Here is a 1150952-nt window from a genome sequence, read left to right as displayed (position 1 = left end):
GGGAGGAGGGGGGAGGGGCGCTTTCTTCGTCCCGCTAATATCTACAATTTGCTATTCGACGCGACTCATTTCTATGTTCAGAACGGACTATCAGTTTGGCGCGGACTATACCTTAACCCATAACACTCGGTAGAAAACATTTCAGCATGTAAAAAGATATACTTTTTTGCACTAATTTATAAAGTAAACCATAGGGTTTACTTTTACTCCAAAAATGTTTGAAAACATAGGTTTTCAAACATTTTTGGAGTTTACATAATAGAGCAACAGTGCTCGCCTTCATCGCAAACAACTTAAACGAATTTTTTAGAGGAGGCAATTTTATTTTTTGGGACATGTGTGGGGTCAATAGAAGCTTAATCTCAAGTTTCAGAATATCGTGCTAAACTCAAGTGGCTCCCAATTCGCCTTCGCCGGAATGCTCATATTCTATCTCTTCTCTATTGCTTACTGTTTAATCCAACTGCTCCTCCATATCTCAAACAACGCTTCCAGTTTCTCCACTTGTCCCATGACCGATCCCTTCGTTCCTCAGAAAATCTTGCTCTCTGTACTTCCTCTCACTCAACTTCCTTTTACAAAAAATCCTTCACTGTATCCGCTATCCGTCTTTGGAACTCCCTCCCTGTATTTATTCGTTACTCCCAATCCTTATACTCCTTCAAAAACCTCGTCAAATCCAATTACCTTCAACTCTAACTGTCTTTCTTTCCTTTGCTCCTTCTAAATTTGTGCTCTTACTGTCAATCATTTTTTAAACAGTATTAATTTTGTTTTTAATTTTTAATTTACAGTTGCTTTATAATTATAAGTATGTATATCAAGTATATGAATTATTTATTTAGTTATAATTATATTTTAAATTTACACTTGTTTTTATGTATTAGTAGGTAGTCTTTTTACTATTATTTATTTGCACCCTACCTATTCTTTTAATGTCACCCACTCTTTAACTCCTCACCCTAAGGTTGCCTGGAAGAAATCGCTGTTTTAGCGATAAGGCCGCCTTTTGTATCGTTCAAAATTTGTATGTTTTTATTCTTGTATTCTATTGTTTTTGGGTACAATAAAGAATATATTATTATTATTATTTGTGGGGTCGCCACCTTTGTCCCCCGGCCGCCATCTTGAAAAAACACCGTGATATTTCGGAGACTACGCATCTTATAAAAAAATTGTATTCATAATTTGTAGCAAATCGTTTTGCCTACAAATTTGTTTATAGCACTCTGTGACCTAAACCCGCATTTTAGCCACGCTTTTCCGTGTCCAAAGTAGCCGATTTTTACACCGTGCGAATGTCAATAGACTACCCTCACAGTTGTAAAAAATAAACATCGCTATGAAGGTTTCATACTTTTAAATGGCATTTGATAATTAAAACTTAATAAGGATTACTTTATGTAAAGGAATTATTATGTTAATAATTTATTTTGGGTGTATTTACGTTCTTGACAATGTGTACACCTATATCCTAAACAATCGCATCACTGCAAGTGTAACTGTATCGAGTTCTATTGTTTCTTTTTATTGTATTATTTTCACTGCTCGTCAAAGTAGGACATACTTAAATTAGGAATCGTTATCATAATTAGCCATAATACTACTCTAGTAGAAACTCGATTAAGCGAACTGTTTGTAGTCGTTCGGCATTCGGTTTGTCGAAAATCTGGATAATTGAGTTAATGAAGAAAAGCTATTTGACCCGACTGAGTAAGGTAATGATTTTCGATTATATGTTTGTATGTAGGTATGTATGTCATATTCCTTGGCATGCCAAACGATTTCACGAATTTTGATATATTTTTATATGTCGTTGGATTCATTTACATTGCGGGAATAACATTAGCTATATTTTTAAGCAATCGAATCTTTGGTTTTTATAGTAACTTTCAGGTTGCGATTTGTCGATTGTGGTCGCCAAATCGCGATGTAGCATCGATGTAATCGCCAAAACGCGAATCGCCGATGTTAAATGTAGCTGATCTGGAAGTCATTACAAAGTTATTGTCCGCATAAAACTGCTAGTAGCTCTGAATATAGAAATGAATCGCGTCGCCATAGCAAATTGTATGACAACTTCAGAGCGGACTTTATCATTAGTATTAGTAAATTATGTGATTGCTTACAATACTTTTTTAACCGACTTCATTTAATAATAGATTTAGGTGGAGCCCTTAGTCTAGACGCCACTTATCATTTAAAGATTTGTATGTATATAGCCTAAATGGTTTCATGGATTTTGACGAATGGGTGCTGTTAGATTTGTCTTTATCACATGAGTTTTTAAGCCAAAAACTACTATATACATACTAATAACTAAATTTTCTAAATCAAGAATTCTCCACATCAAGTTTTAATGGTTGTGGTAGTGTCACGTGTTTCGTTGCTTTTTTTTTAATTTTTCATAATTTTAATTTCAATCATTTATTAATTTTTATGAATTAATTTATCTCATATTGCTTCAAAAGTATTAGCGGGTTTATGTCACACGAGCTATAAAATAGTATACGATACTTGTGACATAAGATTAAGTAGCCTATTGTCTGCACGGCGTTTAGCACCCTCGCTGCGCTCGGGCGCTAACTTCACGCCGTGCAAAAATAGGCTACTTTGGCCACGCGTATCGTAATGTACTATTTTGCCCTAAATTAAAAATTAAAGTGATTTTTTTTCCATTTTTTTTTATTTCATTCATTGAAAACGCTTTTACAGCGCTCCAAAGTTGAAAAAACGCGCCTACAAATTCTGCCTTTACGAGTTGGTTAATGGATGAAACGTTTTTTTTATATCAAATTAAATATGTCAAAAAGTATATTGCAAATGGGTTGACTAAAACAGTCCAGAATATGATTATTTTTTTTTTGTTCACTTTTAATTAGGTGCGCGGGCTCTTGCGCGACCCAAGTGATTTACAATTCTAGTTAACTTTTTGGTTTTTTACGCTAGCAAGTGTAAATTTCTGGTAGCTTCCTGATTCCTTAGTCCCCCTCGCTTTGAACATTATTTCGGTATTCGAACACATAGCACCCGTTGAAAATGATTACTATTATGTATCATTTGCATAAATCGTAAATACTTGATATAGGACCAAAATTAAAATGGTCTTTTGTCAGCTTCTTTTCCATTAGCTTTCTAAGCTAAGCTCGAAAACCCAAACACTCATCTCTCGCTAAACAATTTATGAATGAAGTGAATAATAGGAACTTTTACATTTATAGTATAAATATTGCCAAGTTATAATAAAGTGTGCAATAAGGAATATTCTATCTATCTACGTAGACTCAGTATTTGAACATTTGAGTGTAAGTTTTTTTTAGATAAGCCAAAGTTTTAAACTGTGTATGACAAAAGTAGTTAAATTCTATTCAATTGATGCAATGGAAATAAATCAATATTCAGTCATTATGAAATGGTCAATGCTGTTCATCTATAATCAACGGAAATGGGATAGAAGGATCACAAATGAGTTCTTGTAGAATCCCGAGTCTACAAGTGGGTTCATAATATGAATTCCTGGTATAAATAAGGTAGAAAGTAGTATTGCGGTGGTGATGCCGCAGTCTGACAAAACAACATCAGTTTTATTTTCAACGTATTTTTATTTCTTGGTATAAATAAGATACAGTTAACAGTTCTCACTTTATTCAGTATACACATAACAGATACCAGTTGAACACTTTAGCTTTCGATAATAAAGGGTTGTAAATGAAACTGCAAAGTAAAAACAATAAAATAGATTTCATTTATTGTGAGACGAAAAATACAACAATGGGACTTATCACCTAAGATGGTTAGTGGCAGACTGTTAAAACAATTTATTGTTAGGTACTGTTACGTCACAGTACGCTCCTAATTTATGTCTTTCATCGGGAAACACTGGCACGTAACGAATATCAACCAAAATATAGCAATATAATACACAAACGATACCATGACCTCTCTAATTCACTGAAACCGTAACTAATATATTAATCTTTAAACATGTGAAGTTTCAATAGTTTTCATTTTTTTAACTAAGTTTTTTTTAAAAAGGCTTTATTGATTCGAAGCTAATACTCGATTACTTACAAGATTGTTTAATAGTCGGGCGGCGGCGTCGGCGCGGCCGCCGCTCCAAACAAAACGTAACAACTCTCAATACCGCTACTATGAAACGTTCTATACAAAATTGAACAATGCCGATTCGCTAAATCGTTTGATTCATTATTATTATTTATTACTAAAACAAGTGGGCGGCGAGCGGTCGGCCGCTCCGGTGCGAATCTCAGTACGACTCGTCACTAAGTCCATTAAGTACATGTCTTACTTTATAAGTTGAAAATGCCACTGCTGCGATCCTACGTCGCCTATGTCCGTGCCGGCGGCGCCCCGCGGCCGCCCGCCCCGCGACATGTGCGACATGCGCGGCGACACATGTGCGACATGCGCGGCGACACATGTGCGACATGTGCGGCGCCACATGTGCGACAGGCGCGGCGCCACATGTGACGCGCGGGATAGTTGCTGCGTACTACTGGCGCGGGCGAGCTAACCGCGGCGCGACCGCCTCGCTATTGCTCGTAGAGAAAAAAATCCGAAATCAATTCGTTACATCGTAGACTATATTTTGTTTAATAAACTTGAAGTATTTATCAATAATCAATAAGTACATTATAATAATTGAATAATTAGTATTTGTTTCGTAAGAGACTAGCATTACAAATAAATACCTTCAGCTATACAATTTAATGTTTATTTCTATTTAAACATTTTGAAGATGTTTAAAGTGGACTACGTCGGTTTTTACACAAGAAGGCGCTCCTCGGTTCTTGTATAGAAACTTTTTCGGTTGATGCGTCTACGCTTCGAGATATGACTTACATGTATACTTAGATTTAGGGGAAAAGGTCGTAAAAACAAAAAAGTTATTGAAATTTATAACAAACACCTTAACTAATAGTTCAATAATTTAGTTTAAGTATATAAGGCGCTGGCGGGCGGGGGCGCGCGGCCGCTAATATCACTCGGCGTACAAACGATGATGCTGCGCTACAAATGAAACAACTTTATACAAAAGGATGAGTCGCGGACCGCGCGTGCCCGCCCCTCGCCGGCGCTCCACAACATGTCTTTGACAAAAGCAATATAAAACATTTCATTCCGTGTAAGAGATGACACGATTCTATGCGAAAATTTTTATTTTTATTTTCAAAAAACACACGCCCATTCGCTCGTCAATGCGCTTAAATCTAAAATTAATAATTAGACAATATTTTTTATTTGTTCAACAGACGCGCGCGACTCGACGCGACGCGTATAATAATAAAATATTTTCAAAACAATCGAATAATTAAACACACTAGTTAACAATAACTCATGTTCAAGTACACCGGCGGCCGAGCGGCCGGCGGACGGCCGCGCCGCGACCGCGCGTTCGGAACTAATACGTGACAATCCTCGTTTAAAAAATATGTATTTATACACGATCGTCGGCGTCGATACAAACGGAGCGTCGGCGGCGAGGCGGCGGGCGTCCGCGGCGTTACACGGCGGTCTCGGTGTGCGAGTGGCTGGACAGCCGCTCCACGTCCAGGTCGTGCGGCGCCAGCTGCTCGCGCGGCTCGTACTCCACGCTGGACGAGTGCGAGTAGCGCTTGGACAGCGCCGTCTGCTTGCGCAGCGCCTCCGCCAGCGCCGCGTCGGCCAGCGAGCCGCGCGAGTCCAGCCCCTGCCGGAACGCGTTCACCACGCGGATCTGCGCGCGGCCGGCCGTCAGTGCGGGCCCGCGCTGGCCGCCCCTGCCCGCCCGCACTCGGTGTGCGTTGGTAGTGTTCAGCGATTTATCAAGAATGTTTCAACAAACATTTTACCAGAAAACTAATATTCCATTTCAAAAATTTGCTTTATGTACCTGATCAATCGCTACACCGGGGCGGGGGCGAGATAATCACGTAACCGCAGACACGGTCGTGGGTTCCAATGCCACAATTTTGTGAACAAAACAGTGCCAATAGTGTGCGCGTGAGTGGATGTTATATTATCTCGCCGTATGGACGCCCTCCTGGTTCGCATCGAAGCGATTTTACACAGGAGGGCGTCGCATATTAACAGGAGGCAGCCAGAGCGAGTCGGTTGTCAGCGATCATAGATCACTCCTTCTAATTCATCACTCTTGTGGCAAAACAAATCGACCATGGAGGAAATGTATTCAACGATAAGACTTAGAAATTTGCACGAGGCGCATAGAGACAAGCAGATTTGTTTGGCCACGGAAATCTCGAGGGTGCTGAAGCAGAAGGAGGCGTCGTCACATGTGATAAATATACACTTGTCAAAATGAACATAAATATAAGCACACCGAGCCATTAGAAAAGAGGCGAGAAAGCGGTAGGTAATTCAAAATTCCAGTCACAGATATCGTTATCGTTCGCAGCGGGGGTCCCGCGCGCATGCCATGCAGTGATACATCGAAACTAGTCCTCGTCACTCGTCTCTGAATACAGACATCTCTGACCGTGCCGGTGTGGGCCCGTCGGCGGCTCATGCGTCTGTGACTGCATTTGGACATTGACCTGCTCTATGTGGGCTACTCGCGAAGCGCTATCTGCCGACATACGCTAACGAAGCAACAACGATCGCCTTATCCGGTAGTCGATGTCCGATCATCAAAGCGAGGTACAAGCTTACTTGACCCTAGTACCGAGGCGAGCCGGCTCGCACCGCAGCGGTGGCCACGACCTCCGATCACCTTAAGCTCGTTAGTATCGATCTAAAAGCTATTGATTCTCAAAAGATGGGGGTTATTTTGATGGTGTCGAAATCCCTGGCGTAATGGAGCTTGCGGTGGAACCCCACGGATAACGGTTCGAAAGTGAGTGCAGATGTGAGGCAAAATAATATATACAACGCTACGATGTCGTCCGCAAGTATGATGTGTGATGCCAACATAAAATTACAGCGGACTAATGTCGCTATGTACCATAGCAACTAACTAGGATCGCTATTGATAGTTAGGTATTCGATTTACATAATTTAGAAGGATCTAATGTCTAATTACAATTTTACTGCGAGCTGCTTCTAATCAGGCTTTCTAAGATGAGGGTTCGGATATGGAACACGTGAAATGAATTATCTAATCTTATGTCATTTAAAATTACTATCATTTCTAATTCTAATTTTCAGAAAATTGATACTAACAAAGTATTTATTTAGTACGTCTTTTATAAAGACTTAAACGCAAATTATCACACTCATCATTTCTTACCATAAAAAGTTAAAGTTATGAAAAAATCACCTTTCTTGTTTTCATTAATTTTGGCTTGTCATTGGTCGGTTTTAGATAAATTGACATAAGCCAAAAATAAAATTGACCTATCACTTGTATCACGGAAACTTATTGAAGCGATGATAAAACTCACCAAACCTTATTTGTGTAGCGACTGAAAACCGTACAATGACACTTTAATGAACGGGCGTTTACGACAACACATAGGAATCAATAAAACATCGAGACAAGCACAACGACATGAAAAACATAGCGCATGCCTCAGACGTGCGAGGTGTCAAGCATGCAAGCACACTGACCGATTAATTTCAAACAAGAAAACATACAAGGAAACATTTACCTATACAATTATATACACAACACGACAAGGGAGTGAAACTAAAGGGTCAGCGTCCGACGAAAACGGGAAAGTTAGAACGTATAACAGTTGTAAGTATAGAGTACAGTAATTACAGTAGAACAAAACTGCAAGGACAACGTAAAATATAACAAACAGATTTAATGAGAGAGCAGGCTTTGGTTTAAATCTTACAGCTTGATCGGTGGATGTCTTGCTGTAGGGCACCGGAATCAAGCGTTCTTGTAACTCTCCACCTATGACCTTCCGTGTGCAATGGGGATTCATGGAAAAGAAAATAAAAACAAGAATATGAAGTAAGAGTAACACGACACGAAGAAGGGTGCCCCTGACGGAGACAGACTCGCGAGCTGCCCCCAACGCTATCCCACATTACACATTATATATACACATTTTATATCAATCCAATTTCTTCAATACATTATCATTTTTATAGATTTACAGATTTTGTTCGGGTGTACCTAGCTTTGAAATAGACGCTAATGAAATCCTAAAAATGTAACATTTGTTCCATAATCATTTGACAAATGGTCCCTATTACAAAGTGTAAAATGAATTAGATTTTATTAACAAAAGTAATGATGAAAATTATGTTTTCATTAAACAAGATTAAATTTAATTTGAGTTATTTTAGATTAAAATGAGATTGTTATTTTGAAAATTTGAAAATTAGCTGTAGAATAGCGTTGGTCGAGCAGTGAGGGGTTCTGCAGTGTTGAAGGTATTAGGGATAGTCGAAGCAAGTGCGCCTCGCGAAGCATGGATAGATCTTAGAAAGAAGACAAATAAAAGATAGAGTAACATAAAATACGTAACGCGGGGTCCTCCTAGTCTTAAAAAGCACATTCATGAATTGTGCACTTAAAACTATCGTAATTACATATTCCATCCAGGGCTCCGATACACTATGAACGTGAACAGTAAAAATAAATCAAAAAAAAAAATTACAAATTAAAAAAAAAACATCGATCGTTTGTACACGCTACTCGAGTCGAGTCCGAAGCGTACACACATCGAAACTCGTGATCCTCGTAAATACACCATGTGCGTGTGTGTGTGTGTGTGTCCTCCGCACAGCGGGACCGTGTGTCCGTCGTATCTCATGCCATACGAACTAGTCAAGCACATTTATATTTTGAACGTAGTTGCTCACATACCAGATACGTAGTCGGAAATCTAATATCTAGGACAGAAGCGCTATTTACAGTGGCTACATTGGCGTCTAGGATATATTTTGTGGGGGCTATTCCTATAGAAAACGTGCTGATTACGTCTATTTTTAAGCATGACTTAAATCTATACATCAGAATTTTAGTGTTAGAGCGTGAAATTTTATTAAGACTGACAACATCGTTGAAAATTACCCAAAATTCTTGCAACCTTTTGATAACACTTGATAAATTTTCACGCTTTAATTTTACTACAATAAAATGCCGTGACTCATCCATGCTAGCCGGTGAAGCTACTGTACATGGTAATGAGTGAAAGCTGGAAGCGTTTCTAACATCGATACGACCGTACGACAAACATGGCCACTTCGGGCCGCCATAAAACATTTGACATCGACACAAACATCTCTCAGTTCAATTACCTTATAGTGCGTCGCTCCGGTACGGTTGTTTGAAATAAAAGTTACTTTGGAGTATAGGTACTTTATTACTAAATTTATATAGGACAAGAAGCGTCAGTTGACAACAGACAGTATTTCATACCAACAGCTGTTTAGCAAATCATGCTTCCATTTTTTTCTGTTAATTTGTGTTTTTTTCTATCTAGTTCATACTACCGCGGTGATCTACTGTAAGCATATCATCGAAAAAGTATTTCCATAGCCTATCACTTGGTATACACCAAAACACGTTTTAACTTGTTATATATTAGTTTTAGAATATATCTTTAAACTATACCTTAAAACCTACAGCAGGCAATGAGTAACTCACTAAACGTAGTGCATTCAATGATGATTTTAGGAATCATTATAATAATATAAACGCTAGTTGTAAATAACATAGAAATTTAAATATCGATATATCTCACGTTACGCTCAAGGATATTTAAATTTGCTTGCAAAAGATAGAAGGTTGGGTAAAAGAAAAGAAAAGAAATGATAAGAAGTAAGGTTGGAAGACCAGTAGTAAGAAGTATAGAGTAGTGTTAAGTGTGAGTGTGCTATATTAGTCTATAAGAAAACAAAGTTATTGGTCTTTAACTAAAACATGCATTTACTGACATCCAGACTCGACTACATTGTAACTTTAATCATTTTCATGCAAAAGTTCTACTGTAAAATTTAAAGCAAAAATAAAAGGGATTGGGTACATCAGAAAAACTACTCATAAGACTAATAGAAAGACGACAGTAAACTCTACGACATAGAGTATAGTTCAACAGTAACTAAGAAACAAAACTAATACAACATCTAGCATTCGATACAAAACAAGAAACAAGCAAATTTAAATATCTTCCTTAAAACGTTTAAAAGCACTCGATAGCACAAATTTGTGACTTTTTTTATAAAAAATGGCACATTCATTATAGTAATATATCATCTTTATAAAATTTTTACTTCGCACAACACACAACAACGTTACAACTATAAAAGAGAGAGACAAAAGATTTTTTTTCGATTATTTACAGAAAGAAAAACAACTCTCGTCGGTAAAAAAATAAATGAACGTGAAAACGGCTCTTTTATCTCAATTATAAAAAGAATATCGTCACGACATATAGCTATAATATTCAATCTAAAAGTGGTGCACCATAATTACATTAAACACTAGAATATATTTTGCATCGTCTAATATATCTCTTACGCTAATACTTCCAAACAAGTCTTACGCTATCTACTACATACACTTCGAGATTCTGAAAATGCTTTTTTATTTAAGTAGTTATTAGGATACGTTAGTAAAAGATTTTAGAATTTTTTAAATAGTTTCGTTAGTATAGATTTTAAATGGCAGTATTTAACACATAAAGGCGATTTAAGTGAAGCTGTCTCTATACGTCGCTCCTATAATAATTACGCACTATTGTGGCTATAAGTGTGGCGGTTGTCCGTATTGTTTTAATGTTGTTTTAGTCATCGCTCTGATGCGATACGGGGCTGAGCGCCGGCAGGGAGCTCCCGCCGCTTTGCACGCTGATCCTCCGGTGCTCGGCCAAATAATTATTGACAAAAATCCTTCGGCCGGCCAATATGTCCGCCTTTTGCTGGAAAACAACATCACCGCACTGTCAGCCGCGTGCGCGGGCGCCGCGAGCGTAACCAAACTGCTCGGTGTTGCCAATACCAAACTTTACAACATTGCCAGTGTTCCAAAACCAAATTTGCTTTTGGGCTCAGAGAAACGTTACCGTTTCTAAATAAATCAAATAAAAATAATTAAAAATTAAATACATAAAAATAATATATTGTGAATATTTTTTGGTTTTAGAACACGGAAGCTACGTGTGTGTTATTAGATTTTAGTAGAAATTTAGTAAAAAGATTTCGACAGCAGTTTCGTTACTAGCCAAGTGCCTATCGTTAACTAAGGTAAGGGGGCATTCACACTAGTAGGGTCGGGGCAATCGAGGGCATCCAGTAGCAAGTACAAAATATATAAAAAGAAATAATAAATGGGAAAATTACCGTGTGAAAAGCTACTACTACGCAGAAAGTTGAAAAAATCCGGTATGTGAGCTACATCGCGGCGAATGCGAGTGTGCGGTTATTTGAGGTACAATAAAATGAAATATCGGTACAATCTAAATAAATACTTTTATTAAAATGAGTTTCTTTAATCAAACTGGTCGCTTATAATGCCGGTTAAGTATGTTTCATTTAACATTAATGTATTCGTTACAAGTAACTCAAAAATAAGTTAAAGATAATGAAATCAACTTATAAAATAAGTACTTACACAACCGAGTCAACGATAAAAAAATAAAATGAAAAGAAAAAAAAAAGAATATAATCTAAAAGCATTTTTTAAATTTCAAAATCATAAACTAGGTTAGGTACTTAATTCTCTAGTTTTGGTGTAATAGTGGAGATAATATAATATATATTTTATGCGCTTTTATCATTTTTGTATTGCTGCTTACAAACTAAGTTAGAAGTTTGGTAGTTTTAGTGGTATGAATTATACATATATGTAGCTTCGTTCGACATCGAAAACAAACTCATTACGGTATTAATTACAATAATAAACTCAATTAATCATTAGACCGTTCACTGAGACTCCGATAATACGAGACAGTTAATAACATAATTGCTTCTTGCATAATAAAAAATAATATTACCAGGAAATCTACGTACCAAACATCTAATAATTAAAAAAAAATACAATTGTGCATACTCACAGACATCTGTATACATGCAAAACGCTGTAACATAAGCATGATCACACTTTAAATGCGAAGCGAAAGTAATTAAAAAAGGGGTACAAAAAGAAAAACAATATTTGTACCAAAAAAAAAAGATTAATAACATCTCTTCAATAGATACTCTGTACTTACAATCTAAGTGCGTCGGCCGCCATTTTGTGTTACAGCACACAAAATGGCCGCGCGTCAGTGTACACCTGTCGGTGTGCGTCATTACATAGTACGTCGGACCGTTCGGCGGCGGTCACGTGACTCGGTACCGAGTGTACGGTCGTTTATCCACCGCACCGTTACCGAGCCGATACCGAGAACGAGATTTATTTCGGGCCGATTTCAATACGTCGTGACGGCGATAGTTTGTCCACCGCGACCGATATCGGTAGTTTATTTTGTTCGATCGATATCGGCGTGTGATAGTGTATGGACAAGTTCCAACGTGTTTTATTGTTGTTCCGACAAAAAGTCGGTGTCGATCTAGCGGTCACGCCGATCTACTCGATAAGGTAGGGACGTGTTATGGACAAGCGGCTAGTAAATGTATACGCTACTTCGGCGCCGTCATTATTTATCGGTATCGGCTCGGTGCCGGTGGCGGTGGACAAGCGACGCACCGCGTGCAGACGGCGCCATGCACTAGTTCCGGCCGCTACGGCACTGGTACCTACGTGAGAGCTCCGGCGGCGCTCGCCGCGCCGCGCTCCGCCTACGCTCAGACCTACACTTACCGTTAACATCTGAAATAGAGCGGTTTCGCTAAAAACTGGGCGGCCCCCACCATAACTATGCGTGTCAAAGAAAATGCTATGGAATTTGCTTCAAAATGTTTTAATTGATCGTTAAATATTCTCTCACTATCGTAACATTCGCATAACCAAGTCGTTTGTAGCGCTCTTATGTCCTATGTGTTGTCAACGTACTTAATTTTAGGAAATGTTCAGATATAGCTATTAATACAATCTATAGGTAGCATCGTCGATACAAGATTTCAGCTATTATAATCGTAGAATATAATTGTATCTCAGTTATTATGTAAGAAACGGGTATAAGTGGTCCCAAAATTGACTATGAAACGAAACACGAAAGCTACCGAGCGGTATCGGCTCGCTTAGCAGTAGACAATTCCATAACAACTACTTACATACAAGCTAGTGAGATTTGAAAAATTTTAAAAGTATCATTTATCTCAGTAAAATCTTTAAAGTTAACAATTACACTTTTACCTTTATTTTATTTATTAAAAGAGTTTCTATATAACAGCTATACAAAATATCACTGCTCCGATATACATATAAAGAGACGTTCGAGGAAAAAATGTACCTTATTTACAAACATGTTTGTCTCGAGTTAGCAGTGTTCGTCGAATTTGTGAACGAGTGACAGACTGATTCACGGAAAAGACTAACTACGTAAATAGGTCCCGAGGTGCGGATATGCGCGATCGTCGAATACTTAATTTACGTTCAAACATTTCGTGTGAACGAGTCGATTACCGCGAATCGGATACGTACAAGGGCGCGACAACAGGCACAATTCGGTATAGGAGCCCACTACCGGCTTCTAGCTGCCGCAACGCATTATTGCTATCGTCTACCTAACTCAACGCTTAACAAAAAAAAAAAAAAAAATCTTAACGCACTAACGTACGACGCGGGTCGGCTAAGTACATCGGGAAACAAAAGTCGGAACGTAAAACGTTAAGTGTCCGGGTGCGTCGTCGGTTCGGGCTCAGAATATGGTGGTTTCGGTGCGGGGCGCGTCGTCGTCGATGTAGGCGAGGTCCGGCGGCGGCGCGCGCAGCCGCGAGCGCAGGCCGGCCGCCGAGTGCGCCGACAGCCGCTCCTCCAGGTCCTCCAGCGTCGACTTGAACGCGCGCACCACGCGCAGCTGCAACCAACGGAACCGTCGCCCGACCTGCTACACCCCGCCCCGCGCCCGAGCCGCCGCGTACTGAGTGTGGTGTGGATGTTCTCTGACCGTCTGTATCCCGGACGTGTCGTGTGCGTAGCATGCGAGCGGACCTTGCTAGGGGGTGCCGACTAGGGACGAATTCGGGCCTCGACGGGAACGCTAGATGACATCACAAAGCGGGTGGGAGGGAGGTGTCGTGTCAGAACGTCGATGTCGAGGGGTCGGAGATCCGGTCGAGAGTGCGGGGGCGGGCGCCGGTGCCGGATGTGGGGAAACGTGGGGAGATGCATTACGGACGAGAAAAACAGAACTATTGAAAAGCTCCCGGAAAATCATCGACCCTGGACCAATCGCAATCGACTGTTACGACACAACGCTGTCAAATCAGTTTCAGTTTTCATTTAGAGCGAAAATTCATCCGTATCGACGTTTCGACAAAAACAAGAAAAAATTTAATGTAATAACAAAATTACTACCAATTCCTTCGATTAAATCTAGCGTATTAAAAATCTTAATAAGATCATATTCAAACCCGATATGTACAACTGAAACTGAATTACGTCATCATTCATAACGATTTAGGTCAAAAGTAAAAAAGCGAAGAAAGAAAAAAAGAAGTTTCTCAAAAACATATACACAACGAATAAAAGCCTAAAGCGTCCACCTTTCGGGGGTTTTGGAACAATGAAATAATAAAAAATCACAACAGCAACATATCAAAAAAAAATCTGAAAAAATACGACAACGTCCTAATCGAATCGAATCAAACGCGGGTACGTCACGTCACGCGATCGTTCCGAGCGATGGCGTACAATGTTGCGAACGGTCGAGTGTCGTGCGGGAGTGGGAGCTACGCCGCTACGCCGCTACGGCGCTACGGCTACGGCTACGCTACGCCGCTAGGGGCCGCTAGGGTACCGTGAGCGTCCGTCGCCGGCAGCGCGCCGCCAGCCGCCGCGCCACTACACCTCGGTCTCCAGCACCGGCCGAGGCTGCCAACAACATCTCTCTACGACGCGCGGCTCGCCCCATTCGACACCGTCCTACGTCACCCCTGGCGTTACGAGCGCCGCGCGAGGAGAGATATGGGGGCCCACCGGGCAATACGCGAAACGATTGCGCGCCCATAAAATACGACACGTGACGTTATGTTTCAATAGAAAAATCCCCAATTTACAATTTTTGCAATAATTTTACGCTCCACAAAAATGCGCAAACATAAAGGTGGACTTATGCCAAAAGTATTTTCCTTCAAAGTTTTATTTAATTGTGCACCCATTCTATAATTCTATAAAATATGCACCCATTTCTGGCATATTTCATATAAACAATGTTATAATGACTCTTGAATAAAATCTATCTTAATATTCCTTGTCATATCATGATGTCATCTTACTACTACAACATGACATACAATGATCATAAAATATTTTTTGTAATTTAATTATATATTTTGCCACTATTTTACACATTTCTTATATCGTCGTGCGTACGTATTTTATGGACACTTAAACAATCCAACTGCACCCCTAATCATTGATCAACTTCGAAAAAAAAACAACGATTATCCATGAAACAGAATCGAAGGAATTTATTGCCTCCAAAATCCAATACATAGATGAAAGATAAACATTTTATGTTTATATCGAGATTCGTCGATTGATGTACTGTATATCTCATATTGCCTACGATTCTGGATCACTTCAAACGCGGTCATAACATCGATTTATTATTATTACGTCCGGCAATACATCTTGATTCGATTGGCTGACGTCATCTTGTGCGTATTTATTCGATTCACTGTACATTGCATCTACCAACTTTTATATTAACGGCATCTATTTAAAAATACTATATTTTTACTCTTACTAGACAGAAAACAGAACTACATAATTTAGCAAATTATATGCAAAACTTAAAAAAGAAAACAAAGTTTTAAATTAACAAAACTGCACAAAGAAAATTAATAAAATTATTAGCTTGAAGAAATAGGCACTTCATTTTAATTCGAAAGGCAAATTTTATTCATACGGCATGACTTTTATTTATTTTTATTTAATATTTTATTATTTTAAATATTTACAGTTATATTTAACACGCGTATAAAGATGACGTCATATTTCTCGAGACCAACAAAGATTTTTATGGAATAATTGTTTCAAAAAAAAATTTCGAGATTTGTCCCCATATCTGTCCTAGCTAGCAGGCCAACTTGAAAAAAACAGACCCTTGTAACTTACACAGTAATAAAAATTGTAAAAAGTGTTTGTAAATGGTAGGGTCGGGGATTAGTGTATGACCTAATATGGCAAACTAAGTTATAGCGGAGATACTAATGTCCGTCTGTTAGTTCGGGGTTGATCGTACAAGGATCTACTGAATGGATCGCAACCGGCTTTTCACAGTTTAACTTCATTAACAACAAATTAGGGAAACATTGTAATTGGAACAATTTAAGATTCCGTTTGGTATTTGGAGGTCTGTCTTTAATTATCGCGGGAGAGACCGCGGGCAATAACTATAGTAAAAAACAAAAAACGGAACATGTGTTTGGTGTGAGGCATGTATGCGGCCGCCGGGGCCGTGTCGCGTGATAGAAATATGACTCGGAAGTGCCAACCGAACTGAAAAACGAAACCAAACAGTAAAAAAAATAATAATGAGGAAAATAAAGAAAGGGAAGTCGAATCGAGGCCTTAGCTACCCTGAAGATCGACTACACTACGCCTACACGACGCTGGGCGATGACAGTACGATGGGATACCGGGTAAACTACCATGTCCTCGTCGAAACCTAACCAAACCATTTAGACGTCTTCTATACTATTTATTAATATTTATTTAGAATTTATTTATTATATTTTTTATACTTCAATCCAAATTCCATATGCCTCTATGGTGGTGGCACGCGGTTTAAAATCGGTTCGTAATTTAGTAAACATGTTACTTAGTGATCTACCATGCCATGTTAATTTTAGTATTTAACATTTGGATTCGGGAGCCAAGGAGGAACAAATTGCCTACGAGCTTTAGCGCGTTTTCGGGATACAATTGTGAAAACAACATTATGAATACGAAATATTTCCTTCAATTTATGTGTAATAGTATATCGATAATGGAATTTAGCTCATGATATTTGCACAATTGTAGCGTATTACACGAAAAAGTTAAGAAGCTACACAGAATCACTTTTATTTGTTATTGTTTATAAACAATTATATTTGTTCGTTTGTTAATTTCGTTCTACACATTGTACTCACCAAAAAGTGTCCGCACCGCGGGCGTTTACCAACTATATACAATACATATACGGACACTACAACAAGCCTAACATAATACGCAAAATAACACAATGAAGGCAACTTTCCAACGGCAAGGCAAGCCATAACTACAGACATGAACATCCTTCGTCGCCCAGTATGACGCTTACCCACCTGACTGACAAACACCCCGACATAGCACGGCTAGGGGACAACATTCACAAACAAAAAATCAAAAAATAAACAAAAAACAAACGGAAAAACAAACAAATAACATTGACATTACAACGGCAAGGGATTGACGGGTTCGACCGAGAACGGTTCGAGTTCGGTGTTAGTACGGCGACCACTCGCGGCATGCTCTACAAATGTGTATAAACATTTTTTTTTTGTTTTGTTGCATATCATTTTACTGGTCGTTCAAAAAAAATCCACTCCACACTCAAATAAAACAACGTTCCTCTCAACGGCAGTAACTGAACACAATTCGATACAAAATTAACATATACTGAGAAAAATAATTCAGAAAACAATACGAAATTAACATGTTACTGCCGGCATTGATATCGGTAACGCGTGTTAGTCGTACGCCGTGCGGCTCTGTGCCTTAGCTACGTACAAACGGCGTTCGCCATTCCAACAGAGCTGGGATTGCTTTGGATCAGTAGCGAGGGTGTAACAGGTTGGCGTTTCACAAGCAAAACACTATTCTTAAAAAATAAAACAAATTAAAAAAAAACAGACAAAAATAGTAAAAATAAAACAAACAGTCAGTATGACTAAATAAAAGATAGACAAGAGTGAAGAAATAGTCATATTTATACCGCGATGTGGTTTCATGTAGTGTAGATATTATAAAAAATAAATATCTATTGGGAATAGTCATAGTAACTGTTTGGTGGGGGGTGGGGGGTACATAATATGAGGGTCATAACATCGTCACAGCCTACATAAATCGCATGCCAATGGGTAGTGGTACAGGGTGGGGGTACAGTCAACTCAGGTAGTAAATTATAACAAAATTAAAATTATAATAAATAATATTGGAAAGCGTCAGACTGTATTCCGTACTGCGGAGCATGCATGGCCGTTACTCGCGATGTTTATGCTATCTAGTGTACTCTAACTGGGTTTCACGCCGGTTTCATGACAGACAGAAAAATAGAAAATAAATTAAGAGTAAGCTAGCGATAGTTTCTTCAGAAGACTGAAAGTACAGTACAGAATAGATTCTGAAATAAGATTAAAACGAAAGAACAAGTAGATGTCATGAAACCGGGTACCAGAGAATTAATAAGTTTTAGAAAAAAAATCTAGTACAATATTATTCGGTTGCTAATTTTGTTTTTTTTGTTCTGTCACTTTTATTTTGTGCCAATATTTGTGTATTAAAATGAGAAACCGAACAATATTGTGATCTACGTTAATTATGGGCCAAAATAATATAGCGTCACTACTGTTATTACTCTGTAAAGTGTTTCTCTGTGTAGGTATAGAAATAATTACTATCGAACAGAAGTATAGGAGAATTAACAAAAAACTTGAAAAGGAAAATAAAAAATTGAAATGAAAGGAAAAAATAAATAAAAACAAAAAATAAAATCAAAACTATAAAAAGTCGTTTTGAAAGTTTGAATTCATTATCGCAAAGAATTACATGTGTCGTTATTTCAATTATTATAATATATATGATATATATATATATCAAATTTTCGAACTGTGAATAATCCGGCTTACTGTACCAATAAATCAAATAATGTGTAAGAAAAATGAATCAGCGTAATCTCTATGACGATATTATCTATATATGGATGCATAGTATATTGAAAATGGTGGTTATATTCGACTTGTATGCAAAAATAGTAAAAGTATATATAAATGGACAATAATATCGATAACTTAGCGTTAGGATGCCCAAGGTATCCGCTGTGTTGACCTGTTGACTTTGCAGTATATATAGAAGTTATATATATTTCTGTAAACTAAAAAACTCATCCCTGTCGCGTCTAGCACGAACACATAGGCTCCTGCCACTCCTATATCATTTATTCCAAATTCTTTTGATAATACTGAAATTCCATATATTTTATATATCACGACGTTACTGTACTAAATTTTATCAAAACTTAAGTTAGTATTTTTTTTGGACAAAAGTTATGTCAAAATTTAGTACAGCGAACTTAATACTCCTAAATTGTCGTAGATTCACATCATGTACAATAAATATATATATCAGTAAAAAATAAATCAGTCTTAAAATCAGTCTTTTTGGAAAATCATGATGTTTATCTAAGACAAAATATAATTGACGGTCGAATGCAATAAGTACATGTGTATTAATATACTTAGAGTATCACTTATTCCTATGGCATACTATTTAATTAAAACTTCATAAGTTTTAGGCCTTATTTGCATACGATCTTCAAATTTATTTCTGTGAATAATCAAATAAATTTAAATACTATCTTTATAACAGCAATTAATTCGTAAATATTTTAAAGTAATTATTCACAGAAAATTAAGTACAAATCTGAGAGAACTTTTAAATTATTTTTTAAAACTCAGATAAGAACTAGAAATTTCCCAGGAATTATTTGATGATATGACAATATCAACAAACAATAGACATATATTCCCACATTTATTCCCGTTTCTTCCAATAAATTCATATTATATGCCAAATATGAATTTCGGCATTCAATATGAATTTCATCCCAACCTAATTTAACTATTTATTTATTTTCATTTAAAGTTAAATTAAGTTTATTAGCCGCCGTCGGACGAATAAGTATTAAAATATTATGTTAAGCATTACTATTCTTATATCTTCATAGATATAATTACTGGCAAGTACACTTTGGTAAGTTTTTCGTGTACAAATATTTGAAATAATATATTTCAATAATGCCCCCTAGAACCCAATACTACTTCTTTCCCTTCTCTATTTTAAGCTATTATAATCACATAAAATCCTCCTAATTCCTAGTCTACCTATCCACTTTTTTGACTCTATTAATATTTCATAACTTAAGCTTAAAAATGCAACACGCCCTCATTTTCGTTTTGGTACCCCCACTTAACTTCCCCTTAAAATCCCACTCTACCTCTTATTCCCCTCAAAATCCTACTCTACCCCTCATTCCTCCACTTCTTTCCTACTCTTTCAATTAGACAATTTAACCCCCAAAACTCAACATAGCCTTGCTACCTCGACACAAACCTAACACTTATCCCCCCGACGGCGTCACCCCCCCATCACCCCCAGCCTCCCCTCCCCCCGGTCTCCCTTCGTCCATACCTGTGTCTGCAGGCGGGTGAGCCCCCGGATCCAGAGGATCTGTCCGGCGCGGGGTTTCTTGTCCAAGTCCGCGTCGTAGTCCGGCCCCGGCTGGATCGTCTCCGGGTCCGGTTGCCCGCGGCCCCATCTGCGGTGTGGTTGAAACGAGATGAGTAAGTAACTCGAACAATATTTCTATATATTTTGATAAATATTTATAGTTTAAAAACTAACAACCACGCTAAAATCGCACAAGGAAAATCGTTAATCCAGATTCTGAAAAACCTGATGAGGAGAATGAGATAAAATTATCATAATCGTGTATTGTCATCAGTTCTTGATAATTGTTTAAAATTTTAAATTAATCAGACTGTTCAAAGCGGGTAAAAATGGATTTCAAAGATTCCGCTACATACATACAACCCAAGCTACAGTACATATATACAGTACAATATAAGAAAAAACAATAAGAACGATTTATATTTGACAATAAAATTTTGTATTCTAAAGAACAACACATAAACAATAAATTATACAAAAAAACAAATCAATTATTATATCATAAGTGTTACATATACACAAAAACGAATATATACCACCAAACATATCTAAATCCAACGTTTACATATCTATTGGATGATCATACTCAAACTCAAATCAAACAGAATATAAATCATTCGATAGTATATTATGTGAACCACGTAAATAGAACTATTAAAAGGAATAAAACCTAGCTACTCCTACATGTTCTACTCTACCTTACTCACGTCTTATCCACATTTCGAGTATAAAGTTGGTCTTGATCCCGTATAATAATACTGGTGGCTACTGTCGAGGATCTCGGGAAGAGGGGGGGAATGGGACTCGTCAAGCAGCGACATCTTGCGGTGGGAAGCAGTAGGTTAATAAACCCCATATTAAATAAGACTGGATCTATATTTCGTCGTTCAACGGTCACCATATTGATAAGATTATGCAGATCTAAGTAACGATTTTTGATATCTGTTCAGTAAGGGTTTTTTATATTCATCTTTGTGTGACACATACGATATAGGAATTCATAGTGTGGAGGTTATGAATGAGCGAAAGTTGTTCATTCATTATGTAAACGTTTTCGTTACAAGTCGGTTGAGTTGATAATAATTGCCACACAAAAGGACTAATATGGTCGCCTTACATGTAATTCAGCCGACATTCATACCCTTACACTAAAATGCAAATGCTTCGCGCTACAAAGGTGGTAGAAACTTATGTTGTTAAACTCTAACAGTACCACCGCCACACCTATAAAACGCTGCTATATTCTAGTTTAAAGGAACAGATACTTTTCCGAGGTATTACACCTTAGTCTTCATAGGTAGCGGCGCATCTGTGGCCGTCACCAGAACTCGTAGGAATCTAATCTTATCTGGGATTGATTTCAGACGCCCATGGGTAGCAGTTGCAACTTACCATCAGGTGGACTGCATGCTAGTCTGCTACTCCTTTTAAATAAATAAATAATTGAATAAATAGCAATTGAAGCCATGTTTTCAACAAGTGCGAATTTCCTGCCCACCGCCCTTATGTTGACACTGCCGTAATATATGTGCGGCCGGGGGGTAAGACGTCCCAGATACAGATATAAGTGTGGTACTCACGACAACTTCTTCGGTATCTTCCTGGTGGGCACGGTGGTGACGAGCTGCCCCCACACCAGCGTGCCGGCGCCGAGGAACAGGCACCACAGCCACTGGTCCACGCTCAGCCCCGCCGTGCTGAACGCCATGCCGCCGAACTGGATTATTATCACCTGGAAACCGTTGGTTTACGTGTAAAATACCATGATATCTACATATTAATAGACATTTTTGGCCGCTAAAATAATAATGCAATCTGGCCGCTAAAAGAATGCACTCGTGACAGGTCGTTTCCGGATAAACTATGTAACTTTGGAGTGGCATCAAGTATGTTATAACAAATTGAGTAACATTTATTTAATTAAATAATTATGATTTATTTAATATTAATATTTAAAAATATGATCAGAAACTTGAATATTTTCTAAAATAAGAATTAATAATGTATTTTGGGGCTAAATTATATAACAGATATGCATTCTTTCAGCGGCCAGAATATAAAAAAACATCTTTGCTTATTGTTTGCCAACCAATTTTTTTGGTTGGCCAGCTATCGACGAGTATTTTTACTATAAAATATAATAATTATAACCATTTTTAGATCATTGGACGAAAATTGATGTTTTTAGGATAATATGAAATTTGCGAAATATTCGGTAATAATAATTAATGGAAATCTTAATAATTGGTAGGAATACCTCGAAACGAAGACAGGTAAAGTTGATATAAGAAACGGATAATATTTAACTTGGGAAAGTATTAACATTATCTAATTCATAATTTGTCGTTAGCGACCTTTTACAATTCCTCAACAGTGTCATATGGTCCTTCGTACTTTGACTACCTTCCCAGGTACGTTCACCTTTCTGAATTCAATCTTTCAATTCGTTCAATCTTTGCTGAAATAAATGGAGTTTTGATCGCATTATAGCAGCGTGAAGTACGCTTCATATTTAGCCGAATGTTATGGAGAATTATGCCAGCCACGCCAGCTGGTGCAAGTCTTGTAGAGTCTTCATGATCACGAACGTGTTGAGAAGATCGCGAGGTGCATTACGTCATACCTGAGACAAGGCAGTGCCGATCCATATCGAGTAGAATATGGGGTTGGTGAAGAGCCCCTCGAACACGTTCCGCTGGCCGTGGATCTTGCGCGCGTTGATCTCGTTGAACAGCGTCATCATCACGAACGTGTTGAAGATGATCGTGAAGTGCTGCGACGGCTCCGAGCTCAGCTGCTGGCCTCGCCCCGAAGGGATGTTCAGTAAACGGTCACCTGAAAGGGGTTGAAAGGGTTTTTTAAACGTAATTTCGTACGTGCGTGGACGGGAAAGTCGAGACTTGCTGAAATGAACTTCGATGCTGAAAAGCTACGAGACTGGTAAAAAAAAAACGGTAAAACAGGATTTAAAAAAAAATCTATTTCCCAACCATGGAATTGAATGAGTATATTAAAAAAACATTCAATATTATTACGTCATCAGAAAGTGAATATTATAAGTAGTAAATTCTGTGCTAATGATTGGGTAATCATAAATGGCAAATTACAAAAATGATTATTTACTATCATGACTATTACAACAAAATGATTATTACTTTCCAAATAACAAAAAAAGCTTTACAACACCCCAATCCGTCCAAAAAATAACACTACACTATGACTATGACACTCAACTATTTAACCTCACATTAAAACAACATACCAACAAAAAGCAGTGCGAAGATAATAAACAGCTGATATATCGCCTGTCCGAGGATGTTCTTCATCATGGTGCGGCTGATCAGCGGCTTGGTGCGGCCGTACGGCTTCCGCTGCAGCAGGTCTGGTGTCGGCATCTCAGTGGCCAGCGCGAGAGACGCCAGCGTGTCCATTATCAGGTTCACCCATAACATTTGTACCGCCTGGGGACATTGTGGAGTTACAATTAGATTAACCAATCATACATTCATTCGTGAATAAAATAAGGTATGAAAAACAGATGAAAGTAACTTTTTGTGTAAAGTAAAAAAGAAGCGAAGTAAAGAAGACAAAATATACGAGAAATAGATGGTACGAGGAAGAAAGGTAGAGTGAAAGATAGAGTAACAGACCATGGTGTTAGAAAAAAGGAACAGTGGCTCTTCCACTGCTAAGTGATAAAAGACAAGTGACCTGGAAAAGATCAAAAAAGGGTTGAGATTGTAAAAAGAGGACAGTGTAATACGAGAATTATTCTTTTTTGAGATGCTCTACATAGAAATAATACATAAATATGGCATATATTTCGTCCTCATTAAGTATTTATTAAACAAAACCATTACTGTTCTATGTTATGTATACCCAGAACTCCGCCCTTTCTCCCTACATTTACTAGGAATTTTCCCTCTACTCTTTATGGAGTCTTCCTTTACGTACATAGAAATGCCTGTCTCGTAAGTAATAAACCTCGAAAGCGCAATACTTTGCGTACCTTTAGCGGGCTGTCCTGTATGCGATACAGGACTGTACCGTGCAGGCGCACACTCTGGACTACCATCTCTATTTACCTAAGTCACGTACATATTTTGGACTGTCCATAACACGTATACAGTGTACTTATTCCGTACCTTAAGCGGGCTGTCCTGTATCGCACAAGCGCCAATGAACGCCACTATAACGGCGACCACGTTGACAGTCAGTTGGAACTGCAGGAACTTCGCGATAGAGTCGTACACGTTCCGGCCCCACATCACCGCCTTCACGATCGAGGAGAAGTTGTCGTCCGTTAGGATGATGTCGGATGCCTCCTTGGCCACGTCCGTGCCGGCGATACCCTGGATTGATAAGGGGAGTTTTTAAATTAGAAAAGAAGATAAATGATTGACCGAAAGACTAGAAACAAACAATCATAAGAATAAAACAAACAAAAATGGTAGCGTTAAAAATTGCTTCATATAACAAAGTACTAAAAAGATTACAAAGTTTAGTCATTTTCATTTTGAAACACTACATTGACTCAACACTTTGTACCACCATTACACTTGTAGTGACACATCTGTACCTCAGATAAGACTTCAACCATTGCTAGATTGTGCATTTTATTTCATCATAAAATAAAAAAAATCAACTAATATTTATCTTAATAAGACATAAAAATAATAAAAAGAGCATGATGTTCTCACCATTGAAAACATAACGTCAATCTTAAACACCAACCCGTCGTTCTGTCACACGTGACCACTCGATTCGATCATGCCCTTTACTAACGTATATTTGTATATCACACCGTTCTCCTAAGAGACAATATCACTAAGGGCGCTACTCGTATATCACACTTATTTATTAAGAGACGATAGCGTCTCGTCCTCACCATAGCGAAGCCAACGTCAGCCTTCTTGAGCGCGTGTCGAACGCCTTATATATACCACACCTAAGAAACAATAGAGCTAAGGGCGCGTCCTCACCATAGCGAATCCAACATCAGTCTTCTTGAGAGCGGGCCCGTCGCCCGTGACGGCCACCACCTCGCGCGTCTCGAAAGCCTTATATAAACCACACCTACGAAACAATAGAGCTAAGGGCGCGTCCTCACCATAGCGAAGCCAACATCAGCCTTCTTGAGAGCGGGTCCGTCGTTGGTGCCGTCGCCCGTGACGGCGACCACCTCGCGCGTGTCGAACGCCTTCGACTCGATCATTCCCTTCACTAGCGTGTACTTGTCCGTAGGCGACGAGCGAGCCAACACGCGCAGCTTCGGCCACACCTTGTCGATTAGGTTCTGTTGCACCTGAGGAGCGAATGATGCGAAATTGTATTTATGTTCAGTTACTTGGGAGATTGACTTGTAAAGATTTTGTTATCATTCACTTCAGGCAGTCAATCATGATGCGTCAAAAGTAAAAATAAGAGATACGAGTATATTGTTCGAATCGTTGAAAATTAGAATTATAAATAACGGTGAAACTCGCTCCTATCTCGCTCGCACCATATTTGCGTTTTTGTCGTGAACAAGTAGATTCTCACTTTTACATATATAATTTTTTTACATATATAAAGTAAATGGTTTACTAAAGTAAAAGCAAAAGTGCAAAAGTCTTATGAATGATAATATTTTATAAATAACATCTATTGTCTTTCGAGACAAGTATACTGAAACTACAAGCTACATTCTTCACTAAAACAATTGATCCATACCTCGCCATTAGCATCCCTGATCCGCCTGTTAAACTCCTTGCCTTCCAAGATAAGGAAGTCGTCCGTGGGCTTCAGTATACCGCACTTGATAGCGATCGAGCGCGCCGTGTTCACGTTGTCTCCGGTCACCATGCGCACCGTGATGCCCGCCTTCTGGCACTTGCGGATCGCTTCTGGTACCTGATTGAATAATATTCATTCGGTCATTCGGGATTCATTCTTTTTACATTCGGTATTTTACGTGTCATTCATTTGTTTTTCTTTTTATAATATTGAAGTAGCCAACAAGTAGTCTATCTGATGGTAAGGCTCTTCGCCCATAGACATCTAGTAAGCTATCCCAGACAGGATTGTATTTCTACCTAATATGAGTAGGTCCTCTGAGATAGCAATATCAGAGGACTTTTAGAATTTCAATATTTATCTTGAATAATGCATTGCATATATATGATTTAGGGCTTTGGATATACCTTCTCTTTCAAAGGGTTTTGCAGGAAGGAATAAAAGTGTAAATCCAAGATATAAAAGACTTTTACTTTCTTGCGAAGTAATGTATTTTTTTGTTATTAAAAGTTCCCTTTCAGGGGAGATTTTTAAGATGAATAGAAACTTACCTCTGGCCTAACAGGGTCCTCGATACCAACAACGCACAAACAGGTCAGGTTGTTAACAATATTGTCCTCGTCGTCCCAATTCGGCTCTTGGTCTATGTGCACCTGGAAAAAAAAGTATAAATTATTAGTAGTATACCCATATCCCCACTTATTATTATTAGAGTTTATAGTAGTAGGCTATTACACATTACATATACGATTCTTTTGAACGAGTTTAGCTTGTTCATGTATTCCCAATACACAATAGGCGAACAAAAACCTATATATAATTATAATCTAAATTAAAAATTTGGGCATCAAAATGTGTTCGCATACTTTATGCGTGTCTTTATCACCCTCATAATCATTTATTTTTTCTGTACTCCCTAAGGTTGACTGATAGAAAATGCCTTTTGTATTACTTTTTTTTAATATAGCAAATAAATAATTGTCGTTTCATACCTGGTTAATCTCAGCCTTTCCGGGTACGAAGTCCCTATAAGCCACCGATATGGTCCTGAGCCCGTCGCAGGCCATCGGCTCTATGACCTGCCGCACTAGCCGCTCTTGCATGTCCCGCGTGAACTTCTCCAGTCTACCTTCGTGGCCGTATATGAATGCACATCTGGAATTTACATACGATTTTGTACTAAATGTTGTTTAAAGTTTTAATTTTTAATAATAGTGTGATTTAATAGGTATAAAACCCTGATTATGGTCCTTCGAGCCTGATATATTAATGAATTACTCGCAATGGTTAACTGGAATTTTACATTAAAAGATAATGTATAAAGCTTTTTCCTCTAATAATCATTGGATTTCATTTTACTACTGCCAGTACGAACCCGAAGTTAGTGGACGCACGATCCTAATGTCTTTACTGGTTTTTCTTTTACATTACACAGTTTTTGGGTTAGATTTCCAGCCAGCCAGGCAGGAAATAAAATAATGGCTCTGCGTATATTTTGTATGTGTTTCGTTTCGTTTCGTGTTGTGTGTCATGGAGTCACTCGCAACATAGAGGATCCTAGAGTAGGAAAATAAGGGAACTCACTTTTTCAAAACAATTTCCGAAGCGCCCTTAGTGTAGAGCCGATAGCCGCCCTTGTAGGGTATGACCGTGGACATGCTCTTGCGCACCGAGTTGAACGTGTAGACCCTTGTGAAGGACTCCTCTGGATGCCTTTCCCTAACGCCCTCGTAGCTCTGGCCCAGTGCTACCACGAAGCCGAGGAGAGAGCACTCAGTCTTGTTACCCACTTGCATTGGTGGTCCTGTTGGATCTTGTGATGGCTAAAGGGGAAAGGAAATATTTAACGTGTAATAAAAAGGAACATTAAGCAGAATATATAATAATATCTTGTTTCATATCATTGATATTTGAAGTGAAGTATTTTTGGTTCTCGGTTGAGGAAAATGTTATAGAATCGCGTCACCGACATGCTGATGTTAATAATATATCAGTAGATATGACCAAAGACCATAGCGTGTTGCGTTAGTATCTTATTTTGGAGCTGTTTTTAATTTACAATATACTATACTACTACGACACTACATTTTGGATATTATATTTTTATTCTATCGACAGTACCTATGGTTTTTAGTTAAAACTATCAATTTTGTGAGTTGTTTCTTCGTGAGTTTTGGATTATGTGCGTACAAAGTAGATCCGAACAACGGTTTAACATTGCTTCTATTAGACAAAAACTAAAGACGTTACTTTAATATCCTCTACAATTTTTTATCAAACACACAAATTGTATATCTCACCATAATTCTAGATGTGAAAGCGCTGTTAACAGATATCCCTTCGATCATTGTTTCGGCGACCTCTTGCGGTATGTCCCTGTAGTTAGGCGTGACCTTGCAGAGCTTCTCGCAGATGTACGACTGCACGACCGTCATGCGATTAGTCGTGAGCGTGCCAGTCTTGTCCGAACAGATCGCGGTCGCGTTGCCCATAGTCTCGCAAGCGTCCAAGTGTCGTACCAAGTTGTTGTCTTTCATCATTTTCTGAAAAGATTGACGACTATTTTATTAATACGTTAGGTTCTTGTGTTGGTTACACTTTTGCGCAAACAACTCGTTTAAAATTGTGATAATAATTCACTAATTATCACACACAAACTGTCAAGACAGTCAAGACTGTCAAGACAGTCTCAATTAACCTCTGTTATTAATACTCCAATCTTTAATTAACCTACCAAAGATCCAAATTTGTATTTTTTTTATGAAAGTGAGGTAAAGAAATTAGATAGATTGATTATTAATAATGGGGATAAGATTTCTTGGAGTACATACATGACACAAATCATTAGTACTCTAACTGATAGATATCACTTTAAAAAGTTAATAAAGAGTAATAAGTTTTAAGTTTTTACAAAAGTTTCATTTTTATATAAGAGTGGCTTTATATACTTTTAATCCCGTAGTTTGAAACGGAAAGATTTAATCAGCAGGTTAATATCAGCACCAATACCTAATATCAAACTGAGCCACAATAACGAGAACCTAAAAATAATATTACAATCAATATAGAGAAAACGTAGTCATCTCTTTCTAACCTTAACAGAATAAGCGAGGGAGAGCGTGACAGCTAGAGGTAGACCTTCGGGGACCGCCACCACGAGCACGGTGACACCGATAATGAGATGTTTGACCAAGTTGTTGATGTATGTGGCCTTCCACTGCTTCTCCTCTATGACGAACGTATGCACGCAGAACTGGATGACCAGGATGATGACCGTCAACACTGCTATCGTTGAACCGGCGTAACCGATCTGCGAAAAGAAAGAACCGTTAACATATCGATATTAGAACTCTTGATTTTGTTTTGTAGAACTTTTACCAGTTCGATTTTGATGACAAAACTTTATGAGTTGTCGCGCCGATGTTCCGTACCATTGTTACCTGTATGGGCAATTTGATTTGCAATACTGATGTACCATTTCCGTCAACTTATCAAGAGTTTCTTTTGCCGCTTTTGAGTCAACTGTCATTTTTTTTTATCATTAGCACGAATAGTGTTTGTGTCACCTTTAAAACAATGTGTGTCGTTACCTGTACGGACAGCTTGGTCAGCTACGCTGACAATATTGTGTTTTTCATTTCACAATTAAACCTGCGTATATAGTTACCTGTATGGCCAACTTCGTCAGTTTCGCTTGCAGCACGGACTTCTCCTTCTTGTGGCTGGCCTCGGGCGCGGGCTTGTCGGCGGGCGGCGCGGGCACGTGGTTGTCGTCCGGCCGCGCGTGGTTCGCGCCGTGGCTGTTCCGCGACGACGGCTCGTCCTCGCCTAGTGTGGGGCGGCGCTTGCGCGTTGTAGTCGTTGCGATGTCGTGTCGTTTGGTACGTTTGGACTTTTTTTGCTCTACGCTTTGTACTATTGAGGTGGTAGATGCGAGGAAATAATTTAATATAGCTGTTGCGGGATCCAGTTCAAAGGGACTATTAGAAAAAATAAATTCTGATCATTAATTCTTTAATTTAGTTTTTTAGTTATTAGAGCTTATTATGTTTTCATTAAAAATATATGTGTATTCCTTGCATCATATCCCTCATACTAACATCGAAATATTATTTAATTTGGCTTTATTTTTAAAATTGTACTTAACTACAAAAAGATTTAAAAAACTACAACGTACATAAAAATAAAAGTAACACTATTTAAAATATTTTTTATAAACCGTATCCAATTATCATTATCGATAAATAATAAAAATAATTTAAAAGTCCAAAAGTAACAAACGACAACACGTCAAGAATACATATAAACGTTAATACTTTAAAGAGAAGAATAAAAAAGAAGAAAGAGAACGTAGTCATTTATGGTCAAATTTTATAAAATTGTAACAAAAAATCGTGTAAAATTATAAAAAATACTCTCACAAAATCTAAGTAATTATTATGTAAAAATACGAAAGATGCAGTTACTCTACATTATGCTAAGAAGAATGCAGTGTAAGAAAGGGGTTTATGCAATGCATGAAATGATAGAGTTAGTAGTTGACTATCATTTTATTGCTATATATTTAGTATTCAAGTTCTTACTACACTAAACCTTTATCTATTCGACCTATGGAAGTTACAATTACTTTTGCAACTCACGAAGGCGCGCGACGTTTCCTTGTAATAGTATGCGGTGTCAAGATCTTTATTGTCAACAATATATTTAATGTTTGATCAATATTTTTATAACATGATTTTAATTATCTTAAACAAGTAAGACATAATATTGAAACAATAATTTATTATATATTGTGTCAAAAATTATATATTTTTTAGTTTATATTTCTCATGAATGTTACATTTTTTTATAACAAAGAATACTATTATATGGAAGGTCAACACGCCATCATGACTTGCATCAACATACTTACAAGTCTGCTAAGGACACACTATTACCTTCATCTATAACTTTTAGTTTGTGCCTTAGTATTGAAGTACACTAAAGTTCAGAAGAGGCTAGCTTAAAGCTTGTAAGCTTTTAAAGAAAGCGTCGGCTAGATTTACGAGTAGGCATGTTTACTTGGCCCCAAGTGTACATAGGGCTTTGAGGTGTATATTCGATAAGAAAAGCTGTCGATTACGACTCCGACGATTATAATTCTTTATTGTCTGGCAGGTATAACATGAATTATTGTCGAATTGGTCCAAAAATAAAGTAAACAGATTATTATTATTATAATAGAAAAGTAACCAATGAATGGTGGTAGTCGTGTTTTGACGACGGGTCAACAGCCAAAGTTATTTCCAACATCTAGGTAGCATTATTAAAGATCTTTCGGGTCTATTTGCGGTTGAACCCAAACATCCATTAGCTGCTATCATTTTTTTCTTACGAATCAAGTAATAAGTTCTGCTGAGTTCGGGTGTGAAGGAGAACTTCGGGTTTGAAGGAGACATGAGGAATTTCGATTTAGTCCTCAGGTGTTGTAACGCATTTGTTCGCCTTTAGGTTGAAGTTGAGGTTAATTTCAGACGTCTAATTAGTGGTCAGGTCAACTACATATTTGTTGGTTCATTTAATAAAAAGAAGTATAATATAAAATTAAATTATGATCACTCATCACCCTACACACAATAAAATCTCTTTCCATTCCATTCCTTTCAATACAACTTTAGATAGATTTTCGTTTCGACAGCTATCCATTTCGACAATAATTCATGCTTCATTCATAAAGTTTTATAAACAAATCGCCGACACGAATGTACACCGAGAAGCGAGGGTCTAGCAAAGGGTTTACTTACCGGTCAAGCTCTTGCGCTGGCTTCCCTTTTTCTGCTGCTTTTTAGCTTCTACTCGCATCAATCCCAATGGGTTGGATAATATTCTCATGTCCAACGATATAATACATAAGCATACACATTTATCAAAAAAAGTATTGTATATAATCGTATCGTTTTATACATCATGCAGTCAACACGACATTAACACGATGCAGTTTAAATGTGTATGTTTTTGTTTTGGTTTTTTATTTTTGTTTTTTTTTTAATTTTCATCGGCGGTCATGGAGGTGGGTGCGGCAGGCCGGGGTCGGGGGTGGAGAAAAAAAAAGTTGGATGTCATTGAACGGATCACACTATATCGTATGTGGCACTAAGACTAAAGGATTCAGCGGTGCCCAAGTATTCGTGACTGCTAAGGTATGTATGCAAATCAATGCGTAAAAATTAAAAGCGGATAGCATGAGACGTTTCGTTCAGTCGCAGTCACCGTCAACGTCACGTGTCTGCGTTCTAGCGAATCTCACACTATTTGGGGTAGATTCTCGTCGCTTTGGACGAAACCTTATCCCATCACAAGTACTTGGGCATTGCATCTAAATTGCATTTACAAATGTATGCTTTTAAGGGTATATCATTTAAAAACGTTCTTTATATTCGGAACGAGATTATTTTATATGAGTACACCTATTTATACAAACTTATGTGGGGGTAATAAACATCTATGGGTAACTACGGGGGTATATATAATAAATCGGAATATAGTATACCATGCTCCGGCAAGACAAGATCAGGCTATTAGTCAAACACATAACACGTACAACGTCGAGCAAAATGTCACCATAACCTTCAACTAGGGGACGTTCGTATAGGTTCAATAAAATAATCTCATGTTCATTCATAGGGGAAATTTGTGAAATATTACTTAAACTTACGTACTCAAATCTTAACATTTTTTGTTTATTTGTACATTTCGTTTTAAATAAAGAATTTTATTAAAAATGTCTGTTTTTCTATAGCTTTCTCGCTCACATATTACAATATGTTACACACATATTATAAACTCTATAGAGTGCGAGCGAGAAGTAAATAGAAACTCCACTATTTTGAATTTAAATCTTTATCAAACCAAGTGACAAATATTTTATAATTTTTTATTTAGATTGTTTTTTTTAATCGACTTATTTATTCATAAATTTATTTTCACATAAAGAAGATTATGAATTCTATTTTATTTATGATTATTATGAATTATTCAACACCTTTAATATTAAATATTTAAATTAAATTTCACAAATTCCCCCCACCACTTGCCCTCCATAACGGGGGAGTGAGTGCGGTGGTATCATGATAGGGTATGTCACTGTGGGTCTCTCTAATGTATGCAACTAAGCATAGGGCCGTACAATGCTCATTTAGGTATATGTTTTATGACTGAAAAAGCAGTGGAGTCGAATTTGGATTGGAAATTTTTCGTATATGAAAATGAATTTGATATTTTGTGTAACTAAGCGATTCTAATGCATATTTCGGGTTGTTTATGAGTAACTTGAGTTAACTGTACTTACCAATAACGTATTGACATTTTCCAAAACCGCTTAACCGTATTTTCCAAAATTCACTGTAGTCTAGTAATCTCACTACAAATTCACTTATTTTTTCCATTATAATATATAACTCGTTTCAATACAGATTGCAATTCAAAATAGCGACATTTCTCTCTCACACATTACAGCACGAGGATGTATAGAAAAATCGCTATTTTGTAATACAATTTTTATAGACACAAGTTATACTTTAATGTATTCCTAAGACTATTCAGAAGCGGTCATATTTCTATTCAATCATCTATGTGCAAGCGTTTCAGTGTAATATGAGTGTAAGCTTTCAAAAACTAAATGAGCAGAGTACCTTCCACCACGCTAACTAGGCTCTCCATATCTGTTACGACTCGGGGTGTGTTCTGGTATTGTGTAGGTTTGATTATTTAGAAGTTATGTAAAAAAATATTTATCTAACGTTTTCTATACTAATTTTATTTGTTTTTTTTTCGTTATCTCGCGAGTGAACTATTTATAAGTTGTAAATGAAAGTTAATAGTAAGTGTCAGTATTATTTCTTAATATTTTAAAACTTGTAATTGGATTGTAAACTGAGATTTCCATTTTTTATTTTATTTAATCATTTCAAATAAGTTAATTTAACAATTCAATTGACTGTACCCTTTTGATGTTTTCTTTTCTTATCATAAGTAACTTTTTTTTTCCTCAATTTTAAAGAACATTGTAACGTATCGATACTAACCTACTTTCTCCCCTGACAATTAGTTAATAATTTTTTTTTGACACAGATATCCGTATTAAAAATAACCTTAAATACTGTTATTGACCGATAATCTTCCGTCATACTTTAACGATCACAAGAGACCTACTCCCCAATGGGACCACATACCCCACAACACCAGAACCCACGCCCTCGTCCCCACACCTAGCACACATCCACTGTGCCGGCACTCACTGACCTTTCTTCATCTGCTTGATCTCCTTCTCCTGCTTGTCCACCGCGGCGCCGAGCAACGTGAAGATGATACCAGCCTGAGAGTTCACACCCACGGCCGTTACCAGCATCTTTCCTGAACCTGTTTTCAAGGGATTTTAGTTAAAACGCTCTTACAGCTAAGTTTTGAACGCCCGGACATGATTCGGACATATATAAGTTTATTGTACTTAATTATAAGTTATTGCTCTCATGTAAGTGACAATTGTCTTTTATGAGAACTAAAGATCGTTAAACCTAAATTTATTGTGTCTTAATACTTCTTTCTTTTCGACATGAAAATATGAATTTAATATAAAACTAATTTTTAATTATATAAAAAATACAATGTTTACGATAGGTACAAAATTTTAAATAATATAGTCTCTACTGTTGTAAAACCTCCCAACCTCTGTTTCACACCCCATAAATTTGCTTTCCTTTTTTTACACCCTATGTGTCGATATTTCCATTGTGTAAACACCCTAAAAGTGGTAGATGTCTTCCTTTGTACAATGACTCTTACCTTCCATAACGTGTGTACCGGATAGCACCATGGGATCAAACGATTCACCCTTTTTAACATGGTCCGATTCGCCCGTCAGCGAAGACTCGTCGATCTGTGAATATGAATAAACAAATACGTAAAAACTAGTCATTATATTTTTATACTCTAAAATATATTTCATTTTCGTGGAACTATCATAATCATAACACTTAGTTATGATTATGGATATGAATCAAGAAATACATTTGTAAACACTAGTCATTAAATTTTTTATTCTAAAAAATATAGCGTTTTTTGGTTCGACGACAGTGAAACTATCATTATTATAACACTTAGTTCAGCCCTAAACAGTAATGTTAAGCTGTGCTGTGTTCTAAGGTTATAAGTAAGAGATATAATATAGTGTTAGGAGTGGTAGGTAACCTTTGCCGACCATAGGGAGGACTTAAACTCTATTTGGGTTCGATTACAGGTGTCCATGGGCAGCAGAGACTAGTCAATATTAGGTGAACAGAATGTTTATTTGCTGCTTTTCTTCAATTTCATGACAAAAATGTTTTTCAATAATTAATATGCGAATTTTTGTTAAATAAAATTCACTTGAAATTTTGTTGTAATTTCGCTGAATAATGTATTCATATATAACATTTTACAGCCATTTCGCCCGTCTCATAATTATCTACTTATAATTCATTTGATTCGTATGTATCAAATATCATTGAATTTTGTATGTGTATAAATGTATTATCTGTATTATATATGGGCATTTGAAAGCTTGTCTTTGTCACCATGAGACCTAGTTACCCAGTAGGGCGATGAGTGTGTAACATTTACTATCACATCTATTTGTCAAACACATTATAATTCCATTACGTGTACCATTCAGTATACTATCATTTACCCACGTCAAGGCTAGCTTATCAATGTGCTCGTACGCCTGAACTAAATTCAAACATAGGCAGGCATTGGTGCAACAATTTCGAAATGTTAAAACAATTATACACACATTTCACAGATAAAAATACCGCATTCACTTATCAAATCAGTATGCTGCTATCTTTATGTACCTACATGCACTTATCTACACAATCTGGTCTTGAGAATGACGCACACTGCGGGTTATGTAAAAAATAAATCAAGTCTCCTTGATATGATAATAATGAGTGTTGATTGACCATAAAAGAGTGGCGCCTAAGTCGGTCAAAACTAGCCAAAATTTTCTACCCATTTAGTTAAAGTAGAAATAATGCTTTCAGCGAGGTGGGTCCAAATGAAGGAAAATAATGAGAAAATCGATAATAGTGTGAGAGAAAAGAAAAATACAATGATTGTTTAAAAGGCGTATAATGAATGAACCAGCAGGGGGAAGGTTTGCTATTGACATTGTAGGGGCGCATTTGATCTTCAGCATAGTCGATGGTTAACATATCATCTAGTACCTATAGCAGAAATAATATTTTTCAATACTAGTGTAACCAGCTGTTGTTAGGAATTAGAAAGCCAGTTCCTACTACATATAAGGTTTCTACTAAATTCTCGGAAGCAGCGCTTCTGTGATCTTCAGTTGGTTATTGACGTTTATAGAATCGGTTGGTTGTTTTGTCAAAATGTTTGTAAAACATGAAAATTAATCGGTTTATTAAAAAAAATAGAAATAAAAAGACTATAAAAATATTGTTTATTATTGGTTGGTGTTAAACTTTGATACAGCTATTTTTATTCGGATAAACGATAGAAAATATCTGACTACTATTCATTTCATTTCCGTGCGAAATATTTCTATCACCGATCAGTACGTCGCTACAGCCTTCCATGGTTCCCTACACTATCTCCACACAAAAAAACCGACATCACCATAAACAAACGCCGAGCCAAAACCCATCGGGTGTCATCGATAACCCAATAACCTGTAGTTATCAGGCGATTATGCGATAGGTGTGTACCGTTATCGTTACCGCTGGACGGATCTGATAAGGAAACGTTGCTACCGAGGCACGTTTGATAAACAATTAGTGATAATCTATCGTGTCAGGGCTGATCGGTGCTGGTGCCGATAGCGTTTTCGAAGAAGGTCCTAATTATGGATGTGAAATTTCGGGTAACGGATATAAAAATAGTACGGATTAATCAATACTTTCGGATATTTTGAATTCAGGATATTAGAAATGTAAAGATACAATACAAATAGTTGCAAGGTAGACTTTGTTAGTATATTTGTGAAGGAACACGCGATTTAAGATTCAGTTTCGGTATCGGATATTTTTTAATATCCGATTATTTCTATTACAGTTACGAAGTCCTGGCCTGAATTTATCGAAGTACCTGATTATTGGTGTTGTTTATGCAGGGCCGGATTTAAGGGAGGGCAACCGGGGCGGCAGCCCCGGGATCTCCACAAAAGAGGGGCCCCCACAATAGAGACGTCGGATTTTTTTTAAATTCCGACTAATAAACACTAGTAAAAATATATTTTCCTTTGATTTTTTTTTCGCTGTTTTACCTTTATCTACAGTACTATGTACCTCTAAATCTATATACCTCTAAATCCGGCCCTGTGTTTATGTAATGAGCAAGGCTATTGAATGCAATTTCTTTATAAATTTTCACAAGTAATATCGATTATCAGAGGACAACTTTAACAGCAAAACTCGCTCAAAGCTTCAGCAGTTCAAGATACTCTATTTTCATTAGCAACTAACTTCATACAGAAGAGGGATTCTATTTAAAACCAATTATAAATGTGTTGCCACTCCCGAGGTGTAAGACTTATAATTCATATTTATCAAACTTCAACCCTACTTTTAAGTTTATCTAGGCATAAATAAGTATGACATTGGTTGAGCATAGACTTGAAGCATAAGTAGCATTAGGTGGTGGTAGTGCCCTTACCTTGAGGTCGTTACTCTGGAGCAGTATGCCGTCAGCGGGCAGCAGGTCACCATACTTGATCTGGCAGATGTCGCCCACCACGATGTCGCTTATTGGTATCTGCTTCACCTCGTTGCCACGTATCACCGCGAACTTGTGCTCCCCTTCTATCCTCGACTGGAGACCTCTGGAATTTCATGGAGCACTTTGAGTGATAGTGGAAATCGTTATAGGGATATTGGTTTTAAGTTGTAGTAAAATTTTGGGTTTAAGTTGTAGTCTTCATAAGATTCGATATCGTGGCATTGGGAGGAAAAAAAACGGCGAAGGAAATGGTTTTGAAATATTTACTTTCTTAATACATTTTTTTAGCTTTTCTTTTAACGTTCGTAATATTATGCATCTATCTGCCTACTCTCAGTCTACGAATCCCTGTTTCACCATCGAAGTACATTAGGACATAAAACTTTATTCCGATTACAGACCCGTTTCCAGCTAAGAGGAAGTATTGGGTAAATTACGACGTTGATGAGAAATAAATACAAAAGCCTACAAAAAAGAACTTGAATTTGTGGATCCTACTTAGAATTTTATACTAGAACTTTAAACTATGTACCTATGATAGTAATATATATAATTAATATTAAAAAAAATCACGTACCTGAATTGCCTTTCCTTAGTATAATCATTAAACGCTGTGACTATGACGACAACTATAACAGATATTAATATAGCCAAGCCTTCGATCCACTGGTAGTGACCCTCATCCTCGTCCAGATGCGCTGAAACATTACATTATTATATTATAGCACGTATAATATATTCACATTAAAAATAACATCACTTTCCACACTCGTAAACCTACATAGAATTTTGTGTCGTAGGAGCCGAGGTATAAATAAAGAAGGTACAAGAACACCCAGACCCAGAACAGATATTTTCACTAATCATTTAAATTTTTATTTGGAGATTGAACGTATCTTCTTCCTGTCAGACCGATAATATAATTGTATTTAATTATAAAATACTTCTAATAATGCGACTGTAAAGCATTCTCATTTTTTTGCACAAGGGTATACCTTCATTTATCGACACCAAAATGACATCAACAGCTTTATTAAGCAGATCGTTATTAATATATCCAATACAAATTAATAACGGCGTAATAAAGATCAGCAAAATTTCTGATAAAACAAACAGAATTAATCGAAGTCAAAAGCAAAAAATAGTTTAGATAACTGTTTTGGGTTAAGTGTATTTGTACCACTTTTTGTAGAAGTTTATGTGAATCACACCATCAAAGCCTACTGTGGGGCTATTGGCTCTAAGCGTTAAAAAACGTATTAAAACAGCATTATACGTCATAATTTGGAAAATCAGCGTGTTTAGCTTCAAATCTACTATTATTAGCCGTCCTATGAAGCTTTTTGAGTTTCGTTTTGGAAGCATAGAGCTGTACGGTGCGAGTTGCTAGGATTCGGTGCCAATTGCTGTGATCGTTGCCAGATTAAGCCGATTTCAAATTGATAAATAAGGAACACTCTAATTTTTATAGCATTAATTAATTTCATTTTTTACTGTTATTCGGTCATTTTTTTCATTTTAGTTTGTGTTTATACATATATATATATATATATATATATATTTAATAGTGCATGATTTTTGTGATTAGGTTGCACTATACAATCCAGGTGTAGTCTTCTTATATATAAAATTCTCGTGTCACAATTTTAGTCACTGTACTCCTCCGAAACGGCTTTACCGATTTTCACCAAATTTGATATGCATATTCAGTAGGTCGGAGAATCGCCTACTATCTAATTTCATAGCCCTAAGTTATTCACCCTTAACATTTTTTTATTTATATGGCAACATAACGTTTGCCGAGTCTAAATTCTAAATATCTTTCTTTCTTTGATAACGTAAAAGTAATATTTATTTTATATAACGTAAAAGTTATATTCTTGTTAAATCTCTTGATGACTTTATTATTTTATGAGTGAGTTTAGTGTGTTATAAGCACTTCTATTTTTTTGCTGTGTAAGTCTATCACAGATAGGTTGCAACTCCCTGAGGATAAACTATGAGTGTAAGCTCTCTTGAAACTAAACACACCCTGTAAACTAGAACACAGCTGCTACTCTACTGCTGAGGCAGAAATAGACGTGACAGTGGTGCTGACACACTCAAACCAGGAAGTTCTTCCTGTACATTTATTTAAATAGTAAATTTATATACTCATTTATATATTTGTAAACATATTTTGGAAATTACAGCGTTACTGTCAGCTATTATTTGTGGGATACTTATAGCATTTATTAGTGTTTTTAGTTCATATATTTGGTATGTTGACATAAATATTTAATTCTGTCTAGCATTGTAAAATATGACTTTGATTGTTATTACACTTATATAAATAAATTATAATGTTGTAATTTGTCCTTAAGTTATACGATAAATATTTGTATGCCCATAAGGGTTGAATATAGAGCACCTTTTTGTAATACCTAAAAACCTGTATACCTATATTCACAAATAAAGATATTATTATTATTATTACGTTTAAGATAAAAAAAGGAAAGAGATCAGTTTTCAACTAAGTGGAAAAGGCTCAAAATTTAAATTAATAATAATTTATTTAAAACTTGTAGTAACTCTTGAAAGAGTTGTATTATTTCATATCTATTCCGGACACCTGTCTAAATCAAGATTATAATTATAATTATGTTATTTATCAATTATAACATAAAATATAAATCAGTTCACAAGTATCTTTCTACTATCTGTGAAATAGAGGTCATCAGTAGGCTCGAATTACTAATATATGAGTGGTATTTATCAATCAATTATATTACCACGATAAGAAAATATCTATGTACCTACAGTTATTGTAATTAGGCGTGATATAGCTATAATTACATAACTTTTAATATGCCCTTATCAGTACAATAATTTATGTTATTAAATTCTGCAAATAATCTTTTTAATAAAATATTTTGATTTTGATTTTTTGCTGTTAGATCTTACTGGCACTTTTACTAATAAATTTCAAAGTTATTTTCGGTTAAAATCAAACGTTATTTGATACCTTTGATTAAACCTTCAAGTTTATCGTGTACTTTCAATGATAACACAGAATAATATATTGTTTTTCGTTATTAGAGGGACGAAATAGTAAACTATAACATGTTGTATTAAAATTTTGGAATTTGGAAATATAATTATTATTTTTTTATGAATTTAATGGCCCACAACAAGATATTACCAACCGCCCAGACCCAAAAAGGCCTAAATTAGACGTATGCCTAACCGGGACTCGAATCCAAAGTTGCATGACGGTCCGGCATAGTAACGGCTCCGGCACACGGCTCAAAATCCGCTAAACCGATCCGAATTAGTCATTAAAGCACATACTTAGTCAATGCGTCAAATATGTAACACATCATTATATAATGTGGCTTAATCCGTAATCACGCCCGCATATCCGATGTTCAAATGAGCGAAACGTTCCGGTTCACTGAGTCCGGTAACCGACGGCTGTTTACGATTTATCAGTATTCCGATGTATAAATAGGCACAACCCTTAGATATTTTTGGAAATTGAATGACAGTTGACACTGATGTGTGGTGTTAGTCTAAAACTAGAAATTTTTGTGCTGTCTACGACAGAGACATGCACAACTATTAAATTTCATACGTCTGTCTACACGGGGTCGAACCCGGGTCCCTCTGACTAGCTGACAGACATTACACGTATTTATTTGGGTAACAAACATAAGATATTGTCTATGGACAAATCGTAATACTTTTTGGACTTAAGATTTAAGCATTAATATTCATATATCTGCTAAAATTGAAATAAGCGAAACGATCCGGTTCACTGAATCCGGAAACGGACGGCTGATTGCGATTTATCGGTATAAGTACAATCTTACAACTTATGAATAAGGACATTGCACAATCCATAGGTTTGTATTTTTTGGACTTGTATTTTTATAATATACACTTTATTTCTATACAAGATCACAGTACAAGTACTCTAAGTACTAAGACTCTTTTATTTTTAAGTATGAATTGTTAGTTTTATAGTAGAACCTAATAATAATGCAGACGAGCTGCTTGGTAGAAAGTAGTCACCGTAGCATATAGACTTTGCAATAAGCTTTGTAGATCTCTAGTTGCACCTTTCTTGAAGAGCCCCATATCCACCTGCCACTCTGTTATCATAGTGTTATCTTATTATACTTTGACATAGCGCCTCCTTAATATATATTTAACACTAGGGTGTGTTGTGCATGCATGGCGAAATATAAAATTTGGAAAAAAACACATATAAATAGGAAACACATAGGAAAATGCAAAAAGTTACCGTTTTTTCGCAGATTATAACAACATTATTTTATTTTGAATAATTATTTTAAAATCATCGCCATTTTAGTTAGAAATTTAGTAATAGAATTAAATTAAGAATTAAAATTTCATTTAAATTAGCTTTATGATTAAAATTTTTGTATTTATCTAATACACAAGCACACAGAGAGATTATTGAAAAAGGTGGGCGGAGTCAGGGTGCATCCACTACTGATTGTGACGGGCACTAGGTATTGGGTATTCTATCTAGCATCTAATTCACACATGCCCTATTACCATGGTATCTCGAACCGAATTAAAAAAAAAGAATTGATCGTATGCGAACAATTTTGGCACTTATATGTTTTATTGTAATTTCTTTTTTTATTTTATACTTCAAAATAATTAATTCGTATAAATACCATTTTTATCCCATAAAATATATTATTACGTGTTTTTTTTTTATAAATAATGGAGAGTGTAATTCATACTTTTTATAATTATTACTTTTTTGTCAAATTTGTATTAAAATATTTAATTCACAAGAAACAATTTAAAACTCATTATATCTGATTTAATTTCATGACGTTGGGGTGATGAAAATAAAATAAGTGACAAACAAGTAAGATTCTAACGAGTTCGAGATAGCAAACCATGGTAGAAGAAACAGTTACGATAGACAGACACGTGACGAAGAAAACACTTGAAATAACACACATTCTCTACTCAAAAATCACACAAAATCGATTCTGGGATATGTATTTATATCGTTCGATCGGTGGTTTCGTAACACACATACTAGAACGAGCATTTACAGAACAAAATGTAATTTCTTACCGGGATCGTCTAATGATATCCATATTGTTATTGAAAAACAGAAAATACATACATGATTAATCATTATGGCCCATCGCAGACTACAGACTATCGGTGGCCAATTAGCATAAATTATAAATTACATTAGTTACATTATAAACAAATACCTAGTACAAACTACAAAGTACAAAAATAACATATAATTTAAATGACAGGGTCCTATAAAGTCTGTTGTCTGCGCTCCACCTAACAGTAAATTCTATTACTAACTAAAATATTAGTTACCTTACAATTTAGTTAATAAAGAAGTAAATGTATTAATTATCTTAACTATATTTAAACTTCTAAATGTATTGAGATAATAAGTCGTCGCTTACCGTAGAGTTTTATCATATTGTGTTTAGAACAAGTAGCTGGTAGAAAAGTTAGTGAGCAATAAAAGAAAATTGCTCTACGTTTGCTTATTCTATTAACTTCGTTATTCCTAAACTCTCATGTATTTTATACTAACGCCTGTTATCAATACTTGATCTATCCCGATCTCGGGTACCAATCATCGAAATTTGCCAATTTGTAGAACACTGAGATTGTCAAATATCGATCTTTAGTTTAGCAAAACATTGGATCGATTCGTTATTGATAACATACATAAGAGAGCAACTATTCTAAATACAGATTACCTGACGTCATCTCTTTATTTTAGTATTAGCGATTACTTAAACAAAACATATTTACTAATTAGGTTTTCCCCAACATTTCGGTAAAATAAACATAATCTGAATATTTAGAAACATAGACAAAGTAAACAAATAGACCCCTAACAGAAAACATATTTATTACGTACAGCGAATAATAAATGGTTAATACTTAATTTTTTTGAAGAACGTGTTGAAAAACATACATTTTCTTAAATTTACTTCAGATTAATGTTTAGTGCCCATATTTTAATAGGAAAAATATATTTGTAATAATAATGCCTTACAAATGTCTGTAATATGGATTGCAAAATAAAATCATATTTTGATTAAAAAATGTATAAATCCTATGCTAATAATATACACAGTCATCCGCATAAATAATACATATTAAGAGTTTAAATTCTTACTTCATCTGCGATTGAAACCGTTCAGTAGGTATACTAGGGACATTTTGTTATGGATCTACAAACAGAAACTATTTGAATATTCAAATTGATGTTTTGAAAGTTATTTCGGCGGTCGTACGAGTGTTTGTAGTTCGGCCACTTGTTTTGATAATCGTTTTTTGGCCGGGAATTTGAATTTTAAACGTACAAATTTGAAAGGAATTTCAAAGAGTTTGGCCTATTTTTGGTCTAAGTAAAATATGGAATAGGTCAACAATTTAGTAACAAATAAATAGATGTATTGTCGTTTTAAAGGCAATAGAAATGCTACTTTTAGCTTTGGTGGTCGAAAACTTAGCTAGTTATTGGAAGCTATGAGTAAATGCAGCTATAAAACACAATACCCCGCACACGTTAAAAACCCAATATGCAATATGGATACAATCTCTAAAACCCGAATCGCCGGTGCTAAGAGTAGCATATCTCCTTTTGCCGTAAATTCATGAAAAAAATCTTTAAAGAATAATTTTACCAAGCAACTCCATACTTTAATATCAAAGTATGGAGTTGCTTGGTAAGACAACCATTTTAATTTGATATTTCATAGATATGAAAATAACACACATAGTCATTAATGTGTGTGTTATTAAAATGAAATTCTTAATTAGTATGCACTCAAACTATTATTAATTTTTCAAAAAACAATGAGTACATAAAACTATTCGAAGTAAGTCAAAAGATAGCTTTCAAACGGGAATTTAAGGGTACACTCAAAAAGCTCAAAGCTCGAAATCCGGTAAAGTTTGATGAGATCCGGGACAAAGCTCTATTATAACCTGAAATCCTGAATTTTTTTTACCGAAATTTAAAATTATTTTATTTACTTAACCATGAACAATAAATAAATAAACTTTTCCCTTTTTTAATTTAATGAAATGCATATATCACTACGAGCTGTAAATTAATAATCTTTAATTAAATTAAATAAGTTTTTTTTAATTTAATTTATTTATCATACCGGCGTTTCACCGATTTTGAGCACATAAATTGACTACACCATAAGACTAAAAAGACTAAATTTTGTAACCTAGTTATCATAAAATCACGTTCTTTTTGGACGACACAACTATGCTCGTACTTTATATTCTTTCTATGATGCTACAAATCTTTTTATAGTTAAAATAAAATTGCATGTTTTATATCGTAAATACTTAAAGGGAACGTATTAATCTCAATCGCCTAGTTTTCAAAACAAAATCTTTAAATAATTTACTCACGAAAGATGAATAACAGATTAACGGGAAACCATTACAAATGTGTATGATACTTCAACACAGTTAACCAACGAAGTAAACTAACTAAAATATTACAACAATTTCTATGATACATCAATTATTAATTAAACCCTGAATTGAACCAGTATAATAATATGATCTATTCATAAATTCATAAACTACACGACATTATTAATAATTTAGTAATTGTACCTAAAACACCTACCATATACAATTACGGTATTATTACGGTACAGAAAAAGCATAACGACAAAATAACAATTAAGACACTTATTAAGTACAGCGATAGCATAGAAATTCGATAGCAACTCACCGATATCAGTTTCGTCTTCGGACGGTTTGTAGAAACTCAAGCCAAGCGAGACAACGGCAGCCACCTCCAGGATGATGAGCGTTACGTCTTGCAGCGCCTCCCATACGAGGGTGAGGAACGTTTTGGGAGGTTTGGGCGGGATCAAATTGGAACCGAACACTTCCCGCCTGTGTTGCATGTCCGCTTTCGAACCGCTAAGACCTGGAACAAGGAAAAAACGAGGATTAGATTTAGAAAATTTGTACAGTAATTCCCTCCCTAAGGAATGATTTTAATCATACTTAAATATACATATATGTAAGGTCTTACTAAGATTTATACCAAGAATATTAGATGTTCACTCTAATATTCTTCGTATAGATTCACCACAGGTTGCTTAAACTATCAATACAAGAAGAATTTGATACTGTATAAAGTTAACTAAACCACTTGCCATGCATCGGCAATCGACTTCCCATTGAGTTACACAATAAGTTCCATTCATATAACTCCGATTTTGAAATATGAATGAAACGGTTTTTGGGTATGTAATATTTTGTGGCGGTAATAACCGCTCTGTAAACTTCACGAACAAGTGCTTATGTAAGTTTTATTTATGCACAAAATAGAGCTTTTTCAGCCGTTGTAGAGTCCTTATTCGTTTGATAGACTCAAGTAGAGTTGAGATTTAAAATTAGTAGCGCTTCAAAGGCGATGGCTTAAGCCGGGATGAAGTTCAAAGGGATTTTGGATTGTTTAAATCTATTTGTGTAGGGTTTTCCCGGCGCCTGCGTAACGAGAATTGTAGTTTCATTTTGATTAATAACTAATTTCACTATCGCTGGTTATTAATAAATCAATCTATGTAATCTTTCGCAACGCGCATACTGCCCTGGGTTCGGTTCCCGGCCAGATGTATATCTGAATGATGACCTTAGATATTTTGTCTGAATCTGGGTGTTTGTGTGATTGTCTTTGTGTGTTCATGGTACCTATGACACGGAAAATGCTAGTGTGGGGCTTTGAGTATAAAAAGTATTAGCGTAATTTGTGTTAGTAATCGTTAAATTTCGATCTTTGCTTGGCAAGTAAATTGAGAATTTCATAACGACTTCACGAGTTCAAACGTGGTTGTAACTGCAGAAATGTCTTATTTACCTCGAGTATCTGTGCGATATTAACAATTTGTATAATACCTACTATATGTGACCCGCAACTTTGTTCCCTGTTTAGTGTTTTACATACAAGTATCTAAAAGGTTTTGGTAAATAATACGCATATAGTTTCGGTTCAAAATAGGAGTATATCAGTCAATGCTCCATCAAAATCGATTAAACTATTTGAAAGAAATATTTGACATCGGATTAAGTAGTCAGCGTTTAATTTAAATGTTTTTAGTTTCAAAATGCATTTCAAAGCATATTTTAATCTAAGAATATAAGAATCGGACATAACCTACATTACTATATACCAAAATATATAAAAACATACACATATACATGTCGAACACATCCAACATGACCTACGTTCACCTCTCAAACACGTCTCCGATAGAGTTTGAGTGAGCTTTTAATACTGTAAACACACGGTTGTAAAAACGAACCTGAGACCGGAAGTATTGAAATAGAGCGATAATCGTAAAACATAGTGGTGCCATTGAACGTGTGTTACTCACATCGACGTGTGTATGTTAATATTTTGAAATTAGGCTCTTTGAAAATTGTGCAAAGAGCTCCCTTTTTCAAGGTAGATATAGATGCTGGTGTTGCAAATGTTTTAGACGACCACCATATCTTTATATTTGAAGTATAATCATTATAATGTTTTTGTAAAAGATGGATAAATGATGGCTAAATGTTCGTAGTAAACCTGTCTCATTTTTCAGCTTAGCGATTTTCAGGACCTAAATATCGACGGTAATTTACTTTTACAATTGTTAGGTACATCCACATCATACAATTGTACTCGAGATTTCAAACAATTTGATTTAAGGCGAAACTTTCTATCGAACATTTATAATATAACTTAATTATTCCAATTTAGTTTTCAAACTCAAATTGAGGGCACACACAACGTCCAGTACCCCTACCATGAGTTTTTACGTTTTGACAAATATAACTGTTTTGGTATTTGTTTACGTATTTGCCCATATAATTTCAAATCAGCGCCCCTAGCGGATTGTGTCAGAACTTGGAAATAGTATGGGCCAATACGTAAACAATTACCAAAACAGTCATACTTGTCAAAACGTAAAAACTCATGGTAAGGGTACAGGATCGCTATTCTAAACACGTGTATCGGGGCGATATATCGATCGATCGCAAAAGTTGCGATCGCCGCGTCATAAACAATTCATCGCGACGTTCATGTGGCTAAAAATAAGTTTGAATTGTACATACGAGGGAAACGCCCATCGATGCATAACAAGTTACAGGCCTTGGTTACAAGGCTTTGGATTATTTATGTTACGTCACCACAACGGGGATGCATATATGTTACATAAATACCTATATATAAGTCACGGTCAGTGAAATGTCAAGTAACGAACGGTTCTATTTCTGGTATTAATATAACTGGTTAAATGATAGGGAATGTAATGTTAGAATTCGAAGATTAATTTTCGAACACCTTCCTACTTATATCTTGATATTGTTAAAATATAGGAGAAAATAATAAAGTTATTTTTATGTGCAAATCGATTTTCTACATAACAATGTGGTTAACATGTAGAATTAGTACTCAAACACAGAAATAAATAAAGATAAAAGAGATACAGTAAAAATATATGGCCTTAGAAATTATCTAATTATAAGTACACCTTGATTTCATTCGCAAAGATTTATCGATAAATATAATAAAACTAAAACAATAAATCGGTGATTTAATTTTTCCGATAATAAATGTAATCTAGTAGATACGTTTTAAGGAAGTATCTAATACATGGTAATACGTTGTTTCTTGGCTTCCGTCGTTACGTTAATAGATTACGTAATTGTAATATACTCGTCAGTAAGAACAGATCATATTTCCTGCTATTTCACGCTACTTGGACCATATAAACGGGTTTGAAACATAGAAACCGAACTGCATATTGCCACATATAACAGTATGACCTCCATGACATTATCTGCTAGCCTGTACTTAATTTGTCTCTCAACATTCCGGTTGACTTACATATGTCGCGACCTTCTCGATCCTCAGAAGCTGCAACGCATCTACGTTCGGCTTCAGGTATAATCCATATTCTATATGGATTTTGTCTCAGATTTCCATAAGCGATAGAGGTCACTTTCCATCAGCTGGACTATAAGCTCTTTTGTTATATTAATGTTACAAAAATACCTCTTTTGTATTACTTGTAAAACGTAAAAAATTACATGTTTTTGTCTACCACACATGTAAAGTAAACAAGCTTTTTAAATCAACAGTGAAAAGAGGTCATGACTATCTTAAATTTCTATTTTTACATTTTAATTTCAATTATGTTACAACTTTAAACATATAAAACGTTAACAAAATTAGTTTATCGGCCATAAATTAGTCGAGTCATGCGTTGTAAAACGACTCTCTCGTGACTGAACATACGTGTACACAATCGTGCGATAAAATTGCGCCGGCGATAAAATTAAAATAGGACCCTCGGCCGAATTACGATCCGGAATTAGTCCAGGAGTCGGTGTTGGAACTTTTTATTTTGTCGAAAAACGAATTGTTGTACTTTTGTAACTGTGTTCTAATGAAATGAAGAATAACATGGAATAGATGCGTGATGGTTTTTATGAAGTTTTACTTGAAGATTTAATTACCATGATTTTAATTAATAATTTCATGATTTTTTTGAACTTTAGTGCTCTAATTATACTTTATTGTTATAATCGATAAGTTTAAAATAAAAAAAAACACATGCGAACCTTTTGTTAAATTTTCACATGACTTGAAACACCTTTACAAATAATGGGAATTGTAGAAAACTCTACAAAAATTCCCAGATGTATCGTATAATACACATAACCAGGCAGTTTATTCTGTATTTTCCCGTATTGGAAAAAAGTTACAGTATTTTCGGTTGTATTATATTTCGACTTGCAAAGCTGCAACATCCCAGCAGTGGGACGTGGAATGTAAATTAAGATGACAATATTCTTGGCGGCCTTTGAAGCAATCCCACGAGAGGTTCTGCCCGCCTCTAAAAGAACTGATAATATCTTAGGCGGGCTATCCGTCACACACTTAAAAATGTACTAACACTTTATTCTTAAAATCGTTAGACACACTTTTCTAACAAGAACACTTTGTGTATTTGCAGCGGATGTGTTGTTTGTAATGGCCGACACACTTAACACGTTTAGTGCCAATGTTTAGAAGTATGTGATTGAGGAATTCGTGCCTAGTGTCTAGATTTTCAGAGTGCTTAGAAAGATTTTTAGTTCAGTCTATGATCAGTTATACATTTTCAGGTCAATATCAGTCGAGCTAAGTTTCCATTTAAACAATATTCATAATTGAATAATTATTAAAATCAATTAAAATAAAATTAAATTGACACTATTTTCGTGTGTTAAGGGATACTTTTCGATGCATTCCAGCTTAGTCCCCAGAGGAAGCGGCACATCTGTGGCCGACCTCGGCTAGGAATCTAATCATATCGGGGGTTTACTACCCACGTCCATGGACGGCAGTAGCCATTTACCATCAGGCGGACATACTCGTCTGCAATCTTATATTATAATAGGAAAAAAAAAGCAAATTTTATTTCAGACGAGCACTTAGGGGAGATTTCTATTATGATAACCAAGATATACATAAAATAAAACGAAACTAAAGGTTAACATTAAGTGCATTCATTCCGCGATTCATTAAAATATTTCGCCGTCGAATTGAATGGTTAACTAAATACATTTTAAAGTAATGGAAACAATTATTTCGTTAATTTATATTTAACCGCATTTAATGAGGATCTGCACAGCAGGATGTCACAATTACTGCAAATAGCCTTAAAACGGACCAATGTTTTAAACGAACAACGTCATAGCGTTTTATTTCCACGCGAAAAGTCATTAAAATAGTCTGTTTGGCCTATTAGTAATGACTAATGAGTAATTACTAATTAGACGTAAGTTAGATTAGGTAAAAAAATAATTTGCCAGTGACGCATGTAGTCGTATCGTTTAACAGAGCTATGAACTAATCTAATGATAGATTCCGATCCCAGCTTCGATCCATATCTACCTGGCCGGGGATCTGGAATCCTATGCGCTTCTGACTGGTAGGTGACCGTTTTGCCATAAACGTCGTCAATAATATAAAATGTGTCGACGTCAAGAAAAGATGGTTTTAGGGAAGTACCATGTGAACGACAGTATTGCAACCAAAATAACGAATAACAATACTATCCCCGCTGTAAAACAAACTTTAAGTGAAACTTTGTGAATTAATTAGTTTCATGTATGACTTTCCTATTTAAATTTGAACATGTGTGAGCAATTGTGTCGTTCATTACCCCTATATACCCGTCATTACTCAATCAAACTTTATGTGGGCATAACACGCGATGTGTTTCAGACTTTTTCAGTATGTTTTTATAACATAATTTAATGCTAACTAAACTACATTCTAACTTAAATACAAACATTAATTTTATATTAATTTCTACATTATAAATTAGGTGTAGTTCACGCCAAACTGCTAGTCCACTCTGAAGTTGCTGCGAGCAGGTGTAGTCATACAATTTACTATGGCGACGCGATTCATTTCTATATTCAGAGCGGACTAGCAGTTTTACGCGGACTATAAGAATAATAATTGATGGTTCATAGAAATGCTCAGTTAACCTAACCTAACCTAACCCGACCTGCACCTGTGGTCTTTCGAAATTCGTTATACGAACACGTATGTGTGGGACTTTGATTACCTACATCGTAGATGTCATGGAAACACTTAAAGACAAATACATAAACAGCCAGATCCAGAAAAAACATTCTGACTTCATTATTTAGGTCGGCCGGTCGAGAATCGAACCCTAAATCGCTTGGATATACATAATAAAAAACTTAATTACATCCAATTTGAACGTATCGAACAAACGAAACGACAATAGACACCGAACTTTCTCACACAAACATTTCCCCCAAAGACTTTATTCCGGCCTCGAAAATGGCTATTACGTCCTAAATTCGTATCATCCAAATAGGCTTCTATTCCGTGAAACGTTTTCCAAGAGTGTATTAAGTTGGAGAGGGTAACAATTTTTTATAGCGCCAAAAACTCAATGATTCGAAATCGTTCGACGCTTACGTATTTCGACCCATCCCGCGGGTCCCGTTTTACGATCCATATAAAAAATCCTCGACAAATTCCCTAACATCGAAGAAAGTGGACATAAATCCTCGCCCTACAGATTATTCTGAGGTGCATCGAGAAATATAGTCTTTGTTGTGTCGTATCGGCTTTCTATGCGGCCACGATAAGAACCCATCGGATATGAAGACCTCGGCATATGTTCCGTTCCCATGTAAGATTCGATCAGGTAGAAAGAGGAAGTATCTAAATCGACTTTCTTAAGTTGGTCATATGCGTTGAATTTAGAAGAATACTGAAAAAGGATATTTGGACGAAGGATAGGATATCATTCCGCAATATGGTGGCAAGGGGTAGATGCCAATTTAAATATGAGGCGATTATCTTAGTCCTTGAGAGTGACAACGTATCTAGACTTCTAAATGGAGCCGGCTCCATTTAGAACTCCTATTTCATTGGTCACATATTCATTGGCGGTAGTGATCAATTACCATCAGAGGGACAGCATATTCATTTACCACGTCAATCTCATAAAATCGGTTGCAACAAACTAGGCAGCTGGCGGCATCCTTCCGCGTCAGTTACTAATCCAGATTGCGGTAAGCCTGTTACCGTACACGCATTGGACACGAAACCTTTCAACGTGTGACCGGAAGTGATTGAACTTAGATTTCCTTGCGTTGCTTGTTCAAAAGATGTGAGTAAAGAGGTTAAATGATATTGCAAATTGGATGTGACCGTTTTAGTTTTCAACTGGAAGAGAATGGAAGAAGGTTAGTCCCTTAATCTGACCCAATGCGGGTTGGTGGAGTGTAACAAAAAAGAATATTTAAATATTATTAAACGTTTTAAAATAATTGTGTAAAAATAAAATAAGCTTAATTGTATATTTTTCTTTGTGATCTTTAAGTGCTTATAGTCAAACACTTAACTATTCTAATTCCTGAACATTGACAATCATGGTCATTAAATTGTATTTACGATACAGAATAGCATTTGAAAAGTGGTAAGAGATGTGTGGTTGGTGGTGGTGGAACTGAGCAGGTAACATCACTACGACTAAATATTTCATGGGTTTTAGTAAAGGGTAGTAGTAAATTGTTGGCTGACTTTCATGTGAGGCGATTATCGTAGTTCCCAGGAGTAGCAATGCATCAGTGATGGGTTTAAAGTAGAACCCAAGTTCTATACGGATTTGGTTACAGATATCCATTGCCGACATTAACCATTTTCTATCGTGTGAACTACAAACAACAACAATTATATTTCCAACATTAATCTTACAAAAAACATACATAAAACATCCAATAAATGGTTTAGTAAGTTTCCATGTAAGCATGCGTACGACCTCGTACAGATAAACCGTAATTACTACACCGGTCATCGAACTCGCGACCCGGTGTAATTCACGATAGGACGCCACCACCCTAATGGCATTTGGGACTTAGGCTTTCTACCAACCTTTCTATCTAGGCTGGCCTATAAAGAACAATCTCAACTACCTCTACATCCATTATTGCCTCAATGTTGAGACTACTTGTTCAGAGTCTACCACGCCGAATGGTGCGGATTTTTATGTTACAAGTGGCAAAGGAACATATAGTCTATAAGTATATTATGATAAGTCACTGCTGCCTGCTATGGACATTTGTAATGAACTTAATATATATAATATATTCTACCTAAAGTCTATCACACATATGTTTACAATTGAAGACTAAGATAGTCGAATAAATGTAAGTCAGCCGGCATTCATACCCTTCCACCTGAAAGCTAGAACTGTTTTTAGTCGCTATGTTTAGATTATAGTACCAGTGTTAATCGCTACTGTATTCTGGATTGAATTTTACAAATTACCTTATTGGAAAATACACTATACTTTAACATATCGCCATCAAACCATCTTCCCACTGCTGAGCTCGGTACTCCTCACAAAATAATACTCATTTTGTGGTCATAATCAACAATACTCATTTAGTTAGATCGGTCATAATCAACTATACTCGAAAGTATTCCACCAATACGTACAACCTTTTGCTTTCAAGAACTTGTCTATTATAATGTGGCTAAGTCCTAAACTATTCTATAACCTCTTAAAACTAAAAACACAGCAGCGCGACTAAGCTGCTATAAAAATAGTCGTTATGATCGCATACATAGCAGTATATACATAGATATTACTCGAACGAGACGAGTTACCACGTTACACAAGACCCTTAGCCGGCTTCCCAGTTGGCGGTCAACTACTACGATACTACAATGACACGCATTATCTCGTATTTACACGTACTGTTCCTATTTATAGAACTATCATACGACGGTAGTAGAACCCACTGTTGTTCTTCTCCGGAGATACCGCCGTCACACTAATTTCTGCCTACTAACAGCAGTGTTAAGCGCTGCCGTGTTCCCCTTTGGTGTAAGGGAGACATACTTATCCGAGACGTTGCAACTTTCCTCTCAGAGGTGGCATCTGTGGCCGATCTAAGGTAGGTGTCATTTTAATTGGGATTGACTACAGATATATACGATAAAGTGTCGTTGGACTCATATAAACAGTGGGATTAACATAAACTATATTTTAGAGCAATCGGGTTTATTGTATTGTTTATATAACTAAAATCCCCGTGAAAGGTCATTATTTATAACACTAGGCTATCACTGTTAATAAAACATATTAGGATCCATTTATATGTACATACACATAAAGCCATTAAACGTATCGTATAAGACAGAATCATATTTTTCTGTAAAATAAAAATAACATAAAATAAAAAATAATTATCTATGCAATATTTTGACGGCGCGTGTCTACGCGCATATTGTATGACTTTGTTCTGCCACGGGCCGTGTATGACACAAGTCTGTTTGTAGAAACGCACCATCCCGCAAGTATATGTCTGTTCCAAAAGCAGCTGAAACACACGTGCTCTCCCTCCAAAAGACAGTTTTATTGACGCTGCTTTTACTTGGCTTTAAAGAACAAAAGGGGAATTGACAGCGCAAATATCGTAAAGTTTGCGGTCTCCGCTCTCAAACAATGTATGTATGTACTCCTTGAACTGAGATGCGAAACAGCTGGAGTGCATTATTGAAGTTGGATGAAAATAAAGTCATTTTGTGCAATTTTTAACCGACTTCAAAAAGAAGATTCTGTATTCGACCGCTATGTATGTATGTATGTACGTATGTATGTGTGTGTGTATGTACGTCAACTTGTATGTCCGCGATTGTGATAATCGTGGACATACAAGTTGACGAAGAAACTATTGATCCAATTTGGATGGAGTTAAGGTTATTCAGTATGCACTATTGGTTTCAGTTACCGAACAGATTTTATTACAAAAATTAAGAGATTTAAAAGAACTTCTAGTGTTGCATTAGTTAAATCGGGTCTTATGTCAATCGTAGTTCAACGAAGGGTAATGTAGACAAAATCTACTTGTCAATATAAGCACGTTCAAAGTTAATTTCTAAGACTAAGATTCCTGAACATGTTAACTTTGCTATACATAGACTAGAACTAGTCATAACCAAGAATTTTAAACAGCCGGCTCGAGGACACAAATCCTTTCACAACACAATTCCTTCTATGCCAGGGTTAGAACCCAGAAGTAGCGGTTGAAAAACAAAAAGAGTAAGAGTGTTGTTACGAAAACGAGATGCATAGTCTTAATTTACTTTTACGTTTATTTTTAAAAGTATTTTGCAGTGACAGAATAAGCCCCGGGTCACCCTATATCACCCAACTCTTTTCTGTTTCTGTTTCATTTTAACTAAGATGCCTTGTTTTAAGTATGTTTTTATCTTTATTTCTTTTTACGTTTAAACAATGAAAGTGTTTGCATCTATAAATTAGTTTTCATAAACGATTCAATTGAATTCATATTATTTGTTTGTTTCTTAAGTGTAAACATTTCATAAAGATACGATAAACGCTTTGTAAATGTAAATGTTTTTTGCTTACACGATGTAAAAGGTTGCACCGATTAATATCTTTTAACGTTGTTAAGAAAATAATCGATTCAATTTTGATTATTTGGTTGTATGTGTTTAAATGGAAATGTTTTTGAAAATAAAAATTCGCATGCAAAAGTGTTCCATATAAATATAATGTAATTTTTAAACCAAAAAGTTCTTCTATAATATATAAAATTGTAATATAGTTACAGCTTATTTGTCACCAATTCGGATTGACACGTAGTCATTCCCGGTCAGGCCTATCTAGACGAATTCAAAATTCTATTCTGCACTTAAATCTTTGTATATTCCTATGTGTATCTTAGGTACATACATGCACCAGTAATAATCTTAGAGTGAGCCTCTGAGCGCAGAGCATAATATTTTATTCACTCAAAGCATTATGCACGCTAACCGCTAAATTCCATGCGGTGTCTGCTTCCTTTGAATTGCACTTCCTTTTCAAACATTTAGAATTTATACGAACGGTCAATACCCTGCGAGGGCGATATATTTAGACCCTGGAACTTCCGCAATTTCGAGTAAAATGGACGAATATACACTGTATTTTGTTAGAGACATGGGTGGTAGTCGCAAGGTGGCACGTTTGGCATTTAGCAAGAACGGCTTCCCTTGTCGCCTCTAACGCTTGTCTCAAAGCGGCGGTCACTTTAAAGATTGCTTCGGGGATTTCGCTTATAAATGCAAAATTTAGCGTATTTTGGATTAATTTAACGGTTAAGCAGATAGGAGTTTGGTCTTGTGCACCTTTTATAAAATTAAATATGCATGAAGTGGAATTTGTGATATCTACTCGTCTAGAAGCTGATCGATCAAATATCGTCATATCCCCTTTTGAGAGTAATTTGATGCTCGTATGTTTGAAATTTTCGACCATTTCCGACCCCGTAATATAAAATTTTTTTGCAGGATTCAATGGTGACGGCAAAGTTAGTATTCTTGTTAGATATGATAATACAGACATTGATAAGGATTGCAACAGATCATTTTAGAGACATTAAAATTGAAAGAAAGAAAGTAAACTTGTTTCTTGCGGTAATTGCAACTCAAAGGTTACCTACGACAAAACTAAAAAATACCATGATAAAAATAAAAAATATTAATTAAAACATTTAAAACTACACACGACACAAAAAGGACTAAAAGGCTTAAAAAAGGTTAAAAATACCTATCATTATTTATTATTAATTAATAATTAATGTTTATTAATATTTCCTGCTTTTGCTTGTATATTATACACTAACTTAACGAATATTTCGGTATTAGTTTACCCAGCTTTTCGGATTCAAAGTATTTCACTGTACCAGCCGGGTGACCGCCGAAAGCGGCGCAAAATGCAGCTCCCAAACTTGAGTATGTCTGAAATTTTCATCACACATTGTTGACTGGAACATATGTGGGGGAAATTCAAATTTGTCGCTTTTCTCTTGCATAGTTACACGCATGACACCAAAAATCTGTTTTTTGGTTTTATTTAAGTCCGCCAGAGGTTACATTACTTATTTCATTAATCTTATTATAAACTATTTTATTCGTATTTTTATATGAACCTTTTATCTATTGATAGTTAAGTTAAAAACCCATGAGCTGAAAAAAGAGTTAATTGATAAATATCGTATTTGTCACTACCACAATTAAAAATTATGTAAACTATACATACGAGTATGCTAAATCCGTCTAGCCATTTGGGCTGGAGGGAACGCCAAAGAATGAGACATACATACATACGCTCGAAAAACATTACCTTCCGCAGTCGGCGATAAACTTCTGTATCGAGTATCGATGAATATCGATTAACAGCATACCATCGATTGAATAAATTTTGAGGAACTCTACACACTGTCAAAGGCCGCCTTTATGAAAAAGGGCTGCTGTAAAGTTTGAAAACACATATTGAAAATTCCTGCCTAAAATCGAAACGAGCGTAAAAGCGGGCAATTGCGCGCGTGGTTCCCAGTTCGAAAATAATTTTAGAAGCACATGACGTTTCATTTTATTTCAAAACGTTTCCTAATAATAAAAATAAAGTACACAAAACTAAAACTACAAACAGATACAAGCATTCATCGTTACGCGTGTTATTGCTCTACGAGCGGCATCAATTTTTATTGAACTACAGCGGAACAAACGGAGTAACTTCTGGATTTAGGGTTGGCACATATAAATAGAAAATGAGTTTTTTTATCAAGAATTACACAAGACAATATATAAGTAACCACAAAAATATCGTCATATTTAGAGACTTTCGTTTTCCACATGTGTTTGTCTACGAATTTTCCACCTGGCTTGATATTGTAACTAGTTAGAAGGCACATTTTTATGATCTTAATTACTTTAGGAAGATACTACTTGGGTACTGAAAGAGTTTTGTTGATTCCTGATAACACAAATAAATATATAAGCGATAACCCTAAAATTAAAGCGAAGGGTTTCGAAACCGAATTGCTTTCAGTGCTCCCTGTGCGATGGAAGAACGTTGTAGGTTTCAATAAAACCAACGCAACTCGTATAATAATTCCATACATCACATGTCCGTAGAAGAGCAAAAATAATTATTAAAATATTATAAAACTAGTGGTACCCGCGGCTTCGCCCGCATTTTAAAGATATAATATGACATACATAAGACAGAAAATTCGTACCTTCATTGGAATGACAGTGGTGCCATCTGTCAGTCTTACCAACTCCCAAACCTTCGTGGGCTCTTGGACAACAACTGCAAAAGATCATCACTTGATCAAATGCATAGTTTCCGATTCTATAAAATGTATATAGACAAATATTCATTTTTATATAAATAGATAGATGATCGACTAACATGGATAAGTAAAGTAACTGTAGATAAATTATGAAAAAATCGAATTTCGATCTTCTGGTTTGAAAGATCGATTCACTGAATCGATCCATTACTGGAGATCGATTAAAATAATCGATTTTTGGTTCAAAAGATCGATTAATCGATCTCAGACCGCCAACCCATCCGTAGTTCCCGTGGGATTTCCGGGATAAAAACTACCCTATGTCCTTTCTCGGGTCTCAGACTATCTTTGTACAAAATTCCATTCAAATCGGTTCAGTGGTTTAGCCTTGAAGAAGAGACAGACAGAGTTACTTCCACATTTATAATATTAGTAAGGATTAGTAAGGAAGTAAGGATTTGCTGACGGATACATAATTTGTTTGATCCTGATAACCTTTTTTTCGCTATCCTCGAAAAAAGATCGAAGAAAGAATCGATTCTTAGGGCCTCGATTTTTTGCACTTCGATTCGAATCGATTCAAAAATCGATCTTTTTCGGAAAGAATCGCCACCCCTAATATAATCCCAATAAATCTATAGTAACAAATATAATGTTGCAACCGTCTCCGATTGCAAGAATTGATATTTTTAAACTCATGGTTATTTAGAGTATGCCAAAAGACCCACAAACGTAGGTAGGATCCATTACTGGAGACCGATTAAAAAAAACGACTTTAAAAAAAGATCGATTCTCTGATTAATAGATCTAAGATCGCTATCTGGGATAAAAACTATCCTATGTCCATTCTAGGGTCTCGGACTAACTTTGTACAGAATTTCATTAAAATCGGTTCAGTGGTTTAGGCGTGAAGAAGAGACATACAGACAGACAGAGTTACTTTCGCATTTATAATATTAATAAGGATATCGATTAAAATAATCGACTTTTTGGTCCAAAAGATCGATTCTCCGATTAATCGATCTTAGATCGCCATCCCTAGTTCCCGTGGGATTTCCGGGATAAAAACTATCCTATGTCCGTTCTCGGGTCTCAGACTATCTTTGTACAAAATTTTATTAAAATCGGTTCAGTGGTTTAGGCGTGAAGAAAAGACAACCAGACAGACAGACAGACAGACAGAGTTACTTTCGGATTTATAATATTAGTAAGGATATAGTATTACAATGTGTTTCAAAAGTGTTTCATAACCAGTGTAATGGTTACAAAATTCACGTTATAGTATTTGACGAAATATTAGTCAATTTAAATAAAATCGATAAGTAAATGAAAAACGACAATTTAAAAAATTTGAAGAACATAAATAGATAGGAGATCAATAAGCAACACATTAAAATTATAGATGATATGTTTATTGATCAATAAAACAAAATCAGTAATACAGAAAGAGGAGATATTTAAAATAGAGAAATGATAATTATTAAAATCGTTACAAGTTAGCAGTGTTGGGTGGCATTGCAGGAGGGCATCCGAAAGAGAACAGCAATCCCCATCTTGAATTGAATGTCACGAACAAACAAATCGTTTAAGCGTATTACGCTGGGAAGATGTCTTAAGTAAACTGCCGACAAATCGCTGAAGATGGTAGGATATTTGAATTTAATTCCTTAGTAGTTTTATTACATACAGTTAGAAAGGACGAAATTTAGAGTTAAGAAAATATACTGAAAACAATCTTCAATTTTAAAACAAAAAGTACTTTAAATTTGGATGCATTATTGAAGTGATGATAATTTCATCATAGAGGACAGAAATTTAAGGAATAATTTGAAAGTGTGTGAAGTGCCGTAATTTCAATTAAATGTTGTACCTTTAATAGTAAATACTAAAGATAGAAACATAATGTTGGCCCAACTTTATCTAGACGGCACATATGACATCGGCGGGCCACAAGTCACCTACGAAACATTTAATTGGCTGACGAGAATAAACATGAATGACAGGTATTAAATACATAAGTCACGTGTTACCCAACTGTACTAAAGATAGTCTTTCTAACAATACCAGAGTAGTTCTAAAAACAAACGAGTCAGCTGAAAGTAAATTGACGTCACCGGTAACATCGCCTTTTATTTATAATTATTATTTGTATAATGTGTCAAAGAAGACGTTTACGACACGTCTGGAAGACTTCTAGCGTCACGTTGACCATATTGACGTCTGCGAAACGTCAAAACTGGCCGGCACGTCACTGTATGTGATGGGTGGAGAATTTCGTTTGCCCAATCGTTGTTACACGGGTTTTAGTCGTAAAACTCATTTTACTTTTAACAACAAGTGTAATATTCATAACATCGATTCTCTTTTTTGTATAAAAGTTTTCTTTTAAAATTAGAGATCAAAATTTTCAATTCGTTAACTTCCAAAAATAGAATAATTCTACGAATAGCTAATAACATGCGTATTTGCCTTATAACTCTAAACATCGAAATAACTTTGTTTTTGTTAATCATTTAGAAAGGTCAAATATTAAACACGAAATTTTTGTCTATAATATGTTTCGCGATACTGTTCGAAAACAATGTTATGTCACGTCGATACTATCACATGACAAAACTTCAAGATTGTTAATCAAAAGAACAACTGCTGAGATGTTTGGCACTCTACCTATACTGGATGATAAATGGTCACAATTATTTACCAATATACGAATACGTATATAGGTGTAGTAGGTAACAGAACCGCGGAGTAACAAAACATTAATCGAGGCGGACGCGTGCGTGTGTGCCAACTATAGAGTGGCCAGGGTGGAAGATCTCCCTCACACCCCCCTGGAGTGGGAATGTGCGATTACAGAAGTGAAAGCCAATGAACTGTCAGAGCTCAGCGTCAACTGGTCGGTATACTGGCAACATCGCCTGCCAAAGGGCCGACTAGGCAACAAACCTAGTAAATCGACTAGTATATATTGGCTGAAGGAACTAAAGTTTGGCACCGCTACGTTGTGGTGGATTTCTGGTGGCTTTAAGTCGTCGTGATGCTAATGTGTACTAAGATAGGTAGTCGTATGAGTGCGAATGATATCGAATTATGTCACAAGCCAGTACGTGTTTACGACGTACATAGGAATGACGAGTGTTCGAGTGTGGAAATAGATCCGGCTTTCACAATATACTTGAAAGAGTTATAGCTTTAAATATGTATAAATAACTCGGTACTAGCGATGTACGTATGATAATATTACTCTTTGGGTTGTAATTGTAATTGGTAAGTAAAGGATCTTAGTGCTTTGAAAAACAAACCGCCGCCAAAACATGACGGGAACAAGAAAAACAGGAATGGATTTACAAACTTATTACATTAACCAAAAATAAAATCATTGGAAGGAAAGATGACGCGTAACAAAAGATATTTCAAGAAAAAAATGTAAACCACCGCAATATCCAAATTAGGCAGAGTAATAGCAGCAGCAACATTTATTAGAGATTCATGAGGTCTATATTAAAAAGTTTCTTGAAAAAAGGCAAATAACGCCATCAGTACGAAAAAATTCCCCTGATATTGTGAAATGACTTAGAATCGGCACTCATCAAAATTCATGAAAGTTCACGCCCTACGACACGTAATTCCACGCTCCCCGATGAACGCTCAACTCAGAGGTTGAAAATTCATATGAAAATACATTAATACATTCATTGCTGGAAATATCAAAGGTTTTACCGCTACACGTATATTTCGATACCAACAGCAATCATCAAAAAACACTTATGAATATGTCAGAGTATATTGAATAAACGATTTTGTCATCGGAATACCGTTACGAATACGTAGATCTGAGCATGTAATGATTGATTTTGATGTTGATAACATTTAGATAGGACACACGATGCTTGTTATAAGCCAATAAGCAATACATGTGAAAGTTTGTATGTTTATAATTACAACAAATTGTAAGGACCGCTAAAATCAACCAAATTTTGCTTAATAAATGTTAATTTATGCGTGAAACACATTTTTAAATTTCAAAGAAAAATAATCAGAAGTGCAAATGAAATACGATGAGCGTAAAAAGATAAAGATTAAAGCTGTTTAAAATAGGAATAATGGTGATTCTCGTACAACGAACTGTTTCTCGAAAACAGTGTTTAAGATGAACTTATAAATAAATCAGTTGAGAGAAGCCACAAAGCGGCTGTTGGTGAGTGTTGTTGGTTGTAAATAATAAATATATTTCGTTTAGGCAACTAAGCTTCCGTCGCTGCAGAGGCTGGAGATACATCGGAGAGAATAACACAATTTTGCTTGCTAAAATACGGTACAAAAGATGAGAAATAAAGTACAAAAGATGTACCATAACGAAAGAATTTATTGACAGCTATATCTAAAAAACAATTTGTGATATCAAAGATCAATAATAAGTTGTAATGTGGTGATAAATGTAATGATAACATCAAGCCTAGTATAAGAAACGATCGTGATCTATATCAGCTGATGAATAAAGGTCGTAACTCTCATCGAGGTGTACATTTTTCAACGTTAATACCCACACTACTTTCGTACGGGTTGCGAAATTGCCCGGTGCGATAAAAGGGATCGCAATCACATTGTCGAAGAAAGCCTTGGTCCCAACGAAATGGAGTCCATTAGTGTTTCGTATTGTAATGTAATGCGAGCAAATGAGCGCTACTACAATTTGTTACACACATAACACGTGTTGTACAGTTATGGAAACAATCTGCTAATTGCTTATTGCAGTCGAATGTAACACAATACGAGGGTGTTATTGCTCTATTTTCAGTGCATAACGTTATTATTGGCTATTGTGGGGCTAGGTCTTTGAAGCCGATACGTTTACGTTAATCATGTACACAATGTGTGAGCAATGCCAAATTTGTTAATACTACCGTGTTTGTTATTATAAACATGTCATAAGTATTTTATACGAAATGGCAGTCTGTCATAAAGATTGATAATAAAGTAATCTTTCAGCGTATTCGTTCATGATTTTTCGGCAGTGACCTCGCGATAGCTTTCGATATCGTGAACCGTCTGTTTCGGACGCTCCCGACCTATTTCAGTCCACCGGCCAGCGGAGCTACGTTTTAAAACAATGAACTGAGTGCGCAAGAACAGGAAAGGTATATTTCCAGGTTGTAAGACAGAGTGGGATGCAAGCTTGGGCGGGCGTCACGCAGGGAGATCACATAGTACCCGCTGCGTTCTATTTCTGCACGTCGCAAAACATGTCTCGGAATTCGTTTCTATGTGTCTGGGAACATCAGAAATCATGTGACTAATGATTCAAGAGTTAAAAAGAGTATAGATTAAAGTTTTCCACGATATAATTTGTAAATTATTATCAGGCACAATCCACGGGACTGGTTTGTATGTGTGTATTTCGTAATTATAACGGCAGATACGTAAAGATCACGTGTTTCAGGTGGATTACAATCAGCGTTCACGAGCGATATCCCACTTAAACGATGTAACATGACGCAAAATAATTCGGGGTCATTACATTGAATGACATCACGCGATTATGTAACTTATGTTAAAACGATTATCGTCTGCCAAATTTGATGTATAAATCAATCAGTTTGTCAACAAAGCATTGTTACGTTGCGTGAACTACAACAAATACATCATCGGCGTATTATTAGTAATTCGTGACATGTGATGAGTGGTCGAAAATAGCTGGGAAGGTTCGTTAGGCAGACAGATGGAATATTTTCGAAGACGCTACCGCACCAACATTCACGAGATATTGTGGAGCGTAAAATTTACTTCATATCTTGGTCGGTGTGTGTATATACGAGTAAAAATAGCTCAATTGTTTCGTACAGTTTACTGTACTGACCGCATTAACCTGTAACAGCGGTAAATAAAATGATGTAGCACCTCAATAACGGGTTTGTGTAACGTGTGTTGAGAACATTCGGTCGTTTGTTTTAGGCGGCCGGCAGCGGGTCGGTCGTCCGTCTTTCGTAAGCCTTTAGGGAGTCTTTACAACAGGTCAAGTTGAATAGTTTTAGCATAGAGATATATTTGCCAAATTCTATCCACACTGCGTGAGAAGCAACTTTCGAAAGTTAAGGTTACATTTTACTCTTTTCAAATTATTATATTTCTTACTAGAAAGCAACTTTACAAAGGAGTACGGAGACGGTTATGAATAAAATAAATCTATTTGAAACTCACACAAACGATACAAGAACGAAATAATAACGACCCGACTCAGGTATTTCAGGCGTTCGGAGGTGACACGCCTACGCAATTCTTCTAGCGCTAGCTTTCATCGAACGATCGGATATAAGCTCAAGGTGTTTTGCTTAGATAAGACATAAACCGATGATGTAGTATCAGAAATAGATGTTGTGCTTATCTCATAATTTCCTCATCGCCGGTATGTGAGCAAGGTGCTCACGATTTATTTTAATCTCGCATTATTATGAGTGGGCACGGAATACCTGCAGGCGTTCAATCATAAACCGTTTGTACCTGGTTTGTTTCTGTTGCGCACGGTTTTAAAGAGGAGTTCCTCTCAGGTGTACAGTTTACTCTCGTGTTTCCGTTCGCTCGACCATTGCCTAATGAATGAGCGGCCGGTGTTTTACAATCGGTCGCTCCAACTCTTTTCTAGTCGTTAAATGCATGCCGTGCGGTAAAACTTAAGTAGTAATAAAATGTGGTATTGTCATGTTGTTAGAATCTATTAAATATACGACTAAGTCTCAACTATCGATCGATAAACTAAGAGGTATACACGATATAAAATCAATTACTAAATAGTATTAACTAAAGATGTAGGTATTCAACAACTAAAGAACCGGAGTACACTCGTAGCATGAGTAGTTATAGAAAATCACTTGAGACATACTTATTCTATTAAAATCAACTACACTCAAAGATATACGGCTCGTAGAGCAGAACAAGATAAGAGACCACGAGCTGTTTGAGAACGTCACATGTGAGGATATTTCCCTCGCGTCATTTGTAGCTGAGTAGTTCAATGCTGCACAACGATGCAAGATAGCAAGACAATGGTACATAAGGAACGGAAATAGCTGTATCCCTGTTACTAAGAGTGGAACAGTAGGTAAAGTAGGGGTGGCGGTTACCCGGGGAGAAGGTGACGTAATCGTGGAAATTGATTCCGAGGGCGAAAAACGAGGCCGCAACAGTGCCGGCGCCGCGTCCGCCGACGAAGCATAAATTACTGGTTTATTTGTTAACTCTGGAGACCCTCTTTCGTTTTATACCGCAACGGACGGACCTTCTTATGATTTTGATGTAACGACTAGCCTCGAGCAAGTAAAAGGAAAACAAACTTTTGCTTTTTACGCGAACCGTAGTAGTAAAAGTAGAATTGTAGACCAAATTGTTCACGAACTCGAGTTTTTCAATATGAAAAACGAGGTTTCATTATGAAGGTGAAAAATGACACTGTACGCAAAATTTTAAACCTTTGGAACTCTTTTGGATCAAATTGTGGCTGATAATGCGCAGGTTGCGAAAAGTTAAAACGATAATTTACAAATAATTGTCGATGATTGGGGCAAAGCCGTTAAACACCACAATTTGCTTATGATGCTAATGACTTATTGAGGCGTGAGGTTTAATTAATTGGTAACTGAATATTAAACTGTTCACGGTAAAACAACCAATTTCGTGCAATTTGAGGACTACACACGGTGTTAAATTGGTTGTTACACAATAGGCACGGCGATAAAACTCGATCATTCTTCATTATGCAAATTAATTAAAACGCAGTATTTACAGCTGAAAGTATTACACGTAACAATTTTATTATTAACAGCTTCTGAGCACGTTAAAATTGTATACCCGAGAATTATTTAATGAATATTCCACATAAATTAGTCATAACGATCGTTGGACTGGATAAAGGAACTAAGGCTTAGTAATATTCAGATATTAATGGTATGCGTAAAGTAGTACTTTAGTAAATTAATTTCGTGAACAGTTAAATCATTAATAATAAAACAAATACTATAAAATAAGCACTTTGGAATAATAGACGAGAAATATCATAGAAGTTAAATAGAACATTAATAATGTAAAAAATAGCAATTGTGCGATATTATTAATTATAGAACAAGTAATCTCAAATGTGTTTTAGTATGTGTACAAATGAGTGTGTTGAGACACAAGTCTTGAATCCGCTTTAGGCAAGCGAAGAAATTTGTTCAGATAAGTAATTCTGTTTCTAAGATTAAACCTGTACCCAGCTTTAAGACTATAATATTAATAACATACAAAGAGAAGTTACACAACTACTTTTTCAAAATCGGTTATAAATTTCTTAACATATATATGAATACTTTAAGGTAATATATTAGAGAACCTTCTAAGTTTGTGATTGTGGAAAGATGCCAAACGTTGAAACCGCCGCGGGACACAACCCCTTTCATTCCATTGGACCGCGGAATGTTTAAAATTTAATCACCCAAAGCTAATTTTGAAATTGTTTGCATGAAAATGGAGTAAATGCTTGCATGTGGAATATTTGATGAAATTGTGCAACTCGCTCCAGGGTTGAGTTAGAAAGATGAATATAATCAATCTAAGTGATTTTGTTAAAGTGAATGAATCGTATATTGTACGAGTTAGATTAGAATGTAATGGAATTGAATCAGATTAAATCGGAAGGTAATTTCAAAATAATAATATAGTAACAAACTTTAGCAAGGGATATCTCCCATCAGATGAGGAAATTTTGTCAGGGGTATGGTCGTGCTCCATTGTGATATTAGTCGAGTTTGGAGTTTATAATTAATTCAGGATAGAAAATTTCCATACCTTTATTTAGGATATGTGTAGCGCCCTCTCGCGAATAAGAGGAAGATCATTACAACATCTGAGTTTACATCTAAAGTAATGTCTCTAATGTGTCCATATATCTATCTTAAGACTGGGGCCGTGCCTATCAAAATATTGTAAAAAAAATTGTCTGTTCAATGTCCAGATATAAATGGAGTGAATCGTTTATGAATGTTATTAAATACCTACTTTGGGAAAAACCTTCAAATTAATGAACATTCGCATATACTTCATTGATGTATGGTATAGTATACTACAATTTAAAAAAACAATCTCAGCAAACTCTCAGCTACCTAGTTTCCGTACAAAAACAAATTAAAAAACATGAACATTCCGCACCACATGCTCAACTCGCGTGAAATCAACATTGTCTCTTGCGGCTGTTTTAATGGAATTATTCTGTATTTGCAGTCTGCCGCTGAATGAATCACATTCACATATATTTGCACATAATGAAATTATTCATTAATGCAAACTGCCTTGTACAATGCAATGACAAGCCGTGACGTCATCGTCTCGAGTATCTTTACGGTGTCAGATAATGCCGCAGATTCTTGAATTGAAATGAAGTATGCAATTGGTTTGTTTAAATATATGTTGATTTTTTTGAGGCTTGAAGGCTTTTTAAATGCAACCTTTGTCTCTACTAGTTTACCTTCTCCTTTAAATACTTTATCGTCCACCAAATATAAACATAATTTTGAAAACATACATTTTGGAATTGAGGTTATATAGTTATGTTTAATTAAAGATATGTGCATATTTAAAGTGCTTGGTTAAATTGGTAATGTGTGAAATATTTCTTCTTAATGATGAACCTATTTGGCATTTATTGCTAAGGTTAGCCGCCTACGAGCTACCAAAGGCTGCATAAAGGTAAGCTAAAACGATATATTCACAATACGAGAAACTCGGTCAAATTGCAACGACTACCCACACGACACGACTGACAACTGCGAGATGATGTCACCTAGCAAGAACTTGATCCAGGCTGTTAGTCAACTGTGTCGGTAGGTGGCGCTTTTCGTTAATTCTACTAATCGTGACAATTTTGTTGAGTTGACGTCAGTTCTTTATTTAAACTATTTTTATGCTGTTCATTTGACGTTGTAACCGCACAAAATGTTTTATACTGCGTAATAACAGCATTTATCCGGTTTGAAGGGTGTGGTAAAGGATACATATTTATCAGAGGCGTTTCAACTTTATTTTTAAGGGCAGCTACGCATCTGTGGCCGACTTTAAGTAGCACTCTAATCTTATCAGGAGTTGATTACTGATTTCCATGAGCGGCAGTAGCCACTCACCATCGAGTGGTCTATATACTCGTTTACTACTTCTATATTATAAAAATAAAAAAAAAATATCAATTCGACCTTTCAATTGAAGTCTGCGAATTTTTTCATAGTTCATGATCGCTAGTCGCCCGCAGAATTTCTGCAGTCGAGGTCGTCCTTGCATGGATAACCATGGCATATTTAGTTTATAGCATCAATTATGATGTCATTCTGACATAATAATATGATTAAGACCCGTCTTGTGTACTCTTGTTCAACATCTCGAATGTTTATGACATGTCTTTACTTATGCACGAACGAGCTATACGATATGTGAAACGAGTACATCGAAAACGAGTAAAATGATTGTTTTGAAACTTGAAATTTTTGGTTTGACTCCAAACCTACCCCGACTTTTTTCTGAATTGTAAGCAAATTCAGCTGGTATAGTCTATTCGTCAGTCATGGTAAGGAAACAACGAGCCTTTGTAGCTTTTTCATACTTCTAAAGTAGCGAATAGACTTTGTTGTCACAGCCGCCTATGGACATTTGTAACCAACTTCACATAGATCCGGGGTTCTACCTGAAATCAACGATCGCCTCAATTGTAATTGTAACCCACACCTTTCTACCGAAACACAAGAACTGTTTCACGTAGGATATAGGTGTGGTGTTGGTACCTTCTAGTCGAACCATTCCGGTTCTACCGTTCCGGTCCATTGGTACAAAAACAACTTATCGATGACGTGTCAACAATCTATGACGCATTTAATTACCTCACTTCGATCATGTTACCTATTGTGCCACTTATAGCGTTCGTGTCGTGGGATGATGTCATTCGTTAGTTTAAAAGGTGATGTTGTTTGATCTTTTCCCACTCAACTAACTGCTAAATACTTTGTTCTTCACACGGGATGTTTTTGTCCATTGTTAGTTTATTAATCTGTTTTATCCATAATCATTTTGAAAATTTCAAACATTTAACTGATATGTTAGTTTAAGTTAACCTTAGCCTCCCGTGTCGCTTCGTATGTAAGTCATCGTTAAAACACGTGCCATTATGTGTGCATAATATTTACGTATGTGTTTAATATGCAACTATTTGCATTAAATGTAGGTGGAATTCTGTGTATGTTTTTTTCTATAATATAGGAGTAGCAGACGAGCAAACAGTCTACCTGATGGTAAGTGGCTACTGCCGCCCATGGACATCTGTAATCAACCTCAGATAGGATTAGATATTCCTACTTGAGGTCGTCCAAAGATGCGTCAATCCCTAAGGACTAAGCTGGAACGCCTCGGAAAAGTCTGTCTCCCTTCCCACACCCTTCAAACCGGAACACAGCAGCGCCTAACACTGCTGTTATTAGGTAGAAATAGGTGTGGCGGTGGTACCTCCGGAGTCGAACCATAAAGGGTTCTACCACCTTCTACTGTGTATATCACTTTAGATTGGTTACGCATTTTTTATGATTGCAGGAGTAAACGATCACGCAGTGTAGTGTAGATGCCGGTTGACTCCGGAGTCCAGTTCATCAAACGCAATATCAGCTTTACACTACAAGTAGGTGTGGCGGTGGTTCCGCTGATGGTGGTGTTAGTACGGTCATTTTACCACCTTTACGCATGTGTATCATCATCAACCCCTTACTGTCCCACTGCTGGGCACGGGTCCCCTCTCAGAATGAGAAGGATGCATGTGTATGGGTGGTAATTTCAAATTAAATGGTTTACCAAAGTAAGTTTTAAAATTACAAAAATACGTACTGCAAAAAAGTCTTTGTGTGCAATTTTTGTTGATAATTAAATAGTCATTATATTAATGTTTTCATTATACCAGCTTTTTGTATAACTAACCTAAAATGTAAGTTTAGTTTTAAATGAACTCCCCGGGGACATCAGGTAAGCAGACGAATTTAATTAATTACGAAGTAAATGAATTTCAAAATGTCAGGGTTTTACATTTTAATTAATTTAATGATAATTAATTAGTGTAATGACTGACCGTGTAAGACACCCACTTTAATGTAATTACTTTCTTACACTTTCGCGACATGTGGTAGAGCGGACATTCAGGTCTAAAGCTCAGAGGGTTTCGGGTTTGATATCCGGACAGGAAAAATCATTTTGATAAGGGTTTGGTTGTAAATTCGTCTTTGCGTGCGTCTATAGCACCCACGATACAAATAATTAAGTATGTGGGCTCTCCGCGACACAAATTTCTGCGAAATTTTGTACTACTGGTAAGGCAAAACCACCCATAAATATATTTGTGAAATTTTATCTTTTATTGCAGAAATGCATTTATAATCAAATTCAGAAGAATCTGTTCTATATCTGTTTTATAATATAATTCATTAGACACATTATATCGGGTGAGCTATACCCAAACACATCAAACACACAGACTATGACTAAGTAGCAGTTATTAGGGTAGGTAATATTTATAAAATTTTAGAAAAAAATCATTCTCAATGTAAAATTATCGAACCAAAGTTTAAATATACGTAATATCACAAAGTCATTATGTCTACATTGCTTTAAATATTTAACCCTTTATATGAACAAACAAGGCCAAGAAACACAATGGGGTAATTAATGGCTTTGAGGGTATAATCGTACCACATGCGTTCGGGTACCTTACAATACAGTGTTTGGGGGTGAAGGAGGGTTAAAAGTATAATTTGCGTTCATTAGCAGTATTGCTACCACTTAAAATTTTAAAAGAATTATACTTTTCATTTTAACTTACTTATCTATACTTCTATACTAATATTATAAAGAGGAAAACTTTGTTTGATTGAATAGGCTCAAAAACTACTGGACCGATTTTAAAAATTCTTTCACCATTCGAAAGCTACATTATCTATGAGTAACATAGGCTATATTTTATATGAAATATATTTGATAAACAGATTTTGAGGCGGTACATAGTTTGCCGGGTCAGCTAGTTTTAAATAAAATCACATCTAAATTTAACTAAAAACAATCCATAAATTTAATTTATTAATTTTAATAATAATAAAGAAGTTTTCTATACTGATATTTCGACACAACCATTCCTTATGGAAGTCATGGATATTGGACACACACACAAATAATACTCAAATAACCAGATCTAGAACAAAAATCAATTTGTCATTTAGATAATTGTCTCGGGCCCGATCCTGGAATAGCGCGTTAGCGTGGTACGATAAACACTCCACTATGTGTTTCTGAACCTATTTAATTTTATTACTATAACGTTAAAGTAACGTATTACACGTCATGTCAAGAACAAAATACAAACCTTTACAAAAATATTCACATTGTATATTTTATATTTTAGGAGGCCAAATCTCGAAAGCTCTCCAAAAAACTCAATACTATTTTCCCTTTACAGTCTTGTCTCGTGAAAAGAGCAACTTAAGAAAATTCGCACGGTTTGTTCCACACTCGAAATCAGGTCAAACACTTTTACACATAGGATCCCGAGTCGCAGGCTGTGCAAGTAGTTTAGTATTCACGACCACGACACGATCGTGATTTTTTTCACCGTGATTTTATTATGTATTGTTGTATTCGTTGTTTTTGTACAATACGTTCCCTGAAGCCATCACTTATTCATGTAAAGTTATATTAGTTTTTACCATGGTGTAAAATCTGATACGATGTTATCTGATTCTTAAATAATTTTTGGTCTGGAAATTTATTTAACCCAACTATTTTCTAGTCCTACTGCCTATTTTTCTTCAGAGAATACATAGTACACGCCACTAGTATTTCATGTATTTTTAGATGCAATAAAAGTAGATTTTTCCAGGACAACGACACAATCGATGCATCTAACGTAAGTGTCGGTTCGAATATGGCAATAAATTAATTCGTCAGTCGTAGTCGTGGCGTGGTGTATAAGAGATTAAACCAACTTAACCCTACCCTCATCCCTACGTGTGAGGCCCTAACAAATGACGCACGTCACGCCACCTCGCGGCCGACGTGCGGCCCTTAGCCTGTAACATGTATTTAGGATAGTTCCCTTTGACGAATGGCCCTTTTTGTGTTATGATTTGTGGTGTCGCAGTGTTTTTAATTTAGGGCTATTTGTGCTCTTTCTTTGTGAATAAATATTCTTGCTTAGAAAAAATATGATATTTTTTTTACTCCAACTTGTATTTAAATAGAAATACATTTAACGACGTAATTACTTTGAAAATAACAGAATTTTTTTTTTATAGACGAGGACATAATGGGATCTTAGTGGACAAAGACTAATTTATGACGAGGTACCACAGCGACATCCACAAAGCAGATCTGCACCAGTGAAAGGGAAAGGGTGCCAGCTGATTTAAACTTGGGGCGACTTTTAATGTGCGTGAGTGTTAGTTCTTAGAAGTTACAACGCATCTGTGATCGGCTTTAGATAGAACCTCCCCTGAGTTGGTCATAGATGTCCATCCAGCAGCAATGACTTACTATCAGATGGACTGCTATTACGTTTGACACTCAGTTATAAAAAAGACATGCGTGACTTTGTCTGACTTACAATTGAGGTCAGATTGACACAACAGAGCAACAGTGCGTGCCGTAAGCGAATTACAATTCTGTGTAGGGCCGCCTTTGATGTTCCGACTCTGTAGTTTAATTGATGTATTCAGTTTGTGGGGTCAAATGGTGGTGTTGATTGAAAAACAACGTCATTCTTTTAGAAGTCGGTTAGCGAGGTGAGCGTTTTGATTTGACTGGATTTTTTCTTTTCACATTTGTTTATGTTTCTGGATGTCTTTTTTAAACTTCGCAATATTGGTCGTACCATAGAAGCCACTGGCATATATATTCTTAGCTTGCAATTTATAAATAGTTTGAGGTTTTTTGTGGGACTGCATCGGTAACATTAGGCGTCAGGACTAACAAGGCATCTGCCAATATAAGATTGGTTTCCAATTCTATGTGCGGTTGGTTATAGATATCCACCATATACCATATCTTGTAGACTGCATGATTGTTTGTTATTTCAATGTTACAAGACACCTTTGGGAATCTTCGGGAAATTAACGAAACAATTCGTAATTTGACAGTAGTCATTACATTACAATAGTGCGTTAGTTAATGGTAATGACGGGACGTACAATAGCTCTTGTCACGACAGCGCGCATGTAACGGGTTACAAGTACGCGCTGTAATGATTGAACGCATACCGTAAAATTCGAAGCTGTAACGTTATAAGTGTAATGCAGTGTAATGCTCGACTTATTATACATTACGGCATTACACAAATATGGTAATGACGGGACTTACTATATTTCTTATAACGACTGTGCGCACGTAATGGGTTACAAGTACGCGCTGTAATGATTGAACTCTTACAGTAAAATTCGAAGCTGTAACGTTGTAAGTGCAGTGTAATGCTCGACTTATTACATAATCACTGTCTCCGTTATTAGGTACATTACGGCATTACATGAATATGGCAATGACGGGACTTACAATATCTCTTGTAATGACTGCACGCATGTAAAGGGTTACAAAAACGTAGTGTAATGACTAATGTTTGAACTACTTTGAACGCGTACAAAAAATTCGAAGTTGTAACGTTATAAGAGCAGTGTAATGCTCGACTTATTATATAATCCCAGTTTCCGTTATTACATTACGGCATTACACGAACATGCTTCAGTATGTACGGTAATTAACCGTATAAAATACTTTGGCGGATTGAAAACTCGTAGAATACATTCTTTATGTGTGAATTCCGTATTGCGTGTTTTCGAAATATTCTACTCCAAAACATCCCGGTCTATGTTCATAAGATTTTTCTTAGTTATCGGATCACATAGATTGTCCTTAGCCGTAATTGGATGGCAGGCGCAGTTATCAAGGTTTTATTTAACAAGCTTCCAATCAATTATTTCTTTCTTCCTTTTACTTTTCAGACAGTGAAACATGTAATACTAAAATTTTCAGCCGATTCAATAATTAAATAAAATGCATTTTATATCCTGTTTGAGTGAATGATTACATTGAATACATTAAAACTAAGAAGTTTTTTAATAGTAAAATTTTAATTAATCAATAATATGTATTTCAGAACAGTTATAAATTACACATCAACAATAATAATATTTCCTTGATTGCAAAAAAATAAAAAAATAAATCAAACGTCAATTAATACTTTCATTGATAAGCAATTACGAAATAATAAGCAATAATTAGGTATGTTTAAGCGTTAATTAGACTAGCTCCGTTCGCTTTTCACCGATCCCAATTATCTCCCACAGATCATGATTGTCGATCGAAAATAAACCACACCTTGGCAGTGACATAACACGATCGAAATCCTCTGGTAGTGACGCGCGGGCCGTCCTCGGACCGAGTTCGAACATTCTTCGGTTAATTAATACACGGTTTAGAACGATCCAATACTCGGTAATAATGTATCTTACGGATTTCATTTGTTATTACATAGTTGGGATTAGATGTATTTTCTTTCTTATCGATTATACATTGTTTTAACAATAAATGTTGTAGTTTTAGACGACATTCGGATAAATAGCTCATATATTATTCTACATTTTTATTAAATTATTTATTTAATTGCTGCACATTTTTTTTCTAATCTTGATCCCGTTAAAACAAATAAACACATTATAAACATGTTTTTTATAATCTGATATTGCAATTAGGAGTAGTTATAGGTACATTCACTGATCAATAATGGATAAAAAATGTTCATAATATAGTTTAACTACAAACTAAAATGTTTATAATATTGCTTAACTAAAAAATGTTTATAATAACACATAATTGAAACAGTACTAAATAAAGTTCATTCATGCAATTGCATCGACTTAACCGCCTCATTCTTTTCAAGTAGACACCCATTCCCATTCATCACTGCGTGGGAGGACCGCTACAAATCGACGTACAGACGCCCTTGCCTACTAATGCATTTAAATGCACTAATACATAGTAATGCCACAGACTGCCGCAGAAAGTTATATAAAATTCAAAGGTGGCAGAACTCTTTGTGGTTCAACTCCGGCGGCACTACCGCCACACCTATTTCTGCCTAATAACAGCAGTGTTAAACGCTGCTATGTTCTGGTTTGAAGGGTGTGGTAAGGGAGACTTTTCCGAGGCGTTCCAACTTAGTCCTCAGGGGTGGCGGCCAATCTGTGGCCGACTTCAGTATCTACTATCTGGGGTTGATTACAGATGTCCATGGGCAGCAGTAGCCACTTACCATCAGGTGGACTGCATGCTCGTCTACTACTCCTATATTATAAAAAAAGTAGGAAATAAAATGTAACAACTACATTATGTAACAACTTCGTTTATTGAATTTGTTACGCCTTGAGTATAATACTCTAATACGCGTAGACTAATAAAATAATATAATGTTTATCAAATAGACATGCCATGTGTCTAAGGTAGATAAGGCTTATGATTTTTATTAGCTATTATGTTTATAGGTTTCCACGTTACATTTACCATTAACGCAAGTAATTTTATTTTTACCACACAATTTTTTTAATTTTTGCTGAAACCCTTTTTGTGTTCCCTTGCTAGGGCATTGATCATTCGGGAATGCCTGTTAGAAGCATAGATTAGTAAAGATACTTCGCCGCCTTGAAATTGAATGAAGCCACAAATGGCTTATTATCGTAAGTTCTTTTTTTGAATTCTTGACAAATAAAAACATTTTTAGAGAAAATTTACGAATAAATAATATTAGTTATATATATATTAGCATATTTTAGCACGGAGACGTGGCAAAACTTTTTTACGCAACTATTTCAATTCTCAAAACTGGGTACATTTTCTAGTTAGGAATGAGAATGAGTAATCTTTACTAATCTATGGTTAGAAGCTATTACATTACAATTTGTATTCATTTATAGTAACCAGCGTCAGTTGTTTTTAAATTTAAAGATAAATAATTACCGAAAACTAAGACTTTACAAGCTTCTCAAAACATGCCAATATTCTGGACCCTCCGAAGTACGGAATCCAGCAATCCAGAAGTTTATGAAAAAGAATAAGCAACATAAAAAAAAACATACGCTATTTCTAGTAGTAATGTAGTCTATATCCAAACCAGCTATGCAACGGCGCATCGCATCGATACGGCTAATGCGATTTGACCAGCGCACTATCTATCCATTCCGGTTTAGACAAGTTCCTTGCACGATGCATATGCACTAGGTGGATTTATGTTCAGCACGAGTGTCCTGAATCATCGTGCATTTGCGAACGTTGGCCGCGGCGCCGTAAAATTTCGTGGATTCAGGGTTGCTGGGCGTAACTGAAAATGGATTTAATATTTGGCCCAGTGCGTTAAAGTGAAACCCGCATGATAGTTTCTTAATTGCATTTAATTTTAATTCCAGGGCTGATAAACTAATAATCGAGAAGAATCAATTATTTGAGTTAACATTTAAAAATAAAAAAGATGGACCTTTTTTATGATGTATTTTTTATGATGATTCAACGTAATGAAAACGAAAACATAAATGTTTTAGTTTCTTTTTGTTGATAATTTACTCATTACAAAAGTCTAAAAAACAACTAGAGTATTGAGCAAACTTAATCGGTTTATTTGCTTTTTCGCATGACAAAAACAGCAAAGATCGACGCGTAAATATTAGTAGGGGAAAGGAGGGAAAGGATTTAATTCATGTCCGTGTAAAGGGGGGCGCATGACAGCCCTGGGTGAATGCATCTTGGCAAGCTGATATCGTTGCAGACTTGCTTAATGGGCAATAGTTCTAATGTAATGGGTAATTGACTAACAAATAGGCTTCACAGAAAATTTCAATTTCATGGGGTTACGCACAGAGGCATCATCGCCACACCCATTTCTGCTTTACATCAACAGTGTTCAGCGCTGCTATCTGGTTTAAAGAGTGTGGTAATAGAGATATACTTACACGAGGTCTTTCCACTTGTGTTTAGTCTTTTTTATTGGAAACTTTAAATTTGATATCCTGATCGCGAGAAACTAAGACTTATTAAATCATGGTTGGTTTTGTTTCCTTAACACAACTGAAGATTTTATTTCTTAGGAAATATAATCCCACATAACGTAATATGTTAAAGGCCTATCGTGAATCTTCATGAAGCATTTAGCAGATATAGTATGTCAGATTAAATTTCACTCGTATGGCGATCCTTATATCAATTGCACTGCAAGGTTCCAGTAATTCGTACAGTGGCAGTGTTGTATTAATTGAAATTAAAAATAATTTGTTACGATATTTCATTCATGGCCTACATATTTCACTGATAGTTTGTGTCCTTCTGGGATATAATATGTGATGACATTATGTTAATTGAGAAGTTAATAGTGCTTTTGTACTTTCATTCTAATTAGGTCGTATTCGCAGATTGTTTGATTCTTATAATTTTAAAACATATCTTTTATTTCTTGATGTGACAACTAAAAAATAACTTTAATTTTAATAAACATTTTTGTGAGGAACACGCCGACGCGAGAAACTTTGAAAGAAAATTTTACTGTTAATCCTGTGTGTAGTTTAACTTTGTTAAACTCTGTGTTAACTTCAACAACAAGAAATAGGTAAGTAATGTCGGGTAAATTAACGAGTTTTACGTATATACGTAAGCTCTTACAATATCTTTGCACGCCTATTGTTACTTTGGCAAGATTCTCTCTCCATTAGACTTTTTGCAAACATACCCAATTGTTCGGGCTCGATCCTAATCAGATATATTTGTTCCGTAGATAGCTTGTTTTTCCTTCAAAATAAAAGGAGGAGGTAAACAAGCTTGAGTCTCGCTTGATCAGGCCGATAAAATAATTCCTGTAAAACATGTTTTCCTGGTTAGTGCTACTCATGAACTTGAAATAACTTGTAACAACAATGTTCAAGTACTCAAAGGAGAAGAATTTACAACGCCATCTACGTCTATAGTAATGCTCAAATTAAATTTATATGTACTGTCGGTGAACTCTGTTTTAGAAGATTTGCAATTTATACACAACATTTTTTTGGTACCAGCATATATTTATTTCTTCAAACTTCTTACTTATATAACTTCTAACTTGTTGGAAGTTCTCTTCACTATTTGCCTTTGACCTTTGGTCCTTGTACTAGTTTTAGCAGTATGAAGCAAGATTGTTAAGACTTCTGCGCATCTCTGACGTCTGTTGTATAGAACTAAAGTGTAACTTCTGAGAATTATCAAAGGATTTCCTCGATCTCAGCTTTAACCTAGAGAATCGAATTCTAGTTACATAGAGTAATATTAGAACAAATCATTGTACTGTACTAGTTTAGTGATCAGCTAGTGCAGAATTTAAAATTTAAATAAAAAACTTACTATAACTTTCAGTTAGAAAATCGATTATAAAGACTAGTCAAATATCAAATTAAAAGTCATTATTAATTTAAAGATACAAACCTCTCTCATCCATTAAATACTTCTTGGCGATTAACTTTTACAATACTAAAGTCGTTTAAAAACAAGAGAGTATCCATCACCGAATTTCAGTTAACCGGCTAGGTTCATGGGGCATTTGTGTGATTGAAAATTCCGATCCATTACTAGCATAATCATCTCAGCGTAATGGTGCGTTTGGCAGGGTGCCACTGCCTTCGAAAGAATTACCAACTTTAATCATGAGAATGAATCTCGGTTGGGAGCAATGTATTTTTTCACATTAAAATTTGGCAAACAGGCCGGCCACATAATAATAATAACCGTTGCATGTGATCGCAGGTTTGCGGGCAAACGGTGATGATGTTGAAGGACTCTTGACGCAGCTTTTAGAAGACGCTCATGAGATTTAAAACTGTAATGGGACCGAAGGTTTTGAACAAGATTCGCAATACTTTTTCGGATAAAGAGAAATTAAACCATAATTCCATAAGTAATAGACAATGATATTTAACGAAGTAACAAATTGAAACAAATCATAAATTTGACCACATCAACATAATGCGAATACATATAACATAATAAAGCGACAGAAATAGGTGAGATGATGATAACAAATCAAACATAAACACAGGGTGTTTTAACTATCGCAAAAATTTTAATCTAGGTGAAGGATGTACGGTGAGTATGTACGATGAGTAATAAGACATTTTGCGCTAGATAAAGATGTTGTTTCGCTGGAAGACGGAGGATCATTTTTCGTTGTACAAAGCATACCGCGGCGACTGGTTGACAGGCTCGATCTATCACCGAGGGAGAATAACCAAAGATAGTACAAGCAAATTGCGCTCTTAAATCCACAGTAGAAGTAACATAATGGTGTGATGGTGGCGATGATATAATTACATTTCCTAGAAAAGCGTAGACCAAAAAGGTGCATCATTCTTACTAATTTACGGTATTCATCGGTAACATTATAACAGCAATTAATACGGTCATGGTGATCATATTGTTGGGAAAGCATAAAGAATACTAATTGTAAATAACTAAACAATATTAACGAGTACATTGTTATGTGGAATTAATGTGAAAAATCCTTCAAAAGTTGCTGCAAACATTGTTCAGAACATCGTGTACATTGTGAACTAAAATGTTTACAGAATGGAGCTCATTAAGGTACATAATATGAGCGAAGAGACGAGATAGGTGACTTTTTAACGGATTTGCCAAAAATAACAGATGTCAGCTATTTTGAAAGAAACGACATTTTTGGAACGGCACGTTAATTTTATTTTCAATAAATAAGATTATTCCATCCTAAGAAACGCTACAAAAACCACGATAAAAGAATCTTGTACAAGTGGAACAGCATTTCAACAAACAATAGACGTTTTCGCAACAAAAATGCAACAAGAATAAAACCAAAACAAAAATAGCTCTCTAATATTAGAAGAACAGAAGTATATTGGGCATACGGAACTTTTCTTACGACAATTTAACTTGAACGACGTGGTAAAATACAGCGAGACGTTTTTAAGGTTTCACTTGTGGACTTAAAAGGCCAAATGGGGCTGCAGTTGGAAACAAAGAAAGAATCACCCGAGCTAAAAGTCCTTGAAGACTAAAAGTTGGTCTATTCTTAGAAAATACATACAGCTTTACACCAGCGACTTTGTATTTTGTGATGAACGGGTTTTTTATTAATTTTTTGTCATCATTCACCAAATTACTGCCCGACAGCAGGGCACAGTATCTCAAAATGAGAAAAGTTGTGGTCGTGTAGTTGTTATTCTTTACACATATTTGAGAATACTGTATACTTCTAAGCAGTTATGAGATGAGTATATTTCTTTACAAAATAAATTGAGCAATAATTATGTTTTATTTATTACAAGAACATGAGTTCGAAAAATTGGACGTTTCATGCTATTGCCTATTTCTAAACAGCTTAATGAATTTTAAGTGTGTTAGTTATCGTTAGATTTGTTTTCATCTCAAGAGTGAGAGAGCTAATTTAATTTGCAATTAATTTGTAATTTTCAATTTAATTCAATTCCCGTCATTCTGAAAAGTTCAGTTCTTTCTTGGTGTAGTTTCGTATCTAGTTTTCTTTTTAGAATAATTAATTTTTGTTTCCACTTGGTAACCCAATTTATATTCCTTCATGAATGGCAACATTTTAATAGCCCCAATCCTCATAGCAAATGGTCCATTAGAGGATGATTTGTTTGGATCGATTAAGATAGATTTATTTGCTGCAATTAGTGTTTATGGATGTTGGGGTGGCATAATTAAGATGTTATCGTAATTATTAGGTAGGTACACCCTTTGTTAGGTACTGAGGGTGGATATTAGCGGTGATTAATGTGTATAAAATAATCAATGTGTAAAAATAATGATTATTTTTTAGATAAAGTATGTTTTATTAAATCTGTTTTTGGTACGTATTTAACTTCAAATGAATCAACGCCATCTATATTCCACAACATAAATAATGGTGGTAGAACAAATTAATCGTTATAATTCAACTCTTTTTACTTTATAAAAGACAACGTTTAATATTTTATTTGGCTTCTTATGTGTATCAGATACCTACTCTTTGGGTAATTTGATGATCATATCTGACATTATAAATTTATCCCTTGATATAACCACTTGAATCGGATTACATTTCGCTAGATTCATACGAAAACTTTGTAACGTCGTAAGCCCGAAGTTCACAGAAGGAAACCTTCCGACTATCGATCGGGTTCAACGAACCGAGAACGCTGTTTTATTCGGCAGCGAAACCGAATTACGGAGAACATTCATTATTTACGACCACGACTTTACGCTCACGATCGATGCTTGTACGACGGCCGTTTAGCTGACGACATCGCATTAGGATTTCGACGACGTCGCTTAGTGTAATCATTTAAGTTTTAGCAACATTTTATTGTTCCACTAGACTGTTACGGCTGTACTACTAGTACACTATAGTGCAGAGGCAGTGTTAAGCGCTGTTGTGTTGTAGTTTGAAGTGTGATGAGGAGACATTTACATGAGGAATTGCAGCTTAATCAGCAAGTCTATCAATCGCATCTGTAATCATTTTTAGATTTCACTTCAATTCAAATTGACAACAGATTGGTTGTATCTATGGGTGGCACTGACCACTATGTCTTATTCACTGGTTAGTTACCTACTTGAGTTATATAAGAATCTTTTGCTGTATTTTCTTCTTGTGAATAAAAAATGTGTAACCATTAAAAACTTATAAATAACAACTTCCATTACACAAAAGAAAAATTGAAACATATTACTCAAAACAATTACAGTGGCACCACCCAAAATTATTTATTCAAAAACACCCTTCACACGTCAATGACTTAAACGCCTTGAATCGTTTTCCAATAAAATACAACGGATCACGACCTCGATACAAGTTCAAGTTAATGTTACTTTGATTCGCTTTTATATCATACATTATATACGATGAATGACGGTTGATCCCGAGTATGTATTAAGAAGTAACACGGTTTAATATGTTATACGTCAAACATCGCGTGCTTTTCCATCAGATGGGGGAGATAGTTATAAAATTGTGACCTTGGGATTCGTCGCTTTCGTGTGATTGTATGTCAAAACTTAAAGGTCTCTCAACACTGGCGGCACCACCGCCACACTTATTTCTACCTAATAATAGCAGTGTTAAGCGAGCGCGTCTGTGTTACGGTTTTAAGGGGGTTAGGGAGACCTACTATTTCGAGGCGTTCCAGCTGTGGCCGACCACAGTTAGGAATCTGATCTCATCTGGGGTTGATTACAAATGTCTATGAGCGGCAGTAGCCACTAAGAATCAGGTGAACTACATGCTCATTTGCTATTTCTATATTTTAAAAAATGTAAAAAATTCAAACTCATCATTTCCGCCAACACCTATAGAGGTGTTCAATTAGCAATGACCAATATCCATGCAACTCGCCAGAGTCGCCCATGACGTCACCGCCGTAAAGCGCGGGGCGCGACCTCATTACCGGTCCGTAGGTGTTACGAGTCCCATAAAACTCCACCAGATCCCACACCTAAGCCCATACGATCGTTTTCGTCCCCATCGGTATAATGTTCGTCGTAAATTATATTAATTCGCGTATTACTTTTACGTTGAACATCGTCGTTCATTTTTACGTTCACTTGTGCCACCGTAAATTATTTATTAATGGTCGATTCTTACATACATAATATATTCTGTGAACGGCAGAATTCATTGTAGTTCAGAGAAGACAGCACCAGCACTAATATTTTTTTTAGATTTCAATCACCGCAATTTTGAAACTGCTGACCTTGTGAATACAACAATGATATTGAAAAAAATTAAGTGAACAATTTGTAAGAAAGAAATCCACATAAAATATCTCCCTTCTGATTTTGGCGAAATTCCAAAACAACCATTAATAAACCTTTTATGTTCAATTACATTCTTAATATTACGAGTATATGAGATTTGGCTTACGAACATGAAATTAGATTCTACATTACTTCAGCTAAATCATTTTAAAGTTTCGATGCAGCATATTACTATCTCATTACTTCTGAGAGTGATAGTCTCAAACGTAACAGCGCAATGTTTACACCAAGTGACTGTGAACACAGCAAAGTCAGTATATTTGAGCAGTTGCTAATTACTTTTTGATGAGCGGTGTGTGAGTAACACGACAATTACGAAAGCATTAAAACTGTACCGCACGTACCGCGTTACCATAAACATCTCTATTTTTAAGCTGAGAAGCAATTAACACGGAGCGACACGTTGAAAAGAAGACCCATTAAAAAAAACGCAACCTTCACAAAGGCTAATTTCACTAGAGCACTTGCTTTACTTTTATTCTAGACATAACTAGACCATGGAAAAGCCAGTTCTTACTAATCGAGTGTTATGAAATTTTTATCGGTATATTTATCGGTGTATACGTTATTATGTCCATGAAACCCACGATTATTTCTTCACATCAAGAAAATGATTCGAAAATTCATCCGTCATTACAATAACCAGTCATCATTTTATCGATCTACAATTGTCTTTCACGATTTTTGAAATGTAATTTTCCATTTGAATCATGTTTGTCTTGGCAGACTATTCATTTCCGTATTCCGATTCAATATCATTTGGAACCGATATTACATCAATGTTAAAGTTTGAATCTTCTTTCAAGATATATTCTACTGCGTTACGAAATCTTAGCATCATGAATCACACGGCATTGAGGTCTCCTTTGAGAAATGTAGCATAATTACTGGCATTAAGCTCGTGTCTACGATACAACGCCCTTTTACCCTCTGGGGAGCACGCAACGTTTTGTCAAGACAACGGATACACAATTATCATGATATAATACAGTTGTCGTATAAGGAATCGTCTAGTTTTATGTAGCAAACGAATAGGCGTAACTAAAAGGATAAGAAGGAATAGAATAAGTTAGACTTTTACTTGAAGTCGAGTAGAAATGGCTTGTTACGCTAACAGACTAAATTGGAACGCTTTAAACACTGCAATTGGAACTGCTTTTCTTAGACAGAAATAAGCAAGGAAGTGGTTAGGTACTCCTAAGACTAACTTTGCACGGAACTTTGTGTTTGTGTCGCTATAGTTTCACAAAAAGCTTTACAAGTTTTCTCGAAATATATTTTAATTTGGAGCTCTGGTTCTGCCTCAGTAAAGTACCAAAACTGTTTTGTACATTTTTCTATGTATCATTAACCTCTGGTTACATCATTACCATGTTCGTTGGATAGTAGTCGGTGTACTTATAAATGAGCAGGTATCAAAGATTAGTATCAGGCCATTACGGTAGTGCGATTCAGATCGACCGATAAACTGATGTCACCTTCATTTTTTCAGAGTAGCTCGATAAGGCACATGGGAACTCCACAGGGAATAGCGACTAGGGGAGGTTTGCCGCGAGAAAGGTTTTTCTATTTTTATACAAGCAAAGTTTCATTCTATTTTAAAGTTTCAATATAGATTCCATTTTCAAAATTACATCGTATAGACAGATAGAACAGAAAAGTAACTAATGTTGATAAGCATATAATCTTAAAGAAAATATTAACTTTAGATGTTCCCAAATACAAGAAAACGAATCACAAAGGCTCAGACAGGGAGGATAAATGAATCCATAACATCAAATGAAAAACTGATCTCTTCGGAGGTCGCGTGAAGGTTTCTGTATAATCCGACGATTTTTATTTGGGGAATAATATTGTGCAAAATATGTCTGTTAGGCGAAGCGTTGTAGAGTTGGACAATATATTTGCCGTCTCTAAGGCCAATGAGGCAAGCGGGCGTCCCACGGGTGTGACCCCCGTCAGTTCACAACCTACGTCTATTAATTTGAGCAAGTTAAATCGACATTCTTAAGGGATTACCGAAGCAAATATTTTTTCGTTGATTATTACTTCGAAAATGAAGAGACTATAAAGGTATAATTACCTAAATACTCATCAATCATAAGTTTATATTTGTTATGATTTAATGAATATTTTTTCAATGATATTGCTGTGACTTTTTAAATTAGATTTTTCAAAGGATAAAATTCATGAAATATATATCTATGAATCTAAACATACGTGTATCAGTGGTAGTTAAATCGTCCACATACTCGTACCTAATCGTGACTGATAATAAGACCTTGAGAGCCAGCTCGGGTTTCCATAAAATTTTTTATTGAGGTACATAATATATCCATAAATATATTGGTTAAAGACCTTAGCATAATGCGTTTCGGAATTATTAGTGCCAAACAAGAAATAGGTAATATTACAAAGTAAATATTTTGAAATTAACCTAGTTAAAATTAAATCCGGTCATAGGCCATAGGCCCTTTCACGCAATCATTTTGGACTAAAGTCGTTACCATTGTAATAATTTAGCCCTATAAAAATATTATTGTGTAATAGTTTTTCGTACATGTGCTTGAAAATGGAGTCAACAACGTTAAGGGTTACAAAAACAACGGGAACGTTAATTTTATAGCTTTTCTTGTCAGATATGAAACAAGGTCTTGGCACGCGAGGGCCATTTATTCGGTAAATATGAGAAAGTTCAACTTTAAATTGAGGTGAAAATATATAACTAAAAACAGCATTAAATCTTTCATATCTCTTCTAAAAAGTAAGACTTGTTCCACTATATTCAATCTTAAACAAATCATAAATTACCTCAAAATTGTTTACTTCATTTAATTCCACTCTTAAAATATTTCATTCGTTATCTTCGGGAAAAACTATCTAAACCAGAGATCATAAGGAAGTTTCATTTCGACTGTTTAACACTACTAACTTAGCAAACACTTCATGTTTGTCATTTACTGACATGTGTTTGTTCTCAGTGTTGTTTTTACGAATAACTATCCATTTACGTGTTAAGAACACGATGTTTCCAATATCGGATGGCATTTTAACGTGGATATAGTTTATAGCTTCAAGCCAGTAAAACATAGTCATAAAGTGACGAGCGACACCTCCCATCAAACAAACACGTTCAATACGACTTACACCGTTTCCATGCAACACAATGTTGCAATCAATGTTCCCGGTTTATTTCTGTTGTGGTAAATTCTGCAAATCGACTATTTACATTGTTTTCGTCAACCGTTCTAATGCATACTGAATCTATTTGTTTATATATTACAGGAAGATGAGTTACTATAATAGCGTTTCCTTAAACAGAACAGATGCTCTTAAGTAATACGAATTGTTCTGGTAGGTTAAGGAAAATTCCTAAAGTTTAGTCATGAGTCCTTTAAATTTACAGTTTAACTCGGGGTGTTTATTATTTTACTAACAAGAATATTACAAGATTTTCTTCTATATAATTAATTATTATTTTATTATTTTGTGCTTTGAACTTATTTTGAACTTTGTAGCAAGAAAATACGAAATTATAACTTTATCTTTGGATGTTTTACTTAAATTATTAGCATTCTGGTTTGCCTTAGAAGCCTCTCATAAGCCATACGAGATAACTAGAATTAATAGCAATTCCTTTAGTACTAGCAACTTCTTTTTAACCTTACAAATGACATGACCTGACAAAATCTTATCGGTAACTCCTCAAATATGTGGTGGTCGAGTAAGCAAGTCATCAAAGGTACATACCATCTGTGGGCGATGTGTATAACTTCTTGCACAACTCCTGCGGCCCGCCGAGCGCGTTGATCTTGGCCAGCCCTTCGGCGCCGCGAGTTTCCATGAGCTCGCGGAGCTGCCGAAGGGAGACGCCATACTGCGCCGGCCGCCCCTCCACCGTAGCCATGGTGCCGGGCTCGCGGCCGCCGCCCGCACCACGCCCGACCGCCCTCTAGCTCTGCAACAAGGAAAGAAATAATTAGCTTAAGCTTAGATACAAACTAAATAAGATAAAATTTAGATCTCTACCAAAACCCATGGTCCTCCTAACGGCATTGGATCAGAGTGGTAGAATATGGTATAGACATCCAGCTATGGGGTAAAGCATAGGCCCAGAAGTGGGATAAGACACATATTATACATAAACGATAAAAAGTGGGTAAGATAATATGAAATAATTGATAACAAGGTATATAATATACACTTCAGCAAAAAAATTATACTGGTAAGTAAAGCATACTGGTTGTATTGGTGATTATAAATTTCATTCAGACTCTAGCGGTCTTTCTAGATATGATATTGTAAATAATATATATCAATAGAGCTATGTCCCGTCATCCACATAAAAGATACCAGTAAAATATTTTCTTATGATAAGAATAAGTTCACCGTGGTCGGAACTGGCATACCATTTCTATATTAAGTTTAGAAAACTTATTACAATGTGAAACCAAAAACAATCTAAATACATCTTGTTCATAAGATAACAGTATCTGAGCCGAAAACGCTATATTCGTCGCAATTCGATCAGTACACTTAAACGAACATGCTCCCCATTTGGAGATAGATGATCATTAATCCATAAACAATCTTAGTTTCCTGGTTTATTACGATCGATATGATGATAAACAAGATATTTCGGGCGCCATAAAACTTCCCGTCGACTGCACTTTACTGTTCGGCGTTGCATAATTAAACAGGCAGGAAAGCAGTGACATCTACAAAGCAATCAGAAAATCCTACGTAACATTAAAAATACTGAGAGAGAGAAAATTTTCCAACAAAGTAAATGTCGCGACTTTTAAAAAGGCAAGAGGAATACATGCGATAAAAATAACATTTGACATACGAGTGAAAAAATTCCGTGATTCTTGCTTTTCAAATAATACATGAATGTAAGTAAGAATGTTTTAAGATCGTAAGTATGTAATATTTAAGATCGTAAAAGTAAAACCAAAGATCAATTGATCAATGAAAGTAGACACTCCAAATCAACCCCCGTTTATATCACCCTCTGTCGTTATAGACACTTAAATCTTTATTTAACAGTGTTTTATTTCATGGATAACAAAGACATTACTTCAGTCCAATTACAAGGGGGCCGTAAATCTTTAAAAGAGACCGGCCTCGTAGATTAACGCGGAGAACTGCCATTCAATGTTTTAAATAAATGTAGTTGTTAAATTTTTTCAATTATAAAAATTGCAATAAATGGACAGATTATAAAAACATTTGATTTATATAATGTCTCATTGTGTACTCTAAAGATTTCAGAAGACCATGTTCATTGTAGTAAACTATATCTGGATATAAAAGTAATTTTCAAAAGCCAAAACATATATTAAGAAGAAATCAGTGGAGGGAAGTCAATAATAACATATATTTTCAAATAACGGCAGCATTACTTTTTATGTGAGCTAAATATATCAATTTAATGAAAATAACAAAGAAAGCACCAGCGGGAAAGGTGCTTGGGAATGAATTGAAAAGGAAATTGCTTTGAAACCTTATGTTGATAAGAAAACGGGGCTATACAAGCTTTCAGTTTGAGCTCGTAACGGAAGCGTAGATTATTTATCAGATTAGCGAATACAAGAGAATATTATTAAAAATACATACACATATAAAAGTACTAAATACAAAAAGAAACGTAAAAATAAAACAATAATATCTACAAATGTAAACAAAGAACATTGAATACCTAATTCAGATTGTCAAAATAATAAAATACTTCATAAAATTTTAATAGACAATGGTAACTGATAACTGTAGCAGACGACATAAATACAGTTATTGGGGTTCTCATCGGTAATCAGTGTATAAGGGTGGTGGGGTTCCCCTGTTAGGCAGTTACGGGTGTTTATGACCACATAAACTCCTAAAACGAGCCACTGCACTGTCATGCATAATTTAACAAGCTGTAGGAGCTTAATAAAACGTACGCTTTCATGAGTTCCTTCAAATTTTGTTTTGAATTGATAATCGTAACAATCCGACTGTAAATATGTAAATGGCATGTTCGAAAATTTACTGAAGAGTTTATATCAAATATACAGTAGGTAGTGTGAGAGACTTTGTTGTGCTTTTATGATGTGTTATGAATTTTCCATTAACGCACTGGTTTTGGCAGGCACAAGAATTTGTAGAATACGAAATACTTATTTAAATTGAATAGGTTTCAAAGTCAATGAACGTAATACGTAAATTTATTTTAAAGCAACACGAAAACATTTACATTCACAAAGTTTTGTATTTACAATAAAGACGATCAAATCAGCTGAAAACGTTGAAAATGGAATGAAAGAAACAATAATGAGGGACTTTTGTTGACAAAATAATTAACGAAAGGCGTTCAACACAATTAATGAACGAGCAAGTTGGAGCCGAGAGGAAGGGCGAAGTGGCTCATAAACCGAGCGCAAAATACACAAACGAAGGAAATGCGTAAACCCTTACTTTATGAAGAACGCACGAGCTTTTGGACGGAAATCGTACTTACTGTACACAGAAACACTTCGGTTATCCGGAAAAGGTACAAGTGGAAAACGAGAGTGGTTTTATTAACTTGGAATATGCTATTTTTGGAATCTAAATGGTTTTTATGGCATCTCAAGTTATGAAAGTGAACTATGTTTAATGATTTATATGAAATATATACGTTAAGTGATGAGGTTATAGGAACACATGCAAACATAATTTCTGTAATTATAATAAACCTTTTGGGGCTTTTCGGAAAAATGAATGATTTTTTACTATTCTTTTTTATTAAATACGCCAAAGAAGTATAAATTCTTATGCACACAAGAACTTATTATTATTAGACGTAAGTATTATTATAATATTATACAGTACAATTTCACAAACTCGCAAAAGTAAATCCACATTAATTTTTAAAAATACCACAATCAAGCTAAATTAAAGTAACCATTGTCTGTGCTAGCATAGAATATACATAATTATATTTGCATATTAAAGTAAATTACGTCTTAATCCAAATTAAGAGGGATTTAACGTTCACTTGAGTATTCAAAATATGCAAAGTGTAATTAGGTCACCGGCGCCATTCCTGGGAGATTACGGACGTTCGTTATACTGATGTTGCGTCCTCGGATCGTTTGTGGTTTTATGAAATTTTGCATTTAAGTTAACACTAGGACGAAGGACGGGTTAATTTGACCCAATTTTTGATTTAAAAAGACTACACTCACAGCCCTAAACTAGGATTCCCTGTGTCGTGGGTGCCATGGACACACAAAAAGACGAATACACAAACACCCAGAACCAGAACAGAAATCTAAATTTATCACTCAAATATCTGTCTGGCCGGGGATCGAAGGACTCTGCGCGTACGACCGGATTGATGAAAGCTCTGCCACGCAGGTCGTCGATAGTTCGCATCCATGCGGTTATTATTGTAGAGGTGGTAGAAGCACCACCGCACATAGTTGCCTTTTCAGGGCTGCTGTGTTCAGCTTTCAAGGGCTTGTCCATGGGAGGCAGACTCGCCATCAGATGGACCAATTCGGTCAGAGACATTATATTTTATTTTTAACAAGTCGATAAGGAACCGTTGCTCTATGGGAAAGGCATAATTACTGATGGAAAGTAATGTAAATGTAATGGAATTTATAATAGAACAGACCGATCAAGAGCCCAAAATTGGCGAATTTATCTCAATTAAAATTTCCGATCACAAAGAAAATTGTGACGAACAGAATAAGGCACCTGTTACCATAAAAGAGATGGGAGTAGAGATAAAATATCGCTGCTTTGCAAAGAATGATGGCACAACTTAAAATTATTTTTTCTGTTAAAGATACAATTTAATCACAAATATTTCCTATTTTAATGTGTCCTAACAGTACTGTGGTTATATACATAACTACTTGATGGTAGAACCCTTTCTGGTTCGACTCCGGCGGCACCACCGCCACACCTATTTCTGCCTAATAACAGCAGTGTTAGGCGCTGCTGTGTTCCGGTTTGAAGAGTGTGGTAAGGGAGACAGACTTTTCCGAGGCGTTCCAGCTTAGTCCTCAGGGGTAGCGGCGCACCTGTGGCCGACCTCAGGTAGGAATATCTAATCCTATCTGGGGTTGATTACAGATGTCCATAGGCGGCAGTAGCCACTTACCATCAGGTGGACTGCATGCTCGTCTTCTACTCTTATATTATATATAAAAATAACACTTATAATTGTATTTATCATTATTTTAATTCTAATTTAAATAAAAGATTTCGAATCTATAACATTGTTTAATTTTAAACTGGCTCTCCTGGAAAATTACCTTTTTTACTTGTGCAATTATTCTTGCAAAGTAGCTATATGTTAATGAAATGACCGAATAACTTACATGACGAATGTAAACCTACGACGAAAGGAATCGGTAGATTTATTTAGTTACTATACGTTATTGTTAAATCTTAAGAAGAAGCAAAGCTTCTGCGCCCGAAACAACTGTTCATTATCCTTATTTGAGTTTGAACTTCTATGGACTGCATTTGCCAAATTGCAAACTTTTCCACTGCTTTGGTTAATCTACAAACATATTTTTGAAATCAATTGCTTCGAATGTGATATTTCAATTTATCACTAAATTTGGGTGTGAACATTTATAGCTTATCGTTTACTCTTTAGCGGTGGAACTGGAAGTTCCCGTTCAAGTGAAAACTGCTAAAGGTCAGGTGGCAATTGACATCATTTAAAAGCTTCCATTTATTTTTAATAAAGAAAGTAAAGGTACTGGAGGGTACTATAACAACCTGTTAAGGGCACCATCCGGTCTTTGTAGATCCTTTTAAATTTAAAGGTTCCAAACTGATTGGAGATTGTTTCCATGTATCTACACTTTTCACTGTTTAGGCCGATTTTTGTAATGTTCTGTCATGTAAGATAAAAGAAATAAACTTTGGAGTTGTTCTACAGATCCTTAAAGTTTAATTTTGACTTTTAGTCTGTGGGTTTGACAGCTTTTGATAGTGGATAAAATGCCAAGATGTTTTTGCTTATTTCCGTATTTTCAAGATTCGGTTCTTTTTTAATGTTTTAGTAAAGTATGATTATTTTAATAGGAGTGATTTCATTAAAAAGCTTTTTAGAAACAACTTTATTATGTTTGCACATTTCAATTCAGCAACTCATACGACATACTCGTATACTCAAACTAATTAATTCAATACAAAACGTAATTGGGTTTCAAAATTAAAAAGTTATTACGACAGAGACAAGGATAGTGTACGACAGAGATCGAAAGCTTCACAAGGTGTGCAAGTAGTCAGTGTGACGTCACGTGAGCTTTAGCAAAACTCGCTAAGTAGGTCAATCATCAAGTTGGCGCAAACTTGGCGCAAACAACCTTGATTGAAGGGCCCCAATCGTTTGCTCTGAGAATACAATAAGAGTACAGAGTAATTACTGATTGACTCCCTTATTAAGATTAATACATTAGTATAATTAATTGTTTCATTAATACGACTTAGTGAGGTCTGCATATCTGATAACACGTTTCTAATTCATTGCACATTATGTATTAATGTTTTAATCTTGATGGCGCTTGAGAGCTACATGCAATACCTGCTATATAATTAGACAATCCGAGTTATCCAGGTTAAATCATTTTGAATAACAATAACTTTATATTTATATCTTCTTACCTATTTGCAATTCTTTTTGGGACATCCCTTTGTAAATCTTATAGGCAATCCATGAGGCCTAAGGACTAATATTTGCAACGCCTCGGATAAGTATGTCTTCCTAACCACACCCTTCAAACTAGAACACAGCAGAGCTTAACACTGCTGTTGTAAGGTAGAAATAGGTGTGGCGGTGGTGCCCGGGGTGAATCACGAAGGGTTCGTCATGCGTTACATACGTATCTAATAGATATACTATAATTGACTTCATTTTACATTACGTCTTTACGAATATCGTTATTTCCATCCTATATTACAAAACCTAAACATAACACCAAAACATTTGGACGCATAAAAAGTGTTGTGTATTCATTTTAAATAAACGTAAATGCAACCGGAGCCGCAAGTCTACTCGTAGAAACACTTACTTAAACAAACAGTCACAGATAACGTGGGAGCCGTAAGAGAATATCCAACTAACATACGACTATGAAATAAACAAAAAAACTCAAGGTTCCACACTTAGAATATAGAAAATGTGCAGACGACGCGCTCGTAAATAAATGTGTATGGATGTCACGTATTAAATAATGTACCACGTCAATCTTGTGGCTATGTCGAGATATTAGTGATATATATTTAACATTCGCATTACAGACAAAAAACTTCAAGGTTGTAGCAGAAAATATGTTGACGTATATTTCAGTCAATGAGCAATTTATATCCGATTAGTCGTCCATGTGCGTGCGGCCTAAACATTTTATAGATAGCTATCAAATCGACTAGAAATACTTTGCATCAAGCAATCGTCCACTGAACTCGGAAAATATAACTATTTTTGTCTGAAACAAAATTCGGCTCACAGTATCCCATTTATTATTAGACTCGCCTTCCACGTAAAATAAATCTCTCGATGTTTGATCGCTTTTATCGGTATTATTTATAATACAAAGTATTATTTATCGTAAACCACTTAGATTACGTAAAAAGGAACTTGTATTAAGGTGTTCTTATAATACAGGTACAAAAGGTACCTGAATCATTTAACGTAGCTGAAGAAAAACTGAGTAAAATATATTGTAATGGAACGTGATATTGCGAACTACGAAGCATAATGAAATAATGGAGATAAAAATGTTATTTTAATGCAATAAATTAATAAAGCAATTAAGCTTATTAAGTTTTATAAAACAGCGAAAAGTGTTTGGGAAAATTCCTTGCTTAGTAAAAGTGTAGGTATATTGTGGCGTGGTCGGTCTCAACCTTGATTGATAAATTCAAAAGAATATTGCACGATATAACTTTTTTAACGTTTTTTTTTATTTAATTTATATCTATACGGAGTCATAACTTTAAAAACGTGTATGAATTTATTTAAACAATATCACGAAAATATAGATAGCAGGGAGTGACACAGTAATTAATTCATTTAAAAATATAGAAGGATTCTAGGAAATAACCGAATAGATAATGAACCCTATATATATGCTGTTTCGCGCGCGGACGTCCATATTTCATAGAAAGCATCGTGATATACGCGAACAAATCTCACAAATTACATCAGTACCTTCTACGTTCATAGCCGTTTCTACTTAGGCATATCACAGGCCCGTCAACAGTTGTGATTAACGCTTGTACCGCGTGCGAGGTGGTCGGCCGCGCCTCGCTCTGTGCCCCTGGTAGACTAACATAAGACTTTACTGTGCGGCTTCGATGTTGCGGCTCTGGAGTCTCTGCGATTTTGTCCAGATTTACTTGAAAGACGTGAAAAACATCCCACAAAAAGTAGATGATATGATCTGATCATTTACTGACATAATCATTTTCTTGTCTGTAGGATGTTAAGAAGAGTAAAAGTATCAGAATTGATCAATGCACTGTGTTTTAAAATTCCTATTCGATCTAATCCCTTGTAGACGTTTATGAATTTCAAGAGAAAAAATCAAATGTTATCATTCGGGAGTCACATCATAATAATTATACTATAGATGACTGCAGAATACTAGTATCTACTGGAGGCTTCGATCAACAAACATGATCGAAGGCTGAAGGAAATAGACGAAGGCAATAAGAAAAATATCGCGAACACGATAATAGGAGTTTTAGTGTTGCTACTGTTAAAATAAGAACACTAGAAACTTCTAAATACAGCACAACAACTGTTACGTTTAAATAGAAATGTCTACAACATTTACAATTTACATATAATTTCTGAGCCGTGTAAGTCGCAGGCCGCAGTCGCACGCCGCAACCTCCAACTGCTTTTGATACCTACAAGTCAAGGCTGACCGAATTACTAAGTGTTTCTAGGCGTGACAATTTAGTATTAGTAAATGACTAGATTGCTATTTGGGCAGAGCTACTTATTTCGATTAAGGTTTTGTCCAGCAATAAAATAGTTACAAGTGGTTTATGAATTAGGCATTACATCAGGTAGGTCGTACTTTATGCTAATATCATACCAGCGACAGAACCCGTATTCGATTATATTTGGAATTTAAATTCTTATGGCGTAACTATTGGGTGTCAGAATTGTTTAGCCAAAACTATCTTAAAGCTTCGTATATTTCATTTCATTTCAAGACTATTTAAAACACCGCTGTCATAAATCAGCACAGTCCAATTTAATAACTGAATCGAAGCAAGTATTTACCAAAACTAGAAGATAGATCAAGAATTCGTTACAATAAATTCTGCAACAACATAATTTCCAATGACTAAATCAGTATTTCAAGTTGAAATGTTCATTTTGAAGACTATCTTAGTTTTAAAATTAATCCTTTTACAGCAGTTGAATGATTTTTTTACAAAAAAATTGGCAATGAAACTGTTGGCACTGATTGGTATTTCGAGAGAAATATTCGTAAAGACCTTAAAACAATTTCGAACTCACTAGAATGGTCACATTCTCGCAAAACACAAGTGTCTCAAATCGTTGCTCCGAATTTGGGGCAAATATTTACCGTGAGCGCCACCTAAATTGGTAAACTTTGTTGTAATAAATTTGGAAATGTCGGAACTAAATTCACAACGACTACTCGAATTCACTCCGCAACAATGAAGTAAAATATGCACCAAATGCTGCAAGCGAGAGAGATCTCAATCGTTCGAATGGTCTATTCGTTAATTAAATAATAACGTTATCGATACTGTCAGTGGCGATTGATAAATTGACGATTGCAGAGCAGAAAAAGACATACTGGCACAATTTAATATAACCATGTCCATGGTTGAAGAAGCAACTTGTAGTTTAATAACAAAAAAAATAAATACTAAAGAAAGTTTTGGAATACAAAATAATTTGTCCAAGCTAAGTTGAAATGACATCTTGCAATAGTCAGCAACACACAAGTGTCTCCAATTGCAATTCTGAACTGGTGCAAATATTTGCCAAAACTTACTGTTAAATTAGGAAACTTTCCAGCAATACACTTCCAGTGTCGAACTAAATTTACGGAAACTAAAGTGCACACGGTGTGAGGGGACTCAAACACATTTCGGTTAGACGACACTAACAGAAAAGAAGTGTTTTTAACAGAAATATTAGTTTTCGGCAGCAGTACTCGCTTCATGTTAGGACACCTATTTCTAATAACAGCAGTCTTAAGCGCTACTGTTTTGGTATGAATGGTAAGATAGATAAACTTATCAAAGTCGTTACAACTCAGTTCTCAAGGGTAGCAACGCATCGTGGATGGCTTCAGGTAGGATGTAATCTTATCTGAGGTTCATTACAGATACCCATGGGCGGCAGTAGCATGGCTGCATTTACAAATTAGGTGGATAGCATGTATGCTCGTATTTGCTACTAATATGTTATAAAAAGCACACAACATATTTAATATTATTTATAAACGGAGATTTTACTTCAAGACGATGTTGAAACATCTTGAGAACAGTCAACGTCCTCTACTTTGCGTCAGTGGATTGCACATCTAAATTGGAGAAAATGTTTGCTGAAACTTACAGCTAAATTGGTAAACTTTCTTGCAATAAACTTGGGAGTGTCGAACTGAATATGTACTAAGTACACATGTTGGTTGTAGAGTGCCTATTTCGTCTTAAGGCAGTTCACTAATGGGAGTCTGCGAGAAAAGTATTTGTAGTACACTTCTCTATAAAGTTTAAACGCTGTTGTGCCTAGTAGGCACATAGTATGTTCCTATGCTCAACTTGAGTTAGGTTACTTATTATATTTATAGAAACGGTTACTTACGAGTATCTATTGTTATTATCTGTTATCATTATTATAACATTAATAATAATTTATGTTACATGAATTCCTTTTAATTAATTAACATAACGATGCAAATAACTTGGCGTAATCTAAGTCTTATCAATAAATCAACTAACCAAATTCGAAATACTTAGGTTAAACTAAGGTCACAAACAATAAAACTTACTGACGCTCGTTATACTAATCTTGTTAAAACTTGGAATCGAGGGTGTGAATTGCAAGTTGCAGAATCGACAAAGATCGTAAACGTCACACCCGGGACCTGACACTTAACAGGAAGATAGTGGGAGGCATTGGGAGGAACACCCTCTGCAGCCTCCTGTCCCCCACCCACTAACCACTTAAGCCGATGCGGCGCTGCGACAATACTAAGAAAAAATCGGTCAAGTACAATTGATAGTCGCGGATCGAAGAACCTGTATTGTGACATAAACTTGAGCTGGTAAGATCCTACGAAGTTATCTGCTGTTATTAGTTCTACGAGGCGGAATGTGTTGATGTTCCCGAGCCTACTTCAGACGGAACGGATGTAGTTAAAAAGTTTTATTTAATGATCCCACTTCACGACTATTCGGTAGTTTTTAACTATAAGGTTTCAAACTTTAAATAAACTTTTTTTATAATCGGTTGTGTAAGATGAAAAGTTTTAAAAATAAAAAGTCATTTTACGGCGAAGGCATTTTAGTGAGGAGGTTAGATTTTTTTTTTGAAAGTATTTAAAGACGTAGAAAATTTTCAAAAGACGTCCGACAATCTGATAAACAAGCATTAAGGGAGATGATAATCTAATAATGTACTAGTGACTGCCCCAGGGGTCAATTTTGGTGAATGTCAATTAGAGGCAATAAGCTATAGCGTGCCACCAGATTAGAACGATTAGGCCACCATGTGTTTAATATTAACTACACAAGATACTGTTACAGCGTATGCTTATTACAGATGGATAGGGTTACAAGCAAGTATACCAAGTTGTTAGGATGTTGAGAAATATATATGTAGAAACAGGGATCAAGATGTAATTGTTAAATTGAATATAATAATCTTACAACGATATAATATCTTATAACTCCCATAACGATAAAATAGGTATTAATAGGATTTTACTCTTACGATAGGACAAGATGAGAATTAAGATTTGGAAAAGGAAACCTTAAGAACGACATTGGATATTGAGATTTTAAATGCCAAAATTATAACGTTATTGTACTTAACATTCGTTTAAATAATCTACAACACATACAATTCTATTAACCACGTATACAAATAAAACCCGTTTTTGAAATAACTTAATAATTAAAAAAAACAAAATGAATGTAAATAATTAATTTGGAACACAAGTTAATCCTGTTTTAATACACAGACTCAGTTTACTAAAATACTCCTCACTCGAAAAGCTACTCAATGATTTAAAAACGTAACTTGCAAAAAAATTTGCAAAATAATTTTGTCACATGCAGAAGAAATATACGGAGTTTTGAAAGTATCTGATCCCCCTTCACCTGATATTCTAACTACACAATGTTGCTTACATAAAGAAGGAAACGGGGAAATAATACAGATACGTTTGAAAAAGATAAAATATTCAGTTTCCAGAATTTCCACAAAAACTTAATTTAAACCCTAAAAGCTGCGTATAGGACACAGATAAATACAGCATTACTTAAGTTAATAAATAAACAAATTTAAATAAGGGAAATAAGATGTAACATTACAAATAATAGCAAATTCGCGTCTTTATTAAAATTGAATGAACTTTTTATTCAAACCGAAGTGCTCATGAAACTACGAAATCTTCTAAGAATAGAAAATATAACAAAGGCAGAGAAAATGGCAAATGAACAAAGAAATACAGCGGATCTAAGAAACGGTGAAGCGAAAGATTAAAGAAAAAATTGTTTTAGTATGACATCCATTGAAATTCACATTCAAGAAAATGAAGGAAATAAAGGGATTAGAATAGGAACGGGCGATATTGAAGGCACGTATTCATAGTATGTTTTTCGCTTGCCAAGTTAGCGTACGCAATTTTAAAATTCAGGCTGTGACTCGCTACATAAGTGTGGATGTGTTGAATGTATACGTGAATCACGTCACAGAGGATTTTTTGAAGGTATTGCGAAAGCGTGCATAAGTTGTGCAAGAAGCCTGTGAGCCGAAATCACTTGTGCAAGGAATACTCATTGTAAAAAGCCGACGATTTTCATAATATGTGACTGTAATTTATCATTTCTTTATGATTAAATAAATAATACGTGAACCGATAGCGGCAACGCCTCCCAAATAGTTTTTTTTTATTTGTATTAATATAGTCATAAACAAATAGTATAAATAGTGATTTGGTTGTTAGATGAATAACATATAGTTTGTATTTTAAAATTGGGTCACCGCAAGAACATAGATTAGAACATAGATCCTACATTTTAAGATATCAGTTGTTTTTTGCAATACATTACAAACTTACCAAATTAGTTAAAGTTCCAATTATTGATAGGCTTAAATAATAGCAAATTGATACGGTATAATTAGAATAATATGCAGTCAATGACGTAACTACAATTCGTCAATCTATTCGATTCGACGTCCTCCATAAACTAGGCGTATTATCGCATTTGCCGAGCCAGGCATGGCTTCATCGAGCTACAAGATAAACTTCAATTACGCAACTATAACAATGTGAAGCTGAAGTTTCCGTCGAAGGATGGCTACTTGTAGGTAACGAAACCTAGTTAAATAGACGAGATAAGTAGAAAACGTAGCGTTAAACCGAAACTAATCAAGGAGTCGACCACTAGGGTAGGAGAAATTGAAGGGAGGTCGATCGTGTATTCAGTACACGGCCCTAGCAACCCGGGCGGTATCACCGCTAATCAGACTATATCGTGACATGCGGCTCGAATGTACCGACGTACCAGGCGAGCAGAGGTAAATAGCTCCGATGTTAGATACACCGACGAGACCGGTGCTGGTCGGTTTCGGATTATAGGATCGGAGCGCTTAATTACATTACACGTTTACATTGACAAAACTATTCCATTAACATTTCGTCTGTCGTAGTAAGTAGTAATACAAAAACAGAGTAGGTAATGTAATTAGATTGTGTACACTGGTTTTCTATTTGGTACTAGAGAATTATAAACTATCGCCGGTTTGAAATATATTTGGTATTGTTATTTGTGGCGGATTTTTTTTATAATTGCTTAATGTCTGGTAACAAAACCGTTGTACCCCAATTTCAAGTTCGTGTTATTTTCATGCAAAACTTTTTAACATTTATCACAAAGTCTTTAAGACACATTTACCAAGACCCTGTAATATATCAATAAAAACTGTTCGGATCTTATTAGTGTTCAACGCACGTGTTGGTAACTTCTTGACGCGACTTTCTATGTAAGGCCACCGCCATTACCAATTAGGGATTTATGATTAATGTATAGAAGTTGGAGCGGACGTTTTGCTAAAGACACCAGATATGGACTGACAGTATGACAAAGAATCGCCAAATTATACAAAATGAAGTCGAGGACACGAAAAAGAATTCGTTGAATTTGTGGGAAAATATTGAATCGTAACATAAGTTCCAGAAGATTTATATGAATGTATTTATTACTCATGGAATTGATATATAACATTTATTGGAACTTACAGTGTGTAAATAAAACTGGCGTTTGCTATTACCTTTTCAATTCAAGTAGCACTAAAGTTATCAACAATGATGAAAACAACTTTGAAGATACTTAATTAGATACAATTCTGACAAAAAGAGGATCTTCTTTGCCGGAACATCTGAAAATAAACGCTAATAAAACGAAGCAGTCAATTTGAGAACACTTGCTTTCGAAAGATTGCTGGGTTCATTAAAAGTTGAACCATCGATGGCTCATTTTTGTTTACGTAACCGCGTTGGGTAATGAGAAAAAGTTTAATCCGAGGAGTTTAAAAGATCGTTTAATTAATTTGCGTTTTGAATAAAAACGCTTCCTTTCCTAATTATATTTGAGGGATAATTTACTTTAAGTGGGATATTCTGGGATTCTGCGGACGCAAACAAGCCCAAAAATGTTATTTATTCCCACATTGATGATATCTCGCTCGGAAAAAGGCTGTTTCAGTTTAATGGACGAATTAAACGCCTATTAAAATTTTCCAAATACATTTACAAGTGGAGGATCATTTATTTACGCGAATGATTTATTTTCGTAACCACTGCGTAATGAAGAGCACTGCTTGAAATAATATTTTTACTGCAAACTGCTGTTTGTAAATTTAATTACAAACAAAATACATAATTTTTTGAGCATAATGATATAAACGTTTACTTTAAGTCTCGTATCATACTTTAGTATGTACCAACTATTAATGTGTTATTACTGATTATTTAATTGTTGGCTTTTACGTTTGCGTTAGAAGTCTCGAATTTTAGCAATATGTATATTTAACTCTCAATTAAGTTATTAAGATAATATGCTGATAATCATTATAATATAATAATGATTAGTAAGCTCGTGATAAAAGAAGCAGCCTTTTATAAACTGTTATTGAATAGAACAAATATTATAAAAACCCAACCTTTCTTTTCTATTGCCACATTATAATTCTGCCTCATTAATACTTTGATAATATCCGATTAAAAAATACTGAACAAAGACAGTCTGACCTTATTCTTAATAAACATTACTTCTTTGTATAATGAACCAAGGCCTTATATTAAAGAACATGAAGCAATGTAGAGAAAGCATAGATCTTTATTTATTGTACTAGTAGTCGTCTGCGACGCTACTTGCATTGACATTACATCCTTCAAAATTTTGAGAGCAAAAAATCTATAACAACTTGGTAATGAAATAGTAATGAGTTGATCTAATTTTGAATTTGACTGCCTTCTATATAATTCTGTCTCTATACTATTAGCGAGTACAAAAAATGATTCTGAACGGAACGCTGCATACGTCAAATTTTACCTTCCAAACTGGGTATGTCACGAAACTTGCTATTTGATACACTTTCCAACAAAATGTACAAAAGCAGCACGATGTCACAGAACGGACTATAATACAACCAACTTTGGCTTCCTTTGTTAAGTTCCAAGTTTCCATTGTGTGCGTACATAATATAAGAAACTTGGTAATGAGATTACAGTAATATACAACAGGAATACAGAACGTTTACGGAACTTACTTCGTAAACAATATATTTAAGATACCGGAATTTTTTAAGAGAAATGTAACAAAGTTGGAAGTAAAATAAAATTTATAGATGTTCTTCAAGGTGAAACTTTATCACTTAATCTAAGTCAATCCAATAAAGCTAAGTTCTATATTCTAGAAAAAATATGTGGTTCGTCACAATGGAACTCCATTGTAAGACGGACGGAAGTCTAAAATTATAGTTTTTGTCAATCTCACAGTTCATGAAGTACTTTAAAATTAATATTGTAAAGATGGTCACAACGGAAAATTTAACGTAAAAGATACCATCGTCAACAAAAACCCTAAAAAAAGCGGACAAGAAATAAATAGAGGTAAGCGTAAACACGTAAGAAATAACGAGAATAGAGAAAAAGGAACAAATCAAACATTCAAGTCGGACGGTACATGAGCAAATGGATGAAACTTGATTCTGCCCTGAACGTTGCGTAATACTTTGGTGCGGTCATAGTTTGCGGTCCGAATATATTACCGAACTCGCTAGTACAAGGGCATTAAGTATTCAAAACACTGGTACGCACAGAACGGATCGCCGTGCCAAAAAACATATCGATCATTGCGATGGAAAACAAACTGCTTGGGTGAAAAGACTGGGTTGTATTTCGGAGAATGATATTGAAACTGATTACACTAATGCAATCATGTACTTACGATTCTTAGAATCCAATAAGCATATAAATATAATAATGATGATAATGGTATTACAAGTATTAGGTACAATTTTCGAAAGAGAACTGAAGCGAGGAGCTACGTTATGAGATGAAAAATCTTTAAATTTATGTTAAAGAAGTAGCTAAAGGTGGTCGAGGTGAACTATTATAATAAATAATTATTCCATAGACATCAAAGTCAGTGTTTAATAGAACGAGAACCGTGCTTGACGTAACAGTTGCGTTGTTACCGGAGACAGTTTCTAATACAGCTTTTAATAATGTTTCTTAAAACGAGAAAATATAGGTATCGAAATCGTTGACTACGGCTATAAATTAAATTGGCTATTTCAGAACCGATGCTACCACCGGAACAATCCAGCGATCCAATACGAAACGGGAGCAGGGCCGCTTCCGCAAAATGACGGAAATAACGTTCATTTTACATCAAAATGCAGTAACAGTGGTTGGTGTAAAATTTTACGCGGTTAATTTTCGACGATACGATAACTGATCGCGGTTAGGCGATAGATTTATGAACGCCAGTGAAATATCATGAATTAACGAATTGTTTACCCAGCTGAAATAATACACATTAAATGATCATTTTCCACATATAATTTCGTTCAATTGTGACTGCATGTTTTTTTATGGCATCATCAGCTCATAGCAGAAGCCTTGAGTGTCTAAAGATATGAATGGATGGCTGGATGGATAATGGAGCTTGCAGTCCATCTAATGGGTAAGTGGTCACTGCCGCCCATGGATATCTATGACCAACACTATATATAGAAAAAAAAAAACAGGTTCTAACTGAAGTCGATCATACACTATACAACGTTACCACTTTAAAGATTAAAATGGTCACTCTATATATAGAGCCTGTTATAGAGATATCTTGAGAGTAGTGTTTGGAGTAGTTCATAAATATTTACGAAGCAAGATATTTTTGAACAAAAACAGAATGGCCTAATTTAATCTCAGCGTCAACTTCAAAACTGACAGTCCGTAAATTCAGTGTTCAATCCATTATCGGGAAACTCGTCAAAGTTGTGTGAAATCGGTGTTAAGTGAATCATAGCAACGTGAACCGATTACAAAAGTACTCGTTTCAAGCACCATTACGGTGACCAGTTGGCGATTGGGAGCGAGTTTTAATTTAACGATTTGGAGGTGAATGTAGCTAGTCAAAGGAATATTTGTGGGGATTTCTGGAATATGCCGATATCAGATTGTACAGATTGCAGAACTTAAATACTTTCGTTAATATTGGAAAATGGAGTTTGGAAAAAATGCGTTCACCATTTAGATGAATGTTTCAACTAAAATTTCACGTATATGATATCTGAATATTTTCCACAACCAAAATCAACAATCAAAGTTACTATAATTTACATTGAGATTTTAGTAACATCACATATTATAAGCCAAACCTTGAAATGATACAGATAACAATACTTTCAATGTATACCTTCTGAGGTACATGAAATATCATTCTTCATATATTTGATTTGTCTACTGATACGAATTCTTCTCTGACAAGTGGATTAATAACGATTTGGTACAGAAGCGTCTGACATTGACTTCCAAACATTATTTCTCCTATTAAATTTAAGAAATACTCAATTAATTGTTCTAAATAGATTTTCACTATTTCAATGACTAATACTGTTTTAGAAAGTTGTGTTGAAATCATAGTGGTTAGAAATTTAAATTGATTCAACTCCGTCAGCTAACTCATATTTCATTAATGTTTATAAAATATAATGACGTATATATCTCATTATAAATCAGATTAGTTTCAGCGGTAAAGTTCTTATATTCAGTCGTATGAACATATGTTATTTTTAGCGATCTCAACGTCTTTACTAGTTTGACAAATGCCCTCATTACAATTCAGTACAGCAGTGACTGAAGGGATCAGGACCTTATCTGCATATTCAAAGCACACCTCAGGTATATACTACCTTTTTAACAAATCTGCTTAACTTTCAGGTTCCTTCGGGTGTGATACGCAGTTTGCGCTAAGTAATATTTGCATGAAGTTTGTTTTGAATGGTTTATTTTGTCGTAAGTATAAAGTGAAGCGACTATGACCACGTACAATTGTTAGATTTGTGTTATTTCAATTATTTCATATTGGTTAAATTTAAATCTGTTTGCCACGTTCCTATTCACGCGAAACACAATATTGTTGTAAATGTACCTGAAGTCAATTATAAAATGTTATTTGTATTTGCGTTTGGTGTGGCATTATAAATGGAAGCTCATTTGTCAGTAAGCTTATTCGATGTAGTTTAATCGATTGTCCAAACATTCAGTACAGTCAGAACCGATTAGATTATATTATTGCATTACGTCCTATTGGAATCGAGCACCCGTATGGTTAATGATTATGGTAATTTCTATTGTGGAGTTAACAAGTTCAGTAAATCGGTTCACATTTGCCTCGTTTTCAATATGATTGTTGCAGAATTTACAATTATCGCTACATTTTGAAATATTAATATAGTGTAAACTTTCGATAGCTGTGACAGAAATTTTACGACTCTTGAAGACTAAGTAAGAAACACATCACGTACTGAAGTCTAATATCTTAACAACTTCTTGGCGGACAGTATTGTACGTCTATAACGCTGACCTGGTAAAAACGTAACATAGAAAATTCCTTTAATAATTCCACATCGTAAGGTAAGCTTGGAAATATTTTCACAGCTAGATACTTTTTACCGTTACACCTTCACTGCTTTGCGATTCTGCTCGGGTCTATTCCGTCCGGTTTTAAGCAAGGGCGAACCCCGCGATACATCACGATTCACACGCAGCCGATATAAGGACATGAGATCATGTTTAGACTGTGTAAGTATGCTCTATTTTATTAAACCACCATAACAGCTTTATTCTATGAATTCAGTTGCGTGACATAAAATATTACTCTTATAAATTTTATGCTCATGAGAAATACTTTAATAGTGTAAGAAGAATACTACTAGTATTCAAGATATTTCCATATAATTTTTAACATTACCAATGACAAAAACTACTGCTTGAAAAACTAGTTTCTTTCAGTTTTTAATTTGAATACAAATCTCCTTATGCTAAAATTGGAACATCATTTAGGATGGATATATTATTGAATCACATAGCATGAACATAATATTTGGAATCAAAAAACGTTCGATAATCTTTATAAATCCGTCACTTCCTTGCTGGCCACTTAGAAAAATATCTCAAATCGCATTCTAATTCAGAGCGTTTATTTCAAACGTCATATTTAGAGAGAAAAGGAACCAGAATTGAAATTTCAAAATCGTATTTCGGTCCCGGCTTTCAACGTGATATGATTTATGACAGCGAACGAAATAGGAAACGCGTTTGAATCGAATCGATTATGGAATGACAATAACTGGTTATGTAAACGCTATGTTGGATGTACATAAAATAAATGAACTTATTTTATTTTCATGTGTAAACAGTCAATATCGAGGAGCTTAGAACTCTTGAGCGTACAGAAAATAACTTGGGAGTCCTCAACCAGCGCTCCTGGTTTCAGACATTTTATATTGGAAATAAAAAAAAGAAGAATTTATTTAGAACTTTTTGATCACGCTGTTATTATAATTTACAATGAATAAACAACGAAAACGTGTGAAAAGTTGACGACGACATACACGACGGGCATATTGCAAAATTAAACAGAAATTACAATTCACGAGGGACTTGTAATAAAAGAAAACAAAAGCAACGATATTAACAGCGCAAACATCGAAAAGTCAATAAGCGAATCAAATTGAACTGCTAAATACATGTCGATGAGCGGACATGTCGATTGACGGGCGATACGGATCGACGTGAGAAGTTTACTTGAAACGGATTAAGTTTTTAAATATAGAAAAATAAAAAAATAAAAAATGGCATATTGTTATTATTCAGGCAAAGACTAGGTCAATGATAATCTCTAAGACAAAGATGGTTTATATCTTAATGAAGTAACTTTATTGAGATAAAAAAAACGAAATTCATTTTAATACTGTTTGCAGATGTACATTTTTACTTAGGTCTTTAAAGATTTGGATGAGAACAGAAAAAAATCAGTTCGGAGATGAATTCGCGATTTTCCAACGTCATCTGTCAAACGGATCACCAATTTCTTTTCACCGGTAACAGATGCGTCAGATGGCAGATGGCTTTCGAACTTAATCGGCTTTTACAACGCACATAACAAATTGTAGATTTCTATAACGGGAAAAAGCTGCCGGTTGAATTATTTTAAAAAGGAAGCCGTAAATGGCCATGACATTACTTATATGGCGAGTAAGACAACTCTTTTGGCACACAATGGGATGTCGCTCCTTTGTCTTCCCACAAAAGTGCAATAAAAAGACTTTATAATATAATAACTCACGAGCATGTCCCGTTCTCTCATTCTGTCTGGCACCAGATCCGGAGCAGCTTCAGAACATCAAACTTGGCATCGGTGCACACCGCTGACAGATCATAGATTCTTGCAGTCAAAAATCTAGGTTGCGATTGTCAAGATCGGTTATACGCATCAAGGATTATTATTAATTCATATTCGTGGTACATACTTTCAAGGTAGAAAGAAACTTTTGAATGGATTACAGCGAATATTGTATTTTCAACAATTGAATTTCATCGAAACTGTTTTTATGAAGATCACCCAAAAACCAAGAGAATTTTGGATTTAACATTATAAATGAGAATTAATTCTCTTTATTTATCACTTTAAAACTGAATTAGTATCTTAAACTTTAAATGGTACTACGAGTATTGATTTCCAAGGACAGCGGATGGGAAAAACCTGCACACTGGGATTAAGAAGAACCTACAATATGTTTTAGAAACAGCACTAAAAATAACTTCACTGAAATAATCTATGAAGAAAACACAATTGCACCCAACATCTTGCAAGTCCTAGATGTAGGAAGAGTTGAAGATTAAGTTAAAACATTTCAGATCAAATTAACGAAAGCGACAATAGTAAAGTTTATTTTGGCTCCACACCGTCGTCCAGAAGTTGTGAAAGCAATTGTAGGGGTCAATGCGGGTCCCACTTCCAACTGGACAGCTTGCATAAAGATTCTTGTACGTTCGACAAGTTATTTTTATGCTTTGTTTTTATGCAAATTAACAATAGGAGAAAACTTGGACGAATATGAGAAAGAAACACTGCGGAAAATGAATGTAAATGTTTCTCCGAGGCAGTGGAAAATGTTAACTCAGCCCACGACAAAATTTTATTTGTCTACTTGGTTGAAGGCAAATAAAAGGACTGTTTTTTTGGTGTCAAAAATAAGTAAAAACATAAGCGAGCGGCTATGAAAGCTTATATTATGACTGCAGAGTCGAGAACACGTTGATACATGGGTAAATTTTAAGTAGTATTACTTTTGTATATAACTAAGAACTTTTATGTAAAACGGATATGTATTTGAGAGAGTTCAATAATAATATGGTCAATATTTTATTCATATTAGAAGATATTTAATATAATTATATTAAATATATGTGTGTTTTAAATATAATATGTGTCATAACGTAATGTGAATAGCAACACTAAGACAATTACATGGGGTAGCAGTCGTACTTTGAAGAAGTTTTCTTATTTCTATTATATTTAGTTTTTTTTAATAAAAAATGGTACATACCACGAGTGCGTGTCGCACCCGTCTTTCCGCCGCGGCGTATGGCTCCCTATTATGCTGCAGGTGGCGACCTGGAAAGAGGAAAAACGATATAAGATTTACTGCTATCAATTATCCATGCTTCTTCTTCAAGAAATACACTTTTGTTATCTTTTAAAAGCCCTTGCTACAGGTCTATCTGATCAGTAGTGGACTGATATCGGTTGATGACATTCTGTTTTAAAAGTATAGTGTACTTGGATGACAGCTTGGACAAGCCACATAGCGTTATAGTGTTATCCAAGCTGTAGATTCGCCGCCACACCCTTCAAAATACGAAAAAAGAGTATCGCTTAGCACTGTTCCCATTAGACAGAAATACGTGGTGGTAGAACCCTTTGTGGTTCGACTCCGGCGGCACCACCGCCAGACCTATTTCTACCTAATAACAGCAGTGTTAGGCGCTGCTGTGTCCGGTTTGAAGGGAGTTGAGAGAGACTTTTCCGAGGTGTTCCAGCTTAGTCCTCAGGGGTAGCGGCGCATCTGTGGCCGACCTCAGGTAGGAATATCTAATCCTATCTGGGGTTGATTACAGATGTCCATGGGCGGCAGTAGCCACTTACCATCAGGTGGAGTGCATGCTCGTCTGCTACTCCTATATTATAAAAAAAAAAAACGTGTAACGGTAATGCCTCCGCAGTTGTCAACAAAGGATTCTGCGGTGTATTACTATTATGCTACTACTTTCTACTGTGTTAATATTACTTTAGACCTTTTAACTTTCTTTGCATCCCACTTTCTTTGTCACCAAGAAAGTTGTAAGCGTTTCAATTCGATCATTGCAATCTGGACAATATTATATTCACTGGGTTACGTAGAACACCTTTCGAATAATCCTGATGGTATTACTCCGGTAGCGCGTGACGATTGAAATCGAGCACTACTTGATTAGAACAAGATCCCTTTGAATTGCAGCCAGTACGGACTACCGTTACCGTACCAGGGCTGGGCAACTAAATCCACGCGGGATAATGAATACAACAATAATCTATGCGGAGCCAGATTTTCTGTATAATATATTTATTTTAAAAATAAATTTATATATTTTGGTAATAAAAATATTTATCAATCGTCACTGGTTGAAAAAAAGCTAATTGAAAAGATTATAAAGTTATTTATTGGAATTTAAGATATGATACGTACAAGTACGTCAAAATAACATATGGCTATATGCGTAAAAAGGAAAATATAGTATAAATAAATTTAAGTTTGTTTCGATTTCGATTTTATATTTTTATCTTTCGTAATATATTATGTAATTTTTAGTTAGGATTGAAACCGTTCATTTCCAGCCCGCGGGCCGTAGTTTGTCTACCCCTGCACTATACATAGTACCGGGAAGTGTGTCGAATGTCCGTCCGTACTGCAAGCGAACGGTATTATAGGATTGTGTTTAGTCACTTTGGTCAGTCCATGTACTGTTTATATTGTTCGTCGTACCGTTAGATTAGATTCAGATAGTAGTTTTCATTTCGGGAAATTCGTTACGGATTACTAGCTTTTTATTAAATTTCTTGTTAGTACGCGAGTACTATTGCTACACTACTTCATCTTAACCAATATGTTGAAATTGTTTCGATGACAATTCAATATCATCATAGTTATTTTGTCCATAGTACTAAGCGCTTAAAATAAACTAGATAGCCATAGTGTTTAGGCTTGTTGGATTCATCTTGATAAATACCATTAGTTATAGTACCGAAGTATGGTCCTCGTCAAATTGTCTGCTAGCCTGCTCTGAAGTTGTTGCGAACAGGTATAGTCATATAATTTGCTATGGCGACGCGATTCATTTCTATATTCAGAACGGACTAGCAGTTTTACGCGAACTATACAAGAGTTAAAAAAATCTTATATATAAAAAAAAAACAAATCCAATTTGTCAAATCCATTTGTTTCACATTTCTTTAGAAATTTATCGATAATAACATTTAAATAACAATTTCTTTGTAAACCAACGAAACTAATGGAGAATTCCTACTTAAAAACGTACCAAAACCGATAAACTTTAATTAACCGTTGCCCGATCTATCGTGATCTAACCCACTGTAATTTTCATTATTCACTCACCCAAGCTCCCGATATAAATGATTAATTAATGTAAGAGGGGTTTCGACTTTAACTTTTAAACTTATTTAAGTGTGAAGTTATTGAATTGATTAAACATATTCGCCTTGCCGGATTTTAGTCCTAAAAGTTGCTGGGAAGATTGTGTTTTTGACATACTCTATAATGGTTACCTCTCTGTTGGATATGTGTATCTTAAAATGAGAAGACGTCATACTCCACTACGATGCCCAAATACTGGTTAACTTCATTACTTAATCGAATTAATACAAGTTATAAATGTTAATCAAATAAATTAGAGACAAAAACCAATATATGTAATTTATGGTACTTAGCGATTAAGGGTACTTCTGTCCTTTTGGCAATAATTAAAAAAATAAAAATATAATACCAGGAATATTTTAAAGATCACATTAGATTTACTAATATCTTTATTATCAGGTAAGCAAAAAATAACTGGACCCTTTAGTGATAAAACTGATATTCTAAACCTTAATCTTTTCACAAATTTAGTCCCAAAATTCTAAACGGGTCACCAATCACAATAGTTGCCAGTAATCAATACTGATCAACTTGAAAACGCCGTGAACTACCCAACATGTATCACCGTAAGAAGAACGAATGGTGAGGATCATTGCTACAATCCATGCAATAAATCTAACGAGAACTAGAACAACCTTAAAGTTTACCTGACGCAAACGTAAGGGAGATCATCTATTCGTATCCAATCCTATTTTCTTCATTTACCTTACCTCAAATATCTAGTACGCGCTCCCGATATTATCCGATTATTCGCAATAATTCCATATCCATAATCATATCCGAAACCGATATTATACGTTTAATAAATCTGTATATGGATATGGATCCAGATATCTACTCCCTAACATTCCTTTTTAATACACCTTAGACTTATGTGACTGTTGAACTAATTTGTCCTTATCAATAAAGAAAATATGGTGTTGCACGAAGTTTGTCTTCGTGTATTAGATCTGACGAGTCCAAATCATTACTATACTCTATAATTGAGTCAAAAATATATATATTCAAAGTCAAAATATTAAATTAACTGTTCACACACTTGCTTCCGTCACACCAAACTCAATTGGTTCACACAAGACTAACTTATCGCACTAACATAAAACAAACTAATCACAAATATTTGACCTTATTCTGTACACACGTATTGATTAAACGAAGTCAAATCGCTCTCATATAAGGGATGACGTCACATGGGTGATTCCGCTCTCGACCTGTAAATAAGTGGATTTGCGCCCTCGAACCCTCTCGTAGGCATTATCTTAACGGCTCAATATCTGCGTGCAAAGTAGGGATGGTGATTCGTTCCGAAAAATATCGATTCTTGAATCGATTCGAATCGAAGTGCAATAAATCGATTCACAAAAATATCGAGGCCCAAAGAATCGATTCTCCAAAAATAGAAGAGGTAAAGATAGCAAAAAAAGAAATCAGACACTGAAACACGTAACCGTCAGAAAAAAATGTCTAGAACGCATTCAACCTACTTCGAAAAAATCGACTATCGATTTTATAGGATGCAAGATCAATTAACTGAATCGAAACATTACTAGAGATAGATTAAAATACCTAATCGATGTTTTTGGCCCAAAAGATCGATTCTTCAATTAATCGATATCAGATCACCATCCCTAGTACAAAGCGGAAAGGAGAGGCCGCCAGTCCAAATAATCAATTAGGGTTGGCGTCTTGGGACCGAATCAACAAATATTTGCGTATCGGGTTTGGTCATGTTCATACCGACGACGTTTGTGCGTCAGACTTTCTATGTCAAGTTAAATAAATAAAAAAAATCATAAGGTTATGATCAAAAAGGTATTACGTATTACGCTATGATTGAAAAATGGTAATATTTTTGGATTATGTTATTATGCCCTTATGTTGCTCATAGAGATCGGTAATAACATTTGTTTTACATTTCAATTGTAATTAATACCTACTTTTGTTATAAGTATATTACAAAAATTATATACGCATGTGTTTGGAATAATTGTTTACCACCTTTATAGGTATATTGCTCCGGTACCTGATCTGAATTTGAAGTCATCGATTTTATTTCTGTGGTTTTGAAAAAAAGTATAACTTCAATAAATACTGCAACACCGTCAAAGTCTCATTATGTAAATATTTAAACTATGTAACGCATTACCCACAAAAATAAATTTATTTTTTACTAGCTGACCAGGCAAACTTTGTACCACCTAAAAACTATTTATCAAATATATTTCGTATAAAATATAGCCTATGTTACTCGTGCATAATGTAGCTTTCGAATGGGGAAAGATTTTTATAATCGGTCCAGTAGTTTTTGAGACTATTAATTACAACCAAAAAAACAAACAAAGTTTTCCTCTTTATAATATTAGTGTAGATATGTAAAACGTATAATGTAGTTTTGTGGGATTAGTAGTAGTTAAACTATAATAGTTTAACTACTATCCCACAAAACTAAACGCTAATACTACCCCAATGTGAACGTAACCCGTATCCAACTTTAATACGTTGTATGTTCGCACGCAAAGTTTTTCCTTTTAACGGCGTGGCTTTCCCGGTTTCTGTACCCATTCATATATTTCACTATACTGGCCTTGCGTGCGTACAAAGCTTAGACGGGTTCGTGAAAATTAAAGTGCTTTATGACTATCTATACTAACTAGTTGCATGTGTAGACAATTTAAGTAATTTCTGTCTGAGAATCTAACGTAATTGTTGTTTATTAAATTGTTTTAAGTTCAGATCAGGTTATTTTATGTTGAATGTGGCTGTACTGATATGTCTGTTTTATAATAGCTCTGTTAAACGATTAATTTCAGTTGGAAGGGTATGGACAGTAAACAGAGACTAATATCTTCTAACAAGAAAATGTAACCAGTTTTGACAATTGAAATGGTCACTGTCATCTATTTTCGTGTTTGAAAAATATTAAAAAACTGTAGTTTTTAGAGCATTTACGAACAAAACGGTATTTCTCCGCAGTTTTTCTTCGATTTCGTGTTTTTGACTCACTTAACTACACATGGCGGCATTGTCCCGCGTAAATTACGCTATGGCAGCCATTAAATGGCTGACACATTATGGCTTCCTTCAATTACAAGGCGGTGAGAAATCTCACTTATCTTTAAAGTTGACAATAATAATGTATTTCGAGAGCGAACTTATTTGATATCAACCTTAGGTGGAACTCTTGTTGTATCCTATTTCTGCCTTATAACAGCAGTGTTAAGCGCTGCTGTGTTCTGGTTTGAAGGGCGTGGTAAGGGAGACATATTTTTCCGAGGCGTTCCAGCTTAGTCTTCAGGGCTAGCGGCGCATTGGTGCCGACCTTAGCTAGGAATATCTAATCCTATCTGGAGTTGATTACAGATGTCCATGGGCGGCAGTAGCCACTTACCGTCAGGTGGACTGCATGCTCGCCTGCTACTCCTATATCATAAAAAAAAAACATGAGGCCACTATCAGGCAAACTGCTTGCCCGTTTGATACCATTACTTAAAAATACAACAGTAACATGATTTCATTGTATCCCGCACTTAATAAAACCACATAATCCATTGTTAGTTTAAAAATAAATTTCTTTCACTTTAAGAATACGAACAAGACCATTCCCGTATAGTTGTCTAGAACTAATTCCACTCAACGCTAGAACCGATCCAGCGTTTGTTTCAGAAAATTAATACAATGGTAGACACAATAGTGGAATTGTCCTTGTGATGCTTTGTAGCAATTATTTCGAAGTAGAAAATGTACAGTGCACAAACAAAAAGTGAATTAAGATTCTGCGAAAACGCTACAGCGTTATAAATTCTATTTATATTTTTTCCCGCTGATTAACAGAAGTTTCATTTTGATTAACAGTTAAAAGCTACGTATGAACAATTCTTTATAATAAAGTCATTAAAATAGATTTCAAAGCAAACTTACCAAACCTTTACCCATATAAAACTAAGTACCTCAAAATATTTAGTATAATCCGTATAATTTACTATCAATGCATATTTTTTTCAGCGTTAGTTATCGCAATATCTATTTTTCAACGTCGAAACTCCAAATATCGCAACACGTCGAAAACTCACAACATTCAAGATTTTTTTTTTTTTATTTTTTAAAAATCGTCACAATTCATATAAAGAAGCTGGCAACCCTAACACTGCCAAGGCGTTACTTAAAATCCACAAAAACTACAAACAATATTTAAACGGAATGTACGATAAATTAATAACATATATATTTATAAGCAACCCTGCTAACCCGCCACTGCCGCTGCGTTACATGTAAGACACAAAAAACTATATCGTTTCACAAGAAAACACTTAACACTTGACACACTTCCTCGAGATGTTCTTATTTTAAACTGCCGTTATTTACATTGTAATCAAGATACGTGCGTTACTGTAGTCATTAAGGACATATACATTACCTACGTACGCGTACGTGTATAACATAATGCACGAAGATGTATAATTAAGTAAATATTATACAAATATTTAGACAACGATGTCTGCTTTAGCGTTAAAGACTAGCGAGCGGGCCGTTCTATTAATGGGTTCCGTCGTTTGAATAAATGAGTCATTTGGCAACGTGCGTGAAAAATAAAATGGGATTTTTAAATCTTTATATTCTTGAGAGCTTACACGATACATAAATATATGATTTCTAAACATATAAACTATTAGTGATAATAAAACAATATTAAATTATTATTAAGAGATAATTTTTGTTTTGTCTCATGAATTATCAGCAGCAACAATTAAATCAGATGTACTGCACGCTCATTTGAAATTTGAATAAAATAATTTATAGAATTTTTTTGTAGGAGTAAAATTCACATAATGTTGTATTAAAGGAAGAGGAACCCTAAAAGTATATTAAATATAATACATCTCCATGGCCGTTTAATATTTGAGGATGGATTAGTAAATAATATTTAAGTCGTTGAAAAAATAGGAATAAATGAGATCTTAATCTCTTATGAACCGCGTTATCTAATAACGCATTGAAATTATGACAATGCGACAAAAATCTGAATAGGCCCTCATTACTTTTTTTAGTAACTAAAGTAGAAAAAAAAACATGTAGTCCACCTGCTGGTAAGTGGTTGTTCAGACATCTGTAATTCACTGTAAACAGTATTGAAATTTTACTTGACGTCAGTCACAATTGCGTTGCTATCCCCTAACGACTAAGCTTCTTTTAACAGTTAGTTTGACCATACCCTTTTGAGCAATGTAGCGCTTGACACTGCCGTTATAACTCACAAGATGCGCCTTTACCAAAAAATCTACGGTTTTTGAGAACCGCCTAAAAATGCCTTTCCTAAAACCTACATGTATGACATGACGAAGTTACATTTTTTATTATTTCCTCCATAAAAATGTTATTTCAACTGTTGTCATGTGCGATAACTTATAAAAAGCATACGAGCGAGGAAATGAATCACGCGAGTGATTGTTCACCACGCATGACTATTGTGATGACTTCAGTTACTGTGGTGTCCGATTTAAAAATATACATGTCTAAGGTACGTACGATTGTATTCTCGCTGACGTATACTAGTGACCTATATCACATAGGTAGACTATAAATAAGGTAGGAAATCATGTGTAAGGTAATTATTAGTCATGAAGTCGTCTGGAATACTTCTCATACTACTCGGCACAGGTTTCCTTACAACTTACGGGGATGTTAAGAATATTATACAACTTTCTGGAAGAAAGATTTTTGGGGCCAACTTGTGGTGGATTCAGTATCCATCTACAAGGCCCTCAAGAACACTTATAGCATGACAATATTAAAAGTGAATTCCTGGGATTAAAACTCTTACACCAGAGATCGAAATGTATACCACTAGACTATCACTTTCCTTTATTCATATCCATGAGAATTTACTCCACCATTTCGCCTGCGTCTTATTAACAATCCCCTAAAACGATTCGATATACATTGCGCGCTATAGACATAAGTAACCCGGCATATCGAACGCGTACCAAGCAGTGTACGCGCGAGATAACCGCCACAACGCTATCACAAATTACATAATAGCACCCGTTTACATTAATGTGACCGCAGTACCATAGTCGTATGGCGTTTTAGAATATGTTATGATTTTATGTTAAGGAAGTTAACGGTGGTTTTATGGAGCTGAGGATAGGGATGAAGATCATTTTGTAGTAGAGGAGACAGAAAATAAATCATTCTACAAAATACCATGACGGTAACAGAAAAGCTAATAGAAAATTATTTACATAAACCTTGAAATGGAGGCAGATTTTTACAGATTTCAATTAATCGAAGAGGGAGACAGACCACAGGATAAAATTGCCGTTGCTAATAGACATTTTGCACAACTATATAGAAGACTCACCAGATTACAATGACACCTCTTTTCACAATTTTAAGAGCGACATTAATATAATTCCTACTTTGTAAGTGCCGCCGTTGGCCTATACAAATAAATATATTTCGCTTCGAATAATGCCAAACTTGTCTATGGATCGATTGGAGACTAATGATCACAGTTGGTAAGTAAATTCATGGAACTAGGAAGAAAAATCAACGTTGTCTCATTGCTAAAAATAGTAAGCATCAAGGGATTTTAAATTTATTTTTCAAGAATATCTCATATTTCAACGTCTATAAAAATCTGTATTTCTTCGGTAAACGCATTTTTTTCAATTTCTTTCACATCATAACCTAATATACACTCTATAAAATCAACATTCATGCCATCATAGCCTGCTCCAATCCGATCTGTAATCAAAACCTCGTCAATCAAGTAAAACCCGAATCCAAATAATCATTCAGTTTGACAATTCCATTCCGAAATCGCGGGTTGCGTTTCATCTAATTTCGGTTGTGTGATTTGCGCAAATGACATGTGTGTTAACATGTCCAATAAATTATTCCGCTACTTTGCATGCTGTAGCGAAACTAAAATCGCCTTCAGATGACGTCATGTAACATTCGTGTGCCATCACGTCATCACTGACAACTTTGTCGGAATCTTAACAACCGGTTAAGGGCCCGAGGCCCCAAACATGCTACTTTTAGCATCGGTGATCGTGGATTAGCGACCATTATAGTCAATCTTTTCATTTCTTGCGTACCAATGACAGAAATGTGACAGATTCTGAATACAACTTCTTTGGGCGTGGATGTAAGAAGCAGTGTCTTCCTTCGAAATAAACGATTACGTTTACTACGGTGATGACCGTTCAGGCAGAGCCGTGTAGAAGCTACATGGAAGTTATTAGTCAATACCTATCTATAAAATGTCTATGAACAGTGGTGGATTTTTGAGATTGACGGATTTAATTAGTAGTTATTGAGTAGTTCCTATATTATGTATTTCATCATCATTCAATAACCGAGGACTTGTTCATTCACATGTACAACGTATTGTGATTAAACATTATCCTTGGATTTATGATATTAGCAAATATGACGTCATAATAGCTATGGGATCACATATGAGGCGTGTGACAAGGACATGGTTGTAATCAAAAATGTATAAAACGTATGTGACGTGTGTGTATGTCATAGCCCCAAAAGTTACTAATTAACATTTTTATCAATAAGCCTATTTAATGAGAAATTAAAATAAGAATGTAATTATTTTGTGTTATTCAAAGTAATAAAGTTTTATGTTTTATTGACGTCATATGATACCACAAGAAACAATAGCGTGACGTTATTAGAAAAGTAATACAGAGGCTGATTAAAAATTATGTTACGCTTGTTACTAAGGCCTTAATACATTTAAAATGGAATTATAACGACCTATAAATATACAACTACTGATAGATATATTTATTCTACCGTGTTCACGTTGAAAAGGTTTTGTGTGGCTAACACTACCAGGCATTCTAATTCCTACCCATAATTAACAATCAAACTATCCAATGTTTTTCCGATGATCGAAATTTTTCAACTTCTGCCTGCTTGAAATTACATTGATTTTACCATTATAATTAGCGTTAGCCTTATTAATCTCAGGAAGGATTCTGATCTTCTCAATCTCTAGAATTATTTTCAGATCTCCAATAAATTCCAGTATTTAGTGCTCAGATCTTTCATGGCAAATCTTCGGATTTTCAATTATAAAATCTTGAAAATGTATAGAAATCAAATATAGTAAAGAAATTTAGCGTACAAAACAAATGTAGCTAAAAGTAAAATCAAACCAATACATGATTTTTATAATTCTTCCATACTAGAAGTAAAGCAAAACACTCCAACATTAAAACCCACTACTGGAACCTCGATAGCTACATAATTTTCCAGTTCAATATCGAGGTGAAGCTGTGAACCACTGGCTCGTAAACCGCAAGCCTGCTTTCTATTTTTATTCGTATGATAATTAAAGCCCCGGAGTGCATAGGTATTGACTTTACACTTGATAATGTTTAACTTCATGGAGAAAAAACATCAGCTCGGGTTTGTCAAAATGAAATATTCTAAAATTTGCAATGTTTTCAACATATATAAGAGACACTTTCCAAATTTTAAAATAAATAGTGTGTAGACGATGATAATCATTTGCTTTATGCTGGACCACTAGTTTATTCTACAACGTAGGAAACAGAAACCATACATTTTACCATAAAGACGGTGCATGAATCCAATGCTTGAATCAATACATCCACTACATTTTTCTATTATAGATGCTATTAGTATATCCAAGTATACAAAGAGATATGACAATAATAATGTAAGTAAAGCGAAACTTTCTAAAAATAAGAAGACCCCTACAAATAATCTGATTCAATACATTAAGGGTCGTGACATTTCTCGTCTTGTATCAAATATCTTAGCATGTCAAAGCAAACAATACGCCGAATTGGATTACTGTGACCTCGGCGAGAGATACGATCGATGGGAACACCAATTCGTATGTCAGTCCTAAACCTTTTTTTAATATTACACCTGAAAAGAAGGGTTTAGAAACATATATACCGGGCAAAGTATATAAAACCAAACTTGATAAAAATGCTTACAAGAGAGAATTCTTTAAGGTTTATGATCCTAGGCACCCATCAGACGAACTTGGAGTTCCAGATGTTGATGCAATAAAACTGAAGAATACTTACAAAACAGAAAGGGCCGACCCAAGTGAGCGTAGAGAAACGTCTAAATCAATACATTAGAAAAGTGTAGTTCTGTGTCAGATATCTGGCATGTCAGAGCAAACAATAGGCCGTATTCGATTACTCTGACCTCGGCGAGAGACGATCGATGGCAAGACGAATTCGTGTGAGTCACTTCACCAGCATACCCGCCTTACTTGGCTCGTGGTACCTATAACTATTACGCGTCTAGACAACCGGCGTCGCCCGGGCGGCGTCTATGGAAATATAATGATTCTGCAGCGACATTTTTGCTGTGGCAATATTTTCACCATGGCAATTTCAGGATGGAAACTAGGCCAACATATAATCTGGAGAAAAATAACTATACTCTCTCCACGATCCCGATTTGGTGAAGGCCGGAAATTAGATCTCGGAACCTTTGCGATCGACTTTTTTTATGGAAATGAATTTCTTTTGTAACAATTCATTATATTTTCAAGTTTTTATGTCGTTGATTTTATAATATTGGCAACTTTGTGTAAACCGTGGGTTGAAAATACCCGTGAGCGTCAAAATTAAATTAGTCAAATATAATATTCTTTTAAACCGAAACATCAAGCAGATATACGAATGTGAAAGCAACGTAAACGTGATACAGAAAATTGAGTAGGAATTTTAGATTTCGTTATATCGGGAACACGCGGTACGTACTCGATAGCGATTATTTTGCCGAATCGAATGAATCGATTATAACATTACATTTCAGCAGTAACAAGTTGATTGGATCAGGATTCATTGGATATAAAGCAATTAAAACGTTTACAGTTTAAAAGTGTGTCAGCTGTGATGTAACCAATATGAAGCACGATAATTTGGAACGAATCCTCACAAGCACACAATGGTATGGCTATAAAATAATAGTAAACGCAATTTGAATGGTCGTAATGAGAAAATGTGTAAATGAAGAATATAATGTTTTATTCAACAAAGTAGTCTGGATTTAAATTTTGGTTTCGGAGTTTTGGAACTGAAAATTGTGAGCATACCTGAAGTAAGGACAGCAGTTACAAGATGAGAGAGTATATAGGACGGAAAATTCGAAGAAGTGCCGTTGTTCGCCGTAACGCCTCTTATCTCCATATCACTTTACACGGGCACCTAATTGTCCACTAAAGCGTAGCACCGCGTACATCGCTAAAAGCGACTTTGGAATCCTTTCACGCAACAAATTTGTCACCTAATTCGTCAGGCACTTGAGTCATAATTGGTTGTGAATTTTCGCGCGGTACCAGGGGGGCACACATTATATTATGAAATAGTAACGGGGACACGTGCTATCGCGGCAGAGAGGGACGGATTCACTGAACGTCCTTGGCGAGGGGGCGCGCGGGGCGCCTGCGGCATCAGACGTTTCAATCATCCCCGGGGGGAAGGGGACGGGGATATGCGCTCGGGTGCGGCGCGAGCGAGAAGCAAAATGCCGTGCTATTGACCGGCCCGCAGACCACGCCCACCCGGGTGAGAGGGGCGCGCTGATGCTCCAAGTGAAAATCGAACGTCGGCCCGGGCAGACGCGGCTGGTTCAGCTGCTGCATCAAGGTTAACTCGACTACTCATGCACTTCCTACAACCCTCTACGCAAGCCTTGACGCCCTAGTACTTCTTAACGTCAATTAGAGCCGACTAGTACCAGAATAGCTGAAGTATTAATGTAGTGGTATTCTTAAAGAAGTACGAACACGACTGTGCTCTAATATAAAATAACTGTTCGATATTCCAATTTTGGCACACAAATGCTGGTTGCAAAGTCAATAGAATAAAAGGCGAAGAAAAGTATCAACGTAGTTTTCGTAGTTTAGTATAAGACGACATTATATATGAAAACCAGTAGTTCCGGTTATAAAAAAAATCGACAATGAAATTGGCTAACCTAGTTATGGAAATGAAATATGTAGTTCAGATTTGATTTCATTTTGCTTTTATTTTGCTTTGATTTTATTTTGCTTTTGTTATTTATAAGCGCCAAGTTTCAAAATTAAAATGGGTCATAATAAAATATGAAAAAAATAGAACATAACATTAACCGTTACAAAAATAATTTGTCACAAATCACGGCATAATACGCAGAACTGTTGAAAATGATTTAAATTTTACCTGCTCAAAAAATAACAAACAAATATTTCCAAATGGAAAATAATTACGAAACTAATTTCAATTGTTCTATAACAAGTATCTACAAATGCAACTTTGGTTCCCGAGAGAGAAACGGGACATGCTGTCATTAAAATAGATACAGATGGATAATTAAGAGCACGTACAATTTCAGGGCAGCTTTCGGGTAAGCCCGAGTGCCCGCCCGAGTGTTACGTAACGACCTACCTTACCACAACGTAATTTTGTAAGCATTATACGATTTCCGTCTACCCGAGAAGGTCTTAGTGAAATTTATTTTTAGACCAACATTTTCGCTGTCATACTCATGATAACTTGGTATCATGTTCCTAAGTTATATTACGCTATTTTTTGGTTTGGGCTTCGGGTATTTTTAAAGCCCTGTCCTGAACTTTTCTTCATTATACTTCTTAAGGTTTTTAATAAATGTAGTACAGAGGATGGACTAATTTGAGGAGCTGAAAAATTAATAACAAAGATAGGAAAATTTGGATCCTAGATTTGAATCCGTACATTGGAAGAAAATAGTAGGGATCTTTGGACGTGCGCGCTAGCTCATAAATTAGGCTATAGTTATGAAAAATTGTCCATTATTATTTTATTTAATTATAAATAATCATAAATGTGAAAATTGGAATGTTTGTTTGATCTATGAACACATGCGCATTCGAGTGAATTTTACTATTGAGGTTGATTATATCATGATACAGGGCATAGGGTAATTTAAACCAGAAAAACATTTAAGAGATAATTAAAATTTCCATAAATCACGCAAAGTTGCGAGCGAAAGCTAGTAACTTAATAAGATCCAACTTAGCTTAGTCGTATTTCTTCTCCACGAGTACATAAACACCAGTATTTTTAGCGCAAGATAATATTTTCTGGCTGAAACATTTTTTGCTGTATCCATTACTGTTAGGCGTTTCGAGACGTGAGCATGATGATATAACGTTAATACTACATTTCGTCCGTCCTCTCGCGGATGATGGAAGATATTTTTGGAGCATTTACATGGCACTTCCTATATCTAGTGATACAACTTAATCCCGTTAAGCTTCGCTACGTATTTTGGCAGCCGTTGGGCACATAAGAAACGATACGTTACTGCCAAAAGATACTGTATATGGGTCGAGCGTATCCAATTTTCGATGAGGTTTTTGTTGCTTAAAAGGAAACTATGAATACGTATCTCCTTTGTTGAGAAAGACGTGATCCATAATCATTTGAAATCATTTATTAATAGTAGCTTAAAATACTTCTAAATAATTACTTTGGCTGGATATATATTCTTGATGCTCTTCCCTTAAAGAAGTATCGGGTACTATTACCAAATCAAAACTTAGGTATATATTGTGGATGTTGGACATTGTCAAAATCATCGAAGAAGATTAAGCACACCTAGTATAGAGCTGTGAACATCCCAGTGCAGTGCATTAAGTCACAAACTTCGCCTTTCTAAATATTCTACTCAAATCGGATGAAATTGTGGCAAAATAGACAAAGGCTGAATGAAACCCGAACATTTTCCACTTTGCTCGTTCCGCTCCCAGGCTCGTTCCGGGCGACGATTGCGGTAATTAAGCGGAAAGCAGCTCCGAGTCTCACAGTAACATTGGCAGTTTGGGCAGTTTTAGGGCTTTCGGACGCCATCGTAAATCTTTGACGATGTGAGCGGAATATGTTATTTTTGGGGATATTTTTTTTAAATTTATTATGAATGAATGTTATAATTATAACTTACCTACTGCATTGGATTCTTCTTGTTGATGAGTGTGGATAGAAATCTTATTGTAGATACATACGAAGGCCGTGGCCGTGATTCGAGAATCAAGGAAGTTTTACAGAAGTATAATTAATTAAAATCATAACTTTAACTTCCTAATGAAGTAATCGAGGAAAATGAAATTTTAAAATATTTTTCTTAACAAACCAATTCATTAAAAAATAACTAACATTTCTCTGACATATCACGATTTATGTGTATTATAATGCTGATAACAAACAATGCAAAGCTAATAGCACTCAAGAATGTCACGGTAATGGGAACAATGGAGAAAGCATGAAATCAAACCCACTAACGGTAGTAAACTTACTAACATTTAGCTAGCTAGATATTAAAGCTTGCGGTGGAACATTTGAGAACATTAAGATATTATTTCTACTCACGTATTATTTTTCATCATTACCAACTACGATTTAAAACCCAACTAGTTTATATATAGACACGCGGAAATAGACCAAATTAGATAGACAATGATGAAGAAATTAGATGAACATCAAGTACGTTACGAATAACGAGTCTATTTAAGATTAGGTTTAATAACCACGGTCTTAAGTAAGATCTACAACTTATGTATATTGAAGACGCTGTAATATTTCGTATATCGGATTTCCTCACCACTTTCGGATATCAATTTGAAAATAACATATTGATTCTTTACTTCTTTCAATCATTTAATAACTAGAAGAGTTATTAAATGATTGATAGAAGTAAAGAAACCGCAGGAGTCAAAAAAATAAGAAATAAGATTCTCACGGATTACGAGAATTATCTGCCGCAGGGCGTTAACCCGAACTTGTTTGTATGAAAGTGGTAAAACCTGTCCTTAACCAAAAACACACCTTGACCCGGTGACTTTATATTCGCTTCGATGAACGACAATTAAATTTTACGACAGTCTCACCTTTAAACGAAAATTGGCACCGAAATTCGCGAAGTGATGCAATTTCAATTGATTTCGATTAAATTTGGATTAATACCTTAATTCAATGAACACGGATTTCATTTAGTTGAATATTGAAATTAATACCATCTGATATATAGCCTTAATGAAGTAATTTAAGATTATTAACGCTTTTCCACATTATTTTTCGAAATTAGTAAAGATTACCTAAATTGGATGTAATATAAAAATACTACTTTCAACTTAGTTTTATTAGATCAACAATAATTTAAAAACATAAATATATATTAACGATATCTTACCATATCAACGGTATTGATTTGGTAAGATACCGTTGGTTTATTAGGAATTTCACATTATTGCTGTTTATTTTAGGAACAATTTGCTATATTTAGTACAATATTGAAATTATCGCTATCAGCCTTAATGAGGTCATCTTCATCAAATTGAATATTTGTGTTACTGTTGATTAGAGTTATATTAATAACATTTCCACATTATTGCGCTTTGTATTCATAACAATGAGTGGATATTATGAGTGCAATTAACTCGACAATACATTAATGTACAACAAGTCAATAACATAATTTTTAACGCCTTATCTACAATGACGTGCTTTGTCAATTGCGAATGGAGCGAGATTGTTACAACGGGTATTGTTATTCATATTCATATAATGCGATAGATCTCTCTGTTAAGTTTTCAGAGTTGAATCTCCAAGTTGATCTGATCTGTTTTCTGAAGTTGCAACAAAGAAGTGTTCAACAGTGACTAAAGTCGGACAAACTGTGGGGTTACTGAATCTTATATATAAAATTCTCGTGTCACAATGTTAGTTACCGCACTCCTCCGAAACGACTTTACGGATTTTCACCAAATTATATGCATATTCAGTAGGTCTGAGAATCGGCTACTATCTGTTTTTCATACCCGTAAGTGATAAGGGTCGTTCACCCTTAACATTTTTTTTATTTATATGGCAACACAACGTTTGCCGGGTCAGCTAGTATTTTTATATTATCATGTTTACGAAATTCAAAATGACTTACTAGTTACTACACATTGAATTAGCACATCAGCGAAACACTAGTATAAAGCAAAAAAATGTAGGAGTGTCGCTACCTCCGCAATCAGGCCACAAATATGTCTAGTACCTCTCTTTTCTTTTTCACGTCCAGGGAAAACTTGTTCTGGTTTCTTCTAGAATTTTCCATTTTACTTTTTGTCACCAGTCCTTGAATGTTAGAGCCATTTGAATAGGACCAAAGACGTCACCTTGACGAACTAAATAATGATGAAAAGTGAACGAAATTTCCAAGTACTGAATACTGCAGTAACTGAGTTACTTTCGACCTTTACTACAGATACTTATTACTACCTTGTAAAGGTACTACTAACAGTTATATATGACGTTTAACCTTGGCTGTAATAAAGAGTTAAGTATTTACTTTACCGCCTGAGCAAGTACAGTCTTGCGTGTCGGCTTTCTTTAAGTAAATAAAGTATTTACTTTAAACGCACAATGGTTTGACATATTGATTTTTGGTACAATGCCGGTACCTTAAATATTTGACTTGCTTCATGTTTGGTGGTGTTTCGACTCGGCACCATCGTCACACCTATTGGTACTCGATAATAGCAGAGTTAGACGCTGCTGTAGGCTGATTTTGAAGGGTGTGGTAAGGGAGACTTACTAATCCGAGGCTTTTCAACTTAGTCCTCAAGGGTAGCAACGCATCCGTTGCCAATCTCAAGTAGAAGTCTAATCTTATCAGGGATTGATTATAGGTGTATATGGTCGGCATTCACCACTTACTGGACTGGAGAAGGAATGCATGCTTTAATATTATAAGAACAAATGTTTGAAAGTGGTGATACAACCCTTCGTTGTTCAACTTGCTACAACATTATTTATGTTTAGAAAGTTGGTAGTGTAACTATGTTACGAACGGGGAGGTACCATCGCCACACCTATTTCTACCAAAAAAATATGCGTTTCGGTGTTTGTGGATGCTAGCTGACTTGCATATGAGGCGACCATAGTTCACAGTGGTGACAAATCTGCGATCAGTCGGATAGTCCCCCAGTTCTATATGCCATAGGCATGATGACAGTATTAAAAATCAAAGAATAAATAATTTAAGTAAACACAATATATTGAAGGGATTCTCAAAAATAACCTACCTACTTTAAAAAAATCCTTTTAACATTTATTATATTTTCAATAAGTATAAAATACTGTAGTTGGCCATCTTGTCTGAAACGCTAATCAGGGCGCGAATGATGTCATTTTTGGGTATGTCACTGAATTGCTTGAAATTTTGTATGAGATGTTCTAGTGTGACGTCACCAACGGACGCCATGACACCCGCGAGCGTTTTCGCGCTTAATTCAAAATAGGTATAAAAAGATGCTATTGTTTTCATTAATACAGAATTTATTGCGGAAGTAATACGATTTTTGAAATCAGTACACTGATGTACGTACATTATAGAAGGGATTTTCAAAATTTGTCATCACGCCTATTGGTTACAGACCTACAAAGGCGGAAATATTTACTTTTCATCAGGTGGATTGCTCGTTTGCTAATTCTATCAGAATTCTACGTTAAAACATGCACTGTAGTGACGTATTTTAATGACTGCGCCGCTATATCCTGAACAGATCTCAGATTGCGCATTACTCAGAGGCAATAAAATTCGTCTTAAGTTCCATACGCACCAACCCTGTGACGTGTCAACCTGTCAAACTGTCAATCTATGTGAAGACAAAACGAAAATATTTTTTATTTTGAAACTGTAAGCCGAAATAACAGTCAGGGGTGTCACATTTGGGTTATTTCTTTATTTTCGTGTTCTTTCTATGAAATGGTTTTAGCAAACGATCATGCAGCTTATCTGACGTTGAGTGATCGTAGTCACTTATGGAACTCAGTTATTTCCCCAAAATGCCCTGAGGACCACGAAACGAGGATCATATAATAAATTATAACTCTGCGTCGCTTCCCTAAGGCGTTAGGTACCTTTTTAAGGTTCCCCCCCTCGTGAACAAAAAAGGTACCTATATAGGAACTGGTGAGTATATCCGTTACTACGCCATGAACACAAAAGCACTAACATTGCTGTCATAAAGCAGTAATAAAAGGTGACAGTGCCCCTGTAGTCAATCAACGAATTTGGATATTTATCATTTGGGTTTAATTTCTATATCAATGGACAATAATAACCCTTTTCTGAAAGGTGATCTGCATACTTGTTTACAAGAAAATGTAACAGTAAAATAGGCATCAAATATTTTTGTTTATTAATAGCATTGTTAAGCGCTGCTATGTTCTAGTTTAAAGGGTGTTGTAAAGGAGAAATACTTTTTTACTATTATATTTTTAGACTTGAAAAGAATATATAAGATTTTATATTAATACTATCGCGGAATTCAGACATTTTCAGAAACGTGGTTTTGTTATAACCACGATCCATGCAACTGGGTCGAAATATAAGCAAAAGAAATTTATAAAAACGCGTATCGTGAGTAGCCGTCACATTAAAATTTTTAATAGGTTGGTTTTAGAAAATCTAATAGGGGTACGCGGGCATACATTTTTTTCTACCTAATAATAACAGTGTTAGGTGCTGCTGTGTTCCGGTTTGAAAGGTGTGGTAAGCGAGACAGACTTTTCCGACGCATTCCAACGTAGTTCTAAGGGGTAGCGGCGCATTTGTGGCCGACCTTAGGGAATCTGTTCTTGTCTGGGTTTGATTGCACATGTCCGTGGGCGGCAGTAGCCACTTATCAGGTGAACCGCATGGTCATCTGCTACTTTTATATTACATAAAAAAAACTTAATTTCAGTCACCAGACAGTGCGCAAGACGCTTTAGTAAATAGTTATTTCACGATTGTGTTCTTGGCAAGCTATGTGTAACCGATTGTTTCCGTGGACTGTACATCGTTTTATATCACACGGATCATTTATTCTGTAAACCGGTAAAGTGGGTCAGTGATTCGTTATATTATTACTTTGGATACGACGTCCATTACTGTCCCACTGCTGGGCAAGAGTGAGTGAAGAGTGGTCTCTTAGTGACAGGGGTTTGGGCCCATGATCCAACACTATGACGGCGGTTCTGTAGATTCACACTCCGTTGAGAACTTGTTTTATTTTTATTTTTAGGCGAACAGTTTTCTTCACCGTTTAAGCAAATGAAAGTTGATTGCTAATAAGCACAGTTCAAACACATTTAATGTGTTGAAATCTATCAATTCTCACTTGGACACCTCGTGGACCAAAACCCCTTTCACTCTGAGAGGAGACCCGTGGAGTGTGACTGCAATGGGTTGAAGACTACATACAATGAAGGTGGTAGAACCCTTTGTGGTTCGACTACGGCGGCACCACCACCACACCTATTTTTGCCTCATAGCAGTGTAAGGCGCTGTTGTGGTAAGGGAGACATACTTTTCCGAGACGTTCCAGCTTAGTCCTCAGGGGTAGCAGTGCATCTACCGACCTCAGCTCAGGTAGGTATATTTAATCCTATCTGGGGTTGATTAAAGATGTCCACGGGCGGCAGTAGCCACTTACCATCAGGTGGATTGCATGCTCGTCTGCTTCTCCTATATTATAAAAAAAAACACAACTTTTAAAAATCATAGAGCCTAGAATTTGAACCTTGGGCCTCCGATTTATCAGGCCGAATTTCTAACTACTAGGGTATAACTGCTTTTATTATTACTTTACGTATCCCATACTTATCTCCCGGGTATTGTTACCGCCGATCTTTATCCGGGATAACGATACCAATGGGTCTTTACCCATATTACCATAATTTTCAATTCTCATTCATACACTTCGGAGTTTAACGGCCATGAGCTTATTTTATAGATCTCTTTTAAGTACTAGCCCCTCGGGGCTTATTTATTAATTTGAATAAACATTTTTCAATTGCTTCGAATAATATTAAAACTGGGATATTTAGTTTGACACAAAAGTATTTAAAGATCCGCCTACTGTCTTCACGCCGAAATTGGTCAATTCAAGTCGGTTAAGAAAAAATACTCAAAAATCTGGGCTAATGCTAATGCTAATCTGGGCTAAAGGCAATGAATGTATAAGGCATTCATTAAAATTTAACTGCAAAATATATTACTACATTTACACAATCATTAGGAACAAGATAAAAAATAAAAAACACAAATAAAAAAAAAAATCTGTCGTTATCCATACTCTATTACATCAACTTTGAGATAATTCCAACTAGATTTTGAAAAAAATGGATTCGAACCCGGGACCTTGCAAGCCAGCGACCACTAAACCAAAGAAGTCCGCCGCATTCACGGCAAATAAAACCGTAAGAGCCTGCACTTGTCATAAACCCAACGAACCTTGCAAAAAGGGCAAAAAGGTAGCCCCTTGTGTTCCTGTCACGTTTTTGAAAGTTTTTGTACGCTATTTCCAAGCTGTGGCAATTCATCACGTCGACTGACGCGAAGCGCCTCTGCATTGTAACTTTGGTACCTACGAATTTATTTTGGTTTCCGCAATTTAATAGCTTAAGCGCTGATACTAAAATTAGTTTTCTTTACGGAATTTAAGAGGTAATGATTATAAGATAATAATAACGCTTTCTATACTCATAGTCCGTCACTATTTTTTTTTGTGTCGTGGTGTTATGGTCACATACAAATACTAATACACACCCTCAGAGCCAGAACTGAAATCTAAATGTATTTTTTTGATATTTGTCTGACCGAGGATTAAATCCGGAACCCACTGCGTGTCAGTCCGTTATGGTGGCCGGCCGTCATCAATAAATCGTCGGATAAATTCATTCAGTCCACTTGAATGGAAGGTAAAGTTCCAATTCAAAATGTTTTTGGGTCTACTTGAGGGGTTACCTACTGTTGCATTACCACTAGAATTAAAAAAACCTAACTATCTTCGTATTAGGTTTATAAAATAACCAAAATCTATTACAGATGAAAAACAAAGAAAAAATAGATACATTAAAAGCGACTTATTGTTAAAATCAAAACATACTAAAAAGGCATACTCAAATAGATACACTATGTTGGTGTATTGCGTAGTCTACAGATTTCTATGTTCTCAGCGCAGTCAACCCTCTGACCACTCCCTTGTGAGTTAAACACGAGTTTATTTGAAATTTGTTTTTGCGAGTTCCAATGTTCTCGATTTTTATACAGAAGAAACTTTGAATTGGTTTTGTTTTACGATATTGTTATTGCTTTGTAACGATAGATACAAAACAAAGATGTTGAAAAAATACACTTATTTTTCCCAATATCTGTCTGAAAGATGAACTAATGTTAAACATATATAATATCTTAATAGTAAATACCATAGATTAGTAAAGATACTTCGCCGCCTTAAAATTGAATGAAGCCACAAACGGCTTATTAGTAAGTTCTTTTTTTGAATTCTTGACAAATAAAAACATTATTAGAGAAAATTTACGAATAAATAACTAATACTGCGTAATATACATAATAAATAAATAATTATTTCAAATATTTTAGGGATATTTTAGCACGGAGACGTGGCAAAACTTTTTTACGCAACTATTTCAACTCTCAAAACTGGGTACATTTTCTTGTTAGGAGTGAGTAATCTTTACCAATCTATGGTAAATACATAATGTATGAAATTTTCAACCGGTTTATTTTTGTACGAAACGCTTAAAATATTTATTTATTTATATTATTTATACAAAACATGTAGTTGATTTGATGGTAATTGACCACTGTAGAACATGTAAATTGTCATCAAATTGAAATGACAGAGTCAAAACAGAGTTCTACAACCTTTATATGACATGTACAATCAGCTTCAGAAATAGATGAATATTTCAAATATACCCAAGCGTTCCTAATTAGATGAACATCATCAGTAACGCGTCAAAAGTAGCTGAACACAGAATGTGCAAAATAGCAAACGTCACTTTGTGATAAGTCACTGTTCAGTTATTTTTGATACTGTAGTGTTCATCTACTTTTGAAACTTCACGACGTTCATCTAATTGTGGTGCTAGTTGTGTTCAGCTACTTATGAAGGCTTGGGTATATACATAGGTATTTTTGGAACCCTAATATGTTCATCTACTTTTGGAGCTGGCTGTACATATACATATTATCTTATACATATATGCAAATTATGACAGATATTACGAACTTAATATGTATCGAAACTAGTTTGGCCTGCGATAAACATTCATAAAGTCTCATTGAAAAACGTATAGAAAATAGTGTAGGTATGATTGTACTATAGCAATAATAAGGTAAGGAAAGGTAATAATTTTGAAGGTGGTAGAAGCCTTTGCGATTCGACTCCGGCCGCACCACCGCCACATCTATGTGGGACATTAATGGGTTGATGACGTCACGTGACGATTCCTATCACATTCTAAATTCAAGTTCCATATATAGTTTTAGCCAGTCGAAATAGAGCGGAAGGGGGAAGAACGCATTCGCCAAATTGATACAAATTGAGTTTTTCCTTTTTACGTACAATATCGTATTTCTAAATGTACAACGAGGCTGGTGTTCCAGTTTGAACACGATCGACGTGTAGGAGATGCTTTTGACGTGCCCATTACGTAACTTTTTTTATAATATCGAAGGTGGTAGAACTCTCTTGTTCGACTCCGGCGGCATCACCGCCACACCTATTTCTGCCTTATATCAATAGCTTTAAGCGCTGCTGTGTTCTGCTTTGAAGGGTGTGGTAAGGGACACATACTTTGCGAGGCGTTCCAGTTTAGTCCTCAGGGGAGCGGCGCATCTGTGGCCATCCCCAGGTCGGAATATCTAATCCCATTTGGGGTTGATTACAGATGTCCATGGGCGGCAGTAGCCACTAACCATCACGTCAACGGCATGCTCGTCTGCTATTCCTATCACTTCGACTTAAGAACCTACCGAAAAAATAAAAAAAGTGCACTCCACATTTTATCCCATAAAACAAAAAAAAATAACAATAAAATACAACCGACTTCTATGTCCACTACAAAGTAAAAAATAATTGAAATAAATGTTGGTTTAGTACATATTTCTGATGTCTGCGCTCAATATATTTAGTTGGATAACGATGTAAACAGCGTGTCTAATATGAGAACTTCCAGCTTGTCTCTATACAATAAAAAAATAATTATTGAAATCGGTCCACTAACGGCGGAGTAATTCGTGTACATACATAAAAAAAAATTAAAAAAAAGATACCGGCCGAATTGATAACCAATTCCTTTTTGAAGTCGGTTAAAACGTGTGGAAACCCTACAGTAACGTGTGGGCCGGCCTGTACTACAATGCAAACATGTATGAAAGTTATTTATGCGTTCTGACAATAGGCCAGAAATATTTTTGCTGGAGTCGTTAATATTATGTACATTGACGTCAAGGTGAATTTTATATTCTTTTAAATAAATAGTAAGCTTTCTACATTTGTGGTTTCTTCACTAGATTTTCCTGCATTTTAGGTATCATGCGAAACATCAGGAGAATATTATGCAAATGGGAATCGAAATAAAATTAATTATGTATGTCTTTAATATTGAACACAGCCTAACACAAGTAATCCCGGTGAAAAGTGCATACTGTCGCCCATGGACATCTGTAATCTTCATCAGATAGAATGGATTTCTATCTGAAATTAGTCACTTATGCGGTCCTACCCATGAAGACTAAGTTGAAGCGCCTCGGATAGGTATCTTACAATAACCTTTAAAGCTGAATACAGCGCTGTTATAAGGTAGACATAGATGTGGCGGTAGTGCAGAAGTCGAACCACACGAGATTCTACCACCTTCAAATTCTTAGCAATTACTCGTATTTATTTTGATGCACGTCTGGCCGGAGGTCGAACTCTGAACCCTGCATGATGAGACCGCTGCGTCTGGCGGACAATCATTTACCGTTTAACTTATTTAACGAGCATTCCGAGAAGCGAATGTTATGAACCATAATTATTATTTATCAACAAAAATATGCGTCAGGAGGCTATTTATATCGTTAATTTCCTGTATAATTTAAATCACGTTATTTGTAAAGCCCACATTATTACAATTTGAAATAATATCGCGGTTGCAAAACTTCGCATATCTCATTACTGGTCTTGGGTGTCAGACAACGGACGGAGACTTGGGGGGTAGGTACTCTACTACGCTGCTAAGATAAACAATTAATACACAACACACTCTCACACATACATACATACACAGTCTGCACACACGCACACAAAACTACATTAGTTCCCGCCACGATTGCATTAAAATGTTTCGCCACTTCATGTTTGGAGAAAAACTATAAATAAGGGATGATTAGTCAGTAAAGTTTATTGTGATAGATGTGGGCTTTAAAGAGTATGATACTGTTGACCGAACACCTGTATAAATATCAGTCTAAAATAGACCTCTCAGAAATTTATGTCAATTCGACAAAGCAAATGCATTAATGGCTCAATACCAAGATTTCTATTGAATCACTTTACCCCAACCTACCGACTACCCACCGTATGTGTTTAAAGACCCGTGGGGCCACTCTGATTAGCCGCCTTTGACGGAAAAAAGGAGCAGCACTCAATTTGTGATCCCCGAAGACTCGTTCTACTTATGAGCTTTGAATGGAGCTTTTATAGTAACTGTGTATGAAGAGTATGAAAACCAACTTCAGTTGGTCTCCGAGACGATAAACTGATAAATCAATGAAGGCAGCAGAATATTGCTTTTATGATAAGTAGCCACTGACATCGATAAACATTAGCAATCAACTATCATCACCCCCACCATCAACTAGGTACAAATAGTATTGAAGCTGAACCATTATCTGAAGAACCACCTGCTGTCAGCTTAGGAACGAATTTAGAATATCTCGTATATTTGTCTCTCCCTAGCTCAGCCGTTATAGGTAAAAAAACATAGTTGGCAGCATTGGAGGTGAACCACATATAGTCCTACCATCTTACTCTACTGGTTGGAATGGAATCAACTAGGGAAGGTATTATCCAGCGTATTCAAGTCTAAAGATGGTACTGACTACAGATCAAGCAGTCTATTAGACATTTAAGTGACATCTATTAAAACTATGTCAGAAGCCGATCTCAGACGCGTTTCTAACGCAATTCATCATCAACCCATTTCTGTCCCACTGCTGGGCACGGGTCTCCTTTCAGAAAAAGATTCTTCTACCGCAACTATTCACTTAAAAGTGCGCTCAACGTTGCTTAACTTTGCAGAGCGTTGCTCAATTGCTCAACCGAGATTTTGCGTTTAAAGGCATGCACAATCGCATCAAAACATTAACGTGAACATACGTACAATTGACGGACAAAACAGTAAACTAAAAGCGATAAGAGCCATCGGGACTGATGTTTGCTCACGTAGTAACTTCATACTTTGATCTCCTTGTGTTTGTGTAACAATTGTATGAATCTTGAGTCATCGCGAGATTCGAAGGCTGAATTGGTTTAAAGATAAATTAATTTACCACTACAGGCTGTCAACAGCGTCTCATCGACACTGCGACACGAGTCGAAATACGACTTTAATCTATAAGTAATAAAAAAAATATTAAGAAAATATTTATTAACAATTTTAATTAAGTAATTTAGTCTAGCGATAGATGCTTTTTCAATCATTTACTTGGTTTGGCCAATCGCGTTAAAATTAATATTAATTGCCATTACGTTCTTTGTAAGGGAGCGAAGAGAAATGTCCCACAAGGTTATGTGATCATGCTTGTGGAGCGATAGTGCATCGATAGTCTCAATTCTGAAGTTGTATATACGCATGATATTTAGAAAATTTCGACAGTGTGATTCAGAAAAGTAGTGGTGCCATCTCTTGACGAACTGCAAAAAGTCGCCAAATGCTACCGATACGTCATGTACCTTGCCTCGTATACATCTACAAGAACGTAACCTGCACATATCCATTTATCATACATCCAATAAAAAGTAAAAAAAAAACGCTTCGACAAATTTACCTCGCAAGAAGCCATACAAAGGCACGAGTCAGCCGACATTCTTCAACCTACTGGCATGCTGTACTTATAGTACTACATACGCCAAGCTATGCATCGACTTGCTACGCTAGTTCGCGTGTCACACAATTCGATAAACGGTGCCACCCTAGCCCATTCATCCAGTTAACTGGCACACTATTGACCTAGGTACGCTTAGAGAGGCCTATTGTTTATATTACCCACTATATTGGTTTCTGTTTGACATATCGATCAGTGCTGCTCCATTTGATACCGATGATCGAATCGATTATCGATACAATTCAACTATATTTGCCATTTATTTATTTGATACATGTTTTTGAAATTTTAAATCTAGGCGCGTAATATCGCGATTATTCCAAGAATTTTGTTGTTGCGATAAATATCTGAAACACGGTAAATGTAATTTTATTATTTTACAATAATATAGTGCCCGGTATAATAAGAGCTCTCCTCCAAAGTAGATCATTGCTTACCATTAAATGGCATACCTTTGAGTTAGATTAAAGTCAATAAAAAACGAAATAATCAGGCCGCTATCAGACCGTAACCAATTACGGCATACCAAAACAACTGTACGCAATTATTTCGGGATAGGCAATTACTTATACGTTCTCATAGGTCCGTAACTCGGTAATATCCATCAATAAGTATGCGAGATTGTCAATGATTCACGACCACGCCGACCTCCAGTAACAGAGTTGCTTCGCGTATCAAACAATTCAATAAAGAGCAAGCATTCATATCCACTTAACCATTCAGATGGGGTCACTTGTTCCCTTTCATGGACGAAATTGACCTATTACTACTGTTTGTCCGTAATCCCATTGCTTGGTCTGACGGCGTGATAAATACATTGAAACTCACCTACACAACTGGATTAAAGTAAACACACGTGTGATTTCAAAATAAAAATAAGCGCAATTATAATTTTATACTGAAACAACAAAATTTTTGTCTGCAAATACCTTAGATAACAACTTAGCATATTAAAGAGAATTTTGAAGCATGCTGCATTTTAGAGATTTGTGTAGTATATTATTACGCATACACGATGCAAATCATGCAGATTGCGATGAACACAAAGAAGTATCTCGAATGTACAGATATGAATAAATAGACGAGATGATTGCAAAATAACGAAGTTTACTAGCGCTACTTCTGACACGTGACAAATCTGGTTGCCCGGATTCATATGGTGTTTGTTAAGGTTGAAGCAACTAACGAGCATGCAGTCGATATGGAGTCACTACCACCCTTGGACATCTATAACCATCGCCATAAAACAAGAGGATTACCCAAGGCAATCCAGTGGTTACTCCTGGGGAGTCCCATATGGTCACGTCAACTGTAAGGTGTATGAAGACTACCAATCCACACTTAAAAGGTTTCCACACTTTGAAGGTCGAACCACGCGGCACCATCGCCACAGCTATTTCTGCCTTATAACAGCAGTGTTTGGCGCTGCAGTTACGTTTTGAAGGGTGTAGTAAGGGAGACATACTTTGCCGAGACGTTCCAGCTTAAACCTTAGGGGTAGCGGCGCATCTGTGGCCGACCTCAGGTAGGAATATCTAATCCTATCTGGGGTTGATTACAGATGTCCATGGGCGGCAGTAGCCACTTACCATCAGGTGGATCCAAGCTCGTCCGCTACTCCTATATTAAAAGAAACACTTAACTAGTGTACGACAGTGGCTTAAACTCATCTCATTATAAAAAAGAACCGTCCCTAAACGTTACAACACTTATCATTTAATAATGTTAGTAATCTTTCCAGTAATGACCAAAAACTTCAAGAAATACGAGAACAGATCCAATAGAAGGCATAATTGAAGATAAGTTAAAACGACCCATGATTCATTTAGGTGCGACCGTAATTCATGATGGCGATTCGAGTATTCTTAGATATTGCGAATTGCGTAATTAAACAGAGGACTTAAACAATGTTATCGCGGTATCGTGACAAGGTCTTGATTGCCAGTTACTTCAGACTTGGTGTTAGGGATGGCGATTCTCTCCGGAAAAGATCGATTCTTGATTCGAATCGAAGTGAAATAAATCGATTCACAAAAAAATCGAGGCCCCTAAGAATTGATTCTCCAAAAAATCGATCTTCAATCTTTTCAGCTAGAAAGGGCGAAGATAGCGAATAAAAAGTCATCGGGACCAAATAAGCGCTGAAATACATATCCGTCAGCAAAAAAGTCTATAACACATTCAACCAATTTCGAAAAGATCGCTTACGATTTTGTAGGATGAAAGATCGATTCACTTAATCGACCCATTACTGGATATCGATTAAAATAATCGATCTTTTGGCCCAAAAGATCGATTTTTCCATTAATCGATCTCAGATCGCCATCCCTGCTAGGTGTCTACTGAGAATTGTTTGTGAAGTACAAAGAATGTATTGTAACTGTTAGTGCGTTTCCGGTTTAAGTTACCTCCTGGATGACGTGTCGTTTAGTTTTTGCTTAAGGTCCTTGTTGAGTCAACTCTATTTTTGTTTTAATTGAACGGACAGTTTCAATGGTTGGTAATACATTATTTAATCATTTATCATCAATATTGATATTAAATAGCTGTAATCCTGTCTTAATTTAATGAAAATAGTAGGTAATCAGTTTTGGAAATTTTTATTCCGTGTAAAACCGTCTGATAATATTAATTAATGACAGTTATGTAAATTGAGATTAAATACATAGGGCTAGCGAACATTGTCAAGATTTTCAAAGAAAAAAATTCATCCCACTTCCAACTGACACCATCATTTTTAACAATTAGTAATATGTCGTGGATTACACTTTTCCTGCTCATTACCGGCCTATTATTACCATACTTACTTGAATGTCTTTGGTGAGACACTTATCTGCACTTAAAAGAAGCAAAGACATTCAACAATATACTTAGTAGCCAAATATTTAATGTCTTCATTGGTAAGGATAAAATTTCCTGGATAATATAAATTCCATTGAATTGAGAATTTTGAAAACAAATGTTAGAAACGATTTGCTCGGTACGGATGATTAAACCCCAAACGCCAAGTTCACTTTGAAACCACCAAACGAAAGTGTGCCTCCAACAAGAAGTGGCGCACGGGATGTAATGCACTTTCGAGTTGAAACTTGACAGCTCAACAAGTTGAAACGCTGCAAACGAGATCAGACTAGCTGCTTTTTGTGGCAAAAACGAAAGTTGCCGCAATACGCAAGTAGTCTAGCTGGTTGCAAGTATGGCTTTGAGCGTATGAGTTAATGATACGGAAGGAAAACTTTTTAGTTCTCAACTTTATAACAGGAGGAATGTTGCTGTTTTGTGTAGAAGGGCGTACCAAGGTAGACATGTTTAAACTTAGTTTGCCAGGAATCAACTGAACTTTTATTATCTTCAGGGAATATTTTGACCGGACTAATACCACCACCATCCCAATCCTAGCGGGATCTTGCGTTTCGGTGCAAGGGTGTGGATGCCGATCACTGATTATTCTTTAAAAAAAATCTACTGTCAGAAATATAACATCAGATCATATAGCACATTCATCAACCCCTTTTTGTCCCGTTGCTTTCCTCTTAAAATGACAAGATTAGGCCGTAGCCTATTTCAATCTAAATTTTCTTATTATATTATAACATAAAAAATAATAATCTTATTAAAACCATGTGTTGACTCTTAATGCCAATCAAGTCATATAGTTAATTCAAAACGAATCAAAATACCAGCTACTTTCGAAATAAAATCTTTTACGAGAAATCTGACTCCGTCAAATGATGTCACTACTTCCGTGTTAAGAGCAGACAACTCAACAAGTTCAGCGATGTGAGTGCAAGCGGAACTATTTTCGGGTTCAGCTCAAGTTGAGTCATTGATGGTGTCAGTGGTTAGTGGAATTTGTCGTGGATTCATATGCATTAGATGGAAAATATTGTAATAGGCGAGAACTAACTTTAGTCAGTGAACAAGAGGGTAGTCAAAGGTGACTCATTCATGGAGTCAGCGGTTAGCGGTATGTGTCGCAGGTTTTCGTATCGGTGGACGAAAAATAATGTAACGAAAATTAGCTTTACTTAGCGAACAGAGGGTAGTTGTTATAGAAGAATGTAAATGTTTAAGATAGTGCGATCTAATGCAGTAAGTAGCTGAAAAAAATAATGGTTGACATTTGGTCTGTCAATCGTGGTCCAATCCTAGGATCAAACTTCTGATTTTGCAAAGTTAGCACGTATCAGGAATAAATATATAAAAGCTATAATGATTTCGATGACAATTAGATGTTAAAGGTGTGTGCTGAAGTATGGTAATTTAGTGAGGAACATGATGATTGTAAGCTTATGAAGCGTGAGGAGTTTCTTATTTAGTGAAGGTAGTCTGCACGCTAGATTATCACTTAGACAAAAAAGAAAACTTTTTATAGTTTTTAATTATTTAACCGTCACTATAAAAGTTTACCTCCACTAAAACATGCAAGTAGTATAAACAACTTTTAAGTTATAAACGACGAAACAGCCTACTTTTATACAGTTACCGAACAACTTGTAGTACTATGTATTACTAATAGTAAGAACATTTGTAACAAAAATGTATTGGCGGGAAGTTGGCTTAATGGAACAAATATTTGCGCTCAACTGTAAGTAAAGTGTCGTGTTACTTCGTTTGCGGAGAAATTTGTCACCGGCTACCGGTTTACCGGATAAATAGATAAATCTCTTGAGGAGGCAGCTATTCATTTTCATCAATTCAAGTTAGAAGCGATAAGCTCCTTCACAGTTATCCAAAATGTTTTTAATATTAATGCAGCTAATAATCATTGCTCATCGACCTTTTAAAAAGTGAAATAGCAAACCAGCATGTAGTAAACCTGATAGTAAGTGATTACTGGGCTTCATTGGCACCTATACCCAGATCTAGGTAGCACAATGGTTCTATCAATTCTGTCTGATACTGATCATAGATGCTTTGTTACTTGTGAGGAATAAGATGGTCGCTTCATATGTAAGTCAGCAATCAGATATCTAGCGAGCATATACAAGGAGTATCGATTAATCTTAATCTCGATCATGGATGCATTCCACATACATTTTACCATCCACAGAACCGATTGGCGGAGTCTTATACTCTAACGGATTTTTATTTCCATGACACTTAATTAAATTTTTCTATTCTTATGGCTAAGTCTTAGAAGAAGATTTAACCTATTTGGTTGGAACTTAAAGAATAATGTATTTGTCAAAACTACTAACGTGAGCTCCTTACCCCAAAAATATCTAGATGTCGCCGAGTTAAGGAAGTTAACATTCCAAATTCAATATCACTGTAAGATTCCAAATTCTCTGCAGGCTTACCTGGCTGTTTCCTAGTGGGCTCTTGTTGAAGCACCTGATGTGATGTAATTAAGCGATTCGTTCTCGTACAGAGCGCTAGTGATGTGACGTAATCGTAAATGAACCGTTGGAACGTAACGACAACACTACTCACAACGAGCTCACGGTAATTATTGCTCTCATCAACTCGTAACTGTCCCATTGCTGGTGTTTTTACCTTACTGGGGAGGGTAATGTATTTTAGCGTTTGTATGTATTATGCATGTCTTATTCTTTGGTAGGCTACAGCTCAAACGGATGACGGATTTTAACATATGACGTGTCGTTGGATTCGTTTTAATTGCGCGACTGGCATAGGTATATTACTTCCCTTTTCAGCTTATTATTGCTTGATGTTTTGTTCTAATGCTTTACTGACTACTAATAGCGCAATGGTGTAGGAGAGGTGCTATTTGGAGATTCTGGGATTTCCGGAATTTAGGAGACTTCATAAATCCGTCCAAATATTACGTAAAAATATGTAGATTATACCCTAACTCAGCTACGTAAATCGCTGTTTTTTCCTCCAGATTAACAGTTCTCTAAATTAAAATTACAATTTAATAGTAATGTACGGTTTGGTCCCTTATTTCCAAAATACCTAAACACGTTCTCTACTGACACGTATTCCCGTCTATCTTACCTACGTGTCTTCCCCACGTAATTACAGCATCACGTGATGTTTCAAACCACACCGCCCTAAATACTGGACCGCACTAATGTATCCGACGTAACACTAATCCACGGATTTCGAGTCAACGTACATTCTGAAAATGTTTGGACAATCACTAATGTAGGAGCGAACGAATACGAAATGTTTACGCTTATCACATTTACGGACGCAATAAATAGGAACTGATTGACTAATACTATTGAATGTAAGGCTGAGTTCACACGACATTGTATCAAATTTTTTTATCGTATGATTTAAAAAACAATCATCGGATGCCCACACAGCAATCGATCGATGCTCCCGATCGACATAGATCGAGTGTTGTTGAACCTATGACTTTTCGACGGAAACCAGTCAAAAAATCGGACGGTCGACGATAGATAATATCGATCCATTGGTACGTTAATAACAAACGATCGAAGACAAATTAACGATTCTACCAATTCGATAGATGACGTCGATCGATTGATTTACACAACAGTGGGATGTTTACACGGCGAATTGTCATTCGTTGACAAACTCAGCCCCATAAAACCTTTAATATAATACCATATACTTAAAATACTCAAAAAAGCCGTATAATTGAAAACATAAGATTCAAAACTGATAATCTTGCTATAACGTGAAATGCAACAATAATATTTATAGCTCCTGGAATCCAAAGAAGACGTCTCACGTGATTTCTATTATCCAGAATATAAGATTTAGAATTGATCGATACATCTACAATAATAAGATGGATTATGCTGTTTTTTGCGGTTTGCTCATAGCATGACGTTTATTTACCTCCGAGAATTGAAATGGTTAAAAAATCTTCACGCTATACTATTACAGTGTGTAATGGATACCTACGTTGGTAGTTAGCAAATGGTTTTTATCTTAGTAGATAAAAAGGTAATATGCATTTTTTGTATATCTGGACAATCTGGAGTATCGTCTGCTAACCTTTTCTAGGATAGACAGCGGAATGAGTCTGCCTGATTTATCTCAATTGTAGCACTGTTCGATCAAATTTCTTGGATGTTAAAAGAGACGGCCTAAATAATAAAACTAGGATAATCATGAATATGTCTATTCGGATTTCAGCAGAACTTAACTGTGGGCTAGTGATCTCTTCACATAACTTAGAACAAACCAGCAAAAAACAATATCTCGAAGAAGCCTCGCGAAGAAGCCTACATGCCAAGAGTTCTTAACAATATTCTTAAAGTTATGCTTGATTTATCAGGCTGAGCGGAATTAGCCTGTGTAGAGGACAATGACCTAACCACTTCTCAATCCAAGATTGGGTAATCCGTTACCACAAAATTGTTCCTAAAAGATATTTTCTTGAAGCAACTAGCCTCTAGGTCAGACGTACCAGACTTGTTTATCATTGATATTAGAAAGGTGCAAAATGCACTTTGCACTACGCCAAATGTTGAAAACGAATAAACCTAGGCTTGCCGTTCTCGGAATTACCACGATATGCTAATTTGGATTTTGTGTTAAATGATCTTGACCTTAATTAAACATTCTTGGTCATTCAGGCTGATTCTCGTGAGAATATTGTGACTGGATCTTATTGGGACGCTGCTTACTCGAAGATTGAGGTACCAAACGAGCACGCAGTTGACTTCATGGTTAATGGTAATGTAGTACCCAGGATCTACCTGAAGCCTGATGCCTCTTAGATGCATTTTCACTTCTGAGGACTAAGATGATCGCCATATGACGACATTTACACAGTTAATAAAACAGGAATCTATGGTGTATTTTTTTTTCAAAACAATCCATTTCGTTTCGATAACAATTACAATGGATTATATTAAAGGTATTTTTATGAATATCCATTTTATTCCAAACAGTTAAAACTGCAAATCGACCTCCATTGGAATAGAAAGGTCTTGTTTTAACTTCTTAAGTATATTTTAATTTGGATTTCACATCAGAACGTGTACGATCGAATACAAAATCATTTGTAGACCTCCCACCCCCCTAAGACCTTATAGACGAACCCCACCCGATTACTGAAAGCAAACAAAGATAACTACTAAAACGGCATCCACGCGTACAAAGTCACTTCCCCCAACAATACCCAAGCGACAGTTTCACAATTTTTCCACAGTTTGTTCCACTTCTTTGTTTTTCTTTTTTCAAATAAAGCGATTGTCCGCGATTGCCGACAAACAGACGCGAGGCCAAGTCTTTCGATATTGGAAAAAAAGCTTCGAGCTTCGTTCGTATGCTCTAGAAAAGCGGTGAATAGACAAAATCTTAGATATTTCGCTTCCTATCACGTTGTCTTTGTGCAGTCATTTCGAATATTTTTGAAGTAACTTTTTTGAAATGTACTTTTTGTTATAACGCCATCTATTAATGTACTATTTAATTATAAATTATAAAATAATTTCATTGTGATGCTTTCATTTTTTAAAGCAATTAACTTAGGTATTTTTAACTAACGACATCAGAAACATATTATTAATGACAGTGATTACAAAAAAGCAACAGATAAAAGTCACATTATGATTACCGCATAATTATTCCTAATTGGAAATAATTTGGTTGTGGAATTTACTGTGTGATTTATTTCTGGTATACCAACTGCCACGCCACTGCCTCAAATCTAGCATTAAATCCCGTACAAAGATATCATAGCTTGTAGAGAATTTGAACTATCACTTGATTACATGTCCCTGGGCAGTGACCTTAACATCAGGTGGTTATATACATTATAGCTTAGCTACTTATTACATAAAAATAAGCCAACAAACCGCGAGCCGGACAAGGCCAAAGTTTCGATATTGGAAAATTGCTGGCCTTTTAAGAGGCAACTTCGGTTTCATCTCAAGATACCGCAGTCCGCTTATGTCAATGATAATGTTGCCTTTGATGGCGTTAAATATAGAATGATCTGTTGAAAAATGGATTTTGACGTCATCCTCTTATCTAGGGTTGTCAACACCTATTATACGTATAGAAGAATAGAAGATAGTATTTCATGTGAACACGTGCGTAAATATAAAACGGTACTTAAAATACCTTACAAGCAAAACGTATTATTATTAGTAGTATTCATAATTTAAACACACAAGGCAAAGTATTGTGAAGTTATTATTCTAGTTAATTGTCCGCTACAAGTCTAAAAAGTCAACATATAACAATTTATAGAATATGACATATATTCATACTGTAAATATTTTTTTAACCATTAGATATACCAGTCAGTTTGACAACCCCTATTTTATTTGAAAACTACATATATGTGGCATATTTGTATGTACTAAGTAAAATGATATAATAATTACCTATCTCTATCATAATTTCCCTAAGTAATGTATATTGCAGACTACATTGCGTACGGTATCAATGTTTAGTATCATTTCTTTCGTGATAAATGGCTTAAATCAAAACAAAGTAAATACAACTTATCATCCATTAGTACTTTTACTGTATACTCGAGTTAAAACAGAAAGAAATATATAAAATAAAATTGTGTGTCTGTGAGCATCCGTAAAATAGCAAACGAGTAAGCAGTTCAAACGTGTAACTGACTCAATATTCTTCAGAGGTTGTAAAATAAACCGATCATGGATATATTGACACTTCTACTAAAGACTAAGATAATCAATTCATATGCTAGCTATTATCCACACTCTTCCACCTAAACGAAGTAATCCACGCTAGCAATAGACGTCGTACCTCCACCTCTTTCACCTTTACTAATACACAATATAAACATGTACACTCAACTAAAATATTGAAGCAATAACTCCTAGTACATATTTCAATGAGTAACACACCACTAATTGGTAACATTATTTAAAATACTAACAAAACAGTCCATCAGTACCACAGACAGTTACCGGCCTTAACAAATTGGGTTATTGGTCAAAATCGCCTGTATAGAACACGTCGAAAGCGAAATGCATTTTCCAAATACCCGAGAGGTTATTGAACTAATCATATGTTTCAGGGAACTGACTAACACAGTGAATGTACTCTGTTTGGGTCAGCTGTCTCCCTCTAACACCGTGGATGTGAACGAGACGGTTGGTGTTTACTTTGCTGAAATTTGTTTGGTAGCACGGAATAAATACGCAGAAGTCTGATGTCGTAGGATTCATTAGAAATTATATGTGATCCTATAAATAAATAAAAGTTCTTGACAAAAGTATTGTTGCTTGTAATTTCAACTTTAATTGAACCTTGAAGTTCTATTTCAATGGCCTTTGTAATTAATAGAATTAAGTGATTCTTACGGTAACATTTTACAAACATTTTTAAACGATAGCGTCAACCAAAAAAATGTAACAAAACAATTCAAAAAGTGAATCAGATGTAAGTGTACACGAAAGTAACGCATAAAATTGCAATTAACTAATGGTGTATGTAAAGAAGGTTAATTAGGCGCCAGAAGATAAAATAAATATAGTAACTACTGGTTTGGTATTCACTAAAAATTACGAGCGAGATATCAGTGTAATGTGTAAAAAGTGTTTTTAAATTTGTAGTTATCATATTATTACAAAACAAGTCTGCGACTAATTTCTGCTTCATCATCATCATCAACCAATTATCGTCCCACTACTGGGCAAGGGTCTCCTCTCAGAATGAGAAGGATTAGGCCATAGTCCACTGGCCAAGTGCGTATCGGTAGACTTCACATACCTTTGAGATTTTTTTTTTTTTATAAAATCGCTCAGGTATGCTCAGGTAGGTTTCCCCTCACGATGTTTTCCTTCACCGTTTAGCAAGTGATAATATATTCTAATACGCACATAACTTTGAAAAATCAGAGGTGCTTGCCTGGACCTCGGACCCCTCGAACGAGAGGCCGAGTTTCTTAACCACTAGGCTATCACTGCATGCAGTGATATGCAATTTTTGCTTGAAACTAACGAATTCTGGAAACATTAGAACCGACAGAAATTGAGGGTTTGATTAAACCATTTGTCGAATTAAGTAGCAGGCGTAACGTATGGGTGACTATATTTCTCGTCATTTCGAAAACATTTAAGGTATCAGCGTAATTCAAAAACAGTGCACGGGCGTGTACGCAGATGAAGTTGCGAGCAAGTCCTCTATCATATGATTTGCATACATGTGCGTCTTAACTAAGTTTATGTAGATTATTAATACCTATCTGAGAGAGCAGCGTTGGTTTAATACTAAGATCAAGCAATTTCCCTATAGCAACATACGTGTAGTCAATCAATTTAATTGTATGCAGAATAACTTTATTATTAGCAGTAACTTTGATTTTTCTTATACATAGACGCTTCCCAATGCTATGCTAAGAATATTAAAATTAAGATGGCCTTTTCCATTTTTTTCATATCAACCTACAATGAGTAAATTTTTAAATTCAATTCTAAGTCGTAAATATAATTAAATAGATCTATTTTCTGAATGTTTGAATTTTCATCTATAATAAAATTGTCCATAGGATCTGATGGTAAATAGTGGAAAGTATATACATAAATATGAACGAATTTGTAACTAACAGGAAAAGGCAAACTGAAATATAAACGTCATAACAACCGATGTTTTGTTAATTTTGCTCACTGTATTATCTCAGTCACACAAATAATTAAATGATTCAACAAGAAAACAACATAGAAAAGCATATAATCTGTATACGACCAAGTAGGTAGTAGAGATGAGCGAATAGGAGGGAATACTATTAATAGACTATTACTGTACCTGATAAGAGGTCCCTTGACCAATGACATATCGGTTTATGGTCCTATTCGAGTACAGATACGTTGCTACCCCTGAGATCTAAGGTTGAATACCTCGTGTAACTCTTGCTGCCTTATTACATTAAAGCAGAATTCTTCTCGTCCCAGTTGAATCAAGATAATTTTATTACATTTATAAAATAACATGAATCTGACACAAAATCCAAATAAAATCCAATCGAGTCCTAATATGATACTCGAATCGCGATACTAGGAAATCCGATCCCAAGTAAACTAATCAAAAATAATCTGCCAACAGTCGATCGTCTATGCGTTTGTACAGTTGCTTCTTCTTAGTCCATTCCTCATGACTGAGGGTCGTGACCACCAAAAACAGTATTATTTATAATAGCCTTCCATATTAATAGTAAACTGTGGTATTTGACCAACGACTTCTCAACTTACGAATATGCAGTTCAGAGAACAGATGGTACTATAAAGTATATAGTCGTCGAGAATTTTTTCTCAGTCGCCTAATAATAAAAGCTACCAATTCCTCACGCAACAGTAGCTTAGTTGTCAACTTAACAAAATCTAGACGCTTCCATAAGAAGACCGGAGACACACACGCCAAATTAAAGATGAAGAAAAATAACTAGCAATGATGTAATCCTGGTTGGCGACCTCGAGTCGTTTCTATTATATTACAACCACGTGGGCAGTGGACGCATAAAAAAATTATCTCATGATTAAACAAGACAGGCACGTGCTAATAGCGCCCGTGGCTGTCGTAATGTCGGATGATCGCATGGTGTCTACGTACCGATCACGTAGAGGCTGTATGGAAAAAGCACAGATAAACTAGTGTTATGAACGGACGTGCGGTATACAAAACAAAAATACCACGAGTGTGAACGGTCCGACATTAGAGGTCCACGGTTCAAATATAATGGCATTCATCAACATGGGATTTTTTAATACTAGTAACTTATACTCTTTTTATACTTTAGAACTGTAACATTTTAATTTGTGTAATGGTTGCTCACGTTATGCGCTTTTTAATTTGTATTTGGGATTTTTCATTTTAAAAAAACGTCTATTGTGAAGTCTATCAACAAATAAAATATCATTCAGTCTAAGATGTTTCCATCCACCGTTAATATTGACGTCCTTTCTGTTAAGGCCCTATTGTCTTAGTAACATAGTATTGTTGGACTCATGACTCAACTTTTTGGTTCTAATTCATAAATGTATAAAATATGTAGGTCTCAATTAGTCATAATTTTTGTCGGAATTTTCCTACAGGTCATTAAAATTCGGTATTTATCCTCGCTAGCACAAATAATTTACTAGAAAAAATGTTCACATATGTGTATATACCTATTTGGATGAGATATTTTACCACGAAAAAATCTATATCTTAAATCGGAATAAGCAAATAATTTGCTGATTAATATCGGTTATTAGTACAATTAGATTTTTTGCGATATACTTTTTTTATTCAAGTATCTTCAGGCTAAATTTCTAGATAAAATCAAGTTCCGCATTACCACATTCACTGAAGTATTGGTCCAAACATTGGCACCCAAGTTCCTTCGATTGGCCAACATCAAATCCAACTAACGCCAACATTGAACCAAGTTTACTTTACTTAATTTAAAAACATTAGAAACCACGACCATAGGTATGTATGTCACACCAATCATTATTCCGTACATACAACATTTCCTCAATATATCGTAACGGATACGGCAAACGTGAGGCGTTGGCTGATCGAATCGATTCGGCTGTGAATTGTATGTATGGAATTGATCATAGTGATTGACAAATGAATTATGCGGTTATGATTATCTTGGATTTCCGCTTGCATCTGCTTGCATTGTGTGATGTATGATGGCGAGTGAGGAATTTAAAGAATGTACGTTGTATGATACTTCCTTGATGACGTTGATAACAACTCCCAAATTAAGAAAAATTGCAGATATATTGAGGACTTTTGAGGACAAAATTTAAAAGCAATATTTCATTTTCTTATTATTTTCTAGTAACTAGTAAACGAGCGTTCGGTCCTTCTAATGGTAAATGATCACAGCTATCCAAATTCACAGTCATTTAACAGGTGTGTGTGCTGCTATCCTTGGATACCTATAATCAACCTTAAGTAGAAAGCAAGTCCAGCCAGGAGGTACACCACAGCTGATAGCTCTAAAAACTAAGTGAAAGCCACGTGACAGTATTTTAGGGTACCTTCGAATGGTATCAGAATTCCAATTTTAACCTTTTTTATTGTTAAACCTAATGCCGAAGCAGACAGGCTACCACTATTAGTATTTTTTGTATAACGTAACCAAATTAATTCTTTGTAATGTTTTTAATTAGTGTTCCCTAATAAAATATGCGCCTCGTTAGCTATATTTAATTAATTCTGAATGAGTAACGACTAGTCATTGATGTGTTTGCCAGTCAATGGAAAAAAGTATGACTAATTCCGTCTATCTTATAACTGTTTGACGTTCTGGTTCTTATAATTAATTGTTGTTTCATGCTCGATTATTTATTTAAGACTAGTATTCGCCTAGAAGTTGAAATTGTAACGGAATTATAAATGTACCAATTTTTAATTGATTGAAAGCTCGTCAATAGCGGCCAAACAAAATAGAAAAAAAAAAACAACAAAAAAAATTATAAAGCAAAAATCAAATTGGTTTAAAATGAGCCTATGTTACTCCCACAATTTAGATAAATCAAACCTTTTGGGTTGACAAATGAGACATACATATGGTCGCAAAAGGCAAAAAAGAAAATCCGTTGATCAAAGATGAATTAAAACTACACAAGTAATAAATCGTGTTAATATTAACTTGTATTACATAAACCAAAAGCATTATAAAAAACCTACACATAAACAATCGACATGACTTATCGCAGGAAGTGTGGCCGACGTTACCAACTAACGTAAGATAATATTCGGGTATTGAACATTATGTAAGGGGCAAATCAAACTAGCGACGTGGAAACACATAATTGTGATAATCGCGTTGTTCATGTGCAATTATGTGTAGGTTTTGGTGCCAGAACTATTAATAACTATTTGTAGGATCGGATTAATGTTGTGCGTTTACATATTGAATGATCAAAGATTGAAATGGAGATGTTCTCTAGTTACATAGTTATTTAATTTTGTGGAATTGTGATTTGGCTGTTATTTTGATATTTTTTATCAAAATGTAAGTCAAGTATTAATGTCAAGTTTTTTACTACTTTTTCATCCAATAACAAAATTCTGTACCCTGGCTACTAAAATAACAGTAAAACAGAACCACTGATAATGATGATAAATAAATAAACAAAACTACATAAATAATACCATAGTTTGCGTCGCAGCGTTTGTCCAGCAGTCTGAAAAAGCCTTAGCCATTCGATAATTACGGCGGCCATTTTTGTGAGTCACTCTCCCACGCACACCGCGTTACCTAAACGAAGCAGACTGATCTATTGCTGATCGTACATCTCACTGTGTAGTGTGTACGTTTACACCTTAAATCCACAAAATGTACACTAATACAATAAAACACGGTTCATTCCACAACCGACTATTACAATTATGCTAAAATATCCCGACGTTAGAGTACATGTGTAGTGTAAAGGTTTGTTTTTACCCCACTGCGAAGGAAGGGTTATGTTTTTCACGCGTGTCTTGTATGTTTGTAAATTTCTTTATTCTTAAATGTAAGTAGGTAACCCATGCCCATCAAACTGAGAGATTTTTAAAGCTTTTATTTAGCTTCACTTGTATACGTATGTTCCGGAACTTTGCTAGTTATTTTGTTAATATGATAAAGTAGCAACCGACTTGGTATAAGCCCCTGCAACCCATGCACATCTGTAAGCAACCCCTGATAAGATTAGAGCTGTATCTGAGGTTGACCGCAGATGCGGTGCTACCCTTGAGAACTAAGTTGGTACGCTTTGTATACGTACTGTATCATATACGTATGTCTCTCTTACCACACCCTTAAAACCAGAACCGCGTTTAGTACTGCTGTTATTAGACAGAAATATTTTACACCAACACCATTCGAAACTAAAATCTTTAGCAATAAAATGCAAACATAAAAATTCCTAACATCATAAAATTTTATATTATAATTCACTTGTAATATGCATGACATTTTTATATACGCATGCATATATGCAAATAACCGATAACACATAAATCAAGCGGATCCATTATTCATGTAAGACAATCACGTGGGTATGGGTCCTTTGACAAATATCCACACATTAAGGACCCACGCTGGAACAAATATTTATCGGATCGGATCCCGAACGGTATTAGACGGTATCGGATTGTCTATCGGAGGGCAGGTTTCTGATAGAGTGGTTTGTCTAGACCCTTGTTATGTCTCTATTCAGGATGGCTTAAGGAAACTTAGTTTAACTATGAATAGGCAGTGTGGTATTGAACGCCATATATACAAAAAATACATCTAAATTCGTAATTTACATTTTCACTTGAGAATCAAATCTGAGACCCTGAATACAACACAGCAACGATGGCATCGTGACCCTTATTAAACGTAGGTTTCCCAGAGGTTTAGAAGGTTAATAAAATCGTTAGAGCTGTATTACAAAAGGGGAGCGGGCTTCTTAATATAACCTAGTCTTCCACCCTTATGATCATGAGCATTACCTAAACGATAATTTAGCAGATGATCATTTAGCAGTTCTGCATTAAATTCCTCTAGCATCAATACATCCCCGAATAGGCCTAATTCAATATTATAATAAATAACACCACGTATAAGCTATGTAGCATTCAAGGATAAAAATCGGTCACTGCAACATATTTCTAGAATCTTCATATTTTTTTATAACCGAAATACCGCAACACCTTTCCCTTGCGACCAAGGCTTGTACGAAAGAGACATACATTCACTATCTCGCTCACACCTACAAACTTGTGAGTATAAATTATTAATGAGCTCCGTAGCTGTATCACTGAATGCGAAATAAGGAAGCCAATGTGATATAGGTACCATATCCAATAATAAAAGGTAAAGCTGTAGAAATTAATTATTGCTTGCGTTAACGGTGAGAGAAAATGTCGGGGGAAGGCAGAGTTCCTCATGATATTATATTCCAAAGAACGTGACGTGTTGATGATTCAAGATTCCAATGTGGTCTAAAATGTCTTTATTTTTGATAGACTTGGCACTTGGGGTTTTGGTTCTTATACTATATCCCTAAGAGTAGAACAAGTGTGGTTCAACGAGGGAAGTACCACTGCCACTCGCTATTTCTAACGTGAAGGGATTCTTGCGTTTCTGTGCGACTAACTTACTTCTCAGGGGTGGCAACCCATCTATGATCGACTTGAGATGAAAATCCTATTGGAGAGGTATCATTACCATCAGGTGGGCTGCATGCTCGTTTGTTACTTCAATCGTGTATAAAAATATAAAGATAAAAAATCAAATTCTTTTAAAAATCGCACCAAAACGTTGAATTACCTAACTTTTCCAAGAGCCTCATCCGTGAGATAGTGACCTCATCAAGCGACAATTAAACCTCAGTTCTAACTTCAAGGCTTTTCATTTAACAGGCGGCCAGTGCCAAGACTCGCTGGCGTGCCAACTCCTTAGCGTACCGTAACTTCTTAAATTAATATACCTATCCAACTTCTAGGAATAACTTCCTTTATTAATCGACTTCATAAAAGGATTTCTGTACCTTCCTTATTATTTATATTAATTTTACTAACCGGTGGTACTACGACCACACCTATTTGGCTGACATATTCGTTTGCTATGCATAATATTGAAAGTTGTAGAACCCTTTGCGGTTCGACTCCGGCGGCACCACCGCCACACCTATTTCTGCCTCATAACAGCAGTGTTAAGCGATGCTGTGTTCTGGTTTGAAGGGTGTGGTAAGAGAGACATACTTTGCCGCTGCGTTCCAGCTTAGTCCTCAGGGGTTGCGGTGCACCTGTGGACGACCTCAGATAGGAATATCTAATCCTATCTGGGGTTTATTAGAGATGTTCATGGATGGCAGTATCCACTTACCCTCAGGTGGACTGCATGCTCATCTGCTACTCCTATATTATAAAAAAAAATTGTAAAAAAACGTACAAAGGTACCAATTCTCAGCTCATTACCGTCAAGGTGCGTGATTCAAGCGACCGTTCCGTGTGCGATATTTTTTGGGTGTCTCAAGGTTAGAATTGGGAAACTACGCGCCAGCGGGGCAGCGTCGCGACGCCTCGGCTATGCGGTTTTTACTAACCGAGATATACTAGCTGACCCGGCAAACTTTGTACCGCCTCAAAATCTATTTATCAAATATATTTCATATAAAATACAGCCTATGTTACTCGTGGATAATGTAGCTTTCGAATGGTGAAATTATTTTTAAAATCCTATGATTTTACAAAATTGTGTTAAAAAGTGCTTATTAGTAATTAGTTTTCATTTTCTATTACGGTGAAGAACAATAACGTGACGAAAGTGATGAAACACACAAGAGTTCTTTAAAAATGTTCTGAAACGCGAGTGAAGTCTACCAATTCGCATTTGGCCAGCGCAGTGGAATTTGACCAATGAATTTGACCTAAAACTCGCTTACTTTGAAAAGATCCATGTCCAGCAGTGGGACATTAACTTGACATGGAATTATTAGTGTACATATAATAAAATATTGTCCTAAGTAAAAAGTTGTAAGTATCCAGTAATCAAGGAACACATTTAATAACATGTAACTAACACATGTGGATATAGTACAAAAATATTACAAAACATGTATTTGTTATATAAAGTAAATAAAGAATATTCGATTTCGATTTTCTTGTTTTTCTTGTTAAATATCCCAATTATATTTTATATTAAATAGGCGGCATCTGCTGTCAAACGTCAAAGTGCGTTTTGTTATTTCAGGTTCGTAAATATTTTATTGCAATTATATCGTAATTTAGGAAATCTACCTTTTTATTTATAATTATGAATGAAGATTTGAAGAAGGTATAATATTAGATAAGCTAACACCACTAAAGTGAAATTAATAATTTATTTGACGATATTAAACATAAATCAGTTTTGTTGAAATGCAAAAACGGAACGCTTCAGAGGGACACATTTGCTTACCGAAGATAATCTGACGTTAACTTTAGTTGGCGTTGTGAAATTTTTTTACTGAGACGACAGTAACTGATAGTTTGAATGTCAGAGTAAAACTCTGGTAGCTAACCGATTTTAACTGTTAGTAGATTATTGAGACCGGCCGTAAGTGCGAGGACTTGCATGCTCAGGCAACACAGCACTACTACGCAATATATTTTGTGACTTATATTTCCAAAAAAAAAAATTACTTATTACTTATTCATTTTGGGGGTCTAAGCATGAGTCGGTTCGACACTTGGTAGACTATTTATTTATTATTATTATTTGTATCTTTTCGCTGTATTCACATTACACATTAAGTTGTCTGTTTGGATGTATTACAATTTTGCGATTGAACATAAACAAAACAGTTGGATAAACAAGTTTCTTGTGTGTGAACGCAAACTGTTTTATTTACTGGTACTATTTTCATTGCATTCATTATATAAAATGAAATCAGACAAAAACGAACAACATAGGATTTTGGCTTTAATACCTAATAGGGTTCCTTTCTGCCCCAAAAGCTATGCTTATCGAAACAATCAAGAGAGACAGCCACATTCCCCATAGAACATTGAACTAATCTAATAAAGGTCAAGGATCATCCAAGGTCAATTTTGTATGCGAAATGCGAAAAATATACCAATCTCATCTATATTCAAGTAAATGAGCGAGACAAATGATTGCCCTATGTGACTACTTTCTATATATATAATCGAATTGAGAGTACGTTTAGCTGGAAAAGCCAAAACGACTAAATCTATAGTTCTTCACTTTATGACAAACGAGATGCACCCCGCGGTTTCAATCGTATTTAAAAGTGTATACCTGGGAGATTTCGTTTCTTTTCTTCTTTCTTTCATTTTCATTTCTTGCGCGGAACCCTATACGTTCTCTAAAATAAAAGTAGCCTAAGTTACTATTTATAACATCAGCTTACTGCCAATGTAAGTCCCGTCAAAATTCGTCCAGCCATTTTCGAGATTAGCTGAACAAACAAACAGACAGACAAACATTTTTATAAATGTTTTTCGTTATAATTACCGTATATACTTACATATGCATTCAGTAAACGCTGTCATTTTAAAATTCGGTACAAACTTCAATTTTATTTATTTGTATAGCTTAATTAACCAAACTTGACACAAGATGCCAGCACATCCTATCTGACCCGACGCTGACTCATTGAGTCATTGCTTACTCCGAATCAATTGAGACGAGTAGGTATAAACTTATATCAGAGCTCGAAATAACTATGACTGATAAGTGTCATAAAAACAAATTAATTGCTTATTTTTATGAATGGGAGTACGTAAGGCGTAGATAATTTCAAGATACATAAGCAAATGAGCATTCCTGAACCCTACCGCCCATGAAAATCTGTAAGTGAAGGATCCAGGATTTTCGTTTGGGAGATATACCCAGCCGAAGACCTTAAAAATATGATTACAAAAAAAGATCTTTGTATAAATTGCGATAAAAATGAATATTTGAAATTCTTTTGTATATAAATATAGCGTGACCTTGCAAAAACGCAAATATTTACTTCAACAGTATAACTTAAATATTACAAAAAAGATATTATATTCAACTCGAAAGAAAAAAATGTTAATGGACTCGCAAAATATTTTTCAACCAATTTTAGGTAATGTCAATTGTGTTTGTAACATAATTGCCAGGAAAATCTCATTATAAATTCCCCTCTAAACCAGCAAACTTTATCCCGAGGGATCATCACAACGCACCAGTAACGCGAGCTCAGCGTCACGCATACCGGGTGACGTCATCCCGAGGGTCACCGCTTTTCTATTCGTGTTGAGATGTGACGCACGCGCCAGTGACGACGCGAATGGCTCGCGCTGGATTTTTACAGAGTATTTATACACCTCACCCCCTTGATAGCGTAATTAATAGCATCTGGATCGTCATAGCGGGGTAACGGCCGTCTGCTCGCCATATTTCAGCCGAAATCGCCGTATATCCCCACCCCCATAACCCTCCGCCCGTATACTGGTGCCAAATCGCTTGCAATGTCATTATAAAACATGAACGAAGCAAGGGCATAGACGCCGAATAATTTTCTTCTTCATATATAGCTCGTTAACTCGTTGTGGTACACGAGGGTAGAGGGATCAACGAAAGAAGCAAATAAACTGCTAATAATCCGTTCTAATACGTCTCCATAGGTACATCAGATTGGATGTTGATTGGCTAATACGAGTTTGTCATATAACACGACCAATAACAATATACCCTTTTATACATAGAATGTATATCAATAACAACATCATAGCCTATTTGATCATTCAGTAAATGTTGCAAAATGAACTGGAAATCACAACCAACGGTCCCAAAGTAGCCAGATACGTGTGAAATTGTTTCCAATTAGGAGTAAAATCAATTAGACAGAGTTATTGAGCATATTCGAAACGGGACAACAAAAAGCTTTAGTTTAAAGTTAATTGGAGCTAAGAGATTGATGGTCGTGTGTAATACGCTGTATTGTAGTGTGCTCGCTCGTGCGAATTTTTTGTGTGTGTTGTGTCAGTAGAAATCGCATATAAAACAGAATTCTTAGTTAATCAATGGTCTGAAAACTAAGCTGGAATGCATGCATAATATGCAAGCCTTCCTTGCCACATCCTTCAAACCATAACATCTACATTATTCAAATTCAAATTTGAATACAGGAAAACGAATTTCATCCGAAATTTTGAATGCACGATTCTCATTGCCAGCGGGCGATAGGGAGAATCAATTTGCCAGCAACTCTACTTTGTATAGTTTTAGACCCAACCAAAAATAAAATTGGTTAAACGGATCAAATATCAAGCCATGATTATGTAAATTATCAATGTGTAATTTAAGTTATTAAAAAATAATGTTTTCATGGCTGCAATACTTTTCTGTTCAAATTTAATAGTGTAAATAATAAAACTTAACTTAAACAATTTTTTTAATTCCATAAAATGTGAACTTTGCCTTAAAAAATTTAAAAGTGTAAATCATCTCAAAGTCATGAAACATTGCCAATTACAGCCAAATTGAACCTCACTTTTAGGAATTGATTAAATAATATGAACCAATATTACCAATCATTACTTAAATATTCTGTTATACTTTTCTGCAATGTGCTTAATGCAATATCTATGACACAATCAATTGTAGCGAAATAATTACGCAAGCCAGATAATACTGGAGTGTTGATAAAAATGTAGGCTGAATACATTTGCACACAGCGCGTAGTGGGTAATGAGAAACACACAAAAGTCCTTTTCATATCACAAGTGCAGTCTTTTTATAGTGAGCACACATTCATTATAATGCTATACATGCATTATAAATAAAAATTAGAATAAAAATTAAATTTATATACTTATTTATGAGATACTAAAGGGTATGACGCAAGCATGAGGCATGCAGCATACCACCTGAGGCAAGTAAAAATCTCATTTAGGACTCATTCTTATTGGAATATTTCAAAGATCTGACCATGAGATATGAGGCATTCCAACTTGGGTAAGTTAGATAATAGGAATTTATTCTAATTGGACTTTTTATAGATCTTCCAATGAACATAAGATTATTATTGTGGTCTGCATAAAAAAGAAAGGAATTTGCTTTTTTGCTATTTTTATAACAGATTACCTTTGCCTTTTTTAGGTTCATTTTTGGGCATGGATCTCATCTTAATTGGATTTAAGCTACAATTAACCATGCTATTTAAGTGTAGATATGTAGACTTTGCAACTTTTAGGTACTTTTTAGTGAATATGAAGGAATCTTTACAGTTTTTTCTAAGCAAGTGGTACTTAATTTTCAATATGCATATATTATCCAGAAATTGATAAATGAAAGAAATAAATGGGTATTAAATACTAGACTACCTGTGACACACACTAGTGTAAACAACACTAGTGGGTGTCTATTTAAATTGAATAAACAGGAACAATTCTATCACACAGAAATGTCTAGAAGTATAAATGTTACAGCCAGTGACAAATTCAGATATTATACATAATATCTAGCCATTGTGTATAATATCTACTCAATTCGGTCAAAGCGATAAATAACACAGAATTAAACACCTTAACCAGCCATTATATATAATACTTTCAAAGACTTGGATAAAGTAATAAAACAAGTATAGGTAAAGATTAGAAGTTTCTATTTCAACTTTCCTGAAGCATAATTAGATTTTTTGTAATTTTAAAATTATCCACATGTCGTATAATAGAAATTAGTCATTATACATAATAACCAGTCATTATGTATAACAGCTCTTTGTTCACTTTGACTGTAACATATATAATTCATACATATTGTCATATTCAAAGGATTCCTTAGGTATTGGTAAAACCAGTTCTAAATTTAGATATGGCAAATCCTCATATTAATTTAATAATGATTTACTTAAGTAACCTACAATTAATAATTACTTCATGTTTATATTCGCAATAATTGTTTAATGTAAATTTAGAGGTATGAAACAATAATACTGTTGATTTTCTTGTGAATTTAAAAAAAATATGTATGGTTTCTGGGTTAGTACATACTTAACCCTAAGTATTTATTGATGATGGAATACAATCAATTATGTTCTCTATACTACTGACATCAAACAAGCTATTTAAAAAGTAATTATAGTCTAGGTTTCTATTAGTTGCTGGATTGGACACTATTTGGGTTATAGCCGGTTATCTTAAATCAATAACTGAATAAGGGGGGCTGGGGGCGATATTGCTGGAAATTGACGGAAATTATAGGCTAGTTTGGCTCTATTTAAGCAATTAAAATTGGTAATATCATTTTCATTATGTGGAGTATGTGACAAATTTTTAAAAATTTGACAAATTAATCAACAATTTCAATTGTATGGTTAAAGTCATAATCCAATATTACCCCAAGTAACCTTATTGTACCAATATGTTCAACCTCTATATGATACATATCTGGCAAAACTTCTAAAAATTCTTCATTTGATTTGAAACCAGTACATATGATAAAATAAAATATCTTTTCTGAGTTTGGGTTGTCATGTAGACATTTGTGTCTGTATATGTATGTGTTATACTGTATGTATGATCCATAACATAACAGGTTTAATATTTGATGAATAAGAATTTATAAAGCGTTTATTTTCTTGTTTCCTAATCCTTCAATCACTCCAACCTTAATGAAAACCTAATTACAATGACACAGTTGCCATCTTCAAGTGTAGTTAGGCGATCCTCCAAGTTTTATGCCATTTATGAATAAAATATTGAAGATTTATAGCACAATGAATACTTAATGGTGACCGCAAAACCAACATTCATGTGCCTCTGGCAAATTGCCCAGAAATATTACTATCCAAAAGATTTATTCAGCTCTTGTATTATAATGTATTAATCGGTAATGTAACAGTTTCTAGATATATATAATAATGATCTTTCTTGTGGAAAAGAAAACGAAATTTGTTGTTCTGTAAAATAGAAATTTTATTCTATTAATCTATATTCTATGTACAATAAAAAATTAAAATGATATAAATGATTAAATAAATAAACAAACCTGTAAAATAGAAAAACGACATTAAACGTTTTTTATTCCACTAAAACATTTGTCTATTTAAATATATGTGACATAGAATTTAATGTCTCAAATAAATAGACAATAGAGAAAAAGTTCATAGATAAAAAAAATAAATTAACTTTTTCTTTACATCTCCCCCCCTGGAGAAAGAAAATAATAATAATAATACTAATAATAATTACAATTAAAGTTAACTTAATTCATCTTCTTATCTTTCATTTTACTCATCTTCGTTTTCCTCTTCTTCTTCATCTTCTATTCTCATTCTAGGAACTGGAATCAGTTTTGTAATATGGAATAGATTTGATTCAGATTTATTGTGACCTGTTTCAATTTTGTATATTGAGTTTGAAATCTTTTCAGTAATTTTATATGGTCCAATCTTTAGTTCATCTAATTTCTTCCTGTTTAATTTATTTCCATTTTCAACATACACCATATCTCCTACATGGAATTCATGGTGTTTTCGATTTTTGTCGAATAAAGTTTTATTATAGTTATGTGATTTCATCGTGTTATCCAGTGCTGTTTGTCTGTCTTTGATCCAATCATTATTAGATTTGTTTTCCTTCAATTCTTCTGGTAGAATTCTACTATCCGTACCATATAAAAGATAACTTGGAGTAAAGCCAGTAACCGTGTGATTAGTATCATTATATTTATTCACGCACTCTCGAGCTATTGTTGTCCACGCCATTTTCTTTCCTTTTTCATTTATTTTGCATCTGATTTTATTCACCAATGTTTGATTCAGTCTTTCATTTAGACCATTCGAGAATGGTGCATTTACTGCCGTAAAAACCACTGGTATTCTTTTTTCATTCAGAAAATTCTTAAATTCTTTCGAATTGATACCCGGGTATTGATCAGTGAGAAGCATACCAATATCTCCTGTTTCCAATGTATCTTTGACCAATTTTATAAAATCTCTTGCATTCTGGGTCTTTGAAGTCAAAATAAACGCATATCTTGTGAAATGATCTACCAACAGGTGTAGATATTTTTTTGTTGACCGTGAACCTCCGAAACCTCCAATTGTATCTATTGAGACAATTTCAAAAGGTTTTGTTGCTGGCCCTAAATGGGACATCAAGCCAAATTTCTTAAGTCCTCTTGATTTATTTTTTAAACAAATCTCACAACTTTTACAAATTATTTTTATATTTTTTGTCAAATTTTTTGCTGTATAGAGTGGACAAATTGTCTTTTGCATTTGTCGAATTCCAATATGGCATAAGTTTTCATGTATATTTCTAACGAGTTTAATGCTAAATTCTTCTGATAGTATTATCTTTTGCTGCCTCCTAAAATTTTTAAAATATATACCCTTATTTTCAATTAACTTGTTTATGTTATTTTGTATTTCCATATTCTTATTCTGATCCTTTAAAATATCTTCCATCTTTATTAAATTGACAATTTTTAATTGTTCATCTTTATTCTCATCGGGTTCTAATACGGGATTCCTGCTTAAACAGTCAGCTTCTAAATTTGTTTTACCTGGAGCATATTTGATTTGAAAATCATATTGAGATAAATAATATGTCAAATCTCCTAACTCTTCATCTGTTCTAGATTTTAGGTTCATATTTTCCAACGGTTTGTGGTCTGAATAAACTGTAAATGTTTTACCTATCAACCAATATTGCCAATATCTCACAGCTTCTTTGATAGCTAAACATTCCAAGTATATTGCTTTCTTTTTCTTTTGAGCTTCATTGAGTTTTTTCGAAAAGTAAGCTACTGGTTTTTCTTTTCCGTCTGTTTGTATTTGTTTTAAAATAGCACCAATACCTTCTAAAGAAGCATCAGTATAAATATTTATGGGTAAATCTTGATCGAATATTTCTAATTTTTCTAAAAAACGTTTAATGTCGTTTTATAATAATGATCTTTCTTGTGGAAAAGAAAACGAAATTTGTTGTTCTGTAAAATAGAAATTTTATTCTATTAATCTATATTCTATGTACAATAAAAAATTAAAATGATATAAATGATTAAATAAATAAACAAACCTGTAAAATAGAAAAACGACATTAAACGTTTTTTATTCCACTAAAACATTTGTCTATTTAAATATATGTGACATAGAATTTAATGTCTCAAATAAATAGACAATAGAGAAAAAGTTCATAGATAAAAAAAATAAATTAACTTTTTCTTTACATATATATTTGTTTATACAGAATTACATGTAAAAAGACATTACATTATGAAATAACTCTTTTTTAAGTTAAAATTTTTCTTAAGACTCAATTGTCAGACCACAAATATTCTCTTTAGAGTCATAAGTTAACATAAACATATTAAATAAATAATGTTTAGACATATCCAGTCTTATTGGACTAAGAAACAGAATGGTGTGACAAAGATTTTTAATAAAAATTGGATAGCAAAAACGTTACTATATTGAAATTATATTCTTTAACCTTAACCATAAAAAGTTCACTAACCTTTTACCAATCTACCCACTTTTAAACAAAAAAATACAAGTACAAAATACAGGTACATTGCAAAAAGTAACAAAATATAAAACATTAAAATTTATAATCTATTTTATATTCAATTATTACGAACGGAAGATTTTATGAATATCTTCACACGTTTTTGTACAGAGATATTTCAATCAGCTGACAATATTGCATAACGGACTTTGCACCCAAATACGACAGTACAGAGGTTAATATCGTGTGCACCATGAGTTCCACCACCATGCGTTATACAAATTGATATGGACGTCCTTCTGTCCACATCATATGCAACGTACTGATTGACGGGTTTGCAGAATCGCACATAACCTAACCGATGCTGCAAATATTGAATAATATGCACTAATAATATCGCCTTGTCCACCGCAAAGCCGGTGTGTCTAGCGGCCGATAGTGCCTGAGTATTTATTTTTACCCGTTACGTGTTCACAGCTGTCTGCTTCGTCTCGACCGCCCGGCCACCAAGGAAAAACGTGATTTTCAACAACCAAACTCATTAAAAACTATATTTATATACCTTTCAATGAGACCTACGGCGTATAACGCGCTTCTATAGCGTATATTCGGACGCAGAAACCCGACTCGCTATATTTGGAACGCGTTTTAACCGGGCCCGAGAGAAATTGAACGTCCCAAATAGCATCGTACCTACTCGGAGTTATCCGCACGTAAAAACGGCCTATTAGACGGGAATGTCGTAAAATAATACTGGCTCGTACCTCGGTCGTTCCCGGCAGCGGAGGACACGTACACGCGACGATTCCCAGGAGAGAAAAACCACAAAATCCTGCACTGAAACACGGTGAGAGTACACAGCGCGTGCAATCACTCAATTCACAGCCGGCAATGAATTATTCACAAATGACTAGTCGCACACTAGAGGTAAACAGAAAATACACAGATTACACTAACTTAAAATCTATGCTTTCCACAAAAATATCTAGTTGAACCGAACGAAAAACGCGCCAACTGTCAAACTAAAAAACTACAAGCACCCACGCGCCGCGCGTCCGCGCGGTCCGAGTCCGCTTTACTGACTGGTGCGAGGCTGCCGACACACGAGTCGCACGACGCCCGAAACCGTCCGTCGCCACGCTGCACACTAGACGACAATCGGCTAACTCTACGATATGCTTCTGTCGCAGTTTACTCTTCATTTATGTAATAAAACACCAGCAATTCCGCTATCGCATAATTGATAAAATATTTTACTAACGTTGACGTTATCTATATCGCGATGCGACAAAATGAGATAACCGCTCGAACGTGAATTCTAGCGATAAAGTAAGGCGGCCGCGTTGAAAAGATCTCCGAGGAGTACGAAAATACGTATAAGCTAGCAGTCATCTATATCTGTGCGGAATAGACGATGACCAGACGCGCATGCGTCAGACGGACCGCCGGTACGTCAGTGAATGACAAGCCCTGCGCTTGTATTAGCCGATCGATTTTAAAAGAACTGTAGTGTCTTGAGTGGAGGAGTGCTGTTACCGCTTTTATATTTAGTTTAGTAACCGTGAAGTGCACAGCGCATGCGAAACAACCAAAGAACTTACAAACACGTAACGTAACATGTTTCGGTTGAATGGGTTTAATAGTAGTTTCTTATTAGGCTTAGTATTCGTTACTTGTCGTAGATAAGTAAAATTTAAAACATATCATTAGCTACCTACCTGTTTAGTTAGATACTACCTTTATTATACTATATTATCATTAGTATAATATATCTATGCCTACAGGCTATTTAATAAAAATACGTAATAAAATATTTCTTTTTTTATAAAATATAGTGATTTTCTTATATTCAATAAAAATAAGACTTTCTTTTATGTAATGTGAAAGTATCAAATCAAAAATGTAGTAAACCAATAGTCACTTATTTCATTTAATGGTTAAGTAAAAACAATTTGTAGCATATAATACATACTATAATAATACATATAATATAAGAAAATATATAGGCAAGGTTCATGTATATCTAATTCCTTTTAATATATTTTTTACCAGATTAGCTTACATTATTTTGCTACATACAGCGCCATCTAGTGACGAGTAGCAAAAACAAAATTTAATTTTCATAAATTGATTCATACCTTCTATGTGTATTGTTATCTTCTTGATACAAATCAAATGTAAATGTAGGTACCTGTAACAAATAATAAACAAAATTATTATTTTTCTTCAGACTTCCTTAAATAAATTCGTCTAATACCTATAAATAATGCAAGTAACTTTCCACGAATGAGACGATGAAGCTAATACCTACGTATTTAAACTCTAGCTAGTTTTAGAATATAAATGAGAAAATATAATTATATGTTTTAGAATAAGTCCGTGACGGAACCTGATCATAAATAACCGTTTGATGGTTGAATTATTGAGGAAAACAATATAATAATACAGTTTTTCCTACCTACCTACCTACATAGTTTTTCATTGTAGGATGATAAATAATTGGTCATCTTTGTCGACTCATTACTATCTGACATGTCAGGCTAACCAAGTGAGGAATTCGTACACCTTTAAGAACCTATTAAGGAACTCTTAACAACGGTTTAAGGTTTTAAGGAAGGATGAATAGGTTTCTTCACGAAATTTTCCTTCAAAGTTAAGCAGGTGAATTAATTTATAATAACCTCAAAAAATCAAAGTTGCATAGTTTTTTATTGCATTTCGATATTATCTTTTACATCGATTCTCATTTACTGTATGCATCTCATCTTCATTTACAGAAGCTGTATATAATAAATTTAATGTGCTACAATGTTCATGGGGAGCTGGTCGCTCACGTCCGTAGGCAGATGACCCAAGGTAACCCTACACGTGCTCCCTGGGTGGTGCTAACGAGCGACAATATATCACCTAATAAAGATAGTGTGATACCAAAGCGGCCATCACAGGCCTAGGAGGTGCTCAGCACTTTCCACAAAGAGTGAACGTATGCCGGCAGCAGGGCATATAGATTGAATGACAACTGCGGTGCGAAAGGAAAGGGGAAGCCATCGCACTATATTTCCCGTGAAAAACTGCAATGGAAAAGTCTCGAAAAAGTGTATATAGTAAGGCATGCGATCCGGAAACCAACCGGCGCCTCTGTGCGTCCAGGGCACAAGGTGTGAAATGGGCTACTGGCCGTTCTGAAGTTCTCCACCAGGCTCAGAACGGAAACTGTGCTACTGGTGAGACGCATAACAACAAAAAACTGCCTTGCAAAGATAAAAGGATGCTCCGTCTCGCAACTTGGAACGTAAGGGGCATGTTGGACAATGGTAAAAAGGAAATAATAGACAAAGAAAAAGCTGACTATAACATCGACATTCTTGGCATCAGCGAAACCCACATGCGTGGTTCTGGTTTCTTTACCACAACGAGAGGCAATACTATCTACTTCTCTGGACCAGAAGATGAAAGTCGAAACGGCGTTGCTATATCTCTGTCTCCCCGTTTACAAAAAACCGTCATCGCTTACAAGTCAATCTCCGATCGTATCATAGCTGTTAAACTGAATACAAAGCCATGTTTACTGAACATCGTTCAAGTATATGCACCTACATCAGCATCATCCGAAGAAGCACTCATAAACTTTTATAACACCCTAGACGATACTCTTCGCGAAATCCCTAAAAGAGAAATCACAATAATAATTGGAGATTTTAACTCAAAAATAGGAGATACAAAAAGTGATGACCACATGAGGAACATAGTGGGAAAGTTCGGTATAGGAACAAGAAATGAGAGAGGCGAACGACTCTTGCAGTTTTGCGCAGAGAACTCACTTACCGTCATGAATACGTGTTTTCAACACCACGCTCGACGTCTATACACTTGGGTCTCTCCAGGAGATAGGTTTCGAAATCAAATCGATTACATCTTAATACAGCAGAGATGGAGAACATCAATCTTAAATGCTAAAACGTACCCTGGAGCTGACTGTGGGAGTGATCACCAGCTACTAGTAACAAAACTGCGCGTTAAACTTAAAATCTGTCATAGAAACATCCAAAGTAAATTAAGACCTCTTAGCAAAACCGAACTCGAACGCTTCGAAACTAGTTTCTCTCACGAAGTTTCAAAAATACTAATGTGCGGCGATGTAAACACGGACTGGGAAACATTCAAGGATGTTTTACTTTCTGAAAAAGCCAAAGCTAGAGTACACCGACCAAGGCTTCAGCGTAAATCATGGCTGTCTCATGAGACATGGAACGCAATCGAACAACGGAAAAAACTGAAAACAACCAAAAACAAAGACGAATATTCCCACCTGTCTGCAAAAATCCAGTTGTTATGTCGAAGAGATAAAAACGCCTATCTCAACAATATATGCATACAAATTGAGAACTGTGCCCAACATCTGCACACTGGAGATCTATTCAAACAAGTCAAAGTACTTAATAGGGACTTTAAACCTAAAGCATGGGCTGTTGAGAGCAAAGATGGGAAATTAATAACCAACATAGATGAAGTAATCTCACGGTGGAGGGAATATGGCCAAGACCTTTATACAGATAGTGACGTTGTAGCAGGATCTCCCGAAAACAAATGCATATCGTTAGAACCCGACATACTACGATCGGAATTGCAAAATGCGATCAAAAAGTTGAGGGAAAACAAGTCCCCTGGAAGTGATGGCGTCTTTGCAGAGGAACTTAAACACCTTGGAAATGAAGGACTCCAGTTTCTACATAACATCTGCAATTTGGTTTGGAAAGAACAAAAATGGCCAAACGACTGGAAGGAGTCAATACTTATCCCACTGCATAAAAAAGGTTCTACAAAGAAATGCGAGAATTACCGCACGGTGGCCTTAATATCACATGCTAGTAAGATCATTCTGCATATAATACATGAACGTCTCAAAGGGTACCTTCAATGGCAAATTCCCAAAGAGCAAGCCGGATTTGTCAAAGGCCGTGGTACTAGAGAGCAAATTCTTAACATCAGACAAATTATTGAGAAAAGTCGTGAGTTCCAAGTACCTGTGATCATATGCTTCGTGGACTACTCGAAAGCGTTCGACTGTGTTAAATGGACTAATATGTGGATGGTCCTACAAGATATGGGAGTACCTGACCACCTCATACATCTCATACGCACACTGTATGAAAACGGTGAAACAGTCATTCGTGTGAACCATACCATATCCCAACCATTTAAACCGCAAAAAGGTGTACGACAGGGGTGCATTCTCTCACCAATTCTCTTTAACATCTATGGCGAATACATAATGCGGCGCGCCTTAGAGAATTGGGAGGGGGGTATAACGATCGGTGGTCAAAAGATCACCAACCTGCGGTATGCTGACGATACCACATTGTTCGCGTCCTCAGAAGATGAAATGGTGCAGTTGATTGACAGAATAGAGCGAGAGAGTCGAAACTTCGGACTTTGCATCAACAAAGCCAAAACAAAATTGATGGTAGTTGACAGAGGCAACAAGCTCTCTCAGCTCACTGCACTGAATGGTTTGGAGATCGTAAACCAGTTCGTATACTTAGGATCTATGATAAGTGACCAAGGAGGATGCGAAGCAGAGATAAGGAGAAGAATTCAGATGTCAAAATCTGCCATGACAAGTTTGACAAAAGTCTGGCGAGATAGAAACATATCCAGAGCTACAAAAATAAGGCTAGTTAAAACACTAGTTTTCTCCATTTTTCTCTATGGCGTGGAAACTTGGACACTGCGAGCAAATGAAAGGCAGAAAATCGACGCCTTTGAAATGTGGTGCTGGCGGAGAATGCTTCGTATCCCATGGACAGCAAAAAGAACCAACATCTCAGTATTAAAAGAACTGAAAGTAAAAACAAGGCTATCAACCACCTGCCTCCAAAGAATTCTGTCCTACTTTGGTCATATAGCACGCCGGGGAGATGACTGCTTAGAAAAAATCATGGTAGTTGGGAAAGTGGAGGGAAAAAGACCTCGGGGAAGATCACCAACTAGGTGGTCTGACCAGATCAAAGGCCTCACCAAGATGTCTGTTACGGAGTGCTTTAGAAAAGCAGACGACCGAGCACACTGGCTGGATATGCAGCACACCTGCATAAAAGACTTCCAAAGCAGGCACGAACTTCAGTCATGAAGGAACGACTAAGAAGAAGACAATGTTCATGTTCTACAAGATATACCTACGTATATAAATCAAAGTATAATTATTAAATGAATATTTTTATTTAATTTACAGGAAATCTAAATAATTTTGAAGTTTTTATGTTAAAAACGAAATATAATCGTCCTCGGACTCCAATATGGGGGCCAAGACATAAGAGTTGTGACCCTATAAACTAGAATTTAGCTTTACAATAGGGGTCTGAATATTAAAAAAAAATAATTGTGTTCTCTGACTATTGCAACCCAAATGTAACTTTTCAATGGATAGTCCATTTCCATTATTTTGAATTGACTGATGGTTCACTTTAATAGAGGGTCTTTACTACAGTATAATTATGTGTTAGACGTCAATGATATGACCACATAATGAACAAGGCTGCTATACATATTTCCTTTATGAATTGAATACCACAGAATATAAATGCATTCTACTTAATTAAATAACTTTCTCCTGACGTCCTATATATCGAAATGATTAATTGACAATCTTTACAAATAATTGCTATCATGTTATATTATTATAAACCTTTTATATCACATCATATTTTATTATAAATAATTGGTAAAAATAACTGAACTACTTTCTGAACGTGGTAGAACCCTTTGTGGTTTAACTCCGGCGGCACCACCGTCACACCTATTTCTGCCTCATAACAGCAGTGTTAAGTGCTGCTGTGTTCTGGTTTCAAGGGTTGTGGTAAGGGAGAAATACTTTTGCGAGGCGTTCAGCTTCCTTAGGAGTAGCGGCACATATGTGGTCGACCTTAGGTAAGAATATCTAATCCTATCTGGGGTTGATTATAGATGTCCATGGGCGGCAGTAGTCACTTACCATTAAGTGGACTGCACGCTCGTCTGGTATTCCAATATAATAAAAAAACTACAGTACTGTTATAGAACAGAAAAAAACAGTTTTGTGAAAAACATAATGGAATTCCCAAAATTTAGACAAATACATACAATAATATATACCTACGCACATACACTCAAAAAACCTTACGTTCCACAAACACGTAAAAGGACATTATTAGCCTTATGGCACTGATTTCGATCAATCGCGCTGTTATGTGCATATAAAATCAATCATCACCTAATTTAATACTGCAGGTAAACATGGGAAAACTATGCCTGAATTCTTAATAAAACTCTCAAAATCGTATAACAATTATTTAAAACGCTATTAAACCACCAATATCGCTTTATAAGCCGATATGAATATCTAGGTGACTTATAAGTCACCCAGATTATTCACCTGTGTTCCAATAAAACTTTTAAAATTCAATTAAGCCGGGCGGCATTTAGTTTCTTTTTTAATTTGCGGCCTTTGCTTCCGTTCATACAAGCCGGTTGGAAATTAAATTGGATTCCACAGAGCTAAGATATGTATGTAATTGAAATTTCCAGAGCTATATGGGTCTATTAGGCGGTCAGATCTAGATTGACTGCAGCCATGGACTAAGTAATGTTTGCTTCAGTCAATTTCATATACTACTGTTGGGTCTTTTTGTACAACAACGAAGGTTTGTAGCGTAAAATGATTTGACGAGTTCATGGAGAAAAAAATGGTATTGGTAGGCATTTTTATAAGATTGGAATAGCAATTTATCTTTTTTTTTATAATATAAGAGTAGCAGACGAGCATGCAGTCCACCTGATGGTAAGTGGCTACTGCCGCCCATGGACATCTGTAATCAACCCCAGATAGGATTAGATATTCCTACCTGAGGTCGGCCACAGATGCGCCGCTACCTCTGAGGACTAAGCTGGAACGCCTCGGAAAAGTCTGTCTCCCTTACTACACCCTTCAAACCGGAACACAGCAGCGCTTAACACTGCTGTTATTAGGTAGAAATAGGTGTGGCGGTGGTGCCGCCGGAGTCGAACCACAAAGGGTTCTACCACCTTCGGAGCTTGCAGTCGACCTTACGATAAGTGGTCACTGCCGCTCATGTCCGTCTGTAAGCAATTTCATATAGAAAAGGTTCTATCTAAAGTTATTCGCAGATTGGTAGCCACTCCTCGATCGACATAGTCCCCTCATATGTAAGTCTGCCGATATCGACATTGTTCCATCGTAACGTAAGAACTGCAACGTTAGAAATAGTGTGGCGGTGGTAACTCCTCAGTGTGCGACTGATACTCTTAAAAATGACATCAATGGCCCTTATAAAACAGAAATATGCGTCGGAAGCGCCTCTGGCGTCAAACGACAAAGAATTTTACTAACTCAAGGGTTCTACTTAATAACAATTTATTTATTTCTATTTCATTCAGACATAATTCATATTTTGTTAGTACATATTTACATTGCATTTAAAAACCTATGTTAGTAAAATTTTTCATAATTAAAAAATAAATAAGTAACAAAGTGAACAATAATCTAAAATCATAATACCACAATACCATTTCAATAATTGTCACAATAATGGCGGAAACGAAAATTTATTTAATTTCCTAAAATAGAAATAAACAATTTATTTAAATGAAGGCTAAGCAATCCTTGCAGCGCATACCTGTGTGCCTAATTACTGGAGTATTTTTATCTCTAAATAAATTAACAATAGTAAAAAATCTGGTCACGTAAATAGCGTACGCATACCACTAAAGTTCGTAAGCAATACTCATTTTCTTTCAAGCAATTATATGTGGTTTTTCGTTAGCTATAAGAATGCAAATTGTTTGTATGTTTATGATATGTAATAAGTATTTGTGGCCGAATTGTACGGTTGTCGCATAATCTATTAACGACGGGCCTTGAAGCGATTAGTGATCAAACAACGCTATCTCGGAGTTGTTTTAGTGTGATATAAATGTAGGGGTGTCAAAAATGTGCGTTGGCAAAGTGGTAATAATAATGAAACCCGAAAGTCATGTATTTTTAATACTGGTTTGACATACTTATTACTGATAAATAGAATTTGGCTTTTTTCAATTAATGTCTAATATCACAGCCCAATTCCAAAAGTAAAAAGTTAAAGTTATATTTAAGAAAGACAATTTGAAAAATTGCTTTAAATGAATTAAAAAAATCCTTAACTAAAACATTTTTTCGTTTTATTTCGGCTTGTTGTTCAAATCTAAAGCACCTCTAACTTTACGAAATAATGTGGAAATAAATTGTAAAAATAAGTGTTGGGTAGTCGAAATGGTACATCCTGCGGTTTTGTTTTCCCACTAAATATATATTATTTCTAAAACTATTTTGTGGCAACCCTACCTAAACCTCGCACAGTGATAGTTACGTGCGTCAGTGCTTATCATAATGAAATTATTTTACGGTTACACCTTGTTCCATCAAATTATTACTTCATTTATTTGTGAAGCCACTTGATCATAGAGTAAAAATAAGGGGGCCTTATTTTTACTTTTGTTGTTACTTTTATTGTTTTACTTTTATTGTTATTCGGATGATAAAAATGAAATGCGTTATTTATACCTTCTTTCATTATTCAACATCATTTGAAAGATATAATCAAAATTTACATTATTAATGTTACGATATGGAATACTTTTAAATAACATATTTTTAAGTATTACACTTAACTCGTTAGAACACAATTTAATATATTTTATTAATAACTAGCTGTGCCCCGCGGTTTCACCCGCGTTAAAAGAGAAATCTAACAATATCATGAACAAAAAATAATCGTCAAGACTAAATGGTCTTTGTAATTTGCCTCCCGGGGCCTAATTTAATTTCAAGGTCTTCCTTAAGGATATACAGTGTATATTTAGTGTTTAATGTGTATATCATACACGAAAAAATAAAACAAAAGCGCTATTTTTGCCCCCTAAATGTTTTGTTGTTCCATGTCAGATGCGTATTTAATGACCACGTTTTATAATGACTTCACGGAAACGCGGTCAAACGGGATAAAAAGTATATAAAATATAAATTTTTAGCCAAATCGGTTTAGCCGTTCTTGAGTTATAAATAGTATAACTAACACGACTTTCTTTTATATATATAGATTTAAGATTGCTTGCAATTATTTGAAAAACAAGCTCACAAATTTGATTTTGCAAAGTTATGTGCGTATCAGTAATTTATTGTAAGAAGCCGAAAAAAAAATGCCAAAAGATCTTTTTGAAGATTTTATTAAGTCTATCACTTCACACGTGGCTAGCGCGGTTAACTTTGGCCTCATACTTCTCATACTAAAAGGACATCAGAGATTTGGACACCAGCAGTGAAACGGTAATGGGTAGATGTTACAGAATAAACAACAGCGCTCCTAGCGTTAAAAAATTCCAACTATGCGTCATACTGAACAAGTGTACAAGTACTACTTGTGCAAAATCCGAAGTTATGTTGACGTTATTCCCCCCTGATGTGAATAAAAGTTGAAATCCAAGCTTTACCTATAAATCACAACTTGACACAGTTTCAAACATTCGATAAATACATTTTTCAAACAGTTCCCGAAGCAATCTCAAACATTCATGCACGGTTAAGGTAGGGACAGATTGACGCCAAGCATTTTAAAAATCTCAATTTGCAAGTATTTTTTGCTTATGAACTAATTTAATTAATGATTCATTTAATGAGAAGTTTGAAATGAAGATGAGTTATCTGTGAACTATTTGTGTTACTGACATAAAACGAAAAGTAAGACGAAACGTGTTCAAAAGCTTATCACACACTTTTGCAGTGTATAAACGGCTCTTTGGTTATAAATGATTAAATGGTTGAGTTTACATAAGACATCACTAAGAGAATGTTTATTTATAGGTATAATTAAAATTTTATTTACGGGAACAAACATGAATAGATAGGGATTGGATCAATTAACATTGTAACTTACAATGGCGATACATTTATGAGTAAAGATAGAGATATAAGTAAATAATTATAGAGGAAGGTATACCTTTGTCCATAATTATGGACACTTTGACAAAACCTGTTACTTTAAAACACAATATTATCGAAGCAATTTAAAAAAAAAACAAAAAAGAATGTGTCATTATTTCGTAAATGTGTCTTCACCTTTATCCCCCGTTGCTAGGACCAAAATAGCCCAGTTCAAACAATGCACAGACTAAACAGCAAAGTCAATCTGTCTATCTGTTTAATATATATTTACTGTTCCACCGGCATTGTGCCGTTTCGAGCGGATTTAGATGGCAATGAGACTGGATTTATGATTTGGGATATTAAATTAGACTATAGTTTATTCCTCCATATCTTTACGCATACTACGCATAGTAAGAAGTTCGGTTAGACGTTCTTACTGTATTTTTTCCGTTAAATACTTTGGAGTTAAACTATATTTTATGGCATAAGTTAATTTAATATTAATTATGAAGAATATATAGGTAGAAAAAAATCGGATTTTTTGGCACATTAAATGCGTTAAGTGGATAGGTTGAAATTTGTGTTAATGTCCCTATTTAATTGCCTAAGTCACGTATATTAGAGGTAGGAACATAATCTTACTAAAAAGAGCACGTAATATAAAGATACATTAAAGCTATAGATAAGTTAAGATTACTCACTCCTAATAAGAAAATGTACCCAGTTTTGAGAATTGAAATAGTTGCGTGAAAAAGTTTTGTCACGTCTTCGTACAAAAATGTCCCTAAAATATTTGAAATACTTATTTGTTTATCATGTAAATTACGCAGTATTAGTTATATATTCGTAAATTTTCTCTAAAAATGTTTTTATTTGTCAAGAATTCAAAAAAAGAACTTACTAATAAGCCGTTTGTGGCTTCATTCAATTTCTAGGCGGCGAAGTATCTTTACTAATCTATGATTAAAGCGTAAAAAATTTCGAGTTTTAAATAATTTGCGTGTGACAAGCATGCGCTGGCGCCGTGTACGATAACATACGTACAATTATTTTTTATATATTAAAAATGGAATGTTTATAATTTCCGTGTCTTTCATACTTACATGAAAACTCACAACAGTAAAATAAATAATAACTGACTTTCATCTCCTATAAAAATAATTTAAAAAATATGGTAAAGTACATACAATAGACATCATAGTCATGATTAATGTGACCATAATTTTGCACGATTTACCAGGACACAACCAGGACAGAAAAAACCTTAATCAAAAAAGAGAAAATAAAAAATAATATCGATTGTACATATTTTGCACCGTTTTTAAAATAACTATCACCACACAACTTATCCTTATCAGGTTATCAATTTAGAAGACGTGCGTCAAAGCGGATCATTTGCGTCAGAGTTTTCACATTGTTGGTATTATCTGTGTTCAGCAATCCCGGATTATACCAAATGTGATAATCGCTTTCCAATTAATAATTATTTTTACTAGTTTACTGCATGTATGGTATGTTTTTAATTCTATGCTTCATGATATAATATGCTCCATAGAAGCGGTTTGGTAGTGAAATGATTTCGGTAAATATTCAGTCTTTAAATAATATATTCGTCAAATATGTGTTAATACTATACAAGTATTTTTTTTTGTAAACAGCTGTAATACTTTGAGATTTTTGTCGCAGCCATTTACACCCAACTTCGAAGCATCGGATTCTGCATAAAATATTATTAGCATTCTCGAACCACCGCCAGCAGCCGCGAGCAAGAGTTTGTATGAATTTTATAGTTGAATTACCTTTCACCCATATTTATTCCCTTAAGAGAGGAATTTCAAAAACCTTTTTTTGGTACTTATTTTCATTATAAAAAATTGGTTGTCTGTAAAGTCGGTTTACTGACGATAGTTGAACGTGACAACGTCATATGAAAATACTGATAGAATGGTTGCATTTTAAAATTAATTGTGACTCCACTACACTTCAATGTAGTGTAAATTGAGTATACACTCAAGTAGGAGAGAGACAGATGTTGAACGCTGCCGAACGCGGAGGCCGATTGGGCCTCTTTGTCGCTCGTTCCGCGCTCTCGCTTGCACTTTAAGCCTTAAATGGAACGCCTCAGAGCAGAAGGTAACGCCGCATGAGTCATGTTTTTTGGTGCGTGCAGCCGGCTCCAACGAATTATAAGACGTTGTCACGTCAAAAATCAACGGGCTGCACTCCGGGAGTGTCGGCAGAAGTGAAACTTTCGAAACCTGAATAATAAAATATAGTAAATAAAAAAATGAGACTGATACCCATTGACATATTTTTTCTATGTCGATTCCGGATGACATCTTGACTTTTGCAGTTTGCTTTGCCGTCTTACGAAGTTTTGATCAGGCAACGTGTCCTTATGCAAGTTTAACACGCGCACAACGCCGCTAAAGAATTTCACACTTCAAAAAATTTAGTGAAAAATTTCATGCATTTAAGCCCATAGGTATAAGCTGTGTTATCTATGAGTCTGTTTATAGAGTTTTATTAAGTGGACTGCACTGAAAAGGAATAGGAAGAGAATTTCACAAATTTCAAAGTTGAGAGAGATCACGAGCTCGATGTTACAAAAATATTCAAATAGAATATTCAAGGTGGCTCCGCTGTAGAATAAAATCCTCCTGAATAACATATCCCTTGAATCGGTTATTCCGATTCATATCTCCGATCAGCTATATTTATACAAATAAAAAGAATTCGAGCGTACCTCTGTGATTTCAATATAACTATTTTCTAAGCCAATTTATTTATATGAAACAAAAATGTCTGTTTTTAAATTTTTATCTGTATGTATCTTATTGGTGTTACGAGTTGTTGTACGGACAATACTGTCCTGATAATTGTAATAAAATTGAAAGAGACTTTCCCGAGAACTTTATAGGTATTTACAATTTTTAAGGATTTTTAGAAAAATCCGCAGAAAACTGTATACGTGAAAGGTGGCGTAAATAAAGTAAGTCTGCAGGCGTCATTTATAAAAAATATAGGAAGTCGTTCTTGCCACGAATGTGCAAGATGTGGAATGAACTTCCTCCTGAGGTATTCCCGGAGCGCTATGACATTCAAAGCCGGCGACACATTGGCAATTTTTCGGGTGTTGCAAATGTTCATAGGCGACGTTGACTACTTTCCATCAGGTAGCACGTCTGCTTCATCATTAAGCTCAAATATAAAAAATATGACAATATAACAAGAAGAAAGGATTTACATTTACTTAAACTTAATTTATAAATAATCTAACCGTGATAGTACCAAGTCGCACTCCAGACTTTACCTAGTTTCTTTGAAAGCAAGCCTATACTCAAGATGTTTTTTGGAATTTGATAAATAGCGCGAACGTTACTAAGCTGTTTTAGTAGCAAATTGAGCCAGTACGATCGTACAGAAATCGCACAATAATGTATCTTATTATTTTGCAACAGAGTTCACTTTCATAAATCACTTTTGGTTTTTGAAATCCGGTAATTGACAGGAAAATAAATTAGTGCTTTGATGGTTGAATACAATACATTACATTCTTCAAATAAAATAAGTCATTAGAAATACAACGAATTCAAAAGTCTTGCTTATATACGAACATGAAATCGGCCGTTTACATGTGATGCTGATTGTGCTAAAAAATTGTATTAATTTAATCGCCAATCCAATCCTATTTGAGATTGATAACAGATGTCCATGGACAACAGTAGCCACTTATTATTACTTTGCTACTTCAACTTCATTAAAAAAACCATTTCGACTTAAAAAGCCTATATCGGGAGGAGTAAGAACAAATACTCGTAGTTCGATCGGGAACTTTGTATTGTTCTGGAACGCCCTCAATTTGTACCTTTTATATCATTTTGGAATGACCTAATCAAAAATATTACACGCTTTTTGTTTACTCCAATTATTTTTCTGTCAAGTTCTTATTCGTTTAAAATTATGATGTCCCGTTTTAATTCTACGTATAAGTGGTTATGCTAGTAAATGTGACAGCCCTACATAAAGAGCGAGGTTCAATTTTCCGAGGGTAAGGTTATTCGTAGTATTTTGTACCAATGACAATATTACAAGAATGCCAAGGTCAATAGTAAGTTGGATTCCTTTATTGAAAATATAATGAGGACATACCAACCTTCCTACTCAGCATAATCTTAAAACATATCGAAAACATTATTAAAGATTAGAACTAAGACTCGATTAGGTTCTAACGCAATTTTACTTAGCTATCTCGTAAAAAGTCGCCTCTTAATTAAGTAAAGTATACAGCTAGTTAGTCGAACCTTCCTAATACATTTATAAAAAATATTACTACAAATTATTAGGAAAATTATTGTATTTGTCGGTTAGGGCGGCCCGTCGTCGATGACGTCATCGAAGGCGCGCGCACCGCCCGCATTGATCCGCGTTGCCCCTTCCAGCCGCTGCAGCCAACTAACCTCCAACGGCTCTAACCAATACTTCTACTTAAAGCCGCTTAAAGCGCTCTACATTCTAAATCAAAATTAGGCAGCTAAAAAGGTTACAGGCGAAGCAACTTATAATTAAATTTCGACGCTATTTCTATATGTTTTGGATTTAAATTTCTAATGATAACGGAATGTATTTTAGCGTGGAATTCGAGTGGCGGTTTTCTTACGAAAAAAGACGCCATATTCTTGAACAAGATATGAAATGTAATTATCTTTAAGTGGTATATTAATGAAGTTGTGATGAATTGGTAGCAATTAAATATGGCCAGCTTTGAAGGAGTTTCGCATACTTGCTGTAATAGTATTTCAAAGTTTTTGCGGGGAAAGTTTTCATTCAGTAATTTGAGCGGGTAGAACGTAATTTATTTCGGCACTTAACCAAACAAAATGATATGATTGTATATTAATGATTAATTTTTGATTTCCATCTCGTTAAATAGGTCTATCAATAATATTGTAATGTAAGTAGGTATAATATAGATTATTATACTATTGTAATTTATGTAAAGTGAGTTCTTTTTTAACATGAATTGAATCTTTTTAGAAGGATACATAATCTGTTTAATTATACTTAAGCATATCAGCCAAGTACCAATGTTTTTTATCTGTAATTTATCTGTAGGCGGATATATCCGTATACATACATTTAGTTATTACTATAATTCAACATAAAGTAAAACAGCATAATTAAGAGAATTCAACGCATATATAACAAATTACAATTTTAAAAGGCTTAATCTACGTTAATTTTTCCTGCGTAATCCCGTAAATAATAATTTTCCGCGCTCCGTAAATCCAATATGGCCGCTTGTTTTCGCTTTACGTAAATTAGTGTCAGGCCGTCAGGGTGAGGTTTGAGAGGTGACATCTGCCGTATAAATGTTGACATTTTATAACTCGATTTTATTAGGTTCAAAAATGGAAGCCATGGATTTATTTTTGTGTTTATTTTTTGTTTCGATTTTTAATGCTCATAAATGCATTTTTTATGATACTATACTCAGGTACTGTACTGGACTGTAGAATTAACAGACACTCCAAATGATAAGCAGTGATAGCCGAGTGTAGTCGAACCTTGGCCTCTTAATCCTTTCGAAGTTTTTTTATAATATAGGGGTAGCAGACGAGCATGCAGTCCACCTGATGGTAAGTGGCTACTGCCGCCCATGGACATCAGTGATCAACCCCAGATAGGATTACATATTCCTACCTGAAGTCGGCCACAGATGCGCCACTACCTTTGAGGACTAAGCTGGAAAGCTTTGGAAAAATCTGTCTTCCTAACCACACCCTTCAAAACGGAACACAGCAGCGCCTAACGCAGCTGTTATTAGAGTAGAGTAGAAATAGGTGTGGCGGTGGTGCCGCCGGAGTCGAACCACAAAGGGTTCTACCACCTTCAATACTTTAATTTTTCAAATGTATATAGTGGAAATTGTCAGTAGCTAATATTTTCAAAAATTGTGTGAAGTGTACGAATCGGCACTTGGCCAGTGCGACAGGCTAAGGCCTTAATTCCTCTTGCTGGTAGAGGAGACCTGTGCTCAGCATTGGGACAATAATAGGACTAGAACTCGGATTTTAATATTCCGCTGGGACTCAGTCAAGGTAAACACCTAATTTTTCAATATGTCAATTAAAATTAAGACAAGAATACCTGCATAATGAATTATCGATCTTTAAAACATGTGTTGCGTGTATTTTTTTCAGCCCTGTTAATGTCTGATTTGTTAGTAGCTAAATGTTAAAGTGTTAAAATTATTTTTAAAAGTAATTGTTATTTGAGCATAAGTATAACAAAAAAAAATACTAGTACAAATGCTTAGTTATGGATTCTTCCAATTTTACTTGTTAATCATTAATACTAAGAATAAAAAATAGTAAGATTATTTTTCAGCTTGATATAAAACCTTGACGGATAAGTTTCATGCATAATTCCGATCGTAAAAACGATTGTTATTTCAACCCTGTAGAATCCCATTGACCTAGAAACGAAACGGGTAGACCCTGCGTGCAGGGCTGAGCGTCACAGATATACATATTGTATTAAACGTTTTTGTTATTGCAAGTTCTTATATTGGACTCTTTTTTTTATAATATAGGAGTAGCAGAGGTCGGCTACAGATGCCCCGCTACCCCTGAGGACTAAGCTGGAACGCCTCGGAAAAGTATGTCTCTCTTACCACACCCTTCAAAACGGAACACAGCAGCGCCTAACACTGCTGTTATTAGGCAGAAAAAGGTGTGGCGGTGGTGCCGCCGGAGTTGAACCACAAAGGGTTCTACCACCTTCAAACTCAGACTCACATCTAGAATTTTCGTTCGTTCTTTGGCTATACAGATATAAAATGGATATAATACAGATTGGTCAGGACTCCTATGTTCTTACTACTTCTTAGCACACATAACATAAGTACCGAAGATGAGTCGGCAATGAGTAAAAAATAATTATTAGTTGGCGTCCACACATTAGGTATTGATGCTAGGCACAGGTCTGGCACACTGTTTCAATAAACAACTTCCAAAGTCTTCCTAGATGTTCTTTTTAAAGAACATTTAACAGTTTTTTGAGGCATTATCAATGTGCTGTTAAGCAAGAGATATAGAATAATTTTACCGACTAAGATGCCTGAGATTCTTCCAGATTCTCGAATCCCGATTGAGAAGCCGAGTTTCTAGCCACTCGGTTATGACTGCTCAGTGCTCATTTGCTAGTAATATTTGCATTTGTATAAATTGTATTGTTTGGCAATGGATAGATAGTCTTCAGGATTACCTACGCATTATTTGGTAACTTCAGACCTAGCTGAGGTCTTTTTTGTAATATAGGAGAAAAATACGAGCATGCAGTCTGATGGTAAGTAGTTACTACTGCCCATGGACCTCCGTAATCAACCCCAAATAGGATTACATATTCCTACCTGAGGTGGGCCATAAACGTACCGCTACCCCTGAGGACTAAGCTGGAACGCGTCGGATAAGTATGTCTTCCTTACCAAACCTTTCAAACTAGAACACAACACTGCTGTTATGAGGTAGAAATAGGTGTGTCTACCAGGGATCTACCATCTTCAAAAGCTGTGGTTAATTACAAATATGTACGGACGCCCGATGTGTATATACGTATGAAGTAATTGTAGTTCATAACGTCATAAGTCTAGCAAACATGTAAACGCACATCACGTAACGCGTAATAACTTCCCTGTCAGGACCGCTCGCATATTCCCGCGCGCCCTACCACGTATGGTACAAGTTGTGAGACGTGAGATAATAAAGAAAAATGTGAATAAAAAAATTATATTACAATATTAAAAATAACTTACTTAGATGACAAATTATGTTATTTTTTATTTTTTTTTTTCAATTTTATATTTGACAGCTAGATATCTAAATTTACTTGATATGTAATATATGCGCTAATATTTTACAACCACACTAACATAGCATCTTTTCATGTATATTTTAATATACTTACGAGTAAGTAAGTATTTCTTTTTATTTGCAATTGTAGTTTTATGTTGCGCACGTTGTGTTAACTTACTGTGCATAATCATTAAAGCAGTATTTTTTAATTCACTTTATTTTCCTGATAAAGCATTTGTCTTGTGGCAGCTTTTAAAAAATTGGGGTATCAAAAGAACTTGCAATTCACCTAATGGAAATTAATCACTGCCGTCCATGGGCATCTGTGACCAACTTCATATAGTTTAAGTCACATCTGAAGCCAGTCACAAACGCATTGTCACTGCTGTGGTAAGATACTCTCTTACGTAAATCAGCCATTCTTTTTGAGTCGCTCCGCTCAGCGCCCCGCTTATCGCCCCGCTCTCCGCCTATCCCTTGATCAATGACGTTATTGTTTGACGTACTATTGATTTATAGTCCCAACCTCGCCTTTATTTCAGTTCTCTGAAAGTCATCATTCGGTTTTTACGATCGGTTCGATTTGTATATCGTATGCATGCGGTTTAATTTCGACTGGCAATCTCTTCCGAGGTACTAGTGTTGAACGTAAAACGAATTGTTATATGGTATTGAAACGCGTTTAGTTGTGGATGTTAGAGGGTATCTATTTCACCGCGGGAATCGTAAAATGGGGATTAAACTTAATTTTTTTAGCATTCAATTGTAGCAGGTTAAAAAAATCTCTCGTGGTTGTGGCATGGATTGAAATCTTAGGCACGTATCGGTCTTCGAGAGTATCTATTGGATCGATATATGATTATTGGATCGATATATGAACTCTCAGTAGAAAGGCTCATGAGCCTCTGGTTAAAGCCATTCTGATCGGTTACTTTAAAGTCATGTGAATTATAGAAAAAGTTTGAGCGATTAAAATATACCTGTCTAATACGGGTAGGCCACAAATTGTCTACCAATTGGTTGGCCCATGTAATCCACCCCAGATTAGATTATAACTTGCCCCTAGATGCGTCGCTATCCCTCAGGACTAAGTTAAAACGCCTCACATATGTATGTCTAACTGTTTTCCATATACCAATTTCGCAGAATGACTACTACACGATCTTGTCAAGATTACAACTGAAATCGTTTTATTTTCTTAGCCCTAAATTTAGCATCGGCTATCTCGACATTGCTACACGAACGACGTGCCAAATCTCCCTAATCGCTATCTCAGTGTCAAGGGTCACTTGAGCGAAAAAGCTAAGCGTAACCTGATTTGTAGCTTGGATTATTAGGGCATTTGGTTTTAAAGCAATGGTAAGGGTTTGAGAAGTAATAGTACGCTTTGTACACTCATTGCTCCACACTGGGAGGTTTTTCTAAGTAGTGGGATGGACACGCACAAAAAGAAAAATATACGAACATCCAGACAAAAGGAGTTTTAATCATATGTCTGTCCTGCCAGGGATTGAAATCGGAACCTTTTGCGTGTCAGACTTGTATAGTGACTGTTCTGCCATACGGGTATTTAAATGTAGAAGTAGTACCAATATTACTATAACCCTTCGTCATTTGACTTTGTAGGCACCTTCGTTAAAACCTTTTAAAATTATTACAACAGTGTTAGGCGTTGTTGTGTTCTACTTTGTAAGATGAATGGTTTGAAGGTACTACGGCAAACACCAACATAAGGACATTTAAGTCCTCGAGGAAACCGCTCTCTCCTTTCATTTGAGCCTTGTAGGAGGCGAGAAAAGGATTTAAAAGGATTTGCAACAGTTCCTCTTCTAAATATCTGATTAACTTAGCAGTCAACAATACGATTAGCATTAAAAAGTAAAAAGGGAATTTCATAAAATACGAGATTTTTAATCCTAAGACAGAACCATAATAGAAATAACTAGGCGTAGGAGATATAATTTTGTGGTTTTGGTTTATGCAAATCACAAATAGTGTGAAGATCGGTGCATAAAGATTATTATGATATCGTTAGTGTTTTGTGCCGTTATATGAAACCTAGAAAAGCAAATCGAACTAGAGGTAGGGTAGATAGATTAATCCACCACTTGTACTTGTCAACGGTTTCTCCCCGCCACCGCAGGTTCGTCGTGACCCCGATCCATGCAACTGGATCAAAATATCGGCAATAAATGAATTATAAATCGCGTATCATGAGTACCCGTTGCATAAAATGTCTCAACTCCGTGATAATATTAGTCTAAACGTGTATCGTTTGTATGACAAAAAAAAGAAACTATACCGAATTCCATTCCTTTTATTTTTAGTATTTAACACTCGATTATATTGTTACGTGTTCAGTACGAATGGCGTGCCAAATCTCCCCAATCGCTATCAATGTCAGGGGTCAACCCAGCTCAGCGTTGTGGCTACGAAGACCCCTTTTAAACGATTGGGTCCCTAAAATATCGCACCTCATGTAATGTTTGCTTAGTCAGTAAATAAGTACGGTTAACTATCCAGGTTAGGTAAGATAAATACTTGGGTTTTTATTTTAAATTAGGTAGAAGTAAGTAGGTAGAAGATTTTTTTAAATATGGGAGTAGGAGACGAACATGCAGACCACCTGATGGTACGTGGCTTCTGCCGCCCATAGACATCTTTAATCAACCTCAGATAGGATTAAATAATACTACCTGCTGCGCCGCTACCACTGAGGACTAAGCTAGGACGCCTCGGAAAAGTAAGTCTCCCGTACCACACCCTTCAATCCAGAACACAGCAGCGCTTAACGCTGCTGTCATGAGGCAGAAATATGTGAGGCTGTGGTGCCGCCGGAATCGAACCACAAAGGGGTTTTACCACCTTCTAAGTAGCTAGATGTCTCCATATGATGGTAAATTGCGATTTATGAAAAAGCTGCCTCCAATGGACATCTGTGGTCGATTCCTTATAGAAAAGGATCTATTTGAAACCTTACATTCCCAATCATAAGAACTAAAAAAAACGCTTTCTACACTCACAGCCCCACACTAGGATTCCCTGTATCGTGGGTGCTATGGACACACACAGAGACAAATACACAAACACCCAGACCCAGAAACAGAAATCTAAATTCATCATTTAGAAATCTGTCTTGGCCGGGGATCGAACCCGGGACCCTCTGCGCGTCAGACCGGCATGGTGACCGCTCCGCCACGCGGGTCGTCTTAACTAAGATTGTTGCCTCATATGTAAGTCATCCGACAAATTAATTCCTCCACCGAAATGCAAGGACTAATGGCAGAAATTGATATGGCGGTGGTACATAATAGTTCTAACACTTTATAAGTCGATGTATACTATTATTCCTTCATTACATACTTCTAAAATACAAAGTAACTCAACACTACTTATAAAGCATAAAAATGTCACTGCAGCACTTTTAAAATTAGTTGACACTCGTAATGAAAATATTTTGAGTATTACGATACAACTGATTTCAAGGTATTGACCAAAGAAATATCGTTTTTGAAATATATTGCATTCGAGATCGTTAAATGCACTTGAAGGGTACTGATCGGCGAACATTTATATTACTTTGAGTAACTTTAAACGATTGTACTGTAGATACCTAATGTTTGAACTTTTTATACAACTCTACTCTGTAAGGACGAATCTAATAAAGTGCATTATTTTCTTATGAGTATGTACTTATATGATATATATAGATACAAGTGGTAAATGCGTATGCAGTTCACTTGATGGTAAGTGGCTACTGCCGCCCATGGGCATCTGCAATCAACCCCAGATAAGATTAGATGCCTACCTGAGGTCTACCACAGATGCGCCGTTACACCTAAGGAAACCCTAAGCTAAAACACCATGGAAAAGTATGTCTCTCTTACCACAACAACAAGTACCTACAATAATTCTACAAAAGATGTATTTTCTTTCCTTAATAATTAAGTTATATAAATACATACATATAAGTACATATAGTTACATAATAGGGACCATGAGAAATCTTTAGGTAACATTTTAATTTGTAATTCGATCAGGGTATATTTCTTGACACTCTTTTATATTGAATGAGAAGAAATGAACAAAAGCTGCATCTGCAAGGAAAACCGCAGGCTATAATTAATCAAGATTACATTAGCGGGAAATTACTGGCAAATCGACGTTGCGATTGATGGTTCCGACCTACATATCGGAGTAGGGTTGCCACACACGAAATATTTTATAAATAATACTTTTTTCTGAAATTGAAATAGTGAGCAGACAGTTATCTTATGCAAAGTGGGTGCTATCTATATCTTTTTTATAATATAGATACTCCTAATAGCTAATAGCTATTCTATAGCTACTGCTAATGAAGCTGCAGCCCATCTCGTAGTAAGAGGCCATTGCTACTCGTAAACAGCTGTAACCAACCCCACATGAGATTAGAGTCCTACCTGATATCAACCACAGATGCGTTGCTACCCTTGAGGACTAAGTTGGAACGCCTCTAGTATGTCTCCCTTACTCCTGTAATCCGAAGACAGCAACGCTTAATAGCGGTGGTGCCATGGAGTCAAACCATAGAGGATTATACCTTCAGTCCATCTTATGGCAGATGGGCACCGTTGCCAATAGATATCTTTAATTAACACTCACACACACACAAACAAACAAACAAACAAACTACAAACAAACAAACACACACACCCATGTGCACGAACGCACGCATAAACGCACACCGTCAATTGTCTGCTTATACTAATTGTGTAATCCTGTTTTGGCTTAATTTACAACATACTGTATATATTCTGAAAATATTATATGTATCGCTGTTGGATTACCTAATAAATAAATAAATAAATAAATAACCACACGTAGGACTTAGAACTTTACTATTGAAATTTTAGGGTTTTAATGCACGAGCGACAGCCGGTGCTCACGACTGTCGGCGACTTCAGCGACCGCGGGCGTTGCAGTTGACTGTATCCGTATTTCGTTAGCGACTGCCGCATTGCGATCATCATTGTCATTAGCTTACTGTTGCTTGTATGTTACCTCCTTTACCTGACGTGGACTTTGCTATATCTAAGCACTAAGTTGAAATGCTTCCTGTAAGTGTATTTCCTTATAAAACACCATATCGTACAGAGCAGTAGGAAATTAGGTTACTACTGCTGGCTAGATGACAAAACATATCAGTAAACTGTGCTTTAGATACTTAAATCATTTCTTATCATAATTGACTAAAACGGGAAGGGAAATCTCACGTATCGATAACCAATACTCCAGCATCTCGGGCCCTCGTAAGGGTAGTTACCCTTCCTTCTCCTACTTATTCTAATCTTAAACCTACTTATAGTTATAAAAAAACATTTCATCTATTCATAACTAATATAATAAAAGAGTAGTTGATAACCCTATGTGGCTGTGTCTGAAACACATTTGGACTGACAGAGATGTATTGTGTCGAAGATTTCCGTCCTGTAGCTAACTTGAGGATAGTTTCTTCATTTCAAAATGATTGCGTGATTCATATACTGAAGAAGGAAGTAATATTAATAAGTGGTGAATGTCATAGGTATAAACTAAACATAGTTATCGTTCTAAAAAGTTATATAATCAAATAAAGATGATAAAATAGGATTTCTGCAGAAATGTGATGCAATCTTTGAGGACTTAGTTGGAACGCCTGCGTACCTATGTTTGTATTAACATACTTACCGCAGGCGTTCCTTAACACTGCGATTATAAAGCTTAAATAGGTAAGGCGGTGGCGTCGCTGAAGTCGAAATACAAATGTTCTACCACCGTCATATTCTTTATTAGCCCTCATTGGCAGCAACCTAAATGTGCTCGACCTCATTTGTGATTTCAGCCCTATTTGAGGCGGGTATATCATGAAGGACAGTGAAGTGAACTCGCACCAAATTGCTAGTCCGCTCTGAATATAGAAACGAGTCGCGTCGAATAGCAAATTGTAGATATTAGCGGGACGAAGAGAGTGGGAACCCTCCCGGCACCCATCCGCTGCCCGCTCTCGCCCACGGGTGCGTTAGTATGCCCTTACGTTGCTACGGAATATATGCTTGTAGTTGTGCGCAAAAACTTCAGAGCAAACTAGCTGTTTGGCGCGGACTATACTACCCTCATAGATAGAAAATAGTAAATGTAAGGTCATGAATGGTAAAGGGACTGACCTGATCGGTTTCGTCAGACCAGCAAGGCACGCGTCTCAGTGCGTCGCCGCGACCGCCGGCGCATCACACACACGCTCACAACACCCACACACGCGCCGCCGACAGTGATCGATAGCGCCCGCTATAACAACCGCATCCTCCAACACTAAACCAGTCTTTAGTTCTTTCTACAAACGCTTAAATCAGCGGTTATCTACGAGTACATTTCAGATTTGTGTGGTTTTTACGCGGCGAACCACGCAATTTGTTCCCGTCTCGCTCCATATAAAGCGTTATAGGAGTGGCTCGATCGTCCGTCCCCCTCGCGCGTTGGCACGCTACCCTGCAACAATAGAAAGGCTGATTAATGAGTGAGCTTTAAAAGTGTTGGAAGTTGCGAGCGATAAATGATAAGACAGGAAGACTGTCTTCAGAATAACCTGTACATACGCTACCTACGACATCACTTTTAAGTATGGTCTCATTTATGTCAAACTTTTTGTATTGTTTAAGTACCATAGGAATAATTTTCAGGTTAAGCAAACTACACAGCCTATAGTTTACTCTAATTCGGTCTAGTATCATAATTCAATGATATAAGGACCCTGTGCCATATGTTCTCTAATTTGAACGATTTGAAAACGAATATAAGGACATGAAAACAACTGAATTGGTGCCTATTTTTGTGCCAATAATATTAAAGTACCTTCTGTTAACGCTGTGTTTTCGTACAAGTTATAAATTGAGTAACTATTGCAAGGATTTGATTTACGATTTCTGCGGAGAAAATCTTAATTATACTTTCTTTAATTACCTCCAGACTCCAATTGATAAATGGTTTAAATGGTTCCATACTTCAATGGCTTGTTAGTGAATTAAGAAATAAATTCACTTGGACTATTTTTCAAAGTAATTGTATAGAAATTAGTTCTAGTCTACTAAAAATGCTTAATAAATGAAATACCAAAAAAAGTGTTTTTTTTTTTTATAATATTAAAGTAACATACGAGCATGCAGTCGATCTGATGGTAAGTGGCTACTGCCACCCATGGACATCTGTAATCAACTAGATAAGATGCGATTCCTACCCGAGGTCGACCATAGACACCGCTACCCCTGCGGTCTAAGTTAGAATGCCTAGATAAAGCATGTCCACCTTACCACACCGTACAAAAAACCTACTTTAAATTCTGTAAGATATTCGTTAAACTTTCAACATTTTCCGAGAATGTTGATGTATATGAAAATGTTTTAAGCTTAAAGCTGTCATAAAAGCTTAACAAAACGGAAGCTTGGACGGCTGTATGTCGTAAATGCAGAGATTATTACATTTAGTGGGAGCGTCGCCTGCATTTTCGTAGCGTCCTCCTACAGCGTAGCTGGATCTACGTTATTAAATCTACGAAACTGAGTAAAGAACCTCTGAAGGTTGTATAAGCTTGTCAGACAAAAGTTTTTATAACTTTAACAACAAATTGATATTTTTTATTCATATTGGAATGTTGTTAAGTACGTGATGTCATGTTTTGTTAGAAAGGTGTTGTAAGAGGACTCCAATCACATTCTAATCCTATTTGTGATTGACTACAAATGTAGATAAAAACATAAAAAGGTCTGAAGGATATTGCAAAAATAGAACCACCAATATATGCTATTAGAATTTTTATTTATCGTTAGTAAGTAGATATTAATTTGTAAAATAATATTTTTAACAATACGTAAAATAAAAATAAAACATCAATAAAAAACATTAAATATCAAAGATTCATTGTTTTTTACAAAAAAAAAATAGCAAAAAGTGATCAAATTTTCTACATCAGTGGTGTTGAGAATATCTCTAAACGGTCAAGTGCCAGATTTTTTTTTTCAATTTCGGATGGTTTCGAACACATACAGAAAGAAAGAGTGTTGGCAGGTAGACGTCGGAGATTTTGGCCAGCTCTCCGAACACTGGTTTACTGTGTAGAAATGGACCACCCGACATACGAAAGAAAAATATTTCTTATGACACACAGATCTAAAAAACTTCAATAGCGTGATTCAGGTTACACGTATTTTGGTTCAAAATTTTATGAAGCGAATCATTTTTTGCTGTCAGAAATTCAATAACATATTTTGATAAACATTTATTATTCATTTTTGATAAAATTAAACGTTAATTTTAGTATTTTAATTTTTTTTCTTTTGTTTTATACTAGTTTTGATTATATGTCATCTACTCGACACTAGATGGTGCTATTACGAATATGAAAAGAAAAATATTTTATTACTATTAATATAAGTGAGTCTACGGTCTTGTGTGTAAGGTATTAAAAAGTAATTTTCACTAAATCTAATCGTCTATGGAGTGAAAATAAATTTAATAAATAACGATGTCGCTAGTTTATGGTGTAGTATCGCCATCTAGTTTTAAATATTTGTACTAAATGTTGAAACGGAACATGTACAAAATAGGGAGGTAGTAACATTTTTTGTTTGCCTAAAGTATTTGACTTACCTTATATCTATTAAAAATTTTGTTTATATCACGGCGTGCGTAAATGGACGTTTTACGCACGCTTCGCTGGCGCAAAACCCCCATTTCCGACCCCGTAATATAAAATTTTATACAACACGCGGACGAAAAATGTTTTTCTGACTCGTGTGATTGCAGTCCTCGCCTGCGGCTCGGCCTGCAAACTCACACTTGTCAGAAAAAAATTTTTCGTCCTCGTATTGTAATGTACTATTGGTTAAAGTACTCTTTATTACTACTCACTTTTGCCATAAGTATTAAATAATGTTGTTATTTCTACAATAAATAATGCAAAACAATTTAGCGAGTATTACTAGCATAATCTGTTGCTATTTGATTCTCGTTCATTGAAATGTTTTTATACTTGTATATAATATAATATCGTTCTTAAAAAAAATAACAACAATGAAACAACAAAAAAGTAAAAAATACTCTTTATAATTTAATTTAATCGGCGTTTATAGATATTGTAACAATTATATTTAAAGAAGATAATGTATTGTTGTTGTGTGTTTGTTTATTAATTTTACCTTACGTTATTAAGTTCAAAACAATGTTTATTATTATCAGTATAAAGAATTATAACTTTTTATTACATTTTGAGTTGACGATAAATATTTTGTAGTTTTAAAATGCGTTATGACTGTGACAAAATATAATAATAATGTGAGAAAAAATTCGAAGGTTTAAAGGTTTTGTTGGAAAATACACCTCTGTATTAAAACGTCATTAATTCTGAGGAAGGGGAAGTTTTTGTCGAGTTTTCCTCCTACCCGCTACATTGTAATATCTCGTTTTTAATCCTCATGTAAATTTTATTCAGTATACTGTAACCTACTTCGGCTTTTTGTTGATTTAAGGGTTGGGTGAAGTCGGTTCAAAGTTTAGAATCTTTCGTGATTTGTCTTAAACGACTTCAATAGATTTGTGCTTTTTGATGGTAGTTTTGAGCGTGGTTGTGTGAATGAACAGTGTGGTAAGGACATGATGTGTTTCCATACGTAATATACGAGCGACAGTAATACTGTCGCCTACTGTCGTTAGCAGTCACAGGCGGCGAGAGTCGGAAATAGTTATCAATGATAGCCGGTGATTGCCGCCAACAGTGTGAGGTAGGCGGCAACAGAAGCGGCAGTCAGCGACAGGCGACAGTCGTCAGCGATAGCCGGCGACTGCCGTCAACAGTGTGAGACAGGTGGTTACAGTAGGTGGCAGACGGCGACAGTTGCCAGCAATAGCCGGCGACTTCCACCAACAATCGTCGCCTGTCGCTTGCATGTTATCTCTTAGTCCTCACATGCTTGTGTGGTCTAGTGCGCATCATGCTAATACTTATGTATTATAAAAATAAATTTAATTCCTTATTATAAAGGGGACAATGGGCAACAAAGGAGGTAAGAGGAGTGAAGACATCGCCAGATTTGAAGAATAACATTACACGTAAGTAATTACATATTAAATTATTATTTTTTCGGAAATGGAACCATGAATTATTTTTATAAGAAATTAAGAAATTTCCGAAATAAGAATTTATAACATTTGCAACATAATGTAAGACCTTGTTCGTATACAAATATTTTTTAATCTATGGTAGGTATATATTATTTTGGTGTGGTAAGCGGTACATTTCGGATTTCAAGACCATAAATCACTACCACTAATATTGCGCTTATATCCCTTTTCAATAGGGATTTTAGACGTTTACAAGGCCAGATCGACGCCTATATGTCGCACATGATTATGGGCTCGATTAAACATATAGTTTTCTATACATGCGCTGGTAAGCCATGGGCTACATAACCTCTATTTATTGCTCTTAGGTCATCTTGTTCGATGGGGTTGTGGGGGTGTCAAGGCCGGGACGCCGCCTGTGTGGCGGCACAGGGACGCTCAAGTTCGTTTTGTTTTGGCCCGCTTTAAGCTGTGATATTGAAGTATTTATTGCGTTTTTATCTATCTTCCGCCTGTGACGTAATCGTGGACGCAAGGTTATTAGTTAAGTAAAAGGTCTTAAGCCCAGTTTAATGATTTAAAAGCCGGCACTAAAATATCAAGATTATTCTTTGAAGATATTTATAGTAGCAAATTGTTTAATATTGATCCAAAAGAGGACATCGAAGTTTATAAATATTTTTATTGTGATTTGTAAGATATTATTATTTATTTTTAAGTGCGTATTGAAGTTCTTTTTGAATTCAGTTTCAGATGCGTTGTTACTGACTACTATCACAAAATAAAAAGTCCTTTTTTTGTGCTCAGTAGCATAAATTGACAAGTTTCTATCGCCTAACATAATAGTATTAATTACATATGAAGTATTTTATTCCCTAAACATATGATTTCTACATATTCATATTTCAAATTGTAAATGGCCTCAAATACGTATAATATGACTTCCGATAAAAAGTATTTTAAATTAGTTACATTCACTTTTCTATGGGCTGCAGAAATAAATTAAAATTCTTTACTCCTAGTTATACAAAATAGTTATGTTTTCCTTTGGCTACACGTCCGGCAATAACTGCTTAAACACACTACTCTATTAATAAAAGGAGAAAAGTCGCAGGTGAAACTGAGTTTATGTTTCGAATAATTTCGGAATTTTCAATTAAAAGCGAGCAAACGAAAAAGTTCGCGCACACAGCGAGCAAAAAGTACTCTTAAGGCAGAAATTTATGTGGGAATGAATTGGTTTGGGTACGGAAATATTTGCGCCGAATGCAGGCTTACCGAATTTGTGTGTTGCTTTATTAAGTCTGTAATATAATTTTATTGTCTCTTCTTATTTTCGATATAATTAGAATATACTAGTTTTTGCCCGCGGCTTCGCCCGCGTTTAAAAGAAAATAATATAACATACTAACCTACATAAAACTGTAAATTCGTACCCTCAACTTTGCTAAAGATCATCACTTGATCAAATGCATAGTTTTCGATTCAATCCTTACTAATATCGATTAAAATAATCGATGTCTTGGGTCCAAAAGATCGATTCTCCGATTAATCAATCTTAGATTGTCATCCCTAGTTCCCGTGGGATTTCCGGGATATAAACTATCCTATATCCTTTCTCGGGTCTCAGACTATCTTTGTACAAAGGAGAATGCCCATTCTTGGTACTGATTTTTCTCATGCGTCAAAATGAAAGTAATATTAAAATTATTTTTTGATATTTTTACATAATTTGCCGATCAGAATAATTTCTTTGAACAGGAGATTCCATTTAAGATAAAATAAGACGAAATGTTGATTGTTGTTCTTAAAAATTAAAATGGCGGAATTTTATACTCGGAATTCAATAAGATTATTAGTGTTTTGACTAATGATTTTTCTCATGCATCAAAATGAAAGTAATATTAAAATTATTTTTTGATTTTTTTACACAGTTTGTCGAGCAGAATAGTTTCTTTGAACAAGGGGGTTCCATTTAAGATAAAATAAGACGAAATGTTGATTGTTGTTCTTAAAAATTAAAATGGCGGTATTTTATACTCGGAATTCATTATTTTAGGTTTTTAGGATTATTTTAGATTTTTTAACCTACTACCTTTAAAAGTAAATGGAATATGTTAATCGAACTACATTATAGGTACCTACTATCAGTTAAAACCGACCATCAATCTATCGTCGCATATTTTCGATTTTGAGGTTATGTAACATTTCGGTAAATAACTTCAGAACCCGGGTGCTGATCTAAAAAATAATTATTGGTGGTAGTATTTGGTTAATTATACATCGTCCACAACAAGTTTCAATTTGATGCAACTCTGGACGGCGGTCCATACTTTGATGGGCATTGTCCTTTCATTAAAATCGGTTCAGTGGTTTAGGCGTGAAGAAGAGACAACCAGACAGACAGACAAGACAGACAGACAGAGTTACTTTCGGATTTATAATATTAGTAAGGATTTAAGGGGAACGCTAAAGTTAAAAGCTAGAAGAAGAGAGATATATTTTCTGCATTACAAAAACGGTATTAAGCGTTGCTTTGTTCTAGTTTGAGAATGTGGTAAGGATATTTTTCTGGCACACGAGGCGTTCGAACTTTTTATTTTGTAATTGCAGAGAGCAGACGAGCATGCAGGCCACCTGATGGCTTTGCCGCCCATGGATATCTGTGATCAACCCTGGATAAAATTAAATTCTTTCCTGAAGTTGTTACAGATGCGCCGCTACCCCTGACCACCAAGCTGCAATGTCTTTGATAAATATTTCTTCCTTACCACGCCCTTCACACCAGAACACAACAGCGCTTAACTGCTGCTGTTATAAGGCAAAAATAGGTTTGGCGGACCTTACCTACCTACAAAGTTACCTACAAAGATCGAAATTTTAGTAGGCGGAAAGTGTCAAATTAAAAAAAAATCTTGTTACACAACAGAAATAGATATGACAGTAATGCCGCGAAATCGAACCATGAGTTTTTCTACCTTTATTTTTTAAGCATGGCAAAAATAATCTTCATTAAGAAAAACGTCAAGCAAAACATTTTACTTCTATAATTTTACAATTAAGAGAAATAAAAAACTCAATAAAGCTAAGAATGGCTTACTTCCGTTTCGCAGTGACGTCACCGCCCCACCCACTTACGTCACGACCTGGCGGGAACGCGGCACAGATAAATATGAATAGTTTATCTGCGCTCACAATACAGATGTCGGTTTAATAATTAAAAAGTTGTACAAAATAGTTTTCTATACAATTGTTTCGCAATGTTTTGAGTAAATTCATAGCAGCCATTTTTGTTTATCTCGCTGCTGGGCTTGGTTTCCCATGACTGCATACCCACCCCACCCATTACTGTCCCACTGCTGTGGACGGGTCTCCTCTCAGAAGAAGAGAAGGATTAGGCCATAGTCCACCGCGCTGCCCAAGTGCATGTTGGTAGACTTCACATACCTTTGAGATTGTTTTTTTATAAATCTCTCAGGTATGCAGTTTTCCTCACGATGTTTTCCTTTACCGTTTTAGCAAGTGATAATTAATTTCTAATACGCACATAATTTCGAAAAATCAGAGGTGCGTGCCTAGGATTTGAACCTCGGACCCCTCGATCGAGAGGCCGAGTTTCTTAACCACTAAGCTATCACTGCTGATTGTAGAATATGTAGCTCCAATATGGATTGCTGGAGTGAGGTTCTCTCAGTGGCCGTATCGAGACAGATGATTAACCACTAACGGTCGCCCATCGTTGCTGCACTTCGTATAGCTTCTGATCTGAGGCTATTTCATTAAGTAAAATTAGCAAGGATATATAGATATTTTGAACTAAAAAATCCTATATTTTACAAACTACTTAGTTAAATCTACAAACTTAATTTTTACCTAAACAATTTCAAATGTTAAGGTTAATCTAATTTGCCTAAAAGCTCATCAGCGTAGACGAAGCTTTAAGCTTGTAGAACTTCGTATTTTATGTGGTTATTGACCTCTGAACTATAGCCTAGACAAAGATGCTTTTTCTGCCCGAATGGAAAAATTTAATGCAAAACTTTTGGCAGTCGGTCTTACCCGAGAGTAAAGTTGCAATAAACAAAATTTATGACCTGAATGGATGTAATTCAAATGTAATGCATAAATATATTGTGTTATTTATGTCGTATACTAATTTCCAGTAGTATAGTGGTTACTTTGGCTTAAAAAGTTAGGGTTTGAAGCCCAGGCATGCGATATAATTTTTTTATAATGTTTGCGTTTACGATAGATAATTGTTGAAACTCGACACCTCAATTAAAAGGTCCGAGGTTCAAATCTAGATCTCTAATATTTAATAGTATATAATATGTATTAATCATTTATTACCTATTACATAAGTATGTATTTGTATGTAGAAATTAATGATCACGTGATTATCCGCCGAAGAAAATCATCATGAGGTTACTTTTACACCTGAGAGATTCCTAAAAAAGATAAAATCTGTGTGAAGTCTACCAATCTGCTGGCTAGCGTGGTGGCTTATGACCTCCAGGCTTCTCATTCTATCAGGAGATTGGTACCAACAGTGGAACAATAATGTTAACGACATACGAGAAATAACATTTGCGGACCCTTTGCGTGTTACACTTAGACTTTCCAGTGACGATATGTATGTATGTATGTATGTATGTATGTATGCAATATTTTTGAGCAGTCAGGTTTTTAATTTTTATATAGCTTAAATACATATTTAAAAATAACAAAGTTGTAGTCTCACGGTGTTTTTCATTTCTTAAGAAATTATTGTTAAAAAAAGCGTAAAAATAGAACTAACCTTTAAACTTTGTAACTTTGTGACGTCACGCAAACTTCTCAAGAAACCTTATAAAATTGTTCCCTATTTCCCTGTTAGGTATTTTCTTTCAATCGTACAAGCCACTTTACTTTACAAGGAACCGCTCTCAGTCTTAAGCTGTCTCCACAGGATGCAAAATGCATTATAGTTTTAGTTTACTTTGCTTATTTTTAGGGTTCCGCACCTCGAAAAAGCGGAACCCTTATTGGATCACTTTGTTGTCCGTCCGTCCATTCGTCTGCCTAGACCTTTTATTTTTAGGGTTTCGTACCTCAAAAGGAAAAAACGGAACCCTCGTAGGATCATTTTGTTGTCTGCTGGTTGGTGAAATTTATATCAAATACTCAGGTCTACTGTCCCTTAAAGCTGTAAAAAAATTAAACATCTAAGCCAACTCAATCAAAAGATACAGGCGTTTCATTACAACCGTTATTTGCACCCTACCTATTATTCTATTTCTTTCTACTTTAACTCCTCACCTTAGGGTTGCCTGGAAGATATCGCTGATTAGCGATAAGGCCGCTTATTGTATTTTGAAAATTATAATTTTTTCCTTGTGTATATTTTTTTATGGGTACAATAAGGTATATTATTATTATTATTATATGGGGGTATACAGAGTTACGGTGTGCATTTGCTTGCCTATTTTTGTTTTAAACGGCTTTACAGATTTTTATACATTTATCGGGTCACTTGTATTTATCAGCTATTGTTAGCTTGTATTTATTGTTAGACACGGTAGGTCCATTGTCAGGGTGTAGATTTTTTTCTGATTTTTTTTTATTACTACTTAACGCAAAAAATAAGTGTTGCAAATTGATCTCAAAAAATGTCATATACATATTTTATTCAAATTTTTTTCTACCAATCCAACAACCGATCGCGCACGACGTTGATTAATTTTCTAGATCGATTCATCAACGTAGTAGACATTAGCAAAGTAAAAACTCAAAACACAAATCCAAGTATACAATTTACATAAAATGACTATAAATATATTTAGTGTTTGTTTAGTCACACCACATGGGGTCAAAGAACGACCACATACGCTTCGCATGCAATCATCGCACGCAAACCTAAATGGCACTCGATGCCTGTGTCCATTGCACTATGGTATTCATTGGTCAAAATTTTACCAGATATTGACTACCGTCCGTTATTAATATTGGATTATCCTATGTTTTGCCTACCAAATATCAACATTTGTCTTTTGGCAATTTTGACATGTTTTCGTACTGGGCATCGTCATTTTTTAACCTTTGGTAAATTTGAATTGATTGATTTTGTATAACAAACGTATAAACTCCTTTGCAAAAAAAACGGGCACCTTACACACACACTTTACCTTAGCTTTTCTATGGGTAAATATTATTATATTTTTAGTATGTCATTAGCTTGGATGACTAGAAATTTCTTATTATCAATGAGAATCTAGTTTTTTAACACTTTTATCCTGGTATCGGTGTTTTAGTCAATGTAAACAGAGAGCCGTGTTAAAATGGACATTTTTATGGGTATAATGAAATTAAGACTACGAGTATTTTTATGGTATTTTAATAAAAGAGACATTAAAAAATAAAAATTAATAACGAGTATGACCTCCTCTTGCAGCGATTACGGCATGTAATCGTCTTGGCATGCTTCCCACCAGGCTTTTGATGGTGTCCTGTGGAATGTGTTCCCACTCAGTCGAGATTACACGTTTAAGCTCTCTGATGTTTTGTGGAGGTGGTTGGACAGATCGTACTCGCCTTTTTAGGAGGTCCCAAACATGCTCAATGGGGTTAAGGTCGGGGCTCCGCGCTGGCCAATCCAAACGACGAATACCGACCTCTTGCATATAAGCATCTACGTCGCCAGAACGGTGGGCCCGAGCATTATCGTCCATGTAAATGGCATCTTCACCAATTACAGTCAGTGCGGGTTGTGCATTTTGAGAAAGGATTTCTGTTATGTACCTATGCGCATTTAGTGAGCCATTTTCTATGAATACTATCTCGGTACGATAGTTGGAAGTTACGCCCGCCCAAAACATAACGGACCCTCCACCATAAGGGGTGATTTCTTCAAAACACACATCGGCATAGCGTTCCCCTGGTCTTCGTAACACTCGCCGACGTCGGTCCTCACCATGCAGACAAATTCGAGCCTCATCGGAGAAGAGTACGCTACTCCAGTTACCTGGTGTCCAAGATAGGCAATTTCTAGCGAACCTCAACCGCGCAATCCGGTGCTCACGGAGTAACTTGGGGGCCCGCGCTGGTCGTCGACTACGTATATCAGCAGCTAAAAGTCTTCTCCTCACAGTCCATAGGCTAACTTGTGCTCCTCGTACCTCTTCAAGGTTTCTTTTGAGGTCTATGTAACTGCATTTGCGGTTCCTCAGCGCCTGAGTCACTAAAAAGCGATCGTCTCGCGGCTGTGTGCAACGTTTTCTCCCAGAACCTTGCCTTCTCTGAACGGAACCTGTCTCTTGGTATCGAGTCCAGGTTCTTTGTACGGTTGAACGACTCACGTTTAACCGCTGTGAGACGTAACATTGGCTACACCCCTCTTCCAGCAGCGCTATAATTTTACTAGCTCTCATTGCTTTTTCTGCCATTACGATAGACACAAAGATATCTGTTTTAAGTCACAATAAGGCAGAATTATGCGATAAACATAAATTGTTGTACTAAAAATAACGAAAAGTTACTTTTAGTTGCTTGATAACCTTTTAACCGCAAACCCGCGAAAAGTGTCACAAAATGAAAAAGGGATTAATAATTTAAAAAACAAAAGTTTTGAATTTGGAATGAACTTTTTTTCATACCCAGACTCTTTATTAAGTGCCAGTAACATAGTTTGGCTATTAAAACCTCTGAAGAACTAAATTATTACCAATAATGTTAAAAAATCAAACCCGCCCGTTTTTTTTGCAAAGGAGTGTATTTATAGACCACTACCCCCCTAATGATAAATTTTCAATCAGGTGTTCGAATTCGAGGTTCTACTGTTATTAAAATTTATTGAATTGCGTGAGACTTTAGTGAAAATCAGTTCATTTTTTAAAAAAATATAATAAAACAAAAGTACGTGTCAAGTAATTGAAAATAGCACTTAAAATAAAATTAATAAACGAATACGGCCTTATAATAGTTTCTCTTGATGTCTTAATCGCTAGCGACAATCCCAGCAGTGGGACAAGGTTGCCGTCATAAACAGGCCATTATTATATCCAGGTCACATCTGCATAACACTCGTGATCGCCGTTTACGACAGTCGACGTCCATGGAAAACAATTCCGCGTCGTAAACTGACCATTAACTCGAATTAATATATCACTTTACTCGAAGTGTATGTTTATGTTGACGGATCGACAGTTTTATTGGACTAGCATTCCATCTGACTTTGTCGATTTTGGTTTACTTCAGAATGTAATATGGATTACACTTGGCGAGGTTTGATGGTGGTTGCAATGCCATCGATTTGTTAAACTGAGTTTCAGTTAAGTATCTCTTTACCAAATTTTTCAGACAATAATTAAGCAGCTTTACGCCGTTCTTGGATATAAGCATACGAGTACGATAGTGCTTTTAGTCCGTTATTTCGTGTATAGCACTACGTTAATTCCCGGAATTTGGTAACACACTTCGTGCTTTTAGATTTAGTGCGTGGTAGACTGTTGACGAAATCGACCACCAGGTGGCGTATGTACAATTGTGCATATTGTAGACTCGGCTTGACGTATCGTTTAAAACAATGGAGCCATAGACTACTTTTCAGGTGAAACAATTATTATATTAGTAAATACTATTTACTCACGCTTTTTATTGTGTATTTTGAAAACATACTTTATTACTTAGACGAAAGTTATTAGTAAATTTGTGTTAAGCTTAGCGGTATGGTGTCCGCCCTGTGATTTAGTCGCTCTTCTTTCAAGGATTAAGTAGAAAAGGCCTATAAAATTTAATCAAGAATATGTACAGCTATCTCATTCTGCGAAAATAAACATCTACTGCGATCACTAACAACCAGAATATAATAAATAGAATTTTTTTCACTACGCTATATAGGTATTTATGGTTTTGTATTTGTGTAAGTACTTGCCCATACATTTCCAATCAGCGACCCTAGCGGACTGTATCAGAGCTGATTGGAAATGTATGGGAAATACGTAAACAAATACATAAACGGTCATTTTTGTCAAAACGTACAAACTCATACTAAAGGGTACTGAACAGCAGCTACAGTTTATTAACTACAACATTTGTTACCACAAAATAATGGACGCTAAACGTCATCCCAGGCTTCCATGTACCGCATGACAGCGTAAAATATTAAACATTAAAACGAACATGGCGGTCGGAAGTGGTTTCAGTGTGGCACCTGCTCCCGTTTCCGGTTTCAGGCCGCAACATTAAGGGTTGTGTTCCAGTAACTAGTGGAACAAATTTTACCCTTTGTTCTTTTCACGCAAATTTTACCCTTTTTAAACGGATTAAAAACAAACGACCATGCAACCCACCTATTGGTAAGTGGCTGCTACTGCCCATATAAATTTGACATAAACTCCATATAGAAAAGGGCTTCTACCTAACGCCGATCACAGATATACTCGTATGTTGCTACTCATGAGGACAATGATGGGTGCCTCAAAATCATAAATGTGAGTTAGGAGATATCCACAATTCCACCAAAACGCAAGAACCCTTGAAGGTGGTAGAACCCTTTGTGGTTCGACTCCAGCGGCACCACCGCCACGCCTAATTCTGCCTAATAACATTCCGTTTTGAAGGGTGTGGTAAGGGAGACATACTTTTCCGAGCCGTTCCAGCTTAGTCCTCAGGGTAGCGGCGCATCTGTGACCGTCCTCAGGTAGGAATATCTAAACCTATCTGGGGTTGATTACAGATGTCTATGGGTGGCAGTAGCCACTTACTATCTGCTGGACTGCATGCTCGTCTGCTGCTCCTATATTATGAAAAAAAACTGCTTCACACTAGAAAAAGGTTTGGTGGTGGTACCACCTTGATTTCCAATTTGACTGACTTTTTTAATAATCATGTGATATATGATTCATCCACTCCTGAATTTCAAATAGCACATAAAAATATGAAACTGCTCTATCATAGTCGTAAAAATAATTTCGCATACAGAAATTTCTGCTTTAATGTCCATATATGACGTCATCACGATTCGAGCCAAATGACGTCACCCACGTCATTTGCTGCGTAAGACACGTAAAGGACTGGTGTTACACTTCACAAATATTATTTAATATATTTTTATAAGTTAAGGGCCCATTTCCTGTCACGCGGCTGTACGTCCGCACGCGTGTAACTAGTATGCTATCGTTACATAGAAACTTTTCCTATCATACATGCAAGCGAGATGCAAAGAGATTGCGGTGGGTTGAGCGCCTTTCCTGTCGCGCGTGTTCACACTCGTATGCGCGTTCCACACGCATTAATTTAATATTTTTTATTCAGGTAAATATTCATCACTACTATGTTCTTATGTGGATCGCTAGATTTCAACTGTTTATTTTTTATCTTTTTTTATAATTATACCTAAACGATGAGGCAGACGGGCTACCTGATGGAAAGCAGTCACCGTCGTCTATGGATATTTGCAACACCAGAGGCGTCGCCAATGCATCGCCGGCTTTGGAGGAGAGCTCTTTTTACACCTTTTTTGAAGAGCCCATGTCATATCTGTGTTTATTTTTGATGTGAAACATCTATAGCCGCACGTAAAACCGATTTCTGGCGTGGCGACGCATGCCGTGGCCACGCTATACGATGGTATATATATACAGTCTATATGCAGTAGTGTGAACGGTGTGGCGACGCGTCGCCATGCACAAACTATTACCGAAGTCACTGATTAAACGAATTAAGTAGTCACGATTTGAAATAAATTCGTAAATTTTTGTATTTAATGAAAATAAATGTTTATTCAATAAATAGTCATCGTTATCTGGAAAAAAATCGTAATATTTTATTTTATCATTATGACATATTTAGTTCCTATCACAATATGTTCTTTTCTGCATATTACTTTTACAAAATAATGTCGATGTTTCACATCTGCCAGGCGTCCCGTGACGGCTCACATTTTTTTTTGTATGTGTATTTCTGAAGTAAAACTTTTCTTCCTTTCTAATAAATATAACTTTAGGCTCATCGCGGCTCGTATGTGTGTGCTTATAAAACAATAGATTCGGTAACTAAGGTGGGATCTTTAGAATTTCTTCGCCACAAGGTCGTTTCACGCTATTCGCTAACAGTGAGACACTGGAATTTCCAACATAAAACTGCAATTAAACTCATGATTTGTAACGGTGTTTTGTATGGGGCTGTTAATTATAATTTTATAGCATAACGTCATTGAGCATTTGCTTCAACTTCGTCATGAATAATTTGAACTGACTAATACAATAAGTCTGTCATCATCATTATACTAATTTTGACACTGTCTCACTACTGATCTCAGGCCTAAAGAGGAACGGCCTAATACACATAAGACTTCGAAAATTCACGCATGTGTGGTATTTCAAATCGATTTTATTTTTGATATTTTATTTACTATGAATTAAGAAAATCAATGTATCTACGAGTAAGTACACAAGGTACTACATAAGTACCTTAAATTTGATTTTCAGAAGTTTAATACTCGTATGTAAAAAACAAGAACATTAAATTTCAACTTTGTCATTTAATGTGTAAAACATTACTTTGAAAAATTGACGCTATTTGCTAAAGGTTAACCACGCAGGGTTTTGGGTTCGATCCTCAAGTTGACATACAAATTATGATCTGGAATCTGGATTATGATCTGAATCATAAATCACTTGTATCTTAAATCATCTGGATCACCCAGAGGTGACTGTATCTTTTGTGTCCATGACATCTAAAATACGATATACTGATGTAAAAACCGTCATTTTGAACATAAAACCGACAAAAATCAAAACGAACAAAAGGCCCTCCAACCTCCAGCGTCTAGTGAACTTAGACCTCAATGCTAAACAGCAGAAAAATGTTCAAAAACACAGTACAAAGCTAAGGGTAATTAAACAGTGAGTGTCGCTAGCGCTATTTCTGTACGCTGTGGAGCTGGCCGCCCGCCAGATACCGAATATCTCACTAGACGCCCATGACGCCACGAGGTGTTTTGATTCTGATCGCTAAATCATGCAAACATCAATGCTTTGCATGCAATCATTGCCTTGGGCCTTGTTCTTTAACGCATAAGCGTCTAATTCTTAGTAATTAATACAATCACATATCCTTGATTATATAAACTTATGACACCTTTCTTGTACACTTTATTATTAGATATTCATACTTGAGGTCGGTACAGATGCACCGCTACCTCTGAGGACTAAGCTGAAACGCCTCTGGAATGTATGTCTCCCTTACCACACTATTCAAACCAGAACGCAGCAGCGCTTAACACTGAGACGGAGTCGAACCACCAAGGGTTCTGCCTTCAAAAATGCTGTCCTATTAAGAACTTGAACTTAACTAGAACGTGTTCTGGTTTGAAGGGTGTGGTAAAGGAGACATAGTTTTCCGAGTAGTTCCAGCTTAGTCCTCAGGGGTAGCGGCGCATCTGTGGCCGACCTCAGGTATATCTAATCCTATCTGGAGTTGATTACAGATATTCGTGTCCCGAGGGATTAATGTAAAATCGCGTATAAGTAGAGTACATTTTTACAGAATGAAGTGTCGTTCCCAGTCATCTTTCTACTAAATTAACTTAGACAAACTTGTTTTTTTCATTGATGACATATTACATGTGTTTCTGTGTATCAGACGTACTCACTTTATCTTTCTTTCAGAACATTTTGCAAATTTATATCTCCTATAGTATAAAAATGATAATAATAAAGAGTATCTATCTGATATTTTTTTATTTTTAGAAGATTTCTTAAAAAAATCTGCTCACACTTTAAGCCCTTTTAACAATCACGGAGTACAATAGCCTATAAGTATCCGTCGCTCCCTGGATATATCGAGGCGTCTGTTTTTTGTTTAAAACTTTTTAATGGCGTTACACGTAGTCGTATAAAACGTCGAGATTGTCCAGAGCGCTTTGTTACCGAAATAACTGACTTCGATCGGTCGGTTTATGGAACGCCAGTAGGTTTAGTATAATTGGGCTGATTTGGAGACTTGTCCTGATGTGTTTTGAAGATAAACTTCTGGTGGCGAATCGACAATTGAACGAGAATCTAGTGGGCAATATCAAAGATACATGTAGTCGTTATGCCCATTTAGTTATATGAGGGAGAAGAAAGATGTAGCTCAGGCCACGGGGTGCAGATATTATACGGATATTTTATTATTTATATTTTTAAGAAGCTACACTTCTATAGCGTTTATGGCTCCGTGTCGCTGAATCAAATAGCTTTAAGAAAAAACAGTGTTAATTAATTGTGTTGGCAACAACGTATCGTCATCGATCATCGAAAGCTACTGACCTCATGTTTTCTAGTAAGTTCTGGAGTGTACTCCTCTATGCTACTCTAATACAGATCGAGAAGATTCTATTAAATTTAGCCTTTAGCGGTCATCTGCTTAACTTTCGACCAAGCTTGACGCTGGTTTGCCCGATAACCACGACTGTGGAAATCGGATACCTCTACCTAATACAAGAAATAAATAGAATTATCCTTATTTAAAATCAACCCATGGTCACCCTACACAGGCCGGACACCGTTCGATGTATCACAGAATCGATTCATGTTCGGGAGGTCTTTTTATTGGTCCGAATATACAGTCAGCTTGACGGATTGTGGACGAGGCCTATGGAAAGATACTATGAGTTTTGTTACATAACTAACTTTAAACATTGGAAACATTGTCGCGTAGTACCTTTTTTTTCTTAACAAGGGGGAAACTTTCAAAACCCCGACGACGTGGGAGCGACGCCGGATTATGTGGGATTTTTACCGCACTAAAAACCCCCCGCGATGCCCCAATCGGGCTCTGCCCTGGGAGAGCAGTTTTCGCTGCTCCCAGACCATCTGGTGTTCACGACGGAATGCGACCATACGTACCGCCGTCCTTCCCGGGTTCGCTTACTGGACGTTTAAAGCCACTCTCTTGCCGCTCTCTTGCCGCTCTCTTCCCACTCTTGCCGCCCGCAACCCCGGAAGCCCCCTTTTAGTCGCCTCTTACGACAGGCAGGGGATACCGTAGCCCTATTCTAGTCCCGGAACTACAGGGACATCGCGTGGTACCTAGATTTTTAGATATGCGTCAAATGTCAAAGATACCTCGACCGAGAAGAGAGAAAGGGAGAGATAGGAAAGAGGCTTTTGTAACTCGAAGTCGGCTTTCTGTACCTAAGATCATTATATAAAAATAAGGCCTACATAGGCCTTCATATTTAAACTCTATGCCATATTTATTAAATGATTGTGTTATGAATATTAAAGAGTAAACACGGATATAAAATGTGTCATCGAATACTAAATCCTACACAATACTACTTACTACACAATGAAATTACTTGAAAATCATACGATTAAAATAAAATTTAATATCTTAAGGGACCCTACACTCTCTCTCTACACACTCTCTCTCCCTCTAGTACACTCATCATTATGGACAAAGATTAGTAAAGATACTTCGCCGCCTTGAAATTTAATGAAGACACAAACGGCTTATTAGTAAGTTTTTTTTTTAATTCTTGACAAATAAAAACATTTTTAGAGAAAATTTACGAATAAATAACTAATACTGCGTAATTTACATATTAAATAAATAAATATATCAAATATTTTAGGGACATTTTAGCACGGAGACGTGGCAAAACTTTTTTACGCAACTATTTCAATTCTCAAAACTGGGTACATTATCTTGTTAGGAGTGAGTAATCTTTACTTATCTATGATTATCGGTGCGCCAATTTAGCATCTAGCATTATATTCTTAGTTTTGATTGGATTCGCTTTTCCTGTCCCGCACGCATATATCACTCGCACCCGTGAATTAACTCGATGCTGCCTCTTTACGACTCGTGTACATATGCGTATGACACGATAGGATGTAAGAGGCGCGCGTGTGGACGAGACACGCGTGCATGCTTATGCGTGATAGGAAGAGCACCCTTATACTTAGAAACTCACTTTAGGTACTAAATCTGAAAACAATATGTTTACGTCTATGTAATTTTTATACAAAATATATTTTATATATCTACTTACGAAATTTTCAATACAAAAATTTCAATATATTATGACATGCCACCAAAATATTTTCCTTTAATGTCCGCGATTAATTGCCTGTACAAAATAATTAAAATATATTTGTCTTCCCAATTTTTATGTGATTTCAACCAACCACTTATCTTTTTTTTATATAATATAGGAGTAGCAGACGAGCATGCAGTCCACCTGATGGTAAGTGGCTACTGCCGCCCATGGACATCTGTAATCAACCCCAGATAGGATTAGATATTCCTACCGGAGGTCGGCCACAGATGCGCCGCTACCCCTGAGTACTAAGCTGGAACACCTTGGAAAAGTTTGTCTCCCTTACCACACCCTTCAAAACGGAACACAGCAGCGCTTAATACTGCTGTTATTAGTTAGAAATAGGTGTGGTGGTGGTGCAAGAGTCGAACCACAAAGGGTTCTATCTCTAAAGGTATCTCCAACAATTTCACTGTACCATGGTTATAAATTCAAAAAATTGTATAGATGTAGTATAAAATACTATCAATTACGTCATTTTAAGATTTACCTTAAAAAGGGTTATTCCTTCATCTCGTATCGACCTGGAGAGGAGGAGACTCACCTGTAACAAAAAAGTTAAATATTGGTCACAATTTATCCAAAAAGTAAGAAAAATATACAGGGTGCTCCAAATATCATTGTACTTAATGCTTGATGTAACGAAATTTAATTTTGTCTCATTTTAATTTTTACATAATATTTGTATACGTATGATCGCTCATTTATTATGTGTAAATTAAATAAAAAGAGGCTTTTTTTCATTTTTGCAAGTTAGATACGATATCTTAAAATTATATAATGTTGGGCCTAATATTTTATAATCACATTACAAAATATCTGAAAAAAGATCTTATACGAATATATAGATATCAGTTATTCTTAATTAACATTCTTGTAAAATTAATACATTTTTGGAACACCCTATACATAAAACAACGCATTCTAACAAGAGAGACACAAATGGGTTTGTTTATCACAATTAAATATTAATTACATTACACATAAATAAATTTCAGATTCGTAATACAATAACATATTTCCTATTGTGCATGGAATGGTCGCATTATTAATAAATAATAAATTCGTTATTAATTACGGAAATTAATTTTTTATTTGTGTTTACACTCATATAAATATAAAATAAGGGGTAAATATATTTTTTACCCGACTCCGGAGGGTAATTTGAATTTTTTGAGCGTATTTTAAGTCTCGTACTTTGGCACGTCATATAGCCCAAACGGTTTGACGGATTTTGGTTCAAGAGGTGCCCATTGCCCATATAATTTTAAGCTGAAAACTACCAATTATACAAACAAAAACTCATCTTAAAATTACTATGTTTATAGTATTAAGTTGATTCTCCCTTTAATAATAAAGTTTCATAATAATTCATATAAGAATTTCTTATATGAATGCCTTAGAAACTTAACTAGAACTAAATCAGAAATAGGTGTATAGTCATACAATTAACCCTGTAACCCTTTTTGGCGTCATTGGACAAAACCCACCCCTTATCGACCTAATTAAAGCCTCATCGCTCTCGCCCTACATGCCTATTTAAACTAAACAACGATAGATGGCGTTGGCGACCGATAAACCATTGTACTGAACCTATTGTAAACCGACCACTATAAAAAGAACGCCCACCTAGTTAACTTTGAAACATTTATAGAGGGAAACAGGTAACGAGAACAGAGGCACGGGTCTGGATATACTGGACAATGTTTAATAGAAACGATAACTAAACGGTATCGAGCCTTCAGGTACTGAAATGGCAAAGGTAAGGTTGGTATCACTGATAATAGTTTTAGACGCTTCGATGAGCTATTTTAATGGGCTATTTTTATATTCTTATAACGTATGTACGATCATTCGCTGGATGACGGGATGGTGGACCCACAATTAGGGCCAATACTAAGATGCAGAATGGATTTTTTTCTTCCCTGGAAATGGACCCCATATATTTCTGCGTGTAAAACCGGTATGGAAATCGCTATGCCATATTCGCCATCCGATGTCGGCTGTACGGTCCCCTTGGAAGCTTTTAACACGTTAGCTGCGGAACGCGGCTTAAAACACCTCGTCCATGTCTGGTCGTTATAGCGGTAAGAAAAAACTTTAACTTCTCTGTGGTGCGAGAGGCATAACTTCCGTCTGGTTCAGTGTAGGAGAGTGATAACTATATGTTTGTGATGTGCTACTGATTCCTAGTTCTATGGTACACCAACCTAATGTCGGGTTTGTTAGACCTCGTACCGCACTGAACAAATAATAATGCTAACACAGTGCGGAACGAGGTTGGGAACGCCTCGTTTCCCCACGCACCTCGTACCGCACCCTACGCTAGCTTCACGTGGTTAGTGTTGTGCAACGCAGTCGAGGCTGCGTAGCGACGAAGTAGGACCGCTGTCTTTATGTTGAAAATTATCATGTCGAAACGTTGCCGAAAAAAGTTGATCATGGAGGAAGATGAAGAAAAACCGGTTGAAAAATCTGAGCCAGAATGAGAATACAGGAAGATATTTCAAAAACAGGTAAGTCACAAATATACTCTGTCTAGGTGAAAGTCCAGTAGTGAGACTTGGCAGGCTAGGCGTATATCCGTATAGTAAGAAATTGTTATGACCTGAACCTGTTATGGTTCAAACAAAAGTTAAGTAGCTACATTATTGATATAGGAAACGTAGGCAAAATCGTTACCGAGTATTCCGATTACTCTTTACCCTAATCTACTCGCTCCTACTTTTCAGAATCCACTGCAAAGAAAGCACATCATCTCGATAAGGGTCCAAAGAAGAAGAGATGTGTCGGATCCTACGAAAAACTCCGCACATTCTTGACATGTCGTGAGGCAGACAAAAAAACCAAAAAAAAAATCTCACGGAATGCACTGTTTGCAAAAAACCTTATTGTCTGAAATGTTTCAATGAAAAACATCCATAACTTTTCTCCCTTTTGTATTCATTCTGTCCATAACGTTGATAAATAAAAACAATAAAATAAAATCGATATTTATTTTCCCATCACTAAATTATATGGAAACCTGCCATTTTTCAGTGCGGTCCGAGGTGCATTAGACCCACATTTTATTTTACCCATAGAATCTAAAGTAACGAATTTAACCAAGGGCGGCGGCAGTTTTAGGTTAATCAACTCATTGTTAATAATAATCAAGACAAAAGCCGTCGATTTTGTCTTATTTGGCGCCAAAAAAAGGATTTTAGTCTCCTTCGGGCGGTGGGATTTAACACGCCTCGTGCCGCCACAATGTCGGATATAGGACGAGGTTTAAAACAACTCGTAACGCAGTAATGGAAAGTACAGAAAAATCTGTGCCGCAGGGAACGTGTTAAGGAGAGTTTTTAGTGGGTTGGTTCTCCCTTCAGGAGGTCCTTACACGAGCCCCACACGACGCAGGCAGCGGCCGTCGCGGCGTGTAAGTGCTTGGATGCATTTTTACTCCTCCCTCTCCGCTGAGGGTTAGCCCAGTTTTCCACCTATTCGTCTGGGCGCTCAAAAAAAAAAACGCTTTGCCACGTGGGTACTAGATATTCTAAAGGAGTAAAAGCAAATAGAAATATTTGCCCGACCCGTACAATGCATGCGTATGGTGCTTGAGTATAATCCCTTCACTATGATCGATTAGTGGAGGCATAATTCAGGATAACTGAAATTATTAAAACGTGTGAAAGTAAAAGTGAAGTGGCTAACACGGCCTATCCAAGGAGGTCAGAGGTTCAAATACCAGTCATGTCTGATTTTTCAAAATTATATGCGTATTAGAAATTAATAATAACTTGCTGAATCACTTGGGAGAGAATTCGCATTTGGCCAGCGGGGTGAACTATGGTCTAAACGCCTCAGTACGACGAAATATTGTCCCTGTAGTTCCGGGACTAGAATTGGGCTACGGGTTACCGTAACCTGTCGTTTGAGTGGCAAAGGCAATGATAGCCTAGTGGTTTAGAAATTCGGCCTCTCGATCGAGGGGTTCGAGGTTCAAACCCCAGGCACCTCTGATTTTTCAAAGTTATATGCATATTGGAAATTAATTATCACTTTCTAAACGGTGAAGGAAAACATCGTGAGGAAACCTGCATACCTGAGACAGTAATGGGTTGATGATGATGATGATGAACCTCTGTCGTAAGGTGCGAATAAAAGGGGGCTTCTGGGGTTGCGGGCGGTAAGAGTGGGAGCTCGAATCGTTCAGTAAGTGACCCTGGGAAGGACGACGATATGGTCGCATACCGTCGTGAACACCAGATGGTGTGGGAGGAGCGAAAACTGCTCCCCCAGGGCCTCTGCCCCGATCAGGCTCTCCTGATCGGGGCATCACGTTTGGAGGACTCCGGTTGTGTTCCGTCGGAGATCCCGGAGTTCTCCAACAAGCGTCGAGGACGGCCACCAGGGGAGTTTTAGTGCGGTAAAAATCCCAAAAAACCCGACGTCGCTTCCACGTCGTTGGGTACTTTTTAAAGGTTTCTCCCTCGTAAAGAAATTCGTTAATTAAACGAATTGAAACGAATTAATTAAACGAAAATCGTTAATTGGTTAGAAGATGTATTTTCAAAACACTTTTGTTTTTCATTTAATCGTACTCAGTTCAACATAGATAAATCTTAAGTCATTAGATTGTGTTATTGATGTAGTTTAAATAAAGTCAAATTGAAACATGTCAAAAACTAACCCCAACCTCGAATACTAGCGAACATTTAACCATATCCTTGTTACATCTTGGCGAAGATATTACGTAGACACGCGATCAAAATTTATACAATTTGTCCAGTAAAATGAATGAATCACGGCTCGAGTTAAATATACATGTAATTACGAATTCCGTTCACAATGGCGTCGTGATTCGGGTTGTACAAATAAATATCGGTTGAACAACGATAGGACACAGTAACGGTTGTTACCGATAGCGTGCCGACTAAGTTTCGGCGTACATTAGTATTAAATAAAATTCCAGATAAAAAAAAATCACGCTAAAATCGTTAATACTGGCGATCCTGATCAGGAGAATGGTACAAAATTATTAAAGTCAATTTCTGATAAATGTTCAAAATTGTGAATTAATTGGACCGTTCAAAGTCGGTAAAAATTGAGTTCAAAGATTCCGTTATACCCAGATACCTACATTCATACAGATCAGGCTAACAAGAGCATGGTAAAAAAGAAATATACCTACAGGTAATTACGGAATTATTTGACTATGGCGCCGTGATTCAGGCTGTACATTGTACAAATAAATATCGGTTGAACAACGATAGGGAGCAAAGTTACGGCTATTACCGATAGCGTGCCGACTAAGTTTTAGAGTACATTACTATTTAATTGTTATAACAGACGGACATAAGGGTTCCGTTTATTTTTTTTCTACGGAGCTCTTAAAAATACAAGTTTCTACACCTATTTCTGCCTAATAACAACAGTGTTAGGCGCTGCTGTGTTCCGTTTTGAAGGGTGTGCTAAGGGAGACACTTTACTTTATACTTTTCCGAGGCGTTCCAGCTTAGTGCTCGGGGGTAGCGGCGCATCTCTGGCCGACCTCAGGTAAGAATCTCTAATTCTATTTGGGGTTCATTACAAATGTCCATGGGCGGCAGTAGCCACTTACCATCAGGTGGACTGCATGCTCGTCTGCTACTCCTATAGTATAAAAAAAAAATGTAATTACGGCCTCCGTTCACAAAGCTGCCGTGATTTGGACATACGGACAGACAAGCTAATGATTAATAAAATACTGAAAGAGATATTTCACAAGAATTTCTTGATACCGGTTTCTTACCGACTAAGTAACAACAACGATATAAAACATTATTTTATCGATGCCGTTACACGTTTATCGGCATCATATCAAACTGTAACATTACTTGTTTGCAAAATACATTATTATTATGAAAACAGTCAAGAGAAATTTTATTTTCATGACGTAACCGTTTTGCGTTGCAAAGAAGAAAGAAAAAATCAAAGTAATTGATGATGTTTAATTCGAAGACGCTATAAATTCATTATATGCATTGCTAACCTTAGAGGGCTAAGTTAGAATGTCTTATGTGCCTCTTCCTTAGGTAGTACCTACATCAGAACGCCTTTCAAAGCAGAACACGGCAGCGCTTAACACTGCTGTTATAAGGCAGAAATAGGCGGTGGTGCCGTCAGAGCCAAAGTATTAAGGGTTTATTTATTTATTTAATTATTTTCTTGTAACACCTTAAACAAAGGTAACAAAGGGTAAACTTAATGCCTAATGGCATTCTCTGCTAGTCAACCCTGGGCGATGGCGATAACATTAGGGTTCCTTGAATTCTTTCGAAAGATTAAGACTGAACACTCATTAGCTACTATCGCTTTAGCGATATTTGTGTAGTTGTTAGCCTATTACTGTCCCACGGTAGGTGTCATCAAAATCAGAGAGGTTTTAGGTGGAAGTCCACCCCGCAAAGCCAGGTACAGATTGATAAACTTTACACTCCCTTGAGAAGGCCTTTTTTGTGAGGAATACTAGGGCGTGCAAGATTCCTCTCGATGTTTTCTGTTCAAGCAAATAATAATTTTTGAAGGTGGTAGAACCCTTTGTGGTTCGACTCCGGCGGCACCACCGCCACACCTATTTCTACCTAATAACAGCAGTGTTAGGCACTGCTGTGTTCCGGTTTGAAGGGTGTGGTAAGGGAGACAGACTTTTCCGAGGCGTTCCAGCTTAGTCCTCAGGGGTAGCGGCGCATTTGTGGCCGACCTCAGGTAGGAATATCTAATCCTATCTGGGTTCATTACAGATGTCCATGGGCGGCAGTAGCCACTTACCATCAGGTGGACTGCATGCTCGTCTGCTACTCTTATATTATAAAAAAAAAAAAAAAAAAAATATTTGTAATACGCACATAACTTGAAAAATCAAAATTGCGTGCCTATTTGAACCTCGGACCACCGATTAACGAACGGAGATTTTACTACTACTCTATCACTACCACTACAACTACATATACATACATACATTTAAACTTTGATATTGATGTACACAACACAACGCCGTAGAAAACTTTTAGTGCGGAAATCTCTTTGTTTTTCGGTATAAAGAGAAAATTAAAAATCCTACGCATTGTATGTTAAAATGAAAAGCCAATGTGGGTTGAGATGTTGTTTTTAATAAAAACTTCCCACACGTGCTCCTATGTACCTCAGACTAGAAAAGATAGACTTCGCTTTACGGATAAAATTTGGAAATTTTTAATGATTCGGATTTGAGTACTGGAGTAGATGAATTATATATTTATTTAAAATTTAGTACTGTCTATGAAGAAATATACAAAAGGGCAAACTTAAAGCCTGATGACATTCTCTACCAGTTAACCCTGGGTGGATGTAGAGAATTTGCAGTAAATTAAAATTATGAATATTGTACATAATTCCTAATTTTCAGCAAATCAGCCTCATCCCAATCAAAAAGGATCTCGAAAGAATCGTATGATTTATAAGACGTTCATAAGATTTTAAATGTTAATCATAAGTATGTCAATGGATTAAACATAATTCGACTTCCCATAAAAAGTATATAATTTCAACTTTTACGAAATATAAGACGGCACTCACTCATTGGACCCAAGTGCAAATACGAAAGAATTTTCTGCGAGGCATTGCCTGTCATTTTTGGTCTAAGGTATATAAATAATATAATTATTTTCTTTATGATTTAATAATGCTTGTTTTATGCGTTTTATAATTCAATTCAGCCGTTTCACCCGCGTGATGGTCATAATTCCGACCGTATCGTACGGAGTCTCGAGTTCAATCCCTGGTTAGTCAGATACCCAAATAGTTAGAATGTTGTTCTGGGTCATAATGTTGTTTTTTATTTATTTTCCGTTTAAATTAGAAGAATCAAATGAGTATGTAGTTTACCTGATAGTAAGTGGCTACTGCTGCCACTCATGGACATCGATCGACCCCCGATACGATTATATTTCTATCTGACTATCTGCTAACCTTAAGGACTAAGCTGGCACGTCTCGGATAAGTATGTCTCACTTACAACATTAGACGCTTAGCACCTCTCGTTACTCAACGAGAGGTCGCTATCCGATGTCGGCTGTACGGTCCCCTAGGACGAAGCCTTTAAAGGAGACTTTTTAGTGGGTATGGTCCTCCCTTCAGGAGGTCCTTTCACAAGCCCCACTCGACGCAGGCATCCGGCCGTCGCGGCCTGTAAGTGCTTGGACGCATTTTTACTCCTCCCTCTCCGTTGAGGGTCAGCCCATTTTCCACCTATCATCTGGGCGCCAAAAAAAAAAAAAAACATTAGACGCTGCGCTTCTGGTCTGTCGATCAAACTGGCATATCTCGTAAAATTGTAGTAAATAGTTTATCATCATCAACCCATTACTGTCCCACTGCTGGGCACGGGTCTCCTCTCAGAATGAGAAGGATAAGGACATAGTCCACCGCGCTGGCCAAGTGCGTATTGATAGACTTCTCATACCTTTGAGGTTTTTTTTTATAAATCTCTGTTATGCAGGTTTCCTCACGATATTTCCTTCACCGTTTGGCAAGTGATAATTAATTTCTAATACGCATAAAAATCAGAGGTGCCTGGCATTTGAACCTCGGACCCCTCGATCAAAAATACTTAAAAAAAATTCAAAATACTTTATTACGTTAACAAATCGATCGAGAGGCCGAGTTTCTTAACCACTAGGCTATCACTGCATTTGAGATTTTATGTCTAGAAATCATACTGTCGTATTCTATCTCGTAAAATAGTAGTAAATAGTATAATAGTACAATCAAGGAGGTCAATTACATTCAATACAGAGTGCAAGTGACCTCGTAACCTCACTAAATGCCAGGGGTCGAGCTAGTTTATGACGGGGAAACATTTTTTTATGGATTATTGTATGGATTAAGCATGCTACCTAACACAGCTTTAGTTTAGGTTTGCGAATTTTCATATTGTTGGATTTCTTTTGTAGATGTTACATTTCAGTATAGTTGGTTCCTTTACTATTTATTAAGTAATCGAAAAAAATACTTATGTGAGGTTCTGAATATACGTCTTTGATTATATTGAATTATTTGACTATATTGAAATAAAGTAAAACAAACATAAGTTTTTGAAGGTGGTAGAACTATTTTAATAGCGATAGTATAATATCTTAGTGGTGGAAGTACGCCTGTAAATCAAGGTGTCTGAGGTTCGAATTCCGGGCAGGGACCTCTGTATTTATAAAGTTATATGCGTATTAGAAATTAATTACTTGCTTTACCGGTTGTTCTTGACAGAGTTACATCTTCAAAATCTGTTTTCAGATATACATGATATGTACCAATTCGCACTTGGCTAGCGCGGAGGTGTTCTTTCTTATACTTAGAGGATATCCGTGCCCAATTATTTGTTTTTTCGTGGAAAAATCCTTCATGGGTTCCTCTCAACCGCGGGGGCAGCGGAGAGGATATGCCGGGCTCCTACCGGCTAAAAGCCCACGGTGTTCCTCTGCACGTCCTTAATCGGGACCACGGGTACGCTATTGGCACTGGTCCGCAGTCCCGGCATCAACCCATTACGGTCTTGTATTGGAATGATGATGGGAATTATTATTGAGTCGACTCCGTAGGCACCACTGCCACACCTAATCCCAAAATTAGCAGTGTTAAGCGCTGCTGTGTTCCGCTTTAAAATGTGTGGTATGGGAGATAATATTATCTTCCTTCGCTCTACTATCTACTACCTTCGAACTACCTTACTATCCTACTTATCCTACTATTTACTTACTTTACTTTACTTTACTTTCCTACTATCTTCGAACAATTTATAATCTTCATAACGCGTTCATACGACTTCAATTAAATAATTAAATCTAACTATTTAACATTATAACGTTTCTTTTTAATAACCAGCCCTTACCCACAATCGTGACCTCTGACATTTAGCGAGGTTAGCAGGTCGATCCTACCGCTTTCGTAAGAGGGCGTGGCTTACCCTCTAGGGCTGCAAATCTTGTAACGTAACATTTATTACTTTTTGTTACAAATGAACAAGCAACCTTAATGTTACGTCATATCTGTCACTATTTTCTTACATTATTAATAACCCTAATAATAATGATAATACGGAAGGCCCCTTTCCTGGTTAAAATCTGGAGAAATCACAGGAATAACTATTTAAAGCTTATAATGATATTTGAAGGCGCTGCTGTGTTCTTATTTAACAGCGTGATAAGACAGATACACTTATACGCAGTATTCATCAACTCAAATAATTTTATTTTATTCAAAATAGACTCTTTACAGAGCACTTTTTGAATTTAAATACACCTACCGCCACTTCACAAGGTGTTTCGCTATGGAGAAGAAGCGGCGAAAAATACTCCATAACACGTCTTTTAAAAAAATGTCATTTACAATGGTAACTTAATCGAGTTTTAGTTGGTAAGAGTTCGACATACTCTTTCCGCGATTCCTCCGCGTTAAAAAAAGACATCGGCAAAGACCCTTACCTAAGAATAACAAGGGTTACAGCCAATTAGTCAATGTTTAACAATGTAGCAACAAGACTACAAAATATCGTTTTTATGAGTTTTATTATTTTACTTAATTGAATGAAGCTATTCAATGCTAGGTTATATTGATTAATAAAATATTAACAATAATAATAATATTACTAATGACATGTTATGATCGTGCGTTTTTAATATTACTGTATTTGGCACATTTTATAAATTATTTTCTAAGTAAGGTGTACTTAAAAAATTGAGAAGAATAATATCTTTACAAGATCTGAAACATTGACCAATATCATGTATTTGACTAATGGGAACTTAAGTCGGTGCGGTACTTGAAATAATGTAATCTGTGATCGATGTTTTTTTAATTGAAGTAGCAAATAGAATTTAAAAAAATTGAGATTTTTTTTATTATGCTGAATGCCTCATTAGGTTCAAATCAAAAGATAGCAGCGTTTAATACTGGTGATATAAGGAAGAAGGAGATGTTGTCATAGTACTAACATAGTCTAACGACGAAGTAACTTCAAGTAATTTAAGTACAGAATAAATGGCTTTAGTATCGACATATCAATTCTGTCGAAAACGTATGCATATTCTTAGCCAATTCCACCGAGAAAAGACCTCTAAAATTGGATGCCAGGCTTTTGACAGTCAATTTCTTTTTTAGTAAGTCGTGTAGTTAACCTCGTTACCTTAAATGTCAGAGGTCGGCTCGGGCCCGGAAAAGGTAATAAAATGATCGACAAAATAATGTATTCCAAAAACGGTATTATATTCGTGACGAATTTTAGTTTGTGATGGAAACTTAAATTTGAAGGCGTTTTTTTGAGTAAACGATTGTAAGATTTGAATAATGTTATAAGAAAGAATGAAAGAAATGGAATAATTTTATGTAATGGAAATTTATTTTATGTATATATAATTAACACCTGCCGCCATTCTCTCCTTCCACCCAGGGTTGACTGACAGAGAATGCCATCAGGCATTAACTTTGCCCTATTGTATCTTTTTATTTTTATAGAGGTGCAATAAATATATAAATAAATAATGTTATTATTGTGATTTCTATTTTAAATTCCGTGATTACACTAAATGGATGTAACATCAATATATATATTTTTTTAATCTTAAAAGGATATAGGGACCTAGTTAAAAGAGTTAATGAGCGCTTAAGTATTATAAAGACAATCTCTTCGACATTATATAATTATTATTCTTTTGTTTTAATAAATCTGTATTATTGAAGACTAATATGGTTTATTATGGTTATTATATTTCAAATGTGATTGACTTACTATCAGCCTTACTATATTACCGAATGAACAGAAAAATGATACAATAACCTTAAATGTAATGTATCGTTAAAATATATGAGATGGGGACTCTAAAATAATCATTTGTTATTTTGAACGAGCTAGTTTACAAAATATAAATTACTCACTAAATATAAATAATACAAAGAAATAATATTATTAGAATAACAGTCTGCAATATTTGTAGAATAAAAGAAATAAAAATCGGTCAACTGCTATAGATAGTATAGATATCTCACCGCCTTGTAATTGAAGGAAGCCATTAAATGGCTTACACTGCTGACAATTCTGTCAGCCATTTAATGGTGTAATTTTCGCGGAACAATGCCGATATGCGTAGTTAAGTGGTGCAAAAACAAGAAATCGAAGAAAAAGTGCGGAAAAATATCGTTTCATTCGTAAATGATCTAAAACTACATTTTTTTTTATATTTTTCAAACACGAAAATAGATGACAGTGACAATTTCAATTGTCAAAACTGGTTACATTTTCTTGTTAGGAGTGAGTGACAATTGTTTACTAATCTATGTCAACTGCTTTCAAAATAAAATATCATATGTGGGCAATATCGATTAGGGAATCTAGTTTGATACGAGTATGTAAATATGGAGGATAATTAATCATTTCCTCTAACCAATATGCTATTATATTTAGACATGTTTGAAGGACCTTGCGAAGGCCGCATGACACATTCTGTCCTTGGGAATATATACGTTATTATTTTCGTTACGTCAATGTCAATATTGTAAACGACCTCTATTTTTCCATATACTTGAAAAGTTTCATTTATTATTATTATATTTTTTTGTTTTATGAAAGTGGATCTAATAAGCGTGCGGTCATATAAGGTAAATGGTTTGATGATATTTGTGATTAAACTTAAATAGGATTAAAATCCTATCTAAGGTTGGTTACAAATAAGTTGCAATATTTTATGACTAAGGCCGTTTCTCAACAATCAATCTATTAAATTTTTAATCGAAATTTGACAATGCTTTGTATGAAGAAATTGTCAAATGTCAATCTTGGATAGGAAAAACATGGATAGATTGTTTATTAATAACGGACGTAAGTTGGAATGCCTCGTGTAACTTGAGTGAAACTTAGGATTTTTATGTGGTTTGGACAATATCTCCACAAAGGTCTACAGATCCCTTATTAACATTATACTTTGTACATATTAAGTAAAATTATTTAATAAAAAAATACCAATCTAATACCTCAATTAATTAATATTTTAAATGTTATTATAGGGCACGATTATCATATAAAATCGTAAAGTTTTGTGTTTTTTATTAATTTATTAAATGCCAAGTTTGTATTGCTTTTACTAATCGCCATTATATTCATAATTATCTAGAAATTTATTATAAAAAATTATGGTCAATTTCTTTTTTATAAAGTCTTATATTTTATGAAATTTTTACTCTAAGGAGAATTCTTACGCGTAACAATATTATGTCTTATAACACAGTAAGAAATAAATTATCCTCAGTAACTTCATAAAGGCTTTGCTACTTGTAATAAGGTCACGTTTGAATGAATCCCACGTTAGCGTAGCGGGCTACACATCCTATAGCTACGACGCGTAGCAAGGGCCGCTACGGCGCGTAGCTGTGCTACGATTATGAATTGAAAATTAAAATGAATATTTATAAGCATATTTCATGATAAAGACGTGTAATAATGATAATTTAATTATGTTGAACATGTTATTAATATTTCGGTAACTTACATTGTAATATTAATGAGTTGAAAATGGCACTATTTTGTTATGTCCCACTGCTGGGCATAGGTGTATTAATGGAAAAGCCCTGAATCATAATGCTAATGCAACTTTTTGAATGCCTCTATATAAAAACGTGTGTATAGAGTCTAATACGAGTACTGGGTAAAAAAAATATGTAGGTAGGTACTGACTGCTGTATTATGCGATGACTAAAGTAGGGCATATTGTCCTTAAAGCGAATGTCTCATGTGCATAAATGATATAAGATACTACATGGAAGAGCAGTTTAGCTACAGAAAAGTCCAAAATTATTTTTCCATACTGTAGTTAGATTTTACTGACAAAGTGACCCACCCATATGCTGTGTAATGATATATTAGGATGTTTTGTTGGTATGAATTTTGGGTATGAATCTCATGCAGCATTGATTTTTCGAAGTTACGTGCGTGAGTTGAAATAACGGTAATAAAGTTAATTAAAACTGCGTATCGTGAGTACCCGTTCCATATTAAAATGTCACATGAGTATGGAACAAGTCATTTAATATTTCGTTTGTGCAACAAATAAATGGTTGCCTAGAAGAGATTGCAATTTTTTCGTTATAAAGCCACCAATTGTACCTTAGATTATTTTAAAATTTTGTACTTTTTACTTTTAATTTGGTGTACAATAAAGAGTTTTTTATTGTATTGTCATTTGCTTAAATTGTAAAGGAAAAAATCATGAGAGGGCTATCTCACGATATTTTTTTGCATTTAATAAAAAAAATCTTATTAAGAACTACGGCTTACGGCTTTCACATTTTATATGAAGTTACGCAGTGATATAGTAATAGTATGATGATAAACAGTAACAGAGAATGGAGACTTTTTAATAAGACTAACTGATATGTCATCAATAATACTTAAGAGTACAACTTATTGTGTTGATCATTTTAAGATTGAAAAGATAGAGTTAATAATTAAATAAGAAACAGAACGTAAATTTTTATTCAGTTGAAAAATACAACTATAGATTCATTGTTGTTTAAAAATTTATTCTGTCGTTGTATTTAGGTCTCTAAAATCGCTGAAAATACTTCTTCATTGAATAAATCAATATATTTCCTTTGGGAATTAGGTCACAGACGGGAAGTATTTCTTGTAAGGTTATGTCATTGAACCATATTTTCATAAAAAAATAGTATTTTGAATTCATAAAAAGAATTAGATACGATTGAAATTGACTGACATAGTTATTTAAGAGAATCGAACCAGCTGTAATAAAGTCAGCGATGTACACAAGTAGCGACATCTATCGACATTTCCCTGGAACATTTTCTAACCATGAAAAACTAAATTTATAACCCAATTTTTATTCACGACTTTGTATGTAACATGAAAGGGACCATCAAATATCTTATTCCATAAATTTGAAGTGAGTAAAGTATTGACACTTGGAAATAGGGTTATAAACATACATTATGTAAGAATTTATCGGTTTTTTCGGCAGGTATATGAAACAGTTGGTTTTTCACGGACAGGGTAAGGTACGTACATGTGGCGGATGCGGACGTCCGGTGGTTTGCACCATTTATTTACGGACGCAAAGAAAAAAATTACACTGAGTAGTACGAGAAAATGTTTTGGCAAAGTGTTAGTTTCTCCAAGCGTTTGGCTCGTTTTAAATATATCTTACATGCGAACAAGAATCGTTCACGGGTACTTACTAACCGGTAGACGCTCCCTGGGGAGCGATCGAGCGGAACCGTAAACACGTCACTCGCGGCAAATCGATCGACAATTAAACACGGATTTTGCGGGATGGAAACAATAACGCGGGATTCTTACATAATTCCGTCCGCCATTACCGAGTGCACGCGATTCGCGGCTCTAAGCCCTTGCGAGTAGGGGCTTGCGTTTTCCATTTTCCATGCACAATAGCTATTTCGGGTCTGCGCCGGCGGCGGTAGCAACCTTGAGTACGGAACGCACCTTTAATTTTAGCCGGTTAACCTAGATACGAGGACCATTCGCAGTGAGGTGGATCGATGCGCGGAACTCGCATGCGCTATGTCTCGACTGTTTGAATATAGCGGCGCGGGTGTGGTGTGTCGTGGTGGCACGGGCGGGGTATTGTGGCGCCCGTCAGCGAGCTACTGTCCAGTCGGGCGGGGATTGGCGCATGCGCGGTGCTCCTCCACCTAACGATCCAACGAGCCGCGCTTGTCACTTGTCGCTGGCACACGTGCTCGCTGGACCAGGACCTGGAGTCTGGAAGACAGGCACCAAGCGAAGACCTATTTGAACTTACATCTGTTCGAAAATAACACTAATCTGAAGAGCCGAAGTCCAGCTCTGGCTCCAGAATCTATCATAAAAATAACGCATAGCCTTACACCTTACGTTAGTAGGTAATAATCAATTTTACCCAATTTTTGCCCGGAATTTAGCAATTTAGGTGGAAAAAATAGTCAAATTTCAACATTTAAAATTTCATACAAAGTAGAGAAAATTGATTATTTCTAACGGGTGTATCGTTATTCACTTGTTCCGTACTTAGCCGTTGTTCATTTATATCTACAGGCATATAGACAAAAAGTATTCTCACATACAATATGTATATTATTGTATATACATATGTATATTTATATCTACACTAATATTATAAAGAGGAAAACTTTGTTTGTTTGGTTGTAATGAATAGGCTCAAAAACTACTGAACCAATTTTAAAAATTCTTTCACCATTCGAAAGCTATATTATCCACAAGTAACATAGGCTATATTTTATATGAAATATATTTGATAAATAGATTTTGAGGCGGTACAAAGTTTGCCGGCTCAGCTAGTCTACTATAACACAACCGCGCATACACAGGCCGTGCCGTGAAATATTGTATACAAAATAAGATTATGTCTGTCACGACATATGCCTGACACGTTTATTGTCATTAACAAACGGGGCCTTAAATAATTAACGAAAAACGTTGGAAATCAGGTTTAAGATGAATCTTAATCGTTTTGATTTTAACAAGTCATGTCATTGTGTTAGCAAATTACGAGTGTCCTAAAACAACATGATACATTCGACAATGTGAAGAACCCTTTGTGGTTCAACTCTGTAGGGCCACCGCTATACCTATTTCGGCCTAATAACAAATGTGTTAAGCGCAGTGTTCTGCTTTGGTGTAAGGGATACATACTTGTCAGAGGCGTTTCAACTTAGTCTAAGTGGTACCTAGCAACGGATCTGTGGTAGACCTCAGGTAGAAATGTAATTGTTCCTGTAGTACCGGGACCAGAATAGGGCTACGGTATTCCCTGCATGTCGTAAGAGACGAGCTCGAACCGTCGAGCAAGCTACCCCGGGAAGACTAGCGGTTTGTGTGGTCGCATATCAGCTATCACCAAAGTATGTGAGAGGAACATAAATTGCTCCCCCCAGGGCAGAGCCTGATAGAAGGGCATCGCGTTAGGAGGACTCCGGTTGTGTTCCGTTGGAGACCCCGGAGTTCTCCACCAAACGCCGAGGACGACCACCCGGGAGGATTTTAGTGCTTATTAACAAAAAAATATATTTTTTATTCTTAGAGAAGATCCAATAAGTCGTCATATTGGACTACATTATTTATTGAAACTAGTTACAATACAATAAACCTAGGTATATAGGGCGTGCTGACGGCCCTAAGTTGCAACGTTAGGGTAGTGGGCGGCAAGATTGGGAGCTCGAACCGCTTGGCCAGCGACCCCGGGAAGAACGGCGGCATGTGTGGCCGCATGCCGTTGTACACACCAGAGGATGTGGCGAGCTTATGCTCACCTGGGCGGAGCCCGACGGGGCAACGCGCTAAGAGGGTTCCGGTTGCGTTCCTTTGGAGATCCCGGAACCCTCTACGCAGCGCCGAGGACGGCCACCGGGGTGTTTTAGTGCGGTAAGAATCCCACATAACCCTACGTCGCTAATATAAATAAAAAAAAAGGTATATAGGGCGTGCTGACGGCCCTAAGGAGTTGCAACGATTGGTCTTATTTAAGGTAATTTTAAGCATGAATTAAATGTATTGTGTATGTAACTGCTACTGCACGAATATTTTATTCTTGTACTGAGTCGTTGATCTTTTCAAAAATATATTCGTGTTCTTATATTTGTACAAAAAACTTTGTATTCAAATGTTTCCTTAAGTAATTTTTCCCGATAGTACTTTGGATATTAAAAAATCTTTTAAAAGACTAGTTGTTTTCATATCATTAAAGAGTGCGTGATTATTATTAGCTTCCTTTATTTTACTTTTAAGTTTCGTATAACGTGGCATATGTTCACAGATGGCGTTGTAGTCTATAATTTGTTTGAATGTTTGCCCTTCACCGCTAGATGTCGCTTTGTACACTTAAATACCACAAATTGCAATTTACTTACTTTATTATTATAAATATAAACAAAAAACAAGCAAAGTAATATATTAAAGTCATTATACTTACGTATAAAATTTAAATCTACTATAAATTTCTTTTACTATAAATATTTTTAAATAATTAAATTGGAGAGCACGTAAGGGTTATGGTAACGCCATCTTGTTGGCAGATGCGCAAAAAAGAATTAGGACTAATGTTACATACAGTACAAAATAGATATTAATACTATATGACTAAATATGTACATCTAGATTATTGCAAACGCTTTTGACCGTTATAGCGAGTTAGTGTTACAAAAACAAAATAAGGTTTCAAATAATACAACGAGATAATTACTTTCCTTTATATTTAAATAAAAATTGCTTTTACATTTGGACAATACAAGACATTGAGACATGCAAAAATTATACAGCTAATAACAATAGGGGTCAAAGATAATGCGAATGAGACAGACATATTCGATGTCTCATTCACACTTTTCTATGAAACCCAAGTTTAAGTCACATTTTTGTACATACAAGACGACTTCATTAAAAAAACTAACTTAAAATAAATTCATTGTATTATATACAAAAATTGCAGTAAAAAAATTTAAACTATTTCCGTGCGCGTACATTTTTAAATAAAGAATTATTTTTGGTTGACGTAAAACAATTGATTTCGGTACAAATTTATTTAATGAAATTACAAGGTTTTTTTTTAAAAAAATGAGTTAAAAATTATGATTATTATGTCACGTAAAAGCGAATAAAATGTATTCAAAATGTCTGGTTTTATAATAAATTATCTTAGTTCTTTGTATGCATTGGATGGTTTATAATAAAATTATAACTACCTACTAGTTTTTTTGGATAATGAGATGATATTATATTACATAATTCAATACAACACAAGTATACATACAACATTATACATAACTATTTAATCCAAACAACTTCAATACATTATAATCTTAAATAATTACACATTTTTTTTAAATATTGATACACTGTGGAATGTCAAAAAATGTTAATTTAAAATAAGAACAAAGGTAACTAAAAGGTAACATTAAGAAACATTACATTTTACATTCGTAACGGTAACTGATACTTGTGATATTTATTATCAAATAAAAAATACATATTAATTATATTTATTAATTCAATTTTAATTTCACAACTTATTACAGAATTATTTCATTCGAAAAAAAAACTTACTTTAAAAATAGATGAAGTAGAAAAAAATGATGAAGGTTGAATGTGAAATATATTTTCGTAAATAAAATATCAAATGACATTTATGCATCTTGACATAATACTGTGACTCTAGAATCTATACAACCAAGAAATGAAACACATTTTTATAAATTTTACAAACAAGTAGGAACGTTATTCTAATTATGATAAACTATTTTAATAATGCGCGAGATTGTACACGAATATAATCAGGCAACTTTGCCGGGCAATATTGCCGGCATAGTTTGCATAAATATCGCCCGTTTAGTTGCAACAGATGTAATAAGAACTAACAATAAAATACGTATCAGTCATTACAGATTTAAATGCGTTATAGATACAGTTAGATAAATAGGTCATTAAATTTTACTTCAAATTGATTTCACCCACTGAATTGCATCGTGATAAAACTAAAATACTGCTTAAACATTTTATTTATTTATTTTGAACGTCTCCATAATAGTTAAGCAAGGAAACCACCTTCAAACTTCTTCACCTACAAACTACATAACAATTATCTATATACACATTAAAATCTCATTTGTATCACATCATTCATTCAAATATAGCTTAAAACTATAATATACACAAAGATATTGTACATTTCGATAGCAGAAGTTGGATATTGATTTTGAAAATTAGTCATGTTTACTTTGTCATTTCTGAAATCTAGAAATGTATATTATCTTTGAGTATATAGTCACAGTCCCGTGACGTATTTTTAGGAGAGCAGTTATTTTCAAAATAATCGAACACACTAAAGAATCGTGTTTTAATTATTTCAACATCACACATTATTTTACGGATTTTTTAAAAAGTATTTAAAAAATAAAATAATTATTTATGCTTTTGTGATTATCTGTACATTCATGATGTGCGACATTTGGGTATTTTTTTTTAATTTCATTATTTATATCAAAAAAATAATTTTGTTTATACATAGTATTATTTTGAATATCGTTATTCAAATATATTTAAAGAAACAGATATTATACAATTTCATACGTCCACTGTTTTAAGCGAGATTTTGTTATTCATTTACATATTTATTCTACATTTCAACAACACACGATCTAAATGTTTTAGTGAAATTTCAACTAATTACGACATAGTTAATAATAAATTATTTTAGGCCCCTTTAATACTATTTATGTGTTTTATTGTACTCATTTTTCTAATATAATACTAAAATTAAATAGGACTAACTAAACTAAATAATTTATGACCGGTGTTTAGTTTAAAAAAATAAGTGTGGAACAACACCCTACTTACATAGATAATATTAAATTGACATGAAACTAATCTATGCATGAAACTTTTAAGTTTAATTTGTAATTATTTAAGTACACACTACTTTAATGTGATTAGGGTCCGTAAATTTATTTAAAAAATATGAGCATACTTTTAAAATATTATAGAATATAATATATTCAGAATCATAATTTAACACTTGTGGCGCCATCTCTTATCGAGTAGCGAAACTACTGCGATTGCTTATTGGAAAATAAATAATAAAATGATTCAATAAAAAATATAAAAAAATCCGAACAAGTATGTCGCTCGTGACTCGTTTACCGAAATATCTGTTACTCCGTAATAACACAGTTGAAATATTAAAAATATTAATCTAGCTAAATATTAAATTATCAACGCTGTTATCGAGGTATATAAAGACAAAGTCAACAGATATATTGATATTTTATTGTATGTCATTAATAAATATAAATTAAAACACCGGTTAAATAATAAAAGTGACAAAAATATCGCAGCATTGCAAATTATGGTTTCTATTTTTTGTGATAAACGGTGACAAAACTGACTTCTTAAAAATGTTTAAAATTTTAAACATAAAAATATTAAAACTTAAAAATTTTAAACATTTTTATTGAGATGACGAATTGAATGTTTACGCATTTATTTACGTGATTGCAATTTATTCGGACTTCAAGATAAGCACCTATAAGCTATAATGAATTTCGAATCCCAGACATACTTTTACTTAACGAAGATTCATTCATAAGTTGAAGGTCTAAGGCCCGGGGGTCCTTTTGGTGACGTGACAGTCATTTGGTTATGACTATATATTAGTGTAGATATCTCACCGCCTTGTAATTGAAGGAAGCCACAAATGGTAGACACATACGTAAAAAAGCTGACTGTTTTCCCATTTCGTCTCCGACTGTCATGGTGTAATTTACGCGGCCCAATGCCAACATGTGCAGTTAAGTGTAGTAATCTTTACTAATCTATGGTTATGACATACATTATGGCATTATTCTGATGTGTCCTAATAAATAATGGCGTAGGCCTAATAAATAACAGGAGGCAGGAACAGGCACTAAATTTGGATACTTTGAAGCAAAATTTCATACGATAGGGCTGAATTACTTTTTGTTTATCGCAAATTTAAAGCATGTACAATGCTGTAGGAGGTTTTGCATGCAACCACTTAACGGAAAAAATAAAATGTGGATTTACTCAATTAAATTTGACACAATCTTTCTTGTTCATCTCAATGATTGAATGCCAAATTCGAAGTCACATACCATTTTCAGGTTAAAGGTTTTATTTTTACTTAGAATCACTGCAAGTTAAAATGTTGCGTGACCCTTGCAGTACCTACTGTTTTGTACTTTGTTGTAATGTTACGTCACGCCATATGAATTGACACTGAGATATATTTTGCAAGTACATTCAGACGAATGGCAACTGTGGCGAGGCATTTTTCAGATCATTACCCTTACCATGAGTTTTAACGTTTTGACAAAAATACTGTTTTGGTATTTGTCTACGGATTGGTCCATACGTTTTCTCGATCCGCTAGGGGCACTGATTGGAAATTGTATGGACAAATACGTAAACAAACACCAAAACAGTCATGTTTGTCAAAACGTAAAAACACATGGTAAGGGTACATGTCACGTCAGTTTAGAAGGCGTCCAGCCTAAGGGTACCTTTTCAGCACATGCGTGGTATTTAAGTTAAATATGTTTCAATCTATATCAATGGAAATCAAGCAATTCTATAGGTGAATGTAACACATCTTAGCTTAGCTAACTTTGATCTTTAAAAGGGACCCTTAAAATATACTAAGATGCCTTGTGTCCTTATTTGTGCTTTGCTCTACATGCGACTTTTTTAAATTGCATCTTCGTAAGTAGCAAGGGAAGGATATCTAATGATGCTTATATAATATCCAATGAATATTTTTCTTGACATAATCACAATATAGAAGGAATTCCTACACTTATAGACGCATCATTGGTTTATGTAAAAAATACTGCATTATTTATTAAAACTAAAATTTACACATTTTTTCACAAAATTTCTTAAATCGTGACAAATAACGATGACATCATAAAAACTAAAGTCTATAAGACGCGAGAATTTTGTAAGACTTAGGAGATACTCATATTTACTAAAATCAATTATATTCAACTGTATCGTAATAAAAGACCAAACAAGGGGAGGAAATATCATATCCACAATATATAAATATATGTTAAGCATCAATCAATCTGGGATAGCGACAACGTTAAGCGGGATCAAAGATTTTGGGTTATTAACTTTATAATTATACTTTTTGCGATTAGAAGTCTATAGAGTACGAGCTTGTGCCCGCGGCTTCGCTCGCTTTACGAAGTAAAATTTAATCCCCTATTTTATCCCCTTAGGGGTACAATTGATCAAAATCCTTTCTTAGCTGATGCCTACGTCATAACATCTACCTGCATGCCAAATTTCAGCCTGATCCGTCCAGTGGTTTGGGCTGTGTGTTGATAGATCACTACGTCAGTCAGTCACCTTTGAGTTATATATATTTAGATAGGCAATGTATAAACAAATTTATAGACAGAATAACTCCAAGGTTTTTCATATTTTGAAGTACATTTTGTATATTTTTGAACAAATTTCTAATGAGATTGTTTTTTAACTTACATAATGCCGTCAATTCGTCAATAAGTGCAGAATGCCTCTTATCAAAGTTTGACAAAAAATAGTAACACAATTACACTACCCCCTTTTCGCTAAGAACAACACTATTTAATACACGCTCTATATACATAATTATCTACAATTGTCTAGTGTAATTGATATTATTACTTCAACGACATGCTATCTACTTATAGACTAAACGGGTACGGATCATACGTTTATTTTATTAAAATATGTTAAAAAATGGATTTTTGTTTCAGCAATTCCTTCGATTAAATATTTAAAATTGAGTGCAAGAATCGTTATAATTTAAATTAATGTCAATAAATAGGTAGCATTATCGAGTTATTTAATCACTACACTTCAATTAGGATTGAAAACGTAACTGGTAACGTTAGTTGCATTAAAAACAATGAATACATTTAATTATGTAATAAGTTTTCAAGAAAGTCCGGTCATAAAATACATGAATATGAAGTCATAGAATGGAATATTGGGGGAGGTCTGAGATGTACTTTAATAAATAAAATGTCAAAAATCTCTATGGATTCCACGTACGCACCTCTGATTTTTCACAGCTATATGCGTATTAGAAATTATTATCACTTGCTTTAACGGTGAGGGAAAACATCGTTACGAAACCTGCGTACCTGAGAGATCTTTAAAAAATGTTCTCAAAGAGACGTGAAGTCACCAATACGCAATTTGACAGCGCGGTAGACTATGGCATAATCCTCATTCTGAGAGAGGACTTGTGCCCAGAAGAAACTGCATACCTGAGAGATCTTGAAAAAAAAGTTCTCAAAGGTGCGTAAAGTCACCAATACGCAATTTGACAGCGCGGTAGACTATGGCATAATCCTCATTCTGAGAGAGGACTTGTGCCCAGAAGAACCTGCATACTTGAGATCTTTAAAAAAAAGTTCTCAAAGGTACGTGAAGTCACCAATACGCAATTTGACAGCGCGGTAGACTATGGAATAATCCTCATTCTGAGAGGGCACTTCTGCCCAACAGAGAGTGAGTTGATGACTTATCCCCTCCTCTTTCAAGGCAATACCAATTACCAGTTACGTCTATAATCCTCACAATACCCAATCGTCCATGTCGTCCATCTTTAAATAAGATGTCAATAATTAAAACGATAGTAATTGCAATAAATCACATTTTTGAATATACATATATCACAGTTGAAGCCCCCGTTCTGCTTTCAATAATGCATTAATACCTCAAATTCATAATTTTAAAAACAAAAATAAGTATTGATTTTTAATAAAAATAATAAATATAGTTCGTGACGTTGTAATGAGGGCTACCATATTCTATTTTACCAATTGTCAGTAGGGGTTAAAATTAAATATTTAAATAGCTTAAAAATAAACTATTTGACGGACCTTATCATAAATATTTTTTATGTAATTACATTAAAAAAATAAAATTTTAAAAGCAATTTCCATCATGGTAGACCTCATTTATTGTGTTGGCAACACTGTCACTAACAAAGTGGACATATTAACATTAAATATGTTGGCACTCTAACACTCCCTCCTAAACCTTATTATTAGCAATACTGTTTGAACATTAAAAATTCCCTAAAAAATTAGCAATTGACAATTCTCATAAAATGTCACTTCAATTCCATGAGAATTGATTTTAGAACATAAATCGACCAAGAGTTCAGTCTTGGCGTAGGAATGGTACATTTACAATGTAATGCTACTAAGGGCATAACCACACTCGCACACTCTATTTTCTCAAACTATTCTAACGCGAGTGTAGTGACACCCTTAGCTCTCCGCCAATCTTAGATAACATTGGCTAATAGGTGAATAAGCATTTTATTATTAATTCGCCTATATCGTTCGATTCGAAAGTATTGCACTTAAAAATGAAAGCCTAATTCGACGAATTGAGACGCCTACGTACCGGAGTTTACGACATTGTTGCCATACTCCAGCCCGAAGATTGAAAGGATCACGAACGCCAGTCCCAAGAATATGGATCCCAGGAGGTCCCCAAGTGCCGTGAGGTATGGGATCGCCGCGTTGTCGGGGTCTTTCTTCTTCTTCCACATGAAGTGGATTAGGATGTACGCCAGGTACAATAGGACCATGACCTGAAAAGAAATACGTCTTGCTTGAAAATATGAACAAAGAATTTATAGGATCCCTTCATGCTTAATGCAATAAGTCAGAACGAAGCACCTTTATAGCATAGTTTGGGCTGTATTATAGTTCGGAGGTAATCTGTAAATAACATATTTGTATAAGACGTTCTAACTTAGTGTCTAAGGGAAACAATTTTGTAATTGACTCAACGATCAGATGAATCAAACTCAGTTAGAAATCCTTTCTTATTCTTTGTCGGTATCAAAATCCATACACTGCAGTTAATACGCAACTTCGAGATCAAAAAATAGATCATGAGATGTTTTAGTTGATTATATCTTACCTGTAGAATAGAGCAGATCACGTAGGTAATACCAAAGGCAACTTGGATGCTGACAAAGCCTTGGTAGACGAAATCCGCGACGATCATGAATATGATTTGTCCGAACACAGCGAGCACGATCAACATCCTGGCTACCTTCGCTGCAGCAGCTGAAAACGTGGACAAGGCTTAGAAAATTGTTCACAAAAATTAAGAAAATGTTATATATAGAAATAAATTAGTTGTTCTTATTAAATATGAATTAAGGATCCTAATCGAATGTAAAATTCGTTGGAACTTTTCATTACATATTTTAATTCTGTCATTCTTTGATAATCAGATCAAAGCTGCTCATTATCTCTTTGTTCAAATTTATTTAACGATAAAAATTATGTCACTGCTGTTAATAACTCAATTAATTAAATTCGCCCATTGATAAAATATCATCAAAGTCATCATGACGATATCAAAGCTGTATCCAAGACGACACATTCAAATCGCTTTTCTTTTATCTAAATCCTTTTTGTATTGTCTAATGTGTTTTACATCATGTACTCACTTCCAAAGAACAGCGTCTTCCATGGCCACTCGACTATCCTCGTGTTTTCCGGGAGGATTCCTGGAATGGCCGTCTGATGCAGGTGCGTGGCGAGACGGGAAGACTGCACGCAGACAAGGTTGCCACCGATGCCGTTCACGATCGGTTGGAACACTTCATAACCGGTGAAACGGTCCACGGCTTGATCCAGAACAATACCACCGATACTGAGGAAGAGAAAGATGATTTTGTTAAAAATATTGAAGGAAGGTTAAGATAAAAAATCCCTTGAAAATGTTTCAATCAGTTTCTTGTATGCGGGGCATGTTCTAAAAGTGTTTAAATTAACCTTATACAGATTTTGCTTCATGTAAAGGACTATATATCAAGTTAGAAAGCTGGCTTAATATACGAATATACAAATAGTTACTACAAAAAAAATTACATAACACCACGTGCAAGGCAGTTTGGTAATCATTCATAAACGGATTTAGGTCGTGGTATCGACACAGCTAATCCATACAATTTACAATCTATTGGCTCTATTGACGCAATTCAGAAAGTAGTGAAGCCAGAGATCTCAACAAATACCACCAATAAATAATAATCAAACGTGATACATGATTAGTGAATGCACGTTTATCAGTCAAAGATAAGATATATAACGTACCCGCTTATGAACAAAGCAGATATGACTGGCGTCCATCCTGTGGTCAGGACGGTCTTCGTGTACTTGTTTCTCCACACGATGAAAATCCACATTGGCAAGAGGCTGTAGTAGACACACATCAGTGCTATTGGCTGCCATAGTGATACCTCTGTAAAAGAGTTAGGAATTCACATCAAAAGATGAATAGAGTTTAAATAGGACTCGGTAGTCATCATCAACAAATTACATGTTATGACTTACTAAAAGTAAGCAAATACTAAATCCTATTTTACCGATGAATATTTATCTACAAAACCGAATATAGAGTTTTTACTTAGTACAAAGAATTTAATTGATAAAATAGCTTACTTATTTGATCAAACATATACTGTGCAGTGACAGCCAGCACTGAGTTGCTCACGATGTCACCGATGGAGGCCGCTAGTGGTGTTGCTACGTTGTCTGGATTTACTTTGAACTTTTGAGATCCGAATATCACCAATACCATCACGAAATCTGAAAATAATTATTTTGATTTCTATACAATCAAACATTTACATATACATTGTATCATCTTTCTTGCAATTATTAAGCAAGTAATATTTGATCCAACTTCACCAGCATGTATTGGTTTATGACTGTAACCACATAGTTGGACCAAATAGGTTCCAAGTATCACAGGTATCATCAGACGTCAGAAATAATTTATTTTCCTTACAACTTCGTTTTGAAAAACAGTATGACCGACACCATCACTGTTGGAGAATTAAATTGGCGTTGCTGTGGTTTGGTAAATAGACATTAATTATATTCGCTGTTCTAATGCTTAGGGTTACCAACGCTGCTATCCTCAGGTAGGACTTGTCCTATCTGGGGTTAAATACATATTTACATTAAACTTCCTTAATCAAAGCATCTTACCTAAAACGAAACAAGTGGTAGTAGCGGTGAAGACAGCAGACGAGATCAACAGGAGAATATAGGAGCCGTTGAACGCTCGATCAGTTATGGCGTTGACTGTGATCGCAAAGAATGCTACCACCGTCGCCGCTACTATTGCTTGCACCTGAAAAATAGAGCACGTACTTGTAAGTTTTTTTTTTATATTATAGGAGTAGCAGACGAGCATGCAGTCCACCAGATGGTAAGTGGCTACTGCCGCCCATGGACATCTGTAATCAATCTCAGATAGGATTAGATATTCCTACCTGAGGTCGGCCACAGATGCGCCGCTACCCCTGAGGACTAAGCTGGAACGCCTCAGAAAAGTCTGTCTCCCTTACCACACCCTTCAAACCGGGACGTAGCAGCGCCTAACACTGCTGTTATTAGGTAGAAATAGGTGTGGCGGTGGTGCCGCCGGAGTCGAACCACAAAGGGTTCTACCACCTTCAATTTTGAGTATTTTGGAAAAGTAACGCGAAGCATGACAGACAATTGCGTTGTTATGTACTATGCGCATAAGTATTTTAAAAAGTCAATAAAGCTTTTGACTCAATGTCGACGTTGTAAATCAATTATTTATAAATAAAACTTATTGATATAGCTTTCTATTCTATTGAGTATCTTTTACTGTATCATTTAAGGTAAATTGTACATAACGACTATATGATTATAAACAATAGATCTTGACGTACATCTACTAATGACGTCAAAGGTTAGGTGTAACACAAGGTAGCGTACTTGGACCGGCATTGTTTATGTTTGTTGATGATCTTGATGCTTATATATTTATTGATATTAATTTATCCGTGTTATATTGTTAAAAAGCTTTATAAATTGAAATTACCTGAACTAATGATATGTTTCCTATGACCATGGAAATGACCTCTCTCGTCGACTCCATGTTCCCGAGGTTGGCCTGTGTGGAGAGTCGTGATGCGAGGCACATGTCCAGATTACCTGAAAATAAACAATAAATTCATAAAATAACAATTTGTACACTTAAAACCTTACTAGTAAATATATACACACTTAAAGCCTTTTATATATACTTATATAACTATATGTACTTATATTTTTACAGAAACGTCTAGACCCAGAACAGAATATACACTCGTCATATACTTAGATCTACTTGAATATCAATGATGAATTTTATCAGGAATCGAACTCAGTACTCTCATGCGAGGAAGCAGTATGTTCCGGGTTTATTACTACACCACTTTGCATTGTGTGTTAGAGGGCACGTTAAGCCAACCATCCCGGCAAGTAGGTAACATTGAATCCTCGTCATTGAATCGATTGAGCCTCGTCGGAGATTTAAAAAAAAACACCGCGGGTTGATCAATAACCTTCTTCCTCAAGTTCTCTTAGAAAAAGTTCCACGGTTTTACGCGAAGAAACACTTACTAAGAAGTGGTATATAAAAAATGTAGCCAATATAAAAGATACTAAAGTAAAAGCTTATAAAAATCACAATACAATTAAATTGCATTACATATTATCAACAAATCACTTAAGAATTCAATCAGATTGGAATCAGGACTTGAGGGCGATAAGGAAGCCTCGATTAATTGGATTGTATCGCGACAGATTATTTATTTCTTGTTGGGAAGCCCCTTAAGCGATAATCTCTTACCGCCAAGTGCTATAGGATATATACATTTAAAAACTGATATAGTTTTACAAGTATGGTTGGGCGGGGAAGAACCACTGCCTCACCTAATTTTAGTTTGAAGCAGTTTCAGTTTCGAAGAGAAGCTTTGGATGCCGGCTGACCTATATGTGATATATTTGAAGGTAATTTTGAAGGTGGTAGAACCCTTTGTGGTTCGACTCCGGCAGCACCACCGCCACACCTATTTCTACCTAATAACAGCAGTGTTAGGCGCTGCTGTGTTCCGGTTTGAAGGGTGTGGTAAGGGAGACAGACTTTTCCGAGGCGTTCCATCTTAGTCCTCAGGGGTAGCGGCGCATCTGTGGCCGACCTCAGGTAGGAATATCAAATCCTATCTGGGATTGATTACAAATGTCCATGGGCGGCAGTAGCCACTTACCATCACGTGGACTGCAAGCTCGTCTGCTACTCTGATATTATAAAAAAAAAAAAAAAAAAAATTTGAAAGTATTATATTTGAAGGAGCTAGAACTCTTTATGGTTCGACTCCGGCGGCACCACTGCCACACAGATTTATGCCCTATGACAGCAGTGTTAAGCATTGCTGTGTTCGGGTTAGAAGGGTGTGGTAAGGGAGACATACATTTCCGAGGCGTTCCCGCTTAGTCTTCAGGGGTAGCGGCGCATCTGTGGCTGACCTCAAGTAGGAATATCAAACTCTGATACCCGGACCCATGCTTAGCAATTGGATAGTATCTATTGAGTGGACAACAAATATTTAAATAAAGTAGAATATATATCAGTATCGTATACTCAATAACACATTTGTCATTATTAAGTTATCTCGTATCATAGCTGTCATATCTATTTTCCTATCATCAGATTATTAAAAAACAGCTGCTAAATATTAAAAAACACGAGTTTAGGTAATGATATTACATACCTTTGAAAAGCATAGTAATGAATATCCGAAGATAATAGGTACTTAATTATTTGATACATTTGTATCAATTAAGAAATCTATAGGTAGTCATTATAATATCTCCGGATTATTACTGGCGCGTGTAATTATGATCAATCATAATAATACATATTATGTTATAGAGTAGTTCCGATATAAAAATAATTGTCATAATCGTCGGAAATATTTACTTTTGTTGGTTGTTATGGTTGAATTATATAGTACTAGTTTTTGCCCGCGGCTTCGCCCGCGTTAAAAAGAAAATAATATGACATACTAAAACTGAAAATTCGTACCTTCATTAAAACGACAGTGGCACCATCTGGCGAAAATTGGTCGTACCAACTCTGAAACCTTCGTGGGTTCATGGACAACAACCTTGCTAAAGATCATCACTTGATCAAATGCATAGTTAACGATTTAATTCTTACTAATATCGATTAAAATAATCGATTTCTTGATCCAAAAGATCGATTCTCCGATTAATAGATCTTAGATCGCCATCCCTAGTTCCCGTTGGATTTCGGGATAAAAACTATCCTATGTCCGTTCTCGTGTCTCAGACTATCTTTGTACAAAATTGCATTAAAATCGGTTCAGTGGTTTAGGCGTGAAGAAGAAACAACCAGACAGACAGACAGACAGACAGACAGACAGACAGACAGACAGACAGACAGACAGACAGAGTTACTTTCGGATTTATAATATTAAGTAAGGATGGTTGAATTATGGAAGTAAAGAAAACGTTCTCCTCAAAATAAAAATCGAATAGTCACAATAAAATTATGTTATTTGTATGTATGTCATTGGAAGCGCGGAGCGCACTCGACCCTTGTAGGATCAAATTATCTACGAAGTTAGGCAACGTCGTGCGTGGCTGGAAATTAGATGGGTGACCGCTAGAGGCGACTGGATGGTGATAGAAACAGTATGGCTCGACTAAGGAAGCATGTAGAAAAAGTGGAAGGTCTGGATGTTTGCTGACTAAGAGGCGATCATATTAATTCCTAGAAGTAGGAACGTATTTGCGATTGGTTTCAGGATCCCGGTTCTGTACAGAACTGTTTGAAGATGTCTACGGCAGTACTTATTATAATGCAACACATGCTCGTTTGATACAATAAGAACCTTACCACACCCTTCAAAATAGAACACAGCTGCGCCTAACACTATTACTCTGAGGCAGAAATAGGGGCGTGATGGTACCACCGGAGTCGAACTACAAAGAGTTACGTTTCAGTCTCGAAAAGTTTCATAGTCCATATTATGTCGTTGAGAGGCACTTGTAAAAAACCATTTGACACCGTACAATCTCACTAATATTTCTGTAACCCAATCATGTATATGCAAAACGCATTATGTTTACAAGACAAATTTGATCTTGTTTTCACAAACTTTGAGCCGACACATAATGTTTATAACAATAACATAAACAAATTAACGTTTCTGTCTTGTTATAAGTACCGAATGGACCGTAGGATCTATTACAAAGCTGATAGTTATTATCATGATACGTTTTTATTACGTTTCAAATGCTAGGAAAGTACGGAATACCGATAGGCAGATAGCACGAAGTCCGAATATTCGAAGCCGGATGATACGAAGTTCGAATATTCGAATCAATTTTTTTATATATGTAAGTAGGCTTTCTATATAGGTTTTTTATTATAGGCGTATTAGGAAATAATGTTCACTTGCTTTAACAGTAAAGAAAAACATCAAGAATAAATCTAAGCACTTTAGATTTTTTCATGAAGTCCTATGGCCCATCGTGGTTGTGGCCGATACCTTTCTGTATAAGAATTATAAGATAACGAGCTTTTGCCCGCGGCTTCGCTCGCGTTACGAAGTAATAATGTCATCCCCTATGTTACCTCCTTGGGGGTAGAATTGATCAAAATCCTTTCTTAGCGGATGCCTACGTCATAACATCTACCTGCATGCCAAATTTCAGCCCGATCCTTCCAGTGGTTTGGACTGTGCGTTGATAGATCACTATGTCAGTCAGTCACCTTTGTGTTACTCGTATATATATTTAGAATACCGAATATAAACTTTTTGTGACGTACCCCAAATATGTAATTTTATTTTAAAGAAGCAGCAAAGGAGAACACAGTCCACCTGATGGTATCTGCCGCCAACGGACATCTATAATCCACCTTAGATAACATCCCAAAAGTCGACCATAGATAGCTGTTTTAAGGTAGAATTTTCCAAAGACTGGTGCCTCCAAAGTTGAACCATGAAGGATTATATTTCCTTTATATAATACTAGCTGACCCGGCAAACTTTGTACCGCCTCAAAATCTATTTATCAAATATATTGCATTTAAAATATACCCTATGTTACGTGGATAATGTAGCTTTCGAATGGTGAAAGAATTTTTAAAAATGTCCAGTAGTTTTTAGCGTATTCATTACAATCAATCAAAGAAACAAACAAACAAAGTTTTCCACTTTATAATATTAGTATAGATGACGTTGCGTTATGGATGATGTAAATATGTCCGCACACATTGTATATAACAAGATTTTCTTTTACCAAGGACTGAATCTGATACATAAGATGACTATAGATTAAATTGCAACATATCTAAATCTCTTTCCTATCAAATCTTTAAGATATATCAATGCTATCAACGAACGCTATATCAAAATTACACAGAAATAAACGCAGATGATCTTGAAATACTTGATAATATTACAAATCTCTGTATCTCTTGCCAGTACCATTTATCAAAAATATTAAAAATAAATAATCTCCTCACAGCAACCGCCATCTTTACTTATCTAAAGTGCACTTTAAAAGATTTTGAAAAAATAGGTACTTTTCCGATAATAGACACTCAACAATCGTAAATAATCCCAATATTCGAAAACAATGTTATCGGCTTATCATATTGTTATTATTAGATCATGATGCTTATGAGTAGTTTGGTCTACTTAAATACTTGGAAAACCTGCCTTGGATTAGGTATTATATGGTATCATAGTTCATATTTCATTTGTCATTTTTTTCTATAATATAGGAGTAGCAGACGAGCATGCAGTCCACCTGATGGTAAGTGGCTCCTGCCGCCCATGGACATCTGTAATCAACCCCAGATAGGATAGATATGCTTACCTGAGGTCGGCCACAGATGCGCCGCTACCCCTAAGGACTAAGCTAGAATGCCTCGGAAAAGTCTGTCTCCCTTACCACACCCTTCAAACCGGGACGTAGCAACGCCTAACACTGCTGTTATTAGGCAGAAATAGGTGTGGCTGTGGTGCCACCGGAGTCGAACCACCTTTAAAAAGTCTTAGTACCTAAAGACTTTCTGTTTTAAAAACAGTGTTTGAATTGCGCAGTACGAAACACCCTGTACCTAAATAAATTCAGGACATTTTGTACTAGCATATCAAAATAATTATGTAGGTACGATATACAGGATGATGCAATTGGACATGGGTGGCGAAACCCGACAGTACACAAGTATAAGGTATAGCAAAAAAACTATTAAATAATCTATTTTCGAATCCTGGAATAGAACGGGTTTCTTATAAAAAAAAAATCCTGTATTATTACACAATCCGATATTGCCGCACAACTATCACACATGGATCAAATTCTACAAAGTAGGTAATGATAAATCATAAACTAAATTAAATGACACATTTCTGTTTCCTTCGTTTACCTTACATTTTTCACCGATTCATCACTGACAAATGAGGTTGCACCCTCATACAAAGCATCTATTGTATTGTCACTAGAACAATACTAAGTAATGACCGTGCGATCACGCGGACGTCACAATGACAGATTACAATCTCGTAAGTTCACGCTTTTAATATTTTTCTTGAAAATTGCCGACTAAACACCTGTTTATGAAGACCGTGATTTGTGGTTTGTTCATGGTCAGAGGATTTATATAGAGTTGTTTATTATCAATGGATTTATATAGAGCTGCTTATTGTTTGGGACATTACTGAGCTGTTCTTCGAAGTTTGTTTGTAACTGTTTTGCTGTTGTTTATTGAGCCTTAGACGTTCCACCATTATATAGGGCATATATTAGGATTATTATCTGTCTAGGCAACGGTTCGAATCAGGGGTAGCGGCGGATCTGTGGCCGACCTCAGATAGGAATCTAATCTTATCTAGGCTTGTTACAGATGTCCATGGGTAGCAGTAGCCACTTACCATCAGGTCAAAAATCAAATCAAAATCATTTTTTTATTCAAAATAAGTTCTTACAAAGCACTTTTTGAATGTCAATACAACTACCGCCACTTCACAAGGTGTTTCGTTATGGAGAAGAAGCGGCGAAAGAAACTCCATAACACACATCTTTTAAAAAAAATGTTTTTTACAACTTAACCTAATGGTACATGTGGAGCTGGAACTACTTCAGACCACACCGTTTTGTCAGTTAAATAATCACTTAGTTTATAGTACGCTTTTTTACATAGCGTTTGTTTAACGACATGTTTGAACATTTTTTCTGTGAGATTCAAAATGTGGTCGAGTATTAATGTCGGGTGGATTGCATACTCGTCTGCTACCCCTATATTATAAAAAAAAACCAAAGATAATCATGTCATAGCGCTCTGAGATTACCTTAGGAGATAGTTCATTCCACGTCTTGCATTATTGCAACGAGCGTGCCTAGCCTTGATCTAGACGTAACATTGAAAACTATAATACTTAATACACGCGTGCGCGTTAATTAGACACGGCTAATTACACAACTTAGTTGCACATTATCACCTGCACTTTTAAGAACAATACAATATATTATGCAGTGGAAAATATTTTATGAGTGCAACATATGACATGTCTGGATAATATTTCGAAAATTGTTGACCGTTAATCGTATTTATGTTTTGAATATCATCACGTTTGTTCGCATTTAAAACTAAAATATGTATGTGTTATTTTTTATTTCTGTATGTATAAAATAATAATTATGGATTACCATTTATTGCAATAAATTGTGTATTTTTCGTCATTTAAAATATTTCATTATTTTATTAAAATAGGAAATTATCAGTCCGTTAATTCCAAATTAGGGGGTATCCATTAATTACGCGAGATCTTTTTACCGATTTTTCAAAACGGTGAGACTTCACGCAATTATTACCGTCTCACTCCTCGCTACAATCTTCTCTAAAAATGAGTAGGTTACACGCCCAAGTCATAGGTCATTTCCTTATAACATACTGAAACATATTGAACTACCTTTTTTACCTACCTACCTTTTACTACCAATAATACATTATTCGTTTCAATAATCATTAACAGAAAATGACTAACACATGGATCTATTGCTACGGTCCAATACTGTACAAGTATTTCCTACTCGTTACTTCTGTTTTAAATAAAATAGTATATTTTAAATAGTTATAATATTCGCCTAAACTTACCTTTTAATCCCGAAAGCGACGGCACTAGTACGAAAATTGCCGTAACCTCCAGGAACACCTCCCAATTCTGTAACAAAGATTACGCTGTGAGTGAACACATGGGAATCGAGAATTAGAATCTATTCTGTTTTGTCTAATTCTTCGCAAATTGAGAGGAAATTGTCCTCTCATTCAAGTTCATGGTACCCACGACACAAGGAATCCTACCGTGGGGCTGTGAGTGTAGAAAGCGTTATTTATGGTACCTTATTCATAATTACACAAGAATTGTAACGCCCGGTATTAATATTCAATCTTAACTAATTTTTATTTACCAATGTTCGAAATTAGTTATTGTCTAGAAAAGTAATACTCATCTGTAGCTCAGAATCAGGTAGCTCTTATAAGGAGTAAGTCTGGAGTTGATCATAGATACGCGCGGCAGATGACTTTTTCTATCATGTGGATTGATATAGTTTGCCACTTCGGACTTATAAAAATAGAATATAGAAAGAATAGAGAAGTATTTACTACTTACTCTGACTGTGCCCAGGACGAGCCCAGCGCCGATGGTGCCGCAGCCAGCGATGAAGAACGGCACAGCCACTTGCATCAGCGTGTTCCACCATCTCTCCTCTTTCTTCTGGAAGTGAAAGAGACAGGAGATGCTGTATTTACTGTAAGTATCATTTATTCTAAAATGGAGATATGAAACAGTTTTAAAAATAACTGCAATCTCGGGAATTTTAATTAATAAAAATACAATTAAATTACACAAAATAAAATACATTAAATTCGTTTTTTGATTAAGGTTAAAAAAGGTATTAAAATTTGTAAGGTATTAAAACAATTATTTATTAAGAAAATGTTTAAAAATGAAAAACATTTTAATATGGAGCATTTTTAAATATTTTCTGTTAATATTTTTTAATAATGATAGTTTTATTTTTTAGGTTTTAACGTTTTTTAAGGTTTAGCTTTCAACGGTTTAATTATATTAAAGCACTGTAAATCACAGTTTAATAATATTTTTCATACGGACGTTAAATATTGAAATTAATTGAAATAATGAATCATGTGGCCGTTCCCGGTCGTAGACATAGGTTACCTATTACGTACGGACCTATACCTATATTATTGCAGTAAATGAAACTTCTAATATAACAAAAAAACGCATGCAAATCAATATCAATCAATAAAAATAGTATCCTACTATCAAAGTCACTGAAAGACAAACCTATAAAAAAAACCCGAAAATGCAAATATGTATATAATTTTGCAGTGCATTTAATTTAATTATGTGCACTAAGGGCTACAGCTAAATCGATAGATTTCGTTTGTAATGTTGATATTGTAAGAAACTGCCTCGACGATAGAATCATTAACTTTATTACATATGTTACGTAAAACAATTTATTATTAAACGAACGATAAAATAAACAGTTAACGTTTGCCGTCAGCAAAAAACAAATAACCATTCATAACTCAGTTTTATTTACACTCATTACACATGTAACATAAGTAAGCAATTATGTAAACACTTGACACAAATGAAATATAAACTGTAGTACCTTAAATTATTATTGTAATGTTGTATCGTTAAATGTAAACAGCGCAATCCAGAGAAAACTATCTCAACTTGGAGGAGGCCTTTACCTGCAGAGGGGTTCTTACAGAAAAACTATCTCAACTTGGAGGAGGCCTTTACCTACAGAGGGGTTCTTACAGAATAATTATACTAAAATATTAACTTATCTTAAATCAAATTATTTTTAAATTATTGTTTATTATTTTTTATGAAACTGTAACTAGTAAATAATAAACTAATAACTTTTTCGATACTAAGAAAACTAAATAACTTTGTAAACTTGCATTTTGTGGAAGAAATAAAAGCCTTTTTTATTTTTATTTTATTTATTTATTATTGTTAAGTGTGCGTGATTTTGACATTGTATTTTATGGAGTACAATGTATATTTATTTGAAATCCCACTGTTGGGCACGGGTCTCTTTACAACTGGGGAAGCTAGGAGCATACTCTACCAGGGTGCTCTAATTTGAGAGGGATAAGTGGCTAATGTTTGTCGGATGTTGTCAAATTTTCATAAGGTTTAACGTTTAAGAAATATGGATTTCTATCCTTACTAATATTATAAATCCGAAAGTAACTCTGTCTGTCTGTCTGTCTGTCTGGTTGTCTTTTCTTCACGCCTAAACCACTGAACCGATTTTAATAAAATTTTGTACAAAGATAGTCTAAAACCCGAGAAAGGACATAGGATAGTTTTTATCCCGGAAATCCCACAGGAACTAGAGATGGCGATCTAAAATCGATTAAACGGAGAATCGATCTTTTGGACCAAAAAGTCGTTTATTTTAATCGACATTAGTAAGGATTGAATCGTAAACTATGAATTTGATCAAGTGATCTTTAGCAAAGTTGTTGTCCATGAGCCCACGAAGGTTTCAGAGTTTGTACGACCAATTTCCGCCAGATGGCGCCACTGTCATTCCAATGAAGGTACGAATTTTCAGTTTTATGTATGTTAGTATGTCATATTATTTTCTTTTAAACGCGGGCGAAGCCGCGGGCAAAAACTAGTACTTAATTACAAAGCAAAAGTCTAGTATTTTACTACTTTTCCTTTGAAGAAAACAATTAATTAAAAATTACAAACAACCTTTGCAAGCTTGACATCAATCAATTGTAAAAATAATTAATCGCTTCACTTAATTATTATTATCCTTTAATCACTTTTTTGCCGTCAGATAAATTTACAAAGAATAAGTATTTTTAATTATATTTGTTCTTGAATTGTTGATAAGCATTATCATTAAGGTTTGATACTTTGGAGTCAATGACAGGGAATAATAGAAACAAAAGTATCGAAATTGTATTTATTGTAGTGGCATTTCTGAATTTAGAAATACAATTTGTGTTAAGAGATATGTACAATGGTTTCATGTGTTCTTTGTCTTTTCATGTGTGTATACCATAGACCTAGTAACAAATAGACATCTAGTCTTAAATTCACGAAAAAATATTCAATATATTAGCATATGAAGTTACTTAGAAACTTATTTGTTCTTAGGAATTAATGATTTAATAATCATAAAGACACTTTCAGAGAATTGTTCAAAAGGCAACTTGAAGAAATGGAATGTATATTCCACATTGGACGCAGGTCTCTTCACAGGGAGAAAGAGACTTAAGCCATAATCTACCGCACTGGCTTAATGCGAATAGGTCGTGTTCACTTTACAGAATGTTTTTGTGCACTTACATACAAGTTTTGCACAATAATGACCTAATTAAAGCAATAAACGAGAGGAGACCCGTGCCCAGCAGTGGGACAATAATGGGTTGGGTTTAAAGAATCTTTATTTTTCTCATAAGACATACATGGTCACTTAAAATGAGAAAACTTAAACTATTTACACAATAAAGCTGTGTCCGGGAGTCGTGAGAATTATATAGTGTAATAGTATTTTATGTGTGTGTGTGTGCGCGTGTGCGTGTGTGTGTGTGCGCGCGTGTGCGTGTGTGTGTGCGCGTGTGTGTGTACATGCGTGCGTGCGTGTTTGTTTGTGGGTGTCTGATGATAAAGCAATCATGTAAGCAATAATGCGTTCCGATGGAAAGGTGATTTTCATAAAAAAATAGCTATAAAAAATTAAAGTGCGTAAAGCACGTCTAAAACTCAGTGATAACCTAGTTCTTTTAAATTCGGTTCATAACGCTGGGCCTGGCTTCGATTCCCAGGCACGTGCGTCTGATAACTTCAACGGTTTCACGGTTAAGGAAAACGTTGTGGGAAATCTTACGTCAGTGAATTGAGGATAAATTTTAGCTATCGTTATCGGCAACCCCCACTGTTACTTTTTGCCTGTAACTACGCGAACGAGTGCTATTAGCGTGCCCGTGGTTCCCACAAAACGCGTCCAGAAGAACACCGTGGAGTTTTAGCCGGCAGTCCGACCTATGAAGGGTTTCCCCACGAAAAAAAGGCATGCTCTCCTCTTAGAACGAGAGGGATTTAGGCCGTATTCAATTTGGCCGCATTGGCGAAATGTTAATATATAATTGGGAGCGGTTTACAGAGGAATGTCTGGCATGAATCTTTCCTCACGATCATAGCGTATAATTCTAGCCATACAAAAATACATTTATAACTTAAGTACATCCTTTAGTCAACCACGAGTTAACTTTGATAACATTATAGAGCACTCTGGAACACGTGTATATATATTCGCGATGTTTTCGCAAAGTTGAAACACTTGATAAGGGAGAACTGATTGTGATTTCACGCAAAATACCATTCTCCTCATTACAACAAAAATGTACCGAAATAAGTATTTGTGTTGTTGTCAACAATCCATTAATGTGTCATTGCTGGGCACGGTCCCCTTTCAGTGTGAGAAGGCTTTAGGCCATACTCCACTACGTTGGTTAAGTATTGCGTATTAGTAAACTTCACAGGCCTCTCAGATTTTTTCAATGTACCTTCAGGTGTGTACCCCACGAAGTTTACCTCCACCGTCATAGCAAGTGATAATTAAATTCTTATACGTATATAAATTTGAAAAAAACAGATGTGCGTGCATAGAACCGAACCTTGGACTTCCATAATGACACCGACTTTAATCACTAGGCTATCGCTTCTTCTTACCAATTTAGATAATATTCTGGATATGAGTGCATGCTTGCAAGGTATTGAAACCTAGTCTGGATTAACTTCTTTAAATATCGAATAAATAAATATGAAAATAATACTGACATGTCAAATCCACGCACACTTCGCTAATTAAAAATACAATTATTGTAATGTGACCCAAAAGATACACTATTTAATTTCATTTCATATAATCCGATTCTCATTAATAAATAAATCATTAATTATTCTTCATTGTGCAATATAAAATTCTTATTTTATTATGAATTCATAAATACTTATACAATCACTTATAAGCGATTCTTATCTGAAACTTTGATATCACAGGTTATTTTCAAATTGGCTTCTGTTCTTATCATTAAAATGATATTTTCTTTCTTTCTATGGAAATTAATTACATAGTCTATCATTAAGTTGTTTTTCATAGCAAGTATATTCCTATAAGTCATTCATTTTTGGTATCATCATAAAAGCATTGGTAGTGCTATACTGGGTTTCTCATTTATGTGACTTTAAGAAATATTGATTATCATTTTTATATTTTGACCTGTAATAAATAAAAACGTGTTAAACGTGATAATTTATCATTTAGCTGATTAAAATTCAACATTTCTTTCCTTTGCTTCAAGTCCTTGTATTTTACAATTATTTATTCAATTGGCTTTTATGTATATCGTATTTTTGGATCGTCTATATTTCGTTTCTTTTCCATTCAAAACATTTGTGTTTTTAGAATTTCTTCTTTTGCAATTTTCACAGAATAACCATTATACTTGTTTTAATATCGTATTTATTTATCTCAAAGTGACTGTTGACAGTTTTGACAGAAATATTTCTTTAGTTTTCAGTAAAAGACAATAGACTTTATTATCATCCGATAAACATATCTAAAGGTCCAAAATATCCGAAAATTTTGCTGTGTTTTATTAGTTTTGACGGTATATTTATTAACATAATAATATTATTTTAGTATTTTATAGATGCTGTAACGTAAACTTGCACTATAATTTGTTTTTATTATTATACTTAAGCTTTTTAACTTGCCTTATGAGTTCTTATACATATAATTTATATGTGACTTTAGCATTCAAGAAAGAAGATAACAGGAAATCTAGGTTGTGTATAGATTTCCGAGACTTGAATAAAATAGTAGTACCCCAAGCTCAACCATTTCCGTTAATTGATGACTTAATGTTAAAGATGAGGAATTGTAATTTTTTTTCCGCTCTCGACATTAATTCTGCCTTTTGGTCGATTCCTCTAAGAATTGAAGATAGGAAAAAGACTGCATTCGTAACACAGGAAGGACATTTCCAATGGACATGCCTATCTTTTGGACTTAAGACTTCACCAGCAATTATTCAGAGGATATTATCTAATATTTTGAGAGAATATAAACTTACAGATTTTTGTGTTAATTACATAGATGACATTCTTGTATTCTCAAAGACTTTTCCCGAACATATTAATCACCTATCGCAGTTGTTAGAAGCTATTAAGGTAGAAGGTTTTAGGTTAAAAATTTACAAAATGCACGTTTGCCACAAATTCAGTGAAATATTTGGGCCATATAATGCAAAATTATTGTACAAGACCAATAAAAGACAATTTAGTTTCGATAAAAAAAAATCCTGTTCCAAAGACGCAAAAAAATATAAGACAATTTCTAGGAAAGATAAATTTTTACCATGAATATTACCATTTTACCAAGGAGTGCAATAGTATTAGACCCATTACATAGTTTACTCAGGAAAAATCAAAAGTTTATTTGGTCTGCTGAATGCCAGAAAGCATTTGAGATGATGAAAAACCTATTACGTTCACAACCTGTCTTGGAAATATTCCTACGATTAACTTAGTGACGTCATTCCAAATTCAATATGGCGGACTGTTCAAGATAGCCGATATTTTTTTTTTGCACCCCTATAATATGGGTATGACATACATATAATAGTTTTCTGAAAACAATACAAAATTATTGAAAATAAAAAGTAATAATTGTTGCATTCTAGTAACTTTGCGATGAACTTTCTCTAAGGCGCTCGAACAATATCGCCTCGAAAATTGTTAATCCTGAGGATGGCGATAAGGACAATGGTACAAAATTATTAAAATCGTGTATTGTCATTGGTTTTTGATAATTCTTCAAAATTTAGAATTAAACTGAACGTTCAAAGTGGATAGAAATCGTGTTCAAAGATTCCGTTACTTAGTTACACACATACCTACATACACACATACGCATACAACCCAAGCTAATAAATGCGTGTTAAAAATAGCTCCATTTTAACACGATTACAGAAAGGTGGAGGTTTCGAATTAGACTGTTTTTTATAACGTGACTTCTACAGATCGTCAACACTACGATGTCACGTTCAAGAGTAATTGAGATGGCATAATTAATATGTTGGTGTGAGCAATTGTATTTACAACTACGTGTGTGTTATGGAAATTATTATAATACACGATAGAACATGATTTTTATTCGTAATTATGTTGTAAATAATTAAATCTAATTTTGCTGTGAAAATGTGTTGTGGGGTTTTCACTCAAATTGGATTAGAGGGGGGGAGGTCTGTAATTATTTTATATAAAATTTATGACGTCATACGAAATTCGTAGTTTTAATGTTATCAAAGAAACATCGTAAAGTTTCATAACGACAAATCGAATTTATAATTTTAAAATATTTAAAAAGTGTCACATTTCGTAATGTTCATAGATAAAAGAGGGTTGTGACGTCACACTTAATTCGTGGTTCAAAAATATGTCATAAGTTTCGTGGCATTACATTAGATCAGCTTCCGTCACCTTCTTCCAAATCCACCGGTGTTAATGATAAATACTAAGGACAGTCAATAAATGATTTTTCAGTTTAAAAAATATTCGTCCAAACTGTCAAATCTATCTGTCTGTTTCCAAATATGTGCCGTAAGCAAGGGGGTACTCACCCCAGACAGGGGTTGTTTCTCGGCGTCCGCTTCAGTGATCTTCTTCTCAGACTGGTCCGGGCTCTTCAGTTCCCCGTTCGAATTTACGGATGCCATGCTGAACGCCGTGTCTGGACATCCAATTTCATCTGGAACCAAATAATTTTATCATTAGTTTGAGGCGGACTTACAAAAGAAATCGCTAGCACAAAATATTGGACCAACACCTTCGATTTAAATTAAATCGCTCCGTTTTTTTAACTTGGACCAGATCCTTAGGATACAGCGACTGGTACCGACAGACCATAAAATCTTACATGGGGCACTACTGTTTCAAAAAAATGATATATAAGGCATGAGGTGTAGCGTGAAGTATGGGTGTCTCCTTTAGCCGCAGTTTTGCTGATTTCCTAGAGGAAGGCAACTTCGCTCACAATCTACGCTACACTATTACAATGCATTCTCCAAATGCATGTGATTCTAGAGCCATTAATCTTAGTATTGTATTTATCCTAGTATTTTAGTGTTGTAAGAACAAAAGTTAACAAAACAATCAGACAAGGCATTCCAACTTACTCCTTAGCAAGTTACAACGAATCTGTGTTTATTATATTTTACATTTTATTTTGTTTACTAGGCGTCTCCAAAGCACCTATTATATAAAATACAACAATCTAAGATAGAAAAAAAAGATACCGGCCGAATTGATAACCACCTCCTTTTTGAAGTCGGTTAAAAAAATAAATATTTTTATTTTTTTACACAATAGTATTACAACTGTAGTCTTCAGATTGCATACTCCTTTTCGAAAACAAATCTAATATATCGTACGGTATCTACTAAAAAGTCTAAATGGCAATATATATATTTACGCAATGAAACAATTCAACTTTATCTATTTCTATTGATATTTTTTTAGCTGTCACGCAGTTTATTTATGTAATGCTTTATATATTAAATATTATCTTTAATGTAAGGAGTGGTATTCGTATGTCTTTTTAATTATTTATTCGATAAGATAATACCCACATACTTAAATATTCTTTAACACCCGTTATCATCGTATCTAGTTACTTGTATGTACTACATATATGTATGAATATAAAGATTTGCGCATTAGGAACAAATTAATTATCACTAGTTATAAGGCTCTAGACAGACGGATCGCATTTCAACTGCAATCCAACCGCAAATTGCAGTTCAGGTGCAGTTTGAATCCACGACACGACACGACTGCAATATTGGGGGTTTGGAGATATTACATATATTGTATCTTAAAATATTTTACCAGACTGCGGAGGGTAATGTCTTTCGAGCGTATGTATGTAGGTAGGTTCGCGCCAAACTGCTAGTCCGCTCCGAATACAACGAGTCGCGTCGCAACAGCAAATTGTAGATATTAGCTGGAGGAAGACAGCGCGAGACCTTCCCGGCAATCGTCCGCTGCCCGCTCTTACTCACGGGTACATAGCTGCGTTACGCGCGCAACTTCAGAGCGGACTAGAAGTTTGGCGCGTACTATACATATGTATGCCTCATTCTTTGGCACACTCTGAAATCCAAACGTCTTGACGGGTTTTAACATACGAGGTGTCTATTCATTTGTCTAAATTAAAGGAGTGACCATTAGTAAAGATTATTCACTCCTAACAAGAAAATGTAGGTACCCAGTTTTGAGAATTGAAATAGTTGCGTAAAAAAGTTTTGCCACGTCTCCGTGATACAATGTCCCTAAAATATTTGAAATAATTATTTATTTATTATGTATATTACGCAGTATTAGTTATTTATTCGTAAATTTTCTCTAAAAATGTTTTTATTTGTCAAGAATTCAAAAAAAGAACTTACTAATAAGCCGTTTGTGGCTTCATTCAATTTCAAGGCGGCGAAGTATTTTACTAATCTATGGAAGTGACATGGATATTACGAGTATAATTTCGTGAATTAAATACGAGACCTGAATTCTACAATAACTAGACAATGCGTTACCTATTCTCTAAATAAAAATTGATAATGAAACGTGACTAAGAAATCACGCGTATGTAATCAAAATTAACACAAACAATTAAATATTAGTTGCCAACTGGGATTTGTTGTTCAAAGATAATGTGTTTACATAAGGCTGGCAGAAAAGCGTAACGATAATTGGCAACGGGTCACCTATTGAGAGAATACAATGAACTTTGAAAAAAATCGGATCGGACGAAAATCGGATTGATTTTTATATGCAACTGGTTTAAAAAAATCGGGTCAAAGAAAAATGGGAACGGAATATCGAATTGAGTTTATATGCAACTGGTTTTAAAAAAAATCGGGTCAGAGAAAAATCGGATCCAAATATCAGATTGATTTCATATGCAACTGGTTTTAAAAAAAATCGCGTCTAAGAAAAATCGGATCGGAATACCGGGTTGCTTCTATGCATAGCTAGCTTATGCTAGCGGTTTGGTCTGTATTACACTGTATGGCAATATACCCATATATTACACTGTAATATGCTTATGATTAATCATAAAATTGATTAACCTTCGAAAGGTGGTAGAACTGTATCCTTACCATTATTTTTACGTTTCGACAAATATGACTGTTTTGGTATTTGTTTACATATTGGTCCATACAATTCCAAGTTCTGATCTAATCCGCTAGGGGCGCTGATAATAAACAAATAACAAAACAGTCATATTTGTCAAAACGTAAAAACTCATGGTAAGGGTAGGTATGGTTAGATCGAAACGGTACCACCGTCACATTTAATTTTACCGTAAAGCTGTTCTAGCATTTCGGTAGAATGGTGTGGATGCCGACTTACATGAGGCAACCATCATAGACTCATGACTAGCAACCCATCTGTAATCGGCTTAAGGTGGAATCTTTTTTATGGAGTTGATTCAGATATATATGGGTGTTAATAACAACTCTTTTTTTTGTTTTTTAGTGATTACATTTTTTTTTTTTGGTATCGAGGGGGAAACTTTCAAAAGGTACCCCGTGCCGTGGGAGCGACACAGGGTTATGTGAGATTCTTATCGCACTAAAACCCCCCCGGTGGCCGACTTCGGCGTTGCCAAGAGGACTCCGGGATCTCCAACGGAACGCAACCGGAGTCCTCTGAACGCGTTGCCCCTTCGGGCTCCGCCCAGGTGAGCTTCAGGACTCGCCAAACCGTCTGGTATTTGCGACGGTATGCGACCACACATCCGCCGTCCTTCCTGGAGTTGCTTGCTGGACGGCTCGACTTCCCAATCTGCCGCCCGCAATCCCGGAAGCCCTCTTTCAGTCGCCTCTTACGACAGGCAGGGGATACCGTAGCCCTATTCTAGTCCCGGAACTACAGGGACAATGACAATATACCTACGATTAACTTAGTGTTTACTAACCAGTTAGTTACCAGTTAGTGAGTGTTAGTGACTACTTACCATTAGAATTGCATGCTCACTTGGTTCTTTAATCTTATAAAACTGTTCAACACTACTCCTATTTCTTATAAGTGCAATGTTAAGCGGTGTTCAGTAAAATGAGGGTGGCAAAGGAGATACACTCATATGAAGTGTTCTTATTTATCTAAGGGTGTAACAACTCATCTAACGCCTATATTTTTGTCAAATTATTAAACCATTAAAATAACTCTCACTAATCTTTAAATCTGACCCAATTATGATGTGACTTTTCTTCAAAAATACAGAACTTTCAGGGCGATTATAACCCTCAAATTATCTGACCTGAAAAAAATATATTGTACTACTTAAAAAGAAACCATATTTTTTATCATTCTAGAACATTTGTCGAAAATATTAGGTGCTATTAATATTTCGTAATATCTCGGTTGTAATGTCTCACAATAGTCTCTCAACCTTCGCTTATGACACAATTTCTAGCACGCTTCGGTATTTCTTATATATACCTATGTATTTAAAAGAAATTTTGTCAGTCTGATTGTTGTAATTTTTAAATCATCTAAATAATGAATTTCCAAATCTATATACTTAAGTATAATTTGGAAAAGTAAGTAAAAAAAAAACGGAAGTTATATTGTAATAAGTAGATATTATTTTTCATTCATATTTTATTGTTTATTATTTTGAAAAAAGGGAACAGAAAATTGGATCTGACAATTAATTGATAGTGATTGGTGTAAACCTCTATTATGGATGCTTGTAGATTTTCCAAATTTTTAATTCTGTAATATTTGTTTAAGGGGAGACCGAGACAATTTTTACCAAAAGTTACCATTTTTATGAAGAATAAACAAAACAATACTTTGAAGCAGACAACGCCAGGTAAGTCACCTAGTATTACTGCAAAAAGTAATAAAGTTGAACGCCCTCAATCATGCCTTCAAATCGATTGTTCTCAATTATTTGTTTATTTGTATGATACTAGTTGCCGACTTCGACTTTGCTCGCGTGGATAACCTGATTTCTATTAAGTGGTAAATAATTTAATAGAAATAGACTATTAAGAGTAGGTATCCATACACAGAAGTGATACGACAAGAATTACCTATGTATATTAACATACGTGATAATTTTGGAAAGAGCTGGGGGCTTACCACCCTCATTTAAAAACCATCATAGTTCAGGAAAGTTGTTTTTCCTCTTTAAAACAGTAAAATATTCCGTCATACACAGTTGAACAAACTTAAACCCTTATTAAGTGTTCGCTTATTCATTGTATAAAAACAACTGAAATTCTAATATTTTGCTTAAAAAGTTAAATTTCCTGCAAAATAAGTAAAAGTATGATTAAAATAATATTGTGTTAAGAGGTGGTAGTAACGCCCCTGAACCGAAATCGATGAAATAGGTTATTTTCATCTTAAAAATGTATTTCTAGACGTATCATTTCATAGGTTTTAATAAAAAAAAATAAGTTTTTATTCAAGCGACTACAGAACCATTTTCTAATTACAATGTGTGTATTGTTTATATGCAAAATATGTAATACACATCACGTAAAAACATTAGATTAAATTTAATAAATATTATTGATTAAAAAGTTATCTACATTATGACTGCGAATACTATGATACCTTTTAGTTATAATAAAATCGGTTCAGTATAACCAAAGACGTCACCTGACCTTGTCTTACAATGCGCCACCATGTATCACAGAGGTCAAGTTAAAATGGACATTATAGGTATTTCTTTATGAAACGTTCTAACATTTAGTTCATGCCATATTGTAGACAAAAACTTGTAGGTACATAAATCGAGAATGAATCATTCTAAGATCCAGTCAAACGTATACAGATCCTGTTCTGCTATTCGACTTTCGTCATATACCGAAGCAAGTAGCACGACTGTACATACGAGTATATATAATTGCCTTTTATTGAGTAATTCAATAACATATTTTTTTTATGTATAATAATATGTGTTATGAATAAGAATACGTATAAAAGTTTTTCAAGCTCTCTCGATAACATGATTGTAGGTATAGTCCGCGCCAAACGGCTAGTCCGCTCTGAAGTTGTTACGAGCAGATGTAGTTATACAATTTGCTATGGTGACGCGACTAATTTCTATATTCAGAGCGGATTAGCACTTTCGTGCGGACTATACCTCATTACAATCTTTAATAGAATTATTAGGTCTCCACCAAAGATTACCAAGCAGACCGGCAAATAGGCTTAGAGACAAAAATCAGATAGACTAAAGTAGGGAAGAAGACGGAGTATCAGACAGACGGTCGGAAAGCTCACAGGCAAGGCTTTAGACATGCAGACATACAAATTAATGCGCCTAGCCTTCTATACGGCGAAAGAAACCTGTGCCCTACAGTGGGGTGTTAATGGTTTGGAACCCACGGCATAAAAATACGGTATGGATGACATTTTTGGTTTTATTGAATAAGTAAAATATGTAAATATAATACCTATGAAATAGGTATACCTAAAGTTAGTAAATAACATCAGATAATTAATTATAAGAGATATACAGATAAATAATTATACATACGTAACAGATGTCATAGATATACCAAATTATGATAACAACCATAGATAATTAAAGTTGTATATCAATTATTAATGATCAATCTATCCAAATAAATACCTATTGTTGCCTACCAAATATCGAAATTTGCAGGCAGAAATTGACAAATTTATGTAGGATGTAAAAATTATTATGTAAATACAGTAATAATACACATAAAATATCATAGAAGACTATTAATATTTGACAATACGCGCGCCGGACTGGTAACCATACCCGTCTGACGTGCAGTGTCCCGGGTTCGATCCCCGGTCAGACAGATATATTAATTATGAATTTAGATTCTTGTTTTTGGATTTTGGGCAATGACACGTCTTTATTAGTAGTATATCGATGATTTTGGGTGTTTGTGCAATTGCCTATGTGTGTGTCCATGGCACCTACGACACAGGGAATCTTTGAGTGGGGCTATGTAAAAAGCGTCTCAAAATATTGTTAATTTAGTTAGGAAATAATATATAAAGTACCTATGATGGTATATCCATGCATCCTTCTCCAATACTTCTCCATTGCGATTTGCAGCTGACTCCCGATACTAAACGACATCTTGTCACAGAGCACAGACACTACTACAAGAAAGATCAAACCAAACAGTTTCTTATGAATTAAATTGATTTCGCTCAAGGAAGTGAGTGCTTCCTACATAAAAAGTGAATTATCGACCAAAAAACACTTCTGGAGTAAACCTATGCATTGTTGTTGGCTACTGTCACTGTCAATGTACTGATGACATTTATTAATCATCGCTATTTACACTTTTACATTACACAATATCACCACATACACAAAACCGAACTTTTTATTCTTAAAAAATGTAACGTAAAAAATAACAACACGAAATAGATTTCGAACACATTACTAACACACAAGCAAACGAAAGGAACAATTTAAACGAATTCAATGCAACCTTTCACGCATTACATCATAACTTATTCTGGACGAACGTGACTTATTCGGACGAATTAAGTTCGCGGACGAATGTTTCGTGCACATTCATTTCGCGCTCGGACGAATATGACACGTAATTACGGTACAGTTCCCGTGTTTACCCCCAATGTTTACCATATTTGATAATGTTATATTATTTACGTATGCTCGTAATGTTGTCCGTTCACACATAAGTCTAATACTCGTTTAGAATTTATCGCGAAATGTAATTATGATGCAGTACTTAGGGTATGTCTCTTTGTTATGGAGAATGATTTAATATGAATTTATAATACTAGAAATTAAAACTATTTTCATTGGACAGTCACAAAATATTAGTAGTTATAATTAACTATCCGTCCAGCATCTCTTTAATCAGTGAATTAGAATAATTAAAACGAGAAGCAATCTCTCCAGATTATTTTAAGAACTCCTTATTAACTAATTAAGTCATTACAGTAAGAAGAGGAGGAGTATTTACATCAAAAATGATGTATACTTAATGAGAGACGCTTTTTAGGGTTCCGTATAAATAGCATAAAACCGGACCCTATTAGAACCTCCTCCTATTTATCCGTCTATCACTGTCTCGTTGAACCAACTATAAAATACACTACTTATAAATTTTGTAATTGTATAAATATTGCCTCTATAATAATACTTACTAATAATAATAAAAAAAAAAAAAAAAAAACAAAAATCGTGGTACAGAATCCTCCATTTGCGAGTTCGACTCGTGCTTGAACTATTATTTATATTATTACTGTTCATAGAAAAAGTATTAACATTTAAATGGTTTAACGTGGGCGAACCCGTGGGTAAAGCTTATGCTACCTATGATACCTACCATCTATCTCTCCCAGTGAATAACTATTATTGTTTTATCTCGACATAAACGGATACGAATGGTATCAATAGTTCCAAGACTTAGATTATTTAAATCTAGTTATTTTCCATTTTGCAACGTGTTAATTAATAAACAATTGGTCAAGACTGAAAATTAAACAAAGGGTAAAATAATGTTTTTTTTTTAGGTCATTGAAGAAGCGGTTGGATAACTATTTTATTTACTCAATAAGGTAAATAAAATCTAATTATAATGAATTAAATATATTATTATAAAACCCGATTATTTGAAATTAACTTGAAAGGGGAAAACCAAATGGTACTATTATATTATAATTATTATTATACTAATAGAAATTAAACGTAATAATGTGATACACGTGTTTTTGGTACTATTCTGTAACTCTTGTTTGTCCCAGTTAATAAAATTGTCTTAACGTCACAATAATAAAAAAATAAAGTAATAAAATAAACATTGAAATAAAGCTTGTATTATTATACACTATTTAATAATGTTCCATTACCATATTTAAATTGTTAACATTATAACCACATACCTATAACAGTGCAATATATTATTATTTATCTCTAATTCAATGCGGTTAATAGACTGAGGGATGTCAAAGGTTTCCATTTAATTTTCGGTGCGGAATCCTAAAAATTGAACTCATGTGTGTATACGGAGTAATCATTTGACAAAATGTTCATTATCAGGGTATTAGTTAAAGTTTATCATTAGATTAATGCGTCACGATCAACAATATGGGACTATTTGCTGCATTAATTATCTTATTTGTATAAACATTTGTTACTGGAGATATGAACTTGGTTTTATAGGAGCATTTTTAAACTGTCCGTGAACCGCTGTACTAGGTGTCCTTGAATTCATATTAATGAAATAGGAGGACTGTTTTTTCGCGTACTTTTTTCAAAGACTTATTTGAATACAAATGCGGAAAAACAGGATGACTTATTTCACAAAAATGTGTCAAATGCTTCATTATGATGAAAAGTTTAATATTATATAATTTTTTACACTTAATATAGGTAATATATTTGTACGAAAATACTTAAACAGTAAAATTTCAATGCAATAGTGCCGGATTGCTATCAAAATAGTATTTTGCATAAAGATAAAATATTCATATTAAGAATAAATATAGAAAATTGTATTTAAACCGTTTAATTATGTAAAAAGGTTTTATAAGTCCCACAATTAAATAAATAAATAATCTTATTTCATGAATTTCATGAATGGTTATCTAACCATTCATGAAATTCGTCGAGCTACTTGGGCACTGTAAAAGGTGCCAAAAAATAAAATATACCTGTGCTCTAAAATATGATCCACATTCTGGAGTGATCAGTAAATATCAAGAATATCATAAAAGGAAAGCTTTCTAAACATAAGCAAGATAAACATGAAAATAACATAACATTATGTACATACATTATTTTTACATCAGGTAAATCCCCGGAGAAACATTCTGTTTCTAACGATGTAATGTCAAAAGATGGCAATTGTCACAATACTACATTACAGTAATTTTACATTTACTTGAAGGAAGTGGCCGTTTACACGAGGCGTTTACGATAAATACTTTGAAGTTATTAATAATTGTATACAAAAGTTGAGTATTTTTGTGACGCCTTTTATATTTCACGGCTTTTCTGTTTTAATAAAAATAAGGTTATTTTTATTTTATGGATATAACAAATGAACATGCATCGCATGTTGGTAACTGCCACTGCCGCCCATAGCCATCAACAATTGGCGTTTTACAGATGGATGAGTTAATTACAGCAGTACTAAGCGCTACTGTGTTCTGGCTTGAAGAGTGTGGTAAGGGAGACATACTTTTCCGAGGTGTTCCATCTTAATCCTCAGGGGTAGCGGCGCATCTGTGGCCAACCTCAGGTAAGAATATCTAATCCTATCTGGAGTTGATTACAGATGTTCATGGGTGGCAATGGCCCCTTACCATCATGTTGACTACATGCTCGTCTGCTCCTCCCATATTATAAAAAAAAGATGTGTTATTTCTCCCTAGGAGGTCGTATTGTCTCTGCCTTAATACAACTTTCAAAGCACAATACAACAGCACTGAATACTGCTGTTATGAGACAAAAAGGTAAAGGAAAACATCATGAGGTAATCGTGGACATTCAAATGTGACCAGATGGAGTCGCGGGCATAAAGTACCTATTGAATATGGAATTTATTTATTAATTAATGTACAAATTTACACCTAATTGAATATTAATTGCCGATTTTATCGTATCTGTCGAAATGATTGATGTAATTTTGGATTTTTTCGAAAACCATATTTTAGATTATTTGGCAAGATTTGGGAAATATCTTAATCTTCTAAGAAAGCGACATTTATCATATTTAGTATTTCCAATAATTTTAATATGACAGTAATGCCAAATGAAAATAGCCTACTCGAAAATGCTAAATTTAGCTACGCTTTGTTTAATATTATACTGTTTACGCATTCTTATTTCTGTAGGTTCTTATTTCTGTACTGTTTATATTTCTGTAGGATTTTTTTGATTAAATAGTATTAGATTAAGGTCGGAAAGGGGATCAGAACATCGATAAAAACGTGTTATGTAATTAATGGTTGCCCCTCTATCCTATGGGGGCCCCCGGACCTGGAGGGCCCCCAAATACAGTTGATAAAAAAAAGTAGTCAGAACCAAACAATACCGGTCATTAGAATCATACGTATTTTTTGGCGAATAAGTCTATAACACATTTGCAATTTTGTAAAATCAAATAAATTATTTACACTGAAGGACTCCATTCAACATTCAGCCCCGGGCCTCCGACCTAAGTCCGCATTGGGATGCCCGCTAAGCGCTGTCAGCGCGTCAGTCGCTTGTGTGTGAGCTCCCTCATTAAAGTACAGTTTATTTAAGTGACCGATTTCATAAGTATTTCATGTTCTCACGCACGAAACGCTAAATACTACAATATTTATCACCTCATAATATATGGAATTTAGCATAGTTATCATCTTTCAATCACCAAAACTTCGTCATAAATGATACTATCACGATCTTTATTATGAATGAGATCATATTTAAATAATGTGACTCAATATAAAAATATTTGAAACTATTTATTAAATATTACGTTCTTATCACGTTTTTTACTTTCATTTAATTGTTTTGAAATTTTCATTTTATATTTACTTAGGTATGTTTTGTTCTCCGTACATCTTTAGACTTCATCACGTTATTAAAAAGTGCGTTATGACAATATTAAAGAATCAAAGAATACATAATTTAAAAAAAGACAAAAAGATTGTAAATAAAAAATAACCTTTGATAATGATGCAAAAATATGCAACACAAGCAGTCTTATTTTGATCACGTTTTCTTACAAGTTTGTCTTTTTTACCTCAAGGAGAGACCATTAGCTCGAGAAAAAAGAGGAAGACAGAAATATGGGCAACGTTCCATTATTATCATTTTGACATACGGAAGCCTAAAAATCCAAAACGCTTGTCATCTGAACATGCCTTAAGAGTTAATGATAGATAATTAATTGAGTATGCGATGTTTCTCGTGCCAATGTTGGTTTAGAGATGGGCTGATAGCATTACCAACATATAAAGTATATTGTCACGCGTCTGCACAAGAAAACTTAGGAATTTGTCACACATTTTATTGGAATAGTTCAGTGTTTCACAAGTACGCGTACGCCTTGAAATACGTCAGGGGCTCCAGGGGTATGCAAAAATATGGCATCTGCTTAACAAATCAAAGAGAAAACACGACCAAAAACAAGCCCACCTATCACTATAAATAACATATACCTATCTATAGCTTTGTTACTGCATTTGATAATAAATCTCATTTTGTTATATTTTTAGACTTGAAAAGAGTGTATAACATTTTATATTAATACTGTCGCGGTATTCAGATATTTTCGGAAACGTGGTTTGTTGTAACCACGATCCAAGAAACTGGGTCGAAATATCAGCAAAATAAATTATAACGCATATCGTGAGTACCCGTCACATTAAAATTTTTAACAGGTTGGTTTTAGAAAATCTAATAGGGGTACGGGGGCATACTTTTTTTCTACCCAATAACAGCAGTGTTAGGCGCTGCTGTGTTCCGTTTTGAAGGGTGTGGTAAGGGAGACAGACCGAGGCGTTCCAGCTTAGTCCTCAGGGGTAGCGGCGCATCTGTGGCCGACCTCAGGCAGGATATCTAATCCTATCTGGGGTTGATTACAGATGTCCATGGGCGGCAGTAGCCACTTACCATAAGGTGGACTGCATGCTGGTCTGCTACTCCTATATTATAAAAAAAAAACATGTTTTAGAAACACTGAAATACATGAATGGAACACGATATAAGGATACAGTCTCGTTTAGTTGTTTCGACATACCGCACCCTCAACAATATAAGGGACTAACTCAAAATTTTTGTTAACCGGGATTTTAAATGATATGGGCGTAAAATGAAATTCTCTACCAGTTAGCGCTGACAGAGAAAGAAAAAGGACAAATTTTTTTTTTTCGATTTGTGTAGTTACTGTTGGTCCTAGCGACCTGTACAGCTTCACCGGGTTTTAGGAGGCGAACCTAAGGCTCAGCCGGGACAAGAAGACTATGGGCTGGAAGGGAGGGATAGCTTTGGTCACCGTTTCCGGTTCCCTAAGCCGTCCACCTTCGCTGGAGGGAGAGACGGTTGCGGACCCAGCTAAACGCCGGAGTCTTGACCATCCACCTCTTGTCATATGGGGATTGCGACTGATCCAAGGGCACCTCCTGTGAGGTACGGGCCTCGGCTTAGAAAAAGGACAACAATGACCCTATTATTATATATGTGTCTCTCTCACATTCCCTCCGCCCGCCACCCGCTCTGCGTGCTACAAGGAATCTTTGATTGCGATTTCCCGAAAATCTACTTTTTTGGATTGTGCCCCTATATTACTGAGGGTGCGATACGTTCAATGAACTGCTTACATTCTTATAGAAGTTATAAGGTGAATGTCATTCACATAAAAATAATGTCAATTGTAGTAAAAGAGACTAAATAAACAATATCGCAAACAGTATGCAAGGCAGTCACATATTTTACATAATACTAGCTATTTATAGAATGTTATTCATTTGAATATGTAACATCATCATCAAATTATTGTCCCACTGCTGGGCACGGGTCTTCTCATAGTCCACCACGCTGGCCAAGAGCGAATTGGTAGACTTCACATACCTTTGAAAACTTTTTTTAAAAATTCTTAGGTATGCATGTTTCCTCACGATGTTTTCCTTCACCGTTTAAGGAAATGATAATTAATTTCTAATACGAACATAAATTTGAAAAATCAAAGTCGCCTGCCAGAGATTAGATTTGAACCTCGGACCCCTTTATCAAGAGGCTATCTTAATCACTAGGCTATAACAGCTTTCAATATGTAATCTTTTTACTGATTACTCGTTATTATTACATTTATAAGATGGTTCCCTATTTTAGGCGGAATCCAATCCAGTGAAGTATTTTGATCACATTGCTGTGCCGGGAAACGAACTTGGGAACGCACATACCAACTCAAAAAATAAAATCATAAATTTTACTTACCAGCCATCACTGTATAAAATATCTACACACCTACATACACAAAATATTTTCAAAAATTATCGTTTCTTTTATTTTGAAATCACTTTTACCACCTATATTAAAAACTACTATATTTTACCAAAGATAAATAAATTTATTTTCAAATTATCACCCCGAGCACACCTAGACGGCGCAAGGGTAAGTAATAATATGCTAATAATTACCATTTATCTTTTATATTAAGTAAAAGATAACATACAAAGATAGATAGGCTTAAGTTTTTATAATTTCAAGACAGACCACTCCACTTCAATTAGTATTGGATCATCATCTTGAAAACTTATACAACTTGCTTCAGTATCCCCCCTCTCTTCCCCTTCCACGTGCAAGTCATGCATTGTCTCGTAAATTAAACTAGATAATGTTTCTAAAAACAAAAACCGATTGCTTATATATTCTATGTCACTCCCATAATTTAGACGAATCCAACGACACCACATATGTTGTAATCCGTCAAGGAATTTGGTCTCCTAAGGACCTGGGACTTACTAAAAAATTACATGCACTTGAAAAACATTACCCTCCGCTATCGGGTAAAAATAGCCCTAAAACTAGGCAAGGTAAATCTATAATCTACATTCTATTGTGGTACCAATATATGTATTTTATTTTATTTATGATTTACGTTATTACAATACTATTTAAAAAAATATTTAAACTAAGATTAACACAAACATTTTATAAATAAAATAAATGGGCCAAATCGCTGCCCCGAGGAAGTGTACCCAAGATTCTAGCAGCATTACCTCGCTGAATTGACAAACTAATTTGTTGGCCGAGGTAAGCTCCAGCTCTTGGGTCACCGGAGGCCTCATTCAGGCACGAAGACAATTCTTTATAGAAATGCTTCGCTTCCGGTCCCCACGGTCCCATCGTCTCGACTGCGAAGGGCACAAACATGTAACTCTGTGAGATAATAGCATACTATTTGAATTCACCTTATAAGGATATCGCTAAGAAAATAGGAAAATAAAAAAATACTACAAGATTCCAATTTCCAAGTATTATTATCAAAAAAATTTTTTTTTCATGAGCTCGTAAAACAAAATCTTAAATTTATTTTTCAAATATATCTTTATACATTTTGAACTTTTTTAATTAGGTACCATAAACATCCCTCGAGATACAGAAAACCTTTTCCAAATCAAGAACTTTTGCATTGATTTCTTACAGACTTCGTATCATAAACAAGTACTTATTAATTTATATGTAAATATTTCAAGAATAACATATGTTGTCACTTGAAATAGTTACGTGTTGGAGTCCATGTTTCATACGCAAGTGGCATTTCATGTTAAGTGGGATTAATACTAACATATATACTTTCAATAACAAGTTATGTCTAAGTGATTTCTGACTACTACTTATTTACTCATCCGTGCACTAATTGTACTTCTTATTAACTAACTTATACCCCGACTCCGTGCCTAATGTTCAACATTTCACATTGTATTATAGTTAGTATAACTTATCAATTATAGCTGTTTTTTAAGCTTTTTAAACCTATATTTTGACTTCATACTTTATTTCTTAAAATAAATATTCAATTTATTTTCTACATGATCTTACTACTCCATAATTTCTAACAATTTCTCCTCCCAATATTTTGCCTATCTACGATCAAAACTTGACTATTACAAATTGTCCAATTTTGACCCATTGCGGTTCAATAGATATAATCCTGTGACAGACGGACGGGAAGAGGTTCAATACTAGTAATAGGGACCCTAACCTAACCTAACCTAACCTACCCTTAACGCAATAAAATATATAAATTCCGCACTGGTCAAGACGCAGATAGTGCATCACCAAATTCCATTAGTTTAACATAGCACACAACTGGCTGGAGATACATTTTCATATATAACAAAACCACAAAGATAAAAAGCCATATATTATAATATGATACTGATATCTGTAATCATCGTCTACTCTTAATTGCCCTCAGATCTGTCTGGGATTATGTAAATAAAGTTCTTTACGTGTATAATTTACACGTTACACTTAATATAAGCACCTATTAAATGCAGATAACATCTATATCTTAATTTTATAATTAAGACAATTTGTACATCTTACGCTTCTGGCATAGATACTCGACGAATTCCGGCATTTTGGAAAAAACAATGTGAGCCGTCACGGGACGCCTGGCAGATGTGAAACATCGACATTATTTTGTAAAAGTAATATGCAGAAAAGAACATATTGTGATAGGAACTAAATATGTCATAATGATAAAATAAAATATTACGATTTTTGCGCATGGCGACGCGTCGCCACACCGTACACACTACTTCATATAGACTGTATATATATACCATCGTATAGCGTGGCGCCACGGCATGCGTCGCCACGCCAGAAATCGGTTTTACGTGCGGCTATAGATGTTTCACATCAAAAAAACATTTTTAGTAGTCTGTGAAAAATTAGTTTTTTTTTGCAAAGTAACATGCCCTTTCTGTTTTAGAGACTGCAATATTATATTACTCATATAATGCATTTTACTAACGAAAAATCATTGGAATGATTTTTTTATTTTATTTCAAGTGGTGGTCATTCAAAATCGATAGTTGCATACGATTGGTATAACGGATATAAAGTTTAAAAAATTCTTAGAAATTGACGCCATGATTGATAAATTTGATTTTCATAACAAAGCTATTAAACACAGACCTGTATTTGTTTTGTAAAGCTATCGCATTTATTTGTAATTCGACGAAATTGAAACTTGCGATAAACTTCCTCAAACTGTGCTAACCGGTTTGAAACATTAATAATGCATTTCTTAGTATTTATTAGTTTGGATTAAAGTCCTTCCATATTTACGATTTGGTTCCAGTGTTAGTCACACTCTGATAAATATTTTGCTTAATATAATCCACATTTACAGCCAAAATCTGATAAGAGTATTAGATTAATCTGACTACAAAAACATGATGTTTACTGTACAACTGATAAGGCTTGCATTTTAGGGTATTTCCTAACATGCGTGTTTGTGTCCGCTTGTGTATCCGGTTTTTTTATATAATATAGGAGTAGCAGACGAACTGTATGTTCGTCCGTCCACCTGATGGTAAGTGGCTACTGCCGCTCATGCACATCTGTAATCAACCCCAGATAGGATTAGATATTCCAACCTGAGGTTCAAGTGAACTGTATGCTCGTCTGCTACTTCTATATTATAAAAAAAACCTTATGATGGTAACCTAAGTGATAGAAAACACATATTTTGCCTATATTATAGTCTGCGCCAAACTGCTAGTACGCTCTGAAGTTGTTGCGAGCAGGTGTAGTCGTACAATTTGTTATGGCGACGCGATTAACTATATTCAGAGAGGACTAGCAGTTTTAAGCGACCTATACTAGCCTAATAAGCCTGGCCTAGGAACTTATAATTATGTAGTTCTTAAAAAACTCCTCAGATATTTATATGCTAGCGTGACGCGGAAATCATTTGATTGATGACAAAATAATAATAGATAGTATACATATATGAATACATACATATATGTTTTAAGACCATTTGACAGACAATTCACAAATCAAAGAGATATTTTATAAGTGTAAAATTTTGCAAAAGTTATACCGTAGATGAGACCTGAAATATTTTTTTTAATCATCTCGTCATATTATTTTTAATAAGGAATTAATGTTTTTTTTATAATATTTTCTGCTCTGTCTATTAATACATTATTATCAATGGCATGTGAGAAGTGAAGGTTAATTATTATTACACGGGCTGACAAATCCCGTATTATTTGATTATCTGATAAGGTACAGTCATCTTGACTCACAATAAATGGAAGACGGAAGAATTAATATTCACTCTATTTTACTTACATTACACTACATATGGCACTTGCAATCATGTAATACACATTTAGATGACATCAGTACCTGTAGAATCATCACTTTATCGAATAATCACGGATTACTATACGTTTTCAGTTAAATTATCAATATCAAAATTATTATTGTTCGACCTTTTGGCATTCAACATAAATAGAATCAAGATGGTTATTGGGATCAGCGCCATCTAGCGACAGATAGTTGAATTATAACCAAAAATTAATGTAGGTAATTAAGTACTCGTATTTGGAAGTCTACAACAGTTTATTATTATATAGTAGGTTTTTATTTATAAATAAGTATGACTATAACTAATTTATGAGCTCATATATTGACCAAATTTGACCGAAACTAGGAAACTAAACATATCTAATGATTTGTCGCATGAATAATGTTATGCGATAGACTTTCTTAACTTGTATCCTAAAGTCCTTTGATGAATCGATCTTTTGGACCAAAAAAATCGATTATTTTAATAGATCTCCAGTAATTCACTGAATCGATCTTTCATCCTAGAAAATCGAAATTCGGTCTTTTAGAAGTTGATTGAATGTGTGCTGACCGTTTTCGCTATCTTAGCCAAATCGAGCCGAAAAGATCAAATATCGATTTTTGGAGTGTCGATTTTTTGGTCCTCGATTTTTGTGAATCGATTTATTGCACGTCGAGTCGCATCGATTCAAGAATCGATCATATTTAGGACAGAATCGCTATTAATATACTGTGTAGCTAAGTAAACAGTAGATACATACCGCTGATAGTAAAAACAGGGTTCCCGTTAACGTGGGGCGAGTAGTCTTCGACTTTCTCTGATGGTTTGACGACATCGGGCGCTCCAACCATGCCTGGAAACAAAGAAATATACATATTAATACAATTTTATTGATACTGTAGCACTAAATACATATGTAAACAAGATAGAAGCTTTCTATCTATTTGAGAACGATCAATGCGTGCCCTTGAGGCCTAAGTTGGAACTCTACCACGCCTTTCAAACCGCTGATATAGTTCTAGAATGTTCTAGTAATTCTAGTTTCAAGGTAGAGTCCTTTGTGGTTTGATCCGGTGGCACCGCCACACGTATTTCTGCCTCATAACAGCAGTGTTAAACGCTGCTGTGTTCTGGTTTGAAGGGTGTGGTAAGGGAAACATACTTTTCCGAGGCGTTCCAGCTTAGTGCTCAGGGGTAGCGGCGCATTTGTGGTCGACCTCAAGTAGGGGTATCTAATCCTATCTGGGGTTGATTACAGATGTTCATGGGCAGTGGCCACTTACCATCATGTGGACTGCATGTTCTTCTACTATTCTTATGTTAAATATAAAAAAAATTACTCGACAAGATAAAAGCTTTCTGTCTACCTGAGAACGATCCACGAGTGCCTTGAGAGCTAAGTTGGAACTTTTATACTACGCCTTTCAAACATGGATTTACACCGCTGATTTCTAGAATGTTCTAGTAATACAAAACGTTTACGTATTAAAGGCCGTTTACGTATTAAATTATAATAAATTTTACCAGTTGTTCCAACATTTGTTGTTGTTGTACCATTTGTTGAATAAAAAGACGTCAATTTTAGAAGATATCTATTTGACTTTAATTATTATACATTAGAATTTAAATAAATTTAACGGTGAAGGACCATTTCACGAGAATTTACATTATTTAGTAGATACTATAATGTTCTCAATGTATGTGAAGTATTAATTAATTTTCTCTGTATTGTGGATAGGGTTGCCACCTTTTTTTTCTACAGATAAATTATATTGATTATTATAGGTAAGAAAAAAAAGGACATAGTATCAAAATAAAGTACACTTTATTTTTCTCTATTAATATATTTTAAGTTAAGGGATGTCGCGCTGGCGAGTGACGATCGATTCAGCACCAATCGATAAATGTAGTTTAAAGAAAAAATACTTACGACTAAACTTTTAAATCAAATCATGAAATAAAGTATTTTCGTGTACTTTATTGTTCTCATAAAGTATAGAGTACAATTACCTGAAATAACGTACAATACTTTATTATAAAGTACGGGTGGCAACCCTAATTGTGGACGTAAATTAGTAATGTTTTAAATCCCTTTTCGTATGGCGAGTCCTTATTTAGCTAAAATATTTCGCTTTCGCTATTTTTCACCTGATTTTTATAACGTCATAAATAACCGTGAAATATTTTAATTCTTCTTCGATACGTAATTAATTGCTTAAAACACCCATAATTATGTTTTACAGATTGTTTATTATCTCTCCATATGAAATGAAATGAAATGAAATTTATTTATTGCAAGAATGTAGTACACAAAGATAGTTACAGCAATAGAAGTTCGTACATTCTACCATTACAATGGTGTGCAATCATGTCAAGTTGTAAAATTTAGAAAAAAAAAACATAAAAATTAAAATTAAAAAATATTATATATATATCGTATTAAGTTATTACATGTCATTTTTATTCTGTACATTGAAAATATTCATTTATGTCATAAAAGCAGTGTTGCATAAGCCATTCGGTAATTTTCCTCTTAAAAATGTTTAAGGTCAGATCTTTGTATTTGTCTGGTAAGTTGTTATATATTTTTATAGCTGTAAGATAAGCATTTTTCCTATATAATTCTAATCTAAATTTATTTTTGTCTGCATTCCTTCTTACATATTGATATTGAATTTTAAAATAGTGTGGGTGCTGCCTAACAAACAGACAGACCTCCCTAATATACATGCATGCTAGGGGCAGTATTCGATACTTTTTAAATAAAGGTCTACAAGAATCCATCTGCCAAGCTCGTACGCATTTTTTCTGAATGCGAAATGCTTTAATTATGTCTACCGAATTCCCCCACAATAACAGGCCGTATAATAAAACTGAAGACACATATCCATGGTATGCACTGAGTGCTGCTTCCGTCGATACCATAAGCCGTATTCTTTTTATTGCAAACACAAACCTATCTAACTTATCACAAACATATTCAATGTGACCTCTCCAGTTACAGTTTTTGTCCAGTATTATTCCTAGAAATTTGATTTTCTCTACTTCTTCTATTGGAGTATTGTCATGAACTATATTTAGATTAATATGTCTTTTATTATCAGTTTGGAATTGAATAATTTTGGTTATATTAATGTTTATTTTTAAATTATTATTTTTAAGCCAATTGGATAATTTATTAATTGTTAAATTTATTTCTCCTTCGTAGGTATTATTATTTTTGCATTTAATTATGACTGTAGTGTCATGCATTATCATCATCATCAACAACCCATTACTGTCCCACTGCTGGGCACGGGTCTCATCTCACTATGTTCTCATTATGAAATTATATGATATGCATATAATAGATAAATAATAATTTTAATAAAAAAATATTTCGAAATTTTATTTTATTGCTATATTATATGCTTGATTACTTTTGCTATTTATTGCTTTTTATATTTTTTTGGTATTGTTACTGAGGTTTTTCGGGTCACAGCAGTCCAAAACATTGGTTTTCTCTAGTTGAGGTCTAGACCCTTCTCTATCTCAGAAGAAACCTGTGCCTAAATGTGGCACAGTAATGATAATGATTTCAATAGTGAATCATTCCACTAGTCCCCGGCAACCATAAGGCACATTGACCTTTAGCTTTTGTCATTTTTTAAACCATGTAACACAATCTCCCATATTTAATTACACGCATAATTAGTAGAACTTGAACGAGCGTCACTGTGTTCGTATGTCGTCAGACAGATTTCATTTAATAAGCGTACTATTATCACTATCTAGTATTTAATGCAGTGATAGCCTAGTGGTTATGAAACTCGGCCTCTCAATCGAGGGGTCCGAGGATCAAATCCCAGGCACCTCTGAAATTTCAAATTTATATGCGTATTCGAAATTAATTATCACTTGCTTAAATGATGAAGGAAAATATCGCGAGGAACCTGCATACCTGAGAGATTTAAAAAGTCTCAAATGTATGTGAAGTCTACTAATACGCACTTGGCCAGCGCGGTGGACTACTGCCTAATCCCTCTCATTCTGAGAGGAGATCCGTACCCAGCAATAGGACAATAATGGGTTGATGATGATGATGAATATTGAACCGACATGTTCAAATAAAGTTCGAAGAATTTATAGAAAACTGTGGTGCCCGCGGCTTCGCCCGCATTTTAAAGAAATAATATGACATACATAAAACGGAAAATTTGTACCTGCATTGTAATGACAGTGCCATTTGTCGAAAATTGGTCTTACCAACTCCTAAACCCTCATGGGCTCTTGGACAACAACTTTGCTAAAGATCATCACTTGATCAAATGCATAGTTTCCGATTCTATAACTACTTACGAATTAAAAATTAATTAAAAAATCCTTTTCCCACGGACTAAATTGTGAATCTAAACCATTCTCAAGTCCCCTTGAACACACACAACAAATTTCATCAAAATCAGTCCAGTCGTTTAGGAGGAGTTCAGTGACATACACACGCACATAAGAAATATATATATATAAAGATTGTGTCCTCCTGAACTGAAAACAGTAGTCTCCACAGTCGGTTAAAAAACAATGTATAATTAATTATTCTTGTGGTTTTCAACTCAAATATCTTTAAAAGTTTATCACTTACAACTTTTCATGAATACTTATATACTTTTTTTAGTAATCACTTGGACTATTAATTGACACATATGTTATCCGTGTCCACTAAAACTTATTATTGGACCCTAAACCCATAGATTAGTAAAGATTACTCACTCCTAACAAGAAAATGTACCCAGTTTTGAGAATTTAAATAGATGCGTAAAAATGTTTTGCAACGTCTCCGTGCTAAAATGTCCCTAAAATATTTGAAATAATTATTTATTTATTACATAAATTACGCAGTATTAGTTATTTATTCGTAAATTTTCTCTAAAAATGTGTTTATTTGTCAAGAATTCAAAAAAAGAACTTACTAAAATAAGCCGTTTGTGGCTTCATTCAAATTCAAGGCGGCGAAGTATCTTTACTAATCTATGGCTAAACCAAAAAGTTTAGGTGCTCTTTGAGTCCTACTCAAGTCAAATTTGTTCCTACAAAATTTTCGTTTCTACTTTACATCCAAATACGTATCAAACAACGTCCTACTTACCCAAAGCTCCAGTGATTTGTAAGAAATAAATACCTTTGAAAGAAGCTTTCAACTAGGGTAAAAGCTCCATTTTACTTTCCGAGTAAGTAGGCTACAAAAAATACATTTACTTTCCGAGTGGCGAGTGTTTTGTCGAATAATCAAAATACTCGTAGGTTTAAAAGGTTTGACTCCTTTAGTAATAAATAGAAATGATTGAAGTAGGAAAAGAACCACCTTTTCGAAACGCAAGAGCTGTTACATTTTGCAAATATTATGACGGTCGTACCTTCCTGATCGAACGATGGTACTATGGCCTTTGTATAATGTGTGAACGAAACATATACAAAATGCCATTTTAGCGTAGTCAACAAGTTGAAAAACGTGAATAATAGTATCTCTAAAAATATAAGAGATAGCTCATTTCGAAAAATGTACACTTAATTTTGAATACAACCTTTATTGAAACAAGTTATATAAAAGTAAAATATTCCATTCAATTGAATAGATCGTTGACCTTACGCGCCATTCAAGATTTATTCAATACGTGCTAGAAAATCTATAAATCTTTGACTAAGTCTACCTACCTATTCTACAGACTTAACTTTTCTTAGAAACAGCATTTAGGCATAAATACTTACGACACGATATTTTAATACATACGACACGACGTCGTGGCACGTTGCAATGCCGTGTAATGCGATATCGTGTCGTGATAATCTACAATGTGCATCAGAAATAGTACCCACGACACGTGGTCACATCGTGATGCGATGCACGACAGTTTTTGATACGATGGCATTGAAATTTGCAGATATTTATCGATATAATATATGAACTGCTCTAGAAGTCTCCTCCTTGCTTGGAGAAGAGATTGAAAGACGGAAAATGTCAGACTTTCAACTATTAATAGGTATAGTAGTAATCCCGGGAAGGACGGCGGTATGTGTGGTCGCATAGCGTCGTGTACACCAAATGGTGCGGGAGGAGCGAAAACTGCTCCCCGAGGGCAGAGCCCGATCGGGGCATCGCGCTTGGAGGAGTTCTCCAACAAGCGTTGAGGACGGCCACCGGGGGGTTTTAGTGCGGTAAGAATCCCACATAACCCGGCGTCGCTCCCACGTCGTCGGGTACCTTTTGAAGGTTTCCCCCTCGTTAAGAAAAAAAAAAACGGTATAGTAGTAATAAATCTGACAAGGAAGGCAAAGTCATCAACGACTTCCAATTGATTTGTATGTAAACTCTTTAGATAATAAGTTTATTGTATTAAAATAAAATGATTTCTTGATCGAATTTACAACTTTTATTATTCCCGCGCAAAATACAACTCTAACGTCAAGAGTGTTCTTTTTTTTTATGCTAATGCTTACAATCGTGTGACGCATACAGCCAGTGACTATAAATATAAATAGGCACTTACGATTATAAAAATAACACATCATGAAAATAACACAAAAAATAGTTACAATAATACTATAATTAAATAATTTGAATATATTTCTAGCAATTGAATTTCAATGAAATTGCATCACCACTTTTTACGACACGACATGGTGCAGTCAATCGTACCGCGATGCTATCGTGTCGTGATCGTGTCTCACTTCACATAACGACGTCGCAACAAGTCACGACACGACGTCGTCACAGTATAAGGATTTGTACTGTGACGTCGTATCGTATCGTGTGTTAGGCATTCGCAAGACCAATGTGAGAACATTATTAGCTTATGGGGACTATTGTTCTATCATTTTTATTGCCATTACATGACAATACATTACACAACAATACCTTTCCATTCTTTCAATTTATTTCCACTCGTATACTTCATTAGCACTTTTTATTTATTTATATTTCCAAAAATTCTAAGAATTATTAACGTATTTAGAAATCCTAGAAGTAAGATCAATTTATTATGAATATATGGCGTATAATGATGTCATAGATGTAAGATTTTATGGCAGTTCTTTGGAAGAAATCCTTTTTTTTGTCTCTAATAAGTACTAAGAATGTTAAGCCACAATAGGAAAAGATTTGAAGCAGCATTTTAGGGTTCTGTACCTTTTTTTTCTTTTCGAGGGGGAAACCTTCAAAAGGTACCCGACGACGTGGGAGCGACGCCGGGTTAATTTGGATTTTTACCGCACTAAAACCCCCCCGGTGGCCGTCCTCAGCGCTTGTTGGAGAACTCCGGGATCTCTGACGGAACACAACCGGAGTCCTCCAAGCGCGACGCCCGGATCGGGCTCTCCCCGGGGGGAGCGTTTGCTCCTCCTACAACATCTGGTGATTTCGACGGTATGCGACCACACATACCACCGTCCTTACCGGGGTAGCATACTGGACGGTTCGAGCTCCCAACTTGCCGCCCGCAACCGCGAAAGCCCCCTTTTAGTCGCCTCTTACAACAGTCAGGGGATACCGTAGCTCTATTCTAGTCCCGGAACTACAAGGACATAGGGTTTTATACCTTATGTGTAAAAACGGAACCTTGTTACTAAGCCTGCACTATCTGTCCGTTTGTCACATTTTTATTGTCCCTAAATGCTGTCATAAAAGGGCATGGAAAGATTGTAACCACAGTAATTTTTTTTTTTTTTTTTTATAATATGAGAGTAGCAGACGAGCATGCAGTCCACCTGATGGTAAGTGGCTACTGCCGCCCATGAACATCTGTAATCAACCCCAGATAGGATTAGATATTCCTACCTGAGGTCGGCCACAGATGCGCCGCTACCCCTGAGGACTAAGCTGGAACGCCTCGGAAAAGTCTATCTCCCTTACCACACCCTTCAAACCGGAACACAGCAGCGCTTAACACTGCTGTTATTAGGTAGAAATAGGTGTGGCGGTGGTGCCGCCGGAGTTGAACCACAAAGGGTTCTACCACCTTCTCAATATGCGCGGATTTTTATATTACATAAGGGTACATGCCATATTATTATTTGACCCGTCTGTGGAAGGTAATGATTTTCGAGCGTTAATGTGTTTCGTTTTTTGGCGTCCCAAAAAGCTTAACGGAATTAAATTTTTTAAGTATCATTAACGACGCTTTCTACAGTCACGGTCCCACACTAGGAAACACTAGGGTGCCACGAACATACACAAAGCCGTATACACAAACACCCGCCCAGAACAGACATCCAAATTTATTATTCAGATGTCTGGTCAGGATCGAACCCGGAACCCTTTGCGCGTCAGACCGGTATGGTGACCGCTCCGTCACGCCGGTCAATCATAATTAGATTCGTCTATTTAATTAATTAATTTATTTAAAAAATGGCAAACCAACTAAATACATAAACAACATTAAAAAAGCGTGTTAAAAAAGAGACTATACAAAGCTAGTTATTATATTAAATTGTAGGATTGACATAGGTTACATTTGTAGCCGGATTTTAGTTTTTGTTATATTTACTCATTTATTTATTAGGTAACAACAGCAGCTAACAGCGATACATATAATAGTTTCACAATATATATAATACGTTGTAGTTTAAACCAAAACAGGATTACACAATTAGTACCTATAGGTATAGTCCGCGCCAAACTGCTAGTCCGCTCTGAAGTTGTTGCGAGCAGGTGTAGTCATACAATTTCCTATGGCGGCGCGATTCATTTCAATATTCAGTACCCATACCATGAGTTTTTACGTTTTGACAAATATGACTGTTTTGGTATTTGTTTACGTATTTGCCCATAGAAATTCCAATCAGCTTCCCTAGCGGATTGTATCAGAACTATAGTGTCAGTAACGTAACATTAAATGTCTAAATTGATAAAATGGCGCTTTATGTTTTGTCTCTCTTTTTTGCGAACATGTGAGGCAGACAAAAAACCTTGAGCACTTACTTATTGTTACGTTTACTCAGTCTACTGAAGCAAACGGAACAGAATAATGGATTGAGTAAACGTAACGTAAAATTGTGGGATGTTTTGAAAACTCATGGTAAGGGCACAGAGCGGACTAGCAGTTTTACGCGGACTATACACTACGTTCGTACACATGCGTGTGTGTGTTTGTGTGTAGTTTGTGTGTGTAGGTTGTATATATATATGCGTTTTTTTAATAATATTCATCACAATTATGTTTATTTGTTTTCTTTTTATTCTTAGATATTTTTCCTCAAGTCAAGAGACTTAGTAAGAACTAATCATAATGTTTTCCTTAACCTCCAAATTGAAGTCACATTCTAATAATATCGTTCACTATTTATCAAGAATATTTATCTATATTAATGTATTACTTTATCCTGTATTATTGTTTCGATAAACTACACATTAATCTCACGCTAGAAATATATTTTGGATAATGTTGTCATTAATTGTTTGATTGGTCCATAAACTTATCCGCTCAATCAATAAAACTGTTTTACTCAAAGGGCTATAAATTTTATAGCTCTGTGCAGACGGCTGAACAAGGCATTCATGTGATAATAATATAAATAAACAATTTAAGTTTATTAAACAATATTTTTTATTGTATTGTAGAATTTACTACATGTTTATCTATAATCTCTTATTGGTTTGTATTGGTATTGTTAATATTTTGTTATGTTTTTTATCATGCTTTGTTATACTATTTCCATTTCTTTATTTTTTCGATGACAGATCGTCATGTAATTTTGTGTTGTTTAATGTTTACGTTAAAATGTCACACACATAATACTGTACTTCATTGACAGGTAGTGATGTGCCACACATAATGATTACTATAGGAGCTATAACGATAAACGTAACACCATAACAGACCCGTTTTTTTACAAAATGTAAGAAACTAAACTACTGCCGGATACTTTTGTACAAATTTATTAAGTATAAAATTATATTACATATACTTATAATATTATATTTCATTACAAGATGTTACACGTATAATTTTTTGGTTTATAATGCCTACTTCTTTAAAATTTTCGAAGCTGTTGTAAAATAAGTAGGTATAGGTAGGTACTCGAAAAAGAAACGAAATAAAATAATTATTACGATAGGTAATTTTTATTTATTTATTTTTATCAAAATTTGATGAATCGTCACTATGTGACAGTGACATCATCGAGAACTGTCATCGAGAAAATAAAAGAAAGGAAATAGTATAGTTAGTGTTTTGTTTGTATGCGAGGGTCAAATGCAATTGAATTTTAAAACAGTTAACCTCAATCGAATGAGATGAAATTTTACATACATTTTTGGTTCGGATGACAAATGACAATACATGATTAGTGACGTCATTGTAAATGCTATGTGACAGGCACCCCAACATTGCTAACCACACATTATGGTGTTAGCTAGTTAGTCCTTGTCTTCTAAAAATTATATGACACAGTAAATGTGCAACTTATTTGTATGTATATAGCATGTATGTATATAGATCTTCTGTCTTCATATTACTAGAGATACTAGAAAGCATCTAAGGGTATTTAACCTACTTATTAATTATGCAGGCCACCCTCTCACTTTTCAATTTTTATTCAATGTAAGTTAATTACTTGGGTAGATAATGAAGATAATCTTATATATAAAATTCTCGTGTCACAGTTTTACTTACCGTACTCCTCCGAAATGGCTTTACCGAATTTCACCAAATTTATATGCATATACAGTAGGTCTGAGAATCGGCTACTATCTATTTTTCATACCCCTAAGTGATAAGGGTTGTTCACCCCTAACATTTTTTATTTATTTAGCAACTAGTATCAGGGTCAGCTAGTATCTTATATGCACATGATACCTAAAAGTGAGATTTTTGTGAGTTTCCACCAATTCATATTGTAGTACCATAGTGGACTTCGTTCTAGGTCTAAAAAGGTAAGCTTAAATCAGTACTCAGACGAATCCTTTAGAATTAAACCCTTTACATTCAATCCAATTGTTTACTGACAAAAAAAGAAATTTTACTATCGTCAAATATCGATCTTTGGTAGGCAAAACATTCGATAGATTGAATATTAACAACAGAGGTTAGGTTATAAAATCCAACCGAATGACAGCGGATTAAGCAACTCAGTAGCGACAAAATGCAGCCTACGCAACTATCACTCACAATAGCAGATAACCGAACCTTAAGTGGTTGTAATATGGCCAAGTAAAGTGGATTGCATAAAACCATCTCCATTAAAAACTTTTGGTTACGGCATGTTTTATAGTAGTTACAACAATCTTACGTAGGTATACCTACTACTTAGGTAATTCTGATCTTCTCATGGGATTTTCATAATAAAAATTATAAAGAAACACTCTTATAGATAAACGTAAAAAAATCAAGTGGTCCATCTACCATGTTTTGAGTGTTGTGGACACAAACATATGGTAATTTTAAAAATAACCTTTTTATTCCTCGAGGTGCAAAAAAATAATTGGTCCCCCATCTTGGGTCGACCGCCATATTGCATTTAGAATGACGTCACTAAGCTAATCACGCATTGTCATCCAATCCAAACGTGTATGTAAAATTTCAACTTAATCGGTTGGGGCTAACTGTGCCTACCCTTACCATGAGCACAGTTAGATCCTTATACTGTGCCATGAGTTTTCAAAACATCCCACAATTTTAAGTTACGTTTGCTCAATGCATTATTCTGTTCCGTTTGCTTCAGTAGACCGAGTAAACGTAACAATAAGTAAGTGCTCAAATCTTTTTGTCTACCTCACATGTTCGCAAAAAAAGAGAGACAAATCATAAAGCGCCATTTTGTCAATTTAGACATTTTATGTTACGTTACTGACACTATAGTTCTGATACAATCCGTTAGGGACGCTGATTGGAAATTGTATGGGCAAATATGTAAACAAATACCAAAACCGTCATATTTGGCAAAACGCAAAAACTCATGGTAAGGGTACTGGTTTAAAATTCAGTTACAACATTTGACCCTCACATACATAAAGTAACATGTCAAGTTAAATAATTGGCCAAGTGGGAGTCGAGTGCACACGGAGGGTTCCGTACCACCAAAATTTCATTTATTTTTATTTTTAGTATTGATTTTATCATAGCAGCCATAGAAGTAAATGCATTGTAAAAATCTAAACTCTCTACCTCTTAAGGTTCAATAAATAAAGCTAAAAACGCCGAACAGCAGTTTCTTGTATGGCGCCCCCAATATACTTACAAGTTTTTTTTTTTAATTTTTATTCTTTTTTATTGAAACGACGTATCGGCATACTCTGTAAAAAGTTCAAGTCTCTATCTATTACGATTCAAGAGATAGAGCTCTTTGACAAACGGACAGACGGATAGACAGAAGACGGATAGATAGGAGGCTTAGTAACGTGCTTCCCTTTTGGTACGCAACCCCAATAAAAGTTTGTAATAAGTTCTATTCGTAATACTTAAAACATATGTGAGAAAGGAACAAAAGATGTCTAACTAATGCAATTTCCTGTTAATTCCCAACGTAAGATAATCCTGTAGGACTCGTATATCCTGGACTTCCTGTAAATGTTATATAATTCGGTTACTGAGACCAAATGTGGACATTAAAATAGCTTGGACTGAGACTGGTGTCCATGAGACTAAATACAGATTTCCGTAGTGTGAGTCAGTTGCACACATAAATAGTTATATCACGGATTCGTGGGTAGCGCCATATTCAGAACAGGCATCCAGGTTATTTTTATGAGATTGAAGTAGAAATGAGCATAACACTTGATGGTAAAATGTAACTGTCGCCCATGGATATCTGTAATCAATCCCAGATAAGATAAAGAGTGGCACCTTCCGCCAGAGGAAGAACTTGGATAATGGGGACACCTTTACCACGCCCTTTAAAGTAGAACACAGCAGCTTGACAGTGCTGTTATAAGGTAGAAATAGGTGTTGCTATGATGCCTCAAGAATCGAAGGGTTTCTACGACCAAAGAGCCACACTCTTAATCCGCAGGGCCGAGGTTCGAATCCCAGGCACCACTGACGTTTCCAAGTTATAGGTGAATTGCAAATAAAACATCACTTGCTTTAACGGAAAGTAAAATATCGTAAAAGAAAATATCGTAAGGAAGTTATTAAAAAAAGTGAGGAGTTATTAAAAAAAATCTCAAGCTCGTGTGAAGTCTACTACTCCGCACTTGCCCAGTGTGGCTGTCTATGGTCTAAAGATCTTAAAGGGTCTAAGAAGAGACCAGTACCCAGTAGTAAACTGTAAACAGTAAGGTTGACAATAAAATTAAATAAAAATTTCTGTTGCTGCAACAAAAAACTAAAAATAACTCGTTTTAAATAAGAAATGCGGCCCTAACCGTGACAGAGTTGGGTTTATTGTGAAAGCATTGTAATCCGCAATGGACCGTAGACTGATGCAAGTTTACTAAGTTGATTTTTTACTTACTTTTTTAATTGAGTTAAAAGAAAAATTTGTTAACTATTGAGGAATGCCTGGTAAATGCTATTTTTATTAAATTGAAGTAAAGTGTACAATTTATACTTAGTGAAACCTTTTTCTGGGCAACTGAAGTTCACTCGTGAACTAAGCTGGAATGTCTCGGAAAAGCATATCTTCCTTACTACTTGTCTCCCTTCACCAGAACACAGCAACGCTTAACACTTGTTATAAGGCAGAAATAGGAGTGGCGGTGGTGCTGCGAGAGTCGAACCATGCAGGATTCTACCACCTTTACGCTGGCTGGCCGTTTCGAGCTCTTACTCTTGCCACCCGAAATCCAGGAAAACCACTTTTTGTCATGCGACATGCAGGGGATACCATAACTCTGTTCAGATTCCGAGACTACCGGAATGATCAGAATCCTGCCTAAGATGGAACACTGAGGTGGAATGACATGTGTGTCTGTACCTTATCAAACCGATCAGACCAGAACATCGTCATCAACCCATTATTGTCTCACTGCTGGGCACGGGTCTCCTCTCAGTATGAGAAGGATTAGGCCATAGTCCATCGCGCCAGCCAAGTGCGTATTGGTAGACTGTACATAGCTTTGAGATTTTTTTTATATACCTAAATCTCTCAGATATGCAGGTTTTCTCACGATGTTTTCCTTCACCGGTTTAAGCAAGGCATAATTAATTTCTAATCCGCGCATAACTTTGAAAAATCAGAGATGCGTCTGGGATTTAAACCTCGAACCTCTCGTTCGAGAGGCCGAGCTTCTTAACCATTATTTTATCATTGCTTTTTAACCAGAACATAACAGTGTTTAACTATGCTATTTTTAAGAAGACATGGCGGTGACGCCTCCGAACTTAACCTTTAAGACACGGTAAAGTTAATATTCTATATTTATTTCTATGTACTGACTTATTAACCTTTTATAATAGTGGATAAATACACGTTAATTATGTAAAATTACTAAGTTTGACCTTTAATCTCACTCGGTATAATACTTTTATTTTTTTCGCACGATTAAATAAATTTTCCGCTTCACAACATCCTTTGCATTATCAAACTTTATCGTGATAATATATGGTCATTGGTCACGGATGATTATCTAATTTAAATAAGGCAGTAATGGACGCAGTTATGGTTTTATTAAGACCAAAAAAATGGCGTAAATACAAATATTGCTGCGAAATAACGGTCCCCGGTCTTTGAACATTGTCGGCGAAAGATATAATTCCACCCGTTTGAAAAAAAATCACCTATTCTCCACCCGGAAAGGTCTGAGACTCCCCCTATAGGCCTCTATTGGTGTCCCTGTAGTTTCGGGACCAGAATAGGGCTACGGTATCCCCGGCCTGTCGTAAGAGACGACTAAGAGTGGGAACTAAAAACCGCCCGGCCAGCGGCCCCGGGAAGTACCGTGGACAGTGGTTTCACCGAATAACCGAATACCGAATAATATTCAGTTTAACCTTTACCGAACCGAATATTCGGCCGAATTATTCGGTTTACCATTTCTTTATAGTCAATTTTCCAGTTATGTGTATTCATTCAAACTGTACGTTGATTTAAGTTTTAAAAATGAATACTTATTTTAGGTTTTAAAATAAATGTTGATTTGCAAACATATTCTTCATAGGATTTGAGTTTGACTTAAAATATAACATAAATCTTATATAAGAAGTATTGTGTTTATTCCTGTACCATGTCGTGTATACAAGAAAATAGAAATACTCGAACCGAATATATTCGGCACTAAAACCGAATAATTCGGCCGAATACAAATAGCAAAAAAGATGCCGAATACGCCGAATACCGAATACCAAACGAATATTCGGCGCATCCCTAATCATTACCATAGCCAAATCAAGGTTAGTTGAACCTTTCCTTATTAGAATATTATTCATAGTTCACTAATTACAACAATATCTAGTTGTTCTAAACAGTTTTCCCCATTATTGAGAAGATTAGTTAACCGCGGCCGTAAATATCGTTATTAACTAATTGGTTTTGTGATTAGATATTTGACAGAATTGAGGTAAAAACCCTATGTTGCCGTCAAAAATTGTATACGATATTTTTTTATTAACCTTTTTTTTATATAATATAGGAGTAGCAGATAGGCATGCAGTCACCTGATCGTAAGTGGCTACTGCCACCCATGGACATCTGTAATCAACCCCAGATAGGGTTAGATATTCCTACCCGAGGTCGGCCACAGATGCACCGCTACCCCTGAGGACTAAGCTGGAACGCCTCGGAAAAGTATGTCTCCCTTTAAACCAGAACACAGCAGCACTTAACACTACTGTTATGGGGCAGAAATAGGTGTGGCGGTGGTGCCGCCGGAGTCGAACCACAAAGGGTTCTACCACCTTCAGAACCTCATCGATTTTCTAAAATTTGTTTGCATGCAGTCCACTGCTGTCTATGTGGCTGCTGCGGCCCGTGGATTTTGGTCATCAACCCTAGATAATATAAAGAGGCCTAGCTGACGTCGGCCACAGATCCCGAGGACTAAGTTGGAACGTCTCGGAAAAGTATGTCTCCCTTACAAGACCGTTCAAACTTTAACCGAACATAGCAACTCTTAATACTGCTGTTACATAATAATACGAGTATATCCTGCTATTCTTGTAGGCAAACCTTATCAGGTTACAAATGTAACTAATAACAAAAGTAATTTTCCTTCCGTCTATTTTAGAAACAACAATTTATTTATAGTTGTTAAAATATATTTTTTGACGTGACTATTATTTAAAATATTATTAGTTTATTTGTATTAAGAGCTGAGATAAAACAGTTGAGGAAAACCAAAAAACCTGCTTGCATAAAATGTGGGTGACGCTGGCATATATTTGTATCACTATTAAAATTTGTATAGCTGTCAAAAAAGTATTTTTTTAATAATGGGTAATGTTATAACAAATTTATATTCATTACACAGTATATATCTATTATACTTAACACCTCCTAGTATATTTTGAAATTAAATCCTACCCTAACCCAACCCAAACCACGCGAAATTTTGAACGCAATTTCAAGTTCTTTGTTATGATAACTTATTACTTTTGATTTATTAGTTCCATTGACAAATATAATACGGATGTGATAAAACCCATCCGCACTAACTAATCTGTGCGAACAAATAAATGCGTAGTATTGTAACGCTTTCAGGGCTAAGCCATTGAATTATGCTCATAAAGATACGGCATTTTTTTAATATAACGAGCATGTATGCGTTGCTATGTGGCCACAAGAGTTCATCGGCTTCTGTGCCTAACGTCTGCCAGTACCTAAGTTGCTATTCTTGACCAATAAGTTAGAAAAACTTTTATAAAGCACATTGATTGATATTTATCCACTACATTAATATACGTTCGTATATTAGGTGGGAATCACTATTTTCTTGGTCCAATTTATAACATATATTATTCCCGCGTAAAATACAAGTCTCGCGCCAAGCACGTTCTTTTTCTTTTTTATGCTAATGCACACAATCGTATAACCCATACAGCCAGTGATTATATAAATGGGCACTTATTATTATAAAAATAACACATCATGAAAATAACACAAAATAATTAATTAAAATAATATTATAATTAAATATTTTGAATATATTGCTAACAATATATTTATCGGCTTGAAGTCGGCGAAGGCTATGTATAGCCAATCAATGGGGTTTCTGGCCATTTCAAACAATACTACAACTACAGACTAAAATACCTGCTTTCCTACTCTTGACTAGTTAGAATGATTTTTATAAGGCACACTCTTCAAACCAGATAGCAACGCTTAACACTGTTATAAGGTGGATATAGTGTTTAACATTTTAGTAAGCAGAAAAGTAATATCGTTGCTTAAGATTTTTTTTTTATTTATTTATCGTTACATCTATCATCATCATCTATCATTAGTTCAATACAGGTATTCTTAACCTAAAGGGATAGAGTAGCCCAATTATAGCATTACATATAAGATATTAAATAAATAAATAAAAATGATTTATTGCATCAAAAGTAGTACATTGTTTTACAATATTGTTGGGTACCCTCTTTTGAGTACGTTAGTACCTGTAGTAGAGGGTCCCGCTCTTCCCTTATACAATACTAAGTACTACTAAATACAATTTTCCAAATATATTATAATTTAATATAATTATTTGAACCATGTTGAATTTATTTTATTTTATAATTAAGAATATATGTATATAAAATAAATATAATATAATATAGTGGATATATAGTGAATATGAAATAGTATCTGTGTATTATGTCTGTGTGTGTGTGTGTGTGTGTGTGTGTGTGTGTGGATGTGTGTGAATGTGTGTGTATGCTTACGTATGTGTATATGTAAGTGTAAGGTGCATCAAGTGAAGGTACAAAGAAGAGATTCTGTTTCTTCATAATTAAGTTTTTGTAACCAATCTTTTAAACATTTTTTACAGTCATAGTATTTCATAGTGTATATATCTACATCCTGGTTTATTTTATTAAATAGATAAATAGATAGTCTTACGTATTGTCTTGATGCAAATTTACTTTTAAATAGGTCGGTATAGGGCAATGTATACTTTCTACGTTTATTCGCCACTGGAGGCTGATATTTTAAGCTTTTATGAAGTTTTAGAATAGTTGCTGATACGTAAAGTTTTCTTACCGAGAGCAGGCCAGACAATTTGTATAAATCAGAAGTGGGGAATCTATAAGGTTTGCAGTACATCACTTTTATCAGACTTTTAAATACACTGACACTTTTGCGAATTCACTCCAGTGACAACAAAAGACGTCACTTCTATTGTGGACCTCATTAAGAATCCGAACAGCTCTGGCGAGGGGAGTCTTGGCCAGTAGCTTGGTCCTAGCTGCCGGAGGCGCCAACAGCGGCGGGCGATGTCGTCGCCACACATAACGATTTGGCACGCAAATATTTAAAGATTGCAACACTAACGGGTTGTAAGTCGCACCTCGAAGTAATTTTGCTATTGCCACCAACGTAAATTCACGACGCACCCTCAGTTCGTTGTATCCCACCATACCTAACACGAATAGCGTGGGATACATCAAAGATCATTGATCCCTTTTTAAATGGTGTCTCCTAGAATAGTATCTCTTAAATTTTATATTGTACTATTATTTCCTTGTTTATGTATTCTCCTCTCTTTTTTACTCCTTCCTTTTATTCTTAAGCACTCTGTCTTCCACTCTATCTGCTGATATACTTAAAGTATGACTCTTGCTTTATTATACGTATACCTTTGTACAGTGTACACCCCTACCCTGAATCTCTTTTATTTTATATTTCTTGTGCAACAAGTAAATGTTCGCCTAGATCGCTATTTTAGTGATAAGGCCGCCAATTGTACTAAGTTTATTTTTAAAATTTTGTATATCTTACATTTAATTTGGTGTTCAATAAAGAGTATTGTATTGTATTCTATTAACAAGTAATATACGTACAGACGATCACACATATTTATTGTTATTATATAAGTCCTCAAACTGAAGTACGTCAACACATCGACTGACAAGATAGTAATTATCACTAGAAAGATATTATTATAATCCTGTCTCGATTTGTTAAGCCGTCAAGTGGAAGATAAAGCTTAAATGTTTATACGGCACGAGTCTCTCGAGGAGTTTGTTATTATCATTTTTATTAAAAAAATGTCTGATTTTAAATTAAATTTAAGCTACTGGACTACTGGTAGATATGAAATATTCAAAGTATTTTGCATTGAAAATAATGCATAAAATTTAATGGGTTAGTAAAATGGCATTACTAAACAAAAGAAAAAGAAAAACACTTTCGATGACATATTTTTGAAGCAAAAATATACTCTTTATGTAATCATCATCATCATCAACCCATTTATGGCCCACTGCTGGGCACGGGTCTCCACTCATAATGAAAAGGATTAGGCCATAGTCCACCGCGCTGGCCAAGTGCGTATTGGTAGACTTCACATAACTTTGAGATATTTTTTTTTATAAATCTCTCAGGTATGCAGGTTTCCTCACGATGTTTTACACACACACATTACACACATTACACATAACTTTGAAAAATCAGAGGTGCGTGCCTAGGATTTAAACCTCGGCCCCCTCGGTCGAGAGTTTCTTAACCACTAGGCTATCACTGCCATCTCTTTATGTAAAAAATGTATTAATTTAAAACTATAAAGATTTTTTAGGTCGTTAAAATATAATATTGACTTAAAGCAGTAGGAATATTCGAGAAACCTTATTATTTGTGGTTTTATTTTTTAACCCTTTTTATGTCCTATTACTGGATACAGATTTCACCCCTCAATGTAGAGGTGGCTAGACCAAAGTATAATCTATCATGTCAAACCATTGCTGTTTGGTAGTTTTAAATACATTTTATTTTTCTATACATACGGAATGTTAATCTTATTTTCATTTTGATTTACACACTGCCATAAATATTTATTGTATTTTTATATAATTCCGTAAACAGATGTCATCGCAAATGACAAGATAGGTAAACATTATTTCCAGGAAATCAGATATTATGTAGATATTCATTTTAGATTTGCTAAGCTGTCATAAGTATAATTTATTTATCGAATTTCAAAGATAAGAATTTGTATATTTTTTTCAAGCACGTAGTTATTTATATACTAAACTATTGTAGATGGTAAACACCATAATTTTTCGTAGTGCTTGTTTTATACAAACACTTGTCTTGTTACAATGGGAGTCACTATGTCTATCCACTTCAATTCGGTGGGTAGTGCTCGTGATTTTAAAAATATTATTTTTTCAGCCACCTGTTCCTTTATAGATTGGAATCATAATTTTGTTAAAGTCGGCGAATAATTACTATAGGACATGTTGACATAGTATGTAGTCTCTAGTCACTCAATGGGGTACTTTAAGCAGTATGACTACGGGTCGCAAATATGTTTTGATCAGGGGCCAAAAATCAAGATACCGAGTAATTTATTAAATGTATGTGTAAATGAGTTACAGGAAATATTGGCAGTGACTTTCGCAATGTTCTCCGGGTTCTATACCGGGCCGCATAACCTTACGGCCCGCAATTCTCCCTAGAACCTCTATTTGCAGGCGACCGCTGATCTTAATGTTGAGTTTTTTGTTCATAGTCTATAAATAATAGTGTGGATCTAAGATTACAGAAGTTTTTTATAAGTACGCACAAATTAAATAAAATCTTCTTTATTGTGAAACAAACGTTTCTCTATTTTCCCGCTACATGGGCACAATGGTACAATCTTATAAGGTTTTTAAAAACTTATAAAAGTATTTTTAAACTTTCTTTTCTTTCGCCGCTTCTTCTCTATAACGAAACACCTTGTGAAGTGGTGGTAGTTGTATTCATCATCAACCCATTATTGTCCCACTGCTGGGCACGGGTCTCCTCTCAGAATGAGAAGGATTAGGCCATAGTCCACCGCGCCGGCCAAGTGCGTATTGGTAGACTTCACATACCTTTAAGATTTTTTATAAATCTCTCAGGTATGCAGGTTTCCTCACGATGTTTTCCTTCACCGTTTAAGCAAGTGATAATTAATTTCTAATACACACATAAATTTGAAAATCAGAGGTGCGTGCCTGGGATTTGAACCTCGGACCCCTCGATCGAGAGGCCGCGTTTCTTAACCACTAGGCTATCACTGCTTCATGCTTATGCATTCTGCTTATGTAGTTGTATTGACGTTCAAAAAGTGCTCTGTAAAAAACCTATTTTGAATTAAAAAAAATATTTTGATTTGAAAACAACAATGTTGAGATGTGGGAGAGTTGTCTTTCAAACTCGTGACTTATTTATGTAGAGACACTCTCTCCTTTATCTCTAGTACTCACGGGAAGCTATCGGTAAATGTTTGGAAATCTCATGTAAATTTCATAAGTCATAATATCAAGTAGATGATAATTCTATATTTTTGCGACTTTTCGAATATGACTTCGATGTTTTCAGGTAAGAGCTCTAGAATTTAAAAAAATAAACAGTAGCCTCTTTCCGGTGTCTATAAATTCCTCTATAGTTATTTAACTTTATTTATTTGTTCATGTTATTTGACATTATTTATTGTTCATTATAAAAATAAATGTCTTATTCACGTTGTTATCTACTGATCTGTTTTTGTCACATTCACGTGGTATCACAGGTGAAAGAAGAATAATCGTCGCCATTATGTCGTGTCGTGGTAGCGTCGTGGCCTGTCATGTGGATCCGTTATCTATGACTTGTCAAAGATAAAACGATTTGCGACGATTTATAATTAATGAATATGAAGATACCCTTAGAAGATAGGCTTTCCAGTATTTCCTAAGCACGTGTACTTACAGTATCAAACACGTGTAGGGTAGAGAATAAATGAAAGTGAAATTACGTCATTGTTTGAAATAACTACGACTGTAATACGCCTGAACGGTTTAAATACTTAGTTAAGGTATAAAATTTTGTCAAAAATATTATTATGACGTATATGAACTCTAGAAGTCAATTTGCGTTCATTCATATCCTACGGTAGCTAAAATGAGATTAAAACTATTATAAAATGTTTAAATTGTCATTATTGTTAATGCATGGCCCCATGCATGCCATGCCCCATTATTGTGCATGTGTCTCATTTTAGAATGAAAAGGAGTAAGCCATAGTCTACCATGCCGGCAAAATATTTGCATAGGGGAGTCAAGGGGAGTAGCATCGATGACTTATTTAAGATTTCCTCGGCCAAAGCTCAGACCACTATGTTGTCGCTGCTTATATTAAAAAAAAAATTTTGTCTATATTCTGTCAGTCATTTACAAATACGATATTTCTCCGCACTTTTTCTTCGATTTCGTGTTTTTGCACCACTTAACTGCACATGTCGGAATTGTTCCGCGTAAATTAAACCATGACAGCCATTAAATGGCTGACACATTTGTCAGCCGTTTAAGCTATTTAATGGCTTCCTTCAATTACAAGGCGGTGAGATATCTATACTTATCTATGACTCTGTATAGTAAAGTTGAAATCCATTAAAACCTCCAAAAACATTGTTGAATTAACGTTTTTGAGCAAGCGTCACGCTATAACCACTAAATATAATTTAATAATTACTAGATAATATAATGATGACATCATACAGGTAGAAATTATTTGTATATTATATACATATAATTCGTAACAATATCGTAATATAACGTAACCTATTTTGTAACGTAACGTAACCTTGCTAATGCAACCAAAGTTTTGATTTCAAACATTCGACACGTTTTATTTCTAATCAATCGGTTTCCAATTTAATATCTAATTTATTTTTCATGTTTCTGTGTTATAATTTTAAAATATACTTAATACAGAAAGAATTTTATAGTTTGTTTGACAATAGTTTAGAGCCGAGGACTCTAATATATGGTACCTACATGTCTAGTACTGAAAGATGAGTATAATATTTTATTAATATTTCTATAATATTGGTATGTTGATAAGTCATTTACCTATTATCCCACTACTGGGCACGGGTCCCCGTCCTAGTATAATGAGTTTATGCCATAGTCTACCGCGCTGGCCAAGTCGTTGGCCAATCAATTGGTAGACTTCACACACCTTAGAAAACGTTTTTTTAAGATCCCTCAAGCGTGCAGGTTTAGTTACAATGTTTTCCTTCAGATTTGTAGCTTTAAATAATTCATTTGTGATTCGCACGTAACTTCAGACGAGGGATTCGAACCTCGACCCATTGATTGATGGTCTGAGTTTCTCACCACTAACCTATCGTTGCTCTTTAGAAGTTTAGATAGGATTAAGTTAAAATAGTTGGAAGTGTACTCAGGACGCAACCATCTTCAATCGTGCAGCAGTTCTTGTGTTTCCGTGGGGGTTTAAGAATGCCAGCTGACTAACATATGAGATGACTATCATAATCCTCAGAGGCAACGCATGTGATTTGCAGAGACACTGTTCTATGGAGTGGACTGCAGATGTCCATGTGATCAGTTTCAACTATCTTCTCAGTTGAGGTCGCGTTCCGATCAGGTAGTAGTTTAAGCAAAATATTGTACCTGACAATTTGTAAGTGCCACCGTAGGCCTATAGAACATAAATATATTTCATTTAATTTCTCTAGAAACCTTGTATGTGAATATTGGCAGTTATAATCCGTGCCAAACTGCTAGTCCGCTCTGAAGTTGTCACAAGCAGGTGTAGTCATACAATTTGCTGTGGTGACGCGACCTATTTCTATATTCAGAGCGGACTAGCAGTTTGGCGCGGACTGTAACCCTTATCATTGGGTGGACTGCATGCACGTACGGGTTGAAGGTGGTAGAACCCTTTGTGGTTCGACTCCGGCGGCACCACCGCCACACCTATTTCTACCTAATAACCGCAGTGTTAGGCGCTGCTGTGTTCCGGTTTGAAGGGTGTGGTAAGGGAGACATACTTTTCCGAGGCGTTCCAGCTTAGTCCTCAGGGGTAGCGGCGCATCTGTGGCCGACCTCAGGTAGGAATATCTAAATCTAATCCTATCTGGGGTTGATTACAGATGTCCATGGGCGGCAGTAGCCAGTTACCATCAGGTGGACTGCATGCTCGTCTGCTACTCCTATATTATAAAAAAAGAACCTATTTCTATATTCAGAGCGGACTAGCAGTTTGGCGCGGACTATAACCCTTATCATTGGGTGGACTGCATGCACGTTTGCTCATATAAAAACTGTAGGCAATGACCGTAAGTTGAGATGGTCGTATGTGGTAACAACGAAGGCACTTCCTAATACCACACATTAGCCGGAAGGTCAAGTAGTGTTTCGAAATCATTATCTAGAACGTGTAGAATTCTAATTGTTGTTGCTTGTTGCTATGTAGCTATTAAAGCCATTTTTAAATGCCTTTATAGACAGACAAAAATACAATTAAAATTTAAAATACAATTTAGTCAAAATTGCTATATTCTAAGCTTATAATATTTGATATCAAATAAATATAAAAATGAAATTTTAATTAATTAAACACGAGCAGATTTTAACAATTACTTTTTTATAAACTAAGTTAGTAAACGAATAGTAGTACATTTTACGGGAAGTAGTCAGTGCCGACCATGAACCATTTAACTTAAGCGTGCCAAATTAGTCCTCAGGGATGGTGGCGCATGTGGCCGACCTCAGGTAGGAATATTTAATCCTATCTGGGGTTGATTGCAGGTTGTGGTAAGGGGGACATCCTTTTCCGAGGCTATCCAGCTTAGTCCTCAGGGGTAGCGGCGCATCTGTGGCCGACCTCAGGTAGGAATATCTAATCCTATCTGGAGTTGATTACCGACGTCCATGGGCGACAGTAGCAACTCACCATCAGGTGGTCTGCATGCTTGTCTGCTATTCCTACCCCTCCCTCTACCTCTTTAAATTCGGGGAAAAAGTGAAGAAACCCTACATTTTTTTTTATAGTATAGGAGTAGCAGACGAGCATGCAGTGCACCTGATGGTAAGTGGCTACTGCCGCCCATGAACATCTGTAATCAACCCCAGATAGGATTAGATATTCCTACCTGAGGTCGACCACAGATGCGCCGCTACCCCTAAGGACTAAGCTGGATAGCCTCGGAAAAGGATGTCCCCCTTACCACAACCTTCAAACCAGAACACAGCAGCGTTTAACACTGCTGTTATAAGGCAGAAATAGGTGTATATAGAAATATATACACATTATTTGAATTAACTGATTTTTGCAGACCAAACTGCAAAAAGATTTGCTCTGCAATAAATTGTTAGGTAATTTGAAAATATCGCACGGGATTGCATACCTAATTAATAATTACGTAACGATGCATTGTATTGTGATTGAGAAATTGCTACTTTGGCGTTGACGTAAACAGTTGTTACGGCAAAATATAATTCCTAATACGCCCATGAGCACGTGGCTGAGCGATCGGTATAGCGGTCTGACTCGCAGTGTCCCGGGTTCGATCCCCGGCCAAACAAATATCTCAATTACGAGTGATGAATTTAGACTAGTAATCTGACTAATAGTGTGTTCGTGGCATCAAAAAAATCCTTGTATCGGATTATCAGCGAACCTTAGTTTAAAAAAACTGAAAAATCGAAGAATGCCTGGATGATCTACCAAAAGTACCTAAATGGCAAATGTAAGCCTAAAAATACAATGTACCCGCGCAGCTGTCAAACGCAGTTCCGGGTTCGATGCCCGGTCAGATCATATCTATAGATTTTTAATCTAGATCTAGGTGTTGGAGAAACCGTTATTTATCTCTACTAATGTTAACAAAGAAATCTAATTTTTTTCAAAATTGTCAAAATTCTTGTCTATTATATTTACATACTTATCATCCTCACAACATAGTCAATATTTTTATAAATATGAACATTTATTTTTTAATGATTTTTGAATTTGATTTAATAATGATATTAACTGTCATTAATTTTATTAATACTCGTAAACCGCCCGTGCCCTAGTATAAAAGTAATAAATAAGGAAATACGCTAATTATGCTTTATAAATACTTGTAATTTAATCTCTATGACGAATAACTATTTGCGTGGCAGAAAATTAGCAAATAGTCATGCGCAGAATCTATACTTTTTTATATTATATAAGAGTAGCAGGCGAGCATGCAGTCCACCTGGTGGTAAGTGGCTTCTGCCGCCCATGGACATCTGTAATCAACCCTAGATAGGACTAGATATTCCTGAGGTCGGTCACAGATGCGCCGCTACCTGAGGATTAAGCTGGAACGCCTCGGAAAATGTCTCCCTTACCACACCTTTCAAACCAGAACACAGCGCGTTGACTACCGCCACTACCACAACTTCAACCAATAATAATAATTCCAAGTATATTTAAACGCCGGTATTAATTATATTATTAATAATTAACTAATTTCTTATTTTAATTAATTTTTATAGTGTTAAATAATTAAAGAAAATTACATAACCTGTACATTTGCATTCACCTTATTATATACACATACATACACATGCACAACGTAATGTATATAATTACGACTATTTAGTATAGTTTAACTTTCATAAGTAATTTCAGTTTAAATTTTTCAGGTTTATAATCATCACAATTAAGTTTTAATTATCTTATTAATATGCATAAACGTAAAGCACCTATGTAAATAGCTTTCTGAATATTTATAACAATTATAAGGTTTTAATGTTTACAAAACAAAGAAACATTTTATAATTATCATAACTTAAAGGTGGTAGAATACTTTGTGGTGTTAATCCGGAGGAACTAGATCCGGAGGTGCTGCTGTCTTCCGTTTTGAAGGATGTGGTAAGGAAGACATACTTTTCCGAGGCGTTTCAGCTTAGTCCTCAAGGGTAGCGGCGCATCGGTGGCCGACCTCAGGTAGGAACATCTAATCCTATCTGGGGTTGATTACAGATGTCCATGGGCGGCAGTCGCCACTTACCATCAGGTGGACTGCATGCTCGTCTGCTACTCCTATATTATAAAAAAAAACACCGCCACGCCTATTTCTGTCTAATAACAGCAGTGTTAAGCGCTGCCGTGTTCTGGTTTGAATGGTGTGGTAAAGGAGACGCTTTTTCGAGGCGTTGTAACTTCTTCATCAGGGGAAGCAATGCATTTAGGGCTAACTCTAATCGTATCGGATTGATTATAGATGTACATGGGACAGTCGCCGCTTACCGTCAGGTGGACTGCATACTTACACCAAACAGGATACTAGGATACACTAACAGCAAACCAGAATAAAACAGCCTTTTACATTTTTGTTATTATGTAGGTTTAGTATAATAATTTACATAATTACGTAGTAAATAATGCATATAAATAAATAAATAATAAATTTGTTATTTATAATATAAAATGTATACAATAAAACCTCGTCAACGTAAAAGGAGTGCGTTTTTTGTTTGTAAGTTCGTGGCAGTTTAGATAAAGCTGATATCGAATACCTTGAAATTCTTTGATTAACTAATCAATAAAACTCGGCAAATTTAAAAGATAAAGAAAATAAAATAAAAGCTAATGACGTTAGATATTTGAATTGTGTAAAAGTTGACTATTTCTGGTTTCGCTTGTTTGACAATAGTCAGTAAAGGTTAGTCTTTTGTGGTTTATTTTTACCTGAGATCGCATTCCGAACTCATTCTCAGAGCATTCTCATGCGTACAGCGAAGCACTGTCACTTAAGTTAGCTTAGAATATAAATTTTAGAAGATGCGTCATATAAAACATGTGCCTATATTTTTGGTCCGACAAATAAAAATTAGATGGTATTATTATAATATTTCACTTAAATAATTAGTAAAATTGTAATAAAATTGTCTATTAATTATCTACAGACACAATTTTAAACATCGAGCTGTGGACATAACATTTTCTATATTCTAAGTGAATTCAAAAAACTAAAAAGAAAACAGAACATGCAAAATACTTACTTGCAGCTGCTATCCTTCCACTTAATACTAATATCACAGGATTTTATAATAAAAAAAATATTTACACACACTTAAACACTTCGAAAAAAAAACGAAAATTATTTACACTGATTTACACTGGCTAGTCTTATCATACCCGTGCAGTTTTTGGGCAAAATAATTACATTTTTCGTGTTTCGCGAGCGTGTATTACAAGCGCACGATCGAGAAGTGCGTTCTCTTGCGCAGTTCAGAGCAGACTGTCGTGTGGGTACGTGCACCTTTGCCTTAATATCAGGTGGACAACTCGGTGATAATGATAAGGATAAAGGGAACGAGACGAGGGTTCCTTCCATTGGACCGGTTTGACGGAACCACGGTCAACGCTCGCACATTGTGTGCGTGTGAATTCGACTGGTGGGTTTCGGAATAGGCGGAAGACACGCTGTGCTTGTACCGCGTTATACCGGTCTCGTACCGCATTTCTTTTTATGAATCACCATCAATGTTGACTTGTACGGTGCGTGCAGTATTGTTATAGTATTGGCTCGTAACGAATTTCTGTTACCTATTTTAGAAATTACCGCAAACGTTTAAAAGAATCGTTTTATAAAATTATAACTCTGTTAAAATTAGAACAAAAATACTTCTTTGATACTGTTATATATAGTTATTTATATGAGTAATTTAATGATACGTTATAATTTCATTAAAAAAATCGGAATGCGTCTTGATTTGCATAATAATAATAAATGAATGTTTTCATCTGCGTTTCATTATTTCCAGCTTATATTTTATGCGAAATATTAATACTTACTTGTCTTTCTTACATGACTCTAAATTTACTATATATATTTACTATAGTAATAACTAAAATGTTGTTACGATAAAATAACGATAACCTTACTGAATATTTCCATAACGCAAAAGTTGCTATATTTTTGAATGGACAAAATACAATATTTTTATTAACTAAATACATACAAAGAAATATTAAAATGTAATTTAATTATACTTCAGATATGCTTAAGAATAATTATTCTTAAAAGAATTATTACAACTATTTATATTGGAAAACGGTATATTTATGTAGATTCATTTGACAATTTTCGCTTACATCGCAATAAGAATCGGTGCGACATCGGTAACCACTGATACACAGTTACACTGTGTTTTCTTCATAACACACACCGGTTTTATGCCGGTATATTATTATATCCATGAAATAAATCGATTAGTTTCAATTATCATTGGGCTGAAAAGACGACTTCATTCATGAAATAAATATTTTAATGACATTTTATGAGACGATCATTCATAACGAAACAAATTGACAAAGGTAAAATATTTTTCATGTGACAATTCCATTAATGACAAAATAAGTTAAAAACAGTGAAAATTAAGGTTTGAAAATGTATCCAAAACACCTTCTGTTATATCCTTATTCCTTCTTCTTCCTTATTCTTCTTTAAGATTGTGTAAGATTGTGTACAACATACACACACAATAAGAGAGTGAGATTTATTCTGAGACTCTTTTTTCAAAGTCAAAAAATTGATTTAAATATCTTTTAGAGTACGAAAATGTGTACATTTATAAAGGTCGAGTTATGAAAAATAAATGTGGTTCAAACATCCTGGCGCCAACAAGTCTGCACACTTTTGATCTACTTTTTCCCAATTTTTCAAGGTCCTTATTACTTAAAATGTTTACTAAATAGTACTTCAAAGGTACTTTTAGTTAATCCCTAACCATATATAATATGGTCAGTACCCTTACCAGGAGATTTTACGTTTCGACAAATATGACTGTTTTGGTATTTGTTTACGTATTTGCCCATACAAATTCCAATCAGCGCCCCTAGCGGATTGTGTCAGAACTAGGAAATCGTATGGGCCAATACGTAAACAAATACCAAAACAGTCATATTTGTCGGAACGTAAAAACTCCTGGTAAGGGTACAGGGCTCTAACATTTACATAATCCAGACATACTAATATTAGACGTTCCAAGTTACTATGCCTCGCATCCTAAGGGTAATATTATTCACGGAAATAACCACTTTGGCACCTCCATTACCAATATAAAACAGCATAGTACGTTCAAGTTTAGTTAAGAATGCCACATAACCGGATATATGGACTCTTCCGAAAGGTCGGTTATTTTTAGAATATTTCCCTCCGAAATTGTAAACAGCGTTGCAACGACGCAAGTTAATCCTTTAATCGGTGCAATGTGATAAGCAACACGTATTTTTGTTATCAATTGATTATGGAATTCTTGGCTGTCCTGGAATCCACTGTAGTTGGTCAAGAATGGTAAACTATTTATTTAAGCTATATTTTTTACGAGCGTGTAGATTTTATGTTGTTAGTACGTAAGGGTAAAACGTTGCAATTAAACTTTAGATATATATAAATTGATGTAAACACATACGGAATTTTTTAAACAACACTATTATAAATTATTTTTGAAATCAAATATATTTTGATTTGTTATCCCCTAATGAATGAATAATGTATGATTTGGATGATAATGCATGAGTAGATTGGTGACTTAATTGTAAAATCAATATGATGCATTTTTATGCACCCCTATGATATAAGTATCAAATGAAAGTATCTACTGTAAAAAGTCGTATTGTAAAAAGAATACAAAAAACAAAGTATTAAAGCTTGATATTATTTTAATATAAATTAAATTATGATATAGAAGTAGCAAACGAGCATGCAGTCAACCTGTACCCTAACCATAAGTTTTTACGTTTTGACAAATATGACTGTTTTGGTATGCTCATACAATTTCCAATCAGCGCCCCTAGCGGATTGTATCAGAACTATAGTGTCTGTTACGTAACATAAATGTCTACATTGACAAAATGGCGCATTATGTTTTGTCTCTCTTTTTTGCGAACATGTGAGGTAGACAAAAAGACTTGAGCACAGTGTGACCAGATTCAGTATTTTAATACTTTTTCAGTATATTTCATCGATTTTTCCGAACATCGGTATATTTTCAGGTATATTGCTGGCAGTCAGTATTTTTGGGTATATTTTGGTTGAAGTTATGGCTACACCGTAGTGAGTGAACGTCTTTGCGACAATCTTTGCGGATTTCCCCGGAACGCGAACATTGGGACTTTCCCGGATTTAGTTTATATTTATACATGTTATCTATGAGCAAAGATGAGTAATTTACAGATATGACAAGAAAGAAGGCCGTTGCCGGCGTTGTAGTATTGTAAATATTGTAATACTACATATACAATTATCAATCAATACATAGTATTAATCAGACTTGCAGAATGTATGTTCGCCTTAACCTTTACTACTGATGGACCGATTTTAATGTGGTTTGCACTATTACATAGAGCGTAATTTCCAGATTGTATACATTCAAATTCGTTGTGTTTCATGAATATCAGTCTACCTGGACGAATTCGGGACGGATCGCTAGTTTATCTATAATTTTCAAAACAACGTCTAGTTTTTAAGTTTTCAGTCGCATGAATAGGTAGTAGTTAAACTTATAAGATACTTTTTATTAGTATCAAATAGTCTAATACGGTTCAAGTGAAATGATTGTCTCTTCTGCATTCAACTTAATCTTTGAGGACTTTCTTTTGATAATTCGGGAATTTTCCCAATTTCTCCGAATATAGAACCCTGAAGTTTGATCGCGAATTTAGTGATTTGTTACAATCTTCCAGCACTGGCTCACCCATCTCGTGTGAACAATTTTGGGTGGAAGTTGGGAAAATTTCTAACAGTGATAGCATGTTAAAATACAAAAATATAACTAGTTTTAGAAAAGCTCTTCTATGTATACCGGTGTCGAATGCTGCATGCGAGCGCATATTTTCACAGATAAATTTAATAAAAACGGATAAAAAAAAACAGATTTATAAACAAAAATGTGTCAGCTATTTTAAAAACAAAGCAAGGTGTTAAGGATGAAGGAGGTTGTGTACATTTTAATCCTTCGAAAAGGATGTTAAAATATAACTCTAACATTTATTGTGAGTATGAATAAATAAAACGTATTAAGAAAATCAGTATTTTTATTGGTATATCTGTCCTATGTTAGTCGGTATATTTCAGTGTTTTTTTGAGGTGCCTCGGTATTTTCGTAAAATTTAATCTGGTCACACTGCTTGAGCACTTACTTATTGTTACGTTTACTCAGTCTACTGAAGCAAACGGAACAGAATAATGGAATAAGTAAACATAATGTAAAATTGTGGGATGTTTTGAAAACTCATGAAGGGCCGTATACGTAATTAACTCCACAGAGGATTTAGCAACAAACGTGATCGGACACAGAAGTGATGCTAACCTCGAAAACTATGTTCGAACGCCTTGTCTCTCCTTTACCACAACTTTCAAACTCTGATTTGGTTACACGACGTTACAACGTGCCAATCATGCCAACGTACAATGTGGCGCCCTATCATGTATGTATGTTTCTATATATCATTAAATACTTATACTCTGACGTGCGTTTTTAATAATTTATCTATCCATTTTTTCCTATCAATGATAGAAAAATTACTAAGCGTAAGTAGCCATAGCCAGGAGCGAAAACCTTCAAAATATACTTACAGACTGAAGACCCCTTAGGGGCATAGGTGTATTAAAAAAACAGCGTACACAAAATTAAAATGAGTATGGTAACGCCAAAAAAAAAGTTATGAAATACATAGGTAAATCCAATTAATTTTAGGGCGTCAAAAGTTAAAATCTTTCCCTAGACACACATTAGCCACCACGAGAACTAAGTTAGAATACATTATCCCAAATTGGAAAGGGACTAAAAAAATGTATATGGTAACTTAAGTTTTTAATCTCTGCTCTCTGGGGAATCATATATATTATTTATATTATACACAGCGACCAAACATTTAAAAGTTCTATTAAATTTGTGATAGTTTATTTATTTTTGATTTTATAATATTGACGATGCAGTCACCTGATGGTGAGTGACTTCTGCCTCTTATTTGCGCCTGTAATCAACCCCAGATAAGACATTCCTATCTGAGATTAGGCACAGCGTCGCTACCCCTGAGAGCTAAATTTCCTCGCATTAGTATGTCTCTACATCTTTCAAAGCGAAACATAGCAGTGGTTGACACTATAAATATTAGGTGTGTGGTGATGCCGCCGGAGTTGAACAACAACGGATTCTACCACCCTATTAATCTTCAACTAACAGAGGGCCTGCTACCATCTCTTAAAACAATATTATTTTTAACATACATTGAAATTTCGCACCACGACCTCGTTAAAGTAAGATTGCTTTTATAATATTACAATAACCAGGTTTGTATTATGTCGGTCGAAATTATTCATTCTTTTTTTGCAAGAAATTTATTTTTTTAACCAAAATATGAAAATTTCAGTTGGTTTTATACAAAGGATAAGCTAAAAATGAATAAGGGGTTTAATTTTATTCAACTGCGTATGACAGAACACAATCAGGACCATGGTGCGAAAGAGAAGATACTAGTTTCGATGTCTCGTTTCATCTTTGATAAGGAATAGACAAATTACTCATTATTTTACATCATTCAGCGGGAATAAAACAAAACTGTTTTAAGAAGGTCACGGTACAAAATAAAATAATGTTGATGCAATATTGAAATAAAACTATCATGAACTATGTGATGGTTTTAAAAAAATGGTGTTAGGCCCCCTTTCGATATGTAACATTGAATATGTAAACGACCATTGTCTTAAGTGTAAAGTCTGCAAATCTTCATTTTACCTATGTAGACTAAGGTAGCATCACTATTCTGAGAATAGACCTGTGCTCAGCTACAGTATGGTTTGCCGGTATAGACTTTGACCTTGCGTGACTACTGAAGAATGAGCGTAATCCTCTAAGATTACCCGTGCAGCTTTATCATTATTGCTATGAAAACAACATTAATCAGTCAAGTACTAAAAATAAGGTGTCAAAAGAAACTATGTTTTAGATCAGACTTCATTTCAATTTAAGATCAAGACCATTACAGACGTCAATGAGTGACAATGACCAATTAGCATCAAGCTGTATTTTTAATCATAAATACTTTTTATATTATAGAAATAGCAACCATACATTAATAAAGTAGTTAAAAAAACTGAAGTGAATAAATAAAATTAAACATATTTTTTTTGTATGATTTTGATGTAAGTTATATAATTATAATACTCGTATATACTCGTAATACTTGTACACATAATCAAGAGGTCTAACAATGGTTTCAGCGCTTATGAACCATTGGTTGATCTAGGATATGGCAGCAAAAAATAAATTCCTATTTATGAAATTTTGCCGCCCCCAAAAGTTCACGGATTTAAATATATGATTCAAAATTTGGGTGATTGAAACCCCACATTTATCTAACTGCGTTAGAAGTAATCGTGTGCTTTTCGATTATATACAATTATGAATGTCTATTTCTTTGGTACGGGCTATGGCCTGAACTGGTTGACGGATTAAACATGTAATTACATTAATTAGGTTTTTTCTGGTATGGCGCATGCGACTTATTTACGTAATTGGTGTTATCGTTTTTGATAATATTTTAATTAATTTGATACTAGATCTATATAGGATTAGAATTTTATCACTATTCTATATCTATTGCCTGCGTCTAATTTGTGTACGTCATTGCATTAACTGTTGAAAAAACAAATACCACACGTCCTATTCGTGGTGGATTAAAAATTATTAACGCACATTTATCTTGTAGTTATTAACGCATTACTACTATACAGTACTTTGTGACACAAGAAACTTCGACCCATTATAAATGTTTAATATAACGAGTGATTCCAAAAGACTGCAACCATAAAACCAAATGATAAATAATTGATTTGTAGTACGCACATACCTTCTGTGAATCCGTTGGATGTACTCTCTATAAATAATAATGGAAAAGTCCGATCACAACATATACATTGTATCATCTGTAATCAAAACCAAAAGCGAAGCTTCTTGAAAATAATATAGATATAGGTAGGTTGAAATTATCTATTGACTGACTAGCTGGTTCCCTTGACTTCGTATGCGTAGGTAAACAAAAAATAAACGCCGGATTAAAAAAATTATCCCTTATTTCACCCTCTTAAGGGGTAATTTCTTAACTTAGGAAGCTAAATAGCAATTTTCATAATGCTCACTTTAAAATCTGCAGATTTTCAACCCATAATTAAACTTCTATTTAATCCCTTCAGGGGTGGAATATTGAAAGACCATTTTTTAGTGGTTTCCTACTTCATAAAATAAACCTATCCTCCTAGCTTCAGTTTTGGCTACGTCAGACGGTAAGTATAATTTTGATTTTATATATGTAGATAGATTTCATAGATAATATGAGATAAGATAAGATAATATACTATAATTAATAGTGATTTTGAAATACAAACTATAATTAAGCTCAATATTTGCACGTTACAAAAACATAAAAAATATATTTATATATTGGGAGATATAACTTTTTCAGTACATAACATGTAAGAACGGAATATACAAAAATAAGTTACAAATTAATGCGTCAGATTTTCAAAATCAAAATAAACAAAGTCTCTGGTAAACCTAGTAAATACCCAATATGATCTATTACGTATTCGTATAAATATACAAAATTGATCGATTGAGTAAGTTATTGATGTCATAATAACTGATATCATTATTTTACGATAAAAACACGTTTTTAACCAATTTTACTTATATGTCTATTAAGAGCGGGTTTATTGACAGGACTTTTACGTTATTTTAGACTCCTGCTTTTACCACTGCTACATCTGTTACTCTCAAATACATAAATACATAAAAATCAAATTATTGTCCTCTTAAATACATAAAAATAAAATAATTTTATTCCTAACATATTCTTTGTAATGTCACAATTTAATTATTAGCTTAACGTCATTAACCAGGTTGCAGGTGCTAGGAAAATTTATTTCTAGCATTTAACCTGTGATGATAACGTTACAATGGGTACTAAATAAGTGTTTTGATATTTCGTCAGTCAAATAGATCGCATGTAGGCCAATGCTTCCAATTAATAATCGTTTCAATATTATGACGTCCTCTACCGGGGTAATCAGCTTGCCTATCCACATATGCATATCATAACTAATTCTTCACTTACCCTGTGTGCTATTCAGCACATGAGTAAAAAAGAATAGTAAATAAAAAAAAATACTCATGTGGTAGCACATAATTATGTAGTAGTAGGTCGAAGTCTAGGGCGGTAAATTTTACAGACGTCAATTTAACTTGAATGATTTTTTCGAAGTCTATTTCATCGACGACCTTTTTTATTGACTAAAGGAGCGAAAAAATATAATTTGTATGGGCCCGTGACCGTATCTTGTCTAGACAGCCTTGAACTGGAGTACCGACTAATACAGCGACAAATTTTGAACAGCCTGAGGGCGGCAAATATGTAAATCTGTCATCGGACTTATTTCTCTATTTTCAAGTACATTATTACGTGTCTGTATCCGTTCGTTAGCCATCTTTATGATCTTATTCTTGGACTTATATTCTAAATTTAGATGAGAATTGGGAGTCTATGTTATCTCAATCTTTGTATGTAGATAACCACAATGAACCATTGTTTTATCAAGGTATCTCCCGTAAGCGAATGATTCATTGAAAACTTTGCAATTCGATGTTATAGGGGCTTTACCATCGCTTCCCTTTGTCACGCCTCATTGGAATTCACTAACTATACATTAAACCTTATGTTATCTGTTATAAAGAGTACAGATACAAATAAGCAGCCTCATTAATATTAGTCACACGTGTGTGGACGTGACAGGCCTAATGTTAAAAATTCAAGACGCCTACGTCAAAATGTTGAACGTTTAATGTTTTGATTTAAATTTCCCCGTCTTCAAATCGTGCAGGATAATTTTGCTAACCAACCGCAGCATACGTACTTCCACAAATTAGGTATAGGTAAATAGACAGGTACAAAATTGAACTAAACGTATTAACAGCTATCCTATAGGTTTTTGCCGCCCGAGGTGGTGGTCGAAAATAGAAAAAGGTATTCTGATTGAAATATTTTTTTCAATAGAAATATAATTATTGAATTGTCTTTCAATGCTAACGTTGATATGAAATTTACGCATTGATTAAAAGTATAATTTGAAAATTTTGCCGCACGCGAAAATACATTTTATCTGTTCTGATTTTTACAATTTTTCCCAAATATGTAGGGCGTCCAAGGGCTATTTTTGAATTAAAATATCCATGTGGAAAGTCAGAGAAAATATCTCAATTTCACCAAAATATAAGACAATTTTAATGATTTGTCTGCTCCTAGTAGAACGTCTGTGGAGCCACTATCGTCACAAACATTTTTGACCTTCTTATACTCATAACAAATGTAAAGCGCTATTGGATTCTAGTTTTTTCGTTATATAAGAGTAGTGGTCGAGCATGCAGTCCACATGATGGTAAATGGCTACTGTCACCCATGGACATTTGTAATCAACCCCAGATAGGATTAGATATTTCTATCTGAGGTCGGCCACAAATGCGCCGCTACTTCTGGCGAGTAAGCTGGAACGCCCCGGAAAAGTATGTCTCCCTTACCAAACCCTTCAAACCAGAACACAGCAGCGTTATTAACATATTATTTACTAGCTGACCCGGCAAACTTTGTACCGCCTCAAAATCTATTTATCAAATATATTTCATATAAAATATAGCCTATGTTACTCGTAGATAATGTAGGTTTCGAATGGTGAAAGAATTTTTAAAATCAGTCCAGTAGTTTTTGAGCCTATTCATTATAACCAAACAAACAAACAAAGTTTTCCTGTTTATAATATTAGTGTAGATTAACACTGCTGTTATTAACAAGACAGATTTAATCTAAACCTCAGTAACATTTCAATTTCCTGTCCAATTTGGATATTAAAATTTAAATCCGCAAACAATTTACCATCACTATCACCTTTGTATGCCACATAAAGATTTGTCATGTCATCATTTGTTTATCACAAAATGGCTCCCGCCTGCCTACTGCTCTACTACTCAACTTAGCTTAATAATCCGTGAAGATATAACAAGTTAATGATTCAACGATTTACCTGTGAAACATCAATTGGCTAACCACAATACGTGATCTAAGCCGATTGTGCTAAGCTCAATCGTGGTTTTCAAGAACAAAAGGCCATTTGCGTGTAATAAAAAAAAAATATTATTTTTATGAATCAGCGAATGAGCATAAAAGGCCCTAGTAGGTTAGATACTTTTAGCATCGGCCATTGCCGATTTTTACTGAAGTATTATTTTTGGGCAGTGATACCCCAATGGTTAGGAAAGTTGGGTGCTCGAGCGAGAGGTCCCAGTGATATATTACAAAAAAAAAACACAATATATCGCACCTTTAATTTTTCCAAGTTATGTGCGTATTAGAAATTATCACTTATTTAAAACGGTGAAGGAAAACATCGTGAGTAAACCTGCACACCTAATTTAAAAAAAAATCTCAAAGGTATGTGAAGTCTACCAATACGCACTTGGCCAGCGCGGTGGACTATGGCCTAATGCTTCTCATTCTGAGAAGAGACTCGTGCCCAGCAGTGGGGCAGTAATGGGTTGATGATGATGATTATTATTTTTGGAAAGTAGCCGAGCGTAATTAATACACCTCAGCAGATTAGATATTTTTGCATCGGCAATTGACTGCTTTTCGGGAGCTAGATATTGTGAACAACTTTTCGCTATTTTTCGGATACGCCGGTCGCAGTTACTTTTGGATAGTCGATGCAGCAACTGAACGTATAAAACATCATGCATTCACGCACGAATTGCATCATGCATTAATGCAATTGCTAAAACGCGTTCATAACGAACAACTAGTTCCCAAAACGTAATGCAGCAGCTGCAACAGTCGGCAACAGACACAACACTTCCCTTGAGAACTAAGTTGGAATTTCAAGTGCAAGACTGCCTTACCCACTTCAAACCAACGCAGCAACGCTTAACGCTGCTGTTGGAAGATCACAACAATCGAATAAAGAGTCGAAGAGTTAAATAATTCGCCAAGTACGAGTCGGACTCGCACATGAAGGCTTTCGTACCACCGTTCATTATTTTTTACTTATTTTTATTCATTTTATTATTTTCAACAATACTTAGTCATATGACACAACAATAGATGGCGTTGGTAAATGATACATGAAATTTCGATAATACCTAAGTATTATTTGCCCCAACGCCATCTATTTTTGTGTGACATAACTAGTTATATTTGTTATAGCGGCCACCGTTATGCATCCTCTGTAAAAAAATCATGTGTCTATCTATTACGGTTCCGGAGATATAGCCCTGTGACAGACGGACAGACAGCAAAGTCTTAGTAATAGGGTTCCGTTTTTTTTTGGGTACGGAACCCTAAAAATCTTAATACTGTTGTTAATCTTGTACCCAAGATATGCAACAAGGCTCACATTTTACAAATTTACTATTTAAATAAGTACTATTACCATTTTGATGGTAAAATAACCTAATGCTAGAAACTACCACAAACGGAACTTTCACTTTATTAATCTTCCATTCCTCTGGTAATTCTCAGTATCACGGAAAGTCCTCCAAAAACGCACTTATGTTCTTCCCCTGATATAACTATAATATTAGTTTCGACTGCATAAGCGGTATTGAAGAAGAAGAAGAAGGAAAACATCGTGAGGAAACCTGCATACCTGAGAGATTTATAAAAAATCTTAAAGGTATGTGAAGTCTACCAATACGCACTTGGCCAGCGCGGTGGACTATGGCCTAATCCTTCTCATTCTGAGAGGAGACCCGTGCCCAGCAGTGGGACAGTAATGGCTTGATGATGATGAAGCGGCATTGACCACTTAAACAGATAAAGTCTGCGTAAAACTGCTAGTCCGCTATAGAAATAAATCGCATCGCCATAGAATGTTATATGACTACACCAGTACCCTTACCATGAGTTTTCAAAACGTCCCACAATTTTACATTACGTTTACTTAATCCATTATTACGTTCCGTTTGCTTCAGGAGACTGAGTAAACGTATAAGTAAGTGCTCAAGTCTTTCTGTCTACATCACATGTTCGCAAAAAAGACAAAAAAAGACATAAAGCGCCATTTTGTCATTTTAGACATTTAATGTTACGTTACTGTTACTGACACTATAGTTCTGATATAATCCGCTAGGCGCTGATTGGAAATTGTATGGGCAAATACGTAAACAAATACTAAAACAATCATATTTGTCAAAACGTAAAAACTCATGGTAAGGGTAATAGCAACAACTTCAGAGCGGACTAGCAGTTTGGCGCGGATTATAGCTGTGCATTTACGATTTCCACACAAAAAACAAAGTGTGTAGTCTAAAAATAATTAAATTGATAAAGCGGTGATTTATGACCATTAAATCTTTAATTAAAGGTTTGATAAGCAATCAAACGTATAATTCCAAGCGTGATTAAGTAATAAATCATGATATTTATTCAATCATCATTCTAATTCTATCGATCAAGTATTTGCGTAACAACTGTATTGTTTCAATAAGGACGTAATTCCGGCCTTCAAATGTAATAACAAATAATAGGCAAAATAGGTAATATAAATAAATAGTAATTAAAATATTTCTAGGGTTTTGTCTCATAAAAGTAACTCGAATATGATTATCTTTTCTGTCGAATAAATTACTAGAGCGTAAATAAAGCGATTTTTTTGGAATTTCATAATAGGGTTTAAATAGAGAGTAAAAAAAATGCTTAGTATTCATACAACTGAAATTCTTTTGTTATGAAGTTGATAACTTAGCATTTTAAGAAAATACCTACGATCTACTTCCGTGGGTTACCTGTGAAGATAAGACATTCCTTATTTATATCTGAAACTGTTAAGTATTAAATATTGACATCACACAAATGAGTAATGTCATTCTTTAGGTGTTTTAACTATTTCCCGTTCTAATTGAAGAAGTGGGTGGGCCTGTGACCATTTACTCGTAGCAACAAATCATGACTTTCTTTTACTACTTACATTAAGAGAAGCAGGGAGTACTGAAGTAATTTTAAAAACCAAACTGGAAAACAAAGTACATGTTATTATGCCGTGCTTAAAAAGCTTTTTTTGCCGTACTGAAAAAAAATTGGACTGCTAATAAAAATTAGGAGTCGAAAATGTCTGGGAAAAAGGTTAAATTGGAATTAATCTCTTTTTAAGCATTAAACTTTTTTTTCGTAAGAAATTATTCTTACAAAATTGCAAATTAAAACGGTAACAAAAATAAGATACTTATCATCATCATCAACCCTTTATTGTCGCACTGCTGAGCACGAGTCTCCTCTCAGAGTGAGAAGAATTAGGCCATAGTCCACCGAGCTGGCCAAGTGCGTTCTGGTAGACAAGATTAAGAACATATATAAAACTAAGTACAATCACGTACAACTGGCCTACTAACCGAAGGTTTAATCCCAGACTTAAGGAAAATCAATCGTCAAATCCTATTTTAAGAATCTAATGAAATCTAGGACTAGAGGAAAACTAAACGTTTATGTTACTCTAAAAACGATATAAATATTTTAAGTCCTATTCGGGACTTTTTTGATGGTACAATATACATATAATTTTTAAAGTTCCATACCCAAATGATACAAATGGCACCCTATCACTAAGCCTCCGCTATCCGACTGTCATAGGGCTCTATGAGATTATTACAGAGTATGTATAACGGTGGTCGCTATAACATAAAATACTAAAAATATCTTAAAAATAAAGCAGTTTTAACACTGCTGTTATTAGACAGAAATAGGAGGCAGTGGTGCCGGGGTCGAAGCAAAAAGGGTTCTACCACCAATACATCTCACCAGTCGTCAATTAAGTGGAAGAAGAAAGTGCAACGACCCATTACCTACGATGTAGGAAAAAAATGAGTGTCATTGGGATTATACGTACGATGGCTTTACCGCAGACATCTACACCTACTTGCGATGTATCTATTTCATGCGCGTGCGCATCGACTAACAAGTCAGGTGTGCAATAGGGTTGTCACTTTATATGAAAATTAATAACACATTCAAATTAAATCATGCTGGTTATAATAACATAGAGGAAAATAATTAACTACTTTTATTTAAGTGCAAATAAAATTACGACTCTACAAAACAGAATTTTGAAAAATAAAATCAATGAATACGATAGTGAAATTTTTGTAATGTTTATTATACATCCCAAAGCTGTCTGTATAACTATGTATCATATAATTCGTAACACATACCTACGAAATAAGTATACGAAATAAGACAGTAATTTCTAAATTAAATAATTTGCAAACTTTGCAAACTTACGAATGTAAAAAAAATAAAAATATCAATATGTTCTTAGTTGCCAACCATATGCCATTGACATGATTTAAGGAAAACGCATTATCTGCCAGGGATTTTCCCTTTGTGGCAGTAATAAATTTCAAAAGACCACTCTTGCATTAAAATTCCCTTATTAATCTGCATTTGATCGTATCTTTTGATATTAATATTTAAATCTGTTTTTTTTTTATCATCATCACATTTTGTAGTCCCACGCATGCCCAACATTGGGACAATAATTGTAGAGTTTTGTGATGTCGTAGTACCACTTTTTTAACACTTTCTACTTTCACAGCCCCAGACTAGGTCCCTGTGTGGGTGCTATGGACACACACATAGTAAATACACAAACACCCAGACCCAGAAACAGAAATCTAAATTTATCATGTGTATTGTGATTGTAAAATTTTGCACCACGTAAGGTTTTTCAATTTTACACCTTATTCATTAATATTTTAAGCAGCTTCATCACTATCTATAAAATCCTTACGATTTTCTCTGATCACGACAGAATTTTCTGTTTTTACTATTATCAAGAAAGTATCTATATATAGCTACCACTGGCGGCCATACTAGTCAAGTTCGAGATGCATTCACACACCTTTGAGAAAATTATAAAGAACATTTACAGTGGTTTTTCACTATATTTTCCTTTGCGGTATAAGCAAGTCATGATTATTATTGTTTTACATAAAATATATGTTACTTATATTTCGACTGCGGTATACATTTGAAGGGTAGGTATTTCTGTAGTACCGGGATCAGACGGTATCCCCTGCCAGTCGTAAGAGGCGACTAAAAGGGGCTTCCGGGGTTGCGGGTGGCAAGAGTGGGAGCTCAAACCATCCAGCAAGCGACCCCGGGAAGGACAGCGGTTTTGTGTAGTCGCATATCGCTGTAATCACCAGGGGATGTGAGAGGAGCGTAAATTGCTCCCCCCAGGGCAGAGCCCGATAGAAGGGCATCGCGTTAGGAGGACTCCGGTTGTGTTCCGTTGGAGATCCCGGAGTTCTCCACCAAACGCTGAGGACGGCCATCCCGGGGGTTTTAGTGCGGTAAATCCTACATAACCCGGTGTCACTCCCATGACGTCGGGTACCTTTTGAAGGTTTACCCCTCGTCAACAAAAAAAAAATAGGTATAGCAAGGAGATACGGAGGCCTCAGGTAGTATTTTTGTCTTATTAGGGGTTGGTTACAGATTTCTCTGACCAAAAGTCAAGTCAGCTTACTGATGGATAACACCATAGTTTTCCAATCGTGTTCGGAGAAATTCTATTTTTATATTCAAATCAAAAAGTCTCCCGTAGTAAAAATACATAACAGAACTGCTGACAGAAGGTCAATTTTTACTTTTATAATATTTACTCAATGGTATCAAAATTTTAGAAGTAAAAAATAAAAGAAAATATCAAAGGTCTGAAAAACTGTAAAAAAATTATCCTTATCCTTACTAATATTATAAATCCGAAAGTAACTCTGTCTGTCTATCTGTTTGTCTCTTCTTCACGCCCAAACCACTGAACCGATTTTAATGAATTTTTGTACAAAGATAGTCTGAGACCCGAGAAAGGACATAGGATAGTTTTTATCCCGAAATCCAACGGGAACTAGGAATGGCGATCTAAGATCTATTAATCGGAGAATCGATCTTTTGGACCAAAACAAACCGATTATTTTAATCGATATTAGTAAGGATTGAATCGTAAACTACGCATTTGATCAAGTGATGACCTTTAGCAAAGTTGAAGATACGAATTTTCAGTTTTATGTATGTTAGTATGTTAAATTATTTTCTTTTAAAACTAGTCTACTAATAATTAGGTGGTGCATGCTCCTTGCTCATTTGCTTCGTGGGATTCGAACCTAAACTATCACACAGCGAAAAAAGTTTCTAAAAAATATATGAAGTACTCGTACTTAATGGCGGGTAAGTAGTTAAACGAGACGTCATTACGTCGTAACATGATAATATCTAAAACATTAAATTAAATACAAGTACGTAATAAGAAAGTGAAATACACAGTCCTTACATTCCATCATAAGTGGAAAAAATCCTTACTATAATATTATAAATTCGAAAGTAACTCTGTCTGTCTGTCTGTCTGGTTGTCACTGAACCGATTTTAATGAAATTTTGTACAAAGATAGTCTGAGACCCGAGAACGGACATAGGATAGTTTTTATCCCGGAAATCCCACGGGAACTAAGGATGGCGATCTAAGATCTATTAATCGGAGAATCGATCTTTTGGACCAAAACAAACCGATTATTTTAATCGATTTTAGTAAGGATTGAATCGTAAACTATGCATTTGATCAAGTGATGATCTTTAGTTATCCATGAGCCCACGAAGGTTTCAGAGTTGGTACGACCAATTTTCGCCAGATGGTGCCACTGTCGTTCCAATGAAGATACAAATATTCAGTTTTATGTATGTTAGTATGTCATATTATTTTCTTTTAAACGCGGGCGAAGCCGCGGGCAAAAACTAGTCGAGCATAAATCTACAATAAATTACAGATACGATAAGATATTTTATTTTTAGTCGAATACTATAATCTTAAGTTATTTTATATTATCACTATGACACTTATTCCTTTATCGTGCAGTGATAATCCTATTTGAATATAAAATGTATTTTTCTTTATCTCCTCACTAAGGACTGCCCCCCAACTTATACGTTTGTTATATATATCCATAGATTAGTAAAGATACTACACCGCCTTGAAATTGAATGAAGCCACAAATGGCAGATTTGTAAGTTCTTTTTTTGAATTCTTGACAAATAATACATTTTTAGAGAAAATTTACGAATAAATAACTAATACTGCGTAATTTACATAATAAATAAATAATTATTTCAAATATTTTAGGGACATTTTAGCACGGAGACGTGGCAAAACTTGTTTACGCAGCTATTTCAATTCTCAAAACTGGTTACATTTTCTTGTTAGGAGTGAGTAATCTTTACTAATCTATGTATATATCAGAGATAACCCTGATTTGAAGAGCCTCTTAACCTGGGATCTGACTTTTGAATTGCAAATACACAATTCGAATTTTTTCAAGTTATGTGTGTATTTAAAATAGTTATCATTTGATTTTACAGCTAAGAAAAACACTGTAAGGAAACCATGTAGGTTACGAAACATAAGAGTGAATTAGTTGCCAAGTGTGTGAAAACTATCAATCTGCACTTGGTCAGCCTGGTGGGGCATGGATTAAACCAAGAGGACAATCTTTAAGTTACTGGCAGTTAAAGATGTTAAACAAAGTCACGTAGCATCGTTATTACAAAGTAGTTAGTTGTGGGCCACACCTATTACATAAACCAAGATTCGATCACTCCGAACTGCCCTGTGGAAATAGGTCAACGAAAAAAGTTTTCTATATATGAAATTTTGCCGCCCCCTGAGACGTGCTGCGAGCCGAAGTATGAATATAGCCGATATAAAGCCGAAGCGGGCCGCATCCGGTCCGCGGGCCAACTGTTGACCATATGTACCTTAAACCTTTCCCAATTTGGGGGGGAGACCCTTGCCCAGTAATGTGTTAATGATACAGTTATTAAATGATAAGCATTATTTTCCTATTTAGCTCCATTATCTAATTTGGAAAACATAACACATTTTTACTGAAAATATGTATATAGCGGAGAATGAATGTAGTGCGCGCCAATGTATCACATAATTTATCTGCATTTGATTATAATCAACGCCATCTAGATTAAAAACTAAATTATTATATACGGCCATAGATTAGTAAAGATTACTCACTCCTAACTAGAAAATGTACTCAGTTTTGAGAATTGAAATACTTGCGTAAAAAAGTTTTGCCACGTCTCCGTGCTAAAGTATCCCTAAAATATTAGAAATAATTATTTATTTATTATGTAAATTCATGTAAATTACGCAGTATTAGTTATTTATTCGTAAATTTTCTCTAAAAATGTTTTTATTTGTCAAGAATTCAAAAAAAGAACTTACGATAATAAGCCATTTGTGGCTTCATTCAATTTCAAGGCGGCGAAGTATCTTTACTAATCTATGTATACGGCACTATCAGTTACTATATATATATACGAGTATTTTTGATTCGTGTTCAAAGGTAGGCGCAAGTGCAACTACGCAATTTAAGGCCTGAGCAGCATACCACTTTTACCATCGGTGAACGATGATTTAGCTTATTTTTTTCAGTGTATTTTATTGTAAAAATGTTTTATAGGAATCTTGGGTAGTAGTGCCCAAAAACTGATTTAAAAATTATATAAACTTCTGTACCTCAAACCGTTTCCAAAAGTGGTCACAAACAGACAAAACAAAAATGTGATACACTTATCTTAGAGTTTTGCTTTCCAGCAAATAATTAAACGAGATTTATTATTTAATTCATGTGTAAGAAAGATTTACGAGGATTAACGTCTTATTTACATTTATAGCTGACTAAAATATTAATTAGTTTACCTACTAACATAACACTTAAAACAAAAACACTGCAATTTAGTCTTTATTTGTACTACACTCACATGTATTATGTTTATTTTTTACCTTTAAACATTATGAACATTATCTGTACGAATGTACGTAATTGTTACCCTTTATATTTTTCCTAACATTCATATTAGATACATGAAGGCCTTTTTCCTGTCACACGGGTCTACGCTCGCACGCGTGTCAGACATATGTTAATTTAGCTGCAGTCTCTTTACGATCGTGTCCGTGAACTACGTATTAAACGATTTGATGCGTGTGACACGCGTGAGGTTGGTACTGTTACGCCCGGCCTATGTAAGCTAGAGTGCAATGCCTAGTGCTGCACATACATTATTTATTATATAAAAGGGCAGGTGGGCTCTCACTCGGGGAGTCAGACCTAATCTTCCATTTCGGCCACACGTCTCTTAATTTCCGTATTTTCACTTTAGTGTACTTAATTAATTAAATAAACTAATTCTCTTTGTGTCTTCGAGATTTCCTTTTTTAAAAACCCTCGTGAAGGGACCCGCGTAACATTGGTAAAGAGATATTAAATCTATCCCCGGTTTCGTCAGTGCCAAGTACAGTCAACTTCAAAAAAAGATGAACAGATTTAAATTTCAAAAATATACACCCAAGCGTTCAAAAATAGCTGAACATCTCTAGTACCAAAATTAGATGATGACGGACATAAACACGCATGACAGGGATGACGCTTCACTTAATGGAGAAAGGCGGATTAATAACAAATCAATCATGTTTTTAAATCATCTATTAGGCGATAAGGTTTAAATACTGATACCCATTGATAAGAAGCGGAACCGACAACAATCACATTCTTTGAAGTATGGAATTACCCACTAGCGCCCACTCATCGATTTGCCAACCGCGCTTGTTTTTCTTAGAGATCCATGTCCAGCAGTAGACTTTTTTCATAAGATAAAGCACGAACATGCTGTCCATCTGACGGTAAGTGGTCAAAGCCGCCCGTGTACCTATAATCAACTAAAAGAAGGGAATTACCTACCTGAAACCAATAACAATGCGGTTCTACTCCTGAAGACTAGTAGAATGCCTTATCGTAAGTCATTCAACCTAACTTGAACGTGAGCCAGTAAAATTTAAAAGAAATAACTATATTCACTCCGATACCTCCTAAGGTTTATGTCCAAACTACACGAATGCACAACATCCTCAACCAAACCAAAATTAATTTAGATCTTTGCCTGGCCATGAGAACAACCCTCCTCGTCAAACCGATATAACTAATCAATGACCAATATTATTTACTAAACTATGTTTTCTCTATTTCTTGTGCCAACCGGAAATAATGAGATTTCTAACCACATCACCCTAACCTTTCCTTAACATAGTTATTGTTAGATAAAATCGAGTCAGGTAAACACTGATTTATCTACTGCGGATTGTATCTTTAGTTTGTCCTTTATATTGTATTATTATCTATTTTATAAGCTATCTGAGAAAATTCAATGTTGCGCGCGCTGTTTGTCAAGATTTAGAGGTCTTATCATCAGCCCATTACTGTCCCACTACTGGGCACGGATCCCCTCTCAGAATCAGAAGGATTAGGTCATAGTCCACCGCGCTGGCCAAGGGCGTAGTGGGTAGATTTCATTCACTAGATAACTTATTCATTCTTAGCTTACGTAATCTATATTGTTTCGTCACAATATTTTTCTTAATCGTAAAATCAAATGTTAACTATTCTTAAATACACACGTAAGTTGAAAAAAATCGAATTACTTATTTGGGATTCGTACCTCAGGTCCCAGGTTAAGTGGCTTTTTAGGGTTCCGTACGTAAAGTGTAAAAACAGTACCCTATTACTAAACCTAAGCTTTGCGTCCGTTCTAATACGCATAGTATTGAAAAATCGGAGGTGCCTGGAGTTTGAACCCCTAGATCAAGAAGCAGAATTTCTTAAACACTAGGCTATCACTGCTTAAGAGGTCTAGAGACTTGATATTCTCGAGGTGTTTTCCTGTATGGACATCTTTGAGGTCCTCTATCTTTACATAAAAATCCTAAATGGAAACTGTATGCCAGCAAAATATATTCCGTCTAGTCATGATACTGCATTTCATAACGTTGTGAAACTAAATTCCATCTATTAATGAACGGATATAAAACTTTAATCCATTCAGGAATTAAACGATATTTCAGCAAGATATGAAACAAAATTCCATTTAGGTAATAAACGGTATTTGATTACAATAATAAACAATATAGAAATTAATTTCATCACGATATGAAACTATATTTCAATTAGAAATGAAACTGTATTTCATCACGATATGAAACAATATAGGAATGAAACTGCTCTTCATCACCGTTTGAAACTACATCCAATGGCGGTTAGAAACTACTACGAACTTGATTATTAATTGGAAATAGAATCCCGAAGGGGCTTGCTGGCAAACTAGGCCAACTATGGATAACCTTGTTTCTACTTCATTTCCCTCAGCCCTACGGCGTTAGGGTGTTTCGATACTATAACTGGCTTCATTTTAACCTCTTTTGTGTCATAAAAACAAACGGGAAAGTAGTCAACAAGGTTTTGAAGGTTGACTCTGAAGGTACCAATTTCATAGTCACACATTTTTTATAGGTAATATACCTATATAAGGTATGCAGTCCACCTGTTGGTAAGTTGCTACTGCCGCCCATGGACATCTGTCAATATCATCATCATCAACCCATTACTATCCCACTGCTGGGCATGGATCTCCCAGAATGAAAAGTATTAGGCTTCAGTCCACCACGCTGGCCAAGTGCGAATTGATAGACTTCACGCAACTTTGAAAAGGTATTTTTAAGATTCCTCAGGTATGCAGGATCACGTCACGATGTTCCCTTCACCGTTAAATCAAACGACAATTAATTTATAACACGAACATAACTTTGAAAAATCAGAACGTGCCGGGGATTTGAACCTCGGAACTCGAATGAGACGTCGCAGCAAAAAGCCTATGGATATTTGTAATCAATGGCAATTCTCCTTTCGTTATAAATAATCACAATACCTAATCTTGAAATTAGTGAATACCTATCAAAAAACCAACGATAAAGTATCAAATAGATATTGGACGTCAAGCCAGGTGCAAACAAGCAGAAAAAATAAAATATTTAAAAATACACAAAAATTAAGTTAATCATCTATAGAGGTAATCAATCAAGTATTTAAAATCAATTATGTGATAACACTTTTTAGTAAGATTAGGAGCTTCAAAGACGTCAATATCAGGTCATATACCATTTTGAGAATAATTAAGCTTAAAAATAGCTCAACGAAAATTGGCTTTAATTATAGTTTGAGAAAATATATTCTTGCGATTAAACGATATTTTGTTTTTTTTTTAAGCTATTGCATAGCTTTTATCGCGGGCTTTGAGCGCGGCGACCGAATCGAGAAATTCCGTAACGAAAATTAATAACACCTTTGTTGGATATCAAGTCTCCAGGCAACCGAGTTGTCACTTATTAAATACTTTTTTTATTTTATATTTTAGAATGTTCAGTCTTGCTTCGAGTCATGAAATGTCAGCTGATTTTGCAATGTCTTTTATAATGGAGATATGATAAAATAATAGTGGATAAAAATGTATTAATGTAAATGTTGATGATTATGGAAGAATATATTGTATTTCTGGAATTCCTTCTGAGCGTTTTCATAGCATAAAAAATGCTATGCAATAGCTTTACCGCGGCAGTCTCCGAGTGCCACACGTATTTTTTTTTTTATATAAGATTGAAGTAGCGAGCGAGCATGCAGTCCACCTGATAGTTAGTGGCTACTGTCGCCCATCGACATCTGTGATCAACCCCAGATATCTTATCTAGATTCCCTGGGGTCAGCCACGGATGCGCCGCTACCCCTGAGGACTAAGCTGGAATGGCTCGAAAAAGTGTGTCTCCTTTACCACACCCTCAATACTAGAAGACAGCAGCGCTTACACTGCTGTTATTTGGCAGAAATGGTGTAGCGGTAGTGCCCAAGTCAAACCACAAAGGGTTCTGCCACCTTCAAAGAAAATAATACTAGTTAATAAAAGTTATAAATGAAATGGGCAGAGACCGAAATGATTTCGCAATGTTTCATAACCCTAATACTATCTGTATATTTATAATATTAATAAACTATCTATCTATTAATATTTAATAGATTATCTATCTATTAAATATTAATAGATAGATAATCTATTAACATAATTATTAACATATCTAATAACAAAAACTTATAACCTTTTTATCGGAACCCTAAAAATACCCTTTGAACCCAGGACCGTGCGCTCTTAAACTGTCAAAATTAAAAACATATTCTATATTTTTTTATGGAAAAACCCTAATGTGTCGACATTATCTTATATGTAATAACATCCAATATCACAGATATCGCATAATATTTTATAATATCAAGTATTTTTGATAGCTAATAAATTACTAGTTTTTGTTGTCTATATAATCCTCTATGACGCATGACTTATAACTTATAACAAGATAACTTGGATTTGTTTTAGATAATTATAATTCTAAGAATAATTATAAGAAGATAATTATAAGAATAATTCGCCCAGTACGAGTCGAACTCGCACATGGAGGCTTTCGTACCACCCAATGTTAATTATATTTTATTTATTTTTATTAAATAACCATATTAAAATGTGTTTTATTGTTCTTATTTGTACTTTTTATAATTATTATGAAAATATTAATAAAATTGTCCAAGTATGAGACGAACTCGTACACGAATTATTCCGTACCAAATTTTCATTAATTATTCTTATTTTTAGTATATTTTATTATCATAGCAGCCATAGAAGTAAAAGCATTGTGAAAATTTAAACTACCTATTACCACAAAATAAAAACGAACAGAAGGCAATCTCATGTATGTACTTCATTTCTTATACCTACGCTCGGCCATCGCGCTAGGGTTGTATACTTTAACTGATGCACTCATGCTCTAAATCCACACTAGCCCGCCTAGCAAAAAACGTATTCTACAATATTAAAACTTAGCAATTAACATAGTTTTACAACACAAATAGTTTTCACAACAAAAACAGAATACACAATTTTACATTTTACAATGTACACAATGGAAAATCCATAATAACTTCTAAACAGATTACCCTAATTACACAATTCCTTTTGCCCTATCCGTTTTAGACCTAAACCTACCAAATAGCATTAAAGACAACACAATATTTACACAAACAAAAAATCATGTTTACAACTGACGTAATTTTTGGTGGCGTGAATTTACCTTACAAAAATGTAGTTAGGTTCCTTTATACTGATTCAAAATAGGAAACTGTTGTATAAATTGAGCTTAGATAGCCACTTTAAAATATATTCTTGTCATGATCACCAAACATATCAACTTCTAGTGGCTCATTCAACAACAAATACAGACTTACCTCTCTAAAAAATTGGTAGATCAAAAAAAGGAAAATTCAAAGTTTAGTTAAATTTAAACAACCGTGCCCTTCAGAATCACGGTATTGTTTTGTTGCTCCATTTCTTGCACAAAGCAGTTCCAAACGCGTGTCAGAAGCGCGTGTACGCCCCCGAGTCCCCCCGAGATAACGTGTCGGTTAGTCTAGTCAACAAGTTCAAAAACGTGAAAAATAGAGATAAAGGTCCTAAAAATATGAGCGATGGCTCATTCGATTCGTAATCATCTCTAGAAAAATGTTTTTGAAGGATTTTGGTGCAGGTTAAAAATTGCAATTGTTATTAACAAAATAAGATGAAAAAAAAAATGATGTTTCGTTTTTTGTTAATAACTCGAAAAATATTAACATTTAAGAAATTTTGAAAAAAGCTCGTTAAAGAGGAGGAAATTTCCAATAAAACAGTCCTAACTCCCGGAATTCTATCTCCATTACTTGTAATTTTAATTAGACGTTGAAAATAGGGCTCCACGCGGCAGTTACGACATGCGCGCGCCGCCGCTAAAGAGAGTTCAGCAGTAAAAATAATTTTTTTATAACGTAAAATGTGATTTTAAAAATTTGAAAAAATTCTAGTATCTTCTTAACACTTGAAAGAATCGAGCCCTGAAGAAAAAAAAAGTTTAATCACCATTTTTCAAAAAGTTATTCAATTGTTAACTAACCATTTTTTTCCCAATCTCCATTGGCATAAACAATGGGATGAAAGGTATAAATAATTGGCCTATAAATTTTAAACTTCGTGGAGCCCTTTTGGTATATGTACTTTATAAGATCCTGCGGTAAATTTTCATTAAAGTTTATTAATTTGTTAATTATGATTTTTTATAACTATTGAAATCTTGAATTTTTTTATAACTATTGAAAACTTGAAAATTTTTAATTATTATTTATACCTTTCATCCCATTGTTTATGCCAATGGAGATTGGGAAAAAAATGGTTAGTTTACAATTGAATAACTTTTTGAAAAATGGTGATTAAACTTTTTTTTCTTCAGGGCTCGATTCTTTCAAGTGTTAAGAAGATACTAGAATTTTTTCAAATTTTTAAAATCACATTTTATGTTATAAAAAAATTATTTTTACTGCTGAACTCTCTTTAGCGGCGGCGCGCGCATGCCGTAACTGCCGCGCGGAGCCCTATTTTCAACGTCTAATTAAAATTATAAATAATGGAGATAGAATTCCGAGAGTTGGGACTGTTTTATTGGAAAATTCCTCCTCTTTAACGAGCTTTTTTCAAAATTTCTTAAATGTTAATATTTTTCGAGTTATTAACAAAAAACGAAACATCATTTTTTTTTCATCTTATTTTGTTAATAACAATTGCAATTTTTAACCTGCACCAAAATCATTCAAAAACATTTTTCTAGAGGTGATTACGAATCGAATGAGCCATCGCTCATATTTTTAGGACCTTTATCTCTATTTTTCACGTTATTGAACTTGTTGACTAGACTAGGTGATCGGTGTCTATGTGTGCGTTGCTCGAGGCCGCTTTGTATGAAGATTGCCTTCTGTTCGTTTTTATTTTGTGCTATTACGGTGTAACAGATAAATCGGATAAAATTTTATTTTTCATGTGTTGTTATAACGGCCACCGTTAATTAATTCTCATTAATTCCCATTTTATATGTAATTACTAATTTATAGTATAGTACTTATTAAAAAATCAATATTAAACTACTACATATTATTTATAATTATTTAAATTTTACTAATATCTAACAGTTCAAATATTATATTTGATCTAAATAGATAAAATTTCATCGCTCTACTACGTATAATGTATAGATAAGTATAGATATCTCAACGTCTTGTAATTGAAGGAAGCCATTAAATGGCTCAAACGGCTGACATTTCTGACAGCCATTTAGGGGCCGTCATGGTATAATTTACGCAGAATAATGCCGACATGCGCATGTCGTGGTGCAAAAACACGAAATCGAAGTAAAAGTGCGGAGAAATATCCTTTCATTCATAAATGATCTTAAAACTACGTTTTTTAAATATTTTTCAAACACAAAAATAGGTGATAGTGACAATTTCAATTGTCAAAACATTGGTTACATTTTCTTGTTAGGAGTGAATAATCTTTACTAATCTATGAATGTAATGAGTATTTTCGGATACCGTTAACAAGGTAGCGTGGCCGAGCGGTCTAAGGCGCTGGTTTAAGGCACCAGTCTCTTCGGAGGCGTGGGTTCGAATCCCACCGCTGCCATACATGGGATACAATAAATTATTTTTTTTCCTTATTTTAATTAGTTCCTACAATAGATTTATATTTTTTTAATATTTAAGCTTAGCATTTTCCAAATACAATATCACAATAACAGTTACTTTTATTTTGAATTATCAATATCAAATGCCAATTTAATACAATTAAATTCGTTATAGTTTTATTGTAAGTGCGCATAATATATAATTGACGTCATATGCTTTTGTTATTTTAAATATTATAATTCAAACATTTTTATGTGTATTAATTATACTAATAAGTTACTAATAACACGGGAAATATCACGAAATATCGCAAAATGGTTTTAACTCAAATATTTATAGTTAATAACAAAACAAGGGTAAAACTATATAAAACTTTCATGATAATTGCAAATTCCAGCATACATTTGTTCTTATAATTGAATTCTAAAAATATATTTAATACATACTAAAAGATATAAAATATTCATTCTCGTAAGTTAAATATTTTTTTTATTATATATTAGCTATATCATTAATATTAAAAATAATTCAAAAAATGGCAGCACTTTCTACAGTATATAAAATTATATGATTTCATATTATTTCATACTTCAAATTTTCACCAGTCAACCAAAGTTTTATTTTTAGGAGAAAATTAAAATAAATACGAGCTATAAATGTAAATTATGTATTTGTTTTATTAATTTGCATTAAGTTTGATAGTGTGACGCCCACAGACCTATCGAGGTCTGTGGTTACGCCTATATGTATGAATTCAGAGACCTATGTCGTAGAAACAGAATGGGATATCGCTACCAAGTTGACAGCAACGCCATCTATGTTACTATTACGTTAAAATTTCTTTTCACTTCATAAACTGAGATGATAGGTAAAGTTGGATACTTACCTAAATACCATTATTAATTAATATTATGAAAAAATAAATGTTTTTGTTATATACATATAAGTTAGTGTAATATTTTATACCATGCGAATATGAATAAGTGTTATATGAATGAAAATAAAGTTTCTTTACTATCTATCTGCCTAGAAACACTTTAAAAATCACTTCGTTATCTTCAAAACCATTGCATAATTTAGTTGCTAAAGTTACGTTTTAAAAAGCGTAATGGTATTAGGATGCTCTAAAATGGAATAACTATAATTTACATTTGTGTTATAAGTAACTATTCTGTGGTATCGAATATAAATTATAATATTACGTATGGAATGCGCATATATTATTTTAAAGCCTGTTTATAAAATAAATATAGGTTCTTTATATTAAATATCAGCGTTCACCTCAATCATTAATTTCATAAACCAACCAAAATTTTATAAATAGGCACAGATTATCATTTACTTTATAAAAATAAAACCTATTTTGCAATTCTCGCGGGCCAAGGTTATCAAACATAATTAAGTACCTACGATAAAAAAAAATCAACCAATATATTTTACTTGAAAATTGTTAATTAAACAGTCCTTTTACTTAATATTTCAAATGAGCAGAGAAATTTAAATCAAGATTGTGTTCCGCTAGTTAGGTTTTGTATTATGCATGTGGAACCAATGTTTTAATGCGTGATCTAGCGTATTGTGTGTAGCGCCATCTTTTATCGAGTAGTGGGAAGTTATAACAGGTAATTTAGCAACGCAAATTTTTAAGTATTTGAAACGTGTATCTTTTCTATGTCAGTTAGGTATCCGGACCCTCGTTTAATAGGGGCCCCAAAATGGCGAAATAGTGCATAAACGATAAAATAGGGCAAGCAGTCCCAAGAAGTCGAAAACAATCAATAAATGATAAATAATTAATTATATTATTAAACACAAAAATATTTAATATTAATTAATTATATTATTAAACACAAAAATATTTAATATTAATTAATTATATTTTTAAACACAAAAAATTGTAGCAAAAATTTAATTTCATTAAAATCATTAAGTAATGTGAAAATATTTACAATAATTTTAATTTAATTTACTTTTTTTAATGATTTGACTTACCGAGTCAGATCAGTAAAAAATAAGACTTAACCAAAAAAGTTTTTTGGAGTGTCTTTTAATTTTCCAAAATATTTTCAAATATATCCAAGGGCAAAGCGACCTTGACCGTGCATTGAATATTGTTACGTAAGTTACTTAATACAATTACTAATTTCCTTGACTTCTAACATTAGCGATGCATGGTAGCTATAACCCTGAAATGAATTTGATTTATAGACTACTAGCTGACCCGGCAAACATTGTACCGCCTCAAAATGTATTTATCAAATATATTTCATATAAAATATAGCCTATGTTACTCGTGGATAATGTAGCTTGCGAATGGTGAAAGATTTTTTAAAATCGGTCCAGTAGTTTTAGTGCCTATTCATTACAATCAAACAAACAAACAAAGTTTTCCTCTTTATAATATTAGTGTAGATATATTATATTATAGTGTAGACAAGAAGCTTATACCTATAAATCATAAGTCCGAAGATCTATGAAACTGAAATAATTGCGCTCGTTAATTCGAGTTATTTCGAGTAAAAACTTATTTCGATTTCCTATATTAACACACTACCCATACTAGTAAAGATTAGTCCGCGTAAAACTGCTAGTTCGCTCTGAATATAGAAATGAATCGCGTCGCCATAGCAAATTTGTATGACTACACCTGCTCGCAACAACTTCAGAGCGGACTAGCAGTTTGGCGCTGACTATACTACAGCTATATAATTCTATGCATACAATTAAATAAAACGGAGCCACGTGCGATTGCTTGTAATAATAATAATAATATAACCTTGGAAAGGTAATATATTCTAATACCCTCCTATTACGACTAAGGAATTCATATATTATCTGTTTTTAGACTTTTTATTACATATAAAAAATGTGATCTAAAAAAAAAAGACAAGCCTGTTGAGATTTCAATAGAAGGCCGTGGCTTCTTACCATCTTAACTGTTATTTTTAAGTATAATATATATATATATATATATATATATATATGTCGGAGGAAGAGTCGAATACGACATAGAAGTTATTTAATATAGCTAGACTAGAAAGTAACAGTAACTTTAGTATTTTAGTAATGTTATTGATACTTGATCAATCGAAGGGAATATTGTTTTAAATTATAATTAACAGTCATTGTATTGCTATCGTATTAGATGTCGAATCAGAGTAGAGACTTTTAAGAGGTCTCTAGCGGAGTCGAGGTATGTGGCCGCGCGGTGGGGAAACAAGGATAAGAACTGATGTGAGTGATCGAGGTGGATCATTATTTTGTTGTGCTTTGGAGCGTGTAGTCACTACCTTGAACCTGCTGCTCAAATCCTTTGTTTGTAAAGTAATAGTAGTAGTATAGTTATTTTGTAAATCCGAAGTTATAAATGTTATTAACAATAAATTCTGTGATTACTGTATTTGTGCCTGCATCTACCCTATGAAAACGCCCACAAAAGCCATAGATTCTATCAATGATGTCGATGAGAGCCGTCCTTCTCCGACATCAGAAGCGGGATCTGTGCAGGCACAAAAGACTTAAGTGAATTGAGTGTAACAAATAACGGCGGCGGTGTTCAACGAGAAATAGTAAAATAACAATTACTTGTGGAGGAGCTGCGCAACTTGCGAAAGTTGGTCTAAATACATCACCTGAGTTTCATCCTGAGGAGGTGCAACCTGACGACTGTGATTGTTTGGTTGATGAACAGCTGAAGTCAGGGGAGTATTTTTTTTTCTCTATCTTTCCTTTTCTGAGTGTTACTATGAAAGATTCTGTCATAAATATTGTAAAATTTTAAGATTTTTTTTCTCTCGGTTATTAGTGATATTTTACAATGTTGTGAGTGTTTCGTTGTCCATATGTTTATGCGAGATGGGTTATATTATATAATTACTACAGCATAGATCAGTTTAGATAATTTATTATTTTTATCCATTCAGGACAAATTATATGTTATTAGTTCGTTCCTTTGTAACGTGACATTTTATTTGTAGAAAAATATGAAAGTCTACAATACAGGACCTTAATCTTATCCCAGATTTTACATTTTTTATTAGCTTGTGGACAATTTGGTATTTGTTGTCATAGCTGTTATAAATGTTTCAGTTAAACCAACGGAAAACTACACTATGTTCGAAAACCAATTGCCTCAATACGACGATGGCTATGACGAGGCTACAAGTCACCTGATGATATAAGCGTGCCGCTGAATTTCATATAAGAACGTGCAGTTGGAGATTATGGTCAGCTAAAAACAAGTAAAACCATTATCTGCCTGTATAGAGGTGTACACGAGTAGACGTTGTATAAGGCCCGAGTTCTTCACACAATTTGGTGAGCAATATTCATTTTGTTTCTGACTTTGATGCTAATTACGATAAAACAAAAGAGAAATAATGGCCAGAAATTAAAATACCTATATGATTACCTGATATGATGATAAAAAAAATGTAGATTCTTGCATTTTATTGTAAAATACATTCAAGTACTTTGTGTTTATGACATTATAATTGTATTTTAAGCTAAAAAACTGAAGAAAGTTTAAATAACCACATCTGGATTGAATGTGTGTTATTAAAATAAGAGTTACGTAATATAATTTTGATAACATAAATATAAAATACTTAAATCATAGATTAGTAAGTTAAATGAATAAGATGTTGGCTGTTGTATTTTGATATGTCGAGACCTATAGAATCAGACAGTGATATTTCAATCAATATTAACAGTAATATACTTACTGTTCTTGGTAGATTTACACATTACAGGTTGATGTTAACCTACGAGTAGGTAGTAGGATTATTCGGGTAACTTAAAAATTAGACTCTTAAATCTTAGCAAAATTGTCGGGTTGTAAGTGTTGACAAACGAACAGATTATGCGATAAAATTAGTTGTGAGTAAGTAGATTTTGGGGACCAATATTATTATTAGAAATAGATATATGACCGGTTTTTTTGTATATCATGTTCATCGGATTATCGGTGTTCATAAATAATGAAACTTACAAAATTCTTAATCGCTTTTGTCATTCATATGTAACATTTTAAGGATTGCCTTAGTATCGTGATGATATACATACATAGCTAATGGATTTTACAGTTCGTCTATAAACATAGAATCGAATTTAATAGAGAAGACAGTAGGTACTATGCTTGGTGTGTAAAGACATTTAACTATAATTAAATCAGCAATAGACTGAACAAAGGGAGGAAATTTATCATCCAAGAGTTGTTACTAATTTTATTAATAAATGCGTAAGTCGTTCTGAAATATAAGTCAAATAATATAACTGTTCGTGTGACGCAAGATAACATTTTTGTATGAAAATTTTAACCACATTTATAATCTACTTTAAGAGACACTTCTAAAGCCGCCAGTATAGTTTCATGCAAGTTAATAGAAGCATATGGTATTGGTGACATATTTGTGACATGATTATTATTAACGTATGAAGGAAATTAGGAATTAAATTACGAATACTTTGAAGGAATTGATAGGAAAGCAGTTTTATTTTCAATGATTGCATTTCACAGTTTAGTTTTTGGATTGCAAAATGTTACTGTTAATATATCAAATCTGATTGACGACTGACTATTTTAGATATACTCGTACAAGTGATAACTAATTTGGTTACCCATACATAAAATTTTTGATAAATGAACGTTTTACGTATGGGATTAATGTTTCAGGCAGTTTGATCTATATTTTTACTGTCGAGATAGCGCCGCTATATAATATAAAAATAACTAAGATTCGGGCTACACTTTTTTCTAGAGTTTCCTAAATAAATTGATCCGAACTTAATATTTTTTTAAAAAATATTAAAAAAAAAAATAACAGCATTATCAACTATTATTGAAAATGTTCTGCTATTGCATCAAGTCGTAACCATACCATTATAATTATATTTTACTAGATTATGTCTGAGTTATTAGCCTAATATTGGACGCTGTGATGGATGCAATAAATCAATACTTCTTTTTATCGTATATTATATAGTTTGTATTTATTAAGAATACTGTAAGAAATGAAGGTATTGAAATATTTCCTAGTTTAAGAGATTATTCAATACACATAAACATACAGTGTATATTTTCTTTGAAGCCTTAGTATTCCATATAAATAACATCTTTCTTTTTTTTCACATATTTAAGGGTAAAAGAAACCGTATAAGCAAAGATGCCATTAAATTTAAACTATGTGAAAGTAACTCTTTAATAGGCGTTGTGGTTAGAATAAGTTATAATAAGTATAAGATTATATGATGTATAACATAAGAGATATGATTATATTATATAATAATCAAACTCCAATATGCACCTCCGATATTTTTTAATTACATGCGTATTAGAAATTATTTATCAGTTACTGCGGAAATCTCCCTTGTTACAAAATCTACAATATGCATTTCAAATAATAGTTACTTTCCTACGTAAGCAAATAAAATAGGCGAATATGACTTATTGAAATGTTAGAGAGTGAGGTCTTAGAATACAATATTAGAAGAACAACTCACAATACTTAAATGGACCAAAAATGCAATGAGTTGTAAGTTAGTAGTGTAATGAGTTGAATAGACTAATGCATCTAATAATGACTATTGCATAATAATGCAATGATGTTAATAGCATGTATCATGGTTTGACTAACTTAGGGGGTTAATACGTTTTAAAGGTAATATGATTATTCAAATAGGAGGACGAGATGATTATGGAAACGAGACAAATGCTTTTTAACAAATAGCATGAAGGCGGCTTATACAGCACGAAGGCTGTGTAAGCGAAAGGAAAGCTTTCTAACGGCGATATGATCGTTCAGAAAGCGTTAAAAAAAAAAAAAAGTACGTTAAATAGGCGAGGTGGCCATTTAACTGTTTGTATGTATTTATGTATGTGTTAAATAGGCGAGTTGGCCATTTAACTGTTTTTATGTATTTATGTATGTGTTAAATCGGCGAGGTGGCCATTTAACTGTTTTTATGTATTTATGTATGTGTTAAATCGGCGAGGTGGCCATTTAACTGTTTTTATGTATTTATGTATGTGTTAAATAGGCGAGGTGGCCATTTAACTGTTTTTATGTATTTATGTATGTGTTAAATCGGCGAGGTGGCCATTTAACTGTATTTATGTATGTGTTAAATTGGCGAGGTGGCCATTTAACTGTTTCAATGTATTTATGTATGTGTTAAATAGGCGAGGTGGCCATTTAACTGCTTGAATTGTATTTATGTATTGTTAAATAGGCGAGGTGGCCATTTAACTGTTTGAATTGTATTTATGTATTGTTAAATAGGCGAGGTGGCCATTTAACTGTTTGTATGTATTTATGTATATGTTAAATAGGCGAGGTGGCCATTTAACTGACCGTTTCAATTGTATGTATTTATATGTATACGTTAAATAGGCGTGGTGGCTGTTTAACTGAGGTGAGATTACTAACGTACCAGTGGTATAGATTGTCTTTTTGCCATGAGTAATGTCATACAATAGATGTAAAATAACTTTATTGTAACAACTGGTAATTGACTGATTTTCATTGCCTTAAAGTTGAGATACGTTGTTTTAAATTGGGGCGTAGTTGATTACAAATTTTTTGGGCAGTTTCTACACACTTATTAGTAAAATCAAGATGCGGGAATCAAGTGGCTAGAGTTCGCACGGCTTGCTGTGTGTGAACTGTCAGTTGTCAGTTAAAAGTAATAGGAAACAGTCATTGATTAAGTATTAGTGTAAAGTGGCTAGTTATGCGTCGTCACATCACAACATTCTTAATTTCTTAAGGTCGAGGGTCATAGAGAGCAAATTTATAGCCACTTATGTCGTGAAGGAAAAGAAATTCCAACGTATTTTTAACACAATGGCATTTTACACCTCATAATACAAAAATGCCACTTGAAAACTAAGTTGGGTTTAGTTTATTACTTAGTTCCATGACAGATTTCAAGTGATATGGCGTTCTGATTTTAACGTTTGAGACTTTCTTAATCATTAAAATGTTAAGGTCCCACTTAAGATTACACTTTAACTGCAATATTTTTGTTTTAAGATTGGTTGAATGGTTAAGTGTATGGGCGCCAATAAATCAACAAAATACTTATGGTGACTAAGTGTTGTGAAACTCGTTATTATTTAATATTTAAACATACAACTTTCCAATCATCCATCTATCAGCCTTGAAAGTCCACATACCCAAATCTGCGCGGCCTGGTCGGGGAATACTCTGGTCTCCTTTTGCTCAGATGTAATCCCCGTTCGAGGTCATTCCTACCATACAGTTTTACCAAAAGACACGTTTTATTTCAGATAACAATTGCACTCATCCTTCAAGATCACACGAGGACATGTGAAGCGTCAGGATGGCCGTGTCGGAGGAAGAGTCGAATACGACATAGAAGTTATTTAATATAGCTAGACTAGAAAGTAACAGTAACTTTAGTATTTTAGTAATGTTATTGATACTTGATCAATCGAAGGGAATATTGTTTTAAATTATAATTAACAGTCATTGTATTGCTATCGTATTAGATGTCGAATCAGAGTAGAGACTTTTAAGAGGTCTCTAGCGGAGTCGAGGTATGTGGCCGCGCGGTGGGGAAACAAGGATAAGAACTGATGTGAGTGATCGAGGTGGATCATTATTTTGTTGTGCTTTGGAGCGTGTAGTCACTACCTTGAACCTGCTGCTCAAATCCTTTGTTTGTAAAGTAATAGTAGTAGTATAGTTATTTTGTAAATCCGAAGTTATAAATGTTATTAACAATAAATTCTGTGATTACTGTATTTGTGCCTGCATCTACCCTATGAAAACGCCCACAAAAGCCATAGATTCTATCAATGATGTCGATGAGAGCCGTCCTTCTCCGACATATATATATATATTATACATATAGTATATATATATATATATATATATATATATATATATATATATATATACTAAAATTAGAACTAACTTGCAACGGCGCGACCGAAACACCTATTAACAATTGGTTACACATGGTCGTCAGCGATGATTAACCGTACTTTTCTTTCTTTCTTTTACATATCGTGTAATATGATTTCAGCCTTTCGGCCTTCAAGGATAGGCTAGAGTATCTTGAATAGGGCTACGGTATCCCCTGCCTGTCGAAAGCGACTAAAAGGGGGCTTTTAGTGGTCGCATGCCGTCGTAAACACCAGGTGTGCGGGAGGAGCGTAAACTGCTCCCCCCAGAGCAGAGCCCGACCGGGGCATCGCGCTCGGAGGACTCCGGTTGTGTTCCATCGGAGATCCCGGAGTCCTCTTGGCAACACTGAGGACGGCCAACGGGCGGGTTTTAGTGCGGTAAGAATTCCACATAACCCTGTATTGCTCCCACGGTATCGAGTACCTTTTTAAGGTTAACCCCTCGTAAAAAAAGGCTAGAGTTTCTGTGTCGGCCCGAGTACTAAGTTGAAATGCCTTATATTAGTTCCATACACATTAAAGCAGAACATAAGAGTAGCAGACGAGCATGCAGTTCACCTGATGGTAAGCAACTGCCGCCCATGGACATCTGCAATCAATCCCAGACAGGATTAGATTCCTAACTGAGGTCGGTCACAGATGCGCCGCTGAAATGTATCATTAGACGGACTTGACAACAGTGCCGTTTTTACAATAACACTACGCGGGGTTCATGACTAGGGCCCCTGACGGCATGGGAGCCCAATAAAAGTATTCTGAAATGCCAAATAAATACGTTGGGTTCTTCATTTTTTAATTTATTTTGAACGAGATCTTAAATTCTTGTGTCCTGGGCCCGGGCTCACTGGGCGGTCTGTGAGGGGCCCCGGCACTCTTAAAGATGGATAATGGCAACATGAACATCTTAAAACCAAATAAAAAGGAAGTCCTACCTAAGAAGGGCTAAGAAGTTAGTGATGATGAAATGCTTTGTATAAGCACGGTACAAATATCTATAGATCCTTATAATGTGGTATAAGTGTCTATGTTATATAGCACAAATAGGTGTAATGGTGCCACTGGAACCTATCTATGAAGGGTTCTACCACTTTTTAAAGTAGTGTTAGGCTAGCCAAATAAGTCAAATAACAAAGAAGTGGTGTCGAAAACAAATCTAGTGGAAGCAATAGATCGACTGATGTAACACACATTGTCAACGTGATATGGACCGATGATAGCGCAAAAGTGGCGGCAAAATGGGGAGACAAAAATTTGAAAGGGCGAAATGAACGCCTTCTACACTCACAGCCCAGTATCGTGGGTGTGATAGACACACAATGAGGAATACACAAACACGCAGACCCAGAACAGATATTTAGATTCATCATTCAGATGTCTGGTCGGGGTCGAACCCGGGACACTGCGCGTCAGAACGGTACGGTGACCGCTCCGCCATGCGGTTTGTCAAAAAGGAAGAAAGTGTTTGGAGAAAATTGTTTCCAGATCGCTCAACATTGGATTAGTGGTTCATTATTTCACAGAAACAAAATAGGTTGAAAACCAACAAACTAATAATGGTTAGCGAATTGGTACAAAAGTTGTAGACACACCTAGTACAGTAAATTAGTTTTTTGTACCCAATCCTCTAAAAAAGGCAGGCAATGATAGCCTTGTAGTTAAGAAACTCGGCTTCTTGATCGAGAGGTCCGAGGTTCAAATCCCAGGCACGCACCTCTGATTGTTTCAAAGTTATGTGCGTATTAAAAATTAATTATCACTTGCTAAACGGTAAAGGAAAACATCGTAAGGAAACCTGCATACCTGAGAGATTTATAAAAAATAAAAACAAATACCTCAAAGGTATCTGGAGTCTACCAATACGCACTTGGCCAGTGCGGTAGACTATGGCCTTATCCTTCTCATTATGAGAGGAGACATATCCCGTGCCCAGCAGTGGGACAGTAAAGGGTTGCTGATGATGACCCAATCCCCTATTTTTTCTAAACTACGAATCTGAATTATGAGATGAAAAACGTATTTAATAGGACGATATTTGAAAGAATTTCTTAATTGGATAATTCATGAAAATTATCCAATTAACAAATTCCTGAAAATACAATACTAATATATTAATTTAATTAACAATCCCAAATAGTAATAACTACGATACCAGCATTAGAGTTCCGGGTTCTATCCCGGGTCAGGCACCAAAATTATAAATAACAATTTCTGTAACAAGGGTGCCACATATAAACATATATAATATATGTCTATGATATCCACGACACAAGGTATTCTAGCCCCCATTACCACGAGCGTACACGCTTTCTCAATTGTATAGTAGATAAAAAAATATAAATAAGTGAATTTACAAAAAAAAATATTTAAAGTTTTAAAATATTCAATACATTTTGACGTCGGGAATTTTTCAGGAAAATTTAAATGCTAGTAAAATTATTGAGTATATAAAAATTGCTGCTAATTCATTGTTCATCCAAAGCTTTTAATCGAAATTAAGATATTTTAAAATGAATTGCACTAATAAAAAAATGATTGCGAAATAATTTCTAATTATAAATACGTACCTTCATAACGAATCCTTTATATTTGTTAATTTTCATTAATACTTGTGTATTCATTAAAGAAATTGTGAAACTGTAACTAATTACAATTTTCCATGCAGACATTGTTCAGATTATTAATGTTAATCCGTAACTATAACATACGTAAGTAATATGCTTATTTAAATATTCAAGCAAACTTTCCTGTTCCGGTAAAATAAAGATAAAAAATCTCGAATATTAACGTAAATAATTCACGTAATTCTAGAAAATTCCCGATAAACGTATACGAGTCGTCCACCTGATAAACAACGTATTATCACAACCACGTTGCAAGGACTACACGTGACAAACGGGAATGCACGCCAAGGTTCGCCGTTTATTGATTTTTCCGCAAAAATTCCCGATACATTCCACCGGAATATTTTAAACGGAAGACCAATTAATAAATGTAAAAATGTGAATAATAAAATCAATTTTATTCTACACACAACATCCACTACACACGATACAAAGCACGATCCGGGAAGCCATTCCATTCCACCGGTCAAAAAAAAACATGACACTAAAAACTACGCGATCTAAGTCACTATTTCACCACGATTTTCACTCACCATCACATAGCTGAAATTATTAGCTCCGTCCGCACTGTACGAAAGCTGACGTCAAACTGGCGTTTAGTTCGTCTACGAATTTTGAAGATGCAGACGTTCGATTTTTGAAAACAGCTGAGTCTACTGTAACTTGACCTACCCCCGATACTTTCCCTCACATTTTCACGAGTGGTGGGGCGGAAATAGGGCTCTAAGTGAACTGGGCACCGATTGGCCTTTAACACAGAGGTCACTGTCGGGCTAAAAATTTCAAGAAAAATATAACCTCACGGATTAAATTGTTGTCAAATTAGCGTGAAGATTGCAATATTTAGAAAGCACTGCAATTGGTTCGTTATTTGCGTAATGTTTTGCGATTATTCGCAAGAATTGACGCCATTTTTGTTGGTTATACTGTGTGGGTTTTGTGCGCATGCGTTAGAGAAAGGGTAAGGGGTGATTTTGAATGAGCCCCTCGCATTTAAATATTGCCGACGTTCATAGAAATATTTTAGTACGATCTTATCAATTCTGAATCGTACTTGAATCGACTTATACCTATTACGCGGTAATTAATACGGATGTGACATTGAGAAAAATTTAATGATATTAACATCTCTGCAAGTGTACGATCAATAATGAATGACAATTATCTTTCTGCGTTTCAGTTTAATGAAACTTCCAGTCATTGAAAATCGCTTTGCAAATCGTTTTGACGTTCTTCAGAACTCTTCGTGAAATCGAGATCTTTGAGAAATCTTCTAGAAGGAGTGAAAACATAATTATAACGCGTCTTTATTCACGTGTTAAAATTAGGAATAAATCAGTGGCTTAAAATACAGACTGTTCCTGAAATTAAATATTTTATTATTTTTAGGCACGTTATTACAATTTAAAAACTCACATTTTATAATTAGCGTCCGAATGTGCGGGCTAACTGTCATGGGAGTTTCATGGGAAAATAATTGGAAGTCTCTAATTGAGTTAGTGGTCCCCTGCGGCTATTTCAAAACTTTACTATCCCATTGCTGGGCTCGAAGATCTCTCAGAATCATATGGTTCCTAGATTCAGATTCCAACACCAAGCCCCATTTTTAACTTTTTTATTATACTTTGTAAAAAAACACGGCGTATATCTATTTAAGAGATAAAGCCCAGTTACAAACGGACAGACCGACAGACGAACATCACAGGCTTATAAATACGTTCCCGTTTTTACCGATTGCGTACGGAACCCTAAAATGGAAGACAATGTCATGCAGAAAACTTGAACTTGTATTAGTGACTTTGAACGCCATAGATTTGTGAATCATGCAGCTGAATTTATGTGACGTCGCTTTTTTTGCCCACTTATCTACACGCAATGTTATTTTAACTATTTTCCAAGCGTAAACGCAGGAAAAACGCTACATTTATTACATAACGAGTCGTTCTCGAAAGAAAATTCTCGAATGAGTCGTTATTAACGACTCATTCGAGAATTTTCTTTGTATTGAACACAATCGGCATGTTTTGTATTGTATGTTTTGTATTTGCATTGTGCGTAAATCGTCTACTTACACTAAGCAGAGTTTGGTATTGTTTCAACATATCTAAGATTCGTACATAGGTATTATAGGAAAATAATATACTCAGCTGCAAAAACAATATATATTCATCGGTAATTCGTATGTCCTATATCGTATGCCTTCGTTAGTAATGTTAATAGATAATCGTCGTCGTTGTCAACCCATCACTGTCCCACTGAAGGGTCCGGGTCTTCTCTCAGAGTAAGAGGGATTAAGGCCATAATCCACCGCGCTGGAAAAGTAAGAATTAGTGGACTTGATATACGCTTGAGATCATTTTTGAGGGCTTACCGTACCCTAAGGGGTAACGGAATCCTATTACTAAGCCTCCGCTCTCTGTTTGTCAAAGGGCTCTATCTCCGGAACCTTTATAGATAGACCATTAATTTTTTTACAGAGTACATATAACGGTGCTACTATAACAAGAAATGCTAAAAATAATAAAAAAATGATAATAAAAGCGGGTCGCCATCCAAAAAAACGCTGTTTTTCAACGTTTTTCGTTGTATTTATTGAACCATATATAATAGATAAACAGTTCAAATTTTCACAATGCATTTATTTCTAAGGCAGCTATGATAAATAGAAAATATAAAAAAGTAAAGGAAAATTTCTTAGTACTGAACCCTCCAAATGCGAGTTTGACTCGTGCTTGAGCAATTACATTAATTCTCTTAGGCGTGTAGGTTTACTCACGATGTTTCCTCCACCGTTTAAGGAATTGATAATTAATTTCTAATAGGTTATGAGAAAAAATAGAATGTGTTAGCAAAAAAAAATGTGTACATAGCATAGATTAGTAAAGATTACTCACTCCTAACAAGTGTAAGAGTGCAAGTTTTGAGAATTGAAATAATTGCGTAAAAAAGTTTTGCCACGTCTCCGTGATAAAATGTCCTTAAAATATTTAAAATCCTTATTTATTAATTATGTAATTTACGCAGTATTAGTTACTTATTCGTAAATTTTCTCTAAAAATGTTTTTTATTTGTCAAGAATTAAAAAGAATAACTCACAAATCAGTCTTTTTGGCTTCATTGAATTCCAAGGCGGCGAAGTATCTTTACTAATCTATGGTATATAATTAGATATTATATTTTTGCAACATTTTACGAAATGTAGGAAATATTATTTTTCTAGAAAAATATTGGCAACCCTATCGTTTTTTTTTTTGGTTTGAGATTTCGTCACATTTTTTTACTGTTAATGCTATAATAACACACGTAACGAAAAACCGGAGTCGCAGGGCTTTGAACCTCAAACTCTCACTAACTCGTAATTACATAATTACAAGTTAATTAGCCTACGGCAATCCATCTGTGTGCGTACCATTACTGTTTACAATGCACTGTTTGCACACATGTAAAAGGGAACGTTGAAGACAATACGCCAGGGTCGGATTTAGAGTTCTGGAAGCCTATATTAGCCAAAAGCGTGCATTGAAACACAATACGTAGGGCAACGAGGACCTCTTAACTATTTTTCAAATGAAAGATAAAAAAATCTAACATTCAAAAATTTCATTGCCGCCAAATAAAATTATTTTACGAAAAATGTAGTAATAATTATCTAGTTTAGTTTAGTAAAATTAAAAAAAAAAGTAATCGTTGCTGACTTGTCGAAATTTTGATATATATGTTTTGTGGGAGCCCGTCATTTCAGGCCCAAGGCGCTAAACCCTGCCCTGCCCTGAATCCGGCCCTGAAATACGTCCACCTGTACACACCGGTAGAAATGTAAAACCATGAAAAATCAACAAAATTTCGTATACAAAGAGCTTATCATTAAGAGTCTTGAAAAACAACTTCTACCTATGAGTTGGTAATCGCTTCAAATTTGCTATATTTTTTGATTCATTTCGCCTATTTCTATTTCTCTATACCGGCAGGATAGCATTATTTCTGAAGCATGTGAAGAAGATGAAGGGTGTCGAAGAGATATAGAGAGACGAGATAGTCAGAGGTAGCTATAGTTAGAACTAAAAGGAAGCAACACGTCTACTAATTTAAATATAATTTGCGCCAGTTTGGCGCAAATTATACTTAAATTACTAGTACGCTCTGAAGTTGTTTCGAACAAGTATAGTCATACCATGGAACATACAATTTGCTATGGCGACGTGATTCATTTATATATTCAGAGCGGACTAGCAGTATTACGCGGACTATACAAGTATAACTTGGAATTGGTCGTCTTTTAATGATGATTAGTTATCAGGTGCTCAGCAGCCTTGATTGCTACTAAAAAAATGAAATGATAAACAACCACTGCTGACACTAGGCGACTGTAGTCAATTCAAAATTTGTTAAATTTGTCCTATTTGAGGTCAGTCACAGATGTTGCTCTGCTTGGTTAACTTCATTCCGTTAGTTTATAGCTGTCTCGTAAAAATACACTGCAATTTCTTCTTAGTTTGATATACTTACGGAATTTCCAGACACTCAAATTATCTCAATTTTATTTCTCAATTTGAGTTTTTTTATATAATATAGGAGTAAGATATTCCTATCTGAGGTCGGCCACAGATGCTCCGTTATCCCTGAGGACTAAGCTGGAACGCATCGGAAAATTATGCCTCCCTTACCACACCCTTCAAACTAGTACCCTTCACAGCGTTTAACACTGCTGTTATGAGGTAGTAATAGGAGGTGACGGTGGTACCGCTGGAGTCGAACCAAAAAAGGTTCTACCACCTTTCAATGTGCTTTGATATTTCTGTCTTCAGATCAATGATTAACGAATATCAAGTCATTAATGAAATGATAATGAAACCCAGGCATCAAAAATCGATTTATTCGGATGACCTTCCTTCGCAGACAGCAAACGCAAAGACGTCTCCCCTAAAAGTGAGGTTTTTGACCGTCTACTAGTCAAAGTAAGCTAAGTTGTGTGTCTAATCTAAATAATCAGAAATAACTTTTTGCTCATTTACATACTATGTACTTGCACAGAATGCTTAAAATTAACCTTGATTGTAATCTTAATATATGTTAACTTGGGATATCTCCTTATGGAGATTGGAGATATACAGTTAGTTTTTTAAATGCTTGGGAACTAACCACGCAATCCGAAACTATGTATAATAAGTAAATGAGACAAATGTTCAAAGGAGTAACAGGGTATTTCCATCCAACTGCGGAGGGTAATGTAGGTAGCTATGTATAGTCTGCGCCAAACTGCTAGTCCGTCCTGAAGCTGTTGCGAGCAGGTGTAGTCATACAATTTGCTATTGCGACGCGATCCATTTCTATATTCAGAGCGGACTAGCAGTTTTACGCGGAATATACCTACATTTCGTGCTTTGGCTCGCCCTCTTTTTTAACATATGAGGTATCTAGATTAGATTGAATCGTCGTCTAAATTATAGGATTTTTAAACAATTGTTTTTTTTTCGTTTTTATGTAGGTAATTTTATAGTTAACTAGATTTCCCTTGCCGTGAATCGAATGATAGATAAGTGTTATTTATTTACTGTCGTAATAACAATCGAAAGTCAGCGAAACGGATAAACAAGAGAGACAATGCATTTGAACTGTCTCAACAATTTCTCAACATCAAACAACTCATAGATAATAATGTTATGATTCTTGACCTACTTATATTTGTGAAGTACCTAACTCAATTGCTTGCGTAAACAGCAAATGAAAGGCACGATTTTTATACCGTGAAGGTTTAGTCTGTGGTTGCGAAGAGAAACTTAAAAAGCGCGCGAAGCTGGTACTACAATAGAGCGACGCCATCTAGTTTTGCCTCGTAGGATTGTCAATTCGTCTAATGCGAGATCAGAATTATTGTAAGATTTAGTTCGCATTTTTTATATAATTACAGGCAGTAATCGCTGCCGCCCATGGACTTTGACAATAAGATATCTTCTTATCACGCAGGTTTGAGCACGCGTGTGATTCTGGTACGCTTGCATACTCGCACGCTAGCCGGGAAGAGTCAGCAACGGGTAATTCACGAATGCCGACAGTACACACATTTTGGAAAGCATCAAAAACAAATAAAAGGACTCGATATTTGATTAAATAATCAACTACCAATAACATAGAGTAAATCTTACCTACATTATATATTAAATCTTCGTAATATTTACTCTTTGCACAACTAAGCTGTCTGACAACCCTATGAGCGTAGTGCTTGGAAAACAATGTTGATATCTTTCTTTCGCTTGTTACTTACTGGGCTCTCGTTTCTAAGTAGGTTTTGATTCATTCCGCTACTGGTAAAATAAAATGCACACATAATGTACTAGGTATGTACATAATGTACGATTACGACATAATAGTGTATAAGTAGTGATTTACTTAATTATTACAGATCTAGAACTAAATACTTACAAGGTAACAAGACATTTCAATTCCGTATTCTCGAGTATTAATATCCGTAACGTTTTCAGGGAGGACTCTGGACCCTATTTGGAATCACGGAATATCTTTAAACGGAGTGCATAGTCGTATACTTACTTACTAATTCAATTATATAAAAATATTGCTGATTAATAAAATGATACTGTTTCCAATAAAATTCATGTATGTGCGTTGTATGTATATATTTAGGCAGGATACATAAAATTATATTATTACATAAATAATTTATTATTAAAGTACAGAGTACGATTTATATCAATCAAAGTTATCTCTTTCGTGTGGCTTACGAGTTTATTCATTCATTTTTTTGAGTAATAGCGACATCTGTTTTTTTGTGTGGAATAAGTGACCTTTATAACACCGCTGTTAGATGGCACTGTAATCAGACAATGTCAATTTGATTATGTTAAAATTTTAAATTTAAAAATATCTTTCTGTATTTAAATGAAAATATGTATTTTAAATGTAAATTAAAAAATATATATGTAATTATTTAATGATTTTTACATTAGGGTAACATTTTAATTTGATAGCTTTCTATTATAGCAACACAGGATAAACTAAATGTCACAATTTTCAGAAGTCAGAAAGTCAGAACAATAATACAACTTTTAACGGTTGAACAATATTTAAAGTACCCATGGCTTAAAATAAATTCTTAGAGGATATTTTATTACCGATACTCTTAGAGGATATACCGAGGTGCATAATACGCTACAGATTGGACGATACACGAAACATGGATTCTAAAAACTCGTTGAGTAATCCCAGAAATCGTAAGTATAATATTAAATATTTATTCATCACATTTACTTAAGTTTAAGAATACTGAAGTAATATAATCAAATGCGCTACTTTTTGTGCATATGTATTTGTGGCTACAGCTGCTAGAAATGTTTAACTTAATAAACGTGTTATTATAACATTTATAGACTACTTCACAGATTCTATGCAATTACCAATTAGGTAAACGCTCGTAAAATATCTCAAATGTTAGTTTCGACCCTGTAGTTTTTTTTATTGGTGATCTGCTTGCACTTCTCCAGCACCTGAAACCTACCTGAGTTTTTTTTTTTTTTTTTTTATAATATAAGAGTAGCAGACGAGCATGCAGTCCACCTGATGGTAAGTGACTACTGCCGCCCATGGACATCTGTAATCAACCCCAGATAGGATTAGATATTCCTACCTGAGGTCGGCCACAGATGCGCCGCTACCCCTGAGGACTAAGCTGGAACGCCTCGGAAAAGTCTGTCTCCCTTACCACACCCTTCAAACCGGAACACAGCAGCGCCTAACACTGCTGTTATTAGGCAGAAATAGGTGTGGCGGTGGTGCCGACCTACCTGAGTATAAATACCTTGTATTTAAAATTTTTTTCCAGGTTTTCTTAAGCTCTCATTGAAGAAAAACAGAAAAAAGGCCTGTCCGGCGACACCAGAACCTAAATCGAGTCCTGACATAATAGTTCTTGACGAGTCTTTTGATAGATTATGCATGGATTGGCCAAAAAAAGTAAGTTATATAGATATTTCTAAGTTCAACACTAGATAAATCACTCCTAACAAGAAAAGTCGTCAGCGAAAATAAAAGGTGACCGGACTTACTGAAATAAGTCAATTGTTTTAATTTTGTAAAATCAAATCAACTTTTTAGATCGGGGGTCTTCATTCTACATTTCTGCCCCAGGCCTCCGACGACCTTAGTCCATCGTTGACACTAGAGTAAATTTTGCATTTGATACTTTGTGTGTTATAAAGTATTTTGTATATGTAAGTCACACAATACACATGTATATCATTTTTGGCTTTAATTGACTAAACACCAGAATATCAGCTATACAAACTTTCATTGTCTTAATATTTATTATATATTTTTTCCAGGTACAATTATCACCAAAGATATACTCTCCTATAACTATAAATGACTCCTGTGACCAAACATATGAGGATATTATGCGTGAATTAAATGTCTCCGGTAAAACTCCTGGTAAAGCAGGCAATGTAAGTAAAGAAACTAAGACTAGGTATATTAATAGAGAATTAACTTACACATAAGCAAATTGGTATGATTTTTCATATGATTTATAGATGGTACTTTTTTATAATTTGAGAGTAGCAGACAAGCATGGAATCCACCTGATGGTAAGTGACTAATGCCGCCCGTAGACATCTGTAATAAAACCCAGATAGGATAAGATATTCCTGCCTGAGGTCGGCCACAGATGCGCCGCTACCCCTGAGAACTAAGCTGGAAAGCCTTGGAAAAGTATGTCTCCCTTACCACACCCTTCAAACCAGAACACAGCAGCACTCGACACTGCTGTTGAAGTGAGATAAGGCAGAAATAGGTGCGGTGGTGGTGCTGAATGGTGGAGTTGAACCACAAAGGGTTCTACCACCTTCAACTTATTTCTACTTATTAAAGTTAATATATTAGTTGCAACTGTTTATGTTCCCCCTCTGGACGCAGGTCTCATTCCAAAACCTGGAAGTGTCCATTTTTATATTTCTTAATAGCATTGGCTAAAGTTCCACTTATGTTTATTGTGTGTGTCACATTTAATTTTCCATATTTCTGAGCTACCTATTGGAAACCTACCATTTGGAAATATATCATATTTTTTTGAGTTTACAATATATAATGATTAATGTTTTACATGCGTTCACAAGACAGTGTCAATAGTTAATTGAAGAACTGTAAAAGAGTTGGAAATTGTTTATAGACACTATCTAAATTTACTAAAAATGTTTTGTTTTTAAGGATGTTTTAAAAAATATACTTATATGTATTTACAGGTCTCATTAAACTTGACAAAAGAAAATATTATATCACCAACGGAGACCAAAGATACAAGACCAAGTATCGGAGGGTGGTCTCCAGCTCAGAGTATAATCTGCGCCACACCGAGACAAGAAACTGTACCATCTACACCAAAAGATATAGCCAATGAATCCTTAGAACAATGTTCTATAAAAAAAATAGAACAGTCACATAAGAAATTACTTAGCGACTTGTATGGAGAAAAGTGGAAGACAATTCCTACCTTATTCAAATCTATATCTGCTAAATATGACAACCTTAGTGAGGTGTCTAAAAAACTAAAATTTAATGATGACGATGAAAGTGACAAAGAAAATATTAGACATGATTTAAGAAAAAACAGAGAATTATATTTGACTGGATCAGAACGTAAACTTATAGAGAGGAATGATATATGTGACTCTGATAGGAAATCAAAGAAGAAGCTATATACTGAAAAAATACCGAACACACCTGAACCAAAGCCCATAAAAGTTAAAGGTAATAGTACAACTAAGAAAAATAAGGGTAAAACTATAACGGAGTTGGTTAATGAAAGGATTAATAAGTTAACGACTGAAGTTGATTTGTTAACGAACAAAGTTAAAAGTGTGTCCGTCACACCAACAACAGATGTTGTTGTTAAAAGGCTGAGTTTTCTAGCATCATTAGCAGGTATGTTATTTAATATTGTTATGTTGATGATATATGTTTTACATTTTCCTCTTATCTAGATAAAATAATTTTTGGTTTGTGGTTACTTTAATAAAATTTAACTTCAAGTCTTCAAGTAATTGATGTAATTATTTTATAACAATTTATATAATTAATAAAAATAGTGATAGTCTAGTGGTTAAGAAACTTGGTTCCAAAGAGGTTCAAATCCCAGGCACGCACCTCTGATCTTTGCAGAGTTATGTGCGTATTAGAAATTAATGATCACTTGCTTAAAATTGCATACCTGAGAAATCCAAAAAAAAAGTTTTGCAAAGGTATGTAAAGTCTACCAATACATACTCTGCCAGTGTGGTGGACCATGACCTAATCCTTTTCATTCTGAGATGAAATCCGTGCCCAGTGTTGGAACAGTAACGGATTGATGATGTATTAATAGAATGAGAGTTCAATAATATTCTAATTGCCTAATTAATGGATGTATTCATTAAAATTTATATATTCTTTCAGATAACGTACCCTCATGGCGATGTCACATAGAAGCAATACAGTACAGAGACAATTATAAGACATTACGGGAACAGTTGTCAAGGAGACTCTTCAAGGAATTTAATAAGGGCGTATTTAGTGATCGTCTGGATGCAGATATGGCTATCTTATGGGACACAAAACTAAGGAGTACTGCTGGGTTAGTTTGGATTATACATTTACTAGGTGATCCGGCAAACATTGTGTTGCCATATAAATAAAAAAATATTAAGGGTGAACAACCCTTATCACTTTGGGGTATGAAAAATAGATAGTAGCCGATTCTCAGACCTATTGAATATGCATATGAAATTTGGTGAAAATCGGTAAAGCCGTTTCGGAGGAGTACGGTAACTAACATTGTGACACAAGAATTTTATATATAAGATTACGTTCCTCTATTAGGTATGGCTGGGAAAAGACTAGAACATACGTCCCCACTTCCCAAACTTCATTTCTTAGGGTGTTCAATTCTTAGGGTAGTTCGATTCTGGCAGCCGTTTCTGATTATAACAACAGTGTTAAAAACTGCTGTGTTGTAGTTTGATAGGTATGGGAAAAGAGAGTTAAAGAGATACTTAATTGGTGTGTCAAGTTGGTCTTCAGAGTTTGTCAGACTTATCTTACCTGGATTGAATATAGATGCTAATTTAATACTTCTTGACATAAACAAATGGTATGGGTTAATTTCTAACTATTGTTTGTCATTTTGAAACCAATCATAAGGTTTCCGACAAGTTTGAACAGCTACTTATAATAAAAACCTTTAATGTGCAATCCACAGGGTTGAAGCTAGGAATTTAGCACACATCTAAATACTAAAATTGACATTTTTTTATTGATCAATTGAAGGTTAAAGAAAATATATTTATATATTTTTAGCACAACAACAAACCGACTAATCAAGAACGCGAAATGTGACCGCATCAGAACCTCATACATCAAGCTGTCAACCAAAGTGCTGGATGCTCCTCAGCGATTGAGGGATACCCTCATCCATGAGCTCTGTCACGCTGCCACTTGGTTGATTGATGGCGAATTGAGAGCTGGTCATGGGCCTTTGTGGAAGAAGTGGTAACTTTTTTTTTAAATATAAAACTTTATATTTTTTTGGTATTATCTAAAATTCTGGATGATTCTCAGTAGTTAGGCATATTTTTGTTTCATTATGCTGCTATTGATTTGCTTAAGCTTGAAATTCTGAAGTTCGAAGACAGTTTTCCTTTTTTTATTGAAAAATCACTTGTGTTTCAGTTTCATGTGATTGTAAATTATAATGTCCTAAAGTACGACACTAGCCTATATAGACTATTCATTATTATTGTCGAAAATTCAAAATAATCCATGAATAATTAATTTTTTTTCATTGAATGCTAATCATTTTATGTAATTATACGTAATAATTTTATGATTAAATGTAATTTATTTTATTTTATCCTTATATTAATCTCTTCTTTTATATTATACAGGGCTACGCGAGCAATTAAAGTGTTTCCGGAATTGGGGGAGATATCCCGGTGTCACGATATGGAGATACATTTTAAATATTCTTACAAGTGCACTAAATGTGGTTACAGGTAAATACAAAACAAATAAAATTGTATATAAGTTCTACCAACTTTTGTAATAAGTATTTTCGAAGTTTGTTATTTATTTCATAAATGTCTTTTTAAAGAAAATTTATGTGTGTTTGTATGTTTTTCTGTCTGTATGAGTACAATACCAGTATTATACTCAATTGTCGAAACAAACTTTAGTAGGAACTTTTGTATTATATTGACAAACCAAACACCTATGTCGCTTTACAAAGAATATTGCCACAACTCAAAAAAAATAGGAATTTTCCAGGGGAGCCAGTTTAAAATTAAACAATGTTTTTGTTTCGAGATTTTTTTAATAAATGAAGTTAAAATAAGGGAACATACAGGTATGAGTAACTATAGGCATATGTAACCACAGTACAGTTAGACCTTAAAATAGGAAATATTTTGGATTAAATTGTACCTTTAAGAGTAAAGTTAATTTTGAGTTGTGCTATTATTCTTGCAAAGCAGCGATGTGTTTTTATGACACTAAACATTTTTGAAAAATATTTTCATTAATTTTCAGTATCAAACGTCACTCAAAATCCATCGACATAACGAAGAAATGCTGTGGGTACTGCAGGGGTACGTTTGAAATTATAGTCAACAAGAAAACGAAAGATGGCGTTGTAGTCTCCACACCGGCCCGTAAGGGCGGACCTAATGACTTTGCACTGTATGTGAAAGAAAACTATGGGACTCTAAAAGATGGGACCCGTACCCATGCTCAAGTTATGAAGCTACTCGGTGAACAGTTTGCAGCGAAGAAAACTGCGTTGAAGAATGGTGATGTTATAGAATTATAGAAGTGGGTTGGGTCAGATATAACGTATAGTCGAAAAAAGGACATATTGTGGTGATAGACAATATCACCAATCTTAATATGACTTGAATTTTTGATGAAAATTTCATTTGGAGTTATGTCTATTTATTTTATTGATTGTAATAAATTTTTGCATATTTATGCATTTTGCATATGAAAGGACTTAAATACTGTAAAAAAGATGAATGCCATTAGCATTACGTTAGTAAAGTTAAGCAAAAATCATAGATTAGTAAAGATTACTCACTCCTAACAAGAAAATGTACCCAGTTTTGAGAATTGAAATAGTAATAGTAAAGTAAATAAGTTTTGCCAGGTCTCCGTGCTAAAATATCCCTAAAATATTTGGAATAATTATTTATTTATTATGTAAATTACGCAGTATTAGTTATTTATTCGTAAATTTTCTTTAAAAATGTTTTTATTTGTCAAAAATTAAAAAAAAGAACTTACTAATAAGCCGTTTGTGGCTTCATTCAATTTCAAGGCGGCGAAGTATCTTTACTAATCTATGGCAAAAATAAGTAAATTAGGACGCCATATTAGAAATATTTACGTTCCCGCGGATCAGTTTAAAACAATAGACTAAAACTACTTTTGTAGATTGACCTAAATGCTGGGGATTTTGGACTAAATATATTTGAATATTACCCAAATTAATTATTAATTGTGAATATAAAGACTGATACAAAATGAGTTTTTTATAACTATTACTTGTATATTGTATAATTGTAATAATTTTGACACACTATGACTTTTGGAAGGTAAGTATATTGTTAATAATTTACATTTAATTTGTATAGACTTGTACTGGATACAAAGTATTTCTACTTTTTAATTTTATTCTAATGACATTTCGATTGTTGAATTGAATATTTTTATTGTAACTTTTTGAAATGTTATGTTTGACGCTAGTTTTCATTTTGAATTGAATATTGGTTACACAGATAATAGACGGCCATAAATCGAATTTGAGATTAAAAATGTAAACAAAGAAATGTAATTGTTGGTATGACATTTCAGGGGTCTTTGTCCTGGACAGTCTAAAGGCCTGGTCACACAATGCGTATTCTAGTGCCGCGCTAGAAGTAAATCCCGAAGGTGGCAGGCAGGCAGGTGGTGGAAGGCGAAGGTGGTAGAATCCTTGTGGTTCGACTCCGGCGGCACCACCGCCACACCTATTTCTACCTAATAACAGCAGTGTTAGGCGCTGCTGTATTCCGTTTTGAAGGGTGTGGTAAGGGAGACAGACTTTGCCGAGGCGCTCCAGCTTAGTCCTCAGGGGTAGCGGCGCATCTGTGGCCGACCTCAGGTAGGAATATTTAATCCTATCTGAGGTTGATTACAGATGTCCATGGGCGGCAGTAGCCACTTACCATCAGGTGGGCTGCACACTTGTCTGCTACTCCTATATTATAAAAAAAAATGCTAACGCCGCGTTCTAGCACCCAATTGTGTTGTACTAAGCGGCCACATACTGTTCATTTTACTGCGGTTCATAACTATTCTCTCATAGACAATTGCCGATAGAATGATTGTAACATTTAAAATATCAAGCACCCCACGCTTTTTACTCTGAATTGAATTATTATTTTAAAAACTTTAATGTTATTATAATTTTATTTCATTATGATTGATTGTTCAATCTTCTTTGTTCGATATTCTTTTTATTTACATTTTTTTTCTAGTTTTTAGTTCGATTAGCAATAAAAGCGTGCTTTTTTAGGTTTTTTTAAACTATTATTTATTACAGATTTGCGTGTTAGCGTCATTATAAGGGAATAAAAACTCGGCGGAGTCAATATTTACTTCTAGAACTACTAGTACTAGAATACGCGTTCTGTGTGGCCAGGCCTTAAATAATGAAAAATAAAAGACGTTTATGTATTTGGAATTGTGTACTTCAAAAATGTAAGCTCAAAATCAATCACAAGAGGTCACAGGCCATGGCGCATGACGCTACTGTGTCCTGCATTGATATGCGTATCAACATCACATTTCAAATATTATTTTTTAGTGATGAAGTAACTTTATTCTTGTTATTAGTAAATAATGTACATTGTTTTGACTTAGCCTTATTATCATTAATAATATATTTTTGATATTTTTATCTGTTATTATTTCATCCTTTCTTATAATAAAAATGATTTCTAAATAAATTATTATTAATCAACCCATTTTTGAGCGTGTATCATGTTTTTGAAGTACCAGGACATATTAATTCAGCAAAATGTAAATTATATAACACTATGATGTCAGCGTTTCGCTGATAGATGGCGCTATTATACCATATTTTAAAGCCGATGGCAGCACTGTGCAACATCATTGCATGTTTGAAAGTACCAGGGTATCATAATCAAGTAGAGGGTATATAAAAAAAAAAACAATGTCAGCGCTTCCTTGATAGATGTCGTTGTTACCGTTTAAATGTCAAAAGCGAGATCGGCAGCACTGTGCTTAAACATCATTGCAAGTTTGAAAGTACCAGGATATTGATTTGCCGATGATATAGTCATCTTGGCAGATTCGCTGAAGGACCTCAGCAAAATGCTAGGAGACCTCAACAGTGCCTCACAACGGGTGGGTCTTAAGATGAACATGGCCAAGACGAAAATCATGTCCAATGTCCATATCACCCGTACCGGTATTTGTTGATAGCACTCCTCTCGAAGTTGTTGACGAGTACAATGTGTAAGTCCAACTTTGAGAGGGAGGTCGAAAGATCCACTCGAAGAATCCAACTCGGCTGGGCTGCTTTCAGGAAATTACGGAGTATCTTCTCGTCCAAAATTCCTCAGTGCCTGAAGTCGAAACTGTTCGAGCAATGTGTGTTGCCAGTGATGACATACGGCGCCGAAACGTGGTCGTTAACTGTAGGCCTAGTTCGAAAGCTCTAGAGTCGCTCAGCGTGCTATGGAGAGAGCTATGCTTGGTATTTCGCTACGAGACATGATTCGCAATGATGAAACCCGTAGACGAACTAAGCTTACCGACATACCTCTCAAAATTAGCAGGCTAAAGTGGCAATGGGCAGGCCACATCGCTCGGAGGACCGATAACCAGTGGGGAAGGAAGGTCCTCGAGTGGCGACCACGCGTAGGCAAGAGAAGTACAGGCCGCCCCCCGACCAGGTTTTTTTTTTTTTTTTTTTTTTTTTTTTTATAATATAAGAGTGGCAGACGAGCATGCAGTCCACCTGATGGTAAGTGGCTACTGCCGCCCATGGACATCTGTAATCAACCCCAGATAGGATTAAATATTCCTACCTGAGGTCGGCCACAGATGCGCTGCAACCCCTGAGGACTAAGCTGGAACGCCTCGGAAAAGTCTGTCTCCCTGACCACACCCTTCAAACCGGAACACAGCAGCGCCTAACACTGCTGTTATTAGGTAGAAATAGGTGAGGCGGTGGTGCCGCCGGAGTCGAACCACAAAGGGTTCTACCACCTTCAAAACCGTGGACCGACGACCTGAAGAAGACCGCGGGAAACCGCTGGCTTCAAAGGGCACGGGACAGGTTGGAGTGGCGCCAATTAGGGGAGGCCTATGTCCAGCAGTGGACCTCAAAAGGCTGATGGATGGATGGATGGATGGTCCTAAACTACTTCCTTGAGGAACTCCAACTGTATTGTATTTTAAATCTGATTGGTAAGTTTCCTCTTCTCTACTAATCTACATTACTTCCGGTCACTTATGAGCCATTCAAGTGGTCGGCCACGCATACCATACCGTTCACATTTCCACAGTAGCAGTTTATGAGGGAGATAATCAAAGGCCCTGCTCATATTAATAATATACCAGTTGTTTTATGCCTGTTGTCCACACTTTCTAGTATACTATTGACTAGATTGAAGGCAGCTAGTGTAGTAGACTTATTTTTGCGAAATCCATTTTGATCTGGAGTAAGTATTTATCAATATAGTTTGTTATACGTAAAAGCTTAGCGATTTCAAAAATTTTGGAAAATATCGATATGAGAGCAATAGGCCGGTAATTATTCAAAATAGTCTTTTCATCACTTTTGTGAATAGACCTTATTATTGATATTTTAAGAATTGCTGAAAATATGCCAGTAGTAAACGACATGTTTATAATGTGACTTAAGATTGGCGAAATGAACTTCGAAGCTATTTTTAATATTTTGGTTGGAATATAGTCATGCCCAACGGCTGGGGTATTATTAAGATTCATAATAATTTTAATGATTTATTATTAAAATTAATTTTGTGTTTTTATATGTCTTTAACTTTACTGTTTGGTTAATTTTATTACGGAGACATAAATAATTTTTCAAATTGTCTAAAAATGTGAGCGGATTACTATTAGGGGTGCGATAAATGCAAATAATAGAGTACTTGATATTAATAAGCTCAATACCGCAGATCTCGAAACATAGTTCCTGGCTTAATACTTCAGGAAATTTAACTTTTTTATATCTTATATCATCTCTACACATATATCCTCCCCTCCTCATTTGGTTTCTTCAGAAGCTGTCTGCTAAAAGAAAGCCACTTAATTTTAAATTAAGTTCCTCGCCACGCTTTATTAAAGTTTCACACCTACAGACTGTCTATATACTTATCAACTTTTGAGAAGGAAATTCGGAAACATTGCAGGGAGAGGTATTCTGAGTGCTAGTGATATCTTTTATTGTATTTATTGATAATTTATATTGGCAGCTTTGGCATTGCTATTTTGTTTGTAGTTCTTTTTTCATTTTCTGATATTGTCTCGCTGAAACCAATGCACAATCTAAGTCCATTAGTGCGTACATTTTAAATAAAACTTATCCGTCACAGGGGATTTGCACTTTTTGCATGCAATAAGTGATTTACTTTTATTCTTCATAGTTGACATAGTTAAGTAATACAGCGACCTCTGTTTAATATCGATAAAGTCAATATAGTTGTCGTAGGAATATTGGAGGATTTAGTTTTTACAAATGCCGCTAGATGTAGTTACGTCCTTTGATATCTATAATGCGAATACGAGTACGCCACTTTTACCTCGAATAATTTGTCTAGCCACGACAGATGTCGCTTAGGTTGCGTTACTATTGTTAGAAATATATTCAAATTATTTAATTATAATATTGTTTTAATTCATTATTTTGTGTTATATTCATGATGTGTTATTTTTATAATAATAATTACCCATTTATATAGTCATTGGCTGTATGGGTTATACGATTGTGTGCATTAGCATAAAGCAAGAAAAAGAACGCGCTTGGCGGGAGACTTGTATTTTACGAGGGAATAATAAAAGTTGTATTTAGCGGTGGTCGTTGAAGTTTTTTCCGTCAACGTAAATTTCCGTTGATCAACTAGTTAATTTCATCAACGAGTTAACGTGTTACTCATTTCAACTTGCATCAATAATAAACGGTTTTTAACTATGTTGCAACGATCAAAGCTTCTCTACTGAAGTGCGGTAAATGATATTTAAGAACAATTTGACGTAGTGTGTAGTATTAAATATCAATATCAAGAATTGATATGAATATCAATTCTTGATATTTATAATTATAATTATTTATTAGGAAATAATACGATATATTCTACATAATTGGAGTTCAAATTATGCTATTATACCGACAATCAAGCTCGTCTGCTACTCGTATATTATAAAAAAAAAAAAAAAAATCGTGTGGCACTCGGAGACTGCCGCGGTAAAGCTATTGCATAGCATTTTTTATCAACTTATGCAATTACAATTATATATTTATTTTATTTATGCAGTATGCAAAAAGTCATTAACCCGTCAACTGGCGTGTGCGCCCCGAGGCGCACAGATCGCTACTAAAAAGTATCACCGCTGTGCCGGTCGGAGTGGGGGGTGTTAGGTTTTTTCGTTACGGAATTTCTGGATTCGGTCTCCACGCTCAAGGCCCGCGATAGAAGGTATACAATAGCTTAAAAAATAACGTTAGTTTAATTCTAAACAAAATACAATTTTACGTTGAAAATAACGAAACGTTCCGTTTAACGTCGTTGACTTATTTAACTAGTTAATTTCTATTGGGTTAACGTTGATTCGTTGAAAGTGAATCAACGGTTGATTTAACTAGTTCGTTGATTCAACGACCACCGCTAGTTGTATTGGATCAAGAAAATAGTTTATGTTATTACTATTGTCTACTTTTTCAAACGGTCAAATTTGAAAGTTTGTATTATATTTTAATTTCTTGCGGGGTTACGTGGATGCAGTGTGGTAATTACACGCTTTATATTAGCTTCACTTGTATGTTTGTCAGCGAGTAACTCCGTTTTTCTGTAGAAAGAGATCAACATACATCCTTATCTTACCCTGTATGTATGAAAGAATGAAATAGAATACTTTTCTACGTTTTAAGTTGATTTTATCATAAAAGCGTGTTTTGTAGTTTTTTGAACTATTTTTTTTTTAGTTACCCCGATAGGAATTCACTTTAATGAAGATTTGATGTAGTAAAGTTGTTGTTTTATTCACTTTTTCACTTGAATAATACGATCACCGGCCTTGACTATGATTACGCATAGAACAATTTTTTGTTTACCAACTTTTTTAAACATATTTTCATGAGTGTGACGTCATCGGAATGGGGTCTCTAGTTAAAGTTGACAATATTACAGTGTTTACCAATTTTACCTAAATTGTGTATGCCATAGACTTAGGTAATAATAGAAATGAAACAACATATTTTAATATCGTTTTTATTTATTTATACATAGTAAATGTCAGTTGTCGTTTTGTTAAATGATAAAAGTAGGTACAGTCTTGGAAATATTAAAAAAAAGTTATATATAATTTACAAACAGAACGCACACGCGTCCGATTTTTCAAAATGGGTACATTACGTGACCCTTAGTTATATACAGTGCCTATAATTTAAAAATATAAAATTAAAACGTGGCATTTCGTATGATAGTGATAAAATACCATACATACTTGTATATTTTATGTACATAGGAATTATAATATGCGCACATAACGCCACAAAAGAACACGTAGATTATTCAAACAAGTTTAGTTTCGATTATAAATATTCTTTAGTTGTCGCCTAATTTTTACAATTATTTTCATTACCTATCTATTGTACTTTAGCCAACATCATGTGACACGAACTTCTAATTATGTTGAACATTTATGTAATTATGTTGTACAAATAATATATCTACAACAATAAAATTCTGCGATAGTGTACATTATTATTATTATCCTATGTGATGATGCTTGTTACTAGATGTAATTTTTCAAAAACAATAGAGCTCGCCCCTATAATTTTTGAAAAATTATCGAAAGTATTTTTCTTTAAACCTCGTTGACTAGGTCAAAGTTTTAATTTGTCGATTTTAATTCGTGTTTTTTCTAATTTTACAAAAGTTTAACATGGTAACACTTACAGGACATTCGGTTTTATTGTAATAACATTTTGAAGGCATAAACAAAAAACACATTGGACTTTCATTATCCTTTGCAAATAGAAATCACTACATAAATACTTAATTTCGTGGGAAAACACAACATGTTCTATATATTATTATAAATTCTATTGATAATATAAATCAGAACAAGTATCTTAAATTAATGGACATAAAACATTAAGCTGGTTACACACCAACATAACTACACAACATTATGTTGACAGGTGAATAAATATATTTAGGCGTATTTTATTTGATATTACCTTACAACAATATGGACAGAGTTATTTTTAAACGAAATTATCACATTAAATTTGTCACTTACAAACGACTCAGGTTTGATCAAAGCTCGTGTGGGGAAAACTATTTTATCTATGTGTCTTTAATATGGCAACAAATTCAGATTATAACTCTGATTTATTAACTTCTAGACTAACTCTGAGTGTCAATGTTAGCAACTAACAGTAAAACACAGTTGTGAGTTGTGACAAATAAAAAAAAAACGTAATGGCAACATTACTATTTAAAAAAGTTGATTTTTAAGTTCGCCTAAAGTGTCGTTCCGTTTTTCGAAACGATTGTTATTTTCGCTTTCGTTTACATTCATTTTGATCCACAAATTGGTCAATCGATCCAAAATTATGTCAAACTCATCGTTAAACATCGTAAAAATAATGGCGTAATCACGTTACAATACTTAACTTTACAAGGCCTTAGAAATAAATGAAACGCTATGTACAAGAGGCCGATATCGTAGTTACCGCATTAGATCTAGCTATATTACAATATACAATAGTGTAACGTATGAATCAAGTCACACTCCACGGCTCTCAGAAATTGAGTCAGCCTTTAAAAATTTAGGTTTTCTGTCGCGTACGACAGATTTATCGTAAATCAGGTTTGCGACGCACCGTCTTCCAATGGTCGAAACCTAACAAAGCCGTCTTGAGCCACTAACATACTATTACCCCCTTCGTTGGGGTTGATTTCGTCTTGGGGTTGAGAGTACGATGCCTCGTAACTACAGTTTCTGGGTGCTGGTTGAGGGGTTCCACCTAAGGCGCAAGGGTAGTTTCTCTCGTTGGGATCTTCGGAAAATCCGTAAAGATCAGTGGATTTTGGCCTATCTGGGAAGCCGTTTCCCTTACCACGCTTCTGGCTTCCACTAGAGTTAACCATCGAAGTGGACGGCGAGTTCCTACGCTGCGAATTCCTGATTTGTTGGCAAGGACCGTCGTAGCTTCGGTTAGGGTTAAGGGTCTGGATACCAGAAGAGTGGTAGGAGGCATTCTCGTTATAGTTGCCGTATTCGTCTGGCATGTGTGGTTGGTGGTAGTGGTGGCTCATCGACGGATCGTAGCCCATCGTCATGCAATTCTGAACATTCTTGTTCTTAACGCGATGCTTCTTGCGAGGGTTACTGTTCGTTCGTGATGATACTCTATCGTAGGACATATGTTTAAAGTTGTGGGAGCTACGGTTAGAACCACCATTATAGTTCTGGTTTTTGATGTCCCGGATAAAGTCGCTGTTGCTACCGTATTGGATAACGTTATACTCGTGGTCCAAGGGATCGTCACCTTGAAGGGACTGTATTGCGGGATCACAATTCGAATAATGGTCGTCTGATGCGGACTCTATACCGTTATACCCTGCCATGTTGGGGTGGTGTTTGATCAAATGATTGGTCACACCTTGGCTGGATGTCGCGTTACTGGATTCTGTGGAGCTGCTGTGACCAGCGTTGGCAATAGAGCTGTGACCGGAATAATTCTCTGTTCCAGAATTATTGTCACAGTTTACTGCTAGAGTATTCAGTTGGAATCTTTGATGGTCCATTGGAGCTCCACCACAGTATTGGTCTGGCACATTTGGATGTTGGCCAGCGGTCTCATAGATTGGCTTGCCAGTCCTCAATGTGTACGTGTGGAGATTGGTATTGGTGTTGCATATAGCTGGGTAGTCAGATTCGAATTGATCGTTACTAGAACCAGCGGTGCATGGGAAGAGACCTAACCCTGAAATCTTGTGACCGTCAGCCTTTTCGTGCTGCAAAGACGCAATAATGCGAACCTTCAAGCTAATAACCCAGGAGATGAGAGCAACAACACTAATCTCTATGAGACGCAAGGAGAATTGGTAACCCCATTGCAGCCAGTCAAACTTCGTCATGTTGACTTGGTGAATGCCAAAGATCCCGTAAATCTGGAGAGTGGCCATCAAAACGAACAACAACGCTGATGCTAAATTTATATGAATCGCTTGGTATAACGTTTGTGAGCCATGAACATAGGTGTGACTCTTTTTCTGTAACACTGATTTGAGCATTTTATATACATATAGGTAGCATAGCCCGAGCGTGAGACATGCCATGATAAATATAATTTGACAAGTTAGACCTAATACCCTTTTTTCGACTCCCATCGGAGTCCTATATATTGTATTACTATTTTCAAAGATATGCAACATTACACAGGATAGGAGATGGAGTCCACCGCCTATGATAATCGTTCTAGAACGAAACAGGAAAGAACAGCACATGTTCTTAAAGTCGATACTATATCTTAGGAGGAACAGGATCGTGCAAGCGAACGCTATGCTCAAAAATATTTCGGGGACATGCAGCAGAATCTCGCTGATGTAAATCGGTAACGAATTGTTGATGTTGTAAGGATCGTAGCACATGTAAAATATCCTCATGAGGCACACGAAGACTAAAATTAAATGGAGTATAATAAAGTAGTACTGTGAGAATAAATGTGTGAACTTATTGAAGCATATGATCTTAAATATTGAATATACGGCTAATATAGTGAACATGACTGTTGCTAAGTAAATGTGGAGGTTCCACGCGAACGGCCAAGTGACGCCTGGCCTCTGGATCGGTCCGTTGTTCTTAGAATCCTGCTTCAAGATCTTCTTATCTGAGTTCACATTCGCGAGATTGTGGTAACGCTCCGTCGACATCTCAGGGTCCCTCAGCTCGAAGCCTATCGTGGTCGCTGGTGAGTAGTTCTCGTCTTTCCTGCTGTCGTTCCTATCCGTCTGCTTATTCGTCGAATACTGCAGATTTCTTCTCGTATTCGTCTCCCCATTCTGGTCGACTATTAAAGGCCTATCTAAGTTATTCATGTCCGGATCCAGTACAGCTAAGACACCTTCTGTGGAGGAATCTTTAGCGTCACTTAGAGTGACACCTACTTCCTTAGTCACGTATACGTCACTCTTGGAAGTTTTCTCCTGGTTGTGTTGGGGTTTCGCTGTGACGGTTCGCAGGAGGACATCTGGGATGTCTTCCTTCCTTCCGTTGGACCCGGACAGTATTCTGGATATCGTCGGGATGTTGAGCGAGTTCGGGACAAAGTCTGTGAAGTTGGCTTGGTCAGTACCAGACTTTGTGTCTCCGTCTAATTCGTCGGGCTGAAAAGAGTAAATTTAATTGTTAATGTTTTGTACTCTATAATTAAAGCACTGCTTTTCGGTGAAAAGTTGTGTGATAAGGCAAATAATTATGAGCCAGTTAGTTAGGGCACCAGTCCTATTTATTATGTTATCGTTCTTTGAAGACGGTCAAACGCGGCAGTGACTATTTACCACCTTCAGACTGTCTGGGAGTTTGCTCCATATAATTTAAAGGTAATTTTAAATTTATTGACAGACATAATATTGTGACGAACAAAGAACAAAAATGTTTAAGTTTATTTTTGTGTGAGTGTCTCATGGTGTGTTGTAACACTAATATATGTCTATGTGGGCGTGAGCTTTGTTATGTACAGGAACACCAATGGGTTTTGTTATATTTAACATTTGGTTTATGTTTAGTTATGTCATAGTTGAGCTCTATCGTCTAATAAGCGTTACGAAATTCAAAATTTTCATTACATGAACACTAAACATTTTTGACTAGAAATATGTAACTGGGCTACCAACAAAGTTTACCAAACAAATAACGTCTAATTCAATTCGAAGCGTTACTAGTTGCCCTATATTGCCGTGTGAAAATCTTCACTTCTCTCTGTTTACTTTATTTATTAACACTCACTTTACACTTTCAGAACCAATGATGCTTCAAAGTTCACAAGTGTGTTACGGTTTGTTAAAATTCGTACATTCATAGTTTCGGGCTAAAATTAAAATCATTTACCTACAATAATTTATAAGGTATTAATTATGTTCTTAGAATAATTCCATATAGTTTACTTCATTTTATTTATAATTGGTTTTTATTTTGAATAATGTTTTATCTGCATTGAAGATATGCAAAATTTATAAATCAAAATAGTTAATAATTTATCTATCTAAAAAATAAATAAAAGTGGGATCCGTCTGTATTCTAAATAGTGCAATATAAACCAATAAACATATTTATTTTCGCAATACTAAAAGAGATATTTTTTTTAATATTATTTTTAACTTGTTGGTTTTTTTCGATAGGCACGAGATTAACTTGAAAATTATTAAACCAATTTCTAAAGGACTTACAGTTAAATAGGAAGGATTCTGTCGTCACTAAGAAGTATTTCTTACTAAGTAGAATATATTCAAACTTTTACCAAAAATATCTAAAGTTCCTTCTCTAATGTTCCTACGAGAACTTTATATAGTGTCATTTTTTAAATCCTAAGTGCTAGTAATGACTTGAAATACGTAAAGGCATACAAACCTTATGGCTAGGGGTGTTAAGGGCCTTCTTCTTCTGAGGCTCCAGACCCACAGGGGGCAGGGGCGGCGCGGGGGGAGGCGCCGGCACTTGCGGGGACGATGTCTCCTGAAATTAGTAAAGTTCAATTAATGACCGGGATTTAATTAACTTTATTGGGCGTAATGATATTATTCCATTAGTTTTTCATACTTTATGAGAGGTAGTTCTTTATTATTGTAGATATATCTATTCTTCTTTATTTTATAATTGATAATAGTGATGCCGTGAAAGTCTTGTGGGACAACTTGACTGAACTGAACTACAAAATTAAAACGAACGTCGATTTTGAACGAACGATTCGTTTTTATTTTGTGATTGAACTGACTGAATGGGTAGTAATGCTTATGAGAATCTTACCTGTCCAGGAGGTCTGATGGGGATCCTCTCGTGGCCCGGCCCGAGGGAGGGGGGAGGGATAGGCCGCCTGTTGAGGTAGTTGTTCCCATCCGTGTTTGTGCCTGGAATTTACAAAAAATAATATTATTTCCACTGAAGAATGTATTTTTCAAAAATATTACTTAGAACGTGCACTGATGGTGTTTTTCTTACAGTTTTTATAGTTATATAATTTTAATTAAACAAGGTCAGTTTCAATCACACCAGATAAGTATTCAAACGGTAAACAATTACCGTTAAAGTTTGACTGGTTCTGGTGTGTCTGGTGTGTATGGTAAGAGAGGAGTGTGAGGACACACAACCCGCGCAACTTTGAGAGAATAACGCATCTGTGCCCGATCTAAGATAGGGTTTCAATTATTGTTTATGTGATTGACAGATGTTCATGGGCGGCGACAATTTACCAAAATTAAAAATTTGAAATCCAATCATATTTCTGTTTCTTTACTAATTAGGTACATATTTTTTCCGTTGATGGAAACTTCACAAACCCTTTTTAACTTCTGAAATAATCAAATCAAATATTTCTTTGAAATTCATGGAGATGGTGTTTCATTATGGAGAAGAAGCGTATATCAATTACCATCTACCAGTACCTTTATGCATCTACTCTTATCTTACTCTAACTGCCGGCAATCTAGTTACATCAGATCATCTCTCACCTCTAAGTGTCGGCTTATCAGCAAAGGGGTTCCTGTACTCGGGGGGTAGTGGCGGCGTGAAGAACGCTCGGCCGGGGGGCGCATACGACGGCACCGCCCCCACGCCAGCCAATAGCGCCGCGCCGTGGTGTTGGGGTGGCCTGTGGACAACGTTAGTCAAATTAGTCATTATGTAGACATTTTTTATAGGAGTAGCAGAAAAGCATGCTCCACCTGATGGTAAGTGGCTCCTGCACATGAGCACCTGTAATCAACCCTAGAGAGGATAAGATTCTTATACGAGGTCGGCCACAGATGCGCCGCTACCCCTGAGGACTAAGCTGGAACGCCTCGAAAAAGTATGTCTCCCTTATCTACATAATAATTTCCAATCAGCGCCCCTAGCGGATTGTGTCAGAACTTGGAAATAGTATGGGCCAATACGTAAACAAATACCAAAACAGTCATACTTGTCAAAACGTAAAAACTCATGGTAAGGGTACAGGTCTGTAGGTATCCCTTATTATGCCCCAAATGTGAGGGTAGCCAGTTTATTATTATCAAAATGTGGTGGTAGCTGTGACTTAAAATATTTTCTCCTATGCAATGTGTAATGAAATATTTATATCTCCCGTCATAATTGCGCTGACAGATCATGCCTGACAAAATATTGTACGGAAAAATACCATTTCGTCTGTCACGGCCCGTGTCTGACACGTTCGATGTCTGTAGATGTATGCCCACTATTTATAATCAATCTTTAATTAAATTGAGCTGTGGATTTTGTAAATATATAAATAAAAAAATCTACCAAGAATCGGAATTTGATAATTTGTAGAAGGTAGGTAAATATTGTTAATATTTCGATCTTTGGTATGTAAAACAATGGATAGATTGATTATTAATGACAGGCGGTTAATTAACCCTGAACTGGAAAGAGTGGAAGTTTAATTAAAATATTTTTCGGATTCACATTTCTAAGATTTAAGTGCCTAAGAAACGTAACATTGTACCCAGTTTAATAACATGTCAAGCATATTACAAAGCATATTACTTATTATTTCTATTATATGTATTCTGCATTGTTTACAAGCTAACCACAAGTTATATACAATATCCAGACGCATTCAATTAGACGCAATGAAACCACTTATTAGATCGACAGAGCCACAATAAGTTATCAAGTAGTCATTTATATTGCGAAGGACTTATTAGTCATTTGAAGTACTTAAGTGGTTTGAAGGGAGAGTAATGAGTTATTTTAGGGTCCACACACCAATCAATCGAGCGTTGATCGATGGTAGAATCGTCGAATTTGGTATCATCTTAATCGATCGACGCTTGAACAGATCAATCGATCATATAATTTATGATCATGTAAATATAGAATTTCTAGTAACAAATCGCTTAAACTTTAACGATACGTTAATACATTTCCCAAAAGTATTTTAATTTTACCAAAATATTATGTTGTGACATAAAAGAGTAATTTTGTTATGTTACTTAACTTGTTTCCTTTTTTATGATACTGAAGTGGCAAGCAAGCATGTAGTCTACCTAATGGTAAGTGCATAGTGCCGTCCATGGACATCTGTAATCAACTCAAGATAAGACTAGATTCTTATCTGAAGTTGGCTATAGATGCCTTGCTATCCCTGAAGACTAAATTGGTACGCCTCGGATAAGTATGTCACCCTTTCCATACCCATGACACCGTAACAAAGCAGCGCTTAACTGCCGTTCTTAGGCAAACATATCGGTGCTTTGCAAGAATAACAGCACCACTCAAAATTATTTTTTCTGTTAAAGGTACGATTTAATCCAAAATATTTCCTATTTTAAGGTCTAACTGTACTGTGGTTACATATGCCTATACCTACTCATATACTATTCATCATATATTTTCACTTATTTTAACATAATTTATTAAAAAGATCTCAAAATAAAAACATTGTTTAATTTTAAACAGGCTCCCCTGGAAAATTACGTTTTTTGAGTTGTGCCAATATTCTTGCAAAGAAGCGATATGTGTGACGATGGTGCCTCCGGAGTCGAATCACAAAGGATTTCAATCTTAAAAATTCTTCAATCTTACAAAATAGATATGTAGGTATGCTAAACAATTCCTAGATAAGTGACCGAAGCGTCTATTTCCATCCACATGCCTAAGTTATCAGGCTCATCAATACCTAGGTTTTAACAAACATCTGAGTCATTTGTTTATTCAATTCAGTGTTTCTACTTAGTGTTTATTTATAGGCACTATAAATTTACATACTAGGACAGTGGTGGAATACGAAAACATTTAATTTCAATAAACGGATTCTTGCGATCGCAGACTTATACATGTAGGTAATACGCAAAGTGAATTTTCAAAATTAATCTTCTTAAGGTATACGCGCGGATTTTCTTGTATACGTTTTTAATATAGATTTTAAAAAAGATTTATATTTTATTGATAAACTACATTTTAGAAATTGATTTCGTGCGTTTAAATAGATTTTAACAGAGACAATGAATATGTATTGTTGAGAAAATATCTATTTTTTTTTGATAACTTACTTAAGTGAAATGTTTTATACAAGTTTGGTTAACCCATTAATTGATATGCAAAACACAATAGTATAGTATTTAGTTGGTTGCTATTGCTTGAAGGTTGTAGAACTCTTCTTGTTTCCACTCCGGTGGTACCACGCAACATATGTTAGTAAAACGTAAAAAATGTTTTTTTTTTACTTTCTGTCTGTGTTTACGCAGGCTGGAATTTTGGACTACTGTACATATTTTAACGCATAAATTATGTGTTAGGCTTGTTTTCTAGATTTTTATTTTTGCAAGATTCGTAATAAAATATTCTATTCTAAAAATTGTCATTGTCCACAAACGGTGCCAGACATAAATAGACAGACCGGCCACGCTATATCAATGTTTATACGCAAATTTCTTTCGAGAATTAGCTCACGAGCCGTTGACCCGACGGCCAGCGTAACGTGACCTCCCTCCCGATGTTGCGATAAACACAACGGAGATCTTTGGCCCGATCAGCAGAGTATGGAAATGACAGGAATTGGCAAAACGCCCACCGGCATTCTATTCATGCCTTTATTTCCCCGACGCAAACCGCATTTTAATGAAACGTATGGTAAAAATTTAACTCGAAATATTGGTATTGCGAATTTATCAGAAAATTCGAGCGAATGGGTTTGACTGCCTTTCCTGTATCGAGTATTGGAATGGGTGAAATCAGCGACAGACGGACAAATAAAATAAATATACGGTAGAAGTTTTTTTAAAGCAAGAAGATATTTCTGTGATGTATAAATATTAATTATGTCTGCCTCATTGGAGCAATGTAGTGCTATATAATATTGCTTTCGTTTGAAGGGTCGTAAGAGGTAAAATTAGTATAGGTATCATTTCTGTCTTATTGGGATTCTATCCTTGATGTCTATGGAATGCATTGCTATCTTTGCAAGATGGATTTGATTTTTCTGTCATACATAATTTCGTTTTCGAATTAAAATAATTTTAATGTTTTTTAACTTTAGACATTGTTATTATTTGTAGAATGAAACTTACTAAGCGAAACTTTTACTCATGAAATCTCACGAATATTTAATTTCAGAATCCTCTCCATTTTACCTTACAAAGTTATAGCACGAAATAATTCTAAGTGTACGCTACACATGCTAACATTTTTATATAATTTATTAACTCGGATGTTATTTGGAAAATAACAAAATACAAAAACTACTTTCAGTTGTAATAAACGTAGAGAAATATTTATGTCTTGTAAAGGCGTGAAGAGTAAAAAGTCTGACTATTCAACACAAGATGGCGCTGTGCCAACTGCACAACGCTAGTGTGTTTTTATAAAAACATTAAATTTGTTCTGCTTGCATATTTTTAACTATCGTAATTTATTTAAATAATCTGATTATTTATTTTTAAAAACAAATAAAATTGAAAAATAAATACATTTAAATTGTTTAAAAAAAACAAATATGTATTTTACATCGTTAATAACTGGGTAAAATTTTTGTTTACCTATTAATTTAATAAATGTGTGTATAAAATTTATGTAGCAATTCCGTATGGTATTTACGTTGTCAACGAAATGAACCTTGGGAGTTCATGCTCATATTCATAATATACTGTTAATTTCGAAAATTTATTAACAAAATAAAAACTTCAGCACGAAGCATCCCCGAGGGGTCCGTTTAAAAGGCTGAAACAAAACCGAGTGTAGTTTACAACAATAGCGTGCCAGATTTATGGACCACCGACACACTACTAGTGAATTTTATTCAGAAAATAAATGCTTTTGTAAGTAAAACCACATTTACAAACTATAAATTTTAACTCATGTTATAGTTTCCGCTACTCGTCGCTAGATGGCGTTACTAGTCATTAAATGCTACATTGATATTGTGTCTCTAAAAATGTTATTTAATTTAGTTAATACAAAAGGTATAATAAAAGTATTGGAATAGAGTTACTTAATTATAGAAAATATGTCGTCAAAGAAAAAGACTAACGCTTTTCCAGTTTGAAACAACAACAACAGTATTAAGTTTTGTAAAGTGATTGACAACATTTATTCACGAAATGAAAACTTTAAATACACAACGGGCTTCAACGAACGCTGTAACGGAGCCGGGTGTAGTTCGAAACAATAGCGCTTCAGATTAATGGGCGTCTCGCTAAACCGACACCGAGCGAATACTTTCCCGGAAATATCTTGGGCTTATACAATATAAATATAATATACTTTTTATAAGTATCAAATGAGCTTAGCATAACTTTTTAATGAAATGTGATTGTGTGTTTTAAGGGTAAGCGACCGGGTAAGAAACGGATATACAAAAAAAACATTTTTTTAATAACTACCATACATTTTTTCAATCACCCAATCCGTACTCGTAGAAAGATAACAAATGGACATACAAAATTTTACATGTATCAATTAACTTTCGATTACCCAATTAATAAAAAGCTGTTATTTTGACATTGTAAACATACTTTTATTTTGTAAAAATATTATTAACAATTCAACCGAAGCAAGTATTAGGTAAAAGTTAAGGGCTTATTCGTTTACAGATAAAGCTACTTGAACTATCGACTGATAAGAAAACTCGTTACATTTTTGGCAATAGCTTTTAGGACTGTGTGTGACGTTGTATCACATATGTTATTAAAATATTTTAAGTATATGAAATGAAATGAAATATATTTTTTTTTGTATAGGCCAACGACGGCACTTACAAATTGTCAGGTACAATATTTTTCTTAAACTACTACCGGATCGGAACGCGACCTCTACTGAGAAGATCCGGTAAGAAACTCAGCGGGTTTGTCTTTTTTTTTAATAATAATTATTCTCTTTTTTTAATGCCATCATTTTTACATATAATTAATAAAGCATTAGCCCTAGTATCCTGCTTTACATTTATCTAAAAAAGAAGTTTGTTCAGCGAGATACCCTACTCTTTGACATTTTCTTAATTAATTAATAATTTTGTTATTGATCAGTCCCAAGCTGTTTTATCATCAATATAATCAAAAAAATTATAATAGGCTTTACGCTGGCTTACGCTTTATAGCTGGTCATTATTAACCTGTAAGATTAAAAACGCAAGAGATTTTTATTACTCGATTTTTTTTAACTTCTTTGGGGCGTTTGGAAAAAAATGAGATATTTTTGAGAAACGACAATTAAAATCGACACCATAAAGTTAGCTACTAAATCTCGCAAGTTTTGTAGGAAAGGCTACAGACAAAGTAGGTAATTTTAAATTATTGTTTTTTTAGGTATAAATATTATACGATACGACAAATTTTCTCTTTCTCTCTCTCTCTCTCTCTCTCTCTCTCTCATACACACACACACACACGTACACACATGGTACACCTCTACGTATATGCACACATTTACTTACTAAAATGTATGTTCTTACAATACTGTAATATTATATTCACTAACTTTTCTAACAATGTTTGCTAAACTTCGTAAAGCAATAAATTACGATTGATGGATTTATTTACAACAATTGTGACGTCATCCTCTTGTCACTTGTCTGTCCCGGGATTAATTTCCGGGATTTAAATGTTTTGACAGCAACGAATTAATATTTCAATCATGCTTAGCAAACATAAACCGGCTATTATGTTTGTTTGTAAACTGATCGGTTTGTTTAGACTTATGTGGTTCTAGGAAATATGTATTTTATAATATACTTCAAGTGCTGATGGTGAGTGTTCCCAGAAATTATTTGACCTGGTGCCTACGTCACTATTCCTCCATCGCACCACTCGCCGAAGGATGAAGTTCCATCCAGACCAACTGGACTCGTGGCGGTCCTCCACGATTCGGTTTGCACGACGTTATTGTCACGGACGTGCAAGGTGTTGAATGAACTTCCTCCCGAGGTGTTCCCGGAGCGTTACGACATGGGGCTCATCAAAAAGGTGCAAAAAGAGCTCTCCTTCAAAGCCGGCGATGCATTGGCGACTCCTCTGGTGTTGCAAATGTCCATAGGCGACGTTAACTACTTTCCATCAGGTAGCACGTCTGCTTTATCGTCAGGTTCAAATATTTAAAAAAAAGTGCGTGATTGTATATGCAACAAAGTCTTTTTTTATAACAATAAACTATCTTTCCAATTTTGTATCAACATTGATCGAAATTTGTCAAACTCTGACTACTAGGAAATAGGCTTTAAAAATTGACAAATATAACAAGACCGAATTTGTCAATTTCTGCCTACAACAAATTGACAAAGCAATCTTTCGTTGGCAAAACAGTAGATAGATTGATTATTAATCTGCGTTAGTTAGAAGCAATGTCAGATACATTTCGATGAATTTTAAAATTTTATCCATGTACTCGTTTATAGATGTCCTAGGGCGCTCGGTAGTGAAGAAGCAAAGTTCATAAAAAAGAGTCTCGTGCCGTTTCCGAATTCTTACAAGGAATTCCAAAACCTCATTAGACTTAACGTAATTTCCACCGCTGTTACAGTTCTCACAGTTTCTGCACACGAACCGCGTCGTCGTGACCGCACCGCTTTGCATAATCGCGTCTTATTTGTGTAAATGTAGCACCTGAATTAACTAGGAACTTAGCGATGTTAGGGACGGGTTTCGAATCCCGGGGTAAGTTAAGGTAAGTTCGATTTTTCATCTAGTAATAAACGACTTGCTTTGACTGCAAAGGAAAACTTGTTGAAGAAGTCTACGTGCCTAAGTGTTTTATAAAGATTTTAAAGTTATGCAGACAGCAGTGATATTAAGAACTTTATTGGGGGACGTTAGAGGTCGGGTTGAAATTTTACACAAACCAAATTTTTCGATGTTATATGACCTTATCCTTCTCATTCTGAGAAGAGACCCGTGCCCCACAGTGGGACAGATATGGGTTGATGATGATATGAATTTTGCTTACGTTTTTTTTTGTTAAAGATATCATCTGAATCTTACCTTTCTTTTTACCATTAAAATCCTAAAGGTCAATGAAACAATGCACGGACTTTTGACCACATTTAGATTTCCAAAATGTTTAACTTTGATTCTCCGTAACGTCTTCAGAACTCAAACTAATCAAATTATGTAAACAAACAGCCAAGTTCAGTGGAAGTGGAGCCATTCCTTGCTTACCCAACTTTCTTTATTCAAATGAGAGTGCATGGTCACTTGGCGAAGTTGTGGTGTGGACTTTGGACGGGAAATTAGACCCAAAGTTATCTTTGAAGATGTTAGAACTCTTCGGGGTTCAGTGGCATCACCAGCGCATCTATTTTTGCCAAAGAAATTCTGTAAAGTAGAAATAGATTGGGCTTAGGGGGAAGCTTCATCCACAACTTATTACCAATTGGTAATAAGTAATAGACTGTCTCGGAAAAAATACGTCTCCCTTACCACACTTCTTAAACTGGAACACAGCAGCGCTTAACACTGCCGTTATAAGCAGAAATAGGAGTGGCGGTGGTGCCTCCTGATTCGAACTACCTTCAGTATGTGTCAGACCAAACCACAACGACACATTTAAGCAATTCTCAATTGTATATTTATACAAATAAAGCCTATAACTTATTATTTACACCATCTTGAATTTAAGGCTGTGTAGCCTTCAAATTGACAGAACTGATTGATGGATAGAACTCACTGGATAAATGGTATTCGAGATTTCTTTTACACACCCTTTTTCGATATTGGAATATTCCAAACTCAATATTTTCCCTTCAACTCTGACATCTAAAAGGGTGGGAATATATCTGGTTTTATCTGGATTTCAGCTTCGTAGCGCCGATATGAATTTTTTATAGTTTGTAGAGTATGCAAAGGCTTAGGTCATGTAGAGACAGGACGTGTTTGTTTAATTATTTATAAGAAAGAAAAAGATTTTAAAGTCGTAATTTGAAATAAAATAACTTTTTGAAATAAAGTGTTTTATTCGATACCCAAAAGTGTTTTTATTTCATAAAAATTTATACGTCTGTTGGTTTGTAGTAGTAGTTTGTCGGTAGTCATTAACTTTGAAAAGACTGTGTCAATGTTGATGATACTTTCATGTAAACGTGAAGAAATTTTTCATAACATTAACAATCGGGATAGGTACTTTAAAGGGTGTGGTAAATCTAATGAGACCTTCCAACTTAGTCTTCAAAGACAGACACAGGATTTGTGGTCAAAATTTTATATTTTTTGTTAATTACAGATGTTTGAGTGACAGTGACGACTGACTACCCATCAGCAGTCGGACTGCATCCTCCACCATTGCTTCTATTTCGTAAAAAAAACATAAATTATACCATTTATATCTAACTTAATATAACACTCATACAAATTGTATAAAATCACGTAGTCATTAAATGTTTTACGAGTATATACGAGTATGTACTTCTCCTGTGTCCGATGGTGGGAGTAAATAGTAGCAACACAGTTTTATAACTACAGCAGCTGTTTACGAAAATTAAGTTTGCTTATATGTATGTATATATGGGCGGCGAGGCATTTTATAATATATAATAATAATTTTTATCATGTTAATTTTGATTGTCAATGTGGAATAAATATTTAGATTAAAATATGGACGACTTCCGGTAGTACTTTAAAACACTTTGTTAGTCATACCAAATAAATTATATAAATTATAATAATTAAAATATTTATTCTCGTATGTTTAAAATGGTATTTTCAATATAATGTTATTTTATTAATAGTAATATTTATTGTGAATCACGTCACTTGTTATAAGAAAACAAGTGATGTGAGAGGGTAGTTCTTAGGCTGTTCGTCACTCGAGTAGTATTTAAGTCCACGCGCTGGTAGAGCGTGGTTCATTCGCATTTAATCAGTCGTGTAAGCCGTTACTCTGCCCGAATTGTAAATAAAAGTGAATAAAAGTGATTCTCATATTAAAGTCGTTTCGTTCAGTTTATTAATAAAGTGCGGTAGTGGGATATCGCCGACATATATGTATGTATATGATGAATAAATCTTTAAAGGTGAATAGACCCCATAATCTCTCAGAGCTGTCCATAAATAAATTCACAACCAACTCCACCGAATTAGAATGAACTTGTAAATAAGTCGGAAGTCGTTTTCGCTAATTACAGACGTTAATTACGCTTCATGTTGAATGTGACTGAGAAGTAAATTGTAAGGAAACGAAAATAAAGTTATTTTAGAACATTTGTCAAGGGAGGGCTTTGTTCGTATAACGGGTTCCGTATAAATTTTAAGAAGTCACTTAAATATAGAAAACAAATGTTCTTTAAAAAAGTTCTCAAAAATGTGTGACGTCTATCAATTCGCACTTCCTAAACCCCGCTCATACTGAGAGAAGATCCGTGTCCAGCAGTGGGACAGTAAAGGGTTGACGAACGAACGTGAATATAATTAAGTGCGCATAATCGATCTACAAAATTAAGCAACAGTGTACTCGGTCGTAAATCAGATGGGTGACCACGAGTGGTTCAGGACGCTCTCATGCTTCGTTATTGAGTATGGATGGCATGTATCCATCTCTTGTGGATAGCAGTGGGCATAAAAAGGGCTACAGCAATGGACTGGGATCAACATAACATCAGTATCCTTAGTATGAGTTTTTACGTTTTGACCAAACAGACCGTTTTTGTATTTGTTTACGTATTTCCCATACATTTCCAATCAGTTCTGATACAGTCCGCTAGAGGCGCTGATTGGAAATGTATGGGCAAATACGTAAACAAACACAAAAACTATCATTTTTGTAAAATCTCAAACAAAGGGCACAGGACAGTTACACCCTTGCTACTAAACTAATTTAAATTCTCCCTTAAAAGAGTTTAATAATTAATAAATAAAACCAACCCCCAAAGTTAAGCGATTCATTAGACGCCTTTAGCAACCCTTAAGTTTTTAACCGAAAATCAATTAAGATATTTCGCGGGGATCTCCAGTCTCCTAATACCGTGGCATAAATTAAATCATTACCGTAAATACGGTTTAAGGGCTCCTTAAACTTCAGCGTCGTTTACATAAAAGTTTGATCCGCTTCAAGTCGTTCAATTTAGGGCTGCCACTACAAAAAGTATGTTGTTTGTTCTTTTATGTAATCTAGTAGAAAACGAGCATGCCGTCAACTTAATAGTCAGTTGCTATATCGCTCATGGATATCTGTAATCAATCCCTTAAGATTAGAGTTCTATATGAGGTCAACCACAGATATGTTGTTACTTTTGCGGACTAAGTTGGAATGCCTCGGAATATAATGTGTCCCTTACTATTGTCGTTACTAGGCAGAAACAGCTGTGGTGGTGGGGTAGTGCTTTCGAATAATTATAATAAATCTTGTTTTATTTAATTTTCAAATGGTTTATGTAAAATGTTTGTTATAACGTGCCACCCCTGATTAATTCCATAAAAACGCGTAAACCCGACAAGCTATTAGGAAAGATAATGGTAGCTGACTCGGGGATTTAAATCCGGGACCGCTTTTAATGTTTGTTTTCGAATCACTGAATATAATTCCATTGTTTTATCAACCGGCTCACTGGCTAGGAGACGCCAATGGCCAGTTATGAACTCTATATTTTCACTTTTTAAATTATTTTTTTCTGGTTTGAAGATTGTGGTAAGGGTGACATATTTTTCTGAGGCGTTTCAGCTTAGTCCTCAGGGGTAGCGGCGCATCTGTGGCCGACCTCAAGTAGGAATATCTAATCCTAACTGGGGTTAATAGCAGATGTCCATGGGCGGCAGTAGCCACTTACCATCAGGTGGGCTGCATGCTCGTCTGCTATTCCTAGATTATTATATAAAAAAAAAAACATACAATAAAGAGTAACAATAAACTGAACAACTTGGCCGCGCGTTTACGGAAAAAAAAAACAAAAAGTTTACCTCGGCTTGTGATACGTCGGGTTGCTGTTAGTCTTGAGTATGTCGGCGTTCGGGACGGACGTCGGCAGCGCGTGCTCTCGCTCCAGTTCGCTCTCATAGCTCTCTAGTGGAACGTGCTTGCCGGGCAAAGGGTCCGCTGTGGACAAAAATGAAAAAAATAAACAAAACATTCATATAAAAACATAAACTTAATAATAAACTACTGTGTTTTTATCTTTTTTTTTTCAAAGTTTCATAACCCATTTCTATCCCACTATTGAGTTTGGTTTTCTATCAGAATAAGCGTTTGTATAACTTGTAGCTATCACACTCTTTATAGAACATTTGTTTTCTGAAAATTATCAAATTTATATATTTTTCTACGAGATATCATCTCCGTCACTATTATCGTAAATTATAATTCGTAATTTATATTCCATAAGGATTAAAATATCTAGTAGTCTGCCGATTTAATAATAACTGAAACCTTTTTATGCCCCACAGCTGGCCATGGTTCTCTACTAATTGGAGAGCCCTCTAGCGTCATCATCTAAAGAATGATGTAGAGTTAATAATAGTGAACGATAACACAAAACCTTCAGTATTACACTTTAATATTTACACAAAACGGAACATCCTTTTACCGCATAAGGCTCTATCTTCCAACAATCTACAATATGTGTACATAGAGGCATACACAAACCCTTACTTCACATATTGTTCCTCGCATATTGGATATCGTATGAAGCCTTGTGTCGGTTAAATTGTTATACATTTTGGCTCTGTTCTAACCGTAGCAATCTAGGATATGAAAGACTAACGTTATTAATAACCAATCTATCCAATGTTTTGTCTACCAAAGATCGTTTAACAATTAATGCTTGTTAGAAATTGTTTAATTCCGATTTTTTATAGACATAATTTTGTCGGGATTCAGTGCCCATATACGTTTAATATTTCTATTGCATAAAATTAAAAAAAAATATTAATTAGATTTTTTCAATAAGTATTTTTATATAAGCAAAACTTAAAAAATAACCTATCTTCCTAACCTAACCTACCTAACAAACAAAAAAATCAAATCACATCGCAAGTTATAATTGTAACATTCAAACCGACCGAGTTAAATTCTCAGTAATAATTACTCAACCGTAACATAAACAGCCAAGCATACACAATTATATACAAATTATATGTGTGGATGCAAAGAGGAAAGGGTATCACGTTCAACTATTTGCGTTTCTCACGAGTTATCAAATTCTGAGTTCACTGGAAGATATCGTGTTTAAGGCACTTGTTCTACTGCGATACTGAAGCGATATGCTGTAAGTATTTCTCGCTTACAAAATATGGGTAAAAACTGTCGGTCTACAACGGTACAACACGGTAATAAATAGTAAACCACGCTACAAACACGATAAATGTGTAGAGGTGCTGACAAATATAATTTGACGCCATTTGTCACAAAGATTGTTACTTTTGATACGTGATTGCAACTTGCATAATTTCATAATAAAATGTACTTTTGAGAGTCAGTCAACGATGATTGCTTAATGATAACTTTCAATTCTTCTTAATTAATAGGCAGAAATCTTGAGTGTTTTCAGGCTTCGCAAGAAATTAATCTGATTATACCAGCTTTAATCACATACGAGAATCTTTGTTGGAACACATATGACAAATGAACACATTTGACAATATAAAATACAAATTAGCGGCCTAAGCCGCAAATTTGTATTTTATATTTACCATAAATCGACAATTAAAAGCTTACATCTCGCTTGCCATTCTCACAAATGTGACTATTTACAACCATATCTTCATTATAGCTCGCTACTTTCTCTCTTCGTCAACTATAAGACACATACCTAAGATAGCCTCTATTGTTCTTAAAACGGACGGTCAATAGAACATTGTTGCCGACCCAGATTTCCGATGATACTGACTGCTTGATACTGTATAAGATAATTGAATCAAGATGTTCCTCCTTAGCATCATTTAAGATGTCTGACATCCATGAACCATTTTCAAAAACTTTTTTAAAATCCTCATAATTCTCACATGTTTACTACACCTATTTCTACTTACAATTGCAGTGTTAAGCGCTGCTGTGTTCTGGTTTGAAAGGTATGGTAAGAGAGACATACTTTTCCAAATAGTTCCAGCTTAGTACTCAGGGGTGGCGGCGCATCTGTGGCCGACCTGAGGTAGGTATCTGATCTAATTCGGGGTTGATAACAGAGTCCATGGGCGGCAGTAGCCACTTACCATCAGATGGACTGCATGCTCTGCTACTCCTATAATATAATGTATCAGACGTATAACCTACACATCTCACTATGTTTTCCTTTACCATTTAAACACACTAAACCAGGCTATCATAGCTTCACAAAGTTTATTTATAATCCACACCCTATTAATATTTGTAGACGACACATTGAGGCCCCATTGTTCCTCAAACGCTAGGCCAATAGTATTTTGTTACATGATGCGGAATTCATAAGCTTCTCTTTGTACCGCGACCTAGTTCCGCTGATTCTGTGTTGAATTAACCGCTTGTTGTGTATCAAGCGAGGAGAGATGAGCTAATGCGGAATTTGACTATTTATCTTACATTGACATTGACTAAAGCAAGAAAGAAAACTTCAATCAAACAAATAACGAATTAATAAATTAAGAAATCAAATAATAATATATACGTAATTAATTATTATCAACCTATCTAATATTTTGTTTACTAAAGATATTTCATACTTCTGCATACTGGAAGTTGTCAAATTGAGATCTCTGGTGGACACAATTGTAATATTAAAGTGAAGTAAAAGTGTAATATTGAAGCTTTTGGAATAGAAATAGAAAATAGTGCAATAGTGCAATTCAAATAATTGAATTATTTTTCTTTTTTTGGAATTGCAGTAGTTAATAGTGCAGTAGATAGGATAAGTTATCTGATTTAGGTATTTACCATATACTTATGTAATATTGCATGATACAAGGAAAATGTAACAATTTAGTTCTTTAGAAATAGGAACGGTGTGATGCAATCCTATTCAATATAGAATTATACAATGTTAATAAACGCAATAATGATGATACCGTATTTGCTACTTAACATTACATCGCTTTATATACAACAGGTACCTAAAGTGCGGCAGATCGCGCACAATAATTTCAAAGTGTTTTCTCTCTTCAGCGAACGTAATTGGGTTGTTTATTGTACTCCATCATCACAAGTGGAACTTGGCATGTTTAAGAATTTCTTTGATTAAATTAATGTTTGGATCAACAAGAATTTAAAGAGACTGTAATGGCACCACCGTCACACTTATTTTTCCTTAACAACAGCACCACTGGTGTATCTTGGTCTAGATTTTTTTGATTAAATTAAAGTCAGGATAAACAACAACTAAATAAAATTGGATGATATTCCAATGGCACTAGTGTCACACCTATTTTTGCAATAGTGTTGGTGTGTCTTGTTCTAGATTTTTTCGATTAAATTAATGTTTGGATGAACCAAATAACATTATCATCAATTTCAGTGGCACCACTGTCACATATATTTTCCCTAATAACAGCAGTAGTACGCGCTGGTGTTTTGGTCTAGATTGATTGATTAAATTAAGATTTGGGTCAACAGAGTAAATGATATTTGGTTCAATATTAGCAGCACCATTGTAACACCCATTTTTACTTAACATCAGTATTTAAAACACACACCGGGATTTCATATATAAAGTATTATGTAAAAAGAGATTAGTATTATTACTGTAAAAATATATCCAATATTTTTTTTAAGAAAAACAGATTTGATTTTTTAAAATAAATCCACATAAATATTTTTACTCATTCATCTCATTAAAAGTAGCCCAAACAGTACAGACATTTGGAGAAAGTGGTCAGACGAAGCCGCCATCTTAGATTTGCTCCGTCAAAATGTCTAGAATTGGTTTCGGTAAGTGGAACTTTTAAATTGGTAACCGTTGATTGGTTATTGACATGGAATGCCTCGTGTGCCAGATACTGTCGATATACTCCTTAAGCAATGTAACGAGAATATACAAGTTAAATAGTATAATAGGAAAGTAATAATTTGTTCTTGAAATATTAACAGTATTTATGATGATGTTTGTAATTCAAAATGGTCACTATATGACGTCATGTCTTGTTGTAAGTGTAATAAACTAGTATACACAAGTTTTTAAATAAATGTTTGTCATTGGTATTTTCAAATAATGACTATTTGACACAAAGATGAAATTAAGCAACTTGTCCAAATTAGATCAAAATGATAATATTATCCAGATATTATCCAGATTTTTCTTCAAAGATCTTCAAATCAAATCAAATCAATTCAATCAATCAATCAATCAATTCTTTACAGAGCACTTTTTTAATGTCAATACAACTACCACCACTTCACAAAGTGTTTCGTTATGGAGAAGAAGCGGCGAAAGAAACTCCATAACACACATCTTTTTAAAAAAATGTTTTTTACAATGTTAACTTAACCTAATGGTACATGTGGAGCTGGAGCTACTTCAGACCACACCTTCAACTTAAATATTGTGACCTAAGGTCAATAAATGATGCTAATACGGTTAAAATGCTATCAAGAATCTACTGATACATTTTGATTAAAATCATTTGCAAATAGGTATCGCAAATTTTGCCAATGACCTCTGATATCACTCGTGGCCTGACCTATATGTGTATTGCTAATTTTATGCAAATAGTCAGTCAGAGTCAGTGGTATTAATTATTATAACTACGCGGTCTTATACTGGTCTGACATGCAGAGATCCGGGTTCAATCCCTGACATATAATGTTGATTTAGATTTCCGTTATGGGTTCGGGTGTTTGTCTTTGTGTGTGTAAGATTATACAAACTTATTAATTAATAAAAAATAATTGGTATACTCATTTCAGTCATTTTAGTATTTACAATTTTGGTCAATGATCTAAGACTAGTTAGTAAAAATAGTATTCTTTTGGAATATAGAAGTAGCGACAGCACCTGATCAGTAGCCACTGCCACCCATAGGCACCTGTAGACAATGAAATACTTACACGAGGTTAACCACGGATACGTTACTAAATTATGATACATCGTTTCCAACTGAGGACTAAATTATAAAGCCTTATTGTTGCCTGATGACTAAATTAGAATGCCTCATTTATAACACGTTTTGTCCCCTCAAAGACTAAATTACAACGCCACGCCATTGAAGACTAAATTAGAATGCCTCATTTTTTCATACCACTCATTTCTAGCATCTAATGAAATGGCCAATGACCCAACACCAATAAAAGTAGGTCTAACGAGAATAGCAATAATTTAATTATTGGGTACAATTAGAGCTGTGTAGAGTTCGCGGCTTGCGGTTGTAGAGCTGCCAGAAAAGTTGGAAAACGTAAACAGTAAAGTTGCCAAATTTTTAACTCTAGTTCCAAACTCTACTGTGCTTGTAAAAGTTCGGCTGAAGTGTTTAAAGCTCCGTTCAAACAAAAGCGGGCAGACAGCGTTTGAGCTGTCTTCAACAAACTGTGAAACAGTTTCCTTTATATTGCGGCGAAACGGCTTTGTTTTGATCGTAACTGTGTGTTTGACTGCGGTATTTAGTCGATCCTAATACTAATTTGAATCGTATTAAGCGTTATAAACTAGTCTTATAGGACTGCGCCCCAAACTTGATACTACATAATTCCTTTTCGAAGGTTAAATGTATAACGGCCAAACTTTGTAAAGTTATCATTTATGCAAAACTAAAGCAAGATGCTGATTTGAAAGAAAATACATTTTTATATACATATTATCACACTAAATTTGATTTAAAATAATTAACCATTAAATTGATGCATTGGAAATCCACTTGAAAGTTGATTCATATATCATTTAGGTACCATTACCCAACAAACGATTCACTTTCCTATTCACTACTTTTAAAATCTAAACGGTACTAACAGCGTATGACATGCGTTAATAAAGAAAAGATATATAAATGGTGACCTGTCAATATCCGCTTCAATGCTGAGTGATGTTTATCGTACTGTGGAGAGTAATGTTCTTAGAGTGTATCTATGTATAATAGGTTCCATTTTTGGTTCACTCTACAGCCCAAATGGCTTGACTGATCTTAACATATGAGGTGTCATTTGATTCGTCTGAATTGTGGGAGTGACATAGGCTACATTACATTCTTGTTTTTACAAAAAATACTTATTTTAATAAATATATAAATCTTTTTTTTTATAATATAGAAGTAGCAGACGAGCATGTAGTCCACCTGATGGTAAGTGGTCACTGCCGCCATGGACGTTGTAATCAACCCCAGATAAGATTAGATATTCCTACTTGAGTTCGGTCACAGCTGCGCCGCTACCCCTGAGGCGGTGGTGCCGCCGAACTCGAACCACAAAGACCACCTTCCTAATAATTTGTTTTACTACGTATTTATCAAAAGATAAATTGATTTTATCTTGATATAACACATTAGCAACTGCCTGATCATTTGTAAGTCTACTCTTTAAAAGCGTGATCAATAGTGATTAATTCATCTTCGGTGACTCAAGCTATGCGCCTGCGCACGACTGTTGAATCATCGCTGGTTTTTGAACGGTTCCCTTTGTTTATTTTTTACATGTACCTAACTTAGAGTAATAAAGCATAGAGTGAGCCTTTTCAGGTAAGAACAGTAGAAGCAGGTAAGAACACCTTCACTTTGCACGGTAGATACGGTGTACTAACATAATTTAAGTTCAAGTTAAATTTAAATCATTTCTTGCCTGGGTTCGCTAATTTTATGAAAGTTTGTCCGGTTTGACGGGTGTGGTAAGGGAGACAGACTTTTCCGAGGCGTTCCAGCTTAGTCCTCAGGGGTAGCGGCGCATCTGTGGCCGACCTCAGGTAGGAATATCTAATCCTATCTGGGGTTGATTACAGATGTCCATGGGCGGCAGTAGCCACTTACCATCAGGTAGACTGCATGCTCGTCTGCTACTCCTATATTATAAAAAAAAGCTGCAAAAACGGGTAGTATTAAGTAGTAAAGATTAGTAATTATTATTATTAACTACTAATGATTACGATGATTACATTTCACAACTAACCCAGTATTTTTATACTGGCTATTATAATGTTATAGGTACCACTTCTGCTTTATCTAGAGCACATCTGCCTACAAATCATACCAAAGCGCTCTATATTAGCACTCTATGTTAATCATTACTCCGATTTTTTATTACCTATCTACTGTTACCTTTTTGTTTACACTTTTTGTTTTGGCCTGTCATTTTTTTGTTTATCGCAATTAATTTAATGAAGATGTAAGGTTGATTACTTTGAGTATCCGTTAATTTTTGTATGAGTGGGATGGGATAATCATCCGAATTTGATTGCTATGCTTATCTTTAATTATGTTTCGGGGTGTCGGTGTTTTTTATTTGGTAGTATAACTTAATACAGTAGGGAATATTTTTTCATTATGTAATTAAAACTTCTTAGTTCTATTTTAATTGTTAGAGTATTTTTTTATTTCTTTTAAATATTTTTAGGTTAAATTGAACGGATAGAACTTTGTGGTCTTCACGAAAATCAATATTTGTAGAAAATTATTTGAACTCTTATTTTTTTTATATTTCAAAAGAGCAGGGGAATATTTTTCGGTAGAGGAAAAGAGCTGAAAAACTGGGCCCGGGCCATTAGTAAGGCAAAAAGGGCAAGTAAAATGTGAAATCGTGGGATACAAACATCTAAGATATAACAGTTCATTAGAAAAATCTATTTTTGACTTGCAAATTGCTTTCGTTTTATTATTGTATGACATTCGTATGTCTGTGGCTGGAAAGTCTATTTAATTATAGGTCTACTTTTACTTTTATTAAAATCTTCTGTATTCGACGTTGAAAAAAAGAATTGATTCTTTGTCATATGTTTTCATTCAGATATTTCTTTAAAGTATTACCTATTTTATAGTATTTAGAGTGTGGGAATTATTTCAAATAGAAAATATTTTAGGTTATACGAATCCCTCAATATTTTACTTTCTATGAGATACCGTTAGATGGGGTTACAAGAACGATTTGTTTAAATTACTTGATACCTTTGATAGCAGTGGACATTCAACGGCTATAGATAGTGAACTTGACATAATAATAAACAAACTAATTACATTAAGTTATATCTTTATAAATATATTTCTTATGTGGGTGTGTATGTCACTGAACTCCTCCTAAACGGCTGGACTGATTTTGATGAAATTTGTTGTGTGTGTTCAAGGGGACTTAAGAATGGTTTAGATTAACAATTTAGCCCGTGGGAAAAGGTTTTTTTAATTTATTTTTAATTCGTAAGTAGTTATACAATCGGAAACATTGCATTTGATCAAGTGATGATCTTTAGCAAAGTTGTTGTCCAAGAGCCCACGAGGGTTTGGGAGTTGGTAAGACCAATTTTCGACGGATGGCACCGGTGTCATTCCAATGCAGGTACAAATTTTCGGTATTATGTATGTCATATTATTTCTCTAAAATGCGGACGAAGCCGCGGGCACCACTAGTATATTTATATAAAGATAGGTCCGTCCGTTCGTCCCTATTCTCCCATCAATAACCTTGATAACTTTAATGAGCCACACAAGTCAATGTACAATTCTCTTTCAATTAGTAAATCAATTGGAGGGCTATTAATTCAAGTGTTCCGGCCAGACAGTGCGGGTTTGAACGAATCAAATGAATCACTGATAATGGGTATCGGTTGTTTTTTTGGAAAATTTTGAATTTTACTCAATTTACTTCTTGACTGTAACATTACTACATCTATTTTAAGGTATTTGGTGTTGTATAAAAGAGGTGTGATGTTGCGTTTTGGTGGAAGAGCATGTATGCCGGCTGTCTTTTTAGGGTTCCATAACCAAAGGGTAAAAATGGAACCCTATTACTAAGCCTTCGCTGTCTGTCCGTCTGCCTTAGAACTCTATCCCCTGAACCGTAATAGATACTTGTTTTATTTTTATTATATTCACTTCAACATATAGGTATATAGGTTTACTCAGCTTTTTCTTTACCTAAAAACAAGCAATTAATTCCTAATTCTACCTAACCGCGACCTGGGATTCAAACCTTAGACCTCGAAATTGACCTATTTCGAACTAGGCTATCACACATAATGTATGTATGTTTTATTAATACCCTAAAGGTATTTTCTCGTACCTGCCCTGTTTTCGGAGTTTTCAAAAATTCATAGCACGTCGCGTTGGCGTCGCGACGCTCAGTTATATTGTTACGATTTATTTTTAGCGCTACAAAAATAAGAACAATATATTTTTTAACGTTTTCTACGTTAGTGGGATTGTGCTTTTATTTTTTTGAAAATATTCTCGTGTCGTAATGAGTTGGTATTGTGATTCATTGTAATTTTAATTATAACAATGTATATTGCATAGCCATAGCGATAAAAGTTGGGAAGCTTTATATTGGAATCAGATACATCCTTTTTTAAATATTTGTGAGTATTTTTTTTATTAATTAGTTAAGTGGCAAATGAGCATGCAGTCGGTCTGATCCACCTGAAACCTTAAGAATCGTTGCCACTTAACTAACTTAAGAACTAAGGTGATCGCATATGTATAATTTTTTGTAGTTCGATTCCGGCGGTACGACCGCCACACCCATTTCTCATCGACGACCCTCGTGGCGGAGCGGTCACCATACCGGTCTGACGCGCAAAGGGTCCCGGGTTCGATCCCCGGCCAGACTGATATCTAAATGATGAATTTAGATTTCTGTTTCTGGGTCTGGGTGTTTGTGTATTTGTCTATGTGTGTGTCCATGGCACCCACCACACAGGGAATCCTAATGTGAGGCTGTGAGTGTAGAAAGCGTTAAAAAAGCGTTAAAAATATTGCTCAATATTTCTGCCTAATAACAGAAGTGTTAAACGCTGCTGCCGTTTGATGGGTATGGTTAGGGGGATATTCTTATCCGAGGCGTTCCAACTTAGTCTTTAGAGGTATCAACGCATATGTGGCCAACTTCAGGAAGGAATCTTATCTGGGGTTGATTACAGATGTCCATAAGCGGTAGTAGGCACATACTATCAGGTGGACTGCATTCTTGTTTGCAAAAAAACTAGATAAAAAAACGTCAACTCCCGTAGTCCTAATTACCATTACGTTGTCATTTCTAGTTTTCTCTCCGCCATTTTTCCTGAAAAGGCCGTCCGACCCCGAGCTTAAATAAATAAGGGCGGTAAGCTAAAGGAATGTAAATTCGAAGGGCAAGGCCCTTTCTTGAAATATTCGGACACCAGGATATAAATTATATAAAAGGAAGCAAATACATTATTTATGTACGGAACTTTCTTTTTTCTCGTAACATTTACACTTTTTTCATTTACATCGACAGGCGTAGAGCGTGTCAGACGAGTGACGTGACAGACAGATATATTCTGCTATACAATGTGTATTGACTTATTTATATTTAACGTAAGACAGCTGCGCTAGCCATAGATGTATACGGTGTAGCAAAAAATCTAGAAATATTTGGCTATAGAAATATGTTTTTTCTGCCACCAGCCGTGTCTGATATGTCCAATGTCTGTATGCACAAAGAAAACAATAAACAGAGTTGTAAATACAACTTTTGATAACTCGCGTGGTGGAGCGATCACCATACCGGTGTGACACGCACAGGGTACCAGGTTCGATCCCTGGCCAGATAGACATATGAATGATGAATTTGGATATCTTTTCTTGGTCTGGGTGTTGGCTAATTCATCTTTGTGAGTGTCGATGGCATCCACGACACAAGGAATCCTAGTATGATACTGTGAGTGTAGAAAGCATCTATTTTCCGTCTTGTATTTACAATATATAGATTCAAAGTTGCCTTATCACACACAGAACAGATAAAATCATTCCGTAGACATTTGCCTGTCCGGGGATCGAATCCTGAACCCTCTACATAAGCCCACTACGAGATCAAATATTAAATTTAAGTTACCAATGAATTTAAACAAAACAATGATGGAATAACTTTGAATACAAATATACTGGCTCAATCAACATTACCGTAGGTCGACTGTCCGCCATTTTGTCGAAAAGGCCTGCCCTCGTCTTCGTTTAAATAAATAAGAGCCCTAAGAACGAAATGTAAATTTAAAGCAAGCGTTCCCGTTTCAAGTGCTCAAGAATGACTTACTCGTATATAGACGTGTTTGGTGTTTGTCGTTTTGTATGTCACTTTGCTCTTTTTAACTATTGAACAGATTTTTTTGATAATTGTCATCTTTGTAAATTTGACAAGCTTTGGAGGTGGTAGGAAACTATGTGGTACGACTGTTGAGGCACCACCGTCACAACGATTTCTGCCTTTTATTACAGGAAGGTGGTAGAACCCTTGTGGTTCGACTCCGGCGGCACCACCGCCACACCTATTTCTACCTAATAACAGCAGTGTTAAGCGCTGCTGTGTTCCGGTTTGAAGGGTGTGGTAAGGGAGACAGACTTTTCCGAGGCGTTCCAGCTTAGTCCTCAGGGGTAGCGGCGCATCTGTGGCTGACCTCAGGTAGGAATATCTAATCCTACTTGGGGTTGATTACAGATGTCCATGGGCGGCAGTAGCCACTTACCATCAGGTGGACTGCATGCTCGTCTGCTACTCTTATATTATATACAAAAAAAAAAGCAGTTTTAAGTACTGTTGTGGTCTGGTATGAAGAGTCTGTTTTTTTAATGTAGGAGTAGCAGACGAGCACGCAGTACACCTAATGGTAAGTGGCTACTGCCGCCCATGAACATACTTATGTAAAATCTTCCAACTTAGTCTTCAGGGGTAGTAACGCATCCGTTGCCGATCTTCTAGTCTCCTTTACCACACCCTTGAAACCGGAAGACAGCAACGCTAAACACTGCTGTTATTAAGCAGACATAGGTGTGACGGTGGTGTCGGCGGAGTCAAACTGCGAAGGGTTCTAACACCTTTTATAAATCAATACAAAATCCTTACAAGTGGACCCACAGGCACAAGTTAGTGAACTTACGCTACAAATAAAATATTAGTGGAACTTCTTATTCTAGAATCGTTCAGGGGAATGTATGGATATTACGTGAGACGTTTTGTAACCCATATGTTAGGTACCTACGAGTATTTATGTAAGGTTGACACTAGAGAATTTGATACGAGTTTGGTGTTCAAATTATATCGTTTAGGTACAGAGGCTGGTGAAGTTTCGTTATAAGTCTGAGGATCTTATGTAATAGAGGTTTTTTAATAAGTGATGTTGTGTTTGTCTTTTAGGGTCCCTACAGAAAAAAAACTCTCTTATTTAAGTCATGCCATGAGTTTGTAACTTAACATTGAATGTTACTGCTACTTTTAAAGATTTTTTTTAATGAAAGATGGCCCGTTGAAAAAATGTGAATGTAGACATTTGTAAGAATATCAAATAAAATACCAAAAGTTAATTACCTACCAAGAATCCAAATTTGACAATTTGTAGTATGCAGAAGTACTTTAATATCCAATTTTATTAGGTATTTCTCTTTTATTAGGCAAATCATTGGACAGGTTGATTATTAATAACGGGAAAAAGTAAGTCTATTTCTATTTCTATCCTCAACAGCCTCTTTCTATTTCTGCCTTCGATTAGATGCATTAGAAACAGATGACGTTGCTGCCATAAGCGTGCTACTATTAATTCAAAATTTCTAATCTACCAACAACATTTACTATGAAAAATATGGACGGAAAACATCCAAAACATTTATCAGCCGAAATTGGAGACAATATGAACATCAAAGGGACACCATCAAATTTTTATCTTTGAACCAAAATAAATAGAGCATGATTTAGGAGACCAATTATCAGTTTTGAAATCAAAGGAAGTGTTCGCGTCAGATGCCCCCATTAACCCTGAGATTTCAAGTTAGGTAGGTGTACGACGAACGGCGAGTAACTAGTAAGCTATGAAGTTAATTCTATATTTGTATATTTTAGTTGACCATAAATTCCTTTCTGTCCTCGGTTTAAGCAAAAATATTTAAGTGAAGGTGGTCAAACCCTTAGTTGTTTGACAATCGATATCGGGGGTATCACAGTCACAACCATTTCTGCCTGTTCATGTGTCAACTTCCGTGTTAGGTTTGAAGAACGGGTAAAGGGAGATACACTTGTATAAAATACATTTTAAATTTAATTATCAGAAGTAGCAATATGGGCTTGCTTCGTCTTGTAATCTGGACTCAATATATTATTTTACGAGTATTTAAATGTATGTCAAAGATTGAACCCGGGACCCTCTGCATACTCGATTGGTTTTCCGCTAATTACCTTATTACAAGAAATGTAGATAAAACCACAGATTTAACTAAAATAATTTAACATATTTTATACATTCCTTCTTAAAGCTATAATATCGTTACTCGCTTCACGTTATTGATACGACAAGCGACTAACCAAAGGGTTGAAGTTTCATGGAGGATTTATCAGCAGTAACCATCAGTTGCGCGACATATAACGGGATTTTGATAAATGTGGAAGTAATTAAACTTAACCTATTGTCTTCCATCTATTTCGGTTAGATAACGTCATGGTTACTTGAGATGACAGTTAACGATGTTGGGTTAAACTAAACGTATTAGATAAGGGTTTAGGTATACAATATTGTTTTGGTTACTGATTGAGGTTTATGGGAATGGGAATTGGAATCAGAAATTGAAGCAAGGGTAAGTGTTAGAGTACCTAATTGGTTTAGGGGTCAATTTTTTTAAAGGTACATAAATCTTATACTTTTACAAGGTTTACTACTTAATAATCAATTGTTTAGAAATAATGTAACAACGCTCAATCTACACAAAGTTTGCTTATTAAAGATCCATTTGACGAGTTCTAGTATGCACAAATTGTAAAATTTTGATATTTGTCGCCAAAGTATAGATAGATCGATTATGAATAACCGGTGTTACTAGAAGTTGAAAAACTTCGACCAGTAAGCAACAGAACAGATAGAGTATCAATAACTGGCCTTAATCTCTGGGTCCATTACTATTTGGGGATCATAACGACAGTTAGTTAGTTCTCGGTAGAGGTCGCGTTCCGATCCTGTAGTAGTTTAAGAAAAATATTGTAACTGACAATTTGTAAGTACCGCCGTTGGCCTGTACAAAATAAATATATTTCATTTCATTTCATTTCATTACAGTGCCTTACCAGCAAGTGAACTGCGTGATTTAGTCATAAAAAATCAAACATAAACACTATTTTTTATCTACATGATGATCTAAAATAAATTGCCATAACAAACAATAAACCTAAATTATTTCTACATTGAGTTTACAAAGCGAAAAAGAAACAAATTTGGGTAATAATTTCGAATTACCTCCATACCTTGCTCGGTCATAAATAACTTTTCCTTCTAACAAATAAGTAATAAATAACAGATATTCCAACAATAAACAAAACGAAGCCGAACATGTTAATCGTGACGTTAGCATCAATATCTATGGACCTATACACTAGGCACGAACAATGGGTAAAATATGGGAATCGCAATAAATGACAGTGCTAATAGAATACCAGTTGTTTCACCATGAACGTCAGAGATTGAAGCTAATAGAAGTATTTTTTTTATAATATAGGAGTAGCAGACGAGCATGCCGTCCACCTGATGGTAAGTGGCCACTGCCGCCCATGAAAATCTGTAATCAACCCCTGATAGTATGAGATTCCTATCAGAGGTCGACCATAGATGCGCCGCTACCGCTGAGGACTCAGCTGGAACGCCTCGGAAAAGCATGTTTCCCTTACCACACCCTTCAAGCAAAGCAGCGCTTAACACTGCTGTTATAAAGCAAAAATAGGTGCGGCGGTGGGGCCGCCGGAGTCGAACCATAAACGGTTCTACCACCTTCACACACACATGTTCGTCACAGGTTGTAATGCCTATGAACTATGTTCAAATGTTTCGTATAAGTAGACAGTTCAAATGACAACACAGCGCTAACTACTATAAGTCAAAATTATGGTTCCCTATGTCCTGGGTGCCATCAACACACACAAAGACAAATACACAAACACCCAGACCCAGAAACAGAAATTTAAATTCATCATTTAGATATCTGCTTGGCCGACGATCAAACCCGGGACCCTGCGCGTCAGACCATTTCGCTACTCTGGTCGCCAAAAAAATGTTGATGCACAATACGTTCAAACTAAAGAAAGGTATTTAATATTTTATAGTTTATATTACATCAGTGAGACAACTCAATAAACAAACAAAGAAAAAGACTTTCTCGTAATAAATGAAACATCGCTAATAGCGAATCCTGTTAAGTGGTATAGAAAGATAACATTCGAAAAGCGAGGGAAAAGTGAGAGAAAACAGAATCCGACGTTCATCTATATACAAATAAATGAAGCTGTCTGTCTGATAATTTAAAAATAACTGCTCTGGAATCTTAGTATTGTAGAACGTAAGCTTAGAGAAACCTTGTCTAGAAATGCGAGTATTTGTTAGTATTGAAATACGAAACCTAGATATAACTTACATTTAGAAAAATAAGAAGCTTATATAAATCGAATGTCTAGAATTATTTCTATATAGGTTACATTTTTTTAGATTGTTTATAAAATAATATAATCAATTAGAATAGTGTAGAAAATGTGCAAAAAATTTAAACTAAATAACTAAAGACTCGAGTTGATAACTTCCCGCTACTCGATACTAGATGGCAGCACACGTTGCTAAAGCGTACAAAGAACATAAGGAAATCGTATGTCGAATGTATAGAACAGGAATGTAAGTGAATTATGGAAGTAGGTTAAATAAATCGGCATTCGCTGAAACATGCTGATTAAGTGGAACGGCGAACGTCAAAAATATTCAATTTTCAATGAACGAAGTTAAACATTGTATAGAAATTTACGTTTGATTTTTAGAAGTATCGAACGAGTATGTAGTCTACATGGTGGTAAGTGGAAACCCCGAAAGATATGAAGATTTTCAAGGTGGTAGAACCGTTTGTGGTTCGACTCCGGCGGCACCACCGCCACACTTATTTCTGCCTAATCCTAATAACAGCAGTGTTAGGCGCTGTTGTGTTCCGTTTTGAAGGGTGCGGTACGGGAGACATACTTTTCAGAGACATTCCAGCTTAGTCCTCAGGAGTAGCAGCGCATCAGTGGCCGATCTGGGGTTGATTACAGATGTCCAAGGGCGGCAGAAGCCACTTACCATCAGGTGGGCTGCATGCTCGTCTGCTACTCCTATATTATAAAAAAACACACACATACAATTGCAATGAACAATTGTTTGACAAAGGTGGTAGAGCTTGTACGGTTCGACTGAGGGGTACCACCGTCACGCCCATTTCTAACTTGCGTGTCATCATCAACCCATCACTGTCCGTGCTGGGCACGGGTCGCCTCTCAGAATGAGAAGGATTAGGCCATAGTCCACTGCGCTGGCCAAGTGCGTATTGGTAGACTTCACATACCTTCGAAAACTTTTTAAAATTTCTCAGGTATGCAGGTTTCCTCACGATGTTTTCCTTCACTGTTTAAGCAAGTGATAATTAATTTCTAATACGCACATAACTTCGAAAAATCAGAGGTGCATGCCGAGCCTGGGATTTGAACCACAGTCCCCTCGAGCGAGAGGCCGAGTTTCTTAACCACTAGGCTATCACTGCATATACGGCGTTCTATTGTTCAATATAAAGTTGATTACAGATCCATCCCCTTACTTTCCATCAGATGTACACTCTAATCTTATATTTCATATATCTACACTAAAAAAGCTTTAAGCTCCAGCACAATAAGCTTAAACATTGCTGTGGAAACCGTGGCTCATATTCTTAAGCCCAGATTAGTGGCATTCAAGCCTCGCAAACTGTTTCCAAGATTTTGGTGTAAAACTAAAAAACATAAACAGTAAAAATGTTTATATTAAATTTCCGTGCGGTTTTGTTATAAAGGTGCGTGCACATCATCCGAGATAGGATTAACAGTTGAAGTGGTATCAAGTCAAGTATTTTAATTACAAGTTTTTTTTATTAACGAAATTAGAGGAAATTATTAACTACTAGAATACGACTACTAGTATCAAGTCTCAAGTCATCAAGCTACTAATTGTGGAATGTCATTATTGTTAAAATCAATGAAGTCTTAAGAAGTTATTAACTGTACTTAACAATGTTTGCAGGTTTTCAGTTAATTTCCTGCAATTAACTTTTTATACCTTAAACATTACTACTTCAGTCTTATATTGCACGTCGGATCGTGTATAAGCTCCTTAACCAAGGACTTTAAAAAATAGGTCACGGGCGAAACTCCGCTCACATTTCAAAGTATGTAGGTAATTTGAAATAATTCTTTCATGATGCAAGCTTCGCTGTAAATGAAATTTTGTGAGGAAATGAACAAAGTTTGTTCAAGTTATGTTTGTTAAGCTTTATTTGTTGTTGCAATGTTATATTTATGAAATAAAACTGACTTAATACTAAATAATTCCTACAGGACCTAAATAGGGGGATGGGAGACTGTATTCATAATGAGATAAAAAATGGTTGGTTTTAAAATTTTAACAAATTATCGGAGGAAATTTATTTTACTAAACAGATGATCTTTTAATCCTGTTTTCAAATAACTAGACATCCTTTTTCAGACTTAACATATTTTAAAACTAAAGAAATAAAAATAAACAAGTAAATATTTTTTTAAATGCTATTTATTCTTTCCTTCAAAGCTTTTTTAATAATTTAAATAAAATAAATTTAAAGTTATCTTAAGGATGTTAAAAGATTAATTTAAAACATTCAATACGCAAGAATATGCATACTATAAATTAAATAAATTATATTTTAGAAACACCACGTTTTTTATCAATATGAGAGCAATGTCTAATTAAGCTTTCTCAATTAATGTAACCCTCCTGTATAACCAAACGGAGCTTTTATTTTTTAATAAAAGCTCGTAAAACTAAGCGGACACATCGATCAGTTTCAAAAAGGGGTTGGAAATAGATACGATGTTTTAAATATCGCTCAAAAAGTGTCTAATCCGGTCGAAAGCTTTAGTAACTAGGTTTACCATGATTTTTCGAAATTTACGGACGTGTCATATTTTGATAGATTTATATATGGAGCTTACGCAAAATTTTAAAAGTAATTATGGGTATTTTTGAATAAACAATAAGAACAAATTCTGCAATTCATTCTTTTGATTTTAAAATGTCATAAAATTACTAAATTATAATTTAAATTATTTATAACAATAAAAATTAAACGTAATGTTATAGGAATGTTTAATAAATAATTATCATTTCATTTAATATTTTTATAAAAAAGGAGGTTCTGTATTCGAGCGCTATGTACCTATGGATGTAAGTCTGCGATTTTTCAAAAACGACTTATCCAATTTGGATGAGGTTTTGGTTATTTGAAAGCATTTTGCTTTTAGGACAGTCTTCTACAAACCACGGCGTGTGGTCCCCCAGTCGTAAGTTAGAAGCGTATTTCGAGAACACACTTCGTTTTACTCCAACCTAAGTGTGTGTTAGTTGAAATTATACACCGGTTTTACGTTCAGATTTATGGTGTATTTAAGATGTTTATGGCTAAATATTTAAAGGTTAACTGTTTTCTTGACGTTCCTTCAATTAGTGGGGATAAATAGATATTTTAATCGCTATTACCGCTTCCTGTATCGAAAAAATATGTACTATTTAAGAAAGAAAGAAAACATTTATTTTACATGCTATACAAGTTACAACATACAACAGACATATATACAAAAGAAAATAATAACAATGGAATGGATACAATAAAAAAAATAGATATTGTTACAAGTAATATTGAATTATGTTGCAATTGACATTAACATACTGCGATGAATCATATAATTTAATTTCAATGATAATTGTAGTCGCTAGTTGTCATATACCCTAGATATAACAGCCTTTTTTTATTTTTTGGCTTGACTTGGCAAAACTTTGGCACTGCCGTGCCTCCAGATAATTTAAACCTAAAAATAGGTAGAAATAGAGGTACTGTTACAATTGAAAACCTACATTTCTACTCCCGAAGACTGATTCGTATGAAGATTGGAATGCCTTATGTTACTATCATAGATAAGTATAGATATCTCTCCGCCTTGAAATTGAAGGAAGTTAAATGACTTAAGCGGCTGACAGAATTGTCATAATGGCTGTCATGGTCTAATTTACGCGGAATAATGCCGACATGCGTAGTTAAGACACGAAATCGAAGAAAAAGTGCGAAGAAATATCGTTTCATTCGTAAATGATCTAAAAACTACATTTTTTAATATTTTCAAACACGAAAATAATTGACAGTGACGATTGTCAAAAGATTACATTTTCTTGTTAGGAGCGAGTAATCTTTACTAATCTATGGTTACTATTTAGTTACTTTTACACTCATTAAACATTACGACAATGCAACAAAAGAAAACAAAATTGGAACGCCTCATGTTACTGTTTAGGTAACTTTTACACGCTATAAATAATGCTCTCGATACTAAAACGCTTACCAAAATAGTCAAATGGTGTTTACCGTATGCTAACACATGGTAACTTTGTTTTGGGCAACTTAAAACTACAGTTAAACAGAACGACTGCACTTTTAACACTTTTATCGTTAAACTCGGAAACATTTTAGTTTGTTTTCGAGTTTTACAAGTTACAACGATCCGCCATTTTGTTTATTTTAACTGTCGTGTTCTTCTTCTGGTAGTAAAAAAGTCAACGATTTGGTAAATTTGGACATTTTGACTAGATGGCCTTACTATGGGTATTCTCACTGTCAAAGAAACAGGTCCTGCAGTGGGACAAAATAAATTATTTTATCCCCTTGGGGGTAGAATTGGTCAAAATCCTTCCTTAGCGGATGCCTACGTCATAACATCTACCTGCATGCCAAATTTCAGCCCGATCCGTCTAGTGGTTTGGGCTGTGCGTTGATAGATCACTATGTCAGTCAGTCACCTTTGAGTTATACATATTTAGATGGAAAACTTTATGTGGTTCGACTCAGGAGGACACCAGTTTCTGCGTAATAACAGTAGTGTCAAGCGCTGCTGTGTTCCGTTTTGAACGGTGTGGTAAGGAAGATATACTTATCCGGGCCGTTTTATCTTAAACCTCAGCGGTAACATCGAATCTGTGGCCGACCTCAGGTAGGACCTTAGTTCACTTGCTACTCCTATATTATATACATTGGTTATAAATAAAGGAAAAATAATAGTAAAGCACTTTTGGCCGGCCTCACTTTTATATTAAAATTTAAGTGATACGCGACATTTTGTGAAGTTTGTAATTAACCCCAAATAGACTGAATTACTTTACCGAAACTTTAATGATTTCAATATCACGTTAGTAAAAAAATCCTTCTAATAACATTACGTTACATAAGGTAAATACCCATTACCCATTGTTATAAGTAAACATCTCGTAAATCATGTCTTTGATGTACCGCTAAATGTTTTCCTCTATATGAGCAACGAATACAATTTTTCCTTCGCCCCGAGCTAAGGCTTTGTTCTTTCAGAATTATATACGAAAATTGTATTAGATTTTGGTGTTATCACTACGGATAGGTATTCATTTGTCGTTTGAAAATAAATGAAAATTTATATTTGATTAATTTATATTTACGTAAAATACTGATATTTCTATTATATAGCGCAGAAGCAATTATTGTGATGTTTTATATAATATATTAAATTTGACAAATTCTTGTAATAAAACATTAGTTCAAAGTAATGTTTGAAAAATTGAGTTTAAATTAATCACGGTCACAAACGTAATATAAAATAAACAATGAAATTTGCCTAAGAACGCACTGCCTTATAAAATTAGTTTCGCTACTCGATAACAGATGGCGTTAGTGGTGGCGCCGACCTCGCTCTGGCATCATAATTCGTAGAATAAAATTGGCAGACGTTATTAAATTTCCCTTTGAAGAAAGGGAAATCAAATAACCTGACGAAACTACAAGGTCCTTGTAATTTAAATTCTCTCGGTGTAAAAATATTTACTACGTGGATTCTTAGAATTTGTAATTTACTTGAGTTTCTTAGGGCAATTTATTTCTCGGGAAAATTGTCTGGTAGTTTGTAAAAAATCTTAGATATATTTCTATAGATAAAAACTTTACTTTCAATTTTGCATTGTGGTAAAAATAATATTTTAAAATGTTAAAAAAAAAACGGGAACATTATATGGTATGGATATCTTATTTTTCATACGCTACGTGAGTCTCTCAAATTTGTTTTCGGTCTGGTTGTTAGCGCATTTGTGTGTATCTACAATACAGAATATCCTTCTGAGATTGAGAAAGCGTTATCGATCTTGAACAATTAAATTATCTTTGACAAAGAAAGAAAGAAAGGAAATGTAACTTACATTTCTTTTACGAAGTTTAGAGCGTCTTACAGTTTGAAACATAAATATTTATAATATTTTTTAATTTATTTAAACAAAGAATAAATAAGAGGTCGTCGATACTAAAAATAATATTAAACATACATATAGTTCGCGCCAAACCGCTAGTCCGCTCTGAAGTTGTTGCGAGCAGGTGTAGTCATACAATTTGCTATGGCGACGCGATTCATTTCTATATTCAGAGCGGACTAGCAGTTTTACGCGGACTATACCTATATGTACAAACATTTGTGCGTCCGGTTGTGGTAGCCTATATGTCGCACGAACCGTAAACGAATGATGAAAGTAATCATTTGTTTAGTTTTGATTTAGATTTTAGTAATGATAAATGTATAATTACATATTAATGTCATTAAAAAGTTGCAAATGACGTTATATTAAAAAAATGTTACAGAAGACTATTATAAACAATAAATATGTAACAAATAATATATACGCGACGAATAGATAACCTCTCTTCCTTTTGGAAATCGGTTAATAAAAAATATAAATTTTACAGAGTTTGTATGTATACTTCATTTTTTTTATAAAAAGCTTAGGAAATCTTAAAGCTTTATTTTAATGGGTCTATTTAGCCTACCATATGTTTCTTGACATTTATAAAAAAATACATGAAATTTCCTTGTATTTTTTAAATATCCTTCAAAAATATCGTTAACACTTGTTAAATGTTCAAATTTACAAATTAATTAAATGAAGTATTCCAAAAATGATTATTTATAGAATAATCCGAGTTAAAGCCGAAATACTTCATCATTTGTGGGATTGAAAACGTTACCTAAATACGCCAATAAAAATGAATTCCTAGAATTTACATACTATGAAGAGCTAATGTGTAATTAAATAAGTACTAATTAACGTATTCCATTTACGTTATTTTCCATTTATCCATAAAGAAGAACGATAATGAATAAGGGATATGAGCAATAGTCTTAAAAAATAAAAGGCAATATTAAGGGCCGACACACAAACATGAATGAAACTATATTCGTTAAGTTAATTTTCTAGATATATTAACTGAAAAATATTTACAATTATAATGAAACTTATAGAAAATTAAATAAAACAAAATAAACTATAAGTAAATATAAAACAACTTATTTACAAAATTTACATGTATACAAAAATGAAAAACAAAAATATAAAAACAAAAACACTACCATAAAAAATTGTCACCATCACTGTCTTTGGGCAAGGTTCCCAAGACGCTGGCAACATTTCCTCTCTGAATTGCTATACCAATTATAGAATTATACTTTCTAGATTCAAGATAACTTATATTATCCAAATTCGTCGAGTAATTATAACATGGTCCTCGCCTATATAGATACTCGATCCATCAAATTTATCGATACAATCTTATGAATAACGGTATCCTTAACTAACAAATTTAAAATTAGGTGCATCTTTGAAATTTAAAAAAAATACGTATGTACGTATAGGACAGATTCCTGATTACGTGAGATAAGGTCCTTGAGCGTTAGATCTGTCTAGATACCAGATTTTATAAGTCCATAATTATGTATTTATTTTAGTAGTACATACTATTTATCTATAGGTACTATAACTATTTAACTATAACCATTCTCACATATTTCAACTTTAAAATATAATTACTTAACGTGCTCACATAAGGAAATAACTATTATTTATTTAACAAAATAAAATTAAAAAAAAACTTGTAACTTAAACTTTCATTATTAATAATTAATAATCAATCTGTCTTTTGCTTACCAAAGAGAGATCTTTGACAATTTCTTTAAACAAGACATGGTCAAATTTAGATTTTTGGTTGATAAAAAAATATTGGTCATTATCCATCTTAAAATTAAAACTCAATGAATAATCAACGAAAAGAAACAAAAATTATCAACATAATCCTCTTTTCGTGAAAGTATTTTCAAAACGACCTAAATGTCATAATAGCCTTAAACCCAAATAAGGCATTTAGGGAAAGATAGGTAAAGTCGTTTACCAGATTAGTCTCGAAAACTTTAAGCTCAAGAACAGAAAATCTGTTTCGAAAATAACTCGAAATAAAACCTAGTCTCTCATTACGTGCAATCGTCACGATTGACTAATTTAGAATTATTTGCGGTCTATATAGATAGAAACATTAGTAACAGTTATAAGAAATTTTGTTATTTCTGTCTGTTCAGAAAATAAAGTAGTGTCGCTTTCCAAATTGTTTTGTGATAATTATTTTGTTTCATTTTGATTAGTACGTCCTTTTTTAATAAAAGTCTTCTGGAAAATGTACTTTTCCCTTAAGTGTTCTATTTTCGTCTGCAATCATATTTCCTACATCTGGGAACGCTTCCTTTTCTATTAGAAAAAATGTAGAGAATCTACAAGATTGCTTTATTTACTGACCCAACCAAGTCAGATGTTTTCAAACCATAATAACAACTGCTATCCAATGACAACAACCGCTTTACCGTGACGCCACCAGCGGTCACCCATCCGACTCCCGACCGTGACATTGTTTAATTTTATATACTTTTTATGAACAAATCCGAAGTTCAATCCTAGTGTTACGAAATAAAAAGCCTTAAAACAGAATCGTGATAGTGCCTCACGCGCACATAATTCCGTTTGCCACGCTTTTGAGGCGCTTTCTAAAAAATCCCTATTAAAAATTGGGATGTGGTCGAATTGAACTTTTTTGTAGCAACGGCACCGCTGTCTTATCTATGGGTGGCTCACTCGATCTATATATAATAAAAAATGGGTGGTTCATAGATATGTATGTGACCGTTACACCCCGTTTGACCGATCACCACGAAACTTGACATATTTTTTGTGTAGTTTTTTTTTATGGAATCCATTTTACTTTAACGTGTTTCGACCACATGGTTCACTTATAGGTTATAACCTAAGTCTACGCAAAGTCTCTAGCGGGAGTTATTATAAATTTTTCGTTTTTTTTTATTGAACAAAATATTACATAATGAGATAGAGATTATAGAGCTTGTTCAAAATTCATGGATGTTTTTTTTTGAAAAAATTAACAACAATGCTAGTCTTTAAACTACAAAAAGTTATTGTAATTTCTGAAATTCTATTCAGTCGGTACTCCTAAAGGCTAATTGTCTTATTTTAGTGTTATTTTCCACGCACTTGAAACTAAAACAGCAAACATTTTTGCTATGAACCAAAAATAGGTATCGGGGTGGCGCTAGAGCCTTCGTATTAAAATTTGTATAACCTTCAAAGATCTTAGCTAACTTTTGGCTAGACGCAACATACTTAATTATGGTTTTAAAATTTAATATACCACATTATGTAAACGTAACTTTTGCATTCACTTAACTCATCTGGTTTATTTTATGCAATATTATTAGTAGATTTTATTAGCATAAAATATTTTTTTAAATTAGATGTTTCCACTTTTTTCTTTAAACTTTGTATACAGCGATCTAATTAAATAACCGTATCGTATATATCTTACTATATAAATACGACCTAAGTCTTCGAAAAAATTAAACTTTATAACATCACTACCTACTGCCACTACTAGTAACCTACCTAGTACCGCTCTCAGTTAGATTATTATAATTACTATGATTTTCAACATATATTGAATTTTCATTCACCAGTATAAAAAGGAAGATTACTACAACAGTACTATCTATGTGGTCCAAAGTATCCTATCTTTCGAGCTGGAACCAACACTACTAATTACGTACAAACACATTGACATATTTTAACATACATAATCAATCATGTTTAATAAGACGTATCACTCTAATCTTTCACGATATAACCTCTACCTAAGTCAGGTAGAAAATTTAAAATTCCCTCAACAATAGCGACGAGATTTTATTTCAAAAGAAAGGATTATTCTGTGCGAGAAGCATTAAAAGTTGCAAGACTTAATCCGCAAAGACGTTACGGCTTCATGAAGTATGCATATAGCTTTTTATGTAGGAACAATGCATGCATGGATATAGGACTGCATGCATGGTACCCATAGAAGGTAGAACCCATTGTAGTGAGCTAGCGTGCGCCACCTGATGGTAAGTGGCTACTGCCGCCGTAATCAACTCCAGATAAGATTAGATTCATATCCGAGATGCGTAGATCCGTGGGGACTAAGTTAGAACGCTTCGGATAAGTATGTGTCCCAACCACACATTTCAAAGTGGAAAACAGTAGCGCTTAACGTTGCTGTTATTAGGCAGAAATAGGTGTGACAGTGGTGTCTTCGGATTTTTTTTAATAATATAGGAGTAGCAGACGAGCATGTAGTCCACCTGGTAAGTGGCTACTGCCGCCCATGGATATCTGTAATCAACCCCAGATAGGATTAGATATTACTTTACTACCTGAGGTCGGTCACACATGCATCTCTACTCCTGAGGAGTAAGCTGGAACACCTCGGGAAAGTATGTCTCCCTTACCACACCCTTTAAATCAGAACACAGCAGCGCTTAACACTGCTATTATTATGCAGAAATAGGTGTGGCGGTGGTGACTCCAAAGTCGAACCACAAAGGTTTCTATCGCTTATCATTAGATGGAGCATACGTTTCTTACTTGTATTCTATTATATAGGACAGAGGTATAACATTACATAGAGATCACAAGGAGATTCACCTCCTTTAAAGTGACGTAAGCATGCATTGATTTCAGGATTAAGTTGGCACGCCTTATTTTCTAGGACAGTCTTTTCTCAGGTCATACAAAACCCTAGGAATGCTAAAACATCTTTATACTAGAATTCCGCAACCAAGCTTTAAGATTAAAGAAAATAAGGGTAAGTTAATAATAAAATATGAAGATGAAACGTTATATAAATAGCGAAACTTCTATCTTTTTATAATATAAGAATAGCAAACGAGCTTGCAGTTCATATGGTAGATGGCCACTGACGATGGACATCTGCGATCAACTTCAGATAGATTTCGATTCCTATCTGAGGTCGGTCAAAGCGTTGCTAGCTCGGAGGAAAAAGGCAAAATAACACAGCCATCAACCGAGAACACAGCAGTGCTTACAACTACTGCTATAAAAAACTAGTAAACAAAAAATACGAAAATGTTAATTTTATAAAATATTTCATTAAAACTGGTTACCATTCACGTGATAAATTGACACAAATAAACCGAATTAAAATTAAATTTCGACGTCAAAAAATAATTTAACAAAAGTTGATTAATTTTATCATTTGCGTTATTAATACTTATACCGTTTTTCTATAAAATTACGACTTATCAATTTATTAAGTAGCGATGTTTTTAAAAATGCTATAAATTACTAATAGGAAGATCGATAAAAGCGATTAATAACGTTGTCCCGTTATACGGTTTTTTTTTGGTCGTTTTTCGTTTAAAATATATTTGTTTTACCCGTGTTTTTGGACATAAATCATAACTGTTATAGCTTTACTGTTATCGGTTATTTTGTTGGAAATATATAAAACTTTAAACGGTGTATAATTAATCACTTCTATTTCTTTAAACATGATTAATACTTAAATTTCTATACATAAAACATATATTTTGTAGTGTCTAACTGGACTCTTAAAGTCTAGCTACAAAAGAATTATTAGAATCGGTTCAGTTCATATCGATATTATCTTGACATACAAACAAGCTTCAACTATTAATTATTATGTATGAAATCAGTAAAATCAATGTATTTACTGACAAAGCATAGTGCAAATCGATAAAAGCAATTTACACAGAAGTTTTTTCCGTAACGGAATTTAGTTAATAAGTAGTAAATTAAAAAATCGTCCTTAGGATTTTATGAAGGTCCCTTAAAGGGTCTAAATAGCTGAAGAATAGTATTATTCTCATATTTATTGTAAACTAAAAGTGGATAAAATTTAAAATTTTACGCACGGAATAAAGAACTTTTATTTAAAAAAAATGGGTTCGTAATTAACAGAATTTTTAATTCTTTTTCGACCTTCATTAGCAGCCTGTATTTAACCGTGTGGTCCTAAATACAACAATATACATTAGTTAATGGACTACTAATTGACATGAGCTTAACTACCTTTTTGTATTTTGTAGTCAAAAATAGTTTCATGTTACAGTACAGTTCAGTAACACGAAACGACTACTACGCTCTACTGGTTAATATATGAGACATTCCAAAATTGTTCTAAAACGTTAGTACATGTTTGTGCTTAAATTTTCCTTTCGCGGATAATCTTTTTTCGGATTTGGAATTTGGAAATTTATATGAATAAAAAATACTAATTAAAATTCTCGAAATACTGTAAGATAATTCATTAACTCTACATTTTACACCACAAATTTTATTCAAAACAGTATTTAAATTACATTTATACTGTTCTTTTTTGATATTTTAGTAAGTACTACGAATGTAATTACTTTTGGAACATGTATTTTAATAGTCAAATATAATGATTTAATAAAAGAACGCAACTAATGACCTGGCTATTTGAATGTCATAAATTTTGATATCCACAAGTTAATCCACATCATAAACTGAAGAATGCATTCAAGCTTATCTCCAGGAAAACATCGCAACAAATTTATTTTATGCTGGGAATTTATAAAATTATTTGAAAGATTAGAATTCTCTCCATTTTTAAAACTCTACCATTTCCCGTCTTAAAACTTGTAGAGCGATTATCATCGTAGAGTTAAAACGCTGAAAACAGTTTAACATTGACATTGATTTACTGGCTCTACACAAGATATTATTAGTTCATGCTCTACAATATTCCCAGCGTCCTTATTGAAGAATTTATTCTTAGCTCTACATAGCTCTATTATGCCTCGCTCGATATTTCTGTAATTACCGCCTTATAACACTCAATTTGCTCATAAATAAACATAAGTTGATAAACCTTATAAATTTTAACGCTGATTACTTCTTGAGAATGCTTTGCTATTTTAATCGTTTTAAAATATAACGATAATAAAATAAATAACAGTAAACCGTTACCAAAAATATTTAAGGTGCTATTTTCGGAATTATTTTATTTCACATTTTTTTATGTACACAAAGGTGGAACTTACCTAAAACTACCAATATGAAGCACAAACTAATGTACAAGATCATCAGGACTCTTTGGTAACTAATAAACTAATACATATATTATTATCACACACATATACGGCAATCATCTACGCGATTGCCGATAACTTATATCACAGTACACATCACTAACTACACGCTGGTGGCCGCACTGCGATCCCATCAAACCATCACTAGTAACACATATTTTTTGTAACCGAGTGCATTTGGACAACTTTTTCACCGACCCAACAAAGTTTCGGTCATCGGACGCGGCCGCAACTCAACTTGTATTCCACCATGGCCATCACTACACACGACAGTTCACGCGAGTTTGCGTACGATCGGAGTCACTTTGAATTGTTTTAGTGTTTGTTGTACGTTAGTTTCGCGGGAGCGACCGACGCAGGTCCGGCGCGTGTGACGGTCGGGACGCAACTGGCGTGAAGTTGGTTCGGATTGGTGAAGAACCAAGAATGCGCGGCGCATGGTTGCTTCACCGGGCACGCTCGGCCGAAAACCCAGTCGAAATGAGAAGTCGTTTCGGCGTTGCGTTAACAGTTTAAGCGGGGTTTATTTGAAGCGGTCGCCTAATATAACCAGATAGACAGTCGTGCATTGTCAGTGTTGTCGCCCTCGTACTTGGCCGCTTTCGTTCGAGAATAGGTAGGTATTGTCGAATCGCATTTGGAATACGATTTTGTTTCCGTCCCTTTCTCGCTTGCATTCAAAAAAACGCAGGCAATGGCTCCCCTGACTAACGCACAACAGTTTCGGAGCAAAAGTTTTGAACATTCCACGCTACGTTTTAGGCATCACGTTTAAACCGCAATCATTTTTCGAATGGTGATTTTGTGTACAACCGAAAAATATAGTTAATTCTGTGAACGAATGCGTTGCAATTTTCGTAATGACGACTGGTTGTGACCACATAATGTGAATCACCGGTGAAATTGTTACAAGTAAATTACGCACTTTGATGAAATGTACATTTATTACGCATTTTACTTCACTTTTAAATTCGTAACTCATTTGCAGTAAATTATTGTTATTAGTTAGCGAATCTCTTTTCTTTGTACATGGTGCATTGTATATTTCTGATACATTATTTAACAAAACAATCACCTCGTTCTATACAATTGGAAACAGGCCTTGCCTGTCATAACATTGTACAAAAATATTTTGTCTGATACGGCACGTTCTATGTCTGAAGATACGAGTATAATGCCTTATGCGGTTGAAACATTTTGTTTATGGTTTTGAGGCCATTTAACAGATTTCGGGCGTAGAATAACAATACGAACTCCGTTATGCGAATAATAATTATGTCCTCATTTCTTGTCGTTTAGGCTTTTGGTTTTTAAGTAAAAGGTCAGTACACTTTGAGAATGAAGCGCCATATATTTCAAAGTTATTTATTACTTGTTAAATATACATACGATAAAAATTAAAAAGATATCAATGTGTTTTTTTTACACGCTTTATATTAGCTTCACTTGTATGTTTGTCAGTGAGTAACTCCGTTTTTCAGTAGAAAGAGATCAACATACATAAGATAAGGATCTTACCCTGCATGTATGAAATAATGAAATAGAATACTTTTCTACTTTTAGTTGATTTTATCATAAAGCGTGTTTTTTAGTTTTTTGAACTATATTTATTATGATTAGATAATCATTAAGGCATTATTTTCCCACTGTTGAACAGTTATTTTCGTTAGATGAGAACTTTTAGCTTACGTAGCAGACTTCAAACGAAGTTTAGAACAAGAGTATTATGGAGAATTGCATAAAGGGGATCTCACAATGTTTTCTTCGTCGTTAGAACAAGTGATGATATATATAACTGCTAATTTGATGAGAGTCAACACTACCATTTAGGTTCTACCACTTAATTTAAAAGCAGTTATAGCCTAGTGGTTAAGAAACTAAGTCTCTCCATCGAGGGGTCCGAGGTTCAAATCCCAGGCATGCACCTCTGATTTTTCAAAATTATGCGCGTATTAGAAATTAATTATCACTTGCTTAAACGGTGAAGGAAAACATCGTGAGGAAACCTGCATACCTGAGAGATTTATAAAAAAAAATATCTCGAAACGTATGTGAAGTCTACCAATACGCACTTGGCCAGCGCGGTGGAGTATGGCCTTATCCTTCTCATTCAGAGAGGAGACCCGTGCCCAGCAGTGGGACAGTAATGGGTTGATGATGATGATGACTTAATTTACTGTGGATAGATAATAGTTCCCAAATGGTAGCTTAAACGTTCATGTAAATACATAATGAACTAAATACATAATTATATATTTTTATTAACGTAACATTATATATGCATGCATTCGCTAAGCGTGTTACTAATAACTATATTTTAACATGGCCCCGCGGCGTAGGTATGTGTACATCGTAACCAATACAAAGTTAAGCAATGGCGGGCAGATGGGTGGTTGGATGGGTGACCGCTAGTGGCTAAACATGCGCGCTTCCGTGCTTCTAAATGCATTACACCATGACCCTGGATGTTATCATTGGATAGAAGTCATTAAAAAGTTGATGTCATAGGCCTGCGGGTCTGGGGTTCAAGTCCCATTCCAGGTATCTTCGATTTTTCAATTTATGTATGTATTAGAAATTAATTATCTTTTGCGTAAACGGTGAAACAAAACTCATGACCAGTACCCAAAATATGAGTTTTTACGTCTTTACAAAAATGACTGTTCTTGTATTTGTTTACGTATTTGCCAATACATTTCAAATACAAATACAAAAACACAAACAGTGATTTTTGTTAAAACGTAAAAACTCATACTAAGGGTACAGTAGCACTACCATGAGTTGGCATAGAAACGCCACTATAGAAATTGTAAATAGAAAACTATTGTTATTTTGCTAGTGAATAACATAACTACTATCGTTACGGTATTTCTTGACAACGTCTGTCAAACTAATGACTCATGGGACCGGATATGTATGGCAATAGATCATAATGACATTCGCTAGCGATTTGATTTCGATAGGTTTTTACGTTACGAGTGGCTCACACTACGGAATTTAGTTCTACGAGTAACCACCAGAGGCGCTGTACAATTTTTCATACATTTATTTTACGCAGTCGCTAGCGAGTAATACTTTTGTAAACTCATGGTAGTGCTACAGCAGTGGAACAGTAATAGTTGACATTCCAACAAATGGCACTAATTTTATATAGAGACGGTTTTAGACTAGCATCTCAAATAAATTAATTTGTTTGTACACAAATATTCTAAGGTTTCGAGTAATTAACTTAGTATATAATTGAACTTGGATCTAACATTACGCTTGTTATGTAAGAGGAATGTCGACTCTACGTCTCTACTAAAGCCGGTTTGCAAACCTACGTACCTACATTCTGTATTAATGTCGTTTCGTATATTATATGAAGGTAGAGTCCTTTGTGGTTCGACTCCGGAGGCAATACCGTCACACCTATTTCTGTCTAATAACAGCAATGTAAAGGGCTGCTGTGTTTGAGGGTATATAAGGGAGACATACTTATCCGAGGTGTTCCAACTTAGACCTTAGCGGTAGTAACGCATCGGTGGCCAATCCCAGGTAGGTTTCTGATCTTATCTGGGGTTGATTACAGATGTCCATTGGCAGTGGTCACTTACCATCAGCGGAACCAAGATACGTCTGCTAGTCCTATATTATAAAAAAATGGATTGAACCCTGGACCCTCGACGTAAGACGTCGGAACACCACGAAGCCAATGCTCTTTCGCTACCTTCATAAGAAATCTTAAATCTGATAGTAATTGTCAGCTCTATTATAGAGCGTTAGTTCTTACATAACAGGAATGTCTACCGACTCATGCTCTACCAAAGCCGGTTTGCGATGCCTACTCTACAAGCTCTATCAACATTGTTGATTAATGTTGTTTATTGTTATATTACAGAGTTCAAGTACGTTCATATAAAATAAACATAACAGTTTCAATTAAATGGTAAACAAAGAGGAATTAGAAATATAATTATGAACGGAAATTCGAGATTGAAACTAAAACTTGAAACAAAAACAAAGGGTGCATATCTTATGTATTTTCAATTAAAGTTATTGATTATTAAATGTTATAATTGGAAAGATTGTGGATCTATGCAGAGTATAGTAGAATATATAAAGATAAATAGATATAGATATAGTTAAAAAGATATTTCAATTTATTATTTACACACAAGTGTTCCCTACTTCTTATATGTATAACATCCCTACGTCAACTTGTCGCCTGAAGATTGTCTTCAAGATAACTGTTTTTAGCGATAAGACGGTTTTGTACTGTATTGTAATAGTTCATTTTAATATATTATGTTTAGTACATGGTTTCTTACAGGTATAATATATAATTTGTGGAAGGTGATAGAACCATTTGTGGTTCGACTTCGGCGGCACCACCGCCACACCTATTTCTGCCTTATAACAGCAGTGTTAGGCGCTGCTGTGTTCCGTTTTGAAGGTGTGGTAAGGGAGACATACTTTTCCGAGGCGTTCCAGCTTAGTCCTCAGGGGCTTGATTCAATTTTTACAGGTATGTTCTGGTAGATTATAATATTATTAGGTTTAGGAAATGAATATAATTTGATTTGGATTTGGTTTAAATAAAATTAATCTCTTTTACAGAATAACACATTGTTTTATTACACGATCGTTAACAAAGTCTACAATACACATTATATATATGAAACAGAAATTAAAAAATAGGAACCCTATGATGTGCCAAAGAATGGACCACACAGTCCGTCCTTTGTAAACTTAAAACCAAATTCTGGTTAAAGTTTGTCAACAGATTAAAAATAAACTATTCAAAAAATAACCACTCAAACAAGTTAGGGATAACAAAAATCACACAGAAGTTCGAAAAACATTAAAACTCACCCCCGGCTTAAAAAAAGCGAACCCAAATCTGTCGTTAAGTTAAAAACTTTAGTCGGAGACCATTAGGGTTCTGACCACTTTAAAAAATAGAAAAAAATCCACTCAAAACTTTCGTTTGGTTCAAAATGGCCGCATTTACGAAAGACATAGAGACCAAAATTGATGGCGCAGTCAAAAAGGAAGAAGGCATGTAACTAGTGTTACCAATTCAAATGTATAAAATCGGGATAAATCTACGGATTAAAATTTCTGTGTAGATTAAAAAATAAAAATGAGTTACGTAAAAAATAATGTATGATGATAAAAGTTAGAATTTTAAAAATAAAATAGTAAAAATTATGTATGATCGTCTTTTTTATAATATTGAAGTTGCAAACGTTCATCTGATGGTAAGTGGCTACTGCCGCCCATGGACATCTATAATCAATCTCAGATAGGATTAGATATTCTTACCTGATAGATACTCCTGTCTGAGGTAGGCTACAGATGCGCCGCTACCCCTGAGGATAAGCTGGAACGCCTCAGAAAAGTATGTCTCGCTTATCACACCCTTCAATCCAGAACACAGCAGCGTTAAACACTGCTGTTATGAGGCAGAAATAGGTGTGGCGATGGTGCCGCCGGAGTCGAATCACAAAGGGTTCTACCTCCTTAACATTCTTGTTATGAACTAGAAATATGTGTTACGTGTTAAATTGATTTATGTTTTTTATTGGAACGGACTTTATTAATAGAAATAATATTTTATAGTGATTGGAGCACTCAATCAACGAATAACTAAAATATTTGACGTACATTTTCTACTGTAGAATTTTAGTTATTTATTAGTAAATGTTATTCTAGAATAACGATTTCTATACTATTTTAATTGTTATTTGTTTTATTCCATACCATAATTATAAACGAAAATATTTGACTGTAGTTGAAAATATCTATTGCTAAAATAAAGATAATATTTAACTTGTATCGCAAATATACCTTGCAAGAAGGTATCGTGATAGCTAATAGCAAGATTCTCAAATGGTAACGATAGTAACATCGGCTTGTTACCATACCATTATTTTACCTCACATCTCCTACGTATATTGTAGTGATAGTAAGTGGTTGGACATTTAAAAATTAAAGCCACAGCAATATTTTCTAGTTTTGAAGATGTAGTCATCAACTTATTACTGCTCCACTGCTGGGCACGGGTCTCCTCTCTGAATGAGAAGGATGAGGCCATAGTCCACCGCGCTGGCCAAGTGCGTATTGGTAAACTTCACATACCTTTGAGATTTTTTTTCTAATTCTCTCAGGTATGCAGGTTACGTCACGATGTTTTCCTTCACCGTTTTAGCAAGTGATAATTAATTTCTAATACGCACATAATTTCGAAAAATCAGAGGTGCCTGGGATTTGAACCTCGGACCCCTCGATCGACAGGCCGAGTTTCTTAACCACTCTTAACCCCTGGCCAAGTGCGATTTAGTAGACTTCAGATTCTTTTGAGATTTTTTTACTAACTCGCTTAGGTTTCTTCACAATTTCTTCCTTCATTGCTATAGCAATGATTATATATATATATAGTAATGATTAATGTCTACAACTCACATAACTGAAAAATCAGACGATTAACAGGCCGAGTTTCAACAAGGTTTTGTTTTTTCTGATTAGAGAAAGAATCGGGACGTCCTGCGAAGTCACCTACATTTGGCGACACTCAGTAACTGATACATTTGACGCAAAAGGAAGATTTTGGTATCGTCGTACATAAATTTGCCAAACGGCGGGTCAAATGTTCAGATTGGCCACAATATATTCGCTTCGGGCACGGACTTCGAATAGACGTTACACATTCCGATATATATCGTAACTAAAAACAGTTTCCGGTAACATACCGTTTCGATACACTACAATACAAAAACAACGAATTGACAAACGTACGGAACCAAATTAACTAAATTAATAAAAATGTTTAGTTTTTAGGGTTCCGTACCCAAAGGGTAAAAACGGAACCCTATAGACTTCGCTGTCTATCCGTCTGTCACAGGGCTATATCTCCGAAACCGTAATAGATAGACACATGAAATTTTTACAGAGGATGAATAACGGTGGCCGCTATAACAACAAATATTAAAAATAAAATAAAGTTGAAATATAAAAGAGGGTCTCCATACAACAAACCGGTATTTTTCGATCTAACTGTTAAACCGTACTCGGGAAACGCTAGAAATTTTAACAATCCGTTTACCACTATAACTGGTATTATAATAAATACAAATAAGAACCATAAAACATATTTTAATATAGTTATTTTAATTTTATTATACGTTGTATACGTATCATTGATCAGCACCCCAACGCCATCTATTGTTGTCTGATATAATAAAATATTGTAGAAAATAATAAAATTAATAAAAAATAAGTAAAAATTAAGAACATTTGGTGGTACGGAAGCCTCCATGTGCGAGTTCGACACGTACTTGGCGAATTATTATTTAATTTTATATTAGTTTTTTCTTTGTTCGACTTTCAATATTCAATGAAGTGAGAAAGAGATGAAAGGAATGAAATTGAATATAACAAAACGAGTAATAACCATCTGATATCGATAATAAAACAGTACTATATCGATATGGCAACCAAATATAAGCTACATAGTTTCCAAATAAAACTGAAACGACCATATCTAATAGACGCATTTGGGATCTAAACTTTCAGCTCGATGGGTGTCTATGCGTCCCTTTCTAAACAGCCCTAATTTGTAACGAGGGAAAGAGATAGTAGACTGGTCGTATCGTTTGCCTTGGGATCCGGGCTTTGATTGTTTGGAACGAGTATTAACTATTGTATTGTTGTGTTGTCTCCCTCTAACATTTTTTTAAACGAATGAAAGTTGCTCAAATGTGCTTCTTTAGAGAAAGAGTGTTTGAAATAATTCGTTTAAGAGATTGTTTGAGTTTAATATTGGAGTAAAATTAAGAATTATAACAATCAATCTTAACCATTTTTTTCCTAATAAAGTTCGATATTTGACAATTATTGCCTAAAATATATTTTTTATTATAAAGTTGTTTAAGTTTGATTATTACTAAAAGATGTTAGTCATCAGTGGTAGGAACGCATCTACGGCCGAACACAGGTAGGACTCCTATCCTATCTGGGCTTGATTATAGATGTCAACGGGCGGCAGGTACCTTCAGATCAGTCCCAAGATGGAATACATGCTTGTTTGCTATTTCAATTTCATAAAAAGAATAAAGATTGTAATAAAATTCGCGGCATTTTTATTTACCTCTCACTTTTTCTCTATAATGTATGAGCGAGATACATAAATATAAAAAAGTCAAATTAATTTACAATGTTCATGGAATCAGGTTGGAAAAAGCTGTCATTTTGAATTTTAATCTTTACTGAATCAAGTTATACTTAAAATTCCTATATTTTTGATATCGGTAAATTGGGTAAATTACCTCTTAAAACTCAATTAACGTATTCGATTAATCAGAATGGTAATTGGTGTGTATGAAGTGTACTGGTAGTGTTTGTATGTACGTAATGTGGCCTTTTTGGTTAGTAAATAAGGTTGGAAGTAGTGTAACGGTAATATAGTTACGTTTAAGAGCTTTATGTAGGTTCTCAGAATAGAAAAATGTGTAGACACCGCCTAAATATACAAAGAAGAAGTTAATAAATTTTTTTTAAAGTTAAAGATCCATACTGAAATTTCGTCTATCGTAAGACTCATACATACACAAAGTCATACAAATACTTGTTCAAAGACGAATACATTAACAGTTAGACTTAGAATATAAATCTAGTGTAGTCCGGTATGGGTACCGTTTCGCTTCGCCTTAAATATACATATAATGCCTGTGCCTTAAACATATTTTTGGGTCAAGCCTCACATATATTATGACTAAACCTTAAACTAATTTTGAAAATTCATTCCACTTTGTTTATATAAAAATAGTACTTTCTTAACACAATAACCACTTAAAATTAAAAAGGCAGCCGAATCGGCTTCCCAAAAACACATCACGCTCCATCTGTATTTAGTATTCCCAGTTCCGATTTTGAGTTTCCTGACACCCCTATATTACGGCTCAGGGGCGTAATCCATTAACTGACTCCATAACAAATCAATTGGTTACCGTTAACATCGTTTTACTGCAAATTAATGGTAATCCATAATTCCTATACGTAGGGTGTAGTATTACTTTGGGGGCGGTGAAATTAGAACAGTTATTTAGGTCTATTTCAAGTCATAAAAGGTATTATTGAACGGTGGTAGAGCCATATATATTTCTAGCTCTTCTTCTCCATAACGAAACGCCTTGTGAAGTGGCGGTAGTTGTATTGACATTCAAAAAGAGCTCTGTGAAGAACCTATTTTGAATTTAAAAAAAAAATGATTTGATTTGATTTGATTTAGCGTGAAGCAGTTCTGAGTTTCGGAGTTTGTGTACACCGGGTACCATACATATGAGGGTACTATGTTAGTCCTTATCGGCTTTAGGCAGAATTTTATGAAAATGCCCATGGGGAGCTGTGACCACATACCATCAGGTAGAGTCCGTGATCATTTGGTCTCCTTTAAACCAAAATACAGCAACACCTAACATTGCTGTAAATGGGCAGAAATAAGGGTAAGGGAGATGCCTTCAGAGTCTAAGCAAAAAGTGACCTATGCCCTCTAAACACCCACACAAATCCAAATCAGAAATTAATCATTCAAGTGACCCGGCATCAAACCCAAAATCATATCAGACCTCTACTTTTCTATTTAAAGTTAATCACAGATTTGTACCTGCATAATATGATGATTTGCGAAATAATCATCATCATAATATGATGATTTGCGAAAAATACAGACATGTCGAATCAAATATGCAGTAGGTAATGAGTATAAGGCTATGAGCAACAACAATAGAGTTTTTGCTACAAATATTTATAATAGAGCCGAAAATACTTATGTTAGTCATTTCGTTTATGTGCATAAAAACAGTAACTTTTTCTCCGATATCACGGAAATAATTTCGATAATAGCATCGGAAAATATACAAAACATTCTAAACTCTACAATAAGTAAGCTTTGAACGAATGTAGAGCGTTGAGTAAGAAACATACATTACACAAAGAGTTTTTATCAAAATTGTACAGTTAGTGATAGATTAACAGTTTTGTTGAAGCGCAGTCGATATCGATGAAAATATAAAAGAAAAAGAAAAAAGAAATAAGAAAAACATCGTAGAGGAAAAAGCAGATATCTTAAATACCGGAAATAAAAAGAAATAAAATAAAAAATTTAATAATAAATAAAATATTTAGATGACGCTCTATTGTGAATGAAAAATAAATTAATATCAGTAAGAATGTTTATATTATTAAACTTAGATTTCTTAGTTTTTTTTTCAAGTTTATTCATGGTTATGTTAAAGGACGCCGATATAGCATTTTATACTAACGATACAAGTTTTATGTCTAAAGAATTCTTACCTTTCTGAAATAAGGAGACTATTTCAATTCCTACATTTCTCATTTCCTACTTATCTTACAAAAAAAAAAGTCTTCTATTACAGAAAAGTAAAAAAATATGTAAACAGAATATAATTATTAAGGATGAAATCAAAATAATGTTTTCACCAATTCGTTCAGTCTTACTAATATATACTTATAATGCACATCGTCCTTATTTTCGAAAAATTCAAAATTACTCAAAATCCCAAAGCGCAAGCAAAACGATTTTACAAGCGAAAACAATTTCTAACGAATATTCCACGGAGCTACGAAACCGGTAGATTAGAATAGAGTCCATTATTCGTTTTTTTCTTGTCACAAAAAGTGTTTTCAATGGCAACAATGGCAGGTAGGTCTTCGGCCGTCGCGCTAAACTAATTGAATATCCGTGGCTATGTGATATTTTAACGTGCATAAAATTAACTTCGGTCACGGTGGAACTTAGTCCTACAGAGTCGTTGACTTCGGATGTTACGTGTTTTGACATTTTTTTTGTCGTCTAGTTTTTTTGTGATCATTGGTAGTTGACTATAATTTGTGTAAAACCCTTCGTGGTGTGACTCCGGTAGCATTAACCGTTACGTTTAAACGTGGAAGAACCATTTGTTATTTGACTGCGACAGCATCACCACACACTCTTTCTACTTAATAACAGCAGTGTTAAGCGCTGCTGTGTTCTGGTTTAAAGGTGGTAAGGGAGACATTCCAGCTTAGTTCTCAGGGGTAGCGGCGCTGTGGTCGAACTCGGGTGGGAATCTAATCTTATCTGGAATTGATGACAGATGTCCAAGGGCGGCAGTGGCCACTTATCATCAGGTGGACTGCATGCTCGCCTGTGACTCCAATATTATAAAATAAATTCTTTGTTGTGGGGCCCCTACCTTATGGAGGCCCCGGGGCAGTAGGCCTATCATCACTCCCAAATCCGGCCCTGATCAATAATCATGAAAATCAAAATAACCACTCAAAGTTTATACCTCTAGAGCATGACATAGAATTTCAATATTAATTTCAATTTATTTGTATAGAACAGATAACCTTTCATTATCAGATCTGATGAAACAGCAATACAATAAGATCTGTATATCAAGGTGCCGGTCCAATTATTTAATTTACATTGTTTTGTTCGACACACCTGCGAAGCGGCGGGGAAACGCTTTGTTTATTATTAAAATGAGTTTGGAAATACACGACATTGTATTCGTAACAGTTGATCTACGTTTATTGATCCCGAAATGATATGAAAGAACGTCAAGCTCCGTAAACTTAGATATTCGATGATTGGGATTAATGGAATAAAAGTCATCCATTCAGAAAAAAGCAAGGAAAATATACGTGGATGAGGGTTTTTTAGTCTCATAATAATTTTAACTCAAGTACGAGTTTTTTTGTAAGTAACCAAATTTGTGACTAAGTAACTTATTAAAATGTCACTAAACAATATCAAAGCTATATTTTGATGATATTTTTGCTGTAAAATATACAAATCATGTATTTGTATGTCGTGTAGAGTACAACAGGCGTACTAACTAGTCCAATCCTCTGTTCTTTACAAAACCGCAGCTTGACCGTTCCCCCGCGACTCCCGTGTGTACACAAAAGTTATATCAACCCCCAACAATCAGAGCCCGGTCTCATTACGCAATTTCACACTTTGTGCGTGAAATTTGACAGCTGCATGCAAATTTTTCGTTACGAATTAGCATTTTTTAACCTAATGAGGGGGGTTTTGGTTACTGGCCGGAGACTTCTCGTTTTAACTTCACGCCATTCTGTTGCTTATTTCACTCCTAATTGAGGTTATGATTGCGTGGGCAAATACGGGAGTACCTACTGTTCTAGCCCGCGGCGTTGTTTCGGCTTCCTGTTTGTTTTTGTGATATAACTTATGTTTCGGGAACTCATATGCTCATAAATGAGGGGTTGACAGGATTTTTCGGGAATAACGAGCTACTCCGACAAATGAGGTGCTCTGTTACTTACTAATGGAAATGTTTTTGTGAAGTATGAAATGAAGTTAGTACGAATGAAGAGGAAGGATTGGATTTTCGTAAAATAAGTATAGATGTTTGTCCAATTATGGGTAATGACTTCCAGCTCTTTCTACTTCCTCAATCCCGGGAGGCGTAGCAATCGCCATAACAACTTGACTAGCAAAGAGTTACAGGATCGATACAGGATATATTATTATATATAAGTGAGGTATTTAGATTTATCCAATATTCATGAGTAAACATATAGGATGACTTGGTTTGAAGAGTGCGGTAAGGGAGACATACTTTTCCGAGGCATACCAGCTTAGTCCTCAGGAGTAGCGGCGCATCTGTGGCCGACCTCAGGTAGGAATATCTAATCCTATCTGGGGTTGATTACAGATGTCCATGAGCGGCAGTAGCCACTCACCATCAGGTGGACTGCATGCTCGTCTGCTATTCCTATATTAAAATATATAAAAAAAATGTGAGCCGTCACGGGACGCCTGGCAGATGTGAAACATCGACATTATTTTGTAAAAGTAATATGCAGAAAAGAACATATTGTGATAGGAACTAAATATGTCACATATATACTGTATATATATACCATCGTATAGCGTATATATACCACGGCATGCGTCGCCACGCCAGAAATCGGTTTTACGTGCGGCTATAGATGTTTCACATCAAAAAAATAGATTGATAGCTAAATATCGTTGTCTATACACATTTGCACCAGATAAGTTTCTTGCATCGCCGGCTTTAAAAGAGAAAATAATTGCACTTTCCACGTCTTAAACCCAAATAATGAAAACCATTAAAACGGTAACACAAACGTATCTTGTTCAAATAAAACAAGATTAGGCAACTAACAATGACATGTACATACGAAATAAAGGCGGTCACAAACGGAAAAACATTATAACATTCGTTTAATGGTGTTTTTATGAGATAAGCCTGGATTATACGGATCGTGGACCGAAACCTTTCTAACAGAGCTTCTTCGTAAGTTCTTATAAAAGTATTTGTGTTGTTAAGACCTGTGCGTCACTACCGACGGTAAGAGAAGATTGCTGAAGTCCACGTATGGTCGACCTATTGAATGTTGCGAGCGAGGAAAGGTGTTCGATCTTTTACAAATTAATTCATTGCCTTATGCGTATGCCATATTAACTTTAGAGATGTGGAGCTTTATAAAAATGAAAAAATACCTTTCACTTTTCATTTCACGCTTATTCGGGGATCAAACCAGCCCTGTGCTTTATTTACCTCTGTAGTGTGTCTGTCTCAAGTAAAATCCTATACTATCTGACGTTTATTATATTATAAGTGAGTATGTTCGGCGTTGATATTTTAATATCGCATCTGTTTTTTTTTTATTTAAATAAATAACCTTTTAAAGCAAAGAAGTTATCTATACGCCGCGTATATTAGTGACGTCACTTAAGAAATAACTTTTAGTTTTTAATTATTTTTTAAATTAATGTGCTCATAATATAATGTTTGCTTTTTCTTTTTAAATATGTATTTCATTTATAATTTGACTTTTTGTTTTATTATTAAGCCACAACATAGTTTATCGCTTTCGTTCGTGATCAGACAAGTTCCTATAGAAACAAGGTCTTTACGTTTTAATAAGTAGAAAACGATTTGAGAAAAAACAGTTTTATGGTCGTCTTGTTTTCTTTTAATACGTTTTATATGTACAGGTAATGAAAGTGATACGATACGTTGAGTGATTTGTATTTGTATTAAAAAAGCCTTTATTAGGGGTGTTAGGGAAAATGAGAGATAAAGTCTGTGCTGTCACAAATAAGGTATGATATTATTATTTTCTTTTTTATAACATAAGAGTAGCAGATGACCATGCAGTCTACCTGGGGACTTACCACCATCTTTTAAAAACCATCATAGTTCAGGAAAGTTTTATTTCCTCCTTAAACAGTAAAATATTCCCTCATACACAGTTGAACAAACTTAAACCCTTATTAAGTTTTCACTTATCCATTGCATAAAACCAACTGAAATTGTCATATTTTGCTTAAAAAGTCAAATTACCTGCAAAAAAAAAATGTATGATTAAAATAATATTGTGTTACAAGATGGTAGTAACCCCCCTGAGCGTAAGTAACTACTGCCACCCATAGACATCTGTAATCAACCCCAGATAAAATTAGATTCCTACTGGAGATCTCCCACACATGCGCTACCCCTGAGGACTAAGCTAGAATGCCTCGCATAAGTTTGTTTTAAGGATGAAATAAATCATCGTAAGGAGACCAACAAGCCTGAGGATTAGGTATGTTAAAAAGTTCTCAAGGATATGTTGTCGTGGTAACCCATTATTGTCCGACTCTGCTGGGCAAAATTTGACTACTTAAAAATATAGCCTATTTTAATCCTACTATTCAGACAAATCCAACGACACGTCATATGTTAAAATCCGTCAAGCCGTTTCGGCTGTAGGGCCTGTTACATACATACATACATACATACATACATACGTACATACAGACATACATATATACATACATACATACATACGCTCGAAAAACATTCCCCTTTGCAGTAGGTAAAAACAAAGAAAGCTTAACGAAATGAAATTACATGTGAAATGAAATAATATTACAACGTATTACATACAAAACTAAAAAATAATTAGCGTACAAACCGCATCTATTTCGTTACAGCACTTAATGACGCCGCCGAAACGTCCACTGATTATACCAAAAAGCCGGTTACAACAGTTTAGGGATGTTCTTATGAATATCGATATCGGTATCGATATTTCAATTTTTTTTTAAATTACGTCCTTTACTAATATACGACAAGATACGAATAAAATATAAAAACTGCATTTATTTTATACTAGCTGACCCGGCAAACTTTGTACCGCCTCAAAATCTATTTATCAAATATATTTTATATAAAATATAACCTACGTGGATAATGTAGCTTTTGAATGGTGAAAGAATTTTTAAAATCGGTCCAGTAGTTTTTCAACTACCAACTATCAAACAAACAAACAAAGTTTTCCTCTTTATAATATTAGTATAGATGGCAAATTTATTTAACGTAATATAACAACATCAAGATGTCGATCTTCTAATGCAGCGTATCGTTATGAAACCTACATAAGGCAAATAAGTTATAGTTTTTTCCAGAGCAATAATCTTATATATAAAATTCTCGTGTCACAATTTTGGTTACCGTACTCCTAAACGGCTCCGAAACGGCTTTACCGATTTTCACCAAATTTTATTCGCATATTCAGTAGGTTTGGGAATCCGCTACCATCTATTTTTCATACCCCTAAGTGATAAGGTCTGTTCAGTGTTCACCCTTCACATTTTTTATTTATATAGGAACACAACGTTTGCCGGGTCAGCTAGTTATATTATTAAATGTTTACCAAACCTGTAAAGAAGGAAAATACCGCTACCACTATAACTACGAAGACTACACTTCGAATCAATTACTTTCGCTATATATCGATAAATAGCCGTCAGCACTAACTCAAGTTTGAAGGTGGTAGAACCCTTTGTGGTTCGACCCGGCGGCACCACCGCCACACCTATTTCTATTTAATAACAGAAGTGTTAGGCGCTGCTGTGTTAATAAATATCTATATAATATATCGATAAATAGCGGTCAACACTAACTCAATTTTTCCAAAGGCGTATATTACTCTTATAATTCTATAATTCGGACCGTACTAATGTTGTACGGGAACGATGCCCACAAATCTGCACTCGGCATATGTTCAGCTCTTTGATGTGGCCATAAAATAGATGATGGCAGGATTTTTCTTGCAAAAACAATGTTTACTTCAATTACGTCTAATTATTTTGTGTTATGAGTATATTCTTTATGGAACGTTATTTAATTAGTATAATATATGTGCTTCTTTTATAACAAATATTGCTCTCTTTACGTCTTCCTAACTGCTATGCTTTTTAAGATTTGAATTTCAAGTTAAGGTAATATTCGAAACCATGTTACAACCCTATGATATTAAGATTATTACAACTATCATTACGTCTAGATGACAATAAATTATATTATATTGGATAGCCTATTGGGATTGTAAATTGATTAATATTGGGTTTAATATATATTGTAGTAGGATTGCACTGTATTCTGGAAAAAGGACATGGATATTGTAACTTAATTGTTAATTACATTGAAATAATTGTGAAAATATTTTTGAGCACTAAAATGGTCATACAGAGATTTCCATCAACTTTTTATCATATAGAAGCAAACCAGCAAGCAGTCCACTTAATAGTAAAAAATCGCTTTCTGTCATTGACGTCTATCATCAACCCCAGATTAGATTAAATACGTACTTGAAGATGGTTACGGATGTGCCATATCTGAGGATGTGGTTGCTATGTCGAAAAAGAGTCTCTCTTTTACCACAACCATCAAATCAAAACACAGCGTTTAGCATTGCTATTATGAGGCAGACTTCTGCCACCTTTTAAAGTGGTGGTAGAAGTATGAAGGTGGTAGGACCCTTTGTGATTCGACTCCGGCGGCACCACCGCCACACCTATTTCTGCCTAATAACAGTAGCGTTAGGCGCTGCTGTGTTCCGTTTTGAAGGGTGTGGTAAGGGAGACAGACTTTTCCGAGGCGTTCCAGCTTAGTCCTCAGGGATAGCGGCGCATCTGTGGCGACCTCAGGTAGGAATATCTAATCCTATCTGGGGTTGATTACAGATGTCCATAGGCGGCAGTAGCCACATACCATCAGGTGGACTGCATGTTCGTCTGCTAGTCCTAAATTATAAAAAAACCTTTTAAAGTGTCCAAAAGTGTGCAAAATCATGGTCACCCTATACAAGCAACTCGCGATTGCAATTTGCGGACAGGATCGCGCGGTGTTTCGATTAAGCACACGCGACGCCGCGAACTTGTAGTGGTTACTACACACTACAACTACAGTACTACTTTACTATCTATGCTAATATTATAAAGAGTAAAACTTTGTTTGTTTGTTTGATTGTAATGAAAAGGCTCAAAAACTACTGGACCGATTTTAAAAATTCTTTTTCACTCGAAAGCTACATTATCCACGAGTAACATAGGCTATATTTTATATGAAATATATTTGATAAATAGATTTTACGGCGGTACAAAGTTTGCCGGGTCAGCTAGTTTATAATATAGAAGTAACAAACGAGTATTCGAACTACGAGTAGAACTCTTTGTGGATGAGCATTCGAAGATGGGGTAGTCTTTGTGCTTCGACTCCGGCGGCACCATCGCCACACCTATTTTTGCCTCATAACAGCAGTGTTAAGCGTTACTGTGTTCTGGTTTGAAGGGTGTGATAAGGGAGACATACTTCTCCGAGGCGTTCCAGCTTAGTCCTCAGGGGTAGCGGCGCACCTCTCTAGGTACAACCGCCGATGGACATCTGTAATCAACCCTCATAAGATAAGATTCTCACCTGTGTCCGACCACGATGCGTCGCTACCCCTGCGGACTTTGTTGGATGAATATGTTTTTAATACCACACCATTTAAATCAGAAATTAAGCAGAAACGGATATGGCGGTGATGCCGTCGGAGCGGGCTCACAAAACGAAAGAAAAAAGTGCTAAAGGTGTGTAAAGGCTCTTGGCCATGCGTGATAAACTATTGCCTAAAAACCTCGTTACGAAATATCCCAGCAGTGGGACAGTATTAGCTTGACGACAACATTTAACAGTATTAGCTTGTAACAGATTACCTTAAACAAAAAATATTCGAATTGCCTTCCGAGAATTTTCGCCTAAAGGTAAACTGTACTATACGTACAGTTTACCTTTAGGCTTACTTATGTAATAGGATAGACCAAACATATTTTAATTGGACTGAAGATTTTTCGCCTGAAGGTACGCGGTTACGTTAGTGTGTAGGCAGCCTACAGGACGAACATAAAAATAGACTACAAAAGCCGTGGAGTAGCAATTTGCGATATTCTTTATTTATGGTTAATAGGTTATAATTTGTTGTAACATATCGTTTTGCTATTTTTAACATAAAATGGCGGAGTGGGAGTCTATATAGGGTTAATGATCGTTGAAAGGCGTTGAAATAAAAAGGGATAAGTTAGTGCCGCGGGCTACTTTAAACATGCATTTTACATGTTTTGCATGCAAGGAAAAATTCTTCTATGGGAGTTGCTTTTGAAGTAATATCTTTATTTATTAGTTGGTGATGGGTTCAAATTATGTTGTTAATTATTTTGGGGTTTTGTACATTCAATGACGTACGGAACTCGTATATGACACCTATTGTTCGTTTCGTGTTTGTCAGTCTGTTTGTCATAGGTTATTTTTTCAAAACCAGTGCTCAAAATCAGTAGGTACATATATACACTAACCCAATCGTGCAGCATAGAAACTAATAATAAACAGCCAATCGTGTGCATCATATGACATTTTAAGAAAAATAATAAATATACTAAAATCAAACAACATACCTTTACTTGGTCTGGGTCCTCCGGGTGCTTTTAAAATTTATCATAATGTATTATTTCATTATGTAATGCAATGTATAATCATACTTCACTATATGTCTATGAATAAAAAAATACTATAATTGAATAAAAATGTATTTTCAGAACCACAACTTTCCTTAAAATAGCCTGAAAAAGAGCTTACACAAAAATACCGCCGTACAAGCCAGTATTAGAATCACATAATACGGAAACGACGTGATTATGCAAAAGATCGCCCCCGAAGTTAGCGTATAATCAGACTCCTTCCGCTGGCTCCGCTGTGGCATAAACCATCCATTATACGGCAAGGTGCAACGGCAATCATGTTCGAACGAAACGAAACGGATTTTCGAATCGACGTTGATAAATTACTAAATTCGGTGAGAGGAATAACATTCAAAAGTCTATTTTCGAAGCTGGAAATGATTCAGGTTTGATCATTCTCAAATCCTGTGATATATGACTTACTTTAAACTTACCGTTGTAGATCTTACACTAATATTTATTTTTGCTGTGGTAGGATTAAATAATTATGTTTTTTTTTTACATAAATATAACATGTAGAAGTATTATTTATCTTTAAAGTGTAAATTAGACTTTATAATTTATGAAAATATTCCCTGATTAATCAGTAACAAAACTGTTTAGTTATAAACTGTTATGTATTATCATAATAATAAGTGTAATAAACAAGATAATGGATACGTCTTTCTTAAGAAATTCTATCTATCGCACACACTTACCCTGTGTTTATTATAGTTCTTTTATATTTAATAATCACATCCTGCGTTTACTTCGACTGCCAATTATCTAAACGAATCCTACGTTTATTTAAGTGTAAATCAATAAAATTAAAAGTGATGTTTGAATCGAAAAATCTTTTCGAATTTCTTTCTCCTGTCGTTTCGTTACAATACCTGTCATGCTAGCCCTCCAGGTTATCAGCATTTGAACAGGAGGCCCGATTTGATATTCCACTGAGAACATTCTTCAGTGAGGAGGAAATATTAGCTCCTTGATTGATATTTTGTACACCTGCGATACGTTTTGGAACTCCAAACGCTAGTTTTGTCACGTAGTGTCATATTTTGAGTTTGAAGTTTGTTTGTGCGTGCTTTGTAAACTTTGTAGTTTATAAATGGGAAATTGAATTTGATGTTTGAAGGATGTTGTAGAACGGAAATGTGACTGTAATTGATTTAAAATGGACGCTATTACTGATGGACAAAGGCCAATAAATAAAAATAATGATACGATTTATTTTAGTTATTAAGATTTTTTAAGCAGTGATAGCCTAGTGATTAAGAAACTCGGTCTCTCGATTGAGGGGTCCGAGGTTCAAATCCCAGGCCTGTGATTTTTAGAAATTATGTGCGTATTAGAAACTTGCTAAAACGGTGAAGGAAAACATCGTGAGGAAACCTGCATACCTGAGAGATTTATAAAAAAAAGATAAAAATCTCAAAGGTGAAATCTACCAATACGCACTTAGCCAGCATGGTGGACTATGGCGTAATGCTTCTCATTCTGAGAGAAGACCTGTGCCCAGCAGTGGGACAATAATGGGTTGCTGATGAAGATTTTTTATAACATGTATAGTTCAGTGTCGCTATTACTTATGGACAAGGGCCAATAGGGATATGATTCCTATTTAGGGCCATTATTTTATAAGATTGCAATTGCAAACGAGCATACAGTCAATTTGTACATTTGACCATGTACCATATATGGTTACTGCCGCCTATGGAAAGTAATCAACTACTAATATAACAAGTTCTACCTGTACCCGATTACAGATGCGAGCACTTGTGAGAACTAAAATGGTCGTCTCATATGCAAGTCGACATCAAATCTACACTACTCCACTGAATCGCAAGAATTACGACACGCCAGAAATAGGTGTGCATACCAGCTCGAGCTCTAGCGATATATATATATTTTATAATAAAGGAGTAGCAGACGAGCATGCAGTCCTCCTGATCGTAAGTGGCTACTGCCGCCCATGGAGATCTGTAATCAAACCCAGATAGGATTAGAATCTACCTGAGGTCGGCCGCAGATGTGCCTACCCCTGAGGACTAAGCTGGAACGCTTCGGAAAAGTATGTTTCCCAAAACCTTCAAACCAGAACACAGCAGCGTTTAAGACTTGTTATAGGCAGAAATAGGTGTGGAGGTGGTGCCGACGGAGTCGTATCACAAAGGGTTCTACCACCTTCATATATTACCACATATTAAATAAAGTTTTCTACACACAAATCCCCCACACAAAGATGAGAACTATATATATACTTAAGAACCAGACCAGATATTTAAATGCACCATTAACATTTTGTTTCTGGTTGAACCCTCTTTGTATTAGAATCGGAATTGAGTCCGGAACCCTTTTCTGCGTATCAGACTTTTTGACGATATCTATCATAATAAGACAATATCTAGATATATACTAATATTATAAAGAGGTAAAGTTTGTAACTTTGATAACTTGCTTGTTTGTTTGTTTGTTTGTTTGTAAGGGCTAATCTTCGGAAATACTGAAACGATTAAGAAAATTCTTTCACAATCAGAAAGCTACACTATTACCCTGAATACTCTACACTAGCCTATAACACTCCTGTGTAGAGATGGGCAAAGAACCCGGTTTAAACCCTGTGCAGGGTTTAAACCCAATAAATACCCGTTTATTTCCTCCCACTGGGTATTTATTTGGGTGTTTATAAAATGAGTTAATAAAATCTACACAAAGCTTTTAAAATAGTTCAAATGTTTATTTTATAGATATACTATAGGATTTTACTGTATTTCTAATGTTTTTACATTTTTAAATATTACGTTTTTAGGGGTTCATCTATTTTTATTACCTTTTTAATTATTATTTGTTTGACGAAACAAATAGCGCACAACTAAAACAAATAAATATACCTCTCGTATACTATTGCACAGGTGGTGTGGGAATATGGGCATATAATGTAAAATATAATTCTTACGTAATATCTTAATAATTATAGCTTCAAGAAAAAAAATATAAACATTATTTTATAGAAAATTTTAAGTGCTACAACTTTGGTCCAAGGTACTTTTCGATAAAATTTACCGTTTTCGAGAAAAATCCAGAAACCCGAAAATTTTGACTGTTGACCCCGAATAAGTGCCGACACACACATCGATGAGGACTTTTGGAACTTTACTTGTGATGGTAAACCCAAGGTCTCTACGGAAATTTAGCTTTATGTTATTTGATTACTATTTTTATGTCTAAATTGACCGGGCTATAAAAACTCCTTTATCAAAATGTTTCAATGTCATTTTCTGTAAATTAAGTAGAAAAAAGTAAAAAAAAAGTCTTCCCAAGTTTTAATCTATTATTGTTATTATCTTTGTTATTTTTGGTTTAACGACAAAAAGTTATAGAACTAAAATTATAGATAAATCAATTTGAAACCATAATTGTTCTTACTAAATTTCTGTGCGACAAATAGTTTGCCTGGTAGAGCGTAAAAACGCTTTGTGCCCCTTCTTTCAAGATGGCGGCCGAGGGACAACAGTTGGGACTCCACAAATTAGGATTTAACTGTACACTAAGCCCTTTACACTAATCATTGACATCTATAAAATAAAATTGGGTCTTCGAAAATTGCAACCCAAATGTAACACATCCGAATGGACTATAACAGCGTAGTTAAATGAAATATGGGCTTTTAGAGTGCATGTTTGGTGAATTGTTTACAATATTATTTTAAAAATGATATTACACGAAGAAAATAAAAATATGAATGACAATAGTTTACACCCGCTGTTTGGGTGTTTATTTGGGTTTAAACCCTATTTCACCCAAAATACCCGGTTTAAACCCGTATCCACCCATTGGGTTTAAACCCTCTGCCCATCTCTACTCCTGTGTATATATTTTATTGTGATTTAACAAAAGGCAGGCGAATCCGTGGATACTGCTAGTTTGGCATAAAAGTGTTACAAACTACTCACTTTACGATAGAAAGATATTTTCTAAGAGGAGGTCAAAAAGGTTTAATGGCATAAACGAGTACCATTCAACGAACACGTACTACAAGACAATCAGACATTCATTTAGCTCAAATCGAGACAAAGATCCGTTCACGGAGCGAATGCAAACAATTCGTCGTATTTCATCCACTTCGATTTTTATCGAAACGTTGTACCGAATGAGCGGAATCGAATCGTTCGGTTTTAACTTTCAACTCGTTATTTTAATTTGTATTTTTTAAATTCGAATATCGTATGTCTGGACCGTCCCATTCTCCGGTCGATCAACGTTGGCAGAATTAAAAGGTTAAACCTTGCCTTACATGGCACGGAATATTTGTTTAAAATGCGAATGGTATTCCGATTTTTGAAGAAAGTTGTAGACTTTAGTGTATAGCTTCATCGGCTTAGTAACGTTGGGTCCTAGTAATAAATTGACGAAGAAATGTCCTAAGAAAACATCCAATATGAGCTTGCGTAGGAGCTCAACCGTTATAAGGTATCTCCATTATACTCGTACCAACGTATTTTGGACTACTTTATTATTTTTAAACTTTATGGTAAAAGTTTTTGTATTTGCACAAAATTTTGCCTAAATCACTCGAATAACAAATACTGAGATTTGTTTCCTTGTGAAGACAAGAAAATTAAACTGTACGTTAAAAGTGGTTAGAAATCGAGTTCAAAGATTCCGTTACATAGTTACAAACATACATACATACATACAACTCAAGCTAATAAAAGCGTGTTAAAAATAGTCTGTAATAGTAGCGAACTAAAATACGTAAAATGACGTATCTTAGTTTGTATGATTTTAAGGCAAATCCGTAATTTATTTGTTGGTTAAATATATAGCTTATTTTTATCTGTTGACATGGACAAAATAATCAAAAAATCTTTTTCTTCCAATAGATTACTTTTTCAATAGCAATATGGCTAAAAACCTGCCTGCTTAAAATATAGTCTATGACACTCCCAAAATCCAACGAAATAAGTATAAATCTGTAAAGCCGTTAGGGCTGCAGGGCGTGCCAAAGAAAGAGACAAACATACACGTGTACGGTCGAAAAACATTCCCTTCCGTACTCAGGTTAAAATAATGAGAGCATTGAAATGTATTTTCCCAGTTTAACTTTTTCAAAATTGTATTCAAATAACGGGTCATGATTAACGAGCTGTAAAAATACACGACTGAATTCGTCCGTCTATCTTTCCAAAAAGTAAAGTTTGTATTTTAAACTTTTTGAAAGCAAAGAGCCGAACACAGCCTTTTTGCATTCTTTATAAGTTTTTCATTCTGAATTTTCGTGCGAATAAAAATGTCAGTCGCCGGCGCTTGTTTCACTGTTGGCGAGTTAACGATAAGCGATAAAAACGATTAAGGTTGTTAAAAGACTAATTTTGATCACTTTATAACACACGAAAATGTGTGCATATGGCTTCTTTCATGACCGTGTAAAAATAAATTTCAGGTTTTCAGTGGCATGATTTTCAGTGTTTTTTAATATTATTAAGAAACTATCAGCGAAACCATCTGCTATTGAGTGATAAATTTACCTCAAAATCAGATTAGCCACTTCTAATATTATATTATTATTTCATTACTTTTTACTTATATACACAACATTAATGGGATATTCACTTACTAAAAATAACATTACAGTCGAACTAATTCAATCGCTTTAATCGCTTATCGCTTCACGTCCGCAGTAGAAAGTGTGCCGTCCTCGGAATAAAAATGTCGTCCGCTGTAATTAGGGAAAAAATTCCCGTCAACTTCGTTACGTAATTGTGTTGGGAATTTTTTGTTCGTTTTTTTCAATTATGGAACACTGACATGTGATATGCCCCGAAAGCTCGCGCGAGCTTTTGGGGCGATATCATTGACACACAAACTCTCATATGTTTGTTGATAAGGTGGCAAAGCTTTTATTGTTTGACTTTAGTATCAGCGCAAAGGCCAAAGTTGTTTTGGGTCTTTGTGTGTGTCTATGACACCCAGTGGGTTTAAAAGTGTAAAAAATCCTTTTATTTAAGGTTGTTAAAAGTTACATTGATTTTAAGTTGAACTCGGTTCTATGTATATAAAATTTTATACAGATATCCATTTTAAGATTGTTTTAAAGATCTCTCAGGCATGTATAACGACATTTAACGATTAACGACATTGACATAATTTTTAAGTAAGTGATTATTACTTCCTAATATATACTTAAACGAGCTTTTGCCCGCGGCTTCGCTCGCGTTACGAGGTAATATTTTCATCTCCTATTTTATCCCCTTGTGGGTAGAATTGATCAAAATCCTTTCTTAGCGGATGCCTACGTCATAACATCTACCTGCATGCCAAATTTCAGCCCGATCCGTCCAGTTGTTTGGGCTGTGCGTTGATAGATCACTATGTCAGTCAGTCACCTTTAGTTATATATATTTAGATTTAAAATCAGATGGGCGTGCCGTAAATTCGAACTTACCCCATTGAGAGACCGAATTTCTAGGCTATCAATAGTAATGGCATTACTATTGATAATGAAACTCAACACACATGAACAATTAACCCAACAATCGAAATCAGTGGCTCGACTGCCAATGGTCCTCCACTGTAATTGTCGTGTGACCACAAACCGTTAGAATTGCAGCAAATAGTCAAATTATACAAACCACCCCCAGTTTATAATTAAATCAAGGGATGAAATGGCGGTTGGGCAGCGGTACTCAACCTTGTTACCTTCATATTTAGTGGTGATTAATAATTTACATTCCATTTAGGGTCCCGGAGGTGTTGCCCATTGCTTTTAAGGTATTTAGTCTAAATAATAAAATTTTAATGTCTATATTTTTTTAAATGCAAATTTTTTTTAACAAAAAATACAACCGACTTCTATGTCACTACAAAGTAAAAAATAATTCAAATAAATGTTGGTTTAGTACATATTTCTGAAGTCGGCGCTCAATATATTTCGTTGGATAACGATGTAAACAGCGTGTCTAATATGAGCGCCGACTTCAGAACCAATCGATGGATCCTAACCATAGTTAAATGGGACCAACTTGCAGCTCGTCTCTACACAATAAAAAAAGAATTATTAAAATCGGTCCACTAACGGCGGAGTAATTGGTGTACATACATAAAAAAGATACCGGCCGAATAGATAACCACCTCCTTTTTGAAGTCGGTTAAAAATAACAGTTACGTAAATGAAAATCTTTCGTTAATTTCGATTTTTTTGAATTGTTATTAAGTAAGTTTTAAATTAAAAATCTTAGTAACAGTTTTTTTTTATATTACTCTTTTTATACAACCTTTTACAAACAATGAAAATTTAAAATTACGCTTTACTGGATTAATAATAAAAATAAAGATTATATGTATATAGTAAAAAAACTGGAATTATTATATCCAATACAAAATATTTTTTCATCAGTTATAATCTGTTTGTCCGTCCTACCGTCAGACGTCTCGATTTTACTCCAGAACATTCCCAGTTTTAGAGGGAACGTCGTCCAGATATCGTTATCGTACATTTTGAAGAGGTATTTCACACCATAGATTGGGGCTTTGTGTAAGGGATGACCAGCAGAATTAACCCCATGGCCATATGTCTTGTAGATAAATGAACATAACAATGAACCTACGTTACAATAGATCGGTATTCTATGAAAATATTTTTAACTGTGACCTGTTTAACGTAAATAGGTCTTCAGTTAATATAGTAAGGTTTAATTTACGTCGTTAATATTTTTGTATGTCCTGTAGAATGTGAATTGTTAATGATTTTAGTAATAAATAAATGATGTTTCATTGTGACGAGTCAAAAAATAACGGTGAATGATAAGTGGAAAGTTTGATAGGAAATCGCTAATTTAATAGTGAACTAAATTAATAATCGCAAAGTATAGAAAATATTCCAATTCCGCAGTTTTTTTTGCTTGCCAAGCAATTATTTCTTGATTTAATGGTTTAGCAAAATGTACAGAGGAAATCCATATGACTGTCAAATATAAGTTCCAAAAGATTTGTAAGCTCTACTAATTTGCACTTGGCTGCAAATGAACTGCACCTAATGATTAATGATTCCTCCCATGAACATCTGTGATCAAACCTAATTAAATGGGAATTGTATCTACAAAATGAGCAAAAAAAAAAAAAGTAAAGGTACCGGCCGAATTGATAACCACCTCCTTTTTGAAGTCGGTTAATGAGCCTAAGATTTGTCGAGATTCACTCGTCGTTCTTGGGGACTAATTTTGAACGCATCGTTTATTGCTTACCATATTTACTTTTAAACCAGAAAGCACTAGCACGCGTACTATAAGGCACTTTTACAATGCACAGTCAAATCACAAAGAGTTCTTTGCCTTTTAAACTGTACTAAAAAATTAATTTGCGTTACTAAATACTTGTTTTAATTATTCACTACACTTACCTTTCCTTCCTTTAAGCGAGACATGAAAGAAATATAAAAATTAATATTATAATTAAAATGACACTATTAGTACTGTTAGCAAAAATGAAAGTCTTTTAAGAGAGCTTATCTGGATTTCTTGGAAAAGGAGAGCTTCTTCTGTAAGTGTACGATATTATCATTAACTCACAGATTTATATACGTTTCGATATTGCATCCAGGTACTTAAGAAGGTTTCAATAGAATAATAAAATTCATTTTTTTATAATATAGTAGTAGCCGACGAGCATGAAGGTGGTAGAACCCTTTGTGGTTCGACTCCGGCGGCACCACCGCCACACCTATTTCTACCTAATAACAGCAGTGTTAAGCGCTGCTGTGTTCCGGTTTGAAGGGTGTGGTAAGGGAGACAGACTTTTCCGAGGCGTTCCAGCTTAGTCCTCAGGGGTAGCGGCGCATCTGTGGCCGACCTCAGGTAGGAATATCTAATCCTATCTGGGGTTGATTACAGATGTCCATGGGCGGCAGTAGCCACTTACCATCAGGTGGACTGCATGCTCGTCTGCTACTCTTATATTATAAAAAAAAAAAAAAATGCAGCCCATCTGATGGTAAGTGGCTACTGCCGTCCATGGATATCGGAAATCAGTCCCAGACAGGATAAGATTCCTAACTGAGTTCGGCCACCGATGCGCCGCTACCCCAAGAACTTAGCTGGAACACCTTGGCAAAGTGTCCCTTACCACACCTTTCAAACAAGCGCTTTCAACAACACAGCAGCGCGTAACATTATATATAAAGTAACACTGTTATTAGGTCAAAATAGGTGTGACTAGGTGGTAGGAAGGAGTTTTACCACCTTCAAACTAACTACGAGTCTAACTATAGCACCTTGTTTCTCATTTACTTTATACAAAAAACTTAAATATAACCTTTTTCCACCCTTTATAATTGTTATAGGTATTATTTCTCCACGCTTTTTGTAATAAGAATATTTACAAGAAACGTAGCGAGCTCTTTACATGCTATTAAATATAACAAACTAACCGCAATTAAGATAACAACAGCGTAACACGAGTATAACTCTTACTTGTTTAACCACACACACAACGTTCTAGGCAGTAACTATTCATTATTTATTTTTATTTACTTATATCAGTTATTAGTTTCCTATTCATACCAATTGGACGTAGTTATGCATAATAGATCCAACCACAAAAACTAGCGATTGAGAAAATAGGTATTTTAGTAAAAGTTAAATTGCTTAAAAGAACAAATGTACAAATGCAGCTTGAATATTTTTTGCATATACAAAAGTTGATGTGGAGATGCCATTTGTGATAGTAACTAAAACAATGGTTTTTGTGGGTTGGATCCATTTTGCATAACTACGTCCAATTATAATCGAATATGAAGAATAATTGTTAATAAATCGTTGTAGTAAATAATTATAAATTGTTGTTACAATACATTAACAATTCAATTATAATTGAATTGAATTACATACAATTTATAAAATAATTATATGTTATTAAACAATAAAACGTTAGTTTATAGAGCTCAAATTTACATTGAGTGCGAAACAGTATTTTTTGGCCGACCCATCTGGTATCGTCGTTAATACGAAGCTTAAATATTAACGATATCGCATTTTTATATTAGTACTTTAAAATAATAAGTCACTCATTTGATTACTACAGTGCAAACATAGATGCAGTGGGGATGTCAAGTGGGGATGATATCATGGCGACGCTCGAGTTAACAGAGAGCGGCTTTCTGGTCGGAGACTTCAGCAAGAACAGTTTAATAACGGGAATATAGTTATAATACCTCTAACCACTAGTGTGTACTTACTTACGTGTAATTGTAATATCGTTACTCTGTACCGTATATGTGACTATATTTATACATGACTACCTTCAAGAGTTTGATCACACATCTGGCGAAACGGTCACCATATCGGTTTGACGCAAAATGTTTCGGGTTCGATCCCGGGCTAGGCAGATAAATATTTCAATTATGAATTCAGATTTCCCGTCTGGGTCTGGGTGTTTATGTATTCATCTGTGTGTGTGACTAGTCCATCTACGACACAGAGAATCCTATTGTGGTGCTAAGTGTAGAAAGTCTTTTTATGTCAAAAACACAACAATAGTATGTGTGTTGGTGTGGTAGAACCCTTTGTGGTTCGACTCCGGCGGCACCACCGCCACACCGATTTCTGCCTCATAACAGCAGTGTTAAGCGCTGGTTTGAAAGGTGTGGTAAGGGAGACATACTTTTCCGAGGCGTTCCAGCTTAGTCCTCAGGGGCAGCGGCGCATCTGTCGCCGACCTCAGATAGGAATATCTAATCCTATCTGGGGTTGATAACAGATGTTCATGGGCGGTAGTAGCCACTTACCATCAGGTGGACTGCATGCTCGTCTGCTACTCCTATATTATAAAAAAAAGAGTTGCAACAAATCTTCACATTTACCTTTAATGCTTTCAAACAAAAATCCTAGTCAAGTGTCCAAATTACTAAAGAGCCTTAAGCCTTAATAATTGCCATCAGAAAGATCTTGAGCTTAAAGCTCCTAAGTGGGGGTAAGATAGTCCGTGGCGCAAATTTACTTCAACTACCTCTTTCGGGACTTTGACGCTTAACCTGGATGCTGCCTTTACACTTACTTGCTACTTGCCTGGCCTTTTGACTAGTAAGCAAACATTTTCACTTTAATGGTGGTAAGTTTGCGTGGTACAACCGTACATTTTTCAGTGGTAAAAAGTCTTCCGAACTATAATAGATCTTTGTACCAAATTTCATCCAGATCCATTCGAATAGCGTATTGGAGTAACACACATTAAGTAAGATATGGTATGACTAGTAAGATTTTGTCATGTGCAGATTGAGTTTGTCTCAAACTAAAACTCCGGAAGTACAAGAACTGTATGCAACTATGCTTACCAAGTAATGAATAAACTTAATTTAACATTAAATAACACCATAAAGAAATCTACACGTTGCGTGAAGGTTTCCTAACCTTCGACCGATAGGAATTGACTAATTCTAATTCGGTCATAGCTAGTTGATTTTGGCCATAAAGTTAATTTTAGTTTAAAATCTTATACAGCATAGGTCGTTCTAAAAATAATAGCAATCCATCGTCATCTCAACTAATGATTAGTAGAACCCAAGACGAGTTAGTTCAAACGAGGCACCGAAACACAAACTTCAAGGGACCTTTTGACCTCGTTCAAATATTTAACTTGAGACGCTCAAACGGACGGATTGTCGCGAAATGAGAATGAACGTTTCGGTGATAAAGTGGAACTATTTTAGAGGATAATGTCGTCTTATTTGATCCGTGTTTAGGATTAGTCATTTACTTGTTTTGTTTTTAGGAAGTGATACTAAAATATCATTTCTTCCTATCTGGTTTAATTTTTCTATATTTAAAGGAAAGAACTAGTTTTTGAGGTAAGTCTGTTGACTTACAAAAGTTACCTCAAAAATCTATCGCAGACCAACACCTCAATATTAATTATTTTCTAACTTCTCGGTTTAAAATCTTACATTTGTATGTATTAAAATAATGAAATTTGAATGTGTGATATGCAAATTAATTTACTGTGTACCTATTTAAAAAGTTTTGTATTTGTTGTATGGTGTTGTACTCCAAAAATATCTGCGATTAAATATCTAACTACTCTACAGATTGTTTTTTATTACTTTTAATACTTCAACTATCTTATTTAATTGTACAAACTCTCTTTTTCGCTTTTAGCTAAAAGTTAACATCTAAACATAGCACTTCTTTAAGTTGTAGTTTGATACAACTTTTAACATATTTCTAACTTAAAACGAACCAATCCTCCTAAAATGATCTAGTGGCCGTAAACGGTACGCGGTCGGATCAACAAGTGATACTTTGTTTGTTTAACCCTTCAGGGGATAGACGGTCATCAAAGTTATACCGTTTTAGATTTGAAGTTCAATTATACTCTTAGAACAGTATGATACAATTTGCGGTGTACGATTATCTGGTCGCCGTAAGCGGTACGCGGTTGGTACAAGTGATACTTTGTTTGTTCAACCCTTCAGGGGACAGACGGTCATCGAAGTTATACCGTTTTAGATTTAAAGTTCAATTATACTCTTAGAACAGTATGATACAAGTTGTTTTGTACAATTATCTGGTAGCGGTAAGCGGTACGCGATCGGATCAACAAGTTAAGCCCTTCAGGGGACAGACGGTCATCGAAGTTATACCGTTTTAGATTTAAAGTTCAATTATACTCTTAGAACAGTATGATACAATTTGCGGTGTAGGATTATCTGGTCGCCGTGAGCAGTACGCGGTCGGATCAACAAGTGATACTTTGTTTGTTCAACCCTTCAGGGGACAGACGGTCATCGATTATACGGTTTAAATTTAGAGTTAAAATGTCGAATAGATGAATGCAATTACATAGACTAGAAGTTTTTGATTGTTTAACCCCTTAGGGAACAACCCATCCCTTTATACCGTTTTAGATACAGAATCCTACAATTTTTGATTAAGTCTGGAGTACATGCTAACAAAATTGGTATTTGGTTCCATGAAATACTTTCTTCACCTCTTAAAGACGGTGGAAGGTAACAGAATATTTTGTGGTTCGACTTCGAAGGCACCACCGAACGTTTGCTACCTTTATATATTATATAAACTAGACTAGACTGGAAGTTTCACTAATTAACTTATAATACTTCTGTTGAATTTCAGTTCCATAATTTAAGTACTGTCTTTGATGTTCCAACACATATTTTACATACATGTTTATGAATATACTTGAAAATAAAAATCATGAACACGAAATGTGTTTATCACGAGTTCCCACTGTGTAACAGACATAGATAATTCGCAGACCACACAAGTCTTTGTATAATTCTCTAGCAATGATTACTAAATAATAAAGTATTCTGCAAGTACTTAATTTTTTTAAAGGTTTTTTTATAGTAATATAGGAGTAGCAGACGAGCATGCAGTCCACCTGATGATAAGTGGCTACTGCCGCCCATAGACATCTGTAATCAACCCCAGGTAGGATTAGATATTCCTACCTGAGGTCGGCCACAGATGCGCCGCTACCCCTGAGGATTACTCCCTTACCACACCCTTCAAAACAGAACACAACAGCGCCTAAAACTGTTGTTATTAGGTAGAAATAGGTGCAGCGGTGGTGCGGCCGGAGTCGAACCACAAAGGGTTCTACCACCTTCAAAACTTCTACATAAGGTTCTCGAATTCAGCTGGTTTTTGTCAAACAAAACATGGTGTAACTTGTCTATGGTACGAAATCGGCTTTAACTTGTTCAATGGGCGTCTGTCCCCTAAGGGCTTAAGTAAACAAACTATCACGTTTACTGACCGTTTAGTTTAAGGCTTTGATAGTTGATTTTGCGTTCAGAAGTTTATTTTAGAAACTTGCAATTGTAGGTACAAAACATGCACATAACTATACAATTATGTTATAAATGTTTAACTGCATAAAACTAATCTTATATATAAAATTCTGGTGTCACAATGTTACTTACCGTACTCCTCCGAAACGGCATTACCGATTTTAACCAAATTTTTTATGCATATTCAGTAGGTCTGAGAATCGACTACTATCTATTTTTCATACCCCTAAGTGATAAGGGTGAACCTTAACATTTTTTTATTTATATGGCAACACAACGTTTGCCGGGTCAGCTAGTATACTATAAAAATTTATACTACATTACACTTTTTTATTGATTAAGATATTAAAAGTGATATATAATAATCAAAGAACCTTAAAATTATGCTTTAGTAATAAAATTATTATTTTAAACGATGTAATATCATTTACATAGTTTCAAAACACAATGGTACAAATTAATGGTAAATAATCGAAAGAACGTATTTTATTATTAAAATTTTATAAATGTATGTTAAAAGAGTAAAATTAAAAAGAAAACACAAAAGGACCGTATTCTTTTAACGCTTTGAAATCGCGTTTATCTGTAGCTATGCCGCTTGCCTCTCGAAATGTAATCCCAAAAAATACACAAATAACGAACACAATATAATTACAAAAACATCCACAAAAGATCCATTAACGAAGCTTAGCGTAAAATCCTCTTAACACTAAGCCGATTTTATCAGTTTCACCCCTGTGTACCCCACTTGCACCCCATTATAATAAACCTAGTAGAAGCTAGCATGAGAAAAGACAATAATAATTTTAGTAATAAATAGGTCACATTGCTGGACCTTGTCCCTGTAGTCTCGGGATTAGAATAGGGCTACGGTATCCCCTGCCTGTCGTATGAGGCTACTAAGTGTGCTTCTGGGGTTGCGGGCGGCAAGAGTGGGAGCTCGAACCGTCCAGCAAGTAACCCCGGGAAGGACGACGGTGTGTGTGGCGGCATACCGTTGTAAACACTAGGTGTGTGGGAGTAACTAAATTGAAATACCTTTATTTAACTGCCTGTCTAATAACACACTTTGCGAGCATAGAACATAGTAGGGCTTGACTACTGCTGTCAGGTGTGATGGTGGTGCTAATGGGTCAACCAAAATAAACTTTACCGATTATATCGGTAAACTAAGTGGTTTTTTGGTAATTGGTGGTAATCACTTTAAGATCTTTATTTTAAGATCGAATGCAGAATACTTCGTTGTGTGTGTTCTAAACAAACCCAATATACTAAAATACTTAGTTGGTAAATCTTAAAGCACTTAGTATATTTGTCCCCTATCTACCCTATTATCCTATTTCAACGGCTCCGAACCGTTGAAAACGTTTAAAAGAGAATCATCGTTAGCTTTGTTTACGAAATCTCTTTTCTTTACGTACTTAATGTTTATAGAAATTACTTTTGTCATTTTTCACGACTTTATTTCTTGCAAAGTATTTTAAACTGGTCTTGGACTTTGTCACAGATGTTCATGGAAGGTAGTAACTGATTACCATCAGGTGGAGTGCAAATTCGCTGCTAAGAATAATAAAAGTGTCTAATGTCTATGTATGAACAAAATTCTTCACAAACACACAGCACTGCTATGTTCCGGTTTGGTGGTGTGGTAAGGATGAGTAAGTAAGAGTATAATACCTACTTTTTCGAGACATTGCAGCTTAGCCCTCAGGGGTAGCGGTACATCTCATCGACCTCGAGTAGGAATCTAATCTGAAGTTGATTACGGATGTCCATGGGCGGCAGTAGCCACTTACCATCAGAAGACTGCATGTTCATCTGCTACTCCTATTATAAAAAAAGTCTTCAAACAAATACTGCAGCTCTTAACACTGCTGATAATAGGCAAAAATAGGCGATGGTGGCTTTGGAGTCGATGAGATGAACGACCTCCAACAGTTGATTACCGTAATAACTCGCTAAGTACGAGTCGTACTAGCACGTGGAGGCTTCCGTAGTCCGTACCACCAAATGTCCATTATATTTTGTTTATTTTTGTTAATAACCATATTAATATATGTTTTGATTATAATAGCAGTTATAGTAATAAACGGATTGTAAAAAATTCAATTGTCTTCCTAGTACGGTTTAACAGTTAGATCGAAGCATACCGAAAAATACCGGTTTGTTGTATGGAGACCCCCTTTAATATTCAACTTTATTTTATTTTTATTTGTTATTATAGCGGCCACCGTTATACATCCTCTGTAAAAATTATATTTCTGTAAAAGTGTCTATCTCTCACGGTTCCGGAGATAGAGCCCTGTGACAGACGGACAGACCGCGAAGTCTTAGTAATAGGGTTCCGTTTTTACCCATTGGGTACGGAACCCTAAAAGCCAATACCGCATCGCTGCATCACGTACGCAATGTCGACCACATTTAATCAATGTACCTCTTGTGTGGTCAGTCATTGTTGTGTTTCCATTGCGAATGTAGCAATTGAGCATTCATTGTTTAAAATAGGTTTACTCGTTCAGTTTTTAGCGTTTTGTGCATAATGGTATCTTTTAATAAGTCCATGCTGTCTGTCTGGCTGTCTACCTGTCCGTATGTCTGTCTGTCTGTCGTACCGTCAAACTATATCTTTTGTAACTTATTTGGAATTTATGAAATGGAAGTAGTGAATTATGTGATTATGTATGCAGTTTATCAGATGGAAAGTGGTCACTGCCGCCTATGGACATCTATAATCAACTCTACTTATAATCTCTTGAACAGGTGATCTACTTAAAGGCAATCACAGATGCGTTGCACCTTTTTAGAATTAAACTGATTCTTGGACTAAACGGGACGGTCTTTACTTTGTGAATTGGTAGAGTGGTGGACTTGACTAATAGACTCTTTTTTATAATATAGGAGTAGCAGACGAGCATACAGTCCACCTGATGGTAAGTGGCTACTGCCGCCCATGGACATCTGTAATCAACCCCGGATAGGATTAGATATTCCTACCTGAGGTCGGCCACAGCTGCGCCGCTACCCCTGAGGACTAAGCTGGAACGCCTCGGAAAAGTCTGTCTCCCTTACCACACCCTTCAAACCGGAACACAGCAGCGCCTAACACTGCTGTTATTACGTAGAAATAGGTGTGGCGGTGGTACCGCTGGAGTCGAACCACAAAGGGTTCTACTACCTTCACAACTCTATTGTTTGTGGTCCCACGCCCAGTAGTGGGCCTTTTATGGAACTACAGTGATCTACACGTTTGCTATTTTTATCACAAGCGATCCATATATTATATTTTGCAGGATTACAAAGTCAAATTACTATCACTAATGACCGCACTTCAGATAAGTTTAGAGTTCAAACTTTACTACTTAAATTTCACTTATGCAGAGTCGGGTTATTATCGTTAGTAGTATAATTTTCCATTTTTTAAAGATTAAAACAGCCTTGTATTTAGAGTTTATGATATAATGGGATTATTTATTTACAAAAATCGCTACTAATAAATTTAGTTCTTATAAAAATATTAAATTACAATAAATGAATGATCTGTTACAAAATGTGATGATACCAGTATTTTTTTTAATTTTGAGTATTTATCACGATATAAACCTCTCTCTCTATACAGTCTTATGGTTGAGTAGACTTTTACGACAATAAATTTCATCGTAAGGATTAATGTAGGGTACTTTTTACCCCAATCATTAACACGGTTAATCCGAATTAACAAATTAAAAAATGCAATCCAAATACATCAAAATCCTTAAAATTCTTCATCTTTAGAGCACACTTGTCTATTCGTGACTCTCCAATGTAGAGCCATATTAGGCTGTTTTTGTGTCGGGTATTGTAACCCGAGAGGGTCGCTACCTGAGAGCGGTATGCACAAACATCTACCTACGGTTTATAGAAATATTCACACAGTATTGGTTTTTGGAGGTGTCTGGTTTGTTATAATCTAGCTTGTAATATGTTTGTATTAGTTTTAAAGTGAAAGACTTTTGACTAAGTTCGTTATTTAATTTGTAGTATTTTCACTAAATATGATTATGAATTTGTACTTGCAATATTTGTAATGACGTAATGAGCTTCTGCGATCCCGCTCGTGTAAACACTAATTGTGTACGGTTTTTGTATTTCACGCATGAACCCAAAATTTTATTAATTTTAATATTTTCTGTCGTAGAGTGAAACTCTTATAAAATCTATTAAATTATTTTACTACTATTTCGATTAAAAAATAAACTTTTACCTTAAGTAATTTCAAACTAGGAATTATATTTTTTAATTTACAAACACTACAATTTTATTAAGGCCCAAAAATCAACCAAATTTATAAGTAGAAAATTTACCACATTTTTTTCGATAATTTTATCGTACAACACTATTCATATAAATCACATTGTTATAACAGACCTCAGGTAACAACCCTATCTGGTTACAAGAACAACACCGCGAGTGTCGGTTGGGTACAAAAGGACCAAAACCGACTAATCCACTTGTCAGGTTTAAATATTGAACGAGTGAAACCGTTCGTATAACGTGAGTCAATAAAGATTCTAATCCAAATTGACGATGTGTGAAAGAGAAATATATATAAAAGAAGGTAGTTTAGTTGCAGTTCTTTAAGGCAAAACAATTAGGATACATAGCATGCCTAATTGCCTAAGCATATCTTAACATTGCTTTTGTAACGACGACGATCATCACTAAAATTGCATTTCCATCTTTATATTGTCAAGTTACATAAGCCTTAGTAAGTTGCTAAATTTCATTTGTCGCACAAAACACCTCCGAACCGTACCGGCAGTGAGTAGGCCCTTACCTAATATCGACTAAATCTTGCTGACTTTTCAAAATGTCTATAAGTATTTTTTTCTCCTGTTGTGTGTTTAAACCCATAGGAACAATTGTCTCAACCGCCTCTTCCCATGGGTGTCGTAAGATGTACTTAAGGGTTTGCGATGTTGCTAACGATAATTGTACCACCATCATTTTCTGTCGAAATGGGAACAATTAACTTCACTAACATCCATGTGTGTGTTTGTGTGTGTATGTGTGTGCATGTGTATCTAGTGAACCCTTTACTATTGTTATCATTGCTGGACATGGGTCGTAGAGAGTATCATTGTTAGTACTGAAATCAAAGTCATCTTGAAGGTCTTGAAATCATGTAATAATATAGTCACATAAACGGTACAGAGTAACGATATAACAATTATACGTAAGTAAGTTCACACTAGTAATTAGAAGTATTATAACTACACAAGTATCTCCGTTATTCGACTGCTCTTGCTGAAGTCTCCGACCAGAATGTCGCTCTCTGTTAATTCGAGCGCCGCCAAGGTGTCGTTCCCACTTCACCTACCCGCATCTGTTTTTAAACTGTAGTATCAAATGAGCCACTTATTACTTTAATGTAACGTTATAAAAATGTGATATCGTTAATATCCAAGCTTCTTATTAACGACGATAACAGTACCAATGGGTACCTATATGGACATAGGATGGACTAGGAATTAAAACTATTTTTAGATAATCGTAAATCATAAATCATACATAAAAATTGCGTGTTCGAAATTATGGACAAATAGGCAAAGATACATAATAAAGGTTTAAATAACAAGCAGAGTTCCAAAAACAATGAGATCCAAAGCATTTATGGAATAAAAAGTATTCTTAAGGCATTTCGCAGTAGAGGTCCCAAAAGCGAATAAATATTTGAACGGGAACCCGCTTACTTTGCGGCTTTGTTCGAACTCTCTCAATTTACACCGAATTTTAATGAAACGGCGTCGATCGAATATTTGTTGATTGGCTTCGAATCTCGGCCTTTTTGCTAACGAATTTTTAGCAAAAATTACACTGTTATTTTTGTGAATATCCAATGGAAGTTTTGGGTTAGTGAATAGGGTCATTGACCTAACTGTCCCACTGTTTAATCCTTAGTTGGTAGACGCTTTTGATGACAGTATAGAAAACTATTTTACAAAATTTTGGTTACAAACTATGATGCAATACACTTGACTAGGTAAATTCTAAGTAAATTAAAATTTCAGTAGGTACTTGGGTGCATTATAACTATCACTGAATATACAATTTAACTTTTAAGTAAACTTACATTATTTTCATAATGATTTTGTTGCACTTAACTCAATGCTAATAGTTATACATCGTACCTTTATATTAAAAAAATAGAATCGACTAATGACATATTATATAATTACTACACAATTACTAAGTAACAAGACGCCAGTTACAAATTGTACGGGATAAACAAGAATAAAGTAAAGAAGGTTTAAAATACCGATAGCGTATTGTGGGTTAACGGATTTTCCAGAATGGACAGACGCGGCAACGCTGTTACCGCAGAATGCTTGCTACGAGACCGGCACCGGACAAGCTGGTGCAAGGAATTGCTGTTTAACATATTTTAGGGTTAAATTCTACAGAATGTAAATAAATTTCTGACCGCTTATATAATTGATGTAGTATGGTATTTTTATGATAGGTGCAAAAAAGTTAAGGAAGTTTTGCCATTAAATATATTTCTGTGTATTAATTTTGACAAGAAGTAAATAACTTTAACCAAAATTTACGTTAAATTATCACAATACACAGTAACAGAGACTAAGGTGCCAATTACAAACGGGACAATAAAATACAAAATAAATTATTTTTAAAGTAGTACCGACAGCGAATTGCGGGTTAACGGATTTTCCAGAATGGACAGACGCGGCAACGCTGTTACCGCAGAATGCTTACTACGAGACCGGCACCGGACAAGCTGGTGCAAGGAATTGCTGTTTAACATATTTTAGGGTTAAATTCTATGAAGTTAATATAATACGTACATAAAAATATAAATGTGTCTTGCATTTTGTACATGGTATAAACAACTGACAATTGACATTTTAAATTATATGTGTTACAATGAAATATTGCGAGATTGAATTCTATTGAAAGGTGTAACAAAGTAAGGAGTTAGACTTTTGATAAAAGTAAATAACTGTCAACTACGTACACAATAAATTATGAAGCTGCATAATTACGGCGACCGATGTAAAAATGTAGGGAATACACAAAAAGAAAATAAAGAAGGTCTAAAATACCGATAGTGTATTGCGGGTTTACGGGTTTTCAAGAATGGACAGACGCGGCAACCCTGTTACCGCAGAATGCTTGCTACGAGACCGGCACCGGACAAGCTGGTGCAAGGAATTGCTGTTTAACATATTTTAGGGTTAAACTCTACAGAGCTAAAATATATGTGTTTTGCACTTTGTAAGTTGTGTAAACGTTTGACATTTTAAATTAAATGTGTAACAATAGAATATTGTAGAATTGGATTCAATTGAAAGGTGTAACAAAGTAAGGAGTTAGACTTTTGATAAAAGCAAATAACTGTCAATTTCGTACACACAAAATTATCAAGCTGCATAATTACGTAGACTAAGGTAAAAATGTAGGGAATACACAAAAATAAAATGAAGAAGGTTTAAAATAGTACCGATAGTGTATTACGGGTTTACGGATTTTCCAGAATGGACAGACGCGGCGACGCTGTTACCGCAGAATACTTGCTACGAGACCGGCACCGGACAAGCTGGTGCAAGGAATTGCTGTTTAACATATTCTATGTAGCGTTAAGATATGCTTGTGTTATTGATTTAGGGTTGATATTTTTCCTATATGAATAGCATAGGAATATTTAAATTCTATGGAAATTGGAATTTATATTTTCTTATGTAAAATAAATATTGATAGCTGTAAGAATATCAGAAAGTTTAAGATAATTAAGTTAGTGCTAAATCATATTTTGAAGAAAAACTTTATTTTTGATTGACTAATTTTTTAAAATATAACCGCCAATCCTTCACCCACTAAAATAAGGAAAATGGAATTAGTTCGTACAGTATTCAGTAACCTATATATTTGAAATGTTTATCAAATGTTCTTAAAGTTGTTTGAAGACTACCAAGAGTTCAAAAATAGTTTGAAATTAGTTAAAAAATGGTTTAAAAATAGTAACTAAAATGTATGTACTCATTTTACCCTTATAATTCTATATACTCGCTTCTTTCTACAGCATGCAGTCTTCACCTGTAATTGTAATGGCACTTACCTATTTCCTCTAATTATTTCACGCTTTACTAATATGTATAGTGTACATTATGATGGTGTTCAATAAATAAGTAAATAGCAACGAAAGTGTTGTTCTTATACTACGCTAGAGATTTTAGTCCCCGAAATAAACCAGCGACGTGGCTACTAACCGCAGAATTCTCTACGAGACCGAACTGCTGTTGAAACTAGGAATGTCCGTTTAAATAAAGGAACAAATCCTTACTTCTAAGGGAACAAGGTTTGAGGATATAAGTCGTAAGCGAGCATGCAGTCCACCTGATGGTAAGTGGCTACTACCGCCCATGGCTATTTGTAATTAACCCCAGGTGAGATTTAAGTTATTGAGGAGTAAATTTCAATGAATAGAATGGAGACTACGGACGGACCACAGAAACGTGGGCAGACAACCAGCCAGATGGACCGACGATATCATGCGAGTGGTGGGAAGAGGCTGGATGAGGACAGCGCGAGATCGGAACTTGTGGAAGTCTAATGAAAAGGCCTACATCCAGCAGTGGGTGGCAAAGGGCTGAAGAAGAAGACATTTCAATGAGCATTCCTTCCCAAACCTTTCAAACCAGCACACAGTAGAGCTTTTAACACTGCTGTTATTTGGCAGATATCGGTGATGGTGGTGCCACCGGAGTCAAACCACAGAGGGTTCTTCCACCTTCAATTTATAAAATAGCCATAGTAGTAATAGCAAGATGGTGTTGCTTGCTTTACCAAAAATATAAGCTGGTTTTCTCTCTCACAATTTAACCGTAACCACAGTAACAACATAACTTCAAGAACCAAAAGCAACAATTAACCAAAATTAGTTGTTGTTGTCGTAAGAATATACAATTAACTCTTCATTTTGTTTATGGCAATGTTTAATGACTCTTAAATTGTCATAAATTGGCGTCAAACCCAGATCCGTCAGCCATTGCCGACAGATGTTCTGCTCAATTACCTGGAACAACAGAATATTCTCAATTAGTAATGTTAATAATAATGTATACTGATAAAAATGTGTGCAAGTTTGTTTGTTGTATGTAAAAATCATATAACTTTAAACATTACATTATTGTGTATATTATTGGTTTCTTTTAAACGGCTGCAACGATTAAGATGAAATTTAGCATTTAGATTTTTTGCTCTAGTTTCAATGGTGTGATCACTAAGAAAAAAATGTAACTTATGTAACTAAATACTTAAAATAAATTTATAAACAACTTCGCGACACTTCATCTATGAGGTTAAGCATTACCATAGCTCTTTTATAAATATTGATAATGCAAAGAAACAAATAAATTGTGTGTTAAATCGGCGCGCGTAATTTCGTCGATATTAAAAATATGTGTTACATCGAAACGAGTAACTCAGTCCTACGCTAAAAATTATTATTTTTTTTTTCTTATAGTATACGAGTAGCAGACGAGCATGCAGTCCACCTGATGGTAAGTGGCTACTGCCGCCCATGGACATCTGTAATCAACCCCAGATAGGATTAGATATTCCTACCTGAGGTCGGCCAGAGATGCGCCGCTACCCCTGAGGACTAAGCTGGAACGCCTCGGAAAAGTCTGTCTCCCTTACCACACCCTTCAAAACGAAACACAGCAGCGCTTAACACGGCTGTTATTAGGTAGAAATAGGTGTGGCGGTGGTGCCGCCGGAGTCGGACCTCAAAGGGTTCTACCACCTTCAAAATACAATCTTATCTGTTTTCTAAACACGCCAGAAGGAATTATAACTTTGAAAATTATATTAATAAATACATTTTAGTCTAGTATAAGTGAATCCGCGTTAAAAGGCTAGTTTAAAAGCAAATTAGCCGAAAGCACCAGATCACATCTCGTTGTTCCATTATTTCTAACTGCCTGTGAAGTGTATTAATTAGATTAATCCCGAACTTGTTCCCCGGTTACACTCTCCATCCCTTTTATGCTCACCCAAACGCTATACGAGTGAGAGAGACAGCGCACGGTTTAATCTGCCGATAAGAGAATATTGACACCCATTCATTAGGTTTAAAAATTCCATTGATAATGATAATAACGTGCATCAGTTTTTATAATTAATGGAAGCTTTCGTAACAGAAACTACTAGTATTTTTTATTGACACGTGAGATAACGCGCGCGTCTCCGCCCGCGTGCATTCATGCGTTATCATTTTACTCAGCGACAAAGTATTTTGGGGTAAATGACACTTTTATGTCCTTTTTTATGAAATTTTATGTATTTTTATAAAATAGCAAACGAATAAGCGAGTTAAAAGTTGAGTGTTTTGTGTCACATTTTCAACCAGAACACAGCAGCGTTATATTGTTCTTGTAAGGCATAAATAAGTGTGGCGGTGGTTTCACTAGGGAAGCACCATCGCCAGAACCGAATAACTTTTACCACCGTTAAATTTATCGTTTTAAAAATATTATAGATGACAACATAATTACTATCGTCGGCATCAGACATAAAGGGTCCAATGCTGGGAAGATTCATAGTCTTCACAATCATATAACTTAAGTAGGTATAATCTTAATATTGTGCTCTGATACGTGAACATTGCATTGTAATATTTTTTATTTTTAAAGTGTCAAAAACATAAGTTTTATATAAGACTTTATCTTATGTTAAACTTATATTTTTTCAACGGTAAATATCTATCAAATTTTATCAGCGTGAAAGGCCACGCAATAAACAGGCGTACTTGGTGGTTGAAAGGTTTCAACGATTAGGATTAGACTTGCTTAGCCAAATTGGAACAAGTTGTCGAAAATATGGCTTCTGAGAACGTTTACAGATTGAAGCAATTTATTGACTTTGTCCTAAAGGTTATCTTTTATTCGACAAATATTTCGAGATCTTTTTTTACTTAATTTTGTTCAATTATCTTTTGTTTTTTTTTTTATGAACAACAGAACTAGAATAAGTAATTCGAAATTCAAATTAACACCTAAAATGGTTATGTTAGTATCACAGTCTATTCTAGAATACAGTTCAAATACAGCATTAGTTAACACTACACCTGCATCTAAATATTTCTATCAACATAACTGAATAATCTGCAATCAATACCCTAACCGTAGCATGCTTAGATCATTTGTGGCTACTCCAACCTACTACACTGATTACACAGAACGACATTTTCCAATTACTCGTAAATACAACATACATTGCTCGTTACGTAGGTTACATAAGATAACATGATCAAACCCAACAAGCAATGGATGTAAAACACAGATTGGTAGTGAGTTGAAGTGTTTGTGCAAATCAGGTAATAAAACCAACTATTTCAACGCAACCACAAGCAAGGAAGACGCCTGTATTACAAATTGCTTCGACAGACTGGTTTTGATCGTGAATGGAAATTTGCTGCAATGTACGATAATGTATTAAGACATACGTTATTTCGAATAAGTATGTCTCTCTAAGTAAAAATATATACAGGATAACTAAGCTGAAATGGAAGCGAGTTTATTTTAAATTCAATCTAACACATTTTGGATTTAAAAACTTATGGAGTTTACAATGCACAAATAATACTTTCCCATATGGTTATGCGTTAGGATTATAGCACTACAAATCCCTAAAAGATTGCTAATTTAAATGATCGACTAAGGGCGAAAGGCTATGTGAAAGACGGAGCTACCCTACCGTTAAATATTATTTTTAATACAATTATGCAATTATAGAAGAATTCATATAGTGACAGAAAAAATATGATGTTCATTTTTTGTGGCATTTACCCGAAATATCGGTTTTGCGTAGTTTTGGGTGTATATTGAAAAATAAAAAAATACGCAAATGCTACTCGTAATTTAGTAAAAGATTTTTTTACAAATACACCAGAAGAGAAATGGTTTCTTAGGCTACAGGGCCATGTTTTTTCCCAGCGAAAAGCTGATCCTAAGACATACGAGTATGAGTCGAGGTCACAATAATAAAGGATCTTATGAAAAAGTGACTTCGTTAAGAAGACTTTTCTTATGAAACGTGCAATATAGGTGGAATGCTACGTGATTCGACTATGCCGTAGGTACCACCGTCACCCTATTTCTACCATATGACAGTAATGGAGTTGTGTTTAATTCAGGATGATATAACATGAAGTGCCTTTCTATAGCTGTCTTTTTTTAATTTTGGAAAAGAAATTCTGTTATTTCATATCAGCTCGAGAAAAACGCTTTAAGAATTCTAAGCTTCAAAATTGTAAGGCAGATAGATACATAGGATGCGTTTCAAACGGCTCATCCCGATCAGATAAAACTTTCACGTTAAAATATAGAATTCTATGCAGCGTACCATTGTTTATTACTCGACCTAAAATATTTAGGATTAATGATTAAAAATTAAAAAAAAAATACAATGACATAATAAACCCAACATTTCCGATTATAACAAAAATTGCATAAATCTGAAACATCGAACGGAAATCTTAGATCACTTTACAATCAAACCGCAGAAAATAGCTCTGAAACCGCTTTATAAAGCGTCAAACGCAAATCCCTTGAAAGCGAATGATAAATAGCACATTCGTACACAAAGACTGCACTTCCAATCACTTAGCCGTATCTAGGATACCCGGATACCCGGATAGGGGTTTATATAGCTAATAGGGTCTTGGTATAGCGCGCTATATGTATAATGGATAACGCACGCTATATATATAGCGTATAGCGCGCTATTTGATATCGTAACGTTAGAAATAGCGCTCGCAAGTTATAACTATTTTATGTAGTGATAGAGAGGACTTTGCGACTTGATTGTTGAGAGATTGCAAAGATATCACCGTCACAACTACATAGATGTTACACAATGCTATAATCTTGTTGGAAGTGTGTGGTCACGCAAAGACTTATATGATGCATTCCAGCTAGTCCTAGGACAAGAAACTAGTAACAATCTATGGGCGGCATTTACTTCCAACCGTCAGATATACTGCACATTTTTTTTTGTAGAGACGTTATTTAAATAAGTATGAAAAGACAAATATAGCAAAGATGCAGAATTGTTTCTATGCTTTATTTGTTTTTTCCGTGCTTGTGCTTATCCGCAGGGCTACGTCTACCTACACTCTGAAGCACGAAGCACTTTTTCCGTTAAATCAACAACACAACGAAATAGCGCGTAAAAATATACCGTTTTAGCACGCTATTTCGTTATAGTTACACAACAATACAACACCTGTTCAGAACGTCAAACTCAATACTCAATATCGGATCCGTTAATATTTAATGTCACAAACAGTTCATACAAAGACATTGCCAATCACTTAGCCGTATCTAGGATATCCGTATTCCGGATAAACCGCTCTTGGTTCCCAGTACTGGCTATATCCGTATTCAATGCACTGAGGGGGGATATTTATTTGCCATTATTGGCAAATCCCGATTGTAGGATCGAAAACGTCAATCCGTTTGCTTTGAGGGATATCTGGTTTATTTTAGATGTTTAAAAGTTTTATTGGGTAACAGTTTCAGGTTTTTATACAGTTTGTTTCTTTCATAAAAGATTTTAAACCACAATAGTCTACACATCAGCCACCAAAACTAAATTAATTTCTGAAGCATTTTAGTTGCGGACTAAGTTATGTTATAAGCGACCCTATCCGATGGTGGAATAATACTAATTGATTTGTTTTTTCAAAATAAACTCGTTCGATTCCCGGCTAGGAAAATAGATTTTAAATTTATTTTTTATGAAAGTCGGCCCCGTAACTCCATTAAGCATTTTTCTCTATTTCTTATAATTTAGAAATTAACCATGGGGGCCTACTTGAAAAATTCACCCCCTATATTGTCACTAAAAAGGCAAAATTACTAAAGCGCCAAATGTGCATTTTACAGGAGAGCGATTTAAAGTTTTTATTTTTGTTTAAACTGGCATATCTCTGTTTCTTGTGTTCCAATTGAAATATGCCTAACCCAAAAAATCTTAGTTGTACTTTTATCTAAGTTATAATATGTTTATTGTTTATGCATTATATTTTTTGCAGTAAAATATTTTAAGCATTATATTCCAAGGCAATATTTTAAGCGGTCTTTTTCGAATATTAAAAATCTCCAGTTCAAAAATTATTTTTACCTCTTTCTTCCTTTCTAACCTTTTCTTTTTGAATTTCTTTCTTCCTTCTACAGGAAAAGGCCCGTGCGAACTGCGGGTTTGTATGATTCTATACATTGGTTATTTTATTACTTTGGGGTGCGTGGGACGTCACTTTGTATGGGTTCACTCACACAGTATAAATCAACGACAATTTTGTGGTTCGGAAGTGGTTTATTGGTCCAAAAAATATTCTTTAGAAGGCTACTGTTATATATTTTGTGTAAAAATTGCAAGGCATGAAGTCTAAATAAGTTCCCAAGCCATATTTGTAGCTTACTACACATAGGATTATCGGAGATCAATCAAAGACATAATACTGTGTTAACTTGTTTGTTTATATAGCATGGAAAAGTACCAGAAACCACTGGTGGTCACCCATCCAAGCCTAATTGCGCCCGTCGTTGCTTAACTTTGTTAAACCTATTGTTAAAAGCGCTTTAAGGATACACAATCATAGATATATTTGTATATGCAAATGCCTTCCTTAAAACACTTGTTAAGATCTTTTATAAAATCAAAGTAGCAAGCAAATAATTAAAATTATATGTCATCCATCTATCAGTCTTTAATAGTCCCACTGCTGGACATAGGCCTCCCCTAATCAACGCCACTACGACCGGTGTGGAGCGATCTGGCTCCAGCGGTTACCCGCCGTCCGTTTCAGGTCATCAGTCCACCTGGTCGGGGGGCTGTACACCTTTTGCCGACACGTGGTCTCCATTTGAGGACCTTCCTACCCCATCGGTTATCTGTCCTACGAACTATGTGGCCAGCCAATTGCCACTTCAGCTTGCTTATTTATAGAGCTATGTCGGTAACTTTCGTTCTCCTACGGATTTCCTTGTTACGGATTATGTCGCGTAGGAAAAACACCGAGCACAGCTCTCTCCTCACAGTGAAAGACCACGTCTCGGCACCGTACGTCATCACTGGCAACACACAGTGCTCGAACATCTTCGACTTCAGGCTCTGAGGTATCTTGGATGAGAAGATGTTACGCAATTTCCCGAACGCTGAATTATATGTAAAACATAATAAAGTCTTACTTACCTTCAGCTACAAATGCATTTTACCCCAGAAGACTAAGTTGGAACGCCTTCAAAACGACACAGCAGCGTTACACTGCTGTTTTACGGCAGAAATAAGTCTCCGTAGTGCTCATAGGCGAACCCAAACTATCTACCATCTCCAAACTATTCATAACATACGGAATTAACTTAAATATGTACCAATCAAATACAGATTACCATATAAGATTGGGGTTTAGGTAAACAAGAATATAATTACGGTTACGAACCCGCTTAATAGGAGTGGAGTCTGTTTGTTCATATATCTTCAATATTGGCAAACTGTTTGCTTGCGTTTAAGTTCTGTCACTATATATGTGGATAAAAGTAATAACCTAAACATGGGGTCCTAGGTTTGAATTCCAGTCCCTGTAGTCCCGGGACTAGAATAGGGCTACGGTATCCCCTGCCTGTCGTAAGAGGCGACTAAAAGGGGGCTTCCGGGGTTGCGGGCGGCAAGATTGGGAGGTCGAGCCGTCCAGCAAGCAACTCCGGGAAGGACGGCGGTATGAGTGGTCGCATACCGTCGTAAACACCAGACGGTGTGGTGAGACCTGACGCTCACCTAGGAGGAGCCCGAAGGGGCAACGCGTTCAGAGGACTCCGGTTTCGTTCCGTAGGAGATCCCGGAGTCCTCTTGGCAACGCTGAGGACGGCCACCGGGGGGGTTTTAGTGCGGTAAGAATCCCACATAACCCCGTGTCGCTCCTACGACACTGGGTACCTTTTGAAGGTTTCCCCCTCGTAAATAAAAAAAAAAAAAAAAAAAGGTTTGAATTCCAAATTTTGTTTTGAAGTTATGTTAAAAATGATGATTTAAAGTGTATATGTAAATAACGAACGATCACAGTAAGGATAACGCAAAAGTGTCCGCATTCGATTCCCGGCGAGGTCATCTAACCGGTGATTGTATGATTCTGTTCTATGATTCTAGGTGTTTATGTAAAGATGCTTTTTATGTAATATTAATTAACCCGTGTAAAATCACTTTGAACGGTTAATATACAGGGTGAATTTTTCTAGTGGGTCAAATCCAAAACTATAGAAAATAGCGAAAACGTTCTGAAAGGAGTTACGAGGCCGATTTTAATAATATTAAAATTGCTACATTACCTTCTCTAAAAATCAATTTCTCTAACCAAGAATGAACTAGCTCATTTGGGCAAAAAACCACACCCTGTTTTGTCACTTATAAGGATCATATCTGAAAAGTAATGTTAAATGAAAAAATACCTATGTTACTTTGTACCTATTTTTATTTTATTTACTAGTTTATTTTTCGCCTATCTCAAATTCATTTCATTCCGCGCCAACTACACGTAACCGCATACATATTAAAATATTATTCATCGTTAAATAAATTCGGAATACGGTACGCCCAATCACATTATGTGCCCAGGGCGGAGGTTAATATACTGTATATACATGTAGGTAGGTAACATACTTATATGAAAGTTGAGTCGTCAGTAGGAAATATGTGATTTTCTGTGATTGAAGAAGCGAATCTAAAATCAGTTCATGGTGATAAGTCATCGCCGATCTAAGACTTTAGTAATCATTCATTCATATTGAAATATGAAACCAGCAAGTACAAAGCTGATAATTAGTAAGTCATCATCAACTAATTATTGTCCCACTACTGGGCACTAATATTATTTCAGAGCATTGTAGGCCACCACTAAATACGGCTAAATACGGATCGGTAGACTTTTAAACCTTAAAGACCTTTTTTAAAACCTTTAAGCATATATTTTTCCTTAGGATGTGTGCTCTCACCGCTAAAATCTACACTTAATTTTCGATACGCAAGTAACTTCGAAAATTACAAGCCTAGGATTCGAACCCAATACTCAATATGAGAAGCTTAATGCAAACCACTAGTCAATCATTATTATACCCGAAAAAGACGAATCTATTAAGTTTCTTGCTTCTCCCTAAAGGTAGATGTCTCGGTCCAGTGGTTAGTATAAAAATAGTGTAACTGACAATTTGTAGGTGCCCGCGTAAGCATATAAGTACAAAGGAAGCATTTCAATTTACATAAATATCGATATATATAAGAATAAGTTTGGCCATACAACGCGGCAACGCAGCCAGCTTTCTTGGGACTCTACCGGGAGGCAGTGATTTGGACTCATTGTTTTGTATTTAATTATTTAAGTTTTAATATTTCTTTTTTTGTTTAAATTATATTTTTTGTGTATATTGTATATAGATTTTAAGTTTGTAAATAGATAGATATATTATATATAATTATGTTACTTAATTAAAATCGATATTATACTTATTTTCATTCATAATTGGCACAAGTCAACAAGCGCACGGACGTTATCACGTCTTATCACCTCGGTTTTTGTGCCACACAATCTTGGAAAGTTAAATAGAAGAAAGGATATGAATCACTCCTAATTAGCACGTGGGAGCGCATTATCGCTCACCCCATTATCAGTTCAATTATAACTTACATATAATTCCTTTAACGTTCTTTTTAACTCGTAATGAGTTCTAGGAAGAAACAGTTGCGAATAGAATTTACACATAAATACGAGAGATACGTTTCGGAGAATATGAATAAAAGTATATTCAGTTATAATAATACGGTGTAATGTACCTTTTTGCACATTTCTGCCTAATAACAGCAGTGTTAAACGCAACTGGTTTGTGGTTTGACGGGTGTGGTAAGGGAGAAATAGTTTTTAGAGGCATTCAGTTTAAGCCTTAGGAGTAGCGGCGCATCTATGGTCGACGTTAAGTAGGAATCTTATTTTATTTAGGGTTTATTACAAATGTCCATGGGCGACAGTTTTCACTTACCATCAGATCGACTGCATGCTCGTCTGCTACTCTAATATATATATATTTTTATAATATAGGAGAAGCAGACGAGTACACCTGATGGTAAGTGGCTACTGCCGCCCATGGATATCTGTAATCAACCCCAGATAGGATTAGATATTTCTACCTGAGGTCGGCCACAGATGCGCCGCTACCCCTGGGGACTAAGCTGGAACGCCTCGGAAAAGTCTGTCTCCCTTACCTTCAAAACGAAACACAGCAGCGCCTGCTGTTATTAGGCAGAAATAGGGGTGGCGGTGGTGCCGCCGGAGTCGAATTACAAAGGGTTCTACCACCTTCGATTATAAAAAAGCAATGTTTGTGTCCAACAGTAGTCTTCTAAAGACGGTAGTTTATAACAATGACTACTAAAAACCATGCAGAATATAAAATTATGTTCTATCTTCTTATTAATAATTTTAGAAAATAATCTTTAATTTCTATTCCTCCTATCGATGACGTCACTGCTACTAAGAACTAAGTATTTTACAATAGCATTATTCGGCTAACTCCTACGTGTATTTGAAACAAAAGTCATTATGTGGAGATTAAGTAATTAGCATGGATATGACAGTGGATATGCTTATAAATGATATGCGTCAACCATTGCACACTTGCGAATGGATCCCTCCTCCCATTTTAAAGATGGCAGAATCATTCAATAGTTAAAATTCTTAAAACATGTGTACCTATATTTGATTGTCCTGGTGATGAGCGGGGCACCCAGTAATACGGGCTACCAATCCAGTACAGGAGCCCTTGGGTCTTGTTTTTACTGCCGCCCATTGACATCTGTAATCAACCCTAGATAGGATTAGATATTCCTACCTGAAGTCGACCCCAAATGCGCCGCTACCCCTGACGTCTTAGCTGGAACGCCTCGGAAAAGGCTGTCTCCCTTATCACACCCTTCAAACCGGAGCACAGAAGCGCCTAACACTACTGTTATTAGGTAGAAATAGGTGTGGCGGTGGTACCGCCGGACTCGAACCACAAAGGGTTTTACCACCTTCAGTTTTTTAAAGATACCGCCATGTCTCAATTTACCAACGCGATCTAGATCTAGATCGTGGTCTAAATTCTTCCTTCTAAAGGACTCAAGTCCAACAGTGGAACACCAATATACTGATGACAACAAACTTTAAGCCATGCCACCAAAATAAAGACCAAAATTCCACCACTAAGCATACACTACTAAAATCTATCTAATTAGCATACACAAAGCGTCTATGTAAATCTCAAATTCGAAATGAATATCAGATTAGGCCTCCGCAAAGGTTGCGATTCGTAGTGCGTTATTGAATTAGATTAAAATTGCAATATCGCATATTGGAGCGAACTGATTCGCGGGAGTGCGCGCCGCGAATCGCTAATGTAGTGCCAGCCTTAGAATTTCAACGTGTAGATGGAGTATTCGAATTTATTTGTATTAAAAATGTTATGGATAAAAATACTACCGCTATTTGTTTTTCTTGTGATCGACAATAGGAATTGGAACTTTGGGGAACAGACTGTTTGTAATATGTACGCTTAGGACACGTCCTTGTCGCCCCGCTACCGAAGCAGGACTGACTCGAGCCGACCGGCAGGTTGCAATCACACATTTATTATGCAAACGGCGGGTAGTAAAATACATTTTATTATATAAACCGAGGGTAGTACTCCACACTGTTTATAAAAAAATAATACAATATTTAGTGTCTAATGTAGCCAACCATAAAATTAAGAATTAAGTGCACCTTTATCATACATACATACATTTTATATCATAATTAAAAATGTTTTTTGAATGGGCACAGGGCGTATACAATAAATTGTATGAAAGGTTGCATATTACCCACTTCGAACATATTAATTTGTCGCCTACACCAATTATGACGGGATTTTGAAAAAGATTCTGCGTAATTTGTTCATCACACTTTATAATCTAATTCTGATATCTACCAAGCTTTAAATTAAATCAATACAAAATAGATCATGAGATAAAATAAAATTTCTATCAGACATGTAAATCGTATATTAAAATGCCGCGCAGAATCGTGTCACAAAGATAAAAATCAATTTACTACACAAAAAACTTAGTTAACGTAATAGGATTTAGAATAAAATGTATTATACCTTCAGCCCCTTTTATTAGACGACATCTTAGAATTACTCAAAAAATACCACGCAATTTTTCGTGCCTACATTCGTTTAGACGGTATTAAGAATTCCATATTCAAAATTAGTTTAACTCCCGAATCGAGCGCTAAAGAGCTCTGATTGGCAGGAGAGGAATGAAGGGGGAAGTACAAAAGCGGTGTAATGCATGTTTGATTATCACTATTGTACTGGCTGCGTCGCCGAGTAGACGTCTGGGCGGGGTTTTAGTGGATACTGGAAGTGGGACGATTTAAAATGGGAATATTCAATGAGGTATCGATTGATTGAGACGCCTTCCGTTCGGTCACTGAATAATTTGTGTTGAGACTTGCGAAGCGAATCGTAATGATTTATGTCCAGTTGTTTCACTACCGATGGATAAACTACTATGACTTTTAGTGTTATTATTTATGATACGATACGCGGTTTCCCTACTCTTCTACCAGGTCTCCTCGTGCACATCAATTATTTTCATTGATTTCCGGCAAATATGTCAACCCATATTTAATAGATATCACCAGTTCCAGATTTTTTGTTACAGCTGAAACTTTCTTTAAAAGGAACATTTTCCATCATATTTTTTCAAATGTATGTAGCCATTCCGTGGGTAAAACTATCATCCAAAATTGTGTTCATTTCTGTTTCATTTTTATTTTCCAGATAATTCCCATTGCCCCTTTGAATACGTGTCACTCTATTCTACTGCTCAATCACTACTTAAAATAACACGTTATATTCTCGCGTTTACTTTCTCACTTCCTACTCTCTACAAGCTCCTCGCTGTCAGTAGAACAAGTATGCTAAGGGTGTTCGTAATGATTTATATCCTTGTCTTGAATAGTCGATGCGAGCTCAAAGCGATAACTTTTCAGCTATACATATATAACGTTCGTTCAGATGTTTCAGTTCAATGCTTTCAGTGCAGGTATGTTGCATAATGAAATATCATTGTTCGAATTTTCAGCTTTGTAGTGTATCTACAACTTTATGTATCTTTTGAATTCATGCGCCGATGTACACTTAATATGAACAAAGCTTTGTGTTAACGCCAAATTAATAATGCCTAAACAAGGTTATTCACAAAAAGCAGTGCTAGCCTAATGGTTTAGAAACTCGGACTCTCGAACGAGGGGTCCGAGGTTCAAATCCTAGGCACGCACCTCTGATTTTTCAAAGTTATGCGCGTAACAGAAATTAATTATCGCTTGCTTAAAACGGCGAAGGAAAACATCGCGATGAAACCTGCATACCTGAGAGCATTAAAAAATCTCTAAGGTATGTGAAGTCTACCAATTCGCACTTGGCCAACGCGGTGGACTATGGCCTAATCCTTCTCATTCAGAGAGGAGACCCGTGCCCAGCAGTGGGACAGTAATGGGTTGATGACGAAACAAGGTTATTCACCGGATCCAAAATAGGATACGGTATCAGTTTAAAATCAAAACAAATTTAAAAGCACCTAAACAAACTCGGAGTTTGCAGCTCGTTAACAAATTATCCGGCTCGAAGGACCAACGGATGTTGATTTAACTATATAATTTCGTTTCAAATTTACAGCAATATCCATATTAATTATTAACGAAATAGAGTCAATGCAATTAAGAACTACTTCCTTGTTTGTATAGGACTAGCTTTTCGACCCAGCTTTGCTCCCGTGGGACTGAATCGAGTCGGAGATTGAAATTGCAAGTAAGATTATATATTTAAATAGTTATGAACGCGAATTTAATATAAGCAACTACTGATTAAATATTGATACAACTCTAAATATTAATGTTATGTTAATGTTCTTGTCCGACCGGTAACTTAGAACGATAGGCGACGAAAGCTTTAAATTTAAATGTAAATATAAATTTAAAATGGTCGCTTTACAATATGACACCCGGATGCACTTTGAACGGTATTTTATGATGCGGTTCTTCAAACGAGTATACGTGTTTAATTTATTAAGTATCCAAAGTCACGTGGAAGGGGCGGCAAGCGTGGATTGGTGGTATATTGAGGCGTTATCATGCTAAAATAATTCCTCTGAATAACACCACTGTACGCATACGCTTTTAATTTTAATTGTAAGTGGTTGTTGTAATGTTTGTAGGTACCTCTTGCAGTATGCACTGGAGTATCCTCTAATCTCTCCCAGTTTTGACGATCAGAAAACCGTAGGTACTCACTACTCAGTTATTGTATATAGAAAGCCGAGGTTCTATTTAGACCACTTGTAGCAAATGTAGCACTCAGGTTCAAATATAAATATTAAGTATTAATTGTAGATTAAAAAAATTAAAAAATCTTTTATAAAATGCGAAATAGATTGGTGGCGCTTACATTTACATAAATGAAATAGACGCCATGTTGGCGCTCCTCGCCCGACGTGTCTTCTGCGTGGTCCGTATATTTCGGCCGAAATAATTTGAGAACAGTCAATCTGACAAGGATGTTTTTATTAAGATGTAACTTAATATGGAGTTTAAATATGAAATCATAAGACGTATATAGATCTGAGTCTGAGAATGTTTATAAACTAGATATGACGCGAAATATTTTATATATAAAATTCTCGTGTCACAATGTTAGTCACCGTACTCCTCCGAAACGGCTTTACCGATTTTCATCAAATTTTATATGCATATTCAGTAGGTCTGAGAATCGGCTACTATCTATTTTCCATACCCTAAGTGATAAGGGTTGTCCACCCTTAACATTTTTTATTTATATTGCAACACAGTGTTTGCCGGGTCAGCTAGTTATCTATAAAGTTAGAATACATATATTTTAGGTAAGCCCATATAAATATTATAACACATAAAAGTAAGCTTCTCATAAATCTATTTTTATTGACTATTAAAGTTCTCGTAATTGCATTCCATTAATAGCATTAGGCAAAGTTAACATGTCGTAAACCTTAACATTGTTAACGATTGTGTTAATTTAACAAAAAATAATCCCAAATTTAAACAAACACAACTAATCGATTTAATATCAATAAATTAATACTAAATTGTCATTCAAACTCAAATATTACCGGCATTATTGTAACATGGAGCAAAAAAACTATCGACTCCGAATTAAAACCAAATATAATATTTTATTCATAAGCCTGGTCGGCATCTATAATAAATAATTAAAATTCGTCTGCGTTTTTGTCTATTAAAATTTTAAAGTATGCCAAATAAAGAAAGGGTGGTCGATAAACAAAGGTCTTCGAAATCTTGATGGGAATTCTCCCTGGATGTCGGAAGGATGAAAAAATTTGGGTATTTCGATATGATATTCATATTGATGTTGTCCAGTGTACGCCAAGCGATGTGAACGCTATATAATTATTCATAACAAAAATAAACTGTATTAAAAAAATAAAAAAATATTATACAATGTTAACGCCCTTTAATAATGACACTCCGAACTAAAATTAATATATATGTCAGATCGCCGAGCCTCGCGTCTGACCGATATAGAAATGCCAGATGGCGTTCCTTCATAGTGCACCAACTGCTTTCGGTTCCAACAAAGAAGCACACAAGAAAATAATAAATTCGGAGCCGATGGATTTACAAGTCCACACGCCATCAACGTCAATTGTCAACTCACTCTCAAAAACGAAACAATAATCATAGTTCTTATAACAAAGAGGCGACACTTGCAACCCCATCCGGAGTTACCCGCTCCAAAAATACAGTCTACTAAAATAATTGTTAATGAAGTAATTTGAATGGAAATCATAAAATAAGATTAAGATTAAATAGCTTCAACTCAAAATTAACTAAAATTAATTCAAAATAATAGCCCGCGCCGTTATATATAATAATTATTCCCACTTAAAAAAACTAACTAATATGAAGAAAATGAGAGATTTGTCTGTATCGGTGCATTTGTCAGTATTATTGTCAAATATTTATTTAATATAAGGTAAATATATTTACCTTAAATATATATATGTACCTTAAATAATGTAAATATATTTAATATAAGGTAAATAAATGAAATATGTGACATTGGTAAACCTAGAATTCTGGATCACAATAAATCGTAATAATTCCATCAATAATAAAAAACAGAAGAATAATAACGAAGAAGAACAATGATATTTTCAACATTAAGCTTTAAAATATTTTTTAGTATTTCCAGAATAAACAATATTTAATTGCATATCATTTAAAAATAACAAAATCAAACACACACATTATATTATTTTACTTTACATAATTTTAGAACTAATGTCTATGGGAAACGAGCTATTTATGGGAATCGATTAACACGAAATATTTTCGCTTCGCTGTACCTGGAAGCGGGGTTTAAACCGGCGCTGTCCTTTTGTTACATAACCAAGGGCACATTCTGGCTACCTCACAAAGTTAACAAGAATTAATTAGTAAAATTATGTCGGCATACTTAAACGTTCACGTTGACCGAATAAAAGATAGATTCTAATACGGTTATGCGTGTTTTATATGAATATCATGCATCGGAATTTATCTTTTATCTAATTACTTTTATCTTTTAAACGGAACGTGCCGATCTGATCGGACTTTAATATATTTTATGTGCGTTAAGTTTCGAAACTTGGTAATAATAATCATTATTTATAGGCACTGAGTCACTAAGTGACTGGCGTCAAAATACGGCATATTTACTGCCTGCGATAGAGCCTTTGTTCTGTGTGGTGTCAAGATCTAGTAGTAAATTCTAGATAGATTTAAATATATTAGGATTAACAGTTAGGTCATAAGTACCTCGTTATAATTTGAGAGTTGCAATAGTTGGTAATCTTTAAGACGATATATGTTTGAATTTTTTTTTTTTAATTTTTACCACGCTTTTATTAGCTTACGTTGTATCTATGTATGTATGTAACGGGATCTTTGAACTCGATTTTTACCCACTTTGAACGGTCCGATTAATTTTAAATTTTGAACAATCATCAAGAACCGATGACAATACACGATTTTAATAATTTTATCCCATTCTCCTCACCAGGGTCGTCAGGAATGAGAATTAACGATTTTCCTTGTGCCATTTCAGCGTCGTTTTAGTTTTTAAACTATAATTATTAATTTTAAGGTAGAACCCTTCGTAGTTGGAAACTATTCTTCTAAGTTGTAAGTATTACCACTTATTCTAGCTACAAAGTAAGGGTGAAAGCTACTTCAGAACAATCCTGTGCCATTTGTTACCTCACTTATTTCTGTCTAATAACAGCAACGTCACGCCAGCTACTTTTTGGTTTTAAGAGTACGGTAATAAAAAATACAAAGCGCTCTAATTTCGTCCTCAGGGTCAGTCTAAGTGCGTATTTGAAATTATTGATCACTTGCTTTAATGGTAAAGCAAAATATCGTGAGAAAAGCCTAGGTGCCTGAATAGCTAAGTTTTTAGAGACATGTTTTCAAGGGCTCGGCTATCCTCTCAGAATGAGAAGGATTAGGCCATAGTCCACCGCGCTGGCCAAGTGCGTATTGGTAGACTTCACATCCCTTGGAGATTTTTTTATATAAATCTCTCAATTGCGCAGGTTTCCTCACGATGGTTTCCTTCAGCGTTTAAGCAAGTGATAATTAATTTCTAATATGCACATAGCTTTCAAAAATCAGAGGTCTCGGATTTGAACCTCGGACCGTCGAGAGGCCAAGTTTCTTAGCCATTAGGGTATCATTAAACTAATTAAGTTACTAATATTATAAAGAGGAAAAGTTTGTTTGTTTGTTTGATTCTAATGAATAGGCTCAAAAACTACTGGAGCGATTTTAATTCTTTCACCATTCGAAAGGTACATTATCCACGAGTAACATAGGCTATATTTCATATGAAATATATTTGATAAATCGATTTTGAGGCGGTACAAAGTTTGCCGGGTCAGCTAGTAATATATAAAATCCACTCTGAGCGTTTTCATATCACCTTCTTTAAACTTACCAAATACCGTAGTTAGTCAAACTTGGTACAGTTACCAAGTCAAAGGCTTAACTAGTGAGCTAACGCGGTCGCAAATTACATTATACTGTGCCTCAACGGTAAGCCAATAACCGCCGGTAGAGTCGCACAAGAACACAATAGAGTTTGAAACATGACCCGTTGCTTGTAAGGTATAGATATAAATAGGTAGAGTAAACAACGTTGGGTTTATAACTTGATTATTAAAATATTTGTGCCTCTACATATTTTTGTATGTAATACTTTGTAAGTATTAATAGATAACTTTGCTAAACTATTTGAACATTAGATACGTACAAAGAGCTTGCGAATTCTCCATCTTGTTTTTCCATCGTAAAGCGCGGCGAAAACTACTTGTCTACATGACAGCTAGTGCTGGCCCTTGACAGTAGTGATGTGTCTAACAGTATATACTCGTATTTTTGTATTAAATTGAATACAAATGCAGTTAATCTGATATGGCTACCGATTATTAACAATGGGCTTTTATACAAATAAATAAAATGTTGGAAATATCAAAATAACTTTTTTGTTAATGCATTTAAAAGTATAGGTCAAATACATAGATTATTAAAAATTACTCACTCCTAACAAGAAAATGTAACCAGTTTTGAGAATTGAAATCGTTGCGTAAAAAAGTTTTCCCACGTCTCCGTGCTAAAATGTCCCTAAAATATTTGAAATAATTATTTATTTATTATGTAAATTACGCAGTATTAGTTATTTATTCGTAAATTTTCTCTAAAAATGTTTTTATTTGTCAAGAATTCAAAAAAAGAACTTACAAATAAGCCGTTTGTGGCTTCATTCAATTTCAAGGCGGCGAAGTATCTTTACTAATCTATGGTCAAATATAAAACTATTCAAATCTCTATAGTAGGTATTTACACTTTTAAACGCGAGTAAAAAGCAGAACACAGGTCGTGTTTATTAAAAAAGATAATAAATGCGTTACTATCTTCAACCTTGCTTTTATAAGGCAGACATAGGCAGAATAGTTTCTACTCTATAACTTAGTAAAATATTAGCAGAAATTTGAGATTTTATAAATTGTGAAAAAGTGAAGTCAATACGAGTACTTTCATTGTTATGCTTACATCTGTGTTATGGTGTGTTTAAAAAAATAACTAAGTGACGTTCAAAAATCACTCAAATTGTTATAAACCGACTTCAAAAAAATAGGTATAATATGTATGTAAGTTTGTATGTTATTCACAAAAACTACTCATCCAATTTGGATGGGATATTGGTTTTTTATCTTATTTTGCGTAATATTTTGAGCTGTTTTAAATTGTATCATACTACATACCACGATGCCTCAATGCTGGTAGCTCACATGCAACAATATCCCCTAATGCCGAGTGTTGGGAAGCGGAATCAAAATCCTGCCTCTACGTAATTAGACTGGTTCGGGGTTAGGGACTTAGAGCTTAGGGCGGTTACACACGGAGCGTTTCAACCGCCAAGGATAGTAACAAAGTTGGTATTTACACGTTTTATTAAGTTGTTTACTTCAATATAATTAAAGTTCTCATCAGTGTGGCATATGAAGTGTTTTTGAAATTGAGAAAAACCAGCTAATATACAAGTTTAAATTAATCTTCATGAACACATTTATGATCTCCGATTAGTCTCCGATTAGGATTAGGAGATTAGTACCCGAGTAGGATTACTGCTATATTTGAGGTCGATTACAGATGTTTTAGCAGTTATGAGGTATTTGTCATAATCCTATTATGAATAATACCTCATAACTGCTAATGAATAAATCCATAAATTATTAATAAAGTAAGTTTGTGAGTGCTATATGACTGAAAAAATGCATAACACAACCCAAAAAGTCTGTAAATATGAAATTACACACAAAAGCTAATCAAATAATCATTTAGAAATAATTATTGACCAATCATGTCCTTAGGATGCTAATATCTAAATAATCAAAGCTAATGATTATAAAAGTCAAAAGAGTTTGCCGCGGGTTTGATCCCAGACCTTCAAAAATAAAATTTCAAAATTCAACACCATTCTTAAAACTCACACAAAAAGGCCTCTTTTAAATACGAAAACTTGACTTCTTAAGGCTTCAACTCGAGCTTTAGAGCTAACATCAATTAGTCCGCCCGCCCAGTCAGCAACCGCCTAACGCCGCAGGGCGGGCGGGCGGTAATTGGGCACGTAGAGGGTCATTTGCATTAACTAGAGGACTGTTTTGCCCACTATTGATTGCTAACTGTCTCTCATGTGTCCAATCTTTGATTTCTGAGAGCTGTGTGTGTGTATTTATGTGTGTGTGAGTGTGCGTGTGTATGTCTAATTCTGATTTATCTGATAGATACGTTTTATATTCGAAATATTTTTGATCAACAAATAATCTTTTTTGATCGTTTGTCTAAGTTAATTTTGAAAATTAAACTGAGTTTGCCGGATCGTTGTTGAGATCGTGTTCGGATCCGGACTTACGACAAAAAATATTGTAACTAAAAAAATATTTGTAAGTCCGCTGTAAAAAATAAACTCATTTTATTAATTTAGATACAACTTTCCTAAATAAACTGTACGAGTAGGCTTTATGGAAAGTAATTAAGGGTATTGTTTCGTGAAGAAATATTTAGTGCCCTTCCACAACCTGTTAGTGATTAAAGAAGTCAGTCTCAAGCGAGATGAATTATTTCGTCTACGAAGCTTAAGCTTTTTATAATATAGGAATAGCAGACGAGCATGCAGTCCACCTGATGGTAAGTGGCTACTACCGCCCATGGACATCTGTAATCAACCCCAGATAGTATTAGATATTCCTACCTGAGGTCGGCCACAGATGCGCCGCTACCCTTGAGGACTAAGCTGGAACGCCTCGGAAAAGTATGTCTCCCTTACCACACCCTTCAAAACGGAACACAGCAGCGCCTAACACTGCTATTATTAGGCAAAAATAGGTGTGGCGGTGGTGCCGCCGGAGTCGAACCACAAAGGGTTCTACCACCTTCAAAAGCTCTTTGACGACCTATGGCAGACTGGTCATCATACCGGCCTAACAAATAGGTTCGGGTTCAATCCCCGGCTAGACATGTTAATGAATTTAGATTTCTATTCCGTATTCGTCCTTGTGTATCTATGCCAGTTACGAAACAAAAAAATCTATATGAACGGTGAAAGCAATTTCTCTACAGTTTACCTATAATCTCCTAAAAAACGATATCCGAAATTCATTTCTTCTCCAAACTCTACATACCTAAAAATAGGTTAAATAGAGAGTGAATTCGTAATACACCTGTTCCATCACAACACATTATATACATACATCGCACATATATTCGCGATCACTCATGTCCGTATAAATAATTCAGCGGCACAGCCGGTCCGGTAATCGGATGCGAATGTTAATCGGTCAATCAGTCGTGCAGTGACGTTGACTCTACCTTGCTCTACTATATGTAGAGACGGTTTTCCTCATATGTGTTTTTCTATAATATAGGCGTAGGAACGGACGTGCATCCAGTATTTTTGATGTCAAGTGGCTCCATGGACATCTGTAATCAACCCACCCCAGATAGGATTAGATTTCTACCTGAGGTCGGCCACAAATACGCCGTTACCCCTGAGGACTAAGCTGGAATACCTCGGAAAAGTATGTCTCCCTTACTATGTATAGATAGTATGTATCCTTCAAACCTAAACACAGTATCCAATCAGCGCCTCTAGCGGATTGTTTCAGAACTTGGAAATTGTATGGGGCAATACGTAAACAAATACCAAAACAGTCATATTTGTCAAAACGTATAAACTCATGGTAAGGGTACTGATTTGTAGTGTAGAGTTTGTGTAGTTGATTTCTTGCTTATTTCTTGGTAATTGGCACTTTACCACCTTTGGAAGGTAAAAATAGAATACAAACTGAATATATATGAAATCACTTGTATTGGAAGTATTACCTGCTCTAATAAAAACGAAACGAAAATGCCCAAATTTATTTAATTCATTAAGATAACGTAGTTAATCAAAATTATTTATTTCTAGTCGGAAATCTAATCTGGGACCCTTTGCGAATAAGACCTGTAACTGCATCACATTGCAGAAGAACATGAACATCACATCAGATTATTAATGAAGCCTCTACAAAGAGACTATATATGAAAATCAATAATAAACATCATACACTTTGTATTAGCAGTCTAAGTTGATTAAGCTCTACACGTAGAGTTAGGTCGTCATCTCGGTTACGTCAATAATTCAGTAATAGAGTCGGTACGATAATCGGATACGAATGATAATAATCGGTCAATTAGTCTTATGACGTCATACCTCATGCGAATGGGTGTAATGACATGGGATTCCGTGTAAGTCAATGGTTTCTTGTTACTCCTATTCCATGTTTCGGAATCTTAGAAAAAGGATTTTATGTTATTAGTTACAAAATCTAAAATTATAAGAAAGAAAATCGTCATAATGAGACCTACACGTCGAAAAGTTTTTTTTTAAAGAAAGTTCCCAAAGGTGTTTGAATTCTACCAATTCGTACTTGGAGGGCAGTGACCTTACTTTGACTGAGAAGAAGAAGTGACCCGATCAGAAGTGGACAGTAGTAGAATTAAAGAAGATTAAATGACCATTATTGACTCTTAGAATTAAGAGTGAAGCAGTCCTACCTAAGCCACAAAAAATGCAGCTAGAAAAGTATTTATGTTGACTGCGGTGGCATTACTACCACACTTATGAACCTTTACTGTTCTAGTTTTAAAATTATGGTTAAAAACTCTTAGACAAGGTGTTGCAACTTACTCCGCAGAATAACACAGAATCTATGACCGACCTCAAGCTTGGTACTTAACAACCAATACACCAAATACTTAAAAAAATCCCTTAGACTTCCGTATACGTCCCGCGGGAAGAGTAATGCTGTTTGTAAATTCTGGAATTCATTACCTGAAACAAAAGAAATATCATTAGTATAATAAACGCTATAAACACGTGAACATATTCATAAGTAATATTCCAGACACAGTAACATGCTCAGAAAAACAAATATAAAGTAAAACAAAAGCTTGAAGCAATGTCATTACTATGCACCAAAATAAACCTTAAAACTCATCAACTCATATAAAAGATAATATGCTTGAGCGAAATAATTTCATTCATAACAAGATTTACTAGGAGCGAATTATTAGGAAAACAGTGACACCACAACACAAAACACTATTGTTATTCTACTAGGAAGTACAGTCGCGCTGAACAATGCTTACCCATTCTTTTCTATTGAAAGTAACAAGCTAATTAGCGTCCCAATACACTATTTATTCTCCAGTACTGTCAAACACAGAAAGGTTATTTATTAGGCTTTTAAGAGAATGTATTGTTTTGTTATTGTTGTCCCCTTAAATAATTTATTGGCCGCTTATAACCGGAACGCAATTTGTCCTAAGAAAATAACGTCTTTAATGCTTTATTGCTGATTTTAAGTAATTTTCAAATAAAATACGTATTGGTCATAAATTATGAACGTGGTGGTGTTAGTATCAATATTTTTGGCGTAAGACTTATTTTTTATAACAAAGATAATATAACAAACGATCTGATGGAAAGTGCTGTCCATAATCAACCCCAGATAAGATTAGTGACGATCTGAGGTCAGCCACGCGAGGACGAATTTGGAATGCCTCGGACAAGTCCGTCTCCCTTACCACACCCTTCAAACCGGAACACAGCAGCGCTTAACACTGCTGTTGTTAGGCAGAAACAGGTGTGACGGTGGTGCCATCGGAGTCGAACCACAAAGGGTTCTACGTTCAAAACTACAGTTTGCTACTTTGGTTCCCTTTACGGATGTCCGACCTTCCTAAATCAGTTCAAGTACGCACCATAACAATATGTTGACCGGTTTCCATATATGACATCGAACATGACATAGTATAGTGACAACATGATCGACAACCGTATGTGGTTTGAATGTGTCACATGACACAAATCATACTACAATGGTTATATACTTACTTAATTTCGTGGTTTTGCTTGCACCTCCCGATGAAAAGTTGTTGCTGTAACCTCTAAAGGTCATTTCCTTTTCGGTGAAGTTCTAATCACACTGTTTTCATAACTAAAAGGTACATATTATCATCAACCCATTACCATCCCACTGCTGGGCACGGGTCTCCTCTCATAATGAGAAGGATTAGTCCACCGCGCTGGCCAAGTGCGTATTGGTAGACTTCACATATCTTTGAGATTTTTTTCTATAAATCTCTCAGGTATGCAGGTTTCCTCACGATGTTTTCCTTCACCGTTTAAGCAAGTGATTAATTTCTAATACACACATAATTTTGAAAAATCAGAGGTGTGTGCCTAGGATTTGAAGAGAATGAGTCTCTTAACCAAAAGGCTTCCTGTATTCCTTCCTTAATAGTGTACCTATACGTAGACAAAAAAATAACAAATACACAAGTACCTTTTATCTAAGTGCGGAGGGTAATGTTTTTATGTATGTATGTATGTATATATGTATGTATGTATTTATTTGTGTATATCATTCTTTGGCACGATCAATAATTGCTTAAAGAATTTAATTCCTTAAAGATTTGTATTATTAGAAGAAAGTATCTATTAAAACGTCTAGTATTTTCAAATGAAGTATGAAAAAGACAAATGAATATATTATGGAAAGAAAAAACAAAAATTTTCAATAAATTGTACCATACCCGTACGGTACAGACATATAACTTAAAGACATAAATATACATTAGTCTTGCAAAGCCTTAAGCCAATTACAGGTTGTAATTAAACCTAATTTGGCGACTTTGTAATACCTTATGAAGCTTTTATAAAACCTTTTCCACGGTAGGTTACGACTATGCGGCAAATATACATGCAATATATTACTGGACATTTCGGAAATAAGACTTTAAACTTTTAAGTTTTTTTTAATGAAATGAGTATATAATTCTTTTTTCTAATATAGGAGTAGCAGACAAATATGCAGGCAAGTGGGTACTACCGCCCATGGACATCTGTAATCAAACCCAGATAGGATTAGATATTCCTACCCGAGGTCGGCCATTGATGCGCCGCTACCCCTGAGGACTAAGCTGGAACACTTCGGAAAAGTCTGTCACCCTTACCACACCCTTCAAACCAGAACACAGCAGTGTTTGGCGCTACTGTTATGAGGAAGAAATAGGTGTGGTGCCGCCGGAGTCGAACCACAAAGGGTTCTACCATCTTTAGTAAACTCTAACTTATTTTAATGACATAAGCATGTAATCCACATGACGCTATATGGTCACTGTTGCATATAGACCTATAATTAATCGCAAATTGGATTGGAGTTTGATATGGGGCTGAGTAATTAGTACGCTTCGGATAACTATGACGTGTGATGCCACACCCTTCAAACGAGAACACAGCAGCGCTCAACACTTTTAACGCAGAAATAGGTGTGGCGGTTGGTTGGAATCATAAAGCGTTCTATTGAAGGTGCTAGAACCCTCTGTGGTTAGACTCCGGCGGCACCACCGCCACACCTATTTCTGCCTTATAACAGCAATGTTAAGCGCCGCTGTGTGTGTGTGTTCTGGTTTAAACGGTATGATAAAGGACTTATAATTTTCCGAGGCATTCCAGCTAGTCATCAGGGCATCGGTGGTTGACCTCAGGTAGGAAACTAACCTTATCTGGGGTTGAAAACAGACGTCCGTGCGAGGCAATGGCCACTTACCATCAGGTGGACTGCATGCTCGTCTGCTACTGCTATATTATAAAAAAATCTACAATCAAGTTTTATATGAAGACACATCCTTCCACCAAAACGCAGAAGTACATGACAGTACAAAAAAATGTGACAATGGTACTTTCCGAACAAACTATGTATATAGACGCTACTATCTTTAAAGTAATCATTTTAAAATATACAAGTAATAAGGTTGTATTTTCAAATGAACTACGCATATTCCTGGAGAGTAATAAAGAGACTGGAGTCATAAAGGCATTCCTGTGGGAACGTTATTCAGATTTCTTGCACTCGCTGCCTGCAAGCAAGTCGGATATTACAAATGCATGATATTGTAAGTTAAGATCAGTACGGTGAGGCTTGGTAAATTTAAAGTGTGGGATATGGTAGAACTTATGTGGTATCTAGGTCTAGAATTTCATCCATGTTTTAATTTATCCTTTTTATGTGTGTAGTTAGTCATTATTACTTAATTTTATGATGATGAAAAATTCGCTTTATGATTCTTCGTCATATGTTCAAAAGTAGAAAGCTAACGGTAGTGTTGAACACTGTTTTTACCACGCTTTTATTAGCTTGACCTGTATGTATGTATGTATGTAACGGAATCTCTGAACTATATTTTTACCCACTTTGAATGGTCCGATTAATTTGAAATTTTGAACAATTATCAAGAAACGATGACAATACCAGATTTTAATAATTTTATCCTAGTCTCCTCATCAGGATCATCAGGAATCAGGATTAACGATTTTCCTTGTGCGATTTTAGCGTGGTTTTTAGTTTTTAAACTATAATAATTTTTGTCTGAAGAGGGTGAACATGAAGCATTTTAACTTAGGTAACTCATTTGTGCAATTAAAATCCTAGGAGAGTAAATAGGTGACAAGGTCCACGCATCGTTAAGTGGACTACAAGCTTATGTGACAATTTAACTTCTTAAATAAAAACCTGTGTGAAGTCTACAAATTTCTACTCGGCTTGTCCTACTTTTATAAGCCGAATTTACCAGTGGAATATAAGTTACTATTGGTAATATAAAGTACTTATTTTTTGCTGATATATATTTTTTGACTAGTCGGATTTATTGTATTTATAACCAATATCCCAAAGATGAAAGTTTCTGAAACCGTGTATATTTTTAAATTTAATATCGACAATATTTATATAATATGAAAGTTTGCGTGTTGGAACAAATTCTTAATAAAGTGGCAAGAAGCACGGATCTCAATAACAGTATCCTGGCGAATATTTAGATTCCTGCATTTGGCGCTCCAACCGGAAGGAGGATAGTGAGCCGTCTGCGTCCCGGGTTATTTTCGTGCGCGACTGTACTAAAAAATGTATGGCGGATGCGGTATCTAATATTATTACAAAATTTTATGAAATCGAACTTGGTCCTGTGTTTATAAATGTTGTAGAGATTTCATGGGTTTTATTTATTTACGCGGATCAGTTATTATTTTTTTAAATAAAAAAGCATGTAATAAGCTAGTTATGCCTTATAACATCAGCCAACCAACATTAAAAGTCCCGTCAAAATGAGTCCAGCCGTTTTGAAGATTAGCCGGTACATACAGACAGACAATATTTTTTTTATTATTGATCCTGCATGTTCTTTCATAAAGATTTAGTTATAAGCTGGTATTTTAAAATTACAAACAGATACTTCAGTTTTATTTTAAGTGTCACTTAAGAAGCAAAAATCTCAATTACAGTATCCTAGTGAATATTAAGATTCCCGAATTTGGCGCTCCAACCGGAAGGAGGAGGTTATTTTCGTTCGCGATTGTACTAAAAATGGTACTAAATGCATGGCGGATGCGGTACCTAGTTTTATCGCACAATTTATTGAAAATTTCCAAATTATACCCGTTTATCGAGTTTTATTTTTATTACTATAGTTACCACCCACATTTTACAATGCTCTAAAAATCATACTTAACGTGAATGTATCGCCTATCAAATTCAGTTTTTATTAGAATTTTTATATGATTTTCTAAAATTATTGGTGTTTGAAAATCACTATATTTTGTATAGAATCCATCTGAAGTTTGAGTGAGAAACTTTTTATTACGGTAGAAAAGCAAACGAGCATGTAGAGAATCCAATAGTAATATAACTTAACCAAAATCTAAATACAACAGCTTCCCCAAGCGATACTGTGTAATACGGGGTATGTGTATAATATTTAATGAAATGAGGTTAAATAAATTCGACAACCCGCGTGGCGGAGCGGTCACCATACTGATCTGACGCGCAGGGGGTCCCGGGTTCGATCCCCGGCCAGACAGAAATTTAAATGATGAATTTAGATTTCTGTTTCAGGTTCTGGCTGTTTGTGCATTTGTCTCTGTGTGTGTCCATGGCACCCACGATACAGGGAATCGTGTATCGGGAATCGGGATATCGGGAATAGTGTGAGTGAGAAAGCGTTTGATGTTTGATATTTATTTTGTATGGGCCTATGGAGACACTTACAAATTGTTGGTTACAGTATTGATCGGAACGCGACTTCAACTGAGAAGATCCGATAAGAAACTCAGTGGGATTGTCTTTTTTCATATTTGTTTTTTTTGTTGCCATCATTCTATACATATAATTATAATCTATATACTCCTAGTATTAAATAGTAAGAACTCCTAATATAAGTATGCCTTACCACAGTCCGTCAATCTGTCCTTGAGGATACCACAAAGTTAGACGTAGGGATGCCGAGGCAATAGTCAAACCACAAAAGTTTTACCAACATTCCTTTGAATACCCTATAATTATAGACCCCAATATTTACCGAATTCATACGATACGCAAATTGTACAGACAGTAATTATTTTTTTATTTCAGTAAAAAAATCTCATTCATTACATCCGGAGAAACCACACATCGTAATACTACGCGAATCTCATTATGTCATTACCCTTTATATGCAGAACGGGCATTAGCTTTTTACTGTGGAATATCTTAACTTATACTACTGTTGGCGAGTAGCGATAAACGATTATCACTATTCCGATAACGGCCCGCGGGGCTAAGCTATCACCATACTAGTTTGACGCCCAAAGGATTCCGGATTTGATACAGGGCGAACAGATATCTGAATAATGGATTAAGATATCTGTACTGGATCTGGGTGTTTGTGTGTTTGTCTTGGTGTGTGTTCATGTCACCTACACAGGGAATCCTAATGTGTAGCTGTAAGAGTAAGAAAACGTCTTTTTCTATTACGCAGGTTCGTGTCATTTCATAAATACTTTTCCTGTCACGCATCAACACTCCACGCCCACGGACGGCTAAAACCTGTAACGGATTAATTCACGCCTGCGAGTGGTACACGCGTGCGCCCATACAACCGCGTGACAGGAAACGAGGGCCCTATGCACGCACTTCGTTATTTACGCCGAACTATTTCTGGTTTGATTTCAAATAATTGTTCATTTGGATATACTCGTAAATTAGATAAATTTTACGTAAAGCCGTGCCTACCATGTCATTGGAGTTATTATAATTATGACACGCTTTTCATCAAATCATGACCGAGTTCCGATGAATGAACAATAAATAGATACCGCAGCGAAATGACAGATATAACCGTATAAATAATATCCATCCATTAGCAGTTTATTTATTATTTCGTTAACGATTGACTCGCTGAAGTTTATTGTTATTTAAGCCGTAGGTTATAAAGATAAAGAAACTTTTTATAGTCAGCTTTTAGACGATATTAACTTTGAATGTGTCTGTTTTTGTCTCTAGAGTGCCTTTTTAGATAATTCCAGAAGTTACATTTTGAATACTTAATATTTTATGGGTTTGTACTATACTAATTCAAGGTGGTAGAACTTTCTGTTGCCTTCCGGCGGCACCATCGCCACACCTATTTCTGCCTTATAACAGCAGTGTTAAACGCTGCCGTGTTGGAAGGTGCAGGGTTTGAAGAGTGTGCTAAGGGAAACATACTTATCCGAGGCATTCCACCTTAGTCTTCAGGGGTAGCGGCGGATTTTGTGGGCACCCTATAGGAATCTAATTTTATTTCGGGTCGGTTACAGATGTCCATGGGCGGCAGTAGCATCTTACCATCAAGTGGACTGCATGCTCGTCTGCTACAAGTTTAAATAAATGTTCTTTTTGAATATCTTTTGAAGAGCCCCGTTTTAGAATGCTCGACGAATACCTCGGAAGCAAGGTTTTTCCACATCACTTTATAATTAGCATGCGACGAGAAACTATAATAATTTTATTATCGTTTCTCGTCGCTCGCTTAGTAGAAAACAAGTACCTATGCAGGTCTTTACTCTACGATATTTAAGAACGTGTACATTGGTGTATTATGCGGTGACCTTAATGAGAGGACATTATGTCTTTCCTATTATGCTTTAGACTTTCCCAGTCCACAACGGTCATGCGGTTGGGTTTTATTGGGAAAGCTTTATGAGTTTTCTTATTGCTTTTCACGTTTTTCACACGTTTAAATTAATGATTATTGAACAAAGAATATATTTTTTTAATTTTCTTTTTTTTGGGTTTTTGTACAATGGGTAAAAACGAAGCCTATTACTTAGCTTCCATTGTCTGTCAGTCTGTTATACGACTCTATCTTATGAACCGTAATAGGTAGTCACTTCAAATGTATACATATTATATATAATAGTGGTCGCTGTAACAACAAATACTAATTTTTTTTTTTTTAAATAAATAGGGGTCGTTATATAAGTAACCGCTATTTTAGGTGTTTTTCGCTTTACCTATTTATCTGTGAGAGGTACACAGATTTTTACAATGCATTTACATTTATTCACTAAATATAAAAAATAATGAAAATTTTGGTAGTACGGAACTTTTCATATACGAGTTCGACTTGCACTTGGCCAATTATTGAAATATAAACTTATTGAGACGTGAACACAGAATTGAAGAGTTGAACATCACATAATAATAATATACCCTCCATATGTTATCTATACTCCTTGTACCAAGCACGCATAATACTGTCTAGATTGCATGGATATTGGATGTGACATTGTATTTCATAAGCCTTCTAAGAGTTTTGGAATTCTGCGCCTTATTTTTTTCGTTCCTATCATTATTTTTGCTATATATTTATTTATTACAGACACACCAACTCAGTACATCTTAAATATAAAATTCTCGTGTCGCAATGTTAGTTACCGTACTCCTCCGAAACGGCTTTACCGATTATCACCAAATTTTATATGCATATTCAGTAGGTCTGAGAATCGGCTACTATCTATTTTTCATACCCCTAAGTGATAAGGGTTGTTCACCCTTAACATTTTTTTATTTATATGGTAACACAACGTTTGCCGGCTCTGGTAGTATTATGTAAAATTATTATCCTACAGACTTACAGGTTCCCTATCAAGTCAAGAACGAGTTGATATTTTTTTAATAAGAACGGACTAGCAAAAGAGTTTGCAGTCCACCTGATGATATGTGGTCACTGCCGCCCATAGGTATCTGTGATACACCATATAGAACAAGATTTTCCTGATTCCAATGTATGTATGTAATGGATGTATTGTCACCCCTGACAATTAAGAGGTTCGCCTCGTTTGATCTCGAGTTATTTGATTTCGAACAAATAATTCTAACTATAACTAATACATAAAAATTGAAGAAAAGACAAATAATTAAATTAGACGAAGAATTTAATTAGACAAAATCTCGAGATTATATATATGATATATTCTCTAGTTAAAAGATATAACTATGTAGCGATAGAAACATGAACTGTTCTAGAACAAGATAATACTTCATACAACTTTCGCCATACATTGATAGTTAATACTACTTTAATTAGTTCATACAATTTTCCAACATATTGTATACTAGAACCCTCTCGATATCATACTTACATAAAATCATAATACTAAACTTGAATTCCTCATATTTAACTGAACAGTTAATATGTTTATTCATTTAAGCCACAATTTAAACAAACGTAGTCGAAAGCACAGAAGTATCCTATTTCCAAAAAAAATACTATTTGTAAATGTTGTAAAACACCGCCTTAACCATTTCAAACTTTATTACGTAAAGTTAGAGTCTAAGTTGCATAAATGAAAACACCCTTATATTTTACCCCTGTGGAGTTTGAAAAAAATACAGTCAAGTACGAGTCGAATTCACTAATAGATGGTTCCTTATCTCCACAAAATATTTAACACCATACATTTTTAAAATAGTATTGTTTCTATATATTAGAAATATATGCATTATAAAAATTAACAGTAGCTTGATATTTATTGGACCGAATTATTTATTGGACCGTTAGTCCAATAAATAATTCGAAAATAAATCGGTTTCTATAACGGCGATTTGGCGACCCCCTTTTTACATTAACTCTTTTTTTCAATTATTAGTATTTGTTGCTTTAGTAATACATACTCTATAAAATTATCAATTGTCTATCTATTACGGTTCAAGAGATAGAAAACCCTGTACAGATAATCTTAGTAATAGGGTCCCGTTTTACCCTATTCGCACGGAACCCTAAAAAATAACGGAAAGCAAACCCTACAGGTTTTTGTGGCCAGCAAAAAGTCTGTCGTCGGAGTTATAAATTAAAATATAATATTGATGCATCTCGAGATAGCTCGGCGTCATTTTGTAAATGTGCTCAAAGGGACAATTTTAATTAGATTTGATAAATTACTATTGGTTTAAGTTTTAAAGGTAGAACCCTCTGTAGTTTGACTTCGGTGGCACCACCACATATATTTCTGCTTAATAACAGCAGTGTTGAGCGCTGTATTCTGGTTTGATGGGTGTGGTAAGGAAAACATAATTTTCCCAGGCTTCTAGCTTATTCCTCATTGGCCGACCTCAGGTAGGAATATATAATCCTATCTGGGGTTGTGAAGAGATGACCATGGGCAGTAGCCACTTACCATCAGAACTGCATACTCGTCTGCTACTCCTATATTAAAAAAAAATGGACACTAAAACGGAACGCCTCGTGTGCCGATTATAAGTGTCTAAAACTACCGTCTCCTTGCTAGCTAGATCGCTACCAACTCTACCAGGATATTAATCTGCTTAAGCTAAATAACTAAGTCCGTAATTTCATCCTGCATAGCTGGAGTTTGTAAAGGACCCGAAATTGTGTTAGTGTGAACCCACCATTAGTGATTTAACTCGCTCTTGTAAACATACATAATATAGGGTTAAAGCCTTCATTTAAAAACCTGACACACACTAGGATATCCTATCTTGTGTCTTTATGGGCGTGTATTGCACATAATGACAGAACCAGAAGTGATGTCACAATTCATCTGAAAACTTGATCGAAACTGGAACTTTTAACTAACAATAAGTAGCAACTGACTTGCAATGTTTGACTTTTTGTTAATTATGAAAACTAAAACAGAATGCCTTGTGTGCTGATTTAAAAAGTTTCTGAAACTACCGTTTCCTTGCTAGCTAGATCGCTATCAACTCTACCGGGATATTAATCTTGTTAAGCTAAATAACTAACTCCGTAATTTCGTCCAGAGCTGTAGTTTGCAAAGGACCCGAAATTGTGTTCGTGTGAACCCACCTTTAGTGATTTAACTCGGTCTTGTAAACATCCATAATATACGGTTAAAGCCTTATTCATTCAAGACCCTGAGACACACTAGGATATCCTATCTTATGGATTGCACACAATGACAGAACAAGAAGTGACGTCACAATTCATTAGACAACTACTCGAACCTGGAACTCTTAAGCAACAAGTTATAAGTAGCAAACTGAGTTGCAATGTTTCTTTTTGTTACTTATGAAAACTAAAACAGAATGCTTTGTGTGCTGAATTAAAAAGTTTCTGAAAATACGTTGTCTGAAACTACCGTCTCCGTACGCTAGATCGCTATCCCTCTACCAGGATATTAATCTTCTTAAGCTAAATAACTAAGTCCGTAATTTCGTCCAAAGCTGTAGTTTGTAAAGGACCCGAAATTGTGTTAGTGTGAACCCACCTTCAGTGATTTAACTCGGTACATAATATACGGTTAAAGCCTTCATTCAAGAACCTGACACACACTAGGATATCCTATCTTGTGTATTATGAGCACACAATGACAGACCCAGAAGTGACGTCACAATTCATCAGAAAACTTGATCGAATCTGGAACTCTTAAGTAACAAATTATAAAGTTTGCAACTGACTCGTTTGGCTCTTTGTTACTTATGAAAACTAAAACGGAATGCCTTGTGTGCCGATAGTTTATTACAGATCTTACCTTGATAATGAGTTATGGATTAATATGTTTAACTTATGCCTGCCAAACTTGGAAGTATACTACAAAACTAAAGAATAAATTATCTACATGCCAACGAGGCATGGAACGCAGTATGCTTAACATAAGAAAGATACAAAAAATAAGACACTAAAATTAATAAATGCATGTCAACTTAAATTTAAATATAACGAAATATGTAAAACAGTAAAAATTGATAAAATATGGAAACAACAATGTAAACCTTTTTCTAGAAATATAAAGCTTTTTATTTTATTTTTATTTTATTATGTGGTTCTAGAAAATACCATACAAACCTGAGGCCCAATGGGACTAAACAAGGTATTAAAAGTGCACATAAAGTAACTAAATAAGGTAAGACTGAGTGCATAAATTCGTAAAGTTAGTATCTTATCCAATGATACCAATCTCCCTAAATAGATTGTGAATGCTAGTTAAACCCTAAACTCAATATCCGGAGACCCGGTTTAGCTATGGGATCGCCCCTATTTAGTAAAACCGGATCGGTTCAAACCGGTTAAAACTAAAGTAGAACTAGTTAACTGAGGCTGTACAAATTTAATGCCCATTTCTACCTTGTAACAGCGTTAACTTAACATTTTCTACCTTGAAGCTTGAAGGGAAGAGATATAAAGAAATTGCTTCCTAAATTAGTCCTTTAGTTATAAACGCATGCATGACCATTCAGGTACACTTCTACCCTTTTTAGTGTTGCTTTTAGATAGACATGTGTAACACATTGATAGCATGCTTTATTACTAATTGTTTTTTAAATACAAAATAATATACAACAATTATTACAATAAGAAAAGTAAAATATTAGTGTAGATTCGAGGAAAAATATTTCAGTATTTTAAGCAATTTGAGACTACGTATGTAAAAAATATCGTAAGGCAACCTATGCACCCGAGTTTATTTAAAAAAAAAGGTTCTCAGGTGTGTTAAAAGTCTTCCAATTTGCACTTGCCCATCACAGTAGGTTTTGGCCTAACTCCTGTCACTCTGCGAGGAGTCATATGCCCAGCAGTAGTAAGGTTTGACTAATTACATCCTTGTACGGTGTCGGATAAGTGAGGTGAGCCCCAAAGACCCACCGGAGGTACACAAGCTAGATCCGAAATTGTGTTATTGTAGCAAAGCCTTTGACTTCAGTAATTTAGTCCGACCCGAGACACCTCGCACCTCGACGCTTGGGATATCAAGTTTTTGTATAAGAAGTAATGAACTGGGTTCAGAGGCCACTGATACCTAGAGCACGTGTAAGAAGTAAAAATTCAAGTTATCTATCACACTGGCCAAGTGCGAATTTGTGGCATTTACACAAATTTGGTGGTTGGTTCATGTTGCGGCTCACTAGACACCACTGACACACTTATTTCTGTCATTAGACAGAAATACTATTTATTTCTGTCTAAATAAGTAGTATTTCTGTCTAATGACAGAAATTTCTGTCTACTGACAGAAATAAGACTGTTATTAAACAGTAAGGTTAACCGCTGTTGTGTTCCGGTTTGAAGGGAATGGGTAAAAGAGACATACTTATCAAAATTGTTCTAATTTAATACTTAGTATCGCATCTGTGGCCGACCTCAGAACTCACATCTTATCCAAGGCAGTAGTCACTCACCATCAGGTGCATGGTAGATTGCTACTTCTATATTGTAAAAAAAGAGAACAAAAGGTTGTCACGTTGACATCGTTCATCGTTATACCGAGTTATATTTATTCCAGGCACGTAGTTTCGTAAAACACTAGAATTTAACCTCCAAACTCCAGAATAGACCTAAAAATACTAAGTTATTAGAGCTCATAATGTAGGACATTAATAAAACTAATTTATATTCATCATATTTTAATGACTTGGCCGTCGCACTTTTCGGCTTGAAATAGACGAGAAAATTCTTTGAGGGGATAAATTTTGCAAAAAACATCCAGATGGAATTAGCGGGCGGCGTTTTTAAAGAAATCTGCATAATTTAAAGTTCCTATCGCATTAGACTTTCTTTATACAGTTAGGGCATTTGTCCACCGTCGCCGTCACCCGACCGCCACCGAGAACGAGATGGCCCCGAAGTAGCGGTAAAGTGCGCGTCAAACTGCTAGTCCGCTCCGAATATAGAAACGAGTTGCGTCGCAACAGCAAATTGTAGATATTATTAGCTGGTCAATACAGCGCGGGACCCCCCGGCACCTGTCCACTGGCCACCCTCGCCCACGGGTACATAGCTGCGTTAGTGTGCCGTTACGTATATGCTAATTAAACTTGCGCGTAATAACTTTAGAGCGGACTAGAAGTTTGGCGCGGACTATACATACATTTACTATAGCCGCAAGTCCGTCACTTCATATTAAAGTCGGCCCGAAATAATGTCGTTCTCGGTGACGGCGGCAGTGGTCATTGGCCTTGGGAATTTAAAATGCAAAATTCACTCGAAACTCTATACAGGTGCACTGTAAAGAATGGACCAAGTTCGTAATTCAAGTTGTTCCGAGATAACGTTGGGGAATTGTCTGTTTTGTCAAGAAACTAGCGTTAAGCGCACGTGTAGTTTGCTATGTGTTAGATTTGGCACAAAGGAATAGGAATAATTTCTTGTTTGATTTTTAAACTGTTTGTAATTATCATTAGACCCTTTGTATCCCGTTGTTGGGGACAAATCTCCTTTCAGATAAAGAAGGCTCATAGTACACGCTGGCCAAGAAATCACACACCTTTGAATTTTTTTCTCGAGAACTCTCTGGCATATACAATTTCATACTATGTTTCTCTTGACCGTTAAAATAGTGATAGATATTAGCGGGATTATAATGCGTATTAAATATAATACGCACATTACTTTAAAAATCTAAGTTTTGACCTACTATACTAAAAATACGTTTTAACATAGTCAAAAGTGAAGTTAATACTTTACAAGTAGACTTCTTTACAAAAAAATCTGTATTTTAAATTGTATTTTTATTTTCCTTTCATTGTTATTATAAGGTAAGGAGCCTCTATCAAAATGTAAAAGTCGCTTACTTTTTTACACCTACGCATTATCTTAAGGTGCTTACTGGACAGCGATCCATATAAAAAATATCTAGGCTACGCACATGCCTCAACGGGGAATCGATCCCGTGCCGTCCGCCAGCCGGCGATGCCCTTGAAGTGCTGTAACTGAACACCGAAGCCATGCGAAGCAGGTGCGGGTTGCGTGCTCGGGTGAGGCAGATTGACGGCAAAAAACGCATGTGAAAAAGTTATAAACACAATGTTGTGTAACGAATAACTGACGTTAAAAAACGACCACACGAAAAAATCTTAAAAAATGTAAAAGACCTCCATGAATAATTAAGAGTAAGGTAGAACTCTTTGAGGTAGTGACGCAAGGATATCCACCACATTAATATCTTACACATAACTAGTGTTAAGCGCTGCTGTGTTCTCGTTTTAAGGAAGTGGTAAGAGAGATACGCTCACATAAGGCATTCCAACTTAGTCTTCTGGAGTTGCAATACATCTGTGGTACAATTCAAATCGGAACACTATCTAAGATTGACACTATCTAGGAGTGTAGTTCAAATCCAAAGCCTTTATCAAAATCCAAATCTTAAATTTCATTTTCAACATCATTTTAACATATGAGGTGTTGTTTGATTCGTCTAAATTGTGGGAAATACAAGTATTACCATGTTTTGTTTCGTGCATATTATTATAGGGCATATTCTTAAGCAGTGGGATGTTTTGGCTTTACCTTATATATAAAATTTTCGTGACACAATGTTAGTTACCGTACTCCTCAGAAACGGCTTTACCGATTTTCACCAAATTTTATATGCATATGACCTACTGAGGTCTGAGAATCGGCTACTATTTATTTTTCATACCCCTAAGTGATAATTCACCCTTAACATTTTTTTATTCATAGGGCAACACAACGTTTGCCGGGTAAGCTAGTAATAATTATGTTTATAATTCATGACTTTATTCATACAGTATTAGGTATTATGCAAGTAGAACCGTTAAAACATTTTGATAAAATCATATATTAATTTTGAGCACAAACTATTGACTCCCCGTGGCGTTGCTTGTGATTTATTAAGAACAAGGTACCAAGTGTGTATTGTAAAATCGAAACCAGTTTCACTATGTAGTTAGATAATGTCGAAATTGTATTTATTGTAGTGGCGAAATTTCTGAATTTAGAAATATAATTTGTATTTGGAGATATAGACATTGGACAATGGTTTCATGTATTCTTTGTCTTTTTCATGTGTGTATACCATAGACCTAGTAACAAATAGACATCTAGTCTTAAATTCACGAAAAAATATTCAATATATTAGCATATGAAGTTACTAAGAAACTTATTTGTTCTTAGGAATTAATTATTTAATAATTATAAAGACACTTTCAGAGAATTGTTCAAAAGGCAACTTGAAGAAATGGAATGTATATTCCACATTGAACGCAGGTCTCTTCACAGGGAGAAAGAGACTTAAGCCATAATCTACCGCGCTGGCTTAATTCGAAGGTCGTCTTCACTTTACAGAATGTTTTTGTGAAATATTGCAAAACGGAATTATCCTTACTATATTTATTATTATAAATACGAAAGTAACTACGAGTATGTCTGTCTGTCTGTCTGGTTGTCTCTTCTTCACGCCTAAACCACTGAACCGATTTTAATGAAATTTTGTACAAAGATAGTTTGAGACCCGAGAAAGGACATAGGATAGTTTTTATCCCGGAAATCCCACGGGAACTAAGGATGGCGATCTAAGATCGATTAATCGGAGAATCAATCGTTTGGACCCAAAAAATCGATTATTTTCATGTCATTATCGATTATATGTCATATTATTTTCTTTTAAACGCGGGCGAATCCGCGGGCAAAAACTAGTATTATTTATATTTGATTTGTAGGTAGAATACATAACTTCCCACCGTTGTAATACTTTTTAAGTTTTGTAGCTGTTGTCAGTGGTAAAATGAACACATTAGTATATCTCATAGGTACTCTATGTAACTCTATAATCTATGAATATTACGGACTTAAACTAACTCTACACTTTAAACATATGCAAAACCATATTGATACGTTAACCCGAATGCCCTCGTAATTTTCCTAAATTGTCACTTCAAATACGCGTTTATAATTGGGACCCTGTTTACATACGGATAGTGAATGGTCGAGTATGCTTGCCTGTCACCTTAATGAGTATTACGATTAATATTGGCATACAATTTAAAATATTTTAATTCAAGAATTCTAGAATTGTATATTTTGTATGTATTTTATAAATTGTATAGAGTCTATCGTATTTAAAGTGTTTTATGATGCGTTAATTAAAAAAACGGTTTATATATTCAAATTTAAAATTCAATCGACCTTTTAACCAATTTTGCAATTTTTAGTGTCACCTTAGTTATTTCTTGTATTTGTGTAAATGTTTCCATTAAAATTAATTTGTATTTTAAGAACATAAAAATAATATGTGTAGTAAATGTATATAAATCAGAATCAGATGTTGCCAATTGTATGTAATTTCAAGTAAATCAAGAAGACATAGTTAAGAAATAGACACAATTTAAAACAAATATATGCCTAATTGCCCAAAATCCAACCTATAAAATACGAACCAATCCCACACCAATTTGGCACAAGACATTGGTAACCCGTATTTATGAAACCACCTCCCATCTTACACCAATCCAATCAGAATTCAATTTACTCTGAGGTATCCGAATACCGCAGCAACCAATCCCGGTGCAAGCTACTGTCTAGTGCAAACGGAGCACTAATTACAAAACCACACTACTACATAATATATGCAAGTGTCACGTCCTACAAAGGCATACTTGTAGCTTGTAGCTGTGCAAGTTTCCAGTCGAGTGGCGAGCTATCCTAACGCGTTACTGTCATAGTTGTAAATGCACTGAAATTAATGCTCATATTAATATCGCGTATAGAAATAAACTTGAAGATTTTCGTCTAAAGAAAGTATTTTTACTAAATTTCGTTTTGTTAGTAAGAAAATTGAAAACAGATAAAGTTTTTATTAAAAAAATGTCATTAAATCATGTTAAATTTTGTTTGTTTGATTTGATTTTGAGATTCCTTACGTCCCTCTAACAACCCACATTAATCATGTATGTGGACAGTAGATGTCCCTGTAGTTCCGGGACCAAAATAGGACTACGGTAAGCCCTCACTGTCGTAAGAAGTGACTAATAAGGGGTTTCTGGAGTCACGTGTGGCAAGATTGGGAGCTCGAACCGTCCGGTAAGCGACCCCGGGAACAGCGGCGGTTAGTATGGCCGCATACCGCGAAACACACTGGATGGTTTGGCGAGTTTTATGCTCACCAGGGTAGAGCCCGATGGGGCAAGATGCTTAGAGGATTCCGGTTGCGTTCCTTTAGGGATCCCGGAGTCCTCAACGCAGCCTCAAGGACGGTCACCGGTGGGGTTTTAGTGCGGTAAGAATCCCACATAGCCACGTGTCGCTCTCACGGCACCGGGTACCATTTGAAAGTTTGCCTCTCCTTAACAAAAAAAAGGTGGACAGCAGAAAAACAGGTTTGCGCGTCTTTGTTCTGATTTAAAGGGTTTGGTAAGGGAGAGACAATTATTTGAGGCATTACAAATTAGTCCTCAAGGGTAGTAAGGTGTACTTGACCAAGACCTCTCTTACCACACCTTTAAAACCAGAATACAGCAGCACTTAACATTTACGCTAGGCTAGGGGTGGCAGGGGTGCCGCCGGAATCGAACCACCTTTATGTTCTATTTCAAGTTGATCACACACTTGTGACCATGGGTATTAGTGACCATATTAGTAGCACATTCGCTCGCACAAATCGAGACGAAACTCTATTAATCATAACTAATTTAGATGTAGTTTAGCGTTAGTGCACTGCGAACTAATTAGCGTTTATCCGACCTAATGCTCGCAGAGTCATCTTGTGGAAAATACAGACATACATACATACGTACATACGCATAGAGATACGTCAATTAGTGTTTAGATTGTTCTGCAACGACGCTTAGGTGACGTTTTTGAAAAGTATGTCACGTTTGGATGAAAATGTTTGGAAAATAGAATGTTATCCCGTACGACGTACTACGTATAGTACAACGTACATGCCATAAAGTTGGTAGAACCTTTTGTGGTTCGACCTCGGCGGCACCGCTGTCACACCTATTTCTGCCTAATACAAAAGTGTTAAACGCTGCTGTATTTGGTTTGAAGGGTGTGGTAAGGGAGACATACTTATCAGAGACTTTCCAACGTAGTCGTCAGGAGTATCGGTACATTTGCGACTGACCTCAGGTAAGAATCTAATTTGGTCTGGCTTGATTACAGATGTCCATGGGCGGCAGTTGCCACTTACCATCAGGTGGACTGCATGCTCGTCTGCTACTCCTATATTATAAAAAAATGATAATACCTCGCAAGATAATACCTTGTCTTGAGGATACATACATTATACATACGTACGTATAGAGAGACTGCATCAATTAGTGTTCAGTGATTGTTCTGCACTGAAGCTTAGGTGACGTTTTTGAAAAGTATGTCACGTTTGGATGAAAATGTTTTGAAAATGGAATGCCAGGTATAGAGAATGGGGTTGCTACGATGTTGGTTTCTAGCAATGAATAGCGTTATTTTTAATAATATTCTGAAGGAAGTAACAAAAAATCTCAAATCATGCAACAGATCCGATCCCGTAGTAGTTTAAGAAAAATATTGTACCTGACAATTTGTAAGTGCCGTCGTTGGCCTATACAAAATAAATATATTTCATTTTATTTCATTAAGATGATGATCATCATTATACATCGTTTTTCTAGGTGTAGAGCCAGTTTGATCGGGTTCGATCGGGAAGTACCACCGCCAAATCTATCCAATGCAGTTTCTATATTTCTTTAGAAGAGTCAGAACTGGCAACGCATCTGTGTTCAGTAAGCGTAAGCATAACGCTGGACTACACACATGTATACATTGGATGGCTACTCGTATACAAAATTCGTACGTTGTGTGCATGTGTGTGTGACAGGCAGGTGATCAATGCGTGACGTCTCTGCCCATTGTCAGCTCTCGAACGCACTTACGAGATTAATTGCGAGTGTTGTACAGTCAGCTTCGAAAGTCGATGAAGATCCAGATATTCATAATACCTGTAAACCCAAACGTGTATAAATCTGAACACCTCTAGAACCATAATTAGATGAACATTCCAATGAGACAGGGACCTAGCAGTTGAGATACCTACTTTTCAAAATATTGCTTTCAGATAACTTTGACATTTTACGACGTTCGCCATTATGGTGCTGGACCTGTTAAGCTATTTATGCACGTTTGGATGATGAAAATCTGGATCTATTCATGTAAATTTGGAGCTGACTATACCTACTTTCACTTCACCTGAGATTGAAGTACTTTTTACGAAAACCTAAGAATAGTAAGGGAAAAGTAAACTTCTAAGTTCCCATTTATAGCTACAGACATTCAACGTTTCTTGTCAGACATCATATTTTTTTCGGACAATATTTTGAAATACGTGTAGCGGTGGTGCCCCAGAAAACAAAAAATCTACCACCTTCAATATTCATGTGATCTTCGTATTAATCTATGAGTTTTTTTTTTATAATATAGGAGTAGCAGACGAGCATGCAGTCCACCTCATGGTAATTGACTACTGCCCCCCATGGACATGTGTAATCAACCCCAGATATGATTAGATATTCCTAAATGAGGTCGACTACAGATGCGCCGCTACCTCTGTTGACTAAGCTGGAACGCCTCGGAAAAGCATGTCTCCCTTACCATATCCTTCAAACCAGAACACAGCAGCGCTTAACGCTGCTGTTATGAGGCAGAAATAGGTGTGGCGGTGGTACCGCCGGAGTCGAACCACAAGGGATTCAACCACCTTCAAAAATAGTGTTAAAGCTACTTAATACTATTATATAGAGAATTTCAGTAGTAGTTAAATAATTCAAAATATTTTCAATAGGGATTCGATGCCGCATACCGACGCACTCAGGCGTGCGGTATTCGCACGTTCGGCGTGCCCGAACATTACGAAATTGTATCATACTCTATGTATGTATGTATGTATGTATGTACGTAATAATATATGATTGATTTTGAATGATTTTGCTGTGATGTAGTGAAGCATGCACGGTGATAAGTGGTCATTATAGTACATTTTTATAATATAAGTGTAGCAGACGAGGATGCAGTCCACCTGAAGGTAAGTCACTACTGCTTCATGGACAACTGTAATCAACCCCAGATAAGATTAGAGTCCTACCTGAGGACTAACTACAGAATGTTTGTTTTTATGTTTGCTGCATTTTTACGCCGTAACTACAAAATCGATTGTCATGAAATTTTGTACACACGTTGTCAGCGGTCCAGAAAAAAACATAGGGTACTTTTAGTTCTGAAAAAAGGTACTGTTCTCGAGGGATAGATATTACAACTCCTGATTTTTTTTTTTATAATATAGGAGGAGCAGACGACCATGCAGTCCACCCGATCGTAAGTGGCTACTGCCGCCCATGGACATCTGTAATCAAACCCAGATAGGATTAGATATCCCTATCTGAGGTCGGCAACTGATGCGCCGCTACCCCTGAGGACTAAGCTGGAACGCCTCGGAAAAGTCTGTCTCCCTTACCACACCCTTCAAACCGGAACACAGCAGCGCCTAACACTGCTGTTATTAGGTAGAAATAGGTGTGGATTCGATCCACGTTAAATTATTTGTCATACTCACTACCTCACCAATACAATCAAACCAGAACACATCAGTGCTGAAAGCTGTTGTTATACAACAAAAATAGATATGACGATTATACCTCTAGATTCAATACACAAATAGTCCTACCTTATTCACTAGTGTAATACTTTCACATGTTACCTCATATCACACACATTAATTTGTTCATTCGACGGATCGTTTATTTATGTAATTTCATAAATATGGACGACATAAAATAATGAGTTATCAAGCTGTGAAACGTATGAATGTGTTCGTGTTATAAATTTTGAGCGCTACAGGGGGTGGGAGAGGCACGTCATTAACATTTGTTATAATATAACTAGATAGTTCCGGCGACTTTGTCTGCGTTGTGGCCAAAGATGGGTATGGGTCTTCTCTCAAAATGAAGGAAGGCCTTAGACTGATCAACTGCCAATTAGTAGACTTCACATACTTACTTAAGATCTGTTTGTTGAATTAATAATTCTTGTCTGCCTCACTGAGAGTCGAACCTGGAACCCCTGCCGTGTTAAATTGGCATAGCGACCGCTACATCACATAGCATATATGGGATTTTTTAAATATTACTTATTGTCTGGCTTACTGGGAGTCGAACCCGGAATCCTTTACATGTCAGACGTTATGGTGATCACTCTGTTACACGGCGTTTAAAAGGATAAATAGGATTAGAGTTCTAACGGAAATCAGTCACACATAGTATGCTATCCCAGAGGACTTAGTTGGAATGCCTCGTATAGCTATCTAATATACCCTTTCTTTTCTCTCATTAATCCCGAAGACAACAGCGCTTTACACTCTTACAAACATAAATGGGTGTGACATTGGTGCCAGCGTCGAACCTCAAAAAGTTCAAGTCAAGAGTCTTTCGCCAAAAAGAATCAGCACATATAATGTGATATGCATAGATCTATATCACCGAGGCTTTAGAACAAAGTTGTAAAGTTATTGAACTGAGCGGAACTTTCACAAAGGATTCTGAAACAGATTCCAGTCAGATGAAGAATGAATAAACTTTGACGCTTTCAAACTCCCCCGGATTAGGGGATGCACGTTTGATGCCCGAAAGGTGCTATTTATTTTTGGAAATGTAAAAATGGACGTTTTGTTTTTAGTGTTGTGACGTCATAGGTTACGGATTGGATATGTTTGTGTTATATTTTTTTGAGTTTATGGTTCCATTGCAGTCCCACTACTGGACTCATAGAAACTCACTTTGAATATGTTTCCTATTTTTGAGCAATTAGATTTAGTAGAGTCTGTGACCAAACTTAGGTACGAACTTAGTTTTTTCTAGGATTGATTATAGACATATATAAGGACTAAGGCGATGCTAAAAAGCAAAATTAGTAAAATATACAATCCAACCAACATAATTCTAAACACTCCGGCGTGAACATTTTTTAAATAAACCGAAATTTTAAAATGTAGCGACATCATATTAAGAAAGGAGATCCGTGCCCAGCAAGAGGAGACCCGTGTCCAGCAGTGGGACAATAATTGGTTGATGATTATCGTATTAAAATTGATGCCTGATTCGAACACACGAGAGAAAAGAAAGGCGCAAATAAAAAACGAATAAAACACACTAATTAAAATCCACATATCTTTCGCACACGAACAAATCAGTTCGCATTAATAGTCCTTTCAAGCACCATCTTTGATGTTGAACACCTCAGGTAACTCGAAACCGACGCGAAAACCTACAAAACTCTCACCAGTGGACTCCAGGCTCTCCATAATAGCTTATTATTCGAGCCAGCGTGTAATATTTCAATGGTTTAATATTTTCAAAATTAACAATATAATTGGGCACTCGTTCGATGGAGCACAATGGTGCAGACATCTGGTGTTTTGAAAAAATGGGCGGATATGGCAAACTGAGTTGAATGGAGACGCGTATCCTAAAAGCGCTTTCTGTTTCACTCAAAACAACCTAAATACTCACTTTTGATACGCTAAACTCACCTTTATGTATACTATAGATACGGGCGAAAATCCTATCAACGTTAATCGCAGTTACATCTTTTCGATTTTCAAAAAAAGTTGCATCTGAACATCCCTTACAAACGCATTCATGCCGCTTGTTGGTTTAACAGTTGTTGCTTACGGATTTTGAGTTTTATTTCGGAACCCTAAAATCGAATTTTAAAAGACATTTCGTGGCAAATGAACGAAGGTCCACACCCTTTGTACGTGTTAGGTGTACCGTGTAATTAGGGAGTATGAAATTGTTAGGTAAATACAGTACTCGAATTCTGTAAACTGTTGCATTACGCCTCCAGTTTTTTCTATTCTTTGTAGACTTATTAGCGTTGAGAATGACGTCATAATTGATGTTGTTGCTTAGCGACCCTTGTAAAGTGTTTTTTTTTTTTAATTTCTCATGTATGCAAGTTTTCCTTCACCGTTTAAGCAAGTGATCATTAATTTCTAAAAGCTAAGTAATCTTTCAGATATATTGTATGATTTCTCAACATAAGTATATTTTAGTCACTGCTAAAATACAATAAATTGCCATTTAAATCAGAGTAGCTTTAAGTAAGATCTCCCCTATCGTAAACTAAGTTACCGACGAAAGCGTAGGAGCTTTCGAGAGCTTTTAATGTGAAAGCTATCCTGGAGACCTTGAACTTTGGTGCCCTTATAAATAAGTTTAGGTTTATACTTTTCTTGTTATGTAGTGACATATGCAGTAATATAAGGGAGTATTGTGACCCGTAACTTTTTTTTATAATATAGGAGTAGCAGACGAACATGCAGATGGTATGTGCTACTGCCGCCCGTGGACATCTGTAATAGACCCCAGATAGGATTAGATATTCTTACCTGAGGTCGGTCATAGATGCACCGCTACCTCTGCGGACAATTGGAACGCTGGAACGTGTCTCTGAAAAGTGTGTCTCCCTTACCACACCCTTCAAATCAGAACACAGCAGCGCTACACTGCTGATATAACAGAAATAGATGTGGCGGTGGTGCCGCGGGAGTCGAACACATGAGGTATCGTTGGATTCGTCTAAATTGTAAAAGTGGCATATACTATATTTTTAAGCAACCTGATTTTTTTATAATTCCGTATCTTCACCGTTAAATCAAATGATAATTAATTTATAGTTTAAAATCCGCGTGCTGGGATTCGAACCTCGAACTCTCAGACTGAGAAGCCGAATATTCCACTACTTATTATAAATTGGTTATATCGACACAAATAACGTGGTTATGTGTGCTTCGAACATTCAATATTAGAATCTATCATAATTAATCTGTTATTGATAAATTAATCACAGTAACAATTCCATATTAATTTGAACATGACAAAAGCAATGCCAGTTATGTGTATATATTTTGGGTTCGAATAACTCTAAAGCAATCTAAACCAATCGATCCAGGCATATAAGATTATGTGTATTGTTAATTAGGTCAGTGGAGCGTATAAATATGATTTATTGTACTAAGTATAATACTATATTATGTTGCAGGTGGTAGAACACTTTGTGGTTCGACTCCGGCGGCACTACCGCCACACCTATTTCTGCCTAATAACAGCAGTGTTAGGTGCTGTGTTCTGGTTTGAAGGATGTGTAAGGAAGACATACTTTTCCGAGGCGTTCCAGCTAAGTCAGACCTCAGTTAGGAATATCTACCCTTACTCATTGGTAAAGGCCATTGTCTACCATGCTGGCCAAGGAATGGTATGGCGGACTTCACATATCTTCGAGAATTTATTTTCACAAAATCAAGTATGTAGGTTTCCTTTCCTTCACCGGTATAGCTTTTGTTAATTAATTTCTAATACGCTTTGAAGCTCAATACTTCAACAACTTCGAAGATGATTTTGAGCCAGATAAGTTACGGTTATGCTATAAAATGGCGACATTAATCGCTTTCCCGGTAACAAATGATTTATCAGTTGCTTTGGTAAACTCAAACATCGACGAAACCACAGTATAAGGATATACAGTATTTTATCTTCATACAAACGCACGAAACGCAAGCCACGCCTACTCGCCTCGAGGTAAGTAAACACTCGGTACACGCAGTGTCGTGAATGTGCCACGGTGACGAGCGGGTTATGTGACGGTTTTGTAAGATATTTTGTTGTTTCAAGAATAATATGGCGAAGAAAAGTTATAGATTATATTGTGTTGTTTTTGGTTGCTTCAATTCGTCAATAACACATCCAGATATAACATTTTTTAAACTGCCTGGAAACTCCGAAAGGTAAGACAATTACAATGATTTTTATGTTAATACTAGATACTTAATCTACTAGGTACTACTACTACTAAATTAGATTAGTTTTTAATTAATACAATTTGATATTTTAAAAAAATACGTATGATTGTTGTAATTTTGGTTCAGTAGACAGGTGTCAGAGCTTGTTATTTGAGGTTATCCCTCTTCTGAATTAATAGAATAAAACTATTTCTTCGACCAATTTACAACTTTTATTATTCCCGCGCAAAATAAAACTCGAAACTGTTGATAAACTTGGGCTTGCTTGCACAACGCACGCGTCGTATTTATTCGTCGTCGCGCGGCGCAACAAAGGCTGAGGGCGTGGCTTAGCGGCCTTTCGGCACCCGTTTGTTCGCGCGATATGCCGCCGAGGGACTATTCTGAATGAGGTAATATAAATATTAGAAAATGAGAATTGATCTTAATTTATTTAGATCAATATTTTATTATTGTTGTATTATTTTAAGATCGTCAAAAATAAGAAACTACCATTTGAAAGGTATTTTCTTGATAGGTCAACACCTTTGTTTACATTTTGGACACCCAATTATGAATCGGAGTATAGATTATAATTAGAGATGCGTCGAATATTCGTTTGGTATTCGGTTTTCGGCGTATTCGGCATCTTTTTTGGTATTTGTATTCGGCCGAATTATTCGGTTTTGGTGCCGAATATATTCGGTTCGAGTAGGTATGTCTACTTTCGTGTATACACGACACGGTACATAACTAAAACACAAAACTTCTTATGTAAGATTTATGTTATATTTTAAGTCAAAGAAATCCTATGATAATTTAATAACATAAAGCAATTAAACTTCAAATCAACATTTATTTTGAAACCTTAAAAGAACATATTTATTACTTACGAGCTGTGCCCCGCGGTTTCACCCGCATTAAAAGTGTAAATACTCTGAAGTTTTCATGGGATTTAACTTTTTTGCGCTTATCCCTAATTCTTTTTCCAAAATTAATGTAGCCTATGTTACTGTCTATAACATCAGCTAATTGCCAGTGAAAGTCCCATCAAAATCAGTACAGCCATTTTAAAGATTAGCCGGAACAAACCAAATTTGAAATAATTTTTTTTTTCGTTAAAAGTACCGTATGTACCGTATATTTTATATTTTCCTTTTATGTTATATGGTCTTAGTAAAATGTTGTTATTTTGACATTACAAACAGACACTTAAATTTTAATTATTTGTATAGATTCTAAAGTTAGTATAGTTAACATTTATTTTAAACCTCAAATCAGTATTTCTTTTTACAACTTAAATCAAAGTTTTAATGAACACAGGTAACTGGCAAATTGACAATAATGGACACTATAAAAGAAATATTAGAACCTGTTTACGCGGCAAAACAATGAATTGGTAAACCGAATCATTCGGCCGAATATCCAGTTCGGTGAAAGTTAAACCGAATAATATTCGGTATTCGGTTATTCGGTGAAACCACTATTCGGCGCATCTCTAATTAAAATTATTATTAAATATTGTATTAAATATTTAAACTAAATTTTGCATAATTTATGTTAATTTATAAGCTATCATGTCGAACATATTTCATATTTTATTGTTGTAACTGTCAAGTACCCAATTATAAGAATAGTTTTTATTACGTAATATATACATATTAAAAAACATAACATGCATTTTCATTCAACACTTTCTATATAATTAACTATAGCATTCATTTGTATAAATAAAAAATACAACATTTACAATCAAAAAATTAAAAAGAAAGTCAAGTATGCAGATGTAATTAAAAAACTGTAGGCAGGCAGCCCTAACGCGTTACCGTGCCCAGCGCAACCGTAGGTATCTAATTCAAGGACAGGGCCGAGTTAAATTACTGTATATCCTTATACTGTGACGAAACTATGTACGTTTCGAAGGTTCTCTTAAAAGATCCTTTAATTTGTGAATGTCTATTATATCGTATTTGACCATTATGGTGGCCAGGTTAGGCCTTAATCCATTAAGACCGTATCGACTTAACAGCAGAGTTAAGCGCAGCTATGTCCGGTTTGAAGGTTGCGACACTAGCGTATCCGTGGTCCCGGCAAAGGGCGTCCAGAGGAACACCGCGGAGTTGTAGCTGGTAGGAGTCCAACTTATACAATGAGCTGTGAGAGAGCCAAAGAATGTGAGGAACCTATGACGGGTTTCTCCAAGAAAAAAACAAGAGAGTAGATATAGAGAGAGGTATACAGAGTTATCCCAGGCGTTGCAACTTAGTCTTCAGGGGTAGTCTGCTTCATATGGCAATCTAATCTTATTTGGGGACGACAGTAATCACTTATCATCAGGTGTACTGCATACTTGTTTGGTGCTCTAGTAATATAAAAATAGAACAGACAGCTTACGCAAACGTAATTATAATATAATGGAGTTATTTTTGCTGACCATACAAAGCATGTGATATCGTCAGTACAGCCCTGCGAATGTTCACTTTTATGGCGCAATAAAAAGAACAAATAGCCTGTAAGAGAAATTACTAATGTGTTATGACCTTTCAAAATTTTATATTTATCACACCTTTTACTTAATTTATCCGTCACTAATCCGCCTATGCAATAACTTCGAGAAATCTGTGAAGTTAGTACGGTGGCTGTTGAACAGAAAACGATGAACGATAAGCGAGTAGCACCGAGTGTTGTTTTTATAAATTGAGGTATGATCTAATTAGTTGATGCCTACAAAGTATGTGATAAGAAATCTATTCTCAGTACAGCCCTGCGAATGTTCACTTTTATAGCACTATAAAAAGAACAAATAGCCCATAAGAGAATTTTTTTCTTAAGAAGCAAATGTGCATTCTGCCAGATTATGAATAGTTATTACAGCTTCAGAAATCTGGTATCAACTCCATATAGGATTGGTGTTTTATTACAAACTGTCCACTGATTCTTTGCTATCTGAGTTAAGTTGGAACGTTTTATGACTTAGCCTTTTCAGAGCTTTCAAAGCAGAACGAAGGACTGAAATTATTTTTAGTATGTTTTTTGTAATTTTTTCCCTGCGGTAGACCTATATAATAAAATTTTAAATCTTATACTCCTATTGTCGTACTACTTTTTAACCGACTTCAAAAAGGAGGTGGTTATCAATTCGGCCGGTATCTTTTTTTTTTTTTAATTAATCAAAATATGAATATAATATATGTATTATGTTTTTTCTGTGATCTAAGCGAACGTTCATAGCTTGTCGTTTTCTTTCAAACAAGGTACTTAGATTTCACTTTTATTATGAAGTTGAAGCCAAAGAAATACAATTTCACTAAAGTAATATTATTGTTTAAGTTGATTTCTCAATCAATCAAATTAAGTTAAGTAGAAATAGAAACTAAACAATTTAGAACTTTGGTAATACATAATTGAATTTCTTGGAGATTTTTGTGACATTTTATTATTTATGGACTTCAATTGTTTTTTTGTCATAAAATGTTTAAAGTATTGTATTTCTCCAGCAGTCTGTACTCTTAGTACGAGTTTTTACGTTTTTTACAAAAATGTCTGTTTTTGTTTTTGTTTTCGTATTTCCCATACTATTCCAATCAGTTATAATACAATGCGCTAGGGGCGCTGATTGGAAATGTATGGGCACAAACGCAAACAAAAACTAAAACAGTCATTTTTGTAAGAACTCATACCAAGGGTACAAGAGAGATTTATGCTAGCAGAATATATAATAGAATAATAGAATATATAATATATAATAGAAAACGAGCGCATAATCAATCCAGTCACATAAATGCATACAAATCCACATATGGTTAGGGGTGCTACCATCTTTTTTATTTTTTATAATATAGGAGTAGCAGACGAGCATGCAGACCACCTGATGGTAAGTGGCTATTGCCGCCCATGGACATCTGTAATCAACCCCAAATAGGTTAAGATATCCATAGCAGGGTTTGGCCATAGGTGCGCCGCTGAGGACTAAGCTGGAACGCCTCGGAAAAGTCTGTCTCCCTTACTACACCCTTCAAAACGGAACACAGCAGCGCCTAACACTGCTGTTATTAGGTAGAAATAGGTGTGGCGGTGGTGCCGCTGGAGTCGAACCATAAAGGGTTCTACCACTTTCAAAACCACAGCACATGATGGTAGCACCCTTAGACTACGTTAGAATGTCTTGGAAAATTATTTCTCCCCAACCACACCTTTCAGACTAGATTACAGCAGAAATTAACATCTTATTGGGCAGAAATAGGTGTGACGTTGGTTCTTCCGGAATCAAACCAAAGGCTTCTTCCACCAAATAAACTGCACATTTATTTCCTGCTTCAATTTAAAAAACAAAACCAAAAATAACATCTTCATTAACCCTAGAACTCAATTTACGTAAATCAACACGTCATTCTAACAATTAGTTTTCAAGGGTTAACTTCTGAAGAATAAAAAACACCAATTTACGAAGAACCAATAGAAACTTTCCGTCTAACGGTCGTGAGTAATGTTCTCAGAAATGCAGCATCATGGAGAATAACTCCGTATTCTGGGTAAATGAAGAATATAGAAAAAGGAGTTTAGTACAAATAAACGAATAATCGTTAGAAGGTTTAACAGTTCATGGAAAGGAAGAATTTTCGTGTTTCTGTTATGTTAGGAAAATAGGGGCGATGAAATAAAATGTCTTAAGGTTAATAAGGCCACTCTAGGCTTATATGTCTAACAGCAGTGTCACGCTATCTTTTAAATAGGTAACTTACTTGAGGCAATCTAGCTTATTCTTCAAGTGGCATATTAGAAATCGAATCCAGATAATTTAGATAATACGACTTTTCTCCGCTATTTGCCTAAACATTTGAAAATAATTTCTGAAATATTTGTTAGCTTTTTCACACATAATCCAATAATAAAGCATTTCTTGTGATATTTGTATTATGTCTGGTAAATTGTGTAGAGAAGTATATTAATATTATGTACGATGTTATTTTTCAACATTTACATTTCAAAAGATTTTTACGATAAAAATATTTTTTGACATAATCAGTGCACAACTAAATAACAGCGACAAAAAACAAATCAATCAACTGCGTTTATAAAAAGCGTAATTTGTCGGAATTCTTGACCCACTTCCAAGTTACAACAAGGCGATTCTCAATAACATCGCAACAAAAACGCCAATATGGCGATATCGCTCCCAGAATCCGCTTCAACCTTTCACGGTATTTTCACAGAATGGCGTGAAAAATAAAAAGAATGCGGGCCCTTTTATTGTTTAAGCTACCCGCTTCAATGTCAGTCTCACCCTTTCCGTACGGGAGTAAATTAACTGGAAAACTGTTTCGATAAATATTTTGCTTTAAGTAATTGACTGTGTGATTTGTATGGGATTTTCTTTATGGGAAAAACTAAGGTGTTTAATTTGTGAAGCATAATGTATTGATTCCGAATTTAAGGGTTCCTTACCACCACAGATGTTTGAAGCTAAAGGATGTTGAAGGTGTAAGCTATGCTAAACGAATACTATGTGCTATGAAAATGCTATAGGTAGGAACATCGTCAAAGATTATATTTAAATCTGAACGCCCTCTGCATTATTTTAATGTGTATGTATATGTACACAAATTGTATATAAACTAACACAGATCACAATAAATGGTACACTTTTTATTTCATCGGAGAGGCTTTGTCTATAGTTTTTGGTCTTCGAATATACATATAGAAGATTTTATAAAATTATTTGAGGCTCTTAAAAATAAATAGCAATAAGAATTAGTATGAAATGTAATTTCAAAAAACTTAAACTTTTGAAACGCATATTATCATTCTCATTTATTCTTATAAGCTTATATTACTCTGACATACTCTAGTTGGAATTATAAAACCAATTTGAATAAGTTATTACGAAACCAAATGAAACCCTCGAAAATAATAAAGTTAAACTTCAAAGTCACTTGTGATTTTTTTTAAATAACTAGATTTTTAAGATATTTGTCTTGTGCTCTATCAAAATAATCTTGACATTTGTAATATCTTGTTTGTTGAACTTAATGCGAAGATGTAAAAAATATATTAAATTTCAGTCAAATTAATTTTATGCAAAGTAAACCGCAGTGGTAGAATTTCTGCCTCCTACGCCATCTTTAAATCGTATATATAAAATTCTCGTGTCACAATGTTAGTTACCGTACTCCTCTGAAACGGCTTTACCGATTTTCACCAAATTTTATATGCATATTCAGTAGGTCTGAGAATCGGCTACTATCTATTTTCATACCCCTAAGTGATAAGGGTTGTTCACCCTTAACATTTATTTTATTTTTATGGCAACACAACGTTTGCCGGGTGAGCTACTATTATGTAAAATTAAATAAGAATAATAATAATAATCATCTTTATTTGCAAAAAATAAGGTACAATTTGGTATTAAATAAGTCAATAGGTACAATTTCCTCTTATTTTTTGCCTGTAAGGCGTAAACTCCCTAACTTTTCAATTCATGTGCTATAATTGTGGCGGCAAGTTTTTTATGGTATTTTTGGGTGTCTAATTTTCCACGCTAATCTAATGTAAATTGGTTGACTATTTTATATATTTCAGGCTTAATCTTCATTGTAAGGAAAGCCGTTGCCCAGCAAAGCGACATTAATAAATGTTCGTGACTATCAATAGAGGTAAAATCTATAACCCAATCCTTTAAAAACACTTTAATGATTAAACTGAGGATAATACAAACAGTTGCAACCATTAGAAATAACTGCACGAGAATTCCTATAAAATTAATTAACCCAAATACCCAATAACCAATAACTAAATAACCCAAATCGATTAACCCGAAAACGTCAAAACAGTTAAAGTCAAGCTAGTGTAACACATCCTTGGCATACAAACCCCCCAACGGCCAGTTACAAGCCATGATTTGTGCGCGGCGGGTCGCTGGGGACCCGATTTATTGACCCGCACTCGCCGATTGATGTACCAACGTTTACTACTATGGGAGCCACAACTGGTTATCTCTTTGTTACGGTCTATTACACCCCCATGTAGTGGTGAAGGTTAACCCGATGATAAAAAGCACTATGCCTTTAAAAACTGCTGGGTAGATGTTATACCTTAAAATTGTAAGACTTAGTGTTAAGGATCCAATGTACCAGGACAATTAACTATCTACATCAGAATGCATGCAAAATCATAGCCTCTTAGCAAATTCAAATACTAACTCTGATATAAGCCTATACCCAACATTTAAAATTAAAAAAAACACGGGTTATGTTAGAGAAAATAAACTTAATCTATGATTTTTAAGCAGGATTTTAAAGTCACTGCCATATTCTTAAAACAAAATAAAACTTATTTTATACTGCTTATTCACTTATTTAACCTTGAATTGTCTGGTTTATTATGAAAATAGCTGGTCTGACTTCACATACTTTTCTCACCTCATTAAAGTTTGGTAAAAAAATCAAGTAATACATAGGAAGGGTGCACGGTGATGGAGTCAAGTTTAAACTAATACGGCCCGATCGATAGAACCCAATCACTCAAATCATACCATTGACGGCCAATCAGTAGCTAATCTCGGGCTGCAGTGCAATGAGATGGCATTTCCTATTCATGCTTTGAACCGAATTGAATCCTGACAGCCCCCTGTGCGACTTTGTCTTTGCTGTTCAACTAACAGCGAGTACTGGGCCGAGTACTCGATCTATATTTGAGATCCGTTAATTCATAATTTTTTTGTTAATAACGCCATCTGTTGAGACGTCGTAGTCTACGAGTTTTTATTATTTATTTGGTAGTCTGACATTTAACGTATTTTTATGATATTCGGTTTACTCAAAATGTCAATTTTGCTTACAAATTTTAAAATGTGTAACATATTTTTTTGAGTGTACTGGCTTACATAGTTACGCAATCGACCGACGTATTCGTTGGTTTCTGTCATTTTCCATTATCAAAATTTATTCTAATAAGAATATAGTAATCCCAAAACACATGGAAGTTGTACAGTTCTTATGTGAAAAAATACTTACAGTACAATAAGTGTATTGATCTGCCTTAGTTCATATCAGAAAATGAAGCCAACATACCTGAAACAAAATACATGATTATTAAACAAATGTTATAGCTAGAATTATTAAGTATGTAACTACTATGAACAAATGTTGATATTAATTTTCTGTTTACTATTCAAAGGCGATTCAATCCCTTTAAATTCGAATATACCATCAACACCATGACATCACCACATCTAACTCTAACTTATATGAGCAGTTGTTCTGGAGCAAGTGTTCTATTTTAAAGTTGAGGTAGAGATATATAGAGGTAAGGTGGTATGAGTAGTTATAGTAAGAGACGATCGCTTACATGAAGCGTTTCAAATAAGTCCTCAAGGGTAGCAACGCATTTGTGACCAACCTCTAGTATTACTCTAATTTCATCCGAGATTGATCGGAGATGGCGATTTAATATCAAATATCTAATCGACATTTAGCAAACAATAAAATATAAACAAACATCTTATTTTTACATAAAAAGTTATTCCAATTAGAAACGATTTACGAAACGTTTCCAATAAGCGATCCTATTTATAGAAAGAAGCCAATCTTACACCAGCTACAGACTCACGCCGAGAATCCGCCGTGAATGTGATAACTTTCTCTCGTTTCTTTCTTTCTTCGTCTTCTCGTTTTCGCGCTCGGCTGTTCTCCTATCGGTGTAGGTATTTTTGCCGGCTCAATGCGTTTCTCGGGCGAGAAAAGAGATCGGCATCACATTTTTCTTCGGTCTCAGTGCGACCATGACATTGTATATTGTTGTGTAGGTAGAGACGCTGCACTGTCGTCCGTTCTGGATAACGGTCGAGAATGCGAATGAGGAGGTCGCATGAGTGAAGATGCCTTCTCGATTCTCGCGTAATTTCTCGGCGAGACTTCTCGCGTGAGTCTGTAGCCGGCTTAAAGAATTTTCCCAATTTACATAAAAATAAATTCGGTTCTTACACGAAAAAACCTTTTGTGAAATAGGAGCCATACCCTCAATTAAGAGTACAATGGGATCTAATGAAATAAAAACATGAGAGTGAGGTGAGAGCTTTTAATAACTTTAATTTAGAACTATGTTATAGTTACTACCATACCTTTTGAAATAATATTTGTTTCGGACTTTAGTTATCAAAATGTGTTTAATTTGGGAATTCAATATCCCATCGTACCTATTTTAATGAACCTTTGCTATAATAACAGGAAAAGGTACAGTAATTTTATTATTAAGGGTGTAGGAACTTCTAAAATAATAAATACAGGAAATTGTATCCTCCAGGTAACTTTAAATTTAGGATGTTTTTTTTTTATTTCGAGCCTTCGCACGGTTTTTACTTTACGCAAAAACTAAATAGGTAAATATGTATTTTAATCCAAATAGTACCTATGCCTTGTACCTAGATATACTACTCTTTTTCTAGCTACGAAATATTTTTTGATTTACTACTAACTTTGAATTTTAAATAGATTGAACTTAAATTTTGCATACACGTTTGTTTGATTATCTTGGTGACGTTATTCTAAATTCAATTAGGCGAATTCCCCAAGAAGGAACAAATATTTCTTATGCATCCCCTTAAGATGGATCTTAAGTGAAATATTTTTCTGAAAAAAATAATGACGTTACTGAAAAGCATTAAAATCCTTGAATCCAAACTTATTTACCTATTTTTATTTATTTATTTACTTTTCGTCTTAATATAATTTTATATTTTGGTAAAGCTGCATTTTTGAAATTATAATCGGTCAATTTAACTTTATACCAATATATTTAATTAATTCAAGCGAAAATACATGTACATTTTAAATTAAATTTCACTTAAACGGTTATAATTGGGCAATCGAACTGAAACCAGATAAGCATTAAACTGAGGTAACTGAAACTCAATTTCAGAGTATTACCTTACGTTGGCTCCAGTAATGATAATTATATATGGATAATTGAGTCATTACCTGGAGGCCTGGATTCATCTACACAAATATACAAAACTGAAATGACGATTTTTAATGTCACAGTGACATGTAGCTAAATGCTACCTGACACTGTGACTATATACGTTATTTAAAAAAAAAACAATAATAAAAAGGTCTGTCTGTCTATTTATTCCGTCTATTCTCTTTTATTCTGGGAAAAGATAAGATCCGCGCAAAAAAATAAATTCCAAAGTATATACTTGAGTATGGCAACGTGTCTTAGATTAGCTTTAGGTAAAACACCTGTTCTATAATATGTAGTTATTTACTAATATTTATGGTCGACATTGACCACTTACTGTCAGACGCATTGCTCATTTCAAGTAATGTGAACGAGGCATCAAAACATCATCGAGTAGCCAGTCATTGGGTCCCAAAATCATTACAAACGGACCACAGTGTGTCGGTGTTAGGGCTGTCGACTAAGATGATTCTATTTTTTTCTATTATTTAAATATGATATTTAAAAATAAAGAATAGTTAAAAAAAACTAAAAAATACGCTTTTATAAAAAATTCGACCAAAAAATGAAAAATAAACAATAGTTAAAAAAAAACTAAAAAAATACACTTTTTATAGAAAATCCAACTAAAAAATAGAAAATATTTTTTTTTAATTTGAATTAAGAATAGTGTAAATAAGATAAAAATATTGTTTATTGTAAAAAAAAATAGAAATAGGTCCTGAAGGTCGTCTTATATCGGGATCTACTACTAATATGTTATATTTATTTAAATGGTAGAATTGTCGATATTAGAAATTTATTTATTTTGAAGTGTCTATATACATATACTTTAAATCTGATTCTAATATCGTTTTCTCTTTAGTGTCATACAGTTAAGGACGTTTTTTTTTAAGTTAAGATATTTGTTCAGAAAAAGAGGGCGACAAAGGGATTCCAGAAGATTATATATGAAGATATTTATTATTATAATATATGAAAAGGAATGGAAGACCTAAGGATATATACATAAACATTCTGAAATATACATAAACGAATAACATAAAGTACTAATCAATTGCCACATATCCACCATTTATGTTTCTGACGAGGAATCGAACCCATGACCCTTTGCATATCAAATACTGCACCACATAGAACATGAACATCAAACTATTATAGTTACATTAATTTAAAGGAGAATTGAATGTCTGGTACTGGCATCATAAATATATTTTTTCTAGATTCTAGACGTCTATAAATCTGGATAATTGAATCGAGTAATGACAGCTGATCAATCAAACTCCGCTTTGAAGAAATCTGCGAATAGATTTAATTTTTTTGCAACGATTTGTTTTCGATACATATATTTTATGCGTGACGATAGTATATTTTTGCATATGTTTATCTAACTACTTTTAAAAATGTTACTCGTATATAAGTTTGTGATATTACTATTAGTATATTAATATAATTATTTAGACACACTCGGTATTCTTTTTTATATATTTATTTCTATAACTAAAAATAAGGCAGACATTTGCAACACCAGAGGAGGCTTTGGAGGAGAGCTCTTTTTACACCTTTTTTGAAGAGCCCCATGTCATAGCGCACAAGGAATACCTCAGGAGGAAGCTCATATCAAATTTTGCACGTACGCAGCAAAAATGACCGTGGAAACCGAACCGTGGAGGATCGTGGTATTATATATTTAGCTAGATTGGTCTACGTAATTAAGAATTCTCTAAATAACTTATGAAAAATTAATGTCCATAATTATTTGAATATAAAATGCGTTTACATAGCCTTCCACCATAGATTAGTAAAGATACTTCGCCACCTTGAAATTGAATGAAGCCACAAACGGCTTATTAGTAACTTATTTTTTTGAATTCTTGACAAATAAAAACATTTTTAGAGAAAATTTACGAATAAATAACTAATACTGCGTAATTTACATAATAAATAAATAATTATTTCAAATATTTTAGGGACATTTTAGCACGGAAACGTGGCAAAACTTTTTTACGCAACTATTTTAATTCTCAAAACTGGGTATATTTTTTTTGTTAGGAGTGGAGTAATCTTTACTAATCCTTTCACATAAAGTTTTATATTTGGGTATAGGATCCAGAATATGATTCGTGAAGAATTATTGTAACCTATTTTTCACAATACAGGAGTTTTGATTTGAAACCGATACTACTGTCAAAACAGTCCCCTTAGAATGAGTTTACAAAAATGACTGTTTCTGTATTTATTTACGTATTTCCCATACATTTCCAATCAGTCCTGATACAGTCCGCTATGGGCGCTGATTGGAAATGTATTGGCAAATACGAAAACAAATACAAAAACAGTTATTTTTGTAAAAACGTATAAACTTGTACTAAGGGTACAGTACAGCGATGACTGTCTCATACAATGTACATATAGGTTTGGCACTTTATAAAATAATATTTATGTGATAACTACCAACCCTATATCATAACCGATAAAACTCGGGCACTAGGCCTTTGTTGTATAAAATCATGGCATCACCGTAACAGGGTGTCTATTCCGTCATCCGTCGAAAAAAATCGAATGCGTCCGAAAATAAAGTCATAATTATTTAATTAAACAATCAGTTAAATTAAATTTTGATTTTGACTTGCTTAAGGTTATGTAGAGATATCCGAAAGGGACATTCGAATTCCCGAATTTTCGAACGAAATCCGTTTCCGTGTGTACAAAATAGCCCCCCAGAGTCAGTGTGGAGTGGTTACGTTTAATGACTCTATGGTAGAGTCAGACTATTGATGACTCAATGAAATGCTATGCGGTAGAGCTGGAGTCGATGCGATTATGGATATAGAGCTTACTACACTATAGTAGAGTGACGAATGCTCGGAATTTGTACAAAATTTACGAAAAAATTTCAAAGGCAAATATATTTATGTATGTCAATATGAGGTTATTTGCAACGCATTATATTAGACGAATTGATTAGAATTTATTATCCATATAATATATTGAACTATACCAATCGACCGGACATGGAGAAAAAAGTATCGTCTATGACTTATTGCCAATTGGTAAGTTTTTTTGCACTATATATCAAATGTCAATCTATCCTATCAAAGAAGAGCGAGATGAAAGATTTATATGAAAATCTTGACAAAATGAAATCAAAGATTCGAATCAAATTTTTTTATTCAAAATAGGTTATTTACAGAGCACTTTTTGAATGTCAATACAACTACCACCACTTCACAATGTGTTTCGTTATGGGGAAGAAGCGGCGAAAGAAACTCCATAACACACATCTTTAAAAAAAATATTTTTTACAATGTTAAACTTAACCTAATGGTACATGTGGAGCTGGAACTACTTCAGACCACACCGTTTTGTCAGTCAAATAATCACTTAGTTTATAGTACGCTTTTTTTAAATAGCGTTTCTTTTACGACATGTTTGAACTTTTTTTCTGTGAGATTTAAAATGTGGTCGGGTATTTTGTTGTAGTAGCGAATACAGTTACCCATGAAAGATCTAGTCACCTTACATAGTCTATGTTTAGGAATTGCTAATTTATTTCTATTTCTAGTACTAAAGTTATGGTGTTTACTATTTTTTTCAAACATATCAGTGTATTTTTTATATACATAATATTTTCATAGATGTATTAACTATGTACCGTCAATATATTAATAGTGGGAAGCAATTCTCTCAGGGACTCACTACGTTGCAGACCTTATTGACCTTATTGATCTTTTTTGAATAAAAACCCTCCGCAGACGAGAAACAATTATTCTTTACATATAAAACGTAATAAAGAAACGAAATTTAAAATTCAAAACACACACCACATTAAACTTCCTTTAAGGTAACAAGCAAAAATCCTATTAGAAAACCCTAAAACGCCGGCTCGTGCAGTTAAACAGAATATTCTAGTAGTTAACTACATTCCCGGGCGGATTGCAACGGGTCTTTGGAGCCGCACGTACTGCTTTTTCCACTCGGCAGCCAACGTGTTATAATTGTTTAAAAAATGTTCTTATATAATTTTCTTTTATACATTGTTAGTAGGAAACGTGAGTGCAGTGCATCTGAAGGTAAGTGTACAGGTTCCGGATTCGATTCCCGGGTTCAAATCTGCGATATGTACTACTCTAAATGTTTGCTGCTCTAATATGTAGGTACATTAACAAGTAATTAAAACACTAACTAATTAAGGTGGTAGAACCCCTCGTGGTTCGATTGGAAGCACGACCATCGAAACTTCTTCCGCTTTATTAAAAAAAGGAAGTTTTAAATTCAAAACGTGCACCACTTTAAACCTCCTTTAAGGTAACACGCAAAAATCCTATTAGAAAACCCTAAAACGCCGGCTCGTGCAGTTAAACAGAATATTCTAGTAGTTAACTACATTCTCGGGCGGATTGCAACGGGTCTTTGGGGCCACACGTACCGCTTTTTCCACTCGGCAGCCAACGTGTTATATTTATTTAGTAATGTGAAATGTTTTTTATATAATTTTCTTTCATAATGTTAGTAGCAAACGATTATGGAAAGTATATATTCCAAGGGTTCAGGATTCGATTCCCGGGTCTTTATCTACGATAGGTTCTGTTCTAATTGTAGGCTGCTTCCATACATTAAATAATAACTAAAATACTAATTAATGAAAGAGGTAGAACAATTCGTTGTTCCATTTAGGAGGCACCACCGCCACCCATATTGCCTTATGACAGCAGTATCGGGACACGCTTAGCCCTCAGGGGTAGCAACGCATCTGTGACCACAAGTAGGAACCTAATGTTATCTGAGGTTGATTATAGGATGTCAATGAACGACAATAGCCATTTACGAGTACAACTAGCTAGAAATACTTGTCTACTAATCCTATTTTATATAATAAAAAAAAACACAAAATCTAACAAAAGAAGATACAGTCGCAGGCACAAGGCATTTTTTATTTCACTCAGTAAATTATATTTCTCAAAGGCACTTTAAAACCGCACGTCCCGTTTTATTTTTCCGCTCGACTGTCGCATACGTGTTGTATTTTTGCAATAAAATGTGCATAAAAAGATTCTCAGCTAAATTTTTATATAGTTGACGGTTTCAGCTGAATAAATTAAGGTCGACTGTGTCTGTATGTAACTCGTATGTAATTATTCGTACGTATTTTATTTTGTGAGAAGCGTCTGTACGTAACGTCGTTTTTATATTTTGGTCATTATTTTTTTTTGTTTAGTAGCTAACGAACATAAATAATATCGTATGAGTGATACGAAGTGGTAGTAGTACTATGATATCTATAACCAAATTGAGTCCTTTCTGAAATCGAACAAAAATAGATTGCTTCTTTTATGATGGAAGGTTTCGAAAATGTTTTTTTTTTTTTTTATAATATAAGAGTAGCAGACGAGCATGCAGTCCACCTGATGGTAAGTGGCTACTGCCGCCCATGGACATCTGTAATCAACCCAATTAGATATTCCTACCTGAGGACTAAGCTGGAACGCCTCGGAAAAGTCTGTCTCCCTTACCACACCCTTCAAACCGGAACACAGCAGCGCTTAACACTGCTGTTATTAGGTAGAAATAGGTGTGGCGGTGGTGCCGCCGGAGTCGAACCACAAAGGGTTCTACCACCTTCATATGTGATTCTGCCTTACCGCACACTTCAAACGACAATCCATCTCATAACAGCAATGTTAAGCGCTGCTGTGTTATGGTTTGAAGGGTGTAAGGAAAACATACTTTTTCGAGGTGTATTAGTTTGGTCTGTGACCGAACTCAGATAGGAATTTAATCTTATCCAGGGTTGATTACATGTGTTCATGGGCGGCAGTAGCCACTCACCATCAAGTGAACTGCATACTCATCTGATATTCGTATATCCCAAAAACAAAATCCAATTAAAACCCACGAGTGGTAACCGATCACGAATTAACCAATAGTCGCATCTGTTCACGAAAAAATAATATTTCGAACAATACAAATTTAATGCCACCTCCACCCAACGCACATGTTGTAATGAAAAATAAACAAGAGTAGAATGAAAGTCTCCGTTGATTTAGGTTCAAAACAAACACGCATAGTTGTGGCAACCCTTATTAGGCTGGAGACACTTGTGCGTTTGTGAGCGATTTTACGATCGGAAGAAAATTGTAACGCGTTCTGTTTGCCATTTAATCGCATCGATTGAAATGTGTTCGAATAATTCATTTTTTTTATTTTTAAAAGTATAAATATTTAGTAGTGTTGTACAAAAAAATAATGTTAAGTGAGCGAAGTAATGTGACTACTTAAAATTGACGCAACTTAAAATATATTTTAAAACGTACATTTGAAACTGATGCAATAAATAAAACAATTAAATTATTTATTCTGTTAATTATTGTGTAATCTGCAATGTAGCGTAATGAATAAATAATTGCCTACGTTTAATATACAGATAAAGCTGCTTATATTTTATTCAGTTGTCGCATGAATTATAATATCCGCACGCGTGTAACCGCCCTTATCAAACAATGGTAGTTCTGCTACCCTCAGATTAGTTAGGCGGGAAGGGTGCTTTTGTAAATCGGCCACCGTGGGGTATTACTGCATCTAATGTATTGCATCAGGGTTGCGTTCTAAGGGCTGATTTTGGGTGGTACATAATGAGAAATTTGTTCTAATCTAATCTAGCTTTTGTTTGCCTGATCGGAAATCGAATCCGCGTTGCTAGCAAATCTGTACAGTCACGCAATGAAGGGAATTAAAATTACTTTAGTGAAAATAAATATAGCATATAATACAGTCAATCTGATGGTAAGTGGCTACTGCCGCCCATGGACAATTCTATTCAACCCCAGATAAGGTTAATTTCCTAACTATAGTCGCCCACATATATGCTGTTACCCCTGAAGACTAAGCTGGATATCTCGGATAAGTATTATATGAAACTTTACCAGAACTTGAAAGTACCTATATAGTACAAATTCGGATAATTCCCTGTTCTTATATTGAGGGAGATTCATTTACGGTAGTGCAACATAAAAATGATCATATACAATCAAATGGTCAATAATCATAAAATAACTACAACAACTGTTACCACTACAATATAATTATAAAACAACAATGCTAATAAAATAAATTAGAATAATAACGAGCCCTATGAAATAAGAAGCTGATATAATCATACGAATTGCCCCAAATGGCACCCTACAAATAAAAAATGGCGAACGATATTGTTATGAATTAAATATTACGCGCTAACATTTGTATAATTATTTATTATAATTTGTAATGGGAATTTAAGGGTCGTAAGATTTTTTTACATTAATGACTTGACAAGAATATTATGATGATGAAATCATTCCAAATTCAAAGAAAGAATGAATTAATGATAAAAAGAAAGAAGAACGAAAGTGTGCGAGAATAAACTGAAAGGGATCGGATAACAGTGAAATTCCAACCTGAGGACTAAGGCCTGAATCTGAACCTGTAACGCCTCGGAAAAGTATCCTCTCTAAGGAAAAGGACCCTCTTTAAGGAAAGGGTTCTATCACCTTCACAATAATGTAATTATCGATTATTCAAATCCCAGGCACGCACCTCCGATTTTTCAAAGTTATGTGCGTTTTAGAAATTAATTATCACTTGCTTAAACGGCGAAGAAAAACATCGTCAGGATACCTGGGAAATCTTAAAAAAAGGTTTTATAGGTATGTGAAGTCTTGTCCCTGTAGTACCGGGACCAGAATAGGGCTACGGTAACCCTTGCCTGTCGTAAGAGGCGACTAAAAGGGGCTTCCGGGGTTGCGGGCGGCAAGAGTGGGAGCTCAAACCGTCCAGCAAGCGACCCCGGGAAGGACAGCGGTTTGTGTGGTCGCATATCGCTGTAATCACCAGGGGATGTGAGAGGAGCGTAAATTGCTCCCCTCAGGGCAGAGCCCGATAAAAGGGCATCGCGTTAGGAGGACTCCGGTTGTGTTCCGTTGGAGATCCCGGAGTTCTCCACCAAACGCTGAGGACGGCCACCGGGGGGGTTTTAGTGTGGTAAAAATCCCACATAACCCGGCGTCACTCCCATGGCGTCGGGTACCTTTTGAAGGTTTCCCCCTCGTCAACAAAAAAAAAAAAAAGGTATGTGAAGTCTACCAATCATTCAATTAATCAATCATGTGTCATTCTGAGAGGAGACCCGTGCCCAGCAGTGAGACAGTAACGGGTTGATGATGATATTGATTATGTACTTACATACACTATGGGATTAATAAAAAAAATATCTCAAAGATATGTAAAGTCTACCAATACGCACTTGGCCAGCGCGGTGGACTATGGCCTAATCCTTCTCAGTCTGAGAGGAGACCCGTGCCCAGCAGTGGAACATTAATAGGTTGATGATGATATACTATGTCTACGGCAAGTAGAACCTTCGAATAATGAAAGTGTCCCAGCCATTTCATACGATCATAAGGCTTATTCACTTTTCATTTTCCGCGTGGCAGCGCCATCGGCGATAGCGAGGATTTTCGGAAACACATAAAACGTTATGTTTATGACGGGCTCGTGTTTTATTGAAGCTATCGTGACGTGTACGACACTCGTGGAGCGTCACTCGTCGAGTGTCATCGCAAATATTTTCAGCGAAAAATTGGCAAATCGAGTTTGATAACCTTGAATTTTGAGGGTAGAACCCGTTTTGGGTGTGAGGTTACACTAACTTCTGCTTCATAATAGTGTTGAGCGTAGCTGAATTCCGCTTTGAGTGTGGTAAGGGAGATATACTTATACGAAGTGTGCCAACTTAGTCCTCAGGTAGCAACGCATCTTTTATCGACCTCAGATAGAATACGAATTTTCTGATCGAATAACCGGAGACGGTACTCTGAGTTACTCACTACACTCGGTCATCCAGCCATTTAATGATTAGCCTCGTCGCCATAAACGCGCTCAAGGATTTTTCGTCGTAAATATCTCCCCAGCTTTATCCCAACATTTCGCCTGCTTAAGACTCGAAGTCAAAATCCACGAACCGATTCCAACACTCACACCACTTCGCCACTTGGTCATCTACCACCCATTCAATGACTAAGCTCGTCATAAACGCGTTCAAGGATATTTTTCGTCGTAAGATTGTCCTCAAATTCATTCCACCTTAATATAAGCATGCTGAGATGAGAATCAAAGCTAAGACCCACCATGCAATTCCAACACCACCGCCACTACACTACTACACTACACTACACACACATTTAATGATTAAGCACGTAATTAATGTTTTTCGTCGTAAAAAAACTCCCCTGCTTTATCCCAACATTATGCCTATTTGAGAATCAAAACTTACTCCAAGATCAGCGTTACTACGCCCGGTCATCTACCACCCATTTAATGATTAATATTGTCGCCATAAACGCGCTCAAAAATATTTTTCGTCGTAAAAATCTCCCCAGTTCCATTCAAACAATGTCTGCCTGAAAATCGAAGCCGGTACCGTGAGCTTACTCTAAGACCAGCGCCACTACACCCGGTCACCTACCACCCATTTAATGATCAAGCTCGCCATAAATGCTTAAGGATATTTTTCGTCATAAAAAACTCCCCCGCTATCACTGCTGGCGTCGCGACGCGGAAAATGAAAACTAAATAAACCTGTCCCGTCCTCAAATATTGTGGAGCATCTGCTATCAAACTTTACGTGTTCCTTCGGGAATCGGGGAATAAGAAAAGTTAATCTCATAGTTTTTCTTACGAACGTTAGTGTTCGTTCGGTGTTAGCGCTTTTGTCTTGTAATACAAAGTGTAGACTCTTCTAAAACAGATTACTTAATTACGTTAAACGAAATTGACTTTCGTTTTTTTATATTTAATAAGAAAATAAGATGTGGTTCATATAGGATGAAGCTCTACCATCAAGTCTCTACTTACTATCGTCCATAAGCAAATGTAATAGCCCTAAATAGAATTGGAGTTATACGCTTTTGTAATGTTATAAGGCTGAAAAAGATCTACAGTGGTGCTTACGAAGAGTTTTATTGCCTGTTGTATAAGATTGTAAAGGTATAATATAAGGTAGCAAAAGAGGACATCTGACAGTAAGTATTTACTGCCGTCAATTAACATTTTCATCAATCCTATATAGAACAAAAATATATGCGACGAATAGATAACTTTTCTGTCTTTGGGAAGTCGCTTAAAAAATTAAATGATACGATTAAGATGATCGCTTCATATGTAAGTCAAACGGAATTCACACTATTCCATTAAACTTATTAATTAACTTTCCCACTAAAAGTGTGTGTCGTAGTGGGATCTTCCCGGTCGAAGCATACTGTACCCTTACCATGAGTTTTTACGTTTTGACAAATATGACTATTTTGGTATTTTTTTACGTATTTCCCATACAATTTCCAATCAGCGCCCCTAGCGGATTATATCAGAACTATAGTGTCAGTAACGTAACATTAAATGTCTAAATTGACAAAATGGCGCTTTATGTTTTGTCTCTCTTTTTGCGTACATGTGAGGCAGACAAAAAGACTTGAGCACTTACTTATTGTTACATTTACTCAGTCTCCTAAAGCAAACGGAACAGAATAATACGGAACGAAACGGAAAATAACAGAGTAAACGTAACGTAAAATTGTGGGATGTTTTGAAAACTCATGGCAAGAGTACTGGTTCTACCACCTCTTAATATTAAACGTTTAAACGAAAAATCTGAGTTAACACCCCCAGTAGCACATCAGCCTTATTATTCTTATGCTTTCCAGACGTCAAAGTCAACCATTAAGTGATTAAGCTTAAGTCGCTATAAAGCGCTTAAAAGATATATTTTAAGAGCATTTAAATTGTACTCTGTCGTAAAAATCCGCTATCAACGCGCCAGCCATGCCGCGGAAAATGAACGTAAACATACGTTCCCAGTTTTGAAACGTATCAAGCTTTATAGCAGGTTTCAGAAATTCGGAAATATTTTTTTCAGCAAAAAATATAACTCTTTATACTTTAAAATAAAACGTAAAAATAAAAAAAAATAAGATAATTGGTTATCGGTACGAAAACACCAATGATTTAGATTATAATTTTTTTCACAAAAAATTGTAGAGATTATTTGAGTGTCATGAAATCGGAATGGACGTATACGAAAAGATAAACTCATTTCAATCGGTCGAAGCATTGCCGATCACTGATCATACATAAAACATGTCCGACGAATACGACTAGATAGCCTCTTTTATTTAGGAATTCATTTAAAGAGTAAAAATAAACTGCAGATTTTCTTTAGTTACAAACAATTTTGAAGATGGTAGAACCCTTTGTGGTTCGACTCCGGCGGCGGTACCGCCTACCTTTTCTGTCTCATAACATCAGTGTTAAACGGTGTTGTGTTCTGGTTTGAAGGGTGTGGTAAGGGAGACATACTTTGCCGAAGCGTTCCAGGTTAGTCCTCAGGAGTAGCGGCGCATCTGTGGCCGACCTCAGGTAGGAATATTTAATCCTATCCGGGGTTGATAGATGTCCATGGGCGGCAGTAGCCACTTACCATCAGGTGGATGCTCGTCTACTACTTCTATATTATAAAAAAAAACTGTAGATTTTCTTAACTTACAAATTTTATTCCGAACAAAGATACAAATATTGTACTTCGAATTAAGTTGTAAAACTAATAAATTAATCCCCTATTCCCAAAGGGCCTACTATTATAACAGATACACGTATTTGAAGTTGAGACGTGTTTGCTAAACTTTCATTTTTCACTTCACAGCGTCGGTGATGATAGCCGACGAGATTTTTACGACGAATTTTCTCAAGATTTACCTTTTAAAAATTCATGCGATGCAAGCTACTTTGGATGAAATGTTGGACCCTTAACGGAGTTATGGTGAAATAATTGGAAGTCATCATTGGAATTATATGGAAGTAAATAAAGGCTTTAGGTATAATTAATATTTTTTGGCAATTTATACAAATTTCTAATAAAACTAAGTATCTAAAATGTTAAGTGTAATTTTTATAACTTATTTTAATGAAAACCTTTTGCGTCCGGTACTCGGGGGATTCCCCCTATAATAATATTGTTGTTTTACTTGTTTTACACCTTCTTACGAAAAAGCTCGTCTGGAAATTATTTAAAAACCGCCTTTTATAAACCGAGACCATTTGGTTTATTCTTTTAAAAAAATAAAATAATAACAACTGAACACAAATGAGCAATTTTACAACAAAAGTGGCAGAGTAACGTTCTTTACAATGATCGAAATTTAATTCCCCAGTAGACGATTTTACCTTTTTATACGCTTATTTTAGTTAATACCCTCATATGACAATTAAATTTTCTATCTTCTACCGTCCTTTCTAACAATCTGACCTAAATATAATGACACTGTAAAAGCCTAAATTGTTAACCAAGAAAAATAAAAGATTATTTTTCTTATTTAATTTTCGAAAGATAGCGTTTGATAGCAGATGCTCCACAATGTTTGAGGACGGGACACGTTTATTTAGTTTTTCATTTTCCGCCTCGCGTCTCCAGCTGATAGCCGGGAAGATTTTACGACGAAAATTTTATCGAGTTTTTTTTACATTTTATGAGATGCTGAATAGGTGGATGGATTTTTAATAAAGATTAACTAGAATAGCGTACTTTAAAATATGACCTGTACTTATTTCATGGATAAAATAGTATGAATTTAGTTGTGTATTCAAGGGTATGAATCTTAATCATTATGTTATCAATTTCTGTCCCATTGCTAGGCATGGGTATCGGGCATCTCTCAGAGTGAGACGGGTCAGGCCATAGTCCACAAAGCTGGCTTAGTGCGGATTGGTAGAGTACATACTTTATTAAGATATTTTTTTGACAAAATTTACAGGTATATGGATACCTCACACTGTTTTCTTTTACCATTCAAGCGAGTAACAGTCACTCTTTCACACGCTGTAACTTCGAAACATAAGACTCAGAGATACCTGGGATTTAAACCCTGGACCTCAGCAAAAGTTCCGACCAGTCGGCTATTATTGCACGCCCTGACTTACGTTCTTATTAAATATATCACCAAAAACAAAAAGTACAAAACATATAACAAACGTTTCCACCGCAAAAAGTGACAACTTTTTATTACACTCGAAGGATCTCCTAAAGTTTTATAGCAGATGCTACACAATATTTGAGGACATACGTTTATTTAGTTCTCATTCTCTCCACCGCGGCGCTAGTGTTGATTGCTGGGGAGAATTTTACGACGAATTTTTATCGCGGATTATTCTTTGAAGCATTTTGTAGGGGTAATTTGTCAGAAGTTTTACGCTTAGCTAAAAATTGGGTAGTCTCATAAGTGACACGATTTAAAGAGAAATGTGTATCACTTTTAACTGTATTTTAAGGAGTTTTAGTAAGGTAATTTGTTAATGTTACTTGCTAACTTAAATTTTACTTGAAAATGATAATAGTAAGACTACATATTGGTATTACAATAACAGAGATTAATACATGAGCATTTTTTCTAAAAATAAAAAGAAACTGACCACGTAATAAAAAAAAAATAAACAGAGAATGTTGTGTTTTTCAACCAAAAATATAATATATGAAATGTGTCTGGCCAGAGACCGAAACTGGAACCCTCTGGAATTTCATCACCTTTAATGACCCATAGCAAGCATTACATCAATCCTATTACCTCTTCCGTTAATAATTACTATATTAAACATTGACACAGCGACCTTACAAGGGGATATTTAATAATAAGAAATTATTTCCATAATTACTTCAAACCGTCATTATTAGACCTCACATGTAAGGAATGCAGTTGGAAATAATACCTCAATTCATATTTTTTCTTCGTTAAGAAAATAACATGAAATTCCTTGTGTGACCCGCGACCGCCTGACGACCCACGTGGCGGAGCGGCCACCATACCGGTTTGACGCGCAAAGTGTCCCAGGTTCGATCCCCGGCCAGACAGATATCTAAATTATGAATTTAGATTTCCGTTTTTGGGTCTGGGTGTTTGTGTATTTGTCTTTGTGTGTGTCCATGGCACCCACGTCACAGGGAATCCTAATGTGGAGCTGTGAGTGTAGAAAGCGTTTAAAGCGTTTAACCAACGGTCCGCGTTGAGTCATATACGCAATGCGTAGAAACGCTCATGGCTCGGTGGTAAAACATATCGAAAAGGATACGTAGGTTACGCACCCTTAATTTTTAGGACCTAGCTTACTCAAGGAAAAGGTTTCAAATCAATGGTATCATCAGTAGACACATCTAAGACAAAGTTGGAACGTTAAGTTCTACCTAGAACCATATCGTTTTATGCTTCTGCAATCGAACTATAAAATGTCTTACAACCCATATATACTTACAAATAAACTTTTTAAAATATTATCTATGAAAAATGAATCACAAGGTATAAATAAAGCACAAAAGGCGAACTTTTCAGTCGCACTTTGATTAAAGAAAATCTAAGGTTTTATGTATTAGTTAATAGTAAATCTTATGTTCTTACGTTTTTCATCTGTTATTGTTTCAGGCGAGAACCGCTGCATGACGAGACGCATGGCGCAAGACGCATAACGCATAGCGCAAGACGCATAGCGCATGACGCATGACGCGTGCCGCATGACGCATACCGCGTGCCGCATGACGCAAGTACTTCAAAGATCTAACGTTTCCAATTTGCGATCACCCACCGTAACCACAACTGTGCCCTTCTAACGATAAAATGTCAAATATAACTACATGGTATAACCGTTCTGTAGTAATAATAAACATGGTTGATCGACCTTTGACCCATGTTTTGGACTCAACGGTCCAAAGAAGGGTACTACGAGGTATTAGTCCGCATACAAACACACAAAAAGATTTTTAAGAAGGAAATGATTCTTACCGCTAATAAAGCTTAGCACGCCGTTTAAGCCGCCGCCGTCGAACCACAAGGATAATTTTAGAAGAATAATAACTGAGAAATAGAAGAATAACTTCTATTGTGTTCACAAATGCTTTGTCACTCTTGAGGACTAAGCTTGTCATCTCATATGTAATTCAACTGACATACATTATGGCTCTACCACCTTTCAAAATTTAAAAACTAATTTACAAAACCGCAGTAGGTAGTTTCCATAAACCGCATTCAAACAAAATATATAATAACGTTCGCGGAAAAACCTCCCCAATAGCAAAAAGCTTCAAACCGGAAGTGGGTATAAATACACGGGGTATTAATTTGTGGACAGTTTAAAATATAGCCGCCGCAAAGCACTTTGCAGCAATTTGCCAGCTGTCTCCTTTCACACGTTGAAATGATAGCTTCGGCGACAACTGGGTAAAGGTATGGTGTGAGTGATAGCGTCAACCATTTATAATATCTATAAGGTTTCCTAGTCACTAAGGGCAAATGTTTCAAATATCTTTTTATAGTTTATCTCCGTATTACGAACTGTATTTTAGTCTCAAAGGATAAAGTTTCAAAAAAATATTTCATACATGTATGGTGTTTTATTGTATATCTGTATAATACAAGGAACTCCGAATTAGGGGTTTCATATTTTCAGATGATCGTGGCCTATATTATTATAAATTAAATTAGTAACAAAATCGTTTAACCGATTTCCAACACGATCTATCACAAATAAAAAGATATATTATATGGTTATTATACCAATAGACACAGGAGTTTAGAAAATCTCAGTTGTCTTGAAATAGCAGTGATTTTAATATTTTTGGTAAAATTAATATTTTTATTTACCCAATAACCTAAAAAATTACAAAAGTTTCCACCATTAAAGAGTAAAAGCTGTCAAATTTGTAAAAAGACTCAAACGAATAAATAAATGAAACTGTTAAGTAAATATACGCTACCCGCTTTCACTCGCACCATACCTTACATCGTATATTCGTAGCGAACAATATCTATGCAAAAGAACTGACGACAGCTGCAAAAAAACTATAGTTACGTACACATCAAGATAGACTGTACTTGCATACATATTTAACTTTAAGTTAAATCAATAAGTTACGATAACATTTGTGTGGTAAGAGACTCTTAGACGTCTTAGACAAGGTAATAAGTAGGACTCAATTCGACCTTTATGATTCGACTCCGAAAACCCTTCCACTTATCTTTTTGTCTATTATCATAACAGCAGTGTTATGAGCTGTTCTGGTTGGAAGGATGTGGTAAGGGAGACAGACTTTTCCGAGGCGTTCTAGCTTAGTCCTCAGGGGTAGCGGCGCATCTCTGGCCGACCTCAGGTAGGAATATCTAATCCTATCTGGGGTTAATTACAAATGTCCATGGGCGGCAGTAGCCACTTACCATCAAATGGACTGCATGCTCGTCTGCTACTTCTATATAATAATGAAAAGGACTTCGTACCCACTGCCGTGGTTTCCTAAACGGTGGAGGTCTAAGAAATTGCTAGAATAATTCTTCGCGAGTTTAATAAAAAAAATGGGTCCAATTTGAACCTCGGACCTCGGTGTGAGAACTTTAAAACATATTTAATTAAAAACCAAAAATGCCCGGTCTCTATAAAACGTGCAATTTCATTTCCGTTTATTCAGAACATACAAAATTAAAATTTTACATTACAAATACTGTAATGTAAAATAAAGGCCGCAAAATCCGGCGAGGTTTACAATTTTTGCGCAACATATTATTTTATTTATAAGTATCACTTTATTTTTAAGTCGTATACCGTCAATGGAACCACAATCAAATTGAACGAAATGAAAATTAATATTAATGTTTCATTATTTGTTATATTAATATTTTAAAAAATATTTTCCATGCAATTGTGAAAATATTGAAAAAGTAAATCTTAAATAAAACAGAATGTTAAATAAAATCCGAGTGACATTTTCAATTAAAAATATTTTCCTACACAAGTCTAGTTCATTAATAGTTATAATTGAGAAAAGGTGAGAGGGGCCTAGGCCATAGTCCACCGTGCTGGCCAAGTGTGATCTCTTAAGCGCGTATATTCCTCACGATGTATTCCTTCATCATTATATCAAGTAATAATTATTGCCTAATATAATAATTATTAAAATAATTATTGCCAAACTGAGAAAGATTGAGGTACGTGCCTGGGATTCAACCTCAGACCCGCTCGAGAGTTCGAATTTAACCATGATGTACCGACTAATAAACAGCACCAACACGCTTCCCGGCGCGTTAGCGTGCAAGCTGGACAACCCGCTTTGGAGAGTCTGGTACACATAGGGTGGGTTGCATCATGTAATTTTAGTTGAGGTTGAAATTACGTCATAACTTAGTTTAGTTAGTCTTAGTTTTCAAGCACTGTATGTTTTCCGAATAAAATAAAATAAAATAAAATAAAATAACTAATACTTAATTGGGTACTTGACAGTTATAACAATAAAATATGAAATATGTTGGATATGATAGCTTATAAGTAAACATAAATTATGCAGTATTTCGTTTATTTTTTAATACGTTCTAAGTATTTTTATTTTTAAAAAGAAATTTTAGATTTTTTATCTGTGGATTTTAAATCCCAAAACGGCGACAGTGCTGCCTCAAATGTCATGTGACGTCACTACATCGAAACCAAACAAGACAAATAATAATTAAATCGTTTGCTGTTAGAGTTGGTTGAATTTATGTTGTGAACCGAAATGAAGCCATACTATATTAAAGCTGATAGCGTGAACCTGCTTAAAAAAGATCCATATATGCAGTGCAATAAATCAAAATGGATACAAAAACTTCCGTGAGATAACCTATGGAAATATCAAATAAACAACGTAAGTAAAACCTTCTTTATATTTACATTTAATCATATCGGACAATTAAAACATTTCTTAACTGACTTCAGACAGAAGAAAGATTGTCTTACAAGTAATTATTAAGATTTTTTTAAATATACTTATATTCTTATGTGAACTGTTTTAAGGTTATTAATTGGTTATATTTATATTTACAGATCTTCCCGACAATCGTATAGTGACGACGTTATAGAGTATGTGCAGTTTAAGAGGAAGGCAAGTTTGTGTTTCATGAAAAGTAAAAGTTGTCCTGAACACAAGGTACATCAATGAAAATGAAAATGTGATGACTGTCCTGCCTAGAAGAAGTGAGGAGCCAAAAGTTTCGAAAGTGGGCACCAGTCTAAAAGTACACGGGAAATAGTACTTCTTTTCTTGCGTAACCTACCCAACAAGATGAAGGAAGAAAAGTGACCATACAGTTCCTATTATTGCATTGCAATTTAATTCTGAAAATGACAGTGATAAAAATATATATCCATTTGTTACGGAAAATAATTTTAGTAATGAAGAAAAGCAGACACGCAAGCAGCACAAAAATTTAGCTTAGGTGATCTGTAGTAATTATTGTAACTGTAACATATGATAAATATATACAAAAGTTCTACTGTGTGTACTCACTAATAGAACCATATAAACCAAATAAACAAAGAAATCGGTTAATAAAATACTAATATTAGCAAATCATGTATTTTTAATTATACAGTCCCGTAACTTAATCAGTGCACATGCACCATCAATAATAACACAGTCATGAAATATTTTAATTGTGTCCTATTAATTACAGAATGGGCCCTTAAAATAGAATTCTCATAGACGTCTTATAATTCTATTCTTATCATAGACATCTATATAATATATTAAATATATGAATACTTCCACTTGCTGTTTTGTTTTGATTACGTCCCGTTCCAATGATTTGGAATTGACGAATCATTCGAGAGTTACTAAATTTATTCCTTTTTTTCAATAATACTTCTCTTACATAGATAGTATAAAATGTCATTGCTTGCAAACAGAGGATTTAAACATATAAGAATCTGCAAGTTCTTTAACGTTTATGAGATTTGGGTTTAGGAACTTGTATAAGCAAATTTGTTACGATCGTACTTGTACACATCGTCACTGCACACGTCTTATAACTTGTCATTTATTTAAATTTTAGTTATAATAGCTAAATAACTTTCAATTTTCTTCTAAGCGTTGTTTGTTTACAGTGTAATGACGTTCCGCCACAAAATGACATTTGACCGCCTGATTTAACGCGACGTTCCGTTCACCGTAAAGAAAGTTCGATTTTTATTAATGAATAGCCCTTTTTTCGAAAAAGTGATCAATGAAAGGCATATATAATACGTATACTAATTCATTAAAACACTTTCCCAAAAAGTGTCAAGTAGCCAATTGTAACTTTAACTCGAAATTGATCGGTTAAAGTTACTGTATTTGTCAACTTCCCTATCTGTCAAAGTCGACCAAAAATTGCGGTGACAGCGACACAAATGACGTTAATGACAAATCGATTGATGCAACACAGAATTTTTACATTCCATCGCTACCGTCAAAGTTACTGTTATGTTTAACTTTAACGCAAACTTTAACCGGGCTTTCGATACAACCCACCCATAGTGTACACAGGATAGTAGTAGTTGTATATTATTTTTGTATTTTCTTTCTTTTGTTTTGTTTTGTTGTAAGTTTTCTGTACTAACATAGGATAAGTTACTCTGTACTAACACTATTTTATGGACATAACGCGTGTGATCTGAAATAAATAAAAAAAATATTAATAAACCACAAGGCTATCACTACATGCACCAACTATTATTGAACAAAAAAAGCAAATTTTGCATCCCGCGACCAATATTTCGGCCCATTCGACCGTTGTATTGGATTCTACAAGAAACAAAAAGTTCTCAAATTAAGTTATTTTGAGTTCGACAGTTGGAATTTATGTCGATGGGAAGTCGCGGGAAAATTCCCAGAAAGTAATTTCTTTTCTGTAATTTTTTCCGAGTGGATCGTTACTGTTGTTCGTTTTTTATATGCGAAGCGGTAAATATTTTCGATAATCCGATATTTATTTTCGAATTGTCCGAATGGGGCATCTTGTGTAAGTCAAAAAGGACTGGATGGTGAATGGGGATACAATGAAAATTCTGGATGACGTGCTTTTGCTGTTTGCGATTGTGTTTTTGAAAATTTTCAATTTTTAATCGAAAAATAATGATGCTGTACTGACTTTTGTTCCTTTCAATATGCTTGGTGTTATAGTGATAAAATTTAAGATAAATATAAAGGTGTCATTTTCGTAATTCAACTACTAATTTTTATCTAACAAAATGAGTTTTCGGTTGAAAATTGTAGTTTTTTTCGAATTACACACAGTAACACACGAGCGACAGAGAGCTAATGCATACAAGTGACAGTTTGTGTCATCAACGTGGACATTACTTGTCGGTGTCCGTAGTCGGTCATCGGTCGCTGACGACATGCGATGGTCGACAGCAGTCGCTGGCAGTGGCTGGCGACTGACGGCAACAGTCGTTTATGTGTTACCTTTAGTTTTCTGAGGTAGCAACGTATATATGACGGAAAGCATATGGGTAAAATTAGTATTTAATCTAAATATATATCACTCAAAGGTGACTGACTGACATAGTGATCTATCAACGCACAGCCCAAACCACTGGACGGATCGGGCTGAAATTAGGCATGCAGGTAGATGTTATGACGTAGGCATCTGCTAAGAAAGGATTTTGATCAATTCTTCCCCCAAGGGGCTAAAATAGGGGATGAAAATATTACTTCGTAACGCGAGCGAAGTCGCGGGTAAAAGCTCGTTACTATATATTTGGGCTGCCATGGGACCATTAGATAGACTTCACTCTCATTGCTTCCTAACCATTTCGTACAAAAAACGTTAACCAAAAATCAAACCTCGAACTTTACTACCACACTACTTATATACACGAAGTATGTACGTGTTTTGGTACAAAATTTCCGTTGGTGTTAGTTCCAGATTTTAGACGATCAGTTTAGGTGTTAGGCGCATTAGGCGGGGCGCCAAATGCGCAAATACCCTCTCCCGTCCTATAACGAGCTCGTAGAGTGAAAATATTAATGTAGAGTATGAAACGCTCAAAAATCAACTCAAATGGAAAAAAATGTATGTAAATACTTCGATGTCTATTTTGCTTGTTGTTTATTAAGATGTTAGAACCGGCTGACAAACATATGCAGAGATCATCTTAGTCTTTAGGAGTTCGTCTTTAGGAGTATCAGCTTCAAGAAGAACCCCTGTTCTATACGGAGTAGATTACGGGTCTATACGGACAGATGGACTGCAAACTTATTTGCTACTAGTTTTTGCCCGCGGCTTCGCTCGCGTTTAAAAGAAAATAATATAACATACTAACATACATAAAACTGAAAATTCGTACCTTCAACTTTGCTAAAGACCAACACTTGATCAAATGCATAGTTTACGATTTAATCCTTACTAATATCGATTCAAATAATCGATGTTTTGGGCCCAAAAGATCGAACTTTTGGATTTATAACATTAGTAAGGATTGCAATCGTATAAAAAAATAATCACTACTAATGGTAGTGATTCTTTTATTGTGGTAGCCAAAATTATTAAATTTAGCTTAAATAACTTTAGTGCTCAAACATATGTTCATACAGACTTTTCTTACGACTCTAGATCCTATCTGGGGTTGATTATTAATATCCAAATGATGTAATGTAAATGGATCTTTTACTTTTTCTATCATATTATTATACTTGCTATACGCTTCCAATACATTTAAGTAGTTGCTAATAATTATTTAAGTAGTTAAGAATGTTCTTAGCTACATTGACATTAAAACAATAGTAATGATATTTAGGTATTTTACGAAAATGTCTAAAGTTGAAATCTATTTTACTGAACAAACTACCAGACTAGCAAATTTTCAACCAGTTACGTAGACTGATTTAGGGTTCTCTTTTCAACGGATCCCTAAAACAAAATGTCTTAGAATAAAAACAAGTTAGGGAAACTTTCTTCAACTCCAAGATAATAATGTCAAGAATTTCATTACAGTTGTAAAGTACTACATTAGACATGTAGAAAGTCTTTCAGGACTAAACTTTTACATGTTTATAACTTAGCTAATACTAAGAATTAATTTTAAGGGTTTAATAAAGTTACGTTCATTAAAGTTCTCCATTTCGTGTTTTAGTTACGTTAAATGTTTTTTTTTATAATATAGGAGTATCAGACGAGCACGCAGTCCGCATGATGGTAAGTAGCTATGCCGCCCATGGACATCTGTCAACCCCAGACAGGATTAAATATTCATACCTGAGGTCGGCCAAAGGTGCGCCGTTACCCCTGAGGACTAAGCTCAAACGCCTCGGAAAAGTATGGACCTCTGTAATCAATCCTAGATAAGATAACATTCGTATCTAGGATTTGCCACAGATGCGCCTCGAATAAGTATGTGTCTTACTGATTTTATTAGGCAGAAATAGTTGAGCGAATCCTCCTCCGGAATCGAAATACAAAGGGTTCTACCAGCTTTGCCTTATAAAAATGACTATAAGGCCTCTACTGTTACCTATATGATCCACGTTACAGTGGGTAAAGTTCCACATAAGCTAACAACATTTCCATTCGAAAGGCAATCGAGTTGGGTATTTATTTGAATAAACTTCAAGTTGGACTTCATACTTATATCTTTTCACACTTTCCTTACGAGTTTCTCGACGACCGATAACGATGTAATCTTAAAAGAGTTGTTACACTTTCCGATCCGGTATCGGAGCACGTGAACTGTGTTTATTGTTCCGTTAAATATCGGTAAGGCATGCTGCTGCCACGTTCTCGACGTTGTGTCGAAGACCATCTCGAGGCCATTATAGTGGGTAAAAATCCCACATAAGTCATTGTAGCTCCCATGGCAGTATTATAGTGGGTAAAAATCCCACATAAGTCATTGTAGCTCCCATGGCAGTATTATAGTGGGTAAAAATCCCACATAAGTCATTGTAGCTCCCATGGCAGTATTATAGTGGGTAAAAATCCCACATAAGTCATTGTAGCTCCCATGGCAGTATTATAGTGGGTAAAAATCCCACATAAGTCATTGTAGCTCCCATGGCAGTATTATAGTGGGTAAAAATCCCACATAAGTCATTGTAGCTCCCATGGCAGTATTATAGTGGGTAAAAATCCCACATAAGTCATTGTAGCTCCCATGGCAGTATTATAGTGGGTAAAAATCCCACATAAGTCATTGTAGCTCCCATGGCAGTATTATAGTGGGTAAAAATCCCACATAAGTCATTGTAGCTCCCATGGCAGTATTATAGTGGGTAAAAATCCCACATAAGTCATTGTAGCTCCCATGGCAGTATTATAGTGGGTAAAAATCCCACATAAGTCATTGTAGCTCCCATGGCAGTATTATAGTGGGTAAAAATCCCACATAAGTCATTGTAGCTCCCATGGCAGTATTATAGTGGGTAAAAATCCCACATAAGTCATTGTAGCTCCCATGGCAGTATTATAGTGGGTAAAAATCCCACATAAGTCATTGTAGCTCCCATAGCAGTGAGTACCTTTTGATGTTCCCACATGGACAAGAAAATAAGGCATGCTGCTCAAGTAGGGATTGGTAGCAGAAGCGGGTGGCTGGGTGGAGTCATTCGTCGTTTCGAATGATCATAAGGCTTTCGTCACGATGTAACAACTGATAAAATATGATAACAATTGGGACCGTCTGAAAATGTCGAAGCATAGAATCTTGATTGAACCTATTTGCAACGATATATTATTTAAAGAGTATTTACATTTACCGATCCGATTATAAATTAAAATAAAAAGAAAAATCCGATCCGATTATATCTAACGGTAATCCGAGGGTAGAATAAATAAAATATCTAAACTGATTTGAATTTTAATTTAACAGTTATTTTAAATATCGGATCTGAATCGGAACTACAACTGATTAAACTTCTCTAAGTATCATAATATGACTTCTCTGTTGTATTTTGGGCATACTATATATTTTGGGTACTTATAATTTATTGCTTATTATTTCAGCCATATAACACCGTTCACACTTGACCTTTTCTCTTCATTCTCCGTAAATACGTAGCATGAAGAACAATAGCACCTACTCCTACCATTGTACATTTTATTACGAACTAGTTTTTGCCCTCGGCGTCGCCCGGGTTTAAAAGAAAATAATATGGAATACTAACATACATAAAACTGAAAATTCGTACCTTCATTGAAAGGAAAGTGTCGCCATCTGGCGAAAATTTGTTTGTACCAACTCTGAAAGCTTCGTGGGCTCATGGACAACGACTTTGCTAAAGATCATCACTTGATCAAATGCATAATTTACGATTCAATCCTTACTAATATCGATTAAAATAATCGACTTTTGGTCCAAAAGATCGATTCTCCGATTAATCGATCTTAGATCGCCATCCCTAGTTCCCGTGGGATTTCCGGGATACAAACTAACCTATGTCCTTTCTCGGGTCTCAGACTATCTTTGTACAAAATTTCATTAAAATCGGTTCAGTGGTTTAGGCGTGAAGAGACAGACAGACAGACAGACAGACAGACAGACAGACAGACAGACGGACAGACAGACAGACGGACGGAAGACAGACAGATAGAGTTACTTTCGCATTTATAATATTAGTAAGGATGTGAACTGTCTTCAAGACACGTGTACTTCCGTATAATTAGAGATCATAATCTTAGAATGTGGCGAAATATTTATAGCACCATTGTGTTTATTACAATTCCAATTTGTGGGTTTATCAACATTGTTTGTACTGAAACGCCCAAACTTTGTGTAAAATAGTGTAGTATGAATATTAAACGTGTTTTACCCAACTGTGGATGGTAATATTTGTCAAGATTTTTTTTATAATATAGGAGTAGCAGACGAGCAGGCAGTCCTCCTGATGGTAAGTGGATACTGCCGCCCATGGACATCTGTAATCAACCCCAAATATGATTACATATTCCTACCTGAAGTCGGCCACAGATGCGCCGCTACCTCTAAGGACACTGGAACGACTCGGAAAAGTATGTCTTCCTTATCACACCCTCAAACCAGAACATAGCAGCGATTAACACTGCTGTTATGAGACAGAAATAGATGTGGCGGTGCCGCCGGAGTCGAAACACAAAGGGTTCTACCACCCTTATATGTATCCGCATGTATGTCTTATGTTTTGGCGCTGCAATTCCATTTGGACTTGGCGAATTTTTACATAACTATAAGGTGAAGTTTTTGTCAAAATTATAGCAATAACATACACCATATTTTTAAACAGTCTGGTACTTTTTGATTCTCTAGTTATTTTCGTTAATTATTAATAACGCAATAAAATAAATGAGTACATTAATTATGAACTGGTAATGAAATGTATTTATCGGATATTTGAGCTAAGCTCGCGATTATCATCAAATATCACGATATATCTGCCGTATCATTATCGGATTGGACTGTGTGAAAACTACGTATGTAAAACATATCATTTACTTAATGTTGCATATAAAAATACAAACGAGATAAAGATTAATGTTTGAAAAAATAATAATTAGTTTATACTTACAACTTATCCATAAAACTTTAACATTCATATTGACAATATTCTTTTTAATATTTAAATAAATCACCAACCCTTAAAAGGTGATCAAAGCCTTTGTGGTTCGATTCAGACGGCACTACCGTCACACTTATTTCTACCTAATTATAGCAGTATTTAGCGCTTAAGTATATATCAAAATTAAGCGTGTAAAAGTCAGATATGACACGAGGCATTCCAACTTAGTCAAATACCTAGTAATCAAGGTTAAATGTACCGGTACAGTAGAGCCGCCAAAAGTCAAACGAAATCATTTCAAATGAATACAAATTTGCTTGTCCTCGTTTCGACTATAATTTAATATCACCAGCCCCCAAACATTTTAATACACTTGTCTCACTGTCTAAAAGTAAAGAGTTAAGCGAGGAAAGTGATTATCGTTGTCAAACTATTACTGTTTCACTGCGGGTATCCTCTCAGAATGAGAAGAGTTAGGCCATAGTCCACCGCGCTGTCCAAGTGCGTATTGGTAGCCTACACATACTCATGACAACATTTTTTAAGATTTATCAGGTATGCGGGTTTCCTCCCGTTTTCCTTCATTGTTGAAGCAAGTGATAATTAACTTCTAATACGCACTTAATTTTGAAAAATCAGAGATTGGGATTGGGCCTGGGATTCGAACCTCGGACCCCTTGATCAAGAGGCCGAGTTTCTTAATTACTAGGATACAAACCTCGGACCCTTACATCGAGTGGCTGAGTTCCGACCACTAGGCCATCACTACCTACTCTAATCGCTTATCTTTTCTAGTGAAACAGCTCATCAACCCCTAAATATTCGAAATCAGTCCTAATACAGAAATTAGATTAACCCGCCAAATGAAATTCAATCTATGGCATTGTTGAACACTTGTTAATTATAACAGAAATCGATACTTCCATTAACGTTTGACATATAATTAATTATGGGCCTGATTTATACTATTAATAGCGATTGCTAGCGAGTTTGTACGCGTAAATTATAACATGCAAACATAAACCCTATTTCATTCCATCAATATTGATTTTTCAAAAAAAAATCAAAACATTTTTTTTTTAATAAAACCAATCCAACCGACTTGTATGTCACTACAAAGTAAATAATTCAAATAAACACTTATTTAGTACATATTTCTGAAGTCGGCGCTAAATGTATTTCGTTGGATAACGATGTAAACAGCGTGTGCACGCGACGAATACATAACCTCTCTTTCTTTGGGAAGTCGGTTAAAAAAGGGTGTTTCATTATATTTAAACAGAATAAATACAAAGTTTCATACTTTCATTGTTCTGTGCCTACCAAAGATCTATAACTGAATGTTTCTAGTAGACAGACATTGTAAAATGTCTATTTTAGGTAAAACATTAGATAGATTGGTTATAAATAACGGGCATTAGTCTTCGAGCATAGATTTTTTCATAGATAAGCAGTGTAACATATACCCCTACAAAGAATTTGAAAAAAGAAGAAATGTAATCGTTACTGGATATTAGAAAAAGTTATTTGTAAATAAAATTAAGATGTCAACAATCATACCACTGATTCCAATTCTAAAGAAATACTTGGGGTCTACCCTCACTTACCGCCAAAAATCGGGTCGATTTCACATTAAATAGTATAACTATTGCATTATGTATTTCATAAATAAGGGAATAAAATAAACGATTATAACTTTTATGAAAATATGTTGATTAGTAAAGAAAGAAATATAGGTATATTGCATATTAAAAAGCGTACTACAAAGCTAGAGTAAAGGTTCTGACTTTGATGCCTGGGCAGGCAGATATCAAACGGGTAAGTATCAAAAATCTCGGTATCTAAAGTACTTATCACAAATAACATCTACATATAAGTGTGTGGGATTCCGGATCGAAGACCCAGAAAGAATTGTACGATCCAACTCGAACGCCAGATGATGATTGTATGGTATAACCCAATTCTCGTCGCAGCAGATGAGTAGATAAAACCACCAACCTTGCCTTCTAAGTTGATCTGCGGACTCGGAATCGTGTCAGGTATCATGCGCAAGACGCTGTTACGGAGCTCAAAGAAGAGCTCTTTGCACTTCACAATGCACACGCGATAGCGCGGCTAGTCCATGTGGAAAACAGGAGCGAGAGGGCACGAACAGAACGTCTGTTCTCGCCGAGCGCAAGACAACGACTGGTCGCACGAAGCGACATTGACAAGACAACTTCGGTGGAATATTTACATCTACCCACGCAGATGCCAAGGAGTGAACAGAGTGTGTTTAATGCAAAATAAACATAATATTATGTCGTTTTCTTAATGATTTTCTATTTTTATAATGTTTTGTTATTCTATTAAAAATGTTTATATTAAAGTGCTAAATTTAGCTAAGTGTAATAAAAACATTACTTTCTACGTCTTAAGTTTTTACGTATAACTCCGACCATTACGATACGATACCATCCAGATAAAAGGGGTGCCACCCTCGGCCACATGTGCCGCATGTACGACTCTCAGCGTCCTATTGTCCGGAGCGAACGCCAAGAAATAAGTTTTTAAGTAGTGTGCGGATGTCATCTGCTTATTGAACTTGTATTGAAGAAATAGTGCGGATGTGCCTTGTTTTGATTTAAAATAGAAACAGTAATAGAACTTGACAATCTAGTCACTGCTGTTGGATGTTACCAATTGGTAATAAGCTGTTTTGAAATATTAATCTATTCGTGATAGTGTCAGTGTGAAGCGGGATAAAAGATTTTGTATGAAACTCTTTCATCCCGCAGGTATATGTATTAAATTTCTTTATATTTTAGCTATTTTCCATGTCAAAAAAGCGGTACTGGTAAAAAATTCTGTAATGGCGCTAAAGTTTTTATTATTTTATGGAAGCAGCAAACGAGAACACTTCTTCATCCAGTATTGCTTTCCTACTGGGGCATGGAATACCTCCCAGAATAATAGAGTCTTGGTTTAAGTTTACGTTATGGTTACAATTTACGTTTAGTTTACCACGTCACAGTATAAGAAACTTATTTGTACTGTGACCACGTTAACTAAATGCAGGTTGGTAGATTTCATATACCTTGGAGCCTTTGTTTTTCTTCACTATGATTGCTCACTTCTATCTAAAACATAAGTTTGAAATAAGCGTTAACTCTCGTAAACTCATACCCCAAACCTACTTAAACAGGCCAGAGTATAATAACGTTCATAACGAAATCCTTAATCGCAAAATTATTATGTAGAACAAGATTTATTTTTCAACAAAAATAACAAAGTTCTTTCGTAAATTTGTTTGCGTTGCTTTTTCATGGCTAATCCGCTCCATATATTTTAATGCCCTGTTTAATGATGAAGGTCAAATTTTATTTGAAGGGTGGAAATTTTTATTGCTACGCGGATGTACTACCCTTTATTGGGGTTGTTAGTTATGGTCTGTGAATATAAATTTAACGTATGTTAAACATGTTTGTGTTGAAAATTTGCTCTTTTTATTATACGAGCTTTTGCCCGCGACTTCGCTCGCGTTACGAAGTTATATTTTCATCCCCTATTTTATCCCCTTGGGGGTAGAATTGATCAAAATCCTTTCTTAGGGGATGCCTACGTCATAACATCTACCTGCATGCCAAATTTCAGCCCGATCCGTCCAGTGGTTTGGGCTGTGCGTTGATAGATCACTATGTCAGTCAGTCACCTTTGAGTTATATATATTTAGATATACAGTTTTTGCCTACAACATACAAGCTTTAAACCCCTACTTTACCTTCTTAGGGTTTATTGTACAATAACAATGTAACAAGGAATTTCATTATTTCGAACAGAAATCCGAATACTAAGTTTGAAAAAGATTGCTTCAAATTTGGCGGATTTCATACAAAAACTCAACCCCCTTTGGGGTGGTATTTCCTATTGTCCACATTTCACGTTTCTCTCTAGTAGTTTAGGCTCTGCGATGATGTATAAGTCAGTCAGTGTTTTTGTACTTATAGATTCGCAACTAATATACAAAATGAAAGGCCTAAAAACAATTAAAGATTACGATTTAGTTATGTCTCAAATGTTACCACAATCTTACCACTACAATTTACGAGAATTCACTACCAACTATGTTCAAGTAATATGACTTTTAAGCATCAAAATACACCTACAGTCCTGGGCGGTAAGAACACTATTCGTAAATTTCTCAAAAAATTGCTCAAAATTTGATAGATACAAGGTCATTAAGATACCTTAGTTCTCAACTGTAGCAACACTTCTATTTTTTGTAGATGACTGTCCAACATCAATGCATTTGTAACTTCATTCACATCAAAAAAGTTTGAATACCGAACGAATACATGTTCTTTACACCGCGCCACTAAAAATAGGGTAAAACTCCCCATTTCCGTACGGAACCCCGCGTGAACTAGACCCGCTCTGATTAAAGTTTGCTCGCACTCTTTATTTGAAACTGTTCCCTTCATGGGTGCATAATATGTGTGTTCACCCCACTTTATATTGTTAGAGGGACACTCGCGGGAATCATCGTTAACCCACTACTGTTATAATGCTCGGCGAGGATCTCTTCTTAGAATGAGAGAGGTTCAGACCATCTAACTAAACTCTACCTAAGCCCTCTTAGTTGCGGGAATATTTTGGTATAAATACTTTCATAATCTGCTGATGATGATGATGGTTGTTCTCCCGTGAAGGTTCTACGTTCGATACACGCAATGTACTAATTGAGATATCTATTCTAATAACAAACATATAACTAGGCGTTTAAAATATAAACACTCAAATAATTTAAATTTAATTAGATGTGTCTGAAGAAAAAAAAAATAGATTTATGACTTCCAACCTGACATCATTAAACAAAACAAATTAAATTAAAATTATAATTTATTCTTAAATGGAATCATAATAAGGAAATTTAAGTTCTTGATAATCTCCTATAACTATTGGTATCAAAGTTACATGAGACACATCAATGCGCACTAGGTGAATAGGTATATTTCCTTAACTATTCTTTAAGGAGACACTTTCCCAGTATGATGATATTGGAAGAATATCATACTTTACTTTTATTTTAAGGACTTTCCATGACTTACGTTTTCATGGTCACCCTAAATATAAGGGTATATTCAGGTCAAATTGCTAGAAACCGACGGTTGCGCCGCAAACAGAATAACTATTAGTTTTATTAGAGTTTTACCACTTTCGTAATATCAACACCAGAGGCTTGTGGGCATGAAACACATTATATGAACACTAACTTGCACCCGTCATTTGTTCGTATTATGTAAACTCTTTTAATATACATACAAGTTTAAAGGAAGAGCCCTATATCGTTCGATTCCAGAGGTTCGAGAGAGAGAGAAGCATTGCTGTGTTCCCCTTTGAAGGGTGTGGTAAGGGAAACATACATATCCGACGTGTTCCAACTTAGTCGTCAGGAGTACCAACGCATCTGTAATCGCCTTTAACTTTGGAACTAATCTTATCTGCAGTTAATGATGATGTTCATGGATGGCAATAGCCACTTACCGTCAGATGGACTACATGCTTGTTTGTTCCATGAGTTACAGTAGCCTCTTATCATCAAGTGTTCCTTATTATAAAATTACCAGACCAAGCCTTACCTTAGCTAGCCTTTTCAATTACCATAATTCATCATAATACGTCTGTTAAGCCAAGAACCGAACCCCAAACTCTGCGTAAACTGCTATAATGACGCTATTAAATTAGTTATTTCAGTATCAAGTGACAATACCCAAACATCTTGCCAAGTCAAAGATTTTTGTTCCCACCTCAATATTGATTCAAGCGACCTCATCAAGAAACTTCAAGGCCCACGAAGCCATTAAAACTTGCTACTTCTATTTGTGTTAGATTATTACAATCCCTAGTCCTATTTCGTACTGTTGTTACAGCCTGCCACTGATACCCTAGTGGCTTAAGTCTGTCTCCTAAAATTTGGGTAGAAAGTTTGGTTTAGGTTAAAACTTGGAAATTACTTAATAATACATGCTTATATTTTTTTCTAATGGTCTTGATGACGTCCATTCATTTCAATGCCATTGAGCATGGGTTTCCTCTCAAGCTCAAGGGTTTAAGGCCAATTTCAAGTGTGAGTCACAGTCATAACAAGGGATAATTAATTTCTAGTATGCAAATAATTTGAAAATTCAGAGGTGCGTAGGATTCGAACCTCGGACCTCGGACGGGTGACTGACAGGCCGATTTTCGACCACAGAGAAAATATGTTAAAAAGGTTAAGAGCTAGACTCCGCAGTCCTCTATATTACCATTATTTATCGAATCAGAATAAAATGCTGATAACGATGTAAATAATACACTTACAACAAGACCAGTAAATTGAAAGTCTTGATAACCTTTAAGAATAGCACATTTGAAACGCCCAAATGGTTTTTATGGTTTATTTTCACATGTCGGTTGACTTAGTGGAACCAATTAGTGATAAGAAAATCTCATGAAGAACAGACGTTAATACCGAAAATAATATTATCGAAATAAAATTTTTCTTCGAAAATTTTAGAAAATGATTTTAAGTGCGGAAAAATTCTGCAGTGTAATTTTCTTCTTGGTGCTTCTTGGATATGCTTTATCAGTCGGTGAAAAGGCGTATAAAGCTTGCAAGAGATATGGCCAATCTATGCTCGAATGCCACAACGTACTGTATCCTGACAAAAGAGTGCGAGTTCCTATCGACCTGCTCCTGTACCCACATATGGTGCTGATAGGATTCCGGAAGAGTACTGAACAACCACCAGCTTGGAAGTGTGGTGGCACGTTGCTCAGTGAGTCCTGGGTGCTGACAGCGGCTCATTGCGTCGAAGACCCAGCTAACGGACCAGCGAAAATCTTAAGAGTGGGGACAGCGACATTCGAATTCGATGAAGTTGATGAGCTAGCTCAAGAGAGGAACATTGCTGAAATCGTCACTCATCCTGGATGGAAGCCGCCTTCCAAATATCACGACCTATCCTTGATGAGAGCTGATCCTGAGTTTATACTGAGCCGTGATATCCGTATCGCCTGTTTATCTTTAAAGGATGATATTGGGAACGCCAAATTAACCGTTATCGGGTTTGGAACGACCATGTCTGGCGCTGCAACGGGTAGCCAGACCTTAATGAAGGTGGACGTAGATTTAGTGGATAGTCATATCTGCAACCGATCGGTTAAGTTTATGATCAAACGGAAGATTTTGGAGCAGGGAATAACTGATAACCAACTCTGCGCTGGGGATTATATGAATGGAGGACGTGATACTTGCCAAGGTGACTCTGGTGGACCTTTACAGGTGATGGAAGACAGGATAGACTGCATTCACACCTTCCCTCTCCACACTCTGGTTGGTGTGACGTCATTCGGTAGAGACTGTGGCAGGAAAATGGCTCCTGGTGTCTACACTAAAGTGTTTAAGTACGTTGATTGGATAGAAAATATCGTTTGGCCGAATTAATCGAGGTATTTAAGATACTATATAAGAACAATTTTTATAGATGTTTGACATTAAACCACCTATTTGTGCATGATACTGTTGATTTTAATGTAGTTAAAATACATTGGAAGATAGTGTTCCATGATTAGAGGTAGCCTCGCATCTACAAACTCAGATCATATCAGGGTTTAGGTTTGCTATTAGACTAAGTGGACTGATAAAGTTATCTGACTATAGAGTCAGCAGAAATACTAGACTTAATGAGTGTGGAATAATTAGCGCTTTAGTCCAAGATATGAGAAAACTACACATAGAAATACTTAGAACTTCATTACATTATATCAAGAATAAATTTAATAAACGGAATACTCCAGCCTCTGTTATGAGAATTAAAATGTAAATAAAAGATTATGCATCAGATACAAGGTAAAGCAACGCCATTCGCAAAAAATGTTCTCTCCTTCCCCAAGTCACGAAACACACCAATATCATCTGAATGCATAATCTCACTTCAGTGTTCTATTCCGAACGAGTAGCGATAAACGATGTATTCGAAAAAATACTCAAAACTGTAATTGGTTTGTAAAGTTTGTAGAACATTTTGTGGTTCGACTCCGGCGGCACCACCGCCACACCTATTTCTGCCTCATAACAGCAGTGTTAAGCGCTGTTGTGTTCTGGTTTGAAGGGTGTGGTAATGGAGGCATACTTTTCCAAGGCGTTCCAGCTTAGTACTCAGGAGTAGCGGCGCATCTGAGGCCGACTTCAGATAGGAATATCTAATCCTATCTGGGGTTGATTACAGATGTCCATGGGCGGCAGTAGCCACTTACCATCAGGTGGACTGCAAGCTCGTCTGCTAGCCATATATTATAAAAAAAGTGAGATTGAACTGTTTTAAAATAGCTTTAGCTTCATGTACTTTATTACAGTAAGTTGATTGCATAATAAACTCTTATCAAAAATGTATGATATGGAGTTTCTTTAATCACTTATGTCCATAATGAAGCATTGCTAAGTGGTGTTAGATAAAATTCTATAATTCTGAATATGTCATTTATGATTTTTAATTTGAACCAGACGTAAATTACTATTCTACACGTACTTGCTTCTTATTTAGCATAACGTTAATATTAATCCAGATCATAAGAATAAAACAAATAGTATCAATGAAACACTTTGTAGAGCATGAAGTATACTTAAATATATGTAGTAACCTTTACGACGAAGGACGCGTAGCGTGCCTGTAAACAATTAAACTGTCAACCAATTTACTTTTCGCTTTACTTTTAGCTGCGGAGGGTAATGTTATTTCAATAATGTTCAAAACTCTTAACGTAGAGAGTTATGCAGGTAATATTTTTACATTAATATAAATTCCACCGACGATCACTGAATTGGCTTGATGTTAAATGGTTGAAAAAGTTGACTTTGGGGATTAAATTCTAATACGGACATAACTTCGATACATCAAAAAATGCCTGGGATTCGAACCTCGGACTCCTAGCCGGACCGGAACCTCAAACTATAAGGCTATGAATACATAAACGCATAAACGTACACGTTTTAAGGTATATAAGAAATATCATTAATCTGTGAATCCACAATAGTGTGAATGTAGTAGTTAGTTTAATTCCAAATTTTCTCTTACCTTAAATACGAATTCTCGCTTATCTCTCTTACTCTCAACCACGCCTTACCTCACCGAGCCGTTTTTACTTATGAAATATACCGCTGTAAAAGGGTAACGGTTCTCACCTGAAACAAAAGGAAGTTTTCATAAAAAACGACGCGTCAAGACTTCAGCCACAAGGGACAACAGCAGGATGAAAAAATACATGTAAATGTCTTGGGGTATGTGTCTTATTAATGATGAAAAGCGATTAACTATTTTCTTATATAACAAACCAATATTATATTAATGAATCAGGTTTATTGTTGTTTGTTGATTGTTTATGGCATATGATTGTAATTGATTGTAATTTTTAAGAGGTTAAGTAACTTCAGAAGGTATATGACAGTTGAGAAAAAACAATAGTTGTCCTTAACAATAGGGTGTAAAAAGGATTACAGTCATAAGATTCTTATAAGTTTCTACAGAATAGTCCTATATAAAAATATGACCAAAATTAAAGTAGACTTGGTACACTTTAAAAAGTATAAACAGTTACTTCTTTTAAGATTATTATTATTATAGTTATAACTACGGATTTTTAACTACAGAATATTTTTTTCGAGAGATTATCTTTTATTGACTAATATATATTTGCTTGTTTTACGTATCGTCGCAAATTTCTAATCGATTTCTCGCTTATCGCTAATCGTGACCTATCATACAAGTACCTTAGAACGGAAAGATTCGTGAATCAAGGCTGTGTTCACTGAGCAAATGGTGTGAGCGGGTAATATTACATCTCTTAACTTTTTTGATACACCGAATAATTCTTGGCGAGAGTAAAAAATGGCAGCGTATCTTATGGAGCTATCGCAGTTTCTTGAGGAGTTGATGTGATTTTGTCTTTTTGATGCAGAAGTAGACTTTTCAGAATAGAAAAAGTTGATAGGTGTACAATATAGTTCAACCGTGAAAGTTGTTTTTTTTTTTTATAATATAAGGGTAGCAGACGAGCATGCAGTCCACCTGATGGTAAGTGCCTACTGCCGCCCATGGACATCTGTAATCAACCCCAGATAGGATTAGATATTCCTACCTGAGGTCGGCCACAGATGCGCCGCTACCTCTGAGGACTAAGCTGGAACGCCTCGGAAAAGTCTGTCTCCCTTACCACACCCTTGTTACGCCAATGCTATTTCTAAAGTGAAATTCTTGGGCTTCGGTGGAGGTATGTGGATTCCGGTGGACTTTTTTAATTAACTAGCAAACAAACATCCAGCTCATCCGATCAACATCTAATCCACCCCAAATAAGATTCAACTATGTATTCAAGTTCCTGTGGTCGGCCACTATTGCGTTATTAATGAGGACTAAGCTGGAATGCTTCGGAAAAGTATGTCTTCCTTATCACACCCTTCAAACTAGAACACCGCAGTCCTTAGCACTGCTGTTATTAGGCAGAAATAGGCGTGGCAATGGTGACGTGACCACCTTCAAAATTATAATTGTATTTGTTTAAATATATTTGCCTATACTGTATTGTATCGTGAATTTAAGTATACTGTCTTTATATACATTTGCAGTCTTACATCTCGTCCTCAGGAGCTAAGCTTTGTATGACTCCACTGAAGCATCCTGTAGGAGCTTCCCTTTGTCCCAAATCCCGTTACTGGCATTACGGTCGGGGGATATTTATGATTCACTGTTTTGATGGTATTATCCCTATTTTCCCGGTTTGGGTAAATATTGCCATAATTGTGGGAATTGTGTTACGGTGACTAAAAGATTTATAAAGGCACTGGCAATAAAAAAGCAAATATAGTATATCGCGAATAAAAGTTTAAATTCATCATAAAAATGCCTGCCTGATCCAGGATTGAATCCGGAACCTCGTGCGGGTCAAATTGGAATGATGATCACTTCTCTTAAATGGATGGATAAACGCAAGTTTTACTTATCTTCAAAAATCAAGGTAGTACTGTTTCAGGCTCTTGAATCCATTAACCTGAGCTATAATTAATAAAATTTATAGGCGATTCTATTAGAAAATTACCATATGATTTAATTTTGAAATATAATTCCTGTTTACTACTTCTGTACACAACTATTGCTGTATACTATTTCCTGTATACTTTGACGACCCGTGTGGCGGAGCGGTCACCGTACCAGTGATAACGTCTGTAAAGCTAGAAAGGTCAAGTCGGCAGAATCACTCGTTTTATATCTCAACATTTAGTGCTCATTTAGTGCTAATTTAGTGCTGATAACAGATATTTGGTGCTGTGATAGGGGGACTAAAAATGAGAACACTGCTAACTTTACATTAAGCTAGCAGTGTACCATTCGTGACCGCGCTATGATACGGCAGAATCACTCGTTTTATATCTCAACATTTAGTGCTCATTTAGTGCTAATTTAGTGCTGATAACAGATATTTGGTGCTGTGATAGGGGGACTAAAAATGAGAACACTGCTAACTTTACATTAAGCTAGCAGTGTACCATTCGTGACCGCGCTATGATACGGCAGAATCACTCGTTTTATATCTCAACATTTAGTGCTCATTTAGTGCTAATTTAGTGCTGATAACAGATATTTGGTGCTGTGATAGGGGGACTAAAAATGAGAACACTGCTAACTTTACATTAAGCTAGCAGTGTACCATTCGTGACCGCGCTATGATACGGCAGAATCACTCGTTTTATATCTCAAAATTTAGTGCTCATTTAGTGCTAATTTAGTGCTGATAACAGATATTTGGTGCTGTGATAGGGGGACTAAAAATGAGAACACTGCTAACTTTACATTAAGCTAGCAGTGTACCATTCGTGACCGCGCTATGATACAGTTGGAGCGAGAGGCACATCACCTAATAATTTAGTGCTCAATTAGTGCTGCCTGTACAAGCAAACAGATATTTCAAAAAAATTTTTTTTCAATTTTTAAGTATAGATAACTGCTGACATAACGCACAACGCTGACAAGACGCGTGCGTTGTGCAAGCAAGCCCTTCGTTTATCAACAGTTTCGAGTTTTATTTTGCGCGGGAATAATAAAAGTTGTAAATTGGTCGAAGAAATAGTTTTATTCTATTAATTCAGAAGAGGGATAACCTCAAATAACAAGCTCTGACACCTGTCTACTGAACCAAAATTACAACAATCATACGTATTTTTTTAAAATATCAAATTGTATTAATTAAAAACTAATCTAATTTAGTAGTAGTAGTACCTAGTAGATTAAGTATCTAGTATTAACATAAAAATCATTGCAATCGTCTTACTTTTCGGAGTTTGCAGGCAGTTTAAAAAATGTTATATCTGGATGTGTTATTGACGAATTGAAGCAACCAAAAACAACACAATATAATTTATAACTTTTCTTCGCCATATTATTCTTGAAACAACAAAATATCTTACAAAACCGTCACATCACCCGCTCGTCACCGTGGCACATTCACGAATGTTAGTGTACCGAGTTAGTACCGGCCCGAGGCGAGTAGGCGTGGCTTGCGTTTCGTGCGTTTGTATGAAGATAAAATACTGTATATCCTTATACTGTGATCGTATTAATACTCAAAAGGACACCAATAAGACCATCGTCGTTGATCTAACGAGTGTGATGCTTCGAGATAAATTTATCGAATCTTCGAGAATATATAATAAGAAAAATACAAACTCCAAACTTAGTACTGAACATCTGCGAATTAGCGGTACCCGGCAGCCTGTTTATATATCGGAACGTCTTACTCTTCAGGTAAAAAAATTATGCTATCAATCCAGAGAGTTTGCAAAATTAAATAACTATAGATATTGCTGGACCTCTAGAGGCAAAGTATATTTAAGAATATCTGACGGCGCCCAACTAATAAAAATACGCGACTCCTGTGACCTTGAAAAACTTATTAAACAATGACTAGATCTCTGTATAGTCATCATATTCTTCTTGTATTTCAAACTTGTAAACTTAAAACACATCGTATCACACACACATATACGCTCACATATACATTTAACCTACTACATATTTATCTGGATGGTTTATTGCATATTTTACTTCATAATATACACTTATTTACGGTTTAAATTAATGCGTGATAAATTATTATCATTATTATTGTTTTTGCTTTTTTATGGATAACATCAGAACCACTATAGAAATTGAACTAGATGACTTACAAGTGTCTCAATCGTACAACTGCGAGCCTGAACAATGTCCCTCATATATATCTAAACAACAACCTTGCTTAAACATTATTACAACAAAACATAAGGAGTATCGGGGCAAATTTTGATGAATTTTCTATCTTACTACAAAGAACTATGGTCGATCTCGATATAATATGCTTCACGGAATGTTGGCTATCTTGCAACCCTTATTTACCACAATTACAAAATTTTAACTGCACCGCTTCTTCTAAATGTTTCAATCAAAATTATGGTCTAGTTCTTTATACAAAATCTCATCTTCTGTGTACAATTTATGAACCAAATTTTCTTGATGCAAACTGTATTATTAATATTATAAATAATAACACCGCCATAGTTTTCATCTATAGACCACCCTCATTCACCAAGATTGATAAAATCAGTTCTAAAATGACACGTAGATATAATTTGTTTACTTACCTTACATCCTCACTTCATCACACTGCGTAAGCACATCTCACACACAATAAACACACACACGCACACATACACACACACACACGCGCACACACACACACACACACGCACACATACATTCACACATAAAAACACTAACTCACTAAACGTTCTTTTATTGTATAATATTTTATACAATAAAAGAACGTTACACTATATATTGCCATTATGTTTAAGATTACTTGCACTGTTTCTGTACCTTAACTTTGTACATAGAGTTCCTTAGTCTATTATAGTATGCTAGATTCACACCGGGAGAGATCGGTTGCCTATATTACAGGTTTACGCCCAGTTTAGGCAACTGAAGATAAATGTAATGTCCAATCTTACTATAATGTTACCCTGCACCTAATAACATTGTGTACTAAATTGTGATATTTTATGAAATAAAGATTTTATTATTATTATTATTATTATATTGTTTGACAATACAACAACAAATGCGTAATTTATTTTTCTTAACATGTTTTTAATTATTATTACTCATCGTTAAATATAAATTATCTTAATATTTTCTAATTACAAATCTTAAATGGTGACGCCTTTCAATTTCAGTAGTTTCCGTTTTAGAGTACTTTTCTCGCTCTTGAGACTGCTGGAGTCGTTATACTAGCAGTAGTTGATTTGAAAAAAAATAAAAAAAAATAATATTTCAAAAATTATTTGCTGTACTGACAGCACTAATTGAGCACTAAATAGTGACGTCATTTGATTCCATTTGTTTTCGTTTTCGAGTCTTTTTATAGCTCTCAAGACTGCTGGCGTCGTTATATTAGCAGTAGTTGATTTGAAAAAAAAAATTTTTTCACACACACACACACACAGCGGCTCCATCGCTAGGGGAGTCAGGGTCGTTTCCTGTGACCTTATAACGTTGAGATCTGATGAAAACTCGATATTTGCAATACAGAATAATACCTATAACTTTTCGATTATTGAAAATCTTCGATTTTTTTAGCGGGCAGTTGAATAATGATTTTCCTAAAATTTTTTCTGGGTTCACCGGTTGCATTAATTTAGCACTAATTTGTAACTCTTTTCAATTTCACCAATACCGATTTTAAAGTCATCTTTCAGCTCTATGATTGCTCTTATCGTTATGTCAGCAGTTATCTATACTTAAAAATTGAAATTTTTTTTTTTGAAAAATCTGTTCGCTTGTACAGGCAGCACTAATTGAGCACTAAATTATTAGCTGATGTGCCTCTCGCTCCAAGTGTATCATAGCGCGGTCACGAATGGTACACTGCTAGCTTAATGTAAAGTTAGCAGTGTTCTCATTTTTAGTCCCCCTATCACAGCACCAAATATCTGTTATCAGCACTAAATTAGCACTAAATGAGCACTAAATGTTGAGATATAAAACGAGTGATTCTGCCGTATCATAGCGCGGTCACGAATGGTACACTGCTAGCTTAATGTAAAGTTAGCAGTGTTCTCATTTTTAGTCCCCCTATCACAGCACCAAATATCTGTTATCAGCACTAAATTAGCACTAAATGAGCACTAAATTTTGAGATATAAAACGAGTGATTCTGCCGTATCATAGCGCGGTCACGAATGGTACACTGCTAGCTTAATGTAAAGTTAGCAGTGTTCTCATTTTTAGTCCCCCTATCACAGCACCAAATATCTGTTATCAGCACTAAATTAGCACTAAATGAGCACTAAATGTTGAGATATAAAACGAGTGATTCTGCCGTATCATAGCGCGGTCACGAATGGTACACTGCTAGCTTAATGTAAAGTTAGCAGTGTTCTCATTTTTAGTCCCCCTATCACAGCACCAAATATCTGTTATCAGCACTAAATTAGCACTAAATGAGCACTAAATGTTGAGATATAAAACGAGTGATTCTGCCGACTTGACCTTTCTAGCTTTACAGACGTCCAGTGATACCGGTCTGTCGCGCCGAGGGTCCCAGGTTCGATTCCCGGCCAGACAAAAATCTAAATGATGTATTTAGGTTTCTGTTTCAGGGTCTGGGTGTTTGTGTACATGTCTCTGCGTGTGTCCATATCACCCATGATTCAGGGAATCCTATTGTGGAGATCTGAGTGTAGAAAGCATTTTATACTAAACCTTAACTTTTGTCGTTCTGAGGAACCCCAGAAAAGTAGCGGGCCAGTCACGAAATGATGACGTCATAAAGTCCGGGGAAAAATTCATGAAAAAATAATAAACTAAGTAAATCTCCTCACAATCTTGATGAACAGAAGTACCTACTCAAAACTCGACTCCAAGTTGAAAAATAGACAATTAAACTCGGGATGAAGTTGAGAAGTCATCTTTTTACGGAAACACAATTTGCAACTTACACGAAAATTACGTAATTTTCATTTAAACTTTCACTTGGGAGGCTACGAGAGACGAATATTCCGGTGACCGTTCGCATAAGGACACTGCTTCGATCTACTTCGTCCGAAATGTACACTGGTTGTGTCAGAAGTTCGGGGTTCGATTTCCAGGTCACTCCAAATCACTTCCATTTAAGCCGAAATGTACCCTGGTTGTGTCATTTCGGGGTTCGATTTCCAGGTTAATCACTTTCATATAAGAAATAACAAATCTAGTCTTACACTAGGATTCTTAATATGGCCATTGACCACATCGTTCTGTACTGTACCATGAATCTCATAGGAAAAAGGCGATTAGACAATGATTCTTTCGACGATAAATTATAATTGCTGTAGGTAACCAAACTGCTTGTAAACTGTCACTGAAAACTAGATAAACTGTATACAGGAAGGATAAATATAATAAAATAATAAAGTTGTTTTATATTTATTAATTTCAACTATCATTGAAACTTTTGGATAGAGAACGTTAATAAAATATGTATACATAAAGGTATTTGGCAGATATAAAGCGATAAGCGAAAAAAAAATGGTATGCTACAGTTCTCTTTAAACATATATGAACAAATAGAATTGATATTCTACCAACAGTCGACCACAGATGCGTTGCTACCGCTGAGTACTAAGAACACAACGCTGAGTACTAAGTACTAAGAATACAAGGCGTGTAAAGTTATCCCCTACGATCTAACCTAACCACACTCTTCAACTAAAACACAGTAGCGCTAGAATACTGTTATAAGACAGAATAGTACCACCACAGTCGTAGCACAAAGGACCTTTATATATATTTCATTATAAATAACACAATGAAATTTGTCCGCACAGCCGTGTATATTGATTAATGTGTTCTCAAGCGAGAAAATGTCAACTGCTCATCGCTTACTAGTTGACAGTGTGACAAATAGGTTATTATGAGCGCAAACGTTTAAGTTTGAAGAGTTTAGTCTTTGAGGATAAAGTATGATGCAATGAATGAACTAAAACATTAATTACGCTAAGATTTGCCTGTATACTTGTTCAATAGGATTCTGAAGTTTCGTTTGAGATATGGTCCTTTTAACCGGATTTAGCTAGATTTAGATCTAGGACGAGATATTCCTAGAAGTCTGGAAGTTGCAATATGTCTGATAAAAATCAGCCGTCAAAAGTTCTAATAGCCAATAGAAATCTCTCATATAGGACAGGAATTCTTATGATGATCAGCAATATTTTTCCTTGTCTGAAGACAAAATTGGAATACTCCATTTGTGAAGTAACATAAGTTGCATAGTCCGGTGGTATTTATCTTCGGATATCAGATGTCATACTGTAAGTCTGGAAAAAAATTGTTGTTAATATGTTTCATTTTCCAAAGTTATGTTACTATATGAAAATATGGTTGTTTGCTTGAAGTTTGAAAAAATACGAATATACATTTTTATTTAGTTTAAGTTAAATTTCAACTCAATAGCACAATAAATTACACTCATATAAGTACTGGCCACCACTGACAATGGTCAACGTTTCGGAACAGATATATTAGAAACCAAAATAACATTGAGTCTTCGCTTAGATAGGACGAAAGAAAAACAAGCAAAAAATCTAACTCGGATACCAATAAGAGAAATAATATCAAACTTTTCTATCCTAATAACTTAAATAAGTTCGGACGACCGTAAAATATCTAGAGTACCTAATGCTAACACTAGACTAGATTTTTCTTACGACCTTGTCAGTGTTATTTTTGGAAGAGATAAAATAAAATATTGCTCAGTCTATCAATATATTTGATAAAATTGAAACAATATTTAAGTAATACGATGACAATGTCTATGTAAATGTACATGTAATTTAGTAGACAATCTATTGTCGACATGACGACACGATAACTTTGAAATCAAATTTCAGAATAAACACGCAGAAGCCATAGCAAAGATAAATCGTTTAAGTAACCTGAAACAGAGAGGCGGATTGTCACTTTGGTTAAATCAGGAGATTGAGGAGAAGGTGTTATGCACAAAGGCCTAAGCCAATTTCATTCAGAGAAGAGACCCTAGGACGATGATATCACAAGAGCCATTAGTTTGAAAACAATTAAAAAAAAACAAAAAATAACAAAAAAGTTATATCACAAGTGCCACAAGTTACAAAATAACAGAAATTGAAAAAAAATAACAATTATTACAAAGATAACAAGTAAAACAGTTTAGCAATAAAATTTAATAAATAACAACTCAACTAGTTTACAGATAATCCCTCAATAACTTAAGACGATATTGTACACAATAAGCTGAAGAATATCAAAAAATCCGAAAAGGCAAGATTTAATCATGCCTTAGAACTGATAAATCGAATGAAATTTGACGTCATTATTATCTAAAGCTCCTAATCCCAATTCATACAAAGCCAGCAGACTCCAAGTTTCAATATTCTGGAATAAATCTACCCAAAGGATGTACAACCGTCAAAGAGTTAGCGACAAGCTATATTTTTTTAGGTTTACTTTAGCGTATTTAGAGGAAATGATTCTATTTTCAGATTGGCGGAAATGTATTAAGGTTCTTCAGGCTTGGTTGAGAGTAGAATCATTCTGGTCAGTAACTCAATTATAATCCTATCAGAGGAGAATTGCAGATGTCGATGGGCAGTATAGCATTTACCAACAGAGTTTGTTAGCTTGTTTGTTACTTTAATTGGTTTGTTACTTTAAATATATTTCTTTTTACCTGACTGTAGAGGGTAATGTTGTTCGAGCGTATGTATTTATGTTTATATGTCTTCTTTGGCATGCCCTGCAGTCAAACGGGCTAGACAGATTTTTACAGATGTGGTGTCGTTGGACACGTTTGGCATTTTTATTTCTATAACAAAATAATAAATCTCTATTTATTGTTTGTCTATTTCGTATTTCTCAATTTCAAAATCAATCCTTAAAATCTAACGAACAAAAATAAGTACCATATTAATAATGAATAGTTTTCTTCAACCAGTACTTATCTGTACGTACACCGTCCTACCCCAAACACTCGAGTCCTTCACGAAGGACAATTTAGGGCCCGCTTTTTATAATTGCCAATCTGCCTTCAAGTCTAAGCAACTGGAACCAGAAATACGGTTTTTGAAATTCAATTAACTATTATGTTTAAAAAGTTTTTTAGAAAGGGTTGACGTAATCTGGCTTTGCGGTTACAAATTAATAAAATCAAAATGTATAAAAATACGTAACTGAAATGTCTCAATCAATAAATATTAACTACTAGTTATTGCCCGCGGCTTCGCCTGCGTTTCAAAGAAAATAATATGACATACTAACATACATAAATCTGAAAATTCGTACCCTAATTGGAATGAAAGTGGGGCCATCTGGCGAAAATTGGTCGTACCAACTCTGAAACCTTCGTGGGCTCATGGACAACGACTTTGCTAAAGATCATCACTTGAACAAATGTATAGTTTACGATTCAATCCTTACTAATATCGATTAAAATAATCGACTTTTTGGTCCAAAAGATCGATTCTCCGATTAATCGATCATAGATCGCCATCCCTAGTTCCCGTGGGATTTCCGGGATAAAAACTATCCTCTCTCGGATCTCAGACTATCTTTGTACAAAATTTCTTTAAAATCGGTTCAATGGTTTAGGCTTGAAGAAGAGACAACCAGACGGACAGACAGCCGGACAGACATTTCGGGTTTATAATATTAGTAAGGATTTTCTACCCGGAAAACATTCTGTTGCCATATAAAAAAAAATGTTAATGGTGAACAACCCTTATAACTTAGGGGTATGAAAAATAGATAGTATCCGATTCTCAGACCTACTGAATAAGCAAATAAAATTTGGTGAAAATCGGTAAAGCCGTTTCGGAAGAGTACGGTAACTAACATTGTGACACGATAATTTTATATATAAGAAGATGTGTTAATACGATTAAAATGGTAAATATAACTTAATACAATATAACCTACATAACGAACATTTTATGGAACGAGTACGGAACTCTCATACTGCAAACCCGGACACCCTTGACATGTTTGAATCCGTTAGTAGTGCGATATCTTCACAAACTCTATCCACGCCATGACTTTTCATTCAATGAATAATTTATCTTGACACCACTCAAAAATGCGCAACTTCTTTATTTATTACCGGAGCGAATAAGATTTGCAGCCGTCAAATTTTCATAAATAAATCATAATAATTCGCTTAGTTGTATAAATTTGGCAAATTTTTCTTAAGCGGCGCTCTAATGGAAATTTCTCGAAGGAATCCCAAGCTTATCTTTGGTAAACAAATTCTTTTGGCTGTTTTTCTAGAGGTCCCGTCGGAGGTCTCTCAATTAACGGAGCTTTTCTTAACCTTTTATTTTATCTATCGAATTCTGATCAATTTGGGTGTTTTGGTTCGGAGTCTTATAATGCGCTTGTTATTAATGATCCTAGTCACAATTTTGGTCTGAGACGAAGACGGCCTCTGGTTCGATGCTCAGTGGTTTTAGATTTATGTTCTGGTTACCAGGTACTTTTGCAGGGCATCCACGTCATAAGGAATTTTTTGATAGTTTTTTTTTATATAAAATAGGAATAGCAGACGAGCATGCAGTCCACCTGATGGTAAGTGGCTACTGCCGCCCATGGACATCTGTAATCAACCCCAGATAGGATTAGATATTTCTACCTGAGGTCGGCCACAGATGCGCCGCAACCCCTGAGGACTAAGCTGAAACGCCTCGGAAAAGTCTGTCTCCCTTACCACACCCTTCAAACCGGAACACAGCAGCGCCTAACACTGCTGTTATTAGGTAGAAATAGGTGTGGCGTGGCGGTGGTGCCGCCGGAGTCGAACCACAAAGGGTTCTACCACCTTCAAACAAAGGGTTCTACCACCTTCAAACAAAGGGTTCTACCACCTTCAAGTACCACCATAGTAAGTGCAGGATCCATTTTTGTTTATTCAAAATTAATCCCCTTTTACGCACCGTGTACCGGTATTTACTAACCATTTTTTTTTGCAAAATATATGTTGTATGTATATGTTTTTTTCAGTATTTTTATTCTTTACTTACTTTTCAAATACCTTTAATTTCTAGATTGAAATTTCATCGTCAGTCGACATTGAAAGTCAAAACGGATGGTGTCCAATACCCTAAATATTTTAACGCGGTCCTAAAGGGATGGAATGCCGAAGATCGAGTGCTAATGAAATAACTTGCTTTAATTATCAGACCATTGTCCCTTTGGGGTGGATTGTTTGTGCCCTACGCTAAAATGGCTTTTGCTTATCGCCTAATAATCGATTTTTCGAAACGGGTTGACAGATTTTAACATATGGGGTCTTTGGATTCGTCAAAAACTAAACTGAGGGATATAGAATTCTATCTTTATATCTATATTTCTTATGTGCGTGTGTATGTCACTGAACTCCTCCTAAACGACTGGACTGATTTTGATGAAATTTGTTGTGTGTGCTCAAGGGAACTTGAGAATGGTTTAGATTCACAATTTAGTCCGTGGGACAAGGTTTTTTTAATTAATTTTTAATTCGTAAGTAGTTATAGAATCGGAAACTATGCATTTGATCAATCGATGATCTTTAGCAAAGTTGTTGTCCAAGAGCCCACGAGGGTTTGGGAGTTGGTAAAACCAATTTTCGACAGACGGCACCACTGTCATTCCAATGCAGGTACAAATTTTCCGTTTTATGTATGTCATATTATTTCTTTAAAATGCGGGCGAAGCCGCGGGCACCACTAGTTTTCTTATAATAATTATTACTATTTATTTAGCAAGTAAACATGCACTCCATCTGGCGAGAACATCTTTAAATAAATCCAGATACACTTGAAGTTTTACATGTCGTTCAATATTGTGTTGCAACTCCTGCAATCCTCGTCCAGACACGTGTCTTCCTTTGAATAGAGCCCTAGAAGATATTCTATAACTCATTTAACTGACGGAGGTACCTACTGGGTAGTGGAGTGGCTAACCCTTATCGTAAATTTCAACTAACATAGAAGCCCGATGAGGTGTTAATACTATCCTATATGGGGTTGATTACAGATGTCCTTGGGCGGCAGTAGCCACTTACCATCAGGTGGACTGCATGCTCGTCTGCTACTCCTATATTTAAAAAATATATATATATTAGATAATGGGGATAGATGACAGCGAAGCACGGAAGTATACATGCTTATGCACTAAAAGTCACCCATCTAACTCCCGAACGCGCTCGACGTCACTTAACCTTGTAGACAAACAGCTGAGCTTTATGACTTCAGAGATTAATTCTCCCTTTATCAACCAAAACGCAGTCTATACATCGGTCGCCATTGGCCGGTTATTTGAAAGTGTCGGCTGAATTAAACTTTTTCAATCATCCTGGTGGTTTGTTCCCAAGACTTATTTAAAGAACAGGTCTTATGAGAAGCGAGAAGCGAAAATTTCGTATTTATCAAATTTATATTAGAAATACGTAATGTATATTAGAGTTACGTACTCGTAGGTTGTTGAAGGTGCTGAGTTCACCGTATTTTTAATTTTGTTGGCGCTAAATTCACACCTACTACGAACAACGTAGCTGCGTTCTAGTTTTAATACTACAATAGAGACACACTCGAGGTACCAACGTAGTCCGCAAGGGTAAGAACGCCCTTGTGGCCACCTCAGCTAGGACTTCCACCACAGTATGCAGGTAAGTACGTAAGTATTTGAATGTAATCTAACTCACATTGGATTAGGCTCTCAACCATAGTCGGCTCATCGACGCGTTCCTACTTGTTGACCTTAAGGACTAACTTGGAACGTCTCAGATAAGTGTATTTCTATAATAATAAAACATTATATTTTAAGCACCACAATCACGATTGTTTTCTACTGCTTGTACGCTAAATTGCAAGGTTTTTTATTTAATAAAAACCAACAAGAGAGATTATAACTCACTTGATTTCACTAGCTAATCTTTCATCGCCGTTAGTCTAACACGTCTCGGTCGAACAGGTCGGTTAAGTAGGAAAATTCATTCATTTTAAAGAGTCTTTATAAGGCGTCTTTCTTTCAAATTCCGTCACTGAATTTATTCATCCTCTAGAATATTTAATATTCATTTTATATGAGAGCTTTATGACAGGATTTTTTGATACTCTAGCCGGGGAGTTTTAAATATTTATATGACTGAAGTGCTTAAGTTGTCTAATATTTTTTGTAAAACTGTCTATCTTTTTTTTTCATATGTTTAATCTTCTTAAAGACGTAAATATTTTTGTCCATAAAGAAATTATATTCAAAGTTAAAAAATGTACTTATTTAAATTCTATTTTAATTTTAATGCCTTATTTTAATCATATATACAGTTAACTTTTTATTCCGATGGTCTTCTAAAATTTTTTATCACCATAATTTCATCATCATCAATCCATCACACCCCCACAGCTAGGCACAGGTCTCCTGTTAGAGTGCGAGAGATTAGGCCATAGGCCACCGCGCTGGCCAAGCACCAATTGGTAGGCTTCACATATTCTTTATCTCATAGATTTCAGGTACTGTCTAGTCTGTAGGTTTCCTCACATTTTTTTTCTTCACTTCTATGGTAACGATGAATTTTTAATATGCAGATTAATTTCAAAATAAGACGTGCCTAAGATATTTTGAACTCGAGACTTATCGGTTGAGAGACCAACTTTCTAACCACTAAGCTCACTATCACTATCACTATTTTATATATTGCTTTATATATTGTTTGACTATTCAATTCTAGTTTATTTCAAGGAGACAAGAGTTAACCCTAACAAAGAGAATACAAGAGCGGTCGGGACGACCCGTCACAGACAGGGACGGGTTGACCCCAGGATTATAAAGCAATCTGTGGGTAGGAACCCAGATTACAATCTAATATGTAATTGCTAGGGTTATGTAGTGGGCTAACTTTGGAGATATTAAAATTTAATGCTTCGTCAACACATAGCTTTCCCACTAGTGGGCACGGTCAGAGTTAGGTTTAGGCTACACTTGCCAAGAAGAGTGAATTATAATTTCAATTGCGGAGAGAACAGTATAATTATGACAATACGGAATCATCCGACACGTACTTGATCGATATTTTATGACATCAGACAGGTAAATCATTCTAATAATACTTTTAATTTAATAAATTATTTATGTATTACAACATGTTTTTTTTTTATAATATAGGAGCAGCAGACGAGCGTGCTGTCCACCTGATGGTAAGTGTCTACTGCCGCCCATGGACATCTGTAATCAACCGCAGATGGGATTAGATATTCCTACCTGAGGTTGGCCACAGATGCGCCGCTACCCCTGAGGACTAAGCTGGAACGTCTCGGACTGCCTTCCAATGTAGTGCTTAGGAATCAACATAATAGAAAATGACATATTTTATTTGCTTATGCATATTTATTTTTACGACACCTATGCAGATAACCTATGTATATGAAATCCATTTAAAAAAAAACATTAAAAAATTACGATTAAATTACTTATTTCATTTTTTAATAATGTTAAACATTTTATATTTAAAACAGTAATATATTTCACCAAGTACCGATTAATATGTTCCAACGGCTCCCACATCTTCCTCGCATCAATAATTCAGTTAACCCTCAACAGCTCATCAATATTCAATTATGGGACTGAATATGCATTCGCAAGTTGGTATGTAATTCAGAGCTTAACCCGTCACTGCACGCGTAAAGTCATTCCTCAGTGACATATGTAGATAAATATAGCGTGAATATAAAGCTATGGAAAAATACAATCGGCTATGATCGGCTATCTTCGGATTTGTATATTTGTGTCGCATGAAACACAGTATCTATTAAGAGATGTTACAACATATTAATCGTCGTATATTCCATATTAAGTATTTAGTCTTTTGAAATATGGTAGTGTTAACAACTCTGTCTTGTATTCTTTTATATTGTTGTTGATAAATAACGACAAGATGTTACATGGATATGAAGATTGTTAATACCCCCAACTACCGCGCTCTTCCATCGCCTTCCAGAGAAATTGGTCGAAAGAATGTAGACTAAAGGGGAGCTACCATACAGCTGACATGTCATGTTGACGACTGTCGCTGATTATAACTTACTGGTAGAGACCATCGTGCGACAACACTCAATACTCTGTGACGATCGCTGACAACAAGCGGCGACAGTTGTTCCACGACCACTAACGACAAGACATAACAGTTTACGACAGCCAACGACAGTCACTGACTGACTGTCACTCAATTCTTACTAAGCACGCAATTTTTAATAAGCAAAACTAGTTCAGTAAATATTGTCCTTTGAATAAACACATTACTATTTTGATTTAAGCTCACAAACCTTTAATCCATTACGCATTATCGTTTGTCCTAAACCAATCAATATAATATGCGGTTAGTTTTAACAACGAGGTTAAATCGACAATAGAATTAGGATTATCTGTGGTGTCATTATGGGAGCTATGTTAAAACAATTGAATGCATTGCAGTAAAATTAAATGAGGATTAATGAAAATGTTCTGACCACATATTGGATTGACGATTTACGTGGCAGTAAAGGGTTAAGGTTCGATTCCCGGAGTTTAAGCAAATATGTATGTGTGTGGGTTTTTGTGCAAGGATGTAGATGGTCGTCTCATATGTGAGTCAGCTAGCATACGCATTTGATTAATATAAATGATGTCAGTCCAACAGCAGTGATAGCCTAGTGGTTGACAGTCGAGAGAGTCTTGTCGAGAGAATGTCTCTCGATCAAGGGGTCCGTGATTCAAATCCTAGGCTCACATCTTTGATTTTTTAAAGTTATGTGCGTATAGAAAATGATCATTATTTGCTCAGAAGTACTGTCCTACTTTACGACGAATGAGATCCCCGGCAGATAGAATAAAAAAATATTAGACTCTGGTAGCACCACCGCCACACCTATTTCTGCCTAATACCTAACAGCAGTGTTAAGTGCCGCTGGGTTCTGGTTTGAAGGGTATGGTAAGGGAGACATACTTTTCCGAAGCATTTTAGCTTAGTCCTCAGGGGTGGCGGCGCATTTGTGGTCACCCTCAGGTAGGAATCTCATCTCATCATCGGGGTCGATTACAGATGTCCAATGGCGGCTTACTATAAGTTGGACTTCATGCTCGTCTGCTACTTCTATATTAAAAAGCTCGCTCTTTTCTGGGTCTGGGTGTTACACTTGTTTTTATGCACTTTAATACATTAGTCTGGGGATATGAGTATAAAACGGTTAATTTATAAAATGCTCCCATTTTCAGTACTCAGTCAAATGAAGCATGTAATAAAATAAATTAAAAATCAAACAAGTTAGGGCATCATGAGGGAGGGGTTTAATCCGGCTATCTATATCAGGATTAACCGGAGGCTTTTATGATGTACTAGCCTTTCGCCCCCGGCTTTGCGTTTGTACGATTTTATCGAATTAATTTATTGGGATGAGATAAAAAGTACGAATTAATGACCAATATGTGTGGGACAAGCGCGGCTGTGGGCAAGAGCCCAGCAATGGGGTGTAAAGGGTTGCAGGCAATTATGATGCACTTGTTGTATAGAAAGAGCAAAGAGATTCTTTTTTTATATTTGACCCTTACGATAAAGCAGACGTGCTACCTGATGGAAAGTAGTTAACGTCGCCTATGGACATTTGCAACACCAGAGGAGTCGCCAATGCGTCGCCGGCTTTGAAAGAGAGCTTTTTTTGCATTTTTTTTTTTGAAGAGCCCCATGTCATAGCGCTCCGGGAATACTCAGAAGGAAGTTCATTCCACATCTTGCACATCCGTGGCAAGAGCGTCCGTGCATTCGCAATTCATTTGATGCCTAATTGCAGAATTAATGATAGAATAATTCTTATAGTTGTAATAGTATAGTCCGCGCCAAACTTCTAGTCAGGGAGCCAATGAGGTCGAACACAACTACAAGCATATACTCCGTAGCAACAGTAAGAGCACACTAATGCAGCTATGTGCGTGGGCGAGAGCGGACAGCGGGGGGTGCCGAGGGGTCCCGCGCTGTCTTCGTCGCTGATATCTACAATTTGCTATTGCGACGAGACTCCTTAACACGCTTTTATTTTCTACTGGACTATACCCATTACCTATGACATTAGTAAGGATATACAAAATGCTTAATTTATATGTAGAGATTATGTTCCAAATAAAAATCATCCATGCAATCCAATTTGAAATCAATGCAATCAAAAGTACACCGCCGGCCAAAATCACTGATACTCGTAAATATTTAAATTTTGTTTAAACTGAGTTATGGGTACAATCTTGATAAATTACCACATCAGTTATTATATTTTAATTTATTTATTGACACATTTTCAAGTGATAATTTCATTCAATGTGAATATACTGATAAGCCGTTGTTGGAAAATATTGTGATACAAGCTTTTATGTATGTGACCCTTAGGGGGTAAAGTCTTAAAAATATATATTTTTTAGTTTCTATATATTATTTTCAACTAAGCAAAATTGTATATTTCTAATATCACCGGTTTAAGTTGTATGTCTTAATTAAGTGTATGAAGAGTCCTTCGATAGCTTATTAACTAAAGCTATGACGGCAAAACCTAAGGGAACCCCTTTTTTAGTTGTAGAATTTTGAAGACTGGTTAATGATGAAATTACTGAAATACGGAAAAAGCAAAGCAAACCATGATATTTTTTGATGAAAGCCCCTTTCATACCTGTAACAATATAAAAAATCATAATAATAATTAAAAGTAATTATATTATTTTGCGGATTCATATGTGATGGTTTAAGTAGGTTACAAAAACGATGTGGTTTCTAGTAAATACTGTAAATGAAAATGTTTTTGAATGAAACTTTAATTGAAACGTATTTCTCGGATATCTTCATTTTTAATGTGTACAATTACTTGACTAAACATTATTCACTATTTTAAACATAAGCTAATAGCTTCTAAGTTAAATATATTATAGAGCACAAAAATCAAAAATGATTCTACCTTTATCAAAATCTTCGACTCATCTAAACACACTTTTTCTCCGAAAGATCTAAAGATCTAAGATTCGAAAGTCATTTAACTTCGCGCAAAAAACGCTAAATAATTTGTAAGTTCAATACAAAATGAGTTATCGACATGACCCGGTTCGCCTCGGCGTTGTGCCGACTCACCCCAACTCACCCTAAAAATGTTCGCGAAATGAAGACTTTTTTCGATTTAACTTGACATAAGTATAATAAGTTATTAAAAGATGATCTTACAAAAAAATCATAAAAACCTTTTGCAATTTCGGCGGGTGTAATGAATTACAGAAACAAATTGAACTGAAATGAACTATATCACTTATTGTTTTTGTTTACAACATACTGATCATCATTACAAGACTGTAATCTTTTGAATAAGTTGTAGTTTGCCCCTTATAAAATCAAAACTACAAGTCTCCTTTTTTAAAATTGAAATGTCAAACCAACATCTAGTTAACCTGGTGTTAGGCAGTCAGTACCATCCATCGTCATCTAATAGCGAAGAAGATTAAAGTTACCTCTGAGGAGAAAATTTTAATGCTTCTGAATTGAAGGTGGTATAACCCTTTGTAGTTCGACTCCGGCGGCACCACCGCCATACCTGTTTCTGCCTAATAACAGTAGTGTTAGGCGCTGCTGTGATCGGTTTTGAAGGGTGTGGTATGGGAGACATACTTTTCCGAGGCGTTTAGCGGCGCATCTGTGGCCGACCTTAGGTAGGAATATCTAATCCTATCTGGGGTTGATTACAGATGTCCATGGGCGGCAGTAGCCACTTACCATCAGAAAGACAGTATGCTTGTCTGCTACTCCTATATTATAAAAAAATGCAAACGTACCTTCAAATTAAATGGCAACACCATTTTACAACTGCTATTGTAAGGCAGTAATACTGCCTAGTTACTATTCATAAATAACCTGAGGAAAGACCTAAAGTAGGCCTGAAATGGGTAGATGAGAATAACCTCTTTTTATATTTTAGTTTGGTACAAACTTTGTAAAACATCTTAATAATGAGCAAAGTATAATTACATTTCTTAAACTGATTATCATATTATTATTACAATTTGTTTCTTGAAATTATTCATGAATTTGAAAGTATAATAAGTTTAAACTTAATAAATATGGAAATGAACTCCAGAGAATAATCTATAAATAATTATCAAGTAAGATTTTAGGTATCCGTGCCAACTATTCACCGAAATGTCTATATTATTATTTTGTTTTAAGAGAATACACTACAATAACGTTTTTCATACTCTAGTTATCATTCCCTATTTAGCTCCTTTAGGGGAAAAAAAATTCTTGTACTTTCATACATCTAGATCTAGATACCACGATGTACCTTGCCTATCAGTCAGTCTTAGTTTTATAAAACGGAAGATAGTGCATTCTGCTAACGCGAAACGCTGGTTCCCCACATCTGCTTATCTTAAGCCACTTATTTTTCAATATTTTTCTTACTAATTTCTATGAAAACTTAAACTTAACTAAAACAAGAAAGTTGGTATAACCGATAAGGTTCGACCGGGGACGCACTCTATTGCTACACATACATCTTGCGTGAAGTAGTCTTGCGTTTCGATAAAAGAGTGTGTAATTGTGTATGCTGGGTGACTTACATGACGCGACCACATTAGTCGTCAAAAAATATAGTTCAAAAAACTAAAAAACACGCTTTTATGATAAAATCAACTAATAAGTAGAAAAGTATTCTATTTCATTCTCTCATACATGCAGGGTAAGATAAGGATGTATGTTGATCTTTTTCTACTGAAAAAACGGAGTAACTCACTGTGAAACATACAAGTGAAGCTAATATAAAGCGTGTAAAAATGGCAACGCATCTGTGACCGACCTCAGGTCGTCACTCTGGTACCTCTTAAATTGTATCTGAGGTTGATTACAGAGAACCATGAACGGCAGCTACCACTTACCATCAAAGTAATTAGCAAACCATCAACCAAAAAGGTTAGAATTTTACCGAATCCGTGCCTAACAGTAGATAAAAGCGACCCACGATAAAATGTCCGAGGGTGTACAGAAACAAATCCGATATACCGTAATCCTTTTGCCGTGACGTGGCATGCAGTTTTGAAAATTGGCGATTACTGACCATTTAGCGGACTAGACAATATTGAAATAGGAGATTGGACTAAGTAGAGAACCATATTTTTTGTGAAATATCCAACTGCAGAATATCGTGGCATACAATTTGGCACGTAAAGGATTATATTCAATGAAATAGTTGTCTAAATGATGATTTATGTTTTCTGTTTTGGGTTGTGGGTCCTCTGAGTGTTTAGAATCCTTAATACGAAATTTTGAGTCAAAGACAGTTTATGAGTAAACAAAGGGTGCTTATTGTAATCACAGAGTGTAAATAGACCTTATACCTCAAAAATGTTTGAAACAATCCGTACACACTACGTCTTCAAAATATTATCATTATCATTTTTATCATCATCAATATCAATAAATAATTCTAAAGGCATTTTCTCAAATATCATGACAGATATTTTATTTTCGCTGGAAAAATATTTTCTATCACTGTCACTTTGTGATAGATAACGAAATATGAATAAGAAAGCCCTCTTCGTCGAATTTGATTTATTAACCCGAAAAGATACAGTGGAATACACTCAAACAATAGACATGTGTGTTGCCTTCGTAATGAATAATGACGTCTCGAAGGCTTCGATTGTTGGGAATATTGTGAAAATTCCACACGTTGGCTAGGATGAGTCCATTTGTGGCAATATCTATTCATTTTTAAGGAAAAGGTTTTATATAAAATTACCAAACGGGTATGTAGTCTACCTGATGGTAGGCGGTTATTGCCGCGTATGGACACCTGTTATCTTGCGACAAGTTTAAAGTCCTCACTGAGGTCGGACCCAGATACGTTACATCTAAGGACTAATTTGGAAGGCCTTATGTGGTCAATAATAGTACAAACCGTATCAGGACAAACCAAAATAAGTAGTGTTACATTTACAGCTTCTCACATGGGTTGCTTTGCAAATTACTTTGACGAAAGTCATCTCATCATCATTTGACAAATTTTTTCAGATCAATTTAGACAAATGCGATTCAACGCAAATCCAAATCACACGATCGTAGAGTTTTAATCATGGAATAGCATCTTCCAATTAAAAATTAAGTTGTAATGAAATGATTCGCATCATAAATCGGAGATCAGAAGAATCCAGGATATTGCTGGTCGGGCCGTACGCGACATAAATCAAGTGCCGCGTGTGACTGATGATCGGACTCCTTGCCCCTAATCGATGTTCCGCTGTCGGAGTTTGTTCCGCACGAAACAAGCTGTCCGTTGTGATGCTGTTTCTTTCGTTTCTGATCCAGTGTCGTACTGAAATATGCTGTCATTAGTGTCGACTATTCCATGCTTTATTGGACATGTTAAGCCTTCTGAACCCATGGCCACAATGCAACATAAAAAAGTTGCAACCAAGGTGATTTAATAGTGTCAATGCAACTAGAGGAATTCTACAATAATCAGATTTGTTATTTTTCTCTCTATAGAAGATTCATTATTTTTGAGGTACATACTTTGGAAGACTTATTTGAAACGCCTCGTGAGCACACAACATATCAATCTAGAACAACCTGAACCAGTGCAAACTCAACATGTTATCATCCTGTAGTGTCGAACCAATAGGACTACTCAAAAAGTGAATCTTAATGAAATCGTTCGCATCCTAAATCGGAGATCAGAAGAATCCAGGATATTGCTGGTCGGGCCGTACGCGACATAAATCAAGTGCCGCGTGTGACTGATGATCGGACTCCTTGCCCCTAATCGATGTTCCGCTGTCGGAGTTTGTTCCGCACCAAACAAGCTGTCCGTTGTGATGCTGTTTCTTTCGTTTCTCATCCAATGACGTACAAATATGCTGTCATTATACCCATTATTGTCACTGTTCTTAAATGGAAGCTGTGTCTTGATCGGTCAGTGTTAGTAGACATTTAAAAGTTGAAGGAAATATGAATAACCATAAATGCTCGAGAGTTAAACATGCATCTGCTCAAATAAAACTTACAGGACATGCTTAAAAGTGTATGAGTGTTGAATGCCAAAACTAAAGCCCAAAATATAAATCGAAGACTAGATTCAGCAATTTACTAAAATGTATTGGCGAATATTTTCTATGATGAAAGTTCTCAAACCAATCCCCAAAGTATCGAAAGTAGTGGAACGGCTTTCAACAAGAAAAAAAAAACAAAATATTAAACCTGGAGATTTCAAGCGATGACTTTCTCCTCCCTGCATCACAAGTATTAAAAAATATAGTCAAGAGACTTATATTTAGCAAACAGTTCACGTACAGAACCCCCGGTAATTTTTAGAGGAACCCGCATCCAACCGCAAGTCTCCGTCCTAACGTTGAAATATTAACTTTGACAGAGCCTTTTGGACCCTTTTTTGTACCCCAATGACATATTTCGGGTCTTTCCGAACATAGGTTGTGCGTTGACAAACTTTCGAAAAGACAACTCAATTTTGAGATTTTCCCTATAGTTCGATGTATCACTGGTCTACATAAACGTATTCATAATTAATTAATGTATTATTTTTATATATTTAAAAAAAGGGTAAACAACCCTTATCACTTTAGGGTAAGAAAAATAGATAGTAGCGGATTCTCAGACCCCACTGAATATGCATAAAAAAATCGGTAAAGCCGTTTCGGAGGAGTACGGTAAGTTTTTTTTTTTTTTTTTTTTTTATATGTAACCTAACGATAAGGCAGACGGGCTGCCTGATGGAAAGCAATCATCAATCAGCAATCAATCAAGTAACATTGTGACACGAGAATTTTATATATAAGATATAGAAGTAAGAAATGAGCATGCAATCCACCTCATAGTGGTAGAATCATTTGTAGTTCGACTCCGACGGCACCACCGCCACACCTATTTCTGCCTTATAACTGTAGTATTAAGCGTTGCTTTTTTCTCTCTGCTGTGTTCGGTTTGAAGGGTGTGGTACAAGGTACACACGTATCTGGGGTCGACCTCAGGCAGGTGTCTGATCTTGCCTGGGGTTGATTACAGACGTCCATGGACGACAGTATCCACTTACCACCGGTGGACTGCATGCTCGTCTGCTACTCCTGTATTATAAAAAAAAAATAAACCAGAATAGAGCAGTATTCTGGTTTGAAAGCTGTAGTATAGTAGAATACTGTTTTGAGGCAGAAATAGCTGTGACAAGAAAGTTTTACCTATCACAATAGTTGAAGTACAAGTTTATTACTTTAGACAAGCGAAAGGAACATAAAACCTTTATTCGGTTCTATCTCAAGTAGACTCCAGTTGTCAATTACTGCACAAATCGCAACTCAGGCCGGCAATCCCGGCCCGGGATGGGATGTTGCATCCCGGGATCCCGGCTGTATGCCGGGCGGGAATAGATGTCTTAGCGCGATCCCGTTCATCGTTCAATTTCGCATTGAGCTGGCGAATGTTAGGAAGTTATATTACGGGATTTAGTGGCGCGTTATTTTTGTTGAAAAACAAAGTCGGTTAGATTTAGTTATATACAAGTATTGGGGGTCCGCGCGACGTTACACTTAACGTACCGCTGACAGTTCCGGGTTCGGTTCTCAGACATACAAATTGAATTCTATTAATATATTTTAAAAATTCTACACCATGTATTTGGAGTATTTTATGTTATTTAAGTTTCTACTTAAGAAAACTAAGAATTATTTTCTTGTCGCGCGTCTTCACGCGTACGATTTGCATCCCATTTTTTTATAGATACTTTACCTGTCATGCACGCCACATACACTTGGGTCGCGAAGATATTACGAGTTAATTCTGGTGTGCGAGTGCAACACATGTGCGAAAATGGGTCTACGCTATGCGTGACAGGAATAGGACTGCAATAATGACAGTCACAATATAAAACTTAAGTCAGAACTCTACGAGCATGCATAGCAACCGACCACACCAGCGCTGAATACTGCTGTGAAGCAGAAACAGGTGTGACGGTGGTGCTAGTGGAGTGTAACCTTCAAAATGTACCACAACAATTACTTTCAACTTCAAAGAAGATACGTGACGTCACAGATACACAATCCCTTTACGAGCGATACACAACGGAGCAACAAAACGATGAAACCAATCGCGATCTGAACTCCATTTCGCGTTGCCAATATAAAAACGAAATCGCGACAAATCCCGCCTTGCAATAACGTCGTGTCGCAGCTATTGTCACATCGTTGACGAGTGGCGAATAAGATATATAACGAAGTAAAAAGGCGTGACGTCAGCACCGTTGTAGTAGTGCTGAATGACTCATGTTCAAACCTTTGAAAGAAAACCACACGAGAATTGTTGAGCTACGTATATTCTTCTGGCAGCGTAACGACGTCCTAAGGAGATCCGTACTGTTCCACAGCTCGAACAGTAATGCCCCGATGTCGCCAGTGCGACCCTTTTTATAAGGGCCGACGCACGTGCACTTGTTTTCATATTTTAAGATGCAGGTAGTTTACCTCAGGTGTTTAATCATTTCATTTTATAATAGGAGAACTGCCGTATTTGCTCCGACGTATACTATATTTGATAGAAAAATAGCATCACGCTTTTTTATAGCCAAACCTAAGGATATAGCTTGGATGCTATCTGATGGAACAATGTTTTCAGAGTCACAAAGGTTTAACAAAACCAACTGCCAATTTTGGAAGGTGGTAGAACCAGTGGTTCGACTCCGGCGGCATCATCGCTACACCTATTTCTGCCTAATAACAGCAGTGCCAAAGGCTGCTGTGTTGTGGTTTGAAGGATGTGGTACAGGAGACATATTTTTCCGAGGAATTCCAGCTTAGTCCTTAGGGGTAGCGGGGTATCTGAGGCCGACCTGAGGTAGGAAACTAATCTTATCTGAGGTTGATTACAGATGTCCATGAGCGGCAGTAGCCACTTAAACTCAGGTGGACTGCATGCTCGTCTGATAATCCGATATTAAGTATAAAAAATAACCTATAACTAATAATAACGTAAAAGTAATTCTCGCGATTCTTGAAACATTTTTCAACATCCGAGAAATGATCCATAAATCCTTATATTGATTGCCAGAGGCTTTCATTAAGGAAGTTCGGAGCCTTCCAAATCTATTAAAACTTCCTCGTCTGTTAATAAAATACCTGTTTTTCCTTTCCTGATGAGGATATAAAAAGTTTGAGTTAGGTGTTTCTGACAAGTTATACAGTAAATAGTCGTTTTATATTTCTTATCCGGGGCGTTTTAGTAGTTTCTATAGTGTAGTTTTTTTTTGTCTGTTATAATCTTTGATAAAGATGTTTTGTATTGATAAATAAAATTTAAATCTTGTAATCTGGAACTCTGAACCGATTATGATGTGACTTTTACGGAAAGGAAAGATAGAATGACTATGCCAAGAAAATCATAAACACATTTGTCTCCATTACTCCTATTATATACTGTGTTATTCAAAAAATATTATTGAATGGATGGATGGATGGAATGGTCCTGAACGGTAAAAATAAAATAATATTAGGTTCACAAACGCGTGTCATATACAGAGGATTCCAGGTTCGATTCCCGAAAAGGCATCCAAATTATTATAATATTTTTAAAGGTATTTTTTATGTCCAAGCTAACCACGAAAAAGCATACTTGTTTGGGTCTGTGAGAGTTTTTTTTAATAATATAGAAGTAGCAGACGAGTATGCAGTCCACCTGACGGTAAGTGGCTACTGCCGCCCATGGACATCTGTAATCACCCCCAGATAGGATTAGATATACCTACCTGAGGTCGGGCACAAATGCGCCGCTACTCCTGAGGACTAAGCTGGAACGCCTCGGAAAAGTATGTTTCCCTTACCCTTCAAAACGGAACACAGCAGCGTCTAACACTGCTGTTATTACGTAGAAATAGGTGTGGCGGTGGTGCCGCCGGAGTCGAACCTCAAAGGGTTCTACCACCTTCAAAGACAGAGTAGAAAGTTACTTGGAGTAAATCTACCACAATCGAACTACAACGCCTATAACTGTAGCAATAATCAAAACTTTTCAACAATTGTGCTTCAAAAATTCCCCACCGTGTACCGTTTATAGCCACAGTAAACAGTAGAATTTAACCAATTAAACGGAATGGGGGCGATAAAAATTAAAGTTACTTGTTAATTAACCATTTGATTATAACTGAAGTTAGAACTGTTATTGCGAGCTTTAACAGCTTAACTAGATGCCCCATGGGGTAACGGTATTGAAAACGCCATAAAAGGGTACTGTGCTCAGAGGTTGTACCTACTGTTGCCCCATTGTTGGACTTGAAAATCGCACAATTAAGAAGGCTAAATTTCACTATGCTGACAAAGTGCATTAATTCTTCAAACTTGGATTGTTTTATTGGGTAGCAATTGTATGTCCCACTCCTGGGCACTCTGCTCATTACTGGGGGGTCCTGGGGCATACTCCTCCAGGTTGCATCAATAGAAATTGGTAAATGGACAAAAGCATGGACATAAGCAGTGATAGCCTAGTGTTTAAGAAACGCGGCCTCTCGATCGAGGGGTCCGAGGTTCAAATCCCAGGCACGCACCTCTGATTTTCTAATTTATGTGCGTATTAGATATTAATTATCACTTGCTTAAACGGTGAAGGAAAACATCGTAAAGATACCTGCATACCTGAGAGATTTATAAAAAAAAAGTCTCCAAGGTATATGAAGTCTACCAATACGCACTTGGCCAGCGCGGTGGACTATGGCCTAATCCTTCTCATTCTGAGACCCGTGCCCAGCAGTGGGACAATAATGAGTTGATGTTGATGATGATGATAAAATGGACAAAGTTGTTTACATACATTGGATGTCATAAAATTGCGCAGATATCCCCTAAAATGAGAAAACGATGGCTAAAATCGGCAAAATTTCAAAAAACAATAAACGCAATTTAAAATCGAATTTGCATAAAAATAATTCATTTTAACAAACTATTCGATATTTCAATATTTTTCTATCAATGGCACATTCCATAAAAATCCATTTGCATAACATTTTACCGCGATTCAGATATTCATAGAATACGCATATTAAAACAGTTAATTGTGCCACAAAACAGTATGCCGATTTGACTGAGTTTTGCTATGAAATATGCATGTTGTAGTTACTAACCGAGTATCACTGGAAGTTGATTTTATCATCCAAAACATAGTCACAGCTACAAATTGTATTTATTATTCATGAATTAATCTGTCATGCATGATGATAGTAATGACTGAACGGCATTTTATTTAATGACTTTTATTGGACTGCTGAAGGTAATGTTTTTCGAGTGTATATTTGTTTGTATGTGTGTTTTTTTTATAATATAGGAGTAGCAGACGAGCATGAAGTTCACCTGAGGGTAAGTGCCGCCCATGAATATCTGTAATCAACCCCAGATAGGATTAGATATGCCTACCTGAGGTCGGCCACAGATGCGCCGCTACCCCTGAGGACTAAGCTGAAACACCTCGTAAAGTATGTCTCCCTTACCACACCCTTCAAAACGGAACACAGCAGCGCCTAACACTGCTGTTATAAGGCAGAAATAGGTGTGGCGGTGGTGCCGCCGGAGTCGAACCACAAAGGGTTCTACCACCTACAAATTCTTGTAGGTGTATTCTTTGCCAAACGCTTCAGCCCAAACGGCTTGACGATTTTTAAAATATGAGGTGTGGTTGAAATCGACTAAATTTCAGGTGAGATAGACTATTTCAAGTAGTCAGTGGTTAGTAATTATCTAGTTTAAGGAACACAATTTAAGTGGTAAATGAGTAAGTGGACAATGTTTTCAATAGATATTTGTAATCATAACAGTATTTTGAAAATAGTTGGAGTCTGGAAGTACCACTGCCGCTCCTATATTTGCCTTGTAATAGCAGTATTATAGGCTTTATTTTTCTATTTGAAATGGATAGTAAGTCAGACATACACTTAAATTTGTACACATTCAACATTCATAAACGTTCGCACGGTTCGGTTTGCACGGACGTTCTTGCCACAAACGTGCAAGATGTGGAATGAACTTCCTCCTGAGGTGTTCCCAGAGCGCTATGACATGGGGCTCTTCAAAAAAGGTGCAAAAAGAGTTCTCCTTCTAAGCCGGCGATGCATTGGCGATTCCTCTGGTGTTGCAAATGTTCATAGGCGACGTTGACTACTTTCCATCAGGTATCACGTCTGCTTTATCGTTAGGCTCAAATATTAAAAAAAAAGATGAAAGACAATTCTACTTGGAGATGATGACAAATGTCTATAGATTGCTTACGCATTTGCTCCTTCAATTTAATAATAAAAAAACTTATTTACTCGGATAACAATTACAAAAAATAACCGAAAACTGTCTAAGCGGACAGCGGGACTTCAGTTCCAAAAACAGCAAAACTGTAGTCAAACTAAAGTCAAACTTCGACTTTATTCCGAACATCGGGGACAAAACGGATTTGTTACATCTCGTTCGATGGGACATGCGCGTTACATTCTCAATTCAATTCACTTCACTTCAACTTCAACTTCAACATTTAGAACGTGTTATTGCAATAAAATAATGAATGAATTTTAAATGTATACGATTTTTGAAGTTGACATCGGCTGTCATCACACCGATTTTTACTTGGTAACAAGTATTAAGCGCTGTGTTGTGTTAAGTGTGATGTGTTCTGATTTTCAATGTGTGATAGATACCTCATGTATCTCTTACACGTAACTTTTAAGGCTTTGTTAGACGATATATTGAAAACAATGTATTTCCTTTGAAATACAGTTTTTATAAGTGACTATATAGGACGCCGTTATAATACAGGTTAATATGTGTGCGTGTTTTTTTTCTACCAAATAATCACCGCGTCTTTTTGGGTTTGCTTCAAAATTGGTCTTGGTTACGGCGCGCTTTTGCGACGCGTTATTTCAACGTTTTATGTGTTTCCTTTATGTCCTCCTGGAATATCACGTCAGTAATGCAGACAATTGATCAAATATTACTCAGCGGATTCCAAATCAGCGAAATTCCGCAAAATTTAATCCCATCTTGGAACGAAGCCGCGCACATAAGCCACTTAAACAATAAGCTTCCGTAGTCCAAATTCTTAACAAGGGTATGTTAATCCAATTTAGACAACTGGGTCACTCGAGGAAATTTTCTTTCAAACAATGGAACGCGATAAAAATCAGTGACGCGCCAGTGCCAGTGTGTTTTGGCACGACGAGCGCCGATGGCACTGCTGGCTGGCGTTTTATTTGAAGCTGGCAACTAATGTTCTGTTTTGAGTGTCGAAAATGTGTGACGATGCGATTTATGGCTTGGATTTTCAACGAATTATCAATACATATGTTTGTACAACTTTTTTTTATTGAATATGATGGTAATTGATCACTGCCGATAGACATAATCCCTAAACAGAATTTAAATACTAATTTAAAATTCTTCTATCTTTTGATTCTCACAGATGCGTGTCCTTTGAAGAGTAGAGGAAATACATCGTCTAAGAGTAAAGGCATCTTGATACCACACCCTTCAAACCTGAACTCATCAGCCCTTATCACCGTGAAGAGCAGAAGTGGATGAAAACTTCGAAAGAGAAGTAAAATTGAAAATATTTTTATTTTTAACTGTGAAACGGTATGCCGGCTGATTTATATATGAGACGACAATCCGAGTTTTCAGAAGTGGCAATATAGGATCGGCTTCAGATAGAACCCCTTTTCTGGAGCTTTAGTTACAAATGTCCTTAGTCTTCAATGGTAACTTACCACCAAGTGGAGTGCATGCTCGCTTGTTGCATCAATAATAAATAATGAACGAATTACGTTAACGACAGCCGGAGGACTCAAAAAAAACCAAAGTTACTTTAAACTAATTTATTAAACTAATTAAATTACAATTTAAGATTATAGTGGTCGATGTGAGATCCAGCTATATAATGACAAATAATTCTAATTATAATTCAAATGAAAATTATTAAATGCTGATGTCGCGTCAGCTACATCTAAATTGAGGGCGCGCGTGGAGTTAACACGCGCTGCAGCGTCGGCGGTCTTCATCTAGGTCGCGCATGTAACACCTCCACCCCCAGAGCAGCAACTATTTGAGTACCTTGACCGAAAATGTTGCTGGTACGGCCTCCTGGGTTCTGGATCCTTCAGGAGTAGCATAGGTGTGAGCCTCGTCCTTTTTGGGTTCTGGTTTCTTTTCAGAGGTAGCGGTAGTGCGGTTCACATAGCGGCGAATTATTATAACTGCGGTGACTGCGAGTACCCCAAATATAATAGTGTAGAAGGGTAGCGTCGTATGGTATAGTGAAGAATTTGTGTTGTCCAAGGTGAGTGGCTTCTGAAGAAATATCCTGTCTTCTAATTTATGTAGACTTTTCAGGTTGACGGAGTTAAGAGTTATTTGGTTCATATTACTATCGTCTACGGAAATGTGATGATTGGGGATCTCCGTAATTTTCAGTGGCTGTCCTTTTACTTCATCGTTGATGTTAATGATTGTGATAGATTCTGTACGCAGGGAACATTCATATGGAATAGTGGCGAGATAACTTCCAGAAAGAGATAAGTATTCTTCACGGCCACACTTTAAATCCACTTTCGTAGGTTGTGGGAAGAAAAGAGTGTAGTGTTGTCCGTCCAACTGCTCCATGGCCTCCTTGGTGACTGTAATTTTTGTAGGACTGCAGGATTTATCTATCAGCTGGTGCGTAATGATGCTCTGGATACAATCAGTGTGCTCTCTTAAGAGATGGTTAATATTTTCTTCACAGAGAAGGTGGTGACCGAACTTCGGGCATTCAGCCTCCATGTACATGAATGCTTTTCCATCGGTTGCCATGAAAGGATACGGAGGTAAAAAGGTTTGTAAGAACTTGTTAGGAACGATGGAAAGGCGAAATAATTCGTAAGTGTCCGGGGATATAATCGGAAATTTAAATATTAATACTAATCGTTTATCAACGAAATAACTACCAGGTTTAATGACGTTATAATACTCTCTTAAATCAGCATCTAATATCTCATTACTACTATAAATTTTCCTAAGTTTAGTTAACATATGTTCTAAGTTATCTATACTTATCATACTATGATGAGTGCTCGATGCACGAATAAATGCTAAAATATTTTCTAGTTTAATTATTTCTAAATATAAATCCTCAGCGTTTTCACTGATAATAGCTAAGAGTTGTGCAAATTTGGCATACTTAACTTCGTAAATGTAATTTTTATCTAAAAGTAATTTAAATGTTTCATTTAACTTCTGTTGGTTCTCCACTAAGATGTCAATCAATTGTGAATGTTGAACCATCCAGGCTTTATTAAGGCTAACATGATTATTGAACTCAGATAACAATCTTTGCTCGTTATTCTCTAATATTTCTATTGCGCTGTTATATTTTTCGGCATCCGAATGATCCAAGTTACCAGTTACACTCTTAATTAATGATCCTAATCCATCGAAAATACCTCTTTTTGTGCGGTTAGGTTCTAAGCTTTTTAGTTGGGATCTTATCTTTATAAGTTTGGAGGTCAAATAGTCAATTTGAAGTTCATATATGGGTAGGGTGTTGTTGTCTAATTCAGTCTTAAAATAGTTCAATTGGTTGTCAATAGAGTTAAGTTGGTTTTCCAAGTCTGAGAGCTGTATATACTGTGCAAAAGAATGGTAATGGGTAATAATTTTAGTTTGTCCAAGGTTAAAGGGTAGTAGTCCAGGTCCATTGTCAAGTGGTTCCAGTCTTATCTCGAGCGCCATCGTCAGGTGAGCTAACAGTACCAGTCGAAACCTGTAACAATTTTATTTGGGTTTCTTAGGCGCACGTTTAAGGCGGGATTTAGCGATGGGTCCTTTCTTTTTTGAGGTATATATGTGAATAGGGAGGTCGGCAAGGACGGTATCCTGTGTATATCGTGGTGCTAGTTTCTGTCTATTAGCTAATGGGTTTTTAATAAATACTTGTTGGTCAGGTGAGTATTCTATTTCGGGTTCGCGGTTCTTATTTCGGTTATTCATTAATTGGTTACGGTCAGCTGTGGTAGACTCGTTTATCAAGTCGTATACAGTCTTCATTTGTTCACGATGAGTTAAGATATACTGTTGCATTAAGTGCTCGGTAATGTCAATGTCCAGTGGGTCTCTAGGGTCAAAATGTCCTCTTATTATGTCGTGGGGTCTGCATTTAGTAAAGCTGTGTACTGAACTATTATATGCTAATATCGCATAAGGCATCTGATTAATTGTCGGTTCGTCCTTTTGTCTAAGTCGTAATATACGTAAATGCTCTAATAACGTCGAATGAAATCGTTCTATGATTCCATTATCATTAGGTGAATTAGGCAATGTTCGGTGGTGGTTAATTTTGTGAAGTCTTATAAATTCGGCGAAAAGTTGATTTGTGAATTCGGTTCCATTGTCGGTCACTATAGTCAGGGGTAGTCCGTGATGTGTACAGTAGGTCAATAATCCTTGTAAGATACTGAGGGCTGTACCGTCACGTAAATGATAGGCTTGTCCGTATTTTGAAAAGGAATCTACGAAGGTCAAATATTTCTCATTCTGTGCAGTGAATAAATCCATATGTACTATCTCAAAGGGTCTAGTTGCGGGTGGTACGATATTAAATTGTGGTTTGATAGGGTTTCTGTCATATTTAGTCTGTCCGCATATTGTACATTCGTTTATGTATTTGGTTATTTCTTCCTTCATTTTAGGCCAGTAATAACGACGGGAGAGGGACAAATAGCATTCATTAATGCCTCGATGGTTAGTCTTTCCCTCGTGATAGTGTTTTATTATCTCCTGTTGTCTTAGATATTCCTTTACGTCTTCTAGCTCAGTTTTAGCTAAAACTAAGTTCATAGACGAGTTTCTAAAGTTCCTCTGAAGGATTGGAATAACAGAATACATCCCTAGTGGTGGTGTGATTTTAAGGGCGGTCTTTATTTTGGGGTTAACGTATTCTTTAATTGCATTGACAACGTCTTGTTCTAAAGTCGACTCGGAGATTTGGATGTGGGTTCGTGTGTGCGTGTCAAAAGGTTTTGTAACTGTTGTCCGTCGTTTAATGTCACCTACGATTGTCAAGCAAATTTGTCTGTGGAATTTATTTAAGGGTTCGTCTGTGATGGGGATCTCTAAAATAGGGTCTTCATTGGATGTGTGTATGGTGGCTGTTGAAGATCCAGGGGGTTCAGGTCTCGTGGATAGATCGATTCCACATTCTCTAAGGAGGGATTCTATTTCCTCGTTATTAATCTGAACTCGGGATAGGGCGTCTGCGTTGGTGTTACATTTTCCTTTTTTGTAAATGATAGTGTAGTCGTATTCGCTCAGTTTAAGTCGCCATCGTGTCAGTCTAGAGTTCGGTTCTTTCAGGTTCATTATCCATTGGAGGGGTTTGTGGTCAGTCAAAATTTTAAATTTTCGTCCAAACAAATAGGGTCTGAAATACTTAGTCGCCCATACTATGGCTAAAAGTTCTTTCTCGATAGTGCTGTAGTTCATTTCACTATCGTTTAAGGTTCTAGAAGCATAGCAGATGGGTTTGTCTGAACCTATAGTACCTTGTGAAAGTACGGCTCCTATCGCTACGTTAGAAGCGTCTGTCGTTAAGATAAAGTCCTTTGTAAAGTCGGGATATTGGAGAATGGGGTCGTTAGTCAGTAAAGTCTTACATCTCTCAAAACAGTTAATGTATTCTGAGTCTAAAGTTATTTTATTTGATTTTTTTAAGCATTTAGTCATTGGTTTTGTCAGTCGTGCAAAGTCCGGTATAAATTTCCTATAATAGCCTAAAAGTCCTAAAAATTGTTTTATTTCTTTACTTGTCTTAGGTATTGGGTAATTTTGAATGGACTTAATTTTATCAGGGTTCGGTTTGATGCCTTCTCTAGTAATTACATGTCCAAGATAGGCTGTTTCTAATTTTAGAAATTCAGATTTATCCATCTGAATCTTAAAATTAGATTCTCGAAGTCTACTGAAAACCTTCTCGAGATTCAACATGTGTTCTTGTAGAGAAGTACTGAAGACTATGATGTCATCTAAATAAACCAAACATATTTCATTTTGAAGTCCTCTGAGTACATTGTCCATGACTCGTTGGAACGTCGATGGAGAATTTTTAAGTCCCATGGGCATGCGTAAGAACTCAAAGTGCCCATGTTCGACATTGAACGCGGTCTTAGGGATGTCGTCGGGGTTCATTTCGACCTGATAAAAACCTGAGGCTAAGTCCAAAGTTGTAAAATATTGACACCTACCAAGTTTGTCTAAGACGTCTGAAATATTAGGGATGGGGTATTTATCGTCAATAGTCTTGTCGTTAAGTTTTCGAAAGTCGACTACCAGTCTCCACTTTTGTTTGCCGGAAGCGTCCGCTTTCTTGGGTACTACCCAAATAGGCGAGCTCCAAGCAGAGTCCGAAGGTCGTATTATGCCTTGTTGTAACATTTTTTCTATCTGGTCTCTAACTTCTTGTCGGTGTACGAAAGGGTAGCGATAACTTTTGGTATATACTGGGATTTCGTCATGGGTCCTAATATTGTGTTTGATTTTGTTGGTAAATGTCAGGGGTTCTCCTTCTATATAAAATACGTCGGCATACTGTGCACACAAGGTCTTTAAGTTAGCTTGTTCTTCGGGGTTTAGGTGGTCAGTTCGAAGTCGGGCTAGTACGTCATTAACGCGACTTGGGTCTTGTTCCTTAAGGGTACACTCTGCGTTACAGAGTTCAATAGTCATTGGTCGGTCAAAGGTAAGTAATACGTCATTGTTTGTCGGGTTTCGGATCTCCACTATACCAGTATCGTCTGTCACTGTCGTAATGCATTCGTGTATAACACAATTGCATAAAAACTGTTCAGGGATGTATACGTCGCCATTAGGGTGATGAATAGGGATGGTCACTAGGCGAGAGGAGTTGGCCGGAATAATTTCTTCTGACTTAGGTTTTCTACACTGATAACGTAATAACGGTATACTTGCAAATTCAGTTAACAAAAGGTTATGTTTTAAATCTATTTTACAATTTTCTAACAAATCTAAGCCAATTAATCCGTTGAAATAGTTATGAAATTTATATATGAATAATTTAATATTTTTCTGGCTATTGAATTCCGGAAAACTAGGTATAGTAATTGAATGTTCATGCGTACTTGTCACACGCGAATTAGTGACTTCAAAAGGATCAAAGTTTCTTTGTATGTGTGAGAAAAAAGTATTTACGGCTTCAGGGCTTATAAAGGACTGGTTTGCACCGGTATCTACAAGGAATTTAAGAGGTGGATTGTGGAACTGAATATATGGTAATTCTTTTTTTGATTGCAAATTAAGTTCTATTCTGGTGTGGTTTCGCAGTGGTCCTTGGGAAAATCCTTCTCGGGTTTTCTGTTAGAGGGTTGCGGCGGTTCTTTAGAGTGCATGGGACGTGAGCCCTGACTCTCACAGTACTGAGGGTAATTTTCGTAGTGGTAGTCTGGTACAGTGTGGTAGTCATAATAATTATTATAGTCAGGTTCTGTATAGTCGGTCTGATAGTTATAATAATAGTCATAATAATCATAATTATAGTCATCGTAGTCATAACTCTCATTAAAGTTCATTTCTCTTGTCTTAAAGTAGTTAGATGGAGGGGGATTGCCAAATCTTTGCCAATCGTGACCAGAGATTCGCGGGGGTAACGGCTTAGGTGTAAAATGACTAACTCCGCTCATAGGTTTTGGTCCTGTAGCCTGAGGGGCGTTCCTGGGAGGAAGTCTAAATCCACTATTATTATAGTTTGGAGGGGGAGCTCTGAACATTTGCTGCGTACGAGTGGGCTGCATAAACATACGCTGCGGGGGTTGGTTAGATTGAGGAGGGGGACGCCAATGCTGGGGTGCATTAACAGGCGTGGGGGCAGGCCTCTGCCAGCTTGGTCCGGGAGAATTTAAATTAGGCACAGAATAATTGTTAAAATACGGTACTTTTGGTGTTGGTTGTGGTGTGATAGGTGGACGCCGGTCCGAGGAAGAGCTATTGCGATTCTGAAGATACATCACGTTAAGTTCCTCTTGGACAAATTCCAGAGCCTTCTCTATAGTTTCGGGTCTCATACACCGTATACGGGACCCGAGAGGTTCTTTCAAACCTCTGACATACGCCTGCTTGGTTAATTTACGATAAAGGTTTCGCTTGGCCTCAATGGTTGTAGCCACAGACTCATGCAAAGAAACGTATGTCATAATTGTACTAAAAAGGGTCTGGCATCTGTCATAAAACTCTTGAGGGGTGTCGTTACCTTGAGTCGCTAGAGATAGATCATTGTAGAGGGCAGTTTCATCCCTCTGGTCGGCAAAGTTATTAATTAAGGCCTCTCTAATACCTAGCCAACTATCGGGAATGCCGTTGGAATTAATTGTACGAGCTGCGGCGCCCGTAATTTTATTTAAGATGCCATTTATTAAACATAAATTCGTCAACTCGTAGCCTGGATCATTTTTAATATATTGTAGTACTAATTGGTCACAAAATCTTATAAATCGTGTGAGAATATTAGGATTGCCGTCAAAATCTGGGACTGAGCGTAAAGCCTTAAAAATCGTATCTGGGTCCATATTTAAATTAATTATCGTACTATCTAAATATAAGCTAGAACAATTTAAATCTACGCTACAGTTTAATGAATCTGAATTATTAGAATCCGAATCTAATGTATCCAAATTTCTATTATAATCTAAAGCACTATTTCTATGAATCTGTCTTGAAGAGACAGATTCTTCCCCGAGTTTTCTTAGATGGAAAATGGTGGGAAGGGATAGACAACACGAAAAGAAAATGCAATTCAAAGCACTTACATGTGTCTTCTCTGGTCTTTTTCGGCGCTGATTTCTGAGTGCGGCCTCGGCTGAACGTACGATGTTCGGGATACCTCGACGAAACACTTGATAGTGTACGCAGCTGGTCCTCTTCTGTCCGATTTCTTGGTCTTCTAGAGCCTAACCACTGCTTCGAAGTATCCTACCGACTGCGCCAATTACGTTAACGACAGCCGGAGGACTCAAAAAAAACCAAAGTTACTTTAAACTAATTTATTAAACTAATTAAATTACAATTTAAGATTATAGTGGTCGATGTGAGATCCAGCTATATAATGACAAATAATTCTAATTATAATTCAAATGAAAATTATTAAATGCTGATGTCGCGTCAGCTACATCTAAATTGAGGGCGCGCGTGGAGTTAACACGCGCTGCAGCGTCGGCGGTCTTCATCTAGGTCGCGCATGTAACAAACGTCATAATAAACTTAAAAAAACAAAACACGACTGCTTAAATATAGAATTTCACTCCTACAATGCAGACAAATCCATCCATAGCACATGTTTTTTATTTATTTTGATAGTAAATAGCGATGAACGTAATCAAAATAAATAAAAAAAACATTTTGACAAAAAGTGGAGTTGGCTGATTAGCGAATTAAGATATCGATATGTTAAAATCCGATAATCCGGTTGGGTTGCAGCGTATGCCAAAAAATGAGAGATGAATACATATAATCAAAGATACATACTCTAAATACATTACCCACCGCTATCGGTAAAAAAATAGAAACAAACTGAAGATTTTCAATCCATTTACACGGAAATATTGAAACTATTAAATTTAATTCAGAAACGGAGTTACGTTCAATAATAACGCAAACTTTGACGAAACGGAAGTAATAAAATCGAACTTCGGAAGCTGTGTTCAGAACTTACTGTTTATTTAAGTTTTGATATTGATGTAATTATTTATATGGAAAGGGGTAAATACTTCCCTTATTTGGTGGTTGTTAGTGGCCACAACGTACTTCCACAGTATTATTGTATTGATTCAAGACAAGTCACAGATGCTACCGATGAAGTTGCAATAATTCGCGTGAAATTGAAGCAGCACAATGAGAGATGGTATTAGAATGCTTTGTGGGTCGACTCCAAAGGCACCACCGCCACATTTATTTCTGCTTTATTACAGCAGTGTTAAACGCTGAATTCTAATTTGAAGGATGTGGTAAGAGACATACTTATCCAAGACATTTCAACTTAGTCATCAGGGGTAGCGGCGAATCTGTGGCCGAGCTCGGGTAGAAATATCTAATCCTATCTGGGCTTGATTACAGATGTCCATGGGCGGCAGTAGCCACTTACCATCAGGTGGACTGCATGCTCATTTTCTTTACTCTTTCTTTAGTAAAAAGTTATAATAATCAAATAAAAAGTATCCCCAAAGTATTAAAATTTCCAAACTTTAAACTCTTTCAAAGTCTTTCGTTCTTTTGTTTACGCTGAGATAGACTCATCGACAATGTTCAGTTATTATCGAGTGCCCGAACTTTGTAGTGGAACGAGATTCTGTTGAGTTCCGATGTTTGAAAACAATTCTAACAAGTCCAAGATCTGTAATAGCGTTTGATTTATTTTTGCCAAAGTCAGTTTTTTTCTCGTATTTTTGCAAAGTATGAGTTTTCATGCAAAAATATGTGACCATGAGAAACTTATTCGTTCATAGGTACATACACGTAATATACATCATCAATTAATGTTATATGTATGTATCTGTTCAATAAGGTACATAAAACAATTTCCCACCATGCAAGTTGGAAATCACCATACAGCTTCTTGGAGTACAGAAGAAAAAATAAAGAAAGAAGGAATTAATACCTCGTTAATTTATAGTGAACAAACCACTGAATAACTTGCCGACCAACGACGAATATGTAAACATCAGGCAAATACAAAAACAGCCGTAAAATCAATCAAAGTTGAATAAAAGAAAATGAGAACGAGAGGACGAGCATTTGTAGCGCCGAATTACACCAGAGTAAGTTTCTAGTACATACTCGTATTCGCGACTATTCGTCTACGATCTGCGAGCATCTACGTGATGGATAACAACACTATACACTGCTCAATAATAATAGACTCCTAAAATCAGATATAAAATTTAAAATCACACCGACAACGTATAAAGGTTACGTGAGACTAGTGCGAAACTCGCAAGCACTTCTGAATTCGAGCGGCGACGAGCAAACATCGCGAACAAACACCGAACAGTTTCGATGACAGCGCACCACATCGTTGGACACTAGTCGATGAGTAGGTTAAACTTGGGAACTGTAAACGAAGAATAAAAATAGTAAAAGGTGTTAGTTTTCGAATTTAGAACACAAGGAATATTCTAGAAATGAAAAAATATAGGTATAGGTATGGAAGTGGGCATGAGCAAGGTTACGAGCATGAGTATGACCATGGACATGGGGATAGTCATGGGGATAGAAATTGGCATGGTCACGGCGCGCACATGGTCATGTGCATGAGTGTAGGCGTGAGCATGGGTGTGGGTTTGGCATGGATATAAGTGGGGACATGAGCCTATGTCCAAACACACACACGGAGCGGTTTTAATGACTACGGATCACATCGTTGGAGACTAGTCAGTGAGTAGATGAAAATTGGAAACTGTTAACGAAAAATAAAAATAGAAAGGTGATACTTTTCAAATTTAGAACACGGGGAATATTCGAGATACAAATAGGTACAGGTATTGAAGTGGGCATGAGTAAGGGTATGTGCACGCATGGGTATGGGTATGAGCGTTGGCATGAGCATGAGCGTAGGCGTAAGCATGGATGTGGAAGTGGCATAAGCATGGGCATAAGTATGAGCTTGGCAACAATAAATAAATTATTTCCGGGCAATTTTTAGAGTCAAACCCGTATAACCGTACTCCTCCATTAATATAATTATTATCTATAATTGATTAACATTAAAAAGTAAAATACACCGTAGCTGGCTCTAGACTATATCGACTAAATTAAAATGTCTGGTAATAAATGTGAATCAAAAAGACAAAAAGAACTTATAATGCAAATTGGCAAAGAAAATATTCTAAAAAAAGATTAAGTTAGGAAAATTCGTATCCTCACCCGAAATGAAAACTAAAAATAGAAATCAAAGAGGCATAGTGAGACAAAACTTTACCCGTCAATGCAATATAACAAAGCCGATAACCGCGGCGGGTCGATCTAATACCACTAATTACTAAACCGTAGGCAGTCAGGTTATTTCCAATCTATTTGATTTGCCCAAATGCAATCGAAACGCTTAATAAATTCCTCTGTTGATGAGGGTGTGGGCTGCTTTTACACCGAAGCGTAATTGGCTGCACGAGAATGCTTATAGGATTTACCACTTTCGCTCCTATACTTTACAGTAAAGTGCATATAAAATTAAATGCATACTTACAAAATGAATTCTTTCAACATAAGCTCAATGCGTACTGCGTAGTTTGCCAGAGAAGCTGTTTTGGTAAAATGAGAGGCAACAAACTAGTTTAATAGATAACATTTCTTAGCACAAAATCTGCACCACACAGGCCAATAGTTACTTACTTTACAATTAACAAAAAACAGCATTTTGAGCCCTCAGGGTAGATAAACATTTTCTATATTGAGTTGGTTTTTGTCCTTGATTGGACGGCAGTGAGCATTTTCGAGGCGTGTCTACTTAGTCCTCAGGAATAACGACGCATTTGTAGCCGACTTCAGATTGGAATCTAATCTTATGGATTCCAAATTTCCATAAACGGCAGTAGTCCTTTACCATCAGGTATTCCATGCTCCACTTCTTTATTATAAAAAGGTGGTCCATGAGCGACTTTTCCTATTTAATATCAGGTCCGCTGCAAACTTATTATCTTCTAAAAATAACAAAATAAAAAACAAGATTTTATTTCTTTAAAATTACGCAACGGTGTGACAACTTCGCAGGTTCAAAAGCCATTAGTTTCGTGCCCGCAATTTTGATTTCGACTTCCCCTAAATGATTCTGAAGTCGTTAATATAGTTCGAGTTTTCCTATTAACTCACACCTAAATTCAATAAAGGTTTTGTACGAGTAAATAGTTCAATTTAAGATAACTTGTCATTCTCTATATATTTGCCTTTTTGGGTGAAATTGAAATTTTCGATTGAATTTAGACTAAGATAGAATAATGAAAATGGTAGTCGTTTGAAACTTAGTTCATGCTTTCGTTCGAGGTTCAAATCTCAGACGCAAACCGTTTATTGTTAAAAAGTTTGAACTAGAAATTGATTATTATGTGTTTAATGGCGAAGGAAGACGTAAGGAAACCAACATGTCTAAGAGTTCTAATTCCCAAAGATGTGTAAAGTCTATCTACGAGTACACTTGCGTGGTGAGCTATGACTTAATCCCTTTTCGTTTTGTGAAGAGAGCCGTGCCGTGGGTTGATGATGACAGAAACTGTATTATCAATGGAATTCTCTATAACAGTTATATATTTTAGGACAATATATCATATTTTAGGACATAAAACTACGTACAAATAGTCAACCATTTTGTTTTCAAGTCTTTTGAAGTAGCGCAGTTTATGTGCCAAAATAAAGTTTAAAATCAACAAAACCCAATTGTCCCCGCGGGACTAACAAACTTAGCGATATTTTCGCCGGTCAGACAGAAAAATAAGCCATTTTCAGCCATAAATGGGTATAAAACTTAAACTGTGTGGTATTTTTAGGGGAATTGTTAGTACGAAATTCGCCGCTGCATAGCGTTCTAAAAACAAATATAAGACTCTGTTCGCGTTGTCCAAATCGAATTTGGTAGACGAGTTGGACTAACGAACGGGCGGCCGCTGTTTGAACTTGGGAACTCTTTCCCGTGCGGCGCAAGACTATTGCATTACCGGCGCATAGCGGAAAAAATAAATAAATCGAACTGTTCGTTCCACTAGTTTAAAATTGGAATTCTGTTTCGTTTCTCGAATTCTGGAAATGTCTGTATGGTGAAATATCTTTATTTAAATAAATTGTTCTATTTTAATTCGTGATGCTTGGGCGCTTGACTATGAATTTAACGGCGCATAGTGGAAAAATAAATAAACCGTAGTGTTTGATCTACAAATTTAAAATTGGAATTCTGCCTTGTTTCTAAAATTCTAGGAATGTCTATACGATGTTTTTTTTTTTTAATTTATCACCGCAATGATTTTATAAAATATATAGTCCGATGCGAATAGCGATTTTGGAAAGCCTATATTGATTGAAACAATAATTATTTCCTTAATAACGAATTCTACTATATTTACTAATATTAATAGCTAGCTCACTAAGGGTACTACACTGGCAAAAATATATAATTATACTAAATAAAATTAACTACATAGCGTGTTAGTTCTTTAAATTGAATTTGGTAGACGAGTTGGACTAACGAACGGGCGGCCGCTGTTTGAACTTGGGAACTCTTTCCCGTGCGGCGCAAGACTATTGCATTACCGGCGCATAGCGGAAAAAATAAATAAATCGAACTGTTCGTTCCACTAGTTTAAAATTGGCATTCTGTTTCGTTTATCGAATTCTAGAAGTGTCTACCTACACGGTGATATATATATTTATTGTTATATTTTTAATTTGTAATGTTTCGGCGCAGAACGGAGATAATGGCGCATAGTGGAAAAAATAAATATTAAAGTGTTTGATCTGCAAATTTAAAAATGTAACTCTGTTTCGTTTGTAGAATTCCAGAAATATGCTAAATATTTCTGGAATTCTTGGAATGGAATTGGATTTGTTATGACAATATCAATTTTTGATCTTTATTCATTCAACATATCAAACGTACTAAAAATACAAATTCCTAGGTCGTTATTCGTAGGTACGTCAATTTCAGTCAATTTCAATAGAATACTATAATTGAAGAAATGTAATGTTAGCCTCATGTAAGTTACTACATTTAAATAAATAAGTTTTCCAAAATCGTATCGCAGATGACGTAATATTTAGTCTAACTGAAGTCTAACGATTTGCTAAACAATTTTTACCCAATTTATTACTTTTAAACTGCAGTTAAAACATAAGAAGTCGACACCAAAGTTTTTAAATGACAATAAAATAAATATTTTACTACCACATCGACTTCAACAGAGATTATAGAAATACAACAGAATGAGTATTCGAACTAATGAAGCTAACAAAGAAATTAAATAATAAATAAAACATTGTACACTCCGTTCTTTTTTCCTCCCTTTTTGTTAATTATGCATAATAAATTTACATAAGCAAGAATTTTACACAAGCATTAGTAAGACAATTTGTACAATTAAACTGCTTATTTCAACTGCTTATTAAATATGAACCGAGTTTCTCATGAAAGATAACTGAATTTAATTTTTAATTTTATTTTGTAAAATAAATTTATTATTTTTATTAACGTTTGACATAAACAATATTATATAAATATGATCCACAATTATTCCAAGAAGTATCTATACTCTTCAAATTAATTCTTATACAATGTATTTTAGCTTTTAGTGACATATGCTCTATCTTTTCTTTTTCTATAATCAAAGGTTACATTGCCTACGTTTAATTGCGCTAAGATCCTTGAGACATGTACTTGAAAAATAGAAAAATCCATTAAAACCAAGTACCTGTTGAGAGGTCTCAACACTATTGAATAGTAGTCTTAGGCGTTTGCCTAAAAATATTTATCTAAAAAACTAATAGGATTAAATGACTCAATAGGGAATTTACTTTACATATTTGCGCGTTTTTACATGAAAATGTTGAAATATTTATGACTTTAGAAATTACATTAGGTTTTTTGAATTTGTGCGACATTTAAATTATTATTATTCAAAGCTTAACATTAGTAGAAGTTCTTGAAAGTGGTAGAACCCCATGTGGTTCGACAGTAGTGTTCAGCGCTGCTGTGTTCCGGTTTGAAGGGTGTGGTAAGGGAGACATACTTTTCCGAGGCGTTCCAGCTTAGTCCTCAGGGGTAGCACGCATTTGTGGCAGATTTTAGGTAGGGATATAATCTTATTTGGCGTTGATTATAGATGTCAATAGCAACTCACCATCAGGGGTGCATACGAGTTTGCTTCTTATATATTACTAGCGGACCCGGCAAACGTTGAAATGAGGGAAACGTTGAAGGGAAGGAAGAAAAATAAGGGTGAACAACCCTTATCACTTAGGAGTATGAAAAATAGATAGTAGCCGATTCTCAGACCTACTGAATATGCATATAAAATTTTGTGAAAATCGGTAAAGTCGTTTCGGAGGAGTACGGTAACTAACATTGAGACACGAGAATTTTATATATATATTATAAGGAAAGCTACAAGAAAATAGTATGTACTAAATTAGATGAACAGCCATACATATAGTAATAAATGAGTAACATTCTGTGTCATTCGCAGGCAATAAGGCCTATGAAGAAACGACCCGGAATTTCTTATAGTCCAATTGGTTCAAAAATATCACTCGCCAAGACATTCCGACCCTAGTACTCCCAACTTTAGCATGCCTTCAATTCCCAAAACTTGCATCCATTGCGCAAACTATGTGAGAAAGTCGCAAACTATGTTAATATAAACAGCAATGTATATTGTGAAAAGCAAGTTCTCGGATAGGGTACTCGGATATCGAGATACGATTGATTCATGATCACAATTACCTTCTATGTTGGAACGCATCCTGAAGACCTAGACGACCGGTGTAAGCTGAGCTCCCTCGCCCCGCGGTCTCCAAACTGTTCTTACGACATCGGGGGAACTAGTTGCATACGAGGGGTCAGGATAAACCGGACGTAGACTAAGACGTGTGCCCGGATTTGGCCGACTCAAAGCTCAACGGAAAGCAGCACCAATTGCTTCTATTCGACAATAAATACATCACGTTTAGACTAAGGTTGATTCATTGGACGGCGTTGCTTACAATGGATAAATATGGCACAGTCTTGAAGGTGGAGCGGGATGGGCATATACAACAAAGGGAGGAGAGAAAGGGATAGAGGATGACTGGAGATTTTGAGCTGGATTCATTGAGAAATGTGTGTGTGCTTTCAATTTTCCGCTACGAGATAATGTTGCGACTGCTCCCTAGCGATTGCTTTTGTAGGAGCTTCTAAAATTATAAATTAAATTTTATAGAGGCTAACGACCTTCATATTAAAGGGAGGAATGGCCGTGAAATGGCGCTGTATTATATATAGGTGGATTGGTGCCGCTTCTGCTTTCTAAGAACTCTTAGGCGTGTATTTCTTCGCGATGTTTTCCTTCACCGTTTAAGCAAGGAATGCCTAAGTAATATTTAATTTCGAGTAGATATATGATAATTTCTAACTAATCTCGTATTTCTAAAAGATCCCATAAAGTAAAAAATTAGAGTTGCTAGCCTGAGATTAGAACCACGGACCCCCGACTGGGAGGCCAAGTTTCTAAACACAAGACTATCACAGCTGCTGTGTAACACTGTTATTATCAGACAGATACACATTGGTGCTGCGGTGGTGCCTCCGGAATCGAACCACGAAGGATTCTGCCCCCAAATTCTACATCTATTTCAACATTCCTATGAGCCTTAAATCAAACGCGAAACCTTAATTATAGCTTATATCCTACATATACCAGTTCCCGGCTCAAATTTCCAGAAATGCAAAGCGATATTTTGGAAATCGAACACTATTCGAACACAATTTCCAATTAATAAACGATAACTAACTACCGTTTCTGGGAACTGAAATAACAACGAATAACGGTTAGACATTAACTATCGGTTAACTTTAACTGCTATTCAGTGCAATCTGATGGAAGACTAAGTTCTTGGGTTAAGTTTTGGCTTTTACCCCAGATTTTCTTAGACAAGATTCTAAAGACTATTATTATAAAAACAAAGCTTCAGAATGCTTAAAAGTAAAGCCTCTCACAATATAGCAGAGTCCAACGACACCTCTTATATTGATATCCGTCAAATGGTTTGGATTGTAGAGCGTGCCAAAGAAACATACATACATACATACACACATACATACATACATACATAGACACGAGAAAAATTACCCTCCAAGATACCCTTAAAAGGTAGCCTATTATTGCTAAAAGTATTGTTATTGTACATGTATCTCTCTTTTCGTGTAAGTTTCATCTGAATTTGTACAGCTCGTACAGTTAGAGGTACAATTAAAAAAACACCTCTGTATAAAAATATTTTTATATTGCAAAAGCAATAAAAAATCCGAATAAGAGATCCGATCATGATACTTGTTTTCCCGCTTATCTCTAACAGCAGAACTGTTTTAGATGGGATTTTCTTTCAAAGCTTAAAACTCTATTAAAACTAACATAGGTTATATTTAATTCAAAAAACCTCTAGGGTCCCAGCTTAAATAATAAAAAACTAGAATGTGGAATAGAGTGAAAATAGAAAAGTCTGCAGAAAATTAAGTACTATTGACTGTAGTCAGCAAACACAATCAACTTCGAAAAGACGTTCTTGTACTACGACCGCCTTTTTGAGACTAGCAATTTGATAAAACACTGTATACGCTTTCCATTGCTGGTTTTGTTCGCATTGTCAATAGCAAGTTCTAACATACACAGCGATGGATACTTGAATTGTTATATTTCAGACTGGTCGCGTTTGTTACGAAAGACTATCTTGTACTGGGATTTTCTTTACACTATGAAACTGATAATAGACTTGTATATATTCCATTGCTAGTTTTGTTGGCATTGTCAATAACAAATGCTTACAAACGCAGCGATAGATGTATGAACTGTTATGTTGTGGAACGCTCGAGTTTTATGAGAATGTCGGTACAAGAATGAGATTTAATAAGGTTGAAGAAAAGAACAATGTTCTAAACAGACAAGTGGCGTTGCACGGATTCAATAAAGAGGATTTTTTAATACATATATTTTTACACAATATTTTAATAAAATTTGGCACCCCTAAGCATTTAGGTATGTACCTAGTACTTTTTTAGGGGTCAACCAAACCAACCAAATGGAATCCGAAACAACAAGAATAGCGAAATATCCTCAAACAGAAATTCCTCAAAATTTTCCTGATTTTGTAAAAACTAAAAATTTTAGAAGTTACTTATTATATTTTTAAAATAAGCCCATAGTGGGAAGTTGAGTAAATTCATCTTGATAAAACTCACCAATTAATCAAATTAGTAGCCTACTAATATATAAAAAAAATCCGGGTTCAATCCCTGGTCGGACATGTTTGTTACTTTTTATTTAGACCGCTTTGTATCTTTACTCTTAACTCTTAGCCGCTAGAGATGACCAATAACTTCATTATTACCTGAAACAAACAAAACATTCATTGTAAATATATTTTTTAAGAACATACAAAGTGTTTTGTACGAAAAAGAAGTAGAAAACGAGCAAGCAAATCTACCTTAGGGTATGTAGTCTATAAATATAACTAGATTCTTACTTCTGGCTGAGGACTAGCTACACCTAAGAACTACCAACAGTTACCACACTTCAAACCAGAACACAACACTGCATTATAAATTAGATGTTGTTGCAGTGAAGAACTTTTTACGGAGTTCGACAACAAATTATAACAACAACGAAAATATTCGCTTAAGAGTTAAACTTTGAAAATAAAACGTTTCTCAAACTCAAAACACAAAAGAAACTAATTACTGAACACTTGAAACAACAACTTAGCGAATTTAATAAGTTCCTCAGTACAATCGCTACATTTGTGCTGCGAACATCTTTGAGAACCGCAAAAAAGTTCTCCTTTGAACATTCTGTTGTAAAACGGTCTGAATAAAACGTAAAACGCAAAGGCTTTAAGGTGGGTACTGACTTGGAACAATGTCCATAAGTGAGAAAGACGCAATATGCATACATTATGTTCTTCAAAACGGAAACTAAAACTAACATGAATTAATAAATTTGTTGAGCTAATTGATATTTTAAAATTACCCTATTTTTGTTAATATATTTTTTTTAATTAGCGAAATTCGATTACATTTTATTTTCGACATTTTGACATTACTTGTTGATTTTCTTTTTAACACGCTTTTATTGGATTAGTTTACTAAATGTTTTTTTTTTTACACTGAAAAACCCTCTAATTGCACGTTACATAATTATATTCTTAACTGCGTGTTTTTTTTTTTTTGTAAAAATGAATATTACAAAAAGTATAAATAAGTAAAAGTTTTTGTAAAAAACATTACACGAATATTCCCAAGTGGGAACCCACCTTTACATATCCGCTTATCTATAGCAAGAAAAATCTTGGGTTATTTTTTTAATTTAATGTAAGATAGCACCTGGCACAATTCCCCGCTATTTTTCTTCCGGTGGGAATAAACTATATTTTTTACAGCCCCTAGGGGTGGGAATATAATGGGGATTACGTGTTTAGTGCCTAGACTTCTTTATGTTTATGTTGAGTGGTGCACCTGATGTTAATTGGGCCCACGGATATTTTTTTTAAATATAGAAGTAACAAGAGCATACCCATAAGTTTGTAAGTGGCTACTGTCGCTCAAGTACATTTGTAATCAACCCCAGATAAAACATTTTTTTTTTCATTCTTTTTTATTTTTTATAATATAGGAGTAGGAGGAGCAGACGATCATGCAGTCCATCTGATGGTAAGTGGCTACTGCCCTCCATGAACAACTATAATCGACCCCAGATAATATTAGATTCCTACCTGAGGTCGGCCACACATGCGCCGCTATCCCTAATGACTAAGCTGGAACTCCTCAGAAAAGTATGTTTCAATTACCACACCCTTCAAACCAAAACACAGCAGCGCTTAACACTGCTATTATTAAATAGAATTTGGTGTGATGGTAGTGCCGCCGGAGTCGAACCACAGAAGGTTCTACCACCTCCAAAATACTTAAAAAAACACTTTCAGATATACAATATCAGATATATAAATATATCTACATTCATACTCCAATAAACACGCTCGCACACACACACATATAAACAAATACATACATATTACACATACAGACCCAAAAGAAGACTGCCACCTTTTTGTATCATTCAGGTAAAAAACCTAACACCCACACTAAACAATCACATCAACCATTTCATTACCAAGTAGCAAACCGGGCTATACAGGGTGATCCAGTTAATAAATAACCAGGACGAGCGTGTGGGCAGTATTTATTGCGCGACGAATAATGAATCACGCTGTACGTATGAGCACGCAATCTCGAAATGTTTCGTATTTCTTATCATTATCTATCATTCTTTATTATCATTAACATTGGTTAGATTTTTGTTACGAAATAATTATCACTTGCTTAAAAGGTGAAGGAGAACATGGCGAAACCTGCATACCTGAGAAATCTTCAAAGGTTTGTGAAGTCTACCAATTCGCACTTGGCCAGCGCGGTGGACTATGGCTCAATCCTTCTCATTCTAAGAGGAGACCCGTGCCCAGCAGTGGGACTGTAATAGGTTCATGATGATGACATTTTTGCCACTATTAAATAGGTTTGTAAGACCTGTTTTTAATTCTGCCACTATTTTACTCTGTTCTAGCAATATGGCGTTGTTGTGTTCTGGTTGGAAAGGTACACGTCTGATTCACTTTATCGAGACGTCCCGTCTTACTTAATAATCGATGTAAATGAGGAGTCTTGTGTCATATGGAATTTGTTGTCAGATAACTTACACTTAACTGACACAATTATTATCAGGAAGGTTGCGTGCTCATTTGGTAGTTCTTTCATTTATGTAAATAAAGGGTGCTTCTTATTTATAAATTAAATTGTTTTCATTTAAAATAACAAAGGTTTTCTAAATCACTTTGGGTTTGTGTTTGGCACTCGTGTTAGTTAATTAAGGCTGATATTATTAACAGGAAGTTTAAAAATTACGAAAAAGTGTACCATTTCGAAATCAAAGACAGAACATGTGCAAAGTATACTAAAATCGAAGACTTCTACTGTTTTTGTAATTTTTATAGGAAGAAAGTTTTTTTAAACAATTTTTAAATCTATAATTAACAAACTTTACTCATTTTAATCATACAAGTGCAAAAGCGTTTCATATCTACAGGGTGATAAAACTAAATAAAACTTTAGCCACTACCCACCCTCTCAGGTAAAGTTTATTAAAATACGATATCACTATCTAGAAGTTTTATCGTTGGTTCAAAGAGAATTATTGTGAGAGTTCGACAAATAAAGCGAGATACCAAGAGGTTGATGTTAATGCACTTTGTTCAAAACAAACTGAGGGTAGATTGTTCCATTGCATTCGGAGTATTGAATTGGGAGCACCCTGTATTTACAATACAAAAATGTTCCGTGGCAATCTATATTGAGATCTATCTACACACAATAAAAATAGGTATTTCGAAGGTGGTACAACCCTTTGTGGTTCGACTCAGGCGGCACCACCGCCACACCTATTTCTACCTAATAACAGTAGTGTTTAGCGCTACTGTGTTCTGGTTTGAAAGGTGTGATTAGGGAGATAAACTTATCCGAGACGTTCCAGCTTATTTCTCAGAGGTAGCTGCGCATCTGTAGCCTCCCTAAGATAGGAATTTAATGCTATCTGGGGTAACTTTACCACTTACCGTCAGGTAAACTGCATTCTCAGTTGTAAAAGTGTTCAATGTGAATACCTGCTATATTTCATTCAGATTAACTGCGTATGAACCTTTTTAATGATATATTAAGAAAATTATTGGGCCTAATTACATTTATTTGTTTAAATAATTAAAATATTAATTTATCCGTCTTATACAGGATGATTTCAAAAGTTGTTGATTGTTTTCAATCATATTTTTACTGCATTTAAAAAAGACCTCTACCAAAAACGCAAAAGTGCTTAATGGATTATTAAAAATTATAACCGCTTTCAGGCAAAATGAAGCCAATTCTAAGATTTTGCTTATAAAGACAGTAAGCCAAGGTTGCGAGAAATGAAACGTGTTCGATGGGTCTCTGATTTGATTGAAAAAGCAAGAAATTTATGCGATCGAAATAGAGCATGTTGAATGGAGACGGTAACCTTCGTTTGTTTTCGACGTGGAGCTAGTAAGCAAATAGACTTGAAATTGCATTCTAGTTTTAAAGAATATCAACAAACGTCATTTTTTAATGTTGTATCTATAAAATGCCTATCAAAGATCAAAATTTGACAATATCTGTTGTATACAAATTGTCAAATGTAGGTAGGCAAAAGATTGGATAGACTGAGTATTTATTGTGGGTATGTGTACTGTTCAGCGTGTATACATGGTGTGCTAAAAGGAACACCTTTTAGCACACCATGTATACAGTATACACGTTGTACAGTACAAAATGCAACAGCATTTTGTTATTATTTCTATGAAAAATAGTGTAAAGTTATCTATATATTACTGGCCATTATAATTATGGAGCGATAGCTTGGTAAACTTTCTGGTACTGTATATTACAAATAAATCTTATGTATTAAGGTCTCACATACGAATATTAATTAGTAGTTATAATGTGTGGTATTTATACCTACGACGGTAAGTCATAGATCTGAGTGAAAAATTGTATCTACACTTTAGATTCTAGTGTCTATTTGCTTGTTCATCAATGGTTTGAACTAGTTATGAATGATTTTATTTTCGTGGTGTTAAGAGCTCTATTTTCGCAGTCGTCTGATGTTATATCACACTAACACGGTTTTAAAAATCTTTTAAACATATTTTCGAAAATAGAAACAAGTTAACTTCTGTTTTTTTAGAATTCTGTAGGCAAGTGACAATTTACAGAAGCTTTATGATAGAATGAAGCCACAAACGGCTTATTAGTAAGTTCTTTTTTTGAATTCTTAACAAATAAAAACATTTTTAGAGAAAATTTACGAATAAATAACTAATACTGCGTAATTTATATAAGAAATAAATAATTCTTTCAAATATTTTAGAGACATATTAGCACGGAGACGTGGCAAAACTTTTTTACGCAACGAGTATTTCAATTCTCAAAACTGGGTACATTTTCTTGTTAGGAGTGAGTAATCTTTACTAATCTATGATGAGGTGTTGTTCAATTCGTCTAAATTATGGAATTGGCAAAGGCTACATTACTTCTCTTATTAGTTAATTATTTTTAAGTCAATTGTTTTAAAATATTTTATGATTGAATATGAATAGTCATAGTGCTACTATGTTCATAAAAAAATACAAACACATACATACCTACGCCAAGAATTTTCAAAAATGTCCATCAATAAAAAACTATATAAGGTATTTTTCATACCAATGGTCTGAATAAAGATACGAGACACGAAAATATAACCTTCTAGACGTCTATCATCTTCAACTACTATCATCAAACTACACACAAACACACACAAGCACATTGTCCAACAATACTTTTGTATATAAATGAAATATAATTCCACAGTACAATAGAATAATACACAATACCTGCAATAGAATTGTCTGGAGAAAAATTTATAAAGAAAATAAAATTCTACGAATTTCACCTGTTGTGAAGCACCTTTATTCTGACTCTACTCGAACGCAGTACTTGATTTCAGTGAATAAAGTGAATAAATAAACACATACAGACAAACATTCTTTGTCGCGCCACACAATAGATTTCTTACCGCTAGGTAGGTTAACCACTTAGGTATTAAAAGTGCTTGGGGCGGTGCACTTGTCTCATCGCAAGAGACCTGCGATTCACTTAAACGAAGTGGTAAAATGTCTTCCGTAAATATGCAACAAAAAAATAAACAACTAGTAATCCCAATCCACACACAACACATATGTTAACATTTGTGTAGCCCTTTGGGCATTAGGGCTCGCTAAAGTATGAGACACATTTTGAAGGTGATAGAACCCTTTGTGGTTCTTCTCCGACGGCACTACAGCTGCACCTATTTCTACCAAATAACAGCAGTGTTAAGCGATGCTGTGTTATAGTTTGAAAGGTGCGGTAAGGAAGAGATACTTTTCCGAGACGTTTCAGCTTAGTCCTCAAGAGTAGCGACGCATCTGTGACCGTCCACAGGTAGAAGTTTAATCCTATCTGCGATTGATTACAGTTGTCCATGGGCGACAGTAGCCACTTACCATCAGGTAAACTGCATGCACGTTTGCCATTACTGTATTATAAAAAAAATCTGATAAACACAAATCCACACATATAATTTAGTCACGCTTGGCGTAATACTGTCATAAGCTTTAAAGATATCTAGTATTCGTTTCTAGCTTTTACTAAGACGTTAACCTTAAGCCGTTTTCATACAAAGCCCACTTTTACGTACAGTAATTTCACATTTCTTTAAACATACTAAGTAATGCTTTTGATGCCGTGGTTTTAACATTTAGAATTTGCCTTAAAGAGGTTTAAACATAACTTGTGAACTAAACTGTTCTTATTATGATAGCATAATAGAAGTTATTTTCTGTACGCAAGAGGTAATGTGTTAAGAAATAAAATGGTTTTATCTACTGTTGAATGTTGTTTGAAAACTTGGAAGTAATACTATTGAGAGCGTTTTATTGTTCCTTTTGGACTGTTAAACTTGTGTACTATGTAGTTTCATCAAAGCAAAGTTATTGCTGGGCATGGGTCTCTTAAATGAAATGGTTTAGGCCATAACCTGACAGGCTTATCAAGTGAATTGGATCATTTTAGGTACAATAATTAATAAGTAATTTTTGAAAACTTTTCAATGATGTCAATTTACTGAGGATATTTTTAATACACATTAGCTTTACACAGGCTGTGTTATTGGCAAATGTAGATAAAGCAGTGGTGATACAGTGCGTTAAGCGTCGTCGGGAGTTAGGTGACCGTCGGTCCCGTTTGATAATAATTGTTTTTCGAAAACACCTGTCAATCACTAGCCACTATATTTCTCCATCAATCCATGGAGCTGCATAATAGTTAGACCTAGGTCCTTCCCAGTATTGAAAATAAATCCTTGACTATCGATCCTGTGAGATTACAAGGGCTTAAGTTATTCAATGTTCACATATGTTAATTTGGCTGTTTCCCTTGTATTTTAAATGATAAAATTCCACAAGCTAAAATACGGAGATTTATTGGAAAGATGTGAAAACCCCCTTGTTTAGCTGTGGTACCTAAGATACCTTGCACTGAATACCTATTACAAGACTTGTATACAAGAAACCACTAAAAATAAAAAACTTCGGCTCTTACAGATGCCTTTTAAGATCGACTATCTATTGAAATAGTCACCATTCCAATAATTACAATCCGTAGGCCCGCGAAAGAGAAAGGAACAATGGTCTCCGATCTCTCTGTTTTGTTCTTTTGTGCACTATTTTGTTCTTTTTGTCCAGTTTTGTTCTCATGTTTCGCGTCCAAAGGTAGGAAAATGTTCCGCCTTTTGGAGTTTTGTTCTGTAAAACATTTATTGTTCGCTAACTTTAGCCCGCGGCTCGCTTCGGTTACAGAGAATGGGACTTTTGAAGAATAAATTCGTTGAAATGTATTGTGTTGTAGCGATGATATTTTTATTGAAGTGTTGGTAAGTCGTCATCAATTTTAAATCGTCGTAATCAATTTTTAATGGAAGTAGTAGTAGGTAGGTTCAAAACTCCTACCTGCGGTTAGCCATAGATGCCTTGCTACCCTTGAGGAGAAAGTTGAAAAACGTCAGGTACGTCTGACTCCTTCAACTCCAAATTCTTTTAAATGAAACACAGCAGCGCTTAACACTGCTATTATTAGGCAGAAATTGGTGTGGCGATTGTGCTTTCGGAGTCGAACCACATAGGGTTCAAACCACATTTGTATATTTTGAACTTAAAACATTTCCTTTTAACGAAAAACATGTTACAAATCAGAAAAAATAGTAGCGCGATGTTTTCACAAACATCTTTAAAGTAGCAGCAGCGAAGCGGAAATTATAGAGAATAATAATTTTCCCAAGACTGTCGTCGGAAATAATTGTAGTCTACAATATCGAAGCGTTAAGGAAATTGAACTACGCGATGCTAACTAAAGAAACGGTATCGGTTAAGGGAAGTTTGTGTTTCAAAGATATTTTAAATGCAATTATGCATTTGGAATTGTACTGCTTTTTATCTTTTTTATATTGGGTCAGTATTATTATTAAGCAGATATTACATGCAGGTAAGTAGCTGCTACTTTTTTTATATAATATATGAGTAGCAGACGATCATGCAGTCCACCTGATGGTATGTGGCTACTGCTGCCCATGGAAATATGTAATGAACCCCAGATAGGATTAGATATTCCTAACTGAGGTCGACCACAGATGCTCCCCCTGAGGATTAAGCTGGAACGCCTCGGAAAAGTATGTCTCCCTTACCACACCCTGCAAAACGGAACACAGCAGCGCCTAACACTGCTGTTATTAGGTAGAAATAGGTGTGGCGGTGGTGCCGCTAGATTCGAACCACAAAGTGTTCTACCACCTTAAATACTATAATACTACCGTCCACGGACAAATATAATCATATAGAAATGGACCTGAAGTCGGCCATAGATGCGTTATTAGACTACGAGTATTGGACAGAAATAAGTGTGGTAGTGAAGTCATCTGAGTCAGACCACGACGCGTTCTACCACTTTAGAAAAATGTATTCTTACGTGTAAAATATGTGTTACAAAATAAAAATACTTTTTGACCATTTCTGTATTTAGCCTTTTGATCTAAAAACATGGTGCTATGGATTCTTGTTTTTTTTTTTATATTTGGCTTCTGAAGGTACACTGAAAATACCAGAATACGTGAGATTTTCAGCATCAAAAAATGAAATATGAGAAGCGATAGCAACTTGGATCCGGATTTAGTGGCTTGCGACAAAATTTATGCCAGGACTCTTGCATAAATTGCAACTCCGCACTAAATGTATCCATTACACGTTGACACTTTTTAAGGTGCGCTTCCTTTGAGCAGACGACGCGTTTGTTTGTCGTGTAAATTGATTTGGCCGCTTGCGGACGCGTGATACATGTAAGGCTGTAATTTTATTACATTAAAAAAAATAGTTTTATGATCATTAGAGTGATATTTGAATGTAGAAATACACAAAGATAAAAAAATGAATATAAAAATATATAATTTGAATTATATAATAGCCAAAATTTCAATCAAAATATGTTACTTCAAAAAAAGAAATAGATACCGCATTTCTGGACTTAGAACTTTATAAGTAACTACATTGTCGATAAAGCCATGAACAAATACAAAGATGAGCACATAAGGATTCAGATTCAAAACAATAATCTTTTTTTTTCATAATGTAAAAATCCACTTGGGCGACGATCAACCCTTCTCGTGTTTGACCAATGTGGTCACGTTTTACGTGTTTGACCATACGTCGCGGAGTCATATAATAATTATTCACATACAAGTACCTCAGTTTTTTGTAGACATACACTCATACATACATAAATACGCTTGATAACATTACCCTCCGCAGTTGGATAAAGGTGCTCGTTTACTTGCACAGCATAACGAATATTACCACGATCGGGCTTTATAGTCTATAGTCGAATCGAATTACAACATGTTGAAGTTGTTCGAACTTCAACACTGTTCACACATTCCGTTTAAACTTTCATATTGCCGCTGTAATATTAGTTCTTCGAATAGTTTCCCTTTGGGGTAGTCTATAAATGTGATAGTATCTTTAGGTACTTGCGCGAACATTGCCGAGAAACGAGTGAGTTAAGCGAAATATATTGTTTAAATCGAAAACGTTAAATTTCTGGCACGTCACTCTCCAAAGTATGGTATTATGGTATTTATGGTTTTATGCGAATTTGTTCAAAACATTTTGTTTTTACGCGATGTTAAGCGATTATTGCCGCGCATAGAGATCTATAAAAATGAAATCGTTTATTTAATAATAAAAACATATCATTGGAAGAAAATTAATATTATGGACATTATTATTTTAATGTAAAAAGTTCCCACTCAGCATAATATTACAGGTAACCTGTGTAACATAACGGGTAACGTAATCCTGCAATACTGGTAGTCTACGAAGCCTTAAAAGCGACAGAAATATGACAGGAATCTCATCTGAAATGGATTATAAATACTTAACTGTCCTTCAGGAACTAAGAAGCCCTCGTGTTATGTCTAAAAATAGGACAGGCTAAGGCTAAACTTTAACTGGTCAATTCAGGTTGGTAGTTATAATTAACGCTTCTTCTCCATAATCAAACACTTTACGAAGTGGCGCTTGATATATTGTCGTTCAAAAGCAGTTCTGTAAAGAAACTACTTTATAAAATATTTTTCATTTGGTTTGATTGAATGTAAATAACATTGATTTATGGAGAAGTTTGAATTCTTGGATTCTAGTACGAGTAAAGCACATACTAGCATTGGTAAAGAATAGCTTCCAGTACTGACGTAGATATGATTTCAGACTGACTTTTTTATCATATAGAAGTAGCAGACGAGCATGTAGTCTACCTGATGGTAAGTGGCTACTGCTACCTATGGACATCTGTAATCAATCCTAGATAGGATTAGATATTCCTACCTGAGGTCGGCCACAGATGCGCCGCTACCCCTGAGGACTAAGCTGGAACGCCTCGGAAATGTCTGTCTCCCTTACCACACCCTTCAAAACGGAAGACAGCAGCGCCTAACACTGTTGTTATTAGTTAGAAATAGGTGTCGCTGTGGTGCTGCCGGAGTCAAACCACAAAGGGTTCTACCACCTTCTGATATTATCGTGGCATCTATTACATACATCTATTACATACATTTAATTATGTAGGGAATCCGTTCCTACGTCTATTCCGATTTTATTTTAGGGAAAATGCCACTCCAGTACTATTCTTGCATCGTCTAAACTAAAATGACGTAATATATTACGAATTTAATATTAATCACGTAATGCATTATTTGGAATTAAAATGATTTGTGGATCAATTTCGATTCTATATTGTCAACCTCAAATCCATTTATTTTTGTCAACATAGAACATTATTAAAATACAATTCACGCAATAACATAAAATAATTAAACAACAATATCATTTGATAACTATTGACAAAACAAATCAAACATCGCAAAACGTATTAATTTGCCGCGAAAATAGTGATTGCCTTATACATAAACATTAAAACTAATCAAAATAATTGTTAAATTATTCATGTCGATATTTGCAAGTGTGTGTCCTAAAATAACCCTCAATCAACTGTTAATCATTCGATACTATTTCGATTACGGGTTAGAAATTTCAATATAAGTGGTATGAATGAAATTAGTGTCTACATACTAATATATATGTAAATACATAGTATATGTAAATAGGCAAAGATAGAACAATTCTCTACATTTTTTTCATTTATTTCTCATCATATTTTCATTTTCTTTCTTTTTTAACTAAGTATTAACGAATTTCAGTGTAATCAAAAAGTATATGTTACAGTCGAATTTTAAAAAATTTAATATATGCTCGTCTAATTTTCAAGACCCATAACAGATCGACCTCAATAAGACATATGGTTTATTTAAATGGAAATTCTTTGTTTTACTTTAAAAAAACATCCACAAAAAATTATATAAATATTGTATTCCTCGTCACAGACAAAAAAATCGCACACAAATCGCATAGTCGCGCCCGACAAAACCCCCTTTAAACGCAACACTTCGTGTTCTGGCTACACTCCAAGCTCTGAGTGGTCGCAGATGACGAAAGGACTTAGTACCGCGTTAGAACTTGCAGCCACGTGACGTCATCCTTCTTAAAATAATTCAAATGTTACCGAGCTTATTGATACTTAGTGTTTAATGACGTCATAAAACCTAAGTTACTTAGGCTAAGTTATTAATATATTTTATGACTGACACTGTCATCGAATATAAGTAAATATACTCTAGATAATGTAAATATTGTAGACAATAAAAGTAAAAAAAAATTCTTTATAAAAAACAGAATGGTAACCTTCACTCACATTAGGCCAAGGGCATCAAGGGCCGACCACCCAAGGGAGGGCAACTGGTGTATGAAAAGACGGATTTTGCATTTGTAGGGGAGGCAACTGCCTCTTTAAGTGATGTCAAACGCTACAAATCCCATGTGTAAGACGTTTTGCAGCTCTAAAAGGAGGGGAGATGGAGAGGGCAGCTGCTCTTTTCTCTCCCTTGGCGATGCTTGTGTCTGGTGGTTTGAAGGTGGTAGAACCTCTTGTAGTTCGACTCCAGCGGTACCACCGCCACACTTATTTCTTCCTCATAACATCAGTGTTAAGCGCTGCTGTGTTCTGGTTTGAAGGGTGTGGTACGGGAGACATACTTTTCCGAGGCGTTCCAGCTTAGTCCTCAGGAGTAGCGGCGTATCTGTGGCCGATCTTAAGTAAGGATATCTAATCCTATCTGGGGTTGATTACAGATGACCATGGGAGCAGTCACTTACCATCAGGAGGACTGAATGCTGGTCTGCGACTCCTATATTATAAAAATGGGGGTTTGCACGTTTATTTCCTTCATTAACTTAAACTCCCTTAAAATATTACTAACCTAGAGAGCTACGCTAATGAAAATAAGGGTAGCATAACTTTATAAGATTCCCAAAGTTCATAGCGGTTGTGCTGTCATTCATTGCACTCAAACTGCGAGAGAACGTCTTGTGTTGAAGATCATTTGTGACTGGAAGGAGCACTAATTATAAATGAATTTGGTTTGCCACGGCACGCATTAGGCACGCTCTTTGTAAATACCAGAAACTTAGCCTTTACTACCGGATATTACTGCTTGTTGCTAAAATGTCTGTTCTGTCCAGTTTAATTATGTTAGGAAATATCCTCCTATCCTCTTTGAGACATTACATAGGCTTGTTATTTATTTTAATTACCGGGATTATTTGAATTTTGCTCTTACTTTTGCTTAGTCTGTGATAACAGATCACAAGTGACGTTACATAAGATTCGTCGCATTACGACGCAATCAAATGTTGAAATGAACACCATCTAAAAAAAATCAGAATACAAAGTAAAATTTAGAAACTTGTGGTTCAAGGTCATTAAAACAATATTTTACTCACTTTATACATACTTAATTAAATATTTTATTAATGTTTCGTTTATTTTGCCGCATAAGTTATTTACCTTTCTTTCTTTTTGCCGTTAATTATTTTTCTTTTTTTCTTTCAATTGCCCTTCCAGTACTCTAGTTCCATGTACATTGTTTCAGCGCCCGCAATGAGTTTCCGTTTCCGTTTCTAATGTACATCTTTACTCGGAACGGCGCTTTGTTACGAATTTTGAATGCCGTTGCAATTTGTGGAATAATTACATTATCTTTTCGAAGTGTTTCTGAAGTATCTTTACATAATTATCATCATAAACTCTTTGCTGACACTTAACTGAGAGTTTTTAGACCTTTTTATAATATAGAAGCAAAGCAAAGCGTGGGGATCACGTGATGGTAAGTGGTTATTGCCGCTTTTGGAGTTCTATAAAGTGCCCCAGATAAGATTGTGAGTCCTAACTGTGGTCAGTCGCAGGTCCGTGGCTGAGGGCTAAGGATTAAGTTGTGACGCCATGGATAGATATTGCACGCTTACCACACCCTTCAGACCAAAACAACATCACACTACTGTTTAAGGCTGCAAAAGGTGTGACAGTGGTGCCTTCGGTGTCGAAAATTCAAAATGTTCAAAATAGACTGATAAGATTTATAGCCCTTCACCCTGGCCTATATAACGTTGTTTCTGATAGAAGACTCGAACTAGCATTGAAACATTGACAAAGAGATCAATGTTTGTTCAGTAAGTTGTAAAACTTTGTCAACAGAAAACGATAAATAAATTCCCCCTGTGAGATGTTACATGTTGAGTTTTTCAGTGTTCACAACTGGATTTAGCAATATCAGAAATTTGTTTTTATTATTGTCCTGTGATATCCAAGGTCACAAGTGAAATTACATTGACTTATCGAGAAGATAGATCCGTAGTTCTATGTAATCTAGATCCTATGATGCTAATCGACCCGAAGGAGAGAATTATTGGAGCATCTGGATTTTATGTTAGAATTAGGATCTAAACTTAATAATCCTCTAATTTTTATCCAAGACTTATTTTTTATTATTACCTACTATACTGTATAGGTGACGCTTATGTAATTTATTTAGATGCAAACAATTAATATTTTCACATACATACCAGTATGTTAACTTAAACGAAACCTATTTTGAATTAGTTTTTATTCCCTAGAACCACGTAACAAAAAATACATAGATAGAGACGTGCGAATAAATTAATTAAACATAATTATATTTACAAAGCACACAAGAATTCCTTAAAATGTACCACATACCTACACAATATGATGTACGACCTACATACTAATATAAACAAATTAATCTACTAGAGGGTGGGAGGGAAACCAATTTTTGGGGCACCCCTGACCCAATGCGGTGTACACTTGACACGTGACGAGGGCTCCGAGTCACTTAGTTATTGTGGGACACACTGCTGTAGAGTATGTACAACACGCAATCGTCATTAAACTTTCTGACCGAAAACTGTACAAACTCCTCACGTGGGTCAGTACTTGGACGTGGGTCAATCGAGGATTGGTAGACTTTACATACCATTCAAGATTTTTTATTTCTTCTTGAGGAACTTATTGACGTCAAAGCAATGGATTCTTAAGCGTATTGAAGAATGTAATTTAACATTTATTAAAGTAATTATATCCTTTTGATATTACTTTAAAATTTTTGATGGGATGACATTTGACGTAAAAACCTAGCACAACCACGAAACAATAAAAACTTTTTTATTTTGGGATCATTACACTTTAATACATCTAATAAAGATTGCACAATATGTTCTCTAAACAACAAAACCGTGTGTCCCAAGGTTGCTCGCACCCGCTGTCCAATGTTTTTGTTGGCGACAATAAATTACTGAAGGTCGGTATTGTCCTCTGATGGTATCTAACTTACTCCATCCATGGGTCACATCGCCATTTATAAATTCTCCGTAAACCACAATTGTCTTTAAAACTTCACTTACTTATCCACTTCATAAGAATACTATTTTAATTATAATTCGAGCAAAGTAACAACCCTTGTCGAATTTAGTTTTTCTTTATGTCTTAATAAGTTGAGTGCTTTCGATTAGTAGCTGAACTTTAGATAATTAAAAGTCCATGACAAAACTTGCAGTGAACCGACAACAACAACAATTTGATTAATTTTATACAACAAAATTTTCGCCACTCAACAAATTCGAGGGCCAGGCAGAGTCAGGCAGCTCGCATTTTCTTTAAGACTGCTCATATTCATACATTTCATAAAAGTCCTATTTTACTGAAGACCGGAGCAATATTCCATTTTTGTCGAATTTAATTTTTATTTATTACTTGACAAGGTAATTACTTTCGTTTTGTGGCTGAATTTCGGATAACCCTTGGGTCATGGACCTTGGTCCATGATAGAACCAATAGCAGCAACAAATGTTGATAAAATGATTAATTAAACAACAAAAAGTTCACCAACCTACGGAGCCGTGTGTCAGGCTCGCAACCGCTAGCCAATGTTTTTGTTGGCTACAATAAATTACCGAAGGTCGGTATTGTCTTCTGATGGTATCTCCCCGCTCCATCCGTGGGCAGTAACTGCGTCGCGATTTATAAACTGCCATTGTCTTTGTGACTTTCAAACCAGAATTACTGCCTCTTTCCCTTCTTTAGTTCTCATAACCAGAATTACGTACTGTTTCTTCTTAAGTTCTCATTATTATTGTTGTCTTTCCTGAGAAAGGGTCTCCTCTCCCAAAAGGATCTCATATTGGTAAAGCTAACGTACATTCAGAAAAATAGGTTTTTTTCACCTCGTTTTCCTTCGCTTTTATTATACTTAATATTTATCATTAGGTGGTATAATTCCATGATTACAACACCACTGCTAAAAATATTTCTTCTAACACATTTGCCATCAGGTACACTGTATTTTCGTCAGGTCTTTTATTTTGTTTTTGAGATCGGCAATGTAACTGTGGTCGACTTCTGGTAGAACTCTTGTTCTATCTTAAGGTCCATGTGCAGCAGTGACCATACCATCAAGTAACCTAAGTTCATATTATTATTTGCGACTTAAACATATAATAAAAAGCCCAACGAAAGATCAAAAAACAAAGTTGCATGACATATGCCCTAAAGTAACAGACAAATTGCTCAATAAGAAAAGGTCATCCGAGGAATCCAATAAACGGGCGAAGGGACCCATAACAACTGATAACTAATTGGAAACGTTAAAAACTTGAAAGCCGCCTATATGGTATTAAGAGTTATTGAACGGAAAACGGTTTGCAGTATCATGCTGGACCATCTACGTTTATATATAAAATTGTAAAACTGTCTGTTCATTCTTAGTAATTGTATTCTTTATTGAATTAAAGAACTTAGGGTTATGTAACCAAAGGGTAAAAACGTAACCCTATTAGACTCCGCTGTCTGTCCGTCTGCCTGACTCACAGGGCTCTATCTCTAGAACCGTAATAGAAACACTCTTCTTTGCAGATCATGTATAATGGTGGCTGCTATAGTAAAAAATACTAGGATAATCGAAAATTTGATGGTACGGAACTCTGTCCTCTGTGAGAGAGATCCACTCGCACTAGGTCAATTAATTTAGGATTTCTTTTTGTATGTTTGGCTGCGCACTTTTAATATCCCACTGTTGGATAGTTTTGGGCTTTCATCTAACAAATAGACGAGACTACACTTTCAATTACTCTTTCACACAACTACAGAAGACTCTTACATTACCGTAAACTTAATGGACCGTGAAAACATTTATTCCCTGCGTTTTTGCGCACACCACGATTTCAAACATACAATTTTACTTCCAAAACATTAATAAATTTGCTTTGAAATATGAATGAAAATTCCTGTACGCTAAATTTAAGCGGTAAGCGAAACCGTGTAAAATAGCTAGTTGAAAAAGAATCTGCGTTGTTCATTTGTTTTTGAGTAAACAATATTCTCGATCGGGAAACAACTTTCCCATAGCGCTGATAAATTTTAATTTAACGCAGCATTTTACTTCTTGGAAGGCACTTAAAGCTCTAAGTTTATTTACTGCAACTATCTTATAAATTCTTCATATATTTGCAGGTATCCTTGAATTAGTTTAAAAATAGTATTAAACCTGGAATTACATTCTTAAAGATTAATAAAGTGGTGGATTTTATCTTGGACGCTTTGGTTGGACTTTGCTGTTAAGAAAATTAAGTTGGTAGTTTTTACAGCGACAGTACCTACTCTCTTTAAATGTATTACTTTATAATAATGTTAAGTGTTACTATTCTAGTTCGAAGTGTAGTATTTTTTTTATAATATAGGAGTAGCAGGCGAGCATGCTGTACATCTGTAATCAACTCCAGATACGATTCGGTATTGCTACCTGAGGTCGGTCACAAATGCGCCGCTACCCCTGAGGACTAAGCTGGAACGCCCCGGAAAAGTATGTCTCCCTTACCACACCCTTCAAATCAGAAAACAGCAGTGCGTAAAAGGTGTGGCGGTGGTGCTGCCGGAGTCGAACCACATAGAGTTCTACCGCCTTCAGATTTTCAATTAAGGCGGATTCGGAAGAAAAATTGGTGAGGCTGTGTTGCCTTAGGCGTTGACCTACAAAGGGTTGTACCGCCTTTAATACTACAATAAAGAATTTTTTTAGATGTTTGGTGTATTTCTAAAGCATTATAGATATATGGGTGGGTAACATGTCTAGATTCAAAGGTACGTGAAGTCTACCAATACACACTTGGCCAGCGCGGTGGACTATGGCCTAATCCTTCTCATTCTGAGAGGAGACCCGTCCCAGCAGTGGGGCAGCAATGGGTTGACGATGATGTCTCGATGACCTACATGCTCAGTGGCCACCCATTAAAAATCAATCAAGCAAAGTTCCCAGCACACGTTAATAGTCGGAAAAGGCTATCGAGTTGCCATTACCACGTATTTAATAGACACCGAATAAAACACTATGGGAAATGGGATGAGAATTTTGTCACACCGTCGTGTAACTTTTACTTGTAATGAAATGTAAATAAAAGAACAACAAAATTTTAACTGTAACTAATCTATAAGAGTTTTCATTATTTATTCATTCAACTTATGTACACATTGCGTATTACATATGACGTTAAACATGTATATTACATATAAATGTTGTAGTTTAAATTTGTAGTTATTTTAGTAATGAAATGCGTCCATTGCCACATCCATTAGCCTTTGGAGTTATACTACCGGTCACAGGTCTCCCTTCATTGATGCCTATAACTTTCATCATCAACCCATTACTGTCCCACTGCTGGGCACGGGTCTTCTCTCAGTATGAGAAGAATAAGCCCTTGTCCACGCTGGTGGCCGTAGACTTCACGTACCTACCTACCTTTGGAAAGTTTTTTTTTTAATTCTCAGATATGCAGGTTCCCTTACGATGTTTCCCTTCACCGTTTAAGCAAGTGATAATTAATTTATAATTACCTTAACATCCAAAATGGACATATCAATTAATCGTCTGCTTACACATCGGTGTAAGAGCGGTCACGTTAAAACGCTTTGCCATTAACCTGCGCACAAATTGAGGCCGCTCGGACCCACACCACTTAACCAATGACAAATATGTTACTTTTGTTACTGTTTGGGTTACTGTGTTTTTGTTTCACTGTAGCGAACGTGTATAACTTGAGTAAGTGAGCCTACGGCTTATGCCTGTGGACATTAGTCGTTTCATATATGTGCTATATGATTTCTTTTCCAAAACCTATCAGATGAGTAAGTAGCTAGTCCGATAGTTGCTGTGGCGAAATCTTTTGTGAAGGAGGCCTTTAAAAAAATCTCAACCATGTAGTTCAAATCACATTTTGCCATCGAAGACGGTAAAACCCATTGTAGTTCGACACAGAAGGCACCACTACGTTTATTTATGCCTAATAACAGCAGTGTTAAGCGCTGCTGTGATCCCATGTCAAGGAGTTGTAAAGCAGACCTACTTAAGTTAAGATTAAAACTACTTCGCAACAATCCGCTACAAATATGTATGTCAAATCGGTAAGTCGCTAAGTCAAGTGACTTAGCGATTAATCGTCGTAGAGTCAACTTACCCTGATGATGCTCCGTTTTGGAGCGAAACACGTGTTGGTGGTGGTATGTATGGTAGTGTATATTTCTAATTTTTGCATCTGCATGCATCCTTTGAGGGAGGGAGGGTGGTACATACTGCATGGTTTAAAATATAAAAAAAATAAAAAAATATATATAAAAAATATATACCATTTCTTAATAGCATGGATTTCCGCAAAGTAACGCCTGATACAATTAACGATCAGACCTACTTATCCGAGTTCCAGCTTAGTCCTCGGGGTCCTCATCTGTAACTAACCCCAGATAATATGATCTTTGATGGGGTGAAGTCTTTCTGATCCATGAGTGGCAGTAGTCACCAAAACATGACCTCCATGATTCTTTGCTACTTCTATATTTCGTGAAAGACGTATCAAATCCCTTTGAGTTATTTCCAAGACTAATCTAAGGCTTACTAACTATTAGTGAAAACAATATATCCTAGAATGAAAACCTATTAATCATATCGACAATACGAAATACAAAGAGAACAGTATAGATAGATATGACACAAAAAGATAACTCTCCTTACATATACATGGTATTGACGAAATTCTCACAGTATTAGCCCTTCGCACAAAGGTTGATAAATATTGTTAAGATAAGGCCGTGGACAAAGTAATGTCTGTCCGATATGAGAGGGGAAATACGTGACCATCTCCGATATTAAACGCAGCGGTTGCAGGGTTTCTTAGGAATCGTAGGGTTGGATATATTCCTAGAAATCATTTTTGCATTTAATATAAAAGTGAATATTTTTGTAAAATTTCTTACACAAAGTTTTTTTAATATATAAAAATGATTGCTATATCATCAACGTAGTTTATATGAATAAAGTTGGTGTTTGTAATGCGATGTCCGCACGATTGTCAAACCTAACCTAATCGTGTGGATAAAGCGTTTGATTTGGTATGTGGTTTGCAAATATATAATGCTTGACGTTCTTCAAAGACCGCCTGTCAATTATCATCAACTGAAATTAACATGAATGTAGTGTCGCAAATATGACAGGGCGATTCCGTTTATCACTCAGGAGTAAACTACAGGTTAGATTATTGTAAAGTTATTTATTCGCAATTTCACCTGCGTGGTGAAATGGCCTAAACTTTTCTCACTCTGAGAGTAAGAGCAGACCTATGTCCAGCAGTAAGTGAGACTAAATTTCGTTGACGAGAATTTATTAACTACGATTTATTGACTATTGTGAAACCAGTAACACGGCGCCAAAGATTTTCTATATAGATGTGAGTATGTTTGAACAGAATAAAAGGCTACTCTTAAAAGCGAGCCAAACCGTACACAATAGGAGCCCGTGTTTTTCTATCACATTATTCCTTGACGAAATTCCCATCACGGTAAAATGAGCTCCAAGTAGTATGTGACGTAACATAATTCTGAGAGATGCTGTAGAATCTTTGCAAAATTATGAAAACCTTTTTGTTCAATGATTCTTCAAACTATTGACAATTTAGGGCAGTAGAAATCTTTGCGATTTATTTTAAACATGACCTTGACGAGTAATTCTAAATACCTATTTAGGGCTTTTCCATATACATTTCTTCTCTTGAAGACTAATACAGAACGCCTCATGTTCAAGTGTTGTCCTGCCTGAAGGGTACTAAATTAAAAGACGGCACAATAGTTTATGTACCTGACATTACTAAACTCGTAACTGTTGTAATAAATAAATACATAAGATACATAAACACCCAGACCCAGAATAGAAATATAAAATCATTTAAATATCTATCTGAATCGAATTTCACAAATTCTGTCAAATTTGATCAAATTGAATGTTATCATATCCATTGTGAATAGCTAAACTTCATTTCCAATAAACATATCTTCTATTCTTGCACAAGTATGTTTATTTTATTACAATGTTATTTGTATTCGTCATGGGACCTCGAACTATCATGTCTATATTCGCAACATACTCAAACACATCGTGAGAATATGTGTGATGAAATGTTTCAATAACTTATAAATATGTTCAATTGAATATCGATGTTTGAAGAGTGTCTTTAAAAAAAAATACTCTTATAGTTCTAATAAGTTTCTGTGTGAGTGCAATGGGCACACACAAAAGTAATAAGATTTACAAATGGCTCAACCTTAAGAATGGAAGCGTTTCTGTCATCGGCTACAGGTAAAACATTTATGACGTTAGTAACAGATGTGCTGGAAGGGACAGACTTAAAAAAAAAGCTGCAACTTAATCATTATAGATAGATATCTGTCGGCGAGTGCAGCTTAATCAACTCAAATACGTTGCCTTTTTTCTACTATCCTTTTGTTAAAGCTAACACTATAGCATTAGAATAAAACTCGGTCCACATCAAGTGTTGCGAGCACGAGGTCCGCGGCGCCGTAATTGGCCGCGCGGCGGAACGAGCGCTCGGGCGCGGGCTGATTGTTCTGGGCCTTTTTTAATAACAACTCGGGCATTGACGTATATAGTCGCACTGGAAGAGACTCGTTTCTTTTTTATAGTTTGTGGTTTCAAAAAAGATAAAAATATCAATTCGACATACTAAAACATGCGGTAAAGATTTTATAGTACAGATAAATCATCGCTGCTTGTTCAAATATTAGTCATATGTAAATTTTTCACCTTTCGAATTTAGGCATATTCTTAGATACATTTTTTGACTAAGACAGATACGAGTAAATGTGAAGTTGTTTCCATATTTAGTTCTTTCTTTTAACATTAACTTAAATATAAGATTTAAGTCCCTTCATACCATCATACAGTTTAGTACATTGGAATAAAACTGGGTCCACATCAAGTGTTGCGAGCACGAGCTCCGCGGCGCCGTAATTGGCCGCGCGGCGGAACGAGCGCTCGGGCGCGGGCTGATTGTTCTGGGCCTTTTTTAATAACAACTCGGGCATTGACGTATATAGTTGCACTGGAAGAGGCATGTTAGTTTTATTAAGTATCTCAATTTATAGACATAAGAGTATTGGGTTAAAAACTTTAAATTTTGAGACATTCCAGGCTAGATTGTGAACCGATAATCAATTTAGCAACTGTCAATTTATTTAATACTTGCTGAATATTGATCAAATGTTAGGCAGTCCTGACTAAAATAAGTCGAATGCAGGCTTTCATTTCTCTCTCTTCCTATAATTAACTTGATATTATAAAAACTCTATAACAAAGATCCAATATGACCAATTCGAAAAGAGATTTCAGTATTTTCGAAATGACATCAAAATACGCTATAAAAATAATAATCACAATTTTATTACAATGAATATTCACTCCATTTAAATGAGAATGATATTCAAAAAAGCACCCCAATAGACACATAAATAACAGTGGAACTCTTAAGGAAAATTAATCACTCCCTCCAAAATTTATTGCAACCGCAATGATAAATAGACTACGATAGCGCCATTTTCTTTTGTGCCACAGTTTGTAGGCCTAGTACTCGTTTGACCCGTTATATCAAGATATGGGGAAAATATTTGACCCTGATAATATTAGCCCTCTCCTTTCAGGCTACAAATAGTATTTAAATATCTGAAACAAAAATTATTCACTACCTAAAATTCTATTTTAGATATTTTTGCGAACTTTATGCCGAAGTCCTTTTGCTTGGAAAAAATGCGTAAACCTCTTAACATGAATAAATTTCGTTTCCGGCTGTGATTGTTAATGAATTTACAGCATCCATGGCACAGAAAATCTTTTTAAAATAATTTGCCTAGAGAAATACTATGAATGAATGACGACAGTGCAACTACCTAACTATTAGACCTTAAAAAGTTAGTCAATCCCTTTACAGACTCATCTTCGAAATCATTGACCCAGTTTCGACGAAGCTTTTCCACTGGAAACGGTAGAAAAACCGGTTTCATCACAGCCAAATACAAAATCTGTCTGCCTCAACAGATGCAATATTTTCCCTAATGAACAAATTATGACAGAAGATAAATCAGTCATTTTGATACAAACAGAACACTTGCCTACTTTAAAATACTAAACTGAAAAGAGAAGTAATGAAGCCTAATTAATTCTACAATTTAGACAAATCTAACACATCATACGTTAAAAACCGTCAAACTCTGTGGGTTGTAGCACAAAATATAAAGGTATAGTCCGCGTAAAACTGCTAGTCCGCTCTGAATATAAAAATGAATCGCGTTGCCATTGCAAATTGTACCTATAGCTATACCTGCTCGCAACAACTTCAGAGCGGACTAGTAGTTTGACGCGGACTTTATTTATTTACCTTTTTATTTTGTTGTTATAGGGTATGTCAAAGAATAAATCATGCACACACACATACATACGCTAAAAAAACATTACCCTCTGTAGTCCGGCAAAAATAAGATAAACATCAAAACTAACAAACATCGTATCTCACCGCAAATCAATATCAAATTAACTTTCTAGGTATTACCAAGTTATTTGTATCTATAAAGCGTACCCAATCTTCCTGTTTATTCAACGGGATCAAAACAGGAAACTTTGCTCAAGTTCCCGATGCTTCAATAACTAGGATAATCACGGATGCGGCTGTATCTAGCACACGGGGCGTGCGAAGTTGGTTCTTAAGACCGCTTAAATGTTAAAAATATAAAGTAACATAAAGTCACAAGTTTACTTCTACTTTTAACTCCTAAGGGGTCGAATTTCCGAAAAATCTTCCTTAGCCTTTCTTTCTATAAAAGTAGTAGAAACCTTCGCTTTTAGATTATTTGTAACTGATAATAAAGTATAATCTGGAATAAGTGGCTACTACCTCCCATGGGCTTCTGTAATCAACCTTAGATAAAATTTTGTTCCTACCTGAGGTCGGCTACATACGCGTTCCTACCCCCTGAGGACTAAGTTGGAACCCTTCGAATAAGTAAGTCTGAATTGCCACATCTTTAACATCACACAACAGCGCTTAACACGGATGTCATAAGGCTGAAATAGGCGCGGCGATGGTGCTTGCGAAATCAACCCCCAAGGGGTTCAACCTTCAAAAACTTACAACTCAATCAACAAAAAATATTTTTGATAATCAAAGTACCTACGCACAAATGTCCCTTTCCAGTCACTCTATACCCACGTTGATATTATTGCGGGCTCCATACGCGTGCGTTTATTGGTCGTGAGCGTTGGATGGTATCGTCGGTTCCTGTTCTCTATATCTTTGTTATTATCCGATCTATGAGAGGTTATTTCGTGGGTACCGAAACGTCCAATTTTGGGTATTGAGTTAATTTGTGTATGGGCGCAAAATGCGTTACTATTGAGTATATGACCTTTTGGGATAGGGATAATGTGATGCTTCGTAATCTAAGCGTATGAGTAATACTATAACAGAAAGGGTAGATATATATTTTATCGCTTTTTTATGGAAATGAGTAAGCAGCTTACTTGATTTCATGACGTCTGCAAGGTAAAGTGGTAGAACCCTTTGTGGTTTGACTCCGCAGCACCACCATATCTATCACTACATAAACAGGACTGTTCAGCGCTGCTGTGGTCCGCTTTGAAGTGTGTGGTAGGAGAGATATACTCATACAAGGCGTTTTTCTTGGGCCCTTTGCCCTCACGGGTAACAACAAATCTGTGGCAACCTCACTTCGATCTTATCTGAGATTGGATTTTGATCTTACTTAATGTCTATTGGCGGCAATAAAATATAAAACACACTTTAATACAAATAGAATTTGAACTCATCTCACATTTGGAAGAAACAAATAGATAATGATTTCAGTAACATACAAAATATCGCGTCACTATTCGCACGCCACGTCACATATTTAATATACTGACGCTTACTGAATCCACGTATATTCTACTTTCTTTATTAGGTCCGTTTCCAGCAAATGTGTACTCAGAATGGACACTAAATCATGTACTGCCATAAACCTCTATAAATCACTACAATAACTGTATAAGTGGGTAAAGGCCCTAAAGGGCCAACTTCACGAATAATAAGCCCATATGAACCTTCATTTCCGAGGAACACGGGAACGACATATTTGCTCATGGTCATAAAACATAACGTATGACCCAGGCCGCTAAAGAAACGATTAAATGTTCATTTAGTACCACATACCATGTATAATGTTGTCGATAAAATGTTACGGGTTGTATAACTTGTGCTAGTTAGAATGTATTTGTAAATGGTGTCCATTCGGTATCACGCTCACACTACTTGTTTTTATTTGTGTCAGTAAAAGGTCGCCTGATTTATTAAATAGGCGGTTACTAGTAATTACCAGTGTTAGTAAAGCGGCGATTTAGAGACAAAAGTACTCAAACAATTTATATCCATATACTGCTCCAGTTTAAATATATTTAAAAAATAGCATTATTGGAAAAACAATATCGTTTTAATTACCCAAATACCATTTCATAGTATAATATAGTTGTGCGTCAAATTCTAGACTACGAAACCAAATAAATTAAAATCAGACTTTTTATTGCATACGAAAAATAATATTTATGTCATAAATAAATCGCATTTATTTTTTTGCTAACCGTACTAGAAATAAAGCCATTTTCATATCATACGTTTATAGACGCGGTTTTTATCTTTTGCCTGTTCATCTCACATTAGAGGAACATTAGGGATGTCCCAGCATCCAGGTAATATCTCTGTGAGAAAATAGCTAACCAGCCAAGATGGACCCATCAAAAGCAGTGCCGTTAAGAAAATAAGGGAAACGAGACTAATGTCAGAGGTCTAAGTAAAATGGCGCTATGGTTAGATGAGAAAAGTGGGGACATACGAACCATAATTATGAGCAGGTTGTATGTTTTAATTAAAAATATGTTAACGTCATAATGTAGAGAAAAAATACCCTTAAAAGTTTAAATATAAAATATCATATCATATCATATGTATATGGCAAAACTAAAAAAAAAATGTTTATGCGTAATATTTTTGACGTACGAGTAACATTAACATATTAACGTATTTAAATGAAATATATGGATGTAGTCACATTGGTTTCATTGGTCAAAACTGAAATAGAGATTTTTAAATTTCCTTATGAAGATCAAAAATGTTTGTATTAATCATTGTTCACTGTAATATACATATACTCGCATTAACCCAACATGATTTATTCACTATATCAGATATAAATAAATAAAATGTGACACAAATATTCTGAAAACAAATCTACAATAAAAGTAGGGGAATGTTATCGTCCACTGCCATAAAGTTGACAATCAGTTAAAGTAACATAAAACAAGTAATTAATTTAAAAAATCAAAAAACCCGACTGCCCCAAAAAGGCTGAAGTAGAATTTCCAAAAGCAGTGAAATAGGCATTTCATTATTTTTATCCAGAAAGCCAAATACAAAGTTTCATAGTAGGTGTCTGCTTCAAAAACAAAAGATCTTCAAACAATATTATCATATTTTATCCTCGTAGTGCTCATTTACGCTATATAAAGAACCTATGTGTAAAATTCCAACGCGCTTAAATTCAGCGGTTTCCCTTTGCGTTGATCTCTGGCACAGCAACTCTCTCATTTAGTCAGACAGTCATCTCGATGTGTATATACGAGTATATATGTACTAGCTAACCCGGCAAACATTGTGTTACCATATAAATAAAAAAATGTTAAGGGTGAACAACCCTTATCACTTAGGGGTAAAAAATATAGATAGTGGCCGATTCTCAGACCTACTGAATATGAATATAAAATTTGGTGAAAATCGGTGAAACCGTTTCGGAGGAGTACGGTAACTTAAACGAGAATTTTATATAAAAGATATATTATATAATGTATGTGTAATCTCCTCTTAATTTCCTTTGTTTTGACATCCTACTCGATAGGTTTGATGAACTTTTTTTAAAACGTGTTACTATTTCGTGAAAAGGTCCACCATTTCCGGTCTATAATATATTATATATATGTATATATATATAACTTCAGTAATTCAAAGTGACGGTCATTATTTTACCTCGTTAGAGGTAGAATTTCACTATTTTTATCCAACAAGCCTGATACAAAATTTCATAGTGTTTGCTTCAAAATTGACGGTTGTTCAAATGTACTTTCAACCCTTATTTTACCCTCTACAGGGTTGATTTTTCGGATGGGGTTAAATAAGTGCGTCCTTGTTCCTATCCAGAAAGCCAAATACAAAAATTTATAGTAGTTGCTTCAAAATTTAAGGATTTCAAAAAAACTGTTTTCCCCTATTTTACCCTCTTAAGGGTAGAATTTCCAAAAGGCTTTTCTTAGTACTTATTCACGCTATATAGAGAACCTATGTGCAAAATTTCAGAACTGTAAGGTCCTTAGTTTAGGGTGTACGTTGATTTCTGAAAAATGAAAAAGTCATTTAGTTAGTCAGTCAATCAGTCACCTTGCTGTTTTATATATATACAAATATGTTTTATAATCTCCGTTTAATTTCCTTTCATTTGATACCCTACTTGATAGGTTCGGTTAACTTTTTTTTTTACATGTGTTACTATTTCGCGCCAAAAATCCGCCATTTTGTTTTTTTTTTACTAAGACCTATCTAAGGACACTCGGGTCATTGAGACAAATATAATGACACCTTAACTGTTGAAATTCATCCAGCCGTTTGTTAGATCGGATCAAATAAAGAAAGACAAACATACAAGATACGCGCGAAAAACATAACCCTTCCTTGGCAGTCGGGTAAAAAACATTTGCTAGTGAATTTCTAACTTACTCCCGTTCAACGTCAAAGCAACGTACCCGCACCAATTTCTCTCCCGTATGTTTCCAATCCACCTCATCTCCTAAATCGTCCATTTAATCTTAGCACGTAGTATATACCGTGTTCCCGACGTGTTAGTTCAGACTGGGACGGGACCCGTCTACGTTCTATAGCTGGAGAAGTCCATCTGATGCAGTTACTGCTAATAATTTAGTAGGAATACTTTATAATTGGTTTTTATAGCATATACCACACATGAATTACCAGTTTCTTCGTGAACTGCGTCGACAACTCATTAATGTCCCACTGCTGCTCTTGGAGTGAGGGGATTAGGGCATACCCCACCGAATGCGAATTGGTAGCACCGGGCCAAGAGTAAAAAGTGTAGACTTCGCACGCATTTAGAACTTTATTTTATCTGTCAAGAGTGCAGGTTTCCTTATTATAAAAGGAAAGTGGTAGAACCCTTTGTGGTTCGACTCCGGCGGCACCACCGCCACATCTATTTCTACCTAATAACAGCAGTGTTAGACGCTGCTGTGTTCCGGTTTGAAGGGTGTGGTAAGGGAGACAGATTTTTCCGAGGCGTTCCAGCTTAGTCCTCAGGGGTAGCGGCGCATCTGTGGCCGACCTCAGGTGGGAATATCTAATCCGATATGAGGTAGATTACAGATGTCCTTGGGCGGCAGTAGGCACTTACCATCAGGTGGACTGTATGCTCGCCTGCTACTCGTATATTATAAAAAATATTATATTTTCATTCACCGTTTATACGAGTGATAATTAATTTTTAATACGCATATATTTTTTTAAAGTCAGAGGTTTGCCTCTGCCTCAGTCTGGGATTTAAACCTCGGACCTCCCGAATGAGACGCCGAGTTTCTAACCACTAGGCCATCACTACATTTGAATATTACTTTATTAATTGATTGACAAGGGAGCACGAAATGAATACGTTAAAGGTGTAAATCTTCGGCAAACTTCGTGCACCTTCGGCCATCTTCGGTTTCCACTTCATTTGACGAATTGCGCCACGAATCCGCGAAGTCACCCTTTAATGACAAGCTGATGAGTGGAAGGAAATGAGTTTAAAAAAGGGGGGACATTTCCTTTCTCTTTTCAACCGATAAGTCGGTTTAGTCAACGATTGAGTTTTATCTTGATTTTAAGGTCATTACGGAAGATACGATAGGATTTCAAGAAGTCGATGTTAAAATTCGGTCTGTAATTCGGAGGATATTGGGTTCGAGTCCCTGTAACATTTTTGGAAATTATGTATAAAGGTGTTGGAAATTAATTATATCTTGTTTTAACCGTGATGGAAAATATCGCAAGGAAACCTACATGCCTAAGAGTCTCATTGTGCGCGGATACTGTGGTCTTCTGGGCACGAGCCCAACTGGGGGACAATAACAGAGTGATGGTAAACATAAAATAGTAAACAAGCATGTACTAGGTACACCATATAATGTCCATGAACATATGTTATAACCCTTCTTTATGTCCCACTGCTGTACACGGGTCCTTCGACATAACTAAAGGAAGTCAGGAACATGCTCCATCAGGCAGCCCTAATGCCACGCGAATATTCCAGGAACTTTAATAGGATAAGTCTAACCGACATGAATGCATACCCACACACATAACCACGAAGATGCTTTGCTTCTCATGACTGAGTTGGAACGCATCTTATCTTCAATCCGCATACCACACCGTTCAATCCAGAACACAGCAGTTCTTAACACTGCTTTCAGGACAATATCTTAATCGATTACTTTTATACTATTAATACGAATACTTCATAATATTTACTTCTAAAAGATGCAAATTTGCAAACGCATGGAGTTTTTTTCACCGCTATTTCTCCATAGCGAAACACCTTCCGAAGCGGTGGTAGTTTGTTGATTTTCAAAGAGTTCTATATGAATCAATTTTGAATAAATGAGACTTGAATTCGAATTTCAAATCCGTACACTATTTTAAAAAATCTGACTTAAAAACCCAGACGTCTGATTTCCAATTGTCTTTCATTTTCCAAATTTAATCTTAACTCAGACGGTACAATCAACCCTTTTACGAAATCAATATTAAGACCTTTCAGACGGAAGATCCCTAGGCGCTTTCATTAGTCAATGATTTCAATATCAAAAGAATACATTTCAACCCCCGGGTTCAACCCCATTCATTATAAACCCCATAATACACCTTTGTATTATTATTACAAGTCATTGTTATTTTTATGCAGCGTTTTTAAAATTGCGAGTCTGAGGTACTGGGTTCGATCCCCGGCCAGATAAGATTTCTACTCTGGGTCTGGGTGTTTTTGTACTCGTCTTTGTGTATGTCTCTAACACTCACAAGTCTAGTGGCTGTGAATACAGTATTTTTTACAAAACTACATATTTTTTGAAGGTGGTAGAAGCCTTTGTGGTTCGACTCCGGCGACACCACCGCTACACCTATTTCTGCCTAGTAACAGCAGTTAAGCGCTGCTATATTCTGGTTTGAAGGGTGTGGTAAAGGAGACATACTTTTCCGATGCATTCCAGCTTAGTCCTTAGGGGTAGAGCGCATCTGTGGTAAAGTCGGATAGGAATCTAATCTTATTTATGGTTGTAAACGCTATGTAAAAAAGCGTATTATAAACTAAGTGATTATTTGACTGACAAAACGGTGTGGTCTGAAGTAGTTCCAGCTCCACATGTATCATTAGGTTAAGTTTAACATATTAAAAAACATTTTTTTAAAAGATGTGTGTTATGGAGTTTCTTTCGCCGCTTCTTCTCCCTTACGAAACACCTTGTGAAGTGGTGGTAGTTGTATTGACATTCAAAAAGTGCTCTTTTTTGATTTGATTTGCTTTGATTTGTTGATTATAGACTTCCATGGGCGGCAGAAGCCACTTACCATCAGGTAGACTGCATACTACTTTACTCTAACATCATAAAAAATATGCAATTTGATAATAAATTTATGTTAACATAACATTTTATAATACAAAAGATTCAATTTCCTTAGAGTAAAAGAATTAATACCTCAAAGGATAGCATTCCTTTGTGAAAGGCAGATCAGAAACACTGAAAATGCGGGTGATTTAAAAGGAAATTGAAAATTAAGAAAATTGCTACTAAGCCTTATCTTTTATGCTGCCTTGCTAATGGAAATCTGGACTTACCTTTGTTAGCATAAAAATACATCGTGACAAGATTATTACAAAAAATTATTACAAAAAAAATAAACAAAAACAAAAATGTTGACTGCCTCTGAATGTTATACCTTACGTCAACCCACAGGCGTTGATAGCTTAGTGGTTGAAACTTGGCTTCTCATTCGCGGGGTCCGAGGTTCAAATCCCAGGTACACACAACTTTTTTAAATTATGTTCGTATTAATTAAAATTACATTTATCACTTTCTTAAACGGCAATAGAAAACATCGTGAGGAAAACTTCATGCCTGAGGGTTCTTTAAATGTTCTCAAAGGTGTGTGAAAGTTACCAATTCACACTTGGACAGCGCGGTGGACTATTACCTAAGTCCCTTTCACTCTGATTGGAAACCCTTGCCCAGCATTGGGATAGTCGGACAGTGGGTTGACGACGATAATGATAGAAAATGTATGTATTTTCTTAAATTGGTATTCTTTTTTTTATATAATATAAGAGTAGCAGACGAGCATGCAGTCCACTTGATGGTAAGTGGCTACTGACGTCCATGGATATTTGTAATTAACCCCAGATAGGATTAGATATTCCTACCTGAGGTCGGCCACAGATGCGCCGCTACCCCTGAGGACTAAGCTGGAACGCCTCCGAAAAGTCTGTCTCCCTTACCACACCACTGCTGTTATTAGGTAGAAATAGGTGTGGTGGTGGTGCCGCCGGAGTCGAACCGCAAAGGGTTCTACCACCTTTAAATATTAATTCTGTTATGTACTTATTTACTGTCTTTTGAAAATATTTGCGTCTGCCGATAGCGGTACGATTTTCAAAAGGCACGTTTTCCAATTAAATGGGAATTAGTCTTTAAACAATACTTGCCTACAAATTCATTTAAAGTACTGTGATAGTTCTCTTGCATAAAATAATGTAACACTATATTCTTGACAAAGAAGAGAAATATTAAATAACAAAAAATCCGACCACTTAACAATAAGTTATGTTACTCTCAAAATTTAAAATCTAACGACACCTCATATATTAAAATACATCAAGCCGTTTGGGCTGCAGAGCGTGCCAAAGAATGAAACTTACATAATAATATGTACCTACATACGCTAGATGAACATAACCGTACATAGTCGGGTAATAAAAATGTTGTAACTGACAATTTGTAAGTGCACCGATAATCACATATTAAGGTCGTGATAGCCTAGTGGTTAAGAAACTCGGACTCTCAATCGAGGGGTCCGAGGTTCAAATCCCAGGCACGCACGCACCTCTGATATTTTCAAAGTTATGTGCGTATTAGAAATTAATTATCACTTGCTAATCGGTGAAGGACAACATCGTGAGGAAACCTGCATACCTGAGATTTATCTCAAAGGTATGTGAAGTCTACCAACACGCACTTGGCCAGCGCGGTGGACTATGGCCTAATCCTTCTCATTATGAGAGGTGACCCGTGCCCAGCTGTGGGAAGTTAATGGGTTGATGATGATGATGATATACTTATGTGATAAATAAATTTAATTTCATTCGGTACCCTTAAAAATGTAAGCATTAAAAGCTACAGAGTTTTATTTATAATGTAAGAGTAGCAGACGCTGATACAGTCCACCTGATGGTAAGAAGCTATTGCCACCCATGAACATTTGTAATCAAGCCCACATAAGATTCGATTTTATCTGAAGTCGGACACAGATGCGCCGCTACTCCTGAGGACTAAGCTGAAGCACCTCGGAAAATTATATCCCCTTACAAACCAGAACACAGCAGCGCTCAACAATGGTGTTAATTGGCAGATATAGGTGTGGTGGTGGTGTCACCGGAGACGAACCACCGAGGGTTCTACAACCTTTATGCTATAAAGGTAACAAAATAAAACAAGCATTCAGACAAAATCATGAATCCTTATTACCTTAAAACTTGTGTACAGGCATCATTAAAACTGTCAGACATTACGCAGGATTCACTAAAAACGCACGTCACAAAACCTAATTCCTTTGGCGGAGTCATCTTACAAAGCGGTGCCTGAGTTTAGCTGAAAGCTTATAAGGCAAATGAAAAAATATGGATTCAGGACCAGAACTGTGTCAGATGCAAATGGAACATGGGAAGGGGCGACATCAAAACTGCAGTTGTGATTCGGGTGGGGTTACGGTAACGCGGATTGTCTTAAGGGTTTTTGCTACCCTCGCCGATAGATTTCGATAGATTTTTACAAGTAATGATAAAAAGTTTAATCCCAAGTATCTTACAATCCGAAAAAAAACACTGTTAGCGAAAGATAAAAAAGTAACATTTAGAGTGCTTGTACACCAAAAGATCGATTTAAATCGATAATAAAATCGATCCTTCAACGTTGATCGTCGATCGACAGTAATATGTATGTATTTGTCGATATCATCGTCAATACCCACGTCCCCCTAAAAAGTGAAAGTTACTCTTTCAATAAAGACAAGTTTATGTTTATGATTTATCTATTACAGACCACACACAAGACATTCTATCATGGTGGTAGAAGATGGCCGGAGACCTAAAATAGGACTCTAATCTTATCTAGGGTTGATTACAGATGTCTAAGGCCGGCAGGAGCCACTTACCATCAAGGTGCACATACTTGTTTGCTATTTCCAAATTATAAAAAATCTTATACATAAATAAAATATGAAAAAAATGCAAATTAATCGCGCCCGCTTTCCGCTCCGCTCGTCACCCTACCAGACACCTTATAACAGGGTTTGAATGCATTCAATGAGATCGGATTTAAATTTCAAAGGGCTGAGCAAGTTAAAGCCACGCTTGGATTGAAATCTTCACACATCCGTTTGCTTGGCCAAATTGTTTGTGCAACTGGAGCTATTTACTGACAACCCTATTTTGCTTTGCCCGACATCCTTAGATTTTTCTGTTATACGTTTTTGATTTACAGTAATGAGCTTTTACCTGACTGCAGAGAGTAATGTTTTTCGAACGTATGTATAGTCCGCTCTGAAGTAGTTGCAAGCAGGTGTAGTCATACAATTTGCTATGGCGACGCGATTCATTTCTATATTCAGAGCGGACTAGCAGTTTTACGCGGACTATAACGACGTATGTCTCATTTTTGGCTCACCCGAAAGCCTAAACAGCTTAACGGATTGTAACAGACGAAGTGTTGTTAGATTTATCTAGATTCTGAGACATAGGCTGTTTGTAAGCAGTCAGATTTTTTATAACAAGTCTCTACTTGATTTTGTGGTCTAGTTTAAAATGACACGCTTCCCTGTTACGCTGAGAAAAAAAATATTTCAACTGAATCGAAAGTACTACCGCCACACTTAATTCTAGCATGAAGCAGTTCCGTTTCGGTAGAAAGGTAGGTGCCGTCTGGCTTCCATATTAGGAAATCTTAGTCCTCAGGGGTAGTGAAGTATCTTTGTAGCAGACTCTGATGGGCTTCAGGCAGACATCCACTTTTATTACGTCACCACACCTTTAAGTCTTACAGAAAGAACCAAGAATCTTACTGAAAAACTAGCTGATCCGGCAAACGTTGTGTGGCCATATAAATAAAAAATGTTAAGGGTGAACAACCCTTATCACTTAGGGGTATGAAAAATAGATAGTAGCCGATTCTCAGACCTACTGAATATGCATGTACAATTTGGTGAAAATCGGTAAAGCCGTTTCGGAGTAGTACGGTAACTAATATTGTGACGCGAGAATTTTATATATAAGATAAGGCTAACCTAACACATTTTTTATAAGTAGAACTAGAAACTATTAAGACTAATAGACGTTTAAAGTACAAATTATCCCTTGACATCTCAGAGGTATTTAGGGCTGATAAGGGTGGACATATTGAGGTCCGAATTTAAACTTCAATTGAATTTTCTCCCTTATTTCCCTCGGAATAAGGGCTCCAAAATTGATTGAATTGGACAACCCTTGAGATGATTATGTAATAGTGAAATAGTTTGGAGTGGAAATTAATATATGAATGTAAAGGGTGAAATCAAGTGGACAGACGGACGGATCGGACGTTCATATGTATATAATGTAAATGTGTCGATTGAGATAAATCCTTTATAAGGGACAGCTCTTTGTTTCTGATCAGTGTTTCTCAAAGTACGATAAGGCACCCTTAGGAGAGTTAGAGGCCTACGGGTGCGTGGTAAAGAACCTAGAGAAAATGGAGGTGTTGTAGAATTCTACAGCGGGTTTCTAATATTTTTAACTAAAATCAATGGGCTAGTAAAATGAAGTCATCGATGTACGCGATAAATAACAAATATTCGATGAGTACATAGGTACATAGATATAGTCCGCGCCAAACTGCGAGTCCGCTCTGAAGTTGTTGCAGATACAATTTGCTATGGCGACGCGATTCATTTCTATATTCAGAAGGGACTAGCAGTTTCACGCGAACTATACTCATTAATTATTTTATTATCTTCCTACCATGTTTGACTTATTTAAAATTATGAAAAATTTGGGACTGCTTAAAATATTTGTAAAAGTAGTGAGTTAATGAGAACCTCTGCCTATCAAAAGGTATATTCAAAATTAATTTACTTATAATGTGTACTTGCTATTTTTGAAATCTTTCCTCATAACACTTTGACTACTTTAAAATAATAAGATTCACATACGTATTTTACAGCTTAGAATTAAAATTAATAATATTCATAATCAAATATATTTTCATAAAAACAAATCATTTATATATAATTTCTTAGTATTACGATTATTGATTACAACACATTATTATTACAATAATATTACAATTATTTTTTAATGAATTTTATTTGATTTTTGATATTTATAAAAATAATTGTAATAAATTATTGTATCTTAGAAATATTTATTTAAGTATATAAATATTTATCAAGCGTCAAAAGAAAATGACGCGTAGATGAGGAATGAAGAGCGCGGGGAATGGAACGCCTCCCGTCCCGCGCCGCACGCCACTCGCCCGCAGTGCCCCGTAACGCTTGGAAGTGAGCGTACGTTGTTTTATCACAAAAAATAAATCGCAATTATTTTTTGAAAATCGAAGTATTTCAACGTCTAATATTTAGAAAGTTATTGGGAAATGAGTATACGTTTTTAATACTACGTGAGGAAGCTACAAAGGTGAGATGTTTATGTTCTAGATTATTCAATGTATAATAAATATACAGGGTCATCGCACATTACCGTTACGAACTGGGAAGGCGTAGAGTAATGTGACCATACATTCGGATTTGTCCGGGACTCAAATATACAGTTTAATAAAAAGTTTTTTATATGTAAAGTAATTTCAAAATAATACATGTAATTGTACTTTAATATAAACGTATAATAATGTGAATAATTGTGTCATATTTAAGTTTACTTATACGTAAGTTAATTATTATCCCATTTTAGGATTACTTTTATACTCGCATAAAACGATTTAATAATACCTGCCTATGACTAGGAAAAATCATTTATAAATTTCATCATATTTCAGACCACGAGTATGGATACAACAAAAACTTCAAACCCTCATGAAAATGACGTCACAGACTTAAATAATAAAATGACACTGGTTTTTAAAGTTCTACAAACATGTGTGAAAGAAAAAAATACACACAAATCAAATATTAAAACAACACTAGACAGATTGGTTCTATTTACCGACTTACCTAAGCACGTACTGTGCGAAGTTTGGGACAGTTTAAAAATACCTGAACCTTTAGAACCCACCAACAAACTAAGTTATAAAATGCTTGAGGATCCAAAAACAGATTTCGCAATAAGACAAGCATTAATAACGCATTACGTGAAACATAACAATATACCTACATTAAAATCTTTTCAAACAACATTTCCTAACGCCTCACATTGTCAAATACGTCAGAATTTAAAAAGAAGCGGCTATATTTGGAAACAAGTCCCTAACACAAAAAGGGCTATTATCGTGGAGCGTCCAGAAAGAGCTATACAAAGACAGCGATACTTGCAGCAAATGGACTACTACAGAAAACAAAAGCGCTCTATAGTTTACGTTGAAGAAAAAATAATTCATAAATCTCTTCCTGAATATGAATATTTCGTAAGCAATGCAGGTAATTCCCAAAATTCGTATGTGCTATTTATTGTCGTCGCTACTAAAACGGGATATATAGACGGAAATTTTCGTCAAGGAACACTTGTTTCAAAATGTCACGAACTATTTGAAAAAAGCTTCACAAAACATATATTGCCTAATCTGCCTGAATCATCAGTTATTGTTTTAGAAGACAGGCTGAATCCCTGTGCAGATTTGCCTATTCCTACATTTGAAAGTAAAAAGTCATCTATGATAAATTGGTTAAATATCAATAATATACCTCATGATGAGAATATGCATCGAGTTGAACTATTGGAATTGATAGAAAACTGTAAGGACAAAAGGGATTTGTATAAATGTGACGCAAAGATATACGGCCGTGGCCATGAAATACTTCGTCGACCACGAAACACGGACTATTTGAATTACTTTAGTAGCCTATGGAAAGATATTTTTAAATCAGCAGAGAAAACATTCAGACATGATATGATTACAAGCAAACCGCCCTCTTATTTTTTTGATCTTGAAAAAAGTTTGGTAGCTTACGAGAAAGTTGTATACAAAGAAGATTTAAAAATGGAGAACGTTATTGACAAAGTGTTAACAATTGCAAAATACGATACACATATTGCTGATATTAATATATTGGCAGATTCTGAATGTGATGAAGAGGAGGACACTTTAAAACAGGAAAAATACCTTATACATCATGACTATTTTATAAATCTGTTGTAACTAAACATAATAAAAATTTTCTGAGTCGCCGTATAATATTTATTGTCTTATTTACAACTCTAAAATAATGGAAAATTGTATACTATTATAGTATAGTATAAAAATGGTTTTTTTTTTTTTTCTAAATAAACTAAATATAAATAAAAAATATAATTTGTTCAACTTATATAATTTGTGAAATAAAAATACCATAATAAGAATGGAGTAATTATATATTTCGAAAAGTTATATACATATAAATTTAATCAGAATCACTTAAACTAAAAAAGAAGTCATTTTCATTAATATTAGCTTTTGTAGTATTAGAAAATACTTCGTCTAATATAGTATCTACTTTTATATCCTCATCTAAAAGCCGCAATTCCTCTTTTTGTACAACATCTGAAAGCATACTGATTAGTGCCTCTGACATATTACCTAAAATTGTGGCATTAGTTTCAACTGCATTAACTTTCTTGTTTAACAAGCTTAGAACTTCAGCGGCTACAGATACACCGTTTATACATTCAGGAAGCCTCAGCAACTTATGATTGTATGTACCAACTATGTTATCTATCACATAATTGTTATCTTTCGTGTTTGTACAAGTTTCTATTAGTTTCAGAAGTTCAGACTTGGACATATTGATGTCACAAGGAATATTGTGATATTCTAACCACTCCACCATAACGACTTTTACACTATTTATTGTAGGAACATTAATTAATGTTTCACGATGTACATTTGAATCTTCTAGCACGCAAACACTTTGTAATGGTAACTCTGTTAGAACGTAACTCATCAACCACATCTTCAACACGTCGTACGAAACTGAAGAGACAATCTTTATGTGTTGTACCTTTTTTTCGTTTACTGTAAATAAAATATATTGCGTTATATTGGATGCATCTGTTTGAAGAGTCTTTTCTAGATTTAAAATTTTCTGATCTTTAGTAACCGAGGCTATTCCTATATAATAAATTGGCACATTCTCAGTACGGTATTGTTGAATAGTCTTCAGGTATTTATATCTCTGGATAGTCACGGATTTTTTCTCCATAACATAAAATGTGTTATCTTTGTTATACATATGGAAGACGTATCCCATTTTGACGAGGATTTTTTTGAACGTATCTACGTCGACGTAGCAAGGTAGGTCTTCAAGGGCGTTGAAGAGCTGAGTGACTGTAGGCATTCGTCGCTCCTTAAAATACATAGAGATTAAGCTATCCTGTATTTTTCTACGATCTATAACTAGCTCTCTGTCTTCTACTGTCGGTGGTTTTCCGTCAGCTAACATTTTCGATATAACATTCTTATGAATTCCCGTATACTTCGTAGTTCTTAATATAGAATCTTTAGTCGATTTTTTATCGAGAGTTGCTTTATCTTCTTCTATAATATGCCATACTATTCTCTTTAGCAATTTATTGGTTTCTGAACCATAATCCTTAATGTCACGGTCCTTTTGAAGTGGCGACACCCCAGAACTCGGCTCGCCCATTGTTATTACAACTATAAACAAGTAAATTAGTATTACATACAAGATATGTTAATCAATGCGCCACGCATGTCGTCAAACGTTTAATATTTTAAAAATAGTAAGTTATTACAAAAATATTGTTACTAAGTATTTATAAGTTAGTGCAAGTAATAAATGCAAAAGAAAAAAAACGACACAAGTTATACAAATAAAATTATGGTTACAACGTGGTGCTCTGCCAAGTGATCGAAAATAATATATAAGCGTACTTAAATAGCTAATAAGCAACATAATTATCAAGAATACAAAAAATAACATCAAATAACATACCCAAACGCCTTCGCTTAAACGACGCCAACGCCGCACTGACAGCCATATTCACGAATAGTGGAATAAAAAGAGAGAGCGCATGTATTATAAGCGAGCGAAAGAGACAGAATACAGAGCGAGTCGCTGCGCTGTTGCCGTCCCGGTACAAGTTATACGCTTGATAAGTATGACGTTTTTATGCGCGTTCATTGTATTTTTAGAAGTAATTTAATGATAATGATATGTATATGTTACGATATATAGCATCACATGTATCCGGCTTATCAGTGCTTCTTTGCTATGCACTATGAATGATATATAATTTATTGCAATTAATATTTTTGTTGCAAAAATTAGAATTCGCTTACTATTTATTATATTATTATTTTTTTGTTCGAAAACATGTTTTACACAAAAATGTACTTAAACAATATCAATTTCGTAGCATGAATATGTTCTTGAAATATACTTTACGAAGTTTATTAAAATACAATTAGCTCGAAATTACTTTCCCATTAGCTTTTTTATTGTACCATGTGAACTTCAAATAACGCAGTAGGTGACAACAACCGAATCCATAGTAAGGGCTCGTACACAAAACTGCGATGCGACGCGATGCGACTTCGCAACGCAGAAAATTGCGACACGAATTGCTGCGATGCGATATCGTGCGGCATAGCGTCTCCCAGGGTGACCAACAACAACAACCACTGCGCGATGCGAATCAATTCGCAAGTTCTTGCGATGCGTCGAGGGAGCTCGCAAATTTTGACGATGCGACGACGCATCGCAGTTTTGTGTACAAGCTCTAAGACTGCCTATAATTAATGTTCACTTTATAGTATATCAAACGACGCACACTTATTAAGTGATTCATTTGTATAGCAAGTTTGTCCGGTCGCGCGGCGTGAGGATCACAGGCACTTTGAAATAAATTCTTCAATAATAAAATCATTTTTAAATGAAATTATTCTTTTAAAATTTCAAACTTTGTGTTTGTTCAATTAATAAAGAATAGTTTTTAAATGCGCATTTTGTATTTTTTACTCACACAAATTAGTTGAATATGATTAACCTACATGTTGATTATAATTTGATTATAATTACCTATTATATAATATTAGCTTTTAACAAAGGACAATATCCAACATGACAAAAAAAATAAAATCTTCGTTTAATTCGTTTCTTATATCCAATAAGTATGTTTTTTTACTCACAGTAAGTACTACCACTAAACAATTAGTTGGGGTGGTACACACACCACACACAAGGACGCATAAACACCCAGACCCAGAAAAAAATACAAATTGTCACATAAATATCGTCCCAATTGGGTATGAAACCCCAAACCCGCCTAACATATTGATATAGATACATCCTTTCAATTCCCATAAAAAACTTATAACAAAAATAAAGTTGTATTTAAAATCAATTCTAAATAATGTTTTGTAGTCATTATTGTTGATTACACTCTTAACAGAACCGACCTTAGTCCCTTGTTAAAAGGTGAAAATCGCTTAGCAAAGATCCTATCACCTAATGTCGAGTTTCGCTAAGGTTTTTAATTAGCGGCCGATGGTGTATCGGTTCGATTCCCCGTTCGCGCTCTTTACGTGTTCCATCGATTAAATGTTAACTAAGGCGGTTCGTGGCGCAGTTAATTAGAACCTCGGTTGTGGTTAAAAATAAACTGTTTAGTATTGTCATTGTTCGACTCAAACGGGTTTCTGATAAGGTTTTGTTGAGTATAAAGGTAGCGTTAATTGTGTTTGATTAGAAAAATGGTTGGTTTAAATGTCTTGTTTGATAATTAGTTGCATTGAGATTTAAATAATTATTTCTTATGTTATACCTTATAAGTGCCTAATTACATAACATAGGTTAGTATAGAAATATGTTTTTTTAAACAATGATATATGAAATACAGAATTATATTACATGGATTTATTGAAATTACAAATACGTATAATAATAATTTCTGGTAAACTTTATTTTTTTAAGAATATTCTTTAAAAACCCGGAAAATGTAAATTAGAACGAAATTAGTATAATAAAATTAAATAGAAAATTAAAACAAAATAAAAATGAGTATACAATTTAAATTAAATTGTATTTCACATCGTAAAATAAAAACGTGATCAAAATATACATTTTATTTTTTTTTTGTTTTCGAGGGGGAAACCTTCAAAAGATACCCGACGACGTGGGAGCGACGCCGGGTTATGTGGGATTTTTACCGCACTAAAACCCCTCCGGTGGCCGTCCTCAGCGCTTGGTGGAGAACTCCGGGAGTCGCGGGGATCGCGATCGGAGGACTCCGATGGAACACAACCGGAGTCCTCCGACCGCGATGCCCCGGTCGGGCTCTGCCCTGGGGGGAGCACGTTACGCTCCTCCCGCACGCCTGGTGTTTACGACGGCATGCGACCACACATGCCGCCGTCCTGCCCGGGGTTGCTCTCCGGACGGTTCGAGCACTTGCCGCGGCGGACTCTTGCCGCGGGCAACCCCGGAAGCCCCCTTTTAGTCGCCTCTTACGACAGGCAGGGAATACCGTAGCCCTATTCTAGTCCCGGAACTACAGGGGCACGATCAAAATATACCTAGCAGACAAAAAAACTTTTATTTTACTGTATATTTTGTATCTATATATTTTTTCATGTATTGCAACCAATTACGTTACTTAAAGATATTCCTAACTAATTATGAAATATAATGTTTTTGTGTAATAACTTTGCGTACATGTCAACAATAACTTGTCGATATACGCACAATTCACGTCATAGGTATTTCTTCACGTGAACACCCCTCAGACGTATCTGGCACCCTTCGGTAGGGTTACAGGAAGCAAACGTACTTACGTGCGCCGGAAATGGGTCTGCGAAGCCAACTCGCATTAGGGTTGGATGCTGGCACTACAATTATTTTATTTTTGGCAACTTTAACCCTTTACTGCCAAGAATTTATATTTCTTTTGTCGTGTCGTAGAATAACAAATATATGTATAATTGAATTTTATGTTCTAATATTTAATTGCACGACTCATGATGCGAAGCATCAGAGAGTGCTTTACGATCGAAAAATTTTTTTCGCTTCATTTTGGCGGCTATTTTTATTATTATAGCCTTGATAGTTCACGGAATCAAGATATTTTGCATACTATTGTCGAGATAATTTAATGGAGATTAATTCCATACTTTTAAAAAAATGATTTACTGCAATAGAATTGAAAAAAAAACACCAAAATAAGTCAAAAAAATTTCCTGTCCGTCATGTGTGAAACCTGAAAACACTGTAACTTGTGAAAAAATCCATCATTTGAGTTAAATTTTTTCTTAAAAATTCTAATCGACGATTGTAGGTCACGAATGCGAATGATTAATTAATTCAGTGTCGTTTAATTGCAATTAATAAAAAACGAAAACTACAAGACTATATCTATAGATATTATGTACATTTATTCCACCAGGGGCGCTTGTGCAGTACCTTCTTCCTACTACAGCTGTTTTTTCGGCAATTAATTTTGAACGACTTAAGTTTTTTTTTTATATTTCATAATTAAATGAGCATTATGAGTCGTGCACTTTTGGATTTTCCAATTTTATTTTTGTTTATTTTTTACTGTTTTTATGTTCTGTTTTACGAGTGTATGTATTATTAGGGTTAGGTGCTGGCACTACATTTTTTTTGGAAACGTTAACCCTTTACTGCCAAGAATTACTTTATTCTTTTGTCGTGTCGTAGAATAAAAAATAAATTTAAAATTGAATTTTATGTGCTAATATTTAATTTTATTAGTATGTTTATTTTTGTTTTAATTTTTTGTGTTATATTTTATGAATGTATTTATTATGCACGTATTTCAAAATCTTTGACACGCCTTGCAGCTCAAACGGCTTAGGCAAATTTTAACTTATGAAGTTTCGTTACATTTGTCTTAATTGCCACAATAACAAGGTGGTAGAACCCTTTGTGGTTCAACTCCGGCGGCACCACCGCCACACCTATTTCTACCTAATAACAGCAGTGTTAGGCACTGCTGTGTTCCGGTTTGAAGGGTGTGGTAAGGGAGACAGACTTTTCCGAGGCGTTCCAGCTTAGTCCTCAGGGGTAGCGGCGCATCTGTGGTCGACCTCAGGTAGGAATATCTAATCCTATCTGGGGTTTATTACAGATGTCCATGGGCGGCAGTAGCCACATCAGGTGGACTGCATGCTCGTCTGCTATTCTTATATTATAAAAAAAAAAAAAAAAAAAAACAAAGTTTATATACTTTTACGCAGTTAGGTCTTATTTAAATAATATTTCTCTAGTTATATTATAGCTGCCAATTAATACTTATGCTATTTATATTATGTTGTACAAGTAGCAAACGAGTATGCATTATGATAAGTAGTCACTACCGCACTTGGACAACTGTAAATAATCTGTAAATAATAGGATTAGGTATTCCTACCTGAGGTCGGCAACAGATGCGCCGCTACCCCGGAGGACTAAGCTGGAACGCCTCGGAAAAGTCTGTCTCGCTTACCATACCCTTCAAACCAGAACACATCAGCGTTTAACACTGCTGTTATGAGGCAGAAATAGTTACGCCCAACTAAAGTCCACGTGACTACTTAAGACTAAGTTATAATATTCTGTAAGTCTATTTTCATTCCTACATCCTTCAAACCACATACTACGATATCTACTTATTAGAAGTTTGAAAATCTCCCCCTGGATTTTTTAATTTAGGCGGTTTTCAGACATGAAATCAGTTGCAGCTAGAGACTACAGATATAAGTATTATAGGCATATAATAAAGGCATGATTAAAAAACAAAAAGGGCACAACAACCCCTATCCTCCTTATCATGTCTAATACCTTTTCAGACAGATCACCAGACACCCCTTGTAAGGGTTGAATGTATCCTATGTATCATATACTTGATTCTTCAAATTTCCAAAATTTTAAGTATGTATGTATTTACGGAAACACAGATCTAAATTTCTGGATGTTTTCTTTATAGTAAGGTGCTTTGAAACATAAATATTATGATGCTAAACTTATCGCTGCAAGTGACACTTTGGTTAAAGGAGGTTTTTTAGAGTAAAAATGTTTTTTTTTTTTATAATGTAATCAAATTCTCTGTAATTCTGTTGCTCATATATGTATGTATTGACGTTTTTTATTCTTCAAGTTTTTCGTGAATTTAGTATTAAACCCGACGGACATAATTTACGCCTTAAGTAATAAATAATAATCAATTTTAACCAATTTTGTAAATTTTTCTAAGAAATAATTGTCAAAAACAAATTTGGATAGGCAAAAATTGGTCCATTGAGTATCATGAATTAGTGAATCTTGAAAGGTCTATGTACTAACCTCACCCTAGATTCATATACCCCAACCCTACAGAATTCGTTACTTTGACAAGTTTTCAAAAAAGCGTGTAATCGCCCCTTTCGCTGGGCTCAATGTTTCAGTAACAACCCTTTTCAGAGGGTTCGAGGCTCGAGAGCCTGAAGGGTAGTGTAAGAATGCAGGGAAGTCGTTAAAATAAGTGCGCGGGAAGTGGGTTCGATGCTCAAAACCGCAAATGAGGGTAAAGGTTATGTATGTAGGATTTTTAGAAAAGTTCGAAATGTTTTTAGGTGGTAGAAGCCATCGATTAGATATGGTACCATCACCTATTTGGATCTTATTAAAGCTGTGCTGCTGTATTCTATTTTAAAGGATGTGTTAAGGGAAAGACACATGTATAGTTCCAAATTAGTCAGGAATTTGTAGAACGGCATGCTTTATTGAATTGAATTTAAAATTTAAATGCATACCTGAAAATTTAAAAAAAAAAATGTTCTTAGCCAGTGCGGTGGACTATGACCTAATCCTTCTCATTCTGAGACACTTGTGCCCAGCAGTGGGACAGTAATGGATGATGAAATAAAAACGCTTCATTATCATCATTGTTTTGCAACACCTTTAACCAAAAATTACAGCTTTCCTTAGCAGAAACACCTTCAAGGGCGCTACCACAATAGTTGAACCATAAAGAGTTTACCCTTTAAAACAACATTAAAATAGATATACTTTTATGAAGTTATTTAACCAAACCCACGGGAATTACAGCAACAACATTGAATCTCATCTGGCAGTATGTTTATTCATAACATCTAATACATATTGAAATGCTTGATCTCATTATGTGTGTACATTAGGTGACTGCTGGCCCGTACTATTAGTTCTCGAAATAACTTTAAAATAAATAAATATGTATATAAAACAACAAAAAAAAATTATACAACATTGAAGTAGGATCCAACATGTATTCCAAGATACTGCTGAGTGTGAGAGAATAGTGTGGTAGGGGAGATATACTTTTCCGCGGCGTTCCAGCTTAGTCCTTGTGACAGCGGCGCATCTGTAGCTGACCTCACATAATAATCTAATCTTATCTGGGGCTTATTACAGATGTTCACGCGTCAGTAGCCACCAGGTGGACTACATGCTCGTCTGCTTCCTCTATCATCATCATCATCATCATTTCAGCCTTTATTATTCCACTGCTGGACATAGGCCTCCCCTAAGGTGTGCCACAACACCTCTATACTATATAATTTTAATATATATTATCCAATAACAGACGTTCTCACCTCACACACAACTCGCGCGGTGACGCCAACACGTGGTAATCTATCCCGCACGGGATCCGAAGTCCCGTTCCTAATTTGTTAACTTAATTACTCAGACCAGATGGGACTTGATCTTAACTACGCTAACGTGTCCCGAACTTGGCTCCGTAACTACATTTACGGTTACGGTAATTATTTGGGGATTAGGTACGGGCGGGGAATTATTAAATGTTGGTCGGTGGATTTTTCCATTTTCCAAATCTGGTATTATATATCTTTATTTTTTTTAGGCTTATGGTGGCAGATACCTACAAATTGTCAGTTACAATATTATTTTCTTTCTAAATACACCTATTTCTGCCTCGTAACAGCAGTGTTAAGCAGTGCTGTGTTCCGGATTGAAGGTTGTGGTAAGGGAGACATACTTTTCCGAGGCGTACCACCTTAGTCCTCAGGGGTAGCAGCGCGTCTGTGGCTGACTTCAGGTAGGAATATCCAATCCTATCTGGGGTTGATTACAGATGTCCATGGGCGCAGTAGCCACTTACCATCAAGTGGACTTCATGCTCGTCTGCTACTCCCATATTATATATATATAAAAAAAAAATAACAGAATCCGTATGATGAAATCCTTAATCCTCAAAAGAGCCAAGTTGAAGTGGCAATGGGTTGGCCACGTGTGTAGGCAAACTGATGGGATAGGAAAATCCTCGAATGGAGACGCCTGGGCAAGTTTCAAAGATTACGGAAGGAGCGCAAGTAGGCCTTGGTCAATCCGAAACTATAAGAAAAAGCGAAAAGTGAAACCAGATTTCTCAAAATTTTGTTCTTGTAAGCGATTTTAGTTTTAATCAAAATCAGTCTCGTGCCTCCTTTTGTTACAGATGCGTTGCTTCCCTAAAAACTTATAATATTTTAAAACCACTTCCCTAAACGTTACCTCTGCCTGCAAAACACAAAAAGTAAACGTACAATTCTATTAAATATTTTATAACATTTTGTTCTTTATCATTTGTATTTCGTTAAACATTCTCCGACTTGAGAATGCGAGACTCTGGCAAGAGAGCTCAAAAGGTGGTAGAAGCCTTTGTGGTTCGACTCCGGCGGCACCACCGCCACACCTATTTCTGCCTTATAACAGCAATGTTAAGCGCTTTTGTGTTCTGGTTTGAAGTGTGAGGTAAGGGAGTCATACTTTTCCGAGGCGTTTTAGCTTAGTCCTCAGGGGTAGCGGATCTGTGGCCGACCCCAGGTAGGAATATCTAATCCTATCTGGGGTTGATTACAGATGTCCATGGGCGGCCGTAGCCACTTACCATCAGGTAGACCGCATGCTCGTCTGCTACACCTATATTATAAAAAAAAAACACGTTCCCTCGGCCTGCAAAACACAAAAAGTAAACGAGCAATTCTATTAAATATCTTATAACATTTTGTTCTTTATCATTTGCATTTCTTTAAACATTCCCCGACTCGAGATTGCCAGAGTTAAATACCCGCGTTCACTTCAACACCTTGCGAGAATTTTTATTGGAATGGCAACATTGGGTGCGGATGTGCGAATGATTTTGGATGCGGCAATGTACGTGAGCGTACTTACTACTATGTAATAGCATAGTGGTTTATTTTCGGTTTTTTATTCTTGGGGTTAGGCTTTTAATCACATATACCAGATTTTTTTTAAGTCACGCGTTGAAAATTAATTATCACTAAAGGGAGATCGCTATTGTTATCGGAGGAGCTTATAGGAAACCTAAATTCATGTTTTGTCTAAAATTTACAAAGGTGTGCAGATTATTATTCTGTATCAACTTAAAACGATTTTGATACTTTGCATTCATTTCCAATTTACATATGAAGTGTAAAGTTTAAGTGTGTATATTTTAACACGTAGCCAATCAGCGGAGTATCTTGCAGACTAATGATGAGTATGTAGACACCCCGCACGAATAATGACGCATCTTTGTTTAGTCGCAATGCAAAACCTAAACTCCGCAGAGAAAATATTAAAATCGTGTTAAATACCGAATAAATCCGATTAGGTAATTTACACACACGTACTCGCGTCTATTCGTCTGTACTCGGCAAGTATGCAAACATGGCACCCAAAAAGAAGACTCCATAACGAAACACCTTGTGAAGTGGTGGTAGTTGTATTGACATTCAAAAAGTGCTCTGTAAAGAACCTATTTTGAATAAAATAAATTGATTTGATTTGATTTGATTTGAAGCAATATATTTAAAAACGTTACCACATCCACATAACACATCATCCCTCTCGTAGGGGTGTGTGCAATTTACCAGATAACATCGCGCCTCGAGGCAACCTCGAGATGCTCTTAAATTATTCAAATAAAATCCCGACACCATATCTTTGATTGTAAATTTTGGTGTACAGATGTGCCTTACACTCGCAGCCGGGGAAAGTATCGTGTTTATACTGTAAGAAGTAATTTTGAATGTTAAATAAGAATAAAGTAATTGTTCTTTATTTTCAAGTTTTACTGTTCTTTAGTATGTGTGTTATTATTTTTCAAATATATACCATAACTATGATACTAGGTGTTGGTGAAAGCACTATATTCAAAAATGCATAAATAAAAAACCAAAAATCAGGATTTTTTTTTACACCCATCCGAAAAAAAATGACCAAAAATTCTATCTACATATATGAAAATTTTAATTGAAAAGCTTGACCTTAGTACAGATATTACTTAAAAAACCTTTTCTTTCATAAAATAAATTTAAGTTATGAACGTCAAAAACCTTCGACACTACAAAGCCGTTCTCCTTTTAGACGAACTACTTTTTTGTTAAAATAACCAAAATATTTCACACTAACTTCATTTCTCATTTTCTATTATGTGTACCAAAAAATAAGACTATTAAACAAGCCCACACATCGTTCACATCAGACCTTTTTACAGGACTTTATCATCTATAATCGCCAGACAGCTGTTCCCGTCAGTGTTCCCATTATTCCCGGGAACGCTAGGGATAGACCACGACCTGTCAGGGAGACACGTCACCCACACCTGGTATCCTGATTAAACTTTAAAAAGGTAACGAAAACTATTATACGGTGGAAAATATCCAAGAATGGTTTAATTTTTAATGAAAATCTAATATTAATGATGTTTGGTCTGGTCTGATAGAACGAGTGTAAATACATTTAAGATAATAGAAAAAGTAGAGAGAGCGCACAAAACTAGAAAAAGAAACGAATAAAGGAAAAAGTTTTTTTTTCTTCCAAATTTTCTGTGATACATATAATCTTTTTGAACCGAAGTATACTTTTCTGTAATACACGTAATCTTTTTGAACCGAAGTGTAATTTTCTGTAATACACATAATCTTTTTGAACCGAAGTATAATTTTCTGTAATACACATAATCTTTTTGAACCGAGGTATAATTTTCTGTAATACATATAATCTTTTTGAACCGAGGTATAATTTTCTGTAATACATATAATCTTTTTGAACCGAGGTATAATTTTCTGTAATACACATAATATTTTTGAACCGAAGTATAATTTTCTGTAATACATATAATCTTTTTGAACCGAGGTATAATTTTCTGTAATACACATAATATTTTTGAACCGAAGTATAATTTTCTGTAATACACATAATATTTTTGAACCGAAGTATAATTTTCTGTAATACACATAATATTTTTGAACCGAAGTATAATTTTCTGTAATACACATAATCTTTTTTGAACCGAAGTATAATTTTCTGTAATACACATAATCTTTTTGAACCTAAGATAACACTTCGGCTTAAAATATATTTTACATGGTTTATCGATTCCGCATCTAAGTTGAAGAGAGTAGTAAGATAGTCTAACTAATATCCGATGATCTTATTTAGCTCTCAAATGTAAACGCATCAATTATTTACCTATGATAGAACTTATGTTCTATTAGGACCGGAGTCCGATATAAATGTCTATTATGTCGTAGTGACTGCATACTCATACATAAATGGAATTGAAATGTCCCACTACAAAAGCGCATAAACAAAAACAGTAACGATTAACCGTCGCAGAGTCAACTTACCCTGATGATGCTCCGTTTTGGAGCGAAACACGTGTTGACACAGGTATGTATGATGGTGCATATTTTTAATTTTTTGCATAGTCACGCATCCTTTGTGGGAGGGTGGTACATACTGCATGGCTTAAAATATATGCATATTTGTAGCGGATTGTTGCGGAGTAGTTTTAATCTTAACTTAATAAAACCTAATAATTGTCCTTCCACTTCAGTATAAATATTTGTTTTAATAACATCACCCTTTATTTCGGCCACAAGTGTACCACAATAAGTATACGCTAAGACAAAGGGCGTGATTCTGTACATCACCTGTTTTGTGTTCCGCGATAACAATGTTTATCATTCCGAGCTCAGCAAATGTTTACAGGAACGCTGAGCCTTCGGAAATTGTTTAACTTATACATTTTAAACGTAAAGATTTATCTGTTTCGTGCAATCGAAAGGTTGATTAACGGTTCGTATTAATAAATAATTCACGGGTAAATTATGAATTCGGCTTGATATTATTGAGTGTTTAATTATAATGGTGTAAAAGGTTCGTTTGAGATAAGGAAATAATGGTTTAGTAATTTTGTGACAATTTACGTTATTGAGAACGTATTTTTTAAAGTGCTGTGAGTAGTACTTAATTATTTTTCTTTTGCATAAAAATCGAAAAGTATATATTGGAAATATTTATGAAATTAAAAAGAACATGTTCAAAGGGATAATGTCAATAAAATTGGTATTTTAAATCAAGAATTTACGTTTTTAGAGTATCAACGTATTTTTTGAAAGTGTTATTTGTAAGTTTTATCTTTTCGCATGGTTGTGAGTCCACCAAATTCCGAGATTACTATTTATTTTATGTAAAAACATAGATAAGTGTAGATATCTCACCGCCTTGTAATTGAAGGAAGCCATTAAATGGCTCAAACAGCTGACAAGTGTGTCTGCGTGTGTGTTTTTAGATCTTTTACGAATGAAACGATATTTCTCCGCACTTTGTCTTCGATTTCATGTTATTGCACCGCTATTATTCCGGCATTATTCCGCGTAAATTAGACCATGCCAGCCATTAAATGGCTGACAGAAATGTCAGCCGTTTAAGAAATTTAATGGCTTCCTTCAATTACAAGGAAGTGAGATATCAATACTTATCTATGCTTTTAAGCTAAAATATTAAATTATTTTGCAGGTAGTAACAATTTTATAAATACCTTCTACACGCCGTAGTTGTATTATAATTCCCACAATTTCCTTGTTGTACATTTCGTGAATAGTAATGACGTCACATCCTTACCTGGAAAGAAAAAAGTAATTTCAGAAATGGCATCCAATTTGGGGGTAGTGGGTTATTGTCACACGAATGGAACGATTACACAGATACAATCAAAGGTTTACAAGTTACGTTACACTGATTACAAATTAAATGGATAAAGCGTTATAATAGTAATGAATTCCACTCATGGTTACCATTAAGGTGGTACAACTCCGGGGGCACCACCGCCACAATTTCTGCCTAATAACAGCAGTGTTGAGCGCTGCTGTGTTCTGGTTTAAAGGGTGTGGTAAGAGAGACATACTTATCGGAGGCTTTCCAACTGAGTTCTCCGGGGATACCAGGGCATCTGTTGCTTACCTCGATTAAGAGTGTATTCTTATCAGGAGTTGGAAACAGTTCTTAGTGGTCGGTAACAGGTTGGAAACAGATCAGGGGCGGCAGTAGCCACTTACCATCAGGTGGTGGTACGTTCTTAATCTTATACTTCTTATAGTAATATTATAAATCCGAAAGTAACTCTGTCTGTCTGTCTGTCTGTCTGTCTGGTTGTCTCTTCTTCACACACAAACCACTGAACTGATTTTAATGAAATTTTGTACAAAGATAGTCTGAGACCCGAGAAAGGACATAGGATAGTTTTTATCCCGGAAAGCCCACGGGAACTAGGGATGGCGATCTAAAATCGATTAATCGGATAGTCGATCTTTTGGATCCAAAACATCGATTATTTTAATCGATATTAGTAAGGATTTAATCGTAAACTATGCATTTGATCAAGTGATGATCTTTAGCAAAGTTGAAGGTACGAATTTTCAGTTTTATGTAAGTATGTTATATTATTGCACGACTCATGATGCGAAGCATCAGAGAGTGCTTTACGATCGAAAATTTTTTTTCGCATCGTTTTGGCGGCTATTTTTATTATTATAGCCTTGATAGTTCACGGAATCAAGATATTTTGCATACTATTGTCGAGATAATTTAATGGAGATTAATTCCATACTTTTTAAAAATTGATTTACTGCAATAGAATTGGAAAAAAACACCAAAATAGGTCAAAAAATTTTCCTGCCCGTCATGTGTGAAACCTGAAAACACTGTAACTTGTGAAAAAATCCATCATTTGAGTTAATTTTTTTTTTTTAATTCTAATCGACGATTGTAGGTCACTGAATGCGAATGATTAATTAATTCAGTGTCGTTTAATTGCAATTAATAAAAAACGAAAACTACAAGACTGTATATCTATAGATATTATGTACATTTATTCCAGGGGCGCTTGTGCAGTACCTTCTTCCTACTACAGCTGTTTTTTCGGTTTTTTTTTTCTTTTTTATATTTCATAATTAAATGAGCATTATGAGTCGTGCACTTTTGGATTTTCCAAACTTTTTTTCTTTTAAACGTGGGCTAAGCCGCGGGCAAAAACTAGTACTACCTATGTAGATTAGACTAGAAAAAGAGTAACTTAACTAGAAATAAATTTTAATTATTTTTTCAAAGCGAGTCTACTTAAAACCGCGGTAAGTAAATTAAATACGCCCTTAACACACAAAATCAAATATAACGTACTAAGAGACTAAGCGAGCATGTTATACCAGCCGTCGATGACAAACGACTTCCTATTAAGGGCTCAGCTAGGGTTGTCACTAGACGGGAAGCAGGAAAAAAGGCAAAGGGAATGATAATGTGAATGTAATGGTAGAACGTGACGTAATCATCCCTTAAAGGTTGGATCTCTTATAACTGAAGTAACATTGAACGAGGTCGAGCTGTAGATGGGTAACAAATAGGAATAAATTAATTTTAAAATATATATTTCGTAAGCAAAAAATATATTAAACATATTTCTTGCTTTAGTACAAATCGCTGTACCAATGACCTTAAAAAATGACATTTTTAAATCAAAGACCGGTCTTTAAATTTTAATTGTATCAATATGCACAATTTCAGAATTTTAGACAGTTTCAGTAACTTCTTATAAGCGGCAAAAAAATCCTTGTGTTAGAAAAGTTCGAAACAAATGTTGAAATGTGACAACCCTATCCTTACCTCTCCATCACGGGAATTATTTTTAAACACACCCTAATAGAATATAACGACGCAATATATCGCATGCGAGTTTAGATCGCGTGACGATAACAAATATTCGGCAGACCTAGTGGATAAGTCTTAATTTTTTGTTCCAGGGCTTATCAGATGTTTGGACTCTATTTTTGTGGTTATTAATGAGCAAGAACAGAATAATACAAATGATTTATAAACAGATCGTTATAGTACTTGTTTACTTGAAGTTTGTACTAAGAAAGGAAGGGAATGGGACAAGGGAGCGTTTGGTAGATGAAGTTTAAAAATAAGACAAGAGATCAAGAGATCCAAATAAAGGAAGGGAAGATAAAAATGACCACGACATCCATGAAAATTAGACAAATAAAAAAGAGACATGACGTAACTTTTTTTTAATATTGTTAACTTACTCAAAAATGACAGATGAAAATATTGAAATTACATGCTTGTCGTTTATTAACTTAAAAGTTTAAGCACTTTCATTATTAAAAAAAAAATATCACAAAATATCGTCAAATGATCACTAATTGTTTTTTTTTAATATATTTATCTATTAATTTCTTCTCTACCGAAGATCGCAGTTTGACAATGTCTTGTATAAATAAATTATCAAGATCGATAGGCATAACTTAAATAATTACTCGATTATTACTCAAATTGTCTTATTTTTATTTTCATCCTAACCTTTTTTCTTAATATCCATATTTTATATTTTCTTCAATAGTCTGTTGGTATTTTACTAGTCTCCCTTACTATCATCCAGAGCCGTTATCACAAAACTGCATACCCAGTTCACCGCCTTAATGGCATAGTGTGAATTTCTCACCAGTCACCTCCGGATCCTAACGACGGTAAGCCTCGAGTACCTCCCCTAATTTGGGCTGCATTAACCGCTTATGCTCATATAAAATGATTTATTCATGCTTCGTGCCTCGAAACGAGATACTCAGATGATCTGGTCAATTCCCGTCAACTTCTATTTTCAACATCCATTGCTGATTTTGTTTGGAGTCGCAATTTTGTAAGCTTGATAGAGAAGCAATGTAGATTGAAGTATTGATGTTTTTGTAAGGATGTAACAGGAACTGTAGTGGTGAAGGTTGGTTAATGTGGAGCTATCAAAAATTTATTCCCCACTAACAACGGGATGACTTGATCAGCCATCTAATTATTATGCAGGTCCTAGCGTAATGGCGTTGCGATTCGACGTTTGGTAATTTGGTGCCGCTATTAATTTATGATCGCAAGTTGTGTATGCATACGGAATTTGGTATTTGATGAGATATACGATTTCAGCTTAATTTCAAGCAATCGTGTTTATTTTTATGTCATCCAAGTCGCCTTTAGTTTAGAATTTCAATTTTAGTTCCATTTAACCTTTCATTTTTTCTTAGAAATTACGAGGTATTTTGCAGTATCAGCGATGAGAAAAGCTTCTTATAATTTGCTCTGTTTTGACAATAAAGTGCCAGTCAACAAAGAAAAATCAATAGAGATAGTAAAGCAGAAAAAAATCTTAATACAGAATTTCATGTTACACTATCGGAAATTTTCAAAAAAGAGAAATGTCTTGAATTAAAGAGAACTGCTAGTTCTAGTGACCATGATAAAACTACCCGTAATAAAATTGACCTGCGCGTGAAAATTCGTTCCCGGATAAAGAATGCGATTCCCGGCAAAAATGTGATACAATGATTCTTTTCCCCTTGATAGTTTTTTCTCGGGAGGCTCTAATAGCTCTGGAGACTCGACCACTTACAAAGGGTAAATAATGGAGGTCATTAATTAAAGAATTTCGGGGCTCAAGAGCCGAACCTAAGGCACTTGTGTCACTCCCAAAGTGTTGCGGGTTTGTCACCAGAAAAACAGGCGAGGGTGATTACACCTAATAATATTGTATTTCCTGTGTCTAAGGAAATATTACCCCCCACTCTTCTCTCATTTCTGTCTGTCTATCTTTGTAGATTATTTTGTTATATGCTATTGTTATCTATACTCACTATTCATCTACTTTGATTCTAATAAAATTAGTCTAAAAATTGTGGATTACAGCAGAAGTTGAGGATAAAGATATAAGTCATTTTACAAAATTTGATGATGTGTGACTTCAGTCGCCTAAAATTGAAGAGAGAGAAGCGAAAAACGAGTGTCATTTATGGCTTATGTGATGTCAAGTTGTCCTACCTGGCATGGTCTATAGAAATGTTGCTGCTTTTGTTGAACTAAATAGTTTAACACAAAAGTTTTATCACTTGTAAATCAGGAATAGATGGGACGGTGCTACATCAACAACCAAACAAAGAGTTTCATCACTATCTTTTAAATTCATGTCCAAAGTTAATAGTCGAAATTTCGTCAAACGAAAAACTTCATATATTTTTATACATAGCTTGATGTAGCTTAGCACCGTTCTCGCATGAAATCTATTAGTGGTGAAAGGATCTAAAGCGAGGAGATCGTAAATTGAAAAGAAAAACGCACCCGCCCAGTTTATAGCCGAAATGGGATACGTAGTGGGATCCAGTGGGTTGTGATATATTTAGGATTCCTGTGAATTGCTCCTCTGTATATCATTGGCTTCTAATAGATTTGCTATTGGTTTGAACTTTCGCAGGTCCAGAATTAATTTAAATAGTCTTTGATTCAATTTGAGTGTATGGTCATATTTATTTTACGTTCCAATTTAGACCTCTTTGATATATGACGCCTATTGTATTTAGAGCTATTTTTACTACATTGAAGTTGCGAACGAGTTGGCCATCTACCTGATGCTAAGTGATCCACCTGGGTGGATGGGTAACAGCGATCTTGACAACAACTTTATATACAGAGCTGGGTTTTCACCTAAAGACGATTACAGGTACGTAGCCATTTAAAATAAAGAGATATCACACGAGCAATCATTCCACCTGATGGTATGTTGCTGCTGCCGCCCATGGAAATCTGTAATCAACCCCAGATAGGATTGGATATTCCTACCTGAGGTCGGCCACAGATGTGCCGTTACCCCTGAGGAGTAAGTTGGAACGCCTCGGAAAAGTATGTCTCCCTTACCACACCCTTCAAACCAGAACACAGCAGCGCTTGAAACTGCTGTTATGAGGCAGTAATAGGTGTGGCGGTGGTGTCGCCGGAGTCGAACCACAGAGGGTTGTACCACGTTCAAAAACTAAATTTGACTTGTTTATTTATCGCGTTCTCTATCCTATCAGACAAACTTAATAGACGGCACTTCTAAGGTTTCAAAGTCACCTCAAGATAGTTTTCAAAGGTCAAACATATCAAACAACATTTGTTCAGAAAACTTTAAATTAACAATCAGATTTAGGGCTTCAAAAAATAGCATTGCAAATCAAATTTCAGTGACTCGAATGAGCGCTGATTATATTCTCAAATAAAATTGAGGATTTGAGAATTTCTTTCCAAATTTCTATATTTTTTGCTTATATCTCGTGAAGTCTAAACTCTAAACGTATTCGAGATGGAGACATCACAATTGGAAATTTAATCGTTTTTGTAAGTAGTGGTTTGACTCTCGAACTCTTATTTGTTTTTGAAGATTTCGACAAATTAACTTCAGTTTTAGAAACGTTTAATTTTTATAAAATCTTTCTTTACGTCTGAAGACCAAAATGTCTCCTACATATTCTACTGATGGTTCTTAGTATATACAATTATACATATTTAAAAGAGATCTTTAAAGTACAATGAACCGTTTAACAAAGAAACTTGTAATCGTGATAGTAGTTAGAACGTCGGTTTGTTAATCCGGAGTTCTGACGGTCGAATCCCAGGCACCTCTGATTTTTCAAATATATGTGCGTATTAGAAATTAATTATCGTTTGCTTGAACGGCGAAGGAAAATTTAGTGAAACTTGGCAAAGATGTTTGAAGTCTAGAAATTCGCGCTATGGCCGAAACCTTTCTCGATCTGAGAAGAGATCAGGATTAAAAAATCAGAGGTGCTTTGGGTTTGAACTTCGGACCCTTTGGTTGAGAGGTCGAGTTTCAACCACTAAGCTAGGACTACTTAAATATATAATATAATTCAGCACACGTATATCATTGAAGTAACGTTACCAAAAGTTCTAATTTTCCACGATCACATTATAGACACATTAGTTCGTCCATTTCTCACTTTTTCCATTTGTCATTCGTGTAAGTTTTTGTGGCGGGCCTAAAGGCCTTTGTAACGTCCTAGGAACTATTAATACCTATTAGGCTGAAGTGAGATGTGAGGCAAAGGAAATTATTATACTTAATATGGCAACACAGTTATCTGCCTTTTCCTAATATTGAAATAGCAGGCGAGCTTGCAATCCATCTGATGGTAAGTAGCTAATGTCGCCCATGGACATCTGTATGGTCAACCTCTGCCCCGGAGGACTAAGTTGGAACGCCTCGAAAAGTATGTCTCCATTACCACACCCTTCAAACCAGAACGCAGCGGCGCTTAACACTGCTGTTATTAGGCTGAAATAGTGTCGAATAGAGTTCTTTTACGAATTTTGAAGGGTCCTTCATGTTTATATGGCAACATCGCCATAGGTGATAACAATAGCGTGTCTTTGTTTGTCGATAAAATAGTATGTAATACATACTATTTAAGAAATTCAAGTGTCTATCTATTACTCTTCAAGGGATAGAACTCTTTGACAGACGGACAGACAACGGATTCTTAGTGATAGGTCCTTTTTATTTTTTTATGTACGGAACCCTAAAAACGTGTAGGTACAAACGCAAGTATGTAAGGTAGCGTCATTAGAAGTGGTAGTTACGCCGTGAAAGTTTAACTTGTGAACTGTCTGGACTGCGACAATGGCATCTAATGAATTGTCAACTGGGGGACAGTGGGGAGGGATGGATGTGCCGGTATTTTGATTTGCAGGTGAATTGTATAGGAGATGAACATATTGTGGGTTAAATATTATACCGGTCCGTGAGTAGTCCGGGTTTGATTCCCGATCAGGCACATCAATGAGTTAAGATTTCTGTTTTCAGTCTGAGTGTTTGTGAACATAGGTATCATGCGTGTTCTAAAAACACAATCGAATACATCACAAATTTTCTATGGAAATGTGATTTTATAATTTGTTTTTTTCCATTGTTTGCTCCTAGCAAAATTAGCAGAATTGAAATATTGCAAAAAAAAAGCTGATACCTAGAACGTTATTAACGAGACGTAGGTCCTTTAGAGATAGGACACACAGACGTAGGAATAGCAACAGGATTACTCTTATACGGAACCTTAAAAGAAAGTGCTTCAAGCACCCTTTCTTTGTGTCTCCTTCAAAGCACATGCTTAAGAAAAGACACGAGTCATTAAAAACAGACCACACTCGATGTTGCTTCAACTGACATAACTTTTAGGGTTCCGTACACAAAGGGTGCTAACGTAACACAGAGGCACTGATGTCCATCTGTTTGTCATATTTAAGTATCTCTTTAACCAGGTTTTTATATAGACAGTGTATTAGATACATTTTTTTATGATAATATGTTTGTATAACGACCGTATGGTCGTTATAATATATAATTATAAAAAAAAAAAATAATCAGGGGGCACAAAAAAGATACCATTTTATATTAGGCGTTTCATTCGAGCTGAGTATGTAATAAGGCCGCTTATACATAAAATACTCAAATAAAATAAGTTAAAACTCCAAGGGGTTAAAATTCTAACTTTATAGAAAAAATATTTTTCACCGTTTTTTCTCCATTTTAATAATAGAAACACTTAAAACCAAATGGTACAGAACCCTCCGTACGCGAGTCCAACTCACACATGGCCGATTTTAATATGAGCTTCACAGTTTCAAACGCCATCTTACTTTACAAATTTAATCGGTAAATTCAATCAAGTTTTTAATGGATTTCATATTACCCGTACGCTGTCATAACAAAAATGTTCTTCACAACCTATTCTTTATAATCTTTTGTTCGGAAAACTAATTATAGCAGCCGTACTGGAGGTTATTAAATTTTTACAAAAAACCCAATCCGTTTTCGTTCATTTTCAGCTAAATCTAATGGAATAATTTGCGTTCAAAATTAATATTGATTAGGTACGAAAGAAAGGGTCTATCATAATGCAATATGAATATTCTTCTAACCAGAAATGAGCTTAAAATGTCTATTCATCCTAGGATGTACTTTGGCAGCGTTAAAAATAAGTATGGAAAAAATGTTTGTATTCTGTTTCAATGGCACTAAAGTTATATAAATAATACGCTTTCTACATTTACAGCCTCACTTTATAATTACCGGCGTCGTGGGTGCCATGGACACAAAAAAAAACTTATTCAAAAACTCCTAGACTCAAAACAGATATCAAAAAAATTAAGATGTCTGTCCGGGGATCGAACCGCGAATCCTATCGGTATGGTGACATGCGAGTTTTTATGTTTGTTTATTTCTACATATTTGGGATCATTCCAGCTTAATCCTCAGGGGTAGTGACGCATCTGAAGCCGACGTCAGGTAGGAATATCTAATCCTATAATTGATAACAGATGTCCATGTGCGGCAGTAGCCACTTACTATTAGGTGGTCTACATGATCGTCTGCAACACTTATATTATAAAAAAATCTATGTTATATACGGCACTTCTGAGCAAAATTTCAAGCTTCTAAACTCACAAATTTCAGCTGCGCGTTGTCGATCAATGTTAGTTTTATTAAACGACAAGCATCCAGTCTATTTTGAAATTTCCCATTATTCCGGTGGATTCACCATTTTTCTTTGAGAAAAACAAAGGCTATGATGGCACCTTGGGACGTCGAAAACAGTTTATTACTGGCGACAGGTCGTACATTGTCTATGACAAGAAGTGGGTGCTTTTGGAGGAGGTATTTTATACCTCCAGCAAAGCAGTGATAGCTTAGTGGTTAAGAAACTTGACCTCTTGATCGAGGGGTCCGAGGTTCAAATCCCAAACCTCTATAAAGTTTTGTGCGTATTGCAAATTAATTATCACTTGCTTAAACGGTAAAGGAAAACAGCGTGAGGAAACCTACATACCTGAGAAATCTTGAAAACATTTTTTTTCAAAGGTATGAGAAGTCTACCTATACGCACTTGGCCAGCGCGGTGGACTATGACCTAATACTTTTCATTCTAAGAGGAGACCCGTGCAAATGATGATGATTTTTTACCAATCGACGAAGATCGATCGAAGTGACGTTCCACATGACTGAGTGATTATTGTGACATACAAAGGGTGTCGGGTTCAATTCCCGGCCCGCATGGCTTGATGTATTCGTTTTGATGTAAAGAATTTCGGCTTTGGACTCCGGTTAGGCATACTTATAAATGATATTTCTGTTCTGATTCTAGGATCTGTCTTTGCTAGTGACTATGAGACACATGACATAAGGAACTCTAGTATGTCGCTTTAATTTTTACTGTCTAGTGGTATAGCTATAGGAATAGTTATAACTGTGCTTCAAAGGAGTAAGGATCTTTTCGATGAAGAGGGTTCAGGTTAGACCTGTAACACAATTTCCTACTATTTCCGAGTGATACTTACATTTTCATATTATTTTTATTTGAAACACAGACATTCAAAAAGACTTTAAAGTTTGCTTTTCATGAAAACTAAAATAACATGTCAAGAAATTTTTTTTCAGAACCATCTTCATTATAGACTGAAATTTTCTCGTATTTGAGATACTCTTCATAATAATGAAGTTTAAATAAATGTGGGTAAAACTTTATACACTTACCTAATTTTCTTAGTAATATATTATTCAAAATAAGACCGTCTTGAAATTATTAATTAAGTTTTTCTTAACTTCATAAAACGTATTTAACTTACCTAAATGTAATTATAACAACACATTATTATTTTAAAATATACGATGTTGATTTATCTAAAATTTTATTAAAACATACTCTATTTGAGATATTTGAATTTTACTTCGAAAAATGGTAACACTCTTCGGGGTTTGAAAGCGACTAACCGATGACTAGGGGTAACCTTATTTTTTTGACGAGGGGACAACCTTCGCAAGTTACGCCATGGGAGCGACGACGGGTTATGTGGGACTTTTACCGCACTAAAACCTCCCCGGTGGCCGTCCTCGGCGCTGCGTAGAGGACTTCGGGATCTCGAAAGGAACGCAACCGGAGCCCTCCAAGCGCGTTGCCCCGTCGGGCCACTAAGATGACAATGAAGTTCGCCACTCCTTGTAGAGTGTACAGCGGTATGCGGCCTACCTTAGGAACTCAATGCTAGTTTGATTGATGAAAGATGTCAAAGGGCAGACAAGAATTAATACCAGATCTTTGTAAACAGTAATAGTCGTTTCATTTCAAAAACTAGCAATCGCCGCATCCATTTTTTATAATTCCAACGTTTCAGCACCCTTTTTAATATCTCTTCATGGCGAAGGGAAATGTGCCCTTTTGGGGTGAACTGGCATTTTGGGTGGCACCGTATTTCGCTCTATTTACAGCCGGCGCCACGCGGCTTGCGTAGATCGGACAACTTAAGTAACTCGGGAGTTGGATGGGTGACCGCCAGTGGCAGTGACCCGGTTACTACCATCAAATAGTTATTGTATAAGGTTTGAAAATATCGGCAGAGAGTAGATACTACTAACTATGTCCACTAATCAAAAACTAATTAGGGCAGCGTTGTGGACTTTCGGGCCCCTCATTAGTCATATTAGCCCAGCAAAAGCAGCACGTGGCAGGAAAACTTGTAGTTGTCGGAACAGAAATGTGCACAGCAATTACTTTTTTAAAGATGGTAGTAGCAAAGAAGCATGCATTCCACTAGATTGTAAGTATTCACTGTCGCCTGTGGATATTACAAATTGGATATAGAACGGGTTCTACCTGAAGTCAGTCACAAATGCGTTGCCACTGCTGAAAAAATGGCTGCCTCATATGTACTTAAGCCGGTACCCATACCCTTCCACCGAAACACTTCACGATATTTTATTTTTGTATAATATGGGAGAAGCAGACGAGCATGCATTCCATCATGGTAAGTGCCCACTGCCGCCCATGGACATCTGTAATCAACCCCAGGAAGGACTAGATTCCTACCTGAGTTCGGCCTGAAGTGCGCCGTTACCCCTGAGGACTAAGCTGGAACGCCTCGGAAATATGTCTCCCCTTTCAAACCAAAACACAGCAGCGCTGAACTGTTATTAGGTAGAAACAGGTGTGGCGGTGATGCCGCCGGAGTTGAACCATAAAGAGTTCTTCAGTGTGGCGGTAGTACCTCACAGGTAGAACTATACTATTCTACTACTAAAGAAAGGTTCGTAACAATACCGGAGACTCTATTATTACAGCTCAGAATTCCAGATATTAATTTAGTATTGTTCAGGGTCTTGTATTACCCTTTATTGTTTAGCCAGTTAATTGGGTAAATGTTTGGGTCCTCCTAGTTATTGAAGAGACAATGTTTATGCCCAAGACAAGAACGGCAAATTATGTTATGGGCAGAAGCCCGTAAAGTAATAAAATCTCTAGAAAGAGATAACGCTTATTTTGTTTGTTACTATTTCAATTTTCACGTTTCGTCTTGAATAAATTTAAAACTATTTATCTGTTTAATGTAAATCTATAACAAAAATATATTTGAAATGCTAACAACAAGCTTTTTTTAATTTTTTTATTTTACCCACAATAGCTACCACACAATTTTATTTGTTCAGTCATTAAAAATTGAGTTGTTCAAATTTCAGCGCATTTGGTCCAAAAGTTTCGGAGTAAATTGGCTATGACAGACGTACGGACACAAAACTGATCCTATAATGTTTCCGTATTTTTGTTTCTTTTTGTACGGGACCCTAAAAACACCTAGATTAGTACTAAAACGACGTTTATATGGTAAGACCAACCAACCACACAATCTCCCGAACAATATTTACAAACTCGATAAATCAATGGGCAAGTATCGAATTCATCTGAAGCCCGACTCCTCACTTCTAAGGCTTTCAAGGTCGAAGCCTCACAATAAGTCTTTATTATAGTTTTTCTCTTTTGTCATCGTCTCGGATCTCGAAATGAATTATTCAGGCCGTGATCCGTCGTTTTTCTGTGTGGCCTCCTGTTTCAAATGTGGGTTTTCGCGGCAGGATGTGTTAGGGAAATCGTTCAGTAGGATTTTATTTAAGTGTGTAAAAGATCTTTCTACACTAGGTTGTGTCATAGATGCTGTGAACACACACAGGCAAGTATAAAAACACCCAGACCCAGAACATAAATCTAAATTAATTATTTAGTTTTTTAGTTAATCGGAGACAAATCCAAAACAAATATACTCGTAAATTAATTATTTCAATGTCTGTCTAACCGAGAAACGAACCCGGAACCTTTTGCGTGTCTAATCAGTATAGTGACCAAGTAGCTACAAATATTTTTTATTGAATTTTGCAATATAATAATGATTTCGTTCCTCTGACAACATAATATTGGCCTTTGCCTTGGCCGGAGATGGAACTTAGAACCATTTCACAGACAGACCCAACAAGTACTAAGTTATCTGATTTTATATGTTTAACATCTATATTAGAAGCCCTAATATGTTAGTGATGAGAATCAGCTACTGTGGTTTCGTGGTCACACGATCAAATTCCAGTGTTAGGTTAACATTTAAGTACCTTGATACAAGTTTACGCTTAGGATAAGCCGAAATCGATAGTAATATTAACTTAGATTAAGATTAGGTTTAACAAAGTTACTTTGATTAAATTTATTTTGAAGATTTATAGAGAAAATAAAATATTACCTTCTTAGTTTTTAATTTCTATCATGCGTATTATCTTTATATAGCAGTTCTATTACTTCATTGTATTTGTTTATTAGTCCACTAAATAACACTTTGTGTTAAAGGGTCTAATAAACCCTTCTCATTTGATAATACACAAGGATAGTTCTGTTATGTATTAAAGGTTAATGGTACGTTTATTGATCGTCCTATACAATATTTATCACATTCTGACCGTCAAAAATATATTTTGAACTTTATAATTTTTTTCACTTCAAAGTTTGTGATTCCACGCGATTTTTGGTATTTTAAATTTAAACAATCATTTATTTCTTTTAATTCCGATTTTGAAACAGCACTTAAGAAAATAATATAACAGTGCATCGATCTGTTTTTACTATTTTTAATATTAATTTAAACACTTTCAGTAATTTAGAATTTGTTTTTATTCTTTTTTATTTTATATTTATATATTTCCAGATGTTTTTTATTATTTTTTGATAAAACTGCAATGTTCTACTGCTCTAGCCGTTATAACGCGCACGTCTTAGAACTGTAGCATCTTATTTCTACGCGAATAGTTGCTTCGTGTGCGCAAAAATACCGCGAATTGGTCCCTTCACCCTATATTTTGTTTCTATATATGAAAAAGAGTACTGAAGATACATTCTCTATGTGAATATAACGAAAGATTTCGATAGTTCGGGATTCGAGGGGCTTAAAGGACATTTGTGCGTAGAGGCATTTATTAATTGCGATGGTATTAAAACTTTTTAATAAATATGTGTTACAATACTGAAATTTTGGTTTTTAGTATTCATGTTAATATCTCGCTTTTACAACAAAATGCACAGTTTTACCAGTCCATGGAGGGTAATGTTTTTCGAGCATTCTTTAGCACGCCACTGCGTAAACGGCTTGACGGATTTTTAAAGATTCATTCATCAACAACCCATTACTGTCCCACTACTGGGCACGGGTCTCCTCTCATAACGAGAAGGATTAGGCCATAGTCCACCGCGCTGGCCAAATGCGTATTAGTAGACTTCACATACCTTTAGATTTTTTTTCTTTTATAAATCTCTCAGGTATGCAGGTTTCCTCACGATATTTTCCTTCACCGTTTAAGCAAGTGATAATTAATTTCTAATACGTGGAGGCCTGGGATTTGAACCTCGGACCCCTAGATCGAGAGGCCGCGTTCACTGCTATCGCTGCTTTAAATATTAGTGTCGTTGAATTTAAGTAGTAGAAGTCACATAGGCTTATAAACAAAAGGAAATAAAGTTTACATTTTAGTTAATTATTTTTGAGTAATTGGCTTTGTTATTTTTATAATAATAGCTAGTTTTAATATAAATTTATATTTGTTATAATGTTATTTTTATTTTGTATAATATAACTTCGAAAATCTATTTTGGTAACTGGGATTGCGTAGGGGTTGCGTGGGTTGCTATTACCCCTACATTCCAAAACGCATAGGATGTTATAGTCCGCGCCAAACTGCCAGTCCGCTCTGAAGTTGTTGCGAGCAGGTGTCATACAATTTGCTGTAGCGACGCGATTCATTTCGATATTCAGAGCGGACTAGCAGTTTTACGCGGACTACAACTGGGATTGCGTAGGGGTTGCGTGGGAATTATATTACCCCTACATTCCAAAACGCGTAGGATGTTACCACCGAGCCATTTGTTGAATATATCAATGTACAAACAAACACACAATCTTTAATTACTTAGTAAAACAGTAGCGATTAATATTAATTATATTCGGATTATTGCGTTCACTTCCCCGATTAATCAAGGAAGTCGGGATTTTTCCATTAGGGGCAAGGGTAGGGGAAAGAGGGGGATGATGAATTTGTTTTGATGAAACTATTTTGCACAAAGCGGGGGAGTTTGAAGATAAACAAATACGTTGATAAGTCATTAAGGAGGTGTTTGAAACTAGAAAAAGGTAGATTTTTGTTTTTTTTTTACAATACTGAAGTAGCAAGCAAGCATACAGTCCACCTGATGGTAAGTGGCCACTCCCGCTCATGAATATCGTTAATAAATTCCAGATAAGATTGGATTCCTTCCTGAGATTGCGCACTTAAACGTTGTTACTTCTGCTCTTCTGAAAAACATGCCTCCTAAAACACACAGTAGCGCTTTCTAAGCATAGGTGTGACGATGGTTTCTCCGGAGTCGAATCCATAAATCAAATAATCTACTGTACGGCTATTTCACAGTAAAACCTGTAAAAACATGAGAATTAAATTAATACTATAGCGCAGGTTCGTGTTTCCGAACGGCGTCGCGCGCACCCCTTTGCCAATGATTGACAGTTGTCATAGTATTTTTCCATAACAGTTAACAGTAGTACTTTTAAGCTCCGTTCCACCGCTCGTGAAGGGATTTCGAGGAGTACCATTGTCATAGTGGCGCCCAACTCGCGGCCGAATCCAACTTCAGGCGAGCGAAGATACACCTTACGCGCGTGCATGTGAGAAGAAAATCGGTTCAATGCCTCACGCACGTCGCGAAGAAAAGGGAAGCTTCTAGAACTTTCAAAAAAACAATCGACGACACCGCGCGCGCCTGTTGTGAAAATCTATTTTTTTTCACAAATTCGACGTTGTGCGAGAGACCCGACGACGTGCCAGTCAGTCCATCATCATGCCGCCCAAAAAGCGAGTGGATTGCAAAGACGCCGTCGAGTCCGCGTCAGACTCTGAAGAGAGCGTTATAGCGGCAGTACCATCCCAGAGCATTACTATGTCGGGAGAAATGCTACAATCTCTTGTAAGGGACATCACCAACAGCCAAGCAGAAGCAAATAGGATTCTTATCGAAAGTCTATTGGCAAAAAGCGGCGCGTCATCTACACACGACGAACACCCACCTCGAGCGGGTAACCTCTCGAAGTGCACCGCCCGGTTCGATGGTTCGTGCAAGAACGCGGACGAGCTGGAGGCATTCATCGACTCTGTGGAGGTGTTCAAGGAGTGCACGAATACAACCGACGAGCGCGCACTCCGAGGGCTGCCTATGTTATTGGTCGGCGAGGCTGCCGTCTGGTACCAGGGAGTGAAGTCATCGGTGACGTCGTGGAGCGACGCGATACAGCGACTACGCGGCATGTACGGCGTGCCGCGACCGGCATATAAAGTCTTTCGCGAAATATTTAGTTCCGAGCAAAACAATTTGCGTGCCGATGTATTTATATGTAAAGTCCGCGCGTTATTATCGAAATTACCTTATGTTGTACCGGAAATAATGAAAGTTGATATTGCATATGGATTGTTAAGTCATAGGATAAGAGAACGAGTGCCTCGCGATTCGGTGGACGGCATGGAGCGACTTATTACTGAGGTCAGGTTAGTCGAGGAATCATTGGCAGAGGTGAGCGTTTCTATATCATCTAGTAGTGATGTCAATCGTTTCGGTCATACGACGCTACCGGACCGTTCGGACGCGAACCTGTGTGTTAACCCTAGGAATGCCGCGTACGCGAGAGTTAACCCTTCATTGGTAGTACCGGGTCGTACCGACGCGTCTGTCAGTTCGTACGGCAAAACAGTTGCCGATCGTTCGTTCGTATCGAATAGAAGTATGAATAGTAGTGATGGGGAAAATAAACGTAACCGATCGAAATGCGTATATTGCAAACGTTTTGGTCATTCGGTCGATGAGTGTCGATTTAAGGTTAAAGCGGACTCCAAGTCTGATATGGGGGATAGATCAGAAAGTAGCTCGAGTAAAGCCCAGTTGCGTTGCTACGGTTGTGGTCAGGTAGGTGTTGTCCGATCAAAGTGCGATAAGTGCAAGGTTAGTCAGAGTAATAAATCCGATTTTCAAAGCGCACATGTAATCGACTGCGACGACGCTCGCCCTTTGGTTGAAGTAGAAATTGTAGGACGTACAGGGGTGGCCATTTTGGATACCGGGGCCACTCATTCTATTGCAGGCCCAATGCTACACCGCTTACTTGTCGATGCTGGCGTTCAACTTCGAAGCATTTCACGCTCATTAGGACTCGCTGACGGCTCGCAACAGATACGAGCTGCGCTTGAGTGTGACGTTACTGTTACATTGAATGGACGTGACTTCCCTACGACTTTTATAATTTTACCTGGTGCAGAAACCCGAACCCTGCTAGGCAGAGATTTTCTTATGAATGCTAATATTTTGTTGGACTTACCGCAGATCAGTTGGAGTTTCAACGACGACCCGCAGCGATGGTACCCCTTCGTGACTCGATACCACTTACCTGCTGATGATGAGATACAGCTGATGGAAGTTGATGCGTCGAAGCTTACCTTGAGGGATGATGAAGGCACCAAGCTGACAGTAGACCAAAGGACCCAACTGAATGCGCTCCTGGTAAAGAGGGCAGATCTTTTTGCGAAAGAGGGACTACCGACCGATTATGCGACTCATCGTATAAAGGTTGACGAGCATCAAGAACCCATAGCCTCACCCCCTTACCGGATGTCACAAACCAAGAAGGAGCTTCTTGAGAAAGAGTTGCAGAAGATGCTGGATGGTGACGTGATTGAGGAATGCGAATCCCCGTGGGCTGCTAATGTGGTACTGGTAACGAAGAAGGACGGAGGAGTTCGGCTCTGTGTGGACTACCGGAAGCTGAACGCCGTGACGGAACCAGACAGATACCCGCTCCCACGGATCGAGGACGTATTACACGCAGCGAAGAACACCAGTTATATGACAACATGCGACCTTCGATCTGGTTATTATCAGATTGCAGTAGAACCTGAGGATCGAGACAAGACCGCGTTTATCACCCCTCTGGGAACATTTAGGTTCAAGAGGATGCCGATGGGGTTACGCAATTCGGGGGCAACCTTCCAGAGGTTAATGGACCGTTTCAAGTCTGGTAAAGAGTTGGCCGACGTCTGCCTCCTGACGTACCTTGATGACGTCATAATCCTTTCGGAATCGTTTTCCAAACACTTAGATGACCTAAACGCTGTGTTTGATAGACTCGCGATGTATAACCTGCGAGTAAACCGCGAGAAGAGCCAATTTGCACGTGAGTCGGTGAAGTTCTTAGGTCACGTGATTGTTCCAGGCGGAATAAAGGCGGACCCTGACAAGATCATGGCTATAACGAATATGCCACCACCGACAAATATCAAACAAGTCAAGACCCTCCTGCAAACTTCCAGTTGGTTCCGGCGATTCATCCCCAAATACGCCGATATTGCTAGACCGCTGACGGACTTACTTAAGAAGGACATTAAATGGACGTGGACGACACGACAGCAGGAGGCCTTTGAAAATATTAAACAACTCCTTGTCTCGGCTCCCATATTGCGTCAAGCCGATGAATCAAAACCGTTCACGCTGAGGACAGACAGCAGTGGTTACGGCATCGGAGCAGTTCTGATGCAGGGGGAGGGCCCAGATGAACGTCCCGTAGAATATGCGAGCCGCCTGTTGACCAGCGCAGAGAAGAACTACAACACCACGGAGAGAGAGGCGTTAGCAGTAGTTTGGTCGGTGACTAAGTTCCGAGGGTACATCGAGGGATCGGAGGTGATTATCAAGAGCGATCATCAACCGCTGCGATGGTTAATGACCATTAAGTCACCCAGCGGACGCTTAGCCAGATGGGCACTCACCCTCCAAGAATACAATATCCGCATCGAGTACACACCCGGCAAATTAAACGCGATCGCCGACACACTCTCGCGCCCCGCTTGTGTTGAAGAAACTGAAGACGACATGATGTACGCAGAAGTTGACCTACCATCGAGAGATCCCGGAGAGGTTCGCGACAACCAACTTAAGGACCCGGAGCTACGGAAAATTATTGAAGACCTCGAGTCTGTCGACGATCCGTTTAGGGGGAGGAGTTGGTCGGATCGAGGATTCGTCATATCTGATGGTATCTTGTATAGGTACGGCCTTGATGATGGCGAGGAAGAAACCGCTTGCTTGGTAGTACCTGCACACGAGCGGGGGAAAATTTTAACAGAATACCACGACGCACCCACTGCTGGACATTTCGGGGTTGAACGAACCCTAGACCGCATCAAGGCGAAATATTATTGGGCTGGGATGAGACAGACGATTGCTGGACATGTTCAAAATTGTATCGACTGTCAGAGATACAAGACTGACAACAGAAAACCAGCCGGTCTCTTACAAACCCCTGCGACCAACCGCCGCTGGGAAGTCGTTGCTGTGGACCTATTCGGCCCACTACCGGAGACATCAAATAAAAACAAGTGGATCCTGATCGTAGAAGACACCTGTTCACGCTGGGTGGAGCTGTTCGCACTGCAGAACGCCACCAGCTCGGAATGTGCCAAGACCCTGATTTCGGAAGTGTTTCTGCGATACGGAGTCCCTCGAAGAGTGCTGAGCGACAACGGTGTGCAGTTTATAAGCGAGACGATGCAGCAAGTTTGCCATACGTTCGGCATCAGTCAGTCGCTTACACCGAAGTACCATCCGCAAGCTAACCCGGTCGAAAGGAAGAACCGCGACCTCAAACCGCAACTGGCCATCCTGGTCGGTAAGGATCACGGCACCTGGGACACCCACTTACCCGCGATACGCTTCGCGATGAATTCTGCTGTCACGCATAGCACAGGATATTCACCAGCATTCTTGACGTTTGGACGCGAGATGCGTGCACCTGCCGATGTGATTGCAGATATGCGCAGTATCATTGAGAATGATAACGCAATAACTAATCTTACACCTTATCTTAGGCGATTGTCGACGGCGCTGTTTGAAGCAAGGGACGTCCACGAGAAGGGGCAGGCTTCTCAAAAGCGTTACGCAGACGAAGGACGGCGCCCGGCACCTGATTATTCCGCCGGAGACTTGGTGCTGTTGAAGACCCAAGGGGCCAACGACACAACCCGAGGTCAGACGCCCAAGTTAATTCCTCGGCGAGACGGACCCTACCGCGTCGGAGAAGTAGTGAGTTCGACAACTTATAATATAGAGCGAGTAAGTAATGGTGAACAGTTAGGCAGATACCACGTGTCACAGCTGACGCCCTTCGTCGGCGACGTACAACCGCCGGTGAACGAAAAGCGTAGGCGCGGTAGGCCTAGGAAGTCAGACTGACCCAGACGCGAGGACGCTTGTCCAGGTCAGAGGGGGAGGATATAGCGCAGGTTCGTGTTTCCGAACGGCGTCGCGCGCACCCCTTTGCCAATGATTGACAGTTGTCATAGTATTTTTCCATAACAGTTAACAGTAGTACTTTTAAGCTCCGTTCCACCGCTCGTGAAGGGATTTCGAGGAGTACCATTGTCATAATACTTTATTGCAAGAAAGAGCAGAAATGTAACCACTCTAAAATACGTTAAAAAAATCTTAGAACAGAACACACTTCCCTTTTGAAGTTGGTTAAAAATCAGCCCCAAGCATTTAATATAATATGTGAAATTCCAAGACTAATCCCGTACAACGTTGGAAGCGATCAAATTTTCATACAGTTGGCGTTCAGTCGCGTATCGCTAATTTCCCAGATGGGTTCAAGTGTACCCTGTACACTGTATAGTAGTGTATATACGTATAACCCTGCAGGTTTGCTAGCCCCTTGTAAGGTTTTTTAATGTGTACACCGGATCCCTAGATATTTTTGGATATAAATATTCTAATAGTCCTCTTTCGAAAGTGGTAGAACCCTTTGTGTTTCGACTCCGGCGGCACCACCGCCACTATTCTGCCTCATGACAGCAGTGTTAAACGCTGCTGTGTTCTGGTTTGCGTGTGGTAAGTGAGACATACATTTCTGAAGCGTTCCAGCTTAGTCTTCAGGTAGCGGCGCTTCTGTGGCCGACCTCAGGAAGGAATATCTAATACTATTTGGGGTTGGTTACAGATGTCCATGGGCGACACTGGCCACTTGTTCGTCTGCTACTCCTATATTTAAAAAAAAAGTCTAACAGATGTCCATCAGGTGGTTTAATACTTCTATATTAAAAAAAATAAGTATAATCAACTTCTGATCTACATAAAGTTTTTAACAATTTACCTTTATATAAAAAACTATTATATTGTTGATATTCTGTAAGTATATTTAAAAGAGAATGATTTTAATTTAACGATACGACGTAGCCGGACTGCGCACCGGCAGTTATAAGTAATAACCCAGTTAAGTACGTTGCCTATACGACGGATTTGGGTGCAACTTTTAACTTAATTGAACACATTAGTTTAAATTTCGACGGTTTCAATTCTTAGAAATTTAATGTTGGTGTAAGGGCGATTTAAAATGAAAATAGATTTATTTTTTAAATGAGGCTTGACGCCAGCATTATTGCTGTAATAATTTCTACCTCATAACAACAGTGTTAAGAGAATCTGACATTACGAAACATCTTCTGAATGGTGGTAGTTGTATTGACATTCAAAAGGTGCTCTGTAAAGAACCTATTTTGAATTAAAAAAAATGACTTGATTTGATTTGATTAAGTTGGACTCTAGTTCTACTCTTTGGAGTTAATTACAGGTGTTCATTGACAGCTGTACGCAATTGAGATTAGATAAACTGCATTTTTACGCAACTTCAATTCAATAAAAATGTCCCACGAATACACATAAAGAAAAATACTCGCAAATCCAAACCAGAAATCTCAAAAATCACCAGGCTGAGATCGAACCTGGAGCCGTTTATATGTAACCGTTAACTCGCACGGTGACCTCTACTCCTCATAATTTTTTATGAAGTTCATTTATCATATATAAAAAATGAAATATTCTTTTCAGGTATATCAATTCAATTGAAAAGATTGCACCCTCATCAACCGTATGCAAATAGCAAAGGGTGAACGGAGCATAACAGAGTAATTTTCGTAGACAACGGACCGTGTACACGCCCCCCGTTGGAAACTAACGCACTGGTGCTGCGTTTGTCTTTAGTCCACTCACTTGCTCCAGTAGCTGAATGGAATGTGCATATACACTATCTTTTCCACACGTAAGAAGCAGTAGTAGAAGAAGCTCTTTTAGCGTCAGCAACGTAATCAAAAAATGTATTTTATTTTAAAGTAGTTTAGTAGACTGTAAACAAAGCTGTTGGCAACTGAGTGATGACTGATTATACCACGTTAATAATTCAATAAGTTAGTTGTGGTTATAAAAGGATAAACTATTTTATTATCGAAGAGACGATCGAATTAATATTGATAATTATTAACAGGAAAATTGCCATAACCATTAATAATTACAAGAAATTAAAAATAAAGCTCAACTTGGCCTTTTTAAAGATCAGCTTTTCAGATTAAGCTGGCAGCAAATACCAAGCATTGCCAGATAAATACGAACAGATAACAAGACGAAATAATAAGTACTTATTCAATATGAATAGTATTATTGAACATGCAAGTAGCAACATCAGCAACTCGCTCAACTAACTAACCGCGTGCAAACCAACCAATAAGGCGTAGTACCCACAGAAGAAAGCAATTTGGTCCGCGCCTCAGATAAGTATTGTAACCTTAATTGTTGTTAGAATTACCTCACTTTTGTTACAGCACTTTCCTTTCATTTTAATTTCGTTCCGTTTGCAATAAGCTTTATCTAACGGGTAAAAGTTGTTCAACTTTCAGTTATCGCTTTTCGGTTTTAATTGTTTGTTGTAGATTAAATATTTGCAGTTGTTTCTTAACCGTCTTCTCGAAAGGAGATTAAATTTGATTGTATTTTTATCGGACTGTGGAGGGTAATGTTTTCGAGCGTGTGTGTGTGTGAAAAACATGTGTGTCTGTGTCATTGTGGTTTTTGACAGATTTTAACAGTCGTTGGATTCGTCTTAATTGTAAGAGTAATAGGCTATATTTTTAATCAATCTGGTTTTTATTTGTATAATAATTCTATAGATGATGTGTATTACTCAATTACACCGTCACCTATGGAACCAAAAAATATTTTTAGTCACAAGCTTTGAGAAAGAGGAGAGCGATCTATTTATGTGTAACTTGTATCCATAAAAATATAATTTTAAATTCAAAGACATGTTTTCTTCTAAATGCAATGCTAAATGACAATGTGTGTGTAAAATGGTATATACGCTATACCATAGATTAGTAAAGATACTTCGCCGCCTTGAAATTGAATGAAGCCGCAAACGGCTTATTAGTAAGTTCTTTTTTTGAATTCTTGACAAATGAAAACATTTTTAGAGAAAATTTACGAATAAATAACTAATACTGGATAATTTACATAATAAATAAATAATTATTTCAAATATCTTAGGGGCATTTTAGCATGGAGACGTGGCAAAACTTTTTTACGCAACTATTTCATTTCTCAAAACTGGTTACATTTTCTTGTCAGGAGTGAGTAATCTTTACTAATCTATGTCATAAACATTATTTTCCATTTTAACCCTATTACCACTTTTTTCTATTTATATTTATAACACACAAATTTACCATAAGTTTAATAGGTATCTTCATTCAAAAAAATATTTTACTCTACGACCAAACTGTCACAACCACCGTCACGACCAAGCAGTCGGTTTTGGGTTCAGTCCCGGCCGGGCAAACATGAAAATTAATGGATTTTAAAACTGGTTTGTGTTCTTACCTTTATTCGTGGGTCCTTTTTGATCATAGAAAGCATTTATTTACAGACCCCGTACATACGACAGAGAAAGTAGGGGAAGAAGTATATTACATTACCATAAACACCATGAGACTCCATAAACAATTCAAGACACGTAACCCATACGACAGGTGAGATGAAAAAAAGGCATAAACGACAGTAATGTTAGAGAGAGAGAGAATATGTCGCTGTCTCGCTCGGTAGTTAGCTTAGTTTTTGTGGCCGAATGAAATTCATTGGGCTCTTCTTTATTGGAACGACACGACACCGGGACGGCAAGTTGCTATCATAGCTCAAATGAACATGAATATGAATATGAAGCTGAGATAGCGAAGCCTTTTATCTGCCCGGAAATGGTTAATGTCATCCACGGATCACCTTATAATTGGATTCGGGGTTTCACCTAATGTCGATTACAGACGCGTTTCTGTAAACCAAGCTGGAACGCTTCGAAAAAGTGAATCTACCTTACTATACCTTCAAGCTAGGAATTCCTTCCAATTTCGGTGCCCAGCATGGTCAGTTGGATTAACACAAAGACACAACACTCAAACATCATCAACACTCAAAAATCTAAATTCATTATTACATGTGTCTAGCTGGGGATGGAACCCGGAACCCACTGCGTTTCAGGTATGGTGACTAAGGGTCATCATCACGCATTTCATTAAACCTTTTTGATTTCAATTTAAAAATCAAAGTTGCAATAATCACATTTACAATTGCATTCAAAATTAATCCATTTTTACCGATAGTTCGCTAAATCGCCACTCGAACACGGTGCTCTACATTCTATAAACTGCCCTCTAGCACTCAAAAGGCACTCGACATAAATAAAAATTCGCAAAACACTCCATTCGCGAAGAGGCAGCGAAAATATGGATCGGTGTCACTACAAATATTTTAAGTGATTTTCAAAGTTTTTTGTATTTAAGTTTATAGTTTGATAATACTAATATATGTCTTTTTTTGGCTGTCTGTCAGTGTCCGTTCGGGATGATGATGTAAATGGCTGAACCGATTTTGAGTGGTCTTTACGTCAAGGTCTTTGACGGTTATCTAGGTAATTTTTTACCTGTTAGGCCGCGGAAGGGGCGAGCCACCATGCTGGCCCCAAACACAGTTGCTTAATCGTCAGAACCAAACAATCTATGAAATGTGTATGAATGTACCCATATAATTACCATTATACACCTTTTAAAGGAAAAAAACAATTCCCATCATTTGAAATAGGTTTCAAAACTATACTGTAATCCACACTATATTTAGGCCGAAACAGAAAGTTTACTTTCAACAAACTATCTCTAGTATAAAGGGTTCTCGTGAATAAAGCCTCGGGAACCACTTGTCTACTACAATTTGAGCAGTTGTACTGCAAATTCTATTGCAGTAGCCCTCTGTGACAAATATGGGTCACGGGTCATAGGCCAAATGGGTCAAGTTTTGTAACTTATGAATAAAACCGGTTTTAAATGCGTCTACCCTTACTGAAAAAAGCATTGATAGCCTAGTGATTCATACTCGGTCTCTATCAAAGCGGTCCGAGGTTCAGGCCCAGGCAGGTTCAGGTCCAGGCACGCATTTCTGATTTATTTTAATGTGCATATTAGAAATTAATTACCACTTCCTTAAACGGTGAAGGTAAAAATTGTGATGACACCTGCATACTTGAGAGATCGTTGGACTTCACCTCTCTACAGATTGTGAAGCCACGTAATTTAATAAATAAATTTACTTAATTTATGATATGATATTAAAAGTAATGGACATGCAGTCCAGGTAAATAAAAATATCTCGATTAGTATAGAATAATATATAGAGTTTTACCACCCTCAAAACTACTAGGACCTTATTATACTCGCAGTATTTATAGTACACAAAAGACCCGTACTACAGTCAGACAGTAACGGGTTACACAATTAATAATCGATTTTTAAATAAATCTGTTCGCACGCAATAACCCTGTATCGACGAATTGGGTCAGCGGGACCCCGAGATGTCAAACACAGGCGGTCGCGGGCGAAAAAATCACCTAGCCGGCTGTAGGTATCGATTGCAGCTTGTTGATTTAGTACCCTTACTCTGTAGTACTGGGCTTTTGTCAGATTTAAGCACTTTTAACTGAATCTTCAAACTAAATTTTATAACTGAACTAGTCTTAAATTAATTTTTGTGTACACTGTACATATTTTAGACGCAGTTAGCTGCATATATTGTTTTTTTTTTCAAAATTTCACAACACTAAAACACGTTTTAATAAATATATATTAATTTTATTACATGAAACTATAAATATTGCTTCATAAAACGTATTTTAAATTGAAAGGAGAATGCCCATTCTTGGTACTGATTTTTCTCATGCGTCAAAATGAAAGTAATATTAAAATTATTTTTAGATTTTTTTAACATAATTTGTCAATCATAATAGTTTCTTTTAACAGGGGATTCCATTTAAGATAAAATAAGACGAAATGTTGATTGTTGTTCTTAAAAATTAAAATGGCGGAATTTTATACTCGGAATTCAATAAAATCTATTAGTGTTTTGACTAATGATTTTTCTCATGCATCAAAATGAAAGGAATATTAAAATTATTTTTTGATTTTTTTACATAGTTTGTCGATCAGAATAGTTTCTTTGAACAAGGGGGTTCCATTTAAGATAAAATAAGACGAAATGTTGATTGTTGTTCTTAAAAATTAAAATGGCGGCATTTTATACTTGGAATTCATTATTTTAGGTTTTTAGGATTATTTTAGGTTTTTTTACCTACTACCTTTAAAAGTAAATGGATAGGTATATGTTAATCGAACTACATTATAGGTACCTACTATCAGTTAAAACCGACCATCAATCTATCGTCGGATATTTTCGATTTTGAGGTTATGTAACATTTCGGCAAATAACTTCAGAACTCGGGTGCTGATCTAAAAAATAAGTATTGGTGGTAGTATTTGGTTAATTATACATCGTCTACAACAAGTTTCAATTTGATGCAACTCTGGACGGCGGTCCATACTTTCATGGGCATTGTCCTTTAAGAACCTTACGTGCTAGTAGTCCGTCATTAATAAGTCTTGTCATAGATATTTGAAAATCCAAAAAGAGTTAAGGAATCACGACATTGCAGTAGCCTTGAAATAACTCGACGTCAGATTTAATTAAAAATAGGTTCTACACTATTTCTACCTAATCACAGCAGCGCCTAACTCTGCTGTTATTAGGTAGAAATAGGTGTGGCGGTGGTGCCGCCGGAGTCGAACCACAAAGGGTTCTACCAATTATATATAATAATATAAATAGATAATTCAATGTACTTATTGAACCACTAAATATAAATTGTGTTTGAATGATCATAATGTAAACTTGTAGGTTACCAATAGGAAATGATGCAAATTTAATTAAACATTATAACGAAAGTTAAGTTTAAATGTAGAACAATCTGTTGTGACGATGGAGCCACCACCAGCATTCCATTTCTTTCGCATATCAGCAATGTTATGATTTGCTGTTTTCTGGTTTGAAGGGTGTGGTAAGATACACTTGTACAGAAAATTCCGACGTCCCTGATACTAACAACATATCTGTGGTCGATCACCTGTTGATTATAGATCTCCATGTTCGGCAACGAAATAAAAATGTTTTTTAAGCTGCACGTGAACTGGAAAGAAAAAAAATACTTCCGAAAAAAAATCTCGTTCATTAAATACTCGCAATTAATACATTTATTTTTCATTAAATTGCGGTTAACAAAACAAATGGGTCGCAACGGCCAGCAAATGGACATTTATTATTTAAAGGCAAATAAATGGGGTACGAATAATATGAGTTATGGACGAAAACCGGTCAACCCTGCAACTGCCGCTGACATGTTTATGGACAGCTTGTCAGTTTACAATGTTCGTTTAACCCCCGACTGCAGATGAGATGTCTTAATACGCGTAGAAATGTGCTTGTGAATTATTAACGTCAGTATTTTCCCTTTAGCTCGTGCTTTGAGCGCTTAAATGGAATAAACTTTTTGTATAAAAATGAGACGAAAAATTGTTCGTATTTTTTCGTTCGTATTATTTTATAGTGTTGTACGATGTATTTGAAAAATTAAAGCAACTTTTGAGGAGTCACATTTTCAGAGGTCACCATTAAATACAAATACATCCTAATAAAGGTACGCAACGTCAAAAAAATTGTAGAAGCGTTGATATTAAGCCAACTTCCATAAAATTTAATTTAGAACATATTTTTAATTAAATCTGACGTCGAGTTATTTCAAGGCTGCTGCAATATCGTGATTCCTTAACTCTTTTTGGATATTCAAATATCTATGACAAGACTTATTAATGACGGACTACTAGCACGTAAGGTTCTTAAATTTCAATTTAAAATACGTTTTATGAAGCAATATTTATAGTTTTATATAATAAAATTAATATATATTTATTAAAACGTGTTTTAGTGTTGTGAAATTTTGAAAAAAAAAAGAATATATGCAGCTAACTGCGTCTAAAATATGTACAGTGTACACAAAAATTAATTTAAGAGTAGTACATAGTGACACTAGTGGTTAAACATCCGCGCTTCCATTCTTCGATCTCTGTTGCCATATATATATATATTTTTTTATCATATAGGAGTAGCAGACGAGCATGCAGTCCACCTGATGGTAAGTGGCTACTGCCGCTCATGGACATCTGAGATCAACCCCAGATAGTATTAGATATACCTACCTGAGGTCGGCCACAGATGCGCTGCTGCCCCTGAGGACTAAGCTGGATTACCTCGGAAAAGTATGTCTCCCTTACTACACCCTTCAAAACGGAACACAGCAGCGCTTAACACTGATGTTATTAGGCAGAAATAGGTGTGGCGGTGGTGCCGCCGGAGTCGAACCACAAAGTGTTCTCCCACCTTTGTAAATATTTGCCATATAAATAAAACTTTCATGAAAACAGTAATTAAACATAATATACAATCGAACAAGAGAAAAATATCCCAAACGACCTCATAGCGCCCTATCAATTATTCTTTATTCTCACATTAATATTTTTCTAAAAATCCGCAACCGGGCACCGAACCGTGACCGGTCCGTTCTGGCGCCGCGCCAAACATTTTGAGATATGACCACAGACGCTTCGGGATTGTCGCTCTTGAGTTTTTTATTTGGGAACGCGTTTATCTTCTCATTTCGGTAACACGATAAATTATACGATCTACATATTTTGAGTATTTGAGTAATATTAAGTAGTGCCTAATTTAAAGTGTTGGTAGATTTTTTTTTATAATATAGGAGTAGCAGACGAGCATGCAGTCCACCTGATGGTAAGTGGCTACTGCCGCCCATGGACATTTGTAATAAATCCCAGATAGGATTAGATATTCCTACCTGAGGTCGGGCGCAGATGCGCCGCTCCTGAGGACTAAGCTGGAACGCCTCGGAAAAGTCTGTCTCCCTTACCACAACCTTCAAAACGGAACACAGCAGCTCCTAACACTGCTGTTATTAGAAATAGGTGTGGCGGTGGTGCCGCCGGAGTCGAACCACAAAGGGTTCTACCACCTTCGAACTTTTAACTTATGAGATGTCTAAAATGTGGGAGGGACATAAACTACATTACTGCCTTTCAAACCTATTTTAAACAGTCATGTTTCCTTTTTATAGTAGTTAATAATTATCATGCATAATTATTTATAGTAAATAAAAATAAACTCAAGAGTAAACCCGCGAAGCGTCGGTGTCCGTATCACAAAATGTTTGGCGATGCGCCAGCCGGCTGGTCGCGGTTCGGTGCTCGGTTGTAGCACGTTATGGATCACTGGTAGTTAGGAAGTTTTGGAAATAGAAATGGCTAGGATAAGCAACACCTAGTAGTTTTGGCTAGTTGCGAACTTTCATTAGCGTTGGATATGTTACGGAAAGGGAATTTTGGGATTATTGAAAGGATATTTTACTCGTATGTAATGTTTGTAGGTAACACACGAGCAACAGTTCATCTCAATAACTGTCGCCGATGGTCGTCAGCAAGTGTCGTCAGCTGTCACCGACTCTCAACCGTCGCCGCCTGACGTCATCTACCGTCGCTCGTATATGAACTCACTGTCGCTCATGTATGTATATTATCTCCATTACAAGAATACGTGTGAAGTGTGGTGGCCCTAAAGTAATATATTGTAATTATTGACAATAATACGCATTCGCAACTATTCTACAAGCACTCACAAACGAACACAAACTTAGTCAAACGCTATCTACACTTAATTTAATTTATGATGGTTCGCACAAGCGTGCGGACGCAATATAAGATTACGTAATGCCAAGAACCTACTAAATAATTAACAATATTATTGACAGAAATAAAATCTACGATTTTCTTAGTAGCTTATTTTGTAAGAAGTATGAATTTTTTTAAACCAAAAAAAGATATATAAATAATTTGATTACCCACTTCGATAAAGAAGCAGATGTACCATATTCGGCTGTATATATTTTTATTCTTGTTTGTATTATTCAAAATCCATAAAATAAAGAATTTCATCACAAAATACTACCAGCTAGATCATAGTCGCGTTATTTACGAATCCCATTTTGTTTTCTAAAGGCTGTATTAAAAATCTGGAGATATTCCGTGATCATATTTCCAAAAGCTGGCCGTATTCCAACTCGATCGCTCCGAGTTCCGGTGCTTGCTTTCAGTATATGCCTAATTTTGTTTATCAAAGCTAGACTGGATTTGCTTTAGTATTTACTGTGATCCACTAGATAGCAGATAGCCTAGTGGTTAAAAACTCGGCAACTTGAGTAAGGAGTCCGATGTTGAAATCCCAGGCGCCTCTGATTTTTTCAACTTACGTGCGTTTTAGAAAATAATTATCACTCCCTTAAACGGTGAAGGAAAACTTCGTGAGGAAACTAGCATACCTAAGAAATCCTAAAAAGAATTGTTTTCAAAGGTATGTAAAGTCTTTAAATTCGCACTTAGGCAGCGCGCCGTACTATGGCCTAATCCTGCTTATTCTGAGAGGAGACCCGTGCCCAGCAGTAGGACAGTAATGGGTTGATGATGATTAGATCTAACTCAAAAAAGCTGTGATAACCTACTGACTAGATTTTTTTGACGACCATCGCCGTTGGGTAACAGCAATTGTCGTCTACAGTTGCCACCTGTTGCCAATTACTATCGACAAAAACTCGGCTGCCTAATAAGCCTATTTTACTACAACTGAGACGAAGCCAACGATACCTATGTTAAAATCGTAGAAGACATTTGAGCTGAGGGGTACGCCAAACATGAGACGTCAATACATACGTACACTCTAAAAACATTACTCTCCGTCGGGTAAAAAGTATTGATAGCATTGTATTTTGAAATTCGATCTGAAATGGTCTAGCCAAAATTGGAGGTAAAATTCAATTTAATTGTTGCTTCGAAATTAGCAATTGTAAATTGGACAATATTCGGCCTCGAAAATAAAAAAGGAAGTCGAGCAATAAATAAACTTGAATATTTCCCCCGCAATAGATATTAAAAATTATAAAGAAAATATTCCGTAGTCATAGTTTGGCGTTCGTCCAACTCCATTGTAGTAGGTTCGATGCTCGTGCATGTATTCTGTTTATGAAGGCTGCCAACGCATCTGGTGTTGGTTTTAACGAAGAATTCCTGAGATTTTTCCAAAAAAATTTCGCCTGTTTCTGTGGTTGAAATTTAGAAAATATTGCTCGAATAAAAATTCCCTAAAATTTTTTGTGTCTAGAATGCGAAATGAAAAAGGTGTTCAAGCGAATATTTTTGGATGATTTTCGTGATGTTTCGCGATTGAAATTTTTATCTAGATATCGAACAGATAACAGAGGCTCTGAAATTTTCGAAAACTGTAGTGTCAGGTTTTTCGTAGGAAATGATGAGTAAAAGAGTTATTCTCTGAATACGGTTCGGAGCACGATTTATAAAAAATCTATCATGATTCATGACACAGTTTTGGAGCTATCTCGTGTGAAGCAGGGCTCGGTAACCTGTGGCTTGTTAAGGAACTTTTTAAAAGAAAAAATATGTATTTATTTCAAAGCATGTGTTAATGTATATATAAAAATGAATGTTTGTCTGTATGTCCTACCTGTGGGGTGCTTTTCGAAAATTAATAAGTGGAGCACTCCACGCTTATTTCACAATTATACAATTTACTGTTCCTTAATTGATTCCTAGATTGAAAATTATTTTCTACTTTTTAGTTGATTTTATCATAAAAGCGTTTTTTTTAGTTTTTTGAACTATATTATAAAAGGGGTCGAAAATGGCCTAAACTGCTTCGAGAAAAGATGGTACGGCCGTGAGGCCGTGAGGCTTTTTTGTTCGACTAGGTACGAGGCACTGCCGCACCCCCACATACATTTAAATACAAAAAGTGTACAAATGAAATATAAATCGTACCACCTAACTAAAATACAGCAGCTGACAGTGTTATTATAAGACAGAAATAATAGAGATTGTGGTACAGTTGAATCACAAAGAGATCTACCACCTTTTATTACATTAATTCATGACTAGTAAAATTACTGTAATACTACGTAATTTAAATACTTTTGTCTTTTACTTTAAGTTGCCACCTTTAAATGTCTTTCAATTACAATATTATAATAAATCACAATTATCTACTGTTATTTTTTCCTTACAAATGTAAAAATAATAAAAAAAGTTTTCAAAAAATGTTACCAACCCCTGACGTGTAACCCAGTTAGAAAGCCTATTCTAGTTAGCAGACGTTATCGTGTATGCAACTTTGTTCCCGTCCAGAGGCAATTGTTATGTTTTAATTTTTTGTACCATTGTTAAGGAATATAAAAATTGTATACACCCCTAGAACAAAAGAGGCAGATATAGTATCTCGATTAAAAACACAAGGATAACAAATTTTGGAAATTTTTATTCTAACTCTGGATGTTTGGGTATTGTTGTAGCACCCGCTGCAATTGGTATCTTAATGTTAGTTAGGTATTAATTTATTCGCTTTAAAAATTAAGATTTAATAATAAATCGGTTTCAAATAGTGTATAATTAATTCATTGTGTAAAAAAATAATTCATTAAATTGATTTTGTAATCATTAATTATGAAAAAAATATTTATATTTTTTATTACATTATTTAAACAGCAATTTTATTGGATTCGAACCCAGATCTCAACCGAAACCCCGCAATCACTTCCACATAACATTTTAACCATAATTTAGAATCCATACAGAAAACTCAATGACTTAGAAAATACGTATTTAGATGATCCGCCCGTGACACGTGACTGCGCTCGTTATTGACAAATTTTTGTGACAGATTGTCAAAATGACAGATTGACATTGCTTTGACAGTCAGTCGGTCCCAACAGAATTAGGTTGGCGTGTTTAAATTGTTTTGGGGTTGAAATTAATTGGGTATCAATATAAATTCAACAAATAAATAATTTCCTATGGAGCTTTTAAAGGGTGAAACAGAACAAGGCTGTGAAACCGACAATGCTAGCAGTTCCACTGCCTCAAATGTCTATTTGACAGACTTTTTTTTAATATAGGAGTAACAGACGAGCATGCAGTCCACCTGATGGTAAGTGGCTACTGTCGTCCTTGGACATCTGTAATCAACCCCAGATAGGATTAGATATTCCTACCTGAGGTCCCACAGATCCGCCATTACCCCTGAGGACGAAGTTAGAATGCCTCGGGTAAGCATGTCTCCCTTACCACACCATTCAAAGCGGATCATAGCAGCGCTTTACACTGCTATTATTAGGCAGAAAAGGTGTGACAGTGGTGCCGAAGGAGGCAAACCAAAAAAGGATTCTACCACCTTTAATCTACCTTCAATTGAAATAAATGTTACAAGCTAGTAAGCTAATAACAATAAGGATATGATTTACCCATGTCCCTATGTACCCCATATCCTTGAACAAAGATTCATACTATTTAGTATTTACTATTACAACAAACTATTCATACATTGCAGATAAGAAACTAATTCCATTCATACAGATCACTGTAGTTTTAATGTCAGTCTGTCTGCAGCTCAACGGTCCTTTGATTTGAACTAATGTCAATGGGATTCGGGCATAGAGCTAACAATTTATAGAAATGCCAACGTTACTAACAGAGTGTAAAATGATTCGAGATTTGTCGCTTTAAATCAAATCAAATAAAAAATTCCTTTATTTTTAAATAATGGTGCGTAAATTTACAATTACACTTTTTTAAATAAAGTATATAAAAAACTGGTACAATTTTTTGTGGTTCTTTTGTAGCGGCACCATTGACAATCATATTTCTACCATCAGATGTAAGCTGCTGTGTTCTGCTTTGAATAGTTTTTGTGGCAAAATAAACTAAAGCGTGGCGGAGCGGTCACCATACCGATCTGACGCGCAGAGGGTCCCGGGTTCGATTCCCGGCCAGACAGATGTCTAAATGATGAATTTAGATTTCTGATTCTGGGTCTGGGTGTTTGTGTATTTGTCTATGTGTGTGTCCATGGCACCCACGACACAGGGAATCCTAGTGTGGGATTGTGAGTGTAGAAAGCGTTTATTTTTTCAATATAGCTCTTATGGGTAGAAAACCATTAGACGTTAAATGAGCTTCACAAATACAAGCTTCGATTATAAATGTCAATAGCCAGTAGTTATCACTGTTACTTCCATTATACTAAATTTTGTTGAATAAAAATACGTTAACCAGTCCTAACGAGTCCTACAACCTAATCCTATAGTGAAGCTATAAGAGACAACCACAAACTGTAACTTGAGCAATAAAAATTGTATTTACATAAATCATATGTGGCGCCATCTGCTAATAGTGTAGCCACACTAGATGGTACTCGTATTTCTATGAAAACATAACTCTGTGGACACAAACTAAACAACTATGAATGGGCTCTGTATACAGATACTGACGTCACAGATAAGGTGATTGATCGTTTCATTTGTATTAATGTGTTGGTACATATTCCAGTGGCGCCGCCGTGTGTCCCAGACGAAACGTCACGTTAGGCAATACTTGGACCTTGAAGGGCTCGTGGTGACAAACTATTACGTTGGTACGTGGTTTACTTAGTTAAGCATAGAGGTCTGGAGTTGGATGGGGGACCGGTAGTTGAGTAAGCGAGTTGCATCGGGAGCGGTCGAAAATTGGATGGGTGACCGCTAGTGGATTGCATCCGTGGAACACGCCCAACAGCAGGTACAGTTTGGACAAATTACTTTTTACCGTAAACTTTTACGAGTATGTTTTCATGCATTTTCACATGTTGTGCACTATTGTAAGGGAACAGCGATGCCCATTGACATCTGTAACCAAGTCCATACAAAACAGATGGCCACTCCTAAGAATGAAAATGGTCGCCACATATGTAAATCGGCTGACAAACGCAGAACTGCGTTTCGGTTGAAATGTATGGATGTCAACAAATAAGTGTTAAGGTGGTATAGTCCGCGTAAAACTGCCACTCTGAATATACAAATTATTCGCGTCGCCATAGCAAATTATATGACTACCTGCTCGCAACAACTTCAGAGCGAACTAGCAGTTTGGCGCGGCCTATACCACCCTTACCTCACCATAGGGAACAGTTTGAAGGTGGTAGAACCCTTTGTGGTTCGACTCCGGCGGCACCACCGCCACACCTATTTCTACCTAATAACAGCGGTGCTAGGCACTGCTGTGTTCCGGTTTGAAGGGTGTGGTAAGGGAGACAGACTTTTCCGAGGCGTTCCAGCTTAGTCCTCAGGGGTAGCGGCGCATCTGTGGCCAACCTCAGGTAGGAATATCTAATCCTATCTGGGGTTGATTACAGATGTCCATGGGCGGCAGTAGCCACTTACCATCAGGTGGACTACATGCTCGTCAGCTACTCCTATATTATAAAAAAAAGTCAAAATTGCCCCAAAATAGACATAAACCCTCAAAATTGGGTCACAAAATTCAACCGAAGTCTTTATTTCCAATAAACTGGCGATACCAGTGAGGTATTGAGGTTTCCGAATGTATTTCCGTTTTAAGTGTCTTCGAGGAAAACGCTCACGAAAACGGCACAAGTCACTTTATATTCAAGCCGATATCCGTGCCTTTTGACTTTTATTCTGTAAAGTATTTTTGTTACTTAAACTTAAATATTATTTTGCTTTTTACACTAAATATTCGTTCAAAGGTAGTACTATTTGTGTTTCGACTCCGGCGCAACACCGTCACACTTTCTTCTGTTATAACAGCAGTGTTAAGAGCTACTGTGTTCTGGTTTGAAGGGTGTAAGGGAGACATACTTACCCGAGGCGTTCCAGCTTAATTCACAAGGGTAGCGGCGCATTTGATGGCGACCTCAAATAGGACTCTACTCTTATTTGGGGCTCATTACAGACGTCTGCAGGCGTCAGTATCTACTTACCATTAGGCTAGTTACGAGTACTACCACTTCTATACTATGCATAATATTTTATTTCTTAAAGACACATGATAAATATGGAACTATTATGCGATATGACATAAAAAAAACAGATTCGCAAAAACCACGAATTTTACAATGACAAAGTCAGTCACATAAAAACACGTTTTCTATGCAAAGTTCCTAGAAGCGCAGTCTAGATTTTTTGGTCTGAAGTTCTACTGGTAAAAGCAATCGAATAATGTATCGTTTAATGTACATTTGGACGTACATTGCTATAGAAATTTAATTCGTACGTTTTGAACCGTGAAATTAGCGAAGGAGTGATGAGAGGCTAACTACGTTTATATGAGTAGGGTTACTAAGGAGAGAGTTTAAGAATAGCGATAAAAATATTGAGAAATATCGTTGTACGTTTTTTCTTGATGATTATTATATATCGTCGAAAACATTTATTTAATTTGAAATAAATGTAATCTTTCTATTTATTCCTGAAACGAAGTCTAATTTTATGTGCCTAGCTTAAATTTTTATTACTTTAATTTCACTTGTCTCTAAAATTTTCTTTACGTTCCTGTGAAATTCCTATTAAAACGAATTCAGCAATCAGCACTCTAAGAAAAATCAGCGCAAATTTTAAAAATGTTTGTTTAGTTTCGAAAATTTCAGTTATTTTTAAATTAAGACAATGCAATATTATTTTTAGATAGGTACCAATATAACATAATTTTACACGGGTACATGTAGTAGTAATTGTATAATTACACATGTAAACACACACAAAATAGCTTAATATACAGATAAAAAAAAAACATTTTTTGCAAGCCTTATTTTTCAGCATTTTAAAATCCGCCATTTATGGGAACGAATAACACATAACAATGTTAGTAATTAACGAAGCGTAACAAAGTGGTAAAGCGTAATGAACTGTCAAGAAATTTGAGATGCGATGAACAAAGAATCTAATTTTATGTCTCGTATTCGTTAGGTGGAGGTGGTTGAACTTACACTGCCTTATCATGTCTTATCATAGAGCTGTGTTTTGGGACGCGAGGCATTCCAACTTAGGGTAGAAACGCACGAGCGACAGTGTGTGAACTACAGGAGCGTTAAATCACCTGGTCGTACAGTCGCATTGTCGCTAGCGACCTTTTAGTGACGATAGTCGACATAAACTGTAGCTCGTGTGTTTACCCCTTTAGGCTTAAGCAGAGAAATAGAGAACACATGAAATACATTTAATTTACTCGTAATTAATAATTTAATTTTAATAAATGTTGAAAAAAATCAGAGCATCTACAAAAAATACCACTGTTTTGCCTTTTTGAAGGCGAAAATCAATAAAACTTCATAACGTACACAAATATATTGGATTCTTGTTAAAATATATCTTTCGCGTAATAGATGTCACCGAAAATTAATAGATTAATGACTTGATAACGACACAGAGGTGTTTGACATTATGTTCTTATAACAGAAATATAACTATCCCTTATCAACCCCATGAACCTTTGTACTTGATATAAACCACTCAAAACTATAGACAAGTTATGACGTCAGACGATACGAATAGGGTGTAAACAACAGAACAGTATCGAAAGGTAGGGCCAGTCTTGTGAGTCTTTTTAGTTGGAACGACACGACTCCGGCATCGTAGCATTACAATCTGGACGCATAGTTCTAAAAATTGTACTGCGCAATGTTTCACTGGTCTAGTGTGACATTTGTCATCGGCAGCAATGTCGTGTTGATGTGATATATACTTTATCCTTCTTTAAAATTAGCTTGATCCTTTAGTAAATTATTGTAAACAGTCCCTAACAAAATTTAGACAAATCCGACGCCATCTCATATGTTAATATTCATTAAGGCGTTTGGACTATGCTATGGCCATAGAATAACAGATACATGCACAATGCACATTGCACATACTTGAAAAACGGAACACTTCGTAGTCGAGTATAAAGTGACTTATTTAGGATTGAAAACCCTTCTGTGTCATATGGTGGCAATTTCAATCAAAATATAAAAAAATAGCAGCCGATTAATGTCGTATCGATTCCGAGTCGTGTCGTGTTATCTAAATAAAGAAGCCACCATTGTCAGAGGATACAGGGGTTTGCAAGATAGATCGCGTATAGAATAAAAGAGCGACCGATTTCCCCCGAGGTACTCTGGGCTGTATAAATGAATTTCGGTATTGTATCAACGGTCAAATGAAGGCTAGGCCTTGTTAGCTGGAACCTTTTGAGTTTTGGGCTATGTAAATGTTTAGACTAGGAAAAGCAGGACAAAACCTGAGGGGATATGATACCTATATAGATGGTATTTTTTAGCTTTTATTTTTTTAGTTCCAATATTGTAGAAGAATCCTCTGTAGTTCGACTTCGGGGGCACCGATGTCACTATTATCTGCTTACCACATTTGTTTTTCCCTAATAACAGCATTGTTCAGCGCTGCTGTGATACGGTTTGAAAAGTGTGATAAGGAGGACATATCTATCTGAGGCGTTCCAACTTAGTCCTCAGAGTTAGCAATGCATCAGTGGTCATAGATAGCAATCTAATCTTGTCTTGAGTTGATTACAGGTGTCCATAGCCGGTAGTAGCTACCATCGTGTGGACTGATGCTTACTAGCTACTTCCATATTAAGAAACTTCAAAAATGAAAACTAACTTCAAAATGTAAACGGTTCATGACAGAAGCATGCAAGAAATACGACGAAATTAATAAAGTCGAAACACGTAGGAAAACATTTAAGAAACAGAACGAAATCAATAAAATGGAAATAGGAAAGAAAATAAGCGCAAATAGATGAAACAGAAACAGGCGAAATTAACAGAATAGTGAGATACAGATACACATTTCTTTTGCAAGGCGACAAATTGAGAATAGTAAAAAATAGGTCAGTCACCGTTCTTTTAATGAAAACAAAAACCTACTTCTCAATAACTCAATACGGACAGGAAAATAAGTGCAAAAAGCTGTTAGCGGTAGTAGATTTATATGCGAGTCTTCGTTTTGCTGACCGTAGACTAGTTAGGGATGTCGATCGACTATTAATCGAAGAATCGATTACCCGATTTTTGGGCTAAACTATAGATTTTTATTCGATAGATACAAAGCAATTAAACGATCTAGCAAATCTATCGATGGTACCAGGACAGTAATATTTTTTTGCGATTACCTACTTAAAACTTTGCAAATGTTTTGTATTGATATTTATTTCTGCGTAGCACAAAAAAATGCTAAGGGTATTTTTGCCAATAAATTTTGAGGGAAGTAAAGTAAAAAGTGAAAAAAAAAATTGAAGATCGACTTTTAAAAAATTCAATCTCTATTTTTTATATTTTTTGGATCGATTTTTCAGTTTTATTGATTTATTTTCGTGTTAACAATCGATCGTTTTCGTACAGAATCACAACCCTAAAACTAGTTATGGGGAGATAAAATTTAACGGTGATCACACTCATTTCATTGGATATGTAGGTGCGGTTATGAAATTTATTCGCGAGCTTTCGCAGTGGAGCTTTTGGAGAGCTTACGAAGTTTTCGTTGGAAACTATTTCTGTATGAAAGTTGATAGAATCGTTAATTAGTATTTTGAAACCTCGCAAATTTTGTTGAAATAAAAGTTAGTTAAATAAAACCAAAATAGAATTAAAGATGTACTATAGGTCCCTGTGTCAGTGTGTGTGAGGATCACATACACACACATAAGCAACACATATACTGAGACCAGAAGTCAAAATTCATTGTTTAAAAATGTTCTTGTTCGGGAATTGAACCTAGAACAGCGTAAACAGATATGGTGATCACTTCATATAATTTCTTCTGAAATAGAATATATAATAAAAATAGGCCAAGAGTGAGTAGGGCTCACTCTTTACATTCCCAACCGAATGACAGAAAACACGAGCCCGACTCCCTCTTGACACGTTAGTTTTACGCGCTAACAAAAATTAACTAAGTCGTTAACCTGTTGCCTCTAGTTCCACTTTGAGGCGTTTTTTAGTTCATTTTCATCGACCTATGAAGCCTTTAAGCCTTTGCCATTTGATGCCTGTGTTGGATATGGGAAAATATTGAACTTTTGGCACTTTTTGAGGCCTGTAATAAATTTAACTACGGTAATACCACAGTTAGTAGTTTCAAGTCAAGAGTTAGGTAGAATGTGTGAATGAAGAAGTATATATTCTTTTTTTGAAAATGAGCATTCCTCCTCTAGTTGGTTTAATATAATCAATTTTATTTCATTAATGAAAGTTGATACTTTCAATCATTATTTTAAAATTTTAATAGCGCAATAGCTATATACTTTTTCCAAACGAAATGTTCATTTTCGGCTAACAAGATAGCTCTATCTAATTATACAGAGTTAAATTGTCCAAAATCGGTGTCATATAAGTCTTATAAAAGAACATAACAGTGCTTAACACTGCTGTTAGGAGGCAGTAATAGATGTAGTCCTGGAGTCGAACAACAAAAGTATAGAAACCTTTAAATACTTTTTATGAAGGTGGTAGAATCCTTTGTGGTTCGACTCCGGCGGCACCACCGCCACACCTATTACTGCCTTATAACAGCAGTGTTAAGCGTTGCTGTGTTCTGGTTTGAAGGGTTTGGTAAGGGAGACATACTTTTCCGAGGCGTTCCAGCTTAGTCCTCAGGGGTAGCGGCGCATCTGTGCTCGACCTCAGTTAGGAATATCTAATATTATCTGGAGTTGATTACAGATGTCCATGGGCGGCAGTAGCCACTTACCATCAGGTGGACTGCATGCTCGTCTGCTACTCCTATATTATAAAAAAAATCCATTTAGTAGCATTCAACGTTGCTGTTACAAGACAGAAATGAGTGTGGTACAAACAACATACAAATAAATATACAGATGATATATGACCACGCTACCAAGAGTACAATTCACGTGCCGGATCGGACAGTTCCGGTAACTGTTATTGCCTTTCCGGAATTAACACCGTACTGGAACATGTACGGGAATTAGAAGCTAAATAATTGAATTACCGGATTTAAATGCAGATGTTAAAAACTTACTTAGGGGTAAATAGTATTTAACGAAACAAATTTTATAATATTTACATTTGAAACTACTAGTATTAACACATTTACAAGTTAAAAAAACTCTTTTTAATCAGATAGAAGGATATATAGGCATATGAAGAAAAGTGGCTACTGTTGGCCATAGACATCTGTAATAAACCCCAGATAAGATGTAATCCTTACCTGAGGTTAGCCACAGATGCCTTTCTGGACTAAGCCGGAACGCCTCGGAGAAGTATGTCTCCCTTACCATACCCTTCAAACTAGAACACTGCTGTTATTAGGCAGAAATACATGTGGCGGTTGTGCCGCCGGAGTTGAAACACAAAAGATTCTACCACCTTAAATTGATATGTCAATTTTAATTCCAAATCTTGCAGTTATTGCGTCCGTTTATATATAACACGTTCATATATACATACAACGTTCCGCGTCCCTATAAACGGGGTCCATTATTGCTTTTTGCGGTATTAGCAACCCCGAAACATTGCAATGAATAGTCCTAACAGAGCGATTAATAATAACTATGATTAGATTCCCTGACAATGCGAACTATGATGGGATAGTTGATGATTTTGTGAATTTACCATTTTGGTGTAAACTCAATTTCGTTTTGTATTAATGGTGGTTCAAACTCGGCTTTTCGACCTGATTTTCAAAGTTATTTACGTATTAGATTAATTTATCACTTATAATAATGGTGAGGTCCATACCGGTCTGACGCGCGAAAGGGTCCCGGGTTCGATCCCCGGCCAGACAGATATCTAAATGATGAATTAAGATTTCTGTTTCTGGGTCTGGGTGTTTGTGTATTTGTCTATGTGTGTGTCCATGGCACCCACGACACAGGGAATCCTAGTGTGGGGCTGTGAGTGTAGAAAGCGTTTATTTAATATAGATTTCATTTTAAAAAAATGTGAAAGATGTGTGAAGTCTGATATTTTGCATTTGGCCAGCTCGGTGGATCATGACTTACACCCTCCTCACTCGGAGAGGAGACTCAGGTCCTATAGTGGCATAGTATTTTTTAAATTGCCTTATGGAACTTTTTTAAACTACCATTTATTTACCATGGTTTTCTTACGATGTTTGTCTTCACCGTTATAGCAAGTAATAATTAATTTCTAATACACACATAACTTTAGAATCAGGTGCGTGTCTGGGATTTGAACCACGGACCCCACCATTAAAATGCCAACATTTAACCACTAAGCTATCACTGCTTTTTTCATTACATTTTCGTTTACTTCTATATTACTAAAATGTAATTTTTCAAATTCAAAGCTTTTTTGTTTTCGTTACATATTCCTTAGCGATATCTATATTACAAAAGAGGTTTATTTTCTAAATAAAACGCTATAACATCAAAATTGCCATAAAATATTCAACCCATAGCACCATTAGACAGCTATCATGCCTCTAATCATACGATACGATTATGGGAATACCGGATCAATATCATTAGTGATTCGCTTTGACTGGACACGTTGAGGGCGCTAGTAGCGGTAATGTAGGGTACATTTAGTTCATAGTCGATTTCTAGGGTTCTGTACTCAAAGGGTAAAAGCGGAATCCTATCACTAAGCCAATTATCAGTCCGTCTGTCACAGGGCTCTTTCTCTTAACCCTTAAACATAGACACTTGAGCGTTTTACTGAGTGTGTATAACTACCACCTTGAAACTCTATAACAATGAATACTAAAAATAAAAAATAAACTTGAAAATAAATAGGGGTCGCCATACAAGAAACCCTATATTCCGGCATTTTTCGCTTTTTCTGTTGAATCATAATAGATTCAAATTTTCACAATGCAATCACTTCTATAGCTGCTATGATAACAAATACTAAAAATAACATAAAAATTGATATGGAAACTTCCTTGTGCGAGTTTGATTCGCACTTGGCCTATTATTTCATACATGTCCTTTGCGATTTTACTTTTTGTCAGAGCAAAAACCACTCTACAACACATAATAATGTGTAATCATGGTTTTAAAAATGGTTAACATTAATTAAGTATCAGTTTTATTTTATTTCAATATAATTTGTACACCTGTATCCGTTGTATCAGTCACGTGTCAGTCACAGCAATGTCCTGATTCTTACAGGTTTTTGTATTCGATCCCCAGCCAGAAAGATGTCAAATTGATTAATGTAAACATTTGTTTATTAATCAATTTGACAGGTTTTGTATATTTAAGTCTAAAACACACGATGTATGTAAAAAAAAGAAGTGTTTCCTTTGTTTTAAAAATCCATGGATACCTATCATGATTTTTATAAGTGACATTGCTACCATCAAGGGTTCATACTCATTAATTACACAAAGAATTTTACAAGTTCAAAGCTCCCAAAATAGCTCGATCCGAACATAAAAGGGAATGCAAATACAAATGCAAATTCGAGATTTTTCGTCCGAATTGACACAAGAACAATTCGCTTTATCATGCAAAATAAGGTAATTAGTAGTATAAGCGAGCAAAAGTCAGTATTAAAGAGATCAAAATAGAGCAACAAGGGTATGGCTGATTGTAATCCTGGGGTACTATTGTAACTCGAATGAAACTCGAAAATAGATGGGAATTTCCGAGAATGTTTGTACTTTGTTACTTGTTTTACTTAATGTTATAATTCTGTTAAGTTATAAGAGTGGTAATAATCCGCCTAGAATTATGTTAGTCTGGATTCGAACCCAGGACGTCAGACTTTATGAAGTATTGTGTTACTATGATCTTTAGTGAGCTAACATCATATTATGTTTAAATATGAATAACCATTCGAAATAATCCGAGATTTGTGAAAAAAAATCATGGTCATGAAAGCGTCTCAAAATGTATAAAGGTATTTTTGGTACTAATTATAGCAAGGATAAAGAATCTAAAAGCATCAAAGACACTCATGAGCAATTTGCAAGTGAGTTTCATATGACGTGAGGATGATACCTTCATTTAAATTAACTAAGAATTAACTCAAAAATATCATCACAATCTGATGTACATTATCACACTACACCATCAAGGTACAAAACGTAAAAGAATCTTTTTTACTAATTAAAAGCAAGTGACAACATTTTCTAATTAAAACATATTTTAAGGACAGAACTAATGGGAGAAAGATATAAATTATTTTACAACAAGTTTCCGCACGCGACTCTACCTTTACACTGTTTTCTTTTACTTTGAGAGGAACCTAAGATATTTATGGGAACAAAAACTGCTGTATGACTTTAAAAAAAAAGTGTCAAAAACATTAGATACCAAAAAATATGTGTATTGTAACATGAATTTATGACAACACACAAATTACTTAGATATTGTCAAGTGCTTATTGATAGGCTTCACACACTTGAGAACTTCTTTTTTTAGAGTTATCAGACATGCTCAGGATTGCTCGTGATGTTTTATTTCATCGTTCAAGCAAGCATTTGCCTTTTGCATGCGATTCAGACTTCAGACCCTTCAAATGAAGACCAATTTACTAACCACTAGGTTACTGCCCAAAACTGTAATAATCGTATTAAATTTCTATTTTGGAACCACTGGTAGGGGTACGAAACAAAAAGATAAATTCAAAATTTCCCGCTGGCCCGCTTTGAGTCAGACAAACGGAGTTTTGCTCTCTTTGTATTCAAAAATACAAAATATCGCTTCGCTTCACGAATTCGAAGCTTGGATGTTTTAACGATCGGAATTTTCGGGTTATTATCGCAATTTCCAAAACAAACTTTGTGATGAAGAGTAAAAAAATAAATGTATTTTACCTTCATTTTGAGATTGAAGCAGCTAACTAGCTTATCCAATGGTCATAGAAATCTGTAATCAACTTCAGATAGAGTCTTACTGATGTCTATCATAGATATGTTGCTTGTAGGAGTAGCGTATGCCATCTGGGCTGACCACGACGGGGTAACATGCTTAGAGGACTCCGGTTGCGTTCCTTTGAATATCCTGGAGTCCTCTACGCAGCGCCAAGGACAGCCGCCGGGGCGGTTTTAGTGCGGTAAGATCCCACATAGCCATGTGTCACTCCCACGGCACCGGGTACCTTTTGAAGGTTTCCTTTTTCATGCGTCGTAGGTGCCATGGTGCGGATCGAACCAGGAACGTTTGGCATTTGGCAGTCAGATATAGGTGTAAAATAGCCCTACATTCGAACCATGGAAATTCTGCCTTCAAAGAAAGATGACAGCATAACTTCGTTAGATGTCGATTGTATTTCAGCAGAAATCATTTCAACGCATTCGATTTCTATTAAACGATCGATTGCTTAAGGCATTACAAATACTTTTTCAATTTAACCCTCCAACGCTACCTATTTCACGTCTACCAAACTGTACAAAAAATTCAATCCAACGTTACCCCCGCTTATTAACCCGTTACACCGGAGGTAACAGGCGAGTCCGCAATCCGAATTTCACGGGCCGACGCGCTGCGATGGGTCTTTGAGACCCTTAAAATTAACTTTTTTATTTAGATTCGGATCCGTGGAATGTAATTACGATATCAGGTGTTCTATTTGCGTTCATTGTTCTAATTTGCTTCTGGTATTGGATTTTTGGGGCTCTAATTTTATTTTTTATTCGTATGTATGTGTGTTGACTATCGGCGTGGCGTAACAGTTACCGTAACGTTAGCACGGAAAATGTTCCGAGATCGATTCCGGACCTGACAAACATAACGTGGCGCAGGGATCACCTTTATGATTTGAAACGCAAAATGGCCTAAGGTACGATCCCCGGCTAAACAGTATTCATGTTCGCATTTCTGTTTCCTATTGACCAATTAAATAAACTTTAATACACATAATTTATTTTACTTTTTCAATGTTTATATTCATGTAATACAAAAACTTTAATACAGCGACAATACTATGACAGAATTATAATGTTCTACTCAAAGAAGCGGGTTTGAATCCCGGGCACGAATTTTCGATTTTGGATGTATTAGAAAGTAATTATCACTCACTCTAAGGGCAAGGAAAGACAGTGAGATCCTACATACTCGTCTGATTCCTCTCCAAATGTTTGAAGTGTACCAATTCGCACTTGACTTGGACATCGTGGAGAACAATGGTCTAAACCCTTTTGTGAAAATAGACCAGCAACCAACAGTGTGACAGTAAAATCCTACGATAAAAAGCATTATACGAAAATAATTTTATCATATTTTAGCAACCCAAAAATTACGGTGGAATATAATAATTTTATAATGTTTTAGTGACCTCAAATTACCTAGCGGTCCACAATAGCTGTCCTTAACCTAGATGAGAGATACGCAAATGCCCGAAAAATAAGTCAATAGAGAATTGTAGGCACTCGGCTTGGAAAAACAAAGTTTTTTCCTCTTTTCAGGGCCTCTGTCCGATTCTGCGCAAGAAAGTTGTCACACCGTCGCGTAGTGCTATTGAAGATTTTTTTTAAAGGACTATTGTCACAATTATTTATAAAATATACACAGTGTCAGTGACAATAGAAACTTAGTAAAACGTAAATATTCAACAACGTAGTTCCTACGTTAAATGAAATATATATTAGCAGACTATTTAAAGGGTATAATTACTTGAGGCGAGAATTTAGTAGTAACAATGTGCTACTGTACGTATTTTCCCATACAATTTCCAATCAGCGCCCCTAGCGGATTGTATGAGAACTATAGTGTCAGTAACGTAACATTAAATGTCTAAATTGACAAAATGACGCTTTATGTTTTATCTCTTTTTTTTGCGAACATGTGAGGTAGACAAAAAGACTTACTGCACTTACTTATTGTTAAGTTTACTTAGTCTACTGAAGCAACGGAACAGAATAATATATTGAGTAAACGTATTGTAAAATTGTGGGATGTTTTGAAAACTCATGGTAAGGGTACTTTTTAATCAACTTTAGGTAGGACTATTTCTGATTACAGATGTTGATGAGAGGAAGGACGAGCTTAAATTAAACCAATATTATAGAAGCGATAGAAAAGTTCAATAACTTTAAGTTTCAACATTTGTTTTTTATGTTAAATATCGAGACAAAAATATTACACATCAGTCTGAGAGCAGCTTTAATTCCGTTCCCTATTTTCTCCCAACGACAAATAAACAGTTCAATGAAAATTCTTGTCTCTTAAGATAATATCTGTAGGAGACAGCATCCTTTGCGAAATAGGCACCGCTTTTTATATCGTAAAACTCTTACTTTTGCGGTTGAAAACCCCCTTTGATCTCAGATGCGGGGTCTATCTTAAACGTTCTTAATTTTAGATAATCAAATCTTTCCTTAAATTTTTTCTTTCCTCTCAAAGTACTTTGTCTTTAATGTTTTCTAGGGGCTGCGGTAAGCGATTTCGAAAATTATAATGTACATAGACAGCAAAAAACGGCGTTTAATTTATAATTGAGTTATTGTGTGTTACGTTATGTGTTACACGTGGAGCAATTTTTGTGGAACTGTTATATATTGTTTTTAAAGCCTTAGTATATTATGTTGATTATGTGTGTGTTAATAACCCCGAAATACTCGTACTTACGGAAGAAGGTTTTTATTACCACATTAAAGATGGTAAAATTCGCGACGAGGCTATACTTGAGATGTGGTGTTCTGGTATGAAACGTGGGGTAAGGCACTAAGACCAATATCATTCCGATTTTAGTACTTATAAGTAGCAACACATTTATAGCTAACGTTAAAGAGGACCTAGTGTGGTGGAGTGATCATAGAATGATCAGCAGTGACGCTTTGTCTCATTAAGAACTATTCTAGACTCATATTTCTAAGTTTTTGTAGGAATAATTACAATCACAATAGACATTATCTTGATAATTTGGACCTTTTTTTTTATCGAGGGGGAAACTTTCAATAGGTACCCGACAACATGGGAGCGACGCCGGGTTATGTGGGATTTTTACCGCACTAAAACCCCCCCAGTGGCCGTCCTCTGCGCTGCGTAGAGGGCTCCGGGATCTCCAAAGGAACGCAACCGGAGTCCTCTTAGCGCGTTGCCCCGTCGGGCTCCACCCAGGCGAGCTTGACGCTCGCCACACCATCTTGTGTGTACGACGGTATGCGACCACACATACCGTCGTCCTTCCCGGGGCCGCTGGCCGGGCGGTTCGAGCTCCCACTCTTGCCGCCCTTAATTTGGACCTATAGTAGCGGTTTATGTAATTAACTCATAAATTTACCAAACTTGAATATAAATGTGATCTTTGGACCGATCACAAATCTCCATAAGGGGTACTTGCGACCCCAGATAGCGTTCGAAGGGTTTTATTAAGACATCAAACTCAGAAGGTCAAAATCTTGTACCTGTCATATACATTAATACTGCCAATAACCCAAATTGTTGGTTGAAGGATTTTGGACTTTGAACAGTTGGCACAAGAGGGTTTATTAGATAATTTGACGAGAAGGGTTGTAAGGTACGTGTTTGACCATAAGTAGTAGTACGAGTAGATATTTAATATGAGGATTTATTAACAAATTCACAGAAAATGTTATGTCAACTGTTATGTTATGTTATGTTATGTTAAATGTTATGTTATGGTTATGTCAACTAATTTTCTTTCATGTCACATGAGCGTATGTAATGTAGGCCCATATTCATTGTTATAAGTACAAAAGACCGCACTACTTAAAAATAATTAACTGAAAAGGATGGTACTCTAGTCTTTATGTAACCTTCAATTTAAAGGAACCCAAGGACGTAGGTTACCCAAGCCGTAAGGTTGCTTAACATAGCGACCATAGTAGGCGTTTAGATTATTACGATTAGATGTCTAACTCTATTATTCTAAATCAATCCGTATAAAAAAAAAAACTAAATTTTCACTTTAAAAAAATTATTGCACTGTTAGCGTAATCGCTGTGAAACAAGTGAACATTGACAATTTTGTTAGTTTTTTTCGAAATTAATTATTAGCTTATCGCTAAACCCATTACGGGCGGACCTTCAAACAGAGAAAGACGATTATCGCAAGCCCATGTATTTAATTAGTGATGACAAAGTAAGGGTAGGGGGTAAATGCATGTTGAAAGGGAATTCGATTTGGTTTGAGTCAAACAAGATATTGTGGTATTGATGAAGGGTTGGCGTGCCAATCTATGCTTGCTAAGGGTTGAATCGATAAGACCAATTTACAATTAATGCTTTAGATCTGATTTGGGGTAAATTATTGAATGAGCACTATTTTCGTCTACTTCTGGGATAACTAGAAGAAATAACACATCTATAATTAGTTTTTCATGATTATACCTTTTTTAGGATTCCGTACTCTTACATAAAGAATGTGGTGTTTTGTCCGAAAAGGAAAAACTGTCCCTTTTGAAGTTCGTATATTACCTGAAACAAAACAATGTGTATGATTAGAAAAATATTCAAAAAATTCTGTCATGTGCGAGTCGGAACCCTATTACCTAACACCGTGGTTGATAAAGAAAAGTATAAAAATGTGCGACTTTAAATTTAAATTTCCATGTGCTCTATTTAAAATTTTCCTAAAATCATCTAAAATTACAATTTTCCTAAAATCATTTACATTTTTTCTAAAATCGCCTAAAATTACAATTTTCCTCAAATTTTCGCAATCAAAATGAACTTAACTTAAACTGAAATAAAAAAGGTTTTCAAATAAGCTTCATAATCCCAAGTAGCGACTAGACGAATCTAATAAGAAACGGCGACAGTACATTATAAAGCCATTTGAAAAGAAAAAATCTCAAAAACGCTCCCCTCGAAGGAGATTGCGGTTTGAACCCTGTTTTCAACGGATATCCTGCAATACAGAGTACGGTTAGAAAACAACCGACATAAAATTTTCTTTTTATTATGAAATCTTTCGACAAAAAAACATAAAAAGCACTGTGTTTTTTCTTGTTGGTTTAGTGAAATTGCAATGCAGAGTACGGTTAAAAAAAACGACATAATATTTTTGTTTTGTTAAGAAATTTAGAGAAAAAAAGCATTGTGTTATTCTTTGTTGTTTAAATAAAATAATATTTATTTTATGATATTTTTGCTATTTTTTTTAAGAAGATGAAGTAACAAACAAGCCTACAGTCCACCAAATAAAGAGCAAACAGATATATCAATTACATCGACCTTATATAGGATTTAAGTCCTAACTTTAAGGATGATGATGATGAAGAATGATCATGAAGGTTATGATGATGAAGAATGATCATGAAGGTTATGATGATGAAGGAGGATTGAGTTGAAAGATTCCGTCTAAGTCGACACCAACGAAAGGAGGACCCTCACGGCATCCTTCAAAGCAGAACACAGCAACGCTTAATACTGCTGTTATCAGGGAAGAAGTAATGGCGGTGGTGCCTTCTTAAACTAATAACAATGTTCATAGAAGTCAATTTCATTCGTGCCAAATTTTGTATAAAAAACTTTTAATCGAACGATCCCATTTAGGTTTTTTGAAGTTGGTTCAAAACTTTTAATGAAGTTGTTATACAGCATACAAAATAGTATAATACATTTTTTGTAACTTTTTAAACTTTTATAAGGTAAAGTCGTCTACATATTCTGTTACCAAAGTAAGAAAATGCGACCCTATTTTTATTTTGCCTAATAATAGCTTAGTTCTATGGTGTCCCTTTTTAAAAACCTCCCTAATTTGTGGGGCGTAGGTTTGACTCCTTGGTGAAATAGACAGATAAAAGGTATCTTATATTTTAAAAGAATTTTCAAGACTAAAGTAACTTACAGAAGCCAATTATCTGAAAATATGCAAAATACTGATAAAAAATAAAGCGCGTGTGTATTATTACATATGCCCATGAGAAGTTACACTTCTTTGGTTAAAAAAACACTTTCTTACTCTTCTATTTCATTTATCGTAAAATTGAATATCGTTTTATATGTGTACTCAAATGTCTATAAATCAATAATAATTGAACATAATTATCATAACGTAACGCACCACCAATACGCAGTTGGCCAGCGCGGTGAACTATGTCCTAATCCTTCTCATTCTGACCCGTGCCCAGCAGTGGGACAGTAATGGGTTCATGATGATGATGATGAATGCACCAATTTCCTTAGTTCCGCTTTTTATTTTCAATATCAGGTCGCACTTAAAGAAGTGGAACTTCTAATACAGAAAAAAATAGTTATTCTTTTCGTCAAATATATGCATTTTGTCTGACTGTACTTTTCAAAGTTCAATAACCCGACAAATTTAATTTTCCCTTAAAATCTAATCATATAACAAACATTCCCATATAACAGCAGTCTTCCCATTCATCCTAAAATTCCCGGCTATTCGTCTTGCTAAAATTCCCAGTAATTTGTCAGGGGTACCCGCTGCAGCTAATCCCATGTTACAAAGTGCAGTTGCACTGTTCCTAGGCTTGGCTTAGGTCTGAGAAAGTTCCTAACACAAGTCTCGTACGTATTACTTTGAAAACACCTGCTTTTTGTAGACGGTGAAAAAATACAAATTCAGTGTAAGAGAATAAAAAATAACTCAAAAATATTTCACAAGATTTACATGTACGCATATTAAACTTTTAAACAAATATAAAAATGTGCCGAATATGTTCGTGTGTTTTCTATAACAAAACAGTAGCAAACGACTTTGCAATCCACTCGATGGTAAGTGATCACTGCTGCCCATCAATATCTTTGACCAACTCTAAAAAACAGGTTCTATCTGAAGTCGATCACAGATACGTTATTCCTCCTGGGGACGAAGATACCCTCATATATAAGTCAGCCAGCATCCATGTCCTTCCAAGAACTGCTTCGAGCTAGAAATTGGTGTGACGGTAATATCTCAATGGCTAACCATACTGGCTCTACCACCTTTCCGAAAGCCGGGATCTTGATAATTAGTCGATTGATTCACTTGAAATTTTTACGCTACATAATTTTTATAAAAATACTTCGACCACTAGGCTATTACTGTTTCAAGCGATCATCAGGAGTACTGATTATGCTCCTCCAGTTTAATCTATTTTCAAACATAATATAAAGGGGTTACTCAAAATAACACCAACCCGCACAAGTAACTAGAAACCTCTTGCATAAAACGATACAACACCAGGGAAGCAAATGAAGACTAATTAATTACGTCCCAATCAATAATCGGGATGGGAGTACACGTTGCCATGGTGACGTACGAGGCTTCGCTGACTCCGGTAATTGTAACATGAGACTGCGTATACTGGAGCACTAGTATACTTGTATACTTGTTTATACTCGTATAACCTGTTTGACTGTTAAGGGTAATTAATCCAGGCGTCTTTCATGAATCCGGCTTTTCTAAAATATCAAATTATAAGCAAAAGCATCAGTTCAACTAATATATACGAGAGTTGGAACGCCAACGTTGGAATTTTGGAAAAAATACAATGTTATTTAGTACTGTATATGTTAAGATATGGGTAACCTTAAAACATTTTTTAATTGATACTAAAATATTATAACAAATATTAACCTTTTCTCTTCAAAAACTTTTGACTTTTGCTTTTGCTTAAGTTTAATACAACAAGCCTACGGCATTACGTACTTCTTTGTAATAAGTATACATTTTTCCTTGTTACTTCCGTAACAACAACGGAACACGTAGTTTAACTGAAAACATAGTCTCAGGAGTAGCTACGTAACTAGGTATGAATCTAATCTTATCTGGGGTTGATTACAAATGTCCTAGTGCGGCAGAAGCCGCTGACAACCAGGTAGACTGTTCCTTTGCAACTTCAATATTATATATTTAAAAAGTTGGTGGTTTTATTGGTGGTAGAACCCTTTCTGGTTCGACTCCGGCGGCACCACCGCGCACACCTATATCTGCCTTATAACAGTAATAAGGTGTGATAAGGGAAACATACTTTTCCGAGGCGTTCCAGCTTAGTCCTCAAGGGTAGCCGCACATCTGTGGTCGAACTCAGGTCGGAATATCTAATCCTATCTGGGATTGATTACGTATAGCCATTAGGGGCAGTAGCCACTTACCATGAGGTGGATGCATGCTCGTCTACTGCTCCGATTTATAAAAAAAAAACAGAACAAAAGCAAAAATTGCCGACATGTTCACATGTTCTTATGAGCTCCTCACTCCACAAAACCACTTGTTTCAAAGTGAAAGTGACATCACGTACACATAGACACGAGTCCATTGACCGTGTGATATCGATCTGACAGTGCTGACACGTGTCAGTTGTTCAGTACGTATCATATGGTGTGATGGAGTCGTGCGAGCGGTCAAGGTTTTTGAACGTTTGTGAAATCGTCCGTACCACTTATAAATGTAATCGAACTGAAATAGAATATCCTGAGGTTGCTACCAGAACCTTAGCCATAACACACTCTTCGAACTAAACGCTTTCGACACTCACAGCCCCACACTAGGATCCCTGTACCGTGGGTGCGATGAACACACACAGCGACAAATACAGGTGTCTCTCGAGGGGGAAACCTCAAAAGGTACCCGACGACGTGGAAGCGATGCCGGGTTATGTGGGATTTTTACCGCACTAAAACCCCCCCGGTGGCGGTCCTCAACGCTTGTTGGAGAACTCCGGGATCTCCGACGGAACACAACCGGAGCCCTCCAAGCGCGATGCCCAACGGGCTCTACCCTGGGGGAGCAGTTTTCGCTCCTCCAACACCATGTATTGTTTACGACGGTATGCGACCACACATACCGCCGTCCTTCTCGGGGTTGCTTGTTGGACGGTTCGAGCTCCCACTCTTGCCGCCCGCAACCCCGGAAGCCCCCTTTTAGTCGCCTCTTACGACAGGCAGGGTATACCGTAGCCCTAGTCTAGTCCCGGAACTACAGGGACAAAATACACTAACACCTAGACCCAGAAACAAAAATTCATCATTCAGAAATCTGTCTGACCGGAGATCGAAACCGGGGCCTTCTGCGCGTCAGACCGATATGGTGACCGATCCGCCACGCGGGTCGTCGATACAACAGCTTCTGTTGTTATTTTAGTACATATAGTTATTTTAGTACATATAGTGGAGCAATTAAATAAGCTTGAGCGTATCCAAAACTTATTTATCCGATTCATATTTGGAATTCGTAAATATGATCACGTCTCTGAGTATCGTGAAAAACTCAAGTGGCTCCCAATTCGCCTTCGTCGGAATACTCATATACTTTCTGCTTTATACTGCATCTTGTTTAACCCTAACACACCTAATTATTTAAAAGAGCGTTTCCATTACTTGCATCTGTCTCACGATACACATTTACTGCGCTCCAATAAAAACCTTTCCCTATTAACTCCTTCTTCTTCTTCATCATTCTTTAGTAAATCTTTTACTTCAGTGGCTGTGCGCCTATGCCTTACCAATTACTATCCGACGTGCGCAGTCACTGGATTCTTTTAAAAATCAGGTAAAAGAATTTGCTTCCTAGCTACTCTGTTATTTTTATACTATTCTATTATTTCCTACTTTATGTATTCTCCTCTTTCTCTCCTTTTCTTCCATTCTTTACTACTCTAGCTGCTGATATATTTAAAATATGACTCTCGCTACATTATACTCATGTACACCCCTACCCTGGATCTCTTTTTATACAATATTACTTTCTTCCTATTTGTAAACGGTTGCCTGGAAGAGATCGCTATTTAGCGATAAGGCCGCCAGTTGTACCTTTAATTAATGTTTATTGTGTATTTTTGTTTCTTACTATAAATCTGGTGTACAATAAAGAGTATTGTATTGTATTGTATTGTATTGTATAGTTTCAACAGTAAGTGTACATAGTAATTTTAGCGGTAATAAGTGCAGAATTATATGTTCAGGTTTGAAAGTTCATTCATTTAATTGAGTTCAGCTTAGTCATTGATACGAGCGCGGGATTACAATCTACACGATTTCGAAATGAACTATTCTAATGCAAATTATGAGGAAATCGCGCAAACTACTTCTAATACCTTACAATTGTGACTAAAGGAAACAAAAAAGATAGAAGTTGTTTGCTACCTTAAAATTATGACGATTTAAGAAAAAAACAAAACTGCTTCTGGTTGATCAAGATCATCACGATGTTACATAAAAACAAAACTACTCCTCAACGTAGTTAAAAATTGTGACGATACCAAATAAAAAACAAAAAACTTCTAATATATCAAAATTGTAAAAATACCAAAGAAAAAACAGAACAACTTCTTATACATCAAACAGTAACAAAACAAAACAAACAAACCTACTTCAGGACACTCTCATATCAGACGAAATCTCTTTGATTTATAGCCCTCTGAGTACTTTGAAACTTCGGATAAATCGCCCAGATGCAGTTCTTTAGTTCAACTGCAACAACAAAACTGCAATATCCTAGGAAACTTGACGACATTTGTCAAGGGACGAACATTTTTCATTACCGAACTTCCATCGTCCGTTATTGCGAAAGTGTTGGACGATATTACGTGATAACTGTCCGGAATGAGGGTCCAACAGTTTTGTTTTAGTTTGTTTTCGTAATTCTTATAAATGTGGATTTGAAAGAAAAAACAAAAAAATGTACTTTCCAAAATACGAAACCACAAACTGGAAAGTAAATCAACAAATGATATAAGTTCAAGAATGAATTGGACTAGTGGGCTAAGGATTCAGAACTGAATAAAAGAAAAAATGTTAGAGCATAGTGGTCAAAACTTGACCTATCAATCGAAGAACCTGAGGTTCAAAGCCCAGGCACACACCTCAGTGAAGTCTACCGATTCGCACTTGCCCAGCGCGATGGATTAGCCTAAGCCCCTTTTATTTTGTTTTGTTTAGGAGGAGATCCTTGCTCAACAATGCAATGGGGTTAACGAAGAATGCTTTATGTTTAGTATCTAGTGTAATTACACTTTAAATTGTCTATGATATTTGTTTTAAGGTTGGTTCCTAAACTAGTCTATACTAAAATAGCAATTTCATAAAGTTATGGTGGTGGTAGAAGTCTCTGTGGTTAAAAATCACAGGCGGTGGTATGTGTGGTTTTATGGGTGGTAGAACCCTTTGTGGTTCGACTCCGGCAGCACCACCGTCACGCCTATTTCTGCCAATCAACAGCGTGTTAAGCGCTGCTGTGTTCTCGTTCGAAGGGTGTGGTAAGGAAGACATATATTTCCGAGGCATTCCAGCTCAGTCCTCAGGGGTAGCGGCGCATTTGTGGCCGATCAGGTAGGAAACTAATCTCGTCTGCTACTCCAATATTTAAAAAAGTAAGTTTTTTATCAAAACTTTAAATATTGCAACGTTACAACAGAAACATAAATACCGTCCCGTTCATGTCATTGCTTGTTTGTTTTCAACTTTCCATATCGTTCACAGTTCACGATATATTTACTCTACTTTTGTAGAATAAAAACGTATTGTTGAAAATATTGATAAATAAACGATATTGTTATGAAACATATCGAACAGGACGTATTTGTAAAAAATGTTGATAAAAATTGTTTTTATTTTATGTGAGAAACCCATAACAGATTTAAAATGTTTTGTCGGGAACTGAAAAATCTATCTCTATCGTTGCGAACCAGAAAGCTAAATGCTATTTTTATAGTCCAAATCAATGGATATTAAAATAAAGCTGTTTAGCATCCAAGTGATCTCATAAATCCAATAAAATCATACTTTGTAAGTAGTGTAAGGTATAGGTGGGTGTATCACCGCCACACCTGTTTCCAGCGTAAAGCAGTTTTCCGTTTCGTATGGATAACCATAGGCCATAGCCGTTTGACAGTCCAGCTACGTAGTGTTCCCAGACAGCTGACTTGCATGAGCTAACCAGTACATCCTCAGGAGTAGCATCTTCAACTTCAGGAACTACTGGTCTGTATGGAACTTTATTCTTCTTCAATACTTAAAAGTAAAATTTTCTTTCAAATACACTCAGACCAAAAAATACTCTTATTTTGATAGATAAGTGCACCTCAAGTTTGTATGAACAGACTAAAAATCGAGAAGTTAAAAAGACAAGCAAAGTTTAGCTCTCAATAAGCAGAATTTAGTGCGCTCGGTTATTTTGTAGCTGCAACGTGGCGCTGCAAGATTGTGACGTCACTATTGTGTCCGTGTGGGGAACGGCTATTTTTCAGAATTTTCTACTTAAGCTGCCAATTTTAAAATTTCGATACTCATTTTCTTAAGGCATGTTTTTTAGATTTTTATAAACATTTCGAGTAAATTGCTTTTGACTTTTAAGTTATCTAATCTAAGAACCTTTTTGCGACAATTTTATTTCAAAAAATATTTTAGAATCCCACGTAATCACACGCCTGGCATACCAGTCAGACGCGCAGAGGGTTCCGGGTTTGATCTCCGGACTTTTTATTTCTATACCGATTTTTTTATTTCGTCACGTCACGTAAAATAACGATTTATTTTGACAAAAAAATGAGAAGAAAACGAAATTTGTCCACGCGACATTCATTAATAAGCACGATCCGGCGCGAAGGACCAAAAAAATGGGTCCATAATAATATTAACGGTACAAAATCCGTTACCAATAGTCATCCTTCATACTAACTATTGAGCAATATTTCTCGAACACATGTTCTGGGCGGAGATTGGGGAGATAACTTATCGTGCCCGCCCCCTGTCAAGTGTGCTTGTACCGATGGTCCTTCGAGCCGGATCATATTTATATATCCTTTTTAGGTGTATTAATTCTCTGGGAACAGGTCCGTTGAAATTGTGCAAGTGTCACTTGTGAACTTAATGAGGTTCGAGTCCGTTCGAGTGTGCGTGTGGAATTTTCTTTTTTGAGGCTTTTTTTTTTGGCTTGAGAATTGCAGAATAGGTTAATAAAAATAAAAACAGTCATTTTTGTCAAAACATAAAAATTCATACTAAGGATACAGATCACCTGATGGTAAGCTGTTATCGCCGTCCATTGACATCTATAACCTCCTCCATGTAGGAATCGGGTTCTGTATAAAGCCTATCACAGATACGCTGTCACTCCTGAAGACTAAGATAGCCCTCATATGTAACAGCTACTTAAAAGGTTAAAGCAATGTTTTGTACATTCTTTTTGATGGACAAGTGTAATCACCAGGACCAATTATTAGGATTGGAGTTCTAACTGAAGTCAGCTACAGATACGTTGCTACACTTGAAGATTAAGGAATGCTTTGTGTAATCATCTCTCACTTACCAAACCCTTCAATCGAGAATCGAGTAATACTTCACACTGGTGAAATGAAATAGATGTGACATTGGTGCCATGGAGGAGAACCACCAAGAATTGTCCACAAACTTTTCATTTATAGTTTTTTTTAATATAATATTGGAATAGCAGACGAGCATGCAGTCCACCTGATGGTAAGTGACTACTGCCCATGGACATATGTAATCAACCCCAGATTCAGGCTTAGACATTCCTACCTGAAATCGGTCGTGAATACGGTCTACGCTGACTCGAGGACTAAGCTGGAACTCGGAAAAGTATGCCTCCCTTACCACACAAAGGTTCTAAAATATGAAAAAATAATCGGGCGAAATATCGGCAATAAAAAACGCATATCGTGAGTACCCGTTACATTATAAAATGAAAAAAGAAGACCGTTATTTACCCATCAGAATTTATTTGTAACTCGAGCTCTAAGTTGTCCTTTCAGACTAATTACCATAATTAAAAAGGCCTTGGCCTCTACAATTCCTGTATTTGACCACTTAAAATATCTTTGAGACTGAAGGCGTCCCTTTTCACTCAAAAATACATCTTAATTGAATCTATTTTCTTAATTAATGTTACCTTTGAAGTAAGAGACCTTCAAGAACAATAAGTCGATTTTTTTTAGTCGTCCGTATTTTTATGTTTGAAATAGAGTTATAGTAAGAAAAACGAAGAATAATGGACAATTTGACAATGGTTTAAGTGTATTGGATGTTATACGATCTTATGCATAGTTCTGGGTTCGATCCCAGCCAAGCAGGTTTTTAATTTATATAGTAGGGAGTTATGTAATGTAATGGTAATTATTTCTCGCATGTCTCTAGCGATGTGTTCCTTCACCGTTTGAGCCATTTGAGAATAATAATTTGAATTGCTTTTGAATATTATGAATATTAATCCTGAATAATAATTGTCACATAACTTTGAAAAATCTGATGTGCCTGGTATCACTAACTATCACTGCTTTTCGATTGTAGAGCAAAAAAGTTAAATCGTTCTTTTAAGGATTAAGTCAGTTATAAATGTTAAAAGCGAAGGTGTGGCGATGCCGTCTTAGAATCTTTAAGGTCTCACCTTTAGTATGTTGGTAGGTTGCGAAATGACTAATGACTAATGGACTGACAAGGCGTTGCTTATTGATCTCACCGTGGATGCAGTTAAGGATCTGTCTGACCGAAAGCTAGTAACGGGCGAGAAATATAATTTATATTGCGGTTTAGAATGATGTTACTAAATAATGTATCGTCATCGCAAAGCAACATTCCAACTCATCACCGATTCACCGACTTTGAAAAAAAAAGAAGACTTTTGAACGGTCTTTTCACGTAGCGTTTCGGCAAAATATATAAAATATAATCTTCTATCTTAAAATATTTCATTCTTTGTATGTTTTAAAAACTGTTTAAATAATTAGCTTTAAATAAAACATGTATTTAATTTCGATATTGTTATTTGGTTATTTTTTTAAATGTATGGTAAACAAGCACATATTCACATTGCCTCCACGCAATAAAATCTAATATAACCAGTTCCTTCACTCGCTTGTTGCTTCTCGCTTATGATACAACAATCGCCTAAACAACTTAGCCGTACGGATGTTGTAACACCGAAACGAATGCCCAGAGACGAAGTTTGCCCAACTTTAACACGTAACGAATGGGAACTTTCCTCCACTCCGAGATTCTTTTGTAATGATTATACGGAAGTATTCATATCATTAAGTAATAGAGTATTGATGTCCACGTGTCCATAGACATCCGAAATTCAGAACGAAGCAGTGTAAATATTGCCTTTTACCCTGTGGTAGAAGGAGGGTTATGCTTTTATACCCGACTGCGACAGGAGGAGGATTATGTTTTTACCCGATAACGCTAGGCGGATTAATATGTTTTTACCCCACTACGACAGGACGAGGGATATATTTTAACCCGACTACGACAGAAAAAGTGTTATGCTTTTATAGCCGACTGCGACACGAGGAGGACTATGTTTTTACCCGACTATTATAGGAGGATTAATATGTTTTTACCCCACTACGACAGAACAAGGGATATATTTTACCCGACTACGACGGCGTGAGATTATTTTACCTCACTGCGACAGGTTGAAAGTTATGTTTTACACGACCACGACAGAAGGAGTGTTATGTTTTTACCCGACTCACATAGAAGTAGAGTTATGGTTTTATACCCGACTGCCATAGGAGGAGAGTTGTTTTTAACCGAACACGACAGGAGGAAAATTATGTTTTTAATCGACCACGATAGGAGGAGAATTATGTTTTTACCCGACCACGACAGGAGGAGAATTATGTTTTTACTCGACCACGACAGGAGGAGAATTATTTTTTATGCCCAACTACGACAGGATGAGTCCTGTGTTTTTATACTAAACGCTACATAAGGAGAATTATGGTTTTTACTCGTCTACGACAGAAAAAAGATTATATTTAATACATAAAAACAGACAAACGCCCCTATCTCTCAACGAACAAACAGTAACTCAATTAACTAACTAAAATGCGTATATGACGAAAGTTTCAGTATTTGAGTACGAAGCGAGTCTTTTGTCTATGCAACACGTAATTAAGATCTTAGTTTCAAAGACTTTGTAGTACAGTTAATTTCTTCCGGAGATAAATTAAATATAAAGAAGCTTTCTACACTCACAGCCCCACACTAGGAGTCCCTGTATCGTGGATACTATGGACACACACACAAACACCCAGACAGACCCAGAAACAGAAACCTAAATCATTTAGATATCTGTCCGAGATCGAACCCGGAACCGTCTACGTTAGACCGATATGGTGACCGCTGCCCCACGCGGGTAGTTTTAAGATATATCTTATATATAAAATTCTCGTGTCACAATGTTAGTTACCGTACTCCTCCGAAACGGCTTAACCGATTTTCAACAAATTTTATATGCATATTCAGTAGGTCTGAGAATCGGCTATTATCTATTTTTCATACTCTAAGTGATAAGGGTTGTTCACCCTTAACATTTTTTTATTTATATGGCAAAACGTTTGCCGGGTCAGCTAGTTATTATATATGCTTGAAAAACGGGTAAAGTGGTAAAATAACCTCCTTTATACGCAGAAGTCAGAGGTAAAAGCGGGCGAAACAACTTAAACGTATTATTATTGTCATTTAAAACATAATTACGTTACTACTGCGGCCATTACTTAGGTCTTTATCTTGTGCGAAATGTCTATTGGAGCCTTAAAGGTCAGTTGTCTTTTATTTTCCAAATAAAAACCAACCTTATGACAACACAAAAAGGCGTAATATCCGTTGCAAACGCTTTATATTGTCCGATAAGTTCGTGCAAATGAATTTGAATTTTATCACATTTAATTTTAAGGTTCTATTTCCTTTAATATTAGCCTCTAATGTCGGATTGGGTTCAACAATTCAAATTGAATTCAATTTAACTGACATACAGTTGAAAATTGAGTATTACATAAATAGCATATGGATTCGAACCTAAGACCGGTGTGGGACCTCTGACTCGTTGCGCAATAAGATTTAAATTGCAAACATGTTATCTTCGTTGCATTAATTGCAAATTGACATCAGGTGTTCGAGGATTATGCAATTGAAGGCTTGGGTGTATTTCATAATAACAGATACTTAACTTTTGACCCTTTGTTCATCTTTTAGCTTATTGATGGACACAGGCCTCTAAATAGATAGGAGTTTACGCCATAATCTACGATAGCCAATCTCTGTTATTTTTTTTTTTATAATATAGGAATAGCAGACGAGCATGCAGTCCACCTGGTGGTAAGTGGCTACTGCCGCCCATGGACATCTGTAATCAACCCCAGATAGGTATAGATATTTCTACCTGAGGTTGGCCACAGATGCGCCGCTACCCCTGAGGACTAAGCTGGAACGCCTCGGAAAAGTCTGTCTCCTTTACCACACCCTTCAAACCGGAACACAGCAGCACCTAACACTGCTGTTATTAGGTAGAAATAAGTGTGTGTGTGTGTGTGTGTAATTATTCTACACCTTAGAGAATTTTTTTGCGAGATTGTATAAAAGAGTTTGTCAATCCGCGTGGCGGAGCATATGTTCTTATATATGTGTACATGACACCCACGATACAGGGATTCCTAGTGTCGGGATGTGAGCGTACAGAGCATCTATAAGAAAATAGCATAAATTCTTTACCTTACAGATGTTTTGTTGTATTGTCAAATGTTTATGATTTCTCACTTTGCCTTTACTGTCAGAGCATGTTTTATATGGGTAAAGTACCAAAGGACCAAGCAGTCCAGGTGCCATTGCTGCTTGGCTTGAATCAACCCCTGATAGAATTGGAGTCTTCCGTGCGGATTCATATATGCCTTCCTAAACTTGCTACCTCCTACGTCTGAGATGGAATTTCTGATATCGCTTACCACGAGATCACAATATCGCCACCTTCTTATTATAAACTAGCTGACGCGGCAAACTTTGACCGCCTCAAAATCTATTAATCAAATATATTTCATATAAAATATAGCCTATGTTACTCGTGGATAATGTAGCTTTCGAATGGTGAAAGAATTTCTAAAATCGGTCCAGTAGTTTTTGAGCCTATTCATTACAATCAAACAAACAAATAAACAAAGTTTTCCTCTTTATAATACTAGTATAGATATTATTGTAGATTTATAGATGTATATCTACTATATTATCGATGACATAAACATTCAAAATACAAGACAAGAGATCGTTCTAAAGCGTCTTCCATAACATTAAAACCAACAGTTTTATTAAGATAAAGCCGGTTTGTTTGTCGACTGCGCTGCAGATGAAGGTACTATTATGTTTTACGAGCTCAGGTACAATGGGTCTGAGGATAAGGCTGCTTACACAGTAGGCGTGTTGAACGCATGAGAACAATTCTTAAAATATACGCAAAAATACGTAAAGCATAAATGCCTTGAGGGATATTTGGGAATAATAGTAGATTTTTTATATAATTTACATTCACGCAAAAAATTAAAATGGCAACAAAACAGGATAGAAGAAAATAGGACAAAATGTAATGATAGAATATAATTTTAAATTGAAAAAGAATGGAACCAGTGGTTGCCACCATAACTTGTACAAAAATTAAATAAAAACAATTTATATGAATCGTCGCATGCATACGCACGATTAGGTACAGTATGTATTTTACGTTTTAAGTCTTACGTGCTTACTTACGTGCATGAAAAAAATGAAATAACTCACAATTTACCCCGGAAAACATTACTTTCGAACATTATTGAGTTGAAAATAAATATAATGTTCAATATTATTATCCTCTTTTCCACGCTATATTTAACGCCACAAGAGTAAGCTGCCTAATCAGTACAGTGGGAAGAAAATCACAATCCGCGTTTGTATAGGTACGTGCTTTACAATCGGACTTGAGAACTTAGTGAGGGACTGAGAGGGGATCTTGTACAAGATATTCTTTCTTTTTTGAAACGGGTTTAAATATAAATCTCTAGTTAACTGATCTGCAAAGTTAAGCAACTTCGAGCGCTGTCTGTGGTTGGATGGGTGACCACTAGTAGTAAAATTTTATCCGCACTTTTAGGGTATGTTAATTTGTTGGTCCTTATAGTTGGGTTCTCGTAGCATGAGTTAAACTTCGAAAAACATTTGCTTTTTTTTAAACTGCATCCGCCCCCAATTCGCATTTGAGTAACGACATAGATCGTATGTGTTTGATCTCAGGGTATTTTTCCTGTCGCGCGTGGTTTCTCCACGCGTCCCACACGCACACATGAATAAGCTCGCTACGTCTCTTCGCGACCCATGTGCGCGCGCGACAGGAAAAGCACTATTCTAAGGCCACGAAATCGCTGCAAATTTTAGCGAAACTTCCTTTGTAATGTTTGAAGTTTCTCTAGCGTAACGCCTGTTTCGTGGCCACACGTAAAACGCTACCGCTCATCCACCATAACCACAGCCCAAGACAAGATACAAGCTGAACTTCCCCACCATTTACCGCTGTTATATCCGCGTTTAACGGTTTTTATTTCGTGCCATATTTACTAAGTTTTTACGGCATAGTTATGAGTTATTCCGTAGTAAGAGTTATTTGTTGAAGCAAACTTCGATGGGGTTCTGACGAAAATCTGTGTCAATGTGTTGTTTGTGTGCTATACGTATAGAAAAGTTTAATTTACTAGTAATTATAACTAATTTAGACGCAGTGATAGCCTAGTGGTTAAACTCGGCCTCTCTATCGAGGTATCCGAGGTTCAAATCCCAGGTTCACCTCTGATTTTTCAAAGTTATGTGCGTATTAGAAATTAATTATCACTTGCTTAAACGGTGAAAGAAAACATCGTGAGGAAACCTGCATACCTGAGAGATTTATAAAAAAATATCTCAAAGGTATGTGAAGGCTACCAATACGCACTTGGCCAGCGCGGTGGACTATGGCCTAATTCTTCTCATTATAAGAGGAGACCCGTGCCCAGCAGTGGGACAGTAATGGGTTGATGATGATGATTGATGAAACTAATTTAAAGGCAGTGCGCTTAGATCAACTCTGTTAACGCTACCACCACGTCAATTTCTCACTAATAAAAGCCATATCAAGCGCTGATATGTTTTAGTTTGAAGAGTGTGATATAAGCTTTTCCTATACAATCCTCCTATTTTAATAGTTAGTGGCCATTGCCGCTCATGGGCATCTGTATTTTTTATAACATGGAAGCATAAATAAGTATAGATATCTCACCGCCTTGTAATTGAAGGAAGCCATTAAATGACTTAAACAGCTGACAATTCTGTCAGCCATTTAATGGCTGTCATGGTGTAATTTACGCGGAATAATGCCGACATGCGCAGTTAAGACACGAAATCGAAGAAGTGCGAAAAAATATCGTTTCATTCGTAAATGATCTAAAAATTACATTTTTTTAATATTGTTCATACACGAAAATAATTGACAGTGACAATTGTCAAAAGGATACATTTTCTTGTTAGGAGCGAGTAATCTTTACTAATCTATGCATAGAAGTAACAAACAGAAATCAGTCTACCTGGTGTGATGTCTATTTCTGCTCTAATCTGAAATCAAACTCAAATAAGAGCCGTGTCTGACTTAGGTGTCCGCTACCCCTGAGGACTAACTTGGAACGCCTCGGATAAGTATGTCTCCCTTACCAAACCCTTCAAACCAACAGCAGCGCGTAACACTGCTGTTATTAGACAGAAATAAGTGGCGTGGTGCCGCCGGAGTAAAAACACAAAGGGTTCTACCCAATACTCAACCACCTTCAAACCTACCTTTATGCGTGGGAATTGTCGCTCTCATACAAAATCCTAGTAGCCCCTAGTAGTTATTCAAAACCCCGTTAGTAATATAATACGATTGTTCCTAAAACAGTATACGATAGACTACAGTTAGAACAATACCTGGTCATTGCTCGCAGTTTGATTGGAAATAACTGAAATAATGAAGCCTGAGCCGCAACTGCCTCGCACGTGACCATGTAGTAGGGTGACCATATATGTAGTGCTTTTTTGTAGGACAAGACTTTTTTTCTTTTTACAGGAATGAAAGAACAGTATTTTCTGTACTTGTTTAATGTTTGTATATATGTGTAAGTTTTTGTCTGTGTGATTATTTTGTCTGACAAGTTTTCGTACAAATGTTTATTAAATAAAATTAAATTTATAGGAGCTTAATGGTCCATGAAATCTAGACACAAATTGTAATAGGTATTATGAAGTCAATCTAAATACATAGGATAAAAGTCTCATCTATCGTCGACGACAGAAAGTAAGCTGGAATGCTAACTAATTTATTGTCCTGATTTTTAATAATAATTGTCCTCCGCTATTGTTGTTGTATGATCACCATACGTCAACAGGACGTCATCTCCGCCAATACACAGGACGGTTAAGCGGTGGCAGAGATAAACTCAGTAACTCTTTGTCCTGATTTTTTAAAATAATTATCCTTCGCTATTATTGTTATATGGTCACCCTACATCAACATGACGTCATCTCCGGCAATACACAGGACGGCTCAGCGGTGGCGGAGATCGACTCGCTAACTAGTTTATTGTCCCGGTTGTCAATGTATTGTGTTTACCCTAGTTTGATTTGAAAATACACTATCCATTGTATGTTCTACTCTTAGCTTTATAATTCTAGTATTAAAACCACAAATACTCAATCCAGTGTTAAAATGGATTTCGGTTTCAAAAGTAATTGATATTGTTAATCTACTTCCTAAATCAATATTGGGTATGTACTATGTATGTTTTATTTTTTTATATGGGAGAAGTAGCTGACGAGCATGCAATCCAGCTGTTGCTGAGTGTCTTCCATGGACATCTGCAATCAACCCCAAACGAAACCAGATACCGACTTGAGGTCGACCAATGGACCTGAATGCCTCGTAAAAGTATGCCTCCCTAACCACACCCTTCAAAACAGAACACAGCAGCGCTTAACACTGCTGTTATAAGCCAGGAATGGGTGTGGCGGTGATACCGTCGAACCACAGAGGGTTCTACTATCTTTGATGTATGTACGCAGATCAAAAAAGCTCACTCGATTTACATGTGGCACTTACGTGAATGTAGACATTTGAAGGCTTGATTTTATTAATAAGAGAATAGTGGAGGATTATTTTTCAGTAGTAAAATAAACTGTGTTTAGCGCCGTGGTTATATCGGGTATGTAATTTAAATAAAGAAGTACGTGTTTTTTTTTAAATACTAAAAAAGTAAACGCTTATGTTGTTTCAAAATGAATATAGAAATAATAAAAATATAAATAATAAGTTTTTGATGTGAAATATCTATAGTCGCCACGCTATACGATGGTATATATATACAGTCTATATGCAGTAGTGTGTATGGTGAATTCAATAAATAGTCATCGTTATCTGGAAAAAAATAGTAATATTTTATTTTATCATTATGACATATTTAGTTCCTATCACAATATGTTCTTTTCTGCATATTACTTTTACAAAATAATGTCGATGTTTTACATCTGCCAGGCGTCCCGTGACGGCTCACATTTTTTTTTTACAAAACATTTTATCCTTTAAAAATCACCCATTTTTGTATAATAGCCTATCTATATCGACACATCTTTAATCTATACGTAAATTTCATAATTATCAAAATGTTATGTCGTGTATTTACACGGTCGAGAACGCAACGCACGGTCGAGAACGCACGGTCGAGAATTGTATTTTTATCGCCATACTGTCTGTATGGCGATAAAAATACAATTGGTATATCACTCTGCATAATGCATTATATGTATACATTCTGCATTATATTATATACATTATAAACCCACTCTACAACAAAATATTCCAAAATGCATAACCTTTACGATACAGATCTCGATAAGCATATAAATTAAGCGTTTATCGAAATCCCTTTGTCCATTCATTGAGCAATTACGAGCATTACTTAATGATTACGATCTGTATAATCATGATTGGGATTGGCTATGTATACTATAATATACTAATATTCAACGTGGGAACGTATTAACTAATTAATAATACTAGCTTCGGCTGATAGCAGTGATAGTCTAGTGGTTAAGAAACTCGGCCTCTCGATCAAGGGGTCCGAGGTTCAAATCCCAGGCACGCACCTCTGATTTTGGTGGACTGTGGTCTAATCCTTCTCGTTATGAGAGGAGATCCGTCCCCAGCAGTGGGACAGCAATGGGTTGTTGATGATGATTGTTGATGACGAGGTTGTTGATAAGTCGACTGATCATCAACTCATGCCTAAAATCGGTGTCTGTTCTCATCAACCCACTAATATTTTTCTACTGGACACTGGTTTCCTCGCATAAACGCGTATTTTTGATACCCGAATAAGACACAGTAAGTCCACGCAGTATCGATGCAATGCCAAACCACGAATTGTGCTGCTAAAAGTAGTTTCTTTTTAATATAGGAGTAGCAGACGAGCATGCGGTCCACCTGATGGTAAGTGTCCAATGTCGCCCATGGGCATCTATAACCAACCCCAGATAGGCTTCGATATTCCTACCTGAGTTCAGCCACAGATGCGCCGCTACCCCTGAGGACTAAGCTGGAACGCCTTGGATAATTATGTCTTCCTTACCACCCCCTTAGAACCGGAACAACACCGCTTAACACTGCTGTTATTAGGCAGAAAGAGTGGCGGTGGTGCATCGAGAGTCGAACCACAGAAGTTTCTACCTTACAAACTAAATGTGGCGATAGTGCTGGTATAGTTTAACCTTTGAAGGGTTTACTACCTTTTAGATCATCAACAACCCATTACTGTTCTGTTGGGCACGAGTCTCCTCTCATAATGAGAAGGATTAGGCCATAGTCCACCGCGCTGGCCAAGTGCGTATTGGTAGACTTCAAATACCATTGACATTATTTTATTTTTATAAACCTCTCAGGTATGCAGGTCTCCTCACGATGTTTTCCTTCACCGTTTAGCAAGTGATAATTAATTTCTAATACGCACATAACTTTTAAAAATCACAGTTGCGTGCCTGGGAACCTCGGACCCCTCGATCGAGAGGCCGAGTTTCTGAACCACTATGCTACCACTGCTTTTAGATCAGTTTCCAATAAAGGGTATTGGAGCGCACTCATAAAACGCATGTTAGTTAGTTGAAACCATCAGTAATTAAGTGCGTACGTCAATCTTAATTAGAGGGCTATCGATCGCTAATGCATCGCGTCATCTCATTACAATACCATGTCCTGTAGGTCATAGTTTGTGTTAATGTTACGTGTTTGAAGGTAGTGGATACCTCTGTTCGACGCCCGCAGCACTACAGCCACACCTATTTCTGCCTAATAGCAGCAGTGTTAAACGCTGTCATGGTTTAAAGGGTGTGGTAAGAGAGACATATTTTTCCAAGGCTTTCTATTTTAGTTCTCAAAGGTGACGCATCTGTGGCCGACCTCAGGTAGGAATCTTATCCTATGTAGGGTTGATTACAGATGTCAATGGGAGGCAGTAGCCACTTACCATCAGGTGGACTGCATGCTCGTTTACTACTCCTATTTTATAGGTGAAGCATAAAATCGCGTAACTACCCACACTAGCTACTTTTAGCAGACGAAGCTACTTTTAGTAGCGTTTCGCGTTTTGATGATTGAAAAGTACAACATACGCCCGTTATTTATAATCAATCTATCCAAATTTTATCTACTTATTTGTCAATTTTTGGTATGAAACAATTGTCAAATTGTCAAATATTATATTGGATATAACATTGGATATATTCATTATCAATTAGTATCAGATTTACTCCGTATTAGTTTGTTACTACTATTTCATAAAATAGAAAGGCGAAAATTTTAGTATGGTCAGTCAAAAACAGAAAACGTTTATTTTTTAGTTTGATAGGAACAGTAAATTGTATAATTGTGAAAAAGTGTGGAGTGCTCCACTTATCTATTTTCGAAAAGCACCCCACACTTTTTCCACAATTATACAATTTACTGTTCCTTAATTGATTCCTAGATTGAAAATTATTTTTTACTTTTTAGTTGATTTTATCATAAAAGCGTGTTTTTTAGTTTTTTGAACTATATTTATTTTATTAATTTTTAGTATTTTTTGTTATAGCGACCATCATTATGCATCGTCTGTAAAAAAATCAAGTGTCTATCTATTACGGTTTAAGCGATAAAGCCCTGTGACTCACGAACAGACAGCGGAGGGTTTCGTTTTATCCTTTGAGTACGGAATCCTAAAAATCATTCTTAAAGATGGCATTATAGATATGTTTCAGTACATTTGAGTTATAGGGAAATAACATTATTATTTTTCATAGCTAAAAATTAATCTAGTAACTTTGCCTGTACGCTCCATAAGGCGCTTTCTCTCGCCTCGAAAAACGTTAATCCTGAGGATGTTGATAAGGACAATGGTACAAAATTATTAAAATCGTGTATTGTCATCGGTTTTTGATAATTCTTTAAAATTTCGAATTAAACTGAACGTTCAAAGTGGATAAAAATCGCGCTCAAAGATTCCGTTACTGTTACGTACATACATACAAACGTACAACCCAAGCTAATAAAAGCGTGATAAAAATACTTAGGGGTATGAAAAATAGATAATAGTCGATTCTCAGACCTACTGAATATTTATATAAAATTTGGTGAAATCGGTAAAGCGGTTTCGCAGGAGTACGGTAACTAACATTGTGACACGAGGATTTTATATATAAGATAAACTAAAAATATTATTAATAAACGATTTTACTCATATGTCACTTAAAAACACATATGTTTAAAAATAACTTATAATAAAGGCCAGTAACTCGATCCGGGCACTAATGGAGGTGTCTCAGGTACAAAAGCGTTTATAGAACTTCGAGAGCTTTCACTGAGCTTTGAATGGACACTGGATAGTCTTTAAAAATCCGAGCTTTTGTATGAAACTCGTTGATGAAAATGCTATCTGATATCTGGCGTTTCAAAATACGTGAACTAAATAGTTTTACTGCAGTGCTATGTGGACTTTATGTTGTTTAGTTTAGTGAAGTATTTGGATGGGATATTTTTGGATGGAGTTTTCAAAATTCGATTTTGAAATAGTAGGTAACTGCAATATACTGCACTGCAAATAGCAAGCAGTGATAGCCTAGTGGTTAAGAAACTCGGCCTCTTGATCGAGGGGTCCGAGGTTCATATCCCAGGCACGCACCTCTGATTTTTCAAAGTTATGTGCGTATTAGAAATTAATTGTCACTTACTAAACGGTGAAGGAAAACATCGTGAGGAAACCTGCATACTTGAGAGATTTATAAAAAAAATTTCAAAGGTGTGTGAAGTCTACCAATACGCACTTGGCCAGCGCTGTGGACTATGGCCTAATCCTTCTCATTATGAGAGGAGACCCGTGCCCAGCAGTGGGACAGTAATGGGTTGATGATGAGGTAACTGGAAAAATATTTTGAGTATCGGATTCAATTCAATTTTATTAAATAGTTCAAATTAATTTTAAAAATAAAGCATATACTTCAGATATCTACTACTGAAAATCTTTAGATTGTGAGTGGTTTATCCAATGATAATAAACAAAGCTTACGACTTCAACTAAACATACAAACGAAAGCCCAAGTTCCATAGATGTAAGTGACTGCCGCCCATGGGCGTAATCAAAATTGGATTGGAGTTCTATCTGAGATTAGCCACGGGTTCATTGAGTTCCTACCCTTACAGACTAAGTTACTATATACCCTAATATTAAGTAGTAATAGTAGTAGTATTAAGTAGTAGTAGTAGTAGTAGTAGTAGTAGTAGTAGTAGTAGTAGTAGTAGTAGTAGTAGTAGTATTAAGTTTGAAACGTATGGTGAAAGTGGTGGTTTACCACAGTTTTTAAACCAGAAGAGAGCAGCGCTTAACACTGTCATGAGGTGGTGCCTAAGGAAAGGCCCCACGAAGGGTTCTATTACCTATCAATATTTAAGTCAATTCCTGTCCGTTTCAATCATTCCCTTCCACAGAATTTCCGTTCGATTCCCGCATAATCGGTGCATGCATAACACAATTGTCACACGTGTGGCACATACCAACATGCACTGAGATTTACATTTTATAAATTGGGAAAGAAATGTGAAAGTTAGAATCCGAATCGTAAAATACATTTGGTAATCGATTTCAAAAATCGTTCAATTATAGCAGTGATACAGTGGGTCCGGGTTCGAATCCCATGCGTGCACTTCTGAGGTGGATAGCTCGTTTACTTGGTGGACAGCATGATTAATTATTTAATAGTAGTACACACATCATTTTGAAAACAAAATCTGAGGTAGATTGGGATTCGAACCTCCGACCCGAATTACTTAAACGCTCTTCCTATACTCACATCATTTTAAAAACCAGTTGCTTGCCTGGGATTGTGATTAAGATACTCGACCTCTCGAACTATGGGTCCGAGGTTCAAATCCCAGGCACCTGTGATTTCTCAAAGTTATTTGCGTATCAGAAAATTAATTATCACTTCCTTAAAACGGTGAAGGAAAACATCGTGAGGAAACCTGCATACCTGAGAGATTTATAGAAATCTCAACGGAAGGTGAAGTCTACCAATTTGCACTTGGCCAGCGCGGTGGATATATTCCTTCTCATTCTGAGTGGAGATCCGTGCCCAGCAGTGGGACAGTAAAGGGTTGACGACGAAAATTTATTCCTTTACACTAAAGTGATAGTACCTCATACCGAGGTAGACAGTATACATATATAAATCGAATCCAAACACCTATATTGGAACTGTATTGTGCACTTAATCCCCAGGAGCTAAGACCTCTTAGGGTCTCTTGAGGTCCCTGCAGGATTACTGCTCTCACTAGTTGATTGCTTGCTATACAACTATTGCGTATAGAGAAGTAATCGAATAGGGCCCGAATATAGGTAATAAACAAGTAAATTGACAATAGAACGAACAGTCTCTCTAAATAAGATTTCAATAGTGTATTTTTTCAAGAAATGACATTGACAAAAAAACCATGTAAGTATGAAAGAGAAAAATCAGCTTCATATAAAGGTGAGCGAGGACAAACAATGAACAGGAACAAATAACAAAACCTTTTTCGTATTATTCGTTATTCTAAAAAAATAATTTGATCTAATTCCCATATTATGGGGTTCATAAAAATAATTGGACCGCCATTTTGTAGCGTCCTCCATTTTGAATTAAGAATGACGTCACTAACGTAAGTGTTTATCCAACCATACTCATATGCAGAAATTCAACTCAGTAAATTTAATTAACGTTATCAAAAAAAATATTTTTGAAAACGATTTCAAAATAAAAAAATCTTTTTTAATTGAGATATCTCATTTTGTCCAGGTTAACCGTCTTATTACTTAAGTCTTATTTCAAGCAAAATATATTTGACCATGCCACAAAACAAACCTCAGAATCTATTATTATCCTAATCTTAAACAATACAAGTGCTCTCGACTATGCATTAGCACATCAAAGGACAACAAAATGACAATAAGGGCATTTCTAACGAGACGTGTACACGGATAACGTATCGCTCTAACCACGCCTCTGGTTAAATAGACATATGAGTACACGCAATCATGCATTCTCTTGATAATTAAATTTATTTACGAATATATTGTGAGCTGTGTGTGCTTTGTGTGTATGAGTGCGTGTGAAGAATTTCCGTGTATAACTTTCTCTCTCTCTCTCTCCCTCTCTTATATGTGTTTGTGCGTGCTTGCATGCGTGCGGCGGCCATCTTGCGGCGTCCACCATTATGGGATTTATAATGACGTCATTAAATTAATCATGCATTGTTATACAAACAAAATTTAAACTCAATTGATTAGTGTGAAATCATTCGACAAGTTAAATAAAAAACGGTTACAGACATTTTGCAAATGCATTTTATTTTGAGACAAATATAAGTAAATTTTGGTCCACAATTAAGTTATTTTTTGCAAACTTTTTATTTATTCATTTTGACAATACGTCTTATTTATGATTATGTAGACAGACCTCTTAGCCAGGACCTTTCATGAATAGGTCCATCTCAAATAATGTTTTATAGATGCATCCCCAAATAACCCTTATTCACAACTTTAGATCTTTCCCAAAAAATGATCCACAAGTAAGACACCTAATGGAGTTTAAACTCAAATTCTACCCAAAAAGACTGCAACCAAGACGTGTGGACACGGGTAACGTATGGGCCACGCCTCTACTAAAGATCGTTAGTGAGAAAGCGATCCGTTGCCACAAATAAACGCGATTGAGTGCCACTAGTGGTTGTCGGAATAAGTTATTGTCTTGCTAAGTACCGTTTAGTGCATTACCCTTGCGCTTGGAGCCTCGTGGCGCTGGTGTTTTTAAATGAGGAGATCGGGGTTCGAGTCCCGGGCACGGTGAATTTGAGTATTTATGTAGTTAGGGAATTATTATAACACAAAAAATTTTGAAAGTGTAATATTTTAAAATGCGTCAGATTTGTGGGCTGCAGGGAATGTCAAAGAATGAGATATACATATGATAACATTACCCTTAGCAATGAGGTAAAAATATCACTTCCGTGAAAAGTAAAGGAAAATATTCTAAGTAAACCTAAAAAAGATCTTGAAGGTATGTTATGATTATCCATCTGTGCTTGGGAAGCATAGAGGACTATGGCTTCAGTCATGAACTGCCAGCTGAGAGGAGTCCTGTGCCCAGTAGTGGGACAGATCACCCAGAAATTCTACCTGAAGCCCATTACAGATGCGTTGGTAACGCATCTGTAATGGGATTCTTCTGAGAACTTAGATGACGATAAGGCAGACTGGCTACCTGGTCGAAAGCAGTTACCGTCGCATATGGACATTTGCAACACCAGAGGAGTCGCCAATGCATCGCCGGCTTTGAAGCTCATTTTGCACCCCTCTTGATTTTTATTACATTCAACAGACTTTTTGAGACAGAGATTTCACATATAACCTCTGCTTAGCACAAATAAATCTCAAATTCATCCCTCGCCCCTACGTTGTACACAACCACTCATCCCCAAATCTAAGGGCCCTTGAACTACGGGAGACTTGTTCCTGGGTACTCCACACTTGACAGACATATGTGGACCCTTAAAACATTGTGGCGAATTGACGTAGACTTTAACATATGTAGAGTACTTATTGGTTCTTTTGGGAATTTTATTGATCCTTATTTAGGACTAGCTGACCCGGCAAACTTTGTACCGCCTCAAAATCTATTTATCAAATATGTTTCATATAAAATATAGCCTATGTTACTCGTGGATAATATAGCTTTCGAATGAGGATATAATTTTTAAAATCGGTCCAGTAGTTTTTGAGCCTATTCAATCAAACAAACAAACAAAGATTTCTTCTTTATAATATAAGTGTAGATTAGGGATATGCGTACATTCGAGAAGGTTGTTGTATGTGGGATTCATGTGAGATAATACTTAAATTATGTTCTATTTTGGATTTATTTCAGATGATAATTTAATGGATAAATCGACGTATTATTCTTATAATGTATTTAGGGTTATTTTCTGGTAAAATTATGATAATATCTTGGTGCTGAAAAATGTATTATCACTAGTAAAATAAAAATATACCTATTTATAATTGATCTTAATCAAACATCTTAATATATTGGGAATATACTTTTCCGAGGCATTCCAATTTAGTCCTCAGGGGTAGCGGCGCATCTGAGGCCGACCTCAGGTAGAAATCTAATCTAATCTGGATTTGATTACAAATGTCCATGGGCGGTAGCGACCGCTTACCATCAGGTGGACATGCAGATCGTCTGCTACTCCTATATTATAAAATAATCTTCGTGTGATAGCCTGAGAGACTTCTGACTATTCTGTACTTGTGACTTTTCGGAGGTATATACTCGTACGTATGGGAAGTCAGTTAACTTTTGCTTTTAAAGCTAGGGAAAACATTGTAATAAACTTACTAAAAGTTTATGTTTTAGCGAGCTTTAAGTCTATTAATTACACGCTTTTTATTAGCTTCACCTGTATGTTTGTATGTTTGTAACCGACTTCTTTGGGCGCGATTTTGACCCACTTTAAACGGCCAGATTTCGTTCAAACTTTGTAGATTTATTTCACAATTATACTATTTACTGTTCCTTAATTGATTCCTAGATTCATTTAGATTTTCTACTTTTTAGTTAATTTTATCATAAAAGCGTGTTTTTTAGTTTTTTGAACTATATTTATTTATTTACATTCTACCTACGTATGCATATAAGTATGTATATAGGTATATTGTCCTTTTGTTGTGAATTTGTTGGTATTTTTTGTCTCTTTCTATTATTGCATTTATGTTGCAATTATCAAAATAAAATGTTTTCTTTCTTTCTATACTTACTGTATGCAAATAAATAATAAGCATAATACTTATATTCACACGGAGACACCGTAAAACCGAACCATAACTTGTTTTCTATTAAAAATATGATGAAATTTACCTGAAACAAAAAAAAATCAAAATTAGTAATATACCTTTTAAAGTTAACAAAAAATAGAGAAGATACTAAAAATAGAGAAAAAAATCCTAGAATACATTTATAGCCCGCTTTTTGTATACAAATCAAAGGGCTTAATCCCTTTCGTAGGCGTCAGGCTTAGAAGATACCTCAAAAAATCCTTCCAAGAAAGTATCGTAGGATATTTTAAATATGACGAGTAACTAGGCAACAGAAATTTCTCGTTTACTTGAAAAGTAGCACGTGCTTTAATAGTTGAAAACATCGTAAACGTTGGACGTTACAAGGAAGAAGCTTCTCCACTAGAAAATAACTTCTAGTAACTTCTAGAAAATTTTACTGACGTTTACCAATCATGCAACTTTATACGCGCTTAAAGCTCAATACTACAAGAAGTCATGGAAAAAGAAAGTGTTATCGATTACTGACAATAAAATTACATGCATTGATGAATTAAAATTAAATAAATTAAAATCCACAAAAACAAATAAAAATCTAAAAAAAAAATCAATAACAATTTCAATTTCAATATCCATTAATTTTACAATTTAAATATTAAATTCAAATTATATTCAAAATCAATCATACAAATGGGAACCGTGTGTGCACTGTTATACTGTTATAGTATACATATAATCAACCCCAAACTACACAACATCAAATCGGGTACAAAACCAATCATAACCGTAACGCACCGTAATGTAGCGGTCCGATCAGCCCGAGCACGGCACCGCCATCTTGAGGTGGGACCGACTCTTTTGGTATAAAGATGTGATACACTGAGAGATTTAATTTAGTGATATATCGAGGAATTACAATATGGTGCTAAGTATTAAATATTGTAATAATACACTGATTTCTTTTTGACTTTCATTGATTAATTTTGGCTAAATGTTGTAACAACCAACTGAAACCTTGGTTGAAAAAATACGTAATACAAATGTATTAATTCAAATGTATTCAATGTATAATTCAAATGAATTGAAATCAAATATAAAACAAAAACAGTGTACTCGTAAACTATTAGCAAACATTTAAAAAAAAATTAAAATTACAGGGATAATATTATTTGGTAAATACAAATATAATTTGTTGAAAATAACTTTTAAAATGGACAACATATTTTTTCTTTTTCTTTCTAAATTATAAGATCGTGGTTTTTACCCACAATATGTCGTAAACAGTACACAGGCTGCTTACATTAAATGTAAGCAACCTATTCAGATACTATTTTTTATCTATTTTGTACTCAATACATCACCACCCCAAACCCTAACGGGCAGTTAACCCTCCGTTCGGGGGTCGTTCCGGCGCGGCACAAACTAGTGTTTTTATGCCACCTGATGTTGGAATTAGCGAGCAGTTTGCGGGTTAACTCCGGCGATTCGGATTTCATTACGCCACATAAAAGAACTGTTATTTCGATGTATGGCTTCAATTGGATTACGGGTTAGATTACTTCTCGCCGAGTTCGTTTATAAATTCGTTAAAATTAATAGAAATTGGAATTATTGTTCCATTTTACAGCTAGTTAACCCTTTCATCGACTTATTTATGTTATACTGCTGTTATTAATGCTGGTTCAATTAGCATTAGAAGGTTTTAAGATATACCTACTCTTTTACGCTGGCCACGTGCAAAAACTTCACACATTTTAAAGAGCTTTTTTTTACAGAACTCAGTGTGCAGGTTTCTTTATAATGTAATATAATTTTCCTTAACGGCAAAGCATGTGATGATTAATTTCTAATACGCACATAACATCAAAAAATCAGCGGTGCTTAGAATTTCAACCCTGAAACCTCAGTACGAGAGGTAAATTCTAACCACTAAGCAATAGGTTTTAGTCTCGGACATCTAGTTACGAACTAATTCCCTTAAAAAATAATCCAAAATTTTCCACACCGGTTTAAGTGTAAATTCCCAAAAAAAATCCCGTCCACAGAGTGGGAATTTCGCTAAAAATTAGCATGCGTAGATTGAATTGTCGCGAAGTTTTGCAAGCTTGCTTAATTGTAATGCGAAGATGGAATTTTCGCGTTATTTTCCACTTTTCCCAACGTTCCATTTGCAAGGATAGCTGTCACGTACATCCGGGAATTAATTCGTTTTAAGTTGAGGGAATTTTAGGGATGTCCTTTGGATATATGAGCTGTTTTCTGAAGGACACTGTGTATATCTGTTTGATTTTTTTATAATATAGAAGTAGCGGAGCATGCAGTCCACCTGATGGTAAGTGCTACTGCCGCCCATGGACATCTGTAACCAACACCAGATAAATCAACTATCTAAGATAAGATTTTTACCTGAGGTCGGCCGCAGATGCATCGCTACCCCTGAGGACTGAGCTGGAATGCTCCAGAAAAGTAAGTAAGTCTTACCACACCCTTGAAACACAAAACACAGTAACATGTATTCGAGGCGTTCCAACTAAGTCCTGAAAGTTAGTAAAGCATCACAGATAGGACTCTAATTACATCTGGGGTTGATAACAGTGTCTATGGGCGGCAGTAGCCACTTACAGAGGGACTGCATACTCTCCTCAGTAGCGAGCGGAATGCCCAGGAGTGGCACATAAAGAATTTCAGCCAATACTCACCTATAACGTGAAAAGTAAAACGGCCAACCGTTATTATATTTCGAATTTCAAACTTTTATATTTGGAACGTTCGAACGTACTTCTGCGTTTGACAGTCTGACAGTGAAGCTTGATACTTGACTCTTTTTTGTGAATTTTCGCGAAATTCGCATTGTATTGGCCGTACAATTTTGTTGTAAGACTTGTTTTAGAAAAAAAAATGTAATGTTGTGGTATTTTGGTTACCCTACAATGTTGTGGTATGATGTATGTTAATATTGTTTCTATGTTATGATCCAAATCAAGTATCTAATTACATTTTTAATTAAGTCCAATTTAAATTATATTGATTACACAACATATACACAAAGACAGACAGGTACGAAAATTAAAAAGCCATATTTTAATGTCGGTTAAACAACGATAGCTTAAATTTTTTTTCCAAAAAAGCAAAAACATCAACGACAGGAATATTAAATTTAAACGTTCAATTAAATTTCAAAATTAATTAAATATTTCTACACATTTCAAATTTCAAAAATATTTTTTGATATCACACGTGACTTCACTTTCAGAGCAACATGGCGGTCCTAAATGCCCAAAACCCTTGAGTATCAGATTCACATATAGGTATAAATATTTTTAACCCAATTACATTTTCAAAGACCGCTCTTAGCTTTGACTAGGTCTAATGACATACTTGCGCCAGATAGTTCACCTTTTTAAGTACTTTAGGATGGCACTTTACGCTAGCACCATAGAGCAGTTATGGGCTAGAAATGCCAGTAGTAAACGTACATACAATAACGCTTTTTACACTCAAAGATAAGATCTCATTTGTTTTGGATACAAGAAACATACGCAAAAAGAAATACACAAAGCCCAAACACAAAATAAATCAATTTGTTAAGGCGTCTAGGCATCATCTAAGCATAGGCGTCGGTAATCGAACCTGGAACCATGTATATCTAGTCGTATATATTATTATCACACCGGAATGGTAAACGCTGCGCTATGCAAGTCATCAATGAATTTCAATGCATGCAATGCTTATACATTAAACATATTAAACATTTCGCATTTTTTCTATAACTTAGTTCGCATGAGTTACAACATATCTATGCCCCACTTTAGATATAACTTTAATCTTACCTGTGGTTAATTACAGATATCCACGGCCAGCAGTAACATACCAACATATGATCTACAATCTAATTTCCTACTTCTATATTATAAAAAAAATTAGGCTCACTTTTTCTGAGAATGTATAAGTATCTACCACTGCGTCAATATAAGGTTTAAAAAGTGTACAACATTAACGTTTAACATGATTAAAGCTGTCCTTTCTAATCGTTATTTACTCTATGATAATGATATACTACTTGTCCCTTTACAAATTAGAGTATGGTATATATGCCTGGAGGTTGAATTTAATTGAATAATGTACTTATATCATATAAATTTCCCAAAGGAGTGCTCTTCTTGTGCGGGATTCGGCGAAAACTTAGTCAAGGTTTCCCATATTTGTGATTTTTAAAGTAAATTTTAATTTTGTTTGTACGAATAGCGAATGTTTGTCGTACCAGGATGGGACGAATAGTTATACCACTGCCACACATATTTCTATTTTTTTTTAGTCCCACACTAAGATTATTTTTATAGTAGGTGACATAGGCACACACACACAAAATACACAAACACCCAGGACAGTAATCTAAATTCATCATTTAGATATCTGTTTGCCCGGGGATCGAACCCGGGACCCTCTGCGCATCAGACCGGTATAGTGACCGCTCTGCCACGCAGCTCGTTGAAAGCAATTCTTACGTTTCGGTGTAAAGGTGTGGTTGTCGGCTTTTTTTGTTAACGAGGGGGAAACCTTCAAAGGTGGCTTGGGAGCGACACAGGGTTATGTGGGACTCTTGCCGCACTAAAGCCCCCCGGGGCGGTCCTCGGCGCTGCGTAGAGGACTCCGGGATCTCCAAAGGAACGCAACCGGAGTCCTCTTAGCGCGTTGCGCCGTCGGGCTCCGCCCAGGTGAGCATGACGCTCGCTACACCGTCTGGCGTGCACAACGGTATGCGACCACACATACCGCCGTCCATCCTGGGATGTGGATGCCTTGATTTGCATATAAAGTGACTTTTTTATTCTCTATAGTGGCAACGCATCTTAGATCGACTTCGGGCAGAATATTTCTATATGAAGTGGTTACAGATGTCCATGGGCAGTGGCCACTTACCATCAGGAAGAATGCATACTCACATGGTACTTCGATATTATTAAATAAAATTGGCCAAGTGCGAGTCAAACACGCACACGGAGGGTTCCGTACCAACAAATTTTCATTGATTTTAGTTTGAGTATTTGTTATACAGCCATAGAAGTAAATGAATTGTTAACATTTGAACTATCTACATACTCGTATTACGGCCCAATAGTTAGTTTAATAGTTACTACAATAGTTCAATAGTTAGAGCCCTGTGACAAACGGACAAACAGCAGAGGCTTAGTAATAAGATTTCGTTCTTAACCTTTGAATACGGACCCCTAAAAATGATATGATATTCCAAGCAAAATAACAACAACGCCATAACAAACTAAATAAGAATTTACATAACATTTTTGCGACATTTAACATAAACTTTTACGCGCAAACCGAGTTGTTGGGGAAATTCGCAATTTTTAAACGCGCCGGTGTAATCGCAAAAATATATTTGCATACATTATGAATTTCGTTTTAAGCGTGTCTCGAAAGGCACTTACATTTTGGCAGCTTTTTGAATTTTTGATGCTGTCGCTATACTGAAAAGTGTAAACCAAATTTTTGGAATTTCGGATGAACGATCGCTAGTGAATAGTGGTGTTCTACAAGCTTGCACGATGTGGTCTCGCGAAAAGTTCTAGGTTCGATCGCCGTTTAGACAATGTAAGTTTTCTTTTTTAACCCTGACGTAAGAAGAGGGTTGCTATAAGTTTATAATACCTATTGTATTTGTGTATGGCATAGATGGGTATGGCATATGGCATACTTGTTTTCTTAAATTAAGACCTGCTCGTCAGAGCGGTCACTATCCCGGTCTGACATGAGATGAGTTCCAGGTTCGTACCCGGCCCAATAATGGCCCCATACCATTGGAATACCATGGGATACGCATACCATGGTATTGACCCGCGTGGCGGAGCGGTCACCATACCGGTCTGACGCGCAGAAGGTCCCGGGCTCGATCCCCGGCCAGACATACATCTAAATGATAAATTTAGGTTTCCGTTTCTGGGTTTGTGTATTTGTCTCTGTGTGTGTCCATAGCACCCACGATACAGGGAATCCTAGTGTGGGGCTGTGAGTGTAGAAAGCGTTTTATGTTTTTTTTTATACCACCCTCTAAATTTAATATAATTTGCGATTGAACTAACGATCTGCTTCAAAGATACCTGGTCATTAATTTGGCTAAGCTAAGCTTGCAAACAAGTTCTGAACTTCCGTAACAGAACTTTAAGCTTGCTAAACAACTGGAGCTTCGGGATTCGTTAACGTAGACCAGAACTGATCTTATTGAAAGCCTTTTGCGCTGGTTTGACACGAAATGGGTTCCGGGTTCGATCCATGGCCACACAGATGTTTAAGTGAATAAGTAACTTGTGAATATGCAGTCAATTTTCAAAAGAGTTTTTATTTCACGGAAACACTTAATCCTAACTTCATTTGAACTTTATTACTTAACTTTGTTTCAGTTTACCTAAACGTTTACTTACGGTAATATTGATTAAAATGTTGGTCTTTAACAATTATAAAGACTTGTGAAAAATAGTATTTGCCGTATAACAGTGTTTAGTGCTATTGTGTTCTGATTTGAAGGGTAAGGCTTAAGGATGAAATAGTAAGAGACTTACTGACCTTCCAACTTAGTCGCCTTATATATAAGGCTGAACAAGCCAGAAATCAATCTAGTTTGACTTTATTTAAAAATGCCAGTGACTGACCATTAAATGGACTGCAAACTCATTTATTATTTGACTATCTTAAAAAGTGGTCACAATTATCCCCACCCGTACGTTTCTCCCAAATTATGACAAAAAAACAATTTCCCAATAATTAGACTCATATAACTTCCTTAACATTAATTTCCCTCATAAAAGGGAGAATCTGCTAATGACAACACTAGCTTACAAAAGAAACGTCTCTCAATATTTACTCCCATAATTTTATCACTTAATTTTCCCCACAAATTTAGGGAAAATCCCCTCATAGCAACACCGGATCCACACACACATACAAATGTATAGATGCTACCTACATTCACACATAGGTTAGTTATCCAGTACCGTCAATCCACTAATTAAATCCAAGTTTAATGCCTAACAGTACTCTCCAGGGCCCGTTGGACCATAAACCTCGAATCGAGTACCACATAGCGTTTCCCAAGTGGATTCATCTACATTTATATGTACCTGTTACAATGTACATAGATAAATGGTCTGTGTTAACTGTTAATATTGTATGATAAAGGTATTTTAGGAAATATACATCATGTTTTGACTACGGTGGAACTGCAGTCACACTTAATTCTACCCTATAACAATAGAAAAGGGCTATTATTTTCGATTAGAAGGTGTGGCAAATGAGGCTTAAACGAGGTGTCCCTACTTAGTTAGGGATGGCAAAATATTGAAGATGCTAAAATCCTCTGGGGTTTCACTCCAGCGGCACCATCGCACCTATTTTTGCCTAATAACAGCAGTGTTAAGAGCTGTGTTCTGGTTTGAAGGATGTAATAAGGGGTTCCAACTTAATCCTTAGGATAGTAATGCTACTGATACTTGATTACAAACGTCCACGGGCGGCAGTAGCAATCTACTATCAGGCAAACTGCATGCGTGTTTTCTACTTCTATATTATAAAAAAGATGCAGAACTCTGAACCCTACATACGCCTGAAGACTAGGGAACCTAGGGAAGACGTCCTTACCAGAATCCAGAAGTCAAAATATAATTGTTGTATTTTACGAGGCTGTATCTATCTTTTATTAGGACGACCCGCGTGTCGGAGCGGTGTCCATACCGGTCTGACGCGCAAACGGTTCGATCCTCGGCCAGACATCTGAATTTGGATTTGAGTCTGGGTGTTTGTGTATTCGTCTTTGTGTGTGTGTTCATCGCACCAACGATACAGGGAATCCTAGTGTGTGAATTCATGTGGAAAGCCTCGATTATCGGTCTCTGAATCTATAAGAACCATATCAAATCGAAAAACCGTTAAATTAAAACAAACCCAAATTTCGAACGAAGCAGCGAACGTAACTAGGTCCGTAAATTTCGTTAGCAAAGTTATATCTTGTTATTCTCAAATATTTGTCGGAAACTTTTCGTATCACGACTTAGTATAAAGTCATTATCATAACTTCATTTGATGATTTGTAAGTCAATTTTACGATCGCTTTCGTTTCGGTGCGGGGTTCGTCTAAAATTCTCTTTGTAATTTGTGTTGGAACTGGGAACTAAAGTTGGAAAATTTATGTTTCATCGTTATGTCGTCTGTCCAACTGCTGGGCATGGGTTTCCTGTCTGAGTGAGAGGAATTTAAGGTATAGACCAAGCGCTGGCCAAGTGCACATTGAACAAAAAAAATAATTTACATATCCTTGAAAACATTTTTTAGAACTTAAACAGGTGCAGGTTTCCTCGCGATAGTTTCCTCACCCTTAAAGATAATTAATTCCTAATACACAAGTATTTTCCAAAATCTGAGATGCTTGCCTGGGATTCCAACCTCGGACCCCCGATAGTGAGGTCGAATTTCTAGACATTAATCTACCGTGATCGTAGTCGTGGTATCAGCGCTTAAGAAGCACAACGCCGATTCTATTTTTCTTGTTTGTTTTTTTTTATAATATAGGAGTAGCAGACGAGCATGCAGTCCACCCGATAGTAAGTGGCTACTGCCTCCCATGATATCTGTACGAGTAATCAACACTAGATAAGATTCCTACCTGAGGTCGGCCACAGAAGCACCTCTACAAATAAGCTGGAACGCCTCTAAAAAGTATTTCCCCGTTACCACACCCTTCAAACCAGAACACAGCAGCGCTCAACACTGCTGTTATGAGGCAGAAATAGGTGTGGCGGTGGTGCTGCCGGAATCGATAAAGTGGTAGATCCCTTTGTGGTTCGACTCCGGCGGCACCACCGCCACACTTATTTCTACGTAATAACAGCAGTGTTAGGCGCTGCTGTGTTCCGGTTTGAAGGGTGTGGTAAGGGAGACAGACTTTTCCGAGGCGTTTCAGCTTAGTCCTCAGGGTTAGCGGCGCATCTGTGGCCGACCTCAGGTAGGAATATCTAATCCTATCTGGGGTTGATTACAGATATCCATGGGCAGCAGTGACCACTTACCATCGGACTCTACGCTCGTTTGCTACTAAAAACATTACCAACGTGGCCCACTATGGCCCATCCCACCCCAGTTTACATTTATAACGCAAACCCATTTACATTTTCCAAAAACGTCACATCATTACATCACAGATAACGTCACTAAAAGTCACCCACGTCATAATTAATTGAGTTAAATTTTTCGGTGGCAAATTAAACGAATGAATGACACCGCGCTTCCTTCACTCATTCACTTAATCTAATTACTCGGCAAACATGAACGGAGTGAGAATGAATTGCGGTTTATATGTTTTTCATTTTTTCAGAGACGGAGGGGAATGTTTTTTACATATGTGTGTAGCGTGTGTAGGTATATACACGTGTAGTGTAGGTACATATATGTCTATTTTTTATGTTTTTTTATATTATAGGAGGTAGAGACAAGCATGCAATGGTAAGTGATGTTGGCTAAGGATTCCCTATATCGTTGCCATTAACACACACAAGCAAATACACGAACACCCAGACCCAGAATAGATATTTAAATTCAGATATCTGTCCGGCCGGGGATCGAACCCGGAACCCTTTGCGCGTCATTATGGTATGGTGACCTCTCCGCTAAGGATAAGCCATATGCTGTACTACCATACTAAACTAAGTTGGGAGGCCAGAGGACTAAGATGGGAAGACAGAGGACTAAGTTGGAAGGCTACCTATCTACCTTACCATTAATTAGTCTTGCTGCTAATTCATTATATAATTATTATACAAAGTCAACATATTGTTTTTCATACGCTTATGCTACTATGCTCTAGGCATCTAAGTCTGTTTTAAAGCCTTCAAAACAATCATTATATTTGTTAAATGTTATGTAATTAATGATTAAGAGTCCATAATGATCAACGATTGCTATACTTAGACGGATTAGACGTGAATCCCATAAAGATCCCGGGGGATCAAAATCTCTGAATGTGTGGCTTAAGGCATAGGTGGAAGCGATTTAAAAGTGGTTCAAGTGGGTGATGTATGCGGTTATGTAAGAGCTCGAGTGCGAGATGCTTAAAATTTCAAGTTCACTTGTTCTTCCCAATGTTAAATATATAATTTATGTAATTGAATGATCATGAAGGTGGTTCGATTCCCAAAGCACCACCGTCACATCTAATTTTGTTAAAAACAGCGGTGTTATGCGTTGCTGTGCTCTGGTTTGAAAGGTGTGGTAAGGAAGACATACTTCTCCGAGGCGTTCTAGCTTAGTCCTTAGGGATCGCAACGCATCTGTAGCCGTCTGCAGGTGGACTCTAATGTTACCAGCAGCGGATTACAGATGTCCACTGGCGGCAGTGGCTACTTACCACCAGGTAACTACTTCGTCATTAGCTAATTTTATATTTAAAAAATATATAGTACTAAATAATACACAAACACTCAGACCCAGACATCGCAATATTTCTTTCTTTCTTTCTAATAAAAGTGATTATTTTGAACCCTACAAATCTTGTACCACATATCAATAACGACATTCGACATTGAGTAGACAATAATCCAATTTATCTGACAAGTCGGAAGACTCGTAAATTTGGCCCAACTTTGCTAAGGAGACCCTCAGACTAAAAAAGATAGACTTAGCTCTAACATAGTATAGAACAAAACAAAACCGTTTTTAACATTATAGATCTGAAGCACGGTAGTGCCTCCGCCAAGTCAAGCCTTTAATTTTTGTTAAAGCAAATCATTAATTTAAGATGGGCCACATTTGAAAAAGTCGAACTTGTACATGGGGATTCCGTACCATGAAATTTTCATTTATTTTTATTTTCAGCAAACAAACAGACGGGGCTTAGTCTTTGATTTCCGTTGTTACCTTTTCGCTAAGGAACCCTAAAAATGTTTAATGTTTATATTTAAAATTAAAATATTTATTAGAAATTTTATACATCAAAATCTCGCTCGCTTTAAGAGGGTTGAAGTTAAGACAAATGTATTCTTGTTTCGAAAACAATAAAACTCGACGTTCGGGATGCTAATCCTCTTACAGAACACCGTATGATATGTGTAATGTGTATGCTACATGTTATATGTGTATTTCATTAACAATAGTTAATTTAATTTCCAGACTCTTTAGCGACAAAAGCACGGTCGAATTTTGTATTTAATATTTTCCGTATTTAGCTTTTGTGATTGTAACAGAGTGATTCTATAAAAAACACTTTATTTTTTTAATTATTTGTTTTTTTTCTCGTTACTTTACTACTCTTTTGTTATGGTACTTTTTTGTTGTTGCTCAAACTGCTAAGGAAATATACATGTCTAGGGTCGCTACCAATCCACAATTGTCTAGCGAGATGAACTACAGTGCAAGCTTTTCATTCTGGGAGAAGACTCGTGCACTGTCGTAGGACAAGGGCAATGGAAGTGGGTCGATGATGTACAGGACATCTGGACTACGAAATTAATGTCATCCGATCACTCTAATACAAATTCATTTCAATGCCTTCTGCGTGGTCTCTTTTTAGAGTTCCGTACGCGAAGGGTAAAAACGGAACCCTGTAACTAAGCCACCGCTGTCTGTCCGTCGGCCCGTCTGTACATCTGTCCGTCTGTCTATCTGTCCGTCTGTCCTTCTGTCAAAGGGCTCTATCTATAGATTTTAATCTAAGGAGCCCTTCATGCCTCCTGACCCAGTTGTATGAACTAGGCTTAAAAAACTTCCCTCTTTACGCGACGGGAACTTTGACTTTTATTTTAGGGGTAATTAACTCTCCAGGATTCCATTCGCATAAATTTTATTTTCTGGGGTTGTTTTACGTTTGATAAAATTTTACAGGAATATTTAGTTTCAATAGTTTTAATAATTTGTTAGTTATTAAATGTTTTTCTAACTCAGTTTCCTTTTGAACGTATAATTAAATATTTAACATGTTCAAATTTATATTTGCAAAAAATATTTTAGAATAAAACATACCTACACCTGTCGGCCGCAATACTAGGCAAGTAAAGATATTTTACAAAATATTTTGATGTTGTCAGTATGTTATAATGTAGATAAATATGTATATAATTTAGGAAAGTATATAGGTAAATAATATAGCATTGGAAACTAACCATCTGCACCCTTACCATGAGTTTTTACGTTTTGACAAATATTACTGTTTTGGTATTATATTTGTTTACGTATTTGCCCATACAAATTCCAATCAGCGCCCCTAGCGGATTGTATCAAAACTATAGTGTCAGTAACGTAACTGAACTCCGCGCAACGTACGATCGCAATCAGAGTCGGCCGGGGGTATCGTACCATATCGTATGAGGCGGCGACAGTCCTGGGGCGGTGTCCGCCCCTGGACATTCTGGCGGATATGGACGCACGGGTCTTCCATAAGATCCGCGTCCTCCGTCAGAGGACTGAACCCTTCGACGAAGAGACGATCGGAGCGCTTCGGAGGAGAGCCAGATGGCGCGCTCTGAGGTGCTGGCGCGAACGGCTTCAGGAGTCTAGGAACATACGCTAAAGGGTGGTTGACGCTATCCTACCGAACTTTCGGGCCTGGCTGAAGAGCAGGGGTAGAGTGACCTACCGCCTTACTCAGATACTCACCGGACATGGCTGTTTTGGTGAGTATCTGAACAGGATACAGAGGGAGAGAGGAGAGTCGCATACCGTCGTACGCACCAGACGGTGTGGCGAGCGTCAAGCTCACCTGGGCAGAGCCCGACTGGGCAACGCGCTAAGAGGACTCCGGTTGCGTTCCTTTGGAGATCCCGGAGCCCTCTACGCAGCGCCGAGGACGGCCACCGGGGGGGCGTAAAAAAAACAAAGTAACATTAAATGTCTAAAAAGACAAAATGGCGCTTTATGTTTTGTCTCTCTTTTTTGCGAACATGTGAGGTAGACAGACAGACTTGAGCACTTATTTATTCTTACTTTTACTCAGTCTACTGAGACAAACGACACATAATAATTTAAAACGTAAACGTAATTTAAAATTGTGGGATGTTTTGAAAACTCATGGTAAGGGTACAGGTGTTTTTATTTTTTATAGTAGAAAAATAGCCATCAAGCATGAAGTCCGCATGATGATAAATGGCTAATACCACCCGTGGACATACATATGTTTTACTACATGAGACAGATAATTTTCCTACCTGAGGTTGACCTTCAGATGCATGGCTACCCTTGAAGTTGGAATGTTCCGCAAATGTTTGCCACCCTTACCACACCTTTCAAACCAAAACACAGTAGCGCTTAATACTATGTACTATCATTACACAGTTTATGGAATTGATAACAAAATGTACATGGGCGGCAGTTGCCACTTACCATCAGATGAAGTGTATCATCATCATCAACCCATTACTGTCCCACTGCTGGGAACGGGTCTCCTCTCATAATGAAAAGGATTAGGCCATAGTCCACCGCCCTGGCCAAGTGCGTATTGGTAGACTACACATACCATTGACATTTTCCTTCACCGTTTAGCAAGTGATAATTAATTTCTAATACGCACATAACTTTGAAAAATTAGAGGTGCGTGCCGGGGATTTGAACCTCGGACCCCTCGATCGAGAGGCCGAGTTTCTTAACCACTAAGTTATCACTGCAAGATGAACTGTATGCTCATACGCTATTTTAATTAAAAAAATGTTATATGGCTCCCTCAAATAGTCACAAACAGAGTCTCAAATAAATAACGTGGACACACTCGTTATCTTATTAACCATGTAACACGATACGTCACCAATTATCCCAATTTATGTATGTAACGCGTTTCGCCACTGATTGACTGATTGACATAACGTAAGGAACGTGGATCGTTAAATAAATCACACATCAGTCGATGCGGACTCGAGTGTCAATTGTCGAGGAATGCTCGTAAAGTCAATTGGGTGTTGTGACAGTGGTGCTCAAAGATAAGGTGGTTTCGTTCTTTCAAGTCTTTATGCAGTGATTCTCAAAGACTACGCAAACTCAAGTCTACTCCCAAAAATTAAGATAAATCGAACAACACAATTCATAATATGTTAAAATACAACACATACAGCCGTTTGGGCTGCAGGACGTGGCAATGCATCTGTGATAGGCTTCAGTTAGAATACCTGCTCTATATGGACTTGGTTACAGACTTACTGATGTCCATAGGTCGTAGTGACGGCATTCCATCAGATGAACTGCAAGCTTGGTAGTAAGGTTTCCCCCACGTGAACAAAAAAAAATGGTAGCTACCCCAAGTATACAAGAAAACCTCAGTGGCAGTTCCGCCCCTACATATGAACCACTTAAAGTTTAGTTAATTAATTCGTTTAGTCAATATACATGTCGTTGGATAACGGCGTATCAAGAGCGTGTCCAAAGTAACATTTATTTCAATTATTTTTTACTTTGTAGTAACATAGAAGTCGGTTGCATGTTTTTGTGATTTTTTTACAGTTTCTCTTTGGGTGAACGAGATGGGTACCAGTGACAACTTATAACGCTGTCAATACATGAAGCCAATATAAGAGCAATCGCTATATAAATCACATGTCAATCGACTCGAGTCACAATTGTCAACGGCCATGAGACGTAGGATGCTCGGATGGACAATTGGACGTCCTTAGCGCGTGGTTCTCAAAGTTTATGATAGTAACTGTAGTAATATGTTTATTTATTTAAAAAAATAAGTTATAGTTATAACGAAGCATGGGTTGAAAGAGGTTCTCAAAGTTTCGATTGATCGAATATTTTGTAAAGCATGACATTTTTTATCAGTATTGCTAAAGCAGCTGCCTCCCAATCAAAATCCTAAAAAAGAAAGAAAATGGCATTTTGTTTTTATGATATAAAAATATGTAAAATTTTGTTCAATTATACATAGGCAATCTCATTATAGCTATGTTAATAAAAACATAGAAATATTAATTATTATTAGAAACAAAATCAAACCCAATTCATAATCGTACGTACTGGCGTCACGAACCCCGGTCAGACAAACATGTAAAAGAATTATGAACTCAAGTTTGTGTGTGTCCATGGCACCCACAGATAATTCCAGCGTCTATTATAGAAAGAAGATGTTAAAATTTCCAAAATCTACTACAGAATTCCATTTTAAAATCCTTACCCTCAAATCCTGAGACTACAAGGAAGATGAACGCGGCATGAATAAAATAATCGTCCATTGAGATGATGTATGGAGACTTGAGAGTAATGCCTCCGCCCTGCCATCCTCCTACTTTATACCAGAAATTTATATTAATGCTACAAGCTTACGTTGGATAGTGGATCTAGCAACCGCTTTATGTAGCTTCATTAGAAAATTTAAGATTTTTTAAATTAACAGTATCATTTTCACTTATTGATACACGGACAATTATTGATAAAAAATTGCCAATTTCGAACTTTTTTTACGTAAAGAGTTCTGTAGCATTATTTTTTTATTATATTTATTTATAGTATTTGTTAAAATCCTTACTTCCTTACTATGATATTATAAATCCGAAAGTAACTCTGTCTGTCTGTCTGTCTGGTTGTCTCTTCTTCACGCCTAAACCACTGAACCGATTTTAATGAAATTTTGTACAAAGATAGTCTGAGACCCGAGAACGGACATAGGATAGTTTTTATCCCGGAAATCCCACGGGAACTAGGGATGGCGATCTAAGATCTATTAATCGGAGAATCGATCTTTTGGACCAAAAAATCGATTATTTTAATCGATATTAGTAAGAATTGAATCGTAAATTATGCATTTGATCCCGTGATGATATTTAGCAAAGTTGTTGTCCATGAACCCACGATGGTTCCAGAGTTGGTACGACCAATTTTCGCCAGATGGTGCCACTGTCGTTCCAATGAAGGTACGAATTTTCAGTTTTATGTATGTTAGTATGTCATATTATTTTCTTTTTAACGCGGGCGAAGCCGCGGGCAAAACTAGTGTAGCTACAAAAGTATGTACATGTATTGTAAAAAAATCCTATTTATTACGGTTCAATATTCAAAATCCGACAAAAAAACGAAAAATATGAGTGTCTGATTTTCTCCCAATTATTTTTTAGTATTTTTGTAATGTTATAAAAAAATTCTAATGTCAATTAATTACTGAAAAAAGAGGATTTTTGACGAGTATACATTATTAAGTTTTTTTATTAGACAAAATAATATCTTTGTGTGAGTGTATGTGTATTATGTCAATCCAATTTCGTTATTGAATATCCGTAAGAATAAGTATGTTAATCCCATATTGCACTTATTCGTAAGGTTTCTTAGCGATCCGTAAGGTTAGTGAGTATTAATTGGATCTTAAATTGTTACAACAAGTTTTTTCTTTTGGACTTGGACAATTTTAATACAAAATTAATTGATACAAATTAACCAGTGATAGATTTGGTTCGACATTGGTATCACCATCGTCAACTTCTGCACTAAAACTTTAATATATTTTATAAGGCTGCTGTGTTTTGATTTGAAGGATAAAGAAGGGATCTCATGAGGGAAAGCATCAATTAAGTCCTCAGGAAAAACAAAAGAATATGCAATCTATCTTATCGTTAGTAAATGGTTATGTTGTATAGATATCTATAATCAACCATAAATAGAATACGTAAGGCCGGCCCAGATGCGTTACTGCCATTGGAAACTAAGTTGAAACGCGTGAAATAAATGTCCTTGAAGCATTCCAATGTCCATGTTAATGTCAAGTAAATAGAAAATTAATTGATTCAAACTTTGAGAACCACTATTCATAAGTGCCACTGGTGATCGCCCGGAACCGACTGCCGTCACCTAATCGACGGGGTCGTTGCACTTTTATCAGTTGATGACTGCTTAAAATAACCACTCTAAGGCACTGGTTTGCTCTGAAGGTCTTATTCATCAGAAAAAACAGAATAAATACAGTTGTTACAAACTTTAAAATCATATTTAATTAAAAAAAAAAACAAACAATAGTTCACATAGTTTGAAGGCAGTAGAACCCTTTGTGGTTCGACTCCGGCGGCACCACCGCCACACCTATTTCTACCTAATAACAGCAGTGTTAGGCGCTGCTGTGTTCCGGTTTGAAGGGTGTGGTAAGGGAGACGGACTTTTCCGAGGCGTTCCAGCTTAGTCCTCAGGGGTAGCGGCACATCTGTGGCCGACCTCAGGTAGGAATATCTAATCCTATCTGGGGTTGATTACAGATGTCCATGGGCGGCAGTAGCCACTTACCATCAGGTGGACTGCATGCTCATCTGATACCCTTATATTATAAAAAAAACACAGTATCAAAAAATATAATATAACATCGATCAAAACAGGTTTAATGAACTTTGAAAAACCTCAACCCACCAAATACCAATAACCCACTACCAATAAATATTAATGATGAATATTAATTCGGTATAAATCATTTAATGATGACAACGACATGTTGATAGAAAACATTATCACAAAATTCTTTCCCCAAACAAACAAACTCACACATAAATTTACATATATAAAAATATGTTCACGACAGTTCGCCCTTGACATTCCGCCTACTCTTTAGAAAGCTGACCACAGACTAAAGAAACTAGATGACGTAGACATGGCATTATGAATAGATGTGACGTTTCTGTGTAATTTTAAAATACACACACATACTACATAAGTATTTCAAAATACATACGCCTTCACACATGAATAAGTGAGATAGCACCCAGACCCAGAGTGTAAATTTAAAAACATAGAAAATAGAAGATGTAAAAGTATCTTATATATAAAATTCACGTGTTACAATGTTAGTCACCGTACTCCTCCGTTTCGGAGGCTTTACCGATTTTCACCAAATCTGAGAATCGGCTACTATCTATTTTTCATACCCCGAAGTGATAAGGGTTGTTCACCCTTAACATTTTTTTTATTTATATGGCAACACAAAGTTTTCCGGGTCAACTAGTTATTTAATAAAATAATCAACAAAACCAAACTCAACTGCCTGAAAACTAACTGAAAATAATATGAAAAGTCATGAAATACTCAAATCTATATTTATAAATTTTCTAAAAATTAAGCATTTCAATTTCTTTCAATTGACTTCTGGTCTAAAAAATATAGCCTCTAACCACAGACCTCAATCAGTTCTGATACAGTCCGCTAGGGGCGCTGATTGAACATTTTCAATACCCATACATTTATGGGCAAATACAAAAACAGTCATTTTTGTAAAAACGTAAAATCTCATACTAAGCGTTCTGGTCTGCGCCTATGACACTCCTGAGATAAAAACAACGCATATTACAAAAATCCCTAAAGCAAGTTAAGTTACAGTCGATCACAAAGAAATCCAAAAACAAAGGCATAGGCATAAAGCATAAAAAAGTAATAGGAAAAAATAGGCAACACGAATAAATATCAAACTATTGTTCTAAAATTTAAGGCACTTCTACATACAACAAAGCACTACAAGTCATAAATAAAACGAAATATTAATTACAATGTTCTAACTATAATTATATACCATTACATAGTCACAAAGATTTATTTTAAGAAAGATGATTGGTTAAGCGATTATGGTCCATAAGTATTTAGTAATTGTTTGTCAATATTTAAATTATGGCTTGTAATACGGCTCAGGTTACGATTTAAGGAGGTTTTTATTGTTTCTTTTTAAATTTAAGGTTTCTTTATACAATGGTAAAGGTAAAGGTAAAATGTATGAGAGAGATAGATATAAGTTAAAGGTAAAAGGTATAAGATATAGTGATAGCCAACTGCTTTGAGATGTAGCCTCCTTGAGGGTTTTGGGTTCGAATCCTTGGCAGACAGCTGATTTTTCGAAGTAATGTGCAAATTAGAAATTACTTATCATACAATCTGTAAGGAAGCTTAAGAGTGTTCTGGGAGAAATATTGTACCTGGTCAACGTAGTAGATTACGACATAATCCATTCTCACTGTATAACTCTATTTTATCTGCGTTTCATCACACTCTTCCAACCATATATAGGTACATAGTTTACCGAGTCAATAGATTAAGCTAGAATGCCTCGAAAAAGTATGTCTCCCTTACCAGACCCTGTAAACCAGAACAAAGCACCGGTAAACACAGCTGTTGTTAGGCAGAAATTGGTGTGGCGGTGGTGCCGCCGGAGAGGAACCAAAGAGGGTTCTATAACCTTCAAAAGATGGACACACACATACAACTAAATGACAAGAGTAAAGTAGACTCAATTTTGTAACAGACTCATACGATATGTCGTCTTTTTCGTAATAACTTTTTTTTGGGAATTCGGTTAAAAAAATATTAAAGCCGGTGGCGATTTTAATATACATAAGTTCTTGAGCCCATAAATTAAAAGTATACATTTTATCAGGACATAAACCAGCGATAAGACTAAATTAACAATCACATAAACTTTAAAATATACTCAGTTCTATATTTTGCATTCCAATTTAGTTTATTCACACTGCCTGGAATGGAGAATCCATGTAATAAAACTGGAATAAAATAAAAAAAGATTCGAACATTTAAAATTAAGCTTGAGGATATAGTGATGTTATTGCTGATTGGCTTATCGATATTTTTACGATAAAAAATAAAAAGCTTTGTATGCGCTTAATATTAAATTAAAATGTAGCAATATATTTTTTTTTTCTTGAAAAACATTTTTATTTTTATAAAAATGTCATTAAAACGGTTTATTGCTAGTATCATAAACTGAAAATAAAAAAACACTACATACGAATTTGGATTTTTTGTAAAAACAAATATTATTCCTTATCCGAAATAAATACTACCGCAATTTTTATACTCCATAGGAAAAAAATCAGGACGTTAAAAATAGATGACGTATCTTCTATTAAACATAAAAGCGCGTCACATGAAAAATGCTGACACAAAAAATCACAGCAAAAAATACTTAATGATTCCATTCAAACACAAAACGGGCGGAAGTCGCAAGATAAAATCTCATTTGGCTATTAAAATTGTCTGAAACACTTGGTAAAGTTCGTCAGGGAATGAATTTATCATTTCGCTCAACTTTTCCCAGATCATATTTTATGCATAACATTAACTTCTATTAATAATATGAATATTCGTAAGACAATTTAAAATTTTTGATGTTTCGAATAAATGAAGATATGAATATTTTTCTTTTACAATAGATTAATTATGTAAGTAAAGTTCTGTACTCTGACTGTGGCAGCACCGCTGTATCCAAAACTCTATACAAATAAAAAGGATTCCAGCTTTCTCCTTAGGATAGGACAGAAGTTGATTGGATTGCCTTACTAAAATTGTTATTTCCTATGATTTAGGTCTAATAAAAATCGTCTAGTTTTGTTTTGGTTCACATTGTTAAAATCTCAGAACAATAACAAAATGAACCAATAAACTTTAAAAAACCCAGAAATAGTTATGAAATTTATCAAAACATTATTCCGAAAGAAATACATATGCTGCAAACGATTATGCAAGTTCGAAATCGGCTTACTGTACTTACAAACTTAGCGCCAAGTTTTCATACATCCGAACACTTGTAACTAGTTGGGGAGTTGTTCAACAAACTGGCAACACTTGCTTCGCAGCGACATTAGTTGCACGTAATTAGTGGAAACGACCGCTTCTGTACAGGTCAGCTGAACTGATAATCGTTGCAATTCATAATAACCGCTTGGAATTGCTGTTTGGGTTGTCATTTCTTGTTTAAAATACTAATATATAACATATTTACTTAATGCATCTTATGACAGGCAACTGAACACACGGTACAATTTTTACTTCAAAACTAATGTTTTTGGATAAAATGTTTCCTATGAATCTCTTTAAAGTTTGAATGTTTGCCTTAATAAATATTTGCATAGTGCTGACAAAATCTAATACGAATGTCGGATAGAAGTAGTTTCTTCTTGTTGAATAATTTTGCATACTTTGCAAGTATAATGAGGGATGCATATTGTTATATGTATATGGCAATACTATGGGTACGGTATGAATGGGGCCAATTAGGACAGGCTTACATCCAGCAATGGACCTACAAAGGTTGAAGCATGAATGCAACATTACATAACTGCATTGAACATCGACACCAAAATTCCAAAACCCAGCCGATTAAAAAAGTCAATTTGGGCTAATCCGCTCCACGCCACTCGCAGTGATTTCAACAAATACTAAAATAAAATATGTCACGCTAAAAAATATGCAGATTTCAGAGTGGTTCCGAAATAATGCCACGAATTTGCCATTCAAATTGAAATGGGATGTCACATGCCCGCGAAACAATTATTCACTCATTCACTCATCCGTTCGTTTATATCGTTCTCATTCAGTCGCAAGTGGCGTAAAAAGTTGTCGCGCGCTAAAAAGTTCCGGAATTATGCGCGCGAGAATTGGTTTATTGATGCCCGTTATTGTTTTTCATTTTGCTAAAAGCCAGAGCTTGATTGCCACGTTTTATGATTTATTTTATGCTTAAAATCTTTTCTTTTACCTATAAAATAGCTGGTTTATATATGACCTTTGTGTGACGGTAGTTATTCAGGTTCTAATCTCAGCTCTTGATTTATATCAATTATATTTTTGTATTAACGGATCAAAACTATTATGAGGACAGATTACACTTCAGACTTTAGATAAAAATAAATCGTTCTCAAATTTGACTGAAGTCTGAAAATCAACTGTATCATATTGGGCGGAGACAAGTGCAGTGGCAACATTTAGGATTAATAAAGTATTTAGAACATCGAAAATCAAGTCTTTAATAACCAAGTCCAACAAGATGAGCTGATAAAATAAAAACCATATCAATTTCATGTTTAATCTTTTTCATATCCATATCAATGACTGTCTGAAAACAATGACATACATTAACGCTAACTATAGATAAACCGTACATCATAAGATCAAATAGGTTAATAAAGATAAAGATAAGAGAAAAGATAGGTACATCATCTTTTATTAATGCCGCCCTCGATACATCACCGATAAATGCCTCGTTGACGTATGATATGGACGTTTGAGATGGGTGTTTGTCGTAAAAAGAATGGGGAACAGGGTAATGTATAACGGATAATATCTATATTACATTACTCCTATATTTAAAAGATTTTTATTTATTACAGCGAAGAAGAATGCTGTCCTGATGGTTAATGGTAGAGGTTGAGACTTTAAGAGGTTAAGAGTTGGATGGGTGACCGTTAGTGGCTAAATATGTTTCCGAGATAATGTAGCAGAGTGCTACGCTCCAGACCTTCGCAGTTATGGGAAGAGACCAGCAGTGGGCTAAAAATAATATTGTGGGAAGAAAAAGACAATAGTTTCTCTTTAACTCACTTCAAGATATTTTTACTATCAATTAATAATATACAGACGAGATCTTAAATTAAGTTTTATTTTAAATATTTTCATTCTTCATCTTAGGAAAATAATTAAATTTTATTTAATTTTATATAATTAATAATCAAATTAATATTTAATAATTAAATTTTATTTAATTATTGATTACTGTTTTAAAGGAGGTATAAATTATCGTGAGATTTTATCGATACCTACACTTCTCTTCACCACAAGAAGTATCGAGCGGTCACTATGCTAATAACAAAATCGATTTGCATGAAACAAATCTGTTGCCTACCAATTATTGTTATTGGCGATTAATTAAAATGGACGACTCTTCGAGTGGGGTCTCCCAAATGCCTCGTAGGGTTCACTGGTAAAATAATAAAATCCATTTTGGTGTGCATTTATTTTCGTAAAATGTTCGGATTTAAATGTAAAATCGATGTCGCTTACATTAATTTAATAATTCGAAAATATGGAAAGTGATTTTGAAAGGTGGTTTGAAGGTGGTAGAACTCTTTGTGGCTGGGCTTCGGAGGTACAACCGCACACATAATTCTTCCTAATAATAGCAGTGTTAAGCGTTGCTTTATTTAGACTTAAAGGGTGTGGTAAGGGAGACATACTTATTCAGGGCGTTCTAACTTAGTCTTCAGAAGTAGCAACGAATCTGTGGCTGACCTAAGTATCTGGGGTTGATTATAGATGAACGTGGACGGCAGTAGTCTTTTATCATCAGATGGACTCGCAAGCTCGCTTGCTAAAATTTATAAAAATACTAGCTGACCCGGCAAACATTGTATTACCATATTAATAAAAAAAATAGTAAGGGTGAACAACTGTTATCACTTAGGGGTATGAAAAATAGATAGTAGCCGATTCCCAGACCTACCGAATATGCATATAAAATTTGGTGAAAATGGGTAAATCCGTTTCGGAGGAGTACGGTAACTAACATTGTGACACGAGAATTTTATATATATGATCAAATATCACAATCCCACATATTACTTAAATTACTTTAACAACTATTCTTACCATCTGTTAAGTTGGCACTAACCTTAACTGTTTGAAGCCAAAACGTTGCCAATACCGGTATTTTCAAATTATGCTACTATATGCGTAGGACGCTTTGTTTTATATTGAAATAACATGTTTTAAGATTTATGGTCGAAAGATAACAATATGTTTAGGTATTCAACGAAGTACACATTATTTAAAGGTGGTGAACGTCTTGGTATGACTCCAGCGGCACCTCCGGCACACCTATTTTTGCCTAAAAATAGCAGTGTGCTGTGGTCATGTTTGAAATGTGTGGTAAAGGGAGCCATAATTTTCTATATATATTTAGGGTTGATTACAGATGTCCACAAGCGGTGTATTTTGCGGATTTACCAGATGCACTGCAATTGCTATATGTATAATAGAGTACAGGAAATGTACGTAAGGTATTCAGGTACAGAAAATAACTAAATACCTATCATACTTTGAGAAGTATGCCTCTTTATTCATCATGGTCGGACAGGGGTGAAGGGGGCCGGAACGTGGAACACACGTGGCCAGTTGTCAAAATAAGCTCGTAAAAGTACCTCCAAGCCGATCCCAGGATGACTCATATTAATAACATCTGCATCATTAACCTTTTATTATAACCACAGTTGGGATTCAGTTTTAGAATGAGAAGGGTCTAGACCACAGTCAACAGATTCGTAAGCTTCACACACCTAAAACAACTTTTTGTAGACAACTCCTCCGCTAATAACTAATAACTAACAATACATACGAGATAACTGATAAATAACCGATGATACAACGGCAATACATCACAGTGTAGCATCGGTCACCGCCCCTAGATAATCCGGCGTAGGCTTCGACCACATAAATTATAAAATTAATTGTGGGGCTCAAACATGAGCGATAATTGTGAATGGGTAAGGCATTCCTAACAGAGGATTAACATTAGGTAACCTGTGGACTAGTGGTTTGAAATACCTCTCTATCGGGGGTCCCAGGTTCGAATCCGGACACGCACTCAGCATGCACCGATTTTTCGAAATTATGTATTAGAAATCAATCTAAAAAGTAAGTCTGTTTTAAAAGTATAGGAAAAATCCTAAGGCCCTACGTCTGAATGTAAAGTTTTCAAAAATGTGTTCTACCATTCGCTTTAGACAAGTATGATGGTATATCCTAAACTCATCTCATTCTGAGATAAGATCCGTGCCCAGCAGTGAGGCAATGGGTTGATGACGACGATATATAGATGTAACACAATAGTGCAGCCACGGTATAAATATCCTTATACTGTGGTGTTGCCTCCGGGTTTCAATACAACTGAAAATTTTAGAGTTTTCAAATGTCATTATTATAATATTTTTATGTCTCATTATAAGTGCTCTAGGCACTTTATTTCAATATCAAATAATACTAAGACAATTTAGAACCATAATAAATACATAACCACCATACTTGCACGCCGAAATGGTAAAATAAGAGGATTCTTGTATCTTAGGACAGATTTCACCAGAGTTTTGTACCTTTTTTTTTTTTTTTGTTTTCGAGGGGGAAACCTTCAAAAGGTACCCAGTGTCGTAGGAGCGACACGGGGTTATGTGGGATTCTTACCGCACTAAAACCCCCCCGGTGGCCGTCCTCAGCGTTGCCAAGAGGACTCCGGGATCTCCTACGGAACGCAACCGGAGTCCTCTGAACGCGTTGCCCCTTCGGGCTCCTCCTAGGTGAGCGTCAGGTCTCACCGCACCGTCTGGTGTTTACGACGGTATGCGACCACTCATACCGCCGTCCTTCCCGGAGTTGCTTGCTGGACGGCTCGACCTCCCAATCTTGCCGCCCGCAACCCCGGAAGCCCCCTTTTAGTCGCCTCTTACGACAGGCAGGGGATACCGTAGCCGTGGATATTCTATAAAGATGTTTGATTGGATTTGATTTGATTTGATAACATACAGCGTACTAAATTGAAAAAAAAATAAGATACGATACTGGGTACGTTTAAGCAATCGAATTTGGAAATTCGAATTTACGTACGTAATACGTTCTATTTGACAAAATGATGGCATGCAATAAAAACTAAGATGGCCGCCCATATACATTAAAGCGTTCGAATTTTGAAATTCGAATTTACGTACGTTCAATCGCTACCAATTAATGGGGCGACCATAAATTTATGGAGCTTAATTGAGACCCCAATATTGCATGCATAATTTATTAGTTTCTTATAATAACGTATAGGTTTCAAATTAGGAATGTTTGCTTAAATCATAGATTAGTAAAGAAACTTCGCCGCCTTGAAATTAAATGAAGCCACAAACGGCTTATTACTAAGTTCTTTTTTTGAATTCTTGACAAATAAAAACATTTTTAGAGAAAATTTACGAATAACGAATACTGCGTAATTTACATACTAAATAAATAATTATTTCAAATATTTTAGGGACATTTTAGCACGGAGACGTGGCAAAACTTTTTTACGCAACAATTTAAATTCTCAATACTGGGTACGTTTTCTTGTTAGGAGTGAGTAATCTTTACTAATCTATGGCTTAAATATGTCTAGATGGCTTCCGTCGACATTCAAATACCGAATATCACGACCTTACAAATGTATTAAAATTTTTAAAATGTCATATTTTCGGTAGGAATCCTTTTGATAAAATCGTTAATTATTTATTGCCCAAGTTTAGAGAATTTATTGTATTTTTACATAATAAATTTGTTATAAGGATAACATAGATTGCTATTATAAATGTCGAGGCTGTCTAGTATCTCAAAAAAATGGAAAAATAGGAGACTCAATAAGTGATTAATTAATAAATAACGAAAAACACACTTAATCTCTCGAATCTGTAAAAGCCTTTTTTATTAATAAACGAGCTTGCAATCCATCCGATAGTAAGATGCTACTGCCGCCCATGAACATCTGTATCAACTGTGGATAACAATAGAAGCCTGACTAACGTTGGCAAAGATGCGTTGTTACCTCTGAGGAGTAAGTTGGAACACCTCAGATACATACGTCTTACCACATCCCACAAACATAAATTAGTAAAGATTCCTAACAAGAAAATGTACCCAGTTTTGAGAATTGAAATAGTTGCGTAAAAAATTTTTGCCACGTCTCCGTGTTAAAATATCCCATAAATATTTGAAATAATAATTTATTTATTATGTAAATTACGCAGTATTAGTTATTTATTTGTAAATTTTCTGTAAAAATGTTTTTATTTGTCAAGAATTCAAAAAAAGAACTTACTAATAAGCCGTTGGTGGCTTTATTCAATTTCAAGGCGGCGAAGTATCTTTATTAATCTATGCCCACAAAGCGCAACACGCATAACACAAATTAATGTTATAACACAAAAAGAGGTGACTATGAGTGTGAATAGTTAATGAAAAATATGACAAACTTACTTCATCTTAAAATCGCTGATTGCTTCATCTTCACTACCATATTGTATTAATAGGGCTCTTAATATCAAATTTAATTGCGTTACCTGAAACAAAAAATAAAATATTAATACATTTGACTTCTTCATGTAATAGAAGGTAAATCATTATCCATTGTCATTTACGACTACGACTCCAAAATATCCCAAAAATTACAGTTTGACATTGACAGTTTCTATTCCAACCGCCGTAACTAGCCAACAGATTAAAAATCTCGCAACACACAAAACAAGAAACACGTAAAGAACGAACGAGTGAATGAATGTGCAAATACTTCCTCATTCAATAGAACAAGTCGACTGCTGCTAAATTAAATTCCTTTGATCACATACTCGTACAATAAGAAAGTCCACCGCCACACCTATTTCTGCCTCATAGCAGCAGTGTCAAACGCTGCTGCGTTCTGGTTTGTAGGGTGTAGTAAGGGAGACATACTTTTCCGAGGCGTTCCAACTTAGTCCTCAGGAGTAGCGGCGCATCTGTGGCCGACCTCAGGTAGGAATATCTAATCCTATCTGGGGTTGATTACAGATGTCCATGGGCAGCAGTAGCCACTTACCATCAGACGGACAACATGTTCGTTAGCTACTTCTATATTATTAAAAAAAACTAAGGCTGGTCCTTCTTCTTTAACCTTCCATATCTATATGAGCAACAGATTAAAGATCTCGCAACACAAAACAAGAAACACGTAAAAGAACGAACGAGTGAATGAATGTGCAAATACTTCCTCATTCAATAGACCCAGTCGACTGCTGCTAAATTAAATTCCTTTGATCACATACAATAAGAAGCGTGATTCGTGGGACTGGTAAGGGCGGCAAAGCGGGCAAAGTGCTGCTTTGTTATTGTATTAGTAAGGAAAAGTGAATTTTCTATGGATTAAGTAATGCTCTTCCTATTTTAGCTACTATTGCTGAAGCAACTGATGGAGTTAGGACTCTCTGTGGTGCGACTCCGACGGCACTATCGCCACGTTTTTCTCCCGAATAACAGAGGTGTTAAGTGCTGCTGTGTTCTAGTTTGAAAGGTGTGGTAAGGGAGACAAACTTATCCAAGGTATTAAGCAACAATATGGTAGAGGTTACGCAACTATCACATATTATCATCATCATCAACCCATTATTGTCCCACTGCTGGACACGGGTCTCCTCTCTGAATGAGAAGGATTAGGCCTTAGTCCACCGCGCTGGCCAAGTGCGTATTGGTAGACTTCACATAACTTTGAATTTTTTTTATAAATCTCTTAGGTATGCAGGTTTCCTCACGATGGTTTCCTTCACCGTTTTAGGAAGTGATAATTAATTTCTAATCCGCACATAATTTTGATAAATCAGAAGTGCGTGCCTGGGATTTGAACCTCGGACCCCTCGATCGAGAGGCCGAGTTTCTTAATCACTAGGCTATCACTGCCACTTATCACATATAATATAGTTCAATGTATTTACGTATTAGAAATCGATGACAATGAATAATGGTTAATCGATTTTAGTGATAACGTATACATAAATAAGAAAAACATATTAAAATTTTATTTTGTACTTCAATCCGAAACTCCAGGCTAAAAAAAAATGTGCAGTAGTAGTAAAAAAAAGTAATATGCAGAAAAGAACATATTGTGATAGGAACTAAATATGTCATAATGATAAAATAAAATATTACGATTTTTTTCCAGATAACGATGACTATTTATTGAATTCGATTGCGCATGGCGACGCGTCGCCACATCTATAGCCGCACGTAAAACCGATTTCACATGCTCATGCAGGCATGCGTCGCCACGCCAGAAATCGGTTTTACGTGCGGCTATAGATGTTTCACATCAATAAACCCAATCTACCACTGAAATAAGATAAACTTGTCATATAAAAAACAATGTAAGCTGCTAAAGCATTTCTCCTATAAAATCGCTATACAAAACCGGGTAAGTGTATAGTGCTTTTAATTTTTTACCCGGATAAGATCTCATACTCTATTATAAAGAACAAACAATGTACGAAGCAATATGCAGGTGTTGTTGTGAAACAATGTTCAACATGAGCGAGTTCAACATAAAAATAACAAGCTGGTAACGCGTCCATTGTAAATCGCGAATACATTCTCGAAGATAGTGGGGAGGTTGGGGTACGTTAGACTTGATAGGGATGTGCCGTATTCGTATTTGATACGATGCTAACACGTCATATATCTGACGAATTTAATTCATTCGATATTCAGATCAAATCAATCAATAAGATTTAATCGAGCAAAAGATTCAACAGAAAAAAGAACAAAAATATCGAAGATATAATAAGAGACATGTCAACTATAGTTAAGATTATTTTTGTTAAGTTATGTTATTGATACATAATAATTTATCTACGAATTCGATTTAAATTTGGGCTTTTTATCGAAATACAGAAATAAACTTGTCGACTATTTAAGGCAAAATATTGAGATTATACGCATTAACATAATAATAATATCTAAGTAATACCTATAAGCTAAGTTTAAGTTATAATCCGTGATAACATAACACAAACAAATACAATAGTCAGTTAGATCTTAGCGATCTGGATTTCTGATGGTATCGAATTCGATGATCGATGGTCGATTAACAAAAATGACTTAAGATTGATCCGAAAAATCGCTTGATTGTATAATCACGTTTCGATATTTAAAAAATATTTAAGAATCATCGCATCACTACTTGATAAATAGGCCGCTGTAAGGCGATTGGGTTACAAAATCGACCTTTTGTCACCGTATTAGGGGTAGGTGCCACAATAGGAGCAAATTTTCTCACCTTCGCTTCTATGGCCAATCGAGATTGGGTATATTGGGCTATTACAACGCAGTGCCTTTTCGCTGGACTTGAGTGGCACTCGAGTGGTATGCGACCAAGGTCTTGAATGGTTGGTTTTGAGTAGTTCTAGACTTTTATTGAGTAGGGCCTGTTCAAGTTCCATTGGAAGGAAAAAGTGGAGAGGTTCTGTGCCTAAGTGGAGAGGAATTATTATGCACGAAGTTCTGACACATTAATAATATGAGAAGATCGTGCATTATATTGCAATGATATCGTGTAGATATTTTACGTGCTTGATGTAGATGTTTTACTATGCATCACACGGAACGGTCACCATATCGGTCAGACATGCAGAGAGTGCCAGGTACGATCCCCAGCCATAAATACTTTTAAATCATGCATTATGATTCCTGTTTGGAATGTGGGTACATGTTTTTGTATCCATAGAACCCACGATACAGGAAATTGTGGGGCTAAGAGTCTAGGAAACGTCATTAATTCAGTACTTAGTATGATCTGGCACATTTCTATCAGTTTTAAAAAACACGCTACCGTGACAACAGCTAATAAAAATTTCACCACCACCCTCAACTTTCACACGATCTATAAGTCTTTAACACAAACGCCATTACGAACACGGATATAAACGTTTAAAAGGTAAAAATCAATGAGCACAATAAGTACGCCGGTAATAACGCATTAGTAGACTTTGACGTCCAGTAACAATCGAAAATTGACCTCCATTTCACGCGAATCTTCCCCCCCGCCACGCGTGTGTCTAGGCGAAGTGGGGGCGGGGTAGTTCGTGGTAAATTGGTCGTTTTTCTTCACAATACGAACGCCCCAGTTTGATATATGGAAGGGAATTTTATTTAATATCGCGTTATTGATTTATTGCTTTGCTCGAGTGAGTGCCCTGTCCCATATTGGCCCAACTTCCCCTTAAATTGTGTTTAGTGACGTGTGTTGCTATGAATGGTTCCATAATTCATTTGTATACGGCTATTGGGAATAAATCGGTCTTTGTGTACGTACGAGTATATTCGAAATGTGAGATTTTTGCTCATGGGCTCACGAGTAGCTTTTGTTTCTACAGTTTAATGAACCGTTACTAATGAGACTACAGCTTTCGCTTTTAAATTTGAAATTTTAGTAGAATTTAGCAATCTATATATATATATATATAAAGTCGTTTGCCTGAAGTATAGTTATTCTGTCTTCTTTTATAAAAATCATCTCACAATATAGTTGTTGCCTATTTCATGATAAAAAAAACTCATGTACCTATATATTTCTGATATTATGATGTCACAAATTACTATTTAATTTCAACAATATTTGCAATGATCTTTTTTAATATTTTTTGTATTTTTAATTAAAATGTAACATATCACTTTTCGCCCCCTTGGACCCCTACCACTATCTCAATGATGCATTTATGACAGACACCGAATATCATACATTTTATGCCAGACATAACCAAAAATTAAAAAATATTAATCTAAGTGTAAAGTAACACCAAAACTGACCCTTATTTTAAAGTTAAAGGATCTACGTTGCCTCGCTTGAATACATTCAATTATCTTTTAATAGAGAATTCTGTAATTACTGAATTGCCTCAGGAACTGCTCAGTGTTAATGGGATGCTTTGAAATGGTTTTTTGACCTTCGTATTATTTTAAGGGCTTCCCTTTAAACTGAGGTAATGTTTTGGTCTTTGAACTTCTGACTTGTAAATTAACTCGCGTACTCTTGTGTTTAAATTGTTTGCATCTTAATTAAGATATTATTTTGATTTCATACTTATTTTGATAATATACTTGATGATTTTTTTAGAGATGGCAAAACGTGAAGAGTAGGGAAAAATACTGAAATAAGTTACAAGGCCGACGGAAAACAAAACTGCATAATTAGATATAAAAAACAATCTTCTCGTATCACCATGGCTAGGAATCTAGTGAACACAGCCTGTTTTATTGTGCCATATGACAATAAACACAAGAAAATAATTTGCATTATATTAAATGACAAGGGGCTGTTCAAAAAAGGTGCACAAAGAGCTCACCTTCAAAGCCGGCGATGCATTGGCGACTCCTCTGGTGTTGCAAATGTCCATAGGCGACGTTAACTGCTTTCCATCAGGTAGCACGTCTGCTTTATCGTTAGGTTTGGAGGTGGTAGAACCCTTTGTGGTTCGACTCCGGCGGCACCACCGCCACACCTATTTCTACCTAATAACAGCAGTGTTAGGCGCTGCTGTGTTCCGTTTTGAAGGGTGTGGTAAGGGAGACAGACTTTTCCGAGGCGTCCAACTTCGTCCTCAGGGGTAGCGGCGCATCTGTGGCCGATCTCAGGTAGGAATATCTGGGGTTGATTACAGATGTCCATGGGCGGCAGTAGTCACTTACCATCAGGTGGACTGCATGCTCGTCTGCTACTCCTATATTATATATAAAAAAGGTTCAAATATAAAATAAAATAAAAAAAGTGCCACCACATTAAAATTTCTCCAACAAAACATCTTCGACCTCCAAAAACTAAAAGTAAGAGCATGACGACGTCTCGCGAAGCTTTAAAAAGTCTGAAAAAGTCCTAAACTTTCAAAGGACCCAAAATTCTAGGCTCGATACTGCGGGTTCATTAACGAAGACCATGGATCACTTTGAAATATGATGAGAGCGATTAATTAAAACTTGGAAGGCACTACAATTAAGCAAGTTGGAATGTAACGACGAATTAGGAATTTCGCGTTGGAATTTCAGCTGGGTTAGGGGTAGCTTATTAAAATAAGGGTAGGGCTTTTAAATTTTATCGCGCTATCTATTATGACGGTCTCAGGGTCAAGTACTCGTAGTCGTAGTCGACTCGTTTTTTATTATTTAAGCAAACGAACAGTCCACCGGATGGTAAGTGGATACTGCTGCCCTAAACATCTATAGATTACAATTAACCCCAGATAAGATTAGATTCCTATCTGAAATCGGCCACAAATACCTTTCTATCCGTGATGACTAAGTTGGAACGCCTTGAATAAGTATGTGTCTCTTACCAAACCCTTCAGACCCGAACACAGCATCGCTTAACACTGCTGTTATCAAGCAGAAATAGGAGTGCAAAAATAATGATTAATGATTATGGATCATCTGAGCATGGTGATCAATTTCGAAAGGAAGAACCAGTGGGTTTATCAGCGAGATACTACCGCCACATCTATGTATCATAAATAAAAACTCTGCGATCGGCTTTAGACGTCAAAGGGTGGCAATGACCACTTACCATCAGGTGCATGATCGTTTTCTATTTCAATCTTTTCAAGTTAGTTTGTGTATCCGAAATTCGTTCATGAAGACCAACATTTGTATACAAAGATTAAACAGTCACTGGCTTTTAAGTCCATCATGTCAAAATAAACAATACACACAGACACATCGAGTGTAATAATGTAGGGGAGAAATGGTGTCAAGGTTACTGTAACAGGCGATATATGGGTGTCATTACGTGGGCCTCATGGACTCTTACTAAGGGTCTGGGGACTTTGAAAATGTAAGTACATTTATAAATAGCAAAGTGTAATCTTAAATTAGGAATTTGGTGCTATAAAGACAAATTGTGTGAGCTACACGTAAATATTAAAAAGCCATGTTTGTTTTGTATAATTTTATTTAATATCTAACCCGAGATCTATAGTATTTTATAAAAACAAAACGTTTTTTTTTTTGTATGGAAAGGGTTACAATTGCCAGAAAATATCTTACGTCCAAACAATGTAAAATAAATAGAATAAAATTATTTTTTTACTACCCAAAAAAATATACGCTTTATACACTCATAGTTATAATAATAAAAAAATAAATAGTTCTAAAACTAGGTCTGAAGTATGTCCACACACACAAAAAGCACAAAAACACCCAGACCCAGAAACGAAATCAAAATTTCTCATTTAGACAACATTTTTTTACATAAAAGGTCTAAAATACCAAACTGTATCCACAAACAAAATTCCACGCAGTTTCCAACTAAAGTAGACCAATACACGTTTTTAGTCCAAAAAACTCTAATTCACCCTTCCTGTCCCAGTAGACCCGAACTCCTAATTTAGTCCCGCCTACACTAACTAAAACCCCATTTCATGCTAATTAGTTAACTTTTTTACAGCAAAAACCACCCTTACCGTTCAGACCTTTTTTGATAGTGAATTAATGGGGTAGGTGTGTAGTTTACCTAAATTTAGATTTATTTCATGCTATATAGAAGTCTGATATTGGATGGAAATCTATCCTAAAGTTAAAGTTTAAAAGTTTTAAGATGATGGAGATTTGGAAATCCTGAGAATATATTCTTTATAAAGTTAGCATTTTTAAATTATTTTACAAAAAATAATAAAAATAATTTATTCTTGTTAAAACAAATGATAATTAATGTATAATGCTTAACTACGGAACTTGCGGCTTTGGAGTAGAAGGTCCAAGTTCAAAACCACTAAAGGAATTTGGTTTTGCTACCAAATTAACTTAGGTACAATATATTAAATATATTAAAGGTATAAATGTGGTACAACCCTTGGTGGTTTGACTTCGGCGGTTGACTTCGGTTTGACCATCCCTACACCTGTTTCTGCCTTATAACAGTAGTATTAAGCGCAGCTGTGCTCTGGTTTGAAGGGTGTGGTAAGGAAGACATACTTTTCCAAGGTGTTCTATAGTCCTCAAGGGTAGAGGCTCATCTGTCGCCGGCCTCAGATTAAAATATCTAATCCTATCTGGGTTTGTTACAGATGACCATGGGCGGCAGTAGCCACTTACCATCGGGTGGACTGCATGCTCGTCAGCTTCTGCTATATTGTAAAAAAATATATATTAATGGCTACGGACATGTGACAATGGTACCAATTTGAGTTTAATATTAGTAAGCAAACATGAATGCGTACAAAATGAGCACATACGCAGTAAGGTCTTATCAGAGTTTGTGTAAATATTTTACGACAGCCATAGACGAGTTATGTCACAGAGGGCTTAGAATCTGAGCGTGGAAGGGTACGTAAAAATATAGATAAGATTTTTTACTTTGATCGCAAATGTGGATAAATATAAATGTAACTAGGTTAAATAAATATTGTAGATTAAAATGGCGATAATGCTATTTACCTTATTCGTTATTCGTATATCAGTAAGAAATATACGATACAAAAGCGCGTTTTTTCAGTGACAACTATATTGAAACTAGTTATAGGTACAGTTTGGCAATTTGACTTACTCGTATATCGCTCGAAACACATTCAGTAATAAAAAATAACGAAAATTTCTTGTTGCTAAGATATTGTATTTTTTTTAAATTATATGTAAGCAGAATTGTCAATCAATTACTGTCCCACTGCTGGGCAGAGGTGTACTCTCGGAGTGGGATTTAGGCCATATTCCACCGCAATAATCCAACGTGTAAATTAGTTAACTTCATTCACTTTTGAGAACTCTCATGTGTGCAGGTTTTAAATGATAATAAATTTCTAGTTACATCCATAGATTAGTAAAGATTACTCTCTCCTTACAAGATAATGTAACCAGTTTTGATAATCAAAATAGTTGCGTAATAATGTTTTGCCACGTCTCCGTGCTAAAATGTCCCTACAATATTTGAAATAATTATTTATTTATTATGTAAATTACGCAGTATTAGTTATTTATTCGTAAATTTTCTCTAAAAATGTTTTTATTTGTCAAGAATTCAAAAAAAGAACTTACAAATAAGCCGTTTGTGGCTTCATTCAATTTCAAGGCGGCGAAGTATCTTTACTAATCTATGGTTAGATCATAACTTATGTAAATTTGTAATTTCTCGACCCTAAGTTATGTCAGTAATGAGACGCAGAATAATTGCAACCAGGTACTTAGCCGAACACATATAAAGGACACAAAGTGGGCAAAAATAATTAAGTTCCTCTTACCTTCATTATCTCTGCCAAACCTCATTAAATGAAGTGTCTGTTATTAATTACCCTGTGCCATGCGTAATTTGATAGCTAACGAAACATTAAATCGTAAATTGTTTACAAATAATTCATAAGGTTCTGCGAAATGATCTTACTTAGAGATGAAGGGCTACATCTTGTCTAATACCTAAATAATATAGCTTTAATATTTAAAATATAATCTGTTATTAGCGAAAGTGTTAGAACCTGAAGGTGGTAGAACCCTTTGTGGTTCAACTCCGACACACCAGCGCCACACCTATTTCTGCCTAATAACAGTGTTAAGCGCTGCTGTCTTCTGGTTTGAAGGGTGTGGTGAGGGAGACATACTTTTTCAAGGCGTTCCAGCTTAGTCCTCAGAGGTAGCGACACATCTGTGGCCAACTTCAGGTAGGAATATCTAATCCTATCTGGGGTTGGTTACAGATGTTCAGGGGCGGCAGTAGCCACTTACCATCAGGTGGACTGCACGCTCTTCTGCTACTCAACTAAACTACTAAAAAAAGTGTACAGTTTTATGAAATAAAAAGCTTTTATTTTGAAATTACAAACGTTTCATTTTTTTATTTGTATAGATACAAAAACTTTTGAAATGTTAACATAATACACGATAATTGAATATCAATTTGCAACTTCAATTACTTAAAAGTTTTAACTGAAGAGGATTAGAACATAGGTATTACAGTAACTATCTTCAAAGTAGGTTCAACTTTAACTACGGTAGAACAAGGCTTACTTGGTAGTTAAAATGTTGACAAGGAAACTTTAAGTTCAAATGAGATGAAGTTTTAATTTTGGTTTCGTATTGGGATAGATTGATGGTATAAAAAACAATTATTCAACTAAAAACTGAATGTGATTTTTGAATTCCGGCAATATGTAATTTTTTTTCAAAAAATTGAAAGCAAACGATTTTGAAAAGGTTGTTGGCGATTCGTTGAAAAGAAATGGACCCCACTGCTGGGAACAGGATGCTGGGTCTGAATGAAGATTTACATAGTACCCTAACATGCCTTTAATATATTTTAGTTAATTTTCAAGAATGTTTTTTTTCACTTTAATGTTTTGCCTTTCGCCGTTAAATCAAATGATAATTAATTAACAATACTTACTACACATAACTTACACATAACTTCGAAATCAAAGCTTTTTGTCTTGGATTCGAACCCTGGACCCGCGAGCGATCGAAATTCTTACTATCTACTAACATGATAAAAGCTCTTGAGAAAGAAATAAAATGGTCATAGTGAGATGTATAGAAAACTAGACATTTCATAAGCAAAGGATCCCATAGGCTAGACAACCCTTTTCCCTTCATATCCACACCAAACTTACCAAAACGATCACCACAAAACTTATTCCTATAAAAATAAGGCATATTTCACCTTTCCCACAATTTATTTTACCGTAGCAGCTCCATATACTTCCCACATAGAATTTCAATCGACGTAATAAAGTTGAAATTCGTGTGTTACGAAGAAATATATTAACAGAGTTGGTATTACCGCTCCCGATATGTAATATCGAGAACTTATTGAAGATCTGTCAGGTATTCGATTGATATTTTTTACTTGCGCCTAGATATGAGGATTCTGTTATGATACCTCGCAAATATGAGTATGAAAATGATAGGTTGCATGTTATTAAATGTTACGTCTATTTCAACTTGGTGGAATATTTTTTGAAAATTTTAGATTATTCAGTATGTCATGTAGTTATTCTTATACTTTTTATGTTTGATAGCTTTAGGTCCCGCTTGAAAATATGTACGAACTTTTTTTATGGCATGTAGTGGCAGGGCATCGTACGTGAAGTTGGTCATAAATGTCTATAGTGACCATATAGGTGGACTGCAAGATTGTTAGGTCCTTCATCTATTTTTTAAGATTTGTCAGGTGCGCAGGTTTCCGCACGATGATTTCCTTCTACATTTAAGAAAGTGATAATTATTTTCTAAACATAAAATTGAAAAAATTGATTTGAACCTCGGGCCCCTCGACCAAGAGGCCGAGTTTCTTAATCAAAAATATTTAAAGTAATCAATCAGACATATACCTAACCGGTTATCGAACCTGACACTTAGATCGGGTGCCGAAGACAAAATAACCAATAATGGTTTAACATAATTATATTATTAACGATATAACAACACATTTTAGGTAATTGACCTGGAGATTGATGTCATAAATAATTCAGGGGTACGAAACGTATTCAGTGTTATACGCAAACATTTTCTTAATAGACAGTCTTTGCCGAAGGGTTATCAACCCTGTTTACCTTGTTCATAGCAAGTTGGTGGATCAATTTACGTTACTAATATATTTTTATTAACATTTTTGGCATGGAGTCATTGAACTTATATCGTAAAAGAGAATATTTTTCAATATTTGGTCACGTGGTACAGTGACCAAATTGATAAGCGACGGGTACTGGGTTCGATTACCGGGAAGGTAGACATGCCTGATGATGAAGTATTGTCGAAAGCGTCCCATTATTTCGCGAATAATATGCAATTTCTGTCTCAAAAAAGGAGTGAAGCGCTAAGCTGTGTTCTAATTTGAAGGGTTAATAAGGGAGACATACTGATCCGTTCCAACTAAGACATCAGGGGAAGCAAGGTGTACCTATTTGGCCGACCCCAGTTAGGAATGTGATCTTATCTGAGATTGATTATAGATGTCCAGTAGCCACTAACTATCAGGTTAACAGCATGATCGTTTGCTATTTGTACATTATAAAAAAAATATAGTTACATAAAGTATAAAATGGCGGCCTATTACAGATACAGCACTTAAAATAATAAAGTAGGTATCTGTCTAGTATCAAATGCAAAGCTCTAATGATTCTACGTAATAAAACTAACACTGACTGACAGACAAGACTACGCACTTTAAACGTTGGGTTAAGCGTGAAATTTAATACTGAATTTCTTTAAATAATTATTAAGAAAACATTTTTGAAAATATTTGTCGTATGCTATTATAAACTCATCGTGATAAAATAAAAAATATAAAATTTTAATTCCTATATGTTTTAGGTATCGTTTATGTTTCGACTCTTGGGATAATACCGTCATACCTATTTCTGCCTAATAATTGCCGAAGTAAAAATCTGCAGGTTTGAAGGGTGTGGTAAAGGAGACATACTTTTCCGATGCGTTCCAGCTCAGTGAGTAGCGGCGCATCTGTGGCCGACCTCATGTAGGAATATCTAATCCTATCCGGGGTTGATTACTGATGCCCATGGGCGGCAGTAGCCACTTAACATCAGATGTTCTGCATGCTCGTTTCGATTTTATTTTTAATGATGTTAAGGTTACCATTTATATACCTTTTTTGTTCGCTTCAAATAACATTTTATAACCGAAATTTTAACAGGCTAATGCTATTTCGCGGGATGCTATTTTGGGATGAATTATATAGCAGATACCATCTGAAACACAATAGAGCTCTCTATTTTGCAAAACTAGAACTATTTTATGTTTATTCCAAAAAGTTTAGGTAGAATTTATATTATTTGAAACATGATAAGTATTGTATTGTTGTTTTTTTTTTACTAGATTTAGTAAAAGCGTTCATAGCTAGGATAATTGAATTTGCTCGACATAATTTCATAATTATAAAGATGGCTACGATTTTACAAAAACAAAAGCTAACGCTAAAACTTATTTTATATTACTTTTGCAAGACTATAACATATTCCCCTATTTTTTATAAAATTGAAGACACAACGACAGAAAACTTGCATACCTAAGAAATCTTTAAAAAAAGTTTTCAAAGGTTTGTGAAGTCTACCAATTCGCACTTGGCCAGCGCGGTGGACTATGACCTAATCCTTCTCATTCTGAGAGAAGACCTGTGCCCAGCAGTGGGAAAGTAACGGGTTGATGATGATGATGATGAACAAACGAGCATGCAGTCCAGCCAATGGTCAGTGGTGACCACCTTCCCATGCACATCTGTAACCAACTACATATATAACACGGGTTCTTTCTGGAGCCGTTCACAGATGCATTGCCATAAGAGTGGACTAAGATGTAAGAATTGCTTTACACTAGAAAAAGTTGTGGCGACGTTACCTCCACACTCGAAACAAACTGGTTCTACTTCCTTCGTAAATCATTTGTAATACACACATCTTTCTGTATATGTAAACCAGGAAAACATAATCCCGACGTCTAAAACATTCGTAACTCAACGTAACACGAAGGAGTACCTCGCGCGCTTCATGTTTACACAGCTTTTACCCTAAATGTTTGTTTGTTTGTTGTGCCTGTGACTTGTGCACGTATTTTGGGTATTTTTACAAGAAATCCTTTAAGGGTTCTGTAACTTTCGAGGCATAAATATTTGAGTCTAGCTTCGTATCTTAAAAAGGTTTTTTGTCGTGCTTGAGTGATTTTATATCTACATCTTAGTATTTAGACCGCTAAAAGGTATTCGATTGAAATCCCTTCTAAGGCCTGTAATAGACGAGCGACAGGCGCTGACGACCGTCGACACGAATTGTCGCAAATGTGTTTCCTTCCTTAGTTTACAATTAAGTTGTATGATATATCTTGTCCAAAATTAAAACTTATGTCTTGAATAAAATTTTGCACACAGTCTAGTCATCGAGTTAAAAAAGTTTACTTAAAAAATAGAGATAAAACTCGAAAACGTACAAGAGATAGCTCATTCAATTCAGAATAACGCATAGAAAAATGTATTTCAGCGCATTCCACGTACAAAATATTTTTTTAACAAATAAGATGAGGAATTATTTTTTTTGTCAAAAACCCAAAAATGTTAAGAGTTTGCGAATTTATATAAAAAAGCTGTTAGTTTCATGAGTGACAGTGATCAACACCTTGAGATCTCCTATCATATATTACGCCTGTTTAGTATAAATTCTCAATAACCGCACTACCCTTTTAACTACCCTACAAATTCGACTCGGATACATAGTAATGGCGGATAAGGGTCGATTACCGGAAGTGAGCGGGGCGTGTTAATGATGATGACCTGACGGTGATAGGGTAATTGTTCGTGAAGTTACCCGCTGTTCCCTTATCGCACTGTTTTTAGATTGTTTTAGATTTATGTTGCGTTTGTGGTAGTGATAGAATGGTGGCGTAGACGGACGCACTTCAGGTCCAGGGTTCGATCTTGGGTTGATTTTTTAAAGATGATTATCATATGCTTTAACCGTAAAGGAGAATATTCGTGGGAAAACAACATACCTAAGAGGTCTCCAAAAAAGGTTCAATGTGTGTGAAGTCTACCAATTCGCATTTGGCTAGTACCGTAAGCTTTGGCCTAAGCCTTTTTAAGTCTGAGAGGGACCCGTGCCCAATAGTGGGACAGTAATACATTGTCGAGAACTTCAATATAATACACTTCAACATAATATTCAATATATTATAAATAATAAACGCGGTGGTAACCTTACTACCCTTTTTAGTTAAAAGGTAGTTAGTTACCTTACAAATTGTACTTGGATACACACTAATGGCGGATAAGGGTCGATTACCGGAAGTGGGCGGGGCGTGTTAATGATGATGACCTGACGGTGATAGGGTAATTGTTCGTGAAGTTACTCGCTGTTCCCTTATCGCACTGTTTTTAGATTTATGTTATGTTTTTCGTAGTGATAGTACAGTGGTGTATATGGACGCGCTTTGGAGGCCGGTTCGATCTTGGGTTGACTTTTTAAAGTTGTTTATAATTATCAATGGTTTATTGGTAGAGAAAAATGTTGGGAATAAACCTGCACGTCTGAGAGTTGTCTAAAAAATTCAAGGGTGTGTGACGTCTATCAATTGAAATAGCAAATAATCATGCAATCCACCGAATGGTAAGTCGATCACAAAGACGTTGCTACTGCTGAGGGCTACATACGGTCACCACATATAAATAATAAACGCTTTCTACACTTACAGCCCCACACTAGGATTCCCAGTGTCGTGCGTGCTATGGACACACACATAGACAAATACACAAACACCCAGACCCAGAAACAGAAAACTAATTCATCATTTAGATATCTGTCTGGCCGGGGATCGAACCCGGGGCCCTTTTTTACGTCAGACCGGTATGTTGGCCGCTCCGCCACGTGGGTGGTGGCGTCATTAGCTGCCACCGAAATGCAAGAACTACTACAGCTAGAAATAACTGTGGCAGTGGTAGATATTACCATGCTGGCTCTACCGTCTTTTAGGTTGGTAGTTGATGGGTGACCGCTAGTGGTCGAAAACCTCACACAAAAAAGGGTTGACTGTATTATTTTAAATTAAGACAAAATACAGTCCAGTTTCAAGAATAAAATACAAAAATCCTCCACAAGAATTCTGAAACTTTATCACCACTGAAAAATTGTCCAATAAACCAATTTTAAGTCACAATATCGTAGAATTCGTCCATTGCGACAAGCGCGGGTATAAAGAGAATTTACAACTACCGCCATAAGTAAAACACCTTACCGAATGAGATATGGGGTCAATCTTTATTCATAGGAATAGAAATAACTGTGGCAGTGGTAGTTATTACCATGCTGGCTCTATCGTCTTTTAGGTTGGTAGTTGGATGGGTGACCGCTAGTGGTCGAAAACCTCACACAAAAAAGGATTGACTGTATTATTTTAAATTAAGACAAAATCCAGTTCAGTTTCAAGAATAAAATACAAACATCCACCACAAGAAATCTGAAACTTTATCACCACTGAAAAATTGTCCAATAAACCAATTTTAAGTCACAATATCGTAGAATTCGTCCATTGCGACAAGCGCGGGTATAAAGAGAATTTACAACTACCGCCATAAGTAAAACGCCTTACCGAATGAGATATGGGGTCAATCTTTATTCATAGGAAATCGGACCGTACGATTCGTTTCCAAAAGCAATATTTGTCTAAATAAATTTCGCGTTTCGTGAGGGTAGTTTATTTATAGTTTTGGAAATGTGCATTGAATTCAACCCTTGGAGGATATTTGTCGTTGGGACGACGTATGGGTTTTAAGGGTGTTGATGATATTAATAAATGGTCAATTTTATATTGTTTCGTAAGTTTACGAATGTATGACAGTTGGTCTTGTGGTACAGGTCTTGGCTTTCACTGCCGCGGGGTCCAGGGTTCAAATCCCTGATCTTTTAATGCCCTTTAATGTATAGCTTCGGAGTGTATGTCGGCTGTCTTACTATGAGGCTTCAGGTAGCTATGTTCTTTAGTTTATATTATTTATTGTAAATGGTCAGGGCAGCAGTAGTGACTGACGCAACGAATGCACGACATGCTCGATTGCAGCTTCAATGTTATAAAAAATCAAGAAAAAAATCAAAAACTAATAAACAATATTGATATTTCGAAGACGACACAAAATCTTGGTCCAAAGGTATGATCTTGCTAGTTGAGACGAGAGAGTATTGAGACAAATTTTCAAGTAAAGGCCAGGCCTCACAGCCCCCTAGTCTGTTATTAATACGCGATCAGAGCAAGTCCCGTCTTACAATGACAATGGCCGAAGCAAATGGCTCGAAAAATTACCTACTATTGTAAAGGCGTGACATTAGGGCCCTATCTTTAGGGTATTCGATATTTTCATTTTCCTTTTATGAAGATTGGGGTCAATCGAGGTTGACGGTGGTTAAACGGTTATATCATAAAGTAATAAGTTCACTCGTAAGTAGGAACTCCTGATTAAAATAGATTTTTGTAATCAACGTCCTACTTTATGGACTAATATCGATGGATGGATTGTCGTTCAGACCTTGCTTAGTTGTGAGCAGAGATGCTCTGTAAGGGATGTAATAAGGGTTGCAGCCAAGACATAACAAGATATATATTTAATAATTTCTACGCGAAATGTGAAGCTTTGTGAATTAGATTATTTCACACGAACTTTTGACATTAAGCAAACATTTTGACTGCTTTAAGGGTATTTAAAGATGTTTGACAAAATTCGTTAAGTAAGGAATGTAAAACGTTATATTGGATAACTTGGCTCACTTTATGATTATATTTATCATGTTATCAATTTCAGTATTACATATAGTATTATTTATAAATTAAGTTACGTTGTATCTAATAAATTAAGAGTACAAAACATAAGATAATTTATCGTACGCTCTGAGAATAGTCTCCATGTACTTACAATGTTAATTGCGGGACGCAGATGGCCTCAAATACATTCATAGCGGCTCAAACGACGAAATAACAACAATGTCTTAATTTGTTTTTGTATTAGTACCTTCCTTACTAAGGGATGAAGAAAATGTAAGGCATCATCATCTGCGAAATAGTGGAAAATTGTGACTAATTTATTTTTGTTATTGTTTTGTTTTTGGATTAGGGGGTAATTGTTTTCGACAGATAATTGTTTTGATATGAGAAATAGTATAAAATAAAATAAAGACTTAATCTAGCCATAGAAATATAATCTTTGTTACTCCCACAATTTAGACGAACCCAATGGTACCTCATATATTAAAATCCGTAAAAACGTTTGGGTTGCAAAGAATGAGGCATACATACATACGTTGGAAAGAAATTACCCTCCGCATTCGGGTAAAAAAGTCACTGTGATCATGGGGCAGTAATAGGTTTTTAGTGCGGTAAAAATCCCACATAACCCGGCGTCGCTCCCACGTTGTGGGGTACCTTTTGGAGGTTTCCCCCTCGATAACAAAAAAAAAAAAGCGGCAGTGATAGGTTAAAACTCGGTTTCTCAATCAGGTGGGTCCTAGGTCCAATGTCTATACCTACCCAAACAAACTAGATACTACTTGATTTTTCAAATTGATTGTGGACATTAGTAATTATTAGGAATTGCTTGTTTAAACGATGAAGAAAAAAATGTGAGTATACCTGCACTTCTGAGAATTCTTAAATAACTTACTTAAGGGTGTGTGAAATCTATCAACCTGCGCTTAGATAACGCGGTCGACTATGGCCTAATCCATCTCATTCTAAGACTAACCCCGTACCCAGTAGGCGAAAAATAATTGGTTGATAACTTATACAGAACATATCATATTATTATTTTTTATAATTGTACACATGATGTAATTAATAATAATAACTAGAATAATGCTTCAAAAATCTTTTCAGCCTATCACTTCGAAACCAAATATTTCGCCCGCAAAGTACCAGGCATGCATAATTAATCAGTATATGTTATAATCACATTGATTACTCAATTAGATAGCGCGTACATGACCTAATAATTACATTCATGCACATAATCATGTTGTTATTATGCTATCGATGTTATTATCTTTGTTATGTTGGGATTAGATTTGTGATGTTATCAACTAAACGATATGCAAATAACAATGTTTGGACATACTAGCGTGTTATCGTGTCTTTGTCTACGTTATGTTATTAATTTGTGTGCTTAAAAATTGTATTATGCTTATAAATTTTAAGGGAAACATTTGATTTCTAATTTTCTATTGAAATTCCATACTAATCATTTGGTCGTCAGGTAAAAATAAATAAAATGTTTTTTTAATTTAATGATTTTCATACACACCGTGAGAACTCTTTTTAAATATCTTTAAGGTAAGTAGGCTTCTTCATGATATTTTCTTTCATCGTTAAAACAAGTGACAATCAATTTCCAAATCGCATACAATTTAGAAAATCAGAGTGTGCTTAGGATTGGGAATGGCGATTCTTGAATTGATTCGAATTGAAGTGTGAAGAATCGGATATCCGAAAATTTATCTACGATCTATACAGGGATGCTAGCGAAAAAAAATGTAATCATTACCAAACAATCACTGAAATACATATATCTCAGCAAAAAAAATCTATAACACATTTGTTAATGTACCATCAACTTGCAAAAAAAACTAATTCCATTTTTCTAGGATGACTAATTCCATTTTTCTAGATTCACCGAATCGATCCGTTACTGGAGGTCAATTATTTTGGGCCAAAAAATCGATTCTTAGATTAATCGATCTCAAACCACCATACTTCCTCCCGATTGAACCGAGTTAAAACGTAGTAGTCGGGGAGCCCAGAATGCTAAATGTGTAGAAACTCGAGCGTCATTGGGACCTATAAGATTGTATTGATTAGACAGTAGAATGAAGAAAAGGTTATATGATATTTTTCGATTCAGCGGGCGGTTTTCTTATCCTGAAGATTTAAAAAAAAATGTATGAGAATGTATGAAGAATAATGTATTTTCCTAAAAATCAGCCTTTTTCTTTAGTTTTTGATGCATCATAACTTCCCAGGGATTCATGCTAATAAGTGACACTATCAGATAACATAATAATACAGGATTTTTTTTCACTACTTCGACGTGTGATAATTGGCAGATTATGATGTTTCCCGTTTTCTAGCATTATTTCTTTTATATTAAAAAGAAAATTGATCACGCTCGAGCATGTCCGGTGATCGATTTTTTTTTTGACAATTAACATTGATCATCATGAATCATCATGAACACAAAGAACATGAGTAAGTCCATAAATGAACATAGAAAGCTCATTTATGGTTTAGTATACTCTACAGGGTGTAAGGTACGAGTATCTTCCATATCTTAGTCTGACGCGCTCAAGACACTCCCGAAATCCCCTCTTGGGCTCCACAACGATAAGTTATGACAAATTACACCGTAAGAATGACAAGGCGTATCTTTAGATATAATTGTGTGCGTTTAGCACAACAAATGCCTTTAAACACACCTCGGATGACATAACGAGCGTTGAGTGACTGCGAGGTCGCAGGGTCAGGGTTCGAATCCGGCGCCTCTCACTTTCGCATGGAGTTGTGCAATAGCATTAGAGTACTACATGTGTTTTAGTGTTTTGATTGAGTGGTCTTAGGTTCAATTTTTGTGTTTCATAACATTGGTAGAATTTAGAGCCACACCTATTGCAGTGTTAAGGTTGCTGGTGTGTTAATGTGTGTGGTAAGCTGGTAAGACAGAGAGTTACATGAGGCGTTACAAGTCTTACTGAGGTCGATCACCTCGCTGCTATCCTTGATGCCTAAAATGGAACGCCTCTTATAAGTGTTTCTCCGCATAGAAGTAAGGGATACTTGCCTACTTGATAATTATTGCGTTTATAAATATTCTAAACGTAATATGTATTAATTTCCTTTAATAGGAGAATTTTTGACAATTAAGGTACCACCTATCTTTTTTTATAATTATACCTAAACGATGAGGCAGATGGGCTACCTGACAGTCACCGTCGCCTATGGACATTTGCAACATCAGAGGAGTCGCCAATGCATCGCCGGCTTTTGAAAAGAGCTCTTATTACACCTTTTTTGAAGAGCCCCATGTCATAACGCTGCGGGAATGCCTCAGGAGGATGTTCATTCCACATCTTGCACGTCCGTGGCAAGAACGTCCGTGCAAACCGAATAGTGGAAGACTGCTACGAGTCCAGCTCTGTCTCTACCGGGAAGAAGATAATTCGACGATAGGGTTTTGATGCCGGTTGACAAACATATGAAATGAACATCTCTAATGCATTGCCTCAGGAGCGGCAATGCATGTGTGATCGGCTTCTTTTATAACATAAGAGTAGCAGACGAGCATGCAGTCCACCTGATGGTAAGTGGCTACTGCCGCCCATTGACATCTGTAATCAACCTTAAACAGGATCAGATATTCCTACCTGAGGTCGGTCACAGATGCGCCGCTACTCCTGAGGACTAAGCTGGACCGCCTCGGAAAAGTATGTCTCCCTTACCACACCCTTCAAACCAGAACACAGCAGCGCTTAACACTGCTGTTATACGGCAGAAATAGGTGTGGCGGTGGTGCTGCCGGAATTGAACCACAAAAGGTTCTACCACCTTCAACCTTGACTGCATGCTTGTTTGATACTTCAATTTTATAAAAAACATAATCAATTTAAAAGTGCAGTCAAAAGCACCGAACCATCACGGTCACTCATGGAAACGTTGACCATGACCGAAATCCTAATATCTGACGATACACTCAGTTATGTATAATACATAAATACCCCATAGTTCATTAATTCAAGATCTCACGATTTTAGACATAAAATCCCTTTGTTTTTGATCTCAACCTTTGAATTAACCTTCACACCATCGCATTCCTCGGTGACTCACGAGTTGTTACTACGTAAATAAGTTTGAATGTACACATTATGTTAGATTACCTATATAATTTGCCTCAATAACTTGTATTAGCAACACCTAAAAGTAATCAAAATCTAGTATTCTAGGAAAAACAGTTACTTACTAAAGAAATTAATTTACACAAACAATTTTCTAACACTTTTTGTAACTGTTAGAAAATTATGGAAATTATTTTGTTAATTAGCATTTAAGATTTATTTTATAAATAGGTAAGTATTTTCGCCAGTAAACTAAGTGTTAATTCTTAATCAGTTTTGTTTATAGAATTTTTTGAGACAAATTATAACATACTTATCCGAGTCCATCTAACTTAACCCTCAGGTCTTTCCTGTCTGGAGTCGATTACTGTCCACGTGCGGTAGTAGCCACTTACCACCTGGTCTGGGTCTGCATTCTCGTTTGCTTTTTCAGTATAATGTACTATATACCTATCTGGTAAAATATGCTTTCAAATAACCGCTTTAAACGCTTTCTACACTCACAGCCCCACATTAGGATTCCCTGTATCGTGGGTGCTATGGACAGCCACAGAGACAAATACATAAACACCCAGACCCAGAAACAGACATCTAAATTAATCATTTAGAAATCTGTCTGGCCGGGGATCGAACCCGGGACCCTCTGAGCGTCAGACCATCCAAACAACAATAACTTCACAAACACAAAATAACAAAAACTCCATCCAAATTAGATCAGTAGTTTTTAGGAAAATCGCGATTATTGAAGTCGGTGAAAAATACGACCGCTCAATTAATAACTCAAACTAAACCAAACAAAGTCGTGGTCAGAAGTTAGCTCATTACAAACGCTAATAAGCTTTAATTGGTAACCTCTGATTCTCACGTTTACGATTGCGCAACGCATTCGCAATCGAGAATTTAAATCGATTGCGCAATGAACTGGCGATTTGTCGATGCGCAATCGAACGGAACGAATTGAACGATAGATGTATTGATAGGCAAATACCTTGAGTATTTTTAATAGAAGTATCAAATGAATTCTATTGCTGAAAGTGGTCACTGCCGACCATGGATGTTAAATGAAGGTCAAATAGTATTAGTGTTCCTGAGAATGGTGACCAGTGCGATGTTACACAGGCTTATATTTTCCATTATCCCAATGGATTAAGCAGATTTTATTAACTTTTACTCTTCATCATCATCATCATCATCAACCCATTAACGTCCCACTGCTGGGCACGGGTCTCCTCTCATAATGAGAAAGATTAGGCCATAGTCCACCGCGCTGGCCAAGTGCGTATTGGTAGACTTCGCATACCTTTGAGATTTCTTTTATAAATCTCTCAGGTATGCAGGTTTCCTCACGATGTTTTCCTTCACCGTTTAAGCAAGTGATAATTAATTTCTAATACGCACATAATTTTGAAAAATCAGAGGTGCGTGCCTGGGATTTGAACCTCGGACCCCTCGATCGAGAAGCCGCGTTTCTTAACCACTAGGCTATCACTGCTTTTACTCTTGCATAATCATAATCATCTCTATTTAATCAATATTTAGGTTACAATATATAGGATACATTATTTAGTTAAAAGCGCACCAAAAATTGAAAATGCCGGTTAAGGCGTTCTAAATCTATGGCACCTACATCTCTCATCTCTCATCTTTCCTGTGATATAGAATATTACAAGCGAAATTACAGACTTATCGGGAATATTTGGGTCGTAATAACAGTATCTATTTGCGATGCTACGATGCACTAATTACTTTGATGTTGAAGAACAACCACAAAGAAATGGTGAAAATATTAAATTCGTAGGTGTGAATAAAAATAAGAGTAAATACCTCACATAAGTGTATCTTCTAAATCAAAACAGGAGCTATGGTTGTGGTGGCCTCTAAGGAGTCACAAAGGATTCAACAATAATCTTTACATAATTCCACGTGGAGTTTTATCAAACAGTATTAAATTACTTCAAATATTAACTCATAGACTGAATTTAACGTTTTTTTTGTTAACGAGGGGGAAACCTTCAAAAGGTACCCGGTGCCGTGGGAGCGACAAGGAGTGATGTGGGATTCTTACCGCACTAAAACCCACCCGGTGATCGTCCTCGGCGCTGTGTTGAGGACCTCCAAAGACTGAATTTAACTAAAGGGAGTATACTGTTCTACGAGTAATATACGTAACATGTTATAGAAGTTACCTATGCTCACTACCTCACCATTTTCTAATTTCAAAACATCCTTTAACAAGGACGAGCTCCCAAAACCCGGTAATGAAATATTCCTGTCACACAGGACCGGGCTCTACCGAAATTGGTATTCTTTAGCCAGCTGCCAAATTGACAAAGCATATTTTTGTTAGGCTCACGGGCAATGAGAGCTATTAGCAAGAAATTTAATATCCGCTACAGTTTCGCTTTGACCTGTGTAGCACTAGCTTTATGCGTGTATTAGGGTTGCCAATCGTACGTAATTATATTATGTACTAAATGTAATAGCATTAATAAATATAGAAGGTCTAACTAGGTCGGAACTTAATTCGTTTTTATAGCGTAAAAACATACTGTTTTTTTTAAGATAAATTAACACAACACACATATTGTCTTCTTTTTTAATTAAAAAAAATTTAACATTATTTGTATTGTAGGCAATATGTTTTAATCATGTTTGCGAGCGAATGTAGGTTTGTAATATGTATGTCTAATTTATTTTTCAGTATCTGCTAAATAGTGAAAATAACATAGGTTACAATTTTAAGCAGTCGGTTTTTTTTTATTATAATCCTCTAGTTTAAAGCTTGTTCTATAAAACCAAAACCGTTGACAACCCTACGATCTATATCAAAGAATAATTGCAGGTAGTATGTGAAGCACATCGTTTAATATAGCAGTTATTTAATATAGCTTTTGAGTTTTTATTTTGCAGTTCACTTGGAATATGTTGCAGCAACATCAACCTGCAACATACTGCTCACTTTTTATATTATAAAAGAAACTGTATATGTACTGCTTCTAATTAATAAAATACATATTAACAGTCACACTAGCAACTAAAACATTCTTGCAGTTAGCATTTTAGTATCAACACAAGATATTCTCCATAAACACAAATACGACCATAATATATATTATATACAGGGTGAATTTTTAAAATAGGCCTTCAGGGCTAAATCCGAAACTATAAGAAATAGCTAAAAATGCTGAGAGGTAAAAACTTCACAAAATATGATCCTGATAAGCGACATTATCAAATGGTGCTATAATACAGGCTGCGCTTTTTTTGAACTCGTTCGATTCCCGGCTAGTGAAAATGATTTTTAAAAAACTAATGATGTAGTTTTAGTTTCTAATAAAATCGGCCTCGTGACTCCTTTCAGCATTTTTCGCTAATCCTTTTAGCCTCAAATAGGCCTATTTGAAAAATTCACCCTGTATATACACGTGCAGTCATAAAGGTTACATGCGTACGTGAGAGGCGAATATGCCTCTTAATATGCGCCATGTGTACATTCTTCCGTTTGTTTTGATGTAAATAAGAGTATCTTAAAAGGTAGAGCTTCCTAGTTCGGGCACGGCGGCACCATTGTCACACTTATTGCAGCTTTATTTTGTCTGTGTTTGTGTTCGTAAATGTGGAAAGTAGTCAATGGAGTACAGTAGTCATTTTTATATTATAAAAGTGTTTTTACAAAGTTTTATTTATCTTGCTTTTTTAATTCGTATTTTTTATAATATAAGAGTAGCGGACGAGCATGCAGTTCTGATGGTAAGTGGCTGCTGCCGCCCATGGACACATGAAAACCCCAGATAAGATTAGATTCCTATGTAAGTTCGACCACAGATGCGCCGCTACCGTTGAGGACTTAGCTGAACCGTCTTGGAAAAGTATGTCTCCCTTACCACACACTTCAAACCAGAACATTAACACTGCTATTATGAGGCAGATATAGGTGTGGCGGTGGTGCCGCCGGAGTTAACCACAAACGGTTCTACCACCTATTTGTTGTTTTAACGGCCACTATTATGCACAATCTGTAAAATTTATATCTATTACGGTTAAGATGAGCTCTGTGACAGACAGACGGACAGACGAAGGCTTAGTAACAAGGTTCCGTATTTACCCTTTGGTTACGGAACCCTAAAAATAACTCGAATAGGACCAGATCATAACTGAACAACAAAGGCTTCACTAAGCTGTATATGAAAACAGTCATTTAACACAACGTCCCGTACAGCTTATTCTATCATACACTCATACACTTCGTTAGGCTTTAAGACCTAATATTAACTACACCACACCAAAACAGCCTATACACCGCAAATATTCACATGAATCTCGCCTTTAGTACTTAGCAAATAACGGTCATAATGGCATGTGAAGTGTTGTTGTTAAGTGGTTATTAACACAGGTCCATTATGCAATGTTGTATGTGAATTTCATTATGCAGGACACAGGATTGTCAGGATTACGAGGTAATCCGCGGAGTTAGTGGATTGCTCTTATATGGTGATTGCAGTTCAATGCTATAGTTAGTATAGTATATACTAGTTAATATTCTATCTTTGTTATGCTAATTATTTGCGTGTTGCTTATGATTATAAGTCTGTCCCCAAAATTGGGAAGGCTTTCGAGTTTATCCCACGATATTATTCCAATGGTTGATGCTAAAAAAGCAATAATAGCCTAGTTATTAGACAGTCGGCATTTCGGGAGTCCAAGGTTCAAAGCCCAGGCACGCTTTTTTTAAAGTTAAATGCGTATTAGAAATGATTACTTGTTTTAACGGTGAAGAGGAGGTGGTGAGGAGATTTATTTAAAAAGTTATAAATTGTGTGTGATGTTTATCCATTCGCAATTGGACAGCGTGGTGGACTTAGCCTCCTCTCCTCCTCCAAACTGAGAGTTATGGATAATTTCTTAAGGGCAAGACTTTTTTTACAAATTTTCATGAACAGCAGTCAACACTTCCCATGTGATGAACAAGCTCATAAATTTTAAAGTCGGCGAAGCATTGGCGACTCGTCTGGTGTTGCAAATGTCCATAGGTGACGATAACTGCTTTCCACCAGGTAGCTCCTCTGGTGTTGCAAATGTTCATGCGACTGCTTTCCACCAGGAAGCCCGTCTGCCTTATCGTTAGGTATACTTATAAAAATAGCTCATTTGCTTTAATAATAATTCGTACATAATCATGTAATGATGAAACCAATAAAAATCTTCACAGACAGACAGACAGAGTTTCTTTAACAACTGATTAATATCATCCCTGTCTTAATAAAGGTTAATGCATCAATGATACTTTGTTCTAGCGGAGCGTATCAGCGGCCTCGATACTGGGATCACTCGAATTTTATTATGGAAAGGTCAACTACATTAGTGGGTGGCCAGTGAAACTTCTGACTTGTGCCATTGTAAAAAATAAACGTTAATATTTCGTGTATACTTCGATGAATATAATGTATTCTTCAATTTATACAATGTGTATAGGGAAATCAATTATCTTGAAAAAATTGAGTCGAATATTTTTATATATCAAAAATTATATAGCCAAAATATCTTCAATATCATATCACAGCCTATAGTCTACACTCTATAGAAAAAATGTAATTTAATTTTATTTGACATAGCGTATGTCGAAAACCTGTAGATAAAGTCGGACCATTAAGCTACGGCGAAAATAAATCTATTGAAAGAGACGATATAATCCAACAAAATTTTAATATAAATGACAATGACATCACGTGATCTACTTTTCATTACGTTAATTTAATTTAGTTTTTCTGTGTCTGTTTCAATGAACTTTTTATAACGTGAAAATGTAATAAAATTTTAATTTTTAAACCTCTCTGGACCATACTTTGCGGGTCAAAAGTTTTTTTTTATAATATAGGAGTAACAGACGAGCATGCAATCCACCTGAGGGTAAGTGGCTACTGTCGCCCATGGACATATGTAATCAACCCCAGATAGGATTAGATATTCCTACCTGAGGTCGGCTATTGATGCGCCGCTACCCCTGAGGACTAAGCTAGAACGCCTCAGAAAAGTATGTCTCCCTTACTACACAAAGTATCTTTAAAGCGTAATGCCTTCGAAACCACTGAAGATTCTACGACTTTTAAAATATTCATCAATGTTTATTAAAAGCACACAATATATGCCCAAGTTCTTAGTTTCAGTGGTCACTTACGCAAGACACTCATAGAACAATGGCGTTTAATATCAGCGAGAGCGTCGCCCGTAGGTGTGTGGTTTACGACGACATATTATATTCAGAAATAAACTTACATGTATCATGTTACATGTCACATGTAATGCACATGTGTGGGATGCAGGTGGAATGGGAACCTATGATTTTTGGGTTATATTTTTATTATTTAATTTTTATTATTTGATACTTAGTTTTGTCGTGAATTTTTGCGTTTCCATTTTAATTAAATATGTTTTTTGAATGTGTAGGTACATATGAAATTTGTCCAATTTTACGAATAATACAATTTGCATTTCTGACGCATTTACAAACACAAATGTACATTCAAATCGACTGATTGTAGATTGAGATTGTAGATGACTAGTCAGTCGACAATATCTACAATGTGTAAAGTGTCCTACCATTGCTACATATACTTCAAAAGTAATTATAATATGGGAGTAGCAGACGAGCATGCAGTCCACCTGATGGTAAGTGGCTACTGCCGCCCATGGACATCTGTAAACCACCCCAGATAGGATTAAATATTCCTACCTGGAGTCGGCCACAGGTGCGCCGCCACCCCTGAGGTCTAAGCTAGAACGCCTCGGAAAAGTATGTCTCCCTTACTACACCCTTCAAACCAGAACACAGCATCGCTCAACACCGCTGTTATGAGGCAAAAATAGGTGTGGCGGTGGTGCCGCCGGAATCGAACCACAAAGTGTTCTACCAACTTTAAAAGGTTTTTAGTAACTTAAGTTATTGATTTTTAAGTTAGTAAATTAGCTTCTTGTAGCATATCAATACGTAACACATAGTACATATTTCATTCTTATTTGTCAAATACATAAAAAATAAATTGTTTATTCTATTTAAGTTTATAACACAGGTAAACACTGATTCCGTAAGTGCAACGTTTTTCCAATTCCGGTGCGGAACTACGAAAGCAGTTTTTGATTTAAGATCTCTACGTGTGCAGCATGCCTGTTAGGCTGGTTGTAGAGTAGGAGTTCCTAGGAAAATACGGTAAACATTTTTATTTATCTATCTAGACATTTTTGGAAATAGTTGGTATGTACAATTATGGTGGCTTTATGGAGTATTTGTATAGTTTTTAGGATAAGTTTATAGGTACAGTTTTGATAATTGTAATAAAAATAATGAAAGTAATATTGAGTATGCAAATCTTATATATAAAATTCTCATGTCACAATGTTAGTTACCGTACTCCCCCGAAACGGCTTTACCGATTTTCACCAAATTTTATATGCATATTCAGTAGGTCTGAGAATCGGCTACTATTTTTTTTTCATACCCCTAAGTGATAAGGGTTGTTCACCCATAACTTTTTGATGTGAAACATCTATAGCCGCACGTAAAACCGATTTCTGGCGTGGCGACGCATGCCACGCTATACGATGGTATATATATACAGTCTATATGCAGTAGTGTGTACGGTGTGGCGATTTGAAATAAATTCGTAAATTTTTGTATTTAATGAAAATAAATGTTTATTCAATAAATAGTCATCGTTATCTGGAAAAAAATCGTAATATTTTATTTTATCATTATGACATATTTAATTCCTATCACTGTTCTTTTCTGCATATTACTTTTACAAAATAATGTCTATGTTTCACATCTGCCAGGCGTCCCGTGACGGCTCACATTTTTTTTATTTATATGGCAACACAAAAATCTGAGAACTATTTAAGTAATATTATTCTATCGATAAAAAATCTTTAAGCAATGAAACAGCAAAGTATAAAAATAATCGACAAACCAAAACCCATATTTTTACTACGTTTATTAAAATCTAGGGTTAAAACACACTTTTTCCTTATATCCTGCTATCAAATACCTGTGACTGTATGACTAACCAAAGTTTAAAGAAATAGCACTTTACACAATGCAAATAATGACTGTATGTAAGTCATACGTGGTTGGAATAACTAACCGCAAGCAGAAGGTATGACTAAGAAAAGATACTAACATTTTGTGATTTGTAAACTAAGTGACTCAAAATATTTTAGAAAATATAAAAAAAGCGATTTGCGTAAAAAGAAAGTGGTGATTTTCAAATAAGGTATTCTTAGTCGACACTAATAGTATTACATCTGTTTGGTAAAAAATCTATCCTACTCGTCGTTTCCGTTGAACTATACCTGTCTGTCGCCGCAGTTGGTTCCAGGTTCGATCCCTGGCCAAACAGATATTTAAATTAATTTAGATTGCTGCTGGATTGGTCGCTGGATCTTCGAGTATTGTGATTTCTTTTTGTTTAGCCGTAAATCAAGTAGAAATGAATGTACTCATATTCAAACAAAAAATACGAATGCTGAAGAATTTCTCGTTAGGTTTGCTAGAGACAAATCTCACAATATCGTACGAAGGGATTTCGTAAAATTACCAAAATTGCCTCACGTATTTCATCGTTTCAAAATAGACCAAAACAAAACGAATTAATGGAGTAGGCAATTTTTTGATCCAAGAATCCGAAATTTAAAACTCCATGCACTTAGATGCATGCAAAACCTTGCATTATCATTTTGAAGGTGGTAGAACCCTTTGTGGTTCGACTCGGCGGCACCACCGCCACACCTATTTCTGCCTCATAACAGCAGTGTTAAGCGCTGCCGTGTTCCGGTTTGAAGAGCGTGGTAAGGGAGACATACTTTTCCGAGGCGTACCACCTTCGGCCTCAGGGGTCGCAGCGCATCTTTGGCTGACTTCAGGTAGGAATATCTGGGGTTGATTACAGATGTCAATGGGCGGCAGTAGCCACTTACCATCAAATGGACTGCATGCTCAGCTGCTACTCCCATATAATTTAAAAAAAATCTCACATAGGTACAATAAAATGAAAAAAAAAAACAATTTTTCAAAAACGTACACAATCGTCAACAATAAAACAATAGCTGAACATATTACAAGGATATTGTTTTTGCAAATTAAAACAAAACAAAAAAGCTCATTAGACTTAGCGCTCAAAATGTCAGAACATGAACAAACTGTTCTGAATGTTGCACACTGTTTTGTTCTACTGTTTTTAATTTATCACTAGAGAATAATGTGAGAATTATCATTATGTATCAGGACTGACCGGTTTATTATTTGCATGAGCTAGGATAATAAAAAATAGTGGTAGGATTTGTATTCAGCTGAATAAAATAAAATATTATTTTTTTAAATTTTAAATTTAAAATGCAACAAAGGATTTTTCTTATCTTTTTAAATAGTTTTAATCCAGTTTGAATGCGAGTTTAAATCTCAGATTAAGGTAGAATGTTTCATGCAAAATATTTTTAATCCTTTCAAACGACTACACACTAACATTGTATAGATAAGTATGTATCTCACCGCCTTGTAATTGAAGGAAGCCATTAAATGACTTAAACGGCTGATAATTCTGTCAGCCATTTAATGGCTGTCATGGAATAATTTACGCGTAACAATGCCGATATGCGCAGTTAAGACACGAAATCGAAGAAAAAGTGCGGAGAAGTATCGTTTCATTCGTAAATGATCTGAAAACTACATTTTTTAAATATTTTTTAAACACGAAAATAGATGACAGTGACAATTGTCAAAAGGTTACATTTTCTTGTTAGGAGCGAGTAATCTTTACTAATCTATGTAACATTGCTATTGTAATCACCATAAGATATCAATGGTCGTCGACCCATTTCAGTCCCACTGTTGGGATTGTAATGGTTCACGGACATTATAGACTTTATCTACCATATTTCATTTATATAATGTATCACGACGACGCGCGTGGCGGTGCTATGACGCAAAGGTTACCGGGTTCGATCCCGGCCAAACAGATATCTTAATGGTGAATTTACATATCTGTTCTGGGCCTGGGTGTTTGGGTATTCGTCTTTGTGTGTGTCCATGGCACCCACGATACAGGGAGTCTTAGTCTGGGGCTGTGAGTGTAGAATATTATATTATTAAATAGTATTATATAGTATTATATAGAAGCCGCGAAAGGACCGCTCCTGGCTTTCCCTCGTAGTGAGAAGACACCAGCAGGACCCAAAAAAAGTAACATATCAATATAATATTCGTCTCGTGTCTGACAAGCATTAAAGAAACTCATAGTAAAGATATTTCGCAAATTAAGACCAGCTCTAAAAACCCAGTTCCTCATTAGACAAACACTAGAACAAAAGGAGTGTAGAAACGTGCTAAATACTAAATTAGCGAATGTACGCGAAAGTTAGGACAATTTCGCATCTTAGTCATGAGTTTAAGGATGGGTTAGGGTGGAGTCACACTAGGCGGTTAAGAATTTTTTTTAAGTAAACACCCACATAGACTTTTTTGTTTTTGAATTTTTATGCAACTCAATAAGACTACTTGAAAGATTTCAACTTACGAGTAGTTCCTTAAGGATAGTAACGCACTTGCGATCTACTGTATGTAGGAGGAGACGGTTCTTTTCTATTTGGAGGCCATTTAAATGGTCATAGATAGCAGCCTAACCAGCAGGTCAGCAGGTCTAACCTAACATCAGGTATACACTCACAAACCATTTTTAACTTCTATCCAAACTAATATAATAATTAATTACAAATGTAAGGGTATATTTTTATTATAATACTTTTTTAATTATTTTATGTTAATAAGAGTATATTTAATTGCTGGAGAGTTGCGATCTAGCGCGAAACTATATATATAAACGAAACAACGATATTATATTGTTAAGAAAATAAGATGTCATGGAATGAATTGTCACAGAAAATAAATAATGGAGTTTGTTACGTATAGGCTGCTGGTATATTAATAAAAGACGATATTATGGTTTAAAAGCGGCGCGGGCGGCGGCAGAGCAAGCGTATATATATAAAAGCAGCAATGTGTCGTCCAGTCGAAGCGTCCGATCATCCGATGTGCGCAATTAAAAAAAAGCGCGGGAATCCGCAGCGGCGCGAATTACCACAGAGTCAATACGGTTTCTTTGCCGCCGTCCTCGTTTGCATCTTTATTATGTTTCACAGATTATTAATACAGGCTCATATTATGAGTCATTTATATTTAAGTATTTAAAATATTTTATTTTATTATTTATAATTTATATATTAATGTCGTGCACAGAGTTGTAATTTAATCTTTTATTATATAAGATAGTCTTTCAGGAATAATGAGATTAAACTAATAAATGGTACAATTACATCAGCTAAAAACAGCAAACAATAAAAACGCTGCCACTAAACTCCTAATGCGAATCAAACCTAACCCTTTATGGATCCGTATATACCGTGAAGCAACATCGCAATTTTATTTTGTCATTATAAATTAAAAATACGATTCATTTTTCAAACAGGTGTGAGATTAATGAGTAACTCAGAAGAAGCATGGGTTTACGTAATTTGTTTTTGAAAAGATGACGTTTGGTCATTTATTTTGTCGAACCATTACCTTAACGGTAGTAAATCTTAGTCAAAATGTACTTAATACTCGTATATTCAATTCTGTTGCTATTTATCTTTATAAACATACGAATACGTAAAATTGTGTGTAAAAAGGCAGTGATAGCCTAGTGGTTAAGAAACTCAGCCTCTCGATCGAGGGGTCCGAGGTTTAAATCCCACGCACGCACCTCTGATTTTTCAAAGTTATGTGCGTATTAAAAATTAATGATCACTTGCTAAACAGTGAAGGAACACATCGTGAGGAAACCTGCATACCTGAGAGATTAATAAAAAAATCTCAAAGGTATGTGAAGTCTACCAATACGCACTTGGCCAAAGTCTACCAATACGCACGCCAGCGCGGTGCACTATGGCCTAATCCTTCTCATTCTGAGAGGAGACCCGTGCCCAGCAGTGGGACAGTAATGGGTTGATGATGATGAAGATGTTTGTCTGTGCTTTAAAATGTCTATAATTTTCCAAATTTCCGAACATTATACGACAACAAAGAAAACGAAACAATTTCCAATTGAATGTAACAAAACTTTTAGCGCTATTTGATTTTTCAGTTTCATTTTCACGAATGTTCATAATTAAATAGATTTTAATTGAACTTTTAACACGAAAACAGCTTTTAACAGAACTACGTAATAGCTTTTGTCCTGGAATTTAAATCTTATCGAGGATTGGTATTTGCTTTATTTTACGCCCTATCTATCTATACAATGTCTTACTTACCAAAGATATTTCACAATTTCCTCATACTAGGCATTGTCAAATTTCGATCTCTGGTAGGATAATGGCAATGGATAGATTGATTATTAATAACGGGCGTTATCTTGTACCAAGATAAGAATTGTTCGTACATCTTGTTGTTATTATCTTGTTCGTATTGACATTTTTGGAATTTTGGACACATTTTTGGAATATTCACGCCTAATGTCTTGTAGTACAAATTATTTTCGATTTACCTAAAGCACATCATTTCCTTAAACGGTGACGTCACACCCCTTCCCACCCCTCGCTTAACCCTAAGTAAACCGCATACGATATTCATAGAACAAGTTATGACCTATTTGCATCCACATACAAATTTATCCAGCGCGATAAGGCACGACACACCCCCGCGTTTAATTAGCGAGCGGGGTGAGAAAAAACGCGGTGTGTGTACATGACCTAACGTTCGACGGAATTTATGATGTGTTCCTAATATTGTAACCGTTGTTTGATTTTAAAAGGTTTATTTTGTACTTAATGGTAAATTTGCAAGGGTATCGCTACGTCTATTTCAAATGCATATACGCTGCCTTATAGAAGTATAGGTAGCCAATTAAAAATATATATATATATATATATTTACAAAATTTGGTATACAAACATTTTATTCCAGAAAGTGAGTCTGTTTATTTTTGGTCTAAGATGGCTCATGATAACAGTTCATCTCAAAATAAAGACAAATGATCCGCCGATTTTAAAGTCACTTATCTTATTACCCTGCTAAGTACTATTTTATTGGATACTCTCACCTACTTTCTTTATGATTCATGGGAAGAAACTAGCCATTTTTCTATTAAGGTCATGTGAATATAGTTTTAAACCGCATGGAGAGGGTAATGTTTTTCGGGTGTATATATGTCACATTCTTTGGCACACCATAAAGCCCAAATGACTTGACGGATTGAAGGAATCGTGATGGAACCTGCTTACCTGAGACATTTAAAAAAAATAACGGTAGGTGAAGTTTACTAATATGCATTTTGCCAGCGCGGAGGACTATGAGCTAATCCTTCTCATTCTGAGAGGAGACCCGTACCCAGCAGAGGGACAGTAACGTGTCGACGACTCACCCGAAAATTCACACATAGATATACAAATTTTGATATATAAAATTGTCAATAAAAGTATATATAAAGGTGCGTCCAAACATACACTTTTTATAGAGTTTTTTCAGCGAGGTTTCCGCTATATTTCTCAACGTGACGGCTTGATCGTTAGCGGGGGCTAATATTTTTGGAGGCCTCACTCGCGGACATATTGCATGTCATCATTTGTCCCGAGATTGTAAATTTTTGATGTGTGGTCCAAGTTAAAGGCTTATGCTGTTTTTGATTTGAATGACAGTTACGGCAAGAATATTTTCCTCTATTTTTAGGGAGTAATCCATATCTAGCAGGGGGATATAAAAATAGTTGCAGCGAAACGAATATATTATATAAATAAGTGTCCTATTCACTTTTAGGCACATAAACTTTTGTTAACAATCCCAAGAAAGCTACTTTAATTTAAAATTAATATATTGCTTTCAAGTGTCTTAGCAAAGATTTAATAACAAATAAGATGACAATAATAAGTAATAGTACATAACAAATATAGTAGTAGCACCAAAACTTATTACTTCCGTTTTTAAACATTCTTCATTATATAAAATTCAGTTCTTTATAACAACCGTCGTAGATAACGTCTACAACAGAGATAACAACCTAGACGTTATCTACAACTGAATTATATTTATATGACGCTGCTATTTGTGTCAAAACTGAAGATATATACGTACTATAGACTAGAATTCTATTTACAACGCTGGTACTTGTGTCAAAACTAAAGATTTACGCACATTGTAGTCTAGCGTACCTAATACGCTCGTCGCTTATAAATTAAACCAACCGAAGTCCATCTAGATGGAGATTAATTGCTTCAAACGAGGCGCACAGCAACTCGCCTAATGCGATTATCTTGTACCCAAAACAATGGGTCTCGGTGTAATTTTTATTTATTCGCTAGTTAACGCTCCCGGCGATGCCTTGGGGCGAAAATGCCATTAGATCAATATGTTCGGATGGATAGTGCTTTATCTGTTTCAATTGTTGTGCCATATATGGTAGGTTAAGCTTGTTGGGTACTGGGTTCGATTTCCGGTCGGGTAAACTTAAGTGATGAAATTGAAAATTTCTTGTAATAAATAATATAGGTTCCGTAATCCTTATGCATGGGAATTACTATAGAAAGATGTTAGTTTACATTTTGGTTCATAGAAAAATATAATGGCATGGCAGTAAAATGAAGTGTCTTAAAATGTATTTCTACTGTGTTATGATTTTAAGGGTTCATGCTTATTTGCGTAAAAAATTCCAGCTTAGTCTCTAGACTTAGGGTAACAACGCGTCAACGGTATTTTGTTTAAGTAATATAAATAGTAAAATTTTACGTATTGTAGTCCATGGTGAAACATATTGAAGGTAGAACCTTTTGTGGTTCGAGTCCGGCGGCACCACACCTATTTCTACTTAATAACAGCAGTGTTAGGCGCTGCTGTATTTCGGTTTAAAGGGTGTGGTAATGGAGACAGACTTTTCCGAGGCGTTCCAGCTTAGTCCTCAGGGGTAGCGGCGCATCTGTGGCCGACCTCAGGTGAGAATATCTAATCCTATCTGGGTTGATTACAAATGTCCATGGGCGGCAGTAGCCACTTACCATCTGGTGGACTGTATTCTCGTCTGCTACTCCTATATTATAAATAAATTAAATAAGATTATCTATGTATTTTACTTCTTGTAGATACAGAATCTTTAAAATTAAACTTAAAAGACATTATATTATATTATATTATATATAAGTTATATTTTCTGACATTGAATCGTATGTAACTTAACAAAAAATGATAATGATGTGAAAATCCGTTCTTTTGTTAAAAATCTTCACTGACTCACGAGCGAGTCATCAAAGAATGCAGTCTCAATCCGGTCACCAATTTATTCCAATGACAACCGCATTAGTTGCGGTCAATCAATTGATCGGTTAAATTGAACCGTTAAGTGTGTTAATGTTTTGACTGCAATTGTTTTTTTTTGTAAATATTATTTTTATGCGAGAATTTCCTTTGAATTGTACGTTGAAATATATGGTTGACAAATGTAGAATTAATAAAAAATAACCGTAATATTTAGTAGGATATTCAAAAACTTAGGATTGACAATAAATTTATTAAAAACTTAACAAAAAAAATAATTCTTTGAAACAGTAGGGCATCTTATTTTGTACATTAAGTAAAAGTAAAACTGATTCCAATATGTATAAATCGTATTATTTTATAGGGATTTTAAATAAATATTTTTCTAGTTAAACAAAGAATTTATTTTCTCAAATGTTTGCAGTTTACAAAAACGGATTTATTAATAATCCAGATATATTTTTTAGAGCATCGAATATCGGGCGCCAATAGTTTAAAAAAAATTAAATTGTGTCTCAAATTAAAAGGTATATAAAAAGTTTTAGTTTAAGAAATCAGTTCAAAATAATCTGATAGTACATATAAACATATTTTTCTATCAAATTAGGCATTATTTAACAGTTATATTATAATCCGTTAAAATATTACTCACTCAAAATCAAATATTGGTTTTGTAATCAAACCTGACAGCAATTTGAATATTTCAACAATACAACACTAATAAATGGTTATTTCGGATTTTGATTACAAATATTGTTTGAATATCGCAACATCGTATTTCCAAAAGTCAAAAAGGCGACCCTATTATTTTGCAAAATTTACATATTGTATCTACTATTGTTATTGTAGAAGACGAAATAAAGCAAGTAGACTCATCTTAGTGTGACCATTTAATTTTCCCACCAAAGTGGGAATATCATAGATTTTTTTGTTTTTTTTTTTTCTGATTATCAAAAAGAAACGAGTTGAAAGTTAAGAACTTATTTAATAGTTCATGTAGATATTAATGTATCTGCTTTTTGCAGACAAATTTGGCCTATCTAGTTTTCAAGTGTACTGGACCTGATTTCATAGGTCATATGATATTCATAGGTTTCTCCCTTCCACCTCAGTTTCGCCGTGACTACGATCCACGGCCGAAATATCGGCAATAAAAAAGGCATATCGTGAGTACCCGTTACATAATAAAATGTCCCAATTCCGCGATAATTTTAGTCTAAAATCATATTATATAAGTTTCAGGGAAACATCTTTGACGGGGACAATAGGAAAGTTAATCCGAAATTGGGACTGTTCCGTCAAATTGTGGACTTCTGGTCACACTACCAATACATCAATCTGTGAAAGCTGCTTATAACAAAATAAAACTCACCTAAGCCGTTTCTGCCTTATTTTCTAATCCGTTTTGTTTTCAATGAAGTTCTTTATCTCTACATACCTGAAAACAAATAAAATAAATTGTTATTGCAAGCAAAAACATATTTTTAAGTAAGCTTAGTGGTAAAAATATTAATTTTGACACTTCATTAAAATATTATTTTTTATATTTATATTATATTTATATTAATGATATTATATTTATATACGTGCCAATTTAGTCCTCTCGGGTAATATCTATATTTGAATTCAGTTAGAATGGTTGTACTTTAGGATTACAGATATCCAAACGGATACTGTCCGTTTATAAGAAATCTTATATAGGGCAGAACCCAATTTTACGACCTAGAGCCTTTCAATAGTACCCATATTTAGACCCTTTGTGGCCACTCATTGAGCTTTGATCTATTGTATTCAATTCATGTTTTTGTATGAAAAGACAAATTTGTATACACAATGGGAAGTTCTGGGAGTTCGTGTATGAATCAGTATTTATTGAGTGGGAATTTATTCCTAGTATTACAAAAAGGAAACGCGTGTATCTCCGCGCCTATAGTAGGTCGTAACTGATTTGCAAAGTTAAGCAACAACGGGTGCGGTCGGCAGCTGGATGGGTGCCCGTTGGTGGTCAAACAGGCTATCGATTCCCGTTTTTATCTACCTGTGTTTAAAGTTTATATAGGGTCTTATTTAGAATTTGTCGATGTGTTTGGAACATAGCCACACAAAGATAAATACTCAACATCTTGACACAAATATTATGTTCTTTGTACATACATATACAACAAAGTACATTATCACATATTAATATAAGAGCAGAACCATTTTATATCCCATTTATCATGTAATGCGGTATCTACATCGATTATGAGATTCTCAAATCATTCCCAGCCGTACACGATCTGCAATGGACTCACGGCAATCTAGATAACACGAACCAATTTTTTCGTTACAACCTTCTACAATATGTACGACTATGAACGAGTGAGCGACGAGCGACAAGCGACAATTATTGTTTAAATAAACAAAAAAATGTGTATTTTACACTTCTTTTTTTAAAGTAACGATCTTTGAATTTACTCTTTTTCCAAAAGTATTCGTGTCCATAACTACGGCCGATCTTTAATTATCTAATTAACTCCTTAGAAGTGAATTTTAAAATTTAGTATAGTTACATTCCCCATTTTGCACTGTAAGATCACCTTACATACTCCTGTAAGCTTTTAGTCTTTTTTTTCCTCTTTTTTTTATATTTTAACCTAACGATTAGGCAGACGTGTTACCGTCGTGATGGAAAGTAGTCAACGCCGCCTATAGACATTTGCAACACCAGAGGAGTCGCCAATGCATCGCCGGCTTTGTATGAGAGCTCTTTTTGCACCTTTTTCGAAGAGCCCCATGTCATAGCGAATTGGCACGTTGTTAACCGCTTATATTAACTAGTTTTAAAATTTACTAGTAAGTTCTTTGGATTTTGAATGTAACACACCAATAGTCTCATTAAAATACTCCGTTATATAAAATTCTTTTGTATTTTTAATGTGTAGTACTAACATAGTTCGTAAGAATATACTAACATTTAATGGACTTTGTCTGAAATAAATTATTATTATTATTATAAAGCCTATAACTTTTATCTACCATCGCTTATATTCGCTCACTTATCGCCGATACTGAGACATGTTCTAACCAGATAGGATACCTACAGGGTGCTTATAAAACGTTATTAGATTAACGTGGTCCGAACGAAAGGAATTGAAAACTAAATTGGCTATCAGAGTCCAGTATTGGAGTAGTTTTGTGTGATTCGTGTATTTTTATTTTCTCAGGACAAAATTGGTCGTTTGCTTTGAGGGATAAATGAATATTGTATTACGAGTGGGAACAGTACGGAGTGTAATTAAACCGTTGAATACAAAAGAACTTGCATTTCATTGAAACTCGTATTAAATGGGAGGTCAGTTTTGAGTGGTTTTGGTCGTGGATGCGACGGACATAGAAATAGATAAAACACATTATAAAGATGTTCGTGTAACAACAAACTGTCTGTAAATAAATCGGTACAAAGAGCCCTATTTTGGCCAGGGATTTTTTATAATAATGTAGCCAACGAGCACAGATTCCACCTGATAGTATACGGCCACGGCCTATCTAAGATTAGGCACAGATACTTTGCTACCCTTAATGGCTAAGGTCACCGCATATATAAGAAACACAGAGATGCTTCATGATAGAAATAGGTATGACGGTGGTATTTTCCTGGTCGAACCACACGGAGGATCCGTCATTCAAAAATATTTTAGTTTACCTACCAACGGAGCCCCAAATTCTTGTGCCCAAGGGCCCCGAAATTCCTTAAAACTGAGTATACGAATACTTGCACCCAAATTCAATGGACGCATACGAAGTCGTAGCCATAAGCTAGCAACATGTTTTATTGGTAATATGTGATTTTAGAAATGTAATAACCGGAGCATTTCGAACAGAATCAAGTTTCTTTACCGATCCGCGCCTGATCGCGTTACGTGCAAATGCGTGTAAAATTGAGGAGAGATTGCTTCGTGGCTGCCACTCACACTGATTTGTAACATTCTTTATGCAATATACTAGATATAAAGTATAATGCGTACGGCATTCGCGTCATGTTAACTTTTGAAGTATTATTTTCTAGGATGATCATATTTTACATGTGATAAAATCTTCCAGTTCTTAAGACAAAAACGTTGAAAAAAGTCAACCAATTTACATTGAACCAGCGCGGTGGACTGTAGCCTAAGCCACCTCTCAGTCTTTGAGTAGACCAGTGCCAAGCAGCGGTACATTCCTGGGTTGTCGACATCCTTTGGGACCCTTTACAGAGATGCTAATGCTGCCCTGTAATATGGGCAAGTCGCACTGAAAACAAAGATTTAAAGTGGGGAAGCATGTTCGATTTCCTTTTCTAACATGATTGTAAGTGTATGTTTGTGCGTGTGACCAACCTTACTTTAAATGAAATATCATTTTTCAACCGATTAAATCTCACTAAATTACTGTGTCCGAATTTCACTTTTATGATTGTCAGGGCAAAATAAAATAGGTAAACAAGCAAACAGTTTACAACCCAGTGTGACAAACGGCCAACCCTAATGCGTTTTATTATGTGTAAGCGAAAATTTGATACATCACTCTCGCTGAAATGTAAGTCGTTGTCGCTGTGCTGATAGCCAATTCATTCCACCATTAATCTCGTAATCCAAGTTTTTTTATAACATAGGAGTAGCAGACGATCATGAAATCCACCTGATAGTAAGTGGCTACTGCTGCCCATGGACATCTGTAATCAGCCCCAGATAAGATTAGATATTCTTAGCAGAGGTGGTGCTATCCCTGAGGTGGTGCTATCCCTGAGGTGGTGCTATCCCTGAGGTGGTGCTATCCCTAAGCTGGAAGGCCTAGGAAAAGTTTCGTCTCCCTAGCCACACCCTGCAAACCAGAACACGGCAGCGCTTAACACGGCTGTTATGAGGCAGAAATGGGTGTGAATAGGAAATACCTAACCCGATGTGAAAAAATCTTAACAAGGTAGTCTAAAGCAGAGTTGAAGGTGGTAGAATCCTTTGTGACTCGACTCCGACGGCACCACCGCTACACCTAACTCTGCCTAATAACAGTAGCGTTAAGCGCGGCTGTGTTCTGGTTTGAAGGGAAGGGAAGTAAGGAAGACATACTTTTTCGAGGGGCTCCAGCTTAGTCCTCGGGCGTAGGGGCGTATTTGTAGTCTACCTCAGATAGGAATCTAATCTTATCTGGGGTTGATTACAGATGTCCATGGGTAGTAGCCACTTTCCATTAGCTGGACCAACTGTTACTTCTATATTATAAAAAAGTAAGTTAGTGGTTTCATGTTTTCGTACTTTGAAGGGCACATTACTGAAGGTCCCAGGTTCATCATTCACAGTTCGTTAAACCTTATTAGAGACCCTATTTTTAGACCCTATTTTTCAAAAATATTCGAGTTGGCGCAACAAAACTATTAACGTTAATTTTCCATACCGAAAAATGCTTTTTGCCCAAAAAGCTTCATAAAACTGAAGAGCTTTTTACATATAATAGTGAAAAACATTTGAAGCCGAAATCCACATTGCTTTTTTGAAAATAAATGTGCTTAAAGTTCCGGCAATGTAACTCTTATAATTATTTTCTGAGTGTTTATATATAATTATGTATGCATGACGTATGTACGAGTATGTCTTATTGTTTTGGCGCGCCTTATAGCTCAAACGGTTTGACTGATTTTAACATATGAGGTGTCGTTAGATTCAAGCTACATTACTTCCCTTTTAAATTAATTATATTTAAACAGTCCGGCGTTTTGATACAACCTTTTATTTAAATAATAATTAAGTAGTTAAGAGACAATTTCACTTTAATGTTATATAATATTCGGGATATATTATTGTTCTTCTTAGTCGAATCCTCATGACTGAGGGTCGTGACCATCAAGAACAGCCTTGTCTACGATAGTCTTCCAAGTATTGCGATTCTGTGCAATGTGTATGGAATTGTAGATTGTGGTGTTGCTAGTTTTCTTGACAACATCTGTCCATCGGGTTGGCGATCTCCCTCTGCAACGCTTTCCAGCCACCTGACCAACGACTATCAACTTTTCTAAGTTGTCTGGGTCTCGTCGTGCCACGTGGCCGAAGTATTTCAGGACCCGTTGCAAGCAAACCGTGGAGAGCCTTGTTCGAATATGCAGTTCTGAGAGAATTGACGCATTGGTTCGGCGCGCTGTCCAAGAAATAGCCAACAGTTTGCGCCAGCACCACATTTCAAGGGCATCAATTCTTGCTCTTATTCTTGCTTTCAGTGTCCACGTCTCTGAAGCATATAGGAATATGGAAAAGATAAGGGTCTTTACAAGTTTAACTTTTGTGGTTCTGCTAATGCCTCTGTTCCTCCATATCTTTTCCAATCGCTTCATCGCAGACTTTGCCAGCTGTGCTCTGCGCACCACCTCTTTTTCGCAGTCGCCGTCGTTGGTAATCAGGGCGCCAAGGTATATGAGTTGGTCCACCGCGTCTAGGTCTTTAAGCTCATGTGTCCTGCTCAAGGAGTTCATTCTGTCCACGAACATAAGCTTCGTCTTTTTCCTGTTTATTAGGAGCCCGTACTCTGCGCTGATGCTCTCCACCCTTTGCAGAAGTTGCGACAGCTCATGTTCGCTAGCACCAATTATTGTTGTATCGTCAGCAAATCGCAGGTTGTTGACAAGATGACCACCCACGCGAATCCCACCTTTCCAGCCTTCGGTGACCCTTCTCATTATGTGTTCACCAATTAAGTTGAACAGCTGGGGTGAAAGTATGCAGCCTTGTCTTACCCCTCGTTCGGCTTTGAAAGGCTTAGATTCCATTCTGTCAATCTTCACTGTAGAGTATCCATCAAGGTACAGGTTTTGAATCATAAAGGTTATGTGTTGTGGGACTCCCATCTCCTTCATCACCAAAAACATTTTCTCCCAGCTAACGCAATCAAACGCCTTTGCATAGTCAATAAAGCAGAGGGCCATAGGTATATTAAATTCTCTGCTTTTTTCTATGAGCTGTCTTATGTTTAGTATCTGTTCCCGTGTACCTCTGCCCTTGACGAATCCTGCTTGTTCCTTTGCGATTTGCCTGCCGATGTAGTGCTCAAGTCTCTTATTTATTATGTAAAGCAATACCTTACTACCATGAGATGTTAAAGATATAGTTCGGTAGTTTTCGCATTTACGTGTGGAACCTTTTTTGTGTATTGGTATTACTAGAGACTCCATCCAGTCTTTGGGCCACTGACCTGTTCTCCAGACTTTTTGGCAAATAGAGTGCATAATAGTAATGCCTTCATGTCCCATATTTTGGATCATGTGTGCACTTATACCATCCACACCACATGCTTTGGGCTTTAGGCGAGCGATAGCTGCTTCGACCTCATGGCGGAGTATGTCTGGTTCTTTCTCACCGTAATCAAATCTATCATTATTAATGCCATTTGTATTGTCGCTATAAAGTGTCTGGCAGTATTCACGCCATCGGTCTAACACCTCATTCTTATCTATAAGAACTTTGCCATGAGCATCTTCCACTGACCAATTCCGAGGTTTAAATTGTCTGGTGATCGTTCTCACTTTGTCAAAGAGGTCTTTTGTATTGGAAGTGTTAGAGGACTTCTCGATTTCATTAAAGATGTTAGTAATATGGGCATTTATGTCTCTTCTGCATAGATTTTGAACTTTATGGTGTAGTTTTCTGTATTCCTGGTGTTGTGGACCAGACGATATTCCCGTCTCCTTAAGTTTTTTCCTATCCATGATAGCTGTCCAGGTTTCCGCACTTATCCATTCTGCCCGGATATATTATTGAGGCAAATAATATTGAATAAGGAGCATACAGTCTTCCTTATGGATAGTGTCCGCCTCTGAAGACTAAGTTTTTCGTTTCTTCTTTACCTCACCTTCCGAACCAGAATACAGCAGTGCTACTGTTATGTCGCAGACAAAGGTTCTGTCGTTTTTGCTTTCAGAATCAAACATCTTCAATTAAAGCACAAATAAGCAAAAACTTAGTCACACTATTAAATAATTGTTACCGTAAAATCGTTACATTATACCAAATCTACTAATTACAACACAACTAGAGATGTGCCGAGTCAGGTCGACTCGAGTCAGTACTCGAGTACTTACATAAACTCGCATACTCGAGTACCAATAATGATACTCGAGTACCAGTAATACTCGAATACTGACGATACTCGTACACTACAACTACTACTCGTACAAGTAAAAACTTGATTAATTTTGTGTAGTTAAGTAAGGCGTCTTTTTTTTTTGCTCTTCCGTGCTATTGGACTATGTTGTGCAAAGTACACGAGTACTTTGTGAATACTTTGGACTCGAGTACTGACTCGATTATTTTTTATATGAGTACTAAAGTACTCGAATACCAAAAATGGCAGACTCGGCACATTATTAAACACAACCGCCGATCCCACAGTACTTATACGCACAACAATTATTCCTCAAACACCAACGCGTTACAGTAACTCATGTCAAGTATTAATCACGCAACCGCCGGTTTTAAGCAAATAAGAAAACATTTAACGCACGACTTGCTCTTCGAACGAGATTTTTGTGTGGGGTCGCACCTCATTTGTCCGGAACGAATAGGTTGAAATAGTTCTTTAATTCAAAACATGATCAAGGATAGGATTCTATGTGACGCGTTTTTCACTAATGTTGAATAATAGACTTTCTATTTTTAAAAATTTGTATTTAACTTGGCTTCTTAAATTGTATACAGGATGATGGAAAATAGATGGGTATGGAAAAATATGTATTTTCTTCAAAAATGTCATTTTACTTTAATTTGTCACATAACATTACTTCCCAGAATTTGCGATGTGATGTGTCCTTATAAGCGACACTATCAGATAGTGGAATAATATAGAGGGTGTAATTTTTTCAAAATGAACTCGTTCCATTCCCGGCTAAGGAAAAATATATTTTAAGAAAGTAATTATGCAGTTTTAGTTTTTATCAAAATCGGCCTCGTAACTCCTTTCAGCACTTTTCGCTAATCCTTATAGTTTCGGATTTGGCCCTGACGGCCTATTTGAAAAATTCCTGTATATGTGAGGGTCAGATCCAACCGGTTAAACTCACATTTTGCATGTTTGGATGATAATGCATGATAAGTTTAGTAAATAAGTTAATTAGTTATTAATATAATGTTATTCTTAATTCACGCGGACGCGTCACAATGGGTAATAAGGTAGCATTTAGCAACATCACCATTAAACCACAGTAATCAAATAAAATAATAACATAAGGAATTATGAACACAGGAATTCATGAACCGCAAAAATGTGAAAGGGTAACGTATTAAAAACTAAAATAACAACAGCGTTATGACCTTAATCGATTTGTGTGTAACAAATGGGGAAACTCCCCCGAATTCGGCCAAAACTTGTTACGGTAGCGCGAGATTTTATTTAACTTTTAATTCGCTATAAATCGGACACGCGACGGTGTAACGGGCGGTTTATTTAATCGTTATTGCAGTGTTTCGAGTTAAATACTTTTATAATTAGGTTTATTGGCAGTGTTGACTCGTTTTAACCCTCGCGTGCCGATGCGTTGGGATTTACGAGAGCCAGTTATGTTCTCGGCAGCTGAACTGTTTAAAAAATAAAATGTTTTTATTCTTTTTTCTTTTATTTTGGTGTACTTTTTATTGGTTTGTGTAAGTTTATCGCCGATCTTGACAATTCGTTGGTTTTTGTGAAATACGTTGTGGGGCACGCGGTCCGCCCGACCGTTCCAAATTATCGTACGATTTATCAAAATTTAATTAAAATTTAATTTTATACGTTTGCACGTTTGTTGACGCCTCATGACTTTTCATATCTGATGATTATCACTTGTTGTTCATAAAGTAAGTTTAACACATAAGCTAAAAAACGAACTCAAATTCGTGTCGTGGCGCCTGTAAGAATCAATAGCAACACAGTAGTGGAAAAATAGAAAATAAAAATTGTGACGGATGATATGTAATATACTGTGATTTTATAAAAATGTTTTCCAAAAAAATATTTATATCTTTACATGTTAACTATTCCATGAATTTGTAGATTTTATAAAATCTACACCAAAAGTTTTTTTTTTATTATTTTCTTCCTCTGTTCAGAATTCAGTACGACTATATTCATAATGTTAAGAAAACAAAACTATCAGATCCACGAAACAAGAAAAACAGATCAGATCTAATACGTAAAGTATAAACGCTGAAATAGATATGTGTATATATTAACGCATTACAATTAGTTATTTTCTTAACCCTGAAACACCGAATTGTGTCGATATGTAATGTTTAGACATTACATAACATTAGCATTCGGAATTACTTTCAACAACGTTATCAGGAATTACACGCCGTGCCACATCTTACAACTTCACAAATTCAACAGACTAACACGTCGCTGCGTTTAATGAGACGTGACATCACGAAAATAACCACGGTACGTTCAGGGTTATAGTGGGATATTAAAATGTTAACTAAATTTACTCATGAGGAAATATGTATGGAAAATTCGGAGCATTACAAAATTAATTAAAATAAAATAATGGTGGAGAAATTATTAAATAAATCAGCAAACATTATAAAACGTAATGTTATGTTCTCTGTTACATTCATTTAATTACATCATATACAAATAACTTTTATAAATGTAGCAAATGAATACCTACAGTGCAGACATCTGTAATCAATCCCAGATAGGATTCGTTCTAACTGAAGTAGGCTTCAAATGCGCTGCTACCAATGAGGACTAAGTTGGAACGCCTCGGATAAGTATGTCCCCTTTACTATAATTTCAACCAGAACACAGTACCTAATGCTCACCGTTGCAGTTAAAGTAAAAAATGAGTGAGTGGTGCCTACAGATTCGAATCACACAGTTTCCTTCAAATACCTATTTTTGTGTCAAAGTACGATAGAGCGCGATAATTTTAAAACATCGCCAATTCAGCGATGGAAGTTATCGCCGTCGTTCATCGCCAGATCTGTGCCATCGCAGTAAAGGGTTATTTATCACGTCACGCGGTCACTCATATCACGTATCGCGTTAATTTTATCAACGCGGTATGCTCCCGACAGTTATTGTTATCGGGCTTTTTGGTAATAACTGGTTGCGAATTACAGTTATTTTAGTGATGTGTACGTAATCTTTTTTTTTTTAATTGATAGAATTTTATCATGGTTATACTCCGAGGTCTTTATCTGTCTGATAATAGTGGTGTTATAAGAGATAATCCTTTTGACATAAGACATACCAATTTAGTAACATTTTCTTTGCAGACTAAGTTGTAACGCTTCGAATAAGTTTATCTCCCCTACTACTACACCCATTACACTATCACACAGCAGCGCTACACTATTACAACGAAATTACTGTCAACATTTCGGCGATAGAGCGAGATAATTTTAAAACATTACCAATTCGACGATGGAAGTTATCGCCGTCGTTCATCGCCAGATCTGTGCCATCGCAGTAAAGGGTTATTTATCACGTCACGCGGTCACTCATATCACGTATCGCGTTAATTTTATCAACGCGGTATGCTCCCGACAGTTATTGTTATCGCACTTTTTGGTAATAACTGGTTGCGAATTATAGTTATTTTAGTTTTAAGTTAAAATATATTGCATTGTTTTAATTTTAAATGTGGTAGAGATGACATCAACACTACACTTATTTCTGCATAATCATTGTAGTGTTAAGTGCTAAGTTATTGTATTATTCTGGGTAGAAGGATGTGGTCAGAAGGTTACTTATAAGTAACAAAGACCTTGTTACCCCTAACGGACTAAGTTGGAATGCTTTTGTATTGTGTCTCCCGTACACCTCCAAGCAGAATAGCATAAATACGACTGAAGCGTTGAGATCGGCCACAAATGCCTCTGAGTTGCCTCTGAGAACTAAATTGGAACGCCTGGCGTTAATAAATGATAAATTTAGATTTCTGTTTCTGGGTCTGGGTGTTTGTGTATTTGTCTCTGTATGTCCATAGCATCCACGATACAGGGAATCCTAATATGGGACTGTGAGTGTAGTGTAGAAAGCGTTCCATGAGATAACCAAAATATTACATAACACGATATTCTCGTATCACTTCCATAAATTTTAAATCCGTGGCCACCGATGCGCGAAGCTCGAGACCGGCCACTAAATCATTCAGAGGGAGTTCGACCACTAAATTAGATCCTCGAATGAAAAGATTGTCTCTTTTGAAATTGCAATAGATCGCTACGTGGTCCGTTTATACTTTTTACGAGTTTGCTGAATGTACGAAATAAAACAATTTCATTTTTATTTCTGAGACTGACTGTGATTTATTTTTATGCTGGTGTATTTTTTAGGTATTTATATAACCCAATACAGGCTCTTTTGCAGTTTTATGGTGATAAAAATTGATGTGGAGACATTTTTATTGAAGGCGTTGTAACTTAGTCCTTGAGGGTAGTGCCACATGAGCGGACCTTAGTCTTATTTGGGATTGATTACAGATATCCATGGGCGGCAGTAGCGATCAGTACACTTACCATGAGTTTTTACGTTTTGACAAACATGACTGTTTTGGTATTAGTTTACGTATTTGCCCCTTGAAATGGCGCTTTATGTTTTGTTTCTCTTTTTTACGAACATGTGAGGCAGACAAAAGACTTGAGCAGTTACTTATTGTTACGTTTACTCAGTCTACTGAAGCAAACGGAACAGAATAATGTATTGAGTAAACGTAACGTAAAATTGTGGGATGTTTTGAAAACTCATGGTAAGGGTACAGATGGTACGTATGCTCGTTTGCTAATTCAATATTATAAAAAAAGTGTTTAGTCAATATTAGAGATGTAGAAAGAATTCTCATTTGCTATGTGCGCGGTGGCTTTATCCAGTACTGCTCGATTAAGCCCTTAAGGAAATGAATTTCCAAGAAATCTTCCTAAATTCGCATCAGCATTATATAAGAAAATACAAAATTCAACCCTTAGACTCATCAACTGAAACTTTACGTTTGTATCTCAGTCAGTCAGCATTATTTTTTTACATGACAATTACCTACTAACTTATATCTGTAAACATATTAAAATTATATTTCCAAAAAATATCATTATTATATTCACTTACGCGCATCGCATGTTGAACTAACTAAAATTTATAATTCAATTTTGATCCTTGCAGTCGATAAGAGAATCCCCTACTACTTATAACTGTTTTAGAACTCGAATTAAACTCGTTGCATGTAATAAATACCGCATGACTTCAATATGCTTTACAATTACATTTGTTTTTAGTTGATATCATTTAATGTTGATGTTTGATCTTAATAATTTGTGTATATTAATAATTGTTATCAAACCTCAATTATATATTTGTATATTTCGTGCAATTTCACTTAAATCAAAAAAAAGTTTATAGCCAATTTTAGAATAAATATAATTAAACTAAACGTTTCATTAAAATCGTCTCAACACATTGAAATAAAACCAGACCCACCTTAAACTTTAACTTATTTCACTTAACAAAAGATGTACACACTAAACTTGCTTTTCGTTCGTTTTTCAATAGTAGGGGTCCCTAGGACTCATGTTATGAGTACAAGCACAAATTACCGAAATGAACTTACGGAAGCGTTGGGACCTCCGCATAATAAAATGCAATTTGCCTTCACTGTTCACCAATTAATAATCAAAATGGCAGTCTTTGTAACATACAAAAGGCATTTTGTAAGGTTCACGTTGTGTTAAAATTGAAAATTAATTTTCAAAAAATTGCAAGTTAACATTTTCTCTGCTTACGTGTTTGTGTGAGTAAACATACACAGTGCCTGTCAGACACACAATCTAGAGAAAAAATCCAAGATCATTCAGATGAAGGTGGTATAACCCTTTGTGGTTCGACTCCGGCGGCACCACCGCCACACCTATTTCTATAATAGCTATAACATAACAGCTTTCTATAACAGCAGTGTTAAGCGCTGCTGTGTTCCGTTTTGGTGTGGTAAGGGAGACAGATTTTTCCGAGGCGTTCCAGCTTAGTCCTCAGGGGTAGCGGGACATCTGTGGCCGACTTCAGGTAGGAATATCTAATCCTATCTGGGGTTGATTACAGATGTCCACGGGCGGTAGTAGCCACTTACCATCAGGTGGACTGCAAGCTCGTCTGCTACTCCTATATTATAAAAAAAGGTATGTCACTATATAACCCGCGTGCTGGAACAGTTCCGGGTTCGATCCTCAGCCAGACAGGCATTAAATGAATAATTTAGATGTATATTTTGGTCAGTGTATGTCTTTATTCGTCTTAGTGTTTCCACGGCACCCACGATACAAGCAACCCTAGTAAGGTCGTGAGTGTAGAAAGTGTTAATTTCCCAAAATAGCAGAACACAAAAAGCGTACGTCAGTCGGACTGACGGGACTCGAACGGGAATCAATTCGGACCTGCCACTGGACGACAGCCAACTCCCAGCCCTAATTGTGTTTGCCATCGCCCGGACCTTTGTTTGTTTTTGGCGGTTCAATTTTGAGTTTTTCTGATGACTAAACCGATGCTAACTTCGCCTAAAATTCTAACAAGCTAAATTGGTTTGTTTGCGGTTTTTAAATGTTTTTAATTAAAAAATACGGTTTGAAAATGGCATTCGGTTTGGGAGGTAAAAAAATCGTTGAAATAAGCTTTTGATAGTGGAACTGTTGGGCATATCTTCTTTCAGAATAATAAAGAAATTTATTTATAATTATTTTTTTAAAAAATAACTAAATTTCAAAGTTAATGTAGACATATTCGTATTGAAATTATGTTAGTGTTAGTTAAAATTACATTTGACCGTTAAATTTAATTAATTAATAATAATATAAATTGTTATAGTAAATACGTACCTAATATATATAAATTAAGTGTATATATAAGTATATTTTTACAAAGTAAATGTGACATAAAACACATTTTCTTTTAATAAAAGAGTCGATCAAAAACTGCACCTATTCATCCACCCAGCGCTTCTCAAACTATTACCGATATACCGTCGTATTGGAAAGGGTTATAAATTCCGGTAATATAATATAGAGCCGGACATATCCGGTTACAATTACCGGGCGCTGTAAACGGCTTCCGGAAACGGTTATGGTTTTCCGACGGCGTCACTTAAATTTACGACCGGACCGCTCGTACGGTAAAAACTGCCCGTTAACATCAAACACGGCATTTTCAATCAAACTGTTTGAAGATCAGAGAAAACGTAACAAAATGTTGAGATCTTTAGTCATTAAACATTGAGTTGGGTTGTGTCGGCTCGTTTATTTAAAAGAAAGAAAGAAGAAAGAAAGAAAGAAACCATTTATTTTACATGCTATACAAGTTACAACATACAAAAGAAAATAATAACAATGGAAGGGATACAATAAAAAATAATAACAAATAAAAAAAAACATACGTGACGTAAACGATACAGTATCGCAGCAAAAATGGAAATAAAAAAATGTTTATAATAAATGGCAATAAAAGAATGTTTAGGGAAAGAGCATTTTAGAGACTATACAAAAATAACAAAAAGCAAAAAAAAAATCGTAATCGGAAAAAATGGTAAGTAGGTAAGACATAGAATAGTAAAACTTTAACACCACTGACCAACACTTTACTAGTATACTGGTAGTATATATTAAAACAAGTAAAAGCATTGTATTAAGTTGACGAAACACACAAATAGGAGAAAATCAAATTAAGTTTCATAATAACTAACTCAATAAAATATTAGTATCTGATATTACTACCTACGAACTATTCAATATTAGTAATGAATATGATACGAAAAAATAAACAACTATGTATAAACTATTGTAAAATTATGTATCATATTTTGAATAAATATACATGAGCCCGTTATTAATAACCAATCTATCCAATCTTTCCCCATTTAAAGACACTTTTTGACAATTTCTTAAAACGTGCTAGAAGTTGACAAATTTCGATCTTTAGTAGGTAAAATTGAATAGATTGGCTTTTAATGAACAGAGATCTTCATTTTCAGAGGATAGTCGTATGTAGTATGATATCTTGCCCTCAGTATAAAGATAAATCCTTAGGCTAAAGTTAATTACCGTGAATTATTAAAATATTTTTTACCCATGTCCCGTTCAAATGAAGTAATTTCCAAAATAAATTAAAACAAAGAAGTGAGATTAACTTTTGATTTTCTATAAACTGGCGTCGCCATTGTTACAAATTTTTAATTAAATTTTCCTCTGACTAGTTAAAGTTTAATTAAATTGTATGATAATGAACTAAGTTCTAAACAAGTTACGGCGATTTCGTTACGAAAATATGTTTAGTAAAATAAAAACTTAATGATATTGTTTGCTTTTTATTCAAAACATCCCAGGTTCGATACCCGGGAAGAAGGGTAATTAAAATCGTGAAATCTCCTGAGTTATTTACTTAATATTGTAAATAGGCGATTTATATGATTTTTTTAAATCCGAAAATCCTAGGTTTGATTCCCGATTAGGGGAACGAAGGAAGACATACATTTTAAAACTTTTGGATGACTCTTTCCTCAATTTGTAAGTTAGTTTAAAAATATTTTTTTCAGACTTCAGTTACTAATCATGGTCATCACATTAAAAGCCTATTTATTATTCTCTGTCCGTCTTTTAATGTTTATAAATATGTATTATTATTTTCTTAAATTATTTGTTTTTGTAAAACTTAATTAAAGTATAAAAGCAAATCCTTATACCAAACGAGAGCTTTGCAAGTATCTAAGTACACGTATTTAGGACTTATGTTACACATTTCATCCCTTAAATCGTTTACAAACTTGAAACTCGAAATATTTATCGCCCTAACCGGTGTCGAAATCCATCCATATTATATATACATAAGTCGGCTGTCTGTCTAGCCCTTACAATGAGCCCTCTACGCCCTAACGGAGTCACTTCCAGGTGGAAGATAGATGAATACTTTAAGGGCCCTGTGAATTGGGGTGTGGTTTAAGTGTAAAGAGTTTGGAAAAAAGGGTTAATATGTTTATTCATTTCATCATCATTATCAACCCATTACTGTCCCACTACTGGGCACGGGTCTCCTCTCAGAATGAGAAGGATTAGGCCATAGTCCACCGCGCTGGCCAAGTGCGTATTGGTAGACTTTACATAACTTTGAGATTTTTTTTTAATAAATCGCCCAGGTATGCAGGTTTCCTCACGATGTTTTCCTTCACCGTTTTTAGCAAGTGATAATTAATTTCTAATACGCACATAATTTCGAAAAAGCAGAGGCCTGGGATTTGAACCTCGGACCGCTCGATGGAGAGGCCGAGTCTCTTAACCACTGGGCTATCACTGCCTTTTTATTGATTTATTCATTTCGTAAATGATATTGCCAGTATGGATCGACGGAGGAGTTATAATGCCACACTTATTTTTAGCGTAAAGTAGTTCTTACGTTTCGGTGGACAGATGCAGAAACACGCAGGCATACATATGAGGCGACTATCTTAGCCCTTTAGAAAGGCAAGGCATCTGTGATCAGCGTAATGTAGAACCCCTGTTTTATATTATTACGTTGGTTACAGATGTCGATAAAAGACTAAATGCTCTTTTGCCATTTTAATTCTTTAAAAAAGGATAACGAAAAAATTGTTATATAGGAGATACTCATACCACTATAGAATCTCATTTCCACAAAACTTTTAAAGCCATGCAAGCCGTGCAAATAATTCTCAAAAAGTCTCATTAAGTCGCATATTTTTTTAAGTATTCCTATGCAAACCAAATCTTGCACTTCGTTAATCACTTAAATAAAACTAAAATATTAATGAATAATAAATCAAATCAAATAACTTTATTGTGGAACACAGCTTTAAAATATAGGTTCTTTGGGTAATATCCGCCATATTCAGGCCTCATGGGCATACAATATTATAATAGAAAAAAATAATATTAACATTAACTCTTATGACTTGGACCATACCCGAAATACTACGCGCCTGAAAGGAACTGTTTGTATAGCATGGAAGATTAATCTTACATGTTTTTTGCCATTTTTGATACAGACAGACGCACTGGATCAATATTCTGTATATGGATAAGTGCATGCTTCGTATAGGCGCAGTGGGGACGTTTCAGATGGCAAAGTAAATAAACAGGATTTTTGATTTTTGTGTAGGTATGGGCTAAATACTTGGAGCGCGAACTAATTTTGATTTCAAACAATTTCAACATACTTTTATTTCGGAATATTTGTTTTATGTCATTTCAAAAAAAATCCATTATGGAAATAGACAATTTTCGATTTATTTTATAATTGGACTGGCTGAACTGATGACCTGAAGACGTCTGATCGGAGGACGCTATGTCCATCAGTAGCACGATGAAGAATTATAGGTATTATATGTGAGAAATAAGTGTGACGGTTGTACCATCCACGAACCACGAAAAATACTACCACCTTCAACCATTTTCTCACTAATCAAAAACAACGCAGGCTTAATAACCTAAATATTTCGAAAGAAATATAAAAGTCTATTCAAGACTAAATTTAACCAAAAAACCAGCATTGTTTTTTTGGTACAGCGTGTTACCACTAATAACTATTTAATGACCTTAAGCAAACCTTTCTTTGAAACTTCTAAGAATTTCTAGATTGCTAACACTACGCCGAATCGATTAGAACTAAACGTGCCGATAAAGAATGGATTTGCGTATCGAATGTTTATCAAATGGGTGTGTACGCAAAAATGACGTTTTTAATTTTTTCTGCTCTATTACTTTCTTGTTCTTATTTTCTATAATGTTATGAGTAAGAAGGGACATTTTTAATATGTCGGCGAAGTAATTATTGCGATTTTTTTAGTTAGAAAACTTGGTCATTTCATCGGATTGTTTACAATAATTACAACACTATAGTCTGATTCATAATTAGGTGTCCAAAATGTAAACAAAGGTATTGACCTATCAAGAAAATACGTTTCAAATGGTAGTTTCTTATTTTTGACAATATTAAGTTAATACAACAATAATAAAATAATAATCTAAATAAATTAAGATCAATTCACATTTTCTAATATGTATATTACCTCAATTTCGTTCCATACAGTAATAATAATAAAAAACAAGGTTTATGGTTGAAAATTAAAATGTGATAATGGTAACACAATCAGAACCCGAAACATGTCTTGTGCCGTCATTTTTAAGTTTCGTAGCTGATGTTATTCATTTTCGTGATTGTAATCGAACTCGAATGTATTATAGTTTTCATAGCGCGGTTGTTAAATTGTGAATAATTGTAAAGTTATCGTTTCTTGTTGAGTTTGTTAAAGTTTTAGTTTCTTGTTAATTTTGACAGTGACATTTGTTTGTTTACATTTTGGACACCTAATTATGAATCAGACTATACTAATTTACATAGATTTCACGTCCTAAAATCATCACTAAAATTGTTTAACGTATGTATAATTATTAAAAATTAGCAACAAAATGTACCTACGAGTATATTACAATTATATTCAAAAATGAAATAATATCAAATTTTGTATAGTTTTCTTTAGTCTTATGTAAAAAACGTAAACGTAAAATGAGCGTGTCTATTTATAGTTGTACATATATATTTAAAACCAAATTTCTTTACAACATCCTAAAATATTTATTGAAACCAATAATTCATGTGTGTTTAAATATTAAGCAGAATTTACCTGCAAATTTCGCATCCTTTCCTTAACAACTCCGAATACAATTGACATTGTGGCTAGAGTGAGAGAGACACAACATAACAAGCGATGGGCCGGAGTGAGAGATAGAAAGAGAGGGAAGAACAAGCAGCTGTTATAGCAAAAAAGTGTAGTTTCGAAGAATCCAATTCATGTTTGCGCAAACAACGATAATACATCGGTTATCGCTTAACCAAATGCTTGGTGACGTTAGGGTTGCTACAAATTTTTAAACTAACATTTTTTTTTAAAGTAGTAAGTAGTTAAAAATAAAATCCCGCCTGTTTCAATAAACGGTCTGAAAAGGGAATAAAATGTCACTCCCATAATTAAGCGAATGTAACGAGACTTTGTATGTTGAAAAACGTCAAGCCATTTAAGGTGCAGGTCTTGGTAACGAATGAGACATACATTCATGCGCTTGAAAAACATTACCCTCTGAAATCGAATCGAAATCCTTAATTTACTTGGCTAAGTGTTATAGCTGTAACTTGTCGCTTTGTTACTAATTACCGAACATTAGGATTCCTTGTGTCTAAAATGCCATGGACACACTAAAACGAATACATAAAGTAAAATGTTCACAATGCAACTTCTACTACAACAAATACTAAAAAAAATAAAAAATAATTGGTGGTACAGAACCTTCCGTGTGCGTCCGTCTCGCACTTGACCAATCTTTTCCTTATATCTTTATGATTCTGACTAAACATGAGTCATGAGAGGACCCTAACCCACAGCACTTCTGTGGACAGACAAACGTAAACAGAGACCAGTAAATATTTATACAACAACATTTTAATATGTCTGTCTGTTTCTCTGTTTACATACAAATGGTCGATAGAACTTTATCGTCGGTGTCGTATTAGATGTCTGTTTTAAATGTTGGTTTGAAGTTGGTTAAATATTGGGAGCCTAGTTATTTTTACTGAACTAGTAAAAGATGCGTTATACTTGATAGGAAGGTTACTACTGCTTATGGATATCTATAATCAACTTCGGATAGGACAGTCGGTCATAGGCGTGTTCTGATTAAGATCTCAAATGTAGCGTGACATCTAAGCTAGAATGCTTCATGTATCTTCTTTACTCCGACCTCAATTTTCTACCACCTTCAGAATTGGGGAAGGAACATTCTCAATAAAGGGCAACAAGATAAAACTACTACAAAAGGTAACTCTACATATCGTCTAGTGTCTACTGTAGTACATAAAATAAAAATAAATAAAAAGATAAATAAAGATTTGTATACAAATAGAAAAGATATTATAAAATATTTTTTAGCAGATACATTTATGGCCAGAAATTATAACTTACTCGTATCATCACATGGTCATTTGCTACCACAATTAAAAAAGACATCTTTTTATCTTTTATTTTTTAATAACCACCGGTTCCTTACACATCGTTTGTTCCAAAACTTTATCTTTTTATATTTTCGTTCCAAAAGTACTGTTTTCGCAACAATAGCATACTTTACTGTGTAGGAATCGAAAATCCTTTTACGAGTAAAAAGCAATGGCGGAAATAAGCCGCGGCGCACATGAAAAGAAGCTTTGGTTGCAAAAACTCATTCATTCATTCATTTCGGGGTATTTGGGTTCTGTAAAGGCGATTGGTTAATTGATGTGTTTTTTTCTTTTTTTTATTAAACGATGGGTATACAATTTATGTAGTATCTTTTTAATTTAAATATATTTCAATTTTTTTTCCTTTTTTAATTACTATTATTGTCAGGAGTAATTGTCAAATGGCCGTTCAGTTTTACTTTGATATAACTATTATTTTTATCTATACTAATATTATAAAGAGGAAAACTTTGTTTGTTAGTTTGATTGTAATGAATAGGCTCAGAAACTACTGGACCGATTTTAAAAATTCTTTCACCATTTGAAAGCGACATTATCCACGAGTAACATAGGCTATATTTTATATGAAATATATTTGATAAATAGATTTTGAGGCGGTACAAAGTTTGCCGGGTCAACTAGTGTCTAATATTTTGAAGATACTCTGCGTTCGCTTGTACAGTGACTTACAAAATGTAATTAATTTTGAAATGAAGACAAAAAAAAAAAAAAAAAACAGATACACATACATAAACATAGACAATAAATCAAAATAAATTCTATGCCAATTTTATTATTGTCAAATTTTAAGAGCTATACTATATCGCTACAGTCTATTACTGACCATTCTCATCCGTTCACACACAAAAAATATTTCTACACGACATACGGAACCCCAAAACCATTAGTATACGCCTATACATGTTTTTTTACTTCACACGAAGAGTTTTTGCAATCAGCACCGCGGTTATTTGTTAAAAGCTGCAGTGGTTTCGTCGGAAAATAAACGGTTTTTCTACTGAACCAAACATTTTGTAAGGTTTTTGTAAATATACCGTTTTGTCTCCCCCAATTTCGGTTTGGTTTCAAAGTGAATGGACCGCGATTTTTCTCACCAACGCTGTGCTGAAAAATGGTTACGTTATTAAATATATGTATTGAAGTTAAAACTTATTAATATTTGTAAAACACATTTGACTATGATATAGTTGAATATTAAAGAAAGTTTAAAATGTGTTTCTCAAAAATATTTCGTACGAAATCAATTTCTAAAAGATAAAATTCTATGACATCATTATCTAAAAGATATTACACTGAAATATTGAATTTTGTACGAAAAGTAGCAAACGAGCATAGAGTTGATCTAATGGTAAGTCCACTAACATTTATAGACATCTGGAATCTGCTATAAATAGAAAAGGGGTACTACCCAAACTCCACTACTGTTCAATCATAACCTACCTCTGATGTATGTTTGTTACTCTTAAGAACTAAGTTAGAACGCCATATGTATCCGCTAACACCAACCATCAAACTAGAAATAGCCACGCATAACAATGCTAATGCAGAAATAGATGTAGCAAAAGAAACTGCAACTTTATCTTTTAGAAAAGATTCGATTTTATAAAACATCGTAAAAGATAGAAACGACCACGTGTTGAAAGGCAAAGTGGCTTTTACACAAAACTTGTGAAGCGATACGATATCTGGGTTCAATTAAAACTGTCCACGGGGTTGAATTTAGGGGTGGGTTCTTGGGGAATTTTCGGAAAGTTTCCAGCGTTGAAATCTTGGGCATTTTCAGCCGTATCACTTCAGATATTGGAATAAGTTTTATTTATATTTATATGTAGATATATGAGCTTTATATATAAATTTGAGAAAACAATTTCGATTGAAAATATATGGTAAAACGTAATAACACACATGTTTTTGGAGTCATATTAGTCCATTGAAATGTAACATTTGGGTTGCAATTGTTCGAGAACGCAATTTTATTTTTTTTATGTCAAGTAAAGTAAAGTATTTTATGTAAGGGTTAGTGTAAAGCTAAATCCTTATCTGTGGGGTCGCTACTTTTGTCCTTCGGTCACCATCTTGAAAAATATACGGACGTTATGAATATTATTATTTGGATTTTTTTTTAAATATACGTTACATGTATGTCTAAATTATGTTAAAAGTGAATTTTTTATCACAATTTTATCACAAGAAACGCATGGTTTACATTTTTTACATCACGTTATTCTTTCTTAGTATATATATGTTTGTTACAAAATATTCATACGTTAAATCAGAATAGGCATTACAAAAACAAACAAATTAATTAAAAAAACCAACAAGACACCGCCAAACATTTCCGCTAAAAATCCTAATTAAGCCAACATACAACAGTCTCAACAAAGCCGTCTTCAATATCGTAAAAAGGGCAAAAATCCAAAAATCCCAATCTCGTTACAATTTGGAGAGTTCAACAAATACTCGGCCGTCTGTCTGACGCATTCATTAGACGGGAGCACTGGGCAACGCAAGTTTTGCAATACAACACAATATGTCGAATGTTGTGAAGAAACTCGGGAAATAAATTCATACGTGTTTTTGGTTCAAAAGCTGTTTTTAAGCATTTAAATGCAAAGTTAAAAAAATTAATTATCACAATTTGTAGAAAATACGTCTATATCAATAACAAATAATACCAATAACAAAGAAGCCTATATTCACCAATTTGAAGGTGGTAGAACCCTTTGTGGTTCGACTCCGGCGGCACCACCGCCACACCTATTTCTACCTAATAACAGCAGGGTTAAGCGCTGCTGTGTTTCGGTCTGATGGGTGTGGTAAGGGAGACATGCTTTTCCGAGGCGTTCCAGCTTAGTCCTCAGGGGTAGCGGCGCATCTGTGGCCGACCTCAGGTAGGAATATCGAATCCTATCTGGGGTTGATTACGGATGTCCATGGGCGGCAGTAGTCACTTACCAACAGGTAGACTGCATGCTCGTCTGCTACTGTATTATATATGTATATAAATTAACTTGTAAAATGACTTATTGTAGCGGCTAAAAAAATCGAGCATATGGTAATAAGTTGGTTGAAGAACGGCAGTGTTAAGCGCTGTCTCGCTGGTCTGAAGAGAGTGGTGACGGCGAGCGGTTATCCGAGGCGTTCCAAATGTGTCTTCAAATATCCTTGACAGATCTCAGATAAAACTCTCAACGTATCGAGGATTGATTACAGATATCCATAGTCGCACTAGCAACTTACGATCAGGTGAACTGATGCTCGTTTGCTATTTCTATATTACATAAAAATATATACCGGGGAAATTTCTATGAAAATTCACAATTTCATCAGATTTCCCTATTTTCATAGACATATCCCTTTCAAACGTTTTCGATTGCAAGGCCCTACGTCGCCGGCCCTACCCTCGACCACCATTGTTCCGTGCATTACCGCCGACCTGTTCCTAGAAATGGCATCTCAAAACGCACCCTTCGTAAAGGGCTTTGCAACTGCATCTTGCATGTTATAATTGACAAAGGTACAACTTTTTTATTACTAATAGGTAAAATAGGTACTTTCTATTTTTATAAGTAGGTGCATGTTTCAGATGTAATAATAATATATTTAAATATAATAATAATAGATTTATTAAAAAAAAATAAACAAACTTTTTAAATTGAGTAGCAAACGAACATGTAGTCTACCTGATGGTATGTGGTCACTGCCGCCCATGGACATGTGTAAGCCCAGATAGAATCAGATACCTACCTGAGGTCGACCATAGACGCGCCGCTACCCCTGAGAACTAAGCTGGAACACCTCGGAAAAACATGTCTCTATAACCACACCTTTAAAACCAGAACACAGCAGTGCTTGACACTACTGTTAATAGACAGAAATAGGTGTGGCGGTGGTATCGATGGTTCGGTGCCGGAGTCGAACCACAAAGAGGCCTACCACCTTCACCTCGTTACACCTGACTTTTTTACACCTGAGGACTATGATGTCACCTCATATATAAGTCAGTCGGCATCCACAGCCTTTCAGCGAAACGCTTGAACTGCTTCACGCTAGAAATAGGTGGTAGGTGGTGCTGGTACCCAACCCCAACCTGGTTGAATTATACTGATTCTATCACCTTCTATAAGTACTTATAGCTATAAAAAGGGCTTAGACTATTGTGGATGTCTGTGAATAGGTATACTTTGTATATCTTTGAAACTTTCTTCATCCTTATGATGTTTGTAAGCATATCATTAATGTCTAATTTCAAATACTTAAATAACATCGGTTTGAATTGGATATCCTAAAAGCCGAAATTCTAGGCTATTACTCTCATATCAACTAGTGTGGTGTTTCACAGAAATACCTAAGGTCAGCAAATCAAGTCAGAGTCATACATCATATGACACGGTTAGGCGCAACCGCCGGTAAGTGGGACCAAGTGGAGCGTGTCTGTCACCGGGAAGTAATCTGTAAATGGTTGGCACAAATGTTTGTGGGATTGACAAATGTTTGTCTATTACGTGCAGTATAGTGTGGTGTGTTCTAAGGTTTACAGATGGTTAGCACTTATTATATACTAGTTTTTGCCCACGGCATCGCCCGCGCTTAAAAAAAAATATATAACATAGTAACATACATAAAACTGTAAATTCGTACCCTCAACTTTGCTAAAGATCATCATTTGATCAAATGCATAGTTTACGATTCAATCCTTACTAATATCGAATAAATAATCGATGTTTTGGGTCCAAAAGATCGATTCTCCGATTAATCGATCTTAGATCGCCATCCCTAGTTCCCGTGGGATTTCCGGGATATAAACTATCCTATGTCCTTTCTCGGGTCTCAGACTATCTTAGTACAAAATTTCATTCAAATCGGTCCAGTGGTTTAGGCGTGAAGAAGAGACAACCGGACAGACAGACAGACAGAGTTACGTTCGGATTTATAATATTAGTAAGGAATAGTAAGGATTCATAGCTAGCAAACGCCATTTTGATTTATCTCCGATACTCTTCTCTCTCTGACACTCTCTCCGCTCAGCTCTGATACACATAGACAAGTACACAAAGTTATAAAATAATAAATAAAGAAAAAATGAAAGAAAAAAACTTTACTTCGAATATATATACACATCTTAAAAAATCTGGTATCTGTACATTTTTGGCTCGACAAGGATTTTGAATTCGAATAAAAAGCCGAAAGAGTCACTCATCATGCATTCAGATTTAAGACAATATGAGACAAAGGTTGGACCCCTGGACGGTTCGAAATATTGAGGTGCTCAACAAATTTTTAAATCAATATTGAATTGTAACACACTTATTTTCAAAAACCTATAATTTAACTTTGAAAACTTGGTATAGCGGTTTTTTATGTACTAAAATATGCGGTCCATCTGATGGTAGGTGACCACTGCCTATGAACACTTACCTTTGAGAACTAAGCTGGAACGCTCCATGCATCATGCGTGTGTCAGAACATAAACACTGTTCCAAATCAGACAGGAGAGGCCTTAACCCTTCACAGTCAAAAGACCCTTAATAATAGGACACTAATGACTTCATAATTATTGTATTTAAATTTAGTCCCTAAATTCCGGAAGAGTCCCGAAATGGCAAACTTAATTACGAGCACAATGTCTGTCCGGAGCAACACTATTCGGGAATAAATAGGGACTCCCAGGAATAAATAGGAACACCCGAGGGAATAAAAGCAAAGGGCTCCGTATAGGAAAGGGTGCAATCTAATTTCACAAAAAAGGGTATCTTAAACCGAATTCCGGACACACTGTTGAGAAGAATGTTCAGCAATAGTTGTAAAAGTGTGTCAAAAGACATTTAATGATTTTGGAAAAGTTTAAATATGTCAAAAAATAGGAATACTTTAAGTTGCTTAATCGGAAGTACTTAGAAGTTTCAACTTATCTGTGATAAAGTTCAGCTAGAAGCCTTATTCTTTATTGAGTACACATGTTCCTGTTACACATGTTCATGGGCGTCAGTGACCACCTACCATCAGGTGACTGAATGCAACTTATACCAAGCACAATACTTAACAATTCCGTGATCGATTCTCGGGCAGACGGGTAACTATATTTTTTTTCAGTCTGGTTTCTTTAAGAGAAACATCGCCTGCTTGGTCGGACATCAAATCTAGTACCCAGCTAATGTAATACGTATAGCAAACATGGGACTGTAGGGGCCGTCTGCTTAGCATGACTACTCATATTATTATTATTTATATAAGTATCACTACTCATATTATTATTATTTATATAAGGGTTACTTATATAAATAATAATAATATGAGTAGGTATTTACTATTATTTTATTCGTATTACCCCGTGTACAGGATACAGTGAGTCACACTAAATTAATTCAAATATAACTTACTTTAGATTACCTTACACAAACTCATAAATAAAGCAATGCGCCATAAGGAAGATATAAAAATAATCTCGATTACAATAGCGATTATCATAATAATTGCCACGAGCTAACGACAATGGCTCGTCAAGCACAATGGCTGCAAGGGATGTACCGATATCGGAAGTTCGATAATATCGATAAAGAAGCGACTTGTTTTTCGATGAAGTTCGATGATATAGATAAAATAGCGATATTTTTATCGATATGCAACCAATGCCATTACGCTGTTATCGTATCGAAAAATTAAAAAAAAAATAGTTATCGAAAAACATTAAATATATTTTATTATACTTCGTCGACTATTAACAATGATCTTTGACGGCGAATAAAAGGTAGAGGACCTTCTTTGCTTGAATATTTTGTTAAAAAAAATGCATTATAGATATATCGATAGTATTATTATTATTATTTTTTAGATCATGTCATATCTTTATTTTAATAATTTAATCACTCGTCTGGTGTTGCAAGTGTCCATAGGCGACGGTGACTGCTTGGTGGTATAAATATAAAAAAATTATATCGATACTATCACCAACTCGCATCACTAGTTACAAGGCATACATTATGTCGTCGTGGGTCTTCATCGTGGGTACGAGATATCGTGGGTCCTGTACCTGTATTGAATGTATCATTTTTTCGTCACGGAAGGGAATGAGCGTGTCAAATTAATTTATGAGCAAATTGTATTAATTTCGTATTCACGAAACTCCAAGAAAGATTTACTAACATGAAAAAATTCGTTGTGGTACGAATCCGAAGGCACCAACGCTACACCTATTTCTGCTATTAGTGTTGAATGCTGAACTGTTTTAACTAGCAATGATGACTTAGTGATTAGAAAATTCGACCTATCGTTGTGGGGGTCCGAGGTTCAATTCCCAGGCATGCCTCATTTTCAAAGTTAAGTGAAAAAGTATTAGAAATTAATTATTACTCGCTATAACGGTGAAGAAAAATATGGTAAGGAAAACTGCACGCCTGAAACTACGAAAAAACCCTTTTCAACGGAGTGTAAAGTCTACTATACCTCTTGGCCAGGGCGGTGGACCATGGCCAAAACCCCTCTCATTCCAAGAATAGCACCGTGTCCAGTAGTGGGGCAATAATAGGTAAATGACGAGCTATTTGAACCAATCCATATGGGCATAGCAACAGCGACAATGTCAAATTAATTCTATACTCTTAGAAATCACTTAAAAAAAGTTAGCCATTCTTCATTCCGTGTGTCCCATGTCTATAGTCGAAGCTCGGCCAAGCGTGACTCGTCCCACTGAATAGCGTCCGTTTGAGTCGCTTTTTCAGAAAAACCACTGGCTATGAATCCCTTCGCGCCTTCTTTTCGATGTGAGAAAATTCTATCATCGAAAATAATTTCTATTTCGGCCCTTTCAACGTATTTATTGGAGGTAAGGGCACTCAGGGCTTAAAATGTTCGAAATTGGACAGTGCTTTTAAGGTCCAATAGGGCTTTCAAGTGTCATTATTTTTTGGGGTTTTCATAAGCTATGTAATAAAATAGGTTAATGTTTTATGTGTATATTTTTATAACAAAAGCTAATGGACAGGTCCACTTAGGTGAATTCTTATCGTACTTTTTAACGGATTACAAACAGAATATCTATTTTCTTCAAAATTAGCCTTTTCCTTTATTTTGTCATGTGTCATTACTTCCCAGAATATGATTCTTATAAGTGATACAATGCGATGATGGAATAATACAGGGTGCGTTTTTTTTTTACAAATTTAACTCGTTCGACACCCGGCTAAGGAAAAAGATAAAATAAAACGAATGATGCAGTTTTAGTTTTTATCAAAATTCACCCTGAAAAAATCACCCTGTAGGTATATAACTGTGACATCTATAAATAGAAGACTTAATTGGAGTACTTATGACCCCTATTAAAATTAAAATTATTCATGTTATTTACTATTTTAAAGTGCACGCTGTACTACCATCAGTTAACCATTCTCCAATCTCAGGTCTGCTGGAAGAAATTTCTTTAGAAATAAGCAGTGCCTTTGCACTAAATTTTAGATATAAGCTCTCTTTTGTATTGTATTTTTGTGTGCATAAATAAATAAATAAATAAAAACTAAAGATGATAAAAATACTTCCATATACTTGAGAGTATACGTGTAATCAATTCAACGTAGGAGTGTTCTACCTTAGGTTGGCTATTAATGCATGGGTAATTATAAATTATGATAGAAATAAATTTCTATGTAGGAGACTATGATAGAACGGGTATGTTTCGAATACGATATTCTCAGATACGTTGCTTATCAAAATGACGTAAGATATAAGCGTATAAGCATTTCTTCCTTAACACATCTTTAGCTCAGTCATCTTCTTCTGATGATTGAGCCATCACAATACCATACCAGTTAAACATGCAGAGGGTTCTTGGTTCGATACCAGGTCAGACATAAATCTACATGATGAAATTATATTTCTATTCGAGGTCTAGGTTTGTGACACCTAAGATACAGGAAAAAATCTAAGCGCAATGAAACTAGCAAGCCTTTTATTGTTTTTACTATTATGCCATCACAGTTAAACCCAAAAAGCCACCAAAGCTTCTTTTAACAAAACAAATGTACCAAAACTAAGTAAGTAGAGACAGCATGAGCAAACAATGCGCTTAGCTAAAACAATAAACCTCGCGAATGTAAGCAAAGCCGAGTGCGAAGGTTAGTGTACAAATAAACAGATTATTTCCCTATCTCGCGAATAGCTCGGGATAAAATTACAACAAAGATAAGCGGAGATATATCCAGCTCATTGTGGTGTTAGGGTATTGCCACATTGCACGGGTGAAATTTCTTGTAACAGCAGTTTAACTGCTATATTATTTTATTACAGACACAAACAAGTGATGTTACTTTAAATTGGTGTTAAGTGATGTTGCAAGATTGGTGTTAAGTGAGGTGTCCTTAGGAGCAGTACATAAAACTTGACTTAGGAAAAATGATTCCATATACAATTTGATTACAAATGTCCTTAGGCAACGCCTACTTAATATGCTGCATGTGCGCTCCATTCTTGTTTCATAATTTAATACAAGAATAAATAATAATAAATAAGCTGTATGTTTATACTTTCTCTCCATAAACAAAACACTTCGCAAAGGTAACGTATCTTATTCAATACTGTAATGTATGTAATACTTGGAAGACAAATATTTATTTTGTCTGTCGCACAGAGTATCTATTTAAGCAGCTTTAAAAGTAAAGCTCAATTGTTAGGGAAATGACCTATTTACAAACGTTATTATTATTTGGTGGTAGCACATGAATAAAATGTGTTACAATACTTAAATACTTAAACAAATATTTTCCTGCAAGTTTGCATTCGAACGAACATTCAATTCAGTTAAATGTGGCGCTCCCCTAACATCTATCAGAATAAATTAACTAGAGATATATGCGCCATTGTACAAGCCCAGACGGTCTGAAGCTAGACTCATGTAAATTGTATGGTTGTAGCGCGAATGCTTGGCTTAGTCCGTATTCCTTGGAGTAGACGAATCTAGAAATTATTGTGGATAATGAATTATGCTAACAAATCCAAACGGTAGGAACCTACGAATCATTTAAATATTAAACTGGATTGCATGAGGTTTTTTGAATAAATATAATTTGAACAATTAATTCATATGTTTTTTTTAATTCGAATGCTTCCGAAGGTGTTTTGCTAGAAATAATATGTACAGCAGAGTCTACAACAGAAAATCAGTCATCCTACGAAGCCGACACATAAGTTTTTGGATCAAGATTTTGATTTTAAAAGATGTTATTTTATTTTCTTTTCTACAATTAAACACTAAGTAGTTATAGATTATTCACGTTCAAAAATGATTCTCCAAGGATTATATATTTTTCAAAATATTCTTTTAGATTTTCAAACACCGAAATAAACAAAAAAGCTTTAAAAAGCTTCAACAAAACTGACATTGCTACCAAAATTTTAAGTTCTCATTTCTCTAAGCTTCTTAGCTACGTACACAAGATACAAACATACATACATCTCATTAAAATTGTATAGTACAAATTGTAGTGAACAATAAGTATTTCCCGAGACGTTGGGAATTTCGGGAATTATTCCCGGGCATGCTCTCGTTACTAGAGGTGTATAATTATTTCAAGGGAGGACAAGTAAAATGTATACTGGGGGTTTTAACCTTAGAGATACATAGGTAAATATATGGATTCATTATTTTGTATCTAAAAGCTTTCATCCTCTATTCAAACTTAGGGGATGAAGTTTCAAAAATTCTTTAGTTTTCATTTGTGTTACGTAACGAACTACGATTCGAAATTTCATTTTTTTTTTAAATCTAAGTAGAAAACGTTTGCAGTCCAACTGATGGTAAGTAGTCACTGTAGTATGGACATCTATAATCAACTCCATATAAAGATAAAGATAAAGATAATTTATTTGCTTTGAACAGTGAGAAAATATGTTACATACAATATTAATAGTCTCTTATTCAGCCTTTCTTAAGCATGCATATAGAACATGGGTTCTACTTGAAGGCAATCATGTTATGCCACTCCTGATATCAATCTTATATATCAAATGCTCGTGTCACAATGTTAGTTACCGTACTCCTCTGAAACTGCTTTACCGATTTTCACCAAATTTTATATGCATATTCAGTAGGTCTGAGAATCGGCTACTATCTATATTTCGTACCCGTAAGTGATAAGGTTTTTTTATTTAAATGGCAACACAACGTTTGCTGGGTCAGCTAGTATTACTATAATAACTTACTAACTAATAACTATGTTTCTCTTACCACACCCTTCAAAGCTAACCACAGTAGCGCTTACCACTGCTGTAATTAGCCAGAAACAGGTGTGGTGGTGGTGCCGCCGGAGCCGAACCACAAAGGGCTTCAACGTAAAATACGGATAACATCAACCGTTTCAATTCTCAACTTATAGAGAAAAACATATATTAATAAAAAAGGTTGAAATCTTTGTTTTGGTAACAAAATCCCTCAAACCTGCTTACAAAAGAGTACTTTGAAATAATTTGAATTATCCTTATATACAAATACATATTAAATCCCTTATTAATCGTCTGTACGAATGATTCCCTTCTCTTCCGGAACATTAGTCTTCGTTACGGATTTTAAGGGAATTTCTAATTGGATGATTAATTAATTCGGAAGGCAAGGCAATGAGCATTTGTTATGTTCGAAGCCGTTAATTTGTCGGATGGTATTTTGGAGACACACTGTCATCGTGAATCAAAAATACTTTTATAAATCATAACTGATGTATAATGGTAAGCAACACCAGGATGGGTATCCAGTGGTTAAACATACTTACTTCCATATTTCAAAACATCTGAATGAATCCTATAGTGCGACTGAGCCCTTAGCAGACGAGCATGCAGACCACCTGATGGTAAGTGGCTACTGCCGCCCATGGACATCTGTAATCAACCCCAGATGGGATTAGATATTCCTATCTGAGATCGACCACAGATGCGCTGCTACCCACTGGACTAAGCTGGAACGCCTCGGAAAAGTATGTCTCCCTTACCACACCAGAACACAGCAGCGCTTGACACTGTTAATAGGCAGAAATAGTTGTGGTGCCGGAGTCGAACCACAAAGGGTTCTACCACCTTAGTGTCTGTATATTCTTCATAACCGTGTGTCCACATGCATACCCGGTTAACCAGCGCCGCATGACATCGTTGACAAAAGTCCTGTTTACATTACACCCGGTTTGCCCGTTCCCGGTCGAAATCCGTTCCGCGGGAATTTTAATTGCTTATTAAAAATTGCACCCTCGTTCCCGTTCGGAATATTCCCAGTTTTTGAATGTCCGGAAACTTTTACGCGTGGCCGGGAATAGATTAAATTAAATTTATTGGCGTTATGCTTTTTACGTGTTGAAAGTTTTCGGTATTTATGTGTGAATGGGAATTTTAATGGAATTACGAATTCCTTAGATGATTTAATACACTTCAAAACAAAAGTTACCCTAACAATACTTAAGGTAGAAATAAAAAGGTTGTTCCATTCATATTTTGTAAATCTTATTTTAAATGTATTACTATAAAGTATTGATGGAAGAGTTTTTCACAGAACCTGGACACACTTACTTTTAGGATTTTTATTTAAATTCTAAAAATTCAAAATATTTAAAGTGTCTAAGTGTCTAGATGTCCATGACCGACAATCGCATAACATCAGGTACACTACGTAGTCGCATTCTATTTAAATATCTTAAAAAAGAAACCTACAAATCGTCTAGGCAGTCAAGTAAAAACCTATTATTATTTCTGATAAATTCCAACATTAAATTTCAAAAGCTAACAAAAGTCATGCAATACAAAATGTACTCGACACATGAAGCTGTCGTCGTACAGAGCAAGTTGCGAGTTACGTTCCAATTGCGATGTTCGGGAGCAGATGGCGCAAGTTGGACCGTTCCGACATCGAACGCTGCGAGTTGTACACACTTTATAAGTAACTTTGAAGGACCGCCACACTTTTTATTGTCTTAAAGTATCAGTTTAGGGCTGCTATAATGCAGCTACTGTGTTCGGGTTTAAAGGGCATGGACATAGATGCTTAAAGAGGTGTGATAGATCTCTCTGGGCAAGCATATCTTAGCATCAAGTGAACTGCATGTGTGTTTGGTTGTTAAATATCATGAAAATTATAAAGAAACCTGTCTAAAACTAAACCTCTAAAACTGAACCAGCCTAGTAAAAACATATTATTTCTTATGAAACTACTTTATCGTAAAATTGAAAACGTTAACAAAAGGCATGTAGCATCACATGTTCGCGTGCATTAAGCTGTCGTCGTACAGAGCAAGTTGCGAGTTACGTTCCAATTGCGATATTCGGGAGCAGATGGCGCAAGTTGGACCGTTCCGACATCGAACGTTGCGAGTTGTTCACACTTTTATATATATTTGTTAATGCTTATCTTTAACTTACGGACAATAGAAAGTGGCCGAATTTTGCGATTGCAATACATTTATATGAATCAACTTTTAACGCTACATAGGGTATGATGGAGCTTATAATAAAGAATAATTTTCTATCAAAATAGCCGTGAAAATACGTAGCATTGGCGTTTTAACATTAAAAGAGAGAGAATTGAAATAGGCTATGAAGTACTCGTAGATAAAATGAACTCGAGTGAAATATTGAAGTGTAATGGCTGATCTAGTGACCGTAAATTCGTAAAATTGAAAACGAGAATTAAAAATGTGATCTCGATTCATATTGTAATCCACCACTGGCGCTGGAATGGGAATAGGTTAACTTTGTATATTTCGAGAACTATTTTTCGAAAACTCTCAAGCTTTTACTTTGCATAAATGCTTTTCGTCACTGTAGGTCGCAAACCTATGATTTTAATATGTGCGTAATATCTGAAAATTACAGTAATTATTGACTGCTTTAATGCTGAAAGAATACATCGTGAGAAAATCTTGACTATTGAGGATTCTTCAGGAAAAGTCTTCAAATAGGATTGAAGTTTACCAATTCGCATTTGATCACCGTGACTACTTATGGTATAAATCTTACCCTGGAGAAGACAAGCAGATAGACGAAGAGATGCCTAGAAGTGACAATAATGGGTTGACGACAAACGGTGCCTGAGATTTGAACCTTTTTTTATGTAATATGTATGGTATGGTATGGAGTATGGTAAGTGGCTACCGCCGCCCATAGACATGCGTAATCAACCCCAGATAGGATGAGATATTCCTACCTGAGGTCGGCAACAGATGCGCGGCTACCCCTGAGGACTAAGCTGGCACGCCTCGGATAAGTATCTCCCTCACCACACCCTTCAAACCAGAGCACAGCAGAGCTTAACACTACTGTTAATAGGCAAAAATAGGTGTGGCGGTGTTGCCGCCGGAGTCGAACCACAAAGGGTTCTACCAACTTCAAACAGAAGACCACATTATACAAAATGTTCGCTTATCTACTACTACTCTTATGTCTATTAAAATAATGCAATTTCACGATGAGGGGTGGCCGATGGACTGTGAAATCGTATGAAATGGAATCTTAGGAATAAATCGTGAAATCGTGAGACGTAACGTTAGATGAGTCGCAGGAATGCTAGATCGAATGGAGTGCATCTTTTGCAGTTATAATAAAGTTAAACGGAACTTGACTGGTGTCTGTCTGTTGTTCTAAATAACATTATTTTAGTTGCCAAGCTTGTCCGTGTTAAATAACAGGAAGCGCCAGGAAGAGAAGGAAAAGCGCCTAAATAAATTAACTCTCTTTAAGTCTCTAACACAAAATCCACCTAATAATTTTAGACGAGTTACTTTTATTAATTTCAATATTTTGATTGAATAGGCATAGGTACATAAAAAAATAAAAACATAAATCTGACTTAAGATATGCTGCTTCTTAGGGCAATGAAGGTCAAAAAAACAAGAAACACGTGCATGAAAAACGCCCGAGTACAGCCGAAAATTCACGAACGTTTGTTTCAGTTGTGCCGAGTGTTTTGGCCGATTTTTGGTCGAAACCCAAACTTTGACCGAAACCTCTTCTTTGGCCGAAACTTACCAAAACAAACCCTGAATCTTCTAAACTAAAAAAAAACTTTCCAAATACAGTCGCAGTGAGACAAAAAACTTAGTCAGCAAACAAAATGCCCACAGCAGTCACGATCCAAGTGATTTATCCTCTAAAGTTTGCGTGTTCAGTCCCGAGACGTTTCCGATTTCATACGTACCCATTTCACACTCCAATGGGCTGGTCCCGCCTTTATATTGCTATAACTCCTTGGGAATTGTTTTCAGGAATTTTACATCTTACTATGAAGATATTCAATAAAATGTTCTTAAACAGTAATATGGATCGTGGTCGTAATGTCGTTGTGTGGATCGTGGTCGTGGTGAAACTGTGTTGTTGACGGGCACTAACAATACTACTACTATTATTGGATTGATTTCGATTTACATCTAGATCCTTCTGTTTTTTTCTATTATTCGTCGTATTACAACAAGAACACATCACACATCATCACATTTTATATTCACTTACATTATATATTCACATGTGTGGACTAAATTTGTAATTTTAAAAGTATTTTAACGGTTCTTCCTTTAGAAATAAACTTTTCCTTTTGGGAATGTGTGAACCTAAATTAACCTAGAAATATTTGAACTTCTCAAAATAATATATTTGCCATCCTTCAGGCGAGACCACAGCGCCTTTACCTTACTGATAAGTCTATCTAGAAGTCTTGGTTCCGCAAACAATCCACAGACAGTCCCAACACCTTAAAAATGCATAATATTCCATACTTATGTACAAATAGATCACGATCCACGTTACTTAAAAATATATTTCACAACAAAAACAGCTTCTATTTTCCCGCAGATAACGACCACAATTGATTAATACTCCGCTTCAGCTATTGGCTCTCGTTCAAATTGTTCAGCAAATCCTTTCATATCGGTAAGGTTTAAAATTAAGCCAAGTTTAAAAATACAGTTGGGCATAAGCTTAAAGGCTTAAAATGTATCAACAAAATTAAAGTCGAGATGTGTTGGTTTAAATGAACAAAGTAATAATGCTGACTTTTAAACCAGATATTTACTGCTTTTGACCAATTTATTCGAAGATTTCATTCGGTTTTTACAAAAAAGGAAAAAGTAGGCCAACTGATGCTAATTAAGCCATTGCAGCCTTAATTCACCTAAACTGGTTAAATAAACTTATACTCGTACTAAAATTTAGTAAAAGTAGTTATTTCTATCAGATGGTCTGCATTTCCATTACTATTTGATCCTCTTAAAATTCTAAATGGTGATTTTTTTATTTTTATGTGTTGGTGTTTGTGTGTATCTTTGGCGCATATATAAGCTTGGGCAGTGTAAATTGAAGACCTGTTGATGTCAAGATAGATATAAGAAATTCTAAAGTTTCTTAAACTTTTGTAATAAAATCCGTCATATCGTAAAGTACTAAACAGTCAAGTTTCGTTTGACTCCACTGAATCATTTACGAGTATGTTCTTTAATACCGGCTTGCATTTCCCGAACGCTTTATTGGTACTTCGAGCCGGATTTATTGCTCCACTATAATTCCGCGCAATAAACACTTGCAATCCAATCTTAATTATACTTTGGGGTTCCTCGGCGATATCAATTAAACAATGTTACTGATTCAGATTGAAACTTCTGTGAATTACTACGCTAACTTATAACTTTGGGGAATAAATGTCGGTGTCTTAAATAAATTGGGCGGATTGCGGGTAGTTTGCAAATTTACGTATTATTTTATGAAATAAGGCAAAAATGATACATAATGTATTTTGTTCAATATTTTTTTTGACGTAGGTAACATGTACAGTGTTTTTGTGACGTAAGTAACATACCACGGCTGAGCTAGAACCTCTTCATAATTACAGAGGCCTAGAGGGCTTTACCACATTTTTTAAATGTGGGTCAGCAGAAGAAAGTGTGGGTGCTCACTAAAACCCGTATTAGAATCATAAGGGCCTTAGTCAAGGTTCAAGGGTCGCCATCAAGCTATAACAACCGGTACCGATGGCGTATACCCTTTGAAGCATAGAAGCGCTCATACAACCACTATGGGGTACCCATCCAACTCCTGACCCCCCGACGTTGCTATGTGGTGCTTATTTGACGCAAATTTCTTTACAAACAATAATTGCTAAACTTTTATGTAGAACACACAGTTTTTTTTATAATATAGTAGTAGCAGACGAGCATACAGTCCACTTAATGCTAAGTGGTTACTGCCGCCCATGGACGTCTGTAATCAACCTCAGGTAGGATTAAATATTTCTACATGAGGTGGGCCACAAATGCTATCCCTGAAGACTAAGCTGGAACGCCTCCGAGGTTATTTTCCTTAAAATGGGTAACTAACATCCAATTATTTGCTTTATTAACATCACCATAACACACACAAACCGTCAATCCTACCCGAAATGCTATTTGTAGTCGAATAATTCACGATTCAATCTTAGGTAATCATGATTAATCCGGTTCAATATCGAATCCATTATTGCTATTGTTCTCGCATGCGACATTCGCATTATCGCAGGGTTTTAGAATAGGGTCTTGAGTGGTGTTTATTACTTGTACTGTTTTTATTCACGTTTTGATGGCTAATTGTAAAATGAGCTGGGTTTAATGGTTTGTGGTTGATTTTAATGGGACTGATTGTGTACTGGGATTGAACCTGGGAATGTATTGTGCAGTACTTTGCTGTGTGAAACGATATGAGTATGTCTGAGCACGAACAAGGAAGATTTATCTGATTTAAGTTGTGTTGCTGTCTTTGAGGACTAAGTTGGAATGCTCTGTAATATGTCTGCATTATCTTATATATAAAATTCTCGTGTCACAATGTTAGTAACCATACTCCTGCGAAACGGCTTTACCGATTTTCACCAAATTTTATATGCATATTCAGTAGGTCTGAGAATCGGCTACTATCTATTTTTCATACTAAGTGATAAGGGTTGTTCACCCTTAACATTTTTTTATTAATATGGCAACACAACGTTTGCCGGGTCAGCTAGTCATTACATAATGTACCTAATGCAATAAATTACTATCCCACTGCTGGACATGGGTCTCAGGGTGAGGGGGGCAAGTTTGACTTGACTTTAGAGTTTATTTTTTGAGAATGAAGGCATACAGATTTCCTAATAATGTGTTCCATCGACATTTAAATAATTCATTTCTAATACGCACATAACGTTGAAAAATCAGAGGTGCATGCCTGGAATATTTATGATGGTACGCCTATATTATAAACACATACATAAGGAAATAGTTTTCCAAGGCATTCCAGTTTAGTTCTCAGGGGTAGCGGCGCATCTGTGATCGACCTCAGGTAGGAATCTAATCTTATCTGGGATTATAAATGTCAATGAACGGTAGCAGCCACTTACCATCAGCTCGACTGCATGCTCGCCTGCTATTCCTATATTGTATATTAAAAAAGAAGATTTTTATAGCAAGACGAGAATATCTTCATCATCAAAAGGAGACATACAAACGCACTAAAAAGCCCTTCGGCGTCAGGTAAAAAATACAGAAAATAATATTATTTCTTTGGCAGAAGCAAGTTATGAACTTAGCCACGCTACAAAGGTCAAAGTTAAGTACCAGGAAGAGACCTTTAACCTCAGAATTCTTTGTATTCCAAGCACGTCTTGCCACGAATAATGGCGGCAAGGTCGCTCCCGCGTAAGCCTGGATTAAGTCTAATCTGGTGACGCCATATTTACATGAGAATTATTCATTAAATTCCACTTTCGTTGTGATTTGTGACGAACGTAGCAAATCATTGTTTGTTTTGTGTAGATTTTGCCGTTTGAAATAAATGATTTTATATGCATTGCTTTTCGAAGTTACTAAATATGAAGTTTAAATTAATGTAGTGAAGCAAATGACTTCTGCCTAGATCTTAACTTATCTACATATAAGCAACTTTGAATGACAGCGCTGACCACCAATGCTTAAGTATGTACGCTTTTGAGGCAAAGTGAAGCATCGTCGGACGCGGTCTCAGTAGGATGGGTGACCATTAAGGATTAACATGCGCGCTTCTCTGCTTATAGATGTACGATTCGAATACGTTGTACGCTTTGAAATTATGACAAGTCAAGTTTTAAATATGCAATGGTAAAGCTCCTGGCATGCTGTGAAGATTAACTTATCTACAAAGTTAAGCAACGTTGGACGCGGTCGCAGTTGGATGGGTGACCGCTAGTGGTTAACCATGTAAGCTTTTGTCTTGGGCACATTAATCCCACAGTTCGGCGTTTTCATTCCATTTTAACGGGTATAAAACATTTGACATGGGTTGCCTTGTGGAACAATACATGTTCCGTAAGTTAGTTTCGTATGAGTGCAATTCAGAACATTGCAACAGTCATGTGGCTCATTCCTAACAATGGGACAAAAATGGTTGCCACTAACCATACTATAAGACCTTTATAAGTTATAGAGAGAAACAAAACAAAAAAAAAACAATAATTATTCAACCGAGAAACAAAGAATATGCCACTGAACTTAATTGTGGGCCTCATTCATCAGCAATCAGGCCAGGAATGGGCGAAACGTGTCGAAGCTCCAAATAAAGTGCGCCATACATCCCCGTCGGGAGCCAATCGCTCTACATATGACTGGACCAAGTTTCTTTCAGTTCGATACAATGGGCAAAGCGGAGTTATTACGTATTGATAGCAATAGAATTTCAATAGCAATCGGACAATTATTTAAGGCATGTGGAATCTTCTTCACATCTCTACTTCTCCGGACAGAATTATTATTCAACCGAGAAAAAAGAATAACAAACAAAGCGGCTGGATTGCGTGTTGATAGCAATAGAATGTCAATAGCAATCGGAGAATTGTTTAAGTTTATACTCGTATTTAGTACTCAGAGGGTTCTCCAACCATATAAATAATGAACAATTGTAAATAAAGGCGATATGAAACACTTGCAGATATAATAATGTCGCATAGACCGCATCTAATTATACATTTGTCAAACTGTGTTTTGTCAAAGTTGTTTAAAACTTTTGAAGGAGTAGATGAACATACATTGCCACGTATATATACCGGTCAAAATCATAACCCTCATGTGTACCTCACTGTACTGACAATAAATAAGATTTTTATTAATCGCTCAAAAAACTAGAGATAGTCGAAAATCGAACCCCAAAGAGGGAGGTACGGGAGTTGATATGATGACCACTGCGCTAAGCTTTCTCATCACAGAATGTTAATATCTTATTGTAATATTATTTCACAGATTATACAATGTAAGATCACCACAAAGTTTTAATTAAATCTCAACTTCTGTTGACAATGCGCGGTCTGGCCAAAGACAAACTTTAACTAACTTTCTAATGATCTCTAAGATTGACAATTTTGTCCCGCAGTCACTTTTACTCTAATCATCTGTTTAAATAAGATAAATGTAAGCTTTCTCTGGTGAGATATGGAATATCAAGTGATATTTTTTTCTTCAGTTATTTGAATGTAACCCACCACAACTTTACGTCATCAACAAGGGCTGAGTGGTGGAAAATGCCACTAGGTATTAAGTTCGCCCTTTGTAACCAGTAAGTTGACAATAAAGATTAAATAAATAAAATAATTCAAAATGTTCTAAAAATATGCTAAGACTTATAATTACATGGTGACTCAATTGCCGTGCGGTCAACATACTGGTCTAACACACACTGGATTCCAGGTTCGATTCCCGGCGAGACATATATTTCAATTTAGATTTCTGTTATAAAACAAAACTATTTCTACATACTCATAAATAATTCTAATATAATAATAACTTAGTATTATAGTCACATAATATTACAAAAGTAAAATTTGCATCAATTCCTAAAGCAGTGTAATTCCTATAACGATACGTAATAACACCTTGACCTTTCCGAGCACGTGGTGTGACATATGTGTGCGATTAATACTAATACAAAAAAGCTCTATACAATTCGTAGCTGAATGTTTTATTTCATATTTGAATAAAACTGAGATTTTACTTAACGAAAATTAAATAAAAATATGTATTGATATATTTTTACCCAACTGCAGAGGGGAATGTTTTCCAGCGTATTCATGTATAATTAATCAACACATCGTGTAGTCCAAATTTGACACATTTGACAACAACGAGGTGTCGTTGGATTCGTCTGAATTGGTGAAATAATATAGCATAATATTCTTAAGAAACCGTGTTTTTTAAAAAAAAAAAGAACTTTCTATCTTTATCTAGAGAACGTAGTAGAGTATTAGTAACGTAGCTCCGTAATAACTCTTAAAAAAGTAATGTCGATATTGAAAACAGGAATATTACATTCTTCTCAATCTGAGAAGATCAATTGCTGACCAGCGTTTTATTAATGAAGTTTTTCAAAAATGTTTATACAACGAAAAATCGCCATATTAAATAATTTTCATTCTAATAGAACCATGCCCAGCAGTGGGAACATAATCAGTTGATGACATATTAAATCAGCGACTCTACAACCGCAGCTACCCGAGACAGTCATTTGTCTCACTCAAACTCTAGTTTGTGGCATCTAATGCGGCGCTACATTGAGGACATTTTTCACGAACTCTACCGAACCTCACGGCAAGCGTTATAGTAGAGCCATTTCAAAGCGGTAACGATTTGGCGAGGGATCTCTATATTTCCGCAATTTAAGCGAAATTTATTTTTCAAGGTTTTCTAGGTTTTTTTTAATTCAGAAGTAGTAAGTATGCAGTCCACCCGATGGTAAGTGATTATTACCGCCGATGGGCATCTGTAATTAATTCGAGATAAGATTAGACACCTTCCTGACATCGGCCACAGATGCGTTACTATCCCTGAGGGCTAAGTTGTAACACCTCGGATAAGTATGTCTCCCTTACCACATCCTTAAAACACAGCAGCGCTTAAAACTACTGTTATTAGGCAGAAATAGGTGTGGCGGTGGTGTCTTCGTCACAGAGTTAAACCATTTTCAATATGCTTAATAGGCGTATAAATCAAATACCAAATACTACGAGTAATATACGAGTATACAATTATTGTTTACAAACTAGAGATCAAACATTATGCACACATTAGTATCGTAAGGTTGATGTATCAGTGAAGGGCTGACGCGTCCACGCCTCTTGTATGCTTAGACATTGTGATGTGCTTGGTTTACATGCCGATGTAATTTATTGATAAGTAATGTAAGTTAAGAAAATGTAAACACGTAAAGAACGCGTATTTGGAAGTTTCGAGGTAAGAATGAATTGAATTTACTGGGATGGAAGATAAGATATAAAAATATGTAGTTATGTAAAAAATATTAAAATGGGAGTGTGTTTTGTATTGACATTAACCAACAATGTGAGGCATTTGCCTTAAACAAAATAAAAAAGAGATGTACTTATCCTAGAATCGAACCCGAAACCCTCTAGATAGCAACCAGTAGGTAGGTAGGTAGCATAATTTCTGTAGTACTTAGATCGCGATTCAAATACTACAAAAAGAAAACACTCAAAGAGTGGCTCCAGTCATTATCTGTTACGAGTAAATAACCTATTTTGTAGACCGCAATAAATATATTTTTGTTTTTTTTTTTATTTTTGACTGATTTAGATATTTTTGTCTAGAAAAATGAGACATTTGCAAGTTTAATGGACAAAAATACTTAAAGAAATGGGCGTTTTATGGCATATAAACCAACGCTAAAATCTCTGGCACTCATCACTCGACGTGTTTACACTCAGGCAGGCGTGAATCAACCCAAGCACTTTCCATTGCCTTTGTTTAGCCTGAGTATTGATACGTAAACAGGCCGAGGTGAGGTTTGTTTAATGTACATGATCTGGGTTTTATCAACTTTAAACAGTAGAGAGATGGGTTGGTGGTTTGTTCGGTATCTCGGAGTCTTGGGTTCGATTTCCAGAATTATATTTTTTCGTTATGTGAAACTTGGATGGGTGACCGCTAGTATCAAATAGAGAATTATTTTGAAAACAAAAAAATTGCCTAAAAAAAGAAATCTACTGCTTATGTTACTTGCATAATTAAGACGAATACAACGACACCTATGTTAAAATCGATTAAACCGTTTGGGTAGCTGTCTGCAAAATAATGAGGCAAAAATTCATGCATACACTTTAAAGTACGTTCGAATAACATTATTATTATCAAAACTAAAAATTGCGCTATTACAGTTATTGAAACTAAAAAACAATTACAAAGTTTCAGTACATTTGAGTTATAGGGAAATAACATTATTATTTTTCAAACTAAAAATCAATCTAGTAACTTTGCGATGAATTTTCTCTAAGGCGCTCGAACAATCTCGCCTCGAAAATCGTTAATCCTGAGGATGTTGATAAGGACAATGGCACAAAATTATTAAAACCGTGTATTGACATCGGTTTTTGATAATTCTTCAATATTTTGAATTAAACTGAACGTTCAAAGTGGATAGAAATCGGGTTCAAAGATTCCATTTCATAGTTACATACAGCATACATACAACCCAAGTTATTAAAAGAGTGTTAAAAACATTACCACTCGCGGTCAAAAAAGGCGAAATTCCGTCCAAAGTCCCAATTTTCGTCCAAACGTTGCATAAACAAAAGCTTAGCAATTCATCAAAACAGAACCGAGACAATATTGAAGAAAATCCAAAACACGAACAGTACCTTTTCTATTCCCAACTCGAATTTCACCTTAAAGCCCAAAAAATACAGTCGGCATTCGTAAAGGAACTCGAGAACCGGTCAAAACTAGTTCCCACGATTGAAAATTGAATGAAAACATTCGTTCTACCGCTCCGTTTCGATTGGCCGCGACGTTGGGGAGTCTCTACACTTTTACAAGCTGTCTGAGGGTATCTACACTTTTACAAGTTTGAGGGTAATGTGTTCGAGCGAATATTTGAATGGTGATATGTAAGTATGTCTCATTCTTGACATGACATGGGGTTCTTCAAAAGAGCAAAAAGAGTTCTCCTTCAAAGCCGGCGATGCATTGGCGACTCCAGTAGCAGTCCATAGGCGACGGTGACTGTAACTTTTACAAATTTTACAAAGTATTTTTAAACTCTAACCCCAAGGCAATTGATTTAGCTGAAATTTTACATACATATTTAGTTTGCATAACACTGCATTATGCGTATGACGTCATTCTGTGGCCAATTCAATATGGCCGACGCCCCAAGATGGCGGAACAAATATTTCTATGGGCATTATGATCCACTTTGAGAAACACTATAATAAAGTACGACTTTACTTTTTTCTCATTTATGATAAGAAACTGTTGATTACTAAATAAAGTTATTCGTAATTTCTTTTGAAATATTTTGTGATACAAATATCAAGAAGCAATTTGAAGCAGTTTCTTAGAAGGAGAGGCAACTAGTTAGGGAATTTACAAATCTTTTCATTATTTATTAGATAAGACTGTTTTCTATTTGAAGTGTTCCCCGAAACTCTTACCTATTTCTTATGTTACACAAATAAGATAATAAGCAAGTTATAAGCGTTACTTTATTAAACAATCTCTTAGGAAAGTCGTCTTTTATTTCAAAAGGTTTTATTTGAAGGTTTGTTTACTTTATAACAATTTCATATAGTGGTGATTCTAGCAAGTGGGAATATATAAAATTATGTCAAGATTTAAAAAATCAGGCTAGTCGATCTCGTGTAATGTAATATATGAGGTGACGTTGGATTCGCCTAAATTGTGTGATCGTAGGCTTTATCATTAAGTGGCCAGGTATTTGCATTTATAGTAATCACTAATGTATTTTATTTTTAGTAGATATTCGTTATTACAGCGGCCATAGCAACGCATAAAGTTAAAATTTCTTTCTCTTAAATTTGAGACATAGATCCGTATGAGAGACGGACGGCGGCTAAGGGTCACGTTGTTACCAGATCACGTTGAAGAAAAAGGTTATAATTTTGACCGGTATATACAGGTTGATTTTTTCAAATGGGCCTTCAAAGCCAAATCCGAAACTGTAAGGACTAGCCAAAAATGCTGGAGGGAGGAGGAGATTCTTATAAGCGACACTATCAGATAGTTGAATAATATCCTCTATATTATTGTATTTTTTTTTTCAAAATGATCTTGTTCGCGTCCCTGCTAGGGAAGAATATATTTTAAAAAACTAATGATACAATTTTAGTTTTCATCGAAATCGGTCTCGTAACTCCTTTCAGCATTTTTCGCTAATCCTTAGTTTCGGATTTGGCCCTGAAGGCCTATTTGAAAAAATCACCCTGTATACTCGTATGTTTCTGGGTATGTTCATCTGTTTCTACTCTTTGGCCACTAAACCCTTAACGTACACTATTTAAAACCCCAAACCGATTCACCCCGAATATATGTATTGACACCCCCATACTACACTGTACCCGTTATTTTTTTTTTTTTTTTTTATAATATAAGAGTAGCAGACGAGCATGCAGTCCACCTGATGGTAAGTGGCTACTGCCGCCCATGGACATCTGTAATGAACCCAGATAGGATTAGATATTCCTACCTGAGGTTGGCCACAGATGCGCCGCTACCCCTGAGGACTAAGCTGGAACGCCTCGGAAAAGTCTGTCTCCCTTACCAAATGTAAGTCAACCTTACAAAAAGTCGTTATGATAACTAAGCGTTATATAAACCGTATCATTTCCTCAATGACACTTGAAAACTGCAGAGCACTGTCCGTGACGGCTGGTGGAACAATGGGAACACTCTTTTGCTTTTTCTAACGATTACAATTGAGTTAAGTCGAAAAGAGATAAAACTGTTCAAATTGTGTCAAATAGCACGTGGATTAAAAACCATTGATACTTAACTGGAACATTAACTTTCCAAATTAAATTTTTGATTTGATTATGGATATTTGAATCACTTGATTTAAAAAAAAATGTAAGTAAAGTCTGAAGGTGGTAAACACCTTTACGTTTCGTTTTGAAGGGTGTGGTAAGGGAGACTTATCCGAGACGTTGCTACTTAGTCCTCAGGGGGGAAACACATCTGTGGCCAGCCTCAGAGGGAATCTATCTGGGGTTGATTACAAATAACCATGAGAGATAATGGTGACTTAACATTAGCTGGTTTGTAACTATGCTTTGTTACTTCAGTATTTAATTAATAAAAAAAATGAATAACTGTTCTTGACTTAAAATATCTAATAAATATACCCCCCTCATTCGCAAATCTAAGGTTTCCGGGAAGATTTAGCGATCGTTACAACAACGAAACCTTTTAGGTGAGACCCGAAGGTATTTATTAAGTATCCTAAACGGTGTAGCATTTTCAAAACTTTTTATCAGCCAAGAATGATTGCCTAAAATTAGTCAGTGAATTTTTCCCGCCTTCGTAATTGAGTTCCGGCCATTACGGTAAACGCGCGCAGATAGCAGGATTGATGTGATGACGTAACGGGAAGAGTCGGGAGTGATAAGGATGGATAGATAAAGAATTTGAGGAAAAAACAGCTTGACTGGTCGGTCAAAGAAAATTCTCCTGTATAAGTTTAAAGGTGGTAGAACCCTTTGTGGTTCGACTCTGACGGCACCACCGCTATACCTATTTCTAGCTCATAACAGCAGCGTTAAGCGCTGCTGTGTTCTGGTTTGAATAGTTCTTGGTGTGGTAGCAGCGCATCTGCGGCCGACCTCAGGTAGGAATATCTAATCCTATCTGGGGTGGATTACGGATGTCCATGGGCGGCAGTAGCCACTTACCATTAGGTGGAATTCATGCTCGTCTGCTTCTCCTATATATGTAATAACATAAATAAAATAGTTACACCGGATTTTATGTCCAACCTACTGAGATTTGAATGTGGGTCGACGTCGTCAACTCATTTTTGGCCCACTGCTAGGCATGACTCTCCTTTTCGAAAGAGGAGAATGGGTCACATTCTGCGGTTATACGGCTATACTGCACTGGCTTCCCCAATCCACACACCTTTGAGAAACTTTTTATATATGTAGTATACGTTTCCTTATGATGTAAATCAGGAGGCACGGCAGTGCCTCCGCCAAGTCGAGCCTAATTTTATTTATACTATGCACAAATGTGCATCGACTAAAATATAATCAAAACGCAATGGGAACCGATTAGATTTAAAGTATTTAAGGTTAGTTCATTCCATTCATCAGATGAGATCATCAAAAAGATGGATGCAAAAAACATTTAGTAATAATCTCATAAGCTTTACTTTACTAAGGATTCTCCTTAAATCCATGATGAACATTGAATAAAACAAAAAAAGAACAAAAGTACAAGAAAATATTAAAAATGAACCTATCCGAATAAATAACCTCGTTTCCTCGGGAACTCGGTTAAGAACATCACTACAAATTCCATCGAAATATTAACCAGCGTTCCTTATATTCGTGGAAATTTAATTTTCCCGAAACCTATTAAGGATTTGGTACATAAAGTTTTGTGAGAGACAGCCAGCAATGAAATCTGTCAAAATATCGGGAATCTGTCAATAATACGTGGTCCGTGTCAATTTGACGTCATTTCCGCCGAAATCGATGGTGGAGGATTGGATGGGATTCGTTTTTCGAAATTCCAAGACAGTTTAAGTGACGTCAAGTTTAAATGTACGAGTACCAATATGTCTGGAAATTATAACGGGAATTTTAAAGAAAGAAAGCTAAGATGTGAGCTTAAACATGTATAGTCCTCGCCAAACTTCTAGTCCGCTCTGAAGTCATATGAGGTGTAGTCATATAATTTGCTATAGCGACGTGATTCATTTCTATAATGAGAGCGGACTATACGTATGCTCGTCGCTGACGACGGTCGTCGATAGTCGCAGGGAATTCGACGAAAGTCTGCTAGAAATGAAATGAAAGAAATGTCGCATGAGGTTTTTTAATATAGAAGTTGCATACGAGTTTACAGTCCATCTAATGGTGGCTACAGCCGTCTATGAACATCTGCAATATACCCCAGATAGGATTGGTCCAACCTGCGGTCGGCCACAGATGCGCCGCTACCCCTGAGGTCTAAGCTGGAACGCCTCGGAGAAGTATGCCTCCCTTGCCACACCCTTCAAACCAGAACACAGCAGCGCTTACCACTGTTAAAAGGCAGAAATAGGTGTGGCGGTGTTACCTTCATAAGCCACAAATAGTACCTTCGAATGCTTCAAGCCTCCTCTTTCTAGTGTATTACTTCTCTAACTTACAAATCAAATTATTTTGAAACGGAAATAGAATTCGATAATCCAAGATCATACGAAACATATTCCAAGGCATTCGATTACATATAAAATCCACACATGAGATTAAGCGGTCCCATACGATCGTATTAATGAAATCCCAAAAGTAATATTCGTTTCAGCGATACAAGAATAATGCAAGTAATATTTTCTGTATATTTAAATTTCCTTTTCGAAATCTAGCTTATTGATGATATGTTTTATGAAATTGAAAGAAGATAGAAAAGTTTTATTCAGATGAATGCAACACTAATGAAATAACAAAAAGGGAAAAATATAACATAAAGCAAAAAGCAACACAAAAAAAGGGAAAATTTTAGTGATATGCATAGATAAATATAGATAGATATCTGACCGCCTTGTAATTGAAGGAAGCCATTAAATGACTTAAACGGCTGACAATTCTATCAGCCGTTTAACAGCTGTCATGGTGTAATTTACGCGGAACAATGCGGACATGCGCAGTTAAGACACGAAATCGAAGAAGTGCGAAGAAATATCGTTTCATTCGTAAATGATGTAAAAATTACACTTTTTTAATATTTTTCAAACAAAAATAATTGACAGTGACAATTGTCAAAAGGTTACATTTTCTTGTTAGTAGCGAGTAATCTTTAATAATATATGGTAATATGATAGTAACTATACTTACATACATAAAAGGCGACTTAGCCCTCAGGAGTGGCAGTAGTAGAAAAATTATATAAACCAATGGGTGGCAGAGACCACTCACCGTCGATATTAAAAAAATGGTCATTGAAGCCCATGGACATCTCAACATCATCATGGACTTATGAAGTCCAAAAGTCAGAAGGTGGTAGAACCCTTTGTGGTTCGACTCCGGAGGCACCACCGTCACACCTATTTCTACCTAATAACAGCAGTGTTAGACGCTGCTGTGTTCCGGTTTGAAGGGTAAGGGAGACAGACTTTTCCGAGGCGTTCCAGCTTAGTCCTCAGGGGTAGCGGTGCATCTGTGGCCGACCTCAGGTAGGAATATCTAATCCTATCTGGGGTTGATTACAGATGTCCATGGGCGGCAGTAACCACTTACCATCAGGTGGACTGCATGCTCGTCTGCTACTCTTGTATTACTTTAAAAAAAAAAAGATTAGAAGTATGTCTGATGTCGATATTCGTCAGTGCGTATCCACCCTTAAGGACTTAGTCGGAATGCCTACCTATCTACCCTTCAAACTAGAACACAACAGCGCTTTACACAGCTCTTATTAGGAAATAAGTTCGACAGTAGTGCCCTTACCAAATCATCCAAATCAAAACTTAGTGGCGCTTAAACCAGCTCACATTAGGAACGGTGTGACAGTAGTGCCGTCACAGCCTAACCACAAAAGATTCTACTGACATACATGTATTTACATAGAACAGTAATATCCCTGCACCATTAGTTCACAGCATTAACCCAAATTTATATTCCTACAACCTCAATTGCCTTACAGTTGCAAATATTTCTTCGCGGACTAAAACTTAAACTTCCATGAGCGGTCCAAATCTGCATAACTCCGAGATGAACGCCTCTATTCCTCGCGTTAAACAGTTTAACATATAAATTAACTGAAACAATTCGAGGTACAACGACGGTTTGTATCGTAACAACGCTAATGCGCTGCTAAGGAGCGCAGCAGTGGTTAATAATCTATTTAAAAATCGCTTTGAATTTCAGGTATTCGTTACTTTGGTGACATACGGCTAGATCGAGTCGGCGAACATATTAATAATGTTTTACTATTACATTGTAACGAGATTGTGTGTGTATCTATGTGTGTGTGTGTACTCCTATGCAGATTGGTGTTGGACCAGGTTACAATACAATACAATACAAAAACTCTTTATTGTACACCAAATTTATAGTAACAAAAACAAAATATTACACGTTAATTTTTTTTAATCAATAAGACCTCAAACGACTACTATCTAATAGACTTAGGATCAGCTTAACTAAATATATACCGGTCTTTTCTGTATTAAAGTTCAATCTTACCTATGTACAAACTTAGTTTAATTATATTATTGGAACGCAATAACATATGTATTTCTTTTTCAATTTTTGTAAAATTAATATGTTCTCTAGAGACGCCAATAAGGATTTTAATTCTTATGGAGTTAATGACTTAATGAGTGTCCTAATTCGGCAAGTTCCCGAAACTACATATTTAAGGTTTACCATAATTCCAATAATGTTCTACAAACAGCTAGACCGTGTGTCACGACAAAATCTCAGCAACGAAGCGCCGTCTACCGGCATAGTTAACGTCGCGCATTTGAATAACTCGCAAATTATTCCACTCGGCCGTACCGCTCCTACCGCTCGTACCGCCCGTACCGCTCCGCCCGCGCCGCTACCGCTCCCGTGCCGCCCCGCACGCATTGTTTCACCCTGCTTCGAGCCAAAAGTTATTCCCAGTTCAAATTTCACGGTGAACTCAAGTTTTGCACCTAAGTGCATCCGTCCGTTAATCTATTTTGTTCAAAGGTGAAATTGTTCCGTTGAAACAAAAGTTTTAAATGTTTGAGCTGTATAAGTATTGTGAACAATGCTGGAGAATTGTCTGAATTTCTGGGGAATTTAAATAGAATTTAGCAACGTTGTTTGTGTATAATTTGAATATTTAACTAGTACCTATTCATTTTGATGAAAATGGTCACAGACAGTCTATTTAATACGAGTAATAAAAATAATTATTTGTGCACTCACAGCTCCATACTAGGATATTATCTGTATCGTGGATGTTATCGACACACAGAAACATTTGATGTTTCAATTAAATCAGATCTCAGAAGAAAAATCTATTCATCACTTAGATATTTGTCTGACCGGGGATCGAATCCGGAGTCGACCCTGTGAAAAACATTGATCTATAACTAAAGATCCGCCACAAGCGGGCAAAACTTGAAACATACAAAATACGGCAAGTGGTGTAAAACGACTCCAGCCAAGTCCAGTCGCTCTCGCGCGGCGTAGTAATACACACGAATGTCACTGAACACGTTAAACGTCATTATTTTGAATTTAAAGCCTCAAAATGCCTTCTTGTGCAACGCGTAAATGCAAAAATTATGCTCGAAAAAGAAACAAACTTCATGGAATCACCTATCACACGTAAATGAAGAGAAATTATTAAATTTTGTTTATTTTTCGTGTTCGATCCGCCATGATTACGTGAGTAACCAGAAAGAGACAAAGTATGTTTTTGTCAATGAAAGTGATAAAGACGCAAAATGCATGGTCATAGATCAACAGAACTAAAGTGACATTTTATTGAATCTGACGATGTTCATATGTCGTATGTTATAGTTTAAGATCCCACTGCTTAATTTTTATATTAGTGTGTTTTTAGTCAAAATATAACATTTTATGGTTTATTTTAATAAAATAAAATCGATATATGGGAAATTCTGTATCCTAATCTTTAAATTTCCTTCGATAACTGTGGTAAATAATAAAAAATATTACCATAAAATTTATATAGGATAGTATACGGTATTTTAAAATTTCTTTAATTGAATAAATATTTCAATCATTAAGGTCGTATTTCTTCCTTAACCTAAACATAATTTAATAAACAATCTTTGTATAGCCAGAAATTAATCCTCAAATAAACCACGGTAACATTAAAATCTTATATACACTCCTTTGCAAAAAAAACGGGCGGGTTTGATTTTTTAACATTATTGGTAATAATTTAGTTCTTCAGAGGTTTTAATAGCCAAACTATGTTACTGGCACTTAATAAAGAGTCTGGGTATGAAAAAAAGTTCATTCCAAATTCAAAACTTTTGTTTTTTAAATTATTAATCCCTTTTTCATTTTGTGACACTTTTCGCGGGTTTGCGGTTAAAAGGTTATCAAGCAACTAAAAGTAACTTTTCGTTATTTTTAGTACAACAATTTATGTTTATCGCATAATTCTGCCTTATTGTGACTTAAAACAGATATCTTTGTGTCTATCGTAATGGCAGAAAAAGCAATGAGAGCTAGTAAAATTATAGCGCTGCTGGAAGAGGGGTGTAGCCAATGTTACGCCTCACAGCGGTTAAACGTGAGTCGTTCAACCGTACAAAGAACCTGGACTCGATACCAAGAGACAGGTTCCGTTCAGAGAAGGCAAGGTTCTGGGAGAAAACGTTGCACACAGCCGCGAGACGATCGCTTTTTAGTGACTCAGGCGCTGAGGAACCGCAAATGCAGTTACATAGACCTCAAAAGAAACCTTGAAGAGGTACGAGGAGCACAAGTTAGCCTATGGACTGTGAGGAGAAGACTTTTAGCTGCTGATATACGTAGTCGACGACCAGCGCGGGCCCCCAAGTTACTCCGTGAGCACCGGATTGCGCGGTTGAGGTTCGCTAGAAATTGCCTATCTTGGACACCAGGTAACTGGAGTAGCGTACTCTTCTCCGATGAGGCTCGAATTTGTCTGCATGGTGAGGACCGACGTCGGCGAGTGTTACGAAGACCAGGGGAACGCTATGCCGATGTGTGTTTTGAAGAAATCACCCCTTATGGTGGAGGGTCCGTTATGTTTTGGGCGGGCGTAACTTCCAACTATCGTACCGAGATAGTATTCATAGAAAATGGCTCACTAAATGCGCATAGGTACATAACAGAAATCCTTTCTCAAAATGCACAACCCGCACTGACTGTAATTGGTGAAGATGCCATTTACATGGACGATAATGCTCGGGCCCACCGTTCTGGCGACGTAGATGCTTATATGCAAGAGGTCGGTATTCGTCGTTTGGATTGGCCAGCGCGGAGCCCCGACCTTAACCCCATTGAGCATGTTTGGGACCTCCTAAAAAGGCGAGTACGATCTGTCCAACCACCTCCACAAAACATCAGAGAGCTTAAACGTGTAATCTCGACTGAGTGGGAACACATTCCACAGGACACCATCAAAAGCCTGGTGGGAAGCATGCCAAGACGATTACATGCCGTAATCGCTGCAAGAGGAGGTCATACTCGTTATTAATTTTTATTTTTTAATGTCTCTTTTATTAAAATACCATAAAAATACTCGTAGTCTTAATTTCATTATACCCATAAAAATGTCCATTTTAACACGGCTCTCTGTTTACATTGACTAAAACACCGATACCAGGATAAAAGTGTTAAAAAACTAGATTCTCATTGATAATAAGAAATTTCTAGTCATCCAAGCTAATGACATACTAAAAATATAATAATATTTACCCATAGAAAAGCTAAGGTAAAGTGTGTGTGTAAGGTGCCCGTTTTTTTTGCAAAGGAGTTTATAAAATTCTCATGTCACAATATTAGTTACTCTGTACCTACTCCTGCGAAACGGCTTTACTGATTTTCACCAAAATTTATACGCATATTCAGTAAGTCTGAGAATTGGCTACTATCTATTTTTCATATCTCTTAAGTGATAAGGGTTGTTCACCCTTAACATTTTTTTATTTATATGGCAACACAATGCTTGCTGGGTCAGCTAGTACATTTATAAAATTTACACAACTTTGCAATTAATGGTCGTGTGTAAAATAAAACTGATAATAATAAACATAGATGAGTAAAGATACTTCGCCGCCTTGAAATTGAAATAAGCCACAAACGGCTTAATAGTAAGTTCTTTTTTGAATTCTTGACAAATAAAGACATTTTTAGAGAAAATTTACGAATAAATAACTAATACTGCGTAATTTACATAATAAATAAATAATTATTTCAAATATTTTAGAGACATTTTTGCACGGAGACGTGGCAAAACTTTTTTACGCAACTATTTCAATTCTCAAAACTGGGTACATTTTCTTGTTAGGAGTGAGTAATATTTACTAATCTATGATAATAAATATAAACAATTTTTAAATCGTATATTTTAAACCAGTCGATACATCTGTATAGATACATTCTTTCAAATTATATTTTTATATAATAATAATTTATTTAGTTAAACTGTACTATAACATTTCTAAGTAAACGATGTACTAAAACTATTATCGACAGTTTTGGACATTTTTTACCTTCTGTTCCATTATTTCTTTGTCTTTGACAAGCATGCGGATCAATGGGAAAGCCACCATACGTCCCGTTTTTACGGGACAGTCCCTTTTTTCGATGCTTCGTGCCGTTGTCTCCGAAATGAACCGTTGCCATTGTCAATTAAGTAACAGTAAATAGTATAATTGTGAAAAAAAACATGGGGTGCTCCATTTATCAGTTTTCATAAAGCGCCCCACATTTTTTGCACAATTATATTATTTACTGTTCCTTAAATGATACCTATATTGAAAATTATTTTCTACTTTTTAGTTAATTTTATCATAAAAGCGTGTTTTTTATTATTTTTAACTATATTTTTTCAAGTAAAAAGTATTTGACATAAAAAAATCGATGTCCCGTTTTAAGTAAGTAATCATTGGTCACTATATTCCATGGTCAATATTTACGTTTGCGTACACTTGAAACGCAAGGTCAAACACTAGTTGTCTTTTTTTATCACATTGTTCTAATAGCTCTGTCCCTTATAGAACATTTGTCTATGTAGTTAAAGGTAAGTAAATTAAACTACGTGCATGTGTGCTATCAAAGCAGTTTCGCTCAAGTTTTCTCTTAAGTTAGTGGGCGTATAACGTGTCTAGTATAAAATGTCATTGGTGAAAAACTAAAATGGGAACCAATGCGCCACGCGGGTCGGCAGTAGTCGATCGTCAATCCGTGCCAAGTTTAAAATTCAAAGCTATACATTTCTACATATCGTTTAACTAAAGTAAGCAAGTCATGTTTTTTTTTATAATATCGGAGTAGCAGACGAGCATGCAGTCCACCTGATGGTAAGTGGCTACTGCCGCCCATGGACATCTGTAATCAACCCCAGAGAGATATTCCTACCTGAGGTCGGCCACAGATACGCCGCTACCCATGAGGAGTAAGCTTACCACACCATATGCAGTCCACGTGATGGTAACTGGTTACTTCCGTCCAGGTGCATATAATCAACCCCAGATAAGATTAGAGTCCTACATAAAGTCCGCCACAGATGCTTTACTACTTTGTGTTCTACTACGTTGGGACATCCAAATAAGTATGTTTCCCTTACACCCTTCAAACGGAAACACAGCAGCGCTTATCACTACTATAATTAGACAGAAATACGTATCGCCTCAGGAGTCGAACCACAAATAGTTCTACCTTCAAAAACCTCGCCAAAGACTCTATTAACCAAAGTCACAACAAACGACCTTGATAAACTAGCAGAAAGACATATTACGAAACTCCATCTCAAAAGGAGCGAGCATTCGAAACTCGCAACCTCCACCTGAAGTTGACAATTACTTTTAACGTTAATTAATAAAGGGCAAGTCAACCCGAGTCTAACCTGAGCTTGTTTCCATAGGACGATATTATTTAATTGACGGTAAATATTGTAACGTTAGGAAGAGGATGATAAATATTAACAACGAGCTTTTGCCCGCGGCTTCGCTCGCGTTACGAAGTAATATTTTCATCCTTTGCTGCTCTTTGCTGCTTATGGGGAGATAAGAATATAAAATGCGTAGAAAAAGTGGATCGGTCAAGGAAGCGGTGAGGAAGTAATGAAAATGGTATTTATATTTAGAATAACAGCTATAATTAGATGATTAGCTAGGTTATATGTCTATGTCGTATGGTCTAGTGACTATTAATATCGTATGTCGAAGAGAAATTGTTCTAAAAAACTTACATGAAGACTGAAGGATGTACCTACTTATTAATCTTATTAAAAAATAAACCCAACTTAATACAGTACTTAATAACTTAATAAAGTAATTTATTACTTAACTCGAATATGACAAAGACTTCCTAATCAGTCCCGTCATTATTCCCGTACGCCCCGTAAATGGACACATACCCAAACTTTCCACGATTTCTTCCACTCCTTTACAACTGGCGGAAGTTTTTGAGTAATTAAGTGATGTCCTTTTAGAGATCATTGTTAGGGACTCTTCCCGACTTTTGTCCTGACGGATTGCCGGATTTCAATCTTGGAGATTAGAAGGGACAGCTAGTAAAAAGGCAGCGTTATGGATGTACAGGAAGTGGGTAAAAATGGGGTGATTTATCACCGGGCTGGCTAAATGTTTGCACTGTCAATCCTTATCCGGGAGTTTAAGATGGAGTGTTCTGAATGTGTGTGATGAATTAGGTTGTAGGAGTTTAAGCTATTAGGGCATTTAACATATGTAGTTCATACATTTTGGGATGTAATGTCATAATATAGGGAATAATACACATATCAATGATGAATGTAATTATTTTTTCATTTTATTATTATAATAGTGATAGGTACAAGTAAGTTGTAGATATAAATAAAAATGATTGTACGGGAATATTTTGCATTGCATTTTTTCTGTACCCAAAACAGACTTTAAAATTTTTGTAACGAATTTAACTGCACGACAATTTGTGTGTAGAAGTAAATAGACGTTTGGATTAAACAATATTGAGCTCTAGCGACTGGAGACTTCGGATTTAACAGTTTCCTTGTATTTTCTTACGTCAACAATTTAGAGGTGATCTTTACTCATTGATCATAGGCCTGATAGCCTTACGCGTAAATTTTTACGCACACGCAGTCTTTTTACAGATCTTTCGAAGTTATGCATAATTCATTGTGTGACGAGTTCTCAAACATTGTAAAATAGTTGTTATTGTGGATTATACAACACTAGCTGACCCGGCAAACTTTGTACCGCCTCAAAAAACTATTTATCAAATATATTTCATATAATATATAGCCTATGTTACTCGTAGATAATGTAGCTTTCGAATGATAAAATAATTTTTAAAATCGGTCCAGTAGTTTTTGAGCCTATTCTTTACAACCAAACAAACAAACAAACAAACAAAGTTTTCCTCTTTATAATATTAGTGTAGACAAAAAAACATGCAAACTAACCTCCATCCTCAGGAATATTGAGTAGCTTCTTCGCCCCCGGACTCGGTCCCCGCACCGCCGACAGCGCCCGCTGCAGCGTCTCACTCATCTGCTTACCACCAACACATTGGCCCAACACCACCAACAACACCAAACACCGCACAACACTAGCACACTTCACTCTACGCCAACTCGAATCTTGCTTGCCCATTTGATCAAACATTGGCCCTTGCATTTCAACGTGAAAGTCTTCTACATTTTAATGAGGCGCCGACATCTGGAAAGAGGAAAAATACGTTATTTCCAAACGAATAGTACTCAAAAGCTTTGTTTGTTGAAGCGGAAATGATTATCTTTTGTAGAAAGCGTTTTTATGAACTAGAAATACTCATAGAAGAAGCATGCCGTTCATCTGAAGTACGCACTGCCATTGAAACATGTATTCAATCCTATAAACAGTTGGAGTTGCTACCTCGAAGACAAAGTTGGAACGCCTCAAACCACACCATTCAAACCAAAACACAGCGGCGCTTAACACTGTTTTTATAAGGGACATACGTATGTACTATGTAGCGATGCCGCTTCCGCAGTCCAATCACTAAGGGCTTTAATATACGAGCGACAGCGCCGGCGACCGTGGCTGAAGATCAGAGACAATCCCTAAGGACAGTCGGCGTCAATCGCCGGTCGCTGGAGAACGACACCCTCGTGTGACGTCGCATACATTGCGTCATAGATTAGAACAGTTTTTCCGAAATTATTTTTATATCCGTTTATATTATCTATACATTTGAAATGTGACAAAAATTAGGAATCCTCCCCACCCCTTATCACATAATGTCACACTTCGTCTACCCCATCCCTGACGTGTGACGTAATTATGGATGTCCCCTTACTGTATTAACTTACTCATCAGTCAGTCGCTCATTTGCTACCACCCTAAGGATTCTACCACTTTTATAGTACAACTAGTTTTTGCCCGCGGCTTCACCCGCGTTTAAAAGAAAATATCATGACATACTAACATACATAAAACTGATAATTCGTACCTACATTTGAATGACAGTGGCGCCATCTGGCGAAAATTGGTCGTAGCGACTCTGTAACCTTCGTGGGCTCATGGACGACAACGTCGCTAAGGATCATCACTTGATCAAATGCATAGTTTACGATTCAATCCTTACTAATATCGTTTCTTGATCCAAAAGATCGATTTTCCGATAAATCGATCTTAGATCGCCATCCCTAGTTCCCGTGAGATTTCTGGGATAAAAACTATCCTATGTCTTTTCTCGGGTCTCAGACTATCTTTGTACATTTCATTAAAATCGGTTCAGTGGTTTAGGTCTGAAGACAGACAGAGTTACTTTCGGATTTATAATATTAGTAAGGATTTCAGCTCCATATTTAAGCATTTAGGAAAGTAACATATTTTAAAACTATTTTGAAGTTCAATGACATCACACCCTATCTTCCCAGCGTACAAAGTACGTGATAATATTTATGACCCAAAAGGTTTTAAAATTTAAAGGTACGTCATCTCGCAGGTGTTTCCAAAACTTACTTATCAGTTATCTTGGTTACGGACTTATGGCGGACATTTTTTGTATAATTACTTAAGGCTTTGGTAGATAATATACTGTATAAAAATAATAATATAAAATACATATTTTTCTTCTAGTACAAACAATCTTGACAAACAAACATGGTGCATTTCTTTAAATATAAAGTAAAACATTGGAAAATAGTTGTTTTTAAGAGATCATTGCCCCCATAGCCATGTATAACCAACTCCATATAACAGAGATTATACCTGAAACCGATCACATATGCGTTGAAATTCTTGAGGACTAAGCTGGTTAAATCATATGAAAGTTATCATATGGTTTAGTTAGAGGCAACAGCACAGATGCAAAAAAATCACCAACATACCTATTTCTGCCTTATAACAGTAGTGAAAATCTGATGTATTCTGGTTTGTAGTGAGGCAGAAATACTAAGACATCTGATATTTCTAATTGCCTTTCTAGGTGCCTGTTACTGACTAAAAATGCACAAGAGTTTTACTAAGATAGGCCTGAGATGCTTTGCTTTCTCTGAGGATTGTGCTGCAACTTGCATGCATGCTCTGCCTTACCACGCTCAAATCAGAACACATCTGCTTAGTACTTATAAGGTAGAAATAAGTGTGGCGTTGGCCCCACCTGTCGAACCCAAAAAGGTTATCTTAAATAAGTAGGTATAATATTTAGTAACTTGATTAACTTGGACTAGTATTATATTAATATAATGCGACCAAATCTGGGCGTATACTGATCATATGTTTAAGGATCAATTTGTATATAGAAGAAATTACTGACAAACAGTCATTTTGTACTGATTTAATTTAATTTTCCAAAGTTTGCGTATACTCAGTTTGTTTTGATAGGCATTCATTACACAATTAGGAACATAAGCTTTGTATAATAACAGTAGATAAGTAATAAGTTTAAGATTAAATAGATAAGTTCCTTAATCAGTTCTAACCCTTATCACAGTAACTTATTACACAAGGACTAAAACACTATTTATTTTTAGAAATAATTAACCTCAAAACCAAAAACGTACCATAATACACTACACTTTCCAAAAATACAACACTGCAATCCATACACTGGAACCGATCTCACTTCAACACAACTTTTTAACCAAACTATTCGTAAATATCACTAGTTTTACACGAAAACTGCTTTAATAACTAAAATAACACTTAACACACCTTACTTCACTGTTATTAATAACGAAAAATAACTATTTAAGTCAAAAATCATTAAAACAAACGTAAAACGCACAAACACGAACCGATAGTGATACGAAACTAACCTAAAATGTCTCAATGCACCCAACTATAAAAATTTGACCGCCAACCAAGGAACTTGGACTTCCAACCGAAGCCACCATTTCTAGCCAGCCAGAAATAGATTGTTACGGCAAACCCACCTTTATTCCAACGCAATAGGGCGCATTGAAAGCAAAACTACCCGTAAAATACAACTTAGTCGAACGAGAACGCACGGGTCTTTTGTATTCATTTTCTACCTGAGTCTTGTCCCTTTTTTTCTACGCATACATTGGTATTACCGTCACACGGTTCTTGTGTCGTATTCTGGTAACACAAAGTCGATTTTTGAGTAGAAATACAGATGTGAGCGCGAAAATAAAGTTGCAAAGTTGCAAACGCGTTGCCTTTTCTGAAATGCATTTAGCTACGTAAAATCGTCGTGTGCGATTATATGGATGTCGATTTCCGAAATGGGTCACCGTTTATTACGAAGTCTCGTATGGAGGTGTAAGGTGCAATTTAATTTTAAGCTGGGTTTTAAGGGCGGGATAGTAATTCGAGCCTACGAGTGATTTTTCGAAATTCAGCGAAAAACGTCGGTTAGGCTATAAGGGACAATCCATAAATTACATGACGCGGTTAAGAAAGAGAGGGGTCAACTAGGTGTGACACGTGATGACGTCATCTCTAAAGTCGAAGTTTTAAACCTGTAATTTTAACGGCAAATACAACTTTTAATTTTTAAGCTTATGAGGGACAGTTTATGCTAACTGTAATACTGTAATATCACAAATCCTCAAGTAGGAATCTGTGGTTGATGTCAGGTAGAAATCTAATCTTATCTAAGATCGATTAAAGGTGCCCATGGGCAGTAGGACACTTACCATCAGGTGGACTGCATGCTCGTCTGCTACTCATAATTTACAAAATATAGGTTACTAGGTAAGAAAATTAGGTACATTCAGCAACACTATAAACGGACCACAATTCACAACTATCGATAGTCGATACAATTAAGTGTCCAAGACCCCGAGATATTCGTTAGCAAAGTTATTCAGTGTAGTGCAGGAGTTTGCAACGTTTGGACAAAGTTGCACTAATTTTATGGCAACTAAAGTTGTATGCAAATGTAAGGACATAAAGCTGTGCTTTAATATAATTACATCACTAGCTTTAGTACAAATTGTGACTATTTAACATGTCGGCAGAGGGTTTTTTTTTTTTTAAATATAGGAGTAGCAGACGAGCATGCAGTCCACCTGATGGTAAGTGGCTACTGCCACCCGTGGACATCTGTAATCAATCCCAGATAGGATCAGATATTCCTACGTGAGGTCGACCACAGATACGCCGCTACCCTTGAGGACTAAGCTGGAACGCCTCGGATAAGTCTGCCCAAACGGCTTGACGGATTTTAACATATGAGTAGTCATGGGATTCGTGTAAATTATGGAAATAAAATTTTATAATAGTTGTCTATTTAGGTTTTTTTTTATATTTTCTTCTTCATATCTCGGCCTCCCGATCGAGGGGTCCGAGGTTCAAATCCCAGGTACGCACGCTCTGATTTTTCAGAGTTATGTGCGTATTAAAAATGAATTATCACTTGCTAAACGGTGAAGGAATACATCTTGAGGAAACCTGCATACCTGAAAGATTTATAAAAAAAATCTCGAAGGTATGTGAAGTCCACTAATACGCACTTGGTCAACGCGGTGGACTATGGCCTTATCCTTCTCATTATGAGAGGAGACATATCCCGTGCCCAGCAGTGGGACAGTTATGGGTTGATGATAACGATTTCTATATATTTAGATAATGATCTAGACGTAGACAAACAAACATATGATTTAACATAATAACTAGGAAATAAATTGAGAAAATTCATTGACAGGATTCCCTCGCCTAAAATTTTACCAAGAGGTTTCGTTCAGGTAAAAAAGAAGGCACAAAGCTCAAATAAAAGATAAAATGCTAGAATTTTTTCAAACAGTCATCAAAAATTGCAACTGAATCCTGGTCTAGAAAACCCCAGTGGATAATCAACGCTTCTATTTTAAACTCATATCTGAGAGAAATTAATTGCGCATTTTAATTGTAACGGTTAAGGTTCTGATTGTCTTTTTTAGATTTTCTTACAATTTTTCGAAAAAATCGTGATTGTTCGCCATTGTTAACGAATTTAACTACGATAAAATCGGCGTATCAAAATGGTTCATTATAAACTTAAATCTATAGTTAAAGGTCATAGATAAGTATAGATATCTCACCGCCTTGTAATTGAAGAAAGCCATTAAGTAACTTAAACGGATGACGATTCTGTCAGCCGTTTAATGGCTATCATGTTGTAATTTACGCGGAATAATGCCGACATGCGCAGTTAAGACACGAAATCGAAGAAAAAGTGCGAAGAAATATCGTTTCATTCGTAAATGATCAAAAAACTACATTTTTTTAATATTTTTCAAACACGAAAATAATTGACAATGACAACTGTCAAAAGGTTACATTTTCTTGTTAGGAGTGAGTAATCTTTACGTTATTTATGTTTAAGTTATATGTCATTCAATATTCTTGGGTAAAAAGCCAGTTATTTCGTAAAAATACACTTAGAAAAGTAGAGAATTATAATAAAAACAAAAAACCGGACTGCTTAAATATTATATGTCACTCCCATAATTTAGGAGAATCCAACGACACCTTATATGCTAAAATCCATCAAATTGTTTGGGCGAATCGTGCCAAAGAATGATACACATATGCTCGAAAAATATTACCGCAATGTCTGCCTCTCCCAAACTACTGGACCAAATGAATTGAAATTTGCTACTCATAATACTTTTCCGTGACAAGTGACAAGGTATTTTAAAGAATTGGCATGACGATAGTATTAAAAAATCAAAGAATAAATGATTTAAGAAAACACAATATATTGAAAGGATTCTCAAAAATGACTGTTTTAAAAAAAACTTTAATATATATTATATTTTCAATTAAATAAAAGTATAAGATACTGCAGTCGGCCATCTTGTATGAAACGCTAACGGGGTGCAAATGACGTCAGTTTTGAGTATGTCACTGAATTGCTTGATTTCAAGCTTTTGTATGGAATGTTCTAACGTGACGTCACCAACGGACGCCATGACACTCGCGAGCGTTTTCGCGCTTAATTCAAAATGACTATAAACAAATGCTCTTATTTTTATTAATACTAAATTTATTACCGAAATAATACGATTTTTAGAATCGGTAGACATGTACCTACGTTATAGAAGGGGTTTTAAAAAATTGTAGTCATATCCATTGGCAATGACCACTTAATATTAGATAACATGCTCGTTTACTCTGCTACCTCCATTTCATAAAACCACTTTCAAACCTTAAGCACAATTTAATACAGAACCTAATTAAATATGCACAGTTAAATTACATGTAGCAACCGCGTTTAGGCATCCCTCAGATATTAAAGTTCATTTACTTAAGCAACATAAATAACTGAATGTACGTTTCTCGTCTAAATTCCTGAAATCGTATTATAATTTCAGAACAAGCTCTGAAATACTCGTTGCATAATTGCATACAAAGTGTACGATAAAGGAATGTTGCGACGTTACGTGAACTATGAGATTTTTTGTAGTTACTAATCATTCTTAATTATTCATAATTATATTTGATTTGATTTGATTTGATACTAATAATTTTTATTTAATAACGATTTCTTTCACAATTCCATAGCATGTTCGTTTTTTTTACGAGCTTTATTTTATATAATATAGGAGTAGCAGACGAGCATGCAGTCCATCTGATGGTAAGTGGCTACTGCCGCCCATGGACATCTGTGATCAACCCCATATGGGATTAGATATCCCTACCTGAGGTCAGCCACATATGCGCCGCTACCCCTGAGGATTAAGTTGGAACGCCTCGGAATAGTCTGGCTCCCTTACCATGAAAAGGATACGAAAAATTAAAAAGCTTATTTTTAATGACTTTTTAATATAAATGTATTAATTGCCCGGTTAATGTATTGTATAAACGTTATATGTATACGTTATTGTATAAGATTGTGTATTGTATAACTTCATATACATCAGAAATCCCGAAAAAACAGTATCACTGTTAGCAACTTTACAAATTACAAAACAAAACGAGAGTGTAACTAAAAATTCTAATTGAAAAATCAATACTAACACACCTGAAACTCACGGAAACAAGTATACCGGTAGCAACAAATTATATAAATAAAACAGTTCAAAAACGGTTCATACGTTCGTTCTAACAATCGTAAGCGTGATAAGTTGACTGGTGGAGTGGCGAGCAAACACCGGCGCCGAGCTTAGTCTCCCAAGAATAATGGAGTTGTTTGATCACGACAAATACAAAATTCTGTTTTATTGTGCTACAGGACTGGGAAACAAGGATTTGTTTTATGCAAAGCTAAGGAGCATGCTCTGATGGTAAGTGGTCAGTGTTGATGGGCAAGTGACTGACCAGGAATAGAACTGGAATCAGGAAAGATTCAGATGCCACTCACATCTGACTGCGATGATTATTTAGAAATATCTTGTTTTAGAATATTTGAATACAAGTATGAAATATGTTTAATTGTCTACTTGGAAGCTTTTGCGTCTCAGGTAGGATTAGATATTCTTATCAGATGTCGACCACAGATGCGCCGCTACCCCTGAGGACTAAGCTAGAACGCGGAAATATATATCTCCCTTACCACACCCTTCAAACCAGAACATAGCAGCGTTTAACACTATTATTAATAGGTTTGACGGTGGTGCCGCCGGAGTCGAACCACAAAGGGTTCTAATTCCAGTTTATTGATGCTTATTCAATGCACCTTTTTCTTTACACAAGCATATATTGGCACCGTCGCATACGAATGTTTTGGAAACGTAATTACTTGCCGTACCACCGTGTAGTTTGTAATTAATCTTCACGAAGAAGCCAGAACAATTCATTAAGGTTGCACTGAACACGACAATACCACAAATTGACTCCAATATAGCTTAGAGCCGAGAAACATGAGCTTAATTTGTCGCTTAACTTTTACTCTAGCGTAAGCCGTATATTAATTCAATTCGTCGACTCTACATTAGGTTTTAAAGTATATTATTCTAAAATGCAACGGAAATTTAAACTTTTGGGTACAAATGTTGAGATACTAGTAATTATTATAAAAAACAAAAAAGCTGATTACTTTATTTTATGATATAGGAGTAGCAGACGAGCATGCAGTTCGCCTGATGGTAAGTGGCTACTGCCGTCCATGGACATCTGTAATCAACCCCAGATAGGATCAGATATTCCTGAGGGTTAGCTAGAACGCCTTGGAAAAGTATGTCTCTCTTTCCACATTCTTTATACCAGATCACACCAGCAGTTAACATTACTGTTAATAGGCAGAAATAAATGTGACGGTGGTGCCGCCCAGTCGAATTACAAAGAGTTCTGCTACCTACAAAATAATTTACTCAAAATGTAGCCAATGTCATTCCCACAATTGACGACGACTTCATGTGTTAAATCCGTCAAGCCATTTGGGATATTGTGTAAGCCGAAGATTAGACATACTCTTACATACTTATTATTTATTTACTCAAAAATATTACTCTCTACAGCCGGGTAAAATATAAGGGCAATGGGTACAAACTAAATACTTAAATACTCAACATCATGTCTTTAATACATAAAATAAGTAAAATGTTTTTTTATAATTAATCTACTTCTAAATATATATAACTCAAAGGTGACTCACTGACATAGTGATCTATCAACGCACAGCCCAAACCATTGGACGGATCGGGCTGAAATTTGGCATGCAGGTAGATGTTATGGCGTAGGCATCCGCTAAGAAAGGATTTTGATCAATTCTACCCTCAAGAGGATAAAATATGGGATGAAAATATTACTTCGTAACGCGAGCGAAGCCGCGGGCAAAAGCTCGTTGTATTACCTTACTCAAATATATTGGAACAAAGACATGAAAAATTATCCTAATTTTATCGCCTAACTTTTACCTAGATATTGTCTGAATATTTCTCCCCAGATATTCCTAGAAAATGTTTGCTTTCGCCGATTTAATTTATTGTTTCTATATTTGTTGAAACAACAAAATCCTTTTATTTTTTGCTTGTCGATATTAACCACACATTTAATTTTTTGATTCAAAGTATTATTTATTAAATTACCCTTATCTCAAATAGGAAAAAGTCCTTACCCAAAGGTAACAAGTTAGATTCCCGTTACAAAGTTAGAATAATACTTCACAAAACTTCAAATACAGTAGAACTTAAATATAAACCTTTTATATAAAATCTCACCCTTCAGAAAATATATAATTACACCCTTGAGAAAACAATGTATGTTCTTTTGTTTTACAAGGGGCACAACCGACAACTTCAAACAGTAATTTGACCTGTGAAATTGTGCTAAAATTACGACTTATTATATTCTCATAATAAATACCTTTTTTTACTCTTTTTATGTGTAAAAAATTGTAAAAAAGAAATACCTTCGCCGTACAGCCACGCGCCCTACTTTTGGTTTTCAAATGGAGTAGGTAACCTTATTGATTATACTGATACTTGTATATGTATATTTGTCAACCATTATGTGAATATTTTATCCAAATTTGTCCATAGGATATCTGATTTTAGTTAATTTATAAAAATAAATATAAATATTTTTTTTTTCATTTCTGATATCGTATTTCTATTATGCTAATTATTTATGAGATATAAAACAATGTGTACAGCTATTTCAAAATTACAGATATATCAAGAATAAATATGTACCTATAAAATAATAATAATAACAACTTAAAGAATGGTAACGTAATTTTTTTCATATTCTTTCATTTGATACTCTTATTAAACACATTAAAATGGCGAGAAACAATATGTCCGCCAAGTTGGATTTAGAATAACATCACTATCATAATCTTGCATTATTATTCAAAATATAATATATATATGAAAAATTTAAGCTCAATTCTTTGGGGTTAATTGATAAAAAAAATTAACCAATAAATTTTAAGCTGAAATTTAACTCGAAAATCAGTAGCAAGATTTATCTCCCAAATGCGAACTAATAAAGTTAAATAATATAATCATAATCATTTATTCATTTGTCAGTAAGGATCATAGATTAGTAAAGATACTTCGCCGCCTTGAAATTGAATGAAGCCGCAAATGGCTTATTATAGTAAGTTCTTTTTTTGAATTCTTGACAAATAAAAACATTTTTAGAGAAAATTTACGAATAAATAACTAATACTGCGTAATTTTCATGATAATTAAATAATTTATATTAATAATTTCAAATATTTTAGGGACATTTTAGCACGGAGACGTGGCAAAATTTTTTTATGCAACTATTTCAATTCTCAAAACTGGGTACATTTTCTTGTTAGGAGTGAGTAATCTTTACTAATCTATGGTAAGGATTACAATATTGGATGTTTACAAATCGCACAACGCTTACTGTACCAAATATTGGCGTACAAATGATAACAAAATTTCTTATATCTAATTAAAATTACAACAATAATTACAAGGTTATGTCAAACTACAAACAAACACCACAATTACAAACAGTTACAAAATATGATGATCAATGAAAAATAATTTAAATAAAAATTGAAACTTTTTGCGCTATTTAGTAAATCAGATATGTGTTGCGTGCATTAGGTACTTGTCATTAAGATATTCATTAATTGTGTAGAAACATTTCTCTATAAGGTAGGTTCTAAACTTTTGTTTAAATACGAAAGTATCATACAATGTTCCTATTTCTAACGGAATTTTATTGAATACATTCGAGACCATTCCAAAACTTGTTATATGAAAAAATATGTAAAAATAACAAATTGATAATATTTAACAAACCAATGATAGAAAATCATCTATTCGGATACCAAACCAAAATTATCATAGAAAAACAAACAACGCTATTCGATGGGGCTCGACTGTTGAGTGAGGCATTACCATAATCCCGAATATCAATGTAAGCGAGCCGACTAATGAAACTACAGTTGACTAACCGACTAACGAATTTGTCAGGACAATATTGGTTGAGGATCAGTATTTGTTTAAGATATTTCTGTTTATTATATACTAAGATATAATGTTAAGATGTAAAGGTGGTAGAATAAGTACAGTTCAAGTTACAAGGAGGTTAATATTAGCGCCACACCCATTTCTAGCACGAAGTAGTTCTTTTGTATCAGTGGAAAGGTGTGGATGCTTGGATGCGGCTAACATATTATATACTAGTTTGTGCCCGCGGCTTCGCCCGCGTTTAAAAGAAAATAATATAACATACTAACATACATAAAACTGAAAATTCGTACCTTCATCTTTGCTAAAGATCATCACTTGATCAAATGCATAGTTTACGATTCAATTCTTACTAATATCGATTAAAATAATCGATGTTTTGGGTCCAAAAGATCGATTCTCCGATTAATCGATCTTAAATCGCTATCCCTAGTTCCCGTGGGATTTCCGGGATAAAAACTATCCTATGTCTTTTCTCGGGTCTCAGATTATCTTTGGACAAAATTTCATTAAAATCGGTTCAGTGGTTTGGGCGTGAAGAAGAGACAACCAGACAGACAGACAGACAGACAGAGTTATTTTCAGATTTATAATATTAGTAAGGATGAGGCGACCATCATAATCCTCAAAAAAAATATAGTGTCTTATTCCTTGCGATAACTGGAAGAAGTCTGAAGTACGTTCCACTAAGCTACTCCAGCACATATTGGTGGGTTTTGATAAGTAATAAAAAAGCAAAACGTATTTTTTTGTAGAATAAACACCTGAAAATTGAGCGTTTAGATTTCAATTAACAATTCGTTATTACTGAAAATAAAACTTTTATCCAAATCATCAACAGTGCTCCAAGTGATTTCGCATAAAATTATACCCAAAAAAATATTTTCTCGATAAAACTCCGCATCTCATTTCAATCCGCGATTCCGTGTTAACAAATTCCGATATAATTAATACAGGGATCGCGAATCAAAATTCGGGGGCCTGAGGGTCCGAATTCGTGAATATTTACGAGGCCCGACCACAGCTGGCCCCTTGACAATGGATTCTTTTTAATTGGGACGACACGACACGGCACTTCACCGACACCGTGCATCTATTTTTTTTATTGATTATCCTAACGTTTAAGCAGACGTGCTACCTGATGGAAGTAGTCAACGTCGCCTATGGACATTTGCAACACCAGAGGAGTCGCCAATGCATCGCCGGCTTTGAAGGAGAGCTCTTTTTGCACCTTTCTTGAAGAGCTTATATTTAAATTTGTGTCCAGCTAGTATGTGCATACGTCGGTTTTTGATTAGCTGTGACGTCACAAGGACATTTAACGCCCGTTATTAATAATCAATCTATCCAATGTTTTTTTTACTAACGTTTGACATTTGACAATATTTTTCTTCTACAAACTGACTGAAATTAATTTTTTATCTATGGTAGGCAGGCAAAAACTCGATAGTTTGATTATTAATACTGGGCGTAAGAGATTCACTGTCCGAGCGAACGAACTAAAAGTATGGATATCGATCTGAGATAAATAACCGACATATAAATTTTAAATTAACTTAAGTTCGTACATATAAAAACAAAACAAACAAAAAAGAACTCATTGTTTTATGAATAAATGAATACTCGTATATAATATAATATAATGGTTGTATATATATATGTATATTGTTATATATATGTATAATAGTTTTACTCCCCTTTTGGTACATAAGGTACACTTGCGACGTCTATTTAGACATTATGTCGTGGTGTCGGTGTCGCGTCGTGTCGTGTAATGAAGAAGAACCCAGTGGGATGACGGGTTCGTGTCACAGTTCTATATTTGATGTTATGCTGAATTCTAACCGCATATGTTTGGGTTCCGTGAAAACTTGGTTGAGGAAATCTAGGCCTTTTCGCTTAACATATTTTTAGGGTGGTGTCAAAATTTGAAAATTAAAAAAGCAGTCACACATTTTCAAACATTTTTTTTAAAAGGTTACAAATATATACTAAAACTATACTTTTTAAGTGGTAGAAATAGACTCCGTTTACATTTACAGACATTGAACGCGTCAGACACGTGCTGTAGCAGACTCAATTTCATTTTCCTACAATTATCGACACGTCTAAGTCCATGTCTAAGCGTCTATGTTACGTGGTAATATATCTTCTATGTACCTTATTAGGTATTATTAATACGTCATTAATTTATTTACATTTCTCCTATATAATGTGTATTGACGTATTAATAAATACGATACACATTATATAGGAGAATCCTTTTCTGTCTGCTACGACACGCGTTTGACACGCTATATGTCTGTAAATGTAAGGACCAACTGATTCATCATTTAACTGCAACACATCTTAGTCAAAAATACGGTTATGAAAAAAAAAAGTAATCATACAGTTTTAATTTTTGTAAAACTCCATCGTTTAACTGCTACCGCACTGACACATATATAATCTTAGTCAAAAATAGTGTTGAGAAATGTAATTATGCTGTTTTAATTTTCGTAAAAGACCCCAAGATTATATTGAGCACTTTTAATCTTCCTTATACTTTCAGATTTCGGCAACCAAATCCAGTTGAAAGATTCACTCTTTATAATGAAGCACATGCCTACAAAAATACATACATTTTTGAAGGTAGTAGAATCAGCGGATCGGAAGTACTACTGCCACACCTACTTTTGTCTATAATAGCAGTTTTAAACGCTGCTGTGTTGCTTTTTAAAAGATGTGGTGAGAGATACATTTAATGACGTTCAAAGTTAGTCTTCAGGTAGCAACGCATCTGTTGCCAACCTCATATAGAAGTTTCGTCTTATCTAGAATTGATTATCGATATCCCTGCGCAGTAACTAACCAAATAACCAATTATGTGAACTGCAAGCAACTTCTCGATTATATAAACGCTTTCCACACTCACATCAGCACACAACATTCCCTGTGTCGTCGCTGGTGCTATGAACACAAAGACGAATAGATAAACATCCAGACACAAAAAAGATATTATCTAAAATCATCATTCAAATATCGGTGTGGCCAGGAATTGAACCCAGAACCCTTTGCGCATCACGCTTCACACCGGTATGGAGAATGCTCCGCCTCGCGGGTCATCCAATAAAGGGGCTATAAGCTTTCAATAAGTATTCCAAGAACATTGTCACTATAATGTATTATACCCATATATATATGAAATAAGATACCTAATTATATTATGTTTACACATTTAAGCAAAACACACTGGAAATTTCGCACCTACATTATGCTAAGAAGCAAGTAATTAGCATAATCAATAAATGCACACCAAGACTCATTAGCACTGCGATATTTACTTAAAACTCTAATCGAATACCGATGTTGTATGCAAATGTGTTTCCCCCTCGTTGCAATAAAGTAAATAAATCAATGGTGCTGTTTAGTAGCTTAGAGGTATACACCCAAAAGAATGTGGAAAGGTTGTAGAATCAGTATGGTTTGACCAGGGAAGTACCACATCGATATCAAGCGTGAAAATTCTGTGATCGGCTTCAGGCTTCTGTTGAAGGGTCTGGTAAGGGGACATACGAGTAGTTATCCGATGTATTACGAATTGATCCGTAGGCATACATACGCATCTTTGACAGAAGGCACTTTTCGTCAGGTGGACTGCATTCTCGGTTTCTACTATATTATAAAAAAAAAACTTATCCGAAACGTTCCAAATTAGTTTTCAGGGATAACAAAACATCTTTTTGTCGACCTTAATTACTTTCATCCTATGTGGAATGATGATGTCCAAAGCCAGTTACTTACCATGTAGACTTTGCCCTTTAGCTATTACAATAAAATAAACTAAACAACTATAAAAGAAAATAATAACGAAACATAAATATGGTTGTCTGAAGTAACTTGTGGTATAAGTTATGATACCTGTAGGTATGCGGTCCCACGTCGGGCGCCAAATGTGACGCCCTCATAAATATGCAGAGGGTACGCGACAATTTGCTATTATTACTCGACTATCTAGATTTATTGGCTATTCACAAGTAATTTTAATAGCAAAATATTAAAGTTATTATTGGTAGATTTTTTTGTGATACCGCTACACTTGCTTCTGTAATATAAGAGCAGCAAAGGTAAGTCGTTTTTTTTTTGTAACCCTGCCGTTCTTATATTAGTCTTAAAGCAGCAAATTGCATATCATTATCAAAGATCAATATGGATCAAAGCAGAAAAGTGAAGTGTTCCATGACCAGTCCGTATTAGCAATTAATATAAGTGAAGGTAGTCCTTAAGCTCAACGGATCTAAGAATTATCACCCCATATATTCAGGTAAAATTACTTAGTCCCCACGTTAGATGCCAAATATGATGCCCTCATAAATATACTAGGGTTAAGGGCCAAATCGCTATTATTACTCAAGAATCTAGATTTATTGGTTAGTGTGTTCTATGTGACCATAGCTCTATGGAATTTTTGAATTACTTTCAATAGGCTTTTAAAAGAACATTTAGTTTTTATATTGGTTGCAATGAGGGAATAATCCTTCGATAGTATTCTGATTTTGAGGTCAGAATTTTTATTTCTTTATATTGTTGCATACACACACAAAGAAAACTGCAAAAAAATACCCAGACCCAGAAATGAATTGAAAACTCATCATTTAGATATCTTTGGCCGAAGATCGAACTAGAAAACTTTTGTGTGGCTTGTGGTGTATATTTTGGAAAAAAATCTAAATATTGCCAAATTCCTGGATATCGAATACGTAACAGAACAATAGATATGCAATTAAAAAAAATAAACACTAAATGTATCTGACACCACCGATAAATCGAATTCGGATCCCTTTAAATAGAAAACTGGTCTAGAAAAAAACACAATTCTAGCACCAAATACACCAAACAATTAGATTCCCCTACAATGTTTGAACTAGTTACCCACATATGAAACATACAGAACCAATTTGTAAACAGTAATTTGCTTACACATGCCAAATGTTTTTGGCAACTGGCCAATTCGGGCAGCGGCCTTAAGGTCAGACACGTATCCAAATGCAGATGAGAATGGATGAATAGATAAAGAATGGATGGTAACGATTGTCAGGGTATTGCATTCCGTTAAATATATCTTTATATTATAGGTATACATAACATAGGAGTAGCAGACGAGCATGTAGTTCACCTGATGTTAAAGCTACTACCACCCATAGTCATCTGCAATCAACCCCAGACAAGATTACATCCTACTCCTACCATTCCTACCTGGAGTAGGAATATCCAGTAATTAATAGTATTTACGACTGCGGCAGCACCACCGTCACACTAATTTTATTAAATACCTTAAATTTTACTATTTTTTTATACTTGGTAGGTGGTAGAACCCTTTGTGGTTCTACTCCGGCGGCACCATCGCCACACCTATTTCTACCTAATAACAGCAATATTAAGAACACAGCAACGTGTTCTGGTTTGAAGAGTGTGGTAAGGGAGACATACTTTTCCGAGGAGTTCTAGCTTAGTCCTCAGGGGTAGCGGCGCATCTGTGGCCGACCTCAGGTAGGAATCAATCTTAGCTGGAGTTGAGTACGGCAGTACGGTTTGGAGTTTGTTTGCAGTAGCCACTTACCGTCAGGTGGACAGCATGCTTATCTGCTACTCCTATCTCCTATTATAACATAAAACCTTGAAATCAGAACTCAAAAGCATCTCTTTCTCCCTTTTCTCCTCTTTTCTTCTCTAGATTTAAAGGACGAAGGATTCTTAAATCGTCAGGGCCTGATTTATTATCTTCGTGTAGAAAACGCTTCGAAATAACGTCCAATAAACATGTCCAGTTATGTTATCCAGTAATTACAATTACATTCAGATTTCTATATTTCTCAGTAATTTGGTTATATCGTGCCAAATGTATTTGGCGGAGGGCCAAGTCCTCGATACGTGGTTGGGTAAGGCCAGTCTAATAACTGGAAAATAATTATTTATATATCATCTAGTTATATGACTGAATAGTTATTAAGTTAGCAACTGTCGTATGTATGTGGTAATCCTTAGAAGTGGCAACGCATTTGTGATCGGCTTAAATTAGTATAGTCCGCGGCAAACGGCTAGTCCGCTCTGTAACACTACCATGAGTTGGCATAGAAACGCCACTATAGAAATTGTAAATAGAAAACTATTGTCATTTTGCTAGTGAATAACATAACTACAATCGTTACGGTATTTCTTGACAACGTCTGTCAAATTAATGACTCATGGGACCGAATTTGTATGGCAATAGATCATAATGACATTCGCTAGCGATTTGATTTCGATAGGTTTTTACGTATCGAGTTACGCCACTACGGATTTTAGTTCTACGAGTAACCACCAGAGGCGCTGTACAATTTTTCATACATTTATTTTACGCAGTCGCTAGCGAGTAATACTTTTGTAAACTCGTGGTAGTGCTACTGAAGTTGTTGCGCACAACTACAAGCATATATTCCGTAGCAACGTAAGGGCATACTAACGCAGCTATGTACCCGCGGGCGAGAGCGGGCAGCGGATGGCTGCCGGGAGGGGTGCCACGCTGTCTTCGTCCCGCTAATATCTACAATTTGCTATTTGACGTGACACGTTTCTATATTCAGAGCGGACTAGCAGTTTGGCGCGGACTATACCTCTGTTGTATATGGAGTTGGTGACAGATGTTTAAGCGTGGTAGTGGGTACTTATCATTAGATTAATTACATGCTGTTTGCATCAACTAGATAGAAATAATTGGCAAAGTGCAAGTCGAATTCGCACATGAACGGTTCCGTACCATTTTTTTTAGTTTTAGTTATTTGTTACTCGATTCCAGCCCGACCAAATTTCTATTTCATGAATCAAGATTTTTTATGTATTTGGTCATTTGCATTCAAGATAAGCAATTAAGCTCTGGAGACACAACAAAGACTAAAAAGCTAAACTCATATATTATATGTAGATAGGTAGATTACTCCCTAAACGGAGATCGAACCCGGAACCTTCTTCATGTCATGTTTGTATCACGCGAGTCATCAAATTAGAATGTATCTTCTTATTACTTCATATTACGATTCCACGATAGTTCCTAAGTTCTCAACACCTATCAACGTTTGGCGCCCGTCCAGTCGCCGTCCCGTGATCGTCTCGTGCTCGTCTCTGCTAGATTTTATCGTTACCGGAATTAAATCCAGCGCTGGGAGGAAATCGCGAGATTAACGTCTGCAATTTACATCGCTATGTTTGTTGTACCATTAACAACATGCGTTAGGTAATGGTCACACTGATTGTGGATATGCGATATCGTTTGTTGAAAATCTTTTAGTATTTTGATTAAACGGGTATGCAGTATTCTCTTTACCAGCGATCTTTTTATGTCTATTGGGCATAGATACCTTTCCATAAGTAGTTGAGAGTAAGAAAATACTGCATAGTAGCGAAGTGGATTAGTTTAAAGGACTCGGATATTTTGAACCTCCTGATAATGTTAGTGACTGCTACCCAATCATAATAACCACGACAATTTGACGCATCCTTTGAAGCATAGAAGGGCATTTGCGTAGTCAATAGTGGTTATAGTCCGCAAGGGCTAAGCTGAACTTTGCATTTGTGTGAGTGCACATGGATAGTATAAGTGTGAAGTCGGATTAAAGCGATTAATTGATTTAAACCGGTTTATACTGCTTTTTGGAAACCAAATGGAAATGGTGGGTTTAAATACTACATAGATTATTTAGGTAATTCCATAGCATATTGTAATTTTTTTGACGTGACAACGTCTTATAATTCGATGGAGCCGGCTGCACGCATCAAAAAACATGACTCATGCGGCGTTACTTCGCTCTGAGGCGTTCCATTTAAGGATTCCCTTGAAGTGCAAGCGAGACCGCGGAACGAGCGACAAAGAGGCACAATCCTTTTGAAAAATGCAACCAGTCCATCAGTATTTTCTTTGACGTTGTGACGTTCCAACTATCGTCAGTAAACCGACTTTACAGACAACCGATTTTTTTACTATCATTTTTTTTAAACAAGAATACCTCTGCACCTTTCCTCCCTAACTAAAAATGATAAAATTTAATTTTGAAAGTTTTTTATCTGACTCTACTTTTGTGTTCACTCACACTAATTCACAGCTCAGCGTAGACCTCGCGGACCATACCCATTCAACTCCCAACTACGCCCGACGTCGCTTAACTTTATAAATTATTTTGTGTAACAAGGACAAATGTAAGTAAGCGAGCAGAACCAGTGAATAAAATTAGTTTCCAAATACAATTTTAGGGCAATATTTTTTCGGTTCCATCGCTTATCGCTCATCGTTGGCATTAAGACAAATGCGCTAAGCTCGAAATGTGCAAACATAAATAAGTCAGTCGAATGCAAGTTTAATTTTTATCCAGAATGGGCGACGTAATGGGTTGTTACTAAGGAAATACTAACTTTAGGACGCGGAAAAGGGCAATATACCATAAAGTTTATGGTGAAATCAGCGAGTATTTATTGTGAATGCAATTAGCTGGTTAGAATCCCATAGATCGTATAGTCAAGTTCATATATATTTACAGACAGTAAAAATACTTTCGAACCTATAGATGGGTGCTGTAATAATTCCTATTAAATTAATTTACAAGTGCGATTCGGTGAGAGAGTTTGGATACCGGCTACCTAACGTATGAGGCGACCGCCTGACTGTTTGTCCACCGCCACCGTCACCGAGCCGATACCGATAATGAATGACGGCGCCGAAGTAGCGTACATACATTTACTATGGCTGCTTGTCCACCGCACATCCGTCAACCGAGCACCGTCATCCCGGCCGCCGATATTTCGAGTAGATCGGCGTGACCGCTAGATCGGCACCGAGATTTTGACGGGCCGATGTGCCGGCAATATAAAACACGTTGGAACTTGTCCATACACTGCCATCACACGTGACAGTTGGAACAAAATAAACCGCCGATATCGGTCGCGGTGGACAAACTATCACCGTCACGACATATTAAAATCGGCCCGAAATTATTTCGTTCTCGATATCGGCTCGGAGACGGTGCGGTGGACAAACGACCTTAATCCTAAGACTAAGTGCTGACCCGCGTGGTGGAATGGTCACAATACTCATCGTACGAGCAAAGGGTTCCGGGTTCGATCCCAGGGGGGCTAGCCAAGTTGACATTCTACAGTCGCTTGCGCTGTAGAAACGCTATAGAAACGCTAAAATGTATGAAATTATCAATGATCACGTGATCAAAATAGCGAAGTAGAAAAGTCGTAGCCAAGTTACACGATAGAATAGAACGCTAGCGATTCTACAATGCCCATGTCATTGCTTTTTTCCATACAAATGACAACCTTTGACAACCTTTTGACAACCTTTTGAATTTTTTGTCAAATTTGTTAGCGAAGCGTATTCTAAGATAAATGTCATAGTGAGCGATCGCGCCGACCCTGTAGAAAACGTAAACGCTAATAAAATGGCGAATTCTGTATCAGCTGTTTGTCACTTCACTACGCGCTATCACTGCATTATAGACTTTAATTACTTTTGATCATTTGAAAATGTATACCTACTTTAAATTTGTTGAAATTTGAATATGGCTCTCTATAACTAGTGTATCCTAAAATATTATAGAAATGAATTGCACAGACGTTTTTCTATTTTAAATTAATATGAACATATAATACAATAGATAAGTAGATAGGATAGAACTTAGAGTTATTCCAGTGCTTAAATAAAAATATTGTCTCAGTTTAGCTGTTTTATTGAATCATTATTAATCCTTCTCATAATAACTTTACTTGTAACTAAACAATTTATTTAAATCTTAAAAGAAAATTATAATATTAATATCAGTATCCTTTTTTTCATTATTATCTCCTGTTTAGGTATATCCCTGCAATCTCCCTGTCTAGGCATAACGCTGGTGGTTATGAGGTTTATTTGTTGAGATGGCATGTATGGTATACACCCAGTGACATACCTATTTATAATTATTGCCTCCTCGGAAGCCGCTCCTACGATGGGAGAAGATCCTGAGTAGCTCTCCTTTTGATGAGCTTAAAAGTGCGGGTGGATTTCATAAGCTCACTAGCAAGCCCATTGGGGTGACCTTATATGACGAGTATATGATTTTAATTTATTTGTCACTTTCTCTTTCCCTGTTGTCTCTGCGGCATCAGCTATCATGCGAAGCATTTTCGATTGGAAGCGTTGTGTGATGTCCAAGTTTGAGTTGGATGCGGTTCTCCAAAGCTTAGATCCATATGACCATATCGGTTTTAGTATGACTTTGTAGTAGTTAAGTTTGTTGCTGAGAGACATTCGTGCCATGAGCCAGTAAATTTTACGAAGTTGGACGTCCAGATATTTTCTTTTGGTCACATCACAAATTACATGCAATCGCTGTTACTGTCATTAGTAATATCGCTACGAGTATAAACAATAATTTGTATGCTCTTTGTAAACAATCACCAATCACCATAGTTACCGTTCATAGACATTATTAAGTTTAGTTTTTGCAAATAGTTTTAATTAACAAAATACATGTACTATAAAATATGGTATATTTTTTATGTATATTATGATGTTATATCTTAATATTACTATTAAATAATTAATCATTACCATGTAGGTATTTTGGCTGGTGTAGAAACCAGACGATATTGTATTTGACGGCTCATTGATATTAAATGTGATCGCTAACCATAGACTTATCGTATATGTAGAATGAAACTTGCTAACGAATAGAATAGAAAACGAATAGAATGCAAAGTTTGTAACATGGCTAGCCCCCCAGGTCAGACAGACATTCGATAGATGAATCTGGTTATCGGTTGTTGGTCTGGGCGTTTGTGTATTATTTGTGTCCATGGGACTCACGATATGGGCTGCATTGCGTTTGCTACTTGTTTTATAATATAGAAGTAGCAGACGAGCATGCAGTGTACCTGATGGTAAGTGGCTACTGCCGGCCACGGAAATCTGTAACCCCAGATAGGATTAGATATTATTTCCTGAGGTCGGCCACAGATGCGCCGCTACCCCTGAGGACTAAGCTGGAACGCCTCGGAAAAGTCTGTCTTCCTTACCGCACCCTTCAAAACGGAACACAGCAGCGCCTAACACTGCTGTTATTAGGTAAAAATAGGTGTTCATACTACTACTACTACTACGTCATGCTACTACTACTGCTACTTTCATGTTATAAAAATATTGCCAGATGTAGGCTAACTAGATGAAGTTGTATGCGTAAGTTAGTGTAATGAATTTAATTTTAAAAACAATAAAACCACGTCTAAATTGGATCAATCGTTTTTGATAAAATCGTAGACATACAAACTTACATACATAACGGTTGAATACAGAACCTTTTTGTTTTTAAAACACGGACATAATCACTTATTGAAATATTTTTTTTTAATTTATTCACACGCAAAGGTTTGAACAAACAACTCGACCAATATATCATTGTGTGTACGGAGGCGAATACAACAAACCATCTTTCTTTATGTTATAATTTGTTTCTGAAATACACCTAACAACTAAGTAACAAGCACAAAAATATTATTATAAAAACGACTTTATTTCTCACATAATAAGGGTTATATTTACAAAGATTTAAAGATAATGGTAAACTAATGTGGTCTGGTCGGTAACAAATATGGACAATTTAGTTCCGAGAAATTTTAATATGTTTTCTTTGATGTATTGATTTTGAGTTGCAAATTGATTTTTGAAAAAGATTACTTGTACAAGTGACTTGTTCAATGTGAATAATTAAGTTAACGGTTGTTCTCTAACACAATAGGTGTTAGAGAACAAAATAATTAATATTCAATATTATATTTATTCTATGTATTAAAGTATTTTATGATGCCTACCGAAGATCGCATATCGATAATTTCTAGAAGCCAATTGTCAAATTTCGACATGTGGGAAAAACATAAATTATTATAACTAATTAATAAATAATTATTAAAAACGGGTTTTATTATTTTGTTTTTATAATATTTTCCCAGTCAATTAATCCTAGTATTCCACTCCCGATTTATTTTTAAAATACTAAATTTGGTATTAAATAAGTTTCACCTAATTAGCGAATGGTTGAAGGTCCCAAATTCTAAACTTAGATCATGTGAAGTCAACTACGAGTAATAACTGTATTACCATACAATATAACGTTTCTTTACACATTAAAATCAACCCTATTTTTATAAAAATGTAACCCTTTCACAAACCAAAACCAGACATACCTTATGCCTTGGGCTTGCACGCGTCAGCCCTGACGCTTGTCATTGTCGCAGTCTTGTCATTGTCGCAGACTATGTCAATTAACCCTTTGAATTATTATTTTGTTGCACGCAATTCAATGCGGCGCGCTCGACATATGCAAATGGCTTGTTTGTTTTAAGGGGTCTTCGAGGCCCCGTTGTCTTTTTTCATGTCATCCCGCTGTGCGGGTTAAGCATTGGAAGCCGTCAGTAATGTTTTTTTCTTACTGCATTTGTGGTTAATGTATGCAATTTCTCGCAAAATAACCGATAAGTTATTGTATGGTAAGTTGCGTGTAAAGTAAATTTGTTTTTGTGTTATGTTAATTTTATGTTTCGTTTGTTGTTTACTTTTTTAATTTAGCAGCAAAAAGAGTTCGCTGCTGTATGGAAATGAATTAACGATCTCAAATCAGATTGAAGTCCTAAGATCAGACTTTACTTAAACGTCACATAATATGAGAATTTTACCTATAAACGATTCCTTCACTCACACACGACATGCCATCGTGGGTGCCATAAACACACACAAAGACAAATAGAGAAACGCAGACCTAGTACAGATATCTAAATTCCATCTGAAAGGGGATCGAACCCAGAACCCCTTTTCCATCAGAATTGGTCTTCGCCCCACCACGTGGGTCGTCCTATTGTCAATTACTAAGCAGTCTCATCCCTCACGACTAATTCGGAATGCCTTGTTAGTGTTCGTCATACCACTCTCTTTAAAATTGATCGCAGTGTTTAACACTGTAATAAGACAGAATAAATGAACAACATAAGAAATAAATAATCAAATCAAATCATTTTCTTTTATTCAAAATAGGTTCTTTACAGAGCACTTTTTGAATGTCAATACAACTACCACCGCTTCACAAGGTGTTATGTTATGGAGAAGAAGCGGCGAAAGAAACTCCATAACATAGATAAATAAGCTTTCCTTATTTACTCAACAATCTTTACCTACATATTTAGATGCTGAATTCATATAAGCCGTCAAGTTAAGGGTAAAATAAGGTAGAATATCTTGCAACATGAGATGATTCGCTAACGACTCCGCCAAATTACTTCAAACCCAGTTAACGGAACCAATACACACACAGACACACAAAAACAACCCTTAAATATATAACCAAAAAGGATACTTTTGAACGAAGAAAGCCACGTTTAAACAAACAGGGGTGTGCAATCAAAAAACAATTTTAATTTATTGCGCCGTAATTCGAAATTCCTTTGCGTATGCCTTGGGACAGTGATTCTCAAAGTGTTGAGTCCCTAGTGGGGTAGAGTCAGAAGTCAATTAGAGACTGTTGTAGCGTTATGTTATGGAAAACTTTTGCTGAAAGGTTAAAACCTATATGGTAAGCTACGTCGATGATTTATTTCTTATTTTTGTCAGATGTCAGATGTAACTAAGACAATCCGGACATTCTCAGTGTAGCTCCTAAAAATCCGGTTGGATATTTGTAATAAAATGTACATAGAAACACTCAAAAGAATATAGAAATTTAATGTTGTGTACAATTTAACAACGCTCCAATTTATTGTTAACTAAGTTTCACAATATTCAGTTGATATTATAAAATGATAGAGTAAAGATAAAATAAGTAATTTCGAATATATTTTTTAAATAGAATATAACACATCAAAATCATAGTAATTATTGTGATTGTCATTTTTAATGTGGAAAAATTATAAATTCAATGTGAAAATAAAGATTTTAGGAGGGCACTAGGAATCATTTCTCAAAGTCAGTTTACGAAGAAGTTTGAGAACCACTACCTAAACGTATTACGAACGATATCCCTTCACAGAAAATTCGACCTTATAACTTCCACGTAAAGTATGATACCCTTCGTATGATTTCATTTAGATTTATGACCTTGCCGTAAGGGCGATATTCCCTTGCTAGGGTGATAAGGGCAACGTACACGTTACGTGAAGCACCGCTAATAATGCCGGAACGAAGCAAATTATTTAATGTTACTCGAGATGGGGAAAAAATATCTTGGCTAATTTTAATATAAGCCTCTTCAGTTTTATTTCAAAGGAAACTAAATAAGGCGGATACAATTAGATTTGCATGTTATGTTTATATGTCGATATATCATACAGTATAACACATTTTTATTATAATATAGGAGTAGCAGACGAGCATGCAGTCCACCTGATGGTAAGTGGCTACTGCCGCCCATGGACATCTGTAATCAACCCCAGATAGGATTAGATATTCTTACCTAAGGTCGGCCACAGATGCGCCGCTACTCCTGAGGACTAAGTATGTCTCCCTTACCACACCCTTCAAACCAGGACACAGCAGCGCCTGCTGCTGTTATTAGGCAAAAAGATGCGGCGGTGGTGCCATCAAAATCGATACACAGAGGGTTCTACCACCTTTATCCACCACCTTCATACCACCATCATTACCACCTTCATTGTTTAAAACTAAATATACGCTCTAGAAATTAATAAGAAATTGATGACTGAACCCATACATACTAAAAACATTTATTACGGAACCATGTTTGCCAGCCAAGTTATTATCTATGCCAATATGATCTTCATTATCTTCATATGAATATTATATTACTACGCTCAGACCAAAAAAGATAGACCAAGTTAGACAAAGTTCTTCCATTATGTGGCATCATAGATCCTATGAATTTTTATTGATAAAATTTCGGTGTGCGTGTCTTCTCTTCCTCATATCGGATTGACCGATTTCAAAAAAAGAAGCTCTATATTCGACCACTATTGTATGTATGTATGTAAATTTGTATGTTCGCGATTTTCTCAAAAGCTACTGACTCAATTTAGATGGCATTTTGGTTGCCTGAAAGCATATATTACAAGACAGGTTTTAGTATGTAATATATTAGAATTTTTTGACAGTTTTTGTAGAAAACCTGGACACCACGATTTCATATAATTTTGAATAACTCGAATGTTTCTTGACTAAGTTTAGTTTTCTAGATTGAGTATTTTTGTCACTTAATAATAGTTTTAAGCTATAGTAACTACTAGTACTAAATGTAATAATCGATGAAAAAGTACTAGGGCAACATAAACACGGTAGCACTAATATTAATTAAAGGCAAAATTCACATTAAATTCTTTAACGAATGTTTATATGATTATGTTCTGGTCATTAACCAGTAAGTGGCCAGGTTTAATGAGGAATGTATCTTAAAATTGTGACATCTATTGACCTCTCACTCATCCTCAGTAATGAGCAAGCGAGACACATATACCTAAATCAACTTTTTTGAGTTCACTATTAATTGGAACAAGTTAAACACATGTGTGGTCACGGCCTAATGAAGGTTTTTACGACCGTATACCATAATTCAAAAGTTACGATCTAAAAACAGCTTGTGCTTCTGATTGTGCATATAAAATGAGCTATAAAATTGTCGTAGTAAGGGTCAAACGCCGGTTATTGATAATCGATCTATCTACGTCATTTCTACATTTTATACGAATTTAACAACACCTGATACATAATAGACATAACATTACTCTCCGCAGTGGGATCTTCGAATGAGATAAAAAAATATGAACATTTGATGAAACTTCAAAATCGATTTAAATTTCAACTTGCAACATGATGCACTCCTTTCACAAATCACTCAATAGTTATTCCTATCAAAAAATCAAGCTAAATCATCACCACTATAACTATCTCTGTCTAACGCATAATGAGTGAAAGAGCACACAAACCCGCACCGATTAACCTACAACGCTCAATGTAAATATTTACATGTTTCATGAACAGTAAAGTTATTTTGAAAATAGGACGACGTGTGATGTAAGATAGACAGTGTACTAGATAAATGCATCTTTGTGGGTTTTATTAATAATCAAGTACCGTACAGTCCACCTCTCCCTGAAGGTTCCCTTTATGGTTCGACTCCGGCGGCACCACTGCCACACCTATTGCCTAACAACAGCAGTGTGAAGCGCTGCTGTGTTCTGGTTTGAAGTGTGTGGTAAGGGAGACATACTTTTCCGAGGCGTTCCAGCTTAGTCATTAGGGGTAACGGCGCATCTGTGGCCGACCTCTGGTAAGAATATCTAAACCTATTTAGGGTTGAATACCATGAGCGGCAGTAGCCACTTACCATCAGGTAGACTGCACTTATATTATAAAAAAAATCACCTGCTACTCTTATATTATAAAAAAAAAACTCTGCTAGTAACATTTCCCTGAGAACTAAGTTGAAATGCCCCGAGTAAGAATATCTCCCTTACCACACCCTTCAAAGCGGAAAACAGTAGTGCTTAACACTGCTGTTATTAGGCAGAAATAGGTGTGGCGGTACCTCCGGTGTCGAACTACAGGCCTTAAATACGTAAGTTCAAAGTTACATCCAACCTGATGTCATATCTTCTGTATGGAAATATAAAAGAAACAAAATACAAGACCGACTAATTACTCGTCAAATAATAGCAGGGGCGGCTGTCGTGTGCAGTCACATATTAGTGATGCCAATGTAGTTTATCGATAGTCATTACCGACATCGATATTTGGGAAGAGTTGGAAATGTAGACAAAACAAAAGGAATCGAGAGGAGCTCATTATTTCTGTCAAATAATAGGAAGGAGGCTGCCATCTACAGTTGCAAATTAATGATGTCTATGTAATTATCGATAGATAGTACCTATGTATACCGAGTATATATTTCAGCTTAGGATTTTTAAAATGTTTCTTTCGTGGGTCTATGTGTAAATGTATTAATACAACATTTAACACCCATTCCTATTCTTAAGAATAAAGAACCAGGGGGGTTACTCCCATCTTTTAAAACAATATTATTTTAATCATACTTTTACCTTTTTTGCAAGAAATTTAACTTTTTATGCAAAATATGACAATTTCAGTTGGTTTTATGCAATGGATAAGCGAAAAATTAATAAGGGTTTAAGTTTGTTCTACTGTGTATGACGGAATATTTTACTGTTTTAAGGAGGAAATAAAACTTTCCTGAACTATGATGGTTTTTAAAAGATGGTGGTAGGCCCCCAGTTATGTATAATTCAGTCTCTAAAAGATTACAGGAACGTTTCAAGAAATTCGCTTAAACTTGCACAAATATTAAGGGCTATACTAAAATTACATAATGCATTTCTACAAAATTTTCAATATTTTATGATAAGAATTAAATGCCGTAAAATTTTAATTGTCGTTGTTGTTAAAGAATTATGGCTACTGTTGGTCTAAGGTGCCTTCAATCAAATTTAAGTGACGGGCATAAAATTATAATTAATAACTACATCTTAGTAACTCGTTAACTACTGAATTTACTATAAAATAAACTCCAAAGATTAATAGCCTTCCAGCAAAAATAATCAATAGTAAATTATATCGTTAATAAACTTAAATATGAGCAGCATAAAATTAATTTATGAAAATTGAAAATGTCTTTTAGAAAATAATTTCCCTACAATGTTCGTAGCAGACGTGTAGTGAGGTGCATGATAAATTATCGATCAGGGAGACACAAAGGCGAAGATTCTTCGGTTCGTCGTGTCACCGTCATGTGCATCCTTGATTCGGTTTTTAGGGATGGGATAGAATCTATATTTTAAAATTTTAAACGATATTTTTTTTAACACTTGCATTGAATAAATGTTTCATCCACGTATGCAAGAATAGTCGAACTTGAGACTATATCTGATGTTCAAAAAATAAATGTACTTAAACAATAAAGTAACATGGTTCCGGGTGTTTATGAACTTGTATTTGTGTGTCCTGGGAATGCACGATGCAATAAATCTTAGTAAAGGTTGATAAAAAAATATATAAAACGACAGATGATTTAAAAAAAATACGTCGCTATAGCATGCCAAGTAAGCAGTAATAAAAATATTTATATAATTAAATTGTCCTAATTTTTAGTGGCTAAATTAAACATTTCTCATCAAGTTATTACAATAGAACGTTATCAATCGAAAATTAAATACATATTTTGATTTTACCTCATCAATATTCAAAGTAATGCAACAATAAATAACACCAGATGTATCCTATTTTATTGCATTAGAAATATCGATAAATCAATCATCGATATAAATATTATAAGTACTCAAAGCACATCCCTAGCAACGTCTGACGTGCGTTAAAACGAACAACGCAACAGGCGGTCACGGGCCTTGCTCCATTTTATATTTAGCGCAGAACAGCTTACAACACTACCTTGTATGTATATAATATATAATACAAAAGTTTATATTAACTTGGTACATAATATAGTTACTACGAGTATACTCTATCAGGTACCGCGTTAAATCTTACATGGTTTACAAATTCATACAATAATCTTGACTTCTTTTTTTATATTTTTCTGGCGCAGTCTTTTAGAACTTTTTTTGTATCATATTGGACACTGGCCTCTGTCACTTCCGTATCTCTAGGCAAAAAGGTCCCATTCAGTTCAGTTCAGTAATTTCCCAAAAATAGCCCGTGCACATACTAAATGATTTTTTTGGAAAATGAAAATATTTCCTAGTATGTTACTTAACTTTTGTAATAAATAATTTATTTATTTTCGTAGTAAATTATTTACAATATTAACCTAATAGAAATACAAAAAATATTAATAAAACAGGATTTAAAATAGTTATGTATGAAAAATAAATTAAATATAATAAGCTTCATCCAAATTGCTGTCCTTTGGTAGAGTCCCCAAAACGCTGGCGACATTACCTCGTTGAATAGCTAAGCTAATTCTTTGCCCGAGGTAAGCGCCAGCCCTCTGGTCATTGGTGCACTCGATCAGACGCCTTGACAGGTGTTTAAAAAAAGATCGAGCGTCAGAACCCCACGGCCCCATCGTTTCCACACCAAACGGCAGAAATATGTAGTCTCGACTGAGACTAGCATACTTCTGCAGCTTGCGTATTTCCGCGTCGGTAGCCACAACACCAGCCGCCCTAGATGAAAGATGAAGATGGGAAGGTGCCATTGTGTCGACGCACGTAGCATCCCACACAAGACACCTCCCATTCTTCCAAGGAATTAGAGTCAAACCGTCAGGCCTCCTACCATCGTCACGTACAACACCGTTCGGCTCTAATTGTGCCGGTACGTTGACGGTAGCAAGAGCCCTGCGGATGACATCATTGAGGGCAGCATGGCGCGATTGGCGACCGGCGCTACGACGACAAGATAGGCCGTGGTGTCCCAAATGGTCTACCTGAACTCCACAAGGACAACAATGTGGATGAATTATAGGTAAACCTAGTCGCAAGCCGATGGCGATAGTAAATGAAGAATTATCTAACACCGTCCCTAAATTATTGGACGGTGTTGTATGTAGCCAAAATCCTGATTCCTTAACAGAAACGGCTAGAAGACGAGCTCGCTCTGCAGAACTCACACTTGAGTTTACCAAAGAGGTGTGTGTAATTCTGCAAAGCGGCTCGTCCCATAGCCTTTGCACGTTCAGGTCCACAGGTAGTGATACACCTGGACAAGCTATGCGCCAAGCATTCTTAGCTTCCTCACAATACGAGATCTCTGTATGGCCTAATGAAGAATTTTGTAATTAAATCTCTCTGTACTATCTGATTTTGGACTCAAAAAGACTATCCTTTAGCTCCATCACAAAAAAATTCAACGAAACATCAACAAAACCAGTATCGATACGAAGAACGCATAAATAAGCAAATATTAAAATTTTTGAGAAATCATGCTTCGTTTGAAGGCTGAATACACCTCTCAAAAGACCTCAGAACAAACAAGTACAGAAAGTGATGCTCATCCATCAAATATTGTAATTAAAGCGCAACTTTGCGCTCTCAGAACGCATAAATCACCTTCGGGTGGAGTGCACGTAATTAAAATTTGGGTAGAGTTAAGAAGGTTACAGAAATGACGATCGATTAAGACAGAAGAAATGGCAGTATTTAAGACAGTTAGATTTGTTGTCGTAAGACAGTTTTGAAGTCTCCAAAAAGTTGGTAAATTAAAATGTATATGGAATAATTGATCAACTTGTGTAGCATCAAATGTCCATTTATTTTTATTTTTAGTATTTGTTTATTACAGCAATCATGCGTTGTGAAAATTTGAATTATCTACCTATTACGGTACAATACGTAAAGTAAGAAATGCCAAAAAATAGAAACTTTTTACTCAATAGTAATTTTGTATCCAGAAAACCACCAAATTGCTAAGAGAAAATGTGAACTTTTGGAGACAAGAGAGACAAACTATCAACATGAATGCGTATGCAGTTTTACATAAGGCTATAGTTACAAAAACTGCTTAAGTAATTTTCTTTACGACGTTGTAGACACAGTATATAAGGATTATAATATTTAAACTGCCATATCTATGAATTCTGAAGTGCACAAAAATGCGCAAGTACCGTAAGATTCCCAACATTTTGAGATCCCATTTGGAAGGAATCGTTTCTCTAATTATTTTGGACAGTTAATTTTACGGTTCGCATCAATTGTATAATGTTTTATTGGTTATTGCTGAAAACTCATTGTTTAAATCCAATTAATTATGATATTGTATAATTATTTATATATTTTACTTCAATTTTGTTCTTGCGTGGATCCTTTATCTTTTTCATTATTTTTTACTCCACAAAAATATTTATACATATTACTTTAAATCCCTTGGAACCCTTTTTGGATACGACTAGGGAGGCATCACCGCCTTACTTTTTTGCACAGCACAGCACAGCACAGCACAGCAGGGTTCACTACTGTGTTTCGGTTTGAAGGTAAGGGAGACATACTTATCCGAGGCGTGCCAACTTAGTCCTTAGTCCTCCATTAGTTTCATAATGAACTTAAATAATTGTTACACATTTCCGTAATCCTTACAATGTCGCACTGAACCGCTACCAACGGATACCTGGAACAAAAAAATAAAAGAAACTATTAATTATTAATAAGTATTTTCTATAAATGAGCGACACGACAAAATAAAATATGAATTCTTTAAAAAGTAAAAAAAACATACGTGTTTATCACTTTTTAATTAAGGATGCGATGAGTTTTAAAAAACTGGCTAACACACATTGGTTACATGGCCAAAATCTACTTCACTGTCCATCATCATCAACCAATCACTGTCCCACTGCTGGGCACGGGTCTCCTCTCATAATAACAAGGAATACGCTATCGTCCAGCGTGCCGGCCCAGAACGTATTGAATATTGATAGACTTGAAATACTTTTGAGATCTTTTTTAACATCTGCCAAGTTCTCAAAAAGTTTACCCTTAAAGCAAGTGATCTAATATGCTTAACTTGGTATGAACTCCCATGAAACCGATTGCAACATAGGCGTTGCACACACATGGGATTCGGAATGGGAAACGTTCGCGAATTCAAACCTTTTCACTATTGATTCTGCTTTCCAGGATATAACAGCATCCACCGAATGAAATAGTTAATTTAATTATATGTCTATTGAACCGGGAGCGTAAAAGCGGACGGTATAAATGAATTGCTAATTATTTGAACCGTCGATAAATCGCTGGCGAATCGCTGACTCGATTGCGGCCACTAAATGCATTTCAACGTACATTAGACCATTAATTGACCGATTCCATACAAATTTAATTATGATTGCGTTAGTTCTTAGCGGTTTTAATGATACATACCTACCTACATTTTCAAAATATTTTTTTTGGTTTCTTCCATCTACTATCTATTATCTAGGTAAAAATGATGGCATTAAAAAAAAAAGAGAATAATTATTATTAAAAAAAAGACAAACCCACTGAGTTTCTTACCGGATCTTCTCAGTAGAGGTCGCGTTCCGATCCGGTAGTAGTTTAAGAAAAATATTGTACCTGACAATTTGTAAGTGCCGTCGTTGGCCTATACAAAATAAATATATATTTCATTTCATTTCATTTCATATTGCGATTGAAGAGATGCGGCATACAGCGGAGGCTTAATAGAGTTCCGTTTATACCCTTTGATTTTGATTTTGGTTTGGTTTTGGTTCATGCACTCACAGACCCACACAAGGAATCCCTGTGCCATGGCTGTCATGGACACATGCATAGACGAATACATAAACACGCAGAGCCAAAAACCTTCATCATAGATCTGCCTGGCCTGGGATCGAATCTGGAATCGTCTGCACGTCAGACCGGTATGGTGGCCACTCCGCCACGCGATTCGTCAACTTAAGGATATGACGTATCTTATATAAGTAGCTTAATGCGTTCAATTAACAGCCTAGCCTCTTTACTAAACGGCGGCCTTCATTTTGCTCGATTGCGGCTACTAAATGCATTTCAACGTACATTAGACCATTAATTGACCGATTCGATACAAATTTAATATTGACTGCGTTGGTTCTTAGCGGTTTTAATGTCACATGCATTTTCAAAATAATAATTATATTTGTTTGTTCTATCTATTATGATTCAAGAGATGTTGCATGCAGCGGAGGCTTCGTAATAGAGCTTACTTAGTAACTATTTATTAATCTGTGGTAACTATTCATTAATCTGTGATAGAGCTCCGTTATTTCTGAAGTCGATCACAGATGCGTCTCATCCTGAAGAATACCATGATCGCGTAATATGTTAGTCAGTCACATCATCATTATCATCATCATCAACCCATTACTGTCCCCCGGATACTGCTGGGCACGGGTCTCCTCTTAGGCTGAGAAGGATTAGGCCATAGTCCACCGCGCTGGCCAAGTGCGTATTGGTAGACATCACATATCTTTCAAAACTTTTTTTCAAGATTTCGCAAGTATGCAGTTCTCACGATGTTTTCCTTTACCGTTTAAGCACGTGATAATTAGTTTCTAATACGCACATAACTGAAAAATCGGGTGCGTGCCTGGGATTTGAACCTCTGACTCCTCGATCAAAAGGCCGGGCTATCCCTGCTTTTTAGTCAAACTGCAAGTTTTCTGTATTAAAAACCTTGAGTCACTTTTCCCATTAAATCTTAAATGAGGCTTTACTCAAGTACCATGAAACCAAGCTTGACGCACAAAAACCGAATGACAAAAGGCCACGACAAAAAAGCTTTGAATCATAATTGGAAGTTAATTCACGTCCAATCGTCGGCATTCTTTGGCAATTACTTGCAAATGGAATTGGAAAAAATGTTACCCGTTTTATGAATACTAAGTTATAACTGAAATACTAGTCGCTTTGACAAATATAGACTATCCTTGTTATGAAATTTAAATAGCAAGCTAGCATGCAGTCGTTGATGAGTTACTGCCTCATTTGTAATCAACTTTTGTTATAATATAAAAGTTGCAACAAGCATTCAGTCCACCTGATGGTAAGTAGCTACTGCCGCCCATGGACATCTATAATTAACTTCAGACTCAAGACAACACGTAAGTTCTGTCTAGGGTCCGTCATAAATGCATTACTTAATTTGAGAACTACGATGGAACGCCTCGGAAAAGTATGTCTCCCTTACCACACCCTTCAAAACGGAACACAGCAGCGCCTAACACTGCTGTTATTAGGCAAATAGATGTAGCGGTGGTACTGCCGAAGTCGAACCACAAAGGGTTCTACCACCTAAAAATTATTATAACTGCGTCGTGAGTCGTCAATACTATGTAAAAAGACGACCTACCATTCTATAAGAAAAAAAAATTCACGAGATTAGTCACCAACAAATTACTTTACAAGAATTGTTACATGACGCATCCCATATTCATGTTGAATTTATAAGAAAACTCATTCAAAGGTGCTATATTTTTTACTACACACTACATTCACTGTTTTGGAATGTCTGGAAACGCTTCAGCTATATATGGAAGAGGTATGGCTTATGGAAACATTCCACAAGGTATGGACTTGTTTGACTTTGGGATTCCCACTGAAGTAGATAGACTATGGGTGAGTAGTACCATGTAAATTTAACGTTAACAAAAGTCTTAATAACCGTTGAATACTTTTTTAACCAAAATAATATTAGTTGCACCAGTTAGTTAGTTTAGTTAAGGTAGAAACACTTAACATTTGTCGCTCGATTTCGACCGGTTAAAGCTATTGCTTTTGTCACTTGGACCTTTATAAATAATCCCAGATAAGAGGTCCAAGATATGAGGTCGGCCACAGATACGCTGCTACCCCTGAGGACTAGGATGGAGAATGCCTCAGAAAAATATATCTTACTTAAAACACAACACTTAACACTGCTGTTATTAAGCAAAAATAAGTGATCATTGCTCTCTCGCAAACCACATATGTAACACACGACAGGAAAAGTATTAAACGTGAACACCGCGTGACAGGAAAAGGCCTTAAGCTTACAAAATGCAGAACATTTCATTATTAATACAAGTCCCCCAAACATCGGATGCAATTACAAAGTGTAGTTGGCTTCTATAGAAATATGACAGGGGGTCGGCCCCCAAACTATTGAATATCAAATTTTTATGATGAGTTTCGGGGCTTTGATTAATCATTGTACTTTTCTATGGGGGCTTGTGACCAACTTATTCACAGAGCATACGTAGGACTATAAACCTTATCTTTATACCCATATTAGTTCAACAAGTGCGTTCCATGATTGGTTTTAGAAATAAATGTACAATGCTCGAGCAATTTCGATCCGTGTATTAAATGTTTTTGTTTGAATTTTTTACAACTGTAATAAGATCGCTCGGTTTGTTTAAGCTTATTTCAAACCTAAATGCCTATTATTAGTTGTAGTTTTATAAATGGGGTCCATGGGGATCAATGTAAAGAGGTTTTGAGGTTAAAGAACCCTAAATTTATAGAATAAAAAACAAACTTTGAAAACTAAAATTTGATAGATAATAGGACTATTTGTATAAAATGGTACCTAATAATCATTAACGCATACTAAAAGTGATTTAATTAACGAATTTTAGAGCATTTTGCATGTATTAAAAAGGTAGTATATTTAATTGACGGGTGTCTGAGTGGCACCAGTGTCACACAAATTTCTACCTTAGCTTAGTGTGTTGCGACACTGTTATGTTCAACTTTCAAGGGTGTAGGAAGACAGACTGAATTTCAAGAAATAAAAATGTATTCAAAGACTCCAAAAGATTTAGATACTCTTAATACTAGAGAATTAGTAGTATTGAAAAAAAAACTGCTTTAAAATATACCTGCTTATAAAAATTAATAAAAATACACCACCATACATACCACCACCAACACGTCGTTAAGTCAACTTAACGATTAACCGTCGTAGAGTCAACTTACCCTGATAATGCTCCGCTTTGGAGCGAAACACGTGTTGGAGGTGGTATGTATGGTGGTGTATATTTTTTTGCATCTACACGCAAATTTTGTCCCACACAAATGGCTTAAAATATATAGGTACCATCATACATATTTGTAGCGGATTGTTGCGAAGTAGTTTTAATTTTAACTTAATAGCATGGATTTCCGCAAAGTAACGCCTGATACTTAACTATATACCTGCTTTGCCTAAGTTATGCCCACAATTTGCAGGAATCCAACGACAACAGTGTTAAAATTCGTCAAACCATTTGGACATACACACATACGTACACTCAAAAAACATTGCCTTCCACAATCGGCTAAAAATACACCAAAAGTGAGTGAGAAAGGTTGCAAGGAATCTGCTATCGAAATCAATGCAGCTCATGTCTTAGAAACAATCCGCTATTCTCAACACTAAGACCTAAGCAGTGTCTAGACCAAACATTCACAAGCAAGGCACGCGTGGCTCCTAATCGAGAGACTTAGGCTACGTTCGCACTGGGCTTGCAAAAGCCCAAACTTCTACAAAATAGTTCTTGAATGGCAGACCGTGTGGCTCGACTCCGGCGGCACCGTCACACGTATTTCTGCCTAATAACAGCAGTCTAAGCGCTGCTGTTGTGGTTTTAAGGGTGTGGTAAGGGAAACATACTTTTTAAATAGAGACTTAGGCTACATTCGCTCTGGGCTTCTACAGTACATCCAACCTGGCGGTTTCTTTGTCCACATGTTTTTAAAATGGAAACGGTAGGTAATTATTCACAAAATAATATTATAACCTATTATAACAAGTCGCCCATCAAAGCAAGCAAGTATTTTTTGTATTTTGTTATTCTATATGTTATTATATCCTTTAAATCCATTGAATGTATATTTTGTAATATTAAAAATAAATAAATAACTTTTTTTTCAATTTCCGCTGAGGCCGATATCGCAATTATTGTTTCCGTAACTTTATTAGTCTTCAAAATCAGATAATTTTGATAATATATAAAATACAGTAGGTAGTATGTTTTAAAACGATGTTCTATAAATAATAGTAGATCTGAAACCGGCTAGTGTGTATGTGCCCTTATTCTTTATACCGTTTGTATACGGAATTTGCAAGTGAGATTGCTTCCTTATATCGTGCAAGGAAAACGGTATACATATATGTATATGTATACCCTATGAACACTAGAATATGTAATAGTGTCTGTGATATGAAAGGAACATTTTGGTCCTTTGAGCCGGATAGTATAAGGCTATCCGATTCAAAGGAACAAAATGTTAGTATCATATCACAGACGCAAAAGAAAGTGGTCCAATAGTTATCAGACATGAAGATGGTTACCAGTTCATATCCCGGTCAGGCAAAGTATGTGTTCGATTACCGTTACGGGTTTCGGTTCTTATGTATGTTTGTTCTTATATATTTTATTATTTAACTTTGTATGTTTCATACATGGTATGAGTTTGTTTTTTTTATAACATAGGAGTAGCAGACGAGCATGCAGTCCACATGATGGTAAGTGGCTACTGCCGCCCGTAGACATCTGTAATCAACCCCAGATAGGATTAGATAATCCTACCTGAGGTCGGCTACAAATGCGCCGCTACCCCTGAGGACTAAGCTGGAACGCCCCGGAAAAGTCTGTCTCCCTTACCACACCCTTCAAAACGGAACACAGCAGCACCTAACACTGCTGGTTTTAGGCAGAAATAGGTGTGGCGGTGGTGCCGCCGGAGTCGAACCTCAAAGGGTTCTACTACCTTCAACATGAACCTACCACCTTCTTGAATAATGAGACATACTTATCAATCGTAGAGTTATGGGCAGCAATAGCCACTTACAAAGCTTTACATTTATAATTCTCAAAGGCATATAAAGTCTACTGTCTCATACTTACTGGGCTCTGCCTTGTAGACTATTGCCTAAGCCTTCTCAATATAAGACACCCTTGCTCAGTTGTGGGGTACCTTTTACCTTTTAAATTCAAATACCCATTCCCAACAGTATAATAATGACGAACCGGCGTGACATCAGTACCCAACCGGTCCCACTTAGCATTTTAAAAGGCGGAGCACAGAGACCCTAAGGTCTTATTAGCGTAGAAGGCAAATTTGCAAGTGTAATAACTCTTTGTAAAGGGCTTATACCAAAGGTTCTCAAACTTATTTCGCTTACCACCCACTTTTGGAATCAACGAAAACCAAAATTATGACATAAGGTGAATACAGACAGCAGTGTCGGCGACACAAACAATTCTTCTTCTACCTGGGAAATGAAAAAGCTTCTCAAAGTTTATAAGTTTAGAATTGGAGAGAAATATAAATCCGCCATTGCTATATAAACGGTTTCAACATACCTCTTCCCCCTTCTACTTTTCCCCGTTCTCTTGGAGATCTCTAGAGTCTATAGCGTTATCGCCCACTTTGAGAAAAACTGTCTTAAGCCAAACCAGGGGACCTGCTTTCTCCGCAATTTTTATGCAACTCTTTCCCAGGATATCACCATTCAATTGTTTCAAATTCTGTGGGAATCCAAACCCGTCTACTAGGTAGCCTGGCCGAGAATCGAACCCAAAACGCTGTAAGTCCAATATACAGACGTGGCCTAAAGAATGACATCAAGCAAACTACAAGACACTAGCAATATTTCTCAGAAGTCGTGTAAAGATAAATTACACTTTCAAATTAAGAACCAAATCCTAAAGCTCATTCAAGCCCACTCATTAATTTCCCGGAAAAAATAAAGCCGAAGTACAGTCGTGTACAAAATAACATTCCAATTTTAGAGAAGAAAGAAATAAAATTCCGGTTTTATTATTTCCAAAGCGCGCTAACCGTCCGGTGTCAGGTTACACGTCGGTGTGAATAATGATCGCGCGGGGAGTTGTCTTGACGGCGATGAGCGATAAGCGAGGTTGTATGCGAATAAATATGAAATAATATTGATGTAAAAATATGATGTATTCCAAGTTCGTTTGCTTCATTGCCTAAAATATGTAAGATTTTTTAAAATATATGACGTCAAAATTTTGAAATCTACCAATTTACACTTGACCAGCGCGTTGGTATTTGGTCTAAACCACTCTAAAAGGAGAACTACGGCCAGTAGTGGGACAGTAATTGGTTGACGACGATGTCTATGTGCCTAGACAATCCATTTATCCATGATAAAGAAGATAAATTTGTGAAAATATAAAAAAAAACCTTTTATTTACGTTGATTGGGTGTTTAAAAATCAAAATCAAGCGATGCATGTAGCACCGTGTACCTCATTTCAAAATAATTTAGGAATAATATAAAATATAACAATATAAATATTTGGTTGAAAACACTCACAAATATAATTTAATAAATTATAAAAAAATATATTATACCGTTATTTGTTGTACTGTTCATTGAGAGTACAGTATAATTTATCGCTTTGCGTTAACTATGAGACGTATACTTTAATCGGAGTTCGTAAAATCGTGGACAAAAATTTATTGAGTGCATTACCGATGACCGTTCTTGAATTAATTATTTGAGTTTCGAACAAGAAAATATATGTTTTGATTCTTATTTATTGATAAATTGTCGTCATTTTGTCGTCAAGAGGAATTAATGTAGTAATTAGTTTACTTTTCAACGACAAAGTCTAACTGTATTTGTTCATTTCGTTTCGCTTTACACTATATTGTCGTTAACCCATTACTATCCCACTGCTTGATAAGGGTCTCCTTTCAGAATGAGAGGGATTTACGTCATAGTCCATTGCAAGTGCGGATTGGTAGATTTCACACACCTTTTAATTGTTCTTAAAATAACTCTGACGTGTAACTTTCCTAAGATTTTTTTCTTCACCATTATAGCAAGTGATAATCATTTCTAATACGCACATAATTTTGTAAAATCAGAGATACGTGAGGCGCCAAGTTTCTAGGCTATCACTCGCGTTACGTTACTCGTAATATAAAAAATATATAAAATACTCGTTTAACACAATAATATCATGACAAATAAGTTGTCAGTATTTTAGGTACCTTTTTTCTTTTACGTGTGTTTCCCCTTCGTGATTTCCTCTCACCTGCGGGGGCAGCGGAGAGGATATGCTGGACTCCTATAGCTAAAACTCCACGGTGTTCCTCTGGGCATCCTTTGGGATCACGGGTATGCTTGTAGCACCCGTCCGCGGTCCTGACGGTAGCATTTTAGGTACCCTAAGACAACGATTCCAATGATTTTTATGGTGGCATTTTAGTTTCTATATTTCTTTTACATCTATTTTTATATTTTGTAAATAATTAAACTACTGTAAATATTCAATTTGATATTATGAAAGTGGTAATTTAAGTCGTGTTAAAGATTTTACAAATAAGTATAATTTACGGAAAAATATAAAACATAAAAGATATTATTTATATCAACAAGTCTTACCCGAAAAGGATTTCAACCAGGTGTATGTAATCCACACAAAATCCACAGAACAATAATATTTGCGTTACAGAGAAAAAAGGATTAGGTTATATCCGCCTCGAAAACTTGGTATACCCGGCTTAGCACCGGATCTAATACCCGGCCGGGTAAGACTGTTATGACGTTTCTCACTGATTATGCCCAAAAAAATATAAATGAAATGTTATATAATGTTTTGTAAGTAAATATTTTTTCTTGAGAATAACGGGATTCAAACATATACTATTTAATTACAAGATTTGAAATGAAATCAATGTAGTGATGACGTACGTACATGCTATCATACGTATGTCATAGTGATTATATGAATATTTAGACCCAGAAATCTCAATGAATCATTAGTCATTACCATATAGGTAAGGCAAAATTTACCGAAGTTCGGGTCTGAGATCCTCTGCATATCATACCATATTGATGAGCGCTCTGCTATGGGTTACTTCGGAACCCTACAAGACCTTTTTCTGTTCCGTAATATTTTCAAGTTCCAAAATTTTATTTCATTATAGGTATCCGCGCAAAACTGCTAGACCGCTCTGAATATAGAAATGAATCGCATCGCCATAGCAAATTGTACCGGCTGGCAACAACTTCAGAGCGGACTAGCAATTTGGCGCGAACTATACTTTATACAAAAATGTCGAGTATCCCATTTTAAATCCCACGTTTAAAATCCAAAACTACAAAACTACAACGAACCAGCCAAATCCAAGTCTCGATTTCACTCCGAGTCTTACACATAAATTTAAAATCATAAATGAAACATTACTCCTAATATTCTCCGAGTCTTTTACAAGCAAAGCCGACACCTAAGAAACCAGCCAAATCAAAGTCTCGATACCCACTTTGAGTCCTAAACATGAATAAGTGAAACCGTTATGAAATTCAAAACGATCGCTTGAGCCGATAAGTTCCCCTACCATCTGCTCGTTCGAAAAAAATACACAATAATCCAATCTACGGCCCATAAACTCGATAGCAGTTTATGCGGGCTTACTTTATGCGAATGATCCGATAATATCGTATTTCCATTTTCGTTACTAAGGTACACGTGAATAGCGTTCGAGTTTTTAGAGGTGAGAAAAAAGTGCAGTAATATTAAAATAAAATATAAATTGTGAAAGTAAATAAAATTCATTTCATTATACCTGATTAAAATTAAAAAAAGATAAAATTAAAATAAGCATTTTCAAGTTAACATTTTCTGTATTAACACACAGATAATTCGATTAATTTTAATATTATTTTATTTAATAGTATTTAATAACAGATGTTTTATTACTTCATATATTAAGTTACTTTTGTTATTATTCTAAATGTACGTTTTAATACCTAAACTGTTAGCCGAAAAATAAATTATTATAATTTAATTCTAATAATATAATATTAAATATATATTTTGGAATTATAATCATCACAAACATCTGCCAATGAAAATTATTTGCAATTTATGACACTTTATTCGTTTAAAAATCAACATTATCTTCTAACACCACCACAAATTAACAAATATACCATCCATATCTGAAAATTATAACAAAGTGACTATAAAATGAGGTACAATCCATTCGAGAACCAATAGTGTAACAGAAATCTAACAGTACCTTACTAGGGTTAGGAATTTGATATTTATGGCAACATCGATCTGGCCGGCTATCATCAGCCCTCCGTGAAAGTATCTGGGAAACATATCGCATATTTTGATACTCCGATACTTTTACGACCCTTCGCAGAATCACTCATAGTTATTTTACTTATAATGCAAAAACTATAGTATATATGAAGAAGAAAAAATATAATTTATATTCCTGGTAAAATGTGCTTTATTTTAGTAGCAAACAGTTTAATTCGATTCTAAAGTAGCAAAGATTTTGTGCGTAAGAAGAGTTCTAACTCACTTAAACACTAAAAAAAATGTTATTCCTATCTTTTACTTAATTTTACTTAGGTAATGGTAATTTTTGATATTGATTAGATAATTAGAATTACAGACACGCATATGTCGTTTGAAGAGAATACAAACTTCTAATAAAAGAAACTGTTTTATGAGGAAAACTTACTAGAAAGCCGTTCTTAAAAAAATACATACATCCTAACATAGTCAAAATCCTTATTCGAAGTCGCTAAAAAACTTAATACATTATGTATCGTAATAACGAGATTTTCTTCATAAATATTTCAGATATAAAGAAAATATCCTACATACTGAGTTCATTCACCCTTCGAAGACATGTCGATCACGTGTGAGGTAAATGTACCTATTTTCGTAATTGGCGAGGTAAACGCACCCAATAATAAAAGTTCCTTGATATATTACAAATGTATATCGGATTATATTTGTATAATCTTATATTGGTTTTATCTTATCTCATATATTTATATAATTAAAATCTTGAGTCATTGTGTTTGTACATGCTTATTTCTGAAAATTTTCAATTAATTATAATTAAAAAATCTAAGTGTGTATTTTTGAAAGATAGGATATTGTTGCCCAGTAGTAAAATGTAAAATATTAACAATGCAAAATAATTGGCCAAGTCTGAGTCGAATTCGCATACGGAGAGTTCTTTACCACATTTTTATTTTAGTATATTTATTATAGCAGCCATAATAATATACGCTAGAAAACAATAAGTGTGTATCTACTACGGTTTAAAAGATACATTTTGGTATCAAACCCTTAAAAGATAAAAAGTAAAAATATGTAAAAAGATAAAAAAGGAAAACCTCACGTTAGAGTCTCAATTGTAAATAAAATTTAATAAAAATAAATAATAAAGGCATTTTAAATTTATTTTAAATATGCAATATAATTAAAAAACAACAGATTTATTCGTAGTAAGCTTAATAATGTTTTTCCCATAAAACATTGAAGCCATACAGTTCAGGGTTAAGTAACCCTACACCGCCGCTATCATATCCTTCCGCCCGTCGGTACTAATGTTAATCCTGATTTTCTATACCTATACTAGTACTAGTACAAAGTAAAAAGTGAAGGTTTTTACTTTGTACTAGTAATGTTTTACGTTCGGTGTTTAAATAACTATTCGAACAACGATAGTCAATAAATATTGCAATGGCCACAGATTTCAGGACCGATTCACAGTAGGACATCTGCAAATTAATTTACAACTTCTAATAGAATAGAACATGTTTCTGTTCATGTACTTTGTCAAATAGAAGTGACAAATGAGAATTCAGTCAACCTGATGGTATAGTCACTGAAGCTAATGGAAATCTGAAATTAGTCCCATGATGGATTGAAATCCTATTAGATGCGTTGATAACGTAAGGACTAAACCCGAGTGAGATATCACAAAGGGTTATGTCCCTAAATTTTGCTTTTACTCTTGTAGATCCCGTGCTATGCATGATCACAAGGGAAACTACATTGACTTATTGGGGAGATTTTGGTCGCAGACACCATATCTATTCGCGGTACTCTGGTGCACTAATTAACCCTAAATTAAAATAAATACCTACCTGTGAAACAATCACTCATAACAGGGATTACTAAAGTATAGAATAAAGTACAGAAAGTGTTTTTATTTTAATACTGAAGAGTGAAGTCGAATCCGTCAATCAACATTGCAAAACCGATTCAATCAGTTTACAATTTAAAAACATGAAATGTAAAAAAATCCAATCGGTTTACAATTTAAAAGAACGAAACGAAACAAATTCATTTGTTTTACATTTAATAAAAATAATTTATGGTTCAAATCGAAGCAATGCATCAATCGGACACATTCACTCGTTCGCCATTCAAATTGTAGAACGCTTAAATAAAACAGAGAGACAAAAATTGAAAACAATTGCCAGTTGATTCAAGTTAAATCGGGAATTTAGCTGTTGACGAGACTTTCGTCGGAATTTAGGGCTTTGTATACTGCAAGCTAGTAATCACTAAGCGAGTAAAACGATTAGCGATTGTTCTATTGCAAAAAGATCATAAGTAAAATAGTTAAAAATATTATAACAGCGATTATAATGAATTGTTGAAAAGTAGTAAAATATCAAGGAGTAAGAGAATTATTTGATAAATATTAAGGGATCATTTTTAAAATACTGACAGATAATAATAATATGGCGCCCCAATGCTCTAGGAAGACTGTAGTTACTTGAGTTTTTACCAAAGCCCGCTATGAAATTAAAATCTTTTCTGTAATATTTTGGTAATGACTTGTTGCAACTTGCATATAAATAAAATAAGTCTATTAAATTTATTACAGATTGGCTTATTATAGTGTAGAGTCGGAAATTGCCAAGGCAGGACCGTAAATATTAAATTTATTATACTTAAATGTCCTTTCCTACTGGAGGTAAGAAAGAGGACCGTGCCCAGCAATGTGATATAACAATGTTACAGCCATGGAACTTGTTCAAATTGTATATAATACATTATACAAAATATTATCTTACTTCTTATAACATCATTATAATATAACAGCAAAAAACACAACTATGACAATGGAACACAAGCTTTATCCGTCGAATGTATTCGTCGTAGTTGATACGATTTTTGAACGTAGGTACCCGTTCGATTTTTGAACGCACACATTCGGTTCGGAAATTAAACGACTGGTTTTTGCACGTGCGAGCGAATTTATCGACGAGTTTCGACTGAAATTCGTGAATACGTAAATTACCTATTAACTACCCAATCGGTTATCTGGTGCCGTTATGGAAAATATTACGTCGAATATTACGTTCGTCGATTATATTTAAACGACGAATGACGGATTTCGGCGGAATTATTTTTCCGTTTTAATATTCGTCTTTTATATAATTTAATTTGTAAGTTGTTCAAACACATGTAAATTATTTGCCGTTTCAATTATATATTTATAACATTTTTTTATTTTTAGCAGCAATTTGACGATGATAATGAGTTTGGGGAGAATAGGTGAGTAGAGAGTTTTGATCGGATGTATTCCAATCTGTTCTATTAAAGTTAATCCACTGGTAGAATAAATTGGACTTTTTTCCCTATCTAGAACAGATGTTATGAGATGTGGTGATAATACGAGTATTATTGGAACTACTTAACATTAAATTTCGTTTTGCTGTACAAATTAATTAATAGGACTGATTCAAATGAGGAATACATCTGAAATAAACTTTAACTCCCCATTGTCATATTTTCAATAATGTAATGTGTCAAGATTATACATTTCTTTAATGTCTAAGTTAATTTTAATAAAATTTCATGACATAAAATGATTTATTGTTTGTTTCGGTACTTTGTAAATGACAAAAATACGCCATTGTACCTTTAGTTTGTAGAACTATTTCATACGTTTTTGCGCACAGACCCAACCCATCCTTTAAAGCAAGCTTACCAATTCTTCTCATGTCCGTAGCTTTTAACAGCAACCACAAAACCTGATAAATATCGCGGTGTAATTTAAAAATTATAATTATAATCTTCAAAAGGCGACGACGTGATACCATCTTGGGCGTAAAGCCCATAATTCGCCATCAAAAACTGATTTCAAGCCATAAAGTGGGCATGAAATTTTGGAATCTTCGCTCAATTACGTCAGATCTGATACTAGCGGCATCAAAATTCAAAATGGTTGCGAAATCGGCGACTGGTATCAGATTTGAAGAAATTACTAACGATCCGAGTTAACTGGGCGGAACTTTGGGTTAACTCGAAATGGACACTCGTGTAAATGTTGTAAGTATCCGGTAAAAAAATATCGTACGACCCTCGTGGCGGAGCGCAGGTTTTGGGTTCGATCCCCGGCCAGGCAAACAACTAATTGATGAATATAGATTACTGATCTGTATATTTGCCTTTATGTGTGTCCATAGCATAGGGAATCCTAGTGTGGGGCTATGAATGTAAAAAGCGTCTTACAGTACTCACCCAATTATTACCCAATGCTGGGAACGGGTCTCGTTTTAGAGTAAGAGGTGTTCAAGCCAAAATATACCGTGCTGGATAAATGTGAACTGGTAGACGTCACACAACTTAAGAACTGTTTAAAAATTTTGGAAAACCAAACGTAAAGTATGGGTAACACGGATTCTCAATAGAGGAGTCCAAACTTCAAATCCCAGGCAAATATCTCCGTTATTTCAAAGTGTACCTATTATAAATACCAGAAGAAAAGCATCGAGGAATTTAAATACCTGTGAACTCAAAAAATCCCAAAAGTATGGTATGGTCATACATATACCCCTCTAATACTGAGAGATTTGTGTCCAGCAGTGGGACAAAACAGAACTTATCGTTAAATGATTAACTTTTATCTGATGAGAACAAATTATCCAGGTAATTACGAGAGATCGGAGATAGGTACTCAATTTCGCAGATTCAATCTTATTTTGTCCGTTTGGGAGAGTAATTTGCATTCTAACTAATCGGCGTTCGATGGATGGGTCCGGACCTGAGTCGGGAATATTTCGGGACTCTGGACCTTTAAATTTATGCTTTATTTAATTAAATTAAAAAAAATCGTGGTCCCAAATCACACTTTTGGACTTACCATTCGAAGGTGGTAGAACTCTTTGTGGTTCGACTCCGGCAGCACCACCGCCACACCTATTTCTGCGTCATAACAGCAGCGTTAAGCATTGCTGTGTTCTATTTTGAAGGGTGTGGTAATGGAGACATACTTTTCCGGGGCGTTCCAGCTTCGTCCTCAGGGGTAGCGACGCATCAATGGCCGACCTAAGGAATATCTTATCCTATGTGGGGTTGATTACAGATGCCCATGGGCGGCAGTAGTTACTTACTATCAGGTGGACTGCATGCTGGTCTGCTACTCCTATAGGTGTTATAAATAAAATATATATCTCTTACTGAAGGTCACAGTGACAGGGGTACGAAAGCCATAGTACCTACATGACACTAGCTAAATATGTTTTCTTATTTCAAACCAGCGGCTCTCAAAGTAATATAATTAATTAGTGGTGCCCGCGGCTTCGCCCGCATATTAAAGAAATCGTATGGCATACATAAAACGGAAAATTTGTACCTGCATTGGAATGACAGGTGTGCCATTTGTCGAAAGTTGGTCTTACCGACTCCCAAACCCTCGTGGGCTCTTGGACAACAACTTTGCTAAAGATCATTACTTGATCAAATGCATAGTTTCCGATTATATAACTACTTACGAATGAAAAATTAATTAATAAAACCTTTTCCCACGGACTAAATTGTGAATCTAAACCATTCTCAAGTCCCCTTGAACACACACAACAAATTTCATCAAAATCAGTCCAGTCGTTTAGGAGTTCAGTGACATACACACGCACATAAGAAATATATATATATATATATATATATATATATATATATATAATGATTGTAATGACAGTGGCGCCATCTGGCGAAAATGGTCGTACCAACTCTGAAACCTTCGTGGGCTCATGGACAACAACTTTGCCAAAGATCATCACTGGATCAAATGCATAGTTTAAAATTTAATCCTTACTAATATCGATTAAAATAATCGACTTTTTGGTCCAAAAGATCGATTCTCCGATTAATCGATCTTAGATCGCCATCCCTAGTTCCCGTGGGATTTCCGGGATAAAAACTATCCTATGTCCTTTCTCGGGTTTTAGACTATCTTTGAACAAAATTTCATTAAAATCGGTTCAGTGGTTTAGGCGTGAAGTAAAGACAACCAGACAAACAGACAGAGTTACTTTCGGATTTATAATATTAGTAAGGATTTTTAAAGTAGGTCTCCTATGCAATTTGTAGTCCCCAAAATCTATTAACTTTATCGCGTCTTAGAAATCACAATCGCATATCTTAATTTAATTATAAGGTTCCTCAGTCTTTCGAAGTCCTTATCACCCTCAGTAAGCTTCTAGCACTTTGAGAAACACTATTTCAAAATACTATTTAAGTAAGAGAAGGCAGTGATAGCTTAGTGATTAAGAAACTCAGCCTCTTGATCGAGGGGTCCGAAGTCCAAATCTCAGGTACGCATCTCTGATTTTTCAAAGTTGTGTGCGTTTTAGACATAAATTATCACTGGCTTAAATGGTACCTGTATACCTGTAAAATCTTCTAAAAAAAGTTTTCAATGGTATGTGAAGTCTACCAATTCGCATTTGGCCAGCGCGGTAGACTATGGCCTAATCCTTTTCATTCTGAGAGGAGGCCCGTACCCAGCATGGCACAGTAATGGGTTCATGATGATTTAAGTAATGATTTGGAAATAAACACGCAAGGCCAGTCGCCCCTGTAAACCTCTACCGTCCACTTTGAGAAACACTATCTTAAAGTACTATAACTAAAGTAAATAAAACCAAGGCTTCATCTCTTCATAATACTCTTCAGTGACAAGGATGACAGTCTGTCTGTCCACTTGTTTGTTGTGAATCTGACAAGGTCTAGTAAAAAACTAGGTCAAACTTAGTTGTCTTGGTTAAAATGTTTTTAGTTTATTCCGAGCGATTGTTTTGTTTTATTTATTTGTTTCAAGTATTTCGATGTATTCAATTCATGAAAAGCCTGACGTCATTGTCCATATCTTTGTATATTTTCATTTGAATGACAACATACTTGTTAGTAAGTTTGCAGTTTTTTTTATAATACTGAAGTAACAAACGAGCACGCAGTCCATCTGATGGTAAGTGGCTACTGCCGGTGTACGTCTATAAAATCAACCCCATATAAGATTAGATTCCTATCTGAGGTCAGCCAGAGATGCGTTGCCGCCCTGAGGACTAAGCTGGAACGCCTCGGATAAGTATGTCTTCCTTACCACACCCGTCAAACCAGAACACAGCAGCGCTTAATACTGCTGTTATTAAGTAGAAATAGGTGTGGCGGTGATGCCGCCGGAGTCGAAAACCACAGAGAGTACCACTTATAAATTACCTTATAACCTAAACTTCGTTTAATTACTTATTAATTATTAGTACCTAAATAATTCTACTACTACTCCAGAATAGTCCCCAGACACCCCTAAAATTTGAACAATAATACGTTAAGTTTAGCGTCAAGTACAGACAACTAAACAGTATGTGAAGTACAATCCACATCAGAAACATAATCGTGTTCATGTCAGAATTATCTACTCACGAACCGGTCCCAAGGGTTCTGGCCACAGAGTAAGTAGGACAGAAGGGATGCGTCATACACATTAGAATTATTTATACCTACACGCATTTTGATTGTTTGTTATTTGGCAGTGATATTTCAGTGGTTAGGAAGTTGATCTTTCAATCGGAGGTTCGAATCCTAGTGTACCTCAAATTTTCAAGTTATGTACTTATTACAAAATCGATTAAAAATAATTTTCACTTGCTTAAACAACAAAGAGTGAGGAAATCGACACGACTGAAAGTTTAAAAAACGTTTTGAAGTCTGGCTAGCGTAGTGGACTATGGCCTAGGTCCCTCTTTGAATAAAAACGCCGTCACAATCTGAGAGGACACCCATTGCCACCGCATTACGACAATGAATGAATTATGGAATTGTAGTATCGTTAAACGTGAAGTTTCAAAATGTTTTTTTTTAGTAATTTATTTCTGTTTGAAACGTACTAAATTGTGAAACATGTAATCTTCTCCGACTACTAGAATCTTCCTGAAATCTTGGGATCCTTTCAAAAAATCGAATGCGCAAACGTGTATGCAGTCCACCTGATAGTAAGTGATGACTGACACTTATGGAGATCGTATTCAAGCCTAAATATGGTCCTACGTGATGTCAACCACAAAACAGTTGCAAGCCCTGAGAACTAAGTCCGCGTAAATATCTCTCACTTACCATATCTACCGAACGAAAATAGGTACAAAACTGCGCTAAAGTGAAGTGGCCTTACTGTTTCTGCCCTTTTCTTTGCAACACCACAGCTGGCTAGTTATTTCGCCTTGAGCGCAAATTACTACATGAATGGATGATCTTAAGATTTAGTACATTAACTGATACCCCGATACGAGCTAACAAAGGAGCACGGATTATGTATTAGCTATCTTAAACTTTAATGTAGATCTGAGATCCATTACCGTCACATTGCTGGACATGACTTTCAGGGAGGTCATAGTCCACTTAATTAGAAAGACATAGAAGGACTTAAAGGGAGAACATCATCATCAACCGAATACTGTCCCACTGCTGGACACGGGTCTCCTCTCAGAATGAGAAGAATTTGACTATAGTCCACCGTGCTGGCCAAGTGCGTGTTGGTAGACTTCACATACCCGAGAGGGTAAGTGAAGTCTACCAACCTCATACCTGACAAGATATGCAGGTTTCCTCACGATTTTTTAGTGAGAACATAGTCAATTTATATTATAGGACTGGTTTCAAAGACTTCCCAGGCTTTTATGTTTCCTCGCAATGTTTTTCTTCACCTTTAAAGCAAAATAATTAATTTTGAATACGCACATAACTCAAAAATCGGCGAGGTTAGTGCCTGGGAGTTGAACCTTGAACCCTTGTTTGTAAGACCGATTTTAAATTGACCGATTATATATCAATATTGTTCTAAATATTTGCATTTCTTCTACATTTCTTAAAATATAATGGTAAAACCCGTTTTTAAAATACATTCTGCGTTACCAAGAGTTCATTATAGACGTCCATGGGCGGCAGTAGCCACTTACCATCAGGTCGACTGCTATGCTATTTTATAATATTATATAAAAAATAAAATCATGGATCTAGCCATTTTCATAGGTCATATAATATTTCCATAGGTATTGATAAAGGATAGGTCCCAGCCCTTCATATACAACGCTATCGATGCGTACAATAACACATAAAGATCGCACACAATGATACTTTATAAATTGAATTTTGTACAGGGTCGGACTCTGATGAACGGAATATTGATTTTGAAGTTTTACCAACCTTTGTTATTAAGTTTTACTATCCTAAAATTATCTATTACCAGATGAACGGTAGTAGAACCCTTTGTGTTCAAATTCCGAGAACACTGCCATACCTGCTTAATTTCTGCTTAACAACATTGTGGTTGAGACATATCAAACTTAGGCAACAGGAATAGCAGCCCGTGTGTGGCCAACGTTAGATAGGACTTTAGGTCTATCTGGGGTTGATTAGAGATCCATGGGCGATAGTGGTCAGTTTCATGTACACTCAATTGTTACTACTCTATTATAAAAATGATTCTTGTTAAAGTCAGAAAACCGCTTTCAATCGCAATTTTCCGGTTATTTTACGCTCCAAATGCAGATTTTTCGAAGACCCCAAGTCCGTCCCTGCGTTATAAGCAAAGATTTGCAATCGTCGAACATAAATATCGGAAGACAATACAAAGAGCCCGAAGTTAAATGCATTTATTGCATCCAATGCATTTCTACCGTATATAAATTACAGATGTACTGAATTATAGATATGTCTACGATTCTATTCTATTCAATGTCTTCGCCTTTTGCTCTTGGATTTTGTTTTTGTAACTCTATTTCTTTCTTTTGTCTATGGGATTAGACCGTATAAAGAGATTTGCTTATCGAATGAAATATTGAACTAAAAATTTCAAAATGATAAGAAAGATCATAATTATTTCGGTATAGTGTAATAAGTATAACGTTTAGAGAAAGTCAATTTGAAAATTTGATTGATATTCTGTGGTGACATTTCTCCCATATTTTTATAAATATATAAGATATGGAGAGAGAGAGACAGATTACAAAGTTTCATTTTAAAAAAATAAATGCTAGTAAGTCGTAGAAAAAAAAAACATAAAAGCAGTATTTTTTGAAAATCGTGCAAAAATGTAAGGTGCATTAATATAGCCCAGGTTTTAGAGTTGTAACAAAGTCCATTTTAAATGCAAACGTACCGACCACGTGGACAATGAGATGGTACTTATGAATAATAAAAATTCAAACTACCCTCCCACGAGCGTAACTCATAAGTCCTAGACAACCATTATAAGGATGGATTTTTATATGCGACGATACGATCCTTGAATCGTGTCGTGAGGTCGTAACGACAACAAACCCGACTCAACACGGTTAGAGTTCAAGTTTTCATGGAAACATACAGTCACATATACAGCCTCTACAAACGTCTGAAATTAAAGTTATTAATAATATTTAAAGCCTTGCGACGGTACTTACATATTATGATGAAGTACATTTTATTTCTTATCCGGATTGAAACACCCGATCGAAACTCAATATATTATTTTTTATTACGAAAGATTGCTTCACTTTAATTTATCACTCCTGAGCCTCTTAAGGCTAGAAAATAATTTATATCTAGATAGTCAATCTAATGGTCTGAAACATGATGCTAAATTTAACTTGGTTAATAAGCGCAGTCCGCAGTACAGGAATAAAAACTTATAACAGCAATTCACATTGATGACAAGGTAATTACTGTACCTTGAAACGACGCATATTCTTCTTGTTACACGTCGTGATCGTAGTCGTGACACTTAAACAAACACCAAACGACAATGTAACGCAAGTCCGTGAGAAGTGAACCGTATTAAAATTCATAACGCCAACGCGACTTCCAAACTAATCCGACCTCATAGCGCTTCTGAGAGACTCAAACAGTATTACTTAAGTCGCTTTCTTTAAACCTTGGCTTCTAAATTTTGAAAAATATCTTAATATTTATATAGTGGTCTGAAATATAATGCGAACCATAATTCACATTCTTCTCTTAGTTACACGTCGTGACGATGTTAGTCGTGATCGTAGTCGTGACGCTTAAACAAACACCAAACGACGACGTAACGAAAGTCGCTGAACCGTATTAAAATTCATAACGTCAACTCGACTTCCAAACTAATCCGATCTTATAGCGCTTCTGAGAGACTCAAACAGTATTACTTACGAGTAACTCGCTTTCTTTAAACCTTGGCTTCTAAATTTTTAAACACGTATCTTCATATTTAAGTGCATACAGAAAGTGCAGTCTTCGCTTTTCAGAACTAGCTAGTTTTATAGTTTGACTTGAGGTATGTTTTTGAAAATGTGATCACAAAATATAATTTATGTGAATGGCTTTCATCACACATTTAACACCGCCAAGGATGAATTCTGAAGAGTAGATTATTAGCGTTAAATTTAAAAATGTTTGAAAAACGCATTCCTACAACCTCAACGTAGAATACACACTTGTTTTTCTTTTAAATTCTATGTATCTTTGACCATAAATCAGTGACAAATTATTCCTTTGCACAAAATTTCTCCAAGTCTTTTTCGCACATTTAAAATTTTCTTATTGGAGTCTGGAGATTTCTTTTAGAAAATCACCACAAAATAAAACTAAAAAATTAAGTATTTCCCACTGTTTTTTTTTTGCTTAAAAGCAAATGGTTTAATGATATTTATTAAAAAATATCTCAAACCTTTCTCAATTAAACCTTAAAAATCACTGGCACATCAAACACACAAAACAAAAGACATAAGACTTAAAACATCTTGTGTAGCTAAAATTAATTAACTCACAAACCTGTAGGTCTAGAGGAATCTCAGCTATCTACGAGTCATTACGTGTTTTTGTGGAAGCATAGCTTTCCCATAGGGTCAAACGGGTTCCCATACTTCCTCTATAAAACCATAGGAATTAATTTCGATGAGGTCGTAATCTGTATAGAATGCAGATATTTTCTTTGTTAATTGTATGGATTTTGATTTTCATAGCGGATTTCTGTTTTTTATTATGAAGTATATGGAGGTAGTAAACAGTATGCAATACATATGATAGTAAGTGGCAGTAGACGTCTGCAATTAATCCTACATAAAATTGTCTCAAACGTGTGTGAAGTCTACCAATCCGCAGTTGGTTAGCGTGGTGTATTATGGTCTAAGCTCTTCTAAACCTGAGAGGAGACCATGGGACAGAGATGGATTATCCATATACATATAAAGCATACGCGTGGGAGAGCGGAAGAGCGGTGGTGTTTGATTCTATTGTGGTTCGACTACAGAGGCATCACCGATACACCTTTTTCTGCTAGCATGCAGCCTGACAAGTGTTCACGATCGAGGGGTCCTAAGGTCCTAATCCCAGGCATGCACCTCTGATTTTTCAAAGTTATGTGCGTATTAGAAATTAATTATCACTTGCTAAACTCTGAAGGAAAACATCATGAGGAAACCTGCATACCTGAGAGATTTATATAAAAAAAAACTCAAAGGTATGTGAAGTCTACCAATACACACTTGGCCAGCGCGGTGGACTATGGCCTTATCCTTCTCATTATGAGAGGAGACCCGTGCCCAGCAGTGGGACGTTAATGGGTTGATGATGATGATGATGCGGTAGCCATTTACCATGAAGTTTTTTTTTATAATATAGGAGTAGCAGCACCTGAGGTCGGCCACAGATGCGCCGCTACTCCTGAGGACGCCTCGGAAAAGCATGTCTCCCTTACCACCCTTCAAACCAGAACACAGCAGCGCTTTACACTGCTATTATAAGACAGAAATAGGTGTGGCGGTGGTGCCGCCGGAGTCGAACCACTAAGGGTTCTGCTACCTTCACTGTAGACTGTGGACTTCAAGTGGACTGCATGCTTGTTTTCTACTTCTACATTAATAAAAAGAGCAACTAACAGTATAGAAATACGAAGCAATTTTATTTACCTTACTCACGCGTATAACCATAAAATAGAGCGCATTGGGACGTTTTTATTTTTAAAGAAACAAGTGAAAACGCCATATTTGTCGGTCGTGCAACTCATACCGAATCAGTATTCCTACACTGTACGAGACAAAATATAACATAATGTTTTACACGTGTTAAGCATTCACCTACCTAGCTCTAGTTACATTTGCCATCGCATTATGACATCTAAGTCTTAGGTGATAAGGATGAAAATTGTATAGATTGGTGCTTGCCGTGAAAACAACTTTAAAAGTCTTTTTATTCTGCAGAAGAGCTGTAATAACTTAGGTACAGCGGTGTTCTAGTTGGTAGCAGGTTTGAACCCCAGGCACCTTAATTTTAGTTTTGTGCGTATTACATTTTTTATGGAGCTCTGGATGGTTCAATTATAAAGGTACCCCTGTCATATATTTTTTGTCTTTTAACAGCAGTGTAAAATGCTGATGTATTCTGTATTTTTTATAAAATTTTGGTAAGTGGCTACTGCCGCCCATGAACATCTGTAATCAACCCCAGATAGGATTAGATAGTCCTACCTGAGGTCGGCCACAGGTGCGTCGCTACCCCTCAGGACTAAGGTCACCTTATATTTAAGTCAGTCGAGAATCCAGACCTATTTGGAGTGTATTAAAGATGTTCTTAGGAGCAGTAACCTTATGCTATGAAATAGGTATACTTATATATATGTATACTTGTTTTGCCCCCGCTGCGGAGGGTAATGTTTTCCGAGTGTATGTACTCATTATTTGGTACGCCAAACGGCTCCACATATTATAGCATATTATGTGCTGTTAGGTTCGTCTAAATTGTTGCAGTAACAGTCTATGTTTTAACACATTCGGATTTTGTATAATATCTCCCTATACTTACTTTACTCTTAGTTACATAAAAATACTCAAAATTTACTAAAAGACTCGCTGTCGTGGGATGTAAGGAGGAAAACACATATGCTGTAAAATGCATTGCCCATTTGACTAAGCCACTTTGTTGTGGAGCTTCGTGGCCTAATTGTTAAGAATGAGCGAGATTTTCAATGACATAGAATGAGATACATTTTATTCTGGCACCATCACATAATAACAAATGGTTAAATCATATAGGGTGAGTCAGTTTTTCTAAATTAGTGATAGCGGAAATTTGGCATGGTGCCAGAATTAATCATCGTCAATCATCATAGTATCATACATACATTTTATCATATTTTCTTACATATAAAAATCTATTATCTACTTTATTACAAGATACTCGCACACACACACACACACACACACAAACGTAAACAACCACCTTAAATTTATTTTATCTCCGAGTACTATTATTAAACTTTACTATTCATACAAACTCATATTTAATTCCGAACAAACCGGTGTATCCAATAAAACAAATCTCCACTTTAGCCCTTTTCTAAGATTCTGAGACATAAGTAGGTTTTAATCCCCACAAAAATTGACAAATACATCGCCTCTTCTAGACATATGAATGAGATTTTTATAAAACCGCTAACTCCTATCCCTTGTGCCACAAACAAACGTTTTGTTGGAGCATACATTGAATAAAGAATCGATAATGTTAAAACTATACAAGATCGGATTCTTGCAAGTAGGTACTTCTCTGCACATGAGATATTTATTTACTTCGAAGAACATAAGAGACAAGAGAAGTGACTGTTATTTATATATTGTGAGAACGGTACGGTATGTCTTTTATTTTGAAGGTGGTCGAAGCCTTTGGGGTTCGACTCCGGCGGCACTACCACACCTATTTATACCTAATAACAGCAGTGTTAAGCTCTGATATGTTGTTATATCAAGGGTGTAATAGTAAGGGAGACTTTTTTTATATAATATAAGAGTAGCAGACGAGCATGCAGTCCATCTGATGGTAAGTGGCTACTGCCGCCCATGGACATCTGTAATCAACCCCGGATTAGATATTCCTAACTGAGGTCGGGCACAGATGCGCCGCTACCCCTGATGACTAAGCTGGAACGCCTCGGAAAAGTCTGTCTCCCTTACCACACCCTTCAAAACGGAACACAGCAGCGCCTAACACTGCTGTTATTAGGTAGAAATAGGTGTGACTAGCTTTTTTTTTATAGTTTAACCTAACGATTAGGCAGACGTGGTACCTGATGGAAAGTAGTCAACGCCGCCTATGGACATTTGCAACACCAGAGGAGTCGCCAATGCATCGCCGGCTTTGTATGAGAGCTCTTTTTGCACCTTTTTTGTAGAGCCCCATGTCATGTAGCTAGCTTAAGTAGGTATCCTAATCCTATCTCGGATTAATTACATATACACTTGTCCATCAGCGGTAGCCACTTACCGTATAAATTGTGGTAATTAATTTTTGATTTTATAATAATTCTCTAGGTATTATCAAAAAACAAAAAAATAAGATTCCAGGCTAAACATTAAAATATGCCGCACGTCAAGACCCTCGATTACATAACATCAAAGAATCTTGTGAAAAATTTTCGCTACAATTTCCTTTTCAAAACCGAAGCTCGAACTGACTTGCACTCAGTTAGTTCGTCTAAGCCAGCATTTTAAGAGCTATGCGATTTGACAGCTAGAGTATTCTGAAAAGCCACGAAAAGTATACAATCATATAAAATTTGTGTGTGCTTTGAAAATAAATGGCATGTTTTGAAATCTATTTATACGATAACTATAGATATGAATAAAATGAAAAGTCTGTTTTTATGTTAAAGTAATATGCTCTTTACTAATTGCCTATGAAAGTACATATAACAAAACGAACATTGAAATTTTTGTCTGTCTATTTCTTTGTTCCGGCAAATCTCCAATTTTGATTTCAGGATTTTCAGTTGCAGCTAGCTGGTAGTATAATTATGGAGTAACTACGTTTTTTTTTTATTTTAGATAAATAATTAGGGTTCCGCGCAAAAAAAATAAAACGCATTAAATCTTCAGTTCCCCATCTTCCGAGTAAATCAGTTGTGTGATTAACAATTTTAAAAGTAGATGCAACTGCTGGGCATAATTTTTTAAAACTAAAATCTCTCTTAAAGCTCGTGAGTCTGTTTGTATCAGTCGTAGAAATCAAAGTACATCTAAATGAATTTTACTAGAACCTTCGCCCAAAAATAAAGAAACTTTAAGGGATTCAAAACGGATACTTTTCAAAATTATTAATGATAAATATTTTTCTTTAATACTACGTAATTTGATTTTTATTTTCTTATCATTTCACATCTTCTTTAAAATAACATTAAAAATCTTTTGCAAACACAAAGCAAATATTTCTCTAGCATTTTCCAAAATACAAAACAAATAAGCTTCATCAAGCGAACTTATCTAATAAGTCTAATAGCTTAAACCATTCTTAGAGAGGTATACTTATTGCAAGGGGGTAAAACACAGTTTCATTTGCCCCTTCAACCCCTGGGGGCGCAATCAGTGTGGGTCCGGAAAGACCCCAAATACAGGGATCTGTCAAACGAAATTCATAGAGACGTCATGTCCGAAAACAATGTTAAGATACGCTTCTGCAGATTTGTGGTGTAATGCAATAAGCGGAAGCGATCGCATAAGCGGGAGCGATTTAGGTCACATAGAAGGTGAAAATGAATGAAAATCATTGTTTCTCTTTTTTATTAAAACTAATAAGCAGTTTTCATATGAACATGTTTTCCAAAATTTCCTGTATTTTTTCTTCATTCTGATCCCTTAAACAAAATCCATAATCGACAAAAAATAGTATGATGATGGTGTTTTGATAAGCAAAGCGCGTATGAATTTTATTATTTTCGAATTATAAGTTGTTTTGTATATAAAACATGGTGTACTGTAATGTTGTATGGTTAGATTGTAAGTGGTCCATGGTCCATAAGCGGCTATCACATGAACCAATTCCATATAAAAAGCTCTTCTACAATGTCAATTCTACGATGTCAATCACAGTTACATTGCCACTCCTAAAGACCAAGATTGTCGTAAATAATGTATTTATTCCAAGTGGTGCATCGTTTAAAAGTTATTCTACCTTTAGTAACTTAAACCACACACACGACGGAAGCCGACTCGAATCAGTGTACGATACGTTGTTTCCAATTTGCGCCAGGCCGGTTAAGTATTCCGGTTGAATTTCCTTACCTTTTACAGAAGTTACGTAACACGCTTTAGTATGTCCTCTGCAGTTTATGGTCATTCGCCACCTGTTTTAGCTTTGATGGTTGCAATCACCATTTCTATTTGAAGGTATAACTCCTTTAAACTTGCTTAGTACCTACTACTAGTAATTGAGTAGAGGATGACTATTTAAAGGGAGACATTTTCTATCGTTACAGTCTAAGGATTGTCCGTCACTGTGTTGTGGGTAAATAGATGATAACACAAACACCCAGACCCAAAACAGAAACCGAAATTAGCCGACGGTGATTTTCTTCCTATTAGCAATATACTTAGAAATCCCTAGTTGTAGACCACCACCCTGGCCAGGTGCGTACTGGTATTTCTCTGCAGTGAAAGGCATTTTGAAAACACATATATGTCTCAGTATTAGTCTCAAAACTAAAAAATCTATCCACAAAAGTACTGGTACAATAGAAGACTTAATACCAGCATCCTCTGCCAGTAAATCATACTTTATCTTATATCTTTCTTTCATCTTTATCCTTACTCGAACTTATGCAAACAGCGGGGAATGACGCAACTATATTAAAACAATGGGACCGGAATGACTTTTACGAGTAGTAGCAATTCATTTCCATCTTCAATCATTTCCAGCCCTAACGAGGTATTTTCTGTATTTAGGTGCAGACGGATATTGCTTTGTTTAATGAAGACCTTGTAGCTCGGGAGTATTTGAGAACTAAAAAACGTTTAGTGATAGTGGAATTGACACTTAGTTAGTAGTTGATCTTCATATATCTAGCATCGATTAATTAAATTTTGAAGGTGGTAGAACCCTTTGTGGTTCGACTCCGGCGGCACCACCGCCACACATATTTCTACCTAATAACAGCAGTGTTAGACGCTGCTGTGTTCCGGTTTGAAGGCTGTGGTAAGGGAGACAGACTTTTCCGAGGCGTTCTAGCTTAGTCCTCAGGGGTAGCTCTAACTACGCTCTATTAATAGTACTCAAAATATAAATTTAAGTAAGTTTATGTCCAGTGCATCATCATCAACTCTGAGAAGGATTAGACCATAGTCTACCGCGCTGGTCTAGTGCATATAGATGGACTGCACATAACTTTAAAAACGTTTTTCTTTTTTAAAAAAATCTCAGTTATGCGGGTTTCCTCACGATGTTAAAATTGCTTAAAAATGCTAATCCAATAAACCTAACTTTAGTCACTTCATACTATACAAAGAAGTGTACAATTTTACCACGTACACGCACACGCTCTCATTCCCTCAGTCATTCATTCATAGCACAACACTAGTCATTCCCACTGTACACAGTTGCGTCATTCTTTGGCGCCGTGATACGAAGATGTGTATTGTTCCCGACTGCTTTACCCATCTCTTTGATGTTCATTGTATATTCCTAACTTTCAGGTTGAAGGTTTTTTTATAAATGTATATTTTTGACATACTTTTGACAATGGCATCGAGTTATTGAAAGATTTCGAAGGAAAATCCATTTTATTTCAACAATCTAAAAGTAGTAATTGAGTATGTAGTATGTATGTAAGTAGTATTGACCCCATCTAAAGCTAAGTAACTGTCATAATAATAATCTTTATTTGCTAAATAAGGTATAATGGGTGGGGACCAATGATATTTTACACTTATAGTAGTATATCGATGGTGTTAACACAAAGTATAATATCCTCTTATTTTGCCTTTAAGGCGTGTAAATGTACAATTAGGTATGATTAAATTATATATATTAACTAACAAATTGTCAGATTAATACACACAAAAATCAGAGGTGCGTGCCTGGGATTAGATCCTCGGACCCATCGATCAAGAAGCCGAGTTTCTTAACCACTAGGCTATCAGTGCTTTTATCTAAAAACTATAAGATAGATTAAGTACATTGACAAACTTTTAAATATTCCACATATTGTTCCTATATATACTAAAATATAAATTCGAGTATCCTAGTATACGCTGTGTCACATATGGTTCTAATGTCTTTGTACCAGCTGATTGTTGTTTACATACAAACAGTTGTTTGAAATTGTTTGTACCTTGAACGGAATCTTTGTCTTGCAGGTGTGATAAATAAATAGAGAATTTGTTTGATATAGTTGAGAAAACATGATTTTTACCATGATTTTTTTAAGGTGGTAGAACCATTTGCGGATCGACTCCGGCGGCACCACCACCACACATATTTCTGCTTAATAACAATAGTGTTAAGCGCTGCTGTGTTCTGGTTTGAAAGGTGTGGTAAGGGAGACATACTTTTCCGAGGCGTTCGAGCTTAGTCTTCAGGGGTAATCGGCGCACCTGTGGCCGATTCCAGGCAGGAATATCTAATCATATCTGGGGTTGAGTACAGATGTCTATGGGCGGCAGTAGCCACTTCCCATCAGGTGGACTGCATGATCGTCTCCTACTTCCATATTATAAAAAAGGTAAAAAACCCTTTACCCTATACAGTGCAGCAGTTTTGGTTTGAAGAATGTTGTTCCAACATAAAAAGTTCCAAATTAGTTTAAAAACTAATCAAAAGGGACTGTTTTAAGGCAGAGAGTTAATGGTGTTCTAAATTAGGGTTCAGGGGTGGTTATAGGAGATACATATTTAAGGGATGGTCATATTTAAAGATCTACCAACCCGCTCAATCATTTATTCCTAACATTAATATTTTTATTACCTTACAATTCGCAACCTACCATTTTATGGGCAGGCACAAACGGTGGTTAAATAACTACCACCGCTACCGTTAACACCCATAAACCCCACATTCAATTAGCACTGGTAAAGGGAGGGTTTCCTTAATAACATTTATACCGGAACGGGCAAATGCTGTAGATTAATTGGTAATCCTCGATAAGATTGATAGTGGTCGGTTTCTATCCGGTGCGAATAAGGATAAAGGATTTTTGCAAATAATGTTATTTATTTGCCACCCTTTTCGTAGGTCTTAGGTTTGATTCCCAGTTATTGGGTATTAAATGTGGCAGAACAAATATGGTTCGGCAGTATAGTCCGCGTAAAACTGCTAGTCCGCTCTGAATATAAAAATGAATTGCGTCGCCATAGCAAATTGTATGACTACACCTGTTCGCTACAACTTCAGAGGGGACTAGCAGTTTGGCGCGGACTATACCACCACATCTTTTCTAGCGTGGTCTACCTAGTCTCTAGCGTGAAGCAGTTCTTATGTTTCGGTGGGAGAGTGTGGATCACTTACGGATAAAGAGACCGTATAAGTCATCTGGAGTGACATGAGAAGAGGAGTGGCTGGGCACGGGTCTTCTCTGGGAATGAGAGAGGTTTAGTCCATAATCCACCGTGTTGGAGAACTGTTTCTAATTTGTAAAGAATTTTTAAGCGTGACAGTTTTCTCACGATGTTTTCTAGCCACTAAGCTATCACTGCATATTTGATAGGATTTGTTTTACAAAACATGCAATATAATGCCAAGTGAAAGCAGCCTAACTATAACATTGCTGTTAAATACAGAAAACCGCAGAAATTAACTATTAACATTAGACAATATGTTTTTTTTCTGATTACAGTATCCATTTAGAGTTAGGGGTCTAATTAACAGACCCAAATAGGACGTAAACCGGGATTAATTAAATCAACCTACGTATACCTCATTATTGGTCCCGGTTTGGTCTCTGTGTTGGGAGAGGCCTAAATCATAATCCTGTATTTAAGCCGATACATTAGGTATATCAAAATAATTTGTGACATCTTTATATATATATTTCTTATGTGCGTGTGTATTTCACTGAACTCCTCCTAAACGACTGGGCTGATTTTGATGAAATTTGTTGCGTGTGTTCAAGGGGACTTGAGAATGGTTTAGATTCAGAATTTAGTCCGTGGGAAAAGGTTTTTTTTAATTAATTTTTAATTCGTAAGTAGTTGTTGATTTTGGAATGTTTCACATTGGATTCGACAGACTTCGCTACCATCGCAGTTACGAATATTAAATAATAATCTATTTTAATGATAGTTTTTCCCATATATAAAATTCTCGTGTCACAATGCTAGTTACCGTAGTCCTCCAAAACGGCTTTACCGATTTTCACCAAATTTTATATGCATATTGAGTAAGTTTGAGAATCGAATACTATCTATTTTTCATACTCCTAAGTGATAAGGGTTGTTATCCGTTAACATTTTTTTATTTATATGGCAACACAACGTTTGCCGGGTCAGCTAGTATACGTATAAATGTTATAATAATGAACTTGAATTTTGCAAATTGCATTGTCAATGACGTATTTGGAAATTTAATACATTTATTTTGTACAGGAGCGCTTGAAATTTTCTTTCTTTTATATGGACATCACCAAAATAATAATTTAAAAAATTCATATGATTGACAGTGGCATATGTAAGATTTTTTCAATCCAATTCAATTTTTAAATTCCTTTGTATTTTTTTAAGGTATTTTAGAAGTAGTTCTTCCTATGGTTCGACTCTGGCGTCAGCAAAGCCACACGTATTACGAGTATTTCTGCCTGATAACAGCAGTGTTAAGCACTGCTGTGTTCTGGTTTGAAGGATGTGGAAAGGGAGTAATACCTACTTTTCCAAGTTCCAACTGGACTAAGTTGGAACTCCACCATTGGAACCAGGAGTTACAATGCATTTGTGGCCATCTCAGATGGGAACCTATTGTTATCCGAGTTTGATTACAATTGTCCATGGCCGGTAGTAGCCGCTTACTATAACCTCATAACACAAAACATGAGCACTTAATAATAAAGAGATACGTCATAAATCAGAGTTCAATGGAGGCTGCGGTCGGAGATCAGTGTCGGGGACAATAATCCCATATTGTCGGCGATCGCGGCTTAGCGGCTGCTGGACGGCTGTATGCGAGAGGGAGGCATGACTTGACCTGTCAATTTTCAATTTTGACACTACGTAATTTTTTTTTTAATTGTGTTGGCAAAGGTAAGTAATCCGCATTTTTGTATTTTTACCCGATTGCAGAGGGTAATGTTTTTTCTTCTATTTTTTTTATGTTATACTTTTGGGGGGCATTTTGGAAAAAGTAAGTTTTTTTAAACGAAAAATAATATGGACAGCATTGGCTAGGAAATATTATAGGTTTGTGGACTTTTTTTAAATACTAAAATACCAGAGATAAGGTCACAAGTACTAATGGCCATGTAGACATCATCACCAATTGGTTACACTCCAAGTACCCAATCTAATCTCCAAGGGTCTACGTAATGTCGGAGATAGTAACCTAAACTGGAACGCCTTAGCGCCTCATAACCCAAAACAAGAGCACTTAATAAAAAAGAGTTATTTCAATTTTGAGGCTTTCACGGTGTTTGATTTTTGTCTATTTTGATGTGAAAACGGAGCAGTTCTTTCACGGTATTAAGTATGAGGGTTTCTCTTTATTTTTACCCAACTAAGGAGGGTAATTTTTTGCAAGCGTATGTATATATCACTTATAAGTTTATCTCAGACTAAAAACTAAGCCGACGCTTCGCGCAACATAATATTGATGAATTTACGTAAGAGACTGAATAGTGTGATAGATATCGTGATATTTTATGCCTCTATAGATTTTGTATTATAAATAAGTAATTGTGTAACGATGCCAGTTATTTTACAAGCGTTTAACATCATACAGTATATCGGCAGATAGTCATATGCTTCAAAATTTACTTCTAGAGACGGTCTACCTTTTTTATTCCGAGTCCATAGTATTCACATTTCCACCATCATGAACGCAATATCATTGAAACGGCCGTTAAATTTTACACAAAAAGTAATATTTCGGTATTGTTTTAAAATATTATGAAGAACAGTTTCAATTAACGGCTACCAATTAAGCGACAACGTATTGAATGTTTCCCATCATTTAAATATTTCTTCGAATGAGTTCCCCAATTATACTCCGTATAAAAAGTATCTACCGTGAAGTCTTTTGTCATAATGCAGGTAATTAATTTATATTTAATATTATTAAAATATGTTCGATGCGTCACAGATGAGGTTCGAATTGTGGTCTCTCAAATTAGGGTCCAGGTTTTCAATCAGTAGGACCTTATTAAATTATTTTTCGACTTGTTTTGTCATAAATACTATAATATATACAATAAGCAAACGAAAACACAAACAAACCCGGAGCATCAGTGATTCATTATTTAGCTAACCCAACCGGGAATCGAATCCAAAACGTTACACATTGGTCATAAAAACAAACATTTTCTTTACGTAAAACGTTTTGGTCCTTACGTGAATTTTTATTTCATGCCCTACTGATATTTTTATGCATCGTGGCACCATCTCGCATAACGCCCTCCGGTGTGATAGCGTAAATTCCCAATAATTCCGAGACGAAGTGGCACGTAATAGATAGCTCTTAAAGTCTGATATGAAAATGCGTAAAAAAGCCTCGCGTAAAAAATGGGCTTTGAATTGAAGGAATGATATTTTATTTTCAATCCTCAAATTTTCGCTTTTAGACTATAGATCTATCAATAATATGTCTTTTATGTGACTACAACAATAACAGAAACAAAAATAACTTTTTCTTAATTAATAGAACCACACTAACATTCCCTGTCGTGGGCGCTATAAACACACGCAGAAGAGTACAAAAACACCCAGACCTAGAACACTTGAGTCTTCATGACCTGGAATCGAACCTAAAACTCTATACAAAACCGATATGACAACTGTTACACGCGGGTCGTAAAACAACATTTTTTCCTTACCTAAAACCTTTTTAATATTTTCATACATCGTGGCACCATCTCGCATAACGCCCTCCGGTGTGATAGCGTAAATTCCCAATAATTCCGAGACGAAGTGGCACGCGGCGCGCCTACGAACTGCGCACGTGACGCTCATACGCTTTTGCGTTTTTGTTCAATGTCAGAGATAGCTCTTAAAGCTGTCGCAAAAGTCTGATATAAAAATGTTACGGGAGTGATAACGAAATTCAGAGCGTACAAAAATTTCTCTTTGAATTGGAAAAAATACGTTTAGTTCCAGCCCTTAAAAGTTCGTTTCTAGTGTATAAGCCTAGCAAAAATCTTGTCTTTTACATCTTTAGACCCATAATAGAGACTTAAAAATTCTTAAAAATCGATTATTAATCGATATTAGCAAGGATTGAATCGTTAACGATGCTTTTGATCAAGTGATGATATTTAACAAAGTTGTTGTCCATGAGCCCACGAAGGTTTCAAAGCTGGTACGACCAATTTTCGCCAGATGGCGACACTATCATTCCAATGAAGGTACGAATTTTCAGTTTTATGTATGTTAGTATGTATTATTATTATCTTTTAAACGCGGGCGAAGCCGCGGGCAAAAACTAGTCAATAATATAGTTAGGAGTTTGAGTCGAAGAAATGAATACTAAAATGGTATTAACTTTACCCCCAATGCCCACTATTGAGGCAGACAGAAGTACACCTTAGCACAGTAAGGCTGCACACAGCGACACTTGTGTGACGGTCCTTAGATTAAAATCGTCGTTCAGGCAGCTAATTTTGACAACACTAACTTTACTTTGCGTATCGTGGACTATGTTTGCTTAAAATAGCCCATTTTTCGACGAACAAACCTTGTTACAATTTCTCCCATACCTGTAACAAAAGAAATAAATGGTTACAAAAAATAAGTACACAAAAAAAAAATATGTACATTTCAATTATCAAAGTGAAAGCAACTTTCCAGTTCATATGGTCATTTAGGATATAAATCATTTAGACTTAAAAAGTATAAGTAAGTGGCTACTGTCGCCCGTGGGCATATGTTATCAATCCCAGATAAGATTAAATTTCTACCTGAGGTCGGTCACAGATGTGCCCCTACCCCTGAGGACTAAATTAAATCGCTTTGTATAAGTATGTTTCCCTTACCACATCCTTCAAACCAGAACACAGCAGCGGTTAAGGTAGCTGTTAAGAACTTTTTTTTAATAATAGTAAGTAGATGTATCAGTTGTGCCCCTCAAGGGGTTCTACCATCTTATAAACTTATCACACACCAAAATACTGTTATTCTCAACAAAACCCATACGATAAATTCAAATTCACATGGCTCTCAACACTCCAAAACCACTGACACAATGCAGAGCCCTTTAACGGGACTCATATCTCTTCCTTTCCACTGCCCTATCACGCAATAACATCAAGAAGCATATTTTACCGAGTCAGTTGTTCCTTGCCAAAATGTTATACACAAATAAGTTAAAGATACGAGTATGTTTTACTACACATATATAAGTATGACTGTTAGTATGATACTATATTTGTATTAAGTTGGCAATTGTAAAAAAATAAAAATAATCTTAATTGAAATAGGATCGGACACCATACTGCTCTGATAGGTAGTGGGTTCCGGATTCGATCCCCGGTCTGACAGACTCTCGCATGGGAAGACATAAAGACGAATACACAAACAGTTAAATCCAGTAGATGACCTAAATTCATTATTTAGTTATCTGTTTGACCGGGAATCGAACCCGAACTCACTACGGTATGATAATCTCGGCGCAGGCCATCAACGGAGAATGACAGAAACATATTTCCTTTATAAACGTCCCACTGGTGGTCACGGATCTCCTCTCAGAATGACAAGGATTAGGCCACAGTCCACCGCGCTGCCCAAGTGGACTTTATATACTTTTGAGAACTTTTATAAACAAATATCACATTAATATACATATTGCGTGGTACGGAACACGTGCAAATCCGCCTAGCACTTCCTCCACACCGTTTTTGAACCCAAACACATTTGTACAGTCTTGTCATGTTGTCACCATAGTAACCGCGGGATAAGCTTGTTTTATTATTTCCACACAAGGCTGGCAACTGACGACACTGAGTAATGGCCCGGACGTCGTGTGTGCCGAGCCGTGCGGGAGATTTTGTGGGACTCATTGAGTGAGTGTTTAGAAAATAATTATTGATGTTAGCGATATCCATATAGAAACAATATATTCGACCCGCGTGGAACGGTCACCATACTGGACTGACGCGCAAAAGCTTCCGGGTTCGATCCCCGGCCGGAGAGATTTCTAAATGATGAATTTAGATTCTGTTTCTGGGTCTGGGTTTCTGTGTATTTGTCTATGTGTGTGTCCATGGCGCCCACGTCACAGGAAATCCTCGTGTAGGTATGTGCGTGTAGAAAGCATTTATTTATTTATTTATTCAACTAGCACACGAGGATGCAGTCCACACGACGGTAAAATGCCTACCAGTGGCTATCAATCCCAGATAAGGTTACATCCCTATCTGAGGTTGGCCAAACATACTTTTGGCCCTGAGAAATAAGTTAGAACGCCCGGAAGTGGAAAGTGCAGAACAGTTTGTGGTTCCACTCCGGCGGAATCACTGTCACACCTATTTTTGCCTAATAACAGCAGTATTAAGCGCTGCTGTGTTCCGCTTTAGAGGGTTTGGTAGAGGAGGAGAATCTAATATTATTTGGGGTTGATTACAGATGTCCATGGGCAGCAGTAGCCACTTACCATCAGGTGGACTGCATGCTCGTCTGCTACTTCATTAAAAATGTAATCGCTGGTGAAACGGCACGCAGTCATCTTTATAATGATCTCAAAAATCCTTTAAAAAGTAATGAAAATGTTTTTAATTAGGCTTAGTATAAACCTATTCCGAGTAGATGAGCAATAAACCTTATCACATTTTATATCTACACAAGATTAAAATCATTACAATTTAATGAACTAGTGTTTATTAATGACTTTATGTTTAAAAAATAAATAATAGATTAAATAACTAAAAAACACGCTTTTATTGCTAATCGAACTAAAAACTAAAAAATAATTTTAATCTAGGAATCAATTAAGGAACAGTAAATTGTATAATTGTGGAAAAAGTGTGGGGTGCTTTTCGAAAATTGATAAATGGAGCACGCCACGCTTTTTTTTATTTTCTACTTTTTAGTTGATTTTATTATAAAAGCGTGTTTTTTTTAGTTTTTTTTTAAATTACATACAGATATTCTAATTTTATTGTTTATATATTTATATTTAATGGACCTAAAATCCCACACCCACTAAAATCAACTATCAAAGTATTAACATAAATCAAAAAGGTACACACAGACATTTACATCACAACATACATATGTATTCACACACACTAGAAGAGTACAATGAAGTATTGTTGTGCTTGTGTGTGTAACCGGTTAGGCTTTGAGGCTTGATAGCAACGTCTGCTCGGATTAAGGGGTAGGTCTTAGTGATAAAAGGGTAGCGGAAAAAAAACTGGTTTAGTGTAAGTTTATTTCATATATCACGTAAATTGTGATGTACGAGTATTACTGCAATGTTAACTACGAAAACCTGGGGGCCAACCACCATCTTTTAAAAACCATCATAGTTCAGGAAAGTTTTATTTCCTCTTTAAAACAGTAAAATATTCCGTCATACACAGTTGAACAAACTTAAACCCTTATTAATTTTTCGCTTATCCATTGTATAAAAACAACTGAAATTGTCATATTTTGCTTAAAAAATTAAATTTTCTGCAAAAAAAGTAAAAGTAGGATTAAATAATATTGTTTTATAAGAGATGGTAGTAACCCCCCTGGATATTATTGTATATTTCGAAAATTGGTATATTTCGTTTAATACAATTATTGAGCAGTTAAGGCGCCTGTTTGTAATAGTAGAGAATACATACAACAATTACAAACATTACAATAGTATGCAATTAAAAAAGTTTTTTATTGAAATTTTATGTAATTATTGCTGTTATTTGAAATAAATAAATATAACTACTATTAAATGGACTACAATAATGTTATAAGGACCAAACAATAATATACTAACAATTTTAAACATAAGACATACTTACAAATTTATACGAGTTACATATTTTATTTTATATTTCTTCTGCGTGACGTAAACCAGTTGTAATGAAAAAAGTAACATAAAAATATATAGGCTATGAACAAATAAGAGTCAAGTAAGAAACTTAGAAAATACCTTTGTTACTGTCAAAACAACAGCTGTATTTAAAACCTAGTAAGTATAAAATTATTTGCTAAAATATTATTTTTACTACCCTTCATTGTAAAAATGCAAAATAATTGTACTTCACACGCGTTAGTCTCTATCACTCAAATACGTTTTGTGTATTTACCGCTTACGCTTATAAACGTCAATGTTATTTAACGAATTATCCGCTCTCGCTTATGCAGTGTGGCCTCACCCAAACAAAGTCAGTGACACGGCGCCCGCGCAGCCTCCACGATATATTTGTACAAGAAGATGGTGGCATTAGTCAATACGGGAATTCGAATGCTATTTTCTGGTGATGTTCTAGTTAATTACCCGCCATTTATTATAAAACCAGTATAGAAATGTTTGAAATTAATTATTTAGGCTTTTGAAACTTCCTGTAATGAAGTTTATAAATCTTTGAAGGAAGATTAGTGGTGTTTATTTTGGGCTATGCTCAGAGTCCTAGGTTCAAAACCTAGGTTCTGATGACATGTATTTACTGGAAATAAATTATCGCATAATACAACAGTGAAGGAAACGTTTTGCCTTTGTAAGAAATTTCTTAAGTTTTTAAATGTCAATGGAAATTAACAATCAACCAAATATCAGATCTACTCGTACCATTCAAAAGGGTTTGGGTTAGAACCTAAATCCCTTTGCATGTCAGGTCAAGTGAAATGAAGGGAGAAATCAGAAAGGTTTAACTCTTAGTCTCTTAGTCTTAGTGAAAATTTAAAATTATATTTTTTTCTCAGACATGTAATACTCATGATTTTCCTTTACTAAGGATCAACTACCAAAGTATTAATTACAAAATTACCTGACATTCGAACGCTGGGCCCTAGCATGAGCATAGGTCAAAACTTTTACCTCTGAACCGTAAACTGTTAAATTACTTTTTATTTTATTTTTAATTTTTAGTTCCTCTACGGATTTCATCACTGCGAATCATGTCTCGTAGCGAAATACCAAGCATAGCTCTGAGCTTTCGAACGAGGCCTACAGTAAAGGACCACGTGTACCGAAGTATTCATCATAAAAATTAGTAAGATTCAAACACCGAACCTTCGTACCAGAAATCGAAATTCCGACTTAGCCATCGGCGCTAAAGTATTTCCATCAGATAGTCATCACGCCCGGGTATTTATGGTCGGCCGGGCATAACGGTTTGGTCCATCGTGATCTCGGTACAGTTCGTTGTAATACAGTTTTATGGTTCTTGTTACTATATTATTCTTGTATACTCTTTTAATATATATCACGCATAGAAATAAAAGGCAGCAGTGATAGCCTAGTTAGGTTAGACAGACAGTGATAGGTTAGAAAATAAGCATCTCGAGAGGGAGGTTCGGGGTTCGATTCTCAGGCACAAATAAAATAAATAAATAAACGCTTTCTACACTCACAGCCCCACACTAGGATTCCCTGTTTCGTGGGTGCCATGGACACACACATAGACAAATACACAAACACCCAGACCCAGAAACAGAAATCTAAATTCATCATTTAGATATCTGTCTGGCCGGGGATCGAACCCGGGACCCTTTGCGCGTCAGACCGGTATGGTAGCCGCTCCGCCACGCGGGTCCTCCACCAAACCTCTGATTGTTGAGGTTATATGCGTATTAGAAATTAATTATCACTTACTTTAACGGTGAAGGGAAACATTGTGATCTCTACACCTATGACATTTGTAAGAAAGTTCCCAAAGATATGTGAAGTCTACCATTACGCACTAGGTCAGCGCAGTGGACTATGGCCTAATCCTTCTCATTCTGAGAGGAGACCCGTGCCCAGCAGTGGGACAGCAATGGGTTAACGATGACGGCCAAATGTCTGTTTTACCACATATCTCAAATCAGAACACAGCAACACTTATTTTAAATCAGAAATAGGTGTCGCGGTGGTACAAGCAAACCAATTGACAGTTATTCCAAAATACAAGATTGAACACACAGAAACGTGTTAAAAACATTTACTTACAAAAGATAAATAAAGATATGGTAATGTGGGTCCTCAAGGCGGACCCTGACAAACACAAACACAAACTCTACCCACTTAAGCACAGACAATATTTGTCAACTATATCGCTTACTTGGCTTTGTCGAATCAAATATAGCCTAGTCGAAACTTACATGAGGGTCGAGCTTCGAATCCTAGGCAACTCAAATTTTTGAGAATTATGTGCATAGTAGACATTATTTAATAATAATTCATCTTGGGAAAATCTCCATAACAATTATTTTAAAATGTTTTAAAGGATGTGTGAAGGCACGGCCAGCGTGGTGGACTATGACCTGAATCCATCTCACTCTATGAGACTCTATTTTTTTTTAATATAAGGGTAGCAGACGAGCATGCAGTCCACCTGATGGTAAGTGGTTACTGCCGCCCATGGACATCTGTAATCAAGCCCAGATAGGATTAGATATTCCTACCTGAGGTCGGGCACAGATGCGCCGCTACCCCTGAGGACTAAGCTGGAACGCCTCGGAAAAGTATATCTCCCTTACCACACCCTTCAAACCGGAACACAGCAGCGCCTAACACTGCTGTTATTACGTAGAAATAAATATGACACTATGAGAGGATCCGTGTCCATTGGGACAATATTGGGCTGACAAAAATATATTTTAAGGTGGTAAAAACTTCTGTGGTGCATCTCCACCACCGCCACACCTATATCAGCCTAATAACAGCAGTGGTAATCGCTGTTGTGTTCTAGTTTAAAGGGTGTGGTAAGGGAGACTAAACTTTTGAGGCATTACAACTTAATCCTCAGGGGTAACGGCGCACCTGTGGCCGACTTCAGATAGGCGTCTTATCTGGGGTTGATTACAGATGTCTACGAGCGGCGGTAGTTACTTATCATCAGATTTAATTCAATATTATAAAAAAGAGTCGTACTGAAAAATTCTCAAAAAAACTAAAATAAACTAAATTAAAGACCACATCCATACGAGCGAAACGCTCAATAAAACTTATCAATAACTGAAGTTTAATTCACTTTAACGATAGTATTTATACGAGATCATTATCACCTCCATGGCAGAAATTTTAATGTCAATAAATGTCTGTGAAAGAATTATGAGTACGTTAAATGTGATAGCAATCTCTACATGTAGATATTGCAAATATGCTGTACTGATAAAAGCGGTGAGGCGTGAGTCGTGTTTTTTATATCGGTTCCGTACAATAGAAATAGATTTTTCTAATTATTTTAATGCCTTTATTTTTTGACGATTAATTATAAGTTAGCCTTTTTTATAATATAGGAGTAGCAGACGAACATGCAGTCCACCTGATGGTAAGTGGCTACTGCCGCACATGGACATCTGTAATCAACCCCAGATAGGTTTAGATATTCGTACCTGAGGTCGGCCACAGATGCGCCGCTACCCTTGAGGACTAAGCTGGAACGCCTCGGAAAAGTATGTCTCCCTTACCACACCCTTCAAAACGGAACACAGCAGCGCCTAACACTGCTGTTATTAGGCAGAAATAGGTGTGGCGGTGGTGCCGCCGGAGTCGAACCACATAGGATTCTACCACCTTCAAGACGACCTTGTGGCGGTACGGTCACCGTGGTCCGACGCACCGAGGATTCCGGGTTTGATTCCCGGTTAGGCAGATATCTGAATCATTTACATATCCGTTCTGGGTTGGGTGTTTTTGTATTTATCATTGTGTGTGTGGCACCCACGACATGGATTCTTAGTGTGAGGGCTATGAATGTAGAAAGTTACTACAAAATACCTCACTGTTCCATACCACGGGTCACTAAATGTTAAGCCGTCCATATCATATCGGACTTATAAGAAATTTCCTTTTAAAATTCAAGTAGCGCCTTCATCCATCATATTCCTGTCACAGTAGCGATACTGACTGTCACGTCAGTGCTACGAAGTTCATCTTCTTATCCGATGTATGTCATTCCACTGACAAGTTGAAGACCAACTTACACACGCAACTAAGTGAATAAACTGAACCTTATTTGAGACTTACGAAGAGTCTTTGAAAGTAAATAATAAGTTTGTTTTAAAACCAATATCTTTGTAGTTAATATCAAAGCGATCGATCTTATTATGATAGACGTAAGATTTTAAATAATTATTAATTGTGAACTGTAGCACTACCATGAGTTTACAAAAGTATTACTCGCTAGCGACTGCGTAAAATAAATGTATGAAAAATTGTACAGCGCCTCTGGTGGTTACTCGTAGAAGTAAAATCCGTAGTGGCGTAACTCGATACGTAAAAAACCTATCGAAATCAAATCGCTAGCGAATGTCATTATGATCTATTGCCATACAAATTCGGTCCCATGAGTCATTAATTTGACAGAAGTTGTCAAGAAATACCGTAACGATATTAGTTATGTTATTCACTAGCAAAATGACAATAGTTTTCTATTTACAATTTCTATAGTGGCGTTTCTATGCCAACTCATGGTAGTGCTACTGGTATTGATATAATTATACCGGAATATGTCAAGCTTCTTATTGGTAGATTTTAATGAGCGTGTTACTTATCGATGATTGGTTTTATTGATTGTATGTGTCTATGAATTATTTATAGCTTTATACTATTTGAAGATACGTTACAATAAGGTATTTTAAACAAGCTTTTGTTAAACCAGTTTAGTTTAGAAATGGCAATGTTTCTGTACCCTTAGTATAAGTTTTTACAAAAATGACTTTTTGGTATTTGTTTACATGTAGCCCATACATTTCCAATCAGTGACCCTAGTGAATTGTATCAGTACAGATTGGAAATATGAAATATTTGAAGGTGGTAGAACCCTTTTTGGTTAGACTCCGGCGGCACAACCGCCACACCAATTTCTACCTAATAACAGCAGTGTTAGGCGCTGCTGTGTTCCGTTTTGAAGGGTGTGGTAAGGGAGACAGACTTTTCCGAGGCGTTCCAGCTTAGTCCTCAGGGGTAGCGGCGCATCTGTGGCCGACCTCAGGTAGGAATATCTAATCCTATCTGGGGTTGATTACAGATGTCCATGGGCGGCAGTAGCCACTTACCATCAGGTGGACTGCATGCTCGTCTGCTTCTCTTATATTATAAAAAAAAAGTTTTCTAGTTCAATATAGTAAAAAACCTTTCGTATTTTATACTAAAACCTTATTCGTAAAATATGTTTTTAAATACCAAAAACCCCATTCAAATTTGATCAGTTTTTTTTTTGTAAAATTGTGGAAATACAAACATTCACACAAACACACAAACATCCACAGTTATAATGGGCGAATACAGAATCTCCTTGTTTGAAGTCGGTTAAAAATAAATAATAATTCCTCTAGGTGCCAGGATTCTTGCCCAGCAGTTGGACATAAAAAGACAGGCAAATATAAATAAAAGCATTAATAAATTAAATAACTTATAGTTTCAAGGCAGTAAATTTGATGTCTAATCCATAAGGCAAGTACTAAGTATAGTTCAATGTCAGTGGTAATGGGGTCTCTGTATGCGAGTGAACCCATAAAGATGAGGCTTATTTCATGGGGTGTTGCCTTTTATGGTCATGTTACGATACAGTATGCTCTCAATAAATAAATAATTGTGGTTGTGATTTTATGAAAAAAATAATATCACAAAAGTAGAATGTGTTGTCATTTTTTCTGTCTGTCTTTAAGGATTTAAGATTGAAATGATCTTAGAATCGGCTGGTCCGATTTTGATGGAACTTTTAAGTTACGCAATTTTTGTTAGAGAGTAACAGCCTATCTAGACTAGCCTAGGTCAAGACATATTTAGACATTTTTTTCTTTTTTAGATAAAAATTAACAAAACAGAACTCAGTTGTAATAACCGAGAAAACCTTACAAATATCTACATAAAATTAAATATAATATTGTCTGTTACTAAGTTTAATAAAAGTACGAAAAAGGAAAATCTTGTAAAAATATCTAATTATGTTTTCTTCAAAAACCGACAACGAAGATTATTCTCATTTCGTACATTTTATTTTCGTTAAAATTAATCCAACTAGCATTATGTTAAATCCTTTCTTTACATGTAACGAAATAATCAAGTGTTCACAAAGCTTAGATTAAGCTTTAATATCTCAAAATCATCCCCATATCTACCGTGCAGTAACAGCTTATAAAGTCCCGTATAAATTACAGAGGCGCGTGTAATGGGCGAGGAGAGGATTATTTATCGCCCACGCGTGGGGTTTAGTGCGCCGGTGGCTTAGTGGTGAGCGGGTAGCGATTTTTAATTGACTAATAACATTTATAAAACATCTTATCTTTTAGACTCTAAAAGATAAGATGTTCTATAAAAGTTAGAGTTTCCCTGTGGTAGTTATGTAATTATATACCTCTAAAATTTAGAGGTATATAATTACATACGTATCACAGGGAATACATCGGTATTTGACTTATATATGTACTTAGGTATTGTTTTGAGCATTTTAGACTAATGAAGATAAAAATAATTAATTTTGAATCAGAAAAAAAATTAATTAACTTATAGATCAACAAACAAGGCACCATTTTTTATATAAGAAAAAAGATGGAGAACTTCTATTATGAAGTTTCTTTCACCACTTCTTCATGAACATGTTATTTTTGTTCGGTAAAAATTTAAGGTGAATCTAATTATAATAAGTATTCAGACTCTAGGACTAAATGTATTATTTTAGCGACGATACATTTTTTTTTATATTTGAACTTACGATAAAGCATACGTGCTACCTCATGGAAAGTAGTTAACGTCGCCTATGGGCATTTGCAACACCAGGGGAGTAGCCAATGCATCGCCGGCATTGAAGGAGAGCTCTTTTTGCACCTTTTTTAAAGAGCTCCATAACACTGTGGAAATCACAGCCCTTACAATAACTGCAAGCCATGAAATTTGTGCGAAATAAATTAAGTAATCAAGTAATATTTTTACTGCAATAAAAACAAATTTCATTTATCTGAAATCCATTCGTCATATATATAATACGGTTCAATTATTTCGTCAAATACATAAAACACCCCAAAATCGCTATCAAATCCGCTCCGCTTATGACTACACCACCACCTTTAAATAGCTTTTAGCGCGTTACACTGTAATGACGGTATTGACGTGCATTAATTATGCGCCAAGCGTGCACTAAATGGGCTATTGTTGATTGATTTCCTTGCCCAGCAGTGGGATTTATAGAAATAAGATATAATGTCTTGTGGGCGATTTGAAAACTTCAGATATGGACGCTATTTCGTACTTTCTGTAAGCTTCAGGTCCACCCCAGTAGTGGGAAGAGACTTTATCCCAGCAGTGGGACAAGGCTTTTCCTCTATTTTAGACAATCTATGTAATCTATCTGGACTTAGCTATTCACCAATCACAAGTAAAACTTTATATTTACATTTTTATATACATAACATTACAGCAGTAACAAAAAAGCATGCAGTCTTGTGATGACAATAGCGCGTGGATATCTGTACTCAATCTCAGATGGGTTTAGAGTACTACCTTACATCGGCTTAGAAGCGTCTCTCTTATACCATACGCTTCAAACCAGAACACAGCAGCTGTCACTGGCAGGTAGAGACAAAACCTACCTAAATAATAACAAAAATACCAAAATCGTCCTTAAAATTTAATCCTCAGTCTTCCCTAGTGACCCAAAACAAATATTTAAAAGAAAAGCTACCCAAATATTTGAGGAGTACATAATTCAATACATCCAACAATGTAAATCCTTTGTTTACACGTGATACGGATATTTCCACGATACCCACTGTCGGATCCCGCGGGACACTGTTCAGCGACAATGTATCCGATGAAATATTATCCGGAACACGGATCACATGTTATACAGCGTGTTTATGTCTGCAACTTATAACAATATGGAACAAAATAATTCTTCTATTTTAAATAATTTACCTTTATTTTAAAAGATGTCTACAATTTATTTTTATCCGAAATACGGATCTAAAATTGGACTGTCTGTTTTTAATATAGAAATAACCGCTTTTTACTACATGTATATAAATATACATACGGTACATACAGCAAAATAACTTTTTTTTCAATTTTTGTCTGGCTGTCTGTCTGTTTCTTCTGGCTAATCTCTGAAATGGCTGAACCGATTTTGACGGGACTTTTATTGGCAGGTAGCTGATGTAATAAGGAGTAACTTAGGGTAATTAAATTATAGAACTAGCTGTGTCCTGCGGTTTCACCTGCGTTATTTCTTTTAACGCGGGTGAAACCGCGGGGCACAGCTAGTAATAAATATAACAATGTGTCACATAATGATCTTTAGGTTTTAAACATAGTCAACTATATAACTGAATATTTATACTTGTACTTTTAAATAATAAGCTTTATGAGTTGAACGAATAATGTTATAGAAACAACAATATCCATTTCTGCACCAAGATAGCATAAATGATAACTCTTCTTTCTTTTAATCTAATATATAAAATTGCTTTGCCAGCGATGTGATTACTCTTATAAATGAAAAGAATAATAGTCTCTAAATTTAAAAATATCATAATCATATAAATATTTCTAAAGCTAAGAAGAATTCTAGGTATTACGAATAGGCCCAAATAATTCATAAAATAAAATATTCACCTCTGATATTTTGTTCCTGTCGTTTTCCCTTGACATTTTACCCAAAATCTTCTTTATTTGTAAAAATATTGAGTTAAAAATTAAAACAAAGCCATAACCACTCTTTTTATTCGACAATGGAGGGTAATGTTATATATAAAATTCCCGTGTCACAATGTTAGTTACCGTACTCCTCCGAAACGGCTTTACCGATTTTCACCAAATTTAACGCATATTCAATAGGTCTGAGAATCGGCTACTATCTATTTTTCATACCCCTAAGTGATAAGGGTTGTTCACCCTTAACATTTTTTTATTTATGGCAACACAACGTTTGCCGGGTCAGCGAGTACCTATATATGTAAGTCTCATTCGCCCTACAGACCAATCGGCTTGACATATTGAAACAGAGGTGTCGTTTCACTTGGATTTTTATTTTATAATACTTGCTATATATGTTATAGGCAAACTCCGAAGCTCCGGCGCTCCTAGGTTGGACTGGTCAATCCTCAGGTCAGACTGAATGACTTAGTCAAAGCCCAAACAAATGTAAATTTTCGGCCTTTGACTAAACAATTTTCGTCAAACCTGGGAGAGACTAATTTGGTCAGGCAAACGTCAAAACACAATTTTATTAAATCGGGGTTTGACGAGTCAAACTCCGATATAGGTATGAAGTGTCTTCTTCGTATATTTGGAAGCATTTTATCATTTAAGCAGCTTTCAAGTCTTAAGAACCGCTTAACTCTGCCAGTTCTGACACCTGATTGGTCAGCTTACGTGATTTTCACTTTTATATGAGATGCTTTGAGAGAATGCCGTGTGGCATTAGGCCCACCTTTTGTACGATGTGCAATAAAGTATAAAATAAATAAATAAATGCTTTGGAATATACGGAGGTTAGTTTGTAAGATTAGGTATAAAAAAATAACATTTTTAAAATTTTGATGTTTATTGTTTTAGTAATTTAAAAAAACCTAACCTAACCTAACCTAACCTCACTCATCTTCAATTTTACACAATTACACGCCCGCACGCTCAATGAACGAACATGAAATGACAAAACAATCGGTCGGAACACCGCGAGACACATTATGAACCTGTTTAAACATGTTCAGATCAACGTTTGACCGAGTTTTGCAGTCGCTTCTAGGATTGACTAGGCCAAAACCGAAACAGAATAATTTACTTTCGACGTTTGACTGAAAAGTTAGGAGCTCCTGGGTTTGACTAAAAATACTTCAGGCAAAGGGCGAAATTGAAATGTATTTCGGGGATTGCCTGATGGCTTTGGCCAAACCTAGGATAAACCAGTCCTTCCGCGAAGAGACTGTGTATCGGACTTTGACTATAACATATATACTAAAGTGCCAGTTTGAGGGCGAAGTACCTTCACTGTGTTTAAGACACTATTTGACATTTACTACCATATGACAACTAAATCCACTTTTTATACTTTTAACTAAAGTATCTTAAAAAGGTTTATTGTACTTACATGACTACCACTTCGATACAAATACCCTTAGAACTAATCTCCATAGTTAATAAACGAAAAATACAATATTTACATACAATGCTTTGCCGGAGTCTTGATTGCTTTACTGTAGAGCGTGTATTCAAAGCGTGTACCGTAATACATGGGAAATTATCTGGCTTGTACTTCGTTATTAAACCTTGGGTACATTGTATGGGAACATGCTGTATATAACAATAACAATATGGATCAAAATTAGAATTTATATCAAATTAAATTGGAAACGGAAATGAATTTGGATTTCTAAATGAATGTAACAAATGAGCAATACATATGATGGTAGGTTATTTCTTATCAAAGCTGTGATCAAGATTAGAATCCTATACGAGAACCGCCAGAGGTGTGTTATTGCCGATGAGGTCTGCATAAAAATACTTCGTGTAAATGTCTCTCTCTTACCTCATTCAGGTTTATCAGGCTTGTTATATTTGTTATAAAACAGAAATACAAACAAACTTTAATACATTATGGTTGAATACAATCATCTTTTAAAGTTGATTAAAAATCAATTGGAACATCCTGTATATAACAATACAGATCGAATACGAATTCAAATTGTTAGGGAAAGTGGAAATGGGTTTAAGTGTGGTGAATTACACGCATGTTGCACTTGCAATGTGTGTTTGTACATGTTGCATTTGGGTCTTCATGTCTGTTTGTGTGCGTAACACCCACGTTGAACCAAGGCAAGAAATAATTCTTAGTAGGAATCCTTATCCACACATCAAAAATAGAAATAAATAATACGGCATTGATTAAACCATTGAATCCTAACTAATGTTATAAATACGGATGTAAGTGTGTTTGTTACACTTTCACGCCTTAACTACATAACCGACTGCTAATTTTATTGTCTTTTTTATATATTGTATATAGGAGTAGCAGACGAGCATGCAGTCCACCTGATAGTAAGTGGCTACTGCCGCCCGTCCGCCTACAGATGTCTATCTGTAATCAACCCCAGATGGGATTAGATATTCCTGCCTGATGTCGGCCACAGATGCGCAGCTACCCCTGAGGACTAAGTTGAAACGCTTCGGAAAAGTACGTCTCCCTTACCACACCCTTCAAAACGGAACACAGCAGCGCCTAACACTGCTGTTATTAGGCAGAAATAGGACTTGTAGAACTTATAGAAAGTCTTGAGTTGAGCGCCATTTTATTTTTTATACGTGTTGTCAGGGGTTCAGAAAAGGATATAGGGTACCTTTTATGCCGAAAAAACTCTAACCTTGAGCGAAACCGCGGGTACAAACTAGTTACACATAACTTTAACTAACCTAACTCTACTGAGTTAGAACAGACCTAAATTTATTTTTTAATAACAAAGAAAAGTAATATGTTATTTATACTTAAATAACATATTACTTTTCTTTATAAATACGTGTGATGCCGCGTATAGAACCTACTTCATAATATTAGTAAAATATTATTATTTTATATACAAAATTATCGTGTCACAATGTTAGTTACCGTACTCCTCCGACACGACTTTACCGATTTTCACCAAATTTTATATGCATATTCAGTAGGTCTGAGAATCGGCTACTATCTAATTCATACCCCTAAGTGATAATGGTTGTTCACCCTTAATATTTTTTTATTTATATGGCAACACAAGTATGCCGAGTCAGCTAGTAATATAGATAAATATTGATATAAACAAATGTTACCCTCCAACTCTATTAGGGGGTAACGTAATTTCATTGGTCTATGAATCCAATATAATAACAAGATAGCATAAATGATTTATCGACGATAAATCCGCCATTCGATGGCCCATAAAGGTATCGTAAAAGAATGCCATGTTGTTCCTCTCTTATTTTATTAGACCTCTCGAGTAATTTGTACGGAAATGCTCTTTGACTAGCGTTTGTCGGTGGATTGACTTGCGGGAACTGTGTGATTTTGTTACGATTTTTAGCTAACTGCGGGGGTAATGTTTTTCGAGATGTGAGTAGGTATGTGTGGTACTCATTCTTTGGCATATCCTGCAGTTCTAACGGCTCGGTGGATTTTAAAAAATAGGTGGCATTGGAGTCGTCTAATTTGTTGAAGGTGGTAGAACCCTTTGTGGTTCGACTCCGGCGGCACCACCGCCACACCTATTTCTACCTAATAACAGCAGTGTTAGGCGGTGCTGTGTTCTGTTTTGAAGGGTGTGGTAAGGGAGACAGACTTTTCCGAGGCGTTCCAACTTCTTCAGTCATAGCCAGTTCAGTCTTCAGGGATAGCGGCGCATCTGTGGCCGACCTCACGTAGGAATATCTAATCCTATCTGTGGTTGATTACAGATGCCCATGGGCGGCAGTAGCCACTTACCATCAGGTGGACTGCACGCTCGTCTGCTACTCCTATATTATAAAAAAAAATTACCTACAAACAACAACTGACATAGTTTAAAGACGGTCGGGATTTTGTTTTTTATAATAGTTCTTTAGTTTGGATATTTTAGAGACAAATTTAGCCTGTTTGATGACTTTCCTAAAATGTTTATTTTAGCTATCGCAGTTTTCCATGTTACTTATGATACATGTAATCTGAGCATGGTGACAATAAGCATTTAAGTAAAATATATGAGCCAACGTTCAGTTATGTATAAAAACAGTACAGCTATTTCAAGCTTAACCCTTTTTGACTATTTGATTACAGTGTTAGCACACGAGCTTAAAAATCCTTACTTTAAAATAACAGACAGAAGCTTTAGCCTCGTTTATTTGTATAAGTTCCAAAGTCTGTTTATCATGCCCTGAAACCGCTTTTGAAAACGATAAATGCCGCGAAAATAAACTGTAAATCTGAAAATTCTAAAAATTGTACATATCCAATTTAATTTTTTTAAATGACAAAATGGCAAAGACGCCATTACAAACTACTTTTATAGATATCCGGAATACCATTAAGAAATTTAAGCGTTTTTTATGTTAAGAGGGTTTTATAGACCTACTGTGTACATATGAAATCTGTAACTTCGTAAATTCTTAAATTTTTCAGACGGTCGAAGAATTAATAGTATTAGTTATTTGATGGACATAGCATACATAGTTTATTATAGAGCTATACACCCGTCCAAAATTTAATTACATATTATATGGTAGCCCTAATTGTTACAATTAAATGACTGAAATGTGGATTAATTAGATTTTATTGGATTGCTTTTAAATTACATCACTTTACAAAGTTCCGCAGAGTAGAGAGAATAAATAAACAACTGATCACAGATTAAACACATTAGATGGACACAGACAAAAAAGACATAGAGGGAAGGCGCGAACTTTAAATTGTACAGATAATATATTTTACTTTAACCATAGATTAGTAAAGATACTTCGCCGCCTTGAAATTGAATGAAGCCACAAAAAGCTTATTAGTGAGTTCTTTTTTTTAATTCTTGAAAAATAAAAACATTTTTAGAGGAAATTTACGAATAAATAACTAATACTGCGTAATTGACACCATAAATAAATAATTATTTCAAATATTTTAGGGAAATTTTAGCACGGAGACGTGGCAAAACTTTTTTACGCAACTATTTCAATTCACAAAACTGGGTACATTTTCTTGTTCTTCGTGAGTAATCTTTACTAATCTATGACTTTAACACTAATAATTATAATAAGTAACGCTCCCATGTAACCGTTTCCATTACGAATTATCTTTCCATCACACGATGTGTCTAAAGAATCATTACAATAACATTCAATATAATGAATACCTATCATCTAGCCATAAACCGAAGAAAATATAACTCAATATTGTTATTCTTCCAATCACATTCCACTTATTGCTAGTGATAAACAAATACACTCGTAAAACAATAGTATGGGATACGACCACTTAGTTTATTGGTATAGTTGATTATGATTTAGTGGAATCCGCACAAACAGTATTATCATAAATGGTAATACAGATAATGGAAAGTTGAATTAATTTACGAGATTTTGGTGTGAATGGATTTGTTAAAAGGTTTTTTATAGATTAAGTTTTATGTGTGTGCAGTCCGTTTGAAGGTGGTAGAACCCTTTGTGGTTCGACTCCGGCGGCACCACCGGCACACCTATTCCTACCTAATAACAGCAGTGTTAAGCGCTGCTGTGTTCCGGTTTGAAGGGTGTGGTAAGGGAGACAGACTTTTCCGAGGCGTTCCAGCTTAGTCCTCAGGGGTAGCGGCGCATCTGTGAACGACCTCAGGTAGGAATATCTAATCCTATCTGGGGTTGATTACAGATGTCCATGGGCGGCAGTAGGCACTTACCATCAGGTGGACTGCATGCTCGTCTGCTACTCTTATATTATAAAAAATAAAAGTCCACGTAACACGTTACAACCCTGTAATGTTAGATGTAAGATATGAGTAAATAAATAAAAAAATATCAGTACATTTTTATGGCATTAAGGTTTAATGATAAAAAATACACATCACTAACAAGCCCAATTATTACCATCGTCATTTCCTCAGATCTCATTGTAGAATTGATTATTGTTACCGACCTCATGTTACTTGTTCAAATAAATTGCTCGTTAGTTCAAAGTAACAAATATGTAGTCGAGATCTCAAATTTTGCTTTTCATACATGTACTGGAGTAATGAGAGATGTCAACCATGTGAACATAGCCTTATTATTTAATTATACTAGTGGGCCCTACTAGAACTTGTCTGATCCTAATTTAAGAGAAAGGGAGGTAAAAAGGTCAATATTTGTTTTATGTATTTTAGTAGCGGAAAAAAATACGATAGTGTTTTTCTTTTAAAAACAGAAATAGCGATTAAGTAATGAGAGGAGGCAGGAGGGAGTTTCGAAAATTTAGATTTTTAATGAAGAATCTGAAAAACTGACAACGGCGCCACCTGTGTGGTCCAAAATAATATTTTATAGCGTCACCCAAGGGGTTAAAAAAAATTAAAGTACAACTACTACTTACATTAAAAAAGATTAGATAAATTTGAGCAAATTCAAAGATTTTCGTATATGAACACAGTCATGATTTATTTATATAGCGTGATTTATATACCGTCTTAAATCTCATGCTATATATAGCGTGAGATTTAAGACGTATTAGTGTAATTAAAGTGGATTATTAGTTTCTTTAACGTCAACAGTAATACGATCCTTTCTATTACGGTTCTATTTAGGTTAAAGGCAAAATCCTCATCCAATGTCAAACTAACACACTTTACACAAATTATGATTTTTTCAAGTGTGCGAGGATGATCAAATCTAAAACTTACGGTTCAATTAAGTCTACTTTAGTTTTTAGGTAGGACCAACTATATGTAGAAAACAATCATATTTGAATTGAAGATGTGTAGAGATGGCAATAACTACTGGTACTGCAGATACCTTCAAGAGTGCTTTCTATTTCGTATTGCTTAATGGATTCAGCATCATAATGACTGCATTTTCTTATAATATTTAAGTAGCAGACGACTGCACTCCACTGTAAATGGCTACTGCTGCCCAAGGACATCTGTAATCAACCACAGATGAGGTTAAATTCCTATCTGAAGTCGACCACAAATGTGCCGCTAACCCCGAGGACTAAGCTAAAATGCCTCGAAAAAGTATGTCCCTTACCACACCCTTCAAACCAGAACACAGCAGCGCTTAACACTGGTGTTTCTAGGTAGAAATAGGTGTAGCGGTGGTCCCGCCACTGAGAGTTCTACCACCTTTCAAATGCAAGCTCATTTGCTGTTTAAATTTCAAATACAAAAACGAATAACCACTTTGAGCAAATGCGCACTACTGTAATACATATATTCTGTAATACCATTTTCTAGTTGAGTAATATTCATCATGGCGGTTAAATAGCCGAGGGCCAGCGGTTTGCGGACCCATTGTGTACACGGTAAACATTAAACAAACGCAAATAAACTCCACTTAACACATTAACAATTTCATAAAGCAGAGTTTTAGCAAAAACTGCAATTAAAGTGGCCCGCGTTGGGCGCCAGCACGAAATGTTAAATGCTTTATTATTATTTGTTTGTTGAATATTTTTTATCTGAGTCTGTCAGAGGTTGAGTACGGTGGAGAGACCTAAGAAGTAAGAAACCTTTTTAACACGCTTTTACTAGCTTGGGTTGTATGTATGTATGTATGTATGTAGGTATGTATGTAATTTATATATAATATAGGAGTAGCAGACGAGCATGCAGTCCACCTGATAATAAGTGGCTACTGCCGTCCATGGACATCTGTAATCAATCCCAGATAGGATTACATATCCTACCTGAGGTCGGCCACAGGTGCGCCGCTACCCCTGAGGACTAAGCTGGAACGCCTCGGAAAAGTATGTCTCCCTTACCACACCCTTCAAACCGGAACACAGCAGCGCCTCACACTGCTGTTATTAGGTAGAAATAGGTGTGGCGGTGGTGCCGCCGGAGTCGAACCACAAAGGGTTCTACCACCTTCAAAACGTTTGCTGTGTTTACGAATTTTTAGACAAATATTTGCTAAAAAATTATTTAATTGCAACATAAAATTGCTCATAAACACATAATGTATGCCTAATTAAATCTGATTAACGATTTAATATATATCACAGAAACATTTAATTCAGAACAATTTTTTTCACACGAAACATTCACAAATACGTTTGTTTAAACTCATTTATGAGAACAAATAGTAATTATTGTTAATTTCAGCAGTAATTACTAAAATGTACAATTCATTTTGTTTTTGAATTTACTCTTAGTGAATATTTAACTATGCGGTAACGATAAATAAGTTCAAATTATTTCCAGTCAATTAACAATTTTATATACGCATTATTTTGATGCAGTAATTTGATTTAGTGCAATACATTAGGATTTCGGGGTTCAATTGTCAGCTCTGATTGAAGTTACTTAAGAGCGAATAATCAATAATAATAACTTCATTTAATAGCGAAGGAAAACAACACGAGAAAAGTTACACGCCTAAGTTCTTAAAAAAAAGTTCTAAAAGGCCTGTGAAGTCTACACATCCGCAGTTGGTCAGTGCGTTGGTCTCTAGCCAAAATCCCTCTCATTCTGAGAAGACACAAATGCTCACCTGAAAAATCGTGAGTAAAGCTAAATGCCTTCTTCTTAAGGGAGGATCTCAAAGATGTGTGAAGTCTACCAAACCGCACTTGGTCCGCGTGGTGGACTACGGCTTAAACCTCTCTGTCATTCAGAGGCAATTCGTGCCGATACCATCTCTCTCTAAAAGCAGACTCGTGCCCAGCAGTGGGATAGCACCGATTGATAAAACCAATAATTTGAGCGAAATGAGCTGCAAAATAGTCCCACGTTGTGCGCCATTTTGTTTCCACGAAATACTTGAACTAAATATTGTTCTGGACATTATGAATGTACTGAATATTGTTCTAACATAAATGCAACGCAAAAGTAGAATGAATTAAGCTTATATTTCGAAATGAACATTTTGGAAATTACGTTTATTAATTTCAAACAGTATTACGTAGTCAGTATAGTATTTTGCTTTGAATAATTTACGTTTTATGTTTAATTTATAATTAATACGTTAATTACTCTAACATATTGGAATTACTTTTTACCTTGATTACTTCTAATTTTTTGTTGAATGAACTTTACCTATTCTTAGTAATATTAATTATATATACTTACAGAAATTACTTTATGGGAAAGTAATGTTGTCGATTTAGATGAATCCCACGACACTTCATATGTTAAAATGCGTCAAGCCATGGAGCCATGGAGTCGTGTCAGCCAAAACTTACATACAAATATACTCTCGACAAAAAATGTTTAACAAATAAATACAACCGACTTGTATGCCACTACAATAAAAAAAATAATTGAAATAAATGTTGTTTTAGTACATATTTCTGAAGTCAGTTAAAAACGTCATCATCCACAGTTGATTAAAAAGGCAAATATTTTGAAAACACACAGACAGACGCACAAATTTTTATGTCTTTGTATAAATTATCGATCGAGTTTCAAATTAATAACGTACCTATCCGATTAAAGTAAGCTCATTATAGAATTTGTTTTTAATATTTCCTTGGGATATGAATTATTTATACAGAGAGCTTATAGAACACAGGCATGCTGAACAATTTTGAATGTGCGCTTAAATTTTTCAAAACTGTTAAAGTTAACTACTCGAATTAAAACTATCTTTAGCCTTAGCTAATTACTAGTTTTTGCCCGCGGCTTCGCTCGCGTTTAAAAGAAAATACTATTACTATACATGCTAACATACATAAAACTGAAAATTCGTACCTTCAACTTTGCTAAAGATCATCACTTGATCAAATGCATAGTTTACGATTGAATCCTTACTAATATCGATTAAAATAATCGATGTTTTGGGTCCAAAACATCGATTCTCCGATTAATCGATCTTAGATCCCTAGTTCCCGTGGGATTTCCGGGATAAAAACTATACTATGTCCGTTCTCGTGTCTCAGACTCTCTTTGTACAAAATTTCATTAAAATTGGTTCAGTGGTTTAGGGGTGAAGAAGAGACAACCAGACAGACAGACAGACGGATTACGGATTTATAATATTAAATAAGGATTAGTAAGGATTAGTAGAATGAAGATCGAGTTATCTTCTGTTATATATTAGTACGTCTCCCGTCAGCAACCGGCCCTCCACGGTCATGACAGGCAACAGTCGTTGACAAATTGTCGAGGTTAAGCTCCCTTAGACTCTACCAGACATTAAACGTATCGTGTCAGACAAAACTATATTTTAATAAAATCAATTAAAGTCAAACATGTTAAAGAAGATATCATACGTTCATACACATTGTATAAAGCGAAATTATTTCCCACGACCCGTGTCTGACACGTTGCATGTCTGTTCATAAAAATGCAGCAACATTATTGTAAAACTTTTCTTTAATTTCCATTTTAAAATATTACTACCCTCAAATCGGAAATCTAATAGTACTTATGCTAGCATGCATTATCCCCTCGCTTCGTTAGTTACACGAGCTTAAAAGCTCCAGAAACTCAAAAGTTCAAAAAACAATGTTGAAATAAAGCTCGTATTTACCCTCAGAGAGACTATTAGCTAAAACCACCGAATAGTTTCAAACCATTTATAAGTGCATAGTTCGCGGTAATCCGCGATGAAAACGGCTTATCATAAACTGGAACAAGGGTGGAGTGGAGTAGCGTATATTGTTTAAATTTTAAACAAATTTAATTTTTGAAGGATTTTAAAACAGTATTAACGGAATCTCACGATAGGGGTTAAAATGTAAAATGTTCAAATGTTCTCTTCAAATTCGATTTGTGCGTTTAAAAAATTAATTACCACATGATGAAAAAGGAGAAAACTTACGTCCAATAGTGGGAAAAAATAAGTTTTCCTACATTTTTAAATAACTTACCGAGGCATTCCAAATTTTAGGTTGGAATCTTAACTTATCCGGGATTGATTACAGTCCAAGTGTGGCAGTGGTAATTTACCATCAGGTGGACTGCATGCATTTCTTATTCCAATATTTAAAAAAATATTTAACGATAAAAACTGATGTAAGTACCGCATATCAAATATCTAGGAATATTTTTATTACCTATATCGAACACATTAATTGCTATCTACATGGCATTTAGTAAATGCATGCGTAGGCGCATACGAAATGGCTTCGGATTAAGAGGTCCAGATAAAGTGGACCTCAGTACATTAAAACTATAGATTACAGTATTTCCTGGTTCATTATTATGATACCAGACTAAAGGTTTAAATAAATTGGAGAACAATCTTTAAGATAAATCGTATATAATGTATATCAATCAATAAATGATTTGTGTACACGCAAATTTATTGTCAAAATCATAAATAATTACCGAGATCTAGTTCAAAATATTTCAGATTATTGTATTGTCGTCAATCCAATACTGTCCCACTGCTGGGTACGGGGCTCTTCTCGGAATGCGAAGTATTAGACCATAGTCCACCGCTGACCAAGTGTGAATTAGTAGACTTCACATACCCTTAAAAACTTTTTAAGATTTCTGCAGGTTTCCTCACAATGTTTTCCTTTACCGTTTAAGCAAGTGACAATTAATTTTTAATATGCACGTAACTTTGAAAAATCGGAGGTGCGTGCCTGCGATTTGAACCTCAGACTTTGATGATGACTCTGTGCGTCTAAATAAATTCTAAAAGGACCATTACAGCAAATCAAAGATGGCGAACGTTTCGTGCTAATTTTAATCCAATTTCATTACCTTGATACCAGTTCATCTAGTCTTTTAGTATTTAACGCTGACAGATCACGCCACGCTTTCCCAGATTAGACCTAGCCTAGAATACTGTCTGTCGTAAATAATTATCTATTCAGTTAGAAATATTACATCTGAATACGATTAGTAATTACCTTAATTAGCGGACATTAGTTAGATAAGAAATAACAATATATATTTTATGGAAATTCTCATTTAAAAAAAGTATGTGTTCTATGTAAAATTTATTTTTCGATGTTAAATAGCAAACTTATCCGAGGGATCCCAACTTAGTCCTCAAGGTTAGTAAGATATCTGTGGCCGATCTTAGATAGAACTCTTATTACATCCGGGTAGACGTCTGTGTTTTATGTAAAATGTTAATGCAGATGTTAAATAACATACATGCATCAGTGACCGATCTCAGATAGGACTCTTATCATATCTGGGATTGATTACAAATGTCGGCGGCGGTAGCCACTCACCATCAGGTTGAATATGCTGCATAAAGTGTTCATTGCACATGGGCATACTGTAATCTTACTGCTTAGTACGTATAGGTAAAGTAAATTGTGTGAGAAGACGGGTTCAAAATGAATAAAGAAAAATTAAAAATAAAAAAAAATTAAAAAAGCCTAAAAAAATAAAATACCTTTTGCATACATACGTTTAAAATATGTATCTCTACTTTAAATGCAACTATACAGGAACCACTTAGTGGGTAAAGGCGTCCTTCAAAATGAATAATGATTTGAAATTGTTGAAAATCTTTTGTATTTTACGTTTCATATATAATTTTACCAGTTCATTATCAAACGTATTTTGCACGGGAGAGCAGTCGACCGGTTAATTCTTATTTACCCTCATTTGTGAATGTTACTTGTAATTGGATATTTTATTATTCTTGTACGCTCATTACGGCTTTATTTAATTTTGGGCTCTTAAATTTTATGTAAAACTTCTAGATATTTTGGAGATTCTGACTTATATACGACTTATGTGTTATGTGAAGTTCTATTTTTGAAGAAATCGTTTAAATAGAAACAGTCGTTTGCATTAGTGCATAGATTAGTAAAGATTACTCACCTAACAAGAAAATGTAACCAGTTTTGACAATTAAAATTGTCACTGTCATCTATTTTCGTGTTTGAAAAATATTAAAAAAATGTAGTTTTTAGGGCATTTACGACTGAAACCATATTTCTCCGCACTTTTTCTGCGATTTCTTGTTTTTGCACCACTAAACTGCACATGTCGGCATTGTTCCGCGTAAATTACACCATGATGGTCGGAGACGTAATGGGAAAATAGTCAGTCTTTTTACGCACGAGTATGTGTCAGGTATTTGTGGCTTCCTTCCAATTAGTTCTGATACAGTCCGCTAGGGGCGATGATTGGAAATGTATGGGCAAATACGTAAACAAATACAAAAAGTCATTTTTGTAAAAACGTAAAAACTCATACTAAGGGTACAGATTCCGTAAAACTTTTAAATTACGTTGAAATACTAAACATAACAACAACAAATAATATCAGTTCAATAAAAATGTTTCAAAAATTCAAATTTTTTTAGATTCAAATTCCCATATCGATAGAGTTTTCAATTTAATTTTTCGATAGAAATAGGTCAACGCTTTGTTAACCAATACTGCAATACCGGCTAAGTGGTGGATGTAGCCAAACACCGAATGCTGTTGAAGCTTATTGCTTTTAGTGGATTATTAAGGTCCGTTTATAGAGAAGCGGATTTTTTTGACTCGTGAGAATTAGTCCATTTATAGAGATTATATGAAAGTCAGCTGAGTCAATACTATTTTACTTTGTTTACAGACATTCATAAGATTTTACTTAACTGCGGAGGGTAATGTTTTCCGAGCGTATGCATGTATGTATGTCTGTATGTATGTCTTATTCTTTGGCACAGCCTGCAGCTTAAATAACTTGACAAATTTGAAAATATGAGGTGTCGTTGGTTTCTACTTGGTGAACTCAAACCTAAGACCTTCTGTTACTAAAACTACTAGTACCGCGAGTCGCGACTTTGTCCGCGTACATTATAATATACCGGAACATTCGTAATTAGTCTTGTTTTAAGGATTTCATAAAAATGAACACGTTATGTTTAATTTATATATACTATTTTTTATATGTAAAACAACGAACTCTGAAACAATATTCCAAGCCCAGTTTAGTCCTTTGTTCATTCTCACATTTCAAATCATCTTCATACGACATTTCATTGAAATGATTGTAGAAGTTTCTATGATACACAAAATACCTATCGAAAATTATTTAAGACGAGCTTTTGCCCGCCGCTTCGCTCGCGTTACGAAGTAATATTTTCATCCCCTATTTTATCCCCTTGGGGGTAGAATTGATTATAATAATTTCTTAGAGGATGCCTACGTCATAACATCTACCTGCATGCCAAATTTCAGCCCGATCCGTCCAGTGGTTTGGGCTGTGCGTTGATAGATCACTACGTCAGTCAGTCAGCTTTGAGTTATATATATTTAGAAGAAGACCAGTAGAGATTCTTAATATAAAATAATTAAGAGAATTATCTATGTAGGTGCAAGTTTAAGATATACATAGTATGGCATCTTAACACCAACACGTCACGAAGTAATTAATATCAATTAGCAAAGTCACATTAGTTAACTAGAATGTACTCACTACATATTGTAATTGAAACAGAGTGACATAGCCATTAGTAGTAAGTAGTTATTAGCAGTAGTTAGAAGTAACTATTATAAATAAACGATTGTTAAAAAACTGAATACGGAAGTTATGTAGTATATGTGTATTTTACATAACAAATGCCGCTTAAAATATTTTAACTGAAAAGTGAAGTAAAGTATAGGTTTAAAGAATTTTATTCTCAAATAAGACAAATACGTCACTTCTATGAGAACAGAGATTTACATTAAATTAATTTTAGGTATCATCAATTCACACATAGTACGAGTATTACCATATGTATGTCCTCAAGTATTCAACTACACCTCTTAATTGTTAAAATCTGTGAAGCCCTTTCAGCGGTAGGGTGTGCCAAAAATATATATAAGTATATGCCAAAAGATAAAAAATAAACCTGCATTATTAATTAGCCTGGAATCGAACGAGATCAATTCGAAAAAGAACCGTAGACTATATGACCATCGAAGTGTTGCTTATAAGGATCGAACTTCGCGAAGTATTAATACATAACAAACTAAAGTAATAATAAATAACCTATTTTACTTTAATTTTTAGTAATTGTAAATATATAGAGTCCGCATAAATAAATATAGAATTTTAAAAAAAACCTAAAGGAAAAGGTTTATTTGGAAGAAAAATCACCCTGTATACCTAAAGTATATAAGTATATAACTAAAGTACATACATATTATCTACAAACAGGTATTATTTATAATTAAGATGATTTATTTTTAGATCATTTCTTGGCCAAAGAAATTGCCCAGTGAATATTTTAGGAATCTCCGTTTGAAACGATATAATAGGTGACTATTTATGAAGCGAAGTACCTCTAGCTCCAGACTCGGCCTCAAGTACGCGAAGTTTTTCCACAAAAGCACTACTTTGGAGTAATTATTATTGTTATGTCACGCGTCAGCAGTCGCTTTCGGCGGTGGTACAAGTTACAAGATGTAGCATGTAGCGGTTAATAAAATGAGTAACATTTGATGGTTTAAAACAATATACGAAATGATACAGTAAACGCTTTTAATACCCAAATAGACACAGGTAAGATAAACGTTTATTTCATGGTTTACAATTAAATTATACAATAAATGATTTTTACTCTAATAGCTACACTAACGCACATACGAGTAGATGGGTCCACAGACCCAATTCAAAACAAAATTCTAAATTCATCATTTAAACTTGCAGTAATTGGTTAATTATGGTAATTTGTTTACTGAAGAAGTAATATAATAAATTATTTTATAATAGAATTAGTTAAATCACATATTTTTGGTTTACAATAAACTAGTCAGGTGAAATATCCTATATGTTATTTAATTCAAAACTTTTTCAACAATTTTTACCTGTATTGGATACCAGAGATTTGCCTGATTTGACCATCCTGACCAAAAAAAACAAAGATTGAACCCTTCTGGTTAGCAGACCGGTGTATTTCAGTTATTCGTATTTTAAGAATGCGACATGAAAACGCTACATAAAAATCTAAATCCAGAAATAATGAGCCTGACTAGCAACCCTCCATAGTAATCTTTGATGTTATTCAAAGGTGTGATGTGAAGGGGTTGTTGAAACACCGCTGAGAGCTGGCCCTTAAACCCTTCAGAGTCAAGATTCCGCGAATAGCTACCGGGTAAGATAGTTAGCGTTCTGAGAAATTAGGCGTGGAATGGGAAAGGGAAGGGCGTGAATTATAATGAACAAATACGATTATACATTTATAAGTGACACTTCGTAGGTGCAGTGTAAAATTATTTATTAGCGTAATTACAAGGGTTTGCTTCCAATATTTTCCATTGCTTTCATTTAAATTACATTATAATATGTTTATTATATTAATTCTTCAGTAAACAAATTCTATTATAAAATATACCAAAATAATGTATACACTGTAACCGTATTAGTTTGTGTTCTTACTTTTTTATCATTTTTTTGTGAGGATAAAACCAACGCACGAGCCACAGAAACATGTTCAGTTGTGGAAAACATAACCCGCTATATCTTAACACTTGGCCCAAAACGCAAGAAACACGGCACTCGCAAATTACCCCAATTAGAGGCATTTGCGTGGAAAGATAGCGAAGGACGACGAAAGAGCCGTGTGCTATTAAATAGTTAATTTAGTCCACTTCTATTAAAGTAAACAAGTAGTCTAAGTGGCTTCAAGATGGCCAATGGGCTGTTTAAGTGACATGGTTAATTGTTACTGATTGTCTCATGAATAAGAGTCATTAGCAACAAATATTAATAATAAGTTCTTGCGTTTGGTTGAAGTGTGTGGATGCTGGCTGACTTACTCATGAGGTATCTTAGCCCTAAAGAGTGATAACGTATCTATGATTGGCTTTAAGTTCTATATAGAGTTGGTCACAGATGCTCATATCTCGGTATATAATTTTATATGTAAAAAAACTAACAAACTGCTCAAGGTGGTAGAACCCACTGTGGCTCGACTCCGGCGGCATCACCCCCACACCTATTCCTAACTCATAACAGCAGCGTTAGCGCTGCAGTTTGAAGGCTATTGTAAGGGGAACATACTTTTCCGAGACATTCCAGCTTAGTCCTCAGGAGAAGCGGCGCGTCTGTGGTCGACCTCTGGTAGGATTCTAATCTTGTCTGGGATTACAGATGTCAATAGGCGGTAAGTTGCCACTTACCATCAGGACTGCATGCTCATCTGCTACTCTAATTTTATAAACAAAGATGTGACAGTACCGTCAAAAATCACCAAAGTTCATTTTGCACCTTTTTTAAATTTGGCCCTATGTCATTTCGGGAATACCAGCATTATTCCATACAAAAACAGCCAAGGTCCTCTCCATAACTTACCGGCCCTAAACGAAACGTCTCCATCTCGTGTTTTTATTAAAGAAAACCCCAACTAATTTATTGTAGCGGCGGCGGAGCTAATTTACGTTTTTCGACTTCTTGGAATAGGGTTGTCAACTTTAATATAATTTAATATTATTAAGAGTATATTATATTGTAAGTTTTGTACATTTAACAAGCTTTTTTAACAATAGGACGTCATGAAAAGTCTACAGTATTAGACGAATTACAAATTATTTTGAGATTTTAAATACTATACAAGTAGAAAATGAACATGCATTTTAGGTAACTGATAGTGGCTACTGATGTGTTGCTAGGTTGCTACCCCTAAGGAGTAAGTTTGAATAAATATGTCTCCCTTACCATACCCTTACTCTTTGCCCTTCAAACCGCAAAACTGCAGCGCTTAATACTGCTATTACATGGTGGTGGTTCTTTCGAAGTCGAACTACAAAGGGCTCTACCACCTTCAAGCACTTTAGGACGCACTATCTGCCAAGGTGAAAATATCAGATATTTGCTTGGCCAGGGATTGAACCCGTGCAAATGGCCTTTAAATCAGAACAAAGCAGAATTTAACATTAGTGTTATAAAATCAAAAGCTCAACTGACAGAAATACTTGTAACAGTAGTGCCACGGAGTCGAACAACAATGGGTTGCTTCGTATATGATAAACCTACCTAAAAGAAACTTCGTTTTTTTTAATGTTATTCTACCATAATAACAGATTTTGAAAAACACATGACATTATTCAACTTATATTTAGTCCGCATGAATGGAGTCGAAAGTTTTTAATTTAGCGTCGAGACGCTAGAAGTTTCTTAGCGCTTTTGAATTTTGCTTTTTACTATTAAAAGTTAGTAAGTTAGGCGTGAATGTATCTGTTGGTTCTTTCAGAAAGTTGGACGTTAGCGAAATGTTTATGGATTTATGTACCCGTTGAGAGGTAGAAACAGGGATAGATTTTTTTTGTTTTTATAATATAGGAGTAGCAGACGAGAGTGCAGTGCACGTGAAGGTAAGTGGCTACTGCTGCCATTGGACATCTGTAATCAATCCCAGATAGGATTCGATATTCCTTCTGAGGTCGGCCACGGATGCGGCGCTGCCCCTGAGGACTAAGAGAACGCCTTAGCGTTGCGAAAAGTATGTCTCCCTTACCACCCTACCTTACCCTTACCATACCCTTACTCTTAAGTAAGGGTATGGTAAGGGAGATATACTTTTCCGCGGCGTTCCAGCTTAGTCCTCAGGGGTAGCGGCGCATCTGTGGCCGACCTCAGGTAGGAATATCTAATGCTATGTGGGGTTGATTACAGATGTCCATAGGCGGTAGTAGCCACTTATCATCAGGTGTACAGCATGCTCGTCTGCTACTCCTATATTATAAAAAAATAAAAAGATAGTCAGAAATATATACAAAGTGTTTTATAATATGCTAAAAAAGATGACGATAAAACTAAACTTTAAGTCGAAAGCTTACCAAACTCTGTAAACATTTAATGAAAGCTTTTGTGCATAAAAACTACAAAACAAAAACATTTAAGCTCGAAGTTTAGACATTATACACAAAAGGGATGTTCCCTTGGGAATTATTGTAATCTATCCGGGCGGGTTTGATTAATTACATTCGTTATTCCCTTCCCAGCTCCCGGTATATTCCCGGTCTAATTAGGATACGTTTATGCTGCGATTATGTATTCCCAGGAAATAATTATTGTATGCAAACATCCACGTCTCTTAGAATATGGAATATACGAACACAAGAAACCTTATTAATAATGAGTAGATAGCCTAGTGGTTAAGAAACTCGGCCTCTCGATCGAGGGCTCCGAGGTTCAAATCCCAGGCACATACCTCCGATTTTTCAAAGTTATGTGCGTGTTAGAAATAAATTATCACTTGCTAAACGGAGAAGGAAAACATCGTGAGGAAACCTGCATACATGAGAGATTTATTAAAAAAAATCTTAAATGTATGTGAAGTCTACCAAATCGCACTTGGCCAGCGCGGTGGACTATGGCCTAATCCTTCTCATCATGAGAGGAGACCCGTGCCCAGCAGTGGGACAGTAATGGGTTGATGGATTTATAATAATAATATATTTTTATAAGAGTTCCGTACTGAAGGGGTAACGTGTCCCTGCTACCCTCCGCTGTCTGTCTATCACTGGGCTCTATATCTTGAATTTTAATATATTACTAGCTACTACCCGCAAACGTTGTGTTGCCATATAAATAAAAAAAATGTTAAGGGTGAACAACCCTTATCACTTAGGGGTATGAAATATAGATAGTAGCCGATTCTCAGAACTACTCAATATGCATATCAAATTTGGTGAAAATCGGTAATGCCGTTTCGGAGGAGTACGGTAACTAACATTGTGACATGAGAATTTTATATATAAGACATTATTTTATGAGGGTTACGTACTCAAAGGGTAAATATTTGTGTCCCTATTACCCTCCGCTGTCTCTCACAGGGTCTATCTGTCTATCTTAAATATTAATACATTATAAGAACAGATATTAAAAATAAATATACCTATTTCATAAAGGAAATGAAATAAGTATATTTATTTTGTATAGGCACTTACAAATTGTCAATTACAATATTTTTTCTTGAACTACTACCGGATCGGAATGCGACTTCAACTGAGAAGATCCGGTAAGAAACTCAAAATACTAAAATTCGTTTTTTTTAGAATTATCTTGAGATCCTAAAAGGTTACTTTTAATTTCACAATGCATATGTATGTCTACAATATAATGAGATATACAGACATATAGGTACATACACTCGAAAGACATTATTTGACCCTTCGCAGTTGGGTAAAAAGGGACTTTTTTGTTTTATTTTATTTTTAAATTGTTTTTATTTTTCTCTTTCACACAAGTGGCTAAAAACATTGCACAAAAATCTATAAAAAAATGCATTTTAATCTACCTTTAAAAAACCGGTCGGTGCCCTTAAGATCGTTGCAGTACAAAGGGTGAAAGGCGGTGTAATTACAGCCCTTTGTGTAGGTCTAGAGCGGAGTTGAGGACCTAATCGGAACTAAAACGCCTTCGGTTCCAAGATCCCTTTAGATCTATTCAAAAGGTAAAACGCATAGTAACTTTTGGGTTTTTACTTTTTTACACGCAGTGGGTTCCAGGTTCGATTCCGGGCGAGACATTTTTTTTATAATATAGGTGTAACAGACGAGCATGCAGTCCACCTGATGGTAAGTGGCTACTGCTGCCCATCTGTTAGCAACCCCAGTTAGAATAAGATATTTCTACCTGAGGTCGGTTATAAATGCGCCGCTATCCTCGAAATCGAAGCTGGAACGCCTCGGAAAAGTATGTCTCCCTTAACACATCCTTCAAACTAGAACACAGCACCACTTAACACTGCTATTGTTAGGCAGAAATAGGTGTGGCGGTGGTGCCGCCGGAGTCGAACCACAAAGGGTTCTACCACCATCAAAAGACATATACCTTTGAGAACTCTTTTCTTTCTTTTATGCTTGAACTTTCCTCACGATATTTCTTTCACCCCTAAAGCAACTGACATCTAATTTCTAAGACGCTCATAACTAAAAAATCAGAACGTGCCTCGACCCCTGTTGTGGGGTTCAAGGGTTTTAGGTTCGAGGTTCGAGGGTTCTCTCAGAGAGAACGAGTTTTGACTGGACTATTATTGTTTGTGACATATTTTTATCTAACTTATTATTTATTTATAAAATAATATAAACACAATTAATATGAAACCGCAAAGCGTGGAGCCGCAAAGACCTAACATAATCAAGATGCAAAAGCTTTAATATTCAAGCGAGGATCAACAGCAATGTCCTCCAAAGAACTGGTAAGGCACCTGTCTTACCACAAGTAGCGAGTAGAAGCTACGCGAGTAAATATTAAAACGCAAATCATTTTATACGGTTTCGTTCTTTAAGACTGTCACTGTCCTCTGACGAAGAGACCTGAGAATGAGACCTAAATTAATCGAAAGTTCTGAAAAATTCGCATAGAAATAGCGTGGAATGTACAAGCGTTCACCAGAAATGGGAAGTCACGTGCACACAGTTGATGTTTAAAAGCATACACCAGAAATACAAACTTTTCTCGGTTTAATTTTAAACAACAAAAACTACAATACAAACAAAGAATACAAGATTTAAAAACCAGATAAAAAGATAGCCATTCAGACCCGAATTCAACGTGAAATGAGGTCGAAAATACTAGTATTCGGCTATTTCTGAGGACTCGTTCAAAACGTCTTGTGCGCCTGTAAAATAAGGTTTTTGAAATCCTTCTGATTAAAAACTCATTTAAGCACTACTACGTAACTTTAATACACACGATAGTAGCCTGGGTGGTCAGGCTAAACTAAACGCTCGTTTATCTTTAGTCGCTAGTGGTACAACAAGAGCCTATACTATTCAAAGAGCTCGTTTTAAGCCGGCATTTGAAACTGCAGAAATTGCTAGAACAATAAATATATACTAAATACACATTGAAAAGGTAAACTGAATGTGCTTAACTAAAAATGTATATGTATAAGTTAGCAATTTTTTTATGAATAGATAGTGGTTTTACTAGTGTTTATTAAATTCGGAACATTTAACTATGATACTGTTTTAAGTGTTAACGGATTTTTTTTAATTATTTTTATTTGCAACTAACTTTATATTGAGGTTCTATCTGAAGTTTATTACAGATGGAATGTTTATACTCTTATATAAATGGGTATGGATATCAGCTGACTTAATATATGACCCGCGTGACGGAGCGGTCACCATGGCGGTCTGATACTCAGTGTCCCGGGTTGCATCCGGGGCCACACTGACATCTGAATGAGGCATTTGGAGTTCTATTCTGGGTCTGGGTGTTTGTGTGTTTGTCTATGTGTGTGTACGGCACCCACGACGTGCCCCTTTACCATTAGATGGACACCAACCACATTCGTTAACACTAATTTTATATAAATAAACTCTTGTTCTATGAAGTCAGTTTTATATCGCCATTGATGGCAATGACCACTTAACATAAAAGTTAACATACTGTTGGCTTTTACACCAATACAAAATAGTGTTAATTCTCTTAACCCGTTTTCACATTTTTTCGCACAAAATTAAAGCATCTCTAATATAATTCCCAGCTAATTAGGTAGACGGATTCAGGATTTTTCAAAAAACTAAAATGAGCTGCTCTCAAAGAAAATTATAAATTTCATTTACATCTAAAATTTCAACGCGAAGGTACTTGTTGGATTTGAAACGAAGAACTGGTAACGATATTAGCTTCGTGCATATTAATGATTTCTGAGGGCTTCTTTCCTGTCACGCGGTCTGTGTCCGCGTGCCGATCTGGTTGCATCCTATCATTTATAGTGTGGCACGTGCGTGTGGGTCGCGAAGAGATTGCAGTGAGTTTATTCACGCTTTTTCCTGTCACGTGGACATAAGCCTGCGTGACAGGAAAGAGCTCAGTTCTAACTCATGAATTCAGATTTGTATTCAGGGTCTAGGTGTCAGAGTTGTTGTATAAAATAGTATATAAGGATGAATGCTATTTTTTAAACTATGATTGTCCCACTGCTGGGCAGGCATTAGTATAATATTTTATTACTGACCGTTAACCACTTTCGTTCACTCGCTCGCGGTGGAACAAGTGCGGTACTTAATTTTTATTAAAATAGAAGCTTGGTCGTAATTTTATGAGAGTTAAAAACTCTAATGTGAATTATAATAAGCACAAAATTATTGCGTATATACTTTGCGTAAAAAATACATTAAATAATATATGTTTATGATATTTTATTTTATAAAGCATTTTTGTAAATTTTACAATTTGTAATAGTAATAACTAAAAAGATTCGGAACCACAGATGCGTTGAGACCTACCCCTAAAGATGAGGTTGTAATGATTTGTATAAGTGTCCCTTATCAAACCCTTAAGTGGTAGAAGCCTCTGTGGTTCGACTCCGGCGGCACCACTGCCACGCCTAATTCTGCCTAATAACATCAGTGTTAAGCGCTGCTGTGTTTTGTTTTTAAGATACTCGTATGATATACATATAGATACTTATGAGGTATTACAAATTGGTCTCAGGTAGGAAATAACCTTATCTGGGGTTTATTACAGTCCATAAGCGGTTCCCACTTACTATCAGGTGGACTGCATGTTCGTTTGCTACTAATAATAAAAGCTGACACTTACAGCCCCACACTAGGATTCCCTGTAGCGTAAGTGCTATGGACACACACGAAGACAAATACATAAACACCCAGACCCGGAAACAGAAACCTTTATTCATCATTTAGATATCTGACTGGCCGGGGATCGAACCCGGGATCCTATGCGCGTCAGACCGGTATTTTTTTTTTATATAGAAGTAGCAGACGAGCATGCAGTCCACTTGATGGTAAGTGGCTACTGCCGCCCATGGACATCTGTAATCAACCCCAGATAGGATTAGATATTCCTACCTGAGGTCGGCCACAGATGCGCCGCTACCCCTGAGGACTAAGCTGGAACGCCTCGGAAAAGTATGTCGCCCTTACCACACCCTTCAAAACGGAACACAGCAGCGCCTAACACTGCTGTTATAAGGCAGAAATAGGTGTGGCGGTAGCGCCACCGGAGTCGAGCCACAAAAGGTTCTACCACCTTCAAATGGTATGGTGACCGGTACGCCACGCGGGTCGTCAAATATAATAAACCTACACGATCATTACCACAAGTGCAACCGCGCGGCACCGCCAGTTAAACACAAATCAAACACAGCTTAATACAGATTTAATTTAAACAATTCAATATGGCCGTTTAACATTAATCGGCTCATTTATTTAGCGCCATTATCGAGAAACAAAGGTTCGAGAAAAATTCATGCGTATTGCGCCATTTTAATTCTCAACTATTGTTTGTTGTTATAACTGATTGTTCCCCTATTTTAGTTTTTGAATATCAATATTCGATTTATTTTTACCTTTAAATCTTGACGGTGGTTTTGCGATTTTATGGTACTACGGTCACACTTATATCCTGAAAGAGCAATGGTCTGTTTCGTTTGATATTCAAAATTACTAAGCGTGTAACGTCATCATCTCATAAACGGAATCTATAGTCAATTTCAAATAAAATTGAGGTTCTTACTGAAATGAGGTAGAAGAAGTTCCACATTATACAGAAAGTTCGATAATATCGACTATAAAATATCGATAATTCTATCGATACGCCGGCTACTTTATTATTTCTACTTATTCTCTAATTTAAATAGTTTATGAAAGCTTTAAATTGTCGACATATCGATAATCTCGCGGATTATATTATAAATGTTTTTAGACTTCAGATATATCGATAATATAGAAATATCGTTAATCTCATCCACATGCACTCTAAACGCAATCTCAAAACACGCAAACATTATTAAGAATAAAAAAAATCACGCACAAATCCAGAAAATTCCAATTCAAACCGGTTTTAACTCGCGCGAACTGGACAAGTATCTTCGATTTCAATTCCAATGCAGCATCGATTAGGAATTCCATTAAAACTCACAACACTAATGAGATATTTCCAATCCGGGTATCTCATTAAACTTGCTCCCGGGATCCCGGGAACTCGCTTAAAAACCTCTGATTTATACCTGAAACAAGATTAGGGCATGATTGAATGAAGATCAAGGTTATTGGATTTATCAGGGTTATTTATACACGCAGATTAATGAATGTATGATATTTTTTTATAAGTATACCTAACGATAAGGCAGACGGGCTACCTGTACCCTTACCATGAGTTTTTACATTTTGACAAATATAACTGTTTTGGTATTTGTTTACGTATTTGTCCGTACAATTTCCAATCAGCGCCCCTAGTGGATTGTATCAGAACTTAAGTGTCAGTAACGTAACATTGAATATCTAAATTGACAAAATGGCGCTTTATGTTTTTTCTCTTTTTTTTGCGAACATGTGAGGGAGACAAAAAGTATGTCGTCACTTGAACACTTACTTATTGTTACGTTCACTCAGTCTATTGAAGCAAACGGAAAAGAATAATGGATTGAGTAAATGAAACGTAAAATTGTGGATTGTTTTAAAAACTCATGGTAAGGGTACCTACAGGTAGAAAGCAGTCACCGTCGCTTATGGACAAATGCAACACATACATATATGCGTACGCTCGAATAACATTACCCTGCTATCGGGTAAAAAAGACTTCCATTTTAATGAGTCTCATCAAAATAACTGCTGTTCTTTCCAAAATTAACCGAACAAACAGACTAACCAATTGTAATTTGGCAAAGTGCAAAAATACCTAGTAATTTATTACCAAATCATTTTTAATTTAAACCGTGACGTATTTTAATGGCGATCCCATAAAATTCCGAGACCATAAACTGCCGGAGTCTATTCCTGTGAATTCCTGATATAAAGCTTCAAGATTCCCGGGCGCATAATAAGCGAATAATTCCCATCTTAATGCGTGGTCTCACCTAATTTCAACTTACTTGGTCTTAAACCATAAAACACGTTTTCACTTTGTATCATTAATTAAATTCCTGTTTCTGTATTTCTGGATCATTAACATAATTCCCGGTATAACAGTTAACTAAAGGAGAAGAGGTAAAGTGTTGGCCTGATGTTAATTTTAACTTTTTTTTTATAATATAGGAGTAGCAGACGAGCATGCTGTCCACCTGATGGTAGGTAGCTACTGCCCCCCATGGACATGTATAATCCACCCCACATAGAATTATTCCTACCTGTGGTCGGCCACAGATGCGCCGCTACCCCTGAGACTAAGCTGGAACGCCTCGAAAAAGCTTGTCTCCCTTACCACACCCTTCAAAACGGAACATAGCAGCGCCAACACCTCTGTTATAAGGCAGAAATAGGTGTGTGGTACCACCTTCATAACTAAACTATAATTGGGTTTAAATCCAGGGTTTAAATCCAATGCACCTCAGATTTTCCAAAGATATGTGCGTCTTATATTAATAAACTAACTGTTGCTAGTGGCTCCGCTTGCGTGGACCTCGTTTGCTATCATAAAGAGTTTGCTATACGTTAATCTCGGTAAATACTGTATCGTAAATTTTGTCCCAATCCATTCAACTGCTTTTGAATGAAAGAGTAACAATATTCATCCATTCTCCTACTTCCGCCTTAATAATATTAAGTAAGAAGTAAAATTCTCGTGTCACAGTGTTAGTTACTCCTCCGAAACCGCTTTACCGATTATCACCAAATTTTATATGCATATTCAGTAGGTCTGAGAATCGGCTACTATCTATTTTTCATACCCCTAAGTGATAAAAATTGTTCACCCCGGTAAAATTTGTAAACCCGGCAATTCTGAAGGGGTTTAATGCGGTGATGTCTTCCACCATGGATTGGTGTGATCTTCAAGCAAGACCTCAATTGGATTCAGAGGCTCCTCTTGATGGTTAGGGAATCCTAGCCCAATCTGAAGTGAAATTTGCTCAGTGGCAAGGATTAACTTAAATCCCTAATCTCTAGGACAATATGACGATTTGAATTAAAAGGCAAAACATATGACCTCATTTAAAAAAGGGGCAATTAACCAAACAGCACCATATACAAACAGTTTAAAATAAAAACGTTATTTCGTAACGACTGTTAAAGTTAACGCATCATTGACTTTGTGTATCGTTTCCCGAATAATGAATTGCATTCATTGCTTTTTAGTTAATATTAATACTGTAATAATTTATTCATTTGGTTGGGGTAAATAAACACCTGGTTTTGTCTATAAGCTTAATTATCAATTGGTAGAATAATTTCGGAATTGTAGAATAGTTTAATAATTGATTTCAAAGTTCAGGTTTGGAGTGCTTAGGTAAGATTGAATGCGTTGTTGTTCCTGAGTACTAAATAAGAATGTCTCGTAGTTTTGCGCAAGGATAAAGGACTAATTTGGATCGCTTCAAATCATCATTGTTTCCTTTAATTCAGTATACAGCATCGTTAACTGCTTTATATATATTAAATAGAACCATATTACTTTTACATACATACATTAAGGCTTTCCCTTACCTACGATCGCGCGATAGTTGCGTAGATTACCATCTTGTCGCTCAGGTGATCAATTTGTTTTTTGAGTAGACGCCGAACAGTTCGACAATCGCGTTAACTAATGCCCGTTAATAATAACCAATCTATCAAATGTTTTGCCTGCCAAAGATCGACATTTGATATTTACTGTCTATACTACAAATTTTTACCTTTAATATGCAAAGAACGGACCGATTGATTATTATCACCGGGCGATGATCGCTAAAGCTACCTGTCGCTTAAACGATAGTTACTGATAGGTAGTCAGCGTAATCTTCTAATATAGTAATATTAGTCACCTCTCTTCAGAGAACAAAATGATTTTTTTATGATGATAAAGTAACGTTTAAAAATAAAATAGGTTACAATAACAAAATAAAATTGTAAATGAAAAGACAATATCGTGAATAATGCAGAAGAGCAAAACGGCTGTAAGTCACAACTTGAAACCAACTAGTGTTAAGCACTTGTCTTATTAAGAGCGAATATTTTGTAGCGAGGAACCAAAAATATATAAATATTTTTATGACGAAAATTAATTAATTTTACGTTAAAAATTGAATCTTCTAATCGCAAGTAATTTAGTTCTACTCCACATATGGTTATTATCACTCTGCAAGACTTAAAAAATAAAAATATTATAATTATTGACTCTAAAACTAAATCAATTGTCTCTAAATAAAACTATAGTACATTACGATACGCGTGGCCAAAGTAGCCTATTTTTGCACGGCGTGAAGTTAACTAAATATTTTTTTAGTCTTATTTTCTCTTAATAATAATCTGGTGAAATTATTAAATATCGTAATCTTGCAGCGACTAAGATTTACAAGTAACACCTTATTTTTCCGTGGCTTCCTGGACTAAAAGATTTAATTCAGGAGATAGATATCAAGGTCTTATTGCAAAATTACTTTATTTGCAGTCAAAGTTAGAGCTCACTAATACGCATAATGAGGTTCACGCATTTTCTAAGGCCTTAGAAGTAAATATGTAGATAGACTTTATCAACTAGTCTGGGTAAAAGTAAAAGCTGGATGATAATAAAAGCGTATTAAAAATGATTCCACTTTTATAGCTTATCGCATACAGTCGAACACGTTAAGAAAACTGGGTCAGACGTCGGCGATTTATTTTCATAAAGAAACTTGTCCCGTTAAGCGCCATGTCATTATATCGAGCGAAGATTTTACAGCTTCTGTAGCTGAGATAAAAAGTATCTAGTTGTACTTGAATAAGTTATTTTATTATGTTTTTAAAGTGATAAAATCGTAGGAAAGTTTTAATTATTTTTCAAACTACTATATCTAGGATTATACGAGTTTTACTCAAGGATATTTTGATTTTTAAAGGATTTCTTTACATTTTTAACAAAAGACAAAACCCAGGAAGCCAAATTCCAGTAAAAGTACCTTTTACATAAAAAATTACATTACATTACATTTTACATAAAAAATAGTTTGTGTATTTCCCAAAATCAACCCCTACAGACAATGTAAAAATCGAAACAATTTTATAAGCGTTGCGACAAAACTGCAATATTTTGAAATGAGTTAGAAATATTCTATTTTTTCCCATACTTATATATTTTAGTGATAACCATTATCAACTTATAAAAGTTTTAGTAGAATTTCTAGTTTTAATTCCCCAGACAAACATGAAATTAAATTCAAAACAGAAATAACAGCAGCGCATAAATAACGTCTGCGCACGTCGCAGGTCGGTGACCGAATGTCGTGATTTGTTTGTTTTGACGGTCAGCGCCATCTAGCGTGATCTACGGCCTCTAAGCGACATTAGATAGACAGACAGGGATGTCACCTTTAATTGAAGAAAAAATACATTTCTTACAAAAATATTGTATTTTAGGAAAACTATAGGATATTCTGTTAAGACTTTTCTTTGCTCAATTATTATAATTCGTAAACATTCATTTGGGATAGAGCCCCAAGACATGGAATTACCGATGTAAAGATAATCGATTTTAGAAGGTGGTAGAACCGTTTGTGGTTCGACTCCGGCGGCACCACCGCCACACCTATTTCTACCTAATAACAGCAGTGTTCGGCGCTGCTGTGTTACGGTTTGAAGTGTGTGGTAAGGGAGACAGACTTTTCCGAGGCGAACCAGCTTAGTCCTCAGGGGTAGCGGCGCATCTGTGGCCGACCTTAGGTAGGAATATCTAATCCTATCTGGGGTTGATTACAGATGTCCATGGGCGGCAGTAGCCACAAAAAAAAAGAAAACTTTTTCAGACATTAACATTTTTCAATTGAATATATGTAGTACAAGGTAGCACAATACTACCTATATATCTTAGTATAGGTGACAACCCTAGCTGACACGTTAAATATACGTCGTATTTATAACAAACAAACATCTTTTACATCGGTATACGAGCTTTTATCTTTTTTAGTTTTAGAATTTTACTTAATTTGATACAAATTTAATACGATGTTTTTTGTCATTCCTACGAACTTCGATCAAATATACTCGTATTTTATTCGAAGCCTACGAATTGTTAAATTTTCTGGTTCAAAAAGCACTCTATATTCTTTAGTAACATTAATAGATTTCAAGTCTGTTAATTTTCATCACAATGAGGAGAATCGTAAAAGTAGATATAACATACAAGGATATACAAGATGACTTTAGAATAACAAAATGTTTAATTATTAATAATATATAATAAGTCTTGAAATTAAATACAAAATAAAATAAATTAAACTATATACAAATAATTAAAGTACCTAAACATAACTTACAATTTTAAATTAAAATATAAATAATGAGCTGCCAGTGTTTTGGGCACTATGTCACAAGAAAGGGTTTTGGACGACGTTTTTATTTTATAAGTTTAATTTTGTTTTTATTTAATTTATTTATTTAATTTTGTTATTATTTATAACAAAATTAGTAATTATTTTATGATAACTTTTGGAAACCGGGTGTAACTTATAAGTTTTGTATGTGACACCGGAGACACCACCGCTATAATTTTTTCTACTTAATAACGTAATGGAGAAATGTATCCAAAGCGTTGCAACAAACTTTACAGAAATACGAGGGTACGTTTTTAAGTTCGCGGAATGAGGGACAAGGAGCGAAAATAAAATGTCAAAATTATTTTTCTTTTTCTACATATTCTCCTGCAAGACGAATGCATTTTTCAGATCTTTGTATTAACTTATTTAAACCCTCATAAAAAAATGTTTTGTCCTTGTCGGAAAAATACGAGGAAATTGCGTCCTTTACTTCTTCGTCTGTAGAAAATTTCTTTCCACGAAGCTCTTTTTTCATTTTTGGAAAGAGATAATAATCGCTGGGAGCCAGGTCTGGACTATAGGGTGGGTGATTTAAAATATCAAAGCCCACCTTATGCAGGGCAGCCAGTGCAATACGGCTCTTGTGTACGGGCGCATTGTCGTGCAACAGCAGGACACCTCTGGATAATTTTCCTCGTCTTTTTTCTTTGATGGCTTCTTTTAACCGCTCCAAGATTGTTGCGTAATATTCTCCGGTTATAGAGACACCTTTATCTTTGTAATCTATTAACAAATTCCTTCTGCATCCCAAAAGACTGTCGCCATGAGTTTGCCGGCCGATTGTGACACCTTAAACTTTTTAGGAGGTGCTGTACCCTTTTTATGCCACTGCATGGAGTCTTGTTTAGACTCAGGTTCATAATGGTGAACCCAAGTTTCATCTCCAGTAACAATTCGATTCAGTACAATATCCTTATCTTCTCCACAGAGGTTCAAAAACGCACGGGAACATTCAACGCGCTGTTGTTTCTGAGGCGGCGTGAGCATTCTCGGCACCCACCGCGCGCTGACCTTAGTCATGCCAAGATGGTCATGCAGAATTTTAAAAATGGTTGTATCCGATACTCCAACCATTTCTGCAAGCTGTTTCTTCTTTAGCCGAGCATCTTCCAGTACTAATTTTTCGACTTCCGCTATCTTTCCGGAATGGTCACCTCAACAGACCGTCCTGGTCGTGGGTCGTCTTCAAGTGAATCCCTGCCTTGCTTAAAAAGGTTGTTCCACTTGTAAACCATCGTTTTTCCAGGGCAAGAGTCCCCGTAAACCGATGACATCTCTTCCATTATGATTTGCACAGACTTTCCTTGCTTGGTAAGGAACTTTATAACGGCGCGATGCTCGATTTTCTCCATACTTCCAATTTTCTTCCGGATTGAGTTGTTTAATTGTCGATAGTTTTAAAACTAATGATGCAATTGTGATAAAACTTTATATTTATACTATTTATGAGTCACTTAACACGTACCGCCCTTAACGAGCCCGCTATCCCCCCTCCAACCCTGCCATTCCGCGGACTTAAAAACGCACCCTCGTAGCAACGCATCTGTAGCCTAACCTCAGGTTAAACTCTAATAGATTAGATAGATATATATATATATATTTTATAATATAAGAGTAGCAGACGAGCATGCAGTCAACCTGATGGTAAGTAGCTACTGCCGCCCATGGACATCTGTAATTAGATATATAGATAGGTTTAGATCTTCCTACCTGAGGTCGGCCACAGATGCGCCGATACCCCTGAGGACTAAGCTGGAACGCCTCGGGAAAGTCTGTCTCCCTTACCACACCAAGCCTTTTACAACTTATGCTCATTTGCTCATTATAATATATTATATCTCATCTCTATTATAAAAAATATCATAGCTTACCTATCTCGCAAATATCTAGTGGAAAGGCACCCTAATAGCTATTAGAATGATATATTACACATTATAATAAATGTATATTGTGATAAACATTTAAAAATCCGACGCAAAATGCACTCGCACTAAATAAAGTTTAACTATTCGCAACATATAGTAAAATGCGATAAATTTTATTGCAACTGCTGAACATAGTAATATTTTGCACTCGACTATGTACTGTAAAATGTAGTAGAGCGTTGAATTGTTAAAATTGTTGAGTTGAGTAAATAAAAAACATTATTTGTAATAGGTTTGTATAACTAACCTAACCTAATAACAGCAGTGTTAGGCGCTGTTGTGTTCCGGTTTGAAGGGTGTGATAAGGGAGATAGACTTTTCCGAGGCGTTCCAGCTTAGTCCTCAGGGGTAGCGGCGCATCTGTGGCCGACCTCAGGTAGGAGCATCTAATCCTATCTGGGGTTGATTACAGATGTCCAGGGGCGGTAGTAGCCACTTACCATCAGGTGGAATTAAAAGGATGCAAGTATGGAAAAGTATGTCTCCCTTACCACATCCTTCAAAACAGAACACATCAACGCATAACACTGCTGTTATGACGCAAACATAGATGAGGCGGTGGTGCCGCAATGGCAGAATCAAACCACAAAGGGTTCTACCACCTCTAAAACACCATTATTGGACTTATGACAGTATTTAGCGCTGCTGTATTCTAGTTGAAGCGCGTGGTATCAGTGGACGCATGAGGCGTCACAAAATAGCCTTTAGGTAGGAAACTATTAGGTAGGAGGATTGGTATTTTATACCTGGGTATTTAGGATTTATTACAGAAAAGTATCATATGAAAATAAACTATATTAATTTATTGATTGACCTACAAATGTCCATCGGATTCCGAAGACACCCGAAGTTTCGGACCGATTTGAAAGTATTTTTTTCATAAATGGGATATTTATGAAAAAAATAAAACAGTCAAGAAATATTTTAAGACGGTCTTCAAGGCATACTAAGTAGATTTACTAATAATTATGTCCATTGTTAGCGAAAGCAATTCGAAATAAACATCCGATAGTATCAGAAGTATTATATATAAGTAATGAGATATTTCCCGAACCTTCGCACGAATTTTCGGACGAAACAACGGATTTCATACATACAGATTCATACATGATTCAGAACCCATGTGTGTATCGAACAGCCTCCAATTAGAAGGCTTCAAAGGAGGCCGGATCACGTGTCAAAGCCGGCTATGCAACGAGTTTATGACAAAGGGAATCTTACTAAGACGCCCTTGAAGTAAGTACCGAACAGGTATACTTTTGTGTATGCCACAGATTAAGTTACTAAATAGAGTCCAGATATATATTTCAGGTATTCTTCAGTGTATGCCACCGGTGAAGTTACTAAATAGAGTCCAGATATATATTTTTTGTCTTATAAATGTAAGCTGATTGCAATTGACTTGGCAAATGCAATCAGACAAAAAGGTTACTAAAATGTTTCTGCTTATTTATAGATAGAGAGAATGGGAGAAGATCGAGCCCCGAAGCGCGCATACCTGGGTGTCCCTGACGGGCGAAGACCAGTCGGACGGCCTAAATACCGCTGGAAAGACGAAGCAGTCAGGGACCTCAGGGAGCTAGGACAAGATAACTGGCAAGAAATTGCACAGGATCTGGAGAAATGGCGACTCCTCGTATCGGAGGCCAAGACTCACTTCGGGTCGACGAGCCACCGGAGTAAGTAAGTTATTTATAGATATGTATGTCGATTTCTACTTAACCGATAAGATACTGGAATGGAAGTCCTGGATTAGGAGTCTAAATAATTCCTTCGTCAATAGTAACAGACTATCCCACTTATAGGTCAACTAGCTTTTAGCCGCGGCTTTGCTCGCATTCAGAGGTTTTATTTATGCCTTGGGAATTATACTTTTTTAGGATATAAGATACCTTGTCTGATTCCTGACAAAGTGTGTACAAAATGGTGGTAGAACCCTTTGTGGTTCGACTCCGGCGGCACCACCGCCACACCTATTTCTGCCTCATAACAGCAGTTTTAAGGGCTGCTGTGTTCTGGTTTGAAGGGTGTGGTAAGGGATACATACTTTTACGGAGCGTAACAGTTTAGTCCTCAAGGGTAGTGGCGCATCTGTGGCCGACCTCAGGTAGGAATATCTGATCCTATCTGGAGTTGATTACAGATGTCCATGGGCGGCAGTAGCCACTTACCATCAGGTGGACTGCATGCTCGTCTGCTACTCCTATATTATAAAAAAAAATGATAATCGTTTATGTAGTTAAGGCATGAAAGCTTAACCTTCTGCGACTGAGGTGACTTTTTTGGTAATACCCGACTGAGGCGTAGTCTGACAGACGTAAAAATAAAATACGCCTATTTGTAATATATATAACTATAGCCAAAAAAATACATGAAAATAGACATAAACATACTTAGTTAATTTACAATATCAAAGGTGTAGGCTTATATAAAGCTTAGTATTTATTTTGTATTTTTTACTGAAATATGACTATTTAACAATATTTATACTAGGTATAAGTAACGACACGTATTTTTTAAATAGTCAAAGTAACTTAACATTTTCGTTTATTATTTTAATTATGACATCATTTAAGACTTACAAAAGAAAATGTATTGAAATCACACGGTTCATTTAGGCACAATTTAGCCTGAAGTTTTGCCCTTTTAAAAAAAATAAAATTTATAATTTTCGCAAAGTTGCGAGGTACACTCAAGGCAGATTGGCTTTTCACATGCACAGAAGGAGAATCTTGTTTGTCTTTGAGCCTGCAGTAGTCTGCTGGTCCAAATGCTGCATAATTTTCTTCTTGGTGGCCTCTCAAGTAAAGACAGACTTGGGGGTAAATCATTTTCAGATTCCTCTATTACTTCCTGGTTTTCTGGTTTGGTTTGGTTTTCCCTTTCATCTAGAACTATTTCTCACCTTCTTACTATAGCCATTCTTCAATTTCTTCGTCTCTAAGAACTTTAATATTAAACTTTCCCCTACAGTCTCATTTAGCAAGTCTACCGAAAGGATTCTGGTTGAACATCTCCAAGAGGAAAAAAATAAAATAAATGTTCCACTTACATACAGCGCCAACTAGCACTAAACTTAGCACGTCGAGCTCGGATACACATACTAATGTTTTTTTTGGAAATAAAGTGTAAATAAGATACGACACACTCAAACTTATAAAGAAACATAGTAAATTTTTCGTGCTTGTTCCTGCCAGGAATCAATTCAGAGTCCCTTGAAATGGTAAACATATGTCTTACCATGATGAAAATGTGGTTACGTCTAAGATACTTAGGAATTATTGATGATCTACTGTGGAGACGTATTATAGACACAAGGGAATTAACATGGTCTTGCTGATTAGACGTCTATAAGAATCCAGTATTTATTGCTGTACTTACGTCTGTGACACACTAACACCTTGTAACACGAAAAGTAAGCATGGTGTGATGGTCTAGCAACGACTATCACGTAACTCGAACCATCTTAGGAAGGTACTGAGCGAGACACCACAACATTACGCCGCATTTCAAAATGGTAACGTTTTTTCGTTTAGCGGTGTCTATCAGACTACCACCTCAGCTGCAGAAGGTTAACAAAAAACCTCAATTTGCATTTATAATATTAGTTAGGATACTAAGCACGAAAAAGATAAATAATTTAGTGCCACATCGATCGCAAATAACACTATAGCCGCTATAGGGCTCATAAAATACCCTTTATGGGTTAGGCCGCACTTAGCGGGTTAATGCTGAATTCGTGTGCAACATATCCATTGGAACACTTTCATTAATGTTATGGTAATAGTCTGGTTATAAAGTTTGCAATGAAAACTTTAATGTTAAAAAGGTTTTAAAGGTGGTTAACCCTTCGTAATATTATCATATTAAAAAGGGTTTAAATATAAAGTGTTGAGTATTTTGTGGTTTGCTTGTGGCCAAAGCCGCGGTACATCTATTTATGCCTTATACTTATAATGGTTTTATTTTTTTTTATAATATGAGAGGAGTAAATAAGCAGTCGACTGATGGTAAGTGACTACTGCCACCCATGGATATCTGTAATCAATCCTAGATAAGACTAGAGTCCTACCTGTTGTCGGCATGCGTTGCTACCTCTGAGAACTAAGTCGGAACAATTTAGATAAGTATGTCTCCTTAACCACACCCTTCAAACCAGAACACAGCAGAGCATAATACTGCTGTTATTAGGTAGAAATAGGTATTTAGTTAATTGTATCAGGCGTTACTTTGCGGAAATCCATGCTATTAAGTTAAGATTAAAACTACTTCGCAACAATCCGCTACAAATATGTATGATGGTATATATTTTAAACCATGCAGTATGTACCACCCTCCCTCCCTCAAAGGATGCATGCAGATGCAAAAATTAAAAATATACACCACCATACATACCACCACCAACACGTGTTTCGCTCCAAAACGGAGCATCATCAGGGTAAGTTGACTCTACGACGGTTAATCGCTAAACCGTTAGCGATTAACCGATTAAAATATATACCATCATACATATTTGTAGCGGATTGTTGCGAAGTAGTTTTAATCTTAACTTAATAGAAATAGGTATGGCGGTAGTACCACCAGAGTCGAACCACAAATACATAAAGATATGAAAGGATATGAAGAGATATGAAAGGTGGTAGAACCCTTTGTGGTTCGACTCCGGCAGCACCACCGCCACACCTATTTCTACCTAATAACAGCAGTGTTAAGCGCTGCTGTGTTCCGGTTTGAAGGGTGTGGTAAGGGAGACAGAATTTTCCGAGGCGTTCCAGCTTAGTCCTCAGGCGTAGCGGCGTATCTGTGGCCGACCTCAGGTAGGAATATCTAATCCTATCTGGGGTTGATTACAGATGTCCATGGGCGGCAGTAGCCACTTACCATCAGGTGGAGTGCATGCTCGTCTGCTACTCTTATATTATAAAAAAAAGAAAAAAAAAAACAAATAGTCCTACCACCGCCAATTTACTACTACTATAAAGTTCTGATATTGTATAAAAAGCTTCACATAAAGGGTACCTTCATGACTCGATGTATAAAATTACGAAAATAATATGATTAATATTTATTTCCTTCGCTAATAGTTAACAGAGCAACAGCTCAGCGTTGCCGGGTTAATCTTTATTATAAAAATAATATTGTTTAAGGGGACTATATATCCATATTCAAAGCCACGAAGCCCTCATAAAGCGCACGTTTTATGTCCTGAGCGGCACTTAGCGGGTTAGTGTTCGTCCTAGGTTAGGTTCATGTTTATGTTTCTTATATCGATTAAATTAAGTGTCTTAAAGTTCATTGGCTGGGTAATATAACATAATAAATAATTAGCCAAGTGCAAGTCGAACTCGCATATGGAGGGTTTCATACCATCAACATTTTCATTATTTTATGAATTATTATTATTACCTTTATTATTATTACCTTTTAATTTTATTATTATTATTACCTTTTTTTATTAGCTAATATACCGGCTGAAGTAGGTGCATACTCTGTAAAAAATAAAGTGTCTTTTACGGTTCAAATAATAGTGCCATGTGACCGACGGCCAGACAGCAGTCTTAGAAATAGAGTTTCGTTTCTACACTTTGAATTCTAACCTAACCTAACCTAAACCGTTAATTTGGTTATCAGCTACCATTTCTTTTATGTTTTCTTCGTTAAAATTGTGATATCTTTATTTACTTGAAACTTTTTCAGTGCAGTTTAGGTACTAACGTTTATGGTTCTCTAGTGAGAAGTTTTATTGAGACGGCTGATTGGACGCCCGGTTTATACTGTTTCAGAAATTCACACTAATCTTTTATATGGAGAGCTGTTTACGATCGGTTAAGCTTTGCATTAACTTTGGGAAAGAACGTACTTTCTGAATTAAAATTCCTAAAAATAAACAGTACACAGCGTGAATTCAAATGGACCTTCAGGGCCAAATACGAAACTATAAGAAATTGTGAACAATGCTAAAAGGAGTGATAAGCCTGAGGGCCTACCACCATGTTTTAAAAATCATAGTTCAGGAAAGTTTTATTTCGTCCTTAAAACAGTAAAATATTCCGTCATACACAGTTGAACTTACTTAAACACTTATTAATTTTTCGCTTATCCATGGTATAAAACCAACTGAAATTGTCTTCTTTTGCTTAAAAATTTAAATTCCCTGCAAAAAAGTAAAAATATGATTAAAATAATATTGTGTTCAGGTAGTAGTAACCCCCTGATCTTTTTTTAATTAAAATCACATCATTATTTTTTTAAAAAACTATTTCACTAGCCGGGAACATAACGAGTTCATTTTGGAAAACACACTGTATTATTCCATCTTCGGATAGGATCGCTTATATTTCATCAAATTCTGACATTTTGGATCTCAATATATTATTAACTTGTGTCGTCCTAATCCAATATGGCGGCCTCCAAGATGGCGGGGCCATTTAAGAATCCTTCATACTGTTTAGGGTGTGCCAAAGAACTTGACAATATAAACAAAAAACATTACCCTCTGCACTTAGGAAAAAAAACGCATCCATCAAATAAGAGTATACCAATAAATGAGCAGTAGAGCGTTCTAAAGATTTCCACATACATACGTCTCTTAAACATTACCCTCCGAGAGTAAAAAGATTTCGCATCCATAAACAAGAGTATATCAATAAATCGGCTGTAGGGTGTGCCAAAGATTTCGACACACCTACATATGCTTGAAAAACATTACCCTCCGCGAGTAAAAAGATTTCACATCCATCACATAAGAGTATACCAATAAATCATATCCCGCTGTCATTCTATAATTTTATGAGCACATTTGGCTCATGGCATTCGGTCGCAGATTAAATATTTGGCACTCGAAGCGCTAACATTAACGTTGGTTTGCAAAATCACTGTTGCAATACTATATACGCTTTATGGTGGGAATAAATAGAAACAACTGTACGTTAGGTTTTTCCCGTATCCTTCAGTTAATCCTAGTAGGTACGAGTACTTCCACGCCCATTTCTGCCTTACGACATCAGCGTTAAGTTTTGCTGTGTTCTGGTTTGAATGTAAGGGTCTGGTTTGATATACTTATCCGAGACATTCCAGCTGACCTAAGGAGGACCTCAGGCAGGAATATCTAATCCTATCTGGGGTTGCTTACAGATGTACATAGACGGCAGTAGACACTTACCATCAGGTGGACTGCATGCTCATCTGCTACTCCTATATTATAGAAAAATACCTCTAATTTAATTTAAAGTGAGTAAAAATATGTATCAATTGCTGTCACCACTAAGGACGCAGTTGCAGTTTTAAAAAAAGTTTTAATTCGTCCTTAGCAGACGCGGTGGACTGTGGGCTATCACTCTGAAGATATCCATTATAGAATGCGCCCATCAAAAGTGCAGTAATGTAGTAAAGATGACAATATAATCATTATATCTATCACCAGACAAGAGAAAGCGTGAAAAGTAGTTTATGATCTAAACCCCATTCTCAGTGGCAAAAAATCGCTAACATTGGGTGCAATCAATCCCAGATAAAAGAAGATTCCTGAGTTTCGCCACCACACTCTCCTTAGCGCGCTTAACATTGCTGTTATGTTCAACCATTTTCAAGCTTCAAACTCAAAGTGTGTTACAACGTTAATACATTCCTATCTGAGTTCGGTCGCAGATGCGCCGCTACTCCTAAGGACTAAGCTGGAATGCCTCAGAAACGTATATCTCCCTTACCACACCTTTCAAACCAGAACACAGCAACGTTTAACACTGCTGTTATGAGGAAGAAATAGGTGTAGCGGTGGTGCCGCCGGAGTTGAACCACAAAAGCTTCTGCCACCTTCAAACATTTCCGCATATCGTTAATACTACTAGTATTGCTATTAACAAAATATTAGTAGTATATTGTTTTGAAGGTGGTAGAACTCTCTGTGTCTATGCCTATTTCTGACAAATAACAGGCGTGATAAGCGCTGCTGTGTTCCGTTTTGAAGGGTCTGGTAAGGTTGACATACTTTTCCGAGGCGTTCCAGCTTAGACCTCAGGGGTAGCGGCGCATCTGTGGCCGACCGCTGGTAGGAATCTAAGATAAGATTGGTTGGTAACAGATGCGTTGCTGCCACTGAGGACCAACTTGGAACGCCTCTGATAAGTATGTCACCTTTACCACGCTCTCGTTATTAGACAGAAAAAGGTGTTGTGGTGTCGCCTACCAAACCAAAGACTGTTCTATCAGTTTCAATGCTTCTTTATTTACTTACTTCTTACTTACTTCTATACTTAGAACCAACCGATAACAAGCTGACAGCCCGGCATCGCCTGCTTTTCAATTTATCTCCTCACGAGTTTTACGGTCATTTAGCTCAACTATCTACAGTCGTTAGCGCAAAAATGGCGCTTGAAATATCGTTAGCGCGCTTAAACCGTATTTTATATCATATCTCATATTACAGTTACTTAACGTGACCTAGTTAAAGTTGCTTATTTTGCGTATCCCAGCGCTGGGCATGGGTTTCTCTATAATTCAGAAGGTCTGGACCACACTCCACCACGCTGCACTTGTTTTTTCTATAATATAGGAGTAGCAGGACGACATGCAGTCCACCTGATGGTAAGTGGCTATTGCCACCCATAGAAATCTGTAATCAACCCCAGATAAGATTAGATTCCTACCTGAGGTCGGTCATAGACACCCCTGAGGACTAAGCTGGAATGCCTCGGAAAAGTATATCTCCCTTACCGCACCCTTCAAACCAGAACACAGCAGCGCTTAACACTGCTGTTATTAGGCAGACAGGTGTGGCGGTGGTGCCGCCGGAGTCGAAACACAAAGGGTTCTACCGCCTTTGCAAGTTCTCAAGAGAATTAACATAGCCATTATAGACCGTTAAATAATACAACTGTATATGAATTAATTGCACCAATTCATTCCCCGGACGTGTCAATAAGCGCATTAGAGCATAGTGCATTAATTAGTCGTTTAAATTAGACAATGAGAGGGCTCTGACCGGCTTGTAGTTAAGATAATTTAACGGGAGAACATATGTTATAACTCGTCAACTATGATGAATTATGTATTATGAATATGGCTATAATCTACTGTGTTTTATGACCGCCTGGTACTTGGTAGTTATGATGTTGTCAATTCATTACCCTCCCACTGCTGATCACAGGGTTCTTCTAATGGGTTTAGACTATAGTCAACCGCGCTGGCTAAGTGCGAATTGGTAGACGTTATAAATCCTAGAAAGGTTATTTCATAGGTTAAAGTAAGTGATAATTAATTCCTACTACGCATGTTACTTTGATTTGATAAAATTAATTATCACGTTCTTAAACGGTGAAGGAAAACATCGTGAGGAAACCGGCATACCTGAGAAGAAACCTTTAAAAAAGTTTTCAAAGGTATGTGAAGTCTACCAATATGCACTTGGCCAGCGCGGTCGACTATGGCCTAAACCTTCTCATTCTGAGAAGAGACCAGTGCCCAGCAGTGGGACAGCAATGGATTGATGATGAAGTAACCTCTGAAAAATCAGAGGCGCGTGAAATTCGAGCCTGGGACCTCTCCGATCGAAAGGCAGTGTTTCAACTATGAGGCAATTACTGCTATTGCATAGTTATGTACTTATTACCTTTTGAAGATGAAGAAGAAATTTTTAAAAATGAATGTCGCATTTTAGAGTTTTCCATAAGTTCTTAAATTCTGAATAATTATTCTAAAAGGAGACCCATGCACAGTAGTATGAGAAATAAGGTCAACTTGTACTAACAGTCAACCTTTAAATCCAAAATGAGGGGTCTCCCTTCACTATGAAAACAAACATTTATTCTTTCTTCTGTCTGAAGTATTCTTCAAAATTTAACGCGTTCCTATGACCTAAATAGAGGGTAAAATGTACCCCCTCAAGGGAGGAATCTATCAAGAAAATGACACACCCTAAGACCACAGCCGTGGTATTTAGGGCGGAAAATTCACAACGAAATGCAAAGGTTGCACAAATCATTACGGTAATGGGATTTTTTATAAAACCACTGATTTTTTTTATAATATACAATAATAGACGAGTATGTTCACCTGGTTGTAGGTGGGTACCGCCGCCGATGGTCGTCTGTTATCAACCCCAGATAAGATTATATCCCTATCTAAAGTCGGCCACGGAGGCACCACAACCCCTGAGTACAAAGCTGCAATGCCTCGTAAAAGTATGTCTTCATTACCATAACTTTCAAACCAGAATACACCATCGCTTAGCATTGCTCTCATTAGGCAGAAATAGGGGTATCGGTGGCGCTGCCGCAACCGAATTCTATTACGACTTAGAAGACCGACTACAAAGGGTACTGCTTTTGATGTGAAACATCTATAGCCGCACGTAAAACCGATTTCTGGCGTGGCGACGCATGCCGTGGCGTCGTATATATACAGTCTATATGCAGTAGTGTGTACGGTGTGGCGACGCATCGCCATGCGCAATCGAATTCAATAAATAGTCATCGTTTTCTGGAAAAAAATCGTAATATTTTATTTTATCATTATGACATATTTAGTTCCTATCACAATATGTTCTTTTCTGCATATTACTTTTACAAAATAATGTCGATGTTTCACATCTGCCACGCGTCCCGTGACGGCTCACATTTTTTTTTCAAATGTATGTGTTATTCTTTAGCACGTCCTGCAGTTCAAACGGCTTGATTAATTTTAACATATTTAATACATTTTATATTTTTTGTAATAAGTTTCAAGTAGTAAACTAAAATAGTTGCTTTAAGTGTAAGTAAGAAAGTATTCACACCCTTCCACCAAAACGCAAAAACTGCTTGAAAATCTAGATTAACTAGCATAAAACGTAAACTCTAGCACAATTGTTAGAACCCAGATTTCTATTGAAAACCCTATATAATATCACTATCGTACCACTTAACATAAACTGGTCTGGGAACATTTTTACATCTATTCAAAGTCCAACATTCCATTTATAGAGAAATAAACATCCCGTTATTACCACAGGTACATCTGCGTCACTCGTAAACTGGCCCGGGATACCTTACGTCATAAATATATTCGCACTGACGTCGTTATTGCCAATATCCAACGGATCAACTATAAAACTAAACGTTAAATGTAAAAGACCTTGCTCATCGTAAACTATGTTTAATTGAGTTCTTTCATTGAATCTTTCTTTTAATTCATTGAATATTATTTTTGTAAATAAATATTCAAAAGCGCATTTTAAGAGACCTCAAAAGTTGAGCAAACTCTGTCGTGGTTGGGAAGTGGATGGGTGATCACTAGTGGCTTAGACCTTTTTCCTGTCACGCGAGTCGTGTCCGCGTGCGAATCTTGTCCCCATGCAATTCACTTGCATCCTTTCATTTCATAGATACTTTTCCTGTCATGCTACACGAACATTAAATTAAGATTAATGTAGTGTGTTATGCGTGCAAGTGAGACACGCAGGTGAAGACCTGCGTGACAAGAAACAGGCCCTAATGAAATTTAATACGCGCTTCTGTGCTTCAGAGGTTATTTGTAAGCCGTCGATCCCACTTATTTTAATTGGATAGTAGCTATTAAACCTTGTTGGCTTATTCGGTTTGCAGAATATCTTACGTTATAAATATATTCGCATCGACGAAGTTATTGGCAATATGAAACGCATCAACTATAAAACTTGACGTAAAGACGTTGACGTTAGACGTTAAGTGTAAAAAGACCTTAGGTCGTAAAGCGTCTTGCGCTTCATTATTTGCTGAATGGGAAACCCATTAAACGTTGGAAAATTAATTCTGTAAATTTTAAATTTCCAGTATTTTTATAGCATCGTAAATATTAGTTAAGGACCTTCCATAGCCACTCGCTATTGAATGCAAAACGAACGCGAGATGCATTATTGTCGACAATTAATTTGATGTATTTTTGTGAATTCTTTCTGGTGATAGTCGATATTATGTGTGATTTTCTACCGTATATCCCTACATATTTGGACTTAGTGGTAGGCTGGTAGTTTGTTCCTCCAGTCTCGGGACAAGAATAGAGCTACGGTATCATTTAGTTATCGTAAGAGACGACTAAAAGGAAGCATTTGGGGCTGCGAACGCATTGGAGCTCGAACCGCCCAGCTAGCAAGCCCAGGAAGGACGACGGTATAAGTGGCATACCATCATATGCACCAGAAAGGTGTGGGGGGAAGGTAAGGTTCTCCCAGGCAGTGCGCGACAATGATCGGAGAATTCCTAGTGCGTTTCGATGAAAATCCCGGAGCACTCAACGAAGCGCTGAGGACAGCCACCTTAGGGTTAGAGATGGCGATTCTTTCCGAAAAAGAACGATTCTTGAATCGATTCGAATCGAAATGCAATAAATCGATTCATAAAAAATCGAGGCCCAAAGAAGCGAATCTCCAATAATCGATCTTTTCAGCTACCAAAACATTGATTCTTCGATTAATCGATTTCAGATCACCATCCCTACAGTACTTAGGGTTAGTTAGTTAGTAATAATACCACATCACAAAAAATAAAGCTATAAGTCGTAAGATCACTATAAACTGACTTTCTTTTTTTATGTATAATATGAGAGTAGCAGACGAGCATGCAGTCCACCTGATGGTAAGTGGCTACTGCCGCCCATGGACATCTGTAATCAACCCCAGACAGGATTAGATATTCCTTCCTGAGGTCGGCCACAGATGCGCCGCTACCCCTGAGGACTAAGCTGGAACGCCTCGGAAAAGTCTGTCTCCCTTACCACACCCTTCAAACCGGAACACAGCAGCGCCTTACACTGCTGTTATTAGGTAGAAATAGGTGTGGCGGTGGTGCCGCCGGAGTCGAATAACAAAGGGTTCTACCACCTTCAAAATCTAAGAAAATCCTTATAAATCTTATAAATCCCAATAAATCCTAAAACCTTATAAATCTTTAAGAAATAAGATGGAAATTTGAGAAGCGATTGACTTCCGTACTCGCTACAAAATATTTCTAACAAGACAAATATTTTCCCTTGAATAAATATAATAAATATGCAAGGCTCTAACCCCTGTAATGACAGGGAGTGCCTCACCCGAACCCCTAACACCTTATAAGCTACTATCGCATAAATTAGCTGCACCCTCTAAGGGTGCATTTAATTTAACTTGTGAAACTAGGTGTGATTATTGCTTATTGCATAAATTTTCTTGAGTTACGACAGACTTGACGGTAATGACTTTTGTTTGGGGTGTGAGAATACTTTAATTTTGTAGATACATTTTTTGTATCTTTTACAAGTAAGTAATCGAGCTTGCGTCCAACTAATGCAAAGTAACTTTAAATAAAATTACGGTCGAACGACTTTATCTTATGTAATACTAGTTGTTGCCCGCGCCTTCGCCCGCATTTAAAGGAAAATAATATAACAAACATAAAACTAAAAATTCGTACCCTCAACTTTGCTAAAGATCATCACTTGATCAAATGCATAGTTTACGGTTCATCATCATCAACCCATTACTGTCCCACTGCTGGGCACGGGTCTCCTCTCAGAATGAGAAGGATTAGGCCATAGTCTACCGCGCTGGCCAAGTGCGTATTGGTAGACTTCACATACCTTTAAGATTTTTATCTCAGGTATGCAGGTTTCCTCACGATGTTTTCCTTCACCGTTTAAGCAAGTGATAATTAATTTCTAATACGCACATAAATTTGAAAATCAGAGGTGCGTGCCTGGGATTTGAACCTCGGACCCCTCGATCGAGAGGCCGCGTTTCTTAACCACTAGGCTATCACTGACTGAGTTTACGGTTCAATCCTTACTAATATCGATTAAAATAATCGATGTTTTGGGTCCAAAAGATCGATTATTCGATTAATCGATATTAGATCGCCATCCCTAGATCCCGTGGGATTTCCGGGATAAAAACTATCCTATGTCCTTTCTCGGGTCTCAGACTATCTTTGTACAAAATTTCATCAAAATGGGTCCAGTGGTTTGGGCGTGAAGAAGAGACAGCCAGACAGACAGACAGACAGACAGACGGAGTTACTTTCGGATTTATAATATTAGTAAGGATAAGGATAATGTATTTTGTTAGTTAGTTAGCCTGTCGCTAGCTTTGTATGAAATAATTTAGAAATAACAATTTTATTAATATTCCTATGTTGTACCTACGCTATTTGTCACACGAACACAAGGGGCTAAACTCAGAAAAATAAATCTAAGTTAATAATTGCCGCCTGTTTAATGCTTCGTCGAGGATCGAACCTAGATCCATTACCTACATATCAGACTGGTATATTGACAACTTCGCCGTGTGAAGCGTCAACTCTTTCTACTCCAGGAACTGTTAATTTAGATTTTCGAGTAAGGAATCGAACCCTGATCCTCACAGACCGTTGTGACCGTGTACGTGTCAAATATATTCAAAGGAAATGATCCTTGAACTAAAGCAACTAATGACGTCATTACATTAACATTCCCCTCCAAATGTATGCAGCAATTTATATAGTTGGCAAGTGTTAACGATCGTGTCAGATTAGATAAGATTAGACGAATTATTAATTAAGCTATTCTCTAAGGGAGCGGGGTTCGAACCTGGCACCGGGTTTCGGAATTATGTGCATGTTTGAAATTAAATATCACTTGCTTTAATGGTATCGGAAAGAAATACATATTTTAGTACCTTAAAGTCATGGGTTCTCAAAGATGTGCAAAGTCTACCAACTCGTACAGTAACACTACCATGAGTTGGCATAGAAACGCCACTATAGAAAACATAACTACTATCGTTACGGTATTTCTTGACAACGTCTGTCAAATTAATGACTCATGGGACCGAGTTTGTATGACAATAGATCATAATGACATTCGCTAGCGATTTGATTTCGATAGGTTTTTTACGTATCGAGTTACGTCACTACGGATTTTAGTTCTACGAGTAACCACCAGAGGCGCTGTACAATTTTTCATACATTTATTTTACGCAGTCGCTAGCGAGTAATACTTTTGTAAACTCATGGTAGTCCTACAGAGCCATTGTATTTTGACTAAGACTTGGTATAACTAAAATTGTCTAGTCGGATAATAATTTACACTATTTAGTTCGAAATGAGATTTTTGTAGGAGAAAATTTCAAACCAAGATTTTCTTAAATTTATTCCGTTTCATTCAGATTCTTTAGTAAGTCAAAAAAAGGGTCACGCCCTTTTTTTGACTTACTAAAGAATCTAGGTAAAATTATTACTGGCCATATAAATTTTATACTAATGTGTACTCTTACATTCATATGCATAGATTTACTTATATTCAAAGCTAGCAAAATTCAAAACATTTTCAAAAAAATACATCTGCATTTTCACCTGCACTTCCATTTCTATTTCGGACTTCAACAGACACATTTCAGATCAAAAACCCCTATATTATATTCTCTTTTCATCCGCTGTCGACACAACCCTTCCAGCGTAATGAGGGTGGATTTAAAACTGACTGCGAAGGGCAAAACAATTTAATCTTATCGGAGATTAAAGCTTTTAAGATCACTTTGATACATAATTTAGTGAACGCACTTTGTATTCGTTGGGCTCTTGTTGTGGACACACGGTTGTCTAGAACATCGAGCGAAATTAACATCAAAATGAAACCATTGTTTGTCATGCATATATATGTGATTGGCACAACATAACATAGATTTAATAACGCAAGTAAACATAGATATGTCGGAAATGGTGGTACTGAGGCGCTTCCGGAGCGCTAGCGCCCTCTAGTGGCACTTGATAAAGTTAGTGTTGGAATGGACCGGTGTGGGAACCGACCGGGCTTGCGAGCGAGACGAGACTAGACTTTACTGTTGGCGGTCGGCCGGTGCGGACACTAAAATTGTCACGCGTTCCTCGAGATACTTATACCTGCCTACCTAAGTTAATTCTAATCGAAGTAATTCCTGTGTTGTAATAATGACCACTGAAGCCCACAAAAGATTACGATGAGCGATAAAGAACCACCTATTCCGAAAGAGAATTTAAATACTATAAAAAAAAATTAACAAAAAATACAACCGACTTCTATGTCACTACAAAGTAAAAAATAATTGAAATAAATGTTGGTTTAGTACATATTTCTGAAGTCGGCGCTCAATATATTTCGTTGGATAACGATGTAAACAGCGTGTCTAATATGAGCGGGTACATTGCCACTTTTATTTTTGCCATAAATATATAGCAGTATTAAGCACTACTGTGTTTAGGTTTGAAGACCGTGGTAAGACCGAAACAATTACACCAATCGATTTAACTTTATATAGGAAATGTATCTGTAGCTGACTTCATACCTTATGAGAATAGATCACAGGTTATGGGAATAGATTCATAGACGAATGTTATATCAGATGGACTGCATCTTCGTTTGTTACTTCTATTACATAAAATAACTCAAATGTCAGACTTGTCTCGGTAATTAACGTATTTCGTCAATTTATGGAGACAAACAAAATAGTTGACTGCACTTCCCATCCGTGTGTCACAGCAAACTTGTAATTACCGAGTCCTCTCTGAAATTGTTAGTTACACTGCACAGAGATTCATTTTCTAACGTCAAACACAGCGCCGTTAACTCTGCTAGCCATTTTGATTATCATGAAAATAAGCTTCATTTATAGAGAATTCCTTTTTGGTCACTATTTTGGTCTTTTATACTAAACCCTGCGTTTTTGCGCTTTTGTAGTGCATATGTTTTTCGAATAAAGTGTTTATAGAACATAAAAATAGTTCATAGGTTTCCACCATAAATAAATTTACTCCTGTAAATGGATATTTCAGTTAAATTAAAAAATAATTATTTTAATACTCATAGCGCCATATTAGAATTGTCGATATTATGGCTTCATAGTTCCAAAATACCTTGAAGGCGGAATGTGATGGGTAAACAAAATATATTTTTTCAAATTATAAATTACTTTTTAGTTATTTTTGAATCTCAATAATCTATTACCATTTCAGAAAGTGTTTTGTTAAAAGATATGAAAAAACTCCACAACGAATTAAGTTTCAAACAAAAATTGTATTCTAGTTTTAAGCATATTAAAATAAATGTCAACATAACGATATTTCATAAGAACTGCTTATAAATACATTACTTTTCGCCCACTATCTACAAGCTAAGTAGAGTCTTTCCAATTGTCAATAATAAAATCAAAAATAACAATACAAAATACACCACTACCGGATAACAGTCAGTGGGTTCCGCCTAATCTATCAACTGTACAAACAGTCATCAAATCGAAAAACCCCCAAAATGACCCTATCTCCAAGGGTTGGTAACGTCACACCATTTTATGCTCTATGTTCTTGTATTACAAACTATATTTCCGTGGACTTATTGTAAGTAGTAGCTATAAGTGGACAGAAAATCAGTCATTAATAGAAAATAACGTGATATCTATAAAGGGGATCGGGGACGATGGACTTGATAAGGCGAGGGATGTTTCAACCCCTATTATGACATTTTATGTCTGACCAATTTGCTAGAACAATGGTATGTGGAGGATAGTCCTGCGAATTGTATATTGTAACTGATTTACAATCAGTCAATCCAATGTTTTACTTACTAATGATCGAAATCTGTCAATTTCTGTCTACTACTTATAAATTCTCAATTTTGTTCTTAGGAAGGAAAAAATTGAATAGATTTATTTTTAATAAAATGGGTGTTATAATGTCAAGCAACGTAAAGCAGTGTGCAGTTGGATGGGTAACCGTTAGTGGAGAAATGCGTTCTTCCCTGCTTCAGAGGGTAACTTAATTTGTCAATCTTGTTATCATTAAATATGGACTTGAGACCAAATAATTATTTAATTAGGTACATATTTTAGGGTGTAAATTGAAGTTGAATCGACAACAAATATTTACTTAAGAAATTTGAAAAAGTTTACCTTTTAAAATTAATTTCTTATATATCTTAAAGCAATTAAAAATCCGAACTCTTCATTTACCTGTAACAAACAGAAAAAATATAATTAGTATGTAAATGAAAAAATAGGGAAAAAAAATAATAATAAGTATGCCACTGCAGGGTACCGAACCCTTCAAATCAGAATACTGCAGCACTTAACACAGCTTATAGCAAACATCGGTACGAGTATGACTACGCCACCATTGCAGTCGATCTACAAAGGGTTCTAGGAAAGTTCTACGAAGACTGCTACGACTGCTCGTAATGTCTTAGTAGTCTTCGTAAAACCCTTTGTAGATCGACTGCACAGGTGGCGTCGACATACTCGTACTGATGGTTAGCAAACATCTCACCTTCATCTCATCTTCACCTTTGCAGTCGATCTTCAAAGGGTTCTACGAAGACAGCTAATGTCTTAGTAATTACGCACTTTATAACATCCACCAAGTTTTCATACAATATCTACATGATTAAACTCCAGCAAATTTCACACTTGCGAGCTGAGGTTCTCAAACTTTTGCATATAAAGCATCGTATTATGCCCCGTATTGTTTCTTGCTACTTGGTTGTCAAACTAAAAGCGGGAAGCGATAAGCGATAATGATTTTTGCAACGGCTATCTATACATATATTTTTTTTTGTAATAAAATTGTCGCAGATGAGCATGTCGTCTAACAGATGGTAAGTGATCACTACCGTCAATGGACATCTGTAACTAGCTCCATATAAAACAAGGGTCCTACTTGATGGAAGCTGATCAAAGATCTCTCGAGGACTACGATGTTCGTGTTTCATATAAGTCAGATGAAGTCCACAGTATCCACACATCCACTGAAAGGCAAGAAAGGATTCACCTCCCCGTGGTAGATCCTCCGTCGAACCATATTTCCTAATGATGCCTCTGGTCGCCCACCTGGCCATACTCCGACTACTTTTTGAAGTCATGGTTCATCCATAAACTAAAGCGACAAGCGATAATTATTTTATCGTGCAACTTACAAAAGAAATAAATACTAAGATATGAGCTAAGTTTAATTTATCACCAGATTATTCCGCATACAAAATAAATATTTTCAAAATGATTTTTAAATAATCGCTTATCTTTTACAGTCAGGGGTATGACAACTGTATTACGACCCCGAAAATTATGCTTTAATTTTGTGAGAGGCTGTAAAATTCAGATGCTGGGGCCTAAATTATGTTAATACTTTATTGAATTTAGAAAAATGGGAGACAAGAATTTTTACATGAATTTTACTGTCTTCGCAACATTGTAAATTTTGATGTTAAAATGCATGGTGTATTAAAATTTGTCGTTATACTCTGGAGATACCGCCATATATATTTCTGCCTAATAACAACAGTGTTAAGCGCTGTTGTATTCCAGTATGAAGTGTGGTAAGGAAGAAATACTTATGTGAGGCGTTTTAACTTCGTCCTCGGGGATGGCAAGGCATCTATGGCCGACCTCAGATAGCAATCTTATCTTATCTGGGCTTGATGATAAAGTATGTCTATGGAAGGTCGTAGCCACTTACCATCAGGTGGTCTGCATGCTTATTTATTACTTCAAAGGCATTTAGTTTACCTGACGATAAGTGGTAACTACCGCCCATGGACATCTACAATCAACTCCTGATAACACCAGCCAACTGCTGATAACACCTAACACCTGATAACACCATGAAAACTGAGTGTAGAAAGCCTCATATATGTTTTCCCCTAGCATCCCCTTTATGATTTGAAATGGTGTAAGGGAAAATTTAATACTGGTACGCTTAACATTGTTACTAGGCCGAAATACCTTCATTCATTTATAACCATGTATACAGGCTTTCAAACAAATAAACTCCATATAATTTATCAAAACAAAGACATATTAAACCGCCGTAAATGTAATTATTAATGAATTACTTACAAAATTCAATATAACGGATCCCTCGAACGTAAATTACGATAATTACATTAATTACTCGTCTCATGAATGAATATCGAAGGCATACCTGTCATTAAAGAAAGGCAATTATTAAATTTTAATTTAATTATCCAATTATATTGAGGTTCGGGGAGGACAAAACCCGAGCGATGAAAGGAATATGAAAAGAATAAAAGAATATAAAAATAAAAAGAATAAAAGAACAGGTGTATTTTTTGGTGAGTCGATGATAAAAAATGGAGGTGTTTTGTTATTCTTTTTGTTTTTTTTATAACATAGGAGTAGCAGACGAGCATGTAGTCCACCTGATGGTAATTGGCTACTGCCGCCCATGGACATCTGTAATCAACCCCAGATTGGATTAGATATTCCTACCTGAGCTTGGCCACAGATGCGCCGCTACCTCTGAAGACTAAGCTGGAACGCCTCAGAAGTCTGCCTCCCTTACCACACCCTTCAAACCGGAACATAGCAGCGCCTAACACTACTGTTATTAGGTAGAAATAATTTCTGCATCTTGGCGGCTTCTACCACCTTCAAACTCATGAGATGATCTGCAGTCGTTAGTAAAATAAAATAAAATAAAAATAAAAAAGCCTTATATTCCATGCTCATTAAATCTTTACAATTTTTGTGTATTAAATTATTCCATTTTTATTTATATTATTAATCAAGCTTAACGTAATAATAGGAGCTGCTAAATTATATTTACATAATTACATTATTTTCATTTAGATAATTTATTTAATTGATTATTACATTCGTTAGTAGATTTAATTAAAAAATCCTCACGATTTCTCAATAAATTACCAAAATCACATACAAACCAGCTGACGGCATTCAAAACAGAAATGGGCGGATGAAAATGAAAATAAAAATAAAATCAAAAGGCTTTTGGGAACATCAATCAAAAGTCAATTAGTGAGATACAATTAAAACGGCGATTGGCGATCTTTGGAATTTTGCGAAAAATAAAAATGTGATGAAAATAATAAATTATTAGGGTTGGGTACTGAAGGGATGTGACAAAATTAAGAATAATAACAAAACGTTAAATAAAAACAGAATATTTCGGATGTAATGTCTACAAACAAACACACAGTCTAAATGATGGTAAGTGGTCACTGCCATCCATCGACATGTATAATCAATACAAATAGGATAAAATACCTACTTGACGTCGGTCATATATGTATGTATGTGTGTATGTAGGTGTCTGTCTTATCGTACCCGCCAAATCGCAATATAACGGCTCAACACTGCAATTATAAGACAGAAGTGGTGACTTCGGAATCGAACTACAGAGGGTTCACCAGTTCTATAGTTAACATTCTCCGAAATTGATACAAAGATGAATATTTTTAGCCACAAGAAATAAGTCCGAAGCCAAAACTGGTCAATTTACAATTATCTGATTGATATTCGGATTATAAGATTTTGCCAATTACCTATAGATTCTAGCCAAGATTGTAAGTATATTTTGAGATATTTTTAATAAAAAAATATGAACAACCTATTAAAACCCCATTTTTAACGCATTTAAAAGGTTATAGCTAGTCTCACAGCACAAAAAAAAACAAAAACGTTCAAATGTAAAAAAAAAACCGAAGATAACAAAAACCAAATACAAGGCCCCTCGCGATAAAATATGTAACACAAAAATCGCGGTACTTTAAATTAAGTCCTCTAAGACCCTTGTGCTCTTTGCAATTTTTCTCAAACTTCCCAAGTAACCCTCCACCGCCGTGACAACTTTAATCTAAACTTCCCGGGTCGGATAGGCCCGCGGCCGACTTCTAACGATTATAACTTTCAAGTGTTATTTTTAATGAGTTTTTGCGATTTAAATATTAATACCCTAGATTTGGGTGACGCTATGGCGCATACATAATAAAGTGGCTATTATGTTTTATCGGTCAAAGATTTTGGGTCTACAATTGCAATTTTCAAAGTTTGTAGGCACAATTCGCTGTGGAGTCATTTTTGGTAATAATAACATTTTGTTTAGGAACTGAAACGTAAGAATTTCTAAGCTTTAGTTGCAACCCTTTTGATGTCCCTTTGTTGAACAAGGGTAGAATAGAATAGAATAGAATACACTTTATTGCACACTTATAGTAGAATTTAACGGTAGTATTAATTAAGGGTAAAACAGTATAAGTAAGGGTAAAGGTATAACAGTAAGGGTATGAGCCAATTAGTCCATAACGCCTCCGATAAGATTTAATGAGGACTTTCACAATATTAAATTATTCTTAATTCAGTAAAGTTTTAATTTACTTAGTCCAGTAAAGTTAACAAGTAATTTTTAATCCATTATGGTTGTTATTAATTATTAAACTAAAATTGTCATTTTCGATAAAAACTCATACAAAGCTTTTAATAAAAATCATTACGAGCTGTAAAGTTCCCGTTAAAATACACGTAGAAAACTCATTAAGTAAAATTCTTAACTGAAAATTTTCTTTTAAAATTTCAGCTAACAATTCAACGTGAACAAACGCATGGAAGCACATTAAACCTCTCGAATATAACTTTTTATGGTCGAAAATTAAAATATTCTGCGCATAATGTGAGATACAAACACGGCAGATGGCTACCGAATTTGAAGCACACGGATTAAATGTGAACGTCAACATTATTTCTATACATATATGACAGATACTCCTCTGGCAGTCTATTTGCTTAACACCTCCATGTACAAATTTATAACACCTAAAACCAACAGCTTTATTTTAAAGAAAATAACGACGAATTTCGAATACATTCACAGTAGGATAATTTTGTAAACCCTTCAATACCGCTGGGTCAAAAACGTCCATCGAGCAATATTGAAACGAAATCCCATCTCAAGTGTAGGATATTAATAATAAATGAATATGTAAAGCATCGCAGATGTTTTACGACGTGGGGATTAGCGAAATGTATTTTGAAGTGTCAATTTGGTCCCGTCGGCGATTGAAGGGTTAGGCCATCTGCCTATAAAACGTGGATGTCAAAAGGGTTTTTACAGCGAGCTTTTATATTATCAATGTTTATTTAAAATAAGGTTGAATAGGATAAAAGAAGTATATAGCACAACTTAGGATAAATACATACTATTTTACGATTTAAAGTCCCAATAAAAGGATTCTTTGTCATAGACTCTTTGTCACACACACAAATATAAAAATATATTATATATATTAGGATTTAGGACATAATCCACCGCGCTGACCAAATGCGGATAAGTAGACTTCACAAACCTTTAAGAACTTTTTAAATTTTTGGACGTGTTTTCCTTCAACTTTTAAGCATGTGATAACTTATTTCTATTACGCACGTTTTTTCAATTGAAGGTGACTGGGATATGAGGTGACCTCCGATTGAATTAGCTAATTCACCATTTAAATATCTATTTGATCTGCATAGATGGTAGAACCCTTCGTGGTTCAACTTCGGAAGTACCAACGCCACACATTTTTTGCCTTATAACAGCGCCACTGTGTTCTGGTGTGGTAAGGGTGACTACTTTTCCGAGATGTTCCAACTTAGTCATGGGGTAGCGGAGCATCTGTGCCCGACCTTAGGTAGGTATCTTATCTTATCTGGGATTGATTACAGGTGTCCATAAGCAGCAGTAGACACCATCAGGATTGCATGCTCGTCTGCTCCTATATAAAAAAGCTCCCTAATATGATGATAAACCTTAAAAGCTCATAGAAAGTATGTGTCTATAAAACCACTTTAAATCATGAATTTAGTAGTAAGTAGAAGATAAAAGGCTTTATCTGCAGCCAGTGCAAAGAGATTTACTCACAAAAGTTATTAAAGCACGAATAAAGTCGCTTTCTTATTGTCTTGTCTCACAAACAACGAGGAACGATATGCGATAATACAAGAAACTATGATTAAATTCGACTATTTATTTATTTCTAATTATACCTGCCTGCGACAGAAAATAAGTTATGTTTTCGCGTACGTGTCAATATAAATTAATTTGTATTTAAATGGATGTATATTATAATATGTATATGTGAGTGCATATATCTCTTTGGGCAAAAACTCGCTGAGGACTAAAGAGGTTTAATATATTTAACATTTTTATATGAGGTATCATAGTTTGCTTATGGCGCTTATACCAGACACTGGGCACATTAAATAATTAAAAAAAAAAACAAAATGGCGTTCATATTTTTTTTGGCTCGGCATGTCTATCCGATTTTTGTCCTATTTTCTACATCATCGTATACAAGGGTACATCAACATCGTATACAATGAAGCAATAACACAAAAAAAATAACAGGTTGCACTTTGGGAGTGCCGGTAGATGTGAAAACTTTCGAAACCTAATCTAAATAATAAAATATAATAAAAAAGGTTACTGACACTCATTGACATATTTTTTCTATGCTGACATCGAATAACATCTTGACTTTTGCAGTTTGCTTTGCCGTCTTACGAATTTTCGATCAGGACACGTGATCTTGACGCGAGTTTAACATTTTTAATCATTACAAAAAATGCACAACGTCGCTAAAGAAGTTTTCATTTTAAAAGAAACAAAAATTCTACTTTTCTTTGAGCTCGTATTAATCGCAAACCTTTCACATCTTGCAATAAAACAAGCACCTTAAACATAACCAAGCCGAAGAACTCGGAACTGTAAGAATCTTTGAAAAGTGAAATAAAACCGAGATTCTTGCAACCGCACTTCCCAACAATGGTCTTAAACATTCGAGTGTAACAGATAAACGGAACTAAGAGATTGCCGACAAACAAAAACCTGAGGCATGTGCTGGCAGTTAAATCACCACTTCTATCTGCTAACTGGGTTGGTGTGGGTTAAGGGACAGGCGGAAGCGATTAGCGGTTGCGTAACTTGACATAAATTAAAATAATTTTCCTTAACCATACCTAATCGTTAAGTGCTGGTTGAAGATGGTGCAGGACAGGCTGAAGTGGTGTCCCTTAATATCAGGGGTTGTGACTGATTTAAGGGGTTGTTACTGCGCCAGCGCAGTAACAGTAGTAGTATGCCTAACTGTTGCTGCGTTATGTGAAAGAACATAAACTGTCATAAAGAACCCATACAAATGCAATCGATTTTTCAACGTCGCGTTAACATAACAGTATTGGCTGTGTTCTGCTTTAAACGGTGTGGTAAGAGGGACATACTTTTCCGAGATATTCTAGCTTAGTCCTCAGGAGTAGCAGCGCATCTGTAGCCGACCTCAATTAGGAATCTAATCTTATCTGGCGCTGATTACTGTGGTCTATAGGCGTCGGAGCTACTCTCATATTATATAAAAGAAAAATATTGCGTCTTGTGAGCAAGATTATGTTTACCACCTAAATACATATGTACTTTGAATTTCTTTATAATGTCTTATAATCTCAATTTAAAGCACTATGATATGTTGTCTGTAGCATTTAAAACTTCAGTTACTGGGTAAGTAAATGGTATCATACTAGTTTTATTTATTGGTACAGGCGACGTATCGGATAAAGTTCCGAAAAGCGCATACCGCCGATCAATCTGAAATTTGGTAAACTAACGTATGTTGACTTCCTGATCACGAATATCATATCGAAAATTGGCGCAAACGCCATTTAGAATAAAAAAAGCGAAGGAGAACCTCTTTTCGTTCGGTGTGCATGATCGCGCATTCCTAACCGATTTAGACAATTTTTTTTTAGCTTTCCCCAGAAAGGGTGTGGGTGTGTTTCTTATTGATATTCGTGATCAGGAGGTCAAAATACGTTAAACTACCAAATTTTAGGTCGATCGGCGGTATGCGCTTTTCGGAAGTAAACCCGATGTATCTAAACAGCTTAAACTTGCACCAAACACCATCTGTCGCTAAACTTCCATTCAAATCGAATTTACTGCGCTCCGTACGATTTCTTTTACATCCTGTAAACTAGACGATATGTACACCGTTCTAACTTCTGTTCTCTTCTGTTTCTTTATTTTTGAATTAAATCTGTACGTGAATTTGTTGGAACACGATTTAGAAGTCTAGTCTAGATTTAGAAGCTGCGGTTTAACACTTTAACAAAGATAAAAAGATTAACTTCTTTTCTTTTAGAAGTCGGTAAAAAAGATGTGATAAAGGCTTTTGTTCATAGTGTGACGACTTGCGTGGCTTAGTTGCAGTATACTGGTCTGACACGCAAGTTCCAGTTTCGATACCCGGTCATACAGATCTAAATGATGACTTTTGATTTTTGTTCTTTGCTTAGGTTGAAAGTAGTAGGTTAGGCCCTTTGTGGTTCGACTCCGGCGGCACCACCGCCACACCTATTTGTACCTAATAACAGCAGTGTTAAGCGCTGCTGTGTTCCGGTTTGAAGGGTGTGGTAAGAGAGACAGACTTTTCCGAGGCGTTCCAGCTTAGTCGTCAGGGGTAGTGGCGCATCTGTGGCCGACCTCAGGTAGGAATATCTAATCCTATCTGGGGTTGATTACAGATGCCCATGGGCGGCAATAGCCACTTACCATGAGGTGGACTGCATGCTCGTCTGCTACTCCTATGTTATAAAAAAAAAAGCTGACACATGAAGCGACAATCTTAGTCCTCGAGAGTGGCAACCCATCTGTAATCGGCTTCATGTCGAACTTGCTCTATATGTTGTTCAAAGACGTTGGGCAGCAGTGCCCACTTACCATCAAGTAGTACTGCTTGTTCCTTTGCAACTTCAATTTCACAAGTTCAAGCTTAAATATAAGAGATTTTGAGTATTAAATCAAGTTTATTTATCAAAGTTATCAAAATATAGCGGATTGCGTGGGAACCCCAAAATAACGTCATACTCGTAAGGAAGTGGAGAGAAATATCTCATCGACATCCGAGCGAGTCATGACTAATGTGATGCGAAGGCAGCAAAAATAACAGAGAAACGGAATACGAAAGATATTTATATCTGTATATATCTATTACTTTTTTTGCTGCTGGGCGCGGATATCTTCTGTTTAGAAAACTAAGGTTTAAAGTCTATTGTAGCTGTCAACCTCTTACTGTCCCGCTGCTGGGCACGGGTCTCCTCTTATAGTGTGTGAGCCATAGTCCACCGCACTGGCCAAGTGCGGATTGGATTGGAAGTCACACCCATTTGAGATTTTTTAAAGAAATCTCAGGCGTAGAAATTTCCTCGCGATGGTTTCCCCTAAACAAAACAAGTAATAGATAATAAATAATATCTAATACGCACATAATTTTGAAAAATTTGATGTACCTGGTAATCAAACCTTACCCACTACCACTTACCATCAGATAGAATACATGTTCTTTTGTAAGTACTATATAAAAAAAGAGATGGAGTTCTACCATCAGAAAACATAATCTTCTATGGTATCTACAAAAGCTAGCACCACCATCAAATCACCTAACTTGACTTCTACTTAGCACAGTATATTGTAAATTTAAGGATGGGAAAGATCAAACCCGAACCTTCAGAGCAGGCGGAGAAACATTACAACTGTACTCGCGAAGCAAATGTAATATTCCTAAGGAAGTGAAGCGGAAAATATCACGGCGACATCCGCGTATCATGACTAATGCGAGATGAAACCGACAAAAAACTGGACAAGAGCGAGTTGAACATAATCTGAGGGTTGCGTACCAATATTAAAAATAAACAAAAAATTATTTTTTTTGTTATTAAACGCATACGGAGGGTTTCGTTCCACCAAATTTTTATTTTTAGTATTCGTTATCGTAGCAGTCATAGAAGTAAATAAATTTTGTAATTTTAATCTGACTATCTATTACGGTTCAATAAATGAAAAGAAAGAATCGAAAAGCGTCGAAAAATAGCGGTTTCTTGTATAAGGACCGCCATTTATTTTAAAGCTTTTTTATTTTTATGTTTAGCAGTCACCTTTATGCATACTCTGTAAAATTTCCAAGTGTTTATCTATTACGATTTAAGAGATAGAGCCCTGTGATAGACGGTCAGACAGATGAGACATAGTAATCGCATTCCGTTTTTATCCTTTGAGCACAGAACCCTAAAACCGGCAAAGAAAAGCTGAATACGAAAGCGTATAAACAATGTTTGCAAAACTTGAACAATCAATCGGCAATTTGCAAGAATTTCCATCCTCGGAAACTATTCCAGTATTCCAGAACAACTTTGACGTCATAACGACAGAAAGATGGATCCTGTAATGTTGACGCCAGTTTGATTGTATTTGCTGAGAAAAGGGAGACAGGAATGCCCATGAATGGACAACTCCCGAAGTGGGTCACAAGTGTACTTAAGAATGGACCCACATTTTATGGGTCCGTGAAAGGAATGAAGAAAATGTAAGATGTCGCTCGGAGCGTAACGACGCTATGTTTTTCGTCAGATAAATTTTGTGGAGGTCCAAATATTCATATCGATAACTTTGGCATAGTTGGTATATGAATATTTCAGGGCGTGATGAATAATCGAGAAAATGACACAACTTTTGTTAGAAATCTTATGTTTCATCAATGTGTTTGTTATATGCCTAAATGCCCTTCCATTTAAAAAAAATGAAACCTAAGATTAAAGTAGGTAAACCTTAAAGATTAATCCTAAAACCTAATGTAACTATCAAGACGTGTAGGTTTAGTTATAGTGGGTTTTCTTACATAGCTTTTTAATCTCAGGGAGGTACTACATAAGTGACATTTCGAATCGTCGACTGTTGTCCATCCATCGACCGTCAATACACCATCACATACTTTTCCGAGACGTTCCAGCTTAGTCCTCAGGGTAGCGGCGCGTTTATGGCCGGCCGCAGGTAGGAATCTATTCTTATCTGGGGTTGATTACAGATGTCCATTGGCTGCATTCTCGTCTTCTTCTCTTACCTATATTATAAATTACTAGCTGACCCGGCAAACGTTGTGTTGCCATATAAATAAAAAAATGTTTAGGGTGAACAACCCTTATCACTTAGGGGTATGAAAAATAAATAGTAGCCGATTCTCAGACCTACTGAATATGCATATAAAATTTGTTGTAAATCGGTAGAGCCGTTTCGGAGGAGTACAGTAACTAACATTGTGACACGAGATATTATATATAAGATAAAAAAATAAGCCTATAAAAAATTGTAAGGCATTCTATCTGAAGGCAATCACTGATGCATTGCCACGTCCGACTTGATGTACGACGAGATGTACGCCAGATACGTAGTTCAGCCTTTTTATTTACATTCAGTGACATGGAAGCATAGCCAGTTAACACCTCACAAACATTACCTTACAAATTGAAATACCATATTAATTAACTCTTCCATAACACAGAAGGGTCACTCAACAAAAACATAAACCAATTTCTAAAGTTCAAAGCTATCCAATTATCACTAACTTTGTATACACCGGAGAAATCAATTTTCGCTCCAAAACGCAAGAGACCGCCGTTAAGTGAATCTCCTTTGAAGTTCTAATAAACCAAAACTGAAGTTCCGGTCTGCGGAAACAATTAAATTAACCATTTTTGACTTTAAAGTGGTTTTCATAAATACTGTTTGTGTATCAATATTACCTTTCTGTAAAATAACTTAATGAACGCTTTAAACGCTTTCTACACTCACAGCCCCACACTAGGATTCCCTGTTTCGTGGGTGCTATGGACACACACAGAGACAAATACATAAACACCCAGACCCAGAAACAGAAATCTAAATTCATCATTTAGAAATCTGTCTGGCCGGGGATCGAACCCGGGACCCTGCGCGTCAGACCGGCATGGTGACCGCTCCGCCATGCGGGTCGTCAAAATTAAGTAAATAAATTCCTTTATTTTTCTGTCCCACACCTGGGCTTAGATCTACTCTAGTTATTAGTGCTAGTTATTAGTTATTAGTAGAGGCTCTATTAGATTATTTGTAGATTTTTTATTCAAAAACATTTAAAATTATTTATCATTACCCTCTAGCCAAACGACATTTCTTTAAAAAAACCTTTTTCAGTCTATAAAATAAATAACATAAACAAAGAAAAACATTATTAATAATAAATAATTGAGTAAAAAATAATAAAAAACTAAAACAATAATAAATACCTAAATAAATAAAAAAATCCTCTAGGCAGACTAAGGTCCAGCTCCAAGGCAGACTGCCGGATATAATTCGATTGCGATACATGTTACAAAGGCAAGCTTCGCAGACCCGTAACTGGCTTACTGTTGACCCTATAAGCCAAAACAAAGACCCGGCTTACGTGATATTTATAGGAGTATTTTTTAGAAATAGGCAAATTGAAAAAACACTGTCAATATTCAAGAAAATTTGATACCTGTTTTATAAGTTCTTTAAACTTATCATTTTATTCAAACATTTCTGGCTTAATAAAAATAGATAAAGTTGGTTTAGGACTTATCTAAATATTTAGGACTATTATATGAGGTGAAACTCCAAAAGTACAACTAACCTCTTACTGAGATGCGTGTCAAAAGGCGCACAATATTTCTGTTACTGAAAACTTACTGATTATATCGTCCTTAATTTGCTAATACTAGTAGAATAAATCTCTAAATGTATAAACCATCTTCATAAGTATATAACTCAGTGCGAGAATATCACGTGACAATCTGAGCTCACGTCCGCCTCTTACTGAGATGCGAGCCAAAAGGTGCAAATATTTCTGTTACTAAAAACTTACTGATTATATTGTTCTTAATTTGGTAATACTAGTAATGGTATAATCTCTAAATGTAAAAACCATCCTTATAAGTATATAACTCAGTGTGAGAATATCACGTGACAATCTGAGCTCACGTCTGCCTCTTATCCGCGCGCGCCGCGTGAATCTGAATTAGGTTTGACGGATCTGATCCCGGATCGCAGACGGTTTGCTCGCGGTAAACGTATCTCTGGCAGCTGGGACTGATCTGGTGGAAATACTGTGAATGTAACACACTGAGTTTAATATAGAACCCGACAATACTAATTAAATCGTCAAAAACGCTTTAGAAAAATATTATTCCCTATTTAAGGTGAAATGAAAGTAAATCACTGAAAAATTATGTCATTAAGAAAATTATTTATGCTTGACGTTGCTATTGCAATATATATGGTTTTAATATTATTTTTCACATCTAATTAATTTTATACATTCACGTTAGTTTTTTTAAGCTAAGTTTCATACGTGGGTATGCGACTCAAAAGTTGCGCTAGATTTCCGTTACTGAAATCTCACTGACTATATCATTCGCTAATATAGAAGTATAATCTCTAAATGCAAAAAACATCTTCATAAGTATATAACTCAGTGTGAGAATATCACGTGACAATCTGAGTTCACGTCCGCCTCTTACTGAGATGCGAATCAAAAGGTGCACAATATTTCTTTTACTGAAAACTCACTGATTATATCATTCATAATTCGCTAATATAGAAGTATATTCTCTAAATGTAAAAACCATCCTCATAAGTATATAACTCAGTGTGAGAATATCACGTGACAATCTGAGCTCACGTTCGCCTCTTATCGGCGCGCGCCGCGTGAATCTGAATTAGGTTTGACGGATCCGATGCCGGATCGCAGACGGTTTGCTCGCGGTAAACCTATCTCTGACAGCTGGGGTAGAATCTGGTGGAAATACTGAAAATGTGCGTACTTACGTGGTAGAAATACTAAAATTGCAAAACATTAAAAAGTTATTCGGATTGTTAAGACAAACATTTTGGGTATCTGGAATGGATGCATAATAAACGAAAACTTATAGGTAAGCTCAAAAAATAAATTAATTTCCTATAACGATAAAAATGCTGTAAGGAAAGAAATAAAGAAAGCTTCGGAAAGGTGGTAAAATCAGTAGATAAGTACTACCGCTAATCGCCATAACTATTGGTAGAGTGAAGCAGTTTCGAAGTGACCGTCAAGTCCTCAGGAATGGCAACGTATCTATAATCAGCTTCAGGTAGAACCAGTTCCATATGTAGTCAGTAATGTCCATGGGTGGCAGTAATCATTTACCACCAAGTGGACAGCATGCTCCTTTGCCACTACACTCTCTTAAAAAGGCAAAAATACTTCAACGAAGTGCCAAAATGAAACCAAAATCTACCATCCTTACTTCAAATCATAAAGAACTCTCAATGCCAAACCGCATTAAAGAATAGCAGATAAAAGTTCAAGTTGAAAGACAATTCTTATACCAGTCATGGACAGATGTCACGATTTAGTATTGAGAGAGACAAACTCTATCGCAGAATTTCAAATAACAGCTTTAACTGAACACTGGGAGTAGGGTCACCACACTTCCAGTTTTGAAACGGACAAATTCAGTTCATATGATTAGGAATGATAAGGAAAGTGTTACACATAAAAATAGCATGTTTAAATAAAATAGTTATGGTCTTGATTCATTTATAAAAGATAGATGTTGTGAAAAAGATACAAGTAGTTCAAATATGGTAATATGTTTGTAAGTAGAAATATAGAAACTTTATGTGATAGAAATGTCATATTTGTTCTTTTTTGTCATGGTTACTAAATACAACAAATATCTACAACAGAAACCAAATTTCTCATCTAAGTGTGTGCTCGAGAATAGAACCCAGGTTGCAAAACGTTAAAAAAAGCAACTCTAGTACTATAAAAACCAATGAACAATATCTATATTTACCGAAACGCTTAACAATATATCCGAAATTATCTAATTGTATGGTAACCCCAGCTCCGAAGATGGATCGGGTGAATACGAAATCTGATACATAAACCAGATATCCTAATTCACCCAATCATTATAACCCTAATTGCATCCAGACACGTGATATAAGACTAAATAATTAAACTATAAAGAAACATATCCGAATTTTCCAAATCACATGGTCACCCTAGCACAGAAGGAATAATTCCTCGCACAATTCTCTGACAAGGACTTCGGGAATCCACCTTTTTCGAAAACTCAAAGAATAGGATAGTTTGCAAGCGTAATGTTTGTGCACTCCGTTCTGTTACAACTGGAGACTTAAATGACGGCTAGTGGTTTTAAAGTGGGATTTCTGTCTCACCGTTGCCAAATATCTGAAGTATTAAGAAGACATTTTATAACGTCGTATTGAATTTTATTTTATTTTGTGAAACGCATTTCGCTTGACGTCAAGTTTTTTTTAATATAGCAGTAGCAGAGGAGCATACAGTCCGCCTGGTAAGTGGCTGGTATGGTATGGATGGTAAGTGGCTACTGCCGCCTAATGACCTAATCCTTTTCATCCTGAGAGGAGAACCGTGCCCAGCATTGGAACAATAATGAGTTGATGATGATGAAGAACTTTAGAGTGCCGATTGGTAAATTCAATCTTAGGCAGTTATGTGGTTTATGGTTGAACTCAGGTAGAACACTACAGCTACCTGGGGTTGATTACAGATGTCCACGAGAAGTAGTAGTGACTTACCATCAGGTGGACTGCATGCTCGTTTACTACTATGACATATAAAGAAAAACAATAAATCCATTTAAAATGTTCACCCCAGACCACTTAGCGTTCTAACAATAAGATAAAAGGCCATTAGTTGTGTCCACATAAATAGCCCTTATTTACCGTTGGGGCTGTTTCCCTGTGCTTCCCAGTTTTCCTCCAAAATTCCCGGTAGTAATCGAAGTAAGAAGGGCGTACACGGAATAGTTATAAGTATTGATGTAGAACGCAGAACAGCATTAAGTGCTGCTGTGTTCTGGTTGAAGGGTTTGGTAAGGGAGACATACTTACCCAGACGCTCCAGCTTAGTCCTCAGGGGTAGCGGCGCATCTGTGGGCGACCTCAGGTAGGAATATTAATAAATCCTACCTGGGGTTGATTACAGATGTCCATGAGCGGCAGTAGCCACGCACCGTAGGTAGACCGCATGCTCGTCTAGTACTCCTATATTATATAGGAAATTTAAAAAATATTAAAAAGTCTAAAAACAAGCTTTTAGTTAGGACACATTTGTGTTGTATTCTCAGAAAACCCATTCATTTGATACTCATATCATGGTGGGCGCCCATTACGTCATAATTAATTCGGTATATTGGGGCGTCACCCATATTTAGAGTGACGTCACTAAAGTAATCATGCATTGTCAACCAAACGAAACATGACTGCAAAAATTCAGTTCAATTGTTTTTTTTGTTTAAAATTCGGTTGCAAGAACGGACTCACATAAGAGTACATACGAACTAAAAATGGAAGTTGAATAAAAGCGACTAAAATTCAATACATTGAATCCAATACATTTGAGATTCGAATCCACGAATCCAGATAAATAACAAAAGGCGAACCATTACTTTGAATATTGAATATAAAATATTATTCCTTCAAAATGTAATTACTTCCGATGTTCTTTGAGTCCATTACTTAAATAGATTTCGTGCTAGTAATACTGAAAATATTTTTAGACGCATTGAAAATAAATATTGTAAGTTCAGGCTCTTTTTGAAAATATAATATCATCATCACTTCAGTTAACATTTATAATAAATCCGTATTTAGTTATTTAGTATTTAGTTATTAGTGCAACGAACATTTTTTTGTAATGTTAAAAATACCAATATGTTAGCCTTTAGTGACGTGACGAGATTGTGTTACAAAATAATGTTTCAGAAAGGTATTCGCAAAATTTTGTAATTTTCGACTTATGTATTTTTCATCTTGTCTGCCTAAAAACTTTTTCTTTTTGCGTTAGTTAACTCCAAACCTCTATAAATGTTTGGCTTGAACAAAAGCTATATTGTAAGTGTTTGCAGGCCCTACACAAACCTAGTCAAACGCTCCATCTACACGTTCGACAAATTCAAACGATTTGACAAGCGTCGGCCACTGCTGAGCATGGGTCTCCTCTCAGAATGAGAACGACTAGGCCATAGTCCACTGATCTGACCAAGTGCAAATTGGTACACTTCACATACCTTTGAAAACTTTTTTTGAGAGCCCGCTTTTCAATCACTGTTTTTTTTTATCAATTCCGCCAAGTATATGGTATTGCGTATGTAGATATATTAGAACACAATACACATGCTTTTTGGTGCATTTTTTGTTTTATTTCTAGTTGTATTTGTATTGTATTTGTAGTTGTAGACTTTTCACTAAGACTGGGGAAAATCTGTAGCATATACAACTACAAATATCCCAAAAAGACATTGGTTCCCGTACAAATAATCTGCATTCGTTTCAAAAACAAATCTACACATAGCAGTTAAGCAGTAAAACATTAAAATGCAATGCAGCTTCGTCAGATCGAAACAAAAAGATAAAAAAGAAGGCAAAAAGATAAAGAAAAGAAAGAGCCGGCGGTAAGAGGAATACAAATCGAACTGGATTTGTTTTTCTTTTCCAATAGACTGCCAAGATCTTGCTGAAGGATTTAGTCGGAAAATTTTACCCCTTCATGATATTTTAAGGGCTACATACAGAGCTACACAAAACAGTGATAGTACAAATACCCAAAGGCATAGGTGTAGGTAATACATCTAGAGGAAATTCACTAAATTTATTGTTTTGAAGCAGTGATAGCCTAGTGGTTAAGAAACTCGGCCTCTCGATCGAGGGGTCAGAGATTCAAATCCCAGGCACGCACCTCTGATTTTACAAGGTTATGTGCGTATTAGAAATTAATTATCACTTGCTAAATGTTGAAGGAAAACATCGTGAGGAAACCTGCATATCTGAGAGATTTATAAAAAAAAATTCTCAAAGGTATGTGAAAGTCTACCGATACGCATTTGGCCAGCGCGGGGTGGACTATGGCCTAATCTTTTTCATTATGAGAGGAGACCCGTGCCCAGCAGTGGGACAGTAATGGGTTGATGATGATGATGATTGTTCTGAAAAAAAACTCAAAAATGTCTTTCAGAAGCATTTGGTCAGCTTGGTAGACTAACCTAACCAAACCCTACTCACTCCTGTTTGAGTTGATCTCTTTCAAAATAGATTTCGATGGATAATATGTGATAATGCTGAGCAACAGCCGTAATAGCTTTGTGGTTTGAAACTCGCCTTTGCAATAGAGAGGTCCGCAACTCAAATTTAAAGTGATTTGTGTTTTAGAAATTTATTATAACTTAAACTTTAAGCTTTAACAATAAAGGAAACCCACACGCTTTCACGTTCGCTGTTCACATACAAAAAATAACATAATTATAGTTTTAAAACTACAAACCACGCTAAAATCGTACAAGGAATACGTTAATCCTAACGATCCTGATGAGACAAAATTAGAATTGGACAAAATTATTAAAATCATGTATTGTCATCGGTTCTTGATAAGTATTCAACATTTTAAATTAATCGGACCGTTCAAAGTAGGTAAAAATCGTAATCGAATAGAAATTAGAGATTCCGTTACATACATGTAGTCAAGCTAATAAAAGCGTGGTTATGAAATTTCTCACATTAGCATGTCTTTAAAAATATAAAACAACTAGTGGTACACGCGGCTTCGCCCGGATTTTAAAGAAATAATATGACATACATAAAACGGAAAATTTGTACCTGCATTGGAATGACAGTGGTGCCATCTGTCGAAAATTGGTCTTACCAACTCCCAAACCCTCGTGGGCTCTTGGACAACAGCTTTGCTAAAGATCATCACTTGATCAAATGCATATTTTCCGATTCTATAACTAATTACGAATTAAAAAATAATTAAAAAAACCTTTTCACACGGACTAAATTGTGAATCTAAACCATTCCCAAGTCCCCTTGAACACAACAAATTTCATCAAAATCAGTCCAGTCGTTTAGGAGGAGTTCAGTGTCTTTACACACGCGCACATCAGCTGTCTGTCACACACACACATAAGAAATATATATATAAAGATAACCTACTTATAATAATAACATATGTATTTAAATCACAACACAATTGGAAATGCTACTGACAGGTGCCTTACACTTACGTCATGACCACATAGAGTTACTGACAGCGTCAGTTAACTCAAAGGGCTGTTCTTGACAACCTGTTAACGTGTTTGTTAATCTTAGAATTTTCACACAAATTTGTTAAAATATCGTTAAAATTCGTAACGTGTTAATATAAGTTTTAAATGGAACGGAACGTTTTTGAACGGAATAAAAAACTTGTACATTTTTTTACATTGACTCTTTTATTTAAAAATATAAACTAAAAATAATATAATAAATTTATATTCTACACAGTATTTTTGAATATAATAAATATCTTAAATACAATATTATTTCTTAATTAAGTATTTAATAATTATTTATGCAATTTATATAATATTGTGAGTCTTTATATCATAAAGTATAATGGCGATATAATTGCTATAAAAAACTGATATGGTTATATTATCGATAATAAATTTTTAACCACTTTTATAATTTTTCTAGACAATACGAGTACCTCCTGAATTACGTAACATTTTTTACGCCTTAAACATTAGGGTTCTCGCGTAAAAATAGAAAAACGCTCCATTTCACGGAAACTCGTTAGAAATATCAATCACATAGAAACACGCAATCTTAAAACACTCCCTAAAATAACGCCCCGAAAACATAAATTTGACACTTACGTCTTTTTCACGACAGGCCGGGTTTTTGTGGGAATCGTTTTACATTGAACTTCCTGTTTTAGACACATTCCGTTGTCAATCACATTATCTTCGTGACAAAACAATTTAGAAACTCTTTGGTTTAGAATAACAATAAAAATAACTTATACAAAAAAAAATGTTTCGTTGTTCCAAATTCGAATGCGCACCACTAACGCTATTTCTATTTCTGCCTCATAACATAACTGTTGTATTGAGCGCTGCTGTCTTCTGGTTAGAAGGTTTTGGTAATGGACTCATATTTATCATAGGAATCCCAAGTTAGTCCGTTGTAGCCGATCTTTGCTCGAGCTAACACTTGTTTGCTAATTTCATTTACAGTTCAGTTCTGTTCACATTTATAAATAAACATTTTAATACCTTATAACTGCAGTGTCAAGCGCTGCTGTGTGCATGGTGGAAGACTAAGGGACACATGAGGCATTCCAACTTAGGAGTAGGAGTAGTCTGACTGAGCGTGACCGAGCTCAGTACCCTTACCATGAGTTTTTACGTTTTGACAAATATGACTGTTTTGGTATTTGTTTACGTATAGGCCCATACAATTTCCAAGTTCTGATACAATCCGCTAGGGCCGCTGATTGGAAATTGTATGGGCAAATACGTAAAAAAATACCAAAACAGAACAGTTGTCAAAACGTAAAAACTCATGGTAAGGGTACTGGTTGGCCGATCCAGACTGGGATTGATTACAGATGTCGATGGACGGCAGTGGTCACTTAACATCAAGTGAACAGAAGCATATTTGTTTCTCAGAAAATTCTGATACACTAAACTGGACTGAAACGAATGGAATTTGGTCCACATCAAAACTAATTAAATTAAACCTGTAATTAAAATAAAAATTGGGTCAAGTACAACATAGGCGTTTTACATAATTTCCTCATGAGACCCTAAGGGGCGCTTCGTAAAGCAGCTTATTGTGGGTCCAGTAACAGGGTGTCAGTACCAATAAACGGACCCATGACCACAACGCAACCACGCCTCCGCCATCTAGATAAGGGTTGGTGTGTGGTGCAAGTAACGAGAGGTAGCGATTTGTTGATCTAACTGGCCACACTATACACTTGTATATAATTGTTAAAAAATACACGCAAATGAAGAAAATATACGCAAACGGGGGTTTCCAATTAAATAAATAATATTTTTAGACCACCTTTGTAGTATACGTCCCAAAAAAATAAAAAGAAGACGGAGAGTAAAACGCAAGTTTTAAATATCGAATTGTTTCAACTTTTATCACTAATATAGAAAAAAAAGACACTTGTGGGAACAAAACGTATTTTATTGTATATCTATAATGAGTGTTGTTAGAAGCAGTGATAGCCTAGTGGTTAAGAAACTCGGCCTCTCGATCGAGGGGTCCGAGGTTCAATATCCAGGCACCTCTGATTTTTCAAAGTTATGTGGGTCTACCAATACGCACTTGGCCAGCGCGGTGGACTATGGCCTAATCCTTCTCATTATGAGAGGAGACCCGTGTCCAGTATGTATAATATCAGTGGGACAGTAATGGGTTGTTGATGATGATGATGAATGAGTATTATTTATAGTGGTCAAACCAAATGTCATTAAATATGTCAAAAATACTAAAACGTACACGCGTGCATTCACGACACAAAAAGACACTTTGTTCTATTTCATACTACACTTTCATATTAGCTTACTACTGTAAGAGACTATTACTGAAGATTTTTCATCGGTCTATAAAACATCAAATTTAAAAATGTCACTTTAGTGTCCCAAAAGCGACAAATACACTTAACTTGTACCACACAGCAACACCCGTTGCACACACAGAAGCAATCAAATAAGAACTGTTCGACAACGGGGACCTTCACCTCATTGTCGCAACAATTACCGGACCCTCATTCACCCTCGTTCACTCCACTGCTCCACATGGACAGTTTAATGGACTAATGGCACACGGTTAATAATGGACTATTCAATAACGCTTGATATTTAATTCCTCTTTTGCACTATAATGCTTAGATGATTGTATACAGAGATAAATCTATATTTCTGAAACGTACGGTTCTAGGTTTGATCCCTGGCCAAGCAAACAGCTACATTATAATTGTAATATGTGTTCTGGGTGTGGGTGTTGTATATTTACCTTTGTGTGCGTGGACGACACACGTAATATTTGTTAAAAAAAGTGAGTGAAGATTTTTTTTTTTAATTTTTCCTGTGTCTGTAGTATAACGAATGCACAGCAAGTCAACATTTTCATCAAAAATGTGGAAGCAGTAAATTTTGTGCCATACACCAACACCCGAACTTCCATAGCACTTTGCACACTCAGAAGCAATCAAGTAAGAAGTGTTCGACAACGGGGACCTTCACCTCACTGTCGCAACAATTACCGGACCCTCATTCACCCTCGTTCACTCCACTGCTCCACATGGACAGTTTAATGGACTGATGGCTCACGTTTAATAATGAACTGTTCATTATCACTGGTCATTTAATTTATTTTTGCACTTGAATGCTTAGATAATCATTTATAGTGGTAGCTATACGGTTATTTCACGCAGAGTTCTAGGTTTGATCCCAGGCCAGGCAAACATCTACATAATTAGTGTAATTTACAGTATGGGTTTGTATGTCTATATATTCACCTATGTATGCGTCAACGACATAATTAATCTTCATACAAAAATGACATTGAAGATTTTTTTTTATTTTTGTCCTGTGTCTATAATATAACTAATTCATAGTGAGTCAAAATTGTTGTCAAAAATGTGAAAAACAGTAATCTTCGTACAAAAAGGTCAGTGAAGAAAACTTTTTAATTTTTTTTATCGTGTGACTTGTAACAAATTCATAGTAAGTCAAAATTGTCATCAAAATATATAAAACAGTAAATCTTGTACCACACACCAACACCCGAACTTCCATAGCACGTTGCACACTCAGAAGCAATCAAGTAAGAAGTGTTCGACAACGGGGACCTTCACCTCACTGTCGCAACAATTACTGGACCCTCATTCACCCTCGTTCACTCCACTGCTCCACATGGACAGTTTAATGGACTAATGGCACACGGTTAATAATGGACTATTCAATAACGATTGATATTTAATTCTTTTTTGCACTATAATGCTTAGATAATTGTATACAGAGGTAAATCTATATTTCTGAAACGTACGGTTCTAGGTTTGATCCCTTGCCAAGCAAACAGCTACATTATAATTGTAATATGTGTTCTGGGTCTGGGTGTTGTTTTTACCTATGTGTGCGTCGACGACACGTAATTTTTGTTAAAAACAGTGACTGAAAGACTTTTTTTTAATTTTTGTCCTGTGTCTGTAATATAACGAATTTACAGCAAGTCAAAATTTTCATCAAAAATGTGGAAGCAGTAAATCTTGTGCCATACACCATCACCCGAACTTCCACACCACGTTACACACAGAAGCAATCAAGTAAGAACTGTTCGACAACGGGGACCTTCACCTCACTGTCGCAACAATTACTGGACCCTCATTCACCCTCGTTCACTCCACTGCTCCACATGGACAGTTTAATAGACTAATGGCTCACGTTTAAAATGGACTATTCATTAACGCTTCATATTTAATTCCTGTTTAACGGTATCTATTAATTTAAAATCAAAATGTTTTTTTTTATTTTGAAATGATCTTTGAGAAAAATTGTATGTTTATATATAACTTCAAAAAAAAATAACGCTACGAATAGATAATTGTTTTCTTTCAGAAAGTTGTATAAAATAAAAGAAAATTTTTGAGCTCGTGCAGCTTACTTTGTATTTGGGATATTTTTTAAACCATGACATGAACATAAAAAAAATCCAAATATTTTTCAATGGTTTAAACGATTTCTACGCAAGAATTGTCTGAAGGTTAGTTTTTTCTCTAAAAAAATAACAAATTTTGTGCACATTATTGAAAACTATGAAAAGGGGAAGTGCAAGTGCAACTTAATTTGTTCAAAAAAATTTTCATGTGTAAAAGAGTCCCATGAGAATTAAGACGACCTCACGCAATCTTAATCCAAACAAAAAGTAATATAGGATAATGTATTCAAATACAGGTCAATTATGGTTAGAGAGCACACATCACACACATGCACATGATCTTTTATTTCTTAATAAATACCCTAAGGTTTTGGTTGAACTGAAGACACCTTTAATTTACAACAATTTTAATATAACATAATATATAAGCACTTGTAAATGTTTATCTCTGGCACTGTAATAGATACACTAGATTTTTTTATATGAATAATGGTGGACGTTTAGCACAAAAAAATTAAAAATCAAAATAAATGGGGGTCTCGAAACAAGAAACAAGAAACCGCTATTTTTCGGCATTTCTCACTTTATCACATCTATTGAACCCTTATAGACAGTTCAAATATTCATAACAAAAACTAAAAAAAAACAAATGAAGATTAATTTCGTGGTACTGAACCTTCCGTGTGAGTTATATTTCGATTTATTATTGATATTATTGATTTCCCTTCTGAATCTACATTATTCTATTTTTTGTATGTGTATGTTTGTTTGTGTGTGTGCGTGCGGTCATCTCACTAAAATTAAACTATTTGGTCTATCGGCGTTATTTTTCAGTTTTCAGCCACCGCTTATATTCTGCGACTAGTCTATTCTGTTATTGTCTTTGTGTGTGTGTCAGTGACCATAACACAAGGTATCCAATACTGTCATCAGCAGTAAGCACTGACGCGTGTTCTTTGTTCAAAGCTTTCAATCTAATGAATAGGATAGGACATAGAAACAAACAATGTATACATTTGTTTATACATATGTACAAACATCTATGCGAGGGTTACTTGTTCTGATTATTAGGAATAGCCAACGAGCTTAATCTTAATTATTTACAAAATAGTGGCATATAGGTAAATAGAAAACTTAAGATACATAAAATGTCAACATAAACGAATAAAAAATAAACATAAACGAATTTTAGTAATAAATTAGTATTTTAATGGTATTCTGTTTTAAATTACTTGACAGAAATTATGTAATAAATCTATTGTAATTATATTATAATTACAACAAATAAAATAACAATAATTAACTCAACATCACCAACTTAAACACGAAAACACTCAAACAGATGTAGACAAGAAAAAAACAAAATGGTTGCCGTAGACGCAGTAACGTAATAAATTCGAATTCAATCAAGGCATGTTAATAGCGGTATCGAGAACATTCCGGAGCTACCATAAAAACAGAAATCTAAAAGCAACAATGGATTATAAAAAAAGAAACTAAAAATCTAATCAAAACCGGCATTAGGATCCACGCCCTCTAAAGTCCATGGCGCGTAAAGCTCCGCCTTCATAATATTAGCTGTATAAGTCATAAGCGGAAGCGGTTTACAAATAACTATTCTGGTAATAAGTATTATATATTGAATGCAAGTAGCAAGCGGATTTGCAACCCATCTGATATTACTACTATACCAATAATAATCAAAATCAATAAATCATCATCATCGTCAAACGATGTTAAGAAAAATCAAGTGTTTCATAGAAGATCTCTACTCATGGTTCTTGGAGTATTAAGGTCCAGATTTCTCCTCATTGTGCCGTACCCAGCAGTGAATATAAAATGGGGGGATAGGCGATAAATACCATATGCAAAATAAAAATAATATTCACGAGTGTTTAAGACATCTTTTGATTTTACCTACAATATTATACTACTGATTTATTTCCATAGTGTAATTTACTAACATAGTTGTAAGTAAAATTGTTACTAACACTATATTTTATTTTATTTTACTTCATTTTATTCAAATTTATTTGATTTGATTTATATTTTATTTCATTTTATTTGTTGTCATTTGTGATTTATTTTAATTTTATATTTGATGGAATCTAATTCTGAAATAAAAGATTATTTTCACAAAAATCGCTTTCGCCTCTCACTTCCGCTACAGTGAATCACTCTACCATAAAATATGGTCGAAAACTGTATCCAACGGTAATTACAACCGAGACATGTGAACCCATTATATATAGATTATGATGGAGTAAGCTTATTACAGAAAAAGATTATTTTTTAGATAAAACTTAGTGAATATAAAGATAGAAGGCGTATTTTTTAATTAAAAAATGTACATCGTCTAAAGATATTACTGTCCCACTGTTGGGCTCGGGCCTCTTCCCACACCTGGGTCTGAATTCTATAAGGCTGTTTTAGTGTGAACTGGTACTATTTTTGCCCACTAACCTGTATAAGGGAAGGGTTAGAGGGCAACCTGACTCTGAGGTTTACAAGTTAGATACAAGGCCTCTAAAAAGATTAAAGGTTGTAGAACGATTTGCAGTTCCTCCAGCGGTAACGCCGTCACACCTATTTCTGCTTAATAACAGCAGTGTTAAGAGTAGCTGTATTCCGATTTGAAGGGTAAGGGAGACATATTAATCCAAGGTTTTCTAACTTAGTCTTCAAGAGGAAGTATCGCAATTGTGCCCAACCTAGAAAATTTTATCTGGGGATGATTACAAAAGTTCATGGACGGTAGTAGCCAGTCAGCAATCAGGTGGACCGCTTATTTGCTACTTCTATATTATAAAAAAAAGGTTATCAACAAGCGATTGCTAAACCTTTAAACCTCTACGCTATCACTGCGTAAACCCATCCGTCTCCATAAAAAACATTACCGAAGAATACAATCCCGTCTTTATTTGAGTTCACGATCAGCGAATTTTAACCAAATCACAGACGGGCGTAACTTCAAAGCGCTGGGAACTGATGACAAATCAATATTCTATCGGAATTTCGACGAAATATATCAAGCGTGTGCGTAATGTACGTGATGATGTGTTGTGTTTTATAACATAGGAGTTGTTGAAGGTGGTAGAACCCTTTGTGGTTCGACTCAGGCGGCACCACCGCCACAGCGATGTCTGTCTTATAACAGCAATGTTAAACGCTGCTGTGCAATTTACTGGCGGACTGCATGCTCGTCTGCTACTCCTATATAATAAAAGAAGTAGCAAAAAGGCATACAGTCTACTGATATGTGCCGACTGCGGCCCATGGACATCTGTAATCAATCACAGCTTAGTGTCCTAGTGATGGTGGATTATGTTTTTTTATAACACTAAAGTAATAAACATGCATGCAATCCACCTGGTTGTGGCGACTGCGGCCCATGGAAATCTGTAATCAACCACAGATAAGTGTCCTTCTTGAGCTCAGCCACAGATGCGCTGCTACCCCTCAGGAATAAGCTGGAACACCTCGGAAAAGTATGTCTCCTTTACCACACCCTTGACACCTGAACCCAGCAGCGCTTAATACTGCCTTTATCAGGCAGAAATAGGTTTGGCGGTGGTGCCACCGGAGTCGAAACACAAAGGGTTCTACCACCTTCAAATTGGATTAGGTAAGTCCTTTCTGAGGCCGACTATAGATGCGTCACTACCCCTGAGGACTAAGTTGGAACCCCTCGGATAAGTTTGTCTCGCTTACCACAACATAACTGTAATAAGCATTCTTATAAATTAGACAAACGAAAACCAAAAACATGACAATTCAAGTCCAAATATTTTTATAGACGCATAACTTCCTTAGTTTTTTTTTTATAATAAGGGAGTAGCAGACGATCATGCAATCCACCTGATGGTAAGTGGCTACTGTCGCCCATGGACATCTGTAAGCAACCCCAGATAGGATTAGATATTCCTACCTGAGGTTAGCCACAGATGCGCTGCTACCCCTGAGGACTAAGCTGGAACGCCTCGGAAAAGTCTGTCTCCCCTACCACATCCTTCAAACCGGAACACAACAACGCGTAACACTGCTGTTGTTAGGTAGAAATGGGTGTGGCGGTAGTGCCGCCGGAGTCGAACCACAAAGGGTTCTACCACCTTCAAAAATATATATAGTTATTTAAAAAATCCAAACCAAGTTCACCAAAAGCGAACCAGTAATCGGAAAACATTTCAAACATGCAGTTTATTCTGATTACATTGCAGAACTATTAAAATGGAATTTAAATGGTGGTTTTTATTAAATTTATTCGATCGCGGCACCGCGGTCACACGCGTCGCTTGGGCAAATTGTAAAAACCATTTATTTTGCATGTTTTCAATTGTTTTATTGTTCTGATTGCGTAATGATTAAAGATATATTTTTAACGTTTTTTGCGAAACGGTTCAAGTATGGTACGTTTTTGGAACGGTACGGTTAGGAATGGTACGGTTACGGTATAGTGCGGTTTCGGGTAAGTGCGGATTGTGTCTAATCATAAATTTCTATTTACTAAGGAAAACTTTGTGACATTGTTACCATACATGTGACATTGTTATAAAAACGATTACAATTTAATGCTAATATTCTTATTTTGTAGGTGTCGTGTCACAGATAACTATACAAACAACCAGATCCGGAAATCTAAATACATGAATAAGATGCTCGGGACTCAAATCTTGACCCTCTGCTTTTTGACAGTAGAACACTACTGGTGCTTTGTCAAACTATAGATTACTTAAAAATTAGTTGACATCTGCGTAAATAACGTTGGTACCAAGAATACCTGAATTGGCTGCCCAATGTATTATTAACAATGAATCGTAAACAAAAATGAATAAAAAACAATATAAACCTAAGTACTAATGACGGTAGCGTCCGGAATTAGTCCCGGACACGTTAACGTCGTGCTAAGCTGGAGCCCGCATACGTTATTACTTGGACCGCGTTATGCGGGATAAAACCAACGGCGATAACAATATTTGAAAATTATAATTGTTAAAAATTGTGTGACTATACCATTTTCACTTTTAATTAAAAACAATATTTGGAAATTAAATATATCTAAAATTAATTTATGTCATCATATATTTTATATTTTGCGAGCATATGTATTATCAGCAATACACAAGGAACAAAAATAAGTAAAAAACAAAATAAACCTAAGTACTAATGACGGTAGCGTCCCGAATTAGTCCCGGACACGTTAACGTCGTGCTAAGCTGGAGCCCGCATACGTTATTACTTGAAACACATTATGCAAGATAGAACCAAAGACTCCAAACAATATTTAGAAATTAAAGTTCTCTAAAATTAATTTGTGTCACTATATAATTTATACCCGACTGCTAAGAATAATATTTTTCGAGCATGTATAATGTATATTATTAGCAATGAACCGTAAACAAAATGAATAAAAAACAATATAAAGCTAAGCACTAATGACGGTAGCGTCCGGAATTAGTCCCGGACACGTTAACGTCGTGCTAAGCTGGAGCCCGCATACGTTATTACTTGGACCGCGCTAGCGGGGTAGAACCAACGGCGAAAACAATATTTCGAAATTATGATTGCCTAAAATTGTGTCACCAGTTTAATTTTTAATTAAAATCAATATTAGCAAATTAAATTTATCCAAAATTAATTTGAGTCACCATATCCTTTTTACCCGACTGCGGTGAGTAATGTTTTTCGAGCATATTAGTAATAGACCGTAAACAAAAACAAATAAAAAATATAAATCTAAGTACTAATGACGGTTACGTCCGGAATTAGTCCCGGACACGTTAACGTCGTGCTAAGCTGGAGCCCGCATACGTTATTACTTGAAACACCTTATGCAAGATAGAACCAAATACTCCAAACAATATTTAGCAATTAAAGTTCTCTAAAATTAATTTGTGTCACTATATAATTTATACCCGACTGCTAAGAATAATATTTTTCGAGCATGTATAATGTATATTATTAGCAATGAACCGGGAACAAAAATAATTAAAAAACAATATAAAGCTAAGTACTAATGACGGTAGCGTCCGGAATTAGTCCCGGACACGTTAACGTCATGCTAAGCTCGCATACGTTATTACTTGGACCGCGTTACGCGGGATAAAACCAACGGCTAAATCAATATTTGGGAATTAAATTTATGCCATAATATTTTATTTATTTATTATTAGAAGTAGTAAGTGAGCATCACTTCTGCATATATTAGTGATCTAAGTGATCACGTTACATACGGAGACTAAAAAACGCCTTAAAAAGTAAATCTGCGTTTTAATATCCTCAAAACCATAATAAACCATATGAACACTATAGATTGATCACTGAAATTGTCATGATTTTGGGATTGATTTTGGAGCCTGACGAAAAAGAAGCACAATAGGGAAGTAAGCTTACCCTGCCAAGTCCAAGTTAATATACAACTTAGACTTAATTCCCAAAAGTTCGATAAATAGTAACTAAGTTAATATATTTAAGAATTTAGCATCTAGAGCTATTATCGGATAAATCGTTACGATACAAATGTCCTTATAGGTATACAAATTCCTTATTGGATGAAACACTTCCAAATCAATTTCCCAATAAATTGATATCTCATCTCAATATCAGACTCCTCCAGACTGCACGTTTCCTATTTATACCGGACCAAAATACCTGTATTTCAATCTTCATTACGATACGGAGAGCCGATTGAAATAGCCATGCTATCCCAATCTATTCCATTCTTCGTTTCCATCAATTACGATAGTCAGTTAAGTCATGCCTTGAATGCTGGTCTCACTCAGAGTTGGGTAAGATAAGCGATAAAGAAGGAAGCGATAAAAAATTACAAGGAATTTGAAGGTTCTTTATAATATCGGAGTAGCAGGCGAGCACGCAGTTCACCTGATGGTAAGTGGCTACTGCCGCCCATGGACATCTGTAATCAACCCCAGATAGGATTAGGTATTTCTACCTGAGGTCGGACACAGATGCGCCGTTACCCCCGAGGACTAAGCTGGAACGCCTCGGAAAAGTATGTCTCCCTTACCACACCCTTCAAACCAGAACACAGCAGCGCCTAACGCTGCTGTTATGAGACAGAAATAGCTGTGGCGGTGGTGCCGCCGTAGTCGAACCGCAAAGGGTCCTACCACCTTAATAGTTTCAGTTTGAAAAATATTAAAAAAAAATCTTAATTTTCTCATAAATCTCTTCACTCGTTTACCATTATCACTTGTAGATCCAACAAGTGCCTTTATTTCGAGAGATGAGCAATCCAAGAATATAACAGAGCACAATCTGGAGTACTGTCAGGGCAACGGCCGTCCAGTAAATTAGCCGAGACATTGACAACCGCCTGACTGGACTATAATTGTATGCAAATAACTTATCAGTTTGGACCTAAATAGAACTCATTAATGTTAATGTCTTATATCACGTGTCGAATTTTGAATATAAAAGGTTTAAAGATATGCTGATCTTATTTTAGTCATTTCGATGTGTCGATTAAATATTTGGATAATGGACATGGTATAGGGCTCGAACACAAAACTGCGATGCGACGCGATGCGAATTCGCAACGCAGAAAATTGCGATGCGAATTGCTGCGATGCGATATCGTGCGGCGTAGCGTCTCTCAGGGTGACCAACAACAACAACCACTGTGCGATGCGAATCAATTCGCAAGTTCTTGCGATGCGTCGAGGGAGCTCGCAGATTTTTGCGATGCGACGTCGCATCGCAGTTTTGTGTACGAACCCTAATATGGAATATTGCAGAAGTGTTGATAAAATCGATTTTAAGAATTAAGCAATGTGAGCAAGGTCGTGAGGTGGATGGGTGACCGCTAATGGTTAGACATACGCGATTCCGTGTTTCGATGGGAACGTTTACATCTTAGTCCCGGTGATAGTTGATCAACTTAGTCGATAACTTAGGCCATATTTAATAAAATAATTTAATGTCTTATATTCTATACACAATATATAAAGTCAACATTGGAGTCCCAAAGCAAAATTCATTCCTCAGAATATAATACATTATACATTTCCTTTTACCCCAATAAATATCTCGCTCTTACTCGAAAATTGATTTGATTAGAGCAACTATAAGACTCGCAAAAAAAGACAACGTTCGTTAGACCTTAGGGTAGGTTAAAGTTTAATAAACTAATTTTATATACTGAACCAGATTAGTAGCTCACTTACTTCAAAAAACATCAGAATACCAAATTTTACCGCATGTACCAAAACCTCATATTTTTCCATTCATTACCCATTCAAACTACTTCATAGCTCCCGCATAAACCCATCCGTAGTTATGCATTTTTCACGGTAGCCGTCACACAAAATAACTTATTTGTTAAACCACACAACTCCGTAATTATTGGACACCGCGTTTCTCACAATTTGCCTCAATTTGTTCAGGTACGTTAAAACACCTCGTAACATTTTATACTCTATGGTTTTAATAATATAATCCATTTCTGTGAGACTATATATTCTAATAACACTATATAATGGCTTAGGCCTTGGACGCTTGTCTCACCGTAGCGAGTTAAAAGATTATCAGTTATGATGGTAAAATAGTAGCTCAACTTTCGACTACTACGACTACGACTACTTCGACTACCGCCCAACTTCTTTTCCCATTTCTTGCTCATTTTAATCTCCTTGACATCTCTTAAAATAAACAACAAACAAACGCTTTCTACACTCACAGCCCCACACTAGGATTCCCTGTGTCGTGGATGCGATGGACACACACATAGACAAATACACAAACACCCAGACCCAGAAACAGAAGTCTAAATTCATCATTCAGATATCTGCCTGGCCGGGGATCGAACCCGGGACCATTTGCGCGTCAGGCCGGTATAGTGATCGCTCCGCCACGCGGGTCGTCAATGTACGCAAAGGTCTTAAAAGCGGTCTGAAAACATCTAAATCCACTCAAATCCATCCACTTTTCGTCGGATCTTCATCAAGTGAGCAGTTCATAATATTTAGCTCAATGGAATAGATCCCATGGATTTCATAAAATCATATTCAAATCTACCTCGGTGTGATTGGACCATGGTCGTTTTCTTTGTGAGATTTCCGTGCCCAGAAGTGGGCCAAAACGGTAGAAATAAATTTATATTTTAATTCACGGCAAATAACTTTAAAAAGTCAATAATAAATAGTCATATAACATACCAATTGTTTTATTTTGTTTTAAGATTATGTAAATGTTCTCATACCAACTGTTTTAATTCGTTTAATAATTATTTAATCTTTCATAGCTTGTAGTTAATTGCCGTTGGTAAGCTAGTACCTAAACATTGACATTGACAGATCTCTTAAATTCTTTATTACTGTGCACTCCAATTATATTCGTGAAGACTAACCACTCATTTGAATCCTAATGAGTTTTATAGTTTGACTGTAATTACTTCACAAACAAAGGGATGTATGCAAAAACTTGCCTACACACTAATGTCACGTTTTTATATGAGTCATATTAATACTTTATGACATTCTAATAGCAATGAAGGTGGAAGAATCCTTGTGGTTCAACTCCGGCGGCACCACCGCCACATCTATTTCTGCCTCATAGCAGGAGTTTTAAAGGCTGTATTCTGGTTTGAAGGGTGAGAGAGACATACTTTTTCGAGGCGTTCCAGCTTAGTCCTCAGGGGTAGCGGCGCATCTGGACCCGACCTCAGGTGGGAATATCTAATCCTATCTAGGGTTGATTTCAGATGTCCATGGGCGGCAGTAGCCACTTACCATCAGGTGGACTGTGTGCTCGTTTGCTACTCCTGTATTATAAAAAAAGGCATTATCCATAATCGCGTATTTCGATTGAAGGTTTACTCCTAAAGTAGCAATCTGGTTCAATAAGTAAGTACCTGAAACAAACGATAAATTCATTAATATTATTTATAATCTCACAGTAATAGACTAGTAGTTTAGAAAATTCGAGGTTCAAATCCCAGGCACGCTCCTCTGATTTTTAAACTTATGTTTGTATTAGAAATTAATTATCACTTGCTAAACGGTAAAGGAAAACCTCGTGAGGAAACCTGCATACCTGAGAGATTCATATAAAAAAGTCTCAAAGATATGTGAAGTCTACCAATACGCACTTGGCCAGCGCGGTGGACTGTGGCCTTATCCTTCTCATTATAAGAGGAGACCCGTGTCCAGCAGTGGGACAGTAATGGGTTGATGATGATGATGATCTCTTCAAGCACAACCTGTTCTATAAAGACTTGGTCTCAAATGTCTATGGGCGATGACTTACCATCAGATTTGCTTTACTACGCTAATCTAAAAGAAAGAGGTATAGGCGACAAATAATGTCTAGTTTATTTATATGTATCTTATGTACTTTCATTTCCTACCCTTTCTCCAAACAAGGGCTATCTCCATAACAGACGAGCGAACATTGTTCCAAACTTAATGACGTTACAGCTAGTAAACTCAATTCCGTATATATTCAAATTCCTAGACGATCGTACAATGGCTTTCAGACGATATTACTCCTACGCTAACATATGGAACATTTATCGGAATATTGACGTGTCTCATCGCGAAAGTTTAGCGATAAGCTGTCAAATCGCTTCCGGAAATAATGGTTCAATAAAAGTCATTTGAAAATAAATCATCATTTGATTAATAGCTTTTTTGCAAATATTTTGATCGTGTTTGTTATATGAACAAGAATAGTTTTTATTGAGTAACGATATGAAAAATTATTGTTCGTTATTTTTAAATATTGCTTTGAAGACGTGGTATATCGTACCCACCAACGAATATGCTTGTTTACACATTTGAAAAGAGATAAATTAAAATAATTTCGAGCTCTTAATATATCTTCGACCCCTATCGAATAGAAGTATTACTGTCGCCTAATGCCTGTCTTATAGGAGCATCATTGCATCCAATGAACACCTATTTTACAATGAACACCTTTTCAAATCGTTCGAATTTGATTGACAAATGAGATTTTATGCTTTTAAATTTAGTTCATAATAGCGTATTTGATTACCAACCCCATAGTTTAGTAAAGTGCCAGGTTCGATATCTGCTCCTTTATGAATAAAAAAGACCCGTGCAAACACAATAGTATAACAAAGTTATTTATTACCTCGCTTCTCGTTCCTCGCTCACAATACAACAAGTCCTGCGAATATTTCCCGAACTTTATGTAAATCTCCTATTTTACGATAGGGTCAACGTAGCGTCTACGCTTCCACAATTTTTATTCTCTTTAAAATTGCAGAATTATTCCACCCATATCTATTTTCACAGTATTGTACATTTTGGTCAGCATTTCGCTTGGGTTTGGGGTATCAGCAATTCTGCCACCCCATGGAAATAAATTTTGAGATCTAAGCTGTTTTCACCAAATCATCTTGGTTTGGATTGCTTTTCAAGTGTTTTATAATAATGAAGTAGCAAGTGAGTGCACGATGGTAAGGGGTATACCCTTCACATTTGTAATCAATCCGAGATAAGATATCTAACTGAGGTCAACCAGCTTTGAGGACTAAGTTGGAACGCCTTGGATAAGTGTGCCCTCCCTGACCACAGTCTCCCAGAAATAGGTGTGGCGGTGGTGCTTTGTAACTACCACAATTTAGACGGATCCAACGACACCTCATATGTTAAAAACCGTCAAGCCGTTTGAGCTGCAAGGTATGCTAAAGAACGAGACTTACAAATGTATATAACATACACAACATTACCCTCCACAGTCGGGTAAATCCGTATTATAACAAGTATGTACGGGATGAACTGTGACCATCAAATCGTTACGAGGTTCAATTACAGAAAGTGGCGCTAAAACAAAATGATAACACTCGTCCCGCTATAAAAAGCGTATTAACCAAATAAACATCGGCGTGACCGTAAACCGAACGTAAACACGTGACCCGAAACCTGCGAATTTACTCGATACTAAAGTGAAAGTCACGGGATGTTTACGACGGATCTACGTCACGGCGGGACGATTGATTTTTGGGGACAATTTACTCGAATTTCATTGGTGGTTCTTTTAATTTTGTACTTTATTTTATGTGTAACATAGTTCAGATACGGTCCACGGAGGCGCTGTATGAGCAAATTCGTAAACGTTGTACGTTTTCAGGCAGACGTAAAAACTCATACTAAGGGTACTGTTCTAAATAGTTAGACAGACAGTTCCAACATAGTCCTCATGAGTAGTAACGCTTTTGACCGTCCTTAGCTAGCACGCCAATCCTATAAAGGTTCGATTACAGACGATGGCTAGCAGGTTATACAGTAACTGCACGCATGTTTGCAAAAAAACAACAAAAAGAATCAACAATATAACCATAACCTCTACATACTTACATACAAGGTAAAAATATAAGGTACATAAATACAAGGTAAAAATTTGTATGGAATGAACTGTGACCATCAAATCGTTACGAGGTTCAATTACAGAAAGTGACCCTAAAACAAAATGATAACACTCGTCCCGCTATAAAAAGCGTATTAACCAAATAAACCTCGGCATGACCGTAAACCGAACGTAAACACGTGACCCGAAACCTGCGAATTTACTCGATACTAAAGTGAAAGTCACGGAATGTTTACGACGGATCTACGTCACGGCGGGACGATTGATTTTGCGTGCGGATTTTATTGTGTTCTTTTTTAATTTGAAATATTTATTTTATATTTATAATGGGTAGAATATGTTATTTTTTATTAATTTTATTTAAAATAGGTACTCATTTAAGAATTTTCTTTCTTTTTTTTTATTACAGGGAAATTAATAACAGCAATAGTGCAATTTTGTTCTATTTGTAGGTGGTAGAAATCTCCATGATTAGATTATAACTACACACCATTGCATATAACTGCAGGATAATTATGTTTTAGTTCGAAGAGTGTGGTAAGAAAGACGCTTACATAAGCTTTCAAACTTAATCCTCGTGAGTAGCAACTGATCTGTAGGTGGCCTTAAATTCTCTAATCATATTTGAGGTTGATTACTGATGTCTATGGGTGACAATATCCACATACACCACATGCTATTCTACACTTAAATTCCATAAAAAATCTATTATTATTATCTTTATATATTTTTATTACCAAATACTTCACATATCATAAGTTACTCGTACCACTTGAAAATAACAGTGTGTGGAATTATTTCAGGTTGTTCAACGTTGCACCCTTACAACCCTTGTTGAGCGGGGGTCATGTTTAATACAATTTAGAGGTAATAGCTGTTTGTCGCAAACATTTCGTATCAAATATTACAGGTTGTACATCCCTTAAACGACTTTCCCCCGTGTTATGGAAAGTAATGCTTTTAACGTCAAATGGCTTGGAGATTGTCTGGGAATTGAATATTGTGTGTACATTTTAACACGTGTTTTGATATAGTCCGCGTAAAACTGCTAGTCCGCTCTGAATATAGAAATAAACCGCGTCGCTATAGTAAACTGTATGACTACACCTGCTCGCAATAACTTCAGAGCGGACTAGCAGTTTGGCGCGGACTATACGTTTGTTTAACGTATTATTGTCGCACTGCTGGGCACGGATATTATCTGTATGTGAGTTTTAATAGTACCGCCGCGCTGGCCAAGTGCGATTTGGTAGACTTCAGGAAACTTTTTTTTAGATTTCTCAGGTATGCAGGTTTCCTCACGATTTTTTCCTTCGCTGTTTAAGGAAGTAGTAGTTAATATCTAATACGCACATAACTTCAAAAATTCAGACATGTGTGCCTGGGATTTGAACCCGGACCCTTCGATCAAAATTCCGAGTTTCTTAACCACCCCTATAACTGCTACTACTACTGCTACCTATATATAAATATATTGTTGAGGTAAATTTTTGGCCCATTGTGCCCTGTATTTATTTTATGTTTAGTACCTTTTCAGAACTGTAGAAATTCATATAATTGCTCAACTTCGCTACAGGTGCGAATAAAAATAACTTCAGAACAAATAGTTAGAGTGGATTTCGAGGTATTCGGGATAGTTTTTATGAGCTGGTGTTCATTTTGACTTTATAGTTATTTTTGCAATGAGAACTGAGAGTTTTTTTATGTACTCGTAGTTCAGTGTCTAAATACTTTAGGGTGGCCAAAAAAGAACTTATTCTTTTCGTGTTTCTTGTTAGAACGTAAGTTCATCTTGTTTTAAGAGCCTAAAAATCAGCTCAACACCCTAAGATTAGTTAGAACAATTTTTTTAGAAGTCACATAATTTTTTTTTAAATTATAAATCATCAAAATACTTTTATTTTATTCAAAATATTTTATTATACAAAATACTTTTTTTAATGATTGAACACCACCATATATAGCCACTTACCAGGTGGAACTGTAGGCTCGTCTGCTACTCCTATATTATAAAAAAAGTAAAAAATAATAAAGAAACAATAAAAACCCAGTAACGAACAAAACTTATAACACAATTCGTAATAAAAATTCCCAGGACATCGAAAAAATAATGTAAGTAATTTTTCAAAATTCCCAAATCTATAATTCAAATCTTATCATTTGTATAACAATACAATCAACGGATCGCCACCTGCTAAAGGTAGAAGGTATTTTGGACCTACAGTCTTTGGATTAAGGTATATTTTCAGGTACATAAATGAATGTTACGGAGTGCTCATGACTAATTACTGGAGGAAGTAATTTTCCATGAATGCCTAATAGCATAATTAGCTTAGATATAAGTCGATCGTAATCCTTAGGCGTGGCAAAATATCATCGTACAGTAAAATCGATAATAACGCTTTCTACATACTTATATCCATATACATTGAAGACATACACAATTACACATCCAAGGCGTTCCTACTTAGTCCTCAGGACCTGAGGTAGAACTGTAATATCATCTTGGGGTGATTACAGATTTTTCTGTGACATACGTGCAATGAACACACACACTAAAACACGTACACGCCCACAACAGAAATCTATTATCCTTTAAAAATCTGTCTGACCGGGGATCGAACCCGGGACCCATTGTATGTCATAGTAGTATGTTCCGCTCCGCCGTCATCGTCAACCTGTAATGCGGCACTAACCACTGACCATCAGATGGACTGCTAGCTCCTTTGCAATTCCAACCTTATAAAAAAATCACGTCACATAAATAGCACCGTTAGGGTGGTTGTAACGGGCTTCATCATCAACCCATTACTGTCCCACTGCTGGGCACGGGTCTCCTCTCAGAATGAGAAGGATTAGGCCATAGTCCACCGCGCTGGCCAAGTGCGTATTGGTAGACTTCACATACCTTTAAGATTTTTATCTCTCAGGTATGCAGGTTTCCTCACGATGTTTTCCTTCACCGTTTAAGCAAGTGATAATTAATTTCTAATACGCACATAAATTTGAAAATCAGAGGTGCGTGCCTGGGATTTGAACCTCGGACCCCTCGATCGAGAGGCCGCGTTTCTTAATCACTAGGCTATCACTGCCCCTGTAACGGGCTTAGTAAATGAAATCGCCTAATTAGAAGATGGCAAAGCGTAGTTCGGACGCTAAGCCTAGTAACGAAATATGACGTGCTTGAACAGGCGTACCAAAACTCATCAGCGGTAATAGAGCGAGCAGTCGCACATCGAATTATTCACGGAAATCCCTTGACGTGCAGCCTCTGAGCTACGATATTAGCTGTGAGCTGAGAGAATTGATTTTCGAAGGTAGGTACACTTTGGATTTCAGCTTAATTGGCATTTTAAACAGCCGCAGTTATTATAGTTTTTAAATTTCACTACTACTGTTTTGTCTATTTTATTTTTTATTTATTTATTCTTTTTTATTTATTCAATTTTAATTATATGTTTGTATTCCCAATTTTAACCTTATAAGACTCCTGATGTCAAAGCGAAACTTGTTAATCAGATACTAAATGTAAAATATGACGTGTTTGAACAGGCGTACCAAACTCATCAGCGGTTATAAAGCGAGCAGTCGCACTTGGAATTATTCACGGAAATCCCTTGACGTGTAGCCTCTGAGTTGCGATATTAGCTGTTTGCTGAGAGAACTGAGAGAATTGATTTTCAAATGTATATTTTGAATTTATACTAAATTTAACAAGTTTAGGGATGATACTATAGATCATAGATATATTATCCTACTGACGTTAATATATCTATGCTATAGATATTTTTTGTAAATTGACTTTTACTTCTTCAACAGTTCTTTTTTATGACGTTTTTTTTAAATTTAGTTGCAAGTTAGCAATTTTCATTATTTATTTGACTTCTGATGTCAAAGGGAAAACAACTAGTTAATCAGGTACTAAGTATGAAATATGACGTGTTTGAACAGGCGTACCAAAACTCATCAGCGGTAATAGAGCGAGCAGTCACACTTGGAATTATTCACGGAAATCCCCTGACACATACCGACTGGAGGGATGCACACTGGCTGTATATTAGCTCTGATGAAAGAGAATTGATTTTGGAATGTAGAATTTGAAATTGTGCCTAATTTGACAATTTTAGACAAAGAGTTACTTGGTATTTACTTTGTTTGGTATATTTTCTTTTAGTTGATACTTTAATTATGTAGTTTTTTTATTATTGTTTTATAATATAGAAGTAACAAGTCAACCAGATGGTTAGTGTAAGGAATTGCAAGTACATACCTACTGAACTCATCTGTGGCCGATTTAAAGTGTTTTTTTTCACTGCAAAACGATTAAATTTCATTATTTTTATAATGTTATTAATTAAGAATACTGGAGCTAAAATCTTACGTTACATTAACTACAGGCAGTCGTCTAGCACTTCGAAAGATATTTCGAAAAATATCACATTCAAAAAGATAGACGCGAAAAACATAACATAACGTTTTACCTTCTTTGCAATCGGGTAAAACGTTGTTCCAAAAAAGTACACGTCACAGGTACGGGAAGATTTCAAATCGCTACATAAATACTTATTTTATAGCTATTCTAAACAAAGTCCCTTATTTCGCCTTAAAAACGCTACAAAAGGGAATTTATGACGTAACCCCTATTTACCCTTTTAGTACATTTGTTTTTATCCCCTTTGACGTCGCCGGATCTAGACATTTTCTCCTTCATTTTAAGCATTTTTATCGAAAATTGTCAATCTTAAGTGAATTGTTCCACTGAAAGCGAGAAACGAGAAGCGAGCGCAATATGAGAGTGTAATCTTATTTAAAATATTTACTTGAATTTTTTTCAGTTTACATTAATGTCTGTATTTAAGTGGTAAATTAAATTAAGTAATAAACATTTCTTCAGCCCGTTTGTGGTGAATTAATTTAACTAGAGATTACAAATTTCACACGAATAAAGATGTTAGAAGGTTATAGACCAATCAATACTATCGGTTTATATCTAAATTCCAATTAATCTTACCAATTAATTATATAAAATTTCTCTATATGTCATCTATACATATTTGTTTGATTATATATTTGTTTATTTGTATATATATTTGTTTGATTGTAATGAATAGGCTCAAAAACTACAGGACCGATTTTAAAAATTATTTTACCATTCGATAGCTACATTATCCACGAGTAACATAGGCTATATTTTAAATGAAATATATTTGATAAAAAGATTTAGAGGCGGTACAAAGTTTTCCGGGTCAGCTAGTACTAAATATAAATAAATAATTGTTAACAACACCATCGATAATATAGAATTAAAGAGATAAAGGTATTAAGGGGATATTACCTTTGTGATATTAATACCATTGAACCGCTTCCAGTATTAATTTATAGAAATATCCAGATATATTTACGTAATATTTGCACAACAATTCATCCCGGAAATCGAATCCCGGGAGGCTCGCCCTTGATACTTTATATGCGAGATTCAAATGAAATTTAATTTATTTATATGATAAATGTAAAATTAACGTAACTTACGAATTTATTAAGTGAGCATGACATAACAAATTGTGCATATATTAACAGATCTATAAAATTAAGCAATGTCGCGCGCTGTCGAAAGTTGGATGGGTGACCACTAGTGGCAATTGTTTTTTGCGTATAGCCGTGCTTCGCGGAGCACGTTAAATCGTCGATCATATCGATAAATGCTTATTACTAATGTAAAAATAAATGCCGTTAAAATTTGCCAAAGGTTTTACGAACAGTTTGAAAAATTCTGATACAAGTTGATCACTAACCCCTGCCTTAGCTTCATACCTGTACCCTGGCTTAGTGTAGTAAGCTTTGGCTTCTTTCAGATGTCAGGAGTGACACTTACACCTCCGCATAAATAAGTATAGATATCTCACCGCCTTGTAATTAAAGGAAGCCATTAAATGGCTGACTATGTGTCAGCCATTTAATGTAAAATGGCTACTGTTCTCCATTCCATTCCAATGCCGACATGTGCAGTTAAGTGGTGCAAAAACACGAAATCGAAGAAAACGTGCGGAGAAATATCGTTTCATTGGTAAATGCTCTAAAACTATTTTTTTAATATTTATTAAACACGAAAATAGATGACAGTGACAATTTCGATTGTCCAAACTGGTTACAATTTCTTGTTAGGTGAGTAATCTTTACTAATTTTTATAGATACGTACGAAAGAAAAAAATATAATATCTTTACTAAGCGAGAAAGCGAATACTCGCTCGATGTTTATCGTTAGCGGTAAAGCAAGTCATTAAGAGAGGCTTTTATAACTTTTTGCTCGCGACGCCTTAACGTTATTTAGGGCTAAGATAAATGTAGGATTGAAAGAACAATTTCGTAAAATGAAGGTACAAAAGATAATTTGGCAATCTGATACAATATAGAATAAAATTTGACATGAGGCCCTTTAAGAAAGGTGCAAAAATAACTCTTATTTAGTCTTAATTTCAGTCTCCAGAACGTTTCTTTTGTAAGCCTTAAAATTGCTATTAAAAACACTCTTTGTGGTTCGCCTCTGAAAGCACCATCGCCTACATATTTCTGTCTAAAAACAACAAGGTTTTAAACATTGTAGTGGTCTGGTTTAAAATGTATGGTAAAGTATAAATATAAATATATATATATGACGGTATATCCTCTTAGTCCTCAAGGGTAGCTAGTGACAGATCTCAGACAGGACTTGTATGTGGTTGATTAGGCCATGGGTCTCAATGGCCACTGACCACCAGAGGGGCTGCTCGACTACTTCCATATTATTTAAGGGTATATATTCATTACAATATTTTTTTAATTATTTTAGAGTAGCAATCTAGTAGGAAACTATATAAAAGAAAGAAGGATATTATATTGTTTGGAGAATAAGATGTCATAGAATGTATTGCATTCAGAGGAAATAAAGACGGCTGTCTTTGAATCTTTTATTATATAGTCTTTCAGAAATAATCAGCTTACAATTATAAAAATTACAAGATAACTTAAAATTCATTGAATTTTCAAATTTTAGCTAACCAACCGACCTTTCAATTCAAACCCCGTAGAAATTCAACAATTTGTAATTAGTTCGCAAATATTTGCCAATCCGCTCATCGCTCAAGTATTCGTGTCATGAATCCATATCACGTGGTATGCGACGTTGTGGTCTGCTACAGTTTTGTTAGGAAGGACTGTGGTCCTGTGGTAGTATTCAGGTACATTTTGAATAAGAATTTTGCATTATTTGTATATCGATATTATGCATGTCCCACAGCTGGACCTAAACTTACCCCATATCCCACTAATTCACATTTGCGCTGAGTATAAAGCTTTTCCAGGGCTACCTTAAGTTGTGCGACAATCAGTGCACAGCGTTGAGACATAAACAGGAGTACTCGCATTGAAGCAGCACAGAGGTCTATTCCAGATCTCTCTCCGTAATGGAACAATATACATGCCAGGTTTTGGGTTATAAAAAGGGTTGCAACTATACCAATGGTTTTCTGCTTAAATCTGCTCACCGCTAACAATTTAAACCCCTTTGAAGGATTCTAAAATTAGTTCAAAAATATTCGATCAACCCGAATTTCAACAATTTGTAATTAGTTCGCAAATATTTGCCAATCCGCTCATCGCTCAAGTATTCGTGTCATGAATCCACATCACGTGGTATGCGGCCTATGCATGACCGGAGACGTTGTGGTCTGCTAGTTCTGTTAGGAAGGACCACAGTATTGTATTGTAGAACATTGTGGGTAAGAATTTCTGACTATCTATATATCGATATTCTGCATGTCCCACTGCTGAATCTAAACTTACCCTAAATCTTCCTCCACTAATTCACATTTGCGCAACGTATAAAACTTTTCCAGGGATACCTTAAGTTGTGCGACAATCAGTGCACAGCGTTGGGACATAAACAGGAGTACTCGCATTGAAGCAGCACAGAGGTCTATTCCAGATCTCTCTCCGTAATGGAACAATATACATTCCAGGTTTTGGGTTTTAAAGAGGGTTGCAACTATACCAATGGTTTTCTGCTTAAATCTGCTCACCGGTAACAATTTAAACGCATTTAAGGGATTCTAAAATTAGTTCAAAAATATTCGATCAACCCGAATTTCAACAATTTGTAATTAGTTCGCAAATATTTGCCAATCCGCTCATCGCTCAAGTATTCGTGTCATGAATCCACATCACGGGGTATGCGGCCTATGCATGACCGGAGACGTTGTGGTCTGCTAGTTCTGTTAGGAAGGACCACAGTATTGTATTGTAGAACATTGTGGGTAAGAATGTTGGTTTATAACAAGAAGTGTAGAACCTAAGAGAATTGGGGTAGATCCGCGTAGGTCTTACGTTTGATTCCCGGGTACGGGAGACAAAAAAAGACGAATACACAAACATCCAGACCCCGAACATAATTTGAAATCAATAATTTTGATATCTGTCTGACCGGGGATTGAACCCAGAACCCACCTGTGTCAGACCGGTATCCATATCATAATCATTTATTAATATGCCACTGTGAAATTTTTTAGACAACCCATTTGCAATATACTTTTTTAAATATTATCTTACATTATACTCTTAGACCATAAGGATTACAATATTAGATGTTTACAATTTGGGAATGAAACTTTCGGCACCAAATATTGGCGTACCCACAAATGATAAATAAATCGTATATCTAATTTAAATTAGAACAATAATTATAAGATTTTATGTAGACTACATTACTACTCTTTTCAATTAAATTTTAAGCAGACAGTTCTTTTTTTATAATAATGATGACTATTGCAATTCAATTTAATTCGAACTGAACCAAAGATAAATTACCCGATAGTTTCCCAAAGTCGCTAAAATGTAAATCTAGAATCAGTAGAGCATAACCTTAAATCTGTAACGTAATTGTAGTTTAATACCTGAAACTGTTGCCACCTCGTTCGACAGATTAAAGGCTAACGATCGTGTCTCAGGCACTGATTCCTTAGTTTATACTATTTAAACCGTTAATGCTTTTTGGAAAGCTGTTAATTTGAATTTGCGCAAATAAAACTGACGGCAGTTATATTAATTTGTGTGAAATTATTATTTTTTATAATGTAGGAGTAGCAGACGAACATGCAGTCCACCTGATGGTAAGTGGCTACTGCCGCCCATGGACGTCTGTAATCAACCCCTGATTAGATGACCTGAGCTCGGCCACACATGCGCCACTACCCCTGAGGATTAAGCAGGAACCCTTCGTAAAAGTATATCTCTTTTACCACAGAAAGTCGTACCACCTTTAGGGATGCAAAGCCAGAACTGATATTCAAATAATCCGTTTTTTTATTTTGGAAATTAAGGAACACAATATATGTCACGACGTTTTCATTTACATTTAAAACAAGTTATTTCCAGATCCACATTTATTAAAAGCAGTGATAGCCTAGTGGTTATAAAAACGCGGCCTCTCGATCGAGGGGTCCGAGGTTCAAATCCCAGGCATGCACCTCTGATTATTCAAAAATGTGCGTATTAGATATTAATTATCACTTGCTAAAACGGTGAAGGAAAACATCGTGAGGAAACCTGAATACCTAAGAGATTTATAAAAAAAAGTCTCAAAGGTATGTGAAGTCTACCAATACGCACTTGGCCAGCGCGGTGTACTATGGCCTAATCTGATTCTGAGAGCAGACCCGTGCCCAGCAGTGGGACAGTAATGGGTTGATGATGATGATGATTATTAAAAAACTACATCGATATTCTACATAGATGCAATGTTGCCAAATAGATTCCCGAAAATGTACACTCAATTCCAGCTACGTCGGTTTGCGAACTGGCAACTAATTAAAAGTCAAATATGGGAAGGAAATGTCTAATTAGGCTCCTACGTTAACAGGGACTTTACCGAAAATGTATGCACTCGTTCCATCACGAACGATTGAGCCATGAGAGAATGAATCTTTAACATATTTGTAACGATTGTGTATAATTCTGTGTCATAGAATGTTAACCAGATCAAAAGTTTGAAGTATGGATATCCGGCAGAGGATAAAAGTAAAGGCCCTTTCTGTGTCAGACTAATATGATACCTCTGCGCCAAATAGACAGTCATGAAAATAAGTTACAAAAGCCATTAACGAAGTCTAAATTCAAAACATATGAGATGTCGTTGGATTCGTCTAAAACTAAGTTGTGGGAGTAACTTAGGCCATATAATTAATTAGCTGATTTTATTTTTAGAAAAAATCTCCCGTTGTTGTTAATCATCTATCTTTGCTTTATCTACGAGTATGTTGCTTCCACTAAAATCCAAGTTTCGTAAACGTATCCCATCGCCGACAATACGACAAATACCTTATCTTCCCAAATATAGATATGAGTACGTCTCCTTTATGAACTGGAATATTCCAATTTAACTTAGTTCGTTAAACTTACTTTTTCCTTCGACAACTTGAACATAATTCGAGAATTATTTTCGTTTTTACGTTTGCTTTTTCGCTCTTAATACAAATTTTCTGTTTAACGCCTATAAAAAACAGATATAAATGTTTTGGTGATTCATACCATCTTTTGTGGCAGTGGTAATCTTTTAAAAATAACTTATTCACCTATTGGTCGTAATTCGATAAAAATAATTAGTATTTACACACAAAATACTCAAAACTCTGTAATGATATGTTTTAAAGTGGCTACTGCCGTCCATGGACATCTGTAATCAAACCCAGATAGAATTAGATATCCCTTCCTAAGGTCGGCCACATATGCGTCGCTACCCCTGAGGACTAAGCTGTAACACGTCGTAAAAGCATGTCTCCTTTGTCATGCCATGTGTTGCCATGGTAAGTGGCTACTGCCGCCCATGGACATCTGTAATCAACCCCAGATAGGATTAGATATTCCTACCTGAGGTCGGCCACAGAAGCGCCGCTACCCCTGAGGACTAAGCTTGAACGCCTCCGGAAAGTCTGTCTCCCTTACCACACCCTTCAAACTGTAACACAGCAGCGCCTAACACTGCTGTTATGAGGCAGAAATAGGTGTGGCGGTGGTGCCGCCGCAGTCGAACCACTAAGGCTTTGAACACCTTCAAAACCCGTTTATAAACTGTGTTATTTATAAATATAATCCAGTTATTAAGATTTTTCAAAAACTTATTCATTACGTAAAAATAATTCCAAATATATGTACCTTTCTTATTTATGCTTGGGAAATTTTTAATTTAATTTGTGTGTAAATTACATAAATATATCACGGTGTTGCAATTTCTAACCAGAACATAAGCTTAAAATTAAACCACTATCATTTCTAACAATACTAGCATCTAAATTATCATATTATTGTCTACAAGGTACAAGGGTTAAAACCATAGAACGAACAACGCGAAGACATGTTTAATTTGAATTAGTTTTTTTTTATTGTTTAGCTAAACGATTAAGCAGACGCGCTACCTGATGGAAAGTAGTCAACGCCGCCCATGGACATTTGCAATGAAGTCGCTAATGCATCGCTGGCTTTGAAAGATAGCTTTTTGTCATAGCGCTCCGGGAATACCTCGGGAAGAAGCTCAATGATAAATTACTGAATTTATACATTAAAAAAAGCGTTTTTTATTGCTTCCATGATACTACGGAAACTGTATTTAATTTAGATGGAATTAATATCAAAAAACATTCACTTATCATTTTTAATTGATGTAGGTACTTTTAAACAATTTTATTTGATAAATTAAATTCGCAAATCCTTACTAATATTATAAATCCGAATGTAACTCTGTCTGTCTGCCTGGTTGTCTTTTCTTCACGCCTAAACCACTGAACCGATTTTAATGAAATTTTGTACAAAGATAGTCTGAGACCCGAGAAAGGACATGGGATAGTTTTTATTACGGAAATCCCACAGGAGCTAGGGATGGCGATCTAAGATCGATTAATCGGAGAATCGATCTTTTGGACCAAAAAAATCGATTATTTTAATCGATATTAGTAAGCATTGAATCGTAAACTTTACATTTGATCAAGTGATGATCATTAGCAAAGTTGTTGTTCATGAGCCCACGAAGGTTTCAGAGTTGGTACGACCAATTTTCGCCAGATGGCGCCACTGGTATTCCAATGAAGGTATGAATTTTCAGTTTTATGTATGTTAGTATGTCATATTATTTTCTTTTAAACGCGGGCGAAGCCGAGGACGAAAACTAGTATAATATATTTTTGTGTTGTTTTTGCTATTCAATTTGTAGCAATTTAAAGATGAAGAAATTTTCGTGATTCGACGCAGACACCACTACGAATATTTCTAACAAGTGTTAAGCGCTCTTGTTTGGCACGTAGCAGAGTGTGACAAGGGAGACGTATATATGTAAGACTTCACTTAATACGCACGACACTATGTCATGTCTGTTCCTCATCAACTCTGTGGTTACTCGTAATTGACGCGATAACGCATACAAGTTGTCACGCCTCAAGATACGCTCATAACGTGTGACATAATGTGATATAACGCGTTACAACGTGACATAACGTTACTGTAACGTTAATAAACTCTGAGGACATTAATCTTGGGTGTAGTTTGGGAAATCTTTGTGAGAGGTACTTTGTTGGTAAATGGATGTAAGATTATCGGCGTTGAAACGTGGTTCCCTTCCTTTGATACGCTTTAATTAAGTCTATTCTGTGCATAGCTCTATGACACATTGCAAAGTATGAAGAAGTATGAGGAAGATGGTCAGACACTCTGTGGTTAGACTCAGATGGCACCACCGGCCCTCCTATTGCTGCATAACACCGGTGTTAAGCGCTGCTGGGTTCACGTTTGAAGGGCGTGGTAAAGGAGACACATTTTTCTGAGGTATTCCAGCTTAATCCTCATGATAAGCCACGCTTCTGTTTCTACCTCAGATGGGTTTGATCTTATTTTTTTTTAAATACAATAAATAAAATGATTTCTAATAAAAAAAAAATGTTCTTAGCTTTAAATCTTAAAAGCAGATAGTATTACGTACCATCGTCAAAAAAGAGGAAGTAATTTGATTAAAGCCGAAATTGTGTAATTCAATTGTAGGGCCATAAATTAATTGAATTATGACTCCGCTTAATCACATTGCTGACACGAATATAATTCATACGATGTTTAATGTTTGTTTTTTATTATAGTAGTAGTAGACGAGCATGCAGTCCATTTGATGGTAAGTGACTACTGCCGCCCATGGACATCTGTAATCAACCCTAGATAGAATTAGATATTCCTACCTGAGGTCAGCCACAGATGCGCTGCTACCCCTGAGGACTAAGCTGGAACGCCTCGGAAAAGTCTGTCTCCCTTACCACACCCTTAAAACCGGAACACAGCAGCGCCTAACACTGCTGTTATTAGGTAGAAATAGGTGTGGCGGTGTTGCCGCCGGAGTCGAACCACAAAGGGTTCTACCACCTTCAATTCATTTCATTCATTTTCATTTTATTACATATACAAACGTCTACTCTAATTTTTAAATATCTTTTTAACAATTAAGTAGAAACACGTATGATACTAATTGCATCAGAATTATAAAGACTTTGAATACTCGTGCAAAAATAAGATTGTTGTAACTATAAGAGAAAATGTTGGCATTTTCAAAACAAATCTAGACGCACGGGAGAAAGGTCTCATGTGTGTCTAGATTTTAGAAGCATTTTTGTACAGATATCTCATATAATTTAGAATCTAAGATTAGAATCTTATAATTTTAGAAATGTGTTTTAGAAATTCATCCTGAAGGTAAAGGTATATGGAGATTTTTACAATTTTCTTTCAAAAGTCTATCTGTCATATTTTTGCTACGAAGGAACATATTGTCATGTCACGGGTAGAGCTATAAGCCGAAACTGTGAATAAAAAACATAGGTACATAAAAAGCGAATATCTTTGTCATAATGCTAGAACAGAAAAACGCATTTAAACCGAATGTGAAGCAATTAAACGGAAAATGTTTCGCGAGAACGAAGTTTCAGTTATAAAGTAATTCAATTGCATAATAATATAATAATTCGATTTAAATTGCTTTGCGTTATCATAATCATTAAATTTTATTGTTGTTGTAGGTCTTTTACGATTATATTGGGGTTATTCAAGTTTAAAATTTAATGGGCACAGGATTTGTTACAATGGTGCGTAGGGAAGGTTTAATAGGCTAAATAGGTTTGTTAGGTCCTTTGCTTTACATAACCCTTCACTATTATATATTAGTACATATATATAATAGTGAAGACACACTATTATATGTAATGAGTATATTTAAAATAATAATCGTAATTTTGATGATTTCAGGGTCAATACCAAAAAATACTATACTAACCCTATTATAGAGCATCAATAAAGATAACGCGTAAATCAATGAACGTCGAAGTTTTGCCGCGCGTTTTAATCCAATTGAAGCGAAATAAAATAATTGGATTACGCGTCAAACATATTTTAAGCGTAGAGCTGACGCGACTCTCAACGCGATTAAGACTACTTTGCATAATCGCTACGCGCTGACGTTACAGCGATAATTTAAGGACGATGCTTAGTACTTTACATTTAAAATACATCCTGTAATAAACGCCTGAAGTTGTGAATTTTATTCAGGTTTTTTAACCACGAATATGTGTTTAAGTTAGTTAGTTTTAGTTTTAAAATAGGAGAATGCAAAGAAAATGATTAAAATTTGGATAGGAATAAGGTTAATCGAATTATATTAATATAAACTTAAACTTAATTCTAGGAAAGAAACAAAATTATCTGTTTTTTTATTTGTTTCTAAATTAAAACAGTATAAATATCTAAATAATTTGATAATAAACACAATAACATTAACGTCAAAACAATAAGTCATAAGAATCGTGCATAACGAAATTGTACCAGCACTGTGTTATTCAATTGTAGCGAAATAAATTAATTGGATTAATCTTGAAATACATTTTGAGCGCGATGCGCAACTTGCAATGATATTAAGACTGTTTACCATAAACGCAGTACGTGCTGAGTGCAATGATAATTATTTTGCGTTAAAGTTCACGTTTTAAACACATTTTAATAATATGTAAATCCATACCCAAGTTAGCAATGTAGTAATTCTTCATATAAAACATGTTTTATTTAAAATTAGTAAGATTATTCAAGTAACTTATGCGTTTAGGTCACGGCAATAATTCAATGATTATGTATTATATATTATATATACGGCATGTTGCAATTTAAACTATTATTTAATTTAGTACATATAAAACTGTGTCGTTATAAAATTATTCGGTTTTTATCGTGATAATAATATAAGAAGTTACGTAAAAATATTTGTACCGATAAATTTGTAATAAATTTCATGACGACGCTACATATCAAAGAATAATGCGTAAATACGACGCTGTAACTGTGTCGCGTATTCTAATTCAATTGTAGCGAAGTAAAATAATTGGATTACGCGTCAAACACATTTTAGGCGCGAAGCGGACGCGACTCGCAACGCAATTAGGACTGCTTTGCATAATCGCTGTACCCGCTGACATGACAACCATAATTTAGAGGATTCTTTACCAATTGTAAGCAATTTCCACTTGAAAAATCAATGCTGACTTAAACTGACTTAAGCAAAGAGTATGTTATGAATTTTACTATACATAAATGTTTCAAAGGCATTTCAAAGTCGCACATAGTTCGTCGTATTAAATTAAATGAAGCCATATTTTTGGAAATCAATGGATCACGAATATGAAAACTAGAAGATAGTAGTGTATAATTAGAATCAATTCAATGCTGCATACATAATGTGGTTACAAACGAGCATTGTTTTCTCTGAAGTAAATTATAATTGGTAATTAATGGCGCTTTACATTTGAAATTGTATATAAAAATTAAAAAAAAAAAGAAATGAATATGTATTAATTTACATACTTCAGGTAATGAAGAAATACTTTAACGCGATAAACTTTAACGACAAGTTAAAGTAGAACGGAGATAAATGGTGTCGTGGGAGCGACACGGGATTATATGGGATACTTACCACACTAAAACTCCGGGATCTCCAAAGGAACGCAACCAAAGTCCTCCAAGCATCTTGTCCCATCGGGCTCCACCCTGGTGAGACGGTATGCCGCCACACATTCCGCCGCCCTTCCCGGAGTCACTTACCGGGTGGTTCAAGCTCCCACTCTTGCCACCCACGACCCCAGGTGCCGCGTTTAAGTGGCCTCTTACGACAGGCAGTGGATACCGTAGCCCTATTCTGGTCCCGGAACTAAAGGGACAAAGACTTCAAAATAACTGAGCTTTCGTTTACTTCACTCAAACAATACCTAACATGGAAGTTACATATTCATGTAGAAGTCATTAAAACATATGCTTAATCCAGAATCCGTTGCCTCATTACCACATCGTCGAATTTATGTAAATCGTCGACCTAATTGTCAAATATCAACAGCGATGGCGTAGATTAAGTGATTGTCTTACCAATAAATATAAAAGATTGGCGATTAAAGAACCATATAGTATTCACATTTTGTAAATAATCTGTTATACGTAACGTATTTTAGGTTAAATGTATTTTTAGATGTACAAAAAAAACCTGCAAAAAAAATAAAGCGAAGACAGGGTATTTATTTTTAGATAATTGCGGAGGGTAATGTTTCTCAACATATGCCTCATTCGTCGTCGTTGGATTAGTCTAAATTGTAGGTATGACATCAAAGAGCATAGTTTCTAGCAGAATTTTTGTTTTTATATTTTTCTAGTTTTACATAACAAAGAAACATGAGACCTTTGTAACAGAGCGATCACAGAGTCTGACCTCTGTTTTATTTACAACTTTTATCAAGTTACCAAAAACATATAGTTCAGCGAGACATTTTGAAGGGCGATGCCTGTATTGTGAAGGGCGACCGACTTCACTCATCAAACTTGTCAGCCACTGATAACAGTAAACTGTCAAACTTTTCGACATATCATTGCTGACATGTGCACACGAAATGAATAAAACTTTTACATTTACTTGGAGAAAATTAGTCGTCGAATTGTATGGTGTCGTCTCCTTGGGTGGTGTGATAAGCATTCCTCAGATACTACACAAAAACATTAACTTAAAAGAATTATTAGTAGAACAAAAACTCTACGATCTAAAAATATAACCTACATATGTCACTCCTAATTATTAGACGAATCCAACGACACCTCATATGTTAAAATCTATCAAGCTGTTTGATCTGCAAGGCGTGCAAAGAATGAGACATACAACATATGTATGTATGCGTATGTATATTTTTTTTTTATTATTATTTTTATTTTATTATATAAGAGTAGCGGACGAGCATGCAGTCCACCTGATGGTAAGTGGCTACTGCCGTCCATGGACATCTGTAATCAACCCCAGATAGGATTAGATATTCCTACCTGAGGTCGGCCACAGATGCGCCGCTACCCCTGAGGACTAAGCTGGAACGCCTCGGAAAAGTCTGTCTCCCTTACCACACCCTTCAAACCGGAACACAGCAGCGCTTAACACTGCTGTTATTAGGTAGAAATAGGTGTGGCGGTGGTGCCGCCGGAGTCGAACCACAAAGGGTTCTACCACCTTTATGTATGTGACGGCGCCTACCTTGGTTTCAATGGTTACGTTACGATATGAATGATTATGTCGTGATTCTGCCGGAAACATGTGATAATTTGTTAAATTAATTACGAAATGAAGTAACTGTACTTTTGATTAAAATAAGTGAGGAACCCAAAGTGATTTTAATTATATTTATTTAGTTATTTATTTATGTTACAGTTATATGCTTAACAAACATTACAGATACATGTCCAAAGCGTTTGTTTAACCTGAAAGCATTTGAACGAATTTGCCGAATTATTAAACAAAGTATGTCGGACACCGAGCCAATATATGTATCATTGGTATACTACAAATAAAATACGAGTAGTATATCATATACAAGTAGTATATCCATTGTATGTATGCATTCACACTCATATACACGCAGACACGCACACATACATAGTACATATACACACATAAATACGCTCGAAAAATCATTACCTTCCGCAGTCGACTAAAAATCGTTTACTCGCCGTGCATAGAACAACTACTCAGTAGGTACTGCACTCAAGCTCATTTCCATTTCGGAGTGGCATGTCAATAGACCGCGCGAAATTTTTGGCATAAACAGAATTTGGTGCCTCAAATCCATCAGGTAATTTCGGATGTCGAAACCAAATTGATTTCAAATTTCAAATCCATTTCATTTGAGTCCGTTGATTATACGTAGTAATTAATCCATAATAGGTTAGGTTTTGATGTGCAAGGAGGTGGACATGTTAATGAAAATATTAGAAACTTTAAATCTTTCTTGAAAAAACCAAACCAACAATATTATATACTGCATAAAGGAAAATACAAAATTTTAAATAGTTATCTCTAAATATCTACAAAGTATTAGGGTCCTACTTTAGGTTGGCAACACATTGCTATTGCTATTCAAAAAATAAAAAAAAAAACAATCTCGACAGCGCTTAAGATTGTTACAATAGTTACGTATGGCGACATGACAAAAAAAACAATCCTAATACTATTCTATCTATATCTCAAATTATAGTCGCTTAGTTCACCTGCAATGCAATTTCCCAGAGACCTAATCTCAAACAAACACGCCCTAGTCTCACTGTCAAGTTGTCAGCGCGTGTGTTCCAGCGCGCCAATTATACTGAGACTGGAGTGACGCACGCTTGACTCTGATTGTGTAGAGTGTGGTTCTAAGATTAACCCGTGGTAACAGATTAACTGAGAATATAATCATATGGTTATATAGGTATTGTTCTAATAACGCCTGAATAATTTTAGTTATTTAAAAAAATGATAAACTCAATAATATAATTTAAAAAGAATTTCATAGTTTACATTACACCGTTACATTATATTATAATAAATTTTAATATTTTATATCTCAAATTGTGTTCGCTTAGTTCACCTGCAATGCAATTTCCCAGAGACCTAATCTCAAACAAACACGCCCTAGTCTCACTGTCAAGTTGTCAGCGCGTGTGTTCCAGCGCTCCAATTATACTGAGACTGGAGTGACGCACGCTTGACTCAGATTGTACGGAGCGTGGTTCTAAGATTAACCCGTGGTAACAGATTAACTGAGAAAATCATCATATGATTTTATACATTTTTGCCATTGTTCTAACAATGCTAAAATAATTTTAGTTATTTAAAAATCTAATACAAATAAAAGTGTTTTAGAATTTGGTATCATTTAAACAAACATATAATTACAATTATATAAATGACACTTTCGATATTTAGCCCGAAAATTTCTAAATGATAAGTTATAGTTCCGTACTTCTTATATAACATTCTCAGATCAATGTAACCGTGTACGACTAAGTTTTCAGCATGCGCTAATGTGTAGCTCCGTTGTCAGCGCGTGTGTTTCAGCGCTCCAATTATACTAAGACCATAGTAAGACTGGAGCGACCTACACTTGAGATGACTCAGATTGTTTATAGAACTTGTCTAAACGTGTTTATAATAAGTAGCAGAGGGCATAATACTAGACGTCCTGTCGTCAGCGACTAACGACAAAATACGATCGTTGACGATATTGTAAAATACACACAATGTTCAATTAATTCCTAATTAAGCAATAAATATTTGGTATTTTAAAAACCTCTATGGTTTGGTTTGGTTACTTCTATGTTATATGTGTAAAGTGTTTGTTAATATGTATATGCAAGTTTAATGTTGTATGACTCAAGACTTAACCCAAGCATGTTATAGCTTGTTCCTTGTTTAATTGGAGCAACGCTACTGTGCACTAGCATGACAAGCGTGTCACTGGTTGAACAAAGTTTCAGAACTTTACACACTCCTGCCCGACTTTCAAACGATACTGATGGGTTTTGAAGAGACTATTTGTTTTGATTTAGGTGATATATATATAAATGTAATTCAAAAAAGCTAATATAGCGAGCTACGGTATCAGACTGTCGTGGCCCGTCGCCAACGACCGCTAACAACTGTCGCCGACCGTTGTTTTCTGTCGCCAGCAACTAACGACAAAACACGATCAACAAAAGTCATCGATATTTAAAAAAATATTCATAATTTTCAAATAATTCCTATTTGAAAATTCCTAACTCCTTCCCGACTTTCAAATGATTCTGATAGGTTTTGAATGTCTTTTAGGTGGGTAAAGGTTAAAAGTAGCATTACTTTCTATAATTATTAATGCAATATTCAGGGGAGAATTTTGTTATTGATAATGAAAATTCTCTGGCCGGCTAGCTTATGAATTAGCTTCATAAACTAAATACTTTGTAATGCGATCGAAGGTACTTTTCAAAAAAGAAATCTACACAATAACAAAGCAAGTACGAAAATATATAACAAATCACTCAAAACTTTCCATAAAAAATATTATTGTGTTCATTTTATTGTTTTCGAAAACATTCTTAATTAGCAATCACAGCCTCATATAGCCGATCTCGAAATTCTTATTTAGTTCGTAAATCTCAATATGCTCTCGTATCTCTGAAACTACATCAATGGTGGGAAAATAGGTCAAAAGCCCTCATTTGCGTTATTGGGACGAGCCGATAAAAATCTTAACACTAATTTGTGACCGCGATTTTGATTTTTTCATTCTTCGACAAATATTCCTCAAAAATACCGATACGTACGGTATTTTACGGTATTTCCACAAGGTGCTTTATGTTTATTAATCATCATCATCATCATCATCAACCCATTTCTGTCCCACTGCTGGGCACGGGTCTCCTCTCATAATGAGAAGGATTAGGCCATAGTCCATCGCGCTGGCCAAGTGCGTATTGGAAGACTTCACATACCTTTGAGTTTTTTTTTTTTAATATAAATCTCTCAGGTGTGCAGGTTTCCTCACGATGTTTTCCTTCACCGTTTAGCAAGTGATAATTAATTTCTAATACGCACATAATTTTGAAAAATCAGAGGTGCGTGCCTGGGATTTGAACCTCGGACCCCTCGATCGAGAGGCCGAGTTTCTTAACCACTAGGCTATCACTGCCAAGGCTATCTTTATTAAAGCAAGTGGTAATTAATTGGAACAATGAGATAATATAATGAGATAATGATAATGATAATGATGATAATGATAATGAGATAATGATTGTAATAGTATTTTTTTAATATTGGAGTAGCGCATTTGCGCTTGCTAGCCACCTAATGGTAAGCGATCACCGCCGACTCGAGAACATATCTCATCGCCTTGTAACTGAAGGAAGCCATTAAATGGCTGACACATTGTCAGCCGTAGTAACGGCTGTCATGATGTAATTTACGCGGAACAATGCCGACATGTGCAGTTAACTGGTGCAAAAACACGAAATCAAAGAAAAAGTGCGGAGAAACATCGTTTCATACGTAAATGCTCTAAAAATTACATTTTTTAAATATTTTTCAAACACGAAAATAGATGACAGTGACAATTTCAATTGTCAAAACTGGTTTCATTTTCTTGGTAGGAGTGAATAATTTTTACTAATCTATGAGGTGATCATAAATTCGTCACTCCTGAGGACTAAGATGATCGTCTTAACGATGATCGATGATCGTCTTCATGGTAGAAATTTATGTTGCGGCGGGATCGCCCCAACGGATCACTTCACCATTACCCATGCAACCGGCATCCGTTCGAGACATTCCGTAGTCCTCAGGAGTAGCGGGGCATCTGTGCTCGACCTAAGGTAGGACTCTGATCTTAATTAGTGTCGATTACAGATGCCCATGGGCACTAGGCATTTACCATCAGGATTGGATGCTAGTCTGCTACTCCTATATTATAAAAAAAAGTCTTTTCAAACTTTTAGTCATGTCGATTTCCTTACCATGTGTTCAACACTGTCAAAACAAATGATACTTAATAAGTAATAACAATATTACATAGCTATTAATATTAAATAGTGTCTAGATATATATTCCAGTGACGAACGAACAACGGACAGTGTTATTTAAGATTTCTGTTCTAATTCCGTGTCAAGAATGGAGAAACGTCGATAAATAGGTCAGCCGACATCTTGACAAGATAATAAAACGTATTTCTGAACGGTCAGTCAATGGCGGCGATGGAAACCCGAATTTCCACATTGCGTAGGTGGGTATGTAATTACCTTTTTTGTGGATATGTGTTTATGTTCTTTTTTTATAATATAGGAGTAGCAGACGAGCGTACAGTCTACCTGATGGTAAGTGGCTACTGCCGCCCATGGACGTCTGTAGTCAACACCAGATAGGATAAGATATTCCTACCTGAGGTCGGCCACAGATGCGCCGCTACTCCTGAGGACTAAGCTGGAACGCCTCGGAAAAGTATGTCTCCCTTACCACACCCTTCAAACCGGAACACAGCAGCGCTAACACTGTTGTTATTAGGTAGAAATAGGTGTGGCGGTGGTGCCGCGGGAGTCGAACCACAAAGGGTTCTACCACCTTCAGAATGTACATGTACTTGTATTTGCGTCTGTGGTAAACGTATACTTATATATCTAGTGTAGAGTTATGGGCTAGAAAGAAAGCGTTAAAGAATTCAAATAGTTAAAAATGATTTGAAACTACTGACAGACACTTCTATATTTTTTTAGAAGTTCGTACGTATGAGTTTGATTTAGGTTAGATTTTATTTATTTGCTAGATTATTTCTTATAGGAGCAACAAATGCATATTTTTTTAATAAAAAAAAATAAAAGTAAAATGTTAATGTTGTAAACAAATCCAGGCTCCCTAAAATATAGCCGATGCCATGCCCGCGATTTAGACCAATCCAACAACAAGAAAAATTTTAAAATCCGCAAAGACTCCACAGTGCTACAGGACGTGCCAAAGGAGCCATATTCACGAGTACATACATAAATATTGCCCTCCATAATCGAGTAAATAGAGTATCTGTCTGTAGCTTTTCGGTGTTTTAAAAAAAACATTACCATCCACAGTCAACAAGACTAATATTTCTTAGCGTATCTGTTGACACTGCGAAGATAGCTAACCAAACACCAACTTTAACTGCTCATATCGATACGTTTGGCAGAACTCAAAGCGATGTTTATGTAAACTGTAGACGTTTGAAGTTTTGGCATACGCTGTACTGTACAAGTCGTTTGAATTAAATCCAATGTTTGTCTACCAAATGGTATTACCAAGCGAACATTGGACATAAAAAAATCCCACGTAAACATTTTAGTTAAAAAGTTGATATTAAACTAAATGTTTACGTTAGAGCAAAGTATGCGTATTCCTAATTAGCACAGGACGTAGGCCACCTCTTAGAATAAAACGGCTAAAATAGTCACCAGCGCCTGTATATTTACAATGCCAGTGGAGATACAATTATCGCCCACTATGAGGAGGCTTTTTGAACTCCTATGTCTATGTGTATTTCTGTTTTTTTTTTCAATTCTTTAAGTCTTTAAGTTTTAGGCACAGTAAGAGAGCCCGATTATAAAAAATACTACATTTTAAGATACTTTTTCCGTGTGAAGATCCGTTTTTTGGGATATTAGCGCAATCTTAACTCCGAAATAACCCCATTCGCGCGAACAAATCTTAACTCAAGCGATCCCATTATAGAACTTGTAACGAATTCCCCGGAGATTCACAGTTGGCGTAATGTAATGTAAATCATGATGTCAAGACAATATTCTACCAGAGATACGTAGGACACATTCTTGCGGCGCGCAGAATGTTAATATGGGGTTATTTAGGGTTAAGCTGTTATTGTGCTGTGAATTATTTCTCAAATAAACGTGCTTGGACGTGAACTGGGGTTCACGGACTCTAGATGTTATGTGGGGTTGAAATAGCAAATATGTACTAAGATACAACAAATTGCTACGTTTGTTGGAATTGTTTTGTGATTAAACGCAAAGAAATTAAATTTTAAATGTCCATATTCAGCTGTTTGGAAATAGAAATATTGTGTACACGAATTGCTAAGTTTAAAAGTGTCTAGTTATGAAATAAAATATTTAATTGTCGAGAGATTATAAATTTTTAGCAATCATTTTACTCCGATTAATAATTATACGAGTTGTATAGCGTCTGAAATAATTTTAATCTCTGTCCATATAATGCCATTAGCACAAACAGTATTCCTATTATAGAACTTGTATTGCTACTATTCTCAAGAGATTTGGAGATAGCAAAGGTAATGTAAGTCATGATGTCAAGACTATATTCTCTAAGTCTTACGTAGGACACATTCTTGCGGCGCGCTGAATGTTCATATGGGGTTATTTGGGGTTAAGCTGTTATTGCGCTGTGAATTATTTCTCAAATAAACGTGCCTGGACGTGAACTAGGGTTCACGGACTCTAGATGTTATGTGGGGTTGAAATGACAAATATCTCAGTGGTTTAATTAACAACTGTAGAGTGATTAAAGTGCAAGAAATTAATAATATCTTCAACTTGATTTTCATAATTTAAGTATTCCGATTGCAACATATTAAAATTTTTAGTTAAGAATGAAGAAACATTAAATTCTTTGTATTTATTACAATATCTTTTCGCTGTACTATTCCATACATTTTTGACTTTCAATATATATAACTAAGTAATTACTTTATAGTGTCTTTAATCATTTAAACCTTAGTCAACATAAGCCCATTTACTGCGAACACAAATCTAATTAAACTACTTACACAGCAACTATTCCCAGGAGATCTGAAGTTTCGGAGTTAATGTAATGTAAATCATAATGTCAAGAAGATATTCTCTTGGATACGTTCACGACGTATTTTAGGAGAATCCCGTGCTATCTTAATGTAGAGTTATGTGGAGGAAGGTTAAAATCAGTTTCCTATCAGATTAAGACCATCATCCACAGAGAATAACACATAATTACTAGACAAATGTAAATTTATTATAAGATTTGAACCTCGTCAAAGCCTGGAACTCTATGCTTGGATATCTAGAGACAGGAAACGAAGAAACAAACGAACGAACGAACAAGCGAGTAAGCAAGCAAACCAGCAAACTCATATAACAGGGCCTTTAGTACAAAAATAAACCAACTGATTATTTATACTGCGATCGGTAATGAACGCAAATGTTACACTAAAAAAATCTCAGTAATCTTTGAACATAAGATTAGATGTAAAACGTAAGAGTATACTGTCTTATACATTACGTTTGGAGTAGGTATATGCCATTACGCAGGAACATCGGAGTGCGACGTGGCGCGCATTAGCATAATGCCGTCAGCGGATTCATATCTCGGCTAAGATTATAAGAATGCTTACATCGATCACGCAATGTGACTAAAATTTCCTAAAATGTTTTTTTTGTTCTCTAACAGACAGAAAGAATAAAAAAAGTGAAAGGCACAGAGAGAACAAACAAACAAGTAGGCCAGCAAGCAAACAAAGAAGTAAGCATACAAACAAACTCTACGCTCATAAATTAGACTTAGAAAAGACGATAAAATTATTTTGTTACATTTTCACCTAATGAACAGGCTGGTATGTTGGTAACGATTGCCATAATTGCCAAGATTTGAGCATATAAAACCAATATTTTCAACATTTTCTGTTTAAGGTCAAATTATAAACATACTCGCATATAGGTACTATATAGAACTTTATGCAAGAGGTAGGTACCTATACTACCTATACGCCATTACGCTGGAACATCGGAGTGCGATGTGCCGCATTAGCATAATGCCTTCAGCGGATTCATATCTCAGCTAAGATTGTAAGAGTGCTTACAAACAAACACACAAAGAAACAAGCAAGCGGGCAATCAAGCAAACAAAGTAACTCTATACTCCTCAGACCTAGAAAAAGGTGGTAGGGGTTTGTTCACTTACGTCATTATCGGCAAGTTTTGTCAAAATAAGAGAAGAATTTTCAAAATGCGTCGTACGAGGTATACAAACCTTCTATTACATCTGGAGTAGGTATACGCCATTACGCTGGAATATCGGAGTGCGATATGTCGCATTAGCATAATGCCTTCAGCGGATTCATATCTCGGCTAAGATTGTAAGAGTGCTTACGTCGATCACGCAATCACATGTTATGTATCCAAAATGATTCTTGTTGGAATTGAAGTAGCTAACGAGCGTGCAGTCCACCTGATGGAAGATCCATCGTTAATGTTCTATAGAACACAAAAAGGATTGAAGTCTGAAAGATCTGAAGTTGGCCACAGATGCGATACTACTAAGACTTTTTATGTCTCAAATCCAAATTTCCCAGACTTTGTAAGACTAGATTTTCTTTGAGACTTTTGAAGACACAATTTTCTTAATGATAAATTTATCTTTTTGCATACCAAGAAGCTTCGTCTTTTAGTTTGTCTGTCTGTATCTACTAACTTATTTTGGAAAGTAGACCTATTTTAATTAGACCTGTGCAAAATGATAGAGAAGTTTACAAAATTTAACAGATTAACTTCGCTTTTATGGTCTTAGCCCATTTAATATTAAAGTTTAATACCACTTAACTTAACAGCAAGCATATTAACTCACATTACAAAAATATTAACATTTCGTAAATATTTCCCAGTTAACATAAAGTTTACAAACATTCCACTCTATACCTTTTTGTTCCGCTCCACATAAAACAAGGGGGCACTTAGCTCTAAAATGTGTCAAGTTGCATCGACTATGTCGCGATAATTGACACTCAGGAGCTATCGCCACACGAGAGCCACTTAAATTTTTATATTTAAATATACTCTACTACTCTGGGAGTCGTGTACGGAAAAAAAATATAACACGTTCTGTTTTAAAGGTAAAAATCCCTTTGTGGTTTGACTGCGGCTCCACCGTCACACCTTTCTGCTTTTATAACAATGTTAAGCGGTGTTGTGTTCTGGTTTGGAGGGTGACGTAAGGGAAACTTTTTGTAGGCGTTCTAACCTAGTCCTTCGGGGTTGCGTAAATAATAAGATTTTTACAGAAATGTTATATTATTGAATTATGTATATTATAGAAGTAGCAAACTGATGGTAAGTGGCTACTTTTGTTCACTTGCTTAAACGATGATGGAAAAAATCATAAGAAAACCTTTACATCTAAGTTCTAAGCAAAATTCTTAATTGGGTGAAGTCTACAAATTCGCACTTGGCCAGCGCGGTGAACAATGGCCTAAAGCCTCTCACTCTGAGATAAGACCTGTGCCCAGCAGTGGGAATGTGAGTTGACGACTATACAACCAAATTTTACTAACAACCCCATATCTAAATCCAAAATCACAACAAAACACACATCACAGAAATATATTTCCGTACAATATTACTTTGTCATGTAAATTCTTTGTTTGAGCATACAACGATTAGAAATGGCATTTATTTAATTTTGGCTTTGGAACAGTTCCAAATAAATTTTATTACATCTGATATTATATTATTTTTAACCTACTTCTGCCTTACGTTAGTATGTACTTAATACGTTCTGATTTGAAGGATGTGGTTAAACAGAAACATTCCTAAAGGACCTCAAGGATAGCAACGCAATAACGATCGACTGTAGTTGATTGGAAGGTGGAAGAACCCTTTGTGGTTCGACTCCGGCGGTACCACCGCCACACCTATTTCTACCTAATAACAGCAGTGTTAAGCGCTGCTGTGTTCCGGTTTGAAGGGTGTGGTAAGGGAGTTTTCAGACAGACTTTTCCGAGGCGTTCCAGCTTAGTCCTCAGTGTTGGCGGCGCATCTGTGGCCTCAGGTAGGAATATCTAATCCTATCTGGGGTTGATGATAGATGTCCATGGGCGGCAGTAGCCTCTTTCCATCAGGTGGACTGTATGCTCGTCTGCTACTCCTATATTATAAAAAAAAAAGTTTATGATAATTGGTCAAGTGCGAGTCGAACTCGCACACACGGAGGGTTCTGTGCCAACAATTTCATTTATTTTTTTATTTTTAGGATTTGTTATCATAGCAGCCTTAGAAGTAAATGCATTGTGATTTAAACTATCTATCTATTACGGTTCAAGAGATAGTCCTGTAACAAACGGACAGACAGCGAAAGCTTAGTAATAGGATTCCGTTTTTTTCAATTGGGTACAGAACCCTAAAAACTAACACTATGATCATATTCTTGTAATAATACTAATAGTTGTTTGTAATTTTTTGTATTTATATAGTCAATATTCGAATAAACTTCAAACGTAATAAAAATGTATTTCCTAATCTCTTGTTCTGAAAATCAGCAAAAAATGAACATGTAGGTACTATAAATTTACCTTTACTACACTTTTACTTACCTTTGCCTCAAAATATATATTTTTAAATTAAAAAAAAACTTTGTTTTGCATGCAAAATATAGGTGTGTCATTTCTATTCCTTATTCGCTCTATGATCGTTGCGTTCGAATTTAATATGGGCTTGTTACCTTTACATGCTAGAGGGCGTCTCTCGTTTCCGTATGCGAAAAAATCACAACCGAAAAACACGGATTGTTAGCAAAATATTTATTACTGTTTGTTTTTATCCAAAGCTCTGTAGACACAATACAAATTTAATTGTAACTTTAGCAAATCGCAAGTTACAGGCGGGCGTATATAGGCGGCAGTAGCCACTTACCATCAGGTGGAGTGCATGGTCGTCTGCCACTTCTACGCTATAAAAAAACTGCGACACTTAATCTCGCCATTGGAGTAGATTGTAATTGATTTGCTAAGTTAAGCAACGTTAGATCGGGAGTTAGTTTGCCCCTGAAGTCCCAGGACTAGAATAGGTTTACGGTATCCCCTGCCTGTCGTAAGAAGCGACTAAAAGAGAGCTTCCGAGCTTGCGGGCGACAAGGGTGGAAGCTCAACCGTCCAGTAAGCAACGTAAGGAAGAACGGCGGTATGTGGTCGCATACCGTCGTAAACCAGATGGTGTGGGAGTAGCGTAGATTGCTCCTCCTAGAGCAAATCCTAATGGGTGACCGCTAGTGGTTAAATACGCTTCTGTGCTTCGAGGAGCACATGAAGATATCAGTGTTGCTTATTATCACTGTATACGAGCCGAACTATTTCCGAAGTTAGGCGTTTCTAACCGGTTGCAAATATCAGACAGGGTTTGTTCTCTATGTCCTCAACCAATCCGTATTGGAACAGCACGGTGAAGTATCCTTCAGGACTTCACAGTTATAGGATAATCATACTCGACAATAGTTTAAAAAAGAACAACCAAGATCAGTCTATTCTTGAATCCTGCGGATCTTCCTAAAACTTCATTTCTCGTCCGCGTTGTATTAGTTTTTTTTCATCGACTTCTTCGATATTTCTTTTTATTAATAACCAACAAAGGTTATAGGCACAGAAGGCAGGCATTATAATTTTACTCGTCACAAAATAACTTTATAGGAAGAATTTTAAGAATTTTAGCGATTCATAACTATGGCCCTATTTAAAAAATAAACACTGGAATTTATCCCCGAGTAAACGTAAACAAACTTTAAATATAGGTTAACAAAAGTAACAACTAAAAGCTCTCTCGTTGACAGAGAGGCTTGCGGGAAGCACGGCTCAGGTCACTAGGTGAAGGATCGTGAATAGGAGCTTTATTCAACGTTTTGTAATATTTTAAGAAAAAATATTTTTTTAAATAAAGTTTTTTTCTGGTGTAAAAGATATCTACTCCTGGGTGTAGCTTGATATTAAAAGTATTCATTTTTATAAAATAAGGAAGTGTCGTCGTATCTAAGACAGCTTTGTATATTACATGGAAATAATAAAGGTTTTTTTTCTTCTGTCAAGATTTTTAAAAACAAAAATAGATTTAATGGTTAGGGATATGCATGTGAAAGATCTAGCAATTAGAAATAATGGACTATGTGCGTAATTAGGTAAATTTTTCGTCGTAAAATTTTTATTTGATTAAATATTGATGCTTTTAAAATACAAGTAAAATAACGAAATTTTCTTTTCAAAGTCATCGAAAAAGATAATACCCTTAAACATATTTCATATTATACGAAAATCATAACATTAAAACATACATTATAAATTCGTAAATTTTAATTCGCAAGCCACTTAGCGCTTTTATTAGCTATTTCACAACGGATTCTTCATCTAAAAAGAAAAAGATAAATTACATAAACTTTTACGGTTTTACTTCAATTCAATGCGTTATATAACTTTATCTATCTTTTAATATCTGCGCTCTGAGGCCATATCATGCAATATTAATTCATATTAAAAGAGCATTTATGATATGGGCAAAGCTTTCCAGAGCTTTCCTTTGATGTGCTGGATTTTAAACATTACAAAGTGCTTTTAAGTTTGCGAAGCTACTTTAATCGTGATATTTTATTCTTTAACAAAACTTCGTGTGTAGAACTTAGCTTTGCGAACTAAAATACAAGTATAATTTGAAAAAAATTGAAGTGGAAATTGACTTTTCGTAATACAATCATATAAGTTAGTTTAATCGAGATTTTCGTCCAAAATGGCGTCATTTTTTTTTACCTATAGCTTCGATGTAAGAGAGCCTCGTGTACAAAAATTTGATTAATAATATCTATTAAGCCGAGTTTTATTGAATTCCGTGCAGTTATTTATTTATTTTCTTGTCAAATTAATGGAAATGCGTGTTGATAGCTTCACACACACCTCGTAAAACATTTTTATTTTTGATTATTTTCTTCACAGATAATGGCGATTCATAGTGTCTCACAATTTTGATATCCCGATTTCGAATAGTAAGTGATTAGGTTTATTCCATTACCTTCCATACGTCTATCTCTCTACGCCTTTCTAGATTATTGAGAAATTAATTCAAATATGTGTCTTCACACACTGACGACCTCGTAAAGCATTTCTATTATAATTTTTGATATCCCGATTGCGAATTGTGATTAGGTAATTTAGGTAAATATAACGTATGGATAATGGAATACCATTACCCATACGTCTGTCTCACCACACCCTTCCAGAACGCTCAACACTATAAGGCAAGTAAAATGAACTCTGATTTGCAAGCCTTGTGAGAACGCAGGTGATAAAACTGATAAAGCCAGTCTCAATAGCGGTGTAAAGGCGTAAAATGACTTTAATGATGGACGGTGAAGCCATATGGTGGCTAATGATAGGGTAGCGGCTCCTTTGAGCGAGATTGTGGGGTAGTGTATTGTTGGGTACGATGGAATTTTCTTTGTTTGGGAGTTGAGTGAATTATATTAAATTTTGTTTTAGCAATTTTTAAGATCGCTTGGTACGTGTTGAGGTGGTGGGGAGGAGGTAGGTAGTCAAGGTCATGCAGGTCATTTCATGGAATATATTAAGATATTTACTAAAAAAAATACTAAATACTAATTCTAGACACCACAAAAATTGTAAAAGTCAAACAAATTGTAAAAAAAAATAGACATATGGACGACTGGACGTACGGGTAGACAAACAAACATCTTTTGCCATAAAGCCCACAAACAGTTTCAGAGAATATTCTCCACTAATATTCCTATTCTGAACAGTCGCATCGCGTCATGTCACATGTAAACACGTGCGTGACACTAGTACCAGCTTTGAATGCAAATGTACCAAGTTTGTGACATTCGGATCGAGTTATGAAATGAGTTGGCTCAGACGAAATATGCAAAAACAGGTACATGATAAAATCAGCAGATTCGATACTATGTTGCATGGTACCTACTATAAATTTTAAAGTAGTTAATGCCATTGTGTTGAATGAGCAAAGTTAGCTGAACATCACATCGAAACATTTGTTCACGTGGTTGTTTTTTTATAAGATTGAAGTAGCAGACGAATCAGTAGATGCAGTCCACCTGATGGTAGTCATCATCATCATCAACCCATTACTGTCCCACTGCTGGGCACAGGTCTCCTCTCATAATGAGAAGGATAAGGCCATAGTCCACCGCGCTGGCCAAGTGCGTATTGGTAGACTTCACATACCTTTGAGATTTTTTATAAATCTCAGATATGCAGGTTTCCTCACGTTGTCCTTCACCGTTTAGTAAGTGATAATTAATTTCTAATACGCACATACGAGTAACTGAAAAATCAGAGGTGCGTGCCTGTGATTTGAACCTCGGACCCCTCGATCGAGAGGCCGAGTTTCTTAACCACTAGGCTATCATTGCCTGATGGTAGTCAGGTGAATAGGTGTGGTGATCGTTGTTTTTTTTTTCTTTTTATAATATAGGAGTAGCAGTCCACCTGATGGTAAGTGGCTACTGCCGCCCATCAGTAATCAACCCCAGATAGGATTAGATATTCCTAGACATGAGGTCGGCCACAGATGCGCCGCTACTCCTGAGGACTAAGCTGGAACGCCTCGGAAATGTCTGTCTCCCTTACCACACCACTTCACCCCACACCCTTCAAACCGGAACATTGCAGCGCCTAACACTGCTGTTATTAGGTAGAAATAGATGTGGCGGTGGTGCCGCCGGAGTCGAACCACAAAGGGTTCTACCATCTTCAAAAACGTCCCCACTCGAACCGTACTGTTCAATTACCTGTAACAAAATCAAAGGTCAAAGTCAAGAAAAGGATAAAATTCGTACTTCAATATACGTATCTTACTTTTAAATAACTGTTATAAAACTAAGCGTGACTTTACAAAACATGGGAGCTTAACAGAAATCCTAAGATAAGTTATTTTCATTGAAACTTTCCTAGTGTACTTCGCAGTACTGTAGATACGTAGTAAAAGGAAGTTCGTGAAAATAAGCGAGCTAAGCGGGTAATAACACCGCTTGAGTGGGTTGACTTGACGTACGGTGGATACTTAGATGGAAACACACGGGTTTCTAGCATGCACTGAGACGTGACGTACGAGGCGTCTTACATAAATCTTCTAAATGGAAGTATAATACAATTAGCATTTGAATAGGCTAGAGGAAAACATATATATAGCGCAGTAATAATTTACAGTGAATAACAATTAATGCAATAAGTAACTAATAAGGCAATTATTGGTATATAAGGAAAAACAGAATGAAAACCTTATGACCACCTTTGATTCCCGTAACGGTAATAATAGTCAAATCAGATAACGGACAGCTTAAACCGGTGAATCTAAAAATATGGAAACTCTCACAGGAATATCTTTCATAAAGTATATGAAATGATTTTTGAAAAGTCATCACCTAAGAACTACTTAATAAATTGCCAATATATTAATGTCACTTTTGTTAACAAATTTGGGTTGAACTAGCAATGTGTATTTTTTCGTTTATTTTAGGTCTGTGTAACAAACGAAAGCAGATGAGCAAGGCAGGATTATTTTCTACTTTTTTATATTATTAGTGTTATTTCTCGATTTTGATATGCCTTCATGTATTTACTTGAAAACATCGTAAGGATACTTTATAACCGTTTGTATAGGTAGCAGACGTCGCCTATTTACACTTAACACTTAAGATTTAAAAGGAAAGAACGACGCGCGCGCGCCTCAACTCCACACCCGTACGTTCCCACTCGTTGAATTTCGAATAAGTTCCCACTGAATTCGTATTCATAAAGTGGGAACCGAGAAACTAATAAAACATAAGCCGAGCTTATTACTTAAAACTTGTGAACGACTCGAAACGGTAAATAAATTGCTTTAACTTTAGCGGTCGCGAACTATTTCTATGGCTGTAGATTTGCGTTTGCACTTATTGAAAAGGTTACTTTAATATTCATGCCTTTGAATTGAATTTCTCGAATATTTCGTTTAGTTTATGAGTTAGATATATTTATTTAGGATGGAGGCTTTTCAGAATGATTTTTAGACCATGTTTTAGTTCGAATCGACTTTGTGATTCTATTCGATTTGGAATTGGGCTATCAATTAAGATTTTGAATTGAATAATACTTTAGTGGATATTGTTTTTGCGCCATTTGAGTTAACTGGGTAATATTTATCTAAAAATTTTGTCGAACTTCGGGGTTCTGTTATGTAAAAATCATAGAATATAACGTTAAATTTATATATTAAACCCGTACTTAAAAGTGGGACATAAAAAGCTTTTTAAATGTCTGGTCATACATTTTTTTACGGCTCTAGCGAAATGCTTTTTTTTAAATATTGCGATTCGCGTATTATCTGCATTAAGACTCTCCATATTGGTTACTAAATAAACGTACAATTGAAATTACATATTATTTACATAACATCTTTGGTATATAAATTATTATAATTATACCTATATTTATATATAATATATATAAATATAATATATATTATATATATTAATACCTATTTATAAAACGCTTATTCATGCCGTTATAACGTTTTGTGACGGTTATGTCTTTTATAAGTTCATTAGTTACAAAATTGTATTCGTAATTGGCTGTAAGAAATACTATATAAGAAATGTATTTGTATGATTTCAGAGCTGTGAATATTGTAATAATTAAATAAATAAATTAATGCTGCATCGTATTTTTGACGATTAAATGCTGCATCCAGCATCCATAAGTAGCTGTGGCTGTCTTTAAAATGTGCAGTGTAACATCTGATCACTCCATCTCGCTTTTGACAAAAAACTTAGACAATCGCCGAGGCTAAAAGTGGAATAAATGTTGGGGACCTTAGATTCAATAGTTTTAAAGCGATCGATAAGTAGCTGTGACTGTTATTTAAAAGTGTCCGGGGTGTAGCATTTGATCGCTGGATCTAACTTGCGACAACATCGCCAAAAAGTAAGAGTAGCAACTCTGTTGGGACCCTAAAGTTAATTGTTATATGAAATTTAGGTCTAATGCGCAGAGTTTCGCATTCCATCGTTGACGAAGCAGACGTAACGAAGACTTGACGAGCTCAATTCTGGGCCCTGTATCTATACTAATATAGATATGTTCTAAAGTGGCGCTATGACTTAAATAGCTAATAGGCTAAAGCAGTGTTAACCTAGTGGTTAAGAAACGCGGCCTCTCGATCGAGGGGTCCGAGGTTCAAATCTCTCTCTCTGATTTTCAAATGTATGTGCGTATTAGAAATTAATTATCACTTGCTTAAACGGTGAAGGAGAACATCGTGAGGAAACCTGCATACCTAAGAGATTTATAAAAAAAAATCTCATAAAGGTATGTGAAGTCTACCAATACGCACTTGGCCAGCGCGGTGGAGTATGGCCTAATCCTTCTCATTCTGAGATGAGACCCGTGCCCAGCAGTGGGACAGTAATGGGTTGATGATAATGATGATGATGCTATGACTCATGTCCTACGAATGATAAAGTTTACAATCGGTCAAACAACCCTTACTTTTTGTAAAGCAAATGTTTACACCCTATCTTATCATGGACAACCAACGTTTGTTTGTCGTGTTGTGACTCATTACAGCTGCGGGGCTATCTTCAGCAAACAGTACAGTTCTGAGTATGGTTAAGTTTGTTTGGATTTGATAAAGGAGGGAGACTCCGTGACCATTTGTACACAAAAAAATAATACTGTCTGTAATAGAAAAAATATTTTTAGATAGTATTATACACTAAGATTTTTTTACCTACGACGTCCTAAATTAATTAATTTATTTATTTATTTAAACTTTATTGTAAATCTATTGGCTACACAGGGCGAACTTGATGCCAAGTGGCATTCTCAATACATAAACAAATTAAAGATGATAACATAATTAAAAAAAATTAAAAAGTTTACTCTAAAAACTTTTACAGTCAAAGCCCTACATAAAGACGAATACACAAACATCCAGAACAGATATCCAAATTCATCATTCTGGCCATTTTAATGTCTGTCTCTAGCTGGGGATGGAACCCGAATTCCTATTTGCGTCAGATTGGTATGGTGACTCCGGCGATTATAAGGGGTACCAACACACTGTTCGCCAGAAATCCATGGTACAATAAAATTAAGCCAAATGGCATCCGCATTTTTGCGTTTTCAGGCTATTTCTGTTCCGCTTGCGTTTAACCGCATTGCTTGTTAAGCCTATCGCACACTACACGTGTCACTATCAAACAACGCAATTCGTCACGCCTGTTACATGCGATTGCCTTACAGACCTAATAAAACTTTCCAAGCGACAGTCTAGCAGTTAAAATAGTTCATCAGCGATACAAAAGCACTCGTAAAGCGATTAAGCCCACTGGAAAGGTTTTAAGCGCACTTTACGCTCCTAAACGGAAAGAAACAGTTACACTTCAAGTTTTAACACCTCGTAAAGATAAAATGTTGCTCTGTCTCCGTTAAGGTGACTGTTGTATTATCCGCGATGTGAGTAAAGCGAGACAATTGTGTAACTGACAAATAGCTAGACTACAAAGGAACCATTGCTACGCCTATTTCAAATTTATGTCAGCAGTGTCAAGCACTACCGGGTTCTGTGTTGACCGCCGAACGGGCCAGGTAGCAAGCCGATCCCGCGCGGAGAAGGAGGCGCCGAAGGCGCAGATAGCGCCCCCTGGCGCTATCTGCGCCAGCGTGCTCTAGGTGCGTGTAGGTGGCGTGGTGTCCCGGTAGTCCCGGGACCCTACCTGCCGTAAGAGGCGACTAAAAGGGCGCTTCCGGGATTGCGAGCAGCAAGATTGGGAGGTCAAGCCGTCCGGCAAGCAACTCCGGGAAGGACGGCAGTGAGTGTGATCGCATACCATCGTAAACACCAGACGGTGTGGCGAGTCCTGGAGCTCACTTAGGTGGAGCCCGAAGGGGCAACGCATTCAGAGGACTCCGTTACGTTCTGTAGGAGATCCCGGAGTCCTCTTGGCAACGTAGAGAACGGCCACAGGGGGGGTTTTAGTGCGGTAAGAATCCCACATAACCCTGTGTCGCTCCCACGGCACCGGGTACCTTTGAAGGTTCCCCCTCAGAAAAAAAAGGGTTCTGTGTTGACGGGTGTAAGAAACATGTAATAAACATGAGCTATTCTAACTTAAGCCTGTAGGTTTCTCAGCTAAATGAAAATGGCTATAGGAGTAGTCTACTGAATATAAATGCTTATAAAATGAAAATAAATCAATTCGTAACAACATAATTAAGACATACATTAATTAAGATCAATTATTTTTCTACTACTGATCTGTATGGTGAATAATTATTTCAATAGTGATCAGGTATTTACATTATTGTTCATTTTAATAAATGTATGCATCGAGCCTTTTTTATATTGTGTAAATTTATACCATAAACTAGTTATTTAATATCGCCCTCAGCTTCATCGCTGACTATGTGACAACTACTCAAAACATTCCTAAGCTAAAATATAAAAATTCTGAAAGTATTATGTGGTCCGGATACGTGGGTGTGTTATGTTGGTATAAAGATAAAAATAAGAGTCAAGTGTGAGTGGAACTCGACCATAGACAAATAAACCATAAACAACTTGTCCATCTTTAAGACATTTTGTTTTAGAATTTGTTTTTATTGTATTGTTTTCCAAAAATAAGTACATAATAGGATCAATACTATAAGATAACTATTAAAAGTAAATTCTTCTGATTTTAAGAGTTAAAAGAAACTTATTAATATTCAATCTATCCATCCTTGTCTAATAAAAATGGTAATATGACAATGTCAACTATGCAGAAATTGTCAAATATCGATCTTTAGTCAATACATTGGATGGATTGAATATTGGTAATGAGCGTTAGCCGGCCAGCGGCGGTCAACAGATTTTGGGAACAGTATGCGAGGGTGCTTTTGCCCCCGGCGTACTAAACACAAATTAATTACCCAAATCTAATACAGAATTCAAAATTCACTAAGTATTTAGATGTATTACTGCATCGAATCTGAAATTTTGCTTGTTCGACCGATTTTACGAATAAACACATTTAATATTTGAAAAATAATTTAATTAAGATTTCCGTACATAAGGAACCCTAAACACAATCTCAGTTTGTCATCCAAACATCAATAAAAGGTTATTAGTTCACCGAAATAGAGTTGTTAATACTTCGCTGAGTAAACAAGATAATATTATGTTATCTTCATACCTTGTCGGCTTATTTGTTTTCTATATTGATGTGTCGATTCGTATATAGATAAGGAATGACTTTAATAGAGTTTGGAGTTGAATCAGTACATATAACATAGATAAGTATAGATATCTCACCGCCTTATAATTGAAGGAAGCCATTAAAAGATTTAAACGGCTGACATTTCTGTCAGCCATTTAATGGCTGTCAAAGTGTAATTTAGGCGAAACAATTTCGACGTGCGCAGTTAATTGGTGCAAAAAAAGGGAAATCGAATAAAAGTGTGGAGAAATATCGTTTCATTCGTAAATGATCTAAAAACTAAAAAAATTTAATATTTTTCAAACACGAAAATAGATGACAGTGAGAATTTCAACTGGTTACATTTTCTTGTTAAGAGTGAGTAATCTTTACTAATCTATGACATATAAGTACAATACATCATCATATTCATCATAGATTAGTAAAGATACTTCGCCGTCTTGAAATTGAATGAAGCCACAAATGGCTTATTAGTAAGTTCTTTTTTTGAATTCTTGACAAATAAAAACATTTTTAGAGAAAATTTACGAATAAATAACTAATACTGCATAATTTACATAATAAATAAATAATTATATCAAATATTTTAGGGACATTTTAGCACGGAGACATGGCAAAATTTTTTTTTACGCAACTTTTTCAATTCTCAAAACTGGGTACATTTTCTTGTTAGGAATGAGTAATCTTTACTAATCTATGAATACATTTAAATAAATTGAATATGTGTTGTGCCAGCATGAAGTTCACATTAAGATACCTTTTCCCATTGGCGTTCGTAATTCCAAAAAGGATTCAAATCTTACATGAAGTTTGACTAAGTTGCATTTATACTTCTGAAGACTCCATATAATACCATTTAAACCGGAATACAACAGCGCTAAACTATTATAACACTTTAAGAGAAAAATAGATGTGACGGTGAAACCTCCGGAGTCGAACCACAAAAGGATCTGCTACCTTATAAATGTAGTAATAAAGCGAGATTTTCTGCCCAAAATTGGACATATAGGTTAGATCCGTCTATGAGTTTCAAAAACTAACTGAGATAAGGCGTATTGCATCTATGTGTACCACATAATTCATTAATTATCATCATCATCAACCCATGTCCCACTGCTGGGCACGGGTCATAATGGGAAGGATTAGGCCATAGTCCACCGCACTGGCCACATGCGAATTGGTTGACTTCACATACCTTTGAAAACTTTCCTTTTTTTTAAGAATTCTCAGGTTCCTCACGATGTTTTCCTTCACCGTTTAGCAAGTGATAATTAATTTCTAATATACACATAACTTTGAAAAATCAGAGGTGCGTGCCTGATTTGAACCTCGGACTTCTCTATCAAGAGGCCGCGTTTCTTAACCACTAGGCTATCACTGCTTGCATACCACATAAATATATTTACAGAAACCTAGAAAAATGCGTTGCAAACACCAGGCCAAAATCTATTCATTGTAACACCGAACAGATAAAATAAACGTTCAGCTTTCAAAAGCTCCTAAAGCCGCAGATAGCTTGTATTTTGGATCAAAAAACACAAATCCGAATAGCATTTGTTGCTGGAACAAAATCAATCAAACCGTGGAGGGAAACAGGTGGTTAAATAAAGCTTTGTTGTTGAATACATTCGCAGTATATTTGTCCACTTTTGGTATGTTCCTGTCAGAGAAACTTAGTGCTGAAGGTGAACTATGGTTCACGGTGTTACTTCAGTGGGAATTGCAAAGGATTTCGCATTTTTTCGTAACAAGGAATGCAAGATACTTGGTAAGTTGCAGGTGGTAGAACCCATTGTGGTTCGACTCCGGCGGCACCACCGCCACACCTATTTCTACCTAATAACAGCAGTGTTGGCGCTGCTGTGTTCCGTTTTGAAGGGTGTGGTAAGGGAGACAGACTTTTCCGAGACGTCAGGGATAGCGGCGCATCTGTGATCGACCTCAGGTAGGAATATCTAAACCTATCTGGGGTTGATTACAGATTTCCATGGGCGGCAGTAGCCTCTTACCATCAAGTGGACTGCATGCTCGTCTGCTACTCCTATATTATATAAAAAAAAAATACTTTACTTTGTAGCTACCTACCTGATCTGACCTCATGTTGAGTGCTCATTTGAATTATGTTGTACATCTAGGTTTTAGAGGCTTGAGCAAGAAAATAAACGTAAATAAAAATATGAGCTTTAAAAAATTTTACTTTAAATTTCTTAGGTTGAAATTATCTCATTAATTTATTGACATTCTAGACATGAGGCTACAAGCTGTTACTAGCTGCTAGTAATACTAAGCCATTCAGATGAACTAGAGATTATGTGTTAATGAAAATAATAGCATCGTCTTAATATTCTTAGAAACGACATTGTCATGTTCATTCGTTCATTTAAATTCTAAACATGAACTGATTCTAGCAGTTGTTGGGATAAACAGGAATCCACGTGGATAAAATAAATGTTTTCTGAACTCGCAAGATTTTCCTTATAGGTACAAAACACACAAGGATAAGATGCAGGACTAGAAGAGAGACATAGACGGAGATCAATTCTTAATTCCTTACATACATATCTCTTCCGCCCCCTATTTGATATGTAGTTATAATAAAAATTCAATTACTACAATTTCTTCACATCGCATTGTCAAATTTTGATCTTTGGTAGGCAAAACATAGATAGATTAATTATTAATAACGGGCGTTATTATTATCATCAAAATATTAAGATAGCTTTGATTAGGTTCTTTAAAAAGAGAATATTAGCTAATCTTTAATAAAGTACATAAGCTCTAAATAAAGAACACAGCAGTACAAGAAATATTTGAATTCCATAAAAGTTTCGACAGTGGTGCAGCGTAAGGTACAGATTTATTATTATTGTCTCATCATCATCATTGTCTCATGGCTGTGCTTGTCCCAAAATCAGAAGGTTTTGGGTAATCAATCACTGACCACATGCGGTAGACCTATCACGTCTTTAGTGACATTTCGTAAAACGCTGACATGTAGATTCTCGAAATATTTTCTTTCACCATTAAAAAAGTATTCCTTAAAAACCGTACAGAATCTCCGGCATTCGAATCCGGACCACTAGGTACAGTCAACAATCAACCCACGCTCCCTAAAAATAAACAATTAAGGACCGTTAAGGATTTATCTCCCAACTCCGTTTGTTTTACATTTTTAAGCTCATTTGATGCATCCGACGTATCGTTAAATAATGGCCCCGGACCATTAAATCTGATCTGCCCTGCGATCTAAATATAACACGCTTTGACAGTTAAATGTTTATTTGTGGGAATATTCACTCACGGGATACATTTCTGATGGGACGTTTATGAAGAATTTCTTAGAGAAAGTTTGTCAACAAAAATATGTCATCAACTTCTTTGTTTCACTATTGGTCAGGTATTTACTTCGTGGATTTAATTCATAACTCACGCAGCATAAAGGTTGTAGAAGTTTGAAGGTGGTAGAAACCTTTGTGGTTCGACTCCGGCGGCACCACCGCCACACCTTTTCTGCCTAAAATTAGCAGCGCTAGGCGCTGCTGCGTTCTGTTTTGAACGGTGTGGTAAGGGAAACTTACTTTTCCGAGGCGTATCAGCTTAGCCCGGTAGTAGCGGTGCACCCGTGGCCGACCTCAGGTAGGAATATCTAAACTTGTCTGGGGTTGATTACAGATGTCCATGGGCGGCAGTAGCCACTTACCATCAGGTGGACTGCATGCTCGTCTGCTACTCCTATATTATAAAAAAAAAATCTTTCATGATTTTATCGTGCTACCACCGATATCATGTTTTTTTGTTGTCGAGAGGGAAACCTTCAAAAGCGACACTGGTTAATGTGGTATTTTCAGCCACTAAAATAGTGTGAGGCTGTCCTAAGCGCTAGACGAATATTAACGACCTATGTCTTATAACAACTGTGTTAATGAAGGCACACTACAGAACGTATTACATTAGACTTTCAAGATTCCGTTGTCAGATGTGGCTACAGTTCAATCAAACTCAGGTATCTTCGATACGATGTAAATTGATTATTGATGTCCATGTCAGTAACTGCTTCCCATCAGGCTTATTAGTTACTTCATTTTAATTAAATTTCAATTAAGCTGCTAAATTGTTATAGTCCGCGCCAAACTGCTAGTCCGCTCTGAAGTTGTTGCGAGCAGGTGTAGTCATACAATTTGCTATGGCGACGCGATTCATTTTTATATTCAGAGCGGACTAGCAGTTTTACGCGGACTATACGAAATTAAACAAGAAACAGACGTTTCAATCGCTTAAATATGCACTTTTAAGGCACTTTTATTTTATCTCTATTCACCGTCTTAAGAATACAAAAACGTTTTTAATTTCTTCTCTCCGGAAATACTCAGATCTCATAATGCAGGCATCAAGCGTTTTAATGTTCATTTCTCAAATCAAGAATAAGATCGTAAGGCCAACAAAAGGAAAAGTTCCGTTTTTAATTTCATCCTAATGCGCAAAAAACAATATTTGTTTAACAAAAATTAAGCCGTGTTCCACAAGGATATTATGCAAAAGAGAATACTAAAGCTAACTAAGACGTGTGTTGTATCTCGAGCGAGAAGGATGCACGCTTGAACGAATGTAAACTGAAATCAAACACAGATGTGCTGTTACTCCTGAGGATTAAGTTAAAATGCTTTGAAAACTGCGACTTATTTCTCGGATCTGAATCCTACAAAACTAACAACACTCTATACATAACATAAGTGTGGCGTAAGTGTCTCTATAGTGTCTGGTGTTTGTGGTGAATAAATTCTTTATTCTGGCATTTTTAAAGATGGTGGCGACACCGCAATCTATTTGTGTGCAGAGTATGGTAACTTCACACTAACATAAGCTGTTTAATTTTAATAATATGACATCCATGCCATCTGTCTAAACTTGATGTATACAAAAACTGTCATTATTCATTACATTAATAATCAACTGTATTGGTGAAACAAGCAAGACTTTTGACAAAAAGTGACATTTTTTACTTTCGAATTATGTTCCAAAGCGATAAAATCGTTAATCGCTCACATCTCTCTATCAGACCGTTACTCGGTATAGAAGCAGGCTAATTGTTTGGACAGTCGGATGTAAGGAACCGGAAAACGGTAAGGAAATATCCGACAGCTCCGGATATACACGGAATATTTACCTCGTATTATTTTATCATAATTCATTATTTGAAATTTAACTTTCTGTTGAAGATTCGATTTCAACTCACGCTCAAATGGCATTCTTTATGAGATTGTGTTACGGTCTTTATACATAAACAATTTATTATTGGGGTCAAGACCTTTTTCCAAAGTCTACTTGAAGTTATTTTTTCTCATACGAATAATTTTAATCTTGTTCTGCAACAAATTCTTAAGGTATGAAATTGACTTTCTAATAACAGTATAAAGTTATTGTTTTAGTTCTTATACTTTCCGGTAAAGAAAGCTAACGTGAGATGTTTGAACTTAGTCCTTAGGCCAGCAATAAATCAATGATCCATCTTAAATAGACATCCAGTTATGTAAAATCAGTTGCAGGTATTAGACAACAGTGACTGCTGATATTAGCGGCTGAATTAAGTTACCGTTTTATTTTCATTACATACAGAGACAATTAAAACTTGTAAATATTCTACGCTTGAAAACATTTATCATCAATTCAAACAAATGATCATCCTTTAAGTTATTTTAATTCAATTCACCCGTTCTATTCTGAAGAACGCACAGAATGAAGTTACACATGAATCAGAATATATCTCTTTTAAACGTGAACGCCATTTAAAAACGAAATAACGAAACAAAAAATAGCGTGATATCTACGTGTGTACGATTCATAAGAATGAGGCCATCAACAAAGCATGCCAGAATAACACAGATCTATAAAAATAGACCACGCATCTCGAGTCTGTCGGTAATAGAATTAAAAATTCCGGCAAAAATCGATGTGTACGGCTCTATGCTATTTGGTAAATGTGCTTATTTTTATTAGGTATTTTTATTGTATATATTGAGCATGTAGTTCACCTGATACGTAGTCGCTGCTGCCCATGAACATCTGTAATCAACCTTAGATAGGATTGCTTGATCGAAGCACAGGTAGTAAAACCACGTAAGATTCTATAATTTTATCGTTTAGTTTTATCTAAAAAGAAAAAAGTCCGAAATGGCGCAAAAAAGATAATTCTTCCTTCTCACTTCTCAAAGTCAACTTATTTGCCACTTTCATAATTAGGTATTCTTTTCCTTATCTACGTTATCTAAAAAGATATAAAAGAAAACGTAAAAGATAGAAGCTCAAAGTGGTCCATTAGTACTAGTGGCAAGATGTAAGAACCTTCCTTACTTGTCAGTTATTGTTTTTAAGTGGTCGTTTCATAATTAAACGAGCTCTCCCCAGCAAGTCCGTAGAGGGTTTTTCAATTGCGCGCAGAGACCCTATTATTGTTAGTATAACTAGTAATTATTATGAAGACTTGCCGACTTAAGTGACTGCTTAAAGATAATTAGCTGAAAACCAATTAATGTATAAGTAGTTTAAGTAGTTCCAACAAATGCCAAATAATTGGGTTTCAAACGATTACAGATTAGCTAAATATTAAAACATGAGATTTCATGTTTTAGATTCAAATGTGCATTTAAATTAAGACAATATTTGTTTTTGTCTAAAATTCCTTGACGTTGGCATTTTTCGCAGTTCAGATGTCTGCTTGTGTGGAGACGGAATCCGAATCCGAAACAAGTTTGGGTAAACCCCAAGTAGGTCAAATGTGATAGAAGTTAGAACCTATAACCATGGTTCTACCGGGGAGGTAACATCACTACGCCTATTTCTATTTCGCGTGAAATATTCTTACCTGATTGACTTATATATGAGGCGACCATCTAAGACTTAGATGGTCGCCTTACCGACTTCTGAGGACTTAGATTCTAAGTCCCCAGAAGTGGTAATGCATCTATAATTACGGAGTTGGTAACAGTCCATCAACTGTACTGTAGTATTAGATGAGCTGAAAGCTCATTTACTTCTTAAAACTGATATACAACCCTACCCTACCCCACCCCCAATTACTTATATTGAAAACACAAACCCATATTCAAATTTAATATATTTCTTTTTATACAGCAATCTCGGTGGTCTATAATCAAATAAGAAGCTATCTTTTATCAGAAGTAGGTCGATACACAGAGGTTTCTTTAATACAAAATGTGGATCAGTTAAGTGCAAGAGTGCGCTCAAAAACTTACCTTATGTAAAGGGTTCAAATTTGTATATCAGTTAAACAGCTGGTTGTGGAGCTTACGGTATCTTCTGAACTATGACCCCGGGATAGTAGCCGCCTCGTCTTACTACTGGAGGGTAAGCGATAAGCTATTTTATTACTTTGTATAGACGACAATACTTGTTTAATTACTACTAACCGCCATTGGATATACAGTGTAAACTCCATGTAACGTCACTCGATTTAACGACAAACTCTCTAATGCGTCGAAAACAATTGGCGTAGTTGGTTTAGCTTGTATTCCATACAATGATACACTCTACATAGCATTACACCCACTCTCAATAACGACCACAATTAAACAAAAAGTACCTTTTAAGTTGCTAAAATTAGTAAAACCTGCGCACCTGTGTACGTTCTTTTGTCACTTTATTATCTTAGCCCGCAATAAACTCGTCTGTCGGCATCATGCATACGAAACTTTCTAAGAAATTCGTTCTTTTGTTTACAAATTGGATTGCTTGCACAAAATTATTCTTTTGTTTACAAATTGGATTGCTTGCACAAAATTATTGGAAAATTACTTCCTTTGTCACCAAGATGCCTCAATATCAGAGATATGAATAAAATAATTAAAAAAAATACAACAAAATTACTGGTGCAGCAAAAGACGTCAGACAAAAATAACAAACTACTCGCAATAGCGTTCAAATAAGATTCTTTTTTATGTACATAACTACTAACACTATTCAGTGCCGTTATATAGAGTTTACACTGTATTACTAACATTTATTAAATAACTATATAAGTCGATGTTTCTTGTTTCTATTAAAAATAAAAATCCCTTAACCAACAAATATTATCGAATTGGGCGTTACAACGATATTATAACATTGATAAGTTCATTTCTAAGCACTTTATAACAAAAAAGAAATAATTACATTTAACTAGGTACTCATAACTTTTTAATTTAGTAGTCACTGCTGCTCATATAAATTTGTTAGCCCCACATTCGTTGCTCTAATAAATAAGTCAGAACCAGAACCTATAAAAACGTAAGACTTATTACTTATTTCATTTCCTATAAACATTCTATAAAAGATATAGCAAAAAGAGAAAGTTCATAGAACAGGTCTCTTTTAGAAATATTGCAAGAATATATAAAGAAAAAAGTGATTTTTTTTCTCACACATTTTTACATCTTCGCTCAAATCGCTACAAGTAGATGATAGAACAAGTTCCTAACAGTTTAGTCAAGTACTGGTCCAACGGCATCTGTACATCTGATTGTTGAGATAAGCAAGTCTGGTTCCGATGAAATCGGCTGTGATCTACAACATGCCGTAAGAACATGACACACCGTTACAGACCTACATATGTTTAGAATAGACCTGATGTAGACGAAAGAAAAATAGAGTAACCACCTTTTTTTTTTAAATTTAAAATTCTTTAAAATTTAAAGAATTCAAGGTAAAGCTGAGGCGACACTACCGACACCTATTACTGCCCTATAAAATATATTGCCGCATTCGCAAGCTTATAGTCCGCGTAAAACTGCTAGTCCGCTCTGAATATAGAAATGAATCGCGTCGCCATAGCAAACTGTATGACTACTCGAAACAACTTCAGAGCGGACTAGCAGCTTGGCGGGGACTATACCAAACTGTAACAAGTACAAATGTGTGGATAGAGTGTTTGTCTTGCGTAGATTTGCACATGAAACATAGGTTTGGATTAAGACAAATTTTTGTAGAGGTTAAGTTTGCGGCAAACGCCACACATGCGGACTTGGCATTACAGTATGAAGTTGCTGAGCTGTTTGTTTTAGTTGATCTAAACGGATTGAATCACATATTTTTATTTTAACTTAATATTTGTTTTCTATGTGCGTGGTGTTGAATCTCGGGTCGGTTATTGGTTCGTAGAACTCTGATATCCGAATGGGTCACTCGATTGAAATCCTATCGAATAGGTTTTTTCATTGGGATCTTCCATATCACGCATGCATGAGTAAAAGATAAATACATTGACCTACTTATAAACGATGAAAACCATAAGCCTGTGTAATATCTCACAAGGATATTTTATGGTTTGAAAGGTGAAGCACAAATGAGATGACCAACTTAGAACCGAGGATCAAGTACCCTATAGAAAGGACTCCTATCCTACTAGTGTTTTGTACAGTCAGTTAGTATTCAATTCTAAAATAGAAAATATATATTTAATAAAAAAAAGTTTTTATATTTTGGTATCGTTAAAATAAGCAGAGATCTGATTGCTAAATAACTAAAAAATTACAAAATAACTAAAATACTCGAAATTTAATTAAAAATCCGTTGCACGAAAATAAAGAACGGAACGCGATTTGAAATTTGAATAACATGTTCGAGCGATTTCAGTTAATTCAGAGAGAAATAACTACCCGCGGCAAAAACAAAACAAAATCCAGTGAAAAACAATTGTTTGTTGAAGCGATTTTGTTCGTTCAAACTGGAAGTTATATGTGTGTTACGTGAAGTTAACATTCGGTGTCGGTGATCACTTCACACAAACCGACACAGGCCGTTATGTTTTAAAATCGATATAGATCGCGGAATACGTGCGTTTATTTTTATTGAAATATAAAACAGTTCGTTTATTTTTGTATAATATAGAATGTTGCGTTATGAGTTATGAATTTTTACCTCACATTGTGATCCATATGAGAATATTGTAAGTGAAATATTTACTTAAAAAATATTAACTTGTTTTACCGGTGAAGGCAAATGGTAAAAGAAATCAAGTGCTCATAAGTAAAATAGTGTTTTTGTGTGATAAAAGATGTCTTAAAATATATCGCTTGCCATACTGTGCAATCCTTTATTATGTAGTCCGAGATACACTATCCTTTGTTGTCCCGTTAAAGCAGTGGCATTGAAATAAGCTAGCATGAACTTTCGAAATCGTAACATTTCTACATACCACTGAATTTCAAAACATCAGGATCAAAACGTTAAGTATTCATACACCAGCATCAATATACAGAGCCGTTGACACGAAATTTTACTCTTGAAAAAGACCGAAAACTAATTTATCGTTGAACCTCAGTCGATGATTTACTTAGTTTTAATATAATCGGATCAGTTTGTGGCATTTTATTGTAACAAAATCTATATGTAACTTTTAATACCCAAAGATCAATATAAAATTGCTAACACAGTACTTTACGCCTAAATAAAAGAGTGATTACCGTGAAAAGAAAATAGTAAATAATTTATGGAATCTTAGTACGACGGGATCAGTTTGTAAAATTTTAATACACCTAGATCAATATGATTAATTTTAACACATCAGGATCAATATCTACAATTCATTTGACACATTATTTTAAGCTTAACAAATAATGCAGATAATTTATTGAATTTTAATACACTGTGATCAGTTTGTTCAATTTTAATACACCAGAATCAATATATATAATATTGTTTATACGAAATTTTACGCGTAAACAAAGAGTGAAAACCAATTTATCGTGAAATGAAAAACTAAATAATTAATTTATTGAATCGCTAACAGTAAGCTGGATTCAATTTGTGAAATTTTAATACAATAAGATTAATATGTTTAATTTTAATACATCAGATCACGTTACTTTGAGCTTACCAAATAATATAAACTGAGTTGACAATTTACTGAATTTTAATACACCGGGATCTGTTTGTTCAATTTTAAACACCAGGATCAATACATAAAAGTGTTGACACGGAATTTTACGGCTGAACAAAGAGTGAAAACCAATTTATCGTCAAATGCAAACCTAAGTAGATAATTTACGATCTTGACGAAAAGGGGTTGTTCCGTTACTCAAATAAAAACGCTCCAATTTTTTACAGCATTAGAAATAGAGTCGAGAATCGCATTTATCATGTTCATTTCACGCGTGTAAAATGTAATAAGCAACATAAATCCGGGGTGGAAAGTTCTGGAAGAAAGGAGTTTCGACCTTACGATTTGGCTCCTAAAACGTTTTGTTGAATGGTTGACGTATGAGCAATTTCTGAGGATATTATGAATAGAAACGATACAACCCCTGTTTGGGTAGAGAGTAGGGTGACTATATGTTATGCCTCTAAATCAGGACTATTGAAGGCGTGAGGTATATTTGCGTAAGAAAAACTACATAAGTAAGTTATTTTCCTACTTTTTCTGTCACCTATTAGGAGTATTGTTAAATAGGTATCTCAAAGAACATCAAATTAAAAATTACACATAAATCGAGGATAAAGTTTAACATGTTAAATCGTCTACAATTTATTCTGTGACAGACTGGTTAATTTCTTACGTTATGAAGGATTTCATTAAGAAATTAATTAAATAATAAGTTTATAACAGACCTGAGTTTATTGTGTAATATAATAAATACAAATTAATGTTCATTTCTCGTTCACAGTTCACCTTGTCAAAAAATTTTACACAACATGTTATGATGAAATATAAAATTCAGTCTAATCAAATTACCCATGTGAATTATATTCTTCTACTAGCTGACCCGGCAAACTTTGTACCGCCTCAAAATCTATTTATCAAATATATTTCATATAAAATATAGCCTATATCATATAATGTAGCTTTCGAATGGTGAAAGAATTTTTAAAATCGGTCCAGTAGTTTTTGAGTCTCTTCATTACAATCAAACAAACAAAGTTTTCCTCTTTATAATATTAGTATAGATAAAGGACGGTCCTGATCTAAATAGTGTGTAGGACTGTCTGGGCCGATCGCATCGCATAGCAACCCTACCCAAAGGGGATTGTATCAAATAGCATGTTGCTGCCCCAACGCATGCAATATTTATTGCACTCCTGCTTTCGGATAGCAGATTATGAAAATGCAGTTGCAGATGCTATATTTATTTTCGGCAATAAATTATAGTAAGCTGTTATTATTTTAATAAAATAACCGGATAGAATTAAATCACTAGCATCATAGCGTTTTGGTTAAATTGTTTATTTAAGGGTGAATATTATAAGTTGTATTTTTGACTTATTAAAATAACAACATAAGTAATAATAGGTGTAACTTGTGTCGATAAAGATTATAATTTGTAATACAAAAAGGCGACATATCTATTAACCATTCTCTCGTTATTTATAATGTGTGAATGAAAATAAGATTCCTTAGTTGACAGATGCGTTGGTACTTTTGGAGACTAAATTGGAACGCGCCAGTTGCCGCGTCCACATGCACAAACGTTTGGCTTGATTAAATGCTATGCCACAAGCACTTGCAACTCAACACCAACCATGTGAAACTTTCTATCCACACGTGTGAATTTGTGACGGATTGGCATGCGTACGGATGTGGCATAGTATATTTGCTTTATAATATTTTTAAAAATCTGCAACGTTATGATATTTTAAGAAATTTGTTGAAAGGGAACTATATATATTTAAATACAATAACAAAATAAATAATAGTTAAAAAAAACTAAAAAATACGCTTTTATAAAAAATTCGACCAAAAAATGAAAAATAAATAATAGTTTAAAAAAACTAAAAAAATACACTTTTTATAGAAAATCCAACTAAAAAATAGAAAATATTTTTTTTTAATTTGAATTAAGAATAGTGTAAATAAGATAAAAATATTTTTTATTGTAAAAAAAGCGTGGGGTGCATGGTGTCAATAGTTATAAATATTTTATTGATAGATATTGAGTAGAAGGATTATCATTTTGATATCTTAAAAAGCACCCCACGCTTTTTTTACAATAAAAAATATTTTTATCTTATTTACATTATTCTTAATTCAAATTTTAAAAAAAGAATTTTTATTTTTTAAGTTGGATTTTCTATAAAAAGAGTATTTTTTTAGTTTTTTTAAACTATTATTTATTTTTCATTTTTTGGTCGAATTTTTTATAAAAGCGTATTTTTTAGTTTTTTTTTTAACTATTATTTATTTTTCATTTTTTAGTGATTATTTTAGCGATTATTTTAACGATTATTACTTAGCGTATTATCAAGTTTATCTTTCGAATCAGCATCAGCACCTTTGCTTAGCAGTGCAAAAATGAATATTGGGTCATTGTTTAACACAGCTGTATGAAGTGGTGTTTTACATTGGTGTTTATTTTTATTGTTAACGTGAAAATCCTAGAGGAGTTGTTGAATGACATCCGAATTGCCAATGCTAACTGCTTTCTTTCATAATTTATACCATATCCCAGGTCCTCTATCTTGGATAAAAGTAATCACGGAAAAAGGATGATAGAGCATCTTTTAAAAACAGGCGCTGATGGCAATACTCAAGAGAAAAACGGTCAACTGCTTTACATCTAGCCATTTCAAAAGGACGTCGACCAATCATCGATTTAATATTACAGCATGATGATGTTAATATCAAAAATAATTCTAGAATTTCTTCTCTTTGTGTTGCTGCTGCCTGCAGAGATTTTAAAACTGTTAGTAGTTTAATTAATTTTACAGCTCGAGTTAATTATATAAGTTGTGACTATGACGATGAGCTGAAATCGTATATGCCTTTACATTTGGCAGCAAGAAATGGGAACAATGAAATAGTGGAAATCTTGTTAAAGGAAGGTGCAGATGTTGAAGTGCTGAATGAATAAGGATGATGAGACACCGCTTCATGATGCTATTTACAACGGACGCGTCGAAGTTGAGGTCAGGTCAGGTCACGTCAGGTCAGGTCAGGTCAGGTCAGGTCAGGTCAGGTCAGGTTAGGTTAGGTTAGGTGATCGGCGCGCCTGGTAGATTCCTTTATTGGTCTTAACGCAGATCTTCCGGGTCTCAGGAAAACAAAAATCGCTGATCCTGATTATCCTAGTAAGGATAACGGGTCAGAATGTTTAAAATATTGAATTGTCATCGGTCCTTAATAAGTATGCCAAATTTCGAGTTAATCCGACGTTTTGAAGGGGGTTAAAATCATGTTCAAAGATTCCGTTACATACTAACATACCAACATACATACGTCTGAAGCTAATAAAAGCGTATTAATAAACAGTAGTTTCTGCCACTGAGTTGTGAAGCTTAGTTTTCTACGGATTTCAGCAATCAGCATACCGCCATCTTACCTGTAAGAGAAATACAAAAATGTAGACTTTTCAAATATATTTTTCATAATTTATTAAGCGATGTATTCTGGTTTGAAGAATAAGACAGAGGATTTATACATGAGACTTACTTATTACTTAAGGATAGTAAAGCATTTTCTACCGACCACCTATACCACAAATCCCATTTGAGTTTGTTAACAGATCTTTATGGACAGTAGTAAATAATCTGTACACTCTGCTATTTTTATGTCATATAACATAATTCATACTAACAAAAGTTAAAAAAACAAGATTTTTATTATTTTCAAAGATCACCATCTATGGGCGCCCGCCATATTGGTTTTAGAATTACGTCACTAATTATGCATTGCAATCCAAACCAAAATTATGCAAAAAAATCAGTCAGAACAATTTTATTTGCAAGATTTGAACCTTTAAACGAACTCATAATAAAGTTTGATTTGAATTTAATATTTATTTTTGTTCAATGAGACTTAGATCATCTGAAATGTACCTATCTAATACGCCTAGATGTTTACCTAATCCAGTCTTGGCAAATGTTCCTGTTTAGGCGTGTTGCCTACATTAGTTCAAATCAACATTTGCATTTAGCTAACAACTAGTTGTTAGCTCTAAAGCCCGTTAAGTAATAGCTAGTAGGTATAGTTGGTATATAGGTAGACTTAATGCAATTTAGATTCATAGAATTGAATTTCGGTGTAACGGGCTGAGTAACCTCCTGTTTGCCCCTGTAGTTACGGGACCAAAATAGGGCTACAATATCCACTGCCTGTGGTAAGAGGGGAGTAAAAGGGCTTCTGGGGTTGCGGGTGGCAAGACTCGAACTCGAACCACCCTGCACGCGCCCCCGGGCATGACAGAGGTATGTGTGGCCGTATACCGTCGTGTACACCTGGCGGTGTGATAAGGTTTGCTTTCTAGGACGGAGCCTGACGAACCACGCGCTTAGAGGACTCCAGTTGCGTACCTTTGGAGATCCCGGATTCCTCAAAGCAGCGCCGAGGACGGTTACCGGAGGGTTTTAATGCGGTCAAAATCCCACATAACCCCGTGTCGCTCACACGACACCGGGTACCTTTTGAAGGTTTCCCTATCGTCAACAAAAAAAAGAAAGGTACCTCCTGTGTCCTTTAAAGAGTGTGTTGAGCTAACTTATTAAATCATATAACTACCAAATGAGTGAGGCGTCGTGAAAGGTCGCCCTTCAGTTACTGTAGGTACTACATAGTGCACCTTATGGTAAAAACATTGCCATTCTTAAAAATCTATTACCAAGTCCAAATATGCCTAGTCCTACTTGAGGTCGATCACAGATGTATTGCTACTCCTGAGGACTGAGACGGAACCCGAAGAAAGTCAATTTACCTTATCACATACACTTTACCTTTCCTTTCTTTAAATCAGAACTACCTTGCTGCTATAAGACTGAAATAGGTGGAATTCTACCACCGTAACTTAAGCCTAAAGATACCAAAATCCCGTTTTACGTAGGCGATGCCGTAAACATGCAGTTATCAACGTTGTTCTGATCTCGAAACGTCGTTTAGAGGATACACGGCTTGGCTTGAACCCGGGACCTCAGATCCGAATCGGAAACTACAATACCAACGCATTTGTAAAGACTGCATTGCTTTCTTCGATTCTTCTACGATTTTGGCGAATTTAAGCAAATATAAAAAAAACAAACAAAAACATTTAACCTTAAATCTGTTTGCCAAACTGCTTTCCAAAAATGTATTTTCATCTATATGACAATGTCTGTTATAGAATAATAATAATAAAAAAACATTTTTAACCGCACCAGGTTTTTTTTATTTTTAAAACTGCAAGCTCTCTCTGCATTAAAAAAATATTTTGTTTACTTCAAACTCTTCAAATATTTACTTTACATCTTTCGACGTGCTCACAGATTCAGTCGATAGGTAGGTACTGATAAAATGAGAAAAAAGCAGCAGAATTGAAAAATAATTACTTTTTCTTAGGAAGTAAAATAAGCTGCTTATAACTTTGCTTCACGAAACTAATTACGACCTAACACTTTTTTATATAATAAGTCCTACAAAAAATCTCATTGAGGTTCTACATTATTGATGGCGGCTTGCAACTACGAAACTCATTGAATAACTTCTCTACTCATTGTTTTGCTTTGCTTCTCATAGTTCAACTTCGCAGAATTCATATGAAGAATACCCTAATGATATTATTCAATATAGATTGAATAATTAAATGTCACACTGTTATCATTATTTTGAAGGCACATTGATGATACACATTTTTTATTAATTAAAAAAATCTCGCGTTTATATGTTTCACGTTAAAGGACAAGAGTACTTAATAAAAATTCCAATTAATTACAAAAGTTAACATGTCTCTTAACTAAAAAGGTTCGAGTCACATGAGGTTGTTTAAATACATTTATACTTTGTCCACTTAACACCACTAGATTGTACCGTTACAACAAAGTTAAAAATGTAATCCATCTGCATTTACCAAGAGTCTCTGGAAGGAGAATTTTATTTAAACAATGCAGTGCCTCGTCGTGACAGTTTTAATTACACCTCCGCTTGAGAGCGTTCTTTATTTTTGTAAAAGAAATGTAACTTAGCCTTCCGTAAATTTTATCTACCGAAATAACGTGAACTAAGCTTAGTTTCGAAACCTTTATTAAGACTACTTGAATGTTGTCGGAAAAACTTTCCGTATAATAAGCTGCTCTACAAAAATTTTATCGACGCGCTACATTATTGATGGTGGCTCTCGACTTCGCTTCTTATTCTATAACTTCGCTTCTCATTGTGTAACTTCGCTACTTGTTGCCCAACTTCGGTGAGTTATGAAGGCGATGAAGGAACTGAACGCTGTTTAATTTTGCAATATTTTGCAACTTCTGTGAATAATATGCACGTCTGTTCACTTATGCGAAGTTATTCTAAAGTGAAATAGGTCGCTGGCACGCCATCTGTTGTGATGTATGTATTACTATGTAGTTAAAGTTTTACGTGTTTAAAACTTATTTTATCCCCAATTATTATTTATTTGATTAGGTTATTTATTATGATATTTTTACTCGTGGATTCAGCTACGTTTCGGTTTATTCCTACAGGAAATTAATTTTCTCAGAGTAAAATGATCAGTCTTTGACATGACGAGCCGATTATTTCATTATTTAAAATAGCAAATGACCCAGAAGTCCATCTGATGGTAAGTAGTTATTACCGACCGTGAACGTAAACCAACACTATATAGAACACAGGGGTTTATGGAGTTGATCACAGATGCGTTAATCCTAAGGCCTTTTTTTTGTTGACGAGGGGGAAACCTTCAAAAGGTAACCGCTGCAGTGGGAGCGACGCCGGGTTATGTGGGACTTTTACCGCACTAAAACCCCCCGGTGGCGTTTGGTGGAGAACTCCGGGATCTCCAATAGAACACAACCGGAGTCCTTCTAATGCAATGCCCCTCTCGGGCTCTGCCTTGGGGGGGAGCAAAGTAATTTAAGCTCTCTCATCCCCTGATGATTACAGCGATATGCGACCACACAAACCGCTGTCCTTCCTGGGTTCGCTTGCTAGACGGTTCGAGCTCCTACTCTTACCGCCCGCGACCCCGGAAGCTCCTTTTATAGGCAGGGGACACCGTAGCCCTATTCTGGTCCCGGGACTACAGTGACATAATGCTAAGGTCTAAGATGATCCCCTCATGCGTAAGTCAGTCAGTCAAAATATAAATAATAATCGGTTGAACAGTTTCAAAACTCACGAACAAGCAAACAAACTTTCCTTCTACCTTATATTTTCGAGTGCACTTAGAGTTATTAAAAAATAATGAAAGGTAAATGTTGAAGCTGTTCTTCTAAACTTTATCGACAATATTGATGCCGATTATTAAAACTTTGCGTGTTCTCAACTCCTGAATGCGTTGAGTGGGAGTGAACAGTGCTTTATATTTCAAAACTAAGTTCATTGAATAAAATTATACAATGTGAAACATTTTAATAAAAACATGGGCTTTTTGTTAAAGATTTGACAGATATAACATCAAATACAAAATAATCTTATAGATATAACACCGAATACAAATATGGAATACGAAAAAAAGTTATAACAAGGTATAAGTTTTGTTTGTATAGTCATCGAAACGTATATTTTTTTCATATAATTTATTGTTTGCCCTTCATACATTTTTTCAAGTGGCCATTATTTCTAAAAAGAAAATACATTTAAGAGTAGATAGTTTTTAATAGGTTTTAAATATTGCAATTTCAGTTTATTTCCAAATGGAACAAATTCTACTGAATGTTCAATTTTGAGTGAATTCAAGACAAAAAAACTCTTAAAATCTCCCGGATACCCGCAAAGATTTTCTCCACGAGGTTTCATTGCTTAAACTTCTCATTTTGGAACTGCAGTTTCGAACTGACTGAGCCAAACTTCCGAAGAGCCAAATAGCAATAGCGCAAATCCTTTACAAAACCTCTCCGCTACTAAACACTCCATTAACCGACAACGGGCAGGTCGGTAGCACGTTACATCCCCTTTATTGAGACTGAGAAGCTTGTATTTATCTTGGCTTGAGAATTGGCAGGAATGCTTTACAAAAATAGGTATTGAATTCCAATACTTTTTGCTTAATTCGTATTCGGCTAGTCTTGAAGGAAGAGAGGAATAGGGCAGGATGGGTGGGAGATCTGAAAAAGAACAGCATAAATGTCAGGTCTTTTGAAAATCATTTAGTTCCTACAAAATGATTACGAAACGAAACGGAAGTTCCTTATCAGCAAATTACAATCTCACTGAATAAACATATTTTCTTAGCATTTTTCTCAGTTAGATGAGTTGAGATCATAAGTCAACTTCAGAGGATTATTCTGAACTTTAAACATGAACCACTTAACCATTAAATATCAGTAAGTATCTATTCTCGCTATGAGTATTTACGTCGTCAATCAATTAATTTAAGCAGATAATTATCGTTTAATATTATTGTTTCCATTATAAAAAAAGACGGTCCGTTTCCCATTAATAATATCTTCACGCTTGTACAAAAAAATTAGGAAGTCAGGATTCAAGGTTTATCCCGTCCTATCTTACTAGATACAAGATTTCCAATACAACCTTTCTGCTCCACATCGCACGTCTCAGGATTTCCCCTATTTAGACGTCCCTCTTATCCTGTAAGATTGCTGGATTTGTTTTGGACGGGGATTTGGCAATCGTTTAGGTGTTGGATAGAGGAGACGTTAAATGAATCTTGAGGGTGGGATTTCGTGATTTCGGGTTTCTGAAAAAAGAAATATTAGTTAGAAAATAAATTCAGGTTTCAATTGGTTATAGGATTTAGGATTCAGTGGTAATGATTTGTTGATTTAAAAGTTAGCCCTTCACGAAAAGATCCGGAGTTCAAGTTCTCTCAATAATGTTTACTAATTTAACTTTTAATCTTGGTTTGGTCACAATGTTACCACATTGTGACGAAACCCCGAAGGTGGTAGAACCCTTTGTGGTTCGACTCCGGCGGCACCACCGCCACACCTATTTCTACCTAATAACAGCAGTGTTGAGCGCTGCTGTGTTCCGGTTTGAAGGGTGTGGTAAGGGAGACAGACTTTTCCGAGGCGTTCCAGCTTAGTCCTCAGGGGTAACGGCGCATCTGTGGCCGATCTCAGGTAGGAATATCTAATCCTATCTGGGGTTGATTACAGATGTCCATGGGCGGCAGTAGCCACTTACCATCAGGTGGACTGCATGCTCGTCTGTTACTCCTATATTATATAAAAAAAAAAAAACAAAATATATAAAAATTCGCTTTGCTCTCACACGCCCAGTTCTGGGGAAGAAATGGGTTCACGATTTTGATTTAAGAATCGTTGACATTAAGTACGTAGCGAATGAGGAAGTTCAAAATACGCTTTCGAGGATAATCTCCAACTTTCCTCTTAATAAAGGCTACACTTGAAACTTCCTCGCATTGAAAACGCCGGTAATTACTGCTATAACATAATTTCGCCCCATAAAAAGACGTGGAGACGAAGTTTGGAGCTGTGAAGCGACAATCACCTCACTATCACCTAAGTTTAAGCGCCGCTGAAGTTTGGGACTCGTATATTACAAATATTTCCGTTAAACAAGCGAGCGCGACACGCTAACTTCGCTAACTCGCTTACACGAACCGTTCCGCTCTATAATCGTTTGCGAACTCCACTTGACGCTGTTGACGACAGCGCACAATATTTTATGGGCATCGTTTAATTTTGATGCTTCTGTTTCAGTGGATCATTTTCGACAATTTGTACCGGAAAAATTGCAAAACCAATTTCTGTCCACAATGGGTCCTTACTGAACTTAAGTGTTATTGTTTCTGTTTTGTTTATGAGATGTTTGGATGATTGGAGGTGTGCACGTTTTTAAGCTATTGCATAGCTTTTATCGCGGGCTTTGAGCGCGGCGACCGAATCGAGAAATTCCGTAACGAAAATAAGTAACACCTTTCAACAACTCGGTTGCCTGGAGACTTGATATCCAACTATCAAGTCTCCAGGCAACCGAGTTGTTGACTGTCAATAGAAAAATATGGATATAATTGAATAAAGTATTATTTTACATTCCTTATTATTTTATTTGATATTGGCGACGAGATGTCGAATGAACTAAAAAACAATAAGGAAATACGAGCCACATTACGTGGGTTAATGAAACGAACCGAAAATTACATTTCGGGAATAGAAAAAATTGACATTGAAGAAATAAATATACGACTGAATTCTTTATAAGAAAATTTGAACAAATTCTACGCGATTCAAGAAAAAATTGAATGGCTTACAGAAGAAGAAAATTTAGAAGAGGAAATAAAATACAGGTACGAATTTGAAGAAATATATACAAAGCTAAAATTTAAATTTTTGAATGTACAAAAAGAAAATAATCGGCTAATACCTGAATGTTCTTTTATATCAGCAAGAGCGGAAGTTTATTTGATAAACTGTTAACTGTCAAGGCACGCTTGAGACGTACACCTAATACAAAAGAGTTATCACCTTATCAGTTAATGTTCGGCAGAGAGGTAAGAACCTATATGCATGCCTTATTTAAGAAATCCGCCCCACTATCCAGATTACATTACAATGCACCGCCAACGCAGGAGTTCGGACAAGGTGATAAGGTACAAGTCCGCAGTTACACCAACCCAAGAGTTAAATGGGAGTTCGGAGTCGTCATCCGAAGATTAGGTAGACTCCATTATGAAGTCAGAACTGAAAATGGCATACTGGTGCACCGTCACCTTGACCAAATGCTGCCGGCGCCCCTGGTGGTGTAAGTGAAAATAGCAGTGGAGGACTGTTGGATATCAAGTCTCCAGGCAACCGAGTTGTTGACTGTCAATAGAAAAATATGGATATAATTGAATAAAGTATTATTTTACATTCCTTATTATTTTATTTGATAACCTTAATTCGTCAACTTGAACACAGATGGCAGTAATACACATTTTTTTATAATCCGTGCAGAAATCTTAAAATTGCGTGAAGTATATTTTATATTCCCATTATAAAATTCAAAATTATATTACCATATTATCAAAATAATATGTTTTATCAACATAAGCTATGTTGAATTCTGGATTGATAAAATAACGTAAAAGAGTGTTTGTTATTTTTAAACGTACAATTACAACTGACAGACTTGACAGCACAAAATCAAAACGCCATTATGATTTATGGTACAAATAATTTGTGTACAAAGTGTTTTAAATATGAATAAACAAAGTGCATTTATTAATGAAAAATGCGATGTACTCGTACCTGTAACATTCGGCCAAATGTCACAGGCACATCGCATTGATCCATTTATATTGCTGGTTGTTAATACTTTACGTCACTTATTGAATACTTTTCTATTTTATATTTTAGAATGTTCAGTCTTGCTTGGAGTTATGAAATGTCAGCTGATATTTGCAATGTCTTATATAATGGAGATATGATAAAATAGTGGATAAAGATGTATTAATGTAAATGTTGATGATTATGGAAGAATATATTGTATTTCTGGAATTCCTTCTGAGCGTTTTCATAGCATAAAAAATGCTATGCAATAGCTTTACCGCGGCAGTCTCCGAGTGCCACACGTATTTTTTTTTTATTCATAAATTTAACTTCTATATGTTTGTGTCAGCAAAACCCAATAGTATTCTATAGATAGACTTCAAATTTATACACAATGTTACATTCCTACATAAAAATGTTTAACAACTTTTAGCCCGATATTCTTTAGCAAAGTAGTATAAAGCGTAACCCAGTTTGACTCATAGATAAATAAAGTTCATCTTTATTCATTAATTTGAATAGTTAACAATTGTTAACTACCGAATTGTGTACAATTTATTTCAATGTAATGAATCATTTGAAAATTTTCGCAACTTAATTAAACGTTTGCAACTTTCTATTATACAAATACAAATTTGTCGTATTTGGCTCTCTTACCGTTCAACAAACGTGTCTTGCAGGCTTGCGGTTAAGTGCAGTACTGACGCGCTTCAAAATAGTTTGTCTAAAAGTTGAACTGCATGTATACGGAGTTGTCATGCCATGAATGGATACTCTGTTGTGAATAGACAGATGTACAAAATTTAAAGAATTTTATCCTTTAATTCAAGCATTATTAATTTAACCAGTCAGTTACGACCTATAATATGAATGATAATATTATTTAACATTTATATAAACTTTCTTGAACATTTATTGATATTTCATTGCTTGTTACCCTTTTATTTTCCAAATACGTGTTGTCTGAAAGGGATCGCTGCTTAGCGGTAAGCAGTGACGGGCTAAGGTCGTCGGAGGCCGGTGGAAAGTTGAATTGAGGCCCCCAGTTCAAAAAGTTGATTTGATTTTAAAAAATTAGAAATGTGTCATAGACTTCTTCGCCAACAAATACGTATAATTCCGCAGACCCTTTTGTGCTGATTTATACACATTTCACAGATTGTTTGGTTCTGACGACCTCTTTTTAGCAATTGTTTGGGGGGGCACCTCAAGATCGGGGGCCCAGGCCACACCACCCCTTCTGCACAAAACTCGGGACGATAAAACCATCTATTGCGTACTGCTCTAAAATGTGTTTATTAGTTAGTGTTTAAATTTAAATATAAGTGTGCAATAAAAAGTATTCTATTATATTTTATAATCTCTTGAGGACATTTAAAGCAATTTAAAAAAATATATATTTTTTGGAAGAGTACATACATCCGACTGACGTACATGAAGTGACATAATCATCATCATATATGAGGAAATTATAACACACAGCTCTTTCACACAAGCGTCAACAAATCATATAAAGAAGACATCGGTGTAACTTTCCAAACACGACAGTAGCACCATCTGTTTCTGGCCTAATTTAAGTTGATACCGGGGGAGGCAACATCTGTTTCGTGTCCGCTTGTTTTTGGTACACGATCCGACACTTATTAGATCCGGATTAGGCCTGTCAAACATTTACAGAGGAATCGTTGTGTTGACGTAGATCGGTTGAACTGTGGCCGTTAAACTTATTCGTCGTCAACCGACTGTCCCACTGCTGGGTACGGGTCTCCTCTCAGAATGAGAAGGATTAGGCCATAGTGCACCGCGCTGGCCAAGTTCATGTTGGTAGACTTCACATACCTCTGAAAACTTTTTTTAAGGATGTCTCGGGTTATATAGAAGTTTTACTCACGATGTATTCCTTCACCGTTTAAGCAAGTGATAATTAATTTTTAATACGCACATAACTTTGAACCTCGGACTCCTCGATGGAGAGTTTTACTTAGAGCTCTTTTATATCAGACATTGGACGTAAGAGTCCTTTTAAGTTATTAAAGGTAAATAATGTCTACCAAAAGCCAATACGTCTAAGACCTTATCCCTTATCAGTTTGAAAGGAGACTCATACCCAGCAGTGGGACAGTAATAGGTGGAAGACTAACTCAAATTAAACTAAACTAAAGCTCAACCTACCAAGCTGAAACTCAGCCAAAGATACAGAATTATATTAGCTGCCATTGTAATGCATGTCACAAGTTGGTAGTTTCAATTTCAGACAAAAAAATAAAAGACATCGGATCTCGACCAAAACGTTGAAGAAAACCAAATTGTCTCAAATGTGTAACTGCTAATAATATTGATTATTTATTACACATAAGAATTTCTAATGAGTCGTCAGATCAATTATATCAAATTTTGGTAACGAATTTATAATCCTTAAAATATAGAGCTCTTCGTAGTTCAGTATTCAGATTTTTTCAGATGTAGCAATGCACGTACGGCTGACTTCAGATGCCACCCCAATCCTATCGAGGATTGATTAGAAATATGGATAGTTTGACGTCACTTAACAGTTGGACTTCATGTTCGTTTGCTGCTTTTCATTTATTATTTAGTTATTAGTTATAATGTAAAAATGCAAGTGGCACAATAAAAAATACTTCAAGGCGTCATCTAATTTTTTAGTCTAAGGTTTGAGTAGATATCAGACCCGCGAACATCTGTTCGTTGTGACTCAGTCTCGAGTCAGGATCTAATAACTGTCGACGTCTCACATTTATTTCTTTCATTTCCGACTAACTTCCATCAACTACAGTTAGTGCCTTGTCTAAATATTTAGAGCTCTGTTTATCTGTATAGAGGAGTGTATTCAAACACTCCACGGGCTTATAAATTATTTAGAATAGAGAAATGATAGAATCTAAACATATTTTTGATCCCTTTGTGGTTCGATTCCGGCGACACCTCCGCCATATCTATTTCTACCTAATAACAGCAGTGTTAAGCGCTGCTGTATTCTGGTTTGAATGGTGTAGTAAGGGAGATTACGTGGTACTTTTCCGAGGCATTCTAGCTTAGTCCTTAAGGTCAGCGGCGCAACTGTGGCCGACCTATGAATTTTATCTTAGCAGGGGTTGATTACAGGCGTCCATGGGTGGCAATAGCCACTTACCATCAGATGGACTGCATGCACCTCTGCTACCATACCCATTTTCCGAAGTATATGCCCAACACAGAATTTACTACATAGGTGCCAGTAAGAGTAAATATACGAGCCAAAGCTTTACAGACATAATAACAATTCAATTTACCTGTAAACAGAATTAATGTGAAAACATTTATGCGGTTCTCAAACTTGCGACCGTAATGAATGATATTTTTACTACACCTTTTCCAATTAGAGAAATGGAATACATAAAACTGAACGTTAAATCCTGGAATGGGTATAGATTACCCTATTAATGTCGTTAGGTTATATTTCGCGAGGTTATGGGTTTGTGACGTCATAAGTATATTAGTCCAAAAGTACCTGCCGTTTTGATTCTACCCGTTTGATTACAGATGTCCGTGGGATGCAGTGGCGACTTAGGACCTACTGGACTTCATGCATAAAAAATGAATATTTTACTTGACTGCGTAAATAAATCGCATATAAGGCGCCAAAAAAAAAGAAAACAAAGGCTTATTTTTTATTTTTTGAAATATTACTGTATTCGTTGTTGTCACTAAAAAAAACTTACATTAAACACATCAAGCCTTAAGACACGCTCGTAAAATGCCCTTCTTACTGTCGAACTGCTAAGCACGAGTCCCCTTTTGAACAAGGGTTTTAAGCCATAGTCCTCCATGCATGAAAAGTGCAAATTACACTTTTTGAGAACTTTTAGACAACGTTCGCTTAAAATTACTTACAAAATTATAACTACTGTTCGAGACATTTAGTTTCAATTCTATCACTGTAGGTATTCATATTATATAAGGACAGTAAGATCTTTAGATAATACTAGCTGACTCGGCAAACGTTGTGTTGCCATATAAATAAAAAAATGTTAATGGTGAACAACCCTTATCACTTAGAGGTATGAAAAATAGATAGTAGCCGATTCACAGACCTACTGAATATGCATATAAAATTTGGTGAAAATCAGTAAAGCCGTTTCGGAGAAGTACGGTAACTAACATTGTGACACAAGTTAATCTTAAGTTGCCTACGAATAGTTGATAAATAAACAATATATAATAACAAATTTTATAACAGATACATTAAACGCAATTACGTTCTGAGTAGCGCATTCTTTTATCTACAACTATTATCTAACATCTGAAAAAACCCAAAATCATAAACCAAAGGAACGTCTATTAAAGAACAATGACATATCTCTGGCAAGGCTGCTTTTTGTAGACCATAGTGCTACATCTGAGTTTTTTTGGACTCCTGTCTTACTACTGGCGATTTAAGAGCTACCGATAGGGATCAATAATGAATCGCGTGATGGAACGTGGTGCGCGCGTAGGGGGTTCCGGGTGTCGATTCCCAGACAAGCATCTAAACGAATTTAGATTTCAGGGTCCGGATGTTTGTGTGTATCATACTCACGAAAAGTTACGTACACGAAAAAGCTAAGATAGCTTGGAGCTATGTGTCTAGACAGCATTTATTAATAGAAAATACCAAATTGATTAAAAATGAATCGACTCATCTGTATACGGGTGTAACGTGAAGAATATCTGGATCTTCGATCCCGACCAAGCGTACATCTAACTAAATTTAGATTTTTGTTCGGTCAGAGGTTTTGTGAACTCACTCACTCACTCACGGTGTGAGGTTTTGTGAACTGTGTCACTCACTGTGTGGTTAGGACTAACATATATATTAGACAACTTTTGAAAATTCTAGTGTTTGTGATACTATGTTAAATTAAATTACTTCATATTGTTGGAATCCTTCATCGGGATGCCCACTCACTTTTACAATTAATTATGATATAAAAAAATGTTATATTAAAAAGAAAATTTGCTTATTGCGTTGATCAATAATATAAGTGACAAGCTTCACTATAATTCGTGGGCGTGAGGTATCCAGTTTGGTTAGAAAGGAGAGGTGGGAGAGAATACAATACAAAACTCTTCATTGTACACCGAATTGATAGTAACAAATACAAAATCTTTTACAATAATCAAAGGTACAACTGGCGGCCTTATCACTAAATAGCGATCTCTTCCAGGCAACCATTTACTTATTGCAAGAAAGTAATATTATATAAAAGAGATCCATGTACACTCCGTACATGAGTATGATGTAACAAGAGTCATATTTTAAATATATCAGCAGCTAGAGTACTTAAGAATAGAAGAAAAGGAGAAAAAAAGGGGAGAATATAGAGGAGAACATCTAGTGAAAGACTATGATTGTAGACATCTTTGCAGCCTCAAGCGATACTCTCGTGTCGCTCATCTCTGTAACAACCACAAGTGCCCAACACCCAAAGTTTTTTCGTCAAGGAAGTTCAACTATCACGGCTCGCGTTACGAATCGTGATTAGTCGGCAATTAAACAATTAGTTAGCGCCTGAAACTGGCGAGTGGGAGGGTCGTTCCCACGTGCCTCTAATTAAATTGAACTGACTCGTAAAGGAGTGATTTAAGACTGGACTGTTGGTACGCAAACTAGGTGTTGTGTTAATTTTTTTAAGTGCTGAACATTACTAAAATTGTACTTTAACACCTCTTCTCATCTTCCTAAAAAATATTGGAAGCTAGTCTTCCAATATTTTTGCCCGCAGCTTCGCCCGCGTTTAAAAGAAAATAATATAACATACTAACATACATAAAACTGAAAATTCGCACCTTCAACTTTGCTAAAATCATCACTTGATCAAATGTATAGTTCACGATTCAATCCTTACTAATATCGATTAAAATAATTGTTTTTTTGGTCCAAAAGATCGATTCTCCGATTAATCGATCTTAGATCTCCATCCCTAGTTCCAGTGGGATTTCCGGGATAAAAACTATCCTATATCCTTTTTCGGGTCTCAGACTATCTTTGTACAAAATTTCATTAAAATCGGTTCAGTGGTTTGGGCGGGAAGAAGAGACAACCAGACAGACAGACAGACAGAGTTACTTTCGGATTTATAATATTAGTAAGCATAGTAAGGATAATAAGACAATGCAGTCCTATACTTACGTTTTTTTATCTAATCAATCAAGTTTGGGTTTGCAAAATCATTAACTAAATTCTGGGAACTTAAATAGAAGGACACGTTATGTAATGTTAACAATATAGGACCTGATTGGAAGTCTATTACAGATGCTTTGCCAGTCCTGAGAACGGAGACGGTCGCTTCAGAGCCTAATCAGCCGTCGTCCACAATCAATTTATAAGGTGGTAGAACCCTTTGTGGCTCGACTCCGGCGGCACCACCGCCACACCTATTTCTACCTAATAACAGTAGTGTTAGGCGCTGCTGTGTTCCGGTTTGAAGGGTGTGGTAAGGGAGACAGACTTTTCCGAGGTGTTCCAGCTTTGTCCTCAGGGGTAGAGGCGCATCTGTGGCCAACCTCAGGTAGGAATATCTAATCCTATCTGGAGTTGATTACAGATGTCCATGGGCGGCAGTAGCCACTTACCATCAGGTGGACTGCATGCTCGTCTGCTACTCCTATATTATAAAAAAAAAATGATTAAATGCAGGTTTTAAGCGTTTGTCTACTTATTAAGCCGGTGAGCTTACCAAGGAACATATTAGAAGACTTCAGTAACAGAACTCGTGTTAGATAGAACTGTGAACCGCTCACTCTACTACTACTTCTCGGGATACAACTACAAAAAAATCTATAATTCTAGCCTGAGTTTTAGATCCTTGATCTCTCGAAAAAGGATATCAAAGTATCTCGGTTTTGTATTTATAAACAGAATAGAAATAATAACGTCTAGTTTGTTACACTTAAAAATAACTCAAAATATTCACTCGAAATATATTAGTGTCAAGTTATATTCTAATTCTGTCCCACACTTCAATTAAGACGGATCTAAAACAGCTAATCATTGTTACTATCATGTACACGTCCAATTTTTAACATTGCGAATTGCGAACACGACGCATAACTGAAGTGACCATGAATTATGTTTATGTCGGGACTGGTCCGTTTTTTTGCAAAGGTATAATAAAGGTTAATAAAGGTTTTCGAGGGTATATATATTTCTTTTGCACATTTTAGCTTAACGGCTTGGCGGATTTTAAAATATTATGAGGTTTCGTTGGATTCGTCTTAATTTTGGGATTGACATAGGCTACATTACTTTGCTTTCCAGTTACCTAGTAGTTATAAGAAGCAGGTTTTTTTTTAAATAATTATTATTACTTTTAAAGTCGAGTATCTAGGCAAGAATTGGAAACCCATTTCCGATAAGTTTTTTAAACAGTCAGATTGTTTAATATTAATTAATTACTACTACGACACTACGTTTGGGCTCCGATGTTTACTTCAGTACGAATATACTGTGGAATAGATTCGTCTTGTTTGAGCGCGCATGGGCGCAACGGTCATCACCGGAGGGTAAAAGTAGGGTCGTATTAGGGTGCAAAAATAAAATAGTAAATTACGTACACTATTACTCCCACGCTACAAATAATTTTCTGCGTTATGGATATACACATCGATAAGAATACAAACAAGCATAACTACAAAATTAATAAAATAAATTAGTCACATGTTTTTCTATCGGAAGATCATCCCTAATCATACCTCCTCATATCAGACCAATGTGGAAACCATAATGTCACAAATAAACAAAAAAAAAATTTTGTGCCTGTATCAACTTTTCTATTTTCAAAATCGATGTCCTGTTCGAATCAAAACCAATGGTAACACTTCGCGTAACTCACGTATTATTCATTCTATCCGCACACCTCATTTAAATACGGACAAAACTAGCGACGATGACAAGCTGATACATATCGGATTATTCAAGTGAAAATCGCCATAAAAACCGTACCAGTCGCACAAAGTGCTCTATTAAGCGATACGAGTTTAACGAGCGACTTAAAATTCAACGCTGCAAGCGCTTGCTGATACAAAACAATTATTATTGTTCGAGTTCTCCGCATAAAAATTAACCAATCGTGGCGAAGCGGTCAATTATTTATGAAATATGGTGCAGTACAGTGGGTATGCGGTTTTATAATAATAATGCAGTCTTACTTATGCGGGGCGCCCTTGTTATTGATCGCGTCATATAATTTTGAATGCAGGTTTCATGCAATTATTACACATTGTTTTGAACACTATGTACCGATAGGGGTAACTGATCAGTGACATTATAAGGGGTTATATACCAAGGGTGGTTAGCTTTATTATACTCAAGATCTATGTACTAATAAGATTATAATGCAATGCAATGTACTAGGTACTAGGAATTTTGGTCGACCAAAAGATATCTAAAATTTATATATTTTATTTCTATTGTAGAAAATAGGTGGTTATATTGATATCGCGCGCAGATGCTTCAATAAAATAATTAAAAAATATATAATATTCTTACATCATTATTTATTTATGGTTCCACACATAAGTCATACACATAATTTGCATAAATATATCGTAAATCAAGCGGGCATATATAGTCAAAAAGTTATCGACCTGACATTAACCAGATTTTGGTATAAAAACTTAATGAATGTTATCTAGCAAAAAACTTTAGAACCTTGACTAAACTTAATAAAAAAGTACATTTTGCAAATATCACATGTAATGATGGTTCGTGTTACTCCATACCACATAAGATTTACAATACAATAGTTTACAATAAAAAAATTACGAATTATCCTTAGTTATTTGGAATACAACAAAAGGACAAGAAAAAAACTATTTAAAAATAAATTAATTTAAATTAATTAAAAAAAAAATTGGAGGAAATAAATTTGTAAATTGGGAGTTTATATGTTTTAAAACACGTATCAGTTGTCAAATCAGTATAAAGGATGTAGTAAGGGAGATATACTTATCTTTAGCGTTCCAACATAGTCCTCAGGAGTGACAATGCATCTGTGTTCAACTACAGGAATCAAATCTTATCCGGGGTTGATTACAGATGTGCATAGACAGCAGTAGCCACATACCTTCAGGACAACTGTGTTCCATAGCATAAATACCATACCATAATATAAACCTTATAATGACATCCAACAGCGATAGCCTAGTGGTTAAGAAACGCGGCCTCTCGATCGAGGGGTCCGAGGTTCAAATCCCAGGCACGCACCTCTGATTTTTCAAAATTATGTGCGTATTATAAATTAATTATCACTTGCTTAAACGGTGAAGGAAAACATCGTGAAGAAACCTGCATACCTGAGGGATTTTTCAAAGGTATGTGAAGTCTACCAATACGCACTTGGCCAGCGTGGTGGACTATGGCCTAATCCTTCTCATTCTGAGAGGAGACCCGTGCCCAGCAGTGGGACAGTAATGGGTTGATGATGATGATGATGATGACGAATGACATCCAACTTACTTACCATATCATAAAGAAATCCAATTCACCACTTAGTTGAGTTATAGAATTACCTTGTATTTAAATTCTCTAAAACAAGTTTTCAAAGAGGAAAGGAGACCCGTGCCCAGCATTGGAACATTAATGGGTTGATGTTGATTTTAAATTCTACATTAACAAAACCAAGAGATATCCAAACTGATCCTTTGTCATAGAAGTTAGTTATTGAGAATGACTGATCAATTGAACAATACATAACATTCAACATACATTACTAGTCGAACATAAATATCAATGACAGACATAATAAAAAACAAATTGGTTTTAATTGAAACATGAATCAATGACCTGTTTGAGTTGTAAGACCATTTTATTTTTGAACAGACAAAAATAGTATTATATAAATAACTAGCTGACCCGGCAAACGTTATGTTGCCATATAAATAAAAAAATGTTAAGGGTGAACAACCCTTATCACTTAGGGGTATGAAAAATAGATAGTAGCGGATTCTCAGACTTACTGAATATGCATATAAAATTTGGTGAAAATAGGTAAAGCAGTTTCGGAGGAGTACAGTAACTAACATTGTGACAAGATTAAATTAAAAAAAACATTACTAAGCAAAACATTGAAGTTTAATAGTAATCTATTTTTGAATACTAAGTAAGCAACTAAAAGTCAAATAAGACTACATAAAATTTTAACTAATTATACTTGTAAATGCAACTAACTAAATACTTATTCAACATTAGCAAATTCGCAAGAATGAACACCTGTTTTCACTTGCAAATATTTCAAATGAGTACAGAAACCTTTTAAATCTCAATATTCATTAAATGTAACAGAATTAATTTACATCCAAAAATATATTATATTTTGATAACAAATTTGTCTTTAAATATATTTGAAATTATATTAGCATATATCTAAGACTAAGGTATACTAAGAGCCATTATAGGCTAATATTGAAACTGGAGGAACCGATTTTTATGCGACTCGCGGAAAATTGGACAATTGTATATTTAGAGGCAGTCCCTTTTAACATTAGATGTATATAAGCCTACATTCGAATAGGCTAAACAGATTTTGATGCGACTATTTTGTTTCATAAAAATGTTTTGGGGTAGTAATAAATTATAAAAAAGAACGGGAAATAGGAATTCACGCGGGCTACGGCGTAAGCGAAATCGTAATAATCATATTTCTTTAGAAAGTAAATAATTCACTATCTACCATATTTTAGTTATAGTAGAAGTTTTAAAAACATCAAAATCTATAGTTCAATTCTTTAAAAACCCGTCATTCACTTAGAACTACCGTAAAAATTGTATATTTACTCATTCTTAGATACCTATAAGACATTTACATATGTTGGTAGGTGAAAATCTTATTTGATTCATACTACAGCATATAAAAAAGAAAACACTAAAATTATTGTAACGAACAATACAACTTTTAAAATTCTTGCGTAAAATAATACGAAAACACTGAGGCATAAGGAATCTTATTGCGTAAGAAAAGTAAAAATTATTCCAATTTTAATTTAAAAATGGAATCTCAAAGCACATCCACGAAGCATAGGTCAATCTATAATGAAAGTCGGAGGCTGTACACTTGTACAGGCTGTGGTCCGATCACGACCGAGGTTCGTTGACCGTGAAAAAAGTTGAACCAGGAATTTATACATTATCTGTCTCTGTTCGAAATTTGATTAATTGTCAAGATACGAATACTACGAACTGAGCCTATTTAAAAAAAGAATGCGTTTGTATAAACGTAGGAAGTAATAAAAGTCTACGTTCGTAATTCAAAAATATAAAGATATAACAAGTTATTATAATAATTAATCACAAACGAAGTCTTCAAATTACTTATTAACTACCTCCAACTCAGTAAATTTAATTAGTAAAGTACAAACAACTTGAAATAAAGTCGCAGCTTCGAAGTACTTCTAAAAGTTTATAACCGACTGTACTGAACATGCGCGAATAAGTTACGAAGTAAACAAACTTGAACTTTCAACAAGTTTAACGTATAAACTCGATGAAAACAATATTAAACCCACCTTTTAACGACGTGTTTAAGCCGTCCAACTCGATATATCTCTCACAAGACACAATCCACTTGAATTTTATCACAACATTCCAATATAAAGCTACACTTCCAAAACTAGTAGCTTTACTCACACTGTAGTTGCCGCACTTTTTGAGTGAAAAACTTGTTAAAACACTGAAAAAACTCACTAAACACTACTAGGACACTTGTATCACTAACTTTCGGACTGAGTTTTTAGTCATACGAAACTATTTATTAGTTAAAAACTTATAAAATCGTCGTAAACAATCGGAGCAACAATCGGCACGCGACGGCCATCTTCCGCCAACGCGGGATTTGAAGTTATCGTCACTAGAGGGAGCCTCAGAAACAATGCCGCCGTATTTTCAAAATGTATTATTTCAATAATATCACAAAAAGACAAAAAATATACTATTGTATAACAATGTTCATTTTTAAAAGCTTTTTACGTATGTACAATATAGGAATGGTTATATATAAGAAGTATAACATATTTGTTATTGTTATATTTTATTTATATGTAGCAACCCTGTTCTGTGTAGTATTGCCATATAAAATTTTACTTACCAATTTAGTAGAATTAACATAACAAATTTAATACCGCCAATATTTCGAAAAAGTTAATCGTGTTTGATAAATTACGACAAATACAACCAACAATGTTTAATAAAATATTAAAGGTTACTCTAACTTTGTATTATGTATTATAAATATTATAATTTTATGTTTGTCATTATTTTAAACGCTATATGTAACGCTGTATGTAAAATTTTATATATGTTAACTTCAATATATTTAATTTAAAACTAAGGCAATATTTGAAGTTCCATTCGTTTTTATTTTACTAATAATATACTTATGAATCAATAGTAATTTTTATAATAAATAGTATTGCAACATTGTAGACACCATTGTCAATTTTTGACAAATTATATGTTTTTTGTTTTGTTTATAAACAAAACCGGTTTGCTGAAGAATGAGTAAAGTAATGTTGTATTATAGTTTATTTCTATATTTAGTTAAAGTAGTAGACATATGGCGTTTAATATCGACTACAGAACACAAAAACTCGACTAGAAAATCAACTCAAAATAGAATGTTCCTGTGTGTTTTCTATGAACGTCGAGGCTAGTTATTTTGTTTATTAGTGAGTTGAATATGTTGTGCAGTGGAAGGAATTGCTATAAAGAGTAGGAATTTCCAAAATAACTACTGAAACAATTAAAATTAAAATACTACTGCTCAACCAGGGGCCACTTCCACACTTTCTAAAACCTGTAGCAAATATTGCGTTTCAGTGGAAGGGTGCATGTAATGCTAGTTGACTGACATGTTTTTTTTTTTAATATAAGAGTAGCAGACGAGCTTACAGTCCATCTTTTTTTTTTTATAAGAGTAGCAGACGAGCATGCAGTCCATCTGATGGTAAGTGGCCACTGCCGCCCGTGGACATCTGTAATCAACCCCAGATAGGATTAGATATTCCTACCTGAGGTCGGCCACAGATGCACCGCCACCCCTGAGGACTAAGCTGGAACGCCTCGAAAAGTCTGTCTCCCTTACCACACCCCTGAAACCGGAACACAGCAGCACTTAACACTGCTGTTATTAGGTAGAAATAGGTGTGGCGGTGGTGCCGCCGGAGTCGAACCACAAAGGGTTCTACCAACTTCACAGTTCTGACATATAAGACATCTGACACATCTGTAATTGACTTAAGAAAGACCCCTGTTCTCTATGACGTTGGTTACTGACATACATGGATGGTAGTGCCCACGTACCATCACATTGACTGCATACACTCATTAATATCGATACCTTATTTCGCAAATCAGCCAACTCCACTTTTTGTCAAAATGTTTTTTTATTTATTTTGATTTTCGTTCAATGCAATTTACTTTCAAAATAAATAAATAGAACAATTTACTCTTCCGGAGTACCAATGCATCATTGGACGATCTCAGGCAAAAATTAAAGATATTTCTGATAATGATTTTAAGGGTTTGTAAAGTCCACGAATCTGCACTTGGCCAGGCTTATACAGTACGGCGTAAACCCTCTTCACTCGAAGAGGTAACCCATGCCCAGCAGTGGGATAAGGTAAACAACAAAACATACATTCTATTCTAATATTTTTAATTCTAATATTTTCAACAGTAACAACATTTTCTACACTCACAGTCCCACACTAGGATTCCCTGTGTCGTGGGTGCCTTACAAAAATACATAGACAAATACACAAACACCCAAACCTAGAAACAGAAATATAAATTCATCATTTAGATATCTGTCTGGCCGGGGATCGAACCCGGGACCCTTTGCACATCAGACCGGTCTGGTGACTACTCCGAACCACCGGTTAGTCAAACAACAATATATTTTTAAATCTCACTGCAGCTATTTCACAACTTCCATTCTCATTTAAAAATATATTAAAACAGTTGCACAGTAAAATGTGGGTCTTCTAATTTATGTAACTTTTGTGGTCAGAGCGAGTTAAAATCTTAATTTGCTTATTCCAGTTTTCTCTGTTCGTCTGCACTGAATGGAAAACTGTTTTCTCACGTTCATTTGAGTTTAGTGTATGGTCCAAGTCATAAGATTTAATATGTGTAGAGAGAAGTGCTAATGGATCTAATTTATCCATTATCTAAGGTTCTGTTTCATTTTAAATCTATACTTACAACCCATTACTTGAGTATCTTATAAAGCTCAAAAACATCCCAATTTTTTTAATGCTCCTGTATTAATAGGTTTGTTAAAAGGGAGGGAGGGACACAGTGTCCCAGTCAGAAAAGGTATCCCGGTATGATGAGAGGGTAAAGAAATAGTCTTTGAAATTTATTAATCAAAATCAAAAAAGGTGCTTCTTCTCCTCCTTGGAGATTTTTCATTTTTTCTTTTTCATTTTTCATTTTTTCTTTTTGCTAAGGGAGTTAGAAGACTGGACTCTCTATATCCCTTACGTCATGCACTAAGACTTGACTTTCTTAATAACAAACTTCTGTCAAAATACTTTTTTGCCTTTAAGAGGAGGAGGGAAGGGAGGGAGTCATGACGGGCCTTCTGGGTCACCTTTTGACTTATACCCAAAAAGTTTATTTTCTCAACAATAAATCAGACAATTACCAATCGCAAAACGCTCATGACTTACGACTATAGTGTCTAATCTAATTGAGTGTACAGTGGAGGAAGTGGTCAGGGAGGCACAAATGAGATTTATCTGCAGACTCCTCTCAGCACTGCATTGGACTTCTCAATAAACAAACAACTCAACTGGTTGCTAGTTTAATATAGAATAGTTAATTTGGTGCCTACGATTATAATTTGCGTACCTGTACGATCATAATAATATAGCAATAAGTATACAATTTGAAGCTTTCAAGAATAATTTTCAATCCATTGGCCTAGTGCAAGTCGAACTTGCACACGGAGGTTTCCGCAACTACCATCAAATTTTCCTTTTTCATTTTTAGTTGCTACAGAAGTAGGTAGGTACATGCATTGTCCCTGTATTTCCGGGCCCAGAATAGGGCTACGGTATCCTCTGCCTGTCGTAAGAGGCGACTAAAAGGGGGCTTCCGAGGTTGCGGAAGGCAAGAGTGGGAGCTCAAACCGCCCGGCCAGCGACCCCGGGAAGGACGGCGGTATGTGTGGTCGCATACCGTCGTGCACACCAGACGGTGTGGTGAGCGTCAAGCTCACCTGGGCGGAGCCCGACGGGGCACAGCGCTAAGAGGACTCCGGTTGCGTTCCGTTGGAAATCCCGGAGTCCTCTACGCAGCGCCGAGGACGGCCACCGGGGGAGTTTTAGTGCAGTAAGAGTCCCACATAACCCTGTGTCGCTCCCACGGCACCGGGTACGTTTTGAAGGTTTCCCCTTGTTTAACAAAAAAAAAGGTAGGTACATGTATTATGAAAATTTTAAGTGTCTACAACTACGTCATACAACACAACATAATAACTATACGACACGACACCACACCACACAACATCCTTTAGTCACTCTTTCATAAAAGCCTTATCGACTACACGCCAGTTGCCCCCAAAACAGTACCCTGTTCTCTGGGACCTTAAAACAAAAAAATATAGTTTAAAAAAACTAAAGTACACGCTTTTATAGAAATCAAACTAAAAAGTATACAATAAACTTGAAAAAAATTAATGAAAAATTGTATTAACAACAAAAAAAGATATATTTAATATAGAATAGTTAATTTGGTGCCTACGATTATAATTTGCGTACCTGTACGATCATAATAATATAGCAATAAGTATACAATTTGAAGCTTTCAAGAATAATTTTCAATCCATTGGCCTAGTGCAAGTCGAACTTGCACACGGAGGTTTCCGCAACTACCATCAAATTTTCCTTTTTCATTTTTAGTTGCTACAGAAGTAGGTAGGTACATGCATTGTCCCTGTATTTCCGGGCCCAGAATAGGGCTACGGTATCCTCTGCCTGTCGTAAGAGGCGACTAAAAGGGGGCTTCCGAGGTTGCGGAAGGCAAGAGTGGGAGCTCAAACCGCCCGGCCAGCGACCCCGGGAAGGACGGCGGTATGTGTGGTCGCATACCGTCGTGCACACCAGACGGTGTGGTGAGCGTCAAGCTCACCTGGGCGGAGCCCGACGGGGCACAGCGCTAAGAGGACTCCGGTTGCGTTCCGTTGGAAATCCCGGAGTCCTCTACGCAGCGCCGAGGACGGCCACCGGGGAAGTTTTAGTGCAGTAAGAGTCCCACAAAACCCTGTGTCGCTCCCACGGCACCGGGTACGTTTTGAAGGTTTCCCCTTGTTTAACAAAAAAAAAGAAGGTAGGTACATGTATTATGAAAATTTTAAGTGTCTACAACTACGTCATACAACACAACATAATAACTATACGACACGACACCACACCACACAACATCCTTTAGTCACTCTTTCATAAAAGCCTTATCGACTACACGCCAGTTGTCCCCAAAACAGTACCCTGTTCTCTGGGACCTTAAAACAAAAAAATATAGTTTAAAAAAACTAAAGTACACGCTTTTATAGAAATCAAACTAAAAAGTATAAAATAAACTTGAAAAAAATTAATGAAAAATTGTATTAACAACAAAAAAAGATATATTTAATTGTAAAAAAGCGTGGGGTGCACACTCTCGGTAGTTATAAATATTTTACTGACAGACATGAGCAGAAGGGCCAATACTTTGATATTTTCAAAAGCACCTCACGCTTGTTTTACAATTAAATATATATTTTTGTTGTTAATACAATTTTTCATTAAATTTTTTCTAAGTTTATTTTATATTTTTTAGCTTATAAAACCGATTTTTTTAGTTTATTTAATTATTATTTATTGTTTTATTTATACTGCTGTTCTCATTAAACATCCACAAAGCGTCATAATTATATGGATGTATGTTGATCTCTTTCTACTGAAAAACGGAGTTACTCACTGACAAACATAAGTGAAGCTAATATAAAGCGTGTAAAAAGGGACTTTCACTCCTGCAAAAGTAGACCTCTAACTGCTCATAATGGGTCGGTTGCAGCCATTTTGAGAAGCACGGCTTTAAATTCAATTCATTTCCATCACGGATTTTCACAATCTATTTTGTGTTCACGATCGTTCCGGACAGTTTTCATTCCTATCGAAAATTTCGATGGTCCGGAAAAAGAAAAAAAGATAAGCCGCGGTAACAGTTCGCAAACAATAGGAAAATGAAAATTGGAGGAATATAGATTTGAGTTTTGAAATCGTTTCATCGAGTCTACATTTTTAGTTTCGTAGCGAAATGACAAACAGTGAACCAAATAATTTATTGAGTTTCGTTTCTTTGTCTCAATTTACTCGCAAACTATAAGCATTATTTTTTCCTAAGACTAACGTAGAAAACAAATATGGAGTCCACCTGATGGTAAGCGGTGACTGCTGCTAGAGGATATCTGTAACCAACACCATATTGAAATTCGTGAGGCGGTGGTACCTCCCTAGTCGAACCAAGCTTAAATATTAGCTATCGACATTATAGTGGGACGTTGGATATTATAGTAAAATTTGGAAAAATATTGTGATTCATAAATCACTGTACAGCAGTTTAGTGAAATTACAAAAAATAATACGATACATTAAAAGATCTAGTTCACTTATGCCAGGAGATATCTTTGTAAAGGTACATCGTCAGAATTGGCTTGCAAAAGCTGTGGAACTTTATCCGCCATGTCAAATAAACTCGGAAATAAAATCAAAAACAATATTTTTATATATCGGACAGATATTCAAAGTGAAATATAAACTCACATTGTACAAATTTAGTTCACAATGGATTCGGACAGTTTTCATATCGAATAAAGTGTATTGGATCGGAAAAAGATAAAAAAGATAAAACGCGGTAACTGTTTGCAAACAATATGCGAACGGTAACGGAAGTAATCTGAATTTGATTTCGGAATTGTTACGTTTTATTATATTTTTAGGGTTCCGTACCCAAAGGGTAAAAACGGGACCCTATAATCAAGCTTTCCGATGCCTGTTAGGGCTCTGTCATTAAACAGTTTTAAGTAAATAGACACTTGATTTTTTTACAGAGAATGTGTAATTTTGGCCGCTATAAAGTCACTACAATAAACGAGGATCCAAAACAGTTTTCAAAAGTTTGTGGAGACTATCAATTAGCTCTTGGCCAGTGTGGAAGACAGTGGTCTAAACCCCTCCTACATTGAGACGAGACCAGGGGGCCTACCATCATCTTTTAAAAACTATCATAGTTCAGGAAACTTTTTATTTCAATATTGCATCAACATTATTTTGTTTCGTACCACGATCTCCTTAAAACAGTAAAATATTCCGTCATACGCAGTTGATCAAACTCAAATCCTTATTAATTTTTCGCTTATCCATTGTATAAAACTAACTGAAATTGTCATATTTTGCTTAAAAAGTTAAATTTCCTACAAAAAGGAATGAAGAATTTCGACCTACATAATACAAAACTGCTTATTGTAATATTATAAAAACAATCTTACTTTAACGAGGTCGTGGTACGAAATTTCAATGTATGATTAAAATAACATTGTTTTAAGAGATGGTAGTAACCCCCCAGTGCCCAGCAGTGGGACAACGATGGTCCGACGACGACTAATTAACTCCTTAGAATTATACTATGAGAATCAAGAGAAATAATGCAAAACATTATCCTGTCCATAATTTGTAAAGCGACGCCATTTTAAACGAATATTCCACATTTGAAATCCTCTTAATTGTTAATATATTGAGCGTAACGTCTCATTCCAACATTATCTGTATTTCACACTACATTAATATCTTTCCAGACGAGGCGGTGCAACCGTAATAACTATAAATAACCCACTGAGCCCCACCCCGTGTAAGTAATAACTGAAAACTAACGTTAAACAACGTTTAAAGTGGAATTAGGGGAAGTTTTAGTGTTGTTTTTAAGGTGTTCAAATTTTAAACAAACAAACAAGATCTGTCAAGTGCGAGTCGAACTTGCACACCGGGTTCCCTATTACGAGGGTTTCTTCTTCTTCTTTTTGTCCTATCTTTGTACTGCTTTAACTTCATTTTTAACGATTTAATTATCGCTTGCTTAAACGGTGAAGGAAAACATCGTGAGGAAACCTGCATACCTGAGAATTCTAAATAAAAAAAAGTTTTCAAAGGTATGTGAAGTCTACCAATACGCACTTGGCCAGCGCGGTGGATTATGGCCTAATCCTTCTCATTCGGAGACCCGTGCCCAGCAGTGGGACAATAATGGGTTGATGATGATGATGACGATGAACTTCATTTTTAGTATTTTTCGTATTTTCTACAATTTCAATCAGAGACTTGTGACAGACGAATAGACGGACAGATACCTAGTGCAGACTTAATTGTAACAGGATCCTGAGATCCAGAACTCAAAAAGAGCAAATTAATAGTAATAAACAAAATATGCCACTACCGCCCATCTAGACATCTATAGTTATCACTAAATAAGACTAGTGTCCTGCCTAAAATCAGCCACATGTGCGTTGCTACCTCTGACGGTTAAGTTGAAACACTTGAAATAGGAATATAGCCCTTACCTTGCAAACCGAACAGTCAGATATAGGTATGGTGGTGCCGCCGGAGTAGAACCACAGAGGTTTCTATCACCTTCAATTTTATAAGCACACGTTCCATTCTTCCCTAGTCCTTGAAAATACTTTTGCACAAGAGTGGAACAGTAATGAGTCGATTTTAATCATATAAAACAGTTTTTAATAACAAAGACTTTAAAAGCATGTCCACTGATGCACCGGCCATAACTTGGGAATTAAAGGAAGCGCCATAAAACTAAGGAATGGACCATTAAAGTAACTTGGTCGAACTTCGTGGTTATATCTTATAACTCGAGTTTAAATGAACCGAGTAATATTTTCTTTATTGTTTTAGTCGGTGGTTTCATTTTTAAGGAATTAAAGTATTTAGCAAATGAACTTGCAATGAATGTAAAAGTTTCTACTTATGCTTTCTACTCATAAGAACTATTATCCTTCGTGTAAATGTTTCTTTCCCTGGCTGCCAATTAGAATATAGAATATTAAAGGTGCTATAAGGTAGAAATTGAAATAGTGGCGTTGATATAATATGCTAGTGCTAGAGTAATAATTAGCACGTAATAATAGTGTTTTAAGTAGTAACGCCTGCAACTAATCTAGTAGCAATGCGTTTTTCGGACGTTATTAGTTACGTTGCATGCATATTACTTACACCTGAAATATTTGATAAACACAAAGATAAAATATTAATGGTAATATGTTGTATAAGCCTAAATATTTAAGAATGTGGAAGTCAAAGAAAATCATCATCACTTAAAATTAGACGCCCCTCAAAATTTAATAAAAACGACTTACCCAAAACAGTCCAACCATTATTCATTATTATAATATCTAGAACACTAATTAGTCATTCCATTATAATTTCGAAATGAATCAGAATTGATTACTGAAATTCATAATCGGCGAGCGACACCGTGAATATATTTCAACGTCATTAATCGAGTCCAGAAATGAATTTTAGGGTGTGATAAATGTAGCCCTGTCAGAAATAAACAGTGAGAAACGTCGACAATTAGGCTGACTGCCCGTTGGCTACTATCGCATTAGCAACAGGTTTTTTTTTTATTTTATAATATAGGAGTAGCAGACGAGCATGCAGTCCACCTGATGGTAAGTGGCTACTGCCGCCCATGGACATCTGTAATCAGATGTCCATGGGCAGATAGGATCAGATGCGCCGCTACCCCTGAGGACTAAGTTGGAACGCCTCGGAAAAGTCTGTCTCCCTTACACCCTTCAAAACGGAATACAGCAGCGCCTAATATTGCTGTTATTAGGTCGAAATAGGTGTGGCGGTGGTGTCGCCGGAGTTGAACCACAAGGGGTTTTACCGCCAGTTGCTAAAGGTAAGTGTCACTTTAACATCAACTGTTGCTTAAACTTCGTCGTCTCTGTTGCCCGAGCGACTATTTAGCGGTTCATGTTTTATTTGATTTGAAAAGTCTGTCAACAGTTGATTCGGTTGTGTTTGAAGTGGTATAGTACGCGCCAAACTGCTAGTCCGCTCTGAAGTTGTTGCGAGCAGGTGTAGCCATACAATTTGCTATGACGATGCGTCTCATTTCTATATTCAGAGCGTACTAGCAGTTTTACGCGGACTATAGAACCCTTTGTGTTTCGATTACGGTGACACAACCGTCACATCTATTTCTGCCTAATAACGCTGCTGTGTTCTGGTTTGAAGGGTATGGTAACGGAGACATTACTTTCCGAGGCGTTCCAGCTTAGTCTTCAGGGGTAGCGGCGCATCTGCAGCCGACAGCAGGTAGGAAGGACATATGTAATAATAGTAAATTATTAGGTTAACTACATGCTCGTCTATTACTCGTATTTTATAAAAAAAAAGATGTAGATGCATAAGTTATTAAATAGTTGTGTTCCGGTTTGAAGGGTGTGGTAAGGGAGACAGACTTTTCCGAGGCGTTCCAGCTTAGTCCTCAGAAGTAGTGGCGCATCTGTGGCCGACCTCAGGTAGACCGACATATCTAGTCCGGTCTGGGTTTGATGACAGATGTCAATGGGCGGCAGTAGCCAATTATCAGGTGGAATTTATGCTCGTGTGCTACTCCTATATTATAAAAAAGTACATAAGTTACTAAATAGTCGTCGAGGCGTTCATAACAGTTACATCATACATTACATTTCGGTCGCGTTAATCGCTACTTGAACGTTCAAGCTACCGGTTACTTAAGCGATAGTAGCTCATGGGTAGTCAGCCTTAATATAACTTGTATAGGTATTCATAAGCTGGAATTATTTAATTGCTTAAATATAAGTGGAAGGAACTATGATTCTCAAATAGTGACGTGAAAATATCGGTTTTATTTGATTTGTTCAGACGGAGGCTAAACCTTTTATGAGTGCGTGCAAACATGCGTGTGTGCATGTGGGAATACGAGCATAGGTACATTCATGCGTATAAGCAAATGTATCAACATAAATTTATTTCTTTAGCACAATTTGTAGTCTAAATGTAGGATTAGTGGTCTATACAGATTTCAGAGGTATCATTAAATTGACCTTTTATACCTATGTATATACCTATTTTATTTTCTATCATAATCAGAGTGTACTCGTAGCTACTAACAAACATAGTTAAGTATATGGTACATTCCTACTTGATTATTAATTAAATGAATAAAAAGTATCTACTGTTTATGATTTCAATTCGAAATTAACGTAATGTAAATCGATTTGATAAGAACCATATCAAAGACAAAGGAAACATATTATGTAACATAGCTTAGGTACGTTTTACTCAAATCCAGAGTTCCGCTGGAAAATCATAAAACGCCGTCACGACCCTATTAAATTATTAATATCGCCGCAACTAAAATTAACTTAATACAATTTTAAAGTCGAATGTGTGAAGTTAATTTTGCATATTACCGGCCACAATTATAACGGACAAGGGTCGGGAATATATATAATGTATTTAATTCCGGCTTCCGTCTGTCTGGAGCTTCAATTAAACAATTTCAGATAGCGACCGTCTGGTTAGGTAGACTTTTGACATTTGCAAATTATCCATACATTGGATTGCACTCAAATTCACGTCTGTGAAGTTTGTTCGCCAAATGTGGTTTGGATAAGTACTTTTTAGTACCCATATTGCAGCCACTTTTTTAACACGCTTTTATTAGCTTGGGTTGTATGTATGTATGTATGTATGTATGTATGTATGTATGTATGTATGTATGTAACTACGTAACGGAATCTTTGAACCCGATTTGTATCCACTTTGAACGTTCAGTTAATTTGAAGAATTATCAAAAACCGATGACAATACACGATTTTAATAATTTTGTATCATTGTCCTTATTAACATCCTCATGATTAACGATTTTCGAGGCGAGATCGTTCAAGCGCCTTAGAGAAAGTTCATCGGAAAGTTACTAGATTACAACAATTATTAGATGCATAATAGTAGCCGCTATAACAACAAATACTAAAAATTAATAAATTAAATATAGTTCAAAAAACTAAAAAACACGCTTTTATGATAAAAATCAACTAAAAAGTAGAAAATAACTTTCAATCTAGGAATCAATTAAGGCACAGTAAATAGTATAATTGTGGAAAAAGTGTGGGGCGCTTTTCGAAAACTGATAAATGGAGCACTCCACGCTTTGTAGTTGATTTTATCATAAGAGCGTGTTTTTTTAGTTTTTTGAACTATATTTAGGTATGTTTAACTAAGTAGCGACGGTCGAATGATAGGACATACCTATTCTGCGGCTACAGATGTATTAAGCAAATAAAAATAGATTAAGGATTAATAAATCGTCAATATATTTATACCTACCAAACATTTAAATTTGATAATGTGTAGTATGAGGAAATACTTTAAGTAATATTGATTTTGATCGATTGGCAATATTGGATATTAAGTTAAGATTAAAACTACTTCGCAACAATCCGGTACAAATATGTATGACGGTATATATTTTTTAAACCATGCAGTATGCAGTGCAGTAAAATATTGGATAGTAGTACCACGGTACAAATATATAGATCCTTATACTGTGCTAGTACCTAGTGGTTAAACTCATGTAGAAGTCTAGTCTTATATAAGGTTGATTTCAGATGTTCAACGGGAGTAGCTCCTCATCATCAGATGAACTACATCATGGTTTGGTACTTCACATAAAAAACACGCCGAATTTCGAAACTCAGAGGAACTCTTGTATAGTAGAGTAGGGAAACAAGAATAGCAATCAATAAACAGCGACTCTATAGATGTCTACAGTCTCTACGACAAAGCGGAACCGCCGGAAATTGAGTCGACATCCTTCCGCAAACAAATGCCTACTAAATGGCTTCAAACGAATAGGTGTGTTTGTTTTATAGAGAACTGTGTTGTCACTGTCGGCACTATTCGGAATATAGTAAAAATACTGTGGACAACAATAGGAGAAGCTTATATAGCTGCTATGATAACAAATACTAAAAATAAAAGAAAAAATAGTGGTACGATACCCTCCGTGTGCGACTCGCACTTTTGAAGGAGATAGAACCCTCTGTGGTTGTCCCTGTAGTTCCGGGACCGGAATTGGGCTACGGTATCCCTTGCCTGTCGTAAAAGGCGACTAAAAGGGGCTTCCGGGGTTGCGGGACTAAGAAGACTCCGGTTGCGTTCCTCTGGAGATCCCGGAGTCCTCTACGCAGCGCCGAGGACTGCCACCGGGACGGTAAGAATCCCACATAACCCAGTGCCGCTCCCACCGCATAGGGAACCTTTAGGAGGTTCCCCTCTTAAAAAAAAAGAACCCTCTGTAGTTCGACTCCAGCAGCATTACTGCTACACCTATTTATACCTTATAACTGTATTGTTAAGCGCTGCTGTGTTCTGGTTTGAAGGGTGTGGTAAGGGAGACATTATTTTAGAGGCAATTTTGCTTAGTCCTCGGGGATAGCGGCGCATCTGTGGCCGACCTCAGATAGGAATCTAATCATATCCGGGGTTGATAATCAATTCTATGAGCGGCAGTATCACTTACCATCAGGTGGACTGCATGCGCGTCTGCTACTCCTATATTATAAAAAAAAAATTGCCATTTTGAAATGTGACGTCACAATTTGTGTTTCATTCCCACCTCATATAATATCATACGACGACCCCTCTCTCCCCCTTAACGTGATTTATGTAATACCCTTTATATGTTTTTATTTACCTAAATACATTTGTAGTAACATTTCAGCTGACCTCTAATTCGCTAACATAAATACATCAGTCGGACTGGCCAAGACAGGTGGGTAAGTAATGTTATTTTTTCTCCCAAGTGCCATTTATCAGGCGGGGAGGTTGGGGTATTGTGGACGCAGAATTCACACCTATAAGACTTTTTTCAAAAAGAAAATGTGTTGTTATTATTGTATGGATTTGTATTGAAAAATAAACGAATTGTAGGACGCTGAAGTTCTGTGGTAGCTTAGTGGTTGTAAGATGGCCTCTCGTTCAGTAGTCCGGGGTTTGTTTTATTTATTTATTTTATTAGTTTTTGTACACGGAAAATGTAATAAATAGAGAGCATAATAGAAATAAAGTACAAAGGACTTTTTTATTCCTAAGGACTAAACGTCGATGTTAAAAATTAATAAAAATCCTAAACAGTGACAGAAAACATAGTGAGGAAAACACATGAGATAGGTATATTTAAAAAGAAATTTTCGAAGGTATGTGAACATTATCTATCCACTTGGCCAACTAAGTGAGCGATTCTAATTCTGTGAGGAGACTCGTGCCCAGCAGTGGGACAGTAATGGGATGATGATGACCAATTCTGTGTTTCGGCACTTATTTCACTATAATTTGTTATTCTGTGGATTGTATGTAACATTTAGGCAAATAGGACAAAAGCTGCACCATTGTCTTTTTCAATTGTAGGGGTGTGGTGTGGCAGACATACAAAGATAGTATTTTTTAGAATAACTTAGGTTATAGGCTATAACTTATAGTCCACCACGGTGGTCAAATGCAGATTGATAGACTTCACACATCTTAAATAACTTTATTCTCAGTAGGTTACCTCATTATGTTTTTTCAAACATGAGATTTTCAGTTTAAAAAAATGCAAGACTTACATACCACTAAACATATGGTATATGAACATAAGACATAACGTGTAACTACATTATTCAAACATAGATTTAAAAGTATACAAAAATCTTAAAAAACACTTCAGGTTTTATTTTGCAAGAACACTAAACAGACACTTTAGTAAATCTCCATTCGAAAGTTTCCACGTCTCAATTCCCAGTAGCAATTCCAGGTTTGCCCGAAAAAAACAAAACTGTAGCAGGTAGCCGTTTATCACACTCACCGTTCGATGCCTGACACCTGCTTTACGTTGGTTAAGTGTGAGAAAAACGTGTGTGAAAACTATCTACATAACCTAAGTATCTATTACTTGTACTTATAATAGATCAACTAGAGATATTATGGATATTTTGGATGTGGTTAGGTATGATTTTTTGTTAAATATAGGTGTAGTAGACGAGCATGCAGTCCACCTATGGAAAGTACTGCTGCCCATGGACGTCTTTAATCAACCCCAGATAGGATTAGGTATACCTACCTGAGCTCGGCCACATATGCGCTGCTACCCTTGACGACTAAGCTGCAATACCTCGGAAAAATATGTCTCCCTTACCACACCCTTCAAAACGGAACACAGCAGTGTTTAATACTGCTGTTATTAGGCAGAAACAGGTGTGGCGTTGGTGTCGAATCACAAAGGGTTCTACCACCTTCATAGTTAAAATAATTAAATGAATAAGCGTTAATGCCAAAAGTAACAATAACACCCAAGCAAAATACCAAACAGGTCAGAGCACCCCCGTGCCGTGCCCACTATTGGACAACTTCTGATCTGTTGACAGTTGTGCGCCCCATTTTTATACCATGATTCAGGTTAGCCAATTATTAAATACGGAGCGGTAGTTCGAAATTAATATCATGTGATTTTAAAAAAGGAATATTTGTATATAAAATTAAGATTCTCCCACATATATATTACCTAGTTCTCGTGATATAAGTATCAAATAGCGATGTTATGGATATTTTCGGATCTGGTTATAGATACGGTTATGGACTTATTTCGGACGATTATACTCCGGGGATTCGCCCGCGTTCAAGTGTAAGATTTTGTGAGCTTTAATAAGATTTTTAAATAAGTGTAAAAACAAAACTGTAGCAGGTAGCCATTTATCACACTCACTGCTCGATGCCTGACACCTGCTTTACGTTGGTTAAGTGTGGAATAACGTGTAACTATCTACATAACCTAACATAGATACATATGTGGGCGCGCCGGTAGATAGATCTACAATTGTATTTCGATTTAACAAATTTAACCAATATTTATAAAAATATAGTTAAAGTAATTAAAGGAATAAGCGTTAATGCCACCATAGTAACAATAACACCCAAGCTAAATACCAAACAGTTCAGAGCACCACCGTGCCGTGCCCACTATTGGACAACTTCTGATCTGTCGACAGTTGCGCGCCTCATTTTTATACCATAATTCAGGTAAGCCAATTATTAAATTCGAAGGTGGTAGAACCGTTTGTCGTTCGACTCCGGCGGCACCACCGCTACACCTATTTCTACCTAATAACAGCAGTATTAGGCGCTGCTGTGTTCCGGTTTGAAGGGTGTGGTAAGGGAGACAGACTTTTTCCGAGGCGTTCCAGCTTAGTCCTCAGGGGTAGCGGCGCATCTGTGGCCGACTGTAACTGTGGTGAGGAAATTCTAATCCTATCTGGGGTTGATTACAGATGTACATGGGCGGCCGTAGCCACTTACCATCAGGTGGATTGCATGCTCGTCTGCTACTCCTATATTATAAAAAAACCTATCGGTATTGGATTCGGTTACTTATTCTACCTATTAGTCGTCGACCTTTTTTGTTACGAGAGGAAGCACACACTCATGTGCACGTCACTGCTGCATACTTTCTGGCATTTTGTAACGCCATCTAACGCCATCTAATAGAAACTAAAATTATGTATCGATTATTTAAACAGATGGCATTACTAGCGTTGATGTGATATTGAAAAATATTGGAAATTTTGCGTTAAATGTGTATAATTAGAAACGAATATTAGTAAGTATATTATATTATAAATCATGGAACCAATTAACTTTCTCACTAAACTAATAAAACATTGATAACTTGTAAACAACGCCCTCTCTGTTTCTTATTCTGCTATCCAATAACGCTAACAGATGGCGTTGTACACACTTTATTTTAATATACGGACTGGTTACTAGCATCTCTTAACAAAATATTATTTTAATCATACTTTTACTTTTTTGGCAGGAAATTTAACTTTTTAACCAAAATATGACATGTTCAGTTGGCTTTATACAATGAATAAGCGAAAAAATTATAAGGGTTTAAGTTTGTTCAACTGTGTATGACGGAATATTTTACTGTTTTAAGGGAGGAAATAAAACTTTCCTGAACTATAATGATTTTTAAAAGATGGTAGGCCCCCTGTACGACTTTAAACGCTTTCTTCACTCGATGCAGTCATTTATCACGTAAGATTTACTTGGCAACTCCTGTGGGATGGTTCCCGTAAATAAGATTTGGGAATCGTCAGGTTAATCTACGACTTTAAATAAATCGTTTTCATCCAAATTCCCTGATGTATGAAGGAACGTTTTTAATACAAGCGGTGAATGAAACAATTCGTAGATATTAAGATAGTTTACAGTAAGACGAAGAATTTTTTTTTTGGATTTTATCTACTTATATTGAACCCGAAATACTTTGCGTGTTAAATACATTTCGCGGCTTGGGCTTAATTGCGTTAGTCAGTTTTTTTTTGCGTCCAGTAGTAATTAATTGGATTTGGGTTTCGACCCATAAGTGGGGAAGATCTGAAGCAATCTTTACCACATTTTTCTTACAGATTGGTGACAAAGGTATCGGGTTCAGCAGTATGATAAAGCCCTCAACAAAATTTTAACAACTGCTCTAATGAAAATAATCGGAACAGACAGCTTAATCCATAAATATCCATAATATCCATAATCCATTAATGCCATCCGCAGTATGTAAGCGCGTAAAAAATTTCGCCACTAATGGTCGCCCATCCGCTTCCCGGCCACGCCCAATGGTGCTTAAGTTTACGATCTTAAACCCACGGGATACTGTCACAGCCGTGCTACGTTTCCGCAATAACTACTTCCCATAAAATTTTTAACTAGACCATTTTGGAATGGTCATTGCTAGCAGTAATTCTGGATGGAATAGGAGTCCCACAGGAGAACAATTACAGGAACGTTACGACTGAAGATATTACCCTTAGAAGTGGGAATGCATCGTATAACCACAAGCGTTTTATGTCTTCATGAAAATTAAATATTTTTCAGTTTAAAGGCAGCCATGTATGCTATAGTAGGTATGACTTATCCTATGTTAGTGAGAGAACCACATTTAAATCGATGTAGCAATTTAAAAATAATTTTATAAATATTTATATTTACATATTTAAAGTTTCTTATATTTTCATGTATTTTTGAACTATTTTGCACATTTTTTTATAAAATTGAAGTAGGTACCTAGTACCCGATCATACACAACTGCTATGGACATCTGTAATCAACCTCAGATAAGATAAAGAAGCTTAAGGTTAGTGACAGATGCGTTATTACCCCTGAGGACTAAGTTGGAAATCCTCGGATAAGGATGTCTCTATTACCACCCCCTTTAAATGACAATACAGTAATGCATAACAATTTGTTACGAGGCAGAAATAAGTGTGGCAGTGGTGCCTCTGGAGTTGTACCACTAAGGGTTCTACCTCCTTTTACATATATATACAATACTAGCCGACCCGACAAACGTTGTGTTGCCATATAAATAAAAAAATGTTAATGGTGAACAACCCTTATCACTTAGAGGTATGAAAAATAGATAGTAGCCGATTCTCAGACCTACTGAATATGCATATAAAATTTGGTGAAAATCGGTAAAGCTGTTTCGGAGGAGTATGGGAACTAACATTGTGACACGAGAATTTTATATATAAGATATACATAACCTTTTATGCTTAAATCATCAGTTAGAAACGACGGAAAGACAATTCATTTTCATTTATATGTGCAGATAGGATAAGGGTTGGTATTAATTCAAAGAAAGGGCTTAAAGCAATACTTTAAAAGAAAATGTAGGTGTAGCCGCATATCTAATTTGCCCTTCTCACAAATCTACCTGCGAAAGGTACGGTCAGCATAAGGGAAAAGTTACGTATTTATTTTTGATAGCCCTAAGGGGTAATTACATTTTTTAGAATTCTGTACAGAATACACTAAAACGGAAAACTATTTCTAAGCCTCGATTGTCTGTGCATTTGCCGTCGGTCAGTTTATCGCAGGACTCTATCTCTTGAAGCGTAATAGATAGATACTTATTTTTTTACAAAATATGTATAACGGTGGCCGCTATACCACCAAATACTAAAAATGAATTATTATTTAAAAGACTTTTATTATTTAAAAACCCACGCTTTTATAATTAATCAAACTAACAAGTAATCATTATTGCAATCTATCGTACAGTAACTTTCCCATGAACTTTCTTTAAGGCGCTTGAAAACCGCTTCGAAAATCGTTAACCCTGACGATCCCGATAAGGATAACGGGATAAAATTATTAAAATCGTTTATTGTCATCGGTTCTCGATAATTGTTTAATTTAGAATAAAACTGACCGTTCAAAAGGGGTAAGAAATGAGTTAAAATATTCCCTTACATACATACAAACATACATAGATACAAGTGAAGCTAATAAAAGCGTGGTAAAACTAGTAACCATGCTCTTATGTCACAGAAATAGTCATAAAATTCGTCATACCTAATATTCGAAAAAAGGGAATAAGTAATTATAAAAGTTTTGTTGTTTTTGTCCACAGTACATTCAAAGGGACACTTTTTCTGGTTTCAGATAGAGGAATACTTATTGTTCTGTGATGTCGTACGGCCCTTAAGGGTGGGGTTTTTCATTGCAAAATTCAAGATATCTATCCTGTCAGTACCTATGTTGTGTGCGTAGTATAGTTTACTGGTTGAAACTCAGCTTCTCGATCGAGGGGACCGAGGTTCGAATCCCACCTCAATTTGTTAATGAAAGGCTTTCTACAGCCACAGCCCCTAGGATACCTTGTATCGTTGTCCCTGTAGTTTCGGGACCAGAATAGGGCTACGGAATCCCCTACCTGTCGTAAGAGGCGAATAAGACGAGTAGTTGCGGGCGGCAAGAGTGGGAGCTTGAACCGCCCGACCAGCAACCCGGGATGGACATGGTATGTGTGGTCGCATACAGTCGTGAACACTAGATGGTGTGGTGAGCGTCAAGATTACCTTGGCGGAGCCCGACGGGGCTACGCGCCAAGAGGACTCCGAGCGCCGAGAACGGCCACCGGGGGGATTTTAGTGCGGTAAGAATCCCACATAATCTTGCGTCGCTCCCATGGCACCGGGTACCTTTTGAATAAAAAAAAAAAGGATTCCTTGTATCGTGCCATGGACACACACAACGACGAATACACAAACACCCAGACCCAGATATCTAAATTCCTCATTCTGTCTGGCCGAAGATCGAACCCGGAACCCTGTGCGCGTCAGACCGGTATGGTGACCGCTCCATCAGGTAAGTAACTAAGTTTGTATTAAATATATTTTTCAAATGATCACCAACATAGAAAACCCGTAGTGTAGGAAAATTTCAACTGGAAAACTCGTTAAAATTCATGAATATTTATGTTTCGGCAGTCACCCGTTATTTTTGTTTGAGTTCTCCCATCATTTCGCGGAATACCCTTAATATTGCCATCATAAATGCTAATGTTTAAAACCGAGGTGTTAATGTATCATAAAATTTTAATTTTCTCTCCTTAACATAGGGTTGCCAGGTTTTTTGAAGAACTTTTGTTTTTCTTACAAAATATTGTTCTTTATTTTTTTTTATATAATATAGGAGTAGCAGACGAGCAGATGCAGATGGTAAGTGGCTACTGCAACTGGACAAGCACATGCTGGCAAGGACATCCGTATTCAACTATTGATAAGATTAAATTCTTACCTAAATTCGGGCACAGATGCACCGCTCTTCCTAAGGACTAACTAGAATGCCTTGGAAAAGATGTTTCCCTTACTCTTCACACCAGAACACAGCAGCGCTTAACACTGATGTTATTAGGCAGAAATAGGAGTTGCGATGGTGCTGTCGGAGTCGAAACAGACGGTTCTACGACCTTCTTCTAAGTATGGCAATTACTCAGTTTACGATGAGATTTCAGTGGAGGAAAATAATATAATAAATATAGTAAAATACTCTAGGTATATGTACTATAATGTCTATAGGTGGCAACCCTACTTATAGTAGGTTTTTTGGTGGTAGACCCCTTTGTGGTTCGACTCCGGCGGCACCACCGCCACACCTATTTCTACCAATAACAGCAGTGTTAAGCGCTGCTGTGTTCCGGTTTGAAGGGCGTGGTAAGGGAGACAGACTTTACCGAGGCGTTCCAGCTTAGTCCTCAGGGGTAGCGGCGCATCTGTGGCCGACCTCAGGCAGGAATATCTAATCCTATCTGGGGTTGATTACAGATGTCCACGGGCGGCAGTAGCCACTTACCATCAGGTGTACTGTATGCTCGTCTGCTACTCCTACATTAAAAAAAAAGGTGGCAACCCTATTTAGGTATACCTACAGTATTGCTTAGCAAACCCGAGATATTATGGGTACTGTTCTTCAAATACAAATCTTATCCTAGACTTCTTGAGTCGATTTTGGTTCGGAGTTACCTTTATGGTGTATTTACTAAGGTAATGTATAGTGGAGGTAAGAGGCTACAGGCAGTTCTGCCACAAAGAAGTCGTTGTAAGAAAGGCTAGGTTTCTAAGAAAACGAGATTTATTTATTTAGATGGCGTAAAAGTTGAATATTGGTCCAATCGGAAGGTGTAATAATGATACCATGAATACTATTTTTCTACGACTCTTTATTTTAGCAGTCGACCTGAAGGTAAATGGCAACTTCCGTTCTTAGATTAGATTAATAACCAACCCAGATAGGACTGAAGTCCTACGTAAAGTCGCTCATAGATACGTTGCTACTCCTGAGCACTAAGCTGGAATGCCTCAGATAAGTATGTCTCTCTTACCATCAACAACCCATTACTGTCCCACTGCTGGGCACGGGTCTCCTCTCATAATGAGAAGGATTAGTCACCGCGCTGGCCAAGTGCGTATTGGTAGACTTCACATACCTTTGAGATTTTTTTTATAAATCTCTCAGGTATGCAGGTTTTCTCACGATGTTTTCCTTCACCGTTTAGCAAGTGATAATTAATTTCTAATACGCACAAAACTTTGAAAAATCAGTGGTGTGTGCCTGGGATTTGAACCTCGGACCCCCGATCGAGAGGCCGAGTTTCTTAACCAGTAGGCTATCACAGCTGCTGTGTCTCTTACCACAAACCTTCAAACCAGAACACAGCGGCGCTTAACACTGATATTATTAGACAGAAAATGATAATAAATTGGACCTTGAAGTAAAATCTAAGGTTATAGTCAGTTGCAAGACATTATTGCAACCTCAGAATCATAATCAGTAGCAACGAAGTTTAATGATCCGTGATCACACGCCACTGTGGCACAAGACTTTCTTAATTAACAATTATCGCCATTAAGCTGTCATCTTGTAGCTGAAATTAAATCATTAACACTGTTTTTAATTGTTAAGATGGATTAGCGTCTTTAATGTTTATTGTTTTAATAATAATTTCGACGCTTGTAAAGAATTCAAGTGGCTATCTGTTACGGTCTAAGAGATAGAGCCATGTGAGAGTTGGGCAGACAGCGGAGGATTAGTAATAGGGTTCCATTTTTTACCTTTTGGGTTCGGGATCCTTAAAATTGCCGGCATGGACTTAGGTATAGCTTTCTAAAATGGTAGTGTGGAAGGGAAGGAGTATATGGGTAGAGCAGTCAGCTTCGGCGAAAAAATGGCTTATCACAGGTTTTTTTTACTTTTTATACCGCTTGATATATCAGACGATTTTGTAAGATTTCTGATGTTTCAGGCTTACCTCAAGTAGAAATGTAATCTTATCTGGGGTTGATTACTGATATGCGTTGACTGCAGTAGATACTTAGTACACGGACCTCTAAAACCTAAACTTTAGTTTTGCACATTTCTTCTAAAGTACGAAAAGAAAAGGAAAAATAACGGCAGATCATTAATTACAGCATCCCAGGAAAAACATCGGTCCAGGTGAAAATATGTTCGCCAAGACGAAAGGAGTTACGGACATGATGGTTCGAAAAACATCTTTTATCTATTCTCTGGTAAAAAGATAAGAAAGGAAAGGTGTTATTTATAGTTGGGGGAATTTGTGTGAGCTGGAAAATAGGTTAATTCTCTCATTATTGGTTTTACGGTTTTTCTAAGTATTTGTAATTAGATTGGGCGTTTTTAGGTATTAATATTTGTTATTATATTGGGATTATTTTAATCATATAGGTTAGATCAGTAAATTTCAGGTGTTGGTAATTATTGCTTGGTTTAAGATAACATACAAAAACTTACGTAAAGTCAAGCGTATTTTTTGTAATATAAAATAAATATGCCTGTCTGTGTTTTTAGGCAATACTGCACCATCCTAGTATTTTGGAAATACTACCTCCTCCTTTTTTGCAATCGGTTAAAAATGAAAATCATTATACATTTTCATGAAGTGAATGACATATTATTTGATATGTCATCTTGGATTACATGGACCTCGGTCTTTAAGTGTTCAAAGTAAAGCTGGTACAAAACGGAAGCGTTTTTCTAACTTGCTAAAAATAAGAAAGTATTTGCATGATATATTGTGTGTAAGAGGGTCTAGGATTCGATTCCCGGATAGTCATATACTTATTCTAATGAAGTTTCAGGTAGAACCTTTGTTTTATATAGAGTTGGTTACAATAAATAACTAACTGGTAGATTTAAAAAAAATTACAAATAGGATTACGACCTAAACTATTTCGAATCTGAAAGGGTATATCCGAGCCCAGCAGCGGGATAGTAATGACTTTGTAGGGAATTTTGGTTATTGAAGGTGATAGTTTGTGGTTTGATACCCTTTTGTGGTTTGATAGTGAATTTGTCATATCGCTTCCCGCTATTTCATTCTCCGCGTTAGTTTACACACATCTTACAACATCTGGGCAAGAGTAATGCCAGGTGCTGATGCCAGTGCAGCGCGGATCATTTATCAGTGTGCGCCTGACAGTGCCGTCCAGGAAGAACCACTCGTATAGTCCGCGTTAAACTGCTAGCCTGCTCTGAATAAAGAAATGAATCGCGTCGTCATAGCAAATTGTATGACTACACCTGCTCGCAACAACTTCAGAGCGGACTAGCAGTTTGGCGAGGACTTTACCTATGTAGGTACATTCGTAGATAGGTGTATGTTTGCAGTAGTGTAGAATTTGTGCATGTGCAAAAGTGTGCATACAGTAAATGCAAATAATTAAAATAGTCAACGTCGTCAACCTATTAAAGACCCAGAGCTGGACATGAGTTTCCTGTCAGAATAATAGGGATTTAGGAACAATTCCTAGTCACTAGCATCCTCTCAAAGCGAGAGGGATTAAGGCCATAGTCCACCACGCTTGCCAACTGCCGAGTGGTAAACTGCATATACATCTATACTTACTTATAATAAATTTAAGAATAAAAAAGGACTCTTAGGCGTGTTGAATTTCCACGTTTTCCTTGATCATGGTTGGCAATAGGGATTATTACAAATCCGTATAATCTCCGTGTAGTCAAGTCTCTACTGTACGTATTATTGCAATCGTGCATTTCTCATATCGCTTCCCGCTTTTTCATTCTCCGCGTTAGTTTACACACATCCTATAACATCTGGGCAAGAGTAATGCCAGGTGCTGATGCCAGTGCAGCGCAGATCATTTATCAGTCTGTGCCTGACAGCGCCGTCCAGAAGGAACCTCGTTTTGTACATATTCTTAGACACGTGTAGTTACAAATTTAGGACACTCAGCGAAAAATCATTTTAGGAATTGTCTCTCTTGGATATATAGCAAACAATCATTTTTCAAGCCTTTTTTATAATATAGGAGTAGCAAACGGTATGTGGCTACTGCCGCCCATCATCTATAGTCAACCCCAGATTAGATACGAGTCCTAATTAAGGTCGGCCACAGACGCGTTACTACCCCTGAAAACAAAGTTGAAAAGCGTCGGATAAGTATGTCCCTAGCAGACCAGCATTCAGTCCACATGATGGTAAGTGGCTACTGCCACCCATGGACATCTGTAGTCATAAGATAAGCATGTCTCCATCATATCGCTTCCCGCTGTCTCCGCGTTACTTTACACAGATCCAATAACATCTGGGCAAGAGTAATGCCAGGTGCTGATGCCAGTGCAGCGCGGATCATTTATCAGTCTGTGCCTCTGACAGCCCGCCAGAAAGAACCACTCGTACCTATGTAGGTACATTCCTAGACACGTGTTTTTACACGTACTAGAACATAGTAAGGTAGTAAGCGGAATTTTTCCATTTTTACACGCTTCATATTAGCTTCACTTGTATGTTTGTCAGTGAGTCGCTCCGTTTTTCAGTAGAAAGAGATCAACATACATCCTCATCCTACCCTGCATGTATGAAAGAATGAAATATAATACTTTTCTACTTTTTAGTTGATTTTATCATAAAAGCGTGTTTTTTAGTTTTTTGAACTATATTTTTATTTTAGAGTTCTGTATTCCATAATCCACAGTCCACCATTTTTCGAACATATTCGCTTTATCTATTGAACTGTAATAGGTAGATAGTTAAAATTTATACGGTACATGTACTCGTATGTACTCCAATTGTTGCTTTAATAACAAGTACTAAAAATTAAAAATCATTAATTATTTTTTTGTGGTATGGAATTCAATACAATTCTGTGGTACAAATCAATTATATGAATATCTACATGATTATGATTTGATTTGATTTAAAACATAATTCAATCAAAAAGTCCAACCTTTTTTTAATTGGTTTATATAAGTTGTACCTACCTAACTCTATTCTTTTATTTTAATTATACCAACAACAACAAGCTTACACCAAAACAAACTTCAAAATATTTTAAAAATTCCAGCCAAACCTCAATAGAGAATAGAGAACTGAAACCAATTTAGACGTACTAACAGGATAGAATCTAGTGTACCTAGTGTACCTGCTACACAACAATGTTGGCTATTAAATTCTTTCGTGATATTGCTCTAACAATTACGTATAGTTGAGTTTATTTTGGCACTTTGAAAGAGGTAAGATAAAAGAGAGATTCCTTGCTGTAAATGAAATATTTTAATTAAATAATATTTTCTAAAGGTGTTTTTTTTAAATCCTTTGTGGTTCAAATCCGGCGACATGACACCTATTTCAGCATATTACCAGTAGTGTCAAGCGCTGCTGTGTTCTGGTTTGAAGGGTGTGGTAAGGGAGACATACTTTTCCGAGGTGTTCCAGCTTAGTCCTCAGGGGTAGCGGCGCATACAGAGGCGCATACAGAGGCGCGACCTGAGGTCGACCGCAGGGTCGACCTCAGGTAGGAATATCTAAACCTATCTGGGCTTGGGCTATGTCCATGAGCAGTAGTAACCACTTACCATCAGGTGGTGCATGCTCGTCTGCTACTCCTATAAATATTATTTTAATTTTAAAAATACCATAACCTTATTTCACCGGCTTTATTTACTTAAGCAATAGTTGCAAAGCGGTCAAAATTACCATCATTGACTGCATCCTCTATAGTACCTATGTACCTACTGCATGATTTATACTTCTTTGATATAAATAAATACTTAATCCGGACCAAAATTCTACTTATTATTTTAATTTTAATCCCCTTACAATGGAATTAAAACAAAAACAGCATTACATCAAGTTTTAAAATAATGGGGACTTCTTATCAAGTTTCCTTTTCAGGGTTCCGTAAGCAAAGGGTGCCAACGGAATTTTATTACTCATCAACAACCCATTACTGAACTGCTGGGCACGGGTCTCCTCTGATAATGAGAAGGATTAGGCCATAGTCCACCGCGCTGGCCATGTGCGTATTGGTAGACTTAATATATACCTTTGAGATTGTTTTTTTTATAAATCTCCTCACGATGTTTTCCTTCGCCGTTTAGCAAGTGATAATTAATTTATAAAACGCACTTAAGTCTGAAAAATCAAAGGTGCGTACCTGGGATTTGAACCTCGGACCCCTCGGTCGAGAGGCCGAGTTTCTTAACCACTAGGCTATCACTGCTACTATATTTTATTACTAAGGCGTCGTTATTCGCCCGCATATTTTATAGGCACAGACATCTTTTGAACCGTTGGAGGTACCTACAATTTTATAGAGTGCAAAAAATACTATGGTCGCTCTGTTACAATAAAAAATACTAAAGATAAAAAAGTTTTTAAACAAAAAAAGGATTCTTTATACAAGAACCCAGTTTTTTAGGTATTTTATAATGCTTACCTTTTGAATCTTAATCGGTACAAAAATCTTTTTGTAATGTGTTAATATTTAGCTACAGTACAGCTAGCAACAAAAAAATCATAAAAATAAAATTAAGTTAAAATACGAAGTCGCTTCCCATAAGCTAAACTTGTTTTTTCTCCGACTTTTTTGCTATTTCTTTTTCTTTATTAAGGGGCAAAAACAACAAAGAGTATAATAAGTATGGCCATAGATTTGATTACATTGATCTGTGATTATAGCGATAAAAAATAATGGAAACATACAAATGTTTAAATAATCATTTAAGCAGTACATCATAGATAAATATAGATATCTCACCGCCTTGTAATTGAAGGAAGCTATTAAATTACTTAAACAGCTGATAATTCTGTCAGCCGTTTAATAGCTGTCATGGTGTAATTTACGCGGAACAATGCCGACATGCGCAGTTAAGACACGAAATCGAAGAAAAAGTGCGAAGAAATATCGTTTCATTCGTAAATGATCTAAAAAATACATTTTTTTAATATTTTTCAGACGCGAAAATAATTGACAGTGACAATTGTCAAAAGGTTACACTTTCTTGTTAGGAGCGAGTAATCTTTACTAATATATTCATTACATGAGTATAATTTTAGTAATTAAATCCTCCCGCATCTTACCTGCAAAATTTTGAAAAAAAAATTGCTTTAATAATCATGACCCCGCAACCATTACGTCAGCAATGTAATACTTCAATAACGTAATCGTGGTACGGAACCCTTCATATACGGATTCAACTCACACTTGGCCGGTTTTTGAGTTACACCGGACCCGACGCTACTTCATTAGGGAAAACTTAATTGGTTTAATTACAATTATTCCCTTTTTTCGACCATTACGTCGACAATGTAATACTAGAATGACATAATCGTGGTACGGAACCCTTCATATACGGATCCAACTCGTACTTAGCTGTTTTTAAGTTACACCGGACCCGACGCTACTTCATTAGGGAAAGCTTAATTGGTTTAATTACAATTATTCCCTTTTTTCTTCGTCCCCGTCAGTTCTTAAATTGCAATTTAAATTAGTCGCGGCGTTTCGGTAATTTAAGGCTTTGATATAATAATTATAATGAGATAAAATTCTGATTATGGTCTTCTAATACTACTACAGATGAACACTTGAAAGAATAAGGTCCCATTAGATTTTAAGTGTATTTTACAAATACTATGAGATATGTAATAAACGTGTTAACAAACACGTTTTTTACAAATCTAAATGGCAAGATACTTTTTTTAAAACCTAAATAATTATGTTTCCATAAATAATGATGTTTTAGTTACATAATAACTAGATAATATTTTTTTACGTATGTGTTTACCTAAAAAGGGCATTTATGTAACATTTTGTTACTAAATATATTTTTCTGTAAATTAACAATAGAATGTCTTACAGAATATACATTACAATTATCTTATATATACAATACCGTACTCCTCCGAAACGGCTTTACCGATTTTCACCAAATTTTATATGCATATTCAGTAGGTCTGAGAATCGACTATCTATTTTTCATACCCCTAAGTGATAGGAGTTGTTCACCCTTTTTATATTTATATGGCAACACGACGTTTGCCGGGTCAGCTAGTTTAAAAATATTTAGAAGATCTTAGCAAATTTTTTCATCAGACTTCAAGTCTTACTCTATCCTCCTATATAATACACATTGCAACTTTTAGGGGGTCACGAACCACACTTTGAGAAACACTGACCACTACGTACATATTTACGGAACAAATATTGTTGTTAAATATCCGTATTAATCATTATTCATGCTCGAAAATTACCTTTCATTTATTATGTTTTGGACAATTTGTTATTTCGTATAACTTTGCATTAATTAATAAATTTACATAAGTTAATATTAATCAAATATAAACCTTTAGTAATTGATGATTTCAATTTAATAAACAACATAAACAAGTAAACAAATTAACAAAGTTAATAATAAACAAAAAGTTAAGTTAAGTTAAAGATAAACAAGTTTGGTGACAACATATATATTTTAGTAGGGATGCGCCGAATATTCATTTGGTATTCGGTATTCGGCATCTTTTTTGCTATTTGTATTCGGCCGAATTATTCGGTTTTAGTGCCGAATATATTCGGTTCGAGTATTTCTATATTCTTGTATACACGACATGGTACAGGATTAAAACACAATACTTCTTATAAAAGATTTATGTTATATTATAAGTCAAACTCAAATCCTATGAAGAATATGTTTGCAAATCAACATTAATTTTGAGACGTCAAGTCAACACATTTATTAATTAATCTATAGTTAATATAGTCAACATTTATTTTAAACCTAAAATCAGTATTCATTTTTAAAACTCAAATCAACATTGTAAAGTTTGCACATAACACACATAACTGGCAAATTGACAATAAAGAAATGGTAAACCGAATAATTCGGCCGAATATTCGGTTCGGTAAAGGTTAAACCGAATATTATTCGGTATACGGTTATTCGGTGAAACCACTATTCGGCGCATCTCTAATTTTTAGTATAATTCATTGATTATATTTTTTAACGATTAAGTCACGACCCGTATGGTCGAAGGGTCACCGTACCGGTCTGACACGATTTGGGTGTCGGGTTCAATCACCAGTCAGACAGAGATATAAAGTTGAATTTAGATTTCATTTCTGGATCTGGGTCTTTTTGAGCATGCAGTTCACCTGATGTAGAGTCACTGCCGCCCATAGATTATATTCAACCTCGAATACCTTTGAATTCTTACCTGAGATCGGCCACAGATGCGTTGCTATTAGCGTCCACGTCACACCACGAGTCTCTGCATTACCACACTTCAAACCAAACACGGTGTAGGGATCCTCAACTCAGGGTGTAAGCATTGCTGTGTGTTGAGGCAACACACAGCAATGCTTACACCATTGTTATTAGGTGGGGACGGCGGTAATAAGTGTGATTGGTGGCCCCTCTGAAGTTGAAGAACAAATAATTCGCCAAGTACGAGTCGAACTCGCACATGGAGGCTTCCGTACCACCATCCATTTTTTTCTACTTAAGTATTTTTATTCATTTTATTATTTTCAACATTACTTAGTTTTATGATGGGGCGATGATGAATAATACGTGTAATAAAATTGAAATAACTTTATTAAACAAGTAATTAATTTAAAAAATCAAAAACCCGACTGCACCAAAAAGGCTCAAGTAGAATTTCCAAAAGCAGTGAAATAGGCATTTAATTATTTTTATCCAGAAAGCCAAATACAAAGTTTTATAGTAGGTGTCTGCTTCAAAAACAAAATATGTTCAAACAATATTATCCTATTTTATCCTCTTAGTGCTAATTTACGCTATATAATGAACCTATGTGTAAAATTCCAGCACGCTTAAGTTCAGCGGTTTCCCTTTGCGTTGATCTCTGGCACAGCAACTCACTCATTTAGTCAGACAGTCATCTCGATGTGTATATACGATTGTATATGTACTAGCTGACCCGGCAAACGTTGTGTTGCCATATAAATAAAAAAATGTTAAGGGTGAACAACCCTTATCACTTAGGGGTAAAAAAATAGATAGTGGCCGATTCTCAGATCTACTGAATATGTATATAAAATTTGGTGAAAATCGGTGAAGCCGTTTCGGATGAGTGCGGTAACTAACACGAGAATTTTATATATAACATATATTATATAATGTATGTGTAAACTCCTCTTAAATTCCTTTATTTTGACACCCTACTCGATAGGTTTGGTTAACGTTTTTTTAAAACGTGTTACTATTTCGCGAAAAAATCCACCATTTACGGTCTATAAAATATATAACTTCAGTAAATCAAATTTTTGGTCATTATTTTACCTCGTTCGAGGTAGAATTTCATTATTTTTATCCAACAAGCCTGATGCAAAGTTTCATAGTGTTTGCTTCAAAATTACGATTGTTCAAATGAACTTTTAACCCTTATTTTACCCTTTACGGGGTTGATTTTTCGGAGGGGGATAAATAAGTGCGTCCTTGTTCCTATCCAGAAAGCCAAATATAAAATTTTATAATAGTTGCTTCAAAATTAAAGGATTTCAAAAAAACTGTTTTCCCCTATTTTACCCTCTTTAGGGTAGATTTTCCAAAAGGCCTTTCTTAGTACTTATTCACGCTATATAGAGAACCTATGTGCAAAATTTCAGAACTGTAAGGTCCTTGGTTTAGGCTTTACGTTGATTTCTGAAAAATGAAAAAGTCATTTAGTTAGTCAGTCAGTCAGTCACCTTGCTGTTTTATATATAAACAAATGTGTTTTTATAATCTCCGTTTAATTTCCTTTCATTTGATACCCTGCTCGATAGGTTCGGTTAACTTTATTTTTTAAATGTGTTACTATTTCGCGCCAAAAATCCGCCATTTTGACTTTTTTTTACTAACACCTATCTAAGGACACTCGGGTCATAGAGACAAATATAATGACACCTTAACTGTTGAAATTCATCCAGCCGTTTGTTAGATCGGATCAAATAAAGAAAGACAAACATACAAGATACGCGCGAAAAACATAACCCTTCCTTGGCAGTCGGGTAAATATGTTTTATGGTTCTTATTTGTATTTATTATAATACCAGTTATACTACTTAGTAAACGGATTGTAAAAATTTTAAGCGTCTTTTTAGTACGGTTTAAGAATTAGATCGAAAAATGCCGAAAAATACCGGTTTTGTCCCTTTTGTATTCAACTTTATTTATTTTTAGTATTTGTTGTTATAGCGGCCACCGTTATGCATCTTCTGTAAAAAGTTCATGTGTCTATCTATTACGGTTCCAGAGATATAGCTCTGTGACAGACGGACAGACAGCGAAGTCTTAGTAATAGGGTTCCGTTTTTACCCTTTGGGTACGGAACCCTAAAAAGCAACCCCATCAACCCTAAATAGAATTAGAGTAATGTACATACGACTAATTTGAGGACTAAGAACTCTTTATGTAAGCAATTCTTTTTCAGTGGGGAAATCCTGCATGGGTTCCTCTCAACCGCAGGGGGATATGCTGGACTCCTACCTGGTAAAACCCAACGGTGTTTTTCTGGACGTCCTTAGCCCACGTGTATGCAACTATATACCATTTCAACATTGTAAAGGTAGAAACAGGTGTGACGATGGTACTACGAAGTAGGACCCTTCGTGGTTTAAATATAAAGTATAAATAACAAACTTGCAACAAGCGAAGCTTCATTGCAAAAATTACCATATAAATACGACTCGCGGTCTCTCGGCATGTATTCTACAAGGATATATGTTCCCTGGAAAAGACATTCAACGTTATATGTACTTACTTAGTCGAGTACTAGTTACTAGTTGGACTCCACCACCGCCATACCAATTTATGTCAAATAACAGCAGTGTAAACGCTGATGTGTTCTGGTTTGAAGGGTGTGGTAAGGAAGACTTATTTTTCCTACGCTTTCGAGATTATTTCTCAGGGGTAACGGCGCATTTGTTGCCGATCGCAGTTAGGAATCTAATCTTATCTGGGGTTGAATGTGACAGTGGCAAGTATATCTATTGCTTGTATATACCTAAGTCGTTTACAAAAATCTCTAGCATCTAGAAATATAATTTCTTAATCACTACAATTAAATATGTGACGGAGAAAACCGTTGTGATAAATATTTTTGTTTTCCTTTATACCTTTTTTTACACAATGTCTGTGGGAGAATGCTTCATTTCATATATAAATATTCCGTTTTTAAAATCACACGATATTAATTTCGAACCACCGCTCCGTATTAACAAATGGCTACCTGTATCATGGTATAAAAAAGGGGCGCGCAACTGTCAACATATCAGAAGTTGTCCAATAGTGGGCACGGCACGGTGGTGCTCTGAACTGTTTGGTATTTTGCTTGGGTGTTATTGTTACTATGGTGGCATTAACGCTTATTCATTTAATTATTTTAACTATATTTTTTAAATATTGGTTAAATTAGTCTAACCGAAATACCATTGTAGATCTATCTACCGGTGCGCCCACATGTCATATCTATAATTTCATATTCTGTGTACTATTACGATTATGATGAAATTGTCGAGAAGACTAGTTCATTCCGCGAGAGGGCGCGAGTATCCTTTAATGCAATACAACTTTGTATGTGATTTATAAACTTTTAGTTCACTACGACTTGATACAATATACTTGTGTGTGGTAAAGGAGACATACTTTGAGGCGTTCCAACTTAGTCCTCAGGAGTAATAAACTAATAACGCGTTTGTGATGGAACTCGTGTGCGGATTGGTCAGGACCAGGAATCTAATCTTATCTGGAGCTTACAGACCTATTTCATCCTTCATCAACCTTCTTTATTTCATCATATTATTTATACCTTATAACAGCAGTGTTAAGCGCTGCTGTGTTCTGGTTTAAAGGGTGTCGTAAGGGAGACATACTTTTATGTGGCCTTTCAGCTTAGTCCTCAGGTGTAGCGGCGCATCTGTAGCCAACTTCAGGTAGGAATATGTAATGTGGGGTTGATTACAGATGTCCATGGGCGGCTGTAGCCACTTACCATCAGATGGACTGCACGCTCGGCTGTTACTTCTATATTATAAAAAATATAGTTCAAAAAACTAAAAAACACGCATTTATGATAAAATCAACTAAAAAGTAGAAAATAATTTTCAATCTAAGAATCAATTGCTCCATTTATCAGGTTCGAAAAGCGCCCCACACTTTTGCCACAATTATACTATTTACTGTTCATTAATTGATTCTTAGATTGAAACTTATTTTCTACTTTTTAGTTGATTTTATCATAAAAGCGTGTTTTTTAGTTTTTTGAACTATAATTATTTATTAATTTTTAGTATTTGTTGTTATAGCGACCACCATTATGCATCGTTTGTAAAAAAATCAAGTGTCTATCTATTACGGTTTAAGAGATAAAGCCCAGTGACACACGTATGGACAATGGAGGGTTTCGTTTTACCCTTTGAGTGCGGAATCCTAAGAATCATTCTACAAGAGGGCGTTATAGATATGTTTCAGAACATTTGAGTTATAGGGAAATAAGATTATTATTTTCAAAACTAAAACTCACACTATAACAGAACTAATAAAAGCGTGATAAAAATGACCTATATGAGTGACAGTAAGTTACATAATCATCATCAATCATCATCATAATCATCATCAATCAAGTATCATAATCCGTATAAAGGTTCTCGAACTCTTTCTAGTTCACACCTATTTCAGCCTAGCAGCAATGACAACCGCCTGTGTGTTCCGGTTTGAAAGGTACGGTGAGAGAGTTATTTATCCAAAGAATTTTAATTTAACCTTCAGAGGAGCAACATACCTCTGACTGACCTCAGATAACTAACCTTATCTAACCTAACCTTATCAAGGGTTGAAAACAGATGTTCATGGGCAGCACCACTTACCATCAAGCGCACTGCATGCTCTTCCATATTTTATTAAAATCCATCATGTGGAACGCAATTTTGCAAATTTAGTTTCCTAAAAGAATCAAAACAACTAAACAGCAACATAAAATTGGATTAAGGTTTGCCATTCGCGATATAACCAGTTTTTTGGAATCTTTTGCAATATACAGATGCAACATACATCAGACACTTTATTGTTTTTAGGGTTCCGTACCCAAAGGGTAAAAACGAAACCCTGTTACTAAGCCTTCGCTACATGTCCGTCTGACCGTCTGTCACAGGGTTCTATCTCTTAAACCATAATAGATAGTCGATTGAAATTTTTACAGGGTATGTATAACTGTGGGTGCTATAACAATATTGTTATCCTAGCTATTGTTTTGAAGACTAGGAAAATGTATTACTTATTGTTATTATCATAGATTAGTAAAGATTACTCATTCCTAACAAGAAAATGTACCCAGTTTTGAGAATTGAAACAGTTGCGTAAAAAAATTATGCCACGTCTCCGTGCTAAATAAAATGTCCCTAAAATATTTGAAATTATTATTATAAATTATTTAATTATCATGAAAATTACGCGGTATTAATTATATGTTCGTAAATTTTCTCTAAAAATGTTTTTATTTGGCAAGAATTCAAAAAAAGAACTTACTATAATAAGCCATTTGCGGCTTCATTAAATTTCAAGGCGGCGAAGTATCTTTATTAATCTATGGTTATTATATACAACTATTATTTGACCTCGATTATTATTATTATTTTGTTTCTATTGCAGTTACATAAATGCTAATTGTAAATATTTTAATTTCTTATACTTAAATACCTAATTTTGCACACCCGAAGGGGTAGGACATAAGAAAATGTGTTAATTTTAAGACCTATTTATGCCATTATGTTCTTGCAAATAAACTGAAGTGACTTGAATTGAATTGAATTGAATAAATACTAACAATAAAAAATGAAGATAACCAGCGGTTTCTTGTAGGGATAACTAGCTATTTATTGTATGGTAACCACATACAATAAATCGCTAGTTTACGATGTTTTTCGCTTTATCTATTGAACTGCCAGATAGACAGTTCAAATTTTCACAGTGTATTTATTTCTGTGCTAATTGCTGTAATAAAAAATAATAAAAATTAAAAATATATAAATTTTGGTGGTACGGAACCCGCCGTGTGCGAGTTCGACTTGCACTTAACCGATTATTTATTTATAGCCATTTTTTATACCAGTAAATATAATGCCGTGTCTACACGCATGGCTTTATCACAAACTTAAAATTTCTAAAAGTTTTTCTCATATATTGTATTTTTTAAATCCCTTTTGAGCTTTAAGAGTAATGTAGCGTTGCTCTCTCATGGTTTGAAGAGTGTGGTAAGGGTAGTTTATATGAGCCATTTCAAGTTTCTAAAATTGTCCTTAGGGGTATCAACGCATCTGTACCAGATCTCAGGTAGCTAACTAGCTACAATAGCAGACGAGTATGCAGTTCACCTGATGGTAATTGGCTACCGCCCATGGATCAACCCTAAATAGGATTAAATATTCCTACCTGTAATCTGAGGACTAAGCTGGAACGCCTCGAAAAAGCATACTCCCTTCAAACCAGAATACAGCAGCGTTTAACACTGCTGTTATGGAGCAGAAATAGGAGTATCTATTCTAGCATTGGTCTCCGGCCACACCACCACTAGCGGTGGTGTGGGCGGAGTCGAGCCACAAAGGGTTCTACCACCGTCAGATCTTAATCTTAATCTGGCTTAATCTTGTTTGAATTTGTTCGTAGTGGTCCATAGGCGCCATTGGCCACACCATAAGATATACTGTCCTCCGTTTTTTGGCATTACTTATAACAATCTTGCTTTATATCTTGCATGTAATCTTGCATGTAATACCTACATACATTACATATTTAAGAACTTCACAAAATTTAACCTGTAAACATGTTTGTATAAATTATTTCCCTATAACTTATTTCTTTACGATTTATATTAAGATAGAACCTGACTAAGCTTCGCTTTACTTTTTTTGGTTCTGCACACACAGTTTTTAGTGAAATAATTTATTTTAGATAGCTCGACTCATTCAGGTCTATTCATCAATAATTTTAATATCAAAAAAGTTCACATATTTTTCCGTATTTTGTAACATTTTGTACATAACATTGCGTTTTATCAAAAATATGCATTTCGATATTCGCAAAAAATCTTGTACACTGTAGAAGGTGGTATTACAGATGTCTATGGGCGGCAGTAGTCACTTACCATCAGGTGGGCCGCATGCTTGTTCGCTACATATATTATAATAATTATACATAGTTTAAAAACTAAAAACCACGCTAAAATCGCACAAGGGAACTCGTTAATCCTGAATCCTGACGATCCTGAAGAGGAGAATGGGATAAAATTATTGAAATCGTGTATTGTCATCGGTTCTTGATAATCGTTCAAAATCTTAAATTAATCGGACCGTTCAAAGTGGATAAAAATCGAGTTCAAAGATTCCGTTACATAGATAGATAGATACACACATACATACATACATACATGCAACCCAAGCTAATAAAAGCGTGCTAAAAAGCCCTAATTGCCATAAGAAGCGATTACAAGTGACCCCGGGAAGAAAGAGGATATGTGTGGCTGCAATTGTTATGCTCTTTATGCTCTCCATGCTTCCATTGAATATACCTGAGCCCATAGCCTCTACGTAGTCATAATCACCGAGGACATTTTAGTCCGCGCCAAACTGCTAGTCCGCTCTGAAGTTGTTGCGCGCAGGTTTAGTTAGCATATACAACGTAACTGCGTAACGTAAGGGCACACTAACGCAGCTATGCACCCGTGGGCGAGAGCGGGCCGCAGACGGGTGTCCCACAGGGAGGTCCCACGCTGTCTTCATCCCGCTAATATCTGCAATTTGCTATTGTGACGTGACTCGTTTCTATATTGGGAACGGACTAGGAGTTTGGCGTGAACTATACTTAAAACATTGCGGGACCTTTTAAAGGTCAGTCCCCGTCACAAAAAAGAGACATTCATTATTTTATTGGTGTCTCATATCTTAAGTGATAACAGAGATATGTCCAAATTAAATTCTTGTTATTACCTACTAACCTTCAGCTCAATAATAAAGGAGGTTTTTTATTCACTGTATGAGCGTAAGGGCACAAGTGTGAATCAACACGATTTGAGAAAGAAAAATCCGGTTGATCAAGATTGCATCGTTAATAGATGGAGTAACTGTCATACTAAAATGTGCACTACGGCCGATCGGTATTCTAGAAGGCAGGTTAGTTAATGTTTTTACTGATTTTTGAGCAAAAATCGTGATATAAAATATGTAGTATTTCGGTGATCAACAATATTGAAATATGATGTTTAATGATCAAGTGATTGGCAATAACGTGATGCAAATTAATTGTAATGAATTGAAAATCACTTTGGTAGTCTGTTAATTTATTCTGTGTTTAAATTTGCCTCTTAGTGTTCACGAAAATGTGATAAAGAAATCGTGATATTCAAATATAATCGTGATAATAATTATAAATACGGAAGTGATAATGATTTTTAGTGGTGACAAATATTTTTGTGTACAGAATATTGAGGTGATTGTGATATTGTGTGATAGGAATACATTTTATTTGAATTTAAATTTGGTAAAAAATATGTGCGTTTTTCGAATACATTTGTGTTAATATCAAAAAATACATTTCGTGTTATATTTTACAGTTTGTGATCATGATTTTACTTGGTGGTAATGTGTAGTTACTTTAAAATATTTATTTAAAAATAGTGGAAAATTTTAATATTTAAAGATTCTAATTTTTATTATTATTTAAAGGTGAATGATAAGTTATTTAAAATACTAATTGACTTAAGTTAAAAGATCCATGTGCTTTAGTGACAAACTCACATAGGGCTTTGTTGGGACCGAAGATATGTTCTGGAACGGATAGTTTTAGATCATTTTAGGGACCCTTAGTGATCAGACATTTTTTTAAAGGGGATTGCAGCTGACCAATGCACTTGTGACGTACAGATTTTGGTTTGGTTTAATTGCGCCAATTGTAGGGGGTATTCCATCAGACTGACCAAATACCTACATGTCAATATACTTCATACGTACTTGAAATAACGGAGACGTACCTTCAGTTTCAGCAGTGATAGCCTAGTGGTTAAGAAATTCGGCCTCTCGATCGAGGGGTCCGAGTTTCAAATCCCAGGCCCAGGCATAAGGGGTACCTATGTAAATTATATTAGTTGAAACTAATACATTTAAAGGTGGTAGAACCCTCTGCAGTTCGACTCCGACGGCACCAACACCACCTCTATTTCTAATAACAGCAGTATTAAGAGCTGCTGTGTTCTGGTTTGAAGGGTGTATGGGAGGCATATTATTCCGAGGCATTTCAGCATAGTCCTCAAGGGTAGAGGCGTACGTGAGGCCAATCTTAGGTAAGAATGTAATCTTATTCAAGATTGATGACAGTTGTCTATGGGCGGCAGCCACTTACCATCAGGTGGACTGCATGCTCCTCTGCTATCCCAATATTATAAAAAAATACAAGCGTGACCTCAAAAGTGTTGTTTTTCCCCACCTTTCACTTTGAAATCATAAATATGTATATGAGTAAATTCTAGTCCTGCGTTGGAGCTAACACATACACAAACACACACTTTCTCCTTTAATAACTTTTTTCAAGAATATAATGCTAAAATACTTTTAATATACCCGAGAAAAGGTTTTAAAATCAATTATTAAATTATTTTTGTGTACATAATATGTAAAATGTAAATCACTGTTAAAATGTACATTATAATTCATTATATTATACTCGTGGTATGATATGACTTTCAACTCCACCATAAATTGTAATGTACCACTAATGTCAATATTAAACAGGTAACCTGTATAATATTATTTTTTTAAAATATGCAGAACATATGAGTTTCATGCACTGCTTCTTGAAACAGTGGTAGATTATTGACGTTCAAAAGAGGTTTATACGAATCATAATTGAATAAAATATAAGTATTTGAATTTTGAACATTTTCGTACATTTTTAATGGTTCCAGATCTTGGTGCTGTCTTCAGGATGCTTCGCTTCGTTCTCCGCTGGGATAATGCTCTCCTTTCCATCCGTTCTCAATCCATCGATCCAGTCTCCAAACAGCACGTTTCATGCCACCTCTAGCCAGAGTTCCTGGATAGGTAAGCTTTCATCACTACAAACTCCCAAAGAGTGGGAATTTTTATGATCCGGTGCATGGTGATGTATTTAATTTTGGACAATCGAGCATAAAATCCATCAACTTCTATATAATAGTGAAATAGTTTTTTTTTATAATATAGGAGTAGCAGGCGAACTAGCAGTCCACCTGATGGTAAGTGGCTACTTCCACCCATGGACATCTGTAATCAACCCCAGAAAGGATTAGATATTCCTACCTGAGGTCGACCACAGATGTGCTGCGACCCCTGAGAACTGAGCTGGAACGCCTCTGAAAAGTATGTCTCCCTTACCACACCCTTCAAACCAGAACACAGCAGCGCTTAACACTGCTGTTATGAGGCAGAAATACGTGTGTCGGTGGTGCCGCCGAAGTCGAATCACAAAGGGTTCTACCTTTGTAGTATTTTAATAGTGAAATAGTACATGAGCATGCAGTCTAACTGATCGTAAGTAACTACTGCTTTCCGTGGACATCTGTAATCAAACCCATAACAATAAGAGTCTTACCTAACGTTCGTACCTGTTGACCACAGACGCTTTACAATTCCTGAGGCTCAAGTTGGAACGCCTCTGATAAGTATATCATCTTTATCAAACTTTTTCAATCTGAACACAACAGCGTTTTACGTGGCGCTTCCGCTGTCGAACTACAACCACCTTCTCCTACTTACTTAATATCACGTTTGTTACATATTATATTTAACTATATAATATTTAGCTTAAATCTTATTGTTTCAGCTGCAAGCAACGGTATAAGTGGAATTTTGGGATTTTTCGTCCTTTCACCGTTATTCCAAATGTATGGCCGGAAATATATCAACTTAGGGATTAACGTCGTCCAACTGATCGGATGGATCCTTTTCATCTTCGCCAACAGTATCCTGGAGCTGCTGTTCGCTAGACTGATGCAAGGGTTCGTCGTTGGCAGCTACTTTATCTCCGCCATCACGGTTACTGAGTACTGTGATCCGAAAAGAAGAGGCTACTTCATGACCATGAAGAAGATATCGATTGCCTTAGGCTCGTTCGCGTGCCACTCCTTAGCTTTAGTCTTCGATTGGAGACAAATCTCAATGTTCGCTGCCGGGCCAGTCGTCTTGGCTGGAGTTATGACGTTATTCTGGGTAGAAAGCCCAGCCTTTTTAGCCATGAAAGGCAGGTTTGACGAATGCGAGAAAGCATTTATCTGGGCCAAAGGTAATTCTCCGGAAAGACTTAAAGAACTCAAAGATCTGATCAGGGCACAGAGTGAACGATTGGAGAAAAAGAAGACTTCTGCTAAGAAGCCCTTCTTCATGACTAATATCCTTAAGAAGCTCATGAGAAAAGACTTTCTCAAATCATTCTTTATAGTTGCATTGCTAACGCTAGCAATAGATGCTAGTGGAAGATATTTCCTACTAGCATATTTAACTCAGATCATGGTAGAGATAACAGGAGATAAGTCAATCGCGATGTATTGTTCAATCGCATCTGATGTATTGTTAATAAGTGCTTTATCCACTTCATGTATACTTATCAGATATTTTAAGCGACGTACATTATTATTCACACTTGGTGCTTTCACAAATGTATTAATGTTTCTAGTAAGTTTCGCACTTGTGTTGAAATCTCATTTTAATATAGCGACAGAGGTACGTTGGTTAGTACCGAGTATGATATTGATGCACAGCTTCGTATCTCATGTCGGTTTAGTTCCTGTAGCGTTTGCTATATCAGCGGAAATATTTCCTTTAGAACATAAGGGTTATGGGTCCTTTACTGGTGGTATAGTGTTTACTACTTTCTACGCCTTGTCTCTTAAAGTAACTCCGATGATGATTGAGAGTACAGGCGTGGCAGGAACATATGCTATATACGGAATATGTGTGACGATATGTTTAGGATTATTATACATAATTTTGCCAGAAACTAAAGATAAGACGTTGCAACAAATTGAGGATGAAATAAAAAATGTAAAGAGATCAGTGGAAAATGATGTTTTACTAGTTAATAATAGCGAGGCAATTAAAAATATTTGATAAGATTTTTAAATTGTTTAAATTGAAATGAATGCATGGTAAGCGACATTCAGTCACTCACAGAAGCATTTGCAACTGAGTCCAAAAATAAGTTCTAACGGTTCTAAGTAAAGTAGGTAAGGAAGTTAGGGAACCACAACCATCTTTTCTAGTGTGAAGCAATTCCGTTTAGATGTAAGGGTGTAAATGCTGGTTGGGGTACATGTCAGGCGACCATAGTAGTCCTTAAGAGTGGCAGCTGAGGACTAAGTTAAAACGCCTCGTGGGTTTAGTTACCTGGGAACTGTTTATTAAATTGAAATTTTATTTTTGTATAAGTGGCTAAAAGTCTTGACATTGTAATTATAATGTATTCTAATTTATTAATTATGATATTTGTGTGTATAATTTTATATTTAAATAATAATAATTGATCCTGTAATTTTATTAATAATTTTGTACGTCAGTGATGACAAAATGTATATGAAGCATTTTACAAAATAAATTTGATTTGATTTGATTTGATTTGATTTGAACTAAACAGCAGAGCTTACTGCTGTGTTCTTAGGCAAAAATTGGAGTGGTCGTCTTCCCGGTTGAACCACCTAAAATTAGATGTCATGTTGACAAGATTAACAAAAAAATAATGCCATGCTGACATGTTAAGTATGGTATTTAATTTAATATTTTTTATTTATAATTGTAATTAACGTATGCACAAATAAATATCGACTTTAATTCCGTGTACAATGTACTTAAATTATTAAAGCTAAAATTAAAAAAAAAGTATAATTTAAAAAACAAAAGTATAATTGTGAATAACATCCATGTAAGTACCTAATATGTAACAACCTAATATCATTTTATTAAAGACTAGCTGTGCCCTGCGGTTTTACCCGCGTTAAAAAGTAAACCTAACGCAGGTGAAACCGCGGTGCACAGCTAGTTTTAAAATATATGAAGCCTAAGTTACTCCTTATTACATCAGCTACCTGCCAATAAAAGTCCCGTCAAAATCGGTCCAGCCATTTCAGGGATTAGCCGGAACAAACAAACAGACAGACAGACAAAAATTGTAAAAAATGTTAGTTCGGTGTATGTACCGTATGTATATTCATATGCATGTAGTAATAAGCGGTTATTTCAATATTAAAAACAGACACACCAATTTTATTTATATGTATAGATTGTAGATATATTGTGCTTCCAAACTTGTCATTTAGGTATTTTAGTTTATGATCTCTTTATAATTTAGCTTAATCATGTCTTAAATTACTTTTGTATATAAGTATGTAATAATTATAGTTTAAAAATTAAAAACCACGCTAAAATCGAACATGGAAAATCTTTAAGCCTGATTCCTGACAATCCTGATGAGGAGAATGCGATAAAATTATTAAAATCGTGTATTGTCATCGGTTCTTGATAATTGTTCAACATTTTAAATTAATCGGGTTCAAAGTGGGTAAAATCGAGTTCAAAGATTCCGTTACATACATAAATACAGGTCAAGCTAATAAAAGCGTGGTAAAATATTTCAAAAAATATCATTTGTAAACCACATAACAAATATCTCTAAACATACATCATTTGTAAACCACAAGAGGGTAATTACCTCAACGAATTTAATTATTCATTACCTTAATTACAAAACAGATTTACTTGCAGACTATAAATATATTTATAGTTGTAAGACAAATTATTCCCTTCATTTTTATCACTATGCTTAAGTTATATAAGTGTCTATCCACATTTTTCTTTACATAATATAGGAATAGCAGACGAGCATGCAGTCCATCATCATCATCATCATCAACCCATTACTGTCCCACTGCTGGGCACGGGTCTCCTCTCAGAATGAGAAGGATTAGGCCATAGTCCACCGCGCTGACCAAGTGCGTATTGGTAGACTTCACATACCTTTAAGATTTTTATCTCTCAGGTATGCAGGTTTCCTCACGATGTTTTCCTTCACCGTTTAAGCAAGTGATAATTAATTTCTAATACGCACATAAATTTGAAAATCAGAGGTGCATGCCTGGGATTTGAACCTCGGACCCCTCGATCGAGAGGCCGCCTTTCTTAACCGCTAGGCTATCACTGCTTGCATGCAGTCCACCTGATAGCAAGTGGCTACTGCCGTCATCATCAACCCATTACTGTCCCACTGCTGGGCACGGGTCTCCTCTCAGAATGAGAAGCATAGGCCATAGTCCACCGCGCTGGCCAAGTGCGTATTGGTAGACTTCACATACTATCACATACTTCACATTTGCTTAAACTGTGACGACCCGCGTGGCGGAGCACGGTCTGACGCGCAGAGGGTCCCGCGTTCGATCCCCGGCCAGACAGATATCTAAATGATAAATTTAGTTTGTTTCTGGGTCTGGGTGTTTGTGTATTTGTGTGTGTGTGTCCATAGCACCCACGATACAGGGAATCCTAGTGTGGGGCTGTGAGTGTAGAAAGCGTTAAGCGTTAAACTGTGAAGTAAACCAATGTGAGGAAACCTGCTCTCCTGAGAGTTAAAAAAAATCTAAAGAGTATAAATTCTACTATATCGTAAGAAATCATATACAAATTAATAAAATTGAAATATCTGTTGTTGTTGTATTTCCAAAATTGTCCTTCTGTCAGTTTGTTCCGGTTAATGGCCGAAATTGCTAGACCGATTTCGACGGGACTTTTACTGGAAGCTAAGTGTTCTTAGGAGTAACTTAGGCTACTTTAATTACAGAAAATAAGAAGTGATAGCCTAGTGGTTAAGAAAATCGGCCTCTTAACCGAAGGGTTCGAGGTTGAAATCCCAGGCGCGTATCACTGATTTTTCAAAGTTACGTGCGAATTAGAAATTCATTATCACTTGCTTAGACGGCAAAGAGAACATTGTGAGGAAACCTATATACCTAAGAAATCTAAAAAAAAGTTTTAAAGGTATGTGCAGTCTACCAATACGCACTTGGCCAGCGCGGTACACTATGGCCTAATCCTTCTCATTCAGAAAGAGAACAGTGCCCAACAGTGCGACAGTAATGAGTTGTTGATGATGTATATATATAAAGATAAAGAATTAGGGTTCCGCGCAAACTAAGTAAAGGCTTAACCCTGAGTGTTTACACTTTCAACTGGTGAAACCATAGGGCAAGGGTCACAAATAATATATATAAGACTAGTGGTGCCCGCGGCTTCGCCCGCATTTTAAAGAAATAATATGACATACATAAAACGGAAAATTTGTACTTTGGAATGACAGTGGTGCCATTTGTCGAAAATTGGTCTTACCAACTCCCAAACCCTTGTGGACTCTTGGACAACAACTTTGCTAAAGATCGTCACTTGATCAAATGCATAGTTTCCGATTCTATAACTACTTACGAATTAAAAATTAATTAACAAAACCTTTTCCCACGGACTAAATTGTGAATCTAAACCATTCTCAAGTCCTCTTGAACACACACAACAAATTTCATCAAAATCAGTCCAGTCGTTTAGGAGGAGTTGAGTGATATACACACGCACATAAGAAATATATATATAAAGATATGTGTAGGAAGTGACAGCCGGTCAAGGTAATACGTATCATAATATAGGCTTTTTATTAAGTACAGGTATGTTATCTTGCCTTTTATTGCGTAATTCAATACGCACTGCCTTATTAGTACTCAAATTTAATCAAGGTGTGGTTGAACATCTTTTATATCATTTTACGTCGAGGGATACGAAAAATCGTTTGCATAAAAATGCAAAGGGATATGCGAAGAAAGGTTATGTAATTATTTTAATGAAGGTACTACAACTAGCAATCATAAAAACAAGAAAATCGACTTATATATGTATATACAATACAGAAGTAGCAGACGAGCATGCAGTCCAACTGATGTTATGTAGCCTCTGCTGCCCATTGACACCTGCCATCAACCCCAGACAAGACCACCTGGTCTTGTTAGAATCTTCTCATCTGAGGTCAGCCACACATGCTTCGCTACCCCTGTGGATTAAGCTGGAATTCCTTGGAAAATCCGGTGGTGCCGGAGTCGAACCACAATGGGTTCTACTACCTTCTTCTACGACTCTGGCGGCACCACTGCCACACTTATTTCTGTCTAATAACAGCAGTGTTAGGCGCTGCTGTGTTCCGTTTTGAAGGGTTTGGTAAGGGAGACAGACTTTTCCGAGGCGTTCCAGCTTAGTCCTCAGGGGTAGCGGCGCATCTGTGGCCGACCTCAGGTAGGAATATCTAATCCTATCTGGGGTTGATCACAGATGTCCATGGACGGCAGCCACGTACCATCAGGTGGACTGCATGCTCGTCTGCTACTCCTATATTGTATCAAAAAACCTGTAGTTTATTCTAACGATAAAGTAGACCTTCTACCAAATAGAAAGTAATCATCGTCGCCTATGGTCATTTGCAACACCAGAGGAGGCACCAATGCATCGCCCGTCTTGTATGAGAGCTCTTTTTGCACCTTTTTTGAAGATTATTTGTTATATTATTAAAAAAAACATTACAAACTTACACTTCTGTTTTATTTATTTGAATAGATTTTGAAGGTGGTAGAACCCTTTATGGTTCGACTCCGGCGGCACCACCGCCACACCTATTTCTACCTAATAACAGCAGTGCTAGGCGCTGCTGTGTTCCGGTTTGAAGGGTGTGGTAAGGGAGACAGACTTTTCCGAGGCGTTCCAGCTTAGTCCTCAGGGGTAGCGGCGCATCTGTGGCCGACCTCAGGTAGGAATATCTAATCCTATCTGGGGTTGATTACAGATGTCCATGGGCGGCAGTAGCCACTTACCATCAGGTAGACTGCATGCTCGTCTGCTACTCTTATATTATATAAAAAAAAAAAAAAAAGATCTTCTATCTTTGTTTTACGAGATCAACTTGTTTTTTCGTAATTTAATGGCGTCTTGTCATAAAGTTGATAGGTCAACTCACGCCGTTACATTAATATTGATTGTTCATTAGCATTGATTTATTAGTATGTTATGTAGATTTTTTGTAGCATTATATTTATGTAGATTTTTTGTAGCATTATATTTATACAGGATGGAAAAGTTTCACATTAATCTTTAGCCCACTTATTTTAATGTAGCTTTTATAGGAGGGTCATGGAGATATATACAGGATGGAAAAGTTTCGCATTAATCTTTAGCCCACTTATTTTAATGTAGCTTTTATATCAGGGTCGATAATATTATTTTAAAAAAGGGATTTCTACCATTTACATGGTATTTATTAGCTAAGTACACCGTATTTTCATTTATTTTTAGTATTTTTCTCATAGCAGCCATAAAAGTAAATGCATTGTAAAAATTTGAACTGTCTACTTTTTACCATTGAATAGATAAAGCGAAAAACGCTAAAAAAATGAGGTTTATTGTAAGGCAACCCCCATTTATTTTCAAGTCTTTTATTTTTAGTATTTGTTGTTATACATACTCTATAAAAATTCAAGTGTCTATCTGTTAGGGTTTAAAAGATAGACAGATCCCTTGTGACAGTACGCTCTCTAACAAGTTTTTGTTTTACTATATATTTTCTCGTGTAAATGAATTAATTATTCTTAAGGATAATAAATCATATCTAAACATTTAACACATTATTAGCTTAACATCGTGTAACAGTTTTAAATAAACAACAGTTTTACAAACAAGATATTTCGTATCATTCTCCAAAAAATTCTTCATTAGATACCTACATCGTAGGTACAAAAATATAGTCCGTCATAGGAGGACAGGATCCACATTTTGAAAAATAATTTAATATAAGAATAAAAATTATATATAAAAAATTAAGAATAAATAAATAAATAAATAATAAATTAATTTATTAAATTAATAAATTATTAATTATTATTAAATTAATTATATTTAAATTAAAAAAATAATTATTATATATAAAAATTCAAGTGTCTATCTGTTAGGGTTTAAAAGATAGACAGATCCCTTGTAACAGTACGCTCTCTAACAAGTTTTTGTTTTACTATATATTTTCTCGTGTAAATGAATTAATTATTCTTAAGGATAATAAATCATATCTAAACATTTAACACATTATTAGCTTAAAATCGTGTAACAGTTTTAAATAAACAACAGTTTTACAAACAAGATGTTTCGTATCATTCTCCAAAAAATTCTTCATTAGATACCTACATCGTAGGTACAAAAATATAGTCCGTCATAGGAGGACAGGATCCACATTTTGAAAAATAATTTAATATAAGACATCTGTGTACCAGCATATTTTTAGTGATGATGCGAATAATCGATGGATGTTTGAAGCCTTTTATTTTTTGCACCCACTTAAATGATATGCCAACATTGGCACAGATAAAAAATAATAAAACTAATGAACCCTTTTTACGACGTGCGTGACTTTATAAATAAAACATGATTTGTTTTTCAAAAGTGATATATTGTTTTAGGCTAAAAACTGGTTACTGAGGTAATGTCGGGGTTAAAGTTATAGCGGCTTCCCACGGCCGCTGATTCTACGGATTTTTGCACGGATGGCCGAGAAGCACGGAATGCTATGGATCGTACCAAGGCTCTTCCGATGGCGCGCGTCGCGCGTGTGTCTAAGTTGCGAAATTCGAAGCCATTTTGTCATTTGTCAAATGAATGACGTGCAAAGTATACGGGATACACACGCACATGCCGCAGGGACAATCAAGTGTGTAAGAGTGGCGATGTCCCTTGGCTCCCTCATTGTGGTGTGTTTACGCAAGCAGGGGCAATTTCCTAGACTGGTCCTGCAGGGTGGCAGGGGCGCAAGACCACCCTTGGTTCCTAGATTGCCATAACCTAAGTAGGTCACAATACTCTGAATCACTGCACGGCAGACAAGTGTGTAGAGATACTCCCGATATCGCCACGACCGCCGTGCACGTTATATTGTCCTACGGCAGATTTGTGAGTAGCTCGTTTAAGAAATCGCAATGCACCGTTGCAGGGGCTGACTCGCGATGTCGAGGCACCGCTCGACTCGTTCGTGCCAAAGACGATCCTGATCCCACTGTGCGTTGTACAGTGTTCATCTGTGATATCACGCACCGTGGGAAGCTAGCATAAGGCATATACTTCATAAATACACTTATGCTTTTTGAGCGCTCAAACATCAAAATAAAGCCGATAAACCAGTATAACTACTATGTATGGTAGATACTTTTGATAAAGCGGTTGTCTTATCTCGGTGTTAACGCATACACGCGCGTGCCACACACATACATGCATTTAGTCGTGCGTGTATGTTTTATTTTATAGCATAGGAGTAGCAGACGAGCATGCAATCCACCTGATGTTAAGTGGCTACCACCGCCCATGGACATCTGTAATCAAACCCAGATAGGTTTACATATTCCTACCTGAGGTCGGCCACAGATGCTACCCCTGATGACTAAGCTGGAACAGTATGTCTCCCTTACCACACCCTTCAAACCGGAACACAGCAGCGCCTAACACTGCTGTTATGAGGCAGAAATAGGTGTGGCGGTGATGTTTAAAATCGAACCAGGATTCTATCAGCTTCAAGGAGTCTTTCAACTTTGAATACATTATAAATACACGTATTTAAAGGCAACAGACAAGTTTGCAACTTGTTATTCAGAAAATTGTTATTGAGAATCAGTGCAAATCTTTGTAGTGCAAAAGCAGCACGACTGCCGATTACGAAGTTGAGAAATAAAATCCGGTTTAATGAGATACGTTTAATTTTATTGATAAAATGAAACATAATAAAATAACCGCGTAACTTAACTGTCCACTGAATTTATCGAATAATTTTGGTAACAATTCCGTTAAAAAAATTAAAACGGAATTAAAAATAATTCTGTTAAAAAAACAATAATAAATTGTTAATTCTCCGAATTAGAAAGAAGGAATACATTCTTAATTCTTTGAATTAAGAATATTTTTGAATTAAGATTTTTTTATTTAAGAAGCCTGTCAAAAATCATTCTGTTACTTTAGTGATGTGATGTGACTTTGGATATATTTAATTTTGTGATTATTATCGAGACAGTGATTGATTAATAATATTTTTTATATTTTATCTGCCTCTGTGAACAGAGGCAAAATTAGTACTTGATCAAATGAGCAGCATAGATGATGGTTGTGGGAAACAGGTAATGTATTTTTTACTTTATAATTATAAACACTTAAGAAATTAAATTGACCCTCATTATATCCATAATAAAAACGCCAAATAAGGCTAAAAACATTAGCCTGACACAAGTGTTCCAATAATTTAGAAAGTTTTATGTTCCGACTAGATCATAGGTAGTTACTGCTAAAAGCAGTTATGCTAGTTAGGCTAAGTGCTACTACTGTATGATTTTTTAAGCTTGCAGGTTATTTTGGCCTTATTTTGATTTTTTTTATTTCTAGGGTTCTGTGCCCGAAGGGTAAAAACGGAACCCTATTACTAAGACTTCGCTGTCTCTCCGTCTGTCACAGGACTCTATCTACGAAACCGTAATAGATATACACTTGCATGTTTTACGATGAGGATGCATAATGGTGGCCGCTATAAGAACAAATACTAAAAATAAAATAAAATAGAATATTAAAGGGGGTCTCCATAAAACACACCGGTATGTTTCGGCATTTTTCAATCTAACTGTTGGAAGCCATTTGAATTTTTTACAATGCGTTTACAACTATAACTGCTATTATAATAAATACAAATAAGAACAATAAAACACATTTAAATATTTTAACATGTAATTTTATAAAAATAAGTAAAATGTAATGAACATTTGGTGGTATGAAAGCCTCAATGTGCGAGATCGACTCGTACTTGGCGAATTATTTATTCATGAGCCACTTATTTTTTGCTATTTATGTATGTATATATTTATTTATGTATGTTTTTAATTATTTTTTTAATCAAAAAACATAAAAAATTCAAGAAGTTCCTTAACCTTATTTCAAAGGTCTATTTATAAGCGTTAATCACTCTGGAACCTTGGGAGAACCCCAGCAGTAGGACAACAACAAGTTGATTTTGAAACAAAGTGTTTATATCGACAAGTCCTCGGATAGCATGATTGATTGTTCAATTGTTCATTATTATTTATTGGTAAAATCATTAATACGTTTAATAAAAGCTTTATTATTGGTTTACTATCTTATCTTTATATTTATTGTTATCTATTATCGCCAATCATTAAAAATCAATTTATAAGTATTTGTTTTACCAAAAATCCAAATTTAACAAATCCAAACTGATCTTTGGTAGGTAAAAGATTAATTGATTATGAATAAGGGGTGATAACCCACGTTATATAGTAGAAGATCCGAAGCTAAGTCGAACTGGACCGAGCTGATAATAGAATGAAACTCATTTTATAACGAAATTAGTACATTGGGTAATACATTAAAAATGGGTTTGCTAAAAAAATCCTGGACAGGATAATTTTAATTATTTTTTGAAAAATTAATTTTCATTTTGCAGACAACCCTATATCAACGTGTTCACAATAAAACAGCGCTTCTACTGATATAAAATTTTATCTATTATAATCATGAGTGAAAGTAGTTGCCAGCGAAATACCTGTTTATACCTGACAACCCAGTAGTTCGTCCACGTAAATAATAGGCAACCCAAAGCCTGCACATTCTGTATGTTTTTAACATTCACTCAGAATAGAATTTTCTTATTATCTTGATGTTGCAAAATTTAATTTTCAATTAAATTTTAATTTTTCAAAAAATAATTAAAATTATCCTGTCCAGGATTTTTTTAGCAAACCCATTTTTAATGTATTACCCAATGTACTAATTTCATTATAAAATGAGTTTCATTCTATTATCAGCTCAGTCCAGTTCGATTTAGCTTCGGATCTTAGACCAATAGTAGAAACATAGTATTCTAGTTGTTAATTATAACGAACAAAAAGAGTATCTTTCTTTTTGAGTATCATTATTTATTATCGAGGATAGTATAGCCCTTTGTGGTTCAGTTCCGGAGATAATACCGACACATCTATTTTTGCCTAATAACAGTGTTAAGCGCTAATGTGTTATGGTTTGAAGAATGTTTGACTACTAGTCTTTGGGGGTAGCAAACCAGCTGTGGCTGACCTTAGTTAGGATTGTTATAAACCAACTTCAAAAAAGGAGGAGGTTCTCAATTCAACTGTATTTTTTATATCATCTGAGGTTAGTTACAGATGTGGATGCTGTTAGAGCTCTTTGTGTTTCGACTCCGGCGGCACCACCGCCACACCTATTTCTGCCTAAAAACAGCAGTGTTAGGCGCTGCTGTGTTCCGTTTTGAAGGTTGTGGTAAGGGAAACATAATTTTCCGAGGCGTTCCAGCTTAGTTCTCAGGGGTAGCGGTGCATCTGTGGCCGACCTCAGGTGGAAATATCTAATCCTATCTGGGATTGATTACAGATGTCCATGGGCGGCAGTAGCCACTTACTATCAGATCAACTATGCGGACGTATGACACTTCTAAATAAAAAAAAATCTATTTATTTAATATTAAAATAACACGAAATACATATATCGTAGAAGATCAGAAAATCTATAGCAGAAACCATTAATCCATTCCAGATCCTTGTGCTGGCAGCGGGATGTCTCACATCATTCTCATCTGGTATCATGGTGTCGTTTCCAGCGGTACTCAACCCTTCAATCATGGCTCCCAATGGCACTATCCATGCTACCTCTGATGAAGCTTCTTGGATCGGTAACGCATGGACCTTTCTTTGTTAAGATTTTCTAAAGCCTTCTTAATGTAGAACTTTTATTAGTTAAAGCGCGGTATCGTTAATCGTCATATTTATTTGTTGACTTTCTAAAACCTCCTTAAAGTAGAACCTTTACTATTTAACCCTAATGGAGTTATCGTCATATTTATCATACCTTATAACAGCAGTGTTAAGCTGCTGTGTTCCGCTTTAAAGGGAACCACTTTACTTACCAGTGGTCGGCAGTATTCACTTGCCATCAGTAGGACTGCATGCTTGTTTTCTACTTCAATACTTAGTATATAAAATATATTAAACGCTTCACTGCGTTCTACGTTTGGTTAGACTTATGTTTACTCGAAGCTTTCCATGTTAGGCCTTAGAAAAAAGAATATGCCGTTATGCTAAACGTTCATCTCAGTTAAAATCAGCACTGTGCTTATCCGTAATTTTAACGTTCCAGCCGCAAGCAACGGAATCACCGGAATATTCGGATTCTTCTTCCTGTCACCACTCTTCCAAAAATTTGGGCGGAAATATGTCAATTTTGGAGTAAACGTCGTCCAACTGATTGGATGGATAATTTTTGTCTTCGCTGATACTATCTTAGAGCTGTTATCTGCTAGAATGATGCAAGGAGTCGTCGTTGGGAGTTACTTCATCACGGCAATTACAGTCACTGAATACTGTGATCCAAAAAGAAGGGGTTAGTTACTTCATGAGCATGAAGAAGATATCACAAGCAATGGGATCATTGGCTTGCCACTCCTTAGCTTTGGTCGTGAATTGGAGATATATATCCGCGTTTGCTGCTGTACCCCTCATAATATCAGCGATCATGATATTATTCTGGCCCGAAAGTCCTGCTTTCTTAGCCATGAAGGGCAGATTTGAGGAATGCGAGAAATCGTTCATCTGGGCACATGGAAACTCAATTGAAAAGCAAAAAGAACTAAAAGATCTTATTAATGCTCAAGCAGAACGTTTAGAGAGAAAGAAAAATATGCCAACAAAACGTTTGCTTTTAGCGAAGTTGTTTAAAAAGCTAATAAGGAAGGACTTTCTTAAACCGTTCTTGATAGTTTCATTGTTAACTATAGCAATTGATGCCAGTGGAAGGTTCTTTCTGTTAGCGTATTTAACTCAAATCATGATTGAGATAACCGGAGACGAGTCGATTGGGATGTATTGTTCTGTCGCATCAGATGTTTTGTTGATATGTGCTTTATCCACTTCATGTATCCTTATCAGGTTGTTTAAGAGACGTACAATACTATTTACCTTGGGCGCTTTCGCGGTTACTTTAATGTTTTTAGTTAGTTTGGCGCTTGTAATTAAATCTCATTTTCATATAGCGACAGAGGTTCGTTGGTTAGTACCGAGTATCATATTGATGCACAGTTTTGTATCTCACGTCGGTTTAGTTCCAACAGCGTTTGCTATATCGGCGGAAATCTTTCCCTTAGAACATAAAGGTTTAGGGTCCTTTGCTGGTGGTATTGTTTTTACTACTTTTTACGCCTTATCTCTTAAAGTAACTCCAATAATGATTGAGGATACAGGCGTATCGGGAACCTATGCCTTGTATGGAATATGTGTAATAGTATGTTTAGTTTTATTGTATCTTATATTACCAGAGACTAAAGATAAGACGTTGCAACAAATTGAGGACGAAATTAAAGGTGTGAAACGGACAGTTGAAAGTAATGTGTTGTTAAGTATAAGTGATAGAAGTAAAAGTTATCCACAAGCTAGTAATTAATTTTATTAAGCGGTTGTAATAATTGATTTATTTTCATATGTTTAAAATATGTTCGAAAGTATCTTATGTTTTATAAGAAATTTTCAATCATATTTTATAAGAAACATTTCCTTACTGTAGAAATGATATTGTAAAGAGCTATTCAAATTTATTTATGGTTTATTATTTTTTAATGTATTCTACATTATATTAATATTGATTTAGTACATTTATGTAGATAATATTTGTCAGAATTTTAAATTTAAATATTTTAATTCCTTTTTTAATTTTAGACAACTCTGTCGCCTATTATTGATAAGCAATCTATTCAATGAACGATCAATCAATTTGATAGACAAAGATCAAAAGCTGACATTTGCTTACTAGAATGGTCAAATTTCGATCTTTGTTAGGCAAAGGAATGGATAGATTGAATATGAATAATGGGCATCAATCTACTATTCTAACGCTATAACGACTGTCACATCACATTTCCTACATATATTTATATTAGACCTTCAAAAACTCCTTCCGTTAACATTTAGAAGGTCCAAATTAACGGAAAGTGTGTTTTGAAGTCATAGTTCATAACTACTATTACTATTGACTTCCTGACTGATTGTCAAGGAAGTAAAATAGTACAAGAAGTAAAATGTAACAGAGTTCATAGTTTACTACTTATGACTATTAATATTGATTAAATTAATTGTATTTGTTTTATACGAACTGAAATGTGTTTATATCAACTATGAGTATGTTAATTAAAACTGTTGAATTAATTGTATTTGTACCAGACTACGGAGAATAATGTTATTCGAACCTACGTATGTATGTATTTCTGATGTATGTCTGTATGTAGAATGTATGTATTTAAATTTCGTTGGCACAACCTGTAGCTCAAACGGCTTGATGGATTTTATCATATGAGGTGTCGTTGGATTCGTCTAAGTAACATGGGCTATATATTTAAGCAGTCGTGTTTTTTGTTATATTAAGGTTTTTTCTATTTATGTGTTTGTAATTATTGCCATACGACTATACATACATTTAAGTTAGACGTGCGTATGTATTAAAAAAATTAATATTCTGTCCATTTTCTACATTGGTATTCAACAATTTCGGTTAAAACTCAAAACTACAATACTTATCTGGAGATGACTATTTTTATTTTTTTTTCGTAAAAAATAAAAAAAATATCGAACGGAATCACACGGCAAGCTTGTTAAATTAAAAGATTAAGTATCTATTTTTGATTGAACATACAAGGTCGGCATTTTTATTATAGAGTTATCATGTATTGAATAACTTTTTGTTACAGCTCATTAATATAAGTTACAAAATGATTTGTATTTTTTGTGACATTGATGAGTTTGTGTTTTTATGGGCTTAGATTAAAATTATTCAAAGTGCATTGTACTCTGTACATAAAATAAATTCTGAGTACCTGCTAAAGTTTGAATTGAGTACAATCAAAATATATTAAAAAAAATCTGTTACTATCTGCAAAAAGTGTTCCATTTTTAAATCCTAAACATTAGTTTATGCTTCAATTATTATTTTTCCAGTTAGTTATAATAAAAGTATTTGAATGTATTATAAAAAATTACAACTTTAGACCTTTTTATGCGAAATAATACGGGTAGTATTTAAACGAGTGACTGCAAATAAAAGTTTTAAATGACAAAAATAATGAATTTTGGTTATAGTATTACTAAGTGAGCGACTGGCTGCGAGTGACGAGAAATCAACAGAACAGCAACTTAAAAACATTAATGTGAGTTACTTAAAATACGAAATGAGAAGCTTCATTATATTTGAGCGATCTAATAATTGTCTAAGTGTAAATATTGCGTCCTGCGTTTTATTCAATATTTAGCAAATGTTTCTTTTATAAATACTGAGCAGCATTTTATTTTAAATGAAGTGTTTCGAATACAAAAATCACTTTGACGATACTATAATAAGTAGAATATTGTGTGCTCATGTCATTGATCATGAATAAAGGTAAGGTCTGAATTCATACAGATTGGGCCCACCCGCTCGCAGGGCGCTACCGCGCCCTGCTCGCTTAGTTTTATATTGTCTTATATGTTCCGACCTAACCTAACCAATTCAATTAGAAAAACCTAATCTATCTTAATACTAAAGTTGCCTCTCTATATTTCAAGTCGCTCATTTAGTAATGTAGTCGCACAAGTTATGAAAACAGTATTTCATTATCAGTCGCTAAGTTTTTTTATTCGATCGTTTTATAATTTCCCAAATAATACAAGAATAATAAATATGTATGGTTTTTGTAAGTTATATTTAAATTTAATGATGATCCATATGTTTATATTTTTTTATATTAGCAAGAGATTCTATGTAGTAGGTATATTATTGATATTGATTGAATGATATTATTAAATCGCTAAATTAATGAAGCAATAACGTTTCCCGCGACTGATGATTTTTTTTAAATAAAGAGATCTGAAAATTGTGTTAAATGATAATTTATCTGGGTCAATCTAACTCATATTTCTAAAAATCAATTTGATTTTTCTGTATTCGTTCTCATTCATCTGGTTGAGTAATTTATTATTTTGCTATAAATAATAAACTACTGGGAGGAGTTCTCGGCCTTCGATTTAATTATGTTGTTATGTACAATTACTAGAATAAAGTAATTTATTCATAATTACTTATTTAGGGTTCCGTAACAAATGGATAAAAACGGAACTCTATTATTTAACTTATGTATATTTATTGAGAGAAAATTATGTATATTACACGCTTTATATTAGCTTCACTTGTATGTTTGTCAGTGAGTAACTCCGTTTTTCAGTAGAAAGAGATCAACATACATCCTTATCTTACCCTGCATATATGAAAGAATGAATTTGATTTTATCATAAAAGCGTGTTTTTTTTAATTTTTTGAACTATATTTATTTATTGTATAGATTTATTTTATTTTATTTTGTTTGTAATTTACATTTTATGCGTAAATATAGTACGTCTCTATTTCTATAAATGTTGTACATGCCTATAATTGGCTTGCATATCTTATTATATCACAATGTTATTTGTAAAATTTCTGTATGTTATGCTGTTGGCGTGTCAAATCTACACTAATATTATAAAGAGGAAATCTTTGTTTGTTTGTTTGGTTGTAATGAATAGGCTCAAAAACTATTGAACCGATTTTAAAAATTTTTTCACCATTCGAAAGCTACATTATCCACGAGCAACATAGGCTATATTTTATATGAAATATATTTGATAAATAGATTTCGAGGCGGTACAAAGTTTGCCGGGTCAGCTAGTAAATAAATAAATAAATAAACTTCGGCTGGCAGTCGCGCTGTCTGTTCCGCTATCTTTTGAACAGTAATAGATAGGCACGATTTCTGTTTTATCTAGTGAACTATAATAGATAGATCTTAGGAAAAAGTACTAAAAATTAAAAATGGTGGTACGAAACCCACCATGCGCGAGTTCCACTCACACTTTAATTATTTCGTATTTACTTCATTTCATGTCGTAATTATTTTTGTCGTATAAAAAAAAAATATTTTTTACGAAAATACTTACTTATTTTACATTTAATATATCTATTAAATTTATTTTTTATGATAAAAAAACGCAATGCGAATAAGTCAAATCCAACTGGTTTTTAAACAATATTTTTTACTCAATTTCTTTTGCCTATAATTAATTAATTAATGAATAACCATAAACCCACAGACCATAAACCATTTGCTTAACATTTTAAAGGTCAACTAAAAACATATATTAACATTTATCCTCTAATTTAATTAAGGATTTTTTATTATGTTTATTTACCTATTTATGTAAATAGAGCCCGTCGTTAACAAGTTGTTGAAATAATTTATTGCTTATTTTGTTTATTTACAATCGAAATTAAGTTTTTTATAACAGTTTTTGATGTGAAACATCTATAGCCGCACATAAAACCGATTTCTGGCGTGGCGACGCATGCCGTGGCGCATACGATGGTATATATATACAGTCTATATGTAGTAGTGTGTACGGTGTGGCGACGCGTGGCCATGCGCAAAAATCGTAATATTTTATTTTATCATTATGACATATTTAGTTCCTATCACAATATGTTCTTTCAGGTCCAGGTCCCCACCGAACAGGTGGACAGATGACCTGAAGAAGTCAGCAGAAAACCATTTTGGATTTAAAAATTGGAGAACCTTTAGGAGTGACGCTAAGTACAAGACGTGTGTCTGGCAATGAAACTGTCAATGCTGATAGATCTAAGGTGAAAATATTGTCTCGCCCGCCAAAGACTTTAAAATTAATTAATAAACACAAAATAAATTATATTAATATCATTATACTAGTGGTTAGAAACTCTGCATCTCAATCGAGGGCTCCGAGTTTAAAATCCCAGGCACCACAGTCGGACGCACAGCAGATCCTTAGCAAAATAATGTTCCAGTTTTAACAATGAATCATTAAATATCATACCCTTAGCCAGAGTTGTACTAGGGCTATGCACTCTTCTGAAGACCATAAAAATGGATTATACTAATAAAAGATAAACTAAGTATAAATTGGATGGGATTCAGTATGAAAATCCATGGCTGCAGTGTCCTTTTTAACTAAAGAATACGAAAGGAACCCTATTACTAAGCTTTCGCTGTCTGTCCGTCTGTCACACACAGGGCTCTATCTCCTTAACCGTAATAGATAGACACTTGATAATTTTACAGAGCTTACATGCTTTGCCACAATTATATTATTTACTGCTCCTTAATTGATTCTTAGATTGAAAGTTATTTTCTACTTTTTTGTTGGTTTTATCATAAAAGCGTGTTTTTTAGTTTTTTTAACTATATTTATTTTCTTAATTTTTAGTATTTGTTGTTATAGCGACCACCATTATGCATCGTTTGTAAAAAATCAATTGTCTATCTATTACGGTTTAAGAGATAAAGCCCAGTGACACACGTACAGACAGCGGAGGGTTTCGTTTTACCCTTTGAGTACGGAATCCTAAAATTTTTTCTACAAAAGGGCATTATAGATATGTTTCAGAACATTTGAGTTATAGAAAAATTATTTTCTAAACTAAAAGTCACGCTATAACAGTTACTGAAACTAATAAATAGCGATAATTATTTGCAATCTAGTAACTTGCGATGAAGTTTCTCTAAGCCGCTTAAACAATCTGGCCTCGAAAATCGTTAATCCTGAGGATGTTGATAAGGACAATGGTACAAAATTATTAAAATGTCAATATTATTAAAAATTTTGAATTAAATTGTACGTTCAAAGTGGATAGAAATCGGGTTCAAATTGGATTCCGTTACTTGTTACTTACATACATACCTACATACATACAACCTAAGCTAATAAAAGCGTTTTAAAATGATTACATTTTAGTGTTACATTTTGCCGCCCGTCATAATCTGCCGCTCGGGACTGGCTGCCTCCTCCGTACCCGGCATACTACGCCTCTATAGCATCTTCCTGGAAAGATTCCAATCATCTTTCAAAATCACAGCAAAGAGCGGTGAAAGCAAGCCATTTTTGTAGGATAAACCTATAACAATAAGTGGATTTCTACATAGTTTAATTGACAAAAATGTAAACATAATGTTCCATTTGATTGTGTGATTTTTGATAATAATTATATATGTCGGCACGAAGCGACCTTCAAGAACCGTCAATTCTTTTACAATAAATTAATCTAAAATCATCTCATAATTAATAAGCAAAAATTAATGATTTATTCTAGGATTTACATTTTGTTCATTAAAAACAAAATGTAATGCATCGATTTTATATAAAATGTTCAATGTTTTAGTTAAGATTTAATTTAAAATATTGAACGGTAAATCAATAGTTTATTTTGTGATATTATGACCTCAAATTATTATGATCCAATACCATTGAATGTTGTCATTATAAAGTGAATTGGCGGTGTGATGACATTTCCTGAGTCGAGATGATCACATTTCGAAGCTAGTCTCAGTGAGTGCCCGGCAACCTGTTATTGTTATCGGCAAAATATTTTCAAAATTATGGACCTAAAACATTCTACTTAGAAAGTAAGTAGTTTTAGTTTTTTTTTTAAGACAATATAAATCTTTATTTTATTTATTTTATTTAAGTTTGACAACAATATAAATTTAAACAATAAACAATTATACACTATTTAAAATAAAATAAAACTAATACAATTAACACTAAAATTTATAAATAAAATAAATGAACCAAATCGCTGCCCCGTGGAAGTGTACCCAAGATACTAGCAGCATTACCTCGCTGAATGGACAAACTAATTTGTTGGCCGAGGTAAGCTCCAGCTCTTGGGTCACCGGAGGCCTCAATCAGGCGCGAAGACAAGTCTTTATAGTATTAGTTATTATTTATTTTGAATCTGTTTACCTATTATTTTAAGCAGTATTTGTAATTTGAAAACATCGCAATTAGAAAGTGATTAATTTTGAAAAGTGTTTAATGATTTATCATCTGCAATATGTGAACCTAACCAAACTAGTAACGTCATCACTGCTGACGTCACCATTCCCGTGTACATTTGTATTTTTTCATATTAGAAATGATCGATTTCAGGCTAACGTTAAGGGATATTAATTTTCGAAGTGTCGTTGGAATCGTCTAAAATATAATTTGTAGGAGTGACATATGCTATATACTTAAGCAATCAGGTTTTGTTGTTTATAATAATAATTCGTCTAGTCCAAATAATTATGCATTATTGTGTTTTATTCCAAGGTTATCATTTAGTACTATTTCATTATTCATGCGAAATTCTGCCGATATTTTACATTTACCAAAACTAGAATTACTTAATGTGAACATAAAGTTTATAATCCATTAGAGTCGTCTGACATGTGCAGACCGTACTATACTTTGGCACTATGAATAAAAAGAATAATATTATAAAGTTAAGATTAAAACTACTTCGCAACAATCCGCTACAAATATGTATGATGGTATATATTTTAAACCATGCAGTATGTACCACCCTCCCTCCCTCAAAGGATGCATGCAGATGCAAAAATTAAAAATATACACCACCATACATACCACCACCAACACGTGTTTCGCTCCAAAACGGAGCATCATCAGGGTAAGTTGACTCTACGACGGTTAATCGCTAAGTGACGCTGTCAACCTAATGCATGCCTTTTATAATGGTATCCAACCCTCCCCTCCACAATGAAATGTAAACAACTGATGACAGTTGTGTGATAATAAGGTTATAGATTAATTATTCGCATTAAATCTGCGAATCTCCCGTTGTTCTAATATATTAAGTCTACAGCCCTTGTCACCCGTGTGTAAAATTTCATACGTATGGTTACTTGGCACATTATGGCCCGCGTCTATTAGATGTTTATACATAATGTGCCAAGTAACCATACGTATGAAATTTTACACACGGGTGACAAGGGCTGTAGACTTAATATATTAGAACAACGGGAGATTATTAAGCACAATAACAACAGTAGGATTACACTGCTGAATGAACAAATTAATGTGTCCAGCTCTCCTTTACTTCATATTTTTACCAACAATCAGTAAACAGATGATTATTCGCAGATTTAATGCGAATAATTAATCTATAACCTTATTATCACACAACTGTCATCAGTTGTTTACATTTCATTGTGGAGGGGAGGGTTGGATACCATTATAAAAGGCATGCATTAGGTTGACAGCGTCACTTAGCGATTAACCGTCGTAGAGTCAACTTACCCTGATGATGCTCCGTTTTGGAGCGAAACACGTGTTGGTGGTGGTATGTATGGTGGTGTATATTTTTAATTTTTGCATCTGCATGCATCCTTTGAGGGAGGGAGGGTGGTACATACTGCATGGTTTAAAATATATACCATCATACATATTTGTAGCGGATTGTTGCGAAGTAGTTTTAATCTTAACTTAATAGCATGGATTTCCGCAAAGTAACGCCTGATACAATTAACTATCTAATAATGTTATACATATTTACACAGATGTAACCATTGTAATTTAAATATGTACAAATATACTAGTGAATACACTTATGTGTTTGTTATTTTGAAACAGTTTATTGCAATTTTTCAATTTAAATTACGCTTACTCGCATATCAAATCGTAATTGGTAGTTTTTTAAACTTCTTGTGTATGCCTTTAGAGGTTAAATTTAAAAAGTAGCTGAAATAAATTGAATATGATACAGAAAAGTATAGAAAAGAGTTAGAAGGAAGGACAGAAAGTAAGATATATTTTGATTAATATATTCATATGTAAATATTAATCACGTGGACTTGTTTTATAGCCTACGTAGGTTTATTATCAGTATTTTTATGAACTTACAACGGCAACAGCAACACGACTATACTGCTCCCCTGATGGTAAGTGATAACTGTTCTCGTCCAGTATCAACAATATATGAGATTTGAGTCCGCCACAAAGTGTACTGTCCTTAGGGAATAAGTTGGAAGACCTCATGTTAGTCTCTCATGTTACAACACCCTTGAAACAAAACCCAGAAGCATTTTAGCAGAAAATCTTCGTCAAATGTCCAGAGGTAATACAAATGTGAGAAAATTCACGTGCTATCATAAGTGTTCATGTAAATATAAGGGTTCGATGAGTAAGATTTATTTAATTTTTGACATTCGATTATCTATTGACAAAGTTGCAGATACTGTGAGCGACACAACAAGCATCTACATTATCTTCAATTTATGAAACGGTTCACAAAGATGAGCAAATAGGTCATTTATATAATTGGCTTGATTTTGGATTTGATACGGGTAGACGAGCACAGAAGATGTGGGAAGTGCATGTGTATCGGCAGGTTTGTTTATAAGTTTTTTATTTGCTTATTTTTCATTAAATGTCCATTACTGTTCGTTGCTAGGTCACATACATAGTGTCCCTGTAGTTCCGGGACTAGAATAGGGCTGCGGTATCCCCTGCCTGTCGTAAGAGGCGACTAAAAGGGGGCTTCCGGGGTTGCAGGCGGCAAGAGTGGGAGCTCGAACCGTCCAGAAAGCGACCCCGGGAAGGACTCACCGGATGTCGCAATCACCAGATGTTGTGGGAGGAGCGAACGCTCCCCCAGGGCAGAGCCCGATCCGGGCATCGCGCTTGGAGTTCTCCACCAAGCGTTGAGGACGGCCACCGGGGGGGGAGGGGGGGGGGGTTTAGTGCGATATAAATCCCACATAACCGGGCGTCGCTCCCACGTCGTCGGGGACCTTTTGAAGGTTTCCTCCTCGTAAACAAAAAAAAAAAACAAAGAAAAGGTCAATACATGGTGCAAGAAACTTCAAGTCAGTATAATTTGCACGCCTTTTGGAATTAATTGGAAAAGTTTCAGGCACGTTTCTTTTCATGTTTTGCTTAACCACTAACGAAATATTTTATACAGTCACCTGAGTTTGAAAAATCAGATTTGCCTGTTACTTCAGTACAGACATCAGGTTCCAATATTTTTTTAGTACGATAACCGTACTAAAAAATATGGAAGCCGTTGTTGATATTCATTTATAACATGGCCAGTCAAATTATATGGTCTTTGAGTATCTTATTTTCTTATTTGTCTATATTATTTTCTTTTATCCTCAAGGATAATTGTAGAGAGTTTTCAGGTATGAAGAGAATATAAAATTTTATGCGTATCTTTGAACAGTTTTAAAATCACAAGACCCTACCTGGGAACCAATTCTTAGTCCTCCATAATAGGATGTCGAATTCCATTTCACGAACTATTTCGATACTTTAAAAAAATATTAGCAATGACACTATTGGTATTTTTTATAAGTAATATGTGAATTGTACATTTTGTTTATAATACGAATCTCTTATTACAGATGTTGGTGCTGTTTGCGTCATGTTTATATTCATTTGCCGGTGGGATGATCTATGCTTTTCCATCTGTACTTAATCCAGAAGTCTCCCGAAACTCTACAGAAATTAAAATAAGCTCTGAGGAATTATCCTGGATAGGTAAGGCTTTCCAAAGACCATGTTTATCTTAAGCTACTACTGCTGCTATCACGCTGTAGTAAGGGCTAATGACCAATTTGACTCTTCAATATACTTGACCCGTATTAACACTTATCTTCAATTTGTATCTTGTTGGTTCTTGATGCGGCACCAACTTCTTATTTTTGACGTGACAACGTCTTATAATTCGATGGAGCCGGCTTCACGTACCAAAAAACATGACTTTTTTTTTTTTTTTTTTTGGCGCCCGGATATTAGGTGGAAAAAGGGCTGACCCTCTACGGAGAGGGAGGAGCAAAAAATGCGTCCAAGCACTTACAGGCCGCGACGGCCGGTGCCTGCGTCGTGTGGGGCTGAATGAAAGGTCCTCCTGAAGGGAGGACCATCCCACTAAAAACTCCTTTAAGGCATTCGTCCAAGGGGACCGTACAGCCGACATCGGATAGCGACCTCTCGTTTGCGGAGCGAGAGGTGCTAGCGGCGCTCCCTAGAGAGCTACCGCTGGATAGATGACACTGAAGGTGTCAACGTATCATGAATAAGATTAGAATCGTCGGGAAGACGATTCTCTATGGAGAGTTGTACGCCCCTGTGGGCGGCCAGAAGAATCTCCACATCGGTGGAGAGTTTGTTAGGAGCGTCGGTCAAGATATTTCTTGGCCGACGGCAATTGTAACGGGTAGGAAGAGGGGCAGCATAGTCCGCTGCACCCTTGATTTAGGGGTTGGAATGGTTTTCTGAGCGGTCGAAGAACGCTTCAGAGAATTGTCTGAGGACTTGTTGTATTGGAGCGAGCTCCAGGTCGCGGTGGAGGTCAGAGTTTCTGACATACCAGGGGGCATTAAGTGCCCGACGACAAAAGAGATTTTGTATGACCTGGAGTTTGTCTAGGATGGTGGGATTCGCGTGAGCGAAGACTGGAGAGGCGTATGTTAACACCGGTCGAATGCAAACCTTATACAGCGTTCGCTTATTCCTGGCTGACAACTTGCTGTGTCTGCCAATCATGGCGTTGAGGCGGCTCATGTAAGAGCGGGCGGTATGGGTGACCTTAGAGACGTGGGGTCTAAAGGTGAGGCCCGGGTCAAGGGTAACTCCTAGGTATTTTACTGTGGGCCTCCATGGAATGGGGCCCCAAGTAATTTGACGGAGGGCAGGTTGTTTAAGCGCCTGCGTTTGTGGTCGAAGCGCATTGCGGAGCTTTTCTCCGCATTGACCTCGATGCGCCATTTCCTAAACCAATCTCCTAACTCGTTGACCGAGCGTTGGAGTTTGGCGAGGACAGATGACTCCTTTTGCCCTTGGATGTAAAGGGCGGTGTCATCGGCGAAGAGTGAGAGCTGCACCCCATTTTTGGGGATAGGAATATCGTTGGAGTACGATATGAATAATGTAGGAGCGAGCACTGAGCCTTGAGGGACTCCGGCTGTTACGGGGCGTGGTGGAGAGAGGATACCTTCGTGCCTGTAGCGGAAGGTTCTGTCCTGAAGGTAGGAAGCCACGATGCGGACTAGGCGATCAGGAAGACCAGAATGGTATAGCTTGTATACCAGTCCTCCATGCCAGACTTTGTCAAAAGCCTTGGCGACGTCGAAGAAGACTGCTAGTGTCTTGTTACGTCTTGGATAAAACCCGCTTGTGATGTACTCGACAATGCGGTGGACTTGTTGGGGGCACGAGTGCTGGAGGCGAAAGCCAAATTGGTGAGGAATGATGAGTGGGGGAGCATCTGTTGGGAAGAGGTGCCCTCTTATGTGAACGAGGATCACCCGTTCGAAAACCTTGCCCATTGCATTGAGGAGGCTAATGGGGCGGTGGTTGGAGGGAATATGTTTCGGTTTCCCAGGCTTGGGAATACCGATAACTGTTGCTGTCTTCCAGGCTGTTGGAAAGAAGCTGAGATCGAGGCAGGCATTGAAGTTAATGACCAGAAGGGTCAGTGCCTGCTCGGGGAAGTGTTTGAGCGCCAGGTTGGAGATACCATCCGGACCTGGGGCTTTACGAGGTTTCAAACCGCGGATGACGGTCCGGACCTCGTCTGTAGTGATTTTAATGGGAGCAGAGGTGACAGGGAGAGAGATCTTTTTAAGGACCTCCTCCTCCACCTTGTGAATGTGGATAGGGTCGCACGGTTGAGTGCTGGGGGAGCACTGCGCAGCGATGCTATCTGCGAAGCATTCGGCCTTCTCAGCGTCTTCGAAGGCTATGCTGCCGTCGGGACGCGTGAGAGGGGGAGTGCTTGAGAAGGCTTCGGTACGAAATCCCAAAAAACATGACTCATGCGGCGTTACCTCGCTCTGAAGCGTTCCATTTAAGGCCTGAAGGGCAAGCGAGAGCGCGGAACGAGCGACAAAGAGGCACAATCAGCCTCCGTGTATTTACCTCCTTCTCTATATCCATACAAAATGTCTATCAAACATTTTTTTTTTTTGAAAAATGCAACCATTCCATCAGTATTTTCTTATGACGTTTTCACGTTCAACTATCGTCAGTAAACCGACTTTACAGACAACCGATTTGTTTTTAATTATAAATTTACTACTTCTTTGATTTTGAGCCATAAGTTTAATACCTAATTGTCTTCTTTTCAGCTGCTTGCAATGGAATATCTGGAATTATTGGATTCGTCTTTCTATCACCAATGTTTCAAATCTATGGAAGACAACCGACATTTATTACCTTAAATATGTGTATACTGGTCGGTTGGGTTATTTTGTACTTCGCAAACAGTGTTACGACTTTGGTTATAGGGAGACTAGCGCAGGGATTATCCGTGGGAGGAGGATACTTTGTGGGCATCATCCTTGGTGAAACCAGTTATAAGAAGAAAAGAGGCTATTTCATGACAATAAAGAAAGTATCAGTTGCAGCAGGATCCTTGATCTGTCATTCCTTAGGTATTGTGTACACTTGGCGCTTAACAGCTCTCTTAGGAGCAATCACTTTAACTTTGTCAACAATATTATTGCTATTTTGTCCGGAAAGTCCATCTTTCCTGGCCATGAAAGGTCGGTTTGATGAATCCAAAAAATCTTTCTACTGGCTATTTGGAAAATCACCGGAGAGCCAAAGAGAACTAGCAGAAATGTTGACAGCACAAATCAAGAGTATTGAAAGCAAGAGACGGGAAAACAAAAAATCGCTCGTGCTCGAAACGATGAAGACAGTGTTACGTAAAGACTTTCAAAGACCATTTTGGATAGTAGCGATAGCAATTTTAGCTATGGATGCATGTGGTAGATTCTTTTTGTTGGCATACATAACTCAGATTATGATAGAACTAACTGGGAACGTTTCTATATCGATGTACTGTTCGGTTGTAGCAGATTGTGTTTTAATACTGGCTTTGTTAATTTCTTGTGTCGTTGTTAAGTCGTTTGACAGACGTACAATTTTATTCCGATTGGGTTCAGTATCCGTGGGACTCATGTTTTTAGTGAGTCTCGCAGAATTATTAAGAGCAAACTTAGATGTAACAAGTATGAAATGGGTAACATCAGCATGTATATTACTACATAGTTTCATTTCAAACATAGGCCTTATACCATTAATATTTATATTAACGACTGAAATATATCCATTAGAATATAAGGGCTTGGGAACATTTGCATCAGGAATAATGTTTTCAGCGTTTTATGCATTAACTATAAAAATATCACCGATATTAATGGAAAAAACTGGTATAGGAGGCACTTATGCTATATTTGGCCTGTGCTTCTTTGTTTGTCTTTTTATATTATATCTTATTTTGCCAGAAACTAAAGATAGAACTTTACAAGAAATCGAAAATGAAATACGAGGTGTACAGAACGAGAAAACTGAAGTAGAATTAATTTTATTAAATTGTTGATATGTTTAAGTATTACCTTATGCAGTTTTATTTCAATATCAGTTTCAGATGGACGCCATAATAAATATTTTGAAGGCAAAAAATGCCTAATGAGGTTTCATTAGATCTGACATATCGTTAGACTCAAATATTTTGGGTCCAATTGAAGGTGGTAGAACCCTTTGTGATTCGACTCCAGGGGCACCACCACTACACCTATTTTTACCTTTGTAAGAAACAGTGTGTAAGAAACACACTTTTCCAAGCCGTTCCAGCTTAGTCTTCTGTGGTAGCGGCGCATCTGTGGCCGCCTTAGGTAGGAATCCTATCTGGAGTTGACTACAGATGTCCATGGGCGGCAGTAGCCACTTACCATCAGGTGGACTTCATACTCGTCTGCTACTCGTATATTATTAAAAAAAATCATCACCACACTTTCATCACGCATCCTTCACCAGACCGAGTAAAGGTGGTAGAACCATTTTTGGTTCGTCTCCGGAGGCACCACCGCCACTTTTTGATTATTGTTGTTTCTTTTTTATAATTAATACGATAATTTATTAGCCTACATACATTTCGACATATTTTTTGTTGTTATACTAGTTGTTTTATCAATCTATTCCATTTGATCACGGTTTTAGCAAATGGTACCTAAATAACATGAATAAAATTATCTACTTATTTCCGCAAATAAATAAAATCGTACAGTCTGCCTGTAATTTCAAATATTCTTAACATTTGAAATCAGCATTTAAAACATTAAATTTAATGATTTTATACACTTATTCCAATTTGTATAATTGGACAAAGTTAACACAATTATTATGAGAATCCGCAATGGATTTTCCTTTGAATTCCTTTTGCCACAATTATATTATTTACTGTTCCTTAATTGATTCTTAGATTGAAAATTATTTACTACTTTTTTGTTGGTTTTATCATAAAAGCATGTTTTTTAGTTTTTTGAACTATATTTATTTTATTAATTTTTAGTATTTGTTGTTATAGTGACCACCATTATGCATCGTTTGTAAAAAATCAATTGTCTATCTATTACGGTTTAAGAGATAAAGCCCAGTGACACACGTACAGACAGCGGAGGGTTTCGTTTTACCCTTTGAGTACGGAATCGTAAAAATCATTCTACAAGAGGGCATTATAGATATGTTTCAGAACATTTGAGTTATAGGGAAATAACATTATTATTTTCTAAACTAAAAGTCACGCTATAACAGTTACTGAAACTAATAAAAAGCAATAATTATTTGCAATCTAGTAACTTGCGATGAAGTTTCTCTAAGCCGCTTAAACAATCTGGCCTCGAAAATCGTTAATCCTGAGGCTGTTGATAAGGACAATGGTACAAAATTATTAAAATGTCAATATTATTAAAAATTTTGAATTAAATTGTACGTTCACAGAGGATAGAAATCGGGTTCAAATTGGATTCCGTTACTTGTTACTTACATACATACATACAACCCAAGCTAATAAAAGCGTTTTAAAATGATTACATTTTAGTGTTACATTTTGCCGCCCGTCATAATCTGCCGCTCGGGACTGGCTGCCTCCTCCGTACCCGGCACACTACGCCTCTATAGCATCTTCCTGGAAAGATTCCAATCATCTTTCAAAATCAAAGCAAAGAGCGGTGAAAGCAAGCCATTTTTGTAGGATAAACCTATAACAATAACCCTTTACACCCGAAGATTTTTTTTCGCAATTTCCGATTCAAAACGTTTATTACGGCTTTTTATATAGCTTAAGGGATCCACAAAAAATACGAAAAAAAATCCAGAGTTTATACTTAATCCAGAAATCGACCCGCTTGATCGTGAGTCTCCGGTGGGAACTGTCACACTCACGATCGTGAAAATTGCAAAAAAAATTAGTTTTTTATCAAAAAATATTAGAAAATTAAAACAATTTGGAGATATTTAACATCACTGTCCTTATTTTCATTAGTCTTTATAAAAAATCTGTCTTGGCAATGAAACCTAAACTACGTAATTCTATGAAAATCAACATTCTTCTTTCTTCCGTTATTGCCTCCGTCTTCAATCCAGGTCTCCAAGGCGTAGGTATTCTTGGCAAGGGAATACATCCAATGATAATGCAGATGGAGAAAACTTTAGCCATATCTATTGCAATTAAATTAACTTTTCGACCGGTTCTTCTTAGATAATATAAATTTGTGCATCTGGTTACATATCAAGAGCCTCATAATTAAAATATAAAGAAAAATATTTCTTTGGAAACTTTACTGGAGATTTTGGTAGGGATGTATAGACCTTTTCAAGACAGAAAACGTATTCTTTTCCAAGCTTTTTTTCGATGTGTTGGACGTGAAGATGCTCGGCGGCGAGAAATTTCTAGAGATGATTTTAAAGTAGATGGTTGAGGTTTAGGCTCAAGTTGCAGATCCAATTCTAGGTCAGTTTCTATTTGAGGGTCTGCATGTGCTTCTGGATCTGTTTCAGGGCACAATTCTTCAAATTGAAACTTCTAATATATTTGGTTGAAGCTCTTCACTTTCATGAAGATCTTCAATGTCCGATACATTTCTCCTCACCCCGTACTGGCAAAATCTGATCGTCATTTAAATGTACCCCTAAAATTGTAACAAACAAAATTGATATTGACGAAACTTACACATAACTGGTAATAGCAATAAAAGCATTTTCATCAAACGTTATTCTGCACCAACAACCGTAGGCACACGATCGTAACAGTTGAAATTTGCAACCTAATTGTATCTAAATTGCAAGTTAATCGAATAAACTACTAAATTCCACGTATTTAGTGTTCTTTTAGCTTTCAAGTTAGCTATAATTAATGATAGATACTAAACATTTAATACCAAAAATAATTATATACCTGTGACAGTGCGCGGGTCGAAAAAATCTGCCATCTTTAGACGAGTCCCTAGCACAACTGACCGCCTGCACCCCGCTCACTTAGCCGGTAGCACGTGCGATACTCTCCTCACGATCGATCGGCATCGGTTGCGTTTCGAAAAATAAGAAGCTATCACGTGGGAATTTTTTTAAAGTGAAACTCACGCTCATATCATCTCGGGTGTAAAGGGATAAGTGGATTTCTACATAGTTTAATTGACAAAAATGTAAACATAATGTTCCATTTGATTGTGTGATTTTTGATAATAATTATATATGTCGGCACGAAGCGACCTTCAAGAACCGTCAATTCTTTTACAATAAATTAATCTAAAATCATCTCATAATTAATAAGCAAAAATTAATGATTTATTCTAGGATTTACATTTTGTTCATTAAAAACAAAATGTAATGCATCGATTTTATATAAAATGTTCAATGTTTTAGTTAAGATTTAATTTAAAATATTGAACGGTAAATCAATAGTTTATTTTGTGATATTATGACCTCAAATTATTATGATCCAATACCATTGAATGTTGTCATTATAAAGTGAATTGGCGGTGTGATGACATTTCCTGAGTCGAGATGATCACATTTCGAAGCTAGTCTCAGCACTCACTGGAGTGCCCGGCAACCTGTTATTGTTATCGGCAAAATATATTCAAAATTGTGGAACTAAAACATTCTACTTAGAAAGTAAGTAGTTTTAGTTATTATTTATTTTGAATCTGTTTACCTATTATTTTAAGCAGTATTTGTAATTTGAAAACATCGCAATTAGAAAGTGAATAATTTTGAAAAGTGTTTAATGATTTATCATCTGCAATAAATGAACATAACCAGACTAGTAACGTCATCACTGCTGACGTCACCATTCCCGTGTTCATTTGTATTTTTTCATATTAGAAATGATCGATTTCAGGCTAACGTTAAGGGATATTAAGTTTCGAAGTGTCGTGGGAATCGTCTAAAATATAATTTGTAGGAGTGACATAGGCTATATACTTAAGCAATCAGGTTTTGTTGTTAATAATAATAATTCGTCTAGTCCAAATAATTATGCATTATTGTGTTTTATTCCAAGGTTATCATTTAGTACTATTTCATTATTCATGCGAAATTCTGCCGATATTTTACATTTACCAAATCTAGAATTACTTAATGTGAACATAAAGTTTATAATCCATTAGAGTCGTCTGACATGTGCAGACCTACCGTACTATACTTTGGCACTATGAAAAAAAAGAATAATGTTATACATATTTACACAGATGTAACCATTGTAATTTAAATATGTACAAATATACTAGTGAATACAGTTATGTGTTTGTTATTTTGAAACAGTTTATTGCAATTTTTCAATTTAAATTACGCTTACTCGCATATCAAATAGTAATTGGTAGTTTTTTAAACTTCTTGTGTATGCCTTTAGAGGTTACATTTAAAAAGTAGCTGAAATAAATTCGATATGATACAGAAAAGTATAGAAAAGAGTTAGAAGGAAAGACAGAAAGTAAGATATATTTTGATTAATATATTCCTATGTAAATATTAATCACGTGGACTTGTTTTATAGCCTACGTAGGTTTATTATCAGTATTCTTTATGAACTTACAACGGCAACAGCAACACGACTATACTGCTCCCCTGATGGTAAGTGATAACTGTTCTCGTCCAGTATCAACAATATATGAGATTTGAGTCCGCCACAAAGTGTACTGTCCTTAGGGAATAAGTTGGAAGACCTCATGTTAGTCTCTCATGTTACAACACCCTTGAAACAAAACCCAGAAGCATTTTAGCAGAAAATCTTCGTCGAATGTCCAGAGGTAATACAGATGTGAGAAAATTCACGTGCTATCATAAGTGTTCATGTAAATATAAGGGTTCGATGAGTAATATTTATTTAATTATCGACATTCGATTATCTATTGACAAAGTTGCAGATACTGTGAGCGACACAACAAGCATCTACATTATCTTCAATTTATGAAACGGTTCACAAAGATGAGCAAATAGGTCATTTATATAATTGGCTTGATTTTGGATTTGATACGGGTAGACGAGCACAGAAGATGTGGGAAGTGCATGTGTATCGGCAGGTTTGTTTATAACTTTTTTCTTTGCTTATTCTTCATTAAATGTCCATTATTGTTCGTTGCTAGGTCAAATATCAAGGTGTAAGGAACTCCAAGTCAGTAAAATTCACCCGCCTTTTAGAATTCCATGGTGGGTTTCTTTTCACGTTTTGCTTAACTAATGAAATATTTTATACAGTCACCTGGGTTTGAAAAATCAGATTTGCCTGTTACTTCAGTACAGATGCCACAAGTACACAAAAAAATATGAAAGCCGTTGTTGATATTCATATATAACATGGCCAGTCAAATTATATGGTCTTTGATTATCTTATTTTCTTGTTATTGTCTACTTATACTTATTATTTTCTTTCATCCTCAAGGATCATTGTAGAGAGTTTTTAGGTATGAAGAGAATATACAATTTTATGCGTATCCTTGAACAGTTTTAAAATCATAAAACCCTACCTGGGAACCAAATCTTAGACCTCCATAATAGGATGTCGAATTCCATTTCATGAACTATTTTGATACTTTAAAAAAATATTAGCAATGTCACTATTGGTTATATTTTTTATAAGTAATATGTGACTTGTACATTTTATTTATAATACGAATATTTTATTACAGATGTTGGTGCTGTTTGCGTCATGTTTATATTCATTTGCCGGTGGGATGATCCATGCTTTTCCATCTGTACTTAATCCAGAAGTATCGCGAAACTCTACAGAAATCAAAATAAGCTCTGAGGAATTATCCTGGATCGGTAAGGCTTTCCAAAGACCATGTTTATCTTAAGCTACTACTGCTGCTATCACGCTGTAGTAAGGGCTAATGGCCAATTTGACTCTTTAATATACTTAAGCCGTATTAACACTTATCTTCAATTTGTATCTTGTTGGTTCTTGATGCGGCACCAACTTCTTATTTTTGACGTGACAACGTCTTATAATTCGATGGAGCCGGCTTCACGTACCAAAAAACATAACTCATGCGGCGTTACCTCGCTCTGAGGCGTTCCATTTAAGGCCTGAAGGGCAAGCGAGACCGCGGAACGAGCGACGAAGAGGCACAATCGGCCTCCGTGTATTTACCTCCTTCTATATCCATACAAAATGTCTATCAAACATTTTTTTTTGTTTTTTTGAAAAATGCAACCATTCCATCAGTATTTTCTTATGACGTTGTCACGTTCAACTATCGTCAGTAAACCGACTTTACGGACAACCGATTTTTTTTTAATTATATAAATTTACTACTTCTTTGATTTTGAGCCATAAGTTTAATACCTAATTGTCTTCTTTTCAGCTGCTTGCTATGGAATATCTGGAATTATTGGATTCGTTTTTCTATCACCAATGTTTCAAATCTATGGAAGACAACCGACATTCATTACCTTAAATGTGTGTATACTGGTCGGTTGGGTTATTTTGTACTTCGCAAACAGTGTTACGACTTTGGTTATAGGAAGACTAGCGCAGGGATTATCCGTGGGAGGAGTATACTTTGTGGGCATCATCCTTGGTGAAACCAGTTATAAGAAGAAAAGAGGCTATTTCATGACAATAAAGAAAGTATCAGTTGCAGCAGGATCCTTGATCTGTCATTCCTTAGGTATTGTGTACTCTTGGCGCTTAACAGCTCTCTTAGGAGCAATCACTTTAACTTTGTCAACAATATTATTGCTATTTTGTCCGGAAAGTCCATCTTTCTTGGCCATGAAAGGTCGGTTTGAAGAATCCAAAAAATCTTTCTACTGGCTATTTGGAAAATCTCCGGAGAGCCAACGAGAACTGGCAGAAATGTTGACAGCACAAATCAAGCGTATTGAAAGCAAGAGACGGGAAAACAAAAAATCGCTCGTGCTCGAAACGATGAAGACAGTGTTACGTAAAGACTTTCAAAGACCATTTTGGATAGTAGCGATAGCAACTTTAGCTATGGATGCGTGTGGTAGATTCTTTTTGTTGGCATACATAACTCAGATTATGATAGAACTAACTGGGAACGTTTCTATATCGATGTACTGTTCCGTTGTAGCAGATTGTGTTTTAATTCTAGCTTTGTTCATTTCTTGTGTTGTTGTTAAGTCGTTTGACAGACGTACGATTTTATTTCGATTGGGTTCTATATCAGTTGGGCTTATGTTTTTAGTGAGCCTAGCAGAATTATTAAGAGCAAACCTAGATGTAACAAGTATGAAATGGGTAACATCAGCATGTATATTACTACATAGTTTCATTTCAAACATAGGTCTTATACCATTAATATTTATATTAACGGCTGAAATATATCCATTAGAATATAAGGGTTTGGGAACATTTGCATCAGGAATAATGTTTTCAGCGTTTTATGCATTAACTATAAAAATATCACCGATATTAATGGAAAAAACTGGTATAGGAGGCACTTATGCTATATTTGGCCTGTGTGTCTTTGTTTGTCTTTTTATATTATATCTTATTTTGCCAGAAACGAAAGATAGAACTTTACAAGAAATCGAAAATGAAATACGAGGTGTACAGAACGAGAAAACTGAAGTAGAGTTAATCTTATTAAATTGTTGATATGTTTAAGTATTACTTTATGCAGTTTTATTTCATATCAGTTTCAGATGGACTCCAAAATAAACATTTTGGAGGCAAAAAATGCCTAATGATGATTTGATGTGGCATATCTTTAGACCTAAATATTTTAATAAAAAAAAATCATTGCGTATCTTACATCAGACTGTATAAAGGTAGTAGAACCATTTTTGGTTCGTCTCCGGAGGCACCACCGCCACTTTTTAAGTATTTTTGTTTCTTTTTTATAATTAATACGATAAATTATTAGCCTACATAAATTTCGACACAATGTTTTTTGTTTTATTAATCTATTCCGTTTGATCACGGTTTTGGCAAATGGTACTCAAATAACATGAATCAAATTATTTATTTCCACAAACAAATAAAATTGTGAAGTCTGTCTGTAATTTCAAAATTTTCTTAGTATCAATTTGAAATCAGCATTTAATAACATGCAATAATTTCATACGCTTATTGAAATTATTTTTTTGTATTTTTTATTTGCTCATCTATCTAATATTTTATTTTTTATTATTGTACTGTAGTGCCATTACGGGATAAATGTTTCTTTCTTTCTTTCAATTTGTATAATTGGACAAAGTTAACACAATTATTATGAGAATCCGCAATGGATTTTCCTTTGAATTAATAAGTAACGCCGCAGAAAAAACATGTATACAATGAAAAAGCGAGGTACACGACTATATTACAATATTAAGCGAATAAAAAGACATAACAACCGAGAGAACTACATAGATTTATTAAGGTTCTGGTATATTTTGTTTCAAACATGTTTCGTCTGGGTATTATTATTGTGTTATTTGTTATGTAAATAGACGGTATATAATAAATAAATTCGACGACCCGTGTGACGGAGCGGTCACCATACCGGTCTGACGCGCAAAGGGTCCCGGGTTCGATCCCCGGCCAGACAGATATCTAAATGATGAATTAAGATTTCTGTTTCTGGGTCTGGGTGTTTGTGTATTTGTCTATTTCTGTGTCCATGGCACCCGCGCCAACGGGAACCCTAGTGTGGGGCTGTGAGTGTAGAAAGCGTTTATTTATCTTTATATATATATTTCTTATGTGCGTGTGTATGTCACTAAACTCCTCCTAAACGACTGGACTGATTTTGATGAAATTTGTTGTGTGTGTTCAAGGGGACTTGACTTGGGGGGGCGGGGGGGGGGTTAGATTCACAATTTAGTCCGTGGAAAAAGGTTTTTTTAATTAATTTTTAATTCGTAAGTAGTTATAGAATCGGAAACTATGCATTTGATCAAGTGATGATCTTTAGCAAAGTTGTTGTGCAAGCCCACGAGGTTTTGGGAGTTGGTAAGGCCAATTTTCGACAGATGGCACCACTGTCATTCCAATGCAGGTACAAATTTTCCGTTTTATGTATGTCATATTATTTCTTAAAAATGCGGGCGAAGCCGCGGGCACTACCAGTCGAACCACAAAGTGTTCTACCACCTTCAACCTTCGACCTTCAACCTTCTATGAACATAACTAAAAAAATGTAAAATTAGTCTTTTAAAATTTTGAAAGTGGTAGAACCATTTATGGTTTGACTCCGGCGGCACCACCGCCACACCTATTTCTACCTAATAACAGCAGTGTTAGGCGCTGCTGTGTTCCGGTTTGAAGGGTGTGGTAAGGGAGACAGACTTTTCCGAGGCGTTCCAGCTTAGTCCTCATGGGTAGCGGCGCATCTGTAACCGACCTTAGGTGGGAATATGTAGTCCTATCTGGGGTTGATTGGAGATGTCCATGGGCGGCAGTAGCCACTTACCATCAGGTGGACTGTATGCTAAGACACGAAATTGAAGAAACAGTGAGAAGAAATATCGTTTCATTCGTAAATGATCCAAAAACTATATTTTTTTAAATTTTCAAACACGAAAATAGATGACAGTGACAATTGTCAAAAGGTTACATTGTCTTGTTAAGAGCGAGTAATCTTTACTAATCTATGGTTATATTATGTAATATAGTATAACAGAAGCAGACGAGCATGCAGTCCGCGCGGTAAGTGGCTATTGCCGACCATGGACATCTGTATTTAACCTCGGATAAGATGAAATTACTACCTGAGGTCGCCTAAAATGCGCAGCTACCCCTGAGGACCCTGGAATGCCTCAGATAAGTATGTCTTCCTTACCTCAGATAAGTATGTTATCCTTCCAACCAGAACACAACAGCGCTTAACTCTGCTGTTAGCTGTTATTAGGCAGAAATAGGTGCGGTGGTGAACCACAGGTACCGTCAAACCACGCCGTTATAGGTTGCTTTAGTACCGCCATCTGTGAAGGAGTTGTGAGACTGTCTCCACAGCGTGATTCAGAAGCGACATCTCTTGACAAATTCGGGAAGTCGTCACAATTATAAAACCGCTATACAAATGTGGGTTAAACTTTTATTCATTATTGTAATGTGACAGCATCATCGTTATTCCATTCAATTTCATTCGAATTCGAAGACCTTGTAAATCTTATATATAAAATTCTCGTGTCACAATGTTATCGTACTCCTCCGAAACGGCTTTACCGATTTTCACCAAATTTTATATGCATATTCAGTAGGTCTGAGAATCGGCTACTATCTATTTTTCATACCCCTAAGTAATAAGGGCTATTCTCCCATAACATCTTTTTATTTATATGGCAACACAACGTTTGCCGGGTCAGCTAGTAGTGTAAAAATGCTGTTTTATATACTCACGAGCTTTTGCCCGCGGCTTCGCTCGCGTTACGAAGTAATATTTTCATCCCCTATTTTATCGCCTTGAGGATAGAATTGATCAAAATCCTTTCTTAGCGGATGTCTACGTCATAACATCTACCTGCATGCCAAATTTCAGCCCGATACCTATGTCAGTCAGTCACCTTTGAGTTATATATATTTACATAGATAATATGGTGCCAATTCCCCCTCGGAATTAGGTACTTAATTACCTTACGTCTTAATTATCTATTAAAGGATGTTATGGTAAACACATTATCAAATTTAATGCAAATTCCATTATTTATTAACTTAGCTGTCGATAACAAAGACACGCTGTTATCAGTACATTTAAACGTAAAACGTTTAGTGGGATAGGCGAATGCATTTATATTTCGTCTTTCTAATTGTTATTTATTTCGACGAAAATGTGCGGTGATTTCGATGTGTATCTGTTAAGGCAGGTTCGTACTGAACTTTTTATTACCCGACTGTGTGACCTGTATGTACTAATCTATGTCTGTATGTATATAATGTCTCATTATTTGTCATGTTTCACAGCCCAAACGGCTTGACATATTTTATTTTCTAATGTTTATTTATTTTAGTAATTAGACTCGTCTAAATATACAAATAGTAAATCTAGAAGCTGTCTTTATTTAATTCGAATTTGATACAATTATTATGAAAAAAAAAAATAGTTAGTTCCCTTTTTAGTCACCTTTGAGTTACATATATTTACATAGATAATATGGTGCCAATTCCCCCTCGGAATTAGGTACTTAATTACCTTACGTCTTAATTATCTATTAAAGGATGTTATGTCAAACACATTATCAAATTTAATGCAAATTGCATTATTTATTAACTTAGCTGTCGATTACAAAGACACGCTGTTATCAGTACATTTAAACGTAAAACGTTTAGTGGGATAGGCGAATGCATTTATATTTCGTCTTTCTTATTGTTATTTATTTCGACGAAAATGTGCGGTGATTTCGATGTGTATCTGTTAAGGCAGGTTCGTACTGAACTTTTTATTACCTGACTATACCTGTATGTACTAATCTATGTCTGTACGTATATAATGTCTCATTTTTTGTCATGTTTCACAGCCCAAACGGCTTGACATATTTTATTTTCTAATGTTTATTTATTTTAGGAATTAGACTCGTTTAAATATACGAATAGTTAGTTCCCTTTTTAGTCAATTGTTTATTTTTATAATAATTCCTAGTTTAAATGGTGCATAAGTATAGGTGGTAGTAGGTAGTAGTAATGGGGTAGAACCCTTTGTGGTTTGACTCCGGCAGCACCACCGCCACACCTATTTCTACCTAATAAGAGCAGTGTTAGGCGCTGCTGTGTTCCGTTTTGAAGGGTGTGGTAAGGGAGACAGACTTTTGCGAGGCGTTCCAGCGTAGTCCTTAGGGGTAGCGGCGCAACTGTGGCCGACCTCAGGTAGGAATATCTAATCCTATCTGGGGTTGATTACAGATGTCCATGGGCGGTAGTAGTCAATTACCATCAGGTGGACTGCATGGTTGTCTGCTACTCCTATATTATAAAAAAAAATCAATCCCATTCACCTCATCAGGATCGTAAGGAATCAGGATTAACGATTTGCCTTGTGCAATTTTAGCGTGGTTTTTCGTTTTTAAACTAAACTAATTAAACTATAATTATGTTATGTTTATAATAATAACTAGATTAAGTAGTGTATATTTACGTATGTCATATGCATCTACTCAATGTTGCACTGATTGACTAAATCGCAGCTTAAATCGGTGGGTTTAGAAACGTTTGCCATTCATTCATTATTGTCCCATTGCTGTGCTGGTCTTTTGGATTGCACAGGTGTTCGTTTTCCGCAGGAAATGACAATCATGATTATCTTTTTAACACGCTTTTATTATGCTTGGGTTGCACGCTTGGGTTGTATGTATGTATGTACGTAACAGTAACGGAATCTTTGAACCCGATTTCTATCCACTTTGAACGTTCAGTTTAATTCAAAATTTTGAAAAATTATCATAAACCGATGACAATAGACGATTTTAATAATTTTGTACCATTGTCCTTATCAACATCCTCAGGATTAACGATTTTCGAGGCGAGAGAAAGCGCCTTAGGGAGAGTTCAGGCAATATTACTTGATTGATTTTTAGTTTTGAAAAATAATAATGTTTATATTGAAAAATAATTTTCAATTTAGGAATCAATTAAGGAACAGTAAATTGTATAATTGTGGAAAAAGTGTGGGGTGCTTTTCGAAAATTGATAAGTAAAATTATTTTCCACTTTTTAGTTGATTTTATCATAAAAGCGTTTTTTTTTAGTTTTTTGAACTATATGTTTTCCGAATAGCTTAAGGTTAAAAGGTAAGTATACTATTTGGTGGAAGCGATAATGGTTATGTGGGATTCTAACCGTACAAAAATCCTGCGGTGGCCGACCTCGACGCTGCGTTTGACTCTGGGATCGCGAAAGGAACGCAACCGGAGTCATACATACACACATACATTCATACTAGGGTTTCTGGTCGGGAATTCCCGGGAAATTCACGATGAGTCGGGAGGGGAAAAAGCGCCCGGGACACCGGGTGTTGGGAAATTTCAAAGGTCCAAAAAATCTTAAAAAATCGTAAATTACTCCTGAATTTTAACATTTATGATGATTTTAGCACGCAATAATGAATCAAATCATATTTACTACGTTCCAATAGACCTTATCACGTAAGAATATGACATTTAAGCACAAATAAATACTGAAATTTCAACTATATTGTACAATATCGCAGTGGTTACAAGGTGAGGGAAATGAAATATGTTTAAGAAATTAAGAATCATTACAATATAAGAAATACATTTTTAAATGAGGCCCTAAATGTTCTCTTACTATAAATAAAATTGGGCAAGTGGAAGTCGAACTCACACCCTAAGGGTTCCGTACCACCAATCTTTGTTATTGTTGGTATTAGTTATTATTGCAGCCATTCACGTAAAAGCATTGTGAAAATTTGAACGGTCAACCTATTACGGTTCAATAGATAAATAGAAACAGGTCGGAAAATAGCGGTTTCTTGTATGGCGACGCCCCCATTTATTTTCACGTTTTTTTATTTCTCTAGTCGGTATAACTCTAGTAAGAAAAAGGTGTGGTATTTAATTACTCATTGTTAATTCAAGAATATTATTTTGTTAAGGCTCCTCAGTTCGCCCGTCTGTGGTGCCTTTGATTTTATACTCTGACCCATCGATTGAGAAGCAGAGTTTCTAATCAGTAATATAATTATATTAATTAATAGCATTTATTTTGCGTTTATTAACACACCTATAGTTGATCTGGCATCACTGAAAAGGCTAGCACCGTGGCTAGGCTTAGATAACAGCACGATTACACTCCTCATAACTACTATATAGACGACCGCTAGTGGCTAAATTTCATGTGCGCTTCTACGCATACTTGTAGCACACGTTAATTCAACGATCTTAGTTTTTTTTTTATAATATAGGAGTAGCAGACGAGCATGCAGTCCACCCGATCGTAAGTGGCTACTGCCGCCCATGGACATCTGTAATCAACCCCAGATAGGATTAGATATTCCTATCTGAGGTCGGCAACTGATGCGCCGCTACCCCTGAGGACTAAGCTGGAACGCCTCGGAAAAGTCTGTCTCCCTTACCACACCCTTCAAACCGGAACACAGCAGCGCCTAACACTGCTGTTATTAGGTAGAAATAGGTGTGGCGGTGGTGCCGCCGGAGTCGAACCACAAAGGGTTCTACCACCTTCAAAAAATATTGTAGCAAAAAATATTATTGTATCGTTATTGTAGCAGTTGTTTAGCAGTCGTTAAATCTTCTTGAGAGGTCTTACGGATAACGGATTAAACAATCGACATGGTTCGGCCACTAATCCGTACCTCTTTCCACGAATTTCTATGGCAAAATAACGTAGTATAACACGGTCCAGGCATCCCCCAGTTGCAGGAAGTGGGTCATACCCAGGAATAAGACTTAAAATGGTTGGAGACATAGAATTCATAACGGTTTGAACTATTTCTCGAGTTCCCGGGAATTCCCGGGAAAATGTGGTCGGGAAATCCAGTGTGCCGAGAAGAAAAAAATGCCGGGAAATCAAAAACCCTAATTCATACACTCGAAAAACCTTAAATAGACAAGAAGACAGATTCTTCATAATATTCCTATTCAGATGTTTTTTAGTTGTATGGTATTGTAACAACATACTTTTCTAAGGCGTTCCAGCTTAGTCCTCAGAGGTAGCGGTGCATCTGTAACCGACTTCAGTTAGGAATATCTAATCCTATCTGGGGTTGATTACAGATGTCCATTGGCGGCAGTAGCCACTTACCACCAGCTTATACAAAAAAAAAACGTTTACTTTCAATATTTTCAGTTTGATTTGTTTTTTTAACTTCCAGATTCTGGTATTGCTTTCAACGTGCATGTTTTCCTTCAGTTCTGGGATAATACTAGCATTTCCATCGGTTCTCAACCCTGCGATACTGTCTCCAAATGCCACTGAGATTAAGGCTACAGGGGATCAAGCGTCCTGGATAGGTAAGACATCATTTTTATAAAGGAGCAAGCAGTTCACCTAATGGTAAGCTGTTTCTGTAGTCTGAATATTTGTAAAAAAAATCATGTAGAACGCCTGATTTTACTTGAAGTTAAAAAAATGCTTTGCCACTTCCAAGGACTAAAATGTAAGTCATTTGTAAGTCAGCCGTCATCCTCACCCTTCCATCGAAACGCTAGAACTGCTTTACACTAGAAATAGGTGTGGCGGTGGCACCACTCTGGACGACCCACATGGATGACCTTTTAAAATTTCACCTACTACTCCTGTTTTACTTACAACGATTCCTAAAAAAATCATGTCTTAGAAAAAATACAGTTGTCAAAATAAAATTATGTGCCCTGCACCAATAGTTATATAACCTCAAAAATGTATTACAACTGTAATCATCTTAATATTAGGATATCTGCAACTTTGTTAGCTATTTTTATTGCATTTATAAATATGGATTTTCGTTATCATGAAAACACATTTGTAATTGTGATGTTTACAAACATTTGAAGGTCAGAATTACTAGACTTTTTGAGCAAGATTTTGTTGATTTTGAGCTTATATAAAAGGTTAAACCTCGACCTGTTTTCCTACAAGGGATTCGCTTATCTTTATACCTTTTATTAGGCGTTCTTGTACTAATTTCACCACTCTTTGTTTATCATATAAAGAAATAAATCTTCGGATTTTTTATATTTGAGTCAGTGTCTAAAATATTTTTTATTATAAATTTGAAGATAGTAGAACCCTTTGGTTCAACTCCGAAGGCTCCACCGTCATATCTAATAAATATAAAAAGAGCCAAGTCCAAGTCTTAGTCCTTAAGTCCTTAGGGGTAGCTAGTATCTGTGTCCGACCTCTTATCTTGTCTGGGGTTGATTAAAGATATCCATGGATCGCTGTGATCACTAATCTTTGAGTGAAGTGCATGCCCTGCTACATCTACTTTACAAAAAAAAACTTCATGGTTTATTAATAACTTAAAACTTTCCATTTCAGCTGCATCCCATGGTATGTCTGCCTTCGTGGGCTTCGCCATCTTTTCTCCGTTATTCCAAATACTAGGCAGAAAAACTATAAACATTATCTTGAACGTCTTCTTATTGATCGGCTGGATTGTATTCTACTTCTCATACAGTGTGACATCATTAGTTTGTGCCCGACTGACCCAAGGCTTTGTTGTTGGAGGAGTCTACATCATAGCTGTCAGTTTGAGTGAGAGTAGCCACCCAGCAAGAAGAGGATACTATATGTCTTTAAAGAAAGTTTCTTTGGGATTGGGGTCATTCGCATGCCATTCCTTGGGTCTCGTATGGACTTGGAGACAAATAGCTGCATTTGGTGTGATCGTTGTCTTTGTAAACATTATTATGTTGTTGGCATGTCCAGAAAGTCCGCCATTTTTAGCACTGACCGGACGATTTGAGGAGTGCAAGAAGGCATTCCGGTGGCTCTTTGGACGTTCCCCTGAATCAGAGAAGGAGCTAAATGAGTTAATATCAGCACAGATGAAGAATATAGAAGAGAGAAAAGGCAAGAAGTCGAATCAAATCGTGGCAGCAGCTAAGGTGTTACTGAAGAAAGATTTCCTTAAACCCTTATTCATTGTAACACTTGGTACATGGGCTGTGGACGCGTGTGGGAGATATTTCATGTTGGCTTACACAACACAAATTATGATAGAAATAACTGGCGATGTGTCCATATCAATGTATTGTGCTGTTGTTAGCGATTGCTTATTGATAATCGCGTTATTACTCTCGTGTTTTACCCTTAAAAGGTATTCACGACGTACTTTAACTTTCAAATTAGGGTTTTTTTCAGCGTTTTTGATGTTTTTCGTTAGTGCCACAGTTATTGTGAGGTCGTGTGGAATTATACCTGACATAAAATGGCTTACACCTACAGCTGTTCTGTTACACAGCTTTGTGGCTCATGTAGGTTTAATTCCAGTGACATTTACTATTGTTTGTGAAATATTTCCATTAGAATATAAAGGAATGGCATCGTTTATGTCTGGTATTACATTTACTGTGTTTTATACGATAACTTTAAAAGTAACACCACTTATGATTAAGAAAACAGGTATTGAAGGTACTTATGCTATATACGGATTATGTGTAGTAATATGTTTAGGGTTTTTGTTTTTCATTTTGCCAGAGACTAAGGATAGGACTCTTCAAGATATAGAAGATGAGATAAGAGGTGTGAAACGTGATATAAATGATGTACAGTGTACTTTATTAAAGGATATAGAAAATTAATTGGTGTATTAGTTCGAATTTAAATCCTTCACAGTTTATTCCGATATCAACCTCTATTTCAATAGCTGTGATTTATATGGTTGACAAGTATTTTATAGTATCTGGGTCTGGGTGTTTGTGTGTGTCCATAGCACCCACCATAAAGGGAATCCTAGTGTTGGGCTGTGGATGTAGAAAGCGTTATTTCTCGAAATTCAACAAAGGGTAGCCGGCGCTTACTTGTACACAAAGCAAAATAGATGCAGTCCAACTTTATAATTGCTATAAGTCAGTATAAGGCGCGGCGGCTTACAAAGATGCGATTATAAAGAAATTTAGTATAGGCGTTGTTATGCACAGACGTGCAGAAAAAATACCATTTACCTGTAGCCGGTGAGCATGTTTCTTATTTATTAAAACAAACTTGTGTTCATTTGTTTAAGACAATGGTTCCTACTGCTCACAAACACGAATATTTAAGCAACTCTAAAGAAAACTAAGCTGGACTGTATCTATTAGTGAAATGAAATGAGATAAGTATATTTATTTTGTAGGTATAGACCAACAGCGGCACTTACAAATTGTCAGATACCATATTTTTAGTTTAGTTTGTACCAAAAGCTGATGGATGGATGGATTTAGGCGTTTATTTAATTGCCCGTACATAGATTAATGGTCTTATCGCTATAATTTAATTGCAATTTAATTAACGACTATTTCTATTCGAACAGGAACCAAAGTTAATTATGGTCTTGTAGCTAAATTTATGCAAAAGACTAGTTACATGTAATAAGTGACTTAATAAAAATATATGCAAAACATTGTAGTGAAGCTGATAAAAATAAGGGCAAATTCACATTAGCGACTATACTATACTACCAGGAACTATACTATAAGGAACTATAGATCTCATGTACATGCGAATAGAACTTTCATTTTTTAGTGCTCCGCTGGCTATTGCTGTGCTTGTCCCTGTAGTTCCGGGACCAGAATAGGGCTACGGTATCCCCTGCTTGTCGTAAGAGGCGACTAAAAGGGGCTTCCGGTGTTGCGGGTGGCGAGAGTGGGAGCTCGAACCGCCCGGCCAGCGACCCCGGGAAGGACGGCGGTATGTGTGGTCGCATACCGTCGTGTACATCAGACGGAGTGGCGAGCACCACGCTCGCCTGGGCGGAGCCCGACGGGGCAACGCGCTAAAAGGACTCCGGTTGCGTTCCATCGCAGATCCCGGAGTTCCCCACCAAGCGCTGAGGACGGCCAGGGGGGGAGGGGTTTAATGCGGTAAAAATCCCACATAATCCGACGTCGCTCCCAAGTCGTCGGGTACCTTTTTAAGCTTTGCCCCTCGTAAACAAAAAAGGTAGAAATAGGTGTAGCGGTGGTGCCGCCGGGGTGGGACCACAAAGGTTGCCACCACCTTCAAAATGAACGTTAAAAGTT

General features: G+C 35.7%; 10 protein-coding genes and 1 non-coding gene across 27 annotated transcripts; 7 read left to right on the top strand and 4 right to left on the bottom strand.

The window, feature by feature from the left end:
• Positions 1-3722: 3722 nt before the first annotated feature.
• On the bottom strand, positions 3723-222647 carry PMCA (plasma membrane calcium-transporting ATPase 3). 11 transcript variants are annotated; one of them, XM_073089662.1, is made up of 25 exons: positions 222491-222647; positions 187976-188297; positions 109035-109102; positions 87392-87599; positions 45804-46004; positions 38607-38727; positions 37967-38132; positions 35096-35189; positions 34556-34672; positions 32059-32106; positions 29943-30103; positions 29370-29585; positions 28576-28818; positions 27860-28098; positions 27268-27430; positions 26827-26928; positions 26213-26392; positions 25611-25805; positions 24646-24852; positions 23763-23961; positions 23124-23335; positions 22081-22232; positions 20462-20588; positions 7800-7868; positions 3723-5737 (listed from the first exon to the last, which is right to left on the bottom strand). In XM_073089662.1, exons 4-25 carry the CDS (start codon positions 87546-87548, stop codon positions 5525-5527), a joined length of 3582 nt encoding a protein of 1193 aa, XP_072945763.1. In that variant the 5' UTR covers positions 87549-87599; positions 109035-109102; positions 187976-188297; positions 222491-222647; the 3' UTR covers positions 3723-5524. The 11 variants fall into 11 exon arrangements, with proteins under 11 accessions (XP_072945763.1, XP_072945766.1, XP_072945767.1 ...); XM_073089665.1 differs by having other exon boundaries at positions 222230-222637; XM_073089666.1 differs by lacking the exon at positions 222491-222647 and adding an exon at positions 207479-207505.
• An 8934-nt stretch (positions 222648-231581) lies between these two features.
• On the bottom strand, positions 231582-333993 carry LOC140754762 (solute carrier family 41 member 2). 4 transcript variants are annotated; one of them, XM_073089849.1, is made up of 13 exons: positions 333879-333913; positions 295276-295541; positions 268194-268286; positions 250205-250332; positions 243120-243224; positions 242603-242669; positions 235466-235578; positions 234598-234742; positions 234046-234192; positions 233698-233845; positions 233049-233254; positions 232511-232659; positions 231582-232175 (listed from the first exon to the last, which is right to left on the bottom strand). In XM_073089849.1, exons 3-13 carry the CDS (start codon positions 268282-268284, stop codon positions 231978-231980), a joined length of 1497 nt encoding a protein of 498 aa, XP_072945950.1. In that variant the 5' UTR covers positions 268285-268286; positions 295276-295541; positions 333879-333913; the 3' UTR covers positions 231582-231977. The 4 variants fall into 4 exon arrangements, with proteins under 4 accessions (XP_072945950.1, XP_072945951.1, XP_072945952.1 ...); XM_073089850.1 differs by lacking the exon at positions 295276-295541 and having other exon boundaries at positions 333879-333993; XM_073089851.1 differs by lacking the exon at positions 333879-333913 and having other exon boundaries at positions 243120-243221; positions 295276-295647.
• Positions 321709-321790, top strand: TRNAL-AAG (transfer RNA leucine (anticodon AAG)). Its single transcript has one exon. It is a non-coding gene; the product is annotated as a tRNA-Leu (tRNA).
• A 6379-nt stretch (positions 333994-340372) lies between the features above and the next one.
• Positions 340373-347826, top strand: LOC140754733 (uncharacterized). The gene is made up of 8 exons (XM_073089813.1): positions 340373-340571; positions 341180-341310; positions 341679-341798; positions 342594-343272; positions 343783-343960; positions 344683-344874; positions 345270-345377; positions 345910-347826. Exons 1-8 carry the CDS (start codon positions 340535-340537, stop codon positions 346187-346189), a joined length of 1725 nt encoding a protein of 574 aa, XP_072945914.1. The 5' UTR covers positions 340373-340534; the 3' UTR covers positions 346190-347826.
• Positions 347827-352884: 5058 nt separating this feature from the next.
• LOC140754828 (uncharacterized) lies at positions 352885-1065128 on the bottom strand. 3 transcript variants are annotated; one of them, XM_073089941.1, is made up of 7 exons: positions 1064816-1065128; positions 828673-828928; positions 370734-370869; positions 359370-359509; positions 358669-358769; positions 358273-358377; positions 352885-357029 (listed from the first exon to the last, which is right to left on the bottom strand). In XM_073089941.1, exons 2-7 carry the CDS (start codon positions 828884-828886, stop codon positions 354504-354506), a joined length of 3222 nt encoding a protein of 1073 aa, XP_072946042.1. In that variant the 5' UTR covers positions 828887-828928; positions 1064816-1065128; the 3' UTR covers positions 352885-354503. The 3 variants fall into 3 exon arrangements, with proteins under 3 accessions (XP_072946042.1, XP_072946043.1, XP_072946044.1); XM_073089942.1 differs by lacking the exon at positions 1064816-1065128 and adding an exon at positions 831259-831451; XM_073089943.1 differs by lacking the exons at positions 828673-828928; positions 1064816-1065128 and adding an exon at positions 399175-399626.
• LOC140754789 (serine protease snk) lies at positions 529996-530823 on the top strand. The gene has a single exon (XM_073089894.1). The coding sequence runs from the start codon at positions 530011-530013 to the stop codon at positions 530821-530823; it is 813 nt and encodes a 270-aa protein (XP_072945995.1). The 5' UTR covers positions 529996-530010.
• On the bottom strand, positions 618210-619921 carry LOC140754759 (uncharacterized). The gene is made up of 2 exons (XM_073089846.1): positions 619808-619921; positions 618210-619509 (listed from the first exon to the last, which is right to left on the bottom strand). Exons 1-2 carry the CDS (start codon positions 619851-619853, stop codon positions 618257-618259), a joined length of 1299 nt encoding a protein of 432 aa, XP_072945947.1. The 5' UTR covers positions 619854-619921; the 3' UTR covers positions 618210-618256.
• A 36926-nt stretch (positions 1065129-1102054) lies between the features above and the next one.
• On the top strand, positions 1102055-1107863 carry LOC140754774 (facilitated trehalose transporter Tret1-like). Its single transcript, XM_073089865.1, has 3 exons — positions 1102055-1102200; positions 1103988-1104123; positions 1104884-1107863. The coding sequence occupies exons 1-3, from the start codon at positions 1102165-1102167 to the stop codon at positions 1106164-1106166; spliced, it is 1455 nt and encodes a 484-aa protein (XP_072945966.1). The 5' UTR covers positions 1102055-1102164; the 3' UTR covers positions 1106167-1107863.
• A 5289-nt stretch (positions 1107864-1113152) lies between these two features.
• LOC140754893 (facilitated trehalose transporter Tret1-like) lies at positions 1113153-1117559 on the top strand. Its single transcript, XM_073090055.1, has 3 exons — positions 1113153-1114274; positions 1116712-1116847; positions 1117312-1117559. Exons 1-3 carry the CDS (start codon positions 1114242-1114244, stop codon positions 1117557-1117559), a joined length of 417 nt encoding a protein of 138 aa, XP_072946156.1. The 5' UTR covers positions 1113153-1114241.
• An 8-nt stretch (positions 1117560-1117567) lies between these two features.
• On the top strand, positions 1117568-1120073 carry LOC140754816 (facilitated trehalose transporter Tret1-like). Its single transcript, XM_073089929.1, has one exon. It carries the CDS (start codon positions 1117573-1117575, stop codon positions 1118608-1118610), a length of 1038 nt encoding a protein of 345 aa, XP_072946030.1. The 5' UTR covers positions 1117568-1117572; the 3' UTR covers positions 1118611-1120073.
• Positions 1120074-1136892: 16819 nt separating this feature from the next.
• Positions 1136893-1139964, top strand: LOC140754785 (facilitated trehalose transporter Tret1-like). 2 transcript variants are annotated; one of them, XM_073089890.1, is made up of 4 exons: positions 1136893-1136957; positions 1137251-1137406; positions 1138013-1138148; positions 1138691-1139964. In XM_073089890.1, the coding sequence occupies exons 2-4, from the start codon at positions 1137380-1137382 to the stop codon at positions 1139947-1139949; spliced, it is 1422 nt and encodes a 473-aa protein (XP_072945991.1). In that variant the 5' UTR covers positions 1136893-1136957; positions 1137251-1137379; the 3' UTR covers positions 1139950-1139964. The 2 variants fall into 2 exon arrangements, with proteins under 2 accessions (XP_072945991.1, XP_072945990.1); XM_073089889.1 differs by having other exon boundaries at positions 1137245-1137406.
• Positions 1139965-1150952: the final 10988 nt, after the last annotated feature.

The sequence above is a fragment of the Epargyreus clarus genome, unplaced genomic scaffold, assembly GCF_041222505.1.
Source record: "Epargyreus clarus isolate Ecla_fem2 unplaced genomic scaffold, WU_Ecla_fem_2.2 ptg000031l, whole genome shotgun sequence".
NCBI lineage: Eukaryota > Metazoa > Arthropoda > Insecta > Lepidoptera > Hesperiidae > Epargyreus > Epargyreus clarus.
The sequence above is the reverse complement of the archived record's forward strand: the minus strand, read 5'-3'. Positions and strand labels throughout refer to the sequence as shown.

Coding starts and splice junctions, on each gene's coding strand:
- PMCA (XM_073089662.1), bottom strand. CDS start 87,548: ATGGCTACGGTGGAGGGGCGGCCGGCGCAGTATGGCGTCTCCCTTCGG. Junction 26,929..27,267: donor GAAAGGCTGAGATTAACCAG/GTATGAAACGAC, acceptor TTTTTTTTCCAG/GTGCACATAGACCAAGAGCC. Junction 20,589..22,080: donor AAGATACCGAAGAAGTTGTC/GTGAGTACCACA, acceptor ACCACACCGCAG/ATGGGGCCGCGGGCAACCGG.
- LOC140754762 (XM_073089850.1), bottom strand. CDS start 268,284: ATGGTTGGAGCGCCCGATGTCGTCAAACCATCAGAGAAAGTCGAAGAC. Junction 235,579..242,602: donor GTCGCTTTCGGGATTAAAAG/GTAAGTTTAGGC, acceptor GTTTATTTTCAG/GTAATCTGGACATGTGCCTC. Junction 233,846..234,045: donor GTATATGTTTGATCAAATAA/GTAAGCTATTTT, acceptor ACTCTTTTACAG/AGGTATCACTATGGCAGCCA.
- LOC140754789 (XM_073089894.1), top strand. CDS start 530,011: ATGCTCGAATGCCACAACGTACTGTATCCTGACAAAAGAGTGCGAGTT.
- LOC140754828 (XM_073089941.1), bottom strand. CDS start 828,886: ATGCAAGGGCCAATGTTTGATCAAATGGGCAAGCAAGATTCGAGTTGG. Junction 370,870..828,672: donor CAATATTCCTGAGGATGGAG/GTTAGTTTGCAT, acceptor TTTTGTCCACAG/CGGACCCTTTGCCCGGCAAG. Junction 358,770..359,369: donor TGATAAGCCGACACTTAGAG/GTGAGAGATGAT, acceptor TGTAAATTCCAG/GCACAAACACGGATGGGAAC.
- LOC140754785 (XM_073089890.1), top strand. CDS start 1,137,380: ATGTGGGAAGTGCATGTGTATCGGCAG. Junction 1,137,407..1,138,012: donor AAGTGCATGTGTATCGGCAG/GTTTGTTTATAA, acceptor ATTTTATTACAG/ATGTTGGTGCTGTTTGCGTC. Junction 1,138,149..1,138,690: donor TGAGGAATTATCCTGGATCG/GTAAGGCTTTCC, acceptor TCTTCTTTTCAG/CTGCTTGCTATGGAATATCT.
- LOC140754759 (XM_073089846.1), bottom strand. CDS start 619,853: ATGGCTGTCAGTGCGGCGTTGGCGTCGTTTAAGCGAAGGCGTTTGG. Junction 619,510..619,807: donor GTTTAAGCGAAGGCGTTTGG/GTATGTTATTTG, acceptor ACTTGTTTATAG/TTGTAATAACAATGGGCGAG.
- LOC140754733 (XM_073089813.1), top strand. CDS start 340,535: ATGGATTCTAAAAACTCGTTGAGTAATCCCAGAAATC. Junction 343,961..344,682: donor AAACTAAGGAGTACTGCTGG/GTTAGTTTGGAT, acceptor ATATATTTTTAG/CACAACAACAAACCGACTAA. Junction 344,875..345,269: donor GGGCCTTTGTGGAAGAAGTG/GTAACTTTTTTT, acceptor TATATTATACAG/GGCTACGCGAGCAATTAAAG.
- LOC140754774 (XM_073089865.1), top strand. CDS start 1,102,165: ATGTGCACTACGGCCGATCGGTATTCTAGAAGGCAG. Junction 1,102,201..1,103,987: donor ATCGGTATTCTAGAAGGCAG/GTTAGTTAATGT, acceptor TAATGGTTCCAG/ATCTTGGTGCTGTCTTCAGG. Junction 1,104,124..1,104,883: donor TAGCCAGAGTTCCTGGATAG/GTAAGCTTTCAT, acceptor TTATTGTTTCAG/CTGCAAGCAACGGTATAAGT.
- LOC140754893 (XM_073090055.1), top strand. CDS start 1,114,242: ATGAGCAGCATAGATGATGGTTGTGGGAAACAG. Junction 1,114,275..1,116,711: donor ATGATGGTTGTGGGAAACAG/GTAATGTATTTT, acceptor AATCCATTCCAG/ATCCTTGTGCTGGCAGCGGG. Junction 1,116,848..1,117,311: donor TGATGAAGCTTCTTGGATCG/GTAACGCATGGA, acceptor TTAACGTTCCAG/CCGCAAGCAACGGAATCACC.
- LOC140754816 (XM_073089929.1), top strand. CDS start 1,117,573: ATGAAGAAGATATCACAAGCAATGGGATCATTGGCTTGCCACTCCTTA.